Genomic DNA, 1,061,289 nt, shown 5'->3' on the forward strand with positions numbered 1-1,061,289 from the left:
CAGAACATTGGCAGAATCAAACAGGTGAGCTACATGTGCAAAAGAATGACTTCCTGTAGTAGTTTTCACAAAGAAAGATTATTTGTATTTCTTTCCCCTCAGCCAATACTTTCTAGAATCACTCTTTTCTGCATTTTTAGCTGCAGGTTCTTTTGGGTTACGTCTCTACCAGCTTTGGTTGTTTTACTCGTTCCCTTTGCACATGAGCAGATTGAGGACACCAATTTTCAAGTTTTGCCACAGACTCCTAATGCAATTACATGTGGTCTTTAGGTGGACCAGGCTAAAAAACATGAATATACTTTATTCTAAATTATTCTGTTTTATCTATGGCTGTAAGATCAGGCCATTATCCTGAACTTGTAAAAAATACTCACTTCAATCTCAAGTCTTTTGCAGCCTCTTAATAGTTTTACAAAATATCTTTCATGAAGAGAAGCATCCCCGCAGCACGGTGCTGCCACATTTTTGAATAGATCAAGGATAATATGGTGATGGTGTGTTCAGGGTGATGTGCTGTGTTAGTTTTACCACACATGTAAGGTTTGTCAAAAGTAAAATTTTTGTCTCAGTTGTACTCGGACCCTTCCTACAAATGCTTGCTGTGTCCTTTATGGGTCGTCACAACCTGTGACCAAGACATTGTATTGCTTTCTTTCAATAATGGCGTTCACCTTTGTACTCTTCCATCAGGTTTTTGAAGTCCATAACTGGTAGATATAGCATTAACCAATTCTTCCAATTGAGGTCTAGATTTCTGCAGCTCCTCCAGAGTTCCCGAAAGCCTCCTTTCTGCTACACTGAATAATGCTGTCCTTCCCCAATCTGTTCATTATATAATACACTGAACAGTGTTTTCTGAGGTTTTCAAAGTTGCTAATACAATTTCAAAATCTAACTATGGTTAAAACATCTTCACAACATTATCCCCGACCAGTCTGCTGTGTTTTTTACCCTGCATAAAGCTGTTTGAAGACTAATAGGCGCTAGAGTTTTGTTGCCTTTTTTTTTTTTTACTGGGGATAAATTACACTCAGGTGAACTCCATTTGTCAATCCAGTGATTTATCCAAACATTTCTGTTAGCGGTATCTTGATAAAGGCGACTCAATACAAATATATTGAAGTCTGTTGATAAAGCATGGCAAAATGTGAAGAAGTTCAATGGAACTTCTTTTTCCTGCTGTGTTTCTAAAAGAACAGGACTTAAGCCAAACAGGGAGGACAAATACTGACAGATGTTGAGAATCATAAATCATCAAGGTTCAAGCAGGACAGAGGAACATATTACCTCCAAGCAGTCAGGGTGAGAAACTACAGAGAGCTTTTCTCTGCGATCTCACCTACCCCTAATTTTTCCAGCACTGACCCTCATGAGGCCAGCATGTGAACATCACTCACAGTGTCTGCGCAAGCCAAGCACCCAGTTCATCAGAAACACCTTCCATGGCCCCAAACCTGACCCATTCTCTCCTGGGGTCAGCATAACAGGCTGCAGGGCTAAAACACTGGATGAGAAATGGACAAGGGACAGTGGAGAGTCTGAGTGGCTGTGCTTGTGCATGTGTGCGTGGGGTTTTGTGTGTATGCGTGTGTGTGTGTGTGTGTGTGGTTGCCTGCCCAGCTGCATTTAGAATCCATGCTTCACTGTCTATAATGTATATGACTACCATGTGAGAGGGGGGCCTGTGGAGGTTACACAAACAGAGAGGAGTGTTATTTAAACTTCCAGGAAATTATGGCCAGGTTTTGTTTTATTTTGTTTTGTTTTTTTTTTGTCAGATCTGGCCCACAACAGCCTGAATCTGCCTTGGTCTTGCACCAGTCTTAACCCATTTCCAGCCCACACAGAGCCTGTGCTACGCAGAGGAGCAAATCTGCTCTGCTAATACGGCTGTCAGTGACAACCCCAGTGGCTAAACTCTGTCAGTCTACACCTCTGAGTCCACCTCCACAGATGGTCCAGCAGTACTTAAGAATTCACCCCCAGGGTTTTACTGCTCTGTTGTATGGAGGACTGTCACAGCACTGGGAGCATGTGGTTTAGATATGGGAACAGCATCCTCCAAGAGCTCTCATGGCTTTGGCACAATGAGACGTCTCCACCCCCAGTGAAAGACAAGACAGCTAGGCATGGCCTCTTTTATGGCAGGACGCAGCCAACCAGCTTGAAGAAGATGAAGATGCTGAAGCACACAACCGAGTATTGTCAGTTTTAGGCTCTTTATGTTTTAAGGAAGAACTTTAATTTTCACTGATTTATGGGCTCCGCGTGACATATTTAATACCAATGTGGATTTGGTTTCCTTGCCAGGCAATAAGCCAGTCGGAGAATGGTGATTTACTGTCCTGCACCTCGCAAAAAGTTACTGTTACATCTCTTTGAGCAGCCACTTGACTTAAAGTAACGGGGAAATGACACAAATCACAATCCCTCCCTTAGAAATTAAAGTAAGCAGAGTGGGTGTAATAAGCACCCTAGGCATGTCACTTCTGAGCAAACTGAACCCATCCAGTGTAAATGTTTTTTTATGCTTTGCGGTGACTTAAACTCAACAACGGGTTGAGATAGATTGTGGTCCCCGAGGTCAAATCACATAGTCACGCATGTCTTGTGTGTGTTTTTGAGTTTGTCATATTGCAAGCTTGGTGAAGTAAGTGATGAACTCTCTGATGGCATCTGGACAGATGCCAGAGTGAGTCACAAACAAGCAGAGGGTTTGGGTTTAAGGGTGAGGGGGCGAGGAGAAGGAACGGATGGTTTTACTTATGAGTGTTTCTGTCCTTGCAGGTCTCCTGCTCAAATTTCACTGATATGAATTTAATCAGACGTAATCTGCTTATCAACGTTTTGAGGCACTCATTGGTGTAAAAGTTCTTAGATTTGTATGCAGGCACCCAGAAGATGTTATTTGAAAGTAAAAGGTTACACTGTTATATATAATACTTTTTATAATATTTTTTATTAACTCCATTTGACAAAAAAAAAATCTTTGCTTTAAAAAAGGAAATTTTTCCATTGTGTGCATCAATCAGTAGGACGTCCTTGTAGTGTGTGCTTATAATTGGCTTTTATGTATGCACATAAAATGAGATAGATACAGATATAAAAAGTAAAGTCAGTATAACGTATTTCAGTAATAGAACATTGTATCAGACAACGATTAAAGTTTTACTTTGTTTTAATGTGATAGACCAACACAGACCAGTGTGTAATTGCAAAGTGGAAAGAAAAAAACACAAGTTTTTAAATATCAATCACAAAATGTGTGGTATTTATTTATATAAAGCCCCCTCAACTCTTACGTGTTTAAGTATAACTTTATATACAGTATAGCTTAGGACTTGTTTGTTTGCTTTAAAACTTCAGTAAAAAGAGAGAAAAAAGAAAACAGCATCATGAAGACCAGAAAAACAGTTGTGGGGACGTTTAAAGCAGATATGTGACAAAATCAGGAGATCCTGTGCATTTCACTGTTTGACCAGACACAACCTTCAAATGTTTCGGTCCTTGCATCAGATTCTGTGTGAGAAGAACATATCACATGTTCTTAACATACTGTGTCATCTACACGGTAATATATGGTAGTACCAGCATCATGCTCTGTGGATGCTTTATAAGCACACACTTATTCAGGTTTTACTTGTAAAAACAGTTTGCAGAGTTTTCCTCCTATTTTATCATTAGACATTACTTTGTGTTGGTCTACGACATACATTTTCTTTTACAAAATGCACAAGAAAAACATTTGTGGTTGTATGAGACAAAGAGTCTGAGTAGATATGCAAGGCACTGTGACAGAACAACCTTTGTTTGTTCCCATTGTTAAGAATAATAAATTAATTGACCCAGTCAATTATGGGGGCTTAGAGAAAGCCCTTTAGCTGAACACACATTTGTTGATAATACTGAGCGAAACGGAAGCAGAGCATGTAGAAGTCATGCAATGAACAAAGTTACAAAGACAAAAAAAGTAATTGGGCACTTATTGTTCCTCTCTCTCTTGTTCCTTTTCATGCATCTGAAACTGTGCAATAAGGTAAATTTGATGCTTGATAAGTTCACTGGCCATGTCAGAGGACTACTCACCCGTTCCACCTCGCTATCATAGATTATTAGATTAACACTGATTCTCCTCATGGGCGAGCCTCAGTTTTATTTGATTCAAGAGATCAGTGAGGTTGCTACTGAGGTGGAAATGCTCTGACCTCCCCAATGTTTCATTCATTTACTCACAATGAAATTGGATTGACTTCAGCTGGTGACACTTTTTTTTTTTTTACTGTTTTCACATTTTCCTGTAAGAAAGCGACACAACTTCTGTTGCTTCATCTTTGTGTCTCAGTGCGTCCACTGCTCATTTCCCACACCCGTTGACCTTTTATTCCCTTTATACATGCCTTCTGCACGGAGGTGCTTCCCATGTTCAACGTGATCAATACAAAGGGCAACGACCTTGCACACGGAGTCTCACGCTGACTAAACGGCAGGGATTAAATTCTGGGGGACACCACATGGTGGGTGCAAGTGCTTGTTCGTGGCTTTGTCAGCAAGCTTCTTGCATGTCTAAAATGAATATAGCTACGTCCATGAGCGTGCTAGAAAAAGAGTGTGTCATTCTAGAACTTGTAAATAAATATTGGGCTGTGAGATCCAGCCTGAAGAAGCTCTGAGTTCATGACCTCAGTCTGTGTCACAGCAAAAGGTCTCTGCAGGTCGAACAAATGCACACACACACACACACACACACACACTCAGGCATGTATTTGCTGTCTTTGAAGGAGCTGAAAAGGGGGAACTAAGTGGAAGGAAAAAGAGAGGTATTAGCAAGGATAGGGAACACTACTTCTTGGTGGGCCCAATTTATTTATATTACTTTAATGCTGTTTCTCTGTGTACCTAAGCATGAATTTCAAAAAGAAGCATGCATCTGAATTCATCACTCAGAATTAAAGTAAATATGTCAGACACACAAAAATATTTGAAATCTTGAAAAAGCTTAGCTCAGGAATATTTTTCCACAGTTCAGCTGCAGCTCAAATGTGGGAGTTTTTGCTGTCCTTGTGAGGACTATTATTGATAATAAGACTATATGACTCCCCTTGCTTTAAACTTGAATATCCTACTATCTGTTTTGTTTTATATGTAAGAATATTAGCTGATGGCTCAACCCCAACTTAAAAAAAGATCAGGCCTTCAGCCTTCTCTTCTATTTTTTTAGCAGATTTTAACATGATTTCTTACTGTGGCTCAATAAAAATAAGATATATATAGATTTTATTTAATTTTTTTAGCATACAGGTAGTAACACATTTATGTTGATGACTTGTAAAGATGGGTAACAAATCCTCAAATAATCACTGAAATGTTTACGGGAAGAAAAAAAAAAAAAAACTTCAGTTTGATCAAGTTTATTCAGTGGCAGAAACAATACCATATTAATAAATAATAGTTTTTTCCCACTGGTGGCACAGTCATTGGTACTTCTGCTATCATCACTGTGCACAACCCTATTTTGCCAAAAGGACAGCTTAGTATTTTCCTTTAACATTTCACAAAGATAGAGCCTGCAAAGCTGGAGCATTCACTCTTGTGTAATTTTTGATCATCCAGTGTTTTCTCTCTCTACGTCTTCTCTTCAGCTCACATCACAATTTCTTCTATAGGATGTAGAACAAGACTTCAGGGACATGAAACAAGTATGATTTTGTGTCAGGTGAACAATTTCAGTGTTGATTTTCAAACATTTTGAATCATTGTCCTGTAGAAAGAACCAAGTGCAACCCATTTTTATCTTACTAGTGGACACTCAAATAGTCTGTGAATTAAAGGAGTTTAGCAAACTCTGTATGTTTATGTTTGGTAGGACAGAAAAAAATATTAAAAGATCCTTGTGTCTCATCAAATTTATATTGAAAATATGTCACATATATCATAGTTACATAAACACATTGTGTTACAACCACAGAAATATTTGTGTTTGTAACTTGATAAAACAACATACATATGATATGGCTCACTCAGTCCTAGAGACTGAGATCAACCTGATTAAGTGATTTATAAATGTGAAAAATACTTGTGGTAAAATTACTTTTAGTACTATGAATGATACTAACAGTTGCTTTACTGGTGATTGTGATCTTCTTAATATCACCATTTTTTGTTTCCCACAAAATAAATCTACTTAAATTTAAAGTTTGATTTTTCACAGTGAGATCATTTTACTTAAAAAAGAGATGAGATGATTGTACAGTCTTTAACTGTAGGGTCAGTACATTTGTCTTAAACAGCAAATACATGCTTACATTTTTTTTAAATAAATGAATAAATAAACGTAATCTTAAATAAAAATAATAGAAGAGAATATACTTGTTCTTGTACCATTTTCTCTGCTGTTTTCTTAAACCACTTTCTCTGATCTATGGGTTTCACTGACGGTGACAGGACCTTTCTGTTGGGCTTATCATTGGTCAAACTGCTGTAAGGACAAAAACACACACGCACGTACACGCCCATGCACATGCACAAACTTAGTCATGCAGACTGGATAGTTCTTAGTATAACTCCCCAGTACTGTAGGACAGCCCTTGCCACAGGAGATCCAGCTTGTCGTCATATGCATTTACACAGAGATAAACCACAAACCCACTGAAACAGTTGTACTGGCAAGCATTCTTTCCCTATCTCTCTGCAACTCAACCATGCGCGCACACACGTTTTTCCCTTTTTGCTTGCCCTCTGTAACCCAACATACTCACTCCCAACTCCCACCTCTCTTGTCACCTCCCATCTCCCAGACCAAGGTCAGCTGTCCAGGCCTGCAGCTCTTGATGTAGAGGCTGTGACCCAACATGGCCACCTCTGTCTCTCCAGAGAGATTAGCACGAGTCAGGGACAGAGAGGCCGAGCTCCATGTGGCTCCATGTTATTCCAGCCACCCTCCACGTCTCCGGTCTCACTCCCCGTTCTGTCCCAAACGACTCCTCATGTCTGCAGAATGGGGACCAGAAAGAGCTGCAAATTGAATATGTCTGACAGGCAGATCTGTGACGACTCATGGGAAATTTTAGCAGGAAGAATGTCATGTCTTTGTAATGCCACTCAACCAACATATATAAATAAACATGTAGATAAAAGTAGAAGCTGTTTATTACTTGCAGTATTTCATTTAAGTAAATGACTTGTTGTGTTTTTCTCAAATTTTAATTGTTACATTTTTGGTAAATTTTTATGCAATGAGTACAGAAATGCTTTCAAGTTGCTGCTAACCTTATCTCTCTGCTCCTTGTTGTCTGGGGTGTGGTTGCCATAGAAGTCAAAAGGTTAAACAAAGTGCTGTGACTGTCAGGCTGAGTGAAACCAACTGGTGCTGGGCTAACAGAATATAATGAAGGCTAATAGGTACATAATAGCTAACAGTGGGGCTGCACTCGTTGGAAGATGAATCATGGGGGTCGGACGGCTTGGCCATGCACTCCCACTGCAAGGTTTACTGCTTTAGAGTTACCATTCAGACTCAGGCATAGATGATGACGCATGGTTTGAAGAAACTTTTAATAATAAACATCTGAATAGCATGGTGTGGTGTTTGCTAAATGGAGTCCAGTATATGACCACAGCTGTTGTGCGAAGGCTTCAAAGGTTTGTTAGAGAACATTAGTGAACAATCACCATCATGAACACAAAGGAATGAAAAAAAAATACCAAGACGAGAGTTATCTGCTGAAGTGCCATAACAGGTAAGATAGGCCCAAAGTAACTCTAGAGAGGCAGCAGAGAACCAGGTGATGTTTGATAGGGCAGTTATTAGTTATGTAAGTTTAATGATCTGGATTGTTTGGAAAAAATGGCAAGATAAAAAAAAAACGTTTTTCAAAGGAAGGTACAAGATGACCTGTTTGTAGTTTACCACAAGTCATACAGAAGACATCTCAAACATGTGCAGGAAGGTGCTCTGCTCAAATGACACACAACACACAAAACACTCTGGGAGGTAGAAAACCTTCGGTACTCACACACACTGAACACATCGTAAGACGTGGTTTCCGTAGCTGCATATTGTTAGAATGCTTTTCTTTAGCAGGGGCAGCAAAGTTTGTCAGAGCTGATACAAAGATGGGTGGAGTTAAATGTAGAATAAACATTGAAGAAAACATGTGAGAGGTTCCAAAAGAGGAGCAGAAGTTATGTGAAAACCAGACAGAGATTTACCCTAAAATACTCGAAGCTCTAATTACAGTGAAAATGGGATTCACATCCACAATTTGAAAGTTTTTTTCGCAATCTCCCAGTTTTGCTCTACATTATGTTGGCCTTTCCCACAAAAATTCATTAAAATGCAAGCTACAAGTTTTTGGTTGTAGCTTAACAAATTTGGGCATTAGAGCTTGTGATATTTATTGCTTTGTGTTATTTGTATGTTATTCTTTAGTTTTATGTTCACTAGGCTGTGAGGAGAGCTTTTTGAATTTGTGTATTTAGAAGGAAAACACAAAAAATTGATTTCAATGAAAATTATTTTTTGGGGCGATTAGCTTTTTAGTATTGTCTGACCTTGCGATGTTGACCAAACAAGACCAGGGACACCTTGGTTTGACCATTGAGCCTGTGAAACTCTGTGAGGACCAGAGTTATATTGCCAACCCACAACAATGTTGATGGGAAAAGAATATCTTCCCTGTTCAGCCAAAATTAAAAACTACACATAAGAAAAACAATTAGAATTCAATATTCCTTTAGCAGCCTGTTGACATAACATTTTTTTCTATTACATTGAAAACACTCGCCATGTGTGACATCTCGACCTCTTCCGTAAAGAGTTAGCATGCTCTAAATTGATGCAATTGAGCAGAAAGGGTCACAGGATCACATGTTAACGAATGTACACAGCCCTGGTTCTCAGAGCTCTGCGAAACATCCAGCCAACACTTCCCCTGTGACAGTGCTTGGTTGCCCTGCACTCCTTTCCAAAGACTCCCTCTTGTAAATAAAGCCTGCTTTTGTTGAGGGCCAGTGCGTCAGACACATCATCTCCAGAGGGCAAGAGGGATATGGAGGAGCTATGTAGGAGTGGGTGGAGAGAGTTGGACTCATAGAGAGGGAAAGTGTTTAGGGGGGGTGAAGGGCAGGGGAACTGACAGAGGTCTGGGTAATTGCAGCACAATGGAGATTGTGTTTGATCTCTGAGGTGTCTGGCAGGGGTGAATGTGCCAAGTGGAGGAATGCCGTAGTACTGAAAGACCGAGTTTATCAGGAGTTCAGCAAGTGAGAGAAGAAGAGGGGAGGAGCGTGGAGATGGTGGATGGGGGTCACAAAGATAGAAACAGCCTCAGCTTTAGAAGTTAGCCAGCATTTATTTTATTTTTTTTGTATATTGCCTAATCATGTCCTAAAAACCTCTGCAGTGTCCATACTTTTCGCACATGTATGAATTGTGTCATGTGTCTTTCTCTGTGTGTATCTGAACTGAAGTGAGAAAGGCCAGCCTGGCCTGTGGTGCAGTGCAGCAGCAGCAGCCTCCTGATAGCAGGGCTAAACTGCTGGAGAGCAGAGAGTGCCCGCACAGAGCAGAAGGCTCTTTGAACTCTGTCTGTACTCTCTGCTGCAGAGCTTGAACTGGGTTAATCGCTATTAATATTTAACACGCTGCCAAAGTTCCAGCCCAGAAACTGTATCAAAGCCAAGAGCTCCATCCAGCAGAGGTTTTTTTTTCTTTCCTCCTCTGTAGCAAGCTGGCTGATATAAACACACCGAAACTGCCGGCATGAAACTTTATAATGTTATTTATGTCTGGTAAAATGAAGGTGGATATTTTTTCCAAGAGCAATCTATTTTTCATTAAGCTTTGTAACTGTATTTTATGTTAGCTTTCTCACCGTGTGGAGACATAAAATCTGGATGCAATTGTGGCAGCTAGTAGTAGCTAATATTTAGCCTATAGCTGCAAATATTTTCTATAACTGCACCTTTAAGTGACATGGCAATGTATTTATTAGGGATGAACACATCTGCTTTGTAGCTGATATGATATGTTGCTTGATGTACTAACAACCCTTTAATACAATAAAAATACATGAGCAACAAAGACCGATTTGGTACTAGTCCATTCACCACTCAAATAAGATACATACTGATTCGGCATGTTTTAGTCAACCTAAAGATGATACATTCTGATTTGACACCGCATGATGTAATAGTTTTGGAGAGGACAAGAACATAAGAATTAAAAGGGGTTAGTACCCTGTCTCGAAAAGTCTTGAAAGATTCAGAAATGCTTTTATTGTTCCGATACAAAGAGCTTCAAAGTGGTATCTAATTCACATCAAAGTAACTGAAGGAAGGGTTTGCCTAGGGTGCCATTCAGTCAAGAGCCACTGCTAATGAAGTTTCTAAAACTATTTTAATGACAATTTCTGACTTCTTCTCTGCGGTAGGAGTCACCCCTGACAGATGACACACTATTCTGCTGACACTTCTCTCCAAAGTACGAATGGTGGATGAAAAGACAATGTTGCAAGAGTTATTTTGCCAACACAACACATTTTATTTTAGAGGTTGCATTCTATTGATGCATATACATAAAAACTGCTGCAAATGGATCGCATCCAAAAAAGGCTTCTGTACCCATGCAAGCCAGTTGTAGGTGTGGGTATCCATAAATCGGAATGAGTTGAACGATCTTAACATCCCTATAATATTCATTAGTGTTTTGACAAAGAAAGAAAAGAAACTGATATAGAGGGGTACTTTGTATTAGAAGTGTTGGGAGGATGGGGTTGGTTATGAAACAACTTTAGGTCACCATGGGGTTGCTTTTCTGTAGCCGCTGCTCATCCCTCTGTCTGTTTGTACTGTCAGTTCAACAAACTGGATTATTTCATCAGAGTTCAAGCCTCCATTGGCTCTGCCACTGCAGTCATTTTCAGTCTCTCCCCCCCTCTTTACATGTATCTCTCCATCTCTCTCTCTCTCTCTCTCTTTCTATCTCTCCTCTCTCTTCCTCTCTGCTTCCAGCACCAGGACCTCAAACAGCATGGTTAAATACCCAGGCCAATGTGTCGCTCTTCAAAGAGACTCAGGTAGTAGATGTGCTGGCAATGGGCCAGGATCAAAATGAAGAGTTATTGTAGAGCACCGTGGCTGCCTTCACTTGGACCTCAGTTGAACCATATTAAGGGGCCCCAGCTGGGTAAAAATCTCCCCGCAAGGCAGCTAAAATATAGGCCCTAGGTCCCTTTTCAACCCCTCTGAAAAACCCACTAATTCTACGTAGGGACCCATTTTTATTTCACTTCATAAATCAGGCCAGCAGAGTGAGGATGTTCATTTGGCGTTGAAGAGCTTATGTTAGCTTTAGCCTGCATTGTAAAGTTCCCCTGTTTCTCAGTACGTCTGCTTGCTGGAAAAAAAACAAAACTGAAACCACTGGCTCTTTTTAAACGGTCGGAATTAGCTTTGATTGCTTAAGATTTGGAAAATGAGTCCATGTTTGTTGCTATAAGTCCTGCTTGATAAAATATTAAGAGCTAGCTGAAGGGGGAGCTTTGTAGAAGACAGAAAGCTGGAAGCAATTTGTGTAGCTTCTAAATTAAAGTTATTCAGCACCAAGGGTAATTTAATTACCATTCTTTAAATGTTTGAATGACTTTGACCTTTGGAGTACTCAGAGGTCATGCAGGTGTATTTACTTAAGCTAATTTTGAATCAGTAACATGAAACAAGGTCCCAAATCAAACAGGCCTCCTTCCAGAATATCTGGTTACTGAGCATCAGCTCTTTTGTGTTTGTAAACTAAATTAATATCCCTCCACCTGGTCAGTGGGTCGCTGAAACATTGAAATTTGTCTTATGATGAATTTATCCGAAAAAACTAAAGACAACGATTGCGAAGATGAGTGAGAAAGACATAAACAAGAAAGGAAAAAAGTTCACACTGCTTCCCAGGATGCACCTCTCTAGGCATTGCTCATGAATGGAAACAGGTGTGTGAGTGATTGTGTGGTGGGTCTTGAGGATTCGGGACTATGTGGCATGTCTACTGCCTAGGTGATTTGGGTCAATGGAGCACATCTGGTACTAGTCACAACAGAGTGAACACGTCCATGGCCATCAGACACCCCACCAGGCAAGTAGGGAGAGAAAGAGAAGCAAGGGCAAAGAAACATCTGGGTTCTCTTTCTTTCTCACACACATAGACACGCACACCCTCTCACGCACGCTGGCATTTGGGATTCTCTGCTTTTTGGGAGCTGCCTTGATTCCTCCAGGTGCATCTGGACTTGGGTTGAGAGGGACAGGAATGGACGCATATGTGTGTCTGTGGGTGGTGGTGGGAAGTATGTTTGACTGACAGCATCGAAGCAAACGTTCCCCAAGCTGGGTGAGCAATTCTCATGCCATGCCCACTCTCTCTTTTATTTTTGTTGTTTCTTTTGAAAATTCATATTCTGCTTTGATCTGTGTTTTTATAATCTTTCTTTCTTGGCTGTTTTTCTGGGTTCTGACAGGTGCATCTCGTCAAATTAGAATATCATTGAAAACTTTATTTTACTTATTAATCTCAAGACATTATTTAGATCCCATATACATAGTGTGATACATTTCAACTGTTGTTTTATTTTGTTTATTAAGGTTACACCTAATCAAACCCAAATTTCAGGTACATAGAAATTTGCAATGTTACCTAATTTGGAAATTATTTACATATAAATGTCATGGTCAAGTTTCAACTTAAACAATTATGGGAAAGATTTTATCACCATAATGTCTTCGTAATGTGTGCTTACGAACACATTATGGAACAGATACCTGACAACAATTGATAGAGGAAATTTGGTGCTTTGACTACTTTCTTTTCTGTATGGACTTCAATTTCTCAGGTTATTTTTCAAACAAAACTTAATTTAACTTCAGCATAATGAACCATTTCTGAACATTATGATTAAATTTGTGTTCACTAGTGATTAGTCCATTGCTAAAGCTGCAGTATGTACCTTTTATAAAACTGTCTTTTTTTTTTTTTTTACATATTTGTTTAAACTATCAATATGTCATGGCAGTATAAAACAGATGACATGTGAAAAGACTGAGCTTCTCCAACTCCTCCCAGTTCTTGTGTTATCATCTGCAAAAATGTACCGCTCCCAGTCAGAAACAATCAATCAGAGCCAGGAGGAGTATGATAGCTCTGTCAATCATGCTCATATATGTGCAGCTCAATGTGTTATTGACAGAGAAACAAATACTTACAGGAAAACTGTTTATCTACCATCATTGGGGGCCATGCTAACTTAACTTAGTAAGGGCAAGATTTGCTTTAAACTTTGGTGGGGGTTATCTATCTAGTACAGTTTAAAGTGTTTTGAGAAAACTCCAGGCTACTCAGGTATGTGTCACCTTATATGGAGTAAATACATATTTGTTTCTGCAACTAATATTAACACAATATCAATGCAAATGTCATCAGTCATTAAAGGAAGGTTAGGTGTGGGATATTATGCATTTTCCAGGCACATAGTGCCATTTTATACCATGTTATCTTAAGTTATGATGAAAATGCTTTAAATACAAAAAACAACTTAAATGAAATCAGACTTCACATTATAGCCATACTGATGCCATGAGATTGACCCTCTGTCTCTTTAAGGACCCCCTACCCTTTCTGACACGCCCACTTCAGTATGTCATCACAATAAAAGAACGAAATGGCAACACATGGGTATGAAAACAATGGTAGAAAATTGTGTGGACCCCTTTCCCCCTGCCCCCCATCCCAACTCCTACTTCCCACCAACACCACATAAACACACAGAGAAAACCAGAGAACAAGACTTTACTTATAAGCTGAGAAATATATGTAATCAAAACAGGCCATCTAACTTTACATGTAATTTCAACATTTGAAATCACACAACTGCAAAAACTGAATTAGGTCAATCAACTGAGCACTTTTGTGACTGTGATCCACTGGGGTGAACATTTATTTTGTCTCTGAAGAAAGCAACTTTGAAAGACTTTTCCTTTTGTCTTCATTTTCTATTGAGTTAATAATTGATGACTTATGCCTAATAATATCTCTTTACTGCTCATTGTTTCACTTGGGACTATCCTTAAGACTAATTAGTTCCCCTAATTTTTAATCAGCAGAACCATGTTTTGCTCTTTTTGGCAGCAAACTGATAACGCCTTTATCTGAAACACACCTGCTGGAGGGCTTTGTGAAATGATGTCTGAGTATTCAGTAGGTGTTGAGATGCAATTCAATCAACCACAGATTAAAGAGAGGAGAGAATTTATTTCACTTTGTGGTGCTGGATTAGCAAACTATGTAAAGAGTAAAAATAACAAAGAATCAAGCACATGAAGTGCAACTCGGAGCACATCTGACTGCAATAATGAAACATGGCTTTGCAGAAGCACTGAATTCGACAGTCACTCTGAGAAAACAACAAAAAAGCACAGAGCAACTTGACCTCTGCCACCGTTGGCAGCAAACCAATCACTAGCACCCATATCTGAACATGTGCCCCAGGCCAAACTCTCTCCTCACACAGAGCAGGAGTGAGGAGGAGAGCAGAGAGGGGATTTGTTTCAGCCACACGATAGTACAGAGAATCTGCCTCCTCCCTTTACACCACTCACAGCTCCCCTACCTTGCCCAGCCACAGGGCTTTTCCTAACACCTCCACACGCATTCTCAGTTATCTATTTGCTTCTGTCTTCATAGTTTCGATAACAAAAAAAAGACAAAAAAATAACCTTGGTTCATTCTCTCTCCCAAAAAAATGAGGATGTTAACTCTCTTGTGTGGTTTGAGTATTCTAAGTTTGTCTTTATTACTGTTTTCACTTACTAGAAGTAAAGAGAAAGACAGGGATTTTTGTATGAACTTTTCTGTTGTATGTCTACATCAGCTCTGGGTATCGATTTGACTGCGAGGTACTGTGTGGGTAGCTGGCGGTCTGGACTGTGTTACCAGGTCCAGCTGTCTCTCTGCGGTAGAAAACTCCGACAGACAGATCAGAATAATAAGACCACAGTGAGCGGATTGCAACATGACCCTAATTTCATCTCTAATACAATACGCTCTGTCAATGCTGTGTCTGTCTGTTCATTCTTTCACACAGATACCAAGAAAATGTTTGTACACATACCCACATAAAATAACTGGAAGATATTTAAAAAAGAACTACACATGTACAAACACCCAAAGCACTTTTAGCTATTTTCCATAATGTATGTACTGCATGTGTGTCTACCAGATTGGCCAATTGGGCTTGTAATAAAAAGATCAAAGGTCATTGGGAAAGAAGCATCAACTTTTTTGGACTCAACTCAAATCAACCTCAACAACACGTTTGGCTTCCCTGTACGTAAGTAAACTCTTAGTGTTCCACTACTACAAGCTTGCTGACAGATGGTGTGTTCACTTTAAAGAAAGGAAATGGGATTGTCTTTCTGAAGAAAAAAAAAACACTAAGAAAGAAGATGTTATTACTTTCATGGAGAGATTAAGAGCTGACCCATAGATTAAATTTGAACCCATTTGACTAACAGATTTTTAAAACAGGCAATACAGTGGTATAATGTTTTTTTAACAAACGTTCGCTGGCAACTAATTAAACATGGCTGGAAAATCAAGTAAAGATTTTTTAACATAGAAAAGTGGACAAAATTGTTGGTACCCCTTTATTGGGGAATAAAAAGTCCACAATGGTCACTGTAATAACTTGAAACTGACAAAAGTAATATTAAATAAAAAATGACTGAAAATTAGCCAAAGATCAGACATTGTTTTTGGAATTATGGTTTAACAGAACCCATTAAAAAAAACTAAACTAATGAAACACGAGTGGACAAAAATGTAACTTCATATTTTGTTGCAAAAAGTTTTGAGGCTATTACTGCAATGAAGCCATTTCCGTAACTGTCGATGAAACTGCTGCATCTGTCCACAAGTATTACAACCCTCTGCTTGTCGGTAAACAAAACAGCAGAAGAAAAGAAAGAATCAACCATGTCATGTTGTTCTGTAGGTGACATATTTTAAGAGAGTTTAAATAGTGTTAGAAAACTGAGAATCCAACATCTTTAAATCTGCATTCTCAGTTTTGCTCAGCTGGTTCGCATCTAACCTTCTTTGGGTTCTTTAATCATCCACAGAGGCTGAAAGATCATATATGGGGTCTATGTCTCTCTCATACCTCTGTCATGGCATTAATCAGTTTAAGTGTGACATTCTGTTTTTCTGTGGTTTCGTTGATTTCCTTGTCAATATTTAATTAATTTGCACAACACACTGGGTAAAGATTAAAGAACTGTGTATTGGATTATGAAAGGCACTGAGGCAGGCAGACAGAGGGGTTGACTCATTGCAAAGATCCAACCAATTACACTGGATTACTAGACTTGTTTGGCTCACAGTCTGATGCTGGATTTCTTGCTATTATAACATATATTCCAGCTTTCTAAAGATACTTATGAGGAATTGGCATTGCCATATCTGGAAAATTTTTAATAGACTATGAGTGATGTTAATCCAGCACAATCCAGTAAAATGTGGAACAAAAGAACTCATAAAGAAGAGACAAAGATGCATAAAAATATACACCAATGCACATTAAAACTGTAGATGATAAAAACACAAAAAATCATTCTTTTTTTCAGTATGGGTCAACTATCTAGTGATGAAATAAATATTTTGTTCTAGCAAAACATTTTTTATAAACGGTTTGCTTTATAATGCAGCTTTACAAAGTTGTATTACTTAAGCCACTCCATTCAACCTGAAACCGTCATGGTTAAACCGTAATGGCTGGAGCTGGAGAAGAATGATGGGTAATATTTTTTGTCTGCATAGGAGGAAGAGACCAAACCCAAAAGACTTGTAAATATAATTATGATGAAAGTGGTTATACAAAGCTTTGACTTAAGAGGGGTTCTTTACAAATATCTATAACACTTTTCAGATTTTCATTTGTACAAAAAACCCCCTTCAAGGCCATGCACCATTTTCCTTTAAATATTATGAACAACTCCCTGTCCGTCAACTGCTCACCATAGGTTTCCTATTCTATGTAGAGACCTGTGGTCTTCAAGCCAAGCTTCCACCTCACAGAGCACCCCTTCCCACAAGCTCCTTCAGACTAGCGGCAGCAGCAATTAGCGAAGCCCTGGTGGATCTGGGAGTCTGCTAAGCTTATCAAATGAACTACTTCTAAGAATAACACTCCTAAGAATGTTGTTGCTAAGCTGGAAGCTTATTGTAGAAACATGAAGTGTCATCACACTCCATCTCTTCTTAAACAGACACAAGCCCAATTAAAATTTTTCAATTTCAAAGTCATGTTTGATGTATACACCATTTTCATAACAACTGAAGGTAACATAGTTATTTAATTGTGCTATAAAATGATGCAATGTGCTTGGAAAATACATAACGCTGTGCCTTTAAAACACCATTAAAAACATAAATCTTCTGTTACAAGATAAAATCTAAAAAAAAAAGTTGAAAAAGTGTAAAACCTTATGAAAGGCACGTTATGCTTTCTTTATTTTTTTGTCAAAACCACAAACATGTACAACACATTTACCCATACTGTATGTACATCTACATACGAGTCATATTCTTAAAAATTTCCAATTCACACCAGTGTGGGATGTAAAGAAGTGGAGAAGCGGTCCAGGCAGCAGTGGAGGTGGTAGGTGGTTCCAAACCCAATTAATCAGACACTCTGACTTTACTGCCATCTCTTCCAATTTACCAAATCCACTGGACAAACTATTAATGTGCGTACTGCCAATGTGAAAACTTATTTAACCTCCATTAAATTCACCCAAGGTCAAAGCAAGTGTATGCTTATGCTGGCGTGGGATCAAACTGGTCCTATTAAATGTGATTTATGGTGGGAGAGGGGGTTGTGGCAGCAAGAGAGTGGCTTGTATGGCAGAGATCTTGTGTAAACAGCCTGCATAAGGGCATTATTTTCTAAATCCCACTTACAGAGGGGCTTAAAGGTATATTGAACAGCATTACGGCAAAGCAGTATTGCTGTTTTTATGGGACGGGTTCAAAAGTTCACAGCTGGGTCCTTCCAGCTTAACTTCTATTGTAAAAACCCAAGAGTCAATGAACCTGTCTTGAGTCCTATACTTGTAAATGCAGTATGGGGACAAACAGATGCTGGGATGTGTATGTGTACACAAGGTACTTATTAAAAATGTGTTTCTATGTATTTTTGGGATTTTTATGTAGTTCTTGTGTTTTAAAAGAATAATGAGTAGAAAGTAAGTTGGGCTTTTTAGTATCCAGGGAGAGCACTCACTCACTTAGTCACCATGGAGATTAAGAAAATATTCAGGCAACTTCCAGGAAAAGTGGTTTCTTCATAACTATGTCGTTTGCCAACAAAACAGTCAGATTTTACTATTTTATTTACTATTCACATCACTAGAAATTTATGCATTTTAGTATTGTAGTATGCAGCATTAATCAAAATTATGTATTTCATATATTTGCTAAAACTGCCTTCATGTCGTGACAATATAGTATGAGACAGATAATCTGTGAAATAAATCAATCTCTTCTGCCTCTGCCCTGCGCTCTTACTGTCATCAGTAAATACATCGCTAGATCAGAAACAACCAATCACAGCCAGGAGGAGGGTCTTAGCACTGTCAATCACTCTCATGCATTCATACTCTCCCCTTTGCTCTCTGCTAAGCTACAGCAAGTTCCCACAATGAAGCTGGCCATGAATGCTCAGGCAAGTTAGTTCTTTCTCCAACTCGATTCAAGTTGTTTGCCAGCCTCTGCAACCATTTGTTTGGTCCAGTCTGCAGTGAGTTTGCCCTCAGACATGTTATTTTAACCCCTGGGGTGTGTGTGTGTGTGTGTGTGTGTGTGTGCGTGTGTGCGTGTGCGTGTGTGCGTGTGTGCGTGTGTGTGTGTGTGTTTCATTCATTGCCCTCTTGCATCTGAGAAGTGAACCAAGCCCTCGTAAGACTGATGTGTGTCAGCACCATAGATACCAAGACCATGCTCTACAGGACCCTACTTTCCATCATGTTTCTCACAAACATGATGGAATATGTGTGAGTGTGTGTGTGTGTGTGGGTGGGGGGTCGGGGGGGGGGGGGGGGGGGGGGGGGGGGGGGGGTGCATGTATGTGTGATGAGCATCACTGTGAAGTTCAGTGATTTGAAATAAGAGAAGTCATGAGGGGAACACTGATCATAAAAAATTATGGGGCATTAAATCATACTGAAATTTAAATATGCATTAATATTATTCTGTGATCAAAAATTTTATATCTTATTCTGGTGGAATATTTGAGTTAGTTTTAGGGTTCAGTCCAACTTCATTAACATATTTTATCTATCTAGTTAAGACTTTCCGTCAAATCCTCACTCTTCCTCCTCCATTCCCCGCTCTGTTAGACTTTTAGCTGATACCTACACTTCTTCCTATTTTCTTTCCGTTCTCCATTGGCTTTTTGGGGGTCTCATAACCCAGTTGTACTTCATAGAGACTGGAAATGCGCTTGAGCAGTGAATAATTCGGAACATGATAAATCCCACCTTAAATCCAGCCATGAGACTCCAACAGGGTTCCACATGTAATTCTAAGCCCTATTATAGACCGCTAATGCCGGTGGAGGATGGCGAATCACGGCGGAGCCTGCAGCCATGTAAGAATTAGAAATAAATATGCATCGGTACCAGATAAATATAGCAAGAGGCAAATCTGCCATGTGACAGAGTGTGTGTGTGTGTGTGTGTGAGAGAGAGAGAGAGAGAGAGAGACACCACTATTTGCTGCCGATGAGAAGAATTTGCAACAGTTCTCTGGGTAACTGATGGATTAAATTCAGTGGCTAAGGGGTTGGAGTTAATGTGCACCATAATTTAGTAAAAAGAAAGCTCAATAAAAAAAATTGTCTGCATTTAAAGAAATTTGTTCCACTGTCATGTCTTGTGCACCTCATTCCAGAGCTTGGATTACATTTCTCGAGAGTGGCAATTGAGGTTTCCATCAGTAGTATTTATCTGCTGTATCTGCTCATTGACTGCAGAGTTACTAAATTAGGACTCTAAGCTACTATGGATAGAGCTCTTGCTCGAGTGCTGGGTTAGACTTTTGGTCTATAAGGCCCCTTTGAAGTCAGAAGTATAAGTGTAATATTATTTTACTGAGCCTCAACCAGAGAATTTTTTATGCATGTTTCCTTGGGCTTCACTCGCTGCTTAGAGCTGTGGTCCAGAAGCTAACCTCCTCCCACTCCACAGTAAATAGCAGAATTATTGTAATTCACCACATTCCAAAAGCACAAAGTATCCTCATAAATCAGGTACCTAGCCAATCAGGAGGAAGGGTTTGATAAGTAGATTCATGACTAAACCCAATGCTCATTCAGGCTGCCATTATAATTTGCATGGCTTTCGAGTCATTGTCTCCTTGGTGCACACGTATGATGATGGAGACTTAAAAATATTATTTTTCATTTTAAGGAGCTAGAGGCAGATATTTGATCAGATTTAAGCCATGTTTAAAGTTATGCAGGGCCACCAAAGCCTAAATCAAGACCATAATGTAACCTCATGAGTACAAGTAAACAGTATATACTGCTGGTGGATATAAATATCCAAAATAGAAAACAGAAATAGATTTTAACTGAAAATAGAGCTCCTAAATTAATAATTTATTAAATGTGACATGTCAGGCCCCCTATATTCTGTGTATGCAAGGAGTCACCATCTCTAGATACCATTGGCACCTCTGATCATGCAGTGTGGTTATGGGATTATTATTATTTTTTTAATTTTTAATTTAGATAGGGTCAGAAACTCTATTCCGGAAATTCTTTAACTTTGCCAACTCAAAGTGAACATCTCAAATTTATATTATCTCGTGATATTGTTACATGAACGTTTTGGACGTTACAGTGATAAAGCCAAAAAAATAAAATGAAATGTGTCGGCGTGTGTGTGAGTGTGTGTGTGTGCCACTGCCAGTCTTGGATTTTCTTGTGCAAGAAAGTTTAAATCTCAATGGCATTTCTAAAAGTCAATACAATGCATTCAGTTTCTTACATCTTTATACATTTATAATTGGCTTGAAGGTATATCTGAGACATTTTTTACAGAAGTAATCAGACACAATATGTATATGTTATAGATTATTTCACCTAGTCTTTTGCATTAAGAAGTGTTGAAATATCATGTGATCAGGGGTGCCAATCAAATTTATAAGTGTTATAAATGTTGACTCCGTGCTGTTAATGTAAAAAATATGGTCCTGAGCCAAATCCTCTGTTTGTTTGTTTTTAAATTCTCATGTTTTCCTTCTTTGTCAATTCTAAGAAAATGCCTGGCAAGTGTTGCAGGCATTAATTCTAATATATGTGTAAAACTTCTGGACAAAGAAAGAAAGTCATTAAAGTCAATGAAAGCCATTCCTTTCTGGTTAAAAGAAGGAAAAAAACAATGTTTTGTTACATTAAATCTAGCCTTTCTAACAGAGGGCGTTTGTATGATGACAATGGAGGTGTTTTATAACAAATCCACTACTGATGTAGTTGTTTGGTGATACATGAAGCCATTTATCATTTGATTAGGTTCATTCATTTTTGGGAGCAATGTTGTTGATTCACTGAAGTTTCATTTACTAAGCTAATGATGAGAAAAATCCAAACTGTGCAAGGGTGTGATCAGCAGTCACAGGCTGCAGCACACAGGGTTTAATGAAGTCTTCAGGTTCTTTATGTTGGGTTGCCATTCAGAGTGGTGATGTGTTGGTTAACAGACACACATGTGTCCTAGCATGTAAATACTCAAAAGAGAGTTCAACTTTTGAATCCACGCCTCCTCAGACGAACCGGATTTTCTAGAGTTCGATTAAAGTGGATTAAGCAGGACTGGTGTGAATCCAACCTAAATAATTAAAATACTAACAGTTCTTAAAAGTAAAAGCTATTGTACTTGATTTACTTAGAAATTTTACATTAACCTGTCTTAACAGGTCTTTTTCTTTGAATATGACTTCATATTTATAGTCATTATGAGATCAGCATTATGACTTATCAATTTTCAAAAAATTGACAAGTAGTTCGCAGCATTACATTAAATAGTTTTGCACTTTGAATTAAATATCCATGTGTTAAATGTGTTAAATTAGGTTGAGCGATAACACAGTACATTAGTAAATTTATAATACAGTATTTTAGGCAGACTAAGTGAGCTAAAAGGAGATTGTTACATTTACAAAATAATTAAAACTTGACCTGAAATTATTTGCCAGAGAATTAAGACTTGGGTTTGACTTCACCCTCACAGACTTGACACTGGACCTGAAGTTGTACCTCAAACACTAGAGACCTGAGTTGGATTCCCCACAACAGACTTTAGATTTAACTTTGACTTTCTGGTCTTCCTTCACGTGGGCCTGGAAAAAGTGAACATATCTGCTTCTCACTTGTTCAATCTCCTTTACTGTGATTCCAGACATTGTACTGCACCTCTTTGACATCTTGTTGAGTTGTCACTTGTTACAGTTAACATGTAAGAGCTTACTCTGTAATCCCCTGCTGGTTACTGATTTACAATTGCGGTTACTGTTTAATTAAGTATTTTGCTGTATTAGAGGTCTCCATTTAAGTGTCAAATGGCTTATTAGGAAACTCTTCTTTTATGTTTTCACACATAGAGTGAAAGCTGAGTTTTTTTCCTCTTTCCTTTTTCTGAAAGCATATTCTAGTTTTTGTTCTCTAACAGTGCAGTGTGGCATTATGACACAGTATTTGAAAATCTCCAGTTTTGTTGACTTATTAATTGCTTGTGTCTTCTGTCTGAGAAGTGTGAAGATGACAATGCACGCTGTGCTATTCTCTTTAGATAGTGATAGTGATTTCGGTAGGGGGTTGCAGTTAGTGGGTGGAGGGGGTTCTTCTTCACTCTGCGCTCTGTCTTCCCTCTCTCTCTGCTCATCAGACTTCTCCGTGGAGCACTTAGCCCTGAGGAGAAGCCGTGGGTGGGGGTCTGTAACTTTTGATGAATGAATACATCTCTGACTCACTCTTCTTTTTATCTGACTGTTTAATCTTGACTTTCTCTCCCTCTCTATCCATCTTTCTTTTCCCAATTTCTCCTTTTTTCACCCACTACAGAATCACTTCTTTCTCTTTTTTTGGCCTCTACTCCTTGCTTAAGATGGTGGTTGCTGATTTAATTGGATTGTGCTGAACTCTGGCTCTCAGTTGCATCTCTTATGAACATTTGCGAGCCCCTTTGACTCAGGCTTACTGTGAAGTTTTGCTTTCTAACACTGACTGAACTTTGCTTCTGTGAGATTGTTGCCTTTTCTTTAGGTCTTTTCAGGTATTCTGTGCAGCTGAGGCTATCAATTATGTGTTACACAGATTGAAAATAGAAGGGAAAGCATAGGCAGCGCTGAACATGAAATCAGTGCAGCTAATATGAATTTGTTTACGTGTTCAGATTCTGTGAACGCCAACAGAGACTTAGTCATCCAGGGAGAACAAGGCTATCACACATACCCTTTCCCCACACAAGGCTCACATCCTTGGGCTGCCCCGTCGCCTCCCTTCATACCCTCTTGCCTCTTTCCTCTTTTCCCTTTCCCTCCTCTCCTCGCTGCTCTGCTTTTCCCTCACCTCCCTGAGCTCGATTGAGGGAGATGATTAAGACATCAAAAGCTGTGCCTCACTGTAGATCAAAACTCAGGGCTGACGGGTGGGAGCTTGATCCCACATAGACTTCCTCTGCATCCCCACAGCCGGAGATTTGCCATTCCCAGCAGCTCTTCTCCATTAGTATCTCCATGCCAATCGGAGGCTCCCTGGGGTCCGACATGTACCCAAGGATGAGTCGGGACTGTGCAGACGACCTCATCCATGTATTCGCAGGTGTCTGAGTAGTAAAATATAGTAAGTGTTACGAAGTGTTGTATTTTTTAACATCCCCTACACAGAGCAGCCCACTGCTTATCTCTCTTCCCTTTGCCTTACTTTTTCACTTTTGTTCCTGGAGGGGCTTTAGTTCCATGCAATTCCACGCTCCAACTCAAGCTTAAGTTAGCAGTCTTTGGAAATTTTTTCTTTTTAATTTTGTTCCTGTGATTAAGGTGGTGACAAGGAGAACAGAACAAGAACGATGGAGGAATGCTAGAAGAGGCTGCATGTAAAACAAAGCCCTTCATTTAGTACTCTCTTAGTGACCAGACATATAAGAAGGTTCAGCTTTACTCTGATCTGAGCAGAGAACCTTCTTCCTCATGTTTGTTGTGCCACTGATGTAGCTTCAGATAAACTGCTAATGGGACTTCTTGTGGATTTCACTTGACTTTTCACTTGACCAGACAAAAGCAACGTTTGTCTGGTCAGACAAACATCACATCAATCACAGGAGTTTTGTCTGAGCGACCATGGCTCAGGAGGTAGGAGTTTTTCCTGTGATTGATGTGTTGTCAACCCTTGCTCTGTTCATCTGAGTTGTCCAACACTTCAACCATCTTACCTGGTGGTGATGGTCGAAGGTCTCGATTGTACAGCAGACAGGCTTCTGTCAGTCTGACCCAGGGCAGCTGTAGCTACAGTGTAGCTTACCACCTTCAGCGTATGAATGTGTGTGAATGAGTGAATGATTGAATGCAGTGTAAAGCACTGTGGACCAGATAAGGCGCTATACAAGTATAGACCATTTACCATTTCCCTTTCTCTCCTCCATAAAGGTCAGATTTGTGGAGTGTAAGTTTAATAGCCGTCATGTTAGTGGATTTCTGCCGCTCCTCCAGTTACCATGGCCTTCTGCTTCATTGTCTACTTCACTCCATGATCTGTCCCTTTATTCAGATAACCAAGTATTGGTATGTTTGCACTTGTAATATTGTTTTCAGTTTTAGGATTTTTTTTAGCATATTTTTTTAGAATATATAAACATACCTAATTTTCCTTCTTCTTACTTCACAATTGTGCTCTTGGTTACGGCATAAGATCCCAATAAAATATGTTTGTAGTTGTAACTTGACAAAATTTGAAAAAAATTCAAGAGGTATTCATTCTTGTGTGAGACATAAATATGTAGCAAAGACACAGTCAGGCAAGTTCAACGTGTGTAGATGCTCATTTAGGAATTCTCCTTGAAAGAAATTCACTTATCTCAGTGGTGCTGTAAGTCTCAGCTGTGGATCAGCTGTGGATTTGCAGTCTATCAGTTTGGGTCATGCAGCTTTATTTAGGGCACTTCTGTTTCAGGATCCTGGTGCTGAGATCTCTTCTGCCCCTCTCACCCACAGCAAACACACAAGAAGACTAGCCCTCCATCATCTCCCTGGCTTTAATTGGGTTCTTATATCTCTTTATTTTACTGTCAGCATTATACCTCTTTCATTGTTCTACAGCACCCACCTCTTGTGCGTCCCAACTCCAATCTCTATTCTGTACCACCACCACCAATGAGACTTTTTTGGTGTTTCATGGAGTAAGCACTTTCCTCTTCTGAAATTCATTTTGACACTTAGGTTGGAAATAAAGTGGAACCAGCAATATGCCCATATCTGGTCCCACCCCTTTCTTTTTCTTCTTCCCCACCCTGTATTATGTTCCCTTTTTCATTTGTTCTATTTTAACCATTATTCTTCCCACACAAGCCACATTGTTAAATCACCTACAGAGTATGCTCAATTGTAAAGGTCTGTTTGCTATAATTACATTTTTATGAGAATGACAAAGAAAAGTCCTTACCTTATGATCTTTATCAACTAACAGTAAAAATGAACAAAAAAGTGACTCACTAAAAGATTATGTGTGATTATATGGAATATGGATAAAGAGAAGAGTAAATACAAAAAATGTTATGAGTGCAAAACCTGTGTAATGTGATGTGCATAAGCTAACACCACACATCACCATGACAACTCTAACAGTGAAACATAGTCTACATTCATACAACAGGTATTGATACTCAATTCTGATGTTTTGCTAAAATTTGATTTTTTTTTTTTTTTTTTTGTGCATAGTTGTACACATTATTAATTAAATGTGGTCACAATTAGACATCTGGGTAAATAGTTTATGACTCCACATTACCGACATGCTCAGAGGAAAAACACAAAGCTCACTGTTTTCAGAAGTAAAGATGGATGCTGCTGTCTATGGATTAATTTTAAAGTTGTTGAGTTATGGGATCTGACAACATTGTCTCAAGATCATAACAATGTGAAGAAAGCCAAAAAAAAAAAAAACTAAAACAACTACTGGCGTGACCTTTGGTGATGCATTGACTGCAACTTCTACAGAAAAGTCTGTTTGGATGTGTAGGAGTGGTGGAATTGTGCGGCAGATTCTTTCAAAAACTATTGGATACCTATCCAGTTTAATACCACATATGGAAGTGGCACAAATCAGATTTTTTGGACGGAGAAAAGATTGTAATCAGACTGCTCAGATTGTTGTGAAGAAGTCAGATATGGGTTGCAAATGAGCAAATAAATGGATTTGGGTCACATTTGTGGACATAGCCAAAGAAAAGAGTGTGATACAGGATGACAACTACAAATCTACGAAGACATGGCCATCCACCTAAACAGCCTGGCCAACCAGGAAAACCCCCAAATGAAACCTGGTGGTTGCAGCATTATGCTGTGGGGATGTTTTTGTTTTACCATGGATAGGAAACTGCTCCTTTGCTTAGGCAATTACTGTGGAAACCTTTTCAGTCTTTAGATGTGTAAAGCTACATTATTTCAATTTTCATTTGTTAAAAAAAAAACTAACTATGCACTCTCTTATTATTTCTAAAATCCATTGAAGTTTGCTGTTTGTTGGCCCATTAGAATTGTAGACACTTAGAAAACCATTGTATGAAAGTCATATTCCTGAAACATTAACTTTTTACTCTGTATACTTATAATCTAACAGTGTTACCAGAGGGTCGATTCATCTGGCTACATACATCGTGTTAAGTGGCAGTTTAGTAACTATGTGACCGCCTGACTGAACACCCCCACTCTCCCTGAGATGATGCTGCGTGATGCAACTGGCTGAGCCAGAACAGGACTGAGGGGCAATATCCATAATTGCTGTTGAACCAAGCAGTGGCTTTTCTTACATGATTTTTCATCATGGCTAAATGTTTGGTTTTTTCCCCCTAGGATTCTAAGCGTTAAGAGATCATGACTACAACCATGTTAGTGTGGTGGATTTGAACCTTTAGGGATGTCTTGGCCTCAAAGTCACTTCTCAGTCTAAGAGATGTACTAACATAAGAGCAAGAGCTGAACCCTGCATGCAAAGATGCAAACAGATGCAAGCGCACACATCATTGCATGACCACTTACACGTGATGCCCAGACAGTTACTTTTTATCAGTTCAAGTTGAAAAATCCTACATAATTCAGAGGTCTGACATGTAAGTTCTGTCAAAGTTAATCTACCAAGTCATTATTTTACTAATTCCTTTAAGGTTCTATTAATTGTTTGTACTCCTTAATTTATTAACTTATATTGGAATGACAAGATCCAGTGAGTTTTGTCTGCTTTTATAATTCTTAACTCATAATTTCTGAGTTCTGATCAGGGCCTCAGCAAAATGATTGGCAGTCGAATGAAGATTGCACCTTTGCCAGAGAGAAAAACGTTTCTTTTAGATCATCCAGATCTAACTCTACGGTAGCTGTGGGCAGCCCTTCAAAACCTGACATGGAATATTGATATTATACTGACAGAAAACTAAACCTTCTCCATTCATTGCAGCTTTCTATTTGTTTTTTATGTCCTCTTTTTGCCCTGTGGTGCCTTCTGGGTATTGACAGCAACCCAACCCAACACACCAAGGTGGACACAAAATGACAAATGATGCCACATTATGACCAGCATTAAAAAGACACATGATTAAGTTCAACCCAAATGTTCCACACATGAACATAAAACACATTAAAAAGTAGCCTCTCCTATAACCATGACTGTACAGACATGGTAATGTCGATAAAAGACTCAATTAATCAAACAAAAGAGCACTATTGCTATAAACAAATTATGTCCAATACTGAAATCTTACATTTTGTAAGTGAACAAAAAATGTAAAAGAGGAATCAGCTCTTTCCATTTAATTTCTGATTGAATACATTTTGAAACACAACCAGTAACAAGAAGTGTTTTTTTTTTGTTGTTTTTTTTTTCAAAATAAACCGTTTACCCTCTAATCGGTTCGTAATGTACTTGAGAGGCCAATAGAGAGAGGGTCTGAGGCAGAGCGGAAGGTCAATGCCCAATTCCTCATCTAAAATAGCCTCAAAATGTGCGACGTAAGACTCCCATTAATAAACCTTTCGAGATGCTGAGAAGTGGCCCAATGCCTGTTTACATTCGTTGGTGATACTTGAAACCCAGAGAGAGCAGGGACAGGAAGAGAAAGTCTCTTAGGGAGGGGAAGAGGAAATAAATTACCAGGATGGTCCAGGAAGTGCAAGGCAGGTAATTGCAGTTGACAGTCCAGTCTGCCACACAGTTAATTTGAGCCTGAGCCCAGGTCCCCTCTACTGCAGCGCACCATGCTTTTACACAGCACAATCTGTCTGCATAGGTACATGCCCAGACACCATCTCTGCATCTTTCTCTGGTTCTCTTCCTGACAGTGGAATTATGTCGTCAGCAAGATATGAGCCACCGTGCCTCTCCTGGTGGGTGTCCTTATTTTTCCTATATTTTATTTTTCACTGAGAAATACAGAGTTTTGTGCAGGGTGATAGTGTAACTGTCAGTGATAGGGCGTCATCCTTAACTCCCTCTGACAGGTGGACTGTTATATCTTTGAGGGAAAATAATCTCTTACTGCTTTAAGAGCAAAAAAAAAAATTCCACCCTTTTGCTTTGGTGAAGAGCTGTGAGAAAGGCCTCTTACCTAAATCTGCTTTGATCAGTTAATGAAAGCCATTATTTAGAAAGCTGATTGCTTTTTCAAAGTGAAGATGCAGGATGGCTAGCTGTACTGTTCTTTTACAACAGTTTTAGTTAACTTGATTGTGACCGTGCTAGAATTTATATAAGCATGCCTTACCAATAAAAGGTAGAAACCTACCTACAATAAGTGAATTTCCTAATACATGACAGTGAGCAGCATGCCTTTTCTTTTGTGTGCTTTGACTGCAAACCAAAATCAAAGCCCCAATTTCTCTACAGGTAAATTTCAATAAATTTTACCATCATCAAATAGGTTATTTATTTAAGTGACATTAATTTCTGGTAATTTTGATAACTTTGGTTTACAGCTAGCAAAAACCCCCAAGTTCAGTTTATGTTCATGCTTTGGTATTCGAGCATGGGGAAGACTGAAATTTGTCCAACAGAAAGTCACAAACACTTTCCACAAGTTTGGACATTGAAAAGTTCAGAGGCAGGACAAAATGTGATGGACAAAGGCACACGTTGGTTTGCTGGAGATTCATAAGGTGTGGACACCATACGCAGAACCATTCAAGACTTTTTCAATGGACACTCCTGAACCAGCAGCACATTGAGAACTGTATTACTTGGAATAATAATAATAATAATAATAATAATAATAATAACAAATTGGAATGCTGCACAGTGGCTGAGAGTCCTTTTTTCAGTGGAAAGTAAATGTTGTATTTCAGTTGGTAATCAAAATCCCCGACTCTGGAGGAAGAGTGGTGAGTTACAGAATCCACATTGCTTGATGTCCTCTAAAGTTTCATCAGTCAGCTATCATTTAAAGAGCCATGTCATCGGCGAAAGTGGGTCCACTATTTAATAGCCAGTCCAAAACCAATGACGATATCTACCAATGAATATCAGAGCATGTCTTATTTACCTCTGCGTTATGGAGATGCTGGACTTGGCACCAACAGTAACGTACCAATATCAAATTTAATGACCATAGTATTGATGTGTTTGACTGGCCAGCAAACACATCTGCCTGAATCCCTACACATTAATATATGGGATATTGTCAAAATGAAGATAAGAAACACAAAATCAATGCAGAGCACAAAATCAACCTGCACTTCCATTACACCTCTGCAGTACCACAGGTGGATCGCCTTCATACCCTGACACATTGATGCAGTACTGCTTGCAAAAGGAGACACAACCAATTATTGAGATGATATATTTATAGTACATTTTAAGAGTTTACAGTATCTTTTCATTTTTCGCTTTTTTTTTTCTTTTTGTAACGGTCTTATGTAATTTTCAAATTTTATGACAAAGTGAATTTTATGTATTGCTAATAATGATAAATAAACATTCGGACAAAACAAGTCTATTTGAGTTATATTCTGTTTCAATGCCAAGTAAACCCCTCCACATGTTTAGGAAGGAGTCAAATAATGTTTTCGCGATCCAGGCTATTTATTGAGTCTTAATTACTCACACAGATGCTGCAGAAGTGCATGAAGCTCTAAATTTACTCTGCTCTCCTCAGTGTTAAGGTTGGGAATGCCCAGTGGCCTCTTGGTTTACTGTACCATGGCTGACATCTACCCCTCTGGTCCCACATCCCTGCAACCACTTGACATTTCTATCGACATTTCCCACGGTGCTCGCACATTAAAGGGCGTGACATTTCATTTGCACATGATGTTGATTAAAATACACCCCTATGGTCTGGAGAAAAGAGGGGTACAGGTTCTTTTGTTCCCTACATTTTGGAAAACTGAGATGAGATTTGGGCGTCAGTACAAAACGAGTCGGCTAAAAAGATTAAGAAGGACAAGCTTAAATAATTTTTGAGGCGATCCAAAAAATGATTTTGCAAGTTTCTTTGAGCCCCAAAAGAATGTGACAACATTCCATCTCAGAATACCTCTTTATGCAAATAAGTCCTGATTTGAATCAAGCTCAATTCCCCCAGAGCCCATCAGTGGCAGGTCATATTTACATCTGTGTCAGGCCACCTGCATTGTGCTGCTGATGTGTTAGCCCCAGCTGGACTTGTATGATCTGACTCCAGGCCAGGTCTCACCTGCCAGCTCCTATTGTCTCCTTCACTTTACACTGGCCTGAGGCCTGTCACTGATGGGCAGCCTGCCGTCCACTCTAAACGGCTGGCTTCCAAAGACATTCCCTGATGTCTCTTCTGTTGTGTCTGAAACTACTTCTGACAACACATCTCAGATGTTTATTTCTTATTCAGTACATGGTCATTCTTTGTCTGCTGCAAAGCATAGATTGGACTTTCAATTTGACCTTTGCACAGGTTTCCCTACACTATATTTTCCATTTCAAAATTGTAAACTTTTAAAGACGTGGACTCTGTTTTTACTGACATGGATATTCTATTTCTATATTTTAAAGTTAGAGGTGCTAGAGAAAGTGTCAGAGTTGCAAGAGGTTTCTCCAGCTGTATGGAACACTTAGTAACGGAGAACTGCTAATATGTCATCTTTTGCTGGTTGCTGCTACTGAGCAAAAAGGTTTTGTATTCTGCTGCGAAATGTTAGATCTCTTCGTACCAATGGCACAGCTCCTAATGTCACTCTAAGTCAGTTGTATTGCTACCAGTTACTGTACCTCTACATGCAGTGGAGCTAAAACAATGACATTATTTACCAAAAGTGAAACTTTTAGTTTTATTTTTTTTTTCCTCTGTACAATAGTGTGTGAATCTGTTTAGTCTCCACCAAGAACATGTGACCTCCACCTTCCAAGGCCAGTGATTGTTTCCAGTGTTAAATACTTTAGTTGGTTCTTTTTCGGAAAATTTAATTTCAGTGAAAAAGAATGACATAGGCTTATATTTTTGCGTTTTTCCCTTACCATAAATTCCCATTATTTTGGAAAAAAAAATTATCTCAGGTTTAAACAGGTTTCCACATGTTTTAAGGCTAGATACTGCTTGTGAGTGTCTGATGGACAGGGGTATTAGCTGAATTTATCACACAAGAATAATTGTAATGATTAAAAAATGTATTAAAAGCAGAGGACATATAAAGGGAAGAGAGCCAGAGGGGTGTCAGTGACATTTTAGAAGAAGTAATTTATGTACCTTTGGCCCTAATCCCTCAATATACACATTAATTATATAGATTTATAGTTAATAGTGACCATCACTGACCTGTCTTGCCTTTCTGATAGCAAAGCTGTAAAAGCATCAGTCTCTGAATTAGATTAAATTAGCACAAAATGAAACAGTCAAAAAAGAAAAAAAAAAACACTTTACACTTAAGGTAAACGTTTATCCTCAAGCAGTCGATGAGAGGCTTGAAAATCGTAACATAGTAACCTAATTAGGAGCTTGTGATTTAATACCCTGTGACCGAACAGTAGTAACACCGCAAGAGGTGCTGGGGTTAATAATAGCCTGTGAGCAGCTTCATGTAATAGAACCATAATATGATAATTAGATCACTTTTAGTCAAACTTATCTGTGCAGATAAAAAATTCAGCAAAGCACATCACATCATGTCATCCCTCATCCTCTATAATCAACTAGACAAAACATTCAACATTCACATTTGATGTTGCCCCTACCGGAATCTGCCATAGCTACAGATATTTAGATCAATTAAATGTCTTGGAAATTATTTAACTTAGCAGCTATTATGAGGAGGATGCCCTTACACCTTGAAGGACTTTTTTTCCAATAGCTTCGCTGATGAAAGTTTCCCATGCAGCTGTAGTGTGAACAGACCTTTAAACCTAAGCCTTTCATGACTCCCTGCTCTCCTGCAGAGTTCAAATGACCAGCTGATTTATATGAATTTGTTAAAAGAAACGTTGTTTCGTCCCTATAAAAAATATTTTTTGACATCATAATGTAATGTGGCTTCTCAAAACAATCTGTGTGTGTGTGTTTTTTACATCCTTACATCCTTTCTGGTTATATGAAAACCATTAAGAAGTAATTTGCAAGACATACAGCATAAAACTAAGGAATATGAAGATTAGACATTTCTTTTTAAATTGAATTATTTCAGAATATATCAAAAAGTTCAATATAAGAAACTGTACCATTGTTTTTGTGAAATTAAGTTTGCATCCATAAAAAAAAGTTGTAACATCATATGTCCAACCAAGTTCATCAAGAACAACTCTTCTTCTGAAGAGGTTCATTTTTTTACCCTATATCTTCTGTAGACTTTAAGGATTTTGTGGTCAATTCTTGGATATTATGTACTGGTAACTACCTGGAAAAGTGCAATTCAGATTCAAGAGGCACTAGTGATATTGATAAGTTATAAAACTGATTTGATTCTGAAAGCCAGAGGCTGGTTGGTTTTTGGACACTGAGGTCATTTAAAGTAGGTTACAGTTGCTAGAGACTTGAATAAATCGGACTACCTTTCCTGACAAGCAAATGTAGTCAAGTATACTCCAGTAGCTTTGCAGTAAACCCTTGCAATCTGGGTGCGCCGACTAAAATTCATACCAGCAGCTCGCTTCAGACACAGTAAAACTATCACAAGCAGCCATCAAGTTATGAAGATAACAGTTATGTAATCAAGGCTATCAGCCCTCCTCAGCGAAATAATTTGCAGTGTCTACAACAGGAGACACAAACAAATACATCTGATATTCCTTTCTCGGAGCAGTCTGGCTGCAGGAGCCTCTGGTCATCTGAGCTGGAGAGAGGACAGCATGTCTGCAAAGAAATGGGTGCATACGCAGAGAGAATGGGAATACAGAAAGCGAGTAAAAAGACTGATAAAGCAAAAGTGAGAGACAGGAAGACAAAAGGGGGAAGAGAGTGAAGAAGTGAGCCTAAATTGGGAATCTATTACTGAGGCTTGTGTGGAGCAGCCCCTCTCTGTCTCCCGTAAACACACAGAAATGTGTTCAAGTGCAGGGGGGCTTTATAAGTTTCCCCTTCTCCAGAGTAATGTGCTTTGAATGGCTGGTAAAATGGGACTGGGAGAATTTCATTCCCGCTGCCTCCCCAGGCGACTCACCTTTGGCCCGGCGATGATATGAGCCCTTTTCTATTTTTTCCACTTTTACTCTCCCTCGTTCCCTCTTTCTATCAGCGACTGATGGAGAGGAGGGGAAATAAATGGAGAGCAGGGGCACAGCAGGAGACGCAGGGATGGGGTGTGGAGAGATGCAGGCGAGGAGGTGGATTGGGATACAGGGCTTATTTATTTAGTGGAATGAGGCAGGTGCCTTATCCACAGCTCAGATTAGCTCATCTGTTTATGCGAAATGCCACAGCATGGGAAGTGCGGTCATGTCACAGGAAGTACAGGAAGCCATTTTTCTCACTATCTACTCTTCTTGTGCAGACGGCTGGATTTGCATTGTACATAAATGTCGGAAATTTATTGAGATCAACACTTCAGATGTCACCAGATTATTACTATGTAATCTAGTTTTTCTGTGTGTATTCTATGTAGAGTGCAATTGTTTATTTTTTACTCCTGGGGTAAAAGAAGCAAAAAGTTCATTTCTAGTATATTCTGAACAAATTACTTGTTTACTTTGACAACAGAAAAAAAAATATTATGCAGTTTTTTTCATTTTCATTTTCCAAGCAAAAACGAGAGTGAAACTTTCGTTTTTGAAAAATCAGAAAAAATAACTGACATTTTCAGTGATATGTCTTTGCATGGCAAATCATGGCTTCAATTCACTATTGAGCTGAGATTATGTGAAGTTGGAAGCATTTGTAATGTGGAGGACACAATTGCTAGGGCAGGAGTGTCAAGCTAGTCAAACGCGTCTTTTCTCTCAACTGTGCGGCTCTCGGCAACTTGACTGGACTGTCAAGGTTTTTATTTTAACTGCAGTTTGTGAAGTGTTTTATTTTTAATAATAGTTTATTTTGAAAAATATCAAAAATATCAAGTGCTGCCTGTGTTCTCCTTCTTTCCAGGGGAGACACTTTACACATGTCTATTGCAGTTACTTCAACAGAACAACTAGCACCAGTTAAACCAGAAAGTTGTATCACCTCATGACACCTCATGAGATGTCAGTGGAACTGACTTACCTTGTCCAGTTTCCAGCAGCCTGCACTAAGGATTCACTGTGTTGTTTATTCTCAAAGCAGGCAGAGCACTGAGAAAATCCAGAGTGGAGATTAGCAGCATGAGTATTCTCTTATCAATCAAGTGGAGTGGGTGCAATAGAACCAGCACTAGTGAAAGTCGTATTTTATTGTAAAAATGTGGCATCACAAAAAAATCATTGTGATGCCCATGTTCCTCAAAGACAATAAGTGGCCCAAAACTAACATTTCTTATCTTCTTCTCAGACTAATGCAGTCCTTGCCCTGCCTTGTCAGTTTAGATGGTCATGTCTTTGTAAGCTTTTAATTGTGCCATACTGTTTCAATTTCTGCATGATGAACTGAACAGTGCTTCTTCCAAGCTTCTGATATTGTTTTTGCAACCTGAGCCCACATCAAACTTCTTCACAACTTTACACCAACCTTTTCCATGTGCCTTCATGATGCTGATTGTTCACCAATATTCTGTAATAAACCTGTATATATATATTCAGATTAAGTTACATACAAGGGGACTCAAACTCCCACAGGTAGATTTGTCGAAAGATATCACAGTGAAGTGGGCTGAACACAAATGAATGCCACATGTTTGAATTTTAATTCTTTAAAAAAAGAACAATAAAATTCATACATCATTTTCTTCCCACTTGACAGTTATGCACTGCTTTTTGATTTCTCTCAAAAATGGAAGAAAAAAAAATAGAAGCTTATGAATTTAATGTGACAAAATGTGAAAATGTTCAAAGGTATGTAAAGTTTTACAAGAAACTGTACTATTGCATTGTAAAAAGCCTTCCTGTGAACTGGTGCATGCATATTGACTTTATTCGTTATCTAAAATATTCTCTTTATGTCCTGTTCCATTAATAGGAAGAAAAGAAAAAACAATTAAAAGTGAACGTACTTTGTGGTTTGTGTAATCACTAGAGGTTTCCATGGTCAACCTTTCCCGAAAGTAAACACTAAAAGTAAACCAGTTAATTTGTGTTAATCATTACACCAGATGCTGGAAAAGATGCTTGATTTGCATTCCAGCAGCTCTTTGCATTAGCCGAGAGTCTATCAAACGTTGCTGCAAAACGAAATAAAGAGCGACAGAGACAGAAAAATTATCTGCCTTTTAAATTGTTGGTACAAGAAGGTCACATTTTCCTCCATTAGGCCTGAACCTTTTCATTACCGCGTGATGTTTCCGCCGCTACGTACAATGAAAAGAGCATGGCCGTGCCACAACCTTTCACCTTTTTGTCCTCATGCGGAAAATCCTTCTGATAAGACACGTAATGGCTGAGACATTATTGCATATGTGTGTATCTTTGTGTGTCTACCTTGCGCACGGCATGTGAGAGGGTCACAACCTCGCGGCATGCGCGGTTCCCACCCACATCTTCCTTCCCTCATCTTTCTCTATTCACTGAGCTGTGAGGCTGATGTGGGGCGCGCTGTTTTGCTGCCATTAGAAGATGCGAATTAATGCATCCATGATGGCACCACTCACTTTTCCAGTGGTGAGAGTAAATGGAGCAGCCTTTCACAAACAATAAATCCCTGAGGGTCTCTTTTTTTTCCTAGCGTCTCCTTCTCACCTCTGAGCTCTGGCTTTTCATTTGTTTTATTTACATAGCCGCCTTTATGAGCTTTCATCAGCAGGTCTGCTTATATATGAAACTAATGGCTTTGCCAAACAGTAATTCGAAAGTGTGCGTGCGTGTTTATGAGTGTGCTTGTTGGTGTGCGTATGTGCATCCATCCATATATTTTATGTGGTATTTCCGCTCCACTTCTGTGTGTGTTGTCCTTTATCTGGGGGTAGAAAATCAGCATTTTCATTAAGACTTAATCTTTGACTTTCTGCTTTACACTCACCTCACTCCCTCTCTGCCTCAATTTATCATACCTGCATCTTCTATTGATTTTCTGTCACTTTTTAGGAAGGGCTTCTACTTTTTATGCATCGCCATTTTTCACATGCATCTCAGTCTGATTGTGTGCAAATACAAATTTGTGTCTGTTTTATGGTCTCTTTATGTTTCTTGGAATCTTGGCCAGCCACTTTTATATTTTGTTATTTTATAGTTAGCAGTAAGGTCAGCAAGAAACACAAAAATAAACAGACACATTTATGTTGTGGGAAAAATAACACCTTCACCAACTCTGCTCCCCTCCTCTGCCTGTTTAACACCCACTGCACCCCCTTCTTCTCCTCCCACTCTGGGGCTAAACAGAAATAGGTCCAGCTTAAGGCCATAATTGGTCTTGATCTTCCGGCTGCAGGCATATATTCCAGCGGTGGGTCTGGTCGGGGGGTGCTTGTTATGTGTGAAAAGGTGGCAGGGGAATGCCTGGCCAGTAATTAACAGTGTGCAGGGGACTGTGGAGGAGGAAATTTAAAAGTGAATGGGGGGAGGCCAGTTTATTCTTTGGCTCTGCTCTGCCTCTTCCTCCGCCTCCTCTGTTTCTCATCCATTCAGTCGCGCCTGTTATTGGAGCTGATGGGTTTATAGAGATTTTCACACTTTTTGGAAGTTGGGCTGGCATTGTGAATTTGTTTTCTTTCTGCCCTCGTTTCTCGCCCCCTTCGGCCCCGGCTTGCCACACACAAACACAATCACCTATGTCATCTTGCGTTTGCTTGCATGCTAACACAGTCAGTTCCATATTTACTCCGGGTTTGAAAAATCTTTTTCTTTTCTTTTTAATAATAAAATATTGCCAAATATGTTGAGTACACTCACAGTTCCTTGCAGGACTGTTAAAACCTCTTAAACTTTTCCAGATATTATCAGGTTGCAAAAGAAATGGCTGTAGCACGATTAGTACAATGAAACAACAAGAATGCATAGTTTTCAAATCTTTTTCCAAATAAAAATCCTAAAAAAGAAACGTATGTATTTGTAACCAATTGCCTACAAAAGCCACCTACTTAGTAAACATAGTCAACCTGTCTGTAATTTGATCTCTGTATAAATACAGATGTTCTGTGACTTTAACACAAAAAAATCTGAAAAAGTCAAAATAGTTTTTTATCAAGGCACTGTACATATTCCCTTAAAGTTTTTTTTTATTTTATTTTATCTTCTGCATAAAATGATACTTTTATTCTTAAATTTGAACTAGTTCAGAGTCTCCATATTTCCATTTCAATATAACTGTTTTGTAATTACTGGATCAATGTTTATTTTGACTGTTTTCTCCGTCCTAACCATGGCAGACTGGAAGACTCACTCATCCACTCACTAAATCTCTGTGCTGTAAAGATTTAGTCTACATAATGTTTCCCATGGCTAAGCTGTCTAAACAAAGAGGGGAGTATAATATACTTTAAGACAGGACACACATATTTGTAATCCATCTCGGAATGATTAATGTGATAGAGCTCGGCCACAAACAAGTTCATGCATATGCGATTCCCTCATGTAAAGAAAGCTTGTGTTTGTTTTTTAAAAGCTGCTGAGTTACATGGTTTAAGCTCAACAAGTGAGACCCAGACATGTACACCCCCTCTCATGTGTGTGCTTTTTGTCAATCCGAGGCTTGCAAATAAATTCTGTCTTTTAAACATTTGTTAAGCCGTGCTGAAATGAAAAGCTGTAAACAAAAGCCCCTAAAGCAATGAAGTGCAAGACAGCTAAATGTAAGCATGTTATTAATTTTAATGCATGTGTCCCTGAGATGCCGGAGTTGTGCAATAAACATTTAAAGATTTTATACATCTCTGTCATGTTTGCTTCTTGATGAGAACACTTTTATTTGAAATATAGAAAAACACAGATTAAATTTTTCTTCTACAGTCAAGCTTTCATTGATAAACTTGGGTTTGAGAGTCTGTTGGGATGAGGCGTGTTTAGTGTCCTGTGTGAACTGTTTCAGCGTGTCTCTCTTTGGAGATGCATAGGTATATAAATTTGTTCGTATTTTCTCATTTTGTCTCCTGAACATGGCGAGGGCCAGACCAAACATGTTCTCTTAAAACTTTGTTGTTCTGTGGCAGAAGGTGAGCTAGGTGACAAAAACCTCCCCAGCAGCTATCAAAAAGTGCTACGCTAAAGGATTCACACCCATTGGACCTTTTAAACTGTGTCCTATTTCAACCTCAAACTTCAATGTATTAAAAATTAAAACAAAAATAATGTAAAATTGTGAGGTAAAAGGAAAATTACTCAAGGTTTTCTATATTTTTTATTTTTTAAATTAAAGGTGTGGTGTGCATATTTTTATTAAGTCAGTCCCAAAAAATCCGATGTAACTAATCTCTTTTAAATGTCACCTGTTTAATAAAATCTTTCTCTGTTTAGATTAACTTTCAATATAAGTAGAACAGTGCTGTGAAACACTGTGGAGTACTGTGGGGAAGCTGTCCATCAGTAAGGATAGGGAAGCTGGTCATGATAGAAAGATGGATGGAGCTAAATAGGATAAATGTTAAAAAAAGAAACTGCAAAAACTTCAGAGAAGAACAGATGTTCCCCCTGCAGCAGGTCGACAACATTAAACACAACTAGAATTACAATGTCATGCTTTAGATCAAGGCAAATATTTTTTGTTAAGACGGCCCAAACCTAAATCCATTTGAAAATCTATGACAACACTGAGCTTGAGCTATTTGCAAAAGAAGAATAGGCTAAAATGTCAGTCTTTGGATGGAGATATTGGTAAAAAAAAGGTTTTTAATTTTAAAAAAAAATCTCTATTCATCTGCCCACCCCTTTACCTATATGCACTTGCAGAGTCACATTGGCTCTGGTGCTAGTCTCCAGCTGTCATTGAGCAGGTATTGCTGGGAAGTGCCAAACCTGAGGGTAATTTAGTGAGACCAATTAACCTAACACTCATGTTATGGAGATTCAACAGATTTGAGCAAATTTTGGAGGCAATGTAAATGAACTTCTGCTTAAACACATTAAGAGTATGCTTACATGAGGCAGCGAACAAAAAATATATATATATATATATATATATATATATATATATATATATATATATATATGGCTGGCTGGATAGCTCAATAGATAAGGCATCGGTATATCACCCGAGAGGGCAGGGTTCGAATCCAGTCTGGGTCCTTAGGCAAGACCCTTCAAGCTACTGCCTACCTCATACCATGAGAGACACAAAAATGCATAACATGCCGGCTCAGACGCCGCCCGGCCAAACAAGGTCTGCGTCAGGTGTTGGGGAACCAGAGCACCTTGATGACAAATGGGCTACTGGAACAAGACGGAAATGGGCGAGAGATGAAAATGTGGAATGCTACTACTCAAGTAACCCTAATCAGAGAGGTTACATGCAAAGACTGGTGAAGGAATGGTTACTTCGACATCCCCAGTCAACACTAAGCGCTAAACAACTAGTAGCTCAGCGTTCCAACATCCGCAAACGGCAACTGCTATCACAACTTGAGATTGACGAGATACAACACAAATGCTACGGCAAAAAGGAGGAACAAGCCCTGAGCAAGCCTAAACAGAAACTCACCCTCCATGAGCGACTGGCAGACCAAATGAACCAGCTGCTACAAAGTGGAAATCCAGTCCCACTCTCCACAACATGGAAGCTCATGTCAGGCATCATAGCGGCCAAGATAAGCAAACACATTGATTACATATACCAAGGAGATGCTCTGTCCCCGCTACTGTTCTGCATAGGCCTGAACCCAAGACTGGCTACGGATACCGACTCAAAAATGGGGCCAACATCAGTCACCTTCTCTACATGGATGACATCAAGCTTCAAGTATGCCAAGAGTGAGTGAGACATCGACTCACTGATCCACACACACCACCAGGATCTACAGCACGGACATTGGGATGTCATTCGGACTAGAGAAGTGTGGTCGGCTGATCACAAAGAGGGGGAAGGTCATCCGCACAGAAGGGGTCTCACTCCCAGAAGGAACAATAGCAGACATAGAGGACAGTTACAAGTACCTAGGTATACCACAGCTAAATACCTCCAACGAATAAGGCAAGTCCTGAGAAGCCAGCTCAATGGCAAGAACAAAATCCGCGCAATAAACAACTATGCCCTGCCAGTAATCAGATACCCTGCTGGAATAATTAGCTGGCCAAAGGAGGACATAAAAGCCACTGATATTAAGACTAGAAAACTACTAACAATGCATGGAGGATTCCATCCCAAATCCAGCACCCTGAGACTGTACACGAGCCGCAAGGAAGGAGGCAGAGGACTAGTGAGTGTGAGAACCACAGTCCAGGACGAAACAACTAAGATCCATAAATACATCAGGGACAAAGCCTCAACAGACAATGTGCTCAGTGAATATCTCAGACAACAGGGAACGGAGGTTGAGGTGCCAGAGATACCATCATGGGAGGACAAGCCCCTACATGGGATGTACCACCAGCAAATAACCCAAGTGGCTGATATCAGTAAATCCTACCAATGGCTGGAAAAAGCTGGACTCAAGGACAGCACAGAGGCCCTCATCCTGGCCCACTCTCCACAACATGGAAGCTCATGTCAGGCATCATAGCGGCCAAGATAAGCAAACACATGGATAAACATTGACTACAAGAAAGCCTATGACTCATCAAATGTGGCATATACCAAGGAGATGCCGCCCAGGAACAGGCCCTAAACACCAGAGCAATAGAGGCCCAGATCTACCACACCAGACAAGACCCAAGGTGTAGGTTGTGCAAGGAGGCCCCTGAGACAGTCCAGCACATAACAGCAGGGTGCAAGATACTGGCAGGGAAAGCGTACATGGAACGACATAACCAAGTTGCAGGCATAGTGTACAGAAACATCTGTGCAGAATATGGACTGGAAACCCCGAGATCAAAGTGGGAAACACCCCCAAAGGTGACGGAGAACGCCAGAGCTAAGATCCTGTGGATCCAGACAGACAAAATGGTAATGGCGAACCAACCAGACATTGTCGTAGTGGATAAACAACAGAGGAAAGCCGTTGTGGTAGATGTAGCAATACCAAGCGACTGCAACATCAGGAAAAAGGAGCACGAGAAACTAGAGAAATACCAGGGCCTCAGGGAGGAACTGGAGAGGGCCTGGAAGGTGAAGATGGTGCCTGTGGTCATCGGGGCCCTCGGGGCAGTCACCCCCAAACTGGACCAATGGCTACAACAGATCCCAGGAACAACATCAGACATCTCAGTCCAGAAATGTGCAGTCCTTGGCACAGCCAAGATACTGCGCAGAACCCTCAAGCTCCCAGGCCTCTGGTAGAGGACCCGAGCTCAGAGGATAAGAACCACCCGCGGTGGGTGAGAAGGGAATTTTTTATATATATATATATTGTTTAAAGCACTTGTTCAGCTATGTGGCTCCAAGAATAACGGTGTTTGTCTATGTGTTTTCTTTTGACTGTGTCTGTCCATGTTCCAGCATGCGCCTAGCTGTGTGTGGTTTTAGGGGTTAACAGGTGGGAGGTATGCCATGTCCTGGTTAACAAGAGTGTTATTGTGTTGCTCTGTCCTGCATGACTGACCGTCAGCTGTGCGGGGGTCGTCCCCCAACCTAACCCCGAAACACTAAGGCAGCACAGCAGCCACGCATGCCCGCACATTCATAACACACACACGTCTCAGACCCACACATACAAAGTCAAGGACACACCCAATCATATGCACACAAACACATTCTGTTATGCATCAGTTGTTGGCCTGTAATTGAATTGGTGACTTGATCAGTGATATTTCCGATTTGGTGGCCCGATGCCCCCAGTGAAGAAGCATCTGCTCCTTCTCTCTTTTCTTTTTTTTCCTGCTGCAGTGCTACTGAAGGCTGAGGCCAGTGTGACACATGGCTTGAGAGGTTTTCTCTCTCTCTCTCTCTCTCTCTCTCACACACACACACACCCCTCCAGCCACTCACAGCTGCACACATATACTTTGCTCACTCATACACAGTGCCTCTGGGCACTCTTGCATTTCTGTAACACTACCCAACAACAATACACTCTCAACTGCTTGGCTGTTTACTTTGTGAAAGAGTTAAAGTCTTCCACTTAAAGGATTACTTAACCCGGATTCCCTGCCCTGTGCTTTCATTTTGGTACACATACACACCCCTACACAAATTTAGACAGAGCCATTAGTCCGCTGTCTAGACTGGGATCATGCTTTTCTCTACTCAGTTTTTCATCTTAGGCACATCTTTTTCAATTCCTACAGTTACAGTTTTATCTGTAGCTTTGTCACACCAATTGCTGAAGAATGTGCATTTTTGAAATTTGTTTGTTCTGTAATGGGATACGTAGCACTTCTGATAACTCTTACAGGTTTGGGCAGTGAAGTTGCTTCTCTCCATCACTCTCTCTTTCCACCCTGAAGTGGAACTCAAGTGGTCTGAGAGTCTCCACCTTCCCTCACAAAGCACCCCCTCCTGGGATGGGCGGGGCGCCATAAGCACTGAGGCGGGGATACGGTGTCATAACTGATGGACTTGTTTACATACAGGCTAATTGTTGCCCTCCCTTGTCCTCTACTTTGTGGCTCACAGTATGACTCTTCCTGCTCTGTGTAAAGGGTTAGGAGAAATGCTTGAGGGACTGAGAAGGCCAGCAACGTGTCAGAAACCCCTCGTTGACAAAGTGCAAGCAGTGCCTTGAAAAACTATTCATACTGTTTGAACTTTTCCAAATTTTGTCATATATTTTGTCACCATAAATGTGTTTTACTTGGATTTCATGTCATAGACCCAGAAAGAGTGCAAACCAGAAACAGGGCACAACCTAACAGGAGAATTATTCTCGATTTAAACCAAAGGGTGATAAAGAAATTAAGAAACTGGAAATGTCTATTAAATATGATGTACAGCTCTTCTGCAATGGTATAATGTAGGAAGAAAGGTTTGTACTTTCTAAAGGTTTTTCAAGTAAAAATCTGAGAAGTATTGCATTTATTTCAATATTTCACTGCTTTACCTGAAGACCCATAAATATAATTCTGTACAACTAACTACCTTATGAAGTTGAAAACAGAGTCCAGCTGTGTCTAGTTTCATATGTTGAGAGAAATGTGTAGATACAAGATCTGTTTTGCAAACAGGAAAAATCAAAAGTCTTTAAATGTGTAAAGTTGGTAGCAAGACACACTTAAAGACTTGTAGCAGATGAAGCAGCAAAAGTTAGTCTTGCAAACTGTTGACTCAGGAGGCCTGAATACAAAGACATGCCACACTTTTCAGATTTTCATCTGTAAGAAAATTTGAAAATCATATTCCCTCCATTTGATTCAAGCATCACATTGTATTGTTCTATCTCATAAAAACACAATAAAATACATTCATGTGTATGGTTGTAACGAAACAAAACGTGTTTTGGTTCAAGCAGTGTGAATTCCTTTGGAAGGAGCTGTATTTGCATGTGCAAATACAGCTCCTTCCTGACAGGTGTGTGCTCTAAGCCACATGACTGACATGTTCTCAGCTATGTGGCTTTTTTTGTTGTGAGAACAATTTCTCTCATTTATGAGCTACGTGCTTCTCTCTGTTGGCTTTTCTCTTTCTCAGGGAGCTGTTACTGTTATCTCATCCTCTAGTCTCTTGTCTCATGGCTGAACAAAAGCCACATAAAGGTCTTGGGGATTGAGGCTGTGATGCGGTCCAGCACGCTCTTAATTATGGCTCTCAGGGTAGGAAATGCCAGGCTTATGGGGGTATCAGCCGTTGTACTGTTCCTCAGTGATGTCTTTTTTTTTTTTTTTGCTGTAATCCACCTCCCCAGATAAACATTCAGCAGGGATTGATCCACTTTGCACATCTATTTGTAGTAACGTTGAGGGGTAGACTGATGCACTCAGATTTTCAAGGAAAAGTTGTAAATTGATCTTAAAAGTCTGGAATAATATCCAAATACCTTTTATCAATATTTCTTCACAATTAAGAGTCACAACACAACCTTTTTGAGGGATACATTTTAAAGTGTCCTTAATTTATATATCTAGTATCATTAAATGCTCATAAAAAGCCACAAGTATCCACCATACACCTTGGAGACCTTCTGAATTGGCAAAATGTCTTGCCCACCCCTTGGAGAATGCAGTAGACAGCTGACTACCGGAGCTTATGGGAATGCTCAGTTGTCAAGTGGGAAGAATTTACATGAAGGTGCCGCTTCCAGTTTATGTGCTTTGCTTGACCCCTGCATGCCACATGGTATGTGAATGTGTGTGATGTTGAGTTAAATATGTTTGTAAGTGTCTGCTGGGTGATGGGATGGCAGGAGAGGGTTATGTGCACACATTTGCTTTTTCTTAACACATTCAAGTCTGCGTGACGGTGTTTATGAGTTCTGTTTCTCCCTGTCTTTGTTTGCACAAGCCTCTGTGTTATATTTGTGCATCTGTTGCATATCTAAGCGCTTTGATTGTGCCTGTTTAAAGAGAGAGTGTGTATGTGACAAACGCGTCAGAAGAAAGTAACAAAGAGTTTGATCTCACAAGGACAAGGGACCTATTTCATGTTACTCTTTTGACTGAAAAAAGGCGTGAATCCCATCATGTTCAGAGCTATGACGATCCAGGAAATATGGAGTCAAAATGTGATTTTCGCCTGTTGGCATTTGATAGACTAAATTTTTCTAAAAGTGTTCACTGTCCCTGAACATTCCCACATTTTAAAACATTACAATCAACATTGCAATAAAAATGATGGTTTAGTGCCCTTTATCCAGTGCAACCAAGTGGCTTCACAAGTCACCTAAAAAGTGACCAACTGTGTGTAATTTGTTCTACAGTTTGAATGTCGTTCTGTGGAGGCCTCAGAGGTTTGCATCATGAAGACCAAGAACAACAGCAGACAGGATTTGGGTGAAGCTGTAGAAAACTTTACTGCTGGCATATGTTAGAAAACAATATACAGAGGTTTCAACATGGTACAGATCACTGTTAAATCTGTTGTTGACAAATGGAAAAGGCTCTTAACTGCTGCGAACCCACAAAAAAGGCCATTCAGCTAAACTGACTTAAAGAGGCAAGGAAAGTCTTCATCAAAGAGGCAGCCACTTTGCAACTCTGGCCTTTATGCAAAATAGCAAGAAAAAGTCATTGTTGGAAAAAAATCCCAAAAGAATAACCTTGTATTGCAAGCATTGTTCTGTGGTATTGCTTTTATTCAACATTAAAAAGGAAGGTGGTAAAAGTTGACTTGAAAATGGATCATCTTAAATTTATTCTAATCCTTTTCGGAACACCTGTTAATATTTGTTAGTTGAGAGAGGGGCACCCTCCTTTTGGACAATGAATCTAAATATAAAGCTCAGCGTTACATTGGAATAGTTTAGATCAAAGCACTTTCTTTGTTATAAAATGACCCAGTCAAAGTCCAGATCTGAATCATAGAATCTGTAGCAGTAGTTCAAACATTATTTTAACAGATGCTCTCCAGCCAATTTAGCAGAGCTTGAGTTATTTCAGTGTCTAGAAGCATAAAACTGGTGAAGACATTTCTCCAAAAGAACTGTCAGGAGTGGAACCCAACAGTGGTTCTTTACAGTACTGATTTGGATTTGCTGAATGCATAACAATAAGTGCGTCCTCTTTCAGTTCAGAGGGCTTATGTGTCGTCAGTGGTGACTATAAATACCTCAGTGTTCACAGAGACAATAAACTTGCCATCAGTAGAAACAGATGTCCTCTGTAAGACAGACCAGAGTCACTCTCTGTTTTCTGAGTTGGCTGAGGTCATTGAGCATCTGCCCAAAGACACTCAAGATGTTTAATGAGTCAGTGGTAGCCAATGCCATCCTGTGTACTGCTATACGCCGGGGCAGCAGACTAAAGGTGTTGGACACAGACTGACTGAACAAACTTGTTAACAAAGCCAATAACATTGTGGCTGTGTCAGTAGAAACGTTCACAGTGTTCCTGGACAGGAGGAGGCAGTCCAAACTAAGGAACATGTTGGACAATCTTCTACACCATCTGTGTGATGTGCTGGCAGATCACAGGAGTTGCTTTGTGCACCACTAAATACACTTTTAGTTCTGCAGAAAGTGACAGTAACTTATTCCTACCTATGGTTAAATGAAACCTCTATTTGAGCACAACAGGTTATGACTGGCATTTATATTCTTAATGAAAGTATTCAAGTCTAATCTGTGTTTGTCTCAATTTTTTTCTGATGTACAATTTGACTGAGAAACTGTAACTATATGAATCCCTTCTGGCATTCCTAAAGTGTTCATATTAGCCATTTTATTTTGATTTTTATTTGCAAAACAATAAATCTTTATTGTTGATAATTTTCCTAAAGTCCTAATAAAATACATTTAAAGTTGTTGCAACATTACAAAATGTGACAAAGTTCTTTGTTTAATAATATTTTTACTTGGTCCATATATGCTGGTTTTTCCTTCGCTCTTTTATCTGAAACACCAAATTATCCCAACAAAAGGCATTTTGGTATAGACTCAGCTGTCAAACAGCTAGCCATTGCTACATAGGTGTGCTGCTGCATTTCAAACCCAATATATTACTCACCTTAATAACTAATTTTCCACCTTAGCAAATGTGTCCAAAAGTCACAATGTGCGATATGCTTTGTGCCCGTGTCACTCATTTCCAGCAGGTGTGTGAAATAACACTGACCCTACAAAACTTTTGACACCAAAGTATGGCATGTCACAAGCCACCCTTATGCCCTGAGACACACACCCGCGTACACCCCCCTACACACACAGGATGACAACAGGTACCTCAGTGGATAAAGTAGTCATCTGTGACAGTCACTGCTACTTTCATAAAACTACGGTGTGCATGTCCCTGGGTAAAGAGCTTAGAATATGAAATTACCCTTGATGCACAAGTCACAATAGTGAAACATTTTAAAGGAATTTTATTGTAGATACTCAAAATTGAAAGTTTATATACACATAAAGTTGGTATTGTGGTTTTGAGTCTCAAACAGAACAATTTCAAGGTACTAAAATGTTAATTTTAAAAGTTTTCTAGAGCAGTTGAATTCATATCCAAGCTTTTTTTTGCAAAGATGATTCAGGACTCATTCAAAACTGAAACTTCATCTCACTTTCATCCAATGACTCAACTTCCCTCTCACTGCTGCTTCACCCAGCTTCCCAACCGTGCCTCACTTACAGAACACCAGGCCATTTCCACTCTCTTCCCCACTCAACAAATATGTTCTTTGGAGCCCTTCCCAGAATACTTTGGCATGCACCCATACCCACTCCCAATCTGGTGTCTTACTTGACACAGCTCCAGAGGACAGCAAGGGGGCACTGAAGGTGGTGGTGGGGGGTACAACCTGAGCATTCACGGCGGAGCTGGCTCTTAAAAGAGGATGCGAGATCAGAGAGAGCAGAAGGAGAGACACGCTACTCTGCTCTTACAACCTCTTGGCCAATATAAGAGCTTGCATGTTTGTCTACGGTTTACTGTGACTTTTTTGTGAACCGCTGCTGTAAAGTTATGAGCAGGTGATGAGAGGCTGGGCAAGAGGGATGAGAGACAGATGGGTGGAAGGAGTAGAAATGCAGGGTTAACATTGGGTGGGAGTAATGAGGTGAGGAAAAGGCATCATGCTTCAGCTTGTAATACATCTAGTTTAAATAATACTTTACCATTTTTCCTGTGGTGCCGCAAATGTTAGCCCCTTAAAATGAAATACATTTGTCAGAAGACATTCTGTCAAGTGTTGTAGCTAAAAGAATGGTCTGCCTGACATTTGTCTGGAAAGAATATGGCATTCCAGGCTTCTGCTGTCAGAAAAGTAAGACAACAATTTGACAGAGTGTATGTTTCCAACTGCCTTTGTTGAATTTTAATTGTAAACATGACTCAAGACAGCAATCTCTGTCTCTTTATGATGCTTGATGGAGTCTTAGGAATAATTTACCGTTTTCTGTGTGAGACGTCACCTGTTTACCCTCCTGAGAATTTCTATTATTCTCTAGCATGGATAATTTACAAATACTAAGCTGGCAAGATGCAATAATTTCATTGCCATCAACATAATTTCATCAAACCTCTCCTAAGATTCAGTCATTTTCAGAAAACCCAGAGAGTCTTGGGTTTTCTGTTTGGCTGCATGCAGCATATAGTGGTCCAACACTTCCCCTTCTCCACTTGTCGCTCTGCACTGCATGGTTCAAAGACAGCTCCAACACTTTCCCCTTGCATACGGGAAAAACAGAAATAGTGTGAAAACTACAAGAGCGTCACCAAGGTTATTTTGTAAAAGTCTCATATTGTCCCATTCTTAGCCCATAGTTACAATAACATGCTTCCCAGCAAAAGTCTGTACTTTCATCATTTTAGGTTTTCATGTCTCACTTAGCCAAAACCCTAAGGTTTTGACCAAGGTTTTGTGCTCTCATTTCAAATTCCTACCACATCAAAATTGTGCACTTTGTTTGGAGAGCTAACTACGAAAAGAATCTGTTTAGAGATTCAATGAGAGGAGAAGTTCTGGTATTGACATGTACTGTGTTACCTTTTAAATGGCTGCTTCAGGTGGAGTCCTGCAATATTTTGAATAGCAGACATAGTGAGTTATTCAATCTGTATTTAACAAGTGGTAGCAGAAGTGAAATTCATCCTTCTATCATCTTCAGATGTGACCTAAAAAGTCTGTAAATTTCTGAAAATGTCTGCTGGTATGATATGTTTAAAAAAAGACTCACAACGTGATTTTTTTCACTATCAAACAGCTTGATGGTTTTGCTATGATCTGACCAGGTCATATCCTCTTATTGTTTATTTATTTATTTATTTGACTAAAAACTAACTCTAACAGGCTTTTCTGACATGCTTCTTGCTTTTTTAGTAGTAGAGTCTTGTGCCCTGTATGGGGCATAGCTGCCTTTGAACTTCAGTACATTACTTTCTGTTTTCCTGAAAAAACAAAGCTGCTCCAGTTAATTCCAGGTCTTTCTGAATCTCTCTGTGAACAATCATTTTTCTTCCACAACTCTTCTGTGTATTTTTTTTTTTTTTTTTTTTGGCTCAGCTGTCAGAAATCTTGCGAGGAGCACCCTTTCATAGACGATTCATGCTCAAATAATTTTCTTTCCACTTCCAGATAATGGCTTAAAAGATGCTCACTTGAACATTCATGAGCTCAGATCTGTAACCACTGCCATCAGGATGTTTTTCGTTTCAATGAGGTTTTGAAGGTCCTGAGAGAGCTCTTTGCTTTTACCCATCTACAGACATTTCTTGGTAATGAGAAACCTTTTAATAGCTGATCCATTAGGACTAAATCAGCTGATATTAATTGGCATTGATAGGGAGCAGAATTGCTTTCTAATACTGATAGATTGTTGCTTGTTTCTCAACATTTTATGTCTTATTCATCTCTTTTTCTTCTTATGTTCAATAATTACTCCCTGAATCATTCCCTTTAATTACAAAGAACTTAATTCATGGACTTATTTGTCATGTTTTTTTTTTATTCTCTGGGCTACATAGTGGCACTGTTGGTAGCACTGTTGCCTTGCAGTGAGAAGGTCCGGGGTTTGAACCCCGACCTGGGTTCAAGAGAGGCTGGGTATTCCCAGGCAACAGGAGTATTTGTATTATACTTGAGGTTTTTAATTATGTATAGTGTTCATTTCATCTGTACACTTATTGTTTATAGTATCGGTGGTCTTTCAAGCTTTGCCACTCACATCAAAAGCAGCTTCTCAAAAAAACATCCCTCTTTATTTTTGTCATAAGACACAATTTGTGAGTAAAATAATGGCAGCAATAAATTAAACATGTCTGATTACCAGTACACTATACGTTGTGATTTTGTAACATGTGTTCCACGTCATAAGGCTTTTATTTTGTGTATGTCAGTATGTATGCATTCCTTTAATCTGTGTGTTCATCTGTTGGTGTGAGGCTTGATGCATAATCGCCATCCTTCCTCTGATTTGATTGTTGCTACAATGAGTTTATCTGAGTGCCCCTAAAGAATTACTAGACTTCTCTCTTCATCTGTGCCTTAGATTTCGCTTCATGGTCTCTTTCAAATTTTCAGTGAAGTTATTTGCTTTTACTTGGCCATTGATAAAAGCTACATTAAAGCAGAGTGACTTTGATGCAGAGGGAGAAGAACCTTTGGCAATGAGCCTTGATGAGACAGCCAGCCTGCCATGCAGCCAGGTTTTCATTAGATGAATGCCATGTGGGACTCAAGCCAGATAAGATGGGCGCCAACATACCGGAGCCAACCAATATAGTTATACCAAGGTGCTCTTTATTTTACTTCCCCTACGTCACTACGTCTGTCTTTGTGGAAGTCAGTGTCTGTCCCTCCGTCTCTGTCTCCCACCATCCCTCTTATAACATCAGAGGGCAAGGGTAAACTGAACAGCCACGATGCCCTTTGCAAATCAACACGCCCAGAGAAGTGATTTCCATAAAGATGTCTGGGCCCAGCTTTGCTTAGGAATAGGTCGGGTGAAATAGGTAGCTTAGTGATAAATGTCAGTGAAAGATCTAAAAGGCAGAGAGACAGAAAGCGAAGGGGGGATGGAAAGGTTTAGAATTCATGATGTTCTGAGATTTTGTTTTTTTGGTAACGTAAGGATTTGTGGCCAGTTACCTGTTTTTCAAGAAATCATGGTGCTTGTCAAACAAAGTTACAACCAAAGGCTACTTTTAGATAATCTTGCTTATTTTTACTTCAGTTTGGTCTTATGCTTGTTTTGGATTTTTCCTTCAACTTGGAGTTCGAAATACTTCCTTTCTTGTACATCATCTTGTGTGTACTCTCATGCCTATTAAACATTTCTATGTTTTGTCCCATTATAACCACAATTTTCTTCAAGGTCTTTCTTTTGAATTTTCTGTGGTAGAATTCAAAGTAAACAATATTGGATGCTAGAAAATAAAATGAGATTTTGGATTTTGTTTTCAATAAAACTCTTACAGAGTGGCATGCATTTGTATTCATGCTACCCCTGGGAGTCAGTACACTTTAGAGCTACCTCAGCCTGCCTTTACAAGACTTCTGGATAACATTGAGAGCAAATTGACAAATCTGGAAACTCACTCTTCCCATTTTTCTTCTCTTCAAGTTCAACTGTACTCAACAGAGAGCACGTCTGGTAAAGAAAAACATCCCTTCAACAACATCCTGCCACCACCATATTTCACCGAAGGAATCTAAGCTGTGCTCATAAAGATGTTTTCCCATTGAAACGTGTTTCATAACCTAAGCGTGCCTAATCCAGGTAAGTATTCTCAGATAAACCAGCTAAACAGATTCTCTATGAATTCTGAGCTGGGTTATACTCTGCAGACTTAGGGGTCTAAGTACCACAGGAGTGGATAGCTGGTTAGGTGGAATAGATTTCTGGTTAGGTGTTAACTTCTCACAGTAGGAAGTGAGTTTGGGGTTTGGGATCAGGGGAGCACTTCTTTCAGAGAAAGGTGTTAGAGGGGAGGGGTGTAGCACCTTGCACAATAACAAATGTCAATGGTCTGCTTTCTGATCATTATCTAACAACATCTGAGCAGCTGTATTTATGCTGAGAATGTCTGCAGGAGATTCGGAGTAGAGGCATGAATAACTTGCATGCTGGACTTTTTGGGTTATTTTTTGGAAAACTATTTATCATTTTCTTTATGCTGTATAATTATATATGTTTGTCCCAGGAAATCACAATAACATAGATGTGAGTTTGTGGTTTTAATGTAATGTAAATGGGAAGACATTTAGGAGGTGTGAATGCTATGACAAGGCACTGCATGTATGCATATCTCTACGGTTTAAAACACTCAGAAAAGAAAAACAAATTTTTAGATTATTAATGTTATGAATGTCACAATTTAAATACTGTTTTTTTTATTGTTGTTTTTGTTGCAGCAAGGCCTGATGTGCAGTTTTGCCTCCATGAAGGTCAGTCAACATATTTCCACGAAGGTGCAGCTGTGTTTCTCCAAGGACAGTCTTTTACTGGTGGTTACCATTTTGCCCCCAGACCATGTAGGGTGCCCTGGATTCCCACCAGTAATAATAGCTGCAGAGAGATGTGTTGAAGTGTACAGCTGCAGCATGACTTCTTCCCTCTGCCTGGTGACAGCAAACCATTCAAAATGACAACCTCACACTATGCAATATACACATTCACCTTTTCCAGACAAATCTTGCAGAATAAACTATCATATCAAATTTGAGATCATGCCCTTTGGGATCACAGAACAAAATCAACAATAAACATATTCCGATTAAAATTTTGGATAATTGGCAATCCTGGGGTATTTCCTGAAGGGTCAAACTTTACTGTGTTTAAAAATCTCCCTACTGACCTATTGGACATTTGTCCAATAGCTTTGCCAGGTCCACAGTGTCTACCACTTGTTGTTTAGCTTGTGAAAGACATGATCTGGTCACCCAAAGATTCACACAGTCCTATCCTTTCTAGTGTTTTGTTTTTTTCTTCATCTGTGTTGACCTTTAGCATTCCGGCATACTTTAAATGAGTACACACAGTCACTTGCACAAACAGCACTGTACTGAATCAATTAGTCTTTCTCCAAATCTACAAGTGTTGTAAACAGTTTGATCAGTATTTTGTGTTATTGAGCCACTTTGAGAGTGTAACTGGATCACACACCCTCTCCCCGACTGCCTTAACTTCTGAGAGCAAGTGTGTTCGTGATGCGACAAATAGCTGATATCTATCAGAGCGTTAAGCTGATTAGTTTGAACTGTGGCCAGGTTCATTTGCATACATTTCTTATCTCATTAGATCGGTATCAGCCTTTGTCACTGTGCGAGGGCTTGACCGAGATGTCGAGATGTCTTCGTACCTCACTGTGTAAGCACCAACATGAACGGGTGTCACCCGGGATACCTGTTACAAACAGCAATGATAATGTGCAGCAATAGCAGTAGTGAAAAAGTCCAGGCTTTTCAACTTTTCTTGTCACCTTCAGTACTCCAAGCTTGTTTTCTTCTTTCACACTCGGTGCCCATTGTGACTTTGAGGTCAGTAATCAGTAACCAGGGATTATTAATTGCATTTATTTACTGTATGTTCACCTAACAGACTAACAGAGGGTCCACAATATGTGAGAATGTCTCAATTGAAGTTGTTGGAGCTGCTTTCTTGTTCTGATATTTTCTCAAAGGATTTCAAACTAGGCAAACTTGTTAAAATTATACATGGTTCTTCAAGTTATTTGGATGCTCATGAATTGTTTCCCAGGTTGTCACAATACTGTATAGCAGACCATTTGTCATAATGCTTTTCTTACTGCTGGCAGTATCAACATCTATGCTTTCTGTACTACTTCAGTGCTGTCATGGTGGACTAATTGAAAAATTGTTTCATTAACCTATTAAGAACTTACTTGGACAGGTCAGCAATGACTGATTACTCAGCATTGCTCTGTCAACCCCTTCAGAAGGTTCTGCCAGAAGTGTAGGATTTTGCAAATACCATGTCCCAGTCCAATATTTCACTAAAAGCAATGCAATATGCTTAGAGGATCAGCAACTTTGAAGTGCAGTAAAATAAGCCACTAAATTTCATTGGTAGCCCTGCTTTCTGATAAGTGCTATTGACATAACATCACAGGCAACACAGAGAAAACAGCGATGGGGAATCGGATACCAATTATTTGAAATGCCTTCAATGGGACCACAAGCCAATACTCGGGATAAGACAAAATCTCCTGAGTTTTGACACATTTAATCTGAGCAAAATCTAAATAGTTTATATGAATGTAAAAGTTTTCTTCTCAGAACTAACTCTTTAACCCTCCTGAGGTCTTAATGCGATCCTCAGGAGGAGTACAGCAGATGTCATGGGGAAGCGGGGAGTTGTCCCATCAGACATCAGTTCCCAAAGCCACCAAAAATAAAATCTTGTAAAAGCACATGCAGGGTCAGTGCAACCCCGCCGAACCGCGCACAGGGTGAAAAGTTTGTGGAGTCCAAGAGACGCCGTCTCTCAAGACTGGTGGATGGTTAACAGAGCAGGGTTTTCAAACTCAAAGACAGGGTTGCTGGGTGACTGTGGAGTGTCTCCAATGGTCATTGCACGAGAGATGGGTTAAACTTTGGAAAATTCACCAGCCCATTATAGATCACCTACATTTGATCTATGTAGAGAGACATTTTAGAGAAGGGGAAATTTGATTTGATTGCGGCAAACACACAAAAAAACAAAAACAATTTTTTTTTAACATTTTTATACAAAATTTTAAAAAAATGTCACATATTTTTGGTAGTTTGGTGTCTTCTGCTTTACTTTAAATAAAAATGAAAAAATCAGTAAAAGGCAGAAGTATCAAACTTGTACATACAATAAAAGAGATACTAGCATGCAAAATAAAATGAAGACAGTCATTTTACACTAATATTTTACTTGAATATTTTTACATTCTGAAAAACTCGGATATGCAAAATGACCACTTACACCAGAACAAATAAAAAGTCACCAAAAAACAGTCACTTAAGATCAAAAATGTATCCATAAACTGTTTTGAGTTTGAAGGTAATCCTAATTTCTACACAAGTGACACTAACAATTTCCCACTTACTGTTTTTCCATTGTACCTCCTTAATGATGAAAAGGCTACATGCTCTTGCCTGCAGGTTAACTGTTAGTAAGAGTTAGAGGGGAAAATGAGATACCAAGACAGCCCTTTATATTTCTGCTCCCTTCAAGAGGCTAATGCTTTATTTATAACATTGCACCCCCCCAGGTGCACACCTCAGGTCCCTGTACAGCCCCTTCTCTTCCCCACAGGTATACGCTGCGTCTCTGCTTCACACTGTGCTACCTAGTGCACCTTCGCATGCTTTTGCTTTCAACATCCCACTCCTGCGGCTGCATTAGAGGAGGAAGTCGGGGAGGGAAATACAAAGACTCCACATGACGCACATCCAATCTGCAGACTGAAGCGGTTTCACAGCCGTGGTCTCCGATGTCTCCCTGCTGCAGCTCTCTTGTGTGTCGGAGAGAAAGAGCCGAGTCCCCTATCCTCCAGCCCTCTCTTCGCTCCCACCGAGCCGCAGAAGATGCCACAGAGGAGCGGCAGAGAGTAAGAGACGGAGAAAAAGGAGCACGAAAGGATCGGAGAAGTAGAATTGGAGGGAAGTGAATGAAGAAGACAAAGAAGTGGCAGGGGGTGTGAGGAGGGAAAAAAAGGGAGATTGAAGAAAGCATGATAAAGAAAGAAAGAAATAGTGTCTCGCTCTTAACTTGGAGATGCTCAGTCCCTTCTTCTCACTCCAACCTGCATTTCTGGGTCACTAGAGACATTTAAACTGCACTTATAATTAACAGCTATTTTTAAACAGGGAGGGAGAACTGGAGCGGTGGCGAGGTACAAAAGCATTAAAATTGCCCCAGATTCGCTATTGAATAGGACACATCAAGGCAATATGCTGGCAGATCAAAGTGAGCGAGGAGAAAGGAGACAGGGCCGATCAGTGGGGATAAATTGTTCCCTTTATAATGGCATAAGAATAGACCTCTTTGCAGCTGAAACAATTTAATAACTGCATTCATTACCTCTGTCCAGCCTGTCTGTCTGTCGGCTGCACAATGTGTAACCGCTTTTGCCACGCACTACCTCGCTTTGTCTCGACTTCTTTTTTTCTCTTTGTGCTGCAAACTTTTCACCTTGTTCCTTTTATTTCTTCACATATCACAGGCCTGTTTTTTTTCTTCCCCAACCTCGACCAAATACAGCATCCCCTAACCCTTTCCTCTTGGCCCCCGTCCCTAATGCCTTGCCTTTTTTCCTCTATGTTCCTACAGCGGCAGCAACTTGAGCAGCAGAGAATCTCCTCTGAGCTCATGTGCTGCAGGCCCCACAATGAAGATGTGCAATGTCTGACACTCTTGGAATGAGAGCTCTAATAGAAGGGGAAGCGGTTATCACAGAGCTCCCCCAGGACCAGCCTCTGTGTGCCTGACGCTAATTATGGCGCATGCAAATGAATGTGCAGCATTAAAATCAGGAGGAGCCCGCCTGCCTAACTCTGCGTTGCGTGTCGGGGTGTGCATGCGGCTGTTTTCTGTGTGAAATAGATAGATTTGGGTATACTCTGACCATGCAGTCAAAAAAATATCTAATTATTTTGGATATACTCATTATGAGCGCAAAAGCTTGTTTGGACATTTAGAAATGTCCGTGCACTTACATATATCTATGCACGGCCTTTAACTCAAACACGTCTCCTGGGGTTTAGCCACTTTAGCTCTATGCTATCTTCAATGTACCTTATTATTATTGAATGAAGGAAGAAGGAAGCATACAGAATCAGGAGGAAGGAAAACAAGCGGCAACACAACAGCCTTCTCTCACGCTCGTTCTCATGCACAAACGTGACGCTGAGCACAGCGGATCTCACAGGAGGATTCCTATAAATACATCTCTCACACATTCATGAGCAACCTCTCCAAGAGGGCGTCTTTATTAAAACCATTTTGTCTTCCCTTTGTGCCCTTTGTATGCTGAAGTGTGTGTGTGTTCACACACGAGTAGCTGTGTGTCTGCAATATTCATCAAGTTACCTACAAGTGCAGATTGGTGTATGTTTACGAGCACGCAATTTTGTTGCTTTACTTGCACTTTCTGCTCCGGTATCTTTATGAGCCAACATCAGTGCGCTGTCTTGTTTGTGCCACTGCGAACCTGAATTTGTGTGTCGCCTATATGTTGACCATCTTATCTCCCTATTAGCCTCTTGCGCTCTGACCAGTATTCCCTCTCTCTCCCTTCTGCTTTCTCTAATGGGTGATTTAGCCATACTTGGCTGACATCTAGCCTATTCCTTGTTTAGTTGCCATGGCTACGCAGGCCTATGGATTGCTCCCTTGCTCCTCTGGCCTTGCTGTGGATGCTATAGATGTCTAAACTATTGGACAGCAGAGCAGCTAAACACAAAGCACGCACACACACCTTTAAACATGGCAGAGCACTTGAATAAAGACAGATCTGCTGACCCTGATGAATGTTGGTACTGAAAGTGATAGTGGCAGTGAATGCAATGGGTGATTGGTGACAAGTTAACAACATGTTAAATGCTGTTCATTGGGTGTTTATGCTTCTTTTTCTGTTACTATATTGTAATGAAGGTCTTCATTACTGGTCAGGATAACACTTTAATTATGTGCAAATGATAATGAGACGGGTACAAATAAGATTGAAGTATTTTATTGGGTGTTTTATGCAGGGCATCTCAGTGGGTATTGAGGGTGTCCTGGGGGGGATAATATAAATGAAGTAGGTATGGTAATTATGAAATGTATTACAAATGTTTGTAGATTAAGGCTTACCTCTGCCTGAACACCTGGTAAAGATTCCGGAAGAGACCAAGTGCAGATGGAAGAGGGGGAACAAAGCCTGAGGTATTTTAGAAATGATGAATAAATTAATATTTATATGAGGGTAGTTTTAGATAGCCAATGAGTATGTAACCATGAAGTATGTTTGTTATTTATGTGTTGAAGATTGGTTGTTTTGTTAAGTTGTTTGGTGTATATGTGGTTTGTTCTATCCTGTCTTTTAAGAAGTGTGTTAATTGGTACCGCCCAGGATTACAAAGCCTGCATGTTGGCCACATGATGGGAGTAATAGGTGCGGGTGCTGCGACACCTCATGACCATGTAAGCAGGAAGTCATCTTTGTTAAATGTTGGAGATTAAAACACCTGGTTGGTTGCACTACCCCTGCCTCCAGACTCCTATTTCAGCCTCCCGCTAAGGGCCATCTTAACATATATATACAGTCATTGTACTGAACAACCCTGTTATTTAAAGCTGTATTACAGGGCTTTCTCATTTCACATTTAATGCTATTGCAGATCTGGTCCAGATATGATGAAATAGCCAAATACCAGACAGAACCTCTCAATGATAAAGTAAACTGTCATAATTTTAATATAATTGGTTAAACAATTTCCATATATTTACTTTTTTTGTAGAATATTGCTCAATAGCTCAAATTCAATTTAAATTCCAATCAAATTTATAAATATAGAAGCTATATTTGAGCTTTGCATCATGTCATAATGTTGTTCCCTCACCAGAAAATATACCTGAATTGTTGCTATGATTTCTTTATACATGTTTGAGATGCTCTATTGTCTATTCTGACAATAAAAGATGTTGGGCTTTTTCCCTGACAATGACAGCTAACAATTTGTTTTCTATTGACAATGATTGTGTCAGGGTTAAGAGTCTCTACCTGCAAGCAAGTTTCTTTTTCTTTCATAATTTTGTTTCATAATACAACCCATCTAAATATATTAGCATTGCCATCAAGTTGAACCTTATTCAAAATTTCCCAAGTGGTTTTGTTACTAAACTGACAAAGCAGTTAATACTGGAATAATTTAACCATTCTGAAGCATTAAATTTACAAAATAATTTGCTTCATCAGAGTTTGCTGTATTACGCTCCAAAATCTCTTTCTGTCATTCTCATATTGCCATCCTCCAAAACACCTTCATCTGTTACATTTGTGAATTATATGTAATTATGAATATCTGTAATTTGTTAGCTTGTTTAACATAAACATTGAATATCGCTTTTGGAAGGTGATTTTCAGTTAGAGCTGTTTTAGCTGCTTTCTATAAAAATTAAAGAGCAGCAGCTCGTGGGGGCAAACAGGCAGGAAACAAAAAGCACCTCTGGATTTTTTAAGTGTTTCTTCCTAATTCGTAAGTTGGAGGTTGATAGTTGTAGCAGAAAAGCTTTGGGGTCAAAAAGATAAAAACAAACACACTTGAAGTTTTCAATGCTTTTGCAAAAGGATTTTGTTATCTTTTGAAGTGTTCACTATAGAGAGCTGAAAAAGAGATGGAATAGGCACACGGGTAAAGAGAAAGCCAGAAATGGGAGAGCAAGTTAAAGAAGTACGAAGCCTTGAGTTGAAACTGTGCCTGCCTGGGTCTACAGAGAGCAGATGACAGTAGCTTTGGTTCCTTTTGCGGAGCGCACAGTACCTTTGCCTTACATAACCCCTCCCGTTGTGCTTTTTTTTCAATTATTTGGGGAGAAATTTTCAGTATGCACTTTAAAATTTTATGCTTTCATGTGTTCCTAAGCGGGGAGGAAAGAAGGGTGCCATCATAGATCATGCAGAAAAGACAGCCGCTGACAAGCTTTCAGAATATCAACAATTATTATATTCTTTAAGGTATATCAGCAGAGTTTATGAACATGTGCAGGGAGTGAGGGAGAGAGAATTGACACTTAAGACAGTGGAAGAGCACATGCAAACACAGACGTTCTTATTTTTCACCCTTCCCCCATCCCAGATTCCCCCTAAGGTGCCCCCTGCTCCCCTTCTCCCCTCCTTCTGCTTCTCTGTGGGGTTAAAGCGCACCTTCCCACCAAAGGGCTCTGGGGTCACGCATCTGCATGTGAAATGTGAACCCGCTGACATTCCACGGCAGCCCTAAGCCGTGCAGTCCTTTTGTTCACTAGGGTGCTAGTGTCAGGCCTAACAAGACCAGTGATGGTCTCTAAGAGAGGACCAGGAGAGGCAGAGAGTTGTCGATGCTCTTTGGTCAGCGGTAAGCATATATTCCAAGAGACAAATAAGAGGTTAACGTGATACAAATACTCTGTTAAAGTACCGAACCTTCAGTCAAATGGCTACCATACAATAAATGACATGGATTCGGGTGTGGTAAAATTATGTGTGGAGGGATACTGGGGGGTCCAAATATATTGAGTGAGGTCAAAGGAAACCATGAAAGGCCATGAAAAAACAAGTTAGAGGTTTCCTTGACAACAGTGCAGACGTTAGTGACTTAAACACCAAGTCAGGCGTTGTAATTTATTGCACACAAAACAAGAGTGCCTAGCTTACATTGTGGAATGTTGTTTCCAGGCTTTTTGCAGCCCCCAATTTTTCAATTGTCTAAAGCTGACTGAACATTGTATGCGTTTAAACGTAGCGGAAGGCTTTTAGGGACACCTCAGAGTACATACACACCATTTTGAATCAGGCAACACACAGACGTGCAGGGCTGGGGTCCTTTCAGTTTGTGAATTGAGTTCGGAGGCACAAAGGGCAGCTATTCACCAAGCAGTGATGGACTTCACACTCGCCTTTATGTCCTTTCTGGCAGGCAAAGAGAAAGAGGAGAAAAGTAGAACGCAATACGAGAAATAGAAGACAGTTTGCCCTGAAATTCTGGTCTAGATTGACAAACATCACTGCAACTCCCTGATATTTATTTTTAACTTTTTTGGTTGGGGCAGGGATGTCACAACTGAATCCAACACTGGACAGAATGAGCAGTGTCAACAGGTTAAAGGGCATAAGCAACAGAAATGGACTGTTCCCACTTTGTGATTACCTTTTTGAAAATGCCTTTGTTTATGCACAGTGTGAACATAAATGCAAGAGTAATTTATACTGCTGCTAAGGTAATATACCAAATTCATTGCCAGGATTACAATAATGTTTATGTTGCATTTCAGTTTTAAAAAAACCCAAAACAAAGACTTGTACCATAAACATCTACTGGATATAATGGCATTTGTAAAGAAAAATTTTTTCATTCAAATCATTATCTTTTTGCCAGTCTTATTCTCCAAAACAAGTATAACAAGCTGATCTTGGCAAGATTATTAGTCGGTTTACCAGCCTCCACAGCCGATGTGCAATTTGCTAAAGTTTTATTAATTGACCCGCTACCTATAGCTTGAAATTTGTAGTTTTAAGAAATTGTTACTTTCATAAAAGTGATGGGTGGTGCTCCTTCAGTTTGTAAAGCAAAACTCTGTGTTTTTTTCTAACCGTAAATAACACACAGAACAGGGTATTTTTAAACAAGGGAAATGTTCATAACTTTATTTAAGGAGGCTAATCAGCAGCGTGCAATAGCTGGAGGACGGGCAGTACTGTTTTACACTGACATTGAAAAAGACATTGTTAGAATATTCCAATGTTATGATGGAATGTATAAGAACCATAATTTGTTCTAAACCTGGTTATATCTTAGGTTGGTGTAAATTACCAGGCATCTAGGATAATCTCAAACATCTAATTAGCAGTGATGATGACTACTGTCTTTTGGTTTTTTATGATGATGTACTTCTCAACCAAAATGCTTTTTCAGTTCTGAACATTGGCACATGCTGTACGAATATGAACAACTCACATATTGGCCAGAAGGAGCCGTGTGGATGAGAGGTGAAACTTCTGCTTAAAGCTAAAGTATGTAAATTTCACCAAAAAAAGTTTTTTTTTCCATAGTTGTTAAAATTATCATTATGTCATGACAATATAAGACAGATAAACTGTGAAAAATTTATCTCATCTGCCTTCTCCCAGTGCTCCCAGTACTAAGTGTATTCACCACTCAGTGAGAAAGAACCAATCAGAGCCAGGAGGAGGGCCTTAGCGCTGTCAATCACTCTTGTTATAACTTAAAAAAGACAAGCTTTAGTAAAGTCTTGACTTTTCAAAATTGAAGTAGGAAATCCTCTAATATGCTTCAGGGTGCTTTTAAGTACCTTGCATAAAAATATTATTTACTAGCACTGCTACATAGGGATATCTTTGCAAAGTGTTATTAATCATTGCTTGTTATTTTAGCCTTTATCATAAAAGAAATGGCTGACAGGGGAGGAGTTTAAGTGTCATAATTTACAGAAATACTAAATACCGATAGTGCATTTTATACTGCCATTATAAATCCATCTTATTGGAACTCAGGTGTCACTTGCAATCAGTTTTGGTCAACACCAAGAACCCAGAAAACTTTGCACATACATATCCCGGTGCTTTTTTTCTCTGTGTCCCTCTACTGATTTGACGTATTGCAAGCTAGGTCATACTCTACTCTCCAGCTCCCCTTTACCCCTGGGGAGCACAGAGCAGAGTAAGTGATTCAGTTAGCATTACCAGATTAGAGCTGTCCATCCATCCGGTCTCTGTTTCAAAACACATTCATTCATTCTCTAGTTAAGAAACACTGGGGGGATCCTCTACACTCCACCTCCACCCTGCCGCCAAAGTCTTTTATGATGTCCATAAAATGGAAGAGTGCAGCTTTACTTGAACTAATAATATCTGAGCTTACAGAGCTGTGATTGATGATCTTTAAAGCCAGGCCGATCGGTCTCATCTTTCTTCAGATTTTTATCACTGACTTGTTTGCAGTCATGTGCAATCACAAGCACCGGGAGAGGTAACAAGTGCTTGATGTATGATGCTTGAGCTACTTTTGTCAGCTGCGCATTTCCCTTTCCCTCCCATCGCTTTGTTTTTTTTTTTCTCGTTTTCTTTTTCCTTTCCTATTTTAACCCAAGGCTTCTGTTTTGTTGCATCTAAAGAATTATCGCGGACTGTTGGTTTGCTGTGTTTTCCCTATCTCTGTCTCATTGGCTGCGGGTGTTTCTTTTTTTACGTTTCATTATTTTAAATTGTGGCAGAGTATTTTCATAGGGGATGGGGCAGGAGATGAGCCAAATACATATATATTTTTTTCACTTTTAGCCTTTTACTAGCCTCCGCACTCATTTTCATACATTGTCAAGTTTTCATAGTTTCTCACAGAGATGTCCTTTAATGCTGAGACATTTTAAGGCGAGCCTTTTACTGTTATAGTTTCAAAGAACAGATTAAAAAGTTTGGGAGGGGATCTGTCTTCAAGCCCCTCCATTTGAGCACCTAATATCCTTTATGGTGTGCGAGGAATGCATATCTCTTTAAATTCCAATAAATCAACTTTATGGAATCTGCCGTTTGTCCATTTTAGCCTCTCTGCCTCGTGTGGACGGAGCAGGAAATCCATTTTGTGGAGTTTTCTGGAGTTTGTGCAAGACTGCTTCCCTTTGAGCATGCAAAATATGCCCGTGCATGAGCATGTGTTTGTAGTTGTCGTGTGCTGTCCCTCCTCCCCGACTCGATAAAGAATTTCACCTGAGGATTTCGGATGGAGGTCCCACCTTTCATACAGGCTTTCTTTTTTTCTGAAAGAGCTGCAACATTACACAGGCCTCAAACAGCTCTCAATCCCTCCACTCTCATCTCTCTGAGGTATTTATCTGCAGGGCTAAAAGTTGATCAGTCTTACAAGATGACTGTAGGACACCATCAGAATGGTGAAACAAGCGTGTACAGGATAGGTTTGTGGGACGGGGGCAGCAATAACAATGTTAGACTTCAGTTGTTAGGAATTCTGACGTGGCCTTGGCATTACAAGCTTGGGGGATGGCTAACAGTCTAACTCAACTCTCTGGATTTTCATGGACTTCTTCTTCATACTTAGAACTTTAAGATACTCTCCGCAACGGTGAGGTCTCATTCCCTCATCATGCAATTTCTCTGATCTTGCTCTTATTCCTTTTTGCTTTCATTTTCCTTTTTTCCCATTGTTTTTTCCCATACCCCTCCTTCATCTCTCCCATCTTCTTTTACCTCCCTCTCTCTGCTGTCGAGGACACTCTATGATTGATTGTTTCTCTGTGGAGTCTGACAGGATGTAGAACACTCTCGGCCCCAGGGGCCCCCGGCAGTCTGCACCACCTGATTAAGATTCCCCCTTTAATCAGCTGCACGGTGCTACACCGAAACCACTCCCATAAACATGTAAAAAAATAAGAAAGGTTCCTTTTACTGAAAGATAACACTGTTTGTTTTCCTTTTTTACTTAGGAAAAGTGCCCTTTTTTTTTACAAACCAGATAACTTTCTCTCTTGGGCTCAAAGGCCCAATGGTAGCGGAGAAAGGAGAAAAACAAAATGTCTTCTACTTAATAAAGTTCTCTGTTGCCTTACAGAGTTAAATCTGAGCAGCTCTGAACCTATTGTGACTTGTAATAGTATTACAGATAAAAATCTTATTGTTTTTCCTTCTATTGCGACTGAAAGACTGACAGCCTGGGTTGCATCACATAATTGAGGTGAGAAGGAATTTCAATGATGTCAGAGAGAATGTGGCTCAGCCAAAACAGATACGGTCACCTTTATCAGGACATATTTTGTACAGAAAACAGTCACTCTTAGACTTTCACACAGGCTATTCTTTGGTTCAAACAATGGAAAAAGCAGAGAATATACATAGCTTTTTAGAGATGAGTGACAAGAAGAAACCAATTGCTGAATGAACTCCACAAGTCCCGCTTAGTTTGTGAAAAGTTATGTAGGAGAAATAGCTATCCTGTGGAATAATGTCTAATCAGTCAGGGACAGAGTAGTTTTTCAAATCAGATTGGGAGGATGGAAGGTGCTAATTACAGGGGAACGTTCTGGTTAAATACTCATTCGAGACGGCAAAAGACTTGAAATAGGGGTGAACTATGCTTGGCTTGCCTCCAGAGCCCAGGCAAACCAAGAAGAAGTCATCTCTGTTAATACAAAGCCGTAACAGCCCTGATCAAAGTTTGCCTTAAGAAACTGCGTACTTGTAGAAATTCTGTTCAGATAACACCAAAATAATATGGTTGGTCTGCAAACAAAATGCAGTTTTTGTTGTAAAACTGACATTACACATCACCCATTACAACCATCCACACAGTGAAACATGGCGGTGGCAGTATCCTTCTGCGGGAATGTGTCTCTTCAGGAGGAATAGCAAAGCTAGTCAGACTTGATAAGAAGATGAATTGAATACCATACGGACCAATCCAGGCACAAAATCTGTTAAAGGCTGCAAAGGAGTAGAGAGACTGAGATATTCTTTAGAGCAGAATGAAGGCAACAGTCTGAGGATTTATATCAAGACTTGCTCAAAGTGTTTCAGTGGTCAAGTCAAAGTCCAGACCTAAATCAAATGACTAAATCTGTAGCAAGACTTTAAAGTTTATGCTCAGAGATGCTATCTAATTTATTAAGAATGGAATATTATGCAAATGGGCAAATATTAAGTTCATGTACAAATATAGTGTAGTCATACCCTAACTTGTACACATAAAAATACAGCATATTCTATTCCTTACATCTTGCCATAATGATCTATCACATAAACATCCAATAAATTACATTAAAATCATTTAGTGTTTGCATTCTTGTTTTTATGGATCATAGTGGTTTATCAAGCATAAAATAGGGAGTACTGGTGGTGAATCCGTAGGCTTAGTTACAGCTTAATGTAAGCCTCATCTAACGCTGGGCCTCTTCCAAATTTGTCCTAATATGGTTTGGGATGCAATTGCAAACTCATCATTATATTATAATATTCTCAAATTAATAATATTAAGAATATTCTCAAATATTCTCAATCTCCAAGTCTTTGGTTGAGAATAAAAGTATTTTACTCTCATGCCCAATTTGAAATAATTGTGCATGTGTTTGTGTTTAATGCCTTCTCATAACCTCTTGCCCATGAACGTGTTTTTATACTCACATTTATATCTGCCCAGGTTTTGCCTTTGTCTTCCAGCTGATGTCATCAGTACACACTTTGTGACTGATGACAGTCTACGCCACAGTCTGATGCTCTGCTGCTTAATGCCTTTTTTGTTTATTAATTAACTGCAGTACATATATGCTGAGAGACACCTATTGATTCTACTGCTGCATTAATTGATTTTGTGCTTCACTAATCATATTGTTGCTGCAGAATCATTACTTGGCCACTGCACTGTCCTTCTAGTGTGAGGCCTCTGTGTTGATATACTAAGCTGTGGCTGGTTTTGTGGGAGAAGTGTTGTGTGTAGTTATCATGTTCAATAGAGAGACTTCTGTTTATGTTATTCTTCTGCATAACAGACTATGAGAAGGAATTTAAATCTAAAGGCAGAAAAATGTTTACATAATGGTGGGATTTTGGATACAATAATCCTAAATATTACCAAGTCACAAACACTAACCAAATAGTCTATTTTATTTGTGTTAGAGGTGGAAGAAAAAGGATACAGGATTACCAAAATATTTAACAAAAAAGAAATTTAGTATGACACTTATTAGCATAAGCTGAGTAAATGAGTTTACAATTTCACCATTAAATAAAACGCTTTGCAACTAACTGCCTTTAGAAGTCACTTAACTACTATGTAGAGTCTAACTGTGTGTAATTTTATCACATCATTAATATAGTGATTCTGCAGTGGCCTTTGATGTTTGCTGGAGAACATTAGTAAAAAAAAAACTAATAACGCCATGAAGACCAAAGACCACCAGGAAGGTCAGGGATCAATTACTACAAGAAGGTGAAAAAACAATGTCCCAAGCTCTAGCATCTCAAAATCTATCAACAGAAAGTGGAATTGCAAAGCTACCTGGACATGTCCGTCCAATTGCACAATGATAAGGGTAAGGAGAGCGTCAAGCAGTAAAGGAGCCAACGGGGACATGGAGGAACTGAGATCTATTGCTCATGCAGGCGAATCTGTTACTTAGCTACGCCTTAAAAATCTTTAAAAATCGTAAAAACTTTTTAAAAATCTAGACCTAACCAATTTGGCCTTTTTGGAAAAGTATCAAGATTAAAGTTACTATTTCAACACAGACATAAGAAGTTCAATATCCAGTTGCCACCAAACCATTTAGAGGAGACACAAACATGTGGAAGAGGGTACTCTGGTCAGATGAGATGAGTATAAATTCACTTTAATGCATCACTTTGTGTTGTTTTAGCATGCAAAATCCAAAAACAAATATCTTTGTTGCAGATATTTGTAACAAATGTTAATATTCGAGAAAGATGGAATAGGTATAAACATCCAGTACCCAAAAAGGGCTTCTAGGTATTTATAATATGACATTCAAGAACTTTATACAATTCTTCCTTGCATCTGTAGAAGCAGAGACTGTTCAGCATGCAAACACATCAGAAATAACAAATTTAACTGATCAGTCTAGTTATTTTCTCTGCTAAATGATCTTTCCATGCTTATGCAACATGACGAAGTTAACATCCTGCTGTGAATGTAAAAATGTCTCACTAGTGCAATCCTGTAAATAGTGTATTTGTTCTCAAAGTCCTCAAATGTAAATGCATTTACATCACTTTATTTATTTATTTTCATTGCTTGATTTAATTTGTATGACTTCTCAAAAACAGCCTTGTCTGAAAGCGTTTCTTTAACAGTTTGAGTTTGGACTCGCACAAATCTTGTAGGTGTACTGACATACTTTGATGAATAAAAACATTCTGAAATGAGGGCAGCAAAGAGTATTCTCATACAGTATATTACCATTGTATCATTAAAACAAACAGATTCCAGTGTTTGTGCATATCTGGCTGCCAAAAGGCTCCCCAGTGAGTCTGACCGGGGGTTAGAGTGTAACCAAAGCGTCTGTCTTCTGCTCACCACCCAGATCCGCCAGTTCAGCTTGGCTGGGCCCAGTTGTCTTGGTTTTATACTGACGACTGTCTGGGAAAGGTCTGTCTGGGGTTCAAGTACATTAAAGTCATCCGCTTGGCTCCCACTGAGCCGCAACACAGATGGCTCCAGATGCAGCTGGCACAGCATGGAGTAGCACCTGACAGCGCTCATTCACCCAGACGCACGGAAACATTCACATACAAATATAAACACAGGGCAGCACTCAGACGCGTGCACACGCTCAGGTATCCTCATTTTGCGTACATAAATGCATGCAAACCTACACACACAGAGACACACGCGCAATCGCTCTCCTTGATGGAAGCGAATACACTCACGTTTTACATACTTGCACACACACGCTGACAGCAGGAACATATGCTGCCACGCATCTACAAATCCTCACAGTAGCACACATACGAATGCGCAATTAAAGAGTCAGATTACCTCCCAACGCACACATACGCTCAAACGTAAACCCGTGCATATTGTGCTCAATTTCAAACATATGTCAGGGCATGTTGATGTGCAAAGAGCAGAAAGCGGGCAGAGAGGAGAGGAGTAGGACAGCTGAGAGAAGTCACAATGAACACATCCACATCACAAACCAGAAAAAGTCAATAACTTTTATGTAATTGTAAACAACATTTGTCATATTTATTTCAATTTAGCTTCATGCTAAACAATATTATACAGTCAAGAAGAAATGTGAATGTAAAGATGCAAAAAGTCTTTAAATAAATCACTCTTTTGTCACAAGTACATCTCACTGACTAAGTAAAAAAGCTTTTTTTTTTCTGGCATGCTTCCTATCCAACCAGTTGGCATGTAGATCTCATCTAATGGTTGTTATGGAGACTTTGTGACCCTAAGTTGCCACGTTTTCTGTGTAGTTCTCTATTGTCAAGTTTTTTTTTTTTCTTTTGTGCTTGTTCACTTTATGATGTGGCAAAATAAACACGGGTCACGGGACTAGTGACAATTAAAAACTATTTTAAAAATACCATTGTGTTTCATCATATTTACATCCCTGAGAGTTAAGGTCAATAATTACCAAATAAAAGTTCTTAGAAAATTTAATTAACTTTTAAAAGCACAAATTAAACATCTTTGTGGACTGGGAAAGGAAGCCTTAGCATCTGGAGAGAAGCAACACTAGCATGGGAAGACCATGCAGACTCCATCCAACAGACTTCAGGCCAGGATTCAAACCCATCAGATTACTGATCCACTTGTAATCACTGCTCCAATGTGCAGCCTTTTTACAGTAAATAACTTTAAGAATTCAATTTGTAGAAACATGTCACTGAAAGCATGTCTCATTATCAATAAATGTAAACCTTAAAAGACATATTCATTCTGTAAAATACAAAGAAAAAACTTGCAACTCTCATTCTCCCAGTAGTATCTGCTGCTTTGGCTGTTAGCCATGCAAATTTTTCATCTACATCATTTCATCGAGCCTTAATTAACACAACAAGGATTCAGTGTCCTCAAATGACATAACTCGGAGCACAAATTCAACCTCATTAGCTCTCGGTATCTCCTCAGCCAAATGTAAGTGTGGATCACTGCACCCAGTTTCGGTTCTATGTTCTAGAGGATGTACTTAATGATTTGATTTGTTGCTCAACCAGCTGTCCCAAAACTTCCCTGTTAGGATCTCCAGCTAGGCCTCTAGCTACTTTGTTGTTTGAGAAAGGAAAAAAGCATGACGTCTTTTTTGAACTTCTTTTGTAAAATCAGACCTAATAGATCTTACTGTAATTCCTAAAAAGCATAGCTCAGAGGGCATTTCTGCTGAGTTTCAAGACATTTAATGTAGGATGCCTCTTTTTTATCGTCTCTGTCTTTATCCTCTAACTTTGATGGTTTTTGGCAATCTGACTCAGTTCCCCCTCTGCTCTGAGATTGTCACTGATCTGCTACAAAATTAGCCCTCATACATTTGTGCCATTAAAAAGTGCCAAGTAAGCAGTTCGTCCTCATCTGCTGCTTGCTTTCTGCCAGGACCTCAAATTAAGTTGGTTCGGCTACAAATGTAACCCACCTTCAAATGTAATGCTGCATCTAAAATGAGAAAAAAAAAGCATTTGTTTCAGGACTGGGACACATTTACAGCCGGCTCCTGCATCGCAATGTTCCGTTAAAAGAATTGCTTATTGTAGAGCGGAGATGCTTGCCAAGCGCTGTTTGCAGAGAGGTTTTTGCTACAAATGTCACTGGTTCATTAAATTAAGTGCAGTAACAACATATTATGTTTGTTGCATTTGAATTCTTGGCGCATCGAGAAGCGCTTGGCGAGCGAGGCCCTACCTGCCCGCGGTACGGTTATGTCTTTAAGTGATCTATAAAATGTTATTATTTAAAACAAGCCCTTTATGGATTGCTTACGAGACATGCTTAGCACATGATTGATCTGACCTTTTGCAGACTGTTGTTCTTTGGGAAAACACCAGCCTTAACCTTTTTTAGTTGAATTACTCTACAAGCACTGTGGCGTGTGTGCGTGCGTGCGTGTGTGGGGGGAGGGTGTGTGTGTGTGTGTGTGTGTGTGTGTTTCTCAAAAGGTGTTTGTATGTCTGGGCTTTGCTGTGGAAACACATGTGTTTGTACGCACAGCAAAATGCCATCAACCAACGCCTGCCGAATATGCTTTTATAAGGTTTGCTTCACAGACATGAAAATAAGACATTGCTGATTGATTGATCAATCATGTCTGAAAAGGTATCAGAGTCTGCATGAGACACAGTGTGTGTGAGATTGTGTGTCGGCGTGTGCGTGTGTGTGTGCAAGCCAAGGCCTGATGCAGAATAGAGATTGATGGAGGCTTGCCGTAAGGAGGATACTCAGTTATCTCCTTGTAATTAAAATCCACCTCATAAAGATTATTGACTCCCCCACCGCACAAACCAGCATGCCGCTGTGCTTGGCAGGGTTTGCAAAGCGCTTCTTAAAAAATGAAAAATAGCATATTAAGCAGCACATATTTCCCATTTATGTGGAACATTTAGATGTGGTTAAGTTATCGTAATGTGCAATAAAACCTGGATGTGAAATTTGTAATCCACTTTGGAAAATTGCTTGCTATATTGCTTTAACATTCCCTGAAAGAGCTTTTGAGATGTGTGTGCCAGGTTTATTGTATGCTATAATTTAAAAGTCCTCAATGCGAGGCAGTAAATATAAATTTATTAGTGCTGGGTTTAAAAAGCCAGACTGAGGTGGGATGAATGACAGGATGCTTGAGTGTTTACAGTCTGCGAGTGCGTACAGTGTGTGTTTTTGGTACGTGCCAACTGAGAATGTGCTCCCTCGGCTCAGCGCACAATAAAAAAGATGAGAGAGTGCGGTTGGTGGGAAGGATGGCCATGTCAGTCAGCTGTTCTAAATATACTTCTTCTTTCTTACCCAAACTAAATATCCATAATCTACATTTTCATCTATTTCTGACTGAGGTCAGTGTTTCTTTCTTGATTTTGGGGAGAGATCAAACTTTGTTTTTATGAAAGTTTATGTGATTTGTTCTACTTAAAGCAACTATAGCATACAGGCGCATCAGAAAATAATGATCTTGATTAGGTGAGAAACATGTGGTAGGAATGTGCCATCTTGTTTATTTAAGTTAATTTTACATACGCTGTTAGAAATTATATGAATTTTGGTGACACTGCATGTCTTACTGATGTATCCATCTGAACTTTTGCCCTCTTGCTTAGATCTTCAGCAGGTGGAGAGCTGCTTTTCTGGGGTCAGATCCCCTGTGTTTCCCGGGTCAGTTATCACGCAGGCTTCCAAAGCCTACGGACCCCCCAGGCCGTTCCGCTGGCAGGCCGTAAGGTATGTGTCAGAAAGACTGTGCAAATTATGTTTTCAAAGGCTGGTCAAGTGTAAAGCAGATGAAGGCCCCTTTTTAATAAAAAGAAGAGTTTTAGATGAAAAAAGTAAAAAAAAAGAGCACATACATTTTGAATTCAAATGTCAGAAGGCTGAGTTTGCATTGCTTTTTGGCTACTGCCGCCAGCTATAATTATCTTCAGTCTGAAAAAAGCATTAATCACACAGTAAAGTAGTAAAACTTACTAGTTATAATAAAGGAAAATGTAGCTACCGTCCTAAATGTTACCTAAATAATTCTAATCATCTTTTTAAATAAAAACCACACATACAATGCTCTGAGATGTAAGTTTTCGACACTTGCAAACATTCAGCAAAAAAAACTGAAAGTAGGTTCTCATACAATGTTACAAATGGTACTTTGCTCGACCCCAAGAACCTATCTGAATTTTTCTTCGAACCGGAAACTTCAATTTCTTCTACGAAGAACAAAAAGTTGTGCATAAACGTGAAGTGGAAAGGAAAGGAGACAACAACGTATTTTAGAAATATAAGCAAAAAATGTGGTTTGCTTTTATGCTCAGACTCCCTCTCCTCAAGTTAACACTTTGAATAACTACCTTTTTACTAATATTACAGCTGAAAATCATTTTGGGGTATGTCTCCACCTGCTTTGCACAACCTGAGACTGAAAATTTTCCCTTTTCTTCTTCTGAAACATCCACACAGGACACACAGTGGCTATATGTGTTCAATGTGATATTAGATGTTGTGTTAGAGCACTGCAGCCAAAATTATTTTATTCGATTGGTTTTATATAATTAGAGCATGAGGCCTAAAATGATTCTCTTTAAGCAATGTGACCCTTCTTGTTAATTTCCCATAAAGGCCACTTTTGTGGAGTACACAACCATGTTTTGTCAACAGAATATCCCTCTGATCTGTGAAGCTCCTCCAGAGTAAATATGAATCTGCGGGCTGCTTTTGTGATTAATGTTCTTATATGTGAAAAAGCCTGGTAGATTGGCAGTGTTGCCACTCCTTTAATTTCTGATGATGGATTAAACAGTGATCTGTGACTTTTCTGTCAGCAGGACTCCCTCTGAGGAGATAAAGTCACAACAGCTGAACTTTAAAGTGGAATTCTGGTCAAATATCAAGTCAGACTTGTGTTAAATGTAATGAACCACCTTTACTTTCTGGTGCTTTTATTGTTGAATTATATTTGTGATTATAAGTCAATTAAAAATAATTAAATCAAATCTCCAGAGAGCTCTTCACTAGCCACCCTTTGAAGTCTAAAACATAACAAAGGTAAGCTACAATCACAAATTTGTAAAATTCTTCCACTGGTATGTATAAAAAATGAAAAATATTTATTTCTCTTTAAGTGTATCAACCATGACTTGAAAATTGAGGTACATACTGGAACAAGATTTCACTGTATTTTAATCCCCTTCTACTTACTAATTTGAGGACCTCTGGAGGCTATTTGTTGCTCTGGGTTCGGGCAGATTAGAATAAGAGGAGATGAATAAGAATGCAAACTTACAATTTTATATGCTAACACAACTTTGAAAAACGTGTCATTTTGTCCCTGCTTGTTAGCTGTCCAATACATTGTGTTGGTTTTTTGATCAGTGCTGATGTTTCAAATGCAACAAAATGTGAAAAGTTTCAAGGGGAGGCGAGTCTGAAAATGTGTGATCCACGTTTTCCAACTTTAAATATTCCTCATTTTTCTTTCCTCTCTGACATCTGATCATCTTTTCCAAATGATGTCTTCTTTCCTCCATAGAGCCCCTCCTCACCCACTTTCTCACTCATCAAACCATAATTCACTTCAGAGGGAAGCATCATTAATGCACAGTAGGACCCAGCAGCTTGATGTGTGCTAATTATATTGTGTGTTTTACACGCTGGATGACTTTTGCTTAGTCAGTGATGAGCTCAGGCTCTGGTAATTGTTTTTTGTGGTGTGATGATGAGTTTATAAAACCCTGTCTGTGCATGATTATCTGAGCACCTTATGTATATGTAAGCCCCTCATTTGTTCATTTCTGTGCAGAGGATCTGTGGAGGTTTTCGTTTTACCACAAGAGCATATATAACCCTGCTTGTTTGTGCTAATGTTGGAGAAGCTATGCATTGCACCTATGTGCATACAAGTGAAGAGCCTCCTCTGTTTTTCACACCTAGCGCAAAAGACAGGATTATTCTGCAGCTCCACACATCACACGGCTCTGTGAACTTCATGATTAACAAACAGTCAAAATTTCCAGATCGTTCTAACACATTAAAACGACATGCAGTTTTAAAATCCATCATTCCCCCCACAAAACTTTGACATGCACATTCAACCATGACACTACACTCTGCATCGCCGGCATTCTTCACAACCAAGGTGATCCTTTTAGTACTATACATCACTCAGTACCATAGCTAGAAATGTAGCTTAGCCTGGGGCTAATCACGGTGATTGGAGGTGTCCTTTGGCTCACCTGGGGGCTTCCAATCCTATTAGGCCAACAGTCCTGAGCCTAGCGTACCCAGCAGCCGCTCGTGTTTGATCACTGGTGCTTAGAGCCCACACTTGTCCTCTTATGTTGGTGTTAAGGCACGGAAAATAGGAGCAGGAGGGTGGGGGGTTGAGGAGGAGGGGTTAAAAAGTGATCTCCTTAACTCTCTAGGGGGGCAGAGGGAGCACTTCTCTGCTCCTCCAGCTGGAGCTGGTCTTTAAAACTTCTGATATCACTTGAAAGGCGGAACACTGCAAGTTTTTCCTCTTTTTTTTGTTTTACTGAGCAAAACAGCAAGATGGAGAGAATGCCAGAGTGAGAGTTGGGAAGAGGAGGACTGTAAAAAGATGTATGTGGGTGTGTTGCAAGCTCACTTCAAATGTGCACAACTCAGTTTGCTTTTCAGCCCTCTTGTCTTGAAACTTGTTCTTTCCTCTTCTTACCTTTTCATCTTTCCATCTTGCCTTCATCACTCCCTCTTTGAGTCTACCTCCTATCTAACACTATCCCAAACTCCATGCCCGTCACTATCACACTGCTGTCGCCCCCAACCCTCCTTTTTTCCTTGGACCGCAAGCACACGGGAAGAGCCATGTGTTTCCAAAGTGGACTGGATGGAAAATCGAAGCAGGGCTTCTGTGTTTATCAAGCCGCAGCTCCGTCACCTTGCTCCTACTCCCATCTGGAGGCCCGGGCAAATTGGTGACAGCATCAACAACCCAGCAGCACACATGGCCTTTTTTCTCTGTGCACCCCTACACACACACACGCCTGCACGCACACAAACACAGCATAGCACCTTGGCCTGTTTAGTTTTATTGCTGGTGTCAGGTGAGGAGGTGGAGGCAGGAGCGCTGTCTAATGTTCAGCTTACACACATATACACTCCCAGAAACACTCACACACAGCCATTTCCACCCCTGCTGACACCTTGGCTAACGAGACCTGTGAACTGCACAGACAGAACTCCGAGACTTGTCAGAGTCCCACTCATTTAATGCCAAGACCTGGGCCCAGCTGTAGCCCAACAGGGTTTCTGTATTCACACCAAGACACAACGAACTGAACAGTGATATACTGAACATGAGTCTGCTGTAACTATTGCTTCTTTGGCTTAACATAGTAAAAGTAATACGTTTTTCTTTGCATTTTTCTATAAAATACAAAGGAGTGTTAAATTTTAGCTTAATTTTATTGAAAGTTTGCCACTGCTGTTTGTTTTTCTATGTCTGTGTAATGACACATTGCCATTTAAATGTGTCATTTAAATGGTATCTCTGGAGGAACTGCAAAGTTTCACAGATCAGGGAGGAAAATCTGTCAAAAAGGGAATTAAGAGGCTGAAGCAGCCCAAATCTGGACCTTATGCAAGAGTGGTAAAAATAAATCCATTGTTGGATGTCAGCTTGAACGTACCTGTTTACAGATGCTCTCCATGCTGACTGAGCTTCTGCTAATTTGCACAGATAATTGAGCAAAATCTTCCCTCTCTAGATGTGCAAAGCTGGGACAGACTTACCCTGAAAGACTTGGAGCTGTACTTGCTTCAAAATGGTGTTCTACGAAATATTAAATCTGGGGACAGTGTCAGCAATAAAACAAACAAAAAAAAACAACATATTTGCTATTTCCCTTCCTGAATTGTACAGTACCTTGTGTTGATGTCAAAGAATTTATACTGAAGTTGTGTAAAAATTTGAAGATGCGAAGAAGTTCCACTGGCATGAATCATTTTTTCAGTGCACCGCTGGCTGGTTGTTGCCTACTCAGTATCCTGTTTTGATCTCCATCTTTTTCTTTGCACAGCTCTTACAAGTTGAGCATAAAGAAGAGCTTACTTGAGTGTGAGTCCTACACGGTCTTGCTACCTTGAAATTAACTGCACAAACAGTGTCCAGCCATTGTCCCTAAGCACTTATAGCGATGCCATTTAAGAGAGTATTGATCAACCCAATGCAGGGTCAATCACTGGATCAATGATGTGTGGGCTGGCCTGTTAGAAGCCTGTTTGACTGCATGAATGAGTGGAAGGCTGGAAAACAGACCAATAAACAGGCCTGTAATGAATAGATTCATGGATGGATTCGCTTTTGGAAGGGCTCTGAGGCCGATGCATGGAGGGCATCAGTGTTAGGTCTTAGAACTTGTGTTGGTCTAAATACTTAACTTGTTTGACCTCCTTTGTGTCTGATTTGTTTATTCCGTGCTGCATACGTTTCAATAAATGTTCCTATTCAACAAAAGTTTATTTAACTTATACATACCATCAAAAAGCAGCTTTTAATAAAGTCTGAATTTACCTCAGCAGCAAACAGAAGAAAAAAGGTTTCGCCTCATCAGAGGTTATACAGAAGAAAAACAGAAAGCTGAAAGAACTTGTTTTACTTAAATATGAAATGATTTGTCAAGCCAGACCCTCATTTATTGACATTTTTATTTAATAATTTTATTTAAGTCCTATGATTGAAAATTACCAAAAGGGAAGTTAAACTGAATGTTGCAAAAGCCCAAATAATATTGTCTGAAATAATAGATGCCATATTTATGTTTGGTTCTAACCAGGTTGTAGTTTGGGATGAAGGAATAAGCAAAAATAATATAACAATAAAGAAAAAATATAGATAAATGCCATATATTAACGTCTATGTAAATTCAATTTACTTATGCAGTGTAATTAAAAGCATTCATGCCCCTTGGGGTGGATCATATTTTACAAAGTTACGACAACAATCTTCCAACCAAATCAAGTTATCAATTAATTCCCTTCAAAAGTCAGTTTTGAAATAGAGTTCACCTCCATGTAATGTAATCTTAGTATAAATTCAGCTGTGAATGTCTGAGGAGGAACAGTAGACATCAAACACTATAATGAAAACTCAGGAAGGGTTCGCTCATAAAACAATATCCCACGCTTGTGACGTCCCAGAGAATCCTGTTCAATCCATTATCTGGAAATGGCTAAATTTCAAACCTATCAGGTCATGTTCATCCATAGGATTCTATAAAACTTGCCCTTATGGAAGAGTGGCATATGGAATATCATACTTGAAAGAAAAGAACAAGTCCTGTTTAAAGTTTTCCTCAAGCTGTGTAGGAGAATACCTTTTTTCAGTTTTCATTCAAAGTACCATGTATGTAGAGGAAGATAAACTCTAAGCATCACTCTGAATATATTGACCACCAGGGTAAAAAATGGTGGTGGTCCAGGGCTTTTCTTAGTTAGGGGGAAATTGGTCAAAGTTGATGGGAAGAAGGAGGGTCCTGAACTCCAGGCATCCAGTAAGAAAGCCTTTAGGAGGCTTCAAAGGACTCAAGTCTGGAGGAGAGGTTCACCTTCCAAACAGGAAGACATCAGTAAACATATATCCAGCATTTTACTGAGATTGTTTGGAATAAAAAGTGGATTTGCACCTTAGAAGGAACCTGAGAAACTATTTGCCCCCCTACAGATTTCTTCTGCTTATATATATATATATATATATATAATACTTCAAATGGAGATCAGATAAATAAATAAAAACTGCTATGTTCAAAACATGAAGACAATAGTTTATATTATTAGACCAAATTCTGAATAACAAATATTTAAAAGATTTGTTATTCAAGAAAATAACTTCTTGAAAATTCTGCTGTTAATCAGTTTGGTCTGTTGGCAGACAAAGATATGCAGTTAAAGTCTTTGTTTTGTAGCTCATTACTAGGTTAGTTGTACTAGTTGTAGTTCTTTATACATTTTTACCAGGGCACATGAAAGAAACTGACATTGAAACTTTCCCAAACTTAAGGTTTTAAGATGATTATACGTCTCTTTTGTACACTTAATGTTTAGAGGTTGCTGATTCTGTTAACAAAATCTGCATACTCTACTTTTAAAAAAACAATATCAGAATAAAATAAAAGAAAATGTGTTTTTCATTCATGCTAATACTTGTAACTCTCATTTACTGCATATTTAAAGGTATATTAACGGCAAAGAAGAATGGAAGGTTTGGGGGAGGTATGGATTAAAAACAGTCACATTCATTAGCATTTTCTTTGTGGATTGTTATGATGAGATGTTTGTACCAGGGTTGATTGACCTACTTACCCAGCCCCTGGCAGCACAAGTTGAAGAAATAAAGTATAATGCAACACAAGGGAGAGGTGTAGATCCCTTTAATATTCTTACATGTGAGACTCATGTGAACGAACACACACAATCATTCATCAGGGGCTCACAGGTCGTGCCTCCTGACGAAGTGAAAAAGACGAAAAGCTTATTTAAAATTCTGTCAGAGATGTCAATTGTGCCCTCTGAATATTTCTATGCAAAATTTTGTAAATAGATCCTTTGTAAATAGCATCTCTCTTGCCAATCACTCTGTCTGCTCTGTGCATAGCAGCATTAAAAATTGATCTTTAGCCCGCACCAGGGTGATATGCTAACATGGTTGCCAAATGTCTGATTAAAAAGAAAAACCTTTAATCTTTGCTTAAAAGTGTCTACTGCTTTGGCATGCCTTCCCCTGTGCTCCTCCATCTTCCAAAGCTACGAAGGAATAAAGCGGGGTGCGGGGGGTCGCCATGGGTGAAATGGGGTCACGTTTCATGTAGAGTCAGCGCTGTACAGTGATATAGCTCAAGAGGTGAGGGATTTAACCGAGGGAAGATCTAGAAATCGACATGTATTGCTCTCCTCTGAATTTAACCTCAAGTCAAAGGTTAAAAACACATCTGAGAATTGCACAACTGGGGATAAATATGTTGGCAACCCTGCCAAAAAACTCTGAAAATCTATGCTTAAACATGTAAGCTAACAAAAACCAGCTGGGCTGTATTGACAAGAGAATGCAAGGTGGTTTAACATAACCAATTTCTGGTTAAAGATAATGGACAGAGGTGTATTTTCTTTTAAATAACAGCATAACTGTAATAAACATGAAGCAAGGCAATAAATTATGAATGTAAATATAAATATAATGCAATTTCAGAAAGAGATCAAGTTTTTAAAAGTCAAAGAAAAACAATTGTTTTCTGTGTAGTGGACATTCAAGTTACTGAGGGCAGTAAGGACTGAATACAGATGAAGCATAGTTGAAAAACAGCTAGGATCAACACAAAGACGCAAGTCTCCAGCTGATGTGTTGGCTTTTTAAACACGCTGCTGAACCAGCAACTTTAGATTGTCCTCAATTTTGATTTTGTTTAACTTCTTCCCATTACAATGACGAAGAGCAAACAGAGCGGGGTGGCCTCTGTTGTAAGTGGTTCAAAATTATATGTTTAAGAGTGAAGAATATGACTCTGATGAGCAGCAAGTCATAATGAATGCTGATGTGAAAAATGAGGCTAAAGCAAATGCCCAAGAAGATCATGTCAATCATCTTTAGAACTTAAACTGTGTGAATCTGTTCATTTACCTGTTTGTAACACCCAGATTTTGCTTGTCACCTCAGTTATGACAGGACTTTGAAAAATGTGGTTTATTGCTCATTTCCACTGGTTTTGGCTGGAAGGATGGTGATTGTAAAACCTGTGCTGAAGGAGGTGGGGCTAAATGGTTCAACTGGACAGAGTAAGAGCTGATTATTTTTGTAACCTGCGGGGGATGATACAGCAGTTTTACTTCTCAGACATATATGAATTGGCTGGTCACTTTATTCAGCATCCTTCATATACCCAAATGACATGAATGTTAAGTAGCTAAATAACAATTTATAATAACACAGCTCTTCAACTTCTTAGATAGTTGAATAACTGTATTGGGAATTTTGTTTTCCAAATTTAATCTCTGGCCAGGAAATGTTAATAATAATATGGCAGCTATGGAGAAAGGACCCAGAAAGATCAACAGACAGAATTCAAGAATAAGAAAAGAGAAACATGTTGAGTGCAGGAGACAATGTGTTTGCTTTTCAGGGAGCAGAGGGGAGAATGGACAAAAACTCTCTCACGTCAGAGAACATGAAGGCAATTTCTCATCACCGAAACCCAGAGAAAGAAAACTGTGCAAGTGAAAAAGAAAACACCTACCTGTTTTTTACTCTTCTTTATTGACTTACTTGCACTGCCTAAAGCCCAATCTGTAACTCAGTCCGCAGTGAAACAGAGCACTCCTGACTGATATCTGTCTCTTCCACCTTCCCCTCCTGTTTCATTGACATCCTCGTTGCCCATCCATTGCTTGGTTCTCACACTTTCTTCAATCCTTGCTTTTATGGATGAAGTACAGTACAGCAATGAATGATGCAGTGTGGCAAATTCTGCTTGATTAAGTGGCACAGCCCTCAAAGCATTAAGTGAGGAATATATTTTCACTCACCTCTCAGAATCATTCAGAGAGGGCTACGAAACTGTCACCCAGAGTCCCACAAACACACACTAACTCACAGCACTCCCACCCCTCCACGGTCTCTCTATCATTCAGGTGTTTACTGTCATTCATACTCAGGGTTTTGTATAATCCTCTCACCACACCTGAGTGCTCCCCACTCTGTGTCACTGGATTTACTCCCTCCTCTCTCCCCCTTTTTCTCCCCTCACTCCCCCTCTCCTCCGGCTCGCAGACTTTTTTTTTTATTATTATTATTATTTTGCATCACAGGCGTTCTTTTACACACGCTGTCATTTCTTATGTAAATAACCGCAGATAAAGAGACAGTAACAGACATTTTAAGATTTACACGCGCTGCTCGGTGGCGTATGTTTTCAGTCATCCCCTCTCATCAGCCAGTTTGTTTGCAGAAGTGTCTGTGCTTGTAGCCATAAATTAGGGGTTGTGATTTTACTCATTGAGACAAAAGAGAAAGACAATGAAAACATGCATAAAACAAATGATGTGGAGAAGGTGAGAGAGAGAGAAAGAGGGGAGATGGAGGGGAGGAGGGTGAAGCAAATGCAGAAATGGGCCAGTATGCGTACTCTGCTCCACTTTCACTTTGCGAAAGGCTTCATTAAGGAGTCTGTTTCCAGAGTGTGGTGGAATCTGTTTTATGTGCACGTGTGCGTTCATGGGTTGCCGTGTGTTTCGGGCACAGGCACACATGCGTGCTTGCTCGTAAAATTATTTGTGTGCTCGGTGAAAGAGATCCCCTAAATTATTTATACACAGAAGTCTCTAATTGGTATCAAGTTTTTAAATGGGGTCAAATGAGCAGTTTCATGCTGTGTTTCTCTTGCCTTAAGTCTGTTTCATTACATTTGAGCTGCAGAGCTGCTGCTTTATTGAACTTGAACCTCCAAATTTCTTTCCTTCTTTCTTTGTTTCATTCTTTATCTCTTTCTTTCTGTCTTTTTTTCTTTCTATCCTGCTTTCTTTCTTTCCTTCTTTCTCCCTCTTTTTTATCTTAATAAAGTTGTTTGAATCCATTTACTCATGTCTGTTTAATATGGCAAAGCATAAACATCAGAAGTCCACACACACACACTTATTGACACACACACAGAGAGCCAAAGGCAGCTCATAGAGCTGGTATTAGATTAAAGCCCTCTAATAAAGCCAATTAGAATTATACAGTGGACTGATGAAAGCAACGTTACCAGGGCCGTTCCCTCACCTCCTCACAGAAACATGCGACTGTGCAGCATTGCAGTCAAAAGCCATTGCATTCATAAAAGATCCTTTTTCATAGGTTTTGTTTTTACTTGTTTAGTGCAAAGACAGAACTGATGTCCGGTTAGTGTTAATGTAGTACAAAAGCAGTTTTCCTTACATCTTTTCCTACTTTAACTGTAAAATAAGAACATGTAATCTAACACCTGGGGGGAGGGGACACTGTTAGAATCACTGTATTAATGGAAGATACATTTTTCATCAGATCACATCTCTTTTGAATCTTCTTGAAGGTTTCTTCCAGAGTTGTCTGTAGCTCCATTCATCTTCCCAACTCCATTGACCAGCCTCCATGTCTCCTGAAGACCAGCATTCACATCATCGTGCTGCTGTCATGATAGCTGATCAAATTTCATTTTGTTTTTATCTAACAGAACCTCCTCACATTCCTGCTATTTATTGTGCTTAAACTGCAAAAAGGGGCTTCTGATGGCTGTTCATTAACATTTTCTACTTTTCTTGCCACTCCTCCATAAATGCCAGATTTGAAGACAACTAATAGTAAGAATATAAAAAGCATTATATTATGTGGTTATGATGTTTCGAGGTGTGAAAACGTCTTCTTACCAAACAGCATAGGACAACTACAAGAAAGACAAATGTAAGTGAAACTAGTAAATGTTAATTTTTGGAGTTAATTCTTCAGTCTGTTGCTTTTTTTCCTGAATGCACACATGCTAAAGACCAATTATCAGTTTAAACCCCCTTAGTTTATTCTCTTGCCTTAAATTATGAACTGCATATCCTACAGTTTGCACAGAGTAAAAGTAAAGGATTAAAAAAAAAAGAAGCAATAAGGTCTCTTCCCAGATTCAGTATGAACTCAAGTGTCAAGTGAGTATATGTGTAAAAGCTTTGGCGGTCTGAATAATTCTCAGAGGGTTTTTTTTTTCTCTAAGTTACTTCTTTGCTTGCACATACATATACAATGAAATACCCATGTGTCATAGCTGGAACAGACTGCATACATATTAAACCAAAGCATGTGCAGCGTCTGCAGAGACCAAAAGGCTCACAAAAGCTAAAGATGGGAGGAAAAAAAAAAAGTGAGAGTGCAGAGACGAAAGAAGAAACAACAAAAACAAAGACGAGGAAAATGGAGTGTTACATGACACAGCCTTTGCCTCAGCCAGGTCTGCAACGAGGATGGACAGGACAGGAAATGGTTACTCATCAATCACCCTCCAGTAGACGAATGAAAGGGAGCGTTTTACAGGACAGAGAGGTCGTGGGAGACGAGGAAAGATCCAAGAAGAAGCAGACAGAACAGTCTTTAAGAAATCCTCGCTATGTTGCAGTTTTTTTTAACTCTGTCTGGGTCGGCTTCTCACATTAGTTTTGTTGCAGGGCAGCAAGCCCGTATGAAGTTTTTATAGGGGCTCGGAAAGTAATTGGTTAAAAAAGATGATGCATGAGCTTGTGGTTTAGTCATTTAAAACCACAATGATTTGTTGTTCCTAGTGTTATTGTAATCTTTATATTTCTTCAATTTGTTTTGTATTTTTTTCCACAAATGCAATTTACAATCATGATTAACTACATATAAACTGAGAAGAACCTCCACCAACCATAAGGTTTTCAATCTGCTTTTCTAATCTTTAAGTAGCTTAGATTATAAACAGAAATAGTTATTAATTTGTTCAGCAAGGGAACTATTAAAAAATGTATTTATTAGCAGAAAAGAGCAGGATTAGTCAAATCTTGATTGTCTTCTTAGAGGAACACTGTCATGCTCATAAACTGTCTATTTTCACAGATCACTACTTCTAGATCAAGTTAGTCTGACGTTTGAGGATAAAAATGGTCAAATAAAATAAATAAATTAAAAAACTTTATAGAGAACCATTTTTTGACACCTACTCATGTTCTTGTTGTCTGTGTCATTCTCTCTTCAGGAGAAATCTTCATATCTGTCTCATTTATTCCACCATTTCAACACAACGTAAGCTTGTTGAAGTAAATTGTGAGACCTTTAAAATTTCCTTGTGATGTAAATAAGTAATTTCTGTTATTGATTAAGAATTTTAAGAATCTATTATTAAGTTCATCTGATGTGTTAATGTTGCGAACATTAAAATGAAGCAAAATGAGGAATACATTTTATTACATTTTTGATGATGATGATGATGATGATGACATGTTTCTGGAGACACCAAGCTAAGTTTAATATCTTCTTTTTTTACTGTAGCAGATATGTAGCTTCCTGCTCCTTAAAACAGCCTGTAGATCAACATTAATTAATTCCATTTCATCACACACTGTTGTTTGGTTAATGTTTTGGAAACGATTTCTGCTGACTCTATGCACAGGCATATGTAAGGGTTAAGTTTTTTTTCTGCATACATATACATGTATACCCATGTGCATACATGAAATACCCATGTATTTAAGACTGTCATTCAGTTTAATATTTGCAGTATGTTGTTTCTTAAAGGCATGACAGGGTCTTAGTCTCTTGCAAGATATTTCAAGAGACAGAGTGAAGTGAAGTATAACTGTTGATGTTCTGAGTTGACTTGTGTACAGGCTTCATTACTTCTTGTGAGGACTGGAATTTTATTTTTTTTTGGGTGTTGTTGCAGAGTTTGTAGGCCTACTCTAAGATTATTTATTTTTTTTTAAATTAAAAACAAACCTTTTTTAAAACAATGTCTCCTTTGAACTTGTGGAGTGAATGTTGACCTGTTTTTACTCAAATGAAACGAACAAAATAAATTTGAGCTGAGCTACATATAATTTTGTCAGTATTGTTATTGTTTCATTTAGTTTTGCTTTCACTTTTGCCCTTGATGTTCTGGCAACCTAAAGAGCAGGACCCACTGATAGCAGGATATCCGATACAGGGTTCTGCAACAAAGAAAAAAATAATTTGCGATGGACGGATGGAATTTCATGGGAAGTAATTGTGAACATTGTTTTTTCTTGCCACGGATTATGGACATTGACTAAGACATCTTGTTCTCTGCTGTTGCGATGACTGTAGGTTCAGGGTTGCTGTCCTGCTGGAAATCTGAAGTCTTTAGTAAAAATGTATATTTCTGTGTCTAAAGCCCTCCATTTTTCTATCAATTGATCAGATTCCCTGTACCTAAGATAAACGTCACTACAGTATGATGCTGCCACCACCTTACTTCACCCTTGACATGCTATGTTCAGTGATGTGCAGTGTTTTTCTTCACATATAGCATAGTTAATGTAGACAAATATTTAATTTTGCTCTTATTTGACCAGACCAGGAAACTGAAAGACAAAGTGGAGACTTTTAAGAGTAAACAAAAAGGTAAAAAAAAAGCATTAAATAATGTAGTTTCATAGTAATATATGCACTTTTCCATTTTATTATTTGCAAACACTTCTCAAGACTTTTTAATTCTTAACATAAGAATTAAAAAGAGTCTGCAAACTTTTTATTTCTATTGTACAAGGCAAAGCTGAATTGCATTTACTTGAAAAATATGTTTATTTCTGTAAAAAAAATAGTACCTATGAGAATGTTTCTGTCTCTCCAGAGAGACAGACAATAGACAGATCAAATTGGTTTTGAATTGATTCTTTAATGTGTTTTTGCGAGTTTCAAACCCAATACTCACTACATCCAGGCACGCCTCTCTGATGGCATTGAGACATCCAACCCCCACACCTTCCACAATCCCCGTGGTTTGTTTCAGTTTGAGTAAGTGTTGGTTGTGTGTATCACGTCTTTGCCCTACAAGACTCCTGGCAATCGATTCAAGGTGAGACCTGTCGATTAAACACCCTGAGCCCTGCTCTCTGCCTAACCCCGGGGTGAATTCAATCCCACCCCTCACGCGCACGCATACACTCTCACTTCACCTGTCATCCATCAATACCTCCATCGGGGCCTGTATTGATCCCCTACATCCAGCCTTTTTCACCCCACGCTGTACAGCATCGGGGGCCAGGCCGGCGTCCGTGCAGGTTTAATTTCTAGCAGATTTACTGTAAAGCTCAGGTTATCATTTAACTCTTCCTGCTGCACAGCACACTCTTTGATTTAGCACTCTGGGAGAGCGTGAGTTACAGCTGACACTGAGAATCTGCCGAGGCTGGGATGGCAGGCACCCCTTTCATAACTCAGCCCGCCGAATGTGTAGTTAGTCAATCACTTGATCTGTAATCACAAATGCTGCCAGAAATTACATGAGTGATGAGCTGTAATAAAAGCACTTACTTTTCCTGCTCTGTCTCTTAAGTGTTATTGGCAGACCCCTCGCTCCCAGGAGGCCAGAGCTGTGAAACAAAATCCCGATATAAACTGCCTCATTGGTCCTTGCCTCACGCTCCGTCACTGTGTGTCTGTGTGTGAATGTGGATCGCAGTGCAATGCAAAGCTCTTTTTGACAGTCGTTCTTCAACTCCTGCATTATTTCGGAAGAAATGATCCTAGCACCCACAGGAAGGCAGTCGGCCTCATCCTCATCATTCATAATATCTCTGCATGCAATGAAAGTCTTGGACTGTTTTTTATCCAGGTCCGGTGCTCTTAATTGTTGAGTAAAATAAATTATCTGGAAATTGTCACATATTGTGAAACCTTCCTTGTCTGAATTTTATCTTAGCTATGAATATTTAAATTGCATTTCACCACATCACAAAGTACAGTGGCTTTGCAAAAGTATTTATACCCTTTGAGCTTTTCCACATTTTATAATGTTACAAAAACTGCCCTTAAAAGATTGCCATTGGGATTTATCTTAGATCAACACAAAATAGTGCATTACTGTGAAGTGGAGAAGGAAATTATGCAATTGTTTTAAAAAAAATTATAAGTCCAGCATGTATTTGTATTGATCTCCTATTTCTCTGAATTTGAATTTTCAGAAGTCAGCTAATTATTAAATAGATTCAACCTGTTTGTAAATTAATCTTAGTAAAAATCCACCTGTTCTGTTAAAGTCTCTGATTTATTAGAGAACAATCAGCATAATAAATAATGAAAAAACACAAGATGTCCGTTATAAAGTTATGGAGACATTCAAAAGCAGATTTTGATTATAAAACAATGTCACAAGCTTTTTCTCAATCCATCCGTTTTTTGTTGTTTTTTTGCAAAATATGTGCATAACAGGGAGAGACCAACTGTGAAAGACTTACAGATGCCATTTCTGTGTGGAAGATTCTTCAGGGCATTGACTCAGAGAGGCTGAATTCAAATGCATGCCACTTAGCCTTTTTCATTTCATTTGTAAAAATAACACTGAAAAATATGCATCCATGTCTTTTCATTTTACAACAATGCCTTACTTACCATTGCTGTATCATATTAAAATTCCAATAAATCACAGAGAACTCTGTGTTTGCAAAGTGAGAAAATGTGAAGAAACACTGAATAGAGCCGTGATTCAAAGCTCTCCTTGACTCTGACTCCTCTATCTGCAGCCTTTAGCAGGAGGTCATACATGACAGCTTTATTGATACAGACCCCTGTAATAATTACACAGTGTATTGCATGCACTATTGATTCAACTCATTGATAGAATCATATTTTACTGTAAAGGTCTGTTGATTTGACGCAGTACAGCATAAATCTCCCTTCATAAACTATAGAGTTGGAATTCCTTTAGCTGAGTGATGGATGCTCTCACAGATAAACGCACACATGCACCTATTTACATTTGCTGTTTGATTGAGGCATTATAAGACATAGGTTAAAGATAAAAACAGATGTAATGATACTCATATCTTCGCTCCGGCCGTATAAATAGACCAACGACAAGTGAGATCTTTTATCCAATTCAGCGCATAAGATGTGATATATAAACGAGGGTGTTTATGGAGTCACTCCTCCATCTTATCGTGATTTGTGTTGTCAGCAGGGACTAAATCTGCATGGCGGTAATAGATTCTGATGTGGTTCAAACGTCCCACGGTGAATGCAAAATAGAGATGAATGTGACAGATCATGCAGGACCTGTCCTGCGTGTAAGCAGCATTCACAACTATTGTTCGTGCAGAAAGGGAATGACATATGGCATAAGGCTGCAGGGGGAAAAGTGTGGTATGTAATCCTCAGACTTGACCTCAACAGTCAACACTGTGCATTTCACTGGAATGAGGAGAAGCATTCAATACTTTAACTATGAAATTTCCCTGGCATCAAGTAGGTTTTTGTAACATTGGAGTTTCAAGGAGGTTGAAATACAGACTAATGCTGAGCTAAACGGAAAGTATCAGGTAATACGCACTGGTGCCCATAGTGTCCTGCATTATCACTCTTTAATCCTGGCATGGAAAACTGAAATATGTTTATTAAAGTAAAGAGCAAATGTATTGCTATTGAAAGGAAGGAAAATAGATCTTTATGGTTCACATTAAGAAGCAGCCCACTAGGCCATGTTTCCGCTTTGGCCGACAGTTCAAAAGCTTGTTTTCTTTTGGACTTTTCTCTGGCGGGATTCTGAACCGCTCGGGGCCAGTTTTGCAAAGGCTGTGGCGTACCAGTGGCTGGGCTGTTTTTCACATTTAAGGAGCCAAAGAGACACTGAGAAGACATTTGTGTTCAAGAGCCTCGCAAACCTCAAAGAGCCAGGATACAGAGTTAATTGCAGACCCGGTCAGACTGAGTTGCCTCCTGCAAAACAAAAAAGCTCATTTGCCCGTACCAGAGAAAAATACTTGTAATCTGCAATGGTTTTTGAAGAAAGCATAAAACATATTAGAACAGTGCATTCTAATATGTAGAGAGTGTACATATTATCGGAGTTTAATTACTTTGCAACTGACTGAATTTAGGCAACACCTAATGAGTTAATAAGAGAAAATAAGAGCTAGCTCTGCTTAAATTCAAAGTAGCATAAATACAGCTGTCGTGATGGCTTCAGAGGTTTTCTAGAGAATATGAGTGAACACATCATGATGTCCAAAAAAAGCACAGGGATAAAGTTGTGAAGAAGTTTAAAGCAGAGCACTGCGCTGCAATTACATAATGTGGTTCTACAAAAGAAGGAAGGTGATTATAAATGCACACCAAATGTTTGAGGTTTTATTTCTATTTTCAAATATTTAAAAAATTGTTTCCTTCAACTTTACAAACATTCACTTTATCCAATATGTTGCTTAAAATCTAAAATTGACATTTCTGAAATGTGCAATTTTTAAAAAAAACGTGTTAAAGTTGAAGGTAAGTACCGTAAATGTCTTGAGACAATGCAAATGAAAACATTTAAATGTTCTAGAATTTTTATGAAATTGCATCCTTTTGTCATTTGTTGTTTTGTATGGAAGCTCATTAGAGAAGAATGAAATGTTTCAGGTTCAATGCTTAGAATTAAATTACAGCAAAGGGGCAATATATGGAAGAGGCAACGATATTCTCACCTAATTAAGGCATACCTTTCATATTGAAAAAGGCTTGTGCATTTTGTCCCAAAGGTTTCTGTAATGCAGACATGCAGACTTTTTGTGAAAATACCACAATATTTCTTGTGTTCCCCAGATGTTGAGGGGAAAAGGCAGAGCAAGCCAAAGACGGTTTTTAATCTGAGCAGGAAGCATACAGTGGTGATACACAATGACATGGTGATTGATATGAGTGAGTAGTGTATTTACCGAGTCTGACAGGATAAGAGAAAGAGAGTGTTTTCTTCCCATCCTTACATTTATCTCCCTCCATAAATCACTGCCAATGTGATGCATACATTGGGATGAGCAAACATTGCGTTGCTGCAACTCAGGCAATTCCACTTTGACCTTTGCATTTGGATTTGGTCACTGAAGCTAAATGTAAGCCACGACCTTCTGTGACCTTGAGCTATTCATATTTAACAGCCATGAAGCCTGATGGCGCCACAGACAACATACAGTTTATCACATGGCAACATAAATCCACCATGTAGTTAAAAAGTGATGGAAGTCGTCACTTCTCGTCTTCATTTCTGATTGCATTAGCTTCTTTGTATTTTTGTCTACAGAATCATCGTTTAAATATGTTTTCTTTTCTCATTGGTCTGTGTCTTTATTGTCTTGAATCCATTACCCCCACACCCAGGGGCACCTTATGATGTCCTCTGTCCCTTCTAACCTTTGACTCCAACCAGTGCTTTAAAGGGTCTGCACTTTGCCCTCTCCCATTTGACCTGTCTGAAGTATACCTTTATAATTGCCCCTATCGCTATGAAATGCACATACGAGAGGGTGCAGGGGCAGCGAGCTGAAGTCTGTCCGGTCACCTTTTGGCCTCTTGTTCATCCATTCTGCTCAAAGCAAGCACAGCAGCTTTCCCTTGCCCACAATCACATACTGTATTAGTCTCCATGTCGGAGTTATTGATGGTGCACCAGAAATATTTTATTGGTCAGTCATGACCTTTGACTGAGGCAATGCAAACACTAACCCCCTAAAGCTTCCCATCGACATGGATATACATATGATCAGATGGCTAATAGAAGTATAGATTTGGACTTGCTGAGGCCCTCGCTGTTTGGATTTTAACACCATGAGGTCAGCACTCCCTCTGTCACTGTCCAAGTGTAGAATCAATAGGTTTTTGCAAAGAACTGAGTTTGTTCTAATGAAATCTACCCAGCAACACTCCGAGGGATGTTTTCACAATATTAGAAACTATTGAAGCTCAAAATGCAGCACCTTGCAAAACTTCTGTGTATTTTATTAGGACTTAATGGGATTGTCCTAAACGCAGTAGGACATCGTTTTGAAGTAGAGTTAAAATGATATGGGGTCTTCAACATTTTTTTTTACAAATGATCATCTTAAAGTCCTAATACTTTTAAAAACAAAAGATAATACAACCAACCAAAAGGAGAAATGTATACAATTTATACTCAGTTTAGATACAGCTTTTCTATTGCTATGTGCTCATCCTGGAGAAATGAATACTGCAAGTCAGTTACTCATTGCAATCTGCTGGGTGTCCTTAGATAGAAATCCTTGAGATAATTTGAATGATAAACTGAACTTGATTGCACTTTCATAACTAGGATCAATTGGAACGTATGTGTAGCCGTCACTTAACCTATGTTAGTAAATAAGTGAGTTTTGTGTTCTTTGCTTCAGTATACACTCTACTATTTAATATGAATATCTCTTTAATGCTTTTGGATCAATCAACATTGAACAATACTACAGTAAATTACACTACACACCATGTAAAGTAGACCACAGTAACCCTCCTTTAATTAGGCAAACAGAAAAAAACAGAGCATTGTTCCAACCACACAATGAATCTGCATATACAGTGTAAAACACTGTATATGCAGATAACCCACTACTGTAAAACTAAACCTAATACCGGCAGAAAGTATATCCTATGTTGCAGGCCTGTTCAGATGCTCATGAATGTAGGAGTCCCACCGACTCCACGGTCCAGAGCCTCTTCACTCAACGAGCAAAAATATTAAAGTACAACTCAGTACCTTGTGTAATCGTGATTTTCCACAGATGAATCCGGGCAATACTTCGTCCTATGTCCAGAAGAACCTCAAAGCGATCCGAAGAAGAGCAGTTCAGGAATGATGCAGTTGTGTGGTTTCCATGTGCTCCACATCTACTGGCCCTCAGTTCCCACGTTGCCAGAGGTACTCTGAGGGACGTGGGCGCTCAGAGTGACTATCTGGAGTCCGTCTCTCCTTATCCAGTCCGGTAACGATCTTCTGTAAACCTTTAAGTTCCACTCTAGCAGCGAAACAGCGGCCTACATTAGTCCATGTTAGCTAACAGCTAGGTTAGCTTCGCTCTAACTCTCGAGTAAATACAGCGGCAAAGAAAGCAAACATTCAGTCCGACAGCTTCTCGTTGAAACTCTGCTGTGTCCTGCTAACTTGCATACTGTATCTTATAACTTCTCCTTACGATAAGTCTGAGCTTACTCACTTCTAAACCAGCTAACTGCTCCTCCTCTGCTATCACCTCTCGCTCAAATTCTTCTTCTTCGCTGTTTATTTTGTCTTCCACCTGTGCTACCTTCAAAGACCGTGCTCCTGTAGGAAAATACAATTTTCGCTGGCAATGGGCTCTTTGCACCTCAGCTTCCGCGTTCGGGGAAAAGCGGCTCATTTTTGTCCGGGCTATTAAAGATGTCATTTTACAGTCGGTGTTTGCAGCGCTTGCCAAAGCTAACAATTAACGATGTACATCGTATTTGTAAGGCGGGATCTAAAGCCCCATCAAGCAAACTGGAAAAAGGTTCTAAGACGTATGTATCGTCATACATTCATGGATATAAAGATGAGTCTTACTTTAAAGTTCTTTAAACTTCGTGGCTATCATTAGCTTTAGCTTATGCTAATAGGCAATATTCTCGGACATTTTACTAATACAATTGTACTATTTAAATATCTAAATGTTCTGCTCTTTAATTTGTTGTGAAGTAGGTTCTGAGTTTTGGTTTTTGTGTTGGAGTAGTAAGGCTTTTATTTTGAAGGTCAATGTGGGTCTGGGACAGGAAGTCAGCTATTTTGTTGGGATTGTTTTGCTCAGTCACACATGAGGAGGTGAATCTATCACAATCCGCCCTTTGTTTATGCCATCGACATCACCGTCTGTAAGTTTTCATTTAGTATTTAAGAGTAGATTTTATTTAATGCCTTATTAGTCAGGAGTGTGTTCTTTGTTGTGACTTTTTTGTGCTCATAATAAATGCAGCTATTTTATTTATGTTACAGTTTACTCCATGTCATACGAGTACTTGGGTCACCAAAATAAAGTGGGAGTCAAGAACCTGCATCCGGACTCAAGTGTTCATTTCATTGGAGTTGAGCTTACTGCTAAATTGTGTTGGCAAACACACAAGGAGAGCAGAATACTAAACATTCTTATTCTTTCTAACGGACAATGTTCTTACGTTATTTTGTATTCATTTTTAAGTTTATTGCTTTAATGTGTGTTTTTTGTCGTTAGTGTCAAACAGAGACCAAGTAACGGGGAGATTACGGTTCGGGCTTTTTGCTTCCGAAGCATGAGGAAGCACGAGAAGCCCCATAACTTTTGGTTATTGTATTTTTGAGTTCAGACATATTTAATTAAGAAACCAGAGGTGGGGCGAGTAACACAAATTTTAAAAAGAAAAAGGTTTGTTGCGGTGTGGATGCTTACCTCGTGTAAAATCGGATGTCATTATCAGACCCTGTGAACCTTTGTAATCTGAAGGTAGAATGGATTTTCAGTTCTTCGATCTGGCTTGTTAGGGCTTTTATTTCTTCTTTTAATTTATGGTTTCCATTTATTACCATGTCCAGGCCAGCTGGTTCTGGGACAGAGCAATAATCGTGATCTGCATACGTGCATTCCACAGGCGGCTCACTCTTTCCCATACACTGGCTCTTCCAGGCTGAACACAGAAGTTGTTCCATTGAAATAGCACAGGGACGGCTCCTTTTTTTTTAACCATTCTTCTCCCGCCAGGAGTTTTAGGCTGATGAAACTGATCCGGAGGGAAGTGAAGGCTGCAAACTTTGCTATGCGATGTTAGCTTGATGTTGTCGCGACGAATATTGACAAGCCATCGTTGTTGTAAGTCAGGATCGCTTGGAAATCCATGAAAACTTAAACGACTGTTATATTTAGAAGACACTGTGCACCGTGGAACACAACAGTGTTCATGGTATTGCTTAAATTGCCTTTGAAATACGAGTTTATCTTTCCTTGCGGTCATGGTCACTCATAAGGAAAAAAATGAGCCGTATTTGCGCATGCGGATGTGACGTCAGAGCGACAGGTGCAAAGAGCCCATTCCCCTCAAAGTAAAGATAACTTATTTTAAACAATGCAAACATATTTTTACTAACTTTATATGAACTTTGAAATGTTAATTGAAATAGAAGGATATAATAAATGAACATATCTTATATATCTCTTATGTTTTTACTATCTGGGCTACATATGTATAACTGAATTGAATTGCTTTTTTTGTCAAGTGCCTCGAGACGGCATGTTGTAAAATGGTACTGTAGAAATTAGCTGAGTTGATTTTAATTGAACTGAAGGTTTCAAAGTTCTTCTTAGGAAGATCAGTGACCAAGCAGCGTCATGAAGATCAGGAAACACACCAGACAGCTAATAGCTAAGAGGTGGAAACTCTGTGGCAACTGTAGAGATCCGCATCTCCCACAGGACCATAGCACAGTTATATGTCAGGCACTCCACAAATATAGAAGAGTAGCAACAAGAAAACTATTGTAAATAGAAAGCAATCATATTTTCTGTTTTCTGATATCCATGTGGGAGATGCAGTCAACAAGTGGAAAACATGGAAGCTGGTAAGACTTGATAAGGCGATTGAATACAAATGCACACTACAGCTTTCAAGTTACAAGAACTTTCAAAACGATTTATCATTTTAATTCCAGTTCACATTTGGTACTGCATTGTGTTGGTCTATCATATAAAATCCCCTCAATATTCAACGAGACTTGTGGTTGTAATGTAATAAAGGGGAACAAATATTTTTGCTGGGCTCTGTCCTCTTGCATCTGCTTAAAATATACAAGGGTGTAATTCAGGAGGAAGAAAACATAAAAACTGAGCAAGAAGACGCACATAAAATTGTAAATGCCTTCATCCTCCCATCATCCTGTCCTCTAACTTTATGTCACATAAGTCTCTTCATTAACGGAAGTATAGGTTGCACTGAAGCACCCGCAATTAAGATAAGCTGAGCCACAACTGGACAATTACCTGCCAACTAACCTTTTCCGGAGGCACTTAAGATCGTAAGGGCCCCCGAGGATAGATGTGTCCAGAGCAGAACAAGCTCTTCAACAGCCTGGAGAGAGGGAGTTAGGATGTAATGTATGAGAATGAAGGGGAAGGCGAGCCAGTGTCAAAGAGAGGGAGAGAAAATGATAGAAATGGAGAAAAAAGACAGTATCATGTCGAGATTACCTAATCCTCCCTGTCTGAGAGGAGTGTTTGAAGGGCCTGGTGGTGTCAGACAAGAGGGGGCTTTATGGAGGGTTTACCCAAGAGAGGCCAGCTTAACCAGAAGAGCACCAGGTGACCAGTGTTCTCTCTCTTTCTGTCTCCCTCTCTCTCTTTCAACCACAAACCTTAGATTGTGGCTTTGTAAACATGGTTAAATTGATTGCAGGGAGCCAATGAGATTTCCCCTAAGCCTGGGTCATTATTGCATCGTGCATCAGCTTTCACTCACCCATACTGAGGTTTGTATGGCTCATCACTCTGTTTTACATTCTCATTTATAATCTAAGTGACAGTGTTTTTCTGTCATAAGCCCGTATCTATCAGGTTGAACATGCAGAGATGTAGAATATGCAATGAATTTTAAATTTATCCATTCATTTTTTTTTCAGCTCTTGTAAAAGAGCTGCTTTCCACCGTCTTGCACAACAGGGTGAGTTTCAGCACTGTATGATATCTGATCCCCAAAAACCCCGCAGGGTAGCCACAGCAAATCAACAGTGGATTAATGGATGCGGTTCAGCTCATAAATCTCTGCGGGACTGGAAAGCATTCAAGGACAGTCAGCCTGTAGTGGTGTTCTTAATGTTACAGGCAGTTTGGATTTCCCATCGTTCAAGGCAGTGACAGAGTAGTAAAGATGTGACAGCATCTTATGTCTGTGTTAAATCAGCGGATGTCAGGAATGCTAGATCGCCAGTCTGTGAGGCTGAAAGCTGCACCAATGTGGACTCTGGGGCTATAGATTTGCTTGGAAATATCTCCATTGCTCCTCCATAGGTTTTGGTGTGAAATAGAAAGGGAAGACAGGCAGGGGCCGGGGGGAAGGATGTGCCCTAATTCACTGGTGTCAGTACAACCCTTCAACCTTAGCCCGGTGCAATGAGGCCTATGCAATAGATCACAGTGGTTAGCAGTTAGCTGTTCTTGCAGGTGTGTAAGGAATGGCAGTAACAGCTTCCATTACTGGAGAGAATGGCCCAACTCCCGCAGCCCCCTCCAGACAGCGCTGCCATTACCCATCCATTGTGAAGCCTGAGAGGGAGCAGTAAGTATGGCAGACTTATGGCTTTGTTAAAGCGACAGGAGGGTCTCCTCTGGCCTCGGCTCTGAATGAAGAGGGAGGGTGGTACCGAAATGTAGCCAGATAGAGTGATAGAAACTGAATATGAGGATAAATTGAACAGACCCCCCGCACACATACACTGGCCTCTCCCGGTACCCACCACTGCCACTGCACCACCACCTGATGTGCTTCCAAGTAGAGTGCAAGCTGTTAAGGTGGGTTGGGTTATTTGGTGCTATTTTTACAAGAAAAGGGGTTGATTTGTCTTAGGCCATTACCGTCTATTACAGCAGCGAGTCTCGGGGAAAAAGGTGGGAAGCGGCAGACGCTGGCATTCTGCCTAAAGAGAAATCAATGAAACAAATTAATCCTTCGCAGGCTGCAGTGACACTGTAATCCATCATTCAGGGGGCGCTTTTACACGCTGAATAAGGGAGCAAAGGCAGGGAGGAGGAGAAGAGATTGGCGGATGGGTGGCTGGGTGCACGCTAGCTGAGGAAGAGGTGGGAGGGTTGGGGAGCAAACGGGGCACAATCCCTTGGGGATAGGGGAAGACATCCATGACTCGGTAACAGTAGGACAACAGTGGGTGGTGGCGGCGAATTGAATGCTTCGGAGCCCTTTTTTTTGGCACTCTTGAGCTGCCTGTGTACATACTGAGCAGGAAGAGGAAGAAAAGGTAGTGTAAAAACAATCAGCTGGACCAAACTACGGACATGGACACGACTGTGATTACATAGAAATGCCTCTACATGTTCTTCACTTGTTTTCTGTCCCCTGCTGGCTATTTTAATCATAGCAAGCTGTTTGCTGATGGTGAGAGCTTTATAATTTATTCATTCTGGTATATCAGGCAGCTCTTAGGACATTCCAATATTTCCTCTTGTATGTTTTGCTATCGCATGTGTAGATGAACAATTCTCACTGTTTATGTTTTATACTGTGCACTGAGGTAAATCACAATGGCAAACTGGGTTCCATGTGGTCCTGCTCACAGATTTGCCAGAAACTCACTGCCTTTCTACCTAAAAGGATCCCCTCACCCCCCATCAGATCCCCAACAACCCCATACGCCACCACCATCTTACTATCCGAATCAAAAAGCTGCATGCATGCTACTCAGATTCGGCATGGTGATGCCGCAGTGCGCAGCCAATTAGAGCTCAGATGTGATCAAGCTTTCCTGTGAGGAAACAGTCTTGTCCAGTCCAAAAGGCATGTGAAGCAGCTGTACCCTCCAATGAATCACAGAGCAGCCTACATCAAATGCAATCACAATTCAAGTGGGAGTTGAAACAGGGAAGGGGGGGGAAAAAACACAAACACGTACATATATTGGTGTTTTTTGTTTTTATTAGGATTATGTGCTGTGTGGAACTGCATTCCAGTAACTGTTACATTACATCATTGTACAAGTTCAATAGCTTCACACTGTCTTACTGCTTTGCATGTCCTTTCCGACACTGGCTGCTCTGCTGACGTTCATAATTAGACAACTGTTATCACAGTTATCACAGCAGTAACTGGAGCATTTGTAAAGGGTAGTTAGGCTTGTTGCAGCAATTTCATTCAAAAAATGTAGAATAAACAACAACCCACTTACCTTAACCAGCTCTCACTGGAGTAAGGTGGATAACTCCTCACATTCATCCTAAAGACACAGGTGGTTGCATTCTGTGTCAAGAAAATCAGAGAGTATAGTGGGTGGAGAGAGTGTGCGTGTGAGAGAGAAAGCGAGCGAGAGAGGGAGAGAGAGAAAGAGAGAGAGAAAGGAAAAGGGCTGAGATTAGGATGAGTAGGATGGCACAAGGAGAGGAAGTTTGAAGTGGGGATTGAAAGTGAGGAGGGGAGGGTGCAGGGAAGAGAACGGAAAAATGTCGGGATATTGCAGGAGAGCGGATGGTGTGAGGGAGGCAGAGTGAGAAATGTTGCCGGAAATGCTGGAGCCAGCAGCGTGTGTAAAAAACCTCACAGCAACATTTCTCATCCTTGACATCACTGACAGTCTTTCCACACACACATGCGCGCGCATGTACGCACACGCACATACACTCATAGACACAACAGGGAGTGTGTTGTTAAAGTGCATAGTTGTAAAATTTCAACTCTTTAGCAGCATTTACTTCTCTCAGATCACACGATTTCTCTGATTTAATATAAAAAGGCAGTTGTAAAACTTATCCAATATCATCATTGTTAGTTTTAAACATTATTTGCTCCCGTCATGCTTAAAGAGGAGATGGAGAGAGAGGGGTGAGTGATGTAAGGAGTAGGAGAAGGAGGACAGAAGATGGTTGTGGAATGTTTGCTGCTCTGCTCAGAGCTCAACCGTCTCATTTGTCAGGGTTTGACCCCGGCTCCAGAGTCAAAGGTCACAAGGAACATCTGAGGGAAAACTGACACACACACATACACAAGGCCGAAGTAAACACAGCAATGTGCAAGTGTCTATCTTTTGCTCTCACACATAATTCAAGATCGTCTGAGGTCCGTCTGCACAAATCATCAATAATGGTCATTCTCTGCTTGTTTTTCCTGATCTGTTGCGATGGGGCTAAAGCAAACTGTAGTCTCTTGCTTTGTGCTGTGGAACACCTTGAGTCATTTCCAGCCATAAAGCGTGAAATAAGTCCAATAATTTACATGATGAAAAAAAAAGGAATGTAAAATTGTGAATGGGATTCAGAGTGAAAATCTTGAAATCAAGTGAGAATGATGTTAGCTCTTGCGTTGCCCAATATATAATCACAGTATTCTACTATTAACGTTCAATAGTAGAAAAAAGTCAGATTCAGGGGAAATCTGACTTAATAACTTTTCCGCTGTGTGAGTTTATACCCAACTATCACAGGTATAAACTCACACCATTTTCACTCTATAAAGACATCAACTTAAACCCTCCATAAAGAGGAACTTTTTGGAGTTTGATAGAAACAAAAAAGGGGGAAATGTTTGATTATTTTTTTAATTCTTTGCTTTCTATTGAATTCAAAAGTACTATCTCCATCAAACGACACTATTCCTCTATGATCTGTCACAGAACTGACCAGAAAAAATTGGAATACGAAAAAAATATATATATATATTGGCAGATCAGAACAATTGACCAAAATTGAAATTCAATATCGTCAGAAAATCCTGATTGGTGCATTTCTAGAAGAGATTACGGAAATTTGTGTTGTTTTCATATCATGTCACTTATGTGCTTACAACAAGTAAAAGGTATAAACAAACTTTGTAAAGCTATTATTTTGTCACTGATTCTTTTAATCTTGTCACAGTTAAACCAGCAGAGTCCATGATAGGTTTTTACATTTATATCACTATCACTTCAAAATAATTTCATTTTGGATTCCTGCCGTGAAAGTTGCTGATGTTAGATTCCCAGAAAATCATACTACACTCTTTTCCACATCTTAATTTCAAAGAAGCCAATATAAAATTGGAAATGGGATTTCTAAAGGGCAATAAGGATGAATCAAATTTTAATCCTCAATTTATCCAGCACATAAACCCCTGTCCTACTAAATAGGGACAACCTCTTCCTAAAATCAAACAGCATTAAGGAAAACCCCATCCCAGCATCTCAGTCCTCCTTCAGCGTTTGTTCGGACGCCTCCTGCAGCTACAGCGCTGTGAGCCTGCGGGATGACAAACAAAGACAGGTTACAAAGAGCAAGGTTAGCTCTACCAAATCACTCACACAAACTCTCTGCTTCATATTTCAAATTATAGGAAAGATATAGCAGGCAGTGACAATGTGGGTGGCCTGCTGCCGTGACCCACGTGAACACAGGACACCTGTGAGTCATATCATGTTAGGGCGACGGCTGACAGCCGCTGCACCTTGAACAATGAATGATGAAATTACTGCTGCTGAGTTACAGTGCAGCGTCTGTGAATCACGCATATGTGCTTAAAAACAGTGTTTTAATTGTCACGTTTTTTGATCTCCAAAAGCAGTCCTCCATGTTGCCACAGTAAAAAAGCCAGGTTTTGCAAGGTGGCTGCTATTCATGCCTTTGAGATGCATCTTAAATGTTACACCTTTGTCATTCTTTGGCCAGAGACATCAAACAGGTGCAATGAATAATTTATCTTAAGAGTTTCACATTGATAAGGTCACAATCTGCCACGTCTGGACACTAAAGGCAGGCCGTCTTCACTTCCCTGACATCTTACACACACATGTGCCCCCACACCAACAAACACACTCGTTTTAAATGGAAAAAGTACAAAATCTCATGAGTGTTTCTGTGTGTGGGTGAGGAGTGGTGTTTTAAATTTGAAAGAGGGGTTTCTTTAACCATAGAAGTTAAATTAAAATGAGCTGTTGCGTTTGTTATTTAATTTTATCCATTTCGTCTTTTTCAAAACAGGAAGTTTTTTCCCACTTTTTTTATTCATGCATGAACACTTCCTTCATTCAAATTGCTGGTTGGGAGTTATAGTGGAGGAATCGCTTTTCATTCACAACTAAATTGTTATACACTTCCAGGGCTGGCTCCAGGTTGTGTAAAACTCTCAACATAATTTCATTAGGTGGATGCACCTCTATGAGCATACAAGCCACTTTTATCCCCTTCTACCTTCCCCATGTTTGCTCCTTTTTGTTAATTCACAGATTAAAAACTTCTATAACATCCCCAATGCCATCAGAAGGCTGCCAAGCAGCTGCAAGTTTCATTTGTATCTCCGGCCGGCTCAGTATACTGCATTGAAGTGTTTAGTCACTCCAAGCTGCAGCATGTTGACTGTTCAGCTACACTACCTTTCTAATTAAACCCCTGCTGTGTGTTGGTTTTGGGAATAAATGAGGGAAAATCAGTGCAGAATTATTGTAATACCAGTCATTTGGTTGCAACAAGCAGAAAGTTAAAATAAAATTAGGCAAATTTTATTTTAACTCTCATTTAGTACAGTCATCCTTTTTAAGTTGGAGGTAAACTAATTGGGTTTAATAGTTGTTCATTTTCCTCTCATAATGAGCATTAATGTCCCCCTAACAATAAACAATTTTGATGACAGTGACAGGAATACATACACACCTCCAATACATTATTCATGACCCCCAACACCTGAAGTTCACACATATATATATATTCCTTAATCTATTTTTTTAACTAATGCGAACTTTTGAGCATTGTGAACATTGTTACTCTCTTGAGTGTCGGAGGCTATATCTCTCTTCTGTCCCTGAACTATATTTCTTCTCTGTGTTGTCGAATAATGTGCGGATGGGATGAAAGGTAATCTGCGTGCAGAATTTCTAAAGCTCCCTTATCCTTGTTGAATTTCTCAAGAATTCCACCTTTGCCCCGCGGTTTCCCTGAAATAAATTACTTTAAGGGTTAGATGCCTACGCGCATGCAGCCTCCTTCTGGTTTTTTTTTTTTTTTTTTTTTTTGCGACATTCCCCATCAACAGTGGATCGACGTGATGAAAACAGCTTCAGTATTTGCGTAAGATTATTTGAAACGCTGTTTTGATCACTAAGGATAAACGATCGATGATGCATGATGATGATGAAGTAGTGCAAACTTCAAACCTTGCTTTCTGCAGCCAGTCTGATAAACCACTTTCTCCTCTCACTTTTCTGTTTGTTTCGCTTCAGCTGCTAGAAAGACAAGCACTCACGCTGCTGAAAATCACCTCTCTCTCCCTCTCTCTTTCTCCCGCACTCTCCTCAGCCTCTGCCTACTTAAAGTTTGGTTTTTGGGGTGTACTACCAAATTACAGTGTTTGCACTTGTGGAACCACGAGGGTTACGGCTCTAATGGATTTATAATCTCAGTCTCTGGGACCATCCAAAGTAATTAGCACGCAGGGCTCTAAAAGAAATGATGGTTTGTGAGCAATAAAGCCAGAGCCCATTGCATAAGCTGACAGTGGCTCTGACTTGGTTGAAACCTCAAACGTAATTGGGAGACTCGTTGTAGTTATTGTCTTCAATTATAGTGCGGGGAAATAAATAGGCTACTTCAGAAGTGTGGAAAAAATTTTTTACAGTTGAACTTTTATCTGTTTTATCATAGACTTGTACCAATTATATGCCCTAATTATAATGGAATACCAGAAACCAGCAGATTTTTCCTCATGCACAGTGGTATTTGCTTCTCGAAGTTTTAAACTAAAATTATAAACTTTTTTTGTTTGTTTTGCACAAACTGCACCAGAAAACTTCCAGGGAGGATTATAAGAAGGAAACTATTTATTTTGTTCATATTGAATTTAAAATGTTCAGCTCAAAAATATTTTCTCTTGTACTCTTCCCGTCAAGAGTCATCAGATTTTTATGTGAGGAAGTTTTTGATCCACATTTTTGGAAAATAAACAAGATGAACTCTTCCTCCATCTTTAGACCAATCTGAACTCCCACATAAAAGTCTGGGGATCAGATCTAGAAAAAAAAAAAAAAAGTCCGGTTTAATCTCTCTTTCTTCCACTAGAACACAATCTCGATAAACTACAAAATTTCAATGTCAGACTGAAGAGGTAATTTTTAAAAAATGCTTGTATTGCAAATGTACAATATAATTTGTCGTGTTTTTAGAATATTGATGTTTTTTTATTTGCAGGTAGAGGATTGCATCGTGCTTGCAAGGCTGCAGTGAAAAAATAGCATAAATAAATTTTAGTTCCTATTTGAAAGTCATTAATAATGTCATTTAATGGGAGATCTATTTCGACTTAATTACAAAAGTAAATCTGATCCCTGAAATAGCTCAGATCAATCTACTAATATGCCGAAATGGGGAAAGTAATTACGCTAAATGTTTTTTCATAAATTCTTGTCAATACGAGACCTTTGCCTTAGTAACCTATTCTTTCTTTATTAATTATTATTGATATTGGAATTACAATAGTCCATTTCTGTGTTTTTATAATGTTGATCTTTGAGCTCAGGAATGATCTAATAAGTTACTAAATAAAAATAAATAGCACGTAAAATCTTGCCATTGTCTTCTCAGAATGTTCCCTTTTGCTGAAATAACCTGCCCGCAAACTTTTTCCAAACATTGCAGAAACGCAGTGTGAAGTCGTAAAACAGGCTGCAACTTCTACTCAATTCAAACATACAGTCAGAATCAAATTGCACACATAAAGGTGTGTGTTAGTTATTGTGTGTATTTTTTTTTTATCTTGCAGGTGTTAAATGGACAGGAGACGGTTGCATCCGAAGGCCCTCGGATGAGGGAAATCATCCTCTAAGCCCACACAATGTCTTATTGACTGTAGCTTTGGTTGGAACCCTGATGTGATTACACACGATCAATAATAAACCTACCCTCAGCCATTTATAAATCTCTGCATCAGTTTGAGACGCTATAAAGCGTGTTCTCGTTGTCATCTGTTGTTTTATTTCGGGGGAAGGCGGTAGAAGGGGTGCAGGGGGCTTCGGGGCGGAGGGGTCTTGCACTTGTGACCTCAGTGTTTTCCCAACTGTTTGTGTTGCCTTGCTCGGTGATTTCTGTATTTGGTGGAAGCTTTAAAACATATTGATTCCGGATTTAGCCACACTCCAATGTGCTTCCCGTATAAATGTTTAATTAAGCTCATTTGACAAAACTGTTATATGCAGTCATGCAGCCTATTCCTGTGAATTTAATTATATGTAAACCAACAACAACAACAACAAATTACTGCAAAGTAAAATTTCAGCTCCTCACTACAGGTTTTTGCATCGGCGAGAGATGACGTGCTTAATAATAGGATTCATTTATTATTATTTCACTACTTTTCACGCTTTTATTTACATGATTAGGTTGAAACTTCGAAAGACAGACATGAAAATTACATTTTCACATTCAAAACACTAAATTTTGGATCCCAAGTTAAATGTTAATAGGTTAAGTTCTGGGATAAAGTTAACCTGCTATTTTCACACCAATAATGCTGCTTTGATAAATTGTAAATATCACCGCACCGCTGAAGATTTTTACGTCCATGTTTTAATTCTGCTCTCCACGCTGCTTGGTTCACCATTCGCAGCTGAGCGGGGCAGTAAAGGATGAGCACCGAGTGATCAGCCTTTTAATTCGGTGACACTATCGCTGAGACGAACGGACGGCTATCGATCTTTTCATTATGTGTTCGAGCAACAAATAGGCTCGCGTACACGTGAGCGGGACGGGAGCGAAACGAGAGGGGCTCCCGTGTCCCGTTGCAGAATACAACCGGGCTTTAATAGCTTCTCTGCACTATCTCATCTGCGGGGGGAAAACGACGCAAAAGGATATGGACAAACAGCGGCGATGTGCATGGAGGGGAGAGGGGGAAAAAGGGGGAAAAGATTCTGCTTTGCACTCAGTTGAAAAGTTGCGGCTCTTTTGCGTGCGCCGACAGTAAAGTGGCGCGACTCGGAGAATTCATCCCCGCATTCAGTTCCACGCGTGTGCAGCCAGAGTTAAGCAGAAGTCAGAAATAAATAACAGGAGGAGGGGAAAAAAAGTGCTACTCACCTTCTCTGTGACTGCACAGCAGCCGCTCCTGCACCGGTGCTTCTTCTCCTTCTTCCAACATCCCACCCGTCCACTTTCTCCACATGCAGGTTTCTATCAGAGCCTCTCTAATATATCTACCCCGCTTCCTATTCGCTTCCCCCTCTCACTCTTGTCCTCTCTTCTCTCTCCTCTTCTTCCCTCATGCGGACCCCCATTCTTTTATCAAAATGTGCGGAGTTAAATCTTAATGATACACCAAAGGGGGAAGAAAGGGGGCAAAAAAAATGCATTGTCCGATTTAATCTTATTGGTTTCACCTTTTCAGAATGCTGGAGACATGGCCGGAGAGTTTCCACGGTGTGTGTCCGAGACAGGGACGGGGAGAGAGAGCGCTCTTATTGAATACTTAAAAAACAAGCCATCCCTCCTGAATGCGCATTCAAACAGAGGCACTTCCATATATTAACGCTATGTTATATCTCCTTATATCTCTGTTTGAGTCTAGACGTGCTTATGCGTGCTTTGTTGTGTTAAAGTACTTTTATGTATTTGAGTGTTGCGTTATTATTTCCTAAGCTTCTGGATACAACTGGCATTTTTTTGCGTCTTGGTTTTATATAAACAGAGCGTCGTTTTAATTAGGAAGCACTGTTTAAACATTAATTATGAATTATGATACTCTAATCAATGCATGTTCATGTTTTCTTAATAATTTATTAATGTCTTCCGATATCTTTAACCTGTGAAATTCACTTTTTATGAACTATAAAAGTGCACAAGACAATTCTACGCACGTTCGAGCTTTTTAATTATTGTCTAAGATCTATTTAAGCGCTTAAAAATGCAAGTTTGATGGCTTGCACGTTGGGGTGTTATGTGGATGTAATTGCACAACGTACGCTAGATGGCAGCGCGATCCAGACATTTTTGAGTATGAGACGCCTGCAGAAACACTGATGCATAAAAGCTGGAATCTCCGTGCAAATTCCCCGTAACTTCGCTCGATTTTGAATTAATGTCATTATTAACACACACATAAAAAAAAAACTACTCCTATTGAAGTGGTTGTGCGACTGTGAGATGTTGGCAATTGTTAAACGTCGCTCCGAATTTCAAGAGATTCCCCCGCATCTGAAAAGGCTTCCAGCACAACGGCGGCGTTTGCGCATCATTCTGCACAGTGATGTTTTTTTTCCCCCTAAACTGCTTTTAAACTAAATTTTAAGTTTTAATGAGCGAAACTGGTGCCGATTACACACGATGCTGTACCGCAATGCGCATGCCAAGGACAAAAAACAGCGTGTGAAAATATTAATCCGCTCCCAACAGCAGAGACCCCCGTTAGTTTAATAATAAAGATAACAGTCCGAGACAAGGCATTCTGAAACTTTAAGGGGGGAAAAAATCTGAGTCAGAATCCCCCCTTTTGGTCGCAGCGCACAGCTTTTGGTTTTATTTGTCGTGCTTAAAAGCTTTGTCCCCCACCTCCTCTCTCTCTCTTTCTCTCTCTCTCTCTGTTTCTCTCTCTCTCGCCTTTAACCCGCTTTTTTCGCTATTCTATCCAGGGTTTCTTCCTCTTTTTGGTGACAATAGACGGCCCATACTAATCAGGTTTCAAAGTAAATAGCAGCGCGGGGCGAGCTCAATGTAAATTGTGCCTGTCAGAGCCCCCCTCCCACTCTCCTCCCAAGCCCCCTCCAGTCGTAGAAACCTACACTGTAAAAAATATCCACCCCTCAGACGGGCAGCCGGTTCAGCACCGGCGCCGGAAAATCCTGGCTGTGTACACAGCCGGACCGGGTCGGCGGGTTGGATCTTGCATCTTCGACTGCTGTTCGATCCGCCGTTGTGAATTTCCGACTCTTGCCAATTTCTACGGTAATGTCTCTGATTTGAGACATTTCCCTGGCAACATTATTTTAACCGCTTTGTAGCGAGAGTGGGAAAACAAGCAGAATACTGCAAGATGAGCGAGTTATTTCCCCGATAAAGGGATAGAAAATATAACAATTTTGCGATCCAACAGCAGAGCGGGGGATTTATCTAGATGGACATTTTTTGTAGCGCCCTAACGGAGGGGGGACTCTAACCAATGGAGAGAAAGAGAGGGCTTGGCTATAACCTTAGCCTCCCATTTTCTCTCTCCCTCTCTCCCCCCTCCTCTCCTCCTCCTCTATGCAGGGCTCTGGCCAGTCAGTCCTCTTTGATTATCAGTCTCCAGCAGCCCCTCTCTTGGCTCCTTGACATGAGCACCATATAAGGCGCAGCGATCTCCATAGAAACGTGTCAGTTTCAATAGTAGTGTCAAAGTTCACTATATACAGACATTCGCGCAGATCCCCCGTTTCGGAAACATTGCTCTGCTGGTCCTCTCGTTTAAGCGCATTCATTTTTTGGGGGTCTCTCCTTCTTCTTCTTCTTCTTGCATATCCTATTAGTACTAGTTGGTGTTTTTCCTCTTTTTCTTTTTTTTTCCTCAATCTTTTTTCTCTTCGTATCTCCGTTCTTCCTCGCTGGAGAGAGGTGAAACTATACATGGGTACTTCATTCGGCGACGCGGTTCTCCTTCGCAGCTGGGCGAGATGATGAGGTTTATTTAAGAATATAGATGTAAAAAGCCCAGCTCTTCAGTTTTTTTTCCTCCTCCTCCTCATATTCGACGAAGACGGGAGTGTAAAGGAGCAAGGGGAAGAAAGGAGAAAGGAATTTATCTCCGCAGCACTTTGGATCGCGTCTTTCCAGCGAAAAGGTTTTGGTTTTTTTTTTTTTTTTTTTACTCGCCCCTGCCTTTCTTTTGTGGCTATTTTTTTTAAAAATCTGACTGCAATTTTTACGTCTGGACTCGGGTTTTCCTACAAGATTAGGGATTCCTGAATGGCTGACTGCAATTTACCTTGGAACTGGCCTCCCGATACTTGCATATCCTGATCGGGTGCCTCCTGATTTTTGAATGTATTGATCGTGTTTGCTCCCCTTCTTACCCCCCATATGAGATTGCGTGCTCCGATTTGACTTTGCACTGTCCCGTCTTTTGAGATTTTTTCCCCCTCCTCCTCTACGCTCCATAAACATCGGCGATCATTTCGCTTTACAGCACTTTCCGGGGCCGAGATATGGCAATGGTAGTTAGCGTCTGGCGAGATCCGCAGGAAGACGTGGCCGGAGGACCTCCGAGCGGCCCCAACCCAGCAGCGCAGCCGGCGAGGGAGCAGCAGCAGGCGGCGTCGGCGGCGCCGCACACTCCGCAGACCCCCAGTCAGCCGGGACCGCCGTCCACGCCGGGGACCGCTGGGGACAAGGGGAGCCAGAATTCCGGACAGAGCCAGCAGCATATTGAATGTGTGGTTTGCGGGGACAAATCGAGCGGCAAACACTACGGCCAGTTCACCTGCGAGGGATGCAAAAGTTTCTTCAAGAGGAGTGTACGCAGGAACTTAACGTACTCATGTCGTGCCAATAGGAACTGTCCCATTGACCAGCACCATCGAAACCAGTGCCAATACTGCCGGCTGAAGAAGTGCTTAAAAGTGGGGATGCGGCGGGAAGGTGAATATATGTTTTAAAGCCCCACTCACGATTATGCATCCTAGTATAGCAGCAGCAGTGCGAGGGCTGCCATGTTGCATTAAGGTCACAGGCTTTATAGCTGGGCATATACCTACTTCAGCAGACTCCATCCTTGTTTTGTTTTTTATTTATATATATATATTTTTTTCGAGATGTTTGCATGAGTGGTTTGTGTTTTCGTCTTTTGCGTGAGGGAGTGAAAGGCCAGTGCAGCCACGGCAGTTACATGCTTGTGATTGCAAGTCGCCTGAACAAAGCGGCTGCTCTTATTAACCTCCTTTTTAAAAAAAATGTTGTTTTGGTTTTTCTTGCAGTCTAAACTGCATTGTCTTCTTGCAAATCTATATTACATAGAGATAAACAGTAGAATAGTGAGTGTGTTTGTGTAATTGCGAGCATTTATGTCAGCCTCTGAGTGTGTGTGTGTATGTGTGTGTATGTGTTTTGAGTGTGTGTGAGGCTAATAGTCCCATTTCTTACGGTCCCTTAAGTAATCTTACTAATTTATAATTGCACAACAGGATTTATAAGTGGAAGGTGTGTGTATGACTGTAAAAAATGAGTACACAACAAAGCCACTTCTCTGTGCTGACTAGACAGCTCAGACACACTGAATCACGTCGTTCAAGTTTTTCATGCCTCATTGTTTTTGCTTGCTTTGCATTAGAGGCCATGAAACTTTCCTTTCTGTGACAAGTGTTTGGCTTTTCCCAAATTGATGAGGACACCCTCCCACGTTTAAGTTGCATGTTATTCGACGTGCACACCTCGATTCCCTGTGTATTAATAATTTATTTGAAATATTACGCACTAGCTAAATTCCCTCCTTATTCCCAGCTGACCTCTTGACTCAGACAAAACGTGGAATTATGGGTGAATTTAATAACAATTGTCCAACACATTTAGGACCTGATTGCCTACAATTAGCAATTGTTCAAATAACCTAAATTCATGAATTATAAATAAATAGAACGTAGACGATTAAGCCTTAAAATATTCATAATAGCCTAGTTGTTCTAAGTGAAAACATGGACGTGTTGTGTGTGTGTGTGTGTGTGCGTGTGTGTGTGTGTGTGTGTGTGTGTGTGTGTGTGTGTGTGTGTGTGTGTGTGTGTGTGTGTGTGTGTGTGTGTGTGTGAATAAATGTATTTGCGCATACACAGGAGCCAGCTGTAAAGCCTGTATCCTTAAATTACAAATTCAGGGTGTAGATCGAGTGATACAACACATCTGTTTCTATGAAATATCTGTGTTGCTGATGAGATTTTTTGCTTTTAAATCTGATTATTGTTTTAAACGCGTACTGTTTTGCTTTTTTTTTTTTTTTAATTGCATGCTATTTTTGATGAAAAGAAGCACCACTAGTGGACAATGTTTATCAGTCCTGGATGCACATTTCCTCTTTTTCTCTTTCTTTTTGTCAGCGGTTCAGCGAGGCAGAATGCCTCCAACCCAACCCAACCCAGGCCAGTACGCGCTGACGAACGGGGACCCCCTGAACGGCCACTGCTATCTGTCCGGATACATCTCGTTACTGCTGCGGGCTGAGCCTTACCCGACCTCCCGGTACGGGAGCCAGTGCATGCAGCCCAACAACATCATGGGCATCGAGAACATCTGCGAGCTGGCGGCTCGCTTACTTTTCAGCGCCGTGGAGTGGGCGAGGAACATCCCCTTCTTCCCTGACCTGCAGATCACCGACCAGGTGTCCCTTCTCCGGCTGACGTGGAGCGAGTTGTTTGTGCTTAACGCGGCTCAGTGCTCCATGCCTCTTCATGTGGCCCCTCTGCTCGCCGCGGCAGGCCTGCACGCCTCGCCGATGTCTGCGGACCGCGTCGTGGCTTTCATGGACCACATCCGGATCTTCCAGGAGCAAGTGGAGAAGCTCAAGACCCTGCACGTAGACTCGGCGGAGTACAGCTGCCTCAAAGCCATCGTGCTTTTCACATCAGGTGGGTTCTCCACATCATCGCCCCACAGACGCACACGCACGCACTAAAACGCAGATGGACGTGTTTATAAAGAGACGAGGCCTGGTTCTGGTACTCACACGCATGCAGAAGCCCGGTTGCATCAGGAATATGGCTGTCAGGCAGCAGCTTAGTGCTAGAGATGTTTGTGTGGCCGATGAAAGAGCCATTTTGTCAACAGCTTGCTTGATATCCACTGACATGCATTCCCATGTCAGCTGTAGCCGCAGCATAAGACGTGTAAACAAACCCAGATTGAGTAAGTGTATCAAGTTTTTAAGTTGAAAGCCCATTTAAATCTGAGATTAGGTGCAATCGAAAAAAATTGAATATATAATTTTTGGTGGGGTCTAGACAATACCCCCCCCCCCCCCCGAACATGTCTGAACCGAAGCCGAGCCTGGCCGGGTTCACATACGCGTTTTAGAACAGGTGTCAAATAATTGAGCGTAAAGATGAAATAGTCTCTGTCAGTGGGTGATTTATGACAGCTGATGCGTTTATGAGCGTGGCTGCGCGCTTTTATCCGTGTTTTTTTCGTGCGCAAACACATGTCTTCGGGGGCAGGAAATAATCCCTAACAGACTGAGATCAAAAAAGAAAGACGAAGAAGAAGTCTGATGGAAGTTGACTCGCACATGAGTGCACATGGAGCTGCACTTAATAACACAAGTTATTAGTAGATTAATCTTAGCTGACCCATTAATTTTCTTACTTACTGAGGATAGTTTCTGCGTCGCGCAGCTTTGAAAAGTAATCAGCGGCACTTTTCAAAAGTAACCTACATTGTTGATAGCTTAATTGATGCCTGGTTGGGGTATGGGGTCCCTAAATATCCCTATTTACTCTGAGATGCATAATTTGGATGCTACTTCGGAATTAGTTGTGTGCGCCTGGTGCTTTTTAGGGCCTGTTATATGTGGTGATGAAGGAGGAAGGAAGATGAGCGTCTAAGCTACTTCCAGAGTTTGCTTAAAGTTTTGACCTAACTTCTATCCCCTTTGGAAAGAAACTGAAGCAAGAATTACATAAACTTTCGCTGGACACTATCGTGATGAATACTTTGTTTTACTTTCTAAAATTTGAGTTAATCGTAAATTAATTGTCTTTTCCAATATTCCAATATATACTCCCTTTCTGCAAATTTAAAAAGTTTTAAGTGAAACTTAATTTTCTTAAGAATAAACAAACACATTAAGCCTACTTTATATTATATTATATTATATTATATTATATTATATTATATTATATTATATTATATTATATTATATTATATTGTAAAACCCCATAATTTTACACAGTTTTAAAAATAGCACAGCTTGTTCATAATTAGCTGCGTTTAATTTGGAGCCAAATGATTCCAACTTTTTTTTTTTTTTGCCAACTAAGCTTCCAAATTGAAATTTAGACATGTCATTATTCTCTAAACGACTTGTAGCATTCAGGTTTTGTATTTTATAGACATGTCTTTTGTCACGGTAATTTTTCAATATTTTATTTATTTATTATTGGTTCTAGACAGTGTAGGCTAATTAATATCCAACATGTTCAGTTTGAAGTCAATTCCGACGCCTGTAATTCGTAATTCCAATTTAAGTGTCAGTCTTGCTGTGATCTACAGTTTTTTTCAGGGACATTTTTTGCTTTGTTTACATTTAGCTTGACCATCTTGCAATTATAACCATTTGCAGAAGAAAAAAAAGCAAACAGAAATCCAGCTCAGATTACCCCAGAGAAACAGCACACACACACACACACACACACACACACACACACACACACACACACACACACACACACACACACACACACACACACACACGCACACACACACACACACACACACACCTTCCTCCCCCCTCCACACACACACTCACGTACACGCACACTAAGACATCGCCGTCCCCCATGTTTTCTAACAGATCATTTAGTTAGTGTGATGGGCTACAAAACTGGTGTACCCTATAGAAAGTCACGTGGCGCTTTGCCAGTTTCAGTGTGGATTTGTATGCCTTTAATAACACAGCAGCCTTGTCAGCATTTGATGCATAAATAAGGGGTGGTCAGGGTAAACTACTTCTCCCCCACAAATCTGGAGCATTGTTTCGCGTCAACTCCTCGCGCAGCAGCGCGTGTGTGCGCGCACCGTGGTGCTGAGTTCTACAGAACTGGTCGTTTGGATCTGGAGGCTATCCTTCCCAGCCCATTGAGGCTTGTGGGGTGCATTGACAGCGAGGCCTCGTGGAGAGCTGTGGGGTGTCTTTAACCAGCCTTCTCCCCAAGGCATGCGTTCAGCTGCAATGCTTTGAACTTTCTTGCCCGTCTTACTTTGAAAATTCGCATTAAAACCTTGCATGTTTTGCGTCAAATATAATTAATTTAAACAGCATCGATCGGTGCCGGTTTTGAACAGACACTCGGAACAATTTGCATACACGAGGGCTCTGAGTGGCCGGATTGAGGTCACAGTAAATCACAGCAAGATCTCTGTGTTGCCCTCGGGTTCACGAGGTTATTGTGTCTAGGCCATAGTGAGTTATAGTGAGAAATTAAGAATGGCCCTAAAAAGCCTCTGTTTAGCCGCTTATAGTGTTGAGTGCCTGGAAGCTGAAGCTGCCTTTCATGTGCAGTTTCTACAAAAGCAGCGCTCAATACAAAAACAGCTTCTGAGAAGTCTTCTTGTGGGACCATGTATGCCAGCGGTTACACCACTTTATAAGCTTGGCTTGAGTGAAAAAACACATCTCTTTTTACAGCAGAGGGAAAACGTGTAACACACCAACAAGGCTTGCATCCCTTTTGTCTGTCCTGAAGAGAAGCGTGGCTACCGAAGCCACTAAGAGCGTCTCGCCATGCGCTTTTGGACATTTTCACGTCGCTTCTGAGCGCCACTGTTTCCTTCAGCCTCGTCTAATAAATGTGATTGCTTTCAGCGGGCCTGTCCTATAGGCTACAACGGGGGAAGAAAAAAAAAAAAACAGGCCAAGAGTGGTCTTTAGAGAGAAGAGCCGGCGAAATCACTTAACAGCTTACTGCGGAGTAATTAGGTCACATTACATCCAGTGTAATTTCAGATTCATCAGTACCGTTTATGTTGCCCTTACACTTAAATCCCCTGAGTTCAGACATAAAGAGCAGCGGCCTTTGGGCCTGCGTGTAGCCTACCTTCTTCTTCTTCTTCTTCGTTTTTTTATATATTATTATCGCTTTTGGGTCTGTACAGGCCTGCAACGCTGACATTTTCACCTCTAATTTCTCGCTGATTGCCCTTCACTGGACTGTGCATCCAGTATATTGCAGCAGCATGCTCCCCTTGCTTGTGCTGTATGACAGACAGTGTGATGAAGCATGTTTGGGCAGCCTTGTTTGTCCATATTGTCAATAACACGTAATGATAACCAAAGCGCTTTTACGCGACTGAAACTGGGTGCGTCCGGGGAAAACAAAAAACGGCAGTCATCACAAAATATCCACCTGGAAAGTATTGTTGTCTAATTTTTGTGTACTATTTAATAAATAATCGTGATAACAAAAATAGAAGGCCTTTGCTGAACTCAGATGCACTTACTTTAGATCTGACATAATGAGCATTTTTTTTTTTGTTTGTTTTTTTCACTTTCAGTCCTGGTTTTTGGATCTTTTCTTCACATATTCCGTCTTATGGTTTAGTCCGCTGTGAATATACTAACCACAGCGTGTGTTTTTTATGTTTCTTTAGACGCTTGCGGCCTGTCAGACGCCGCTCACATCGAGAGCCTTCAAGAGAAGTCGCAGTGCGCCCTAGAGGAGTACGTCAGGAGCCAGTACCCCAACCAACCCAGCCGCTTTGGCAAGCTCCTGCTGCGGCTGCCCTCTCTACGCACCGTCTCCTCCTCGGTAATCGAGCAGCTGTTCTTCGTCCGCTTGGTAGGTAAAACTCCTATTGAAACCCTCATCAGGGATATGCTACTATCCGGGAGCAGCTTCAACTGGCCTTACATGTCCATCCAATGATCCTTATATGACAAAACAAAACAGAGAGGAGGAGGAAGGGGAAAAAAGGACCAAATTTCTGCACCCCTCATCCTCCTTCAAGAAGACTATATATAGGACCTTTTTTTCTGAGAAACTTTGCGGAAGACATTACTTTTTTTCTGTCTTCTGGGACTTCGATGGAATACATTATGTACAGAAAAATATTGGAACTGGACTTTGCGCCTGTGTAAATCCGCACCGTCATCTTCAAGAACAATACTCTCCATTTTGTAAAATACTAGTCTTTATTTTCTTTCTTTCTTTTTTTTTTTGTAAAAAAATACAAATAAAATGAAAAACATCATATGCGCAGTAAGAAAAAAAAATGAATCAAGACTTAGCGGGAAAATAATGTTTCCAAGCAATTATAAGAATTGTCCTGTGTCTATGTACCTCTCTGTTTTGTATTTTTTCTGGTTCTAAACCAGGGTTTCTGTGATTCTATACTAATAATTTTTTGATATAACCTTTTGCTTCTTATAATGAGTGCGATATATGTTGTCGAAGCTATGTTCTCCAAGAATTAAAAATTGAAGTGAGAATTTAAAAGAATTAAAAAAAAAACAAGACAAATAAAATGAATTTAGACGAATAAGAAACAGTCTAATCGCTGTGACAATATCAACACTGATGGTTGAACTTTTTATTTTATTCTTTTTTTTATTATTTTATTCTTTTTTTTTTTTGACTTCCCCCTTCTCCCATGCTCCCAACTGATACGATGGACCTGCAGCAGAAGCAGCAAAACGAAACTGACCTCCAGGACGTTTTTACTGACATTTTTACTCCGTCTGGGGCGCATCCCTCCCCCCTCCACCCTTCTCCCCTTCATTCCTTTCCCCGGACCACGAGCGTGTGTGGAGTCGATCATCAGTCAAAAGAACAAACGGAGAGACATGAAATCAAAAAGCACTTTTAATATATCATTTCAAATACATTTTGTTTGTTTCGTCTTGAAGATTTTTGTTGTTTCTTGAATTTTATTGGTTGTTGCCTTCAATTTTGCTTACTCCATGATGCAGCTTTTTAATTTTTTTTTTTATTATTATTTTATTTTTATTTTATTTGTTTTGGACAGAATGGTCGGCTGATGAAGTTGTGTGATGGTGACTGTACTATTAAAAAAGAAATAGGCAACGATGTCTCACTCTCAAGCATTTTCCTGGGGATCAAATGTTTATTATTATTATTATTATTAATAATAATAATAATAATAATAATAATATTTTTTTATTTAACCAGTCAGAGGGAATCTGTTGTTTTTATGTGTGCTTGTACAACAGTTCCTGAAACCTACCTGTGAAAACAAATTGTTACACGGGATTAAAGGGGGATAATAATTACACAATAGAAGCACATATTACATTTGGAAAGAGCCATGACATAACTGACAGTGCGAGTACAAAGAGGAAGGAGACAATACTGGCCTGTGAGCGCATTAATGTTTAATATTTTTCCCAGACAGCGAGGGAAGCCTCTAACACAGAGCCACCTCTATAACCTTCCCCCTGTGGCTTAATCAAGGTGATTCTCCGCAAACCAACACCCCCCTCTCTCCTCCACTTACTCTCGCCTAAAATAAAAAAGGAAAAAAAAGAAAAACTCTGCCCTGATAACGCATTGCATGCTCTGTATTGACGTGGGCGTCATTTGGCAAAAAAAAAAAAAAAAGGGTTGGGGGGGGCGCTGCAAAGCTGCTGTGATATGCGTGATCAATCTGGAAAATGTATTTTACAGCATGTAAGCCAGTCGATAGGAACACCGAGTGTGATGCATTGTGTGGGAATAGAGAGGGAGGCAAAGAGGGAGCGAACGACAGAGACACAGAGAGAGAGAGTGCTGAGACAAACGAGAGAAGAAGCGTGTTAGTAGAAAGTCAAGTGTATGACGGTGTGCGTGTGAGTGTGTGTGACAGGATAAAGAAAAAAAAAAGATGTGGCCTTGGTTTGCTTGATACAGTCAGAGTGTAATGAGTCCATCGATAGTGTGTGAGATGGGTTACTGTCACTGCCCTTGCTTTGGTCTATTTCTTGTTTTTGTCTCCATTTACGCCCTAAATGACAGAAGGGAAACCTGGTTTATCACCGCTCCTTGCATTTAAATCACAGTGTAAGGCGTGATAAAATATGATAAAACAAAAAATGATGGCATAAAATATGGCGCATAGGCTTGACATTTCTCAAGTCGTCATGAAATGAGCTGCCTGTGTCTTTTTTCCCCCCCAAAATCTTTCTCTTGTGGTTTTGGCAGTGATCAGGGACAGCAGAGCAGGGATGTGATATTTGTTAGCCTGTTTAATTATCAGCCGTGTGTTGTGAGTGTAACTCTCGTTTATAGGTTATTTTTGCACTGCTTATGTCATCAAGAAACTTTTAAGGTGTCACTGCCTGTAATAAAGGAAGGATGTGGCTCCAGGTTGTCCTCTGATGCTCTCTCTCATTATTTGTGAGACCACGTAACAACGTAAGCCTTAATGTGGGTTGCATCCGCCTAGAGTAACAGTAAAAGCAACAAAAAAGTGACTTTTTTATTTTATTTTACAGTTTTTCGCAGTTTTTCCTTGGTGTGGAGGTGATCATCCTCTCCACGACCTTTAGGTCAGGCGGAAGTTAGCGAAGAAGAAGCTGACGGAGTATTTCCACATTATCTTGCAGACTGAATCATCGAAGCTTAATCGAAACAAAAAAGGACAGTAAAAGACAACAAAAATGTTTAGTGGCATTTCAACTGAAATTGACTTAACTGGTGCTTTATTATTATTATTATAATTATTATTATTATTATTTAAACTTTAACTTATTTTCAGCATTTTTGTGTGAAGAACTCAGAGGATTTTAATAGGTGACATTCTGGAGGTCTAAATAATTATGTTTTACGTTGGCCATTACACTCCCTTTTTTTCAGATGTTGTTTTTTGTTGTTGTTTTTTTAGGTCCGGACATAAATAGAGGGTTTGTAGGCTTATTAAACGTAGCTTTCAGCTGCTTGTCTCCACATAATGTATTCAGAATCCCCTCCAGAGTAACTATCTTTTATCCTCTCGCTGAGAGCATTCTGTTCTACAATTGTTACACTGCAGGCTATATAAAACGCCGGTTCAAAAAAAACACATGAAAATGGTGGCATGTGTTCCTAATTAACGTTTCAGTATAGGCAATCTGAGAGAAACACATGAGGACTCCGGGAATAAAGTGCTTATTCCTGTTGAGGTTCTTTGGATATTGTGATAGAGGCTTAATCTCTTGTACTATGTAATATTTCAAATGCTAAAATAATGACTTTTTGTCGTTTGCTTATTTTTTTTTAATTGTCATTATATGTAACAATATTAGCTACTATCAATTAAACGATTTATCCCTTAATGGGAGAAGAAAGAGAAATAACTGCACTGTCAAGTTAACTGCGGTGGGTAAAGGGAGATGGATATGAGGAAACGCCGGTCACCAAAGTATTACAGCGAAATGAGTTAAATAACCATTTACCTTTGTCTGGTTTCATTCATCAAACCACAAGTGGAGGACTCCCGACACGGGTGGGGGCTATTTGTTTGCTTTTACACAAGCAGCTGGGTGCGATTTCACGTTTGAGATATCTGTCTGAAAGCGAAGCATTTATTATCCCAAGTTGTCAGTGAGCCCTATTTCTCTTGAACCCCTCAATGCGAACCGGCGTTGCCGCGTTCTGCAGCAGTAGGGAAAGGAAGAAGAAAAACGTCCTATTTGGCGTCACACGTCACTAGTTTTCACTTAGAAGAAATAGCAGCAGCAGCAGCAGCAGCAGCAGCTCGGTCACATTTGACAAATACGGCTGTTTGAGACAATAACACTTTCCAAATAGCCGAGGCTCCCGCTTATATAAACGAATGGGAGCCCCCCTCTGAAGTGTGACGCGGCTTATTTCTCATATCGTCTCGTGCGTAATAAAAAAAAAAAAAAAAAGAAAAAGAAAAAGAAAAAAATGACAACAAGTGCTCTCGCCATATAGCTCATTCATCCACCCTGACTTTCCAAGATGGCTAGGAACTGATGGCCAAATTTACATAGACGTAGCCTATGCAGAGATGTGTGCCACATCTCAGCATCCAGACCCAGCTTCTTGTTGTACGGGCTCTATATTCAGTCGGTGGCATAGATCAGTCCGCAGACCACACAGGCAACCTTTAAGCCATGGATCAAATCCAGCCCTTCTGGAGCTGCGAATGTAACACAAGGGGACGCCTCCCTGCTTATACGCGCACACGCCCGACTGTTGGAACAGCGTGAAAGGCGCATGTAATGTATGTTTGCGTGCGCCCGTGCGTATCCACAAACCGTACGTAAGCGTATGTGCTGAGGGAGAGCGGAGGGTGGAGGGGGGAGAGAGAGAGAGAGATGATTGTGAGAAAGCCCGGATCGCTGTGTAAGCGGATCTCTTTGTGTTGATTTAGGAAGACGTTTGCTGTATATAACGTTCAAGGCTGATAATATCATTGCCTGGCCAGATAAATAAAGCATTGGCCAAAACCATCGGGTCAGCTATCGATCCGCTTTTTCTCCCGGAGCGAGCGAGAAGGCGGGGTGGACAGGAGGAGGGGAGGAGGAAAGAAGAGGAGGGGGAGAAAAGGAAAGAGAGAGAGAGAGAGACCCCACTCATTAGCATTCCACAGCCATGGACTAAACGCTGACAACTAACAGAGATATCCAGCTCTACACCACTGCATAACCCCCCCACCCCCACCCCCCTTTGTCTCTCCCCACCCGGCCCTTCATTTCCAGCGGACAGATCTCTCGTCACAGCCAGCGCATTTTTATTTATGCTCTCTTCACTCCTTTTTGCACGAATGGACCCTTGCACAAGAGAGAGAGAAAGGAGGGGAGAAAAAGCTTGTAGTAAAGTAAGGCAGAGAAAGTGGGGGGGGGGGGGGGGGGGGGGGGGGGGGGGGGGGTGATGTTGTAAAAGCTGTGCAGAAGTGACAGCGCTAAGCGCACCGGCTTTGCTTGAGAGAGATACAATTGTGTGTGACGTGACAAAATAGAAGTGGGAGACGTTTTAAATTGCGACCCGAGACTTGGATATTTGAGACTGAAAAATAAAGTCTGTGATTAACTAATGTTTTATTTAAAGAATGGAAGGATTTTGAATTTATTTATTTATTTATTTATTTAATTTAACCAAGTGGGGTTATTTATTTACGATTCTCTCGAAATGCAATAAATATGCAATAAATACATGGACAGCTAAAAAAAGAAAAAAAAGAAAAAGTAAATTTAAAATATTTAAAACTCGAAAAAAAAAATTTAAAATCTTTTTTAACAATTACTTTAAAAAACTCAGCCCGAAGTTAACATGTGTAATAAAGAATCTTTCGACGAATTGCTGCAGACAAGCTTCCCTCTCTTCTCTCCTGTTCAGACGATTATATCTTAATATGCGCTGTAGTTTCGCCCAATAATGACAGCTGTTCAGCTGATAGTAACTTCTTTCCAAGTTTTTTTTTTTCTTTTCTTTTTTCCCCCCCTCCCCTCCTTTCCCCACTCGGGCCCCGCTTGGTCTATGTCTTGCTTTGTTGTTTTAAAATATGCATGTCTCTCTCCGGAATGCCAGTCACGGGTCCAAACTTTGTGTGTCCCAACCTCCCACATGATGAAATGATCCTTTTAAAAGCGAGCTCAATATGTCTCAATCTGCACTCTTCTCCCTCCTCTACCAAAGCCTTCTGGGCTCGGGACGCAACCCAGACACGTACATAAGTGCATGCATATAATAATTAAAGCGCAATTCACTTTGCTGCGGACTTTATTTCTAAGCGCTGAAGAGGAAGACGCGGCTGGATCAAGTCAAGTTCTGTCAGCGACGGACGGATGAAGATTCATGGCAGGAAAAGGGGGGAAAAGTAAGGCTCATCCTGACACTCTGTCTTTCTCTCTCTCTTCCTCTCTCTCTTTTTCTGTGTGTGCGTCTGTGTGGGTGGGTGCGTGTGTGTGTGTGTGTGTGTGTGTGTGTGTGTCTGTCTGTCTGTCTGTCCTGTTGGTGTGTGCGTGTGTTCCAGGGGGAGTGGGTGAGAAAGACAGAGGGAAGTGTGAGCGCAAAGGGTATGTGGCTGTATATTCGGGTGTACGCACGTTTATGTATGTCTGTAAACTCGAGTGTGCAACTTTCTTCTCCTGCTGCCAACCAACCAACAGTTGTTTGCGTGGATGCTGGTGAAGCAAAACCACACTGTATACTAAACAGGAAAGCAGTAAAAAAAAAAAAAAAAAGAAGAAAAAAATGCTTAGGCTTAAAGAGGAAGAAGTGAACAAGATCTTATTCTTTTCTCTTTTCCAGCCCAACTGGAACTTTAATTTCTTCTGTCAAGAGTGTGAGAGTGTGCCTTAGCCAATATGTAGAAGAGACAAATGCAGAAAACTCGATGATGGTTGCAGTTGCAGGAGCAGGCGCTTATTGCAAAACCTGTTGCTTCCTCTGCAAACTTTAACATACAGCGAGCTGCGCAGCGTCGCATCCAGACCACAATCCACCATTTCCAAAAAAAAAAAAAAAATGTAAGCACACCGGGAGTCATCCGGTGAGCAGCAGCAAACAAATTGAATTTAATCACTGTGTTCATTTATTAAATTCAGACACGTTTTAATAGACATCCCCAACAGTCTGATTATGTCAACATATGGGAGGGCCGCGCATGCAGCAAGGCCTGGGCTTACATACCTGATAACGCCTGGGCTTTTCAGGCAATATTTACGGCTTTCTCTTTCTAATACTCTCCAGATGGTGTGTGTGCGTGTGTGTGTGTGTGTGTGGTGTGACTGTGTGCTGCCACAGCAGTCGGCGAGCTCCTCGATATTTTACTCAGCAGCATTTTGTTGCAATTACATCAACGCCTAGAATTTATTGTTGACCCACTCTCATTGAGTTTTTCCCTTAAAGAAATCGCATACAATAAAACAGCAACCATATTTAAGCAAAAATAGCCGTGGGCGTGCGCATGTGTGTGTTTACGTTTATGATAGATAAATAAATAAATGAATACATTTATTTATTTATATTTGAAAAGATCGGTGCTCTTCAAAACTTCCCACTTCAGGGTTTGATAGATTAATATGTTATATAGACAAAACACACAGGCCGCATTCATGCCTGACCAATCTTTGTTGGTGCCTGTGCGCTTTTTTTCAGCAAGTCACTCAAGCAGAATAATGCGTGAAAAGATATAATCCACTGAGCCCACACCCTATGCAGTCCTCTCCCATATTATCCTCTGACAAAAGATTGGCAAGCTTTTCAGCAGGTATCCAACCTCTGCTCTAAACACAGGCGAGTGACGTTTGTTGGAGATTTGACTAATATACTCATTTAGTTTCTGTGATATCTATCTATCTATCTATCTATCTATCTATCTATCTATCTATCTATCTATCTATCTATCTATCTATCTATCTATCTATCTATCTATCTATCTATCTATCTATCTATCTATCTATCTATCTATCTATCTATCTATCTATCTATCTATCTATCTATCTATCTATCTATCTATCTTAAGCTGGGAAAAAAAACTGTTTAAATTTAATCAATAAAAATGAGTGTAATAACTTGCAAACCTTATTTTGGGTACATTTAAATCAGTATTTCTAAGTTGACTTTATGTAAGTTTCACAGCTAAAAGAAACCCGACTACACGCATTCTGAAAATAATAATTTATATAACTTTGCTCATTTTGTTCTTCCGCACATTCTAAAAGGGAAACAAACGGGAGAACTGGTTTTGATTAAGGCATAAACAATTACTGACATGAGAAATACGTTTTCAAATATATTCCAACCAACTGGCATGCAAAGCTTAGACACACCATGTATTGCAATTGAGCACCTCAAGGTTATTGGAAAGATTTACTTTAGCATAAATCTTGTTGTCGTACGAGTTCAATCATAAATTACTGAAATGGTAAAAAATTCATTAATTTAAATGTGAAAAATGTGGCATCTGAAGAGCTCAGATGTGATGACCGATTTGAAACGACTGCATCAGGTTTAAGGAGCTCAGTTTGCTAGCACATTTGGCTTTAGAATTAGCATTGCTGCTAACCTATGTCAGACATAAAATGTACTAGATCAGTAATTAAGTGTTCTTTGGTGGAATGGAAACTATTTTCCAGAAAGCCAAAGCTAGGATGTGCTGTTCATCGGCAACAATTACCTCAAGGTTAAAAAGCTCGGCTGCCAGCCGGTGTCTACTTAAGGATTGTACTGTGGCTAAACGAGTGCAGGCCTAAAATGTTACTGAAATTCTAATCGTTTACCACTGTCTGTCTTTCCATGATAGATTTAGAATCTATCTTGACAAGAAAAGGGAAAGGGAACTATTGAGATGAACAACATTGTTAGTCGTTGGCAATCACAGCTTCATGGTTAAGAAGCAGTTTGCTAGAAAGTTTGCAAGTATAAGCACTCATAAAATTTGTTGTCATAATATTTTTCTGACATGCTAATGAACATTTTAAAAGGTAATGTTAAAAAACTGTTGAGCTGTAAAATCCTCTCCCTGCCAATGGCTGCCTCAGAGTTACAGATCTCAGTGTTCTTGCACTTTTTAGTTGACATTGCCATTGCTGAACTAGTGACAGCTGGATACAAACTTGAATTCTAGCTCTGCAATATAATTCTTACCAAGCACTAATACTACAATAGCTTCTACATTTTACGAAGACGCTATGTGTTTTAACACTGAACCCATGTACACTATCCTCCTCACTGCCTTCTGAAGCTCAAATAAATGGCAAACTCTGTTGAAAATAGTTCATTTGGATTTGTTATTTAACTAAAGGAGCTAGCCAGTATTAGACTTACAAACTTATGTGTTTGATCAGTCATTAAAACTTATTTAATAGTTGACATGTGATGCTCCTAAGAGTTCATTTTTATAGTGTATGATAAACCAGAGTGGATCATTGCAATACATCTCTCATATATGCCTCAGTGTGCCTGACAGTGGTAAGGTTTCCCACTGAACCCCTGTACGTGGATCTTTCCCCCTCTCTGTTCCTCTCCAGCTCCCAGCCACCTCAGAGGACACGCTGATAAATATGTGTCTTTTTTTCCCCATCTTACTCAGCGCCATCCATCAAATTTGCGTGTCCATGTTACGCGTCTGCGCTTTAGGGAAGCAGGAAGAGGATGCCAGCAGGCGCTCAGAGAAACACACTCTAAAAGGCGTCAACAAGAAAGGTGTTGTTCTTCATATGAAGACAGAATAATTACCGTGGTGAGAATTGTCCTAACCCAGGCCATATCAGGGGTTGATACTCTGGAAAATGTTTGCACCGGCTTTTTGCTGTTCTTACGTATGTCAATAACTTCTTTACGCCCGACATGATGCGTTTTGATTGATAGGTGGAGCATATTTTTATTCTCACTCTTATTATTACTAATAATAATAATATTACTTCAGGCTCGGCCAGCGCTTGGAACATTCTACCTAAGACCCCCTCACCCTGTGGTTGCAGACTCCTTTGTGGCCCCACATACCGCCGCTGTGATTATAGAAGTGCCTCCTCTTCCCTAGTTAAAGAAGCAAAGCTCTAATCTAGCTTCTGTGTCGCCCCCCAAAGCCAGCGTGCGCTATAGTTGAAAATGTGCGTACGGGAAGAATGAGTGGGGGTCGGTCTGAGCGAGAGAAGACGGGAAGAGGAGGGTGAGAGACAGAGAGAGAGAGAGGAGGGAGGGGGTTATAACGGAGTGGCCCTTTCCCTCGTTTGAGTGACACGACCCCTCTCTCCTCTTCAAAGGCCACGCAGAAATAAACGCATCTCATTTGAATGCCGATTTTGTTTTCCTCGGTGGTATTTTACAGCCGAGATTTCTCCAATAGGAATGTGTATTTTATTTTCCTCCCCCTTCCTCAGTGCAATATATTGAATCTGGCTGGTTCGGGTGGCAGCGGATTCAATATACCCATCTCTCCACATGAAGCATTCTGCAGCCAGTGTGGTATTTTGCCCATCAACAACATGCCCCCCCCCCCCCCCCGCCCCCTCCGCCCCCTCCTCCCTGTGCACACACTCGCACCCCACCCTGTCCAAATTCATTTGCATCCGCTGATGATATCAGTAAAGAATTACTGGCACCGTATGAGGCAGTCTAGCTGGGGGAGGGCGTGGAGGGGGTGAAGAGAGGGCTTATTTGGATAAAACTGGACCGCAGAGTGGACACGGCCCTAAAGGTCAGTCGCCCATTCATGTCAAGGTGGCAGGGGGTTGGTTGGTGTGTATGTGTGTGTGTTGTGGAACAGAGGGAGGGACGGTAGGGGAAGGGGGGGTAAAAGAGGCTTATTTGAAAGCGGGCGTATATTTGAGGCAATGGGAATGAAAAGAAGTGGCCCACAAAGCTCGTCATACTTCAAATACGCCCCGTCACACCTTCACTCTTTCTCCTTTTCCACGACGGCAGGCGAGTATGGTCATATAAACCTCGGGTCTCTGTGCCTGGGAGCAGGCCTGCAGAGAGCACAGCAGCGAAACACAACATGTGGACCAGAGGAGGGGGATCACAGAGGTCTGTGGCTGCACGCACAGAAAAAAAGGGGTTCTTCTTTAATGCCTCTGTTTGCTTTGTATGCGAAATGAATTAAAATGAGGAGTTCCCATTGAAAGCTGCTCATTTTCCCTTACAGGGCTTTTTCTTAACAACATCATAATATACAGAGATAGAAAACGTTTGTAAGGTGATGCTATATGCCCCTAATATGATGCAGCAGCCCTATAATTGTCTGACCACTAGATTCTGCGCTGCCATTTTTTCAGATGGCGCAAAAATTTCAAGGATTTACATCTAAATCTGTAAGAAGCAGAATATGACTATATCTGTGATGATAAAAAAAAACCGAGAGCTAAATGTTTTACATATTTTTAATGAGAATGATCCAATTTTGGTCAGATTTCAAGATGTATTTCTAAAGTAATAAATCACCAACAACCTGAAGCCAATTTCGCCATTAACACAAAGCAGAACCTATAACATAATCATAAAAATATAGAAAACCTACATCAATATTGTCCTCCTGTATTTAATGAATTAATGAAATATTACCCTTATGGTGGCCTATTCTGCAATCTACTTCTCATAGTTGGGGTTTGTGTCCACGAAGTGCACACACAAGCTCTCTCGCACATTTAAATGCATTTGTCAGTGCAATGTTATGTGTACATAATAAAATTAAGCTGCATGGCAGCACACGGATTACTAATTTGTTTGTAATAATTACTTTTGAACCTCTGCTATAAGTGTGTCCAGCCGGTCTGAACTTGATTTTCAACCAGAAACAAACAAGAAAACGTTTGTGCATAAATAAAGCGCACAAAGAAACAAAATGAGGCATTTTGCCTTTACTTATTAGTTTAACGGCAAAGCTGATTGGCCGCAATTTGTGCTGATTCAGTGTGAAAAGGTGAAATATGTTGGGGTGTTTTTATATACATAGTCTGGATAATTTCTAAGCATTTTATCTGCACCTGAAACATTAGTTCAGCTTTTAAACGATCCGCGCCTCTTGCGCGTATTTTACGCAGCTGATTCCTAACATTTCCAGTCCATCATAGCCTCAGATGAACATTGATACTGAGGCTCCTCTGTTTCAATTGAGCTTTGATCATTTCAGATAGACAACCCTGCATTGATCGTTGCGCTATTACAGCTCATGTCCCTCCATCCCTCGCGTCCTTGCTTTCACCACTATCATTCTTAGAGTTCCTCCTTGTTATTATCATTATTATTTGTAGCAGTTGCAGTCGCAGGATTGCTTCTGCTGCATGCGTCTTTCAGAGTGCCACTGCTGTTATTGGGCCATCATTACCTGCAATGATGGCTATGGAGAATAAGACTGAGCTGTGTTTGTATATGAAGCAAATGAGCGCGGTGAAGATGATAAGAGGGGATTATACGACGTGTGAGTGAGGAGAGGGTCAGAGCCACTGTTTTTATTTTATTTACTTCTTCTTTAATTGACCAGAACTTGCTGATTGGCACCAGTGGAGTATCTATTCTTTAAGAGAGAGAAAAAAAAGACTTACAACTACACACTGTGCAGAGGATATAATGTTTGCCTGTAGCACAAATGCAAATACGAAGTGATGGCATTGATCGAGTTTTGTTAAGGGAGTCAGCTGCACTTATGTAAATCACTCACTTTTCTATTTAGATTGTTTTAGCTTTGAACCCTGATCTGACTATTATATATATATATATATATATATATATATATATATATATATATATATATATATATATATATATATATATATTTCCCTATACTGACTTCTCACTTGAGTTCAGTGTAAATATTAAACACACACACTTTTTAACTAGGACTGATCAGCCACTTGGAGTCAGGATCAGTTTTGCACAGCAGAATCTGCGATGTCTCCATGATTTGGATTTAAAAAGTTTCGAGTGTCTGAAAAGCGCTAAACCCCGGTGTTTTGTCGTCGCGCTGCTCCTGCGCCGTGTGCGTAAAATAGGCAGCCTCCTGCTCAGACCCGACCCCTCGGAGATGTCTGTGATTGTTTCTACCTCGCTTTGCTAGATGGCGCTCTGCGTCGTGGGACCCTCCAATACAAGAACCGCCCCACAGTCTCTCTCTTTCTCTTACGCTGTGCTCTCTGAGCCACAGTCCCCGGCGCAGCAGAGCACCTTCCCCATTATTCTTTTCTTTTTTTTTTTAAACCAGGGGTTTCCACAGCTTCAGCAGACTGTTACATGATTTTAAGGTGGCGATTTTTGCACTCTTTTCAAATGGCATTATCCAACGGAGACATATATTTTGATTTGTTTTGTTAAGCAGTGGAAAGACATTAATCGATGAGCGAGGAGTTGGACATTAATTTGTTCTGCAAACTCACAGCAGTCAGACTGTCATACAGTGTTTGAGCGTTTTATATATATTTTTTTTATAAATGCAGCCTTGCTGAACTATTTACTGTATATTTTATTTACAATTAAATTAGATTTTATTAAAAATATCTATATTTTTTATTATAATAATCCTACTACTGCTGCTACTATTGCTAATAATAATAATAATAATAATAATAATAATAACGATAACAAAAAGAGGAAAAATTAGAAGAAGTGGTGAAAAGGGTAATAACACGAGGAAGAGATACATTACATTTTACACTTTAAATCTCTTGATTATGGCGGCACAGTGTTTTGTTGGAAAATGTATCATGAAAAAATGTAACATAGCCTTAACTTCGAAAAAAAAAATACAATTAACGAATGTTTTTTGGGGGGAAAAAAATATTTGTTTATGTTCCAGAAGTTTTTTTTCTTTCTTTCTTTTTTTAGCCGCGTTTGTTCTCGATTATCTGTCCCAACAAAATACCTATCAGATAAATAAATAAATAAATAAATAAATACATACATAGCAATCTTCCCTCTCTTCTTTGATGTGCTACTGCAGTTACACTTTCACTAAATAGCGGCTCGTCGTTGTGTTGACGTTGATGAATGTGTTGGAGACTCTGAGAGCCTTTTACAGCTGTCTTAAAACGCGCCGTGGCCCCACAGAGCAGCCGCAGACAGATCAGGTGCGGTGCGGGAGCCTTTTCTACACAGCAGTCTGTGACAAAGAAACACATACTAAGGGAAAGGGTCTTTTTATTCTCTCTCTCTTTCTCAGTTACTTTATTATTATTTTTTTTTTTTGGAAAGACTTTGTGAATATTCTATTCCTAAATAGAGTTTGCGCACCAAATTCCATATTTTTAAGAGGGCAAATTGATGGATATTGTGAGGGATGTGTAATTATTTTGAGTAAAAAAAAAATGGTGGTAATAAATATCTATTTCCTTTAAAAATATTATTATTTTCAGCTTACAAAAAAATCAAACATCTCTCATTCTTACTGTGTCTTTGTTCCTCACATGAAGAGGTGGAAAATAAAACTGCGTATACGTGAGGTCAACCGAGTCATTCTTTTTTCAAATGCCGCATTATTTTTTAATTTTTTTTCTATATCACATCAACTGTACACAGCATATCTATGACAGATTGCCGAGAAAACAACCTTTTATTAACCGCACTGATCAGATCTCTCATAACAAATAGACGAGGGAAGCACGCTGACCGGAATCCTGTGGACTCAGAGAACCAAATCTTACCTCCTAGAGTTTGCAGTGCAGCCACATGCAAGGTTTCACTTTTGATTAAGCTGCATTATCAGATTGTTCCTGACCCTCTCTCCCGCCCCCCTTTCGCAGTCACACTTGCTCGCTCCTCTGCTGTAACCTGGGTGGTTTGGCACAGCAGGTTCGCTTGTATACAGTAGGAGAGGGGGCCTCTCCACCTGCAGCTCCCCCCCAGCCAGGTATCACCTCATTCCTTGCTAAAACCCACATCTCACTCCCTTCTTGCTGTCCGCATGAGTTACCTTGGAGCACATTATTATTATTTTTCCTCAAACAATGTGCAAGGACCCTGTCATCCATTTTTGAGTGTTTGGGGGGGGGGGGGGGGGGGGGGGAGGGAGAGAAAGAAAAAAAGGGGGTTTTCCTTAGTATTTGTTTTCCTCGACTTAACAAGCCATCATCCCAGACATGCATATACACAGAATTGGAAATGGCTTGAAGATCCCGCAGGCAAAAGGGTGGACTGCAGGTTCAATTAAGGTAGAATAATGCACGGGGATAAAGCATAAGATGACCTCGATTGAAATTGATCAGAAGGAACTGTAACAAAAGAGGAGGGAAGGAGAGGGGTGCGGGTATCTTCTTTTCTTTGTTTTGACTTCCTGTTGTATCTTCAACCAATCCAGATTATTTTCAGGCCACAGAGCAGCGCAGGTCCAGAAGGCACCAAGTTCGACTAAAATCCCCTTCGTATCATTCACATGTAGCATGATAGATTGAAAAGTAAGAGTGGCCCAATCTATCACATGAGATGACTTTAGAACTACCTGAGAAACACTTTCCGTGATTTACAGTACAAAATGTTCATGTTTGGGATAGTGTTTAAAATTGATTAAAAGGAATGTCTACAAGCTGCTTTATGACTGTAACTTTTTGAGGCAACAGTGGCTGACCAGAAGACAGAGAACAGTTTATTATCATTTTCATTAGTTTGAAATTATTTCTGCGTGTGGAATGGGGGGATTTACGAATAAAAACGTCTAATTAATTTGAAACAAAAATACTCATTGAACATTTTTAACAGTTTGACCTCTTTGATTTTAGATTTCAAGAATAAAACATTTTTATTTTCCTTACTTGAGGATGAAATCTACTTTTTTTTTTTTTTTAATCCGATTGACACTTCAACTCCTCTCAGGGTTTGGAGTCCTGTTGCTTAGCTTGCTAATACCTCGGGCTGTCTACGCAAGACTGCCTAGATTTTTTTTTTCTGGAAATAATCCTAACGCCAGAATATAACGCTAAAAGAATCCCATGTCTAGACTAATTCACTCATTTTTTTTTTTTTTTTTTTTTTTGACGTTTATTTCTTTCTTCTCTTAATCGAATTTGCCAAATTTAAGCTGCTGGATTTTGGAGCCTATAAGCAGCCATTTTGGTTCAAATCCCCCTGGAATGACAGAGAATAAGAAAAGGTTTGTCATAAATTCTTAAGTAGAAAACAAGATATTTCACCGCCACAGTGGGGATTTTAACGAATTAAAATATCTCACTGCTCGGCTGCGATAATAGTAGTTAAAAAAGAAAGAGAAGAAGAAGAAAAAGAAAGGTATGGGATTGAGGCGCACGCTTGTTAAGTAACTTGCTGTCAGTATAGTTAGCAGAGCTCTGATATGGACGGTGGCTGCAGAGCCTCATCTCTTGGGGTTTTAATTAACAAGCTGTCTCAAAGCTGTAGAGCTCCATCAAACAGCCCCCCACCTCCTCCACACCACTCCTCCCAATAGCAAATCCTCCTCCCCGTCACTGCCTTGGGCTCTCTTTCAAACTTTTTTTTTTTCTTTTTTCCTTTTATATCAACTTGTTACCAAAGCATCCACCAGCTGATGGGGTGCAACTGTACACCAAGCCGGTCTGCGGAATGCAAAACTGCTCGCGGTCGGCGTCTATTTTGCGCGCACTGACGCACGTTCGGTGCCGCAGACGTCCACCTACTGTATGTATTCTGTTGGGTTTGACTTGGAGCCTGAAGGACGGCATGGCGAACTGTTGCTATTTTCTTGCAGCTCCTCTGATGGATTTCGTAGTCTGTGAATCTTCAGGCTGCTTGACAAATGTTAGATCCCCCCCCCTCCCCCCCTCCAACACCCCCCACCTTCTCCCACCCAACCATCTCCAACCTGCAAAACGTGCGTGGGAGAATTTTTTGAGAATACTTCAAAGAATTCAAATTGCAAAAGTTGTTTCAAAGGAAACAAAAACATAGACATTTTCTGATGCTGAAACATAAGAATTGATTACCGAATTGGAAACACAAATGAGAATTATGTTTTACTTTCTAAAACGTTTGTGTGTGGGGGGGAGGGGGGGTGCGTGTGTGAGTGTGTGCTGCTTTTGCGCTATTTCCAATCTGAAACCTTTTCCCTACCACCAGACCGAGCCAAGGATTATACAGCAGAAATAAGTGGAGGGTCCCTGCCAATCAGCAAAACCCTTATATCTCTTTTAAAATCGTCCCTGCTCGTTTATGTGCATGTTGTGCATATGATACTCACAAGTTTCATGATCTGGCTAGTCATGCCATTAAATTGAGCCCCTCGCTGTATACATTGTTTTATTTACCCTAATTTTAGTCATTTCATATTAGTGTGGGAAATAAACAGCATTAACTACATTTTTGTGGCAGGTGTGTGACTCCAGACACAAGCAGAAGAAATGTTTCAATCATTAAACTAGTTAATATAACTGTAAACTACAACAATGATTTTCTCTGTCATTACATGCCAGGTTTTTCTAAATCCTAAAAATATATATATTTTTTAAATGACAGAATTTACTTTTAAAAATTAGCATAGAGTTACTTCCACGTAGCTCTATGACAATCTTGATGGCCTCCTGCTAAGTGGCCTGAAGCAGGACCTTTGTTTGCATATGCTTTGGGCCTGCTCTGACAGCAATACACTCAAAATTCAAAGTTATTATGAACGCTTTGTATCTTACACTTTAATGCTTAAATAAAAATAAAAAACTCCACATTAGATTTTCACATTTTATGCTATGTTTTTTTTCTTCTTTATATTGTTTTATTTTTCTGACTGTGATCCCGTCTCTTTACCTGGAAGCATATCATTATGCTAAAAAAAAAAAGGTGGAATCAAAGTAAAACAATGAAGTTTGAGCTGACAATAAAATATCAAACAATTTGATGGAGGTTGCAGGGAAGACTTTAAAGGATGAAACAGAGTCTTTGTTGAAATGTGGCTGGTTTTGCAGAGGCAGCTGGCACAGCAGCGAGCACACGCCGCCAGCCTGCTCCTCTCGGTTTACAGCGGAGTCAAAGAGTGTAAGCTCTTGCCTCAGCGAATATTTGCCTTTCCTCTCTCTCTCTCTTTCTCTCTCTCTCAGCTTGCAGCAAACTTGTTGGGCTCCCACCGTGGCCCAGAGGAGGGGGGTGGGGGGGGGGTAATTTGATAGCCAGGCAAGGTCAAGACAGTGCGCTGTCCATGGTGCTGCGGCGGGGCCGCCCTGGACGTTATCATCAAATTAGACGGGACAAGTTTCAAATCGATGCCACCCTCGGACGTCTGGAGACCGCCAGCAGTCGGAGTTAAAGTCCTAACAAGTCCCCCCTGACAGGTCAACACCTCAGCACAAACACACACCTCTGAAGCGGCAGCCCCGCAGGTCAGCAGAGCTGTGTTGGCGAGATAAGCGCCAATCCCACTGAAGGCTCTGAGTGAAATATAGCTGCAGGTTTGCTGTTATTCTGCAGGCGGTGCATGGGAATCGGACAGGATGGGGTGAGATAGAGTTAAGATATCCTCTCCCTCCGCCCCTCACACACTCCCATAAAGTTCTCGTGTGTCGATTTATCTGACCTCGTCTTTATTTATTTATGCCTGTGAGGATTAGCAAGTAGCCCCGATAAAAACAGACGCGATCGGTTCGTCTAAAACACGCGAGAATGGAAAAAAACAGCAACAGCTACACTGTGGAGAAAGTTTGTTACTGTCAGTGAAGTTATTAGAAGATTAGCTGAGTCAAACATTTAAGTTTTCACTAAGTCAACTCAACATGATTTAGCTATTAACTGTGAACTTTAAATTTAAAAACTATAAATTAGAGAACTAAACCAGAAATAACGTCTGAATTATCATATTAAGTATAGACGCGACATAAACTGGTCACGAGGAAGTGATGTGAATTTATTTTTAAGGTTGTACAAATTTAAATATAGTTAATGTTGACAGTTGGTGCTTCAAATTAAATTCTTATTTTTTACACCTATGTCCAAGCTACCATAGATGTCTTTAAAAAGGTTTGTGGCCTGTGTGTTTAATTTTACAACTTTTATGTTGCGACTTTTTCAGCTAATTTTACAGTATCTGAAACAAACACATTTTCTAAGGAAAGATTTTATTCTCTGTAGAAAATTGTGATTTTACAAAATACTTTCTGAAGCAACAAAAGGGAAAATCAAACTCTTTTTGTTTCCAAGTCCAAAATGACGCAGGGAAAACAAAACGTACTTTTGGTTTAAGTAAACTCAATCAGACCTTTAGTTTAGGAGATGCCATTATGAATCCTTATTCTGATGTACTGTTAATTATAAAAATGTCAAAATGTGATTCGTTGGAGATGTGCTTCCTCTTGCTTTTTAGGAAAGACTTTCCTCAATGTTCTTGCTTGTAATTTAAACATTGTACGCCGTCTCCAAACACTTTGGACGTTAGTTAGCTTAGATACACGTTTTTATTTAGTCTAATATTGATTCTATACAAACATTACAACTTACAATTTTCATCTGCACACATTTTTTTGTTGTTTTAGAAAATCATTTTGCCTGCACTTACACGCAAAATTTGACCCGCACCTCATTAAAAAAAAAAACACACACACACAAAATTGTCAATGTAATCCAACTCTTGTGTTTCTTCACAACTTCTCGTGTTCTGCACAGACTCACTGTGCAGTGAGTGGCTGTGAGGTGACGCATCTCTCCACACTTTTTGAGCCACAAAACTGAAAAGTTCAACAGGATCTGGCAGTGCATTGTGGGAGGACCGCGCCATTGGGATCAGGATGTATTCGTAACCGATCAGAAGTGTGTTCGAGTTGAGAGGAGAGCGCGGAGGATCTCGGAGAGGGCACTGATTGGAGATGCTGCCAATCTGTCACCCCCTGACAGCTCTAGCTGCGGGGATAAACAGCAATAAAGTGGAGCTGGCCGCTCGTTAACTTCACACACAGAAAGCCTCGCCACCGGAGGAGCAGGTAAATTCACTCAACTCCCCCCACCTCCACCTCCTCCTCCTCATCCTCCTCCTCTCTCCGCCTATCATCGCCTCGGTTCCTGTTCTTTTTCCCTCCGTCAAACTCGTCCCCTTTTCATCCTCCCCTGCTGACTCAGGTAGCGAACACAATGAGGACGAGGAAGAAAAGCCATTCAAAGCCCGAGAAGAGGGCAGAAGCGTTATATTTCTGAACGGCTGATAAAGAAGTTCAATAGATGGGAGGAGAGTCAATAAGCCGTCGGGATGGAGAGGAGGAGGTGAGGCATCACAGCGGCGGGATCCAAACAAGCTTCGCCCCCCCCCCTTTAATAACACAACCGTATTAACCACGCAGATTCGAAACGAACCTGGCTCCACTTGAAGAACCATGAAATACACGTCAAGAAACATCCACCTGCCAAATCCCACCACCTACAGCCCCTCCGAGCTCACTCCCCTCCCCTCTCCTCAGCCTGGGCTGTCTGTCATGGTGTGGCCCCGGCTAATTTGAGTTCATTGGATGGCAATAACTTCATTTAGAACTCCATCTCTCTCTTTTTTTTTTTTTTTTTTTTTTTTTTGAGGGGCTGGATGTAATGAGGATGCAGGCAGGGCGCAGCCAGTGAAAGGCCGCTCCCTCAGTAATAATAACTCGCGGATCTTCTTCTTCTTTACCCCACGCACCGCCCGTGTTTATCCTCGGAGGGCTGCGTGCACATGATGAAACTCATCTATAATGTGTGATTTAATATCGCCTCGCGCTCCCTTCCTTTCTAACATTTAAACCCAAAAGAGAGGAGACGGCGCGCGTGTGGACGAGAGTAGGAGTTTCACTAAAAAAAAGAAAAGAAAAAAAAAGTAGTTGTTGCTTGGTTTTCATTGTTTTTATATTATTATTTTAGGCTACAATAGACATCGTATCTATGGCAAATTCAATTTTTCCAGTTCCTTTAAAACCGTAGAGTTAAGTAACATTTTCGTACTCAAAGTAATTTTTTAAAAATATTTAATTCTCACTTAGATTTAAACTTTTCTCTGTTGTTTTTGGAAATCTAACCAAAATCATCGACTTATCCCGACACCACGAGAGACATAAATACAGTTAAAAAACAAACAAACAAGCAAACAAAACAATAAGAAGTATTATGCGGCTGGGAATTTGTTAAAAAGCGGATTTATTTATTTGTTTAATTTTTTTTTACAGTGTGAAGGAAGGCCTTTTTCTTCCGCTACCGTCTGATCGATATCTCCCCATCTCCGAAGATATATTGACTCAGGGAGAGTTATACTTAACGGATTTGTGGGAATGCCTAATTATTTCGTTGCTATAAAGTGCATTAAAAATATTGCCTCATACAAAACTGACCTTCTGCGATTTTTTAATCATAAAAAAATAAGAGAATGCACGAGGGTGATATTTGCTGATCAATAAAAAGCATCTTTCAAGGACTATTATCATTAATACTTCAATGAAGAACGTGTTAGAGGAAAGACTGGGCAAAGTTTGTATGTGTTTATATAAAACGTTTATGTATATGTTTACATATTCTACTGGCGATCTTAATTTGGCAACAGTTTTAAGCAGCTTTATTACCTCGCTTTTACGTATTTTATTGTTATAATAATAAATATATTATTATATTATATATAAGTCGCTTTATATATAATTTTGTTTTACTCTGTGTAATGTTATAACTAAATAATAAAATAATCCATAAAAACAATAAGATATTGAAAATGAACTGCATATCTCGCCACTCTTGATCCTTTAAAGTTTTGTTATATTTGCATCATGTTGATACCGTTTCTGTGGTAAATCGATAGAGTCAGGACTTCCGATCGAACTTTTTTTGTTTTTTGGGGGGGAGTTTATTAAACCAATCAACTAAGACACATTGAGAGGAAATTTAGTTTTTCCTTGCAGCTAATTACAGCACTGTTCATTTAATATAGTTTGTGCATGTTTATACAACAAAAACAACACAAGAACAATTTTAATTGAAATACTTTCTCTCGAATAATACGCAGTTTCTGGTATTATTCAATCACAGTCTAACGGAACCGACCACTTTTCCTCTGCAAGGCATCGGTGGCCAGTTAAAACACCACCAAGCTGTTTTCTCCCTTCAGCCTTTTTACTTGGTTCATCAGAGGAGTTAAACCCCGAAAACTTGAAAGTCGGTGCCCTTTCTTGAAATGTATTCCGTTTCACTGTGGGGATATGTACGCGTTTTTTTTTTTTTTTTTGCTGCATGGAGTCTTTAGGCCAGCAAAGTATCAGAGGAGGTGTAATTGAAGGGGCGGTGAGGGGATAGAGTAGCGGTTGGCCTGAAAGCTGCTATTAAAGCCAAATGGAGTGAACACCGTAAAACGGCCCCTGCCAACAGCTGTCCCACAATCGGAGCATTATATGCCAGGATCCTCAGGCACGCACCGCACACACATCATAGCTCCTCCTGCAGCTTCTGTTGCTGCAGCTGATGATAATGATGATGATGATGATGTTGAGTTTTACACAGCTAGGCCAACCACAATAATATGACGCTACTTTACCACAGTCATGCTTCCTAATCATGAAAACCTAGTAGAATAGATTTTTTTTTCTTTTACAGTGACTCTCAAAGTAGCTGCAGATTTGTATAATTAAAGTTACAGCAGGGCTTCAAGTCATAAAAAAATGACTAAGACACAGAGAGCAGGAGACAGCAGTGTGTGTGTGTGTGTGTGTGTGTGTGGGTGCGTGTGTGTGTGTTATATTTCACAAGCTCTCTTTTTTTAATATGGGGGGATATGATTTTACAAGCCTATGATTGATATGGCATTAAAAAAAATACTCAGACACCTTCCTTAAATGTTTGGAAACTTGCACGACCCTTTTAATGGGTCGGGACCCCCACCAGCTGCTTCCATGCTTTCTGCGTCTTGCACCGTAAGTCTCCTGCAGAGTTAAGGTCGTTCCCCTCAAAAACACCGATGATTGTGTTCCCGCAAAGGGCCGTTTCAGGCTCAGAGTCCTCGTTAGAACAGCAGAGCAGAGAGGGCTGACTGAAGAGGAGTTGTTTCCACTGGATTAAATAGTTTCCCTGCAAGTCAATGAATATGTAATGACGTCTAACGAAACCGGTCACCGAGCTCAGATCTATCCTGGGCTTTGGTATACACATGCAGGCTCTTCTATTAAAGAGCCCTTGGAGGAGGAGAGAAAAGGGGACAGAAGAGGGATGCAAATCTCGAATGCAACTTTAAACTTGAGCCCGACATTCTCTTGGTCAATAGGGTGTAAAAAAAAAAAAAAGAGAAAGAGTTTAAGAGAGAAAAGAGTGTGAGATTTTCTCTCTTTCTTTCAGGTTTTGGGGGTGGGGATGAGTGCTGAATTTTCTTTTTCTTTTTTCCCTAAATCTCTTTGGAAATATTGTTTCTGATAAGCAGTCATGCCAATAATGTAATTGAACTGAGCTGATAAAAGAGGAGACGAGAGGGGGAGAAGAAGAAAGCGGGTTCCTTCACACTACGATTGTTAAAGATAGTTTTCCCCCCCCCCCTTAGTATACCCGATAAAACATTGATTGTTGCAGTTAGTTGACCCGTAAAATTCGGGGGTTAGTTTTCTCCTCTGAGCTGAGCATATAATTATGCAAATAGCGATCTGACAGTGATCCGCTGGAGAGTGCTGAAGGAGTGTGTGTGTGCTTGTGTGTGTATTTGAGGGGTTGGGGGGAAGGTGGGTTGTCAGAGGGGTGGCATTCCAACTTTGTTTAATGCCTGGTTCCTTTTGGAGAGAGTTCATCTTCTGCAGGGGCGGCACGCACATCAGAGCGGACAGGGGCAAGCAAGCGTGGCAACAACGCCCTTGAAGCAAAAATTTAAATATCAGCCTGTGGCAGCAGGACCTTTTTCCTTTCTTTCATATCATGCTTTCCACCCTCAGAGAAAGCTGACATTCAGACCCCAGCTCCCCAAAATTTTAGCAGCTTTTGATCCTTTGCCGTTACGGTTCACTATGAAGCTGTCTGGTAAATTTGTCCGTCAGGAGCTGCTCCCAGTGACTGAAAGCCTTATTCCAATCAGAAACACATCCTTCAAACAGTGAACAAACTTCTGCCCAAACTTTCTCCAGTGATTAAAGCAAAAATCATTTTGGGAACTTTTACAAGCCAAACCTAAAGACACTGATGACACAAACTCTCAGAATTCAACTAATAACACTGCTTGTATTCATTCAAGTTTTTATAGATTTAAAACAAAGACAAATGTAAAGGTGCACCTTTTGAGTGCATTTTACACAAAAGGTGCACCTTAAATAAATCCTTTAGCCACTGTGGTTACAGTGGCTAAAGGAAATGCAAGATAGTTTTGCACTTGCGGTTTGTTCTACCATTGTAAAAAGACACAAAAATGAACTGATTTCTTACAAAGGAATTTAACGATGAATAATTGAACACGGTAATTTATAATAAACTTTTAAATCTAGCAAGGTGGCATATAAACCTCTTTGCTGACTGGAACTAAGGTCTGCCATTCCTCAGCATCAGTTGCATCAGGGTTTAGTGTAGCTAGCTAGTTTGACTTACAGCGTGGTCTAAGCTGGTAAATAGAAATCCTGCTGAAATGTTAATATTAATTTCTTAGTGGGGTGTGTAAGCTTGTTCTGTACTGACAATGGCAGTCTCATTGTTAAAAAGCTCAGCATGCAAGAAAGTTTGAATTTAACATTAGCACTAAAGTTAAATTTGTGTGCAAAATGTTTTGATATATGCATAAACATACTAATACTACCACGTAGTATCTAAGAAGAAACCATATTTAATTTCTTGGTCCTATAAAGAATTTTTCTCTTTCACAATTTTTATGACAATTCTAAAATTTTACAAAGTTTTTAGTTTTTTATTTATTGTATGACCCATATGAGGAAACCTACCTGTCTGTTCTCTACTGGACACAATACAAAACTAAGTAGCAATACCAGTTGACTGAACAAACATTTGCAGATAAATTTGAATCACAACGTGTTGACAGGATTTGTTGTTACAAAAGAAGCGAATACCTTTAGAATTTAACTATCGCTGAACTATACTTTTGCACATCAGTATCCTTAAAAAAGACAATTATTTAATAACCCGAGAGAAAAAAAAAAACTCTTCCAGAGTGACAGCAGAAACTCTGGAGACATCATTGTCAAAATAAAAGGAGAAAAATGTCCACATTCCTTATTAAAAAAAAAAAAAATCTAAACTGTAAAGAGGGTGGGTGGTACTTTACACTTGTTTTTCACAACCTCTGATATTACCATGAAATGTGTAAAATAGCCACACCTGCCAGATTGCAAATTGGTCTTAAGGCATTCATTAATTCCTGCTGGAAAATTTAACATTTCCTGCTGTCTGAACTATTTATCGCCTGCCTTTGATGGGAGCTGACTGGAGGTCAGAATTTATGATACCACCATATCATCGCTTTGGACAGAAGGCAGGTTGCTTAATTAAACTTTAAACACAGTTTCCCCCCACCCCACTCTGCATTAAAGCATGCATAAGAAGCTGTATGTATCCCGTAGAAGTTCAGAATCCTTTTTTTTGTTAAGACAGAGGGTTGAGGCCAGATCACTTGTGTGATTGAATGCCCCTCTTTAATCTGCGGGCCTGACACTGTGTGAGGGGTGCTCGCCTGGTTCCACTTGTTGTTCAGGGGGGTTAATGGAAAAGATTTCTAAAGATTTATTGAGGGGGCGTTTAATGACCAGATCGGTTTCCACCGTGTGAAAACAAATGATGCCGTAAAAACCTTTGCTGAGCTGGAGGTAGAGTGTGTGTGTGTGTGTGAGGGTGGGAGGGTTCCCAGTGTGACTGAATAACAAGCAAAAATAAAGACTTTTCAGTTTGTGGCTTGTTTTCATTTTGACAAACTTCTAGCTGCGGATATCTGCAGTTTAATATATTTTTATGAAAGAGTTAGAAGCTTATCTGAAATGGAGCTTGTAAAAGCTAATAAAAAACAAAACAAAACAAAGTTGGACAGCTTAAAAACTTTTTATAAAAGAAAAACAAAAAAGTTCTTCTCCGCCAGACAGCTTGTTGAATTCGCAGAGACAATGACTCAGGTCATGTTACATCCGGCTGCTCAACTTTCCCATCCCACTTTTCAGACCACATCTTCCTCACTTTACGAAAGCATCTGTCTCAGTGGCACTGGGGCCGAGTCATTACTTTGCAAGTCACAACTAAGCGTCAAGTCTTTCCACTTAAGTCCCAAGTGTATTCTAGTGATCTGAATTTTTTATTCACCGGGATACAAAAACAAAAACAAAAAAATGTAGATGGCTTATGAAAACACAAGTGAACAACACTAATAAATAAATAAAGCAGTTTGTTCATCAAATCAAAGACTTTATGTCTTCTTCAACAGGATACATCTAGACTGGAATATTTTATGTGTAAGTAGCAAAATCAAGGTTCTTCCAGTAGTAAATGTAGCCTTCAGAGCGTAGAGTCTATATTAAACTGATATGATGTTCAACCTCAGGAACCGTAAGACAACAAACCCTAAAGGAGCTCTTGACAAATGTTTAAGATGACTCACAAAAAGGCATTTTTAATTAATGATTCCTAGATGGATAGTACTGTGTGAGATTTAAAGAATTAAAAAAACAAACAAACATGAAAAGTGACCACTTGGAAAGCCAGGTGAATGTGGGATTTCAAAACTCCACACTGATTTGTGGCTGTATGAAGCAATGTGACAACTCACCAGAATCTACTGTAAAACAGGACTTTTTTGGGTAAACTTTGTTTTCCATTGAGAGGTAGAGTCATTGTGGCTGCAGATTCCAGGTTTTGACGCGTATCTTCTGAACTTATAAAGAATATCTTTGTAAAACAACACAACACAATCTCATATGCACAGACACTGTGGTCCCTTTATCATTCCTTAAACTCTCCACTCGGGATTTGTTCCGATCTGTAAAAGTGGAACCTTATGCACTTTATTGCTTAACGATTTAAAACCTTAGTAGAAATCTGATCAGAAATTTTCTGGGCCCCAGAAAAACGGGTCTATAGCCCAAAATCATAATATGCAAGTGCCAAGTCCTAAAATTTGAATTTTAGGACTTGGCATTAACAAGCCAACTTAAGAAATATATAATCTAATCACAGAATATTTGTAGAAAGAAAAAAAAAACCCATCATAGATGTTCAAATCTCAAGGCTTTTGAGATTTCATCAAGTTGAGTTTGAAGTCGTTACATTTGTGACTTGAGGCCAAATCATGTGACTGAACAACTCTACTCTGATTTACTACGTACTCAGCTGCAGATGCATCAAATCTAACATGCTGCATCAAATTTTATTTAAACAGGAAGGCAAAATCTCTTTCTTCAGGACCACCTGCCAAGAGGCACACCAATATAAATGCTTGGCAATGATACAGAATGAAACAAACCGCTCACAAGCTGTAAAAAAAACTAAATTGAAGGATTCAAGCATAATTGTTCAATCTTTTAGTTGAAAAATGTTCTCAAAAGGCTCTGTGCTGCATACAAACAAGTTACTCTCCCAAAATCTTTGCAGATGCTGGGGCTTCTGAAAAGAAGCCAGTGTGATGAATGTAAACCTTTCCCTGTTGTTGTTGGAGACAAAAATCGAAATAGATAAAGACGTAATTTTTCCCAGCATTGCTTTATAAATGAATGTAAGCCAGTGGTGTTCCCTCTTTACAATGAGGAAATGCCAGACAAGCAGAGTGTAAAAACCACAGTGATGAATTGTGACAGCAGAGTTTGTAATGTAACATTTTCCAGCAGGGATTAATGAATGCCCTAAGACCAATTTGCAATCTGGCCGCGATGACTTGTGATCAAGCAGTGAAGAGCTGAGGAAAGCATGCAAACATTTAAAAAACAAATCAACTGAACAGTCCAGTTTAGTTTATAGACCACAAAAAGTAAAACCATAAGACAAATAACCAGACAACAGTTTGAAAATAAAGATGCATAGTTCATTTATTTCCTTTTGCTTTAATATGGGTCAATCAGGATAAAATAAAATGATGTAAAAAAAATGTGATTACTGATTACTGATGCAGAGGTGTTCATCTTTACAATTTTGCATAAACATTAATCAACAGACTGAGGAAAAAAAAAATAAAATGTAAAAAGAAATCCATGCCTTGGCTATACACTAGGAGATTTTAGGATAAAACAATTAGAACCAATATAACAAATAACAACCTGCATAAAATAAAAATAAAATCTTCAAGAGCAATTTATTTGCAGACTGTGCTTTGGATCTTTAGTTCTTTTCACATATGGCTTGTTGGATATTACAAAAAAAAAAAAACAACAAAACAGCGAGGAGAGCGTTGTTTACTCCTAAGGCAACAATACACAAATTCTAGAGTGAGAAATTAACTGATCGTAGCTGAAAAGCACAAAGGCGAGCTGTGGTATCTTGAAATGAGAGCCGTCAAATATCAAATAATAAGCCAACTTCTTAGCTGAAACCTGGAGAGATCTAAATCAAATTAAAAGGAAATTAGGCTCGCAACCACCAGGCACACTTGTCTCATTACAGCAGAAAGATAATCCACAAACGCCTTAAACCACAGACACACGGAGCAGGAGAGGCAGGGTTTCACAATATTGGAAAAAAAGAGGGAAGTGTATGTTTGACAATGCGACTAAGGTATCATAAGATTTTGTTTCAAGTTTGAGTTTTTACTAATGTCAAGACACATTAGAAATGTATTCCATTAAGCTCCGAGTGGTTTATAAAACACAGCGGCTTTATGAAAAAATCTTTAACATGTTTGTGTCACGCAGTCAGATTATGGGAGCTGAGCAGGAAGCCGATTTTGACAGGTCTAAGTACACACAAAGAGTACTTGAGTGGAAAGTGAAGAAAAAAAAGAGAAGATATGTTACAATTCTCCAACTTCTAAGGAAATATCATTCTGGGTCAGAATAATATTGAAGTCTAGGATTTCCTGACATGTGTAAGGCGATATATTGGGCTTTTATGAGTGTTGTGGGCTGACTTTTGGCTCTCGTTAAAATGAGACATCACTCAAACCCCATCTTGGCGCTTGGCTTAAGTGATTTTTAAAAACGCTCGGTGTCCTGCTTTTTTTTTTTTGTCTTCTTCATATTCAGAACAGGTTGTGTTTGTATTATTTGTTTCATCACATTCAATCAGCTACACACATCAATTTTAGGGATATCACATGAGGAAAAATAAAGGATAAAAAAAACAAGAAAAACTAAACTTTTGCAAAAATAAACACCAGCTTCTTTGTTAAATTACAAAACATTGTTTATGGGAAGTATTACTGTATAAGAACAAATTCAGTTTAAACTTGAGGACAAAAAATAATCTCATTAAAAGAAGTAGCATTCGGAAGAAAAACAATCATAGCAGACTGATTGAGAAAAATCAAGTTTAAAAGCTGAAAATAGACACAAAAAACGTAATTTTTAAGAAATAGATATTAGAGATGATTCCGTCTTATTAAAAATTTTCAGCAGAGAAAGGAAATGCTGGAAAAAGCCCAAACAAACACGCTAGCAGGATTGAAATGATGGTGAACTTTAGGACGTGTCACTAGAACTGATTGCAGGGTAAAACAGTGGAGAGCAGGAAGAGAGACACAGAAAGGGAAAGAGGCTGAGCAGTGCAGACGGGATGGGGTTGGGTTGGGGGTGGGAGGGCATTAGCTCACTTCAGGCTGATGTCAGGACAATTAGAGGTGCACCACGGCGCATTGTGTACAGCGCCTGTCAGCCTTAATCTCCGTTGCTGCAGCCCGCACCCGCAGCCGGGCCACAGCCCACGGGAAGCGCTAACACTCAGGTCCATATTGCTTTGACAGTTGCAGTCATCTAGGAGTAATGCAAAACGTTATTGTGGTGTATACGTGGTGACCCCAGCACTCTTGTCTCGAACAACAAGGCGACTGAGTGGGCACAAAGCCGGGATGGTGCTGGAGGGGACGGCGAAGAGGTTAAAGGGGGGGAGGATGGCGAGAAGAACAAAAATTAGGAAGGGGGAAATTTCTGCACTCCCCGATCTGATGCACCGCTGAGAATGTCCTGCTTGTCCAAGTCAATGCTGAGCGCTTTCTATAAATCCTGGTGTTTATTTTTCAAAGAGCCGCTGCGTGTGGTGACAACGTTGGCGTTCTCTTCGGCTTCCTCTTCCTCCTTCGTCTTCAGGATTTCGTTGAAGAACCTGAAGATGGACTCAAAACTCATCCAGGAGGTCAGTTCATGCCTCTCAGTGCCTGCAATACAGAAGACAAACACACACGTGTGTATTTAGAAATTTGTTTACTGTGATGCGTCCAACATATTTAAAAACTCAAATCTTCTGCATTCTACTGTATACAACTACATCAGAACCTCAGAGAACAGAAACGATAAAAGTCAGCATAATCAAAGAGCTGACTCTCACTACCAGTCATGCTACTTACCACTTATAGTGAACCAAAAACCACCTTCTTGTGTAGGTTTGTTGTGTTCACTACTTTGTTCATGGTACATGGCAAAAAATACATTTTGTAGTTTTCTTAAAAAAAAAAAAGTCCCTTTTAGTTTTTATTTTAAGCCATTCCAGCATCTCAGCTGTAGCTCGGTCCAGAGCTGTCATTGGCCCCACAAATCAACATTTTCATAGCCTCACCTGTTTGTTTAGGTGAATGGCCAGGTATTGAAATGTGAAAACACACTTTCCATTTTCAAATAATAAAAGAGTGGTTTTTGAGACATTGTGTTAGAACCTAATTTTGGTCTCAACCTGACTGACAGGTCTGCTCTGTTTTTAGTCTTCATAATGCTGCATTTTTAAAATTATTCTCAAAGAAATCTTTAACGCCTTCACAGAACAGTTATTTTTATGCTACCATCAAAGTATCAACAGATTAACTCTATTTAGCAACACTGGAAAGCAATTGGATGCACTGAACTTTATTTAAGGTCTTAAGACTAAAGGGGGAGCTGAACAAAAAAGCATAGAGTACTTTTCAAATTTTTAGTTTTAAAAATATATTAAAACTATATTTCTTTTTTTTTCTTTTACCTCTTAATTACCCACTAATTTATTTTGGTCAATCATGAAAAATACATTGAAATGTGTGCCTGCACTTTGACAAAATGTAAAGAAGTTCAATGGGTATCAAAACTTTTTCAAGGCACTGCTACCAATCATAATGGAATTAGATAGTAAGTCTTTTGAGGCCCACCAATCAGTATGTAGAACTAAGGCCTTATGCGTGAGAGCAATGGCAGCCTCTGACCCATTAGTCCAGTGGGACGGCTTTAATGTATTATCCAAGCGGATACCCGATAATCAACAGCGCCGAATGTCCGAGGAGATGGAAAGTGGTCCTTCCAACAAAACCAGAGATATGCACAATGGGTGCACTAAGAGAAACCAGTGGAGCGGTAGTCATTCATTCTAAGGGGCTGATTGAGGAAAGTCAAGCCAGAAGCTGGAGAGACATAACCAGCCAACATATCAGATGATCTGGCAGTACCTAGAAGGGAGGCAACAGTGCTGGGTTTCCTTCTGACCTCCTGCGGGTTAGCAAGTTCCCAAGTTGGGGGTCGCCCTGCAACTTGAAATTTGGTACACTCGCCTTGGGTTTCTTCGGGTAAGGGCATCATCGGCCAGATATTTAGTTGGATAGCTTGTAAACTCAGTGGCAGCTATTCCTGCTACAGATTCTAATGAAGCATAGATGATAAGACCAGATTATACTTTTAGTTCTTGTTCAGGGTTATTTAAGATGAGGTGCTAATAGATAATTGATTGTCACTGCAGCCACCGGTCAACAGCTCAGCTGGTTAGCAACACCACTGTAACTTGACCTTAACAGCCTCAATGAGATGGCCCTATGTACACTAGAAAGGGAGAGCAGGATGGCATTAAGAGGATGTTAAATGTTCTAAGCAACTTTAGGGCAGAAAATGTATATTTCAGCACATATTGGCTTGTAAATTTGTTTATTTATTTTTTACTTATTTGATAACAAATCAGGTTGTTTGAACCTTAAGATTTTTATATCTGCCATAAAAAAATCAGCTAAAAACATATTGTCAAACAACAAGAGTTTACATCTTGAAACGTTTTGTAAGAGTGAAAAAATTAGTACATATAGATAGACCCCATTACTGCAGCTTCTCTCTCCCCTCTTTGATCCTTCCTGTGTACCTAGAATCGGCTATAAAATCTAGACTTAAAGACCGCAGGGATACAATTAGGAAGTACCTTAAAGGCTCTCTCACCATAGACAGGCCTCTGATGACCGCTGCTCTGACCCTGTGTTTATTAGATTGAACCCGACTCTGACGCATCAATGGAGACTCCATATGTTCACGTGTGCGAGTGTTTTACGTGTGTGACTGTAAGACCCGAGGCAACTGTGAGGTTCTAGGAATGGATTTGGGTTTAGTTCCTGCAGGTGTGCTCTGTGTTTGTATAATTTGTATGTGGGAGAATGCACATGGGGAGAAGCAGTTTTGATCTCTCTGAGATAAGGGACTGCACTGCGAGTTATATAGCAAGCAGATGGCAGTCAGTGCCTAGGGTCAAATTTACTGGCCCGGCAATCATGGTAGTCAATAACCCCGCTCTCTCGGTGACTCTGCTACCTGTGTAGGGCTCATCACAACACCCATCGCTGGGAACTAGAGACACAGCCCTCTCGCACCTCTAATCTATCATTTATATCCAATTTGAGGCAATCTGATCTTTTTTTCACCTCTCCTATTTTCCCTCACTTGTTGGCTTCTATCTGACTATTGTTTTTACTTCTGTTTTGTCCTCCTTTTTTGTCTCCAGCAGATCGATGCGGCAGCGCTCGCTCGTTCACCCTGAACTGGTGGTGAACTCCCCCCGCACGCCGCCAGCCTCTCCGCCCTACTCCACCGCATTCGAGGGTCACCATGGGGGTGTCTCTGTGCTAATATGCAGATGAGCTGCTGCCCCTCCAATGACTCGGATGTTAAGCTCCACCTCCCTTTGAAGGGTTGAGGGCTTTGAGATTAAGTCTTCTCCCTTCACTCTCATATATAGACATACAGTAAATTGTCTCTCATACGAAATGTGCCAAATTGCATCCACTCTTATTTCTAAAGCTCAACGACAAAATTCACAATGCACATGCTTTGACGGAAGAAAAACATTACAAAGTAATATATAAACAACATAGTTCAACAGGGAATGGACCTTGTAAAAAATGAGTAGCCAAAAATACAGACAAACAGTATACGTTTATCTAAGACTTTATCAATATTCAGGTGAATTAGATTTTTTTTTTTTGAATATTTATCATGTACTGCAATGGAATAGCCACATGTTTGTAACTTTACAAGCTTTTTTATCTGGCATATAACTCCAAAACAGAGATTGTATATTTATATTTCCGTAACTGTTTATGACACGTGTATAAAACTACTGCTATCATAGAATAAAGTTTTTATATTTAGTAAAAAGCCTTTTAAAACTGAGCAAATCCGATAAAAAATTCAGGCAACAAAAAATACTGTAAAAAAAAATACAGGTTTTTGTACAATTCTAATTGTGATTGAACCTAATGGGTTCATAGCTAAATTAATAAGGGCAACTGAATGAAGACAATGCAACACAAAGTAATGGGCAAAACACTTTTGTGCTCTTAACTACAAATTACACCTTGTGTTTAAGCAATAAACATATAAACAACATAGTTCAACACAGTACAAAACAGAGCAGATTATTAGCTTGGTGTGCTCCTGACAGTTGAAGTGAGATTGAACACTGTGCAAGATTGGAAGAGCAGCCTGAGGAAAAAATCTGAAACATTTTAAGTCTGGTAAATAACTTGCAGAGATGTCAAAAAATGTTTTCTAACAGGTTTCTAGTTATACTCTTTATGTTTTTAAAATTTGATTTGAATGATCTACGAAAAGCATTTTAGTTGTCTGGTAGGCTATTTTTTTGGACAGCTATTAGAAAAATAAATAAATGAAACAAAAACAACAAAGAGAGGGGGCAAGCAGGAACCAAGGACATGACTGAATTGAAACAACAACAGACAGAAAAAACATCTCCAGTAATAATAATAATAATCAGAATTTACTTCTAATTAGAGTTGGTTAGCAGAAAAAAAAAGTTTTTACAATAAGGACAGCTGGTCTGAAACTGATGAAACACATTCACAGTTCTGTGGAGAAGTTTAACTGTGAGGCAGGAAATATCTGGTGCAGAAACATGCTCTGTGGTGAGGTCACCCGCATGTTCTCTCTGCTGAGGTCAAGACACAGTTTTGATGGCCGGGCTGCCCAGCGGCTTGCGGCTGACCATCCTGAGTGAGTGTGTTTTCCCAAACTCGGTGAGGCCGGCTCATTATGTGGCAAGCAGAGAGAAGCATTTGATCCTGGATGTTTAGCATCCTCCTCTCTGTCACAGCCACTGGAGCCCTCTCTGGGTAATTGACTGGCTGTTTGATCTCGCTCTGACTCGACATTACTACACACATTTACACACACGGACAAACGCGTTTATCTTGCAAGTGTCTGCTTAATGCCCACAGTTACTCGTGCCAAACGCACACAGTTATGATGATTTGTGTGCTGAGGAGGAATCTAAGAGAGGAGCAGAGTGAGTTTTGAGCTGAAAACAGGGAAACTCGTGCATAGCTGAAGGCCATGCTTTCTTCCCTCTGCACCAAATGCTGCATGCTGTTACAAATGGTAATCGGCTGTGATTGTCACAAATTTCAAAACAAACGCTAGGTGACTGAAAAGCCAAAGTGACGCCCCGAGTGATACTCCGACAGGAGCTGCGAATCAAAGCATGCCGACTATAATTAGGTTCCATCTGGGCTACATTATTTAAAGCCGCACCAGTTAATTGCTTGTGTACAAATGGCCTATTTTATTTGAATCAAATTCTTTTTTATTCATAATTACACTGATGTGAAGGGGGGCATATCTCTTTGCTACAGTTATAATATAAATACATATTCAAATTAAGGATGCTTTGAGGCGAGGCAGAACGTAAAATGATGACACTTTTATTTTTGTGAGTTGATTTTCTTTAAACAATTAAGAGTGCTTAAAAAATACTGACATTTGGGTTAAATATTTAATGAACTCCAATTAAAAAAAGATTTTAGCCCTGATATAATCATTAAGCAGAAATCAGAAAGGCAGAATTCCTGAAAGACAGTATTTATAGAATAGACAAAAATATTGATGCGAGTATTTTCATTTTCTCATTTCCTTTCCTTTCTTTTTTTCTTTAAAGAAAACACCAGATAAAAAAGCACAACACACAAATAGAGGATTGTCTTATCAACTTCCCATCAAATGTAACCCCAGCCTTAGCAGAGCATTGTGGGAGCACTCTTGGACTACTTGTAACCTTAGCAGTGTTTCTACTTGTGGAAACTATCTGATCTGCATCGCTGGGAGAGAATCGCTGTCTGTATCCTGGTTGTCAGAAGATCAGATTTCCACCCCGACTCTTTCTGATATTAGATGGTCCTTTGCAGTGTGTGTGTGCAGAATATGAGTGGTGGTCAAACCTCGACGTATGCTCGTCCCCAAGCAATGCCTACGCATGTGCAGTACAGTTTTTGTGTATTGTCACTTTATGTACAAACATGCTTAAAGGTCAAGGATGCCATTTTCCTCCATATGGCTCTTTGTTCTGGATGGTGCGACACGTTGCCAGTGAAGACAAGGCCAAAGAGAAGCGCAGGCAGGTGACAGGTGGTCAGCCACACTGTTGGAGCAAAGCTGCCCTATCTAACAAAGCATGTGGATGCCATCTTCAGCCAGAAATCAAATTAACCCATAAATACAATCTTAAATTGTCACTCAGAGTAGGACAGTCACATTAAACGGAGCTTAAAATAGATAAAATCAGATATATGTCTGCCAAATAATATGTTTGACTAAAGGAAGATGAAAATAACATCACTTTACTTACTTTAATCAAACCAGAGAAAATTACCCAAAACAGAGCTTGTTTGATTAAACCAGTTTCGCCACTGTTACCTCTTCATTGAAATTCATTTGTAATGCCTGTTTGTAAGTGGGGTCCACCCCGCTTCCCCTCACGTTTCTGTCATCCTGCTTTTAATTGCTTTGCTTATTACTGTGTGTTGTTGTTAGACAAAAACAAGGCAGAACTCATTACGCATCCAGAGATGAGGAACCTGAATCACTTCCTACGGGGGCTGCTCAGGGGACTTTGTATTTCCAAAGCAAAATAAAAAAAAGAGTGAGTGAGAAGAGAATCAAGACAAGGACCAGAAAGAGAATATCACATTAACTGGTTGATATTATCACCCAGTCTCTGCTACTATGTTTTCAATAAAATGGTCTAGAGAGGAAAACTGTGACAAGAATAAATTTCTCATCACAGTGCCTTGCAAACATATTTACACTCAAACTTTGTATATACTGTAACGCTATAATAAACAAAGTATATGTATTACATTGGGATTTTATGTGATAAACCGACAATTACAATGAAAGGAGAAAGGGAAATGATATATGATTATAAAAATATGAGTTCAGTCCCAATACATACCAGGACATTTTGGAACCGTGTTTTGCTGTAATTATGGAGTTAGACGTTTTTTGGGTTATGTCTTTATCGGCTTTACACATCTGTAGACTGAATATTTTGACAGTTTCACTTTGCATGACAGCTCAGTCATGTGAGTCATGAGTGTCTGTGAAAATCTGTGAAAGTCTTGCCAAAGATCTTCAAGGGGATTTAGGGCTGGACGTTGGTTGATTCAAACACACCATGATTTTCTGTAATACTGTCTCTAATACTGTCGGTTAAGGTGGATGGCTATGTCTAAATAAGTTTACATTTTTGCCATGACATCAATTGTTAGAAAATGGATTGAGCGGTGCTCCTTGAGATCTTTAGAGTTTAGGATATTATTCTGAAACCTAAACCAATTTGGGCAACTTGGTGTTTTTTCTTTTTGTTTTTGGAAAGGGGGTTGGGAGAGTCAAATAAAATAGTGTTAAACAGAAATGTAAACCCCATTTGTCTGATACTATACTTTGTGTTGGTCTGCCACACAATGTTTCCCTGAAACATTGAAGTTTCACGGTATAAACAATATAATAATTTGAAAAGTTCGAGGGATATGAAAACCTTTGCAAGGCATTGTACTTTTTATGCCTCATTTAGTTAAAGCCTTTAATGCTTCCTCTTCAACCTATTTCCCTCTCTGGCCAGACTGTCAGACTGGACTGAGTGCTTTTTTGTTTTAACTGGGAAGAGTGGCCTTGGCTGTCATAAAAGACACTCGTTTTATAGAGTTGGAGCGAAGTATTTACAAGATAACCCTGGTCCAAGGACCGTGCAATTTGATACCAGTGCCAGACGCTCTTCTCTCCAGTAAAAACTGAAAGGTCCAAACATCCCTTCCCCTCTACATAACCTCTCAATGTCAGCAGCTTTAGTGAGCTCTGAAGAAAGTGGTTGAGATGCATGTGAATAAGATGAGATACATATTTGTGGAGTTTAATAAAGAGTTTGGCTCCACCTTAGCTTGTTCGGTGTAAAGAGTTTAACAGAGAATATCTATATAGAAATAATAGAATGAAGCTGAATCTGTAGAGCTATTGCCTCTTGTTATTTTAGGGAAAGACAGATTGATACAGTACAAATCTCTTGAGAAAAAACACACATTGCAGTGTGATTTGAAGGAAAGAAATGAACACAGAAATATTTGATAAATTCTTTATTTGAAAATTGTGCCTGAAGAGCCCTACAAAACTATTAATAACCCCATAACATTTCCACATATAGTCGAGTTGGTCTTTCACACAAACTCCAAGAAAACACATGGAAGTTTGTGGCTGAATGGTGACGAGATGTGAACAAGTTCAAGAGGAATATACGTATATTTTAGCACTGTGCCGTGCTGCAACTGTCAGACAGTGTTCACTCTAGGATGTCCAAGATTTCTTGTTTTAAAAATATACATAAAACTGTTGTTTTATGTAAGCGAAGCATCTGGGTAATAGAATGAGACTAAAGAAAGTATAGGTTTGAGACAAACAGTGGGCAAACATGTATGTTTATGGAAGAGGCTTGTTAGGATTACTGCCTATACTTTAGCACTGTAAACACTGTAGTCCTACTTTCCAGTCCAGGCCTTTTGTTTCATCTTCACCACAATTGGTCAATATTTAAATGGCAAACACTCAATGGGCTGCAAGCTTGCCTCACACGGCTTTGTTTTTATCCTGTTGAGGGACAATGGAAAGCTTTTATTTTCATGGCCAGACACAAACTCAAAAGTAGCATTGCTAAAAATAGAACCCCTCCACAAAGACCCTGCACAAGGAATGGCTCTAAATGCATGCATATATACATACTCTAAGTGAGAACATCATGACGCTTGTTCATCTCATAATTAACATGAGATGGACAAGACGGAGTGGATACAGATTATCTGCACATGTAGGTATGTAGATGTAGAGACGCTTCAGAGAGTCCATGAACTAAAATCCAAGCCGATTTGGACACACTACAGTACTTCTCTATGCTACAGTTACTCAGTTACTCCTCATTCCAATAAACACATCTCCTGGTCCACTTATACTCAATGAGGTCTGGAACACACACACGCACTTGTTCACCTACAGGACAAGCTCACTCACACCAATCAGCCACAAACGCTCCGGAAAAAGAGAGAAGCAGAAGAGGCCCCATAGACCTGTAACTCACACAAGACGTATTCAGAACCAATGGTCAAAGAGCAGACAGTTTTGAGTGTGGGAACAGCATGTGTGAATATATATTCAACTACATTAATCTGATACCCCTAAATAAAATCCAGTGCATTCTACTGCCTTTTAGAACTTCAGAAGTATATCCATGTCTTAGAATGGCCTATTGAAAGACCTAAAACCAACTTAAAGTGTCTGCCAAGACTTAAAAAGCTAATGTTCTCAGAGGATTGCCATCCAATCTCACCGAGCCTAAGCTATTTTGCAAAGAAGAAAGGGCAAAAAAAATTCCATCTCTAGATGTACAAAGTTTAGAAAGAAACCCTAAAAAACCTACAGCCATAATTATTCCTATGCATGTACAAGGCTACTCTTCCATTGACTGTGTGATCTGTGAAGATAATGTGTGTTTCTATGCGTGCATGTGTTGGGTGGATGAAAGGACTACAAATGAGAAAAAAGAGTTCAGGTGGGGGGAGGAGCAGGCCAGAGGTGGAGATAGCACAGAGTGGGTGTTGAGGGTGGGGCAGGTCTGAAATAGATCACTTAATGGAACAAAGTGTAATTAATGGGTCACCACAGATAAGAGTGCTCTAGCACTATCTGGGAATGTGCTAATAGAGCTGACACACACTCAGCAAGATCAGACCACAGCTAGCTCTCCTTCGGAGTGTCTGTGTGCATGCAAAGTTTGTGCGCGTGTGCATGGGTGTGTTTTGACACATGGTGGATAAATAGCGGGTGGAGAAGACTGCCAAGGTGACAGGTTAACATAGTTTCCTCCCAGACAAAGATCTGTTGTCCTTGCAATCAGAGAGAGCTCAGAAGGAAACACAGACTGTTCTCCCTACGAAGCCTCCCTAGTTCACGTAGACCTTCAGCCTCACATCAAAACATGACTGATGTTATTACACTTTTCAAGCCGGCGCGCCTTCAGTCACGGGGATGTGGCTGTTTATGGAGAGATGGAGGAGAAGGAAGCCACCTGGTCAAGAGGGGGTCAAACTTGAAGTGTTCTGACAGAAGTAAAATGCCACAAACCTCTCCTTAAACTTCCTGTCGAAGTGTGTCCCTGCGTCAGGGGAACTCCTCTGGAGCCAAGTGTCCTATGTGTGTGTGTGTGTGTGGGGGGGGGCGTGTGCGCAAGGGTGTTGGATGAATCTCTCAGTTTTTGGAGCAGGGTGAGGGAGGGATTGCAGCCAGGCACATGCCTTGGGATATTGAGATGGCCGGTGATGGACAGGGCAAGACAAGGAGGATATCCCCTGTTTGTCTTAAGGAGCGAAGCTGCCATGTCACACATACTCTCGGGGGGGGGAAAGGTCTGTCTCCAGGATGGATTTCTTTGTGTGTGTGTGTGTGCATGTGCGCGATTGTGAGGAGAATGAGACAGATAGGTAATGCATTCGGTTTATTTTGTGCGCACATTCAGGGTCACAGACCTAGGGGCCATCTACTTCAAACTGGTTTAGTCAGACAAGGCAAGGCCACATTAACACACAGCATGACTTAGTAATGGAGAGACCCTGAGCTTGGTGCTGCTCATGTGGGACTACAATAAAAAGAAATCAACACATATCTTACATATCTTTATGGAAATTACCTTTTTAATGCCATTACAGTCACCTTGACAAGTCGGTAAAAATGAAATGAAGTGAATGTAACAGTCCTCAAACACAAGGGCTTGACCTCGACAATATCAAGCTGTGCATGAAGCTCTAGGTGAATCTTAAATCTTGCTGTGTGTTGTTAAGTGTGTCCACAGCTGCCTGTTAAGTGGGCAATGTTTGTGTGTAAGCGTGTGATGTAGCATCAGGGGGTTAAATGGAGAGGGACGGGCCTCCAATCTGTTAGGACAAGGAGAAAACAGCTTCAAAGACTCAACATCAACCCTCCCCACATACACACACACACACGCCCGCACACTGACGGACAGTCCATTGCTCCCAGCATATCTCTATTTTGTCCTTGGACTGTCTGAATACCACTGGAGGCGAGCATGATTTGAGAGAGCAAGTGGGAACAAGAGAGACAGGGAGCCAGAGAGAAGAGAAGAAAGAGCCAAATGATAGAGAGAAGAAGAGAGAGAGAGAAAGGAGGCGTCCCCTCAATGACATCTAAAGAGATAACTCACTCTCCAGAGCTTCTTTTCTCTTGCTATCACTTTCCCAGGCAGCACTCCATCCACATAAGGCCTGAGAAGGGACTGTGTGTTAACTTTAGCAATTTGAAATACATGAGGGAAAGTACAAGAAATACAGCTTACTACAGGGAGAGAAAACATGATATTTAGTTATTTCTATGTTATCAAAAGTTTAAACAAATGATAATCAGTCTGAAAATTTCACTTTTATATCTGGTGGGAAAATGCTGCCAGTTATATTATGTATTGCAAATGTAACTATTTTTTTCCACAATTCAACTCAAAGTTAAATATTTCAATGGAAATAGCATATTTATGTACTTGAATGGTTTAGACGAAATCCAGGCCTAAACCCAATCGAGAATCTGAGGCAAGACTTAAAGTTCCTGTTAACATTTGGCCTCCATTCAACATATTTTTTGCCAGCCACTGTATGTCTGGAGTCAGAAATGATGACGTGGAAAACTAATTTCACCAAGCGGAAAACCTGATTTATTTAAAAGATATTAAGTTAGATATATCATTAAGGATATATGTGTAAGCATGCTCTTCATATTGGCATTATGCAGTTTGTTATGAAGCTACACTCAAATAACTTTTTTAACTAATTATGCTAGGAGCACAGTGCACTCAAAACTCAACTTTGAGAGAAAAACACAAAGCACTGAGTCACAGCAATTCTACAAACACTGAAACAAAAACAGAGAAAAACACAAAGTAATCCACTGCCGCCGCTATTGTTGGATACGCTCCATTTGCAGACACAGAAAACAGTAGGGAAGACTTAACCTTTTGATAAGCTCCTACTTGTTCCCGCTGTATGCATTTTTCATTGAAACATGCGAGTCAGAAAGAGAAAGAACTTCCACACTCACTCCTCTGAGAGGAGAAAGGTTACAGCCTGCAGTCTGGTCTTAGCAAGTACACTGCATTCTGATTCTATGTAATGCTGATTAGCAGAGAATGACATTAAATAAATATTGATTCTATATCTTCAAAAATGAGAAAGTACAATTATAAAGAGTAAAGCATCAAGTAAAAGCCTTAAGATGTAAGAATCTGCTGTTCTTAAGCAAAAACATGCAAAGAGATGTTTGAATTAATCTGTGGGTCTAAAAACCACAAGATTCTATGTATTTTATTCTGATTTTATACAAAAGACCAACAAAAGGTCCAGCATATCTGCAAAGTGAAAGGAAAACTATGCATACACGGTGTAATAAATCTAGTTGCTCTGTCAAGGTTGTAGTTCATCTGGGAATCCGATAGCACTTTTGAGCAACCAGCATATTGTTTTTATTGCCAATTTTCTATTAATTGGTCATTTCTGAATCAATACATGGATAATCATAAATAGACAAAGATGATTTGCTTCCCTTCAGGAGCATTCACAGGTGATGGGATAAGATGTGGGAGGTCAAGTTCTGAAAAAAAAAGCCTAATATATAATAATAAAACATTCATTTGAGTCAGTTAAGTTGATACTGGGGGACATTCATCATAAACAATAATTACAAACCAAGAGAAAACCCAAAAAGAGAAAACACATCAGCAGAAACTCTACACTGCCAATTGTATACAGAAATCACAAGTAACATGTGATGTGCTGAAGACAGTTCTTGAGGCAGGTAATGTGGAAAGAGGGAAAACAATATTTAAATACTAAAATTAGAAGACATTGGGCTCTGTAGACACACAGAGGGAAATCATAAGGGTGAGTGGCAAAGTAAAACTGCAGGAAGAGAAAGAAACAGCACATCAAAGCATAAAATCTACCTTCTGTCCTAATTTAAATGGGCTATGAATACTGTGTTTACAATGTATATTTTATGCCTTCCAGTTCAAACACAGCTTCATCTGCACTCAGCTGCTAAGTGATATGATTTCACTTTTTATAGCAGCGCCCCCATCCCACTCATCCAACCCGCCACCCCCAGTTCCACTGTTATTCAATGTGGTGTGATTCTGCACGCCTCGTGTGTCGACTTTCAACTGTACAACCCCCCAAGGGCCAAAGAAGCATATTAAATCCCTCCCTAACCCTTTCGTGTTCCCCTCCTTAAGCAAAGTCTCCATCCTAGAAACACATCTAAGCGAACATACGCACACAATCAAGGAAACATGCTGCAAATGGCGATGACTGCCTCATATTTTACAGCTGTTAAAGTTTCTTTCTGTATTTATTGCTGTGTCCATGAGCAGTTTCTCCCGAGATCAGAGTGGCCCTTTTTGACCTTTGTGCAGAGCTTCTCTAATGTTGAACTATAATGCACAACCACTTAGGTTACTTTGGTTTAATGATGCCTTCACATGTGCACTTTCACACATTCTAATACACATAACACAGTTGTCCAAGATTACACTCCACAATAAAAGCATAAGTGTAGCGTTAAGCTCAGTGAAAGGTGCTGTGATGGTATCTAGGGTTACAAATCCAATAAACTGGCATTAAATGACAAAGTGAGCATTTACTGTCACCATAAAACATCCAAGACAAATTTAAATATTTTATGAGAAAACCCTTGGGGGGGAAAAACAATTTCTCTGATGCAGTCACCAGATTAACCTTATGTTCATATCCTTTCATAAACTACCTAATTTTTATTACAGTTTCATGTCATAATTTTTTTCACCTATTGCAAAGTTACACTTCTGTACATTTTCTCCAGTTTTGTCTGTCAGAAGGTTCATTTCCTACTAAAATACGCCCTTCCATCTCCTTCCCTCTTTCTCAGTTACCTGACTACATACTGTTTGCGCTAGCAGAAAATTCCCACTTCACCTCAGGGGAAAAAGGCATTTTTTCTCTACTGTGCTCATCTCTCATTCTACTCTTGTATGTTTTCCATGCTGGCAAAGCTTCCTTTCCCTGCATGCAGCAGGGAGTTTGCGCCGTCTCTGGTAGTCCCATAAGGAAACCTACAGTGTGATGTTACAATCTTCCATCCAGAGGGATCCCCTTCCTCCAACTGCTCTTTTCTTTCTTTCCCTGCAGGTTGTTCAAGTTCTTCTTATTTTTTTTTACTTCTTTGAATGCTTTTTAGTGCCTCCCTCACTCTGTTATTTGACTCTTAAACCTCTAACTCTACCATATTACTTGTGTCAGACAGTATCAAAATCTTAAATTTTTTTCCGTTTATTTTAAATACTACCCTGCATTTTTAAATAATTTTAAAAAAGGGGGAAAAAGGGTTAAAAAGAGGGAAAAGGGTAGATCTGCTTGTGTACAAAACACTCACTTTGTATAGATGAACAAAGCTGAAAATTCCTAGAAAGGTGAAATAACTGGGAATACTGCATATGCTATTCTAATTTATACTATGAATAAACATTCCTCAAGTACACTATCTACAGAGAAAGAGCGAAAAAGAAATAGGCAACTCCCCCCGCCCCCGCACCCCCCCAAAAAACCACTAGTGTCTGCATTTTTTCTCAAAAACTCAAACATTTACTATGTAAAATATTTGATGTCACCCCACAAGTATTTTCATTGGATTAATGTGCAACAATTTGGGTGCACACTTCATGACGTTAAGCTTGTTGATTTGGACTGGGAAGCGGATGATGTTTGCTTACTGGTGTGCAATGGGTGGTTGTCTTATAAAAACAAAAAACAAACACCAACATTTCAAGAGCATTTCCTGTTCAACATGTCAAGAATTTTAATATCCAAACTGACCCATGGTTCCAGTTATGCAATAAATGGACTTGAGATGATGATGAAGTGTCCCACCATGCGTTAAAGTACACAATGATTTCAATTAAGAGTTTGTACCTGTCTGCATTCCTTAGACTAAAAAAAAGAAGAAATGTACTTTTATTCATCCATACAATGTTGCTCATTCCTTAGGCCAGTAAATGCACTGTTTGGTAAGTTTTGCTTTCCCATAGAACTAATGATCTCACAGATTAAACCCCACAGTTATCATTTCATACAAACTGCTAGGGGCACACACACACACACCCACACACACACACACACACACACACACACACACACACACACACACACACACACACACATATATATATACAGTATATATATATTCACTGCTTAGTCTGTTGATTTTCTATTCTTCCACAATACCCAATACATTTTTTAGCATGTAGAAATATAACTTCTACCACCATAACTGTTCAATACATCACTAATGTAAGCATCATAGAATTCAAAGCTGAGGTCAAAGGACTTAATAAAAATCAATTACCTAGATTTTAAAATTCAGCAAATACAAATTAAAAGTGAAAACATCAATTTATTGTCAGTACATGAAAGATTCTAAATGTACCAGGTTTTATGAAGGATTTAAAACAGGATTCCAAAGAGTAGGCGAGCTCATTTTGACAAAATGCAGAGCCTTCAGCTAAGACTGTTGTTGAAACTCATTTGACCTCTTATCTGTGGACAAGGTCTGCCATTAATTAAGTCCCATGTACAGCTGCCTGTATAGCTATTGAGTTTGTAGAGAAATATAGCAATCTGAAATCTTCACAATTTCCTTTCATTGAACAGGTTTTCTTTAGTCTATAAAGTATCATATCAGCGCTGTAGTCATGTGTGGATTGGTGTTTTTATTTTAATAAGAGCACTTGTGCAAAGACACATTTTGTTCTTTTCATCGTTTAAATCCTTGAACAGATCCAGCACATGTTCAGTGTATTGCATGTGTCCATCCACCTTTGAATTTTATTGGAATTTTTATTAAATGATCAGTATAAAATTACATGCATTAATTGACATGAAGCAGAAAAAAAGTAAATAAAGTTAATAATTTTCACTTTACAAATAAAAGTCCAAAAAGTGTGGTTTGAATTGGTGTTTATGCCACTGAGTAACTCTTTGTAAAAGTGCTTTTTACTGTCACACATTTTTTGAGATGTCTTTACCATTTCTACAAATACAGAGTGGATGTAGAGCATCTAAACAGCAATTTTCCCGTTTGACAGGTCGGGACTGTGAGGGGCCTATCTTCACATAAAATATTCTAAAAAACCCTTCTATTGTATTTCTAGCTGAATGTTTAGACTCAGTGACACAGTAGAAGGTGTAGCTCTTGTCCAGTCTAAACTCTTGCAGGAATATTCTTTATTGAGCTATAGCCATTATCCCTCCAACACTGACAATGTGGTTATAGTTTTTCTTCCTCTTTATGCACTATCCAGTTTGTAGCATAACAAATTGTAAAATCATAAAAGCGTCAGGAATAGATAGCATGGGATAGCGTTGAGAGCTATGAAAAGAATAGCTAAAATGAAAGATTGAATGCGATTTGGGTAGATACTAATTTACCCCTCTAAAAATTGTCCTCAGCTCAGGATGACACGTTTGTTTAGGGTGGTCTCAGATGGACACAAAGAAGTGAGGACAAAAAGTGTCAGAACCCAGTGCCTGCGTGATCAAGAGCAATCTCAAGGTGAAGAGCCAACTGACAGTGAGAACAAAAGCACACTTTGACATGTCTGGGTAACACAACCCTGCAGTGTAAATGATGAGTGCAGAGGCCATACAGTAGAAGTATGTTGGTTACACAATTTCTGCCAGGCATAAGCTGACAATCACACACCCACGTTCAGAAAGGAAACAAGTACAATGAGCAATTGGTACAATATGTTTGTTTGGGTGGAACTTGAACCTGTCTGTGCCCCTGGGCCACAGCCAAGCAGGTGTTGGTGTGTATTCACACAATCACATACTGAAACTAAGAACACCTGGACACCTGGACTGAGCTTTATATCTCAGTTGGACTCAGTAGAGCTGTCACGCTCTCAAAGACAGAACGTGACCCCAAAGCTGAGGGGGGCACACCTGTTTCATAGGAGGCCCCTCTGTCTGTTAAGGAACCTCTCATAACAACTCCAATGGTAGCAAAGTTTCAAGTGTTTAATTCATGCTTATATACATAAAAAACAGAGAAATCATCATAACATATCACAGAGTGTAAGTGAAGGGTCTAAAAAGATAAAGGTTGTTTAACGGTTTGACCACTTGACTTTGTTTACTGTGTAAAGTCCCATGTACAGCTGCCTGTACATTTACTGTGTAAACAAAGTTAAGTGTCATCATGATGGTCATCAAAGTGTATGCATTTGTATAAATGTATGCATTTTGATGACCATACAGTTTACTGCCCACTCACTACGGTTTTAGAGGAACAATTCTAAGTTTGAGTTAATTCAGCCGTTCTGAAACTCTGGACTTTGACCCAGATCTGGGTGGAATCAATCCAAACCCAGTCCAACATCAATGAGTCATATATATATACAGTATATATATATATATATATATATATATATATATATATATATAAAAACAGAGGAACCAAGATAATATTAGCATAACATGTCAGAAAACATCCAACAGTAGATCCCACTTCCTCACACCTAATTAATTCCATAATTAATTCCAAATATTTTTTCTGCTGCTGACACTAGTCTAAAGGAACTGAGTGGGGAAGGCCAGATGAGGGGAGCCCTCTGAGGCACAGGCTCAGCTTAGAGACTCCAGCTCTGAGGAGGAGCTCCATTGAATAAGTGACGCTTGGAGAGAGCAAGCATTTGGGAACCCCAAATGGCTGCCATGGGAGATTAAAGGATTAATTTCTTTTAAAGAAGATTTTTGGCTCTAGTGGCCTTTATTTGATAGTGAATTTACAGGAAGGCTGCGACTCAAACCCTTGATGGCCAGGTAGAGCACTAAGGCCTCCGTTCATGGGACACATGCTCTATCCCCATGCCAACGCCGTGGCGATTTCCGAAACATGAAGAGTGAAAATAATCAAAGCAACTGTACAGGTATGTATTGATGAGGGAATAACATTATGACATGATATGAAGCTCAAACAAGTCGTTTTTACTTAACACTCCAATTTTAAGACACAAAAATAGTAAAAATGCCAAAGCATGAGGCTGAAGTAGCTGGGGGTTCACATAAATAGGGTGTGTATCTGTGTTGGGGAGAGACGGGTGGGCTTGTGGGACCTATCCTGGACTCGACCTGCAAATGCTGGCACGCCCTGTCCTGCTGGTGGCTAAATAAAGAGCCCAAGGGTGGGCTGGGCGGCTGGAGAAACAGACACAGAGTCGGCATTACCCAGCTAATCTCATTATGGAGGCAGCTCTGCCAAGCTGCCAGGGGTCAGCCAGAGTGCCACGTCAGTCACAGCACCTCTGGCACTCCCTTTGACCCCCTGAGTAGTTTTAAAATGTGACGTGTCGTGACCAGGAGTGAGAAACAATCAAGAGTGTAGCTGATAATAAAGGTGGACAACATGAATTTTGCTTTGTTGTTAATTTTCTTTAGAGTGTGGGAAGTATTTGCAAGCAGAAGATGGCAAAACAGATGGAACCCAGAAACTGGACAAAAGAACAAAAAACACAATGAGACAGATGTAGTGAAAAAAAAAAAATTAAAGCTGATATGAAGCAGACTGAGAGTGAGAAATATGATAAAAAAGAGGAAGAGCGCTACAGAAAGAGGTTGAAAGGATGGATAATCAGCTTTTTTCTCTGCAGCTTGGTTTAATATATTTACAACGGATTGCATCAGGGTGCGGCGGTGAACCAAGCTATCACCATCCACCAGGGTCAACTGTAGTGCTATGTGTCTCTCACGAAGAAGGTGTGTGTCAAAGAAGAATATCACACACTAGACAACATAAAGTGTGAATCCATCAGGTACTCACAGAAACAGTCTTGTTGGCATCTAAGTATACATTTATGTCAAATCAATTTACAAAAAATACGAAGAGAAGCCAGCACAGCAAGCCAGTGTCCCTATATACTTTTCTCCCACTGCCTTCTTATCTTTTTTTGCTCCTTCCCTCCTGCTGTGGACACATTTAAGACCTAATGTTATGGCCCTTTTAGCTCCCGCTCCTATTGCTTAGCTGATATAATGCATCATTTGTAAAGGTTTAGACCCGTGGAGCACCAACATCATGTCAGCAGCTCTGAGCTACAGGCTGTTACCAAACAAGGTCAGAGAGATAAGCTAATTCCAACTGCACCATATAGAAAGCATATAATGAACATCCTTCTTTCTCAAAGAACCAGCAGACATGAAAATCATGTCTGCTGGTTCAGTTTAAAACTTTTGAGGTGTTCCTATATGTGTAAAACAAAGAATTTGCACAAATTCTGAGACAGATACCACCGGTTTTCACCAAGAAAGTAAAATTACCTTATAAGATAAATGCAACTTGTTGCTCCTACACTATAATTAACTTAAGGCTAATAAAAACAATCCAATTTAAACTTACAAACAAATAGTGAAAGATAGCAGTTGGGTTAACAATGCTTGGGAAATAAGGTTTTTGGCCCCATTTAAATTAGAGAACAGAAGACTCACCTTGTTGTTAAACCACTTCTAAAACTTAGAAGTATACTTCTTGTAAGTACAACATTATTCATACACCTGGTAGATTTGAATGAAATATTTTTTTCACTTAAACAAAACCTTAAATTTCTGAATGGAAATGATACAGATATCAACTTAAATGGGAGTAGATATTTTGAAATATTTCAAAATGTCTGATTATTTATACCCTTCTCAATAAGCAATGGAAAAACCTTTGTTAGCATTACACAAGACAAACATTCTTATAAATATTGACCAGCTATTTGAATGTGTCCACAGGTATTTTAACAATTTATTGAGCTCCAAGGTTCTTTGCAATTGCTCTACTCCCTATGCAGCTTCGCTATCATATTCAAGTCAGGACTCTGGAGGGGACAATCTAGAACATTAAGATTTATTGTAATCAGAAGAAATAGTAAAATTAAAAGATGGGTATGGATTATTTTGTGCTTAACTGTATTCTATGGATAGCACTGTGAAGGAACACTGTGGCAAGAACAATGTGACTACTTTTGTGTCCTACAACTATATGGACTATGCTTGGCTGTTTAAAAGCCTAATCTCATTACAGTAATTCATACAACATATGAGTACAAGGGTACAAGGTAAGAAGGTTGCATGAAGGATGGGAAATGAGTAAACAGCCAAAAATTTAAAGAGCTACATGGGAAGCTTTCGATGGTTCTTTTGGCCAAACTTCACAAAAAGTGACATTTGAAACTCTGTTCTCAATCTGATTACAACTAATGGTCCTAGCACCGATACAAGCCCAGGGCTGGTACAAGGGCTTGTACTGGTACAGGCCCAAGTACAAACTTAGTACAATGAGTTTTTACTCAGTACAAGGGAGTTTGCACTCAGCACAAACTTAAGTACAGTAGCTTGAGTACAGCAAGCACTGTACTCAGTCATCCTGCACCAAACCCTGCCGTCAGTCAGCCTTGTGTACATGCTGTGAACCCCCTTTCTCTCTGCTATGCTACAGCTGGTTCACCACCTGTAGCCTGCCATGAATACTCAGGCTAGTTAGCATGTCCATCAAAGATGGCAGATAAACAGTTTTTCTGGAACAGTATGCTGTTTCTCTACCATTAGAACATTGAGCAATGTGTAAATGAGGGTGATTGACAGCACTAAGAGACTCCTTCTTGATCTGATTGGTTGTTTTTGGCCAGTCTGCAGAGCATTTCTGCAGACATCAATAGCAGCACCGGGAGGAGGTGGAAGAGCTTCATTTTTTTCACAGATTATCCGGGTCATACCATACTGTCACAAGATGGCAACAGTACAAACAAATATGTAAAGAAGCATATTTCTTGCCTGCTGCACCTTTAAGGCCCAATATATATATCTTACCTCCAACAAAAAAGCTGATTTAGGATTTAGTTACTTTTTAAGTTCATTGAACCCTGATGAGAAATTTACTGATGAGTGAAATACCAATTTCATTCATCTATTTAACCACCAAATAATTTGCAAGTCAGCAGTTTAATTGGAATTTTTCATAATGTGCCTCTAAATGTATTAATGCCATTTAAGATATTTACTGACTGCACAATCAAAATAAAAAAATAAATTAAGAAAATTAATTATGCCTTCTTTTCTAAGAACCCATTATCAGAGCTGTCTGGGTGAGCCATCATTGCACTACTCTTTATTGTTAGTTTATAGGCTAGAGGCTATTGAACATGTGTAAAAATTAACATTTGAATTTGAATATCTTGCTGATCTACCAATTAGCTGGCAAAGTTTGAGCGAAAAAATATCCGCTGTATTCTTTACACTGATAAACAGTACCCCATGTGTGTTTACATGTGTTCTGTAAACTCAACATAAGAGTATGGACTTTACATTGAGACCATCACAGATAAAAACACCCAATAGCCTACTAAAATAGGCAGAGATAAGGCATGGGGAAAGGTTTAGCTAACTAGAAAGGAAAAGGCGCTAAGTGAATGGCTGAAAGTTCACAGCAGAGTTCAGGTCAGCCAAGCACTGATTTGGGCCCCCAGCCAAGACGGTGATTGGTATAAGCTCCTGATGGTTCTGCTGTGAAAAGGGATCAGAGAAGCAACAGAGGGAGGGACAAAGTGGGGTGTTGGGGTGATTAGGAGGTGGATAGATGGGTGGTTTGGGGAATAACCACTTGAATGGCCTGGACCTGAAATTCATATTTGACCTTAATTAGCAAGCTTTTCTGACAACCAAAACAAACAAGCGAGAAAAAAAGAGAGAAAAAACAAACTGCAAGGAGAAGGCACTGTACATGGCACTGACTTTTTTGTAACTTCATTGTACTCATGATATACAGTACAGACCAAAAGTTTGGACACACCTTCTAATTCAATGGGTTTTCTTTATTTTCATGACTATTTATAAGGCAAGAAATCCCACTTATTAACCTGACAGGGCAGGTTGACCTATGAAGTGAAAACCATTTCAGGTGACGACCTCTTGAAGCTCATCAATAAAATGCAGAGTGTGTGCAAAGCAGTAATCACAGCAAAAGGTTGCTACTTTGAAGAAACTAGAATATAAGGGGTATTTTCAGTTGTTTTACACTTTTTTGTTTAGTGCATATTTCCACATGTGTTATTCATAGTTTTGATGCCTTCAGTGTGAATCTACAATGTCAATAGTCATGAAAATAAAGGAAACTCATTGAATAAAAAGGTGTGTCCAAACTTTTGGTCTGTACTGTATATTAACAGTAGAACTCTGGGTTCTAAAAATTCAGATATATAAAAACCTGATATTTACTAAAAATACTTCAATCTATCATCAGAAAATAAAACAGATAAAACTTGATCTTGACATCCCTACTTCTAAAGCTTGCAAATACTCAATATGTTTCTTTAAACATCTTGAGAATGTTTAATGAAAATATATCTACAAGAAGATATATTCAATGACCCTTGACATAAACAAATATTTAGCTCATATGTTAGGCTTGATACAATTAAGATATATTGTTACAGCATCTAATTTTACACACATATTTTATTACTTTGGTCAGAACACGTGACATCTTCTCACAAACAACCATGTACAATATGTATGTGTATATTTCACGGCCTCTATACATTCTGGGAACTCATTACAGGAAAAATCAATGCTTGACATTGGTTTATAGCAGACAGCTTTTCATCACCTTGCGACCTCATTTCATCCCCTCTTATTTCAAGCTGGGTACAGACACCAAATACATGAACACAGACAGAAACACACAAATCAATACAGTCAGTGTACACAGTGGCCAGGTAATAATCCTTATGAGTATGATTTAAACACGACTCAGGATGTGGAAACTTTGGATGTATCCATATCCCTGACTTGGTATGCACTATACTTGACAAGGAAGGCAAAATATGGACCTGCACAACATTATATGTTATATAACATTATATTATATGTCAAATGTGCATTTATTATACAACATGCAAGTACACTAAAGTTCAGCCATGCATTACTGTATGTTTTTTTAATTTTTAAAGACAGGCCTGTTTGATTAAGATATCAATCTTGAAAGAGACAGGAGGAGAACTTGGTGTAGGACCACTGGGTGTTAAAGAAGCAAATAAGAAGATGTCTACAAACTCAGACTAACACTTATACTCAAACTTTCTTTTCCTCCACCATAACCACTGCTCTTTCTGTGAATAAGGTACACAGCAAGTTTAAAAGCCACAGCTTTGAGGCACACCACTGTCTGCATGTGGGAATTCTTTACCTCAATATCTCTCTTTATTGACTTGCACTTCTCTTTCAGCCTTCCCCCTCAAAGCCAACAAGTAGAAGAGTTTGCAAACCTATGCTCAAAAATGATCAATTTTTAATTTCTCACAACTTCTTTAACTTGTGTCAAGAAGATGACAGCTCCAAAGAGCCATTGGGAAGCCAGAGGAACTGGAAGAGAGAAGTTGTGGAGGCAAACAGAGGGGAGTAGATGCTAGGGGAAGAGAACCTAAAGGAGACCGGAAAAAGTAAGCAAGAATTTTCAATCATTTTGTGTTTTATGAGGTTTGTCTTAAAAGAAAATACTGCTTACAAAGATAAGACCTATGTAACTCATCTCCAGTGATGTATTATTACAATTATATATATTTATAAACATTCTAACCCTATTTATTATTCATTCTATAGTTTAATTGGGTAGCAATCAGCTGTTGACTCAGCTCTTTGGCTTACTGTTTTGCTATTCAAGGTAATGTGGGTGGCGAAACTAGATGTTCCAAATTAAGAAATATTTTACTGCTGCTAATGTGGCTTAAATATCTTGTTCCACAGCTGGGTGGGCTAGCACCTGCTGCAAGCTCTGCTAGCCTATTGCAGCTCAGTACGGCACTGTTACTAATTTTCTGATTCAATTAGCATGCCTAGGAGATTACGAGTCTAATTGCAAACTACTTCACAGCTACCTCTCTGATTAATCACTGCCCATCTGTGGACCAATGATTAAAGGCTTTGGTGTGAATCCTAAATATTAGAACTACATAAGCTTGCATTCTAAATGGTCACTGAGACACCAAATTTAGTCGTGAAAAATAAAAAAACGAGCTTTATTTTCAAAATGTGTGGAAAAGAGAAATGCTAGTGAGGAATAAATCAGGACACCCCACATTTTGTCCTACTAAAAATGGTGAAAAATGGCATATAATCAGAAGCCTATAGTACATTTCTACTCAGTATTTTGAATAAGGTTTGCTTATAATACTATTTGGAACACCACTACCTTTAGTCTGCAGTCCAAGTTTCTTTCCTTCTTATGTGACTGCAATGTACTCTTTTATGTATTCATCATTTGAAGCACTTTGTGTGCTATATAACTAAACTTGCCTTGCTCTATTAAACCTCAGACATTTAATTTAGTTTTCTCCACACTGTTGAAGTAAAAGTGAACACCACGGTGAGCTGTCTTAATTCTTCATAATGACAACTGTGGGATATTCTTAGGTGCATATTATTAAGTAAACTTTGTACTTTGGTACAAAGGGTATATTTTCCATCAAATACAACATTAAAGAACAAGGACGCAAACAGTTAATGGTGTGAAGCACATAGCAGAAAGTGTAATGGGTCAGGGATGTTTCTCTGCAGCAGAAACAGGCCAGTTCACAATCATAGACATATAAAAAAAAAACTGAAGCAGAGATAAACCCTGGAACATGAGAATGACCCAAACCTGTAAAGACTGGCTGAGAATTAATAAATGGAAAGCCTTGGGAAAAACTGAAGCAAAGACCTCTATCTCATGGAGGAGCTGTGGGGTGACTTGAAGAAGCATTTAAAGGCAAGAAACCCCTCAAACATCTAACACTGATTGGGGGGAGTGGCAAAATAAGATGGATGCCCAAGACTTGTAAAAGGCTGTAAGAAGCATCTCACTGGAGTTGTTTCAACTAAAAGAGGTAAAAGTGGTTATTAGAGGTTGAAGTGTCGCAACCTTTCCATCAGAATTACAATTGTTGATACCTTATGTTAATGAATAAAACAATACTACTTTTGATAGTTACCTATAATTACATCACTTTACCCCTAAAGATTAAAAATAGATTAGACATTGATATGTGGACATTTTAAGAAGAGCTGAATATTTAATATGTTGTCCTAGTTTTTTCCCACGACTATTTGATTATTGTGTAACAATAACTAAATAGCTTTCACAACCTCCCAGAAGAAGTGTCCTTAATAAAAATCTTGACTGTCCCAGCATGATTTTAAGCATTATGGGTAAACAGATTTTAAAGGAATAAAAGGTTGCGTGAGTTACACACCCAATACGTTCAACTAACACCCACCAATACAAAGCATTGAGTAAACACCCTGTGATATGCACAATTGCAATTACTAGCCTTAAAACATACCAGATGAACACAGACAAAACACTAAGCCCTTCTACCTGCGCAAGCATAGAGAAATACAACTTTGGATCAATACTGTCGGTTAGACTGCTTCTCTGTTTTCCTAACCTCTACCAAATGAAGATGCAGTCTAGACCCTGAGATCATAACCCTAATTGAGATCCTGTAGAAAGCCAAACACCTCTCCCAACCAAACCAGATCAATAGTTGACTGTCGTCCTGGCTGTTGGGGTGTGTTTACTTGTGTTGACCTCTGGAACTCACAGCGGTGAGCACCAAACAGATGTCAGGAGGAACAGAGAAAAAACACTAAGATAGAGAAGATGAGGGCGGACACTTGACAAGCTGCCGAGAGAATGCCAGAGATACTGCTATCAAAGAAAAAAGGAGTAGGGTCAGAGAAGAGGGAAAACAAGGGTAAAGGGAAAATGAGGGAAGAGCAATAACAAGCGCTCAAGAGGAGGCAAGTGAACAAATATCAAAAAGAAAGAAGCGGGGGAGAAGTGAGCACACAGCTTTGACAAGGTGAGGAGCACAGAAAGCCGGTTAAAGGAGTGTAGCTGATGCAAGACAAAGAGATCCCGATGAGGTTATAACAACAATCAGTAAGTTACAGACTTCCAACTATCATAGCCAGGACTTGTTGCCCTCAATCCCACACAATCCTTTCTCTGTTCTCTAACCCAGCCCTATTGACAAAACTAAAACCAAGGTCACAGCAGTGTTTACACACCTTTTAGTTCAAATTACATCACCCAAATGATGGCTCGCTGGGTGCTTTAGACTTTCACTGAGAGCAAATGACCTGGCTGCCTGCCTTCATACAGGAGAACAACAGAGAGAATGCAGGAGCCAAGAAAGTGAGGGGAAGGTTGGAGGGAAATGTGATGTGTTTAGGGTCAACTACAGTCATGTGCCACTATTAGGTATATCTTTTTAATAGACTATTTAAATAAATAGTTTTTCAACCAACACATGTGGCTGCAACTTAATGCATTCAGAGGTAGACTGAGCAAGAGAGAGGATTTGAGTGATTTGAGATGTTTATTAGTGTTGGACAAGCTGGTCTGAATATTTGAGTCACAGCTGATCTACTGGCATTATCATAAACAACCAATGGGCAGCTTGATTCAAGATGACAGAAGGACTACAGATAACCACTTGCTACCACTACGACACATAAAAATACTATCTCTTACTATTCAAAGAAGAGGATAGGCCATGGCAACAAATAAACACACCAGAGGCTACAATTCATCCAGGTTAATCAAAATTAGACAACAAATTGGAAAAAACTGGATAATTTTTCATTTCTGCAACATTTAAAAGGCAAGAGAGAATTTTTATATAACATAAAAGCATCAATTTATCTTACCTTGTATCAGTGCTTCAGGCTGCTGCTGGTTGTGTGGCTCTGTGGGATAAAGTATCTGGCTGCACTTTTGGTCCCTTTGTATCAACCTGAGTACTGTTGCTCATTATAGCTATCCCTATGACAACAAATTCCCTGTACATTACTTGTAGCCCTCACCTTCACCAGATCTCAGTCCCATCGAACACATTCAGAAAATGATGAAATGGAAGAATTACACCATGGAACTAATCACCAGCAACTGTGTGATACTATCGCATCAACATAAACCAAAACCTGACTGAATCTATGACACAAAGAATAAGAGCAGTGAATGCAAAAGGGAGTCCAACCCAGTACTACTTAGATGTACCTAATAAAATAGCCAGTGAATGTTCAGCAATATAGAGACATGACAGGGTATTCCATGTTTGACCTTTAAAATGGTATTCAAAGTCCCTAAAATACATAAAGTCACTATTTCCTGATAATATTTTTCTTTTTATGAGTCTATAGAATCTTCAAACAGAAAGCATAATGGGCATTGTTGCTAGATTCCAATGATGATATATAACTTGCTCCCTGCACAAGAAAATAATACCGATATGTCAGACCTCTGATTTGGCCACAATTTGCATGGTTATAATAGCTTATCGACGGGCTCAAGGTTGCGCAGGGCCAGGCTGCTTCACTATAATGACTGCCACGTGCCTCCGACAGTTTATTTCAAGCTTCTGTGGCTCAGTCACCCAGCTCCATATCTCATCAATATCCAATCTTGATCCCACTATCTGCATCCTGAAAAAGTCCCCGCTAACATGTCTAGCCCCTTCAACCTCACCTTTACCTCCTCCATTCCCTCTCTGCCAGTGTTTTTTATCCTTTCGATATCATACAAGCATTTTCAAAAGAGATCAATACAATCGTAATTCATAAGGCATTCCAAAATCTGATTGTCTCAAACCATTTAGCCATAAAACAGCTATTGATTTTTTCCAAGACCATGTGGTGCCCACCTTATTTAGTATCAGTGTAAAAGCACTAACCTTTAAGTATCAAAAGTAGAAACTATTAATGAAAATAAAGCTGAATTTATTTGACCACAGATCAAGAGGCCATATAATTACCTTGAAAATCAGGTGTTAAAAGTAAAAGAAAAAATGAAGCTATTCACATTTGTTTCTGTTTTATTTAAAACTGAGAATATTTTTGAACTGTACTACACATTAATAAGTAAGCAAATATTTACATTTCACACACTTCATAATATAGAAGGTGAATATCACATTTTACAAGAACATTTTAAAAATTAATAAGTTAATATACAAGATTGAAATAAAATTTGATGTACAAAGGGGGTGCAAGTTCCAAGATAATCTTTAACCGTTCGTGATTAAAGTTTCATTTCTCAAACTGCTTGAATTCATAAAATACTGGTTTTAAAAAAGCATAAAGCTAATAGAAAGGTTGAGAACTTTCAACGTGAGACATATTTCCACATAAAGCATTTTGTGAATCAATGTCAAATAGATAAATTCAGTTTTTCTATGAAGCTTAGTTATTGAATGAACTTTTTTAATATCTGCAGAGTAGAATAACAAAATCTAAAAGAAACCTGAAATTGAGATTGAATTAGCTAGAAGCACCAAGAGACAACTGTCAGACAGAGTAAGATATTCTCTGGATTGTTTCTACAAGCCAATTCACTCACATGACTCCACAATACTTGATAGTATGATGGTTCCAACACTAACATTCTCTGAATCAGTGTTAAGGGTACTTCAGACATGGAAACTGCAGCGGAAGGAGGTTTCCAATAAAAAAGCCCCTTGAACAAACAATATCTTTAAGAATCACTAGTGAATTTTCTTTTTATCAAAAAACAGAAAGTTAGACTGATGCAATGGGATCCCAAATAATATGTTTGCTTTCATTAGCAGGGAGAGCAGTCTAGTGAGGAGTACTGTGCGGTGCAGGAGTAAAGGGGAGCAATCAAGACATAAAAACCTCTAAAGCTAAGAATTTATATAATATTATATTTCTGCCTTAACTTGTTGGTGTTATAAGAGCATCGTCTAAAGTGTGATAGAATAAAATAAATTTGAAGGAGTCAGACTTCTTGCACTCCGGTTTTGAATATTTCATTACTTATTTAGTAACGATCATTGTGTTTTCTCTCAAAGTGTTTTTATTGAACTTTTAGTCATAGTGAGAATGAATGTACATATATTAAACTACCTGGTTTTACCACATTGTGGAATTATTTAAATCTAACCTAACATGTACAAAAGCACACCACAGATTGCACCATGCCACCAATTTAGTACATAAAAATCAAGCTGACATGGAAAAGTTCATGAAAAATCCAATTAACTTCATAAACTCTACATGCATAAAAAGTTAAGAATGTAAAGAGAAAATATTTATGAATTTTCACTTAAAGTTTTTTTTTTGTTAAAGCTGCTCCGGTTTGATCACAAACCTTTCACACTGGTAGGACAAATCAACTTCTAAGCATTCCTATTTGGTTTGTTGTGGAGCCATTTCTGTCATATATAGAGTAGGAGGGGTTAGAACACAAGGAGGACTATGAATCAAAAGGGGCGGTGGATCCAGGCAACAGTGGTCCTCGCTCCAGAGGTCAGTGTCAAGTCAGCACCGTCAGAAAAACTGTGGGCACTCGGCTGGAACTAAATGTGGACACCGAGACGCCAACTGGTAGACTGCTGCCAAGGACCTCTCACCCCGCAGCGCTTTCTGCCTCTCCTTTAGCCCCGTGTCTCAGTAATGAGCGGGAAGTCTCTGCCTCCCACCTGCACCCAAAGTCTGCCACATCACATCCTCTTATTCCATTCTGCACTTATTTAATCCCTCAGCTTAACATTTTTATTGCAGCAAATGGCAGAATAAAGGAGGGGATTAAAGGACAGAGCGTTGAAATTTGAATCCTCCGGAGTCGTCGTACTCATATTGTTAGAATTATTTATAACCGAAAACCTGAATGTGTGACTGAAGAGTTATGGTAAGTGTGTTTGTGCGGAAGAACAATCTCTGGTACATGTGGAAGACAATGGCACTGCTAAGCTTGAAACATCTGTAAATGAGCTGGATGTGATTCCACACACACTAATTTGTGAGTCCGAACACATGACAGAGCAAATAGGATTACAGTATGGATGAAGATACAGTGGATCATCCAAACCCCATAATATCAATTCCATGAAGAGATGTGGCTGGGGTTATGGCATGAAGCAGGCAGATGTGGAGAGGGCGGGGGTGAGAGGTTTACCAGGGGCGGGGCGGGGCAGGGCAGCGGATTAACTGGTCACAGGTCAGACATACAGTGCAATGATCTAATGGCTTGTGCACATCAGCTTAGCTCATGTTTTCCAAAAACAAGATAGAGAAACGAGGTCAGGATTCAAGAGATGAAAAGCACCACAAATAGCACACCGAATAAATGAAATGCACCAAAGTTCATGTAGTTCAATTTTTTTTCTCCTTCTCTCCCTCTGGAATAGATCTTTGTTTATCTTAATTCCTCAAGGATAGAAGCTATGAGAGGAAAGCATGTGATACACACATAAAATTTTCTATTTTCAAACTGTAAATACATGTACTCTATTTTTGGAATTTTTTTTAGAATTGTATATTTTTGTTTAAAGTACAAAAGGATTTTTTGCTCAAATACGGTAGTATGTGTTGCTGAATCTAAAGGGGGAATTGAAATGCCTCTAGCCTTTACTGTGTAAAGGTTCAAACGGTGTGACATGACCAGCATGCTATATGATGAGTTTTAGCTATCACTATTTGACCAACCTGGACTACTTTGTGTCATTTGGTAATCATAAATCAGAGTAAATAAAGACCACATGTTGGATATGTAATTATAATATATGTGCCACCACTTGACCATGTTCTGCTACATTTATGTTTAATGTTTGTGCATTAGGCAGATGCTTTCATCAAAAGTGACTTAGAAATGTTGATATAAAAATGCAATTAAGATCATAACGCTAACAAAAACCTACTTAGAAGGAAGACCTTCTAAGGTCTAGACCACTAGTCTAGTTCTTTTGGAGGTGACAGAGTGACAGTGCGGAGGGAAATGTACACAGTGCAGTATGTACAGGGTACCTGCTAGGGCAGGAAATGCTCTTTAATGAGTTGTTTCTTCAAGATTTTCTTGAAGATAGTCAGAAATGCCATTGATCTGGTAGCTATGTTAGATAATTTCAACAAGAACAGATAGAAAGACTCTGGACTGTGTTGAGCATGCCATTGTGGTTGCAATGTGACAAAATATTAAACATTTCAAAGCGTTTGAAGTCTTTTGCAAGGCACTGAAGACATTATAAGTCAGTGTGACACTTACTTCAAACAGCTATGCAATATTGTTTTTGCATAATATAGAATGCATTAAAATATATTATGATTGAATTGAAAGATTAGAGACCATTTTAAAGAAATCATGTACAAATCCACACAGATCTCCACAACTATTTAATCAAATAAATTTTACACCAGACTACATTAAAATTTATACAGTTAAAAAAAAAGAATTCTTGCATTTGTTCATACATTTTATTAATTTCTCTTCTGGCAGCTTCAAGGACCTGCCAGTGCGACAGAGAATGGGTGATTCTGGGGCCAGGGAAGGGCTGGAATGCCAAGCATGGGTTTAAGCTGTACGGTAACATCTATGTCAAAAGCCTTGTCGTGTGTAAAGCTAAATCACTTGAGCTGTTCGGCTGTTGAGTAGGAACTCCTCAGACAATCCAATAGGAACACATTCAACAAGGTCCACAGGAGCCAGGCTGACATGTGACCGGCTGCAACACCTCAAGGCTAAAGGTCAAGTCAGATTTCAGCAAATCTGAGCAGGCAAGGCATGAGCTTATACTCAGGGAGTGAAAGGAGCATGACTTGGCCTCCAACCTTTACCTACTAAAACCCTTGAAGATTTTTATGCTGACCTAGAGTTGACTCATTCATCTGGGATGTTAGCTATACTAATTATTACCTGATAGCCTCCTGATGCCAAATGCAATTCACATCCAGCCAACTTTCCAAGAATGTGCCACACTGGCTGGTGCCAATCTCCTTTAATGTTCTTGCAGTGTTTCAGGCACAATGTGCCAGCCAGGTAAATGTATTTTCTTTGTTTGAGATTGTAATATTTGGGTCTCTGGGGTAAAGTGGTGTCCCACTGGTGACATCTAAGAATCAAGCTAGGATGCACCCTGAAATGACGAAGCATTTAACAAGAAAAAAAAGGAGATTAAAATAGTGCCAAGGGATGGATTCAGAATCTGTGCATTAAACTTTGATCCCACAGCTCTTCTTGCTGACTTTAGTGGCAAAGATATTTGAAAGGAGGACCACAGCTCTTCAGTTATTTGGACATAATTATAGGCACAGAGGTTTCTCCTAATTCAATTTCTCTCTACATCAAGGTCTATTTGCACAACCTGGTGGTGACCTCCTGATTTGCATGTTTGACTTGATGTCTGCCCCCTGGGGTGCTCCTGCATTTTATGATGGCAGCTAATCATATCTTGACACCCAGATTTGACCCAGATCAATATAAGGATTGGTATGAGTGGTGTGTGTATCGATGGGGTTGTATCACTAAATGTGTCTAGATGTTCAGTGCTATCTCTGATTGTGTGTGTGGATCTGCAGATATAAATGCATTCTTTGTGTATTTTTGGGCCAGTTGCCTTTCTTTGTTGATTAGATAAGAGATGTATCCTGCAGAAGGTGGACACGCTGGAGGAGAGACAAAGAGAAGACAGGAGTGGCGTTTTTCCATCCACTCTATAGCTTAGCCCTTAGAGGCTCACACAAGTGATAACTAGTGTGTCTCTAAGTCATTCTGATAACATGGTGGTACACACAGCATTCCTTGTAGTAGGAAGATACACTTACAAGTGTACAGGATTTTCTGTCTGGTTGAAATGTATGCACTAGTAGTTCCACAACAAGACCACAACTTTAAACACAACATGACATAAGAAATCCCTAAACATCTACAAAGTAATTGACTAGTCACTGCATCAACCCTGACTGGTGTCTCAGTGTTCTAAAAACAAATCTGGTGTTTTTGTAATCCTTGATCTACTAAGTTACAATAACAATAACAGTCTCCAGTGCAGACAATGTTACTGAGTGAAAAATACTTTTTTCAGTACCAATAGGGTGTAGAAAGTCAGTAAATATGATATGATGTATAGCACTTTGAAATGCCTTGCTGCTGAAATGTGCTATACAAATAAAATTTGATTTGATTGATTGATTGATAAAAAGATATAAAAGGTAAGAAGCTGTTATAAAGGCAATTAATTTTCTAAATTATTTCCAAAATACAGTTCACTGAAATTTCAACAGAGAGACAGAGAGAGACATAGTCCACATGCTTCATAGCGATAACAAACAGCTTAGTTATACACTGAGCAAAAAGAAAGAAAAAGCGGAACTTTTTATTACATTACATTGGCTCAGATACCAGATCGATTTCAAAGCTGAAAACTTTGCTGACACAGAGGTTGGGGGTCACTTGGGGCTACACAAAGCAGTGTCATGCCATGGACGGTCACAGGATATTGGTAGATAAACAACCGGAGCAGGAAAACAGTGTTGAGGATTAGGAGTCATTGCATCAGTGAGGGATCAGCACAGCCTATCTCATTAGTTCCTGACACAATAAGCAAAGAAACCGTCTAAGCACTTTCTGCTTCCTAGGCCACAAACAAGTCATTATTACACCTTGGTATTGCTTTTCATTTTCAAAATAAATATATTTTCTTCTTCTGCTTTCATATTTCTCACCTAGTTACATTAGTTTAGTGGGTGATTCTACATTTCTAAGCAATATTCAAGCATAAATAGATTATATTTCTAAGCACAAAAAACAATGCTTTGCTTTTGTATTAGTAATGTTCAAAGTAGACTTTTCTTATTTTTTATAATCGCTATCAAAGGGTAGGGTTAGGGTATAATACAATAATACAGGGGATAAAAAAATATGTAATAATGTGATCAATGATATTTACCTGTAGACTGTATAAATTTGACTAAATGTTTAGCCTTATCTGAGCATTCAATATTCAAATTTGAAAATACTTTATTAATCACAAAGGGTAATTAAATGTTGCGGTAGATAATAAATTGAAATTCTTCAAAGTTATTATTGTAGATAGTGATGGCTGTTGGCAGGAACAATCTCTTGCAGCGATCTGTATTACAGTAAATTTGAAGAAGCCACTCACTGAAGATACTCTGTTTTCCTAGGCTCATGAAGAGGATAGCAGGGTTGTCCATAATTTTCTTGATTTTATGAAGAATACTTCTTTGCATCATCGTCTCCAGTGGTTTCACAGTTGACCCGAAAACAGAACCAGCCTTCTTTACCGAGTAAGTCTCTCCTGGAGAGTAATCTCTTCAGCACCTTCCTGATGTGGGTTGTCAGGGAAAACAGCGCTATAGTCATTAATGACTGATGGGTGAGTTTTCTTTGGTACCAGAAGCAGGCAAGACATCTTCCACAACAACGTAACATTCTCTAGGGTCAAGCTAAGGTTGAAGAGGTGCTTCAGAGCTGTTCTGCACAGGCCTTCAGGACTGTGGGGCAGCCCTGACCTGCAGTCTTGTTCTGATTCAGTCTCTCCAGCTGCTTCTACACCTGACTTCTAGATACAGAAAAGTGGGAGGGGGAGGCAAAGGGAGCAGCAGCATCTCCTGCCATTGTAGTGATTTTAAATTCCAATGATATTTTTGAGATTTCCATGACAGTAGTTATTTTGTAATCTGCTTTTGTTTTGGTCCAGTTCTTACTATCTCTAAGCTGAGCTATTTTTTTTAAATTAAAATAAAGATGATAATATTACTTACAATTGCAGGTAAATGTTTTAGAGCCCCAAACCTCTTAATAGAACATTTCAACAAAAACCTTTACTATCCCTTAAAATACTACTCTCTGCTTCACATTTTCAGTCCAAGTTCTTTGAATAAGCCTATACATTCCAGTCATATTGTGCTATCCTGTAATTCAGTTAACAAGTGTTTGTTTTAAAGAAGAAGAAATGGCAGACAAAACCAACCACCATCACCTAATTTTTTTTAAGATTATTATCTCGCCAACAGTCTTTGTGGCAGTAAAGATTACTAGCAAAGAGACTCTTGCATTCCAGTGACAATTGGGAAAGACAAGATGTGATTTCTTAATGAGCGGATAAAGACATAGGGTAGATATGGGATAAAGACAGCAGCTAAACTCATAATAGTAGTTTATGTTCTAGCACTCACGGTGTTTCTCTGGGATTATTGGATTAATTGCACACCAGGGAGTGCATTTAAAAACAGTTCACACCCACAAAAAGGATGCATATTATTCAGGGCTATTACTTTGGCACTATGTCAACACCCTAAAACTATCCACAGTTCCACAACAAATGGGATTAAAAACATGCTAGTAAGCTTTCAGGTTGCCATCGACGCCCTTGATTACTACTTCTGTAAGGTTGTACATACATGATGTGCATGTTACTTTTCTCAGTAGTCGTTGAATGTCAAGCTCAGAGGGCAGATTAGAGCATGTATCGACTCAATGAGAAGAGGCCATATGGGCAAATGCGATCCATGTCCATGGAGCACTAATCTGGGGATGCCCTCCGAGCGACTAAAGATGGACACTACATGCAGAAGTTAAGAGGCTTGAGGATTGCAAAGCAGCAGGTGGCCAGCTCTGCTGTACCTTGCATAGGAGCGCCCCCATCTGACCCAGATTACTGATGGAGGATATAGACTTGACCATGCAAGAAGGTTTTAAACATTTTCATGCCAAGCAGTAAATTGAAACTATATGTGAAACTCTTTCAAAGTTTACAGTATAGCTGACCACTGATTGGTAGGTTATCTTAAAGTCACACTTTAATAGAAACAGGCTGAATATACAGAATGATAGCAAAGCTACAGTGCATGGAAAATATATCAATTTGGGTACAACTAAGTCTTTTGGAGAATGGTTGACCAGGGTTCCAGTCTTCTTGAAATAAGTCTCTTTCACTTCAAGTTCAGTTATAGTGTTCACTCAAATTATTATTTTGTTTTAAAGGATTTTTTCTGCTGTACTGGTCTTTATTAGGTAGTGAATCAACAGTAAAGCAGGTTGTGAGAGAGGGGGAATACATGCGGCAAAGGTCAACACTTCAACCATGATAGCCGCGTCGAGGACTGAGACCTCTGTACATGGATTGCGTGTGTTACCCCTGCACCACTGCCAAATGAAAGTTCTTTCTTGAACTTTCACTTGACTTTAGTTATGGACTTTGACTGGGTCACTCAAATAAATATGCTCTGATTTTAATCAGCAAAGTAACTCTGCTTATATGTTATGGGTTATTGTCCTTTGGACGGTAGACTGCCACCGTTGCATCTTTTACAGCCTCCAAATGTTTTTTCTTAGATTTTTGACTTACATTTAAGTGTATTGTTCTTTCTATCCACTCTGATGAGCTTCCATGCCTCTGCTGCAGAAGAACATTATATCCACCACATGATGCTACAAGCACAGATGCTACGGTCGGACAGGGGGGTGGGGGTGAGGGTTCAGAGAAATGTGAAGTTTTAGCCTTCTGGTATATTTAGTTTTTTCCACAGTGGTTAAAAAGTTAAAATGTGGTCTCATCTGACCAGAGCACCTTCTTAAACATGTTTGCTATGTCCTCTATTTGGCTTGTGGTAAACAGCAAAAGGGAGTTCTTGTAGTCTTGTTTCAACAATGACTTTTCTTCTTGGCATTGCTTCTAATAAAGCAACTCCTCCAGAATTACTGAGAGCCTCCTGGCAACTCTGATAATGCTCTTTTTGCTAGCCCTGTCTGCTATGGAGACAGACACGTCTTGGTAGGTTTTTGCCATAACATAACTGTTTATATTCTAACCCTTCTTTAAACTTCACCACCACCCTGAGATGTCTGCTATGTTCCTTGGTCTTCATAATGCTGTTTCTTTAACAAACCTCTGAGCCCTGCAAAAAACTATTTTTAAGCTAATATTAAAGTCGGACAAACTAAATGACACATGAATAAAATTTTTGGAACCGGGGGTGTGCCGTGGTGGTGTAAGGGTTAGCGCGGCCCACATTTGGAGGCCTCAAGTCCTCGACGCGGCTGTCGTGGGTTCGATTCCCGGACCCGGCAATATTTACTGCATGTCTTCCCCCCTCTCTTTCCCCCTTTCCTGTCAGCCTACTAGAGCCCACAAAAATACCCCCTGGAGGGGTTAAAAAAAAAAAAAAAAAGATTTTTGGAACCGGATTTTATTGAGGGATATCAAAGTATAACAGGCTTGTATAACAGGCCAAAGTATAACAGGCAAGGTTTTCTGATTTTGATTTGGAAGAAAATAAAAACAACAACTGAACCTTTTCTTTCTGCTTCACAACTGCATGATACTTTGTGTTGGTCAGAAATTTCAATAAAATAGCTACATGTTTGTAGTTATATGACAAAATGTAAAAAGGTGGCAAAATTGGAGGACTTAATAAAGAGTGAATACAAAATAGACCTCAAGGGCATATCTGGCACTAAGATGGTAATTGGATTAAAAAAGCCCAATACACTTTGGAAAATTGTACGAGTGTTTCACTGAACGTTGTTGAACTTTCATGTACTGATCAAAAGTTTTGGAATGCTTTATGCTTTTTTATGCTATTTTTTTGCCTGCAATGCTGGTTTGAGTTTGACTCACATTTGGAAACACAATGTTCTGTAAAAAAGGTTTACATGGTGCAGGGGTGAAATAAAAAACACACTGTGTCCCAGACACATCTCTAGTTATAATTAAGATAGCTCAACCACCATGAAAAATAATATAGCAAAATCTGATAAAATGCAAAATGATTAACTGTTTGAAGCTGCTTATTGATGCAAAATTAATGATTAACAGTCACATTTAAGAGGCAGGCAGTGGAAGGGCAAAGCCAATGTTTTTTTTGTTTGTCTTTTTTAAGAAAGTACTATCCTTTTTCAGAAGCTCCCTTTTTGGTTGTAATACAGAAATGGGATTTTAATTTGTGTTATTTTCGCTTTAGACCTAAATATTAATATTGTGATCATATACATTTTTTAATCAAAAGTAATTATAAACTAAACCCTTATTACCCCACAAAATTAGAGACAATTATTTCTATTAGCTTCACCAAGTCTGGAATCCTTGACATGAGCTCTCTCCACATTATTATGATTTGGTCTGCAACTAATGTGACCCAGACAAAAGCATGAGACGGCCTCAGTGAATCCAGGTCGAAGGTTAAAGAATAGTTTGCCGGAGTTTATCTACATATTTCCTGCAACATTAGCTGAACATGAGTTGGCTGAGCTGAGAAAACATTGAAATACATACAAAAACACAGACAACACATGCACATATTTGCAAGTGATCTTCTACCGAGACAGCCAACTTCCACCACATCAAGCTGAAAAAACAGTGGTGGGAGGACATGAGATTCATCCGAGTGAGCCTAGATTTCCTTTTAAAGCGTTAAACACCCATCAGATGTGTGGGGGGACGTGCGTGTGTGCGTGTGTGTGTGTGTGTGTGTGTAGTGATGAGGTGCAGACAGCTAGAGTGTTTCATGGTCAGCAATGCGTGGATCAGGGAGGTGAGTGTCACAGTCTAAATGAACCTAGAGCAGGATAGAGCCCATGGAATGGCAGCGCATGTGTCAACACATTTTTTCTTTAATAGAAGCCACTCCCTTTTGTCTCTGCTGTGATGTGGCAGATTGCTAAGTACATTTGCAGATACACTGGCTGTAGGAAAAGAAAAGAGTAAAATCAGCTCCCAGTACATCACAGAAAAAAAGAGTTTGTAATTCCTAAAGATTGGATAAGTTTTGTAGCTACCACTTTTAATTTTTCTGAACAAGATCAGTAAGTCTAAATAAAATCCTAACTATCATTATAGAAAATATTCAGAAATGCGAACCAATGTAAAATAACAAAGGGACATATCAACTTATATATGTTGTGACAGGTGAAAACAGAAGGGAGTCCCTTTCTGCAGTCCATTATGGTTAATTGCAGTTTTAAGCGATATTGCTTGTAGGAGAGCAGGGACAGTAATTAAAGTACAGGTAAGACATTAACTTACTTTTGTTAGTCATTAATCAGTGTTTACATTCAGAGAGCTCTCCCTTTGTAATTAATAATCAGCTTGGACAATGAATAATCACCTAAGAGGAAGTGATTTGTAGGTGTGTTGGCGTGTGTGTGCGTGTGCGCTTCTGTATGTGCGTGTTATTAGCAAAGGGGCTTTCCCACCTTTGAAACAGCAGACTCTGTGATCAAGCAGCCCACCAAAAAAGATCATAAACCAAAACATTCTCACTGCTGTACACAGCACAATGCCTTCTTTATTCTGTAATTATTTATCTAAAAAAATTTATAAATTCCAAAGCGTTAGTAATATAAAAATATTGCTTTACTACTTTCTTCAAACCAAACACATTTTACTAACATTTTTAACTGTATAATTTGTTTTATTTGGACAATAATGCACTTTAAGCTGATTGTTCTGGAACTGAACTAGATTTAGCTGGTCAATCCAGCTTACCTTGATTTGCTTACCTTTTTGCATGAAGTATACTGAGATGACATTAGTTGGGGATTTGTATGATGCAAATAAATTGAACCGAAACCAAAATAAAAAAAATATACAGTATAACTTCTTTGCCATTATCTAAATAAACACACACTGGGATGATGTAAACCAACATTATTCCAGTTGTACACACACTCCTAATATTCCTGACACATTCAAGAAAATTAGGTAAAACAATGTCCTAATTCCACCGTGTCATATTTAACCTGAGCTCAACATGCCGCTTACTGATAAAATACCGCTAGTGTGACAGGTCAGTGCCAAATGCTAAAGCACTGATCTTGACAAGATAAAATTATTTTACTTGATGTAATAAAGAGGAAAATAAAATAAAACCACATAAGACATAGTCAAGACTTAAACAGAAATTAATATGTCTTGGAAATGGTATAGAAAAAACACTGCATTATGTTTAAATATTGTGCAGGTTAAATACGCAATTGAACTTCATACTTGAAAGTCAAATTTTCTAAGTTCCTTGAAAGAAATACAAGCCAGTCACAAGAAGCCAGATTTCTGACTGCGAAATATGAGAGGCAGATAGACCCAAAAAGTTTGAGGAAGAGAAGAATAAGAATAGAAAAAAATAATGCCCACACTGCAAATAAAGCAAAAGGAGGGCTGATCCTTTATCCCATTTTTCCATGATGCTGCATGGCCAATAGAAGTTGAATACTTTGCTAGCCCACAGACATTTTAGCGTGGGTCTGTCTGAACATATGCCATTCTCCACACCAGCCCCAGACTTGCCTCAGGCCCAGCTCTGCCTGGCTACACACAAGAGCAGTAGTTCACATTGTGATGTGAGCCCCTGGATATGTGTGCACGCATGTTGGGCATGACAGCAAGGATTCACTGGTTTATTTTCTGTTACTGAGAGGCTTTATCTTTAGCCCCAATTACCAACACTTACACATACACACAGGCAAACACCATGGCAACCGAGACAACAGCAGCCATGGTGGCATTTGGCTTGACTGAAATTCTGCTCCACGATGCCCTGACAGCCTTCCCTCAACCCTCTCTCAACCTTGTCACCTCTGTTGCTCTGCTGTAACTCTCACCACAATGGTCGCTGCCTGTGAACCTGCCAGGCTGCCAAGGACACAAAGATGACTGAGGCAACCTTTGACATCAGAAGCTGCCACCAAAAGACCAGAGACAAGCTGAGTTGGCAGCTCTCTTAGCAGGCTAGAGACCCAGATCTTTTCAGCCCAGTTAAAGTAGCAGGAGTCAACATAGCACAAGTCAATAGTGCACACATACCAAAACGATAATGTGTCAAACAGCTCTGTGTTTGGACAATGTTAGGCACGGCAAAAGTTTTAAAATTGGTGACCTCGGTACTTTGGCTGTACCGCAGCTGTCATTTGACTGACAGCAGTCGCTGAGAAGAGGCCGAAGTCAGGAGAGTAAAAGAAAATGACATTTGGACATGAAATAAAGCAGTGATTTTGTTCTGAAAGCTAGGTGACATTTCAAGGAGCTGATTCACTGGTAGATGTTCAGGCCAACCACCCACACTGCTTCATGTGGAACAAGCCATTTTCAGTTAAAGAGATGAGATAGCAATGTTAAGAGATGTACTCGCAGACATATGGGGGCATGTGTAAGATGACCTATACATTCACTATGATGTCAGTGAGCAGCTTTGAAGGGAATAAAATCACAAGGTATGAACCTCCGAAGCGGCAATGGAAATGAGAGGTGAGAGAGGAATGCACAGTCCCCTGCAAAAGTATTCATACCCTTTAGACCTTTTCACATTTTGCTTGGTTACACCCATACATTTCAATGCATTTTATTGAGGGTTTACATGATACAAAGAGGTCTGAGTTTTAAGAAGTTTTTACATATTAAGTTCTGAAAAATGTGTCTCACTCTTCTACAGTTGCAGTCTTTTCGTATGGGTCACATTTTACATTCAAAGACAGAAATTGTTACCCATTCTACTTTTGAGAAAAGCTCAAGCCCAGCCAGATTGGATGGAGAATGTTTGTGAACAGCACTTTTCAAGTCTAATCCCACAGATTCTCAAGGGGATGCTGTTCTGGACAGTGACTGGGTCATTTGAACATATCATTATGGTCTGATCTAAACTATTTTATTATAGGCTTGTCGGTTTAAGTGGACAACCACATACAGACCAAAAGTGGCTGGATGGAAATTAACTAGGCACTTTCAGATTTCTATTTTTTTTCACTATGAACAGCTTTCTGTCCACTTTCCAAACATGGAATTGTTTGTGTTGGTCCATTATCTGAAATCCACACAAATCCATTGAATTTTATGGTTATTATGTGACAAAATGTGAGGCAAGATATTCCAAGTTTCCCAGGTATCTGTGGGTAGGTACATATTTAACAAGTGGTGACTCAATACATTATTTTAAAAGTGCCTTGAAATACATAACATATATACTGTTTTCTGTTTAAAGTCTGAGTCTTCTCTTTGTTTCTCAGTGTGTGCATATCTAAATGTGCGTCACTCTTCAAACAACATCACAATCATCATCTCTTATCAACAGTCATGTTGAGGATTACAGCTTTCCTCCCTAATCCTACATTAAGGACACATTCTCATGATGGACATGACATCATCAAGGCCAGTGAACTGCAGTGAGGGCACAGGGACAGAAGGCCAAACACTGCAGGAGAGGATTAATGAATATAGGAGGCAGAGTGGATGATGAAAAAGACAAGACAAAGAAGTCGGAAATAGAACTGAACTTGCACTGAAAGTTTATGTAAGAAAATCTTTGTGTATTCATGTTTTAAAATAGCATGAAAGCTTAGAATGCTTGAGTCTGATTGACAATGATTGCTCTCAATCAGTGCTAAGTTGGCGGTATGCAGATTGATTTACTTAACACACAAACACACGTGCAAATAAAAAAATATTACTATTTCAATAGACACAGTTAAACTCAAGTCTATTCATACCACTTGAAGATTTAAGTTCAATAACCTTTCTTGTATTCATCAAAATAAAACCCAGACAGCTGTGTTGAGGATTAATAGCAAACACACAAGCAGTGCTTACGCTTACTCTATTTCTAGGCTTTACATTATTTTTCATTATTTAAAATTAATTATATCCATATCAACAATTAATGGAAAAACTTCACCGTTTGACAATATTCAAACTTTAAAGTATTAAGTTCTTTACTTGATCCAATGACGCCAACAATATTGCAGAGTTCAGGCTTTGAAAGACGTGATTGTTGAAGAGTGTGTAGATACAGAATACCAGATTATTACCTGCAGAAACTCTAGGGCAGTCTGGCAACATGGGCTCAAGCTGTGTGTCCAGTGGCTCGGGACTCGATACCCAGTTACAACAGCACTGTAGGAAACAAAACCAAGGAAACAAATACATCAAAACATATATCATAACGTTTACTCTTGAGTATATTATTATTATGACAAAAGGACAGAGGACAACTGCAGTTTCCTAAAGATTCAACATACAAATAGATGTAAACTGCAATCAATATTTACTTAAATCAGGAATAGTAAGAGACAATGTAAAAACTAAAATGGTAAAGAAAAGCTCTGTAATGTTGACCATGTAAGAGAAACAACAGAAGGCACAGCAGAAGAGAAAAAGGAACAGGTGGGCAAAAAAAATAAATAAATAAATAAGCGTGCAAAAGTATGAACGGTGGGGGAAGAGGAGACAAAGACAAGAACAAGCAATTAAAAGCTCTGTGACATGCTGCTAAGACAGCTTGACGTTTGTTTGCAGTGGAGAACTGAGGCCTTCTACTATGGCTGATCACTGGGCGCCCTGGAGGGAGAGGGTGTCTGCCCCGCTTGCTGACCCATAACCCCCTGCAAACACCCCAACTCTTCTCAAACCCCTTGTGGTTGACAACTCCACTGTCAGAAAGGGAGGAAGACCTCTTTATCTGCTGTTGCTGTCTTCATCCATCTTGTGTATCGCTCCTAGTTTATATGTGCTGCCTCACACTGGGGTGTTTCACACATACAAAGTTTGAATCTGATGCTCTTTCAGTAAAATGTATCAATCCATAAGAACAGAGAACTTTACCTTTTGCTCTAGTTTTGAGTTTTCATTGACTGGGTCAGTGGATGACAACACATCAAACTGTGTTTGTCTCTTTTGGCTCTGCAGTGTGGACTGGTATGCTCTGGTTCATAGGGTTAGAACAAAAACAAGGGAATAGGGGAAACGAGACAGGGAGGCTGAGAAGGAATGCTTAGAGAAGACGCTCCCCTAGATAAGATAAAAGTTCAACAGAAGAAAGAAAAAATGTAAAGAGATTAGAATGTGCAGCTGGCGTCCTTCTGATTCACTGCTTATCTGCCCTTGTTTACTTTCACCCTGGCCCCCTGACAGCCATTACTGTGTAGAACATGCTTGTGTGTGCGTAAAGGTTTCTGTGTGTGGGTCAGTGACTTCATTTCGGGGGAGGGTCTCCCACAAAGATGCGTTGTGATCCCTTCAAACTCAAATACACAGAAAAAAAGGCACACGTGCTTCTGAATTCTCCTTCTAACCCACAGACTTCCAAGGTGATTGAGAAGTCGGACAAATTTGCAATACTTCTCGTGCTATAACCTCTAACAGACACCACGGTATGTGAATAGTTGATTCATACAAATCAAATGAAAACAAAAACAAAACCACATTATTTCAAAAGCTTGCTGAAGATTAGAAAATGTTTAGGGAGAGATAGTGGCTCCCATAATACAAGTTTTGCTTTGAAGAGTAGTTCCATCAGTCCAAGGTTTACAAAACTCTCAGGATTTCAAAACAAGTGAAATGCTTGTGAAAAGTATCAGACTCAAGAAAGAAGTTAAAGTCAATGATGTCCATTTAAACAAAAATGTCCAATTAAAATAAGACCAAACAGAGGTGCACGTGTAGAAAGTGAACCCCAGAATCTCATCACTGCAAGTACAGGCAGAACTGCTGCTGCTAGTGCCAAAACCGCACATGCAAGATCTTAGAGGGATTGTCACAATTTTATTGCACCAGGAAAAGTCAATTTCTCAAACAAACTTGTAAATGTGTTGTACAGGCAGAACAATGCAAATGGCGTTCTTACAGTAACATGGTTAATGCAGAGCAAGAGCAAATTTCACTATTTCAGAGTTTGTGAAGTGTAGTTATGCTTAAGTTATGGTATATGTTTTCTGTGTTATAAAAGGGATAGTTTCTTCATGTTGATTCATCTTTGAGTCCTGTACCACATCAAAGAGTTTGGAGATAATATCACACATTCGGTCTGAAAGTATAAGAACAAACATTCAGAGACAGAATGAACAGTGTTACTGAAAAGGAAGAAACTGACCACTACAAAGTAAAAGTTTATTTCTAATTTTTACTTATTTTACATTTTTGACATGTTTTCAATGATGAACTGAGAAAGTATAAAGGCATCAGTTATGCTGTGTGCTTGTCTACATGTGTTTGCTATGTTTTAAAATAAAAATATTACAGAGAGAAAGTGACTTGAATTATTTCTATAACTTCTGTACCAGGTAAAACTTCAGTCTTTTGCCATCAACAGCTTGAAGAATCTGTTCTACACCAAAGTAGCTACTGTAGACCGATGATGAAATATGTAACCTTTTCATGTAGAAATATAAAATCTCTAAAACTGAATAGATTAAAAATAAAATTAGCATTTTTTTAAAACAATAACATAATGTTCTAGAATTACTTGACTTATTTTTTATTGAATTAAAATGATTTGGGAACTTTTTTTAATTAAAAAAAGGAAAGGAGGTATCAAAAAAGGCCCTCTTGAATTGAGTCCATCGTGTTTCATTCATTCCTTTGGTCACATAAATCAAACACAACTGTATTTGGAGAGGATATAGAAAAAGTAAAGCCACAAAGGTTGAAGAAAGATCAGTGAAGAGATGAAAGGGGAAACACGGGAGGCAGCTGGGGGCTTTAGTACTGGAAGAAGATGAAAAGTCATCTTGGTAAACAGTGGCATATTGTGTATTTTTAGATCTTTTGCTTTGCCCTAGATGTGTTCTCCTCTGAGTCTGAGTTTGAGGGCAGAGCTGTGTGGAGCAGCACAGAAGCAGTGGGGCTCCTTGACTGCTACATCAAGTGTCTCATTGTATCTTCTTTAATTCATTCAGTTTGTCTGGAGGAAGATGTCAGCTGGGCTGTGGCGCAGAGGGCTGAAGGCGACTGGAGAGGGAGAGAAGGAGGGGAGTCTTTCAAAGGGCCCTCCTCCATCCCTTACAACTCCGCTATCACCACCAATGGAGACATGGAGGTTTGGCTCTGAATAGATTTGTCAAGGCAACAACACACATGTGCATACAAACTCTTGCATAAATTGACACACACATACATGCACAAACACACACAGACGCACGGAGCACAAAGCCCCAGAGCTGTGGGAGACCACAGGCATAACAGCCTTCATATAAAGGCAAGGCCTGCTGGCTGGGATTAGAGAAGGGTGACATGACAATCGCATGGCACATCACATCGGCTGTCTCTGATGCATGGCATCATCACTTCAAGCTGCTCGTCTACCGATCATTCCTTGCGTTCAACTAATCGACAAAACAGAAACAAATAGGTAGATAGATAGATACGGCTTTTCCCACAACTATGTAGCTCTGCGTATGTTTCTCTCTATGTTTTATATAGTTCCACGATTTCCACAGCATTTTAAATGTGGACAGAATTGCAAAGTTAGATGAAACTCCCCCCCACCTGCTCCCAAACTCCCTGAGAAATGAATTTATTGTACACATTTAAGCATGGGTTATTAAAGTTTACCAAGGTTTTGAAAAGTTTACAGTTCAAAACTGCTAAATAGTCCCATCATACGTTTCCTACGGTTACGCAATCATTACAATCACAAGCATGAGAAAGATAGTGAGTTCTCTGCTGTCTCTTTCGCCACCTGTTTCTGCACACTGATGTTTAGGTGTCCAAAGGATAGCTAGCACACTCATTCTTTCTTTTCTGCAATGACACCACTTTTGGGGAAAAAAAGAAAAAAAAAGGCTTCTAAATTAAAGCAGTAGTATTCATTTTTGAAAACCTATAATATTCAAAGCAACAAGAAATTTAAATCTACTAAAACATTCAGCTCATTGTTGCTTCTTTCAATATCTGCATTTTTAAATTAAATTAAAAATAAATTAGTATGCATAATACCACTGCAACCTTATTAAGTGAGTTTGAAAAATTGTTGCTTTTCTGTCTTACATAGAAGCAGTTTGATCTTATGGATATTGGTGGTAATTTTTTGTAATTACTGTGTAACTCAATTTTATTATTTTGCAAGAATTGCATTCCAAGCCATGCAAACAAGCCACATATTCTTCTAAAAATAAATAGGACATATTCAAAATACTCTTTATTTCCTAATTGTTTTTTTATTGTATCAATGGTATTACTAAAATATATGTTTAATTTTGCACCAAAAATGTTAGACCTAATAGCAACGCCTTAGTTTCTGGTCCATTCATTGGTTGGCTCCCACTTAAATGTGACTTATTCTATAATAAGTCTAAAACTTATTATAGTTATAAGACAAACTGTTTTTTTTTTTGGTTGTAAAAACAGCTTTCTTCCCCTCCTTTTGAAAATGTGGAAGCAGAGGGTCCATTTTCTCCACTAACCATGCATCTGTTTACAAAACAAACTCTGCATGGCACTTCAGCTTATTCCAGACTATTTGAAGTCTCACAACACCAAGATTTTGGCTTAACCATTTAGATTGAGATAAATCCGTCCCTGTTCAACTAACAGGAACAGGAACAACTTCGAGTTCTGGCAAAAAGTTTACACACAGATTGTATCTGTGTGTGAGATCCACTTCCTGCTTTAGGATACATTTTATACTGGAAGGCATGCTGTTTCTTTTACATTGCCAACAAAAACACACATGCAAACAGGGTTGCCACCAACCACTGCTGTTGGTGTGACTGCCTGTATCATCTGAGAAACATCTCTCACTTAAAGCCTTTCCTCATTGGAACATAGCCACAATGTTAAACTCAAGATCAAACTAATCACTTGATAGCAGATAAAATAAATGGATAAAATGTTATCGATAATGATGTCTTAAAACCAGCATGTGAACACAAACAATAACAGACACATACATACAGTTTGTTGAATCCTATTAATTTCTTTTCAATTACACACAATCTATTCTACTCAGTTCCAAGAATGGCGTGTTAACGCTTTCATTCTGAGAGCAAACAGGAAGAAAAACAGTGGCTCAGTGCCCAAAAGTCTCCTAAACTGTAGCACACACGACAGCTTTCAAGCAACTACTCAGGAGAAGTTCTTGCTCACTTTCTCTGAGCCTGCCTCTCCCATGTCCTCCAGAAGGTATATAATCTCTGTGGATTAGGATGCTTTATTCTCTTGTTTGTGCGCAAGTGTACCAACCACACTCATATATATATATATGAGTGTGTGTCTATGTGCTCTGGGCAGGCCACTAGAGTGTGACAGCAGGCCAGCACAGTGACAGGAGACACCTTGGAGACTGTGACAGGCTGCCAGCTGTACACCATCATTCGGATTTCTCTCTCACACTCAATTCTTCTCTCTCCGCTATTCATCTATCTCCACATACATCAGTTTATTCCCTCTCCTCCATCTGTATTCACTCCATTCAGATTGTACCTGTCTTTTTGTTTTTCCTTTTCCACCGCTCTACAATTTCTCAGTGGCAGTCAATGGGATTTAAATAATTGAACACTTCTCACTATTTTTTTTTGTCTTTTTCTGTCAGTCAATGGAGAAATGTTTCTCTCGCTGCCATTTCTTCTTTTGTTTCAGCTTCACTCTGTATTTTATGCTGTTGCTGTGACGTCAGGTGCCCCTTGTCTGACCCATATGGTCTTTGTAACCTGGCTCAGCAGGCGCTGATCTCTAAATCCCATCTTCTCTCTTCTCCTCTTCTGATCGCTCCATCCCGCCATCCAACGACCTCTTGAACCCCCAAGGGAGGGAATTATCTCTGTCTGACGAGAACAGAGAAGAACCTAGTTGGTGTGCCCCGACTTCACATGCACCTACTCACATGGGCACCCATATCTATACACCACCTAGAGTGCTACTCCGATTCAATGCTAACGCTTCTCTTGGATATGTCGCGGCATAAAAGCCGTCCTCCCTGTGTGTGATTCTGTCCATGTGTCTTACAAAGTACTGCTTACATGTTGGATCCAGCTATGTACAAGCTGCTGATACCGCTGTTCTTTTTGGTTTATTTGTCTAGGATTTGCACAAGAAGTCCACAGAGTGTAATGGTAAATAATCACAAGCATCAGCATTCAGAGTATCCATAGAACCCATCAGTCCACGATCAAAGACCAAGGAGCTTTTGATACAACCACTGCCTCTAAGGGAGAGCCCAGCCACCCTACGGAGAAAACCCATTTCGGCCGCTTGTATCCGCGATCTCGTTCTTTCGGTCATGACCCAAAGCTCATGACCATAGATGAGGGTGGGAACGTAGATCGACCGGTAAATCGAGAGCTTCACTTTTTGGCTCAGCTCTCACTTCACCACGACGGACCGGTACAGCGCCCGCTTGACAGCAGACGCTGCGCCAATCCGCCTGTCGATCTCCCGCTCCCTTCTTCCCTCATTCGTGAACAAGATCCCGAGATACTTGAACTCCTCCACCTGGGGCAGGACACCCCCCCTGACCCGGAGAAGGCACTCTACCCTTTTCCGGCTCAAGACCATGGCCTCGGATTTGGAGGCACTGATCCCCATCCTGGCCGCTTCACACTCGGCTGCGAACCGCTCCAGCGAGAGCTGGAGCGGTTCGCCTCATATTAGACTTAGGATTTCTAAGTCCTAGAAAGGAGGGCATTTCTACTGTGCCCTCTAAAGTAGAAATGTCATTTATATTAAAAATGTATATCCAATCACAAGAAAACACACACAAAGAAAAAAATAAGACAACAACGAACCAAATAATTTCAAAAGCTAACTTGAAGCAACCTGTAGGGCAGTGAAGAAGTAGACCCACATATTTGTATTTTCAGTTGTGTTGTTTGGTCACCCTTAAATGTTTCAGGTCAAACAGATATTATTAAAGAAAAATTACCTACCTAATAAATAATTTGAAAAATAGGTTTTCAAATCATACCTAATGTTTCCCATGTTTAATTATTAAATAACTCTCACCAATAATTTTCCTTCAGTTTCAGCTGGTTCAGTTTCTGCAGTAGAATCAAAGTCACTCACACAGGCTTAAAGATCTCAAAAAGCAACACATCATTCCCTGATCTAGATAAATTCAAGTAGTGAAGAGAAAACAAATATATGGTCTCTATCAGTCTGAAAAGTACTCCTATTTCTTAGGTTTCAGGACTACAGCAAACCACAAAGAGAGAGAGAGATTATCCACAAAATGAGAAAATACTAAGCTGAGGTCAACCATATAAAATGTGGCCGACTGTAAGATACAACAACTAATCCAGGAGTTCACAAACGAACCCAGAACAACATCAAAAGCACTGAAGGCCTCACTTACCTTAGTTATAATTTAATAACAAACAAAAGTGGAAAAAAAAGGCACCATCCAGATAACTGAATGTGCCTGTTATCAGCTATTCAAACAATTATATCCAAGCATTAACCATGAGATGATTTTATTAAAAGACCATTGGCCTTTTAATAAAATAACTGATAGTACCGCTAAGATGACAATTATATCCAAGCATTAACCATGAGAATATTTAGTGATAATACATACATAATGACCATCATAACATTTCTAAGAAAAATGGGTAAGCTGGCAAGCCTGATCACTATGAAGCACAAAGGTGGTATCAACATGTAGTGGGAGTGTTTTGGTGCAATTCACACAATGGATGGTATTATGAGGAAAGAACATTATGTAGGAATATTCAGGAAACTTCTTAAGATGTCAGCCAGGAACTTAAAGCTTGGGTGTAAAGAAACTTCTACTTGAAAAATTATTTGACGGATACCGCTGGAATATTTAAAAAGTGGCAAGAAAGATCTGATTTCAGCATTTAGACTCATTTAATATCAGACAGGAAGAAAAAAAAAGATTTCTTTTTGTATAGAATATAGAAATATCTGCTTTCTACTATTAATACCTGAATATATACCATTGGCCTTTTAATAAAATAACTGATAGTACCGCTAAGATGACAATCCCAAGCTCCTAAAATAGCTTTGTACTCTAGAGGAACAAAATTTGTTAACAAAAATGTTCCTTCGCTTATAATATGTCCTGTTAGGTTTTGGACCCCATCAAGACCTAAAATCAAGCAACCATAGCTCTGTCAAACACAGGTGGACAAAGCTGGAGATAAAATAGTGGAAACAAAAGGCCATGGATATAAAAAGAGAATGTAATACAAAAGCAGGTATGGGGTTAGTGTGTGTGTGTGACAGAGAGAACACATGACATTTGCATCTCCAGCAGCTTTGGTCTTGGCTATTCCTCATCTGTATGTGCATATTGAGTGAGCCCAGGTGATGCATATGGCACAGAGGTCATACCAGAAAGGGCAAATTCTCATATGAAGCCACAAAAAATGCATGCATGCGCGTGCCTTCCATCCTGTTCGCTTATCACATGGCCACATCTAAAACAAATTCATGTAAAGCTGTACACACAGACTTGTTATCAGTTACTCATTGAGATGCTCTTAAAGCAGAAGTGGAAACTGGTTATATTTAAAAAAAAAAAAAAAAGGGGAAGAGATAACACTCCGGTAATAATTGTCCAGAACTTCAAAGGTTTTACTTTAGTGAACGAGTGTTTTATGTGTCTCGTCATTTAAAGCTTAGGGAAAAGATATCATGAATTGTCTCATGCACTTTTCATAGTCTTAATTTTCGTATTAGATTTTCCAAGTGGCTGTATATTTGAGAATGCATTTATTTGTATTACCTGCTGCATCCAGTCCTGTGTCCCTTTGGAGGTCTCCTGATGCCAAATGTTATGTGCAGAGTCAGTGAGAGCCACAGCACACACTCTGTTCTTCACTTGCATTTCCCTTTGATTCATCTGCAAAATAAAAGTAAATTCACCTTGTTAGCCTGGATTTAAGCTTACTCATCACCCATAATGGTATACAGGACACTGCTGTTTAACACATCAATGACAGAGAGCTCAGATTATACTTTTTTAAAAACCAATATACTCTACAGAAACTGAAAATGCTACAAAAAAGTAATCTTCAGAAAAATAAGGATCTGAATACAAATATCTGAATACGCCTTTTCACTGTGGACTCCCAGTAGACCATGCACTGTCAGCTCACTTCTTAAACCACGATGGCTTTTAAGCCAGAGAATACAGATTCAACCTCGTGTATAGCATAATGTTATAGAGGGAAATATGAAAGAACACAGTTCCACTATAGCGTGTCCTTGTCACGTTCTGTGCAAATGTCCTTCGCTGTGCACATTAAAATAACCTGGTCCCCAGTCTTAATACCCTTTACCTTCAGATGTCACAAAGAAAGTGCCGTTCACAAGCCCGTCTTCCTATTCCCTTCTGAATGTCAACACTAAGGAAAATGTCACACAAAGGACTTGTTACCACACTACAATAGTCTTCCCACACCACTGCTCCGACCCCAAGGAGTACCGTAGCCTGGTCTACGGAACAAGCTTTTTCATTTTACCTGGTTTTAAGATAAAATTGGAAGAAAGGGGAACATGATTTGCAACAATAAGTTAACAATCACTTACTGTATATTCTTAGAAACACTGAGACGGACACTGGTGGAATTGAGACGGCAGTAGCGCTTTGAGAATGGGATCAGAGTCTACAGAAATACTGGTCAACAACCAAGCATAATAAAGGGTTATTGTCAGTGTCATTTAAAATAAAGGGGAAAAAATCATGTCAAATGGACTTATGTTGGCATTCACTGCTTGGATAAATGGGTATGTAGGAAAGAACACCGAGAACCAGATGGCAACCACTCGTCAAGATTTTGGCAGCGCGGTGTGTCATTAGACAAACATTTATTCCTTACCATTAACACTTGTAAGCCACAAAGAGCACAGAGATCACTGGACTTCAGTGGTTTATTTTTAAAAAGCTGAAATGTTTCAAAATAGGATCCTGCCCAAAATAGCGTTATGTCACATTCTTGTCAATATGTTTTGACCTTAAGGTTAAGACTGAACAAGTATTTGAAATACCTGACATAACTCTGTTATATCTAGTATTCTTTTTCTGTTTTTTGTGAAGCCATGAGTTTTGATGTTATTCTATAAAAAGTAATTAGGGATATAACTGAGTTCTTCCAGTCTAGGTTCACATATTGTGGCATTTATGCTGGTTCTAATGCCAAAAAAACCTTTCAATTCTGGCAGCAGATCAGGCACCAACTAAAGAAACTAAAGAATAACTTAATTATATATTGTAAACCAGTGGTATCAAAAAGTGTGCTAAGGTTAAAGAATTCCCCATCACATCTGGGTCTCAAAATAATAAGCAAGGCATTATTTGCCAGACAAAGTCACATGCTTACATCAACTGGATAGCAATTGACAAGTTAGACTTTACCGTGAGATAATCACAATTTAATATTGCGAAATCATATGCAAGATGCAGTTGACCCACTGCTGTTAAATGTCTGAATTGCACAAGTTTTACCATGACTGTTTTAAATACCTCAACAGACATGAACAAATTAAAATAAGAGTTTTGATTTTAGACATAAATTAACTCATCAATGCAGACCATCGGACTGAATAGGCTTAAATCAGTGAATTTCATTGAAAAGAACCTAGCAAGGTCGTCAGGTAGGTGCAAAAAAGGATGAATATGACAATGAATAGCTGTAATCAAAATGAAAACCTTGCCACATAAACATGTACCTAGTAACACAAAGAGCTTAAATCTTATTCTCCCGACCAATGTGTGGTTGTAGGCATGTTCTCTGGCAAGACTTGTCCTATGAGAGGAGTCATTTCAATCCTTTAAAAACTTTGCCAAGGTTTTTATCAGCCAAGGTTTTGCTTCATGATGGCTCACTGTTGACTGAACAGCTACATAACTGAGGTCAGAGAGCAGGAAAAAGTGAAGTTATTGCCAGTTAAAAACACATTTACGATTTTCTCTCGTCTCAAAATGGCTAGTTCATACTATTAACCTATTACTATTAACCCAAGAATTTTCAGCATACTTCCGATGTATACTGAAAGAGACTGCAATCTGCTGGGTCTACTTTGCATAATTGAGGATACTGCACTGTTTATTAAGTAGGATCAATTCAAATATATGCATGACTGAATGGAAATCATTTTTTGTAAAGTGCCTTGAGATGACATTTGTCAAGTGGTGCTACACAAATAAACTGAATTGAATGTTTTATTAGATTTCCTGTGGTTGGAAGCAGGTTCTAAAGTAAACCTGTGTCATGTATTTAACAAAGCCAACCAGCCTTGAAAGATATATATCTAATATATCTATCTCTGAGTAGATTCTAACATTGAGAACTTGTTAGGCAATGGTAGCAACGCAGCCGTTACGGGCAACAGGTAGTGCATTTTATTTTTATAACGGAGGATTTACATAACACTACTACTGGTGTACTTATGGGTACTGAAATCTTTTTCTTGACATGAGAGAAATGACAAATAACATAAAAAACAGATTTGATTTGTGAGCCTATGCAAAAACAACACTGACCCTTTGAGAGCCTACAAGTGAACCACAGTCAGATGGAATCAGGAGGTTTGCAGAAACATACACTTCTAAAGTAAAGAATGTATGAACAATGACTGGCTGGTAGGATACCCATTAATCCAGTCTTTTTCTGCTGTTTGCTGTTTTCTCCATTTGTGAATGATGGGTTCCATGTGCTTAGCTGGAGTCCTAAAAACTTAAAAAGGGCTTTGTAACTCTTTCCAGACTGATTGAGGCCAGTGGTCTCGTTTCCATTCTGTCCTTGAATTCTTTGGATCTATTTTTTTCTTTTCCCCCCCAAGTGACAAAATCTGTAGGTTGAAATTTGGCCACAAATGTCTGATCAGTACCAAAGTCAAAGACAACAAAAAACAGGATAAAAACGTGATCTTTTCAACATACAGCTCCATTTGCCTGAAATCAGTTGCTGAATGTCATTAAGTATCCAGGAGCTGATATCTATTACCACTTTTTGAAGAATTTCTAAAGAGATTGGCGTTAAATCTTGCTGTTGATGCATTTAAAACTTGTAATTCTTGTTATTGTGTTTTTATGTTTGTCTACAGTGGTTTGCAGTGCATACTTTGCCAGAACCCATGTGCACAGGAGACTTTTAGTCTCAGTGAGCATTTCTTGGGTAAATAAATGTTACAAGAAATGCAATGAAACAGTTTGGTACAATACCTACATTAAAACACAGTTGGCTGTAATAACAGCTGAGGAGTAACAGGTTCAGGAATGCTGTCAGCTGCGTGGCCCTGAACTACTGTAATCTGGACACCCACTGGGTCCCATGTTTTACAAGCCTGAACGACAACTGTGGTTAGCTGTATGCTGAATGTATAATCCAACTTGTACCATAACTTGTAAATATTTAGAACCATGAAGCCACATGATTCCATGTGGATATGACTCTTATCTGTCCTACCCCATGAGTCCTTGAATTATCCTGTAATATTGGAGTTAGACATGTACTGTTATTCAGAAGGTTAAATCTGCTAATTCCTTATGTAACTGTAGACAGCAGCTTTAATAAGAGAAGGAGCCAGCTGTTGTGACCAGTGCTAAACCGGGCAGGGAAAAGGGAGGAGAAACATGTGGAAATACTTGTTGAACCTAAAACCAACACACAGATGTTGAGACATTTGGCAGTTTCTTTTATGCTACAACAGCTTGATATACTGAGTAAAACTCAGGTGGGTGTGTGGGTGTTGGGCAGACGCTAATAAATGGTTTAAAGTGATATGCACAGCAGAACAAAAGGAAACAGCAAGATAGGAGAACAAGAACAAGACTGGGCAACAGACACAGATACTTTTATTAATGTCCATCAGAAATGTTATTTTTCAGTTTTAGCTCATTTTAAAGGCAAACCTAAAAAGGGTTAAACATCAGGGCCATCTTTTAATCAACTTTTGTGTTCATAAAAAAGCAAATGGAATTAAGCTATCTTCTTAACCATGCTATTTTAAACAAACTCTCTTGTAATGAATTGAACTTCTTTAGATTACAACTACACATCCATTTTATATTTCGATGCAGCATGATGACAAACTCAAAAATAATAAGGCAGCGTTGAATTCACCCAAACCTCAAATAAATCTAAACTCTACCTGAACTATGAAATCCTTGACCCTGCTAATAAACTCTTTCTGTAATTACTCAGCAGAAGAACTGGTTGCCAAAAACACCCACCCACATGAAAAATTCTGACCCCTGTGATACAAAAGGCTAAATCCAGTTTTTTCCAAGTTCTGTGAAAACATCAGAGGCCATCATTAAGCAATACAGATACATTCAGAAGTACACTTTACCTAGAAGCCTTACCGTAAACCTGACTTCTCACAAGTCCCATATAGAAGTACACTTTAATTTACAAAGTGTCTTCTACCAATAAAGTCTAGATGTAGAGAATGACATGCAATAGATTGTGTCTGAAGGAAAGAAAGGGAACATTTGGGAACTTAGACAAACTATATACTCATTAAAACGTTTTTTGGCTGCGGCAGTGGTGCATTCAGGTGACCCATGTATGGAGGCCTCAGACCTCGACGCAGCCATCACATGTTTGAGTCCCGGTCTGCTGATCTTTGCCGCATGTCTTCCTCCTCTCTCACAATCTGTTATCCTGTTGCTTCTTTTCATATTTTGTTTTGTGATGTTAAAATCTCAAAGTTAAATGTTTTTTGTTTTTTTTAATTTACTTGAACAACATAAAGCAGCATATACTTGAAAAGTGCAAGGAAGATAAAGCATGGTCTCCAAAGCAACTTATATAAAGTCCAGCACACACTTATAGTCCATTTAACGGTGACACTCCTAAATAAAATCCAGTATGACCAATTTTGTCATACTGGATTTTACTGGTGTAAAATTTGCAATTCAGAAATCACAAATTAGAAAACAGATTTGATTTGTGTGTAATTTTAATTCATTATAATGACAGCTCTCCATGAAGGCCTCAAGAGATTTGCAACAGAGAACCAAAGACGAGTAACAAATAAGAGTTCGGGGAAGTTTATGCTGAACATCACATGGAGCACCTCCAAGATGGAGTGTGCACAACTGCAAACCTACCAAGACATAGCTGTCCACCTAAACTGTAAAGGTGAACATTTATCAGAAAAATAGTAAAGAGGTCAATGATAACACTGATATTGCACTTAATGTTATACATACCATCCCCACCAAAATGTGGTGGCAGCATTATTGTATGGCAATGTTTTTCTGCAACAGAAAAAAGGAAAAGCTGGACAGAGTTGGAGGAATTATGGATGGTGCTAAACACAGGCCTGTATAATCTGGTATTGACTGGGCGGAATAAAAGTGTATGCCACACTTTTTAAATTTTTATTTGCAAAGAAATTTACTAACAATGTCACATTACAAGGAGGTTTCCTTTTTCTCCTGCACAAAAGCATCTCCACAGCATGATGCCGCTACAAGTTATGTGCAGTCTATAATTTGAAGTTTGTGGTTGTAACTTGTAAAAATGGTACAAAAGAAAAAAAAACAGAGAGCATTAATCTTTTTGCAAGTCATTGTTTGAACAATGTTTATTTATGAAGGAAAGTAGTTTAAAAAAGCAACAAGACATCATTTAACAGCATGCTAAACTAATCCCTGGTTGAGATAAATACTTAATTTCTTTCCTCTCACTGTGATACTCCCTTGCTCATGACTGCTCCAGTGAAGCTACATCTAAACACCGGTAAAAAAAATAATAAAGACAATTATTTAGGCCTTTGATAATTACATGTCAAAGGCACCAAAAGCCACTAGATAATTGGACAAAAAAATGAATAGCAACCCACAATGGAGTTCCCTGCAGGGAGACAGGCACACTCATTCCTGGAAAGAATGCTGTGCGAGAGAAAAGAGAAACACAGGCAAAGACAGGGAGATGAGAGCTCTTTAAGGGGCCTTGCTTACTGTCAAATAGTCACTGTGAAAAGCCATAATTACACACAGACCAAGTGCAAATAGAGAGGTGCAAAAATTAGGAAAAAAAACTACACAAGAAAACGAGGGAATGACAGAACAAAATGAGTAAAAAATATTCTTAGTGAGAAAGAGTGAAGACTGAGCAGAAGCCAATGAGAAGGAGGAGAGTGTGTGTGCAAGAAGCACCCCATGATGATGGCAGTCAGGGACAAGGCTTATAATGTGGCTGCGCCACACACTGCCAACAGCCACAGATAATCTAGGACTACCCACTGAGCACTGAAGCGCTGCTTAAATATTTGATTGATTAACTGTCCTGTTGCTGCCAGAGAGTAAGAGGAGCACGTCTGAGAAGCCAAGGCGAGTACAGAAGAAAACAAACAAACATGGATGTGGGTGCACACCGGAAGGTTTGAAAACACATGGCACACCAACATGTACACCCCCTGAAATCCCAACACAAGAACAGGGGAAAGGGGCACAAACACAGACTTGTGCTCACTGAAAGCATGTGTGGGCTCTGTAGAGACTGTGGCGAAGGCTAAGAAGCAAGAAAAAAAATCACAAATGCCATCTGAAACTCTAACAGGTATTGATTTACATAATATTTTTTTTGTAAATCAATGTGAAAAATAATCATTTAATTATTTTTTTTTAAATTGTGCTATTTTTTTTTGTCTTAGAAAATTTTGATGGGATTTTTACAGGAACAAGGTTTACGAGTCGTCCCTCTTAGTCTCATCAATCTGCTGACAGCAACTGATATAAAGTCAGAGTTACAGTGCAATATGTTCTGCTACTTTAACTAACCTGTCTGTGACACACACACACACACCTACACACCCACACCCACACACGCACACACACACACGCGTGCGCAAACAAACTACGATCGGGACATCCCTGGCTGTGAAAACACAGGCAGCTGGCCCACCATGCTCCAACACCCTCCACAGGAAGAGACAACACCAGCGCTTCCTGTGGCTTTGAAGCAGCGGCCCCAGGTCTCCTGTTGGTCCCTGGCTTCCTTTGTCTTAACCACAGGAAGGAAGCCCTCTCTAGCACGAGGCCACGGGCCTCCAGGGAGAGACAGGCAGCATGTTTGTGAACGTGCATGTAGTGTTGTGGGAGTGCGTAGAGGTTTTGCTCACTGAGGTCATGTGCATTTACTTGCAGAATTTTTTCCTCTCTGACTCTCCGGTGCACGAACTTTGGTTGCGGCGAGGGAGTGGGGACAACAGGGGAGAGCAAGAGAGAACTGCAATAACTTCCCTTTCTTTTTTCCTCTTTCCTTTCATGGCTGCCAAATGTATGATGCAAAGAAGTTGAGAGGAGAGGGGGCAAATAACTAAATTGTGTGCGCAACAGCACTGGACACTTGGTAACAGGAGGTGGTAAGCGAATTCACATGTGTTAAAGCGATTTCTGCGCATACACATACGCAAACCACACATTTTCGTACAAATAGAGTAAGACACACTAAAAATCAGTGGGGGCAGTGAGGAAAAGGAAGGCCAATAAATATTTACTGACACAGCAGAGGTGGAGAATGGTTGTCCACTGGTGGAAACAAAAGGCAGAGGATGAGGAGCGGCATGCCAGGAAGCCTGCCGGCTATGGGCGCTCTGCCCTGACTGTGCCCGCGTGGAAAAACAAGAGGCAGACGGGAAGACGAAACAGGAAGGAGGGATGGAAGGAGAAAGGAAGTAAGGAAGGGAGAGAGTTTTAAGAGAAAAATCCACATAGCTTATATGTAATATACCCCCAAAGAAACATGGTCCTTTAATTAAAAAAAAAAAATCTGTTGTAGGAGACCAGCATGCAGAATACAGACTGACAAAATGATGAGTTACTTTCTAAGCTCAAAGCACCGTTTAGTGGAAATTACAAATAGATGGCCATAAGTCAGAACTTGATCCAAGTTTGTTCATACTGTACAGTGGATCCACATAATACTTGATTGAGGCTGCTCTTGCTTGTTTTACTGCATTCTGGATTTGATCAGAATGTGGTCCTGCTGAGGCAGTAAAGAAGCTCATGTTGCTTTCCTAGCGGTCTTCAGCTTGTCTGCCTTGTTTCTTCTTTTGTCTCTCATTTTCCTCCTGATAATACTGTACAGATTCTCCACCGGGCTTAGGTCAGCCCAGGTTTAATGCCAATCAAGCACTACGTGATACAACAGTTATTAAAAAACATTGTGCACAAAAATGGGTCTTTGGTTCAGGAATACCTTAAAGAAAGGAAATGGGAAAGTACTAGCCAATGTTCTGGAAACATCTGTGTGTGATGGTTCTTGAAGCACAAACTTTAGATGTAGTACAAGTCCTTATGAGTGTCTCTCATACACTTGAATGGATATTTCTACAGAATACTCTTATGCATACCTCCTTCTAAAAGATTTTTCCTTCTACTTAACTTTCTATTAACATACAACAGTTTGAGAATAGTCATTCTTTTTTAAATGTACCTGTAATAAAGCCACATAACAACTGAGTTTCGCTTTTCAAATTAAAATGTAAAAAGTAATTAGGGTTTGATGATTCACGTGTATTCAGACTATATTTTAAAATTGCAAGCTGCTAGTAGTAGCTGGCATCCTCTCTTCACATATAATCTAATATTGGTCTAGTAAAAGTTTAAAACGTCAACCAGCAAATGTCTAAGATTCCAGTGGGTTTTCCACATAGCTGAAATCTCTTTGTCACAATGGCATTACATTCATATCTTTCAGACCTAATAAACCAAGAGGCCACTCAAACACAGGGCAGCGCATCATAGTTAACTACAACAGAATTTAATTATCGTGCCATTGACATTTGCACAGCAGTAAGTGTTATTAATATGAGCTCACAACAGTTTGATCAATTTACACTGTCACCACAAGGGTTGGCAGTCACCGATTCATTCGCCCTCATTATACCAACGGTATTTCTTTGAAATTCACTGTGAAAAGAAGTTAACAGGCAGAAGGCAAACAACGTTCTGCTGTTTAGATTTAGTAATACCAAAAATCCTCAGAATTATATGATCTAATTAGGCACTGTTCTTAAAGAAAGACTAATTAAAATGGAAATTAATTAAAACCCAATATAATTAAGAAAACTGGTAAAAAAAACAAAAAAAAAAACATTTGCCAACCAAATTTTACTCATTCTTTTGAATTTTTTAAGTTAAATTAGCAGCTTTAGTTAACAGACTTAAGTCTAAAGGTTACTATATGTTAAACAGGCCTTCCTTTGGATCGCCTTTCTTCTTTCTTCTGAAAGTGCGTCTTTTTGTCTTTCTCCCTGTCTCCTAACCCTCCGGCTATGCTGTAAAATAGAAACCTAACCTCAATATTTTTCCTCACGGTGCTGGGACTTGCTGGCCCATTAAATTTCTCTTCCCATGTGTCAGCTTGCATATTTCCACCATGAAATTTTCGTATAATTAAACTTTCTTAATGATTTATAAGCTATAATAATAGCCGTAAGTATTTCAGAGCAGGTTAAAGGGGACAGCCTTTAAGTGTGCACCAGGGGATGACCCTGTTTTAACATAGTTTCGGTTCGGCGATTCTCAGCTGGATATGAGGATGGATAGGCCAAGGGAGACTGAGATTGATGAAGGGAGGGAGTGAGCGAGGGGTCCTAACAAGGGTGGGATGCTAGAGGAGGCTGAGACCTTTCTGTGTAACTTTGGGTTATACGGACATCTAGGAAAGCCAAGGGCTCTTGGTAACTTTTCATGGAAGGAGGAACACAGCCATGCACATGTAGAGTGAGCAGCAAAATTAAACCAAATATATAGATGAACTAAGAAAAATAAGCCCACTTCTGAGGAATCTGCAACTAAATGATGGACACAAACAGTTCACATGCATGTTCTAGGGCACAAACACACACACACACACAGTGAGACACACAGATGTTTGCTCTCTGCTGCCTCTCTGATGGCGAGGCTGATATGATTGCCACTTAGGAAATCAGTGTGTTTTCACACTACTCTCAGCTCTGCCAGAGCTAATGTGTTAAATATCCATCGGGTACGGCTGTCCATTTCTAAGACGCACAGACGCAGGCAGCCTCGGGGGCCGATGAACACTGATTCCTTGTACTAACCGAGCTCAGATTTGGCAGTCGTGTCTATATTTCTCAACTGGGGTACAGTGAAAAAAATATTACACCACACACTGATGTGGAACTCTCCCTCGATTCTTCTAAATATGTTGTGAGGAGCTAAATTTTAACAATTGTGTCACTTTTTTTATACCTCTTGTTGTTATCAACAAAGACCTAGTTATTATGTTTTTTTTTATACTCACACTTATGAAATAGTTGTTTATGCTGAGCCATATTAACACGACGTCCAGCTTCTGTATGCGTTTTCAAAGGGTATGGGCTGCTTATCGCAAAATCTACCAAAAATCTCTGAGGAGGGTTTTTCACCTCAGGTGTGATTGTGTGAAGAGAAAGAGAAGGAAAACAACAAATTTAGAAGCGCCTGCTGTCCAGGACATTACTGGCCAATAGGTGTGTGTGCGTGTGTGTGGGTGTGGGTGTGGGTGTGTGTGTGTGTGCGTGAGAGCTACATGATTTGAAAACTCAGTCAAGATGTTTTATTTAAACTCACACAACTCAACTAAAAGCAGTGCAGATAAAACAAGTTTTAAGAAAATGAAAAGAAAAGACAGCATTGATGAAAACGATAAACAGTGTTCCTCAACTGCTTAATGTCTGACTTACTGAGGGACGCAGAAAAAGTAACGGCTGAAATGAAGGAAATAAATATATAGGCATTCCCTACGAACCTCCTGTCCTCAAAGAAAGTGGTAGATGAATAAGAACTACAGAAAGACACTGAAGTAAATTGAGGTATATTACAAACTGAAATTATCTTTCAAATCATGGCTTATGGCAAAAAAAGCACTTTTTAGAGTAAAGTTGAGTCAGAATAGAACTAGAGAGAGAAAAGAGAGTACACAAGAGAAAGCTCTGCCTAATTAATTAAAAACTTGGAGATCTCAAGACATAAAAACTTTCCTTAATGTTTCAAGTACTAAAAGCATATAATTAAAAAAATTATATGCATTTTTTAATAATGCATATAATTAAAAAAATATTTAATTATATTAAATACTTTTTTATATTTAATATATTAAATAATATATTATATATTATTTAATATATTAAATAATATTTCAGATATCAAAAGGATCTGCTGGAACCTTTTGATATCTTATAAAAATACTGCAAAAAACAGTAAAATCAACTAACCAATTTAGGAACAGAAAAGCCCACTTTAAATTTCAACTTAGTGAAAATTATATTTTAAAAAATATCCTAAATGCAAAATACATATATTAAATACAAAATGGTAATCCTAACACAACCTGTTTTGTTTAAAAAAATTAAACATAAAAATCTGCTGTGAAAGGTGAAGAAAATAATCAGTACGACAAATTTTAAAAAATCTGTCTGTGATGGACAGGTCAAATAACCAAAAATCTGGAATCTATCCCTAATTATGAAATGCATCAAAACTAAAAACCTCAACAATTTCAATCTCATTCCACAGTGGCTGATTACAAGTTGCCTTGTTTGTTCTATTCTTTCTGCATTCAACAAAAATCCAGTAAATCTTAGAGAGATGAGCTTTGATACATTACTGGCAACATTGACATTTATGATTCCTTTTCTCTATTGGACTCAGAACTACTGCATTTATCATTGAACATTTTGATCAATATAGATCCTAATTAGTCAAAATAGGAATAGGAAAAGATCAAGTAAAACTGAAAATAGGTAATGGCCAGGTGCATCTCTAATTATTTACTTTGATAAATTATTTTTAAAATTTTCCTGAAACTATTTGCTGGGCAACTATACTATGTTTTCATCTGAAGAAGATATTCATTTTGCATCAATGATTTTTTGAGAAAATTAAAAGTAAAATTTATAGCTGGGTGATGAAAAGAAATAAAAGGAATGGTAATTGTTTTTAAGTGAGTTTTTAACTGTTGATTAAAAACAACACCTGAGAGAGGGATGAGATAGAATAAACCAACACTAAGCGCGTGCACAAACATCCAACCCAGCACAAAGCATATTATTAATCATATAAAAAAAGCAATTAAATCAAAGTGGTATAGAGCCTGAAGCGATGAGAACTGTCAATTCTGCTGGAAATGCCAGCCAAGATTACGGATGGGTTTGTAGATTCCACGAACCTCTTTTTTTTGATTAGGGAGTCAATTATTTCGTATTACTGAAGATGCTATTTAAAAAAAAAAGACCTTGTCAGTCAATCACGTGAGAAGTCCTGAAAAGCATGAATAAAAACCTTAAAGAAAGAGATGGAAGCAGTATGTGTGTATGTGTGTGAGGGGAGGTATTTCACTGACCCTACTCCCTATCCAAACTCCTACTTGTAGTAAATTACCTTTTAACTACTGCACCTCTGTCAGGTCTTTGTCAGCGTATGGTAATTAGGGGCCTTCAGTGTGATGCATTTGAAAAGAAAATTTATTTATTAGTTTATCTCACTGAGCTGAAGGTAAGTTTGAATGTGGTTATTATCTTGTCATTTTCACACTGATTTTTCTTCTTTTTTTTCCCTTTCCCTAGACCATGTATCTGCGCCTGTGTAGGTTTTGTGTGTTTGTGCGGTGTATGCATGTCAGTAAGGATGAACTCTGTCTTATTTGATGCCAGGTAACGGTCTACTGTGAGTGCGTATGAGAGCAGATGGACAGGAATGAGCGTTCATACTTACGTAAATTTTAATATATATTTATAAGAGTGTGTGTGTGTGTGTGTGTGTGTGTGCGCTTTAGTTGCATACAGCAATGAAAGGCGTGTGCAGCACATTTCTCCCATCTTCTTTGTTCTGTGTTGGGTTTGACGCCTCTAAACAATAACAGCGCTTCACTTCGCCCAGCCCCAACCCACCACCAATCACACTGTATGGATGGGAGCTGCCAATTAGCACCATCAAACCCCCTTTATCATCTGTCTGCTTAAGGAGAGAAAACAGAACAAATCAATAATTCAAAGTTTCTCTTGAAAATGCACTCATTCATTAAAAAGACTTAAGGATGGATGAAGAAGGAACGCATTAAAACTAATTGCAAGGTATGGCTTAAGTGTATGTTGAGGATGTAAAGAAAAAAAAAACAAGTACCACTGGAGAAGCTGTGGAACTAGAAACAAAGATCTACACCTTCTTTGTATTGTCTCAGACTTCAGGGCGTGAAGCTGATCTTTATTTTCGGTCTGCCTGCTCCTTGACCCGACCTGAAGGCAATCAAGCTCTTCTGCATAAGTTGCGAGGCTTTTGGAGAACCAGCTCTCATGCATTCCTTTCATCATCCAAAAAAAGGCTCCAACACTCCAGACACTTCTTCCAAAGCTACGGCGGCCAACAGGCAGCACAGAGCGACCTGGGGGACAGAGGCCGACATGGTGGGGAGGCTGTCACGGAGAAAAGGTCTCTGAAGGCTGGAGGTGAGTCGAGTTAACTGGGAGATGACTGTCGCTCCACTCGGTTGTCCAAGCCCTTTTCATTAACCCGAACCCTTGGGTTCACCAAACAGAAACAAAGGATGATAGCGAGGACAGTGGGGGGATGACGACAGGAGGTTCTGGACTAGTCCTGTGTGGCAACCACAAGAGACCCTGGTGCCTGCTTGCCTTTCTGTCTGTTTGATGGCAGATCTATGTCACCCTTTACAGACAGGGGACCTGCTTTAGGAAGGAAAAAAAAAACAAGCATAAATAGGAAGGCAAGCACGGACACACAGACATACTTACAAAAAGATACAGAGAAAAGCCTCCTGAATGAAAGAGGGGGGTAACAAAGGACAGGCAGTGCCCCCTAGTGTTTTCATCATAGACAATTCCAACCAAATCAACTTATCCATGCTAGGCCACAAAAACAAATATAAAACAGGGGGAAGAAGGCAAGGGCTAAAGGTGCTGCTAGTTGAGGGAAGAATTTAAATGTGGAGATGGCTATGTCCAGCGACAAGTCCCAGTTCTTGTACTCTGTGAGACACAAGAACTGGGACTGAAGGGAATATATGTTGGGTTTAGTTGAGTGGTTGGAGGAGGGGGGTCAAAACTGTCTGACAGCTTTAAGACACTTTTTAATTTTCAGGGTTATGGGGGCAACAAACCTGAAAAGGAGGAGGCAGGCCCTCCATAAGAGCACAACAACAGAGGAGGAGGGACAAACCTGATAACAGACTAAATATGAGAGCAATGCACAGGCACACAACAAAAAACCTGCACAGTGCAGATGGTTTAAACATTTTAAGGCTATAACTCTAAAGCAAACAAAGCACCTTTTTAAAAATAGTAATATCTAGCCAGTTATATTTTAACCATGACAAAAGACTTAAACCCCCATAAAAACACCACAAGATTATTTTTTTTAGATTTAGACATAAAAATGCTGGAAAATTCATAAGATTGATACTTTTGTCTATTGTTAACTTTGAATATGTACATTAGAAATGTAGGAATCTCATTATTTGAATTTTCACATGTGCAAGGATTGAAAGTGTTAATATGATCATATTGCAAACTTAAGATGCACATGAATTACAAAAATACCTTCAGTGAGTTAATTTAGTAGTTATAAATTCAGAACTAACTTCCTTAACTTAAGATAATCAGAATATGCCAACTTAAAAAGATGTTTTTTGTCTTGCATACAAATCCAGAGCTTTCCAGACATAGATTATATTACAGCATGTTTTGATCTTTTGACTGTGTGTTTTATGACTTTGTATTTTTTTTGTTTTAAAGCACTCTGAATTGCCTTGTTGCTGAAATGTGCTATTCAAATAAACTTGACTTGGCTTAATACTGAAATTCCTAATTTAAATTCCTTCATGGCAAACATAGACTTTCTTATAAACTCTTGGCTTAACATAAGAAAATAAAAACAGATTGAAGAAGCCATAAGTGGATGACTGTAGAGGTCAACTAAATGTATTTTCAGACCTTGTCTGGAAAGATGGGTACATCAACATTTTAAGAAAAAAAAAGATTTTTAACTTTATGACTCCTTATAAAATTAAAAGGTCATAAAGTTCAGGGTGTGAAGACACCCTGAACTTTTCAAATGAAAACCAAAGAACAAATCTTTTGAAGATGGCGGACATTAAAATGAAGGCGAACATTCCAAAAAAGAACGTTTTAAAAACAATGGGTTGGTACATGTGTCTCACCAAGGCTTTTCCCACAACCAGATCTATATTCAGCTGACTGACACATCAAAGAGGTTCTATGCAGCCTCTCAGTCTCTCCGCCACTTTCGACTAACTTTATTTCATAACCCCATCACATTTTACAGCATATAAAATAGCACATAAAACACTTCATATCCATTTCCAGTGTCAACTTCCTCGCCTAAAAGTTAAATGTTTTAGTGCAGGTACATTCCCAAAACATGCCTCTCAAAATGGCCATTAAGAAGTCAAACAAGGCTTTTGAAAACTACTAAAGGCTACATAAAGTGGCAATGGGTCAGCTGAAAAGGTGGAATGGTGTACCAAGCTTAAAGGGCAGAAAAAACTTGAACTTCTCTGTTTCTGCTTGTTCTATCCAAACACACCAGCTGAGAAGAAAGCACACAATTTGCCGGTAAGGCATTGGCACAGAAGAATCTTAAAACGTAAATAAAAACATGAACAATATATCTGTTACCCTGCCACTAAGGGTTTTGGCAAGGCAAAACAAATAAGGCAAACAGTAAATTCTGTTTTTTAAAGGTTTTGAAAAAGGTTGCGAATGAGGAGTGCTAGATGCAGATGCAGAATCTGAAAGTAAAAAGAAAGAAAAAGGCACAAAAGGAGACAAGAAATGTCACAAAGGGACAAAGGGTTCAAACTTCAACCCTCAAGTCAATAAGTTCACTGACATTTGCACCAGGACTGATCGAGCTCACAGGTTTCAGAAACACCACTTTTCTTCCTTTCAGTAGCACAATATTTTCTTTCTTACATTTGCCACGGAATGACATCATTCACACACTTTACTGCTGAAAAGAAAAAGCTGGATTCAAAGAGCTGATTTTGTAAAATGTGTGTGTGACAATTTGTAGCCCTGCAGCCAAAGTTCCTCTCCTATCATTCTCTGCTTTCTAATGGCAAATTTAACCAGGGGGGAGGGGAGAAATGACATGTGACAAGTGAATAATTTGAGCTGTCAACACATCATCTTCACCACATTCAAACCTCATGTCAAGCACTTGTATTCTCTCTCTGCTGAAGGTGACCTAGGTTGTAACCAAATAGCACATCCAGACACAGCAGGTGAATGTTGGGAAATGCCACAGTGGCAATGCAGAATGCGAAACAAGGGAAGGCAAGAGAGAGAGAGCGAAAAGACAGAGTGAAAAATAATATCTGCTGAGGCTTTTTTAAAACTTTGAATTTCATCAAAAAACAACAGTTCTTCGTGTTTTTAAAAAACATATATATATTATCTGAAAAATGGGGCCTTTCACCAAGATGAAATGCCACAATTTCCCAATAGATACTTTTTACAGAGTCAGAAAGCATCTACTTAAGGCAAGTTTACAACTAATATATCTTATAACCAATGCTGAAGAAAAGCTGATGTAAAACTTAGGTTAAGAAATAGATGAAGGAGTAAAGACTAATTAAGAAAGGAAAACAAAAAAGCAAAGAAGCAACAGGAGATGTACACTTCACTACAGGATCAATAGGTAAATGATAAAAGAGAGGACAGCAAGACTGACGAAAAATGGAATTGGTGGAAAATTGTGTTAATTAGAGATGAAAGCAGAAAATAATAAATGAATAAGAAGAGTGAAATAACCTGGAGAATCTTTCTCAACGAGAATAAAAGAGCGAGAAAAAAGTAGGATGGAGAGAGGAGAGCGAGACCTTGCTACTGAGCTAACGAGACAGGAGGAAGAGGAAAACCAGACAAAGCGGCACGCTGCTTTTACAAAGCAGGAACAAAGAGAAGAGATGCATCATGGGAGTCTGAGCCTTTCGCCACTACTGACGCCATGGGGAGGTGGCCTGATGTTTAGTCAAATACATGTTTAAAAATTTGATTTTACTGTGGAAGCATGATCAGCTCTTAAATCATCATAAAAATAGGCAAACATATATGAGATACACATGACAAAAATAATACCGTATAGAACATAAACTTAGGGTATTCAAAGGAAATATAACATTCCTAATTGTCAACTTTATTTGACATCCTAACTACTTGTTGCTATCACTGTCCTTTATAATAAAAAATAAAACATTACTGCCAACTTCTGTACAGTAGTTCTAACTTAAAATAAGATATTGGTAGTTGTATTTATTGTACCGCAATCTGACTGGAGAACTGTGTTTTAAAGTGAGCTTGCACATCTTTATACTTTGTACAGAATGATGTTTCTCTTGTATTCTTCTATTCTGCTTCATTTTTAAAATATATTTCAGCTGTATAATTAAAACAATTACCACTGAATGAATAAACTATTCTGAAAATGTTTTAGTGTACGTTTACAAAAATTCAAAGAAATTTCCATTTATGTATGTTTAATTTTAGTGTAATGCCTGGAAGGAAGCACAAACTGAAAAAAAGATGAGGCAGTGACAACAGGTGTGAATTGTTTCACTTGTTTTTGTTTTCAAACTTTACTGGAAGATTTGTTCTAAAGTTTTTCATCTATCTGCTGTGACTCCTAGTTGCCCCTGTTTCTTTTCCTCTTCCTCTCCCTCCCTTTCCATGTCAGTCGCTCTCTCTTCCTCCGGCAGGTCTGATATGCCAGAGCTGCAGCTGAACTCTGAGTAGCACTGTCTCCGGGAAAAAAACAAAGTGATCAATGTGAGAAGGCACGGGGCGCTCACGGACAGGCCAATCAATGGTGGAAAGAACCTTGCCCAGGGCCTTATGCAAATGGAAGCACGTCCTGTAACCTCAGGAGTGAACATGCGCACTAGATCAATGGGACGAGGGTAGAACCTTACAGCAAGATCAGCCTCAGCCAATAAATATGTAATGATGAATCCCTGAAGATTTAACTGAACTCAAATGAACTTCATCCAGCTCGCTGTCTTATATCACAAAAAGGCGAAAGAGACCTTGTTGTGAAGAGGTGGGGTGGAAGGTGGGTGGAGCAGGACAAGTGAGATTAGACAGCCTTTGCAAAGTGATGCACTGAGGACAGATGGATTTTGCACTGTCTTGTCGCTTGTGATGAAGAAAAACAATAGCGAGAGAAAAAAAAAACAAGTGAGAAAAGATGTTCAAAAAGTCACAACAATAATATAGTCGGAGATGCAATAATTTCAAATGATATCACCAAGGAAACCTGTTTCTGTTTATAATCTTTTGAGCTTAGACCTAGAGAGACCTTTAATGGTCTTTGATAAAAACAAGTCAACATGACTAATTATTCAATACTAATATTTCAAAAGTAGTAACACTCTGACACCAAAGATAGGGGTTAATATCTAATTATAATCCTTCCCATGACATGATATTGAGTTTCTATCAAAATCTGGCTTTACCAGAAGTAGCACATCATGACAACAATGCCTTTCCATTGTGTCATTTGCTACCATTCTTAGGAGTGTTGGACTAAGAAGTAGATCGTATGATGAGCTCAGAAGACTCCTAGTTTCACCAGGTATTTGGCAATTGCTGCCGCCACTAGTCTGGAGGTGCAGAGTGGGAGAGGCAGAGCGGTGCTTTGTGAGGGTGAAGTTCAGCTGGAGACTAAACCTCCAAAAAAGAGCTTTGTGGAAATAAGGGGGGCTTAGTGAAAGCAAGCAAATGAAAGAATTAAAGCAGCACTCCAGCTACGTTTTCGATGAGAGAACAACAACATACCATGATTAAAGCTAAAAAGTCAATTATACTCTTTAAAAACTCCAGATGTTTTTTTATTTTTCATCCAATGCATCTCAGAAAGCTGTAAAAGTAAAGTAAAGACATTTCATTCACCAAAGAGCATTAAGAGTTACAGTAAGTGTACCTGCATTTTGGACTAATTAAGCTGGACTTTTCACAGGTATTTTTCTTCATTCTGCTCCCATTAGCTGCCTAACGGCAAATACAGCATAAATTACCTTCTAGCTAGTCTGTATGCAGTCTTTAGTAGGATGTAGTTTGTCTGTTTATCTTGTTACCAGCCTGTCAGATTTCTTAATCTACAAGTACTGTAGGCGAGGGTCAGGAACACAAACAGCAAAGTTTGAAGATGGTTTGAAGCAGTTAGAGAAGCAGCAATTTTGTGAAAAGTATCAATATAACTGCCTTGTAAATTCTTCCCAGAAAAAGGCTGAAGTATTTTTAGTGAACTTTAAAATCCCAAAGCTAATTAAAAAAAGGCCATAATGTCTCGTCTCATAAAAAAATTAAATAAAAAAGGGTCTAAATGTTGAACAAGTTCAAGTAAATTGTCCCTGAAACCAACTAATAAATTATGAAATAAGTTAACTTTCACTTGTAAAAAGACAAAAAAAAAGTACAATAGAAATAATCCTGATCTTGGTCCACCTGGCCTGGCCATTGCCTTCATGTACAACTCCACTCAAAGCAAGTTCTTGCTTCCACCACAGTCTGGATTCTCTCTAGTCAATTTTTCACAGGATCAATCAGCAAACAAAGAGAAGTGAACAATAACGTTGATTTTCTGCACTGTTTTAGAATTGTAGTCTGCAATGGCAGCAGAGGAAGTGAACAAAGTCACTCAGTTCGAGTTGGTCAAAATATTCACTTAACAACACCTGGCTCGTTCAGATCAGCACTTCCCTCCTTGCAGTGGAGGACGGTTGTTAACAGCACAGGCAATTTCCTGTAAGCTTCTTCTCAAACTGGCGCATTACATACATCAAGAACAAACTCTAGTGAGTGGGTAAAATTTAAAACCACAACACAGTCCACGCCCCCAAGAAGCCATCGTTTCTCCAAAGCCGAGAGCCCAGACTTTCCATGGTTCAAGGGGCAGGTTTTTACTAGGCTAGGGTCCACCATATATCCTGCAGTAATAGTAAGCAGTTAGATATTTGTTTAATAATAATTAAATAATAATTATGGATGTCATTATAACTATTTACAACTAGGAAAACATTTAATTTATGTCACTGTTGCATTTGGAAAACGTAAATACTTTATTAGTTTATTATTTATTCTTTCATCTTACTTTTGTTTACAAAGTCAGTCTTAGTCAGAAAAAAGGAGTAATTCTCAAGATATTCTTTATATTTCAAAACAGAAATAATGAAATGCAGATGAGGTTCTATGTGTTAGGAAGAGAGTCGATATGCAACCAAGTGAAAGGTGAAATAGGTATACTACTGTGTCTACGACTACCTCTGACAGCTATGATGCAGATATTACATTTATGGTTTTGAAAATAATGTTAAATCAGTAACTCCAGCATGTGGTCAAACTTTTATGTAGAACAGTGATGATATTGAAAACCATATTGAATTTCCACAAAATATTCATGAAGCAAATTTTTATCTCACTATGTCCAGAATAAGTAATTGCTGGCAAATAAATGCAAAAAAAAAAAAAAATCAAGGTTGATAGAATTTTTACAAGTTGGTCAGGGTCAAAATGTTATGTATGCCAAATCAGAAGGTGCAAGACAATCAAAAAGAAAAACCATCCGACTTTTTTAATGCTCTGAGATTGTGTTTGTTCTGCAGAAAACTACCACATTGGTAAATGAGAAAGTTATAGTTGTCTACATGTTAAGGGAATAACATAATATAGAAGTATTTTAATCCCAGTCTGCTCTCTGGCACCATGAAATGCAAGATAGAAACCAAAGAAAAAAATGCTCCTGAAACATAGAGAGAAACACCAACAAAGGTGAGAATAATGGCGACATATTGAAGGGAATACTTCACAAAGCCTATTGTGTGAGTATCCTTTTCAGGCAGCAAACCCGCTGTAATTTGGTCTGCATCATCTGCCTCTAGTCACAATGCAGCACTACAGCTTTGAAATGGATGGCAAATGAAGGCCATTTGTACATAATCACAGCAGATAGAAGAATTCAGGAGCCCTACAATGTGCTGTTGAGGTGGAAAGAAAGACCTTGGTCTATCTGTGGCAGCCAGCGCGGCTAAGGTTCGGCGGGGGTGTCGAGGGGTCTTTCTTTTTTTTTTTTTTTCCAAGAAACAAGCAAATCAATTCAAATCAAATCAGCTTGCTAGCCGTGACATTTAAACAGTTCAATTTACATCCTTATGTTAAGAGGAGAGCCGCTCTCTAAGATCCTATTCATTCCCAAAGAAATTAGACGGCTATATTTCAGCCGCTTAATAGAGCAAATATGTAGCTGTACTGAGGAAGAAACCGTGTCTTCTCAGGCCTTACAAAGAGCTAGGCATTGTGTGTCATTATGAGCGGAGGACAAAAACACAGACAGACATAACACACATAAAGTAGATGTGGGCACAATGCATGTTATGCATGCAGTACAGCATCCTTGCACAGATGAGTGTGTAGTGAAAAACATGAACGTATGCAAACATAGTCATTGCTGCTTAGTGTATATGCGGAGGGCTGCTGCCCTGCTGTGAAGGCTGGCAGGCACTTTTGTCATGGTGGTCCTTTTGTTTCATATCAAACAAAACGCCACAGCTTTGCATACGGCTCCACTAATTTCTGCTAGTGTGACCCAGGCATTTATCTTTGCCTCTCACCTTCTCTCCTCCTCTGCTCCCCCTAATGTGGCTCTGATAGCTTCTCAGGACGATAGAGGTGTCTTCAGGCCAGGGTTGACACAAATGTGCACGCTTCTGTCATACGTGCATGCACACAAACACACATAATTAAGCAAATACAGATTCATACAATATGTGTGCGCCCACATGCAGACATAAACACCAAAATAAGTCTAAAGGCAGACAGACGCAGGAAACTGCACTAACACTCAGATGCCCGCAGCTATGGAGAACCTTGAGATAAAAACAAACCAGAAGCAATAGATGGGCAAGCACTTTTCGAAGGCAGGCAACACGAGCACACAGCATTAAATGAAGGGCTTTTCAAAGCATTCATATGCAACAAACTTAAGTGATTTTTTTATTTGCATTGTGATGACCTCAGGTGAAGGTTGCACTACTTACAAAGTATTTTGAATAACTATCAATGTGGAGTAGTTTCGCACAAATTAGAGGGTTATACTTTCAGTTTAGCAATATGTGCTTGTACTGTATGCTTGACTTCGATGAGCAAACATCGAAGTCAAGCATACAGTACAAGATGCACTATATATATGCACTATATATAGTGGATATATATATATATATATATATATATATATATATGGTTTTTTTTAAGGGAACTTCTTTAAAAACTAGTAAATGTATTTTGTTTGTAGTAATGGTCTTCAATTGATTAGTTATCAACCTTTCTACAGAAAAATCGCTATTTTAAAAACAAAAACAGCGGTGCACCAATTGCACCCGACTAGCTGATTTTTTGTTTGTGTCTGTGTCTGCGAAATATAGCAACAAAAAAAAAAAATCACTAAGATGGCAACCATAGATTGACTGTTATATTCGTGCAAATGGAGAATTGACCTGGGGGGCAGGACTGTCCAGTTGATAAAAACTGTATAACCATGATTAAGTAGGGCCCGCACATGGGCTCAAGCCCAGGGGCCCACACCCTCCTAAGTCCGGCCCTGCCTAGAAGAATCGCATTGAAACAACAAATACCTATTCGATTATCAAATATTAAGTTACCAATAAAATTCAACTTGTGATCCTAGGATACATTAGTGTTAGTATTATCTAATCAAATCTGAGAAACCAGAAGTTGACAATTTCAAACACATTTAAAAATGAAAGAACACTAACAAATGAGAAAAAGATTTACTGAATATAAAGAGTTGGTAAACCATTTAACAGGGTTGTATGAGTAAAAACCATAAAATAGAAGTCTGCTGGACAAAGATGACTTACGCCATATTTCCATGAGACAACAGCAACGACAAAGGAAAGGGTATCCAGAGTTAGTAAATGTAATAAAATCAAGAAATGTTTAATTTTACAATTTCCAGAATTACAGTACAACTAATATCTAAAAGGCATGGTTCTTCAAGCTAATTTGAAAGTATGAACTTGTTGCATCCAAATCATGCTTAACTTAAGAGGAACTTAAAAGGACATGGGTGTTACACTTCCTCTATTTCAGCTGTGAATCTCTACCTCAAGGCCTCTAAGTTGTGCTTGTTTTTATGAGTACAATAACATCAAGGCTCTGTCAGCAATGTCAGAACAGCTATTATGTCCTGTCATGGTAAAGAAGAAGCTAAGCAAGATAGTAAATCTTACAATTTACTTTTTGATCCAAATTCTAACCTTTATCAAGGTTAGAATAGAATTGATTTTCACGGAGAAAAGAAGTTTTTAAATGAAAGTAGCTCTGTAGAGTGGCAGAGTTCTGCTTAGAGATGAAAATCACCATCAGGTTGGGAGAGCTCAAAGTAGAGCTGCTGCTCTTCAACATGGAAAGGGTTTTGTTTAGGCTGTTGTCAGTGAGAGGAGAACTAAGGGGCAAACAAGGAACATGATGGAGGGGTACTATATCTGTGTTGGCCCCTGAATACTTTTGGAAAATGTTTGAAGCTAGTTATTGGGAAGATGTCTTCCTATATACATCCTGTACGCATAACCTTGTGAACCAATGACAAAAGGGGAATGAATGAATGACTTCTCTTAAATAGTAAGTTTGATCTAAAATAGGAGAAATTGGAAATAAACGTTGTTGAAAAAGTATTAAGAGATCAGCAGGAAGTTACATTCAACGCTGTTGACCTGGTGCCCTGCATAGAAAGCATAAATTGCAATAATCTACCAATCTCAGCGCGAGTGACTGGAGGACAAAAAAAAAGTAGAAGGAAAAAAAAGGCATAGTGGAACTTGAGTGTAAATACCTGAGAAAGGACGAAAACTGAAGTGGTATGGCTAATTAAGGATTTTGCAAACAAAGTTAAAGCTGAACTGTTGCTGTTATATAGAAAAATGACTGTGACCTTGTTTAGAAAACACAAAGTGAAACAAAAGTGAAATGAAATGATTAAAACTACAAGCACAACTTGCAAATATAATTATGGAAAACTGAACTGGAGATACCCTGAAAAAAATAAATAAAATCCCTGCCTGTCTCACCTGAGCAATCTCATCCCACATCTGACACCTGCCACAGCACACATTATATTTACACAAACAAAACCGAAGATGCCAGAGAAAGACTGCACATCAACAGAACGAACACTGAATTGAAACAGATGGCATTACAGAGAAACTGTGCAGACAGCTTTCCGGAAAGCATGTACAGTTTATATATAGCGTGTTCACACAGGACACTCAAAAATCTGCAACTATGTTTCTGAGGAGCTGTTGTAGTGGCTGGCTGGTTGGCATCCACACTTTGCTGTACTGGGGGACAGATGCATTCTTACGTAAAACATTATATAATGTTGGCCTGTCCTATAAAAAAAGTTCCTTCCATCAATTTCTAAGAGATTCTTAAACATGGTCTGGAGATGGATAGACAGAATTTTTTCAACATAACTACCACAACTTTATACATGGACCAAAAAATCTAGCTCAGCTAATTAGAAAGTTGATTTATTTCAGTATTTCTCTTCAATAAGTGAAACAGATATTCTATAGATGTTTGAAAAGTATAATATTACGCAAGATCAATGAAAAAGCCTTGTTAAATAAGAAATGTCAGTCTGCTTAAAATGATGTCCCTGTACTATAAACTGTATGCACTCCTTACATGGTCAAGTCTCCTTTTGCATTGGGGACATGGATCGGCCTGTGGTTCTGTTGAGTTGTTAAGGAAGCCCTGGTTCTTTAATGATTTAATAGCGGGCATTCAGGTTGTCTGGATAATTGACTTTGGTGTCTCTTATTTTCTTCCTTGCAATGCTCTATGGATTTCTCTACAGGGTATACGTCAGGTAACTAATCAAGCACAGTGATACCACGGTCATTAAATTAAGTATTAGTAGTTTTGCCTGTGTGTATTATGTCCTGCTGGAAAACAAAATCAACATCTCCATAAGGCTTGTGAGCAGATGGAGGCATCAAGTGCTGTAGTATTTCCTGGTAAATGTCTTGGTCTTATAAAAAAAAAAAAAATAGGCGGTGGGTTGAAACCCACAGATGAACTCTTCATATCATCACAGACTGAGGAAACTTTAGACTGGATGACCAGCAATTTCCAGTGTGTGCATTTCCAAATCGTTTCAAAATGAAATGCAAAATATTCTTGTGTCTGAAAAAAATACTTTCAATGACAGAAACAAGTCTGATATTTCTGGTTCAGGATGGACCTAACAATAAGGATAGCCCATTGTGTGTGGACATGCCATTCCTACAACGACGAAGTAGCATAATATTCATGTTGAAAATTTATGTTGTTTCGTAAACTTTATGCAGTGGTTTCTGAAAACTGATTTTATTTTATTTTTTTTACTATATGCCTAGGTTATCAATGTCAATATTTATCACCATGTGTGGAAAATATATGTTTATTTAAATTACTGAAATAGAATAGTATCAAGATGTTGCATAATTCACTGAGATGCATCTGTCCTTCAGTAATTTTAGGTGATAGGCACAGATGAAAAAAATAAAAAGAAAGCAAAGCAGAGCCTCCAGTCTCACCAAAATTTTTATTTTTCTAATCAGATTTACTGGAATATTTTGATGTTATCACACAAGCGGTGGAAATAAACCAGCAAAACAGAAAGGTGATATCATGTAACAACTCACGTTTGAGCTCATTATACAGTGAGACAGATGGGTGACAACTGGTACAAAACTTGATATAATTGGTGTACTACAAGCTAAAAAGAAACAGTTTTTGACAACTGAGGGAATGCAATTTGTGGTCCTTTCAAACTTTACAGCTCAGAGAGCTGAAGAGGGAGGAAACAACATAGTGGCCGAAGGTCTGAGGTAGGAAAAGAGAAGACCACAGATGGATGGATGAATTTATATAAAGTGACAAATGTGCTAGACTGGAGAAGCACACAGCAGTACTGTAACCTTACAGTACTACTTTCTGTTTACCTGCCTTAGCTTCTACTCAAAGGCAGTTTGTTAGCTTTTGATTCATCTATAATTAGTTAGTACACACTGTGAAGTGTTTAAAAAGAATCAAATTGCATTGAAACACTTGAGTGCTCTAAACACTGGCTAACATGCTCTGCGGCGAGGGGAGCGAGCAGGAGAAATTAATGTTGGGCCTTTTGATGTGCTTGATCAGAAACGTATTTATTAACTGCAAAGGGGAGCGGAAATTAACCCGCAGACAGCTTGTTTTCTCTGGGTCTTCTCGTGTGTCAAATGGTTCATCCCGAAAGGCTCCGCTCGCCACATGCCAGCTCATGCACACACATTCTATCCCTTCGGACCACTTTCTCCTCAATTAAGTAGACTGTGAGTGTGTGTATGTACTGTGTAGTTGTGCTGACATGAGTCGATAAGGGAATGCATAACAAGACTAAAGAATTGCATACTGATGAATTTAAAACCTGAGATTTAATATAATAATCTTGCATGTGTGTAAGAAAGAAGATTTGGTTTTTGTTCTACCAAAAGACAAAGAGCTTGTGGTAAAGTACTTACATTTTTAAAATAATAAAATAACTTCATATGTAGAAATTTAAAAAAGAAACAACAGAAACTGATGACTTTAAGTTAAAGATCATACCAACACCTGAAACAACATAATTTAACTATCTTGCCTCCAGAAGTCAAAGTATCTTTTAAATGAATTTTTTTTCCATTATCCATTATGCTTTGTAATTGATATACATATGATGTATATTCATATTTGTTGCAGGGTTTTCATATGACAAGGTCATGGCATAAAGGTAGTAAGTAATGCGCTCACTGAGTCTTTCCTTGCACACTCACACAAAGAGAAAGAATTTGAAAGAAACAGAGACAGAAAGATTCAAATAGAGAATAGATGGTCTTCGTCACACAGTGAGAAAACCCAAGAGAACATGAGTCTGTCACAGACAAAACACCACATGAATATTTAGTAGTTAAATTAAAATTACAAAATAGCGAAACAAAAAAAAGAGTAGGTGAAAGAGATGGACAGAAAATATCCCGGTGAACACCAGTGGGACAAGTCCAACTCTTTAATTCCCCACTACCCATGCTAACATTGTGCTGCCTGTCTCCTCCTCCCTTCATTTTAAAGAAAAGGAGAAAGCAATCTCCCAAATAATACAGGAAGTAGTGAGCCTCGCAGTATATCCCCTATATCAAACAAAACAGTCCAATGTATCAGCAGAGGTAATGAAGTGTAGTGCTTTGAAGTAATAGTATTGCAAATCTTTATGAAAAAGCAAAAGCAGTTAACAAGATATCCGGCATTGTTCCACATCAAAATTTCAGAATTTAAAAGTATTTTTCATGCATTTATGAATCCTATCAATACTACATGATGTATATTGTTTGGGAAACATAAAGCAGCAGGATGCATGGTAGAAGAAAATTACATTGGAGAAGGCAACCTTTCAACATAATATTTGTTGCATACCATATACACTTATGTGGCAACAGTACATATCACAACACAAAAGAAAATGGTTTTAAGTATTGATTTAACTTATATGATCTGTTCATCTTAATCCCCCAGTGTATCTGTAGTGTTATGGCTGCAATGGGTCTCTGCCCTTTTTCCTTGCAGGGTTCTGGAGACATGCCTTCTGCAGGTGTTATGTTTTGCCCTGATTGGTGCTGTGCTGCTTTAAAGCTGCCACACATGCAGCAGACAGTAGGCTTTTCCCTCTCCCTCCTCAGAACTCCATTTGGTTTGGTTTGTATCTTATGGATGGGTTTTGTTAGGTTTGTTTTGCATCTGCTTTTTTCCAGTTAGCTATGGGTTTTTGCATTAATCTATTTTGGTTTCTCATTTTTTTTTTCAGGTTTTATTTCTTTAGTATAATTTAATAAATCCAATTTCCATTAAGTCAGAAAATCCTTGTGTGGTCTCCTTTAATGTTACCAAATCAAATAAGCCTGGTGGACGTAACAGTAGAAAAAAAACCTGACACGTTAATATTAGGAGTCATCATGCATGAAGTCCAGAAAATATGTTAAAGTACAACAATACAGCATCTTTCAAAAATATCCATACCCCTTTTCTGTATTTATCACATTACTACAAAAGAATTGTGTGGGCGGTGATGCTAGAATATATATGGGACTCTGTTGCCTTTAGGGCCTTTCTGGTCCATGTGTACCCACTGAGGGAATTGCATTTACATTCTTCAAAACAAAGGTCTCAATTTACTGGTTTATTTATATTCCAAACCTAACTTTAGGTTATGAGATATGAATCATGAAGAATGAGATCCTGGATAGAAGAGCATAAAATGAGCTTGCACCATAGCAGGCTCGACTTGATTGAACATATGATCAGAAGAACTTTTGGGAGCATCCAGATGGAAGGAGACCCTGGCACAGACTAAGATCCTGCAGGATTCTGTGTGTTGTATAAGATGTTCAAATTTAGGGATGATGTTTCTCAATATAATGCAGTTTAAAACCTCCACAACCTAATTCCTGACTTGTCTCTGCCATCTTTGTTGGTTGTTTTGATGGTTAGACTTTTACTGGGATGAAATTACACCCTAAGGCCTTTTATTTTCCACTGCATTTTAATCATGGTCATGGGAGAAAAGAATGTTGAATATAAATACACACCACTAATCTCAAATCTCCTTCAAAAACAAAAAAGCAAACAAAAAGAATTCCAAGAGTCACATTTCTTCCACTTCCCATTTATCAGCAACATTGTGTTGGTCTATCACTTCATATCAAATACATAGAGCTTTTATTGAAAATCAGTTTAACTTCTCTCCCACCAGTTTCCATCCTATCCACTTTTTGTCTAAAGAGATTTACAAGGTACTCTCATGCCAACATATCCAAAACCCCACTCTTCCTCATCTTTTACCCTGTTTTTGATGTGTATAGGAGGTAGACAGCACAGAAGGATAATGATAAATCAGGCTGTTGACAGAGGCTGAACTTTCACAAAGAGCATAAACATATTTTGTTCTATGTTAATGTCTGCTTTTTTCCATCTTACATAATTTGTTTCATGGAGGACCTGAAATGTAAGAGCTCCTGCACAACATTAAACTGATACTTTGCTAAGGCATGTTTTGATTAAATTCAGCATTCAGTTTTTTAAAGGTATCAGTCAGGAGAAGAGAACAAAAATGGTGAAAAAATGTTTAAATTTACCAAAGTCTAAATTTATACATTTCACACAGTGCTGTGAATACTACTGAGATCTGCTGCTTATGGGTGCTCATTTGTACATTTTCAGCGTTTCATGTGAAGTTGCAAGCTTGAATCTAGTTTTGTAGATAAAACAGAAGAATGGCGTTCAGCATCTCAATGTGTCTTTAATTAATAGGAGGTAAGGTAGGCAGGTGAAAAACTAGCACACTTACTAGCTCAACGAAAGACAGGCCTCCGTAGCTGTGGGCAATAATGAAGACATTCTTGGCAGCAGCTTTAGACACAAAGTGGTCCCACACGTAGAGCACGTGTTCTTCAGAGGAGGTGTTTTCCTTTAACAGAGAAAAAACTAAATCAAATGTGACATCTGTATCAAAGAGAAACAGAAATACATTTAAGCAGACTTTGCCTAACCAGTTAAAGAATCAGCATTTATTAAACTGTATTGATGCTTTCATTCTAAAATATTAGATTCTTAACCCTAAAGGCCAGCAAAATTGGAAAAAAAATATTAAAAAGTGGTGCTAGCCTAAGGTAGCTTTAATAAAAAGCCACACTTCAGCAGATCAATAAGTCTTGCATTTTGCAAATGCCCTAGATGTAAAACTCAATAGAGAGGATGACATAACATTTAAATCTTAATTTGTAGCCCACTGCTGAATCAATGGCCCATCCAAACACCAGTGAGGGCATAATAGGAAGACACTAAAAGAAGGTCATCTCCTGTTTGCAACAACAAACAGGAGATAAAAACATGCACACTTCTGCCAATGTACTCACATCAATCTCATCTGTATGTGTACAGGCACACAGGCATCCAGGTTCATGGAACTGGGAGACGTGTTTAATTAACCTGAGATGTAAGTGCTTATCCAAGGCTAGCAGTGAACAATAGTAAAAGTACAGGCCAGAAAAGGGCAACCGTTAATGAACTTGGGACATTGATTCTAGGCTTTGATTTCCTATCAAACTGTCTGGTTCACAATAGAAATCAACAACGCATACCCACAAGAGAATGCTCTCCACCCAGAGCCTCGCTGACTGGAAACACCTGTATCTTTCAAAGCAACTCCGAAACCATGCCAGAGAAATGCTACCCCCACAACACACAACCACACTGACAAGCACCCGCATTCCTACTAATTAGCATACCTATGCATGTAAAAAAATAAATATCTGAAAATAAACAAACACACGGCCTATGGAGAATGGAGCCTCATCTGTTAATTGAGTGTCAAACTGTTCAATGTGACTCAAAACAAATAATTAGCAATATAAGGTAAAGGACAAAGGATGTCTCTTCGGAGACTATCCTGTTAGTTTCCATAAATGTGATTGCATTTTAATAAGATAGTACATTACAACAGAAAGATAATTACTTTAACTTTCACTTTCCAAAGGGTGGTAATTGAGGAGAAAGTGTAGAACAAAAACACACATACACAAACATATAACAGAATGTGGTTTAAACAGAACTTTTAGAGGATAGTAAACCCCCCTTTGAATTGATGAGCGTTTTGCTTGCCTGCATCTGTGCGTACAAGTCTGTGTAAGCTTGTAGCATTTGATGATGTGCTGATGTGTATTTTTAGTAGTAGTGTTTGTCTAGAACTAAATTAACCTGTCAGGCTGTTTGTGTTTGCGCCATATTAGCATGTGGGGGTTGTAGTGTCAGCGCCAACCTCAGTTCACAGAGCGTGATGCAAGAGCGGGCAACTCAACGTTACCCTGCCCTTCTACCATCGGTGCAGTGCACTTGTTTCACTGTGTGCGTGTTGTGTTTGCGTGTGCGTGGGTATGTGTATGGGTTCTGGGCATGTGCGCAGTGGCTGGCTGAAGCAGAGTTGTCTGTCTGAAAGGCTGTGACATCAAAGTGCTTTGAAGTCTCCCTACTCTCTCCTCCACCACGTCACCCTTCATCTATGAGGCTCATTTCATTAGTCTGCCTCCTCATCCTCACTTTCTCCTTCTTGTCTATATTCTTTGCTCCTCCACAGATGCCACCTGTTTTCTTTCACACACCTTTTTCTCTCCTTTTGTCCTCCTCTCTAGTCAACCTTTACTTGAGAGGCCTCACATGCGTTTGTGACTGTATGCAGCTCTTAAGTCTGTGCATGTCACCTCTGCTCCACATTCAAAATAGTCTTAATATGCAGGCTAATCAGAATTAGTGTCTTGCAAAAGTGTCCATGCTACATTGAATCTTGATATTTTCTCATCATACAGCAAATTTCAATAGATTTTATTGATATTGTATATATATGACAGACCAACACAAAATGGTAAAGGGTTTGATTTTCAAATCGTTGAGCCCCTTTCAATAAATTAAAATCCAGTGCAACCACCAATCTACAAAAGTCACCAATTTTGTAAATAAAGTACACTTGTGTTTACTTTAACATCAGGATAATTTCACTTGTTCTGTGACAGCCTAAAAAGTTTGATAGAGAATATTAGAGAACAAGCAACCTCATGAAGACCAAGGAGCCCAGCAGACAGATCAGGGATAAAGTTGTAGAGAAGTTGAAGGAAGATTTAAATTATTAAAGAATATCCAACACTAATCATCTCACTGAGAACTTCCACCATTTGAAAGTGAAAAAGCATGACATAGCTGCAGACGTACCTACACATGGCTGTCCTAAGTTAACTGGATGGAGAATAAGGGCATTAAACAGAGAAGCAACCAAAAGGTACGAGTAACGAAGATCCACAGTCTAGGTGGAAAGACAGGCAGGACAACCATTAGTTGTGCCCTCCAAAAATTAGTTATTAATTACAGAACACTAGAAAGAATCCAGGAGAACTAGTTCAAGTCTGTCACAAGCCATGAAGTGGATGCAAGCATGATTAGGTGAGACCAAACTACAACTTTCTGGACCAACATGCAAGAGCTGCAAATAACTGCAAAGTCCAATATTCCCACTAGCACAACATACAGGCTGGCAGCAAACAGGGAAGTTGGTCAAAATTGATGAGGAAATGGTGACAGTAAATACAAGACAATTCTGGAAGAATATCTTTTAGAGGCTGCTGAAGACATGAAACTAGGGCTCATAGCATAATAACGGCACTAATCAAACTACCAGATCTTCAAAGCAATACTTTAACTAGGAGCATATTATTATGCAAGAATGGATCACCTCAACTACAGGCATAGATCAAAACAATATATTCCAATTTGACTGATCGAGAGCTATTTTGACAAATACAAATGCTGGTTTGTAGATCTGAATAGGTCATATCCAAAAAATGTACACCTTTGGTGGTAAGGAAGTAGGTGGTAATGGTAAATGTTCTGACTCTTTGTCAGTCATAGTGACCAGCTAGGTAGACAACCTGGGGATAAGTGAAAATCCCAGGCGTACATTGACATGTAAATGTGGATGCAGGTGGATTTAAGTCCACAACTTTCCAAATGAAACATGACTACTTTTCTCATTAAGTTACAGTCACCTATATTTAGATAAATGACAGTTTTCAAAGTTTACTACTTCGTGGTTCCAAATGCCAATTAAATACATTGATCTGAGACTGTAGGTTAAAAAAAAATTCTAAAGGGGTGTGAATATCTTTAAAAAAGCACGATAGCATATAGATGACATTAAATTTTCAATAAATATTTCACTGACCGGAGACTGATGTCTTCAATTTGACAAAGAGCCCTTGATTCCACCCCCACCAATTTGCTGATACACTAGCAGCAAAAACAAAGTGACTGAATGCCTGGCATAGTGCTGTACTGAATAATCTAAACAACATTAGTTTATTGCTGCAATTATTTCCTGAGGTTAATTCGCTGAAGTGGAGCATGCTGCCCTGTGAGACCGACTTCCTGTCACCAGCTCTCACATGAGGTATTTTATTTTTTATGCTTTTCTTCCCAGAGTTTTTCTACACAGTCTGTGCTGCTTTTGTGTGTTTGTGTGTGCATCTGCCAGCCTTGTCAGAATAGCATTCAAACTGTGCACCTGTTGCCATCTTTCTTCAACCATGACTGTCAAGGGACATTTGAGGGAGGATGCTGTTTGTGTATGCGATGAGTGGATGTAAAGGGATCTATGGTTTCTCCTCAGGGAATACAAAGCAGAAAAAAAACTATTATAAAACTAAGACAGAGTTAGGTCCAAACATTCTTAAGAAGATGACAGCTAACTATTATCAATCAATCAACTAGACATAATGAAGTTGTCAAAAGTACTGGAAAATATAAAGTTATTTTTTTAAATAATTACATGGTAATTCCCTGAAACAATATGGCTGGTAATTTTCAAGTTTCGAGGATGTTCCAATTTACTTTAAATTACCTAAAAATCTTTCATGTTGCTTATAGAGTCACATTTAATTGCATGCATCTAATGGACACAAACGCAACATGCACACATATGCACAGTCAATTTCACACACATGCTCCTGTTTTCCTAAATCTAGCCCAGTTTAATACTGGTCCTGTGTTTATTCACTGTGATGAGAAGCAGGGAGAAAAAAAGAGATGGGTTGCACAGCAGCCAGAATAACGGGACCAAAGCCAACACAAACCAAGTGTCTGACCAACACAGGAAACAATGAATCCAACAACATCAACACACTCTGACAAACAACCAGTTAAGACCTCCCTGCTCTCCTGCCTGCTCCTCCTCCTTCACCTAAATGACAGAAAACAACTGAAAGTGCTGAAGTTTCTGGCTGGAAGACAGTCAGCAGCGTGGAACTGGAAAGCATCTCGTGGGTAAGAGCTATTCTACTTTTTTGCACTCCTCTACAAACCTTTTAGGGAGTGCCAAAACTGTCGGAACAGTGTCACGGGATTTCTAAACAACTTTATTTAATCTGGACTCTTGCTAGTGCAGTGATGGTTCCAACCTTTGAAAAAAAGCTCACTTAAATATTTCAAGGTGTAATTCAGAGAAATATCTGAGGTAGAGGCTAAATCTATCCAAACACTCATAACATGACAGAATCCAGGAGAACTAGTAGTAGTTTGTCACAAGCCATGAAGTGGATGGCACTCATTCTTCTCTTATAGAACGAAGGCAAACAAGTAGCTTATTCAGCCCACACAGTCCCTCTCACACACTCTACTTTTCACTGAATATAGTGCCTTGCCAGACTACTCAAAATCCCTAAAATATTTTGCACTCAAGTAACAACCACAAACGTCTATGTATTTTATCAATAGTTAATGACACAAACAAACACAAAGTACTGGGAACTTGTAAATCAGAAGAAAAGGTATGCATAGGTTTCTCTGGTTCAGTATGTCAGATAAACACCCTTTGCTGCAATGTTTGCTTAAATTCCTTTGAAGACTGTAGATTCTACATGTTTAGCTGTGTTTCTCTCTTAGATGAATTTTCTGAAGGAACTGAGGAGAGCAACATGACATGAGAATAACTGGACATTCTTGAAGCCAACAGGTGTACATCCTTACTTCAGAGAGGACGACTTCCACCAGAAAGATACAGTTTTAAAAACATGCCAGGAATATTTTTATGATTGGAGGCATTCATGTCTACAGGAATAATGTTCAATTTCTCAATTTGTGAGTTTCAGAACTTTTTTTGTTTTTAGAACACTATCACGATACCGTCAGCATGCAAATCTGAGCCTACCTGGCCAGGTGCTGCACTGCTAAGGCTTCGCTGAGTGTGAAATGATGAACAGGAGTGAAACTGCGTCTAGTAGCTGTAACATCTAAAATAAAATAATAATCCATGTTGGGCTTAACAAAAACATTGTTTAGCATGCTGCATGTATTACTATTCAAGGTCAAGGTTGCGGGGGCAGCAGCCTAAGCAGGGAGGCCCACACTTCCCTTTCTACAGCCACTTGGGGTGGCTCCTCTGGGAGATTCCCAAGGCATTCCCTGGCTAGAAGAGAAAATAATCTCTCCATTATGTATTTAGCCATGGTTTAATTCCACTGAAGTTCAGGGTTCACTGACCACTTCATGACAAAGGCTCACAACAAAGCAGCACAAAACTGCTGTAAACTTATATATATATATATACAGTGAACCCTCGCCATAACGAGGTTCACCTTTCACGGCCTCGCTGCTTCGCGAATTTTTTTGTGCAGTTTTTCTTCACAGTGCATTGTATTCTGCGTCCTGATTGGCTAAACAGTCTCTGCGCTTCTTCTCTATATACTGTAATGTGCCAACAATGTTACAGTATTTAAATATATGTAATACAGCTTGGCAAATTTTGGTAAATGTTTTTGCCCAGAAGGAAAAAAGAGCGACAACAACTACCGATAACTATGTTCTTCTCTCGAAAAAAACTCACCTGCACCACAGGCTTCAGAAGAAAAAGACACTAGAGAGCGGAGTCAGGCCGCAGCATCACATTCAGAGGCACAGTGAAATACGTGAGTCACAATTTGTCCTACTGTACTTCCTATTGACGATTAAAATGATTATTTTACTGTAGTTATTTGTAAGAAAGCGTTATATTCGTTTTAAAAAAATGCTTGGGCCTGAAAACAGGTTTTGTTCTTTGGTTTCAATGTAGAGTATTTAATTATGCTGTATAATAATTGTAAAAAATAAAGGTAACTACCACACGGATTTCGCCTATCACGGGTTCTTTTCGGAACACAACCCCCGCGAAAAACGAGGGTTTACTGTATATATATAGTTATATATATATATATATATATATATATATATATATGTTTTCTTTTTAACCAGACAGAAACTCATTCTTGACTGCATACCTTCCCAGTCATACCTGTTGGTAGTCAATGATGGGAAGTGGGGTTATTACAATGCAAAGTAAATGAGCAGACCAGGAAGCTGGTCATTTTACTCTGTCTTTTTAAGCAGAGTACCAACATTCATATCTTTTTCATTTTACTTAAATTTTTATTTCTATGTGACATCATTAAAAAGCTTAGAATCCACACTTTCAGAATGTCTAGATAACTCAAAATATCCAAAATGACACTTTGTCCTGGTTTCGTCATGGCCAGTCATATTAACTAAACAGTTTTGAATGAGATGCTCAAATTCAAGAATATGGTTTTATAACATAACTTCTCTTTAAACTTCTCCATAATTAAAGCAATAGACTGTCTTCTGTATTTCTTGGTCTTTATTATGTTGTTTGTTCACTAATACTCTCTGTAACAAACATCTGAGGCCATCACAGAAGAGTTGAAAAATGCTTTGAATCTGTAAGGAGATGAGTTGCACAGCAGCCAGAATAACGCTTCATATGCTCCACTGTGTTTGTCAATGACATAAAATCCCAATAAAATACATAGGAGTGTGTAGAGGCAATGTACAAAATGTATAAATCTCTTCTATGGGCATGAACAGTTCTGCAACTCACTGAATCTTTCAATCTCTCCTTCCTGTATTGTGCTCAGGCCACACACTGAGTTAAGCGATTCACAGCCCTAGTCATTACAATCTTTAATATGTCAAGCTCAGCACAGAACAAACTTGTTTTCATTTGGCCTAATGATTAGATATTAAATAAGCAATGTAGCTAATTACATGTTTGGTATTAGCTAATAGGTTATTAGGACAAGTTAGTTTCTGTTTGTTTGTGCACAATGGCATGCTTGTCTCTTCGTGTACAATTAAAAGTGGTCCTGTAGGACACCTGTTTGCAATTGCAATCCAATCAATGGCTGGGACATGTAGTCTTTTGCCATCCCTCTCTCTCCCTCTTCTTCCTTCCCTTTTCATATTTGTTTCATTCTTTCCTCTCCTTAAAAGCAGACGGAAAGCTCAGACGAGCTGGAAGCTGTCTGTGAGCTGATGGGTCCGCTTGAGCTGGGGGAAGGAAGGTATGGAGCAAATTAGCGGCAGAGATGGGAAAATAATGACTGTGGCATTGTGGGTAATTAGCAGGTATAGCACCTATGGAGGATTGGGAATATAATGATGTGAGAAAGAGACAGAGAAAAGGGAGAATGAGGTGAAAAATGTGTGTAAGCCTAACAAGAAGCAGGAAACTAGGTGTGTGTGTGTGTGTGTGTGTGTGAGTGTGTGAGAGGGAGAGAGAGAGAGAGAGAGGATGAAATCTATGAGAAGGTGTGTTATTTGACTTTGCAATGAGGGAATATACAGCGTGTGGAGGGTGAGTAAATGACATGGAGAAAGAACGACGAAGAAAGAGAAGCAAAACTACAGTGTGTATGCTATCCCACGTGCAGATAAGCATGTGCGGACTGTATACAATAAAATAGCATGACCTTGGTGGGGTCACTCTGCTCTGACAATATTTGCCAGGGCATTGTTTCAAATCAATAACTCATTAACAAAGTACAAAGGAAGTTGCTGTGGGTTTGTGAGATTCTTTATTAGAAAAGAGTGTCTGCGGGCCAGCGAGGTCATCGCCGTGACATCTCAGCTAGCCTCTCGATGCCGCCCCGATTGTCAGGTGAAATTACTGCGAGTCATTAATTGACATAAGGCAAAGGAGAGCGGGCAGGCAGACAAGGCTGTGTTTGTTCCAGGATGACCCCTAGGGCTGTGTGCATAAGTGTGTACCTGGGTGTGTGTCTGTATGTCTTTATTTGGACCAGGCTGTATTTACAGCAGGCTTGTGTGCACAGAGAGGGAGAGAGAGGGGAAGAGCAAGAGAAAGAGTGGGAGACTGAGGGCACGGAGCTTGGTGGGTGAGGAGGTGCGAGGGAGGGCAGGATGGAAGTGTTTGATGGTTGACCTGACTGGAAGATTGGGAGCAGGGATCTGAGACCGGCAATGCAGGTTCTGCCTTGGTCAAACACACAGCTGCACACAAATGTGTGCATGAACAGATGTTCTGTGCTACAGAAGACATATGTGCAGAATATGCTCTCACAGAAAAACAAGACCAAAATCCAACTAAAACTATTCCTCTTTCAGACTTTCAGATGACTTATCTAAATACTCTTAAAACAGACACCTCTGCCTGGATGTTGGTCTGTAAAAAGGACATTTAATTGACTTGAGTTGTCAAAGATTTTAGTCAGCTTCTGGGGTATTAATCATGTATGAATCAAACATTCACTTAATTTTAGCTTTTTGTTTGCATTGCTAAGACATTAAATGAAGATGCTGCAAAAACGTGGCTGGACAGACTATGTGGGAGTCCTACAATAAGACAACTAAAACACATGTACATAAATCCTTTGTACAAACATATTTGGGCAGCCAGAGGCCAAAAAGAGAAAAAAAAGAGAGAAAGAAGTGAAAATAAAATGGCATCTAGCCAATCTGTTCTCTGCAGCAAGCTGGTGATCTGCCATCTAGTCCTGGTCACTGAACTCTCCTCTGACCAGGTTCAAAGGTTAATCAAGTTTCTACCTGTCCTTGGAAATACTGAGCCAAACTTCTTGTCAAATCTGTAGGTCAAAAGTCAATTAACTGCCTGTATAACTGCTTGTGGATCAAAGGTTGGGGGAAATGGGTGAGGGTGACAAAAAGCAAAACTCCAGTCAGACAAAAATATGGTACAGCGATGTCGTGTAGAATCATCAACGTTTCTAATATCTGACATGTGCTTTGTTAAGTATGTCTATGTGCCAAAATGACTTTTTTATTGAATCCACAAGTCCATTTGTATAAAGTTCTGAACAATGGAACAGAAACACTATGTGCTTAAAAGAGCGGAAGGGCCTTAGTGGACAAACACAGCTGGGATTCAAAGGTTTGGCCTGCACTAAATCATTGAAGCAACAAACCTTAGGAAAACTTCAACAGTACTGTGAAAAAATATACATGCTGGTTAGGCTACAGTTGCAATCAAGAAAAAAGCAGCCAACAAGGGTCTGATTTTGTATGCATCTGAAATAAAGACAATGTTCTAAAAAATGTATGGCTCTAATTTTAAAAAAAAAAATAAACAGGCCATAGCTGACGAACAAAGAAACCAAATAAAAATATGTGGTTCATTAACTCTGGAACAAGAACCACCTCACTAAATATTTTTTCAAGCATTCCTTCACTTTCAAGACATTACAAAGACTACCGCAAATGGATTTGGTCTGTTTGCAGTTTGTGTTTTTATGAAAAAACACAGACAAAACAAACCCCAAAACAAAAAAAAAATAAATAAAAACAAAAAAAAACAGAATAACAACAATCTTATTTTATGTTTAAATGAAAAATATCCAAGTTCCATTGTGAAAAAATCAAAAGGAAGCATCCCTAAAGTCAGAATACAAAGGGGGGAGATGCAATTTTCTAACCAACATAACCTCAAATCCCAATATGGTTATTATGTTTATAAAACATGTTGATAGCTACGGTAATATTTGCAGTACTTCCTTCTCACACATAAACATATGTAATACCACTGTTTGTGAAAATGTTTCAACAATGTTTGAATGCATTAAGTATTAAGATTTACACAGGGTAAAAAATTGGTTTTGATGTCATTATTAGATTTTGCTTCAGAAATAGAACAGAATGCAAGTAGCCACCAGCATTTGCTCTTAGTCAACTGTTCAGTTTCTTAAAATTTTATAAAATTTTAAATCCAAGTAGTATTTAAGCACATCAATCTTTACTTCAAAGTCAAACTTTTTTTTGGCTGTTTGAGCTTATTTGGACAATACTGCTATTTTTTTGTATTTGTCTTTCTATTAACTGATATAAAAAAGCATCTTCTGAGTACCACTTTAATTTTGGTGATGCAATAACAGTGAATATAGCAAGAATTAAAAAAAACAGCAAAAAATGTCAAGCAGCTCCTTCAGACTGGAAGAGTGTTTTTTTGTTTTTATCTAATTTGTCTGCGAGCCTTCGGATGATTACCAAAGTGAAAGAAAGACAAATTTTTGTAAAAAGAGAAAATTATTATAGTCATTTAAAAAACTAAGTGACGCTTAAAGCAGGGCGATGCTCTGCTTCTTGTTTTTTTTGGTCCTCTTTGCACTCCTTTCCCCCCTTCTTCTTTCCTGGGCCTACTGGCCTAATCCCAGCCAGCCAGCCTTGGGTGAAGTCTTTGGAAGCTTCTTAAGCCCATGAATGTGCCTTTTGTTCCTGCCATTCCTCCGCTTGGCTGACAGAAAATAGCTAACTGGATTACTGCTAAAATTCAGAGTAAAGTGAACTCCCAAACTTCTGTATGGCTAAGTGCTAAGACAGTGCTCCCACCCCCCTCCCCACCGCATTACTCCTCACTATCCTCATCAGCATCCCTTCTGATCAGACTCTCTATCCCTTCATGCCTCCCTTTTTCTCCTCCTCCTTCGCTATTATCCCTCTAAACATGGGCCGGTGCTGTGGGGATCTGGAGGAGAAGAGAGGCGAGCGATTAGATGAGGTTGAGAGGTTGCACACTATGAACCCGGGGCTAAAAAGTAAGAATCCTAAAAGCGGTTAAGAGCGTATTAATGTGTGTATGGAAGCGTATTAATCAACTCAACTCTATCAGTGGGTTGCTGTGTGGTTGTGTGTGCAAGAGCACCGATCTTTGTTTGTTGGTAGAAATACACATTTTTTAGGAGGTCCTGGATAATTAGGCAAAAAAGCTAAAACCCTCTGCATTTTTATACTGGATTATATACAACTATATTATGAGGGGTACAGGTACATTGTCTTCAGGTTTATACATATACATGCATTGGAATGGCATTGGGCAGGTGGTCCAGCAGCTCAACAGGAGTTGAAATCTGATATTTGGTGAAGGCACATTTTTTTTTAAAAAAAAAAGATGAAAACAGACATCCTTAAGAGGTTTGATTTAATCCCCCAGTCACACAGACTAAGCAAACTGAAGCAGCACAGAGCCTGTGTGTGTGCACATTTGTACTCATTGTGAGTGTATGTAAGGATGTGGCAGCTTACTCCAGGGCAGTGGCAGGAAGAACAGTAAAATAGTGAAAAAGGAGGCATAGTGAAAAGAAAAAGACAAGGTCATACTCACAATTATCTTTCGCACATTTGGGTCAAAAGTCAAAACTCAAGCAGTTACAACAAAAAGCAGTGATGCTCACTCATTAGTCTTTATCTCAAGTCCTGATACCACCATTTAGTGAATTCTGTCAAATGCATCACAAGTGAACATTTTCATTGGTTTTATTTTACTCTTTTTTAGCTATAAAATAAGGACAAAAAACATAAACAGGCCCAAAAAATCCAGAGTCTGACCGAGAGCAAGAGAATGAAGACAATGAGCCTGCGGAACCACACAGTCAAATGAATGCATCACAATGGTTTTATTACTGTATTTACTCCCTCTCCATCCATACCAGCTACCTACAATATGGAGCGTAGTTTAACTATATGTCCATGCATGTCAAATACCTATAATAAGATGAATGCTACCACGATATTATTTAAGTAAACAAAACCTCAACATAATTAAGGCGTTAGCTAACAGGGGCATTAAGATCCCCACCAAATGCATTTGGATTATGTGTTCCCCAAGACAACAATGGCAAAAACAAACCCAAATAATTATATCCAAAAAATTGTACTGCAATATCCAATTGCAGTACAATTATATTCTCAAGGAGGCCGCTAAAAGTTAGTACATAGTGCTAACAGAAGCAGAAATCTCAATCCTGCTATCAAACCAATGGTCAAGACGTCATTATTAACACACAAAATTCATGTCTGACATAAGCTTTGCTGTAATTTTTGCATTATTTGGAACTTCCCACTTTGCTGTGTACCTCATTTTAGTAGAGAGCAGGGACTGACGCCTCAATCAGACAAAGTCTTTTGGAAAATCCCTCTTGATACAGACGCAGTAAACAGACATTCCCCCCTGATGTGGGTACATTCTTGAGAAAAATACAGTTTAACCAGACACTGCAAAGATGCTCTGTTGTCAGAATCAGAAATCCTGTGGGTTAATACACACTAGAACCCACCATTTTGACTTGTTTACTTGCAACTTCGGCATAGCTGAACTTGGACTACAAAATCTGTGCGAGGAATAAATGGCAAATTCACAAACCTGATTAACTGGAAGTCATGACCTTTTTCAGCAGTTACACAGAAAATGTTGTGACATCATAGCCAAGAAAATGTTATAGCAAATAGAGAAAAATGAACAGACTGAAAAATATACTCCAGAAAGAATATAAAGATGGCTATGTAGCACTGGGAAGAAATACATTTATTCTGAAGGAATTATTAAATAAATATTTAGGACTGGTATATTGAATAGACATTCAAAAAATTTTATGAAGAACTAATGCTTGCCACATCAGGTAGGAGTTGCAATAGACTTAACTTTCGTTAGCTCAATGAGTGCATAACCTCTGCAGCTAGAAACACAGCTAAATTTAGTGAAAGTTAATGAAATGTGAGGTCTCTCCCATGATTTGTAAGGGCAAATTAAGTAAAGTCTGCCTCAGCTGTCAAAACAATCTTTTGACCAAAACTAAGATTATTTCAAACAAAGAATAATGTTGTCATTTTTGCTGTATTGCTTCGGTCCTACAACTAAAACATGGGGCAAAAGTGAGAAAGACACTACAGAGGATAGTAAATCCAGGGTTGTGTAACATAATGATCGTATGTCACAAACCTAATGTCAGATACTGTGAAGCTAATTCCTCATGTAAGAAATATGTAAAGTGGTGTGATGGAATAAGACACCACTGAAGCTAATTATGCCTTATTAAAGTGTGCATAAAGGTACTGATGGAGGGGTGAGAAAGAAGAAGTGTGCACTGACAGCTCACACATTGCCTGTTAGTCCCACAGTAAACCTAACTCCTGTCAAAAATCAGAGTGACACTTTTCACACACATGCAAGCATACACTATCACTGTATACATTTTCTGAAATTCATTACTCTAAAGCAGTGCTTCTCAATTCCAGTCCTCAGCCCCCCCTGCTCTGCATGTTTTAGATGTAGCTCTATTCCAGAGAAACTGATTCAAATGCTTGCATGACCATCAAGTGCTGCAGAAGCCTGTTAATCACCCACATATTCAATCCAGGTGTGTGGCAGACGGAAACGCTGCTCTAAAGTCATGGCCATGAAGCAAAGTTAGGTAAATATAGTTCACTCTTCTTGTGAAAAAGGCTGGATGTGGAAACAATGTTTTAAACATTTACTTAAAAGAACTATTTTAATAAACTTAAAATTGAATGGGATGTAACACAATATGTCGTTGAATGGGATAACCTTGCTTTCACTGTTCATCACATTTATTTTGACAAAGAAACTAGATTTATGAGTCATTTCCTTTGTTGGACCACAAGGTAAACTGGCTGAGCTAGGTGCTTTAAGCCATGTGTGTGTGCGTGTGTGTGTGCCCATGGTTAGAGTGTAGCTGATAAGAGTGTTACAGTGTATTTGCAGAGTGTGTGTTTTGAAGATAAAAATCCCAGTGGTCAACAAGAGTGTCGGGCCAGAGATTCACTGACCAGCCCTTCATCTGAAGGAGAAAAAAAGGGAGGGGACGAGGGAGAGAGGGAGGTAGCCATGTGGTTAACACTTGCTCACTGAGAGGCGACTGGAGCACAGCCAACCTCTTCACACACAGGCTGACCACACAAGAGCCTCTCTTTCTCCCTCTGCTTTCCATCCTCCCTTCATCCCTAGTCACCTAACAAATCCTTGCCTTGCTACTTCAGCAAGCTCAGTTGCCATCCGCACGTTTTTACCACTTTTCTGTTATCAAAATTTGTCCAATTTCCTCTTCCCCATTTTCTTATGTTCTTCTCCTCTACTTCCGTCTACAACCCTGGAACAGGCTGTCTGTCTAGATCCCCCATCGTGCATGATTTTGACAAACATCTACCACTCTCTCCTCTTCTCCCAGTCCAAAATTTCCTTCCTCTCATCTCTGTCAGCATGAATATGGTTTAATCGCTCCTACTCACCCGTATAGGGATACGCTCGGTCTCAGTCTCTTTCTGTGGGTTGCGATATTTCTCATAAAATTCCCTCTTCTTTTTGCTCTCCTGTTCATCTTTGCGCTCCCTCTTTTCGGCAGGTTCATCCGAGGGTTCGGCAGGAGAGTTAATGGGGGAGTCCTTTGCTGCCTTCTCCACCTCCAAGTAGTTCTCGTTTGGGTTGAGCACCATCACACCGTAGTCCTCCTAAAACATATCCAGCACAAAGTTGTGTATAAAATCAGAAATCAGTTACTTTAACTGATTAAGACTTTCACTATCGAGTTTACTTGAAATGCACCAAAAAACATCCAGCAGTTGAACGGTTTTGAAATCAACGCAAAATCCAGTCATTCTGACAAGTGAACAAACCACAACTATGCAGTAACTGGGTTGCATTAACAAAATCACTCTTAAAAGTGGCCACTGTTACTGAAAGAAATGAAGTTGGAGAGAGCAAACTGATGTAAAATTATATTTAAAAGGGACTAATATTCTAGACTTGTGAACACATATTGTTTAATGTGAGCTGTCAGATAGAAAGGAGAAGCGATACTTTCAGCAAGTAACAGGAAGGCCCATATATCACAGTTATTATTTAGCATTTGAAACCTTTATCATCCGTCATGAATCATGCTGGATTTTGAAGTGCTGTTAGCCTCCAGGAAATCTACAAACTAGGGTTAAGACTGTATGGAGAATGCTTCTTTAGCAATACCAGCTGGGCTATTTGCTTGTACAAGACACCAGAGGCAACTTAAAATATATAGTCAGATTCATTTTGTCTATTTTCTTATGAGATAAAACTCTTTTACACTGAATCCTCTTTACACACATTAAAATTAGTTTTAGCAAGTCAAAGTTTAATAGTACTGAAAATTGAACACCTCAACATACATTTGTTTTGCTGACCTTTTTACCATCAAAATGTTTCATGAAGCAAAATTATAAAAAAAGGTGCTGAAAATGTTTATATATAATATATACTGTGTTTAACTTTTCACACTTTTTAATAGATATGTGAGTCAGATCAGAAACTATTAAGCACCAACTGAAAGCTTGACATTTGGCTACAGTTGCTTTACCTTACTTTGTCAAATGAACAAACTTTGGTCATAATTTCAGTTTTAAAAAATCACTAAATTATATATATATATATATATATATTAAAAAAAACATAATAGCTGTATGCTCTTTAAAGCTCATCCACATCATATCAGCTTATCTCTGATTCATGGTCTTTGTGTTTAATAAAGAGCTCAGCATTGACCATTTGTGAGCAAATATCATTACAACACTTTAAAGGCACAGCTTCTTGGATAACTGTGGGGAAAGATGTGAATCAAGGCTGAAAGAAAGGGCAGTGAATGAGATAAAGGAGAGTGTGTCACTGGAGGGACAAGCTTGAGAAGTAACTGGGGGATTGGAATTCAGCAGTGGTAGTTTCAGTCAGTGAGTAGCATTTAGTGACTTCCAAAGGCCATGTGTCACTTAATATCAAACCCAATCAATACTACCATCACACAGTGAGGGTTTGCAAAGAACATATCTTTCTGTAGCTGCTTGTGTTTCTTTGTGCATAGCTTAAAATTTTATTATTCAGCATTTCTGATCATTTAACAACAACCCTTTAAAATATAAAAAAGAAAAGAGTGTTGGATGATAATGTCCGCACAGAGAGAGAAATTAGGAAAAAAATATAAAAGCATTTTTCAGGAAATGAAGAAAAAAGTGTATGGAGGGACAAAAAAAGGTCGATCTACTAAAGCCAAATGACTTTTTCAACTTTGAACCCGTTTTAATTAACTCTGTTTATTATCCCAAGTCCTTTGTTTAAAGGAGGAAATAGATGGATTCCTGTTTCACTTTGACTGTCCTTTCTACACAGAAGCCCTAGTGTAAATACACATAACCACACAAACACACCAGAAAATTCAATAATGATGGCTGTCTGCCAAAATCATTTCAACACAGACATTTCAAATTAAACATACACTAGGATTAAGTAAGGAACAAGCAACAACTAGAAGACCTTTAGGAGATACATTTCAGCTTCCTTTGCAAATCTCCAACGGACACAGTGTCATCTCATGGCAGCACGTCTCCTCTTCCTTAATAAGTGTTAACACAATGTGCTTGTCTTCCTTTGACGCAGCATGTGTGTGTGTCCCTCCTGTGCCGACTGACATCAAACCTGCCACACACCCTGTCCCTTAGCACCTGCCGTATGTTGACAATGGCAAAATGGCTCAAACGGCAAAATGACACGTTCTCACTTATTAATATTGAAGAAATTTGTCCTGTTCTCACTTCCTGTCAGTCCGAAAATTCCTTTCTTGATAGTTGTTTGTAACGTTAAAGGTTAACGTCTATTAAATTGCCTTTAAAATATAACAATTTTAATTGAAAACAAAAGTGCAATGTTTCTACTTACAAATTATGAAATATTGCAATTTAGAAAAAAAAAAGTTTTTTAGTAAACTTATTGATTTTATACTACATAACAGTTTGACCCTTTTGCAACAGTTTTAAAGTACGAAGATATTTTAACAGATTATGGTATTTATTCATCCAAATGTTTTTAGATTAACCTTAAAACTTACATGTATAATAATTATAGTGCTTTAATAGCAGCAGTGAACAGGATGTATTAGACCGACAAGTTAAATCCAACATCACAGAGATATATACACACTACTACTGAAGTTTGAAGACATCAGCATAGCTAGATAAAAAAAAAATACTGGAAGATGATGGGAAGAGTGAAGGATTGAAAAATAGGGACAGAAATTAAGTTATAGATAAATTAATAAAGCAAAGATAATGAGAGAAAAGAGATACAGCCTGTACACAATAGCTTTGTGCCACTGCCCACTGGTGGTGGTCTGATAAAATAACTGACAAAACCAGCTTAACCAGTTTAAAGCTTTTAATCTGTAAACACTGAAATAGCGCTTTCTAAGAGATACCAACACAATTGTTTGTATGTACTGCATCATTGAGAAAACAAAATAAGAAAAAAAAATTCAACATCTTGTGAAATGATGGCAAAAAACATAATTCGTATACAAAATAAACAAGTAAAAATATAAATCACCCAATCTTTGTTAGAGATGTTTTATGGGGTGAGTCGTATGTCATGGGTTCTCAGTAAATAGTTTTCCTTTACCTTCATCCTGGCTTGCAAAGGGCAGAAGTTAATAGTTTAGATCAACGATCCTCGTGTTCTGACATGAACCCTGTGTCCCTTAAACATGTTTAGTCTTAGTCTGACCCTTAACTTTCTCTTTCCTTAAGCACACTAAAGCCAACATTAGGACCTCGGCTTCCAGCCATTAGCTAGTCTTTAGGTTATGGCCTATAGCCCTTCCTTTAGAGACACAAATACACATAATAAACCTAACAGTGCTAACCCTTTCAGCTGGCCAGTCACCCATGAGAAGATTGCTGTAAAGAAGACCAGCAGCATTAGAGTGCTTTATTTGGAGGAGCAGGGCTGTCAGGTTCATCTATGTGTCGGAAGCCATCATTCATTTGAACACTGGGAGGACTGCGCTGGAATCAGGAAATCCCAGATGTCTGTGTCCACTCACGTTCTACTTCTATTCTTCGAATCAATCACTCCGGAATTTGCCTGTTTTTGTCTGTGCAAACTTATAACAGATTAGGGCAATTTTATTTAGCATAAAAAAATATAGTTTTGGTATTAATATCATTAATACTTTGTGATTTTCCAACATGATATAAAAAGCTTCTTTTTTTTCCCATCCTCTTCCCACAAAGCCTTTGTCCAATATCTTAATCTGCACATTTGCTTCTTCCAACAAATAGGTCTGTCCTACAACCATCTTTAGTTTGGTCTCTCTGTCTTGGTGGCTCTATCTCACTGTTAACCACCCACACCCCACCACCTTCCACACACACAAACAAAAATCTGATCTTTTGTTTTGTGATGTGCTGTCAAAGTGTGAATCCCACACAGATGCCCATAGCCATCTTTGGGTCAACATGCTTTTTTTTTGACATGTCAAAATCTCTCTCACACATTGCTAGCTTTGCTAACACCTCCTTTGTCCCTTATACACACTGTCTTAGATAAAATAGACACGCACAATCCTCTAGCTGTAGGTCAATCTTGTCTTTCTGCTGTAGTGTGCAGGCTAAGTCCCTTCCCATGCCCTATGGGTGCCCCTGTGCCACTACCATACTGAGTCTCTGCCCTGGGGCCAGCGGTCAAGAGGGTCACCCCGGCCCCCTCTGAGGGGGGAACAACCCGACCCTCGCCACCGTGCTCTGGACGCTCCTTAGCTCTCTTTTGTCGGCCTGTCCTCACACTTAGATGGCACAACAAAGACCGCTGCTGCTACGGAAACCAGGGCTTGTCTCGTCAAATTATGAAACCCGTCGCTGGTCATCTCCTTCTATGAAAAAAATTTAAAAGAAAAAAAATATGAAATTGGAGTTAATCTAATAAAAGTGCCACATTTCTTTAGATTTTTTTTCAAATTAACTGATAGACATAAAATATTTGAGTTAAATATCCTGGCTATGATTGCAATATCAGCTACAATCTAAAACAGCCCTGCTGTCTCTACTGGTCTTTTATTTTGTTAAGATATGTGTTTGTGCACCTCTGGGTATCCACATCTTGGTAAGCACACCAGTACAAGTGAAGGTAAATAAGATGTCCCTTTAAGACAGCAGCACCTCTATTTTTCCAGTCGTGTTGTAATGAAGTGAAATGTGTCTAATGTGCCGGAGCGGGGGACAGAGCCGGCTACACTGAGAGGGTGTTTCATCTGTGTGCGTGGAGCTCCAGGACGCTTTGATGTGAGAGCTCTCATGTAGTGAAGCAGGGATCCGGGCACAAGGAAAAGGACATCACTTGACAGGTACAAAGCATGGCTGATAGCGGTCACGGGTGCATGGAGTGAGGAAAGTGGATGGTATGGTTAGGTGAATTGGAGGTTGTATGTGTTACGTCAGTATTGCTTGCTGAATAAAAAAAGAACATAAATGTTCTTTTATTCACCTTTTGTACTTCTATCAAAAAACATTTATACATGTGTGTTCATGCACTTATATTTTAAGAATACTTGCTCAATAAATTAGGAATAGGAACGAGCTCTCAGGCTCTCATATTTTCTTGTCAGGAGACGAGATAAGTAAAGAGACATGTCCTGTTACTCTGCTCCCTTGTCTCAACAATATCATGGTCCCAGTTAGCTTAACATATTTGCAGAAAGAAATAATAAGCAAAAAGTAATATCGTCCATAAAATAAATATAACTGAAACATTTTCTTCATTTAAATCTTTACAGGTTGAAGTTATTCAGACCATCATTTACATTTGATTCGTAATTCACAAATTTCTTATCCCTACAGCTACAAAGATAATGTAAGACAGATCAATTTCTCAGAGCCATGTGACATAATGGGAAAGACAAGATAACATGGTATTCAAGTAAGGAAGATCTGTGTTCAGGAAATGAGAATGGATGAGGAGGTTCAAATATCTCCAAATATTCCTATAGCACAATAGTAAAACTTTTAGGAATTGTTTACATCTTAATTGGGTCACCAAATAAAATGGGTACAGAGAAAATTAATGGACCACCTAATAAATGTTTTGTTTCTCTAATTATGTTATTTTTAAGTATGCATTTGGGTGGTTTATTTCATAAAGTAATCACAACAGAGTCTATTCAACTATGTACCAACATATTAAATGCTCAAAATAATAAAAATGCAGTGTTTTAAGAATTCAAATAACACACACAAAAAAGATAATCTTTACTTTTGAAAAACAATGCAAATGTTTTAACTTAGACTGGTGCTATATTATCCACCAGTCTTTGGCATTGCTATTGGGTTCAGGTGATTCCCTAATTTGAACTTAACTGAGATGATTTTGTGCTTGAAGTTGGATTTCAACAGATACTGGAATAGAAGTGCTCTACGAGATGTAGGGATGCTGATTTCAGAAAATAATTTCCATTGATCTCTTCATTGTTTTCCCAAGAACCTCCCTTTTCCTAAAATACTTTTACAAATTAGAAAGCAAGCGTACATGCAAGACAGACGAGGCAGATGTGTTTTGATGATCAGTAGTTAGGATAAAGGTACAACAAAATAGCTACTGGCTTAAACCTTCCAATATTTACAGTCAGAACCATAACTTAAAAGTTTAAAACAACTAAAACAGCAAAGAATGAGATTGTACTGATTTTTATATTCCCAGAGTGCACAGGGCAGAGAGGTAAGAGAGGTTAAAAAGATGAGTGGCATCTTGAAGTACCTACTAGAATAATTTATTTTAAGGCCTTATAACTCAGGTTTACTAGGGATATTAGTATTTTTAGGGAGCACTGTACGCTAAGCCAACAAAAATTATTTTCTTTAGGAAAATGACAAAGATATTAAATGTTTACAACTGTTAAGCAAAAACCACAGACTCTTAATAAAAGAGATGTAATGCAACTGAGGGAGAAAGTAAATACAGTAATCACAAACGCACACTCTTGTTCTATTTCCCTCTCTGTCAGGGCCACCCTGCTCTGCGTGACCTCGTCTGTCTCAGCCTCTGTGTGAGCTAACTTTCCATGCAGGGCCCCTTTATCCAACTGGATTCCCTTCCTTTTCTCTACCTCTCTCTTTTCCCCACGCCTGTCTCCCTGAGGCCGAGATACCACACACTTCGCACAGTACTGTCAGATTAAGTCACGGTGCCCCCTTCTCTCATTTTCACACAGCACCAGTTCGAGACCCCCCATAATCACAAAACACACAGTTTTGTTAGACGGAGAGCGCACAGAAGTGGGAGCGAACTTACTGTACTACGGGGGTTATGAAAAAGACGTGTGGATTTCAGAGGTGATGTGAGAGGAGATGAGACAGGATTGTCATCAGCCTGTCAGCCAAAATCAATCATCCTCTTGATAACTAGCTATAGCTACAGGGCCATGCAAGTACTAGAAGTCGGGATCTAAATGTGATTTTACAGCAAGATCACAGATGAAAATGACAACATTACGCAGTGTGAGGTACACCTACAGTCAGAGAAGTACACATCCAGTTTTCTCCACAATCATTTGCAACACTATGAAGATTTAAAAAATGCCTTAAAACTACTGTTTTGGAAATTTTGTAAGGTGAACATGTCAGACCTTTAAAGTTCTCCAAGAGTGAAATTCGATCATTTTTTGTTTTACTTCCTTGTTATCATCATTATTGTGTGTAATAAGAATGTTTAGATGGCCTAATTTGTCACAGTTTTAGTACTTTTAAACTTTTGAATTACTACTCTGACTGTAAATGTGACGATGTTAAGCTACCAGATAATTTTTCCACTTATCCACTAACAAATGAAGATCTTATAGAAAGTTATGTTATCTTGCATCCCCCCCCCCGTGAAAAGCAGCAAGGAGAAACAAAACTCCATGGTAATAGGAATAAGATGATAACTGTTCTAATTGTATACTGCAGTCTTAAAAGCTTGCCTTCTTAAAAAAATTAAGTTGTTGGGTATTACTATTGGGTTTAAAGTATTTCTAATGAGATCCCAGAAAAAGAGTGCAATTATGCCCCTCCCCCACTTGTTGCAGCACACTCAGCCTGCTGTATAAAGCTTCTGTCCCTCGGTCTCATGGTATGAAAACTAAAGCATCATGCAACACTCTTATTTATGTAATGCTGTTCTAAAGCTACAGAGAGAAGGTGTGAGAGGCAGGCTACCTTAGCAGATAGCCCAACTAATTACCAAGCAAATGTCAGATTCTTAATAGTCAAAAGGATCAATATTTTTGATATTTAGAAAAACAACTGACTAAACTAAGAGGTGTATGTTTCATAATTTTATGCAAGTTTATACATCAAAACAAATAAATAAATAAACAAAATAACTGCTACATGTAACATTATAACCACAATAGTGAGTCTGAATATTTTAGCAGCAACAGGAACAATAAGAACATATATTGTGTTCATACATATGAAACAGATGCTACAGTAAATCTAAAAACGTAAACATAAAAAGCTAATTAATTACATAATAGGCCAATGATGAACACAGATCATTCAAGTAAAAAAAAACCCAATTTGCTAACAACGGTTTTACTCTGAAATAAATACATATACTCAAGTTAAAAAGGCAATTTGTTTGGGAAATTATACAATGTGCACTTATGTTACTGCAATGAATTATGTATTTATTTCAGGACTTTTTACACATTTTACAAATATTTTAAAAATAAGTCCCCTTTGTTAACATAGGTATAAAATAAACTGGAGTTTATTTATACCTTTTTATTCTGAACAGTTCATCCTTTGTATTGATTTGTCTGGCATGAAATAAGACTGCACATATGATTACATTTTCTAAATTCATCTTTTCATTTCAACATCAAAGACACTTTTTTGTTGTGCTTGATCTAAAATAATCATACACTAATTTGGCCTGAGTAAATAACTGTGCAGTAATGATTATGTTTTCCCTTGATCTTAATGAGCATAAACAGCTTGGGTCAGAATAAGAAACTAACCTTTTGAGCTAGTCAAGTCATTGAGTCTGCAATGAGAAGTAGAGTTTTTAACCTTGGCTCGGATGCCTGAGCTCATTTGGCTAGTGTTTATATGTGGAGCTGAATATTTATAAATGGGTTCAAAGTGGAGCAGTGGGGTGGAGGAAGTGAAAAGAGTCATACACCGTCTGATCTCTCATGCCTTTGCTTCTCTTTGTGCCTATATTTACATTTATTTCTCTGTTTTACTTTCTAATTCTCTCATTTTATTTCACTACTCTTGACCTGACTATTTTCAGCGGATCTGTGGAGGCAGGAAAACACTCAGATGGAAAGCACCACGGTGAAAAGCCCAAAAAAGCCCAGTCAGTTATTTCCCCACACTTGACGCTGAGTGTATTTGTACAACTATCGATGCTCAATGGATGTTTGGAGGCTGAATGTCCAGACTGACACTGCTACTTTAATGAACACACACAAACACACGCCTGCACCCACGCACGCACACCCGCACACACATTGAAAAACACGGAGTTCGCAAGCCTGCTTCATCTGCGCCCAGCACGACACAAACAGAGGGAGGTAAGGGGCTGGGGGTGGGGGCTCCTGGATAGGGGGTGGATGTAGCATTAATCACCGTCCAGGTGGAAATTGTCAGAGCTATCGATTGTGCAAGTAAATGTTACACAAGTCATTTGTCAACTTTTTCCCTTTTCGATCCTACTTTTAACTTGTTTAGTTACATCAAAGCATGCCATTTACAACAGGAGAGTTGAGAGTTTGAATTCACAGGGCAGATCATGGATGTGTTAATAGGCTAAAAAAGCCTAAAAAGAAGATAAAATAAAGGATGATAACCAGTGAATTTATCATCCGACATATTTTAATGTTGAAGCAAATGCGTTAACCATCGGAAAGGAAATAAAGTCAGTAAAAAGAGTCCACAGTTCACCGAGGGAAAGCTACAGGGAAATAAATACAGCAGCCTTACAATGCTGCCATTACCATTTTGATTTATATATTCTATATTGTCTCCCCTAAGCATACACATGTATTTTTAATGGAGGCACAGAGAGATATAGATCATGGAATGATAGGTGCCTCCCCATTCTCCCACATAACTATTTAATGTATAAATCAGGAGAAGAGGTGAGCGGAGACGCTACAAAAAAAGTGTAGACAGGAGGAGGAGAAGTTGCCCTGGAGCATCCCTGTCTTCAGGGGCATATATTACTGATTAACATGGGTAAGAAAGATAAAGATTTAAATGTACAAAGAAAGGAGTATGATGCTACTTTTTTTACAAAATGAAAGCTGTTTATAAAAACTTTTGACTAAAATCAATCCATATAAAACATTGATTACAATGACAACAACAATGAATGTCATAGTACTTATAACTAGAGCAAAGAAATCTCACCTCCTCTGACAGCTGTCCAATGTTTCTATTTTGCCATCTGGACAGGTAGTTGTGCTGATACAGACATGCAAGTTGAGTGCAAGGTACATGGCTACATGTACAGACTGAGTCAGAAGGGGGTCAACGGAAAGACACATTTAGTAACTGCAGACACATGTAAGCACATATGTGCATATAAAGAAAGAGACATGTCCACAAAACAAACAAAAATAAGAAGTGTGTGTGTTCATGATAAATTATGAAGGACATCTGTCCTCTAAAACATGGGTAGTTTACCTGTGCAGCTACGTACTGTGGTCCAAAGTTGGACCATAGTTTTTGGAGAAACTAATATAGTTTCTCCAAAAACTATATTATAATGTACAGTTCACAAACGTCAATAAGATTTCAACTTTTGTTTAACTTTATGTCATTGTAACAGCAAACTTCAATGCATTTTATTTCAATTTTAAGTCACAGACCAACACAAAGTAAATCAATCAATCAATACGTCGTAGAACCCATTTTGTTGCAATTTCAGCTGCAGATCTTTAAGGGGGTTTCAGTACAAGCTTTAAATGTCTAGAGATGGAAATTGTTCTTCATTCTTCTTTTCAACATATCTCATGTTCAGTCAGACTGGATGGAGAATGAACAGAAGGTTTCAAGTCAGTTTGTACATTCTCAACTGGATTTAGGTCTGGACTTTGACTGGACAGTTCTAAGATGTGGATATGCTTTGATCATAACCATTCCTCGGTAGTTTTGGTAGTATGTTTGCGGTTGTTGTCATGCTGGAAGGTGAACCCTTGTTCAAGTGAAGTGCAACAGTTTTTCCTTCAGTATTACCCCATCATTAGAGCTATCCATCTTCCATTAAATCTGACCAGGTTCCTAGTTCTTGCTGAAGTAAAGACTCCCTACAGAAGCCACCATTGTATTACTCCACCTCGGAGTGCAATGTTAGATTTCTGCTAAACTCACAGAGTATATGTAGGATAAGAAGTTAACTTAATCTTACCAGACCACTTTCTATCACATGCTTGCTCTGTCCCCTACATAGTTTAAGGACAACTACAAAAGGGACATCTCACAGCTTCCTTTCAAGAAAAGCTGTTTTGTTTTCAAGACTTGTGGCGTTCATGAGGAATTAGCCTAACCATTGTGTGTTCCTCACAATTTTTGTCTCCCTTCAGTGCGCCGTCTGGGATTTCTCCTATTGATCTTGATTTCTCCAGTTGAATTCCAACTGGGACAATCAGCAAACAGAAAGGGGAGTTGTGAATTATGACTTAAGTCTTATGTTGATAGCTTGGCAATGGCAATGGAGGAAGTGAACAAAGCAATTCAGTCAGTGTTGGTCATGCTTCTAAGTATTGAGCAATTAAAGTCAAAGGAAGAGGAATGTATAAAATATTTTATTTCCGGCAAAGTTGATGTGGCTCTAAACCCACAGGTTGTTTACAGCACAAGTTATTTCTAGTGAGGTTCATCGAGCTGGCACATTATATATGCCAAAGCCAAACGTTACTGGGTAAAATCAGATCCAGTTGTTTTAAACTTCTAAAGCGTTCACATCCCCAGCAACCAATCGTTTCTCAATAGTAGAGGGTCCAGACCCTCTATTAAGAACAGTGAAGAACAAGGAACTGTTTTTTTGACCAGATTAATGAGGAATGGCTGTCCTGTCAAATTAGTCTTTGATTATAATGTGACAAAACATGAAAAAGTTGCAGACCACTGTAGTAACTGTAGGTACAGATAATACAATCAACGTCATTTTACCGATAATCTACCATAAGTGAACAATGTAGCTGTTCTACAGATTAATCTTACTAAACATCATAGAATCTCTGCAATGACGTTGGACCAAAGGTCAAAGAGAAGTCGCTTCACCTTTGCCCTGTTATTGTGACCTAGAAGGGACAACCAGAGATGGAGCTGGTGGTGCTGCTGATGTTGCTGGCTGTTGCTATGTGGCACAATTTGGTATTTCATGAGAGGCGTGAGACAGTTTTCCAACATCATGTATAAATTATTAATTTCTATTTGGAAACGTGACAGGTCAGAAAACGGAGGACCAGAAACCCCCGTATTTACTCATAGAACCACAAACACACGGATGCTGCAACTGTCCGAAAGTTTGACCTCTCTCTAAGTGGAGGTGCACCACAGGTCTGTGAGTCAGGGGAGGTCGCTACAGCCAATCACAAGCTGTGTTTGAGGTGTGAAGGGTAAACACTATGACTGGTCTGTCCTGCCATTTACTCTGCTTATTTTCACAGCGTGTAACCCGGAGAAGAGGTGGCAGAGCATATAGCATATCTGTGTGTGAGAGAGTGTGCTTGTAAGTCTGTGTTCAAGCACATTTTCCATTGTGTCATTACCACATGGCTGGGTTCATGCTTCACAGCACACACATGGAGCTGCATGTTGTAATCCCCTTCATCCTCTCACCATACACGTGGTGGAATCCACGCTTTGGCAACTAAGGAAACCAAGCATGTAGCACCAGACATTTTCTTATTAACCTGACGTAGTCTTCAAAAATGGTTGAGAACAATTAACAATAGAAAATGTACACATTTTTCTCACGTGCAGCCACCCTCAATCCCGCTGCCGCCTCAAGCCTCACTAAAAGCTCTTTCAAATTTACCAATTTTTTTCAAGACCACCTGTTGTCTATTATTTTTACATACAGCTTTTCTCATAAATCATAACACTGGGTAATTAATCAAGCTGTCAAAACAGAGACCGGGGGTCACCTGGGGGGTCGGAGGTGGTCGCAGGGCCGATGGAGGTCAGGGTCACACCGCATTCCTCATTTTTAAGTTGGGACGGGAGTGGGGCCGGGGAAACAAAAGCGAAAGCAGATGGAAGTGCGTGTGTGTGTGGGGGGGGGTGGCAGATGAAAAAGAGAGCTAAAGAGACACAGGGACATAGGAGAAATTGACAAAGAGAAAAAAAACTGAAAGAAGCCATCAGCTGCCTTCAGATGAAGACAGGGAAGGGGATTATAAGTGGGGAAGACATCATGTAGTTGGGGGGAAAAAGGGAAAGAAAAGGCGGGAATAAAGAAAACAGAAGGAAAAGAGGCATGAGACAAGAACAAAAGAAATCTGTAGGACATTCCTACTGTATAGAGCTGAAATTGGCTGGAGAGAGAAGAAAGAAAACAGACGGAGGTGGGGTGGTGGCTCTTTCGATGAGAAAATAGGAAATCAGTTGTAGAAGTATGATTGTTATCTCATTCTCTTTTCTACGGTTTGTGTGTATGGGTGATGAAGCGGACAGATATCTCTCTCAGAAGACCGTGAATCGGTGTCTCAGAGGGTTGAGAGTCAGTGTAGAGACAGGACTCTGGGCCTGGAGTGGAATGTCACCAACTCTGTAACATACACTGATTAGATCGCAATGATTAGACACACAAATACTGAAACCAACACCTGAGTCAACTATTAGGCATGCACAAATTTATGACTTCTTTCAAATTAGGGACATGGACATTAATCTGGACTCCGCAAACACTAAGTCCATTTATTGTTGTGTTAGGGCATTATTTTGTTTTTTTATTATAATTATGTTGTAATATGATCTAAATTATTAAAGAGGTATAACATTGTAGTCAGTTATTTTTCCTGCATGAGTAACAAAGGTGATCTGTGGCAATGATGAAAAAATGAAATAACCAAAGTGACAAAGTATACTGATGTTTATGTTGGAAAAAAAAACTATTTAAAAAGTAAATGCCACCAAACTTATACTGCTATGCTTGAGGCCCCCTCCCCTGCGTATAAGCGTGAATTCTCAGGCGTGGCTTGCTCTATCAAAAACATCAGTCTTGAATAAGGCACCAAACCATTGCGCAAAATTAGCTGTCACCCTTTCCTCAAAATCTTTGTTAATCTTGTTTCCAGTGTTTGCGGATTTATCAGCACATGCATCAATGTCAGCTCCTTGGTTACTGAGCCGCACTACTTGGTAGAAGATATAATTAAAAATGTTTGGGGTGTCGGGGGGGTGGTGGGTGGGTGAAAGGGGGATGTTGGTGCGGAGTGCGATGGGAAGACGGGGCGGAGTGGCGTCTGGGAGGAGGAAGGTGAGGTCTTCCTCTTGTCTCAAAGTTTTCCCTGGGAGCCGGTGGAAGACAAAGGCATTGATAACAGACAAACTGGCTTGGCAGTGCATCTCTTCCTCTGACTTTTCTGCTCAGTTTCTGATATCACTCAGGTCCGCGTGTGCTGCTATCTCTTTAATGACACCAGTTCCACCGATGTGGCTGCGGTCAGGAAACGGGTCTGATTGTTACCAGACACTTGACACAGAGGAAAACAACAGCCAAACGCACAGCTACTGATACCATGGCCTTAACAAAAACAAGATGAACATCTAATCTGTTGAGAGATTTTAGCTCAGTCTTACCTTAGAGAGAAAGACAATAACTAAGAAAAAAAATTAAAAAATCACAAAAGCAGAAAACACATTTGCATGTTTTTAGTCCGAGTGGAATTCAGATTTTTTTTTTTTTAATTATCTGACCGCTTGTTTCCTGACTTAAACTAAAACTATTTAGCATATGGACAGACAGTGATAAATTACACTGCGGCCCACAGCTTGATCTTTGATGTATTTCCAGCACATCTCTTGTTATCGTGCAGCTTTTCAAAGAAATCACTTGCCCATCCAACTTGTGTCAAGGGAGAAGAGACATAATGCATTAAAATTCAACAAGAAGGTCTACTCTGATAACTCCCAGATAGAAAACACACAGATGTATACAAAACAGCACACACACACATACCCTTCTGGGAGTTTAGGTGCGATGCAGGAGACACCCTCGAGAGCTGTGTCACACTGCCAGCAGGTTTCAGGGCAGGGTGGAAGGAACTTTGTCAGGTCGACGGGTTGTCAGACACATGTTTAAAACATAGCACATAAATGCAAATCCACGAATCCAACAGTATTGGCCCATGCCTTTCTACAAAGACAAGGATGTCAAAGATTTTTTTTTTGTTAGTATTGGTCAAAATATGTTCATATCTAAGTTGAGATCAATGATATGGAAGTGTTAGTAAGACTAGAGTACACCTGTGAATTCTTTACAGATCAGCTTTTTCTCTTAATCAGCTCTGATCAGCAGTCAAAAGGATAATTCTTCCTGTTTTCAGCCTACAAATACATCTACATATATCATCAGTTTGATATGGTTCCAACAAATAGCAGATAAACGTTGTGGATGTATGTTTTAATTAATTCATGTAAAAATGAAAATCAGTAGACAATAAGTTAAAGACAACTGGACATCAGTCTCAGCCAGAAACAGTCTGAATGATTCACCTTTAACAGTAATGCCCTGATAATTCTCATCACTGTAAAATCTACCTTTATCTAGTTACTTTCCAAATGTGATTTTATCTGGCAAAGTAAGTCTCATTATGTATTATTATGAGACATGGATACATCACACTTTATCTATGTTTAAGACTCTTATTTTGAAGTCAGAAAGGGATACTGAATTGCAGACTCACTACACTCTGACTGTATTGCTCAAGTCTGCTCCATTTTTAAATTACTTATCCAGCAGAATTTGAGTGAATTAAAGATAAAAGTGAATTTTAACAAAACTAAAGCATCTACTTCAAAAATTACCATGTAAAATATTAAGTTTGAGACCATGTCAGATCTATGTTTGAGAGTCTAAGAAAGGAAATAGTTACTGAGCTGTCCTGTTCTGCTGACAGTCAACTAAAAATGACCCTCATTGGGCAACAGCAGTCACAAAGGCACTGATAACTTAGCAATTATTATTAGAATAAGAAAGAATTGACAAAATATATGTTTTGTAAGCACTGTGCGGATAATTTCAATGGTCAACCATTAAGCCCACTTAACTAAAGCAAGCATCTGCTCCACAGGTATTTTGCAATTGTTAAAGAATACTAGACTATATTTGATCATCTCAAGTTCAAAGTACAAAATACCCAAACTGATCAAGCTAATCTTGAAAATAGCACTGAAGTGGGTTATTTATATGACTTCTATTTTACTAATGAAAAGACAAACAAAAAATTTTAATGTTAAAATTAGATCCATAACAAAAAAAGTGTCATGAATCAAACCTGAGCTGCATTATTGTCATGTGAAACCATCACAAAATATGATACTTTAACCCTTAGTTCTCCACAAAAACTATTTCTATAATCACTTTGTCTTATGTCGTTCTGATGAACCCAAAATCTTCTCAACTTTTCATGACGACTTTTGGTTCTACAGTCTCCGAAACCAGAATCTCTCTGTCCTACAGCAAAAGAAGGCCTGTTTTATGAGGGGCAATGAAGATCTTGATCTTGACCTCTCACCATGGTTAATGTCGACACAGAAAACACAGTTTTAATCCATGCTCACATATTGCCATCTTGTAACCTCTTCCGGTTCTTCTTCCCTCCCTTCCTCCTCCACCTAAGCCTTCAAGTCCTTCAAGTGCAGTCCTGCAGGTTTTTCTGGGAGGCCGCGTATTCCCCCTCTTCATTAGTGAGAAAATGGACTCTGGTAAACGCTTGTTAAAGCCCTTACCTACACTCTCCCAGTTAATGGGAGTGATCCATTTGTGTCCGTTTCTGCCTGACAAGGCTTTACTGGAAGATTAATAGTGCGGTGTCAGGCCACGGCCACCCTCTGTCCCGTTCTCATTTCCTTTCTTCTGGGACAGACACATGCAATAATGGAGCCCCGTCTTTTGTTGTAACACCGTGATTAGCCGGGGAGGGAGAAAAAAAAGAACAGAAATGACAGAATGAGAGAAAGAATGGAAGAGAGAAGAGGACCAGAGGAACATAAGAAAAAAAACGACCTCCCTTCTTGACATGGTGAAAGTGTAGGTTTTAAGGTTGTGAATTATAGCCACTTGAAAAAGGCAACGTGATATTATTAATTAATCTCAACATGAGGTGAAGAGAGATATAATAAATCACCAATGGATATTTCTTCTGTTTTAAGATGGTCTTTATCTTGGTATGATCCGCAGAGAGGTCTTAAGAGTTGATGACTGATTGTAAAGCAGAAGAAAAAAGAGACAGAGAAAGCGAACACTAAGAGAGAATTATTAAAGAGAAAAAAGTGGGGAAAAAAAAGAGCAGGGAGAAGTCCTTAAAAGGCCACCCAGGGTTTTGTCCATCACCCAAGCTCCTCAGCCATCCCTCCTCCTTTAGGGGATGACACCGTCAAGTGCTCTGTTCCTACACTGGGTGAACAGGATTATAACTCTTAATAATTACACTGATATTCCCAGGAAATCGCTCCTGTCCAACAGAAGTGTGTCCTTACACGAGCATCCCACAGTGTCGGAAGTCTGCAAATATGTAAAATAAATAAAAAAATTAAAACTGTGACAGAATATTTTCTTTTTGAGCTATTTCATCTCTTGGTCGTCTTTTCCTTAAGTGATTTCCGACTAACAATCTAGTAAACACGAGCACAACCAGGCAACCTGTATCAACACTCCCCCACCCCGAACCCCAACCACAGTCAGTGCCTTTGGAGACCAGGGTGTTTCTCAAAGCAAAGGATGGGGGATTGGGGCTGCTGGTGTCTCATTAAATTCTTGGGATTGTCTAATTGTCTTTCGTGGACCTCCGAGAGACTAGTACATTATACTCATTGCAATTAACCGAACAAAGGAGCCGAACCGCCCCAGCACAGGGGGACAAGACTGCTAGAGGGAGCAAGCTGTCCAGCCAGGACCAGTACAACAAAACACAAACACGAATACACCAGAGGAGAGTCCAGAGAAACTCTGAAGAATAAGAGAAACGATATGAGGGGGAGGAAAGATGAAGGGGAGCGGATAAAGGGGATGCGATGAGTGAGGGCTCAGACAGATCTTGGGATTGGCCAGATGTCAGAGTCGGGTGGGAGGTTGGGGTGAGGAAAAAGAGGAACGAGGGTGTCTGTGCTCATTTGAGACGCACCTTTGTGGTGGACCTGTCTTGTTTACTGCACTACAGCTTAGCAGTGCGAGGGTCCTATTCAGGGTCCAGGCCTTTCAGTAGGTACTGAAGGAGCCCTTAAGCCCACTTAACTACCATTTTCACACACTCTGCCTGCTCTCCTCTTTGTCCTTGCCTCCATTACATCAAACGCAGGAACAAAGGCGGGGAACAGAAACTGGGGCTGGCAGAATGGCGCCCATCGCAAATATTAATTTGAAAAGGTGTTGGAGAGTAGAATCTACTTTTATGCACAAGGACAACTTGGGATTTTTTTTCCACAGCATGGGTGGGGGTTGAAGGCTCTTTGGGGTCCGCAATGAGCTTGGTTTTCAGGCTAAAGGGGAGGCTGAGGGCTTGCAGTACAATTATCTGAGAATAAGGGGCTGGAGATGTGGCACACTGCTAAGCGTACACAGCGCAGGGACATGCATACACAATGCCTGTAAAGACATCCCCATCTTAGGCCTATGTCCAGCCAGTTGCTGGATTTTTTTGAATAAGTTAAAGTATTATAAAACCCATACTACAAAAACATTAGATAACACAATAGAAATCTAGCATTTCTAAATGAAAAACTAAAAAAGAAATGAAAATAACAGAGCAGTCCAGGTTAAGATATTTGAAAGAAAACTGCAATTCAGACACTTAGAGTGATGCATATTTACCATAACACAAATAGGTTGCTAAAATTGAATCTAATCTAATTGTGTACTTATCTTTGCATTCCCTATTAGCCAACAGACACACACAAGCTTCACACACATAAGCACTCATGCAGGTGGAAGTTGCATATGTGTTCTCTAAAACACAGTTTTAGCTGGATCACGTGAAAAAAGCTGAAAAGTTTACCCTTCCTTTACATATAGGCTGCAAAAAGAGAAAATGCACGTTCAACAAATCCATTCATAAAACACGTGCAGACAGACGCATGTGGACTTGCTTCCCAAGTTTAGGGGGTCATTGTTGGGTGAGCAGTACACTAAAAAGCCCTTTCCTGTGCGTATAGATCAGTTATCGCTGTGATCTGCAGGATACAAACTCTGCCACTCTCACTCCCTCTCCCATCCCAGTCTGTAAAGGTCTTGCTGTTGGTCAGAGCAAACGCTGGGCTGCCCTGGCCCTCACTCTCAGCAGGCTGGCGCTCACCCAGCTACTCTGGCTGACCCTATGAACATGTGGCAAACTTGGGCACGGCAGACTCTCAACTCTCAGGTGTGGCCAAGGGGGGATGGACAGGAGGGGGAGCATTGAGGTGAAAAAGGACAGAAAACTGGCGTAAATGTGTGCAGGAAATACTAAATGCAACTAGCTAGTGGTGAAGATAGTCATAGTATTATACATTCTCAATGTTGCAAGTACGAATTTGTATAGTACAAGGTTGTCGGGGTTTTTTTTTTCAAGGTGTTTAAAGGGTAGTAAAATCTATATAATATTGGTAAATATTGGTTAACTGTCATAAGACCAATGTTAATATCGATCAGATAGCAATATTAGCTCAAATTTTTATATGAAATTTTCATAGCATTTAATGCTATTAATGCCTGTTAAAGTTTCTCAGGAATTACATTAGTGAGAAAAATATACAAGTACAATGAATTATGAGAATGAATGCAGAAAGAACTCCCTAAACGTTTTTAATTTAATTAACTTAATGGAGTTTCTTGCACAATGATCTGGATTTAGATTTTAAAAATAAACTACATAAAAACAGGGTTAAAAGAATTTTGACAACTGAAAAAGTAACTAGCAGCACAAAATGTATATAAATTCAGTGAACATTATTTGATCTGCTGATATATTTCATATTGTTTTAAAACTGTCCTTTAGTCAGACATAAATATTTTTCAAGCTGCAGATACCCTTATTCGATTTGCTAAAAGATGCTAAAACTAAATGCAAGAGCCATCATGATGATGGGAAAAACAAAAATGTGGGTTAAGCACAACTTATTTTTAAATATCCATCCGTCCGTCCGTCCCCTAATCTGGGATCAGATTGTTGAGTAGCAGCTGAAGCAGTGAAGAACGGACTTCCCCCTCCTGAGCCACTTGGACCAGCTCCTCCAGGGGAATCCCAAGGTGTTTCCAGACCACCCGAGAGACATTTTCCCTCCAGCGTGTCCTTGGTCTTCCTCCGAGGGAGACCACCAGGGAGACCTAACCAGATGCCAGAGCCATCACCAATAACTCTTCTAAATGTGGAGGAGCAGCGGCTCTTCTCTGAACCCCTCCCAGATGTCCAAGCTTCTCACCCAATTGTATTAATTAATAATAATATTTCTTGTCCAGCCAATTGATGTATTGGTATAAGCAAAAATACTTCTTCATTTGAAGAAAAACTGACATAAAGGCAGATATGAGCTTTTAACAAGACTAAGTTCCAGTCGAATTGATCTTCACTAAAAACAAATACATACATAAGTTAGTAGAGGTACTTTTGCTAATATAAAAGCAGAATACATGTCGGCTTAACCTCTTAAAGAACATTTAAAATGGAAAAAGAGAAGCTGTGTCGGTGTGTGTTTGATGTAAGTTAAAGTACATGAGAGTTGAAATTAAATAAGAAACAAACATGTGACAACAGTGATGAAGTTCGTGGAGTTAGCAGTGGGTGTTTTGATCACAAAACCATCTATTTCCATGGGCTCTCTGTACCCAATCTCCCTCAAGTTCTTGAGAGCCACAAAATTGATCTGGCTAAACTGTGTGAGATCATGTGTTTCCTTCTGCATGCAATGATCTCCTCCTTTCTGCCTTTATAACACACCGTGCTACAATTTCTTTGCAGCTGATGTGATCTTTTATGGATCCCATAGAAGAATGAATAGTTACATCTAACAGGTGCCCGGTGACACTGCAGTAAAGCGGTTAGACAGGAAGCACCTGCAGTCGGAGATGAGAGGGTAAGTATGGACAGATAGCCTAGAGGGAGACTTAGAAAGAGGACAAGGAAAAAGATGGGAGCTTGACATGAAAAGAGATTTAAAAAGATCCATCTGAATCATTTCTTGTTATGAAAACTTGAAAATATATCACATACTGTAATAGAGAATTAACAGCAAAAATACTGAGAGCAGAAGAGGAATATGCAGAGAAAATGATCTAGCCTGAAGGTACACTGCCACCTATCTGTCTGAAAAGGTACTGCAGTCTCCAAACACATCTGTCTCAGGATCTGTCATTTGAGTTTCAAATTATTCCGAATAACACAACTATAAGAGAGACAAGATCTGAGAGAGAATATGATAACAGCCCCAAAGAGATAGCACACAGACAGTGACAGTTTAACAGAGAGAGATACAAAATAGAGAGATGGAGAAAGGGGAAAAAAGGAGAGACCGTTCCACAAAGTCTGTTGTGGAACAGACTTTGAGAAAATGGAACAAACATTTGCTCACCTGACAGTCCTCTAAGACTGAACCTCTAGCGTTCTGTCATCCCTAGCCACATAATGATTTGCATCAGTTATTTCTGTCCACAACATATAATCCCTTAGCCTGATCTACTCACACAATATCAGCACACATACATTTTGGCGTTTCACAATTACCCAGCTGGGGGAGCCGGGATAGCTGCTGGGCTGGGCTATCACCTCGGTTCATATGCAGGTTCCAGTTCACTCACAGTTCAGACATACTCTCATCTTTTTGAAGCAGTATCCCAGTTCAGGATCATGATTATTCAGGGCAGAGAGAAGTGTGGCGTGCTATCAATATATCTGCCTTTTCTCCCTCAGTGTCTGTCTTTTTTTGTTTGTTTTCTACAAATACTCAAAATTCCTTCAGAGAGCAAACACTGCAGCATTTAAAACCAGGCTTTGACCCAATATTAAGATCGATGCCAAGTTTTTCATTCTCATTTTGAATGCCTGTCCTGGGTACAACTAACACACACTGCCCTTAGCTTTGACCCTTTAAGCATCCAATTTGACTTACTTTGAAGATGTCAATGCAAATCTGAGCACGCATATTCACATTAATGCACATCTGTAGAAGTTCGCTGTGTATTATTAATCCCAGGCAAATAAAAGCATGGAAATAAGCATCTTGTGTCCCAAGTAATACTCTGGGGCTTTCATTATGGATTAATCAGGGTTAATCTGGTTGGGCCATGTGTGTTCACATGCAGACATGAACACAGGAGAGTTTATATTGTATTATATTTACGCAGGTTTCTCCTAGAGCAATATTTATAGTAAAGACAAAATAAATCCCAAAACAGAGCTTTCCGTTTCACCTATTGGTGGATATAAACTGGCCATATTAAGCAAAAAAGTTTAATATGATAAATTAGATGAAAAGGTGAAACATCTGAAGCAAAACAAAAGGGCATTAAAGGGCAACAGCAGCTCTTTAACTTGTTCTCCATGCGCAACATAAGGGGGGAGGGGATTTTGTTACCCTGAATCTTCTGACTCACATTCCCCAGCATCAAGCCAGCTTGCTTTTCCTGCACTGCCACCCACTGCTAACATATGTCACTTCCTTACTATTAGCGAAGCCAAGAGAAACTTCACACAAGACACAGATATGCATATAGAAGCACCTACCTCCACTCCCCCCGCTCTCCTCTCTCCGCGTATATGCACACTTTTTTCTTCTCATTTGGCCTTCTACTTTTCCTTTCTTTATTTTTATTTTAATCTGCTGGAGAGGAGTTCACCTACAAGTCAGCAGGATGTACTTGAGTTGCACCTTCAGCATCGATACACAAAGCTACGCCGACACAGCAGGCTGGTGCAGAAGAAGCAATAACGATAAGGACAGCCATATCAGCATTTTCAATTAAACACTGGCGAAGAGAGACCATTTTAATATCAAGAGTTCCCATACAGACAAAGTGACAAATAGTTTACTAAATAAAGAAGAAAAGAATATCTATTTTCCCTTCCCCCCATCCATTTTCTGATCAGTGAACTCACTATACTAATGACTTACAGGTAACTATGAAAGCAAGTGAGGTGTTTAAGATGAAATTAGAGAAAGTACAGGGATCTAAGATGCTATTTAAAACCACATGTTCATTCAAGCTGCAGGAGAGAGCGAGACTTTCACTTGATTCCTGTGAGCTTTTAACTGCCCTCTCTCGAGAAACCCACTGTATTTGTAAATATTTGCATTTATATGGAAATATCTAACTTACAATAAAAGATTTACACTCCCCAGAAACTCAGAGTTTTGGTTATGCTAGCTGCTCTCTCTAAGTCAAAATGCAAAAGACAGCTTAAAATCTCAGCAACATTATCATTACTTGCTTTTTTAAAATAATAGTAGACCCTTGTTCTAAAACAATTGTTCTCACACAGATGCAGAATAATGTCACTGCTCCTATAGTTCAATGAGAAATTTGAATCAGTTACCGTTACTATCAGCAGGTTAAAACTCATAATACAAATCTCTCAGAAAGAGGTTTTTTGATAGCTCAGGTCTAGAAAAGAATTAGGAAAATATGCCTTTTAAACATTTGCTCTGTAGAATGGAGTAATCACCAGAGCATCCCTAGCTCACTTTGACAGAATAATTTTGAATAACTTTTAAAAGCAGTTTTAATACTTCAATGTCACTCTTATAATCTTTTAATTCAGGTTTCTGTCTTGTATTTTAGCAATTACTGTGTTCAACTTTTAGCTTTGTGTTTTCCAGGCAATACACTTACATTACGTGTGAAACATTTTGAAGCTCATCTTGACGAGGATTGGCTGGTGGGACATACGTTGCATCTCAATAGGAGATTCTTGAATAATTAAAATATATTAATAAGAGCATTGCAAATAAACAGAGGTCAAAAACTGTTAACAAATGTCTGATTGAGGCATCTTGTACATGTAGCATGCATCTTAAGAATGTCACAGCATAAGTTGTTAAAACAAAAAGGCCTAATGCTAAAATAAAAAGGGAAAGAAAATAAGTATGATGAAAAGAGATCTGAATGTAGGTTATTGCAGTCTCACTGCACCACTCTTGAATTTCAAACAAGAACCCTGGGCAGAGCAGAGCAGAGAGCAGAGGAGCAGAGAGGGAGGAGAGACGGAAAGGCGGTGGGGTGAGGGAAGGAGCAGAGAGCTAACACTGGAGGCTAACTGGAGGAAGACAAGAGAAGTGTTTTTTAATAAGATAACTTAACTAAAGAGGGGCAACCAAGGGGAAGACATGTTATGGATGAACAGAGGAGAGCGCTATGGAGTTGAAAAGCAGAGCTGCCAGTGAAGACGGGAAATTGGGATAAAAAAATTAATACTTTTAACAAAGGTTCCTCAATTCTTACAGTGCATGGCGCTTAGTATAGCAAGTTATTGTATTTTCCTATATATCTGCATAAGAATCAGCTACTTATAGTATATGCATTATACATGTGTGCTAATGTCAAGCACAATTTTGAGACTGCCAACAAGCATGTTTAACTGTATGTGTAAATATAAATGCATATATTAAGCAGGTGCATTGCTCTGACCGCTGGTGCAGTAGAGAACCAGCTCTTTGATCTGGGGGCTGTGTCGAGCCTCCGCACTCGCTGTGCAGGGTGGTCTCCCATCATGCTCGGCTGATCACAGCAACGCCGTTACTATTGGCTGCCAGGCAGGCCCTCCCATCAACCCTGGTGCTGCACGTCTCTGACAACTTCATTAGCCAAATTGACCCTCTGCTCCGCTGTACTCCACTTTCCCCGCGATATAAAACGATCGCTGGAGCAACTGGCATCCAAATGGATTCATTTAAGCAGGTTGTATCCACAAACTTAGAAGAATGGCTACAAAAACTATGTTAAGATGAACAAAACTTCTTGTCAGCAATACAGGAATAATCATTAAAAAGTGTGAAATTTAGCAAAAAAAAGAAAAAAACTGTCAATTTATGCATTTTTGTGCTTTGTGCCGTTGTGCTGCATCCAGTGAGGTGTGCTACACCTTTATTATCCACCTAATGATTTTCTTATCTGATGAGTGAAGCAAATAGAATGTGACCAAGAAGGACTGGAATTTTAATTTGCTCTTTGCTATTGTAAAGAACATCAAACCATCTCTTTCAGTCTCCTCACTTTTGTGTCTCATCAGTGTAGTCACAATACCTTTAATATTGCTTCATCTGCGGTCAACAACACATTTAGAATAAATGAGAACAAAGGCTACACTTGGTTGAAGGTGTGAAGGCATGTATAGGAAATTTGTGTCCTGATTTCCTTTCTGAGTAAGAAGAGGTTAATTGGTGATGTGCTTTGTATCAACTGTGCACATTTAGTTTAAGAAGCAAATATATTTTTACAAGAGAAACTGAGCACTTTTCAATGCTCTAGGTGTAAAAATTACACAAAATGTTATCCAATTTAATAAAAGGAGAATATTTTTGTCTTGCGTTGCAACAATAACACTGGATAAATTGGTGGTTCTTATTAACACTTGTCTAATACAGACTGGACAAAAAGTTTAAAAATATCACATTTTAAAAGACAAAAATCATAAATCCTTAAAAAAAATTAAGTTCTGCTGTTTCATATTTTTATCTTCTAGTAAAGTCTTAAAATAGCATCACTGAGTTCAGTTTGCTTTTCTTTTTAGTTAATGAATTGTGGAAGTAGTCATAAAATGATAAAAAAAATTTCATATAATTTAATTTAATTCTAAATTACATGAAAACAATTTAACATGTTACATGTAACAATTTATTTCAATTAATATTTGTATGAATCCCTGGAAGGTTTCTGACCCATAACCAAGATAAAATTATTACTTAATTTTGTCCTGTATTATTTTGGAAGTTAGAGCTTGAAAACTTTAGAGACCACTAGAAGAAAATATTTTGAAGCATTAAGAATCTTTTGATCAACAGCTTTTTTGTGAATCCATCTATGCAGTTCTTGGACTGATTTGATTTCCAGGTTGTTCAACACGATAGTTATGTGTTAAAACGGGGTCTGGTAGCCGGAGGAGCAGGTAATCCAGGTTTACCACAGTTGTAGCTCAGTGGTAGATAGATGAACTATTGAACTCTGTCTCTGCAGCTGAAGCTCTGTAGAGGAGCAGGCTAATTAACCAGTCACAGTGATGAGCAAAAAAAAAAAAAAAAAAAGGAAAAGCAGTTCTCTTCTTTTCCTGCTCTACTTTTGCTTCTTTTAATCTCTCATTCATGAGCCCTTGGTGGTGCCCTTGGCACTGGGCATGTAAACTATCATTTCATACCATCACACAGACTCTGGACTGCCGTTAGAAAAAAGGATAATACAGGTTGCATAATGAGCACAAGGCTTAATGAAGTTGTTTCAGAGGTGATGCTCTGTGGAAAGGAAAAGTCTATGGTTATTTCTAAATTTTCTTTTTATGACATGTGAATCCAAATGTGACTGAATGTTAACTGCTGTTTTTTTTTTTTACATTTTTTTCTCCGAAGAGTTTTTGCGGCGCTAGTGGCTCGTATTTTTTGTGATGTGCTCTTTAAAGAAAAAAAAACAGCAATCATATACTTTGTATTACTATTTAAAATGATCATGTATTAGCATAGGACTATATTTACTTATTTAGAGTGCCTTGTAACATTTCAACAAACTTTGATGTCTTTTACTGAAAATCATACCTGGTTCTCTAAATATTTTACAAATAAAAGTCTGAAATGTGTGGTGTGTGAGGTTTTGTTAAACCTTTTTATTCCAATACCCCTAAAACTTTAAAAGGCAACTGACTCCAGCAAATATTACGTAGGAGTGTAAGTGTAAGTGTAAATCATTGGATTCCATAAATCTGCACATAATCCCCTGATAAACTGCATCTGCACCTCCTTCATCAAAGCATCTGATTCCCAAATTTTAGGTGTGCTTTGCAATAACACGCTACATACATGTAGCTTAAAAAACAAAGTTTGACATTATCCACTGTCTTTCTCTAACTTAATAAAACACTGAAAAAAAGAATGTGTTCTGGCTTTTCAAGCAAGAAGATAGTTGACTGGATGACGAGAGGGAGAAACTCAATCCTGCCTCCTGCTGAGAAAGAGACGAATGCTGGCTGTCGACTGGCACGCCACCTGACTACCACAAAAGTACTGATTTGAAACGACAAGTCAAGAGAAGTAAGGAGTAAATAAGAGAGATCGACACAGTAAAAAATAGAGGGATGGAGACAGAGAGAGAGAAAAAAGTAGAGAGAGAGTGCAAGAGAGAGAGGGAGAGAGAAGGGTAATAGATTTGAGAGTGTTTTGGGGGAGTAAACAGATGGAGTAAACACAGCACGGGGGAAACCAGGGGACTCCCACCGAACCAGCTCAATGTGTCACTGACACCGCAGAGTAGAATCAACAAAGTGCTCCGAGGGCAACGAGCACACATGCGCACACACAGCCTCCCACACAATCACACACAGTTCGCCAATTGGCAAGATGCTGGGACCCGCAGCTCCTATCCAGAGCAGTGACAGGCACATGGAGAACAAGCTGGCTGACGGCACATGACAACTACTCAGCTAGTGGAAAAAGAGAGAGCTATCTCCTACTCTTCTTTCTGACTGCAGCTGTAACTTCAAGATGAGCTACTGTGAATATACATTAATATTTTCTAGCTATTTTAAGAAAAAATCTCTTTATGTTGACAAATAGCTGCAATCTATCTTCTTCCATCTATCAGTTGTGCTCTCAACTTCATCCCGGCACCCATCTGTATCGCTTTCTCTGTTTCCAATTTCTTCCTTGCCCCCAGACCTGCACAAATGCCCAAATGCTGCTGCTGCTGTGTGCCAGCGTACCAACAGGCCCGTGGGCCTATCCAAGAGAGAAAAGGAGAGGGAGAGAGAAAGACGGAGGGTAGCCAATTAAGAGAGGGTAATGGGAGAGAGTGAGTGTGTGCAAACCAGTATGGGCGAGTGCCTGACTTTAAGCAGCTGTGAGTTCACGTGCTCTAAGTGGATGCGTGCAACGCTATGGGCTGTGCACACACAGCCAAACTTAATTTAGCGGACCCAGGTTTTTAACACATGCCTGAAGCTAGCCAGCAAACTAAGGCTAGACTGGTGAGCTAGAAGTTAACAGGCACGTTGCTCTCTTAAAGCCTCTGAGATCTTGTTCCACCCTAAGGGTGAAGGAACTCATTTAGTCATTGATGACCATCACTGCTCACAACCTTGTGGTCATATCTTTTCATCAGGCACTTCATTATTATAAAGCTTTATGGAGAATGAGCCTCAACTTTCAGGACCTTCACAGTGTTACAAGATGTACTACGGGAAGCACTGAGCATTAACAAAACTTCTACAGGAGTTTGTGATTGTTATCAAGTCTGACAGGTTCAAACTGAAGGCCAGAAGTAGCAGCTGAGGATAAAGTTGCCAGCATGAGTTTTTTTTGTGGTTTTTTTTAATGCTATTTTCAATTTGCCAAAGATGAGAAGCTGAAAATTAGTTGTTTATATTTTGAGCATGTGTCCATGAGTAATATACAGGACTAAGTAAAAACATCACGTCACATTTTGTCACATTGCAACCACAAACAGAGAGTCTGGTACCACTGTTCATCTGAATGAATGGTTAATGGAAGCAAGACTCAAAGAAGTAATAAAGGGTGTGATGATAACTCTGGGACAGCTGCAGAGATCAACAGCTCAAGTGGTGACAATCCCGTAATTCCCATTAGCCCTCCTGCCGTTAGAAAAAAGGATAATACAGGTTGCATAATGAGTCCACAAGTCTGGCCCTTCAGGACAATAGGGAGGTATTTAAAAATACCTCTATTTTTGAATAGCACAACGTTTTGAGTGTTGCACTGCACAATTGTATTCATGCAGAATGCCTATTTTTATGCCATTTATGTCGTTTGTGTTGTAAAATATCTTTGCTTTGCATTATGTTTTTTATATTCAACATTTAAGACCATGTTGGAGATAGGTGTTTATCTCTTTACAATGTGTTTTGGTATGAATTAGTTCTTTTGGTTTGTAGTTGCTCCCATTATTCAGACTACACTATTCAGACGAGAAATGGACAGTGAGATTTTGGGAAAGACATGCAGCAAAAGCTCTCCTTTTTTTTTTTTTTTTTTTTGCTTATATGTGTTGGTCCCAACCATTGGGAGAGGAAGAGAATGAACAGATTGGTAAAGCGATAACCCATCTTCATGACCGCTTCCAGGAAGAAGGAGTTCCACAGCTGGAATCACCGTGATGTCAAAGAACTGCAAAACTCAGCGCACAGCACAGTTTCCTTTCCCATTCCCGCTGCAACCATTGTATTTGGGAGGACACAGACATTCTTTTCTTGATCTCACTGGTCGAGTAAGAAACAGCCTCTTTGAAGAAACCTAAGATCTAAAATAAAGTATGGTCTGCTGTCTATATCACCAGTGACCATGCCTCAACTAAAAATAAGAAAAGCCACTAGAAATGGGCTGTTTGTGCTTCCGAAGAAAGAATTTGATCATAGATGTGTGAGAATTAGTGCCAGAAGAGTCAACACAACAAAACTCTGCTAAAATACGTCTGAACCTTCAAAACAAATACATGAATGGAAAAACAGCTGAACTAAATTTTGCTAGCTCTTTTGTGGCTCTACCATAAATAAATGTTGCATTAATGAAAAGCATCAAATAATGGGAGAATATTGCCTCAAGCTAAAAATCCTAGAATAAACATCTAATTAGGCAGAGTGAAGCTTGCATGTACCTGGATGCATGCATCAGCATTTATTACATTGTTCTACAAGGCAATAGGCCGTCAGTCAGTTCCACAGCCAGAGCATGACCTAGAAAGTGAAACCATACAGCAATGCACTAAATATGTCACGTTTGCTCAATCATTTTCCCTCTCTATGAAGGCACAGAGAAGGGGAGGAACAAACAGGGAGATGGAGAAGGCATCTACCAACTGCTATACACTAAAGCTAATTAAGTCATTTCAAATAGTCACAGAGGGTACCTGTATGCAATATAGCCAAGTTAAAAGGGTTGATGAAGCTCTGTCATGGCCCCAGGCTAACTACAAACAAGAAGCCCAAGGAAAGGAGAGAGAAAGAAGAAAGGAACGGGGAAGACAGAAGGGGGGAAATGAAGTGGATTTTTTTTAAATAGAAACCCAAATTGAAGAAGAGCATGGATGTCTTTGTGTCTTTGTGTTGTGCAGCAGGAAAAAGGTTAAGCCCCCAGCAGAGTATGTCTGCACACACAGGCTCTCAATGGGGAGCAGGTGGGAAGATGCATGGTTGAAGGGATGTAGAGGTGCAGAAGAAAAGCTCCAGATAATTGAGAGTTCACTGAACGGCCATCTCTTACGATACCTGTGTGAGTCACTATGTTTAATTCCATTAACCTTTAAAGAGGTATTAAATGTGTATAATCATAGAAGCACACAAACCAAATACAACAGCAGTAGCTAGAGATGAATAGAGAAATCAGTCAATTTTAGTTTGAGCCACCCAGACAAATGACTGGCCAGTTGGGGAAAAACTTATTTTTAGTAGCAAAGTAGTCAGAAACACAGAATTGCAAGGTGGTATATATACTGCTTTTTCTACAATATCTTAAGACATTTTTAAAGTTCATTCCGACTGCGAAAGAACAAGATTTCCAGTACAACATAAGAAGACGTAGCCATGTTAAGTGCCACCATATCATTCTGATACAAAACTTCAGTGACGTGGTCACATCACTCAGAAACTCAAAGTTTGAGTGATAACACATAACTCATAAACTCAGAGTTTAAAAATAAAAGATATATGATGTTACGAGAAACTGTACCATAAATTAGGTTGTGACAATAGAGCTCTAAAGTTTGGTGGGTCCTGGTCATTTTGGTCCTTCCTTTATATTTATGGAGTTTTTGTTTTTTTGCTCTTAGCATAAATTTTTTAATTGGCACATCTCTAATGGCAGACTGGTAATACCCAGGCAGACATGAGGAATCAAAGTAACAGAACAGAGCACGCGTCTGACTACCACACCATCTATACCCTCACCAGTGGAAAGCTTGGCAACACCAGTGATTGAACTGGGTCATAGTCGCAGAGTTTCTTCCTCACATACACACACAGTATAGGCTGCAGCATTGGCAACAGGGTGATCACAGGAGAGGGCAGACAGAGGGCTGAATGTAGAGTGATTGGAGTATTCTAGGTCAGCTCTCCTGACAATGCACCACTGTCTCCTAATGTGCTGGGCTAAAGGATTGAAGATGTCTTTGGCTACACACTGCAATAAGGAAAACATGCTACATACAAACAAATGAGCCCACGCACATGCACCATGTTACATACAACGCCCAAAAATGTAACCTAAAACAAGACTAGATGTCATCCCGGGGCATTTTGTAGCAAGTTCAAAAATGGAAAGCACGACAAAACGCAACTAATGCTTCTTTTTTCTTCATCAATCTAATAAAGCTGCAGGCAGCAGATCTCTTCTGCAGCCTATAGAGAAAGATCAGCCTGTGGACTTCAAAGAGGTTGCAACTAGGTCACCACAAGGCATTGCAGTCAGCGAGAGTGAAGTCTCTGGTCTGAGACATCTCACTTCTCCCCACTCTTTTTGCCTCTCTCTCTCTTTCTGCTGCTCTTCCTCTTTTTTGGTACAATGATATCAGTGAAAATTAAAATGGATTATAGCACCCGCCGCTCTTGCCATTCCCTGGGGTCGTACAGAACCGTGTCACTGTAACTGTTACTATAATGCTACTTCTCTATCACTTCCAAAAGTAGCTGCTGCTCAGCAGTTTAACTGATGTTAAATTTAGACGCTGTGTGAGACAAACAGAAAAAAAGACCCAATGAGAAGGAAGGCATACAAAATATAGAGAAATACCCTGCAGAATTCACAACTGGTGACCCAACCCTTCATGATTCTGCAATCTGAATCAGTCAAAGGCCAAAGAAAAGATGTTTTAAAAGTGACTTTTCTGTATTTTTCCCCCTATAAACAAGCAGAGAAATAACTAAGAATTATAAACCTTGGAATAGGAAGGAAAACAAGGAGCACAATACTAAAGAGTAAAAGTGGATAAGGAGTTTGAACAAGGTCAAATAAAAAAGCTGCAGGGCCACAATTCATCTCTGAACAATGAACACAAAATAACACTGTTAACATCTGACAACAACCTCCAACATGACACAGAGCACAGAAAAGTAGAACAACAAAAGAAATACACCTTCAATGTGTGAGCTTAGAACACAATATTCAATAGCTATACAAACCTTTCTGAATATTATGCTCTGTGATGATGGTGGAACCACAGAAGAACCCACAGAACTGCAATTATGGGTAGAAAGAAGTGGGTAAATGTCAAGTTGAAAGAAAAAATAGATTGTTGAAAAGCTGGTATTTATCTTGAGACCCTTTCAGACATGAACTAGTTTCCATGAATCTGAAGGCAACTCAGCATTTTGGCATTACGTCTGAATAAACATCTTCACCACTTTTCCACAGACATTTTCACAGCAGTCGTACAAGGTGGGACCTGGTGACATTTACATATCACTTTCATCAATGCACTCATGTAAACCATATCAAGACACAGTATTGGAAAAGGCTCAACAAGTGTAAAAGAAAATGGGCAAAATATTTGGATAAAAATTGCCGACAAGACAGGAAAAAGGTTGTGGTGGAGATTGTGAGTTCATGTTAAAGAATGATAACCTTTTTCAAGAGATGACACCTGCATTATCTATTGTGTTTGATATGAAACCTTTACAACAAAGGCAGTAAAAAATAGAGTCCTACAAGAGAACCCCTGTAACAAGAATACTCATGAGGAAAACTGGTGTTTTCAGCAATTCCTATTTGCTGAATTTATGATGTGCTAGCAAACGGGTTTTCATTGTTGTTTCAGGCTAAAAAACGTTTCTATAACAACATAAAAATGTACAGTTTTTAATCTATATGCAGATGCCCCAAATTGGTCTGTTTGGGGCATCTAAAAATGATCAAATAAATCTGATCATATTTAGTTTGATTGACTGTCACTGAATGCACCATGCATGTATTAGCACACGTACACATTTTATATTACATATATGAATTGTGCTCATTAGCATCTCAGGTTAAGAGGTTGGCTGATCAGACATCAACAGAATGCCTCCATGTCCATACACCATGTCCATGAATGTGTAGAAAATAACCAATATAATATACAGAACCATACAAAGCACTGTAAGTGTGGACACCTTGACATACATGAGTATAGGTATATTTTACAGACTTTTTTTTTTTTTTTTACAATAATCTCACTTGACGTATCACAGTAGATGCTGCTGCACCTTTCAGTCTGCTTAATGAAGAGTAACATGACAGGGTCTTCCAGGTGAAAGCCCATATTGTGCTCCCTAAGCATCTGAAACAGAATGCGTCGTCTTTAGGTCTTGTCTCATTTGTCTGCAGTTGTCTTGTCAACAGTATGGTAAATGTATGGATGACTTACTGCTTGTGTATATGATCTGTCATTTTTAATGTTTCCATTCTGTAATGTGCACACTTATGAGCTTAGACTGACACTTATTTGACTGGCATCGGGGGTGACAGCAGCACAGTAGCATATGGTAACGGGCTGCTAAACTGCAAAAACCTGACATTAGTGCAAACAAGTCAGCCAAGCATAGTACAGTGAGCTCCTGAGGGGGTTAAGATATAGACTGTCAGCAGAGAGTGGGCTAATAACACATATCGTCAGACCTACAGCACTAGACAGAGGTGAAGAGAGCCAGATCAGGTATAAGGAGTGGTGTTGAGCATGATGAAACTGATGACAAGGTACAAAGGCAAGTAATCGACACATTATGACAAATCTAAAGATGTGTTTAATGGTTGCTGTGCCTTGAAGAAAATTTGCAATCTGATGTCAGCATTTTTGCAGCATAATATCATACAGAAAATATGAGGAAAAACTAAGAGGGAGCTGCAATGTCTCAAAAGTGACATTAACACACACATACAAAACCTGATTACATCTCCCAATGTTGTATCGCCATTTAAATTTGACTTGTTCCCTCTAAACAATATGGTCTGTCATACATACTGTTTCCTTGCATAATATTTATGCATAAGGTGACAGTAAATTCTTCATATGGCTTGTTTCTCATCTGAGAGCACTCTACATCTCTAAAAAAGTTACAAGATGAATACTTACACTTTAATTTGCATGGATTTTTTCTACATCAAACAATTTTCTTCTACAGAGAAACAATGAATGTATATTATACACGGGCAAGTTAGATTTAGATACCTGGCTTGATGATTCCATGCACTTTATTGCACAACAAATCCATAATGCCTGATAAACACAATATTTCAGTCATTATATTTAGGTAAGAGAGAAGAGCTTCATATTTTAGGTATAGTAAAAACGGAAGCTTGATTATTTCTCAAAATATTTTTGGCATTATGTTATTTCACAATTTCAAATACTTACAGATCTTTGCTCATGCCATTCACCTGCACTGCATCCTCATGCCCATGTGTTTCACCTGATCTGCCATTCATACGACCTCTTTATTTTTACTGTTCAGTGCCGAAAATCTATTTTTATGCATTAATTTATATCTAGTCCCTTGCTCTGTTTTTTATTATCCTTGCAATTTGTAAGTTTTCTTCAACACATTTCCATTCATCAGTGGATGTCTGCACATCAGTTCTGTCTCGTCACCACAAATTTGACATTGTCATCATCCCTTATGTGTGTGACAGGAACATGTCGGTTAAGGTGTAAGAGCAAGGATTGTGACGTAACAAGCCACAGCAGATTGACGTAAAACTTTTACAACACCAGAAAATGTCCCGGTATCGTACGCTGGAAAAAAGTTCTGGTACAGTGATGGGTAAATTTAGAAGTTCTATGATTGTGATCCGGTGCATTGGAGTCCAGTTAGCCTTGAGCATATGGTGACTTAGGCGCGAAAGGACACTGACCACAGAGGACCTGATATAGATCAGGCCCTACTTCTACATAAAACTAGATTAAATTCACAGGATTTTTAGGACATGGACTTGTACTTATCACAAATGGAGAAAAAATATATAGTTGGGTAGTTGTTCATACGTCGTCAGGTGATGTGTAGCACTTTTTAATGGAATGAAATTTTGCACATTTAAAGTCTACCTTTTAATTCCTCTTACAACCCCACAAACACCCTGTAATAGACAGAAGTGAAACACCAATCATCTCTATGGGTAACTGTCCAGAGGGGTAAATGCGGGTAAAGCAGCACAACATCCTGCATGAGAAGGTATAAATATTTATTGCCCCTCAGAAAACCGGTGGGAAGCTTGCAGCATCTACTTTATTTTCAACCCAATGTTTGGCATTGGAAATATTTGCTGTTGTCTGCCTCTAACCCTAATATACCCCCCGAACCTACATAACCCCTATTTAAACACAAGTTTGTTCTCATCGATCAAAGCATGGCACACAAAGTATAGAAGTTTGAGACCAGTACTGGAGAGATTACAGCAGTTTTCAACTTTAACCCTAAGAGATTCTCAGCATTTCATTGTAGTGTGTAGGCATGTGTGTCTCTTTCACTGTGTGTAGACAAAATTCACAGTAGGTCACTGATATCCTCAACACTTACTCCTCACAAAACTCGATTTCCCTCTGGATTGTCCACAGCAAAGCACTTTTAACCTCTGCAAACATACTGTAAAAAGGGAGACTTGTCAAATTTAGAGCAGGATGAAGGAGCCTTTAAATGTGCCGGTGTAGCCTATGCATCTGTATGTTTTATTAGTCAATACAAACACTTAAAACACACACAAACATATGTATTAAAACAAGAGTCTCTGACCCTGGTCCTCTAGATCTACAGTCCTGCAGGGGTTAGATGCAACCCTGCTTCAAAACACCTGAATCAAATGAACGGCTTGTTATTTGGCCTTTGCCAAACATGATGGAATCCTGCAGATGTAATTCAATCATTTGATTCATCTGTGTTGGAGCAGGGATGCATCTAAAGCCTGCAGGATAGTAGAGCTTGATGACTAGGGTTGAAGACCCCTGTATTGAAACACAGAGAAAAGCCGTTATGTTACAGCTGTCAGAAAGTGAATATGCTGCTGCGCAGGATGACGACTTTACCAAAGATATCAGGATTTTTCTGCGGGTATGCGTGAGTGTGTATGTGTTTCTGCATGATTATATTGGCCGTAGAAGAGTGTTCCCAGTGAGAGAGTGAAGAGGTTTCCACCACCCACTGCCTGGGGCCTTCTGGCATAGAGACTAAACAAGACCTTCCCATTGGGACACACATAAACAGCCCGCAGCTGCAAATGACCTACTACCCACCCCTCACGTATACAGACAATTGCAAACACACACTCAATCATGCACATACACACAAAGACAGCCTTTTTGATGGTGTAATTTGTTAATTTCAAGAGGATAAAAAAATATCAAGTCAATAATGATGCTTGAGCTACAAGTCTGTATAGTTAGATATTCTTCTCCCATTTTTTTATGTAATTAATTCCTCTCTCACAGCCTCCAACAACAAACCAACAAAAGTGCTCATTTAAATGTACTTGTACTGCAATTGTTTCCCATTCATCTCAATGTATATTATGTACTGTGTTGTACAAAGGACATATGAATCATCTAGTCAAAGTAACACGAACTCTGGTCATGTGAAAATTGTTATGTCATGATCTGTGTCTTTCTGTGTTTATTTAGAGTTTTCTGTCCCCTTAAGTCTCTTCGTTGTCCTGTCCTCCCCTTGATTGTTCCCAGGTGTGTCTCGTTTCTATGATTACCCTCCCGTGTATTTAACTCCACCTGTGTCCTTTGTTCCTCGTCGGGTCCTCGTCAATGTCTAGCCTTGTTGTCGTCAATGTTTAGTCTCTTCGTGTTCAGTGTGTGTTACTCCTGCTCGTTGTTTAGACTAAGTTATTTTCATTAAAACATCATATTCATCATACCTGGGTCCGCTGCATCTGCCTCACCACTCTCACCACCCGCATTTCCTGACAGAAGGACCCGACCAGACCGAACGGTGAGGCTCGCTATTATGGACCCAGCTGGAGTGAGGTTCCCTCCGAAAAAGCAGAGCGGACCGAGGCGGAGATCCAGCAGGGAGGACAGGGAGCTAGCTGAAGCTCTCGCCGACCTGCAGCGGGAGCTTTTCCGGGGAACAAGGCTGGTGTTAGCACCCCCCGGGTACGGCCCCCGTCGATTCCTTCGTCCGGGAAGCCAGCGACCTGAGCCGCCGGTGGAACCGGCCCCTCGTCGCTTTCCGGAAACACCTCCTCCGCCGTCTACCCGGAGACAGCGACGTGAGCCGCCGGTGGACCCGGCCCCTCGTTGCTTTCCGGGAACACCTCCTCCGCCGTCTACCCGGAGACAGCGACGTGAGCCGCCGGTGGACCCGGCCCCTCGTCGCTTTCCGGAAGCACCTCCTCCGCTGCGAGCTCGGAGACAGCGATGGGAGCCGCCGATGGACCCGGCCCCTCGTCGCTTTCCGGAGCCGCAGCCAGCCCCAAGGTTTCGCTCCGGCTCGCCTCCGCAGCCGGTCCCGAGGCTTCGCTCCGGCTCGCCTCCGCAGCCGGTTCCCAGGCTTCGTCCCGGCTCGCCTCCGCAGCCGGTTCCCAGGCTTCGTCCCGGCTCGCCGCCGCAGCCGGTTCCCAGGCTTCGTCCCGGCTCGCCGCCGCAGCCGGTTCCAAGGCTTCGCTGCGGCTCGCCCCCGCAGCCGTTTCCAAGGCTTCGCTGCGGCTCGCCCCCGGAGCCCGTTCCGAGGCTTCGCTGCGGCTCGCAGCCGCTTCCGAGGCTTCGCTGCGGCTCGCCCCCGCAGCCGTTTCCAAGGCTTCGCTGCGGCTCGCCCCCGGAGCCCGTTCCGAGGCTTCGCTGCGGCTCGCAGCCGCTTCCGAGGCTTCGCTGCGGCTCGCCCCCGCAGCCGCTTCCGAGGCTTCGCTGCGGTTCGCCCCCGCAGCCGGGACCGAGGCTCCGCTCCGGCTCACCTCCAGCCGGCGCACCCGAGGCAGAATCAGCCGGCGTTCCAGCCGGCGCACCGGAGGCAGAATCAGCCGGCGTTCCAGCCGGCGCACCCGAGGCCGAATCAGCCGGCGCACCCGAGGCCGAATCAGCCGGCGTTCCAGCCGGCGCACCCGAGGCCGAATCAGCCGGCGTTCCAGCCGGCGCACCCGAGGCCGAATCAGCCGGCGTTCCCGCCGAGACCCCGACTCCCGAGACTCTCTACGTTCCCTCCGAGACCCCCTGTGTTCCGACCGAGACCCCCTGTGTTCCAGCCGAGACCCTGACCTCCAGCGTTCCACCCGAGACCCTGACCTCCAGCGTTCCACCCGAGACCCTGACCTCCAGCGTTCCACCCGAGACCCTGACCTCCAGCGTTCCACCCGAGACCGAGACCTCCAGCGTTCCACCCGAGACCGAGACCCTCAGCGTTCCTCCCGAGACCGAGACCCTCAGCGTTCCTCCCGAGACCGAGACCCTCTGCGTTCCCTCCGAGACCCCCTGTGCCCCACCAGAGACCCTGCCTCGGGGGGCTCGTCGTCGCCGTCTGTGGGCGGCCCCCGGGACTCCCCGTTGCCACCTCCGGCGCCGCGGGCGACCGCCGGACCGCCTCTGTGGTTCCCGTCTCCAGCGCCACGGACGGCCGCCGGACCGCCTCCGTGGTTCCCGTCTCCAGCGCCGCGGACGACCGCCGGACCGCCTCCGTGGTTCCCGTCTCCAGCGCCGCGGACGGCCGCCGGACCGCCTCCGTGGTTCCCGCCTCCAGCGCCGCGGACGACCGCCGGACCGCCTCCGTGGTTCCCGCCTCCAGCGCCGCGGACGACCGCCGGACCGCCTCCGTGGTTCCCGCCTCCAGCGCCGCGGACGGCCGCCGGACCGCCTCCGTGGTTCCCGCCTCCAGCGCCGCGGACGGCCGCCGGACCGCCTCCGTGGTTCCCGCCTCCAGCGCCGCGGACGACCGCCGGACCGCCTCCGTGGTTCCCGCCTCCAGCGCCGCGGACGACCGCCGGACCGCCTCCGTGGTTCCCGCCTCCAGCGCCGCGGACGACCGCCGGACCGCCTCCGTAGTTCCCGCTGCCACGGACGACCGCCAGACCACCTCAGTGGTTCCCGCCTCCTTTGCCTCCGCCCACCCTGTGGGTAGTTTTTTTTTTTGTTGTTTATGGACTCTTGGCCCTTCTTGTTTTTCCGCCCACAACTGTGGGTTGTTTTTTTGTTAGTTTGGACTCTGGCCCGCCGTCCGGCACCCCTCCACCCACCCTTGTTGGGTTTTTTGGGTTTTTTTTTTTTTTCTTGGGCGTCTGGTAGCCGCCCTTGAGGGGGGGGTACTGTCATGATCTGTGTCTTTCTGTGTTTATTTAGAGTTTTCTGTCCCCTTAAGTCTCTTCGTTGTCCTGTCCTCCCCTTGATTGTTCCCAGGTGTGTCTCGTTTCTATGATTACCCTCCCGTGTATTTAACTCCACCTGTGTCCTTTGTTCCTCGTCGGGTCCTCGTCAATGTCTAGCCTTGTTGTCGTCAATGTTTAGTCTCTTCGTGTTCAGTGTGTGTTACTCCTGCTCGTTGTTTAGACTAAGTTATTTTCATTAAAACATCATATTCATCATACCTGGGTCCGCTGCATCTGCCTCACCACTCTCACCACCCGCATTTCCTGACATGTTAAGGATAAGACACAAGGCGAATCATTTTCACCATCAGTCAGGTGTTCAATATTAAGTCAGAGTAAGCACAAAAATAAGAAGTTATTCTTACCTGTTATTTTCTACAACATGTTAAGATATTTCTGCAGTTCAAATTTTCAGCTGGTAACAGGAAGACTGATCAAAGTGCTTTATCACAAATCATATTGTTAAATGTACTTGTACTGCAATTTCCCATTCAGTCATCTCAATGACTGAATGGGAAACATTCATTCATTGAATAACACAGACCACTGTTATTGCGTATCATTATTCCCTTATGCTGCACAGCACATAGTGATAGAGTTGAAAGATATTGTTTAAATTACTGGATTCCTGGCCAAGATGTTAAAATTCAATTTTAGCCATTTATTAAGCTAAGTTTGGGTCAGAATAACAGGTTCTAGTATTTGCTAAGTAACTGTTAAAAGCACAACAAAGACCAAAGTTACAGACAGAATAATTACTAAACAAGATAACACAATATTTATCTACTGCAAACTGTCCTCATTTATCAATGTCTTTTGAAACAACAACCTCTGTGTTTTCCTGGCCTGAGGATGAACATATCGTCTTCATATCATTCTCTAAGAAACAAATACAGGCTCCTTGCCAAGAGAAAGTCAATAGAACTACAATCAATACTCTGCTACAAGGTGTGGACACACAACACAGATAGGAGATGATGTACGATTACCTGGAGCACATAGCAATCAGCTGCATTCTCATGCAGTATGCACAATCGCACGTTAACTTACATGTACATTCGCATACATAACGCAAAAGGCACTTAATATGCAAATGTATCTATTTCAACCTGAAGATCTCTCCATTGTTCGTGGGGAAGAAAGTGAGAGGGCCGATAGATAAATGGGTCTCTAGATATCAAGCTTGGATGTCAGTTGATGAAATTTCGCATACGGCAGCAGCAGTGCTGTTAGGACAGGGAATACCACCACAAAAATAATGTTTTCTCTCCCTCTGATCAATTTTTAATTTGGCCCATGCAGCCGAGCCCTTGGCGGCTTGGCCCCAGTAATTATGGTGGGTTATTGACAGCTGCCTTCCCGGGGGAGACTATTTAAAAGAGGTTTAACCCGAGAGCAAGTCCAGACCCCACAGCCGCCTTTGAACGTGTCAAGTGCATTGATCTGAGCTGAGACCTTCCCACCTGGAGGTGTGTGTATGTGCCTCAGTGTGTGTTGCTTGTAGGGCTACTGTTACAAGGCCATGGCAAGGCGGAGCATCTTACAGGCTTTAACAGACACATACTCACTCACCAACATTAAAATTGTCCTCTGGCTAAACCTCACTTGCTGGCAGAATGATACCTGTCTGACCTGTGCAGCCACCTGATGTCCTGAGTATGACCAGAACATGCAACACTGTTCCTTGTTTACACAAGAGGAAAACACATTTACATACAGGTTAAATAGAACTTCAGTGGGAAGGGGATGAGCTAATGAGAAACAGAGCAAAAGAATTGACTTAAGAGCTGAAGAACATAATAATATAAATGCCGTGACACAACACAAACAGAGTGTGCAGCTGATGTTGAAGAAGACATCATCTGACCAAAGAGGGAAAAAAAGCGAAAAAGAAGGAGGGGGCTGACAGAAATTAGTGTGATTTCTGTGTTTGAGTTTGTCTGCCTCACTGCCCCCTTTCAGTCTCCTATTGAAATTCTGGGCAGATAGAAACCCCACGGCTTTTGACACACTCCTGAAAACGCCACACCCCCTCTTTCTTCCCAATGAGACTCCAGCATCATGCCTGACTCACTATCAGGAGAGTGGCAGAGGGCACTTGCGTGAGAAGTGAAGACGACAGGGTGACAGCAGCCACAGATTGTTTTTTCTATTAGTGACCCTAAAATTAAGTTATTTATACTGACAGAGCATACAAGGCTTTGCAAACCCATTTCTAAACCCAGAACTTCTCTTTTTATTGCCAGATTACTAGAAATGTTGACATGTATGAAGGACAGTTTATGTGACACAAAGTTTTGCATAAATGTGAAGGGTCAAAGAAAATGATACATGGTTTAAAAATGTTCTATTGATGGTGAAAGTGTGGTAGTTGTAGTCAGTCCCCAAGCCTTTTTTGTGGGGGTAGAGAGTATCTATGAACATGAATTTTCAGGATGGTACTAACACTACTATGTTTTAACAGGATGAGGGCGAGTTCAAAGTTAGTGTTAGTTTTTATTTCAAAAAGGCCATTTTTATTGAGTTTTCAATTTATAGTCCTTTAGACAGAATCTCCCACCTGACATATGGATCTAAGAAGCTCTTCCAGAGTTATAGCTGCTACTCTGATTAACAGTATCCTACCTTCCAATTGTCTTACTAAGTTTGGAGTTTTACCATAATCTTTTTTTATAGATTTCAAATTGAATAGTGCTCTAAAATGATTAAAGACAGATAATATTTCATAAACATCTATGCAACCTCCCTCGCTGATCTTCAAAATGCAGTTTGCTTACTAATGTTCTCTAACAAACCTCAATCACAAACATATTAAATATATTTATTAATAACTTGTAAGGGCTGTTGATTGCAGTGGATGTTATTTAGAGGGATCAGTGCAACATGTGGTTGAAAACTACGTATTTCTTCCTTCCATGTCTTCGTAATGCACTAATTTGTGTTGGTTTAACACATAAACAACAAAATGTGATTAAACAAACAAGACTTAAAACTATTTTGATAATCATACTGTTATTGTAGTTAAATAAAGATTAAACAAAATTATTTTTTTCATCTTTGCTAAAGATTCCTGATCATTTGAACAGCCAACCAGCTGGATCTTGGTGCTTCTGAATTATAAAAGTGTATGGTATTTCTTTCAAAACTTAAGGCAAATTTTGTTCCTCTAGCGTTTGTGGCAAGATAAGTGTGCCTTAAAGAAGAAAAGTAAAATAACTTGTAAAAAGGTTGAAGCCAAAAACCTTTTGTTGAAGCCTTTTGGCTTTTGTTGAACTTCATTGCCTTCAATGAAGACAATGAAGTTGTCTTCATTTTAAAATCTAGGCTGTACTGAACGTACATAAGAGAAATGAGGAAAGACCACATCAAGGTAAACGTAAAAAGTCCTTCAGTGGGGACATAAACTAACTTCAGTTCAGAGTCTTATTGGCTACATCAGCAATTGACTGCAACTAATGAACCTGCCTTTTAATATTCAATATTCCCTCCTTGCTCAATTATTTTAACTGTAACCTTACTGTCTCCTCAACCAACCCACCATCACCCCCTCTGCAGCCCCACTCCATGCACCCTCCTCATCCACCATCTCAGTCTTAGGATGCAGAGCATTGACAGGGCCAGAAGGTAATGATACAGCTGCCATGATGCAACAAGCAGACCTGTCGACTGTCAGAAATTGAAATCATGAAGGAATAAGCTGTCATTAAGAGGCCCTCTCCCAGTAGTGGAGCTGTCAGATGGCTGCCTTCTGCCTACTCTCCCTCAATACTCCCGTCTCTCCTCTGCCAGTCCCACCCCATTTGCAGTCACTCCCTCATCCTTCTCTCATTTCTCTCTTCCCGAATCAATCCTTTATGTACTCTTCTCCTTCTTTCCTCCTCTGTCCTCGTCCAGCCAATCATAATCCCATCTCCTGCACCCAATACACCCCCGCTTCCCATCTCAGAGTCCTTTCTCTTTCCATCTGTACTTTGGTTGTTGCTGGAGCAGCCTCCTCTCCTTCCTCTCACCTGTCATTTTACCTCTAGGCTTTGGGAGTTACACCTCTTCCATGTGCACACACACGCACGAAAGACAACATGCAAGAGGCCTGCAAAGACAGCAAAAATTTCTTCCCCTAACTTAGTATTACTATACATACTCTGCCAAGTGTCAGAAGCTCATCCTTCACCTGATGTGATGCGTGTCTATATGTGCATGTTTTCTGGATCAGTGCATGTTCATGTACTGATCCACTTTAGAATTTAAACACACGTATTTCTTCAATCACATTAATATGTGGTCATTGCATCTCCTTTACTTGCCCTCCAACAAGCAAAGGAGGGCAGAATATATATTCCTAATATAAAACCATAATGCTTATTGTCTTTTCTTTATGCATGTGTGTCGATGCATCTGTGTCACATTGCAGCTGTGTAAGTCTATGATTAAAAGATGCAATCAGTGCTGTTTTTTTTAAGTTTTCTCCAAAAATTATCTGATTGGCAGATGCAGTACCATTGCAAAACAAAGAAGGCTGACTCAGACTTTCAAGAAACCTGCCAAAAACTTTCAGTGTAGTGCAGGTGCACCTCCTTGCACAACCGCACATACATACTCCCAACATCTCTGAGCCAAATTAAGTGTTAGGTCTCTGGGTGCTGGTGTGTTTTGAAAAGGTAAAAACTCCAGCATTACCTGATTGAGCTCCATGTGACCCTTTACTTTAGGCTTTATTTCCAGTCAGCTGGTCATGAGTAAAATAAGCTGCACTTTATGGTCAGATAGATAATAAAAATTACTTTTGTAAAATTTAAATAAATCTAAACCAGACAAAAGTGTAGCAATAATATCAACATATGACCGTGTATTAATATTTTTAAATTCAAATTTTAAATTGTGATAAAGGTGCCATGGTTTATATGTCTGTAGGTCACTTTGGTGAAAACAGTTCTGTTTAAATACAGACTTTACTGTAGCAGCATTGATGAACGCTAAGAGAAAAGCAGGTTATGCCTGCAGCACAAGTCAGTGTTCAAGTCAGTTCAAGCAGTAACATCTTAGAAGCTAATTTATAGGAGACAAAAATATAAAGCAATTGTGCCAAAATACTAAGGAAATATATGTGCATTTCTGATACTCATTGTTCTGACATTTAGCAAAAAGAAATAATGTTGGTAATCCTAACGGATCAGAATTGAAAAATGCAGCATTACTTAATGTCAAACAGTGAGGAAAAAAAGGTTAAGCTTCATTCATAAAGTTTGTGTAAATATCGAGTTTCAACTGTATATTATATAAAATTCATGACTGAATAAGCAAAAGTTTTGGGGGGAAAATCCATTACATATTATTATAGTTATTCTCTCTGATGGTTCAGCAGAGTCCTCTTCTGTGCATGTGCTTGAAAAGATATCAAGACAAATTTCCCAGTATGACATAATAAACCACAAACATGTCTTTAACAGTTGCAGACAGCATGAACTGAGTGGAAATGTGCGCCGCTTTCTTTCCAGCTCACAAACACACTACAAGGCTTGTGTTTGCCTTCTGCCTGGATGATGATTTGTCAGGGTGCGAGAACATGATTTCTTGTTTACAGTGATGAATGGGCAACACTCTCACTACACACCCATGTTCTCTATATCTAAGCTGTCACTTTGCCTCAGTGCAGCGCAAGCTTGTTCTTTTCGAACGGTGAGAGCAGGCAGACTGTGCAAGGCATGTTTCAGGATACCTGGAAAATCCATGTCAGAACATACGGACACGCGTGTAACCCCAACCCTTTCCACAGTTGTACACAGCAGGAGAGAGCTTTATACAGCAGGTCTTTATCATATTCAGGTGGATGAAGTGAAGGAATGGGTGAGAGAAGGGGAGAGCAGTATCCCCCAAAGTAAATTTGAACAGCAGGCCGATTAAATTACATAGATACTCGTGGTCACACTGACAAATGAGAACAAAGATGGGGAGGAAAATAATGAGACAGGCGAAGCCACCTTTTGCTTGCTGACAGAGATGTGTACATTTCTTAGTAATCATGTGGTCAGCACAGAAAAAAAAAAATATTTGCTTCATATTATCTCTGCTGTTTCACCTCAACCCCCAAGAATACATAAGATCCCATATAAACCATGTATTATAAAGCTACATAAAAGTTTCCTTGCATGATCATGATTACACTGACAAATATGCCTCATTTTACTAATGTGACAATATGAGCTTAAATTCTGAGCCGATAATGGTTTACTTAAAGTGTCATTCAAGAGTACTGAGTTGAGGTTTGCACCTGTGAATAAATGTCTGGCTGTGTTTCTCGTTTGCGGTGCCAGGGTTATGGGATGCTGAAGAACAATACAATTGTTCATCATCATGTAATTTTTATATAACCCCAGGGTAAACTCTTCTTTCCACCCTAGGCTGTGTTTCCCAAATTCCACAAATCCATAAACTTTCCCACCAGAGACAATAACATTTTGGACCAGGTCTACTGCAATGTCCCCGGAGCCTACAAGGCTGTAGCAGCTCCACATCTGGGCATGTCTGACCACATTTCAGTGGAGCTGATTCCTGTCTACAAGCCTCTGGCCTGCAGAACTAAGCCGACCACCAGAATAGTTCAGGTCTGGACTGAGGAGGCCTCCTCTGCACTTCAGGACTGCTTTGAGCATACAGACTGGAGTGTGTTCAGGGACGGCGCAGACTTGGAGGAATACTCATCGTCCGTTCTGTCCTATGTTCAGTTCTGCACCGACGCTGTCCTCCCTGTTAAGACCATAAAAGTGTTTCCAAACCAGAAACCATGGCTGGACAGCACAGTACGGGCCCTGCTGAAAGCCCGGGATGCTGCCTACAGGTCTGGAGACAGGTTGGCTTATAGCAGGGCCCGGTCGGAACTGAAAAAAGGTATTAAGCAGGCCAAGCTCCAGTACAAACAGCAGATTGAGGAACATTTCATCAACAACAACCCCCGAAGCATGTGGAGAGGCATTAGAACCATGACGGACTACAAACACAGCACTCAGCTGACCAGCCGCGACCCCACCCTGACACCTTAAACAGTTTCTTTGCCCGCTTTGACACGGCGGGCAGCAGAGAAGCCGTACATCTACCCCATCTGGAAGAGCAGCACCAGCCCCTCGTCTTACAGAAGCATCAGGTGACGTCCACCCTGAGGAGGATCAACACCCACAAAGCTCCAGGACCGGACAAGGTGTCAGGCCAGACGCTGAAAACCTGCGCCGACCAGCTGGCAGGAGTGTTTCTGGACATTTTCAATCTGTCCCTGCAGCTCGCCATGGTTCCTGAGTGCCTCAAGTCTTCCACCATCATCCCTGTACCGAAGAAGAGGTCCATCACCAGCCTGAACGATTACCGGCCCGTCGCTCTGACCCCGGTGATCATGAAGTGCTTTGAGAGGATTCTTCTGAGGTACATCAGAGACTTCATCCCCGCAAACCTGGACAGCCTTCAGTTCGCCTACAGAGCGAACCGGTCAACAGAGGATGCTGTCTCCATCACTCTGCACACAGCCCTGACCCATCTGCAGCATCCCAACACCTACGTCAGGATGCTATTTGTAGACTTCAGCTCAGCATTTAATACCGTCATCCCAGACAAGCTGGTGCTGAAGCTACTCGAGGTGGGGCTGCCCGCTTCACTGTGCCACTGGATCAGAGACTTCCTCACCAACAGGCCTCAGGTGGTGAGAATAAGTGGCTCAACATCGTCCCCACTGGTCCTCAACACAGGCACGCCGCAGGGCTGTGTGCTCAGCCCAGCTCTCTTCACCCTGTTTACACACGACTGCGTGGCCATCCACCCCACCAACACAGTCGTGAAGTACGCGGACGACACAACAGTAGTGGGTCTCATTTCAGACAACAACGAGACCCACTACAGAGAGGAGATTCTGCAGCTCACTCAGTGGTGTTCAGCCAACAACTTGGTGCTGAACACAGGGAAGACCAAGGAGGTCATTGTGGATTACAGAAGGTCCAGGAGGACGGCTCACACTCCCCTTCTCATAGATGGAGAAGTGGTGGAACGTGTGGACAACATCAAGTTCCTGGGCCTCCACATCACTTCTGACCTCTCCTGGAACACAAACACCTCCCACCTGGTGAAGAAAGCACAACAAAGGCTCTTCTTCCTCAGGAAACTGAGACGGGCTGGACTTTCCTCACGGCTGCTCGTGAACTTTTACAGGGCGATGATCGAGAGCATCCTCTGCCTCAACATGACTGTGTGGTATGGTAGCTGCACAGCATTGGAGAGGAAACAACTGACACGGGTGGTGAGAACAGCACAAGGCATTGTGGGATGCCCCCTCCCAGACCTGGACTCCATTTACACAGACCGGGTCAAGAAGAGAGCTGGATCCATAGCGATGGATTCCAGCCACCCGGGCCACAGACTGTTTGTGCCGCTGCCATCAGGCAAGCGGTACAGGAATATACGGACTACAACAAATAGACTGAGAAACAGTTTCTTCCCCACAGCCGTCAGAGCCATTACTCCCTGCCGCCCCCCCCCCTCCCACACATATCATAACCTCGCAGTCACACATACATATCCCCCACCCCCACACAGCCATATTGTTCTGCACTTTGCACTGTCACATCATCTGTACTTTGCCATAATTGGACCTGCTGCTACTTCTTTGGTGTGGTTGAGTGCCTTTAGTTAATTTAGTTGTATATATTGTTATTATTATTATTATTGTGTGTTTGCTTATTTATACTGTATATATTTGACCTTTTGCACGGGAGCTGCAATGGAAATTTCGTTGAATTCTGTTCAATGACAATAAATGCTATCTATCTATCTATCTATCTATCTACACTTGTATAAATTGTACAATGCAGTAAAAATGAATTAAGTTGACGGTACACATAGTGTGAGGTGACAAACCTCACAGCGACAAATTACTCACCCAAACATGCAACTCACAAGTTAGGTTGGATAAGCACACATTTAATTTTAGCTTAAAATTCATCCTAATAGGACAAAAATGATTACTGAGAAGTACCATGATTTAGTGCAAAATCTGTTTAATTTTGGACAATACTGAGACCCTACCTCCATGGCCTTCATGATGAAAGGGATCTGTGTTCCTGAGTCCAGGTCCTGGTTAATGATAAGCCTACGGGCCCACTGGCCAGCCCGCACCACACCACTGCCCTGGATAAGCACGAGCAGCTTGTTTGGATTAGTCAAGGCATCTGTGCTAAGGTAGATAAAACTTCTGGGTTCATCGTCTGTAGCATCCACCTGAAGATGAAGCAAAAAAACAAACAAAAAAAAAGTCACAAAAACAGGTACAATCACTGGTTTTAATCACAAAATTAATTTGAAGACATGAACTTGGAGTATACTTCTTTAGAAATGTATTTGACAAATGTTACAAAAAAAGGTCTTGCAACACCAAAATCTGACAGATGTTTTAGCAGCAATCCAATTTTTCCAACATTTACTAAGAGGAGGAAAATCCCATGTAAAGGAATAACTGTTCTTAACAAAATCAGTAGTGGCACGACTGTTAAACATTAAACAATTTCTTTAAAAATAGTACTGAAGCACTGTTTTTAAATGTGCACTTTACAATTGTAAAGTGAAACAAAGAAATGTCTAATTATTAATCTATATTTATATCCATGTGATATAAATATGATGCATGATGACCCATATTAATATACTTTTTGAAACTTAAGTGGTCTTAATTGTTCTTGGACTTTAACTAAAACATTTTTTTCCCCCAACAAACACTCATGGTGGGTCTGGTATACAGCTAAGGATGAAAATGTCAGAAAGCACAAAGTCTGTGCTTCATCCACGTCACTGGCTTCTTTGCATCCCTCTCAAGTATGCTTGGAAGAATCTCTAAGGAGACACTGTCCATAAAATCTATGGGTGGCAGCTGCAAGAACTTAATCCAAACAGACAAAGAGGGCCAAGTGGGGGAGAAAATCTTACCCTTTATTCTCCTGTGCTCCTTCATTCCCTCTCCTTATACTTGGCTGCGGTTAATCTTCTTAAAATCTGCGGTCATAAGTTCAATGCTACGCAGGTGGACGGACCCACCACTAACACACTAAAATACACACACGCACACTCTCAGTATACATGCAGGCGGGTGGGCAGAAGAGAAGCATAGGAGAGCAATTTTCCAGTGGAATAATGAGATAAATAGGCCAAGCAGATAAACCAGTAAAAGTGTATGGGGGCTAATGAAAGGCGCTGACTCCGGCTAGGTGATTTATAGACACTGTTAGTGCTCTGGCTAACTCTGGCATGCTTCTAAACACCAGCGCTTCCTAACATCGCTATAAAACTGGTTCTGAAAAATGATCACCATTTTTGTAAACAGAAAAAGAGCAGGGATAGAGAGGTAAAAAGGGGGCAGAAAAAAGAGACAACAAGCCTGTGACAACAAATAAAAAGGGATCAAGAATGTGCACTGAGCCTGGATGAGCTGGGCAAAGAATACTACCACAATGGCAGAGTGGAAAGTCGCCTTCAGCCCAACTGAATGCAAAACAGATTAAGCATCAGCATGCTGTGCCTATTTGAAATGACACATCACAATCCAGTTCTAATTTGTGGAGGAGACACTTTTGCACAAAGGATGTGTGCAGTTGGGAAAGACAGAGAATATGAGGAACACATAAAAAGAAAAACTGATGGAGAATTAGGAAAGCCGCCTTCTCAAAATCCACCTTTCTTATTTTTTTATATTTCTAAATAGGACACCCATTATCACTCTGAAGTGTGATTATTCACAGAACCTTACAATATTCACACCACGTGGCCTTTTTCACATTTTGTACTGTTGAGCCCACACACTTCAGTGTATATATTTGGATTTTATGTGGCAAACAAACAGAAAGGCTTAATTTACTGTAATACACCTAGAAAAGAAAATCCATTCAATTGTTTTCAAAAGTCACCCTACTAAACAGATTCCACATGTGCTTATTTTACACAGCTGTTCCATGAAGAGCTCTTCTTTCTAGAAAGAGCTCTTCATGGAGCTCTTCTGTTTATTTACTAAACAAAAGTTTATTTACTTCTGTTTAGTAAATAAACAGAATCAGGATGAGTTCAAATGAATTCATAAGAACTATCCGCTGCAATTTGTCACAAGCTGCATCTTCACTAACAAAAACAAACTTTGTGAAAAAGGTGTTCTCGTTAGATGAGACTGAAGTCGAAGCTTCTGAATGCCAACATTGCACTTCACCATTTAACACACTGTGGTAAATATGATGGTGGCAGCATCATGAGTTGGGGCTTCTTTTCTTCAGGAAGGAGGTCAGAACTTTTTTGAAGATGGATGGAGCTAAATGCAGAGCAATACTGGAAAAAGTGTGAAAAAGACTAAATATTCCAGCAGGACAATGGCCTTATGTGTTAAGATGGCCCAACCAAACTGTAGACCATGGGCAAATTAAGAATCTGTGGTAAAACTTGAAGTTCAACCTGAGTTTGAGCTATTTTGCAAAGAAGAATGAGAAAAATGTCCATCTCTTGATGTAAAGGGTTTACTGTCTCTAAAGAGTTGCACGTTTAATTTGAATAAAATTAGTTTTTCAAAGTACTGGCTATTGGAATCTGAATATGAATGCAGTTTTTTAAGATTCTTATTATAAAAGAAAAATCTCCAAACCATTGTTATAAACTAGCTTAAAGGCTAGTACTAAATTGCACTACATTTGAGTGCAATTAAGTACTACCTTGTGTTGTGCTTTTCAAGCAAGACCCCAGTAAAACACTGCAATATAGGAAAATATGGAAATGTTCAGCACCCATCAATAGTTTTGCAAAACGCTTTCTGACCATACTTATATTTAATTTTCTTAATTTTCAAAATACTTACAGGAAGAAATGTTTTAGTCAAGTTGCACTTTTTCTCCAACAGCTCGTAAACATACTTGGTGATGATCTGAAAAAGAAAAGCAGAAAAGGCACTGAGTCAGATATACTGACAACACTGTCTGATGGAGTTAATATTCTTCCTGGCTGCTGATACAAATAAATCTGTGAAAGAGAAACTGTGTACACATGTGAACAAGGAACCAGCATCCACAGTCATATTTGCCACCAAAAATATAAAGAAATGCTACTCAAAACCCCCATTTGCCCTCTAGTGTTTGTGCGCACGCGAACGACTTGAAAGAGTCTGGTTTTATACTGTACATGTGTGGGGGTGTGCGTGTGTTTGTGTGTACAGTACAGTCAGACAGTTGAGGTTGAAAGTGCCAGGAGAGGAAATCTCCTGTACATGCAAAGGGCTGATGTAAGTTGTGTTTATCCCTGCAGCCACAGCACTAAAGAACCTTGTATACAAAGTCACTCCTACCCCAGGCCAAGCCTTTCATGGTTCAGTGACATTAGCAACGTTCTTTTCCCTTTTTCCCCGTTTCTCTTTCCTTCTTTTCAATTTTTTCCACTTGCATCCTGCTCAACTGAGAACAGACAGGAGCACTTTGTGGAACAGATTTTAATTCTTGATCAGGTGTGAAAGACACAAACAGAGAACTAAAGACTGAGAACAGATGACAGCAAACACAACCGGTAGCTATAAGATGCAGCGCAGCAATTGATGATGGTTCCCCCAGCGGTAAGACAAGCCATGTGTCCCGTCTGTGTCTTAACAATGCTGTGTTGGGTGGATGCACCACGGGGAGAGCTGAGCAGCCTGGTGTCATGCTGTGCTGTGAAGTCTTACTTCCATGCGCTTTTGAAGTATCAGCCTTACTAAATCAGGAAACCAAAGGCCAGCGGTGGCGCCACAGTCACAAAGCGTGTCGGCGCTGCAGTCATGCTGAAATGACTGACTTCGAACACAAACAGGGATCTACCAAAGACCATTGCGCGTCAAAGCACAACAGATGAGGCTCAGATGTCAGTTAAGTGTGGAAAGAGGAGAACTTCACTTTGACTTAACAGATTGTGCACTCATTGTCTTACTGAGCCATTCATTTCCTTTTAATGTTTTCGGTTTTTGTTAAGTTGAACTGTCGCATAATTTTAAAGTGAGGAGATATTAATATGCAGTTTTCAAATGCAACAAAATGCCTTCAGTTGTCAAGACCAAGCAATGATCCAAACAGGTCTGGAGAAGTTTAAGGCGAGTTTCATTTATAACATGAGACAACTATTTGATTCTTTATTTGAAAATGGAACGAGTTTGACATAACTGCAAACCTATGAGGAAATGTTCGTTTTCCTAAACTTCAAGGTTAGGTGAGAAGCGCATTAATCAGAGAAATCAGAGAAGCAGCCAATAAGCTCTTGGTATCTCTGAAGGAGCTACAGGATTCTAATACTCATACTTGTCACATGACAACTTTTAGCAATCCACAAATTTGGTGCTTCTAAAGTGAACCTGTTAGAAGTACCAAATACTTATGCAAAGAGTCACCTTCCTGCAGAACACAGCTCTTACAAGCAGACAGAACTACAGTGGAATGGTTTAGATTAAAGTATATCCGTGTGCTAAAATAACCAAGACAAACTGCAATTAAAAATCTGTGGCAAGATTTGAAGAAATCCTCTCCATACAGCCTGACTGAACTGGAGTAATTGCAGTAAATGGTAGTTCATTGAAGTATTGACTAAGAGGGGCTAAATAAAGACGCCCGGTTGCCAGATTTTTTATTCATAAAATGTTTGGAAGCATTGAACTATTTTATTATTTATTATTATCACAATTTTGTACTACTCTGTGGTGGTCAATCCCATCAAATACCCTTAAAATATGCTATAAACTATATAATCAAATAAGTAGAATATGTTAACATTGTGCGCAAACACTGGCTAATAAATAAAATAAAAAAACTGGCTATGAGATTAGGATATCAATATGTCATAAAAAATATATATATTTTGTCAACTTGTGCCGACAAGGAAATCTTTAGATTAACCCAATCCAGAAGTGGCAGGATTTTCATAAGTTTTGATGTATGCAGAGGAAAAATATCCGTTAAAATGGATATTTTAAAGGATATTAAAATGTCAACCTTGAGAAGATTCATTTGAACTCTACTCTATCTAAACTGTGGATAATTGTTGAAATGGCAAGACCAAATAGAAAGTCATAGAGAGAAGAGCTTCACTCATACACTCAATGCCCTGATAAGACCAATATAATAATGGCTTTATCTCACAAGACGAAAGAACAAAATCAGGTAATAGGCAAATGTTAGTCTTATGACACAGAGACAAAGCCCAACAGACAGTCTAGATGATATGATCAATGCTACCATTTGACCTTGTGTCTGTGTGGGCTGAAGGGACGGACTGGGGGAGCTGAAGCAGCAACACTGAAACATACCAAACCTCAAGCAGCTAATACGCTAAAATGTCAGCTGCTCTGATGAGAACTAAAATGATTCCTGGCCTCGCTTTGCTCATGCTTTATGACATCAATAGGCTTCACAGGAAATTTCTTTTGCAATATTTTATTTGTTCTGTGCCTCAGGTGGCCCACGAACTATTGATATAGGATAAGGAGGCTGGTGGAAAATAAGAAAAGGGAACAAGAGATTAACAAAAGCAAGGTTGTGCAAACATTTACAAAGATAAAAATGTGCTCTGATAATAAATATGTACAAGTTTAATATCCAGATTTGTGTATAACCTTTTATATCAAGTTTTCTAAATGCTTTTCTTTGGTCTTACAAGATCTAACTAGCATTTATTTCTATTTTACTGACAACAGAATACACAGATCATGGAAACCAACACACACATTATAGCTCCTTCATCGGTTACCTCCTAGGACTATGTCTCAGCAGCTGATCAGTACAATAAAAATGGCCTCTTTGTCACCTAATTACAAATGTGTTATTAGTGCTTTAATGAAATGCCTGCAGGGAGCTGCAGTGCCATTGTCACTACGACAAGCATGGGGAGTGGATGTGGCAAATATTATCAAGGGACACAAAGAGAAACAAGAAGGGGAATGAAAGAAATAGATTTAAATTAGTTCAAATCAGTACATATACTATTTATTACTGCTTTATTTTTAAGAAAAGGCAAATACATTCAACAATAAACTGACACAGTTTCAGCTGCAGAGCTAATCACAGCATTCATCATTTTTGACCGTTACCGAACTATCAAAAACCTCTTAAATCCTTCTCTCTAAAGAAAAAGATTCAGCACAAGTCAAACAAAGAACAATTGTTTTCTTCACTGTGAGAGGGTCTGTAGATGGGACACTCTGATCTAACTTCTGCAGCTGTGTCCACTGTGTCTGCAGCTTGTTTGTGTAGGGGAAAGATTGTGGCGATGAACCAAGAAAAGGGGGATCAGAGCGGAAGGAAGGGACTTAAATTGAGGCTCAGTGGGAGGAAACGAGGAAGACAAGAAAGGAGAGATGGCAAAGTAATCCTCAGGAGACAGAGTCTCATGCCAGCTCCCACTGATGTGAGCACCAAAGAGGACAGAGCAGTGGAAGAGGGAGTGGAGATGGAGAAACAAAGGTACAGTGCACTGCCTTGATGAGACGCCTTGGAATGGGTGGGCTCTGACATCAGCTCCTTGCAAATCTGGAGTCATCCCCATAAACAGTCTCTTCATCACTTCCATGAGGTCAAGGTCTTCATGAAGAACACTGTGGCTGCAACTAGATATGCTTTTCAGAGACCTCCCACATACTGTGTCTGCAAGAATCAGTCTGTGTGTGTTTCCTGCATCCCTGTGTGTTCTCCCACTGATTACAGCAGTCATGCCTGGTTTGGCTGACCGCACCTGAGGCAATAAGGAGATGATCCTTCCCAGGCGCACACAAAGGGGAGGAAAAAGAACCAAATAAGGAAGAAGAGGCCAAGCAATAGTCATAATGGAAGAGGAAACATTTGGCATGAAAAGAACAGAGGAAAATAACTAAAAAGGAACCCAACAATACAAAAGTCTTGCTATGAAGAAGGGCTAACACATTAAAAATTATTTGATCAGATAGAGATAATAGATGTGCATTTCCAAAAGTAAGGATGTGATAGACACATTATTCCAGTGATTTAATTTAGAAAGTGAAACTTAAATACTGTACAGATTCCCACAGATGTATTTCAAACTATCATACCTGTGTATTTTGATTGCTATAGCTTATGACTAATGAAAATATAAAATTCGCTGTCTCAAAATATACTGAAAAACCAAAAAACATTTTTTTTAAAACAGAAACGTAATGACCATATCTGCGGTCTTTATGAAGAACACTTCCAACTTTGCAGTTGTCACGTAGAAGCCAGAAACAATAACTGCTGCGGAAGCTGGATGTTTACAGAATTCTATATCCATGCATTTTAATGAAAAGTTGAGTGGAAGGAGAAACCACAAAGCAGACAACCTCATTTTCCCTTTTTAAACCCAATTAGTAAAATACATTTCAACAAGTCAGTGATATTCATATTTATTGAGATTAACGTTTTAATCTGAAAACAACTTTGCAATGTATTAAACTATTTCTAAATGTAATTCAAAAGATTAAGCAACTCTGAAGTGATATGACCCCATCAGAAAATTAACAAGGAGACAGTTTAAACAGTCATCTTGGCCTAAGACCAAAAATGTACAAAACTCCCCAAAGAATACAGTATTCACACTCACACACATACGAACACAGTAAAAGTTATGTACAGGCACACACACACACCTCTTGTCTCTACGGTCCAGAGCTCTCTCCAAAAGCCACTTACCCATAGACACCAGAGAGAACAAGAAGAGGCATCAAAGCTGTTTATATAATGAAACTGAAAGAGCTGCTCTGTGCCGTATCACTGACTGCACCCAGGAAAGCATTCCCTGCTTCTCCAGAGAATAGAGGAAAGAAGGGGAAAAAAGAAGAAAATCCCCCCCGAACAATGCAGCACAACAAGCGCAGCAACAACAGCAAACCACGCTCAGAAGGAGAGAGGTTCCAAAAATGAGAGCGCGCGTGAGGCAATAGAAAGGTTGTTTATTTTAAGTCAGCCTTGTGTACCAACAGAAAATGTATTAAAATAGGGCCTATTGTTGTGAATTTGTGATCTGTCAGTCGGCGTGGGAAACAAAGAGAGAGAAGAAGCTGCCGTAATTCCCATGAGGTCTCTGTCATTCTTCTGTCAGAGGATAGAGGACTCTCCAGGGGAAGAGAAACTTCTCACATACAGACTGACTGACAGACTGTTTACACCTAGCGCACATGAGCCTCTGTCTCACTTCTGCCCTGCCCTACCTGCTCCGCTCATCGTACCAGCAGCATAATGACCTCCTCAGTTGTTAGTTACGAAGCTGGCGGAGAGACTGTTTAAAGTAAAGTCTCAGAGAGTGTTTGATGTAGTAATAGACGCCAGTGATGTAACCACCAGACCCCTTCTCTTTCTTCTAAAAACCTCCCTACCCGACATATCGTTTTCCAATTCTCTTTTTCTTTCATCAATTAAAATTCAACTCTTTAACTCTGTTCAACTGTTTTCATTCGGATCTGCCTGCCTCTGCCACCCTCTTCTCAGTAAAAGTAGTGAGGGATTCCTGGGAATGGGGACGTCAATGCAGCCACCGGTTCTGGGCAGAAACCTGCCATTTGTAGGAGGGAGGGATCCAATCAGCTTCTAACAAAAATGGCCTCCTGGGACTTTATGTAAAGAAAAAACTCCCATGGACATAATAGCTGATAAATGGACAATACCTTTTTTGTATATGCAACTGCGTACACAGCCATATTTTAAGAATTAAGCAAATTTCTTACACCCCTAAGAGCAAAGATAAGGGAGACTGTAGATTTTAGATTCTGAAATAGTGTTAACACAATTACCACTGTGCATATTAATGCATATTTAGGTACATTTGGTGTTTGTTATAAAATATAAAATAAAGGAGCTATAACCTTTTTTAGAGGGGACCTAATATATTTTGATACATGTTCAATTAAACTGCCAAATACACGTTTTGCAGAGAATTCAGTATGTTGGGATGGGATGGCTAGAAAGAAATACTTTTGAATACTGCTAATTATATCTCTTAAGAGGAATCAAAATCTCCTAAAACTGCCAGCAGATAAAAGTTTTATAAAAACTGAAGATCAGAAATCAACCAGAAATCTCTAATATGTAGCATTTATAGAGGTGGGATTTACAGAAGTAAAAAAAACTTTGAGGACCACTGTTATTTGGTTACCAATACCAGAAAAAAGCCGGCGGAGAAAATGGATAACAGAGACACTGCAGAGTGTGAGAGAAAGAGAGAGAGAGCTTTCTAATTCAGCCATCTGGCTAGCTTTACCTCATTATAATATTCCAACTGGGTGTGTGTGTGCGTGTATGTTTACAAATTTGTGACTGCCTTCCATTCGACAGATGCAGACAGAGCAGAGAAGAATCCTCATTTATTAACAGCTTAATAGAGCTCCATCTGGGCCAGGCCCTATGCTTGTCTTCTATCAGAGAAATTTATCAGCAAATCACAGGAATTAGACGCCAACTGACACCTACACAGGCTAAGGTGACCCTGCTGAACTGAACGACACTGCACAGATAGCCTCCAGTGTTTTACAGCTGGAGAGTAGCAATTATGACAACAGTTGGTGCCAAGACTGGAAAATGCTCATGTAGTAGTTTCATTAGTGTGTAGGTATTTTATCCCTGAGTTTAATTTTGTTTGCAAGCTCAAAACAAAAATATATTGCTGAATCTAGCAAAGTAGTAGATCTTTTTTTTTTTTTTTACATAAAAATAGCGGGTTTTCCAATGTTCCTACTAATTTACTGATTTAATCAACAAAAAGAGAAGCATTTGTATTGCAGACGTCTCAACTACAGATCATTCTTCTCATGGTTTCACCCTGCCATCGATCAAATTTATTTATCGGTATATATGAAAAGAGAATAAACCTGTAAACTGTCAAGCAACTACAGTCATACCAGCTTATTCACATACTTTCTTTAAAGCAAACAAGTGATGGATTGTTTTTTCTTACAATTTGGAATTATACGAAGGGCCAGGACTTTAATGTATTCATTCCAATTAATTATATAGATTTTACATTTTTAATGCAATTAACTGCATTTTTTTATTAAGCACAAAGGTTTCAGCCGGAACCTTTGTAACTGTGAGTTTCTGGTAAGTTGATGCACAACCAATATTCTCAAACAATTGATGGATGGCAAAGTTGCTTCTCTTGGGCCCCTGGGGGTTAATTTTTGCTTAAAATAACAATCTGATGAGACCCTGGTAGGTAAAGACTATATAAATTAGCTGCAAATGTCTATTTATTATGCCAAACATATAGCAAAGTTGAAACAATATTTTTCCATACAGAATCAAGCTCATCTCTGTTATTTCCGCTTTTCAAACCGTCACACCAATATCATCCATTGCCCTACATCCATCAGTCTCCTATTCAGACAAGGTTGAAGTGCGAATTGGACATCTGGTGCTGTGATGTGTCTGACAATATGGGCAACACCCGACTACCCCGCCCCACAGCCCCCTGATGCACATAAACAGACACACAAAACGCATACACACTTTCAGCCCTACATGGAAAATGAGAAGCTGAGAGGATCAAGAGGAACTAAAGGGGGGGAAGACAGGAGAGAGGGAGAGATGGACAAAGGTATCCTTCTCTAGTGGGGAAGAAAGGAATCTGTATGAACATTAAGGGAAACGATGATGCTGCTCTATTCAAAAAGAGGCAACATGCACACATAGCTTTGTGCCTGTTTATATTCTCCATCAGCTTGCAGACTGATGGGGGAGACTAGGATGTACTAAGCAGTAGCATTAGCTGACAACAGACTTGTCTGCATTTACACAAACTCTTCATGTACTTTCTCAATCTACCTGAAATGAAGACTCGGCAAACAAAAAGAGATCCAAGCCTAAATAAATCTGCGTGCATCAGCTACACAGGTGCTGAAATAAGAATGCAGGTATGCTTGTGTGCCTCACAGCTTTAACCTCAGACATGAAGAGTCTGACTAAGCAGCCTAATCCACTTTACAACCACAGGTATACAATTCAGAATTTGTGTTTATTTATACAAATCTTTTCAAGCAAAAAACAATGCATTTCTATGTTCTACTCTTGTACAGACATTTGCAGATGCACTTTTTGTTTTTTGGAGGCTAAGAACAACAGAAAGATAATATTGCTTATTCAGAAAGTGCTTTTTTGTTCTCAGCCAGTTAATCTCCTACAGCACAACTCATACGATATTTGCTCTCATTACACAAAGCCATATCTGCAGGGATTCTTTTATTGTATTTCTAATGCAGATACTTCCATCAGTCTTTTAATCAAAGGATAAATACTGTTTGTATAAGTTTGGTTTGATAATTATTCATTTCTTCTGAATGACAGGTGCAGAAGTTCATTTAGTTTAAATGTTTGTGTGTTCCTTGAGCTCCACAGTTTTGCTGCAGTCAAATATTTGTTTTTCATCCTTTTTCAGATGGTGACAGATACTGCCTAAGCATGTAAAAGAAAAAAGAAGGTAACAAAAACCTTCAGAGAGGACTGGTTCTCTGAGGAGCTACTGTATACCTGCATTAGAAATAATAAAAACATCCAGGTAATCCCACAAAAGGGTCCATCACTTTCCTTTGAACTTCAAAGAATGCACACAACAATTAACACCAACATAGTAGGGAAAGCAACCAGAAAAAGACGATTACAAAGGAATATTTGTCTCATTATCTAAATGCATAATGAATATAGTGGAATTGAATTAAAGGGGAATTTTAGGATGCAGCATATTTGGGTTTACTATATCATTATATAGTGAAATGCATTTTTCCCCATAATGGATTTCTTCTGTTTTCTCTCAACAAACATAAAATAAAAGTGAGAAGAGTTAACTTTTTCCTGTTTACAACTGTTATTTTGGGGGGGTCAGTGGTAAAGCAAGAGCACCGTACATAGAGTCTGCTGTTCTCGGTCAGCTGCTTCAACTCTACAAATTAATCTTATCTGTTTCAACTGATCAGTTCTGTTCAGCTTATGATTCTGGATTTAGCACCTTGGACTATTTTTGCAAATTTCTGTTTAAGATATCTAATATCTTAATTTCTAAATTCATATCTGGTCCCTTCTCTGCAAAGAGTACTTGTACATAGCACCGTATGTTACTCAAAGAAAGCACCTAAACCCTCTGTTCAAAGACATTTTCTTAGTCCATTTCATAGTAGTACAACAACATCCCTTCCACTTCAACAAGACCTCAAACCGTGCAGCTCACCCAAAATGAAAGATCGACTGTTTTTTAACATTTTACTAGTAGTGTAATCTACTTCTTATGTTTTCAGATAAATTTGTATACAATGTTTTGTGTATTGTCTGTTTTACCAGTTTTGTTATCCTGATAAAATAAAAAGCAAAAAATTTGATGTGGTGATCGTTAGTCAGCCAATTCTGCAATTTATGTACTTTCAACATAGATGTTTAGCATAATCAATGCTTATGTTGTCCACCTGCAGTGTCACACCATCAGCATCAATGACAATGGGTAAAACAAATCTGTGTCCCTGCATTGAGAGGACGGACCATCATGACATCCCAAATCATCATGTTAAATGTTAAAATATTTGGATCTGTTCCTATGCTGGTGTGGTTATCCTAGTTTTTCTCTGTTTCGATTTCACAGTTTCGAAGAATGCTCATTTTTGTTTGTGGTGTGGTTCAGATCTTTGTTGAGTAAAGGCAACTTCAAGACCTCCACTTAAAGCCAGAACAGATGTTTCAAGATTATTAAAGCAGAAGAAATTTACCACACTAACAGAACATATGTTTCATCTGCATAGAAAAAAACAAAACAAAGGATGACTTTTTTCAGTCTTATCACAGACGTTATGGGGGTGGATGATGTCACAATATGAGAATATGGAGAAATCTACTAGAACTTTTAACATGTTAAAGATCTTTTAGAACATTTGCATTGCAAGATCAAATATCTATACAAATATGATATTTTGCTACATTTACATTGATACATTTGTTTTTCTATCTTTTCCCTCCATTTCCTTTAGCTTCATAAACTAGCTTTTAGAAGTAGCCGATCAAAAGTGAACAAAAGTAAAAGTTATTCATCTGCATTGATTCACCTTTTAAATGAAAACAGTTTTTAAGTTGGTCAACAAAATCTAAGTCCAAGTTTACCTCAAGTCTTGATTGGTGTTATGTATTGTCAATTGTTGGCAAACTTAAAGAAAAAAGATCTAAAAATCTGGTGATAAGAATTATTTAGCCAACATGTTCTGCTATATCTTTTTCTGTGTGGACTTGGTATTCAAAACTGTCAAATATCAATATGGTATTCATTATTCCCTTTGACCCACCCCCATTAGAAACTACACATTTTGTGATTCTAAATATTCAAATATCTTCCACCTGTTAAAAGCTTTTCAAAAACTCAAAAGATCTCCTCCTTGGATTCTGTTCCAGAGTTTTTTCCAAGGTAAAGACAAGCAAGCTAGCTGCAGCATGAAAAGAAAAAAATAAATATTATGTATGCATAAAAAAGTTGTAATGCCAGCAGAAAACCCATATTACCTCTCCAAGAGCTTCATAACGCTTTTGGTTCCAGCGGTGCAGATCCTCTCTGGCATTAAACACAAAGGGTTCACCTGTTTGTATGTGACGGAGCTGGCCATCTGTGAGAGACACAACATGATTAGTAAGGATAACAAGCAACTACAAAGAAAACAAATCCTTAAAATTTTGGGACAATCGTTTTTCTAGGGCTTATTGCACTTTGTCTGTTATTACTATTCTACTAAAAAGACTTATTCAGACAGTCTTCAACTCCCAAGTCAACTCATCCAAATCCTATTACTTGGCTAAACAACACTAGAAAGCTGCTATTCTTCAAAATTCAACAAAAATGTCTCTTTTCCAGGATCCTTTCATGATCTGGTATTAACTTGCATCTTGGCTGATTTACACATACGCAGACCTCGCTAAAAGTATCCTGTCACACATGGAATTAAAATTCTTGCAAAGTGATCAGTTTTAAGTTCCTTCATTTTCCTGCTCAAACTAAAATAGTTCTAAAGCTTGAAATATATTAATAGTGAGATGTTATTGTTACTGCAAAGTTTGAACGACATCTTTTTCTGATTTCTCTTTCTCTATAACCTAGTCCTAACCTTACTTTATTTTGACATCAAGCAGCAGTTTGGCTGATAGCATTTTAAACAGAAATGCCTCAAATACTAGCATATTGTGTGTAAATAAGCAATATTTAGACACAAAATGCTAGTATTGTATGTAAATGCTAGCATATTGTGTGTATGATGGTAACACACAATATGCTAGGATAGTGTGACTGTACACTATGCTTAGTGTATGTCAGCGTAGTTAAGGAACTGCTGGGTGCACTAACCATAACAATGGGTGACCCAACAGTTCATTTCTGGGTTGTGACAGCAAGAGGCACTAGCGATGCAACCTACAGCCACACTGCTACAGACAGAGGGGTCCAGGTGTGGGCATTCAATTAGAACTATGACTTTGTCCACATCTGGAAATTATTACGATTCAGCCAAAACGCAAAGGTCTTTGGAACATAGCTTAAATGCTTTATTTTAATTCAGAGAAGCAAGAGGAGTTTTAAAAGCATTAAAGGTTTTACTCATATAAAAACTCATAAAAGAAGAAAATGCTGTTCAGAGGTGGCACTAGTTTTTTTAAATAATTACCCTTCTGCAACTGCAGAGCCCATACCTTAGCAATGAGCCCATCGATCCTGCAGTTGACACTACAACACAATAAAACACTAAACGGTGTTAAATTTAATTTTGACCTTTATGACTGCAAAGTTTGTGAGAGCTAAATGACAAAAAGTACACATACTTAACCCAAATAGCCAGAGGGGCCTCATACTTTCTCAATTATTGCACAATGTGAGCATATAAATATAATATCTTTGCAGGATAAAGGAATGCATGAAGATTTTTTTTTTTATTTCCTTCTAAATTGCCCCCATTTTACACCTCTATCAACGTGATAAATCTTACACTACTCACTTACTGTGTATCACAGTACTTTCATAGTTGTTAGTTGTTAGATAACATGTAATCCTGAATCTACGCCTGGTATGGTGTATTTAGAAATACATTTATGCCTGAGAGGTAAAGCAGGAGACAAGTGAGAACTTAGTATAAAGCAGTGTGTGCACAAATAGTACCTTGAAGAAAATAAATTATGCATTCACGGAATGGGTGAGTATCTAAACACTACAGCCTAAGAAGAGGGGGGTAAGACAAGAGCTATAATGAAATCCCACTGTAGGGATGGTGGGGGTGGGTGGGGGTGTGCGTGTGTGTGAGAGAGAGAAGGGGATCGTCGGATGTGGATGTACCTCTATACGAGAGGAGAAAGGAAAGGGGGTGTGAGATGTGTGTGTGTGTTCGTGTCTACAGGCTGAGGGGTGATCAGCTCCCCCCCACCACACCCTCCATCTCCCTATCTCCCCCAACACAATCTCTCAAAGGAATAACATTTTCTCAACTTTTCTCCTCCTTTTCTGTCATAATTAGCATTCTGTTCTCAATTTGGCCGCTTAATTAGGTGTACATAACCTTGGATTTCCAGTAATGGAAAACCGGAGGGCTGGCGTGATGAAGCCATCATCTTCAGTGATTAAGATACCTGCAAACTATTGTACACAGCCTCTTCTGTATTCATATCATTACATGGTGAAATTAACATTTTTGTTCCACTTGTCTCAGGCTACGATAGCATGAGTTCAGTTATATTAAAATAAAATAAAAACCCTTCAGGCCAAAGTGACTTAGTCGACATACTGGAGACTTTGCCAGAGGGCCACTATGGCTTTAATAGAAATGGTATCCTTCGAAAACAGGCCTAAAAGAGATATTGACAAGACATAAAGATTTAAAAAGCTCCAGTGTGAGGTGCTACCTTGTGTTTCAGGTTGAAATTTTTGGTGAGATGTTGCAGAAGTAGAGAAATAAAAGGGGGAAATGATAGGAATGAGAATTTGCAGGAAGACGAAGGTAGAAGAGTCTGTGTTTTTTCCGCCTCCATGGTAGACTGAGCTAGGACTTGAGGGTGGGAAGAGCAGCTTGTGGGTGTTGCATAATTTCAGGTGCTGAGTCTGTTCTTAGGCACAGCAAGGTTATGCAAATTCTCCGTCAGACAGAGGGCAAGGCTGAGTAGGTTACTGACGGGCCGTAGAGTACACAACATGTCCCCCACTCAGCCAGCCAGACACTGACAGAGAAAAGTAGAGATAAGAGAGACAGGGCAAGAGACTGTAGAGGAATATTAAGAGCCAAAAATCTATCAGTAACACATCCATCTCCCAACTTCTCCTGAATCCCTGCTTTGATTACTGCAAACCAAAATAATCATCAAAAGATTGTTATATCATCTAAACCTAAACAAGTGCAAGTAGATTATCATATTCTACTACCTTTGTAGATTAAACCTGGGTGCGTTCTGTGAGTTTACCCATTTCCTAAAGCACCCTCCACAATTACTGGTAGCTCAGATAAAGAGGGTTAAAAAAATATTTTAAACATTTTCACCCAAGATTCCACTCTTGTTTACATCTCCTTTCTATCCCTCTGACTACACATCATGGGAAAAATAAATATGGGTCCTCATCCAGGTTTGTTTGTCACAATTTTAGTTATTCTAAGCTTTCTATTTATTACTCTGAATGCAAACATCAGACAAAAACAGCTGTCCAAACCAACCAAACCAACTTGAAAAAGCAATTGCTCCCTAAACCAATAACTGGGTCTGCCAAGCATGGCTGCAGCAACTACCTTCAAGGATTTGTTGTAACTAGCAATAACTCTTTTACATCCCTGTGGCAGAAATTTGGCCCATTCTGCTTTGTAGAATTATCTATATTTTGTCACATTGAAATGTTTTCTTCATTTTAATGTTTTTAGCCATTCAGCAGTGGTCTTAAGCCTGTGCTTCAAATTCCAGCCTTAAGACCGCTGCTGAATCCCATTGCACAAACTAAGAACACTGATGTTTACGGTCACAAAACGACAGTTGTATGTTTTCCTTCAAAATTTTCATGTAGAGAGCAGAATACATGGTTTCATCAACTAGGTAAGATGTCCTGGTGGTAAAGAACTAAAGCAGCCCCAGACCACCACATTACCACCGTGCTGTCTGACTGTTTATACCGCCTATCCTTGCAGGGTTGCATGGATAGGCAATGACACCCAATGACTGCTGCCTATCTCCAGCAGTCAATAGTGGAGAACTGATCCACTGTACATTCTGGACAGATTTCCAGTCCATCATGGGGTAACACAAAGAACATACAACCATACATGCACACACATATCTATGAGCAATGTAGGGTATTCAACTGACCGAACAATAGTGCTTTTGCACTGTGGAAGGAAGCAATGTTACCTGAAGAGAACCCATTCAAGTACAGGGAGAACATGCAAACTCTCTACAGAAAGATCCTAGATTGGGATTTGACATCAGGGCCTTCTTCATCAGGCCACAGTGCTACCAACTGTGCCACTATGCAACCAATGCTCTGAAATGCTATGTTAATTTTACAAGGGTCCCCTTAGTTATGATCTTGTGATTTGATTTTCTCAGCTTGATCGTGGAAGTAATCAGCTAACATTGCAGAGTTCAGAGTTCAATCACTTCACCTTCATTAGTTTAAATTTGTGAAGTTCATGCCTCTGGAAGTGGAGGAAGCTTTGTAATACTTTACAATGAGAAGTACAAGGTATCCTCTTTTACGGACTCTCCTTTCGAGATATTTGTATCCATTGCACTAAAAGTTTATGGTTATATTCCCACCGTTTAGTGATGGGAACATCTAAATATTCCCAACACTAACCTTGGCAAATAAAAGCCTCCCCAAAAAATTCAGAAAAACGTTCAAGATCAAATCATTGAAAAACATCTTTAGATGTGTTTGTGATTCTTTTGTGAGCCCTTAATGAAACGTTTGTGCATCAGCATAACATGCACCATACTCAAATTCACAGTAATTTTCAGCATAATAGTCATTAATCCTGCATTGTAAAACATGCTACAAACATTTAATTCTGAAATTATGATTTAAAAAATACTTAGGACACAGTTTCTCTGACACCTGAATATATATTTTAAAATATTTTTTAAACATTCTTAAAGGGAGATAATTTGAATGAAGTAAATGCATCATAGTGTAGCACTTGCAGAAACTGCCTGACTATAACTTGAATAAAAATCTTATTCAGATACATTTAAACTTCAAAGTTTCAGGGAAGCTAAATCTCTCCCGATCTAAAGAATAACTTGCTAAAGTTTGACAGCGAGTATTTTTATGTTATTTACAAAGGTTTAGGGCTTTGAAAGTTTTTCTTATTTTCAAAACTGACCAAAGATTTAAACATTTTGCCAGTAGTATATGAACTTGGTATAATGACTCTCTAATGTTGGCTTAAACAATGATTTTAATGAGATAACTGTCAAGATAATTTGAGAATTATCTACTTACTTCGCGTGGATGTATAAGGCATTTAAAGTTTCTGCATCCAGTTTTATTTAATAGACCATCCTGCTAATTGAACCTATTGCTTTAGTCTCTTTGGGTCGGTTCTGTAGGTAGTAGTACTGCTCTACACAGTGAATAAATATACTCACTCTCATTGAAGGCATATTCAAACTCCTCCAGTGTTTTAGGGAAGGTGAAAGGAGGTTCATCTTTCTTCATCAGTTCATCTAAATCTATTCTTGACAGCAAATCTATACGCAAAGAAACATGGCAAGTTAAGAAGTAAGTTAACACACATTTAAAACTATATAGTGACAGTCGATTATATATTATCAACTCCAATCCAACCCAAACCCTCAGCATAAGTTGTTCATTCACCTTTGAGCGCAGTGGTTTTCTCCCTGTCCTCCTGACCAGCGACCTGGGCCATGGTGATCCACAGTATGTACAAGGCTGATGTAGCAGAAATAAGATGAGAGCTCATAGGTCCGTCCCTCATACAGATCAGTGAGATGAAACCTGCCACGAGTCAGGGGAAAATATAGAGTAAAAGAAAAGAATAATTATGCTGGCTTTTGCATTACATGTATATCTGCAGCTGCTAGACACCGTCGTACTTATTGATACGTATTAGTAATTGGGTCACTTATTGTTGTCATGTATACATGCATTTCTAATTAATTATCCCAAACATAAAGAAAACAAACACTTCTATTGTTTAGTGAAGACTACTCAGGCAGTTTCCACACGTGCAGCAACCAAGTTAATGATGCACACTCCGCGACGTTGTTCTTATTTTCAAAACCGACCAAAGATGTAAACATTTCTTCACGCCCACTAGGACAGACCCGTGACTTTGTCCACAATAAACAACATATGTTTGATGTTTCGCAGACTTAAAAAAAACACAAAAAAAACAGCTGCTCTACATGTAACAACTGCGAACAGATACACCAAGACATATTCGCTTGTTTATTTACACATCCACTAAAACCAAACGTCATAGGGAGCTTTACAGAGCACCGGGCTGCTCACTGCAGATGCATGCACACTTTATGTTGAACTCACGCACCATATTTACTCAGCGACTGTCCTGTTGCTGCTGCTTCCTTCAAATTTCTGAAACAGGAAGGACTCGTAGCACAGCAGCAAGGAGCGCGTGAAGCTTCCGGGTTACCGGGGCAACGAACCGGAATGGATATTTAAAGAGATAGTAGCACAGGAGCAGCAGCTTCTCGCAACGTGCAGAACAGACAGCAGATACTGTGGCGGAAATATAATTTTGTATTTTTGTGCTGGACTTCAGGATGTGCGCTGAGTTCTCTCTCCCTGTCTATTACAATGGAAAATTCAAACAACGTAATGCTGTCTATATAATGTTTAGACCTAAAAACCCTTTACAACATTCATGCATCAGCAAAGGTTTGGACTTTTATTTAAGTATTTCCCTGCTCTGGATAACAATAAGGGGGAAAAATAAATAAATTGTGGCAACAATGTGCATATTGCTAATTTTCTCCCCTCCTCCCTTGTCCATCCGTCCAGATACATACATGTATCTTTAACAACTAGAGATACATATATCTGGATGTAGATAAAAAGCCTACATCCAAATGCTGTAGGCTTTGTATTCAACCTTTAGAGAAATATTGAAGGGAATTCATTGTGAATTTTCATACTCACTTTTAGGACTAAAAACCTGGTCGATTTAGCATGAAAAAGACATGAATTGTGTACAACTTTGTCACTTTTATATTTTGTAATTGTGTAAGCAAATATTTTCAGTACTGTAACTCTGAGTCTGGAACCGGTGTTATAATATGTAATGTTAACAACATATTTCTCTGTTGTATAACTGTGAGAATGACTTCTTGTTTGGGATCTTTAAGAGCAGTTTGTATGAGTGGCAATAGACAAATCAAAAACAAACACAAAAAAAATCTGCAAGTCTTTTGTGTCCAAGCAGTCAAAACACTTGGCTGAAATCTGTGTGCTTTGAAAAAATCTTTTGTGAATAAAAATCAAAATGGAATTTTTAATTAAAACCACACAAAAGCAAGAGTAAATTTATTTTTGTTACTTGAACCAGGAATCTTTGTTTGTAGGTGAAGAAAAGTATTCTATGACAAAAATCACAACAAATCAAAACCAAACAAAAGCCAGACAATACTTGCTGAATTGTCTGTTTGAAATATGGCAGTTGTCGATCAGTTGTTGCTTTGCTGGTATTTGCTAGAAAGTGCAGAACTTGGAATCTGACAAACCACAACCAAACTTGAGCACTTGAAAATCAGACTGTCATGCAGCTCTGTTGCCAAAGCTGCATGCAACTAAAACCAAGACTTATCATACAGTATTTATATACAAACTGAAATTTAACATTTGACTTCTGTCAGATTGAACGAAAGGTATCTGTGAATAGCAGTTTTCAAGCTTTGCCAGAGATTCTCATTTGGATTTAGGTCTGGACTTTAACTGGTTCATTTAAAGACATGACTGTCATTTGATCTACTACTGCTTTTCAATTTCAGTCTGATGTGGCAACATTACTTTTTATGGGTTTCTTTCAGCAATGAGTCTCTCCCATGAAGGTCAGATTTATTGAATGTACAATTATTTAAGTTATAATTTGTTCTTTCAACAGTTTGTCTCACCTGAGCTGTAGATCTCTGCAGCTCCTTCAGAGTTACCAAGGGCTTCTTGGTTCTCCTTACCCAGCCTGTTAGTTGAAGTGCACACCCATGAGTCCCTCCTCTGAGAGTCCCTCCCGGATGACCAAGCTTCTCACCCTATCTCTAAGGGAGAGCCCAGACACCCTACGGAGAAAATCCATTTCGGCCGCTCGTTTCCGCGATCTCATTCTTTCGGTCATGATTCAAAGCTCATGACCATAGATGAGGGTGGGAACGTAGATCACACACTAGCTCTGGCTCCTTCCCCACCAGAGAGGTGACATTCAATGTCCCAAGAGACAGCTTCTGCAACCAAGGATCGGATCGCCAGGGCCTCCTCGCTCGGCCGCCACCCATCACACATTGCACCCGACCCCTTTGGCCCCTCTCATAGGCAGTGGGCCCATGGGAGGGCGGACCAATATCTCCTCTTCGGGCTGAGCCTGGCCGGGCTCCATGGGTAAAAGCCCAGCCACCAGGCGTTCACCATGGTGCCCCCCTTCCAGGCCTGGCTCCACAGTGGGGCACCGGTGACCCGCGTCCAGGCGAGGGAACACCAAGTCCAAAGTTCTTGTCCATCATAAGGGGTCTTCGGGCTGAGCTTTGTCTGGTCCCTCACCTAGGACCTGTCTGCCTTGGGTGACCCTACCAGGGGCATGAAGCCCCAGACAGCATAGCTCCTGGGACCATTGGGGCACTCAAACCCCTCCACCATGATGAGGTGGCAACCCAAGGAGAGGCAACAACCACCATACAAGTTTTATTATTACATAATATATAAGATATATAAAGACACAAGTGTGGTTTTACCATTTTATGTCTTTTCAGAGTTAAATCCAGACTTGGTCTCTTGGTGAGGGAGACTTGGTCTCCCTCACTTTTCATTGTAATATCTCTACATTTGCTTTTATTATTTCTATAGCAACATCTTTTTCAGTAGCAATAGTTATTTTCATATATTAGCATTTAAAAATATTTTATTCAGACTAAAGAAAAGGAGCAATTGTTTTCTTTTTTATTTGAAAATTAGATGGAGAAAATATACTTGTAAATATAGCATTAAATGATAATCCATTATATAAAAATTACATCACAAAGATAATACTATTTTATCTTAAAAAAAAAAATAACAATCCTCACTGAAGTACAATTGTGGTTGTATTTTAATGTGTAACATTTTACCTACAATGATTCACACAAATAAAAAAAATACAGACATATTTAGAAAAAATATACGGTAATTAGCAACCATCATACACATTAATGTCTTTCAAGTTTCCACTAAATGCTGACTGATAATTTATGGTGTGGCAGATTTCTAGAACACATCAAAAATCAAAACAGGTAATATTTTGCTTCCAAACTATATTGTTTGATGTTTTCTTAAAAGAAAGCAAAAGAAAGCATGCTGACACTACTCTCTCCACCCACACGGTCTTAAAACACATCAGCTACCTACAGTGATCACACAGTCCTATCTTGTCCCAGACAAACAAAATCGCAACTCTTTATTTCCCGGACCTGGTTTCTGCAGATGTGCTCCAAAAAGATGAAAACGCACCTGATGCAGCATTGAACGACAGAGAGGATTTGTCTCAGGTGTGTGCAGACAGAGGAAGGCACCAGCTCGTGCTCTCTTTTTTTGTTTCTAGTGGGGGGGGGGTTCTCCATGTTTTTGTGCACATACATGCAAATTTCCAGTACATGCACAGGCCAACATATTCCCACAGATGTGTGAACAGGGGTGCACGTACATGTCCACAAACAACCACCTTGAGAGCGCCAAGAGAATATAAAAAAATTACTACATAATAAAAACTACAACGCTGCGCACTGTTATTGGGCAGTACTTTTATCGCAGGGCTCTGCTTCCCCCTGGGTCTGATTTGTTGGTGTCTCATCAGTTCCAGAGGCATCTTGTGGTCCCGCGCTGCAGCAGCAAACAAAAAAGGCTTTCTGAAGTTCTTCCACCATTGCTCTCTCTCCATCTTCCAGCTCCACATCCTCCTGCATATCCCACCTGGAGAGCAAGGAGACACAACAACAACAGCTGTTATTTTTCAGCAAACAGTTCTGAGGGTTAAATGAAAAACCACATTCAGCAAAATCTTCTGAATTTGACTCCTATATGTTGTTTTGATGCATTAGGACAGGGGTGTCAAAGTCAAATGGACGGAGGGCCAAATAAAAAATTTAGCTACAAGCCGAGGGCCGGACTGATCGAATGTTCATTGAAATTTTTTTAAATGACGCATATAGTCTAGTGAACCTAATTGAACCTACTGAAAACCTAACAAATATATTCCAATATGATCAGATAAATAAAGCAATATTTTCTTATGGCTCTGTCAGTAATCTTTAATTTTCAACAGACACAACTGAAATATTTTTACAATATAATTGGATTGAAATACAATAAAATAAAGTGCAAAAATCTATTAATCAAAAACAGCACTTTCATCAAGGAGAAGTAACATGCAGTGAAAACAAATATTAAACTTTAACTTTTAAACTTGAACTGAGTAAAAACTCTAAATATGTGATTGCACAGTAATGTTCACTTGTTTGAGGTTGAGGGTGATACTTGGTGGTGTCCCATCTTTTCCACAAGTTCATCAATGTTCGGAAATCGGAAATCCGAACAAATCGGAAATCCTCAGAAACATTGAGGATTTCCTCAATGTTTCTGAGGAAATCCTCAGAATTGAGTGAAGGTGTTCAGCAGTAAGTCGACTTCTGTGTGATGTTTTGTTCAGGTTCATCAAAGAAAACAGTTGTCCCTTCTACACGTGTCGCCGGCGACATATCTAAATTTGCAGTACCGTAATTCCGCCACACGTAGCGCTAAGTGGAAAAGTTCCAACGGTTTCTGAAAGGGGAGACGTTGCACTTTCCAGCAAGTATCGGGTTAATACTGTAACTTCGCAGCTGCAGCTGCAGAGAGTGTAATTAATCCGGGGGGCACTCCTTTAATAGATGGTATATTTCGGCAATAACTTGGTGGATATTGAAAGTTCCGGTTGTTATGGATACATGGGTAAGTACATCATCTCACAGAACATTTAAAGAACTACTTACAGTTCAAATAAGGAAGGTATTTTTTTTTCAGACGGGGTGCCGGCTTACTGCGGTCTGCGGGCCGGTTCTAATAATAAATCAAGATCATTCCAGGGGCCGTAAAAAACCTTCTCGCGGGCCGGATGTGGCCCGCGGGCCTTGACTCTGACATATGTGCATTAGGACTTAGGCCAACATATTCAATAAGCTCCCAACTAAATTGGTGTTATCTTGCTATATCGCTCCTCTAAATATATCTCACAATCATGATGCACCATGTACCTGATTTAGACTCAAACTAAACGTCTATCCAAAACTCATTTTGGTGCCAGACTTATGTTTGTACATTACATTTCTGTTAAAATATTTGAACATTAACTTGCATATTTGCTACTGCCTCTCTTTCTACAGTGAGTTGCAAAGGTGCTCACACCCCTTGAACTCTCTTCAGAGAACCATAGCACGCTGAACACAGCAAGGAATTGTGAAGATGTTTTGATCAGGATTAGATTATGAGACAAGCCTGGATATTTCATGGAGCACTATTCAGTTCACTATCCAAAAAAGGAAAGAGTAGTAGGTCAACTCCTTGTTGCAAACTTCACCAACCTAACGTTTATTGAAGAATAGAAAGGAGAAAGCTATTGGTAAAACAAAACTCTAACAAGTTCAATTTGCTACAAAATAATGGAAAGTAGGGCGGAGGCTTACCTTCCAACAAGACAATGGATCTAAACAGTAACCCAGATGTACAATAAAAAAGTTTAGCTTTGATCATAGCCTAACAATCTGTTGATATGGCATTGTTAAGGTCAATAATTTTAGATAATCTTTAAAAAGATTTGCAAATTGATATTCACAGAAGATTTCCATCGACTCTAACCAAACCTGGGCTATTTTACAAAATGGGCAAATTTGTAGTTGATGCCCCAAAATACTTAACCCAACCTTTATCAAAGTATTGATATAGGTTGGGTGGGGAAAGATGGTGTGGTTTTATTTGTCAAAATCTTTGAAAACAACATATGACTACATCACTGCATTCAAATTCTTCATTACTTTATATTGGTCTTTCACAGTAAATCCCTGTAGTCTTACTGAAGTTCAGTTGAAATGCGACAAAATGTAGGAAAATCAATGGTTAAAAATTCATTTTTCAAGGCACAGTAGGTCAATGTTTTCTACAAGTCTTTCTGATTTCCACCATAGACAAGTTATCATTCAGCATCTTCAGAGCAATCTCAGTTTGGATAACAAAATTTTGCAGAATGAATTAATGCAGCTTCATCCCGTTTAATCGCGTCTACAGTATGTCTTCCTTATACATTTCTAATTCTTCAAGCTACAGAGTTGGATGGAGGGCTTCAATGTGAGGACATCAAGGTTAGTCTCGTTGTAATTCACTCACAGTATTTCGATTGAATCCCTTGACGAGCGACTGTGGTCAATCAAATCCACAAGGATGGGCTGAGGGCCGTCTTGGAGGCGCCGCATTACACTGCCTCCACAAAAGAATTATATCTGTTCGACTGCAAATGATTGCATTTTCGTTGCAATCTTTCCGTCCCCTTTTATCCTGCCCTGCCTCCATTCCTATTTCCCTCTACAGCCTCTGTGAAACATGTGCTGTATGTTTGTGCTTTGTAGATGTGTGTGAAGTGTACAGTGTATATAAGGGGGGAAAGGAGGCAGGAGATGAAGGAAATCATGTGTTCAATGCAAACTAACATTCAGAACCTTTGAGGGAGTTCTAGTCTTTGTAGCAGATTGTGTCTGGACCAATTGGACATAATCTTGGCTCATTTGAATACAATTTAGGGATAGTAATTACCCTCCAAGAAGTGGGTCTGTTTAAGGGAGTGTGCATTCTTCTCTGCGTGCTTAGGTCATAAATCTGTGTTTTGAAAGGTCATTTGTGTGTCAGTCACTTCTCTAATTATGCCTTTGCAAAATCTTTACATCTTTCAAAGTATCCAATCATTTTTGAAGTGAAAAGAAAATTCTCCATTATTTTCAAATAAAATCAAAAAAAAATTACATGCATTGGTTATTCTCTCAATTACAATTAAAGCTGCAAGTCTTTCTGAGTTTTGTATTTAGTTTTGGCTCTGTATTTACATCTTACCCACCCAACTCTTGCCATCTTCAATGTGGTTGCTGAAATGGAGCATTACCATGACATGATGACACCACCAAATTGTTTCATGGGAGACTTCAACGTGGTGTTCAGTCTTTTGTGTCGTTTCTGGCCACCCACATCTGAGTCAAAAGCCCTTTGGCATCAGCAGAATGAATGAATTATTCCCATACCATTCTTTTCAAAACAATATCAGTAGAAGACCTCATGTTGGGATCCTTTTTGTCTGAACAAATGAGTCAAATCACAATTATACACCTTTCTGTTTATGCTTTTATACCATGCAGCTTGGCAGACCAACAAACCATCACCATGTCACTCAGTCAACTTGAAACACCAACTTTCTTCTAAACAGATCAACCGATGCAGGGCTGTGACTCCCTCACTATGTATGTCATGGACATAAGAAAGACTAGATATAGGCCTAAAAGCAGATTCTCCACAACGTTATCCCTGTCCACTGTGTTTCTTGTTTATGATGCTATTAGTTCACTAATGGTCACTATTTACATTAAATATATTAAGCCTACATCCCTCTGTTTACTTATAAGGTGTCATCTGAAGGTAATGGACTTTATTTACGGGTATCAAAGAAAAGTGGACTGAAAACAAGCTCATACTGCACTTTTCAAATTTTGATTTGTGACAATTATGTGCTACTTTGTGTATATCTAATACCAAAATCAAAGAGTTGGTGGCTATAACATGACAAGATGCTTAAATGTTCAAGTGGTGAGAATAGTTCATCGATCCATAGAATGAGAAGATTGAAGAACAAAAAGGGAAATCACACAACTTGAAAAGAAGTTACACCTGATGTTTTCATGAGTGACAAAGAATAAAATCAGTTCTACCGGATAACCATTATGAGATTCAAACACTCCCACACTGAGAACAATACAAATGTCACACGGCATGCGGAACGAGAGAAGCAATTGTACGAGGGAGAACAGAGAGCTAGAAGCATGGCACCCAATAAAAGAGGGAACGAGGAAAAGAGAGAGAGGAGAGAGCGGAAGGAAGACAGGAAGGTACGGTAAAGGTTTTTCAATGTTTAATTTTCAAATAGGATTAAGCAGAATGACATTTAGCTGAAGGTTACATGCTCAGCATTGTCTTAGCTGATATTGATATGCAGGAGGCACCCTGCTTGTCACCGGGACAAACACTGTTGATGAATGAGAAGTCTTTCCCTAGGAAGGTGTTAAGTGCAAATTTGAAATGAGAGTAAGACAGAGGTGGGGAGAGAGAGAGGGGAAAAAATAAAGAGAACACACACACAAATCTGCGTACATACAAATAGAATTACCACAATAGTTGATGTAAACTGTCACTAGATAATGTTGGCAAAACTGTAAATTGTTGCGCAAGGTAAAAGGTTGCTGATTTGCCGGGACTGGTTGATCTCGTGCTGAACAAAACACACAAGGTGCTTTGTTATGTGCATCTAATTTCAACAATCATGACACAACAACGCCTCTTAGAAATGCATAAGTAGGCTAAAGTTGACAGTAACTTCACTGTATCCTCATTTCGGCAACTTTTTCCCCGGAATTTACATCTTAATAAGGCGAGTCTTACCCTTTAATTCTTATGGGCTCTGCTCATTTCTCATGCATTAATACTGGAGCTGCTGACTTAGCTCTTCCTCTGAATACAGAATAGGACACACATATTAAGACTCATATATTTACAGGATTGATGCCACGAGAGATTGTCTCAGAGTGAGATGAGAAGGGCTGGTTCGGATCGGTTTCAGTGTGTGAGCTGTACTAATCACGGGAAGGCTGCAGACATGAGACAGGCAGCATCCTTCCTGCTTCTTTTAGCTGAAAATGTATTCAAGAGATCAAGCAATAAAACACAGTGCAGATAAAACCTCCACAAAGGTGTGGAGCAAAGAACGAGAAAAGACCTAAACTCTAAGAAGTAAAAGAAGTATTGCTTGCATTGAACTTGGTGCAAGTGAGCAGAAAGACAGAGAGCTTAGATCACGAGTCTGTGGCCAGTGGTTTCTTTAGCAGCTGTCTGTGGTTTCTCTCAGTGTCGGGGTGTTTGTACCGCTTTGGCTGCAGTGCCTGCTCTGCCACCGGGACCTCTGTTTGTTTAATAAGGCGCGCCTGTCAAACAGAGAGTGCCACCGACAGCCAGACGCTCTGCTAAATGACTCTGACAGCAAGCTCTAATCAGAGGCTTTGCACATTGCCACAGGGCCTGGAGAATCCATCATAACCCAGGCCTAAATATTTAAAGCGCTAAACTTTCGAAAGGTCAGGCCTTTCCGTGGATGCCAGGGCGACATGTGTCAGTGAAGTGCACAGTGAAGTGGGAAGAGAAGCACATATCAACGGGGACACATGGAGAAATACAGAGCCGGCTACATTCATTGGATAGATTATGGAGAATTCTGAGATAACTGAGATTGGGTGTTCACCAAGGTCAAAGTTATGTCTGGTGAACAATTTCTGTGCATTTTCTCTCGCATTTCTGCCAAAGGCAATCAGAATTTTATTAAAAATCTAAGGTGATTATCGACCAAACTGGTAAACTGACGTTTGTGCTTTCTTAGCTCTAGTTTTATGTGTTTCCCCTACTTAATGCTCAGATTGTGGCCAGAACATTCTATTCTACTTTATTCTATTCTATTCTATTCTATTCTATTCTATTCTATTCTATTCTATTCTATTTTTTCAGTTTTTACTTCACATGTTCATGTTTCTGATGCTTTTTCCTGAGGCATTTTGAGGCTTTTCACATATCTATAATATGGGTGCAAATAAATTTGAGCACTAGCATTTAAATGTTTGAATTGTACACATTTGACACCATGTTACAGACATCCTTTGGACTGTCAATCAAACTTTGAATTAGTGTTGCAGTTGAATATGAAAGTATTTTCTCAGATTTAAATAATTTCTCAGTCTTTTACACCATGGCCTAAATGGATACAACAGGTAAAGGTGTGTCAGAAAGAACACTCAGATTGACTCCATTGTTTCCAGAAACATTACACACAATACGTCAAACCTCAGCTTAAAGGTATAAAAATATCCGCCTTTCTGACAGCAGCGAGCAAGCAGTGGTGCTCTCTAAAGACAAATGAACCTCCTCAGGTACGACAACTTGACCAGGACTCGTCTTCCAAACACAAGCAGCAGCTCTGTGATGAGATCAGAGCTCAGAGCATCTGGTTATGAGTCAAGAGGTGAGAGCGGATAAATGTAGAGTACAAAATGTGGGCACAGATTGTCAGTGTGTTTTAACAGAATAAGGCTAAGTGAAATCTTATCTTAATTCCTTACAATTCAGTTAGCATCTAGTTATATAGTTTTAAATATTACACAAATTATTTCAAAGGAAGCTTAAAAATGTGAATTAAAAGTTAGAGGAAAAAAATAAAACCACAAAAAAGAGCAATTAGATAATAATGGACGATGTGGCTCAGAATTTAGTTTATCTAAAGCAACTGATGAGTTCACAATATAGGGCAGAAGGTAATTTTTTTTGACTCAGTTTCCAATGAGAAGCAAAGATCCAATCCAATTTGGGTATGTGCCTGTGCGGGGCTATAAGCCAGAGGGAGATTGTAACTGACAGCCATTGGACAGCTGGCTGGATTTGAATATTGACGAGACAGAGACTTGACAGAAGAGATTATGCTCTACCTTCTGACTTACTAGCTGCAACACTGATCCATTGTATTGTCAGATCAACTCAGCATCAGATCTACAGTATGTCCGGGTGACGTGGCGTTGCCACTCAGTATTAGACCCTACCTGGGATCCATCTCAATATAATCTCAATACAAAGTGATGTCTGCTCAAAAGCTGCAGGACACTCGGCAACACAGCCAGGACAGAGACACGTAGTATCAAAGCAAATCTATGTCAAATGATGGAAAAAAATTCAATGCACACAAAATAGACTGACCGACAGAGTTTGCATCACAAAACAAGAAAGAATGACAATAGCTGAGTCTGTACAGCTTGAAACTAATCTCATTCAAAAATATATATTTTTTTGTACATATCTGAATACGTCTGCTTTTATTAATACATTTTAGATAAACAAACAACTTTTACAGACTGATTTATTCATGACATTCAGCATTTCACAAAATCAGTTATGGCACAAATTTGAAGATGTCTGCATTTGTTATGTATTGCTTTCCAGGATTGATGCGCACATTTTGCACCAAAACATATTTATCCCCAGGACACAAAACCTATGTCCATCCTGAATGTATGATATCTGGACATTCCCAATCTGCTTATACTTTAATACATTTGTTTGTACAGATGAATGTTAATAAAAACATTCAGGCATCTGGAAATTGACACAATGAATGAACCACTTTAAACTCTCCTCGTTATATCTTGGTAGATTTTGTTAATTTTTTTTTCATTACGTCATACAACAGAACAGTGTCTTTGAGATGCTTCACAAAATACATCACATGGATTCTTCCAGTGAACTGAAGTAACATGAATTAACCTTTTGATGGCTTACAAATCAATGAAATAGGATTTCAGGAATTGTTTCAAGGCATAGCTATCTCAATGTCTATACTTAACAAAATGTGTAGGACATTTGTGACTCCCACTCCTGTTTTAGAGCCATTACTCCTCTATTAACCCTGTAACAACATTTTTACCAGTGTTGCACTGAGAAGTAGCTCACATAACGAGCTCAGCAGGTATCCAGTTCCACCAGGTCTTTGCTAATTACGACTGGCTAGTCAAGGAGCTGAGTAGGGGAGTCGTAGGGAAAAGGGTGCTTTGTGAAGTCAAAGCTGGGTAGCTTGTTAATTGCAGCTCAGAAGAGGAGCTATATCTTGAAGGTGGCGCTGTGTCCACCCAGGAGTTTTGCACAGCTGAATGGTTGCCATAGGAGAGGTATGTTGACGAGGGAATAACATCATTTAAAACTCATTAAAGTAGATTTTACATAACATTACCCCTTTAACATAATGTAATTTTCTGGAAATGTTGTATCTTCTATAGTATGCCAAAACCATATTGTTGATTGAATAGACAATTTATTGGATGGATGGGTGTTATATAACTGACAGAAGAAAAAAAGCTGAAAGAATAAATATAAATGTGTTGGGATTGCCAAAAGGAAATGTTATATATGGTTTTCAGAAAATTAGGAGCAGACAAGGAGTCACAGAGCCTGCAACTCATGGTGTGCAATTTTAGCAACCACCACCAGAATCTATTTGTGAACTCTCACCACATGCTAAACTACTGGTAAACCTGTCTCCAAGTCTTCCAGCATCACATGAATGAATCTGCACAATTGTTAACCATGTGCATTGATGTTTATGTTTGTGTATGTGTGAGTGTGCATGTCAAAGACACTTTCTCAACCATATCAAACCGGTCTTGTCTCCCACCAAGCAGACATCCTCCCATCTCAAGGGCCGTCAAGAGCAGTCAAGTCATAGATGGCCTGATCAAAGGGCCTCGGACAGATCTGTGAAGGCCCTTTGAAAGGACATCCACAGTTACACAAGCTGACACGCTTTTGCTTGCTTGAGCACAACCACACATCTAGCCTCTGAGGCATGCGTGCTCACATGCGCATGTACAGAGGGACTCACACGAACACAAGACTTCAAACGCAGCATGGTCTCAGGCTCCAAGTTCAAGCAATAATAAGCTAATCAGCAGGCACAGGCTGCCTTTTTTTTAAATCATCAAATGAAATGTCCAAGAACAGACAGATGTAAAGTAGAAGAAGTAGAAATGGGGGGAATCATTTTAATATTGCAATATTTTAACTGAAGTAATCTAAAAAATCTGACTGGATGGTGTAAAACATATCACAGATTCATAAGACAGTGGAAAAGACCCATAATTCAAGACATAATTGAAGACGTACAAGAGATGCAGTACAGTGTGTGCTGTTGCAGCAGTAGGGTAAGTGAAGTTTTCCTGTCTGTTGGATGGAATTCGCAAATATTTACATTTCAATGGCTTGTAATTATCATTGACTGTCCAGATTAGAACCTTGTAAGGAAAACTTTAGCCTGTCATAAATCCAAATCAATTAAAGAAAGGATACCTAATCTACAAAGTAAAAGTAGGCATGGAGTAGGAATAAGAATGAAATGATTAAGAGATTATAAAATATCAGGCAACATTTTAGGAAATCATACAATTATGACAACATTGAGGAATATTATTATAATATCAGTTACAATTCATTTCCCCAGTTCCCCATCTGCCTGTGAGGTTTAGCATCTCAGCCACCAAATGCTACATAACAGGTGGGAAACAAGAGCAGTAAAAGTTCATCTAGCTAGCTAAATATAACAGTGACATGCAGAACACGTAAGCATATGTAATGACCTACCTAATATTTTATCCTAATTGTATTGTTTTACTATTGATATTGTAATGAATATTGAGGCTTTGCTAAATTGTGCAGCTCTATGGTCAATACTGTTTAACAATATTCAAAGATGTTGCAATGAAATGGGCTGCAGAAGTGAGTTAATAACCAACCCATACAGAGTAATTTATCACGATAGACAAATTCACTTTGCAATTAAACTAATAAAAAATTACACTAATCAACATTTATGATGCTGAATTGTGGTTGTTTTCAGAAGTAGAAGGCATCCATTTGGGTAACTCTTTCTTCTGCTTTTTTACAGTATGATCTGCATATTCAAACCTGACATGCAATAAACATGTTTCCTTTTATAGCTTAGCCATTCCACACAGTATAAAATATGCTAAAATAGTCCTTCAAAAATCCTGCTTAGATAAAAAATTAAGTTTAGTTTTGTAGTTCTCCTTTTGATTTGTGTAATTTATCCCCACATATAAACATTTGAACTTTTAAGCTTGCAACTGTTACAAGACAACAAAATATTGAAAGGGTTTGAATACTTTACAAAAGCACTGTATGTTGTGGCTGTGGACGGATTACAGTGTGTGTTTTGTGGGCCAAACCCCTCGTCTCAGTCAGACACCTTTTTTTTATTATTATCGTTTTCTTTTAAAGACGTCAGACTATATGTCATGTGACCAAATATCTCAAATCCCTTTGCTTGGCTGTTTCTCGCTCCTAATTATTCTCTCTAGTCATCCAGGGGAAAGTTTGTGTAAATTTGCAGTGGCTTAATTACTGAATAATTTAGACCATGCTCCAAATTAATGTAGACATTTCCATATTAATATGTTTGCCTTCTGATTCAACATTTATTTGTACTGTGGACAGGAAGGTAGCAATTACCATGGCATACCATAGCGGTTGTTCTGTTATTTTAGACATCATTATGCTGCTTGTCCACCGCAGTGTGACTGTGAGTACTTGACTATAAGACACAGCTTGATATATTCCTCAGATATGCTCACTGTTCCTCTGTGGCTAAGATCTTGCTCGAGGAGAAAAGAGAGAGGGGGCACTGTTCATGTTTGACAAGGTGAGGTCCAATTTAGAACAGCTGCTGTTTTTGGACGCATTTTTATATGCAGGAAAAATGAGGACAACAGCAAGTATCCAAACACCTGCCAAGTCCACACACTGTCTCCTGGTCAGTACAGCAGAACAGGCACTGAGGTTTCTGTGTCCCAGAGGGTTGACAGTTCTTTGTTCCTTTTATCTTCCATCCTGACCCACCTCTCCCTCCACCGGAGGCAAGCTTTGCTTGCCTCCGAGTCTCCCAACTGTTTGGCTCTTGTTAGGAGCTTGGCTTAACAGGTTGGCATCTTTCACTGAAACAGCACCCCCAGAAGAAGTTGTGACACTGAGAACTGTGGGCATGTGCAGGCACTTCGATGTGTGTGCGTGTGTGTGTCTGTGAAAGAGAGAGAAAGAGAGACCTTTCTTTCTTGAGCTACAGTAAATTATTACAGTGAGCCCCTTCGTTAGGAAAGCCAACAGTCTCTGCTGTGTCCTATGTCTCCCTGTCTGACACCACTTCCCAAGTTCCCTTCACATGAGGCAAAACAAATATTTCCATCAGGGGACAAAAACCGCCCTCCTATATAAATCTATTCATAAGGTTGAAAGTAAACAACTTGAAAAAGTTGATTTTTAACAACACATGTCTTTGGTCATTATTACAAATCAGGCACTTCATGGCATAAATCCTGAATGTAAATCATTTTTTTAAAGTATGTTGGCCTGATTGGTTGTGTAGTAAGTAAGTCAGGTATTTAACATTGGCAAGTACCTGCTACCAAAAAAACATTGCTGCAATGCTCCCAATTTTGTAGATGTTTCTAAAGCTGCCTTGGATGATGTCAACAATAGGACAATGACTTAAAAAATGTGTAACATTTCTCTTTACCTTTTTAAATGAGACACACACCTTATACCATAATAAAAAAAATGAACTGGGAATTTTGTCAAATTAAAAACAGTTCCAGTTAATTTTGATCCAACAATGTCAGGTGTCTCAGACAGCTAAATATAAAAGGGTACAAACTTTGCAGCATCAAAGTAAGTCCAAACATTAATCCAAAGAATGATTTCAGTAGACATAGTTTTTAAATAGTTTGGCCGTAGTCCAGAATAAAATCTTCCTGAAAATCTGTGGGCTCATCTCACTAGTGTCCTCAAAATCTGGCAGATTTCAAGTGGCAACAAATAAATCCCCAATTAGATTTATTTGTTTTTAGATAGAACTGCAGAAGACATGTGAAATTAAAAATGTACATAACATTTCCACATAAACCTGGCATTATAACACAAACATTATAGATCCATGGTAGATGTTTTGAATCCACACAGCTAAAATGCTACCTACAGGAGGACCACCTTTCCTCAAATCATCAACCATCCTCTAAGGTCCCAGTGAAACCACAACTCTTCATTCCACCCTCTGTTGGCACCGGATGATCTGTACATCCACAGGTTTCTTTAAAGAACAAATATGAAAGCCTGCCAGAACACACAACCTGCCTCCGTGCCTTCTGTCTGTATTTGGGTCTCCTCCTTTAAACCTTGTCACCAAATGCATAAAATATAACCTATGAATTAATGAACAAAGACGATGCAGATAGTCTTTAGATTTTGCCCTCCTCACACACACTAGCGCAAACACAGAGAACAAGAATTCCCTCATCCAAGCTCCCCACTGAACAGCCTACAGAGGAGGAAAAAAGGTATTTGTTGTTACTTCACCTCAGTGTGCTAGCAGGAAATAATCTATGACTTATTCAAGACTTTCTCTTTGTCATTTGTGCATATATCAAGTGGAAACTCTGCTAAAGAGTGGTGAGGCTTGAGAAGCTGCAAAAGTGACAAAACTTTAGTTTTTCAGCCTACCTACCTATAATTTTCAAGCCGCTACAAATAAACTTCCTATTTCAGCAATTTCTAAATATTTTTTTACTCGTGAAAATTTGCGCCTTGGCTTTGCTGGGTACATTCTTGGTGTGGTTGATTTAACTTTGATATTGTAACAGTTTAAGTAATAGCATAAACTGACTAAAGCAGATGTAGAAGTATAACACATTTTTTTCTTTTAAACATTGTCAGAGGTTTACTGTCAAAAACAGCTTCCTAGGAACCAGTAAGAAAAGAGAGGGGTTAATCTGAATATTTCAGAAAAGGCTGATCTTCTTGTATTTTTACACCAAAGTATCTCTCTGGTCAACAGAGAATGGTTAAAAAAAGGACCAAGGTGTGTGAAATACCATCTCTGAATTCAAGTCAAGGACCACACCAGGTGCCACTGCTGCCAGCTAAGAATTGAAACTGAAGCTATGGTTTACAAAAGTTGGACAATACTGGTTGGAAAAATGTATTTTTTGCCCTACACATTTACAGAAATATTGCACTGTCTGCCTATTTCTTTGGGTTTGGCTAACGTAAGTCTTGCCATGATTCTGTCTGGAACAGTGCATTACTTCTTTGCCTTCACTACAATACATTATACTGTTTCTTTCTTTTTTAAAGCAAATCCTGCCAAGCAATTCCTAAGCAACCATTTTTATATTAGAGAACAAAACATATTTGATTTAAACTGCAGAAATATTTGCATCATTTACAGGCACCAGTTGGCCATACTGTAAATTTAAGTGTAAAGGCTCTATTCATAATGACATTATTAGCTATGGCTCCTGTGGTTTTACAGTTGCCTGTGCCTGCAATGTGCTGATTAGTCCATGTGGAAATGATCTTACCTTTCTGTGTGTGTGTTTGTGTATGGACGCGCACATGCATGTGTGTTGTATGGCTGGGGGTGCTCTGTTATTGTCTATCAGATGAGGGCCTTGTTCTTTTACCATTTCAAACAGTTCAATTTCTACCATGCTAATGGCATTTTTAGGGGGTTAAGGAGATAAATAAATTTGTGATGTCAACTCATTTAAAATCAAATGCCACTTAATTATAGCTGTATGTGTTTTCAAACACTTTGCATAATTTATTGTTCAGCTCCATCCTAATCTCCCGATCCTTATCGTGTCTGCCCTATTTTACCTCCTATGTCCTTATAATAAAATCATAATGCACCCTCTTTCAGTTTTTCTTTCTGCTTTTTACTGCCAACAGCAGTGTGAAAGAGATAAGGACGGCGATGAAAAGATGTTTCTCTTTTTTTTAAAGTTATGCCTCACCTTGTAGGGATTTGATGTAAAGGTCTATTGTCAGCTCAAGAGAGCACAGTGTGTCTGCTCTCTTACACACAGCCCTCTGGCAGTTTTGCATTTCTTACAAAACAAAATACAAACAGTGACAAAGTCTATGAAAGGAACAGCGCAACATCGTGATTCACAATCCGCTTGTAGGCTTACCTATCAGGAAAACAAATGCAAGCATGACATCCCGATTAGATTTTGTTTTGCCTTCATCCTCATGATTGTCATGATGCTTCTGCTGTTTAGCATTCGTACTACACAGGTATTTCCTCTCAGTTCTTTAAAGCTTGTATCTACAAAATTAAATAATCGAACAATCAAATTTTGGAAGAGGAATGATAGATGGTTTGAAAACAATTTAACAAACCAATCTGCAGGATGCATTTGTATTCACCATCACTGAGTCAATTTGTTGTATTTAATTTATAGCAGTTGCTTGGAGTATGTTTCAACTTGGCTTCATGTCTCTAGGCCATATGAACACATTTGACCTGAACTGTACTGATGTACTTCTGACTGACTGTTTCTAGCTTTTACCCTGTGGAAGGTGTGCCCCCATTCCTGCCTCAAGTATTTTGCCTCTAATAGTTCTTTCCCTTAAGCTGCCTACTTTCAACTCCCTACAAATTCAATCACTCTGACCAGCTTTTCTGTTCTTGATGAATAAAAAAAGAATCCCCACAACAAGAGCTTCTCTCATATATTAGCTGTTTCTCTTTAAATGGCATTTGGTAGATTTTTCTTTCTTTCAACAATTACGTTTTTCTTTCCAGATTTTCCATACGGCCAAATTTTTAAAGTGTGGGAGCAATATTTGCCATGTGAAGATAATTTACCACCTGAGCTGTGGATCTCTGTAGTTCCTCTAGAGTTACCATGGGTCCAAGGTCGATTCTTTCATTAATGTTCTCTGTCAAGACTGTCAAGATGTCTTTTTATTTAATAATAAAGTATGTGCACACAAAGATGATTTTATTTAGGATTCTGAGAGGATGAGAAGTCGACTCTTCTGAGATGTACATTTGTAATATTACCTTTTGTGTTGGACTTTCACATGAAGAACTTTTATAGTACATTGAACTTTGTGGCTGTACCATGAAAACCTGCATAACAATTTAATGGTACGGATGTTTTTACAATGTGGGGCACATTGCAAAAACAAAAATCAACTGTAAAGATTGAGTTATCAATACAAAATGTAAAGGAAGCACACACCAGCTACGCATTTGCAGCTCTTATTACTTTGTATTCAGAGGGCAATTTTGTGTTGTATAGCTGCAGCTGCTGAAGGGAGTGGTATAGCAATTGCCCTGCACAGACTGGATCAGAAGCCAGATGTGATTCTTTAATCAGTGTATTTGGAAAGATTATTCAACAAAGTACAGCAAGCAAAACTATTGTTGAAGTGTGTAAATGGAGCAAGAAACATTAGCAAATTCATAAACAACTGACAAAGAAAGCAAAAGTAGACTTAGGCTGGTACTGATTTGAAAAAAAGGTTCTTATGTGGGACTTAATTGAGTAAAGTCACACACACAAAAGGATGGTATACTAACTTAGGTCATGATGCTGTATCTTGAATTTAAAGCCAGTTAATGTCAAAAGTTCTGGCATTTTGTTTCCAATAAAAGATGAACTTGGTCATGCTCCTGATGTAAGACCACACAAATTTAGCAAAGCCCTATCAATCGCTAACAGGAATATCAATAAACATAAAGTGGAAGGAATTACCTTGCCTATCTAACAAACTGTGCACAAGGCTAACTGTGTCACACAGCCAGTGTTTTTACATAAGCGGTAGCTAACCAGGTAATTGATGGGAGGAGCATGCAGTTGTGAATCCTCTCTGCTGCCCTTCCATCCTGGGCCAGTCAATGGACCAGACAGGCTGAGGCTTAGTATATCACTGAGGTGCACAGCAGACAGATACAAGTCAATAGAGGGATGCTGCTTCTGAATATTCACTCAAGTGTTCAGTGGTGGGCTGAATATGAATTAGCACAGATAAGTTTAGTCAAAACTTTCATTGATGCTTTATAAGGAATTTCTAGAAGAAATTAGGTGTGGGGAAGAAATAGTTATGCTAATGAAAGTGTTAGCAAAAGTAAGTTAGAGCGACTTCACGGGTAGGTCACATTTACTCCAACAACCAATGGGATACAGTCAGTGGGAGTTTACAGCCAAGAATTCACAGCAGATAAACTAATTTAGTTTACAGTACAAACTTCAGATGGACACCTCCATAGATAATTACAATAAGTATATTGTTTAGCCTTAGAAAACCATCCATCATATATAGTGCAGCCCTTCCAAACACATTCCCCATGGAGAAGCATAAAGATATTGCTATCGAGTTTTCAAAATGTCAGGGCTATGGAAACCATTGTGCAATTACATAATGATTATTGCAAAAAAACTTTCTCGCCCTCACTCAGCGTGGCTGTAATATGCAATGGATGGCCATGGGGGTTCATTAGTGAGAACAGGCTGCTGTTGAAAAGCTCCAGTTTCACCTCTGATCCCGCCTAATGTGATTTGGACTCGAGATTGGTAGTGAAGAGATTAGATGCCGGCTCACCTCAGGGTGGGAACCAGAGAAGAAGACATACATCAATGTTGTTTGTGTTCAAAATCAAATGTCTTCACACCTCTAATTTTCTCTGAAGTCTCTGCAACAAAAAAAAAGCTGGCTTGAAGGAATTTATAGTTTAATTTGCTTGGCGGCAACAGAAAATTGGTGGGCTAGTTTGTTACTCTAAAACTTACTAGACCACTGTTGGACGATGTGGTCTCGTCTTCCAATTCAACATATCAACTCACTTGTTTTGGAAGTGCAGACTCAAAGAGTTAGCTACAGATGACAACTGGGTTAGCATTCTCCTCTTATTACCTCAGGTTGACCCCAACAGCCTGAGCTGCCAGTTGTAATGTCAACCTACTTCCTTTCAATTCCTTTCCATTAGTTTCCCACTCTGTCCAGCTTTATCCATGTAGCCACTGTTTTACCTTCTCCATCATGTCTCTTACTTCTGCACTTTACCTCATCCTCCTTTCCCTGCTCATTAGGTCATACTTGTGGTGATTTGTCAGAGTGGCTGTGTTGATTAATAGGCCGACAAAGCCCCTATATTAGGGGGCTGTCAGCGGGGCTCCAGAATGCCAGAGCGGTCCTGCTGAGCCCCCCTCACCACCCAGGTGGCCCCATTTGGGCTAAATGAGCTGTGAAGGGTCCTGGCTATGCCGCCTGCCCCACACTAAGACTTTATGCACAAACACACGTTCAGGCATTGACACATGCAGGCACACAAACACACACATGCATCTAAGTTGCATGTGCACATGCAGGCACGCTCACGTACTCAACACCCTGGCTCTCACTGCCTCACACCCCTGCGCTCCCACATGATTTGTCACACTCCATCAATAGACAATAAGTTACTGCCAGTCTAGCCTGTCAATGGGCCGTCTTCAGCAAACCCCTCTCTATGCTGTCTCCGACCCTCCAGGGTATGGGGGTAGGGTGGAGCAGGAAGAAAATGGTGAGCATGTACTGGTAAGTATGAAGAAAGATTGGAATAAAAAAAAGAAAAGAGTGAAAGTGTATGAGTAGAGAAAGTATTGTATGTGGGTGAAGAGGAAGTGAAAAAAAGATAAGTGACAGAAAAAGAAAACCAAACGCATGGAAAAAATAGCCGAATTGCTTTTGTGTGTGTCCAACATTCCATTGGAGGGTTTGGCTTGTTGCACAGGTGAGGAGCCGGGTTAAGGGAATGTTACCCTAAGCCTGTGTATTTCCTGTATGCATGGACTGAAACGGTTCAACTGCTTCAAGCCAATCACTTGGCCTTGGACTCAGAGGCAGGATGTGCGCTTGAGTGCACATCGATGTGAACAGCCCTCTTTGCGAGATTATATTTTGTTTCCCCCTAAAGTAGAGGGAAGAGACCTTGGTGGATGAGATCATAGTTGCGAGAACACACGAGCGGACACGCCTTCCCAATGATTCAATCAAATAATGGGCTCGGGGTGGAAAACTGGAAACTGTGAAGGTCAAAAAAAAAAGTATAAACGGTAACATCCACCAATGCAGGCTACTGTTTCAGCTTCGACACTGTCATTATTGCTGGCCGGCTTCCGCTCATTATCAGCTAACCTCATCAAATACACTTCATAATCAGGCTGTCCTTAACAGACAGATGGGACGGACCCTTTAGTAAATGACAGAGCAACTGGTATGAAGTGATTCTTTTAAAAGACTACTCAGTGAACAGGTCATAGCACATATAGTGCTCTGCTCGTACTTTACATGGAAGTCCTACTTGATTAGACATCTGGAGAAAGAAACAAAAACTGTTATGTTATCTAACCAAATACTATTTAATTGTACTAATGATGATGCAAAATAATTATATCTGCAATGATTATAGTCATTATAAAGTTGTTATTCCTGAGTCTGTCGAAAATCTGAAAGGCGGATAGATATCCTGTCTGAATGGGCAGCTGTTACTGAAGATGTAAGCAACAGACAAACCTACCATGCTGGCAATATGGACGACCATGAAATTAAGACCCAACGTATAGTAATTATAATGACAATGAGCTTTGTCTGAAGTGTCAAGTATCAATCTAACACTTGCCAAGAAGCTTTCATATCATAGCTAATAGGCAGTTGGTGAGCTAGGCCACTGCCAACCACCGAACCGGGCTATTCATGAGTTAGCCCTCGTCATTGTGCTTAGTGCTTGATGTAACAGTAGCACACCCATCAGTTACATGTGCCCCCATGCAAATGAGTGCATTAGAAGAGACCTCAGAGAGCGGAGTGTGGCCAATAAATTTAGTCGGGGTGAGAAATGTAGCTTATACCATGCGTGTCCAACCCCATCTATTTAACCTAATTACACACACCATACTAGGTAATAAAAGTCTGCATGCCATCAATTCTGACACCTCATTCAGGGCACTGCAAGGAATGTGTATTAGGATCTATAAATCCTCAGAATGGAGATGTTCCCCAGGAGTAAGGTGTGTGCAAAGGTGTCTCTGTGGGCGGGCCGTATCAGCCCTTTGAGTGCTGTGTGTCTCCGACGGTTAAGTCTGCAGAGACTCCCATACATTTATGGGGCATGTGAATGCATGTATATGTCTTTTAAACTATATGTGATGTTATTATGCAAGAGAGTGATGCAACTTAGCACCCTGAATTAAGACTGAAGTCAGCTTTGGGAAACAGGACAGATGTAACAGATGCTCAAAGACTTTGTTGACCAAAATTAGACAATTTAAATTTGATGAGTTCTCACCCATAGCTGAAACACTGGTTTCGTCTTCCAATGTTCTAATCTGTTTCCTATGACATGCTTGGACATGTTTGGAGTTAATTTAAAATATAAGACAGCACCAGAAAACTAGACGCAGCCTTTTTGTTCTTATTTGTTCTAATTTGAATGTTGTTGTTATATCTTTAGAAACAGCAACTCAAAGTTTTTTGAAAAAATCAGTTAGAAAAAAGTTCCCTACTATTTCTGACTGATGCACGTCCACACAAAGGGTGACAACATAGTGGATGAGTTCAGCCATTTCTGTTTGTTGGCTTTAATCCAATGTGAAAAAAGACAAAACAATGAATAGTTTGATTCAAACAGCCGTAAAACATGTGAACCATTTTAGTTTTGGCTGGCCTGTCTTCCCACCCAGGTGCTTCATGTCACTCCTTGACAACCCCGTCACGCCTCAGACCAGGCAGAACATGGCTGCTGGTACTTTTCACTTTCACGCTTTGCAATGAAGCAAACGTCCATAGTCGGTGTTTTAGGCATAGAAGGTTGGGTAAACCGATATGGTCACAGTAACTTCACTTGCAGTCTGCTTTGTCTAAAGTACACCTGAATGTATGGCAGACCCCTATCTGTGGTTACAGACTGAAGATGAAATGTTAAGATGAAGGACAACTGACAGAGAAGGAAGAAGAGGAGTGAAAAACAAATAGCTAAAATGTGATGTGCACACATTTGAACAAGTAAAAGCTTCTTACGTCTATATGTGCGGAGAGTCTGTGTCTCTCATGCATGGATGATTTTTTTTTGTGTTACACACCCCACTGCCAATTTCTAGCTCCAGCAACAACAACAACAAAAAAAAGAAACGGTGGGGGCAAAGAAATAAATAAAAGGATCACCACACCTGGATTTCCACTCCAGGATGTCATCCATGGAATTCAGCGGAAAAGCTAATCCATCAAACTCTCTTTTAAAAAGACGAGTGTGGGTGTGTGAATTTTCTATTAAAAAGGATTACTCCATTACCAAAACAAACCTAAAAGCCAAGCTTGGAATACACGGATTGGTAAATTGATTTATGGCTGATTTATCTCGCACAAACCTGAGGCAGTGCCGGCTTTCGCAAAATACGGGCTTTGAGTCACAAACAATTACTGTTTCATAGAGCTGCCTAAGGAATGATGGTAAAGTCACAGCAGCTGGTGTCAGTACATCAAACCATTGTGGCTTGTATCACTGTGGAAAATGCTAATTGGTTGTGATTGATAGAGAGCTTAGTTGGGATGGGGGTTGAGTCTTATTTTGAAAAACGCAAACCTTGCTGAGCTGCAAACATAAGTACGTTTTCACACATCTAGAGATCTGAAAACAAGAGACACACATGCAATATTTTCACGAACACAGAAAGCCACACACAATGCCAGTTTAATGTTAATTCATGCTGTTGGTTTATGAGGATTATACCCTCTTTCATTGTCGCATGTTTAGAGCATTGGACCCCATCTCTACTGCCGAGCACTAGGCTTCAAAGCTACTCCGGTGCAATTGTTGCCTCAGTCATCTATTACAAACAACACACTTTTAGAGAAAAGGCTGTAATTGTGCAAAAGTGTGGCACAAATGGCTTTCTAACATTACTGTATGCCTTTCTTCAATGCCAACCCCTACACAAGACCCTGAAAGCTCTCCTCAATTGAAGTTTGGCTTTCATCCAGCATAAAAGCTATGTTTGCAATTGAGCTTTGGCGCTATACCTTTTCTCGCCTTTACCTCCACCCTGTATGCCTTGTTTTATATGAGTGCACAGCAGCAATGGCTTGAGTAATGGCTCCAAAATGCTTTTTTTCTCCTTCCCTGAGCAGGAATCACTGTTTTTGTGGGTCATGTAGAGGTAACTTTGGGACACATACAACTCATACAGAGTATTGCTATTTCTAATTCTCCTGTCTCCAGTGTTTTCTCTTTTTTTCCATCTCTATTCTAATGGTGAAACCATTCTGCAGCATTCTACAGGCCCCATAATTTTGCCTAGCTCACAGCAATATACAGGCACAGTAAAAGTCAGAGAACAAGACAAAAGAAGAAGAAAAACACAGTGGAGGGACGAGAGAGAACAAAGGTCAACCACAGAGCTTTTTTTCTGTTTGGAAATGTTAAAATCAAAGAGAAGGTTCTTTCCGTAAGGGGGCTTGCTGGCGGGTTGTGGATTTCCCACTGTTGTTGAATGTACTGGGGTCCTAAACAACATCAAGGTTAGTTTAAAAGAAAAGCCTGATGGCTGTTTATGAGCTTACATGAGTTAAACAGCGCACTTAGCAGGACTTGTTGCCACTTTGCACTTAGCACCAATCTAAGGAAGGCCGCCTTAGTGTTGAAAAGGTTACTTTTGTAAAAAACATATACAGTATATAACAAGTTTTTTTTTTGCTCTACCTTCACTCTGTATGTTAGTATTAAAATAAAACATATCTAATTAAAAAAAACTCATGATTCTGCTTGCCTTCTTTACATGTTCAAAATGGAGACAGGAAGGTGCCTTCAGGTCAGACCCCCCATCGTCTCACCTGCTACTGACGTAATGTCTCCTGACACGCATCTTCTCTCACACATTAGGCACGTTGAGGGTGCGAGCATGCATCTGTGTGCAGGCTTGTGTGTGCGCATGTTCATAAGTGGTTAGAAGCACAAGCAGGCTGCAGACAGTGGCCACTGGGAAATCAAGGAGCACTTTGTCATGCATCCTTAAATGTGTGACACTGTCTCTCGTGAGACAGAGCCTGATTGGTCTACGAGGCATCAGAGAATGATGGGTGAGTGATGGCCTCAGGGGGATATGTGTGCATTGTGTTGAATGTGTGTGTGCGTGTATACATATGTCTTGGGGTTAGAGACACAGGACAGAACTGTGATGTCTGGGTGGCACCCTGTCAAAACCAGCTGGCAACATGTCGTAATGCCGCCATCGGGGAGTCATACGGCACAAGAATCCCCGGCTTCACGATTCACATTGTCTTAACCCATATGTGATCCTAGTGCAAATAAAGAGAGGGAAGAACAACAAGCATTTAAATCCACCACTCACACTTTAGAAAGTGATTTGTTCAACCAAAGGTAAAATATGGAACACATGTAAAACTATGAAACACACATGCACACGCCAAAGACAAATAAAGCACACGCTGTAAACAGAATTAAAGTTTCTGTTAAACTTTCACATTTACTCAACATTCTTTGTTTAATATAGATATGAAATTGTATGAAGTAATAGTCGTTTGGATTAGTTTGACATGAAGGCATATTGTGTCTGTCTTGCATGCATTTTCTTTTTTTTGTTGTTGCTGAGTTTCACATTTAAAATTTTCTTTAAGTATCTATGTGACTGAAATCATTATATAAACTAAATCTGCCTCTTTCGGGGATTACCGGAACAATACCAAATTATAAAATGCAAAAAATTTTTTGAAAAAGTTTGGAAAACAGTAAATAAATTCCCAGTTTACACCCCGTATCAAAAAAGATTCTGAGCGATCTCATTACAAGTAGTTAATTCTAACTACACATGTAGATGCCCCCAGGATGCACTGAAGAACCAGAAGCTTAAACTATGTTCATCACTGAAAACCGAAGGGTTAGTGTTGGGTTTCTTACTTTGCTTGTCCAGTGTTGTGGATAAATTGTGTAAATCACTGTCGAGGTAAACTACCAAACTAATTAGCTAGACATGAATTGCTTAGTTAGTAAAATATAACAAATTCCAGAGGTTTTATGACAGCAGTCTTTTAAACAGCTCTAAAAGATATCATATTCTCATTGATCAGGTGGAACCATTTTAAATACATAAATACAATGAGACACATCAAAATAAATATATCACACATGACATTCAGATTTATATTGAAGGGGCAGACAGCAGAAGAATTGTGCTTCTTTCAGGAAGCTTTATAGAAATTAAGTTTCTGTCTTAAATTCTGTAATAGATTGGTGACCTTTCTAAGCATCAGTAGTACTTAAAAAAGTAAAAAAATAAGTTTTTGGTTTGAAAATTGCTACCCCTCTTCTAAAAACCAAAATTAAAAAGAAACTGATAACAAAACAAGTTTCCCGTGGACTGATTTTTAATATTAAGTAAGCAGTTTGTTCTTTAAGAAAACTTTCCATTCTCAATACCAGCTTAACATTTTCTGCAGTCAGAGGATGAGAGGCCAAGAGATGTAGCCAGTTCATCAAAGATACATAAAACAGCTATTCTTTTATTTTTGTTTAATAAAGTACAAATGTTTGAAAAAAAATATACAGAGACATGAGCTAAAGTTGATTCATTTTGTCACTCTACAAATCATGGTTTGTTATTCAGTGGAAGGTCGAAAATCCAAAACCAACAGGGGGCAGACGTAATTATCAGCATGTCCCCAATATTTACTGTCTCCTAATAAGCTGCAGACATGGTACAGACAATAGCCTGTCAGTGTTATGTTGAGTTTATTTTTATTCTATTTTGCTCTTGCCGTTTCATCAGCAGATAAGGACTGGCATGGTGTGAGAGCAAGTGTTTAACTCTGCCTTCGTGGTTTCTGGTTCTGATCGATGGAACGACCGCTTACCACTGGAGAGATGGAGGGAAAGGAAGTGAGAGAGACAGAGGGAGGATTTACGCTGGCACCGCATTTTTTTGTCCAATTAATATATTGCCAGAGTGTTGCGTATTTTACATGACAAAGGAGGGTAATATTAAACTGCCATTTGTAATGAAAATGCACTTTGCAAATTAAAAAGTGCAGAAACCCAATTTTTCCCACCTCTTTAGGAAATAAACAGTCCTTAACCAATTAAAGTGCATTGTAATAATTCTGTGATTTATTGCAGGTTGTTTAACTTTCAAAACTCAGCTAACCTATATTAAGGTCACAATCCATCATGTCTTGCATGGAGTGCTGTGGAGTAATGGCTGTTGTATTAGCTGCTTTTGATGATAGTATGAAAGAAGTATTAGCACTTGTCAACAAAACTGCTTACAACATAACATTAGCATGCATGAGCTGCGTCGCCTATTCATTATCTTGGCAGCTCCACACACGCCGCTGCAGCCTTCTATAATGTTTTGCCGGGCCTGGAGCACATGCATGCTGTTTGGTTTTAAGATAGAGCTGCTACATGCAAACCACGGGGCACGTTCTGGTTGCAATGCAAACAGACAGAGAGGAGATGAAACTGTCTCCATGATGCTATAGACAGAAGAATCGAGGGAGGAAGGGACAGATTGAATTAGGGATGTAAAGGATAAATGAGATCGCTCTCTGTGTTTGCATTGATCACTTATGTAAAGCCTGGAATTATGTGCTATAAATACTGAAAAAAATTACCATGGCCATGTGAGCAAAAAAATAGAAAAAAAAAAATCAAGACAGATGATGAAATGCAAAACTGCACTGATAAGATAAGCAACACTGTAGAGATCAGCTGAGGATGAAGAATGACTGGCAAGAGAAAAGGTTGAGCCGATAGAGACAAATGGAAAGATGTGGGCACAGACATAGAACGACCTAAGCCACAGGGGTAACATTCGGAGGGGTGTTGAGGCAGATACAATGTGGGGAAAACAGAGAGAGAGAGAGAGAGAGAGCTTCTGTTTGAGTAGCAAGTGTTTCAAAAGACACAAGAGATAGACATGATGACTGGGTTGAGAGCGGGAGAGAGAAAGCAGAAACAGATGTAAACAGAGAGCAAGTTACAGCTGAACAGCGCTGAAGGGCACGGCAGGGTACCAGCCATGGAGAGAAAGATGCAGAGATGCGGGGCGGTGTGACATGGTGACATTTGCCTCCGTAAATGGGCTCTCTGGCTTTAGCCGCGCAGTCTGGTGCGATGCCCCCCGACTGTGAGCCAAGAATGCACTTAGCTCAACAAGAGCAAATGAATGGCCCTGTTTTGACTTCTACCATTACACTCCTTCTCCCTGATAGCTGGTGCTGGATGGAGTAGGTCTTTGTTGGAGCACGGGGCTCCCTGCATGTTTAAACACCCTTGCGCCGTGGTTTAATTACTGTGTTAAATCAGCACTTGGTTAATTTGTGGATTAAGTAGACAGGCCTCAATTCTGTAGTTGTAACTAATTTGGTCTATTGCACTTCTGAAGCGACTAAGATTACCGTTCATTGGTACAATGCCTTGCAAAGGTATTTATATCCCATGAACATCTTGACATTTTGTGTCACATTACAAATAACAAACTTCAGTGTTTTTTATTAGGATTTAATTGACCAACATAAGAGTAGCGTATAATTGGGAGGACGAAGGAAAATCAAACAAGGTTTTCAAAATTTCTGTCATGTAGTCAAGCCTTTTACTCTGTTGCCCATAAATGAAATTTAGACTAACCAGTTGAATGAGGATAGATGTCACCAAGTTATTAAACACATTCCACCTGTGAGTAATTTAATCTCAGTTTATGCAGATGTTCTATGAAGGCCTTAAAGGTTTATTAAAGAACTTAGTGGAAAAATGGCATCATGTAGACCCAGGAAGTTGTGCTTAGAGAAGATTTAGTTCCAAAAAATTCCCAAGCTTTGAACACATAATGAAACAGTCTTCAATCATTCATGCAAAACTGAAAAATATGGCACAACTGCAAATCATCATCTATCTAAACTGACAAGCTGGCCGCGGTCAGCATTAATCAGAGAAGGAATCAAGAAGATGATGGTCACTCTACAGAGGTCTGAAAACATGTCAACATTCACCAAAGTCATCATGCTACCTATTCAGTGGAGCTAATTGTAGCATCTAAGGATTCATGTGTCCTTGGCCAACACAGCTGAACATCAGGCTTAGATTATTTAGTTCGTTAAAGTTAATTTAAGGCGTAGATCTTGATGAGACAAGAGATGAGACAAAAGACTGTATTTCTAATTTGTTTTGCGACTTAATCTTAAACAGATTGTTTTATGTTGGCTAATTGTAATTTTATCATTCAGACTTTTAATTTTACAAAATCCCTGTTGGCTACATTGGGAAAAAATTTAAATGCTTATTGGTCACACAGGAAAAAAAATGTTGATATTTGACCTGTCATGTAGTAACCATTACTCATCTGTCTCTGATCATTCAGTCTCTTAAGTCCCACTGCATGTGTTGTTATTTAAATCTTTCTCACTCTCTTCTTTTCCTCTGTAGCTCCAGCTCCCTGATGATTATTCATGTGCATTTAACTCTCAAACAGCCCCTCATTAACTGTGGCACGCTGGGCCATACGTTGGGCCAAATTACGCAGCTCTGACATACACAAACCAGCAGGAGGGGGAGGAGGACAGGAGAGAGCAGAGCCATTGGGATAAAAGGCCTGGCTCTCTCCTTGGTCCTTCTCTAACCACAGATAATGGCTGCCAACGTGTCTGTATGCCCTTTTAAAGCAATCAGCAATTTTGCTTTTTGCGGGGACTGGAGCTGGGATTGAGGAAAAGGGAGAAGAGGGGGAGGGTGTTGAGGAGCTGGAGGCTGAGGTCGGCGAGGAGGTAAACATAGAGTCAAGATCGGACTCTTAACATCAAACAAGTGGGAATGAGGCAATATGGAAAAGTTGGACAGGGGACTTTCTTAGTCTAAGCAAGAATAACAACAGTTTTCTTGTTCTTCAATCTTTGGTAGTATTTCTGTCTAAACTTTATTGCAAAAGTGCAATTTCTGAAAAACGTCCTTGTGGATTAAAAAAGGCTGCTGCTCAAACAAAGCAGCATCCTCTTGACCAGCTTCACTGATAGAACAATCCGCAGACTTTACTCTGCAGACTTTACTCTGCAGACTTTACTCTTTCCATTTATACAGATTTATTTTTGTGTTGATGCATTTATTGTTTGCACATATAATGGCAAAATTGATTTAATGAGGTTCTAGCTGAGAGAGATGTGAACACTAAAACTACAACATTAGTGTACTCCCAAATGATTTTAAAGTGCCTTTTCTCTTACTTTGACTGTACCTGGGAAGCATTTCAGACCTTATGATCTGTCTATTTTTATGTAAAATGGATGTCTGGAAATCTGCTTTTGCTACAAATAATGACAAAAGTTGCTAACACATTTACTTGGCAGCGATTTTGAAACATCTATATTTAGCTCCATCCAGCATCAACTCTGATCAGCTTCCCAGTCCTTATAAAAAAAATGATATTCCCACAGAATCACTCTATCACCACCATGTTTAAGCATAGGGATATTTTCAGGGTTAGTTTTCCACCAGACATGGCATTTTGCATAGTCAAAATTAATTTGTCTCATTTGACAAAAAAACAAAAAACAAAAACATCTTCCACATATTTACTGTGTACCCGAGATGCTCATTATAGCCATCTACACTTGAAGGGATAGTTTTTGTTTTGTGTAGTAAATGATGAAAAGAAAATTCCTCTTCCTTCTGGATTAAAATTCTTTGCAGCTATACATAAAACATGATATATAAAGAAGTCTTTAAAGGCAATGTTGCATGAAGACTATGATGGAAGCCGCATACTTCACATGCTGATCCCTGTGCTTATTCTAAATGAATCATTTTCATGAAGTCCTTCATTAGCACAGCAAACAAGGCTAAATAATCTAAACAAAAAAGGGGAAAATAGCTGCCCAATTAAATCACATCGTATGTATGAAGTGATGATGGCAACAATTATTTTTCTTGCTAATGCAGCACTCGAAGACCACAGCACAATCAAAAGCCTTTATCACTCATTATCAGCTGAAGTCCTAAGAATGATGATCGCCAATAAGTGGTGGGAAAGTGTAACAATGGATCTCTGTAACAGACAAATCAACCCTTAACAGAGAAATTAACCTTCAATCATCACAACAGCAAGGTGATTAGTCTCAGTCTGACAGTATGTATGCCCTGGGCCATCTCACCCTCTCTCTCTTCTTCTCTCTCTCACACACAAACACACAATGGCAATCACGTCTAATACATGTGATGTGAAGGGGACCGCAGAGAGAGATTCTGACATTTTACAGAACATAATTCACAAGTGGCTCATGCAAAAAATTTTGCTTTTTACTACACCTCGTAAAAAGTATTCCTACTTCTTCAAGTTCTCCACAGTTACTCAACTAAAAAATAACCGCTAAATGAATGGAAATGAGACATGCCTTTTATTTTATTTTTCTACAAATAGCATTTTAAAAACTTTGTTGAACATGTGTATTCAGCTCCTTAACTCTGATATCCCTAAATAAAATACAGCACACCCAGCTTTAGAAAATTACTTCATTCATCAGTGTATAATGTTATCTTAGAGAGATCAAACGTGAGTTGTTTTTTTTAATTTATTTATTTTAGGATAAACCACACTGTAAAACACTGCATGAGCAGCACTATGATGCAGGGCATTTCTTTTCAGCAGGGGGTTAGCACAGTGGTCATAGCTGATGGGCAGATGGATGGAGCCAGCACAGGAAAATCCTGGAAAAAATCTTGGGCAACAACCCCTAACATTTAACCACAGCAACGAAATGGAATGGTCCAAATGTATTAAATATTTTCAAAGCGAACATAGGAGGATGTGTATAATCTACATAGTGAATTTAGCTTGGAATCAGATTCTTCTACATGTCAAGTTAAAAGGAAGAAAAGCCTGCATAGCTTTTTGCCATCTGGGAAAAAGCTCCTGCTATAAATCCATAGAATAGGTTTTATGTGGTTTGTAGGGTACGCAGGGTATAATACTGTCAGTCACTGGTCTTAACAGAATCAATTAGAGCAGGCTGTGTTTGTACAGATCAGCCACAGATGAACCATAATAACAGCGAGAATGGGAAAAAACAAGTTTTGGTTGACCTTAGCCATCAACTAAACAACGTAAGCATTACAAATCGGTCTTTATTGAAGATCACATTAAAATTACTCATCACCGCATCTCCCTGCTAGTAGTTTGGCAATCAAATGAAAATGTGTTCTAATTTGATAGCTGCTGCGAGAGTGACCTCAACATAATGTGAGTAAATACCCTTTACAGCGAAGCAGAATTGAGACTAATTCTACATAGCTTGTCACATCTGACATTGGGCCTTAAGGTTTCTGTGGGGGGAGGAAGGGTTAGTGCCATATGCTCAGTAAATGACAGCTACATAACAGCAGTGTGACAACACAGAAGTGCATACTTCTCATGGGATGGAGAGTGTGTGTATGTGTGAGAATCACAGATGTTACAGTCTGAGGTCTGGTGCAGATGGCACTGAGCACACTTGTCACTGAGCTCTTTCCTGTAAAGAGCAGCAACCTTAGACATGCTGATACCTAGGTTGTGCTTAGAGTATAGGAAAATGCATTCTGTACACATTCGGTCACAGATAAGGTGGTTCAGTTAATTAGATGAGTCAGTTAATCAGATCATGATTTAAGTGGGCCAGTTTAAGATAAATTAAACAGAAAGCCACCAACACAAAGTTGACGAAAGCAGCTGTGTGAGTTGGTCCACTTTGAGAACAGTAAGCACAAATACAGAAGGGAAAATATACCTAATGCATTTTCACCACAGTATAATATCTGACATACAAAACTCCACGTGCAGTTTGGATAAAGTAAAATATTTCCTTTAGCTGCTTCATGGGCAGAGGTAACTGTTCCTCCTTCTGTTACTGAGCACTACACAAAACCAACCACATGCCTACTCCCCTAATTGAACCATTTCTGATTTATTATAAACATTATCTAACATAAATAACATGTCATACAATTAAACATTAAACATTTAAATCTCAACAATCTCTCTATGTGATAAAAAAAAATCACATTAAGTAACGGTTTTACAATCAACAAGCTGCTTTTAAAGCATCTGCAATCAGTGGAGAAAAATTCAGTTGAGGTATGACCAATCAATATATTGAGCCTTTTCTTGTGTGTTTTAATCTAAAGTGGTCCTCATGCTAAGAAAGTTTTCTAAAATTACCCTTTTCTTATTTTAAGAGATAACATAAATGGTTAATAATTATTAAATTGGTTGTAAAGAGTCTCTGCTCAGTGTAGAATGTCTAGTTTAGGTCTGACCTGCATAAAAAATTACAGTGTTTATATAGAGAAGGTCAAATTCATCTCATACTCCATAAAAGTTACAATAAGAGTACTTTAACTTAATTTACATACAAACTTTTGTGTTATTACACCTGTGATGTACAGCAACATCTCGTTATCGGTGCCCGTGAGCATGCAGATGGAAAACTCCTTTTCTTTTTGCTTGATGGTACTCCGCAGGCAGTGCCACCCTGAGCACAGAGCCACACTGCATGCATAAAAAAAAACAAAAACATTACTGTCCGTGCGGCAGACAGATGTCACATAAAGCTGCAGAAAAAATAGAAAGTCTGTTCTTATAGTCCTGAGACTACTACAGCGTTTATAGTGTTTGAAAAGATGAAAAATATTTTTAGGCTATTTTCCATTGTTTGTAATTACAGAAAATGTAAAACATTTACAATTTCAGAATTTCAAAATCAGAATGTATTTGGTCTGAAATAAAATGTTAAACACCTAACTTGGAATCAAAACTGAAGTGTTTCATCACCATCTGTTATAATGAATTTCTGCACAGATCCAGTTTAAAAGAATCATTTAATCATTTTTAGTGCCAGTTAAAAGTCAGGTAAGGGTTTTGTGCTCAACCTTTGAAACAGAGGCAACACACCGTTTGCTACAGGGCACAGTCACATACACAGAAAAGGGGGGGAAAAAAACAGCACTCTAAATTATTTAGCTCTTATGGCATTTTATAAAATTGCTTTTAAACTTTTAAAGAGAATAATTTTCCTAAAAGCTGCAATATTTTTTAAAAAAGTAGTTGCTGCCAAAATGCCAGATTTAATTGTTATCATTGTCCTCAACCAAACAAAATCATTCTGACATTTTGTACTGAAAAACAGTTCAGACAAAATGGTATTTCATTAAACATGCGAGACTCATTTCCACTGTCAAAAACCAGTCAATCCTTACATTTCCCTAAGCATAAATAGACTTAGACCTATTACAAAAATTTCACTGTATCAGACTTTTATGTGGACATGGATGCCAGCCAATCTGTAAGCGCTGACTTGCATAACATGGTACAGAGTCGAGGAGAAGACCTCACAAGTCAAAAAGTCAGTTTGACGGCCATACACTCCCCAGTCAGACACAGAGTAAACACACTGAAGAACACAGGGTAAAGGTGTTCTCTTGGGGGTTAAAAAAAAAGCCTCAGGGGATTTGCCTTGGTGCAGAGTGCCACCTTGTTGTCAAGAATGCAATGACATGTTTTTCTTGTCTCCTTTTTTTCAAACCCACTTCTGACAGATGCTCACATTCGAAACAGTTGCTCAATTGATTCTAACAATGAAAAAGCTACCGAGATTAGCTATTGCTCTTATTATTAAAGAGAAATGGCAGGATGGGGGCACCATGGCATAAGTGGCTCAGCTGTATCCTTACATCATAAAATGACAAACAGAAGCTTACATTTCTACTGCATATTATGCAAGGTTTAGACTCAAGGTTTAGACTCAAGTTTTAGACTCAAGATAGCATTAAAAAAGGACTTTCGTAGATCGACCCTACACTAAGATTTCAATAATTTTGATGAAAAATATTTGAGTTTGTGGCAAATACATGTGATGTCCTCGAAATTCAACACTATTTTCACTTGAAAATATTATATTGGCAGTCAGTTTCCATCATCAGATATATTCGGCCAAAATTGCTAAACATCTGAGGAAAGTGACAATATCCAGAAAAATTACAATCTTAATACATTCTTTGCATTCTTGATTTGCAAAGAATGTATTTTTTGTACATTTTACTTTGCAACAATGCAAGCTTGTTTTGTATTTTATTGCTATTTTTTTAATAGGACAACACAAAGTAGCATATAAAATTGAAGTGGAAATCTGAAAAATAAGGAGTGTATATTTATTTAGCCAGTTTTACTATTTTAACCCCATGATGAAATCTAGAGCAACCAATTTCCTTCAAAAGTCTCCTAATTAGCGGTGGTCTTTCTGTGTGTAATTCAGTCTCAGCATAAATCCAGCTGTTCTGTGAACGTTTTACAGGTCAGTTAAGCAATATTAGTGAACAAACATGCAGACCAAGGATCACATTCAGAGTTTAAAGCATGCTTTGGTTATATTGTAACAGCAAAGCTTGGGACAGTTCATTAGGATCTGTTTAAGAAACAGCATAGTCTCAAAATGGACAGAGTATCAGATGATCAAGATGCAGCTGAGATGGGAGAGTGTATTGACTGAACAACTATTAGCACTGCACTCCATACACTTGTATTTTATAGAAAACCACCCATGTAGGGACTCAACAACATGTGGAAGAAGATCTAAACAGGTGCGATGAGTATGTGTGGGATGTCCATCAAAAGTCTTGCCACTGTAATTGCCGCAAAAGGTGGATCCACAAAGTATTAAATCTGGAGGGGTGAATGCTACTTTTTTTAGATTTTTATTGGTGAGAATTTTTAAAGAGCAATAATTATTTCCCATATTGTTTTCAATATTTGTGCTACTGTGTGTTGGTCTATGAAACAAAAAAATCCAAAAAAGAAATATGTTTGTAATTCCAGAAAATGGGAAAAAGCAAAAGGCGTATTATTATTTTTACAAACCACTGTAGTTTATGTGTTGAAGATATCTATGTCTTCAGTGTCGGATTTTAATGATGAAGAAAAGATGAGTTAAGCATATCTCTTTACGTTAGTTTTTAAAATACTAAAATTCACTATAGTAAAAAATTAATCCTCATTTGAAGCTGAGCTGTTAGTATGTCATGACAGTCATGAGGCTGTCAATAGCAGTCAGCCACAGGATTCTTCAGTTTTGCTTCAAGACTGACTGCTACCAGAGATTCTTCCTGCATCCCATTAAACGATGCCCTATGAGTTAGAGGAGCATTTAATATTTTTTATGTGTTTCATTGGCTCTACTGGCCTTTATTTGAGTAGACAGAAAGGAAAGTGGGTAATGAGAGAAGGGGAAGACATGCAGCAACAATCATCAGGCTGGGATTTGAACCTGTGACGGCCGTGGTGATTCCTCCACACTTGGGTTATGCTTTACCTCTGTGCCACCACAGCACCTCAGGTCAGAATTTAATTTCAATTTAATTTAATTCATTCAAAACTAAAGTATTTTTGAAATTTAACTGAAGTGTATGCAAAAATGTGTGGTTGGGAAGGCATTGGCATCAAACTCATATTTAGGACTGTGGTAACTGAAATGCAGCTCAGTACATGGTGAGATATACTAGGTAAAGGGTTTCACTTAATGAGGAGAGAAGGAAGGAAGGACTGAAGGGTCATTTTTAACAAGACATCTGGCTCAAGCTTATTTCTCTCTGGGAGGAGCCAAAAGGGGAGAGCAGATAGCAGGAAAAAGTGTTTGACCTTGAACTTGTTTGACTGGCATGTTCTCACACACAACATCAAACTGTAATAAATGCCCATATGCTGAACACTATGAGGTCATGTGTGCTGTTTTCTGTACGGGAGCTGGTTTCTACAGAGCAAAGGAAAACAGTGTGAAGCCGGCAGGGTGCTGACACATTAGAGGTGGAGACAAGAGGATGGAAACACTGTGCATCTCTGTGCTGTAATTGTGATGGGAGGTTTCTTTTGCATGTATGTGCAGGACAAAATAAAGCTTATGCCAGTTTATACTTCAAAGCATAAACTGGCAAATATGCAGCTTCTTACACACACATAAACACATGCAGTACTCTTTTTCTATATGCATACAAGATCCCTCACACAAACCTCCCTGTGCCTCTTGAAGTATGCAGTGTGTGTCTGTGTCTGCTGCATATGTGGCCCCATGCATAAACAATGTGCCCTGAGAGACAGTGGAGTGTGATACTATGGCCCTTAGCACAGCTCCCATGAGCCTCTCTGTCCCCACTATAACCACTTTCACACTCAGTCTCTTTCTCTCTCACACACACACGCACACGGAGATAGGGTAAAATAAGAAAGAGAATGACAGAGAAAGAAAAAAAAAAACAGGAATGTGTGCAAAAGGCAGCACACACAATACAAATACATGTTTACTGCCAAACACATTGAGACATATAGGGATGCTCCATGTATCCCTGCAGGTAAGCATACACTTAAGCATCAAATGTACAAAAAAACATTTTGAAGATAAAATAAAAATGGTCTATGAGGTAACACTGTGAACGTATTTACAGTATGCTACAGAAGCAAAAAGATTTCCTCTCTTTTCTTTTTTGTCACACTTAAACATCTTCGATCATCAATCAAATTGTATTATCATAGGAAAGCCTCCTACATACATAGCATCATCTTTATAAAAACAAATATCTCCCCTACTTTATTTTTAAAAAAATAATACTGTACACATGAGATTGTTTACAAAAAGGTTTTCATTCACAAAAATCTGCACAAATACGCCACTTTTAAACATCCCGAACACACCACGGAACACTCCACCAAGCTAAAGCCTATGTCAAAATCCTTCAAAACAACCACGGCAAAACTGGCAAAGGCAACATTGAACAGTATTGTGCTTCGGTATTGGGAGGGAGAGTTGGTGTAAAACAGCTGACCTCCAAACGATCTTTCTCCATTGCTCCTCAACGTATTGCAGCAATTGGGCATGTTAAAACAAACAAATAAAAAGCGTCTGAACCGACAAAGAAAAGCAATATGTTTTTCTCCACACAATGGCCAAGTCAATAACAATAGTCGCACAGGTGATGTCAGCGCCACATTATTTGTCACAGATCGCGATGCGCGGGTACGTTTTCATTTTACCCACATTTCTTTTGATCTAAACAGCTGGCGTCAGGTTTGTCTTTTATGAGAGAAATCCTTCTGTTGCACAGAAAAAGAAGCAATTTAAATTTTCTGCAGCAACAGCACCAGCAGTTTGATTAGAATAAACATTAGGAGGAAATTAATGGTTTGAATTTGAAGCAAGATAGTAATAGCTGGCTGTACGATCATAAGACCCTCATCTTGTAGTTAATGCTCAATTATTTCCTGAAGGTGTAAACCAAAAACACTAAGTTTGATTGGTTCAACTTATGATGAACAGTTAGACTGCTATAGAGTCTCCTCTCATAATTCTTAAGTGGTATTTAAGGTGTTTTATCTGGTGATCAGTCAGTTTAGGAAAAGGACATCTTATGAGCCCTGAGATTTTTACACAACATGATTATTCTCATGTAGCTTTCGTCAGAAAAAAAAACAGTATAAACATCTTTCATTTAGAAAATCAATTATCAAAATTTTGGCCAAAACATTGCTAAACCTCAGCCATCAATAATCCGAAACCACTCATGCCAAGAACAGAAAACAGACAGATTTATCAAAATTGGACAATGACAGATTGGGAAAATGTTGCTTGTATACAACGTAAAATTAAAGCTCCATCCCGCCTTTAATCAATGCTTCAGGTGAAATGGTGTGGAGGAACGTGTTTTCTTGGAATACTAGCCCTCTTGTGACCAAAGGAACATTCTTTAAAAACCACAGCCCATCTGAGTATAGTTACTGACTATATCCAGCTTTTAATGGCTACAGTCTACTCATCTTCTGGTGGTTACTTCCAGCAGGATAATGCACCATGTCATAGATCTCCAATCATGCCCAAGTGGTTTCTTGAACATGACAATGAGTTCACAGTCCTCCACAGTCACCAAGTCTCAATCCAATAGAGCCCTTTGGGGACTTGGTTGAAATAGAGATTTAAATTATAGATGTGCCACCAACTAATCTGCCGCAACTGGATTACGCCATCATGTCAATATGGTCCAACATCTTTGACGAATGTTTCTGACACCCTGCTGAATTTATGCCACCAAGAATTAAGGTAGTTCTGAAGGTGTAAGAGGGTCCAACTTTGAAATTGTGCCAAATAAAGTGACTTGTTAGTGTATCATTGCAGTTTTTAGCATTCTTTTGAATAGACTGTTATCAAAAAAAACCTATCCTTGAGTCAGGACAATGAAGTCCTCTGAAAAAGTACAACATCTGTTCCAGGATTAATCTTCCAATAGCTTGTTGGCAGCTGAAATATATTAATTGTTGCATTTCTTATGTGTTTTCTAAGCTCAAAACAAACAATAATGTTTGTGAAACAGGCAGTACAAAGAAATAGGTATTTAAAAACCAGGACGATATAAATTGAGATTTAAAAACTGGAGGGATGCAAAAAGAAATATTTGTTTTTGTTCACCAATGATAACATAAAGTCAACTGAGGTTTGGATGAAATACCTGAAGGTAATTTAGAACGGACATTTAAGAAGCAACAGCACAACGCTGATCTGTGTATAATGGGCATCAAAAATAGAAGAGAGAGTTGGTTAATGAAATAAAAAGGAATTTACTCAGCATTATGAAAGAGATAATTGAGATATCCAACTCCTGACAAAGTGTGCTATTTCAGTGGTGCTGAAGAAAAACACAGCAGAGGGAGGAGGGAAAGGAGACAGGAGAGGGATGGGGAGAGTCGAGGAGAGAAAGAGGGAAGTCTAGAGGGAGGTGACAGTGGTGTATGTGGCTGTGCTGTCTGTCTGACCTGATTGCAAATAAGCGAAGGAGCTCCGCTGTGGCCCAGAAGCACTTCCTCATGCACACTTCTCCTCTCTCCCACAAACACAGACAGCTTTTTCCTTTAATAAGACTGCTTAATGGTGCCTCTTCATACACACACACACACACACGCCAACCACCGCAGTAAAATATGCATGTGCGTGCGTGTATTTGAGTGCGTGCACGGATACATGTATCTGGTGAGGACATGGACAAGGAGGAGGATGGAAAGAGGAGAGAGTGGGTTGCTGTAGTGAGACAGCAAGGAGAAAGGAGGGTGGAGAAGAGGGGCTGGGGGTGGGGGCTAAGGAAGGAGGGGCAACGGTGGATTTCCGAGATGCATTTGCAATTTAAAACACGGTTTGGTATAATGAAAATGTAAAGCAGTGGTTTTATTTTATTCAGTGTGGCAGGTTCAGATTCCCAGTGAAGCTCCACTCGAGCAATCAGTCCATTCATAATTGAATTTTGTTCAGGAGCTGCGCCTGCTTGTGTACGCGAGTAGATGAGTGCACACACATGCGCGTGGCACGTGTACACACACACTCAGGGTTTTCTTCGGAGTGTGTCAAAGTGCACATCGCAATAAAACTCTCTTCTTTTTCCAGCTGCTGACCCTAATATGAAGTAGCCAATTAGAGATCTTTATTTAATTGCTGGGGTACTCGTCCTTGTTGCACACTGCCACGCTCTGCCGAAGACTGGCACCGTGGCATTGGGGCAGGGGCCAGGGACACACACTTGCACATTCACGTATATAAACAAATATACTTTCTGCATTTCACTGATAAATCCCAAAGAAAATAAACTTGCCCTGGCCAAATTATTTCAGATTGTATAAGAGGCAATACCACTTTAACAATGTTAAGCAAAATGAACCTACATGTTTGCACCATACATTAAATTAGAAAACACCCCTGTGAACCTGCTCCAAAATATCACTGCTCACAGTAGATCTATGATCAAGTCCAACTTCTTGATTAGTTAGTTTAAATCCCAGTAGTTATTGTATGAGCTCACATGAAGTATATCCACTATTCCGTCAAATTATCTACTAAACATTGTTCAAAAGTAACAAAAAAAATTCATCAAGCAGGAAAACATGGCTACCTGTTTAATAGGCCGTTAGTTCTCTCATTGTTGTCAAAACAACACTAACGCTTGTCTCACTGACTCTGGAGGGCTGAAGTCCCACACCCCTTCTCTACAGCATCTTGGTTCCTCATCTAAATGATGGAAATATACTTGGCTATCCATGTCACGAAAAAAAATATTACTTAATGAAACGAGGCTACCTTCTCCTCTTACTCTGTGGTCATGCTTTCGTGGTACTTTAGGTGGGTGACAGTGGTCAGTTTGGGCAACTTGAAAATGTAATCAACAAACTGTGAAGTCGTGTGAGTTGTGACATCTTTGTGTCAGAAATGGAATTAACTAATTCAACAATTTGAACTAGTGTATTTTGACTGGAACAAACAGACCAGTTTTGGCATTCACCCATGACTTTGTTGTGGGTTCACCACTGTTAAATCATGATGTAGAGATGCTGAGCACTGCTGACTGGGAACCCAAAACAGTTGCAGTTTTGGGAAATCTCTGGCCCAGTCTACCAGTTATGCCAATATTGCCGTTGTCAAAAACTCTTATGTTTGCTCTTTTTGATGCTTCCCACACATTTATTTTGAGGACACAATGTTTGGCTGTTGCCTACTAAAGTCTACACAGTAACAGGTGCATAAGATATCACTAGTGTCACTCACCCACCATTGGTGATAATGTTATGTTTGAGTAGTGCCAAGTTGTAGTAGAACAAAAGATCCACCAAATCCACCACTAGAAAGCTAGTGTTTTGATTGACAAATGTTTTGTAACTATTTTATGAAACATGCAATGTATTTACTTTTTGGTTCTATGATGCCAAACATTAGAAAGGTAACACACATACAGGTAAATGCATCTTTTCACAGAGTCTACAGCTTACAAAATAATAACTCAAACTTGTGTGCCAAGAACTAGTTATAGCCCATTTTTATAGCCTCATCTTGTTCTTCATATCTCTCCTAAGTGACTCTTTCCTCCTGGTCTTAAAACTTCATGCCATTTCTTCCTTGCTGTCCTAAATCTGGTCTTGCTCCTTCCCCTCCTCCTCCTCCTCCTCCTCCATCTTTAAATCTCTGTCTCTTCTGCTCCCTGGCTGTCAGAGAGTATCAGATCGGTAGTTAGATCCATGGCTGAGGCCAAGCTGGCCTCTTCGCTCTCAGCACTCTACCACAACACATCATTACAGCTGACAGCAGGACTTCACGATGCGCCGAATATGCACACACATGCAACGGTGCAACATGCAGCCATGCTTATTTCACTGGTCTCTCTCTCTCTAACTTACCAGCACAAAGCATAAGGTTTCCACATATTTGTTATTCATCACTTTGCCCAGCACTTTATGGTGCATTTAGAGATACTGTGTTTTTAAAATGCGCAAGTAATTTTTTAACAGATGGATTGGTTTTGTTGCTTATACCTAAGGTTTAAAATGAAGGGTACAGAGTTGAGGGGGAGGGCAGGAGGGCGCTTTCAAAACTAACAGCAGCAATATGCCAGTGCTGACGGGAAGCGTTAGCCTCTCTAGGACACTTCCAGAGAGAGGAATAGACCCTCTTGTAAGCCTTAAGAGTCTGTGTGCGTGTAGGCGTGTGTGTGCGTGTATTTGTATGTGTGGACATGTTTTAAAGGCAGGCTAGGGATTTTAAAGCTTCTGCTAAAGTGGGGTTTACATTCACTCACACAGAAATAATTCACTCTCACTTTGACAATACACCTGAGAATACACTCAACCAACAAGTAGAACAGCAAATCTAACACTTTGCCCACTTTGATCGGCTACCGGAAAACAAGTCGTTTGTGGTGTTGTTGGGGGGGGGGGGGGGGGGGGGGTGCGGCTGTGGTATAAGAGGGTTGGGCTAAGTGGAGGAAGGGGAGTGAATGTAGGTGGAGAGATTTGAGAAATGATGCCCAGAACAAACTGCCCACTTCCCTCCCCTCTGGGTAAGATAAAAAGGAGGAGAGTGAAGGCAGAAACAAAACACACTAATCTTTTGGCTTCACGGGAAGCCACAAAGCATCATTTACACGGCGGCGCTAACAGGAGAGCACCAGGTTTCCTGATTTGTAGCGAGCAGCCTTGTTCTAGATAGAGATATTCAGACTGTCAGTATAAACTGCTTCTGTTTTCGTTTTGCATTTATTTCAATGCCAGACCCAGGGCATAAATTTTTCATCACCTGCTAAGCTATGAATAAAAGATTAAAAAAAGAACTGAGAGGAGCGGAGGGGAGGGAGGGGCTTAGAAAGAAAAAGAGGGAGAAAGGGAGAGAGATACAAAAACTCTAACAGATGTGGTGCATGCAGTGTAACGTGCAAGCGCTGTGTGCATAGTGAGAAGGTCTCCCCTGTCTCTTTGCCCCCAGATTCCCAACTCGCCCCCATCGCCTCCTTCTCCACCGTCCCACTATACCAATAACAGCAGAGCAGCGGCTACAGTGCAGGGTAAAGACGCGATAATGAGCAGGAGGCAGAAGAGCACCTCACCTTGGCTTTTTATAGGATTACCTGTGAGGTGAACTTTCTGCTCTGTGAGGGGATTCATCAGTACATCCTCTGCTCTCTCTCTCTGCCCTCAGCGGTCTTTGACAGGCAGGGCGCGAGTGAGATGTCGAAGAGTTGCCAGAAAATTCTCCGCAACGCAGAGCTGACAGGTTCAGGTGTGGGTTAAAGAAGGGAGAAGGAGGACAGAGGGAAGAATGAAGGAGTGTCAGGATGGGGAGGGAGTCCATCTCACGTTTTAGTTCTGTAATTCCGCCTTTCTTTCTGTTGAGTTAGGTTTATGGCGCGTTACATCCCACCACATGTGGTCTATGACTGTTAAATCTGTATATACCTCACACCATTACCTCCATTCCACCCGGACGACTCGTACCTGACAGGATGGCACCTTCATTATGAGGAGTTTTGGTGTCACTTGCATGTTAAATGAGAATCTTCAGTTTTAGTTACAGTCATATAAGTTTAATGGGCATGCCATCTTTTGGTGTGTCAAACTGTGTTTTTATAAAATGTCTATACAACATATGGAATCAGAGTCAGCTTTATTTGCCAAGTTTGTGCTTAAAAACGAGTAACTTTACTTTGTTTATGCTTTTCTCCCAATGAAGACTTAAAATATATAAAAAGCAAAAATAAAAAATAAAGGTTTTTTTTCTTCTAAATATATTATGATTTTGCAAAAGGAAGACAAAGTTGAATTAGTGCAAAAAAGCTACCTATCTGTCTTTCTAGTCATATTCAATACATTAAAAATCAGTCATTGAAATCCTTATTTTTTCTTATGTAATCCACCAAGTTTCATCTGTTTAATTGTTTATACAAATTCTGAAAAACGCATCCAGTTCAGTCCAAATTTTATGCGTTCTTTGATATTTTGCATTTAAAACAACTGCCAACTTGGTTCATACTTTACATCTTGTACGATGTTAGAACCGATGCAGTGCTTCAGACAAATAACATTTTAGCAACAGTTAAACATGGAGGGGCTGCTAATGGAACCATGGGTTCTGCTCACTACCCATAGATTTTGAAGGAGAATCTTCAACCATCAGCTCATGACCTTAAGCTGAAGCACATTTGGATTACAAAGCAGATTGCTTCTCCTAAACACACTAGCTGTTATGCGGGGACTTAAATCCAATCGAGATCCAGTGACATGACCTTAAACAGGCCGTTCATGTTGCACAGCAATCTAGAGTGGTAGATTAAATTCATTGGTTGATTTAAGTGCACCGAAAGAAAAACAGAAGAAATCTTACACAGAACAGTTTCAATGGCACTAATCTATACTCGAGACTTGAAGTAAATAATTTAAATAGCAGTCACAGCCTTCTAATAAAACAACATTCTCACATGTAAATGTATACTGTAAATATATAAACAAATAGATTTAGTCCTGTAACCTTGTTTCCACATTAACATTCCCCTGGACCATATATGTTACCCTAGCCAAAACAAATTAGCTGCTACTGGAATATGTGTGTATTTGAAACAGAGATACATACACATGTATTTGTGCAGTATAGGTCACAAACACATGCATGCACCTGCACATATATATTTTATATACATATATAAAAAAACAAGAAGGCTTTAGTATACATAGGTGCAGGCAGAAATTCATCTCTGGCTAGACTTCGAGTAATGTATCCCACCAGGACTTGAGTTCCTCTTTGCAATTTAAAATAATTATTATGAGACCTGATGCTAGATGCCAGCCATAAGCTTCCCCATATAAATGAGGCAGTAAGTACATGTGCATGTGCGGGTTTGGATGGATTTTACTGCTTACCTACTGAAATACATGTTGAGCACAGAATAATCTGGTCCTCCAAGATTCTGGAACTCAGACCGGGTTTATGTAAAGGAAAGGTGATTTATATATTTTTTTCTGTATATTTTTATGGCCTAAAACACTTACAATAGAAAAGTTTTATCAGAAAAGAATAAACAATAGCAGAAGAGTTGTGGCATTTGCTGTCAAACTACTGAATATAGGTGGAATATAAAATGTTTTTATGGAGTCTGTCAGGTTACATTCATGCTGGTATGGATTCCTGGGTTTCACGATGAGAATCTCAGCAGAGATTTTCAGATATTCTCTGTCCTCTGTTACGAGACTGGAATCTTTACAGACACAATGAATATGTGCTTTCTGGTAAAAAAAAAAAAAAAAAGGAAGTAGAGATGATGATGGTTAGTTCATTCTAGTGCTTGAGCTTACAAAGACATTTAAATGTCTTTGCGAATAAAACTGGAGTACAGTATCTGTGACCAGGTATTGGCTGGTATGAGATTCTCAGATCATGAGAAATTAGAGTAAAAATACCACAACTTAAAAGTATTATGAAATTTATGTAGATAATATTTAGTGAGAGTTACCTTAATAATGGTAGCAAGTCCATGCTTAAAAAATACTTGACACAAGAGTACTTAACCAACCGCAAAAGGGAGCAAAGAAAAAATGGATGAAGCAAACAAAAACAATGAAATGTGGATATTGGTTTAAAACAATATATATATTTTTCTGTTTTAGAATTACTTTATTCCTCAATGTTTTACACATCATACTCTTTGAAGCACTTGCCGTTGAATGCTCCTGGCTAAACACTACACCCGCATTATCGGACTGCTTTTAATTCAGCTTTCCTATGACCTCCTTCCTTGCTCCTTCAACTGCATCTCCTCCCAGTTTGGGTGAAGTTCATGCCAGGAGTAGACGACCTCAACCTGTCACACTATCATTGCCACTTCCTCCACCTGCCAGCCTGCTTAATCAAATTATCCCCTCACACATGCACACAAAAAGCCAATTTTTCAGGGAACTTCCCCCTATATTTCTTTCTTCCTACCTCCTTTATCTTCCTCGGATCTTGTTTCCTGTTCTCTTTTAATGTACTGGCCTCCTGCAGAGTGTATAAAAAATGTATGCAGCCACATTTCCTAAAACTTGTTAAAACCATGTGACTATCTCCTTATACTGAATTTGTGACTCTGGGTGGCTTTGCATGCATCTGAATCTTTTGCCAGTTCTGAGCGCAACATCATAACAATGGCTGGGGCTGCTGTTTCATGTTATTAGATTTCCCTCCTTTTCTGCTCTTTTTTTTGTTTCCTTCCAATGTGCCCATTTGCCCATTCTCCAAATGTCAACAGAATTTGGGCACATGGAGTGGCATCTGGTGCCACATCAACCCCAACGCACATGGATACAAAAAACCTCACAGCACGCCGAGTTAACCTGGAGCGCTTCCAAGCCAGCAGCCACTTGCTAGCTAAGTGCCGCAGCGCCAGTCAAGTGCACGTTCGGCTGTGCGCCCACCCGCATCACTGCACCGCTCACACATACACACGTGCTGGCACTTTCAACCCCCAGTGGCACTACAAGATGACAGGGAGACAGAAGGGCCTTGCCTTTCTGAGCCGCTCCCTGCATCCCCTCACCCACTACCACATACTGTACAGCTCACTACCTAACCCCAGAACCATACTGCATCTCCTTACACTTACTGGCTAGCTGTCATACTCTGCTACCTGTAAACCCAGTGTTGGTACACTTGCACAGTGTCTACAAAACAGAAAACAGAGACATGCAAACCAAAACACACATTCACTTTTACACACAAAGACAACATTCAGTCGATGCAAGGTTCTGGCCTTTCGAACATTGGGCTCCTCATGGTTTCCTATGCCATTTTTCAGAGAAAAATAAAGAAAGACATATGAGTGTACTCATATAGATCTTATTAATGGATATGTGTGGTTAAAAATGTAGCTGCACTGTTAAAACCCAAGGGCAGCAATGAGGGGTAAGTGAGTAAAAAAAAAAAAGAAAGGTGGCGAAAAGAAAGCAGAAACACAGATGAAGACCGACTTGAAAAGGTTTATTGGAAATTGCAACCTCAAGTTCTTATTCTTTCATAGACTAATGATGTATGACTCTTTCTAGAAAAGACTGGATGGGAAAATATAAATTCAGTAGATATTAAATATTCTCAGGGTATAATATCCTTCAGTAAAAAGTATCATAATTTCAATGTGTTAATATAAAAAAAATGCAAGGATTTAAAACAATAATGAAAACATAATCAAATTGCTTTTGCGTAAATCAGTTGGATAGCCAGGTTGTGGCTTGCCAACTTTATGTTTGGTGTAGCTACTCTGTAATGAAGGGCACGTTTTAAGTGTCTACGCCATGACAGAAATACATTCAAACAGCTAAATTGGTCTTTTCAGTTAGAATAAGAAAAAAATGTAGTTGCGTCAGCCAGCTGACAGGCAGTGTGTAGCAGCAGGTGAGGGAGGGCTAGTGCTTGTAGTGGTTACCATACACAATAGTAGAAGCTGCTGGTCACTCTGATACTTCCTATCAATTACGACAGATATGTAACGGAGATTTTTAAAAATCTTGATATATGTTGATACTGGTTACCAACCCGTGCTTAAAATCCTGCTTCAAAAACATGCAGAAAATGTTTTGTCAATATTGTCAATATTACTCTGTTAAAAACCTCTGGCACAAAATTCAAATATATCCTCACTGCTTTTTCTTTTCTTAGCTCACCGACTCTCCTCAGCTTCCCACTATGCAGATTAGAGTTGACTCTCAATTACAGTCTATCTCCTAACATAGTTGACAGTGTGAAGCAGGCCCAAATAAAACACATCAGGCTTTTCAAATAGGCTGGTTCAGGACCACTGAGCAGCCACAAGTGCCAGCCAGCCAGCTAGTCTGCCAGCCAATTGCATGTACATCCATAACTGTGAAAAGAGCTTAAGGAAGCTAGAGAACTAGCCATGCTGCCTGAGCCCAACATATGTTCTATTCCACTCTGTGTCACTCTTCATTTGCCTGTTCCTCTTCCCTGCTCTCAGTGGCTCTCTCAAGTCGCTCTTTATCGTGTTTGAATTTGTCCAAATGATGTGGCCTCTCTCAAGCGCTATTCTTTTTCTATAGCCTTTCTTTTTTATGATTTTTCCGATCTTAACAGGCTCTTTACCAGTTTTAAAGATTAATTTGAATGACTAGATTTCTCCGCTATGCATAACTAGTGACATCTTCTTTAATATTACCTAATCATGGATGTTGCTGAAACAAAACCTGAAAACTACTAGCTAGGGGAAATTGATTCTTTGTTGAAACAAATATTTTTATATTTATTTGATTTCATTTAGTTTAGTGGCAGTGCTAACACTAAAGTCACACTTTCTAGCACACCCTGCAATGCACACTGGGTGCATTGTTAGCGTCATGTACAGAGGCTGTAGTCCCCGATGCAGTCGTTGTGGGACGGATTCCTGGCCTTGGGGCATTTGTTGCACGTCTTCCCCTACTCTCTCCTCCTTATTTCCTGTCCATCCACTGCTCAATAGAATGTGACTAAAGTCTGAAAAAGTCTAAAATAAAAAGCAAACTTGCAAGCAAAAGCTGAGCTTCTTAAACCAGAGGGAGTTTGTAGTCATTAGTTTGATGTCACTACTGTCTGTTCAGGTACCAGTTTACCGGTTGCTACCAGAGTCAGGGTCTCCGCCGCTGCCCACCTGTGCAGCCTGGATTTCTGTAGCTGACATTTTCATTAAACTGATCTTTTTCCTTCTCTACCGGGGTCCTCCACTTTTATCCTCACCACCTCAACCCGCAAATCATGATGGAAGGACCCGACCTCACCCAACAGAAGTAACTGTGAGGACGTGGTAGATCATCAATAATATGGACCCAGCAGATATGCTTTTTGAGAAAGCATTTAAAGAATTTAAATCAACTATCATTTTGATTTAGTGTCTATGTAGGGTACAAACCCTACTGTCAAACCCTACTCTGCTTGCAGATGTCTCTGCCTAGCTACAAGGTGTGTCCTCGTCCTGAAGGACTGGTCTCCCCATCTCCCTGATGGAGGAGGTGCAGTGGGAACGTCTGGATGCCCTGGCAGTAATGACTGGCGAACCACTACCACCGAAGCGAGATATATTCCCATCTTACGCTTTCCGTTGTCCTCCACAACTCCAGTCCTGTCTCCAACACCAGCTGTAGCTCCAGCCTCAGCGAGCGGGCCATCTGCCCCGGTAAGAGGGTAAGGAAATTCCCGCCGTTACCCAGTGCTCCCTTCAGCGCTCCGTCCGAGACCCCAAGTGAGTCTCCATGTTCTCTCCTAGAGCCCGAGCTAAGCCTTCCCGAGCTGCCCGAGTTCACCGAGCCAAGCATGCCCGGACTCCACGACCATAGTCACCACCAGCCCGAGCAGCCAGCTAGCCTCCACCAGCCCGAGCCGCCAGAACCAGTGGCTATCTCACCTGGACCACCGCTGCTTCCTTGTGAGTCCATGCGGTCACCCGCCCGCCCGCCGCCACCTCTTCGTGGGTCCGTACGGTGTCTGGGCCGTCCACCGCAGTTTCCTCATGGGATTCACCTCTTGCGCCGTTGCTGGCCTCCAGACCTGCCACCATGGGTCCACCTCCTACGTCGCCGTCATCTACCGGACATTTCACGGCAGGCCCCATCCTGACTGTGTTGATTTGTTTGCCCCTCCGCCCACATTTGTTGGGCTGTTTTTTGTTGTGGACTAAGTTTGTTTTCCTTGTGTTTTCTTTGGACTCATTTACCACACACCATGACCCACTTTTGGTTTCTTTTTAAATAAAGGACAAAGCGGAAAACTTTATAATAGAGGCAGCCAAAGTGCTTGTTAAGATCCTAACGTACATTATTGTGTCCATAAACACAAGATATTCTGACATCCCTGAGATGCATAGGGGACCTACATTGTGATGGCTTGTATACTGCCAAAACAGAAGAACAGAAATTAAAATCAAGAACACAGTTAAAAATGGCAGACAGTTTGTCTCCTTTTCATTTACTGCAAGATTATCCAAATGGAGAAAACAGCATATCTGCTAAAACTCTATTTCTTAAAAACTAACATTGTTGTAGTTTTATTCTAGTGTGTGTTTTCCACCATCATTTTAATACCGTTGTGTGTAGTCAGTGCAATCAGAAAAATCTGGGCAGCATGTTGACATCTGGGGAGGCTTAGCGTACAAGTTGATGAAGTTCACGTCAGACTTTGTGGTTGAGTGGACAGTAGGCCGGAAAGAAAGGTTTGAATTAGGACTTACTTGCGACTCTACTGCCAAAAAGGACCAAGCAAAGATGGCTGCTGTTAGGGAGGGCAGTAAACATTGCTATGTTTACTGAATCAGTCTGCAAACTGTGTTGGTTGCCAGGTGGAATATGGTTGTATGTATGTGTGGTTTCCTGGTGGTCACGCAGCAACCAGGTGTGAATATCTGCATGTTTTAAGTCGTGAGTCTTTCTAGACCTATGCAGCCACTCACATCAAATACAAAAACTGCTGCTGTTCTGGTTTAAGACATGCAGAATACAAAGAGGGGTAAGAGAGAGTTCATTAAGAAATTCCAAGGCACCTGAAGTTCATTTGCCTCCCTTAAGCATCAAAACAGGATAATAAGGACACAGACTGAGAGAAATGGCAGCAATGAGACAAGTATTTGCATTTACTAGCTTTAACAGTTCTCTCCTTTAAATAGCAAAGTCTATTTTATCCTTATCTGCTCTGAATTCCAGTGTGAAAAACCTCTTAATGCGTCACAGTGTCAAGGTTCATGCAGGGCAACGTTGTCTCACAGCACAAAGCATTACAGATAAGGGAAATAAAATTACTTTTAAGACAGTATTTTTTATTTAAACCATTGGCCACCACCTTTCTGCGGGTGATTAAGTGCTTTGTGTTTACTGTGTCATAGTTTGGAGGCAATGTTAGCTGTTATTTTTAATAATAAAAAACCTTTCTACATTACTATTCATTTATTTGTAGGTTGTTATGATGGACTGATGCTGACAACCAGTTTGCTCTTTTGAAAGGCAACAGAGGGTATTGCCATCAGGGGGTTGTGTGTGTGTGTGTGTGTCAGAAGGAAGGATTCTGAGTAAGCCCATTGTATTTGATATCTTGAGAAAGAAAGTGGTATTAACATACAAACAGAAATGCAAAATCCAACAGAAACTAAAAAGTAAAGAATACATGAAAAATAATTTGAAATTAAAATGTAGTTCACCTCTTTGATTGCTTTTTTTGTTTGATCGTCTTTTTTTGTTTATTGCCTCACATTTTCAAACATTTCTAGAAAGGCCTGAGTGAACTGGATAACACTGTTTATTATCTTGAGAAGAGCATTTTTATATGTATCATCAAGCAATTACCTGCCATACTGCAAATGTTTGGCTTTTTTCGAAGATGATGTGAGGACATTGGAAAGATGAATTTAATAGCCAAATTTCTAATCTTACTGACAACCAAATACAAAGAAACTTTACACTTGGCAATGTTGCTAAATATGCATTGAGCCACTGCATAATTGATAGGTTTTAATTGTCATTTAGCTTCTGTTTCTGGCTCTCTCTGCCAGCATACTTGTGCTTGAACTCCTGTGGTTCCCAAGGCTAATAAATAAGCGCTTATAATCCTGCTGCTGGTGTCATCCAAGTGTCACTTCTGGACATACGGCAGGGTGACAGTGGGGCGTCCGTTCAAGTGTGAGTGTGTGCTTACTTTGACTTTGCCTGAAAGGATTGCTGTCTGTCTACTATCAATGTGCCAGTGTATCTATTTTATTTTTTTTTTTTTTTACTTTGTGTATGTCTCACTTGCACATATTTGTGATTCTGGTTATGATATATTGTTTATTAGTGCAATGGGATTCTGGTCTGAGTGGGAAAACTGGCTTGTGGCCATGTGGGCAAAAGGCGAGGCAAAGAAAATGAGGCAGGAGGAGGCAGAAGGGACGTAAGGTGAGCCACAGGCAGACACTGTTATCCACTTCCGCACCAAAGGACTTTTAATTTAGTCATGGTCAGATTAGATCCCCAGTGCCACATGGCGTAGGTGGAGTAAATCATTGCTGCCAGGCTATTAGATAACCAAGAGTGGGCAATGTGACAACACATAAATAGAGATACTGGCTGAACATACAGTCCATTTTTAGCTGGTCTCTTGTAAACCTACTGGACAAACGTCTACGACAAACACATAGCATTACACAGCACCTTCCTAAAGTATTCATACCCTCTGAAATACTTCACTTTTGTAAAATCAAACTAAACCACAGCCTTCAATGAGTTTTAGTAACATTTTACATGACTGACCAACAGAATGTGGTGGATGATTGTGATTTAGAAAGATTTTTTTTTCTTCCAAAGTTTGTAAAAATCTTAAAAGTCAGGCATGCAGGTGTATTCAGCCCACTCTAATTTGGCACCCATAAATAAAAGAGGTTTCATTCCCTGTCCAGGGAGGTGCTGGTGCCTATCTCCAGCTAACGTTCTGGGCGAGAGGCGGGTTCACCCTGGACAGGTCGCCAGTCTGTCGCAGGGCAAGACAGAAACAGACAGAGCACACAATCATGCACACACACACCTAGGGAGAATTTAGAAAGACCAATTAACCTAACAGTCATGGTTTTGGACTGTGGGTTGTACCAAAATCAAATACGAAAAGTTCAACAGATGTAATTAGTTTAGTAAGGCAATACATAAGAAAATATCATAGAGAAACCCTCAATTTAGCATACACTTGTAGCAAATGAGGTAAATGACCTCATTAAAATTTTTATTTTATTTGGCAACTTCTTTACATTACTATATAAAAAAAATCCTTATGTTCGTTTGTTGTATGGTTTTCGGTGACAGCTATGAATAGACATATCACCATATGTTCATCTCTGAAAAGGAAAAGGGTCTGTTCAAGGCCGGTGTGTCCTGAGTAATTAACTCCTTACACACACCTGACATATGTGCACACAGAGACTGCATTTAGAAAAAAAAAAAAAAATCCTGATTCTATTCAAAAGAACTCAGTAACAAAGCTGCAGAGCAACTGGCTGTTTTCTTGTTGTCTGCTTAGACTCTCAGTAATTGCTGCATGTCTGTCATTGCCTTCGAAGAAGAGAAAATGTCTGCCTATGCTCTCCACGGCCTGTTTTGTTCGCTGCACTTGTGTAAAGTGGGAGAAAATAAGTGTCATTCAATGAATGCAGCTATTCTTCTCTTGACAGCTTCATATCTGTTCACTGGGGTGGGGGGGTGGTGGGCACCCCTCAAACCCCTCCTCTCCAGTAGTACCGCCTTAGATAGAGTGTTTAAAAAAAGGCTCCACCTTTTTATCCAATCATACATACCCATATGTCTTCAATAAGTTTTTACACACTTACTCAAAAACAAACATTCCCACAAGTGCACCCCTTCTCACACACACAGTTGAAGCAATAAAATTAATAAGCCGACAGTAGGTTTTAACCCTATGCAGCAAACGTCTCCATGTCGATACAGCTGGCCGGATGCTTCACACAGAAGCTGAGGCAGAACGACAGGAACTACGATGCTACGAAGAACTTAACCGAATGACTTCACTATAGTGTTACAACTCCACCTATCTGAAGTTCAGACTCTCTGACCCTCTCGCGCGTTTATTCTCACTTTTACAAACATCAGGCAAATGGGTCAGTTGCCATGGTAACATTCACAAGGCCAAGGTCTCCTAGTCTATTAATGAGAAGTTAGGAAAAACATCACCGCCAAGCTCATGTAAGTACACTCATTTATACAGTACAGAGAGCAGTGTTTTACTTATTGTCATTGGTTTCTCAGAGTGAGACGACTAAGGCTGTTAAAGCTGTTAATGTGGAAAAACTTCATTCTAAGCAGAAACATTACTGTTCAACGAAAACATTATTACAAATGCTGGCTGTTTAACAACATCTTTTTTGTTGCTATGACTGCTGAGTCAGAATTTGCATCAGCTACCTGTGCATTTTTAGCCCTGATTTTAAGGTACATTTTTAAGATACGCCAGATATTTACTGTTAACTGCCTTTAATCAGTTTTCTTTAGAGGACTACTTGAATCTTTATAAACAGCAAATTTGATTGACCTTGTCAGAACATATCACTCCAGTACTACTAATTCTTGAAAATCATCTATTAAAAATTAGATTAGATAGCATTTATTGTCATTGAACAGAATTCAACGAAATTCCCATTGCAGCTCCTGTGCAAAAGGTCAAATATATACAGTAAAAATAAGCAAACACACAATAATAATAATAACAATATATACAACTAAATTAACTAAAGGCACTCAACCACACCAAAGAAGTAGCAGCAGGTCCAATTATGGCAAAGTACAGATGATGTGACAGTGCAAAGTGCAGAACAATATGACTGTGTGGGGGTGGGGGATATGTATGTATGACTGCGAGGTGGGAGGGGGGGGCGGCAGGGAGTAATGGCTCTGACGGCTGTGGGGAAGAAACTGTTTTTCAGTCTATTTGTTGTAGTCCATATATTCCTGTACCGCTTGCCTGATGGCAGCGGCACAAACAGTCTGTGGCTGGAATCCATCGCTATGGATCCAGCTCTCTTCTTGACCCGGTCTGTGTAAATGGAGTCCAGGTCTTGGAGGGGGCATCCCACAATGCCTTGTGCTGTTCTCACCACCCGTGTCAGTTGTTTCCTCTCCAGTGCTGTGCAGCTACCATACCACACAGTCATGTTGAGGCAGAGGATCGTACCTTTCCTAAATAATAAGAAGTTCAAAAAGATTTCAACAATGAGGGATGCGTGATTTAAATTTCCGCATTACATGTCAAAGCCTTAGTACTGTTGAGCCACTGTGTACTGGTAAGTAGTTAAAAGTATGTATTTCTCTTTATACTTTACATTACTCTTGAGAAACACACCAAAGCCAGAGTGATAATTGACATGCTTCTATGAATGATGAACAATCTATATAAATAAGGCCGGCACTACATATGAAAATCACCACATCACAAATATGTGCTATTGATTGCTGAAGTAGAGTCTGCCACATGAGAACTTGCAGAGCTGCCATGACTTGTCTTTCGCATTACCTGATATCAACATGTATTGAGTAAAGCTCATTGGCCGACCGAATCAGAGGGAGCGAGATGAGGCGGGGGAGAACCCTGCGGCTTACACCGTGGTGCGTATGTTACACTCTATTAAATTAGCATGGCTCCAATATTAAAATAATAACATTTACCTTCACAATAAATGCTCTGGGTTCCAAAATCAATATTTCTACCCTATAATGCCAAAGTATCATTACAAATAATAAGAGCAAAGTTGTTGCATTAGATTGAGCATTTAAAAACTCTGTGAAGGGCATGCACGTAATATAGATTAAATAATTTCATTTGAAATGTCACAGATTGCTACTATAAGTGTTAATGGAGTTACACCGTTAATGTATTTTTTTTTCTTCTGGTTTTATGACAAAGAAAGCCAAAGGCAATAGAGAGATAAAGATAATGCAATAAAGGTAAAAAAAAAACAACAAAAAAAACCAACATAGTTTATACATTATTACCATTGGAAATATTTAACTTTTTGCATTAAATATATATATAATATAAATTTTCTTTATTTCGGATTTCTTTAAGGAGCATTAAGTAAACATAGTCTTAATTGCTAAATCAAATCATCTGTTTATGTGCACAATCAGGGTGAATAAGGCAGCAAAGGCTCCTGTGTCTCCATTTCCTATTACAGTTCAAAGAATACTCTGCACATCAAGTTGGAAGGGGGGAAATAAGTCATTGATTTTTGTATACAGAGGATATATAAATTAGCAGACCTTGAAAAAGAGGATATAAAATCTTGCAGTGGAGTGATTATTGTATCATCTTTGAGCTGATAGAGTCGAGTCTAAAGGTGAGAACAGAAAGACTGGGAACCATACAGCTGAATTGTGAAGGACCCTGTCATGCTGTCTATGGCCTTATTGGATGAGAAACTCTCAAGGTACTCAGTCTCCATTCAGAGCATGAATCAATGGCTCCTGATTAGATTTCAGGGAGTTACTATGCTGTTTTTGTTTGTTGTGACATCTTCCCTCGCTTTGTGAGGTCTCTGTGCTCCTGCTCGACAAAGGCGCCACCTCCTCTGATGGAGGAAGAGCAAAAATGGGGAGACAGGAACTGGGGGATGGGGATCATTGAAAGGGGCCGTCAAGGCCTTTTATTTTCGTTTCTCGTTATGTCGCGTCCCGTTTTGCCACTGTGTGCGGGCATAAAAGCACCCATTGGTATAATTGTGTGTCATTTTGTGGCAGCATATAACATCTCAAGTCATGTAATAATTAATCAGCAATTATCAATTTCATATCAGCAGAAGATACTGTGTTGTAAAATTGATTATGGTGAGTTCATTTCTGTTTTGCGCCGGCTGTTAGTATTAGACGTCTTTTTGTTCTTCTTTTCAGTCCATTTGCAACAAAAAAAAATGCAAATAGAAAAAAATGGTTTCAACAAATAATGGAGGATCTTAAGTTTTCATTTATCCACTATACTGGAAAATTTCGCACTTTGGAAATCTTTCAAAGAATTATTTAATCAATCATCTGAAAATGGAAAGCATATGGCAAACATACAAATACATGGCTGTATGCCTCAACTCACAGGCCTAGCAAGCACAGCTTTGAAATAAAAGCAACCAAGAGGCTCATGGTAAATCAGGAGGAGCTGAAGTGAGCCACAGATTCTTTAGGTGACTCTTTTGATACAACAACTACTTGTCGTCCACTCCAGAAACCCAACTTTCATGGAAGACTGGAAAGAAAACAACTATCGTTAAAAGAAATACTCAGAAAATCATGTTTGTAGTAATTTTTCATGTCATCTATGACAAACACATAGAAGAAGGTGTTCTGGTCAGATGAGACCAAAATTACATGGTGATGTGGAAGAAAATGTTTTTCTTTATCAGGACCAGGGAAGCAGGTCAGAGCTGATAACAAGATGAACAGAGCCAAATATAAGGCGATCCTGGAAGAAAGACTTTTAAAGGTTGAAAAAGACCTGCAAATTTTCCATTCCAGCAGGACAAGGATTCACATATAGTGATACAAGATTGGCCAAGTCAAAGTCCACATCTAGATAAAAATGAAAAATCTGTGTGCAAATATCACAGGTTTTTGATTATAAGACTTAAAAATTGATATTTACAGATGCAACCTATCTGGTCTAACTGAGCAAGGTACTATGATGGTACAGTAAAATTGCCATAAACTCAAATTTATAGATGATTATTTCTCTTTTTTACCAGATGCTCTATGAGGAAACATATCCAGCTCCATTCCAGCCAAGGCAAGGTCAGTCCACTCCGACATCACAAGCAGCAATGTTGGTGGAAAACAGCTGAAAGAATCTGATAAGCTCTGAATGTAAACATGGCCAAAGCATCTGCCTTAACAAGAACTGTGCCATGCTAAAAGGTTACTTCAACTGCCAAATTCAAATGTAGTTGAGGCGGTGCACAGAATAATTAATCCTTTTCATAGGAAACACAAGGAGCACTGGACAGTCTAACGCTGTGAGCCGCTGGCAGAGGAAAGAGCTATGCCACGTCCCATGAAGTCTCACTAAACAATACAGTCAGGGCATGATGTCATCTGCCACATCATTGCCCTGGTAACCGCTCTGTAGGAGCGTGTTTGTGAGCACAAGGGAAAAAAAGAGACTAACCTTTTCAATGAAAGAGTGTGAACATGGCTGAAAAAAGTGCGAATCAAAGAATTACTGGATGGTGTTGGTACTTTTGTTGTTATTTCCTCTGTTTTTGGTGTACAAAGTCAAAATAAGAGGAATGCTTAACATCTGTCTTTAATGTTTGAACCGGTTTGTCCCTTTCTAATTCTCCTCCTCTTCTCTGTAGGTATTTCAGTTGGAGGAGTCGTCTTAGATCTGTGCCTTTTAATGCTGACTGCCGCAAGTCTTTTGAGGCCGACTACAAAAGCAAGCCAGCAGTAAACTTTTTTTCCCCTGAAGGAGAAAAGGAAGAGCTGTTTGGGATAACTTCACTCTGGGGGGGATTCGTGTCCCCCAAAATGTGGCTGATCTGAGGGGATACTACTTGTAATGTCACTCTCTAGGCCCTGAAAGTCCTCTAAACAACATGACAAACACATACCTGGCACCGCAAGGTAGCCATCATCTCATATTTGCTCTTTCAACCATAAAAAATCAATAAGTAAGCAGGCTTTCATTTGTGGCTGATGCATGTTTAAAAAATGCATTGCTGAACATGTTACATATGTACATGGTTCAGTCATATTATTATGACTACCTGCCTTATTCTCACAAAGTAAGCCTGGAGATGCTCAGTTCACTCCCAGCAGAACTACTGACTCAACCTGTGCATTTCTACTGAAAACGAAGACCCGAGCCTTAAGATGGGGTCTTTGGTTTCATGAACCCCAGAAGTGCAAACATGGCCTTTAGATGCTGGTATCATCCCCATACATTTCTGAAAAAGAGATCAGAGATGCTCGATTCATCCCCAGTAGAACCATTGACCCAGGCCGGAGATGCTCTACTCCCCTACTGATCCAGGCTGGAGATCTTTCCTTCATCCCCACAAGAACCACCAATCCAGGCTGGAGATACTCATTCATTCCCCACTTGAACCAGGCTAGAGATGTTTTACTCCTGCCCACCTACACCGCTGATCAAGGCTAAAGATCTTGCATTCATTCCATCCCAGCATGAACTTATTCGATTTCTCCTTGCTAGAACTTCAGATACCCAGATGGAGAGGCTTGGATTATTGCCACAAGCACAAGTTGGTGATTGTCACTTTACACTCAACAGAACAGCAGACACTTAGCAGAAGACATTCATTCAATTTATCCCCACCAACCCTGGCTAAAGATGTTTGCTTACCCCTAGTTGCAACACAATGGAAAACTCAGAATCATCCCCAAATGATGACTAGATACCATAACTAAACCTAACCCTATTCCTTCAATTCCAGTCATAACACCTAATCAGCATAAGTAAGCAAAACAGTAATGATTTCGTTGTGTCTATGCTGAACTATAGTCTTCAGTTCCAACAGCAGCAGCAGTAGCCCTGTTGCAGTTCCCCCATCGGCCCCACCAGCCCTCTCTAGATGCTAGGCAGTGCCTCACCATCGTCGATCTGACTCTGGGTTCTACATTGCTGAGGTGGCAGATTGTGGTGGAGAGATGCCTCTGTCAGAATCGTGCTTATCCTCTGGTGCTAGTCCCCATCTTATACATAAAATATCAAACATCAGAGGGACAATATGCTGACCTGCTCTGACCTCCGCACAAAAAAAGACACACTCATCCGTTTGCACATAGACACACTTAACACATATGTACACACACAAATGGATGCTGGCATACAGTGACACACTCACACACAAGCGCTTGGAGAGCTCAAGTCAGCTCACATCCCCCACTCGTACGTGCCTTGACTTTTTTCCATCACCGCCGTATCCCTCAGATGATGTATTTGCGACATCTGGCGGCACTCGCTATATTCATGGGTACCGAGATGCAATGGATGCAGGAGAGAGAGATGGCGAAAGCTACAGCGGGGAAAAGGACTGCCTGAGATGGCAGAGTGACTGAGGGGGAAAGAGGCAAAACAAGTGGGGAAGAGAAGGAGAAAGGAGCCCTAATCAGGGGGGATGAAGAGGGACGAATTCATCGGCGTATACACCATCAGTTGCGAGCAACTTAAACCCACAGTAAAAGGCTTGGGTACCCCCTAGTGGGCGCCCAGTGGCAAACTGGGCCATTTTTGGCGTTGTTTTGGGGGGTGTCGCATTGGGCCGCTATGAATCCATCAGGGTCAGAGGTCAGCCCTCTTGAGTTGCAGTGACATCATGACAATAGGACACTTTTAGAGGCCCAGAAACACAAGCTGATCCCTTCTGCTGAGCTAAGGCTTCAGGCCCCTCTTTTCCCACACATTCACACCCTGCGTCACACAGGCAAAGAGGGAGGGAAAGAGAGAGCAGAGGGGTGAATGTAGGCCTCACCCCCAGAGCCTCCACCATCTCACCCCCATCGCTCTCTTTCTTCCTCTCTCTTGCTATGTCTTTCAGGAGCTAGATTAAAAGAGATGGCTTAATTCTGTCTAATTATCTACCCTTACCCTCCTGCTGCCGCTTCCCCCTCGCTCCTCTCCCCATATCTCAGCGTGTTATCCTAATTAGCTGACGTGGACTGTATCTACTATACAAACAGTTTGAGCAAACTGAAAAATATACTGTATTTGCCCTTAAACGTCATGCTTGTTCAATGATCTTTAAGTGTTTCAGTACTTACTGACAACTTTTTCTCTGCACCGCTAACAGCTGATACGATTGATGACCATTAGCACAAAGCATCAAATTGCTCAGATAATTGCAAGACAAAAGGGGAAATTCTGTCGACAAACTTACAGTATTACAGCTAACCATATTAGATTAACAATGAACAATAGAATTTACATGTTGCATTTGCTTTATATAATTACACAGTAATGTGTGTATGTAAGAGAGCGCATCTGCATGCACGTTACATAAGCAGAAATCACATTAATGAGATGATACACAAGTGCTGAAAGTGCTAATTAGCTGCCAGGATGAGTGTGAGGAAACTAGGCAAGGATCTGTGTGACTTCAACCATTGTACCCCAAACCCCCTCACACATTCATAATTCATGTCATCATGGACGGCAATGGTACTGTGCCGCTTGGTTTATTCCCCCCTCTCTCCTGCTCTTTTTTCTTCCTCTCTTGCTGAGAAGATGATGGTTTTCCTTTCCCCGTTTCTTGTTTTCTTACTTGCTGTGAAGTATCACCGAGATCTTAATAAAATGCACAAACTAAGGATGTTCGCCTTGGGACCCAGCTGTCGGGGCCACTTTGACGGCTTCATTTGTGGTGTCGCACTTTGATCCTCCCTGTCACTGATAACCAGTGCCACTGAACAGATATGTGCAACCCACCTTTAGCCTAAATAAATGTATTTAGTTACAGAACGGAGCAAAGTCAGGTAATGTTTAAAAACTGGCTAACTTCATTTACAGCAATACAATCATTGAGCCAACATCACCAACACCTCCAGGGAAAATTGCATTGTAAAATATGTACATATTTTTATATTTATATTTTCAGATGAACAAATACTCTCATATCAAACCCTGTAAAGAAGAGTGAATGATTAAATGCTGTACAATCTGAAATACAGCTGTGGTAGGTACCTTTTATTTAAAAAGAAATATATATATTTTTACATACTTGTTAAAACTGTTACCAGCAGATAATCTGTGAAAACATCAATCTCCTCCCCTCCAATCTGTGCTACTATTGCTGTCTGAAGAAATGCATGGGTCCTGACCAGAAACCACCAGGAGGAGGGTCTTAGAGCTGTCAGTCAACCTTGTGTACTCGCTCCTCAGTGTGCTAATGGAGGAGTAACAACATACAATTACAGGAAAACTGTTTATCTGCCGATGGCCATGCTAGCTAGCCTGAGCATTCACAACAGACTCTGCTAGCTGCAGCGTAACAAAGAGCAAGGGGGGAAGAGCAAAGGGTGGCAAGAGCAATGCAACACGGAGAGTGATTAGCAGTACTAAGTACTAATCCTGACCAGAACCTATCAACATGAAGTTTCCATGTTCACTTTGTGCAATTGTGGGCTCTACCCAGGTACTCTGACTTCCTCCCATAGCCAGGAAGGTGCTTAAGATGAGTTTCTATCATGGGAAAGACAAAGACAAATAAGCAAAACCAAAAGTGAAGACAATTTTTATCATGCATGATATGACTGGAAAATAAGATTTCCAAAAAATGCTCCAAGAGACAATACCAATAGGAGCATTAAACGGACCTTTGAAATATGTGGAATAGCTGTAAGCCTGCTGGCCACAAATGAACGCTCAAAATTTTATCAAGAAACATAGACAACCTAGAGGAGAATGTTGACAGAGCAAACAATCACGGAAAGACAAATACAACTACTATATATCAGCTGGATGTGTTACAAGGAAAAAAGAAGATAGCTGAAGGGATGGCTGAAGGGAGTGCTGATTATAATCGGTGCTGTCAGGTCTAAGATGCTGAGATGACAAGGATATCAACTATAGCGACTCAGTGATACAGACACGCAGAGACGGATATCAGCCTACACTGATATTACACTGCATAGACGGTAACCATATAAACAATAAGCCATCAATATTTAAAACAGTGCATAACTGAACATATAATAGGGCTTTTAACCAGAAAGTGAAAAAAAACTAATGATTTTATTATTTTTTATAGTTTTTTGGTGCATATGTTGCCAACATGTCAACATAAATGTAATCATTAATCCCAATGAATATAAAAGTTGTCAGTATATAATAATTACAAATGATGAAATAATTAAAATAAACAACTTAACTCAAGTTACATGTTTCATAAAACTGAACATAATTTACAAGGCAATAGTAATGTTTGAAGATTTTCATTGAGTTTTCTGGCAGAAGTGGTTTTGTTAATTGTTACTGTATTCCACCAACACTGATCGCAGCTAATATAGCAGTGTCAAAATGATCATACAACACCTCCAAGAAATGGCATGTATTATTATGATCATTAATTAACATTTAGATTAAATAAATGTGCCTGAGATTTGTTTAAGCACTAAACAGAGGGTTGGTAGAAAGTCTTATATAGATAATTTGGAAGGTCTCATGTAAAGAGTTGACCTAATAGAGGGTTAAAACATACATGAAGAACATATATCTAAAGGATCATGCTTACGAAGGATAGAGACCAAACAAAATGGAAGCAGAGACCTTGAGAACAGTATGGGGTAGAGGCAAGGTCTACCACACAGTGAAGAAAATAACTTATTTTAAAGGTCTTAAAGGAGACATACTGAGACAGGAAAGTGAGGCAGGCTGCCTGATTGAGAATTACAGTCCTGATTTCACTCTGCCATGATCAAACCCATTCAAAAGAACAACAAAAAACATCCCACGTAAACATTTGTAGACACTCATGTAGAACTTCCTGTACCTTTGTGACAAGCTCTTTTTTCCTACAAGTCAAACTCAAAAGGAAGAAAAAACAAATTACAAAACAGACAGAATGATAGGAGACCAGATAGAAAGAGACGGGACAAGGAGCCTCAACAGTAATCTAAATATCCTCCACCATGATTGTCATTGGCATTCTTATGGACTGGCATGCATCAGCACAATATGTCAAATAATACCACTCAGTCTGCTGCAAAGGGTAGACCTGTTTACATAATGTCATAGAGGAGGGGACCTCTAAAATATGTTTCCCGAAAGCCCAGGCCCTGAGTCCAAACAATTAATCAGAATCACTAAATATTTCCAGAGGCAAATTCAATCACACAGACTGCTCTTAACAGTCATGACAAGGCAAAAATAGATGGGATTTTTTTAAATGGATGAGGAAAAAATTGATTTTTGAAAACCTAATTCATTGTCTAAGAAAAAAAAGCCAACTCTTTGCCATCATGTTACTGTTTTTATTCTTTACCTCTTTTCCTTAGTCTTTGTCGTCTGTCAAAAACAACTTGGGCTAGAATCACAAGCTGTCATATCAGGGCCATCCCCTGCATCTAACAAAAGGGAGCATTCTGCAGTTGGATGTCAGAGGAAAGAGACTTGGAGACTGAATACAGATATGAAATGCAAAGACTAAAAGATTTTTCTTCTTCCTGTTTGAACCAGAGTTTGTGCCCTGAGGACAGACCCATTATGACACAGTAAAGGAAGTTTTCCATCTTGTAACAGAAAAAGCAAAACGACACAGAATCTTCAAGGTAGTGAGAAACGTAAAGTGTAACTTTGGATTACTAAAATTGTTAAAAATCATACTAGAACTTTACCAAAATGATGGTACCTTCACGTGACTATCATCAGCGGATCACCATGTAAGAATGCTTTTCTTAACAACCAGCTCGGAACGTGGCTGTATGTAGTTTAAACGGATCACAACACAGTACCGTGAGTCTTTTATCATGTCTGAGTGGACACACACATATACGCAAAAGTACACGTGCTCACACACACACACGCACACACTCAGAAAGAAACAGGCTCTTTCAAGATCAGCAAATGCTTTCAACCATCAACATCACAGAAGGCAGATAAGTGTGCCCCTTTTTTAGCAACAACCACCGGGGAGGTGAGAGGCCTTGTAGTCAACACGCTGAAAGACTACTCAGTGATCAAAGACTCAAAAAACATGACCCATGATGGTTTCACAGAGAAGATAGCAGAGACGGGAAGCAAAAGCAGGTAAAAGGAGACAGAGTTGAGACAAACATAGACTAAAGAGCTACAAAGGTGGAGAAGCAAAAGCACGAGGGTGCAAGCACATAGTTGTCATTGGCCACACAAACACACATATAATATTTACAGCATGGACAGAATGTTAAATGAGATCTTTTTCTTTTTAGATTTGAGGATTTACACCCGATGTGCTAGCGCATGCATATTCTATATTTTGGATTTGTATACTAAGAACTGACTACATTTTTGTTGAAATGACAAAATACACTTGTGACATAATGGATACTGGTCATTTTACCTCCATGCTATTTCATACTTTTGAAGTTTCTGTTAGACCGACTGTCATTTTATACCACCTTGGTACCATGTGTATACAGTTATATAATTCCAGTAAAAAACATCTACTAAAAGGAACTCGCTCAGAGTTAGTATGATGTGATAAGGGTTTATAGTCTCTCCTATTTCATAGAATTAGAGAGTTCCAACAACATTCAATGTAAGCTGGGCATAATATAAATCATCAGTAAATACTCCTTATTAAATAAATGTTCTCATTGGTTAACTAGATATGTGTGAGTTAATGCAAAATGTTTTTTACTCTGACGTTATTTAGTTTTCACTGTCGTTTGATTTGGTCTGAATAGTCCATCCTAATTTTAATCCTCAAAATTTCTTGGATCTTAGTAGCAAAGCTACATGATGGTAAGATAACAATGTTGCATACAGGCAGAACAACATTTTAATTAGAGATATAAAGGAAGTTGATTGTTTCTAACTGGATTCTCTGCCTTTTCAGAAGTGACAAGAAAGTCATTCTCTGTGCACGTCATGCATGACCTGTTCAGATCCACCAGCGATTCAGGCAGAACGAAAGACTGCTTGAGTTCTAACATTTTTTTATTGCTGTACACTTGATATACTTTTTGGCACAAGAGAAACATGTTGAAATAGAAAAATGATGACTGGAAGACAACAAAAAGAAACAGAAACAAATGTAGCGAGGGCTCCTGGACAAAAGGCTGGAGGCTCAGAGGGCAAAGATGCCTGCATTAGAATATGAATCCAGCACATTGGGCACTCCTGGCACTTAAAAAGCCCCGAAAGTCAAGTGTCAACCATTATGTGCCATCAGTGGTGACACAGGGTCACACAGCAGGACAGATAAGGTCAGCAATCGTACTCACCCACTCTCTCAACATGCACCATTTAGCGATCCCCGAGAGAGCAAAAAGAGGGGACTAGCTGTCATTGCATAGAAATGGGCTGGGCAATGACAGGAACATCTATCCAGCCCTGCTGCAAGACTTTTCTTGTTTAGGATATAAAACCGTTTATGATATTCAATTAGATGAAGAGAGTCAATATTTGCATAGACACATTTAGCTAATGATGTGATATTTTACATAATACGTGACAAGTACATTAACGGTGGAAGCGTTCACAGATGTACCTCATTTCCCCCGATTAACTTTCAAACAGGTACAAATAAAGAACACGGGCAACAGGCTGAATTTATAAAATGCCTGAGTTGTTTGCTGCTAAACCAGCTCTGTAATTACCTGAAGGATGTTTTAATTGTCACATGTTGTACTCTTAATATTAGTCAACGCTTTAGCAGCTCTCCAAGTGAGATTGATTGGATAAATCAGTCGGAATTATAGCGAAACAGGAGGCCTGCCAATCAGGCCATGTGTGCGTTTTCTGCGTTTGTGTGTGTGTCTGGGGACGTGCCAGCGCACAAGCCCATGTTCATGTTTGTTGGGATGTGTGTATGTGTGCAAAAGTACTGTATATAAGGCTGACAGCTGGGCTTGTTCAAAAGGCTTATTGAGCATTCTGCCTGTTTGGGAAGCAACAAGCGCACAGTCTATCTGAGCAGGGATCTAAAACCTCTGTCAACAGCATAGTACAACTGGTGTAAACAGCCACAGAATCAACATGCGATCATTCACATACCAATGGAGAGGAGACTGATATACTTTAGTGCAGTGTGCTGTGGGATGAGAGATAAGAAAGATGACAAAAAGACAACTCTACTGGTCACGAGTCAAGAGCCTCAAAGGCTGACATTCAGAGTTGGAAAGGGAGGATAGCAGAGGAGTGTTTGCATGTGATAGCCTGTGCATATAGGCTTTGCATGTGTGTGCATGCAGGTACTGTAATTCTCCTTGGAATCTCTCTGCGTCTGTATTGGATTCCACCAGTATCACACTATAGCGTGTGTGCGTAGCACGTGTGTCAGTCCATCAGCATGTCGGCGTCACAGCCCTTCACTAAGTCCCAGATTAACAGTGACAGGCAGAGATCCCTCTAATTATCTCTTTCTGGACCACATGCAAATGGCAAAGCCAAGTCGAGAGCGACGATTGGCTGGGGTTGGTTGGGCACCGCCGATGGGCTAATGAGCCTGGCGATGGGATGGGACCTCGTGATGTGCCATCAGAACAGAACACACCCTCACCATCTCTCACAGGAGGACACACGCTCAGACACAATGTTTTAGGCTTTTAACTCCTGCTCTTTTCTAGAGTGAATTATAATAAATGGGAACAGGGAGGAGCAGATGTTTGGAAAATTAATAATTATGTAATTCAGTAATCTTGGTTTCATTTTTATGTGAAAAGAAAAGGTCCAAATTAGGACCAGAGCATTTCATGTAAATTAGTTGATATGCCAGCCCATTCTCACTCCCTACTCGTCATATATTTACGCATCGGATGGTCCGTCCTCGTCGCATATTGACGCGCAGGGTACCCTTTTGCGTCAATATGTGACACGAGGTGTTTTACCCTATGCCTTACCGTAGTTTTTGCCCTAAACCTAACCAAATCGTCGGGTTTTGAAGTGTCGGCAGCGGTTGCGAGAACCCTTCGCTTCAATAATCCACGTAAAACATGTGACCTACCCAAATCGTCAACATGTGACGCTGAAGGACCCTGCCCAAGTCGTCACATATTGACGCAAAGGGGGTACCCTTCACGTCAATATGTGACGCATGGTCAGAAATCGTCCCATCTCGTCAATATATGACGAGTTGGGAGTGAGAATGTGTTGGATATGCAGTATCATTCAATAAAATGCTAAAACATCTCCATCCTGCAAGCTACAGCTCAAAGTCTGAGAGGGTCTGAGAGGTGTTCATTCATTAGAGCGAATGTGACTGTTGACAAAGGCCTTCAGCAGTAGCTATAAAGGCATCTCAGTAAATCAGTAAGAACAACAGAAACAGTGTCAGACAGCCCACCACTTTAACATCACTTGCCCTTAACAATAAGCTTGTCCTTCCAAATTGGCTGACAAAGAAAAACATTTAAGGTGATCCTTTTTTTTTGCGGGCATAAAAATGGGATGGGTAAAAAAAAGCTTTCTCTGAAAATCACCAGCGTCACAATTAGTGGCACTCTTGAGAGTACCTACAAAAGTGAACGTGAAGCACATTTTATTACATACTTTTAAAATTAAAAAAAGACCAGTGTCAAAAAACTAATTAGCAACCTATGATTCTCTATTTCCCCCATAGGTATGAATATGGCAAGGAAATAGGATCATTTTCCTTACCTACTTCTCAAAATGGGCAAGATAAGAGAACAATTGTCATGAAATTGGCTGCTTACCTTAGCTTGTACATTTTCACTGTCAGAAAAGGAATTGAAAACAGAACTGCCAGGTGACAACATAGACATAAACAGGTTTCATTCAATTGTACATTTAAAAAGGTAAATATTGAAAGAAATATTATGACAAACTCGTGGAGCTGGATGAGTTTCCATCATGCACATTGAGGAGGACAGGAAGAAAGGTACAGAAATCTCCTCAGCTCCCTGTTTATAAACAGCAAAAAATAAAAATAAAAATTCACAGACAGATTTTGCAAACCTAGTCAAAGATTAATTATTTACAAGGGTTTTTGCACATCTTTACCTGAGGAGTTCTGCAGAGTGCAAAGTATGAGAAAAACAAACATCCTATACGCTTTAAAAATATAAAGACTGTTTTGAAAACAGAATAATCCTAGTGTTCAAGATTCTATTATGTTATTTTACTGCGTACCAGATAAGGTAACATAATATCTGATGTGATAAGACATGATGAGATCTTATCCTATCAGATAAAATGTGATAAGACAACCATGTCACAGGACATGTGATGACAGTAAGTTGCATTCCGGATATGTCTTATCCAGCATGTACCAGTACAATTAAAAGTAACTGGAATCAACAAGACAAAAATAACATTAGTAATTAAACTGAATTATGTGGTACTCTATTTGATCAAATTTTGGTTAAATGGTTGTTTTACAAGTGTTCACTTTAAATACTCTGACACCGTTAATGGGGAAACCAGTTTCCATCCACCCACAGCAGAGAATAAAGTTGAGTTCTTCTTGCCACTTTTTCATAAATGCCACATGTACAGCTCTAAAAGGGTTACAAAGTTCCTATTGGCTCCTATCTTAGATAAATACTGTACGTGTTTGGCTTGTGAGTTTAGATGACCTGTTTGGCGTGTTCCTTGCTCTTCATGATGCTTTTTGTTCACTAATGTTCTCTAACAAACCTCATTGTATTTCACAGACTAGCTGTTTTCTTTGTTGAGTTCTGATTATGCACAGGTGGTGTATTTAGTATCTAACTGACTTCTGAAGGTAGCTGGTTGCACTGTTTGTTATTTAAAGAGGACTGTATACTGTCTTCCTACATCTACTTGTAAGAACTACACCTCATAATTATATGCAACCTTTCCACAGAAAATGAAAAAGTTAACAGGAGATAACACCATTTACAAGGCACTAAATATATATATAAATATATATATATATATATTTAATAACATGAAGCAACTCTTCTTTGAGACAGCGAAATACAGATATCAAACAAACAGGTTACAATAGATGCCTGCGCAGCAAAGGTTACAGAACAAAATGTGTTCTTTTGCTCTGCTGTTAGCACGTCGAGCGGAGTCATGTGTAGTAATGACTGATGCCTCGTGCCTCCAGAATGGTCTGACCATGACCACTCTCTGAGAAGATGGATTTTCCTCGACCCTTGAGATCGTTTTTAGAGGGACAAGACAAATATTTGAGATGTATCACACCGAGGCATCATGCTGGAGGTGAGAGAAGGTAAAGGGAGAGTGAGAGATAAATACAACAGGGGGTGGAAAAAGAACGAAGTGGGGAGGAAAGTGCAGCCTGCCTGCCTGGCTGACAGTTGACTCTGTTGGATGTGACTTTCACAGTCTGCTGGCGGTTTGTGTGGAAGCCATCACATCTGTGACTGGCCGTTTGATTAATGAGCCTCTCAGCTTGTCTGTGCAGTTTGAGGAGGGGCCATGGCCTTATCCCAGGCATCACTGATTTATTCGCCTTTGGAGCAAACCTCCAAGTATAACATACACTAAAGTGTAATGCTGAACATTCACACACATTTGTGCATACGGACACATGTATGGTACTCCCTCCACGATGTGCCTGCTTTAGACCACTTGGCCTAGTGCAGAAACACGTGCATATCAGCATATGCAGTAGGCCTTCCCTCGCCAACGCCACCTGCTTACGGCTAATGAAAACTTCAATGTGTCAGTGCTGTTCAAAGGTAGCGAAGACTAAACATAGCATGTATAACCAAGCAGACAAAAGATACATTCTGTCTCGACCAAAACAGACTCCCATCTCTAGCTGTCAGTCAGTGGAAGGGACACACAAGAGGAACGATGAGAGAAGAAAGCAGCCCTTCCTCAATGACACATCACACTCCCCTGATTTTCAAAACTGACAAGTCTTTTGAATTCCTGGCCTTGCAAGACAGAGAGCCTGATGATGGCTCGAGAGCATCTCTCCTTGTTTTTCTGGCAGTAGCAGCCATGAAATGTCACTCTGGCTAACCTTGAAGCTCCTTTTCTCCTGTGTGTGTTTTTAATGCAACCTAGACTAGGGCAACCAGCTGCTTGAAAACTAAAAGATAAGATTTTCCCCGTTAAGTCAGATAAATGATTCAGTAAACACTTACAGGAACAGGCACATACATTAGCATGTACATGCCCTTACAAAGGATGCACATGTACAGTCATCGCACACCTACACAGAGCCCCAGCAAACACAAGCACAAACATTTCCTCATTCCCTGAAGCATAAAGTAAGACCATTAATCCAGACACACTCCGATCCAGCTTTTCCCCAGGTTGATCAGCGTCCGTGGAGGAAGACGAACATTCTGACATATTTGTTTTTATTTTATTCCCTGAGAAAAAAGCCCACCATATGGCAGCGCCCAGGAACAGATGGCGATTGCCCACTTTCTGAAAGCACAAGCGTCTATTGCTGCAATTTAAGGAGCTGCTCAAGCAAGAGAATGCCACAGACTGGCATTTTTCCACAAACTGCTATTGTTATGGACCTAAGGGGTAACAGAAATGATCAGTAAATGCAGAGGACACACTTTGTTGTTTGAACGTTTCTTTATCGCTTACAATATTGAATTACTTAACCTACAGGCCATTTAAAAATCTGTTATGGCTATTGTTTATCATTTTATAAAAATAGAAAAAAACAGTGCTTACTCAACAAAATAAAAATAAAAAAATGCTTTGAAACTTAGCTCAGGCATATACAGTATGTGCATCAGTATAACTTTTCAGTAATTCCCTTTGAAAACCCAAACTCACATACATATTGATCACACAAACACATTGATGTGTGTGTTTATTTTGTTGAATTTTGATGGCTATGGCTTACATCTAATAAAACACATAGTTTGTTTTTTCTGAAAATTGGAATATTATGTAAAACTGACAAAATATTTGAAAAAAAAAATGTTATGACTAACATAACGATAAGAAAAACAGCTGAAAGGATAATTTCTCAGTGAACATTTAATGACACCATTCACAAGGACTGCAAGGCACAAAAAGTTAAGTGAATGAAAAACTGTTGTACTACAGCCTTTAGATGACCATAAAGCACTGTACATGACACAAGAATTTAGAAGAAATTAACATAGACTGGTTCAGAAAACATATTAGAGTCCATTTAAGATGGTTAGGCTTCCCTAAAATTACAGCAGTGCCACAGGCTGCGCGACTCCATGCCATGTCAAGCTGATGCAAAATGAGCTCCAACCAAGTTCAGGGTTCACCTAGTATACAGGACAGTCACACACTTTTCTGCATGCTTCCATTTCTGCTTTAAAAAACATTGGCAATTTTCAGTTTTTATTTATGAGAAACCAGATTTTGGGTTTTCATTAGCTGTAAGCCATGTTTATTAAATCACCAGACATAAATAAATAAACGTGATTGTATATTATATGAGTTTCACTTTTATAATTCTTACTGAAATAAACTGACTTTCAATAACATAACGAATGTGCTGAGTTGAACCTGAGTTGATAGGTGAGCAGTGTAAGGCCCTCACATTTTCCCATCCCGTTTTTGAAGGGGCACCAGTGGTGTCTTACCACTGGTAATGTCCTTGGATGATACTAGGTCCAAGTGATGGAGTGGAAGAGTGCCCTGTGACACATGAAGTGTCATTCCTCATAGCTAGCTGCCCCTTATCAACCAGGTCAGAGGACCTTCGCTGACATACAGGCACTGGAATATAGTTTTACAAAGTCACCTTGGCAGATGACCGTTAAAACCTGACTTCTGTCTGGGGCAATACACCATACTTTCTTCTGTTTTATTTTCTTTGTATGGGAAAGAAAAATGACATGAAAGACTTTGGCACATAAAGGCCTCATAGCACAATCAAAAGAAAGAATAAAGTGAAGGGTCAGTAAAGTTGCCATTAATCCCAGCCTATAGAGGTGTTGAGTTTCTTTTGACTCTTTGATACAAAAGTATGGAAGAATGGTGTTTCAAGTGCTCACTGTGGAAAAGGTTTCTTTCAAAGGCTCACCAAGGACAAGGCAGATGAGTTATCCGTTTGTATACATCTAACTCAGGAGAAAACTCGTCATATTCATTTGAAACACTTCATACTTTGACTTCCAGCAATTATAAGAACGAGTGCCTCGTAAGTTTAAGAATGGGGCAGAATGAACACATTTCAATTATAAAATAGTGACACTTAATTCAGATCATTTGCGTGCAAGTTTCTTCTAATGAATTATGTCTATCCTTCAACATCATTCATTTTCTATATCTGCTTATGATTACAAGGTTAGGGGGTTGGGAGGTTGTGTCAATTCCAGAGGATAAATAGGTGAGAGGAGGAGTCTCCAGAAATTTACAGGCCAACAGAGAGAATCAGGAAAAACAGCTATTGGATGCACATACTCATACCTAATGAAACAATTAAGCTAGCATTCATGTCTGTTGTAGAAAGCCACAGTGCTAGAAGAGAGCACACACATCCAGAAAAACCAGACCCATGATTCACACCTTGGATCTTATTTTCTGCAAGCCAGTGGTGGTAACAAGTATACCACCATAAACCCCAGTTTAGATCACGCCTCATCAGGGCTGTAACTAGACAGTGATCCTCTTCATGATGCTTACAAATAGACGGGTTTTTGCCTCATGTGCAGAGTTCCTGTGGTTTAACAATGGTGAAAAAGTAGATGAGCTAAAAAAGCAGAGCTCAATTTTAATAATCCATCTACAGCCTGACCCTTACCAATGGTAAGATATAGATCATGTCTCCAAGGATTACATCTTAGAGGTAAGTGGTTTAAACAAACTTCCTTTCTAAGGTGGTCGTGATCTCTCTTTGGGATAAAAAATTGTTAAAAGGGAAAGTTCGGAGCAGAGTTGCTGCATTGAAAGGAGTCAGGTGAGATGGTTTGGGTATCTCATCAGGATGCCTTTTGACTGCCATCCTTTGGAGGTCATCCAGACATGTCCAATTGGAAGGAGACTCCAGGCCATACATGGAACTTGCTGGATGAACCACAATCTTTTTCTGCCTGGAAAGATTTTGGGATCCCCAAATGGATTCCTTCTAGCAATTATTTTCAAATATTTTAATTTGCGATTCATCATCAAAGCTATCAAAATAAATAGTATAGTCAGCTTCTCTGATTTTCAGCCAATATATTTGTATCTCATCATCCACCAACAAAATAAAACAGCGTTTTCATCAATTACAAAACTCCCACCCAACCTAGGCCACCTTGTAGTAAACAGATAAGTAGTCTAAAAAGTTACCTCGCAAAGAAGCTATCAATCTACTTACATACATACACATCAAAAGCCAGTGTTGAATGGAAGTCAGGTCAGCCAGTCAGCTAGTCAACCCTGGGGGTCCCGTAGTATTAATCAGTCTAGTTTCTGCTGAAAAGCTCAATCTGCAGATGATGGATGAGCCATCATGCTGAGGGAACGGAAGTGACAGGTGACAAAGAAGGACACACACACCTGTATAAATTGACTATGCCTCCTGTCTGGCCCTGATGTTACATTGTCAAGGTAGCGGAGTGTAAGTGTATGTATGTATGCGAGGCCGTGTGCGGGGAAGTGTGTGTGTTTGTGTGCAAAGGCTCAAATGTTCCAGTGTGTGTCCAGCTCAGCTAATGAAGTCATCTGAACTGTGATTTAACAGCCCTGGTTTAAAAGCCCAGCGCCCTTAACTCATAGCCTTGCGCCATTAGAATGTGACATAAAACCTGGGCACAATAACTGTCCTGCCACTATAACAATATATTGGAGGCCAATGGGCCACTCTGCTAACTCACAAAGTCTGGTGAGGAAGAAATAACATCATCTGTGTACAGAAAAGAGAAGTCATTCAAGGAGACTAAAACTTTTAAGATGGAAAGAAAACTGTGGACCATGGAAAGTAAGAATGATTTATCTTATTTTATACAACTCAAACATTCATATTGGGCATCACTGCTACAACTAAGATTGTCATGAAATCTCACTATTTCACTTTTTTATTGAAAACAATGGGGGTAAGTAGCTTAGTTCAAACGGTGATACTTATATACATTTACTATACAGTTATACAAAGCAACTTTGCTGTGTTAATCTTGGTGATTATGGCTTACATAAGTATTGCATGTAAAATAACAAAAATTGTTATTACATAAAATCATAATTTTCTGATAAGCTGCTTTTTGGGAAATCTTCTTAAGATCGTATGATTGATATTTTAAACAAGTACTATTGTTTTTACATTGGTTAATGAGGTTTTTTTGTCATTTTGTAGCACTTTGAGATGTACACGTAAAGTGCGTTATAATTTAAAAGATTTGTAGTAGTAGTGTAAGCTATAGGGTTTAATCAAAAATAATCAGAATTAAACACTTCTAATACATCATTCTGTATTAACAAGTTTAGTTTCTATGTAGAAAATCTGATAAATTTTAGTTTCACTTTTTGAACTACATAAATAAAATAAATTAACTTTTTTGTTCTAAATTACTGGGAAGAACTTCTATATAGTATATACTGTATATATATATATAATATCCTGCATGCTACAATTTTCCCAGCAACTAAAGTGGAAGAAAACCAATTGTTGTCTGTATGAAAATATCCCAATGATATACAAAGTGCCTCATTCTCATCTCAACAAAACAGCTCAGTGGATCAAACATGCCTATCTGAGAATTAACTTCTATAGCTCAAGAGATATTTTTGAGCACTTATGAATCCAAGGGAAAGTTTGACAGCTTACATGTCAGCAGTCATGGAACCAGCTTCCTGCTTTCTGTGAGTGACTCAGGCAGAACCAAAGCCATTCTCCAAATCCTCCATGAAATCCACTCCTCAGGCCTAACAAAGAGCGGCTAATGATGGAAATGACAGCATTTAAGACACTTTGATATTGGGAGATTAGGGTAAATTATATAACTTTTACCCCCTCCTATTCCTATTTTTCTTTTAGTTCCTTATGAAAATTGACTGTCGTCTCTTAATGTGTCACTCACAATCTCAAACTGCAAGCTCCAATCTCTCTATTTCTCTGCCTTCCTCTATCTGACTTAATATCCACCTTATCCAGTTTCTATTCATGAATGCCCTAACCCTAATTTGGCTCAGTCAAGCTATGACAGTCCCTGTTTTACCATGCAACAAAGCAGCAAATAAGGGAGGGGAAGAATGGGTTATGTGTATGTGGGAAGATGAGGTAGAGGCATGAAGGCGACAACGCTCGTCACAGCATAGCACAGTGCTGCGTACTTCACCCTTATTAGGCCCGTGTCCTTGGCAGATGCAGAGCTTGCCCTTTGTTAGAAAGGTGTGTGTGTGTTACAATGGCAGTGATTTAGAATGGATTGGGCGTAGGCATGGAGACAAGGTGCAGTAGCCCCATAGCTCCCTGATAGCTGGCAGCGTGACAGCTGTGAATGGAGAACAGGGAACAGCCTGAAGTACTGCAATCTAATATGTGTCACATACCTGCATAAATATTTATGCCTGTTGCAGAGCAGGAGGGGAAGAGAGGAATGGGAGGATGGGACAGGAAAGGTGGTCGTAGGCAAAAAAAACTTCAGTCAGGTGACACTGAGATCTGAGCCAGCCAGTCTTTATCCATCATCAGCTCAATTTTATTAGTCCTGAGATCTCCAAGTAAGCTCGGATCAGGTAAAACACATGCACTTAATGCATTTTACAAAACATCTGAGACATTTACAGGCATCCCTGGATCAGATGTGCAAACAGCTAAAATAAATATATATTTTACTGCAGTTATATAATCTCTCACTTTAGGAAAAAAAAAACATCTTTAATCTGTAAATTTATTCAGTAGGGGGAGAAAATCCATTAGGGACACAACTACTGATATCACTAATGCTCGCTTTAAAATAAATATAAATCAAGCCCTTTAAGATTTGTAATATTTTACTTTATTTAATAAGAGCTTCACAGGAAGGGCAGAGAGGGAAAAAACTTGCAGGATAGCGACTCAGGTCACCAATCAAACCCTTGAAGCTGCATCAAGAACTTCAGCCTCTACGTTCATTTGTGCTGCTTTACCACTGAGTCTCCACGTATTTCACTTTGTTAAGAGGACTACAGCTTTTAGATTCTACTAAATAATAATCTGATATTTTGTTTCCTTGGGTTATATATGACATAAAAGAGAGGTCCATTTCTTTTATTCACTGGCCACTAGGCTGGACAAGCGTCCACATTTGCCACCACTGATAGTGAGATGGATGGTAAGAGATTTTTTAAAATAAGAATTTTAACAGAAAAATATTGCTATATATATTTACGTAGCTCCCAATTTAGAAGAAAAAACAATGGTCTCAATGCCTATAAGGTAAGCTGAAGACAAAAGAGCATAAAGAAACATGAATCTGGATGACAGAGAGACATTGTGCTGAAGAGTGGATATAGAGTTCTCTTTATGACTTAAACTTGTGAAATTTTAACAAGAAAGACTAAGTACATAGGAACATGCAAATATGATCCCTTATTTAAACTAAAAGAAATTAACATAGTGCACTCCTTATCAAAACCCCAGCAAAAACATTAACCCCACTCAAAACCACTGCAATTGTCATCATCATAAAGCAGCAAAAGGAGCAAACCCTATATGGCTCCAACATCCTTCTACCAATCCACATTGCAACTTTCATCCTATACAATTAAGCTCCGTTGTATCGTATAATTTCAACAAAACTCTAAATAATTAAGACACAGAAGAGAGCTTTCTGTGGAAAACCCACTCTTTTGAAGAGAACACTGCAGCGGCGGAGTGAGGTTGGACACATATATGAAAGATTGTTATTTTGAAAGGCGAAAAAACTTCCATTGTGATTTAAGGGAGACACTGTGGCTCTTACTAATTAGGAAAAAAAGCAACAACGAAATGAGCCAAAACCTGCTTCTGTGCTTTGTTTCATTTAGTTCAAATGAAGACAACACAGAGCAGAGGTACTGTTATTAACAAAACAAGCAAATTAAAATCAGCGTGCCAACAAAAACAGATATGGGTTGGATGACACTGACCAGTATTCAGCTTTATTGTGTGAACTTCATCCTGCAGCTGTGCAGCACCTGATTTCACCACCGCCTCAACTTATCAATTAAAGTAACTTCTTATGAAAAATCATCTGTCACAGAAAGAAGCAACATCTTTCTGTGAAGATCTAATCTACTAATTAGCTGTTTCCACAACTCAGCTTTAAAACAAGAATGAACAAGGTGGTCATCTGAAGAACTGATAAATTGAACGTATGTCGTTTTAGTTTGTAGTCCTTGTCCGAATCCATACATACCTATTAAGTACAGTCTTACCTGTTGGCTACCAGACTTCTGAAGGTGACCTGACTCATGCCCTCATAGGCTGGCAGCAGCCTAGGCCAGTCCCACGTCCAGTCAACCACTTCGCTCTGTTGATGTATGAGGAAAGCGTATTGTTAGTTATTAATCAGGGTTAATACCATCAGTGCATTACCGCTCCAGCTGGGACCCCACTAACAAAGAAGGAGGGGGCGGGGGGTACTCCAGAGCAGGCCACGACATTGAATATCAATCATGTCCGCACAAGAAGGTTTTTATTCCAATAAGACAGCAATTAATTTATAAAGCCATTTGGGGGGATGTAGCCATCATTTATAGAAAGATAAATCAATTTTTGGAGTGAGTCGTTACTCTTCTTGCTGTGCTTTTTCACTTTCCATCTTCAGTGGCATCCTGCCATCTCCCATTTTCTCTCTCTCTCCATCTTTCTCTTGGACATGGGCACAAAAAAGTGTAAACATCAACAACCACACTTAGTCAATTTCATCATAAGAACTAAGACAATAAGACTAGCTTTGATCCCTGAACTGCCACTATTAACTCCAGGTTTGAGTCTTATTGAGAAAACAAGAAAACCCTCATATCCATCCATCCATCCATCTATCCATCCATCCATCCATCCATCCATCCTTCCAGTTCTATTTCTCCTCCTAATGGTTGATTGATGGATGTAACTTGTTTTCTCTCCATTCCCTTTTATTTGACAAACAACACTGGCACCTGAAGCAGAAAAGGCATTTTAATCATTCCCTTAATAGGGTGTTTCTATGCAAAGCTATGCAGCCTCATGCGATAAGCCTAAAACGGGCAAAGTCTTTGGATTAAAATGTGTCAGATCTTTAAATGCAATGGCAATGAGCATTGTTGATTCTGTTATTTAAATACCTATATATAAATATATTTTAAATAAATAGGAACATTTCAATGACTGTTTTCATTGAGATCAACAGTATTTCACAAAAAAATTGAATCTAGTTTTTATGAGGGACAGTATTTTAAATTAAATACCGATGGCTTAAAAATTTCTCCCCACGAACATTATTGCACTTGTAATGAATTTAATGCAGTGTTTTGAAATTCTGAATCTTGTTGATTCTGTTTCTTCCAGCTCATCCACAGACTGACATTTTGACCATTCTTCTTCGCGAAATAGCTCAAGCAGTCAAACTGAATGGAGAGTGAGTCGAAACGGTAATTATGTAAAGGTTGCCACAAATTACAAATTGGATTTACATTCAAACCTTACTGTGGCCATTCTAACACAATTATATGATTTGATTTACATCATTCCACTATAGTTTTATGATTAAAGTCATTTTCTACAGAAATATAAACCTTCTGGCACAGTTTGAAGTCTCTTGCAGTTAGTGGCAGGTTTTCCTTCAGCACTGCCCTGTATTAAGATTCGTCCATCTGCAACCCTCATGCGGTCTTAAGAGATGGTGTCATTTAGACGGCATGAGTTTTTTATTTTTTTACTCTGTGTGCGGTTCGGCAGGGTCACATTGACCCAGTGTGTGTCTTTACACGTTTTTTTGTGTGTGGTTTTGGAAATTGATGGTCTGACGGGACAACCACCCTGATTCCCCACCGTCCGACCGTGACATTTTTTGCGCTCCTCCTGTGCATCGTGCTCAGACCACGGGAGGGTTTTGCAAACCTCTGAAGTGTTCACAGAACAGCTGTATTTATACCGATTAATTTACAAAAGGTGGACTCTGCTTATTTGCTTATTAGGTCACATCTGAAAGCAACTGGCTGCACTTAATTGATTTAGGAGTATTAGAGTAAAAGGGACTGGGTACAAATGCAATGCACACACATTTACAAGTAAAACTAGTAAAACAATACATTATTTTCAATCATCATAAGGCCCTCTTTTTTGGAAATCCTGAAATTTCAAAATACTTCATAAAAAATGTACATACAATTATGTGCTCCTATATGACACATAAAATGTCAAGAACACACTGAAGTTCTTGGTGGTAGCATGGTAAAATGTAGAAAAAGGTTTAAAGGGTGCGAATATTTTTTTGAGCCAAGGAAACTGAACATCATGGTGGCACTCCTGAGGTTGGGTTTGCAATGACAAAAGATGTATTTCAAAGCTCCAACGAGCTGCACTTTAAGATAGTAATTCACCTTAACTTTACCCAGTTTCATGAAAAAAAAATCTTTCATTTTCCTACTTTTTCAGCTTTCTTTTCTAACAGCCAAAAGCACCATGCCTGAAAAAGGCAGCAACCTTTGGGAAACAAGAAAGAGCAGAAAAGTTCAGAGAGAGCTATAGTTCACTAAGCACTCGGCAGATCCTCACCTTCAACAGTAAGCCCTTGTCCTTGGTTAAAGTTAAATGACACATAACAGGTATACCCAGGCAATAATGCAAAGTCTGAAAAAGTTCAAGTTCACTTTGACATTTAACTCAGTCGTACAAGTGTAGATAAGAACCTATTAGAAAGTGAAACCTATTAGAAAGCTGAACAAACCTGATTCAGTCTCTTCTTGCCAATGTGGTCAAACTGCAGGAGAGGATTGAAGTATGCAGTGCGATCGACACTCTCTGGGCTGACATCAAATTTCACTGAGAGATCTGTGGAGTCTGTGTTCCCATTGAGTTTAGACATCAAGAGCTCCTGCACCCAGAACGTAAGCCAAAACAGGAACATATTATCATATGAGTACGGTACATAAAATAGCTAAAAAGAAAGAAAGCTGTAGATTCAGACCTCCAAAGCTAAAAGTTATGTTACAAGTACATTATATTTTCATCAAACTCAAAGAATAACAAATCGCACAAATGATAATTTAGCATACAGTTGAATCAACATCAAACAATAGATATTTGAAAGACTGTTAAGGATATTCAACAATTTTTAATGAATGTCAACGTTTACAGGCTAAACAAAGGAACAACTGTATAGCATAGTAAAGGTAATATTAATTTCCAGTCACATTTTTTCTAATTGAATATCTCCTTAAAACTGATTCCACCGACAGTTTTGTTTGTCTTTAAAGAAATGCAGAATACAGCATTGTGCAGAGTTTGTCCTGTTGCATTGTGCTTACCCAGGCACTCTGTTCTCTACATTTCCATTAGTAAATACATAAGACAGCAAGGAACAACACTTCTCAGCTGTTTTCCTAATGACTTTATTATGTAAAACTCCCAGAGTACAACCTTGTCATTACCTGTTCCATCACCTGAGTATCGTCGTGAAACATCCACAGGTGCTTGCGGTTTCTAAAATAGCTTTTCTTAAAATTATTGTCCAAAAACATCTGGTTTCGTAAAATGTATGCCTTTTATTAAAAGTCTGAATTTGTTCACACTCTGTACTTATTGTAAAGGCTTAGAAAATAATAAAGCCAGATTTCATAGTTCTCTAAGCTTTTCAAGACTGTCCAAATTTCACTAGGACTCCAAATTAAATAATAATATAAAAAAAAACTACAGGCTTGGAGTCTTGCTTATTGTTTGTGTTATTCCACAGGATGTTCTCCTAACCAGAGGAGGTGAGAAAATCTGGACTGTTACAATTTACAGTTTGAATCAGTTCAATTAAAAAAAAAAATCTACATATCAGATAATCATCTAACACTTACCTGAAAGAAAATTGAAAAGGATGTTTAAATATGTTCCTGTTTTAATTAGCAAAATAAGCACGTCTCTTTCTTTTTCCAATTCAAACTTAAATAACAAACATCTCTTTGTAAATGACAAATACACTCATCTATCCATCCAGTTAAATTCAGGTGTTAATTTTGATAGTATATTGTTTATTTCATTTTTAAAAAGGTGCATTTCCTCCACATGAACAGCATTATCCTGAATCAGCTCATTGTGACTGGCTATTTTTTTGGTAGAGAACTCACAGAAGGTTTGCACCTTGGAGGTCACCTGCACATGACGAGATCAAAGCAAGCAGACTGCACACAAGCAGTACCTCTTCCCCTCCCAAACAGCCTGCGGCCTCAGGCCAGCAGCCACCTAATTGCTGGGGAGCTCGGGCGCTTCCCTACCTCATTGCCTTGGATGATGTGATAGATCTGCCTCAGGTAGGCGCAGCCACCTGCTTTGTGGCAGACCTCCAGCAGCATCAGGCCTATTTTCTGCTCAGTCAGTTCAGCCGCAGCAGCTCCTCTGTCTGCTCCCTGCTCCGAGAGGCTGAGAGAAAAAGACAACAAATAGAGAGGTGAAGGGAAACAAGAAGAGGGTCTCTAAAAAGTTGTTTCCAGTTAAGAGAAAAATTTGGATCCAAGTTGGAAATTAACATTCTGAATCATTCCCACCACCGAGTTAAAAACAAAAATCTATGTATATATACAGTATTATATATATATATATATATATATATATATATATATATATATATATATATATATATTTATTTATTTAATTTTTTTTTTTTTCTTTTACCAAAGAAAAATAAAATTAACCCCAGATATCTGGAACTATTCAGTCAAGACTGATGAATATTAATATACATAATAGATATTGTCAGACCCATCTTACTGGGCAGTTGCTCCATATCATTTTTTTAAACAAAGTATTGTTAAAAAAAAGATTCTGCTAGTGAATGCATTATAAAGTCAGTATGAAGGACATTCAACTTAAATTAAAAAGAAGCAGAACATTCTTGTAACACTGGAGGAGCTGTTAAGCTGCACAGCTCAGGTGAATGAATCTGTTGATGGAACATCTACCAGTCATGTCCTGTACAAATCTGTCTTTTGAGAAGATTACTGAACTGTTAAAAGAAAGTCCGAACACTTGGTCATTTGACACAAGCCATGTTGAGTGCAAAGCACACATGAGGACGTTTCTGTTAAAGAAGCACTTTTGCAAAACTTGAAAACTAAGCTCTCCATCCAATGTGACTGGGCTTGAGCCAATTTGACCAAAAAGAAAAGGATGAGATTTTACTCTCTAGATGTTGCAAAACTCCAGAAAGATCTGTCACAGCTGTGGAAAAACGGGGATTGAAACATGCACTCCAATAAATTCACATTGTCTATTACAAAATATTTTGAAACCATCCCTTCCATTTGTCATTTGTCAAGTATTATGAATTACATTCTGTGGGTACTTTAACCTAAGTCTAAAAGCTTTCGACTATATTTAGATCTTGGGCCTGAGGCAGTTTTATTTCTAGCAATGCCCCAGAACAGAAGTGAAAAAGGAAATTAATTAGAAATATTGTTATGAGGAACCGAATAAACTCTGACCAGAGAATCCCACTACAGTAAAATGATTGGTGTATGCGCGTGTGTGTGTGTTTTTTTAGGACGTGTAATTGTATGTCAAGGTCCTCAAGCGTGTACAGTTCCCAACCCTGGCATACGCCCACATCGTTTCTTGCCCTTTCTGTACGGATGGCTATCACACCACCGTCCATCAAGTCCTCTCCTTCACACACACTTCCTGTCATTGTTCCCTCTCTCGTTCTCTTTCTCCTCTTCCTCTTTGTAATTATAATATGGCAGAAGCTGTGTTGCCTGTCAGCCAGCCATTGGTTGTTTGACATTGAGGGTGGCAAAAAGAAGAGGAGTCCCGTCTTGTCCATATACATCGCCTCATTCTTCTGCCTGGCGGCCCGGCTGGTGGTGTTGTCGGCGGTGGCGGCTGTGCATCCGTGTCAGCACCTGCGCTGTATCCTTTCCTGTCCATCACTGTGCAGGTGAAGCAGATGATTGGATTCAGTCAGCGGGTTGATTAATGAGGGCCCCTCCGGATTTGGGACAGCCTATCAATCATGTCATTAGGGCCAATGTGCCCTGAAAGAGGCAGACCTCCGCCAAGGAATAACTGCATTCATCTTCATCTGTGTATGCATCCCGTCAGCCCAGCCAGGGTCACCATGATGGAGAACAATAATCTTCTCCTCTACAAATTACTTTGCAAAGACAAGGTGGGTGGCGCAGTAAGTGGGAAGGGGGGATTACAGTTGGGAAAGGGAAAGAGGAAAGTGAGATGAAAGAAGAGAAGGGGGCAAATGTCCTTTTATAAGGGTTTCACTCCAAATATGACGCCAGCAGAAAAGTGGCTGTGTTTTTTGGAGTTATTAAATACCGCTGCTCTCTCTCTGTCTGACAGTGTTCTCTGATTGTTTACAAGTCAGGCGTCACTTCCCTGTGAAGGTTAGTTTAATGAATAGTAATGATCCCACTGAATGCCTCCGACAGGTGATACATAATCACTCTTCTTTCACTTTTCCACTCATCCCCCCTCGCCCTGACGCTCTATGCTGCCCCATCTGTTCTCTCTATTTTTTCCCTCCACCTCTCACCCCCTCTTCATCTTACTGTAACAGGCGAGCCTTTTACTAGGACCGGTTGCAGCTTTACTAAATGTTTTCATCTGTTCATTTACTTAAAGTTGTTACGCCACTAAATCGCCTTTTCATGAGGATAGATGCACCCAGAGCTTGTTATGATGAAGTGAACAGCCAGAGACGCCGTTTCTGGGAACAAGCTACAAAAAGGAAAGCCAAAGGTCACAGATTGACCCAAAATGAAAGCTGGATTCCCATCATCTTATAGTGGAGTTCTCGTAGGCCAAATGGTATGTCCACCACATCATTTACCAAAACAAACACATCTGAGATTCATCGATTTGACTCAGAGCTTTTCAATGAAAAATTAGCCTGATGATGCAATTTATCAAACGTTGAATGCTCAATTAAAAGAAAACGAGTATTTTTTTTCTTTCTTTAATGTCAAGTACCTAAAAACACCATCAGTCAGATGAATCGGTTTGACCCTCCTTCTGTCAGCCCTCAACCTTCATCTAGGCAACAATCAATCAATACTCTTAGATCTTCCAACTTAATGTATAAAGAGGCATTTTCAAATGATCCAAATAAATTCATAAACCCTTCTGTTATTCAAATAACCAATAGTACATATGTAATCATTAAACTACAATCAGTACCAAGTTGACCACAACCTCTTCAGAAATCTTTTCCGGTGGCCTCTCACCTTTCTGCACAGAGTTTGCGAGCTTTCTGCAGCTGGATGTTTATCCACTTGGGTCGTCTTTCCTCCAGAGCTTGCAGTACTTTATGCACTGTAGGTTTGGGAATTCCCTGTCATAGAACATTAACATAAATTACACCTTAGGTTGTATCAAATCAGCTTGGATGTGCAGTGTAATTAGATCACATAGAAAAACACAACAGATTACATGCATTCAATATACATAAGGCAGCATCCATGCTCTGTATCAAAAGTGCAGTAAATTATGCACTAATCAAGCTTTAGCTAACTGACTTTTGTTATTTTTAGATCCAACCTGTAGAATCAGCAAATTCTCTGATTCTGATCTCTGTCTAATTGATTGGAGCATCTCCGGTTATAATAAAACTCACATTTATCCGTGGTGAATAAATTATTTACCTTGTGCTGGATGCTCATTGCTGCCTGGAGGCACTCTCTGAGCAGAGATAAGTATTCTTTTGCCCTGCAGTCCAGAGCCAGACCACTGATTTCTTCAAGTGCATCAAGGTCTTCCAGACTCTGGATCAGAAACCCCAGCAGCGCCCAGAGCAACAGCCCCATTGAGCGCAACTGCCGGGCATGCTGGGAGAGATGCTTTTCTGCCATTTGAAAGACGAAGCGGATAGGGAGAGGCAACGACGACACAGCCAATGGCAGGTTGGTAAAAATGAAGGACAATGCTTGAATTGCTAAGGATATGACAGCTGAAAGGAGAAACACATAAAAAAAATTACTTCCGTAGGGATTTTTTTTCCAAGTATGAGAAAAAGGGGTTTATGCTTACCTTTGGAGCCAGTATCTTTCCCTCTTCCATCAGGTACTGCATAGTTCCAGTCCTTGGGTATTTTAGCCAGGACACTCTCTGGCACCTTTTGTTTAAACTGGTGTGCTTGACTACAATCCTCCATGCCCTGCCAAGCCACTGCCATCGAGACCAGGTGTACCAAAATACTGTTGGCTGACTTTGTCACCAACGCTCGGACACAATCAATGACCACTGGTGCCTTCTGTGTAGTGTCTGAATAAAAAAATCCCAAACAAAAGCAGCAAGTGAAAAAAGTGATTGAAGTAAAATAAAACAAAACCTTAAGACATTAAAACGTATACAATTTTAGTTTGAAATGCGGTTCTAAAAAATAAAAGCGTAAAATAAGAACAGATATAAGTTCACTAATTCTGAGAATCAAAACATAAAAGAAAAAAATAAACAAATGACTTTCAACCACAGGGGAAATTTGCAGCTGCCCATGTGATCAAGCTAAATAACCTCTGGAGAAAAGCTTTATAGTCAGCAGAAACAAAGACTGAGTTGTCTTCCCCACAAGGGCAAGAAAAATTTGAGTTATTGTGAGAATTTTGCACCGGATGTAAAGCATGGTGGAGGCAGCATCATGTTGAGGGATGGCTAATAAAACAATAAGGAGCATTAGTTCTACTAGCAGTCGGAATGTAAGTGTACAATCAAGCCCAGAGTTACTCATAGCCCTGCCAGATTTAGATATACATGGGTTTAATCAACCAAAAACTTTGATTCGGAGAGAAAATGACAAACTTCCCCCAAAGCATAAGAAAATGTACAAGGGTTATTACCTAAAAAAATAAATAAGTACATCATATATGTGATTCTGTTTACATTTTAATAAAAATAGCATGTCACAATTAAATTTTGTGCACCAAATTCGTGCTTTTAAAATCATTGAAGTTCTTTGATGTATACGGACATCATAAAGAAAACTATTGTGTCATCAAAACTCCAAAATGAATAGATAAATCTAACCAGTGGTTGCTGTTGCTGATTGTCAGTGTTCTAGTACATACATTAGCTTCAATAAACAAAACCACATGCATATATTTCATTACTAGACTGGTGGAGTTTCAATCAAAAGAACACAATGTTACAGGTCACCCTATGTCAAAATGACTTGTTAATGCAGACAAAATGAAAATGCAGAGGCACCTGTAACTTGATTCAAATAGAATGCCTATTTCTTGAAATCAGAAATTGGATTACAAAACAGTAAGGTCAGGTTCTACGCAGATGTTCTGTATTAAACCCAGATGGCCCAATAGCAGCATTTTTACTATCTTCGCCAGGTGCAGTGTAGCTTTCATCGCTCTCCTCTTTCAAATCCTGTTATTATTGATAACAGAGCTTCTATAGAATGAGGTTGCATGGCACCTATAAACTTCCCACAGCTCTGGCTGTAACACTACAAGCTACAAATTATAGTGGTGGCACATGAACCTACAAGAATGACTAAAAGCTGAGTGAACTCAGCGCCCAAGACGAAGAAAACCCCTCAAAACAGGGAGCAAAATAGAAAATGATATGACTAGTGAAAAAAAAAGCAAGTCTCTGGATCTGTTCTTCAAAGTAACTTGATTTTCAGACCTTAAACTGCATTTACTTTATCGATCCCGGTATTGATTTGAAACAACCTTTGAACTCCTGTGTGGTAAAACATCAGAGTAAGTGGTGAAACTGTCAAAACTCTCAATGTGATCTATGAAAGTTAATTCAGCAAACAGTTTAAATAGAAATGGGGGCACTGGGGGTATCCTGTAACCAAAATTATAGTATAAAGATTTGGAACAGTCCAATAATTAAACTAATTACCCTTTGAGGATAAGTGATGATTGGATGACATTGAGAACTTCTTTCTGGCACACTCTATCTCACTTTCGTTCATTTGCTTTTTCGACCCCTCCCGTGCTTTGTCTCTATCCAAATACTCTTCTCCAGTCACCCTAATTTATGCTGCAATAATTACCACTCAGCCAGGATGTGAAAATCACTCCTAAAATGAACTCTCTTCACTACAGGAGTTCTGATTAAGCGCTCCTGCAAAGCTTGCATCTGAGATAAGAAAAAAAAGAACTGTTGTAAAAAAAAAAAAAAAAAAAAAAAAAAAAGAAACATCATATTATAGTCATACATTTGATCATTTGCACTCAATGTCAACACTGGCCTTTAGAGAATAAAAAACTAATATACCGTTGACAGGTTTACTTTAAAATCACCGTTACTGATTCTTCTTGAAATGTAGTAGATGAGTGAGAAGGTGGTGACCTCTCTCAGTTATTCATACACGTGTCCTGCTATCATGAAAAGCAACATTTTCCTGTGACTGATTTATTAGGGTTACATCAAGAAATCAACAGGAGCTTGGAATAAGACGATTTCTTGCTTGACCAGCTCTGATTGGTGATTGGTTGGTTGGCAACAACAAAGCTGATGTTTTTTAGTTTTTTTTCCAAACACTGAGTGCATCATACATAACTAAACCAGGTCACACTAACAACAACACTCTTCTGTGTGGAAGTTGTAAAAACACTGTCATTTTTGGGACAGTGGAATGGAGTTACAGGAGCTACAACACGTATAAAACATGTCTTGAATGAAAAGTGTACTTGACAAAATAATTTCTTTTGTCAAGAAAATATAAAGAGGCTACACACACCCTTTTGGAAAAGCATACCAAGAGTTATAGGACTGACTTCTCAACAGATTTACTCTGAGTTCAGGGCAGCTAAATCTCAAGTTAATTAAAGTCAATGAAAGATAACCAATACACAGCTTCAGGATTTTTAATACCGCAGTGAATCCACAGCTATAAAGAGAGTAAACCACATGAGGAATGAGCCTTGACTATATGACAGTCATTTTTATTAAATAAGGCCACTGAAGTGAACATGGTTAGGGGCTGACAATCCACACATTAAACAAGAAGATGGTGAATGTTGCTTCCTGCTATGTTGTAAGGTAGTTTCAGTAAAATGAAGAAAATAAAGTAAAGTTTGGCTTATCTAGAAGTGGACGTAAATTTTTAGATGTTTGAACATAATACGCAGCAGAATCTTAGGAAAAATTTAAACCGCACATCATCCAACTTTGTCAAGTGTTGCTGGTAGAGTAGTGATACGTTATTCAGTCAGTTGCTGAGATGATCTTAAACTCAGTGCATCAAAATTTTCAATATATGTAAAAACTAAAACAATGACCTGTGGAAAAATGATACCAATAATTTAATCTGCAACAGGAGTTAATTCAATTTAGGACCTTGACAAATCTTTTCTATGTCATTTTGATAACTACTTATACTCAAAACTAAAAGAAGTCATACTTTTGACTAAAATAGTGTTTGGTTCTAAAACAAATATGAACCTTACACTATAACATTATACCATTAATACAAGTCCACTATGTATGTATATTTTTAAATCCTATAGATGTTAAAATATGTTTGTTTAATTGAAGTTGTCACTGGTAGATAGGAACTGTCAGATCATTTTAAGGACCAAAGTTCAAATCAAAATGTTATTTTGATTTCAGACATTAAATTAATAATGTACTATGTGACTGTTACTGTTAGTAATCCTTATTTTAATACCAGAGTCTTTGTGTATGACTGATAACAGCTGTAGCAATAAACATAAAATATATTGAATATAAAGGAATCAGTATAATTGATTTTTCTACACCTGAATCCTAAAACGTTGTTTTTTTTAACTATGCAATATTTGACCAAGCAGAGTACTCGAGTATCTAAAGCTTTCACAGCTTGATATATTACCACTCTTTTCCAACCAAGATATTACCTGCCAGTGTATAGAGATATTTCCATATGTGTGCTCTCTCCAGGTATGGCTGAAGAGCCTGGGTCAAAGCCTTGGGAACATTATTCAAGCAGGAGAACAAGTTGAACAAAGCAACTATGAAATCATCTCCTGCCTTGCAATTCTTTGTGGACATTTCTGAGTCAGTCTTCTGGCAAAAATCTGGAAACAAAAAAACAACTGAAGTCAGCCTGGTGAGATACTTCAGCAACAAAACAACTACATGTGGGGATATTTAAAACAACGCTGAATTGATGAAATCCTGATATTCTAGAAGACTTTACATACACAAACAATCACAATCCTAGAAGATGAAAAAGCTCACCCACCCAAATGCTGGAAAACACTCTGGGGAGTTGTTTGAATTATCATTCAGAAAATATCAACTCTATAAAGGTATGTATAGATAGACAGATAGATAAATCTAAAACATCTTGATTTCTTTGAACAAAACACACACACATACACGCACACGCACATTGGAAAATGTCAAGGCTGCCTAGCCTGACACATGTTAACAGAAAGGGTGAACAAAAGACAGCGTGGAATGGAAGGGGAAGAAAAACCCACATCTGTGTTGGATAGAAATAAGAATGAAAAAGAAAGAGATTTCAAAGCCCCTGGCTGTGGGATCCATAGAACATGGAGACAGGAAGTGAAAAGGAAGAGGTTTTGACAGGGTGTCCTTGTGGGGGTTGCTGTCTGAGCTGGCTGAAGATGGAGGTGTGTGTGACTGTAAAACCCATATGGATGTCTATATATGTGATTTGTGTGCGGGGGGGTGTTTGCGTGTGTGAGTGTGTTAAGTTGACAGGGATTGCTGAGGAAAGGCCCGCTGCTCCAGAGGTGGCAGACATCTAGCGGTCTGTCAGTCTGCAGTCTAGGAAATGACAACTATTTGTATAGGACAGCGTATGCAAGGCAGCAGTCAATGAGGACGCGCTCTGCTGTAATGGAGGGCAGCATGACTTCCTACTGACTAATGCTGGGCTATTTTAAAATGACAAGGCAGAATTAGCTGCAGCATTGCAGTGACAGATCAGCCCCTTGCATAAGATTCGGGAATGAAGCACAGAGGACTATAAGAAAACTGATTTGCACACTCACACTTCTGCTCCTTCACAACCATTCAGCTAACATGTATCCTAAGATGTTGTAAACCAAACGGACCAAGACTCTGCACATTGTGCAGCATTACGTGGATCAGGCAGGCATCTTGTTCGCTGCCTGTCTGGTAATTGGTCCTTAAGGGGAGAGTGTTATGGATATCACTGCTGTGACTGCAATGGGCCAAAGAAACGGGGTTGGCTAACATTAATTTCCACTCTGAGTGCTGGAGAGCACGGGAGGTTAACTAGGTGCCTTTTAATAATGATCCCATTATGAAGCAGCAGATGACTTCAGAAAAACAGATGTCAGTGCGCTGGCACATCTCTGTGGATTTTCCAGAACTCTTCCAGCATACAATAACTCCTGTGTGTTATTTTTTTAAAGCTGATTTCTATGTTCCCTTCTCTACCCCTCTCCCCTTGTCTGTTCTCCATCTCTGTGCTTATTCAACCTTGATACATAGCCAACAAAGACACCTGTTTATCTTCCGGACAACCAGACATGCAGTCACAAGGGTCTTTTCTGCAAACCACAGTAATTGGAAGCAGGCACACAATAGACAATAAAAAGACTGTTTGTGTTTACCTGACGTAGTGTGACTTTCAGTTTTGAGAAAGCTGTTGAATTACAAAAGTAATGAGAGACCTGCTCCACATCTGGCACTAATAAAAGTTTTAACTGATCTGATTGTGTCCAGACAACCCCACATACAGGTGTGAACTCACTCAAGACACGTTGCAAACACTTTTCCTCAGACTACCTTCAGAGGTGGCTTTGAATACAAAAAAGGACCACCTACTGACCTGATGGGACTGGGACTACTCTGAAGCATCAGTTATGTATATCAATATTAATATCAGTATCAAAAACCACCACTGATTGCTACCACTTGAAAAACAATGGCAGTACATTACAATATCAAAATCAACATTTGAAAAAGCTGGTTGAAAAACGATGAAACAAAAGTCTCAGAAAATATCCAATCCTATTTTAAACCAGTAGCAGCTCATTTCAAAGGTCCAATAAAAAGTACATGGAGTAGACAGATGCGTAAGCAGTATGAAAAAGTTAGTTTTGAATTCATTATTAAAGTAGTTTTTCTTTTTAATCATCAGAGAAATGACCCAAACATATGGGGAAGTGCAGTGTCTTATTGCCGTGAAGACATTTCAGTCAAGCTGTTCCCTCTGTCTGTCTGTGTCCTGGTTAATTATCCCGTCACCCCAGATAACAGGCGAGAGTCAGCGCTTCTAGTGTTGATTTACGGCAGCGTGCGGGGAGACGCATCTCGAAGCCTCTGAGTCAGGCCCAGACCAAGCCAGAGAACAAGACAGAGAGAGTTGTTATTAATGAGGTCGCTATAATGTGAATTAATGTGCGAGTGCACAACAGTCTTTAAAGGTTAGACTGTTGCCATGTGGAGAAGAAAAGAGGGAAGGGGAAAAAAATCTTTAAAGGTCAGAGTATGTGCTCTGCCTGGGCCAGCTGAGTGTTTATTACTGTGCTCTATTGATTTAGTAATGATGATGACCAAGGTGAAAATGATGATAATAGCAAAGATGCTGATGATAACTTCATAAAATGAATGGGGATCATCTACAGTCCATATAACTAGCTTAAGATCTTAGAGCACCATAATTAGGATTCCAATAAACACTACTCACAGATGTCCCCTGTGGTAACCGCTGATATGAAACAGGAAATATCAAAGAACAAAAGTATTTTAGCTTTTTCCTAAAAGACGAATGATGAGGCATCAGAACTGCAAGCACTTTTAAGTCAATGCAAACTGAAATAAACAGAAAGAAAAAAAACTCACAGGAATTTTCCAGGAGTATTCTAGGCAGGTGACAATCTTCATAAAGCAGCATTTGCAGCAGCAGCTTGGGATTGCATCCTGGGTCAGAGGTCAGTAGCCTCAACTGGCACGCCAAGGCTGCCTCACCAGTAAGGCCATCTCTTAGAGACGAGAAACAAAGAAAGGAGAAAAAGTTGACAGTTCTGCAGCGTCAGGTGAGTATTCTGATTGAAATCCATTTAGCTAGAGACCACAAAAAAGACAAGAAGGCTTCACAGGAGAGGGAGAAACAAAGGCAGAAATCCTGAGAAGTACGAACAGCTGGGAAATGGCAAAAATAGTCATTCTTTTTAGTGCTGTTCACTTCAAATGTAAACTTACTTATAGCATGCATGGAAAGGAATTAGCTCCAATCTTGGCCAGCTAAAAGCAAATTAACATTTGGGTGACAGCCAAATACATGAATATACAGCAATACCCCCCTCCTACATCTTTTGTATAACCAAGAGGCTGCAGCCAGCTGTGAGTAATGAGCCGTATCCTTGGTGTGTGCGAAGCTTTCAGTGTGTTCAGAGCCTTTGTTTGTGGTTATGTGTGTGCAAGTGTGAAAGCATGCTGACATGTGTGCCTGCATGTTACTTTATACATCTCAATAAAATCTAATGGAAAGAGTGGACAGAGTTGGTCTTAAGAGCAAAGAGGCGGGAGGCGGCTCGTTGAGGGGGTGTCTCCCCAGAAATTAGCCATTCCATCTGAAAGGCTAGAGAAGGGTGCACCCTGCTGCTTGACTGAAGAAGACTATGCCTTGGTCTGACAGAACAATTTATGATGTCACTGTGACTGCAAATTCATAAGTAGTCCTCTTTTAAGTGCTCTGATAAATCTACAGGGCAGGGTCAGCTTACAAAATCCAAACACACGAATCCAACTACGGATGTATGCTCACACACGCCTGCACGCCCCCGCACACACGCCGACAGACAGATGGGATAATTCAGAGCAGAGCACAAAGGAGAAACATACAACACAAGTTATTTGGTGATTTAAGCGTTTCATTGAATACATTTATATGTTTTAATTGACTGGGGAAAGATCTGGCAGTCAGGATCTGGATGTGGACCTGTGGTTCTGGCTATAGGCCATCTGTAGGCCTTCTGGCGTCCTTCCATCAAAGCAGGAGGTGGAACCAAAAGAAATAAAGAGGCCATAAAAAACAAACTAACTTCAGATCCACAATACTAAAGTAGGGATTTGTTTGATTTGTGCTCCGCCGGCATCTTGTGACATAACCTCTGGCTGTGAGAGGAGAGGGGTGGAGAGTGGAGACAAATGTGTGCAAGAGTGATTGATTGCACAGCTCACAACAGCAGTTAGACACAAACGTAGACAAATAACGCATCTGCGATGTCCCCATAACCATCAGCATTACCACTGTGTCAAAGGTAATGCTGGTTTCATCTGCATTATATCATGGCTGCAACTTTGGACTGAAGCCTGGGAAGCAGGTTACAGCGCCTGGTGAGAGGATTTGTACCACTTGAGCTTCTCCACATTTTGTCCCAATTCAACCTACGAGTTTTATGTGTTTTATCTGGATTTTCTGAGAAAGACTAACAAAATATAATAGTTCTAATTTTAAGGTGGACCAGAAAAATAGATGTTTTTCCAATTTTTTTTTTTTACAAATAAAAGGTGTGGTGTGCAATTGTGTTCAGTCCCTCTGAGTCAATACATTGTAGAAACACTTATTGCTACAATTACAGCATCCCCGCAAGACTTCTGGAGTGCATTTCAAAAGCTTTGTACATCAAGAGACTGTAATTTTTAACCATTCTTCTACAAACAATAGCTCAAAGCTCAGTTAGATTGGCTGAAAAGAGTCGATAAAAAGCTATTTTTAATCCATGGCATAAATTTGAATTGGATTTAGGTCTAAACTTTGACAGTACTTTCCTAATACTTGTTAATTCTATCAACTTTTTTCTAAAAAAAAATCCATTGTAGCTCTGGGTATGTCCTTTTACTTTGAGGAGATCACACTAGTTACATGGCTTTTCTTCCATGGATCTGTATTTAGCGGTATTTACTCTAAGATTAAATCACACTCAGGTGGACTCTTTAATCTAAGTATCTAACTTCTGAAAACAATGGGTATGCAGGGGTATCCGAATAAACGGGACTAAAATCAAATGCATTATAAAATTGTCAGATTAATTTTGAAATAAAAAGGAAATACTTTACATTTGTGCACTACGTCCTGTTGGTTTGTGATAAAAACAATTGAAGTTTGTGGATGCAGTTCAGTTGGTACAAGTGCTTTTGCTGAGTAGAGTTTGTGTGCCTACTGCATGATGTGTGACAGACTACATGATGGATGTGCTTTACATACCTTATGACCTGTTCTGGGAAGCGATCAGGGTTGATAGCATTTAACCAGCGTACAACAGGCCTTTCAGGCTGGCGCGGCGCTGAGTCCTTTGAAGCACTATTCATAAACAATCTAGAGAAATTAAAATTGCACACGGCAGTTTTAAAAGACGCTACTTGCAACACACGTCTATTAATGGAGGTCAAACAGCTTTGGAAGCAGAAAGCGTTAAAATCGATTAATCTTTTTTGTTTGTTTGTTGTAGTCTTTTATTCAGTTTGCTTCAGTTTCTTTTGCTATCGACAGACTTCACTCAGCCCACTAATTGGATGATTATTAAGTTTACAGAATTCACCTTAATTCACAACATTTCAGTTACTTAGAAATTAACCTTAATGTACACACAGTACGAACCTATGCACAAAAGATATCGGCGCTGTAACAACTAGGAGGACCGTCAGCAGTTGGTCGCACAGGTTGTGGATTTGGTACGGCCAGTCAGAGCCACCTCCTATTATGGTAATTTCTGAAGCAGGGTTGATCAGAATCACATCCTCTGGACTCTCACTGACACTCCACATGAGGTGTTCCACGTAGAGCAGCACTGCTGTGATGTCACACCTTAAAAACAGAGAGAAACAGAGAAGATGACTTTATGAAAACAGACAATACGCAAGTATGCATATTGTTGCTTCAATCTAAAACTAAAATAGAAAAACGTAATTTTCATTTTACTCCTAGGCATTAAAGTATAGTGTTAGTATTTAAAAATCATGAAGCATTTCTATAATGTGGTCAAGAATTCTTTTTACATCATCTGTTATCTTTTCAGAGACAAGCAATGGTGACCTAACAGAGGCTGATGAAAGTAACAATCGGTGTCTTAGACCTGGAGAAGTTTCAAAATGATACTTGTTTAGTTTTACCTCATAGTTTCCAACTGCCATGAATATAAGGAACATAAGCCAGACTTTCTGTGAACAATCTGCTTTACTTAACTTTACTTAACATTCTGCACATTTTTTTCTCTATTAGCCATAGTTTCCTCATACTTCTCTTACTGTATGTTAGAACTATTTGTCTGGGAATTTCAATTTAAAAGAAGAAAAATTACTGATGTCCACCATCTCTACATCTATCTGTGATCCAGGGATAGTATTGATAAACTCAGACTGAAGCAGTTAGCAAACTCCAAAACTGAGAAAATAGTTGAGATTCACACTTTTGATTTGTGAACATTTTTGATTCAACTCAATTGTTCTGTGTCTGCAGTCGTATGTGTGTACTACAAAGTGTAGCAAAACAATCCTTTGGATAATTACGTTTTTATAGTAATATTTGTCTTTGTCAGGTTCTGAATGGTTGCAGTGATGAACTAAGGGTGCACCAACAGCAGATTTCTGGCAGATCACCAATTTTTAAAAAGTCTGACCTACAGATTTTGATTTTGGCTGTTGCTGAGTTGTTTTTGTCTCAAATATAAAATCGAAACCAAATTTTAGATCCATGTTACTAATCAAAGTAGGTAATAGAAGGTATGTAAGGGATACAGGATATGGAATTTGTGTTAGTTTAATTTCACAATTTTTTCTAGCTATTTTGTACAATATCATTAAAGGAACAGTTCAGATTTTTAAAGAGAGGTTCTAAAGAGTTATCGGCAGGTGACATTTTACCTGCAGTAGATAACAATAGTCAGTCTAATTTGTTTCTTTAGAGATAAAGGTAGTGAAATTTACATAATGGAACAAGTATGTAACAAAATCACACAGATTTCATACATTTGGTTGAACTCAACTCAACAGATTCTGCTACCCAAGGGTTTATCCATTAAAACTCAACATACTTTATAATGCAGTGCATTTGTCGGGGTATTGATTTTGTTGTAGCGTTGTTTATATATTTTTTCAAAATACCTGATCTGCAAGTGTCTCTTGTACGACGCACGGACTCTGGAATATCGTCGCACCAGCAACTGCAAAGTCTCTGCCAGCACATATCCCAGCACATCCTTGGCTAGCTCTGATGGAAGAACTGACCACAGGTCACTGCGAAGTCCACACAGGAAGTAAAACCACATCTGCAGTGCGAAGGAACACCGCTCTCCCTGCGAAGGAAGAAACATACAGGAGGGAGGGGGCTACAGCTGCATATATGATATAATGTGGACACAGAGAGTGGAGCAGAAACACAGTAAAGATAAATATAGAAGGAGCGAAACTGCAGGCAGGGAAGGAAAAGAGACTGGTCTGTCATCACCGGGATGTCGTAGTGGTCATGCCACCTGCACTCTGCACCTGGGTTTCTTCCCCCACTGGGAATATAGCCTGCTTTAAAATCACGATCTCATGAAAATCCCAACAGTTGCACACCTGCAACTTCCAGAAACACTCACACTTACAGAAAGGGCCAGGGAGATGAGATCAATCAAATAATGCTAAAGATAGAAATGATGCATCAGAATTGGAAAGAACAAAGGCAAATATGGATCAAGAAGGATTATTACCCAGGAATCCTGTAGCTTTGTCATACATTTATTAAAGATGTCTTCAGTTTTCTTTACGCCTGTTCCCCAAAGCTCAGCATACTGTATTTACCCTCCAGCAACAAACTGATGACGAGTATGGGAGTGCTACTAAGTCATCCAAAACTCCCCAACTACCTCCTGTCTACATCTCAATGGCCACTGAATTCCCTCACACATCCTCAAATTCTACCTCACCTTTATATATCTTCCTTTTCTGGTCATTTCACTCAATCAATTGTTTATGGGAGTATGGCCTGGATCTTTCTGACTGGCAGCAGTATTAGGCACAGAACCAAAGCAGCCCCATGAAAACACCTACTTTCTCAAAAAGGTTTTAAAAAATCCAATAGCAAGTCTGAACCTGGAATTTTAAAAAAATGTAAAATCCCAGAGCAAGTTAAAAGAAACATTTCTCAAGGCAAAAATGTAAAGATTTAAAGCAAACCATACTGTGAACAGATTCTGAGAGAATAGGAAAACTCTTGAAGGAAAAGACAGGAAACCTCTGGTAAAGTTCCAGCAAAACAAACCATCATCCAACTCTGTTCAATAAAGCTACCTATATTTGAGAGCAGCTTGGAAATCATTTCCATGCTCTCTCGCTGCATAAAGAATTCAACAGAAAAAGCATAAAGAAAGAAAAAACATGAAAATGAACTCAAGGAGTTTTCTGAGCAAATGCTAATCTCAGATGGAAAAAAAATGACAGTGGATGTGTTCTTAGTGTTAGACAAAATGGCTTAAAAAATAGCTGGGATAAATGTGCCAAATAAAAGAAAGGTCATCTAAGCTTTTAATAGTGGAAATATTTCTGTGATGTCATGGCCCCAAATTACTTCTAAATATGAAGGAATCACAATCACAATTGTTTTGTTTGCTTGTATTAGTTAGAGACACAATGTCTGTTGGATGAGCAGGTGCACAAAAAAGCCTTGTATCCCAGCAAAGAGTGTAACTACGGATTCCAGAGTTAGAGTATGTTTTTGTCTTAGCTATGAAATACCGTAGGATTTTATACTGCCTATCAATAAAAAAATATCTATGTTGGCCCATTTAAGCTACTGTACCTTCTATCAACATTACAACCTGGGGAAAACCTGGATGTTTGGAGACATCTCCTGTAATGTGAAGAAAATAAGTGAAAGTTTTTGACCATAATGGTCATTGTTACATTTGTAAGAAAAATTAGGGAATTGCAAGCCAGAAAATTACATCCAAATTGTGAGGTAAGCTGGTGGTAGCATCATGGAGCGGGGCTTTCTGGCTACATGTCGGACTGGTGTCCTTCACATAACTGATGGCAACACATGGAAATAACCCTATGTGAAAACATTAAATAAAGTCTCAAGATACCAGCCAAGATGTTAAAGCTTGGGGGCTAATGGCTATTCCAAATGGATCCTAGCATACTCATAAATTACTTAGGAAATGGCTTAAGAACCAAGCCACCATTTTGGATCGGACATCACAAAGTTCAAATCTCAGAACCTTAGAAAATTTGTGGGCAGACCTGATAAGGCATAAGAGAGCAAAAAGGGCAACAAACTCTTGTATGTCGGTTCTGTCAAAAAGGAATTGGACAAAATTACAGCAAACCTTTACTGTAATTTCGGTATGTTTCTGGTGAAAAGATACCAGAAACATATGATCCAAGTCATACATTTAAGGATTCTGTCAAATGCTAAGGTTATGTATGTGAATTTCTAAGTTGAGAAAAAAATTTTCATTATTCTGGTGTTTAGCAAATAGAAAAGAAAATAATGGCTCCGTGTGGTATTTTATACAATATGAACACAAATAGTTTCAACTTTAATTCAATTTTCAGTTTTTTACTTTTCATTTTCTTCAGTTATGTTTGATGCATCATAATTATGATTTTGTTTGTTTTATAGTTTAAATGCTTGAAATAAAAGTTACCTTCGATAAAGTTTTACACTACTGAATGAATCATATCCTGTTTTTTTTCTATTTCAGCTAACGCAAGTTAGCTATTTTTTTAACAAGTCAGGTAAATTACAGAAAACAAATTACTTTTCTTACAAGACTGAGACCAAGTTGGGGAGCTGAGAATAAAATACACATGGAATTTCAAAAGCTCCCCCTCCTTATTTTTGAATTAAATCACTATTTGGCTGTAAAGGCTCTGAAGGCCAAATCATGTCATAAAGACATAAGCCAAGCTCATATTTTATACTCTCTTTGACCCATTTAACTGACCTCAAACATATGTTGCAATTTTAGTGTTGCATATTAAAAAAAATTTTCATGCCAATAACAATTCATATGGGTGTGGGTGCATAAAAATGAAACTAAAAAAATGGTGTGGCTGGAGACAAGGTCTCTCTAGAGCAGAACTATGATGTGGAGAAGCCAAAGTTGTTGCAAACCCTCTTACATACATCCATCCGTACAGATGCAGTTGGGGGTGGTTGAACAAAAGCACACACCTGCACACAGCAGGCCTGTCTGACACCAGTGACCCCAAGAAGGAGGAAGGAACAAAGGGGAGGGAATCAGGATAAAGGAAGAAGGAGAGGCGAGGTTTAGATTGGTTTAGGGCATAAAGGCACTGGAGTTCCAGGGCCCCTACGCTGTTTCCAGACAGTCCCAGTGTAGACTGCAGACTTCAGACAGCCGAATCCCTGGAGCCCCCAGGGCAGCATGGAAGCCACAGATGTTCTTAGGAAGCTCAGAGTATAACACTCCGACAGAAGAAGGAGAGTGGGAGGTAAAGGTGTGTTGTGGGAATGAAAGGAAGAGGCAGGAAGGCTCTGGAGTAATAATTCTATAGTTTCCTACAATCTGCAGAACAGGCACACAGAGATATTTCCAAAGCATAAACCTGGAATGGTGCATAAAATGTCAATCTAGAGGTAAATCAAGCTAAACGGACAGGAAATTGATGTAAACTTCACACCTCGTAGAAGGGTTTAGGGTCAGCCCAGTCATGACTCTCTGCATCCTGAAGAATACAGGTGAGGCAAACCTGGATGCAGTAGCTGGTCAGCTGCTCTCTTAAGGCCTCCACTGCCTCCTGGTATCTCTGGATTGGTAGCAGAGTCAGGGATCTGATCAAAGAAGAAGAAAAAAAAAGCTTGAGAAATGCAACAAACAAATCTATATTGTACCAAGTGTTGACTTATCCTAGACGTTCACAACAAGGTTTATTTTCCCCTTAAAAACAGTTTAATGGAGGGATAAGTGGCCTACAAACACTCAGACAGACAACGGACTATAGAGGGAATCTACAGAGACTACAAGAGATATGAGATACTCTACTAAAGTTACCACACAATTTAAGGACGCATTGCCAACCAGTGGTAATTAAACATGTTTATAAGTCACCTTAATTTTTTGAGGACTTCCAACTTAACAATACTGTTTTAATGACAAAAGTAAATGATAGGTAACTAATAGCAGCTATCCGTGGTGTCATTATAGTGTCCTCTATTAGGGAGAGATTGAAAGATGGAAACTGAAGAACCTGTTGGGTAAAGCTTACCTACGAAGCAGGAAAGAGAGTCAGAATATTTTCAGAAGATGAAAGTTTGGTGACTGCTGCACATGTATTTCTGTGCATTGGCACACATTGCAACTGCTACCCAGTAGAAGCCTGCTGCAGGCAGGGACTGAAATCACATGTGGCAGGTATAGCTGAGAGAAGCAGAGGATTGGAGCTGCAACTCATTGGATTCTGAAACTTCTAACTTCAGTCTCTTGCAATGGCACATACAGTTGAAATAATAGTACAAATCTGATTTAATTAAGAGAAGTGACTGTGCATCAACAGATTAAGAATTTTACCAAAAAGGAAAGCCATCGTTGCTATGAGTGAAAATAAAGATGTTGCCTCGATGGGAAGATTTGTACAATTTCAGACTATTTGCTTTATGGCAACATAAACAGAAAAATAGGTGGATGATAATAAAAGACTATTTTCACGAAGTTGTAGATTTACTGATAAACTAACCTGATTAGGACTAACTCTACAAAGGACTTAAACATTTTCAGCAAATTTCTGGAAGTCTTGCAAAATATGAATCCACAAGATGTTGATTGGGAATATTAAAAATATTCCAAAGTGGAAGTTTTCATTGGTATTTATGGGAAATAACTGTAAAATTGGGGTAATTAAAACATACTGTATCATTTCCAAATACAAATATAACATTTGGTTTTTCTATCAGTGGACATCAATACAACATTTGCAAGTTAAACATGGACAACATACATTTAACATATTTAGCTAATAATGTAATCAAAACTTTAGGCAATCCACATGTTCAGCCATGTGGCTTTAATAGTCGTGAGCTCTGGTCTCAACATAGTAGGGTTGTAGAAATCATCTGTGCACATGATGGAGGAATGCACCGTGCATGTAGAGGATGTGACCTCATTACGCCTGTTGTAAGCACTGAGCTATATGAATGTAACGGAGGGATAGCATATATTGAATTGCATTTGCATGCAATTTAATTGTTTTGGTCCAGTTTGTGCTAGCAAATTTCAAACTCTTTAAAATCTAAAGGATTAAAGGATAAAAACTTTACTATTTTAATTTCGTTTTGTTCCCATTTATTCCAGTGAATTCCAATAGACGTCTATTGAAAGTTTTCAACTTCCTGGAATTTCACAACTAAAGTTACGACGCATACAGAGCAACACAGCAGCTTATGCATAATTCCTTCTCATGTCACGTCAACAGACTCACTCACATGAGTACACCTGCTTCTTACATTTTAGCGGAAGCCGCACTTGAATCCTTCAGCATGACATTGTAATGCTCTAGTCGCTGTTGCACATAAATGCAGGAAGCAAGCAGAGCAGGCAGGTTCTTCAGGGGTGCAGAGGACGGTACCTCCAGGGCCCTCTCCTGCAAACGGCCCAGCATGGCAAATGCTGCTCTGCTACAAGCTTCCACAAAGCTTGATCGCACCCCCAGGAGAGAAGTGTCCCTGCAGGCTACTGCCAGTGGCAGCAAAGCATCGAGCTCAATCAGAATTGCTCCACAGAACTGTGGGGAAAGAGAAAAGGCAAAGACAAGACGAGATCAGAACCAGAAGTGAAATCCGTCAGTAGACAGGAGGAAAAACCTGGAAGAGACTTCGTTTATAAGGCAATGAAAAGCATTTTGCAGGGATAATTTGAATATTTAATAGGTGGGGGACTGAGAGTACTATTAGTCATGGGTTTATCTTGAGAAAAATACTGAAGATTGAATGTGCAGAACACAGACATTGGAAGACATGGCCTCAACAAAATGCTTAAGACTACATTTGCATGTCAGTCTTACTCCACAACAGAGCGCATCGCATTTACCACAATCACAGGGAATCGTTATAGCATGTAGAACTAAGTAAGAGAGCCGAACTGAGAGCAAATGATTGGGTAATGTTTGATGACAAGCTACTGTAGCTTTAGAAATTATTACCTGGTGATTCTTTAAGAAACTTCTGATTTGGAGCTAGGCTGATCAAAGTTTTCAAAAAGGTTTAGTGAGTGTGCCTATTACAGGGGTGTTATGGTTTTTATAGACCCTAATATTTTTAATGAAGTTCAGTGTTTTAATTTATACAGTTGAGCTTAGTGTGAAAACTATTTCACAAAATTTTCACAGCGATGGCAACATAGTAGTTGTTGTGTTTAGGGTTTATATCAAAGGAGTATTATTATTTGATGTTACCCAGAAACGGTGCAGCTACACATGGTCCAAACCTATCAAGACTCAAGACTCCTACTGAAATGCATAGCTTTGTGGTAAAAACAAAATAAAAAAGATGAATCATTACAATTTAATTTCACTGCTAATATGATATTGTGTGCAATTTAGGAAAAATAAATGTCTATAAGGAGAAAAGGTTTTAAATATGTCACATTTAAGTGTATGGTTTGTTAAGACACCTTTAAAGCTTTCAGTTGTCTTGAAGTCAGATTTGCAATTAATTATAGTGAATCTGATTAGAAGCAAAGAGAGTCAATTTACTTATTTGAGCTTTAGCAAAAAGGCACTGATAGCAGAGTGCTAAGGGATAAAAAGCATCACAGGGTATCGGTCAGATGATAGTGCAAGAAAGTCAGAATGCTGAACTTCAGCAAACCTTTAGCTTAAAAGTGTAAATCTATTTCTACCCATCAATTTCCCATTGCTGCTTAGTCCTTGGAGGATGGTGGGAAAGTTCTGTTTCTCCAATGAGTGAGAAACAGGGTCCACGGTAAATAGGTTGTGTACCATTATGCAATCAGGCTATTGGAGAATGTAATTTTTTATATTTCTTATCTATACTTTGTATTTGTTTATCAGTTGAACTGTAAAGAAATAACTGGAAATAACTTTCTACTTTAGAAGTAGAAAGTTATTTGAAAAGCTTTATTATGATTTCATTGTTTTCAAGTCTCAAAAACTTGAGACTTGAAAACTTGAGACAGAGTTCACTTGAGAGATCCACTGAAAGTGATATTGTAAAAGGCATACTAGTCTAATCAATCAGCCAGGAGTAGGATGCACTATCTTTACTTGGTACACTGTCATTTCAGAACTACAGAATATATAAATAATTTTCAAACTTTCAGCCTTTCTACAGAATTTTCAGAAAAATCTCATCCACACACACAAAAACACACGCACATAAACACAAAACAATCACAGCATCGCATCTCTGCTGAACACAGGCTTAAATTTTAACTAGATACGATCAAATTCTGGAATCCCATCAGGACTACTGCAGCAAGGTGAAACAGGCTATAACTTTTCAAGTGCTAGTTAGGGTCTGCTTGGGCTCCCGGCATAGCGAAGGAGACAAACGAGCACCTCAGGAGAGACTGAAGAGCAGAAAAAGGTGTATTTGGTGATATAATTGAGAGCTCACATTAAACTGAGGAGGATCTAGAGAATTAAGGTCCATCCGCAGGTCAAATTGCTGCTGCTTTGAAAATGAAGTTGTTTGTTATTCATTTGTCTGACGATTAAAAGAAACTGCACTAAGCCTGTTTATTTATTGACACTAAGGTGAGTCTATATAAAAAAGGAAGCACGGAGGTATGAAAGTATGAATAAAAAAAACTGCGAGATATTGATCCAGATTAAGTTTTTCAGCTAGCAACACAATCTTGAGTGTCTTCTCTTTACAGTCGCGTGAATTTCTTTCAAGGCCGGCTTTATTGTATGCAAATGCATGCAAGTATAACCTTTGGGCTGGAAGGCTCTCATCTTTGAAGCGTTGACCTACACATAAATATGTTGTACAGGTCCTGAGCAGGAACAAATTTTGACACTAGTTAGGAATCAAGAGACACTAATACACACAAAGTAGGAGGATTTAGGAGGACAAAGGTGAAAGAAAGAGGGAGGAATCTGGATGTGCGAAGTGTAGAAGAAGGTTTTTGGCAGCAGAGCAGTTGAAAGGAAGAATGTGAAACTTTAAAGACATTTTAGGTGGAGCTCCCAGAAAAGTTTTTTTTTTTAGCGATTTTGAAACAGGAAAGAAGATGAAGAGAGGCTAAATCAGCAGTGTCAGTAAGTATGCGGCTGTTCAACCTCAAACACTGGAGATTTTTGGTGGTGTTACTTCTTAAGTCCAGTTTTACATCACACTCTGGTTTTGGGCCTCAGAAAATTCAATCTCCTGTGTCTGTTTCACCTCTTCTTACCTTTCCCAGGCCCTCTTTTCTCATCCTTTGGTCATGTTATCGCTCCTATATCCTTCTTAATGCTATAGCCACTTTCCCTTTGTGATTTGCCCCTCTATCATTAGTAAACCCTCAATTTCCCCCCATTGAATACCTTTCTCCACACATCATCTAACCCCCATAATATCAACCACACCAGTTCTTGGTTTCTTCCTGTCTTTCTTTTGTTCCTGGAATCCTCCCCTCCAGTAATACTGATCACTCTTCCCCAGACCCTTTCTGATCCAGGGCGTCATCTGTGTCAGACTCAAACTATTTGAGCTTTCTATTATAGAGGGAGCTTTCTACGGGAGCTACAAAAAGCATTAATCTCTCTGGTTCGGGCGGCTGTGTGTAAACCCGTATTGTTAAGTCTGATAGTATTAAAGAAGGATGAAGGGAACAGACCCTCCTCAGGGGAGGCTTTATCCTGAGGTTACTTGTGCACAGCATTAAGCTATAAACTAGACCTTGGTGTGTTTTTCTGTTGAGTAAATTTGAGAAGCTAAACCAGGATTCTGCGGATGCAGTATGATTTAACAGATTACTGGAGAAAGAAACAAAAGAAAACATCAAGAGCATTTTTCAATGAAAGTGAGACGTAACTTCACATAACTAAACCTTATTCTTACAAAAGAAAAACTGCAAAGTCCAATACGTATTTCCAAAAGGGGATGTTTAATGCTGCCTAGCCCTAATTCTGTGAAATTTTATAATTTTATTTTATAGTATGAACTAGTAGAGAGGATGAAAACTATAAACGATGAGCACCACAAAAAAAAAAAACTGTTACATAAATCAAATTTTTTACAAACTCGCAACTGCTCCATCAAAATGTCATAAAACAGACTGAGGTGCTGAAAGAATGAAGAATCTTTACGAGAATACCTTTGCTGTCATTTTAGGAGTGTCTCTCTCTGAGCCTTTGTAAAAGAAGTCTTCTTTAAGATGTTCGTTGCTGACAGAGAAGTCAGCGATGGGGCTTATGGTGACCAAGGTGTGTCCCGAAGAATGCAAGACCTCTTCTTGCTGTAGATTCTTGGCACAGACGTCATCCAGCACCACTTTAACACAATGCTCCATGTGTGGGACAAGCCTACTAAAAGCTAACCTCCAATTAAACTCCAAAGTCTGGGCCTGAAAAGCAGGAAATGAGCCAAGAGCCAGTAGAATCATAAAATAGGAAGTAGAAGAAATTTTCATGCAACAAACACATGCAAAAGTCTCACCTCTGGGGTGTGAAGTTTGTCTACGGTGGGTTTCCTGCCATCTGTTGTCGAACTTGAATCCTCCTTAGACTTTTTCAAAATACCTAAATAATGACACAAGATAGCAACTAACTACAGTAATCGATTTCATATAAAATTAAAATTAAAACTTTCATTTTCAGTTAAAGTATTTTAACAAAAACAATAAACCAACACAGAGCAATGCATACTTTTGAAGTGGACCGAAAAGCCAAAGATGTAACTAAAAATATAAAAAAGATAGAAAGCAATTAAGGCTTCTGCATTATTTCTTTTTGCATTCTGTACAACTATTTATGTTTTTCTTCTGTCTGTGTGTGATTTGTTTTCACTTGTATGTTGTTGTGACAAAGGCTTTTTTCCCACTGTGGGATCTATGAATTCCAAAGAAAAGCAAAGTAAATGGAGGGGCTGCCTGCTACACATTAAACAATAATTTGAGTTCTGGACTTTGGCCTATTGTAACATAGCAGAATACTACAGTATGGGCCGTCGAAAAAGACTTTCATTTTGTTGCTCTTACACAGAGGCCAGACTTATGGAGTGCATTATTTATAGTTGTTATGTTCACATTGATGAGATATGGATCTCTGCAGGTGTTCTGTTGCGCCTTACTCTTTCCATTTTAGGATTGATGGATTGAACAATGCTCAACGAGATGGTCAGAGTTTGGGACACTGTTTTAAAACTCCTCCACACCTTTACACCTCAGCAGTCTTTGGTCTACAATCTGCTGGTGTTTAATTAATGTTCCCTAATACACCTTCACAGAAAAGTTGGATTTCTACTGACCTCAACTCACATTCGGCCAGAGTGTGTTTACTGATTAGGGTACTTCTAAAAGTGAAAGTCGGTTTCACTGAATCTTGTAAAGGGGAACCAAAGTGACAATAGCTGAATTTAAGTCCACATCACATTTGTCATATTTTTGTGACAAATCGTTGCCACATTTGTCATATTTCCAAAAAAAAAAAAAAAATCGAAAAGAGAAAAAAGGAGAGTATAATTTTAATCATTTAAATTTGTTGCTGTTGCAAAATGAGAACAGGTTGAATGGGGTGCAAATACTTTTGCAAGGTACTATATTATATTCACAGGTTGCATCAGTTGAGTGCATTTGTTCTATTCTTTCTACCACTAAACATTATGAAACAAGGACTATATGTGATTAGAATAAACACATGGATGCCAACCTGTATCCTTTTTTCTTGTCTGTGTTTTTAGCTTTGAGAAGGCTGTTGAATTAAGTTAAGCTCTACTGCAAACAGCATGGAATGGTTCTAAACTCTAGCTTTACACTTTCTACAAATAGCTGAATTTACTACAAAGACCATAGACACACCATGTTGTTTACGTTAAGCAAAGCTATTTAAGCTGTGAATTTATTTTGGGGCCAGCTAGTGGCTACATGTCAAACTGCAATTTAAGCACCACTAAGCTGAGCTGACCTGTTTCTTTTTTTTCTTTCTTTATTTTTAGTCCCAGAGGTTAAAAAAACCATGATGACCACAGAACGACTGCCCATGTCTCAAAGGAAGCAGAAATAATTTGCTAATAGATGTGTCTCTACAAGTCCGAATCTGAGATTTAGATTTGATTTGAACCCAGATCTTGGCAACAATGCACAGGGTAATTCCATGAGAGGTGATTGTGTCGATTTGTGTAGGGACTGCAGCTTGTAGGGAAGCTGTGGTGAATAAAAGTGCACAGGATGTTGAGTTGGGTTTCAATTAAAAAGCATGAACATCAAGGCCATAGTTTCCTAATCGGAAAGCGAAGAGTTAGACCCCAGGCGAGGCAATTTAGCCGAACAAGACCGTACGCAATGGAAGAAGGAGGAAGCGGCAGGCACATCACTTTTTGACCTTTAAGCTCATCTGATGAATTTCTGGTAATTAAGTCGTTTGATTGCTTGGAATTAATGATTTGGATAACTGCCCTTTAAAGGCTGTTTACCTCTCTGTAAATTGAGCCTTTCCGCAAGTCTTGTTTTTGTAAATGTAACCTTTATGGAAATTACTCCACGCACCAAAAGCTTTCATTTAACATCTCTGCAGTGGCAGTTCAAAGGGGAAAGAGGAAACGGATACTAAAGGCCTGTATAAGACCCCAGATAATACCAAACTAATAAACACTTTTTTCCAGACTTTATGGTGGAATTAGCAAGGAAGTGCGTGTTGATGCAGGCGTGTGTGCGTGTGTTTCTGCCTGGAGGAGAGACACATATACTGGACTATAGCTTTAGATATGGAAATGCAGAGATCATATATGAAACCTGGCAACACTTACACTAACACTTGTGTTGTAGCGGATATTGTAAAGGGCAATATCCCTAAAGGACAAAGATACAGGTGCGTTTTAGAACAAAAATTTACATGCAAAATGTAAAAAATAAAGTGAGCACTTGTATTCAGCCTTACTGAGTAGACATTTTATAGAAACAGATTTTGCTCCAATTACAGCTGCAAACATAAAGGGAATATCACTCTTCCAGCTCTGCACAGCTACACATTGAATACGTTTACACTTTAAAACATTTTATTTGTAAATGTAAACTTTGTGCTGGTGTATTCTGTAATATTTCAATTCAATATATTATGATGGATTTCATTGGTTGTGGTTGTAATGTGACAAAATGTGGAAAAGGTATAGAAGATATAAATTCCTCTGACACAGCAGAGTAGGTTAACATAGATTTTTAATGAGTTGCACCTTTTAAAGTTGGAGTGTCTCCTGTGCAGTTTATGAAGGTGATGTTAGTGACCAGCTCCCTCACATCTCTCTCAAAGCCTAGCAGGATGCAAGCCAGCTGAGTTAATGCCCTCAGTTGGTGGGAGGTCAAACTGAAGCTCCTGCTTTTCAAAGGAAGCTCCATTGGTGCTGTGAAAGAGATACAAAGAGACAAAATGTACCTTGTTTGAGGTCACAGATGAGTTGTAGACATAGAAATTTAAAACAGTTTAATGTTCACAAAGAGAAAATAGTTGATTTTTGCTTTTAACACAGCCTTCTTTGCTAAAAGGCATTCATCAGCAAACACTCTGTCAGAAGTCCCTCTTTGCATGTGACACCTTTTCTAAATATTGACCCATTCATGTTTTCCTCTTACACAGTGTAAACAAAGAATACAGAAAAGAAAATTATGCAAAACTTTGCTTCCTGTGAAGTCACACTTGCACAACCTTCCCTCCAAGCACAAAACTTTTTTTTTTCCTCTTCCTAACCCGCAGATGACCCCCTCGGCAAATATGGATTTCCCATTTTGGAGGCTGCCAAAGCCATCACCCGGGGGATGTTCCGCATTAAGCCGGAGAATGGGCGGCTGGGAGATGTGTTGCCATACGCTGAGACACATGCACAAATACTTTTGTGAGTCCGCCTAAATGAGCTCTGCAACTGCAAAGGCATTTGGGAAAGGATGAGCTCAGTATTAGCCTTGACTCTGAAAGCACAGAGATGATTGAGCACTGAGATGGAAAGAAAAGGGAGGAGGGGGGGTCTTCTTTTCCAATAACAGTGACATTATTGCCTTTGGATCCTAACGTAATTTTGCTATATTGTTAAACAAAATCTGACAATATGACAACAACATTGTCCCCAAGGATGTCTGGTTTAATCATGCATGAAGTTTGATTCAGAGTGTTGTGTCTGGGCACTTGTGTATGTTTTTATGAGTATTAATGAGTGTGAGTCACTGAGTTTTGTGTGTTCATGTCTGGGGCGTCCACACACGCTTGTTTATGTGCATGCAATGTGGGTCATTATGAGCAACTTGATTTGTAGACATCTCCACACACATTTGCACATGTCAGTCTTGCAAGATAATTGTCCACACCGCGACCAAACTCTGTGGTCACCATAAAATGTATTCTAACCTCAAGATTGTTTGTGAATGTGCCTACATGTTTTTGTGTGCAAGTGTGCACAGATGCATGCATGAAATCGCAGGTGCATAGCCGTGTAATTATGTGGGGTGTGTTTAAATGTGTGTGCTTGTATTTGTGTTTGCATGTAATTAAGCTCCATGGGCCTCCAGTTTCTCTGTAATGGGTTCCAGTGGGAGTCTGGGTTAGAGAGACTACCTCCTGCTGCATGTGTGCATGCGTGACCTGGTTGACACTCTGGTGTCAGCCTCGTTCCCAGACTCGCACTTTGCACACACGCACCACCAGGCTTGTCTATTTCTGAAGTCGCCGTCACATCAAGAGCTTCCGATGCTCAACGTGGGAGAAAAGTGAAACTGCAGACGATTCAAAGGAAACCTTGTCAACCAGACAGAAAGGGACACATTTGGGAGATAGCCAGTGGATTCTGTAAAAGCTATCTCTACAGCCCTCCTGCCCCCAATCTCCACCTTCTCCGGGGTGTTCATCTGAGCACAGCAACTATTACCTTCCACTTCATCTGGAGCATCACCTTTTCCCGGCCTCTCTCTTCTCTCACCATCCATTCTACTCATTCCATCAACCTGTGACCCTATAACAGTTTCACTCGCTCACTAAGTCAACTCTAAATAGTGACACATGACCTTGGCGTTTAGCAGTGCTGGGCATTGTCTTTCATTGAGGCTCTTTCCCAACAAGCTAGATAGGTATTTATAGCCACCTCCCTAGCCAAATGGGCCTACAGCCATAGCACTGTAGTACATAGCCATCTAAACCCCATTATACCTTTGTCACAACAGTGAGATCAAATGGAAGCTCCCATAGCCACTTGATGGAGAGGGTGTGCTTAAAAGCACCCAGGTGTGTCATATAGCAAAGTACACTGCAAGTCCCACAGAGCAGAACAAGGAGGGGGCACCGGCAGGGGGAAGAGTTCAACTGAAGGTCAACGTACTGGGAATCAATAAGGGAGAAGCTGCTGCTGAGAACGAGGTAAAAATTATATGTTTATACAAGAGATCATCGGCAGCACATTATGGAGAGATGGTCTTCAAATCAGAATGATAAACTGAAAGCCTCGTCACTGATTGCTTACAAAAAGAAGCATACGCTGCACATCATTCAATAACATGTCAGAGTGCAGGTTTTGCATGGGACATTAAAAAAAATAATAGTAATGTAATAAAAAACATTCAATTTTGAAGGGGAGCATTTTTACTTAGTACTTGTTAATAATGGCAAGAGAATAGAAAAAAAACAAAAAACAAACAGAGCAAGCACTTTTGGCGAGCCATCCATCGTCTCCTCGTCTCTGTGGGTTCCACCAGCTCCACAGCCACACACGCACACACAGACTGGTCCTGACTGGCACGAAACAGAGAGAACAGAGGAAGGAGAAGATCCAGGAGAAAAAGAAAAAAAGAAAAAAAAGAGGGGTGGTGGTGGCGGTGGTGGTTAGGGATGAAAACACGGGGAAGCGAAGGAGGGGGCGGGATAAGGGAATTCCCTTAGCAGTTGTTATTGATTCCGGTGTTTACGGGCGAATAGTTTAGTGCCGTTTACAAAACAGAACAGATGCAGCCAGTGAGCAAAAAGGTAAACAATTGCTGTGTGGCGGGCTGCCAAATCCCCAGTCTGATGTATTAAACTCACGGTGAAGAGCATTTCCCCTTTGGCTGCACTTATTGCCACTTCATTTCCTCTTCGCTTGCATACACACTCCCTCTTCTTGCCATCGCTCCTCTCCTCTGCGTCTTTCTCTCTTCCCCACTCTCTCTCTCTTTCTGGTTTAACAGAGGAAAAAATACAAAAGGAACAAGGATGTAGGGTGCTTTTTTGCCGTCTGGCTATTTTCCGTCCTACTCTGACCCAGGAGGCCTAACAGAGCCATTAGTAGGGGGAATTGCATGTGTCTGACATGGCCGAAAACCAATTATTAGACACTTTCTAGCAAATGATGCCCAACTCTTTGGGGAATGAGCAATCATGCAATAATTTAGCCAGTGATTTAATTTCTCTCCAGCACGACATATCTCACACTTGTCCGCTGGCCTTCATTTTCCCCTTTTTCTCCGTCATTCTCTGAGCAGTACAAATGAAACCATCTGAGATGTGGTTTACATCTTCCTTGCCACATTGTCCAACTGGACCAGTCCATTGCCACCCAAAGATAACGTCATAAAATGTTATATCATCAGGCATGGTTTTACGGAACTCTCGCTAGAAAAGATGTTAGCATTATCCAACATTGTCACATAAATGTGAAGTGGAAGAAAAATTACACATAGTTTTTATTCATTAGAACAAATCTGAAGACCTAAAGAGTGTGGCATGCATATGTATAAGCAAGCAAAATGATTTTTGCTTTTTTTATAATATAGCTTTTCTTATGTCATTCTTAAATAAAGGTAGGATTAATGTAGGACCAACACTCGTCCTGCTTGGCATTTTCTACACCAGATTGATACGTAATCCCCAAACAAAATGTGAGCAAATGTTAACCACTTCACTTTGAACTCTTTAATGAGCCTTGTTCTGATGAGACTTTCCATTTCACTAGATTTGTCAAAACCTGCTGGTTTTCATTGAGAAATTTTTTTACTAACTGGCAATTTATGACCAATCGATTGACTGAACTGACTGGGTTTCTAAAGGATGGAGTAAAAACTTGAAGCGTTGAGTCTATAAAGTGCCTGGAGATTACATTTGTTTTGATAAATCAACAGTGTAGTCAGAAGGAGATCCAGTACGTCTGTGTTATTCTCACGAGGTGCTGGGTAGGGTCATGCGGGAGCCTGAAGCTATGTCTGTGTGCGCATCAGTTTGTCTGTGGGTGGAAAAAGGCTCGGCGCCACTCCAGACCTCCTGCCAGGCCCAGACAGTTAGGGTCCTCATCATCAGTTGCAGCCCACTGCTCACTCAGACAGCCTTATTATGTGAAGACTCCTGCTGTGATTATTCAACATACACCGGGACGCATGCACGCACTTGTAATCACACACCACCACCCAAATGCTTGTCTCTTGGGCTTCTGTCCTCGGGTGCTGTCCAACTGGGCTACAGCGGGGGCAACCCGGCCTTGACAGAAGGAGAGAGTTGCAATATTTGATATCTCAATTAAGCTGCTCTGCCAAGATGGAGGTAATGTTCTTAGTGGTGGCAGAAAGGCACCTCTGCTTTAAATTTGTTTCCCTATTACTCAGAGTATCTGCTTGTGTTTTCACCTCTTGTCACGCTGAATTAATATTTCTCTGGCCTTCTCTGCATACTTGAACTGAGAAGCTGAGATGAAGAGCATGGCAGAATGCATTGTAACGATAGCAGCATTTCATTAAATCCCACTTGTTTAGTGCCCTTGTTCACATTATTGTTTTCAACCCCTCGGCGAATCACGCTCACTCTTCATCACAGAAGTGCAGCCTCCTCTCAATAAGCCATCCAATTTTTTGTCTTTTTGTCGCAGCTTTCTCAATAGAAGGTGCCAAGAAAACCTTCATATCCTTGAGCTGCTCAAGAGCGATACACAAAACCCATTGTGGCCACTCAGAGGATATGGGCAAAAAAGAAATAAATGAAACACATTATACACATTCTCGAGGCCTGCAAAACCTAATCTTTTCTGAGATTTTACTGGAGGCATGATTTAGAGAAAATGACTGCTGACAAAGACATGCATATAACCACAAGCAGGGATAAATGACACAGCTTTTCTCTTTGTGATTAGTAAACACAAGGTTTTTGTGGCAACTTTTTTTTTTCGACACAAGAACTTCTAATTATTTGAAAATGCAGGAAGAAAACTGCATAGGACAAAAAAAAAAACATATTTCATAGTCCCCACACAAACAACTACACAGTGACACACACAAACACCCCCAGACCATAATTATGTGGCAGTATGCGGGTGCACGTCCCTGCCTGACAGTGTGTATAAACTCAGGCAGAGATATGATCTAGTGAGGAGCTGCTCTTATTAAATATTAACAAACGCCATTCCCAAGTAGCCTCAATCCCCATAAGCACCTCCAATGCCAGTCGGTGCCTCAGCCAAGCTATCTCGCGTCACTACAGAACCTCTCTCCCTGCTGAATAGGCTGTGGTGCTGTCTCTGAGAAAGAGTTCAAAGAGTCTGAAAGGGCGAGGAGGTGGGAGGGAGTGTAGTTGTGGAGAAAGCACTTGCAGCACATGTTCTAACCGAATGTCTTTCTTTTTTTTTAATCTATATGAAGCAGTTGCCGACGTCATGTGGCGAAATTAGTGTACCAGGAATTTAAATCAGTGCTATCAAAATAGAGTGGAGCAGAATTTCTCAACCTCGACTTTAACCCCGTGGTCGATTGTTGAGGGGAAATGGTAAGCGTCTACACAGAGAAGTCGATGTGAAAGCTTTTGATGTCTTACAAAAACGGGGATCTGCTAGGCATACAAATGCAAATTACTAATACCATATGGAAATGTAATGGGGCATTTTCAAAAGGGTGGTATTAAATGAGTCTTGATCACACAATTTTTAATGTACTCCTGCGATTAGCAAGCGAGCACACAAACAGATGTGTGAACACACAAAATAGCATCAAAAACAAAGTGAAAATCAAACATACCATCACATGAATATATTAAAATGAGAAGTAACAAATTGTTGGGGTTTTTTTTCTATTAAACATTGCAATTATATTATTTAGCACTTTTCCACTATTTTTTAGCATGTTGCTTTAACACTTTGAAGTTTGGCTTATTTTATCCTGTTCAAATACTAAGGTTTCATCTCACTATCCAAAAACCTGTATGTTGGGTTAATTGGTCACTACAGTATATTGCCATGTGAAAGCCTGGCAATATAAGTCCTTAAGTGCTTGAGACAGACTCTAAACCTAACCCCATCCACCAGGATAAAGAGGGAAATTGACAAAAGTATAAAAACCATTAATTATAACTCAAATATTACATGTTTTGTAATCTAGGTAAGAGTTATTCTTTGCCACATTGGGCATTAAACACCTTACCCAAATTTTGGTTCCAATTTGCTAGTCCAGGACTGGGTTAGCAAATTAACAAAAGTTGGTTTGTCTGTGGGCTGCACAGTGTCGACTTGTCCTTAGGTGTTAGGATGTGTGTGTGTGCATGGTTGTTTGTCCCGTCTGTCTCTGTGTACCCCACCTCTCGCCCAAAACGTTCGCTGGAGATAGGCACCAGCACCCCTCCCAACACAATTAGGGACACAACAGCTTATATACAGTAATTTTTCTCACAGAAGGCCTGAAGAAAATTATGAAATAAAAATGCAGCTTTTTGGACACTTGTCAAGTGTCAAAAACATATTTTAATAGGATGAAAATAACAGCAAAGATTCATCTACTCCAAAATTTATACTTTCAACATTTTATGTCATCTTTGGATTTTTCCATCCACAAATTTTGTTTATTTTACTTATCTCAGGCCCAAAAAAAGAAAAAGAAAAAACTTCCTGTAGTATTCACCATGGCACCATTTCAAACCCTCTTAGAGAGATATACACATGAAGACTTGGACCACCCTCACATTCCCACTTGAACTCAGTGAGGTGCGCTGGTAAAGTCAAGTTTTTGTCTGCTCCGATACACTTAGAGAAGTACAGGAAAATGGGAAAATAAAAAGAAAGAGGAAGGATATGTGAGGGATAGAATAAAAGGAGAAAAAAGATGGAGGTGGTGCAGGGTGGGGTGTTGGGACAATTCACATCTGCCTGCCTTTGAGTCGGTGAGGTTAAAAGAGGAGGCAGATCTTGCTGTGAAAGCTGTTAAATGGTTCAGTGGTTTGACAGTGGCTGATGCGCAGCTCCCCCAGGAGCAAACGGAGTTCCCACCTCTGTACCCCCCAGCAAGGCTCTCATCAAAATATACCTACCGCCTTCCTTTACTTCACAATAAACAATAACACAGCAGGAGCAGAGGGAGGGATCTTAGGAGCCATTGGAGGCTTATGAAAAGAGAATTACTTTCTTTGACACCGTCATAATTGTCTTGACAATTATGTGTGTTGCATACAGTATACAGACAGTAGAGTGTGAAAGCAGATTATGCATTAATGTTCCAGCACTGGCTTTTTAGAGAGCCACGGGCATTTGGAGTGGTTCTTAAGATTCTGCCTTTTTTTTATTTTTTATTTGGAGGAGACTTTAAACATGAACAACACAAAAATGTAATCCCAGTTGTAGATGTTGCGCACACACACGCACACAAACACAAACACATAAGTAAAAGCAGCACAGGCAAAACTGCTCCATTTTACCATCATTACACAGCACGGGTCCCTCGCTCCCTTTGGAGCCGTGTTCTGCCTCCGGTGCTACATTTGACGGTTTGTTGAACGGCACGTAGGTGTGTAGCCTCCGCCGCGTTACGTGATCAAACAGCCCAACTGACGCATGGCCAATTATCCCGGCTGCCTCCTCTCATCTCACGTTTAAGGAGAGGGAAAGTAAAAACCAGAGAGGGAAAATGGGAAGAGAGGTAGGGAGGGAAAGGGGGAGAGAAAAAAAAAAGAAAAAGTGGCGAGGCTGGTGGTATGTTTATCGAAGAATGGCAGATGCAAAAGCACTCCTCTTCCCATTCCGTAGGGAAGCTGGCATGTGTACCCTTTTGAAAAAGTAAACAATGGCTCACAGACTTTTTTTTGTTATTTATTGTGAATCTTTACTCTCAGCAAGTTGTAAATAGGCCAATACGATGCAAACAAAGAAAATGTGAGGGGATCAGTAGTATCAGAAGTGACATGGTGCGTAAGGGTCTCTGCTCTTCTCTGTCAATGTATAAACCCATCACCAAAAGGCTTTATCACAGAAAACTCCCTTTGTGTTACAGGTTAATTCAATAATTTTGAGTATGATTGAAAAGTTTAATTTTAGACATTCAATTCAAGAAGTAAAACTCATTCATAAAAACTGTCACGCTATGATCCACACAATCACAGGGTAGAGTGCTGATTTGACACTAGTCACTGACAACCTTCATAACGAGGGTAAGCCGTAAAGGATCATTGCAAAAGAAGCGCGCTGTTCACATAAAGCTATATTCAATTGTATTAATGGAAGGTTGAGTGGAAGAAAAAGTGGAGAAAGTGTGGTAAAAAAAAGGTGTAAAAAAAAAGGTGTGTAATCAATAGGGATAATCCACAATATTGAGGGAATTGTGAAATATTTGAGGAATATTCACAAGGTGTTGCACAAGTGTTGAACCTCTGAGCCAGAGACAAAGTCACAGGCTCAGACCTAGAATGGCCTGACCTGAAGACCTGCAGTCCTGCTGAAGGCCTCTTTTAAAGCAGCATTGGCTTCCTTAATACTTCATAAAAGTCAAGGGCAGATTATGTTCATAATACACCACACAAATAGAGTCCGAAGCAAAAGAAGCCCATCCCAAGAATTGAGTGCATATAATGTACAGTATATGAATATTCTTTTCATTAGGCCTTAATTTCTGTATTTAAAAAGACCTATTTGAGATTAGGGCTTAGTTTAATCACCAAGGCAAACATAATATGCATAGCATAAGCCTTAGCCTCAGGAACCTCCCTTAGCCTTTGTCTAACAGGGAGGAAAAATGAGGGTGTTAGTAAAATAAAATAAAAATAAAATGCAATTGCGATGGTAACAGCAGTCCATCAGAAAGGTCTTGGATTTAGCACGCTGCATCTGGAGAGCAAAATAAAAAGAGAGAGGAAGGAAATGGAAACTAACCTTTATAAGAGAAAGCAAGAGAGGAGTAAAGAGGGTAGAAATGAAGTGAGAAAAGTGCACATCAGAATAAACAGAGCCACAAAAGCAAACAAGAGAATGACATACATGAAATAAAAAGCAAATTACTCACCTACAGTTGCTCGGGACCTTACAGAGTATTTTTTTATCTTGCTGCTCAGCGCTGTGTTGTCTCTTTGAGCGGTTTCAAATTCTCTCTCCATTTGGGAAGTCATTTCCTGGGTGATGGCACCAAAGTAAGCTACGTTTAAAAAGCCGAGGACGACCTGGGGCTCCACTACCCTTGAAAGGACCTGGAGCTCCTCAGTGAGAGCATGAGTCACGTGTTGGACCACGTTGCAGAAACCCGTCGTTAGTCTGTCGAAGCCGGACTCACCACCTGGGCTGGAGCTCATGCTTGAATGCAGGATACTAAGCACGTACTGCTGTTTCAAACCCTGTACATATAAATTGCATAAAATGTTGCGTCATTAAACAACTATTGCTATCGTTTTAATATCATTCAGCGTTTATGAAGTTGTCTAAAATACAGAAGTGATTTAAATAGCACCTGGTAATCTGTGACCACTTCACATTCAGGGTAGAGAAAAAGCAACTGCTTAAAACAGTTGACCCGCTCAAGGATGGTCATGGTGGAGAGCTGGGGAGAGCCAGGAGGTCCTGAGGTGTAGCATGAGAGCCGGTCCATCAGGAACCTTCGCAGCTGGAGACGCACAGCATCCCACGCCTCTTGGATCTCAAATGGAATACGAAAATGTCAAAAATATTTAAGTAATTACTACCTCGGGTGGCGTACGAATGAAATTCATTAACCCAACACTGAAACAGTGAACTGAATGAGAAATAGTGCATTACCTCTATTGCAGAGTCATCTTTGATCGTGTGTATGGAGTGGACAGAGGAGCCAGGCAGATGAGGATGAAGAGAGGAAGAAGAGGATGGGCAAGGAAAATAGACTCCACACTGGGCAGAAAGATTCAGCAGGAGCTGAAGTGTCACTTCTTCTTTCCCCTCTTCCTCTGATTTAAGGTACTGTTGCTGAACACAAGATGAATGAAGAGACATGATGAACTGGAGAGAAGTTGATCTGACATAACAAAATATAACAAAAACTGCACAAATTTGATTTTCAGATGTGAAGGATTTTTCAATCTGTATTTACTTTTCATAAATTTACCCACTCAACAGGCCTAACTGGCTTGGTGAGATGCTTTGTTTTGTCATAAAATCCTGAAGTTTATATAGAATAAAATGTAGCCAGTTAAATTTTATTTAAATCCTAAATTAGTACATATAAAGTATCATTTACATGGTTCTATGCCACATTTTCTTTCATAGCAAAGAGCAAAAATGGCTTTTTAGATTGAAGACATTGCTGACCTTTGATCTAATACATTACCAGAGCTCTGAAGAAGTCTAAAATGTCCGTGGAAAGAGGCTTCAGGGAGTTTTGTGCTTTCATGTTGAACCACTGCAAGACCTCTGTGGGACTGGGTGGACGATCCCCTGTTCTTAAATCTCCCATCTTGGCCTGGAGCTCCTTCAGATGCTGCTCTATGCTGAATGAAAGAAAGATGAATCATTAGACAACTCATAAAGGAATAAAACTCTTTAAAAGAAAGGTGTTTTCAAGATATTGCATGTGAAATTGCACTTATTGAGCAAGTGTTTAATTCTGACAGCGTCAAAAAAAATTTTAAGGTTTTGTTGGCTCTAGTGGCCTTTATTTGAAAGTAGTCAGACAGAAAAGAGGGCTATGAGAGAGGGGGAAGACATGCGGCAAATGTCACCTGGCCGGGAATCGAACCTGTGACCACTGCCACAAGGATTATGGTCTCAATATGTGGGTCGTGCTTCACCCTGCGCCACCACAGCACCCCAACAGCATCAAACTCAATGAAATAGGCTACACAGATCTGCTAAAAGATCAACATTATGTCACATAATATAATGTATTTCATTGGATTTTTATATGATATACCAACAGAAAGTAATGAAATATTGGGAAGTGGAAAGAAAAAAAAGAAATATGAAGCATGCGTCATGCCAGTTTAGCTCCCTAAGTCAGTCTTGCAAGTAATTGAAGATATGTCTCTACATCCCTTCCACATAGACAATTAACCATACTTTCTTGGCAAAGTAGCAAAATCTCAATCATTCTGGTGGTAAGAGAAGACAAGTGGCAAAGTTCATCGGGCCAGGATTTGTGACGGCGACATCGAGGATTGAGGCCTCTGTACATGGGTTGCACGCTCTGCTCGTGCACCACCGCAGCGCCACACGTTTCTTCAGAGCAACTTTGACCAACTTCCCTGTCCCTTCTACAGAAAAGTATCCTCAAATGTTGATGCTGCTACCACCTTGTTTTTCTGTATGTTCAGGGAACGTTATGTTTGGGTGTAAGGAAAGGGTTAGTTTTGACCAAATATATAATTTTGCACGTAAGCCAAGAAAGGTACTGGTTTTAGGTGAACAGAGGTCATTTTTCCACAATTGCTTTGTCCACAACAAAGGTTTCATGTTTTTTCTTTAACCTTGACTGTCTGCTTGCCCGCTTCCAAGAAAATTGGATTTCTAGAGTGCATGGCAAGTAGTCCGCTCGACAGATTCTCCCACCTGAGCTGTTGGTCTTTCCAGCTCCTCCAGAGTCACCATGGGCCTTTTGGCTGATTCTACATTTTATTAAGTATTTCTCTCTGTCCTGCCCATTATGAACCATGTGGGTTTGTCTGTCACATGAAAAACCTGACAAAATGTGAAAAGATTCAATGGGTATGGTTATTTTGCAAAGCGCTGTAACTGAGATTATGACAATAGCCTGGGTAAAACTGTTCCTGTATCCAATAGTTCCCATCTAGACTTCCAGTCTAGTAGTTCCAGTCTAGACTTCTAGAGTCTTTCAGCATTGTGCGACTGTGGGAAAAATTGTCTCTCCAAGGTAGCATCCTGATTTTCAAGTGCAACCCAATCAAATTAAGAAAGCAGTACTTTAGCACGAATGCACAAAAACAAAACCAAACAAAAGTCAAATAGAAACACAGATATTGACGTACACACAGCATCATATTCATCCCCCCACCCCCTGCCTCTCATTCAGTGTCTGTACTGTGTGAAGACAGATATAGACACATCAGCAGTAATGAACACAGACACCACTATATCAGTGTGTGAGTGCGCGCTAAGCATCTGGAGTGAAGTGGCATTACAGGCATCGGCAGGCATCAGACATACACACTTTTTGCTTTCTCATGTCTTCCCTCAGCTCACACAGACACCCGCACACACATATACAAACACCATTCTTTTGATGTTAACAGACTGCACCAGCTATTTGGTTTCCCCTTTATATGACAGATTAGAAATGACAACTTTGGGCTCCACATGTTTAGTCATTTCCATGCAAATCAATGCTTATATATTTGGAACCAAGACAGTGTCATAATGTCGGTATACCTGCATAATTAAACAATGTTTTAGGGTGAGGGTTGCTGGGGTGTGCACACATGGCTGTGCATTGACAGGTGTAGATTTACACAAAGCTCCAAAAATGAGAGTATGTAGCAGAGCATGATACTACAGGGCTCAGATGATTCATTAGATAACACAATTGCTGATGAACTAAAACCAATAGGGAAATATAATTAGGAAAATCAACAAAAGGCTACTTTTTCTTTAATCAAATTGCTTCTATAAACCTACAAGCATTAGACGTGTTTTTTGTTTTTTCTGATAAAAATCATTATCTAATGATTTATACAAATCATCAGTAGAAATTAATATGTAAAAATTGCCTGCATTGAAGCACCCTGCATGCAGGTAATTTTTGTGTCAGAGTTTGTGTGACTTTATGTGTTAGTATAGATAATGTAAAGCCAAAATGCCTGTTGGTCATCAAACAGCTCATCCCCTATTGCAGGCCTATAAACTGCCTCCTGCTTGCTCCCAAGCCATGAATGGATCCAGATGTCCCGCAATAGCATCTCATTAAATAATCGTTCAATCTGACACAGTTTCATTTCAGAGGGGGAAAACGCACGGGGATAAAATGTTATAGACTGTTCCAAGTTGATATCCTCTAGACTGAACGCTGCCTAATGACATCCCTCTGTCTTGTGTTAACTACCTTCTCGTAACTCTACTTTGCTTCTTCTTCTTTTCTTGGCAGACCAGATGATGCCTCTCGTGTTATTCTCTTGTTGCCACTGAAATCACTGACACAAACTCATTTTAAGAACTGTTTTTAAAAAAAAAGTTATTTAATGTGGAATATTTTTTTGTTAAACACATCTTTAAAACATACCTTAACCTGTGCTTGTCCCCTATTTTGTCTCATGTTGGTATGCTCCTTGTACAGGAAATATATTATCCTATGTATGAAACGGAAAAGCAAAAAAAACATTTGACTCCAAAAATTCCAGGTGAATTTTTGACAATGTTTAGCAACCTCAAATTTAAACAAAGCAAAAGGATGAAGACACCTTAGCCTTTACTTGTTGTAATTAATATAAAAGAAAGTCTACTGTAGATTACTGTAACTGTTTTGTAAAGATAGAGAGAAGAAGGAGCAAAATTCATCAACTGAACCAGTTGACTAGGATTTCCAAATAGGTTCCAGTCATTTGCCATGTCCTCTGATGGAAGACTGCTTCAAATTGGATGGCTCAACAAAATGCTATATGTGTGTTTATAGTAAGTCATAAAACATAAAACATTCATTCAGGGCTCCACCCCAGGACTTTACATAGACAGCAGGTTTCAAATGGGTTCCCATCTGCAGCTCACTTTTTACCCACTCTCTGAAGTTCATTAAAAAGGAAAACAGACACAAGGCTGTTAACTTCACTCTTCCCACAAAGTTGTGTGGCAGAATTGATATCTAGGGACCTTCTTTGGTAATTGCTAAACACATTCGTTTTAATTTAATTCAGGTTATTTACAGGAAAAAATAAATTCATCTTTTATTGCTTTAGAACTGAAACTAATCCAATCCTAACTCCCCTGGCCTCTTGCCCCCCCAAAAAACTTTAATTTGACTATATTTATTCAATAGAGGAAAACCCATGTATAAAATTTTTTTATCTTTCTTTCTTTGTTTATTTTTACAGTAAAACATAAATAAAAACTATATTGGGTCAGGAAAATATTTTTCCTGACATATAATTTTCCTTTGGGATCAATAAAGATTATTTGAATTTGAAGATTCCTATTTCTTGCCCATATGAACAGCCATGGTGGTATACATTACATTAACAATTTTGAGAAGTAAAATATCAGAAAATAAAATACCAGTCAATCTGAAAATAAATAGCATGATCATACCTGTGCTCATTTTTGAGTACAAAGTCTAAAAGGTGAAAGTACTGAGTTAAATTGAAGTGCATTTAAGCTCAATTTACATTTTCTTGTGGAAACTGAGAAACTCATTAGTGAATCATCATTGATGATTTACCATATTTGAACAATATACCCATTCTGACCCACACTCCTCACCAGTAGGTGGCGATAATGCACATCAAATAGATGTTTGTCAACCACCAATCAACTCAACAGTAAGAATAAAAAAACAACAGCGACTTCCCATCAGTTTTTGACACTGAGCTGAAACAGCTTGATGCTCCCAACAGGTACAACCCCTGGCAAAAAGTATGGACTCACCAGTCTTGGATGAGCACTCATTCAGACATTTCATGCTGTAAAACAAACCCAGATCAAAAACATGATACAATATTAAGGTCGTTCCAAAGTGCAACTTGTTGGCCTTCAGGAACACTCAAAGAAATGAAGAGAAAACATTGTGGAAGTCAGTGAATGATACTTTAATTGACCAAACACAGGGAAATAAATATGGAATCACTCAATTCTGAGGAAAAAAGTATGGAATCATGAAAAACGCATAAACAAAAGACCATTCAAAATACATCACTAGTATTTAGTTGCACCACCTTTGGCTTTTATAACAGCTTTCAGTCTGTGAGGCATGGACTTGATGAGTGACAAACAGTATTCTGCATCAATTTGGTGCCAACTCTCTTTGATAGCAGTTGCCAGATCAGCTTTGCTGGTTGGACCCTTCTTGTGGACCATTTTTTTCAATCTCCACCACAGGTTTTCAATTGGGTTGAGATCTGGACTATTTGCAGGCCATGACATCGACTGAATGTGTCTTTCTTCAAGGAATGCCTTCACTGTTTTTGCCCGATGGCACGATGCATTGTCATCTTGGAAAATTATTTCATCATCACCAAACATCTGTTCAATTGAAGGGATGAGAAAACTGTCCAAAATGTCAATGTAAACTTGTGCATTGATAGAAGAATTAACCACAGTCATCTCCCCAGTGCCTTTGCCTGACATGCAGCCCCATATCATCAAGGACTGTGGAAATTTGGTTGTTTTCTTCAGGCAGGCCTCTTCATAAATCTCACTGGAACGGCACCAAACAAAGGTTCCAGCATCATCACCTTGTCCAATGCAGATTCTTGACTCATCACTGAAGACAACTTTCATCCAGTCATCCACAGTCCATGATTGCCTCTCCTTAGCCCATTGGAGTCTCGTTCTTTTATGTTTAGGTGTCAATGCTGGTTTTCGTTTAGCTTTCCTGTATTGAAATCCCATCTCCTTTAGGCGATTTCTTACGGTTCGGTCACATACATTGACTCCAACTTCCTCCCATTTATGCTTCATCTGTTTAGTTGTACTTTTTCGGTTTTCAAGACAAATGGCCTTAAGTTGTTTGTCTTGACGCTTTGATGTCTTTCTTGGTCTACCAGTACGCTTGGCTTTAACAACCAATCCATGCTGTTTGTATTTGGTCCATATCTTGGATACAGCTGACTGTGAACAGCCCACATCTTTAGCAACCATGCGTGAAGGGTTACCTTCCTCAAGGAGTTTCACAATCCTCTCTTTTGTTTCAAGGGACATTTCTCTTGTTGGAGCCATGGTTCTCACCACTCCACTTCGTCCAGCAGCCCTCCAAGGTGTCATGACTGCAGGTGTTTTGAACTGCACACTAACGGGCACATCTAATCTGGGGCAGGTGTCCATTTAGGGAACGGAAATAGACTGGGTGTGTCCTTTTTTTTCTACCTCCAATTTGAGTGATTCCACACTTTTTTCCTCAGACTTGAGTGATTCCATATTTATTTCCCTGTGCTTGGTCAATAACAGTATCATTCACTGACTCCCACAATAGTTTCTCTTCATTTCTTTGAGTGTTCCTGAAGGCCAACAAGTTGCACTTTGGAACGACCTTAATATTGTATCATGTTTTTGATCTGGGTTTGTTTTACAGCATGAAATGTCTGCATGAGTGCTCATCCAGGACTGGTGAGTCCATACTTTTTGCCAGGGGTTGTAGCTGCGAGGACGCCCGGCGTCACAGCCACTCTGCACCAAACTGACTGGTTGGAAATGGGTGCCTGGGAGCAAAGAAATGACGCTAGGTGCTCAGCTATCTTATCAAACTGCTACTATCCAGTTCCCTTATCCAGTCCACTGGCAGAAAGTGTGGGAAATGTAGCAAATGGTATGCTGAGCTATGAAATCTCAAACATCCCCAGACAGCTCCAGGACAATTGTTGAAGTAGACTCAATTGTCTTGGGAATCCTTAAAAGCTTGACAAAGAAAGTAAACCAGCCCAGTACAGGTCCATTGAAATCCAGGTCATGGATACAGTCAATCCTTGACCTTATAGTATTTTAAGTTGTTTTGCTGCCAAAAACGTACCGTTCTTTTAGACTCCTTCAACTTCTTCAGCAAACCAAGCTACAGTAGTCTATTGAATCAGCCCAGAGTCACCAGTGTTTGCTCTCCATCTGCATCCAAGCCTTGACCATTCATTACTATGTTGCAAATTCACTGTTGTTTCTTTCTTGGACCTCGCAAGCCAGGAACACCCTCACAACAGATGCATTTTTGAGATCATCTACTCCATCAAATTAGCAAAAATATGTGGTTCTTCTCATACTCTCTTAAATACTCTTGCATTTCTTTATCTATGTATGGTAACACATTAACAATGAGAAGAGAATGTTTTGCTGCTGCTTAATTTATCAATAGCAATATATCCCCTGTCAGTGCTCATATGTAATGGATGACCATTGTATTAATAAGGCAGTTTGTAGAAATTAGCTCTGATGCAAAACAGCCAAAAAACCCTAAGATATTAAATAGAATATTCAATATGACCTATACCTACTTCATGATCTCAAGCATGAGTGAAGGATAAAGGAACAGTGACTAAGAAAGATGCTCTTTAACCACCTCCTGTGCAACTGATCAAAAGCCATAGACAGAAAGAACAATGCCCTTTGGGTTTCATTCTTTTTTTCATTAAGCTTCCCAACATCTCACTATTGCCGTCTCTCACTAAAACAATGAACTCGTAATGGCTACAGGAGCATCATCCTCAGACACAATTTCAAGCTCAGTCTTTTCTCTCTTTATTTCCCATCTTTTTTCCCCTCTCCTCTAAAAACTCTTACTCACTTAATTTCCTTTTTTATACTCTCACCTTTCAATTACCCCTCCTTAGGGCCTCATGCCGTAAGTTATAAAGTCATTTTGGATGGTCTGTGTCAAGAAGTCCATCCAGTTCTCCACAATGCAGTGACCTTTTGCCCATTGGCGTGAATGCCACTGGTAGCCTAATCAACTTGCCGGGATTAGCTCCCAGCTTGATGACTTTCACCACACTGAGATGCCAGAGGAAGAAGACAGAAAGAGTAGAGGAATAGAAGAAGGTAAAAAATCAGTAGGAAACAGAACCGTCGCCCGAAATAAAACCATTCAGCTGTCTGTGTAAAGATGACAAAGGACAAAGCCTTGATGGCAAAAAAGGCAGAGTAGAACTCAACAAAAGACCAGGGGAATGAGAAAAGAGCAAGAGGAAACCAGGAGGTGATCCTTCAGGTCATTTGACAAACATGTCCATCATCTTACACACACACACTTCTAATTTCAGTGCTGAAATTAAATTTGTTTTTCAGACCAGTGCAGCAAGACAGCTGACACCACAAGTGTGTTCCCTCTCCACAATCGTCCCGTGTTGAGAAAGAAGGGGAGCAACTGGAGGTCTTTTATTAGATATGATGGCATATTTCACAGTTCCCTGACTTACAGAAACCTAATCCTGCGATTAGTCAGCGCTTTGACGTTATCTTAAGTTCCTTGTCAGAATTAATTTACTGTGGGTGGCCTGCTGTGGGGCTGTCTGTGGAGCTCCACTTCACTACACTTGCCTACACAAGTTGGGGAGTTGGAGATGAGAAGGGTCAGGAAGTTCTTTTTTTCAAATAAGCCTGTATTTCAATCAGTGCTAAAGCAACCACCTGAGAGTTGGATATCTTCCCCATCAAAGGGTCCCATTCTGTTAGGGGCTGAATGGGCTTGAATGAACAAGTTGAAAACAAATCCCGTCCTGTCCCAGCCTTTCGGCCACTTAGTGCCCTAAGCCACCCAGTCCAGCTAGTGATATCACAGAACTGATATGGCTCAACACACGTGTCAGCTCCACACTGCAAGAGCTCCAGATCAGTGTCGCTATTAACTGAAAGGGAGTTTGAATGCTATTTTAACCAAAACAGGTGTTTCATTTTTCTTGGCTTTAATTTCCCAACAGTAAAAATCGTTCACGCACAAGCAGAAGCAGAACAAGTTCAATCAATGCATCCTGATGAAGACTGGCAGGTGACCAATGAGAGATATTTGCCTTGTCAGGATGAAACTAGAAGCCTGTCTTTAGCCTCCATGGCTGCACTGACACTTCATTAAAGATCTTTTCCTGGTGGCCCACCTCGTCCAGCTCCACTCCCTCCCACCTTGCGCTGTCCCACCAGATGAGGATTAATGGATTACAAGTATTCAATTTGGAGGCACCCACTCCTTTGTCAGCCCATCTTAATCTCATTCAATTAGGCAGCAGCTCACAAGTAGATCTATGCCATCTGAGAATGGGGTAAAAGCCTAGTCACTCTGACCCCCAAACAGGTTGAAGTCCTTCTCAGGTGTTGGTGACTTGAGCTTCTCCATCTCTTGGTCAGTCGTTTACCCTCCTTCACTTCCGTAATTTATCCCAGACACTGACAAGTCAGCAAGGTAGGAGGCGAGTGAGCTACTGAAGTGAGCATGGGTGCGTGCATGTGTATATAACCGACAACCCATCTTGGTTGAGGGAAAAGAGAGACCTCAGATGATTTTATTTTTCTGGTCATGTCCCCACAAACCACCTTCCTCCTTCCCCCCCCCAAAAACGGGTTGTTCGAAGTAGTCTAGGAGGAAGTTAGTTGTAGTCTGACGGAGACACTGACCAGTGGTCCCCCACGGCGAAGGGAGGATTGCCTTATTTTTAGCCCCATTCTCCATTATCTGGATGCTTTGTTCTCATAATGGTTATCCCTCTCCCATCTGCAGGAACACAAAATAACCCTTTAATGCTTAGAAAGCAGAAAAATGGCCCGGCCTTCAGTAATAAGCCTTGAATTACCTACCCAAGGGTTTTCGTTTCAAGATGTGGAATCTTCAATTATTATGTTCCCATTTAGAAGGAGGAAGGGAAGAAAAAGAGAAAAGGGGAGGGAGATAGTAAGGGAGAGCAAAGAAGGGATGAGTCCCAGGCACTAATGGTGCCGGAGTGAGGCTTTGTTCACTTGCTACATTTAGCCTGTCCTTCATCATCTGCCCTCAGCCTCACAACGCTACAAACGATAAAAGACCTGAAATATAGATTTCTCCTTTTCCTCCAGTGTCCCCATAGCGCACTCATTACCAATCTATTTGTGCTCTTAAACTCTCCGCATCTGCCAGCAAATACAGATAACTATGCTTTTTTTTTTTTTCAATGAACATTGGCGAAAAAGATTCATGGTATAATAAATTGAACTGTAGCAATAAGAAACTTGAATATGCATAACATGTTAGAAGCACCACAGGATAAATGTCAAAGACTAATGTGGGTCTCTAGACAGAATCTTTGTCAATCATCTCAGTCATGAAAGAACTGCCCTTAAACCGATTCCTCATCCAAATTATTCGTCAGGAACAACAATGCATCCAGCATCACTTTTAATCAAATTTGGTCAAGAAGACTCTCACCAACTTTGTCCTTTAAAAAAAACATCAAGCCTTTTGGAAGCAATGATTTTTCATATAAAAATACTGATTTATAACTTGAATCCCTGAACTCTGAGTTGAAAACAACAAAAAGACTAGAGAAGTGAAGATTGAAAAAGTAAAAGTAAATCACTCAGGTGAGAAAAGCAGTTTCTCTTAACTCTTCTTCTGCTGCCATGTCTTGAATACAGGAAAACTTTTTTTGCAGTGTTGTCCAATGTAAAAAATAAGAACTGAAGTAAATGCCCTTCAGCTGAATGACCAGTGGAAAAGGCAACACAGTTCATGACTGTCAGAGGACATGATCATGAACACACTAACGCTAAAGTAAACCCTGTTAGTTTCTCTTGTTCACTAGTGATAAATTATCTGCAATTTTTGCTATATCCTTAGCTTTGAGGTGTCTTTTTGCTTTCTTCTGCTTCATTCACTGAAGATACTCTTGGCTTAAAGTTTCTCTGCATGCATCTCCCACCTGCCCTCTGTTCTTGAATTTTCTTTGACATGGTCAAAGGTGCATCAATAAATGTACATGATTAATCTGTTTGTTTAACCTTCAAGGCATTAACAGTCCTCTTTCTCTTCATCCCTTAGGTTTTTAGCACAAATTTACTTTTTATTGTTCTTTAAAAAAGGCATTGCCTTTGGAGAAAAATAGATGTTGTTGTTAATCTGTACACAACAATATATATAATCACAACTTGCTAAAATAGTGTAAGAAGTAATATACTGGAAATAAAATTACAATAAAGTTTTGTTGAAATTACTCAATAACAGAGTCTCTTAAAATTGCCATCCATAGGTAATAAAAACAGTGTGAAAGCAAGTACAGGAGTAGTCAGGGAAATAGAAAAAGAAAATAGAACCTCTAAAGAAATCAGGATAGAAATCAAAAAGGCATGAGGGCTTTTGGTCTTTCACGCTAACACTTACTTACCTGCTGGCATTGAGACTCAGTTTCTCTTCTGTGTCTTTCAGAAACTGTTCAAAGTCCACATCACTGCAAACACCTGGAATCAGAAGCTCCACAAAGGCATGGTCTTCAGGAAATTCTCCCGGCCATTCCATGATACCCTGCAAAAAAAACAACAAAAACACAGACTTAGCTTTACAACCCAACAACAAAAAACCTCCATGTTCAACAAATCAAAACGAAAAAAAAAGGATCACAGCAAGAGTCTGTACTGTTTTAACAATTTACTGAAATCAGCTGCATCATGTAGCATGCACATGTGTTAAAATATAAAGAAAATATGTATTTATTTTGGAAATCAAAGCAAATAGTAATGCTCATATTACATACAGAGTGATATATTTTAAGCATTTGCTTTATTTTATTTTACGATTATGGCATATAGCTAATAAAAAGCCAAATACATTTCTAATACAGGGAATTTAGACCATGTACTGTATAATATAATAAATGCACTCAGTACTTGGTTTGGGCTTCTTTTGTACGAGTAAATGCATCAATGCAGCATAGGTCAGTGTATGTGATAAGGAAGTCCTGGCAGCTTTAATTGTAGACTTTTCCTTGTCCACAATTTTGATTCTAGTGTCTCTCACTTTATTCTGAGGTTTAGATCGGTTTGTTGGTCAATCAAGCATTGAATGGAATTGATCATTATTATTAAATATAAGTTAAAGTATTGGCTCTATGAAGCATAAAATGTCCTACAATTTAGATGGCTGCTTTGACTTTGAACATGACGAAACACAGTGGACTAATGTCTAAATATCAATATTTATAGAATACAGTTGGTCTTGAAGCACCGACTCCAGCAACAATCTACAAAATTTTGATGTCCCTGAAGTTCTTGAACCAGCTTTGCTTCAGAATCATCTCAAAGCTGCAGTTACTCTGGCTTCTTGTGCACTTTTTCTAGCCATACTTTGTCCTGTAACTCAACTTTCCAGTACTTTGATACAACACTCTTGTTTGGTGCAGTCACTGACACCCTCCTTAGCAGACTGCTGACTGGACTACTGTCCAGTCAGCAGTCTTCCACACGATCGTGCCGACTTTAACTCAGCGATCTGTATGTATGTATAAACATAAATATATATTCTTTTTTTTATATCTCTAAAAAAGGTCATAAGTCCTTTGTTAAGATTGTTCTTATGAAATGTTCCATTTTTTTATTTAAGTTTAGGTTTTTCATTTGTTGCATGTCATAATAAAAAAAACAATATTGCTATAAAAAGCAGTTTTTGAACTGAATTACCAAAATAAATGAACTTTTTGATGACATTCTAACTTATTGAGATGCAGTTGTATTATCACAGCTGCCTGTCAAGAGAAAGACAGCTTCCACACTCCTGTGCTCTATGATAATGTGATATTTCATCAAACAAGTGTCTTATTAGATTGCAAGAATCAATTTACTTGCAACACATGAAACAAAGACAAGTTATCATCTAGAAAAGACATTTTTTGTACCCCCCCCCCCCCCCGCAAGCACCCCTCCCCGTTTTCACAGAAAATCATATGCAGTAGGAAGATCCTTGATCAAAATGCATTAGCTTGGCCTCCAAAGGTTTTTACATACTGACAATACAGAAGAAAGAAAAACAAATCAAATAAATAAACAATGAGGTGACATCCTCCTCAGTCAAGAGTTTAAATAAACAACTCATCTCCTTAGGTGTCTACCAGCAGTGAGGTCCTCCCCTCCTACCCCATGGTGCTTAATGCTCGCGCTAACAACCAATCCCATGTCGGGATTGCGCTGCTGGGTCTCATATCAACACTGTCATCAGCGCGAGTCAAGTGGAAGGTAATGGAGAGTGTCTGTGTCAATTTAGCTTTCTCACACTCCGTCTCTTGCCCCTCTCCTCGTCATCTGCTCTGATTTTAATAATCCCTGTCAAACTCCAAACAGCTCCCTGCACGCAGCCTTGCTTCCTCACTGCAGCATACAGTCGACGCCACTCTCCCTGACAGGGTAGACAGGAAGCTCAACATTCATTTAGCCTGCACAAAGGGAGGCCTGTCCAGCTGGACAAATATTATTTTCCTCTGCTGACAGCCTCACCAGTTAAGCTTGTCCTTTATTATTTTTCCCCCTCTTCTTCTCTCTTACTGCTTACCCTCGTCATCATGCTCCCTCTGTGCCACTGTCTGAGAAGGGGTCCAAATGCAGGCATGGCTGAATAGTGGGAAGAGTTTACCTCAGTGGATTTCAAATTATTTACTATTGTAATAAAGTTGCAGCGAGGTTTAATGCAGGTTATAAAGTAATATCCCAAGCGCTGACATCTAACATCTGCCCAAAAGAATGCAAAGAACATTGTGCAAGTGAAACCCTACCACGACACTTTCCACCTATCAGCTGAGAGGTCCAGCAAAACAAGCATTAGTCAGAGAAGTGACCACCTGACCCAGGGTAACTATGGGAGAGCTGGAGAAATCCACAGCTCAGGTGGGAGAATCTGCTGACAGAACAACAATCAGTCATGCAATCCAGAAATCCTGAATTTATGGAAAAATGGAAAGAAGAAAGATGTTGTTCAAAGAAAGCCAAAAGAACCTTTGTTTGTGGTTTCCCAAAAGTCATGAATGTTGAAAAAGATGCCGTGATCACGTGAGATCTCAATAAACTTTTTGTTCCACATGCCTAAGAGCCACAGGGATTATAAAACATAATCACTACAGAGATATATGATGGTGGTGGCATCATACTATGGGGATGTCTTTCAGCAAGGACATGGAATGTGGCCAGAGCTGTTGGGAGGGTGAAATATAGCTAAATACAGGGCAATCCTAGAAAACAACCATTAGAGACTGCAAAAGACTTGAGACTGGAACAGAGGTTCACCTTGCAGGAGGATAACCAACCAAAACAGTCTGAGCTACAATGGAAATATTTTCATGTATTAGAGTGGGTCTCTCAAAGTTTACACGTAAACCTAAAATTAAAGTTCACAGAATGATACACTGATTCAGTGTCTGTCTCTTCACACTGATCTGACTGAGTGAGCACGGGTAAAAAGTTTAATCCAGATGTGCAGACCTGATAAAAACATACCACAAAACACTCTGAACTTTATTTGTTTGTGGTTCTTTCAGATTTTACTTTACTTTCCATTTTCTTTTTCAGAATTTTGCAACACTGTGTCCAATTAGAATCTCAAATCCAATTAAGATACATACATTGGTGAATGTAATGTGAGAAAACATCATAATTTTGAAGGGATATGTGAAAGACATTGTTATGAACTAGCCATCCATCCATTTTCTGTACACCCTTGTCCCTAGTGGGGTCAGGAGGTGCTGGTGCCTATGTCCAGCTAACGTCCCGGGCAAGAGGCGGGGTTCACCCTGGACAGGTCGCCAGTCTGTCGCAGGGCAACACAGAGACAAACAGGACAAACAGCCATGCACATGCACAATGCACACCTAGGGAGAATTCAGAGAAACCAAATAACAAATAACAGAACCCGGAGAGAACCCAAGCATGCACAGGGAGAACATGCAAACTCCATGCAGTCGGGAATTGAACCCAGGAACCTCTTGCTGCAAGGCAACAGCTCTACCAACTGTGCCACTGTGCAGCCCGTTATGAACTAAATAAGGTTAATTTGAGTATTTCTTTGTGCTTGTGTTATCTGTCTGCAACACAATATTGATTTGTCTATAAATGCACACATTTATAGACAGTGGGTTTGACTATCCATTCTGCTGGGTCTCTACCTCCTGGTCCGCCAACATATCTTTAGTATGAGCATGTAGGATTCACATGGCAGCACACGGGGCCTCATTAGCACAGTACTTTAAATCATCCAGTCTCCACTGTCTTGTCGTTAGCTCTTTAGAAAGCAGATGTTAGATGAGCCCCTGCGTGTTTCAAAAATTTGCAACAGGGACAACTGGGCTCGGCACTGAGACGCAGACTGCCTGAGACATCAGCCTCACCACTGTTAGAACATGGGAAAGGTACGTATCCTTACAGATATGCACACACTTTTACACACACACACACACATGCCGACACACACCACTTTCCTATCTCTCTTGCTGCTGCTTGTCTACTCCAGCTAGGCTACCACACAGGCCCATTTACAGTAATGAGTTTGTCCTGAAATATTCAGCAGCAGATCCCCCAGGCTGCCGCTTTAAATCTACTTAGAACATGTCAAGTTAGAGTCAACATTATTTTAAAGTGAGTACCTAAACAGCCTCTTTTCAGGAAACATCATAAATTAAACAGGTGAATTTTCTAAGATCACAACAGTTCTGAAAATCTCAAAGCTATCCCAAGGGCAGGGGATTGCTTAAGAGGGGTGATCTCACAGATCTCAAAGCAATTATGTATTTTCCCAGTACATGGTGCCATTTTGTAGCACAATTGAGTAACTATGTTACCTTCAGTTGTTATAAAAATGCTGTATATATCAAACAAGACTTCAAACGGATTTGATGCCAATTTCATCCTGGCTTAAAGTTTAGATTTTTACGGCAAGGAAATTAAGTAGTTCATCATCTACAATTATCCTTCTGCCAGTTGTTCTATGTACAGTATGCCTGTCTATGGCTTTAAATGTGACAATTTAAATGCCATAGGAACTCATGCACCACGACCGGCTGCAGCCACCATCTTCCAAGATTAAATAGTGACAGTTTTAGAACTGGTTTTGTGTAACACCTTATCTTAAATTTAAAGTCATTTTAATACCAAAAAAAACAACAAAAAAAAAAACAATTTAGCACTTTGGACAACTCTCTACGTTCTATCTGGCTGGCGTATAGACGCCCTTTAAGGGTGGAGCTGCCCCCACTGCTCTTTTCTGTTACGTTTGGTGTCCTTCAGTTGCAAAGCACTGGGTTCACTTTCTGTTCATTAGAAGACTAGCAGATGATGCTAAATTTAGTCAGCGATCTTCTGCTCATTGTTACTTTTGTGAACAAATCTTCAACTGCATCTAGCTAACTGACAGGAAAAAAGTGGACTAAGTGTTTCACTTGTTGCAATTAAAAAAATTAAGTAAAAACAACCGTATTTCAAGATGGACTAATGCTGAATCAATTCAAGTTTTATCACCTGCTACCTGGGAAGGAGAGCAGATAGGACTCAGTTAGCTCTTAGCCTGTACAACTACAGAGGAAGTCATGACAAATTCCCAAAGGTTCCATCCATGCTCTCATTCCTCCATCAATCCATCCATCTCCACCTTGCAGGGACAGCTGGTGCCTTTTCGGTCGCTCAGTCCATCACCAAGCAACACAGAGACAAATAAGAAAAAACAACAATGCACACATGCATTCACCCTAGAAGAAATTCAGAGAGACCAGTTAACCTGACGTGGGATTCTGGCTAGACTATGTGGGGGGGCTTGAGTACCCAAAGTGAATCCTTGTATACACCAGGAGTACCGACAAGACTACATGGGAGTCCAAGACAAGTAGCCCAACGCAACTATGAAGACAAATGTGACCTTGAAGCCTAAGATGTTCCATATCAACCTAATCTAGTAGTTCAGAAGAATGGTGAGTCAATTCCCAACCTCAAGGAGGGGTGCAAGTATAGAAAATGTTGCTAACCAGGGTCCATGTGGTTTGGACATCCCACAGATGTTCAAATCATTGTTGTGCTCCTCAAACCATTTCTGAGCCATTTTTGCTTTGTGGCAGCACCCTTTCTAAAGCTGGAAAAAAAAGATGACAGGTATCTGGACATCCTTAGTGGTTCAGATACCAAATCTGGTATCTGGACCACCAGATACCAGGTTTGATTGTTGCAAATCTGGTATTTGCAACAATGTTGCAATGTTCCCAATGCAACAAACTGAGATGCTCTGAGTATAGCTTGTTTCTATTAGAACAAGCATTATCATCAGCAGCAATTTGAGCTACAATAATTGAACCACGAGCTCCTGACGTCTACTTAATGTGACTTCCCATTTCTCCAGCTCACAGCTATCTCTTCAATGGGCAAGTTTTCATAGATACTGACAACTGAAGACTTGAAACAAACAACCTAGAGAAGCTGTATTTCTGGAGATGTTTTAATGCAGGCACCAAACCCTCCCAACTTGGTACTTGTCAAATTCATTCAAAAACCTGGCACTACACAATTTCTCCTGCTTCCAATTAATCAAATCTGCTGAAAGGTAATCAGAAAAAATAAATAATCACTTCTATTCATATAATCAGTTTGCTAGTGGTCATAATGATATGCTTGACTGAAGTGCGTTTCACTTAATTCATGGGGTAAATTTAAAACACATTCTTGTATGAATTCAAGCTCTGATAACTAATGTTGCACTTAGTTTTCTTTTACATAGCTGTCACCGTTAACTGAAACTGCATGAAATACAAGAAAATAATTTTTAGTAACACAGTTTAGAACGTGAAAGCAACTACATCTGATTTCCCACATTTATTACTTCAAAAATGTGTTTCAGTCCTTCTCACAGAATCAAATATAATGTGACTCTAGAGAAATTTGAACTGACCTGGTTTTTTTTTTTATTTCTAGGAGCTGACACCGTCAAGTCTTCTGTTTCAAAATGTCTAACATCTTTAATAGATTCAATTAAAGAATGAAAAAACTAATCCAAACAACAAAATATAACTGCATAAAATCTAGCACAAGTATCGTTGATCAAATAAGCTGTTAATCATTAACACAAGTATTTTAGCTTTGAAGCTGCTCTGCTGTCTGACAAGCTTGTTGACATTCACAAGCTTGTAGAAACACAAACACACCCAGAGCTCAAGAAATTGGATTTGCCTTCCTCTTGTTTTAGATAAGGATCCATTATTTCATCATACGTCCAGAACCAGTTGTACCCATGTAAAATAAGCATTACAGGTGTATCGTGCGCTTATTTTTTTTAATAGTCAAAGATAACATTAAATAACATTAACAGCAGAAGTGTTATTAGTGTGTTTTACCTCTTCCAAACTCCTTGCAAATCCAATCCGTGCTAATCCTCTACAGCAGCGGTTCCCAACATCTGAAGTTACTTCCAGTTTATATTTGTCCGCGACAGTAATTCATAGCTGCAACAAAACTACTAAAGGAAGACATGAAATGTGTTACCCTGAAATATCATTTCGTTTCATTCCCTCGAAAACTGTGTTGCTATCACTATGAATATAAATTTTAAAAACATATTACGGTTGACAGACAGCAAACTGCGTGCATCTCTCTGGGATAAACTTGGCTGAATTATTCTGGTGAAGGTTTAGCTAACATGCACCCGTTATTCAAGCACAGCGATAATCCTGTTATTTATGGTTACTTCCGGGAACTGAAAGCGTCCGTGACAACAACCCGGAAGTAGCTTTGTGAAAACTTCCGCTGTACGGAGCGTACCAACTTGCAAGACTAAGAGGTTACTACACTAATTTATAAACTTTAAAACACGCATCTGATTGCTAAAAACTTAAATTTAGTGTAACGCTACATTATACACGTATATTACTTTATATTTATGTGACGATTAAGTAACTTAAATGGATGTTTTAGAAATAAAACGCGTTGACTCGTGAAAATCACCACCTCTATCTATATAGATTAACTGCGGCTTGGATCTTGTTTCACATTTGCGGAGTGAAACACGAGCCTGAAACATAAATATCAGGGTGTTTACATTAAGGCACAAAGTCATTGCGCATATATTTTTTTATGGCAACGTTTAATATGGTATTACAAGGAATAACAACACTGTGACTGACCACAACACCGCTGCCATTGTTGGATGTCTGTTAACTATCGGAGTTTTGGCGCGCCTGGATGTGATCGGGAGTCACCGTCTATGGCATGAAAAAGGTACCTCTATAATAGTTTGATAGTTTGCATTTACATACTCATTAATATACACGGCATGTATTTGCTTACTGGGTGAGATGTGTGTCAGAAAAATAATGCCGTATGAAAAATATGGCATGTCAGTCGATGACAACTTCATTAACAATCGCAGGTCCATAACTATCCGATCAAAGCGACACAAGATATAAACTCATAGTTAAGTGATGCAATACAACTAAACAACCAGTATTATTTCAAAGGCTGACGAGGTAAGATATTTTGAACTGTGCATGCTGATGCGGACATGCAAAATTAGAAGAAGCAAAGTTTATGTTGTGACATCAGCGTTCAAAGAGTTTAAAACAGTGTGCAAAAATCAAACTGTTAAAAGCAACCAAGTTTGGGAAGAAGTGCAGTTACCAGTTTCATTTTTTGTAAGGGACAGGAACACACATTGCTTAAGTATTTTAGTTGCTGAGGAGAATTTTTGCTCTGGGAGGTTTATTAGACAATCAGGCCTGTTAAAGTCACAATTCATTGAGAGCATGAAATGATCTGAAATGCCACTAGGATTATATTATATATATATATATTATATCAAAGGATTATATCACTTTCAGTGTGTTTCAGGTACTTTGATGCAAATTTTCTGCAGAAAAAAAGAAATGACAAGAATATTTGATCTATTCTTATATTGAACTAATTGTCATTTAACTCAAAAAAGTACATCAGAGTGCACACTGCTGGTTGCTTTTTTTTACAGACTGAAAATGGTGGAAGTATTTTACTTATGCCTTTGAGGAATTTAAAACACAATAAATTTTCAATATTTTGTCTGCCCATTTCTGATCAGAGTACTGGGCAGTAAGCAAAATTTTTCCACAGTTGAATGGTGCATCTCTGTCTGCTCCATTATGGGAAAGATAAAAATGTGCCTGCAAAATTATGCTATTTTACCACTAATTTATATTCATATACATTCTTAATTTTTGATCTGCTACATAAACTTAGACAGTCATTTTTGATTGTGAGTTACTGAAATATTGTACAGATAATACAACGAGGCCCTATACTTCACTGCATACTTGGCATTTTAGCACTTGTGGAAAAAAAAACTATGGTCCCTGGTTCGGTCCCGGGTTTCGGCACCAAACTGTCATGGAAAAAAACCTATTTCCAAGCACTGTTCAGGTAAAATCACTCAATCAGGTTTATTCATGAATTGTGCACAACTCAGAGAGCTCGTAGGACAATCAATAATGAAGCAAGTCTGAACATAAAGCTCTGCCAGGCAGAGCCAACACATGAGTTTTATACAAAAGGATAAGGGATCGAAAGCATGGGAAACAGACTGGTTCCCATGCAGCTGGGAAAAACGACGTCCAACCTTATACATGTAACCCAAATAGTTTTAATTTGGTGGGAATATACAGGAACGTAGAATAAACATATAGCAATACAACTAGCAGGTGTAACCTTATTGTAATTTTTCCACATCACCCTCTACGATCAGAGTATTAAACTGCAACTGAGGATCTTTAACTCTGTTTGTTTTAAATAGGGAAACAAAGCATAGAAACTTCCCTTTCATTGGGATTTGCTTTTTTTTTTCCAAACAGGTCAACGGTTGCACAGATCACAAATTGTGCTGTAAAGAACGTGTGTTTAGTGGATAATCAAATTTCAAAATCTTCGTTAGGAATTTTGAAATGGATAATTTAAAGGAACTCTTCTACAGCATACCAAAGCCCACATTTGATGGAAACCACACATATATGTATGTTATAATGAAAAACAGAAAAGGAACTTCTCAGATGAATTCAACTGGCAACAGGAAGGATTACAATATTACGCTGGAGTTGGATAACATAATCTGCTTTAACAGCTTAAACAAGTTGAGTCGACTGAAAACCCAGCTGTGCAAAATGCCAAATGTTCTGCCAAGTTGTCAAAGAAGCTATAATCAGATTATTTGGATCTAAAGTGCCTGTCTGTTCAGGAAGAAGATCCATTTCAGATGTATACAAAATTTTCTAAGTGATCAACATGATCCTCTAATATCTTCATATCTTTAATTTTAAAGGGATTTCCCAGTAGAAAAAATGTTTTTTGTTATTCACTAAATCCTTATAGGGTTGCCTACCTCCATGGGGCGAGAGGCAGATAACATCCTGGACACACACACCCACCCCTAAGGAGAATTTAGAGAGACCAATCAACCTGACAGTTATAGTTTTGGACTGTGGGAAGAAGCCAGAGTACCCGGAGAGAACCCATGAATGCAAAGGGAGAACATGCAAACGCCATGCAGAAAGATTCGAACCCAGGACCTTCTTGATGCAAGAGTGCAACACTGCTACCAGTTTGCTCACACTCCCAGTAAAGGACAATTTAGACTGCTATATTTAACTGCAAGAAGAAGCCGTAGAGAACCTACCCAAGGAGAACATTCAAGCACCGCTAACAGTTGCAGCTTCCAACTTGTACCGCAGGAGGAATAACTTTTGAAACACCAAAGCTCCAACCTTCTTGTATAATTCTTACAAAAATGTGGAATCATTATCTCTACTTAGTCCGGGCTGTATAGCTTATTTACCTTTCTGCTTTGTGTAACAATGAACCAGTTAGCTCTTTATTCTAAGTGTTACAGCATGATATTGTTCAGAGACTTAAGTGACTGGCCTGCCTGCCTGCCTGTACATTTACATACACTTTAACCTTATTTTCTGCTGGTTTCCTTTTCAGGATGGAGAGCTGCACACATGTTTTCCAGATCTCTGGGATCAAAGCGCAGGATAAAAAGAGAGTTTTGATTAAGGGCATTTATCAGCTCGGTGGAAAATACATTGGTGGCTCAGTAAGTTGACATTCTTAAAGTTATGTTGCATTTTTAATACAACAATTAACCGTTTTTTTCTGCCATGACCTCTACTGCTAACAGCTGCTTAGTTTTACCAGTAACCTTCAAGCCCAAAGGAATCACTACAGATATAGCACACTATAGACGGCCTTATTGCTCTTAGCTGGCAAAAATGCTTAAATACATTTTAAGCTAATTTTCACTATCAAAAATGTAAGTCATATTTGCAAATTAATCATTTTTTATGTATGTTTGGATTATGTGGATTATGCATTTCATCCATTGATTTTGATTCCAAACAATTGCAAAAAATATGCAATTGACAAAACGGATTCCATTTTGCAAGCTTATTCTTTTACTTTTGTACCATACCAACGCTACCTTTAAAATATAGAGGATAATGGGTTTTTTTTTTTTGTCTTTGTACCTTTATTATTTTTAAGGTTATGGATTTTACTGCATGTCATACTTCACACTCCTAGGGGCTTAGATAAATCACTCATGATTTGGCATGTTTTCCAAGCCGACTGTTCGATTTAAAATTTGCATCACCCATATAGATACAACTCACATAAATTATTTGTTAAAATTATTGGTATCATTAAGTACAAGTTTAATGTATTGTACTTATGGGATCGACAAAATTTCAAATTTTACTATTTGTCAGCAAACAGATGACATTTTCTTTTACTGAACATGTAAACAATGTGTTCACACCTATCTACACACACACATGATAAAGAAATGCAAAACCACACAAAATAAATTATGCAACATTTAATCCCTTATTAATTGATTTAGTTTATATACCTGTGAATTATCCTTAATCCCCCTCCTTAAGTACTTGTCAACAGTAATAATATTAACTACAAAATCTGACTTATCAAGAAAAAGCATCTGCACAGCAAAAACATTTACTACATTTTAGGCATCATCTTTTGAGTATTTCCAGAAAACTAATCATTTTCTGTTCTGAACTCAGTTGGAGATTTTTGGCACTTCACAAAATCTGTCAATATCAAGCTGCTAAAACAAACAATTATGTTCTCTATAACCCATAAGTGCTATGTTTTTGTACCTTTGTAGTTATTCTCTCAGACTTCTAAGCTGAAATAAGGTGAAACAAGCTACCAGTAGATATTATGAGGTGCTGTATATTCAAATACCTGTGTGACCGTACATAGCACTTTAATGCTTCTTTATATTTCGTAATGAATATATTTAATGTGTTCTTTTGAGCTAGAAATCTGGTTTCTTTACCTATCAGTTAATCCCCTTTATTTGAACCTTTGCATGTATATTTCACAGGTATACAAGCACTGTACCACTCACCTCATAACCCCCCAGGTTTTGCCCAGTGAGAAGTTTTTGGCAGCTTGTGCGGCAGGTCAGTCATTGAGATTATTGTTGAATATTTGCTGATCTCTTAAAATATATTGTTTTCTTTTTGTTTTTACCTTAATTTTACATAGCTGGTCTATTGTTATACTTTCTATTCTTGACTGTCATATTTGTTTATTTCACATCCAATTTTAAGTGGTGTTGCTTTTGCCTCCCAGGGAAGTGGGTCGTGACTCCTAACTATGTGTTGGAAAGCATGAAGAATGGCTCGTGGTTGCCCGAGGGACCCTATGAAGTGGCCATTTTCACCAGCCCCTCAGCTGCCTTTTACCCCGTCAGACAGTGGAGGGAAAAGGTAGCCAAAGGTAGAATAACTGGTGCTTTTCAGGGCTGGAAAGTTCTTCTCATGGTCCAAGAGCCCAACAGAAGAGCCATGTTCAAACGGTGAGATTCCACCTTGATATAAGAGTGTATAAAAAACACTCATGTATGAATGATGTTTAATCTTTTTTCTCATCCAGGCTGCTGAAAGCTGGAAGAGCAGAAGTGTACAACTCTCCGCCACCTATGTACACTCCCATCACTCATGTCATGGCGAAACCTGTGACGGAGAAAACAAAATCTCTTAACTCACCTTGTTACCCTGTGAGCCACATAGTGCAACACCTCTTCGGGGTACGTTAGTGTTAAGTTTTTGCTAAACATATGACCCCAGCAGCTGATGTACAGTACTTACAACCCTTTTACTTTTCTAGATATTTTAATGTTACAGCCCCAAACCTCTCTGTGTTTTATTGGGATTTTACAGGCTTGACTAAGATAACAATGTATAGTAGTGAAGTGAAAGGAAAAATATACAGGTTCTGTTCTCTAAAGTCATTGGAGGTTTTTTTTAAAGACCATTAGCTAACAAAAAAGAATCCTAAAAAAACCCACCCACGCACACCAGTCAGATCAGGAGTAAAGTTGTAGAGTTTAACAGGGTTAGTTTATGAAAGCAACTGTCGAGCTAAACTGGCAGGCTGGGCAAGGACAATGTTTTTCAGAGAAGCAACTAAGAAGCCTTAGTGACTCTGGAGGAGCTGTACTTCACAAATCTGGTTTTCTAATAAGAGTGGCAAGATTGTTAAATTGTTAAAAGAAAACCAATAGAAGTTCTTGAGGTTTTTCTTACATGCCAGGTGACACAGCACTCATTCAAGAAGATGCCGGTGGTTCAGCCAGGGGTGGAAATTAGCCACTGGCCAAATGCGGGTAAAATTATGAAGTGGCGTGTAAATTGGAGCAACGCATCCGCCACTATGGCGGGTTTACAATTTGAGCAGAAAAAAAAATAGCTGCATTCAGTTTCAACTTCTGTCTAGGGTAAGAGTGGCTGACTGGACTACAAACTGATGCACATACTGTATGTGGGACGGACCTAGGCTGTTATAATTTAACAAAAAAATATATATCAAATCTAATTTTTATTGACCGCGGATCCCATTGATTGATTTCATTGAGGGCATTGGGCTTATCCAATGAAATCCCTCAGTTCTCCTTGGCCCGCCCCTCTCCACCGAGGTTATAAATAGCGCCATTCCAGCTAACGGAGTCCGAGAAAAGTGAGCGGATACGAGACGGGATGGGTCAGGAAAACTACAACAACTAAGTGCACAAGTTCATTCAGAAAAATGTGTCAAACTAACTAATATGTTAATTACCACACAGTAACGTTACGAAGGTACTACTACCGTAAAGGCGGGGAGGGAGAGAAACTAACGTGGGAGGGGAGTAATGGGGGATATAAAATACAGTAGTTTCCTGGAAAAAATGGGAGACTTGACAGGTATGGGGATATTATTTGCTTGTACTGGTGAGATTTGTATTTGAAAGAAAAAAAAACAGTGGCTGGTGAAATGTCTGATTGGCTCCACCAGCCACAGTAACTGGTGGAGAAAGTTTTAAATTTCCACCCCTGGGTTCAGCCCATGGAGCAGCTTTCAAGCTCGCCTCGTAGTCGTGCAGCACGCTGGTTTTATTTTTATTTTATTTTATTTTCTGTTGCCTTTCTTGTTTGACAGAGCAATCGCCTGGATATGGATTTTAACAAAATGGATGATCTTCCGTCTGAGACAAAAGCCAGTTGTCTTGAAGGCTTCTCTAATTTGGAGGCAGAACTCAGGAATTTTGCTGTCAAAAAAGAGGTGTGTTTATTATTGCAGCTCCTAACAGAAATGCACTGAAGCGCAAAGTTTAAACAGGATTTAAAAACAACTTTGTTGGTCTACATTTTACTCGCTTAATTGACCTTGTTTGCCAGTTTGGTTCTGAGCATTTTAAGGTGTTTTCTCTTTGCAGGGCCGGCCCAGACTGTGCTTCCTTGAGTTTCTAGGTTACAGTGACCCTCATCGTCCCTTCACACAGGTAGGTGTGCATACATATCAACCCCCAGCCACAATCACTGCTATACATTCATCTGCAGGATAACTCTGTGTTTCATCAAGCAGATCAGGTCATTCAATTTCCTTTATGTCATACATTTCAATGGAAAGTGACATCAAGCGCAAGGGCGCATCAAAACCAGGTCACTGATTTAACCACCTCTCTCCACTGATCTGAGAGCTGTGATTGGCAGACCTATTAACAATACTCTCCACCGTCCTGTCCATACTTTACCCAAGTGGATGTCTGTCAGATTGCTATTAGAACTACTCTTGTATTTCCATTCAGGACGTTCTGAGTCCATATGCTATTTGCCAATAAGCGATGGTCAAAAATGACCCTCAGGAACTTCTGATGCCAACTCACGACTTATTTCGATTACCCTCCTGCCCTCTCGCTTCTCTTCTTTCTGCCATCTGTCTCTTTGAGTGCCATGTTTTTTCCTCCCTTCTTTCCATATACTTCTTCCATTTCACCATTGTTCTGTTATTCCTCCAGGCAATTGTAGCAGATTTAAGCAACGTCAGTAGTATGATAGAGTGCGGCCTACTCAGCGAGGCCTTGGATTCAATCAGAAATGCCGTGTTTCCAGGCGTGTTGCCACCAGCGACATACCTGATCTCCCTCATAGAGTACGCACAGCAGGTAGGACTGGAGATACCTGACTGCACAAATTCCCACCTGTGGCTTTGTGAGACTAAAGGGTTGTACAAATAGATCACTGGTTGCACCACATGTTTAAAAGTTGATGGATTGTATGTTGATAGATGACTTAGAGTAGAATTGTTTTGTGTGTTTTTGATCTACCACACAATGCTCAAGTAAAAACATGTATGATAGAAAAGCCTTATAGTGACACGTTATCTGTTGAAAAGAGTAACCTGATTAATTTTCCAGTGATCAACAGATAATATTGCAGATTTGGTTTATTTTGACACAGGATCTCTTTGTCCAAATACTCAAAGCAATTAAAACTCATTTTTTGTGTTTACGTTGCAAAGGGTAACGCCACGTCCCTCTTTCTGAGAGATTTCCATCAGGTTATGGTAAACCTGCTCATTACAAATCCTCCATGGCTGGCTCAAAATTCAGTGAAAAAATACTATGCCCAAGTGCTGCAGTGTCCTCAGTGCAAGATGGGCTTATGGCCTCTTTTAGAGACTGCAATCAGGTAAGCCTGAAGTCAGTGCGATTGCTTGCAAAATATGTCTTTCCCTTTCTTAAAGACAATGATATTTATATTTTACTTTGTTGGACATCAAACAGCCTCACCACTTGTGCAAAGTTAATATAACATGATTTTACATTTTCATGTGTGATCAACAAGATACTGCCTGACAAACAGCGACACCTGTCACCCACACCCTGGACCCGCCTTGCCAGCTTTGGTACATTTCTACTGTGACATGCTTGCACTTTGCCTCATGCTTCTCAAGGGTGAACTTCACTCTGTCAATAGCAGGTAACATTTTAAGTGAATCTACATGTTTATTTATTTTTTTTGTAAGGAAGTAAGAGAATGTTTAGAACGTGGATAAACTCACTTTTACAATACCACAGGGGCATCTTGGACATTAATGTTAATTTATTTAAGTATTTAAATTTAAATTTATTAGACATGTCTATTATACCTAAAATAAAATGTTTCATGTGAGTTTTTTTCCTGTTACTTCTGCTTTACAGTTAACAAAAACCGTAGAAATCTTAACTTAAGAATATTATCTCCAAAAAAACTTTTCAGATATAATCCAGAGGAAGACTGCTATACAGCAGAGAGTCACTGACATCTTCTAATTTTATAAAACCTGCAAAAGGTTATTGCTTAACAAGCAGCTGTTCATCATTTCCAAACATAATAATAGAAAGTAGAAAGGAAGAAAATGTTTTCCTTGTATTATTACTCTGATGAACAACAGAACATTTCAAGAGTGTCAGATTTGGTTAAAAAAAACAAAAGACTAGACTGATACTCAACGGTCCAAAGTCCTCTTTTGAAATGGAAGTAAATTTTGCATTTCATTTACAGAGTGAAGTGAAGAGTGTAGACACAGAGAGTCTAAGATACTTGATTCTTAGATTCTGTTTCCACAGTCAGGGAGGATTTAGGGAGTCATGTCATCTGCTGCTGTTTCGCAGCCGTTTACCAGGAAATTTTAAAGCTCCTTGTTCTTTCCTCTCTGACTAAGTTCTGTTGAGTCGCAGACATTCCAACAGAATTTGCCAATTATCCAGCATACCAGTGAACAATGTACCAAGTTTAATCAGACAGAGACTCTTAAATGTATATCTTTGTGTGTAATGACTCTATAGACTAGAATAATCTTGTTTTTTGAATTAGATTTACTGAAATAAGTGATTTTTTTTATTTATTGAGATAAATAATCTCAATAAATATGATATGATAATATGATTATGCACCATAATCATATATCTCTGTCTTTTTCTCCATCAGAGACTTTATGTTTTCTAACCAACCCAGAGCGTCATCTGCACCAGCTTCTGGTTCATTGCTCTATGGGACTTTCTGGACCGTGTGGGAACGAACAACACTGCTGTCCTGCACTGTGAAAAAGCTTCTTCAGCTCCTAAAAGAAGCTGCCATTATGGTAAATAATGGCATTGGCTGCCATTGGATAAATTGGAAATGCCATTTATCCAATGGATTTTCCATTGGATAAAGGGTCAGGCATTCACCTACTGCATCTATTAAAGTGTTCTTCTGTAATTGATGTTATTTATAAAGCTTGCTTTCATCCATAGTATGATGTTTATTCTCACTGAAGGAATTTGCTGAGGGAGCAGAGAAGCGGGAGCTGTATTTGGCAGACACTCTGCTGGATCTTCTGTCTGTGTTGGTGGAGTTTTGGTGTCAGCAGCATTTTAAACTTAATCAGAGTCTGGTGGAAAAAGGCCTCAAAGACCTCTCGGAGCACCTTGCCATTCTTAGCCAGGGTATGGATGAATAAAAACTGGATTTTGTCTGTTTGGAGTCTAAATATTTGCCTTAGATTGTTAGAATTTGTATTTTATTTTAATTGCTGTGTATTTGCCCCACTTAACACTTTTATACGGTAAAACTAAGACATGTTTCCTCTGCAGTGAGCATATAAAATGCTGAAGAGGGTTTAGCTTATACTTAAATTTTTTTGAAACCATCATAATTAACAAAACTATATATTCCAAGATATTATGTTTTGTGTTTTCACCTCTAGATCTGTGTCCAGCCGTTTTGGTAGAGCTGGTTTGCAGAGTTCACTCCACCAGACTAAAGTTGGTCGTAGTTGATGCCATCTTCAGGAATCTCTGCTGCAGAAATGGCTTCATTGTTGGCGATGAACCTCTCTCTCTCAAGAAAATGGTAAGTGTTTACCACAGAAATGTTGCATTTTTTTTAAAGTGTACCATAATCATACGTTGATGATACAGACATGATATCTGATTGATTTTTTTTTAATTACAGAAATATTTGTTCCAGAGATCTGCACAGACAAAACTAGTCAGACCCAATAAACCTACATTATTCATTGCTTTTTGGCCCAATGAAAGGTTTTAAAATATTAGATATACGTTCATGCAGAGAAATTTTTGCATGAGAAATTGTATATTATTTTGTGTTGTATTTAACTATTATGAATATATCTTTTCTTGGAAGTTGTCATGTTTTGATGCTGACATTTTTAGTGCTGTTTTGAAAAATCCTTGTTGATTTTCAGATGAAAGATAATGGACTTGTACAGTTCATGGTATTTAGTGTAAATGTCTTTATATTCTAAATAAATACACCCGATATCTATATGTAAGGTCTGATTACCAACATAAAATTATTACTATCCAATTTATTTTTTATTTTCTTATGGTATCAGACAAAGTGCTGAAGCGACCAGAGTTTTCTCAAACTATAAGGGTAACTTAGAGTTGCCTCCTATCCCAGCAGTTGTTACGCAGTGCCCATCTGGTCTTCCGAAAAAAGTCTCCCACATTGTTGCATCTCCTTACATAAATAGAAAGATTTGGCTACTTTTGGAAGGGAAAACACAGACAAGAAGTTTCTCCTATCACTTTGAATACTGCTGCTGTAAAGCGGCAGGTAGCAAACTACAAACAGCAAGCTGGGGGACGTCGAGCTGCTGCTCTTGTCTTTATATCAAATGTTGCTTTAGCAGCAGTACAAATAATTGTTGCCTTTCGTTTTTTAATTAATGGCAGTTAGATTATGCTACAGTTTTATTCCTGTGGTTGATTTACCAAAGGTGATCGTCACACAAGGAGAATCTCATACTGTACCTAGTTAATGGCTGGCTATCAGTGGTTGGTTTCTTTGGGCCGTTATTTTTCTGCAATAAACAAAAAACCTGAAGTAAATTTGATTTTATTGCACCTTAATAGTCTGTTGATTCTATGTTAAGCATCTTGGAAGTAGATCAAAAACGTGTTGTGTCAGTGCAAACATCTGGTTGTTATAGCCGCTCAGTTTCACTCCCTTCCACTCAAAGTGTACATATACTGTCTAACCTCATATGTCACTTCCAACAGGTGTGTTCTTACTTGCCCGCTCTGGGAACGTTAGCTCAAAGTCCCAGCTTTGCTTCCTACAAGACTGAGAAAACCTCCCACAGCTGCACGAGTCAGGGGACCAGCAGGTCAGTCAGTCACAGTTTGTCTTTATCTTGGGTGCCAGAGACAGTTCTCTTTGAATATAAAATATGAGTTGGAATTATTGAGAGCTCTCAAGTTACAGAAACAGAACCTTCCTATGCCTATTCAGTCTAGATGGTTGCATCACTCATCGTCGCAGTCTTTGTTGGATTCGGTGCATCTGAAATAACAGACCTCCTCCAGCACTGTGCGATACCGCTGTCCTTTGTCAATAACACACACACAAAAAACAGGTGATAAAAGTAAAGATGTGATGGGAAAATTGAGTGAAAAGGAACAAAGGAACACCTGGAGGGAGGAGGAGGTGAGAAGCAAAGTTGCATGAATTTATTGGAGGAGTGCTGTGTGGGCTTTGGGAAATCTAGAGACAGGCAAATAAAGGTCAGAGGGAGCATGAGGAGCTGGCATGGGTTATACCCAGGTCCGGTGCAATGTGTGTGCTTGCTGAGAGGAGGGGCACACAGGAAGGATAAGCCTAGACACACGTGTCCTCTCTAACACTACCTTATGATTTGGTCAGGGACAGAGTAGATAGACTACCATTAGGGTCTTCAGTCTCCCCTTATGACCACCACCTCTCAGCCCACATTCCCCTCTTTTCTTTATCTTTTCTTGCATATTAAATCCCTTCTCTTGATGCAATCACACACACACACAGAGTCTTTCTCCCTCCTTACCGTGTCAGACATCTGCTGTTTCACCAGCAGGTAGTTGGCCCAGAGTAAAGCAGGAGTCACCAGGGAGCAGGTTCATTTGAAGGCTACTGGTTCATGTACTGACCAAATCTCTCTCCTCCTCCCCCCCCCGTTCTCTCTTTTATATCTGCTACCCTTCCTACTTTTTTTGCACTTGTACTGCTTTTAGCTAATTTCGACACATGCATGAGCGGAACCCAGGGAAACGCGGAATGCAGTCTGCGCGGATGAGATAAAGAAATGCCAAAGGGCATGTAAAATCATTTGACCCCAAAAGAAAGAATGAAGCCACAATGACAAAGCCTGTGATAAATTGAAGACAGAAACCAAAAGCAAATCTTGTTGCCTCATTTTTCATGCTTGAATTCATGATATTGTTCAGAATTTCATTGATCTTGGCATTTCTAATCAATTAGCACATGTTATGTTGAAGCATTTATTAAGTCTGGCACTTTTCTGAAACTGAACCGTCTATGTTTAGACAGCTGGAAATACTTAAATTATTAAAGTCTTCGATGCAAAAAAAAAACTTAAATGCAAGAATGCGTGACATTACAAAATACATAATATGAGCCTTTAAATATGTCACTTTTTATTTACCTCAGATGTGTGATTTCAGTAAAAAAGTTACATGTGTTAAATGGATTTCCAACTAAATCCTGCCAGTATGTATGGTTTTGGATATGAAAAGAAGGTTGTAAAGAGACATGTGACCCTTTTCTCATGCATTTCTGTCTGATGGCGCACATAAGACTTTTGAGTGAATGTGTGTGTGCAGTTATATGTGAGACGGTGGACGTTTTTCTTCCGCTCCAGCGGAGGAGCTGCAGCGAGGGCGCGTGTCCAAGCCGCAGCGACCTGACAGTGCGACTGATTGACCGACTGTTTAGATGACCGTTTAACTCGCCGGCTGGCCACGCAGCGCTGAGTGCTGTTAGCAGAAGGGAAGCTGTAATTAAACTGAGATAAACCCCCTGCTGGTTTAATCAGGCCTCGCGCGTTGCTCAGTTGCCGACATCTTTTAAAGCACCTGACAGTGTCATTTGATTTGTCGTGTATGTCAAACTCACTGAAAAAAAAAATACTGAATCTCTACTCTTGGATGATGTTCAGTCAATTGTTTTTTTCCATATTGAGTAATTTCATGACTTTTTCATATAGTTAATCCAAAAACAAATATTCCACTCATACAATTTTCAGGTATGTTTTCTGAAGTGAAACAGCTGACAGAGACCGTTTCAGAGTTGCAACTCCAAACATTTTTTTGCTAGGTGTTTACTTCAAAGTTGAGATTTTTTTCTATTATTGTGTGCTTCATGTGTAAAATTAAGAACTGCTTTGTCACTTTTAGGTGAAGATTTTCCATCATGCATTTTTTTACTATGAACTGGGAATGAGTTGCTTTACTTATTGCTTAGATTTTCATTATGAAGTCTGCTTCCAAAGTCAAATTCTGTTCTGGGTCCAGATCTGATAACTGCACCATTGCCAGCTTCCCTTCTTCCCAAAGTAAAAAGTAAAATACACAAGCCCTATACAATGTCTTCAGACCCTACTGCTGGTTGATGCGGACAGAGGGACACTTGGGGGAGGGAGGATAGGGTGGTTTGCGATGAGAAGAGGTACACTCTCATCATAGACTGCATTATGAAGTCTGCCTCGCATTCGCACACACACCCGCAGCTTGTCTCATCTGTTCTCGTCCCTGTCCTTGCTAATAACAAGCAACGTGACAGGAAGCGTGTTTCCTCCTCAACTGCTGGCAGCTCCTTCCTGGCTTCTGAACAACCCAATTACCAGGGAACAAGCTTCTTCCCTGTAATACGGATGGCACCTCCACTTCAGCGTGGCGCTCGCACACGTGCACAAGCATATACACACAGGACACCTGTCAGGCTCCATGCCGACAGATTCTCCGTACCCACACACAGGACTAGTGACAGCCCACAGCTATTAGCACGCCACCACTTTGAAGAGGTTTCACTTTCTTTTGCTAGTTATTTCCCCCTAATGTGCTTGCTCGCGTCGAATTCTTCATCTCCGCTTTTGAGTTGTTAAGTGGGAGGAAAAGTACTTTGGAGACAGGAATAGAAGATGGGACGTGTGAAGTGTGTGTGGCCAACACAGCAAGAGATTTGACAGTTATTGTCAGATTTCATATAAGGATGATACCACACTATGAGGGATTGAATTTGCTAATGGTACCTAATACTGAGCAGTGAATCCAATTCTACTTGCCAGTACAGTTTCACGTTTGAAAATGGGCAAAAGCAATGTTAGCACCTGTCAGACCGGTACTCTGATCACATAACATGTGACCTTTTGGCCCACATGCAGAACTGTGTTCAGCAGAAAACTAAAAGGGCACATCATCCTAAATATACCATCCCTGTGGTGAAACACGGTGGTGGCAGAATCATGCTGCGGGACTACTTTATTTCAGGACAGCTCGTTAGAACTGATGGAAGGATGTTTGACGAAAACCCATAAGAGATTGTACAAGTCTTGAGACTGGCATGTCACTTGTTCATCATTACGTTAGCAGTGACTGAAATCATTTTTGAGTTTGGGTGAAATGTTAAATATCTTGTTTCTTCTTGAAATCTTATCTTCTAGGACCGAGAACAGGCCGGTGACTGAAGAAAGCCCCGAGCGAGAAAATGCCCCCAGAGGCATGAACAGAGTGAACGCAGCAGGTATGTGGCACATGCACCCACACCGACTCGCCGCTGCTTGGCAATGTGGCTTCAGATTTGCAAGATGTGCACTTTTAATCGACTTAGGCTTGACAGTAGGTCATCATTAAAACGGGACATGATAGCTCTGTCATCACTTTCAGTTCAGTGAAGAGCACATAATGTATGAAGATGGTGATTGATTTGCAACGAATTGGATGTTCACTCATCTGTATGAGCAACTCGGCTGAATAACTGAGGCAGCCATGTATTTTCTTTTAGGTTGGACTGTTACCATTTTCCATATTGCGCCTCCTTCCTTTTCTTTATCAATTTGCATTAAAATCCAAAACTGTGCTTTCTGTTTTTCTCATGTCTTATCCACTTTTTTTTTTCTTTTTTTTTTAGCAATAACCAAAGTGTGACAGATGGAGATAATGGGTTTCTAACTTAAAAACAACCCTAACACATTAGTACTCAAAGTGTGCCTTAGATCTCCATTTTAGGGATGTTAAACGCAGCAATTAGGGTACAGCTGCAGATATGCAGCGGCTGCACTGGTGGAACTTCCTGCAATTATAGGCAGCGCACTCCTTGTGAACTCTCGAAAGTGTCAGAGCTCATCTCTCCCTCCTCCACCTGATCAGAAAGGCCCTGTGTCGGTGCAAAGGAAGGGTGGAGGGTAAAGGAGAGGCACAGGAGGAGGGAGGGCTGAGGCGGGAGACTCAAGGCTGTTGGCATGTGTTGTTTTCCTACTACGTGATCTCTATACCAATGCGCTTGGCATTAATTTTTGATGAACCATTGGCACCGCATTCTCCCCTCTCGCCCTCTCATCCCCTCTCTTCTCATCCCCCCTTTTCTCCCTTCTCATTTTCCCTGTTACAGGCACTTTTCACCCACATGTGTTAGCTTGCTTTCTTGTATTCTACACATCTTTGCTTTAGAGCATCTGACTTGCCTTGTGGAAGCCCTGTGTCTTTGTCACACTTGCTCAGAGGGCTGAGGGATTTGGGAGCAACTTTTCTCTTTTTTTTCCCCCTCCTGTTCTGCATTTGCTTCTTGAAGCTCAGCATGGATATCAATTTTAATGAACCTAAATATACTGCACATAAATTGTCAAGACAAGAATTGCTAAGTTAAAAACCTGTTTGCATTTTGCCGTATGTCATTCCGAAGACTAACCATATATGTCAATTTTTAGTCTTTCAAGTGTAATATGAATAGGTTTTACTTTTAAAAAGTTTTAAAACTATAGCTTTTTCTGGGCATAATTTATTCCAGCAACAAAACAAATTCTTGATAATATTAAATATTGAAGTTCTTACATTTGTTCTGCTTTTCTTTGAGAAAAATGACCAATTCGCCTTGGTTTGTAGTTTTCCAGGGTTTTCAGAAGCTTTGGCCCTGCTTTATCTCATTTTTTGTCCAGTCCTTGTATCTGACAGTTGTGTAGGGTTACACACAAAAGAATCAGACAGGTGGACAAGTGAAAAAAATAGAAAGAAGGAAAAGCATCCTATAGAAGAAAAACAATAACTCAGTAGAAGTTATTTAGGAGAGAAAACTTTCCCACAAAGACACAGGATGTCAGAGATTTATCATTCATTTACTATTTGAGAATAACCTTTGCTGTAGCAAAATGTTAATCTTCTGTGAGCCAAACATTGTCATCTTAGCTGTTTTATTAACAATGTCAGCAAAGGAAATTGGGAAAAGATGGTTTTGTAGGACATTGTGCAAGTAAAGTCTGGTTTACGACAAATAGAAGCCATACTGCATTGCAAATTATCTACAAATATGTGACAAACCAACCAATTTTCTAAAACACTTCTGAAAGGTTTTCTTACGAAAACTGTAAAAGATTACAAGAAAGGCTGAATTTTGCTCCATTGCATTTTATTTGTCTTGTTCCATATACGGGTTCTGATGGGTAAATAAGATATTTTAACTAAGTAGAAACATTTAAAAAGCAGTGCCTTCCAGAAATATCACAATGAGTTTACTTTTTGAGGTACATGCATCGCACATTTACGGATTTTCATTGACTCTTCAGCGAGTGTTGAAAAGTGACGCCACCTGTTAAACAAGAATTTTGCTTTCAGGCTCAAATGAGGACTGATTCCAAATTTCATCCCTGAACTGTGAATCAAGACATATCAGATAATCACACAATATTTTTAATTGTGTCCGTTATGTCTGTATTTTTCCTGGCTCCTTGCAGATTTAAGCACTTTGCACTCAGCTTACTTTAGTATGGTAAGCAATTAGACAGACATTGTCATTGAATTGTATTACTAACAATAGCTGGCACCAAAAAATAGCAAATTCCCACCTGTTTCTGACTTACTAATAGAAATCACTCAATGTGGCTTTGTCTGACTTTAAGACAACAATGCAATGAGGAATCAATTTAACCAATCTCTTAAGTTCAATCAATCAATCAATCAATCAATCAGCTTTATTGTCAATTCCTCTTACATGTCCAGACATACAAGGGAATCGAAATGACGTTTCTCACTATCCCACAGTGATACAAGACAGGGCGTTACTAACATTGAGTAACAACAAAAGACACAGTCTAACTAAAATTATCCTAAACAATTAATAAATAGATGTACAATAACTAGACATATAGCGTAAAAAGTTTTACTGCAAGTTTCCTGCATTTCCAGTCAGGGATGCTTCCTCCTGTATACATTTGTATGCGATTTCCTTGCATATTTTTTGTGTTTTGTGGGATGGTTGTTGACAAAAATATACCTTATGTGATGTTGTACTTCAAGTACAGCATCACATATAACCTCACTGCAATGCAGAAGCATGCTTTGCAAAATTGTGGCTTTCTAGTGAAAAAAGTCTGCCATAAAAATAGTTACTTCCTATATTGAACATTTTGAAAATGTGCTTTGTTCTTTTTTTATTATTTTTTATTGAAAACAAGATTGATTTCCAAACCTACTTTACCTTTTTGTAGAAACTAAATTATTGATGATCAAAATATTTTTAACATGGGTAGAACTACCACAGATGGTGGCAGAAACGATTTCACCAAGAATTGTTGGCAGCTTTCAGATCTATGCTTTGTTCACCAGACAGAGTTTACTGTACAGAATGCTGCCATGCAGAAACATTTGTCCTGTTGTCAGCACTTTATGGACTTCTGTCTCCACTTTGAGTCTGAAAATGTATTCAAATAGCGCTAATTAAAAAAAAACTCAGAACAAAAAATGTCTGGAGCTATATAGTACCTACGTGATCACAATATCCACAGCTGTATTGCCTTTGTCTTATTCTTAACTATATTTTTTTATGGAACAAGTGGCTTAAAGAAAATAAGACAGATAAAGGTCAGCATGCACACGTGGCCACAAGAATATACCTTTTTAAAACCATCACAGGAGTTTGCTGTCATAGTATTACAATTCTATATATGGTTTCATATAGAATTGTAATTCAGCTTATTTATAAAGAGCCAATTCACAGCACGGCATCTGAAGGCACTTTTGAAAATGAGTCATTTTTATTCAATCATGCAAACATTTTTGATTCAATTGATTCTAGTTACTCAAGGATCCTTGATGAATGTTAGTTTAAAGGGTAAAAAATTTCCAACTAAGGAAAGTCATCAGATTGCATCGACTTGCAGCATTAACTCCTGGATCATTGATTTGCTCTGAAAAACGTGTTTGTGCCATGTTACTTCATCATATTAAGAAAGATGGAGACATCTACAGCTCTTTAGTACTGTACAGAGAGTAACTCCTAATTTACCTATCTATTTCATACATACAGAGATCGTGACATGGACAATGCCCTGATGCTTCATTTTGTTTTTCAGAGTCACAGTAAATGAAGTCGGTCCTCCGTTTGCACTGGTGGATTTCTAAACTGTTGGCTGCTAATGTTAATATCTCTTAAGGTTTTATTATAATTTTTTTTTCTCCAGTGGAGTTGCACTAATCTTGGCTTTGGGAAATTATTTCACTGCCATGACTTTTGGAGCCAGCGACAATAGTACTCTTCAAATAGTTTTAAATACATCCAATAACTGGCCACAGAATTCCCTCCTAACACATTCCTGAGAAATGGCATTGTTACAGGCACCCAGCAGCTTTTTGGTCCGGAGGATCAGCGGGCCAAATGCCGCTTTACAGGAGAACAGCAAGCAGACTGAGGGAATATAAAGCAGCAACATGTACATTTAACTTTTCTATTAAAGTGTGAAACGGGGGATTTATAGAAAAGGACAGCCGGATTTATCCTTTCCGTGCTTGTAAATGCTGAGCATGCAATTACCCCTATAATAGAGGCGTTGTGTCCACATTGTAACCATTAAAGTGATTTAACACTGTGCGGATTGGTTCTGGCATTTGCGAGGATGTGTACACATAAGGTGCAGTGGAACGGTTGTTTAATCGCAGCATTTTAGCGCCCAGTAATTGTGCAGCAGCCCACTAAAACCCTGACATACCTCACTCTAAAGCTTACTCATTAAGGACTGTGGTTTGGACTTGCTTTCATTGTCTGTTTTGCTGCTTTTTGTTTTTAATTTATGGATACGTTGGTTTGCTTTATTAATAGATCCAGAAGATGTCACCTTGCAACAACAATGATGTAGCGTTCTCTGAGTCATTTGTATATTTTTCTGCATTTTACAGATATTTTTTATTTCAGTCATCTGCTTTCATCATGTGAAAGGTGAAACAAATTATTCCAATAGTGATCTATCAGAGGAAGGTATTTTTAAACTTTATCCATTTTTGTTACAGTATTGTCTCAGAGTACTTTCACTAATTTTAAAGTTTTATCAGCTTAATGTATGAAAAATATAACTTCATATAGGCCAGTATCTGCAGCTTATAAATTAGTCAAATATGTGGCCTTCTTTAAATGCAGTCTTATGTTTTGTAGGCCGGGTCAGCAGAGCACTAGTTTCTATTTGCTGCTGGTTCATAGTGAGTCTATTTATTCTTTATGTTTGTATTGGTAAGAAAAATTTAAATGTGGATAATTTTTCATCTTAGAAATATGCACGAACGCAAAGTACCTTTAAGCAGAAAACTAATGTACACCAATTTTTTATTTTATTTTTTATTTTTGTTACTTTTTTCAGTTTTGAATAGTTTTTCCAAGTAAATTTGACTGCATATTTTATGTGAAATGAATCTGTATTTAGTATCATTTAAACTAAACATTATTGCTTTATGTTTTCCTCCTGCATCTCAGTGGGAGAAAGATATACTCCTTTGTGAAATTTATTTATTTATTTTTTTAAAGTTTTTTTTCTTTCTCATATTTGTAAGTATTATTGACTGCAGTTTAATTCATAAAGGTTGGTCTTGAAAATGACTAGGATCCAGCAGAGTCAGTATTATACAGAGAGGTTTTGAAATGCAAAGAAATGCTTTTACTGTCTACATCCCCCCTTCTTCTCTTACCCTTGCGTCTCTTCCATCCTTGTTGCCCCTCCTGTTACCCCAGTCTTTGCTCCGTGTGCGTGTGAGTGGTGCCCCTGTCTGGGGGAGGCATCCTGGGGAGAACCAGTAAAGCATTTATTACAGGCTTTGCAAGCCTGCATTATACAGCCACTCATGCTTGGCCTTTAACTTCCTCTCTGAAGTTCAGCCATACATGAAGAAAGGGGGCTCCTGCTCCTGATATATTCCTGAGATATATTTTTTTGTATTGTATCAAGAAAAAGTGGCGAATTCAAAGAGGAACGAAAATTGTGTTTAAAAATGTAAATTGAATCCTTTGAGTTTTCTTTTCTTTTCTTCTTTTTCCACTGTCTTTTTCTCTGGTAGTTTGTTGAATAAATATCACGTGGTGAAACTTGGAATGCCCAGTGGAGCTTTTGAACCCAAAATCTGTGAAAAATCCTTTCAGAGCCTTTGTGCGTGGGCTCTCTACCATAACTTCCTCTCAAGTAAGAATACAGAAACGAGCAGACAGGAAGCTGCTTTCTCACAAGACCTTTTATACACTCACCGGCTGCCCTGATATTAACATTTTTGGTCAAGGGTGTAGCTGGAAAATCTTTGTTACAGAGGAAAGAACGAGGCAAATTAACCGAACTATTCATCTATAATTTATTTTACTCTCATCTCTTCTGCCCCCCCCTTGAAAGATCAACCCCCTTTTCTCATCACTCCTTAAATCGCATCCTCATTGGTGGGTCTTACTTTTTAGGTCAGTTCTTTTACGTGTTTGGGGACATTTCAGTGGTATTTTATTGGTGTGTGTTTCTTACGCATGGGGACTATGGGAAGGACATCAGGCACACCCTAATTTTGGATCTCTCTCTTCTCTTTTGCCTCTTCTCTCTCTTTTCGGTGTGTTTGTCCGTTTGTGTGTATGTGTGTGTGTGCGGGCGTGTATGTGTGTGTTTCCTGGATGAAGGCGAGACCCTCCTACACAGAGCTTGCAAGACAAACCAAGTGGAAACGGTGCTTCAGATCCTGGCGTTTCCTGGCACAGACGTCAATGTTAAAGGTAAGACTCCCTCGCGTTTCCGTTTTTCTTGGAAACTCTCTCCCTGTTCCTGCAGCCGCACCGGCTGTTCTGGGGTTTTCAAAGAGCGATTGACAATGGGGGAAGAAAAGGAGCTAAGAAATCGGAGTGCGCCATCTCCGAGGTTTAACCTTTAGCTAAAATGTAAAGGGTGTGTCTAGAATGAAAGTGGGGTGGGTTTGGGGCTCCCTATGATTATAGATTTACATCAGCCTTGATGAGCGAACATAATGCCTTTTGATATTTCAGAATGACTTTTGGTAAAACATAATAACTTGTCATTCTCTAATGGAAATGTGCAGTTAACAAAGGGATTTCTGATGTTTTGGTTGGTGTTAGAAGAATGCTTAAGGTGGCATCTCAATATCTGCCTGATTTTCAATACCTGATCAAGCAAAGCCATTGTATAAATTATAAAGCTTTTTGAAGTTTTCTCCCCAAAAAAATCAAATTTCAAATTTTTTTCTGTTTGAATGGTTAAAAGAGCCCATCTGTGTGAGAATTTCTTCTGTAGAAATATATTCTGAGGAATTGAAAAGTACATTAATAATCGATATCCTGTTTATGAGAATTTTGTTAGGCACACGTATTTGATACTAAAGACATTGTGCTTTATGTGCTTTGTGCTGTCTTTATGAATTTTATCAATTCAAAATATTCCTGCAGCATATTCAGTATTAAAGCTCATACATAATATCTTCTCTAAATTTTGGCTTAAACCAGCTTTGTTTGTGTGCTTGCTTTGTGAAACACTGTGCTTTGTGTGTGATTGGTAGACCATGCAGGCTGGACTCCTCTCCATGAAGCATGCAACCATGGCAGCACTGAGTGTGTGAGAGCATTGCTGCATCACCACCCCGCCCCTGTCCTCACTGACCAGGTCGCCGGAGTTAGTCCACTGCACGATGCCCTGCTGAACGGACACTTGGACATCGCTAAAATGTTACTGGAACATGCAGGTTAGTCAAATACTACTTGAAGATGGTCACTTGCTCAGCTTGATTGCTTACTAGGGAAATATTAATGGTAAATCCCCTTTTTAGCAGTCTGTTGTGTTCTAGTGTGTCTGGTTTTCTCTGTGAAAACCAGCAGGATAAATACCAAAGACTTTTTTTGTTAAAGGCTAAAATAGTTTCTGTGTATAAACAGCTGCCTCCCAAAACACAGGTCTCAAGGAAGAGATGGAAACATAAAGTCAAACGTCTCATTACACCCTGCGAAGTTTTCTTTAAAGAAAACTGAGCCTTTGTGCCATACCTTCAAAATACCATATTGTTATATAACATTGTGAACAAAACAGGCAGAATATGACTCCACTAAAGTTTAAACATATGTTTATGAAAGAAAGCATAGATTTTATAAAATGGCGCTAATGTATTTACAGCAATGTATAAATGGTGGGTCAGCAGTCTTTGAAATTTGAAGAGAAACTAGTGATAAAGATGTAGATGATCTTGGGACAATATGGAGCTAGATAACTATTAGGTATTTCACATGAAAATGAGAACTTTTGATTTACAAAAAGTTGCCTTACTGTGTTATACTTCATGTGCAATACAAGAGGTAGAGGAGCTCACCCTTATTCTTCAGACTGACTAAATCCATGACTTTGCATACCAGATGTATCCAGTTTTGTTATAAAAGGTCTCAACAGAAGAAGCTATGCAGAATTCAGTTGTTCCACACATTGCCACTTCATTAGTTTCACTAGTCAGTATCAGTTTGGAGACCTTTTTACCTTCATAACTGCCTCAATTATTGTTGACATAGATTCAACAAGGTGTCAGACACGGTCCTTCTGAGATCTTGGTATATATTGAGAAGATGGCATCAGCAGTTGCTGCAGATTTTTTTTTTTTAGTTGCATCTCCATGATGAAAATTCACCACATCTCAGAAGAGGTCAAGAAAACTTCCCTCATACAACAGCAAACCTCCATCAAAGGCCTAAACCATTGATACAATTCAGGATGCAGCTGAAATTGTGGTCTTGTACTGCTGAAGCACATCTACTTCAAGGTTCAATGTGATGTGTTGAACATCACCATCTCTATTTCGTTCCAAGATGGTAGCCTGCATAGATTTGATTGCTACACTCAAATGCAAAGTGTTGGTGGCCAAATGGGCTAAATTGTCTGCAGCCCCTTCAAGGCAAAAGTCAAGTTTTGCAAGTTACTTGTCCTCAATAGGTTGTTTTTCTGCAAGTCTTCTACATGTGGTGTTCAAAGTTAAGGAGAGTATCCTAAGATTCATGGATTTTCCATCCCTATTAGAGTTGATGGTGGTCCCAATGGTTGCAGCATTTGTTTGTTTTCTTGTTTTGTTTTTTTGTCTGGATCATAAATATTACCTTTCTTTGTCTGCTGCTTGTGTCTATGAGCCACATGCTACTTTGCAGTGTGCAGACCTTCCAAACACATTTGAGCCTCTTCTCATAACATGTCTGCTGATGTCGTTTTGACGAGATTAACCAAGGCAGAATTGTCCGCTTGCAAATTTCACTCGCAGGTCTTTCTTGGGAAATGTGTCACAACAGGACCAGTTTGCATATCTTCATGTGAACGTGCCACACGCAGTCTGAGCTCAGGGAGAATTGAAGCGAACGTGACGGGTGTCGGCGTTGGGTGTATGGCAGCAGGTGGCGGAGGAAACGCGTGCATGTGTGTGTTGGTGGGTTTTGAAGGGAGGAGTGCTATTTTCCAGCGACGAACAAGTCTCTCACGTAACATACCTCTGCCTCAGCACACTTTTCAGTTTGACTAATTATAGTTAATTTAATTTGACTTTCCCATTAACACATGTACATATTCTGTCCTCAAAAAATAAATTAGACTGGGATTGTTTAGTCCCGGAGAGGAAACAAGAGAGCGCTCCCCTTTTTTTCTTTTTTTCTCCCTTCCTTAGTAACGGGAGAGAGCAAATTAAAAGAGGTCAGATGAAGCATGCTATCTGTATCGGCAAAATTAGAGGAGCGAGAAATCAAATGTACATGGCTGTTTATGTGTGTAGCAGACGTCTCGCTTTACTGTCTAGGCCAAGTCTTTTTTTACTGGACTGAACAAAACAGCAGATATGGGAATTGTCTCAGTTTGAAACACCCTTCAGGCTGGTGCATTATCCTTCTTTCTCTCATCTGTTCTCTGCTGACTGTTTGCCGTTTCCTCCCACCTTGATGGTAGGTTGTCTGAAGGCTACAGCAGGGAGTTGGTGAGGAGGTGGTCCTCCTGACTTCGGGCTATGTTGTCTCACACTGTCTCTTTTCCATGATCTACATTTGGTTGCCATAGACACCTTCGATAAGTCCCCCTCCCTCTTTTTCTTTCTTTTAAGATCTTCAAGTCCAGGCTGTTAAATGTAGAAAGTTTTAGCTTACGGGGTAAATGATGTTTAGTTACCATAACCATCCTTGCTGTTGACTATAGTTTTTATTTCCAACTTTTTGTGCTGGTGGCTGCATATCAGGTTTTTTTTTTTTTTTGGTTTTTTTTCCCCTCCACTTTGGCCAGGTAGGATTTCTGCACTGTTCCAGGGTAGGAAACCAGGCCAGTGGGCCAGACGCATTTCCATTCCTCGGTCTCCTTATTCATTATATTCATACCTGTTTTATTCCTGCGAGTGCCAGCTGCAATCCCAGAAACCATATTTCATTGAGGCATTCACCCCATTGTCCTAGTTGTTTCCAGCAGACAACCTAGTTGCCAAGGTTTTGGTAGGCCAGAGAGGGCAACACTGACACTGGCACACCAACAAAGCCTTCAGTTGGGAGTGATCTCACCCCTTTTGTAAGCCTGTCTGTCCGCTCGGAGGCCTGCACTCTGCATGCAAGTGGGTGCATTTTTACAGCTATATTGTATGCCGGGGTAGAATGGGTAGATCCCCTACCCCCGCTACCTCAATCCCTCCAGGCTTACGAAGCTGGCAATGAAAGGATGCCATGGCTGAGGGCAAGGCTGACTCTGCTCTCCTCTCCCCCTCCTTCCTTAGCCCAAGGCCGCCCCACATGACCCCTGTCTATGAGCTCGGCTTGTTTTTCACTCAAAACTGAAGTGTCCTTGGCTATGTATTTTGCCGTATGTATGCACAAATGCTATCCTTCATCTCAAAGCGTGCTGTAAGCATACGCTGGTTTGCAATTAGCTGTCGGACAGAGAGAGCGTGTTGATGCTCCCTTTGCCTCTTTCTTTCTCAGCTGCTTTTCAGAGGCTACACTGGGCGACTTGAGTGGAAAATGACCCAAAGGCCACGGCGGTATGGCTTCGATCTGGCATGCAGAGGAGGAGTGTCAGTTAGGAAAAGGTGGAGAAATAAAAAGAAAGGATCCTATAAGATGCCTCCATCCAGCCGCTACACAGCAATCACTAATGCAGTCCTTTCAGTGTTATTTGGCCTGCTATCAATCGAAGTTAGCCCAACCCAAGTTACAAACATGTATCAAACTATTTTAACTCTTGAAGAGGATTGTTTAGCTGTTCCCAGAGAAATCAGGTGGTGACTGAAACGGACCTATATGAAACTTTAATCTTTGTCTAATCTGTGAACCCACCATATCTAAGCAGCTACCAGCTGGTAACAACAATACTCTTCGGTGTGGAAGTTATTTCAGCAGGAGCAGTTACTTAAACACATAGCTAGCTGTTTATATGGTCAGAGAGATGTCTGTAATGAAGCCAGTGAAAAGAGACGCTAATGAAAAAGAAACAGTATTTTCTACGCCTTGGCCAGACTTGAGTCTGGTTGAGAGAAATCAAAACGTTTAGTAGATAACAAGAAGGCTGAACACTGTAGAATTGTGCTCTGTTACATGTCATGAGCTTTCAAAGCTAAATTTTTATCTTGGAGCTTTTTTTGGATTTTGATAGTTAATATTACATTCTTTCAAGTTTGTATTCTTTAGAACATTTGTTCTCAAACTATTCATAAAAAGGACCATTTGAGTAAATTATATGCTTTCCAATTACTACCTTACAGACAATGATAAAACAGGACTTGTTCATTTGTGTAAACCACGAAATTGGGCTTTTTTTGTACAGTCTACATGGACTCGTAGGTCGATAAATAGATATGTAAATGAACAGGAACGTCCCCTGAAGACAGAATTCCAAGTAGAAAAATCAAGTTTTACTCCAAATTCAAATCAAATATGGCTGCCCCGTGTTTAAAATTTTGTGGTAACTGCAGACGTGCAGTTCTGCAGATGTAGTTGTATGTGTGTTTGTGGGTTTTGAAGGGAGGAGTGCATGCCACTAAATCTTTCACACCAATAGCATAATGCGACATGTGGTAATAAACATATCCATTTAGCATCTGAATACATAGTGTAAAAAATATGGTGTTAGTAATTTAAATTGCTAGCTTGTCACTGAGCACAACAGTTAACAGATCCCACCGGTGTGCCAAACATTGAGTTGAATATAATGTGATTGCTGTAATGCTTTAACGTTTGAACTTCAGAGGTACAAATGTAAGCACCAGCAGGTTTTCCTGGTTCACTGCTGTCCGCTTCTAGTTAAAACAAGGCTAAACTTGGTTTTCTTGAAATGTTGTGGTCTGCACATTTCTTAAGTAAAGGTCTAGGTTTGTTTTGCATCCCAAGTCTGTGGCAGCTTCCTATTGACCTTGTGTTTTTGTTTACAAATATTTCTGGTGAGTATCAATGATGCTTGCACCAAAGTTTTGGAACAATGTCTGTGCTGTTTTAAATATGCTAGCTTTACTAACTACAAAGATGCTAGAGACAAGTTAAGATTTCAGCTCTGTTCTTGTTTGTCTTTGGTTTAAAGTAATGGTAAAAGCTTGTTTCATAGCAGAAACTTTTCTCACACCTCACGCATAAGTTGTCTTTGTTGGCTATGTAAGCTGGTACATGGTGCTTGAATCTCTCTTATAAAAACACATGCTTAATGCAGTGAATCTACTGGACTCCATCTGATGTTGAGTTGAACAAGTGTTTGTGGAGAAGAAAGATCTAAATAACTGACTTTCATGCCATCAAAGTCACTTATGATTCGTAGTCAGCATGTTTGTCTGACTCTGTTGTTGACTCTCGTACACAGACAGATGTCGACGCATACTAGGGCCTTGTTGCTGTCAAAATGGTAAAGAAATAGAGAAAGTTCATTCTGTTCAGCTCTCACGTTCTCGTGGGTCCTGATCTGGCAACTGTGAGGAGCTGAAGTGAGGCAGCGTTTGCAGCCCTCGGCTTCACTCGGGTGCGTTGATGTTTCAGCTGCAGGTTTCTCCAGGCTGTAGTTCAAGGACTTCCCTCACTGGGAATTCCTAACTAGAGTCTCCTTTTTCTTCTCTGCACCCCCCAGTTTGCCCACACACATACAAGTATAAGTACACATGCTTTTTTTGTTTTTTGCATATTATGAATTAAGTCTCCCTGATTGATTCTCCTTTTAGATAAAATGTTTTTCTGTTTGTATATTTTTATTTAGTTTTTCATATACACTGCTCAAAGAACTCACCACCTGGATTTATCAATTCAAATAGGTAAGAGCCTGCCATTGGATAATTGCTCCATCAATAACTATGCTTCAGGTTGCAACAAGTTATTTAACTCTAACTGATGAAGAGAGTTGCTTCTCATTTCTTTACAAAGTTAAAAGACACGCCGTGTAGTTGTGAAAACAACGGGAACATAAAAGAAGATTACTGAGTCTATTGTAATTAAGTTAAGAACTGTCCAACAACACATTATTAAAAACTGGGAGTACAGAGGCGGATCATGTTACTTATTAAAAGCACGTTGTCAGAATAATCTCTGACCAAAAAGCAGTGGAACAGGGTCATGTGATCTGAGGAGCCCAGGTTTGCCCTGTTGCAGATTAATATGTGCATCTGGTTGAGAAAGGAGACACCCATCATGCCTACTGCCTACTTTTCAAGCCTGTGGAGACAGTGCTATGATCTGGGTCTGCTGCAATTGGTCAGGTACCTTTGAGATACCTTCTCAAAATACCTTTGAGAATTTGTGGGACGTTCTAAAGAACAATTTGCACCAAGATCAATTGTTTCATGCCCCCAGCAAGACGAAACATTGATGCAACTCTGTATAGAAATACATTATAGCTTACTGGAATGATGCCACAACAAATGCAGGCTGTAATCACTGTCTAACAAACCACAGTGCTTGACGTTATAAGGGTCGTAGAACAATTTTATATGACTTATGGTTTATTAATGCTCTATTTTTTTCCCTGTCTTTACCTATTTTTAAGCAAACACATTGACCACAATAGCTAGTTTCCACAAGGGGAAAACTAGCCACAATTTCTCCTTTGAGGGGAAAGGACTTACGAAGTAAATAAAAACATTTTTTTTAAAAGTAATTATTTTTCCTGGGGTTCTTACACCCCAAGGTTCTTCTGGATACTAATGTTGTATAGTTAATGGCAAGGACAGTATCTATAATGAAACCATTCTTTTGTCATTGACACAAAACGCCATTTTTCAAGGTGTAACTCAATTATTTTTTTGTCTCCAATCTGATTGGAAAAGAAAATAAGCAAAGACTGGGCAGATTTTGTTTTGTTGGCCGTGAGGATTGCACTCGATCGTCCAGCTCTGACCTCAAGTCATCACTCATGCACAGTGATAAAATTGCAATTCTGTCTGACTTATTTTTTTTTCAAGACTCAATTAAAATATTAAGCAAAAACTTGGGAAGGAATTTTATAGTGTTGAAAAGCAGCGTTAATAATAAAGGATACAATCAGGAGAAGAATTTTCATTTACGAAGTTGATTAACGGCGAGGCAACAATGGGATGTTTGTGAACCCAGCTGGAGTGGGTCGTACTTCATAAATGGAGGCATTCAACAGCAGTTAAGTGTGTTTGCTTGAAGCTTTCTCTGAATGAAGAGCAATGCCCTGCTGCGTACATGCGGAGTGCTTTAATTGTTGCACTGCTTGTGGACGCCTCTCGTTCACCTCTTCATTGTTGAGCGGCAGAAACACAGTGTATACAGCAGGAGCACTTATTCATTTTTTCCAAGAATTTAAAGTCGGTTTGAGTTTCTTGAATCAGGCTTTGCCAAAACAACCAAACCCTCTCGCTGTTTGGATCATCATGTGGAATTTGAAAAAGGTCTGAAATTGTCTCAGATTGCTGTTTACCTTTTCAAATTTTTGCCCATCTCTTGAAAAGGCTTTTGTTCTGTGAAGGAATAGATAGATGGAAGAGGAGCAGAGAGAGATAAATATTGACATTTTACATTGTGTTTCTAAGTGGAAAGGGCAAACAGTTCAAATTATGTTGCTGAAAAGTGTCAAACTCTCTTTTAGTGTATTAAAACTGTATAAGAATTCTTGACAGAAAAATGTTTTTTATCATTTATATTTTCCTTGACCTCTTCTGTTAACATCTGTGCTGCTGATTCTTTGATCCAAACTTTTGTTTTCAGACTCCTGGTAAATTTCCGTCTTCATTCCCGCATTGCCCTCAAGAAGCCAAACAACCAATCAATCACTTCATTATTTTTGTTGTGTTCTAGGTAGTTTTTCTGTCAATAGCAGTACTTTAAAAAATCCTATTGAGAATGATGGTAATTATAATTGTTTGACTTTCATCCAAAAGCCTCTACTGGGCATATGCCACCATCACTGTCTTAGAGGTCACATGTACCCAGGAAAAACAAACAAACAAAAAATTATATACTTAGCCTTTGCATATGAGTCATTATTTTTCTCAATGATTGAGTTATTTGAGAAATTATAGAAACAAATACTTGTAAAAATACTAAATCTCATGTACTGTAGCGGGTTGGGGACCAGAACCTCTCATGAATTGCTGAAATCCAGAAATACTTGAGACAGCTCATATCTGCCTATGTTTTCTAGATCGAACAACAAAAATACCTTAAAAGTCATTCATATACTCAATGGAAACCATCTTTTCACTACCACAGAATCTAAGATTTACAATCTACATTATCTCTGCTTTTGAAGTCATTCAGCACTAACAAAAATGAATGATGCTCCTGAGGTGGGCATGGGTCAAAGTTTAAAAACTACATCTTTCTGATGCAGAAGATGTGAGCTGCTCGATTCCTCTCCATATTGTCATTATGAATAAACACCAGCCACTAGTGTCTCAAATCAAAATTGCTGACATTTGACAAGCAAAAAATCTTTCCGATTATATAAACAATATCTTAGCAGTGACTCCTCTCACTTCAGGATGACACAGGGACAAATTTACAAGACCAATTTTAACTGAGGTTACACATACAGGTATGTGCTTTACAGGATTTTTTGCCCACACAATATATATATACATATATATATATATATTTTTTTTTTTCAGAAACATAATTTCCTTTAGCAAATGAATTAACACAAAGTTTTACATTTTTATAGCCGCCGGAGGGAAACTTAAAGTGTGAATCAAACATAAACCGGAGGTGCGCTTTTATTTTGAAAGGAGAGCGCCGTAACTTGTGCTGTCGCTCACATTAAGATCGAGGGCAGACTGACTTTACTGCCATTTCCGAAGAGGCGGCCAGCTTTACCGCATTGATAGACTCCGATGCTGGCTGTCGGCTAATATCTAACACTTCTGATAATGCTGACACTGCTGCAGGAGCACTAACAATGTCATTTAAAATATTCATTGCCTCTGTGAGTCGCTGCCGCTCAGCTCTTTTTCTATCCGTGAAAACCCGCCTTCTCCTGCCTTGGGTCCAATCAGAAACTGAAATTTTAAGTTAACTTCCGTTGCAACCAAACTGTGAGAGAGTTTGATATGTGTAAGAGAGTTTGTAAGTTTTGGCCCTTGGGACCTCTCATACATAAGTGATGGTAATTTACCCAACTTGTTGTTTTTTGTGTATCTTTAGGTCAAAACTCATGAGTGTGATGATAATAAGGTTAAACTAAAAGCTGTGCAAAGTAATATTTGTAGAGTTTTAGCAAACTATGTCAAAGTTAATCAGAAAAGAGACATAAGAAACATCAGTGAAACAGTTTAAGCCAGAAAACATGCAGCCAGTTGGACCATTGAAGAAAAGACCTTGTATGTATATGTGTGTGGGTATTTATATACATATTAACACAGTTAGTCTTTAATTTGGTGTTGCTCCAATCAGATTGTGGTCTCTGCTGAATCACTGAGGTGTTTATGTATCCATATTTTGTGTACCTGTGTTTCCCTGGAGTCTCATGTTCTCATGGATAAAATGTTTGCTTTCAAAGGCATGCCATCTTTTGCTGGTGTCTGTCCAACTTCATTGGTTAGATTAACCTCTGCTGCATGTAGTTTAAGTGGCAACATTAGGCTGTGTGAATGAGATTTGTAGTCGCGACACGCCAGTAATATACTTGCATTGCACAATCATTACATTCAGTTTGTTTGGATGTTAAAGAGACCATGTTAACAATACACACGAAGGTCACCTGTGGCTGACAAAAGCTCTGCTTTATTTACAGTAAAGAGGTAAATGAAGCCAAGTAAACTCAACATTGTTACTCATTAATTTCAAGGAAACTACTACACCCACTGAAACCCCTGTGGCTTTTAGGTAAAACCAGTCACAGAATGCAGAGGTTGACTTTTAGCCTGCTTCTGGTGATGTCTGGCTGGTTGTACGTCTTCCTGAGTCTGATTCCTCTCTTTGGTACGTCATTCAGTTGTTGTTTTCGCTGTGAATTTCTAGTTGCTAGCTAGCAGCACCCTGTGGATGTGTGCTGCCGTGCCCCTGGCTGCAGTTCAGACACTCACCCTGAATATGTCTTTCTTTTTTTTTTCTTTTTTCTTCCAGGCAGTGAGGTGGGGGTAGCGTTGGGGGTGTTTACCATGCAGTGGAACTGCCTGCATCCCAGCTTGTCTGCCTTACCCCCAGACTCAGACCAGAAAGACTGGGGGAGGGAGGGAAGGAGTACTGCATCTTTCTTTCTTTCATTCCCTCCCTCTCTACCTCCTTCTTCAAATTTCCCCCTTCCTCCACTCTCACTTTTATATTTCTTGTCTTCGCCTGCCCTCTAAAGGCCAAAGGGCTTCGTGCTCTGTATGTAAATGTGTGTGTGTGGCCGCCAGGCTGCATCTGGCGGCTGCATCAGCCAGTGGCTTTTTCTCAGCATGTGAATTCTTCCTCTCACTGCTGTAGCTTCACAACTTAGGGTATTTTTCATCACATTCATGCACACACACTTAAAGGACGGTGTAATTACCCTATGCTCTCATGTACTCCCTCAGGTGTTATATTTATCACCGCTGGAGCATTTCTGACACCCAGCACCAATACCTGGATTCACTACAGTCACCATTCTTGCACCAAATACACTTCCTCAGGCATATAGCACTATGTATACATTTATAACTAAGTCAAATGATCTAATCTATAGTTATGCTTAAGTACGATGTTTGCTCCATTAGCATATAGTTGGAGTTACATTCCCTGAAGCTTATGAGTCTGTGATTTCTGTTTTCTGTAATAAGCCACAACAAGAAAGCAAGTTGATATTTAAAAGAATAAAAAGAGAAAATAAAGAACCAGCATGAAGGCAAATAACACAAATTGTGGTTGGAGCTATCCAGTTAGCTTTCAGGCAGACAGATTCTACAAAGAGCCTTACAAACCGAGCCCAGGGCCGTGCTGCAGGGACGCCTTCCCACCCCTCCTTCGCGCTCCAGTGTCAGACCTCTGATTGGAGCCTGTCTGTCAACTGGGTTTGACATGACGACGGCGGGGGGAACTCTGGGAAACCGGGTTGCATTTCTTTATCTCCTGGATCTGCTGCAAAGAAAACAGAGCTGTTCTGGAGACATGGCAGACAGTAAAACTAATAACACCGGAGCAGCGTATCGTTATTTCTGATTTTCTGTCACCTGTGATTTTCACCGGGACACACCAAGAGGTAACTTTTGGTGCAAGACGTATTGATTAAAATAAAAAGTGTAAAAAGTTAAACGGTAATGTTGCTCCCTGTGAGATCTCTTTTCAAAAGCAGGTTTAGAGCAGAGTTTGTCCACCAAGTACTGTGATTAATCCAGTTTTTTTTTGGAGTTTTGTTTGGAGGAAATCTACATTTTAGTGGATCCTCCCATAGTGCGTAATGTTTTAGTTAACGTCACACAGCCACTCCTCCTGATTGAGAGCAGTATCGACACCGACTCCTGCTGATGCTGAAGACAGCTTGTTACAGAAACCTGGTGATTATGTCCCGCTGTGAACAACCTCACTCTCCCTCTCACACTCTCACATCACTCCCTAACCTCTGCCTTTCTCTTGTGGCCACTTTGATCAAATTTGCACTCTCACGTCCTTGACTGCTGCCCCCAACCACTGACCCTTGTATTTAAAATATCCACGCTTATGTAAATGTTTATGTAGATTAATGCCACAATTTATGCTGATTGGTTTTTTGCCCATTCAGATTTGAAAGACTAAAAGGTAGACAAGCACTTACCTTCTGTTGGGAGCTCTCACAAATAATCTTAAGAGCCGAAATGTACCAATCAGAAATTTGGTGCCCATTTCCGATCTCATTTCTGATTTTTGTGAAGCACCGACCTTCTGATACCAGGTCTTCTTTAAGAACTATTAAGAGAATTAAACCTCTTAGCTTGAGCAGCCATCAATTATTTTTATTACTGGCAGAGGCGACATCCATCCAAGAATTTGTTATTTAAAGCAGATTTCAACTAATTTAAAACAAGGACCAAATGATTGCCAGTTTAACATCGTATGCTGTGTTGACCATTACTAAACCCTATAAATCACAATAACCCTGTGGTTCTCAATGTGTGGGAGGAATGTTGAAGGCAACCTTACTGGTATAAAATTTTTTATGATTACTTTTAAATATATGTAATTTTACAGATTCACATTTCCTGCATGACGGTAACCTATTAGTAACCTCTCAGAGGTCATGGCAGTAACAGAGGTTGGCGGTAACTGCTGGAGGTCCACTCATGACGGGTTCTGACAAGTAAAGTGTTTCCCGGCAACAGCTATGCAGAGTACCGCGGGAGGAGTTTATGCCTTCAATCAATTTGGAGTCAAAAGTGCCGTCTCACATGAAAAGGCACAGGTACAGCATCCTCCTGAGTAATGATGACGCTGCGTTGCTGTTTCACGCTGCATAAATGTTGCAAACACGCAAGAGACATAAAAAGAGACGAAGACGGATACTTGCCAGTAAAAAGCAGAGATTTGTTATTTTTGTGTAGTAAACATAACTTGACATTTGTCTCCATTAAGTCAATGCAGCTATAAAATATTGTGCTTTGTTGATTTCTTGGGCTTCTGTGCAAAAGTGAATTGCAATCATTTTACTTGTTGTTTTAAAAATTTAACATATTTGTTTGTATCCATGCTTGTTTTAAAACGACCTCGAACAAAAACAGAGTCATGGTACAAAAAAAAATTATTAAAACTAAAAAGTGACGACGTAAAAGAAACAGAAACTCATATTTTACATAATTACTATCGTTGTTTCAAGTATATACGGATTTAGTGTAATTTAAATAGTTATTTCCGTTCTCACTCATTAATTTTCTACATTAGTCTGTTTTGAACAGCTAAAATCATATAATGGAATACAGGAAACATTTTATGAGTTGGTGAGAGATCTAGGATGGTAAAAAATAAATCTAATAGTATGCACAAAAAACTGGGTTTTAGAAATCATAGATCTTAAGTGATCATACATTTAGTTATTTTGTTTAACTAGTAAAACTGTTTAAACTTTTATTGTTTTATGAAAAGAACTGTTTCTACTTTATTTTTAGAAGACAATCAGAAATGGAAATCAGCAAAACAGTTACTTTCTTTTTGACACAAAAGAAGCTGAGGGGGAAAAAAATTAAACTTGTTTCTGTTGGTGGGTACAACCTCAACGGTTTAAGAACCACCGTGCTGAAGAAAACCTTTCTGTTGTAGCTGTTTAACAATAAGAACAAAATGTGTGAATAGATGTTGAAACAACACCTGTATATTCTATGAAGACCTGTCAGCCGTTCATTCAGGCCGTAAAAAAACATCACTTTGCTGGATGGTTTCCATTTCCTACGTTTGTAGTTTAGCAACGTTTTCCAGGTATATCAAGGAACTGCCTTGGGGTGTTTCATCAAACTGGCGGAGGAGTAAAACCGATACGCAACCGATTTCAGTAGATAGTAGAATTTGTACATTGGAAGCATTTACAAATGACAAAGTTAAGTGTGTACATTCTCCAGGGGTAACATACAGAAAATGAGTTTAGGGCGTTCGCTGTTGACCAGATTGTCAAAGTTTTGACCAGCTGAACAAGATGTTAAGAATTCTGAGTTATTTTGTTAGTTTTACAAATATTTTTTTATCAAAATGCCAGCAAGAAGGCCCAGTATGTATGGTTTATCCTTTTGTTATAACAAACAATCATCCCTTCTTTCTAGTTTCACACTTCCTCCAACCCCACAGTGTCTGTCAAACTGCAAATAAGTGCCAGCAGTGTAATCAAGCAGCCCTTCAGCTGTGAGCGTGTCATACGGAGCCTCCACAGAGCCGTAAACCTGCTCATAAGTGGTAGTAGCATCGCCAAGGTTGAACAGTCAAGTGCCATCAAAAGCAGTTTGCTATAGAAATGGGTCTATCTGAAAGCAAACAAAGGGCTCACTCCCAACTCGACCCGCTCTGTAGACTAAATGTGCGCGGGCCTGTCTGACGCTGGAAAATGGCTTTCAGCCTGAATAGAGAGCAGAGAAACAAGGTGGTAAATGTCAGCATCAGAACTTTGCTTGCTTTGTGAGGGAGAGCAGAAAGTGTTGCATTCAGCACCGACTGTCACCGCAAGCTGAATGCATCGCAGCAGCGCCGGAAGGGGAAAGTCAAGGTCGGTGGAGACGTTTTGAATGGTATACAATTAAAGCCATACATTAAGTGTTTATTTTTACACTTATTTTTACTGTATTAATGGAGAACTTTGCCAGCGCTGTTGACTTCCTCGTTAAATTTCCAACAAGGCACATTTTTCCGACGTCGAACTCGAGGTCCACTGCGACTCGGCGGCTCCTTGTGTCTGCGTCGACACTTACAGCAGTGCATCAAAAAAAAAAAAAAAGAGAGAAAAGCTGAGCCTCCGTCAGGTCACTAACCCTCTGCGCCTTTAACACAAACACAAAGTGACCTGCCAGTCACCGAGCTAAGGCGAAGTGTCAGCTGAAGTTAGCGCTGAAGTGAGCTAATAGGCCCGTCTGGCGCTGAGGGCCAGTGGGAAAACAGCTGTTCATTTAAGCCTTCCACTTCTCACACTCTGCGTTTGGATGAGAGCGCGAGTTTGTCTCACGGAGCGAATGTATTTGTGCGTGCCACCCATTCCTGTTACCTTGTCCTGCCGCTGACCCGTGTCGTGTCTCTTCCGCCTTATTTGATAATGATGCCGCAGACTAAGGTAACTTGGCTGCAAATCTGTTTCGTCTGTTATCACCGAGGCTTAAACTTGCTGCTAACATTGGAATCATTAACCTCCACGTTTAAGGTCAGTGCGCGACTTTGAAATTTTGAAATTTGGGCGCTGTGCCGTGGCTTACCTTAAATGACCTACCAATATTTCTTTAATGCTTTGCGCTTTGATGTTTCTTACAGCCTTTTTACTTGCAAAGGTATTTATATCCCTTCAACGTTTTCATATTTTGTCACGTCGGAACCACAAACTTAATTTACCGGGACTTTATACGTTTTAAGATGGTGTTTTTTATTTATTCTTTTTTAAAAATATGCAAATCTTGTAAGTTATACTTTTCCAAAGCTGTTATTTTATGTATATAATGTACTTACAAATTAAATAGTCGTCCTGAAGTTTCTTTCTTCTTTGCACCATATTAATAATGTGGTGCTTTATAAAGCATATCACCCAACAAAACACTCTGTTCTTCTTACTTTCAAGCATTAGCTTCAGATTAATTTATCTTTCTAGTGTTTCTATAAAACAGGCCCACCGTGGGACTGTCGGTGTATCCTGTCACATTGTTTGAAGCCTGGTCTTAGCACTGTCTGATCTTACCCTGGATGTCTCTGTCTCCCTCAGGCTCGGTTCTTCTCCAGCAGACCGACAGAGACGGACAGACTCCACTGGATCTGGTCTCTGTACCGAGTCAGAGGGAGGAGCTCCTCCGCAGCGCTCAGGTCAGAGATTCAGTCCGCACGAACAAAGACAAAACTGAGGTTTTGAACCTTCCTCTCCTCGAGGCTGGATCTAGTCTGCTGGGCCATCTCATTTTCTCCTACCAGTTGGAAAGGGGTCTGCCTGGCCTCACACAGTCGGGGAACAGACCCCAGACCCTGGTCTACAAGCTAGTCGCTGCGTTGGAGAAACACTCCCTTCAGAAAGTCACTTCGGACTGGACAGATCAGCGGGCAGTGAGGCTGGCGGAAGACATGGAGACATTGTTGAGGCTCAGTCGAGGAGAGCACAAAGAACAGGTGTCTGCGGCTGCCAAGGAATGCAGAGGAGAAAACACGGTTTTCCTGATGGAAACACTGAAGAACCTACAGGCTCGTGGCAAGGCACTAGTTGCTGATTTGTAAGAAAAGATTGATAGGGTGGAAAAAATTGCACATCATGTCATTGAGGGTTTTCCATAATGATGCAATCCCCCATATCCACTGGAAATGGTTTGTGCATATCAGTATACTGTCATTTCTACACTGATAACTTGCTTTAAAAAATTATAGTCTGTGTTTTGTCAGGTTATTTGACTTGACATATATTTTTCAAACATTTTGTGAATGTAAAAGTATTTATTTTTGAATATTTCCAGCCTCATATGAACACTAACATTTCCACCTCCAGTTTCACTTTTAACTTGCTACTTTCCCTGTTTTTAATAAATCTGTTTTGTCATACAGATTTTTTTAAGAACTGTATAAAGTGCAAAAAAAACGTTCCAATTGGAACTCAGTCATTAAAAACCTTAAATATTTAAGAAAATTTCAATAAAAATTAAAGATGTTTGGTTTTAACAAGCTTCTTCATCAGCTACTGTTACTCGGTTATTAATAGAACCAAAATGAGAAAACAACTATGTGAAAACATGTAATACCTTTTAATGTGCTCCTCCTGCTGTGTGGAAATCCCCTTATTTAAACAATTTGCTGAGCTTGTTCCAGAAAGCAGCGCCTGGCAGATGGGTGTTGGTACTAAGACCTAAAAATGACGGCCTTATGTAAATGTGACTGTGAAGAACGAACCTCCTTAAAGTTGTCTGGAATCTTTATTTAAGATAGTTTACAGATCAGATGTTTTCATTTATGCTATCTCTCTTTTTGATACTGCGTTAGCTCTGTAAAGTATATATCTTTTTTACTTTATTCATGTCAGACAGTAAAAATGAGATGAGAAAAAGTGAGAAACTTTAAAGCACCGGCATAAATAAACGGTGCATATATATTTTATGATTTTTTTTTTCTCTCTGTCCTCATTCTAGGTCTCATAAAATAGCTTAGGTGTAGCCATAAACTCTGCTAAAAAAGAACAAAGTGACGGCTCCACAAGTGGATTTTCTTTATTAGAGTGCCACTGCAAAGAAGTTGGCAAAGTTGTTCTGGTGCTCGAAACCTATGCATACATTTTAAGTATTTTCCAGCCCCACATTATGGGAAAGTAAATATATTTGTAGTTCCCAGAGTTATTTTTCTATCCCAATGTCGGATAATTGCATCCATCTACCTGTTAAATGGGACATATGCAAAATTCAACTTTGTATCCTTAAAGTACGTTTTATTTTGAAAAAAAGTTAGGATTAGGGTTTTCTCTATGCCCAATTATGTATTTTTTTTAAATTGCATCACAGTATTTGCTGTTGAAATGGGAGGAAGGCAAATCAAGCCAGAAGTGTGTCAATAATATCCACACAAAGGGAAGTTGCTAAAAAATATTTAATTGAAAGTTTTTGTTTCACTATTTTTGACCCAAAATAAGCCACATTTATCAGATGATTATCATTACTTAAATTAGAGGTATACAACATATTATGCCCTTCCTTCCAGCTGTCATGTCTGTAAATCTTGTTGGTTGTAAAGAGACACACAGAGATGATGTCACAAGCAGAAGATTTTGCAGGCAGACAAGACAAATATTTAAAAAAATAAAAATAAATCAAGGCAGGCAATACACCTACTTTACAGTATTATTACCAGAACATCGACAGGCATACTGTATAAAATACAACCATACATTAATCAGTTAGCTATGTACAGTATTCTTTAAAAAATAAATAGTCTCATTCAAATAAAAGTGCTTCTCTTTCTTTGACAGCTATCAGCCCAATACATTCTTCTTATACATTTTCTCTCTACATGATACAAAAATCACACTTTGGTTTGCTGGTCAACGCAGCCAAAACCTTAAACTAAACAAAAAGGGACATTTGGATGCATTACCGCACAACACTCACAAATCTGCAACGCACAGTCGCGAACAAATTAGTTGATACCCCAAGTGAAGATTTGAAAAAAGCCAGATTTATTTTCTTTTTTCTATTGCAGCAACATCATTATCTAACAGTGCAAATATTTTTAAAAATCCAACCTTAAATTTGATTACTTTTATTTATTTAGTGGGGCTAAGAAATAATTTTTGTAAACTCACAAATGGCAAAGTAATTGGCAACACTGGTACAAATACTTAAGAAACAGGACAACACATTAAAGCAGCAAATGAAAACTACAAAACTGGAGAAACGACTGTAAAAGAATTTAATGGCTACAGGTTGATGTGAGCATAATTTATTAAGAAACCAAACGGGTTGTGACAATAATTAAAGGTCTGTCAGTCATGGGAGGCATTAATAATGAAAACTACGATCTAAATAATTGCATACGAACTTAACTCAGCTTTTCTATCTGTGCTAGCTTGTAATATTATTGGGTTATGCGGCTGGGTACTAAAGCACTAAACATTTAAATGGGTGATCATGTTTTTCTTATACATTCTCCAAGAAAAAGTAATTAAAACTTCTGAGAATGTATTTTTCATCCTGAAAAATTACTGAAGTCTGAAAATGGACCTGGAGACATACAGTGGTTCATTTATCACCATGTTGTTTTTTATTTGTTTCTTTTTTTAAAAAGAAGCTACGTATTGAATTTTTTAGTGTTGATTTCTCAGGTAACTCCTGATTTCTGCAAACAGACAAGCATGGAAAATAAAACCATTCAATTGGTCTACATTTTAAACTTCTACCTTGTGGAGATCAACTTATATCCGTCTTACATAAAAGGCATGTCGTCTTGATTTTTCTGTTTTTGTAGAGTTGACAAAATACGACAAGTCATATTTATGCCCCAGAAAACAGCAAGTGATCAATTACTAAGTAGGGTTTCTTATCATCTCTGATCAATTTAAAACTTATAAGCATATGTTTTAAAAATGGTTTAGGTACATCTATTTACTAGGAACTGTTAGAGAAGGTACTGATTTCTTAATATAGCATTTTCCCCACTAAAGATTTTTTTTTTCCTGTGTGAGATTATCCTGTTGCGATAAAAGAAATTAAGGCTTTTTATACTCAGTACTAGGGGTGTCAACAAATGGTACAGGCGCTGTTGCAGTAAAAACAAGTGTCACGTATTCAAGCAGTTCATCGGGCAAAACAAAAACGCCATCCCCTCGAGTAACAAGTTTGTGGCAAAGAAAAGTTTATTACTGCTTCCCAAATGGATCAGACGATAAAATCATTTATCGGAGAATGGAAACAAACTTATGAAGTAGAGCGGAGCTTCAAAAGGTGGAAGGCGGCGGCACAGAGACAGACAGATGAGGGGAGAAGACGACACTAGATGCAGTGAGCCGGGGTTTTACAGACTTAAAGACAGTCAGACAAAGAAGTGGAGGCAGTGGGAAATGGAGGCAGGGATCAATAGGATGAGACAGGACCTCCTCAAACATAGCTTGTGCTGTGATCTTTCAAGAGAAGCTCTACAAGAAGCCCAAGAGACCATCCCTTCAGACAGGGTCGCAACCCTGCTTACTGACGAATGAGGAAACCGCAGAGAGAGCAAACGGGGAAAGCATGACGGGAAGTGTGTTTTGAAATAGGATAAAACACATGCACACACACGCCGACACACACACACAAATATTCCTCCATCCCTGACATCTCAGGCCTAAGTCCCCTCAGAGCCTTGTCTTGTCACACAATGACTTACTGCTCATCAAGCATCTCCACAAAGTCAACACCGAAAAACAGCTGGTGCCTCTGCTGCAGCACACACCCAGACACACACACACACACACACACACACGCGCACCCCATCGAATCTGAGTGTCAGTCTAGAGCTGGAGGGGAGATGCAACTGTACCACACACTGACGCTGGGAGAATCTTTGATTGCATAAACGTGTATATGCAAACACTCCTCTGTAAATACACAGGGCGCACATACGCGCCCGTGTCTCTGGAAGGGCTGATCAAAGTTGAGCTGTGGGCACAGGAGGTGGGGCAGATGGAGAGGGCGGCCAGCCCGGGGCGCAGCATCATAGAGAGCATGTTTGCATGTCTGCTTGTGTGTTTGCGTGGCGGGCGTGGGCGTGTGTGTGTGCTTGGTTGAGAGGGAGAAACTGTTCCTGCTCAAATATGACACTCTGTTGTTTTATCTGCGAGCAAGTAGTTACAGTGTGCAAGACTTCCTACCAGAGATGCCTTCTTTCTCTCTTCCCTCCTGAGAGGGAGAAAGAGAGGCTGGGGCTCTTTGTGTCGGCGTGCGTGCCCGTGCTGTAGAAGTGCGCCTCGTGTGTAAGCGCTTTCATGTGTGGCCGCCAAGGCAAACACACAGGGAGATGAGAGGGAAAGAGACCGGCCTTTCAAACAAGATTAGGGCTGTGCCTGCCTAAAGGCCTGCCTGCTCGATGACACTCTGCATAGACCGGGTGACATCTATATAAGCACAGCGACAGCAGGCCCAGTCTGCAGCGCCTCCTCACTGAGAAGGTGTCGTACTGACTGACTGATGACGCTGACAGGGTTAAACTGCACACTTTCTAGAGATCCAATGCGCCAAATGATCAAACTTGTTCCTACTCATTGGTTTAGTGACTAAAAAAGGAACTCACGGCCTGTTGGTCCAGATTTGTTTTCACAATTGCATCTTGATAAATTAGAATATTATGTTGTTAAAACTTGTGTTATTTTATTGCAGTATTTTTGGCTCCAAAGGGCAAATTGTTCCAAGTTCATTACCTACAGTAAAATATTTCTTGGTTTGGTTTAAAAAATTATAGAAGACTAATTACAAAAGTTTTTTTTTTTGATACTGTAATAGCGACCCTTCAGCTTCAACTGTTGGATCTGGAGTCTCTTCTTAGATTGTCTAAGGGGCCCGGCGAATTTGCTGACCAATCGAGCACAGTGATATCGTGGTTATTAAAGCAGATATTGGTACTTTTGGCAGTGTAGGCTGTTACCGAGTCCTGCTGGAAAATAAAAACCAGACTTAAGAGGTTTGGTGTCAATCTAAAATGTAAAACCCATCTAATGTGCCCCCATCTAAGAAGAGATCTGCAGCCCACACTCAGCAACAGTCCAGTCCTTTGATTTCTTCATCAAGGTAAGACGCTTCTGACATTGTCTCTGGTTCTGGAGTGGCTTAACACACAGGGTGACCATTTCCTGGATACATCTGTGCATGGTGGCTCTCAGGGTTCTCGGTAGAGCCAGCGTTTTAATAATATTTTAATTTACCGAGATGCGCTTGTTTGTAAAGAAACATGTCTGGAGCCTACAGACGAAATCTGCCTGCTAATTTAGATAGCAACAACACAAATTACTGCCAGCAAAACATTAAATCATCAAAACATTCAAGAGGAGATCAAAAATAAGGATGTAATAGTATAAAAAACAATTAGAAAATAGAAACATTTCACCAAAAGTGTTTCAAAGCTATATAGTACAAGCTAAAGAAATGTCGAGAATGATCGTTTAAGGCCTGGATTTATATTTATGTAAATCTAAATAGTATCAATTATCTACAAATAATTTAACGGTAACCTGTTTGACTACTGTGGCAAGCACACACACTCCCAGAGGGAAGGACACAGCAGCTCAGATGGCTGATATAAAAAGGACTCAATATATAATGTGTACAATACAATAATAATAATAATAATAATGAGTTAAAGGTTTCTTGAAGTCGATGCTCATATAAAATTATATTTAGAGAAAGTGTAAAGCCTACTGACAGGAGAAATGAAGTTTAACAAAATAAAGCAGGATATAAATAGAAGAAGGATGGTTCAGCCCAGGCTTTGCTTCTCAGCGTCCAGCATCCAACCAGCAGGAAAAGAAATGAAGGAGAGAGGAGTCCGTGGGCGGATGCAGTGATCTACCCGGGGTTGTTTTTCTTCCTTTTATTTGGACTGGGATTGGGATCCAGTTTCAGCTGTTGGTACTGCACCTGTTAAAACACACATACACACACCAGTCGGTCAGGTGGAGAGAGCAAAGGATGCTTGAACAGCACAGAGGCCCTCCAGAGGCTCCGGTCCAGCTGTGTGGAACGGCGGCCTCGGGGAAGGGATTACACACTGATTACAACGCGTACGCACAGATGCAGACATGTACGCGCTTCAAAAGCACTGAAGGGGAGCACTGTTGTTGCAAAAGGTCCACATATGCTCATGCAACAAAAACACACACAGATGTGCAGCAGTGGCCTACAGGAGGGGATCAGACAGACAAACAAAGAACAGGGCGAGGTCCCGTGGGACAGATTGGACAGCCAGCAGTCATCCCAGCAGAGAAACGAGAAAGGATGCTCTATAAAATGTTACTAACAATACCTTACAGATTAGAATATTAACTATCAATAACCCCATGTTCTGACCTGATCCCAAAGGGATTTTTTTAAGATGTTTGAACTATTTATTGCACAATGTGCAAATAAACATCCACGTCATCTTTATGGCTGCACCAACGCAGTTAAACAGCCAATTAATGAGAGTTTTCATTCCTCTAAAAATATCTGTTTATGTTCCCTTTTCCATGCAGGCTTCCAAAGGCTTGACCTTCAATTCTGCCTTGAAGGCTTATGTAAACATGAAGGATTCTGTGGTTTTGGCCTTTAAGCTTTTTCTCTGACTATAACAGGCTGTGTAGTGAATATATAGTTATAAAAAAAACAAAAACAAAACAAGCTAAATCAAATTAAACTTTTCCTGTTTCATGGCAATTAGGGTAACCAAAATTATTTTGATTTGCAAAATACCAGAACAATGAGAGAGAGGTTATAATGGAAGCCATAACTTCCCAAGAAACAAAAACAACATAAAAAGCCAGATTAGTCTACAAATTAATTCATGATCAAAGACCTTTTTCTATGGACATGTGTCTCTTGGACTGATAAAACTAAAACTGAAACATTTTGTCATATGTACCATTGTTGCATTAAGAGGAAAAAGAGGGACATTTCCAAGTCTAATAACACCAACACAACTTTCAGCAGCATCACGGCACAGGACTGTTTTGCTGTAGTAGGTACTGGAGTACATTGAGAAACAAAATGGCGTTACAAGGAAAGAACATTATGTAAAATTACTGAAGCAGCATCTCAAGGTACAAGCTAGGATTTAAATAGACAGTGACATTGAGCATAGAGCCACTAAGTTACAAATTTAGGAGTGATCAAAGTCCTGACCTCATCCAACAAAAAATATGTGCATGGAACCGAAAAGGTGTGTGTGAGTAAAGCAAACGTCAAAACCTGAGTCGGTTACAGCAGGTCTTTTGAGAGAACGTCAACCTATTGTGAGAAGTTCATGTAAGGATCCCAAAAACATTTGACCAGAGTCATTCAGCTTAAATGATCATTGTACAAACATAAAGGACATGCATGTAAACTCCATATTTGAAGAATACCTGAAACCTATTTAAAATTAAATCTTTTTTTATCCTGGAATTGAGCAAATGCAAATAATTTAGATAATTCTAACTCCCCTAAAACATTAAGAACCTTGACTAATTTAATGTTAGACAAGTCAATGAGGAAAAAAAATGTATTTGACTTCTTAAGTGTATAGAAATACAGAGAAAAACAAAATCACTGAATATATTGCCAGTTGAAATCTGCATAATGTTGAAACCAAATACTGCATGTACTACAAATGTAAGTATACCCCATCAGCTTATTAAAGCTAACTTAACTTGCACAGGCCTTTCATTCCATTTCCTCCACATGATCACAACTGAATGCAGCAGCTGTCTGCTCCGTGCCAGCGCTGGAAGCACTCAGTTGATGACCCAACACTCAATAAACTAGAAACAAAGTGCTCAGTGCAGGATTGTGGAGGAATTAGTAGATTTATGTCTCTCGGAGGTATACCCAATTATCTGCAGGCTTTAAGATCATCAAATGCACATGAATAAATTACTGACACTGCCAAGGAAGAAAAGCTAAACTGTCATTCTTAACTAGTGGGATACTGGGTTTTGTTATTGTTTGTAACTCACCGAGGGACTGCTTTCTAAGAAAAGAGGTGGCCTGTATCCACAGCTTTGAAACAATTAAATTGGTGTAACTTCATTTAGTTTAAACACATGATTGCATATGAGTGATTCTAGAAGAAAATGATGCAAAGGCTTTTATGGAAAAGAAGCTATTCTGGTCAGATGAGACTAAAGTGGAAGATTTTGGCCTGGATAAAAAATGTTATGTTTGCAAACCACTGTGAGCACACTCAAAACTCTCTGTGAAAACACTCTGTGTTGTAGGACACCTTTCCTCTCCAAGAACAGGTCAGTTGATCAGATATTATGGGAAAATTAAGCGGCTAATTGAAGATCAAAACCTGTTAGAAACAGGAAAAGGCTTGAGGTGGTGGAAGTTCACTTTCTAGTAAGACATTGACCTAAACATGTAACCAGAGCCACATTGGAATGGCTTTGATGAAAACATGAAGAATAAAAATTTTTAAAAGCTTGAAAACCATGCATAAATTAGCTTCCACTTCTCAATTATTTGCGATTTTGGTCAAAAATAATACACCGTGGTTGTAATGTAATGTAAAAAGATTGAATTGCTGACTTAAAAACAAAACAATATTTTGGAAACTCTACTACTTCACACCTTCACATGAACTTCAACACTGTCAGTGGAAAGAGTTACACATTTTTCCAACATGACATTATTTCCCAACTGATGTAAAACTTAGATCCTAGAAAAAAACCTGTTCTGACCTGAAAGTGATGGGTACTGTAAATAAACGCCACAGCCGCAGTGGCTGAGCAGCTAAAGGCTGTCACTGGCAACCATTCGCTTTTCAGACATCTACAAACATGCAGCAGCAAGCTCACACAGATTCCAGAAATTGACAAGCAGTAGCCACTGAATCAGAATACTAATAGAAAAAAACAGACTTAACAGACTCGGCACCAAAGAGCCAGAATCGTCTGAGAATTCTCTCCTAAGTTGACGTACTACAGGCTACTCTGTTTGTCTGACTGACTGACACCTTCTCTGATTCTTCAGGCAGACAGCAAACTCACATCAGTAACGTTTCACTGTTTTGTCTCATGGTGGCTCTATCTACTGTGGACGACAAGAGGAGTGTCTTAGCACCGGCTGGGAACAAGCCTTTATCATCGCTCTTGTACTAGCTCATTCTGACGGTTCAATAAAGCCTTCCGGTCCTGAAATGCACAAACCCTACATGTAGCAGGAACTATAAAGCATACATGAGCTCCATGCCATCAACATCACAGAAAATTGACTCCTCAAGTCTGTATTATTACAATTCTAGAACTGTGCAGTTTAAGCAAACAAAACCTTAAACTTAATTTAATATTAACTTTTAAAAAGAATGTATGTTTAAAAGTAACTAGACACTGAAACCTTTAGTCCCATTTTTCCTATAAACTTAAAGTTTGAACAGTTTATTTTTATTTTTTTTAACTTCCTCCTGGTAATAGTTTGTGTTCCTTGATGAAGAGAAAAGGTACAATAGAGGGAAATTTTGGTTATCTGCTGATTTACTAATCCTGCAATGTGGATGTGGTCTCACTGAAACTGAAACGATACGTCATTTCAGTAACTGAAGTGAAACTCCTATATGTTCTCAAGTCGCAGAGCGACATACTTGCCCTGTTCCATCTGGTGTCTTTCATATTTTATCCAATCAAATATATGGTCACCGTGATAAATAAACTAGGTATTGGCACTTTTAACATTGCGAGCAGCGACCTGTGAAATGAAATCAGGATCTCTTGAAGCACTGACACCTACTGCAGTCAATACAAAATGAAACTCCCCCAAAACTCTTGAAATGGTTTTGCTTCACAGTGCTGTGCTTTGGCTTTCCTGTTTGCATGTGCACATTTTTCCACCATACTTTTTCCTTCCACTCAACTTTCCATTTTGTTAATCTTTGGAAACAGAAATGTTTAAACAGCCGGCTTATTTGGCAGGAATGACCCTCCTTGTGGGGCGGTGTCATTGACTGTCTGGTGCAAAGCTATGAAATTTGAAAGCTTCCTCGTGATAATTTAACATAACATTTCTGTAATAAAACCCCCTTTTTATTTAACTTACATATTCATATAAGCTTCATTTGAATTTACTCATTAAACAAATAAACTAATAATATTAAAATTTGTTGAGCTGCTAATATTAAACATTTTTATTCTTAGTAAAAAAATCACCTTACACCCATCCTGTGCTTTAAAAAAATCTAACATAACACCAAAAGTAGGGCAGGTACAGTGCTGGATTACTTCACGTTATTGGTCCCATTTACACGGCCAAACGCCTACAGCAGCAAAAAAAAGAAAAAAGAAAAAGAAGAGCTGCACAGCAGTTTAGTTCTGCACAGTGACGTTTCTGTCCAAACAAAAACTCTTTGTAAACGCATGCACACAAAGAAAAGTTTGCTTGTCAGTGGGAAGTGTGGCTTTTCCTTCTCATGTACAGCAGCAAAGGGGATCAACAAAAAGGAATGGTGCAAAAAAAAAAAAAGATTTCAATCAAACACGAGTTTTCTCTGTGAAGAGCTGCCAGCCAGGGAGAAATGGGGCTCATGCGTTACGGGTTCAATTCTTCTTCATAGGTGACAGGCCTGACTGATGCTACACCCTTGGCTCCCTGCTCACCTCACCTAATACCACACACACACGCCCACCCCCACACGCCCACACACACAAACCACACCAATAAGACAACCGAAGGTAGTTTAAGTTTTAAAAAAAGCTAAAAAAAAAAGAAACAGGGAAAAGTCAGAGAGGGTGAGGAGAAAGTAGGACATTAACAAAAGAAAAAACAAAAAATAGCAGAATTGGGTAAAAAGCAAAAAGTGAGGTAATGCAGCAAGCACACAACCAATTTGGAACACAGGCGGAGAGCTTAAAGGAAAAACAGACAGGAGAAGAGGTGTGTTAAGACCCAACGCTGCTCAAAGGCTGCTCCTCCACCCTCACTCCGCTCCCGCTCCCCAAATGTTGACAGTACAAGTGCAAAAACAGGCTTTGAAGTGTGCTCTGCTGAAGGGGTGCCGTGTACCGCGCGTCGTGCCTCGTTTAACAGCGTTACCCATAAAGCATCGCGGGACCTGCTCCTCCCCGCCTCTCCTCACTGTCTTTCATTCTCTTTCTCCTTCTCACATTGAACCTTTGACAGTGTTTTGATGATGCTAGTGTGGGCAGACATGCAAGGTGGGTGACAGTGAGAAGAGAGGGGGGAAAAAGCAGGTAGGTGAGTAAATAAACAAATTCAAAAATAGGAAAAAGGGCATAATTTTAATGATACCAGTTACTTTAGAAAAAAAAAAGAACACCAAACTGCAGTTTTCATCTCAGGTGACATCTAATGGAGCATGAGGGTTATTAAATGGTTGCAGGGAAACACTAATGTGTGCAGACTGAAGATTCAGCACCCAAAGCCATTGTGTTGTGGTAAAAGAAAAAGCGTGCCAAGGTGACATAAGCCAATAAACAAACAAAACAAGAAATGGCTCGCAGAGAAAATGGAAAATCCTTCCTATTAGCTGCAGTGACAAGACACATGCTGAATGGAGACTAATTGCCCATTTTTTTTGGTGGAATGTCTCCAAAGTGGGGAAGGACAAAGCGAAGGGGAAAGACGCTCCTGCTGGAGGTGACTGATGATATCTGGCAGTGTTTCAACCCTTAACTATCCTGCTTTTATTTCCTCTATGTCCACTGAGGTTTCATTGCAAACATAAATGGTGCCTAAAAATATTAACCAGACACCCTGCTGTTCATTAGGCCCTAAATTGGAATTCATGCTTATTTTTGTATTGGGGATTTGAACCAGCTCCTTTACAGCTATCATAAAGGGCCACTTGGCATGCTAATTGCCTTGGCCCTACTTATGCTCTCCCTAGCTCCCATTCCTAATAGTGTCATAAAACATAGTAGAAGCTCGGGCATGTCCCGGACGCCAGGTAGGGAATACTCTGCAATGTGAGTGTTTTCAGTTCAGCCTTGTTTAAAAAGAAATGGAGGATTTTGCTGATAGTGATCGTAAAGATACCAGAAGCTGGTGCAATATCAAAAACCAAACATAAGAAACTGGTATTAGAACAGGGACTTTCTCACACACATTAACCGATACATCATGATTGGCTTTGAAATGGCTGCACAAGGAGGGAGATAACAAACTTAGTTAGCGTAAAGTAAACCTTGCAGGTGGTAAAAGGAACTGCAGCTTATATAAAACAACAGGGGTTTAAAGGATGTCTGTCAGTGTTGTTTTGGGTTGGATGATTGCTATTCACAGTATAAGTGCCTAAATATCTGATCTGTAGTTGATAACTGTCTTATCATTTAGTATAAATCCACACTGGGCAGGTCTGAGAGGTTCCAATTTCAAAAATGCTACAGTGGTTTGGAGCAAAATGGAGCTATGAGATGGAGGGCCACCAGTGATCTTCTTGTGTGAAATATCTACTGTAAGTTCATTGTTCCGTTTTCACTGCCAAAACAGCCCTAAACCATAAAGGCATAGGCCTTACCTTGAAGGTTTGCTGTGGTATCATTTCTGAAGTATTTTTACATTATCCTGCTGGGAGTGGTCCAAAGAGGCCAGCCTTCATTTGCATATAAATAAATTAGCACTGGGCCAAGATCCTGTACCAGTTCATCACTTGTCCTTCTTTGAACCACTTTTGTTAAATACTGCAGAGTAGACAGATGGCTATCACACTTGGCCCATGTCAAACTTGCCAGAATCTATAGCTTTGAGTCTGACGCATCATGAGGACAAAATCTTCTCATGCTGCCTAATTTGACCCATCCACTAACAGGTGCAGAGATGAAAATATAATTTCTGTATTATTTTTCCGAGATAATTTTTCTTACCAGAAATGTTCTTTCATGTTCTCTTAGTTTGAGTTTCAGACATGGAGGTCATTGATGGTGTTCAATCCAGATTTGAGCTGTTTTAACACGGTAGAAGTTCATCTTGGACTCACCTCCTCCTGGACTAGCTGTTAGCTTTAGCCTTTAGAACCAACTAACTTGGATTTATACTAAACAAAGACTCCAGGAAAAACAGTCACTAAAAGTAAGGCCACCATCATCCAGATCCATTTTTAAAATCTATCCCTTTGAAGTGGTAGCAAAGCTTAAAGCTAAAAGCTTCTTTCATATCAAATGTAAGAAGTAAAAGAACTACACTATAAGAGATTAAGCAACAAACTCACAGCTTCTGTGGTGCTGTAAAGCTATATAAGTTATAATAGCCCAGTGTGACTGCCCTTTGTATATAAAGTCATTAGAACCTCATCAGTTCTGCTTGCACTGAAGCACCTCTAAATGATGCGGAACGGTGCACCCGACCCACCTTAGGTGCACGGCAGCTGGGAGAACTTGTGGGTGTGATTATGTATGTGTGTGAGGTCACACTAAGGCCCTGAAATAGCACTTCATTAGTCATCCACGGTGTCAGGCATAGTGGACCTCTGCACCCATGCCAGCGGGCGCCACAAACACTTGCCCATGAGGGGACGCTCCATTTGGATCCCACCATCACCCGAAAGCCTCAAGGGCTTTCAGTCCACTAACGTCTTTGACCCAGTAAGGCGAGGGGCAAGCAACAAGATGAACCCACCACCTGAGGCAGAGCAGAACGTTCTGGTCTGTTTTTAGCCAATGACCGCAGAGAAGGGTATCTTTCTTCCAAAACAGACTTTTGGATTCAGTGAGAGATTGCAGTTTTTCGACTCTACCTTCTTAAATCAAACTTTGCCCATTTGAAACAACCATTTTGCAACTTTTTTCCAATTGTCCATCTCACAAATTTCTTTCTTTTCAAGTTTTATTTCTGTTGGTTTTATTGCTTTGCAAGACTTCAATCTCTCAATGACACAGGGCTACAATTTCCCTTCCTACAGCTTTAGGACTGAGCTTACAGTAACACTTACAGTATTACTTTTACAGTAGGTGCAATTTCAGAGGTATAGCCACTGGACCAGAGCAGTACATCTGCCCCCACCCTCCCTAGCCAGCAGGCCCTCATTAGGAGCCTTGTAAAGGGCTTGTACCTGCCAGGCTCGGGCCTCTTCACCACTACACACCCGCAGGCTTCAGGTGCGTAAGGTGGCTGCACTCCACCAGAGGGGACAGCTTGGGCTCATTTAAGTCGATGGATTGCTGCAGCAGCCCCCTGTAAACTACAGAGCTGTGCAAGGGCAGAAAGAGGGAGTGAGTGTGGGGTGTGCAGGGGGCGCAAAGGATTATGACCCTGTAAAGATGAAAGATGTGGGCAATGAGCAATCAAAGAGGAAGTGTGTCAGTGCTGATGTGGTGGGGAACTGGTACTCAGAGGTACCAGGTCCTTCAGTCTGAGCCCCCGTCCGTGCGTATCACAGCAGGACATTAACGGCCACAGTCGACACCATCGGGCCTGGCTAAAGCCACTACGAGATGCAGCTTAATTGGTGTTTAAATTGCACTTTGTCTTGGGCTGCACAGTGAGGGATAGTTATTGCTCACACATTGAACCTAAGCAAGCATCTGATTCCTCCAGTCATAAAGTTAATCTGATCTCATGATAAATGTTGAAGGAAAACCCCAGGGTGCCATTTAGGCTGTTGATTTACACTCTGCTCCAATTACCAGCAAGGCTGAAAAACAGCAGCCAACTGTAATTGTGGTAGAGTATATGTATGGAGTCAGTCAACCTAGTTATATGCTGAACACTAAACTCACTTAACCTTGTTATCTTGCAGCACAGCTCCAGCCATGTAAGAGGAAATTAAATTAGTGTGGGAAGCTTTTAATGGAAAAACACTCAAAAAACAGCTTTACATTACTTTGATTAGATGGCTAAAACAAAGAGCCATGTGTTCTGAAAGAAGGGGGAAAAAAGTGCAACTATGCAAAGTGAGGCTGGCAGGAGAAACGAGACAGAAGATCATAAGAGTGGGAATGTTTTCACTTTTTGTTGTTGTACAACCACAACTTCAATCTTCTCTGTTGAGATTTTATGTGATAGACCAACACAAAGTTAGACATAATTAAGTGGACAGAGTTCTCATTTATTTATTTATTTTACAACACTCTTGATAGATTGATGTGAAAATTGATTTGAACCCTTTCAGACCCTTCTCTATAAAATCAGGTCCACCCAACATAAACTAGAACATAATTTTAAAGCGGAAGCAAGAAGATACGTATATGCTTTTTATCGGAGACTAACTAATTTCTAAGTCCCGCCACATGTTTGCAGTTGGATGTAGGTCTGGACTTTGATTGGACCATTCTAACACATGACTATGCTTTGATCTTACCTGTTGCATTGTAGCTCTGGCTGTCATTGTAAGGTGAACCTCCACCTTACGCTAAAATGTTTTGAAACCACTTACAGGTTTCCTACTGGATTGTCATGTGTTGTATTCTTGCATCAGCTTTTCGTTCAAAATATGTTTGAGTTTCCCCACAACCCTGCGAGAAAAAGCCACTATAGATGGATAATTGGTTGGTATTACAAACTAAATTTGACTCCACTGGATCATCACTAGGAATGAACTGGAATGCATATGAAATAAATTGAGTTTGACCATATGATTAGGCTGATTTTATTATTTCTGTGTATAATTTGGATCTATTTGTCTTGTAAAGTGCATTTTGATAACATTTACTGTGAACCGTGTATATTACTAGATAAACTTAATGTTCTCTGAGGAATTTCTCATTTACTGTTTACTGTGATCAAGCCGTAGACAGACGGGTTACTATTTGCAACCTGACATTTGAAAGCAATTGGTTGTTTCGGTTGAATTTCATTTAGCGGTGGTCAGATTAAAAGGAACTAAATTCAAACGCAGATTATGCTTTTCAAATTTGTTATTAGTAAAAACAACTTTAAAGACATTGTGTCCTTTTCTCTTTACTTCAAAATTATGAGCCACTTCATGCCGGTCTACCATGTTAAATCCCAACAATATTTAATGTTTGTGGTTGTAATATAACATTACAACTCTAGCATATGTGAAAAAGTTGCTGAAATAATTTCACAAGACAATGTAAATTGAAACTTGGACTTGGAACCAGCGGGTGTGACTTTGAAATGAGAAGTTGACCCACCATTTGTACATCTGAGGGCACTCTGGACAGGAAGTCCAGCAGCTCATTGTTGTCAATGGTGTAAGGGTCCCGCAGTTTCTTTGTGAACTTGTTAACCCCTGTAGCAGGAAGAAAAGTAAACAGACAGACAGACAAATAATAAAATATACTAGAAAATATTCAGCAACACAAAACTTTAAATTCTTCAGCACTTTTTCCCCCAAAAAATAAATACATGAAAATAGGCAAACAAAAGATCTTTTCTATTTATTTGCTTTTATATAGTACATCTGAAATGTTTATACACTCTTTTTTATATGTAAGGGTTAAATAGTCATTTCCAACATTAATTATTTCAAAACTGGGAAAGGCCCTCAGCCCCAGTTATCTACCGATATGTGTACAGGTGCATAAAAAGAGAGCAAGTCTGTGAATGTGAATGTATGTCTTAAGCAATCATTATGCCTGGACAAGTGCTATATAACTACAGTCCATTTACCACAAATTTGTTTTTACTGCAGTTGCGCAGGATACAAGTAACATCATATATGGAAAAAAAAAGTTTATAAATACCATATCAAAGTACTTTCTTTTTCCACAAAAGTCAAAAATCAGAAAACCTTGGCATTTAAAGAAGGAAGTGAACACTTTTGAGTGCAGCTTAATTAAAGTTGATTCACATAACTAGCATTAGCTCACCCCAGGCCAGCACGATGAACCGTAGTGGAATGAAGTAGATTATGATTGTGGACACAACGAGAGCTACAATCGCTAACCAGCTTAAGAAAGGCACAGTCCAGTTAAATGTGCTGTAAAAGAAGAATGAGAGGTTCAAATTAGGAAACATTGTAAAAGCTCATTTAACTGAGCATACTCAGAAATGTCACTATCAGGAAACATACTAACAATTATAAAGATAAGTTACAGATCAGTCATTTGGCACTATATAAACAATATAAACTTTTGAGAGTCATAGTTTGTTTTCTGCCGGAAACCAAATTATTTCAGTTTACTATTTAAAAATGTAAGAAATAGGTCAATCAACAGTTCTGTGTCAGCATGCACATGAAGTGATGTGTATACATAAAGGTCATGCAGGTCTACATGTGATTCAGGAACTGAGTTAAAATAAGTTAGCCTGGCACGGGAAGGCAAAGGGGCCTGGCAATGTGGAAAAAGAACCAGGACATGTGGAGCGAAGCAAAGGGAAGTGGGCCCGGTGCCGAGGAGCAGGCTTTCGACTCACTTCTTTATCCTCTCGCCGTAGGAGGCCACTTCATCCAGTGCATTCTGCACGCTGATGCACACGTCCTGAATGGCATAAAGCTTGTTCATGAAGCCCTTTCTCTCCGAGTCCTGCAAGAGGACAGATAGAGATGTAGGCAAGCAAAGAAGAAAGCCTGGATGAAGGAGGGGGAATATGCAGATGGACAGAATAGAGACAGGAGAGGAGGAAGAAGAGAGAGAAGACAGAGGCTGGGCACAAGCATCTCCCTGAGAACAATGCACTTTAAACAGCTTTGATTTGGAGTTGGGAGCCAAATCACCGGATATCCTGCCTGAAGTGACGGAGCGCTTTCATTCCAGGCCGTAATAGAGATATAAAGTTGGCAGAACAAATCAAAATGTTTCCCTCCTTACAAATACTCACAGGAAAAATTTGAATATGTGAATAAAGAGCCAGAATTAAACTGAAAGCCAAATGGATACATCAGTCTTTCGTCTCCCCCCTCTTTCTCTCTCTTTTTGGTCCTGCCAAGGCAGCCAGGACGACCAGGCAGAGTCCTCTTTTGTTCTGCTGGCTGGCACGCTGTGGTGATGTCACCAGCTGTGACATCATTATCATCCTTATTAACGCAGTCAACCATCATGAAAGGCTCCTCCTATTGTGAACTTTGAATATTGCTGGAGCAAGGAAAGGAAAACATCATTTCATGTAAATCCTGCCCGTCAAACTGAAACAAAGTAAAGAATTGCAGAAGTCATGCAACAGTCAACAAGCCGCCTGCTGAGTGACAGGCAGGCGGGGACAGGACAGATCTGGACACAATGAGGTGACCCAAAGCCAGTGGCTGAGGGAGGACATCAAGAAGCAGACTCCCTGATGCTGGATGTGTTTGGTGGGCATGCTGGGAAATCTAAATTTAACACAACTGCCTGTAAGGAAGGTTTAACATGTAATTTATAGGACATCTACATGGGATACAATGCACAAATTCCATGAAAAGGACTTCAGTATGCAGTATCGTGCAGAAATCGTTATTCCCCTCGAGCCTTTTCACATTTTCTCAGGTTTCAACCACAAACCTCAATACGTCTTTTTGGGGATTTTATGAGACAGATCACAACAAGGGAACACAAAACTGTCAAGTGGAAGAAAAATGATGCGTGGTTTTCATATTCTTTGACAAATATTAAATGTGTGGTATGATTATGCATTTAACCCATTCAAATTAGATAGCCCTAAAGTAAATTCAGTTGCCATAATAACATCCTGAGTTTGTAGTCACCCTAGTCTCACTATAATACAACTTCTCAGTTGAGACCTCAGAGGTTTGATATAAGGCTAGGGACAAAGTTATAGTGAAGTTTAAATAGGTCAAGTTGTAAAGCAATCTCAAAACGGCAAACTTCTCAAAGCACGGATTAATCAACCCATAACGCAAAAACAGAAAGAGCTAAAAAGTAAACCTATCATAGCAGACCTGAATGTAAAGGCTGGACAAGAAGAGCATTAACTGGAGATGGGGCCAGGATGATGTAGCCATGGTAACACTGGAGGAGCTGAACCTGACACCGTCCATCATGCTTAACATGCCATCTCTGGTTAGCACAATGTGGTGACAGCATCATGCTGTTCAGGATACTTTCCTTCAGCAGGAACATTGAAGTTGTTGAGATTTGAGGGGAGGATGGGTGGAGATAATTACAGGACAATCATGGAAAAAGCTGCAAAACACTTAAGACTGTAATGGAGGTTCAGCTCCCACCAGGTCAAAAAAAACCACCTCTAAACATACAACCAGAGTTGGTTTAATTCAAGGCATGTTAAAGTGTTAGAATATTTCAGTTAAAAAAAAACAGAACAAAATCTAACTGGAAATACTTGAAAATTGCTGTTTCTCCATCTGATCTGCTTGAGCTTGAGCCACTTTTCTACGGAAAAATGGCTCAAGATTTCAGTCCCCATGTCCAAAGGTGATAGACTCATACTACAGACAACTTGCAACTGTAAATGCAGTGACATGTATAAAATATTGACTTAAGGGACTGCAAAAAAATGGACGACACTCTTTTCTGGGTTTTTTTTTTTTGGACTAACCAAAGCTGGTAGAAACATACACCAAAACCTTTTCTCTGTAATTGTTACTGTGGGGAAGTTGGTTACCCAAAGGGGACTGAAAGCAAATGCAAACACACTTTTCATATAACAAATTATAATAAATTTTTTAAAATCAGGCATCATTAGCCTTCAACTTCATTACTTGTTTTGGTCTATCACACACAATTCCAATAAAATAAATTGAAGTTTATGTTTGTAAAGTGACAAATATAGATGTTCAAAGGAAATTTGTCCCTGCAAGGCACTGTGGGCATCCGTCCGTCCGTCCATCCATCCAGATTTGGACTCACTACCTGACCATTTAGCCCCTCCACTAAGTCTGTCCTGGGTTCCCCTTCAAGTGGAGGGCTTGATAAACCTCTAAAGTGAAAAAAGTAGGTCTAAGGTCACATTTGTTTTTATTAGAAAAAACAAAGCTGCTTTATTGAGGAAGATGGATTCAGTCTGGTAGATTAGAAAAGTAAAGCTATGAGTAATTCCTGTCTTTATACCCACAAAAGACAGCAAAGCAGTCAAAGTCATGAAACTTCAAGACCTCAGAGGCCTTCACCACATTTGGGTCTTTGAGTCCAGCCACCTTACCACAAGCCTCCCATTGAGACCCAATCTTCCTCCACCTCCCCCAAAAACCCAACTTCTTTCTTTTTTGCTCTGCATCCAGGATCAGATAATGTGAAAAATGAACCATGGAGCAGCCAGGGAGACCACATGGCCTCCCCAACAAAACCACACAAGACAAATAGATATAATTAGACAACCTCTCTGGGTTATTTTTCTTCGAAAAATATTTTACAAGACTCCCTTATATTTCCCCCTCCCGCTCTCCTTATTCTCTTGGTCCTTTCTTTCAGGTCCATCTGTTTTTCATTCTGCGCTCAAACAAATCTCAGGACGAAGTGTCTATTGTACTGGGTTTGGTTAGGTCGGGCCAAGTCGGGCTGGGTCAGGACACATTATTTTCGAGCCCCAACTTGGGAGAGAGTGTTTTAGGGCCATGGGAGTGGTGTGGGGGTGGAGACGATAGGTCAGAGGTCCTCGGCGTATAAACCATTGCCACATGCCCTTCGGACTGCGGTCTGAATCCTATTTCCTGTCTTCAAACACGGTTCGAAGAGGCGGGAGGTAGCAATAACACTGAGGGCCGTGGAGAACCTTGTTTTCCCAGCTTCCCTGCACACTGTGCACATATGGAGTCAGGCAACCTGTTCTTATAATGGAACCTAATATGCACACAAACACACACACACCCTACAGCTATGAGATAAGGTTGATCTGCACACCTGGTCGTGCTCTGTGACTAGAAATAGTACTACATCCCCAACACGCACTAATAAATTCTTCACTTTTGACAGTTAAGCCCTCTTCTTCCAAGCTTAAAAATAGTGCAATGGTGATGATTCATAGAACGTGTACACAGACAGGACAGACGAAAGATAGTTTCAGTTTAGCTTGTCTTTATGAAAAAAAGAGGGAAAATGTCAAATGAAAACTCAAAACTGTTAGTTTTGTAAGCCTCATGTTCACACATCTTCAGCACAAGCATGTTGGATCTGCGTTCGGTGGTTTTGGAAAAGTATTTGTGTCCTGGTGTTAACCACAAGCTCACGTTATGATTTTCCAATTTTGACTGACTTCTGATCTCAGGAGGAACACCAATTTGTCTAGGCCTGTACTTATAATGCTTAACTGAACCTTCATACTGTTTTTGAGGGATTTTGTTTGGAGAACAAAACACCTGATTGTCATATTTACAGTCTGTTGCCTTGTTGTGGTTCAGTTGGTTAAAAGGGAGTCATTCCTTTCCCCCGTTGCCACATGCTTGCCCAGGAGCGAGGGACTGACAGTGCTACTGATTGTGCTTTCTCAGATGGATAACCTATTACTAATTATTATCATATGATCAACCAACTTTGACAGTACTGTATTACAGAGGTGCCCCAATCCAATCCTTAAGAGTTACTATCCTGCAAATATTAGATGCATCCTGCTCTAACACACCTGAATAAAATGAATGGCTCGTTACCAGACGAATCACATGCTACTAAGCAAATTAAGCAATTTGATTCAAGTGTGTTTGGAGCATGAATTTATTTAAAATCTGATAGAAATATGACTTTGAATTTCATTGTATTAGAATGCACTGTATTGATTCAACCTGAATGTGGAGTCATTTGAATTTCATATATGTTTATGTATGGTAAAAGCTTGTAAAGGGACTTAAGAAGATTGTTAATTTAGTGCGTTATAAGTAAACTGAACTCAATTGATGTTTTTAAAATTGCTCCAAATGCAGGCATTAGAGCTAGAAAAAAATGCTTGTTCTGATGGATAATGCTGCATGCATTAGATCAGTCTAATGGGGCAGACATAATCAGCTGCAGTGGCATCTGGATGTGTTGAGTAACAAAGACATGTCACACTAACTTTCAGCATTAATGTTCCAATTGTTTATGAGTAATTAATCAACTGTAAGGGATAAAAAAAAAGTGTTTTCATACCTTTTGTATACAGGGCGTTCAAATTAGCTTTGCATGTAGAAAGTGTATGGACATTCAGAAACCTCTGCAACTACTGGCAACCCTGGAAAATATTTTAAAGTTGTTGTTTTGTTGTTTTTTTTTCCATCAGTGAGATTTGGTGATTTTTTTTTTTCATCTTTCCTACAATCCCACTAACTGTGTGCTGTGGCAAGATAAACTTGGCTCCTCATCCAACCGTTTTATAATCCATTTCTAAGGGGCAAACAGGCTGTGATGTGAGCTCACGCTAAAGTCAGCAGAGCATCACGTTATTAGATAAAAACTGCATTAAGACAGTGTGTGAATGTGAACGAAAATGTGTTTATACAGGGAAGAAAGTCTTTGACATCAATTAACTCTCATCAGACTGGTAGAAATATTCTGTGAGCTGATGTCCTTTTGTTGGGGGAGAGTTGCATGTTTTAATTGCACGCGTGGCATTTAGAGACAATAAATGCATCTTTTGCGGTTATGTCGAAAGTTTGCGTCATTGTTTGGATGCGTGGCGTGTGATGTGAAATCCCTGCCGAGCACTCCCTGGCAAAGCAGTTAGAAAGCTCATTAAAGCGATTCGGGTTGTTTGCTCGTGTTGGGGAGAAATTACCCTCAGTGATACCAAAGCGAGCCCAGGGACACACACTCTCACACACCTACAGAGAAACAGTCAATTCAAGCTAACCACATTGCACTTGATGGTAAATTGTGGTAAACAGTGTGGTAAACTCCTTGAAACACTTGATGAAATATTTAACAAAAGAAAGATGCACAGTGCCCCAGAGTGCTTGAATCCGTTTTTTCCCCCCTTTGCAGAGAGATGCCCTCATGGCAAAGCACATTTGTATGTAAAAGTATGAAGTGAACAGTTGTAAACTTCGCAAAGACAGTTTGTTCCACGTTGACCCAAGGCCTAGAGCAAAACAAGAGAGAGGTCAGAGAGAACTCAGTCTAATAGTATAGACTCAAATATCTGTCCTAGATCCACTGGGGGGAAACAAGGGAGCCGGTTGAGGCCATTTTAACCTCCTGATCACACGCTTCCCCCTGCTGGGTTGTGCCATAAAAATGATAAACCCAACAGTTATAAAGTAGCGACATTCCACCCCATCACACCAGGAAATGAGTCTGAACCACAAGTGACTGCTGCTGACTGCTGCTGTGCTAAAATTGCACCTGTTTTTCTTTGTTTTGCATCGCTCAGTCTGGCAACACAGTAAAAATTGAAATGTCATATAAAATGTGACAGCATGCTAATATGTGGCTCCCAAAGGGCAGCTGAAAGCGCTGTTGTTGATTTTGTAACTGCAGAGAGAGTCAGTATTCCTCTCATTTCCACCCCAGGAGGAGCGAGGAGGAAAGAAAAACAATTGGAAAAGCAAGGAATACTACAGGGGTGACACAAATTAAATTTCCAAAATCTGTACAAGAACTCGAAACAAAACAAAATTAAACAGCGGATATCACTTTTATACGGCAAATGTCATCTACACATACTTCTGTTCACGTACTGTACTTCTGCTTGAAAAAAGACATTATAACATCCCAAAAACATACTTGTTCCACATGTAAGTAACATAGTGATGGTAACAACATATTATATTTAATTAGTGAAATTAGAAAGGACAAATACTACCCAGGATTGTTGATAATAAAGAATTGTTTAACAGAAGCTTTTTAACTTGCCTGTACTTTGCCACACAGCTGAGGTAAAAAATATAAAATAAAAAGTACTACTACAAAAAAAATACACAATTGAACAAGGCTCCTAAACTCCAGTTGAACTCCCAGTAATGCAAGTAATTCAAATTTATCGGGACATAAAACAACATAACAAATATTCTATTTAAGTCAGCGTCCCAAAAAATATGTTCTCCTCAAACACAGTTGTACATTGATTTTCCTGCTTTTCATTTTTGAGAAAGATTTTGTTAGATTTTTTTCCCCCTAATTGATCAATTACATGTTAACGTGTCACTTAAATGCTGTTAAAATGTAAGATAAAGTAAAATAAAATAAAAAAATATAGACCCTAGTTTTTGTAAGTGCATCTGTGCAGCTAGAAGTTGAGAATATAAAAGAGTCTTAACAGTTGAATATTTAATCTGAACAACATTTTAGGTATTTTTGGTAACAATCTACTCTGACACAAGAGAAACCAAGAAATAAAAATCCCTCCCTCTCCTCTACCCAAAACTATTTAAAACAAATAATTTACTTTATTTTAAAAAAGTGCATCATTGCATTTTCCTTCCCTTTTTAGATTTTTAGGCAAAGTCTTACTTTTTATGAGTGAAATATTTGGCTGCAAATCAAATGCAGCATAGAGTGCTTTTTATTTTTATGGCAACCATTTAAATAGTTTGAATGGTTTCAGCAATAGTTTTTCACTGGCAAATATTCCAAGCATTGCAAACTTAGCAGAGAAGCGGGGAACCACAGATTTTATAACTTTGGAGTTTAATAATGGCTTTTAGAGGTATCATTAAAAAACAAAAAAGAAAAAACTCTGGAAATTGCCCTTAAAGAGCATCTCTCTTTTACCAGGAAATAACAACATGAACTCGGAGTCTGTGTCAAAAAACCTCTGATAAAACCAGGCGACTTGGCACCTTGCCAGTGCCACATGAAGGAAGCAGATGTTCCAAGTTTGTTTAATAGATAATTTATACCATACATCTATTTCCCTCCCTCTCTTTGTCAAAACACATATCCGTTTAACTGAAGCATTGGGATGCACAGCATGTCTTTTCACACACAGGAATGCCATAATCGCCCTATTTCTGCCCCTTGTGCTGCACCAAACACACAACTCCTGAAAACTAAATACATGACTATCGGATTTAGATGCTTTTGTGTTCCTTTTCTGCGTTTATAGGACGAATAAAAACAAAACAACTATATACATGTGCTAAAGATTTCTCCCATAAAGCCAAAGTCAAACTCTAGTTAAGACTGTCAGCTGAAGGTGGGCCAGACACACACAATGCTCCACAGTGCTAATTAGTCTCTTCACCCAGTCAGGTCCCACAGCGAGGATAAATATACACATATGTAAAAATAATAATAATAAAAAAAAAGATGGAAAAGTCAATGATGACGCTGACTTATTTTCAGTTTGACCTCTGCTTCGTACTCATAACGCTAGAGAGAAGTTTCTAGCGTTATGAGTGCACGTGTCGTTAATGCGTCTGGTTGGCAGGAGGTTGCTCGCCACTGATCATCTTTACCCATCTCCCCGTGGAGCCTCTCATCACCTCCGCCATGCCAGCTCCTCTATCAGGCTCAAGGTCAGGCTCACACACACAAATGATCTCCTGATCAGCCCTTACCGTACTACCCCTTCTGCTGCACACTAGCCGACCCACACCCACCCCCCTCACCTCTGTTCCCTTGCTCCTGCACTCTCCTTCCCCCGTCCTTCCCAGGATCCAGCGTGGCAGGGTGTGATGAATGGGACATTATTACTCTTGTCCGCTGCTGGCCTGATTTTAGCTCATTCACTTCTGTCTCGTCAGACTGTCTGTGTCTCCATGTCTGGCCTTAAAACATATGTTACTGCCCGACCTACCTCGAATCTATTTCAGTCATTTCCACAGTGAGAGTCGATGCGACCTTTAGAAGGTTCAGAAAAGGTGCTTGCAAAAATATTTTTCACCACAAACGAAGCATATTTATCTTTTAAGAAATTAAATGGGGTTAAGTAAAATGTGATTTATCTCTTCACTCTCCAAAGACGACAAACTTTGGCATACCTTTTATTGGATATGCACCCACTGAGACACGAAGGCAGTAGAGGCAGATGTGAAAATCCACAGTCTTAAAACTTTGTTTTAGAAAGAAAAAAAAACAATAAGAATGAGAGTGCACAGCCACAAAGTGAGGGGATCACTTCTTCAAAAAGTAAATAAAATATGCATCCTCTCTGTGCTCATTACAGATTTATGACTCTTGTTAAAAGAAAAGGTGGCGGCTGCCTTCTTGCATGTCTGACTTTCAAAAATCAGACGACACTGCTGTCAAGTGTTGTGCTCCACATTCTGTCCAATGAGAGACCGGGAGGGCTGAGTGTGTGCCATCTTCAGCATCCTGTGCAGCGACAGGCGCGTAGAGACTTACTTTCGGGTGGATGGGAGCACGGCAAAAAAACTCCTCACCTACCGTACGGGGAGCGTACCGTGCAATCCTTTGATGCATACTTCATCAATGGAAAAGTTCAGCTGGTTCAGCCACTTTTCTGCGTGTGTGATTAAGAACGGCAACACTTGGGGGAGTAGACGTTCTTGCGTCAGGCATAATGAGCTTTGGGATTTGCAGTGATGATACGAAGTAGTTTTGCTGTTCATAAAACAACTCTAACACAAGAAAAAGCACCCACAACCTTGTTGAAGTCCCCCCACCAACACACACACACACACACACAAGTATAGCACCTTGCAAAAGTATTCATAATGCTTGGACTTTTATTAGCTTTGTCACTTTGTTTGAGATTTTAAATCACAGACTAGCACATGTTTTAATATTGAAGTGAAAACAAAATAGCTATGTGTTTTTAAAAAAATTTTTTGTATGAAGACAATCTTAAAAACATGGAAAAAGTAAATTCAGCTCTTTTTGCTGTGGTAAAGTATTACTAAATTAAATCCAAAGCAACCAGCTGCCTTCAGACAAAATTAAAATATGTGCAGTTTTCCACAAGTAATGTAGGAGGCACAGCAAACATGTGAAAGAAGTGCATCGGACAGATGAAACCAAATTGGTTTGTTTGACTGACATGCAAAATTTTATGTTGGGAAACTAACACCGAACAAATATTCCTCGTGGTGAAACAACCTGGCGGTGGCAGAATTATACTGTGGGGAACAATGTGGGGAAAAATTTTAGATGCGACAACCCTTAGACAAAGGTGAAGACATTTCAGCAGGATAATGACCCTAAACATATAGCCACAGATAAACTAAATGCTTCAGATCAAAGCATATCATGTGCTTGAACGTTTCAGTCAAAGTCTAGAACTAAGTCCAAATGAGAAATCGAAGCCAGCGCTTAAAATTTATGTGCAAAGTCGGTTCCAATCTGTCTGAGCTTGAGTTATTTGGGGTAGAAGAATGGGCAGAAGCCCATGTGCAAAGCTTTTAGAGACATAACCCAAAAGACGTCTAGACTGTGATGTAATTTCAGCAAAGGGAAGACAGTTTCACTGCAAGTAAATGAAAGCTTTTGCAAACTTGGTCTGATGTTGCAAGAGCAGCTTCTTCTGTGTTTGCAGTGCTACCTACAATGCTTGTGGCAAACTGCACCTGGATTTATTATGACTCCCGCTCAACAAGCCAGCTACTTGAATAGATTTTATTTAGGGGCATCAGTATACTTCTTTGATTCTTATTTATAAAAACAAAAATGAAAACCATGTATAGCTTTCCTTCAACTTTAACGTAATTTGTGTTAGTCTCGCAAATGAAACCCCAATAAAACACAATAATATCTGAGGGCACAACTGAAAAATATCTGAACGAATGTAAATTAATGGTTTTACCAGGAACTCAGGGAAGCATTTCAGTTTGGTTATATAAAAACAATTTTAAGTTGCTTTATGTTTAATGCCTTAACTACTATTCTTAGTGGGAATCATGTTATCCTTTTAACCACAAAAACTATTGGTAAATGAAGCTGCTATTACATCAAAATCACCATGTCACTTTCTATCAGCTAAACTCAGGAAACACACAGTCGAACCTCTGTCGACAGCTATTACCCTACGTTAGAGAAGATCAGCAGGGAAACAAGGACATTACACAAAAAGACACGAGCCGCTTGTCATGCTGGAGCTCACTTATCTCCCCCGTCACCTTAAAGAGCAGGCACAGGCGTGGCCCCGGCAGTGGGCTAGTGGGCCAAACGTGCAGTGTGAGGAATGTCAAACTGAGACACGGACAGAGGACAGGTGCTGACGAGGACGGCAAGCAGAGGCCGTCGGACAGACGATGAGCTAAGTGGCAAACCGGAAGACAGCAACACACACCAGCAGGAATCCGTGCCAGAGCCACACACACGTTAACTTACCACCATCACTCGTATCCACTCAAAGTGCCAGGAAGCCAATATATCCTCGAGGATATGGTTTTTATCATGGCTGTCCTCCCAGGGGCCTTGTTTAGGGTCCTTGTGGATAGATTAGAGTGAAATTTTCTCTTTATAAGCCAAAGTAAATCAAATGTAATCTTTAGACAATGTGGATGTTGGGTGCTATACATTGTTCTCACCAGGTCCGATGAGGACTTTGATTATTTGGAGGGACCAGCTTCAGCCTTAATTTCATTTGTTGATACTTACCTTTGTTTATACTTACATACAAGTTATACAATTTCATAAGTAAAAATATATACAGACTTGCATGTTGTATGTTTTATTGGGCTGTTTTTTTACATTTTGTCACATTACAACCACAAACCTCAACAAAATTCATTGGAATTGATGTGACGGATCACCACGGAGTGGAGAATAACAAACACCTTCCACTCAGCTCTCATGTTGTAGGGAAGGTGTACTCCGGTGTTGTTCTGCCACACATAACAGTTTGTCTATAGATCACAAATTTTAATTTTGGTCTCATCTGACCCATAACACCTTCTTCCATATTTTGCCATGTTCCCTACATGGCAAACTGCTCTCATTTGGTTTTGGTCCAGCAATAATATTATTTCAGCCACTCTTCAACATAAGGCCAGGTTTGTTGGATCTCTGCAGCCATTTCTTTATAGTCTTGCAGTTGTGCCATACCAATTTCATCTTTTCAGAATGATGGTGCTCTGTGATATGTCATAAAGTTGAAATGGTTTTTTTAATTATTATTATTTTTATTGTAACACTGATTTAAACTTATCTTTGTCTCAGAACTGCACGGTGTGTTCCTTGGTTTTGCGAAGCAGTTTGTTCACTAATGTACTGTAATGAACCTCTCAGACCTACTGAGATTAGATTGCTCACAATTTGACATTGTTTACCAAGTAGTTACCTTCTGAAAACTGTTTGTTGCACTAGATTTCGTTTAAGGATATTGGACTACAGGGGTCTAAAGAGAAATTCATGGCACATTTTTATTTCTAACAAAACTGTTTATTTTTTTCTTCTCTTTCACAATTTGCGGTGCATCAATTGATCACATGGAGTGGTTGTAGTGCGACAAAAGTATGGAAATCTTCATGGAAAACCAATGTTTTTCAAAAGGACTGTGTGTTTATTGGTAACCCAAAGACTGAGCCGCAATCTTTACTCTGTTGGAACAATGCTGATTGCAATTTAATCTATAATTATTCAGGGCAAATGGACAAAACAGGACAAAGTTGAAACAAAAACAATCAAAAAGTGCTGTGAGAATAGCAAAGTTCAGATTGAAGAAGCAATCACAGAAAGTCAAAGAGAAGGACGGACGTATGTATCAGGGGAGAATGCAGATAGTGAGAAATGATCCATCAGATGTATGTGTGAGATAAAAAGAAGAAAAGCTAACATTTCAGTTTGTTTTGCATAGTGAGACAATACTCCTCTGCGTTCCTTTCACCCGATTTCTTTGTTTCTAGTCCTCCCTCTATTAGCCAAACATGATTAAAATGCAGTTCCTACCGGCGTCTCTGCTGAACAGCCGAAAAAGAGACAGCGAAATGGGAAGAAAAATGAAGCAGATAAGTCAAAAGCATCTTTTACAGCGTGACGCTTGTCATCCCTCACTGGCGGCGTGAAGAAAACAACACAACTTTTTTTCCTCTCTCTTCCCTTCTTTCTCATTCTTTTCCAGCAGTTAAACCTCCCAGGATACCTGAGGACAACCCCACTGCATCACAGGCTCAATAGCCTCCACAAAACAACATTTCAGTCACGTTTTTTTTTTATCCAATTAATATAATTCCCAGTGCTCTCCTTAGTCCAATTATATTATGCCATGTCCCCGACTCAGCAATCTGCACAGTGCCGTGACTGGGACTGAGAGAGGATATTTGGGGCTTAGGAAGGTGCTGCACAGCTGCTAAATATGGCACTGCAACTTGTTCAAATAATACATATTTACCTTTACTCAAACGGTTTGCCTTAAGTGTGAGTGTATTGACTGCCAAATGGCCCATAAAGAGACAGAAAATTAAACAGGCATGAGCTGAAAAAAAACAAAAAACGAAACAAAACAGAGAGATACAGTAGACATTAATATCAGCCTCACAACTTGGATTTAAGGCTGTGGCTTCTGAAATCAGATACGATCATCATTAGAGTATTGCATGCTTACGTGTATGCAAGCACTGTAGTAATGTCTATTTTGACAAGGCACTGAAATGCATCCTTACAGATTCAGAAAAAAATGAATAAGGCTGATAGGTCACACAAGAGAAGCAGCAAAACTTCTTAGTACTTGGAAGTCAAAGTTTTCTAGTTCCTGTTTGGAAATACAAAAAGAATGGCCACTGAAATCAGGATTCTGACTTTAAAAGATTGCAAAACAGCCCCGTGTTCACTATTTTATATGCAGTGCAAATAAAACATTGTGTTTTGCAGGTGAGAGCTATTTAAAAGCACTTATTTTAAATAGTTTACACCTGTTAGAAACAGTTGTACCTGTGGCGTGTTAAAGCCTCTAAATGTGAAGTTGTTCCACTGCTGTTTGAATGTGTAAAATGTCTTACTCAGCTTTTTACTGTTAATAGTAGTTAGCAGCAAAACTATGAGCAAATCCTCCTGGTTTTCCAACTTGCAAGTAGAACATGCTCATTATCATGAGCTATCCAAAGCCTAATAACAAGTTGTGCCACTTTTGATTACAATACCTGCTATGAAGCCTGTGGGATAAGTAGCAATGAGTCAACTCTGTGGGGAAATCTTTGGCCACTCTTCTTTGTAGAAATGTTTCGATCTGCCTCATTTTACAAGCATGACTTGTAAAATGTCATGCTGCAGCATCTCAATCAGATTTACGGCTTCAACAAAGCCACTCTACAGATGCATTTTTTTCTGACCCAGCGAGAGGTGGACCTGCCCTTGTGTTTTTATTGTACCAGGATAAAAAAAAAAAAATCTCTTTCAATAAAATTCTGGCCAATAAGTTGAAACATAATCAACAACGGCGACAAAATATTTTGGGGATCGTCTAGATGTTCCAAGTGTCAGACAGGTCTGTGTGTTCGTTTTGTATTACGATGTTTTTGGACGTAGGTCTCTGAAGTTGATGAATGTTTTGCCGTCTCTTTCTTATTGCTGCATCATGAACGCTGAGCTTAACTGAAGCAAGCGAAGCCTGCAGAGCGTTAGATGGTGGTCTGAATTTTTTTGGGATCCTTTGAATAATTCATTAATGCATCCTTAAATTTATTTGGATCCCACTGTGGTTTGCTGGATTCCTAAAGCCTGAGAAATTGCTCTGTAACCTTTTCCAGACCAATACTCATCAATGACTTTGTTTGACATCTGTTTTTGAATTTCTTTTGATTAAGGCTACATGATCTGTTTCTGTCTGAAGTTTTTAAGCCAACTTCCTGTTGTCAGATTAGGTTGACTTTAGTTATTTACTGATTCTACAGATCAGGCTTAAATCAGGGATAGGTGTGACAAATAAAATTGAGCCAAAAACATGATTCCTCACAGTTAATCAATGATTTAACATGGAAAGTATTTAATGGTAGGTTGGATGTTTTTTTTTTGTTTGTTCCTCTTCATAAGTTAAATCTTGATGTCGTTGTTCTATTTGTTGAAGTCACTGAGACAAATTTAAACAAATTAAAAATAAATAAATTGTTATTCATGTGGTTAAAGCTGCACCAGTTCTCAGTGACATAATCTCATGCTTTTGTAGCAACGTTCACTACTGGTGTCCACAATTGTCTGCTAAACTGCTAGCTTAGCAGTTTGATATTGTAGAGAGTCTGGGTGAAAGGTCATAGAAAGACATTGTTCACCAGGAAGTCATTTCTTCATAAGTTTAGTTGCTGCGTAGAAAAACTACGTAGTCACATATTCTGTCCCCCTCCCAAGTCATATCTGATAAAAGACAGGACTTGTTTTGTTACATAATGTACTTTTTTAATATATACCAAACAACAATGAGCTACTCGTTATAGCATATAGAATCAAAAAAAGCTTGAGGACAAAAACACAGTCTGAATATTTTGAAGCAACACTGAAGAAAGATTTTTTCTTTATATTTTGTAGTTTTTTTGTAGGAACAGGCAGAAAATAAAATTTAAACTTCTTCAGGTAAATGAAGTTACCTGATGAATTTCAGGTAATAGCTAGGCTTTGTGTCAGACTATATTATTCACAAAACACATGGTCTGTTTCAAATATGCTAATTTCTGCTATAATCAGTGATGTTCTTAAAAACTCCAAAGAGTCAAGCAAACAGCACTGTCTTAGTTTCTGAAAGACCACCCAGCAAATAACTCACCTTCACTCAACAAAAGTGCAAAAGTTTAGGAATAATGAGTTTTCTATTTTCCCTGTGAGGATAAATTTACCAAGAAATGGGACAGGAAGGCACTTTTCCTGTAGATACATGTGTGAGAGAGATATTGATAGATATACACACAGGAAGAAAGAGAGAGGAGGTGAACTAGGCAGTAAGCCCCTGAGCAGGACATGATTGCAGTGTGTATCTTATCTGTGTCAGGTCCTCCTGAGGCTAGTGGAGCCTAGCTGAGCGGAGCACAAGCGCTTCAGTGACCAGTCAACCGTGTGAGGGTAATCTGCTCACTCCTTCACTCTCTATCTCTCTCTCCCATTCACTCTATCTTTCTCCATTTTCCCAGTAAGCCCCCCTGTGGGAGAAAGCTGAGCTGCACACACATGCATGTTAGACACTCACAGAAACACCCCAACACATTTATCCACACCCACACACACACACCCCCCCACGCTCCCTCGCACACACACATAGCCTAAAGGTGATTGCATTCAGCCAGCTCTGTATGTGGAGCCTACAGGTAAGAGGAGATATCATGGGCTAGATTACACAGGGAAGACCCTGTAGCCAGCAGAATGGAGGTATCATCAGCATCATCAGTCTAACTCTGCTCAAACTGTCCTTTAAGAAGTTTTATAGTTTGACAACAGATAACATCTTTAAGACAGCTGATGAAATAAGTAAGGGTGCTGAGCAAATAGACAAGGTTATATTTGTTATATTTAATTATGTCAATGTAGATCTATTTAAATCCCATCTGTTGTTACAGTGCCTTGCAAAATCATTTATACCTACTGGCCTTTTCGCATTTTGTCACATTACGACCACAAACTCCATTATACCTTATTGGGAAATTGTGATAGACTGACGCAAAAATAGAACTGAATTTTAAAGCTTAAGCAAAATGGGGCGTGCCGTGGTGACGTAGGGGATAGCGCGACCCACATTTGGAGGCCTCAAGTCCTCGACGCGGCTGTCGCTGGTTCGACTCCTGGACCCGGCGACGTTTGCCGCATGTCTTCCCCCCTTTCCTGTCAGCCTACTTCCTGAAAAGGGACTCTAGAGCCCACAAAAAGACCCCCTGGAGGGGTTAAAAAAAAAAAGCTTAAGCAAAATGATGCATGTCTTTTTTTTATTATTAATAATAAAATCTGATGAGAAAACATGTTAGAGTTTCCAAAGGATTTGCGACTAAGGAAGAGGTTCAGCTTCCAGAAGATCAATAATCCTAAACATTCAGCCAGAGCAACAGGGCCATTCCTTACATTAAAGCATATTCATATTTTACAATGGCCTAGTCCAAGTCCAGACCTAAGTCCAATTTGCAGCCATTGGCAAAAACTGAAAATTCAGGTTGATGTCATACAAACTGAACCTGATATTTTGCATAGATTAATGGGCAAAAATCCTGGGCCTAGATGTGCATTGTTGGTAAAGAAATACCCTCAAAAAGACCTGCGGCCGTCATTTCTGTGGTTCTACAAAGTATTAACTTAACAATACTGAATACAAATGTTTGTCAAAATGTGATATCCATTCATATTCATTTACTTGTATTTTGCATTATAAAATTTCATCAGCAAAAATGTTTGAAAACAATGTAAACTTTTTCTATCACTTCTTTTTTCTATCACTTGTGTTGGTCTATCTCAAAACTCAACAAACTGCAATGAAGCTTGTTGTGTGACAGAAGGTGAAACATTTAGACGGTATGACCAAGGCACTGTGCTTCTAAAGCAACATACTTTGTTCATACACGGTGGAAATTCAGGTCTTGTTTGCTGTAAGCTGACATGAATCAACATAACAAATCAAGCAACATCCTCTGTAAAAAGCCAGCACACAGGAAAACATACAGCAGGAAATATGGCAAGAGAACTGAAGAGAAAAATGTAGTGCAGAGACTCAAAGGAAATGCTAAATGCAGGGTCTACCATCAACTAATCATAATTAATCTCATTTTAATCAAAACCACATATTGACAAAATAAACGTCATTCTCAATTAAAAAGCCTTCTTGCGGTTAAATTATTGAATAAATAAACAAATATATTGCATATTGTTTCTAATTTGTTTTTTAGGTTATTTAACCATCTGATTGGTGCAAAGTGCTATTATACCCATCCAAGTGTTTCAGAAACCCCTGATCATTCATGCAACTTCTTTGTCCCCGATGCTTGACAATAGCATTGGGGACATCTGTGCTGTTTGTTGCAGATGTTTTGCACTGAGATGGTATTTTAGGCTTAAATAGCTTTGGTTATAGGCCAGCTCCTTTTTGGACAATCAGATCACTTTTTGAAGCAAAAATGAACTAATTCATTAACTAATTATGTGGCCCCAGAGAAGCGGGTTTGTCGTACATTGCTGTGTGCGAATGTCGCTTGTGTGTCAAATTTACGGACGCACCAGAAACAAGGTTCAGCTTAGAACTTTTGCATGTAAATAAAAATGCGATTAAGTGCCTTTAAATATATGCAATTAACTAATCAAAATGAACGTGTTAAAGTTCTGGCCCTTGAAACATTTGTTCATCTCTGCCTTTCTTTCATCCTTCACGTTCCTGTCGGCTCGGCTTTAACAACTCAGCCGTCCCAATCAATTAGCCGACATGCTGGACTTTCATTGAGATTAAGTGACTAATATCGGTGCTTGCTCACGAGAAAGACACTTTTCACGTCTGCCCAACAATCTGCTAAGTCAAACCACATGTGGTAGGCTAAGGCATAAAGCCTGCAAGGGGTCCTCTCAGCAATGAAAAACAGGTGCTCTACTTTTTGGCCATGTAATACCCCATTTAGCCTCTGGAGCAAAGGTTATCCCGCTAATAGCTGCCTTGTGGTGCACAGGGAAGAGCTACGCACATGGCCGTATTGAACATCTGGGACAGATTGTACATACTTGCAACATATGCTTCAAGTTCAATTAAAATGAGGCCTTGGCACATTTATTAATCTTTTTCCCCTTCTCCTCGCTCTCTCTTTCGCTCCCTCTGCTCTTCGAGGTCTCTCCTTTAGGTTTGTGCCATAAAAAAGGCCTTCTTTGACCCGTCCTTCATACTTACTCATACCATCTGAAGCTGTAGCTCGCATTCAGTGCAAAAGATAAGTTTGCCTAGCTCTGGAACTGTTATTTGTTCTGCACTTAACCAGGTTGGAGGTTGAGAAAGAATGTGTCAAAGAATGTGTCAAAAGAAAAAATAAAAAGGAGCCGAGGAGGTGAGTGAGGGAAGAGTCAGAGGAGAGCAGAGATGTATGCATAGAAAAAAGTAAAATGTCCCTCTTTCAACCTCTGTACAGCTTCAATGAAATGCTAACAGTGAAGGAAAAAGATGGATCAAAATGTATGAACCCAGAGCTGGTAAAATGTGGCTTTTGTGGCAGCTGTGCTATCCAGCACCCCCAGCCCTCTGTGAACAGAGAGCAGGACTCTTTTTTTTTTTTTTTTTTTTTTTGGGTGGGGGGGGATAATCAGTTTGGGACCAAATCTGACTGCAGCCACACAAGCTGCCTCTGCACCTCATTTCAATATAAAAGTGAAAAAAAAAAACAGTTTTTATATAATCTGTAGCTTTCCAAATGCCTATATTTTCATTTCTAACCCTGAGAGGAGGGAGGAAATGCATTGAAGGAGGACAGATGTAAAGAAATGGTAAAAAAAAGAAAAGAAAAAAAGAAAAGGGTTCAAGGTTGTCTGGTGCATATCTTCTGTTTGTAGCTTCACTCGCTCCCCCTCCCGCACATCACAGCCTCTGAACTTCGCAATCATGAAACTTTTCTTATGCATCACCGTGGGAGAGGATGTAATTCTCACATATCTTTGTATGCTCATCACCAAACTGGCAGCCCGGCTGACTAACTAGTGGAATGACTGTTTGACCATCTGCACTGCATTTTTTACTCTTTTCTTCAGTGCTTGTGTTAGAAAAAAAACACAGTCTTAGTAAAGTCTGCAGGCTTACTGCTAAAAGGTGGGCTTAATTACACTATGCATGCTCTTATGGTAGCGTAAACTCACAAAAGATTTCCAAAACAAATAATGCAAATTATTATATTGCACTTTACTTGCTAACCAGTAAAGTGCACTATGTTCTATGCCCTGCATCACATATCAGATACAGTGCCTTGGAAAAGTATCCATAACCTTTGAACTCATTAGTAGAAAATAGACAACCTGAGCACACACATCCCCATAGATAGCTATATTGGTGGTGGCAGAATAATGCTGCGGGAATCATCATCAGACAATCAGCAGCAGCCGTAGGGTGATGGCAAGGAGACTTTTCAACACCAAAGCACAATTGCAATTTTGGAGTAGTTTGTGTTTCTCCATCACATCAAATTCCATTAAACTGCATTGAATTGCATGTTGCTGTAAAGTGACAAATGTGAAAACGTTCGAGGCATAAGCATTCGTTTGCAGAACTGTGTATGGCGTTTTAAAAATTAGAAAAATAATTAAGAGTTGGATCTTAGTAAACTCTTTGACCCTTCATACTCTGATTGGGTAAAGTATCGGAAGAAAACAAAGAAAAGAAAACAAATTTTAAATTAAATGAAACTTCTAAAACAAAATTTCAAACAGAGAAAACACGAGTAAGTGTATACAAAAACAGATTTTTTGGAAGGGTGGGGGGGATTACAACTCCCAAGTGGAGCATTTTTCAGGTCCTATCCAGTGGCATTTGTTTCAGTAGCTGTTCCTACAGTGTAACGAGCGGAGGCCGTAAAGCAGCCACCTGTTGTTACCTGATATTGTCTGGACAAGGACAGATGCTGTTTTACTGCAACATAAAGGCACAGAGAACGGACCTAAAAAGCTAACTAAGCACTTTAAATAGGTGCATGTTCCCAGAAAGAAGGTTGTGAAGCTTAATGTTATTAAATGCCAATTTAACACAGAAATACAGAAAGGAAAATCCAAGGAGAGTACACCAACCACTTCAGGAGACCAAAATAAAACAAACTACAAAGTGGAAAGGTGAGGAATGCGCCATGCATGTACCCAAAGAGAAAACTTAGAAAAGGTTAAAAGGTTGTACAATCTGTGAACATGTGTTTGTGCCTCAGGCGGTGAGAATAACTGAACAGGGGGAGGAGATGTGAGGGGAAGAACCAGTCATTTTGTTAGTCTGTATGTGTTTCTGGTCTGTGAAGCAGTGTCAACCTCTCCTGAGGCAGGGGGCGTGTGTGTGTGGGTGTGTGTGTGTGTGTGTGTGTGTGTGTGCTGAGTGCTTCCCAGACATGAGAAATAATTACCTTGTCATCTTTGTCAAAATCCTCATCCTCATCTTCCAGCAGGTCCTCCACAGCTTGCTGACAGATGCAGTGGAATGAGAAAAACAAGGAGAAAGAGGCATTAAAAACATTAGATAACTATCAGATAAACACAATCTCAATGGCCAAAGAGGGACATTAAAGCTGATTGGTTATGCTTATGTCTGCCTAGAATTTGTTAATGAGTATGGAGAGCCTGCAGATAGCACAACTACTGGATTTATGGGTGCTAAAAAGTCATCAGTCTTCAGAAGTAGAAATTTAATTTCAGAACCATTCTGTTGTTCAAACATGTTGACACTTCTGGAAGTGCAAGCAAATGCTCTGACTTTGAATTTCAAAGGACAGAAGATTAAAGTCTATTCAACTACGTAAATTACATTGCAATAAAAAAAAAAAAAAAATCAGATGACACAACATTCTGCTGGGAGGGGACAAAAAAATATTCTGATTCTGCTTGGCCTCTACTGAGCTCCTTAACCTTTCGCATTGGTCCGCAAACTCCACCTCTACTTTCAGTACGTCAACCTATTTCACTGCTTTCATGTTCTAGCAAAAAGATGCTCTGTGAGAGAAAAAGAGAGAAATGAGTCCTAAGCCCATAGAGAAAGTCACAAAGAACGGCAACTATTTGCTTCAGTGAAGCACGACTGATAAAACTGGAGCCGGCGTTGCTCTGAAGCCCCAAGACGCCACGAGACATACTGTACAACAAGAAGAAAAATTACTCGCCTTAAAACACAATCATATTTGCACACTTTCAGAACAACAAATGCTGTGCAGCGCAACAAGGGTATAAAGAAGTTATTAAGCAGCAGAAGTTTCACATCAAGAGGCATTCAAATGAACAAAATTCAGATTTTAATGTCTATACTAGTGTTTGGATATACAAAACATAACTACAGATGTATCAAAAATGTGTTCGGTGAAGAAAATCACATAATTCTTAGCTTGACTGACTCTGCCCCGTGACTTGTGCTTAGAAGCTAAAAAATCCTGTTTCTTTGTGATCTGTGAATGCACCACAAGGAAGAACAGCCAGGTTTCTCAAACTACAACATTCTTTGATGAGTAAGTTGTTGCTGATGAAAACAAAATCCTCAAAGCCGACTATTTTCGATACCTATAAGGACAGTGAAAACAAAAAAAATTGCCTAAGATGCCATTTTTACTTTGTGTTTTCGGCAAAGTTATCAGGGCAATTCAATAATCCTATCACAACAGCTATACTTAGGAGGGTGCACGTCATTTCGTTCTTGTTATTTTCCCAGTTTTGTTCATTTCGCACCTGATTTTCCCAGAAACAAAATGAAGAGGTCTGCCACAAGATGTAGATTCATACTCCACCCGGGGGGATTCTGACAATTAGTGTTCAATGTCACAGACGAGGCCTACTTTTCTTTGTGGGCATTCCTAATTTCAGTGTCTGAATAGCATAGGTCATTGCTGAACTTTACTCACCCTCTTTCTGTCAGTCAAACATTACAGTTACGAGGCCACACTCTTGCTTCAAGTGTACATCAGCAAACACTGATATTATGAGTCAAATGCAGTGGTCAGCCCCAGAATTTATCTGCTCTCTGCCAAGTGTTGTGTTACAGAGTCCCAAACTCCCTGTAAACTTTCATCAGGCCCCGACTTCACCACAACCCTTCCCACCTCCAGATACAGCACAAACTACTTTGGAGTCATCCAAAAATCATTACTAAACAAGACAATGGCCTTTGTCCTTTTTGTTTTTCACTGGAATACGGGGGGAAACTGTGCAGCGGCTGACATAAGCCTCTTATGTAAATGCAGCTTCCCACACAAACAAAGAGGAGTTCAGAACAGCAGAGTTGAAAGGGTAGAATCAATAGCCTGAATGTTTGTGAGTGTGTTCTATCAATAGCTCTGAATCACTTGGGTAAAGAGTTGTGCATGTATGAACAAAACTCCACATTTTTTACTGACAGAGGAGGAAGTGGTTACTCCGGCTGTGAACTCCATCATCCTCCAGACAAATAAGCACGAACTGTTCACATTTGACAGTCTCTTTATTGACACAGAATACACCCAGCACCACTTTATCCCAACACCAGAAAAAGAAAGTCTTGCACTCAGCAAAGACGAAAGATGTTTACACAAGTCTGTAAAATGAAAGCCTTGTGGCATTTCCAAGCAAATGAACTATAACTGTTTAAAAAGGCATCACAATTCCCCTCGAATCTATTCACGCATGCCAGCACAGCAGCATAATAGAGTCCTCCACACAGAGGGTTTACCAGGGCACGCCTGGCACATGTTCCGAACTTTAAACAAAGGAATAAGCGTGAGCTAGCTGGAGAAGCATGACCTACAGAGACAGGGAGAATGATAGAGTCGTTTGTCTCCCTCTGCTCTCTGCTCCACTCGCTCCCTTCTATTGCCTCTGGTTACAGATAGAAGTCATGTTTCCTGCAATGAGACACAGTGTAAAATTAATAAATAAAACGACACGGAGCATGTCATCTGCCCTGAAGATTGCCACGGCTAAACGCGCGCACTGGAGTTTCAGTAAGGGAGGATATAAATTACCACAGCTGATGAATTTCAAATATCTTTTATTCATTCTTTGAATTCCTCTCTTCTTGTCTGCTTCCTTTCGTCTTTTTAAGATCTGTTTGGTGAATTTTTTTATTCGCCTGCTTATCCCTCCATTATAATGTTGTTTGAATAACTATCATTACGCTGCGCGGGCATCAAAAAGCCTCACTGTCGACAGGAGAGCATTGCCCGCAGAGCTGCTCCAGTCAGTTCAATATATACCAAGCCGAAGATTACCATATTCAGACCAATGCAAATAATACAAGGATGATGCCGGGTATTACACTGTGCCCCATAAATACATAGATTAGAGGTTGATAATGTAAGTGAATTCAATGACATTGAGAATTTTAATGGCTCTGAAAGTGTAAATGTATCTATTTGGCCCAGGTTTAGAGCCAAGAAGCTGGGTTGGAGAAGAAGCCATGCAGTATGACAAGGATTGTTTTCAATCATTGCATCTCCTATTACGCCTGCTCACTGGAAAAAATATGTACCTCCATGCATGTGTGTTTGTATGTGCATAATCTTAGTTATGGTAGGGAGCCAGCAGAAAGAAAAATCGAAGATGCACCACAGTAAAACCTTGTGTACATAAGCATTAACTGTAAATTACAAGATTTGGTTGTGGATAAGCAGTGCAAAAATAATATTTTCAGCAGCTGCCTTTTAGGTACCTGCTTGCATGCCATCAACAGTGCAACAGCACCCCTAGTGTGTTTTTATGGACAGAGACAATGGGCTCAAGGTTGCAGAGGGCTATCACTGTCATTTTGTGACTGGAGAACACATGACTCAACAGTGCTACTGTATGTTGACGTTTTTCACACACTGGAGCTTAACAACAATAAAGTTCAGTGTGTTTTAATGTGAGAATGATGAAAAATGATACAAAAATAAAAAAATTGTGTGGCATGCATTGAGAATCAGGCCCACACAGCCAATACTTTAGAAAACCACCCTTCTCTGTAATTACAGCTGCAATTCTTTCAGAGTATGTCTCCATTAAGTTTTTACATCTTGAAAGTAGCATTTTTTTTTTTTTTACCTTTTCTTCTTTGCAAAATAGCTTAAGAGCACATGGGGACAGTCTGTGAATATTAGTTTTCAAGTCTTTGCACATATTCTCAGTCTAATTTAGTTTAGGACTTTGACACATTGGTTTAACCAATCCTCTGCCTGTATGTTTTGTATTATTGTTCTGCTCACCAGTGAACCTCCATCCCATTCTTAATTAGTTTTTGTGCAACAGGGTTTTTTCTAGGATTGTCTGACATTTCTGTCCACACATCTTCCCCTCCATTTTGACTTGATTCCTTGCTAAAGAGAGGCTTCCTTCCCATCCTCATGATGGATTGAACAGTGCATCATGGCATGTTCAGTGCTTGTGAAATCACTTTATTAGCTAACCCTGCTTTCAGATTCTCCACAACGTTATCCTCTGAACTGTCTGCTATGTTCCATAATCTTCGTAAAGCTATTTCGTCATTAAGCTTCTCCAGCCGACCTCTGATGCCCATCAGAACATCTGTACTCATTCAGAAAATACACTACACACACAAGTTGACACTGTTTACTAATCCAGTAATAAGAAACCTCTATTGACAACAAGCAAACCAGATTTTATTGGGAGGTATCACAGTAAACGTGGCTGAACAAAACTGCATGACACACTTTTCAGATTTATATGTGTAGAAAGTGTGTATTATCTTATTTCTGATTGTCAATAATTATGTTGGGCTGCACAGTGGCGCAGTTGGTAGCACTGTTGCCTTGCAGCAAGAAGGTCCTGGGTTCGATTCCCGGCCGGGGTCTTTCTGCATGGAGTTTGCATGTTCTCCCTGTGCATGCGTGGGTTCTCTCCGGGTACTCCGGCTTCCTCCCACAGTCCAAAAACATGACTGTCAGGTCAATTGGTTTCTCTAAATTCTCCCTAGGTGTGAGTGTGTGTGTGAATGGTTGTTTGTCCTGTATGTCTCTGTGTTGCCCTGCGACAGACTGGCGACCTGTCCGGGGTGTACCCCGCCTCTCGCCCGGAATGTAGCTGGAGATAGGCACCAGCAACCCTCCCGACCCCATTAGGGACAAGGGTGAACGGAAAATGGATGGATGGATGGAATAATTATGTTGGTCTACCAACATTAAATCCCCAAAAAATACATTGAAATTTGTTGTGGTACCATGATAGGGGGGTATATCTGCAGGTCGCTGCTGATCTAAATAATACTAACCACATTTTCATGTCATAGCCCTGTGTGGACTTACACATAAGTTGAAAGACACTCAGTAAAGAAAGACAACTGCGATTTCAGTAAATCAATTTCCTTGAGTCTAAACTGAGCATAACCTGTTTGGATCAATGGACCAAGTGCTTACAGCAGCTCAGGAAAAGGGAAAGTAAAATTGTACAACCTGAACTAGTAGCAACATCATTTTCAGCCTTGCTCAGGAACACCTCTGAGCACGCATCTCTTTCTCCTCCCTGGCCAGACGGAGTTCCACTCTTTCCCCTCCTCACCTTCTCAATGACAGCCGCAGGGGGAATTGACGCGGAGGCAGACATCCAGGTGAACACGAAGATATACTTTTCCCTTCTTTTTTTTCTCCCATTCCTATATCCCTCCTTCCTTCCGTCCTCCTGCTGTTTTTCCTCTTTGATATGTAAGGGGGTTTTAACCTCTCCAGCTGCTGAGGCTTGGCGTGGTGGCTGGCTGGGGGATCTCAAGGCCCTGCTTGGTATGCACTGTCCATGGGTGTGTATATGTATGTGTGCACGTGTGCATTGCCTACACTACAGTTTCTGCAGACTAGTGAAGGGCTGCGCGTCTGATAAGACTGAGCCAGGCCGACTCACATGGGGGGGGCTTCACAAGCTGTCAGAGCCATGGCCCTCAGAGGGGGGCCCTTCCTTCTGCACTGCCCGAGCCAGGGCTCACCCAGTGGGGGGGCTAGATAGGGTTGAGGCTGTGGTGCTGCAGGCTGGTAGTAGGGGGTAATAAGGGTAGCTATATATTCAGAAACGAGAAACCACATTGGCAAAGATTTGAGTTTTTGTAAATGAATATATTATTGCTATATTTTTAGTACTTGTTTCAAATATTTCATAGATTAAGCAGCCTTTTAGTAAACCTAATGATGAAAGATGACATTACATTACAACTAGAAACACGCTGAGAAACCAGTGACCCGCTGCTCAGAAAGTAAAACAATCAACCTTTTTCAGAATAGTGACTGCACACTATCAATTTAGTTAGTTAAGTTAGTTACTTTTTAGTATCACCGGGTGTAAAAAACTTCTTCTTTATTACAGGAAGTGGATTCTTGGCTGGGAAGCCAGAGATATCTTGAGAAACTCACATAAAAGGAAAACTGAAAATCACTATGACATTTTGAAACACATCTGCAGTTCATTCAGGCTGTAAGGGAGAGCGAGAATCATTGCAGATAACAAAAATACACCAAAGTTGCTCTGTTTCATTGTTTGGAGCTTTAAACCTCTGTTTATTTTACATCCTGGGCTTAGAAATGGAGGCAGTATTTTGCAAGTCTCACTGGTAAGGGAACGTTCTACAATTTCTAAAATACAGCGGACACAGAGACACTGCTGTAATAATACTAGAGTATTTCCACCCAGATTATCTCTGAAAATTGCTAAGACAAGCAGCTAAAGATGGTTTTATATACCAGCCATGCCTTTAGCCATGTTACCTTTTGACTGAGTAAAATCCTATTTTACAGCAAGTGCTTTCTCACACATGGGACGTTGCTACTACTCTCAACATAAATAATTAAGTTCTGCTCTTGGAGAAAAGGCAATGAAAACACTATTTTCAATGCTGTTCTCCTATCTTCCCATATTATAATTACTAAAGGAAAATCAAAATAGGCAGGTCAAAATGTACATAATTCCTGTTGATGCTCCTCTAGCAATCCTTTGTGGAACAACTTTAAAGTCTTAAACTTCCCGACTACATGTGTCTATAAGCTTCAGCTCAATATTTAAACTGAAAAGTTCACAAGTAGCAACAGAGGATGTGCCACACAGACAAAACAACAACAAGCACTTAGGCATAAACCCTGAACTGCTGACGTTGTTTGCAAAGAGCACAGATACTTCCAAAGGTTCAGTGTGATGAAGAGAGTTAGACAAACGGGGGAGGGGAGAAGGCAACATGATGAAAAGGGAGACAGGGAGGATTCTGCATTGGCGTCCCTGATGCTCCCGTCCCGCTTCAAACTCTGCCCGTTGCCTGTCTTTCTGCCTGCCAGCCTGCCATCCTATCTGCCAGTTTAGCAGAGACGGAGAGGCAGCGAGAGGAGCAGAGATGAGCGGTGCTGATGCCGGGGCGGCACGGGGGAAATCAGCGGGGCACAGGCGCTCCCAGTTAAAAGTGACATGACCTTTTGATTTTGTCACCTGTCACCAACTGCCATGTCTGACTCCACACGGAGGAGTGCCTGCCATCCACCACTGCTTCCTTCTCTGCCTCTGTCTCGTCGTGTCTCTCTCTCTCTCTCTCTCTCAGAAAAAGCTTCTCTGTCTTTTTCTGTCTCCTGCTCCCACTCCATCTCCTCTTCTCATTCTCCTTGTCTTTCCAGAGTTGTGTTCTTATGGGGAAAAGTGAAGGTGTGCCTTCTTAAAGGAGAGATGTGGTGTAATAGGCAGGAGTTTCCTTTTTCTTCTAGTTTTCCTGATATTTACTCTCCTCTACCTGTGTTTCTGCGTCCCCCTTAATGAGGGCAGATGTCAAGGCTCAGGATGTTCAGAGACACAGAGAAGCTATTTGAGATGCAAAATCGTGAGGAAAATAGAAGATATAAAAACTGCAATGAAGTCTAGAAATTTAAACGGTGAAATAAAATTGGATATTACACCCATCTCAGACAAAAACCTAATCATTATTATTTTAACACATTATGTACAGTTGCATGGATGACTTTACACAAACCAAAGTCATCAACATGAAATAACAATAACTAACTATTGGAATTCAATTACTTTAAATCATTTTAAACCGTTGTGCTTCTCTGTTATAATCAAACAAATGTACTTTCCTACAAAATAGCACTTATATGTAAATACTTAGGATGTAGAGTGGATTGAAAGTAGTTAGCTTTCTCTCCACCGAAGGCACGTTTCTAAGTGTGAAGTATCTCCGGGCCATTAAGGTCTCCTCTTCCGTAATGGGCTGGCAGATCCATTGGGTGAATCAATGTAATGGTCTGAAGCATGGGATAAAGAGGATGGCCCTCCAGTGTGACGAGGCCTAATTGCCCGTCATCCTGTGGCGGAAAGAGACATCACCATGTTCCATATGTACCCTCTGCAACAGCCTGCCCTCAAACTAACACCTTTACAACATCTGCTAAGGGCCTTTCTGGGCCAGGAGAACAGAGAGGAGGGATATGTGTTGGGAGGCGTCCCTACTTGTTAAACTCAGTGCCTGTCGCTCTTCGGTAAACTGATGTAAATTATTACAAAACTCTGCTAGTAAATATCCAAAAGTATTCATAACCCTTGATCTCTGTGACATTTAATGATGTTATAACCACAAACTTCTATGTACTATGTACTTCTATTTACTTGGACTTTATGTAATAGATCAACAGAGTAGCGCATGATTGAGAGGTTTTGGGGGAAAATTTTCAAGTCAAATGATTTCTACCAAAGTTAGCTGCTTTCAGAACTCACCTAATATATAAAGAGATATCAGCTCAGTATTAATCCAGCTGCTTTATGCTGACCTCGGAGGTTTGGTTGATGACATGAGTGAACAAAAACCATGATGACCAGGGGTCACGCAATGCAGACCAGGGATAAAGCTGTTAAGGGACTCAAAGCAGGGCTAACTCAAAATGCAAAAGTTTGATGATCTCACTGTTCAATCCATCACCTGAAAGTAGACAGGCATGTCACAACTCCAAACCTACTAAGATATAGCTGCTCACCTACAAAGGTCATTTACAGTGCATAGCACCCTGAAACCCCCAACACAGAGCATGGTAATGACAGTATCATGCTGTGGGGAAACTGAAGTTAAAGTTGATCGGAAGATTAACAAAACCAAGTACGAGGTATTCTAGCAAAGAAAAATGTGGAAAAGCCTTGGTCTCTGTTGATTAAAGCCAGTGGAGACATAATCTAAAAGACTCAAAGCTGGATGAAAACAGGATGAATACAAAACAGAGCCACAATTTTTAATTACTTAAGACAAGACTTTGAAAACCACATGTCCTTTCTCTTTACAAGTATGCCCTACTTTGTTTTGCTCTGATATAGGGCTGCACAATATGTTGTAAGTTTAACATTTTCAAAAAAATGGAACAATAAAAACATCGCAATTACGGTAAGTACTTGGGCTGCAATACTCATTAGCTAATTATATACATGCATTTTCACTATCTGGGATATCTGACTCCAACACACCCAAAGCAGAGACACTAAGGACACAAATATGACTTCTGAGTAAAATATGTTGACTTTATTGTTGTATCAAGACAAAATATGGGAAGTTCAGTCTTGCAACGTTCCCCTTCTTCCAGAAATCTGCCAATGCCCTAGTTGATTACATCCATTGGTTTCACAACTTAACATTTTAATCTCCAAATGACAGTGGGGATATATGCATGCCATTAAAATTCAAGTCCACCTCCCAAAAGAAGGGACATGACACAAATGTTGACAGGTTTACTGATAATACATCGTCAGGTTTTGAATGACAAAATAGTAGCTTATTTTACATAGATTTGAAAGCATACCACAGTCTCTTGTTTGTTTCAGAGAGCATGTTCCACTATCACACATAGGTCAGCTAACGGTGTTAAAGAATCAGCATCTTCGGGTCAGAGTGCTACAAGATAAGAGAAGAGGTCAGAGACCTCACTGGTGCAGTGCCTCCTTTAATCGCTGTTTTAAGGACGTTCTGACTGCTAAGCAGGTTCTGGTCAAGGTTGGGGCTAGGGTAAGAGGTGCTGATCTGGGATCTGTTTACAAAGCAGCATGTAACCACACAACAGTCAGTGACCCTGAATTATGAATTGCTACATGTTGAGAACACTTTGTTTTCTTGCAGCAGACAGGCCGATGGACTTGTTGCTGCAGTGTAGAAAAAGAGAAAGGTCTGCACGTTGAACCTTTCAGAAGAAAAATGGCCAATTCTTTGAGAAATATTGACTCAAGTGTACGTACGTTCGTTTTTAGTTTTCTCTCATTTTTCCTTGACTTTCTCTCTCTTTGCCCTTTGCCTGAGAGTGAGCTCAGCAGAGATTCCTTTGGCATTACCCTCAGCCCAGACTGCTGGAAAACCGAAGAGCACCGGATACTGACCCTTGCTCAGCCCTGCACAATGCTTTAATTTAGTGTGTTGTTAAAGGTAATTAGAAGGCCTTATTCTCCTTTCTTCTAGTTTACTCTGGTCGGTTCTCTGCCAAGACCAGGAGGAAAGCAGTGAGTCCACCACCACTTTAGCTTAATAAAGACTCGGAAGAGGGAAACCAGGAAAAGGAAGCAAAGAACCACAGATATTTTATGCTCTAAGTGGGATCAATTCTCCACCATATGTTCTGCTCTCCAAAAATTGGAGAGCAGAACTTATTTCTTAGGATATAAGTTCTAAGAAGTCATGTCTCTGTCCAAACAGGGACATGGCTGAGATGATACTTTGCATATAAAGTGTGAGCTCAACACGAATTTAAGAATGAACTCAATAAACTCTACTTTTACTACATGTTCAAGTCTTGGCATACAAGAAACTGAGATAAGAGAAAATAATCTTCATCCTTTTTATGTGTCTGTCTTGTTCGGGTAACATGAGGAAAAACATCATTGGTGGGTCTGTTTGCCTAACAGTGTCAGGTCAATTTGGATCTACAAAAGTGGGAAAACTAGATATCAACATTAATTGTTGCATAATTAATGTTGTAGACTTAATGGCATCAAAATGGACAGGTCACAACAATCATGAGGACGCAAAGATGGCAGATGGAGCCAAAGAAATGACAACAGCAATGAAACAAAACAAAATGCAAGTTACAGAGAGAGAAAGAAAGACAGAAAGACAAAAAGAAAGAAAGGAAAAGAAATGAAAGAAAAAGATATGAGCTAAATGTATGTACTGCACCAAAATGCAGGTGTATACTCAAGTAGCAAATGTAATTCACATTTTCTATTATGCCTCAATCTGGTGTGTACATCTCACTGTGTCTTTATGTTGATGTGTGTGTCTGCACATGCTTTTATGCACATGTGCAAATAAACAGAATTGGGCATTTCTTTCTTTATGAAAGTGTGAGAGAGACATCAGTAAGCACACCATCAGCCCTCATTGATACATCCAACACCCCCACATCCAAGCACCAAAACACAGATGTGAGGAGCAGTGAGAACCATGCAAAACCAAACCTTCATGTATTTCAATAATCAGAGAGTAGACACAAATGTGCATCAACTTTACCTAGGACACATAAAGCATTTTCGTTGTATTCTGTTTTGGATAACAATATGTACATTGTCATCCAACACATATGAAGCATGTGTGTCAAAGCATATGTGGAGTTTTTGCAATTAGATGTACTCAACACTTTTCTTGCGGTTACATTATTATTTCTGAATAAAAGGAAATAAACAAAAGTAATTCAGTCAGCAAAAAAGAGGACCATAGCAAAAAAATATCTGCTAGAATTAACAGATTAACTTAACATTCACTGAGAGCACATACAGCATAATTCAATGTTGGGGCGTTCTCACTTTTCCAGAGTAGTTTTACTCCAACTGTCTCCAAGCTTCTCAACTCTCCCATCGCCGCAAAATGTCTGCATCGACACTCCAGCACCAACAGAGCCTATTTGTACATTTAAGCAATTTCCGGTCCCCACCACACAACAGCGTTTATCTGACTGACTACTCATACAAGAGATTAAACAGAAGGGGAGTCAGTTATGAATTTTTCGCAGCACAAGAAAGTACAACCTTGATGGCTTGTGTTAGAGGAAGGGGCAGAAAGTCCTCTGAATCTCCAACAATCTGAATGTGTTGACAATAAAGTTCCTAAGTAAAAGATAACCACAAATCTTCAGATTTGTGGTTATCTAATAACACACACACAAAAAAAATACTGTAACAGAAAAATTAAATGAGATTAAAAAATGTGTAGCTAAGAGCTGGTGGCAGATATTTTCCTACTTTAAGGAAAGTATTAATAGTTCTCTATCGCAAGTGAATTAAAGTGTATCTACAATACATCAATAAATGTTTGCCTCATTTTACTTAAGATGTGTAGAGTAAAGCATGTAAGAATCAAATTCATCAAGCTGCATTTCTCTAAAGGAGAAATTACTCTTAATTTACTCTTTTTTTTGCCAGATTACACGTATTTAATTTGTCAGGCAATGTCGCCATCTACAGGTAAGAAAAATAACCTGCTTATATTTAGGTTTCATTGTTATATCTGTGCAAATTTATTTGTAAAGGAGTATTTTCTTATTTGAATATGAACTAAAAAACTAAAATAAATTATGCTGAAAGGCTATTATCGAGATATGTAAAAATTGCATCTGGCTAATTTTTCTCAATTTAATATCACTTTTTAAATCGACAAACAGTGTCAGAGGCTTTGAAACAGAGATTATCTCCAAAGACTTATAGATATGTGGTGTATGACATGCTCTGTTCAAATCTAATTCCACTGTTATGTATGAAATTACAATGACCGACAGCTATTAGATTTGGTTTAATATAATGACAGAATTTAATACGGGCTTCCAAAATTCAATCCAGTCTAATCCAAAGATTCCTTAAGAAGAGATAAATATACATACAGAAGGCAAGAACGTAAAAAAAAAAAACCTGAAGTCTGTTAACGGGTTATTTCCGACTGAGTCTTGGAAGAAGGCTCTTATTAAAATTAATCACTTCATTGTTCACGCTCACTCCATAGTCCGGCTCTCTCACTCGTTTTCACTCTCTACTCTCCAAATGTGCCTGGCCATGATTAAAACATGTCTGTTTCTCCATGACATTGCTTTGACATCATTTAATTGGTATAAGAGATAAAAAAAATAAAATGAATTAAATAAATATACTACCAGGTAAGTGGCGTAACATAGCTCAAGGTGACAGCCTATTATTTCTGTCTTCTCTTTGCCTCAAAGAAGGCAAAGTGAGAAATGTGGGATGTGGTGAAGAAATGCAAGATCCTTGTTTGCCAAAATTGGGTTTTTCATTAACAAAAACTGGCAGACATGCTTAAAAACATACAAATAAATTCAGAGTTTGGAAGTAACGTTTATTTAAAAAAAATGAGCTCTAAAATTTCTAAAGAAATGTCTGTTGCTTGCATCTGTACATCTACACTGATTATAGTTATAACTATGTAACTAATATCCACATTAAATGAATGGTAGCTGTGTACAGTTAAGACATATATGCATTGTCCGCAAATGTGAAGTATAAAATGAATTGTAATGTCTTGATAAAAAAATTTTTTTTTAATTCTGTTTGAATGACGGACAAAAGAAAGGCGGAACAGTTCCGAACAGAGCAGAGGTTTACTCACGACATCTTGCCTCGTATCCTTCCCCGACGCGATGAGAATGTAGTTCCAGGCCAACGGCAGAAGCAAAGCCAGAGGAATCATATAAAGCTCAAAGTTCCAGACAACAATGGTGAAAATCTGTCGAAAGAGAAAAAGGAAAGAAAAAATGAGGAGTGTAGATTGGGAACGCAAATATTTAATAACCCATACTGTTGATTGCTTTGAGGTGGCTGCATGTGCATTTGGTGATAATACACAATTGTGTGGAAACAAAACGGAAGATGGAATAAAGGCAATAGGAACTGAGATCCTAACATCTTGGCCCCACGGAGATGTGTTGGTCTCCAGTTCAGGAAGGAGGACGAGTTTGAGCCGCCATATCCTCATTCTTTCGTGCCAATCATCCAACAGCCCGAGGTCGTGTGCCATTTCAGATGCAGCTCATCAAAGCTGACCCTTTCGAGCACAACCCCAAACTCCAGAATATGACCCCACACACCCCGAGTCCCTAACCCTGTCACTCCAAGCCCCAATACCCTCTTCGGCTGCTCCAAAAGACTCATATGCCCTGTCTCTAACCTCCACTGCACCTATCTGCCAAAACCATAACCCCTACACCTCCCCTCTCATCACCAAACAAGAAGAGCACCATCTGAAAATGAACCTTTCCCTAAACCCTGTATTCTGGTTTTTGTAAGGCTCCTTCAGTCTCCAACAACAGATTTCTACAGCCGTTGGAGGAGATATCTGTGGGAAAGTTAAACTGCAAATGCTCATGGTTTGATATTTTTAAGCAGTATTGTGCGAATAGTGAGGCAGCTTTGTTTCAATTGTTGCTAAAAAAAAAAACTGAGATGGGTTATTGTGTGGGAACAACATCCATCAGAGACAAACAGACACAAAAGCATATTTATCCTTTCAAATAGTATCATGTTTAAAGCGCACAGAGATTTCTCACGACTGATAAAATCTTGGCGGCAATTATAACCGAACGCTGAAAATACAAGCCGTGCCTAATGCCTAATGTCCTCTAGCCAAACATATTTATCAAATTTAAGTACAACAAATCCATTATTTCAAAATAAAGAGCAAAAAAAAAAAAAGAAGATTTGAAATTAATTACTCCTCATAGAAATGCATCTCCGTTTAGCAATCAGCTTTGGCAGAAAACTTTCAAGACTGTTAAAATTGAGACTATTACTATATAAAGCAGATTTATTGGTCTGTGTTGCAATTAATCCATCCTGTTTGTAGAGTAACACTGTTCACAAGTGGAAAGAGGAAGGTTAATACAATCACACTGGTTTATTTCTGAGTGTGGATGTGATTGTTTGGAAGCTCTTGATTACTCTTGTAGCAGAAGGTTAATCTGAATACGAGTTTCAACAACAGCTTCTTCGCTGAGTTGGTTGAATACTGAATAGCAAAAAAAAAAAATGAAGGCACACTGTGTGCCGTGGCAAACTAGTCTTGTTCAGAAAACTTTGAATGGCTCTCATCCAAACTTCATATTAAAAAAAAAACCTTCATGCAAAATTAACTATAAGACACTGAATAGCCAGAATGAAAAATAATAAACTAAATTAAACATTAAAAATGTCCAGCACGTCATCAATTTTTCTCTAAGTTTCAATTCCTTCTTTAAATAAACCTGAGTGGTTTTGGTCGCTGCAGCTTAGAAAATCTCCCAAAAGGCTTGAAATCACATGCAGTCTCTCTCAGGCTCAACGTCCCTTTTCCCCCCACACACAGAGATTTGTTCTTAAACAGCTGTGCAGGAGAAACACACATTTTAATAATTGATTATTTGTATAGCAAAAAGCAAGACAACTTCTTCTTCCTACATCCTAAAAACATTTACCACAGTGAGAGAACAGAAAAAAAATCTCCTACAGAAAAACTCTTCAAAAATACTTGTATACTTCTTGTAAACTTACTTTCAAACCCATCTGCAGTCAGATTATTATGCTTTGTAACAGTAATAAACTCTGAAATAATCTCTGACAAAACAACGTGCCGTCGAGGTGCTGAAACTTGACTTCAATTGAACAAACAGAGGAGCTCACTCTTTTTAAACCTATTCTTGTAGATTCTATAAATAACAGCAAACATCTTTATGCAGATCCACAGTCGATCCTTTTAAGTTCACTGTTATAAATATACCGTACACATCCTGCTGTGTAAATATATTTTCTGGTTATCTAATCACTAGCTGGAAAAATTAATTCTACATTCAGAAGATGTTTATAATAATCCTCAGTTTTTTTTTTCTTTTATGCTCTTCTTTGTTTTTAATGTATTTTTTTTCTTTATCTGCCTGGGGTTGTTTAACTTGTCATTCCCCTTTCTCGTCTGTTCGTAATGCGGCTGAAGGCGAAGTTTTGACTGGCAGCTAGGGAAACCGGACACCCGGGCTCAGCGGTGGCTGGCCCCTGCGTCGTCTTTGTGCCCACCGGCTGGACACTGGGGGCCCTGCGGTACCTGGACCTTTCCACCTGGACTAGGCAATCGCAGCCACCGCCGTCAACACCCCCCGCTGCTGCTGCCGCTTGCCACACAAGATAGGAAGCGCTTCGCCTGGAGAGATGGGAGTGGGAAGGAGCGCCTGCTGTGGATGTCAGTGACCAGAGAAAGACGGAGGGAGGTGGAGGGGGACAACTACAAAAACACACTGGATCAAATGGAAAAAGTGGAGGAAGATTCTGAGTGAAGTTCCAGATGCAGACTATGGAAATCATTGGTAGATTACTCTGTGTGGTCCAAAAACCCATATGATTATGACTCTTACTGGATATAAGGATGCACACACAAACAAACACACACACACACACACACACACACACCCACGCAAAGGATGCTAGGCTCGCATTGTTCTTGTTTTCACCTATGCTACTGATTTTTATGGTGGAGGTTTGGTGTTGTAAACTTCCAAGACTTGTTTCCTTGTTGTTGTTTTTTATTTTTTTTATTTTCCATAAATGTGTTTCTACGTATATTCATAAACATATGTAATAGTCTTAGATCTATGAAAATTTATTTGGATTTTAGTCATAATTAAAAATAGCTATTTTTCTATTTGTTTTCAAGATCATCAACATTTATTATTTCTTTTTTGTACTAGTGTATATTTTTTCATAGATGGACATTTGATTTTGCCACTACGACAAACAGTAATAGTGATGGGTGATTAAAAGCACATCAGGAATAAAAAGAGTAGTGTTGTACCTTCAGCCAACAAGTCTAATCATAAAACAGTGTATCGTTTGGTGCAATGCTTTGTAAAATGCTCAGAACAAAAGTATCATTTTGTCATGAAAAACACAGAGAAAAGGAAATTTTATTTGTCACTGTCAAATCTGCTAAAATAGTTTAGCAGCAGTTAAAGCCCAAATTTGAACTGGGCAATCTTAACATCTGAGAACAATCTGAAAATCAAATGGCTCAAATAATTAAAACAGACATATTAAAGTAAAACCACTGTGTCTTTTCTTGTTATATTTTAGCACAAACATTCATACCCTAAAATATTAATTTATTTTGTCATGTCTTTAGAGTTGAATTTCATTTCAGTTCTGATCTTTTGTGCTTCTTTTTATTATTATTATTTGAAAAACAACAAGAGAGGAAGCTTTATTGAAAACATTAAGGCAACAAAAAGTCAAACTAATTCATTCAAGTGCTCAGTGTGGGGATTTTAAAAGTTTTATTTCTGGTTCGAAAACAGAGCCCGCGTCCTGACGGCTTTCTGCAGCAGCACTGTGGGAGGGTAATATTCAGTGCTTTGGCTTACATTAACCACACACCAGGCTAACTTTCCCCCTGCTCAGTCTCAGTGGACTGAAACTGAAGTTTGGATTTCAGAGTTCCCCCTTTATCTCTCCTACATCAATATCCATGCTGGCACTAAGTGTTGCCAGACAGCAACTCGAAGTCCTGTTAAGTTCGGGCGAACATGAAGAAAGGGTGGCGGTGGGGAGAGAGGAGGTGGAGTGGGTTGTCCTGCTTGTGACCAGACACTTTATTCAGCGGTGCTAGACTGCCCCCTGCTGCTCAATGGCAGAATAAAGTATAATTTGTGTTGATCTAATAAAAAAATCTGTCCAATCTGGTTAGAACATTGTGAAATAAAACAAAGCATATGTCCTCAGAAAGAAAAGTCTTCAACGTATTAATCCTTTGACTCTCAAACAAAAAGGTCTCATTTTCTGTTGAGTCTTTATCTCTGGTGATTAAACCCTGACTTGGTATTCTCTGTCAGTCACGCCACAATATTTCAACTATCATTCATTTTGTCGCAAATCAAGCGAGCAGCAAAATGTGAAAGTATATCTTTCAAAGCTGTCCCTTGCTGTGGGCAAAGACGAACTCCCGACTTTAAAACTTTTAAAAGTTAGAGCGGTTCTTTGAAGAGAAGTCAAAGGAGCAATTTAAAGAGACCCAGAGTGGTTGGTGTGTGCCGCTCACTGCTGCAGCGTCACAACCAGACATGTGCAAACACACGTAGACACTCGAATGGTTGCTTCTGTACCTGTCTTTGCTTCCCCCCCACCCCTCTTTTTTTTATTTCAGCTGGGTGAATTTTTATCTAAATGCAAAGCAGGTGATAGGTGCTCCAGTTTCCTCTAGAAGTAGCTCCCTTGTCTGGGCTCTCTTCCTGATAAGAGTCCTACTTTGCCTGACATAAAAGAGCCTGGTATCATTTCCCCTGCCTCCCCAACAACCCCCAGCTCGCTGCCCTCGCCCTTCCCTGAGCTTCACAAAGCTGCCTCTATTTGCTCCCAATTCAGGGCCCAATTGCAGATAAAGTTACAGCAAATTTGTTTGGAGGAAGAGCCGCCGAGGCCTGTGGTCCCTCGGGCAATAACAGCCTTGTCTTGCAGGGGCCGCGGGGGAGAGCTGGCAGCAGCGGGAGAAGAGAACCCAACACCGCTCTGCCCGACAATGGCCTCAACTTTCTGCAAGGCATGGCGAATGGGAGGGGGGTCGGGGGAGGAAGCGCTGGAGATAAAGAAGAACGGGCATGGAAGGATGGATGGACGGGTGGATAGGAGGGAGAGATACTCTGCTTGCAGGTGTGGAGAACGGAAGCAGACGCTTAACCCCGAGACAAGGAATGGAGACACCATCCACAGGCACATACACACACAAAGACACCACCCATCATGCAGGACAGGAGGTAACTCCAGTAGCGTCCATTGTGCCAACGCCTCAGGCAAAGCTGCCACGGTGGCTGATTCACTGTCGGGATGGGTGGGTGACAGCAGTGTGGGTGTGAGAGAGAGAGAGTGAAAGGCTCCATGTGAGACTATGCAGTATCTCTCTTTCTCACACATGCACACAAAACACACACTAATCACAGCTGGCACTAATGGGTGATGTGTACATGCGGCTGGCATTTCACGATTGGGCAGAAGGAGAGCAAGAAACCATGAAGCGAAATTTAAACATTTTTTTCTGTGGGAAGGGAGTGTTCTGCTGTGACATGTTATGACAACTGCATTTTGATGTACTTCTAAAAAAAACCTCAGAAAAAAAAAATAACAAAAAAGTCTCAAATATATCCCCCTCAGGCTTGCTGGGGTCTGATAAAGTGTGCACATTTGTAACTTCTGAGACTAAATTGCCCACAGAACAGAAAGTTAGGTGAAACATCTGTCTGCAGGCAGGAAAGCACATGTGTGCGCACACACATGGACATAATCGCGCGCAGCAGCACACCTTCATGAATGCACCACCTTGGCCAGATGGCCCCCCATAAAAACCCACTTAAAGAGATGAGTGAAGTGATTAAGAGGCCTCTCAAAGTAAGGAAGAAATGAGATGAAGGAATGAAGGGAGAGGGAGGGGATACCTGTGTGGAGAAGAGGCCCTAAATACTCCAGTGCTTTTAGCTAAGTGCATACTCCTACGCTAGCAGACTCCCTAAAGGGTAGAGGTGGAGCTGGGAAGGAGGAAGAGGGGAGGGATGGGGAGGTGCACAATGACACCTAAATTTCAGAATTACTATAAACTATAAAACACTTTGTCCTTGGCACTAGATACACCCTTTGTCATCATCTGAACACTCTGGGTATAAGAGAGCACAATAAGAATTGTCTGAGCTGTTAATCCAGAATGTTGTGCACCTTGCATTACAAAGTGCACGTTTGAAAGCTGAGCAGCTTCATGGGTGTTCACAGAAAGCTTGAATTTTTTATAATTGTACCCTTCCCCATCATTTAATCATATAAATAAGACTGATTTTCATACATTTCTTGATCATTTTATGTGTCTGACCTGTTTATTTGCCCCTCAGATATAACTGAAAAAGAACAATGGCAAGTCCAAAGAAAAATAATATATAAATTATGGTTTGAAACTAATTATTCCACCATTTTTCACAATACCCAGTGCAATGATATCATTCTGACAACGCTCTTCAGTGTACAAGTTGCAGCTGAGTGAAGAAGACGTAAATTGAGTTATTATCAGCAATTGCAAGGTGTTAAACCCAAGTCCAAGAAAGCACAAAAACAGACAAGATATTCTATGAAGAAAATGTATTTTCTATTTATCCAATCCGCCAAGACACAGAGAATTCAGTAAAAAAGCAGGAAGGTAATGTTTACAAGCAAAATTCTATCTGTTAGGAAATGTAAGGAAACTTTTAGAAATAAAATTTAAGGTAAATGTCTTTTTACTGTACAGGAAAAACACACTTTGTGGTGGTAGGTATGCGCTAATTGTGCTAGCCACTTGTATACAGGCAAAAGACAATATAAAATGTCAACTGTTTAATCGCTGAGTATGTTTGAAAAAAATAAGGATATCCATTTTAACTGCACAGCAGTGGAAGACCGACTGCTGTCTCAATTACAGAAATCTTGCTTAGAGCTCCTGGTTGGTTACAATACATGATTGAAGTATTTGACGATCGATAACACAGTAAATAAGGGTTTTTTTTCTTTTGAAATAATAATTTGGACAATAATTTGGACAATATGTTATTTTGAAATTATTGAATAAGTAGTGATTACGGCAAACAGTCATTTCACTCTGTGCAAAACAAATATAATATACGGTATGTCTTTAGTTTGTTCTATTTGCACAGATATCTGTCTGGTAACCTGCATGATTTTACTGTATTTCTAGATTTTTTATTTTTTTTATTCAGAAGTATGCAGCTCTGTAACTATGTTTATTTTAGTACAAAAATACAACTTTTCAATTTTAAATGTATGTTGAATGAAGAAAAATGCATTATGTTATTCATAATACCAAAAGAGAATGGGCTAAAATCGGCAGGTCGGAACTTGAAAAATCACCCACAAAATGTGAGATCCCTGGATCTCTCAAATGAAATGCAAGCATGCATTCCAGACCCACACAGACACACACACAGAATATAATGGAAAACGTTAACTGATCAATACTATGTCTCTTCTGACCCAACTCCTGTGATGACAGTGTGACCTGTTGTACCAACACACACACATACAGCCTCAGTGAAGATTAAACTGGTGTCAAACGGCAAAATGGAGCTAATATCTGCAGGGGAGACACTTAGTGCTCCCATGGTAAAGGGCCAGGTCAGGTTAGGCCCACCTGTCCTGTAGCTACTTAAGTCAGTGGACATAAAGCAGACAGGACTAAATGCCTGCTCTGTCATCTTTTAGGATAGAAACCTCAAAGCAGCCTCTGACTGCCCTGCAGTAGGATGTCCTCTCTTGATAGCTCTGCTGTCCAATTATGCTTCCCCTTTTAATACCAGACGTAGATGACAGAGGAGAGCGAAAGCTATGTGGGAGTGTACTGGAGACAAGAGGAGAGAAGTCGTCCCTTGTCATGTTCAGGTACTGTTTGTAGTTGTGTTTACTCTGTAGATGGACAAGAGAGTCTAACTAAAGATCATTTCAGGCTGCAATGTCTAATCACTACAGAAATGATCCCAAGAACATCTGAGAACAACCCTGCTTGTTCCTCTGCTCTGTGTGTGTTCAGCTTTAAAAAAAAAAGTGCAACCGCAGGTGCTCCCACACCTACCACAAAAGCACAGATGCTTCTCTGCGGAGATTCCCATTCGAAGCAGCTGTTGATGTAGCAGCCTGTGTTGATCAGGAACATGATGCAGCGTCTGACTCGGTTGAAGTTGCGCAAAAGCATCTGAAGGAAAGCAACACACAAGAAAAAGAACGTCTTAAGACAAATGAAGTCTTCGTGTTGAAAATGAGCCATAAAAAAGAAAAGAGCAGACTGTTATTTAGACAGTTTATCATTTCATCGTGAACATTGCATAAAACATTTAAACAAGCTGGCAGGTAATAACACTTGGTGGGAGAGAAAATCAAGCTGAAAAAATGACACCGACGCTCTCGATGATTTATGACTTTGCCTAGTAACACATAGGATTACAGAGGTGTGTACAACATTTTTAATTCATGTATGGATAAGATTTAGATTAAACACAATTCGGCTTCCTTGTATCATCCAGTGGCACATCCAAACCTCTCTGTGCTTCATGTGTCAGTGCACTTGTAAAGAGAAGTAGAGCTGCTGCCATCGTCCTGGGTTTGAAGCCATTCAGGGAAGAGCATAACAGACCCAAGGACAGGAAACTACCCAATCAGGTCACCAGAAGGAGAAATTGTTCCCAAAGGAGATCCTGCCTTTCCAAAAACCTCAATGAAAAAAATACCTAGGGTGTTTTTTTTCCTAAGAAATTTAGTTTTTCAAAACATATGTTTTATTTCTTAATGCCAAAATAAGGTTGAGGCTAATTAGACAGTTGACATCACAACTTCGTTTCAGTCATTAAGTCAAGACGTTCCTTGATAAGAATGCTTACATTTTTATGTGTTAGTGCCCTTCAAAAGTATTCATACCCCCAGAACCATTTTCCACGTTTTGTCATTTTACAGGCACACACTTCTGAGTCATTTCAATGCAATTTTCTGTTATAAAGCAATCACAAACAGTGTATAATTGTGAGGTAATTGCCAATGTATTCAACTAGGCCTTTTGCCATGATAAAATCCAGATTTAAGAAGTACAACTAGTAGTTTTCCTGTAACTGCGATCTCTCTAAAGAGTTCTCTATTTCTGCAGATCCTCCAGAGCTACCATGGGAGTATTGGCTCCTTCTCTGATTTTTACGGTGCCAATTTGACAGCCATACTTTGGCATGATTCCAGTTGAGTCGTATTTTTTACATTTTTTGTATGATGTAATAATCATTTCTGCTTTAAACTTCTCAACAATATTGTCCCTGACCACTGTGATGTGTTCGTTTGTCTTTAATGAATTACACTGAATTTATATTAGATAAAATTACACAGAGGTGAGCTCGATCTAAGAATGAAGTGGCATTCGAGGGTAAATGGTTCCACTGGACACTAGTTAGGTAGGGCTGCTAGAGAAAAAGAAGACTGAGTAGAAAAGCAATTTCCTGATTTTCAGATTTTTTATTAGCTAAAAAATTATAACTTCTTTTCTTCCACAAATATGCACTCCTCTGTGTCAGTCTGTTTTATAAAATCCCAATAAAACACTTTTAAGTTTGTGATTGTAATGTCATGAAATGTGAAAAAGTTCAAGGCTTTGAGAAGTACTTCATATTGAATGCATTCTTCAGTTATGGAAACCACTTAAAAATTGGGTTATTTATAAATTGAGTCCAATGTCAATACCACATTTATGAGTTTTGAAGATGGAACACGTTTCCTCCCCCTACACACACACACACCTTGTTTTGTTTTTTTGCCATGTGTGAATGCAGCAACAGCAGGGGAGCTGCTGCTATACAAAAGAGCCATCACAGGGCAGTCCCTCCAAACCAGCCAATGACATCATCATTGAGAGACGCTGACATTGGTCCTCTTCATGAGTCAGGGGTGAAATGAAGATGGGGAAGAGAGGCAGAGCAGCAAAAGCGAGCCGAGAGAAGGGAGCAGCAGAGGAGGCAGAGACAGTGAGGCTGGGGGAGGAGAGGTGGCGAGGAAGGACGGAGGAGTTACAAAGAGGATGCGCGCTGTGCTGAGTCGGGACGAGGCCCGGGACCGCGCTCGACTGTGCGTGGCGTAACATTGACTGCTGAGCCCGAACGGTCACTCATATGACACATCTGATGCGGGCCAGCCCCTACCATTCATCCCTTTGTGGTGCCGCCACACTGAGCAGCGTGACAATGAAGTGCAAAGCAGCAATGGCAAAGAGGGCCAACTATAAGGATGGCCAATCTACTTATGCACCCCAGAGCTGACAGCTTGACATTTCTATTCACCATTCAGAGTGGATACGAGGGGAAGGAGATGAGAAAAAGGGGGGAGAAGAGGGAGGAGGAAAAAAAAAACAACAAAAAAAAAAACAAATGCTGTTCTTCCTTCAATCATCCTGTTGTGTCTTGCCTACACAGTTGTTGCGCTTTACAGGATGCCACTCAGCGGTGTTGTTAGCTTCTGCTTTAGACGTTTAAGTAAAATAGGGAGTCAATTGGAAGGAAGGAGGCAGATAAAGAAAAAAGAGGAGGTGTGGCATATGGTAAACATCAGCTGCAGATGTACCTGTTTGGACACTTTAGGCTCCTCCTCGATGTACTTTTGTTCGACGGGAGTCAACGTCCTGAGACCAGCCTTCACCTGGAGAATACAGCAAGCACAAAGTCTCACAAATGTGATAACGAGAAGAAATGTCTTGATTATTTCAAAAGTACTGAGCACTGGGATAGCATAGCAGCACATGCATATAGAGAGTGCCTCATGTCAGAGGCTAGAGAGAAAGAGAGGGAGAGCAGGAGACAGAGTTGTAAGATGGCCGCTGTAGAACACACACGGCGATGGTGAATGGGCTAACAAAGGCTGCTGAGAGGGAGTCTTCGATAATTAAAGCCAAAACGAGGATGAGGGACGACGGATGAGATAGAAATGAGGGAGGGAAGGGGGGCACAAACAGAATAAAGACAGCAGCAGCATAGAAGGGGGCAAATGGTGGGGAAAACAAGAGGAGGATGAGAGTGAGGGGATAATAAGGGGTGGGAGGTAAAAAAAAAAAACAGGGAGGAGACTCAAAAAAAGCAAAAGAAAGACTTACAGCATTAAAAATCACGTCTATTTCGAGAAAGATGACCCCTTTTGTTGGCCCTGTCAGCTCCTTGCTTTTCAAGACGTGGGCTTTGCGTTCTCCATTTTGGATCTGTGGGAGAGGGACATGACAGGCGTCTGTCTGGCAATACCCGGCTGAATCGGCTCCCCGGGCCACCTTTGAACCCCAGCTGCTGGCGCTGACAGGGAACCCAAAACAACTGTGGCAACTCTGACAAGTACCTGTTCATTACCCACTGCAGCTCGGCTCTGTCAAACCGAAATTAACTATCCTGGGGAATCACACTGTTACAGCAAAGCGCAAATATACGACGCGCACACTTCTTTCACAGGCTAGCTATATTCTTACCAGATATAAGAGACATTCTTCTTTCACCTCCAAGCTGGATCTTTCTGTCTATCAGCGTCATTTTCATCTCATCTCTCATTCACTTACTTTATATCCTCTCAGCTATCAATCTATACCTTTCCTTTTACTCAGCTCTTCCATTTATTTCTGCTTCCTGTCAACTTTTTTTTTACTTTGAGAAATAATAAGTGTCATCAGTGAAGTTGCAAAAATAACCTCTGCTTTTTATATCCCACTCTGTTTTTACTCTCTCTGTTCCTCCACTGTATGTTCTCTCTCTATTATTCCCGAGGGAGGAGAAGAAAGAAACACAAACAGAAATCTTGCCTTTGACTCACATTTAGCAAAGGGATAGCCACTTTCCCAAGGAAGTCGGCACTTCTGTCCCGGTCCTCGTCGTAAACGGTAACCTCAAGCACTGAGTGGATGTCCTTGACGTTGCTGGACCACACACAAAGACGGGGGACATAAGACTCAAATGGTGCAGAAGCTGTTTCATCTCACAGACTTATAGAAAGGATGAGAAAAGCCTATATAATAATCCAGTATATCTAACATCACAAGAAATACCACACCTATATAATAATAAAATACATAATGTTTAATATATTTTAAATAATTAATATTAATAAAAATTATATCATATTGCACAGCAGCACAAAGTATCTATTTATTTATTTACTTATATTTTAAATATATAAATAGGTTCACCAAAAATTGTCACATTTGACAGGATAGAAGATACTGGTAATTACACTTTTTAACAAATATATATATAAAAAAACACATTGAATATACATTAATGGAAATAAAAAAATATTTGTATATATCTTGATTTCTTTTATTTGACCTTGTTTCATTTTGAATTTGTTCACCAATTAATACACTCATGATAAGGAAAGTCTCACATTCAGGGAGAAATTAGATTTATTAATGTTATTGTTTTCATAATATTTTAACCTAGAAATTTATTTAAGAAAAAATCAAAGTTCTGCATTGTTAAAAGTAAAAAATTACAATATGAAACACACACGTCTGAAGACAATCAAATTATTTTCTTAATATTTATTCAAAATTAATATAAAAAACAAGGTATGAAAATGTGTCATTAATAAAGAGTAAAAAGTATTCATGTCAAAGCTACTCACAAAGTGAAGACCTTGTTCCACTCTGGGTTTAGATTTTTATAGACGGTGTGTGTCTGTAGCCGATCATTGCTCAGCTCCACCACACAAAACGGATCGCTTTTACCTGTCAAGTATAAATAAAGTATACAAATGTTGCCACATTAAAATATAGCATAAATTCAAAAAGCTCAGTCGTAAAAATTTGCTCCCTAAGATTTTTTTTTTTTAGGATCCAGCAGGTTCAGTGAATCAAAAGTATTTATATTCCCATAAGATACATATAACCTCATGCTACATGCTCCATCAAACAATCTAAATTTATAACATGGCTCTTTCCATTCTTCAGCCTCGGTGCTGAGCACATTAGACATTAATATATCAGCTGCAAACTGTTTCTGAAAACATGGACTTCAGGACACCGAGCAGTCAGGAGGAGGGCGATAGAAAGAGAGCGAGAACACAGAGGTCAACACGACTCTGAAGACTGGAAAACTTCAGGATAGAAGATAAAGACGGCCGAGAGTGGGACAGAAGAAACACATCTGCTCCAAAATCTGTGATTTTAGAATGAGCAAATGAAATACTAATGGCAAAGATGTATTTGACAAATAAAAAAAAGAAAGCTCAGTGTTGGAATTAAATTATAAAAGAGGAGCTCGAAGAAAAGAAAAACTCCCAATCATTTCATTTTTTTCTTTTATTAAAAGGCCTATGTGAGCAGAAATTTAGAAGAAAAAAAAAACTGATTTAAAACCTGGAATGCTCTGACAGTTTTTGAGGGTTTTTGGGGGCTTTTCTTATTTCTCCTAAACTTTAGGACGTTTGGCAAGCAATAAAAACATTTATCACCTGAGTCACTTCTAATTATATCAAGTCAGTTATAATATAAATTTAACCAAAACTTTTGATTCAGAATTTACTATAATTATGATATAGAGGAGAAAACATAGCTTCATCCTCCCGAGAATAAAACTAAAACTAAATAATCTCCCATCATATTTTCCTTGTGTTTAGCAGCATTTTGTATGAAGGAGTTGAAAAGGATTGAACCAGCTCCCTTCAATGGTCTCCCACTGAAAATAACAATTAACTCTGACTTTGATCATCACGGTTCACTAGAAAAAACTCTGATGGGATTGTTTTTGCTTTTTATTCATTAACACGTGAAGACTAGGTCAGCAAGTTTAAAGCATATTATTTAAAGAGACAACGGTGACATATTAGCAGAGCAGCAATGTTGCATAATAATGCTCAAGAACTTTGGGACCGAGTTCAAAGTCCCCCCGAAAGACTGTGTCTCTGCGTGTGTGTGAGTCATGGGAGGTGTGTGTGAGTGAGTGCCATCGATTGGTGTGATTTTCTTCAAATGTTGTGACAAGGGCAGGACATTTAGTGGGTGTGCAAAGTAAATGCCACTGTGATCAATGCTAAGGCGTAGGTGTTGCCTTTTATATCTGTTTGTGGTGCTCTATTGATCCGAGCGGTTCCAAGTTGATATTGGCAGCTCTGACTTCTGCGACTGAAAGCAAGATACATTAAAATTGACAAAAAGGCAGGGTACACAAGAGCCTAGTTTTCAGAGCATCTGTGTATAAACTTTATTTCCTGTATATTAACTGCATTTCACATAATTTTAAAACAATCCCTTCCATGGTTTTATGGGGCTCTTACAGAGCGATTGTTTCTGCCAGTGATATGCACAAAGACACCCCTTCACGAACACATGCAGAGTATAAGACTCAGAGGATTAGTGGAGAAAATTAACTTAAAAGTAAGATTCTGACAGCAGTTTTAAGTAATATATTTGCAGTAAAATATGGTAAAGTTTTAGAATCTTCCACAATTATTCAAGGAGTCTGCCTGGATAATACCGTTACCCCCCCCCAACAAATCAAGCCAATAATTTAATTTAAATGCAATCACCCAAATTTGGTCATGGAAATTATTTCTGCCGTGTGTTATCCCCCATCCAGTTGCCCCCAGTTGTCCCTCTAATATTCTGTCTTTAATGACGCGGCTGCATGCGTCGTTGCAGAGAGCCAGTTGTTATGGGTGATGAACTTTCACCTTATTGGCTGCCAAGCACCAGAGGCAGCTGTCTTAACCAATTACACGCACAGATTTGAGCGCCACTCAGCACCATCCAGGTAATGTCCGGGTAAAGCTCCTCCCGCCCCCTCTGGGTCCGACCTCTGAGATGCTGGCAGGAAAGGAGTGGACTTAAATTAATTTCTGCGCACTCTGAGGAAAATGTAGTGGAGGAACGCAGCAGAAAGACGAGGAGGAAAAAAGTAATTGGCCCTCAGAAATCTCAGAGCTGGTGGGAAGTTTAAAGATGGAGAGGAAACTTCCCAACATTTCATAATGAATATTATAGCGCCTAAGAAAAGTATTCACACCCACATTTTTGTCATAGCACCACAACTAGAAACTTTGATCTTATTTAGATGTTATGTGATAGAATAAGAAGTACTGTATAGTTGTAAGTTGGTGAGAAAGATATATTTCTGATTTATTTTTATTTGTTATTTCTTTAAGTGTTGCTTGCATTTGTATTCAGACTCTTGTATTGCTTAAAATATGATTAAACCAACTGTGTTAAGGAGCTACATATTTAATAAATAAACGTAACTAAATGGATAAATTAAAAAGGTACACTTGAGTATAATTTATCCACAGGATGAATCTTTAAGGGTAGAGAGATAAAAAGAAGGCCATTGTTTAAAGAGTAATAAGAAACTGTTGTCCGCAGACACTTTCCATCCACTTTGATTGAGTTTGAACTAAGAAGAATAGACAAAAAAAATTACATTTGGATGTGAAAAGATCCAAAATACTTGGGGCAGCAAAGCACTAACTTTGACAGGCTGAGCACAAATTCATGGCACACTTTTGAAAATTTTACTTGAACAGATTTTTGTATCAAGGGAATGTTTTCTTTTGCAAGGCTGTATTTTCAGCTTGAATTAAAAATGAGTTAAATATTTTCTTCACTGTCTGAGTTTTGTTTCAATATTGCCTGAAAGAAATCTTCTCCGGTTATCGTATGAAGCTGCTGCTGCAGGTACCCGTGTGTGAGTGAGCGAGCGTACGTGTGTGTATCGCTACTGAAATGTTCTAACAGTATAGCATCCACTCAGAGACAAGAGCTGGCACACAAAAGGGATTGTTGGTTTTAGAGACTATTTTCAGTTATCCTACTTGGGCTGGAGTGGAGCTACTCCACAAAAACACTCCAATTAGAGAGAGATGGCCAGAGAGAAGAGGGAGAGAAAAGGAGGAGGAGGAGGAGGAAGAGGAGGAAGAAAAAGAGAGGAGTGAGAGGAGCCTGAATGGGAGCTAGATGGTGAACTCTCTCTGTCTCACTGACCTCCTCTCTCTGTCTCCCCTCCTGCCTCTGTCTGTCTGTTTGTCTGTGCTTCTGTTCCTTTCTCACCTTGCTCCTGACCCTCTCTTGGTCTGGGTTGTTAAAATGGGGTGTTCATGTGGTGAGGGCTCTTATGGGGCTCTTACAGAGCGATTGTTTCTGCCAGTGACACGCACAAAGACACACATTCACGCACACACGCAGAGTATTAGACTCAAAACTGAAATAAGCCATTTTGAAATAGCCCCTTTTACCTATCAGTTCACTCGCAGTATGCATCCATCGACTCAATGGAAGAGAATATGCTTTAGGAAGCCAAAAGAAGTACATCAACTTTAGTTTTCTGAGTGTATATATTCAAAAATGTCTCAGATGGATCTGTTTGAATGTAAAACTTTCCTTGGCCCTGAGAACAAAGCTCTTAAAACAAGTAAGACAGAAACAAACTAGAGTGAGGGATCAGCAAATCTTCTGCTTAAATTGGTCCAGATTGTTCTTTTTTCCGATTCCAGTGAAGGCCACACACTAAAAATAACACTCTTCAGTGTGGAAGATGCTACTAACGGAAGAAGACACTATGTTTGTTGTTTATAGTATGTGAAAGGTTTACAATGAATTCAGATAAAACAAAGCAAATAATTAATCTGAAAAGTATTTTCTCTCAGATGCTGAGACAAGTCTGCATGTCATTCACGTTAAGAGAGCAAAGGAGTGAAACCTTTGGAGCATTTTGGGGCAACTGTGTGCAAATGTTTGAATGATTTTGTGTGATTTGTGAGTGAAGAACAGCCAGCACAGGGGGTTGTGCAGATGGGCCCTTTTTTAAGGCAAGATTTCAATTGATCCAAAACCTTTCCAAAAGTATTTAACATCTTACAATAGAAAATGCTAAGCACAAAACATTTCATCTCTTTTTTTTTAGTTTTTTGATCCTTTAAAATTAAATTTTAAAGGATCAGAAACATCCAGTAAAGGCTGTCTAAAAACTCAGTGACAGAACAGTGAAGACTACTGAAACTCATCATACTTTTTTCTGCAATACTAAACAGCTAACGGGTATTTTTGCAGTTTTACTGTTAGTTTATAAAAGAATCCATAAACCTCAGAGTGAATGATGAGCTTTGCAAAGGTGTCACGGAGCACATTTCTGCTCCAAGTGAGACCCATGAACCAGAGAGCCATTAGCCCTGCACTCTGACTGCTCCTGTCGCTCCCTGCAGTAACCCAAATCAACCAGCCCCACTCTGTATTTGCTAATGGGACTGTGGATGTTTCAAATGGAGGAAAACTCTGTCTCCCTGCCACATACACACACACACATACATCCTCCTCTCTACCAGATAATACAGAGTGAAAAACTAGGCCTGTCCACTGCAGACCTAATTAAAAGTAAGAATTAATGGAGGATAGAGGATTCAGAGAGAGCAAGCAGAGAAAGCACAGGAGGAGGGACGAGAAAGATTTGTTGGTTCAAATGTGTACTTTTTCTCTATTATTCAAATGAGAAGCCCGCATCTTTGTTTAAAAAGCAGATACAAATTTAGCGTCCACGCACAAAGTAGGCTTTAGCATTCTCTAAGGACTCACATTGGCGATTAGCCCCCTAAAGAAAATTACACCCTGACTTTATCTTTTAGCTCAGATTTGTGGCAATTGCTGGTACAGATAAGTTTGCAACAGAAACTGCTCAGCATGTTAAAAATTAAGAAAAAGCTCCTGTGCCTTGCAAAACTATACATGTCCCCTGAAGTTTTTCACACATTGTGACATTACTGTCACAATTTTTGAGAAATTTCATCAGGGATTTGTGCATCAGACAAACACAAAATAATGCCTAGACGTCAAGTATAAGAGAAAACATTTTGATAGAATTTAACAAATGAAAAACACTATAATGCAGCTAATATTTATATTCTACCTTTGTTACTCTGAAATCCATCAACAAAACCCTGTGCAACTAATTGCCTTCAAAAGTCAACTAAGTAGTAATAGAACCCATCTGCATGTGATTTAATCTGAGTGTGAATCCAGCTTTTCCTTGAAGACCTCAGTGGTCTTAGAGAACATTAGAGAACAAATGGCATCATGAAGACCAAAGATCACAACAGACAGTTCAGTGATAAAGTTGTGGAGAAGATTTAAACAGAGGGCAACAAACAGACAAGAGGCCCACTGTAAAACGCGGTGGTGGCAGCTGCACACCACCATGTTATTTCCTGTTTATTTCATGAAACAGGAAAAATGGTCTAAGATTATTGGACTGTGGATGGAGCTAAATTCAGGGCAATTCTTAGGTAAAGCCATTAAAAGCTGAAAAAGCCTTGAGATTGGAGCTGACTTTTATCCCCTTCCAGTTTCTTTGTTGTAACCCTTCCAGGGTTACAACAAAGCATCTTTTTATCTTAGAATGGTCCAGTCAAAGTCCGTAGATAAATCTAATGAAAAATCAGTGGTTCACTTAAAATTGTTCCACACAGATCATCTCCAATTATCTTTTCTAAGCTTGAAAAATACACACAACACTTTTCAGACTTTAAATCATAAAAAACTACATATAAATATTTTTTTCCCCTTACTAAGCAGTCATGCCTTACATTTCTTGGTTTAGTACATTAAATCCTAATAAAAAAAAAACAATGACTTTTTGTGGCTAGTATGTGCAAAAATGTGAAAAAGATCCAAAGAAATGAATACTTTTGCTGTAAATATGCAACCAAATAATAACAGAAGAATATTTAAAAAATTCTATTGTATAATTGCACTGTTTGTACTTTAGGTCACCGACGTACCTGTGACATCTGCCGCCATGAGTCCCTCAGCTCTGATGACCTTCACTTGCACCATGCCGACATCTTTCAGGTTGTGAAGCGACCTCCAGAGGCTCTACAACATCACAAGAGCAGAGGTGAAGAGTCAAAGAGGACAGCTAAAAGCATCGGAGTGAAAGGCAGGTCAATAACCTGACATTTCATTAAGAGAGGAAAGGGTAGAATATGTCCTTTACGGGGTCTTTATTTGAAAATGTAGAGCTGGCATTTATGGCCGAGGATAACAAAAGGACAAATGGTAGAATTTAATTTGACAAAATACTCCCATTTGTGAGTCTGCAATTTCTATTTTTTAAATACAGTAAGTTTTTGGATCACGGTGAGGGAGATGAGCTATTGAAAATTTCTGTAAAACATTTGTGGTAAATGCCTTATCCTTAGATACTTGTATAGCTCTTTGTCAAGTCCAGAGAAAAAGTTAGGTCTAGTATTATTGCAACATTACGTGCAAGGTTCTCTACATTACTTTTTTTTTTTTTTTTACAGTTTTTGTATGAACTGCTCTAGAATATTGAAGCACATGTGGGTCATTTGTATGTTCTGTGGTATTTCTTATTCATTAGGAAAAGCCTTGACATTTAAAACACATTTAGATTATAAAACCCATGCTTTGAACATCCCAAAGTGTGCTGTTCAATCTATCATTTAAAAATGAAAAACTAGTTTGGGACAAATGTCAAAAGTACTAAGACTCGACCACCCACCTAAACTTACAGTCCAAGAAAGGCAACAATAATTCAGAAGTAGCCTGTTCTGCTACTGGAGACTGTGCTGGAGAGATTCACCAGTCAGGAGGGAGAATTTGTTCTCAAAATATCTATTGGTGGGTCATTTCTAAAATCTACCCAGTGTGCAAGAGTCACAAGTAAGAAAAACATTGACAAACAAATTTGGAATAAATCCTGTTTGCAATTTGTCACAAGACACGTGGAGAAAGCAAAAAAAAAAAGAAAAACACGATGCACGTTTTAAAACTAACGCAGCACATCATCACCCTGAACTCAACATTTCTACCAAGAAATATGCTGTGGGAATGCTTTGTCTTAGCGGGGACATGGAAGATGGATAAAGTTGATGGAGGCATAGAACTATGTCCTTAAAAACTGTTACAGCCAACAGAAAAATTTTAAGCTTTGTCACCATAAACGCTGAAAAAGACCTCTATAATTTTTCTTCCTCTTCACAATTATGCACTGGTCTCTCACATAAAATCCCAGTAAAATTATACCTAGTGTGACAAAATGTGAAAAAGTGCCAGGCACTGTACCTGATAAACCTGGTACATAAAAGGAAAACCTGTGGAGATCGGGGCCTGTCTATGAGGCACACACAAGCAGTCCCAAACTTGTGATTTCACTCACATCCAACCACTCAGGTATAAACACAATCATTAAAAAAAAAAAAAAAAAAAAACTTAACTGGGGCCAAACTGAGAGGCGTGCCGGAACGTCTTAAAAGCAGAGCAAAAAACACACTTCACTTCAATTTATTTCTCTCTCTCTGGCAATAACCACTTCCATCCCCACAGGAGTAATTATAATTTAAATTTCAGAGTCAGGGCCAGGCTACAGACTTAATTCATTATTACCAACTCTGTCAGACTCTGCCTGTTTCCAGCGATATCATTGTCCAAAAAGCTCTCTAAAGGAGATGAGAGGGGGAAGACTGTGTGAAAGGGGGGAAAAAAGAGAGGAAACGAGTAGAGAAAGGAGAAGCATGTAGGGAAAGAGGGACAAGTGTTGAGTTTGAGAAATGATTCCTCAGAAGATACAGCTCCAGTGAGAAGCAGTAAAGAAGAGAGGGCAAAATAGGTCACAAAAGAGGCAACAGAGCAATAAAAACTATTAATATGTGATGTCTTTTTTATGCAATTGGATCAAAACATGTAGCAAAGAGCCATTTGTATTAAAATTAAAAGAAACAGGAGACCAAATATTTATATGACCGGTTAGTGGAGTGTCAGTTTTCTAATTTTTTGCCTTCCAACCCTTCCTCTGCTCTTCATGCCTTCCTACCCCCATCCCTGCTCCCTAAGGGAACATCCAGGGTTCGACTTCAATCCATGATTGCTAAAGAGAGAACACACCCATCCTCCACAAGGATTCAAATCCTCATCAGAAGAGACAGACACCAACTGGATTGGTCACAGGTAGGATGATAGACAGACGAGAGGACCAACAGCCATGCTCATTTCTCCTCACATCTGCGTGCAGGTGGAGTGATAGGGGAGAAGACAGAAACGAAGAGGAGGGATGAACAGAAAACAGAGGACAGATTATGGATAGAGTTGGCTTTCAGAAGATGAACCCTCTGCCCTCTGTGTGACTGACAGCCCGTCACCATGGCATCTTCTTTCTGTCTCTGTCACACTCCACAGACGTATAAACACACAAATGAATCAGAGCTGGCATAGTCTTATGACTCACTGTCATCTTTGCAGCATGTCACATTTCATCAGGGCTGCATTTCAGAAACACACTCATAGCATCTGCCCTGCACCCAGAAGTTCATGGGATATTTGATCAAATAATGGTAAAAATTCAAACAAAAAGCCATACTCTAACACCTGTTTCCACTGTTTCCTACTCATTTAAATCAGGATCACTATGTGCCAAGAGTCTCAGTGAAAGCTGCTCGATGCTCGTCATGCAGCCTCTTACTGGTTCTCACTTCCTGCCCAGGTTGTGTCCTTTCACTTCCTCTTAGAGGAGTGCACCAGAGTGGGTAGGAGAGGTGCTGCTGACATGTGCACGTACACGGGTGGTGGAGTGCCACCACTTCAGTGGAGGTCATCCCGTCCTCCTTGTCTCATCCACCCATCTCGTGGCCACCTCAAGCCCATTAAGAGCCATTAGTGTGCATGCTCCTTTGCCATCATAATGCATAAATCTCCTCTCTTTTTACCTCTCTTTCTGTGTCCTCTAGTTTTGAGGAACAACTAATTAGGGATGAAGGAAAGGCTGCAGTTAGGCAGTCACATCAATGCACTGCATGGTATAAGACAAATTCAAACACAGTTTGAGTTAGTAGGGGTGAGTACATGCATGCAATCTTGCAATACACGACATGTATACTCATTATAGGTACATCAAACAGCCGGTGATCTGAGTGAATTTTAAACTTGACTGGCCAGTGATTTGCAGGTCAGAAACAATCTGATCTTTTTCCTATCAGTGACCGCATCCCAACTGCTACTTGGTCTGTTGTCAACAACGCTCTTTTGGTGCAGAAGACATAGCTGTCTTATCATTGCTTAAATATGTAAAAATTCAGTCACAGAAGAAGATTTTAAAAAACAATCTTTTATGAAGGCATGTTTACTGTGTAAGAAGTAAACATGGGAAGGAGACTGAGAAAATTGCAGCAAAGTTGCTTTGAAAACATCAATTCTCTGTGTTACTCCATTAACTCCACAGGAATACACACAGAGACTGCTGTTACAGTTAGTAATGCTAACCACAATAACCCTTAATGCAAATAGCTAACAAGAAAAGTTGAAGACAATTGTAAATGTCAACTCGACATTTGTCTTCAAATCCAGTTTACCTGCGGAGTTGTGTAACAGACTCTCTCTTTCGTACACATGGTGTGACGTTGCATCTAGGGCCAATGCAATTAAAGATGCTAATACTTAATTATGCTAATGATGAATATGTTATTTATAACTGATTAGTGAAAGACTGCTTAATGCTGGTGCTAAGATCCTTGTGCTAAGATCAAACAGTATAACAGTAAAGCAGAGCTTTTACTTTTAGATATTGAGTTGTACATAGCTGTTATTCGGATGTTGTTGAAAAATGTTGAACATCTTATGATTTGCTGCATATCTATATCTTTAGTAGTGTAAACACAAGTTAGCAAGCTGCAATGAGAAGGATGCTAAGAGTCCTGTGCCACTCAGATGTATGTTTTCTGTTTTCATCAATGGCCTCAGATTAAACTAACACCTTACTGTGATCATTTAAGGGAAGGATTAGAATAATATCTTTTTCAGTGACACAGACATTTCTGACTCCAAAACCATTAAAATATAAAATACAAAGTAAAAAAAAAAATCCCTGCTGCACACTACTTTCAACTAAACCATCCAAAAGTATGTTTTCATTATTAGGCTGCATTTCCTGGTTCGCTGCAGTTTGTAAATCTACCTTCTCTTTATAGCTGCGATGATAACATAGTATTGATTCTCCCCACAGACACATAGCATTTTATGAGACACAGCCGAAACACCGTAGGTAGCTACTGTTTTTGGAGGTGCCTGCATGCGAATGTTCGCTTGTGATTAGCAGTAGTGGATGTTTTGTGCTGCACAGCTGATTCTAGGCTGATAAATGTCAGTCAGTAAAATGGGGTCTGCACATGCACGTACAGTACACATGCACACGCGCGCACACTGGGGAGATTAGCGGGCTTTCAGCAGCACTGTTATATATTAGTGGTGGTACTTCGTCTAACCAGTGCTCTTTGATAAGGTACATCTTTATTAAATTCTCCAACTGAAAGACTGCCAGTCTGGGGAAAAGGAATATGCTAATAGGCAGAGACCATTCAAGTCTTCAAACTGACCTTACTGTGCCCCTCCATCTGCAACCCCCTATTTTCTTCCCCCCCTTCCCTCTATCTTTCCATCCCTTCATCTCAAAGGAAGGCCACGGCAGAGGCAGACAAAGAGCTGAGGTTGCTCTGAGAGTGGGACAGAAATGGGGAGAGCAGGAGAGAGGAGGCGGCAGGCAAAAAAGGTAGGTGAGGGAAGTAAAATGTGCAGAAAAACGGTCGAGCAGAAAAACGGGGTCTGTGCGAGTTGTGAGAGAGGTGAAATAGCTTTTTCTTTTCATTTTACACGCCTTCCCTTCCCTTCCCGGTGCAACCCTAACCCTTTACCTCTCGCCCCCATTACACACATTCTTGGAAACACACACACTGCTGCGCTTATTCCCTCTGCCGTCGTTTTGTGGCTTTCAGGAGGGACTCAGCATGGTTTTGTTTCGGTCCTAGAGCTCCACCTTTTGATTTCAGGTGGTCGCTGCAGCGGCGAGCAAAACGAACGACCTCCTGTGGCTAGCCAACAAGGCACCACCACGGCAATGTATGTAGGTCAATGCACTGATGTTTGGCCACACGTTGGAAGGTGTAAATACACACCAGCAGGGTGGTATCGGTCACTGAAATCCAATCATGTCCTGTAATATGTCAAACACGGATGTGAACACACCCAGTCGCACAGCATCCCATGTTTTAGCAGTTTTCATGGAGGCTGTTGTGCAGAGATGAGAGCTGTCAGGGAGTCAGACCTCTTGATGAGAGCAATCTGGGGGTCTTTGTAGCAAAAAGTGACAAGGAGTGATGGGTGAATGAGACTAAGACAAAGACTTAAAGCCATTGTGTTAGAGCAGATGGATCCTCTACTCTTTCTACAATTCTATTCATGTCTAACAAAGTAAGCTTAATGACAAAAGTATAAGACAAGTTATATTCTAACAGCTTAACCTATGCCACTAATGCACAAGCTGCATTTACCAAATCAGCAATAGAAGTCTGCACAATTTCTTGTGGTCCTTTTGATTCCACATTTTTTATCTGTGTTGTCTGTGTTCTGTTTTGTCTGTAACCATGCCTGTAAATATCAACCTTACAGCCAGTGAAATCCATACTACTTATAATGACAATGTCCCACAAGTTTAAAAAACTTTATTAGAAGAAGTTTGCAAAGTAATGTTCAAAAAATGTGTTATTAGAAACAAGTGTTTTGTGTTACTCAAATTATGACAATAAAAAATGTGTTATTATTATTGCTATTTAAAGGTTATACAGGAAAACTGTAGATAGAATTTTAGATATTTGGCACATATCAATTCTGACAAGGTCTGATTTGTTTTGGCCTGTTATGTTAAAAACAGAAATAGCCCTCTAATATCTAACAATGCCCCTCTTGTAATTTACCACCCTGGGCAAAAAGCCATATTGCCTTTGAGAAAAAAACTATCACTTGCATGAACTTTGATAATTGTTTCTTATAAAAGAAAAACATATTCTGCTACGTCAATCTTTGATTTTTTCTCCCCATTAATTCAGCATTTTTTGACTTTCCTTCTGAAAACAATTCAATTCAAAGTCTTAAACCAAAGTGTCCACACACATATCTATATTGTCCAAACTCACATATCTTTGCATAATCTGGCGCCTTTCAAGTGGATCATCCAACATGTTGACGGACAGATCTGAGATTGAAACCGCGGCCGATGCAGTGAGTGTGACCAGCAACACCAGAACACCTTCTCCTTCCTCCAGCGGCAAGTCCAGCTTGTGAGTTTGTTCTTTACTGAGAAGTGACAGGTCGATAGTACACCTAAAATAAAGCAAGAAATACAAAGTTGAACCTACTGCACCAACTGTCTTGGGTGTGTTTGATGATTTCAATAAGAACATATCGTTCTCCTTGCTTTTGGGGGAGCAGTGATAAGAGCCTAAAAACAGAAAAAAAATTCAAAGTGTGCAAAAGGTAAGCAACAGAACACAACTTAAGCAAAGCTGACATATTTTATATCTTTTAGTAGGCACTTAAAAGCATCCTCTCAACTGAATTGATTTTCTGGCATGGCCTTAATGCATCTGGTGTTAAAATGGCAGCCCAATAAAAATGACATGACTTGGTTTCTGGCATGCCCTTCAAAGCAAAGGTTTGCTAAAGTGGGTTTAAATTTGCATAGTTACGCTATGCACTGCAATAATTCAACTTGAACAGGGGTTAAAAAATGAACAGTTCAGTAAGAAGAGAAAACATAACCACTTTAGATTAGGATGATAAATAGCTCTTCTTGTGTAAGACATCTTTTTTGTCTAAGACTAATATTACACACGTAAGCTCCAAAAATCTAATTCATCTCTGATTTTACAGAGCTGCATTTGATAAAAAAGAAGGAAAATAAGTGACTGGTGGAGACTACTGTACCTGCCCATAAAGTCATCCTTCTTGCCAGCATCTTTGTCCCAGACTGTGATGTCCAGGTAGCCTCCCTGCTCTTCATACAGATGGAAATCAAACTGCTCTCTCCATTGCGGGTTTAGTGTTTTGGGAATTGTCTGAATAAAACACAGTTGCCTCCACGCTCACTTACTTGCAACAAACCTGTTAAATCCTACACTTGAGCCCAAAATTATTTGTACACCTGCCGGATTTAGGTTTAAGCTTACATTAAAATAACAAATTACTTTCTGTTGAAGAATGAGACAGACATCTCTCAAAAAACAGTGAAGCAATGAAAAACAGTATTAATTAAAAAAAAAAAAAAAACTTTTGAAAATCTTTGGTTTTTCAGATTTTACTAAAAAATGTCAAAAATGATTATGGTCTTCTCAGTAATCAATAGAAGAACCTTTATTGACACAACAACAATCAAACCCTGCTTAAAGCTGACTAGCTTTTTTTGAATGTTTCCAATGGAGGCTTTCAAACCAAGTCTTTTTGGTTTGAAAGCCTCCTCGCCATCACCCTAATCTTTAAATCCCTCTGCAGATTCTCTATAGGAATTAAGGTAACATTTTGGAGTTAAGGTAACTCCAAAATGTTAATATAACTTGCAGTCAAAAGAAATATGTTGGTCAAATTAAAAGCTTTGCCACGGTTGTGAATAATTTGGGGCTTAAGGGTAAGTGTCATATATAATACACTTTACATAAAGGTATTGCAGTGTATTTGATCTAAAAGTATTATGGTAATAAGTAAAAAAAAAAAAGACAGGACACAAAAGATTTAATATAGAAAAATGGAAATTTGTCCAATTGCTACATGATTTTCTATGTCTACTCTGAAATGCTTGAGCTGTTTTTCTATCCAGTAACATACAAATAAGCAAAAAATACTTTTTCACATAATAAAAATAGTTGAACAAGAAGTCTGAATAGCTGCAGGGCAAGCTTCATGAGGAAATTTATGAAATCAAGCTATCTATTTTTTAAAATAGTATCTTTAAAGCTTTCATAGCATTATTACATAAGGCAATTTCATTTAATTATTTTACATATTCAGCAGCTATTCCTTTACCTTGCTCTTGTACTTTTGATGACCCATCCTGAACTTGACATAAGGATCACTGAAGCCGTTGGTGTCCATGGGCTGCAGGTTGCGACCTTCGATTAGACTGACGCTGACGATACCTCGCCAGAGCTGGGCTTTCCTGTGCACATCCGAGAGCCTCATACTCTGATACTGCAGACAAACACACAAATAAAGAATTATTTCTCACAAAATGGAGAATCCTATCAGCACGTGTGTGGAACAGATGCCAAAAAGCAAACAAAAGAAAAACTTGACCCCAAAATACAAATTTGGGGCTTTTGGTATACTTCAGGGCAATAACCAGCTTCGGGTACATTAATGTAGCCCAGAAACAGAACCAAAACAAACAAAAGATCACAAGTGAGAACCAAACATAATAATTCAACAGAATTTATTTTTAAGTTTTAATCTCTTCACATCCCATCAGGGGGTTATTGTAAATTAAAAAATAACTTTTTAACAAAAGCACCTTAACGTATATCAGATTGCATTGTTCTAGTTTTTGGTGTGTAAAGTAGAGCTACTGTGAAAATAGATTTGGCTGAAAAAGTTTCCAGTGAATTGTCTCAAAATCTGGTTTAGCTATGTGACACTGCTTACCTTTTTTATTCTGTGTGGAAACTTAAATCTAGACTGGTTCTTCTATGTTTTCCAGGTATGTTTTCCACCTCAACTGTTTTTTAGCTCCCAAAAGCCTGTTTAACCTCTCTTTGAATAATGTCAGTACCCTTCACTAAAACAAAATCTAGGCTTTATTTATCAAGCAAATACAAATCCCCTTTCCATCTCTACTTCACTCTCTCTCTCCTCCTTCCTCGTTAGGCAGCGTTTATTAGCATAGCTTTTGTTTTGCGGGTGAATTTCATTAAACTCTGAACAAACCCTGCCTCGTGAGTGCAGGCCTTTGATCTGGAGACAGAGCCTCTTAATTTCCATTCTCCAGACATTAAACAGTTGCGAATAGCTCCCTGCAATGAAGTCATCTTACCATGCAGTAACTCCCACATCTCCCATTAATTCTGCTCACTAGCTGCTGTATGATAATGATGAGGTCACTGTTTTGTCCTGACAGAACATGACCCATTTATTCTTGTATTGCTATCTGCAAAGCCTGGCAAAAGTATCCATACCTCTTCAGCTTTTCCCACACTTTGTCACATTGCAGCCATAAACTTAAGGCGTATGTTATTGGAAATTTAAGCGACAGATCAACACAAAGAAGTGCAAAACTGGGAAGTTGAAGCAAAATTATGTATGGTTTTCAGAATTTTAACAACTGATAGTTTATAAGTAAAAATAAAAACAAAATTTTCAGTTCCCTCTCCCTCAGGAAGAGGGAAGCTCATCAAAGTCAATGGGAAGATGGACGGAGTTAAATACAGGGAAGTCCTCAAAAAAATAAAATAAATAAATATAGGCATCAAATTGGAGTACAAGGTGAACAGGATGACAATCTAAACATAACAGCGATGCAACAAAAGGAACTATATCTATAAATGGTCCAGTCAAAGTCCAGACTCAAATCCAATTGCAAATCTGAGGCAAGACTTCATAATTTTGGCAAAAAATAATAATAATAATCTCTGTGTAGATGTACAAAGCTAGCAGAAACATACTCCTTGCTGTTGTAATGTGACCAAGTGTGAGAAATCCAAACAACCTGTACATACAGTACAGACCAAAAGTTTGGACACAACTGTGTCTCATTGAATTCAATGAGAAAGTGTGTCCAAACGTTTGGTCTGTACTGTATATTTCTTAATTGAGAATCAATAACCCCACAGAGATACTGAGAAGCTGTTTAGTACTATGACTCCATTAATGTTTCTTTGTCCATTTTAAAAGTTCAAATTAAAATGCCTTAATCAGTTGAAAATTGACTGTTTGAAAACAATCATACACTCTGTGTAGTCCAGCACACAGATGAGGAGGCAGTAAGCAGCAGAGGAAAACTAACATCAGCTAATTCATTAGTCACAGAATCGGAACTGGTCAGAGGTTTCAAAATATTCACATCACACAAGTTTGTGTGCTCAAATCCAACCTGGCATACACAGCAGACGTCTTTATTGTGAGTTTTAGAAACATTAATCCTGTTTCAGGAAATGTAGTGAAAGGTCTGAAAGTACAACACCTTTTCTTCTTAGTCGCATGACACCTTAAAAGAATTTTGAAATATGGGCAAATGAAACGAATCCAATTTTGAGCACAAAATTGTCTTTAACATTATTGCTAAAAATGGCTGACAAAGGAACAGTTAACGAGATTCATGCACGAGCAAATAAGGAGAGGAAGAGTCTCGATCAGCATGCTTCATGTTTGACCTGACAGCAATCAAAAGCAACATAAGAAACAAAAGTCAAAATGTAGCGCTTTATTCCAAGTACGGCAATATGCGAAACAGAAAATAAAGTCGAAACTATAATTGCAACTGATGGGGAAAAAAAGTTAAAAAATGCAATACGATCAATCACATTTCCCAGCTGTTTAGCTGGGCAAGAGTCCTGGATAATCCTAAACTGCTTTATTTTCTGACACAGAGTCTGCAATATGATACACACATCAAAGGTGAAGAGCATACACACCCAAAGAGCGTTTTTTTTTAGTGAAAAAGTGCTTCCTTTCTTGTTACTTCTGGGGTTTTTTCTCTTTTGACACAGTTAACATCAATAAACTTTAATATTAGGCAAAGATAATCATAGTCAATACAAAGTTTTAAAGCTATTTTTTGTTTAAGTAAAAAAAGCATACCAAGCCCTACATGAAACAGTAACTGCCTCCAGTATTACTGACTGACCTGTAAAAGCAAGAAATCACTTAAAAAACATGATTCAGGTCAACTTTGTCTGACAGTAAAATATTTTTGATGATCTGACACTTTTAAGTGTCACAAAGAGCAAATAGCTTTTTTTTTTTAATACGGGTCAATACGACAATGACTAATAAAAAAAATGGGACAACACTCCAGTCCTACTGATTCAGTAATTCTTTTGACTTTAAATGTCCATGTCCAATTTTAGTAAAATGATGTGACAAGCTGTACATCAACAACAATTTGCCATTCCTTTTCTTTACAGAAACAAACTGTGTTTTGAAGCCAGCAAAGCTAAGAAGAAATTAAATAATTTTCCTCCACCCTTGATGTGTACCTACTTAATTTGCCTTAAAGTAAATCTTTAAGGCAAAGGCAGCCTTTGTTGCACAAGCAACCAAAAACCATAAAATGTGCATGCCCTCTATTAGTGCAGATAGCTGGTAGTATATTGCAGCTTGTGGAAAATAAGGTGGTGACAATGGGAACTGAGAAAAAAACAGATGCTAAAACCACTGTGGAAGGAAGAAAAGGAGGATAGGAGGGAGAGGGCCGGGGAGACTCCATCCATGTACCGGGACACCAGTGAGGAAGGATAGGCGAGGTGCAGTGCGGTCGGTGGTGGAGTTACAGCAGAATCGGAGGTTTGGTGAGTTACATGCTGTTTTAGTTTACCTTACTAGATCGTTTCCAGTTTCTTCTCAAAAGCATGGTCTGTAAATGAGACAAAGCGGTTACAGAGCGCCTCCTACTGTCCTCTCGCAAAGGGTAAAGGGCATGGTGTGCACCAAGATTAGATAACAGCCCTGACCTGAAGCAAAGTGAAGGTTAAATGAGGAAAGTGGGGCAGTCACCATCATGCAAGTTAAGTAAGCAGAAAGTGTATTAGCAGAGTTATTACATGGTGTAATGATGTATGCATAAACACAAGCATGTGCCCAAAAATACTACAAAATCAATTATGTACCTCTCCTACAGCATATCTATCTTTATTCCTATTTTTCTTTCTTATTTCTACTGATAAATCCAATTAAAACAAAAACACTGCTCTTATCTAATTTTCTAATTTTTCTGAAGAAATATTGCACTAAAGAAGAAATTTTGCCTTATGGATAAAACAAGTTCCTTTAAAGTCTAAAATCTTTGCGGTTTTGCTACAGACTTTTAACATTAACATTCCCTAATGACATATTTCACAATCTTTGGTATTTTATTACCTCAGTAAAAGCTCATTTGTAAATATTTTACTGCCGATGATGCATTGCTTTCAAGGCATTTAACAGGAAATAAAGGTAATCAGGAAAAAACAAAAACATTTTGTCAGATTTGGCTCTTGTTTTCATGTTTTTCATAAAATGTAAATATGTCATTACAAAGCTACCAAACAAAAAATGATTATGTGCAGTTCTGGGCAAAAGTCATGAACCAACCCTCATCTGTATGAATTCACCAGAATAGCAGAAATTAGTCATACAAACATTTGTGGAAAACTGTAGCAGAAAAAAACCCTCAATGAATCTGACAAGTTTCTTCATAATGTCCTGATATAATCGCTAAACATAATTTTTCCCCTTAGTTTTTTTTTTACTGCGCTAGCAGAAAGTTTGAAAACTGAAATTGTTGCTAATCAGAAATGTTCTAAATTGTGCGGAATGATGAATCAAGATGCAGAGGTACTTTCCTGCTTATCAATTTAATTAACTTTTATTACATTTACCTGTTGGTACCTACTGTTATCACTTTAACCATCACCCCCCAAAAAAGCCAAAGTAGAAACAGGACGTGGGCATTACACTGCTTGGTAAGGGGATTTATTAAACAATCATGGTAAATTGAAAGTGCTCTCTCTATCATGGTTTTATTTTATACTAGACAGACAATGTATGCAAAGATGTTTAAATATTTATTTATTAACCAATAAAGAATAAGTCTAAGTTTGGTATCTAGTATGACTATCAAAATGTCACGGAGGGATGAGTTCACTCCCCACCTCCTAAACACGTGTTCTGCATGTCAGGACGTGAAGTGAGGACTTCTGAGCCCAATTGAGGTATCGGGGTTAGTTAAGGTCCTGAAAAGGAACAAAGCAGCAGCAACACATAATATGCAGAGTGCAGAAGCAAGCTTTGTAACTTAGGCCACCACAAATTGGCAGGGTATGCTCAATATATTCATCAGAGTGTCTGAAACATTATGTGTGAAGAAACAGCAGAGCTCCGCTTAACTGAGTGAACTAGTTCACAGGGATCGCCTCAGAAATCATCTGTACATTTACAAGTACAAGACATTTATTAAAATTATTTAAATCGCACCTCGAGTGGACACTGATTGGAGCAGAACAAATACATATTGCTTATTTTAAAGAAAGATTTAACCGAATCAAAACAAGCACAAAATAGTCAAAATCCAAGAACTCAACTACTTGTTCCCATGACTTTGTTGGTGCCCTTATTAGTACATCATTAACCACATGCATGTTTAGTATGAAGGATTGCTGCAAAGATGGCACAATCCAACCGGCTGGGCTTTCTTAGGTGTTAGTAATTTGCATGATAAACTGAACTTTACTGCATTGTTTAGGATACGATTATTGCCGATCTATATTACTGCACTTAAGTGTATTCATATAAATTGGATCTGTAAAATGTTTTGAGACTTTTATTTAAATTGGTGTTACATAGATGCCCTGAATTTAATTCAGTAACATCTAAATGATTATTGAAACCAAAATGTCCACTCTGTTCACCCTTTCAGACTAGTTTACACTTTGTTTCAGTACAATGTGTGAATAACTTTCATACTGCTACTCTTATTGCACCTAGGTAACCCTTTCATAAGACCATTCTCGATCTTGGACATACAACTGAAAATTAATCTCAGGTCCTGTCCCAGATGTCTGCATCACTGCCTTGTACCTTGTTCATTAATATTCCCTTTATATATAAATACCATTTAAACATTTTTACCACTTTCTAAAGAAATACAAACAACGTAAATATATATTTTTAACAAAATACAAAAAATTGAGGAATGGCTCAAGACTTTTTCACAGTAACATTTCTCAAATCAGTTACTTGTTTAAATGTTTGAAATCTACGTTTTCTTTTTCAGACCACTAGATGGCAACAGAGATGGCACCTCAGTCCAACCTGGTCCGTATTCTTTTCACAGCAGGAGAAACCCAAAGTGATGCTTAACCTAAATAGAGTTTATTTGTTTTGTCAAAAGAGTTTTCTGTGAACCAGAGCCCTGAATAAGCAGCAGAATTAAGACATCTGATCAAAGGGAATAAAATATGTCCCTCATGACTCTGCCCTGATTGGAGCAGAACATGTAGGAATCCAATTAAACAAACAAATAATTGAACAGAAATAAATGCAACTCACTGAGCGTGTCTGTAGAGGCACGAGCCAAAAATAATTAGTAATGACGATCTTCTGCTCTTTGAACATGCAGCTTTTCTGCACAACAAATGAACTACTCTTGTGTTTATGCCTTTGTATTTGCTGACTTGTAAATTTTCCAGAAGCTGTAGCTAAAGGAAGCCAACACTTTCCAGTTCAACATCAATTACATGTGCTTCTGATGTGCGGGAAACCAGTTGACCAACTAACAGTCCTGTTTATGAATTTTGTTGGTAACATATACTGTAACATATGTAGTCTTGCTATTGCTTTTAGAACCTTGCAAAAATATTCAGGCCCATGAACATTTGCACATTTTTTTGTAATGTAAACAAATACTGCATTGTATTTTATTTCTATTTTATGTGCTAGACCAACACATAATAGCACATAACTATAAAGTGAAATGAAAACGGTACATGACTTTTAGACTTTTTTTGCAAACATTGTAAATATTTCTCTGTGCCGCTTTTCCTAAACGTCTGTTGTGCACAGCTTCTCTCAATAATGCTCTCCTCATGCCTGTAAGTTTAGGTGGATGTCCGTATCAGCTTTGCAGTCACACTCTTTCCATTTTCAGATGACAGAACGCTGCTCTGTGAGATATTTAAATCACGGGATATTGTTTTATCATGATTTAAATCTCCCCACAACTTTATCCCTGATTTGTCTGCTGTATTCCTTGATCTTTATGACGCTTCACTAAAATTACACTCTTCTCACCAATTCAGAGATCTCTTTAAGCAATTATTTGAGTTGGATTTTAGTTATCTGAATCAAAGCATAGTCGGCGTACCATTTCCTTCCAAATCACAGTTTACATGACAAATTGTGTTGATCACATAAAATCCAAATTAAAATACATTGACATTGTAGCTGTAAAAAGAACAAATACTTTTTGCAAGGTACCAAACAGTTTTTGGAAGGTTTATTACTAGCTGCGATACCAAAGAGGATTGGATGAAGAAATCCAGAACTGCATGGAAGACATCAATCATGAAAGGGAAAAAAGTCAGATGATTAAAACAATCCCCACAGACTTTACGTGAATGTCTTACAGCATCCTTTATGTCTCCTTCCTTTGGTGACAGAGTGACGGTGAGTTCCAGGCTACCCAGGTCATGCTCAGGGTACTGTGGGTCCTTCAGGTCCAGAGTCACATCCAGCGTCCTACAGAGACGGAGATTAATGAAATGTATTGGAATTTTTCTTAACTATTTTTGGATGTTCAGATTAAATGAATAATTGCATGTCACACAAAGCCTTTGGAAATTCAATGACTACCAAAATGTGTATGAGAGTTTGAATTTCAGTTAAATTAAAGCCTTGTAACTTCTGTGGTTCCTTGTGAAGCAAATTCCAAAAGTCTACCAGGAGAGGGCAGCCACAGACTATCCTTGAACAAGACAGTCATGTCAGGATACAGCGTTTTGTTAAACATTATAATATATGAAGTACGCATGTATATTATATGCTTACCCATACAAGGTTCGCAGCAAACTGTAAATGGGTCTTTTTATGACTTTCTTGTAACAATGGCTTTCCTCTTGGTACCCCTCCATGAAGGCTACATTTGCAGAGTGCATGGCTAATACGCCATTAAATGGCAACATATTCTCCCATTTAAATGCTGGATCTCTACGACTTCCCCACAGTAACCAGTGGCCTCTAAGCTACTTTGCTGATCAAAATTTTTCTTATTTTTCAGTCAGTTTAGTTGGACAGCTGTATGTTGGAAGGTCTGCATTTTTGACATTACTCTTTCCATTTTCTGCCGATGGATGGCACAATCCACTGCAAGATGTTTATATCTCACAGTGGATGCGCATGTTGTGATGTTTTATAAACGAATCCTGCGTTAGCTTTATCCAAACCTTTATCCCAGACCTATCTTCTGTGTACTATAGTATTTATCATGTACTTTTTCATAAATGTTTTATAATATAACCCTGTAAATTGTACAGAACAGCTAGGCTTATACTGAGTTTATTTAATTAGGTTACTTCTGATGGCAATTAGTTACATATCAGCATAGCTGATTAAAAAGGTGAACACAATTAAAAGTCACTTTTTAAAAATTTTTGACAGAATATTTGAGTGGTAATACTTTTCCAAGGCACAGAAAATGTTGAAAAAGCTGCAAGTACAGCAAGAAATTGAGAAACCTTTGAAAACAGACTATGTCTTAGCATTATTTCTCTTTAAAACATTATGACTTCTTTGTCCTTGCCTATGACCAAGGGATTGGTCTATCTATACAGGAAATATAATCTGCCGTGACAAAAAGTAATTACAAATTTCTGGTACAAAAATGGTAACAAAAAGAACGAGAAAAAAAGAGCCAAAGAGACCTTTGATGTTCCAGTGACTCCAGGTGTAGATATGCTGACCCCATGAAATCATCCTGAAGTCCAAAGTCATAGTCAAACACCTACAGAGAAACACAACAACTGTCAGAAGAAAACCATAAACATATTTTACCTCCACTTTCCAAAGAGGACTGTCACAAAGTTCTAGCAGAGTAAGATGAACTTGATTGAGTAAAAGAGATAGGCAGTCTTTTACTTGCATAAACAACCATTACTTACTAATAGTTGTGTAAGTAGTACACAACTGTTTCTTACATAGATGTCATTGTGTCATTGGGCACAATGACATCTGAAGTTCAAAAACAGATGTACCTTGACATATAGAGGCTCCCTGAGACTTTCCACCAAAAGGATAACTCTCTCATCCCACACTGGGTTTAAATTTTTGTGGATCGTCTTGCTTCTGAACACTTCCTTCCCTCCGATTTTAAACTTCACATATGGGTCGCTGGTCCCTGAAGATGAAAGAAGCAAACAGGAAAAAAAACTATTAGAGAAATGTCAACCAAACCATGTAAAATAAAGTAGAATTATGGGTGAAGATATTAAAAAAAGGTAAATGTTCTCAATACAAGGTCGGGACAAGTTGACAAGAATTATTCTGGTGGAAAATGTTATTTCAGGTTTCAAGGTTAAAAACTAAAAAAAAAAAACTTCCTCTCTCAACATCACATAATTCAGAAACTGCTCTCCAGCAGAGAACAGTTCATTTATTTAAACAATTTCACCCCCTGAAATTGACTGAATGCTTAGTCCTTTACTTTTTTATCCTCTACATCGGCGTTTCCCAATTCCGGTCCTCAGGCCTCCCTGCTCTGCATGTTTTAGATGTGCCTCTATTCCAGAGCAGCTGATTCAAATGATTGCATGACCATCAAGTGCTGCAGAAACCTGTTGATCACCCATATATTCAATCCAGGTGTGTAGCAGAAGGGAAACACCTAAAACATGCAGGGCAGGGAGGCCTGAGGACCGGAATTGGGAAACACTGCTCTACATTATCTCCACTGCCCACATCATTTGCCACCATGGATTTTTACATCATCCAGGTCTATATCCAATAGCCACTTAAAGTGAAATTGTAAAAGTGTTGCAAAAGTATTGACATCGCCGGCACTTTTCACTTGTCATCAGAGCTCAACCACAAACTACTGTGTATTATAATGTGGTTTTATATAATAGACTCAGACAAAGTGGTGCATAATTGTGCAGTGGAAGTACAAGGACAACATTTTTTTTTTTAATCAAATATAACTAGCATTTGTGCCTTGCTGGTCTATATCAAAAGCTGCTTCTGTATTAATACTTTTGCAAGGCATTGCATATACAGTCCAATGAGAATAAGAGTAAAAAAATTCTGCTAAGCACCAGAATCTCTGTTCTCATGTGTCATCTGATAATGAGTATCTTGTATGATCATTAATTAGGAAATGTCTTACGCCCACATAAATACTTTCATGTGCTTATTACATTCAGTAAAAAAAAAGTGATGTCAAGAACTGACATATTTGTAGTGCCAAATAACTCTTAACATGCAAAGATATTTAATAGCCATAATAAAACCCAACACAAAACAAAGCATGAGGTCTGCTTTGTTTAAATATAAACTGCCGATGTTCTGCTGCCAGCAAAGCGTTGATGTGAGAGCAGCATCTGTGCTTACAGGGGCCTGCTGGGAAAACATGGCCATTTCCTCACATTTAGAAAACCTCTCAGACACATATGTTCATGTGTGCTCCAACTAAAGATACTACAGTAACACATATTTTTCCCTTTATACACAGTTACCTTTTACAAATCTCTGAACAACAGCAAAAGCAGGACGGAAGAAATGCTATAAAAAATAAGAAGAAAAGAAGCAGAACTGAAAGTTTGAGATTGTGCTGCTTCTTTTAGAAAAAGACAAGGGAACTTTGTAAATACAAGCATGGAAAGTATTTAAAACACAAAGATGCAATTGATCCTCTTTAAACTAAAGAAAAATAGTCCCAAACTACAGATACCATTGCCAAAAAGACGTCTTTTCCTATATATTGCTGTCTTTTTGTGCCTCAGTGGGTCAATATTACCCAGACACACATCACTGACTCAGAGGCTCTGCATCCCACAGTTCCAGCTTTATGGGGCCATAACGCACACAGGCTGAAGAGTATGAAATGGAAAAGGCTCTCGGTGTAGGAGGGTGATGGCTGAAAACGAGTGAGTGGATCCAGCAAGGAGAAGAAGAGGAAAAGGAAGCACAAACCTGGAAAACAACCACAGCTATCCACTTATGTCAGATTATTTTTCAAAGTTTCAGGCATTCACACCATTGGGGAAACTCAAATGAATACTTCACTCACTTTCCTAAGAAATGGGTGAATGTCTTACCACCTGAGGGCTGCTGGATTGATAACGCAGATATTGTAAACTCAATAATTTCTACAGAAATGAACAATGATTGACTCAAGTGTTTAATGGATTAGAACACCATAGGCTTTTGTTCACTTTTGAGCCATGAAAGCATGAAATAGAAGTTCATGCTTGAGGCAAGACTGGGTACAAAATGCACATATGTCACTGTCAGGTTCAAACAACCTAAAACATTAAAACATCACACAAATAGGAGAAAGACAAGAGAGTTTAGATTTACTTGCAAGGAGAACGGACAGGAGCGTGCTTCAGCTACAATCTCCCACCGTTCTAAAGCACGTTCTGCCGCACGTTCTACCGCACCCTTTCTTTTTATTTCCTTAGGGCAGTCCCAAGTTACATAGCTTATTCGGTTATCTTGAGTTAATTACATAGCGTTGCTGTTTCTTCTGTTCTCTTGAGTCACAGGCGTGTTGCACCTACGGGATGACGTAGTGCAGAGTTCAGTTCCTGTTTGTTTCCTTCTGTAGCTACAATGCAGGGACTGATGAACTCAGAACAATGGGAGCTGTTGCACAACAAAACAACTTCACACAACAAACATAATAAATACTAAATATTTCTAACAGTCACTCCAGTAAACTTGCAGGCATAATTGTTGTACAGATAGAGGTTAGAGGAAATGGTTTTCAGTCATGAGTTAGAGAGCTGAATAGATTTCATAACTGTGATTTAATAAAAAATGTAAATGGTTTAAGTAGATTTAAGGGGATTTAATAGTGTATATACTGGTGTAGCATTTTAGTTTGACTAATACAAGGTTACAAATACCCTGAATGTTTTAGGACCTATTTAAAAAGATCTGTAGAGATATTCAGAAATTCAGCATAGTTTCTTGAAGCTACTTCCACTAGAAACCCCACTTATCATCCCAGAAAAGAATATTAATGTATAAATATATGTGTAAAGTATGTACATTACAGGTTAAAAAAACAAACTTTGCCTTAAAGATATGTCTCCAGACATGTTTACTAGAGATGCACTGAAAGATTGGTTGGTAAGCTGTTACCATTCTCATGTTTCTTTGTACCTCGTCACTTAATTTCACCCAAAGACACCTTGAATAGTTCAATTGAAAGAACAACAAATTCCCACTAAGAGACAAGTGTTAACTACTCCTCCAAATAATTGTAATTTCAGCTGTGCATTTGTTCAACACAAAATTGTGCTTTTCTGGCATGATTTAAACTTTGATCTAAAAATTTTGCCTAGAATCCCAGATCCAGAATAGTTTCACATCAGGTCCTTCATTTTGCATGACTGTTATTGAAACCAAGTAGGAACCAGTGTGACAGTAGCTGGGAATAAAAATAAATCTGCTTATGAGAGCACACAGCAGAGGACACAGCAGGTAATTTTGCCATGGGTGTGGTACAACACACATCTGAAAGCGAATGGTAGACCTCTTTTTTGTGAGTGGCTTTCTGTCTTCGCAACAGCAGCAGAGAACATAATCAACCCCACATTTATCTCTTCTGAACACCTAATGGGCAACGACCATAAAATCTGCTGTCTGTGTGTATTTGCTGGTAAACCTGACTGCCGTTCCAGACACCTGAGCCCCAAAGATGATAAAACGGTGCTGGGTGTTCCCTGCTCGAACAGGGATCAAAATTTACACAAACAGAACAAAAACCCTTTCATATTGATAATTTTCTTTTACAAAAGTATCCTCACCTAAATAATGCAGTGGGATGGTTTTACAGACATGAATGTGCAGTCTTAAAATTTAGCATGAACAAGTAGCCCAGAGCAAATATTCAAATGTAATGACATGGTTCACTCACTTCTGGTTTCATTATGAGACCAGTAAGTCACGACCTTGTCCACATGATACTGTTACCTATAGGGTTTGTTTCGATAACATTGTTATGTAGCTGTAGCTAAACCAATATATGAGCACTCCACCACTGATGTGCTCATATATTTTGACAATGTTAACTAAATTAAGAATGGATTCTTGCTGTGGAAATAATCACTAGTGATTTTTCTTTCTTCCTGACTTGCTCAGTTAGTTTCACTGTTGTTCCTCAGGCAGAGAAAAACATTTGCTATACTTCTATGCACACTCTTACAACCACCCAGTGAACACCAGAGATGATATTTTAATGCTAATATTTTAATTTGCGCATGCGGTTGTGACGTCAGCGCGGCAGGTGCAAAGAGCCCAACCTGGATTTGTTGCACAGGATTTGTTGCCGCGCGCTTGCGCAGTATGAAGGAAAGAGGAGGTGAGCTGCACAGCAGGCTGCGACAACAAGAGACAGTGATCGGCGATCACCGATCATACACTTTTTCACGAAAATCGGCCGATTATGATCGGTGGCCGATCGATCGACACACCTCTACTGAAAACATGAAACCATCATGAGACAAAAGCATTTCAAACAGATTGGCAGATTTACAACATGGATGTGCAGCCAGGATGTCTGCAGCAACTGTGCGAAGCTATCAAGTCAATATGAAACAAAATGCCTATAAAATATTTCCAACAGCATCTTAAATCAATTCAACAAAGAATTAAAACAAAATGGGGCGTTACTCAGTATTAGCAAGGTTCTACTAAATATAAAGTCCTACCCTATGTTTTTTTTATTTCTAAGCATGAACGGGGTCTGACTGTTCCTAATGGTTAAAACTAAAACTTTCAAATTCCATTTCTGCTCTATTTAGTTGAAACTGGCACTGGTAGTGTCAGCATTTTGTTTTATGCATTTGGCAGTGAAATCAGCTTCTGCAACATTTACTCGCTAAAATATTTCCCTTTTCCTCTCAAAGCCCCTTGCTTGTAAAACAACTCAACTGGTTCGTCATCTCCCTTCAGAAATGTGGGAGAACAGATGAAAGCTCTGTTATTGCTAGCTCTGTCGTTATGTATTCTTGCATAATTAACCTGGGTTTTTGCTCATTCCCAGAACTGCCACAGCATTTAAATGAAAGAATTAGACTTTCAAGTTTCAACTCACTCTTGCAATGAAAGCTTCACATTAGATGAAGGGTTTTGATTTTACCATAAGCTTTTAGCTGTACTTGGCTGTGCGGGATTCTGCGGGAAGTTGTTAGATAGAGTTCTCATTGAAATCTCACAAGGCATTAATGATTAATTATGTTTGAATCGAGGAACAAACTTGCAATGTTTAGCAAAAATAAGTGCACTCGGGGCAAAGGTGGCTAAAACTACAACTAAAACCCAAAACCCCCAAAACAATCTTGCATATCATATTCTCCTCTTCATTAATTAAAAACATGTAAAGGTATAATTGCCCGATTGCTATATGAATGTAGCAGCATCTGAGATGCATTATTTTTATTTTTGCTGTGCTGATGTTGAAAGTTGTATTTTCTTTTTTGCAGAATAATAGACGTTCTTAGCTAAATGCAATCTAAAAATTCAAAGATAGTTTTTTCTAAGTTGGCCTGGGAAAAAAATCTAATTGTAGTTTCAGTTGTGTTTGCATAGTATTTAGTATTTGATTACCTGTGAATTAAAGATACACATAGTTTGTATTCCACTATTGTGACTGAACTGGACATGCGTTATATTGCTAAGTAAAATGTGGAAATGCAGCTAAATCACACAGATATGATAACTGTTTGTGTGATATGTTCCCCTGTAGGTACAGAGGCGTGTAGTGTATGTTCCCCGTTACAGAGTTCTAGCATTTTTGCATTTTTGTCATAGTTAGATGTTTATAATCATCAAACAAATTGACCTCAACACTTTGACAATTGTTTTTGAGAAGAGGCGTCCACCTGCAGTAGGTAAAGCTGTGCCACAATTTAAAAAATGTTCTAACATATTCTTGGCGAAACCTTCTATTAACAGACTTATAAAATATGCTAATTTGTGACTGCGGGGCGAAACATGATCTCATGTCAGTGTTCCTTTATAACACTAATGAGTGAAACAGTTAAATATTTAACTTCCCTATTTTCATCATCAATCTGGACTATTCATTCCCTATTAATGAGCAATAGTTCTTTACGAGCAAAGGCCAGAAAAAAAGTGTCTAAATTATTTATTAATAATGTATTAGCAGGCAATTACATTTCATTCTAAAATGATCTAAAAATACCTGTGGATAAAATGTTACCTTATTGTGTTTTGGAAGGGAATATGGATATTATATAAACATAACCAACATTTGGAATTAAATATATAAGTTAATAAATAAATAGTAAATAAATAAGTAAACTTTATTTCGTACAGGGCCAGGAAATAGTATTTTTTCTCCTACACTTACATTCTTAAGATTATAAAAATATTTTATTATAATATTAAACCACTACCAAACAATGTAATATTTGTCCTTTATTATTCTGATTCCACTGTTTTAATAGTGACTCTGTGGCGGTGGGTAAAGATTTGTGTTCCCAGGTCAAAACAGCAGTTCTGCTGAAGGCAAACCTTCTCTGCATCAGGGGACATAATCCATGTAAATAACCCAGGTATCCGACCCAAAGCCAAAACGCACACAGAAAAACAGCCTAGGTAATGAAAGGTTTCCAATAGGTTGCGATCCACAGAAAAACATTCAGGAAGACGATGCTTAGCAGCAGAGGTAGGACCTACCAGAACCAGGACTGGTTCATGTGTAAAACCACATGATGTAAACATGAGAATGTCACCGACCACCCTAAGCACAGTGGTTTCAGTAGAATGCATGTTTCTAAATCCTGAATTTAAAAAAAATGCAAAAACAAAATCTGTGTCTCCAAAAAGAAATAAAATGTATAGTCTGGTCAAAGGTAAAACCATAAAGATTATTTAAAAAAACTTGACCATCTTTTGCATGAACTAAACATCGGAGGTCTGAAAGAAGTAGACATTACGTTTGCGTCATTAGAAATCATTTCAAAATAAAACAAACTTGATAAAATTTTAAAATGAAGAAACTGCAAGATGTGTCTGTTTCACAGTGAATATATAAAATTACCAAAATTAATACCATGTGTAAGATTTAAAATTTTATCTCATGCAATAATTTAAATTCTATAACTCAAATGAGTGGACTACAAGTGGCTATGATTTACCTCACCTCTGACCTTAAGTAAACCTATTTACCTAGCACTAGCTGTTCAATAACAACTGTAGGAGGACCTACACCAACACATTACCTGTCAAAATATCTTATTAAGAACCACAATATGGATGAGGCTGACTGGCACTTGTCAGAGAAGAGAGCACCAGAGATGTAAAGATCCACATAAAACCTTCAGTCATGCTTGAGTTGCACTTAAGGACAGATTCACACGTGTGTGTGTGTGTGTGTGTGTGTGTGTGTGTGGGTGTGTGTGTGTGTGTGTGTGTGTGTGTGTGTGAGAAAGAGAAAATGAGAAACAGAGAGAGAGAGAGATAGTGAGAGAAAGTTCCAGCGCTTCATGTAGTGTCAGGACTGATGAATGGCTGCAGCTCTAGGGTTTCCCATTACCCAGAATGCAGTCTGGTATAAACGATGTTTTGTGTACGGGAGTCAGGACCAAAACACTCTACCGCAAGATGCTGGCATCTTACCTGAACACCTGCCTCAGAGATAGAGTAATTACAGGCTCCATGATGAAGATAATCAAATTTCCCCCAAAATTAACCTTTAACACAATGTAACAAGATTGTGATTAAAACCAGAGTTGGAAGATGCAATCACATATTAGATTCAGCTTTCTGCAGCTCGACAGAACATAAAGATAATGCAAAGCATGTATAAAAAAAAATTACACACAAGGTTAAGTAGAAAAAGGGGATGATTAATGCCAAAACCAAAGCTAAGGGATACTTGTTCTCTGATCTTTCCTTAATTTTAGGCAAATACCATTCTGGACACCCAATCTACAGCAATTCAGTCTTCAACAATGAGCATCAAGGATCCCAGTTTGTTCATAAAATTTTTACAGCACAACGTTTGAAAAATTTGAATTTGCACAGTCACAAAATCAGAACACATTATTTTTAAAAGCCTTGGCTCAGACAAAAATACATCAAACTCTGCCTTTCATGCATTTGAGTGGATAAATGCTTATTCAGTTAATAAAAACACAAGAACTCAATAAGGAATATATGGTAAACTAGAACTCTGCACAATGAAAAGCACTGAGATGCATTAGTCATGGACTTACAATCATTTTGACTGCAGATGCAATCCAGCAAAACAATGTTTGTGAATCCGTATGCATCCGTCTAATACTGTTAACTTTAGCTTGTAAAAATCGCTTATTGAAGCCAATTTATTACAGCTTTCCATACATCTCAAAACTTCTTTTGAAGATAAGTTTTGCATCTGCTATGCCTCTTATTTTTACAGAAAGAATAAAGTTGTACAACATTATCAGAAGGGGAAAGTATATGTCATGTGTAAAGAGTTTGGTTACGCATCTTTAATGTGTAAGCAACGCCAAAAGAAAACACAAAACACCCGGCATAATCAAAATGTTTTTCTTTTGATTTGAGGCCAGAATAAAGTCATCTTGTTTTGAATGCAACATCTTTCATAGTTTAATACAAAGTCGTTATTTGTGCTGTTTTAAAAACTTAGCAAAAGTATTCACACCCCTTGAATTTTTCCATAGTAATGGCACACTACCAACTTCAGTTTATTGTGTTGGAAAAAATTCCAACACGATAAACTATCACCTTTAACACAAAGTAGTACATAATTTTAAAGGGGAAGGAAAATACCGACTTTCAAATATTTTACAATCAAACATCGGAAAGTAGCATATAGATTCTAGTAATATATGCAATGACAAGACTCAGTCAAGATGTGATTCACATATGGCCTGGGCTGCGTCATTTTCACACAGGAGTATGCTTTGCTCTAAGTTGCTCCATTGTAGCTCTGGCAGTAACTGAAAGGCTAACGTATGCTTATACATAAAGTGTGAAGTCTTTTAAACTCTGTCAGGTTCTCAAAAAAAGATTACACTGTATCAAACTCCATTAGCTGACAAGCTTTACTGTCCATGTTCAGGAGAAGCATTCCCATAGTACAGTGCTGCTAACACCGTATTGTACAAAGGGAAGTGTGTGCTTTGAGTGCTGCTCTTGCATACAAATCAGATTTGAGGAGTGCTTGAGTATAAGTTGTTCTGTCAATAGGTTTGCCCTGCTGAGCTCTTCAGCTTCTCCAGAACCACCACATCTCATGGCTGCTGCTCTAATGAATCCCATCTTTACTTAACATTACAGTTAAACACTCTTTGTGGTGTTTATTGATGACTTGCACAGTGCTTCCTTAGATATTCACAGCTTGGAAGTTTGTTTTAATAACATAATACTTCTGTAAACTACTCCACAACATTATCTCTGGCCTGTCTGGTAGGTTTCTTGAAGCAGTTTGTTCACTAAAAAACTCTGATTTTTGCAAAGCCGCTATATTTTTTTCTGAAAGTAAAGTGCAAACAGATACGTCCTATCTCTTTATCAAGATGCTTTTAATTTTGCTTCGATGCAAAAACTTAACGGAACATGGTACGAATTCACAAGACACTTATTAGATTTACTAGATAAAAATATGTAAAAACCATGTGCATTTTTCTTTCCATTTCAATAATGTCCTACTTCATGTTGGTCTATCACATAAGATTCCAATAAAAATCAATATAAGTTTGTAGCTGAAACTTGACAAAATGGAAAGGCCAAAGGGATTTGAACATTTTATAAGGCACTTTATATAGACCCACTTAACCCCATTGCTTGGATTTTATTTCACATTTTTCACTGGTACCGTCTCCAAGACAGAGAACTGTCAGGAAAAATGGCAAAGAGGCAGTGATGCAGAACATTTGCAGAAGCAGACACTACCATCTTGAGCATTTATGCATTGTATCCAGACATCTGACTTCATAAAATCGCCTGAGCGAAGCTGATTCATTATTAAGCACCTCAAAGTTTTAAAAATGGGAACACTTAAGTCTTGTTTTGGGTTGTCAGCTGTTTTACAGGTACAAGCAGGATGACTTCTATGAGAAAATGGTCGAGACCTGAGGTTTACATTCTCAGCCACCCACACATGTACACAAATGAACAGCAAGAATGAAAACTGAAAAACTAGTGACAAGCTTCATCATGTGGTGTTTTACTGAAAACGTGGGCCACACAGAGGGTAATCTGTTTTCATCCAGGGCATGACAGCTAAGACAGAGTTAGGGCTCTGGGGAAGCGAGAGGATATTGCTGATAAGGCATTTTAAAGGAGATGCCTGACAGCTAGTATTGGCTACAGCACCAAACACGACAAATATGAGTCACTCACTCGCTGTTCATGTTTTTCTCTAGGTAAAAGGCTACAACTATAATATTCCTCCTGCTACAATTTATCTACTCCGTTTCATGACTCAAGGCAATTTTATGAGATCTAGACGTAAATTTAAAAAGGCAGAGAATGACAGGAAACAACCCGAGGATAGACAGTTTTGGATTGATCTTTCCTATTTCTTGTCATTCAATTACATTCATAATCATTTGAAAAATGTTTAAAATGTTGGTTATTTAGGAATGCAAACGACAAACAGTAAAATAACGAAGCTAATGGCAAAAGGCTTATAATCTTGGGATACTGCAAAATGCATGTTACAGTGATATAAATAAGAAGGGATGAAGGATTTTCTTATGCTCACTTCCTGAGCAGTAGAAAACAGAACATGGCAGGCAGATAATGTATCAGCAGCTTAGACATCTTAAGCACAAGGCTAAGATACAGATATGTGCCTTAATGCTGAAAGCTGATTGCCCCTCCTTATGTTCATCAGATGTACCCAAGTAATTTTACCTATAAAGAATTTCTTTAAAATATTATTTTTTCGTTCCGGAAAAACAAGAAATTTCTTGTTTGTAAATGTATTCAAACCAGTAAATGTATTCAAAATCTGCCTTCTTATTTTACCTCTTTGATTTGCTGTAAAACAGCAAAATAAAATGTTCATGTCCTGACTGTACTACAATCGAAAAGTGTGGTGTGCAAGTATGCGTTATCTAACAAGGGGAAGTTGTTAGCTAGGTTTTGGTCAAGTCGGTCAACTGCTAAGGAGGCAATCAGAAAACTAAGGCGAGGGAGCAGGGCTGTAGACTTGGAATCGTACGGGGGCAAGCTGGATGAAGCAACTACAAAATTGCTTTTAATTGCTGTTGTTCAACCCGTGGATAACCGGATGGATTTTCTTATTTTCTTTCTGCTAAAGGTCTGTCTTTGCTACTGGCCTGGGTCTATCCGTTTCTTTTCTCCATAATAAGCTGTCTCGATGGACTCAGGACAGAACAGGACAGGTGAGCTCTGCACCTCACTGCTCATTATCAGTGATGAAAAATGTACAGGAGAGGGCAGAGCAGCTTTTTTTTGCTGTTGTCATAGTAACTGTAGAAGATGCAAATAATTCATTAGTTACAATTTACATTGAGTGCAGATGTTAATTTAAGTAAGGAAAATTTCTTTACGTGTTTTTGCTAACCTGTGATTTGGTTTTGATTTGCCACAAGATATAAAATAATCCTTGGATAATTAAAGCTTAACTTAGGGTTTTAATAAATTGATCTACAAAAAATCCAACTTACTAGGGAGCAACTGACATTCAGGAAGTGACTAAAGAGTGCCATTTTGAAATGGAGGTTTTACATTGTTTTATTATCTTCTGAGAGATCCCGGTCTCATTTCTCTGAAACCAGTTTTCAGCTTAAATAAATATAATTTAAAGTCTAAGTGTTTACGGGGTATGAAATTTTAGGGAAAACTGAGGGAAACTGATAGGAGAGAATTCCAGAAGATGTCATGTTCTGTGTGTTAATTTGGAGTTTTCGGTGTCTCTGTGTCTCCGTGTTGTCCTGTTCTCCCCTCGATTACTCCCAGGTGTTTCTCGTTCCTTAAGTACCCCGTGTGTATTTAGTGTCACCTGTGTCTCTGCATCTCTGTCGGGTCCTTGTCTAGTGTGCGCTTAGTCCTTCGTGTTGTCCTTTGGTAACCGGTTGCTACCGGCGTCGAGCCCTGGCTTCCGCTCGGCCGTGCTGCCCGGTGTTTGTGGACTGTTTTGGTTTTTGTTCATTAAATCATCATTTCTCACTGCATCCTGGGTCTGCTGCGTCTGCCTCACCACCACCACTTCATGACAGAAGATGTACAAAACTCAACGCAAAACACAATCCAGAAAAAAATCAAAATAAAGATCAGAACACAAACCAAAAAAATTTAATTTTCATCTGCATTATGATGAAAAAAGTCCTTGTCATAACTTATGGCAACAGAGGTTTATGTCTACTTTTATAATGGCGCTTGGGCAGCATGGACAACCACCCAGGGCATCATCATGTGGGCGGCAGCATGATGAAGTGACTGTATCTACACTGAAATAATATATGCTGGACACCTTTTATGACAAACTGTACTTTCTTTGGCACTTTTTCAGATGGTGGGTAGTAGGGAATTTTCCATAAAAAAAGAAATCTAAAAAACGATCTCTATTTTCAGTCAGCAAAATAAAAAAAACCTACTAAATATAGCCGTAAATGAATGTTTTTATCTGAAGAAGCAGCCTAATTGACATCTAAGAAGGAAGTTTCAATGAAATGCATAAAAAAATAAACATTTTGGTGCAAGTCAAAAATTCCCTAAAATGAAATATTTTAAAAAACAAACAAAAAATCCCTATTTCCTACCACTAATATCAATGAAACTATTAAAGATGGCCAAAATGGATGACTTTATATTATTCAGCAGCCCAATTTATCTTTAGTAGAGAAGTTTTATTTAAATCTGATGAAAGATACAAATTTGAGGAGCGGTCAAAAAATACTCAATTTTGTCAATCTTTGAATTTTTTTCCGTCTGTCAAATTAGCTTTCGTAGCATTTTTGTGGCCTAATAAATCTTTATTAAACAGTCCCAGACACCTACAAAAAATTGAGCTTGTTAAGCTTTTGGGGCTTGGTTTCAACATATATTTTTTAATATGGTATCCCAAAAATGCCATGTCTGCTCTTAGGGTCAACTTTGAAATTTGTTTTATTTTTCAAAATAACATTTTTTAAAGAAACTTCATTTTTAAAGTAAGCCATTTATACCATGCATTTTCATGTTTTGCAATATGATTTACATCTATTTAAAGAATGTCATTACTAATAAGTGTCAAATTGATTTATTTTTTAAGTAATCAGCTTTCAAAAATCCCATATTTTTCTACTCAAAGGTGGGTTTGTGACAAGGTACATCTACGCCCCAAAATTTCAAAAACTTTTAGACATAATAGACTGAAACATTTCCAGCTCTTTTCTGTTAATACACTTAAAAGAAAAATGCATTTAGCGTACTAAAAATCTAAAGAAAAAAAATTGACTGCCGGTACCTAGTACAATAAAATTCTGAATAAAAATGTTCAGCAAATACATCTTTGCCTCTGTCATAATTGCCCTTTAGCCATTTCCCGAATCAGAAGCTACAATCGGAAGCCAACTTCAGCTTTGATCCAGTCAGTTAGGAACGCCGCCACAGCTAGAAGACTGGACTGATGTTTCCTTCTGTGCAGTCCAGTTCTGTTTAGGATCGTGCAGACGTGCAGGACCCAGCGGATTTATAGTGAATTGTACTCTTTTCACCGTGAGACAGAAACGGAAGATGGATTCCCGTCGATTACCCAGTAGGATTATTCCTTTGCTAAGGACAATGAAGACAGAACCAAATGAAGAACTGAACCGACCTTTGCGACTTTGAGAACAGGAAGATTCTTTAAACACCTTTCTTTCAAACTGGACTAAATATACAAAAGATGTAGAACCTGAAATAAAAATGACAGAAAGACAGCTGAGACAAAGAGTTCCCAACATGTCCACAGCTAAATCCAACGAGGTTTCTGGAAAAGACAAATATGACAAACAGTTTAAAAAGCCTTTGTAATGTAAAAAAGAACAGAAACCCGTCATACAGGACCTAAAGAGAAAAGAAGTTGCCAAAGACGCTTTAGAGGAGAAAATGTTTTATAAAGAAATGGCTAAGCGGGAGCCAAATGAAGGCTTTCCGTCTATATCAGTGTTTGTACAACACAAGCGTGAGATGAGGCTTTCTGAAAAGGCCCCATCTCAAGAGGATTGTAAGAAGATTGTTTATGACAATCTAGAGGAAATAAAGAGGAAAGAAACTGCCAATTACATTTTTTTGGAGAAAAAGCGTTGTACAGAGAGGGCTAAGCAGCAGTTACGCCAGAAGTTACAAGAGGAACAAGAGAGGGAGAAGAAAGGTGCAATGAAACAGTTTCTGACTGACACATGGGATACTCAAATTAAATATAAAAAGCAGAAAAAGAAAGAAAAGGCTGAAATTGAAAGGCACCAAATGGCTGCCATAATGGAGTCAGATAGACTGCATCAAATTGAGGAAATTGAGATGAGGAGACAGAAGAAAGAGAAAAGCCGGATATTTTTGAGACAGGATGAGACTCAGCCTAACAAAGAAGACCAAAAGAGATCTATTGATGACAGTTTAGAGGATATATTGAAGAAAGAAGCTGCTTATGATGCTCTTTTACAGAAAAAGCTTTGTAACAAGATGGAAAAGGGTGAGTATGCCAAATTGTTACATGAAGTACAGCAGCAAGAGAAAACTCCAAAGCAAAACCCTCTGGCTGATGAATTGGCTGCCAGACATCAATATAAACAGAAAAAGAAGAGGGAAATGGACGGGACTGAAAGGCAAGGGGTGCTTCCTGGATATCGAGCTGAGAAAATTGGAGCCAGGAGACAGAAGGAGCCCCAGCAGAACCTGAAGACACAGGACAATGTTACTGAGCAAGGAAGAGATGTTCAGTATGAATCGGTTGTTCTAGATCATGACAGTGACTGTGACATTCCTGATAAGGACAGAAGTCGTGAAATACGTAGAAAAATAGCGTACGACCAACTGTCACTTATAAAGAAGAAAGAAGATACGAAAAGGACTTTTATGGAGGATAAGTTATTGATAGAATGAAACATCAGGAAGCTGCAGAGCAAAAGCGTAAAAAGCTGCAGCTACCAAGTCTCTGACTGATTTGTGGGATTCCCAGGTAAAACATAAACAGCAGGAGAAAAAGGAACTTCGTGAGATTGAAAGAAAAGACATGCTGTCCTTAATTGAATTGGAAAGAGTGTGTGGAGGTGAAAGTAGTAAAAGAATCAACCTTGAGAAACGCAAACAGCCTGTTTATAACGAAGTTCAGGAGACTCTGCCAGCAGCAAGACCAAGGAGAAGTTGCTCCAAGTCCTGTGTGGGAAGAACGATGTATTCTGCCGACAAACATGATGACAGAAAAACCAGCAATGTTTGCAGACCTTTACTGAGTCGTCAGAAAGTTAGCAATACCAAGCTTGTCAGACTTCCCTCACTGAACTCCAACTCTGTGCACCTCCCTGAGAATTGCCAACAGAGTTTTACAAAAAAATTGTCAAACTCTCATCCATTCCCATACTCAAATGAATAACTGTTTCTCAGCTGGCCAGGGAATGCGATGGGATTCCCCTCGAGGCGCTAACCCAAGTGGCTGAGGAGAGGGAAGTCTGGGCCTCCATACTTAGGCTGCCGCCCCCACGACCCGACAAGCAGAAGAAAATGGATGGATGGATGGATGGCTCTTCAAACCAGTCGTTCCTTTTCTCTTCTGCCTGTCTGTGAAAACAGAGGCTTTCACTTATCGTTTACATAACATCTTTGTAAGATTGTCCGTTAGCTATGTCAGACATATGAGGCCTTACCTTTGAAGGTAGCATATAGGGTATTAGTAAGTTTAAGTAATTATAAGTCATTTTAACAAAACGTTTTCTCTGGGTGCTCCAGTTTCCCTACAAAAACGATAGATAGATGGATAGATGGATAGATAGATAGATAGATATTGTCTGACAGACAGTTACATATTGTCTGTAATTTTGTCCATTAGTTAAATAATTCAACTTTAAACATAAGTTCTCTCCGAGTCTACTACATAGTTAGCTAGCTATAAATAGATAGGCCTATCAATAGGTAGGCAGGTAGATAGAGCTATCAGTAACACTTTATTTGATAGGCTGTGCATAAGACTGACATGACATGTTTCAGCTTAATGACTAGTTTTCACTAGTCATTAAACTGAACTTCTACCTTGATAATAAACTGGTTTTAGGTTTATTAATTCTATGTATTTAGGAAAATGTTCTTCTAATGACTTTAGATGCATAGTTTTAGGTAGATTTTATTTTAATTTCTGTTAGAGCAGACCCCACTAGGACTATGTCACTCCACAGCTGCTTATGTCTCATTAATGTTGGCAGGTATAATGTGGTCTTGAGATTCTGTTTCAAACTGAGTTTATACACCTCTGGAAAAAATTTAAAGTTTCTCTGATTTTACTCTTTATAGGTATATGTTTGAGTAAAATGAATATTATTTATTCTATGAATTACTGACAACATATTTCTTTATTTTGTTTGTGAATGTATGTAAATAAGCAGTTAGATTTAGAAAACTGCACCAGCAAATATCTTTTCATGGGTCCTAGTCTTATTGGGGGCTAAGCACCCCTAAAAGTCAGATAGATCCTAGAATCGCCCCTGGTGTTTAACAACAAAAATAAGCCAAAAACATTTTTTTTGGTGGTGTCGGATAATTAGCACAGCAAAGTTTCTTTGTTTCTGTGGGCTACTTCTACTGCCTGGACTTACCAGGCAATACGTTCATTGAACATGATTGAACGTTCATCACGTTCATAAATCACGTGACGGACCGTGGACCCGTCACGTGATTTATGATAGCATATAATATTACATTGTCTGAAGACCAAACTTAATCAATAAAAAGTGACAAACTTCTTTTCTTATTTTGATACAGAGAAACTTAGAGGACTCATTTCAGCTTAAGGATAGAAAAGTTTTTGTAGCCTTAGTTGTTTAGATTATGCTTAGATTTTTTGACAATAGATAAAGTCCACAAACGTATCTTTTTTTAACATAAAACTGTATGTGTTTCTTTATTTTGTGGGGATATTACCATTATGCTGTTTGTAACACTGACAAGAGACAATGGTAGAGTCACTGTCCTTTGGCCAGATGACAAGATTTGAGAAAGATATTCACAATGTCCTTCTAAATTAACATCAATTCACAAACTGAGCAGATCTCCTACCTGTCCGGTCACGAATGGCGAGATTTTTCCCTTTCTTCAAGACAATATCCAATTGGTACATGGCTGGACAAGGCAGATGAGGCTGAGACTCTGCATTACTAGGTCCAACAATGTTGATGCCCTGTAAACACAAGAAGTCCAAGTTATACAAATACTTCAGTGCTTTTTAGGACTTTTATTACAAAAATAATATTAAAGTAAATATAAGTTTCATCAAAATATTACTTCTTTGCTAGTCCATTGCCATTTTCAATGCACTTATTCCATTAACATTGCACAGAGGCCAGTTTAAACCAACTTTTCTTGATGAAACCCAATTGACCTCAGTCAAAGCAATCCCCTAATCCTATATCCATCCAGGGCTATACGTTCTGGATGATAAGAATTTATAGCAGTTAATATTTGACATAGAAATGTGTTAGCAAAATAACTATAATCTGGTTGTTTTAACCAAACAGTTTTAGTAATCCAAACTTGTTTTAGTAATCCAAATGTTTACATTTATTATGGCTCTTAAAAAGCTAAAAAAGATTTTTTTAAATCCCTGTAACCTTTTCAAAACTGTTAATACCAAATAAGTTATTTGAAGACAAAATAAAACATTTTTAATTGTCTCAAAATAACAAAAAATGCCAACTTACAGTTGAGCATTATTCAAGGAGAAACTCATTTGGCACTTTGATTTCTCTTCCTGTCTTGAAGCTTCAAATAGGACATTTTCCATATTAGTTCTACAATCTGCAAGTGCAAAGTATCTCCATGCAATGAAAAAAATTATACTTGCAAATTACATATTATGTGCTCCCTGATATTTACTGGGAACTGCTGAGTGCATGCAAGTTCTTGTGAAAGGCTAGCAGCATGGGACTCTTGTCTACTGCCATCTTTTTTTTGCATGTCATGCTGAAGGCCTGAGGTCAGTGCTGCACTTTGACAATGAACCCCCCAATGGCTGTTTCTATGCCGCTCATTTGCAAGCCACAACAGGAACTAAGCCATTCTATGGGCTTCACAATAACATACTATCTTATTCAAGCTTTTGCAAATTTGAATCCACCATGTTTATTTCTCATTGTACCCCATCAGGCAGCCCTTTGGTGAGCACTGGTGTCATATTTCACCAGCTGTGGTGCTCAGACATGAGGCTAATAATAACTACAAAACAACATAAAAGTCTCGAGGACCACCAGATAACAGAGAAACTTAATAAAAGTTATTACTCTGGAGTTTAAATAAATTGATATTTAGGTTGAAAAAATATCAAACATTAATCAGAAGGCATTGTTTATAACAACACTGTCATTTTTGCAAAAACTTTCCAATTCTATATGACTGACTTACAGATAATATTTTTGTTTAACATCTTTAGGTTATGCATCAAGATTGTTGTCTTTGCACATAGATTCACGATTTCAGATAAACATAATATGAACATCCATTTTTTAATGGATAAAAATAACAAAAAATTTACAACCTTGATAAAAATTAAAGTAAATTTTATTTTTGCAAATCAGTTATACTCTTGTGTGATTTACAAAGTCAGAATCAAATATAACACTTTAGCATACTATGCCCTTATAAGATAGCCTTTAACTTTCTTTTCTTAATTTTTGTTATGAAAAATTGATTTAGCAGATTTAACAAAAACAAGTACTGTTTCATTCATTGGCTGATTGACAGATAAATCCAAATGTTTTATTTGAAAAACCTCCCCACACATTTAAATAAGACTTGGCGTTAACTGTGGATGTAAGTCACTGACATTTAGCTAACTGGCTCTGTGTATGCATTAAACCTTTACTGAGGGGTTCTAGCAACACCATGCCATTCAGACTTTAAATGTAGCCAAATAACGCTGGCCAAACAGTGACAAGATGAGACCTACTGAACATGACAACTTTACAAAAGATATATTAAACTACATAAGGATTAAGAGTATGATAATAATTCCCATAAATTGTTTTTTCTAAACATACATAGCAGTGCACAAGCATAACAGGTGTACAGGATTTGAAATCGATTTGCTTACAGCAAAGCTTGTTTGAGTAAAAAACAGGTGCAGGATTAGATAAAGCATGCAAACAGATGAACCAGACAGACATCCTTTCAAAATCTAACTCGAAAACTCAGATAAAGAAAAAAAAAGCTTTTATATACAGAATTAGTAGCAGCAAAGACATGAGTGCAAACAAATAGATTCTATTTCTTGAACCAGTCCCTTTGTTTGGTCTTTCCTTTGGGACACAGTCAGGACAGAGGACATGACACAACACAAGACATGACTCCGCTACGACAGCTCAGGTATAGTTATCTGTCAGATCATGAAGCCGATGATGGGAAATGTGAAAGCGTAAAATGTCTCAGGTAAGTAGACTGAATTTTTCAAGCATTTATATATTGACCACTTAAAGAGCTTTATGCCAAAGAAGTCTAATTTCAAAGATAAATTCATAGTCTAAAACAAACTTGACACAATACTTCAAGTTTAAGGGTCAGTATTATGTTTTACAGACACATCCCACGTAGCAGACCGAGCTGGCCCGGATCTGACAAACCTCTGGTACGGCAAATTAGATGTCAACCACACCTGGGCCAGGTCTGGAAGTAGTTATGTCACCCATGTAGCATGTGACAATTCATTTTCTCATAAGTCTAAAAGTGATGAAAATATTAAGAAACATTTGTACATTTTACCAGATGAAAGGACTTTTAACCAAAAGAATAATATAGCAAGTTTAGGGATATAATACCGCAAAATATCACTTTATCATTTGCAATTTAAGTTTAAATTATCATACTGTTGGCAGCTGCATCTATGTGAGATTATAAATCATTTTAGGAACTCAGCTTTTAAATGAAGTCCTATAAAAAAAAATGTTTCTAATTTTAATATAATATATCTTTCTAAATTACACACACACACATATATAATATTCTTCTGTTGTTGTTTCAGTCCTTAATAATTTAATTCTAATGTCTACACATAAGAATTTTATATTTTCAATGGAAATGACCATCCACATATGCTTGATAGTGGAAATTGAAGTGAGGTAGTCTGCCTGGTCCTGGTGGTGTACGTGACAAATTGCAGGTTTCAGCTCCGTCTCCATAGTAACGGACTCACGAGCTGGTAGCTTGTTGAATGTCTGGTCGAACGTCGAACTGAACTCAATCCCTACGTTTTTCGTATCTTCCTTTGTTTTTTTGTTTTTTTATAGTCCAAATAAATAATTCGTTTTAATCTATACATAGCTGTGTTTTCCCGACCACCTGTAAGTCTTATTTATTCAACAACCGTTGGAAATATTTTACAATGTCCGTTACTGTGCCGTTGAAACTTTTAGCTAACCCTAGTTCAGACAGCACGATTTCCAGTTTAGTTTATTATTATTGTTTTGATATTTCTACTAATTATATGTTTTTAGTGACATTGTTTGGCTGCTGTTGTGTGCCTGTAGCTTTTAAAATGTCATTTTAACTGTTAGTATGAATACTTATCAGTACGATTAAACACTAACGGTAACTTAGCTGTTACCCTTGAGCCGTTAGCCTGTGGCTGTTGGCTAGATTGAGTCCAGATGTTCAACATTGTCCAGGTTGAAATGGCATTTTTGAGAAAGGGGATTAACAATGACGTATGGGTTTATTTGTTAATCTCTGTTTATTTTCTATATAGTGCGGTGTAGTAAGCACAGAGGGGAATCCTACTGAGCTGCCTTGACGCAACCTGAGCACGGTGGAAATGGGAGATGGAGAACAGATATGTATACTGGCGTTTTTGAAATTAGAATGTTGTAATAAAAGAATTGTGTTGATATACAGTGTGTTTTTATTGAGACCAATTAACTTGACAGTCGTTTTTGTGGACTGTGATTGGAATCCAGAGTACCCGAGAGAACCCACGCATGCACGTGGAGAACATGCAAACTCCATGCAGAAAGGACCCTCTTAGTGTGAGGCAACAGTGCTAACACTGTGCAGTCCATCTTAAGTAATAGGTATCTATTTAATTAAAGGTAAAAACATGACAGAGTAATACTATTTTTTTTTTTATAAATGTATAAATGCTGAAGGCTCTGGCATGCCGACTGGAGGCGCGTCTGGACTGCGCGAAAAGTGTGCATATGTGTGCATGTAAATTTTACCCAAAATAATAATTGTATGTATTTATAATGAGATTTTTAATGGACGTGTATGTTTAGAACCACCTAGTGGTGTGATGAGTAACTGCATGCAACGGTCCTTCAGACACTCTCACGGCTTCCCCCACCAGAATTCTGAGGAATACTAGTGAAGGTAGGTGCGATAGAGGCAGCTCTTCACTACTTTTTTTTACTTAGGGTCATATTTTTCTAGTTCAACAATTAACGACATACTGTAAGAACATTTAACATCTAAGAATATAATTTGTAAAGTTTTCTCGTGGTTGGGCTGGAAAAATATGACCCTATGAGTGGGAGCTGCGCCAGTTGGTGTTCGTGGCTGATCACTCTTATTTTTCAGCTGTGGGGCTACTTGCATGCAGTCAGAAGTCACATTGTGAAGAGTGTTTCATTCTGTGTCATACTAGGTGGGTTCAAAGTATAAATTAATGAATATATTAAAGATTGTTTTGTGAATATTGTAACTGTTAACTGCTATGGCAGTTGTCTGTTATTTTACTGTTTTGTGTTGTTGGATGTTATTTTTGGAATAAGAATGCTTTGTTTTTGAGGAATTGTCAACTGTTTTACTGTTTTAAAATCTATACGATCACATCTAAAAAAAAGAAAGAAAAATAAAGAATTCTGAGGGATGCTGGTGGAGCTGTGGGACCACTTGGATGCAGTCAGAAGTCACATTGTGAAGAATGTTTCATTCTGTGTCATACTAAAAGGTGACAAGCAACCAAGCGAGGAAGGCTACATTGGTGCCGTGACGAACAAGGAAGGTTACACCTGAGACTAGTGGATGGCTAAGAGACCTTGTCGCTGGAATCGAATGTGGCATGTGCAGGCTTTCTTGGGGCCGGGATCAACAGAGGGCGTCATGGGGCTGGGATAGACTAAGGTACTGGGAGGCATGACACTATTGGCCCTCATTTAGTGAAATAGCGTGTCAAGATTTTACCAGCACCAGAAAAAAGACTTGTAATAAAACCGCCTCTCTTTTTCTGGTGCTTTTTAAGCTGACTTACAAGACACAACACGATTATGTCATCGACTACCTGATGCTCCATGAAAGCCAGCGTCCATCCAGCAGAACAGCCCAAGGTTTTAGTTAGGTCCCTGAAAACCTTTTTGGCCAGGCTTGGAGGCCATTTCTGCTGGATTTCAAATGGCTGTCCCTCAATGCTAGCCCAGATTTTGTTGACAATGCGTTCCTGTGCCTCTTTCAGGTACTTAAGACAGCAACATGTCTTAGACTCCCTGATGCCTCGACACATCAACGACTTCACAAAAAGTCGTATTGTGTCTTTTCTGTCATGGTTTGAGTCTTCTGTGCGTTTATTTTTGAGTTTCTGTGTCTCTGAGCCTCTGTGTTGTCCTATGTCCCCTTGATTATTCTCAGGTGTGTCTCATTCCCTTCTCTTGTGTATTCCTCATAGGACTTTCTCAGTGCTTCAATTTTACGTCTCATCGTTATCAGTTCTTGGACAATACTGATAACAGGTTGCACCAAAGAACTGAGCCCTAAACCCAGTTTGAGAAATTCTATGGGGTCTTCCTCATCCATAGGAGACGTGATCACCGATATAAAATGCTTTAGGAAAAACATGTTAAATACCTCAGTACACTCTGAATGTTCTCTTCAATCCTCATAGTCTGGGCAAAGGCCTGAGAAACCAGGTTTCCAAATATGGCTTTTAAGTCGCCATATTTGTACTTCAGGTTCTCAAGTAAGTCCAAAGCGAAACCTGAAAAAACAGATAGCGCACCAGATATTTGGTCCTCTCTCTGATGCTTTCATCCAGGTGACCCAATGCAAAATCCTCCCAATCTTCCTCTAGAATTTGATAAATAAATTCTTCGATCGCAGGTATTGCATAGTCTTCAACTAAAACCTGGAGATCTCCTCTTAGTAAATCTATGACAGCCATTTTGTTATATTGAACTCAGATCTACCACTCAAACTGACTTGAAATTGACTTTGTAATTTAATATATATATATATATATATATGTAAACATGTTTTCTGTTGTTGTTTCAGTCCTTAATAATTAAATTCTGATGTCTAAACATAAGAATTTTATATTTTTAATAGAAATGGCCATTAACATATGCTTGATAGTGGAAATTGAAGTGAGGTAGCCTGCCTGGTCCTGGTGGTGTACGTGACAAATTGCAGGTTTCAGCTCCGTCTCCATAGTAACGGACTCACGAGCTGGTAGCTTGTTGAATGTCTGGTCGAACGTCGAACTGAACTCAATCCCTACGTTTTTGGTATCTTCCTTTGTTTTTTTGTTTTTTTATAGTCCACATAAATAATTCGTTTTAATCTATACATAGCTGTGTTTTCCCGACTACCTGTAAGTCTTATTTATTCAACAACCGTTGGAAATATTTTACAATGTTCGTTATTGTGCCGTTGAAAATTTTAACTAACCCTAATTCACACAGCATGATTTTTAGTTTAGTTTATCAATATTGTCAATATTTTTTCTACTAATTAAATATTTTACTGACATTGTTTGGCTGCTGTTGTATCGGTAGCTTTTAAAATGTCCTTTTTAACCGTTAGTGTTTAACCGTATTGATAAGTATTCATACTAACGGTAACTTAGCTGTTAGCCTTTGGCTGTTGGCTTGATTGAGTCCAGTTGTTCAACATTGTTCAGGTTGAAATAACATTTTTGACAAAGGGGATTGATGCTGACGTATACCCTGGTGGAAAAAAAAATACTTTAGTATATTTCAAATATACTTAGCCTACATTTGTGCAAGTACATTTTAAGTATAGTATTAAGTGTACTACCTATAAATATATACAAAGTATACTAAAAGTATGCTTGTACCAATTTTGACATTATAAGTTTAGACACACTTAAATATAATTGTACCAAAATACACTTTTAAGAAATATATTCAATAAAAGTATACTATAAGTGAACAAAATATGTATTTGCCCAAGTGTAATACACTTGCTCAAGTGTTTATAAAATATATATTTAAATATCTTTTAAAGTATGCTTAAGTATACTACAATTTAACATACTTAGTGTATTTATTTTTCACCAGGGTAGGATCTAAAGGTGCAACACTGTAGTCAATAAAAGAATGCGCGCCTCTGTTCTACTGCCAAACACAAATACTCTAGACACCATGTAATATATGCTGTCTAAATTTGATAAGGGAGCTTTCTAAAGCTTTATTAGTAGATTGTGTGGACGTACTTTACAGTAGTAAGCATTTGCTGAGCTCAGAGACCTGTTAAAAAGCCATTCAAAAAATTTGATATGTTAATTGATGTTTGTGCACCAAAATAAGGTTTTAATGTACAATTGAAATCCCAAAGATCTCCATGCAGAATACTGCAGCATGATCTGACTTAAAGCTTTAGCCATAGTGGTTGTATAGAGGGACTTTAGCATTAAATCAATAACAGATGGCAGTCTGAATAACTTATGGCTGTACACCTTTTGTTTTTTTTTTACCCTTCAGTCCCTGATGTAATCACAAACTGGAAATGGTTGCATGACATTTTAGTCAGCCTATGAAATGGAAGACGAGAAATATCAATGTGAAAAACACATTTGATGTGTTCTGACATCTGACCGCCAATCCTGCTCTGTTTCTTTTTCACAATGAGTATGAACAGAGACTGGTCTCTCTCTTATAAGGACTATCTACTGAAAAGGATGCCCCCGGGTCTCCGAGTAGCAATAACCAGGCCAGCCATACACCACCTCTGATGATTTCACAAAGGTTGCAGTGCCCTGTTGATATCTAGACTGAAATACCTGTGTTGCTATTGCCTGTAAGAAAGCCCCAACACTGGACAAATGATGATTTCACACACACATGCAGACATATAGATAGGCCTGTCACAATAACAAATTTTGCCAGACAATAAATTGTCCTGGAACTTATTGTGATAAACGATAACATTGTTGTTTTAAGAACATTTTTAAGTAGTATAATAGTAATAATGGCTTAAAAATGCAAGAACACATTCTCAAAGATCAATAAACTTTAAATTCTAATGAACATTTAAACACTGGAATACATTTGGAATATCCAATATAAAGAAAGAAAACACAACAAAAAAAATTTTTATTATGAAGTCTCTGTAAACAAAATTATCTTTCAAAAAAAGGGGTAGTTAAGAGACCAAAACACATACTGAAGACTTTTATCATTCAGTTTTTGGTAAAATCATTCAGTTTGTACTTATATTTTATACTGTATTTTATTTTTATTCTGGAGTAACCTCACAACATTGAAAGCTCAAAATACTGTCTTGAGCCGTATGCAATGAAATTTCGTTCTGTATACACCCTGTGCATGCAAAATGACAATAAAGTCAGTCTAAGTCTAAAAAAAAAAAAAGAGAGCAAGAGAAAGGATCAATCAAACAAATTAAAATTATTGAGTTTCTTTTAATTCATTATCCGATTAATTGGTTTATTGTTTATTGTGACAGGCCTACATATATATATTGTCTTTTGTCTGTGTTGTTTTAAAATCACCATACTTAGGATCAGGCATCGTCTAACTCCAAAATGCCAGGGTTCATTATGAGTATAGCTCTTCAAAAGTGAATAGCTGACTGTTTTTAGTGTCTGCCTTAGTATTTACATAAGTTCTTGAGAAAATCTTCTACTTTGGAATACTAATCAGTATTTCTTTTTGGGCAGCATATCATAACAGTTACTTCTTTTGTACAAGAGTAGCCTGTAGTTAGCCCTGGGCACAGTATGTAGCCAAATTCTCATTTCTCACAGCGATGGCAGGTAATTTCCATGCTGTGAATGTCCCTTTAAAAATATCCTGAACCTATTCCTACTTTGTCATTAACAGAAAATATCTTTTCCCCCCCTTTGTCATAGCACTTTCAATTACCATATGAAAACCCAGACTTTATTTATTATTTAGCACAGCACATGGTGCTTTGGCACCTGATTCCACTGTAATTTGTGACCAGACACTAAATTTTTTCAGGAAAAAAAGAACTCTTAAAAATCTTAAAACAGAAACAACTTTATATCATAATAAAATTTTCTGTACTGTACATTACATGTACTCAGTACTAGGCCAGTACTCTTGTAGTATGAAATACTGCATCAGTTATGACAGTGATCATCAGCCTATGGCTGTGTTCAGGAGTTGAGGAAGCCCAAATTACTTTACATATTGGCCATTATAAGCACATTTTCCCTGCTGAGTCTAATGTCTCTCATCTTCATCTTTAAGGGGGATCCAGAGAAATCTCAAAGATGAAAATGAGAACCTACAAGAAAAGAAAAGGGAGAATAACAATGAAAACCAGGGTTTCTAGTAGACAAAATCCTCATTCACAGCACCACAAAGCTGCAGCACACATGCTGCCCAATTGGCCAAGAGGCACTGAAAGTCAGTTTCCCAGCTAGTCTTATACTCTGCTCATCAAGAGGTGGGTTAAGCAGGCCCAGCTGGGCCTGCTTAACCCACCGGAGCTCAGCAGCAACCTGAACTGTGGGGAAATCCCACATACAGCCACCACTGCATGTAACAATTACCCATTGACTTTTTGATATATTACACATGCTGTACTTTATTTTTTATTGAATGTTTGACTTTTAGAAGCTTTAGTATTGTACGCGTTTGCAGGTTATTGTTTAAATGGTTTCTACATTCAAATGGACACTGCATTTGGGGATTTTTAAAAAGTTGTTAGTATGTTCTCAAAGGACTTTGAACCTTGTGATTTTGTAAAAGCAAAATACTGCTGTGCACTTTATTTTTTGGCTTAAAACAGATCTCTAATCTGATCTGTTTTGTTTTTTGAAATGTAAAAAATAGAAAGACTAATGTAGTAGTCTAAGTTTGTTTTATTTAGAAGTTTGCACAAAAAATCTCTAAACTTTATTTCTATGTCAGAGCTCTACCTCATGGGCAGTTAAAACAAGTTTATATTGCTTCAGGGGTGTTGTATGTTTTTCAATAAATATGATTGGAACATTGAAAGTGAATTGTGATCTTGTAACACAATGTTGGTTATAAAAAAAAAAATGTAATCATTATCGGCCAAAATCGGAATCGGCAGGTCAGACTTTTTAAAGATCGGAAATCGGCCAGAAAACTGCAATCGGTGCAACCCTAAATAAAATCATGTAGTTCAACTCTTGGAATGGAAATTTTAAAATAGAGATTTTTATGATGTTTTAATTTTGGTGAGATGAACCAATATATAGATCATATGACTTATATTGAAAGAGTTTTGCAATGCTATAACTAGGTTTGTTCATTGTAAACGCAGTGAATCAATGATTCACTGCGTTTACAATGATTCTGTATCTGATGATTCTGTATCTGATGAAATACAGATCAAACAAATCCCATCTTCAAGCTCTATTCACTTCACTCTACTAGAGCGGTAGAGAGGGGCTCTGCTTCCCCTTTCAAGAATTTTGTCAGATAAAATTTTGTAGTTTTATTTGCTGACATAGTGATGGATGGTTGTTATCTAAATCACACTGCTGAGCTAATAGTCCTGATGTTGAAGTGTTGGTATCCCGGGGTTATGTGTCTGGCAGACAATTAGATTGCATTGTTACGAGTCTTGCTTGCAATTGATGTCCAATCCTGAAACTAACTTCTAATTAATGTTTGCTGAATACCTTGATCAGAGCTCAGAAGGAAACATTGTGCCAGGACTGAGTTGCAAATCTGTTCATCTGATTATTTCATTTGCAGCAAACAGAACTCCTGGCAAGTCATAATGTACATATTTTAAACACATACATAAGACAAGCATTTAAGCTTTCAAAAATATAACTAAGTTAACACAGATTCAATACAGATACATACAGATTCAATGTTCCTAAATAAATAAAAGGAAACTATGTACTCTGAGTGCATCAGAATTCATTCGTTCCGATGTAGTTTTAATCTGTCATGAAAAGAGTGCTGACCCAGAGTCCCTCCTTCAGTGTTCAAACCAAAGAACTGAACACAACAGCATGGTACATAGACGCTACAATCACAACCACATATTGTAGGAAAGGCTCTTGAGGTTTGCCAGTGAGGCCTAATACATTGCCAGAAATGTATTCGCCTTTTTGTACTCACACTAAATTTAGAACATATGGGGGAGGAAATCGCTGTAGAAGACTGAGGTTGTTTCCAGCTGTATATGTCTTAGAACCCTCCTCTTATATTTTATGTAAGACCGAGTAAAAATTCAGTATAAACAACAAAATATTGTAAATTTTCTAAAGATTCTTATCTTTGTTATTTTAAGAAGTAACTCATGCATCAACAAAATGTGACACCTATTATCTGGTTTTAAGAAAGGATAACAAATATTTGCAGATTTTTCACCTGAAATCACCAGCTACTGACTGAGTCACCCTGAGATGGCGAAGGTGTAAGTAACTTTCAACCATCAGTTTTTCTATGACAAGTGAACTGAATCCAGTAGACTAACTGTCTGACTCCGTTGCATTCAATCATTCTTTTTATTCTATTGTGTCACAAAACCAACGTACTTGTCTAGAAATTATTTTAATCATAATTTGGAAATCATATATCATACAATGCCTTCCAAAAACATTTGTGATCCTTGAAGTTTTTAACTAATATTACAAAGTCAAACATAAATTCATTTTATCAGGATTTTATACAACAGACTAACATGAAATGGTTCATTATTCTGAAGTTAGAAGCAAATTTACACAATTGGTTGCACTGTATTTTATCTAAGACTAAACAAGATGTTAACATAATCTGTAGAAACACAGACATTTCTGTTTGCTAAATGCCACACAAATCAAAGAACGAATTTTTTACTCTTTCTGTCAATGTCAGAGTGTTACATAGGCAAAGATGGATGGAAGTACAATGCCTACAAGCAACTTACAAAAGCCTCAACTTTGACTTCATGGTTTAGTAAGATTTACCTTACTTACATTTGTAAAAAATAGAAAGGCTATATTGTATACAGTGAGGGATAAAATGTAATGTTGTCCCAGATATTTAAATATCTGTGGTCAACAGTCATTCTTTTCTGAAATTTTCTGAAATCTCAAACTGTATGCAGTTTGATAATTTTACCCTCAAAAATAAATTCCTATATATGCATTTCAATATTTTATTTAGGAGTATCAGAGTACAAGGAGCTTTTTATTTGAAAACGGTTTACACCACCATGTAACCTTCATCTTCACAATCACGCATAATCAATCTGTTTTATAAAGTCCCAGTGTTGTTGTGGGCAAAATAATAAGGCAACATGTAAAGACGTTCAAAAGATGGAAATGCTTCAGTAAGACACAGTTCATTAAAATCCCATTGCATCAAACATAATCTTAAAATTGCTGTGCAGTCCATTTATTAATGCTGATGAGAAACTTCAGTATGCGTGGCTATAAGAGTATGATTGCTTCTCAGTATGTGCATGCTGACCCTATGTAATGTGACAAGAGCCACTCAACTAAATAATGAGGTTTCTTTGGTGTGCTCTTTCCCTAATAACAGTCGAGCAGCCTGCTGTATAAATTGCAAGCTTCTTCCCACTCCAGCCCCAGATTGAGGTAATTATTCTTCTGACGTAGCAGGTGGAATGACAGCTAAAGCTCATATCTGCTGGAACGAGCACAACTGAATCAACACACTGCATCAGCACATACGATTGCAATTCCAACTCGACATTAGAAGTAAAAACGTTTGATCAAAAACAGACACTTTGGAACATGCAGAGAGAAATAAGTTTTCTCTTCGGTTCCATTAATTCTGATTGTAAAAAATGATTTTACAGAGCAGATGGTAGCACAGCAGTCTACCAGTGGCTCATGATCATAGATGAGACATCTAGAGAGGCAACCCAGCATGGATAAAATAGAAAGCAATGAAGTGATTGAGGTGAATGAAAAGGAAAGAGTTCATTTGTTCAGTGACACTCTGAAAAATCTATTCAGCTACAAGTCGACGCAAGAAGAAAAGGACTCTGGTCTTTCCTGCTCAGAGAAATGTGACACAAATATTTCTGGTATCTTTCAATCAGGAAGGAAACTCTGCCCTTGCATAATTAACCACAAAATGTTTGATGCTATCACAGTTTAAAATTCTGGCAAGGAATGTAAGATGGAACAGAATGTGTTGTTTGTGTTCATCATAAATATACAGTACAACGTGTACAAACTTGTTACACAAAATAATCAATTTGACCAATTATACGAGATTTTTATGGCTAAAGAAAAATAAACACAACTGTCTCATATAATAAATTATCTTTTTAACAACTGACTTCTTAAAAGTTTTAGTTTTTGCTTATCTGATGGTTTTGATAGCATCAGAATTACATGACTACATTTTCCCAGGCTCAATTAAAAATACACCGCAGCTCTGAGACTGATCTTTTTATCGCCTTTTTTGGTGCTGGAGGAAACAGCTTGAAATGATAGAGTTCAAGAGTTTTGTGCAGGGAAAGTTTTCTAAATGAAAGCTCTGTGCAGCTGAATATAATTTCTGTGTCTCTTAATTGTATTTTGCAGCAATAACAAGTTGTGTCCAACATCTTCCCAAAATCCTTTTCCGTCCCAATTCAAACATTTTCAGCCAAATCTTGGTCTTATTTTGGAAAGCATGGTGTGTAAGCTTTTTAAAGAGCGTACTAAATCCAAAATAAAGCAAAAACTTTTACATGAACAAAATGAACCACGACTTTTTTGTAGTTATAGTTTAAATATTACCCAGTCTATTAATCTATTTCTCTCTATCTCCTACTCACTCTTAAATGCCTCTGTTGCTCTTACAGCTATTAGAGATTCTCTAAATTGACAATTCAAAGGATAACATGGTTTGATCAGTGTCCTGTTTTCTCATTGCCAACATATCCTCCTCTCTACAGAAATAACCCATTCTGTCGGACCTGCTTTACAATAAATGACTTCCCAAGGATCATCCCCTTATAATGCCATCAATCCTCCCATCCATGACTACAATCAATAGCTGTTTTTCTTTCATCTGTGACATTAAATAAGTACTTTCTATGAGGTAAAGGAAATCCCTCCTAATTGAATGGTGGCTTATGAAGAATTTATGCTTAACTACCAAAAATAAATCTTGCATAACCTTTCAAATAACAAGCAGCAGGGATTACTGGAGCACATGTGTGCCCAGATAAGTGCAGCTACTTGAATAATGAGAAAGTAACTGAAGAATAGTGGTGATTACTCACAATGTTTTCACACATATATTGAAAATACTTTTGAAGAAATTTTGAAGTAATAATGGCGAATGGTTAATTTGAATTAATAGACATTCTTTAAGAAAATAGATTTCGCACTATATTGACAGTATTGGCTTTAAAATTGATAGATTAGATAGATTCCTCTGGTATAATAGCAGCGACTGCAATAAAGTGGTTTATTTTGGAAGCTAATCATCAATAATAAGTTGTTTTAAAATAAATTAAAAAATAACTGGATTGTGGTTTATTTATTTATTTTTGTCTATTAAAATAATTGTAGACTGTCAAACAGCCTTTTTGAGGTTTGGACATGTCCAGATGTGACTGTTTGGTACACTGTTGCTCCATTAGTAAGAGGAAGCTTAACCTCATAAACTGTGGCTTCAGTTTATGCATGTTCAATATGCATTTGATGAAAAACTGAGCTATATCCACAGTTAGTGGTTTGTCCTCTACTAGTTACCAACAGATGAGAAACCAAGTGTTTAAAGCAACCACCAAGAACTCTATCGGTGTGGTCGTTTTACTATTCTTACCCAATTTGTGCTGCTTGGTCTGCAAATAATCACCAGAAAAACCTTGTATTTCGGTCTCTTAAAGTTATCATCTTCTCTCACTAATTGGATGTATCATGACTCACCTATTAAGTAATAATGGAGACTATAACCAATGATTATAGTAAAGGTAGAACTTTAATTACACATTTGATTTTTTTAAATTATTTCATTTATCCACTTAGTAAAAAATTACATTTAACTGTGTAATTTGACAAGAGAACTTTAGTGACTTGCTTGACAAATCACTCATATTATTATGGTAATCCTTTGCACCATAATCCTTCATAATCTTACCTCAGCTGCCCTCCGTGTGTAACTCTATGAGAACTACCCTTCCTGGATACTTGGAATATGAACCCAGTTCTGGTTTCCTTCTACCAGCTGTTACAGGACTTATCCTCCCAGTTGTGCCAGATGAGCTCAGGTTTATGGCTAAAACTGAGTTATACACATATAAGATGAGAACATGAGACATCAATGACTCCATGAATACAACATTAATAAAGTCAACCAAGAACAGTCATAACATCATATGACTGAACGAAAACCTACATTACATTCTTCTCAGATGTGTTACAAAAAACTTTCCAATCAGACTGAAGAGGATGTCTAAACAAATTTCCCTTCCATTAAATAGAAACCAATGCCTAAAACACATCCTTGAGCCACTGGCACATGACAACTACACCAACAGATCCATGCTCCATAAATAATGAAGAGGGAAAATGTTCCACTGTGAAAGAAAGATTGAGGCGGAGGTGGTGGAATCAGAAATGTAAACAATTTAAGTGCGTAAGGGGAAATATAAAATACAAAACAGACCAGTACACTAAAGGCCAAAATTGAAAAAAACAGCTTAAATCCATTGATAGTTGGGAGTGTCAATGGAGCAAGATGATGGTTTGCTATTAATAAAAACTGCTTAAATATACCATACATCAACAAGAATTACAGCGTCTCTTTCACACACAAACCAGATCAGATCATCATCATCTCTGAATATGGTGACAAGCTCAGCTGGGAGCATCAAGTGTTACTGACACTGCAGAAAGACAAGCTGTTCACCCGCTGCCAACCAAAGCTGTCAACCAAAAAAAAAAAAAAAAACTGTCTGCAATCACATTGACAAAGCTCTCAAACTGATCTGGGACCAGGTCTGAAAAAACCTCTGCCTATACTTCTGGAGCATTTTGAACTCAGTCTGCTGACTCAGTAGCTCCACAACAGAAAAGACAGCTGATGTGTTTCTTTGTCTTTTATGCATCACAACTGTCCATAGTATGTACTGTATATTTTTCAAGTTGACATGCAATAAAATAGGATTTATTTACTTTTTCTTTTTTTGTATTTTTTAAATAACCCCTGCCAATTTTTTTTCCTGTTCTCTATCGTAAACAAAACAGTTGCTGATGTCCTCTAATTGAATCATTAAATAAATCAGCAACCTCTCTCTCAAAATGTTCTCTATCAATGCTTACCGATGATAACTAGCAAGAGCAGCAAAGACCTTTTTTTTCATAGTAATCTACAAGCAGACTCAGATCAACAAAGTGCATTTACAGCTCCCCATAGGGTGCAAGTTTGTTAGGTCTCCTAATATAGCATTTCTCCTAATTTTCTCCTTCTTATAGTATAAATTACCATGCAAATGTTTACCTAAAGAAGCCAAATCTGATCTTCAGAATTCATTATCAATACCCTTGTCCTTGGTAGACATTGTGTTCTGCGTTGATTCCCAAGTTCAATGATCCAAACACAACTACACCAGTCTGGCAATTTCAGCTGGGTTCTTGGCTGTCTTGTGTTAGTTTTACTTTTTCACGCTTTCTTTTTCATATTTCTCAGTTTTGTTAATGGGAATTGATATACCTATTGTCAGCTACAAGCCGAAGCACACACTAAAAGCAAAAACAATTTTAAAAACCTTCATTTATGCTTTTTAAATTATTTTCTCTGTACGGGGTAAGGGAAAATTTACAACAAAAATACTGTGCAGTTATTTTAAAATAGCACAGTCATATTCAAAGACTGTGCTAAGTGGGATCAAACACCCTTTTAAAATCATACTCCAACTTTTTTTTTTTCCATTTTTTCTCCGAAGAGTTTTTGTGGCGCTAGTGGCTCATATTTTTTCTACAGTAGGCAGACAGGAAGGAGGGTGAGGAGAGGGGGGAGGACATGCAGTAAAGGTCGTTGGGACCGGGAGTCAAACCCGTGACGAGGACTAAGGCCTCCAAACGTGGGGCGTGCTAACCCCCTGCGCCACCACAGCACGCCCCATATTCCAACTTTAAAAGAAAATATCATATTATTTTGGAGATATTAATCTTTTCCTCAGTAGTTAAATGGTTTGGCACAAGGAAAGTGATGGTTGTCATTAGTCACACCCCATTTAGCAACTTCAACAACACCGTACTGGAAATGAGTGACAAGTCATTGCTGCTCGCGAGACCTGAAAGCCCCAGATAGTACCAGCCTCCAGAATCGTGATGCAGAAATGCAGATCTAGGTGGTTGCCTCAGCCAAATCTGCCATTATGCTGAGGCACAGCATAAATACAGTATTTACATGACTAATTTACATCTGAATTCTCCTACATCATCGTTTTTAATGCGGTACAAGATTTATGTGTGATGAGGGTGATGAATATAGGTAACTTATTCTGAAACACAGCATCACTCAGGTAATTGAAGCACCAAGACAATAGGGCTTAGAATTATGTGTTTTGCATAAAATCTTCATCCTCCACCTGTGAGTTTAGAAATAGTACATAACCGTTGATGCTGCCATCTTCTGAGCATTCAAGTTTACTTGTTTTTCCACAAAAATGAATGGAATTCAAATCCAGCAGCCAGGCAGCAACAGTCCACAAGTGTAACTAAACAATCCCATCTGCAAAGACAGAGTGCCTTTTCCTCTCCAGTTTCCCCTCAGCAGATAGTTACACCTGCTAAATGCTGCAAGTGCAGCAGCGACACTTGAACTCTGGTCCGCTTTTTGGCAGCTAAGCAGTCATATATTTCAAATTCTTTTGAAATTATTCAGCTCATTTCTAGCCCAGCATAGAAGATAAGTAATAAGCAAAGTGTGATGTTGACTTTTTGTATTCAATGATGAATAAAAGCCTATAATACACACTGTGTGGATAATGTATCTTTAAGAATGTGCAATTTTCATGAGAAAGAGACTGATTCAGCAACCCTTTAGGAAGAAAAGAGTCCCCATAAATCCTTGTTCTTAGATCTGTTCCTGATGTTAAAAACACATTAGCCAGTCCTAAGAGAATTCAACAGTGTGCATTATGCATGCACTGTATACGAGTGAGTATGCATTCAGAACAGGCAGAATTACGTATTTCAGACCCAAGATGATGGATTTCTGGCTCTCACAGTCTGTAGACATACAGTACACACATATATTGAGATTTTGAGGAGTAATGTGAGTTGATATTTAAAATTGATGAAAACTGCTTCTCCAGTAGATGGATGCCTTGTAACTTATCTAATGCCAGTCTGATGAGCAAACACAAATAGGCACATTTCTTCTTATTAGACCATTCCTCTTCACCCCCTGCAGCTATCTTCTCTATTTTTACCTGCTGTAGTCTTTCCTCTTCTCTCTCATCCTCTCTATTCTCATGACATTTCTGCTGCTCTGCCTCAGTCCTGTTCTCACATCTCATCTTTCATCCTCCTTTATCTTTTGTCTTCCTATCCCCGGTCGCACAAGTAATGTTTTTCTCTCTTTCTGGGCACGTTCAACACCCAAACCCTAGAAGCAGGGATTTAGGACTCACATTAACAATCTACCAATAATGGCTTCTCAAAATAGAAGTGCAAGTTGCAGGGCATGGTTCTGCACTTTACTAAATTCAAAACCAAACAAATCCCATACTTATTTGGTGGCTCCCTGTTTTATGTCAGCACATGCTCACCTCTTCCTCCCTCCCTTGCCAGAGTCTGGCCAGTCTCGTGTCACAGCCAGCCAGCTCAGGTTCCACACTCGGCGGAAACTGGACACGACACACCCACTGCACCTCCATCCTGCCATCCCAGCCACAAAAAAAACAAACAAACACCAACACCTGTGCCTAAGGGTAATGTGTTCTGTAAGCAATAAGTCCTAGCAAAGACCAGGTATATGTAAAGTTTGTAGGGAAATCTGCATGCAAATAGGTGAACATGACAAAGGAATGGAAACATTGGACTTATGCTAAATTCTTTTATCCCAAATTATAAAATGAAACCTTCCTGGAACAAGCAAATGTAACAATGCAACAATACCAGCATATCTTAACAAGTAGATCTATACCATTTCACATCAGCCTGTCTAAAAGAGCCTCCTATAAGAAAAAAAAAAAAAAGCAGCAGGAAGACACTCCAAACATTATTTTGTATGCATGAATGAATACCTACAGTAAGGCTTCGTCCAACAGCAGATAGAGGCAGAGCTAACATCCAGAGGCTGAACACGCTCCAGCGTACAACTGCGGCTTCTGCTGGATTACTCTCCTGTATGAGAGAGGCTCCCACACAAACACTAACTCACTCCGCACCTCGCGCATGCATGCAGCAAAGGCCAACCAGCTGTGAGGTTCTTGGTTACCCCACAGACAGTCACTCACAACTCTGCACACTGCTCTCTCTCTCTCTCTCTCTCTCTCTCCATCTAGCTGTCACTCAAGCACTAAACTCTGTGGCAATTCTGACTGTAGCCTGACTGCTTTACTGAAAAATGCTAACATTTTTCAATTGACTTATAAGAGAACATCCAGAATACTAATGCTACAAGCAGTGTTTTCTTTAAAATGTTCTTGATAAGCTTCATTAGAACACTTTCACTTAGCTATGCTTTACATATCTTCCCTATAGCACACAATATAGCTGCATACAATGTTTTCATGTGTCTTTCTTTTACAAGCTGCAATTAATGCTGTTTTGATTTTTTTTTTTGTCTTGTGATGATTTACTCATCTTTGCAGGTGTTTTAGAAAAGTTAAAGCTCATGCCTATAAGAGTTGTCTTTTTTTACCCACTCAGCTGCTTATAACTGCTCTCTGAAAGTAATATACTGGAGTCTGGTGACATTCATCATTCACTGTCTAACACCCCTACAAATCAAACTGAGTTAATCTCAAGGAGTTAATGAAACGCCTACAGAGGTGTTCAGTTTAGTCAAAAATCATTACTGCATCAGTAGATACTGTACAGTGTCAACAGGACCTTCTTAGTGTGAAACACTTGCATCAGTAACAATAAGTTGTGCACAAATAAAAACAAAATAAACAAAGAGAAATGCTGAAAATGTAAAAGAAGAGATCAACTTGAGTGAACAGCACCTGGTGTTTTAAGCACATTAACTTCTTCTGACTATTTTGTTTCTTTTATCAAAGTTAAATTTCAGAAGGTATGTAGCATTGTTCTCTACCTTACTACATTTTCCCTAATCTTTCTGTTCTAATGGCACTGCAGCAGCAGGTATAGAGGTCAAAAACATGAAAAATGTGTAACAGGGGCTAGAGCTGTCGGAATAAAAACACCCCTGTGTACAAGTAGCGTGCGCTAGTTGGGTAATGGTTAGGACCTGCAGTAATATTTCACTATCACATTGATGTATGACCTCACCTTCACCCTACCTGCAGCAAATCATTATGTTTTCATACCTTGATGCTCAAAATAGTTTTAGTTTTCTAACATAATAAACATTTTCTATTACAATATGACATTTTTTCTCAATAACTTCACTTTTTCCACATTTACATAAACACACATTGGCATAAATCATAATATTTTTCATACTTCTAACCAGTCCATGACTAGAGTCAACCCATATATTAAAAACTAACATGCATATATGAATATTAATAGAGTTAAGTGATCATAGTAAAGAGGGATAAAAACAAAAAAAGCAAATCTAAATCAACATCTCAAACATAGTTGCAGATCAGGGAAATCAATATCTTGCAGCTTTCCGCTCCCTTTACATTCGAAAAGCAAAACGCCAGACACCAAACCAGACAGGGGGACACAACAACAGGGAGGTGCCACTTGGCTTCTTGGCACTGTCAGCTGTGCAGTTTGTGGGTGTGTGTATATGTGCATGTATGTGGGAGAGAGTGTGCTTGTTCTTGTATTACAGTAGAGTCAGGTCCCAGGACACGACAGCTGTCCCTTTCATGTCTGCTGTTGTGTTAGTCTTGATCAGCGCTGTGTCAGTCAGCAGGTCTTATGACTACAGTTGCTGAGTTCAAAACAACATACATCCACACAACGAGTGGCAGGGCAGAGAAAAAAGCCTTACTGGAAATGTTTATAATGCTGTGTTGCATGCCATAGCATGGTATTTCGCTTAACTCACAGTCAACGTAAAACAATTGGATTTGATAAAGTGTAAGATGAAGGAAAAATGTTTAGTTTTAGAAATGTGTTTTCATGTGTTTCAGCACTGAGAGTTACAGAAAGAGGCTCTTGCATTAACAATACTGTAGTTAATATAGCTATAGCTGCACAGAACATAACATTGTCACAGAACATTTTTTTATTTTTGGCCCACAAGCACATTCTTTTGTTGTTGTGATAAAAAAATAACAATGATGATACCTCATATTTATCAGGGTGAAATAGTCACACAGCATGTGCTGTAAATGATATGGTTAGTTAGCATTAGAAAAAACAATGTAAACATCAAAAAAGATTCTTTTAGGGCTAATTTTCAACTTTCAAGTCATGTTAATATATATTACCCCAAGTAGATGGTTCATTCAGGCTGTGAGAAAGTGATATTTTCTCAGAAGAAAACAAAACAGACACAGCAAAAGACCTCTGTTCTCTTCATTTGAGCTTTCAACATCTGCATAATGGGTGGCAGATTTAGAATTAGAAACTACATTCTCTACAATATGTAACTGAAGGTTGCTAAAAAGGTCAAAGTGTTACAAAAACTGGTTACTGGCTAAAGATTCTGGTAGGTTGATTTCTAAAAAGCGGCTTATATCCTTGATTACTGGCTGAGCATTAATACTCCACTGGTGAAATGCACACAAATGCAGTGGACACACAAATGTCTAACTGGAACACATTACTCTGAAAGGCAAGCAGAATTGTACAGCAGAATGACATTTCTTTTATTCAGTTAAATATTTAATATTTAACTTAATATTTAGTTGATATGTATATCAAAATATTGTTTATTTTTAAACCAAAATAAGAAATTTCTGGCGTACATGCTCTACATCCATCCTTGTTTAAATCTCCTATGTTGGAATGCTTGTATCTCCAAACCCTGCAGTGTGTACCATCTGTTTCCTCATAACTCATCACACGTCACAGCGCATGCACAACAAAGACACGCGCTCAAACATGCACCGCACATCATTAGTAAAACAAACACACGTGTGCCTCGCACTTCAGCTGTAACTCTGCATGACATAACAGACAGAAGAGCTGACAAAAGCTTTTGAAAGCTCGTGCAAATCTCTTCTCTATGCTGCAGAGTCATCAGTGGAGGAAACGGGAAGAGATACAGGCTTTGTCACTGGTAGCTGACTGGTGTCAGACTAACCGACAGATGGGCAGGAATGGTAGGCAAGAAACAAAGATGTACGCACACAGAGCTATTTGTAAAATACAAAAATAGATTTTATTTTCCTCATAGACTTTGACCATTTCTCCAGAATTTAAAGAAATAATGAATTCCATGACTGTCAAGCAGTCACAGAGAGTAAATTACAGAAGCAAGTCAGAAGATTTCTCAACAGCAGGTAACAATAAATGCTTTGTAGAGTGGACAGACACATTGTTTTCATAGATCAAACTATTGTTTGATCTCCTGCTGCTATTGATGGTGCAACTGAGTCTTTTCTTTCAACCTTTATCAAACAATCATTGTGTTTTTCCTTTTAAGTTGATTTTCTCTGCACTTTTTGCTTTGAATGTTTGTGTTTTTCATGTCCTACATTTTAAGCTTACTACAGGTTCACTCACACATTTTTGTATGTATTTTGCATATGAAGTGATAATAAATTCTCATTTGGGAGTTTTGAAAGTATTCGTAAGCTGATATCATTCAACTACAGTTCTTCAATCAGATTGTCCAGCAGATTTAAATCACTGTCATTCTTATTATGTATGCTACCTAATATAACAAACCAATCTTTAAAAAAGGAGTATAAAAGCCGGCTTCTATAAATAAAAGTACGGTAAGTATAATTGGTCAACAAACTAAGAATAAAAGTGAAAGATTAAAAAAAAATTAAGTCTAGGGAAAAACACAAATGAAATATGTGAAGGCGGTGGAAGAAAACCACAGGATCATGGAGGATTAAGGGATGCAAGGATGTAAAAAGAAAAAAAGCCATGTTCTGGTTTGTTTTAAGCAGAGTCACTACAGTGGCTAATTATCACTGGGATCCAGGCCAAACAGAACCCCTCCTGGGAGAATCACTTCTTACCTGGATCTATAGATGGATTCACCATCTCCGTTTACTTTTGTCTGTCTCTTTGTCTGTGCCTATCTTCCTCCCTTTTCCTTTATCACTCCTTGACATTGCTTAGGTCATCACTTGCTACTTGCACAACTGCCTCCATCGTGACTGTTGATTAGGCGCCCAGTTCCTTTGTCCCCGCCATGTCTCCTTTTCCCATTTGAACTGTCACTAACCTTGAAAAGTTCTGGTTGCTTCTAGATTGCCAATTTGCACTCAACATCTAACAGAAGAATGCAATAAGCAGAGAGAGAAAAACCCTTTGCTTCCAGCTGCTTTTTCCATCCCTTCATTGCCTCAAGTAGTTTTAAAATGTTTCAATATGCATCATGTTTATACCATGTATAAACATGCATCCAACATGTTTATAAACATAAACCATGTTTATACCACATAGACATGTAATATATCTGAGTAAAAGTACTTTCAGACATAAAGCTTTATGTTTTTTAATAATAGAAGTCTCAAGGTCTTGGCTTTAAAGAATTTCACACGCTAATAGAATCCCATTCAAAAACAATTATATTTTCTCATAAAAGACCAAGTAATTTCATTTCTTTCCACAGGTCATTATGGGTGTCATTTTCAAGATTTCTTCTCTCTAATAAGTGCCCTCTGAGTAATTAGTTTTACCTCATCCGTGGTTCTCAAACTGTGGCACAACTAACGCTGGTGGCACTCAGGCCGCCTCTGGTGATACTCAAGCTTAAAAAAAAAAATTAGCGCTAATTTATAGCTAAGAAACCAACCAAGCAAATATTCTTATCCAATCTTTGTCCTAAAGAAACACTGCTCCTATGTACTGAAAAGCATCTATCTTAAGTGTGGTATAACTCAATGTGCAGCATTAAAGTCGTTTTATGCTGCCTCTGGTTAGTCTCACTGATTGAAGCAGAGAATGACATTATACCTGCAGCTGAGCATGATCTGGTTGCAAGTCAGCTGACAGTGAAATTAATTATTTGCTTCTGTGCTTATAAATATTTTCAATAAAACCTGATAATATATTTCTCTCCATTTAATTTGTTTGACACAATTCCTTTTGTAAAAAACTATAAAACTATGATTAATAAAATACAACCCTTTAGAGGTACTAACGAAAAATCCCAGTGACTTTTTCTGTCTGAATTAGTCGATTGAATATCAAAATCCGACAAGTACAAAGAGAATGCACCAGAGCTCTTGTACCCATGGTTTTAAATGAACTTCAAATGCACAGTAAAATGAAATGATAAGTTCTTTAAATTGGAAAGGTGCTGAGAAACTGTTTCTCATCTTGCTTTATTGTCTTGGTATCTTTAAACACATTTTCTGTGGGTTTAAAAGGAAAGAAGTAAAGCACATTTAATGAAACATGCCATTGTAACGCAAAGCATACGCAAAATGGTGCTACGGGGTATAAATGTTCATTTCCTTGTAGATGTACCATTACATACCCATACAACTGTATGTATGCAGCAGATTATTATGCATAATTTCAGTACATACAGCTAATACTGCACTCCCCCCAGCTTTTTATAAAGTATTCTTTAATAATCTAGTGTTCCCTCAGTGGGCTCCTTAATTCTAGTGTCCTGTAAGGCTCTGCCAGGCAAAGTGTAATTTAGAAAAGTGACAAAAAACTACTGAAATCCAATATTCATCTTATTACTTTTTTCCAGAGCTGTACATAAGCTATATGCACATAAACCAGATAAAACAAGGAAGTAATCACTGTTTCACCAGAGAAAAAAATTGCTAATGAAAAATATTATCTTAATATATCACCAAAGCTACTTTTCCCAGCTCTACTGTAACAACCATTCAGTATGTTGTCCAAAAAACTCAGTGTAAAATACAAATATCTCATATTTCTAATAGTCCTTTGTAGTTCACATGATATATATAATATACGTATAAGCCCTGATGAAAAAGGTACAATAAATGTTGGGTAACGCAATTATTACTGACATGTTATATTCAATAACATATGCAATGGTTTATGAAGACTTGTTAAGGGTGAGGGTTATTTTATTGAAGGCTGAGATCTAGATGTGAAGGTTCCAGTCAGTTCTAAATATATCAGTCACCAAAAGATGCTCACAGCACCCACTCAAACAGCACACTTTCCAGTACCGAAGTGCAAGACTGTAATCAGAGCAAGGTCAGTGCTGATAGGGGAAAAAAGCAGCTCAGGCAAGAAGAAATTCAAACTCCCTCTCGTTATCTCCTTGGCTTTACTTTGAGTCATGCTGCATTCAGTGCGTCTTGTGAGTGGAAGGTCCAAAAGGTTTTTATGTGTGTTTTTCTTAAGTTTTGAGAAATAAATAAATAAATGGTGTACAAGCACCAGAACTGGTACTGCATTTAGAAGTATTTAGATGAAATGTTGACATAAATTTTACTACAATAAATGAACTGGGATAATTTGCTATAGTATAGTATTCTTGGAGTAATAAAAACTACACAAATAAACGAGCGGAGGATAATACTTTTTGAGAAGTCCAGGTAGATGAACCATGACTCAAAAACAGGTGTGATTACTCACAATTTTCCTACTTTTAAAGGGGGAATGAGGAATCTGGAGGTTAGTTGTAGGTGCAGGTCAAATACAAGTTCAATTCATACATCAATCCAGTTTATTTGATGTGTGTATATGCATGCACATGCGCGTGTAGGTGTGTGTGTATGTATTAGAGACAGTTTCTGTGTGACCTTTGAACTTATTTCTGGTGTTTAAATGGTTTTATAATTCACTGGTCAGAAATGACCCATAAGACAATCTTGTACCCTAGTACAAGATTGTACTAGGGTACAATCTTGTGGTGTACAGCCCAAATGGAAACATCAACAAAAACAAATATCACTTTTTCTAATAATGGGGTCAATTTAGGAAAAGTCATAAAATTTCAAGTTGGGCGCGTTTCACGCGTCTAGCGCAGCGCGACTTGAACCGTTTGACGCGTCAAGAGCGGCAACAGAAAACAACAGCTAGAGCGATTTTGACCCGTCTGATGCGCCTCCACATAGATTTTGAACGTAAACCAGACGCGCCTGATGCACGAAACGCTAAGTTTAAAGCAAAATGTCAAGCGTCTGCATTCAAAGTGCACAGGCGTCGAACTTGGCATACATGCCGTGTGTATTTTTGTCTCGTCCCACTATGTTCAGCATCTCAGCCCAAGCGGACCATGTGGACACAAACCACTTTGAGAACAGAAGATTTAATAGATTTTAAAATATTTCTCAACCAACATGTCTTGCTTTAAGAGCCAGCCCAGATAAGACTTTATATATAAAATGATCAATCAGTAGTGCTCCTCAACACCTCTGCTACCCTTTCTTTCAGCCTTTGTTCCAGAAGACAACCAAAGCATGTGTAATGAGATCTGGATATGAGAGGAATGCCAGGAAAATGAGTGGCAAGCATTTAAACAAAGCTCAAATAAAAGTCAGAGGCAGCAAAATAATGATGTGGAATTTAAAGTAAGTCTGTTCTGTGACCCTGTTTAAGGTCTGTGGTCATAATCACGAGTCTGAAATAGTGCAACACCTGTTGGAGATTCCAAAATGCATAGTGGCAAATCGGAATAAGCCTGAGTTTATGCAGTAAATAGAACCCTCCAGCATTCTTTGGCAACCCTGGTAAAGATGTGTGAAATTCTTAAAATAAATGTACAACTTAGTTGACCAACGAACAATTTGCTGCTGTTCTCAAACAGTTGGCTTTAGAAATTTATTTTAACTCCATCACCATCATCACTACTATATCGACAAGAGAAACAAAGGTTCTCACGCTAGCCTTTTTTTCACAATTTTTGTAGTTTTCAGATTTATTTTTATTTATTTTTTGTTATTGCTCAATCTGTAGATATGAGCAAGTTTAGGTGAGTATATTAACACACACCTTTGTTACATGAATGGCATGTTCTCCCCTTTTTCCCATTATGAAAAGTGGCTAGGAGCATTTTTCTCTACATCTCATCACATTAGCATGTTAGTGAAACAGGATGCTGTGGGTCACTAATTAAAGGATCTAGAAACTCTAATGTAATTTTAAAAAATGCTTGTATCACATTTATTTTTATAGGAATTGTGAGGGGCTACCAGGAAACAAAATAAAATATTTTCAAAACATGGATCCAGTGCATGTTTTGATTCAAGATGGAACTGGACCATACTCCATGGCAACAAAGTCTTACAGAACATGTGACTTTTAAAATTGGTGATTTTAAACATATACAAAAGAAAAGAAAACTTACAGTTTAGACTACAACTACAAAAAGGAGAGGGAGAGAAATTAAGCCTTCTAGCTAACAGTGGTAAGTAACTATGCTTCATAAAAATGTAATTAATTATACATTGTAACTGAGCTTGGACAATGGTAAAGAGCAAGACCAATAGAGCCTTGACAATACATTTGCTTTCCTATTTATGTGTCATTAACAATAAAAATAAATGTGATCTTAATGACAACTCAATGTTGGCTCTAATGTGTTATATTATAGCCTCCATGTATGAAAAACAATCTAACTTTTCACGCGGAACTGGAGACGAGAACATTTCCTGATGGCAGCATCTAGAAGAAAGACAGGCCCCGCTGCCTCTCGTTTCAGGTGCAGCTTTTCCTAAAAAAAATTATATTTTCCTTACTGTTTGGTGGTTGCAACTTTTTGTGTTGTGCTATTTCTTTGCATAATGTTTTCACCTTGTGATTTTATTTGAATCAGGCTCAAATGTTTTTATTAGAATTTGTATAAAGATCACCAAAAAAAATGCATGTATCAATGTACGGTAATCCGCTGTGTCTCTGTATAGCCAATTAATTCACTTTTTCTGACTGATCAGGTCAAGACAGCAGGCAGCAAGTGACAGGAGATTCTGTATCGTATGGATCAACAGAATGGTGAATAAACAGGTGGAGAAGAAAATCGCTGAACTGCAAGAAGAGATTCTTCTCATGTATCTCGAGCTGAGAGTGCAGATGGCAGCCAAGCTAAATGAGCATTTGGGAGAAGCAGTGGTGACGCAAAGCAGAGAAATCCCTGAATCTAATTGGTCATCTGATACAGAAGAGATGGAAACAATGCAGCCTGCAGATGAAGAAGGTGAAGACAAATCACAGAGCGATAGTGACTATCCAACACACTCATCACCAGAACCAGATCAAGGCTTCAGGAAGACTTTAAGCACATTCAGTGAATGCGATTTGGTGGATACAGATATCAGAGATACAGACATCAAGCACTTTCCCGGCAATGATCACAGTACGTCACAAGAGGCCCAACGTGAGCCGATTTCGCCATCAGGTGACCCCGCTGTCTGTGGCAGCTGCAAGCTGATGAAGAAATCAGAGGAGAAAAAATGCCCCCACAATCCCTCCCAAATGTTAACAGGCAGAGAGGAGGAAAGCAACGAGGACAAAGCAAAAGTGGAGCAGGATGCACTGATGAAGGCGCAGTGGAAGGAGTGGCTGGACAAGCAGGAAATGAAAGAAAGGAAGAGGCATGAAGAGAGAAATGTTCAACAAAAAGTGATGAGATCTAGTTCATCAGATAAACAAATGACAAAAGCAAAAAAATCTGGACAAATAGGCACTATGAAGAAAATCAAAACATACATCAGTGAATTTTTTAATCCTTCTGAAAAGAGAAAGTGGGATATGCTTTACGAGGAGGACTGACCCTCAACTCCTCAAGGATTAGTTTGTTGTCTCAATGTCACGCTGTACATGAAGGCTCAAACTACAGAACATAAACAGTTACTCAATAAACAATAAACACAGTCTGCAGCATGCCATTTTGTCAGTGCTTCAGAGAACAATAAAGTAAATTAATACATGAGGTGAGCTGAGGTAAAGTTAACTACAAACATGGTTTCTTTTACCTTCCAAACACTGCCAGATATTGAACACACAACAAGGGGGCACCATGATGCATAATATTAAAAATAATGTAAGTTACATACTGAAAATGATTTTTGTTACATACTTATTTTCAGGTAAAAGGACAGGTAATGCGGCCCACAGTGATACTGTCACAGACACTATCACTAATAACCCTGTAACTTGTTCCTGTGCAGTGCAAAAGTTTTATTTTTGTAAAATTATTTTCTATTACGTCTGAATTGGTTTGGTTTTTGGTGACTAGTCAAACATCAACTGTACTATTCTACACAGAGCAGAAATAGATGTAGATATATTTTAAGAGTTATACCATCATTCTACAAGTAAATGGTATATATATATATATATATATATATATATATATATATATATATATATATATATATATGCACACACAAACGTAGTCAGTGTGGATCCTTGCTTGGTTGTCTATGAGTTGACACAGGAGGGGATCTCATGCAGGGACGCTGTTCATGCAAAACCCACCAGTCCTTCCAAGCACCGATCAAGCAATAAAATGTGCTGTTCCATAACTAAATGTTCATACCTACCTCCTACTCTCCGCTAGAAAACAGTTGGTGCAGCGCAAATGCTTTTCAAAATGAAATCAAAAGATTACACATGAGAACTGTTCTCACTTGGCAAACATCTAAGGCAGAAATGAAGATCAAAGCTTTTAGACGCCTACATTAATATTCATTTATCAGAGGAAAATAGAGGCTCAGACCACATTCGTCAGAAAGCATCCAAAGCTCTTCAAAACTTCAGAAAATGGCAACGGCAAACTCCAACCATGTCCAGAATGATCAATATTATTAAATTATAATTAACGTGTTTTTTTTTTGTTTTTTTAATGTCATACAACATTCGTTTTCTCACATATTCTAAGTCAGTCTTGAGTGGTCTGTCACAATGGGGCCAATCAATATTTTATTTGGTCATTTAGAATCACTAACCATTAAATATACAAGAAGGCATGCTAAATGTTATGTTTTCTGCTACATGAAGTTCTAAATTTATCTGACCATATGTTTAAAACAGGTTTGTCTCTCAGAAGTTTTGTTGCAAATTTCAAGTAGGAATTCTTTCCTTTGACACTGACTTTCTTCTTGCCCTTCATCCTTAGTGCTAGAGTGCAGAACTGGCCTTCATGCTGCTGTCTGTTCACTAATGTTCATTAAATTAAGGCCTTAACAGAACAGATGTATTCATACTGAGATCAAATAGCATGCATATAGAAATTTGTGCAGATAGTAGACTGGACTGGATTTTATTTAAGAGTGTCAGATCGAAATGAGCTTAATACAAATGCACACCACACTTTTGAGATTATTTATTTAGAAAAATGTGAAAACCATGTGTAGTTTTCCTTCCACTCCACCAGCATGTTTGTACTACTTTGAGTTGGTCTATTACACTAAATCTAAAGCATTGTAATTGTTGGCAAATTAGGTCATTATTTGTTGTGAAGGCAAGAGAAAGTCAGTAATCATATTTCAAAGGAAACACTGGAAAGGATTCATAGCAAACTTTGGCACATTTTATTATGTGCCAAAGTGCTTACAGCAGGACAGTCTCATCTCTCTTTGAAGATTTTTGCCAGCAGGTGGCACCAGGTCTCTTCCAAGGTGCATCACAAGAAATGCTTCACATCAAAAGTACCAATAGAAACACCATTCTGCAGATACTGTACTGAATTACTTGCTATTTCATAGCACTTTGTAAAAGAGATGACGTAGAAGTATGGAACCAAACCATTAAATAAAACCAGAACCTCAAAGAGGTGACGGTCTTAAAAACACACTCACTAAAACAACATGCACTGCACACACACTAAGTGTCAGATACACCTGAGATATACTGTAGGTGTAAGTTATCTTGTAAATGTACACGATTTCCAACTCCTGTAGTCAAACCTAACATGAGAAAATAAGAAGGTTTATTATGGTGCAAGTGGTGAGCTACTTGAAACTGTAAATACAAAAACTGCTGGACTAGTTTAATCAAAATTATATTTGAACAACACCCATTCGTGTGTTGAGGTGATGGCACAGTTAGAGATCTCACAACCCACTTTTCTATCAGAGCACTACAAAGAAAACAACAAAACAAAACTCATCCATTCCTTGGATAAAATGTTCCATCTGACTTTTTGCTTATTTTTCTAACAGGTTGCCATTTTACTAGACTCTAGGTTAAAGACGTATTAGAATGAACAAAAGTGGTAAACTGCTGCCATAGCTTAAATAGTTTCGATTTAGAACCGATTTAAATTTTTATAGGACATCAAATTAAAAAAAAAAAAAAACTGACAGAGAAAAATGTGAGTAGCTGTCAGGGAAGCTGTGGGTAGCCTAATAAAAACACTAAGGAAGAGTTTCACCTGTGTACAAGTGGCCTCAGCACCTTTTGTCAGTCAAATATTACCATTAGAGTTATCTTATTAAAAAAAACTACAACGTTTAAAAAGTGCATGTCTTTACAAGTACGTGATGTGTGTAATCAAAGTGGGTGGTTCCCTGCTTTGATTTCCCTCTGTAAAACATTACTGCATGGTTATTTGCAGTAACCATGCAGTAATTATGACTGCTCTGCATGCACAGCTATATGTACTGTAATGCAAAGGTAGTCAGACCTCAAAAACTTGCAGGAAAGTGAGCTGTCAGGATGGAGGATTCTTTCTGCACTGAGTGAATCTGTCCTCCTGCATGCTTCTGTCAATGTTCTCGTCTGGGCAAGAACTTAGCATTTATTAGGCTAAAAGACTTTGCAAGACAAGGCTCTCTGGCTCCACACACCAATCAACCTTTAATATGAGTATTCATTCCCAGTTAATTCAAATCCTCTTAATCCTACTACTCTTTTTTTTTTTTTTACAAACCTTTTTACACATAAGTAGTTCTGGTGCTTTTATTGAAGATTTGTTCCCACTGGAAGCATTTCTATAAACGCTAAAAAATATATTCACCCAATAGTTATCCAAAATTCTCTTTACTAGTATGTTTGAGTACTTCCAATTTGGCTGTTCAATCAGGACTTTTAGAAATGAATGAAAACACTCCAACATTAATGACTCGAGTTTTACTTTTAGCTACTATATGACTAGCACAAGCTTGTACACGCTATAATTCATATTATTTTTATTATAAAACTTATAGTAAACTGACTATAGGGAGGTATTCCAGGGGTCAGCAACCCGCGGCTCTTTAGCGCTGCCCTAGTGGCTCTCTGGAGCTTTTTCAAAAATGTTTGAAAATGGAAAAAGATGGGGGTGGGAAACATTTTTTTGTTTTAATATGGTTTCTGTAGGAGGACAAACACGACACGATCATTCTTAACGTTTTCCAATGCTACGAAAATGTGTAGAATAAATATTAAATTTCAACATTTCTGTCAACAAAGATTTGCCTCATAGCCTGTGACATGTTTCCTTCAGCTGGGAGGGGCGCGAGGCAGGTGGCTGCTGTAAACAAACAGACGGGTGTGTGGTGGGCCATGGAGAGCAAAGGGGAAAAGAGAAAAATAGTCGAGGAGAGATTCTACAACTCTTGTATTTTACATGCATTTTATTGCACTCCGTTTGTTGCCCAGATAAGGGGCACGTTAAGCACGTTCTGTTTTGTTTTTTTTCGATCACACACTTTACGGTGATTATGTACAAAGCGATCGTCGTTGTGCAAACTGCATTGTGGAGCAGGTTTTTCGAGTTCCAAAAGGAAAAAAATGATCCTTTCCCTGTCGATCTTCATAATAAAAAGGACATCAAAAATCAGATTTCGTTATTGCATTTCTTTAATTTTATCAAGTCAACGAAATACAATACATTAATATTGTAACGGAAGGTAAACTTAAAGCACCATTGTACAACAGAGTAGTCACATGATGCCTCATTCCATCCAGGACGCACAGCAGGGAAAATAAACATTTAATCATGGATGCTAATTATGTATACACTTAGTCATTTTGATAATAGGCTAATATAAACACTTAAAGCTTTTGCCTTCATTATAAACCTTATGTAAGGCTTTTAATTTTTTGCGGCTCCAGACAGATTTGTTTTTTTGGTCCAGAATGGCTCTTTCAACAGGTTGGGTTGCCGACCCCTGGCCTGTACTGAGGACGATTTTTGCCTTTTGAAACTCAAGTCATTGTTAAAAAAAGTGCTGCTAGACATTAAAAGGTTGTTTTCTTTATAGGTCTCTCAAAAAGACAGAAAATACCCATTAATCAAGAAGATTTCAATGACGCAAGTCAAAGATCTACACTATAAGTGAAAACATTTTCCAGGGTAGTCGTAGGTACTGTCCCGATCTTAAAAACGTACATGTGTAGCAGTGCAGGGGAGCAGAAGCACTCCTTCTGTCCTCCTCTGCCACCATTATCCCCAAACAGATCAGATGCAGGCCTGCAGCAAACATGGAATAAATAAATAAATAAATAAAAACAGGCCTTCCTGAGCGGTATATTTAGCTCAGCTCAGTGATGATGGAAAACATTTTTTTCCCACCAATGTTAAAAACCACCAGCTGTCTAGGTTGCAGCCTATTTGCCTAATGATCACGTATGTTTGATAAGCCAGGGGTTTAGCTAAAGTCAGATCAAGTAAAATCAGACGGAATAATCCAGTCAGTTTTATAACAGCTCTGTCTTACTTTCTGGAGTAAAGCTTCACCATGTGCTGGGCCAGCAATACAGAGAAAACGTGACAAAAAGAGGTACATTTTTACTCTACATAAAGATTTTATTGATCAACATTTGTTAAATGTCACTTTTTTTTTTTTTTTACATCCATCTCAATCAAACTTTGCATTAAATTCCATTCATCAGCTCCAAACGAAAGCAAGCTTCATTTAGATTGGTAACTTGGCATCAGATCAAATGAAAGTAAAACAGCTAATTTAAAATTCTTGAGTGCTCTGTCACAATGGGACCCATCAATATTTAATTTGGTCATTTATGATAAGGACTAGGAATACACCATGCATTAAAAATACAGCACTGGGAAGGCAGGCAAAATGTTTGGACATTCAGAATGTTACACACACTTAGAAATGATCTTTATGGCCAATTCCAACGTTGGTGATTGAACAACCTTTCAACCAACAATACTACAATACTAGTAGTTGAAATGTTTGTTTGCAACTACTGCTACCAGGGCAGAGAGAGGTTCACTGCAGGGAAGCTCTTTTGCATTTGGTATCCACTCACCACTGCGGAAGTGAGGCCAACATTGAGTTGCAATTCAACTTTGTCTGATTAGCATGAAGAGCAGTAAAACATCCCTGGGCCTTTCCTCAACATGCGTTAGATTCAGAATCAGTAGCCATAGCCTACTGGGGGAGGCATTACTGTTATGTCTGTCTAGTTTTCCTTTCATTTTCATTACCCAGTGCATCTATGAATGCTCACATTTGCTCCACTTCTAATTCTTGTTATTAATAGCTAGAGAGAGGAGGAACCAGAAATCTGCACACAGACAATGTTCACTCAAAGCTAGAGTGCACTTTTCCTTCTTGGCCAAAACATGCCAGATTTTCAACAAATTTCAAACTGGTGGCATTTTGATTGTTTTGTACTTTGTCTGCCATCTTTGCACATGCTGATCCAATGTTTTGCATCTGACTGATGAGTCACTGATGTCATGTCTGGTGGATTTGGGGCTGGACCAAAATGCAGACAACTGAGAGGCATCTTCATTGAGTCTATGTTTTAATGAAGAATTAAGAAAAACTTACAGAGAATCAAACTGCAGAAAGGCAAGGCAACTAGGAGGCTACAAGAAGAAACCAGGAGGATCCAGTGAGGAGTGACAGGAGGAAAAGAGCTTATATACAGGAAGAGTGACCGCTGGAACAAAAGCTGATTGGCTAATAGGTTGCAGGTGTGAGGTGAGAGAAAGGTAGCCGGAGAAGGAAGAAAGAGAATAGCACCAGGGAGCAACGGAGAACAAAAAGGGGAATTATCTAACTATAAAAACAACCAACACAAGGAATAAATTAACTAAACTAACTAAGAGCAGTCCAAGAAGAGTAAAACATGACAAGACTGATCAGGTAGAAATAAAAATAATTGGACTAACAGAAGTAAACATGGATGAAGGAAAATAATGAAAATAAAAAATCAATACAGGCAAATAACAGAATCAAAGAGCCCAAACAAAACGGGATGTGATAATTGATGAATATCCCAGGTGGGAAGATAGGATTAAAAGCAAAGTTGTTAAATCCATTGCTTCATATTTTGATCCAGAAGGCTGATTCATTTACTTGTTTTCTCTATTCTCTCATTTACAGTCATCACCATGCAGATATTCACTGGATGTCACTGTGTTCATACAGAAGTGGAAAGAGTTTATTTGTGGAATAATACTGTGGCACCCTCTAGAGATTAACCACTTAAGAATTATGTTTCCAATTCCCAATCTCCAGCTTTTTAAAATCGTTGGCCTTTATAGTAAAACCAATTTTAACATGTTCCATAACAGACTCAGATTGAAAGTTAAAAGAGTTTTTATTCCGGTAACGTCCCAACTTAATTTTATATTTTTGTCTGCAACGCCATATTTTTACATGTGCTGGAGAGCATTTAAGGCATTATGTGACAAAACCATCTTAGACAGCAGAGAACAAAGCTTGAGGGCCACATACTGGCACAGAGCACGGTTCATATACTACTGACTGGGTGTTTTGAATTTGTCCTACAGTTCTTAAAGGGGACAAATGTCATTTCCAAACAAGCAAACAATGCAATCAGTGGAAAGGAGAAGTGAAACCAGATTGGGAGGCAATGTGGGTAAGGGTATTCCCAAAGATACGTTGAGAGGTGATGGATGGAAGAACATGGATTTTTTTTGTCGTTTTTCTGACCTGGTCAGTTTGCTGTGCAAGCACTTTAAACTTTGCAGCCAGACTGAAAAGTGTTTATTTAGCCTTTATGAGATGTTACTGACCAGCTAATTTATAATAATGTCACAATAATCTGAACAAATAAACAATACAAAAAAAGGTTTCATGACCTGTTTAAAAATATACTGAAACTGAAAATGTTCTAAAAGAAATCAATCAAAAAGGTAGAAGGAACAAAGCATAAGAAGAAGAAACACCTCAGAAGAAATGAACTCATAACAGTAACACATACTATACTGAACATGGCAAGACATATACATAAATGGACAACAAAGAAATGATCACAAACACAAAAGAAAAGCAAAACCCAAACACTCAGTGACGGGGTGCCATGGCTTCCCAAACAGCTAACTTTCTTTCCTACAAGCAAGAGAAGCAAGAGTGACTGCAGCGCACTGAAGCAGGTATGGGAAGGACAGAGAGCTCAGATATGAACAGCCACAAATACATCACTCTCCAAAATTTTCTCTCTCATTCAACATATCTGGCATTTGACATTAAAAAAAACTTTAAACTGGAGTGGTATGAATGAAAAATACAGAAAGGTTTTCAAACGTTTTTTATGGATTTGGTAACCAGTCTTCCTCTAAAGTTTCATCAAAGCAATACAAAAATGAGAGCTACTAAGACAATATCTGAGCAGAGACCTGGATAAAGCACATTGAAGGCAGCACATTATCAAACCATGAACAACTAAACTAACAGTTCAGCTGTTAAGACAAAACTTGGTTTTATTTCAATCAACCAAACAATCAATTTTATCTATGAAGCATCCTCCATGTTGGATCCAGCTCGCTGGAAATACATAATAAAGGGCATTTCTGAACTGGGTTTGAATCGTCCAGGGTCACAGTCTGCAGGTACAAATACCAGAGTTGTGAAGTAAAATGAAACTGGTTTGATACTCCTTTTTACTCCCCACTTTGTTAGAGAGCTGGTGGATATTAAAAGCAATGTACTTTCATCTTTTCTTCACTTCCTTGGACTAACTGGGGGATTCATTGTTCTTATTCTTTGCTTAATTGCTTAATAAAATAAGAATCAAAATGCATTTTGATTTGTGTTTGATTGACTCAGTGTTTCACCTTAGCTAAAATTTATTTATTTCCTTAACACAGCTCAAAGATATTAGTATTATTAATCAATTATCTTCTCTACCTAAGTGAGCATAAGGAAATAATGATAGAACATGTTAAATATATATATAAAAAAATATGAATTACTTGTTAATGCTACTTAAAAAACAATTTGTGCATCTTTAGGTGATGAAGATGCAAGCTGATTCATAGCATTAATGGCCACTGTACTCACAAAATTGTATCCATTAAACATGATACAGAAAATGTTAAATCGCAGGAAAAGAAACACCAGTCACATGTCTTTTACATCGGATATATTTAGCAGTAAGCATTGTAAAGTCTCTGACACAAAAACCTACTTTCCAGGTTGGAGTGATAAATATTTCAAAAGACTGAAAATGAGCTGAGCAGAAAAAAGTAAACGGAAGAGCAAGACGGCATGACTGAGAGGAAGTGGAAGAGCGCCGCATCTTAGATCGACAGTCTAAAAAGTAGAGGGGGAGATTTATCCTAGTTTTCATCAAGAAATAAAACGAGTGTTAAGCTCAAGATGGAAGCTTTTCTGGTAACAGACAGAGGCCGAATAGCGTGCTGTGAACCTTGATCAGTTTTATCTAACTTTGATTTTTTAGGCTGTAATGAGAAACACCACACATAGGAATTATGTCCACATTATTTCAAAACAACCATTTCATTTCCATAGATTTTGTTCAAACTTGACTCATTGATCACACAATTGTAAGTCAAATATCACAGCTCCAAGATGGACAGGCCAGTTGGTGACATACGGTTTGTCATGAAAACAAAAAGCCCACATGTTGGTCCCTGAAAAGCTATCTGAGCAATTTTGTCTAAATGACACCCATACAACTGTGTACCACTGTTTCAAACAAACATGATAATCATGAAAGATGATTCATAGGAGTTTCTTTTCTCAGCATTATTTGGAATATATCCTATTGTAAAAAGCCAATACTGCCTAGCCAGAAGACCTGCACAATATACTGAATTGCAGTCTTCATTAAAATATTTGTGATAAAAAGAAAAAAAAATGTTTTAAGGATGATTTGTGTATCACTGCAAAGAACTGCTTGGATGCTAATTCAGCAGCACCCATTCACCTTCTTGTTGTCAGTAGCGTTTGCCGAGCGGATGAACTCTCATTGCTCTTGATGCTCAGCTTGTGGGTGTGCAGATGTAAAAGTTCATAGAGTGATGCTAAAAGGTGATGATAGAAAAGCAAAGTGAGAAACATGTGGGTTAATACCAGCCTCTATCATCATACCATTGTTCATGTCTTCTACTGCAAAATCCCAATCTTTTTTTGTTTTGTTCTCGTTGTTCTTGACATTTGTCCAACAAATCGCAGAACAATTTCACGACTTACTATAAACAAAAGGTGTAAACTATACAGCAGGTCATTGGCTTTTTTTGTAATTAGCTGAAAAATAAAGCTTCTGCTTTGCTGTTGATAGTGGTCTTGGTTAAAGTATTGACGCTCCTATTTATATATAATTTTCATATAATGTCTTTCTGTTTAGAATGTCTGAACATGAATTTTCCTGGGTGTATACCACCTCTTGCTCAATGATGTGTGTAAATAGGCACCAATCACCCACTCTGTAAAATGCCAGACCTCGAAGTCCCACTGGACAAAAGCACAAGCCCCCCGCTGACCGGCGGTCAGCCAGGAAGCCTACAGCAATATTTTTATAGTATGAGCCCAAAATGAGTGGATGGAAATGTGTTGTGATTGGCATAACGTGCTAGGTGAGGTAGGATAATGACTGACAGAGTATACTGTGCAGAGGCTGAGGTCATTGCTATGCAAACCAAACTTTTCAACAAATGCAAAAACATGGCAAATGGTTTCCTCAATAAATGCTAACTTATATTATCTATATATATTATATGGATTTTACCTGTTTAAACATGCAAACTAAGGGGAGAGAAAGGGGATGGATTTTTTTTTTTTTTTTTTACAAAAGAGCTTTGTTTTTCAGGCGTTTCACTTCCCTGTTATGCTTTGCTGATGCCTCCGCACACATAGTAAATATCCTTTGCACTGTAAATCCCACAAGCGGAATGACTTGGTTTTTTATTTATTTTTTTGCTTTTTTTTTTTTTACTGCATTGATTCAATTAATAAATTGCTTTCAGAGCTTGGAACCAAACATTTTTCATAGCTCACCATTTAAATCAAATATTTAAATGACGTTTTGCTCATGCTCAACAGTTTGTATTTTATTTATGACATTTCAGAGCCCTGCAAACACAGTCACACCCCTTACACATTTGTGCATTTTGTTGAGTCACAACTACAAACAGATTAATTATAGATTTAAGTGGGTTTTTTTAAGAGGAAAGTAAATAAAAATAGTTCAATTAAAAAAGGTGGTTTGCATTTGAATTCACTTCAATTTGCTTAGTTACCTCTCAATAAAAGATAATCTGCAACCGATGTAGTGTAATAATTCACTTACTCTTTTAATGTACTGCAGCTGTAATGTGGTCTCGGGTGTAAAACCCAAAACATCTTAATCCTATAATACACTAAGCAGCGCCTCTCATCTGATCTCCTCTCCTTCTCTTTTCATTCCCGTTCCATCTCATAATTCCTCATCCCCTTTACTACAAACACATTTAGTGCCTGATGCTGGTCATTCAATCTGACAAGAAATGACCACATCTCTGTTGCAATGATGCAACGTCGCTGTGTTTACAACGCGTTTGCCACTGCAATGCTCCTTCACAGCATGCGGAAAATCAAACAAATGACCAACAAAAGCTGGGATAAAAATGGCAACCAGAGTACCATGAGAACCGAGTGCTAAAACTTCATCATGTCTCGCCAGATCCGTGTGTGTTATGTAACTGTAAACTGCAAAAAACAGATCAGCTCCAATGATGCCAATAATACTTGCCTTCTTATCCCTCTTCAACTTGGTACTCTGCACTTTCCTTTTAAATTTATTGGCTCTAGTCGGCCCTAGCCAATTGCACTGAGGAGAGTACTTAAAATCTAAATCATTTTTAGACAGAACTCTGGATGGTGTTCAGAGGCGAGTCGTGAAGCACTGAAAAGTGGCCAAATTAAAAGCCTTGCGATAGCCGACACCACTTAAACAGAACACACTCGTGTGTTTCCGCTCGTTCTCCAGCATTACACACCTGTATGTCCATTCATTTTTCTGTATTTTTTTGTATTCAACTCTAAACGCTATGGCAGGTCAGGCTGTCTGGTTAAGATAACCTAACACTTGTCTCTCACTATCCTCATCGTATTGTCTGCATTTTCTAGCCTAAATCATAGAGAATCATGCGAAAGTAATCATACCCCTTGAATATTTACATTAATGTTTTCTGATCTACACCATTCCATTGTAGCTCTGCCTCTATGTTTGGGTTGTTATCTAACAGGTTTTCATCCAGGAGAAGACTGTATTTATCTCTGTGAATACTTTGGGATTTTTGGAGCACACTGACTCAGAGTTAAGCGATGTTGGGAACTCGACCTCGGTCAAATTGCAAAGGTAAGAAAAGCTAATGATCTGTGAGCATCCTGTCTTGTTTCTGTCTCCAACCCAAAAATCCTGTGACACTAGATGACACAGTGTCCACTACAGTGAAGGACAAGGCGTTGGAGAGCTAAAGGACACAGCACTGTCTGTTTAGAAATAGTTGATCATGAAGTGATTGCTGTGTTAAATTCACAAATGGAGGCAACACAAGATGCAGGAGGTCCTTTGCTGTTGAAGGGGATGGAACTGACTGTAGCTCACTCGTTCAGCCAATACAGACCGACCCGAGACACGCTAGAATGGAGTGAAAAAAAAAAAAATCAATGAGCGCATCACATGACAGTCAGGGGAAAGGCTGCTGCCCCATTATCATTATCATCATTATCATCATCATCATCGTCAAACTTGTCTCCTTTCCTCAACATCCAGCTAAATTAGGTCCAGCCAAGCTCATTTTGGGGCTTTGATCTGCATCATAGCCTCACACGGCTGCAGTATATGACTTGTTTTACACGATTGTGTTACTGCATCGCTTGTTACTCACAGAATCACTTGCGTTTTTACGCAGATGCTCTTCTTCTCCTCCGGGCTCCGCGGCGGGATCCACCACCAGCTTCTCGAAGCACGACGAACCGAGAGAGGAGCTCTTCAGCTGATACATCATCAGCTGGGACACGGGGAGTTTGGGGCTCCCGTGGGCCGTCAGCTCCGGTTTGCTGCCTGTCCCCAGAGCCTGACAGTCGGAGCTCATCTCTGAGGTCGCGTCGCCTCCGCCAGCGGCGAGCTTGTCTCCTTCAAAAGGCGCCGGAGTGGAGCAGCATAAGTTCGGCTGCGATGACGAAAACACCCGGTCCAGCTGTTTCTTTTTCCTCTTGAACATCCACAAGCCGGACTCCTTCTTGGTGCCCTCCGCGCCACCTCCGGCTCCGCGGCGCTCCGAGCCCAGCTTCGGACTGAGCCACGGCTTGGTTTTCTCCTGGAAATTCTTCCACATCCTCCGCTGGTAGGACATGGACTCCTGGCCCCGGCCGGAGCCTCCGGGTTTTGGTGATTTTTGCTCCATGGTGCCAGTGCAGCAGCCACCCAGCCTGAGCACAGTCTGTAGCTGGGTCGGACGGGTGTCACAGCCGGGTTGCTGCTGCTGCTGCTGCTTGTGTGCGCTTCAGCCGATAATCAGTTTAGAGCGCCGAGAAGGAGACGCACGCCGTGATGATGAAGTGGCTGCCAGTCCAACGGGGAACCTTGCAGAAAAACTATGCAGACTTTGTAAATTATGTCACACAGCAGCTATAAAAGCAACAAATAGGCTATTTCAATCTATATACAAGTTATCTCCTCGGTTGTAAAGTTATAAAAGCACTACAGGATTTTTTTTTTTTTTAAACCTGTCTGCGTTTGGCTATGGGTTTCTCTCTCCTCTCTCCCTAGTGTTTAATCAGAGTTAGACCAGTTTGCTTAATTGTTGTATTCAAATATAGGCGGTGCGCCTCCCTCTGGCCAAACCTCTTGACTTGGTCATCTGTATACTGGCGATTTTGAAACACAGCCCCTAATACCTTGTGGAGAAGCTTTTGATTTACTTTTAAGAACCTTCATCATTCCTTCCTCTTGAACGTTTGACACACACCAGATGAATAGTGGTGAATGCTTTTGTTTACCTAAAAAAAAAAATCTAAATCTTGCTGAAGTTTTCTACATTTTGTCACAGGAATAAAAAAAAAATTGTGGGATTTTGTGGTCAACACAAAGTAGTGCAGTTTTAAAGTGGAAGTGAAATGATAGATCATCTTTAAAATTTATAAAAATAGGGGGGAAAAAAGAGGAAATCTGAAAGGTGTGGCATGTCTTTGTACTCAGCCAACCCCTTAATCTAAACCTGCCACTCTGGCTGTCCGTTTTTGCATTTACATTAAGTAGACCCCAGTATTTGCAGTCTCTTGCTAACTACGTTTAGCTTTTCCACACCTGCTAAAACAAAAAAGCTGGATCATGTTCGCTCTTTAGCAGAATAAAAGACACCAAAAGCAGAAAGAACTAACACATTGCAGCAAGAAAGCGCAGAGAACCCATTGGAGGGGCCCAGATAAATACTGAATGAAATGAATGTTAATACAAGTATCAACTGGATCATTATTTGGCTCTTCCTCAATAAGAAGATCCAAATATATTACCACCTGCCTGCTGTGTTTCTTGGTCTTCATGTTGCTGTTTGTCCACTAATGTGAAAAGCTTTATACAGAGATTAAATTACACACAGGTGGACTCTATAAATTAGTTGACTCCTGGTTGCACTGGATTGTGAAGTTTTATAATGAAGGGGGCAAGATACAAATTAAGCCTTCTTACTGCTTTTTCTTCCATTATGTGTTGCTTTTTCTTGCTCTACCACATAAAATCCAAAGACGGATGGGTATTTTTGCAAGCCACTATGCACAGCAGAGTGTGATACTCGTCCTATTTAATGTCATATCGTTTTTTTGTGCACATTAGCCAAGTCTGGATGGGATATTTTTTTCCACCACCAATTAGGTCAAGCTTCAGCGAATGTTATCAGCCCACGAGCAGCACCGGTAACCAGGCGGAGCTGAGCGGCCTCGTCTCCTTTGCTGATGTGTATAATAACTCATTACTTGATCCCCTCTGGCCTTCGTTTCAGTGCTGGCCTGTGTTGCCCCCTCACCAAACACCATGAACACAGAAATGAAACACAAAGAAATGAAAGCGTATTAATATCTAACCCTAGCATGAATGTACAAAAAAGGAGTCAGAGGAGAGCAGTTTATCCGCAGACCAAGTTCACAAAATGTTAATGCGTTTATCAAAGCCATGCGACCTTGGCCTCACCTGTAAGAGTGATGATGAAGGATGCCTTGTGCCTTGTTGAGGCAAACACAATAAACCCTCAACAGTGAGGCGATTTATAGCACTTCCAAACTCTGATATGGAGCAGACATTTTCCTTTAATGAGATGTCCTAGAGACTCTGGCATTAACATGGGAGGAGTAGTTGTTAGCTAGATTGTGAGTTTTTCCATTTCTTATTCTACAAATTAAAATGCTTTAATTACAAATTCAGACTTGCTTAGAACCCTCCTTTTAGCTAAGTAGATGGATTTGTGAGGAAGCGAGCCAAGATGCCCGTCAGCTGCCACAAACGTTTTCACTGAATCAGAATGGAAAACTGATGACTCGGCATTTGGATGGCTTCGCTGTCTAAAGATCTCAGTCGTCCTGATAAGAGGGTAATACACAGCTGCACCCACCTGCAGAACATTTACACAGATATCAAATCCTTGAAACGAGCCGTTTCCCTGACTACAACAGCTTGTAAAACTAGGAAACAGGACTGTTTGAAATTGAATCGACAGTATTTAATTCATACATTATTTTTCAGTTTCAGTCATCAGCAACAGTTCACAGTTTTTTGGTCCATTCTTCTTTTCAGAAATGAAAAATTCAAACCACATCAAATTAAAAATACAGGAAGCCAGAGTTGAACAAAAATAAACCATAACAAAAAAAGCCAGCCAGGAGACATAAGGAGACTATGGGAAAACCTGGGAAATAGCTGAAGGATCCAGTGAAGAGCAGCTGAGAAAGAGGTGCTAACGTACTGGGAGGTTGATTGCTGAAACAATTAACCTGGACTGATTGCAGGTGAGAGGGGAGAGAGTAGAGAGCAAACTGAGGAGAGAGAGAAAGAGCCACCAAGGGCGAGGGAGAGTATAGGGACTAGAAAATTAATCTAATAGTAAAACAAATTAAACATACAGTAGTTAAACTAGAGTAACTAAGAGTAACTAGACACTAGAAATAAACATAACAAACTAGAATCACTAAGAAAGACCTGACTAAAGAAAGCAAGAACAAGACTGATCCAACCAAAATAAGAAACTAACACAAAATCATAACGAAACTAGAATCAAATCAAGCTACAAAATAATAAAAGCTCCTAAAATTATGATTCAAAACAGGCAATTTAAAAATAATAATTTTCTGTTATTAAAAATTCGGAGTAATTGCAGCTGTCGTAATTGGAGATTTCCTTTTTTTTTTTTTAAAAACCACTTTGTTCACATAAGTCACCAATTTAGTTTTCAGATCCATCTGCGTTCTAAATTAGATGAGCCCCACTTGTCCACGGATGATTGTTAGGAAATAAGGTTGGAGACCTTGTGGACAGTGTTGTAAATCACAGTGATAAAGTTTAACTTTAATCCACTGTAGCTACAGGAACAGTGACACAAGCGTGAGCCGGGACATAAAGACAACCTGAGAGCAGGAAAGCCTGCGTCTCGTTCCATCTTCATTATTCTTCCTCGTTGAATTGAACCATGAGAGGATGGCTTTTCTTCTTAAATGAGTTTTAGTCAACAGTTTGTCTTGATTTGCAACACATGCGTTTCATCATTTTGTTGCCAAAAACACAAAACCTTTCAAATGCGACAATTGCTTTTCTGTTTACGTCCCGATGCCTGGAGGAAGAGAGGGGCCGTGGAGCTTGACCAAGCTTTTCGGGATTAAAGAAGAGGCAGCAGCACGTCTGCAGACCCTGCACGGCTCCATCCAAGGCAGGTCACTTTCAAGCTGCTGGAGCAAAACCAGCCCGTCATCACACACATCTTCAAACAGCCATGCATGAAGGTACAGGCACAGACATTTTTTTTTTTTTTAGGTAAAAACACTTGGGCTCTAAAAAAACTGCATATCAACATCACTTGTCATGTGGGATTGGAATGATTGTTTTGTGCATCTTAGATAAAATCTTACATGTGCATCTTCTCTAATCTTCCTGTGTTTAATGTGCAGAGCACCAACACAGAGTCATGCCCACAACCCGCCAGCTGATTTGATTAGACCTGATGGGATGGTGAGGTGTCTGAAAAAAAAACAACAAAAAAAACAGCTTCATTCTCATCTGCTCCAGATGTATTGTCTGCATATGCGAAGCTCTAACAATCTCTCTCCAACCAGATAAATTAGTTCAAAGTGAAAATGTTTTTGACTAATAAATCAGGGTGTTTGGGAGTCATTTGTGTCTGGGAACATCATGCTGTGTTCTCATGAGTGCCTAAGTAGGAAAGCAAAAATTAAATATTCAGCTTTAACACTGCTTTTCAAATGGACCATTAACATGATTACAGGCTATCATTGTCTGGTATTACACAGAAGCCTTCAAGCTGATTAATTCTGCATGTGATGAACTAATAAACCCAGTTCAAATATCTTGTGAATGAACACAGTCAGGGCAAGCTCTTGCTCTTTAATGTAAAGTTAATTCAATTGTTTACAGAGTATTTCCTGACAGTCATTTGTCAGAAAATAGGTGTCATGACAAAACTCTGTTTTATTTCAGTCAAGCAAGCAATCAATCAATTTTATCCATGAGGCAACCTTCATGTTGGATCCAGCTCGCTGGAAACACATAAGGCATTTCTAAACTGGGTTTGAATCGTCCAGGGTCACAGTCAGCAGGTACAAATACCAGAGTTATGAAGGAAACTGAAACTTGTGGGATACTCCCTTTTACTCCCCTCTTTGTTAGAGAGCTGGTGGATATTGAAAGTGATGTACTTTCATCTTTTCTTCACTTCCCTAGACTAGCCGGGGGAGTCATACCTAAGTGTTTCACCTTAGGTAAGATTTATATATTTCCTTAACAGAAGCTATCAAAGTCATTTGATAACTTCTTTTCTAGCAAGACAGCAGCTAGCTTACACAAACGACCTATCTTGTTTTTATTATGAGAAAACATGGAAAACACTGTAAGATAACCTTGCAATATGGGTATCTATAAGGGTTTTAGGATATCTATCCTAAAACTTTGTAAAACAACAATTTTCACAGTAACTGTATTCAAACTGTCATGAAAATTGTAGAAATTCAACAGGAAAGTTGTGCTTTTCTTAATTAGGAACATTTGTGACAGGACCTAGTCGTGTTAAGATTAGTTCAATGGCTCTTAAACCAGAAAGAAGAAATGAGACTCACAGAATGAAGAAGCACTTTTAGGATCTTCTCAAGTTGTCAGTGACGGATTCAGAGTCTTAGGCAAGTTCATCGCAACAGCAGTAGTTGAAAAAATCCCCATCAGCAGAGGTACATGAGATTCATCCTAAAATGCAACAGGTTCTGGATTTTGTGGGGGTGTCATGGCTGACGTCGTTCTTCAGTGTTTGTGGAGGACAACACCTATAGTCAAGGGTGACCACAGAGGATGTTCAGGAAGAACTGTGCTTCTCAAAGGAGACTTTGATCGATTCTGGAACCTCAGAATTAGGAGGAGGAGCACTGTGGTTTTTATTGTGTGTTTTTTTTATTTTGTAGGTCTGCAGACTGCTTGCAGCCATGTCTCTTAAGGTATTTGACAGGGGGCAATCCAGTTCTTCTAACAAACAAAAACAAAAGCTGTGTCCACATTTTGGCACAAAGTCAAGTTTGTTTAGAGTGCAGAGTGGTCTCCAGGAGGGGGGACACTTGCCTCGGATCCTGTTGTGGTGTTGATGGACAGTGTTCATGGCATAATCCTGGAAAGAAGAACCTCAGAGTGTCATTTTGCAGTTAATATGGTTCCATTGGGAACTTCAAGCCACGACCATCGGTATCTGCTGGAATGTTCTACAGCTCGGCGTAGAGAGTCTAGAACGAGCTGCATTAAGTCTGGACCCATCGCTCTCCACTGAAGAAAGGTGGCCTGTCTCTCTCTGTTTCTTCTTCAAGAGGATGAAATCAAGTTTCCTGGTGTCATGTTCACATGAGATGGGACGATGAAGATGGGTAAACAGAACATGGCCACGCCCGCAGTGATGTGGCAGTTGTTCCAGTTTGTTGAGTTGAAGAAAGATCTGAATACAAAATAACTAAATAAAGCTCTCAATTTTAACTGCAGGTCTACGTTTTGAACCTTACCTCTGATCCTGAACTACGGATTGTGACGAGAATAAGATCCAACACACAAGCAACAGTAATGAGATTCCTCTCTAGGGTGGCTAGGCTCCGCCTCACAGATAGGAGCAGGAGCTTTGCTGTCTGGGGTTGAAAGGATCTGCAACCATCTGATGGATGGATGTAAAAAAGAAAAGAAAAACTAACCTTCCTTTCTCTGTTTTACATATGTTGATATCTCTTATACTATTTGGTAACCTCAAATAATATAATTTTTTTAATCCAATATAATTTCACGGAGATCTTGGTTTACACCTGAGCTGTGTTTTCAGCAGTGAGAGCCCAGGTTGAACCTTGTCAAACAAAACTGATCATCTATGGCCCAATAAAAGAAGCAGTAGAACTGATCTACTCCATTTAATGATCTTTTGCATGTTGCCCATAACAATTTAAGTGGGCTAGGGGCAAGTAGTGTTTGATTAACTGCACTGCTCAGTGCATGGATGTATTGTAATAGTGTGCAGGGAAATAATCCAAATTTGCTACCAGACATTTCAGTTATTAGCTGCAGATGTAATATACTGATATTACCACACACAGAGAGACTTGATAAACTGAGCGTTAAAGCCTATGCAAGAGTAATTATCTCATTAAAACAGGAATTGGAAAGAAGGAAGCTGTATTTCACTGCTGATAGTGGATCAGGCAGTTCAAGTCTATCTCTTCAACTTCATTCCAGTATATCTCAGAGGCTAAATATTGCATAAGAGTCTGTAAATGAATTGAAACTAAATTGGAAATTGATTATTTTTGTTGTGTTTGCTCTTTTTGTCAACTCGCGCTCTGTGAATTGGCAACATATTGTATTATTTAAGTGAAGCTACAGTGAGCTAAGTTGATTTTTTTTGTTGCCTGTCGGTGCCTTGTCTTAACTTTGTGTGCTTCATGATCATGTTTCCCTTCTGTTCACACCTTGCCTTCTCTCCCTCCCATCCTTCTGTTCTCATTTAGTTCTCTCCCACCAGCTGTTCTTGCTTTTCTCTCTATCATTCTCAGGTGTGATGGCAACGTCGACAAGCTGAGCGCTGACGTGAGCTCGGGGGAGCAGCAGATGATTAGATTGCTGGAGGAAATTGCAGGACTCAAAATAGGTGTTGGCGCACCGCTTCAAGAACTTTTAGTCCAAGGTGGGAGGAAAGAAAAATCCATGCTGAGTTTGGTGGATCTGACGTAAAGCAGCAGATTAATGAAAACAGTGACAAAAACTACTGAGAGAGGTCTGTAAACGACTACAACTATATGTGCTTTGATATATTTCAAAGTATAGTTTTAAAATATATATATATTTATTTGCAACATGCAATTGTAGCAATGTCACTGTAGCCCATTTCTGAGTCCTAACAGCAGCTGTGATGCCCTTGAAACAGCTGTGCATGTCATTTTGCTCCAAACCAGAGCATCACCACAATTTTACACTTGACTGTAATTCATTTTTTTTCTCAGATAAGATCATTTTGGATGCTTTATAACCTCCCTTGCATAAAAAGCTCATGGGCATAATTGATTTGCTACCTCTCTGAACTGGTGAGCCTGCTATTTCAATTAGCATCACCAGCAGATCCGTTTTTAATGTGTTTATCTTATTAACATCATCTGCAGATATGTTGGCTTGCTGCCATTTAGCTCAGAGCAACACTTTGCCCAAGTACAACCCTCAAGTCACTGTTCGAGTGGCTGTTCAGTGTGAGTCATGCATTAGCCACATAACAAGCTGACCCCTTCCCAAACACATGCTGCAACAAGGCTTTCTAGTTCACACGATTCCATTGGTTAGCATCATCTCTGACCAGCGTCATGTTTGGTTACATCTAGGCCAGAGCATGTCGGTTTTACTCTGAGGCTAATTTAAGTTTCGTTTTGTTTACCTGTTAGTTGACTTCTGGTAAAAACCTGAATTTGCTATAGGGGCGTCAGAAAAAACTCACAGAAATGTTTGACACGTTTCCGATTTTATTTTGCAAAAACAAACAAAACATTTTACCATATGTCATTTAACTTTTGACATCACAATTATAAGCTAATTTGTGTTGGTGCTTATAAATAATCATGTTGGTGATCATCAACTAAGTGGTATGAAGGGAGACGGTTTATGAAGCAGAGAACAAAATCTCAAACAATTTGAACAATAAAATGTTAAAAACAAGGTTTTTATACTTCGCTCTTCCTATTCCGCTGATTCTATTTGAGTTGCCATGTCTGTCTGGTTGAACGTACAAATATTCTCAGTATAAAACGCCTGAGCCTGAGTTTAATCATTGAGCTCAAAGTGATTTATGCTTGTTGTATAAATGAAATGTCATTAGGTGTTTGCATCTAGTGCTGAATTGTCCAGGGGGAAACCATAATGTGACAGGATGCAAAATATGGGATTGGTTTCAGTAATTTATCCTGGAGAGGATGTCTTATCAGCTGCACAACACAGCCTGAATAAATGCAATCAGGCATGACAAAGTCCTCCTAAATAGCTTTAGTACAATCCTTTTTTTTTTTTTTGAAGACCTACATTAGAAAAGGGTCAAATCCAAGATTAAGATCCATAATGTGTGTCATGTCCTAATGTTTCCCATCACTTTAGTGAATCTGAAGGCCAGTGCAGCAGCCTCCTCACACACTCCCACGATGATTCAGTCAACGCTCAGTTCATTCCACAGGGTGGCACCTCTCTGTGATGACAGCACATTAACTCTTGACCAATGGTCACGCATGTGCCATAAAATAAATGAAAATGCAGAGAAAGTAGGTCACTGCCATTACTCCTGGCTCTAACTGACCACAGGGATGCTACAGCGGCGAGCTTAGACTGACTCAGCAGAAAATAAAAACAATTAAGTGTCCTCTCTGATATTAGACCCTGCACATTATATCTATATACAATGTATCTCGGGGACATGACTGAAACCCATGTTTTAATTCAGCGTTGTGATTAGGTGAATCATGCTTTCTGCAGGGACCGGTGGGATAGTTTCAGACAGACGAGCCAGGCCCTCTGTGGCCAATCAGATGGGCTGAACTGCATCAGGATCTGCAGCTGCTCAAACAGGCATGAAACAAAGATCACTGCTGGCAACTTGCTGTCATTACTGTACAAACATATACAAGCAGTATGTCGTTTGCGTTAAACGTAAAGGGAGTAAAGAAACAGCAGAAAGAGAGCTTTGTGGAAGGAAAAGAGACTCATCATTATTTCTTTACCCCTCAATACTGCTGTTGTAGTCTGTGTAAATGAGAACATTAGAATTTTGTTTATTTAAAATGTATGTGGAAAGAAAAAAAGATAAATGATCCTTAAACTATCGAAAATGGAACAGAAAAAAGTTAAGTATTTATCAGTCCTATAAGTCACTTTTAGAAGAGAAGTGATTTCTTTTTTCACTAAGCAGTAAGATAAGATAGTAAGATATTTCCGATGATTATTAAAACACAATAATATAAAAAACCACTTCTGCCGAAACCCGGGATCGAACCAGGGACCTTTAGATCTTCAGTCTAACGCTCTCCCAACTGAGCTATTTCGGCGACGTGCCCATGATCCGCTCACGCCAAATAAAAGGGATTCATATGTCTTATTAGTGCTGGAAAACATATAAGACATAATTAATGTCTGTTGTCAGAAGACGTGCCAAAGACGACACTTCTCTGCCACATATGCAACTTTTTGCCGACTACAAGCAGCAGGCACACATGTAACTTTGTCATTATTAGACCCTCCCCCCTCCTTTGAGTCAGCAGTTTACACACGGGGATGGTGGGATTATTTTCAGTTCTTTTAAATCGAAACTAACAGAACCGAAAGTAAATGTTTGGTTGACAGACTGCGACTTAAAACAGACGGTAAGTTCACATAGATAAAGAAAATGTTTCATTTGAGAGTTTTGTAAAGGACTGAGATTGGCTAAAACGTTGCAGACACCGGAATTTATTTTTTACTATCTACCGAAGAAACAATAATAATGTATGTTATTATTGTATGACAGCTGGGCCATGGAGGGTAGGAGTAGTAGAGAAACTTAAGAGGTAGTAAATGGGCTACGTTTGCAACAACTATTCTCTTACTTACCTTGTATAATATAAACAGGCTTCTCCTTCAATATTATGAGGAAGCAACTCTGTACAAAGTGTGTTCTTTATAGCTTGACAACAGTTTTGACTGTGTCATCCCTGAAAAACAACAATTGCTCTTTAACTTTCTTGTACTCAATACTTTAAACAGGTCACAATGTCAGTTCAGTTCTCTGGATGGGAGGTGGTGGACGATGGCGCCTGCTTTCCTGGCGTGATGTTGGCGCCGGCACAGAAGCCTCAGAACAAGGGCATCTACAAAATGTTTCACGGAACCAGCATTGCCAGCGCACGGGCCATCGTCGCTGGTGGATTCCAGCCGTCGTCTGGTGGCATGCTGGGAAAGGGCGTGTACATGAGCAGGGATGTGAAGAAGGCCTCTAACTATCCTTATCGAAGTACCTCTAGTAACCGTGTGATTTTAGAGCTGCGTGTCCGTGTAGGCCGTGTCAAACGCATAGACAAGGACAACCACCCTTTGCAGCACACCTGGAGCAGTAATGGCTACAACACCGCTTGGGTACCCCCCAACTGTGGTATGAAATCTGTGCCCAGCGGCCTGGAGGAGGACTGTGTGTTTGACCCTAAAAGGGTGACAGTTGTGGGCGTCGCAAAAGCACCAACCACCGCAATAGAAAAGGAGCTTCAGCAGCTTCTCGCCAAAGCGTCTAAACAACCCAAGGGAAAGGGTGGTCACCGTAAAGATGTTTGTTCCCTGTGCAAGAGGAAGACCCAACAAGGAGCTCATCACATCAAGCAGAAGTGCTGGACGTGTGGTCAAGACATCTGTATTCTCACGTCCAAGCACTTCTGTCAAAGGAAACCTTGAGAGAAGCTGTGGGAAGAAAGGAAACATGAAGTTGAATGACAGTAGAATCAATCTGGATGATTACTATTGCTATGAATAGGCTGACAATAAAAGACTTATTAAAATGATCTGAAACCTGTCAGTCTTACTGAAAACCAGTCATACTTATTTTTAATATGATCAAATCTGAAAAATAGACTGATTTTTGTTTTTATGAGATCCTCACTTCATTAAGATTTCAATCTAAATCTATATTTAGAGAATAATTACAGTGATGTAAAGACATCTACTGCTAAATATGAACTTCAACAAGTGACAAAATAATAACAAAAAATAATAAATTTGCTTGTAGCTTATTGACAGACATATATTCTGTCTTCCTTCTGCTGACTGTCATCCCTCTTCTCTCTAAGATACTCACACATCTTTATCTGCTCAGTGTAATACAAGCAAAGTGGATATGTGCAATACGAGTTAAATTTAGTTAAATGACAGAAAAGATGTGCTTATTTCTTTTGACTACTTGTGAAGTCATTCCTATGACCACATTAATTATAAAATATTTTCTTAACAAACATTTATCTTGAAAATTTCCTCACAGCATCCAGCTTTCCACTGCTGGATTTGTATAAATAATACAAATAGTTTAGCACTAGGATTTTGGCTTTTTCTCCAAAAATTGCTATGAATTGTTATGTTAAAAACATTAATGCTTCACAATTGTTTCTGTACTAATAAAAATCCCAGATGACATGCCTATAGTTCACATTTAGCCCCTATTTACTTTTAATAAAAAAGTAAATAGGGGCTAAATCCAGTGACTAATTCCAACATATCTGAAAATAGTCCAACTGTGTGCAATTTCATTTGATGAAACTGCACACTATAAGACTCACATGGAGCATTAAAAGTCTAATTGCACACTATTTTATTTTATGAAATTACAAAATAATTTCAAAAAACGTGTGCATAGTGTGCAACTTCATCTAATGAAGCTGCTCACTATACTAGACTCCAGCAACCTCCAGTGTATAAATATGGAAAATGCAGAAGTGCTGCTCTTCTTCAACGGAATGAAATAGTCCGTCCGACAAAATCCCCCTCGAAGTCATAAAACAAACAGTGGCCCGTACGGGGATCGAACCCGCGACCTTGGCGTTATTAGCACCACGCTCTAACCAACTGAGCTAACCGGCCATGTAAAACCAGCTCGTGATTCCATGCATGTCATCAAACTGTATGTGTTAGGTTTTTACTGGTAAATGGAAACTTGGGAGGCGGTGTAACTCCACTAGATATGATTACAAGACGAGCGAAAGTGAAAGGTATCCAACTCTCAGTGAACTGACAGCTTTCTCAACGACGGTAAGTTTTAAACCTGACAGAAAGACAGCATGCAGGCTAATGGACTTGGACAGATACTTGTAGTGACTAAAAGATACAACAGCAGTGAGTTTGTAGAGTTTATGTGCAACGATGAAATGTAGCTGACGCAGTTTGTCATTTTGTAAGCCGGTTGGATTTCACTTCCTTATTGCAAAGACCTACAGCATGTGTTCACTTATCAGTTTAGCTTTTCACCGACGTTTTACTTGATTATATTGTATGTTTTTATTCATGGCTCTGCTTTACAAAGACTTAAAAGAAATGGCCACGCCTGAAACACTACGAGCCTCTCACATTTATTGAAAAACATAGCGGTTAAAGACACTCCTTTTTCATAGATTTAAAGACCAATAACACATTTTTGGTATTAAACTAAATGTAGCAATAAATCAGGCATAGCATTATGACCAGGTCACTAATGCTGTGTTGATCCCACCTTCTGTTTCCAAGCGTGCCGTGGCCTGCTGAAGCAACAGCAGGTATTGTGGGTTAACAGAGGAACATTAATGGATACCTAAACTGTTCTGTCATGATTTGACCTCTAACCATCATAATTAGACCCTTATCAAACTTGCTTATGTATTCCCCCTGCTTGAACACATCAACTTTGACAACTAAATATTCCCTTTTGTCTTGATATATCCCACCTACAAAGTGCCATGGTCAACATTTTATAACGTTATTCCTAAATTCAGCATCTTAAAACAGATGACAGCAAAGCGTTGACATTCAGCCTGTCATGATTATTTATTCCTTTCACAGGTGCTGATACGATCAGAACGTGACGCTCCAACGCTACTGAGGCAGGATGTCACTGCAGTTCTTTGGCTGGGAGGTGACCTATGACGATGACTCTCCTCGTCTGGAGCTGGGGGCCTCACAAGAACCCAAAGACCGGGGCGTCTACACCATGTACCATGGCACCACTGTTGCCAATGCGCGTCTCATCATTGCTAATGGCTTTCGGCAGTCAACCAAGGGCATGCTGGGGAACGGTGTGTATGTGAGTCGTGACAGAAAGAAGGCAGAACGTTATCCTCTGAACATCAGCGCTCCAGATCGTGTGGTGCTGAAGCTCCATGTGCGCGTTGGCCGCGTCAAACGCATAGACAAGGACAACCATCCGATGCAGTACACCTGGAGCAGTAATGGCTACGACACAGCTTGGGTACCCCCCAACTGTGGCATGAAAGCTGTGCCCAGCGGTCTAGAGGAGGACTGTGTGTTTGACCCAAGCAAAATAACGGTTGTGGACATTGCTAAGGCTCCAAACTCAGATCTGGAGCCACTTAAACAGCATGTTGCCAACAGTCTCGGAAAGCCCAAAGTTGCAGTTGGCAGTGGGGGTGTTGCAGCTGATTGTTCACTGTGCAACAGGAAACTACGGCAGAATTCTGCACATGTCCCGCAAGCATGCTGGGGATGTGGGCAAAACATTTGCACGCTAATGACCAAACATGTCTGTTCAGTCAGGATTTAAGAGGAACTTTAATCTGATGGGCTTGATTCAATTAATCAAGTGAAGTGCAGGGAAACAAACTGAATGTAACTTAGGACAACAGATGTTTCTCAGGATACAACTGATGTGTTGTAATGTGCATCAACTTACGCCAAACTCTAAGATGATTTTACTGTTATATTCTATTTTATATGAAATAGTTTTAATAGGGTCATGTGTTGGTGTCAGTAGAAGACAATCTATGACGAGCAAAATGTCTTTATTTCATGATTGCATGTTGTTTGGACAAACAAAAACAAACTGATTTCATAGTCATAATGTGAAAAATAAAATAAATGACCTACCCAGTCCTTCTTGTTATTTGGTTGTTGTGTTATATTATTGTAAATGTATTTTACTTTAAGTATGTCTCATTGTTTAAATTGTGCTTTATTGCGAACCAATTTTGTCCCGTCAGTTAATACTTGCGACGTTATTACTAAAAATCCAAAATAAAGTATTCTAAAAAAAAATAAAATTAAAAAAATAAAATAATGTAAATAAATCAATAATTTGGATTTCAGATTCATCATGCCTTACATTCTTCTTTTTTTTTTTTTTTTACATTTGTCAGCAGCATCCAAAAAGGTTCAGTTGGTTGTACTGGAGAAAAGCAGAAATTAGCTTTTCTGCTAATCGCACTACATGCAAAGTGATTCGGATGCAAAATTCATGATGAGGAAGATGTTAGTTCTGTGTAAAAATCCAACAACCTTTGATTTCCATTCATTTTGGCATGTTGCAGAAGAACCTGCACAGAGAACAGACAACATGCTTACTATCAAAGCTTTGGTAAAGGTACAATTCAAAATCAAGACCCTGTTCTAGTGTCCTTGTATGGATAAGGTGTTTTTTTTTTTTTAACTCACATTAAGGAGTTCTTGATCATTTTTGGCATGCAAGTGTCTGAGGAGGTACCAACTCGCCACCTGCACCACCGTTACTGGGAAATCATCAGATGAAACATAAACGGACCTCTCCAGCAAACGCCTCGTTTCCCTGCAGAACACAAGCAAAATGTATCCATACTGAAGTTTCTTGGAGATTTAACAATCACTATTCTTACTAAAGTGTTGGTAAAAGGAAAGAAAAAGAAAAACACGCAAAAAAAGTGGCAGTGGACAGAGGTGGAGATGTGATGTCATTTTAAGATTTTCAGCAACTCCTCAACTCGGCGTAACCATAACCATCAATCCTGAGATTATTTAGAGCATGTTTCTGTCTAGGCAGAAAGTTTTTCATGATACTCGCTAACCAACATCCTGCCAAGACAGATGGTTGCATAAATCTAAAACTTTATAAATAGTATTCAATCACTTCTGATCATAAACTACCCATAAATATGTGATAAAATCACCTAGTAGAACATTCCAGAAAATTCAAAAGTTCTAGTACAGCTCCTACTTCAGTGGAAACGACCCGGGACAAGTTCTTACCTTGCAGTCATCTTGGTCACATATTGGAGCAAGGCCTGGAAGAGGAGGGCCATGGGAGAAGAGCCCAGCTTCAAAACCTCCGTAGTGGCTTCCATAACAAGATCCTTCCACTCATTTCCAGGAACTCCAGCCTGAGAAATAAACCAGATTATTTTTCTACATATCAAAAGGTTGTTTTCTATATGTATTCATGTTAATATTCTAATCACATTTAACTTATTCGTAGTATGTAATATAAATGAAAGGACTGAGATTCACAACAGAAAATGCTGGCCTGAAATTGAGGTTTTATTTTTGTCGCAAATTACTGTTAGTGTATTTTTGTCATGTCGGAAACTGCAGCAAAAATTGCATTTGCTCAAAAAATTATTCTAACTGAAATTATTTTAAAAAAGCTAATTTATCATTTGTAATACCAGCAAACAGTCATTTTCTGTTTTCTCCCTGCAGCCTGTGCTTTTCATCTCCCCACTTGAGAGAACCGTACATTAGAATCAGCTCCGTCTTTAGCAGTGTAAGTTTCTGTTACCAAACCGTTACCTTTAAAACATTGTACAAACATTATGTGCCATCTTAAACATTGTCACTGGTGAAAATTAGAAACATTTATGATCTGGGTTTGTGCTCACAGACTTACCATGCAGGGTCCAAGAGCCAGCAGAGCCAGTCGGAGGAGGCTGGCAATCTGGAAGCTGTGTGCGCCCAGCTGCAGGGCAAGCTGTAGGCTCTGTCTGTAAGCCATCACAGCCTGGACCAGGAGGCCCTGGCTACGGTACACCTCAGCCAGCCACTAAAGAGAAGGAGAGCAAATGTCTGTTGATTTATCGATGAGTAAACTCTGTTTTTACAAATCCGAATGGGAAATCTATCCCTGCTGCAAATTTTGGCTGCATATTTATAGCGTTCCATCTAGCATGCAGTCAAGCTCCACAGAGCTCTGCTAATGAGCCAATATCGGAGCTAAAGAAGAGTTGCAGGTCATCTGCGTTTGAGGACTGGACTTTGAGTCCACCGCTCCATGTTGAATATATAAACAGACCACTGTTTTAACAGCACTACAGCTGGTTTAAAAGTCAATTCTGTAACAATTTTGCGTTAGTTTTGTCTTAAAAGTAAAACAGTTTTAAACAGTAACTGCTTTTACACAGGAAAGCTAAATAAATATTCTTTTAAATATAATTAATTGCAACTTAATAAAAAGGAAACTTGGAAATGATGTTAATGATGGTATTTTTAAACACATAATTTCTCTGTAATTGATAAATCAAAAGCAACTCGTGCATGTCATGAACTACTTCTTAGTTCAAAGAGAAAGATCGGTATAGGTGGGTTGAAGACTTAGAAAAACCACATATGAGCTGCGGAGCCCTAATTGGTGCAGTACTTGTTTTACTGCATGGATATAGAGAGGAAAGAAAGAGTGGTTTGTTACTGCATTTAATTTGTACCACCGTTCTGTAATGATAGTCACGTACATGCCACGCTCCAAGGTTGGTGGGGTTCATCATTATGACTTTGTTTAGCTGCTCCAAGACCTGCTCTGTAAGGACGGTACCACCATCGGCCATGAGGAGGCGCTGGCACTGAACCTGCGTCAGTGACAACATCACTGCTGGCTGCTCGGGGGACACATTGAGAACCTGGAATAAACAAATGAAATAAGCCAACCACTGCAGGTTTGTTGCATCATTTCCCTGTTTTTCATTGCAAAAAAAAAAAAAGTTTTAGATGTGCGTAATAAATAAAGAGCATTTATATTCCACCTGCGTGCAGAGAGCCTCTGCTTGCTCCAGCTGTCCTTGTTGCATGAGACCAGACACAGCCTGCTGTAACACCCAGCCTTCCAGAGCCTGGGTTAGGGGGCGCTCCATCTCCTCCACGCTACGCACTAGAAAGCAGAAATGGGTCAGCCTCACATGCAATAGACATAAAGCAACCAGAGAAGTTAAAGGAGACCAATATGCACCTTTCTCAGAAACCACAGACATCAGAGTGTGTTCCAATGAGTGTCGGCAAGGAGCAGAGCCAGAAAGATAACAGGAGGTGTTTTCAGTGTGACAGGCTGCCATTAATCCAGCCCATGTTGCTGGATCATCTAAAGAAAAAAAACAAACAAACATCGGCATGTTCTAAACAAGTAAAGATATTAAAATAAAAGCCTTTATTTTTGCATTATTATTTTCAGTAGAACATTGTGAATATGGTTTGTATTCAACATAGTTTAGAAGGTTTGTGTGGGTACCAGGGCAGAGCAGGACAGCTTTCTGCATGGTCTTCAGTGCATTCCTGTGAGGATCCTCTCCAGTGTGTCTCCCACAAGCCACTTGGTTCACGCCGCTGAACAACAGCGCCCTCTGAAGGCACAAAAACACATGCACTTTTACTGGAGAAACATGCAAAATCGACAGAGAAAGGTGTTTTTGTCATAACAGAAGATAGAAGAAAGTAATGACCAATAAAGAAACAAAAAAGTAAATAAATCATCAGGCTTTTACCTTCCCTTGAGTCATACTAAAGAGACAGGCAATGTGGCCAGCTACTGCGCCCCCCTGTAAGACAAAGAACCCAAAAATTATATAAAAAGCACATGTCTTGGATTATTACTGTTATTTAGATGACATTGCCTGGTTACATTAATGTCTGTCATTAGGGATTTGTTTTGTCTGGGTATGCAGAGGTTTACCTGAGCCTTTCTGGGGTAGTATTGAGGTATCACTCTGGACAGAAGTGCCCAAAGGGAGGGATTTCCAGGATTACTGAAACAAGAATAAAATACAAATGAAAGAAAGAAAGTAAAAAATAAAATAACTTGACCCTATCTCAGACACCCTTTTGGATCCAGGCATTCAATTGAACTTGTTTTAGTCATTATAATACAGGAAAGAAGCATTAAAAAAAGGCAACCAAGCTAACATCTACACACATGTCAATCTGTTGTCTGCAGGTAATGATAGAGTATTATTTGAGTCAGTTCATATTAAAACCAAAGACACAATCTTGTGTCCCAATAACACATGTAAACGAGTCTTCTCAGATCAAATCCTAATCTTATAAAAGTTTCTAAATGCAGCTCTGTACTCAATTATGCTGACTTCTCATTCCATCTCCCTACATTTGATCAGTTCTTCACAAAAATGTATGTAAAAGACTGAACTGAAATCCCTCTGTATTTTCTAAAGTAAAGCAGTAAAGTGGACCCAGCAGCATACCTGTGAACAGCTCTGGAAGCCTCTCTTTGCACTGAACTGTAGTTGCCCTGAAGGGCTAGCAAAGAGCAGGTGAGCAGACATCGCTGCTCTACAACCCCCCCTGAGGCAGACCCTTGCTTTAGCAGCTCAGTCAGGGCAGCTGCAGCTAGTGTGGCGTCGCTGTGCACCAATCCCAGCGCGCACAAGCAAAGCAGAGACTCTGAGATGGGCTCCTTTAACACCGAGCTGCCGACACAAAGACGAGAAATCACTTACATGTTTTGGAAACTTTGACAGCAAAAATTTAACAGTTTCAAATCAAAACCAAGAAGGAACAAAATAAACACACACTTTCTATTTTCAAATTCCAACACCAAGAGAACGATTACAAGGAATGACCCTATTGTGATAAATAAATAAATTGACTATTTGCTGATATTCCAACTTATTGAGATGCACACTGCTAAAGGATGCCTATAACAACATGGTGGATTAAATAAGAGCATTGGATATGGATGAAATCGCTGAATCTAAAGCTGAATCAAAAACAAACATTAAAAAAAATGTTTTGACAGAAAAACCTTTTGGCCTTACCATTTGAAAAGCAGCGTCTTTGCTGAGTCTAGGTTGCCCTGTTGGTGCTGCAGCAGGGCCAGAGCAGTAAGTATGTAAGCCTTCTCCTTCTCATTGGAGGTCACAGCCAAGGCTCGCTCATACACTACCACAGACACAGAAACTCACTCGGTTTGGCATGCAAAAACAAAGCAAAGACTCTTTTCCACTGCTCATACCACTAATGCTTTCGGGGTAGAGTCCTGCCCTGAAGTAGGCCAAAGCCAGCCCTACCAGGTCACTGAGGTCCTGCAGCGGAGTGGACTTATAAACCTGGACTGCTTCGTCCCACTGGCCCGAGTTGCTGCAAATAGGACATTTCTTTATAGAGTCGTTGAAGCTCACAGAATGTGCCTAGTTTATAGACGGATAACCGGAGTTCATCATAACGATAAGCCAAATGGTTACCATAAAGCACGAGCACAGCTGCCAAGTGAGAAGACCAACACTTCTGAAGAGGACGAGGACTGAAGAAGTTCAACAGCTCTGGAGGAAGGATAAGAATTAGGGAAATAGGTGTCAAGTTATTAATTTATGTGAAAAATGTACCCAATATGCCTTTATTAATCACTGTAATTCACACCTTTGATATGCTTGTAAGGCCTGCCTCTTCAGTTGCAGATGTTCGTTAAGGTAACCCAGCATAATAAAGGCGTCTGGGTCAGACTGTATTCGTTCTAAATGTGAAAGAAATTTAATTCAAAATAATCAGTCTTAAGTCATAGCAAATTTTAAAAAAATAAATAAAAAAATCTCTAGACTCTTTGAACTGCCCCACATTAATAAACTCTGTACCTGTGTACTTGCAGAGTGCTACATGAGCAGCTGAGATGGCATTCATTTGCACAATGTTGTAGCGGTACAGGTCACTGTCCCTGTTGCTCTTATCCAGAAGCGTGGAACAAACCCAGTAGGCGTAACCTTTGACTCCTTCCATCTGAGAGAGGAAAATATTACGTTTTGGAGACAATGGACACAGACAATGAGCAGTCTAAAATAATAGGAAAACTTCAGCATTCCTAGTGAAGAAAAGCATTAAGCTCAGAGCCAAAATGTCTGTGGAGTTAGAAAGGTGAAGCAAAGATTACTATCTGGCTAATGAGTGGGTTTCAGAGCGGTGGAGGCTTTGAGCTGTCACCCACATGTGTGCTGAGTTCAGTGGTGTGCCTGAAAAGATCCATAGTGTCGTAGCTTCCCACGCGTTCTGCGATCAGCGCCTGGTGGGGATGACAGAAACAGCAAACTATAATTAACATGAAAAAAAAACAAAGAGTTGAAAAGTGTCACAGCCCTTAGCATGGAGAGGGTGCCAATTATGAAAATAAAATTACCTCATTACCACTGTCTTGTGTTGGGTACCAAGTAAAAGGTGTATATGTTTATGTTCTATAGTGTGGATTATTGCATGCTGACAGGATCAGAAAAGTAACGCATTAAAATTTGTATTTTTATTCAAAGCTTTTTTCCACCCAGAGTTGAGAAACTAAGGCTGAGCTACATGCAACTCTAAATAACAATAATAAAGTCAGCTACCAGACCTTCACAGGGAAAGTGAGTTTTGTTTGTGAGCCTAAAGATTCTCATAAAAGAAATATTTTACCCATAACTGGCACTCTTTCTAAAATAAGACAAGACAAAATCAAGGAAGGAACAACAGAAATCTGGGTACTTGATGTAGGACACTAATAAGGAATAACATCTTGGCAGTTATATTAATGCAGTCCAGAAAATGCTTCACGATTGAAAAGGGAACTGTTTAGGTTCAACCTGAGCAAAAGTGAGACTTCCAGCTTCTTCCATTCACTCCAACTATGTTTTACACAAACTGCTCCTTGCTTTACTAGTTTTCTGGTGACAGATTTGTTGGGAGAGAAGGGAGAGTTCAGGTACCTATCAGAGGAACGACGCTGACCAGAACCACAAGATATTACAATATCTACCTCAATGTATCTGGGAATTTTGACTTTTTTTCCACCACAAGCTTTTAAGCGCTCGATTGACTTTGAACATGAGGACGGAAATGACAATTGTGAGATACAAACCAAAACACAACAGAAAAGGAAAACATGAAAGTACCTGTCCAAGCCAGCAGTTGACATACAGTGGCTCCAAAGACTGTGCAATTTTGAAGGCTTCATGTGCAAGCTAAGACAAGAAATGCACAGCTGAGTAAAAATGTCAACCACCAATAATGAAAATAATCCCCAACATATTAACATGTAAAGAAAGTGACGACAGCACCTCTATGTTGTCCTTTTTTAAATACAGCGTACCAAGGTTCGTCCATGCAACAACATTCTATATGAAAACCAAAAAGGTCGCATGAAAACAAAATAAAATCAATGAATATCTGACTTTAACTAGTCAGGAATATAAGTTTGCAGTTCATACGTTTGGCTCAACTTCTATGGACTTGATGAAGCAATGCTGAGCCAAAGCATAGCTCTCCAGACCTGATGTGGTAAAACAGAAATATTTTACTTTTTTTGACATATAGCGACAAAAAGAATAGAGGAAAAATATGAGCTTTTCCAATATGCTTAAAATGATTTATCTATTGTAATAAATGACATGTAACGTTTCATTTTAGAAGGTAAAAAAAACAAAAAAACAATCAGAATCAGGAGTAAAAATCAAAGCCCTTTGCTCAAAAATGATGGCAAATGTATTAATCTATTTTACAAAGTCCTACCTCTGGACATGGAAATTACCCCCAAGGCATTCCAGTAGCTGTAGTTCCCACTGTCCATCTTGATAGCTTTTTTCAAGCACTGGTAGCAAATATAAAATATAAAGACAATGTGGTAATGATCAGTCCCTGGAATAAAAAAAATAAAAAATTTTAATTACCTGTTGTGCCTTCTCTAGGTTCAAAGAGTTTTGGTGTTCATCTGTAGAGCGGGGTGAGTTTGTGGCCTGGTGGTAATAATTTAGCCCCAAGTCATACCAAAGGCTGGCAACCTCAGGCATCAGCTTCAAAGCATGGGCATAACACCTGAGACATGAAAAAATAAGTGCGACAGCTTTCTTCCTCTGATATTTTAAAGTATTTATGTCATTACATATCATAGTGACTTGATTTCTCTTGAACCTTTCTACATATTCTGATGATACAAACCCAAACTTCAGGTGTTCTTTATGAATTCTATGTCACAAAGCTACACAATATAATATAGCACAATTTAAGAAAAAATCATATAAGGCTTTCGATTTTTGTACAAATGAAGCTTAAAAAAGTGTTGTGCATTTATATTTGTCCCCCTTCACTCCTATACCCCTGACAAAAATCCAGTGCAGAAGTCTTCAGAAGTCACTTAATCAAAGTAAACCTGTTTGAGGGTAGCGTAATGTATGGATAACACCTTGTAGTACCTCTCGCCAGCTTTGAGAGTCTGAGCTTGGTTCAACATGTGATCCTGTGTGCTGGAGTCAAATCCAGACAGCAAGGTTGGCACCACAACCTGAGCCCTGCTTGGCGAAACAACTCTGACAGCGGTGCACGCATCTCCCAGCAGCTTCCACAAACAAGACAGGTCTGGTCGCAGCTGCACAGCTCTGAATGGAGCAGAAATGTGAATGAACAAACAAGGTCGCCTACAGAGCAGAGTGAGTATAGTATTAAAGTTCTGGAGATTAAATGTTTCCTGGTTATTGCCTAAAGAGGTTGTGTATGGATTGTTGAATGAGGTCAATGGCGCCTCCATCTCTGCAGTCCTCCATTAAACTCTTTGCCAAAGACAACTGACACTCCCCAAGGCCTTAACAACAAATCAGATAAGTTGTCAGAAATTGTCAAAAAGGTGTGACAATCAATTATTCTCTGAAGCCAAATGTGCACCTTTCAGAGCAGGAACATAGTCCTGCTGTGTTGTGATTTGCAAATACTCATCCACGGCCTCCTTGAACTTTCCCAGAGTCTGTTTGATGGCAGCTGCCTGGTAGACACTGTAGATGGAGCTGGGCTGGAGCTGATGTGCTTTGCCGAAGGCCTTCAGAGCTGCTGTGAAGCTCCGTCGGTTGAGGTAGGCCTCACCTAAACATTCCCAACAAACCCAGTCCTCAGGATCTGCCCTCAAAGCAGCCTGCAAGCTTTAAAACATCAGCAGAAGTAAAACATCTGAATTAGAGTCCTAAATCTTTAGTTCAAATTTAAGATTCTTACTCCGCTGTGGCTTGTTGGTGTTCTCCGATCTTCAGGTAGTACAGGCCTCGTCTCATCCAGGCCCACTTAGCTGAGCCCGGTGTGGCTTTCTCTGTCACTGACTCAAGGATTGTCAATGCACTGTCCTGTGACATGACAGGGTTGAAGGAGAACTAGAAGGTTTTTCCAATGCTAAATGCAAACAGTACAAGTAACTTCCTGAAAAGATACTGACCATATCTCCCTGCCCCATGCTGAGATCCACCAAAGCAGCTCCAGATTCGGCATCGCCACTGTTTAACTGGAAAGCCTTCCTGTAGCACCCCTGTGCACGAGCGATGTCATTTGCCACCTCCCGGTAATAATGGCCAAGGTAGCGAAATGCACAGCCAAGATGTGGATCTAACTTTGCTGCCTGAAATGGACAAATGAAGCGCAAACTTGAACATCGTACAGCTTTGCCATAAAACTGGTATGATCTGAAAACCCTTCAACATGAATCTTGAAGCCATACAATTTAGAGAACTTAAAAGAATACGCATTGTTCCATCTAAAGCAGTCTCACCCTTCAATTCTCCATCCAACGTAATCATACCAACCTTTAACAAGTGTGTGTGAGTTTTACTCCGGTCTTTACGGGTCTCTGAGCCCATATCCCAATAAAGTTTTCCAAGGAAGAAGAAGTACTCTCCGCTGTCTGGGGTCTGCTTTGTAGCCTGTAAGAAGCTAAACATCACGAGAAATATGAAGAGAAATGACCAATGTTTGTGTGAACTGCCTTCCTGATATGTTAATTTGTATTTATTTATTCCTTTTTTTTACCTCTGCTCTGCTAGCTGAAGCTGACCTTCAGCTAAATGTGCCAGTCCTCTCAGAGCCAATCCCTGGGGCAGGTTTGGGTTGGAGACTTCCAGCTCTGACAAGAGCTGTTAGAAATAAATCATGTCAACAGCATAGCTCTCTGTTTGGGCTAATATTGGTTTCCAGCAAGAGTTATCATTATTTTAGCATAGTCTGAATTATTGAGTTGATATTTATCTAATGAAATACTGCACTTTTTCTGGTCATTGTAAGATAACATCCCACTGATATAAATCAGGGGGGAAAAGTTTTCAACCTTGAGTGATTGATCAATCTGTCCTTTGTTGAGGTATGCACGTCCTTTCAGGGCTAACAGAACCGGATCTTTTTCAGCCTCAGTAATCTAAAAAAAAAAAGAAAAACAATTAGAAGTGCTAAAAGCACATACATACATACATATATATATATATATATATATATATATATATATATACAGTACAGACCAAAAGTTTGGACACAACTGTGTGTCCAAACTTTTGGTCTGTACTCAAAACAGACCAAATCTTTTGGTCTGAACTGTATATACTGTATATGCATAACAATTTCCCACAATAATTCTTTTCTATACTTTCTTTATTATCTGTTGAACATTTTATAGAAGATACTTTATTTAAAAACAAATGCGCATAAAATATAAATGTTATTTTAGCATCTAGCAAGAAAATAACCTTACAAATAAGCTCTAAAATACATGTAGAACATAGCTAAAAAAATTAGTTAAGTAATCACACACAGTCATTTATGCTCCCTTCTTCCTCAGCAAAATACAAAATTATGCAGAAAACAAAGAAGTTGTGTGGCAAATATTCATAGATGACAGGATTATGAAACATGTCACAACATTATAACATGTTATATATTTATCTAGAAATGTCTATTTCCCTGGGGTGTTTTATATTAAAACTAGGTTTGAAGCCAGAATTCATGTGATATATATATCATATGTAAAAGCATGAATCAGAAAACCTGTGAGAATGTTTCCAAAGCCTGACTGGCAGCCTGCTCTCCTTCACTTCTCACTAAAGCCTCCAGCTTCAGTCGAAGGAGTTTGTCTCGCAGCTCCTTATCTTCAGAAGTACAAACATTTAGGCCTAAAAGAATGAAATAAACCAAGATATTGTATAATTTTAGCACACAAGCACCTTGTTTGAACTTCATCTGAAGTCTCACTCTGACTAGAACCCATAATAACCACTGACAGATGAAGAAGTAAGAGCATTCATAACCCAGATACAATGAGATTTTTAGTCAGGTTAACTTAGCACCACCAACAACAAACATAAAACACACCTTGTGAGCATGAAGCAGCGCTGTCGGAGTGTCTGTGTATTTTAAACTGAGCTTCAGCCAGGCTGTGCCATCCCACTGCTGAGCTCACTGTCTTTACTCCTAATAAAACAGAATAAATGGCTTAAGGACAATTATAAGTACTGTAAACAACAACTGCATAAATAGGAGAATGCGCTAATGTGAAAACTAACCTTTTTCCAGGTCATCAACAGCTTCTTTATACCTTCCCTCCAAAAGAGCCTTGGTACCGAGACCTAAGTGACCCAATCCACTGTTGGGGGCCATTTCCAGGAGTCGGGAAAAACAGCTGACTGCATCCTCATCCATGTTATCTTTAAAAGGAAAACAAACATTTAATCAGGTTAGCCATTTCATTTAACCTTTACATAACCCAATTAGAGAAGACATTTCCTACATATAAACTTAGGAAATTTAAAATGTCCTAACTTGTAGCAGAACACAAAGGGATTTTGAATTCAAAATTTTACATTTTTAATTCAAAATCCCTTTGTGTTCTGCTACTAGTGGAGAATTTATTGATATGATACTAAATAAACAAGCGAATGTAAGGACTGGAAAACATAAAGATGATGGAGGAGACTGACAAATTTGTTAAATGACAAAAATAACAATAATATGTTTTTAGCCATCTCTAAAAAACATACTGAAGTCATAATAAAGTAATAATAACATCTCAGAATGATCTGGACAGAGTCCTGACATGAGTCTAAGAATCTGTGAAGGGGTTTAAAAATTTATGTGGCAGTGAAACGTCTTTCCATCCTCAAAGACTTTAAGGGTATGAGAAAGGATAAATTATCAAAATACATTAAAGATATGCCCATCTCACAAACACAATTAATCGCTGGATTAAAAATAAGTTTATATTTAAATTTGCTTGCTTCAACTGTGACTCCCCCCCAAAAATTTGATTTTGTTTTTAATGAATGATTGCACCGTTTCTGAAGGAAACACTTTGATTTCCTGAAATAGTTACTCCATGTGCCAATAAAAAGCATGTAATGAGCATGTGTAAGACAACAGTAGCTTACTTGTTTTGAGATAGTGGCTGCAAAGGACCTCTAGAGGATAGGTTTGGTTTGGGTACACAGACGACATGGACTGACAAGCCTCTTTCATTTTGCTTTCTTCGTGTGGCAGCTGCAGTAAAAGCAGATTTATAGTGGAAAGGTCCTTTCGTGAAAAACACTGCGAATACGTACGTACTTTAAATGTCAAAAAGAGGCTGGCACAAGAGAGGGTCACTTACTTTCGAAAGACATTTAATGTAATCAGCCGAGAGCTTCTTGTGCTCCTCTCCAGGCACAGGCTCAGTGAGAATCATGGCCTTCTCAAATGCCGTTATCAACTGATAAAATGAAACACAGCAGGCGCATGTAAACAACTTAAACTTGCTGTAAATTCCCAAGATTACATTAAATACATATTACAGTGTTTTGACAATTACACACAGCTGAGCAGATGCCAACATGTGAGGTAAGCTTACATGCTGTTGAGTCTCGTTGTCCTGCTCCTCATCACTGATGCAGTCAGAGAGGAGATGGGTCATCTTTTGCAATAACTGCACTAACTCCTTCTTGTCCACACCCTCTTCCTCCTTCAGCTGGACGAGCTGGAGCCAAACCTTAGCCAGCTGCACACACAACGCATGAAAAATTAAATTTATGGTGTGGAAAAATACATATTAGTTAGTTGTTTTAACCAAACCTGCATGCTAGACATTTGAAATGCACACACCTTCAAATATTCCCTGTCAGACTGATAAATATCTGACAGCTTTTTGATCATGTCATAGCTTTTAGTTTTATCCGTCCTGTGAACAGAGAGAGCATAAAAGACAGAAATTTGCATTTACACAACAAAGAATATAAAAAAAACATAGTTATACAATACAAACATCTGCAAAAATTAGTATGAATTTTCAAGAACTTATTTCTCAGTGTTTCAGCACTCTGCTCTTTATGAGAATCCTACAAGTATGAGATGCCGATGATGCCTGGTCAGCTACTGGTTATCAAAAACCTGCAGTCAGCTGCTTGAAGCTTGTGGTTTTAAAACAGGGTCATCATAATAAAATTAATAAGTGGCACACCCTCAGTTTTTGTGTCATATTTCTGTTTTTTGTGACCAGAAATATTTCCAGACAACCAAATTCAAAATTTGTCCATGTAGGTAGGAACAATTCAGCAGTCAGTGAGCAGCAATAGGTGAGGGAGGGGCTGTCTGTTCTGCATGCTCTAAAAAATATACAGAGATAACTGTGGTCACTCCAGCACTACTATTAAGAGTAGTTTAATAACAGCAGAAAAGGTTTAGTGTATTATTTTAGTAGTTTTAAAGCTGAATTAAACACATATTATATTATATACACACATTACTTACTTTGCATAAAGCTCCACAAGCTTCTGGTAGACACTAGGCAGCTCATCTTTGAAATCCCACTGATCAGTATTTTCATAAAGATTTGCTAAACCCTGCAAATATACACATTACTGAAATCATTAAAAGTAGCACAATGCAAAACACTCCGTGTGAACATAACTTGTATAAGGCTCCATGGTTACAGGGTTGGGGATCCAAGTTCTAGATGAAGACACCTGAAGATAAAACTCACCTGCCAGGCCAGCAGCTGCTCAGGCTCCAGCTCCACCGCTTTCCTATAGGCTGCTTGTGACTGATCGGGTTGTTCCAGTTCACTGGCCGCCTTGCCGATGAACACCCAGGCATTGTAATTGTTCTTTTCAAGTTTCAGAACAGCCTGAAACCACATTTAGGAGGTAAAAATCAGCTTTAGCACCCATCTTCCTCCCAGTGGGTGGACTCCATTAGCTATTGGGAACCAGAGCAATTTACCTTGCAGTGCTTTAAGACTTCTTTGAACTCTTTGTTGTTAATGGCCTCTCTGGCACTTTTCAGAGCGGCTTTCACTTCTTTATTGGACATCTTTAGGAGGCAGACATTTACAGTGAACACTGGAAGAATGCTACAAAGCAGTTTCCAACTATTAGCAACAAGCTACAAGTTGGATAGTTAACATACCACCCACTGAAATTAGACCAATTAGACCAAATAACACCAAATTCAGGCTAACTATGTGCTGCATTTTATTGGGGCTGTGAAACGGCAAATAAATCGTCTATTTTAAAGGCCGATAAAGTGAGTTTTGGGTTATTTAAGCTCTAAGGAGACAGATGTTCCAGCCATAGTTAACAGCAGCCAAATAGGATTAATTTAAATAAAAACCCGGCGCTTATTTTAAGATGTACAACTGGCTTGGTTGAGCTGAAAACAGCTGTAAACTATACAGTTATATAAAAAATCTTTGCATAAAAAGCTTACTGTTTACAGACGAATCCAGGGCTCGCACGAATGAGACGGAAGTAATACCTGCAGCGTGGCGGATTTTTCAAAATAAGATGATTTGTGATTTGACGCAAAAACAAACTATTTAAACTTTGTGTAGAGCAAGGGATGTCAAGGGTGGAAGCAATTATCCAGGTTTAAAGATGAATTAAATTGAATCAAGTGATGTTATCCTGAACAGATGGACTTTATGGGGCCATAAACAGCATTGGGTGGCCCTAATTTAAGATGTTTGTCACCCACCAGTCACCACAGCAGCAACATTTTAAATAACCCAATTTTATTGTTTGCATGTTCTGCATTTGTCATCCTTAGTTTTATTTACTCAAATGCCAACAATTCAATTGACCATACCACACAATTTGCTTTACTTGACTTTAATACGCCTCACCTTGTTTATTAAAGAGCAGGGAGTAAAGTGCCTTGCAGAACTATCCGTACCTCCTGATTTTTTTTTTTTTTTTTAATCTTACTGCTTTTAATTTTACAACCACAAATGTCAGTACATTTTATAGGTGATTTCAAACAACAAAGAGGCAGAACATTAGAGTGAAATAGAAGAAAAGACAATTGCCTGACACCAATCTGGATACCTGTGTAGATCATAATTAGAAATACAATAGAAAAAGCCATTTATGTGTCATTTGCCCGACTGGTGCAAATGACACATAAAACAAAAGGTTAAAGTAATTTTGCAGCTTAAAACATTTAACATCGCTTTAGATACAAAATGTTCTTGAAGAGCCATGAAGCCATGTATCAATGGCTTTTTCATTGGCCAGGATGTCCTTTTGCCAGTCTATGTGCCACCTGAGGTTAGCAATGACCTCAGTATAGTTTCTCCCCAAACTATCCCGCCATGCAGCAAACCTGTTTTTATTGTAGAGATGGACAGCCGAAGAGACTTTTGGATAATCTACAATGCTGCGCAACAGTTTGTCCAGTTGAGCCTGAACGTCTGGGAATCTGAGAACCACATTGTGCAGCTCATCCTTGTCCACTGTGACATCTGCAAAAAAAAAAAGGATACAGAAGGGGCATTCAAAATCGTTGTGAGTTTTTCTAAAGGTATTTATGAGAAGTAAGGGAAATAGTTTGCATGGCTAAAAAACTCACTGAAAAGTTGCGGGGGCACACTGATTCCGTCTGCATAGGCAATGTATTTCCAATGTCCAACCCTAAGCATATATGTAGAGGCATTGGCATTGCAGCCATGATATTCACTCAATACCCACTCTGGGTGTTCGTTCTTGGACACATTTCTGGATGTGGATATCAATGGCAGGACAGAGTGGCCACTTAAATTCCCCACAGCTGAGATACCAGCAATCTCTGTAAAGCAAACAAAGAGTTCAAACGCTGAAAATGTACGTCTGCTATTGGCTAAACTTAAAACAGGTTTTTCTTCTTTCCTACCAAGCACAGTGGGATAGAGATCAACCAAGGACACAAGCTGGTGGACCTGCAGCCCAGACTTTAGCCCAGGGCCCATGATGAGCAGGGGGACACGAGAACTGCCTTCGAACATTGACATCTTATAGAACTGCCGGTGCTCCATGGCTAGCTCTCCATGGTCGGCTGTGAATATCAAAACAGTGTTGGCCAGCAGGCCTTTCTCCCTCAGAGCTGAAATCACCTGACCTGAAGAGACAAAAGGGGTGGAGAACATGTAACGGTGATCAGACTCTGACATCTGGAGAATGTTTCACAATATCTGTAATATCTGTTGGTAAGACAATAAATTAAAAAGTTCTTTAAAAAAAGTAAATATATTTTCCCTTTTGCAGGCCACAATGCCACAGTTGTTGCTGCTGCACCTATTCCTACAACACTTTTTTCTTCCACTTAACTTTCAATGAACATGGCTGGATAAAGACCTCTGGGAACAACCAGCTTCTTAAGAAATGTTCTTTTGTGACTTTCTCTCCTTGTGGAGGGTGTCAATGACTGCTTTTGGACATCTGCAAGACCTACTGACCTTTAAAGACCATTTAGAGGCTCTTCTTAGAATTAGCTGATTATTAACATTATTATTGACTGTTTAACTTTTAAGTAAGTTAAATACATTTAGACACTGATCTGTTGGTTTTCATTTTTCTGCAGTGTTGACATATTTCACTGTTTGTGTAATGAATCAGTGGAGTATATGAGTATCACAGTCTGAAATAACTGACAAAAAAAGAGATGCACTTGATATGTACCTGTAAATGCTTTCATGAATAAATAGGAATACTCTTGTCTTCAATTCTATTGGAATCAGGTTTTCTTTTTTTATGTGCCCTGTACTCCTTACCAAGCTATAATGTGTCAATAATCTTACTCCAGTTTCTTCCAAACTCTTTCTCTCAACTAACCCAGCATGGCATCTGCTTCCGCACACATGGCAAAGTAGAAGGTCCGAATGTTTTTGATTTCCTCCTCAGTGAAGTCGCTGCTGCAGTTTTTGGTGAAGGTGGAGTAGTAGTCAACAGGATGCATGGCAGCCATAGGCAGCCATTTAGGAACAGAGACAAGCTCAGGAGACACCTGTGAACACGGAAAACAAAAATTATTTAGTGAAGTGGTGCGAAGTAATCAAGGTGTAAAATAATGATGATAAATAAAGAACAACAATAAAAACGAATGCCTTTGTGAGCCAGTACGGCGAGCTACGGAAAGTGGATCCTCCAGCTGTAGGACCCAGAGATTCAGTTCTATAGGGATGAGGCAGATTGAGGCCGAGATAAAGAGCAAAAGGTTCATTTGAAATGGCAGCTGTTTGGCGGATCCACTGAGCAGCTTTATCTGTGTTCTTCCAGTCTTTCTCCATAATTCTTCTGGTTGACATGTTGCCAATAAGCTGGACAACAGGTCGGCCTTCCTGGCGAAGAAGGAACTGGACATCTCGAGTCCACGCCTCGACGCGATTACTGCAGTGCATAGAAAAAAAATAAATCAATAAAATCTATGGGTAACGACACTTTTATCTGACAATCAGGTCTGACAGAAAAGCCTACCATTGTCTCTTACCCACCTGACTGAGTGACTCCCTGAGGTGTAATCCAGCTTTCCCAGCATCTTCGTACGATATCCGTTCCTCTCCAGCAAATCCATCCATGTGGTTGAGTTTGCATCCAAGCACTTGTAGTTGTTCCAAGACTGACTGAGGTGAACATACTGACCACTCCACATTGCTGCAGAAAAGGGTCAGGAAATTAATCAGATATCTCTTCGTTTGAATATCATGGAAAAGTATTATTATTATTATTATTAATAACTAAATGTACCTGCTCTTGAAGGGCAGCAGATGGGCGAGTTTGTGTAAGTATTGAGGAAAGTAGAGCCCAGCTCCCGGAGGTAATTTATATACGGGAGCCGCACAACTTTGCTGCCTGGTTCAAATGATAGTCGACCATCCTGAAACAAACACAAACACATAAGTACCAAGTTTTGATATGAAATAAATACGTAAATAAAAAATGAGGGTGACCTAATTCAGCCTAAATTACAGAATGTCACTGTTCATGACGCAAAACATCAAACTTGTAATAAACAAATCATACTTACAAATGCGTCACTCATCACCATAACAATGTTTGGTCTGGTAACGTTCTGGCTGCTTTCACCACAGCTTTGGAGGAAGAAAATAAAAGCCAATAAAAACATTTTATCCCTTCTATTAAAAACCTATAAAACAATGCATTTGAAATAACACATTTGCCATAAAGTGATTAAATTAATCGGCGCAGAAATTAAAACTTTTTCCTTGTGGAGATTGCCCACCGAAGAGATTCACATCCGGGTGAAGTTTTCAAAATAAGAGTTTTCTTAAGATTAATTTTCCAGTAATGGCACTTGAGTGTAATAGGCTTGGGGGATTAAATAAACGAGGGAAAGTAAAACAAGAATAACACAACTATGCACCATTTACTACCTTTAATATTTAAAAAAAAATAAAAGTAGCTGTTACAAATTACAAACTTAACACGGTTCAAACAAACTTTTTAACATGGCAAATGAAAACTCTAGAGGGCAGCATTTATCTATGTTCCACAATATTGCTGAGCACATTCTGCAGCCATCACAACTATTTTTGTATATTTTGTTGTATTACTGAAATTGCTACTGTTAGCATGATTGTAAGCAACTTAATATCTAGTTATGGTAAATAACCAAATTTATAGTTGACTAATGATGCTGAAGAAGGCCTGTGATTCATAACTCCTGACTTGTGATCAATTAAAGAGTGATCACGCTTACTCTCAAGGACTGTGAGATGGGTTTGTTTTTTATCTTCATTTTGAAATCTAAAGTAATTGAGTTGATTAAACTTGAGCTGCACTGTCCTGCTCCGAACAGAAAAAAAAATATTTGCACAACTTTAAATTATAAAATTTATGAAACCTTTGTTCTATTAAAGAAAATACAACGTTTGTTGGGAGGAATTTAGCATCTTTACTTCAGATTAAGACCTGTTTAAGTATTAAGACCTTGGTCAAACTTGTACAATATTATAAATTAAAAAAAGAAATTATGTGTATATTAAAGAGTGGTAAAGAAAAGGATCGTCCAAAGTTAGTTTAACCACCACTGGGCATAAATATTTATTTTAACAAGGTTATCAATAAGAAATTATAATCTCCACATGACACCATAATTTGTTTGAGGAAAAGCAGAGGCCTTGGCTTCTGCGGTATTCAACAGGTGGTTCTGCAGCTCATGCTGGCAACACTGATGGCCACGGGGTGGCGTTTTGAGTCTTACGAGATGTTTTTCTGGAAAAAGCGAGCTCAACACAATAGGAGCGGTGCTCATCTTTGCAAAGATTATTTCACCATTAATATAAGGGAATGTATCAGATATTTTAAAACCATTGAGAACATTCTATCCTGCAGTCTCTTCGTGAATATGTTCTGTTTCCAACAATTTCGCAAGGCCTTCAATGCAGGCATCATGCAAAATGCAGGACTGTTGATGTAACAGTGCTCAGCTGTAGCAAAAGAAACGTTGTGTTAAAGCCTGGAAGCTGCAGACTTACACAGGAGTAAAAGCGATCCTGAAGCTTATCCAAACGACAGCTTTATCAGATGATGTATAGGCATCCTGTTCTTATATAGTATTACAATATTATGTCTGTCATTATATAACAAAACCCGTATGGCTTTCATTTAATCATATAAGGCACTGTGCTGCATTATGTGCCGAGTCCAGTAAGAAGGAGCAGAATGTCACCACATCCCAACACAGAGAAAGGATTACACATTACACACTTTGCTTCTTCTTTTTTTATTATTATTATTATCTGCAAAATAAGCACGTTTAAACCACCGTTCATTTATGAATACATATCTAACGTTGTAGCTGATTTGAAAAGCCTCACCCTTGAAATAACTGCGACGTGTTTTTTTTACCAAAGCGTGTACATCCAGTGAACCTGCGCGCCACCGGGCCGCACTGCTCCGCTGTCCGCCTTGTTCCAGCAGGCAGGAGGAGGCAGGGCAGCAGCGCCCCGCGCATGCGCACATGGTTGTTTTTCACCCAAGCCTGTCGCTTAAAGTGAGCTGAAACCCGGGGTTTCCTTGTCTGTGACTGGAGACCATCAAGCAGGACAGGCAGATGATAACAGCATCCAGTGCTGTTGATCACTTAGCTCAATGAACTGCTCAAAGAGAAGCCACTGATCGCGCCTGCTGCTTTTTGCAGCGCAGAGATACTTGATCAGTGTCTACAACAATCTGCGTCCCCCTTTTCCATTTTTTTTATCCTTATGAGATTGTTTTTTTCGTAGACTTCTGCTCCAGAGCTCAAGGTCTCGCCTCCGCCATGGTGCTAGGAAAGGTGAAGAGCTTCATGGTGAGCTACGACTGCTTCAATGACAGCAACGTGCCGGTGTTCTCCAGCGGAGACTGCGTCTCGGGGAGGGTGGTCGTCGAGGTCACCGGGGAAATCCGCGTCAAGTCTCTCAAAATCCACGCCAAGGGCTTCGCAAAAGTTCGCTGGACCGAGTCGAGAAACGCTGGATCCAACACTGCCTACACCCAGAACTACACGGAGGAAGTGGAGTACCTGAATCACAAAGACATCTTAATTGGGCATGAGAGAGGTAAGTTTCTGTCCGTGGTTTTCGCGAAGTTTGGTGGAAGCAGTGATGCTTCCCGGGGGTCATGGCTATAAAATGAACTAAATAACTGAATAATTGTGTGGCCTCTACCGCCTACAGACAGACATACTGGAGTCTTTTACTTTTTGCCAATCTCTCCTTCCTTCCTTGCTTGTTTGTAGTCAAGGTGTCAGAATGAATGACAGCATCTCTTATAGCGCGTATCTTTGTTTTTGACGCACTTCTTGCGTGAAATGTAAATAAGCGAAATGTTCCGCCACAGTAGAGCACATTGGACACTTACAATGACAAATGTTGAGTTTCTGTTAAGACATTTTGTCGGGAAACAACCTCGAAGTTTCCCCCTATTGTTCAAAGCGGTTCAATCCTGTTCAGAAAACTGGATTGAGAGTGGGCGGAGCCACGGCGCATCCCCTCCTTTGCTCGCCTGTGATTGGTGGAGAGGCTCTTACGTGTAGTCAATGACATCATGGTTTTGCAGAGTGACACACCACTCAGCAACTTTTTTCAATGAGGAAAACACCTGCGGAATATCACTGCGGAAGCTTGTCCAGTCAAGTCTTTTGGCTTTTTGTGTGTAAGACACTTATGTTTCCCACATTCAGTGAAACTGTGGGGTTGTTTTCATCTGATGTAAATGTCCTCAGTACTCCGGAGTGGCTTTAGACAAGGAAATGAATGGAATTAAGCTAAATAATAATTAAATGCGTTGTGACGGCGTTCCGTGCACAATAAAGTGGTTAATTGTTAGAAATGTGCAATAGTTGGGGGTTGTAGTCTGCAGCACCGGAGCCTGCAGCGCCGCGCAGTGAATGCGCCCTGCGCTGCCGCTGAGAAGCTGCTCGCACCGGTTTAGGCCGGTCTCCTCCTGCTGGAGGCTGCCGTGTGAGTGACAGATCCGCACTTGTTTACCACTCTGCTGCTACTGCTGGGGGGAGGGTGTGCTGAGCTGGCAGATACAGCTTAGCAAAACTATCCTCTCACTAAAAACTGCATTAAGTTTTCGCTTTTACAAGCTTACAGAATCCCTTTTCTCCTTTTTATGGAGTAAAAATCCGAAACTTTCTGGTTCTGTTATGTGACGATGATGCGTTGCTTTGCCTACAAGCAAGTATGGAAAACAATATTTTAGCTTCAGTACTTTTGGCTATTTCCTAAGAGGTAGAATTTAAATTTCTATAGATGGTTTTTACTTTGTTGGCACTCAAATCACATCCTTTATATAACTGATTATCAAACCCTCTTAAATTTTAATGACCCATCGATTACATATTTTAAATTTTTTCAAAAATATACACTTAAAGTAATAATGCAGGATAATATAAGTGTTTCTACAGAATGATTTCCCAAAATATCTACATTTTTAAAAAGCTTACCGTAACTATTTTCTTTTTATCTTTAAAGATTTGTAGTCTTTCTGTGTCATGACATCACCAAATTCTGCACAGGTGGCCTTAGTGGTCTTTGGCAAGCAGCTTTTGAAAGATTTCGGCATTGTTTTGGAAGCATTCAAGTTGGATTTAAGTTTCTATTGAAAGAATCAATCTTATACTTTTCTAGGTCATACTTTAATTCTGGCACTCCCAAATTGAAAGTTACCAAAGATGAATCAAACGACAACAAAAATAGCTAAAACTTGGATGTTTAATATTCAAACATTCTGAATGTATAAAAATTACAAAGCAATCTAGAAAACCGAGCTGGCAAAAGTATGGCTCTTTCAGATTAAAAAATATTTAGAAGCCATGCAAATTATCTGGGGTATTTGTTTTTTATTTGTACAAAGCACTACCATACATAATCAACCCTCTTTCTAATCATTCAACTTCTTTAATCTCCCATTTTTTAACATTTCTCTGCTGTTTGTCTCTCAATACAATATTTTTTTTCCAGACAGATTTAATTGTAAAACACGTTTATTCTCTTTTTGTCTCCCCCACCCTGTGTTTTTTTTTTTTGTTTTGTTTTGTTTTCTTTCCTGATATGATTTTTCAGATGCCTTCGTAGAGCATTTTGTCCAGGTATGGTATACATGTGTTTGGAATATTGTCCTCCTTGTTTTTCAGACGATGACAACTCAGAGGAAGGACTCACTACCATCCATGCAGGAAGGCATGAGTACGCATTCAGCCTCGAGCTTCCACAGACGTAAGTGGTCTGGTACAACGTGGAACCAACAGACCGTGGGTTCACTTTTCACCGTACTTGGATGAATGTTTGATTTTTGGTGTTTGTCTCAACCTTTTCTCTCCTCTCTCCTGCAGACCTCTGGCTACCTCTTTCGAAGGAAAGCATGGCAGCGTGCGCTACTGGGTAAAGGCAGAGCTGCACAGGCCATGGCTGCTGCCATTGAAGACCAAGAAGGAATTTACAGTCTTTGAGCACATTGACATCAACACTCCATTATTGCTGGTAAGCTCTTCTGAAATGACCCATAGTATTTTGTTTTTGACAAGCAGAAGGGATTTTTAAATGATTTTCTGCTCTTTCTTGTTCAGTCACCACAGGCTGGCACTGCAGACAAGACTCTTTGCTGTTGGTTCTGCACCTCAGGTCCTATTTCCCTAAGTGCCAAAATTGAAAGGAAGGGATACACCCCAGGTGAGAATAAGATGGTAGCAAAACCACAGTTTTGTTTTTGCTCTCACATCATGCATACGTACAAATCCGTTGGCTGCTTTTGTGACTGGAAAGACACCAGTTAACTTTTTTTTTTTTTTTTAATCACACAGGAGAGTCGATTCAAATCTTCGCAGAGATCGAGAATTGCTCGTCCCGGATGGTGGTGCCAAAGGCGGCCATCTACCAGACCCAGACCTTCTATGCCAAAGGGAAGATGAAGGAGGTCAAGCAACTGGTCGCCAACCTGCGGGGAGAGTCTCTGTCGTCTGGCAAAACGGAGACCTGGAATGGCAAGATGCTGAAGATTCCTCCTGTTTCGCCCTCCATCTTGGACTGCAGCATCATCCGAGTGGAGTACTCTCTCATGGTGAGTGCCGGCCCGCTGTGTGTGGAGCGCTCTCTCGCGCTTTCCAGGCATTCGGTTCAAATGTCCAGAAATGACAGTCATGCAAACACAAGGGTTTCTGCTTGCATAATGTTATTATCATCACCACCTATTTTCAGAACTGCTATCAGTATAGAATCAATATTTCCTAGTAGACACTATTTGTCCTGGCTCGGCTTAGACAGCCAGAGCTTGGACTGTACCCTCCACATGGCACTAAGAGCATTAGCCCAGAAACCTGGGAGCAACACCTGCCCTCTGGGTACCTAATCTCATTACCCTTCGAGCAGTCATCATTCCAGCCTAAGCAACCGATTGCTAGACACTGACACACATATCTAAAATGTAATGTCAAGCTAATTACCTAGTCTTCACTCCATTGCAAAACAGAGAACTAATTAGTTTGCTTTAGCTCTGATTTATCTTTAAACTGCTGTTGTGTACAGGTCTACGTGGACATACCGGGGGCAATAAACCTGTCCCTTAACTTACCCCTGGTCATCGGAACCATTCCTCTCCATCCATTTGGCTCCCGCACGTCCAGCGTCAGCAGCCAGTGCAGCATGACCTGGCTGAGCATTGGTCTACCAGAGAGGCCTGAAGGTAGATTCACTTGATGTTGTGATTGAAATGTACGTATCTGCTTTAGATAAATCAGGAATTCATTTTAAAACTTTACTCACAGCTCCTCCAAGCTATGCAGAAATTGTGACAGAAGAGCAGAGGCAAGGCCGCCTGGACGCCCAAGCTGTCCGAGAGGAACTAGAGGGTCCTCTTTTGGCCTATATTCACGAGTTCCGCTTCCAGCCCCCTCCTCTGTACTCTGAAGTGAGCAGCAAAAAAAAAAAAAAAAAAATCATTTAATTGATTATATTTCATAAATGATCCATTCTCTTAAATAATCACCTGTTTTTTTCTCTTTGTGTTTCTCCACACCAGATTGATCCTAACCCAGATCACTCCGGCTGTGCAGAGGAGCGCAGGCTCGATGCCTGTCCATCACGCTGAGCGTTTCTTGAAACTTACCCCGAGTGAGTCAGGGTACCTAAAGAAACCGCCTTGAAAGGCTGAACTTTGAACATTTTCTCAGATGACAACGTTGACACAATGCTGTTGAGATCTGGAAAAAGCCGTGAGATCTGACCTACAAAAGACTTGCCCAACGTCGAGCTGGACGGGGCGACGCGTTCCGCCTTTTCCTCAGAAAAAGAAAAAGACTTCTCCGCTGTGGGGTTTCACTATCTTCCTGAGGAATATTCAGCCTGTGTGGAGGCTAGCAGTGGAGCCCTGGTGAGGAAGTTGGAAGAGAAGGAATCACCAAGGCTCAGCCTGCCAAGCTCCTCTTCAGCCTCAACTCTTCTGTATTTGTGGCACATTGAGGATATGGCTCCTTACACAAAGGGGGAAACTAACCATGTCCAGACTTCAGCAGAATCACTTTAAAAACATGGGATTATTGAAGGAAAGTAACTGTTCTAACAATTGTAGTCTGTATGAGTTAAGGCTTGCAGCAGTGGCTCAAAACAGAGCAAAGACTAATTCCTTTTGCCTCGTGGGGGATTTTTGTTTTGCACATTTTTGTTCTTTACTTGAGTTGGGTGGCTCTGTTTAATTTTTTTTTTTTTTTTTTTACATAAATCACTAATAGTTTGCTTTCAGTTTTGGAAAAGACCAGACCGGAAAAAGCAGACTGCAGGCTGAACAGTTGAGACTATCATCTGCAAAATGTTTGACTTTTGAAAACAAAAAAAAGACTGAAAAGAACGAAATGCACTGAATTTATTTTGAGCAGTTAACGATTTTTCTGTTTTTCAGTACATGGCGACTAATAAGTCTACCTACGGTTTTTTATGTTTTTTTTTTGCTATAAGTGTAGGTGGAAGCTGTTAAGTAAGGCGTTGCCTCCGTAGTTTGAACTCCCGTCTAGCTTCCTTCCTTTTGTGTTGCGTAGTTTCTGTTATTCTCTCTCTGTATCTTGAACTGCTAATAGCTTTTTCTGGGTGTTTGGTTCCAAGGTTGCTCTGGCTTCGGACTAGTGAGGTTGCAGTCCTGCTTTTGCCACTCAAAACGTAGCCGAAAAGATAAGTGTGTATTTTAGAGAGACTCAACCCTAACTGCCTGCAGCCCCTCCAGTCCTTGTGCCAGAGTATATCCGACTGGCATTACTGCCCTAAAAGCACTGTCTCAGGTGTGTGTGTGTGTTTTTTTTTTTTTCACTTGCCAAGTGGTTTTAAAAAGTGGATTTTTTTATTGCACTGTTAAAACTTTTTTTTTTTTAACTACCAAAATGAGAGAACAGTCTTGCAGACAAGCAAGACAACTTTTGAGATGAATCACATTCCCTTTTTGTCCTGCTGCACTTACTTACTGCATCCCAACCAACAGACTTTTTGCCAGACCAGTGAAACCACAATGCTAATGATAATATACAAGTACAGAAAAAGGGGAACATGAAGTAAGAGGACTGTCTGCCTCTGTGCTGAAGAAGCAAACTCAGCACAAATGTAAAGCTGGAGACTGTGCTAAACCTCGATACAGGCTGGTCAGAACAAGTAGTAGTAGGAAAAATGAGTAATACATTGGTTTTCTAACTCATTTAATATAATAGACCACTTGTAATAGAGGTTTGACATGGTCATATAAGTCAAAAAGCAGCACTTTTTTATAACAAAAAAAAGTACAAATAAGCATCCAGTGGTGAAGGTCTGGTTGAAAACATAGGTACTAACAATGTAATAAAGGGGCTTTCAGTAAGGCAGTGCAGCTTAGGATATTAAAGCATTATTCACTATGTTAGAAACCTAAGTTTACATTTTTTTTCTGTCTTTGAAACCTAGCTAACACTAGCTCGCTTGTGCACGCTTTTATCGAAATCCTTCTGGCAACTAAAGAAAACGGCTTCTGACAGTGACAGACAAACTGCAGAATGTTAATAAAGTGATCTTATCTCAGTGGCCTTGTTGCAGAGAAACACCGTAACACGGTTCTTCGTTTCACTCGCCGTCTGCTCTAACCAATGTTCTCGTTTGTGTTTGTCCACGCCTGTATGTTCTTTGACCTTTCAGTGTTTATTCAAAAAAATGAAAAAGGGAAGAGAAAAAAAAGGTCCTTTTTTTTAAAAGTAAGTTTGATAAAGAATGAAACTTTGTCTATGATGATAAATGGTGAATATTATCTCTTTTTTTCCATTTTTGTGGGCATTCTTACTTTTTTTTGTTTTCTTTTTTTTTTTTTACAACCATTTTAGTTTTTCTCCTGACTACCCTGATTTACCCCTCATCCCAGTTTGTGGGTGGCAGCTGTTGATCAGTGCCCCCCACCTCCCACACTCCACCCTCCCTGAGAAACACTTAGCAGACATAGGGTTGTAGACTAAACAATTCTTCAGTTGTAAACTTGTCTAAATGCAGTTTGCAGTCATTTTGTTGTTGTTTTTATCTTAGGGAAACTGCGGTATAGAATAAGCTTTCAGGTTTGGTCAGTACCATAGTCCATTTTGGTTGGGCTTCAGAAGTAGTCCAGTGTCAAAACTAAGCTAAATTCCTGACCTAGTAATAAAGGCAGGAACTGAAATGTTCAGAGATTAAAAAAAAGAAGAAGAAAACTTAGGTGAAGGGGTCTGAAACATTTTAGAAACGAAGTGCAATATTACTCACTGAATTTTCTTTATTCTCCATTTGTTTCTGTTTGTATCTTATTGTTTTGTCTGTTAATCATGATGATGTGTAGTTATTCTATGAATATACTATGTTCTGAATGATTTAACCTTTGTCTTGTTTTTCCTTTTGATTTAAATAAAACACTTTAAATTAAAACAAGCAGAGGCGGGTTTTTGTTTACATAATTACATAAATATCCTGCACAAGTTTTCTTGTATCCTATAAACCCATGCACTCAAGAATATTTCTGTCTAATAATTGTAAGTTTTTCATAACATATTTTTCACTCTGCCCTTTTATAGAAACACAGAGTTCGCATGAAACAATGATTAACCATTTCTCAATGATTGATGCAGATGGGAATATTTTTAAGTGGGTAGAGTTTTAGGCCTCAGGCCTCAAATCCCTTCAGAAATATGTGCCACACTGCCCCTAGTGGTGGTTTGAAAACAACACCTTTCACTGCTGAGTTGCATGAAAATACACTAAACTTAACACTACATTCTGTTATGGAATGGCATAATATAATGATGTATTTAATTGTGTCAATCAAATGATCAAATTTGGATTCATGCTTTAGGTTAAGAGGGAAAATATTTATGCATGAGATGTTCAAGAAGAGTTGCAACAAGTTGTAGGAAAGAAAGTCAAAGACGACTATTTATTTTTAGGAATAATTTACCTTAATCCTACCAAACAGGTGGTAGAGTCAACTTTGACTTTCTCCTGTAATATTAAGGCTGACATTCCGGTTGACCATAACGTTTCAGACCGTTATTTGTTTTTGCTGCATCATTTGAAACAGAACATAGCTAATTTATAAATTATTTGTAAAATATATAGCTGTGTAAAAGCAATCCACTCCCACCTACTTTAAAAAATGCAGTTAGCTTATTTGTGGAGAATAACACATGTTTAAGAAAGAACATGCTGTTGTTGCTTCAGGAGGTGCTCTGCTCAAATGGATCCAAACAAAACTTTTTGGTCTACATAGTTTGGTCAATGTTTCATTTATTAACGTTCAAAAGATTGATTTAAAGGAACTCCGTGTTCTAGTTGTTTTACAGTTTTCTGGAAGTTTGTTCCAGATTTGTGGTGCATAGAAGCTGAATGCTGCTTCTCCACATTTATGATGTCTAAAAACTCTTTTTTTTGTCAAATTAGTCTATGTAAACTTTACTCCAAATGGAGCAAGATGTTTCTTAATCTTTAATATAAACTTTTCGTGTGAAGAACGTTAATTCAAATCTAATCAAATCATAGCTTGAGGGAGGTTCTGTGATGACTCAGCATCACTGACCAAGCATTCAGTTTGCCTTTGTCCCCCCACGGCCTCCACCCTCAATCCCCTGGCCCCTTTTGACTTTTGTGGGCCCTTTGTGAACATTTGACCCCTGTACATTGAAAAAGAACCGGAGGAGGGTTCTTTTTCAATGTACAGGAGGGTTCGTTTTCAGAGTTTTGATTAGTAAATGCTGACACTAAATAAACCTCAGCTGTTTCCTCTCACCAGCTAATCCCACTTACACGAAGCCTTTGGTGATCCAGAACGTCCCAGCGGCTTGGCGTGACCAGGGACCATGAGTGTAGCTGAGGGAGGATTGGATGGAGGCCCCCTGAATGCCGGCCTACCGGTGCCACATCATCACTGTGACATAATAGAAATATACACACATGCAGCTCTGTGCTGAAGCATGAACTCTCACAGCGATGTTAGCTCACGTGTTCCAGGGAACAGAGGAACAAGTTGTACAGCTACAGGCTCCAAAATGTTTGCAGCAGATTTAAATCATCACACAGTGCCTGGATGAATGTGTGCAACAACAACATTTTATGCAGTCTTACAAAGACTGAAATAAACTTAAACAACTCGAACATAAAACTTACAGTGAGGTTAGTGCTGAAAGGCAACAGCAGCTTTTTAATGCAAAATGTTTCTGTTTAAAATAGAACTGATGGAGCCAGTGGGAAGTATGTGAAACATAATTTTGCTCTGAAGTGACAATGATTTCCAATAAATTAGATTTTTTTTTAATAACACTCTTTAAGCATATATTTAACACACTTTTCATTAAGCTGATATTTTTGTATTAAACCTTATGAGTTTAATACAAAAATACTGTACAAGTGTAAACAGGAAACTCATCACAGTTAATAGAAATAAAGGTAAATTCGTCAGTGTGTGTGAAATTTATCCATAGACTGTGCATGTCTGTTTAGTTGACAGTTCTTCAACCTTGCTCTGAGCAAGTGGCATGCTCAGACATAATATCTGATGTTTGTCAGCCAAAAGAGAAACCAACTCACCACGATGCCAAACAGGATTCCTGTCTGTTTACTTTATTAGAGCGAGAATTTACAGTAAATCAGGACAAAACCTGAACTTATGTCCTGCCTTCCTAAGCACTTGTCCATACGCTGTCAAATGGAAATAGCTGAGCGTCAGTTAAATGCGTGTCAACAACAGGTGTTGCACAGTATGCATCACTCATCGGTTTAAGACCTCTTGACTCTTAAGTCTGTCCTTCTATGAAAGATAGCCAAGTCTTGACTGTCTGACCAGACCGTTCAGATTTATTATATATACAAAGCATTGAAAATGCTCTTTGTTTTAACTCTGTAGTGAAGAGATCTAAATACACTGCCTGGATATTTTAAAGCAAAAAATGAATTAAATAGAGGAAATATTTTGATAATGTTAATTGAAAGTAGATTTAAACATCTCTATTGTAGCTACCGGCGTTGTTGTGTTCCTTCATGTTTAGTCTAGGACAGGAACATGATAGCCAGAGTGACAGTGTGCTATGTTCCCATGCCAGGACCCCTGTCTCTGTCACGCCACACCCCCAGCATGGTGAGCATTCCCTTCCTCCAAACATCCTTTGCTTGCACTCTGCAGTCCAATCCACCCATAGCTTGCATGTTTGCAACACAAACACAGCTTCAGACGTTTCAGACCTCACAGTTATGATTAGAGTCCAGAGAAGTCCTGCACAGTTTGCACCTCTGTGGGCATCATTAAAATAGAAGTAGTGGAAAGTGAACGCCTAGTAGGTCAGGACATTAAAGCAACTGTCAGGTGTCTTTTTATTATGCAAGGAAATATATGTACCATCATCCTCAAACATGTTCTTGCAAATCCACATGGAGCTTCGGGGGAGCTGCTAGTCGACGCTGGAACATACGTGAAATGCGAGTGATCCTTGCTGTCAACTTGATTTCTGGCATTTAAGCTGCAAGCCTGCTGCACCAGAGAAATTGTGCAAGCCCTATTTATCAAGCTAGAGCTTGATAATAGCATCTGTCAGACCTTGTATGCTTTGAGAATCTTTTCAGAGCTGAGAATGGAAGCAACCCAGGCTTCCTTTTGAAGACGTCGGGCTTATTTTTTCCAAATGTCATTGACATTTGCATGTATATGTGAATCAATCATGTATTCAAAAAGTCTATGATGGAATGGCTTCAACTCAGTAATATTTAGACATTAGAGGAGAGATAAGTTAGATTTGTGGCTTGATAACTGATGTTCAGACACATGCTATTCAATCTTGAGCAAATTTTGCACCAAAAAAGATGCAAAAAAATCAGTCTGGTGATGCACAAAACTGGTTTCAGGCACTGCAAGCTCCAAAATATTGATAGATGTAATTTCACCACGAGCTGGTTAAACACTGTAGACTTGGTGAGGGGAGACAGTAGACAAATGCAAAAAAAACAACAACAAAAAACAACAACAACAACAACAAAAATAACAAAAACACTTTTCAGATTTGTGAATCTAAAGAAAATTGAAAATTATGAGTACTTTTTTTGTCTGCTTCACAGTCATACTTTGTGACTTTGTATATCATAAATCCCAGTAAGGTACATGGGAACCTGTGGTAGTGACGTAGACAAACCTGACAAGGTATTAATGCTATGAAAACTCAGTAGAGGCTCTGTACCTCCAGTGTTCAAGGGTTTGGTCCTTAGTGGGGTTCGTATTGGACTCAAGTGTTCTCTAAAATGCCAACATATGAACCACATGCTCCAGTTGATATCTTGTTAAGTGCTAAATTAATCATGTGTCTGTCTTCACTGCTTTATATAGTATCTGTAGATTCCTTCATTGGTGCAATCAGGCAAACAGACAATCATCCGGGAGAAAAGAAGCCAAGCAGTGAACGAAATTATCTCATCATCTGGTGGATTTATATCTCTTGTGGTTCAAATGATCCAACATTCCCCTTGAGGTGGAATATTAAGTCCTATTGATTCAATTTTTCGGCAAGCCAACCAAAATACGGAGGGTCAAACTCGAAGTGTTTTTATGTAACCGTCTTCCCAGAGTCCTTGGTCTGGGCTCTGTTTCAGGGAGCAACAGGGTGAAGCCGAGGAGTGCTGTTTCATCGCTTGTCTTATTTTACCCTGCTGGTCCCCAGTGGAAGTTGTGACAGCTTCCTTTTTTTAGCCATGGCTGACTCATAGCATAGCTCCAAATACCCCTGCCCCTCCTCTCTCATGTTTTTTTTTTTTTATTTCCCTGCTCAGCTTTATTCCTCGCTCTTTGTAGCCTCTCAGATTCTCCTGAGTCACAGGGAGAAGCCAACCATCACCCTCCTCAGCTTGGGAGTCTCGCTAGTGAAAAACAACAGGTGCAGATGGAGGGCCGGTGCAGAGGGCGGGCTGTCTGCTGGGAAGCGTGTCCAAACCTCTCTGTCATCTTGCACTGTTATTTCACCCCTCGGCCTCCAAGCATCCAATCTGTCACCTCTTTCCAATCTCTCTAACCCCTGTCTGCCTATCAGATCACCCCTCCGCCACTTCTCTACTTCTCTAGCTCTTATCTTTTTCCACACTCCTCCCAACAAGCTGCATTTTTTTCCAGGCGTATTACTAATTGTCCTCTATAATCTGTGCAGCACAAACTTATCACACTGATGTTGTGTTGATCCCTATTTTAGATAGACATAAATTAATTTTTCTTACGGTGGCGACTATGATAGGAGATGCTGGTTTGAATCCCTACTGTGTCTGTCTCAGTCATTGTATTCTTGGGCAAGACACTTCACCCACTTTTACCTGCTGGTGGTGATCAGAGGTTCCAGTGGTACCAGTGCATTGCAGCCCTGCTTCTGTCAGATTGCCCCAGGGCAGCTGGGGCTACAATGTAGCAGCTTTGGGGCACTCTGGACATGATAAACTGCTAAACAAGTACAAGTATATATAAGTCAGCAATTCTTCCCGATGGGACAAAAGTAGAAATTTTTGGAAGGCATGTGTTTTGCTCCATATGGTGTAAACCCAACAGAGCATTTCAGAAGAACATCAAGGTTGGAGTCAAACATGGTGGTGGCAGTGTAATGGTCTGAGGCTGTTTTGCTGCTTCAGCATTTGGAAGACTTTCCATAGTAAGTCAACAAACCTGGAATTAAGGATATTAGGGTTGTATAGCAGCAGGACAATGATCCAAAGCACATCAACAAGACCACCTCTCACTGCATTAAAAGACAAAATCAAGGGTTTGGAGTGACCTTAGCAAAGCCAAGATTTATGAAGAAAATGGTTGACCTGGATATTGAAGTTTGTAACTGTGATGTGACAAAGCATCGTGTGTGTGATGTAAAGTCTCGTTGAGCATTAGACCATGCGTCACGTGACGTCATGATGTGGGATCATGAGGAACATTTGAAGTCATGATGGACGCCATGCTAAACAAGAAATGTTCCCTCATCCTGATATGGAAAACATTCAAAGCATGAAAACCAGACCCTGTTGAGAGTGTCAGTGGACTTCCAGAGAACCGCAGGGATCAAGAGGCTATGTTTGGCTTCATCATGCCGTTCCAGAGACTTCTGCTATTAATGGGGCGCAAGACAACAAAACATAAGACTTCAGTTTCTCATCCTGTTAAATATGTTCCCAGATGTCCCCTAACATCATCTCATGTTCCAGAAGTTTCCAACTGTCTGGTCTGGACCTGATCGGACATGGCTAGTATTTCCCCATAGATCTGTCTTTGTCCATTGGGTTACACTGACAGATAAACTACTTAGTCACCCTAAGTAGTTTGATGAAATTTGATGAAAGCAAAACATATTAATTATATAAAAAAGACAGCTCCTGAAATCTTAATGGGATTTAATTTGGCTTTATAATAACAAGGAACACAATGGTATTACACAAGAGATAAATGGGATAATATAATGAGCTAATCTTATTAAGCTGTGAAGACAAAGGGCTTACTCATTCCAAGGACTATGTGACATTTATAACATTGCTTTCTTTAATCAGACTCCTTATAAAATATCCTGTTTTACTTTTACTTTCTCCTCTCTCTCTCAGGCTTATACAACTTCTGACTCTCCCGCCCATTTCTGACCCACTTATCAGGACTGCTCTTCCAGGGTCCTGTTATCCTGAGGTCAGGGATTCTGTTTCATTCAACATAAATATATCAACCAATAAGAAAACAGTGGGAGCAATCCCAACAAATATTGTATTTTGTTTTGTCCCCTGAATCCACAACAAGTCTTTCTTTAGTACATAAATTTTTTTTTGCATTAGTTTTTTCTTTGTTGCTGTTGTCATAATGACCTAGTTCCTTTGTTTAAGAAATACATGCATGAACAAAGACCAAATCATTTTAGGACAAAGGCAGCCCTGCTCTGGTTTGTACCAGTTCTGTGACTCATTTTAATCTCCTAAAGCGACTTCCAAAAAAATAAAAAATAAAAAAGGTCTCATTTTTTCTGAGTCAGTTTTTGGCACCTCATCTCTTTTCCCTCCAAACGAGATCTGCAGCACCGAGTGCTGTGCTGAGCAGGCGGAGAGGAATGTGTGACACATAAATGAAATTGCTCCCTGACCAACACACACTGCAAGTTCAGACTCTCCTTTTTTTCATAGCAAGCTACGAGTCATCCAGGCTGCTTAGTAATCACATTAATCAAGTAGTTTTTTTTAATTTTATTCTTGATCATTTTATTTTTTGCATTTCTTTTCGCAAATCAAACACAAATCACACCCAAAATAAAAACCAAACAAAATGGAATTAATACAGAAGTAGAAATCAAGGAAGGCTTGAATCCCTGTCAATGGCAAAAGCAAAAGGTATAGACAGTAAAGGTTTAGATGGAGGGTAATCTTTTTATATCTACACTGCTTGCACTATACAGCATTATAAAATTAAAACAGCTGTATCTTTTCTTTATATTTCTACAAAAAATGTTTTCACACTCTAAAATTCTCCACAACTTTCTGGTCTGGACCTTAATCGTCCTTATCCAGTTTGTTCACTAATGCTCTCTAACAAACCTCTGAGTCCTCCATACAATAACTTTACTGTTACTGAGATAAAATTATACAGGTGCCAACTGGCTTAACTTGATTTCATTTAGCGGTATTGGTGTAAAGGAGGATAAATGCAAATGCATGCCGCACTTTTCAGATGTTTACTTGCACGAAAAGAATTTTAAAAACCATGCAAGATGCATGTTCCTTTCACAACCATCTTTGTGCTGGTCTGCGACTGCCACACAAAATCCCAGCAGAAGACGTTGTAGTTCATGTATGTAACCTGACAAAATGTGCAAAAGCTTTTCACGTTGTAGCTGCTGACTAAAAATAAAGTTTGACTTTTAAGGAATGAGTCCACTCGCCCCATTAAACAAGCCCTGAAAACATTAAGTGAACCATAAGTTCCACAAATAATCTACTAAATTAAAACTTCGATGAAATTAGTAAAAAACCCTGTGACTGGGAATGAAAAAAGTAGGGAACTTGCAAAAACAATATGTATGAAGTCAAAAACATTATTACATTAAGCGTGAATGAAGATTCTATTCTAAATGTGTTATTTTGCATAAACACACGATCATAAAGCGTCAGACATCCCTCTTTCAGGAGGTTTTCCTTCATCGTCCTCTAAAGCTGTAAGTACGAAGCAACAGGTGGAGTCTGCAAACATCATAACCTGCGAAGCATGCAGCATATAAAAAGCTCACGTTAACTTTTCCTGGGAAACATTTTCATGGTACTAATCGAGTGTGAATTGTTAAAGTGTGAAGGGCGTTTTTCAAAGCAGTAAACGTTTTAGAGGATAATTCAAGAACAATCTTGGTGTAAGTAACAAAATCTAAACTGAACAAATGCCTTTGTTTGACTTGGTCAGCCGTCTAGACTCGCTTCCAACTCTGACTGCCTTGTTTCTGACATTTCACTAACTCCCAACAATAAGTGACATTGTTCATAGCCCGGACTGACCCACAGCCATTGAAATGCTGGATCAAACCAGCTGGATCTGGCTGAACACACGCAGAGGAACTCGTGTGACGTGGTGAATTTCTCCCTCTGATGTATCACTTCCTTTGATTTGTAAAAGCCACAAAGCTTTTTACTGAGGTCACCACTCGTTCTTCTCTGAAGTGACCGTCCTCTGCTTCCCTTCTTCTTTGCCTCACTGATGTTGGTCATAGTATTCACACCGCTTTAACTTCTCTAAATTTTGTCACATTGCAAACACACGCTTCAGTGGATTCTTAGGGAGGATTTGCACGTTAGACCAAACACAAAGCATCTGTGAAGTGGAAGCAAAACTCTGTGAGAGTTTGAAAAGTTTTCATAAATAAAGAAATTCACCTCCTCATGCTCAGTCAGACTGGACGAGGAGGCGGCATGGGAACACAAATTTTCGAGCTTTGCCAAAGATTCTCAACTGTATTTAGTTCTGGTTTGATTGAAACCAATGCCTCCTACTTTGTGGCTGTGTGTTTTTGATCACTCTCCTGCTGGAAGGTCGACTTCTCCCCATTTTCAACCAAACCAGGAAATACATCTTCACACCCTCTTTCATCAGCCTCTTTGCTTGTGCAAAAGAAAACCCTCTCCACAGCATGGTGCTGCCATCACCATGCTTTACAGTGGGGAGGTTGTGTCACACATAATTTGAAAGTGGGTTCTCCCCAACAAATCTCCCAAGACTTCACAGAGCAAAATGTATACAGGTTATGTTGCAAACACAGAGGCAGTCCATGAAGGAAAGTCTGGATTTGATGTTTGTTCATATCACATACAATTATTTAAAAATATGCAAAAATTTCTTGTATCATTAAAATTTTGGGAAAAAGTCAAAGGAAATAATTTTGTACACTGTGAGGCTACCATGAGAGCGAGAAATAATTTTTGGACTTGGACAAACAATTTATTTATGCTCACAATGCAATGCATCATGGTACTCTCATGACACACACACTTGTAACTTCAAACGTTTTTCATTTTTAAACTTTCTTCTATGCCATCTTTTTAAAACGACACTTGCTGAGCTCCTCAGAGATCTTGACGAGACGGCTTATCTCTCTCCCACATGTATCGGGTTGTCACAGCAGAAGCATCTTGTGGGTGATAAACAAAAACTGGTTTCAGCCTGATGGACTAAGTGACGCAGAGAGAGAGAGAAGACAAAGACAGAAACAGAGTGGGATAAGAAAGTTATATAAAGGCTGGATCGTGGCCCAGAGCGAGGTCTACTCTTCCAGAGATACTCAGTAACTAGTTCCTTATTTAAACAACTCATTACAACCAGTATTTCCTCAAAGATAAATCACCAAACAGACAAAGCACAAATCATTCGAACAAAACAAATGAGTACATTTGATGTTACACCACACACAAACGTATGTACACCCCTACATGGCTACACATGAAAGGACTCCCTGATAACGATGCATAGACACAGAGGAGACCGACTAGCTGCCCTGCCAAACAGGCAGCAGTGATAACATGACAAATGTCATTGGCAGGCACGAACCACTCCGTCCACTCCTGCTGGCGAGGCACAATCCTGCATTCACACTCTCTGGTTAGCCTCCAAAATGGACTGCATTACTTGTCACCTTTCTGAATCACACACTATTATAAAATATGGACCTCAAAACCGCAACAATAGAGCAAATAAAATCCTTACATTTTTATTTACTTTTGTTTATTATTATACTTCTGTGCAGTTGAAGCCGGAGCGGTCAGAGTGACAGCCTGCTTCGTGTACGTCAACGGGCCAAGGCAGATCATTCCATCGCAACACACAGATATCCTCTTATGTTCTGCCTGACTACTGGAAACGCTGCATGGATATTGTGAAATATCTCGTCATCTGATCTGGATTTGGTTTTCCTGACCTGAGTTTCTCACTGCCATCACCAAGGTAACAAATAAATGATGTAATTTCTGAATAACTTAATCAAAGTTAGCTCGGCTTACTGTTTGCCAAACATAATTTGTTAAGCCTTAATAAGTACGTTAATGAATAGAATCAGTCAAATTCTTTTGTGTGTGACGTAAGACAGGTATATAACTTTGATAACATGTTGTCGCTGGTGGAAAAAAAACTGATCTTTTATTATCTGTTTAGCTTTTTCTTTATTTCAGAAGCATACGTTAGGCCATCCAAATTAGCTTCTAAGTCACTGTAAAAACCAACGTCCTTTCACGGTCATCTAAAAATAAACACTTCTTTAAAGGTTTGATGCTGTGTGACACTCCTGACACATCCTCCTTAAGTAGTTGTTGATGTCAGGAACACCTGTGTGCTGGCCTTGAGTGCCGTGTAAGTGATGGTAAATGACAAAACGACTTGGAAGAAAAGCACTCTGATCTCACTACAGAAAAGGTCATCTTCTCCCATGTTAATCAGGGGCAATATAACGTCCACACACACACACACACACCAACACACACATAGTGATAGAAGTACATATTTACATCATGCCCCCTCTGAACTTCTTGTCTGTTTTTGCTTCCAGATGGGCTGTGTGGTGTTGGGTACATTGCCTAAACATATGCAAACTCATCCCGTCGCTCCGATCTAATGTCAGCCTGTTTACTTCAACTCTCTTGGAGCCACTCTGTTCTCTCCCTGCACATTATTAAAGTTCGGCATATATGAACGATGCTTCTGCTCCTTCTGGGTCAAAGCTGTTTTTACTCTGAGGTGTTTTTTTCCGGGAAGGCTGTCAGGAGCGTGGGGAATGTCTTGAGAGAAAAAGTGCCATGTGTGCAATACTCTGGTTTACAAAGTTTTACGAGGAGAGAGTAACTTCTGTCGTCAAGAAATCTATAAGCAGCTCCTACAATTATAGTAAGGCACATATTCTGTGAAAAAAAAAAATCAAGCTCCTCTGCCTCCTCCCTGTGGCTCTACTGCCATCTGCAGAAATACCCCTGGTTCCTATACCCACAGTGGAGCCTGTCCTGGATGTGCAAGCAAGTTTGCATGACAGATTAACACTTTTCCTGCTAGTTTTTTTTTTTTTTTTTACAGTTTTCCGTCATTAGCGCATTGAGCAGCGCGTACATGACCATGATTGACAGAGTTCAGACCTTCCTCCTGGCTCTGATTGGCTGTTTCTGACTGAGTGCATTTCTGCAGATGGAAGCACAGGAATAGGACCACAGGGAGACACAAGAGAAGCTTTGGTAACACTTTATTTGAAGGGGTGTGTAAACGCCTGACATCTGTCACAATCATGGAGCATTTATGAATGTTTGACTGTTGTCATGAAGTGTCATTTGGTAAATAATGACATTTTTAAAGCATAGTTGCATTAAAAGTTGCATTAAAAGAGCATTAAAGGTGAAAACTTCACATTATTCTGTACATAATGACACTTTTAAAGCAAGGTTGCATTAAAAGTTGCATTAAGTGTTATTATTTACCAAATGACACTTCATTACGGCAGTCATAAATGTTTACGAAGACCGCTTCATGTTCATGACAGGCGTTACGTCATGTTTATGACAGTGTCATGTCAGTTTTATGCTCACCACTTTAACTCATGTTACCAAAGCTGCTTTTTTGCACAGATTATCTGTCTCATACCATGCTGCCACGACATAGTGACAATTTTAACAAACGTGTAAAAGCATATTTTTATAAAAGTTGCCCACTGCCGATTAAGATTTTGGTAAATTTCGACATTATACTTCTTTAAAATTCAGTGCATTTTATTGGGGTTGTATTTGCCACAGATGTTTGGCAGAGAACACTAATGAACAAACAATTTCATAAATATCAGGGAGCTCATCAGATGATTTATGTCCCTGTCATGAATCAAAGAGATAAAGATGTGGAGAGATTTGTTGTTATGGGTGACAAAGCAATATTACTAGCAAGCGATACAACACAACTGCAAAGTTATCAACACCTGGCTGTGTAGTTACTGTACACTTTGACATGACACACATGTAGAAGAAGGTGGTATATATATGAGAAAAAGATTTCATAACCACCCAGAAGCACGTTGGTGCCAGCATCACACGATGAGATGGGAGATGGATTTGCAGAACATTTAGAAATCACCTCCTCTCTTTTCTTTTACTTTACATTGTGCACACTACCGAGTGTTTGACTATCAAATAAAATCCCAGTACAGTACAGTGAAGTTTGTGACTGCAAGAAAAAATAAAAACTGACTTCAGGTAAATAGTTTTGCGAAACAACAAGGGGAAAAAAACAAGCCTGATCCCTTTGTATTCATAGAAACACATTTTGGAGTCTAAATGCAATAAATCCATTGCATTTATCTTTTGTTGTAACAGAAAAAATATATCCAAGAAAGAAGATATAACAGAAGCATTATCAGGTTACTGAAGTTCACACCTGTTTCAATGAATCTTACAATGACTATTGTCATGAAAACTGGCACAACTCGATAAAAGTCATACAAATAAACACAATGCAGCTGTTTTTGCTCATGTGTAAAACCTAATCTCCTGAGTCTTTTTCACTTTCTTTTTTTTGTGGGAGGATCATATGTGACACACCTCCCCTTGAGCATGTGGTAATAAAATGAGAGGCAGGAGAGCTGTGTCATAATCCCAGGGTTCATAGCAACAGATTGTGTTGCAGATTTACAGTAGATTTAACTGGTTGTTTGCTCTCTTGTCTCTGTCACTATCACTCAGGTTAAAAATGGATGCAAACACAATCACACAGACAGGCAGTTGGTATCTCTTGGGATAATTTTTAATAAGTTGAATCATCAAGTGTATTGCTGCCATTTTTGTTTGGGTTGATGATTTCAGAAATTGCACTAAAGATCTCTTCTTTTTCTGCAGCAACCGCGATTCACTTTGATGCATCACTGACTATTAGATTTCTAGCAAAGACAACATGAGAGTTGTGCAGAACATGCAAGTACATGTGCTTTTACACACATGAAAACACAAAATGTTACTGATCTGCAGAGCTCATAAACTGCTTTCATCATGGGTCAATTCAAGCTTCAGAAGATAAGCCTTGTCTGCAGTGCAACTCTTGATCTTTCTCTGAAGCAAAATACATAAGTAACAACTTACTGCTAATGTATGCCGTAAGATATGCTTTAGAGACTTTTTCTCTAAGTGCAGTTCTGCAAACATTGCAACGTTGTTTACATTGCCTGCATTATATCTAATTAATGAAAAACAAATCATGGCAATGAATATATGATGGAAATATATACAGTCATTTAGATATGAGGCTTAAATAAGACATAGCACTTATTGCAAAGTCACCATGTTTCTTAATTAGAAGTGTTTCTTGGAAATGCTAAATGACCATAAAGAGTTCGGCCTGCGCTGACATTGGAACAGTTGCTGCTTGGGAAAATAAACCAGCAGGCTGCTGCTGTTTATACGGTGCTGCTGTTTATACGGTGAACGCTACTTTCTTCAACGATGCACTGGCTCCTTTTCCTTAGTGCTGCATGTTTCCTGGACACAGGTAGGGAATCATTTCTCTACCTGTGAGAAATGATTTAATCATCCCTAAAACCAGACAGAAAAGACCTGTTCATAAATTAATGCTGTGCTCAGATTTTTCTTCTTTTCTTTTTTTTACAATTGTATGAGAAATTTTCTCCAACCTTTCAGGGTTGGAGTAAAAGACTAAACTTTTTCCTGTTCTCTCTAGGTTGTAAAACTGCCTCAAATGAGGATTAAAAAAAGAGTTTAATGTGTGTTGAGCAGGATCAATTTATTTTATTGATCTTGGACCACTAAAAAATGGCTCTGATTCCCGTGAAGGTAATCTTAGTGCACCATGAGTAGAAGTAAACACTTCTCACTGGTGTCCCTGTCATAAATCTTCCTACCTGCTTCAGTGTAATCTGATCATGACCTTGGACATCTTCCACAGGCCTGGAGTTGCTGTAATTACTAAGGTGCTTTTTCAGTAGAGCTATGTGGTTGTTTTCTATTGTTTCCTTCAGAAAAAAAAAAACAAAAAACCACAAAACATGTTGGTGGCAGGATTAACCTGAGGGAAAACGTAATGTATTCTCGAAGTCAGAAAGTATTTAAAAAATGATTTGGACATGCAAAGCTGGTAGAGAAACGGTGCCAAAAGTGCTGAGCCTGTAAGTGCGATGAAAGATGTTTCTGCAAAACATTGACTCAGGCAGGCTTAACACAAATGTCTCTGATTTTTACTTGTAAAACATTTTGAAACCCCTCCATCACTTTCTACCAACACATACTTTTTCACTGATTTGTTTTTTCTTTCACATAAATTCTAAGAAAAAAAACTCTTAAGTTTGTAGATATGACCTGGAGGTAAAAACTAAAAAAAAACTAGCTCAACGGGTGTAAATGCTTGCAAGGTGATGTAACAGATGTTTTTTGAGGTCAGAGGTTAAAATGTGCACAGGTATATTCCACAGAGGCGGAAGGCTACTGGAAGAACTCAAGTGGCGTATTTGATTTGATTTTCACAGCTACTGACTTCTTATTGAGTAATTTAAGGATAATTTACTCAATTATTTGAGTAAAACAGTCAGCTTTCTCCTTCACGGTCTTAAATCAGCTTGAAATCCTGATTTCAAAAGATTCAAACGCTTACGCTTTACACTCCAAAGACACTTGCGGGAGAATCTGTGAAATTCCACCGTAGAGCTCGTCATTTTTCAAAGCCGTCTGTCATGAGTGAGTGACGCCAACTGCAAGCTGCTTACGTAATCCTCCGGGAGCCCCCGTCGCAGGACGAAAACCTCTGAGTTGCAAAAATGAGATCAGCATGTCTTCATGTAAAATATGTGCTGCAATATTTATTGACAGTGTTACACAATCTCCATTCTCAGCAGCAGAACTTGTTTTACTTGAGAGGTACAACGATTAATCTAACTCTAAGGAAAAAAAAACCAAGTCAACAAAATATACATAAAAAAAAAAGAAACAAACTTTTACAAAATAAATTTAGTACATTTATGTATATACTGTATGTGAACAGAGGTGCAGTAAAAACAATGTACAGTTTCAAACACGTATATGAAAATGATCGATTACTTAAAAAAACAAAACATTTTAGTGCAAAGGTTTTACAATATAAAAATACTGTCTTGTAACGTCTCTGCATGAAGTGGGAGGGTTAGAGGTGGGTGTCGGCGATGGGGATTCTCCTCAGCTCGACGATCTGGGAGTTGGCAACGCTGCCTCCGTCGTGGCTTCCAGGTATGGACTCGTTATCGCTAATGTTAAGGCCAGTCCCTGAAATAGAGGTGATAAAGTGTAACAAGCAAACCGTGATTAGTTGTGCTTTAGCTGCAGGAATTTTCACACGTGCCCAATCTGTATTATGTTGCGCACAGATTATTTTTGCACGAGTCGGAAAAAACATGTCTGTGTCATCAGTTTAGCGAGTACCTTTAGTGCCGTTGTGGTGTTAAGTAACGTGACCCTTATCACTGAGTACACTGTACCTTTACTGTACCTGAGGAGCCATAGCAACAAGATGAGAACAGAGCAGACAGATGGACCCTGATTGAGAACAGGAAGGCTCTTTTTATGTCAAATGTAAGTCATGTAGTGGGCCTGCTGGTAAAACATTGACGAACTGAGCGATCAATAAACAGGGCTGGTTTTGACACATGGTGTTGTAAAACCTGTTAAAACAGATTCTGCCATTTTAGCTGGATCACACCTGGGTAAATAAAGGCTGAATAAATGGTACTTGTATCTAACTTGCAAGGAAATGTTTTGTAATAGAATAAAATAAAATAGAATCAATTAAGTATTAGGAAAAAGATACCAGTTTTATTTACCGTCAACAAATTAGTTCTAATACTGATTTCTTTGCTCTGCAGCACAGCATAAACTTTCTGTGCTGCCCTGTGATGGACCTGTACCAGCGACTGCTCAAGATAAGAACCAGCAGGATAGACAGGTATATATGATGGATGATAATCATAATAGAAAAATCAAACTATGTCTACGTCAAAATCGATCTTTGTATCGATTATTATGCATATCTGGTTCATGAGGAGTGGAGATACTTCGTGTTGTATCTGCTGTAAAAATCTATTCGATCCTGAACCAGGTTATTCTAGCCTGAAATGGAGATTTTTTTTAAAAACCACAGTTTAAGACCCACTAAAACTTTATTTTCTTGCCGTGAAAAGGACTAAAAACTGCAACATACAAACTACACAACATGCCAATATATCTGGACTGGTTAAATATATATCGACTGTTTGAAGAATGCAATATATGTGAAGTCCTTTCATGGACAGAGAGAAGGACTCATCTATTTATGAAAAAAACGCTTCAATCAACAGCGTACGTGTGAGCTTCTGTACGTTTGCACGTTAATGGTTGACTACCATATGAAGTGTCTGAAGACCCTTATTACAGCTCTGCTTGCTGACCCCGGTCAGGTGTTGCCTCGTATATAACCCCGATTAGCAAATTATCTTTCCTGCTGACTGAGCTGCTGAGATGAACTGTAGCTGTACGTTCAGTTTGATTGCACAGAGAGGTGGGGTCGGCTGGTTCAGCGACACTGTTAAAGCTGCAGCGTACGACTGATTCAAACAGTAACCTAATTTCTACGTAAATCAGCCGATGGCGCGGCTTTGAGCCGTTGAAATCTTGCCTTGTCTACACTGAAAAAAAAAGATTTATAGTGCTGATGTTTTAAAGTTGATCAATTCTTCTGTAGCACCTGGAAGGTTCAACAAAACGACAGCTTAGGGCAGCATGGACGCCTCGAGAAAAGAAGCAGCCCAGAGATAACTGAGTGAAAAACATGCACACATTTCTGTTTCTTTCAGCACATAATAAACAGGAGGGCAGGAGAGTCAGAGCGTGTTTTTCTACTCGCTGTGTAAGACTATCCTCTGACCCTTCTTCACTTATTAACACCCATAGCTCTCTAAAACCCAACACCTGCCTTTTAGATTAGAAGGACTTCTAATTTGACTACCTCCATGGTTACAGGTGTCGTTTTCCTGATGTAGGATAGCATGCTGCAAACAAAATAAAACCTTGTAAGTGTAGTTCAAAATTATAAAAGAGTGGTCTGTGTCTAAAGCAGGTCAACAATGGGAAAACACAAACTGATGATGACTGTATAGTTTGTTTTATTTAAGATCTGATTCTACTCTACAGAATTGAAAAGATGAACAGATTAATGTTTAGTGAGCAGTCAGATTCTTTCACACTGTATGTATCATCTTTGTACATCAATCAAACCCTGTCATCAGACAAGCAAATGGGCAAACACCTAAAAGCTTTTAGACTTCTGAAGCCTTAACACTCTTCGGTGTGTGTGCTTAAACTGAGGGAAGAAGAGTAAAGACAGCTATGCTCTGTATGTATAAGATACTTAAAGTGAAGTTTGGGTGTATTTTTTATATACCCACATAAAGCCTTGACAAAGTAATCACTGAATTATTACTTTGTCATTCAGTAAACATTCAGTACCAGAGTAACTGTTGATTCAGTTACTGATTCATTCAGTAACTGAATCATCAGTTACTGAATGATTCAGTAACTTTGTCAGTCAGTGACAAGGTAATCACTGACTCATTACTTTGTCATTATTCAGTGATTACTTTGCCAATAACTTTAAGGTGAAATTTATTCAAAATAATATTTCAGAGAAATGTCATTAGGGCAGTTTAATAGACGCAGTATTTTGATGTTCAAACAATGTGACAAATTTTTAAAATAACTATAATTACAATATTACTTAAAACAATTGTGGTAATGATGCTGTAATCAAGCATTATCTGATGTCCAGAATGGGCCTACCATCCTGTCATAGAAAACTACAATAAATAAAGTTTTCCAAGAGCAACTAATTCAAGATACTCTCTGGTAGCCTGTGGGATTTTCTGTGTGATGGAGCACTGTGTCGGAAAGCAAAAGTGATAAAATTGCTCAAAATCTGATCTTGACTCTTGTAGATCAGTTCTCAAAAAGCAATAAAGAAAAGCATATCGACAATCCACGATGAATTATTACTTTGTCATTCAGTAAACATACAGTTACTCGGGTACTGTAACATTGGGCGTTAAGCCATGCATATTAAAACAAAGGAATCACCATCAGTTGGTTTTCAGCCCAGACATTAATATCAACCAGGCAAGAGTGAAGTGCGGAAGAGAGAAAGAACCTTTCAGGTGAAACAGGCAGAAACTCTCTGCAACGAGTGACCTTCAAATCCTCAAGCTATTTATCATTTCAGGTTTGTGAAAAACGCTGAAAGCATCACAAGTTGTGCATGTGTTATAGCTTGATGAGCCCTTAGCTCATTAAGCTACTGTTTCCATGGTATCAGAGAAGTATAAACTCAGCCGATAAAGATCAGAGCTCCTTCTAATAGATTAATCGATGAAACAGACACTGTGTGAATGACCAGATGGTCATATTAAGATGTTCATGTTTTGGAACCATAATGTTTTATTATGCTGCTCTCATTAAGGCTAAGCTCATGTGGTTTAGATGATTTTATTTACAAAGAGCATTGGCTTTCTTATTGAACACACTTAGTTAAATGTTTTAATGAAAAAAACAAATTGTGTTTAAGAGAGGAAATTCTTCAGTGCTTGAGTAACTGTTTCCTGAAGCACATCCAAGTGTTATATAATCCAACATAACATTTTGATCCAGTTCTTTTATGGTTAGCTGTGCTTAATGAGACATTTTTGCTAAACTAATGAGCATAACACAGATCAACCTTGATTTATAGCAGTTTAATCACAGTTAAACTGCTATAAAAAATAATCTGGACGGGTCTGACGGCATTTATGGCAACCAAGTCTAAATCAAAGAACCTCGACTGCAAAACCAACAGACAGCCAAAGGTTGATGGACTTTAATAAAATATATTCACGCTGAGCACAAAAAGTGTTGGTTTCGACATGGGAGGGTAAAAACTGCAAAGAGTAGACCAGAGCAATTTCAGCAGAACATTTGACGGTACGCAATTATCCTCACCAGTTTTTAAGGCAAAGATGAGGTCATCAAAGTCCTGCGACTCCTCGTCTGTGGTGACCAGGTTGGTGTTGATGAAGCTTCCCTCTGTGGTGTACGTCTCCATCACAGGGCTCGGCTTAAACACACTGGTGGGCTGAATGCTGGTCCGCAGTGATGATGGCTCCCAGTCTGCTGAAATCTGCAACGTATCAACATCATTTTATGAAGGCTGTTTTCACCTGACACAAGGAACTCTTAGAAATCCCATAACATTTTATGGGATTATCATAAATGTCTGGAGGCCTCCACCAGAAAACTGAAAGTGAATTGTAAATAGAGTATTTCAGCAGCTGCGACAGACTGGCGACCTGTCCAGGGTGACCCCTCCTCTCGCCCAGAACGTTAGCTGGAGATAGACACCAGCAGCCCTCCTGACCCCACTAGGGACAAGGGTGTTAGAAAATGGGTGGTATTTCAGCAAGAAATGCTCCTTTAGATATGTATGTGGCTAATCTAACACACAATAAGCCCTGTTTAATAGTCTTTTCAGGCTCCAGAGTTAAATCCTATAGAAAACCTGTGAGTTGAACAGGAGAGGAGAGAAAATAAACCCCCTAGATTCTGGACCATTTAGAGAGATTGTGCCAGGAGGAAAGTTAATGATCTGTCTTTATGTGCTCCAAGCTCCTGAAGTGTTACAGAGGACTGAGTCAAAGGATATCAAGGGCTTGGAAGTCTTAACAGCAGGTGTACCAAATCTGTGGTTCTGGCCACTTTGCTAGAAAAAATAATGGATTTGCTAAAAACTGAGTGAAATAAAATTTTGACTTGTGATTCCTTTGCTACTGGAACGGATGACGTTTGTTTAAAATTTATCATAATAAGTTTAATCAAATGCTAAGGCTCTACCCTCTCCATTTTTCTGCACTCTATTTCAACACTTTGCCAGGACCTGACTAGAGGTCTTCCCTCCAAGTAACTTATTGTTAACTTTGATATTAACTGCATAGTTTTATCCTCATTTGTAAATCATTTTAGAAAAAAAGACATCTGCTAAATGTGTAATCATTAAACATTAATAATTAAGATACATACAGGTGCTATTGACAATGCAGCTTAAAAACATATTGAAAAAAGAAAAGTTTTCAAATTAAGTTACTTAAAAAAAAATACTTTAAAAAGCTTTCAAATTATTACTATCATTATTTTTCAAAACCTTTATTTTTTCATATTATAAATATGTGTTTAAGTATAAAACCCCCCCATAAAATTTTAACCTTTGGTGGGACGGCAACAGAGAAAACCCAAGCAGGAGTTTGAGTCACACTATGGCCGCGTCCGTCAACTGCGTAATTATGAATGTGATGAGTGAGGGTCATGCAGAGTGCAGGCAGGCCGCCACACGGGGTCAGAGCACGTTCACAGGGCAAGTAAGCTCACTGGGTTTAAGGTTTCATACTGAGTCCACCCAGCATGACAAACGGACAAAAAAATGTTCATGTTGTTGTTTTTTATTTGAAGATTCAGTCATATTTATATGACAATATAGCAAAAGAAGGAATGCATTTTTTTTAATGACCAAAGCTTATTTCTGTTTAATCTCCATCAGATGACTGCTTCCATCTTGTTTAACTGTGGTCCTTACAAATGCCTCATATGTCCATGACTGCGTGCGTACTCGTTGCACAAGCCTGTAAGCCTCGCTGGGTTCTGACCGGTACAGAACCTCCCTGTGAGGTGAATTAAGCACCACCAGGCACCCCAAATGTGCCATATTCCCCTTCATTAGAGGCAGACTTGATGGCTCCCATTAGTTGCTTAAATCAGACAATCAGTCCTTCTTTTAAATTCACTCATGAGACTGTCTCATTGAAGACTTGTTTGCCTGCTCAGTTTTGTTTTTCTGACCATGTTGTTGCCAAATCTCAGAAGGCCAGCGTGTGCTCTCATGAATAAAATACGATTACGTGAGCAGAGAGAGACTCTGAGAAAGAAAAAAGGGAGGAGAGCGTTCCCAGGAGTCTCATCGTCCCCCCGCCACCCCCTATTTTTCACTCCATCTCTCCTTATAGGGTATTCTCTTGGGAAAAGTCGCTGAAGAGTTGCCACAGAAGTGCTGCACGCCTGTGTGAACAGAGTGTCGTTACACGGGCTCATGTGCAATGTGCCAGTCTGATACAAAGGTCAGAGGAGGAGCCGACGTGGGAGTCAGGAAGACTTACAGACACACATCCACACATTACAGCAAGTACAGACTGTAGCGAAATAAATGGCAACGGGAAGGGAGGCTTTCAGCAAGGAAGTATGAAATGTTGTTAGTGGAGCCACGCCGAATAATAAGCAAATGGAGCCATGGCAATGAGGGCATGGGAAAAGGAAAGAGATTGGCGAAACTCAACCATGAGAGAAAATAAAGCAAAATAAGATTTAAGAGAAATTTAGAATCAAGCAAAATTGTCTTACATTAAACGAAAGCGTGAAATTACTGTAAAGCTTTTTGTCAAGCTGCACTTTTATAAAAATTAGATTCATATTTATTCCCTAAGGATTAGGGTGATGGCGAGGCAGCCTTCCAGCTTCAAAAACCTGGAGAAACACCACCAACGATAAATCCTAGGAATAAATAAATATGAGTCCTCGGCTAGTCTAGTGGTCAGCGTATAAAAATAAAATAAAATAAATAGTTGTGCTAGTGGAGAGGCACTGCTTCTCGTCTTGTTTTTACTCCACGCAAATAAAATTTAATTAGAGGTTCCCATAAAATCGGATCAATTTAAAACTAAAAGAAAAATGGAATAAGAACACTCCTGTTTCATGTACTCAGAATAACCAAGAGTGCCAACCAGTCGTTTTGTTGGGGAAAAAAATCGTAGGGCTTTCTTCTAAACTGGGTAAATTATTCAGATTAGAGGGTAATTTGAATTAATGTGTAAAGTTATAGTGTTTAGCTTTTTATACATCTTTAAAAAGGAGGCGCATACATGTGTGTGTTATCCATTTGGGATGACAGATGAAGGTCTGTTTACCTCTTCCATGGCGCTGATGAGATTCTGGGTTGATTTGCTGATGTCGCCTCCCACAGCTGTTGGTCCCCCGGCTGGAAAGGTCGAATCAGGGCGGTCTTGGCCATTCATCTCCACAGTGTAACTCGCTTTAGTCGGCCAACATAACTGGTTGTGCATGACGAAATACACTGCAAACACATACAAGCCCTGTAAAGAAAAAGGAAGAAAATCAATATTAGAAAACTGTATTGCATATGATAAACATACACCATGTTCCAAATTATTATGCAAATTGGATTTAAGTGTCATAAAGTTCTAAATTTTTTGTTGTGCTATTAAATTTATATTGTGTGTCAGGGCTCTTTGAATGACTATAATTAATTTCAGAGAGCTGGTTGATTAGTTTGTCTGGTGAGCTCAATTAAAGGAAATCTACTGAAGAAGGATGTTCCACATTATTAAGCAGGCCACAGGTTTCAAGCAATATGGGAAAGAAAAAGGATCTTTCTGCTGACAAAAATCATCAGATAGTGTAGTGCCGTATGACAAGGTATGAAAACATTTGATATTTAACGGAAACTGAAGCGTTATCATTGTACTGTGAAGAGATTTGTGGCTGATTCAGAACAAAGATGGGTTTGTATAGATAAAGACATAATGAGGAAGGTTTCTGTTAGACAAATTCATCTGATTAAGAGAGCAGCTGTTAAAATGCCCTTACAAAGCAGCAAACAGTTATTTGAAGCTGCTGGAGCCTCTGGAACCTCAAGGTGGAGGATCCTCCAGAGGCTTGAGGTGCATGAACCTACTACTGGGCCCCTAACCAGAACTCATAGCAGAAACGGTCGCAGAGGGCCCAGCTGGACATGAAGATTAATTATCAAACAGACTTGTTCACTGATGAACAACCCTGTGCAACCCTGGATGGTCCAGATGGACGCAGTAGTGGATTGGTGGTGGATGGCCACCACGTCCCAACAGGCTGTGACGTCAGCAAGGAGGTGGTGGAGTCATGCTTTGGGCTGAAATCATGTGGAGAGAATCATTGGTCGAACCCTTCAGAGTCCCTGAAGGTCTGAAAATGAATTGTGCTGTGATATCACAGAAGGGCTCCTATGTTAACATGTAACTTGGTCTGTTAAGATGGTTTAGATTGAAATAGCTTTTGATTTTAGTACATGTGACCACTTAATGCTGCACATTCAAAGAATGACCGTTTGCAGTTCTTTATAATCCATAAAATGTTTAGAACATTTGCTGTGCATAATAATTTGGAACAGTTCATTTTGAGTTTTTTATTTTTGAAAAAAACACTGTTCTCATTGGGAGCTTTGTTCAGTAAAATTTGATTTATACTGTAACAGTTCATGACTTGAAAATTATACTGACCATCATTTGCATTGACCATTTAAAAAAAACTGAGTAAATATCACTTGCATAATAATTTGGAACACGGTGTAGAGGAATGTTTTCTATCCTAACTCTGTTAAAGGGTTACTTCATCCGTGGGTCATGACATCATTGGCATTGTGTTTCCTCCACTCCCTCGTCATGAAAAATTTTCTCAGACACCAACACCGGGCTGGGAATTACAACAAAACACCGGAACGCCAAATGCCACAAGTATTTCCGGCATTTCGCAACACTCATCAAGATGTGCGGACGGCTGAGAGGGTCACTACATACCAAAACAAACTGTAAATGTGTTTTAGTACACGTGCGGCACAAAGATGGGATCTATTTTCAACCACGAAAGTCATGCAAACATACAGTATGTCAAGTTAAATTTAAAATGTACGCTTTCTGGCTTTCATGGTTAACCGCTTTGTCTGAGTTTTTAATGATCCATCTTAAGCTCAAATCTTAAAATGTACAGACGGGAAACATGCATAAAAAATGTTTCATTTTGTTATTGTACACATCGGCATGGAAAATTAGAAAAAAAAGTTTTAAGATGGAGTTTTAAGGTAGTAAAAGTGTAGGCACACCGAGTGCAACCAGCACAAAAAGTTAGTCTGGAGCTGCGACCTTAGCTCTCCCATAAAGTAATCGACATCACAGATCTTTCCCGGAGGTCTCAGACACAGAATTAAACACAACAGAGGCAGTTGCGGTCAATATTACCAGGAAGAAAAAACAATAACCATAACTGGAAAGGGCTCATTTATGGGAACACTGTGAAACGCTGCACAACAGCAAACAGATGTAAAACACATGAAAGATCTCACAGGTCATCAGTTTATAAGTTCAAACTTAAAATAAATAAATAAGAAAAAAAAGCTAATCCATGCTGTATAAAAATAACCACTGATTTAACATAATTATCAGAATAACACACCCTTCAGCAGATTGGATCTTTTTGTGTTAGAAGACATGCGCAGTGGCCTGTACAGCAATTGAACTAACATAACTTCTTATACTTTATACCTGCTGAACGAGGAAATTAACCTACTTTTGAATCATCAAATAAAACACGCTAAACAAAAAGTGCCAGATGTGAACTTAAGTCTGGTAGCACATTTTGTTATCTACATGTGGGTGATTATCACAGATCAGCTGCTCAGCCTGAGAAGCAGGCTTTACAACCAGAGACCTGTTACGTAAGTGTTCCCTGAGTAAGAGGAGGCTTCAGAGATGGAAAGCACAATGCTGAGCTGAGCAAAGGTCAGAGGACACAAAAGACATTTCTTTTTCAACATGGTAGTAGTATAAAAATAGCACAAGAACGAGGAATGCAAAAGACACATGTTTTTGTACCGCAGTAATCGCAACATGCTCGAAAAGGAGCAGGAAGAAGCTAGAAACTTATGAACTCCTGCCCCATAAACTCATGCAATATTTTCAGATGGACCCTCATTAATAAATCCAATCAAAAATAAAAATAAACAGGTTAATTAATTTGCCTTTTTATCTGGGTTTACATTTGTCTAAGTATATACATCTGCACCCACACACATGCATTAGTCTCAATTTAAATGTACACATTAGTGCTATCTCTCACCCATCTTGTGAAAATGACCTCCTTATATTTCCTTCTAGATTATATTAAATTTTGAGTTTGTTTTATCTCCTCATTTAACTTGTTCCATAACTTCTCCCCATGAATTGAAATACAAAAGCTCTTTCTTGTTGTTCGTAAATTACGAATCCTTAAGTTTGGAGGAAAATATAAGGAACAGGAATGTAAATATTTGGGGTAGAAAATCATACCTGAATATCATGATGGGTATAAACTATTTACAGAAAGGAAAGCGGAAAAACATTAACTTGTATTTGACGTACAGAGCCTCTTAAGCTACTCACACATTGCACAAACACATATGGCTTATTGCATTTTCTGTTCAGCCCCCTTGAATCAGTTCTTCGCAGATCCCCATTTGGCTGCAGTTATAGCTACAAGTCTTCTGTGGCATGCCTCTAACAGCTTCGCACATTCCTCCATTCAAAATGCCTCAAGTCCAATTAAATTGGACAGAGGGTGTGTCTATAAATTATTTTTTAAGCCACAAATTCTCAGTACCATTAGAGTTGACCAACTTCCCTGCTCCAAGAAGCCTCCCCACAGCTTGGCGCTGGCACCAACGTGTTTCCCAGTAATAGTTGCATGTGATGAGTTCAGTTAATTTTTTTCCACTCTTTAGTTTTATATTTAAGAAGTGCACAACTAATAGTTGCTGCTGGCAGATTCTTTCGCCTAAGATGTGGATTTGCGGAGCTCTTTTTGCTCCCCTCCTCTCATTGTCTGACGTGTCAGTTTAGGCAGACGGTCATGATCTTAGACGGTTTTGAAGCTTTTTCTAATTTTCTGACAAGGATCAAACAACGCACTGTGAGATGTTTAATGCTTTGGTCAATGTTTTATAACCTGCCACTGCTTTAAACCTCTGCCTCTCTCTCCTGCAATGCTGTTTGTTCTCTAACAAACCACAGAGTGCTTCATAGAACACCAGAATTTTAAATGATATGAAAATATACAGATACAAACCTTATTTAGTAAGTAGGCAATTGGCTGCAATGGAAATCTTTTAAGAGTATTAGAGTAAAAGACGACTGAACACAAATTCTCTTTTTAGATTTATGTTTGTAAAAAATGTATCATTTTCCATTCACATCACAGTTATGCATGTTTCTATTTAATAAAACCGCAATAAAATACAATAAAGTTTGTGTTTGTAATGTGACAAAACCTTACAAAAGTTCAAGGGGCACTATAAAAAACAAACAAACAGAAAAAACAACACGCCTTTACTGCACTTGTTGATGCAGCATTACTCTACCTGACCCCTTACAGTGATTATGATGGCTATGAAACATTTTCTATGATCATAAAAGAAAAAGAATCACTTCCCTTAAATCTTGTATGACTCTGACGCGTCAGTGATTTTTTTCCTAAAAACTTTCCACACACATATCAGGTATCCTATTCTTACATAAAGATTAAATAAAAAAGTGCGGGTTGGTAATAAATCATTGTGAAAACTGCTACCGTTTCTTCGTTGTTGATATTTTTGACGGCTGTTGACATAACGAGGAAAGGTTTATAGGCAGTACAAGGAGATAATGAGGGGCGCTGCTATGGAAATTTGATTATCTCCTTCTAATTCGGCCTGGTGAAGCACAGATGTGCGGTTGAAAAACAGGGCAGAAGGAGGAAGGAAAAGGTGCAGCCTTTAGACTTAAAGGTCAGTTATTTTTGGTCTAACGTTGAATGCGATTAGCTTCTCAGACCAGTACAGTTAACTATGCAGCTGGAAACCAGTACCCGTTTTTACGGCATTCAATAAACGCAGAGCTCTGAATACTCTGCAGCACAAATACACGCACATGCACAGCTGTAACATCTGCAAGTGTTTAATAATGTTCCGTAATTAGCAGCAGGGAGGTGCGCTTTACAGCTACATGAAGTAAATATGGAAAATTCTTCGAATGGAAAGTTCACGGCATGAAGAAAACAAGAATCACTCTGCAACACCTTGCAGCTGTGACCAACACTCTAATAACTTCCAACCACACAATGGAAACGAAAACCTGAAAAAAAACTGAGGTTGTGAGTTTAGAAGCAGAAAGTTGAATAATAACGCTGCCAGAGTGGTGGTAATGTAGTCTGCATGTAGCAGACTTGTCTGAAGATGTATCATTTACATAAATTTATAGATATATACTCACCCTTGCTTGTGAATTCTAAATTTATTATGCACTTGGTCATTGTGTGCAGAATTTTTGATGTAAACAAACATCAATCTTTACTAAAATAATCAAATTTTGTACCTACGTTTTTTCTCTTTCAGTCTGTAATATCTCCCACTGTCACAAACTTTACCAGTGCCCCCCTACAGCTGCATGAATCAGGGTATTTCCTGAGAATACACATACACTCAAAGCCACAAAATACCCATTAGAGCCTTTTTTTTCCTCTCAATTCAGCAGCATCTCAACAAAGTCCCATGTTCACTTTCCTTTTAATCAATATCTTCAGTCACTCGGTTTAGCTTTGGGGCTTTTCACCTCCTCCTACTTTTATGAATCCTTGTTTGTTTTTGTGTCAAACTTCAGAGGCCCAGCACTTTGAAGCTGCACTTTTGCTGAAAATCAATCTTCATCTACAGGAAGTATGTGTTTTTATTTCCTTTTACAGAAGAGAGAGGTTGCCCGTATATTGATGCTAGAGGTTGACCTGGCTGAAGAGAAGGGCAATCTGAATCTAAAGGGAATCTATTAAACTGCGACGAACCTTTTAAATTGTATTATCCTCTTTGCAGCTTTGTGCTACAGTGTCCCTGAGTGCATCCAACTCTCAGTGGCAGGAAGAGTGAAGGTGGAAAATGAAGAAGCTTCTGGTGGCTTTAATCAAACGCAGCAGACGGGTCAGGGATAAAGTTGTGGAGAAGTTTAGAGCAGGGTCACGTTACTAAACTGTCTAAAGCTTTAAGCATTTCATGGAGAACTGTTGAATCCATCAATCAAAAACCAGAAGCGTGTCACATTTTATCCTATGAGTACAACATTTTATTATTTGTAGAACAGGATACTGCTTTCTCATTTCCTAAAAGAATAACAGCTCAATCCCAGCTTCTTTGTAAGTCAGCTGAATCAGATTCTGTATTTGATACTTGCCCACTTCAGGACTGAAATTAATGTGCTCTATTGTAACACCTTAACAATGGCGTCTACAGGGTCAATGCCACATATCACTGTGGATTTTAAGGTGCTGATCATATTTGTTTTTGTCCTGTATGTCCTTCACTGTCTCAAGTCTTACATTGATATGAAAAAGGAGGGAAAAATGCATCTTTCAATTTTTACAACCCTTCAGCTGTGGAAATGTTTTCCTTAAGACCTCAGAGCAGCTGACATTTTGGATGTTTCTGAAAGCAACTATTTAGTCTATAGCTATGTCACATCTCTTGTGGTTAATTATTTTTATTTAAAAGTTGGTTATTACATATTTAAGGGCTGTTTTCACCATATTACTGTTCATTTTTAATAATACATACACATACATGAGCTGATGATGATGTGAGCTGATCAAACTATCCACATGAGGTCACAGAACCAAACAAAACTGGCCTGAGCTCACAAACAAACGCAAAGTGCGACACTGACTGTTGGCGCTGACATCATCTCGTCTTCCTAGTCACTGTTCCAACAGGACCAGTTTATTTCGGTCAACACTGTTGCCTTTAGCATGTGAATGCCACATATCACCGTGGGTTACCACAGACCTGTGACTGTGCACTTTGTGGCTAAAAAGTGGCCAAGAATCTTTGGCAGACAAATATTTTTAAAACTCCTACTACTGACACTAAAAAATGTGAGAGAAGAGCAGAATGAGCAATCTCTTAATTAGTTAATTGCTCAACTAGCAAGGCTGCTTACTAAATCTATAGTATTTAAAATGAAGTTTTTAAAGAAAAAAAGGGTCTAATCTCACTCCTTTTAGTGGTTTCAACAAATACTGCTACTTTTCTAAGTAACCTGGATTTTTTTTTATAAATCTAGAAAATAGAAGTGGTAAAGACATGTGCTCAAGAAAGCTAAAAAGGAGTATTTATTATTTTTTACTTATAGAGTAATATCAGCTTTTCATGCAAAAACAATGTAAATATTTAAAAATAATATTACTACCCACTCTGGCTCGCACATACACTCACATAAAAGTTGACAATAAATTGCTAGGTCATAGCAATTTAGGGGAACTCCATTTCTCTGTGAATGGAATAATTATGCTATTGCCCTATTAGTTTTCACCAGGTTTTTTTTTTCTACCACATTGCTGCCAAACCTGGTGTCACATCTGCAGATGTTTCCTAGGGGAGGTTTTTGCCCCTCCACCATTCAGTTTTAGGTTTTTCAGCATTGAGCCAAAATTAAGTGACAATAATCTTTCATTGCTATTCTGGTTTAATCTTCTAATATATACGAAGAACAGAAACAGAGTAAAGTCTTGGCAGAGATGAAGATATGATACCCTGTAGTCCTGATTTCCATCATACTCCTGAGGCATTCCCAGCTCTCTGAGGCTGGGAATCAATGTAGCATCAAAGCCAGAAAATAAAAGAAAGACACATTTTAATTAGGAAAAAATGCTACAACACAATTCTTTTGGTTAGTTTTTCCCCTCTTCACATTTGCATTTAGTACATTAACCTTGTTTTTAGATTATGGGAAGCACAACTGTTGACACAAACTTTTATGATACCAGGCTGCCGGTGGGTGGTTTTTGTAATCAGCAATCAACAATCAGCGGGTCGGCAAATAATGAAAGGAACAAGTGGTCTTACCAGCAGGCAGTTAAAGATGACATAGAGGATGAGGAGCCACAGGTATCTGTAGCCCATGTGGAGTCCTGCCCACAACCAGACCAGCGAGATGAGCAGAAACAAGTAAAGGACCAGCGGCACCTCTGGAGCACAAAGGAAAAAGCAAAATAAGATTTTAAAACATCATCTGTTAAAAACAACTACAGCCAAAAACTAAGTCCGTCTCGGATTTCAAAAATTTCAGCCTGCTCATATTGTCTTAGTCATTGGTAAACCTGCACTAAACATCAGAAATGTGTCAATTAAGTTGTTAACATTAACAGGGCTGTTTTCTAACTCCACCAACTAATATTTAAATACTCCCAAATAACAACTGGGTATATTTCCTTGTGAAATCCATTCACCAGAAAGTGATATTGATGGAAAGTTTACCTAAGTTCTCAATCTTCTGTTAAGGCCTTCTGATGATGAACACATCATAAACATGCAGATATTTGAAAAGTTATTCAGCACTTCAAATTTCAATGCGCCAATGCAGATTTGAAATTTAAGTTCAAATCTGCGTTGAACTTAAATTTCAATGCATAAAGTATAAAGTAGATAAACCATGTGGATCCAGACTAAAGCCTCAAACACTGAAGCAGACATGCAGTGCGTGACCTTGAATGACCCCCACCGCACAAAGACCTGCCTCTTCACATTTCTACGCTCTGTACTCAGAGTCAGCGCCTCATGTGTTGAGCCTTATGTCATCACTAATATGGCTGAGGGAAAGAGAAGTGGATATACTGGTCTTTTGTAAAATGGTTTTGATTATTAAGAAATCAAAATTTTTGAAATCCTGATGAAAATTCAACAGGTACATTAAGCCCACAGACCTCAATAGAGTTAATGTGACGTAAGTAGCCTAACTGAAAACCTTTCAACTCGCCTGCTTAAACAGGTACTGTTAACAGATGACCTATAAATGTGAAAGGTGTGACACTTCCTGCAGCTTTCAAACAGCACCTAGAAAGCCCACGCACATGTGTGAAATACAGTATGCGCAATAAAAGCAAACATGTGACCACATGGCTCACAGACTTCCTGTCTGCATACACAAAAGTTCTGTCTGCCTGAAAGCCTTTTCTGTGTTTCTAGGATTAAATGAAACTAGAAGTTCAACCTGTTTCTGAAAAGGTTTCACTCAAAGCTATTTTAGAAACATGGGTCTTATTTTGATGCTTTGAAGCTGTTTGCCACTACCAAGATGATAAAGATTAATTCAGTTGTTAAGGAGAGGACGTGAACACTTAATCTACATCTTGTATTAATAACTCTTTTTGATTCATAACTGGAAAGTTCCAGATAAAATCCCCAGAGAGGCCCAGGAGACGGGGTGAACGTAAGCTCTACCCAAGTCTGATTGCCTTATTAGGAAATATTGTTAGTAGCAGCTTTTGGACCAAGACACATCTGTCACTTTAATAAAATGAAAAAATACACTACAAGTGATTATCCTCCTGATCTACCACTAGCAGTTTTCATATCTAATCCACATGGAAGTACTGCAGCTTGAAAAAGTATTCATACCCTTGTTGAATGTTCATACAATATGTCACAGTACAACCATAAACGTCTGTGTATTTTTGGGAATTTTATTAAGAGCACTTCTTTCCCTAGATGTGCAATGCTTGCAAAGACAAAATAAAATAAAGATTTGTAGCATAACTGCATTGCAAAGAGGTTTTCAAGAACATTAACTTTGGGAGCCTCAGTACATGCACACCTCACTTTTCAGATGTTTGTATGCAAATACTCTGTTTACCTTTTCCATGTTTGGATGGTATGCTATTTCAAGTATATGGGGCACATTTGATGAGACTTTAATTCATCTTACCTTGTCAAAGAAAAGCGAGAATTAAAAAAAATAAAAATCTGGTTCTAAAATCATCTTTGAATCCTGTGGGGTAACCCTACATAAAACTACTACGCTGACTCAGGTTAGCTGTAGCTTGCTTCTATGCAGGACACAGTGTCCAGCAGACTCCACTTCACTTCACAAGTAGGATGGAAACACAGGGCACAGGTTTGCACAAAAAGCCCTCACTTAGGTGCCACTTCCTTGGTGTTGTCATTTCCACTCTGCTGCAGTGTCTACATTTTTTCTCAGACTTATTCCTAAATCCCACCTGCTGCCTTCATTGGAGACATATTTCCTTTAAGCCTTCCTCCCGTAACACTGATCATTATTAATAAAGTTTCTGTGGTCTTAACTTCTGATCAGAACAGTATTAAAAGACAGCTTGAAGACAGCTGGCTCTTTAGATATTTATACTGCTTCCAGCAGCACATACTGTTCCTATCTGATGCGCTCTCTTTCTTCCACTCAAGCACATCTGTCTGCTTCTCCTCTCTAACCAGTTTGATTTTTCCAACCATGTAAGCACATTCCACTCTCTGGACGAGACAAAGCTCCCACAGTAAGAGCAGGTTCCCAGAGCCAAATGGAGACTGACTGCAAAATGCTGACTGGCAATTTGACTGGATACCACCAAGACAGAGAAAAACAAACAAACAAACAAACAAAAAAAAACATTATATGAGCACAAGACGAAAAGCCAACTGAATATATGCATCTTCCTATGAAGGTTTGTGTTTCATCTGTCTGTTTGGATGAGGGAGCTACTGTTCGCCACAACTTCCAGTTTACAGTTTGTATATTAGCACAGTGTCTTGGTTTGAAAAGACAAACCAGAAAACACTTAAGAAAGCTTTCAGCGGTGACTCAAAGAGGTCAGCAGCTGTAGCAACAGTGAGCTGCAAAGAGGATGTGCTGATAAGATAATGTTACAACATCTGCAGCATTAGAATTAAGAGATAGTTAAAAAAAATTATGTAAGAGTTTCAAGCTGTAAACATAGGCTTGGGTTGTTGATAAATTAACTGGATAGACTAAGACCAAGGGCAAAACTATTTATAACCCTTGAATTAACACCCCAAGTAGGGCAAACATGTGGGAGGGAGTATTCTGGTTAGATAAAACCTAAACTTTTTTAGACTTTTTGCCCTAAATGCCAAATGCTGTATGTGGTGGAAACAAAACTCTCCACATGACCCAGAATGCATCACTCCCCAGGTGAAACATGGCGATGGCAGCATAATGTTGAGGTGATTCGACAAAGAAATTATGGCTACATCAAAAATGACCAACACTGGGTTTTTTTACAAACCAAAAAACCTTCACTTTGCACTTCTGTGCTATTTTATGTTAGTCTCTGATAAAATCCTGATGAAATGAATTCAAGTTTCTGTTAGTTGTTAATGTTCAAAAGGTAAGTTCAAGTAAAGTACGCTCACTAGGCACTGTAAACACTGGCACTGTAAACAATAAAACACTTTGCAATAAAACCTTATCCAGTGCATGCTTTTGTTGATTCCTGCTCTGGCCAATCAATGACTGAGCTGCATGTGTTCATGGAGCAAGTGGTGCTGTAAAAAGCTTGTATCAAGAAGAACATCGAGTCTCCTCGTGGGTTGAGTTGGGCTGCGATAAGGGCTCAGATGACATTTTGATATCCCTAATTTCAAGTTCAGTTTGCTTCCCTTTCATTGCCGAGCACTGCATCAGGCACTGTGGGAGAGTTCCAGTCATTCTCTAATAGGTACATGTTTACAAGTGGTACGCAGCGTGCTCAAGCAGACGCTGGCCTGATCTTGCTGACGTCAGTAGTCCTGCTATATTTCACATAGTCCTGTGAGTTCAACATGTGGGCTTCTCACACTCCTGCGCCAGTAGAAAGATTAGACCTCGACTTATCACACCGGCTGTTTGCTGTGGTGAGGATTTTGAAAAGTGTGACCTTAATATGCACTGTCCGCAACAAGAGTCCTACAAATTCAACAGCTAATTAGAAACATCAAGGTTGAACTCAAAATGAATGTGCAAGAGCGATAAATAGTTTCTCATTTAACACTAACTACTGATAAATGATGACAGAAAGAACCTTCAACTATGTTCGATAGTCACAGTAGGACAAAGAGAAATAAATTCAAATTAGTAGTTTCAAGGCTGCTTCATATCGTAGGTTGGGAACCTGTCAGTGCTCTCAAAAATTAGCAGACTTTTGCTAAAAATTTAGCAGATAGCAGAATTTCCTCAGCCTGGGGTGCTTTGGCATGGAGTATGCATGTTCTGTGGGTTATCTTCAGGGAGTCTACCTTTGTGCCACAATCCAAAACCATGACTGCCCTCAGGTATATGTGAGTGCATGCTTGGTTGTTTGTGCTGTGACCCCTGGTGATGAAGCAACGATAGGAAGCAATGAACAACGGATGGACGGATGTGCTCACATCTTGTTTATTATAAATTTTTAAAAGTTGTTCTGGACTACGGACATTTGTGAGAGAGTCTGTGGGCACCACTGATTATATTGCATGAAACACCAATAAATAAAAATGAAATGGAAAACATTATATTTAGTGTGGAAGCTTTATGGATGGTTATATATTTCTGTGTGCAAACAGGACTCTGTTGAGTCATTATGTTTCCAGATAACAGATTGTAGGTAGAGTCAACACGGTTAATTCCTCTAAACTTTGATCAGTCAGTGCTGTCAAGATTTTGTGCCTCCAACTAACATGAATACAATTTAAAGTCATAGCTGAACTGTACGGTGGTGCAATTATGGAAAACAGTTCTTGGATTCAGGTTTGACTGAGGCTTTTCTGTTGGTTTGTATGTTTTCTCTGGTTACACCCGTTTAATCCAGCAGTCCCAATAACCTGTTTGTTAAGTTCATTGGAGATCCTAATTTGTTTTTAGGTATAAATGTGCCAAATACAGTATGCTGTTCCAAGTGTGGACTGGAAACTTGTCCAGGGTTGTACTCCTGACTAACTCATTCACTGACCCTTTGTGACCCTGACCAGGAACAAGCCGGTATAAGCAATGAATAAGGGATGTCAAACACCAGTCATTGAGAATCAAAGTCCTGCAACTTTTGGATGTGTCTCATGTCCAACATACCTAAATCAAATGACTGAATTGCCTCCATATGCACTCAAACTCCTGCTAATGATCAAATTGTGTGATTTAGGTGTGTTGACACAGAGACAGATCTAAAAGTAGCTGAACTCTGGCACCTCTAGGACTGTAGAGTCCTAGAGTATGAAAACACCTGTCCAGTGGATGGATGGATGATGTTTGAACTTAGTACTGGACAGTAGATGTTCTCATTGTGTGAGTGTAGCATTCATAATACAAAATGAGAACTTTATTGTAAAGAATTTTCTGCCATCTACTCTCCTTTCATTTGGTCCCCTTGTTCCTTCAGTTTTGAGTAAAGAGCAACTAACGAGTGCTGATTGTCAGTGATAACAACCTGAATGATGAGAGACTGAAGATGTTTGACTTGGATCTTCATGAGTGGGCAAAGTGACTGACTGCACTGAGTAAATAGCTCTGATTCACACCCACTTCAACTGAGAGTTATTTCTATCCAAACAACACAACTTAATTGTGTAGAAGTTCAAGAGTGTTTGTACACATCTTGGTACATTATTATAGTAAGAGCATTTACCACTTGTAGTTAAAAAGGATTTCAAGTGGTATCCTTAGCCAAATAGATGTGATAGGTGAATATATACAAGTTGCATTGTTTCACTCACAACAACATGGTTTTTATTGTTTATTTCTGTTCATGTTCCTGAATACAAGTAGGATAAGTTAGGAAAAATAGTCATCCCAGTATGAAAATAGCCTTAAACAAACAAACAAAAAAAAACAGCCTGTCTGTGTCCTTCTTGACCTCAGTCAAATGAAGTCAGTTATTTGTGTAGTACTAAACTACCTTAATGTGAAAATCTGTTAAATATTATTTAATCTTAGGAAGTACAAATCAAATGCAGAGAAAGCTAAAACAGTTTGTTAATAGCTGGTTTTACCTATACATTCTGCCTTTTGATGACGTTAGTGACATTAGATGAAAATGAGTTTTACCCCCCTGGTTTAGAGAAAAGTATTTTCACATGTTAGAATGAAAAAGTCTGGAAAGGTCAGAGCTAAAATCAATAAAAATCTGATTGATTTTCAGAAGGTCTATAATATATTTTTTTATTGTCTAAGATAAAAAATCCCCCCCAAAATAATACTTTCACACTGTGGTTTTAGAGTGACAAAATGTGGAAAAATTCAAGGGGAATAACAGTTTTTTGCATAGATCAGTTTGCCTACATAAACAGGGGATGGATGTGTGTCTCTTCACATATTTGGAAACAAGTAAAAAAGAAAAGAAAACAAAAAAAACACTGAGATGATTACATTAGTTACCTGTGCTGTTTGTCCTTCCACGATACATGTCATCGTAGGCCCTCCACTGCTCAGTTACCTGGTAGGCGTGGATAAATATAACCAGCACTGCAACCAAGCAGATGAGAGGCACCAACACCGCTGTGCAAAGAGCTGCATAGATGTTTGGGATGAAGCACCTAGAGAAGGGATACAGAAATATGTTAGTAATTGATTTTTACACTGTGTATTTCTTTTAAAAGATAGGACACACACATTAGGTATCAAGCGTGTGTTCAGCTTGAAATCACACATCACATGGTTTTTGTAGAGCTGTTTTTTAGCTCTTGTTCTCTTTCTCACTCTGTCTATTTTTGAAACTTTTCTTCATATTTCATGAACAGGATTTTCTCAGTGAGACTTCTGAGCCTTCCTACGACTTAAAGGATTATTGTTCAACGGCAGTGAAAGCAAAACATGTCCAATATTAACTCTGCTGAGCAACAAGGCCACCCCAGTGCTGCAAGTGGATAAACAAGGTAATTTGTTCTCCTTATTTAAGACTTAGACTAAAATCACAAAAAAATCATGTATGTACTGAAAGCTGTTTAGAAAAGGGGTGATCAAAGATAAATCGAAATAATTTATTTATTATTAAGGTTTGATTCCAGCTGGTGTTTTGCCATATTCTTTCTCTGGCATGTGCTTCTTTGTCATTTTAAACATTTTCCTCTGAAAAATCCTTCATGCCCATATAAGAATTGACCAGAGCTGAAGGCTCATGTGATTTTTGTACTTTTTTCACAACAGAAACTAGTTTGGTGGGAGCAATTGAGCTGGTTCTGTAAACTAATTGGAGCTGTGCTAGCCAAAATACAACAAGGTATGCCAAATAAATTTGTGTGCCATACCCTCCCACCAATTCAGCTCTAATGGGAAATGGGTGTTAGTGCTGCTTGTTTTTATGAGGGGGGGGGGGGGGGGGGGGGGGGGGGGACAGCCAGCTGTATTCGAAGACTGTTTAGGATTCCTAAGCAGGATGAAGAAACTTTCCTCAGGGGTAGGGTTACTCAGTGCATTTTCTTTTTATATTCATCAGACAGCATGAGGTCATGAATCACTCAGCCCAATGCCCTTATGTACAGAACTCAGAGTTCAAGTTCAAAGTTGATGAAATGTACATTTATTATTGGCACCAAATGATCTGGTAACATTTTATTTGACTATAAAAGTAGTTCAAATTTGAACAAATAAGACAATAAAAGGACACAAAGAAACTTTAATGCCAAGAAGTAAGTACTGAAAAAAACTACTGGGTCTTTTGACCCAAATTCTGGGTTTATGATGAGACTAAATCTTGAGTAGTTTTCATCAAACATTGTGTTATAAATTTTGACCCAGTTTGACCCAACCTGATCAGACTTCAATTCCAAAAGAAAAAAAAATGATTGGGTTTAAAGATCACCACCATATATTGCCAAAACTATTGAAACACTTGCCTTTGCATATTTGAGAATTACACTCAATTCTTAATAAAAAGGTTTTGACACAACAATTAACACCATTTGCAGCTAAAACAGCTTCAATTCTTCTAGAATGGCTTTCTGCAAGATTTAAAACTATGTTTAAGGTCAGTTTGACCTTTCTTCACAGATAACACTGGCAAAATCAAATGCTGATACTGACTTACAATTTGCTCCAATTCATCCCAAAAGGTGTTTTTTTAGGTTTAGGTCAGGCCTTTGTGCACTAGTGCTCATTCATGGTAGAACTGAAAGGGCCAACCCCAAACTTTTCCCACATATTCATTTCTTAGACAAAAAAAGAAATGTCTAAAATATCTTGGTATACAGAAGCATCAGCGTTCCTTTCTCTGGAGCTGAGAGACCAACCACACGCCTGAAAACAGCTAGATGTCATAATATCCTCTGTCTCAAATTTCACACTTGGCCTTTTACAGTCAGGAAAGTGCAGTTTGCCTAGCAACTGTCAACCCAGGCAGTTGGATGGATTGCCAGACAGACGCATAATTTTTCATTCTAGAGAGTGCATCTCCACCACTCTACAGTTCATGATCGCTTGCTTTACACAGCTACATCTAAAGCTTTGTATTACACTGCAGTTGGTGATAAAAGTTTTGGCTACAGCTGCTTGAGCTTTTAAACACATGCAATGAGCCTTTCCATAAACTGTTTTTAAATTAATCTGAAGCTAGCAACTTTGATGGTGACCTTTGCACCCTCAGTAATTTTATGTGCCCGACCACTTCGGGCTCGGCTGCTGTCGTTCCCAATCTGTCACTTACCAGTGAACTGGAGCATTAAGTGAGGAGGAAATTTTATGACTGGGCAGATGAGTCATTCATTTTAAGACAAACAGAACATGTTTAGTCATTTGAGAATTACATTCCACTCTTAATGAAAATGTTTTGACAGATTTAACACCATTTGCAGTTAAAACAGCTTCAGTTCTTCTACAATGGCTTTCTGTGAGATGTTTATGGTAATTTTGACTTTTCTTCAAGGATAACACTTTTAAAGTCAAGTGCTGATTTTGCACAACCCTAAACCTTTCCTTCTTGACTTACAATCTGCTCTAATTCATCCCAAAAAGTGTTTTGTTTTAGGTCAGGGCTTAAGACAAATAACGCATGCTTTGTCATTGCGGTTATGGGTTGTGATTTTTTTTTCTTTTTTATATGTTTATTGGCTCTAGTGGCCTTTATATGAGAGGGGTTAGACAGAAAAGTGGATCATGAGAGAGGGGGAAGGTTATCAGGCCGGGACTTAACCCTGTGACTGCTGTGTGGAGGACTAGGCCTTAGTCTTCCACACAGCAGTCACAGGTTTGTGCATGGGTTGTTCTTTACCACTGTGCCACTGCAGCCTTAATATTAAGTATTGAAATCACTTTTATATAAGTGCTTTATGTTAAAATTCTACAGAATAATGAGGAAAACCCATAGGACAACCAGGCAGTGTTAAACAAACCCCAGCATGGATTGGTCTATACTGGATCCAGTAGCACAGGGTTATTTTAATAACTGGACAATCCTGTCATAACAAAGTTACCCAATAAATAATTTCAAACAAGTTCTGCAAATTAAATACTGTCAGTGGATTTTTGAACGTAGCTTCTTTAATTGTCTATATAACCTAAGAAAAAAAAAAAGGTATTTGCTTCTCTTTTTAAAGCTGTAGTTAATTTATGTGAAGCCCGTTGTACTTTCACCCTTCTGGGACTTAGGGAGGGTTTGGAGACAAGGATGAAGTTTCATCTCTATTTTCAACGTTTCAAAGGTCTTGTTAACATCCTACGTATTTCAATGCTGCTGTAAAAGAAACAACATGATCCACAATCAGTTTCATTCACTTCATGTGTGTCTTACTAAGACTTAACAACTCCTCTCCCTCCCAGATACAATTACTTTGAAAACACCTCTGTGACGTAGAATCTGAGCTCAAGGCTTGTTTGTACGCAGACAGGGTGAAACCGAGACAGCTGTGTTGGTGAGGAAACAAGAGGCAACCTATTTACTCTGATCAGGAGTAAAAGAGACGGGTGAATGAATGTAAAGACTCCTTCAAATAGGAGGGTATGCTCTCCAGGGGAAACTGAATACCCTCCACTGTGTCCTAAAATCCCTCATGTGTGCCCTTACTGTCTCACACCCAGCCACAGGAAACACACTCCCTCACTCGATCCCAAGGATAACAACCCCACCTAAGACCACCGGCCAGTTTAAGGATGTGATTCAAAGTTTCAGACTTCATCAGCGCTGAGCTCTACCCATCCTGCATGCTTGCTCACATATGAAGCACATGAAAAATGAAGACCGACCCATAGGTAAACAGACACACCCATCAAAGAGACTTTGTATGAGTTTTTACAAAATGATTTAATCCGTTATTTAAAACTATAAATAGACAGGAAGTGATTTCAGAAAAAAAAAATCCACCTCCAAGGTAAAGAGTCGGGTTTCTGTGTGGCGCGATGAATGCAAACACTGAGACTCATTTCCTAAATCATTCAGCTGATTGGACGAGAGGCCTCCTCATATGACGTCACTGACTCAGGTGCTTTCCTTTCACTCTGAAACAGAGTTTCCCCTCCGAGCAAATAGAAAACTGCTGTCAGCCCGCATGAGTCAGAGAAGTACTAAAAAGGACACTTGAGTATGCTCTTCAAAGACCGACATGGAGTAGGATTATTTAGATTTTTCTGTTGTTGGTTCAAAACAATATCTTAGAATCAGTCAGAAGTTTGCTTTCTTGCACAATAACAATGCAAGTCAGATTAATTTGGGATCTTTGGAAGCTTTCGAATTGTTACTTTTCCAGGATTGATTGGAAAAACAACCCTGGATTGACCCGGTTCACAGGCTGAGAAAACAGTTCAGGACAACAGATGAAAGGAATACCAAAATACAACTTCGATAAGTTTTTTTAATTCAGAAAATTTCTGGACCTTCAAGGTCAGGTTGACCGTCAGAGACTGAAGAATGAAGATGAGCTGTACTGATAAGAGTGGTCCAATATCCTGAAACCTACAGATACTGTAGCTCCAAATGACAGGTGTAAAATTCCCTGAAATTGTTTTATGATCAAAAACAAACAACTTCAACAAAAGAAGGAGCTCAAATGCATTATTAAAAGCCCGACGTTAATTTTTACACTCATTCTGAGTGGTATTCTGCATGCATTTAAATAAATGTTCAACTTACACATCTCCATGCACCAGTCCATATGCAGCATGAATGGTCCACCCAAAGCCACCGAGCAAAACAATAACCAGGACGATGATGACTAAGGCAGGAAGTCCCCAGCCTAGGAGGAAGTAGAGCAGGTAGCGCCGCTCTGTGTGCTCATCATTCATTACCAGCACTTGCCAGAAGTTCACAGCCTGAGAAAACAGATGATTTACTGGAAAGGAATACCAAAATACAAGCACAAATAATTGTGAATAAAAAAAAGTCCTAATGTAGCAAAAAAAAAAAAGAAAGAAATACAACCTTAACAGATCGGAAAATGATGATCTCACCTCGATTTTTCAAGGCTTTTTCTGTTTTTTCTGCTTGTGAATACATAGAAAGTGATAGTTTACATCACACCCAAAATAGCTGTGTTTGCTTTGTAATTTAACTGGGTTTTACTGTCTCATCCGTCTGACACGCTAAGCCTTGCACTGTTACATAATCAGACTTTCTGACCACCTGTCTTGCAAAGCAGACACAATGTCTTCTACCTGCAGGAAGACTTCAGCAGCTTTTGGTCCAGATGGACAAGAACAGAGAGCCGAGATTAATTTTACTTCAGGCTTATATAATATACAAACAGCTATAAATGACTGGTGATGATCTGTTTGCAAACACTCAGATATGACATTTGCGCACAGGGAAATGTGATGCAACAAACGACAGCAAGATCTAATCCTTAAAGTAACTGATAATGCTCTCTCCACCATGTTGTATGACCACTAACAAAACCGACGTGTCTGCAGAAACCTCTCAGAATAAACACAAGGCAGATAGAAAGGTTGTGTAACAATCTGACTGCAGTGTAATGACACAGGAGAGCGGAGTCATTCAGATCCAAGAACTTTATGTTCCTTGGCTGTGAGCAGAGTGGAGAGAGAGAGAGGGGATTACAGGTAACTTTGTGCTGAGTTGTTGCCACTGCAGAGGCTGCATCACTCATCGACTGTTGATGCAAAGGATTGTGTGGCTTGGGATGCAGATTAGCAGGCTGATTGACTGAGATCAGTTTATGTTTGCCATAAACTGAGAATATGGAGTTATCTTGCAGTTTAAATCTAAATATTCAGTGCTGGAGAATGAAACACCAGATTACCATCAGAACTGATCAGGTTTCCACTTTTAGGGGAACTTCCAAGTGTCCCCTAATCATTCTTGAAAGGTTTCCACTGAAATCCACTTAAATAATGAAGGTACCAAATTGGTTGAAGATTAAATTGCTGCCACCACCATGTATCACCATTGGGTTGGTGTGTTACATCACACATATCGTGAATGGAGACCAAAATGTTGGTCCTCATCAGACGAGGGCACCCTACGTCTTTCCTTCTTACCCCTCTTCTATAAATGTGAGGAGAGTTTGAAAAGTAGTTGAGCTGTGGATCTGTGCAGCTCCTCCAGAGTTACCATGAGTTCTTACATCAAAGGTAGTTTGAAACATTGTAAAATGTAAAAAAAAAAGAACATTATGAATACTTTTGGAAGGTACTAAATGAACTGAATGTGGCGCCTCTTGCCCACTGTTATAATCAAATATGTTCACCTGCTGATAACATATTCACAGGCATTGTGTACAAAGCTGTAAAACTAGTACCTCAGGTACTTGTTTGACTTTCAATCTGGCACGCTGAGAAATGAAAAACACATACTGTAGGCAAGCCTGCAGGGCTTCTCTCTGCAGCTGAAATACTTGTGTTGTTATGAAACATTATGAACATTTGCAGTAACCTGAGCGCCTCTCCTGACGCCTCTGCGGTCTACAAACTGCATTTGTGGACACAGATTTAATTTCTGTCATCGTGCCAAGGTGCATTCTTCTGAACTGATACTGGACATGCAGATACCCACATACACACAGTCTGCTGCTATTGATTCAAGACTTTTTCGGGGTGTAACATTTGTTGATGGTGCTGACTTATTTCAGTCACTTATCTGAAAGCAACAACCTAATAGGTGGGGGAAAATGAGCGGCGAGCGCTAACCGGGGCTGATAAAGAGGTCAATTGGCTTTTAGCATTGCATGTTAATGAAAACTAGTGTCTGCAGGGCTTTTCTTCTCAGCCAGTGTATTTGCTGACAGTACAAATATGACCCGAGATGCTTCTAGGCTGCTGAAAAAAAACTCAAAATCTAAAGTAATTGTTGCCACACTTCTCCTCATACTTGAACCAAACCCTGTCTGGGCTAAATGTTAGCTTATAAACCTTCCCACCGATCTAGATCAGCTCTGTTACCATATTAATGAGAACCATGTGTGTCTAAAAACCTGTTTGTCAGACGCAGACCATTTCATTTTGTTTTCATTTATGAAAGCTTCCAAAATCAGTCTGTGAACAAGCAGGCATAAAAAACATTAAGCAGGTTCTGCATGTCGACATTGCAATGAACCAGTATTACACTGTTGCTTTAGTCTGTTCCCTTCAGATGGTTCTGTAGTTAATCTCATAACACTCCACCAATAACACATATGTCTTAGATATGTGTAAATAACTATATTCAGTTCCAACTAAATAGAGTTATTTACCTTGTCAAAACAAGGTGAATGACTGACTATCCATCTATATATATACAGTATATGTGTGTTTCTAGCACATAAACATAAACTGAGAAAAGAAAACAATGAGCCTAATGAGTTGATTCAATGGCTACTAGTAAAACTCACTTCTGTAGAAGCATCATACCATTAAGTTACCTGGTTTTGTTTTATTGTTGTCTTTGTGTTTATTCGGCTTTACAAAGCCCTGGAGATTTAGACTCTGTTACAAAATTCTCAGCATTTCATTTATTTTGTTTAGCTTACAGGATATTGTATTTATGTTTTACCTGCATGAGCATCCAGAAAAACTGACTCAGATGGAAATAGTGGCAGAATAGCGCCACAGTAGCACAGCTGTCATCTGAAAATACTGGACCACGGAAAGCTGACACCAGAAAGCATATCTGCAGAAAAAAAACAGATAGACACATTAGCAAATCCAAACCTTTCATTCCTTAATTAAAAGAAAACCACCTAGATTTTCTTTTTTGGGAGGATTTGTGTCTTTTGGGAACAAATTTCTCATTTTGACTGAAACTCCTCACACTGTCAGAAAAATATTTCATGGTTATACTATGATGTTTGTTTTACACATTATTAAAGCATTAGCATAATTAAGAAACAAACAAACAAAAAAGAATCTGCTGAACAGAAATCCTTTTCTGCCAACTTGTTATCACACAAAACTAAAAATACATTTTTCATGTCCTCCCACATTGATGTGCATGCACGTCTTGGAAGTGGACTGCTTCCATGCTGTGTTAGAAAAACACAGAATAAACACATCACTGTATGCAAGAGAGAAATACATTAAAAAAGAAGAGTTATGGGTCAAGGTGAAACCTTGTTTACATTAGAGGCAAAATCTTTGAGGAAAACTCAGGAGGGCAGCAGGAAATGCTGCTGCTCAGCTGTCTGTCACAGAGCTTCATTCACTCATGGAGTAAATGCAGTCAGGCAGTTGTTACATAACGGACCGCCTGTTGGCTCATCGCCTGCTCAGCGGAGCAGAATGAGCATGAATGGAAGACAGCAGCAACAGGGGAGTTTAACTTCTTACTAATGTAAGACTGAGTTTTCCCCAGTTCTGTGTTTTACCTGTTTTTAGCCAAACAGTATTTAAATAACCCCATTGCCTGGTTATGCAAGAACAAACACCAAGTTTTTCTTTTAAAATGCAAATTGCTTCTGTTTTTACTGACATCTTTTTACATTTTGCGTTTTGCAAGCCATTTCTGAGAACCCTAAATGATTACCCAACTTCACCTTTCGTAAAACCTTTGCATGCACCTTCTAATTAAGTGGAAGTGTAAAGAACTGTCCCTATGTTTTTAATCCCTTAAAAAACTCCTGAGTCAGCTTCCTGTGCATGTTCCAAGCTGTGCCTGGAGGATGTGAGTGGGAGGAATAGCACAGGACGGGAACTCGTGACTGAACAGCCTGGAGTTGTGCCTAGTGGAGAGGCTGGCCAGGTATGCTATGGGAACAAACGTTGTGCAATGACAGACTATGTTTGTTGGCACAGACGGGTAATTTCGCAGAAGAAAAATTGTGACACGCAACTATTCCAAAAGAAAACCAATAAAAAAACAAAAGTAATCTCCAGCAAAACACGTTATACATAAATGATGTAACATTTTACCACATTTTGATCTGAGGATTTAGCACTGGACTTCCTTCAATAAGTACATGTGACAAAGTGTTGATTTCAGAAGGCACGACTCATTCCTACAATTTAAAAACCTTTTACTGAAATTCCACAGAGTAGCAAACTGTTGCTATGTGCTGCTGGTCAGCTGGCTGAAAAAAGGGTACAGCTTATAGGAAAAAGACTAATTTGGCCATTTGAAATTGCTTCCCTTCCTGATGCCAAACTAAAAGAAGGCCACCCGACACTTTTAAGTGATGATGTTTCAGAATAACAGAATGTTAAGAGCAGCCTGTCTGCTCAGCAGCTTGGTTACTGGAGCAGACAGCCCATGTAATTAACTGGGCTGTCATTTTGTTTTGCTATGAAGAGTAAAAGTACATAATATAACGATTTTATGTGCAAAATTTATAGTAATTTAACAGGTGTTTATTTTTTGCTTAGGTCAATTTATCTAAGTTATTTAATTAAAAATAAAAATATTAAAAGTTACATGTTGCATAAAAATGCATTAATGTCATTTATGACAGCAGTATGATGTTTATTGAGTTCTAAAGAAAAACAAGTTTATATTTCTTGACTTGTATTTTTGTCAAATTGAGAGAACAAAATAAGAAACTTTTGGGTGACAATCATGCAATGAAAAAGTGTTTTTAAACCATTGTGAAAGAAAAAAAAACATATAAAACCCATTTTTTTATGTACGCATTAACAGAAAGTCTAAGTCTTAATGTAGGTATAAAAGTGCAGAGAGACAGACTTCTTTCTTGCTTTTTAGGTTTCTGTTTCATTATTAGCATTTGAAAAGCAAAAACTGCAGGAGTAAAGCTACTTCTATTTGTACGTTAGCGGTGCAGCTCATGCACTTGTTGCCGGATTCCTGGTGAAGAGAGAAAAGATGTTCAAGGCATTGTACCTCTAATGTCACAGAGCTGGAACTGACATGGATATGTCCCTTGTTTACGTGTATTAGCTGCAGCTACTGAGTAGATCAGAGGCTCATGGTAATAATGGTTTCATCCATTGTGAAAAAAAACCCAATACATAAGTACATGCATGCTGGTGTTATAGAAATAGCAACCTCCTACTGAGGTGGAGGTAGAGGGGAAGGGTCAGGGGTCACAGGTGCAGATGTAAAACTTCTCATGTGCATGTCTGCTGCTTCTTCACTTTGTTTCACCAGGAGTCGACCTGTCTATACCCTCGGGCTGCAGACTTTCTCAAAGCACACCCTGGAAAATGGTGCTGCGTGTTTGCCTGCAAGTTCTCTGATAACAGGAAATGCTAAATATGGGCAGTACTTCAACTTCTGGTAATGTATGACTGTGATGTAAGATTGAAATCTAAGGCACGCAGCACATTTCGGAAAATATGAAACTGAAAATGTGAAACTGTGTCCTTTCCCAGCTGGGAGGTGGATGAAAATGTACTTGTGGGTTTGTAGTTGCTCTAATTGCTCTATTTTTGGATTAAACAAAATTAGAGAGCTTAGAACTTAATGAGAGTTCAAAGTTCAAAATATAATTTCATACCCTAACTATGACCTTTCTATGTCCACGCTTTTCAGATCCACTAAATAATTATGTATTACATGCTCTATTAGATCAAATCTAATCTGTGTTTGAAACGGGATGAAATGCTCAAACCACTGGACATATTGCTCTGTTATACCAAACAAACAATATTAACATGATGTCCTAAAATTTACATCAAATATTTGCCAGTAAAGATACTGATGGAAAGCAAACAAAGTTTAAGATGCAACAGAATGAGGCATTACTACAGAAAAAGAGATTTCTTTGTTCATTTTCTTCATTGCCAACACTAACAACAGTACTTTGACAAAACGCTAACTCAGGAAACTTTTTTTTTTTACTTTCCAATACCCCATAGGCGGTCTATTTACTGTGGTTGGCATATTTGTTGTGGCTACTAAATAACTTAGCCTAACTTTAGACAGAATTTATTTGGATTTTAATTCGATAATTGGGTCTGAAAGACAAATAAATGCCTTTTCTAAACCAAATGTCTTAATTGATGCAGGAGGTGGAAACAAATAAAGTCCCTGAAAACAAAACACAAAACACTTTGCATGAAATGTAATGCCAGAAGAAACAGTTCAGCAAACCTTGATCAGACACTAATAATTAAGAGGAACACTAACGCTAAACCTTTGCGAAAGAAAAAATAATGATCAGAAGTTATTTTCTGCTGCTTAGTTGCAGCTCTTCCCCCTCGTGGTGAATTGTGGGGCTGATCGATAGGCTTACGCTCATGCAAAGTGTACTAGTGTAGCTAAAAATAGCATAAACCCGATGCATTACATCACTGAGGGAGTAGGGGTCTGAACCATCTGGCTGCATATCCATCCGAGCCTTTCCAAGATACTTCCTGCTTCCTTTTCCACTGCAAAGACTTCTACCTTGCCTTCTTTATCCCACTTTTTTTTTCTGGTATCCCACCTACTCCATCTTTACATCTCATCTCCCCTCCTCCTCTTTCCCCTCATTTCTCCTTCACCTCCCCCTTCTTTCTAACAGCTACCGGTTTGATCTAGCTGGCTCCAGCATCAGCCAGCACCCTGGGTGTTTTCTTCTGTCTTTGTGAAGATTTGAGAAAGAGAAGCTAAATGTATGCTTTTCTTATTCTGGTATTCTTCGTCTAATCACTGGACATTGGTGAAACACAATCTCTCCCAACAAAATTCTAATTTTGACAATCCTTGGCAAGTATTACAAAGAGAGCCTTGCAAACAATTCAAAATTGTTCCACATTTGTTTATATTACAGCTGCAAGTCTTTGGGACTACATCCAAACGAGGTTCGTGCATCTAAAGACCGATTTATTTTTTTGTAGATTATTCTTTGCCAAACAGCCCAAACTTAGCGAATTGGATGGAGAGTATCTGCGATCAACAACTTTGAAGTCTTGCCATAGATTTAAGTCCGAACGTTGACTGCAACACTTGAATACGCTGTGATCTAAACTATTCTTTTATGCCTCACTGTTCTTCTAAAGGGTGACACTCCACCTGTCTCAAACCTTTAGGCGTCTCATCTAGGTTTTCTTCAATTGCCCTGTGTTTAACTCCACATATAGTCTCATCAACTTCGATCAGCTTCTGTGTCCCTGCTGGAAAAAAAAGCATTCCCACAACATGTTTTCCCCACCCTATTTTACCATGGGGGCAGTGTACAGTGTGAGTATTCTGTCGCAAATACAGCCAATGTAGGCCGGAAAGTTTAATTGTAGTCTCACACAACAAGAGCACCTTCTCCAAACGTGCCACGTCTGCTCAATTGTTTGGTGTATTTAGGTGAGTCAGAGTATATGGGGCAGAATATGTTTATTTACCCATGCATGTGGCGAAACAGTTGCACGCCTGGATTAATAGTTATATACCATAATCTGTGCATATGCAAGTGTTATGCAGCAGTTGTATAAGACAGAAGAACTAAAGTTCAAAGGTGTTTTGTGTTGAATCTTGCATTGAGCCACAGATGCTGAACTAGCTGTTGGCAGATAAATATCCACTCCCCTGTGGTCTGTTTTACCTCCAAACAAACACTGCACCTCCACTTGCTTATGCGAGTACAAACACAGCAGGAGTGGAACAATGTGTCTGTGGTCCAGCGTGCAACGCTGCGGGATGATGTCTAGAACCTTCACCTCGGTTCTGGGAACAACTGATATACTTCTCGAACAAATTGGAGGCTAAGAGCCGGAAGGTTCCTCTGTGATCTTGTGTGACACAGCAAAAAGAGGGTCAAAACAGATGAGAAGCTGTCAGCAAGTTCACCATGTCTTTGGTGGAAAATACTTCTATTTTAGGACATTCACAAATCTTGACGAATCCCAGTTGTTGTTTTTTTTTTTTGCAATGCATTCTATTATAGATTGCATATTTCAAAAAGTACATAGCATAGTGGGCACTCCACTGTTATTTTTGTTGTGACCCAACCATTTGTTGTAATGCATGCTTCTAGATGCCAGTGGCAACACTCACTCCTCCATATGCACACTCCAAGCGGAGCCACCCACATGAAGCACATTTAGCTGCATTCCAGAAGGCCTCCTCTTTCTCCTAGTCCAACAGTCAACGTGTAGCCTGCCTGATTTTCCATCACACCGGGACCACTGTTGAGAAGCCTCTAGAATTTCCTTCCTCAACATCTGTAGGGAAGCAAACTGAGATCTCTTTGCAACACAAACCCACGCGGACAGATTCGTGTGCATCTGCACAGCTGTAAAAACAATGTAAGCAGCTGTTCAAGGTCAACTCCTTGAACATACACACTCAGCGGGTCTGCTTTGGCCTTCCGCAGACTTCTGTGGGTAAGTGTCTGCCTCAGCTGGGGCTGGTACTGTAAGCACGACTCCTTTGTGATGCGTGGACCTTTCTCCCTTAATTCCCAATCAGGAGCAGGGATTTGTCTTCTAAAACCATTCCTATCACTTCAGCCTTTTCACATTTGTCATGAAACACTGAACTGACTTCTTACAACATGAAGTCGCATAGGTTTGATGTAGGCATATCAGAGGAAGGGAAGTTAAAAACAAATGCACGACAGACATTTAGGGTTTTCATTTGATGAAGAACTGTATACTATTTTAACTTCACTTCCCCATTATGCACTACTTTGTGTTAAACTATGACATAAAACACAGATAAAACACAGCGATGTTTGTGGACGTAATGTGACAAACAGCAAAGGGTGTGAATACTTTTACAAGGTGCTATGAAATACAACATCAATTGTATCCACTCTAAGATGCTTTTATTATGATAGTGATATGTGAGTGAAATCAGAAGTTAGAAATCCTTTGGCTTGTGGGTGACTTTTACAAAAGTCTGTTAAAGACGCAACAACTATCAACAGGCAATCTATACGGGACACATCTATTATCATCTGTCAGTAGGAGGCTTTGAAGCCAAACGGTTACTGAGCTGTGTGATTTAGATTTAATTAGTACTGGCACTGAGCAGAAATGCCATGAGCCCCATAAAAGCCTGCCTTCTTTTTCTTCAGCAGGCTTAGACTCAGTGAACAAGTCGATTGAAAGACTAAATTAACTATCAACTATTTGAGAATTTTTGTTTTACCCGCTTAAATTCATTTATTAATTTTTTTTTCTTACCAGGGAAACTTGCTGATATAAGGTCAGTTTGTCAAGGTTTACTCTCCACAGGTGCATTTATTCACACAACAAAACCCGCAGCAGTTGATTTGTGCAATTTTTTATCCATGTAGTTATTTCCAAGTCTGTGCCAAAAAGGGTTTAGTCATAAAACGAAGCAGCTCTCATGGCAATCATTGATCAGCCACTTCATTCACAGCTGCTGTAGTTGGACTTTAGTCATAGAGCTACAGTGACCCCTATAGGCTACTTTTGAAAAGAGTTTCAACTATGATTTAGATATGTGAGTAAAAGTTTGAAAGGCTGATTTAAATGACTGAGCATTTGCACATATCAATTTGCAAAAGCAGTTTGCCCAGTCATTAATCTATTTTGGCACTGATTTCTGATAACATTGAAAACAGCTGTGTGTGAATAGACTGACTTGATTGTGACGGAGCGTATATGTACAGTGTGTCCATGCTTGTTATGACTTGTCTGAATTCTGAGTTTTCCAGTGAATACACTGAGCATCACTTTAAAGCTGCAGCACGTAACTTTAATAAAACAATGTTATTTTTAAATATTTAAAAAAAAACAAACTATTACATAGTTTCCTGACAGTAAACTGTCCTGATACTTTTCAGACAGATAATTTGTAAAAAAAATAAAAAATAAAAAATAAAAAATTCTCCTCTGCCTCCTGCCTGTGGTCCTAATGCCATCTGCAGAAATACGCTTCCAGTCAAAAACAACCAATCAGACTCAGGAGGCGGGTCTTAGCACTGTCAAAGTTGCTCATGTATATAGTGCTCAAAAATTACTCTCTGCTATCCTACAGCTTCTTCCTCACAGCAGAGCCTACCATGAAGGCTCAGGTTATTTAGCATGGCCACTTATACCGGCAGATAAACAGTTTTCCAGTAACGGTAAGTTGCTTCTCCGTCCAAAGCACAGCTGCAGCGCATACACAAGCACGATTGCCAGAGCTAAGACCCTCCTCCTGTATCTGATTGGTGATTTCTAATTGGTTGAACTTCATGGAGGAAGCAGAGGAGCTCAATTTTTTTCACAGATTATCTGTCTCGATATACTGCCATAACATAGTGACAGTTCTAATAAATATGTAAAAAATATATTTTTTATAAAAGTTGCATACTGCAGCTTTAAACTCCAAATATCAAATCAAGCTCATGAACAGAAACTGTAAACAAAGAGTTTAAGGCCAGTCTAAACAAAGTAGAGTCATTACAGATACAGCTATCTTAGATTACACTGAAAGATGTTTCCTTCCTGTATTTAAGACTTCCTGATTCACTGAGGAAGTTGGCGGCTCTCGATTTTCTATTTTAGGCCATAGAGACAGCCCTCCTAAATCCACAAGTACAATTTCACTTCCTCTTTTTTTTTTTAGAAATGCGTCAGACTTGCTATCTCACTTCCATAGCTTTAAGCTTTCTATTCAGTTGCATTTAAAGAACTGCCAATTTTAACAATGAAGCAGAAAAAAACAATACCGTATTATTACAAGTGATACAAGAACTTCAAAACATTCTGCTTGGCTTCATTTGTAAAGCTGCTGCACAACCTCACGTCCAATGTGGCAACACCGGTGACCTCAACAAGTTCATGGTAAACATTTGTGAAAACCTGCAAAGTTCAGCCAACTCGGCACATGAAGCTCAGCCAAGACAAACTGGAACACCAAAAATAGAGCAGGACTTTGAGCGAGGCTCCCTGAATTCATTGACAGTATCACAGCAGTCCTGGTTCACCAGGTCTGTGACGAACTAAATGACTGCAGTCAGAAGAAAGGTCGATATTTCAATATTAATGACTGTCATTAATTAATACATTAAGCATATATTAGAAGATCCATTGGTATTTCTAATAATCTTTGTGTTTAGTGAACAAGACAATACAAGTGATCACGGTTTTATATATGGGCCCATAATCTAAACACTTGAAAGTTATTGTCTTTAACTGCATTATACAGTCTCTTGCAAACATATTCACACCCCTTGAATTCTTCACATTTTGTCGCATTACAAACAAATACTTCAGTGTGTTTTAGAGGTAATTAAATTAATAGATCAACACAAAGTATAGCTTATTGTGAAATGTTTTATCTATGTTGCTAAGATTGTATTTCTGCAGTACTCATCAGCAACTACATTCTTTTACATATAATTGATTTTATGTAATTTTTGGAACCTCAGTGCTTTGGTCAACATGGGACGGTTTAAGTGTGGATGGTTTTCAGTCCCACATCATGCAACCACCACCAGTGTTTAATAGGAGGGATGGCGTGATCACGGTAATGAGGGGTGTGTTGAGTCTGTAATGCACATAAGTTTTTCATGTGTGCCAAAGGATACAATTTTAGCCTTATACATCTGACTACATTCACATACTTATGGTGAATGTATGTGAATGTGCTTCTAGACTGCTTCTCTGATTAACTTTCTCCTTTCATATAAGGTGGAAAGCCGTGTCTCATTAGGTTTCCATACTCTTTTCCTTTTTGAGTGATGGATTGAAAAGTGCTCTGTGAGATGTCAGAAGACTGGGATATTGTTTTATAACCTATCATCACTGCTTTAAACGTTTCCACAACTTTATCCCTGACCTGACATGTTTTGCTCCTTGGTCTTCATGATCCTGTTGCTAAGACTCATGACTGATGTTTTCAGACTTTCCACTTGTAATTTTGTGTGTAAAGCACCGTTGTAAAATAACTAAAGGGGCGTGAAAACTCTTGCAAAGCAATGTAGATTACGAATGAAAGGTCAAGTAATTATTGATGACATTTCATTTGGAAAGCTGAGACTCAGATCTTTCAATCATAACTTTAATGTAAGGTAAACTGTCTCTATTGCAACTGTTCGCTGATGATATGCAAGAGTTCATACGGTTTAGCTTAATATTTCAACAGCAGTGGGATAACAACTGCTGGACTCTCCTACGTCATGTGGAATTAGAGGAAAGTGTATTTATTTTAAGGGTCACCAGCTGTTAGGACAACACACATTTGGAAACCTCCAAATATGTAACTTCCAGAGTCCAGAGGGGTCAGAGTGTTTCAATCCTCCTGATGGTTTAAAGACCAATAAGACAACCCCAGTGAAGGCCTACATGCAGCTGATGGAAGGGGAGCATATATTCTTAGAAGTTGAATAGATAAATCACATGGATTATACACAAACAATAACAAAAAATATACTGTTTGCTTTAGTTCAGACCAGCAGCACCTGGAGACATAAGAGGAAAAGAGAATAGCACATGGTATAAATATACATATGTCAAAAGACAGCAAATAATCTAATGCAAAAAGCAAACATTAGAGAATTGTACAGAAAATAAAGGCATGAAAGGCCAAATGAAAATACTTTTAAAGTGTCCTTTAAAAGTATTTCCAACCCTTAAACTTTTTCTTGTGCTTTTTTCCCCAAATAAACATCTGAAATGATTACTATGCATTTGTATTCAACCCGCTTGAGTCAATACTTTGCAGAACAGAATTATGTGGCTTTTACAGCTGCAAGTCTTTTGGGGATTTGCACATTTAGAGGTTGAAGGTTTTGACCATTATTCTTTGTGAAATATTTACAAGCTGACCACATAAAATTCTAATAAAGTACATTGAAGTCTGATGCTGTAATGTGACAAAATGTGAAAAAATGATCAGGTATGAGTTTTTTTCATGAGGTGCTACACTTTGCAAAGTTCAGACTCCTATCTCAACAAAAGGGAGAACAAGCAACGTCAACAGCAAGGAACAAGTAGGAACAAGGATGGTGCTGCTGATCTCAACAGCGCTGGATCAGACTGTGAGCAGATCAAGTCAGGACAACACTAAGCACCTGGCGTGCAGCTATAGCTAGTGAGAGCGTAATGTGAGTCTCCCAGGAGGCCATCTTCACCTCTCCACTGTCTTGTCTGCACACACATGCAATAATAAAGGGTCCTGAGCTCTGATACTTTATACCCTTCCATCATCTGCCAGCCAACAGCTCAGCCTGACAGACACGAGAGACCTTAGTACCGCAAGGACATTTTGTTTTGTTTCGCTGGTAGTGCAGAAGGGAACCATTGATACATATCATGATGTAGTAAGGAGATTTTAGGGGAGGGCATAAAAAGCTGTACCTGTCCTTCCACTTTTTCTTATTCTTGATGCTTTATTTTTGTACAAGCATAGATTTGATCAAAATAACGAGGCTCTCTGATGTCAGCCGGAGATCTGATAAAACCCAGACACTCTAACTCGCTCTGTTTATGGATTTAAATGGATTTGGTCATGACAGGAACATATAAACATCCCTGTAAAGCGCACTTGATGCTTGTGTTTACCTCATTTTCTGAACAAAAATGGTAAAGCTCAGTCACTAACTTTCCCGTTAGATAGCTGTGCTCATCTTTCTGGATGAAATAGTAAATAAAAACTTTTAGCAGTCAAACAGCTTTTATATTTTGCTCAGGAAGGGATACTGACAGTGGCTGATGTTGCATAAGAGTGAAAGAACCTGGTGTTGGGTTTGGCCATGCTTGGAGTCTGCAGATCAAACTTCTCAATGCTGGAGTCAGTTCAAAAACTAACAGGAAATCCTTAATAACAGGAAATAGGAGTCACTGAAACACCTCCCAGAAGCAGGAATAAAACACTGAAACCACTGGGGGAAACATTCACACACTACATGACGTGTGTGGCACTGTAATCACAATGGATGGAGTTTAAATTTTGTTCGGTTTGCAAGAGAGAGATACAGAGTAGATTTCCTTTCCCACAATAGCATTTTGTGGCTATACACCCACATTTCCATTTAATGTTTCATTAGCAGCTACAGACTGAAAGGTAAAGTGAGGTGCTGACAATAACACAAAATAAAAAAACATTTTTTGAACACTAAAACCTGTAAACCTATTCTGGTGTGTTAGTAACACAAATAGACGAACCAGAATGGACCAGTTCATTGGCATTCAAGGTAAACATGTATAAAGAGTCTTAAAACAAATTCATTGTTTAGTCAGTGAAAGCATAATCTCACACTAAAAGTGTAGAAAACCCCAAAGTGTACTTTGAACACAATTATTTGATTGTGAAATAGATATTTCATGTTAAAAAATGCATTTCATTAATTTGGAATATGCATCCCAATGAGGCTCATTTATCAATTGGTTCTGGAACATGAAAACCTTAAAGTGCATTAAATATACTTTACATTACGTCCACATTTCTTTTTTACAATGTGTTTCTAGTGATCTCATGTAATATTCTAATCTTAAATGGGTTTTCATTGGCTGCAGGTGGAAATCCATAATTAACAGAGGCTTGAAAACATCAGCTTGTGAATAACCAATCCAATATTAATTTAATATTTAACATAATTGAAATCTTTGAAATTCACGGACATTTTAGAGAACATCTGAGGAACTCAACAGGCTACTCTTTGGGGTTTTCAGCAAGGTAATCAAAAAGGAAAATAGAATAAAAAGTAAATATTACATTTCCAGTACATCACAAGTCTTAAAAGGCTGAATATTTTATCAAAAACATGACTTTAGCAGAAACCTTTTATTATGAATTAGTTTGTGGTTGATCATACTTTTCTGATTTAACATGTTTCATGCTAAAACCCTGATTGTTGTTGCACCAACATATTTGATATGTGGGATTAAGAAGGTCATAAAGATTTACAGAAAACGAGAACATTTACCGTACACACTACATACAATTTACTCTGGAACCGATGTAACATAACCGATTCACAGATCGGTTTAATATTCTTCTGTCTCCATCTCTATAAGCGTTGCCATCTTCTGCTCTTGCTTGTATTCATACTTCTTATTATTTCCTAATAATAATCAACCCTGTAGCTCAAGGCCTGAGATGCTTCCTAACTCATCATTGGATAAGGTTGCGAAAGGCCATGCAAAATAAAAAGAGGACAATTTTATTTAAAAACAATTCAAAAATAATATAGAAGAACCCTCCAAGGGTTTTATTTCATCAAATTTCAAATGATTTAAACTCTTATGGTCTCAGAGAGAAAACGGATATCAATCCTGTTCCCTCTCTGTGGCTATAGCTGTTGGAGACATACAATAATCTTAATGGCAGTTCAAATTTTTTCCACACACAGAGGACAGAGGCAGTGAATAACTCCAGTCACCACATAAGGAGAGGCCTCTTTGTCACAGGCAGGGCTGGAACAGAAGCTGACCGTTCAAACCAGGAGTAAAGTATTAACGAGGCCGAAGACCGGAAGTTCAAGAGACAGTGCTGTCATTGACTTCTTCTCTGTTATTTACATGCAGGGTCCTTTGCTTTCTTCACACTGGAAAATCAAGGCATGGTTCATAAACAAGAACTACAAAAACTGGACTATGATCCGGCAATGATAGGTTATTTAGACTAGTTGTGGTGGCAGAGTGAGAGCAGGAGCACAAACACTGTCGCTAGGTGTCCTTCGAAATCTTTCTGCTTTGGTTTTGTTAACAGAATGAACCCAATGAGAAGCAAAACATGTCTGGAAGTTTCTGCAGTGGAGCAATGCAGATAGACCTCTTGTTATTTCCAGAGACTAAAAAGCTCAACACTATTCAGACTCTTAGCAAATTTACCACATAGCTTCAGTGATCATTTCTCTAAACTGCACAGGATCTAAATTCAACATGGAAGCTCAAATAAATACAATACACTCTTACTAATATTTGAATAAATGGCCCTTAGCAAGCTGCAGTTGGATTATAAATTTCTGTAGCCATCAGCAAGTGTCTGTTATTGCAGGTGTAGCTCAGAGTGCTGCTACTGACAGAAATGGGAGTTTATTAAAACTACTTGGTTTCCTGGCACAGACTCTGCTTTTAAGCATTAAGCACTGCCCAAGTATATTCCATGAAAGGATCAGAGCATTACAAAGGTCCTCATTGAAGCTTAATAGTTTTATTTATAATTTTTCAAGTGTAAACCAGTGAAGTTGCTACACTTGGAGGTAGCTCATTATTAAATTCTACTTGGTTAGGGCACCAGTGTCACTGGCAGCAAAACGGGTCCTCAGAATGGTGCTTACATGATGGAAACCCTGTGGCACATGGTGATTCAAACCTTGCTTTCATTCTTGAGAACAGCAACAAAAGTCCTTCAGTGGTTTGCAGTTTATGGTTGTTCTTGAACATCCTGACCAATTTCTTTTCCGGGTGATTGTTTGGTTCATATGGTTCAGACCTGGACTACTTTGGGTGTTCCAGTAAAACAATCACCCTAAACACACATTAAAACTGGTTTTGAAATTGATAGACCAGCCTAACAATAAAATTGGAAACAACCTCATGGGAAAGCCTTTGTACTTAAAAGGCATGCCCATACTATGAAATCAAGCACGAACAATTCTGTCAAGCACAGCAGTCAAGTATAAAAGAAAAAAATCCAGCAAGAACTATGAGGACGGTTGATAGCAACTAAAACGTTTATGGTAGAGGTGCCACTGGTGAAGATACTCTTAAGAAATAGATGTAGGTACGACCATAAATTAAAACTTTTAACACATGCTCTTTAAAAAAAACATACTGTAAGTAATCACTGGATTATTGCTCTAATCTGAAAAACATTAGACTTTTAGACAATAATATTCATACAGATGAGTGTAGGGGATAAAAATCTTCGGTCATTTTACGGAGATTTAAGGAAATCAAAGCATTTTTAATTTTTTCACCAGTTCAAGTTCACAAATTTTCACAAGCAAAAAAATGACCTATTCCAAAAATATAAAAAGAAAACAAATCTGGAAGTGCAGGAGGAACAGTGACCAGCCTACAAGGATGACAGAATAACCTGACACCAGTGACAGCTGCTTAGCCAGAACTGAATGGAAACCAGGGAACGGCGAAAACAATACTGCATATACAAATTACCTACTGTGGGTTTGATTTAAATATAAAACGTATTTTCAAATCACCTATTTCATTTCCAAGACGAAGTGCAGAGATTGGGTAAAGGAACATGTGAGCTGATCTCTTATTGAGTACACCTGCACACTTGCAGCCATCATCGCTTCCAAATGATTGCTGACACGACTAGATGACCTCTTGAGGGGTCCACCTCATTAGGTGATAACACATTTAGCTGGAGCTCCAGCTTGTGAATCTGGACATTGAACCTCCCTTTCATTAACAGATCTTGGCTCGGAAGACGGAGAACTGCATTGAGACTGCTAAAGCATAAGCACAATAGAGGGGAAAGAAAGCCTCAAAGTACAGTCAAGTATTAAAGTGAGAGAAGGGGATGGAATTTTCCATCCAAAACCCTTTCAGGTTCAGGGGCTCTGACTGGGCCATAAACAGGTCAAGACTGTGGTGGCTAGCCCCTGAAGTCTACTTCAGAGCGTGATTGTGTTTGTCAACCAATGAGGACGGGGGGATCAGTGGAAAATTACCAGTCCCGCACTCACTCACGCACAGACGCACACAGTCACACACACACACGCCCATGCCCGCCTATACACACACACACACACACGATCAGAACCAGATGAAGGACTGACCTGTAGCTACATATCTATCTCACTCAATGGTTGCGTTTCTAATGGCCGCAGGTGCGGGGTGGACATGGCTGCGTTGTCAGGACGCAGCAGCCCGCAAACTGTGCAATTGATGATATGTGATGATGTGTGTATTCACATCCATGCACATTTCCAAGAAAAATACCTGTGAGATATCTTGCAGACCAAAGAGATGGCTTGGCAGCATGCATGTGTTTCTCTGTGCATGTGTTTGCTCTCATTCACTGTCTGTTTTTTGATTTAATTAGCGATTTGAAATAACATCAAAATCAAAACAATGATCATGATTTATTTACATCAGTAGCCTTTTGCCCGTAACCCCCTGCAGAAATATTCATTCCGCTGGACATTTTTCAGGTTTTGCTATGTTACAACCTTTAACTCCACCAATTATAGAGTACTTATTCTTTTTTTTTTTTCAATAAAAATTTGATAAACTATTTAGAAGCACCTTTTGCTCCAATAGAACCGTGATATTCCTCAACCAGATTTGCAGACACAATTCTTCTTTGAAAAATATCTCAAGTTCAGATTAGGTGGAGGTTGTATTTGAACATTGGGTTTCAAGCCTTTTCAGACTCTCAGTTGGATTAAGGATTTGGGTGGAACATTCTAACATATCAACATGCTTGATTTAATCTTTGGTATCTTTAATTGGCACCCCACTCTTAAGTTTTTTCCAGCCTCCAACCAGTCTTTATCCGCATCGCTGTTGGGGAATAATAAAAGCATTCCCACGGCATAAAGCCGCCACCACATGTGAGTGTCATTGGTCCCGATGGGGATGTGTGTTTAGAATAACGCACCTATTTCAGTTTTCCACTACAAATACATGTTTGGTCAAAAGATTTTATATTGCTTGAGTCTGATAGAAGCCCTTCAGTTAGCTATAAGGCTGACATGGATTGTGGCAAGCTTTAAAAGGGACTCTTAAGTGTCTCTCTTTCAGTGACAGCTTTCTTCAGATCTCACACAACAGCAAAATCTCCCACCTGAATTGTGAATCTCTGCAGAGCCTTCAGGGCGTTTTAACTGCTCTTCTGATTAACGCTCTCTTTGCTTGGCCCGTCAGGCCTCTGAAGTTGTGCTATAACCTTTCATTTTCAAATGTGAATTGAAGAATGCTCTGTGAGATAGTCAAAGTTTGAGATATTGTTTTTATCTATGCTTTAGACCAGGGCACAGATTTATCACTGTCCTAATTCACTAAAATTATCTAACAACTCCTTCACAAAATAATTGCTTCTATACTGAGCACATGGTTTTATTTATAGGTAGTGGAATAAATTGGCTGAATTGAAATGCACACAATCCATTTCACATTTATTTTCTTAAAACTTCAGACATGTACTATTTTATGTTAGTTTATCATATGGACTCAAAAGAAATGCATTGAATTGTATGATTGTAAAGTGTCAAAAATGGAAAAAAAACCATTTTTGAAAGGCATTGCATTTATCCTGCTTGTATCGACTTTGAAGGATAATACAAAAGTCAGGAGTGATTCTGTGTTAAATTAACTCAAAAAGCCAAAAAGTTACCTGAGTTCCAAGGCAGCCCACCAACATATGAGTGAGTAGTTTGGCAGCAAACATGGGAGAACGGGAGCACAGTACATGGGAGATGATGGCCAATGCAAACCCTAAAAAATGAAAAATGCATTGATAATTTATTACAACTTATTAAGACATCCATAGGGACCAATATGACAAATTAAACTCCAAACTAAAACCTGAATACAAGCCTTTAGTTGGAGCATATATGATTTATCTTTCACAGATGAAATATTTGAAAGAGAAATAAATAAACAGTCTTTCATACCTGAGATACAAATAAATCCTGATGCAAAGAAGGCCTCGTTGTAGGATGCAAGTGCAACAAACTCTGCATGTGCTGCATAGACAGACAAGTGGGAGCATGCACACTCCACATAACTGCCACTTTCCTTCACAACCCTGCAGTACTGTCCATCAGACGACCAGCTAGCAGAGAGAAGAGTTTAAGAGAGGAGACGAAGCAGGTTGAGATTACATGTTTCTTTATACTTTTCCCCTTTATATAGGATTTTTAGATCTCACCCACCTGAAAATAGAACTTAAAATATGTGTGAGTTGCACCAGGGGATTAAGATTTCTCAAGCAAAGAAAAAACTCTTGCATAACATGAAAAGGGTCTTAACAGTGATGAAAATCTAAGAAAATAGACAACATGTAAGTTTTTCCGATTTGTATGGGATTTACAGAAACAGCTAACTAATCATAATGGTTATTTCTTCTCAACATTTTGCTCTCTCAGCCTCGTTTATATTCTCTTCCCTTGTGTTTATTCATCCAAACAGCTTCACTGGCCAAACCAAACCTGCCAATTTTTAACTTGTAACAGCGTGTTCCAGCCAAGTGTTCCCATTCCACGCCCTAGAAATGTCCTCCAGAAACTGACTCCGAGTGGGAGGACACAGAGTGCAGCAGCTGGAATGTTCAAATATGAGAACAAAAAAAGACATGGAAACTCCTCTGGCCTTTAAGGAGCCTTAATAATAATAAGAGACTGAACTTGGACTTTTGACTGGTAAGGAAACTACCTTGTCACAAAATAAAAGTTAATAGCTCAGAAATAAAGAAAGAAGGAAATTAGAGCGGTTGAGGCAGTGAGAGCCGGAGTCAGTGACATCTAAGTCAGTCATTGCTGGCCATTTAAAGGGAAAATATCACAAAACATTGCTTTTTCTGTGCTTGGGAAAACAGTACATGACTTATCTGTGCAACTAAAGTCATAATTAAGTAAACTTTGGCGCCTCAATGGTGGGGAATATATGTCATTGCAGAGTGTTTATATGTGTAAGGGGGGGATGTAGAGCATGTTACACAATGAGCTCTGACTGAAAAAATCAACCCCTTCTATTTTGATCCTAACCCAGCTAAATTCATGCAGTTTACCTCATTTGGTCTTTGCTAATTTCTTTATTTGAAAAATGAAGACAGTGATCAATTGCAAATACACACCACATTTTTTCTGATTTTCACTAGCAAAAATAAAACCATACAATAGAGTTTTTAGTGAACACATTTTGGATGACTATAAGGGATATGAAAACATTTCTAAAGAGCTTTATATCCCAAATAAGAAATTCACATGTCATTTCCTGTTTTCAACTTTTTATTATAATTTGGTATAATTATAATGAATTATACCAAATAATTCATTATAATTATAAAACCAGCTGCCCACTGCCAAACTGTAAATGAGGATCTTAAACAGCCTAAGATTAAAACAAGTATTTTTTCTCTGGTTTCCTTAAGTGTGCTGAAATATGTCTTAAAGATGGACACCTTAACTTAAAGTAATAACTTCATATAAGCGATTTTAATGGAAATTTAAGCCTTTACAACCAATTTAATGGTAAATGGATTGAATTAATATACCACCTTTCCAGTCACATTAACTACTCAAAGTACTTTACACTACAGTCTCACACAATTATACACTGGTCGTCTTGGTCACATTGCAGGTCTGATTGCACAACAACTACTATACCACTAATATGAAAAGGTTCCAAAAAATGTTAATAGAGACTTGTTTTTTATTGTACCCTAAAGAAGTTAACCCTAATTGTGTGACAAACATACAGTATGTCTATCAGCACATGACTGATCACAAGTGTTTTCACCTTGCAGTGGTTTGGTTCCAAAGAAGGCACACAGATGCTCCTGGTTTAACTTGCTGACCAGGAGCGTTGACGCGATATATCACCTCATTGCCATCTTCTAGGGGTCGTGACCCTCTCTCCTGAAGACTAACTGAAAATACCTAAAAACAGAAGCAGCAGCAGCAGCAGCAGAGAGATCAGGGTCAGAGTCTAAACAATTAAGATATTTTATACTTTGGGACAATGCTGCCACCTAGTGTTTGAAAAGAAATCTTAAGTAAAATAGTTATCCGCATGAATGAGTTCAAATTGTGCAAGAAGTTTCCTACCTTCCCACTAACAGCTGTGATTGTATCATTGGTAAGAAACCAGTGTTCAGTTCTGAACTCGGTCAGCTGAATCCTGCTGAGGTTTCTGCAGTCTGCTGATGAGGCTGCTGGCACTGGCAGCAGCGTATCTGGAAGCTGGAAGAAGTCAGCATTACGGCCCCTGTATTTGTGTCCATTAATTTGGGTTGGGTACCACTGGAAGGCAGATATGGTCATAAATGGGCATTTTTCCATGACAGTACCCATTCTGTAAAAAATAAAATAAATAAATAAATAAAAATAGGAAACATTTCAAATATTACGGATTGTGATTGTGTATTTCTATAAAACACTGAGTTTTAATCATGTAAAACACTTACATCTCACACTGGAGATGAGAGATAAGGGAGAAAGCAAATCGCTCTGCCACCTCAGCAAGGTGACTGAGACCTCGGGTGTCAATACGGCTAGGATTGGCCAGGACACATAATAGGTCAAAGGTCAAATTTTGGCTGCTTGAATGCAGGGGAGTCCGCTCTGCCTCTGCTAGTACCTGCATCCAGAAACAAAACAGCTGGAAATACAACCTGATAAAAACAAATGAAATACTTCACAAACAATTATGTATGTTGAGTTACAATGATGTCTCTTTTCAGCGTCATTACACAAACACTCCAGGTTAAATGCAGTTACTAGCATCATGTTGAGTGACATTTGAAACCTTTTTACAATGAATATCTGTAATTCAAATTCTTAAATATGCACCCTTTTGCATAAAGTAGCAAGATGATTTTTTTTCTTATGGAAAGGAGCAGCAGCTCAACTCCAAGATCTCTTTGGATGACATTATCTCTAAGGACGAGTTCTTCCTCCATGTGGAAAAAGTTTATTTCAGCTGCTTGTGTCTTGTCTTTACCGGTTTATCAAATGGATTGTGTATAAAACAACTGGGGAGACAGATGAGTGGATGGAACTGTATTAATTATTACCCAGTTTCTACTGTGACCTCTTACCTTCCCAAGGGTTTCAAGAACAGCTGTCATCTGCTCACGAGAGAGAGCTGATGTGAATTTACTCTTAAGTTCTTGCAGCACCTGATTTATTATTGTTGGGTTGAGAGGCTGATGTAACGGATCTAACAAGCCCCACATAGACTGACTTGCTGCATTTGACACCAGAGTCACATTGGCCCGTCCAAACTGGGAGTGAACACTGGCTCCTCCTGAAGGACTGTACAGCTCCACCTGGAAGCGCTTCGGAGTGGGTGAAGAAGAGGCGAGGTCCGGCGTCAAGTAAATGTCTAGTGTTGTCACGTGGCTCCCAGGTTCAAAGGTTACTTGACCCTCTTGTTTAGGAAAATCCATCCCCGCTTTAGCAGGCCAGATGACATAAGGACCAACCATCTCTTCCTTGGTAAGTTCCTGAAGCAGAATGAAACATGTCTTTGACATTCAAAGAAACACTGTGATTATTACCAGTAATTATTAGAACTGCCTTTGCATCAGACTTTGCTTAAACGCACTTCTGTTGAAGAACAGAGCTCACCTAGTCCAAACTCTCTCTGTAATACTTGTTTATGAGACATACTGACCACACTGTATTATCTTTGGTGAAAGTCCTTCTGCACTACTCCTGGCTTTTATCATCCACATCCTCTAAGAGATGAAAGCACATCAGCAAATGTGACCGAAAGGTTTTTTTTTTTTTTTTTTTGGAGTAGACTAGAGACTGGCTTTAATCTTATATATCAAAAGCATTTACTTTGTATAGTACAAGTAATTGATCTGGGAGCAGACAAAACAAAACATCAACCTTCAGAAAAATGAAATTTTGGAGGTAAAACATGAGGAAAACTTTGGCTTTTTGAATTTCATGATGACTGGGAAACCAAACGCAGTGCAGTTTTTATCCACAAAGCGCCTAAACCCCACCAGCAGCTAGCAAAGACGTTGGGAGAAACATCAGAGACAGGCAGCACTGGAAGCTCTTCCACTGCTGCTGGTATTTAATATGAAATGACAGACCCGACACCGAACGGAAAACCAGACTCTGAACAACTGTTACTGGATCAGACACTACAACCTACATTTTGGATGTATTGGTTTTACATCTAAAAAATATATTTCTCATCAAATAAAGTCTATTGTTAAAACTAATCATGAATCCCTTTCAAAAACATATATGCTCATGAATCCTTGAGGGTTATGACATATTTTAAAATACAGTATTGTCTGTTACATGTTTGTGTCAGATGGTTTGGCTTATCCTTCTGCAGACTGAGGGACTAGTGCATTTTAATCACCAGGTGTATTTTGGTTAAGTTGCCTTCATGTCCTCAAACCTACATTCATCAGGAAAATCCATGTGGTTACACTTTTGGGCCCCAGGATGTTCTTTTGCTGTATGTACCAAAGGTTTGTACAGAGTTTGAAAAAAAGGAATTTAATTATGCATAACTGTATAACTGGAACTCTTTGTGGAATGACCTAAATATTCAGAACAACATCTGCTTGAACAATTTTTAAAGACTTCTAAAAGATTTAAAAGCAGTTAAATCTATCTGTGGATATTTAGTTGAAAACACTGAATATGTAAGCATAGTTTGTAGTATGTGGTTTGTCTATTTCATTTGTCATGTCATAACTTTACCAATACATTCCGAGTAGCATTTCTGGTAAATAAACCTTAGAAATAAAGTAGATGATCTCTTACCACTGTATGATACTGAAGAGTCATGGCTGAGGCTGTGCTCGCTTGCCTGTAGAGCTGTAGGCTGAGCCTTGTGTTCATCACAGTAGCGACTGGCAGTCTATGACCCACAGAGAAATACACGACACCTTGCGGATTGTCGCTCTCTGCCAAGGTGATGTTGGCAAAACGAGTTGTCTCATTGATGGAGGCACCAGATCCCACTTGATAAATCTCCACCAAGAACCAGACCTGGTATTCTGGTTCCTGGAATAAAGCAGATGTGTGACTCATAATCTTGAACATATTCAAAGGTGAAAAACACAAATAAAATGACACAATGCAGATTTTTGCTGAGGTTATTTTACCACGTCGTCCAAGACCTCCAGGATGAGAGCACAGAGGATCTCTCCTCTCCGACAAATCACCACTCCTGAAGTCTGCACAAGCTGTGAGGTTAGGTTGACTCCGTCTTTAACAAGGCTTAAAGATTCCTCATTGAAGGTAGCCCTCCACAAGACCTGCAAATCTTCAAAAGCTCTAAGCAGCAATAGAAAACACATTGTTCTTTATGAACAATAAATCAAATCCCAGTAGACGAGATTCATTTTTGGGCTTCGAATTTTAAAAACTCCATTATTTAACTTTATTTTATTACCTGTGTTTCTGTCTCTGTAGGTAGAGCAGCGCAGTTCTGTTCACTGAATCTTCGTCGAGAACTTGACCCATCAAGGAGCCAAAAGCAAAGCCTACAATACCGTTATGAAGGTCACTCCCTAATTTGGAAAGAAGGAGGTATTAAAAATAAAATTAGATTCAAAGAGAGCAGCAGATTAATAAATAAAATTAGAAAATAATAATTTAAAAAAACAATGATTTTAAAAGTATAACTTCAAGCCTAGATTATAAATTGTGGGCTATTTGGTGAAATCTTATTCTTCATTAGCGTGTCAATCATGGAAATACATGAAAAAGTGCAGCTTTTTGCCCTTTCCTTTCAGGAGTGCAAACAACAGCAAATGAGCTCATCCTTAATAAAACTGTAAATGCTCAATTATTTATACCACTAAATAATAACTTATGTCAAGATTATTTATTTGCACATGTTTGTGTCAGATGGTTTGGCTTATCCTACTGCAGACTGAGGGACTAGTGCATTTTAATCACCAGGCGTATTTTGGTTAAATACGCCTGGTATTTAACCAGGCGTATTTAAATTTAAAAAATACATTTTTTAAATTTATAAACAAGTGAGAACAGTTTTATGTTTTACCAAGGATAGTGATCTTTACAAATGATCCAAAGCCCTGGGACGGTCTGTCAGCGATCTGAGCTCCTCCCTCCGGATCACTGAGGTAGATGAAGAATACTTCCTGTCCCTCTGGCTCAGAGTCATCCAGGATGATGAGGACAACTTCCCTCTCTTTCTCGCCATCTTCCAAAGTCACTAGAGTGGACTCCAAGCGAAAGTCCTGCTCTTCCTTTGCAAGAGAACTGTCAGGCTCCAGAGTAAAAGGAGGACGTGTTGTACTTCCATCTGAGTAACATAACATATTAGCACAAGTTCGAGAAACATTAGAGGCTTAATAGGCATTAAAAATTGCTGCTGTAAAAGAAAACGGACCTCCATATGCCTTTACCCGAACCCTCGCAGTCCCTGTGACACCGTCTGACCTGCGTACCCGCAGCACAACCCTCCGCTCCTGCTGATTGGCCTCGTCTCTGTCCTCTTGCACCTGCACAAGCTCAGGTCCAATGCTCAAAACTCCACCAGTTAAGTCACTGGCCAGAATGGTGACAGTAGACACCCTGTGCTGTGGATTAATGCGAGGGGGTGTATCTGCCCAGGTTAAATTTGGCTTAGGGAGCTCAACGTGTGTCAAGTTAACGTAAAAGTACTCGTCGGGCTCTGACAGGGCATCATCAATGATTGAAAGGCGGAAGGAAGCGTTTGTTTGCTGAGGTGAGTCAAACAACATTCGACCAGCTGACACAGCAACAAAATCCTCTCCTGCTGCGGCGCTGCCCCCTGATGTTGTGTAGGACAGGTAGGTCATATTACTGCGGGACCCGTAGAGCTTCTGAACATAAAGAGTTATTGTCTGGATGTCCTCTGCGATAACAAGTTCCCGAGAACCAGGAGCAAACTGGTAAATACCCAATGGTTCCACTTCTGCCACAGTAAAGCCTGACCTGTCAACAAAGGCAGATAGATGTAAGAGTCCAGTAACAGTCAGTTGAATGTTCAATTGTTGCCTAAAGCCTTCTTTCAGCTACTACCTTAACTTAACAGCACCCTGTCCACCAATGTCTGATGCAGGATCAGTGAGGTGAATAGTATAGGACGCAACCTCTGATGGATTAGCAACAGCTGTAAAAGCTATGGCCTCAGTCTTTTCTCCATGAGCCAAGGTGAGAGAACCTAAATATAATGCAAGTACACAAAGCAACAGTTAGAATCTGTAGAAAGGTTTGACATAATAATACGTGTGGTTTACAAACAGAAATTTTACTGATTCATTTGTTGGTATTTTATTCCTAAACTTAATCCATTTCAAAGTATCCTACCTGAGTTTGGAACAATTTGCCCAGTTTTGAAGCCAGATGGATTCTGCCCTGAAGGATAACCAGCTTTCCACTGCACCGTGACATTACCAAAAAGCCCCGTTCGAGTCACCTTTGCCTGACATGTTCCTATTTCTACACTTAAAACTTGCAGAGCCAGTGAGGCAAATCCAACCTGAATAAGTGCAAAAGAAATGAGATAATAAATCAGGGATTAAGTTAATCACACTTTCTTGGATAAACAGCTAACTTCATATTAGACATCAGCATGGACAGAGAAAGAATACAAACTCTGATTTTCTAAAATTGCATGTGGTATACCACAAGGTAACATGCTTGGTCCTAAACTATTCATATTTTACATAGACTATAGTAAAAAATAAGATATAAATTATTTTAAATATAATTTTTTTTATGTTGTAAATTTGTCTTTTATTCATTAAGATATTTTAGGGTCTATTTACCTTTATTTAAGAATAAGTAAAGACAAAGGAGAGAAAATGGGAAGTCATGCAGCAAATGGCCTGAGACAGACCAGGACAACCATGTTGTCACACACTACACACTGAGAGACCCAGTCCATTCTATTCCTATTTTTATATTATATTACTTTTGTGTGAATATCCATGCTGCTCTCACTTTCTGCTGTGAAACTTGAATTTTCCTGCAGAAAACGTAATGCAACAAATGTAATATAAAAATATTTAGTCCTATAATACATGTGGTGCTTTAATTAAATAAAAACCAGGTTCTCTAGAGTGCCAATAGTCTAAGCTGTAAAGGAAGACTCATGTGACACAGATAAAAATAAAATGTTAAGACCACTAAAATAAAATCAAAGCCATTTTAGTCATATAATTGAATCAGACCACTGATTGTTATTATATTATGAAGTTGAAGGCCTTCAATCTTTGTAGAATGTAAGTGTTGTGCCTATACTTTGCTGTATACAATTGGGGTAGCTGTTATTGAACAGAATTTCTGTCAAACAAATATTAATACGGACAAAAATAAATATCAACATACACCATGATTCAACCTTGTTCTCTAAGCATAGCCGACCATGAAACAGTCTGTAACTAAGCCTGTTGTTTATTTATTTTCCTTTTGCCATTTACTTATTAGCCATGCAAGCAGAGTCTAATATTAGCTGAAAAATGTTTTATGCAAATAAAAATAATGCTAAAGCAAGAAAAACTTGACACCCTAGCTTAAAATTAAATGGTTAATGAGTTGGACAATGTTTTTTAAGTTATAAATCTGAGAAATGATGCTGTAGCGCTCAGATGATTTTCTCTGTACATATTTAGAACTACATTAAAAGGTTAGAGCAATTTGCATTAATGATCCATGTCAGTGATTAATTTAGAGAAATAATCCCCACAAATAATCATATTAAAAAGTACACTGCTTTTTTATCCTCTTAGCTGAACATATGCACCTGAATTTTCCACTGTGGGGCAAAGAATGATATTTTTATTCTATTCTGTTAGAGCTTATGATTTATTATATGAAAAGAAAAACAAATAAACGCATTCACAAGTCACCTCTGAGCTGGCAGCATATTCTGGTATGGTCACTGCTGCAGAACTGCCATCAGAAAGCAAACGTGGCAAAGGGCCGTGGAGAGCGCTCACAAGTCTAACGTCAGTCAGCTCTACTGTAAAGCTTCCACCCAATGACAAAAATGCCTAATAACAGAAAGATAGTTTGAAGAAAAAATAAATTCTTCAAAACAATATATGCTCAAGTCAAAGTCAAAGTTAAATCATTTGATGAATAGTGTATTACTTTGCCAAATGCATATTTTCTTGGTATTGTCAAAAAGCATCATGATCCTCACCTGGCTACTGATGGGGACAGTGATTTGTCTAAAGGGCTGACCTTCTACCATAAGCAGCCTTCCTTCAGCTGGGCCTCCCAGCATCTCCTGGATGTTCATCAGTTCAGTTCCCCTACCACTTATCTTATAGCCAACACTGGCATTGCCAAACAGCCCAGCAAGTCGAGTTACATTCACAACCAGAGCTCTAGTGAGCAGAGACCCTGAACCCGCCACCACCACAGCCTGCTGTTGAGAGTCCAGAGAAAACACACCATGGGGATCATCATTAGCAGGTACCCTAAAGGGGATAAAGGAAGAATACTTAATTACAATTTTTGACTTCTCTTTTAAAGCTGTTGCCAATTTTTTTTACCACTTTACAAATATAAAGCAATAAGAACAAAAAGTTGAGAAAATACTATATCTAAAATGTTGGTTAGTGTGAACTAAAGCAAGTATTTAGAACTCTGAATTGTTGCCAGAGTGCCAAGGAGAAGCCCAACAAATTTACTTTCACGAGTGGATAATTATGGATTTTTGCAATAATGATCTATATACAGTAACTCTGTCCCTTTCATGTGAACAGGTATATTACACTGTGAAGGTATATCCAGGCCAGAATTGGACAGAAAAGTGAATCATTATGCCCAGGTTCCCTCAGTGACACTAAGTACAATGTTTTCATTCATTAAGTGAAAATAACAGGCTATAAAGATTGTCAACTTCAACTCACCTTCAAATATTTTTCAAGTTAAATTTATATAGGTTTAATTTAGTTTACTGTCTATCTGTAGTAGTTTCAGAATTGTATTATTAAGTCAAAATATCCAGTACATTGTGCAAGAGTGATTCTAACATAGTTCTAATGTCAAACCTTATTTGAGTTCTGATCAGGTTTGGGTTGGCATCCAGAGTCCCTCCACCATCCACAGCTACAAGCTGGATGATGTAAAGCTCCTCCAGCTCTGGCACTGTGTCAGGCATCAGGCTCAGGATGATCTCTGCCTCCCTTTGGCCTTCCACAATCATCACAGAGCCCACTAAGGCTTGGAAGTCACCGGTTGTATCTGAGGCACTCTGAATCTGCCACTGGACCTGGGAGGAAATGATGGTTATATTAGCAGTTTTACTCATTTGCTTGACAGAGAGGGACGAAATGTAGATTTGTGATATAATCTTACTGTGATGTTGCCCATGGTTCCCTCTCTGCGTGTGATCAACAAGGAAATGTTGAGTGGGCCTTCTGCCTCTGTAGACTCATTGATGATGCGTTGTTGAAGAGCATCAGGAGTGAACTGGACTATACCATTAGGGTCTCCAAACTTCTCTATCTGAAAGAAAAAGACAGAATTTTGTAGTTAGAATTTGCCTATATTGTTTGAGAGATAGAGCTAATATTTAGCAAAGTACCGTGAGTGTTACTGAACCAGCCTGAGGATCAACATCCATCTCTCCAGAAACAACGCTCAGCTCTATAACAAACGTTTCTGCCACTTCCACTTCTCCATGAGGCAGAATTCGTAGCTCTATGATGCCCATACTCTTCTCTCCATCTCTAAAAAAGAAAGAGCCACTCACAGGAGCTCTAAAGTCAGTATTTAAAGCAGGCAGAATGTCTCTGCTGTTTGGACCAAGGATCTTCCAGACAACCTGTGAAAAGAAAAGACATGAGCAGAGTGAGATCTGCCAGAGGATCACATGCTGTTATTTTCTCCTCCAGAATAATTCAACATACCGTTGCATTTCCCAAAAGGCCTCCTGCTCTTTCCAAAACAAGACTCAGCTTCAAAGTAGAGTCCGGGTTCACCACTGCGATTACACTTTCATTTACAAAGCGGACCACTCCATTTGGGGAGTCACTCTTGCCAATGGTGACCCTTGCAACATATTTGGAGCCCAGAACTGCTCCGCCAGTGGATCCAATCAGAACTAGTTCAAATATTTCAGAAGGTTCACTGAAAAAAAGATTATGCATTATTTAGTTTATTTGGTTGAATTAGAATAAAAAATAAAATGTCAATTTTTATTAGTTTTTTTAAATTTATTTTTATAGTGATCAAGTAGCCAATCCTCTTACCTGTCCATATCATCTACAATAGTGACATTGATGAAGCTTATATTCTGGCCACTGACAAACACCAGTGAGTCATTGTGCAGGATGTAGTCTAGATTAGGGGTCGCACTCAAGCCTCTCAAAATAAAGCGGGCAGAGACCGTTCCATAGGAATCCACTCTCCTCACCACTGGGATCAGCACGTAGCCCACATCTTCTTCAACTGGAAAAATAGCAAGTCAAAATGTATCTTTTGTCTCATTTGTACATATAATTTTACTGTGATAGCCAAAATGTTTTTTCATCCTCAAAATGACATGGTGGAAAATGCTCATTTCTAATATTGTAAGGGCAGCAAAGAAGTTATTTCTCGTCAGACATCAGTCAACAGACTGACATTCTGCAGGAACAGTTAGGATTGGACAGAAAAGCTAAAGTTGCCCTTCCAGGCCGTTTTGTCAGGCAAAATCTGACAAAAAGGTGACCACGTAATGAATTGTGTGTCGTGTTGAAAGTGAGAAGATTTATATGTGAGATTTAATCTCATCTAACACAGCTGGTTCACAATTCAGCCATGATTAAACTGCGGTATCAAAACGTACTGTTAAGAGTATTTTTTCCTCATTCTTCCAGAAGTAGCCTAGAGACGAACAATATTTTTGGAACACCAAGCCCCAAAACTAAAACTATAACTTGGCTCAGGGGACAAAATATTTCAATTTGCAGTCCCTAGTTAGGAAGCAATCCAGATCTTAACACAATGAAGAACCTATAAATTGTGTTATTTTATTGAATGGATTTCTCAATAAAAGCAATAAAAACCCATAAAAATGTATGCTATTGAAATTGGGTATACCATAGAAACTGACATAACAATCATACTGAAAGTTGAGTAGCAGTTAATCTAGATTTAATTAATTGTGGCCTATACCATTCATAACTGAACTGTTTCTACTTGCTTTTGTTTTACCTGTAATGTTAAGGAAGTCCTGCCTGAACTCCAGGATACCTTCAACATTGTCATTCTGCTGTATAACCACGAGAACAGAAGATATGTTTCCAATAGCTGGAGGTTGGTCCAGCTGCAGTCCTGACGCCCTCACTGTGTAGTCCACCGCACTGACCACCAGAGGGAGACGAAGAAAAAGAAGTAAGTCAGAACAACTCAAGAAGGGAAATGGAATTCCATCTAGTCATTCACATTTTAGAAAATGTAATAACCTGAGATTGAGCAGCTCTACATAGGTAATGTTAACAAAGAACAGTTCGGGTCTTTCTGGAAGATTGTCATCCAGGATGTGCAACGTGACAGCTTGTGAGGTTTGGCCTGGTGTAAACAGTAATCGTCCTGAAGCCGGAGTAAAGTCCATTCCGCTAACTGCTGTGTAGCCCGAGGTCTGATAAGTCACAAACACACTGCCCAAGCTGCCATATGAGCGAATCACTGTCACATTAACCTGCATAAATAATCATAATAAAAAAAATAAAATAGAAAATTAAACCATTGTTGTTTAGGGGTATCAGCACACTGCTTCAAGAGATTTCCCTAAGTGAAATACACATGTCTGTCTAATTATAATGACCTCACCCTTTCCTCCTCTTTTGTTGTGAGCTGGAGTTGGTTGAAAGAGAAAAGTCCATTGGGGAGATCACTGGCTGCCATGGTAACCCTAGCATGCCTGGCAATGGGACTTATTTCCAGCCCTGCTGTTGCAGAGGTCAGTGAGAGCTGGTAATCACGTCGCTCTTCTGGGAGTTCATCATCAAGGACCTGTCAGCATAATTCATATGAACAAACTTCTATTAAAGAATGCCAATTTTAAGGTGAATGTTTTGCAGATGCTATAACAGACCATGATTATTCTTTCAATGAATTTCATAAACATTAAGTACCTTCAGAGTAATGGTGGCAACAGACTGACCATTACGCATAGTGACAGTGCCAGAAATTGTTTCGAATTCAGAAACCAAAGCTGGAGTAATATTCCAATACACTTGGACATCTCCAAAAACACCTGGACCTCGCACAAGGCTGTGCAGAAAAACACAAACAGGTGTTTCATCACTAAAATGTAAAACATCTTTTTTTCTCTCTCAGTTGGAGACACAGCGCAACAATTATCTCACTTGACCACAGCAGTCCCGTTATACTTTCCGTGAGGTTCTCCAATGATAACGTTCCGAGATGACTCTGCTATTCCAATAATCCCCAGTGCAGCTTTGTCTGCTGTGATGGTGACTGTAACCACTCCTGCATAAGATTCATTAGAAAAGTTATTAAGCAAATTAAAAAGTAAGACTTTATTTTTGCAGGAGTTTTTTTAAGTTAAAGAATTTATTGCATATAATACACAACACACAACAGAAAATGAAACAAAGATTGAAAACAGAAGGTAAAAGCAGTAGGAGGTGGTGACGAACAGAAAAAAACGGTGACTTAAACCTGCCAGCAGTGTAAGCCATGCAAATATTCACACAGTTTTACCCAGTGCCAAGAATGCATAATCTGCACCTGCAGCATATTAACCATTATATTTATTGCTCTCTAAAGCATGAAAAATATTTCATACCAAATCTTCAATTTGACTGGCAGCAATACACAAGTATTGTGTGTTTCTAAACTGAAAAGCAGACTGTAGATTTAAAGGAACTTGTCAATTTTTTATTTATATAAATAATTGAAGAAAACACAGAGCAGTCCAGTTGTTAATCTATGCATAGAATTGGTATAGAATAGCAAGTTTACAGTTCAGGGTTATGTTAATCTGTGTATCCTCAGTTAGCACTGCAGTTAGGTAAACGACGAGTCAGTTGAAGAGTCTTTATAACATGCTGTCACATAAAACTTGAATTTTGATAAGTAGAAGATAAACCACTGCAGACCAATAGCAGAGATCCCAGCCAGTCAATTACTGTGACATTAACAGCCTTAAAAGAGGTCCAACAAAATTAAGGTAGAAATTCCAAGACAGTCTCAGCTGAAGAGTGTGTGACATCAAGTGAAGATGGAAAAGGACGATGAATATTTGCTGTATTATAAACCTGGGTACATTTCCTCAGTAAGTTAATATGCTGTTAGCTTGGCATTTTTATGTAATACAAACCATGTAAAGGGTCGATGATAGCACCACTGTCAGCAGGAAGCAAGCGAACAATGAAATGTTCATCTCCTTCCAGCAAATTATCAGCAAGGGCTCTGATCACAAATGACTTGACAGGCTCAGTCTGTAAAAGAAAATTTAGATCATGTTTGCAATTTTATCCTAAGTGGTTCTTATAAACAATGGATCAGTAAATAGCAATTTTATACTATACCTCAGTGAAGACAAGTGTGCCATTAACAGGAGAGAGATCATCTATGGCTTGGTCTTCCACCTGCCACACCAGCACCACTGCACCTTTACCTCCAGAACTACGCACCACTGTTATTGTCGCCACAGCTGACGGATCATTCACAAACTTGGGCTCACTAACCACAATCTGAGAAAAAAATCAAATAAAAACACATATTGGTACATTTTAAAATAAAGGGAAAAAATGTTCTAACTCTTAATTTATCAGCAACATGAGGTTTTCTAGATGCTATGCTGCGTAATTTCAAACATATTATACTAATGTCTATGATAAATAAACCTCTTCTCTGTATTGTGTATTTTTATAGTAAGGTGATATACGTATATACTGTATATAGTATATTACATTCACCTCCAAGTCTTGAAATCCAAATCGTCCGAGAGGCGAGTCATTGGACGGAATCACAATAGTTACAAAGGTCACTTGTCCAAGACGAGCGCCACCGACCACCCGTAGCAAATCCACTCTGAAGGTCTCTGAGGCCTCTACTTGTTCATCATCCAAGATGGTGATGGCTATAGTAGATTTTTTCTAATGTTTTAAGAAATATACAACCTATGATGTAAGGCGCTGAATATTATGGTCAGAAATGTTTTTATCAGCTCAGAACACTACACCTTGACTTACCTGGCCTTCTTGAAAAGTGATGTTTCCCGATGCAGGGGTGAAGTCATTGAGGTCAGCTGTGATCGGCTGAGCCTCCCAATAGACAACCAGTCTCCCACTTGTGCCAGCAAGTCGTAACACAGACAGATGAAGGATATTGTCTGGAGGTGGTATCTCATAGGCCAGCACACTTCCAGGTAAATCCTAAACAAGATCAACAGTAATGTTTTTTTATGGCAGATTATTGAGCACATATTATATTTTCCCCTCACCTTAATTCACCTTTTTGCACGCTCACCTCAGAGATGTTGAACTGCAGAACCCCTCTTGGATCATCGTTCTCCTGGATGGTGATTTCTGCGACTTCCATCCCAGGCCTCTTTAGACTTGGCTGGCCGGCTCCAACAGACCCATTTACCATCTCCACTCCAGTGATATTTACCAGGAAACTTTCTGCAAGCTCTGGGACATCATCCTACAATAACACATGTTCATGTGCATTAAATAAAAGGGAAAAACTATAGAAGATTGTGAATTAATTACTGATCACCCGTCCTTACTGGTAGAATAGTGATAGAGATGAGCGCCACTGTGGCACCATTGAACATAATAATGGTGTCATCTCTGGCTAAGTAGTCTTCTCCTGAAGAAGCCTGATTGGAAGGGTGTTGGTTCAAGGCTGGTTTTGTCTGGAAATGGACCGCCACCTGACCTGATGATCCCTGCTCCCTTACTATAGAAAGAGTCACATTGACTGGAGTTCCTACAGATTGGAAAAAATTAGATTAAGGTAAATAGTAAACACCAAAAAACCAGATGATACATATAATCACAGTATCTACAGTGCCTTTCAACTTTAACTTTTGCGATGGCAAACTTCAATGTATTTTCTTGTCATTTTATCTGATAACTCAAAAAAAAGAATCATAATGTCATGGGATGCTTTCCTTCAGCAGAATATTGGAAGTTGTTCAGATCTAAACTACTTTGTTCTTATTTTGCAAAGAAAAATAGAGGAATCTATAGACGAAGCAGGCCTGAACACAGACTTTAGAGATTTTATTTAAAAAAAAGTAATTTTCCTTTCAGTGTATTGTTATGCATACCCCTTCATTTTTATATTACCTGATATGAAAAATGACAATAACATGAATGATTGTGGTGATAAAATGACAAAATATGTAAATATTTAAGCTGCATGAATACTTTTACAAGGCGCTGCATGGATCTGGAAGACTTCCACTAACAAAATGACAGTATGCAAATACATTAGTAGGTATGACCATTTCAATAAATATTTCTCCAATACTTTAATTAATAAATATTATTCGACCATTTCATGGATTAATCAAATCAATTACATCCCAACATACAAATCAAAACATCTTGATATCTATGATAAATCTTAAAGTAGCTTTTTTTCAAAGAATATAAAAGGATGGTTGAATGATTACTTTGAAAATATCAGAAAAATGCTAACTAAATATAAAATACTATAGAGTTTAACTCAATGATCTCTCATAGATTAACATGTAAGCAACTGTCACTTATTGATTTCTTACTCTGTGGTTCCTGTGTTAGTGTAAAGAGGGAATCCAGATGCCATCCAATCACGCCGTAGGGGGAGCCATTTGGTAAGATTGTAAGCAGAGCCTGAGCCCGCTGCCTGTCAATAACTGCACCTTGTTGGATGTTCTGAAGGCCCAAAGTGGTGACATCTCGGATGATGATTATGACACTTTCAGATAACTCAGGTAAGCCATCTGCCACTATGGCTAATGAGATGATGGCTACAGTCTGACCTTCAGAAAACGTCACCTGTAAAGAAAATTGCATTTCTGCACTACATTGCGACATTTCGACACAAAACTAATGGCAGTGATTATCTTAAAAAGCATTTTAAAAATGGTGCTAATGTAAGCAGCAGAAGTTACTCACCACTCCGGACGTGGGGTAAATGTCTGCTAAACTACCGTTAGCTGCCCAATGAACAGTCAGTCGACCAAAACTTCCTCTTTTTCTCTCAACGTTGAGAGAAATTTGATTATTTTGTTCCAACTCCTCTACCTCCATGTATAAGGAATTCTGCAAATATATGTACAGCAGAGCTTAATACTTAGAAATATTTTTAAACAGTCAATAACACAATGAGCACTTTAAAATGAATTCTTACCTGAGCAAACCCAATAACGCCATGGGCATCATCGTTAGTTGGGACAAGAATTGTTACCTCACCACCAAACCCAATCTCTGCCCCTCCTTTTGGATTCTTCAGCTTAACTCCGAAAACCTCCTCCACCTCAGGGATATCATCATCAATGACGTTGACTGCTAGATCAAGTTCCCTGTCACCAGGAGCAAAGTATAACTCCCCGGAGCTGAATGTCAGAGAAGAAAGAGACAAGGACCCTGTTTTGTCCTTCGATTCTATTTGTTTCCGTTAAAACTAACCTGTGTTTGATATTTGTAATCCAGGGCATACCTTGGAATAAAGTCAGACTGATTTGAGACAGAGGTGAACTCATAGATAGTTGAGCTATTATCTTCAGAGGAAGCCAAAAGGGCCTTTGTGCCATTTAGAGATGGGACCATGAAGGAGAGGAAGTTGTTGGCTCTAGGTGCCCTCAGGATCATAGTGAACAGATTGACATCAGATCTCCAGGAGTAAAGTGAAGAGCCATTTCTTCCAGTCAGCAGGGCATACGCTAAAAAGAAATCTCTGTTTAGAGTACACACCTTTAAAAAAGTTCTACTTTTTTCAGACAAGAGCACTATCCCTCCACAAAATGCTTAACAAATGTAAGAGTGTAAAGTCGTCTTCTTGTAGTGAGGCCTGTGGTGTTTTATTTGTTGGTCTTCTTTGTTTTGTGGCCTCATGATTAAGTTGCCTAACTGCTGGCCACTCCTGTGAGGGTTCATCAATGTTCCATGTTTTCTGCATTTGTGTATAATGAATCTCAATGTGTTCATCTGGATCTCTCAAACCTGGCAAATGGCTTTGTCGCTCATTTGCAGACTGATTAAAGTCAATGACTTTGTTTCATAGGTTGTTAAACTTCTTTAGGTGAGGGAATGCTTTTTAGGATCTGACATTAAGTTGTCAGATAGGCTGCACTTTTATCCCTAAATTAAATCAACTTCAGAAAACTGCTTTCTGTATTTAATCTGATTATCTTTGAGATTAAGCTTTGTTAGATGATCTAAAAGATGTGACACAAGTAAAAACTCAACAAATCTATAGACACTTTTTCATGACGCTATAACTCTTCAGCTATTTTACATTAGCATTAATTCTTTACAGAAAGAGTTGATCAGGATATGAGTGCTTACTGATCCCTGACGGCACAGTAAAGGAGTGAATGGAGGCGAGTCCTGGGTGAGGAATGGACTGATGGTGCTGTGGTGAAGGTTCTGCTAAACTCCACCGTAATACTTCGCAGGATGGCAAGGGACCTGTTAGAAGAAAACAGAAGCAAACGAAGAATGCTTCAGAGAAATACGTTCATTCACACCAGAATAGCATGTTTAAGTAACCACTCGCCTGACTGACACACCCAAAACTGAATAATTACAACTTCTGGGTCCTTTTGTGGCTCTGCTGTGCTGCACATTGAGGCCTTTCCACATAAACCCACAACAGGTCAAAACCAAAATCTCCCCACTTTTTCAAACTCAGTAGGATCATATCATTTCATAATAAACAGAGCACTGCAAAAAATATATAACCAGACCGAGACTGTAAGTTTTACAATCATAGAGGGAACAAAAGAACAAAGATGTTTAGTGAGCAATAAACAGTTTCTGTTTGTTTCACCAACATGCTTGCAGTCTGTAATAAAATCAAACTGTAGCATAATTACCAAGAAGATATAGATGAAAACAAAGAAAACATACAATGCATTACTTTCCTGTCTCCATACTATCGATTAGTCCCACTTTACAGGCATCCTAGACTTTGTTTACATAGTGAACCTAGACAATCTTACCTACGCTGTTGTTCTTACAGTTTGCTTGCCAAATCACTTCAGATATTATTTTCTGATATCTCTACATGTTGTTTTGTCAACACTTCTGAAGGTATACATCCAGGTACCAGCTCTTGATTCTAATTGGTTGGCTCTTTTTTCATGTGGGACTCATTGACACTTTGCATGTTAGTAATGTATTTAGCCATCTGGATGGACGTTTCTTTGTGTTTAATGCGCGAACCTGACCTATATGTCACAGCATGCTAAATGTGGGTCAGTCGTTATGGATATTAACACAGCACTCCAAAACAATATTGCATTGTTATGTTTCCCTAATATTGTGTCGGGCCATCCAGCATTGATCTGACTATTCCAAAACCTGGGTAGGTGTTTTTAGAAAAGAAGTGCTCATGGAGAAAAAAAATGTCTATTGATCATTAGAAATTTAGGAACATACAAACAAGCAAATATTTTATGAACTCATACAAGTTAGATCACCTTCAACAGCAATCAACAGCAGAGTATCCTCTCTTCTTGTGTTCACTACTTCCACTTGAATGGCTCTGCCGGAAAGTGGAAGAGTTTGTGGATTCTGAAATATGCCATTGCTCCACTGAAGAAGTTGGCAGCTCCCACGTTGGCTGTCAATGCACACCAGCAGATAGAGCGCATCTGCATGAATAAATGGAGATAGACTCAGGATGTCCTGTTCAAAGTTGAGAGTCCTGTGGAGTGCAAAGGAGCTGCCTGTCCAAACAAAAATCTAAAGAATCGGGAAAAAAAGAAAATTAATTCATGTATAACACCCATCAAAACTGGAGACATTTATATTTTCAACTGTTAAAAAAAAATTAAAATTAAACTAAAGATTGTCTTAAAAGTGGCAGAGTCTGCATCACCTGGCTAGATGCTATTAGGTAATCTTTGCCTCCAGTGGATAGGTGTTTCACATCCAGGGCTTCAACTCCTATGATTTGTTCCTTTAAAAACCAAAATAATGTATTCCATATAATATAAGCTACATGTCATAATGGTATATCAATGCACCAAAACATGACAATGATGTTGTGATATGACTGATTTTATACTTGCCAATGTTATGTTGAGGTCCTTCTGCAGTTTAAAGATGCTAAGGTTTGCAGCAGGGTAGAAGGGAGGGCCACCATGAATAATGGCAATGTAGGTAGAACCATTGACTGCAAACCCAACACATGAGGCTGGGTCTTGGATTCTGACAGACTAAAGCAATCAGAGAAAATAATGTTGCTTAATTAATCCCTCGTATTTCAATCATTCCTAGACTGAGTGAGAACATATTGTGCTAGTTCTCGTGGAATATTCAGGTCACCTCTATCGGCACAAAAACACCTTGCCACCGATACAGAGTAGCTAGACTGTGGACGGCCCCAACCGCGGGCTTCAGGTCAAGCCTTAAAGCCAGGTAGGAAGACTCTCCTGGAATGGAGCACCAAGCAGATGTTGGGTTGTTCTCAAAGCTTTGATACAGACCAATGACTGGGAGGGGACCCACTGTAGGAAGAAAGAAGAGTATCTTCTGAGTCAAAGAATAGCGTAAGAAGAGACTTAGATTGATTTTTACTTTTTAGCCTCACCAGAAGCTGTAGCTGTGCCAGACTGCATCTCCCACTCTACACTAACTGCTGACTCCAAGCCATTACTGCGAGAGACAGTGAGGAAGACAGCTCTGCTTCCCTCTTCAGCCACCACTGCTGTGCTGGTTCTGAATAGAGACACAACAAATAACCCTATGTAGGAAATGCAGTTTTTAACTATTTAAAACATGTGATAGGTCGTAAGCAGCAGCATTCCTTTCAGATCCTTTGATAAAACTGTACTGAGACCTGTTTAGAGAGGGTCCGATTCGGAACAAGCCTGAAGGGGCTAAGTTCTCCAGGACAGTGATAAGAATTTGGAGCTGCTCCCCAAGTCGTGCACCTCCTGTTGGGTTAAACAGGGTCAATGTGAATGTTTCATTCCCTTCAGGTTCAGCATCACGTATTGCTCGGACCTCCAGCATCTGAAACAACAGGGAAAATAAATCAGAACTTGATCTATGTGAGCTTCTGGAATTGTTTTTTATTTCTTTCAATGCCTTTTGGTACTTATATTTGCTTATCTTACATTAAATCGGACTCCATCCTCCAAAACTACGAGACCTTTCGTTGGCATCACATCACCCTCTGCCAGGCTGCCGTTGGCATCCACGATGGTATACTGAACCGAGACAGTGCCAAAAGTGCCTTCCTCTGGGTTACGGACCACATAGAGTTTAGCTACACTGTCACTCAGCTGTGACATAGAGGTAGGCTCCCGTAACAGGAAATGATCACTGGTGTTAAAGGAAATAACACCATGTCCATCATCACTGGCCAGGATATTTACAGTAGCTGTTAAAGCAGACAAAGAAAGTTAGAAAATGTACTGTGGATCATATGCAACATGATTGAAGTCTATCACTACAACAAAAGTATCAATTGTTTTACAAAGTGAAAGGGATTTGACTTTCTAATCTAACCCAGCTCTTTCAGCATTTTTTTGTATTTTTGAACTAACACTAAGGTAAAGCTTTGACACTAGTTAAAGAGCTAGTGGACTGGTTTTGTAAAAAAAAATAACACATTTAAAACAGGAAAAAGTAAGTATTAGAACACGATGGTTGCCAAAAGGGGGGAATTTACTGGTGTGAAGAGAGTCAGCTTAATGACTTTTTGTTTGAAGAAGAAAGTGCACACTCTTTTCAAGTTATCTCTTGAAACATCACGCTACCTACTTTCGTGGTAGCTTTTAAAATCTTTGTTCAAGGCTATCCCTTTTCCTACCTGTAGTATTTCTGCCAAGCTCCAGTCCAGGTGAAGGCTCAGACAAGATTAGCTGGAATCTCTCTGCTCCCTCTGGAATTGTGTCATCAATTATTTGCACCTCCACAAACTTATGCCTTTCACCGCCAACAAAATGGAGCCTCTGCGAAAAGAGAGGGAGTTAAAAGTGAAAACTGACACTCAGTCTTACGTTTACAAAAGCCCTTAGGTGCCTAAGTTCAGGAAAAAGGTTAGAATCAGGGTATAGTGGGCTTTCTTTAAGCAACAATAAATCCTTCAAGTGTATGTAAATTTGTAATGTTAACTGGAAAAATATTAAATGCAGATGTTTTCAATTTTGACAAAGCACATAATAATGTTCCCACCGCCGTGTTTCACCATGAGGATGGTGGGCAAAGTTAGTTTTAAGCCACACAGCATAAAAATCCAGTGAGTTTTCTTTTGGTCTCATCTGAGCAGAGCATCTTTTTTCCAAATTTTTGTGTCCTGACAGCTAGTAGAATACTAGCAAATGGGACATTTACAGTCTAAATACATGTGTAGAGTGCTGACTTTGTGTTTAGTAATGAATACTTGAATCCTGGACATTGCTAACCGTTTGACTAGTATTGTAGTCAAGTCCCTGTTGGGCTTCCAAGTTCTGAGCAAAGAAGAAAAGGGAGACATTCCCGTATGTCCCCTTGTTCCTGTACGCCACGAGAGTCAGTGCTCCGATTGTCTCATTCACTTCATACCTGCAGACAAGAGCACATTTCAAATAATTGTTTAACACAACGTAGGCATATATCTAAATGGTACAAATTTCTGGATGTTTTTTTCTTACATGGTGCTTGTCCATTCAATGACCCCTCTAATCCCATCATTAGCAACAATGGTGACTTCTGCCACCAAGCCACTGGTGTCTAAAGGAGTGCAAACAGAGAGAGAATGAAAATTATGTTCTTACTGTGGCTTATAATTTAATAATTGTGCTTTCGTTTTTCCGCCAGGCTTATCTGAACTGCAAGCAGCAAAAACGCTGGGAAGGGAGTAAGTGCAGGGGCTCTAATTTTAATCATGGCAAACGCAAAGGATTACAACTAGGAGGCATCTCCTGAGAAAAGCCTGGGAGGCGGAGGAGCCAAGCGTGATGTATTTATGGACTGATTTATGACCCTCTGAGCAGTGTTCTTCCATTTACTTTGCGGCCAGGACACTGGGAGGCCAGTTATGGGTTTAGTTTGGCTTTCTTCTCCCTCACCACACAGGGCTACGCGCTGCCACCAAATCCCAAGACTTCCTCAATCATAAAAAGCATCAGTCTCACCATCCAAGCCACATAATGATTGCTGCCAAAAGAACATGTTTACCATGTGTCTCCAGGCAGCGGACTGATAGTATTCTGGGAACCTCCAAGCACTGTTGTAGTTGTACTTATACTTTGTCAACTCATCACTTTCTAAAGTTACTCATTCATAAATTGGGCTGTGGTCAAGATTTCAAAGAAACTGGAGAAAAACTGCACCTAAAGAGCCATTTTGAGAGCTGAAAGTTTAACAGCATATTGGAATAGGATGGTACATCATGCATTTTAGTTTCTCATATGTAAACCAGTTCAAACTTATATGTATGTGTATTTTACCTGGCAATGTACAGTAAGCAACCTCTGCTCATCAAACAATAGGACATGTTAAAGGATTTTAGAAAGACAAGAGGAAAATTTATTGCAATGCATTAGAAAAACAATAAAACAAAATCAAAATAAACTACAAAAAAGTAAATTTTTAGGACTGTCCATACTGGCTTGAAATTATTGTCCCAGTTCAACTAACAACTGTAGAGAGAGTACTCACCAAGTTGAGGAACAGTTGCAAGAGTTGTGATGAGCACTGCAGATGTTATGTTGACCAGGAAGAACTCCTGCAGCTCTGGAATGTCATCCTGATAAGAAAAGAAGCTGTAAACGCAATATTCTACCCAGTCTGCTAAAATAAATGTGAGGGAAGCCCTGTAGAGAGAATGTGAACATATACTATACCTATACAACCTGAGGTTGTAATGGTAAATGTATCATCAAAATGCAATAATTGTAATCGTTTCTCAAATATATTGTCATACTGTAGTTCTTCATTCAAGGAGGCATCTGTTTGTGTTTTTATTACATTTTGTTAAATCCCATCAAATGTAACAACTTTTGGCATTATCAATCTTCAGGTGCAGAACATAAGTAATTTTCAACATGATTATTAAAATGTAAATAATACCCAATTATTTATTCAAAACTGATGCTTCTCTTACATTGATTTATCATCTTTTGAGATTTGCCTGTCTCATTTCTCTTTAGCACTAAACTTGAATAAAAATAATTTGAAATCTAAATAGAGGAGCAGGAACAATTCTGGGTTTAACAATTTCTATCGAGGATACGTGCAGCACTTGACAGTTGAGTTTAAACAAATGGGATAGGGAGACATCTAGTCCTTACCTCCAGGATGGTGACCAGAATGGGAACTGAAGTCTGTCCTTCCTGAAGGACCACAGAGCCAGTGCCAGAAACAAAGTCTTGTCCCGGAACAGCAAGAGCACCCTCCACCTCAGACAGATTTTGCAGCGAACCTCTAATAACCTCATAGGTAATATTCACCGCTCCTACAAGTACAAAAAAAATGTTGTCATCTATTCTTTGTGGTACAGGAAAACTTAACAAATCTATTAAAAGGTAACTACAGTTGTATGTGTTCATACTTTGCTTACAAACCTGAGGTGCCAAACTCTCTGTTGATGTAGATTTTTATAATCTGGTCCCGTTCCTCTGTGCTCACCCTGAGGGATGACGGTGCGATCGTTAGCAGCCCATACGGCTGATCGCTGGTGTCGACAGTGAGTACTGCTTCACTCCCTTGAATGTCCAGTGCAGCACGGCCAGTCACTGCAACACCTGCATGCAAGTGTTGAATTCAGATTATGTATATTCACAAAGGCCTTCCTGACTCTTTATTCACTAAAAGAAACATTATGTTTTGTACCAAATGTTCGTAGGTTGGAAAGTGACACTCTGTACTGATCTTGGTTCTCTGGTGTGGCATCATCCATAAGCTGCAGCACTACAGTGCCATTTAGCTGTCCCTGTAGGAATCAGCACAAATATGCTGAATTTATAATATGCAAATGACATTTCATTACAATTTGTTCACCAGTTGACACTAATGCTTAGTCATGACACAAAGCAGGGTTAGGGCTAAGGTTAGGAAAGAAAAACACAAGCATCAGGAAACAAATGTTTCACAAAAAAACATATGACATCTTATTTACCTCATTGAAGAAAATTGTCCCTGATGTTTGAATAAAAGTGCGGTGAGCAAGAGGACCTTGAACAGTCCAGTCTACCGTGATGTTACCCAAACCTGGAGCTGACCTCAAAACCAGTAAGGTCAACCTCTCGCCTGTAATAAGAAATATAATACAGTGCAACATAGTAATTTTTTTTTTTAACTTCCAACAAAATGTTTTTATGGTGTAGATGACATCAGAGGTTTCTCAAGAGGTCTAACGCTATGGAGACTTCAACTGCTCAAGCACAAATGATTTCATGACAATGAATAGGCTGGAGCCCACCTGTTGGAGCATCAACAGCCATCACCATAAGTGCTTACTCTCACTTTCACATTCATACATAATTAGAAGGCATCTCCAGTGACAAAAGGGTCGTCTTACAGAAATTCCTCTTATTTGAGTGCTTGGTTGTTTCTGGAGAATCACATATCTTATAGAGTAGCAACTTTCTGTGCTGCAATGTGGATGTAAACAGATTTAGATTCTACAAACTTTCTTAAACTGTTCTGGCAACAGGAGAACAGTAAACATGTAGAAAATTTAGTTAATGACAAAATGGCTAAAATAATTTCCACATTTTGTCTCAGTATAATTAGAAACCTAAATTGATTTTATTGGTATTTTATGTCACAAATGAATACAAAGTGTTGCATAATTATGCAGCATTTTGTATGTAGTGCATCAACATGTTTGCTGTCTTTCTTATCTGGCTTGCAGTGAACATTATTGGACTACTTATAATTTGCTTGACTTGACAATGACTTAGAGTACTTGTTGTCACTTTACAGTAAAGCTAAAAAGAAATGCATATCATATTTTTCTTCCTTTGTAAAAAAAAAAAAGAACAACTCAATGCCGGTCTATAACATAAAATCCCAATAAAATTCACTGAGGTTTGTGTAATGACAGAATGTTAAAAAGAGGTATGCCACCACATTGACAGTACTGGCACAGCAGCTCTTGCAAATTTGTGTACAAAACTCACCTTCTCTGGCAATGACAGAACGTGAGCCTGGATCGAATCCTACTATTCCTGCCACATTGTCGTTTGCTAGAATCACTATGGTTACAGTGTCTGAGCTTGGGAGGATACGACTTCCTCCAGCTGTGTTAACAAGCCCAATCATGAGGCTCTCGCTGTCCTCGGGTTCCAAATCGTCTCTGATTACTACCTGTATTGTCTTTTTAAGATCACCTGCATGCAAAGAGAAAAAAGGTAGACGCAAAAAGGTAGATGCAACGTTGGTTAAATCCACATATTCAAACTGTAAAACAAATTAAAGAAAGGTAAAGCTTTTAATAACCCTAAGGCTAAGGAGATGGGCAAGAAGCTAACATACCATCAAAGACCAGAGTCCCTCCACTCGCAATGAAATCAGAATCTGGTGTGGCTTTTCCTCCAACAAATCTCCACTCTACAGTGACAGTGCCCAGATTTCCTCCTCTTCTCTCAATGACCAGCGGTACAACTGTGGGCTCTTCTCGAACCTCAAGGTATAGTCCTTCCTTAGTGGCGTTGGGACTGAGACTGTAGATCAAAAATATGCCAAATGCATCTCCGTTCACTCCTATAGTGACTACAGCCTTAGCTGGCAGACCAATTGTAGGCAAGTTCGTTGGTGGCACGGTCAAATTGACCAACTTCACCTTCAAACAACACAGAATACACATTTAGTTACCACAGAGCTTTTGTATATAGATTGAAATATAAATTAAGTTTAAATTGGACTGAGCCTTACCTTTAAAATCTGTATAGAGAAGCTTTCATCCATTTCTGGAAGCTTGTCAGTCAAGATTAAGACTGATAGGTTGGCAGTCCCAGATCCATCCTCCATAAAGGCACTTTGAGTAGTGACAGGGGCGTAATCACTTCCCGCCACAGCTTGGGCACTAAACAAGACAGCAGCTGCAGTGGTGTTTTTCATATAAGTCAAAACCTGAGATCTAGGAGTCAGCTGGTCAGCCCTGGATGTAACCCACGAACAGGACGGAGGAGTCACGGCTGATGACAAAGAGAAGGCCTGGCAGGCCTGTTCTCTCAAACAGGCAGCAGCACATGCAGCCACAGGGTCTCTTTGACCTGTGATGTTCACTGCTGTAAAGAGGCCATTGGCTGGAACACCTGACTTCGGAGAGTCGTAGTAGATCAATAGATTTTGGTCCTGAGCCTGAGCCGAGCCAACAATGTCAAACTCAGAGGTGCTGTACGTGATCTCCAAGCGACCAAAGTGACCTCCTCTGGAATAGAGCAGAGGAGAAAAACAAAAACAGCAGTGAAAAATAGTGAGTGTTGTTGTATGTTAGTATATGCATAAGTGTTAAACAATATACAGTAAAAAGATCTTGACACATCAGCCATTCATTTTATTTGATTTTATAGCGATTTTATGTGAAAGGTCAAAGCTAAAGAGGACATAATAGTGGTGTGAAAGGAAAATGATACATGATTTTTAACTAAAAATCTGAGAATGTATTGTATAATTGCATGCAGCCCCCTTTACACTCATACGGTAAGATAGCAGTTCATTGCTACTAAAGCTAATATTAGTCATGCACTTTACAAATTTGGCCTTAATGGAAGAGTAGTGAGATTGATGACCTGTTGAAACAGAGAGTCAAGAAGTTCCCTTTATAGTTTGCTACAAGCCACATAGTGGAAACAGAGAAATATGCAGGAAAATGTGCTTTAGTCAAATTGTCCTAAATAGTGACTTTCTGATATTGAAAATCTTATGTAATGGAAGACACTTCACATTACGAGAATGCATCGTAATAAAATGACCTTTGCCTTAGTGGAACATGATTGTGGCAGCTTTATGGCATGGGGAGAAGTCTCATCAGTGGGAGCAGGAACTCTTGTCAGAGTTGAATGAAACATGGATCAGACTAAATACAGGATAATACTGGGATAATTTCTGCTAGACTAGAGAAAAGGTTCACCTCCCAGGAAGACAACACAGTAAACACAGCCACAGCAACAATACAGTGGTCTAGCAATAAAAGCATATTGTATGTATAATTTTCCTTCCACTTTTTAACTGCACAATACTTTTGCCAGTCCCATAAAACCCAAATTAAACATATTGAGGTTTGTGGCTGAGTTGTGAATACTTTTGCTCAGTAGTCAATAAATTATTCTGAAAAGTACCTCCTGCGGACAGTGATATTAGCAGGGTAAGCTCCCTCGAGTGGCTCCTGAACACGATAAACAGTCTGTTCAAAGTAAACTGTCCCATATGGGTTGTCATTTGCAGGCACTATTATGTTAACAGACGTATCAGCTCCCAAGTTTCCTCCATTACTGGCACCGATTAGTTCTGCTTTAATAACCTAAAACACACAGAGAAGAAAGAAATACTTTTTTATAACAAGGCAGGCTATATCATTATGCATTGTTTTTACTTTATTCATTTCTTTAGTCACCTCAGTAATTTCTGGTACATCGTCAGGTAAAATTTCAATCTTGATCGTCTTCATAGTCTCCCCAGGAGCAAATTTTACTTCTCCAGATGTGGGTCTGATATCCCCCTCTGCAAGTTTACCATTAACAGTTGCCCGCCACTGGACTGCCACCGTTCCAATAGTGCCAGCATTGCGCACAATAGGCAATGTGACCACAGCAGAGGTGGATTCTGGTTCTTCAACTGTCACTGGGACAGCCTGAAAGACTGGGTAATAAAAAAGGTATAACTTGTTAAGCAATAAATAGTCTAGTAAAGAAGGACTTGGATTGGTGCTACTAACCAAAGGCACCAAAAGGGTCATCAGAAGGCAATATGGTGATGACGGCACGTGTGGGCTCTCCCAGCAGAGCTCCTCCGGTTGTTTGGTTGATCAGCTCAATGACAAAGGTCTCTTCCAGCTCAGGAACCAGATCGTTAATAACGTAGATTGGAACAGATTTACTGGATTCTCCCTCTAAAAGGACCACATCAGTCGAGGCTACGCTGTAGTCTTCGCCTGCAAGAGCACACACCAGCACACCATAATGCAAAGGCTTAACTGAAGCTGCACCAATCAGCTGGATTTTTTCATCATTATGCTTCATTTATTCAAAACTTACTGACTCTGGCAGTCACAGGAATAGCTCTGAATTTGACTGACACGTCAGCAAAAATCCCACCAACTCGCGTGACATTTATTATGGGCCCAACATAATGTTCTGCAACACTGACAGCAGAAGCAGACAATTGAAGGATTCCAAAAGCGTCGTCGCTGGCCTCTACTATCACCTGGGCAACAATGTCAGTCAAAGGGCCCAGAGAGGGGGACGTCAAGACTGAATGGTACAGAAAGCATATTTTCTGCATTAAACATGATAAAGTTACTACAAATACTTTATCTTCTTGAAATATATTAGATACACAAACTTTAATGACAATCGAACCAATATTGGTTTAACTTGGTGTTGGTCCTACGTAGCATAACACCTTTGATCTTCTAGGAGGACTGTCTGCAAGATTTCAGTGTGTTTATGGAAACATTGGACCAGGAGAGAATTTGAGAGGTCAGATGCTGGTGTTGGACTAGATGTGGTTAATGTGGTCTACCACATCTTTGTGAATTGTTTTTGCCAGTTGGTTCAACTAAATACCACTAAAAGTTGACATGAAATATTCAGTAGTAAGGAAATGAAACAACGGGATTTCTTCCACAGGTGGCTACCTATTATGGTACCATGCTGGAATTTATTGAGCTCCTGGGAGCAGCCCCTTCTTTCACAAATGAACAATGCAAATGCCCTAAGTGATGTATATTATTAAACTATGGGCATGAAAGTGACTTAAACATTTGAATTCAGTGACTTGGAGGACTGCCCTAATGCTTTAGACATTATTGCATTCATGTTAAAAAAAAATAAAACCATCAGAAAATTCTATACACAGTAACTTACTGGGTCTGTTTTGATCTCCTTTGATGAGATCAAGACTGATCAGTTTGACAAACACACTCTCATCTCGTTCTGGATCTACATCGTCAAGTACTCTGAGTGTGATGTTTGCCTCAGTCTGATTGGCCAAAAACACAACTGAATCAAGAAGGGAAACAAAGTCCTGCCCTTCAGTGGCTCGGCCCACACCAGGAGTCCTGTAAGGCTCTGGGTCAGACTCCTTTAGTGTCCCATATGTGACTTGCACCTGATAGCAAAAAGCGGAAAAGATTTTGAAGGATGACACAAGAGCCACATATGGAAATGTGTCTATATATTCGGCTTATGGTAACTGGACACACCTGACCCATGGTTCCTTTCAGTCGTTGGATAGTGAGTGAGACAGTTACACCCGCTTCAGGAAGACGAACAGACCTCGATATATTAGCGAATACAAAAAGACCATAAGGATTATCACTGGCGAACACAGTCAGAGTGGCAGATGTTTGGACACCCAGGCGACCTTTTGAAACGTTAACCAGAGACACAGTGTATCTCTTGTCCAACTCAGGGATCTCATCTTGGGCTACTCTGATGATTATATTCTTTGATATCTGCCCTACACCAAAGGAGATGTTGCCAAATCTCGTAAGGAGCTCTCCTTCAGAACTGGGATCAACTTCCCAGTACACAGTCACATTAGAGAGGTCTCCAAAGGACCGAACCACCTGTACGAGGACAGAAAACCAAAGAAAATGCTCAGGATGTTCAACAATCTGTGAACATTCTACAAATAGAAAATTGTGTACTTCACTAACCATCAGGCTGATGGAGCTAAGCCCATCCTCTGGTTCTGTCCCATTAACGAATAGAGACTGAGGACTGAAGTCAAACACTCCATGAGCATCATCAGAAGCGGCGATGGTGACAGTAATTCGAGATGCAATTCCCAAGTTGGCTGTGTAGAAAATTGCAGATGACTTTGACTTTCACATGTCACACTTTGGATGAAAAACTAAAAAGCACTACTAGAGAAGAGTGAAGAAAGTTCTTCCAGAGAAGTCATTTGATTAGCATAAACTTATTTTGAACAGAACATTTTGTAATAGTATGATTGAGAACATGACATAAAAATGCAAGCTTTACTAGTGTATGGATTTATTTTTAGAGATGTACAGAGAAATTTCCTGGTGACCAGAAGACCTTCAGCCTGAAAATTAAAAATAGAAAATCTATAAAAAGGTTGACATAAGAGCAAAAGTTATAAGATCCTATAATAAGGAAAGACTGCCCACTGTTCATACAGCCTGCTACCACAGGAAGCTACTTTAGTCATTTTATACTCAACATATTGTCAAGCTGACAAAGAGGAGCCAATTTATAGATACTCATGAATACTTTTTAAGGTATACCTTGCTAGTACTTAGTTATATCTGTTTTGACTTCAGAACAGTAAAAACCCTTCCAATTTGAAAGATGCTCTATAAAATTTAGATTTGGTTACTAGACAAATCTAGATTTGTCTAGTAACCAAATCTAAATTTTGGTTGGAAATAAAATTTTATAAAATTTAGATTTGGTTACTAGACAAATCTAGATTTGTCTAGTAAAACTTTTTTGTTAAAAGCTTTACAACAAACCTGGCCACAATACTCTAATTAATTGCATCTCCTATTATTTTAAGAATTACTTACTAAATCCTAAAGTTTCAGGAAGACAGTGGGGTGCTGACAGTTCATACAAAAGGGTGTTCTGTTTGCCTCTTTGGAACGCTATTTGCTTTTCCCATGTCAATCTTCTTAATTACTGCTCACCAGGGTCACAGCGTAATGTAAATATCAAGCACACTCAAAAAGGCAAACACTCCTAAAGGAATGTAATGATAAAGGAGTAGACAAAAGAGACATAATGGGGAGTTGAGGAGGGGGAGACTTACCAGGGTGCTGATAGGGTGGAGGGAGGAAGTCAAAATCACTTTCCCCACTACCACTTGCTTCACCATGTAGAAAATGATCAACTAATGGATCACACACATGGATCACAAAGCGAGTTTTGGTGTTGGGAATGGAGGGGTTGAAGCCAGATTGGAATCACACCAGAAAGGAGATTGAGGGGCAAGAAGGAAGGAGTTGTCGGCAGGCAGTCACACATGTGGGTATATGGAAGTAAATGGGAGCACAGCACACAGTACACACAGAAAGGAACAGGATGCATCAGCAATTCAGCAGATTTTTAAAAAGCATAATATTTTCAGGAAAATCAACTCATGATTTAAATTTGAACTTCTCACCTCCTCCATCTGCATTGTAGAGCTCCACCCTAAAATCCTTTTCAAGCTCTGGGACGGGATTATCTACAATGGTCACATTGATGAACTTCAACCTGTCACCTGGAAGAAATTCTAGAATACCCGTCGAGTCCTGATACGGAAAAATAAAAAAAAATGAAACATTCCAAATATATTTTTTCTGTCAATCGGAAAAAAATATCAACGTCAGTGTAGGCGAATTAGTAAAAAAAAGAAAAAAAAGAAAAAGTAAAATAACCTTATAGTCTTCAGGGCTGGACGCTGTGAAGGGGGTTGTTCTGTACCCAACAACGATTTTTCCTAATAGGCCTTGGGCTCTGGTGACTGGCAGCTGGATCTGACCATCCTCTTCATGAACAGTGATGTGTGCAGGTTGTAAAGCTGGTAAGATCAGACCTTCCTGAGGCGGACTGGGCTGGAATTGCAACAGTCCTGAAGGAAAGAAGGGTAAGGAAGAAGAAAGGAAAATGTACAATGAAACAGGTAAAAGTAAGGGTCATATGTTACTTAGTAATTATCAAGGGTCTGTAACTGTAACCCATGTTGAGAGTAAATACCATAAGGGTGGTCACTTGCTCTGACAGTGACAGTATTAACAGAGTTATTGGGATCGATGCTGGCTCCACTGGTGGGGGTGGAGCCTGGCTTTCCATCAGAAGACTCTGCTGACACTAGAGTAATCTGAAAAGACTCTGAGAGCTCTGGGAGGTTATCGTCATACACCACAAGGTTCAGTACCTGAGGGAAGGATTGGTAAACATTACCTCCAAGATCAAAAAAGAAAAAGTGGAGACTGTAGCCTTTACTAGTTTTAGAGTTGTGTGTTTTTAAACAAACAGAAGTAATAGTGTTTATGTGGCAGCATTAAATACAAGAACTTCCCTACACCTGTTTGCTAAATTTCAAATTTATTACCAAGCGCCCTCTAGGAGGAGCTGTTTATCAAGAAACAAGACAGCCAGAGTATAGGACTTCTGTTAAAGTGCACATCAGGAATTTTAATAAAATTATCATTTCAATTTGTAAATATAGCGCAGAGCATTTCCTGCCTGCTTTCTGTGTACAGTGTACAAACATATTTCCTGAATAAACTCCACTACAAGGACCTTTCCCAACCCACAGAAAGACTCAGACACTGACACACCTCCGAGAGCTGTCCAGGTGTGAAAACCACAGCTCCGGTTGCATTTGCAAAGTCTTCATGTGCTGGGCTGTCACTTTTCAAGCTGTCCAGCTGCGTAACAGTGTAGTTCACAAAGACAAAATCCAGAGAACCACGCACACGCTCAATCACACAGGAGACGGTGGAGCCCTCTTCAGTGGTCTGTTGGAACATTTATCAAACATCATTAATGTAAGGATGCAGTTGTAGACTGGCATTTACTTACAGAAGTATGTTAGAATTCAAAGAGTAAGCTTAATACTTAAGGCTAATATCACCATCTAATATCTCTACTGTGGTAGCACTTGATAGTGCATGTAACTCTGTCTCTAGATGGTGTAAAACAAAGGAGATGCTCTGGTTCTGATGGAATGCCATCCTCAGCCCTGCCATCTGTTGTATTGATTGAAACAAGGAGCAGGATCTCCCATTTCGAGTGAAGGAACTCCAGATCCACTTCTAAAGGAATGCCCCCTCTGACAGACCTGTGCTGCCTCACCAGCTGTCGCTCCACCTGAGACGGCACAACACAAGAGTGCACGAGCCCAATAAAATTAAAAGGGACAGCATGCTCTCTCTCTGCAGCCTGGCATTCAGACTGATAAAATATGCAGCAGCACAGAGACTGACAACCGAATGGGTTAATATTACATGTATTGATATCATGCATACTATGTATTTACTGGGCATTGACTAAGAGTTGGCAATTCTACAACACAGGTCCTATAGAGGCATGTCTTAAAAATGACATTTTACTTTAAGTACTTTATCAGTAGATTGACCAACCAAGGCACATTGTGATGAATGTTAGTAATTCCTAGTGTTTATCTTTACATGATATTTTATAAAGGCACCTAGTCAAAAAAATAAATAAATAAAAATAAAGGTGACCATAAAAATATGTACTTTTCTAATGACGTAAATGCTTAGAGATACATCCATTTGTACCACGTTGAATCAGGTACAGTGGAAACTCTCATTATGGGAAGGAAAAGCAGCAAACTGAGAATTCAATTGATGAACCCGGTCCGCTTTTCTAGAAGAAAAAAATTCTAGTCACTAACGTTGGAGGAAGACTGAAACATCATTTCCTTCATGCAGCATCATCCCTATAGTCTAACATGATAATTGAAGAATCATGATATGGAGACATGTCCAAGTCCATGTAAGATAAAAAAAACCCAATGCAATATGACCCTGGTGTTTCATCAATTGCTATACCAACAAAAGTCATTTACTAGAAGAAGCTATTCTGGTCAGAGGAAATCAAAATTGAAAGTTTTGTCTACATGGAAAAACCACTAGAAGTGACAACTAAAACTGTACCTCAGCCTGAGCAAACCATCTGTATGGTTGCATCTGGTGATGGAAGAATCATGCTGTGGGGATCCCTTTCCTTAGCACTCAAGGTGTGACAAGATAAAGTAATGTAATGTAAGCTGAACTGAGAATAGATGGGCAGATAGCTGGAGCTACACACTGCGACACTGATGGAAAATCCGTTAAATGCTGCAGCAAATACAAGACCAGGCCAAATATTCATACTCCATCAGAACAAGAAGTTTAATTTTTTTTTTAAGAATCTTCAAAAAAGTAAACTTTAAGCTGAGCAAAGCTGACAGATACACAGCCCATGGGACAATGAAAGACAAATTCAAAGGTTATCAACTAAAGGGAGATGAAGTAAATGCATACCATACTTTTAACTTTATTAAGCGTGTTATTTACCTTCCACTTCATAACTATACACCACTTTGTGTTGATATACGGGACAAATCTATTATAGGTGAGCTGAGAGCCAAAACACAATCACATTTTGAAAATGTGCAGAGATTGCTGAAAAACTCTTCATCTGCACTTACATCAGGTATGCAGGCCCCAGTGAATCCAAAAAGCCCATTGGCGTTGTCACTCTTCATAATTCTCAAAACAGCAGTGGGTCTGGGAAAGGGGAGGCGCGCGCCTCCATGCACAGCCACCAGCTGCAGATAGAACACCTCCTCTCCCTCCTCCCCCTCATCGTCCCTGGTTTCCACAACGAATGACTTCTGCCTCTCATCCTGGCGGTACCGCAGGTAACCCGAGATGTTTCGCAGGTCTGTTTTGGCAGGCTGAGTGTGGAGCTCGTGGATCTGGCTACGGTTAAGCCTTGTGTGGTACAGGCGCACATCCTGGAGAAGTCCGGTATAGCGCTGTTCACCCTTGAGATCTGACCCAATGAATACTGAAGAAGGTCCTGGGGTAGAAAAACCCAAGAACAGATTACTGAATGCTATTTGTGTAATACCCTTATATTTAAAATATTTAATAACTTAGCAGCAATAGTTCATAGTGTTATAACAAAGCTATACAAGTAAGAAAAGTTTTGCTACTTAATGAAAACAGATATAAATGTCTAAATTTATGTTAGTGTTTCTGTATTAATTTGGCTGCTTTATCGTACTGGATTAAGACAACAAACAGAATCTTGATTAAAGCCACCAGACGCCCGGCTCAAGCTCTTTCTCATTATTCATTTATACACTTGCACCTCTCACAACTCTCCTGTACTTATACAAGAGGTACAAACCTGTCCCTCTGTGGCGAAAATAAACTTAAATTTCACACTATGAAATACTTCTTTGAGTCAAGTTCCCTGGGGCAAACAGGAAACTCGCTTGACAGTTTTTTCTTTATGTCTATTTTGCAACTGTATGAAGCAAAAGAGGCATGAGGTATTTCCCCTCTTAGAGCCATTCGTGAAGCACATGCTATTGTCTGCATTAATTAAAGGGAATATAAAGAAAAGGAGATCCCGACAGATTCCTTTGAACTGTAACAAAATCTAACAATGCACAGGCTGTGCAGCCACTCAAGCATTGTAGAGTCCCAGTAGCTCAGAACAATGAGGCAACAACTGAAGGGTGCCCGAGGGTGAATGAGGGGGTCCACATACGTTAACAGTATATGTACAAATTGTAGACTTCCAGCATTAACTGAGAAAAAGAGAGAGAAGGAAAAACAACTAATGGGGATAGCTCTAGCTGTGAAACATTTCTGAAACGCAAAATTATTGTTTCAGGTAAAAACCCTGAAACAGTTGTTTTTTGTTTTTATAACAAAACATTTAAGCCAAACATATTATAGGCAACATACTGCAATGCTCTAAAAAGAGTTGTGCAAATAGGAGGCTAGTTTATGCAAGGTTTTGTGTGTTGATAGTTTTACTTACACCCACAGAGGTTTAAAGCTACTTTAGGAAGTCACTATAATTGCCATATGTTGCCGTATGCCATACTTAACTGTACTGTTATTTTAGTGCATGTATTTCATAGTTATGATTTATAATAGCAGACACACAACCAAATCATGATATGACATAATATAGTGGCAACAATTGCCTTTTAGAGTATATTGAGTCAATCTCAAAAGAAGCAGTTGAGAAAAGGTTTCAAGAACAAACCTACCGTCATTGATGCCTTCTCCTTTGATGCTCCTCAGGCCACCAGGTATGGAGGTCCCATCCAAGAAAAACTCAATAATCCCGTCATCAACTGTTATCATGACATGTAGCCACATATTTTCCTCCAAAAACTTTTCTGCTGAGGCCCTTGCCACTTGGGTATTATTTGAACCTATTACTGTATAGTACAGCATCACAGTGACATGTGACTCATTGGTGTGGACCTTCACTCCATAGTGCAAACTTCCACTTGTTTTTCCTTTGGACATTACAAAACCATCAGTGTTTAGTCTGGGTACGAGCCAAGCTGAGAAGGTGAAGTTACCCACAGCTGCAGGAGCATCTTCAGGCGAGATGGTCCCGTAAGCTCGTGGAAGACCAGAGAAGAACCAAGTGTCTGTGGCTGAGTGGTGTCTCCTAGCATGAGGCCTGAGCTCAACCTCATCTGGGAAAGAGGCTTGCAGCAGTAGATCGTCCAAAAGAGGAAGGCCCTTTGGGAAGCTTGCAGACACAATCTCCCAGGAAACTCGCACATCGCTGAAAGTGCCCTGCTGTCGGAGAATGGTGAAGGAAGTTACATAGGACATATCGTTTTCATCGAGTACGTCCTCAGCAACGTCTTGGTCCAGATTGTTGGCAGCAATGGCAAAAACACCAAATGGGTCGTCATTGAAAGGAATGAGGACTGAGGCATTCAGAGAGGTCTCTGCAAGTTTCCCCCCAACCCCTGGGTAACCACCTAAAAAAAAAACATGGACATGGAGTTAAAAAGGTTACAAACATTTTTAAAGAATGGATGCAATAATAAATGCATTGGCTCAAATGAAATTGTATGTTAAACCTTAGCTCATAGTCACCTGAAATATTGACCAATCTGAGGACAAAAAACTCATTAAACTCTGGGAGGGTATCAGCGACAGCCTCAAGGACAATTGGTTTGGTTTCTTCCCCAGTAACGAAGGTGATGGAACCCAACGTGTTTACAAACTCCTGTTTTTCTTCAAGAGGTGTGGCTGAGTCATTGGCAAACAGCTGCCAGAACACTGTTACGTTACCAAAGTGTCCCCTTGCTCGTAGCACACTGGACAAAAAGACAAACAAATAAATGACATTTCTAAAAATCTAAATTGATATTTATACTGGTGTTTCAAAAAATAACCAATAAATAAGTGAAGCATGAAATATAACACATGAACATATAAGTTAAATAAACTTAAGTATGATCTCAGAATATATTTCTTACTAAAAATTGTTGCTCTTGCCCTCTTCCACAGGTTTTTCTTCAGGTTTCAAGGAGAAAACTCCATTGGCATCATCGTTGGCTTCAATCACCACATTAGCTGTGTCTGCGCCATAAACTACAGCATCGCCTGTGTGCACATGGATATCATTGGGTTAGATCAAAACCTAAAGCAATGTAGCGCAAAAGTAGAAGTGTAGACCCACTGATAATAAACCACAGTCATATCCAAGGAAAATAAGATTTAAAAAGGGGTCTGAAAATAAATGGTTACATAATAGGCTACTTTTAAACCTTTCTACAAAAAAAAATAAAAATAAACAAGACATACAAAGGAACTTGCAGGCTATATTTAGCTAAAATTACTTTTTCCAATAACTGCTCTGTGGAAAGCCCACACAGTAAGCTGCCAGACTATGAGCACATCATACCAACCGTGTAACCATGTAAGTCCACTAGCAATTAAACAGGCAAAATAAAGAGCATAAAGCCTCAACATGCAGCTGGTTGGGGTTAAACACCAGACCTGCCATAAACCATAGGCAAACTAATACTAATTACATTGAAATTTATAGCAAGACTTTCAGTGATATGACATTTCTTTACTTAGTAGCTGTCTATTCAAACAACATAGAGTAAATAGTAATTTATATGAATTTCAAAGACAGGCTGAACTTGAGTAATTCTACAAAGAGTGCCTCAAAATCCCTGCAACTGCAATTGCAGCAAAAGGTGGTTATACAAAGTATAGACCCAAGAAAGCTGAATGCAAACATTCCTTCCACTTCACAAGCACTAACTTGTGTTGGTTTCTCACATAAAATCACAATAAGATACACTGAGTTTTTCAATAACAAAATGTGAACATTTTCAAAGGGTATGACTGCTTTTGCAAGGTACGGTGCAATGGTTATTTATTTTCATTCCTGTTCAGTGATGAAAATGATCAAACATGTGTCTCCTTTTTTCCTCTATTCACTTTATAAACACTGTTGTACTCACCTGTGGCATGATATAAAACAATGTAAAAAGGTTCATCTGTCTCTGGTATGTCATCATCTTTAATAGCCACAGAGATGTTCTTCATCCATTCTCCCACATCAAACACTAATAATGTGCTATTTGTCAGAAGAGTGAAGTCATCTGCTGATGCTCCACCAAATTCCACTCGATACATCACAGTCGCCAGGAAGTCAGCTTGGCCTGCCCTCAGGACAGTAAAATTAACAACGCCTCCTTCACGAACACGAGCAGTGAATGGTTCTGAGGTGAGAAAGTGAGGTTAAAGGAGAGAAAAGACACCAAAGAGGAGAGATTGATGAATCACTAGTAACACGACAAACTAATAATTCAGAGGATTTTCTATGCATCGTTTGACTGTTACCAGAAAAATATATGGGGTCATCGTTCTTATTAATCCACAAGCTGGCACTGAGTGTGTTTCCTAATCTCGCTCCACCTGTTGCATTTGACAGTGTGATGGTGAAGTTCTCCTTGTCTTCGGGAATCTTATGTCGTACAAAAGAATAACAACAATGCACATTTAAATTTCAAAAAGACACTCAACTGGCATGATTGCAAGTTTTTATGACCCAAGTCTAACAATGTACCTCATCAGGTACAGAGGAGAGGGTAAGGTTTTTCAAGTACTCTCCTTCTTTGAAGGTAAGCTGTCCATAGATGGGCATAACATCTCCCGACAGAGCTGGCTTTAAGCCCCACCAAACTGACACTTCTCCAAAGTGACCTCTATTCCTCACCACAGGGTACACAGCTGAAAGGGAGATTATTAGTGTCACTGTTCAAGGCTTATAATATCATATCTGTGCATTTTCTCTTCAATGTTTAACACAACGTTAGTTTGGACGAAAGCACATTTTCACTAAATGCCATACAAAAGTCTTTGTTAATGCAGATTCAATACAAGTATTAGGTCCATGTGTCAAGGAGATTTTGCTTATAATGTAAAAGTATCTCATTAGTTCACTTACCATGGTGTATTGTCTCTCCTTTGCTCTCATTGATGGTGACTGTGAGCTCTGACTGGATAAACTCAATGACCCCAAAAGGGTCATCGTTCTTGCGGACAGTGATGTTGACCTCCCTGTAGTTGCCTAGACGACTTGGCGGAGTGCTGTGGCTACTAAGTACCACAGAAAATGTCTCATCCAGCTGTATGAAAAACATATGTGTAAAACACTCATTTAAAAACACTAGTACTCCCAAATTAAATGAGTTTTCTTGCTTTGTTATTTTCTATAATAAATAAAACATATAATTGACACCAAATGTACCATTCCTTTATGTTCTCACCTCAGGTATCCCATCAGGTGTTGCAACCAGTGCCACTACCACCTCTCTGTCCCCAGGTTTAAACTCAAGGATTCCTGTTGCTCCATAGAATTCAGCACTGCCTGATGGTGTCACTGTGTATCGTATGAACTGCTTCAGGAGTTGTCCTTGAGATCTGACCACACGCAGTTCCACAGCCTCACCCTCCTTGATTTAAATTGGACAAATTTCACCAGACAGACCAAACAAAAATTACTATAAGATTTAACCTCAACACTTAATACCAAGAGGAACTTCAAAACCCTGATGAATGCATAATCATCTTGGCAGATGTTGACAGATAACATTTAAATTATACAGTATTTTATGTTTTCTAGAAACATTTAGTCAAGCTTTCGGTGTACAAGCATGCATTTGTTTTTTGACTATCTTTTATCGACACAAGCTCTAACTTAAGAATACAGGCTCAAATATAAACATACACCCCCACTACATTAGAACGACCAGTACATCCCTTAGAAAATTGTAGAGAAACCATAAATGGACCTTACCAAGCTCCGCCCACAACCGACCCACGTGACCGCAAGTCTCACAAACAAACCTGGCGGCGTGTTGTTTCTATGTAAACGTGACTCGCTTAGTGCATCATTTCTACCGGATTTTCACAATATATCAGCTACTACAATGGACAGAGGAACTAACAAGTTCATGTCATCATCTGGGAGGAGGTTACTGGTTTCTCAGTCACAAGCTGGTTGCAAACCTGAGGCCAGCAGGTGTCAGTCAGTTATGGTAGATCTGAAATTTGGTTTGATGACTGAAATATGAGAAGCTACAGACTGATAGGAGGAACCAAAGAGCTCTGTAAAGGTAAAGGCAAATCTTCTGAAGTTGGGACATAATTAATTTAATTTCACATAATTATCGCGGTAGAAGCCATTTGTTTGTTAAAATTGTATGAAATATATTTGTTCTATTTGACGTTTGTTGTGGTAAACTCACAAACGAACGAGGTAATTAGTCCAACGTTTAGAAACTATAGCGGCTGTAATGCGCCACAGCAAAGGTAAACAAAGGTAAAATAACCAGAACAGGTGATCAACTCAAAACCACTCCTACCTTTTTACTCTCTCTCTCTCTTTGTAGTTTAAGCACACCTGTTACCGTGGCAACCGCCTGCGCCCCGCAAGACTAGCAAAGATTACGTTAAAAACATAACATTCAGTCCGTTACGATATCAAGTTTCCAGGCCTGATATTTATTTCTCGATTATTAATCAGCGCTTCCCTGAACACAGAGATGGTTGATTGACTAGCTGTACTTGGTGCTAACGTGGCTAACACGAGTAACAGTTTAGTCCAAAGCCTTTTCTGCTAAAATAAAATCTTTAGTGTATGTCAGATACAGACACATTGCATATTGATCTGTGTAGCTAACGTAAGCCTGTGTAGCAGACAGGCTTCAAGGTGTAGAAGTTGTATCAGTTCTGCCATTATGCTGTTCTTAGCTAACGGGAAGCTAAGTGTGTTTGTGAGGCGGCCACGCACGTGACCACGTAGAATGGGCATCAGCCAATGAAACGCGGCCCCTGAGGTAAGGTCCATTGTGGCTATCTAGAGCAGTGGTTCTCAAACTTTTTTCAGTGATGTACCCCCTTAAAAATATATTTTTAGTCAAGTACCCCCTGACACGGGCAAAACATTTTTGGAATAAAAAAGAGGTACAGTAATGTAAAATCACTGTCTGATTTATTAAAGCCAAACAACTTATATCAGTGAACCTGACAAATACATCCATATTGCAAACATTGCATGGTTAAACAAAAAAGAAAAACAGAAGACGGTGACCACCAGGAAGGTATAAAACCAGTCAAAACTGAAATATGCAAAACGCTGCTAATTTATATTGGTCTCTGTAATGGTACAAAATTAAATATATACATAAATAATAATTCAGTACATGAACACACATTTATATTTTATCGAACTTTTTACAAACTAATTTTTCCCAAGACTTATTATGAGGAGCCTACTGATTTTTTTAAAGATATTTTGAAAAGCTTCACGTACCCCTGCAGTACCTCCACGTACCCCCAGGGGTACGCGTACCCCCATTTGAGAACCACTGATCTAGAAGGTCTTGTCATAATTAAGATTAGATCTCTGGCTAATATTTTTCTCAGAAAGGCTAAAGCTCATTTAAACTGTCTGGTTTGCATGACCATAAGCAAAATCCATATTTTTTAATTTGGTTGAGGTCAGGTTCATACCAGTTTAATGTTAGCACACTTTTTACATTCCAAAACCATTTCTGATGTGTCTTTTTACTCAAATATATGTAGGTTATTTATATATTTGAGCCTGGGTTGATAAGAAAATAAAATCACAACCTCATGTGTCCACTGTACAGCTATTTCTCCCAGAAAGAAATTTTCATATTAAAAGCTGAAGATGAATCCGGCTTTCATTTTATATAAAGATTAAACTTCTAACCAGCAGTGCAGATTGCTGTTTTCTACGCCGTCGTGTTACATTTAGACTTACGTTGATAAACCATGGACCTCTGGAGAACTGGGAGAACTCAAACACGCCCCCAGGATCATCATTTTCCAAGATGACAAGCTCTCTACTAGTGAAGCCTACTTTCAGAATCTGATTCTCCATGTTACTCCTTAGAAAGTGATCATAAATAAAGAGAAGCAGATAAGCATCAAAACATTGTAGATTAAAGACACACAGCAGAAAATGAACTAAGTACAGATTTTATCTTTCTGTTCTTCTTTCAGTTGAGAGCTAAAGTTACATCAAACTCATAGCAAAGCTGTTGAAATCTTTGACACGGCACTTTATTGACTTCTTTAAGTTTATGGGGTTTCTTTTATCTAATTTGGGCATTTTAAAAACTAACAATACCTAAAAAGGTTCCGTATAAACTTCTTAATGCATTCCTTGTTTTTTCTGGAGCACATTTATTATTAACTCCATATGTTGAGGCCCTACTGATTAAACCACTTTTAATAACAATGTCAGTCAAGTATGTGTGTGAATCTGTACAACTCCACAGGGGTGTCTGTTTATGTGTGTATGCTGAGAAAATTGGAGCCAAGTAAGAATAATGGGCGTTGCAAAGAAATGGAGTACAAAGAAGGATTTAAGCACTTCAAACAGCCTCGGCCAATGAGCTGCATGCATTAAAACACCATCTTTAAAAGGCTACATAATCAAGGCTGGTTAAATTAGCACAAAACACATACTCTCACGACAAAAAACTCTCTGTTTGATTACGTTTTTCACACCGTGGCAGTATTCCCTAATCTATTCCTACAGCCATCCCCTCCATCCCCCTCTACAAGCACACATATTCCCTTCCCAGACCAATACCCCAGAAATCCAGAAGTAGGCACTTGTCTCAAAAGAGAAAGACTTGATTCAAGTAACACAAAGACCCAGGTTCACTCCACTCTCCACTTACCCAAAGTACACTATAAAGTGTGCAGCCTCCACCCTGCAGGGGAGGAGTGGGAGGGAGAGAAAGCCACGGTTCTCATCAGAACACAAATCAGCAGATGTAGCAACCCCCAATGTCCGCCACAACAATACAGCAATACTGGCCTTTTAAAACTGCATTTCTATTTCCAAATTATATATAGTATTATGCACAATGTTAAAAATGGCAAATTTCCCATTTTGGTAGATCTGAAAATCCAGATCTCTTTCTGATTTTTCATCAACACCAATCTCCCTTATCAAGGCTGTGAGACAGCAGGAGAGAAGGAGACTTTTATCAGATAATGGGAAGGCCAAACAGCAGAACAGAAAAGATTATTTATCTGTCTCTGGACATGCAGGACTTGAGTATGTTGTCAGCCTTTTTAAGAGTTCAGGATTAAGCAAAGGATCAAAATTCTTGGAAATTTCAAATCGACATAGCAACGTTTACGCACCTGTCCAGGGTGAGCAGCAAGGTTTCATTGACCTCAGGGATATTGTCAGCCATGATAGTAAGATTAATAAATGCATCGCTCTGCCTGGAAAGGAAGACAACAGAGCCATTAAATGGTGTCAGATCGTCAGCAGTTACATCCTTTCGATTGACTCCTAATGGCTGAAGACTCCAGAACACCACAGCCTGACCATCTGTCCCGTCACGCCGCAGAGGAAGGCTAACCTGCACAAAGCGTCATCAAAATAAACATAAGCAAATGCATAATACAACACATCCAAAACTACCTGTTTGTGTGTACTTTTGTTAAAAATAAACAACACAGAAAAAAACCTCATATCTTACCATACTGGAATTGTTGTCCTCTGGTTCATAGAGCACTACTGTAGTGTTACTTGTAAAACCAATTTCCCCGTTGGCAATGTCAGAGGTGACAGTCAACGTCAGATTAAGAGGCCCCCCAAACCTTGGGCTGTTCGAAGGAATTGATGGGGCGATGTCAACCAGCTCCAGTTTATTCAACTGGAAACAGGGGGAATCTATCAGTTTACAGAAGCTGAAAAGCTAATACAATACTGATAGGATGTTACTGTGATGCCTTATTAATCAAAAGTAACTTTTCCTACAATCATTTTCTAAGAGTATCTTATACACTTTAACATGTGCACATCTTTCCTGTAAAGTTCCAAAGCTTCACATGTGTCACTAATTAGGATTCTATAGAACATCAAGAAGGGTTTTCTAGCACCTGTTCATTGCTTTAAGGGTTAGCTGTTTGTTTGGACAGTTGCGCAAGTCCCATAGAGCCATGCCAAACCTAAGTGCCAATGTAAAACTATTCACACATGCAGATGAGGCACTTAAACTTTGGATGACTGCAGTTTAGTCAAAAGTACTACCCCAAATAGAAGGAACGGATTTTCATAAAATCACCAAGCAAAGTGATGCTGCTGAATTACAATTTTATACAAAATTTCTAATTACCTGAATCAAAAAATGTGCTCCATTTTGCAGAAAGGCATCATTTCGGATAGGCAGTATGAGATGGACTGTCCGTTGACGTGAAAACATCACCTTAACAGACCTGCTGACATTCAGAACCTGGTCTCGGGCCAGATTAGAATCTACTGGGCCTGCAGGAATGTAGAGGGCAGTGAGGGTCATGGAGACATTACCCAGTAAGCCACCATCTCTAACAACGTTTAGAGAGAGGAATCGTCCCTGGGGTTGGCTCTGGATGCTCTGTTCTTTGGTTGGGTTAAACCGAAAAAGTCCATAGACATCATCGCTATCTTGAATGTAAAACACCATCTTGGGAGAAAATTAAGAAAGAAAAAATACAATTAATTAATCAGACTAAAAAATATCTGATATATTAATAAATGAACAAACACAAAAAATTTCTATACTGCATTTATTGCACAATATGTTTCCCTTCTTACTCTAAATCATAGGTAGGCAAACTGGTTGATTTAAAATCAATTTGAGGAAATCAGGAAAATACCCCAATTTGATCAAAAGAACCGGATGAAGATCCTTGGTAAGACATTGTTTAATGATCAGCCCCTGAATAAATTCAACTGTCAATCCCTCATGTAATACTGTCTGTGAATTTATGTTTTCGGCCCCCCTGCAACATTCTGGTTTTCAACCTTTACAGTGGTGTCGAGTTCCTCTCTGTTTCATGTAACCCTGCACACTTTGCCTTACAGCTGTCATTATATGGTAAAGCTGCGTAGAGAGCAGCTGAAACACCCATACACAAATTCCATATGAGTCAAAACATAAAGCTACATTTAGGTAGCAGAAGAAAAAAAAATTTTTGCAAGCTTGTCCAGACATGTGTAACTAGAACTGCCTTGGAATATGTTTAAGGCCAAAATATCAATTTAGTCTCATCAAAATGACTAGCAACATAATCTCTGAGTCAGCAAAATATCTACTTCTGTCTGGGAAAACAGAATTTGTTTTCTGAGTGAGTTTAGAAGTATAAAACCTTTAATAAATACAGTATTATTTACAGGACTTTAAAGTTACCACCATAGACTTTTAGGCTTAAGATTATTTGTGTCCCAGGACCCCTGTCTGATTTAGAAAATTATTTTTATTTAACTAACAAAATGATTTCTTATTGGAAATGACACTCAATATACATGAAAAGGAAATGGTTGAGTGGTATTATTTTTTAAAAATAACAGTTTTTGAAAATACAAAGCTGGTGCCTTTTGGGCCTTAATTGTTTTTGTGTAACTAAAATTGTATCATATTTATAAGAAGACAACAAATGATAGAGGGAGACTGGGACAGGAAAGACATTACATGAGTGACTGTAGTAAACCAGAGCCACAGGCTATCTTTGGAAAGGTATTCTCTTTAATTATCTCAGCTCACAGGCGTTAGAGTAGTTTCCATGACTGTTGAACCACGGCACATATATTATCCTGGAACGATCGTCCAATCTGCAGCTCACTACAGTGAGTATCTATTTAGCTTTATGACTTCTAGGTCATCATCAATTATCATTAAAGCTGTATGTTTATTCTTAAACACTTTGAGTTGCCCAGAGGGTGAACAGGCCTCTCATTCTTTTAGCTCGAAAATGAATTTCTGATGTGTTTTTGTATGTGACATGTTGAAAATAAACTCGACTTTGATCTGCCCACTGCTTTCACGCATAGCCAAGAAACTTGGACAAAGATGGAAGCAATAAAAGCCTGTCACTACTTCACCCATGCTTAAAAAAGAAAACACAGCGTTTCACCCCACATGCAGAGCATGCCTGCTGTTTCCGCTTTGTTTTGATTTAGCCACATTAAGGGAACACCCACAGAGCACAGTAACCCACCAAGGGGTCGACTCCTGCTCCATGTGCCAAGTTTGCATCTGTAGCTCACAGTAGGTCACACACACATGCATACCATATGGAGGTCTCTCCCAACAAGTGCAGTGTGTTGTTTTTTCTCTCATAGCCATAAAGCAAAAACAGTGCTCACCTCCATAGGTTCGTCAATTTCCGCATTTCCAGTAACAGAGTTGGGCAGCAGTTTCAGAACAAAGGCCTCCGCCTCTTCGGGTTGGTCATCAGCTACTATGTTTATTGAAATCACAGCCGTCACCTGACCGGCAACAAATTTCACAGTTCCAAACTGGGGCGTCAAGTCATCCAACACTAGCGAGGGATCGCTGGAGTTCCTGGTGATTGTCCAGTTTGCAGACACATTGCCGTAGCTTCCTCCATTTCGAACTATGATAATTCCATCAAATCTGGAAAACCCAGTTAAATATATGTAGTTAAATTAGGTTACGTGCAAGTATCACATGCAAATACAACAACTTTAATTACTTTTGTGTCAGGTCTTCATTGATGACGATGGGCTGATGGAGTGCAGCGCTGCTAATTGACAAGACTCCATAAGGCTTGTCATTGGGCTCTATGGTCACCATCACTGCATTGGGTGGTACTAGCACAGCATCTCCTCTGATGGTGTCCTCTAGCAGAACAACGTGGAAGGATTCTGCAATTTCTGGTACATTATCATCGCTGATGTTGAACAAAAGTCTGGCTCTGAAGACCAGTGGAGGGAACGTGATGGTTCTGACTGGCTGCAGGTCCAGGAAATCCACACCTGGAGTTGCGCTGCCCACTCCCTCACCACTCACCACCATGTAATCCACAGACACCTGAAAAAACAGTATAGCAGCTTTATATTCATGTGACTCAATCTTCATCTTTTTCAAGAATAAAATAATATTAATCTATATGTCACTTTGTAACATATAGAGAGTAACATTTTATGTGTGGCCTAAAATTAGCATTAAAAACATCCAAAACAAAATGTTAATGGGATAAGTGAACACAACCTCAGTGTCAACAGAGCCGATAAGTGGCCCATCGTCAGTCAGTCGACCACGGGTCACATTGAGGCCAATGATGGCTGCAGATTCTGATACGGCCATGACAGAGAGGGAGAAGCGCAGGGGGCTGTCATTTCGCCGGATTCTCAGCTGGACACTGCTGGCGTTGGGGCTAAGAAGGGCTCCACCTGCCACACCCGTTAGCCTCACTGTAAACACTTCATCATTCTCAGGGATCTAATCAACAGAGAATGACAGGGACATTTTACTTAGATACCTTATATTCCTCTTTGTCATATTGCAACCACAAACTTTAATTAGTTTTGTTGGATGATGGACAAACAGGGCTACACAGTGGCGCAGTTGGTAGCACTGTTGCCTTGCAGCAAGAAGGTCCTGGGTTCGATTCCCAGCCCGGGGTCTTTCTGCGTAGAGTTTGCATGTTCTCCTTGTGCATGTGTGGTTTCTCTCCGGGTTCTCCGGATTCCTCCCACCGTCCAAAAACATGACTGTTAGGTAAATTTCTCTCTAAATTCTCCTAGGTTGTACAGTACATGGTTGTTTGTCCTGTCTGGGTTGTTTGTCCTGTCTGTCTCTGTGTTGCCCTGGACAGACTGGCAACCTGTCCAGGGTGTACCCCGCGCTTCTCGCCCAGAACGTTAGCTGGAGATAGGCACCAGCACCCCTCCTGACCCCACAAGGGACAAGGGTGTTAGAAAACGGATGGCAAAAAAAAACAGGAAAAATCTAAAAAAAGAGTGCCATTGATTTTTTTTTTAGTCCTTTTTACTCTGAGACATGAGAAAGTCTCGGGTTTAATTCTAAATCCCTTGCCACATGTTCAATGTGCCTGTGGGTAAGACACTTAAAGATACAGTATGTAACTTTTTTTTAAAAAATATGTGTTTTACATATTTGTCACCATGTTAAAAACAATCAATCAAAACCTGGAGGAGTGTCTATGTGCTGTCAATCAACCTCAGGCATGTACTGCTAAATGTGATAATCATGGAGAAACAACTTGTCGTTCCAGAAAAAAACGTTTATCTGCCATCGTCGGTGGCCATGCTGAAGTAATTTTGAATTTGAACATTAGAGATTCTAATTAATACCTGATCATCCTGAATGACGATAGTGAAGTGAGCAGCAGCCTGTCCTACAGGGATTATGATGCTGCCTCTGTCTGGAGCAACATCCTCAATAGCAGCATTGGGACCATCAGAGATCTAGAAGGACAGGGACAGAAAGAGTCACAATGATTTCTATACTTTGTCATTCTCAAAAATATATTTGAAAAGCACTCCCACCTCAAAGTTCACAGTGACAGTCCCATAAGTTCCTTTTTCTCTAATTAAAGTGAAAGGCACATTCCTTCTTCTGGACTCATCAACAACAATCTCTTGAGTCTGAACAAAAGGAAAGGCAAAAAGAACCACAATCATGTACGCTCAAAGGCATTTTAGAGGAATAGAATATTAATAGAACAAAATAAAGCAACCAAATTATGAGCAAATTGTGTTAAGCTTCAGGTCTCACATTCATATCTTTATAATGATTCATTTGCTAAAGGAACGGAGTAAAATACATAATTATGCGGTTCTTACAGAGTTAAAGGCAATTATTCCAAAGGCATTGTCATTGGACAGGATGGTGATGGTTGCCTTGTTTGTTGTTCCCAGTGTCACACCATTAGAGGAACTCTGGAAAACGAGACAATCAAATAGCTTTTTTTTAAAAATGGGCAAATGTACAGTATTTATGTTCATTCTCTTTAACCCCAGTTCCCCAAACACTTTATCCAGACAGTCAATGCTCATGAGAAAGGCCAGTGTGTCTGTCTTATCTGCTGTCTTTGCTTAATTCCAGTACACCCACTGAGTAGCCCTGGTGAGACAGAACAAAGTCAGGAAAGTGCTGGTTTCTGCCCAGCTGCTCAGTCAGGTTATCTCTCTGCAGGGTACCTTTTTAAGACTTGCACTGTGCTCTGTCAATTGGCACTAAACCCTAGCACACTTAAAGTTTCAGCATACCGGTACTTGAAATTACATTAGGATTTTATGGATCTTGAATGCAACTTGGGCTTCTATAAAATGTCAGCAGTGCCACAGGTTGATTACCTCCATGCCACATCATTTTAATGTAGTGATTCAGGTAGCCCAAAATGAGCACTGAGTGCAGTTAGCAATGTAAATAAAAATATTTTTCAGTATTTCGAGATTAAAAAATGTGTACTTTGTAATATCTGAGAAAATACTCTCAGAAATGATCCTTTAAAGTATACCACTCTGTGTGAAATGATTCTAATAAGTAAGTTTCTTATTTTTTTTCTTTTTTTAAAAGAAATACGGTGAATTAATATTTTTAAGATTTTAAAGATGTGCCTGTAAAATTTCTTTGTCACATTCACAAATCATGTAAAGCAGATTTAGAACAAATATTCAACCTCTTATTCATCCTTCTCCACAAACAAACATGCAACAGTGCTTTCATTCAGATTGTTATGCCTTGTTGAAAGTCAACTCACAGTTTCAGACCCACTCCATGGGTTCACACACGTCTTTCTTTAAACATCTAGATACTCAAAGATGAAAAGTCACAGAGGCACAGATTTCCATCCTAGAGGCCAACTTTGTTTACCTTCATTGTACAACCAACTGCATGTTCTTTAATTTATTGCATCTGTCTGGCTTCTTTACTATAATGTGTCAACCAAAGTCAGACTAACATTTTCTGTTAAAACAGATTTCACTGTCAGGAATGATGGATGAAACCCAATCAGCCCTTTATTTCTCACTTTTGCTTGATCTATGACACCCATGGTGCCACACATTCATTCTCCTGACAGCCCATCAGTAAGATGATAGGCAACCATTTGGCTTGAGCTTTGTCCCTGCTGTAGTGTAAACAGAGTGGGCCTCATCTGTTCTTTGACTTGTGCTTCTAGACTTCAACAAAACTTTACTGAATACTCCAATTAAAGAATGATGTGAAAAAAATGTTTATGCAGCCAGCTGTTCAAACCTGAACAGCCTACACATTGATGCACCGCTTTAACAATTACTGATTTACAATGATCTTTTAGCGTCTTTCACTGAGGGGGATGACACCAACTCATCAATCAAGCTTGATAGCAAAAGCCTGCATAAAACCATGGAGATCGTCTCTAGGAAAAAGGATCCCATACTGTGATGAGACTTTGCAGCATATATTACCAGAAAAAAAAAAAAAAACTTAAAGAATTTGAAGCTCAGCTAAACATAAAAAAATACACTTTCGGAAGCAATCAATCAAACTGATGAACAGTCTCAGTGTAACTAGAACACAAAGTACTGTGCTGTGTCTTACTGGATGTTTTTTTTTTTCATGTAATTGTTTTGGAGATGTGTAAAAATCCCATGGTCTGAGGTTCCCAACTCTGCAACGCTATATTGACAAGTAACTCACTGCTTTAAAAGTTACATAAACACTACTCAAATGTACCCTCAAGGATCAGTTTATATCATTACTTAATCTCATACTATGCTATGCAGATGGTCTGTCTGCGTTGATGAAGATTTACTTACATCTGCATGCTGAAAGTTTGAAGCAGCTCTTACTAATGACCTACCCTCTGATTAATTTAGCTGATCACACATCTTGGTGGCAGTTGAAGATTGTGCATAGAGCCCTGACCTTTGATCTCCCAGTTTTCACTTGCTCTTTATATGTGGAAAATTCATCTAATGGGATGGTGAGGTCAATGGAAAAGTTACACTGCCCTGACACAGATGGACAGAGTGAAATTTTCACCATGCATTACAAAACACATGCACTGTGGAGACCCCTCACACTACCTGCCCAACACACAGCCACACTTGCAGCCTGGGTCCTCCTTACACATCTAAAACTCAGATATGAGAAAGGTGACTAAGAAACGGCACCACTAAGGCCAAATAAAGGAAAAAATAGTTTGTGTGACAAAACTTATAACTCCAGACAAACGAAAAGTGGGGAATATGAAGAGGAAAATGCATTAGACCAGTGGTTCCCAAAGCTGGTCCTAAAGTACCCCAGCCCTGCATGTTTTAGGTGCCATTTTGTTTCCAAACACCTGACTTAAATGAATGAGTGATTAACAAGTATGTTAATCACCTCTTCTGCAGGCTACAGAGGAGGTGATGTAAGCATTTGAATCAGGTATGCTGGAACAGGGGTACTTGCAGGGTACTTGAGAACCAAGGTTGGGAGCCACTGTGTTAGACGAATAAAATAATAGCTTTCACATCGGCAAAGAGATAGTAATAATTAAAAGAAAAGTACACTTTTTTATTAATATACACAAGTTAAACTTGATGGCAAACAGGGTGTTTACCTGTAGTTTAAGGTTGAAGGTAAATGTCTCATCTGCTTCAGGCAGGTCATCATCTTTCACAGCAATGAAAATGGTCTTACTGGACTCAGTAGACAGAAGGAAGGCTGCAGCATTAACGGCTTCAAAGTCACCAGTGTCTACTCCCTCTAGCTGAACACAAGTTATCAAAAGAACAAATTGTCACTATATTTTCAAGATTAAATTTAAGGTTACAAATTACAAGAGGAAGCAGTACCACAAAAACATATCAATAGAACAAAAAGAAAATGGCTGAGAAAATGTTGTAAAGTTAATGTAAGTGTAAAGTTTTAAAAAGTGCAGTGATATTATATAACAAAGAAAATGTAAAAATTACGGATTAATCTTCAAGGTTTAAAAAAGTTGTGGTTTCATAGCCATAAAAATGATTCAAGTCACAAGGAGGACTGCTTAACATCCCTCTAATAAGATGGTGAATCGGTAGGAATAATTGCTGTACTTCTGTTTCAAATAAAAGCAGTCAGATAGCATTATACAGTTGTAATTTTGTGACTAGACTGAGACTTCTGTATTTTAGCTCATGCTAACACTAAGAATCTTGCACTGGTCCATGCATATTTTTGTTAGGCATGCTGACAAAATGTTCTAAACATGTCCAAAAGCACACACAGTAATGTGCATGTTTCAAAAATAACGTAGGGATATTGGGAAATGCAGGAATCCCCTCTTCAATCTGCATTGGATGGCTGCCTTAGCTGTACAGATACAGAGAAAGAGAAGCTGAAAATTAGCTTCCTTCATGTGGTTCAAATAAAATCCATCAAAACATTCCATACAACTATAATTTCTGCACAATCACATTGATTTCTTGACAAAAAATATATAATCCTATCCTTGACCAAATTGAAAAACACTAAGTCTCACGTGTTCTGAAAGATTCCTAAGAAGGAGATACAGTATATCTGAATAAAGACAGAATAATTGAATGAAAGGCTGCAGGATTTCCTGGGAAGAAAAATGTAGCTACAATGAAACAAAGGTGATATACTAGACCTACAAGAACCAAAGCTGTCACGTTGATAGGGTCTCCCAACCTCTCCACAACCAGTCGGACCACAGATGTGCTGGTTTCGTTGACGATAAAGTCCGTCTGCCCCAAAAAACGCAATGTGGCTGATTCACACGAGGTGCCAGGGATGGACAAAGCCAGAATCAACCCAGCTAGCAGGAGGACAGGGAGCATTCCTGCAAAAAGAGGATGCAAATAAATATTTTATACAGAAAGAGTGATACACATGGTAAAATTAGCTGTTTACTGCTGATTTGTATTTTAAAAATGTTATATTTATATTCAAATACAATGACACTACAAAATTTAATCTACAGCCAGTGGAAACAGGACATATGTAGATTGTACATCTAAAATTATCTTATTTTTACTGGCTGCTAAAGAGCAAATATGATCATTTTTGCAACTTTTCCTCTTAAGATGTGTTTAGGATTACAGCTCACAGTCATAAAATTCAGAAATGTATATGTAAAAAAAAAAACAATAGACAGGAATATCCACAGCTCAAAGTTGTGAAAAAGCAAATACACTGCATTTGAAAAAAGCATTAGTAAAATTTCCAGCTGGAATTTGAATTTATGAGGTGAAAAGTTTCATGATGGTTTATCTTGCGAGGAAGAGGTCAGGCTAAGTTTTATCTGAGAGTAGTGGCATGGGAACTTAACAAATCAGTATTTAGATATGCTCCCTGATGAGCCCAAATTACTGTTACCAAATTACAGTTCACCACAGTGTAGAATAACAATTTCTAGTCCAGTTCTGACCAGTATTGTTACAGGCATCAGTACTACAACATGTCCAATATGTTCAAGCTAGCATTATCATACCATATATTAAATTTGTGATACACGAATTGATTGTACATGAGTCGCATTTCTCTCCATAATCAACCCTTGTTTTATTTGTGGCAGTACAACAACCCTACAGTAATAATGTAGATGGAAAGTTTTATTCTGAGGACCCATGTGCCATGCCATTCAAACTTTTGTTTGTCTTCTGTCAGGATCTGTGTTTTTCTGTGTTTATTTAGAGTTTTCTGTGTCCTTGAGTCTCTTCGTTGTCCTGTCCTCCCCTTGATTGTTCCCAGGTGTGTCTCGTTTCTGTGATTACCCGCCCATGTATTTAACTCCACCTGTGTTCCTTGTTCCTCGTCGGGTCCTTGTCGTTGTCAATGTCTAGTCGTCGTGTCCATCTGCCTGCTGCTCGTTGTTTGGACTGTGTTCCCGTCATTAAACTCATCATTTTCATTTCTACCTGGGTCTCAAGCGTCTGCCTCACCTCAACACCGCACCGTTTCATGACATCTTCAACTAGTTTTCTCTCCACGTTTTCTGGCACTACAATGCTACATCAAGCTAAAATAGTCAGACCACATTTGAAATCAAATGTTCTCTCTTTCATTTGGCTCAGAACTAAAGAAAAATCAATGCTGAGGAGAACTGGCTTTGAATTTTTTTCTAACAATGAGATTCATGGACTTCTGCAGATGGTTCACCCTGACACAATATGCATAAAAAAATAAAAGCCATGCTAAAAACATTTTTACTAGATCAACTTTATGCTCACAAACACCTCCTCCAATCAGTCTGTTTATCTGACTGCTGACTCTTCATCCACTTGAAAATTTCCCATTAAAAAAGTGGAGGTTTCCTGGTGGTGTGGTAGCAGACATGATGTCACAAGCCATAAATGGAAATACATATTAGGTTTGGAGGATGTGTCTCTAAAGTTTCTTATTGTGTCATAAATGTGTGTTTTTGAAATGCCCATCCACTTTGATAAGAAGAGATTGTCTGATTTGTTTCAGGCTTTCTTAAATATTTTTGTATGAAGCATTTCTTAGCTCTCTCAGCCAGAATAATCCTAAAGCTGGATGAAGCCTCAGAGGCAGTTGTCATGGTTAACACAACAAAACATCACAGCGTGACAAGCGAGGTGGAGCCAGTTCGAAGCTTAACTGGACTCGTGATCGTTCCCTTCCTTCCCGCGTCTTACCCATCCCATTCATAATGCACACCGCACAGCTTCACCAACAGCAAAAACACAGAAGGTCTTTCAAAGTCTATTTACTCTTAATTACAAGGTTTGACATCAACATCAGCAGCTAGGGTTGATGAAGTCATGCTAGTTGGTTATGTAAAAAAAACACCCCAAAAAACGCAGAAATACCTAAATGACTAAAATATCCAATTATTCAAATTTTCCATTCCAGTTGTTTTACATCTGAGTTACCCTTAGTTTCAGTTTGTGTTTAGATGAAAAGGCATTAACAGTACAAGAATAATATGTAGCACTTAGTAACACTTAGTTACGGATGAGGCAAAGAAAGAGCTTATTACGGGTGTGAGTGTTTCGCGGTGCCTAGCTGAAGTCAAGGGCATGCGTGTGTGTGTGTGTGTGCGTGGGAGGGTGCGTGGGTGTGTGTGTGTGTGTGTGTGTGTGGGAGGGTGCGTGGGTGTGTGTGTGTGTGCGTCTGCGTGTGTGCTTGTGTCACGTCCCAGCCACAGCACTGTAGAGATTGCTGGAAAATCCATCAAAAAAGGATTTAGACTGGTGGTTAGTGGGGACGGGTGGAGGGTGAGTGGAACAGAGGTGAGTGTGTTGCTGGACAAAAAGGAGCCAGGGTCGAGTAAATCCGGTTATTTGCCCTGCTTGTCCCAATTGTGGGACTAAGAAAATTTCTTAATTCACAAGCCTGATTGAAATGTTACAAACTCTTGCTTTCACATCAGCTCTTTGAGAGCTCCTTGTAAGACCTAACTGCTCAAAGGTTGAAATGGCAATTATCTCCACAATTCTATCACCCAAAACTAAACATATAGATTCAATTTAGCAACAAAGGTCAGACTCTTAAGCATTTTTCTGGAAAACATTCTGCTTCACAACCCCAAATTATTCCACTAAACGGGAAAAAAAAGCCTTTTATTATTTAGATAATCTCTGTGATTGATGGTAGCAAGCATGCAGCACTCTAACCTCCTACAAAGCTACGCCAAAACAGAGAGGCGATCCTTTTGCATCCAATGACTGAGATCCTGAACTTCCTTCAGAGGGCTTGATACAAAGCAGATGCTGTGTAGATGGCACAGGTTTGTTTTACAAGTGGTGGGACAGTTTTTGTGCTCAAGTCATGCGTTTTGCCAACCCTGACCCCAGGGATCAGAGGGGCCCCAAGGACCTGTCTGTCACAGCTAAAGGCGGCGTGGAGCGCCTGGCGCAGACCTCTGACATTGACAAAACCCAAGAGTCAGAGTTCATGTAGAGAGGTTCACACACACAAAAAAAAACACGCAAACATACCCATTTTTACATCAGCATAAATATGTGAATTGGGTTTCAGGGCCGCTACAATAAGCAGATGCAGCTTTTTGCTTGTTCGGTTTACAAAAAAGTACTCAGTAAGGTCTCAGTCTGAATACTCAGTCTGGGCATTATGCTTACATTTTCAAACTTTCTTATTTGCAAAATAGCTCAAGCTCATTCAGCTATTTTCAAGTTTTGCTACTAATTCCAAGTCCTCTGGAGATTGACTGGACCATTATAATATGCCTTGATCAAAATTGGTCCATCATAGATCTTATTGTATGTTTATGGTGACTGTCTTGCTGGAAGGTGAACTCCCACCCTACTCTCAAGCTTTTTACAGTCTCTTACAGCTTCTTCCAGGGTTTCTATTGTTTTACCTCTGTTCACTTTCCTACTACCTCAATAAAGCATCCATTTCACTTTTTATGATCAGCATGATGTTGGCAATACCTGGCAACACCATCCATTTTGAGGATGGTGCGTTCATGACGATGTGCAGTGTTGGTTTCTGACCTCACATACGGTTTTGCACGTAGGCCAGAAAATTTTATTTATGTAATTTTAACTTTGATTTTTATGTAACCAGAGCACCTGCTTCAATAGGTTTGCTGCGTCTCTTGCATGGGGTGTGGTAAATCTTAAATGGGACATATTAAGTCTTTGCTTCGAACAATCGTTTTCTTACATCTTAAAATTGATAGTTATAGTTAAAAAATACTCTGTTAATTTGAGAATGGGAGAATGAGTCTACATTGATGATTCCAAAAGGTATTATGATATATGGCTGAAAAACGTATTACAATATAAGCGTTTCATATCATTCATTATTAGTAATTATCAATATCAATAATTACTGATTAGTTTTCTATTTTAAATATCTGAAACTGATGTCATGATGTCTCCTGTTTTTATCCACATTTTCAAGCATTTATGAGGCAAGATGGCGAAACCTGAAATTGCTGCAAGTTACTCAACAGGTAGTTGCTAAGTAACCAAACAATGAAAGAGTTAGTTGATACCATTCACCTAGTGGCATAGATTAGCTGGTCGTGACAAGTTGAGCAGCCAAAGCTTTTCCTTTGCCTACACCTCCCAGAAAGCTGTGCGGTTTTTGGATCTGAGTTCAGTGAATATTCTATATGTTGAATATTAAATATTCTGTCAGATGAATTATCTATTGATAATGATCATGTGTCTGTCGCGATATATATTGTTATTGATTTATTGCACTAAAGTACCTTTTGGGGATTATTGTGGTGTGAATTTCTATTAATCTGAATATTCCAAACCATAAACCAAAGACACAATCTCAACGACTCATGCTGCTGAGACTGGGCAAAGTCCCATTACTGACATTCCCCTTTACTCCTGGCTTCACACAACTGACCTCTTATTATATGTAGACAAGCTTCTCTGTATAACCTTTTTTCACTTAGTGCGCTTTAAACTACAAGCCACAATACATCTTCAAATAAACACATAAAAACATAAAACAGTTCCTTATTTAATTCTACAAACCGGTGATACGCTGGAGCCATTTTTTGGGTTTCAGTATCTCACCACAGGAGACTTAGAGGAGCCAAGGATCAAACCACCAACCCTGTGATTGCTGGAAAACATGTTTTACCTCCTGAACCACAACATTACATTATTTTCTGGAACCCAACTGAGTTCACTAAGAATCGTTTGCCTACCATGTAGAAAATTGTATTTCTTGATGTAGAACTGCCAAATGTACTCATAACAAATAGTTGAAGGCAAATGTAAACATATTATTGGGTTTCAAAACAAAAATGATTTAAAGTTTGCATTCAAATTCCACAATTCCAAGCTGCTCCCTTTCAACAGTATATTAGTTTGTTAGGTCCTATGCTTAAACATGTTTTGGAAAATTGATTTCCCAGCTGAACACTGTTTTTCCTTTTCAACATCCAGCCATTTCAAAATGTCAGTCCTCTCGCAAAAGCTGGCCTTTTTTGCTGATGAAAGCTAAAACAGACAGTACACTGATTATACATAAGGTTATGACTCTTTGTATCAACGAGCAGTTAACTACACTGTCCTTCTTTAAGTATTCTTTAGACTTCTTAATCAATAATAGCGATTTTGAACCAAAAGTTTCAAAATGTAAAAATTCATCATATTTGTATCACATGCACACAAATCAATCAACAAATCAAAAGCAACTCGAGAGTCTGCTTTATCAGACCTTGTCTTCTTCATGATATAAACACCAAACCTTGTGAGTTGGATACAATTCCCATCGTTTGCATATGACTGTATCAGCTTTGATACACACATTTGAATTCTGCTATCCATAGCTGCGCTACCGCAGTACAATATTTCCTTTAACAAAAGAAAACCTGGAAATGTCGGTATTACTGTTTTAATTTAGTGCAGTGCGCCACAGTAAAGGGAAAATAATGCAGAAAAACTGTTGAAGATCAACTTAGAACCACTGGTATTCTGCTTCTCTCCTTCTTATTCTTTGCAGTAACAAAACTCATATTTGTGAAAGTCCTTACTGAGGGAAGAAGACTCAAACATACAGCAGCTCTTTTCAATATCTGCTGAAACTTTGTTTTCTTCTAAGACATGTTAGCTGTTAGCCTATCGCACACAAGGTGTGAAGATGGTTCCAATATATTATTAATGAAGAATCAGGACAGCAAAGCCTGTTAAGGGTAATGTCTATACATTACCATAAAGACTAAATGATTTCACTTAGAGTAATATTGATTTTTTGTCTTTCACATATTAATTAAGAAGTCTGCTAAATTTGAATGGCTCTTATAGAAAAGAAATGTCGTGTGACAGTGCACTTCCGCAACTTGAGGTGAATGTCAATGAGCTTTAATCTGTCTTGTAAAGAAGTAAAAAAAAATATGTTGTTTACTTATATTTGGTTTGACTTATACAAATTCCTCTGTTCTGGAGGGCTTTGTTGTATTTGTAGATTTTGACAAATAGAAACAACCCTAAGATAGAGAGAAGCAACTGTTTTATCACCAAGAAGATTTTATTGATAAAAAAGGGCTAATTTTCAGTGTATCAAAAAAGTTTTAAAAAGTATTCATTTGTTTACTTAGAGTTCTTCAAATCTAAATTGACTCAAGCTGAAATTCACAGGTCAGTTTTATAAAACTGATGGTCAGAAACTGTCCAAAATGATCGGTGCAGCTGGATCATATTTAATCTTAAAGGGGTCATAAGACATTGAATGAGATGACTTTAATATCAAATGTTGAAGCTACATTCTTATAAACATGAAAAGGTTTACTGGAACAGCATGAGGGATGTTATGTCTCTTGCTTGATCTTAATCTTATATCTGATCAGCACATATTCCACCTTATGTCATCTATTTGTAACCTCAGACTTTTCTCAATCGCTAATCAGGTTATAAAACCTGGAAACAGACTACCTCTTTTGCAACTCCCTAATACTTCACCTCCCTTTCCTTGGCAATTCTGAGCCTTTCACCTGTCAGCTCACCTTAAAGCAACATGCTGGTGTGAGGAAGCTGGTTCACAAAAACCTTTCACATTAGATCCCTTCCAGACACCTCCCACACACAAAGAGAAACCGCGATCTAATGGATATCCCTATCAGAGCGGCTGAGAAGGTGTCTCGTTGCAAAGCTGGTCCTGGGGTCAGTGCTTACCGCTGATACCTCTAGGGTTTCTCCTGACAGTGGCCGATGTGTTGTAATCTTTGGCATCAATTATTCACGGCAGGTCGAGGACTTCACCGTCAGAGAATGGTAGTAACTGTGACAGTGCAAGATTCAGGTGCCATGCGGTGACTCCAGCAAGTGGTTGGCATAACTGACTTGAATGGAGAAATTTTTTTTATCAAACAAGAAGGTCTAATTTTATTTTTTATCAGTGCAGCTTCTGTTATGCAACTTCTTCATGAAAAATACAAGCCTCTGTAACCCTACATGAGGACTTTTCTTTTCCTTGTTATTTTACCAAGAACTGCAAACTTTAAAAGTGGAAAGTAATACTTTTGCTTCCGTTTTGGTCGAGGGTGTGTGGAATAACAGCCTGCAGGGTTTTTAATCAAGGGCTTTCCCATGATTCGGCGTCCTAACCCTGAGGCTTCCCTGTTCCTGAGACGCCCGTGGTGAAGAGTGTGTGGTTATATCTGGCAGTCACATGCACAAACGGCACACACATATATGTAGAGAAGTTATCTCCTAACTGTCTAATGCTGGGAGGCTAGTTGTGGGATCTCATTCATCAATCTTACAGCTCGACTCAGTGAAGTGGAGTCAGTCTGCCCACAAAGAGAAATGACTCTGTCATTAAAATTGACTACTATAACAGAGGTTCCAGGACATTTGCGTGTCTCTTCTCTGCACAAATTCACACCGGCCATGCAATCGGACAAAATAACCGATTCTGACAAGGAAATGAACAAAAATAGACAGCGATATATACAGAAAGACTGTAAGACATGGGGAAAGAAATACGCTATAAGGTAAAAATATTTACAACTCTTGGGCTTTTCATTTTATTTTATTGGTACTTTTTTCTGACAGAGCAACACATAAGAAGTGCATAATACTGAGATAGAAAGAAAATTGGGGACAGGGGGTTCTTTTCATCTCAATTTTAACAAATAAATGCTGAAAATTTTGAGTTACATTGTATCCAGCATCTTCTGATAGCTCTAAATAATATCCAGCACAACAAATTGGGTAGTCATGTAGTCATTTACCTAGCAAATATGAACCACTTCTCTGTAAATGGCACAACTGCAAATATAACAAAGCACTGCATTTCAATCTAAACTATTAGACTATTAAAAGAGCATTAATCTGAGGAGCAGGCAAGAGACCCATGGCAACTCTGGAGGAGCTGCAAAGATCCACAACTCAGCTGACAAAAAAAAAACTTTCAACAGAACAACTACTTGCCTTGGAGCCCCTAGTGTGGAGGGAAGATGTGCAAAATGGATGAAATCAACACTAAAATTTCTGGGCTCCATGCAAAACTCTAACATATGGCTGAAAACTAAAGCAGGCATTACCCTGAACACACCATCCCCACACACCAATTTATGATTTTGATGTAAGTTTTGTTTGTCCATCACATAAAATCCACATTAAATGCATTGAAGTTGATTGTTGGAATGTGATGGAATGGAAAAAGGGTATGCATATTTTTACAAGCCACTGTAAATGGTAACTGTACAAAGCCAGTCCTCAGGGGCATATACACATTGTGGGTGCTTTGTGGTGGGATGTCAAATTTATTATTTACTGCAACACTGAATATATAAATGGCTCATTTGAGCTTCATGAGGTCAACTTCATTCTTCTTCAAAGGAAAAGGCAAACATGTTCAGCTTCACAAAACTCAGAATGTGACAAACAATTCCACTGTGCTGTCCAATGGCTGTAGGCAAAATACAAAACGTCTGTTTGTTAGATCGGCTTGTGTATGATTGCCTCATGTTCCGTGTTTGGCATCAAACCACAGAGCCTCCTGTGCTGTTTATTGAACCAGGTCCTGTTTGAGCTGTTTTCCACACTAAGTGATGCCACCAGGCCAATAAGTGTCAGGCCCTACCTCAGAAACCACCCACAGCCCGTTCTCAGCCCAGCGCGACCACGGCTGCCATTCCTACTTAGAGTCCCAGTCCATAATTGTGCTTCACATGTTATTCTGTCACTGGTATTTTTAGATCAGCAAATGTTTCCGCCGAATAGAAAAAAAAACATAAGTTGGGGAGAAGAAATTAAGAAACGTAATAACTGGGTAGAGCTTAAACATGCATCTTTAAATCTGACAAAGTTCCTTACTCATTGGATTTGTTTTGGAAAGCTCTGGGGCTGTATTTATTTTGAGAGGGGAAAACAAAAATCTTTCCACAAGAAGGAAATAACTTTTTCTTCACAGCAATGCTGGAGTCATATATTGCAACCAAAATATTCGATTAAACCAGGGAGGACTCAGAAACCAATTGAATGGACACCTCTCTAAAGACGAAAAATCCAAGAGGCCAGCCCTCTGACTATTGTCAGATGATACTTTTCAAAGCAACCACTTCTCCTTCAGGGGCAGGAGACTGCCAATCAAGTGTGCAATTTACTGTGAAAAAAGAAACAGAGAGAAAGCCAGAGCTTTCCTGATGCATTGTCCACACGGACTTGGTCGGCTGCTCTCAACTTCAGCCAATAACATCTCACATCTCCTACCAAAAACTAGAGTTTTCTTCTTTTGGTAGTGGGAAAGAAGGGATAAAAAAGGGAAGTGGTTCCAATTGAGGAAAAGCAATTTTGAGTTTTTTCCAGTTTCTGCCGACTGATTGGCATGTATGACAGAGTGACAGAAAAAAAATACTCCCAGAGGATTAAACAAGATTTTGTCCTCAATAGCCTCACAGAGCAAAAAGAAAAAGTAGAAAGAGTATTGCTTCAATGCATGTAACAGGTTGGAGTCTGGATGAAATGCTAATTACTCTTCAAAGGAGTTCACAGGACCAGTTCAACACAGACGTTAGGCTCATTTTGAGAGAAAATTGGTTTGATTCACAACTCGGTGACCAGTGCACAAATTTAAGGAGCATTCTTTTGTTAGCTATGATCATGTTTAGCATACTGGCCACCTCTCCAACAGAGTCCAAAGCTTCATTTTTACACTAACTTATTTTTTTGTCTCAGCTCTACTCAATTATTTCCATAGGACATGCACCAACACACATCCTTGGTACACTGGATGCGAGGCATGCCCTCCTTTGGGAAAACTGAAACTATTTGCTAATTACTGTGTTGCCACTATTAGTGGTACATGCCCGTAGGAACTAATTTATCTCCATTCTGTGAACAAATATTCTACATGAACCTGCTCACAAAGATATATCATAAGACAAATGTGGCATCCATATCGGATGCTTAAATTGGGGTTGGGTTCAGGACCTAGAAGTTTTGAAGATGGCATTGGACAATCTATTTGATATCTTTCTATTTTTCAGTTTTCTATTATAAAATATAAGACAGATTGCCAAAATTCAGAGTATTTGTCATTTGGAAAGAAATTTGTCATCTTGCAATAATAATGATCATCTATAACTGATGCTAAAACATTTCTCCACTGTTGGTTCCAAAAGATTATCAATAGCTTCCAAGATACAGCTCTGGAAAAAATTTAAAAACTACTTAAAATGAAATATGTTTGAGTAAAATGAACATTGTTCTTTTATTCTATGAACTACTGACAACATGTCATGAAATTCCAGGCAAAAATGTAAATGAAGTTTATTTGCATTTATTTGAAAATGAGAAATGGTCAAAATAACAAAAACTATGCAGTGATTTCAGATTTCAGAAGATAATGCAAAGAAAACAAGTTCATAGTCATTTAGACTCAACAATACTAATGTATTAACTAAGGAAGAGTTCAGAAATCAATATTCGGTGGAATAACGATGAGGTTTTCAATGGGGTTCAATGCAGTGGTCTCTTTTTTTCCCAAGAGTTTTATAACTGAGCAAAAAGTATTGTGCATTAGTTAGTAACACAGTTGCACTACTGAATGTTACTCTTGTAGAGAAAGTAGCCTTTTAGATGTTGGGTAATTTTTTTTAGATAAATAGGTTTTGTGAGCAAGTATGCTGAGTTCTCATCACAATTATTCTAAATCAATGTTAGAATAATTGATTTATTATGTTTTAAATGTGCTATTTAAAACATATTTTATTGAGTTTGGGAAAATATCTATCAGTTATAAAACAATGAATTATCCTGATACTTAGATAGATCAATACATAACTAAATAAATCATGACTTATTTTTAAGAAAGAAAATGAACAATTGCTGTCTCTGATAAAATACATGACCTTTGTTTCTACCTAACAAATTTGGCCACATTTCAGTGGTTGGATGCTACAACCCCAGATGAGGATTTTGTGGGAAAAAGTGCAGTCTATTGAGGTCTACCGTATATAAAAGAAAAAATAATATTTATTTAATAAGTGGAAATAAATATGCAATAAGAATAAAAAAAAGTGAAATTGTGCCCTTTTTATTCTGGCAATACATTACAAAATAAGTTAGTTACTTGCAGACAATTAGTAGCTAAAAATAAGGAACAATTAAATCCTACATTTGAATAAATAAAAACTCAACATGAACAAACAATCAAATGGATGAACAGATTCAACAGCAGCTGCTTTCCTTGTTTTCAGTTCCAACACAATCCAAGAGCAAATGTAAACTAATTTTATACATTAATTTTTAGGTTTTAAAAAGAGAGAAAAATCCAATCCAGATGTGAAAGTATGTGAAACGTGGTTCAATTTTGTCCAAATCAACCACTCAGAGATGTATGTGTAGCTCCTCTGCCAAACCAACACACACACAAACACACACACACACACACGCATACACACACACACACACACCCACACACACACCCCACGCGCAAACAAAAGAGAGTATACAACGGATACATAACAGTACAATGTTTGCATGGATGCCAAAAGATTTGGTTTTCATCTCATCTGACTAGAGCACTTTTGTTGCACATGCTTGCTCTGTAAAGTCAATTGTGAAAAGCACAAAAATAGATGCTTCTGAAATGCTGTGGCCCCTAGCAGCTTCTACATGTTTTCTAACAAACTTCCAGGCCTTCACACAACAGTTGTGTATTAATACTGACTGTAAGTTTTGCACTTTATCTAGCAGTATAAAGTAAAGGTACTTATATACTGCTAGATAAAAGTACAGCACACAAATGCCAACCACACTTTTTTATGTTTATTTGTAAAAAAAAAAAAAAAAAAAGAATGAAAGAAGAAAAACACGCATACTTTTTCTTCCACTTCACATTTATGGACTATATTGTCTTGATAGATGATATAAAACCCCAAAGCATCGACATATGGGGCTATTATGTGACAAAATGTTAAAAGTGCAAGTGTTATGAATCCTTTCCAAGAAACGTTAGGTCAAGCCATAATGACCTGTATCAATAGTGTGTCCTTGAAGTAAGCTGTTTTTCTGGTTGCTTCTTAATGCTAATTTTTGTCTCTAACGCAACAATAATAATGAGAGCAAGCAGTGGTAAAAATAAAAAAGCAACAGTAGGAGGACAGATGGCCATGAAGCTTTTCCAAATGGACAAAATGTATGATCCGCTCAATTTGTGCTCTTCAGAGCTGCTCAATTTCCAGGCTGTTTGCAACAAAAATGTAGACATTGCTGTTTGAGTTTGGCTGGATTTAATAGTATTGCGTAAACATAACAAAATGAAATGGATTTTGTCATGATTAACACAAAATGCTGCATAAATATACGATTATGATAATTTTTTTTAAAAAAACAAGAAAGAAATTTCAAGAGACTATTCATCAGGTTCTTCTGAAATCAACTGTGGGTTTCATTACCTCAGAACAAAACAACAGGAATTTTGCATTGTTACATCCCCACGTTTACTTCTTCATGGAGCAAATTGTACAAAACTTTTTCACATTTGGTAATTTTAACACTCCAAACTTTAGTAAATGTTATGATTTCGTGTTCCAAAGTGGTATATTTCCGAAAGGTGAAAGCGAAATGATACATGATTAACTTTTTTTTTTACTATCAGTAGTCATAAGTAAATACTCTGCATAACCACCTTCTTCTTTACAGCTACAGCTGCAATGCTGTGTTTCTACCAGTTTTGCACATCTATAAGCTCTTGCACATGATTCTATGTAAAATAGCTCTAATTCAGTCATGATGGAGGGCCTCTGTGAACATTAATTGACACGTCTTGGCAAAGACAGTTAACATGATTGAGGTCTAAAACTTTGACTGATGTATGTGTTAGAACATGCTTATGAAACTGACCTATTAAATCAGCTCATGTCATCCTTAAATATCAAAAGATGTTTTATGTGAACATCTTCTGGCTTTTTATTTTCCAAACTAAATTATTTACATGGAAAGTATTGCTATCTTTTGCTTATGTCTATTCAACGAGCATTTCTATAGGGACTGTGTTATATGACTATTTAACTGATTTAAATAGGATTAATAATAGTGTCCTCAACAAATAGTGAGGTTTATGAGTCTTTTCTATTGTTATTTTTAGGCCAAAAGCCGACATATTTTGGAGGTACTGGAATTTAACCAATCCTTTGTAGTTCTTGCTGAACATTTAGGCTTGTTGTCCTGCTTGAAGGACAACAAGCCCCAGCCTCAAATTTTTGACTGTCATGTAGTCAGATTCTGTCATTCCTAAAGAAAAGTAACCCCACAGCATAGAGCTGCCACCACCTGATGCGCAGTGTTGACTTGTGCCACATATAGAGCTTTGTATGCGTCTTTTAAATGTCCTGAGGCAAACTGCAAACAGGACTTCTTGTTGCTTTCTTTCTACAGTGATTTTCTTATTGCTACTCTTCTATAAAGGCCAGATTGCGGAGGGCCTGCCGAACAGTTCTGTTGTCAACAGATTCTCCCACCTGAGCTGTGGGTCTCAGCAGCTCCTCCAGAGTTGTTGAACAACCATGTCTTTGTCAGTTTGCAGTTGTGCCATATTGTGTCCAGTTTTGAGTGACAGATTGAACCATGCTCCATGAGATGTCCAGCGCTTCGGGTGTTGCTTCACAACTCAACCTGCATTACATTTTGTGGGTTAAGAACACTTTTCCAAGGAGGTGTAAAGACCATCTTTGTTCAGCTTTTCCAAACAACGCTGCACCTGTGTCACACAGATCTGCCAGGGTAACCTGTTGCAGACCTGCACAGTTTCCTCCATTGCCACACACTGGGAATGGGATCTCCTCCCCAGCATCTCCACCAAACATCAATCTCCTCCTGTCTGTGACGTTGAACACTTCAGCACCTCTCATAATGAACAGGCTACGTTTATGGCTCAGCCCCCCTTTTGTACTGTGCAGCCGTGGGGAGGGGGTGAGACAGAAGGGGAGCGAGGCAGGCAGTAAAACAGTTTCCGCCCAGTGAATCACATTCAGACCCTCACACAGGCGAATGGGGGCTGACCCCTGCCAGGCAATGACATAAACACTGACAAACAAAGGGACCCAAGCCTCTGGGCAAGTGAGGATCTTAGTGGACACCAAAGCTGCAAAGGCCAATCCAATGAGGCAGAGAGCGTAAGCGTCAAGAATATAAAACTTTTGCTTAATTTTTAAACAAAGAAACAGAAAAAAAAATGCCTGAAATGTCCACAAATATAAAATGAACAATAGAGAAAGATGTGAAGTCTGATGCTGAGGAGGAGCAGGTGTAACTGCTGAATGGATACAGAAGCGGCTCTCACAATCCCCGGGGGAGAGAAAGGATTTAACTCTGCTGAGGCGCCACAGATGAAGCAACAATAGAGATTTGCCAGGGACGCACCAAGATGACATCACGTCAGATCAATTAGAGATAAGGAGAACGTGTTCAATAATTCACAGACTTAGAACCCTACCAGAACAACCGGCGTGATCTATAGAGCCTGGACATAAAGGCAGAGGCGCAAAGGACGGCTCCATAGGCGTTAATTTAACAGTAGCAGCACATGTGCGCAACTCAAAGTGTGCCAAGATTACTTATAGTCCGGGTAAGCCTATATAGATTAGTCGGCTGGGTCTATGAGAGAGGGTCCCCTCCCTTTGCTCTCCGTGTGTGCCAGTTGTTTTATTTCAGTGGGAGAGAGAAAACCTCACACAAAGCGCCGTGATCACAGTGGAGATCCTGGATGTAACCATGGAAGCGTTTGTCTCCGTCCTCAATGGGCTGCCCCGCCATTCATTTAAACTGATTGCGCTGAATCAATATTTAGGCTTTTCAATTTTATTAGCTGCTCCGAGGGGTATTTTTGGCTGGGCGCGAAAAGAAATTAGCAGTGGCCGAGCACTTTTAATTGTTTTCTTATAGTCTCACACAATGTGTCTGTCTTGGAGCCGTCTGGCATAATTGATGAGGAGGACCGCTACTCATTTGTTGCCTTTATTCTCTGCACTATTAATCTACCATTGACAATAGCTTATTGAACTAGTGATCATTAGGTCTCATTCCCCGGTTTAATAAATCTATAAATTGTTGTCTTGGAAGTCATCATTAAGTCTTTTGTTAGAATCGATCTTTTAAAGTTGTTCTGATCGCCTGACGTTTTTAAGGTTGGCGACCAAAACCCAGAACAGCAGAGGGACAAGACCTAAATAAATAAATAAGGAGCGTTAGAATAAATCATGTGAACTTACCTGACACCTTGCTTAGTCCTTTCAGTCCTAGATAATTTACAATATCTTTACTGCCCTGGATAACATCGGTGGGCGCTGCAAAACTCCTCAGCTCCGCCTATATTCCCAATCGCCAGACATTTAAAACGGCATGTTGATTTCTAGCTTCCCCGAGAGCAGCGTGGGATGGAGCGCGTCTGTCACCTAACGGGGCTGGAGCCGGGTGCAATGTGCCAAACTACGCAGGTTCCCTTCTTCCCTTCCTTCCCCGGAGTGTTTCGGAGCCGCTTTCTCTCTTTCTCTCTCTCTCTACACCTCACGACTCCGCGCTGACTGCCGCCATGTGGGAGCTCCTACTGTATGAGATTAGTTTATAGCTACTCAGAGGCTCAAGCTCATATGTCTGTGAAGTCTAATGAGACGCGATGTTTTAATCCTGTTTCGCCTCGTACGGGGAGAACATGTATGTATGTTCGCCGACGGCGCCACCGTGTGGAATATAAAGGTGTAGCTTCGGTTCGGTCACGGTGTTCGGTTCTGACTATCTGTGCTACCAAGTCAGATTTTCCGCAGCACGGATAGATAGCTATGTCTATCTGTCAGTGCTACCAGTCTAAAACTTCTACCGTGATGTTTACAAACCGAAAACTGCAGCGGGTTGTGTTAATGTTGAATATTATCATTGGATATCATTCTTTGTGTGACTGGGAGGAGTTATACTTAGCATGGCATTGGAACAATTTATGTAGACGACAAAAACACAAAAATATCACCTCCTTCATCAGAATATCCTATGCGTTAAAGGGGAAAAGCTATCGCAGATGTTTGCACTAATCATTTTATGAGAATATCCTACCTTTTAAAATATATTTCAAATATTTGTAAGAATGAAACGGTATCAGACGGGTGATTTTTTTTAATCGAAATTAAATTAAACACAGACATCTACAAATACAGAAGCTCTTTTTTGCGCATTAATACGTTGTATGGCAGTCTATGCAGCGTAGCCACAATGTGTCCACCGAACTGCGCTGATATGCGTAATATACACTATTACACCGCTATGACACAAAATATCGCAACCAACATGCTCCATTTAGTTCACGAGTAATTAATCTGTTGTTTTACGGATTTCTTTGTTAAGGACCACTGTTGACATAAGATATGAGAGCAACAATGAGCATCTCCATTAATTAACAGCCGTTGCAGCACTGGTTTCTTTTGACCTGCTTCAAAATAAATATGTACAACCTGGCACAAACAAATTATTCCACCTTAGCTCACTTCTAGCACACAAACAATTATAGCAGCACTATGCTGTAAGTGCTTCTAAATTTAACTAACAAATGTTTTATTTAGTTCAAACAGGTCTTTAAAAACAAGCAATTTGTAGGACAGAAAAAAAATCATGCGTACATAACCAACTAAATAACCACTCCTTTTCTATTTGAAAAGAACTTATTTAATCCCATCCTTTATCTCAATTTAATGACTTAGTTAAAATGCCCTAATTATCAAAAATTTGTAATTAAAACAATGTTATAATATTAATGTTCCTGTTCGATATACCGTGCTAAAGAGCCAACAAATAAACTATATTACATAGACAAAATGGTTACATGTTTAATATTGTCTCTTTTTCTGTCATCTCAAAGGACTCTGTATACCATCACTAGCCACAAATAGTGTTAAAATGTACATTTTCTGTCAGTAACTAATGTCACATATGTTCTGCGTAATACTAAAACAATAACTATGGTTGGGTTTAATTCATGCTCAGTCTTTAGTGTACGACAGTTCACATTGCTTTTGGCACCATCTCGCGGTAAAAATAGAGAAGTACGATTAGACGGCGACAGCGTCATTACGTAAATATACTGTTGACGTGGCCTGAACAGTGGAAACAGCACGTACGTAAGAAACCAACTAGCGTTAAGGTGAGACCGAAAAAATAATCCTGCGGAATTATGGGAATTACCGTGGACCATTAGCTGCACTGGTTTCTCATGTAACAGGTAAAGACAATTGTTAATGAATGTCCGTAAATCTAATTCCGACTGCAGTTAAACAGCTACAAAAGCTTATTAACGTCAACTAAATATTCCTATGTGGACGCAAGGTAGCACTAGCCTAGCTTAGCTTCAACTAACCGATCTCACTTTCAAGCGAAAGAGAAAACTATTAATGTACACTGCGTTGTTGTTTTAAGATTAACCCAACAGGTAACTCAAATCTTTAGTTTTAACATTATTTTTGCGCGTTTTTGTTTCACATCAATGTCTCCTGCTTGACTTTAATTGACTCAAACTCAGTTTATTGGGATAAAATCGGCCATTGGCTCGTTCAAGACAAAGTAAGATGAACTCTTTCATGTGGCATTTACGCAATAGCTGCGCTTATCACACCCATAAATGGCAGATGAACTAAATGAGTTGTTTTAAGTAAATACATTTGAATTAAAAAATTGTTTTTGTACTCTAGCTTTGTGTTGGCTAAGATGCTCCTCTTTTACTTAGCCTTGTAGTTTTTTACTTTAAGTGATTGTGCGGAAACCACGTGTGGGTTCTGATATCAGGTGCAGTAAGTCCAAAGTGACAGGCTTTTGATCTGATAAAATGTCAACCAACTGTCTTGACTGATCTAAGTGTGCGGACTTAAATAGCAAAGTGCTCTGCTATATCTACTCATCTATTTATCTTCGTATTTTTAGAGAGGAGACTTGCCAGTTTGGTCTTGAATTGCCATAAAGGTTATATAAACTGGCTTTAGTGTTGTGGTATATCAGTATATCGTAATCCATTTAAGAATATAAACTCATAAACATAAAAGTAACTTTATTTAGTGCAGTGTTTACATTTAAGATTGCATTTGCAGCTGTTGCCGGGATTATTAGTTTGTGGCCTGCTCCCAATTTCTGGTTTTCAGAAACTTTTACCTGGGAATATTAATTCCCAGATAGTTTTTTTTTTTTTCTACCTTCCCTGCCACAAGCAGCCATGATTATTTATTTTATGAGGAACGGAACCACATTGCAGTTAAGTTGACTATTTCAACTTAAAGAAGTTAAGAGACACAATAGCTTGTACCTTTCTGACACCAAACTATCTATCTTATCCTGTTTCGTATGTTCTGGACATCATCTAGTCAGGACCGTGTATTTATTAATCCCTAAATAACACTTCTGTAGCCGATGACGACAGACTTTTGATTCTATAAATAAATAAATCTGGATGTCGGATTTATTCAATGTTCTGACCTTACATCAGATTTTTCCATCATTATGGGTTCTTTTGATTAAAGGACATTAGGATATTTCTTTCAGCTATGCTGTATCGGGCCAAACTTGCATGTATTGGTAAAAATGTTTTGTCATATCTGTTAAATTATTTTTGCACAAATGTGCTTGTGCATGCTGTGTGAACAAATAACTTTTTCATCCATCCATTTTCTAACACTAGTGGTGTCGGGAGAGCTGCTGGTGCCTATCTCCAGCTAACGTTCTGGGCTAGAGGCAGGGTTCACCCTGGAGAGGTCGCCAGTCTGTCGCAGGGCAAAACGAAGACAGACAGGACAAACAACCATGCACACACACCTAGGGAGAATTTAGAGAGACCAATTAACCTAACAGTCATGTTTTTGGACTGTGGGAGGAAGCTGGAGTACCCGGAGAAAACCCACGCATACACAGGAAGAACATGCGAACTCCATGCAGAAAGACCTCAGGCCGGGAATCGAACCCAGGACCTTCTTGCAACAGTGGAAACAGTGCTACCAACTGCGCCACTGTGCAGCCCTTAACCTTTTTAGAATTTTAAGATTCGTTTAATCCATTACCTTAACTAAAGCAGTGTTAGTGAATTTTCTGGGTATGTGTTAACTAAATATATATGGAAGTAAGGCATCTGTACTCTTTTTCTCAGAGTGAGGAAAATGTCCAGTAGAAGTCAACACTATGGGTTCCAGTCAGCCACCATGGTGCAGCCGGCCAATGGTGGCCATGCCTACCTGTTTGGGACCAACGGCTCAGAAAACGACCTGTCGGAGGAGGATGGAGAAAGCTTTGAGCTCCGATCACGGGGTAAGGAGAGGCTGCGGAAGAGCACGTCCAAGGAGCGACTGGATGACATCATCTACCTTAGCAGAGACGTCCAGGAGGGCGACACCCTGAACAGCATTGCCCTGCAGTACCACTGCTCAGTATGTCCTGTTTTTTTAAATTTTATTTTTAACCATTTTTAAGCATACAGAACTGTCCTCTCCCCCTCGATTTGTAGCAAAATGTGAGTTATTGAATGAGTTCAGACTTAAGATATCTAATTCGCAAAATTTTTTTGAAAGAAATATGGGATAATCATCTCTCTCTAATCTCAGAGTGAACATACACATTATGAGGTGAAGATGGTGAAGCTTACTTTTATTTTGTTTGAAGACGTGTAACGCTCTGACTTTACACCAGCTGCGTTGGGTTTGCTTTGCAAGGCTAAATTTGCATAACTGCAGCTACATTTTTGTACTCGCATCACTCACCTTGTTCCAGTTTAATCGACAGTCTCAAGTAGAATATGTTTTGTGTAATTCATGGCTGATTTCATCCAAAATAAAACTAGTCATTCACTTAACTGAAAGGAAATGCAACTGTTAAGTAGCTAATAATACATTTAAAAAGAAAAGAAAAGGGTTCTTACTGAGCTCAGTGCTGTCGGCAAATATTTAGCTAAATTTTTTTGTTAACTGTTCCCTTATTCCAAAATAGACACTACAGTATAAACCACAAAGCCTGAGCTTCTCGCGCAGCCCCTTATGTATCATCTTGCGAGCCAAAATGAAAATGATGATGTTCTGGAAATGCGGCACCATTTGTGTAAAAGCCTGCCACAGACATTGCAATTATGTCCTGGAAGCTTGCAGCCATCCGAGTACAGACGTATTGGATAATTTTGCAGCATAAGCAAAGCAGCTCTGTGAGCAAGAGCCTGACCAGCATGATGGGGGGAATAAGGAAAAAGAATCTTGTTTAAATTTTTGCCCTTCGATTTCAATAGATTTAGTCCGTTCTCAAAAAGGAATTATGCTGATCTAAGCAGGAAGCTGCTACCAATACCTAGCTAAAGTGTTAGGTACAGTTTTTGGCATTCTGCATTAAATATATCAAATGTTTTCTCCTGTGTCAGACTGTTTATGTATTTTTTAAAAAATACTAATAACTCAATGTAGAGTATCAGATGCTATTAAATGATTGTTGTTTTGTAGGTGGCGGACATTAAACGAGCCAACAACCTCCTGACAGAACAGGACTTCTTCGCTCTGCGTTCTATAAAAATTCCCGTGAGGCGTTTCAGTGTGCTCACAGAGACTCACAACGCCGGTCCTCCCAAATCCGTCTCACCCACCGGGGTCAGACGGGTCGCCCAGGTTTCACCCGCCGCGCCTCTCCCCACAGAGTCCTCCACGGACTCCTGTTCTTCCACTGACAGCGTTGAAGGATTCCTCCTGGAGAAGGACAAGGACATTGAGCAGCTGGTGAAATCCACGGGCCCGTCCCGGAGCAGCCTCAGCGAGGTCGTGTCGTCTTTGACAGTGCAGCAGCCGCTGCTGGGGGAGGCGGGGTATAAACCAGCGCAGAGAAAGGACCCCTACTACGGAGCGGACTGGGGCATGAGATGGTGGACGGCCGTGGCCATCATGCTGTTTGTTGGCATCATCACACCTGTGTTTTATCTGCTCTACTATGAGGTTCTCATGAAAGCCGAGGTTAGCCACCACGGTACCCCTATCCAGACCAATGGCGACGGGCAACAGGAACAGCTGAAAAGTAAAACTTTGGACGTTAACAGCAAAGACGGAGATCCTGCGGAGGGACTTAAACTGCCCGCCCAAATAAACCCACAGGGAGGCGGTGCAGACGAGGGCAATGCTGTTAAAAAGTCATTGCATGAGAAAACATAGCAGAACTTTGATTCCCACATGTCATAAACTAAGTAAATTAATATTTTTCCCTATTTTCAAAAGGTCTTATATTGATTAAAATAGTTTAAAAGGATTTGCTGGGATCGACTGAAAACGGTAAAGGCAGGTAAATGGGTAGTGTTGCAATAATGTTTGTTTCAGTCTATTCATTTAGATGCTTTTGAAACTAGGAGCATTGAAGGGCTGGAACTAACCTCACATTGGAGTGGTAGGTCAGCTGTTGTACCCAGTAGGAATTACATGTTTTTCTTTGTAATTTATACTGGTGCATTTAAGCCAGCTGTAAAGGAATATGTATTTTAAAGACATTAGATGCATTATTTTTCTTTTATTTATTCCATGATAAATCAGTGGCTGTATCTTCAAATGTTGATGTCTTGCAACATTTTTACAAATCTTTTTTTTTTTTTTCCCAAAACAAGATTGGAACTAAACCACTTACTGTTTTCAGAGGTAGACTGCTTCCACTGTGGTTGATTAGGATTAATTTATTGTGAAAGCAGCTTTAGTTTTACCATCAGTATTGAAATTCCAGTTGAAACCTTGATTCTATTTTTTGCTGGCTATTGAGAACCACCTCATAGTTCCCATTGAAAACTGGGAACATGTTTTGACTTGTAATCACGTGAACTTTTAGACCTTGCTATAGCCCTTTTATTTCATCACAGTGTTATTTTGATTTTCTTTGACACAGCATAATTGAGAAAATGACAGTATGTGCCTTTAAACTGGTCCAGCTTGGAAAATAAATAAATATATTTTCAATACATTATTTCCTTCTGAAAAATTTCACACACTCTTATTTACAATGTTGTTCAGGGAAAATCTGTAGCACAAAATAAAGAACCGCTCTGCGAAAAGTGTTAACTCAAATGTTTGCGTGGGAGCCCCGTCGCTTCAGTATGTTGCTTCTCCATCCATGTTGTCGTCACTGTCGGCAGCAAAATCTTCGCCGTTGTCGAAGTAGCTCTCAATGTAGTCGTTGTCCTACAGAGAAGCAAACGCAACAGTAAACTCAGGCGTTACATGAAGTAAAATGTTTTCAAATTAGCTCTTCATTTACCTCTTCGAGGTCTTCTTCCTCATATTCTTCCTCCTCTATTTCTTCCTCTTCCTCGTTTTTTGCTTTCTTCTCTGGCTCATCGTCTGACTTTTCAGCATTTCCGTCATCTTTCTTTTCCAGTTCCTGTCATGTCAACATACCTGACTGAGACTCAAGAATATCTTTCTTTTTTCAAAAGTAACCTGTTTCACATTCTGGTACATCGTAGCTGCAAACTTCAATGCCTCACCGGGATTTTCTGTGTTAAATCGACACAACGTGGGGCATAATGCAGAAGTGAATATGTAGGTTTACAGTTGACAACATAAATAACTTTAAAGTGCGACATACAAATTTGCTATGATGCCTTTAATCTATATTATGAAAAGTGTGAAATATATAAATGGTGAAACTTTAAATTTTTTAAGCTTTTTTTGTGAACACTGCACAAATTCAGAGCCCACAAAGAAAGCAATAAATAATCTTGGGACGTGCAGTAAGCTCTCAGTAGGTACACATAAGGAAAAGAGAAGAAACTCACATCTAATTTGCTCAGAACATCTGCTGCCTCTTTGCTTGAACCTTTTCCACTCTTCTTATTCTTAGTGGCTGAAATGGTGAAATATATAAATAGACGTCCATGTTATAGTCCCAAAGTCAAATCTGTTACACACATGACGGCTTTAACGTACCTTTTGTTCGAGGTTTTTTTGTTCGGGGCATCAGTTCTTTTGGAAAAAGGTTCCAGTCTAAAACACCAACAAAGATAAATGCATTTGTTTCAGGGTGATTTTTTTATTAAGTTGTGGTTATTTTTTGGCATTGTGGTGTTATATACTAACCTGGAGTCCATGCCTCATCTTCAATCTGTCTCTGCTTCAGGTATCTCTCCGTGTATTTCTCCACATCTGTTTTGTGAAAACAAGAGCAACCTCAATTTGTCTTGAGATAACTGCAAAGTTATACCACACATCTGAAGTGTTTTTGATTCAATTATTGATCCTTGGCCACTAGGCCTGTAATTTAAAAAGTTGGCAGCATTTCTTACTGTTGCATTTTCATTTCCTGTTCAAAACGCTTCACTTGTGGAAAAAGTGAGGCCCTGTGCTTCATGAGCTCAATTCACCTGATAACACTTAGAAATAAAACACTGAACTACTTGCTCAAAACAGTAACTGTGAAATTCTTGTAATGATAAACTAGAGAAATCAGATTAAAACTGCAAGCTGAGATGGCAGCTATAACTCTATCCTGCCAGAAATATGCTCTTTCCCTTTTCCTTGATGTCACCCATATTAAATGTCTTAGGCCCTAAAAGCTGCATTAGCTTCCCTTCCAACAGTCCAAATTGTTTTCCTGCAGACATTCTCACACGTCAGCTCTCTAATGGACCACTCCGCTCCTCACCTGCTCTGCTGGACCGTGCTTTGATATTGTGAGGCAGCCGCTGCATCACGCCTCTCATTTCCTGCTTCAGGGCCAGCATGTAGTCTTCGTCTTCACCAACTTTCAGTGGAACTGGTTTAAAGTCTGTGTTCTGTAGAATATTAGATTTTTTTTTACGATGAAAAAAATATGTAGGTACAGACATTTAAGAAAGTATTACAACATGACTTTGTTGAGTTGCGTCACAAAACAGACAAAAAAGTGAAATGACCTTTTAGCCTTTGAGACAGTTTGATTTTTTTATTGATTAGATTTAATTATGCTTACAAGTTTTACAAGGAAGTTGACATTTTCAAGTTTGCAGTTGGAAATATTAGCAAAAAGATCTTGAAGATCAGGGGGTTCTCACCATCAACTTGGGCCTCAAAATACAACTGCAAAAGTCTGCATTTCCTGCAAAAATGCAGTGTGAATGCTGCAAGCTGAATATTTTTAGTGAAAATTTCAGAAGCATTCGAAGTCAACTGTAGAAGACATGCAGAAATGTAAGAAACAGCCAGAAGCAGCAGAATAAATCAAAAGCCTTCAAAACGCAAAGAAAAAAACTGTAGAAGAGTGAAAACTTTCAGTTAATGCAGAGATCACATCCAAACAGTATTAGAAATTCATGCAGAACACTGTTTACAAAGCTAAACTGTAAGATTGCAGCAGTTTACAAGCTAAAACGAGCTAAAAAGCTGGAGCTAGCTGAAATACTAATGATAGCCTCGAGGGAAGGACTAGCACCTTGATGTACAGTAACATACTCCGTGCAGTGTGGAAAAAACATGTAAAAGATCAAATTAGCTAAAACGTTACAAGGTTGGAAGGAGGGTTGAATACAATTTGTCAGAATGTCCAATGATTGATGTATGTAACAACATCTAATCATCTATTTAACTGTCAAATAGGTGGAAAATCAATTCTTTGTAGTGTCTAAAGCTCCAGGTTTATGCATTACTATTAATCTTTTGGGGAAAACATAGAGGCTGATTTAATTCAGTTTAGAAATACAGACTTGAAAAATATCAGAGCAATGGGAAAGGAACTATACTATAGTTAAGCCAAATGTGAATATCCTTTTTTCACAAATTGTTTATATGGCTTTAACAGAACTAGTAAAATGTCCTTTTACCATCTTGAGTGTTTATAGACTTGGGACTGATATAAACAGAGGATTACATCCCACTCTTTGGAAATACAATTTTGGATGTTTAAGAGTGAAATAAAAACTGACAGGTTATCCTGGGCTCCTTGTGTGTCTCTGTATGAGAGTGTGTGTTTCTTACTGGATACAGCGGGCTGGGCCCCACCCTGGCCTCTGGCATGCTGCCTCTGCCGATGCCCAGAGCTTCTATGTTGAAGGTAAAGGCGCCCACCCCACGGCCCTTGCCTGCCATGACTGCAGCTCTGCCCTGTACCTGCAAAACGTCAATAGTCAACTTCCTTGAACACGTGTTCACACAACTCAGAATGATTTAATCATCAATGCAGCATTAGTCAGCACATAACGTAAAACATCAGATGAATGCATTCAGTCAGAATACTCACTTTGAGAGTGTTATTAGAGAACTCCTTGAATGCAGAATTACAAACTAGACGTCTGTTCCACGGATATAAAACGCCATTTAGCTGCTACCGAGTCTCCTCCGCGTTTTCAGTCCTGGTTTGTCAACATTGAGCTTGTCTGAGTAATTTCTCGTTCTAGTCAATTAATCTGGTGAAAATAATAAAAGAACTACCTCTTGGTGAGATTTATATTACTTTAACGTGTACCGGCGTGGCAACGTGTGCACACTGTGCGAACTACAGACACAAGACACCGACGTGTCGGTCGTGAACGAGCTGTCTTAGTCAGCTAACTCGTTCAATTGAACGATGGGATCAGATTCCCTTTTAGAGAGTCTGGACTTTTCCATTTAATTCCTGCCTGAGTCTAAAGCTGAAGTATACGCCCTCCCCCCGTCCCCCACACACACATACATATATATATATATATATATATATATATATATATATATATATTCTTAAAGGCATACATATTAACAGGGCATGGCTCAGCTCTATTTTAAATTTGGAAGTCAGATCTGGGAGTGCCATCATATGTTGAGTGGGTTTTTGTTTTTTGGAATTGGTAATTTATTTGGTGATTATACTTCAAAGGCTGATAATATTGTTCTCGATTTGATATATTTAAAGATTTAAATAACATGTTTAAAAATACTTAATGGGCCTCTAGTTTAAGGCAAGTCAAACCATAATAAGTCCAAATAAATAGAAAGTCTGTAGCTTTCCTGTGTTTTATACGTACAGAGGTGGTTTTAGACAATGAACTAGGGTTGATCTACAACCTCTGACTTTCTTAGTTTTGACTTTAAAGCTCATTCCTGCTGTATTTTCAACTGGAAACTTGGAAAAAGCTGATTTTTAAAAAAAACAAATGGAATACACTGTGCGTTCTATAAAAGCAACATTTTTCTTTTGAAAAGGTTATGAGCTTTATTTTGCAAGTGTATTGTGACCGTTTTCCATTAGCTTTCAGAGCAACTAGCAATGTGGGACCTACTTTTGCAATAATAAAACCTATAAAGTGATCAGACCTATAGACTATTTGAAAGTATTTTTGAAACTGACATCCGTTCATTTCTATTGCTGGCTCTAACAATATAAACTCTGAAGTTTATGTGATTGTATTGTGGACCAAAACAGTAAACATAAAAACTTTGGATACATTTACATGTTAGAAGTAGAATTTAGTGAACAACCTAAAGAGCCTTGTGACTTGGATCCTTAAAAGGAGTCGGAATTCCCATCACTATGACAGCATGTGTAAATGTAGCTTTAACTTGTGCGACTCAATGGAAGGCGGGGTATGACTACAACCAATGAGTATCCAGAGGAAGTATAGCGTCATTCGCACATCTGACCAATGAGCATGCGCTTTCTTTGGTCGGGTGTGCCTGTAGCAACCATCACATTAGCCTAAATGACAACATATCACCGCCAGCTAAGAGGCTGCTAACACCTCCAGTGACGGCACAATACCCGCTGAAGATAACCTGGACTACTGCATGACTGGGGATGTCTGCAGCCGACTGGTACGCCCACAAGTCGCTGGGAGACGGACTCTTCTGGATCCAGGAGCGATTCTACCAGTCGGAGAACCGAGCCAACATCTGGCTCCTCCGCGGCACCCACCAGGACGTGGTCATAGACACGGGTCTGGGCTTGAGGAGCTTACCTGAGTACATCGACGCCAACGGGCTGCTCGGGAAAGACCCGCAGAGGAAGAACCCGCTGCTGGCGATTGCCACCCACGCCCACTTCGACCACTCGGGGGGTCTGCATCAGTTCCAACAGGTGGGCGTCCACAGCGCGGAGGTCGATGCCCTGGCGAACGGGGACAACTTCGAGACGGTTACCTGGCTCAGCGACAGGGAGATAGCCGTGGCTCCCAGTCCGGGATGGAGGGCGAGACACTACAAAGTCAAGGCTGTGCAGCCCACACACATCCTGCAGGAGGGTGGGTAGGAGATGCTAAGCCTCTCGATGGGGGGTGCGGATCTGAGATCAGACACCTGGAATGATGCATGCAGGGAAAAGCATTGGCTTACCGGTATAAATAGCTGAAAAAGGCCTTACTGAATCACCGTAAAACTGGCAAAAGTCCAACATTGAATTGTCAAATTTATCCATATGCACACCTGCACTAAACATATACAGAGATTTACCTGTCTGAGGCAACAGTGGGAAGGAGCATTATTACAAAGCTTTATCACAACCTGTCTCTGCATTAAAACAAGTAAAATATTATGGTAAACCGTAAAATGTCAATGCCATTTTTCAAAACATGCGATCAGTTGGACAGGTCCGATTCATGAGCCTCCCAAGCAAACCTACAGAGATCAGTCATTTTTTGTTTCTAGCTGCTCTCCCTTATCTACATATCTGTTCTATTTATAGCCAGAGTGTTGATCACTTTGATGTTTCTTCCAAGAATGGAAGCAGAGACTGGGCACACTTCCTGAATTCTGGTATTCAGGTTTACTTTGTCGCAGCATCCACCAGCTTTAAGTTACATTTGCACAAAATAGATGTCCAACATCAGCGATTATTGAGCAGAATAAATCTGTGTAAGGTTCTGGACAAACACTGTTGCAATATCACTGCCCTTGGTGGTCTTCCCTACAAGTAAATAGTCTCTTGAAGGTTACTTCAGTTACATTTCATCACTGTCGTTCTTTCAGAGTATAGTTTCTGTACGGCCAGTAAATATTCAAAAATAATCCCTGCTGTGTCAGAGCCACTTGGTGCAGTGCAGCTGGTATATCTTATTCCATGGCATGCCAGCCTCACCCTTTGTCAAACTGTGCAAGTCATACCTGGTTTGGATGAAATCAATACCAAACGGAAGGCTTCAGACTCTGCACAAGATAAGAGCTAGAGGGGACATGAGGGTCAGGCAAATGTTAAAAGACATTTAATCTGAATACACAAGAATACAAAATATGTTCATACCACCTTCAGCTCCTTTAACATTTACAACCAATAACCCTCGTGCATTTTAGTGAGAATGCAGTGGTTTAGATCAGCATTCCGCTTCTCATGTGAATTTTCAGTTTCTTTATAATTTTGACCAAAATGAATAGAGACTTTAAAAATTATATTTAAATAGCATGCTTATATAACTGTCCATTGATTTGTTTTCCATACACTGAAGTATGTAAGTGTGCTCAACACTGCAAAAGACAATATAAAAAGATAATTGGCCTGCATTTGTATAGCGGTTTATGGAGACTTTCTCCAAAAACCAACGGAAAATTAACATTGCTTGAATAAAGAAGGCAGATAAGTGGAATTGTCAACATCCTCTTATGTTTTGATTTCTTGTGTCTTTTCAGTAGCCTGCACAATTCTATTTTATTCAGTAGAAAAAAACTAATTTCATTAGCAATGTATCCTTTGTGGATTCGAATAGATTTTAATTAGAAAAGAAAGGGGTGAAGATGGCTCTTTGAATCAGAAATCTTGCATAATGCTGGTTTGGATCAAATCATAGTCATGTGTTTGAATGGACAGGTCAAAGTCCAGACTGACTAAATCTGAAAGTGCGCTGACCAAACTTTCAGTCTCTAGATGTTGAATTCATGTGCTTGTTGCATTTTTTGGGGGGATTTTTATGTGCATATAAATTTGAAAACCCTGTATCATTTTTATTGTACTTCACAACCACGCGCCACTTTCTATAAATCCCTCACATAAAACTCCAATGACATGCACTGAAATTTGTGTCTGCAATGTGACAAAGTTCAAGGGGCATCAATACCCTTCGAGTTGTAAGCTGCTCCTACTGTAGAGTTATGCCTGTGCCAGGGCCGGGCCAAGGCTTAAGCAAACTAAGCAGCCACTTAGGGGCCCCGTCAGTGGAGGATTTATTTATTTATTTTAGTAACGATTTCTATGTCATTATAATAACAAAAACACACAATGTTATCATGAAGTGATTTGTTTTTACAATAATATATATTTGATGATGTATGTAGAAATCTTTATTTTATGGACAAAAAGAAAAAAAAAAGCTGGTGGGGGCCCCTGGTGGCCGCGGTAGGTACCGCACGCTTCGCCGGTAACGTGAGCTGCCGTGCAGCTTGCAGAGCGCGTCCAAATGTCCAAACCTGGTGGGTCGGTCTGTCAGTCAAACCTCTCACTGCAGAGCACAAGAGGACAGAAAATGATTTTTAAACCTTTGCTGACAAAGATAAGACTAGGGGATAAGATAAGCTTCACATGTAAGTATCAGCCGATCACAATCCCAGAAAATTAAGGAAATCAGCGCCCAGAAATCAATTGATAAATCAGTTGGCCAATAAATGTATCCTACTATACATGTATATAATGTAAACAGCACTGCCAGAGATGCAATAAGTTTATAGCAGGTGTGCGAATGAGCTAATATTCTAACTCTTGATTCCAGCCAGTCCACATTGTTAGCAGAACTAGAGGGCCCCAAAACCAAATTTCGCTTAGGGCCCCATGGAGGCCTGGGCCGGCGCTGGCCTGTGCATCAATAACTTGAGCTCCTCTCTCTCCTCCTCCTGCTAGGCGATGTTATTAACCTTGGTGACAGACAGCTGACGGTGCTTCACATGCCGGGTCACTCTCGGGGCAGCATCTGCCTCCACGACCATGATAATAAGCTGCTGTTCAGCGGAGACGTTGTGTACGACGGTGCCATGATTGACTGGCTGCCCTACAGCCAGGTCAGCGATTACATCAGCAGCTGCGAGCGTCTCATTGGGCTGGTGGACAGCGAGCAGGTAACACTAAAACGCATCATGTCTTGTTTTTGTGTTTACATGCTGGCAGATGTACATTTAAAGTGTTTGACTGCTGCTTTGATACTGATTCAAAGGAATTATGCTGTTTTGAAGCCAGTTAGTTCAGGAAGCAAGTGCGTAATCCCTCCTAGAAGTGCTTTATAGTTTAAAAAAAAAGGCATTTTCTGTGTTTCACTCTATAAATTGTTCCCAAAGCTGAAAACTGTTACATCCACCAGGTTGACCAAGTCCTCCCAGGACACTACAACACTTTTGGTGCAAAGCGGCTCCATCGACTCTCGTCCGCGTACATCAGCAGAGCTGGAACGTGCCCTGCAAAGTTCTCTACGCTTGTCTGGAGAACGCTGTCCGGTTTGGCTCTGCGGGCGTCCAACCCTCGCTGTGCTTGCTAAGGCGAGTGGAAGGCGGAAGCTGGGGGAAGCACAAGCGCACACAGAAAGATGCTTCAACGTGAAGGACCTAAAATGATAAAACATGTAATTTAACAGAACTCATTTAATTGCCAAACTCTATATAAAATGTCTCACTTGAGTCAATAGCTTCCTATGAAGTATACAATATAAAGTATTAAAAGTGTTATTCTGTAATGTATTGATCAGTATCTAAATATTGGTGTTGGTATGATTTTAGGTGTGTTTTTTAAAATATGTTTTAAGCAAATGGGAACTTATAATAGCACAACAATAGTACAGCTGTGCACTACAAACAGAAAACAGGGAGCTTTGGGTTCTTCTCTGTGACATTTCAGTCAGCATGGCCATAGCTTTTCTCTATGCAGTCCGCAGTGAAGACCCAGCAGTGACTACCTCCTATGTTTGTAATTGTGCTTTGTACTGTTGATTATTAATCTATGGCTTTGCTATGAAATCTCTGATAATAAAGTCTTTGCTCAGCCTGACTATATTAGTGGGCATCTCTATTAGGATTTGAAGCATTGGAGTGAAATGAAGCATTTGACCAAACAACTGATTGATGAAGTACTGATGGCAACGTTTCTGTGGAAATCTCTTGTATAAGGATGCGAAGGGTGACGCAGATGACTACGAAGGTTAGATTAGAATTTTAATGGCCACTGCATTGCAAAAATGTCCTTCAGTGTTAACCATTTCTTTCCATTTTTGACACATTACTACTTCAATCGTTAGCATATTTTATGATTTCATGTGATTGATCACACGTTACATTTGTTATTGTAGTCCACACCGCTATACAGTACATTCTGTAACCACCTTTTGCTTTAATTGCAGCCGTGAATCTTTTGGGCTATATCTCTTCCTGCTTTGCTATGTAGAAAATACCGGTACTTTTTTTTTTTGCAAAGCAATTGAATCTTAGATTGGCGAGAGAGCATTTGTGAACATAAAAATTGCTACTGATTCCCAAATGAGGTTCATTTTAACACAAGTATGCTTTGACCTATACCACAGTATTGCATGGCTAATGTTGTGTGGAAAGGTCTGACCTACAGTACATTTTTCATGTTCTAATTTTGTAATTATACAACTCCCAGATGCTTTTTGGCTAATTAGATTGATAGATTACACTTCATTTTACACTTTCCCACTAAGTAATTATGGATGCATGAATAATTGGATGGGTAAACATACTGAAGATGGATAGAATGGTGCATGACATTGTTGTTTTTTCAAACATATCCAGACATGGAAAGTATTTAGATCAAGCTCCATACTTTCCAGACTGTGTGGGAACTCTGAGAGGAGAACCGCTGCTCCAAACCTAAAATCTTTTGCAACCTCTAACATAGTTTCAACCGAGATTCCTCTTTAATTTGCTTCATTTCCCTTTGACCAGGTTCTACTCCTGCCAACGGAAACCATTCCCACAGCAAGATGCTGCCACCGCCACGTTTTATGTTAATCTGTGTACTAAATAGAAAAATCCAGATGCTGTACGTTCAGGCACATTATCCAATAGGACGAAGAATCTTTGATTCTTCATCAATTTTTCCATTAAGTGATCATCTTCCTCTTTTCCCTGCTGGGAGAAAAAGCATGCCCACAGCATGATGCTGCTACTACCTTGCTTATGCATTTTTGAATGACAAATACAGATGCGTAAAGTTGTGATAGTTTTAAAACTATAAACATTTATTTTAATTAACGTTATATTATTTACATGTGACATTTCTCATTTTATACTCAACCTTTTACAGATGTGGGACACACAAAACCTGCGAAGGAGGGAGACTCTTAACAGTGTTAATCGTTAACAAATAAAGATTTGTACATTATCTGTTAAACTTCTGGTCATCACACATCCGTACAGTTGCATTTATAAAATCAGCTATGTAACAAAATGACAAAGCGAGATTTATCTGTTAAATTACAAAATAATTTACAGTAACAAATGCTTGTTCGACATATCTCAGTAAATATGAGCCCACAATGATTGACAGACGTGGAATAAAACAAAACAAAACGGGGATTTACCGATAGTCATAAACTCCCATTTGAAATTTGGTTAATTCAAAACATGTAAAAAAAAAAGAAATGGTGAGAACAATTGCAGTTAAGAAAAATATAGGGGTGGAAGTGTGACGCGGCGTCTTACAGTCCTATAGCCAGTATGTAGGAGAAAAAATGTCCAAAATGGAGCCGACATCTAAAGATTTTCATGTACATATTTGATATTAATGGAGTTGTGGCTTATTTTGGATTTTACCCTTAGATTCGCAGGGAGGAAACGCCGCACCGAAACCATGCAATATACTGCAAGGGTGCCAGTGCAGCATGACACTGAGTTTGGATTGGGGTTTTCTATGAATACTTTACTTCGACTACAACCACTTGGTTCTGACGGCAGCCCTCCAGTGATGTGCAGATAAAGGTAAAACCCAAAGCAAAGAGTTAATTTTTTCCATTCTGAAAATGTCAGTCAGAACCAATACAGTAAATATAAACACCTGCATTTAACTTCCCCAAATTCACCGTTAGTATGATCACAGGTAGGCTCCTTTGCTCCAAGTCACAGACCCCCCGCAGCAGAAACACACATTTTATAACATAATAAATTAGTATTTATCTTGTTGTCCCAGTATGACTGGGACAACAAGAGAGATTTTACCTTAAAATGATGTTTCAGTGGATGGTAAGGATGGAAAAAGGGGAAAAATAACATATTTTCCAGTTTCAAGATCACATTAAGAGTTTGAACAGTGTGCAGCGTGTGTAAGCAATTGTTTAGCTTTTTGTTTACTCTCTCCAAAGCAGCATCGTCAATGTAATTTCTGAAAGCAAACACATTGTCTCCCATCCCATAAACTGTGGGAACCCAGGAGATCCTGCAGTGACAGTCACCATCTTCTGGGTTAAAAAAAAAACAAACAAATTTTCCAGTTTGACCCACGCAGGTCTTCTCTAAGCCACCATTTCCTGTAAAAGGCAGCTGCACACATCCTTGAGTTTAGTTCACGTAATAAGCTTGTTAATGTGTATGTTTAAACAAACAAGCAAAAAACCAACAAAAAAAAAAAGAAGTCCATTGGGGAAAAAGTTCACACCGGACTCTGCAGCCAGTTACGGGGATCGAGCCTGGCCCGTAGGTTTCTCAGGCTGCGTCGAGCCGGCGAAGGCCTGGAGAACGGACCCCCCTCTGACGACTCGGGGCTGTGGCTGCCCTCGCTGTTGCTGGAGCTGCTGCTGGAGGTGGAGCTGGAGCAGGACAGCGTGGTCTGCGTGCTGCGCTGCGACAGAGGCGAGCGGGAGGAGACGGGGTGAGGCGCGAGCAGGGACGAGGAAGGAGGCTGGCAGGAGCACTGGAAGGCCCCTCCGCCTCCGTACCCTCGCCCCCGGAGGGTGCTGAGCTTAGCGTCCAGAGAGAGAGTGCGCGGCCTCAAGCGAGAGGGCGAGGAGGACAAAAGCGAGAAGTTTGACGACGGCTCAGGCCAGCCGTGGCGGTGAGAGCACGGGCTGGTGCTGCAATGGCTGTCACTGTCCGACGTCAGGCTCGCGTCAGAGGAGAGCAGACCCGGCTGCGGGCAGCGGTGCGGGCTCGCGGGGCTCCGAGGGGGAAGGCGATGAGGAGAGTGAGGGCTGTGGCCAGACAGGCGGGAGGTACACGGACGGACAGGGAAGCCAATGCTTTTCGGACTGTTCTCCTCAAACACAGACATCCAGGTGGGAGACGTGCCCAGCTGGCTGCGGAGCTCCAGCTCTTGCATTCTCCGGGCCAGGATGTCGGACACGGTGCTGCTGAGGTCATCGGATGACTCAATAACTGCAGAACAAAAGCAGCAAAATTAATCAAGACCCTCGGAAGTAGAATTTTCATCTTTTGCAACACAGCAACCACATACGTCAACATATTTATTGGAATTTTATATGGACGGTAAACACAAAGTAACACATAACTTTGTTGTGGAAGGTTGTATTCTGAGATTCTGATTCTAAGTCACGAAGATTTTTTTTCTAATTAGATTCTTGCACTGCATTCAAATCTTTCCATCAGGGTGTGTAGAAACACAGCTTTTAAAAATGTTGTTCTGTTAATGTTTTGCATCATCATTACTTTGTTTGAGTGAAGCCGACCCTTATTGGACCCTCACCGGTATTACTCTGGGTATGAGACTGCTTAACTAAATGCCACGAGAGACACTGAAGGAAACAATTACTAATATGACATGACTCCCTTCAAATTCCAGAGTTAGTCTATTACTTAGCTGGCTCCTAATATAAAAATTTTGAAGTGTTGTAAAAAGCTGTCTGCGCGTACTAAAAATACTCTAAAATTACAATTATTTTCATTTAAAAGTTGACAAAAATAAACTCCTTGTTTTTAATTCTTGTGGGGTTTAAAATCTTTAAACTGTCTGTAAATTAACGCTGAGCTTTCTAAAATCACAATTTATATTCCATTTTTTTTCTCCATATCCCATCTACTAAAAAACGTAGTAAATAAATAAATCTTAAATAGCAAATAACTTCAAAAAATGTGACTCGGGTAAACTGCAGAAATAAAATTATTAAGGTGACTGAATGTTAATCCTTGATGTTGCAAAAGCTTCAGCTCTTCAGCTTCCTCTTAATGCCGTTTGTGTGCATGTAAGGCAGGCAACCGACATCTGATCGGTCAGAGCGTACGTTAATGCCAGATCTGAACGGAGCCTCATCGCATCCTTTTGACGACCGCAACACAGTTTATGCAAAAACCCTACAGCTGCTACTTCACCTGTCATTGTAATAGGACGAGAGCAGAGCACGAATCTCAGCAGACACAGCGTTATCCTGCAGCAGAAGACCCTCACAGGAGGGCGCTGAAAGAGGGGCTGCCAGGAGGGGGTTAAGAAAACCATGAGCAGGGTTGGTAAGACAGAAAGAGTGGAGAGGAAAGGAGGTGAGTAGGGGAGAGAATACAGGCTCAAAGTGTGTGGAGGGTTATGGTAAAAATATTTAAAGAAGGGTCATTTATGTTCAAAGGTCAGGCAAGAAAAGAATATGGAAAAAAAATTTGAATCAAGGACGATGTTTGAAATTGAAATTTACAATAGAAGTGGATGAAAAATGGATAGGATATAAAAAAATATAAATAAGGAATATTTATATTGATATATTGATATATTATATTGAGGATCACAGAACGCAGGGGAAAAAAGTGAAAGAGGAACAAAAAGAAGACAGAGTGAGTCAGCGCATCAGAGATAAGATCTCCTCAATCTACAGAACAGAGACGTAAAGCAGAGTGTACGTTAGAGCTACTGCAGAGGGAAAATCTAATCATGGCAGTGTGTTTCATGCACATACACCCAGTAATTTAAGAACACACACAGTCACATGCAGTGCAGGCACAGCGAGCGTTCCTTTTATTCTGTCTTGCTGATATAAATGAAAACAAACTAATTGTGCCTATTAGGCTATATCGCCGGTAGCAGTAAGGACTTACCCATTTCATGGTAAAGTGAGCCCTGTTTTGGTGTGACAGGAGCTGGTTTTCTTGGAGAGGGAAGTTCAATTTTCATTAAATCATCGCAGCACTGCTTCCATTGACCTGTTTAGGGAGAAACAAAAACGTTAAAACACTCTTATTGCTTCTTTGACTCTCTTCAGGTGACTTCTGTAAAGGTGAAACATTCTCTTACTCATGTCATAGAAATGCTGCCAGAAGGCCTCCATCCAGCTGTGCGTGTCCTCCCGGCTCTCCGTGTTCAGAGTGTGCGTGACCTCCTCCCCTCCGTATCGGTTGCTGATGCAAATGTTCTGACCCTTACTGTGGGGGTCCTTCTCTGACGCGCGTATCCTGGTCTCCTGAAACAAAAACGGCACTTGAAAATGTCCGCAGATGGGAGTAGGACAGCAGCGCTTCTGTTCTGATTAATCCAAATTACTTGTCGCAGCAGCTGTTCATTACAGCGGTTGTAAATGGAGGTCCCCCATTGAAATTAAGCCCTCATTAATAAAGATAGCAATTAGTCCCATCAGCAATTATCCAACAAAAAGAGCAAACTCCCAATTCCCACATCCTTCGTCTGTTTGGCCCCCCCCGGTGTGCTCGCGACCACTAGATGGCAGTGTTGTGCCGTTTATCTTGTCGCAACGCTTGATTCCTTTTCTGCAGGAGAGCCAGAGGTTTGCGCAGACGTGGGCTGACCTTGCTTTGGGGTAGTTGTGTGCTGAGATTCAGACAGAAAAAGGGGAAAAGCCTGATATGACTGAGTCACTGACACTTTGATCCTGGAAGAAGAGTATTGAATCATAAATCATATGATTCCCATATTTGATGGAGATGGACATTTTTTCTTCAAGGGATTCCAAAGAGAGAAACGCAATAAACAGATGTAATTAGGGATGTTAAGCCTGCTTAATTAGTAAAGCTCTGTTTTCAGCCACCCTTAAAGGCATTCAGCATTTCTAAGTGAAGTTCTGTTAAATTATTATGTAGATTAAGTAGGAATATGTCTTGTATTTTTGCACAATGATTACTTATTTACACATAAACATTATATTGGTGAATATTGTAACTTTTTTATAGGTTACCACAAGAATAACAAATAGATATTAATTAGGTCGGGGGGTTTTTTCAGTTTTGCAACCTCACAAGCTCAACAGACATCGTAGATTGCCAAGTGAAGTTTTTAAAACAGTTACCTTAATAAAAGTGGATTGTTTGTGCTCTTTTAGTTTTCACACCGTGGTTCTCTTGTGTTTATTGCAATCAGGAATATTTCAGAATAGCCAAATGTTTATGTCTCGCACGCCTCCCATCTCTGGGATTACCTGTTAGCTGCAGGACCAACCAATCAGGATTCTTAGTAAGTGAAGAGGCAAATATAGTTGATATTTTACAACTCTCAAAATCCTTCTGAGCTCAGTGTCTGAGCTGCAACAGCTCAGACACTGAGCTCAGAAGGAACGCTGAAACAGTCAGCGTTGACCGCTTGACAGCTCAGCCGGGGCAGATAAGGGCTTCTTGCTCGAGGGAACAACAGTTACCAAGTAAACAGCTACCTTATTTATATTTAAGTACCAGGCTCTCCCGATTGGGTTGGGATGTACTTGACAGGAGTCCAAAAACTTTACCGTCAATTCTGCTTATGCCTTAGGTGTTGTGAAATAATAATAATAATAAAAAAAATCCAGCTGTGGGTTCTGTGAGGTTGAATATTGAACCTGTTATTTTCTCTCTTTTTAGATGTTTATCACAAGCTCCTAAGCTGCTCAATAGCTCACCTTGTTGATCCCGATGGTCAAAGCAGGCTCGACATTGGCGTCCACATCCTCCTGTCGCTGGTAGCAGAAAAGGCTTGTTGCTTTTAGAACGGCATAGACTTTTGTCCATGTCTTAGGGTCACCTCCACACTGCTGCAAGCACGAAGAGGGGTAGCGAGTTGAGCCAGAGACAATGGGAGAAAAACGACGGAAAGCAAACAAAACCCTTTAAAGACGAGCTCGAATTAGTGTGCAAACACAAAGTGCCCCAACTTGCCTTAACTTTCAACCATCCACCCATCATCTGCTGGGTCATACAGTGCGGCTGAGCTGCGAGGCGGCAACACATGCTGCCGTAGAGAGGCAGCCAGTAGGAGCATTCCTCTGAAGGACAAGAGCATAAAGAATCAAAGTTAATCACAATATTTTTCGACACTGCTTTCAAGCTTCACATGCAAACAACTCAAATTATTTGCATGCGCATAAAGAGACACTCTCCTAAGACCCCACCTATGCATTAGCGAACAGAAAGAAGCACTTGGGATTAAAAGACAGGCAGCTGCTGAGGCTGCACATGAAATGCAGCTATGAAACTTTACAACGCGCTGAGGGGACCAATGAATAAAATACAAGAGCCAACGTCTGTCTCTGGGTCTGGGCCCTTGTTAGGCTCCATCATTGCAGTTTTACACAGCAGTAACCCCGCATCCCTTCCCCACTTGCAGAACTTTTATTTACGGCGGCCTTGTTGATCGCCACATGTCAGAAATCAACGCGGAGAAGCAGGTGGAGGAGACACGCGGCGGTTTACAGAAAATGACGAGAGCGTGAGACACAGACGAGTGGCAGCAGGACAAAGAGCAGACAGATGGCCGATCTGGCGGTGGGAGCAGAGAGCCGGCGAGGGCGCAGATTGATGGAGGCTGCCACTCACCGTTGCCTGAAATAGTGAGGTCATGTGTGCGAAAGCTGTCCTGGACGTGTGACAGGGACAGGGTGGTGTGAGCTAAGAGGTGGTACTTCGGGCCCCTGTCGACAACCAACAAAAGATGGACATACAGCATTTTTATATCATGTCGCACAAAACAATGAAAGAAAAACATGCACAAGTGTAACCCGAACTCACGGCACAGAGGGAACCGGCAGCAGGAGAGGAGCCGCCCCTCCGTTACTAACAGGACTACAAGCTCCAGGCTCCATCGCCGCTCTGAGCTTCTTTCCCGCTGATCGGCCCAGCGAGGAGCTCAACTTGCTGGCGAGTTTTCTGGGCGTGCTTCCGGCAGAGTAGTCGTCCTCTGAGCAGCAGCTATAGAGCTCAACTCGGAGCTCAAAGCCAGGGCTGGCTTCACTACTGCACAAGGATACAACCGTACAGTCTGTCACATGTACTGTGTGAAAATGAACACAATTGCTAGCAATGTAAGTGCAATGTACAGTGCATTTCTAAATGTTTCATATCCCTAAATCTTATTCACATCACAATTTAGCCACCGCCTACAACATTACCCAATCTAAAGTAGTTTTGCGGAATAGAGCAACACAAGACTGCTATTTATAGGGCAAAATATTTGCCCTATAAATATATATAGGGCAAAATATTTGCCCTATATATATAAATTGTGACAAAATATTGTGTTTTTGCACAATTATTGCTAATATTTTGCAACAAAATACCCCTACATACTTTGTAGCAATATTTTTGCTTCAATCGCAGCTGCAAGTCTTTCAAGATGAACGCCTGTTTTAAGTGTTTCCTGTTCTTTCCAAAATAGTGCGTTTTTTGAATTCTAAATTTTACAAAAATTTGTACAGGCTGAACACTTGAACCAAGGACTGATATACTGACAGAATGTTGTAAACACAGAACAGACAGATAGCTTACAAGACGATGGTGTTATCAAAGCAGATATCTGTGAGCGTCCGGTCCACTATCACCATGTCCGTGTCGAAGATCTCTCCTCCCAGCTGCAGCAGGCAGAACACAGCGCATCGATGAAGCTCTACAACGGGACAGAGGAAAGGGAGAAATGTGAGAAACCATATTCACACATTCACAAAGCTTTAACTCATTTGCATCTTTTCACTCAATTCACTTTAGCTTCAACCTCTCCCTTCAAGGTTGTGAGAGAAGAATTGGAGGAAAGCGTTGATGTCGAAAGTTTACTGTAGACAGGGCACTTAACCTGAACAGGTGAAGCGTGACAGAGAACTCGATGCTGCTAGAGGTCTAACAAACTCCTCCGTTGTTAGTCTCAGTTCAGGAATCATGCCTGCTAATAGCGAAATTGAACCACTAACAGGCACATTGTTAAATGTAAAGTAGCACACCTTTAATGTCACTGTGGCTAACAGCCACTCTCGGCGTCTGCAGTGTCATATTGAGACGCCTTCAACCTTTTCACATTTTCTTACTTTTTCTTCACAAACTTCATTGTATTTTCTTCAGATTTTTTTTTTGTGCGTCACACCAACACAAAGTAGTGCATGATTGCGAAGTAGAAAGAAAATGACTATTACTTTCAGATTGTTGTGCTAATACAAATCCAAATCTTCGTAATATCCAGAAGCTGATGTCTTTTCCCATCCTTCTTTGCAAAATAAAAAAAAAACAAAAAAAAAAAAAACTGAACCTCGATCAGAATGGATGTTGGCATCGGTGAAATTTTTGAGTCTTGCAACATTATTGGTGACTGGATTACGGTCTGAACTTTGAAATCAACAGGGTTTAATCTACACTATTCCTTTGTAAATAGGAATAGTGCTGTATTGGGTTGCTGCCCTGCTGGACAGACTCAAGTCTTTTGCAGCATCAAATTGGTTTTCTGCGAACAATTGGTTTCACGTCGTTTTAGTTTGGGGGATCAGTGTGGACGGGGATGAATGCAATAGGATGTCACATTTTCAGATTTTTACCAGTTAAGCTCTATGTGCCTATGAATAAAAATGTAATATGCTGAGAACACTCTTTTCTTAACTCGTCTCATTTGTATGCGAAGGTCATTCACATTAATTCCATATAAGCTGTCAGGGGAATAACTAAGCACTAAAAATATTATAATGACTGCACAGGAGTTAACCCAAATTAGCTTTATCCAGTTGGTGAGATGGAAAATAGGCAATTTAACCATTACAGTCATTAGGTTTGCTGTGTGTCAGTGAATTTTAAATGAAACAAAAATGCAACTGATCCACAACAGCTTCTCTCCGCCTTCCATCACAGTATTGTCTGCAGTGCTAATACAGACCCCGTTCAGTCGGTGCATGTCCATATTTCTGAGCCAAAAGTCAAAGCCAGCATGTCTGAACTGTTGGCTCACTGAGATCTTTGCGAAAGCTGCAAAAGATTGTAAAAGATCAGCTCCAGGAACTAACACAGACAAAAAAAAAAAAAAATTCCAGTCTTCATGGTCTGTCTGCACTCTTCGGTGAAAATCCTGGGTTAAATCTTAAGTTGCCATCCAAGATTTCTCCAGAGAGGGAGGAAAAAAAATTATTTTATTCTCGAGTCACGAGAAACAGCATACAAAATCCAGCAGCAGATAACTTTTCCCCAACATGCATCTTTAATAAATCCTACAGACGTAAATCTTTCACAGTCCAACTAAAAAAATTTCTCCCCCCCCCCCCACACACACAGAAGGTGACTCCTCACCTCCTTTGTTCTTGAAGTACTCCGTGTCTTTCCACATAAGAGGGATCCGAAGATCTGGAATAGCAACAGACAGCAGATTAGACCACAAAAATGTTAATCACCTCCCCTGTCCAGCTGGTAAGTGTGTGTGTGTGTGGGTGTGTGTGTGCGTGGGTGTTTCTGTCCTTGTGTCTATGCAGCTTTCAGTCACTGTCAGAACTGTCACAGACAATAGATTTGCAGTTTGCTCTGCAGCTGCAGAGCAGATGTGCACAAGCCACAAAAAACACAGATGCTGCTAGTTTACCATTTTATCAACATTCACTTTTTTCACTACCGTGAAGGTGAAACCGGATAAAATTCGTAATGATTTTCTCATATAGTGTTGCTCCCTGAATTCCCAATTTATCAGTGGAACTGAACTTTATTTTTAGTTCATTTGTCTTTCACTTTTTATTTATTTTTTTTACATGCCTGAGATTGCCACTTTTCCTTTGCAGGGAAGTCTATCGTCCATCGGGCCGGCATCCGAGGACCTGCGTGGGACATTCTGCATGACCTGAGCTTCCTTCATCCTCTGCAGCTCCGACATGTAGGCCATGATCCGAGTGCTGCACGTCTGCAGGCTCTTTGCTGCCTCCAAGGCCTGGTCTCGCTGTGAGCAGGCAGCCAGCAACTTGCAGGCTCCATCTCGCATCCGGATCTCATGGTCAATCTTCTTCTGAATGTCGCTGTCCTGCAAAGACAACCGGAGAGGTGGAAAGGGGAAAAACATTGTGAGAAAAAGAGAACTTATTTAGAAATATGCCGATTTTTTCCCTTACACTCAACTTTCTCCTAAGATACTTGGACTTCAGTCCCTGAACAGACAGCTTCTTTATCAATGACCTCTTGTAAATTACTCTCCTTGAGGAGAATGTTAATGAACTTCTGCTGGAAAACTATCAAATCAGCAGTCTTTCTCATAATCCTGTTGGTCATGCTGTAACATTTATTTGATTAAAATAAATTCATTGATTTTCAGTACTATTCTGAATTCCTGAACCTGAACTTCTTTAGGTTTCCATTAACTATAAGCCACCATAAATAACACTGACCGGAAATAAACACTTGAAATATATTAATTCGTCTATGCTGAATAATATGTGAATTTTACATTTGGAACTGATTCACTGAAACGCGTGACCTTTTCAGTGACATTTTAAACTTGTCCAGGTGAATCTGTGCGCAGGCAGACATCGGCTGACACTTTCACAAACCCAGTCAGCAGCATCCTCAATCCCTAAAATGATTTGACTCTGGTGATGCTGTCCCGGGATTTGAACAAACCCATAAGCCCCAGTTCTCTCTGTCAGCAATTTGGACACACAGTGTCCATGAACTTGAACTTGAACTTGAACTTAAGACTTGAACGCATGAAGTCAGTGAGAAGAAAAGAAGAAAGTCGAGAGAGGAGGGAGGGGGGTTAAACAAACGCAGAGCAGAAGAAATTATTTTATGACCTTGAATGATTTATGTCAATGTGTTTTTTTTTTAGACCGAAAAACTGATTTTATTTCACTCTGAGAACTACTGAATACTGAAGTGGCTTTTGACCGATGGAGCATGTGTGAGTCCTCTCCAGTGACGCATTAGCAAGTGCACACTCTACATGCTAATAAATCTTCTCTGGTGTAAAATCACGCACGCTTCCTATCCTCCTCCTCACCCATATTTCCCATTTATCATCCCCTTCTCCCACTGACTAATTCATATGAATTTTTTAATTCATTTCACTTAAATATTAAATGCTCACTGCCCATTTCCTCCAGCCTCGACTCAAATCTGTTCCTCTTCACCATCCTCAGTTGGCTTTTCTCTCTTCGTCTCCACACTTTATTTTTCATCTCCATCCATCTTGCCCTGAGCAGAGACCCAGCAGGAGAATAATGGAGACTGCTCATTATTTGGGCCCAAATTGGGTGCTTGGATGTCTCTCTGTACAAAAATGAGGTTTTATGAAAGTCTGGAATGGGCATTAGTTTTCTGGGTGGGGGGTCGAGTGCTCCTTGAGATGTGACTAAAACGTTTCTGTGTGGTGGTGAAAGCTTTACTAGCAGCTGTAAATCCCACATGAATCAAATCTTGATGTCTGCCAGCTAAACCAGTGCAAATGAATTAAGCATTTTGAAATACTGCAATATATTCATAACAGCGTCACTAATAGGATATTATATTTAAGGAACAGACACAAGTTTTATTGTGAAAACTAAAAAGTTTGCCTCCACAACTCATATGCATACTGAGTATAATGAAGAAAATGAACATGGCCGGATTTTTAAAAAAAAGCACAGTAAGGGTGTTAAACAAAAGTAATGTAAATAGAGACGTAAAGGTAGTTTCTATACAGACCCTCTCAAAAAAATTACTATATTATTGGAAAGTTCATTTGACTCAACGCACAAGGTAAAAAACATTACATAGATTAATTATACAGAGAGACTGTTTTCAAACATTTATTTATGTCGTTCCAGATGACTTTATGCTCACACCTAATGAAAATATGGTATTTAAAATTAGAATACTACTCAAGACCAAGTAGAGATGATGTTTATACATAAATGTGGGCTTAATGAAAAGTCTGTTTAATACCAGCTTAAATGTTATTTTCAAAAGGTACTTTTAATCTAACAAACAGGCCTCATCTGAGTGCATTTTCTGATTTATCAATTTTCACTGTAAAAATTAACAATAAGCATGAGTTGGCATTGACTACTGAGATGCTGAGCTGGGATTAATAGAGAATGGTTAAAATGATCCAAAACCCACCAAACGAGTGATGATGAATCTTTGTTTTCATTCATCCTGTGTATGGATAAATATGTGTCCTTTTTAAAATCGAGACATTAAATTGGAATGTAAGCAAGTCAAAAGTTAACTTTATTGAAACTATGATTTATGAATTAAAACTAATACCAAGAATACTAACTCTGGTTAGTGTCCCTAATAAGGCATTTTTAAAAGATGGTAAAGGAGTCTTTGACAAAAAAAAGACACCTGTCTCTGTTCTTGGTATGCTTGTTTATTTTGGTTAATCACATCAAAAGTAAATAGTGCAGCATTGTTTGGCGTAGCTAGATTTTAATATTGCTACCACACTGTTTATTTTGCTATACTAGCTGCTGCTCTGAAAAATGTGCTAAATGGGTCGACACGTGATAAAATTAAAAGATTTTGTGAAACATCAAGTCTCGTCATTTCTTTGGTGCATGTGTGTTGCTTCTGCCTCTTCTCCTCTGTTCTGAATAGTTTGTGAATACCATGACAAATGGTGTGAAATTTACAGGTTTCAGTTGTGTCCTGATTGGGTATGTTACTTTTCTGGGAAGTTCCTGTCTCTTTTTAATTTTTCGTATTGAAGTATTAGCGTACTGTCTAGAAATAAAGTTTCATGTCTCTATGAGTTTCCCAAAGTGGTCACATAATTGTTAACTAATTTAATCAGAAGATTAGCAGTATCCCAAATTTACCTTTGAGTTTCAAGCATCCAGCATCCTGAGGCACGTGAAACATCTGGACGGCTTGAAATTAAATAATGCTATCATTGCTGATAGCCTAGCTTTAGCCCACCTCAAAAAACTCAGCAACAAAACATCATGAAAAGGAACAAGAAATAAGTTTATTAAAAATTGTAACTGTACTTACTGAGTTAAATATATGTTTACAAACAAAAATAATGGGTTCTGCAGTATCTGGAGTTCCACTGGTGATTGAGTTAAGGAGGACATAATCACAGTATTAATATAGGCCTTGCAATACTAATGCAATGTATTGTCTTATTTAATTATACATTATAACTTTTTAGTCTTCAAGCTACATGTCATTGATTTTTGTTACTGCTGTATTGGACATTGACTCATTATGAGTAAATGCCTGTACATAAATTACTTGGCTTGTACCTGGGAATCAATAATCATGATCAGGATATCCCTTTCTGTAATTTATGTAAAGCAAACAAACAAATAAACAAACAAAAAACACTAGATCAGACATAGAGGGTGGAAAACAGTGAAATGTTCAAATGTCTTTGCGGTGCTCTGGTACCTCAAACTAAACTAAATGCATCACTGAAACTAGGCCTGACAAGGGACTATTGAAGAATGCCTACATGTGTATTTGTACACGCCTTGTAAAGAAGCTGTCAGCAGAGTCCCGTTGTGCACAGCGGGCTTTAGAGTGACCTGCTGGGAAGACGGGTTTGTATTTTTAGCAGCTAAATTAACAGGCTTCTCCTTCTGGGCATCTCAGAATAGAGATGGAGCAACCTAAATCTGCCTATAATCCACACGTCCCCCTGTTTGTAGGGTTAAGATGCTAAAACCAACTGACACATTGAAGCACGCAGCAAATGTGACCTTTTACACATGCTCACAGGCCTAGGTGAACACTGGCACTCACACACACACTTTCCCAGTATGAGATCAGAGTGGCAGGTGTTAGACCAGCGGACATAGCCAAATAGAGGCTGACTGCCTGCGATCTTAGCAGAGAAGACAGCAGAAAGATCGGAGGGTGGGGTATCAGCAGTGACATTAAGGGGATGTGATGTTGTCAGAGAAAACAAGCGGGAGATAAAAGGATGGGGAGCAGAGTGGAGGGAGAAATTAGGAAGATAGAAAGAGAGAGGGAATTGTAGAGGAAGGGAAAGTGGGGAAATCAAAATAGTATATGTGGAGGAAAAAAATGGAAATCCAGAAAAGCCAAAAATAATTAGATTTTCTGAATCTTGAATACACGAACTCACGCAGTGGTGCTCTTTGGGATTTTGGGCTCAAAAAACAGATATCAATCTTCTCTTTTAAAAATATATCCCTCTAGCAGGGAATTTAATGCAACAGTAGATACCAGATGGTCATGCCTCTGCCGCCTCTCTGTTCCCGTTTGGCTCAGCTGATCCTTGCATGTCACTGGGGGAGGAAATCAGAGATACTACGACTACACAAACAACACTCTTCGGGGCATTTGACGCCACTGCAGATGGTGTTTAATGGTTTGTTTACATTGTGCTGTTCTGCATGGATAGGCTTTCCTGTTCAGATCAGCAACCCTTGACCTCTGACTGCTATCGCTAAGCAGGTCAGACGCCTGCAGACGCACCACAATATCAGCCCTCCAGCTGAGATTTAACACCAAATGATTCATAAAACCATTAACTCAAAGAAAATGAAAAAAGAAGCAGAAGGAGGTATAAAATGTTTCTACACAATAATTTGTATATAAAAATAGAAAGTGCACTTCTGACATTTTTAGGAGTGTGAAATTTATGTTTCACTGCATGCCTGAAAAGTCAGCACATATATTCAGTTTTACTATCTTAAAAAAATTGGAAAATTGAGAAAGAAGAATAAAGATTGAGATTTACAGTATACAAATATACTAGAAAGAATTATTATTATTATTATTATTTGCATAGGACCACCTTATATTTAAGTAAATGCAAATTACTATAGGTGAGAAAAGAAAAAAAGGAGGGTTCAAATTTATAGGCACTTCCACCTCACGAGATCAAACCCTCTGATCCAAACGTGGCCAGGAACTTTCTGCATGTAGTAAGTGTGTTCTCTCCTTGAACGGGTTCTTTCTGGATACTCCAGCTTCCTCCGAGAGATCAAAATTATGCATGATAGGTTATTTGGTAACTCCAAGATTCATACATTGTCTCATCTCCTCAGCTGGATATATCGTTACACCTCTGGCCCTCAGAGTATGTGAGGTATTTTACTTATAGACACTACTGCAGTAGTGGTTGTTGTATGAAGTCCAACCAAGCAAAACATTTCCTCCTACCATGCCACCAAAGAAAATAATTTATTCTCCAGCCACTACGCAGTCATGTCACTAACAGTTGTCACACTGCAGCAGATTTTCTGGTCAAATACAAAAACGTGAAAAGCCAAGCTAAGAGGAACATAATGAAAGGTACTTCAATAGTCATACAAATTTTTACCAATTTTTCAAACAACTATAAAAAAAAGCTATTTGACTGCACAAAATATGGACAATCAATGCCAGAAATAACTTAGATTAGCATCAATGTCAGCTGTCAAACTATTGCATTTCTGCACAAACAAAAGAAATGACTTGAGAATTCATGACCACTCCAAAACATAGGGACTTTACTGACCGAACTGCTGGCTTTCAATTAGCCAGCCACAACTATGTGCCTCGCCTCTCTCCACCCTCTTCCATTACTTTCCCTCTTACTTACTCTGTTCCTCTTCTGCACCCAAGGTTGTGCTTAGTGATGGAGGGAGAAGTAGAACGTAAAAGAAAAGGTACAAAGGATAGACTAAAGGATAAAGTGGGGCTGCACATTCCAGTAGGAACTCTGTGTACCATTTTATATAAAAAAGTGCAATGCCCCCACATGTGCATTGGTTCACACAACGCATAGCCGGCAGTCAGACTACACAACAATCCAAACCCAAACCGCTCCTAAACAATGATCCCATTCACCACACAATGTTCCTACAGTGCTTCAGACTCCAGCTGCTGCTGGGAAGTCAGGGCACGGCAACTGTGAAGGCAACTGGTTTGGTACTGATCATGGAAGATGGAGAGGAGGGAGGGAACAGAGGAACCAATAGAGTTCTAGAAATTAGCTTTTACGATAGCAGACTTGGCTACAAAACAATGTAGGCTTAATCTCAGCCAAGGTATACTTAGATTTCAAATACACACAAGCAGACAGAGCCCTGCGAGGCAAAATGCCCCATGAAGACCAGCATGCTGAACTCATTTTTTAGGTGATTTACAGCGTTTCAGCGGTGAACCTGGCTGCACTTTCAGCCTGAGCAAAGTCAACTCTCGCACCTCCTGAGAGTGTATGCATTCAATTACACTGCCTGGACTGAAAACTACTGTACTCGCACATGTGAGTTATGGGGTTGTGATGTGAGGTCTTGTGCAAGTGACTTTACCGCCAGCTGTTCTCTCACAAATCCCAGTGTGTTTTGCCGCAGCCGAGTGCCGGTACGCACCGGGCGGAGTCAGAGCAGAATGTGTTAAAGAGAGAAATAATCTGCCTGTCTCTGTTTACTAAATCATGTTTTATGAACAAGCACAAGACAGAAGAGTATGCCTGTGAAAGCAATAAACTGTACGCGAGTCAATTAGAGCGCTTTTGTTCCACATGTGCACTTTAAGCTTGCAAGGGCATTTGTTTAGATGGAAGGTGGTCCTGTGGAGAGGAACAGCTGAGTGTATCTCAGGCGATAAAGCAAATTTGCTTAGAACGCCAACTGAGCACAAGGAGCTCAGACTCTTCCAAGAACTGATCACTCCGGCAATTTATTGGCACAATAAATCTGTACAGCTCTTGCGTTCTGTGCACACTCAGCCCAGGTCTGCAGTATTATGCAGAAGCACACTGGGAGCTGGCAGGAGTAGAAGCAGACTACAGAATAAATTAAAAGGCAACTTAAAAATGATAACAATGACAGTTTGTGTGCACCCATGTGTGCGTTAGTGCAACTAACAGATTTGCCGTCTATGTGGGGCTGGGTGGCTTCGTTTGGTGGCTTCATGTTTCAAAAGGAAATATTTGTAACTGCTTACAAATGATCAAATCTAAACTATCACAGGATTCTGCACACATTTAACAGTTTCATAGTGACATTATTACTCAAATGTGACGGCAATGTAGGCTAACAGTGGTGAGGAAAATTTAAATGGACTGAAATATTTCCCATATAGAGACAGAACACCTTGTAACAAGTCAGAACATGTACATAAAATTGCATCATGTATTTTTATCCACATGCCATTTTGTCATTTTTAACAGGAATATTAGATGCTCCTTATGCTCATTTTGTGTTTTTGTCTCATTCACTGCAGTTCTCTTTCCAAGCAGTAGGGGTCACCAGTGAAAAAAACACAATTGCACAGAAATAATGAGGAGAAATAAGCCTTAGGTGCTCAGTGGGGGTAGGGTAGTTTAGCAGATCTTGAGTAAACCAATAGATGTGGTACCCCAGGAAAGGTAACAGCAAAGTATTTTTAAAAAAATCAGTTAGATGTTAACTTCATCTAAATGATAGTTTGCATGTGAAAAGCCATAAAATGTCTGTGTGCACTAGTGCAACCAAGAAAGAAGAAAGTTGCAGTCAAGAGATTTTTTTGTTGCATTCTACAGGCATCGTTCTGATATACCAAGCTGCGAAAATAATAATCGCACAGCACAAAGTTTTATAAAATATTGCGCACAGTTACAGTCGACACTAATAAAGTGTGCTGCAGTTGAGTACCTGCGCCTTTACAAACACACCATGAACAGCAGCAGGCGATTTCTGCTTCTCTTTGACTGCAACTCTAAGGGGTCCAGAGAGAAAAATAATGCTCACTTCAGGCATCATAAAACGTAAATCCTCTCTGATCTGTGAGGCTGAAAATAAAAATCAACAAAACATGCTTATCCTCAAAACACAAAAGCAAACCATAAAAGGCTTGAAAATAAGAGCAGCTTGCCCCAATCACTTCCCATAAAGCCTATTTGAAAAAAAAAATAATGGCATCAATTATGTTCTTTGTGAGAAGTTATTTGCTTTTCACAGCTGGTAAAAAGCTGTACCCCATCCCAAGATAAAAAGAGTGAAAAAGAGCAGGGAGCAGAGCTCATTTACCTATTAAACAGAAATTGGGGAACTCTAATGAGAGTGAATTGGCAGAGCCGATGGTTTAAATGTTACAAGAGCCAATAGACGAATTAGTGAACAACACATGTGCACACTGACACTGTAACCTTACGAGAGCACTTTACTGGAACAGTAAGTGTGCACAGCAAATGTCTACTACACAAGCTGATACTGTATTAGTAAGTGATTGGCTTTACCCCTGAGTCAGACGCTAATGTGGAGAATTGAGAGGCGGATTTAGAACAGGAAGGGGTGTGAAGCAGGTCTTTCTAAGCTCCTGATCAAAGACCACTGTGATCTATCTTAACAAGAACACAATGTCGGCACATCCCTAAGATCAAGTAAAAGAGGATTTATCCACATTTTGAAAATGGCACATTAGGCCAAAAGATGTTACATAAAGCAAGCTGTGCAAAAATTGTCTCTGTGAAGTTGCAGGCTGTTCTTTCCATGAGGAAATGCATCAGGTTAGTGTTTGAAGTGAGGTGCTAGTCTGTGAGCGGAAGCTGGCTGTGTTGCTTATTGACTCTGCTTATATATCTGTGAGGGCTCGAGAGGGATGTGTGACTCAGTTCTCTTCACGCCTGGGAGCTCTCAGGACCTAACACCTCCACTAAACATGGAAAAGGAAAGCATAAGTGGTGGACGGTTTCGCTGTTTTGGTCATATTTGCAGTCTTACAGGAGTAATACTGAGTGTTTTCTTTCAGTTTAATCGTGGCAACAGACAGGTAAAGATAGAAAAAAAAACATTATTTGAGGATTTCAGGATTGGTGCACTTGGGAAATTTAAATATAAGCCATATTACGTCATGCTGAGAACAATCTTTAGAGTGAATACTGTTATTATGAAAAGTTGACTCAAAAATATCTACTTTCAGTCACAGCAAGGTGGTTAAAATTAAGTCAGGAACAGAGGTAAGAAGATAGTTAAAAAGAAACATGCTGAGACATGTCAGTGTTTTTCTTAGTCTGCACATAATCAAGTCTAAGAAATACACAGCCGTCCTGTTCTTAGACTTCAGCGGATAACAGGAAGGCGGAATGGAGAGCAGAAAAGTTGCTCATGGAGGTGAGGATTAAAAAAAATAGCTGGCATGTAATGTTGCTATGATTATCATATTCAGTGATAATATCCAAACATCTAAGAAGTATAAGACTTCCCACATTAATTCCCCACCACCATCACCAAACTATTTGCAATAAAATTCCTCAACTGAGAAAAAGCCAAAGCACTTTCTGGTTGTAAAAAAAACCTCAGTAGGGCGTCGATGAAAGGAATGTCATTGTTCTGGGAGGATGAGGACAAATGGCTGTAGAGAAACAACTGAAAACACAAAAGGAATAGCATAGAGGGCAAAAGGTCACAGCGCCAAAGCTTCCTGACAGAAAAAGGCATCCCTGCTGGGTGCTGTACTCCTAACCTTCTTTTCACTCTCAGAGGGTGAAGGGTGACAAGTTATTTCCTGATAGCAAACTCTTTGTTTATAGCACACAACATTTGTCTAAAACTCTTATTAGTTGACTTATGTGAATCAGTGCACCAGACGCTCCTCCTCTCTGCCACACATGCATGCAGACTGCTTGTCTCAATAATCCAAGGCTTTCCCTCTACAATCAGGATGAGGATATCTGGACTAATAAGCTCAACCAGGATTTAAACCTGCCAATTTGTCCGCCTTGTTGTTTTTTTACTTCTCCTCTCTTTGCACAATGGAGGCCAGCTGTTAAGTGGAAAGCGGAATGTATAAATATATTTTAAAAAAATGCAACTGAAATAAAATACTGATCTTGCATTATAGCAAAGTCTCTCAAAACATACTCTCTTACTAGCCATTGCATTGTGCTGCTTTTTTTTTCTAAAAAAAAAACAGAGTCAATGCACACTTTTACAGATGCTACCGACTGGTACTGGTAAATTTCCAGATGGATCTGTTAGAAACTCGATCTGCTATCTTCTTCTGGTTAGTGACGGCACTATGTCCAAGCTCTACCACAACACAACAGCCCTGCCCAAGGCTGTTACTGAAAGTGTAGACTCAAAGTTTGCCATTTCCAGTATGTGAGGTCCGAGGGAAGAGAGAAACATACAACCCTATTTTAAGATAAATGTATTTTCGATGACAAATCTGCAGCTCAGTGAGAGTCCAAGAAAGCAAGACTTTCAGCAGACAACAGGAAGGCTAAACAAAATTCTGAAAAGAAGCTGTGTTTTATTCTTTTGAGCTTTCAGTCTGTTATCTGTTGTCTAACACATTGGATTTGGAAATACTTAGAGTGTTTGAAACTAAAATCACAATAAGAGACTGTAGTTTCATTAATGTTAGCTGCGCTAATGAGTAACATTGAGCTAGTAAACAGCTTAAAATGTATACCGAGCAGTCATTTTATTTTAACACTTAATTTTAGCTAATGGAAATTTGATTAAACCAAAATTGATATCAAAAGGTCAAAGCTTTTTTTTTTTTAAATCAAACACTATTTGGTGAATCTTTGCTTTGCAGTTCTTGTAATTGGAATTGTTTCCATTTCCTCTAGAGGCCAGAGAGCTCACATCAAGCACTGGGTTCTGTTCAGACTGCTTTTAACACCCTCTATTATTTATTAGCTTTGCTCTTACTTTATTTAAATTATGAAGCTGTATTTTTTTTACTTTTATTCAACCACTATTGGGACGTTCCTTTGTCACAAAGGCTTAAAAAAACTGAAAAAAGATAAAGATGCTTAAAAGCCAGATGTTTGTGGGTGTGTGTGTGTGTGTGTTTGTGGATGTGTGTGTAGCGGGGGTTCATTGAACAGCTATCGACCAGCAAAGGCTTTGAGTGAATGCAGTTCATTATAATATTCATGAAGCAGGATTTCAGAGCAGAGAGAGACCGGAACCAGATATCATTAAATTGACCTTCAGTCCTCAGTCTGCCTTAACAAAAAGGCTGGTGAATAACACACCGAGCCTTTTAATGTTATCTCTACACAATTTTTGCTCTAAAATCCTTTCCTTTACTGAATATGAATGAGGGAATCCTTTTGTTGCCAATGCAAACTGCTAACCCAAAGACTATGGGAACAATTAAAACAATTTGACCTTAGCATGTGTAATGCTGTTCAAATGATTGGACCACTTGACTTTAGTGTTTTCAAGGATTTTATTTTCCTTTTTTAAGAGACTTCATTGTCATAGTAAAGTCAAAAAGTACAGAAAATGAATGTACGACATTGTGTGCAACCCCAGAATGTTACACAACCCCAGTCCTTCATCCTCAGGGTGAAAGCACAGAGAAAGGGACAGGTGAGACATAGCTAGAGATTGTGCCTGCATATATATGTGATTCATGAAGGAGGTGACTCCAATTTTGATGTTGATATGCAGCACTTACAGGTAACTCAAGGTAAATATGACTCTAACATGATTCAGAAACCATTCTGCTGCTTTAGATTCTGTCTTTAATGCCAGATTTACGATCCAATACCCTGACTTTCAACAACATATGACAGCAAAACAAATGGAGTGAGGTTAATTGTGTGTGAGCAGAACTCACCAACTATGATGTGGCAACACTTTGAAATTTTGATTTGAGAGGCTCACTGACATGATGCAGACTCCCAAACAAAGTCCTGCATTTTAGTAATTTTCTCAGAATCAGCAAAGAGGGAGGCAAAGAGACTGCTGCTGATGGCCCAATGAACAGAAAAGACCAAGAAATCCAGAGTATTATGTAAAAAATACAACATCCCTGAGCAAATGAGGAAGAGTAAATATTTCACTTCACCAAGTCATACATCTGTTGTATCCTTGTTTTTATTTTTCATGCCAACCTACAACCTGTACAAAAACATCTCATACTTAACTAAGCAAACAATAAAGTAAATAATCACAAATCATTTCTGTATATTATTTTCTAAGAACTTTAAGCTGAACACCATTTCAATTGTCTCAACCCCAGTTTGGGCCAGTCCCTCATACAAACTAGATTAAGAACAAACCTAATATAACTGACCCTCTGCTTAATGAGAGTCGCATGAATACATTTGCTTGTTGCAGACTAGATAGAGCATAACTTTAAGTCAGTTTAGGTACAAAAGGTCTTGTAGCAGACCAAACGTTTGGCACAAATAGACACAAACTGCAAAAGTATGAAAAGGCAAAGAAGCAAGTTGACCAGAATCTATTTTAGAGTAGTGGAGTTCAGTGACTTTGAATACATTTTCACTGACATCAGTACAACGATCTGCTTAAATAATGTGCTGTGGCTTCCCCTTGCACACCAAAACTATTTAAATTGAAAAAACATACATATATTTTTGAAGATTTTGCAGTGTTTGTCTCTAGGCAGCGGATTCTTTGGTTCCTTACGATTGCCAGGGGAAGCATCTGTGGACTGATGTAACCTAAGATTGCCTTGCTGGATTAGAATCTGGGAAGTTTAGAAGCTACAGTGACCGACGCATTACCTGAGCAGTGTTTTTTCAGCGTTACAGGCAGACCGCCCTGTTCAGTAAGTGAACTGCTATGAAATCAGAGTGTCGCTGCAGAGCAATGTTGGGCCTGGGATAAAGCTACAGCACATCACATGTGATAATTACGGTTAGGTCGTAATATGGTTTTAGGATACATTGCGGTTTCCAAAAATAGCAGAAGTATATCTCTCAATAATAAACTGCTGCAAAAGTTATGTAATTTGTGCAAATATAATTTCAAATGTGTCACATCTGTTTTTAAGATGTCCTAGAGTTACTTTGTGGTAATTGCTTATTGGGCTGTTGTATTATTATTATTTTGTTCAGCAGTGTTGAGGTGTGTTGAGGTGACTACCTGTGATTAAAGGATTAATTGCAGGTGTCAGCAGTTACTTCCTACATCACTACAAATATGCACCTATATTTGGCATTACCTGTTTATTTGAAGTCAAATAAAGACATCAGTGCCTTTCCCGATAGGACTACAGAAAATTACCAAATTCTTAAAACAACAATAAGTGGTTCTCTTTATTACCCATCATGTAAACTTTACTGAGGAGTCTGCCAAATACTGCAGAGGGAAGAAATGCCAGGCCTCTAAAAACCTGATGAAATATCAGTATCAGCCAATATCTTAAATTAAAAACATTTGGAGTACTTACAAAAGCATTTGTTGCTTTTATCAGTTTGCCCCATAGAGCAATTTTGGCAGTTTTGCCTTAATTCAAGTAAGTAAAGTAAAAAATTTTCAACAGACTCTTAACAACACTCTCCATTAAGCGCAATCTGTCTATGGAGGAAATAAAAATATATGCTACTATCAAAGCTTAATGATTATAAAAATATTGATATTTTACAACCCTAGTACATAACAAGAACAAACCACTTACAAGCCCGTGTATCAAATGATCATGAAGACTGTTTTTGTCTCAAAGCACGGATTAATGACAGATATATTAATGTCATAGAGAACATACTGTATGTAAAGTGAGATTCACTCAGTCCCAGATTCCACCACTTGGCCTCCATCCTCTGGCCACTTTACAGCACTTACGGTCAGCTCTGGTTACTAATGGCTACTGCATTAGGCCTCCATACATGTGTCCACACAACTGTTCAGCAGGAGAAAGTGGGAAAATGAGCTGGGGAGGCAATAAAGCAGATAAGACCAGCTGAGATTGAAAACGAAAAAAAAAAAAAAACACACAAAAAACAAAAGACAGACTAATTAATCCCAGAAATTGTGAGTTTCTTCTTATCTCTGCCTTCCAGCAAATCTATTACAGATTGGTAGTGGAGGGAGGGCCCCCATATTTACATAAGTACACCTCTGCACACTGATTTACTCTACCATTTATCTGCAGAGGGACAACGTACATACAACACAATCATTATTCAGATACAACAGAACAATTTGAATCCTGAGTGCTGACAAATTTTATAAGGTGTAAATTAGCAGCCATGGTTTTACATTAGGGCTCACAGCAGGACGTTTTTTTAAATTTACAATAACAATGCTGAAAATCCTTCTATTTACACTGTCATACAGCTATTTAATCCAGAAGCAGAAGTGTGTGTGGTTCTTTACTTCATGTACACAGCAGTTTCCAAACCCTGCTATCTCTTTAACATCCACAGCATGCATATGAGAAAGGGAGACTGGAAGGAAATGGGGACATAGGATAATATGAATGAGCAAGAGTAGCATAAAAAACTATTAATTTGTGTAATAGGACACTTGATATTATTGGAGCATCTGGATTTATTCCGTGCCATTTGTGTATCTAGAAGTTCACTTCTTTCATTAAGATTAAAACATTTATAACATTAACCTCAATGCTAATTCTCACTGTGACCAACAGGGACTCTGAAGCATCTGGGTCAGCTTTAGATCCACTGTCATTAAGGGTTAGTTGGGTTTTAACCCAGAAAATGAATAAGTGGGCCATGCAAGTGAATGCAGAGTAAATATTATTGTCTTTGAAAAATCACATCTTCCCAATATTCATGTGCTTGGCTCTTAGCCCAGTCAGTCTATAAATATTAGACACGCTTATACTTGGCCAAGTTTTACAGAGCAAAGGTCAATAAGGTCATTCACTGCTCAGTGTGTGGATTCACAGAAGCTCTCCTTCACTATATTTAGACCTACTTACAAACCAATGTGAGAAGACGCTTCTCTCTTTTTTTGTCTTTATTTAACATGCAAATGATTTTACAAAAAATAAAATACATAGGTAAGATAATAAAATTCGTTTCTCTAAATTCTCCCTAGGTGTGAGTGTGTGTGTACATGGTTGTGTGTCCTGTCTGTCTCTGTGTTCCCCTGCGACAGAGTGGCGACCTGTGCAGGGTGAATCCCGCCTCTCGCCCGTAAAATTTGCTGGAGATAGGCACCAGCACCTCTCCTGACCCCGCTAGGGACAAAGGTGTTAGAAAATGGATGGATGGATGGATGGATGGATGGTAAGATAATATGTTAACCAAGACGGGTCAACAAAATGCAAATGCCACAACACAATAACAAAAAGCTACAACTGAAGTTATGCTAGCAAGTTCTGTGTTAGCATAGCTTCTGTTGTGGTTTCTGTTGAATTTTGTTGATCTTTCTTGGCCAACATACAATAACGATGAATACATTACTAATTACAAATTCAAAGACTACAAAAAATAATTCATCATTTGCAGTTAATAACAATTAGTTGTTTATTTTTTTTACATACATTTTTTTAAAAATTGCTAGTGAAGCACAAGGAAAGTGGTTGGGGTATCAGACAAGTTTCAGCTTGTGTATTTCAAAGAACTGAAATCGGACATACTGTTACTGTAGAGCGCAATGAAAAAGAACCTAAGGTAGCTTAGAATGCTTTGAATTTTCTTTCAACCCCAATCTAATACACTGCTCTGGCTGAAGGTGGATGATTGTTGCAGACTAGTGTGTGTTCACGGATGTGTTTGACAGAGCACTAAACTGAATCCCTGCTGTTATTATTATTGATTTTATACTGCCATGTTAGCGTTTCATCATAGAGCCACGAGAGCAAAATGAAGCCTTAGCCCTTTACTGACACCGTCAGAGATTTAGTGCACACATTCATTCTGTTTTTGCTCATATCATCAGCTCAAAAGCAATTCCGCTAAACAAACAGCACCTCATCATTGATGAGCAGCATAGAGGTGAGTAAAATGAGGAAAAACATCAACAGCGGCCATAAAACACACACGGAGCAGGTAGCAGGTATTGGACAGGGAGTCAGAGAGAAACGAGATGAATGGCGCACAGCTCTGCATCTGCTCCCTGAGACAGCCATGATAGATGGACATGGATGGGCTCTGACCATGATCCTCAGCCAGCAGCTCTGCATTAGCTCCTTGTCTGAAAATCTCCTTGTGAGACGGAGCTCTTTCCTCCATCAATCACTTGACATCCTTCTGCTGCACCATAAGGTCATCACCTTGTTCTAACTGTTGGTATTTCTCCTTTTTGCTTAATTCACCCTTTTTTCATCTACTAAACCAAAGTTGTCTTTCTGCTTAATGCTCCATGATATGAGAAAATCTTGCGATGATGATGTCAGGTGTGATAAATGCCTGTTTACAATCCATCACTCTGTGACCTTTTGTGGGTGATCCCATTAGCGGCCGCTGTGAGCATCGGCTGCTGCAACACTCTGTCCAACTGGCTAAACATTACATTTACATGAAAAATGCAAGTTCATAAAACTCAGAACACATCATCCAATTATTGCACTCCAAATAGGACTTTGCAATATGAACGTTGCACACACTGATATCGACTGAAATAATGGTGGTGGCATAGGCTTTACTGCAAGTGCATGCATGGTGAGGCTAACTGGTCAAACTGGGCTCAATGATGTCAGCCTGGTGATCTGTGTTGGCAGATCAGGCAGACAGATTTGAATATCACCTAAGCAGTCTGATGCATCAGTCAGACGTTTTGGATTTTGTGAGAAATTGGCTCAAAATGATCTCTGATAGAAAAATCCTGTAATTTCTGTTTAGCCAGGTACTCTTAACCAGCCAGCTTTGACTTTTATTCTTGCCAAATTTTGAAAAGTCCCATGCAATGTTCTCACATTTGCCTTAAATGTTATCCTGCAGCCACACAGAATACACATTGACATGCCGTAAGGAGGCCTTTAAACATTTAAATACTAAGAGAGAAGTAGCAAGGACAATTCAAAAGCCTTATGTAACATCACCACAGGCATGTGTACAGAGTTGTTTTTACATGAACGTAATTAATCTTGACAGCACTGCAATAATAATCAAAATAACAAAACAAATCTGCATATAGATTGTAACAAAAGGGATAAAATTTCTCTTCTCTTTGCCTTTGTTGTAGTTTTGCAGTCTTGTTTCATATGAGGACATTTTGGAAACAAGAATTTATTTTGTGAGTTTTGCTTCTAAAATAAGAAATAATTTAATACTAAGGTAATAATGCAGTGAGAAAGCACTGCAAAGCAGTGTTGAGCTTGTTTTGTTTATTTTAGGCCAGGATCTAAAAAACCAAGGACGAGGGCAATGTGAAAGTTTAAAGCTACAAGAGAGGAAAGAAGTGTGTGTGAGTCTGAGTTAAGAGATCTATAATTCAGCAGGCGGGGAGGCAATATTGAGGAGGAGAGGAGGATAGGTGGCAAATTTTTTATAATAAGTCTCAGACAGCTTGCTCTGGGGGAAACACTCTCACATTCCTCTACTAAAGCTGCTTTCATGCAGATCAGTGCTTAGATTAATGGGTTGCACTCCACCCCCAGTGATTCTCAGGTCGAGGAAGTTCGACCAATCTCAACATCGACTGAAGACTCCTGGGAAACGGTGCTGGACAATATCAGCAGAGAAAACTGCATGACCTCTACGGCAGAAACACGGCAGCAAGGACAAGAGCAAAAGAAACACTGTGACAACAGATGTGAATAAAGGTTGAAGGGTGGGAGTGGCAGACAGATGCAAGCAGAAGAGACACTGGAGATACCTATCTTGACCGGGGGGAGTCACTGATTTGGCTACAGAGACCTCCTCCGCAGTAAGTGGTTATTGATTGTAAGACGAGGGCCAAAGAACTCCACGTCCGGCAGACTGATGAGGGAGGGTGCGGACTTTTGCTTCTATAAATGCAAACGCAACAAAAAACGCGAGAGAAACAGCACTTAACAGCAGAGCGGACCGGTTTGACTGCAGCAAACACAACTAACGCATAACCCATGCGATGAAAGAAGATATTAATGTGAAAACTGCATCAGGTTATTAGTGCTAATAAGATCCTCTTGCTCATCAGTGACCTTTTCAGCACTAACAATCAGAGATGGCTGAGGCTGCTGTAACAGTAGTAGGAACACACTGAGCACACACACACACACACATCTTGGAGATGCCCGCTGCACAGAAACAAATGACGATACACACATGCGGTTCTGCTCTTTCAATATCTGACTGATGCGCGTGACCTTTGCAATCCATACGAGGCTAGAATCTGAACCCTAATCCTCTGGCCGACACTCACGTGCTCACACAACAGGACACAGTTCTTTTTCTCCGTCAAGCAGAGGCGATTACGAGAAGGATGATTTTGGTTTACCTATGAAGATACTCACAGAATAAAAACATTTGTTCAAAAATATAATGATCTACAAGTGATGAATGCATGTCCTACACCCATCTTTCAATTTCAGCACAATTGCCGAGGTTTTAGGAGAGATTGGTTCACAACTGAAGTAAAAAGACTGATGAGTGGAAGATTTAAGTTCTTACTCCAAACATTTATCCAATTTGTTACGTTGACACACTCAGAGAGTTATTTTACTTGTGGATCTAGCTCCTGACCTTAAGTGACTGAAGTTGCTCTGAGTTTAGGAAATTTAAAACAATGGATTAAAAACTTTTTTTTCAAAGTTTCAATCTCTTCTCTAATTATACAATTAAACTATCTGTGTGTGTCATGTGCGATTGTCTGCATTACCTCCTTGTATTACGTAAGACACAATATCACATTTGCAAATGATTTGCTTGGATGCAATATTTAGCAAATAATAACTCAAGCATCATGCATTCATGCTCTGCATATCTGTAACATATTTGGCGACTTCACATGTGATCCAGTTCCCATTAGTTGACAAATCTTCTGTATTTCTTTAGGGTCTGATCTGCTTGAGATTGTGATGAGTGGTTGGAAACCATATGAAATGAAGTGTCAGAAAATAAAAGATAATATTAATAGATATTGCAATTTTTCCGCAATGGTATTACAAATTTAATATTTTCCTGAAACTCTGCAGCCCTACTTTCAACTGATAAAAATCTTTGTGACTAAGGTGCTGAAAATGTGGGAAGTTGTGATAATAGTAAAGGGAGTGATGAGTGGAAGATGTGGTTCAACTGCACTAATATCATCTTACCCATATCTGATCACATAGTAATGTGTGAAGCCTTGAGTTGAGTTGAGTCGATTATAATTAGACTTAGACTTAGACTGACTTTATTGTCATTTTGTATGCACAGGGTGTATACAGAACGAAATTTCGTTGCATACGGCTCAGGACAATGTTTTGAGCTTTCAATGTTGTGAGGTTACTCCAGAATAAAATAAAATACAGTATAAAATATGAATATAAATATAAATATAAAATATAAAGTGCAGGAATGACAGTAAAATAGAATTGCCTATAACATGGGACATTTCTAATAACCAAACAGAGTGAAAGAGTTGGAACAAGAGCTAATTTCAATGGTAACTGAACCATTTACTAAAACGTTGTCAATTAATGTTGAAGAACTCCAATCTGCTGCTGATTAATCCAGATCTTCACCGATTTTCAATGGATTCGATCAATAATTCGGACACTGAGATAAGCAGGACTACTTCAGATTGTGAGATCTGGACTCAGTCTCTCCTTGTCATCGCACACACGACTGAGTCTGCTGAAGCTATCTAGTGTTGATGTTTAGAGTAAAACCACGGAGCCTCATGCGTTTTGTGCGTGGCTCTGACGACCCACTCAAAGCGCGATGCGTCTCACTAATTCCATTTTCCATTTAGCAAAAAAAAAGAAGCGTGAAGCCAGAAATAAGCAGTCTTACCCTGAGGTTCTTGGAGTTGTTCATCCTTTCTGAAGGAGCTGCGCTTTTCTTCCCCACCAATAAAACTCTCCAAAACTGCCAGGCGCGTTACGCAACCGCACTGCCCTGTCAGCGTCCCAGAGGCAACGAAGAAGATCTTAACTCAGTTTTTCCCACCGACGAGCCTCCATTTACAGCCAAAATTAAATGTGAACGACAAAAGAAAACGTCAGTTCAAATATTTCACGTAAAGCTCCCAGTCACCCCCACTGTCTCTTTTGGGAACGTCAGCGGTCATGCGTTTGAATCCCTCTCTGCAGCCTTCAGAAGACAAATCTTCCTCATATCCGTCGTCGCAGTCCAGGACTAACACACACACACACTCACGCACGCACGCAAACACACGCAGCCAGAGGAAGGATAAAGACTGACCGACTGATGGACCAACCGAGAGCCGTTCCCGAGGAGGCGGGTGTGAGTGTGTGCGTCCTAATGTGTGTGGAACTGGCCGCAAACAGAGCAGAGTGAAATGCCATTGAAAGTCGATGCAGCGTCCAGCAGGGATCTCCGCGGGTCTTTAAGGAGCATGATCCCAGCTCAGTGTGTTAACCGAGAGAAACGTGGGCTTTGCGCTCCGTCCAATTCTCTCTACACAGACGCACTTCAGTGCTTCCTTTCCCATGACAGAGTGACAAAAAGGATCTGGCAGATTTTAAAGTGGGCTTAAGTTGCCACTAGCATCTACTGTTGCACTACACCGCCCACTGTGGAAAAGCTTTTTTTTCTCTCTTCTTTTTCAAGCTATGACTCAATTTTTTTCCCCCACAAGGCACATGGTCAGAGCTGGTTGGATCATAGTGTTTCTGTAGTAGTTGGTAACTGTTTTGGTTGTCAGAAATATACATACAAATAAATCTAAGAATGTGGTGCATTCAGTCCCAGCCACTCTTCACTCCAGTAGTCTTTTTTTTTTTTTTGCTTGTCTGAATCAGCTTTGAACATCTAGAGACTGAAATTGTAGCTGAAATTCAATCATAATGGATGTCGGCAAACACTACTTTTCCAAGTCTTGCCACGGATTCTGGATTGGCGTTAAATATCTGGGTGTGTGTTTACATCTGTTGTTCAACTGGGAAATGAATCTCAGCTCTCGTCGATCCCCGTGAGGAAATTGACTCCCACAGCATCACTACCGTCCTTGTCGCTCATCAAAAGGGACTCTGTATGACTTTCTTCTTACCACTCCTTCAATAAGGACAGCTTTATGAAATGAACCGTTAATAGTTGTTTCACTGACAGATTCTCCCACCTGAGCTGTGAACCTCTGCAGCTCCTCCAGAGATACCATGGGCTTGTTGGCTGCTCCACAGCTTCATGCTGTATTTGACTGGTCTCTCAGTTTAGGTGGACAAGCAGGTTAATGATCTCTGACAAACCTCAGAGGCTTTCACACAGCCACTTTTCAGATAATTTTTGGTAAAAAAAAACATAATAATAATTGCCTTCACAGTTATGTTCTACTTTGTTTTGGCGAATTACATAAAGTACCAAGAAAATACACAGATGTTTATGGTTTTATGCTATTAGCATGACAAAATGTGAAAACGTCCAAGGCGCATTAATACTTCAGAAAAGCATTGTATATGAAATATTGCGCAGCTAGATGTCCGTATACAGTGAGTATGAGGAAGTATTTCTTTGGTTTCTTCGGCTACTTACTAAAAATCCCTAGATTCATGTAAGTGGTAGTGCTGAAAATGATTTCTAGTTCAGTCATAAATGTCGTCTAATGTGAAGACATCAAGGTGACTACAAATAACAGCCATCTTTATAAAGTTATGTCTGCAATTACACTTACTCTGCCTCCCTCTGCTTTTAGCATTTCCCATACCAGCGCACTTGGAAGTCGATGTGCAGTCGAGCGCATCGCCTTGTCCGCTGGTGATATATGGGAGTGATTTGCGGGCGAACAGAAAGGAAAACACACACTAGCCATTTAAGAGTTATGTGTGGGAATTTAAGCAGGGAGGTAAGAATCAGCTGGGCGCTCGGCCCGAGGAAGTCACTGCTGGAAAACACATAACGGACTTATGTTGGAAACATAGGAAGAAAACTGACCTCTGTTAGGAAGTTGGTTCTGCACCAAGCATTGTTCCAATTTTTCAAATAATTTCTCTAAATATTAACAGAGCACGCTTTTTTTTTGTTTTGTTTTGTTTTTTTTTTTAGAGATGGGAGAGAAAATCCACAGCATTTGTTTTGTTGCTTGTGGGTGAGCAGAATAGTGGCATGCAGTCCAGAGATGCAAGCAGCTGAGGTGTAGGAGGATGAGAGAAATTCTGTTTGTGGGCAGACTTGGCTATTAGAAAACAGAGCAACACAGTCCATCTCATTAAAGAGGCATTACATCAGTGCAAGAATGCAGCACTGTACCTCCAGGTAGAAGGACATTCCCACAGAATCTGGAGTAACAAGGTAATAATAGGGCTGCAACAGATTTTTTAAAATAGTTTTGGTCATCAGCCCTCTTAAAATAAATCTCTTTCTCTTCTTACATGCAACAGAAAAAAATAGCCTTGATAATCAAGGATTTAAGAGCTGTAAATATCCTGGAGTTAATCAGATTAAAGCTTCACAAGCAGCTGCTTGTGCAAGGCAGCAGGGAATATAGTGTAAGTGCTGGTTTACGCATACAGGTGAGTCACACTACTGCCCTAGTGCAACATCAATCTACTGTACTAACTAACATCTGCTGAGTCAAGAGGTCTAGTTATAAAATAAAACCAAATAGGGAACTTCCATTACTTTCTCTCTGCTTTGTAACTCAAGTGTTGGCAGAATGGATGATTGTTTAACAGTGACTTACACTTGTATTTTTTATCCCTTGAACCTTCTTTGCGTTCATCTTGTTGTGTTTCAACTACAAACTTTAACTAACTTTATAATTAGAGCCACAAAAAGTAGCACATCACAAAGAGAAAATTTGAAGTGAAAGAAAATTGAGTCAGGGCTTTGAAATTATTTCCCAAATAAAAATATGGAAAATGTTTCATTCACTTGTATTCAATGTTCTTCACTTTGATAACTGTGCATATAATCAAGTACAAACAGTTGCGTTCAGAAGTCTTGGGAGAGTATAGTGCTAGTAAAGGGAGTCAACTTATGGTGTGAACTGACACACTGGTCAAAGATAGCACTGATAAAGAAGCAGCCAAGAGGCCCACGGTAACTTTGGAGGAGCTGCAAACGTGTGCTCAAATTTAGCTTTACTGGAAAAGTTTTATAAAATTAATCTGTACATGGAGAAAGCAGCTCACTGTGCCTTCTTCAGGAGGATCAGTGAAGCTTGTTAGATGTGATGGGAGGGCGAATTACATCTATAACCTGGAAGAAAACCTGTTGGAGCCTGCAGGTGACTTGAGACTGGTGTGGAGGTTCTCGTTCCAGCAGGGAAAAGACCTTTATAACACAGCCAGAGATACATTTGAGTGGTTCAGATTAAAGCACACTCAAGTGTTAAACTGGCCCAAAGTTCAGGCAAAAATCAAATCCAGAGTTAGTGGTAAGACTGAAAAAACTTCACAGGTGCTCCCAATCTAATCTGACGAAGAAAATAGGGACAGAATTTTTCTTCTTTAGATGTACAATGCTGATGGAAACATACTGAAAAAGACTTGCAGCTGCAATTAGAGCGAAATATGACGAATGCATGCGAAATGTTTCATGTGTATCTGTACCAAATTATGAAAACCATAGATCATTTCCTTTCTATTTCACAATGTGCTGCTTTGCGTTGGCATATCACATAAAATCTCAATAAAATACATTTATGTGTTGACAGGTTGAAGTGAATACTCTTGCAAGGCACCATAAGTCCCACATTTTAAGAATAATACATTCCATCAGCCTGACTAGCCTTGCTATGCCGTCTGACTCTAAAGCACTTCCTATTGACTCACCAACAGCGCCTATCCCCCCTCAGACCTGTGTGTTTCTTCCTCTGTGTTCCAACTTAATGTCCTTCTTAAGATTACTTCCTTCCCAACAAAGATAAGGGAGCCTCACATGTGTCTATCTATAGAACATGTTTCTGAATCACTGATGCCCATTGTCATGTTTTCACAGCGTTAGATGAGAGTGAGAGCCTACGGCTAACAGTGGCCTAGAGGAGTGAACACAAGTTATTCCCAAATGAGAAAGACTCAGTCTGGTGTTTAAGAGTCGACCCTATCAGCCCTCTGTTGGTCATACGATGGCATGGCAGCCTCTTCAGGATTCTTCACTCTCACAGCTAACTTCTGCCTTCTTTTCTGAGAAACTCTATCTTTATTGTTAGGTGTCTGTTGTGGTTTTGTTTAACACACGGAGGGCAAAAGGATGACAAGATCAGTTTTCCTCCCGGTGTCAGAAAGCATGAGTTTCTTCACAGCTGTTCGCAGGCATGACTGTTGCCTAACCACAAGTATGCTGAGAGTGGATTGAAGCCAGACCCCAAGCAGACATCAGAGCAGTAGGAAAACTATTTTTATTGACATATTGTAGCAGTGAACCTTTCTAGGGTTTTAAGACTCAAGCATGTCTAAAAGTAGTTTCCTCACTGTGCAGTTATGTTTTAGGCAGCAAAACCCCACTAGATTACAGATTTATCACCTCTTTAGTCTTACTATGGAGCACACAGCCTCAAGAGGAAAACTGTGTAGTTCATCAGTACTTCAACTGTTTTACATCAGCAGGGATCATGTCCAGAGATAAATATAAATACTGACTAACAGTCTTCATGCAGCTCACAGTGACAGCTGTAGATACCAACTGCAAAGACCCGAATGACCTGAATGTGTGAGTTATCATGTACGCCTAAAATGGTGTCCAAAAATAAATGGCTCGTGTAGTTACATAACAACCAGCAGCCAGTTTTTGACCGCTCACATACTGAGCAATGACACATAGGAGCTAGGTGTAACAGTGGGGTTAATAGGGGCTTTTGGTCTGGTCGTCAACCACTCATATTGAGACGCCTTGAGTAGCACAAAACACTAGGACACCTTGACCTGTTTCCCAGTCAGACAGAGTTAAGATAAGGTGGATTAACCTTTTCATCTCTTAGGGATCACCGGATTAGACCACTTGAACAGACATAGGTACCTGTCATGTCTGAAAACAAGAGGAAGCTGGATTTTCTACAGCAGTTTCCTTAATATAAGGGCAATGAACCTACAGACCCAACCCACTTTTAAAAAAATGCTTCAAGTCATTTCTGTGTGATTTCTGAAAGGACCCGGAAGGCGAGAGATATATTGAAGTTAACCTAAGCAAGGCAGTCACAGCGTAGCAAAGATGACGCCTTGTACCAAAAAACAATCAGGAGGGGAGACATGTTCTGGCATTTCAAGCTGGCCGTGCACATCCCTGTTTTTGCCAGGTTGGAGCACCCACCATAAGTGATGTTTGCAAATCAGGAAGAGCCACAATGTAGTGTCTGAACTTTGGCTGGTTTCTGCAAGCTTATGCTGGTTTCTGCAAGCATATTTGATGCCTCCTCTTTTGGAAAATAGCACTTTCAATCTATGTTGTTTATAGCTGTATCAATAATATACTTTTTATCAATTCTTCTTCTGCTAAAACAGATTGAAAAGAGACAGATTGTTGTGACATCTACTGCTTAAAATGAGAACTCCAGTCAGTGCCACCCATTATCTGTTCTGGTGTTGATGTGCATTTAAAATAAGAACATCATTGATGGACTTCTGTTTTCTGTGTAAATATTCATTAGTTGTTGTGAAAATAACCAGATAGTGAATTTTAAAGGTTAATAAAACTGTGTTTGCAGCTGGTAAAACCTTTTTGAAATTTGAAGAAAATGGTAAAGATGGAAGCTATTTTCTTCTTGGCCCCTCTTGAACTAACTGCTGGCTTTAGTCCGATCTACATTTATAATTAATGGAAACATCAAGAGAGTTATCTACTGCAGTACAGTAAGATATACTGTAAGCTTCCATATTAAACCTCATTTCAAAAAGAGACTCATCTTTGTATGACAAAACTGCTGGGCGAAAGAGGCCAAAGTCAGAGTCACAGTAGGAGGAAAAGCCAGTTTTTGGCAGCAACACATCATTCAGTGTCAAATTCACCAAGCCTTCAAAGAGTGTTGCTCCTCCTACAAACACCCGGCCCCTCCTAACGTGGCCCCAAGCCTTTAACCCCAAGTACCAAACATGATATCATCTAACTAGAGAGTACGACTGATCTCATCATGGTGAGACAGAGTGTTGTTTTTTAGGGCTGGGTGGAGTTGGGTGTTTAGGGGAATGCTCAGTCCCTCCATGCCTATCAACACCTTGCACCACAACTAGAGGTCTCTTTCAGCTGTTTCAGGCCTCAGATTTACCACATTAAGCCCCGACTCCTGCTGCCGCCACCCCCACCTCCAGGCCTGGGATTTCCCCAGCAATAGATCCCATTTGGGATTCTTTAATACTTCTCTCCTTTTTAAGGTAAAACATTCACAACCATCGATTTACAAAGCAATCCCACAACCTCTCTTGCCCTGTCGTTACATACATTTTGTTTGGTAAATCTCAGACGGGTTTAATTAAACATGGAGACATCATTAAAGAGAGAGAATATAAGTTTAATTTGGTCCTCAAGAAATCATTAAACTTGCTGAAATGATTGGGCGTGAACTCTATACATACTGACTTCAGCTTTTCCAATCAACAAACACATCAACACACCCACTGGTTGCATAACTTTGACTCCAGTTCAGATTACAGGCGACTTAATTTTACAATCTGGCTTGTTGCTGAAAAAACAGAAGTTGGGCTGCAGGAAACATACAGCTCTACAAGAAACACTATTGCTCTAAACTGCAGGAGAACATGCAGGCAAGAATGAATTGTTTTAATGGAAATAATTGTTAGTTAGAAAGCTCTTGCTCTACACTTGTTTCCCATATTGTGCTCCAGGACACTAACCCTGTAGAGAGACATTAGATGGACATAAAGAACATAAAAGCTAAAAGAAAAAGAGCCAAGCATGCACAAATAGATTCATTTAAACCCACGCACATGATCCTCAAAGACAAGCAAGTCAGTGAGTGAACTGACGGACCCACACTCTTGCCCACATAATGTTCTTTGCGCATACTTTATCTCACTGGAAGGAAAGAAAACAAATACATCACACAAGCTCATGAACAGGCTGTATAAACACAAAAGTAACAAGGTACAAGCCTAAGCACATTCCCAGGAGCTCCTGATAAGCCGCCAGCAGCAAACATCGCCGCCACTACAAAACTGTAACTTTCAAGGTTATGAACACAATAACTCAGGCTCCAGGTTTTACTTAGAAATACTAAATTCAAACGGTCTTAATGCATGTTCATGATAGCGAAACAAAAATTCAAAAACTATGCAGGGCTCAATGAAGAGGACTCGGGTTAATTATTTTCAAGTTTTTAAAATGACTGAAAAGTTGTAATCAAACAAGGTGACTACGATAAAATCCTAAAAAGAGTAAAATGGTAAAAAAAAAAAAAAATGCTAAAACAACCACAAAAAGAGTGTCTTCTTTGAGCCTCTCCCTACCTTTGCTGATCCCAAACCCAGATAAACACAGAGGGATTTTATTGGAACAAGAAATCAAACAAAAAAAATCAACAGAAGAAAGTTTATTAGTATTTCTAAACATATTTAACTGCAGTCTCTTCCATAATGCAGTTCTTCTCTTCTTCACCCCATGGCACGGCCAATTAGGCAAATTATTTAGTGATGTCTTTCAAAAGCTTGTAATAACTTTAAAGACAGTCAGTGTAGTATTGTGGACGTTAGAAGTTTGAATGCAGCTAAGTTTCTCTGAGCATTTCAAACTCTGTCATGAAGCTGTCTGGATTTAGAAAAGTTGGCATATTTTGGAAACATTATTAAGACTTTACATTCTTAAGGGAATACACATAAAAACTGATGTTTCTGTAACACAAGCCATGCTAAGTATGCTAATAACCACGGTAGCATAAGATACTAAACACAGCTAAAATATCAAAAACTTTAGGTTTTTGTTTTAGAAAATGTCCTGTTTTACTGCTTGGCCTTCCATTCCAAAGATACAAAACAATATTTTGGTTGCTGTTCTTATATTTTCCTACATTATGCTTAGGGATAAACCAGAATTGGCTAAATTAAGTATTACTTGGTCAAAGTTTTACAAAAATCAGAGATTGGTGACAAAATCCTGGTTGGTGCATGCCTACTTTAAATGATGAAAGCAGTGGAAATAAGGGCCTGAATGCAGCTAAAGAGATAAGCAAGGAAAAGCTATCAGGCAGCCTCAGGCAGAGAAGGGGTGAGCAACAACATAAACCAGTCAGCAAAGGTGTGGGGAGGCAGGTCTATAGTAGGTTCCAACAACAACATCACCTTCAGCTCTGTGTTTTCTCCTGCTCCATCTCCCGGCCCGTGCCTGCTGTTTTTCAAAGGAAACCGGATCAGCACAGAACCCAACCAGGTTTCTCCTCACACAGAGGTCCTATTTAGAACAGCGCCGCTCCTCCCAACCGCCTCATGGGCAACGGCCAGGATGAACTACTGAGAGGCGATACAGTTTTGCGGTAATATCCATGGGAGGTATGGGGTGCGGAATGACCGAATGAGGAGCCACTGTATATATATATATATATCAGTCACAGGATATTTCAGGCTGAAAAAGCATCCAAGTTGCCATCAGAACTAAGTTTAGGTCTTTGGAGCGTGTGAGAGGTCGAGCACATGTCTTGGGTGAGCCAGCAAGAACCTGACATCTGACCCCCTCCGACCCACTCCCATGTGAGTTCCCAGTCAGCCGACGTTAGAGACGAGCTACTGCTAATACAGCAAGTCAGGGTCAGCATGTCTGTGTTTGTTTAAGGACAGAAGATGTTCAGGAATACCAAAGGTCTGCATTATCCATATCTCTGAGACAGACTAAAGGACCACGAGAAGGTAGCTGAATGAATCCTGACAAGGAGGAGAATTTTTCTCAGCTGTTTTTTTTGTTTTGTTTTGTTTAAAACACCAAAAATTGCAAAAGCGGTGAAGTTCCTACTCTATCTTTTGGTAATCTGAAAAGGATTTGCAACTAAATGTTTTTCCTCCTCACTCTCCAGCTTTTGTGCTTCCAAAAAGCTGTGATTACTGGCGTGATCAGCCAGATAACATTCACACTTACACACAGAGAAAGAATTGTACTGTCACAGACAAAGACTGATTAACAAAGAATGGCTCTCCCAGCACAAATCCTGAATTTACAAGTTGGGTCACAAACAATGCTCAGAAACTCTTGACATTTAGCTGAACAAAGAAGGCAAAAATCATAAAAAAGAAAAGGCTTACATGTTTTACATGTAAGAAAAAACATGCTTTAAGAAACTCGTAGCATTCGAATAGCTGGAGGAAAAAGCTTAGATAGGAAACAAATTGCAAAGATTTTTCTAATCTTTGAACGTTTTAAAATTTTGTTATGTTACAATCAGCCTCAGTAAATATATCAGGGAAAACATCAGGAAAGTCTCAAGTAGCGTGAGGTCATGCACAGGCTGTGGACATCTCACAAAGCGCTGTTCAATCTATTATCTGAAATGAAATCTCTGGAGGAGCTCCAGACATAAACAGATCAGGTGGGAAGCTGTCGACAACAGGACGACTATTAGTCATGAGATCCACAGCCAAACCTTTAGTAACAAGTGGCAAGAAACCAACCATTGTTAATGGAAAAGCAATAGGAAGCCCTGTTTGGAGTTAGCCACAAGCTGCTAAGAGGACATAACAAACATATGGAAGAAGGAGCCAAAATTTTACTCTCTCTGCATACAAAGTAGCACATCAGTCAGAAAACATTTGTTGCTTGGTGAAACATGGTTATGGCAGCATCATGCTGTGGGGATACTTTTTTTTCAGGAGGGAGAGAGAAATGGTGTTGGGTCTAATTTATTTTTAGCACATGCATAAGTAAACATCAAACAGAATAATAATATGAAAACATAACCTTTAAAATAAACTCATAAGTAAATGAACCTAGACCAGGGGTCTCAAACTCCAGTCCTCGAGGGCCGCAGTCCTGCAACTTTTAGATGTGCCTCTGCTGCACCACACCTGAATAGAATAATTAGGTCATTAGCAAGGCTCTGGAGAACTGATCTACACAAGGAGGAGGTAATTAAACCATTTCATTCCAATATTTTGTACCTGTGGCACATTTAAGAACTGTAGGACAGCGGCCCTCGAGGACTGGAGTTTGAGACCCCTGACCTAGATAATAATTCTTCTAACAAATGGTTAAGTCAAACCAATCCAGGAAAACTAAAGCAGTGTCTTGTCCTACGTTATTTGCTTCGTCCAGAGGGTCTGGACTCTCGGCTATTGAGAAACGATTGCTTCCTGCAGGCATGGACTCTCTTCATGTTTTAAATGTTTCCACATCGCTAAAGTTTGGCCATGATGTGAACGGCTTTGTTCACTCCCACTGCTGCCATCGCTAAAACTACAGGCAGAACACAATTCTAAATTGATGGCATTGATCACAACTTATCCTTCGGTTTGCTGATGGGCCCAGAAGAAAATCTATTGGAGAATCCACTTCAATGGGATAAAGCCCAGAATGTGATGTGAAACGAGATTTTAACTAAGCAGAATTGCACAAGAAGTCAAAGGCCAGGCGACAATCCAGGAGGAAAACCTGTAGAAACTGCGTAACACTGGGTGAGAGGTCCATCATTATGCATAATAAAGACCCTGAATATAATTTAATAATGGGACAGTTAAGATCAAAAATCATGTGTCAAATTGTTCCAGTGAAAGTCAAGACTTTTGCAAAACTGTGGCAAGAGTATAGAAAGTATCTTTGAACGTCGATCTTCTATAGAAGACCAACGTTCACAGATACTTTCTAACCAATAGGGGGAAAAATTACCCATTTTACAAAGAGTGGGTCAAAGTTTCAGGCTCTAGATGATAGAGACATACTCAAATTATAACGGCAGTGAAAGGTGATCCTGCAAAGTATTTATTCAGAGAGGGCTTTAAACAAATTTGCAAAACATTTTCAGAGTTATGTATGTAAATCATAATTTAAAGTCATATTTCCTTTCCATTCCCCTTCCTTATACATTACTTGCTGTCGGTCTATCACATAAAATGCCCCCCAAATCACAAGAGAGTTCATGGCTGTGGTTTGACAAAATCTTAGAAAGTTCAGTGTTTAGAAATACTTCTGCGAGACACTGTATATCTGCATTTTTGATAACAGGAAGTGGTGCATGTGTTTCTTTTATTTGGCAATTTCAGTGACATTTAGTTGTCTCTCCCAGTGGTGGTGGACATAATTACACACGGCCATTTCCTGTTTCCCATCAACCATATCCCGGCCCCCTTCTGAGGCAAATCCTGCATCCTGTGGCAAAAATTCTTGTTTTTGTGTTTTTGGCAATTTATGCACAATTTAAAAAAGTGACATTGCTGCCCAGTATGCCTCACAGGGGAGGCAGAAGGAAGAGAAGAGTGGAGCAAAGAATGCAGTTAATGCTATTATTCCAACAGACTTGTTAAAACCTGAAGAGCAGAAATGTAACTTCCCACTGAGTGCAAAATTACAAAAGGACATATTCCAGCACTTACACAGCATTTGTGCACACCTGAAAAATGGAGTGACATAATGTGTGATTATTAATGTCTGTATAAGTCATAAACCTACATGTGTAAGCTTGTGCCTTGGGTGGGAGTGGTTTTGCAGAAAACTACTATGCTGTGGCGTGGAAATGAGAGCAGCAGAGAGAGTTTACAGTCAATAACTGCGCATTTTAAATACCCATTCTTTCTTTTTTTTCTTAAATCCCCCACAGCTTGCTGAAATTACAATTAGACTATGGGCTGTGCAGCTCTGCCACATACAAAGAATCTCACTGTTTAATAAACCCACCCATAATGAGGAGAACTGCAGCGTGGAGGGGGGAACAACAGAGTGGGTGACCAAATGAAATGCGTTTCTGAGCAAAGAAGAGGCCATGTTCCATCAAAATTACCCAACAAAGTTTTGTTTTCTTCTCAGAGCAGATACTTTGACTTCACCCCTCACCTTTGAGCTCCTTCTGAAGGGGAAAACGTAACACAGGAGTTTTCTCACATGACTAAATAAAGATTTTCTATCTTGTTATAATACATTTAACTGACTTAGTAAAATTAAGCTAAAACTGAGACAGTGAAATGTAAGATCTCCAGAAAGACATTCCTACGTTCCACCGTAATGCCCTAGATTCAATTATCAGACAAGGCAGCATTTTTACAGCCTATATCTGGGCAGCAAATAAGTTTATCATCAAAGAACAGTTAACATGATTACAGCTTGATCAGATCATTCATTTAAAAAAAGGAACCCATGATAGCTGGTTTGTGGCAGCGCATTACAGGCCACCAAACTATAAAAAAACTCCACAAACATCACTTTTTTTTACTGCACTCTCATGTGAAAGTAGCTTTGAAGCTCAAGATTTTAAAGATGCTGCACAAGTTAAGAAAGTTGATGTGGTTCATGCAACTTGATAATGATCAAGTTACTTCGCAGTCACAGATTAAGGGTTCAATCTTCAATCTCTAAATTGTAGAGTTAAAAAAAATGCCAATCTGGGTTATATTTCTGACCTTGTCCTAAGGCCTGGGTTGAGGCTGAGGATTTTATCCAACTCACTGGTCCAAGTTGTTCATCTCCAAAAGATGTTAAGGTGTCTAGCATGTTTTTAGAGTGCAGGAACTTATCAGACTAATCCTGTGCATGCAGGAGGGGAACATGCAAACTGAGCTTTTAGTGATTCCAGTATTGCTCGTAGACACTGCAAAGATAACTGTGATTCAATATATCAGGTAGCTCTGCATCTGGTCATTTCATACTGCAGGAGAGGCTCCTTGAATTCATGAGTGTGTAAAACGGCAGCCTGTAAATAATGATGAGGTTTCCTATATTCTTTTTTCTTACAAAACAAACTGGGTCATAAATTTTGACCCAATGTTTTGGTTCCATCTACCCCACTTCTGCCTCAACAGCACAAACTCATTGTCTGAGTTAAAGACCCAGCAGATTAGACAAAGATGCTGACGAGGACCAGAAAGCGAGCACACATTACATCTCTGCACCAGTTTTAAAAATTACATTGTTAAACTTTTATGAGTCCAGATAAAATGCCAAAAAGCAAAGCTTCTGATTTAAATTTCCTCAAAAAAAATTAAAAAACGGCAAATTCCTTAGCTATTTCCTCTGAGACAACTGAAACACAGACTGTGTGGATTAGCAAAACAATGGGGGGAAAAAAAATAAATGCTTACATGTTAAAACATTTTCTCCCCCATTTTCCCCTTCTCTCTAACACACACGCTCACTCACGCCCACACTGGGAGTCATGGAGGCCATGCCTGCAGCTGTGGACAGTGTGTGAGTCCCAGCTGAAAGGGGACACACTAAGAGAGAGATGGATGACATGTGGGGTTGTTTTCTATCTACCATCTGTGAAGGAAGAGACCACACCAGCGTCAGTGTGACTGGTTTGTCACTCACACACACACACACACACACACACACACACACACACACACACACACACACACACACACACCCCTACACATTCTTTAAGAAGCTCCTCTGTAGGTACCAGTCCAAACCACAGCATGTTGTGTCAGTTGACAAAGAGATTCACTGGAAAACCTCAGAAAGCTACAATGTGACAATGCAAGCCCATCCATCTCTAATAAAACTGGTCAAAAGTGAGAATTTACCTGCAAGCTGAGAGCAATCTGACGGATGTACATCATATTGAGGTCCTCCAGTATCCAAAGTTTTTCCTCCATGTCTGCGTATTTATCAGTTGGCATCCTTTGTGCAGGAGGAAGCAAATGAAAGAAAAAAAAATGGTTCTTTTTGAAGGTGAGTTACAGGACTTCAGTCCACTATCCTGCTGGAACCCCTGTAGGGAACTTCATCTTTACTTCCATGAGCAAAACTCGTGCGCAAGAGTTCCACTCTCCATCCAACGCGAGACTGGTAACTCCGGGAAGAGAGCAAGCTGGGGTCTCCTCTCCTCTCCCACTTTTCATGCGCACAACAAAAATCCTTGTAAACACCCACAGTAAACAGCGGGGGAAGAATGGAGCCTTTTCTTCTTCTTTTAAAACGGAGCTCTTCTTCTTTGTGCCCCCACTGTGAACGTGGTGTGTCCTCTGTGACTAGAAACCTCTCCACAAAAGGGCATCGCCTCTGCGGGAGCAATCGGCACAACTACTCCACTGTATCGGTGAGCGCGTACGCGCCTTGACGCTCCTCCGGCTGCTCGGCGTTAAATTAACCCCTAAGACGCGCTTCGGGCAGCAGGAGCGAACTTTAAAAAGAAAGAAAACAGAGAGAAGGGGAGGAGAGAGATATATTGCTCTACTTCAAACCAATAAACACCGCAAATGCCAGAGCAGAACGCAGCCGCTAGCGGGTGGAGAGCTTTGTTCTTTATTACGCCCTAATGGAGGGAATTTGAACCATGACAGCTGGGGCTCCGTATCATCGGATAAGGCGCCATGAACTATAAAGTAACACGGACCCCAATTAAAAACAAGTCTTGATATTTATACAGAAACAAGTTTTTTCTTCCTTCTTTGAGACAAAATTGTATATATATATATATATATATATATATATATATATATATATATATATATATATATATATATAAAAATTAAATCCGGAAAAAAGATCCTGGGGAGAAAAAAGTGATTTTCTTGGGCACAAGAAAAAGCATATCAGGAGCACAGAAATACAACATCCGTCGTTTGTTCTCCAGCTGTTGTGTGTGAGAAGTGTGTGTCCGTGGACAAAATAGGCAGACCACAAATCGATCCCTCCACAGGAAATAACCACCACGTTGCGGGCCATTGGCCACTGAGTCAGATTTATAACAACTGCACTCATTCCAGAACCATTTAAATTTAGTGAGGTTTATTTTAGAACCCATAGGTGAAGGGAATGTAACTTTTTTTGTTCAAAGATCACAAACCACGCTGAGTTTTAAAGTGTCTGTAATAAATGAAGAATAATTTAGTGACCTATTAACACTTTGAAGTTTCTGCATTTGTCATAATGACTGGATTATGACAAATGGGTTCCAGTCATTGACTGGAAGCAATATTGTACTGTGAAACCTCAGTTCTCCATGCTGCACAAAGCACAAAATGTTACATTGGTATTTCTTATAGTAGTTATCACTCCAACAATTAGGAAATAGCACTCGTTTTCTAACTCGCAACAACATGACTCAGGTGTGATGGCATCCCCTATTACAAGGCCTGAATTCCAAGTTAAATTAAATGCATTGCAAACCCAAACATGCATTGGACAACATTTTTACTTTACTTCAACCATTCTTTTTGCTCAAACACACAAATTCCCCCATATTTGCCTTTCCATCACCCCCAGAACATGTGCTGTAAACCTTTTACAAATGCAAACATTGGAAACAAAGGGGCTCTGAGAGGCTTTTCACCTCACAGGAGGAAACCCAAGGGGACAAAGCAGCAAGCAGCTGGATCATTTCCCTCACAAAGACACCTCTTCCCTGCAGATTTTATGATCAACCAGCTAAGCTGTCGCAGGCAGCAACAGCTGGAGAGAAGACTGAGATTTACTGTTCCCGGGGAAGTCAAAGTGGTTCAGAAAACATTCTGAAATGTGTGTGTGAATGCGCTGCAAACTGTATGTTTGTCAGAACTTCTGCTGACCTGGGAGAAAAGCTTAAAATCTCAGACGAAGATTAATGGAAGTTAAAACATTTAAATTTTTAAAGGATGAGGCAGAGCAAGTTTGCCAAGCTATTAGCTAGACGCTTCAGTGGAAATAAATGAAACTCACTTGAATTACCGTTTGTCACCTACTGAACAATATTTCATGGTAACACAAGGTCTAATGCAACTGATCAGTGTTATTTTGAGTACATCCATTTATGTATTTTTTTACATGCATACAGATTTGTACCATTTAAAGTTCTGATGACTCTCACTGTCGTCGATTGATTTAGCTTCACCATCCACGGCTGAGACCATCATGACTTGGGGAAGATTGTTGTTAAATGTGAAGTTGAACACCTCGCAACTTAAGATTCAACTCTAATGCCATGTTGAAATATGTCAAAAGAAGCTTGTTTTCTATAGCACTTCCTAATTCTAACAGCTCAGATCAAATATTTGCCTCTTGTGATGTCATCGACCCAAATATCAACATCATTTAACGTGGTTTCGGTAAAATCCTCTGATTTCTGTAAAAATCCTGCATTGAAAATCCCTACTTCTACACAGCTTGGATTTTATTTCCGTTGTTCATTTACTACGGGGAAAAATACACTGCTGGATATTTAAAGATCAGACCACAATACACGTGGAAGCAAACATCAACTAAGACTGATAATCCCACTGTATTCTTCTTAAGGCTTTCCATCACCCCACCAGAAGCATCTTGAACCATAAAACTGCTGCATGTAAATCCCCTTCCAGTATAAATACAAAGATTAACAGGACAAAAGCCGACAAGCTGAACAAAACCAGAAGAAAATAGCTATTATCTCAATGATGGGTCCTGCTGGCAGGCAGACAGGCAGCTGACTCAAACAGTTCTGCTGCTTCTTGGCCCAGAGCCAGAGAGGGTGAGGTAAAAAAAAAAAAAAAAAGGTACTAGTAGGATTAGTAGTGGAAAGACCTAACACCTTTCAGCTTCACTGGGTTTTCTGCCTTGTTAGATGGTCACAGGCCAATGATGGGATGATGGGTGGATTAGCAACATGTGACTATGGAAGAGCCAGTTGTGATAGTCAGCTGCTGTGAGAATGCTGTTAGAGCAATCCAAGTCCTTTTCAATCAAATAAGAAAAAAAGCTTGATCAGAATAGAACATTTGCGTGAAATCTCACGAGCTGACCCTCGCATAATAAGCTCCCAAAGGGCTGTGCTGCTTTCAAGACAAAGCCCGGAGCTTTGTTGTTTCTGAACGGATGTGTGGAGGAATATGGATAACTTCCCCCTGCATGAACCTAATCAGCTGGAGGAAGTAGAGTGCACTCAGAGCTCAGGGAGCGTTTCAGAAGGAAGGTGGTTACATATAGTATTTTCAGTGCAAGAAAGGAGAGGAGAAAGCTTTTAGTTTAAAGACACTTAATTCCCATTTAAAACAACATTATAGACTGATTAAGAGGGAGAAAAGAAAGACTATAGAAACAGACAGTATAAACGTATTCAAAAAAATAAAAAGGGCCACAATAAACAAGTTGCTAAATGAGTCCATTAAGAAAATTAAGAAGTTAAAACAATTGAAATTGTGACAAAAAAAAAAAAAAAAAGATCACCTCAAGAGAACAGCAGCAAAAATCAACCGGGGTCAAAAAATCAACAACATGTCATCGTCACCGGTTCCAATTTGTGTCAAGCTGTTAACAAATGAAAAAGGTTTTAAAAGTTCATCAGTCTGTGTGAACCAAGAAATTAGGAGTGAATTTTGTCAAAGCCTTAACACAACTCCATTACTTCAGAAGATTTATTTTCTGTACATCAGACTCAAGACCAGCAGGTCAAACCTGGCCACTAAAATAGAACTTCAAGATAACAGTCGTGTGCTGATAAATATTATTTTATCAGTCAAATCAAATCAATTTTTATTTGTATTAAATCTAATTACTTGTGGCAACCGGTCATTTGAGAAAATTCATGATTTGGAGATCAAAATTATAATGAGTTTGACACCCATGGTCTAAAACATTAACTTTATTTTCTGGGGCCATATTATACTTCTGGATTTCAACATTTGTAATAACATAATACCATAACTCCAAACAAAACATATTTATTTTTCTCCAAATGAAGAAGCTGCTAACTTAACTTTAGAACTATGCAAAGCAAAAAATCCTTTATAAACATGACCATAAAAAAGGCCTTTTTAGTGGTTAATTTGGTGCAGCTGACTGGTTTCATCAGAACTCATAATCTGAAAGAACAATTCAACGTATGGTTATTGAAATGTGAAAAAATACATAAATTTCCGCTCTGACTTACTAGGACTAATGGCACAAAGGAAAGTGAAAAATGTTGGCTAACGAGTTTTTGTCACAAACCAAAAGGCAGCTTCCACGTCACCAGCCCTCATTATCTTACAATACATTAAAGAAACTTTTATTGTGAAGGTTATGAAGGTTTCTATACGAGAGGATAAAAGCTGTCTTTAGTTCCCTGCTGTGTGTGGCAGCAGAAAAGGGTAGGGAAACACACCAGGGCTTCAGGGAGCCAGACCCAAAACCACAACAAAGACATCTGACTGTCATCTGAAAACTAAACCCAACGCACCTCCTACTCATTTAAAACACACACAGACACACAGGAACGCAAAGCTATATTTGCATCATAAACACACATTTTACACATAAATAGACATAACACGCTGAGAGTAACTCCAACGGCAAGGGGTTGTGGCAAAACTGCCTCAAAAGTAAAAAGATGCAGCAGATGAAGTTTGTGATTATACCCCACCAAGTTCTCCCTGCTGTTTCTGTTAGAGCAAAGTTGGTAAATGAAAGGCAAGACTAAACAAAAGAGTTTCTCTGAGTATTTTTGCTCTTTCACACATAGGATTGGAAAAAAGGACAGCAATAAAAAAAAACAACCAATGAGAAGTCTAAAAAATCTCAGCTCCTTTTTCTGTTACAGAGCCATGTGGGTTACCTCAGGGCTTGCGATATGGGTCTCTAAATTTTTTTCATCTGCTGAACCTTGGTACCATTCTTGTTAAACACAAATTGGATGGGTTTAGATCATAATTATCTGAAGAAAAACATATTGTTCTAGTCCTCCTGAGACACAGTATGAAACACATATAAAAGCTTGGTTTTAGAAGGACACTTACTTTAGACGAAGTACTCTGTGGACTAGTAAAATCCCTTTTTGTAAGCTAGCAACTAGCTAGCCATTGTAAAATCTGTTCTTAAGATTCATGTTGGTTTCATTCAGATATTAACTGTTTGTCCTATTATGATTGTATTGTTTTCCTTATATTTGTGACTGACATTCTTATACATATACCAGTAAAAGTATCCATATTTTATGTATATATATATGTTCAGCAATTTGGTCGGTAATTAAAGCGATTAGCTTGGCTTCATTGAAAACACCATGCTTGTATAGAACTACAGAGCTACACAGACACAGGACAGCATTTTAAAGTATTTGTCAGTAAAATAATGAACAAAATGGAGTTAAGAGATTTAAAAAAGTGCAAGAAGTTGATTACCGTACATTAGATTTTCTGTGACTCACTCTGGGTTACATCTGTTCACTTCAATGACATCAGCCTCAGTTGTGAAACTAAACGTTTTCAATGAGTAACTGCCTCTTTTTTCCCCTGCAGAAGGTCAATTTTCAGTTTACAAGATGAAAAACATGCACATTGACAGCTGCAAAGTCATAGCTCAAACCTGGAGACAATGTAACGACCCAGTAACTCTTGTCAGCAGTCTGGCTTGTTATTAGGTGGATCAGTTTCACTGTGCTAACCAGTCTGGGTCGAGTTCTACTGTAAGATTTGTGAAACGAGACACTGATGCATCCAAGACTTAATCATCAAAGCTTGAGCAGCTTGTAGAAAAAAAGACAGAGGACTGATCGTAAATCACTTGGCAGATATTTTTCTTTAGCTGAAAAGAAGGGTCATCACAGTCATTGGGGAGTAGACTCGATCTTATCATTGACTGGAGCAAAAATATATAGATGATTCCACATCAATATCATCCCCTGTGTGTGAGTAGCCCTAAAGGAAACACAAACACACAGGAACGCACGCACGCACGCAAACACATGCACACCTCCACACACCTACATTTTCACCCTTGGAGACAGTTCAGCAGTTTGCTTGCTTCCCAGAATCATTGCTGACTTTCTGGAACGCTACCTCAGCCTTTTACCAAAGTCTGCAGAAACTCATCCCTCTGAGGGAGCGGACACTTCAGTGGAAGAGGAACTTGCTCATTAGGAGATTCATCTCCATTGATTTCTGCCCTCATGGGAACAGGCTCTGCAATATCACAGACGTAGAGTGTGACTGTAAGAGGACAGGTGCGCAGAGGCTATTTATTTACACTTAACAGTGTGAATGATCTCTTGAAATGACTATTAATGACTGTAAGGCGTGAGGAGTACAAAGCAATGTCAAAATGTGTTCAGGGAGGTGAGCAATACCAGAGAAAGGTCACTTACAGCAATGCTGAAAATGTTATGGAGCAATGGCGCCCTCTGCATGTTGGCAGTGTCAACATCAGACGACCACAAGATTATTTTTATGAATATCACAATACGGACATGTGTGTTGGTGTAGTATAATCAACATTTACAATCAGAACACACTCATGGAGAGAATGTTAATGTTTTTCTACGTCACACATTCCAGCTAAAACAGGCATGCAAAAGATGAGCTTCACCAGCATATTCAATAGACAAAAATAATGGTTTAAAGAAATTAATTCACACAAGAATTATTTGTAATTGCTGCCACACTCTGTTCTACGTCTCTATCCAAGCTTGCATCTTTGGGGTGCACTCTGCAGTAACCCTTCATGCATGTAAAAATCTAAACAGGAACACCAGCATCTGCATTATCCATATATGAAATTTAAACAACTGTGGAGAGGACTCACAGGAAACTATAATTCAAACTGGCAGGGACAAATAAAAGCAAACGTTTTTTTTTTTTTTTGTCAGGAAGAGCATGTGAGAAAAACATTTTGAGGGTATCTTTTCAACAATACGTCTAAGGAACATGAAGTTAAGAATTTTAAATGAAAAATGATAAACAGTTTTGTGATCAAGTTTCAGTTTCATGCTAAATTAACTTCTCATTAAAGTGTAAATTTTAATAAAGTGTGAAAATGTTGGTTTATGTCTTAATGTTAAATGTGACATCACGCCTCTAATTTATCTTTAGTTTTCTATGAATTTGCACCTCATGGGACTAAGGATTAGCCTCAACCAAATTAACAGGTAATTATTTTGACCATATCATCATTTCTCTGCATATTCTCCAACTCCCAGGTGATTACTGGATTTAAGCATATGAGGTAATGTGTATTTATATAATAAGGGAGGGTGTGATCTAAGGATGTCAACATTCTATTCTCAGATGTATAATTTTTAACCAAGTTCTTTTGCTCAAGCAAAATGACCTGAAAAAGAAAAATTTCACTGACTCTGAAAAGTTATAATTTATAAAGCCTTAAAAAAGGGATGCAGCAGCACTCTTGGTATTTCTAATCTCATAGAACCAATGAACATTTTGTTGCAAGTAGACGGAGCTGGTCAACAGTTGCAAACAGAACTGAGAAGACCCACTTAAATAAAAAAAGTGACATAAATTTGCTGTGTTAAAATTGTTCCTTCTTCCCATTCAGTCTGACTTACCCAGGTACGGATTTTCTTGCCAAAATGACGTCATTTCCTAAGTTGTTCCAAGCTATGCACAATTTTAATAGTCATTCATTTATCCACACAGTACCATCTACATCAACAGTGGGAATGATAACGTTTCCTAATCTCCATTATGGTGAGCACAGAGCTAGTTCCCCATGCCTTCAGGTAAGGATAAAAACAGAAAAGTAGCAGAGAACCAATGGAGATTACCGCTGAGGCAGCAGGACCAACACAAAGACAAAATCTGACATCCCACCGTCTGCTGCACCGGGCTCAGCGAACAAACACATTTAAACATGGACATGCTGGCGGGGACGAGTATACTGTGCAGCATGCAGGGAACAGGGGGACATGCATAATAGACCCATCTGGTCCCATAAAGTCAAACACCTGTTCTGCATCAACAACACAGACAACATCATTGGGACTTGTGCCCCCTTTCCCACATCCTTGCTGCATTCAGGATACACAGGAAAACACGGCCATTCGAGACACTAAACTATTTAGAAGAACTGCAAGATTATATTGGCAGTTGTTTTATATCCTCCATGGGATTGCCCAAACCAAAAACAATACATCAGACCAATGCAGGAACGGACTTTGCACACCTCACCTACCACTCACCCATACAAGCACCTTTAAACATTTCATTGTATTGATTCCTTTCACTGCACATTCCTCTTTATGAAAGAGAGGCCCTGATTCCATCTGCTCTCAGGGTAGAGTCAGTTGGTGATATGATGTACAGAGTAAGGGATAAAGAGCCCCTTTGTGCGCAGAAAAATGAAAAATGAGAGCTGCAAAGACAGGAGAGAAGAAAAGGTGCATAACAGAGGGCTGAAACAGATCTGCCTTTTATTTTTCTGCCTAACTGCATGAATAATCCGAAGGTCAATGACTTGTCCTTGGGGAAGTTACACGTTTACCCAAGAACATATAAACTGATGTCGATTAAAACTGACTTCCTCCTGTACAAAAAAGGGATAATGACAAATTTGATGAAAGGAGTTGACAGCAAGTGTCCAGCACTGTAATGATGACCACACAGAGGAATGTGGCCCTATGTGTGAGCCTTTTGTTTATGTTTAACAGAGAAGTCTTTGGGGTGTGTTGTGGTGACAGGAAGAAGATACCGTTGGCATGAGACAGTGAAGTTCTTATTTACAGGGTCTTATGTTACCAGTAAACAGAAATAATAATAATAAAAAGCCTAATTCAAGTATTGGTAATGCTTTCTGTGTGTCTTTGGAGAGAAAAAAGACAATCTGGATCAGAAAAGTAGGTTGGTACTGAAACACATGACAAAACGACCCATTTACATGCTTCATCAGGGGACCTGAGCATGAAAGTAATAAAATGGCAGGTATAATAAGTCTCTTAGGGAGGCAGGGTCTTTGGAATGAAAGATTCAGTTGTTAGAGGCAGATAAACAGTATCAGAACTAATGCAATACATGCCAAAGGCTTGCAAAGAAATTTTTGAATGTATAATTTAAATAGAAGTTGTTTCAGGGCATAATAGCAGATTCCAAAAGTTAAATCATTCTAAAAAAGTTGCTAAGGCTTATATTCAGCTGCCTTTGCATAAATACAGCTAAATAAAACTTGGTGCAATTACCTTCAAAAGTGACATCACATTAAAACGCACTCCTAAATGGTGGTGGCAACATTATATTGTGACGATTCCTCAGGAGACTTCTCTTATCGGGTCAGTGATGGTTTTTCTCCTGGAACTGTCCCATGGATGCCATTTTTGTCCAGTCTCCTTGTTTAAGAATCAAACACTTATTAACCTAAACTGAGTCGTGTGCAGTGTGCTGTGCTCTAGACGCTGCTTTTTTGTGACCTCTGGAAGTGTTGTTGGTGTATTCTTGGAGTATTTTGGAGTTTGTCTTGGTATAACAATTCTATTTTTTCTTAATATGTGAATACAGCTGTCAGTGTGATTAACTGGAGTCTATAGTTCCTACGAAAGCAACCCAGTCATCTAAAAATAGGGCTAGTCATAGTTATCTTACAATCTAACAGGTAAGGCAAATCTATTTTCACAATGGGTCAAGTTGGTTTGGGTAGACTTCACCCTTTCCAACTGCATTTTGTATTTACCTATGTAATTGTTGTCTGATGATAATTTTTTGATGATCTGGAACCTTTTACTGCGACAAAAAAGCAAAAATAAATAAGCAGATAAATCTGATAACAGATGAATCCAGTCAAGATAAGTGAGTGAGACACATTTGATGATGCATCGTGGAAGTTTTCACATCTGTGGGAGTGAGATTGTGTCCAGGGATTAAGCCTTCTCGATCCATTTCTCTGTCTGCTAAACGAGTCACTGGCAGTGATGGCTTCGAACAAGATAGTGCATGCTGGGCGAACAAAGCCCATCTGTGTCAGATAATACGCAATGGACCTTGCTCAATGAGACACGGCTGCTTAGTCACAACGTAAGGTGGTTCTGGGAATCACAGACTAACACACTTCAGCTATCGTGAATGACTAACTAAGCTAAACATCAGCGTTCATTCATAACTCTTCGTGGTAAGAAAGAGGGCAGACTCAGAGATGCACATGAAGAAGCAGACGTGTGTGAACTAAATAGCGGCACTGGGCGTGACTCATTTCCTGTGTCTGCTATTTATGTTCACGCCTTGTTCAGAGAGAAGTACTGTCGTTAAAATTACCGTGGATGTGTGGCTGGGTGGGGTTTACTTGTAACATAAGCAGCTGACCCTCAGCTGTTGTCCAGTCCTGACACTGGTTGCCCCACAGACACAAACCACATTCCACCACACACACACACACACGCACACACACACTGAAGACATTTCCATTTACAGCAGCAGGGACCTGGGAATAGCTGGCTGAGTGATATTAGAAAAGACCAGCCACATAAAAAACACACAAAAAAACCTGGATGTATTTTTGTTACATTTTAAGTGTTTACCGTCTTTCCCAGTTGAGCGTTAAATGGCTTGTCTGCCTTGCTCGGTCAATAGGGATCAGATAAGATAAAGCTGAGAGGAAAGTAGTGTCCTTGAGTCTGTGCTGCAGACTAGTCAAGGGTCAGAGGACATCCTGTATCTGTGTTTCATGTGCGTCGCTTGGAAAAGGAAATGAAACTTTGGAGCTTTTAAGGTTCAACATGATCTGCTGCACAGGATGACTATCAGCTATTTCTATTTTTAGGTCATTGTGTAAATAAATTTTAACCCTGAAAAAGGCGAAGAGCTTGGAGTTAATACGTCAAAAATAAAATGTAACAGAAGAAAATTTCCAAAACGAATAACATTAGTGAAAGTTGGTCTGCTTTGCATCCTCAAGAACCAGAATCAAACATGAAGAAGCAGCATTCAGCTTCTACACACCACAAATCTGGAACAAGCTTCCAGAAAACTGCAAAACAGCCAAAACACTGAGTTCCTTTAAATCAAGACTAAAAACTCACTTCTTTAGAATTGCCTTTGAACCATAATAAATGAAACACTGACCAACATATTAGATGTTATTGATTTTGGTGATGGCTCTTATAAAATAAGATGTCTGTTCCATTCCTGACTGTATGGTGTATTCTTTATAACTTTTTGTTTTCATTATGTAAAGCACCTTGATTGATTGATTGATTGATTGATTGATACTCACATTAAATCCAAACAAAAAACATTAAAATTTGTAGTTGCATTGTCACAAAAAGTGAAAAAGTTTAGGGGTTATGAATAGTTTATGAAAGGCACTGTAAACAATATGAAAGTGCTGGGAGGGTAAAAGGAAGCCCATTAAATATAACAGTGAAACAAAGTTCTGCTTTCTGCATTACTCTCCTCGCCAAACAAATAAGTCATTACCTGGAGAGACGTAGCAAGAACTTACTTAGTTTTTACTTTTCGCTTGAAGAAACTGATTAAACCATTTTTCATTCTGAAGCTGTCTAGGAACAATGCTTTACCCTGACGTATACACAAAGCCTTGGTAATAAGAATAGTTAAACATTTGCTAGCTAAAATATCCACTGGCATACCAGAAAAGCCTCCAAGCAGAAACCTCCAGTGGCCCGGCTTTGTTTGAGAATAAGGGTCCGAGAAGGGGTAAATATTCCCTAGCATCTCCCTAGAACCCCCCGCAGTGTTCAACACGGCAGAGAGCCCTCGGGGTGCACACAGACAGACAAATCTATGCAGGCCAATCTTGGCACTGCAGTTGTTCAAGAAATCAATAAAGCAGAGTGCATCCACTCCTCAGGACCCTTGGGCCTCTGAACCTGTTTTTTTTTTTTTTTTTAGCATTTTATGCTTTAGTTTGTTGTTTGGTTTTGGGCTACACTGCAGTAATAGAACACTACTTTCTTGGTTCACAGATTTGCTTAGACTCTGAAGCCTAGGCATCGTTCACAATTTTCCTGTAAGCAAATAAGTAGTGAGTTCAAGACTTGATGCAGTGACATCTGTGTGACCTCTCTTTATTTTGCACGCAGGGAGACAGACATATGCTTACTTAAGACAGCTTAGTAAATTGGTGCTTCACAAGCCACAATAGACACCAGCAGAAGCCAGACTGAGAGGCTGCAGAGCATGAAACTGCTTAAAGTTGCCGGCTCCAAACCATAAACCGCACTAAACAGGGATTGCCCAAATTGGGAATATTGGTGTCATGTTGGAAAAGATGACACCAAACTAAAAGTTTGAAGTAGAAAATATTCTTAGAGAATTTAGCCACAGGGATTAACAGTTGAACTGATGAACCTTACATTGTTTTTCATGAGTTGGCAATAAATCTGCCCAGGGTTTACCTCGCATATCACCAGTTATTGCTGGAGCCTCTTTCTGCAATCTTGAACAGGATCCAAAAATAGAAACAGCAATCCCTCCCAGGTCGCATTGACAACACTCTTCAGTGTGGAAGTAGTTGATGTGAGAGGAATACTCAAAATTTGCTATTTTCAGTATAAAGTGATAAGTGTAAGAAGCCATTTACAGAGACTGTTCATTTTCATTATGTTGAGACATCTCTGAGATTCATTCAGGCATTGTGGGAGTGAGGAAGATAACAGATAACAGTAAGGCTGAAAGAAGTACAGGAAAGTTGCTCTGCTTTATCCTTTCAGGTTGTTTGTCTTGGAACAATGATGAATTTCCTTTCTGACTAAGAGACGTGTTGATCATTCAAAAGGTCGTTCTTATCTTTTATCTACACCTTTTCTTTTTTTCCTAAAGAAGTTTTAATTTCTATTTCATATTTTCAACAAACTTTGAAAGAAAAGTTATTTCTGCTATTTTAGTTTAAACTAATTCAGATTTTCATTTACACACACAGACATTTACAGAGACATATGGGGTGGAGAAGGGCATTTCACCAAATCCAGTCTCACTGTAGCCCAGAGTTGTTAAAGCTTTCAGTCAACACACATGCCAGATTCCCAAGCTTCGGCATTCCCTCTGAAAGGCTTAGAGTGTGGGTGGATGGATGGATGAATGGGCGCGTCGTCACATGCATCTAACCACTTCCTCGCCCTATATAGCCACTGTTAGCCACAATGGTGTGGACTGGCATAGCGAATCCTTAAATTAAATGCAACATGCCGACAGAGCATGAAAACTGAGGGCATTCCTTCCTAATAATAACAATAATAATAATAATGGTGAATTTCCAAGGTCTCAATGCATATCTGGTCATCTTCAGCTGAAACAGCAGAACTAGGGAGGATGGAGGGTTTAGAGACCAGCCAGCAACCTTGTGCATCTGAGAGAAAGGATGCAAAAAGCAGATGTCTTGTGTTTGCAATCAGAGGAGCAGCAAAAGGGGCAAAATGAAGGCCATGGAATGGGTTTAACAGCAAATTCTGCTTAGTCTCCCATTCCTTCAGTCTTTGACCACTTGACCCGTTAAGTTGGTGTTGTGCACACCAGCTTGACTGATTCAGTTCAGGAGCTTAGATTATTTTTGAAGAAGAGCAGCAGAAAAGCCACCTTTTTAATAATCTGTGCCAACTCTACATTTACTGGGCAGTCCTGGCAGAGACATATAAAATGTCTTTGAATAAATTCATCTTATATTACACTAGTGTAATCTTACACAAAAAAATTGTCAAGAAATAATCATCGTTTAAGAAAATAAGCTGTCACAATTTCCATTTCAAATAAATTTAATTGAAATATTTTTCTATTCAAGCTTTACTTTTGCAAGTTGTTCAGTGTTTTGATTAAATTCTTCTTAGTCATTCTTCTTTATGATTGTATTTAATGTATCTCAATATTCATTTCGTCTGCTCTTTATGATAAATAAAATGACAAAACCCACAAATAAGGCAGAATAATGTAAAGGCAAATTTCCCTCCCTGAGTATGCACCAACCTTGTGAAATGTCATAGGAAAAGGATAAGTGACCTACTGGCAAAGTGTTGACAGAACAGGTGGCAGTCCATTCACCAAAAGTGATTTTATTAATGGCAATGTTTTGTAAAAATGAATTTTTAATCCTGAGTGTTTCAGAGAATGAAAGGGTTTTACACATCTTTTCCATGAATGGCATTTAATGTGGCAGGAAATGTAAATATATTCATAGACAACTTGCTGTTGCAGTGACAAGTCAAAATATTTTAAATGTTATTTAGACCTTTATCACTGTTTGCTGCAAAGCAAACAGATTCATTCCCAATGTCTAGTATTTTACCAGTCAATCTGATTCACAATCAAGGCATTTTTTTGGCTTTAAATAGAAACAAACACGTCATCTTCTTTAACACATATTTCTAAGTAAATTAACATTAAACATTTATTCACTGACTTAAACACGCAAATGTGATTTTCCCTGGCTTAGTGGGAGAAAAAGGTGCTTTCATACGAGCTCATTGAGATGCCATGCACTGGCTCCAGGCTGGCATTCAGAAAGAGACCGGACACAGAGCAAAGAGGAAACTCCCAGCCTCTGAAAGAGAATCATTAGCATTGGCAACAAAGTCTGAAACACAAATTAATCTTATATGAGAGCCAGCAGAGAACACTTTACAGAGTTAAGGAAACATGATTGTTGTAAAAGGACGGGAAGCCTTCAGCCTCATGAATAACTAATAGAGAGATGATTTTGTAGTAAGTCAAATACAGTGTGACTATAAACACAGCAAGATCTAAAGGTTATTTACATCTCAATGTGCAGTCAGTTCTTCTCCAAGTGTAATAAATTTTGACATTGCCCTAAATAACCCATGCACTGCTGTTTTATTTCTCATAGATAAATGATAAGCTCCTAGAAAACAACCAGCCGACATCAACTAAAAATAAAGCAGCTGATATATTTATTCCCTGATCACTCAGATTTAAACACATTCAATTGACTTTAAACTCTGACAATGTCACACTTCACTTCATGGATGGACTTGTTTCACAGAATCGAGCTCAAAACAAACAGATCGGACTATTCTGACAGCAGATCAATAGATCATGAAGTGTGCCTGACCTCCCAGAGGTTAACTGCGTTTTCCTGTGACGTGAATCCTAACCAACATAACCTAAAGGTGTACATGTCTGCTAGCACAGACAAAAGCTTCATGAAACAACAAAAAAAAGACACATCCAAAGAGAGAGACTGAATCGATCTCTGCCACTGCTCTGTTGCACCTTCAACATTCCTCAAGTCTCCTCTTACAGCTGAGTCTGTTCTCTCTTTGGTTCCCCATTCTTCCACACATAACCCAGTGCTGGAAAAAACTTCCCCCAAGTTTCACAACAGCTCCTCAAACAAGAGACAACAGTAGCTGTAGTCTAAAGAGGCAATCTCAGAATTACAATTACGAGATTGTAAGAGAACGTAAAAGGAAGGGGTTCCCGAGGGAAGGGGGCTATCCACCCAAATGGGATTTAAATTGGACTGTGAGTAAAAATAATTAGAGGTTAGACTGGAAGTCATTTCTGGCTCACTATCAAACGGCAACTAACATGAAGCAGATGCCGACATAGTAGTTTTGCAGAAAGGAATAAGGAAATCATGGTGTAAAAGTAGCACTTTTCATCCAAGGATAGCCATATGAAAGGTATAAATAGGATGAATGCTGTTTCTAAATCTACAGAGATGCTTGCTTTTGGAAAAATTGGTCCACTCTTTAACAGCTTTAACTCTTCTGGGAGGGCTGTCCACAATGGTTAGGAGTGTGTTTGTGAGAATATAGCCATTTTGAAGAGGGCATTTGTAAGGTTAAGTACTGATGTTTGAAAGGCTGGGCAGTCAAGATAGAGAACATTGTAACATTTTTCTTCCTTAGGAAAGCTCTGTTGAATAGACATAATCAAGATGTTCAAGTATTTCTTTAATAACTACTAAGTATATTTTGTTTGTAGTAATGATCTTTACATTCATTAAAGGTGCACCGGTAGCAATTTTCTGGCCGATCACCAATCTTTAAAAATCTGACTTGCTGAAATTTGTTTTTGTGTTTGTGTGTGTGTAGCAAAAAATTTGCCAATCATGGAGTGACAATTGTAAACCTTGCATGGAGAGAAGACCTGGTGGTTGGGACTGTCCATCAGCCCTCTCTCATGGTGGACAGTGGCTGATTTTTGTGACCTTGTAGATAGATAAGGTTTGTTGATAGGATCGGTTCCACAAGTAAGTTACGGCCAAGCGCCGACCACCCAAAGGGAAGGAAATTAGGGATATATATATAGATATATATATATATCTATATATATATATATATAGATATGTCCGCACCTTGGCTCAAGCCCAGGGGCCCACACCCTCCTAAATCCGGCCCTGTCTGTGATTTTACATGATTTGTGATTAAATTGCTGTATTTTAACCAATTGCTTCCACTTTCCTGTGATACCAGCAACAGTTGACTATAAAATGTTTAACAGTGAGAGAATTTCACAAATGATCTTTTTAGACAGGAACCATCCCAACACTGTACGATGATTTAATAACCCAGTGAGCTTCTGATAAAGTCCCATTCTGTCACAAATATATGGAGAAGCAATCTTCATACCTGGATTTTTTATTACTCCTGTGGAAAAAGAAGTACAGTACCTACAGCTTCTACGGAAATTGGCATATTTCATAAGATTTTAGGAAATTTTATCCTACTGACAAGTATTTCCAAAAGTATGTCCAACTGTGATATTTGGACTCAGGGTTCCTTTTGTATGTTTTTTTGCATGAACAACTAAAAGCCTGTGCATTTTCACTATTCCTTAGGACTGTGGGACCAAGATTTCTAAAAGACTTGCAAATTTACTTTTGTCTAAAAAAGGAGTTTGGACCACTGAGCAATAGTCCAGTTCATTTATGATTCGGGAGTGCATTGGACTAAGGAATCCGATAGTTGCAGCCCTTATCCTGGATACATCTGTGAATGCTCCAGACCTTGCAACCTGTGAGTTTTACCCCGAAACTCTTGAACAAACATCACATTTCTCTCCGGGCTGTAGTTATCCCAGTTGCTTTGTCCATCTTTGTAATCAAAGTTTTCCTTCCACTCTACTTTCCATTATTATGCTTCTTAAAAAAATACATTTTGTGATTAACTCCTGAAGGAGATGCTGTGCTACTTTCTATCAAATCAGCATTACTTGATACTTCACCATGACTGAGACCATAACATGAACATAGCATAACACTCATTTTAATTTTTATTGGGCATATGTAATGCTCTAATTTTCCCACAATTTTGGATTTTCAGTCATTACTGGCCACATTTATAAAGGTTTACAAAAGTTAAAAGCTTGAACTATAGCACTGTTTGTGCAATGACTTATGATGAGAGTTAAACTTTTTAAATTACATAATGAAATAAACTAACATTTCTATTATATTCAAGTTTATTTTCTTGCAACTTTAAGCGGGACCACGAATATTTGAACAAGCAAAGAGATAACTGCTTCATATATATATATAAAAAAAAGCATAATTGGAAAGAGCACAACCTTAATGAGAAAAGTGTTGAAAAACAGACCGAAGAAGTGGACACTGATGAACTCTGAGACCTACACCTGCACTGTGTTTATTAAGTTACTTTAAAGAACGAGAGAGATCAGAAAAAGCTGTAAACGGAGTCACCGTCTGATGTGTGTGAGAAAATAAATGTTTAAATAAGTTCTACCTGTGATGATGTGTGCAGGAAATCGCTCTTTCTGAACTTCCCTCGCCGTATCTCCATCTCCAGAGCGGAGCCCCGGGCAACGGTGGCTCTGGTCGTTTGATTTCGGCAAAACATCGTCTCTTTACTTTTTCCTGACAACTTCTCTCAAACAGACTAGTCTCGTCCAGGTTGAGCTTCACGGAGCGCAAAAAAAAGTGGGGGCGGTGGGGCGATTCATAAAAAAAAAATAATAATAATCTTCTAAACAGATCAGCGCAGATCAAGGTGTTGGAGCAGGAAACTATCCCACCGGCGGAAAAGTCCCAGGCGATTTAGGAGCGGAATAAATCCAGTGTTATAGCCCTCTGCTGCAGTCTCTTGAGACGCGGGAGCCCCAATCCGAACCAAGACAAATCCAGCCGCTGAACGAGGAAGAGCTGGTACTTATTTCCCCTAACACTCCCCTGTATGTGCGTCCAGCATATTGACACGGTAACACCCCATGTGGTGCGCAGCTGAGACCTAACTTTGCGCTGTCCCGCATCCGGAGACCTCTGCTGGCGTTCAATGGCAGCAATTTACAACCGCAATTTGCCCTTTTGTAGGAGTATTGATGCAACTCGCTCAGCAGGAAGAGCTGTAAACTCCATACAGTGGCTTAAGTGGGTTTACACACTGATATCATGGATCAAATATCTATCCACAGTGTCTCACATAAGTACTGACACTTTTGAAGTTGTCACATTTTGACATTTACTTTGTATGAGACTGATATGAAGTAGCTATAGTTGTAAGGTGGGTACAAGTATATGCATCCAAACATTACAATTAAACACATGAAAAGAGTGGAGAATATTTGTATTCAGTTCTATTTACTCCAATATCCCTGAATAAAACACACTGCTTACCAACTCTCTTCAGAAGTCAATAATGTGTAAATAAAGTCAATATAAATTGACATTTATATTTTTTTCCGGGTATTTTGGCTTCTCAATGTCCAAGATTAAATTTAAATGAGCATGTATTGTATTACTTTGAAATTGCTATACTGTATATATAATTAACTAAATTTTGTCTGTTTTGTAAAGAACATGTCAATCTTTAGATGTGCAATGTTGAAAGTGGCATACCAAAAAAGCCCTGCAGCTGTGATGCAGTTAAAGGTGGTTTTACAAAGTACTGACCAGTACAGAGCTAAGTACATATGCATGGCACACTTTTCAAAGTTTCACATGTGAAATAATTTCTAAACTGTGTATCGCTGCACGATGGCGTAGTGGGTTTTTTCCGGGTATTTTGGCTTTTCCCACAATCCATAAACATGACTTGCAAAACAAACCATAGGTCCAAAATCCAAAAGACTGTTTGGAAAAATACATAAAGACCTTAGATATGATATTGTCCTGTATAATTTTAAATTATTATTTTTTCTTCAAATCACAAAGTTGTAAAAAAGTTTAGAGGCTGCGCTCGGTAATTAATAACTGTGGCTGTCTTCCATTTAGAAAGCCCATCATTAACGTTAAAAGCCAATTTGATTATTCGCAAAGAATCAACCGTTGCATATAAACAACTACATAACATAGGATAAAGCATGAACAATGTGGATCCCAAAATGCTACGCTAATGTCTGAACTAATGGAAATAATGTTTACAGGACTGAAGAGATAAAGTACAATTAGATTTGTTGTCAGTGTATTTAACAAAGCATTGTCCCTAATGGTCTTGCATTTGTCCACAGTAAATAGATAATATGCACTTGTGTGAAGACATCAACAATTCATTCAAGCATTGGAGTGACATGCTGCTTTCCAGAAATCTTTAGCAATATGAGGGTTGTTCATTCCTGCAAGACAATACCAAATGACACTCCACTTAGTAAACTACACTGCCTGCCACCCAGCTTTGTCATTAGGATTGTTTACTGTTGTGAAGCAAAGAATGTGACCAAGAAGGCTCTGGTAAAAAGCTATATAAAGCTAAAAAGGGCAAACATTCTGTTTTCCAAAGCTCTCAAATGCTAAACACCGGCTAGAAGATTTTATTACGGGGTGATTCAAAATGGTGCAAAAAAAAGTGGCTTTGCAAATTTTTCATACCCTTCAACGTTTCTACATTTTTACATTTTATAGTCAATAGTTACAAAGTATTTTATTGAGTTTTTTGGTTGTAGACAAGCATAATTCTTGAGGAATATGCCATATGTTTCACATCTGAGTTTGTAAATTAGCTGAAAACTAATTTCTATTTACTTCTACTACATAATTATACACTACTTTGTGCTATATTACATAAAATAAAATAAAAAATGAATTAAGGTTTGAATAATGTGAAACTATTCAAGGGTGTGAATACTTTTGCAAGGTAGTGTATGCGCCGGATATATAAACATGTATAAATGTGCAAGGATGAAGGAGCCTAATCCATCTATAGCTTTCCTATAGTGTAATTATTATTTTTTTGCTCCCTCTTAGCCTCTGAGAATTCCAATTTCCTCTGTACCAATAATGCATCCTGTTTAAGGGGTTGTAAACCTGGCGGCATAGGCTTCACTCTGATGGTACAACATTTTTATTTATGAGCATCTGCAGCGGAGCATGGACATCCAGTAGTAATGTGAATCATAACTAGTGGGGGCGCTGGAACATTTCTGGACCTGCTGTGAGTGGAATTTTGAAAGTTCAGCCGGTGATCACAGATCATTCTCACTGACCCAGAGGTCAAGCCAAATAGAGAGTGACAAAGATCAGTTTCTGTTGCAGAGGGTGTCAATGCAATAGTGATGCAAAGTCCATAAAGGAGGCACTGATCTTTTCAGATACTGTGGCTCGCATCCAACATATCCTCAGAGAAATAATCTTATCCTCAGGAATGTGCTTTGTATTGCCTTGTATGTCTTGAAAAAAACTCTTCCCAATGTACTTCTCTTCTTTCATACCCTGAAACATTCTGTTTTGAGATTGCAACGTCTCACCACTAGAGTCTCTAATATCTATTTTATGCTTTAACCCATCCCTGATCAACAGCTGCACCTGTCCATGCAGCTCTAGAAAGAAAAACCGGAGATTCCCGCAAGACAGAAATAACAAAGCCTCAGGCATTCTGACCTGAAAGCGGTGAGCTGAAAGATGTTCACTCTTGTTTTCTCCTCCTCTACAAAGTAGATGCTTCGACATGCGCATAGTCAAACTAAACGAAAAGAAGAAATGCAAAATGATATTTTAATTTTTGCATGAATAGCAGACAGACTTGATACAGCAGTCTGCTGAATGTTATCAAGTATTAGCAACTCAAACATTTTATCTTATCTGCAACTGACAAAAATATTAAGTGCGGCAGCTCCAAAGCTCCTTAAGTCAGCCCACTGTGCTTAGAAATATTCCCACCAAACATTTCCAACTTAGCACAAACATACTTCAATGGCTCACTGGTGTAAATGTGTTTTTTTTTTTTTTTTTTTTTTTTTTTTTATCAACAAACTGTATTTTCTGTTTGACACCATGCAATTTTCTGTGAAAATTTAGCATTCTGCCTCTTTGGAAATAAAGCAAAAAGGTTTGCATAACCTTACTTAACACAGTTGATCATGACTTTCAAATCAATAGAAAGAAGATGTAGTCAGATTGGTTCAGACCCTAATTGCCATACTGGGACTATTTTGAACAATTTGGCAATTAAATATATGGCAAATCAAAATCATATGTGGGGCTCCTCAAGGCTGTGATATTGGGGCTTTTTATATAATACCTTTATATTCTTTTTAGCTAAACTATGTGATACTAACAAGTGCTTTAGATTTTGATCTTGTTTCTGTTGAGCTGAGTCATTGATGAAGTCCTGGAGTAACATTGTTTGGCCAGTAACTCCCCACCACTGCTCCATCTTTACTCCATTTGTGGATTGTGTTTTTGTGGAGTCCCAAAAGCATTAGCACTGATTCTGGAAACCTTTCCAAACTGGTTGAGTTCAGCAAATTTGTTTCTCAAATATTCTTAAATTTTTTTATCATGGTATGTTGCTTTTTGAATTACTTTAGTCTATGACATGTTTTCAGACAGCTTCCAGCTAAGGGATATTTGAAGTCAGCAGTAACCAGGCGTAGGTGTGGTGAAGCAAAAAAAAAAAAAAATAAATAAATGTGGCTAACATTAATTTAACAAGAGGTGAGATAGACCATAAAGTTTGGTTTGTGCTAACATTAGTGAAATTATCATAGAATGTTCTTGCTTTTAGTGTTTTAACTCAAGTCGCCTTTGGCATTAAATTATTTAAAATGTGTGTCAAAAAGCCAAATGAGAAGAAATCCAAAGGGAGTAACTGTGTTAAGACACTGACTAAAAACATTAGTGTTTTGATCCTGCTTTCAAAGATTACATTATCAACTTATTGTATTTTATATGGTGCTTAATTTTTTAATAATTTGAATAAAATCTTTATCTTCTATTTATTTCTTCCGTATACAGTAGCCAAAATTATTCTGTGTGTAAATAGTGCCATAAAATAAACTTACTTAGCTTAATAACCCCCAAAGTTTTTTTTATGCAAACGCACAATTTTGCTTGAATGTTTGAAGCTTGAGTAAATAGCTGAAGGCCTTGAAGCCCATGCAGCGGTGTGATCTTACTTGGATGTCTGTATGTTTCCTAGAAGGGACTATGCAAAATGCAGATTATGTTTACACGCTTCATGCCTCATTGGTCAGTAGGGGGTTGACAGTCACAGAAGGGGAGCGATGCCTTCCCGAGCAAGGTCGGACCCCCTTTTAACTCCTTTCTGGGATTCTCCTGGGCCCTTTGGGCAGCTTAGTTTGCTGCAGAGTCAGGCAAGCAATCGGTTTATGTGTAGGCTTTTGCTGTGGCAGATTTGAACCCCGTCTGTGGGGAAAAGATAACTCTGGCGTATCACTCTTCGTGTATGGTGCATATTCAAGTTGTAAATACCACAAACTACTTTTTTTTTTTCTTGTTGGCATCCTTCTTTCTTCTCTGGTTTCTGCACAAAACAGCAAAAACAAGAGTGGGCTTCAGCAAGAAGCAAATATGGTCATAAATATGGGAAATCACAGTGGGCTATAAAGCGCAGACTGCAGTCTGCAGTCTGTATACAAACAAAGGGGCCGCTTTTCACCCAGAAAGCAATGGCTTTGGAGCAGCTGGAGGAAGATCACATGGGTAAAAAAATAAAGACAATCATGCTGTTACATCCAAACACAAAGACTCATTATGTTTCTTTCTTGTAAACACACAAACTCATACATGACATGAGCCACTGCCCGCCTGTTCTGAGCCAGAGCAGCGGGTGTAAGTGGGTAGCAAATTACGTGTGTGGGAAATATGGGAAATCTGCAAGGCCTTTCTTTCAGGGAATGAAAGCGTTTCAAGCAGAGCAAAGCGAGTGTTTCTGTTCCCACTGTAATTACATGTGGTCTTCTGGATTCTAAATATAAACATGCACAAAGTATATGCAGCCTTTTCACTACTTTCTTCTCTGTTCTTGTGTTACTAAAGCTCAAATGGTCCAAATTCAAAAGAAGAACAAAATAAGTATCCCAACATATTAAGACTTGTGAATTTCATTTCTTAAACTCAGCACCACAAGTTAAAGGGAAACAAATTCTCCTTAAAAATGTCCAAGACGGTAAATCTATCAGGTATAAATGGCATCAAGACTAAATGTCTTTCAAATCCCAGTGATTTTAGGAATCCTTCGTTTTTAATCCACAAAGCTGGCTGGTATACCACAACTGTAGCTAAAGCACTGCTTACTAACGCCCAAAGGGCACAGACCCATTTGATGTGAGCTGAAAAACATTATGATGGATGTGTTGCTATATGAGGCTGGGAGGTGAGGGGACACCTCCGGGGAAAAACAGGAGATGCTCTGATGCAAGGCGTAAACTGGAACGATTCCCTGAATTTGACTGTGCGGGAAACATCAGAGGAAATAAAACTGTAGTCGAGTCTGGCTTGCAATCACAAATTAGAGCAGCACGCCAAAGAGAAATGAGGTTCGTATTTACACACACTCACAGACAAGTGTTCTGTTTAGTGTGTGGCTTCCAGTTTGCACAAGTTGAAACATCAACCTTATCTATTCATAAAGCACGTTCCAACAATTGCAGTTCATTACACTAGTCTGACTTCTGCTGGACAATATTTGCAATTGCAACCAAATATCCTTGAGTTTCTGATTGATGTAAATGTTGTCAACTAAACTTACCTTTTCTCGGCTCTAGATTCACACATTTACCGTCACGGTTTCTCCACATTTTGGATTTTGGCAGCTTGAGTTCACATCACCTGCACACAACATTTGGCGAGATTATACGTTAGTTTTCTACTTTGTCTATTTATACAGCACCAATTCACAACAAATATTCAATGTCAAGGCACAAAGAGTCAATTACAAAAGTTAATTCAATGAAACCGGATAGATTCAGAGTCAATTACATAAACTCCAGCTTGATCCTTGTTATGAAACAGTCAAATTTAATTTACTATTGAGATTTGTGAAAAATTATTCTAAGAAAACTCAGCAGATTCCATTGAGTCACAGACTTGCAGCTATCGCACCTCCTGGAAAAGCTTAGCAAAGGTGGACTGCATTTATTGTACTGAGTAAGTATTTCAATTACTGGAATAACTGAAATATATTACAAAAAAGTCACAAGTATTCCCAGAAAGGATCAATTTACATGCCTCAACCAGGGTTCAGTCTTTAGTTCAAGTAAAGTATTGCTCAAAAGACTTAAAAGTACTGCACTGACTTGGACCTTCCAGTTTGGTTAAGCTTCGTTACTGCCATGTAGAGAGAGGGAGATTATCCCTGTGGGAAAAGTGCACCAGGCTCACAGGAGGATTCTCAAGAGAGCTTGAGGGTGTCATTATTTCCAAAAGTACATTAATAGAGGTAAAGGAAAAGTGATTGAAAAATACGTAAACGTCATAAGAATTTACTTATAAAATAGCTTCATTCCACACAGCGTGATACCTTTCAGTCATTTATTTTCTGTTTATTTAAAAACTGGCTTCTGGCACAGACTGAAAATTATGTTGTCCAGAAAATGTGAATATTACATCTGATGCTTTGTTAGGGCTTTGCTAATCATGGGGGAAACTGTTGATGAGACAGTTGTCCAGCAAAAAGTCACTGACACTTTCTGCTAATACGGTAAGCCATAAACAACTCATTGCTTAAGACGCTAGCTGTCCAATCTTCAACCAACCATCAGAAAGTCGACTGGAAGGAAAAAGAAGAAAAAGATACACAAGCAACAGGGATAAAAGCAGATATGCTTATTTTCTTCTTTCCTCTTTCTTATCTGTTCTTCCTACACTTAGCATTTTGGTCAAGGTCATTTGTATGGTGTGAGCATCTGCTGTTGTGAGACTGTCTAACTGGCTGCTACTATATTGAAAATGCAAGCTCATAACACTTTGAATATTTTGACAATTATTGTTCTCCAAACAGTCCTTTGGGATATAAACATTGCACACACGGACATTGTGATATTTTTACAAAACATTGTAAAGCTTCAATCTGTGTGTAATAAATCTATATAAGTTTGATTGTTTTAATTTATCAAGGTGCACCCGTAGCTTTGTTAACCTCTAAACATGATATAAGAAATATAAAACAAACATAGTAAAGCTTGAGATGTTATGAAGAGTTTACACTACCACCTTAAACTCTTAAAGGAGTTTGAAGCTTGGTCAGCTATAAACTTCACTACGCATGGCCTTCAATGCTTTCTCTTTTATGGAGTCACAAAGCAAAACACCAAGCCAACATCTGTATACTTTCACAATCTTTATTTTATCTATTTACAAAGAATACAAAACATTATCTTGAAAGACTTCTTGAGAAGGACACAATATAACTCAGACTTTTGTTTCACGGTCCATCGGAGGCCCGCGGTCAGTCAAACTACACTGGAGATGGTTCATTTGTGGTGCAGCTTTGTCCACTTGTTTGCTTCTTTCCGTCCTTGTTTCAAACCCTGTTTTCAAGAAAGAAAAAAGTTAAGTTGTTCAAGCTTTTTTGAGACATTAAAGACTAACTGGATACTATGCAGTTCTGTTTAGAAGCAATGGAGAGTTTACACTACCACCTTCATGTACAGAAGTACAACAAAATCTATACAAAAAAAGATCATACTTTCATTGCAATACCAGATTAGTATTTTATTATTCTTATTGTCACTGATCTGGGTTTAATATTATTAGTTATTAATTCAGTCCACTCCTATGAATAAAGACAAGTTACCATAAAAGGTGCCACAATGACAAGAATTGTATCCACCTGTACAGACTAACGGAGTCCACATCCTTACACAGACAGTGCTGCAAACTGTCAGTAGGCTGACAGAAAGAAGGCGTATCATTTTTTTCCCCTACTTACAAGAAATGGTAAGTCAGCTACATGGAAATATGAGGTCTTGAAATATACAGACAGTAATGGTGTTGAAATTTGAAGTGTGCCAGAACTTTTCTATTAATGAAGGGGGAGACACTTTGGTAGCCCCATGCTGTGTCACATCAATAGATACAGTACATGCCAATTGGTACCTTTGAGCACAGGTCGAAAAGACTGAGCTGAAGACAAAAAAAAGCAGATGAATTTTGACTGTAGATTGTTTTATCAGGAGCTTTGACGTTATAGAACAGAACTTGTTCAACAAGGATGATCAGGCTCTCCTGCTGTAAGCTTACATCAGCAGAACCTGATGCAGCTGGCGTGAATTTTCTAACCGACAAAAAATGGTGAAGTATTTTTTTGATGAGTGTAAGCAGCAGTCCTTGTGCACTGTCAATAACAGTTTTAAAATGCCACTTGGCAAGCAACTAGTTTGCCAAGTGACATGTAGCTGTTTATGTGACTCAACCTGAGCAGAAAGCCCAACAAAGTACCCAGCAGATATTAGCTTGTAATATTTCTGTTGCACTATAAATAGCAGAGGAAAACAAAGGGATGAGCACATACCAGGTAGTATCCTGTGTGATATCCGCTCATGTACCAGGATATGAGCACACTACCCAAAGCTTCATCATCCACCATGTCGGGACTCATTGGTGGAGGTGGAGGGATCATCTGAGGAACAGAAAGTGATCAGACAGCAGATAATGTAACAGACTTTAAATTTTAAAGCACTACTGACCTATATGTACAGCTGTTTCCAACATTACCACCAATGAAATCTTTGTGCAGCAGTTAATTTAAAGATTCTTTCTGTGCATCATACCTCTATTACTCTTTGGTGAGGTTTATTCTCTTCTTAGTTTACATTTAAATTTTTTAAGTACTGCTCAAATCAAATTAATCCTGATATTTAAAAAAAAAATCTTTTTAGTAAAAAATTATGCCATGCTTTTGAACTTAAAACTTACAGGAGGACCAAAAGGCATCATAGGAGGCCAGGATGGAGGTACAGGTCCTTGACCAGCAGATCGTCTGTTTTCCCTCTGTGAGAAACCCCCCAAAAAGAAAACAAACTGTGAAATTTAAAAAATGACTCGACAGGTGCACAACTCTGGTTTGACAAAAAAGGTCCCAACATTAACCTAAATAAACTTCATCTAAAACAAAATGGGTGCAGAAACGGGTACTTCAGTCCTTGTAGTTTTAACTCTGAAATATATCACAAGCAACTGAAAGTGTTAGCAAGACAAACCACCAAGCCAAGTGCCAGTTGAATTTACTGCAATCCAATACCTCTACACAATAAATGTCAACTCTGAGAGGGCTTTGTTTATGATCCTGTTTTATTTGCCTCATTGTAAGTGATTTACTGTTTACATTTTGTTTTACTTAATGTGGCAGAGACAACTATCCCCGACTTAAAGAAGAATAAATAAACCCTCAAAATAATCAAAACAAAGCATTCTAGAACCAAACAGGTTTGTTCAGAATCAAATAAAAATGCAACTTCTTTAATGAGTGCTATTCCTTACATGTCCAAAATCGTGCATTGGAGGAGGTCCAGGGGGAAACCCGGGGAAACTGGGAGGCCACATAGAAGGCGGGTGTTTGTGAGTTTTGGACTTCTGAGTTTTACCGTGTGGAAGCTGTTTGTGTTGGTTTGGTGTGGACGACCTGTCGCTCTCTTCTGTAGAAGATTCTTCCACTTTTTCCTATAAGTAGTAGATATTTTTATACTGACTTTTTTCTAAAGTTGATGAAGAAAATTTTCCAAGAAACACTTTTGAGGATTTGAAAAAAAAAGGCAAACAAGGCACAGACAAAAAACTGTAAACTGTATTATAAATGTTAGTTATAGAGTGCATGCAACTAATTTTTGAACTAGCTTACCTTAGGATTTGCTGCTTCATCCGCCTCTGAAATCTCCAACAGCAGGTCATCAAGGTTCTGCTCCTCCTTATTACCATAACCAGTATAAACAACTACACAACTGCCCCTCTGTTGGTCTATGGAGGAGATGGTGGCTGCATAGAGCTGGCCATCTTCTGACCAGTAAGCACTACAAGAGTCCCCAACCTGCCACTGCAACACAAAACAAAGTGCATATAATAGAGCTTAGTAGAGTTTACTTTCGACTGGTCTAAATTTTAAATGACCCAGATTTGGACAAAACACTAACTTGACTCACTATGTGCTATAAAACATGATAAATTGCCATTGATTTCATATGGAATATACTTCATTATTTATTTTTTGCATAATAACATATGGCTTAACTTATATCATCACATTCTGTGACATTATATACATGACGGAGTGAGTCCTAAATATAAATCATTTTGTTAAGACTCAGAAACAGTTATGTGGCTATTATGTTAATGTTTTAGGAAGTTTGTTATTTATGAATAACCACTGTTTTGATTCTATTTTTAGGTTTTAAAATAAAGTAAACCATAAACTTTGCAAAAATGTTGAATACATATTCTTTTATGAGAATCTGATATTAGTTTAAAAAAATAAATAAATAACACTAATAATAATAATAATACATTGTTTCCAACCAATAGCAAGAAAAAAATTTCTCAAAAAAATATTACTAGCATTTTGGCGTTTTTTGTGGAGTTTCAATGAAAATATTCTGTCTAATTGTTAGCCAAACGTATTAGGAGTCATTGTGGAAGGTCCAAAAAGCCATTTGCAGCCCTGAAGCTGAAGACCTTTTCAGAGGAAAATATTCATGAAAACATTTTAATCTAGTTTTGTATGTAGAGGTGTATGCTTCTTATAATTTTTAATTATCTTGCCATTAAACTTATGTTCAGCATGGTGTAGATACAAGGCAACTCCAAAATAAACTTTTTTTTTAATATTGCATTTTAAATTAATTTATAAGGTACAGTTGAAGTATAATATTTTTTCATATTGACATTATTTTTAAGTCAGGAATTTATCATTAAAGAACCAACTACTGTATATTGATGTTGATTTATATGTTTATCTAAATTGTGTTAATTTACCTTGAAGACTGACCCGTGTATGATATCACATTTAGACAGAAATACATACATTTCTCAAGGACTAACTTTCACCAACAACAATTGTCGCCCAAACATTTGGTAGTTCAGTAAAACAAATGGATGTAAAATTAACAATTAGGAAAAGACTATGTCAAGTATGCCAACCTATTTATAAATGGTGGTGAACTTTGACCCTGATTTAAAATATTGCATTGCAATTTTGTTTGCATCTATTTATGGAAATATACCTTGTCACAAATACATTTTAAAAAAATAACAATTAATACAAAAAAATTAAACAATTAATTAATTCAAATTAATTTAATTATAAAATGAGTTTAGTCGCGCTGAGTTAATTGTTACCAAATGTTTAAAACATCAATCTGAAGCAATATACTGATAACTATTTCTACATATGGCTTTATGTAGAAATAAAATCTAAACGCAAAGTCTTGTTGTTTTTGCAAACACTTGACACAAGCTAAGAAGGTTAGGGCAGGAATGTTCACAGAGAATAATTATGTTGGTGCTTTACATTACACATGCAGATTTAAAAGCTGACACTGAAAGCAGTTCTTTACCTCTTTATCAGGTGGTGCATTGGTACGTTTTCTGCTCTGGTTCTTTTTATTGTTCTTTCGTTTCTTTCCTGGTTGGTTTTTCTTTGACGCATGTGATTCATCTTCGCCTTTTAGAGCAGTCTGGGACACAGAAAAAGAGAAGACCGAAATCACTGCCTTGCTCATGCAAAAGCAAAGCCTTTGCTTTTGCATGAGCACAAGACAGCGTGCACCCAGTTTACCTTGAAAGATGCTACTGCTTTATCGTATGCCTTTATAAGTGCGGTGTCATCCCAGATGTCTGAATCATCACTCTGAAAGACGACAAAAACATTGGTACCCATGCATTTTATCAAAGATTTTGGAATTATTTGTTATGTTTCAAGCCAGACTTCCAAAAAAAATGACCCTTATACGATCTTGTATTGTTTTACTAAACTTCTATTGATGCATTATATGCACAACTTTACATAAAATAACTTAGGATTTCAGATTTGGCGCTATCAGACGTAAGTAGTATTTCAATTTATTCCTTTTTCCCCTTTGTTACCCAATTTAGCTAGACTCAACGTTAGTTTCAAAGCTTAGCGTGTTAGCTTCACATAAAACAAATCTGCTGCAACCTGAAAATAATTCTAATATGTTTTAATGTTTTTTTCTGAGAAATGTTTAGAACTTGCCTGTCCAGTTCCACGGGCAAATAACACTTCTTCGCATCCATTCGCCATTTGGAGACGTTGGAGGATTCTGAGTTAGCTTTTTGCTAATTTAGCAACGTGCGTCGGAAATTGTGACGTTCGGAAACACGTGACGTATATATTGCGCGACGGAACGGTTGGCTTGGCAACGATTACAGCTTGATATATCCGGAAAACATACCAGTTGACGTACATTCTTTTCGAGACCGTCGTTGTTTTCTTCACACAGTTTGAGTGAATAGCTATGATTGATTCTTCTGGTGCACACGTTGTTCTAGCTTCATCCAGCGACGAGAATCACCCACCAGAAAACATCACTGACGGGTGAGTGCTTTGTTTATCTGTATTAATGTTTTGTCAAAACCCCTACATAATAACGAAGTTAATTAGCATTTCTTAATGAGCCACATTCTTTGCTGTTGCTTAAAATTTCGTCTCCCGTTTTCTTTTAGAAACAATAAAACGTTTTGGATGTCCACCGGGATGTTTCCTCAGGAGTTCATCATTCGCTTTCCTGAAACGACCAACATTTCTACCGTGACAATGGACAGCTACAACAGTATGAGACCTAGCCTACTGCTTCTTCTGGCAAAAAAACTATTTACATCATATTTTGACAGCTGCATTTGTCTTAGGCTGTTTTTAAATGAAAGCATATATACAGTACAGACCAAAAGTTTGGACACACTTTCTCATTGGATTCAATGAGAAAGTGTGTCCAAACTTTTGGTCTGTACTGTATATATAGCCGTACAATGCATTTCAAAAGTATTCAAGCCACTTCAACTTTTCACGGTTTGCACGTACCAACATCTTTATTGTATTTTGTTGGGATTCTATGAGCAATGAAAATCTGACTTCAAGAGCACTTATGTCCCTCTTTACTTTTACTGTCTTAAATTAAATCCTACGGAAGCTTCTGTCTTCATAAGACACATACTTTGCAATTAGTCCCCTTCTTGTAACTTATTGTTGTTACAATTTCAGCTGTTCTGGGCCTTAGAGGTTTGTTAGAGAACTTTAGTGAACATACAACACAATGAAGACCAGACCAATGAAAACAACATAAATAAAGCAAAAGCCCGGAAAACTGTCAAAGATGAGTGAAAACTTTCAGTCAGTGCAAAAAGCCCACCCAAAGATTATTAGGAATCCTGAAAGAAACCTGAAATAACTAGCTGCCATGGAAGATTTAAGGATTTCTCAAGCGTGCATGAAAGAAGGAAAGCAACACTTGAGGTGTGTTTTTCATGAGGGAATAACATTATAGCATGATAAAAATGTCCAAAAACTCTATTCTACATAATACCAACCCTTTAAAGATGTAAACGATAAATTTAACTCTGAGGGAAGTTTACCAATTCAAAACATTCTTGGTATATTTTCCTCCACTCGCTGAACATAGTTTGTGCCCTTTGATTATTTGGTTCTCCATCTGTTTTTTTTTTGTTTGTTTGTTTTTTTGTTCTGTTACAGTTAAGCATCTAAAGATAGAGAGGAACACCTCACCAAATGCAGCTAACTTTGAGCCTGTCACACAGGAAGGTGAGATGCACGTCTGTTCACATTTTTGTCTGTTTCACATTTGTAATCCCAGAAAATTGTAACTGAGATTCAGCCATTAATTTTCTTTGCAGAGATTGAACAGACAGAGGGACACCTGCAGTTAAATTCTATTTCAGTAGGTTGAAATACTATTTTTTTGTTGCAAAAGCTTGTCATTCCATTTTGTTCTAATAATGAAGCTTATTGTTTTATGTGTTTCTATCCTTTAGCTAAAGGGCTGCAGAGCAACCCACCTACGTTTTATCGTCACTGAGGGATACGACCACTTTGTGTCAGTACACAGAATCAGTGTGAAAACTTGATGAACTTTAATTGAGAAATTGTTGTAAATTAAATACCCATTTACATTTATGTAAAAAGTGTATCTGTGTTTCGTTATTTGTTCGTTAGTGCATGCATTTTAATCTGCATTGCAATCATGTTTAGTCTTATTGCAGTAGTACCAGCTACAGACAAGACATATGGCTTAAAGCTGTGAAGTGTTTTTCTGTTCAGCCTCTAATTCCAAGATTAGCTTCAAACCATTTTTACTGTTTTTAGGTTATGTAATATGGTGGATTCGCTTCTAAAGCTTTTTGTCCTGCAATCAACTGTTCCTGCTAATTTCACTAGCTGATAGTTGGCAACGTGTTGGAATAAAAGGCTTGGATTGCGTTGAATGGCAGACTTCATTACAAAGGGACTTTCTCTCCGTGTGAGAGATAGAGTTAATTAACTAATTTTCACCAGCAGGGGCTTAAATTGGTGTTCATGCTGTGTCCCCCCTACAAATCCCCCCAAGGACAGGTTCTGACGTCCCCAAAGACGTCAGAAATCATTGGAAATGCTGCTGGTGGTGGGATTGGGAAACCAGATGGCTTCCCAGCCAACCAACGAGTGTCCAGAAACTGCAGTTATTTATACAAACTAATCTACCCAACTCCCACTCTTATACCTCTTTCGCATGCACACACTCAGACACAAATGCTTGCACACAAACACTTCTCCCTACCTCCATATCTAACCCCATTGCCATTTCAACTTGTCAGGAGGCAAAGGCTTCGGCGGCATACTAGAGGACCCTTTGGGACTCCCTCTCCAATTACTTGCTGACTGCAGAGGAGCTTGGGAAATTTGCAAAGGCTGTGTTTGCTAAAGCTTGGTCTGCATGCAAGCCTCAGAGTAAACTAATAAAATATGAAATACGTGCCTGAATAACTAGCCCCCTGATATTTTGGAGCAACTAATTGCTCAGGGATACGGCAGGGTTATAGCACATTTGAGTATGTGAGTGCGCAGTGAGTAATGAGGGAGAAGTAGAAACTGATACAGTGTTATTGACTCATTCATTATTTACCAGCATAGAGTATTTACTATAATCTTAGAGGTAACTGTTTTGATGTGAAATGGATCAAACTCTGCTTTTACGTGGGTGCAATATTTTTGTTTCTTATCCAATGTTTGAAATTATGAAGGTGTTAAGTTTACTGGCAGTGCAAATGAAAAGCAGGGATCCTTAATTTGAATGCTAAACAGGTCTGCAGGAGCGCCATTCTGTAACTAATGAATTCAGACCTTTTTTTGTGCTTAACTGTCAGCCGATCAGGAGAGTCACAGCAGGATATGAGCACATTATTATCATGTCACAGCAGGGCAGGCAGGGCCAAGTTATCACAGAGTGTCCTGTGACGGCTGCCTGTCCAATCACCCGGGGACATCTGCTAGACCAAATGTCCATGAAAAGTGATGCTGATGGTGACCTTTCTGGAAAAGAAAAACTACTCCAAGCTTAACAGATATTATCTAATTTGAGTTTAGAAATACGACACAAATGAAAGTGCAATCAGAATAAAAATTTTAAAAAACACTCAAGCAAGGATTAACATTCAGTAAATGCATCTGTGGAAATTCTGTTGGGTACGTTTAGGAAAAATATCCTCCCGACTCTGTTATTTTCTTTCATGCCAAACCAATTTGTGTTATCTCTTTGGTGTGCACCCCTCTACCCTCATCCAGTTCCCCCATCCCTCCTTCCCTTCTTGTCACACACACCAACAATGGGCCTTAATTTGATTTCAGTGTTGATTTGGTCCCATCAGCTCATTTATGACAGAAGCAGCGACACAACGAGCTGTTGTGTGAGAGAGGAAGCGCTGTCAGAAAGGCAGAAATTACATAATTAGACAGAGAGGGAAACAATATTCTTATTTAAGTTCCAAGAGCAATGGAGAATGGTAATGAGGGACTGACAAAGAGTGCAGTTGGAGAGAGCTTTGAGTAAGCTGACATTTAGCGTTTGCTTGACAAGTTGGTTTTTTTCCCTCTCAAAATACATTTCCTATGTAGAAACAGTCTGGAGTTTTTTTAACAGTTTGTGAACCAAACCAGAAAACAAAATGTGGGTTTTGAGGTCATATACACGTCATTCAGTTTGACAGACTACATAAATTGCTCTTTTGATAACGCTGCTTTAGAAATGTGTCAAAAAGTAGGTGAAGAATTAATTGGTTTGCTTAATATTCAGTTTTCAGCAAAAAGTGATATAAAATAATTTTTTTGTTACAAATTGGTTGAAAACGTAGATGTTTGAACACTGCTCACCTTGTACTTTTGAACACAGAAGAAAAAATAAAATCCTTCTGTTAAATGAATCATAGGGCAAGATAAGACCTTCAGTCAACTAAAGGAAAAACACTTCTATATCATGTACTAATGATTGACAGAGGACTTTTTTTTTAAGAAGCAGCATCAAAAATCTTTTGAAACCTTTCATTATTTACCAGGACTTCTGCAATGCTGTCATTGTTTGCTGTAACTTGTGCGGCCTCTAATTAATTTGCAGATTAATTGGTATGAAGTGCTATTGGTATGAAGACACAAGAGAAAACAAAGATGCAGAAAGGCACCAGCTGATTTATATGCATATGTAGAAAGCAATCCTTCAGTCCAAATAATGTGAAAGGGTTTCTCTGATGGGTTTGCCAATATGAAGGCTAAGAAGTCTCTCATGATCAGTAAAATCAAAGATCGCTCTCATGGCCTTCCCAACGTTAGTGCTAGACAACCAACCAGTAGCTTTGGTTACAGAGATGCTCCTAAATTCTCTAACGAACATTGCTCGAACCTTAATCTACAGATGCAAAAAACACAATTTCACTATAATCCAGTCATGGCCAAGTGATTCATGCAAGATTTCTGACAAAGGACTTTGAAGAATAAACTCATTGCACAAGACTCCTTCTCTGAAGACAAAGCCCAATGAAGCCTGCTCAAAGTTAGTTGCTGCATTCGGGAAATGCTTGGAGATGTGTTTGGGATAGAAATAACCATCCAAGAACGCCATGCCAACAGTGAAGGTTACAGTTAGAAATACATAGTACAGCATGTATGGTACTGGGAGACTTTATATAACTGAAGAAGGGATGAATGGGGAAATTTAATACAAGTTTCTTGATAAGAAGATGAAAGGGGGATTCCTTTTTTTGCCTGACAGTGATCCCAAACAAACAGCCAAGGAAGGTGTTGATTTCAGAAAAAGAAAATAAAGCCGCTAGAATGGCTCAGTCAGTCTGACTTGAATCCAAATGAAAAAGATCAGAGTGAGAGGAGAGACTTCCAGAAACTTAAGATTTAAACACAGTTTGTCAGGTAGAACTGCTCAAAGTCACACTTGAGCAATGCATGCTGCCAATGTTTATCAACAAAGGATTCTCCATTCTAGTTTTATTTAGCACCACAATACATTAAAGATCTGCTGTTGTTGTATCAACCTTCCAGACCTCTCAGGTCTTCCGGTTCTGTCCTGCTCTGCATCCCCAGAACCAGAACCAAACGAGGAGAAGCAGCTTTCAGCATCTATGCACCAAAAATTTGGAACAAACTTCCAGAAAACTGTAAAACAGCTGAAACACTGACTTCTTTTAAATCTCAACTAAAAACCCACCTGTTTAGAATTGTATTTGAAATGTAATCAATTACAAATTTATGGATGGAACTTGACTTAATGATTGATTCTATATTGCATTGTGATTCTGTGTTTGTAATGATGTAAAGCACTTTGAAATGTCTTGCTGCTGAAATGTGCTATACAAATAAAATTTGATTGATTGATTGATAGTCAATTACATTGAGTATGTTCAATACATTGTCCTTGCGTCATTCAGCGACATCAACTTAATTTATTACTTTGATTTCTGTGTATCATGGTGTAAATCTTATGTTAATAGACAATACATGTATCCTTTTCTACTTTATACCAACAATAAGGGCTTGTACTGTAATACCACTGGTTTCCCTTAGTCACTTTCTTTGTGTGTAGTTGGACTTTTTTCTTATTTAATTTCTTTTTTGTCTTTTCTTTTTTTGTGTGTGTGTGTGTGCTCACCTAATGTCAAAACCAGTTTTGTTTTCCGATGCTTGACTTCACATTTCTGCTTTTATGTTTCTTGAACTACTGCCTGTGCAGATTCTTTTGTTTTCATTAAAATCAAATGTATTTTTTTGCCTCTACCTGTCTGGCAATGGAGTTGAGGGCTGCATTTGGGTTCGCCTCTGCACATGCCTTGACAGAGGCTTAGAATAAAGTGATGTGAAGGTCTTATCAGTCACTTGAGTTTCTCAGCCAGTGGTCACAGCACCTCAGTTCCAATAAATTTGTCTGACTCTAAATCTCCCCTGACTTTCAGAGGTAATGTAAGACCCTGGCGGGTAGCAAAGCAATCTAAACTATCCCTTTTTAACAGATTACTAACACTGTGCGTGCCTATTCATCTTTCAGCGGTCCCTTGAGTGTGAAGTGGATGGAGAAGGAGCACTTTGTACGCTTTCGATAAAAACCTGGACAAATAGTTAGTGAAAAATATTTTCCCCTTCAACTAAAATTACGGTAACAGAATTTTAGTTGAGACAAGAAAGAGACAACAAAAGGTTGTGGAAGTTGGGGTCTTGAACTGCAAACCCCTCAGATCACTGTATCTCCAAATAATGTACCGTGGAAAAGTATTCAGTATTCTCAAACATTTGTACATTTTGTTTCGATAAAACCTCACGCCTTGTGTAGTTAAAGCTAATTTTGATAGTCCAACAAAGAGTAGTGCACAACTAATATTTGTCGACAGATTCTCTCCACTGAGCTATGGATTTCTACAACTCCTCCGAAGTTACCATGTCCACTTTGACTCGTTATGAATGATGCATTTTTAATAAACCCTCTCTCTCTCCTGACAATGTTTTTAGGAAATGTATAGGTTCTAAATGTGAAGAAAGTAAATTTGAAGAAATCTTCTTGCTTGTGGTTCTTCAAGTTAGAAAACCGAAATAATTTTTAAATAATTTTTATAATCCTAACTGAGAAGTTCTCTCACTTTTGATGTCAGACAATCAGAAATTTATCCAGGTTATGAAAATATCTGGTTTCAGCTGTAAATATATCGTTTACACAAATAAACATCTTTATTGGCAAGGTAAATATATTAAACACAGAAATGCTGTAAGAAAGGTTACATTTTATAAGATCTAAAGAGTGACAATAATATATTAAATGTGCCGTTTTTCTGCATATATGAGTGTTAAATTTTTAGGGTGAAAACACATGACTAATTAAAGGTGACTAAAACATGTATTTTAGGTCAATACTGCTTACAGCACATTAGTGAAATAAAGGGAAGCATTTCCAGATATGTGTGCTTATTTGAAAAGACGGTACAGTTCTAACTTTTTGCTTAAAAGAGAAAATGGTGGAAATATACAGTGAGAGACAGATGAAGATTAACCAGTGTTAATTTATAACAGAATATCTCGTTGTCTTACTGTCATGGAAGGACATATTTAAAATGATCATGATTACTCCATGGTTCTATAAGACATTAATATTAACATATAAACACTTTCTCTGACCTAGTACGTCAAATTAAAACCACAATTGTTCTTGTTGGACAAAATGATAAAAAAAATAATCCAATTTAAACATAAAAAATCTATCATTTACTTTTAAACAAGTAAGAACAATGTGATAATCAATAACTATTTTCAGTAGTATTGATTATTCTACAATACCCACATTTGAATAAATAAGCTAAGCTACATAAAAAAAAGTCAGTGTTTGAAGTAAGTGTCAAACTGTGTTTGTGTTTTTAGAAAAGATACAAATGGCTGCTTCTCTCAAATCTCTGTGGCAATAACATCCTCATAAGTTTGTAACCCTGCACTGTATCTGAGGTCAAAGCCCAACTCTGTTCGGCTCTCCAGCTCGGCCGTCAGCTCCTTCAGGATCCTCTCCAGGTCTTTGTTCTTCTTGTGCATCTGCAGGTAATTGATCTGGAGCTGCTTCTGGTATTTGATCACCCTGTCTTTCTCCTGGTTCCAAGTCTGCCTCTCCAGCTCAAAGCTGCTGACCAGTTTCTCCTGAGCATTCTTCTCCTCTCTGAGCTCCTGCTTCAGTCTCTCCACTTCTCTTTGGAGCGATCCGGTGAAAATGCACTTCTTGTTCTCTGACCCACGGACCTGGTCAAGGGAGTCTAACTCCTGGATTGGATTTTTGAATTCAATACTTTCCTGCAGCTTCTGCTCTTCAGCTGTAACAAGATCCTGTTTGACTTGCTGAATGTCTTGCTCCAGTTTGCCAACGTTGTCTCTCAGAAAATCGGCCTCAACTTTTTTGCGCTGAAGTTCATTTTGGCACACCTAAGTAAAAAGAAAAACACAAATAGAAGATACATTTTTTTGTTAGCTAATAATTGTTGATCCTATTAAAGGTTCCCTTAAATTTACGAGTAAGGATAATATTTATGTGTCACAACATGAAAATTAAAAAAAGAAAATCCTATTTTGGCAGGTTACAGTCAGATTCAAGGGTAGGATAGTGCACTTTAAAAATAGAGAGTATTTTGTGAACCTCTGTGTTTTCAAGAAAACAACTGTACTAACCTCAACCTCTCTGGTGCATGAGTGGAGTTTGTCTTCATAGTCCTTGTTCTGTTGCTCGAGCCTCTCCACTTTTGCTGTGTTTTCCTTTAGTGATGCTTTGAGACTTACAATCTCATTTAGCTTGTGGCTCACGTCCGCTTGGCAGTCCCTCAGTTGCTGCTTCAATAAAGAGATTTCTCCTGACTTCTGACACACCTACATTTCAACAGAGATGATGATGATAATAAAAAAAAGGAAGTTACGGTTTCTATTTTGAAAATTTGAATTTGGAAGACAATGGAGAATAGTTAAACCTTTTCCTTAAACTACAGCATATTTTAGCAGTGACAAGGTATATTCTTTACAATTGTAGCTCGATATTATTGTAATCTTTACAGTATATTGAACAATAAAAATGAGATCCTGTCCAATCAAATTTTACTATCTATGTGTGCCTAATCTGCCCAGGTCCTTCAAAATTGGTACAGCAAGCCTTCGTTCAGCAAGCGTCTTTTTTGGCACAGTTGGCTGTAGTGTATATAGGCTTGTAGTTGTTCTAGATTAATTTCTTGTTTTAATAACAATTGCATTCATTCAAAGTGGTTCAGTTTGTGTTCCCCACTTGTCCCTTATTCTTATTTTTGATTCATTTACTTTCTGTAGCTGGTCATAATGCTTAAATTTAAACATTAGTGTGCAACTTTGCTTCACTTACTATCCCGGGTTTGTTTGTGTTAGCATTATGTTGCCGTTTCCATCTATTTATATGTTTAGGTTAAAGCTATTACTTCTGGACTATTGGTCGAACTTGTTTATTTTGTCTCAAAGTATATTCATGGTATTTGTTTTCCTTTTTACTCACCATTGTTTGTCCCCTGTAGATCTGCAGCAGGGCGGGAGTATGGGAGGGGTCGGCACAGTATTTCCTGCTTAAATGGCTGTATGATGTCATTGATTACCTTGCTGGGTTCTACCAATTAGAGGGTTTTCTTTGGAGTATTGCTTTGTTTGTTTTTCTTTAAAGTAACTTTTTGAGTTATCTTGAATTACATGGTTTATTTTGCAGATCCTTTCAGTATGTAAATGAGTTTGTAAATTAGAGTAATACTTTTATTTTTGTTTTTTTACCTGTTTAATTGTGGCTTGGTCACACAAGTGCAGGTGTGTTGCCAATCGGCTATAGAAACAGTGAGTTCTTGGAAGCTCGGGATGGTTGTCAGAGTCAAAAGTAATAAATAAAAGTCATAGAGAAGAATCTGGAACCGGTGGCTGATGCCATTTTTTTGTTCACCTTGCTGATCCTTGACCACGCTATTTCACATCTCAATACACAAAAAGATGCACCTTGTACACAGTGCTGTAGGTGACAAGTTTGGTCAGAAATGGTAGAACAGAGAAGAACAAAGCAACTTATTGAATTGTAAACTTTGGAAATATTTAGGAGAGAAAAAAAACTTTCTTTTTTATCCAAAAGGACAGTCATTTATTTTGCATTCACCAATATGGTTCTCGGTTCCAGACACTACAGTTTGGAGTCTGTGGGGGGCACCTTAATGGCTGGGGTAGACTCTGGTGGTGCTCATTTCCACACTGTCTGTCCTTGTTTTTACGTCTGTAAATGTTCCCAAACTACCAAATTTCACTGTCTTGTAAACAAGAAAAAAGTGTATTCACTTTATTTCAGCTTACTCGACAGCAGTGCACAGCAACAGGTGAGGAAGGGGCCATCCTACGTTACTCTATGCTGCATATGCCAGGAGAAAACTGTGATCCTCACAGACGTTTACTCAATCATATTTTTTTTAAAATCTTGGTATATCTTGGTTATTGCAACTAGCCTATGGCTACAGCCATGTCGGCTGATATGGCTACATATGCCACTGACCTCCCACTGGGTTTCCTCGAGTGTTGGCACGAGCTGGGTGCTCTCTTTCTCATATGACCTCAGTCTGAGTTCAACGAGGTCCTTCTCTCGCGTCAGCTTCGAGAGATCTTCCTGAAGCTTCCCATTTTCTTTCTGTAGAAAAACACAATTCCCACTTAACAATTTTCCTGCAAGATATACACCTCCCAGTGCTTTGTTTCTCAAATAAATTAATGCATCATTTCCTGCATCATAACTAGAATTGTGGATGAGACGGAGGATGACGCTTAAATAGCAGAGCTGAGGAGTCAGGTTGGAGCTGACCTGGAGGTAGCAAACTTGCAGTTGAAGAGCCTGGTGGGTTTTTGCATTCATCTGAGACACTTCACACAGCTGTGTGGTGCACCGCTGCTTCAGTCCGTCCATCTCCTCTGCGCAGAACTTTTGTCTCTCCTCAAACAAATGACACGTTTCTGCCTCCTTCAACTCTAAACTCACCTGTTGTGAAGTTAAACAGTCAGAAATGAATCGCTAACAGGCTTATTTTGATCATGCTGGGTGCTTCTTTCATTAAGTTTAGTACCTGCAGCTCCTGAAGTTCATTTTCCCTCTCCAGCAGTCTCTGTTCTAGATGCTCAATCAGCAACTCATCTGTCGTTATGGGGGACCGGATCCCACCTGCCGTTTCTGAAAGAGTTCTTGGTTCGTCTGCAGACAGTGGGGAGCCAGCATCCTCATTAGCCTTAGAAGCCAACACACTGCTGCTTAAACAAGCCCTGTAACTGCTTTCGAGGTTTGTGTTATTTCCATTGACCCATGGAGGGAAATTGGGTTGTTGTCCTTTGCAGAGGCTGTTTAGCAGAGCTGAGCTCCCATCATTCTGACTGACAAGGCCTGTGGAGGCTCTTAGACTGCCACTGGTGCTGTGGGTAGGGAGGCTAGACATTGAGTTACGCCCAGAGTCAGAGAGAGTTCCTGAAAGGCAGAAATTACATCACAATTATTTCTTGTCATTTAAATTTAGGGCAACTTTTTACTTGAAGGCTGACAAAAACCTAAGGGGTCTTGTTTGTGTCCAACATTCGGAGTGTTTGCTTTCCTCATGGGACAGAGGACGTGACCAGTCTCTGTGGATGAAGCTGTCGTTGTGTTCACCGACTTGAAGGCGGTGGTATGGACGAGCAATTTCTCAGCAGGAGTCTGGAAGAGTAAAAGAATTCCTCTTAGCTGACAGCACAGCAAATAGGATGCCATGTTAGAGACGATTTGATAAATGACGCTCTTATCCTTCAAGCTAAAGAGTTTTTAAATTTCTACTAATAGAGTTATTTTCAGAAGCTGGGTCCAATCGAGTAAAATAATGTTCTTTTTGCTTTTCATTGTGTCATCTCACATCAGAAATGAAACCAGTGATGCATGGAGATCTGCTGTACTATAGGCTGACTCTTATGTGAGCCACACAGTTATAACTGCAAGTAAATTTCTTGGTATTGACTAAAGAAGTGAAAACTCCTTTTTTGGAGTGAACCTTTAGTCCACATGGCTGTCACCAGCAGTACCACAGCACCATACCTCCCCTCCTGCTCTTTCTGTACTCCTCTCCTCCCCTCTGCAGCCTACATCTCCCCTCCATATGCTGTCTGAGCGAAGATGAATAGCCCCTCTCCATGATATTAATAATATGAGCTATTGCTAAAGTGTAAGAGGCAAGGCTTGTGAGCTCAGCATTCCTTCTCACTGACTTCATGGCTGCGATGCCTTTTTGTGGTTTTTCTTTCAAACTGTCAAATTCTCCCCAACCCTCGATCTCTCTCTTTCTCTCTCTTATCCCCTTTCGTCTGTACTGTCCGTCCCCTGAGGAATAAAGACCTATTGAGGAAAATGCTTTTGCTTATGTGTTCCTGGCACAGAAAGTGCCTCTCTGAGAAGATCGGGGCATTCTTAGGTCATTAATCTAGATGATTAAAACATTATAAAGATCTAAGATAAGCTATGAGAAATGTCTGTTATTTATTAATTATTATAGGGCCTTCTGTTTATTTTTTCATTCTCCACATGACTGCATGACTTGTGGAACTTCTAAGAATACGCTTTTTAGGAATCGAGTCAGATGATTTGTACCGTTCTTAAGTCTGAATGCTAACTATTAGGCTAATAATAGGTAGCTGCAGCTGAGTGTAATAATTGACATTTGACTGAATTAGTCCTTTTTATAGCAACGATTTGCTGGGTCAGTGTATTGCATGATGATATCCATCCATCCATCCATCCATTGTCTGTTCACCCTTGTCCCTAATGGGGTCGGGAGGGTTGCTGGTGCCCATCTCCAGCTACGTTCCAGGCGGGAGGCGGGGTACACCCTGGACAGGTCGCCAGTCTGTCGCAGGGCAACACAAAGACATACAGGACAAACAACCATTCACACACACAACACACACCTAGGGAGAATTTAGATAGACCAATTAACCTAACAGTCATGTTTTTGGACTGTGGGAGGAAGCCGGAGTACCCGGAGAGAACCCACGCATGCACAGGGAGAACATGCAAACTCCATGCAGAAAGACCCCGGCCGGGAATCGAACCCAGGACCTTCTTGCTGCAAGGCAACAGTGCTACCAACTGCGCCACTGTGCAGCCTGCATGATGATATGGAGACCTCAAATGGAACTTGAGAGCTTACTATTAATGCATTGGGAAATGCATATAACATGTAGGCTTATAAGCTACAGAATAATTTTTTGCTGATTCAAAGGAGATTTTTCCATAGACTGTCTTAAAAGAAAATTATTTAGGAAGTTTTTTTTAAACTATCTTTAATATTTGGGACTTTGGATGCTTTTAAACCTGTACATGTGGTGCACTTAAAAATACTACCACGTTATTTTGTATATTATTATGTAGAATTTATTCTATTTTTTTTTCCAAAAATGAACAAATTACATTTTGTTTGCATTTCGGCATTTTAATCTACCTGCATCTATTGTGGTTTCCTGAGGTTGGGATGGGAGCAGGTAGTGGCGAAGCGGAACCTTTGTTTTGGGGGCGTTGCTTCCGGGTTGGTTTTGGGGCGGAGTTCCGGGACGCTAATGGCAGCGCTTCGGTTGTCATTGCTGACTACTGTTTTATCAGGTCAGTACATGGTGGAAAGAGTTTTTTTTTTTTTTTGCTTTTGTTTGAATAATATTCAGTGAAAGTTACGTCGACTCATAAAGTAGCTCAGAGCATGAGAGTAAAGTGAGTCCAGCCAAAGTTAAAGGTAGATAAACTATTCTTTGTTCATGAAGTATGGGAGTTCAGGTTAAAGGTGATCAATGCTAAGTTAAAATCTGTATTTGTTTTGTAAGTCTAGTAATTCTATTTTTGATCAGTATTAATTTAAAATCATGTACATTTTAATGCTTAGGCCAGTTAATATAGAGCTAAATGAAGTAAAGCTTTAAAACAGTTGATTTATCCTGTTTGACACACTGTGCCTTGTTGTCTTCATCTAAGTGAAGGATGGAAATGTGTGAAGTTAATTATTACCTGTGAGAAAAGTAAACCGGGTTTATAAGACAATGGTTATGTAAAACATTACTACTGTACACTGTAAAAGGTTTGTTTGTTAACAAAGAAAAACGCAATCTGGATGCTACTGGCAGCGCTTCAGTGGTCATTGCTGACTCCTATTTTATTATCCTTCAGAATGTGCTCATCACTGTTACAGCAGTCCTGACACTCGGGACCTGTAACATACAGATATGTCAGATGTAGCAGGGTTTGAATTTTGAATTGGTGCAACTGAGAATATCAGTTCACTTACATTTTATAACTGAGATCAAGGCTTTGTAATGATCTGCCTGCAACACTGACTGAGTTATCATCCAACCCCTTTGGCAAATTTTGTAGTATGATTGGGGTCACTGCCCATTTAAAAGACCTCATTGTGCTTTCCAGCTTGATCTCTTGAGCAACACTTTCTCACCTTATTCTTTCCTCATGAAGCCATCTATTTTGTGAAGTACAATATTACCCTCGGCAGTGAAACACTCTCACATGACGCTGCCAATCCCTAAATTTCACAGTTATGATGGTGTTCTCGGGCTTGAAAGCAACCCTTTTTGTCTCCAGATATAATGTTTAAAACTGTAAAACATTTCCATTTTAGATTTATCAGACTAGGATGTTTCTCTAAAAAATTATAGTATTTCTTCCCAAGCAAACTTGCAAAGTTGGATCAGATTTTTATGTTCTTTTTGAGTATGTGGCCTTTCAGCTCATCTCAGTACAAGACTTGTTTTACTGTGGCTAACAACTCTCTTACCAACTTTAGCGAGCGTCTTCAACAGGATTTTTAAATTGGTTTTGTGCGTGATACCCACATTCACTAAAACACATTCATCTCTGGGACACAGAACCTGTTTCCTTCATGAACAATATCCACTTTATTGCTAAAACCATTCATGCACCCATCCAAATCATTTAATTCGGGTATTACAACCAGCTTTATAGCCACAGGTGAATAAAAGTCTGTACCTATGTATGCTCTGTTCTCAAAATACATCTGTGAAAGAGTGGCTTACTTGCAGGAGCTCAGTTAATTCAAGCATGGTACAGTGATGGGATGCCATCTGTGAAATAGGCCCTTTTATTAAATTTCCTCTCTGAATCCCATGGTCAGATGTTTGTGGTATCATGAACAAAGCAAGCACCAAGTACAGCATGGAAAAAAATTACAGAGTGGGGTGCAGCACTGCACGGTGTACAGAAGTCACCACTTGTCTTCAGAGTCAAAACTTAAATGCAATGCAAAGTGTTGGATGCATTAGTAAAAAGCATGGAGGCTCTGTACTGTACTGTAGAGACCTGATCTACGTATTGATAAATCGTGTTTCCTGGTCTTGCAATCCAATAGATGAGGCTTGTCAATATATTTTGGACTGCATTTTGCCAACTATAAAGTTTGGTGGACAAAGGATTGTGATTTTGATTGTTTTCCAGTGGTTCTGCTTGGCCCTGAGTTTTAGTGAAATAAACTCTTGATGGTGTTGTACGCTGAGAACGTTTGGACAGTTTTATGCTCCTGATTATGTGGGAACTGTTTGGGAATCATCCTTTTCTGCACCAACACAACTATCAACAATTCACGCGGCCTTAAAGCCTTTGCATTAAGAATGTGATGATGGTAATGTCCAGGTGTGTATAGGGAGCAGTGACCTATATACTCACACATGTATATATAATTACAATTATCCTTCCACTACCACCCCTCCCAATCTCTGGCTCCCCACCCTACACACACACTCTCATTCCCCCAGGTGGGTTGGTGGCTGTTCATCTTAAGCTCAGCGCCCCTACCAGAGGCCTGGGAGCTAGAGTGTCCTTTGCAGTCTCTTTGGGGGTCACTGCCGTGAGAGTTTTGAAACTGCAAGATAAGAGTTTTGCTTTTGCATGTGTGCATAGCATCTGCAGCCTCATTAAACATAAGGTTTTGCTGATTGGTTTTCAAGTATAAACCTTTCAAGGTGGTAGAGAACATTTTGCTAGCTATGCTGGTTTCTTTAGTTGTGACTGAGAATCATTGAATGCTTCACAGATTGGAATGTAAAAGTTCAGGTAAAGTATGTTTTTTTTTTTAATCAATGAACATGCATGATAATTTCAAACTCACCCTTTCTAAAATTTTTCCTGGCATGAACAGCAGTTTTGGTTGTGATCGTCCATCAGAGTCTTTGTCTCTACTCGCAACGTCTTCCAATGATCTCTCTTTGTGGTGCGTAGACCTCGATTTATGGTTCACCTTAAGTCACGCAAAAACATTTTCCCTAAAACTTATATTTCTGCACATACCGTACAAGGAATTCTCATTCATACTTACAGTATCTTACCTTAATGTAAAAGAAGTCTTCACTTCTTCCTGACCTAGAGTGAGAGAGGCCTCTGGAGTGATGAGTGGTGGAAGAGGAACTCTGAGCAAAGCCACACTTCAGTAAGCCATCAAGATTGCACCCACCACTCTTCCTGTGAGTATTTATCCCCTCTTTTAACCGATAGTCAGAAGCCTTGCAGTGCTTGTTGTTCAGACTGTTTCCAGCAACAAGGCTGCTGACGCTACCCATGGTCCTGCAAGCACAGGTGTTGACAGGTCCAGATGGAAAACTTACAAAGGACTGTATGGGTGACACGTCTCATGACACCAGGAAATTTCTGACATTGGCCTCATCTGTGAAACAAAAAAACAAACAGGACAAAAAACAATCAAGATATAATATGTCTATGTTTTGTTACATGCTTAAGAACAATTTCAAACAAAATGAAAATAATAGTATTCTTTATTTTTTCTAGGTTTATGGAAGGTGTTTGAAGGTTTTTCTTTGGCTGTTTTTTTCATAAATGTTCTGTACAATTCAATCTGGGCTTGAAAGGCAATAAATTTGTACAAAACATTAGTTATCAGAGCTAACAAACTACCTACTGCACATAAAAGTCTGAAAATCATGTCTTTAAGAAGCAGTTGGAAAAAAAATCTGTCAGATCTGAAACAGATCTCTCCTTTTTTTTTTTTTTCCATTTCTTTCTCCGAAGAGTTTTTGCGGCGCTAGTGGCTCGTATTTTTGCTACAGTAGGCAGACAGGAAGGAGGGTAAGGAGAGGGGGGAAGAAAGACATGCGGAAAGGTCGTCAGAACCGGGAGTCGAACCCGCAATGTCCGCGTCGAGGACTAAGGCCTCCAAACGTGGGGCGTGCTAACCCCCTGTGCCACCACAGCACACCCCGAAACAGGTCATCCTTTAGTTAATAATCCACTCTGGGAAAGATTTTGGTTTGATATCTTTGACATATTTTTCTACAGATTTATTGGAAGGAATTATGTGGTACTTGTGACAGGTTGTGCATAACAATATAAAAGTTGTTCCTTGTGAAGTTATCTGTTGGATCTACTTTGTCCAGATACTAAACTGGCTCATTCTTTGAGTTTAGGCGCATTTTTAATCTTGATTGTTTCAAAAGATAGAGTTACAGTTTTGCACAGGTGAGCACATATTATATACTCTGGGATATAAAAACTTTATAGTTACACTTCAATCACTATTTGTAGCCATCAACGAGGTCCTGGCATTGTTCTGGCTGATATATTTGCCCACTCTTTTTATCAGAGTGGGTAGAGCCCATTTAAATTAGCTGGCTGAGTCAGATGAACCAAGCTTTTAAAGGTGATTCATACATTTTCCAAAATGTTGCATTTTGGAAGCTATTCCAGAAGGTTAGCATTACCCTGTATGTCCATTTCTGAAACTGTTTTAATGCCTGTGTGGGATCATTTTCCTGCAACCAACTGTAGCCAAGTTTCCACCATCTGACCAAAACTGCCCTCTTCAGATAAGATTATTTTGATTTAGATGTCCAAGAACAACAAACATCCAATCAAAAACATCTATATTAAAAACATCAAACAATGAAACTAGAAGCTAGAAGATTGTAGATTAGAACATCACTGTCATTATTCACAGTGGACAGAGTTTAACATCAGCGATGGTTTAGAGTAGAGGTCTCCAATTCCAGTAATTGAGAGCCACTGCCTGCAACATTTAGATTCAGCCCCAGTCCAATACACTTGATTCAAATAAATGGTTGATTATCTGGCCTCTACAGAACTTGATGACTTTCTCAGGGAGGAATCCAGCCTGTTAATCTCACTTGTGTTGAACCAAGACTGCATTTCAAAGTTGTTTCACTCTTAGCTCATATGGGCTACACTTGAAGACTCTTGGCTTAGAGGGTGCTGATGAAGAAATCTCCAATGTCAACACCAGACTCAAAATTTGCAATTATCCACAAGGACAGGCCAAATAATTTCTGGAAAGATTTTCTATGATCAAATGAGACAAAGATTCACCTCCTTAGTCACAATAACAATAAAAATCTTTTGAGGAATCAAGGTGACACTCAGTGCGGTGGTAACATCATGGACCTGGCTAACATTAAGCTTCTGGGAGGCTCTGACCCCATAAAGCCCTATTGAACCCTCTTAAAATTTTAAAGACTTCATGGCAGAAAACAAACCAATTCTGCCGTTCATTGAAATTGTGTTGTGTACAGTCAGTCTTCCAAAGAACAGGAATACAGCAATTAAATCATTAAAATTTCTTAAATACAATAACATTAACACCAATAATAAGTAAATGTTAATGTCAGAGCAGCACTGTCTTAAAAGAACACCAAAAATATTTCTCTAATAATGTTTACGTAATCAAAAAACATCTAGATTAAAAACGTTCAAATATAGAGGCTAAAGATTACAGTTAAACAAGATGACTGTAAGGTGTACCAGACCTGTCAATGGAAGATTTTCTTCCTTATTGACCAAAGCTCTACTTTTCTCTTCAGGTTTTTTTTTATTCATAGTATTTGCTGCTATTTAATGCTAAGCATTTGATGAGGAAACAGATGTGCTCGTATTTGCATAACAAACCGGCTGAAAATAGTCCACATTGGCGTTTTGCCTAGATTTGTGTACCTAGATTCAAGCTGATGCTGTAGAATTTGACAAATAACCTTTTGGATGACCTTCCTGAAAACAAACTGGCCACTAAGCTAGGCACCACCAACTCAATACTTGGCTGTAGATGCCCTCTGAATGACTTCTGGCAAGGACAAAACATCATATATGTATATATATTTTGTTACTTATATCAATATACATTGATGAGATGTTGGTAAATTTCTTTAAAAAGATTGCTCTATATGTATACATTATATGGAAATGTACTTTTAATGTAGTTTTAAGGCATAATTATCAAACCTGAAAATATAACTCATTCAAACTAACCCTAACCAAACTAACCAAATCTGTGTCTGTATTTTTGCTTAATTTACCATCACATTTATCCATTGAATTACCATAATTACTATTCATGCTGTCTCACTCTCTCCACCTCCTTTTGCAAAGCAAACAGATCACAGATGTTACTATCATGATCTCTAACCCACAGGGGAGAAGTCAGCTCTGTGGGCGAGTTCTCGTGGCAAAGGGCTTCTCGCTGCCTGATCTCTGCTCTTTGAACCACCTGGTCCTCTGGCTTTAAGTATTTTATAATAGCCACAACAACAAAGCATGGAACATATTTGTGTACACTTTATTTGACACGGGGTTGCAACCTAGCAGCTTTCACTGTCCACTTTCCTGAGCACCGTGTGAGAAGGAAAGTCTTGAACAAAGGCACAAAGAGAGCTGATGAAGACTTTTATCACCACGAAACAAGAAGAGGTGAAAGATGTAAAGACAAACCTCACGTGTCATGATGAGGAGAATCACAGCACCATCAGTAAGACTGTGTAGTAGAAACTATTAAAAATTCAGTGGAGTACAGAAAAGTACAGAAAATGTCAATATATTCTAGAAGAAATAAAAATAAAAAGAACATGCTCAGTCACTGTAGATAGTTAAAATTATGACCTGCACAAATATACTGGAAAGCAGTCTTCCCTGTCACTCTGGTAAACAGTTTCTGACCTATGTCTTACTGAGCCTGTCTGCCACTAAATCCACAAACCCCACTATCACTCTCAGATATCAGCAACCGCCCTGAAAATGGACCGGTGTAATGAAACAATAGATTTTACTTACTGCCAGGCCAAACTAAGCACCCATCTCTTGCCAAGCCCCTACAGAGTCATCCATCCAGTCCTGAAGGAAACAAGCAGCCAGGCATGTGTGTATGTATGAATGGACGAGGTGCAAATACAAACACTACCACCCCGGCCAGGAGGGTCTGCTAACCGTCCAGATAAAAGGGGGTGGGTCTTCCAGCTTGTCTAGTCAGCTTGTGCCGAGTTTTGCATTATAACTGATATGGAAATTCAGTTGTGTATCTGTGTGCACCAAAACGAGTGTGTGTGAGAGAAACTCCTCCCTACTCCTCCCTGGGGAGCTGGTGTATAACATGTGCTCCCATAGAACCGGCGTGTGCCGCTCAAGTGATTAACTCCCAGCTTTCACAAAGGATCTTTTACACCCTCAATGCAACCCCTGCCCCCCACCTTCTCTCTGCATACTCCCCTGTTAGTGCATCGACTAACTGTGTAATAACCATTCATCCTTCCCTCTCCCTCATCCTGTTAGTCCCTCCCTCCTTCCACCCATCCATCCCACTTGCTGCCCTGCACCCACCCTGAACAAACAGTTCATCTGAAGGAGAAAAAAAAGGCGCTTGCCCTCTATCTTTTCGCTCTTTGTCTGCTGAAGTGTGCTGTCTTTGTGTAAGCCCTTGTGCGGTATTTGATGCATTCTCTCCCCAAACAGCAGGACCATATTTGAATGTTAAATAAATCACTACTACTAAAAATTACTACTGTTCCAGACTTATTAACTCAAGCCTTTAGAACTCATGGTTTTTAGACACTTTTTTGTGTCTCCACAAGTTCAACACAGACCAAACTCTTGGTAGAACAAAAGTATAACCTAATCAAAACAGTAAAATATAGAATGTACAGCACCCCAATGGAAAAAAAGAAAACCACCCTCCACTTTTGTAACTCAGATAATTCAGCCAAAATACATGTGTATTTAAAAGATTTTTGGATAATTATGTAAAATCAACTTTTTTAGCTTTGCATCATTTTATAGTTATTTCCTTATCAAAAACATACCCATAGTTTTGATTATTTCATACATGAACCATGGACCATAGGATTTTGAGAAATCCTAAAATCTCCCATATCAACCATTCGGGGATGTCTAAACGCACCTGGTGGAACTGTGCATCCGCTGAGCTCATCATATGAAGTACTTCTCAGTGCAACTCGGGTAAGAAGGCTGTTAAAGGCTTAATGGCGGAACACTGTTGTGAAGATGTGCTGAAGTACTGACGGAAAGAGCTTCTCTCTTAAAGGGAAGCTCCTGGCTCAAGGTGTGAAATTGCAAAGTCAAATGTCTTGATATATACGTATATATATATAACATTTTTATAACAACTGAAGGTAACACACTTGATTGTGCTATAAGATGGCACTGAGTGCTGGAAAATACATGATATTGCCCCTTTAAACTATACACTAAAACGCTCTTTTAAGTTGAGCTTAGTGAATTGCACTAAAGTTTCTGTGACGTTACATCAAACCGACCGTGAGGCCTTTATTCATAAAATGTTTGCAGAATCTTTTGACCCACTTTTTGAGTACTCTCCAGTATCTCTGCTTCAGTCTTTCTCAGCTGTACTCTTAACTCACCCTTTCAGCTGGCTGCACTTGTTCTAGATCAGTCCTATTGAAGCCTGTTAGTTTGAACAGTAACACTTCCACTCACTTGCTTTTCGCAGGTAGTTGTTTTCACATCTATTTGATGCAAATATATACTTCATTTTGTATTTTCTAGGATTCCAGTTTTTTTACGTGATAACAATAGGTTTGAGGTACCAGATTTCAGGGGGCATTGTTTGATTCAGGAACTCTAGTGAAGTGGGGATGCGTGTATTTGTGTATGTGTGGGCGCTTGCATATATCTAATCTCATATCTGACTGGCTCCAGGTCTGTCTTTGTCTGGACAAAAGATATTTGTGCTCACTGAATATATATGTGATTGTGTGCATGAAATTGTGTGTGTTGGGGGCAGCATGGGCGGGGGTGTCGACCTTGCTTTTCGAGCCGCAGCTGATCTGCCTGACACAAAGTCCTGAGCCCCCCCTCAAACACCTCCAATAGAATAGCTGACAAAAGACCCTCTGCTAGCCAATGGAAGACACACACTTTCATGCAGCATGGCCAATCGATTAACACAGACAATAATAGGCAATAGTGTGTTAGAAAGTTTGTGGATTTATACCTGTCTAACAATGACCATAAAAACCTGTTGTCACTGTACCTCTGTACACCACCGCTATGCCAGATGGCATTGCTTTAATTCACACTGTCTGTATGGTAATTTTTAACAGATGCATGTATAATCTATCTAGTTCAATGTCTGTTTTTTTAGGTCAATCTCAGTTTATTGTTCTTTGTGCATGTCTGCAGTCTCAAGCATGTCTTGAACTTCGTGCAACAGTCGTTTTGAATTAAAGTCCAAAGGCTTAATCTACATAAGGTTTTGCAGTTAAACTAAAATATTTTGACTATTTAATTTAATATTCATTTTATGGAAATATCTTTACTGAACAGTTCAGAATGAAAACCTGTTTTGCATCATTCTGAAAACTGGCCCATGCTGGTTCAGTCAAGGACAAGTATTGGATCAGGTTCCCAATCAAGACAATCTTAAGTGGTTGAAGTCTTCCCGTCTAGTTGGTCTCCTGTCTGTCTGTGAAGTTTATGAGGGCAGGGGAACTGTTTTTTTCCCTAGTTAATTCCACACAATAAAACACAATGAAAGGTATTAATGATTAAATTAGCATTAGCCTCCCACTTTATTAAACTGTGCCACATGATAACATTATCACCTGGAGCAAGACAGGAGTTTGTTGAATAGTGTGGATAAAGGTGCTGATAAAGGTATGGGATTAAACTCTTCTACAAAAGTTAGAAGTGTCATGGTCATTTTTTATATTTCTTTGAAAGGAGCATTTGCGAGATCAGACATTGATGTTGGATGAGAAGGTCTTGCTTGCAGTCTAACTGCTTTAATTCATCCAAAAAGCCTCCCATAGGTTGAAGTCTAGGTTCTGCGCTGACCATTCAACTTCCTCCACACAAAACCTTCTGTTGGGGAAAAAAATTGGATCCATATCACATAGAAAAAGGCTTAAAAATGTCAGTTTCTTTATCATTCTTGAATTTCAGATTTGACCTTTGCGACAGCCATCTCCCTTTAGCAACCCCAGAACTGCCTTTCACTTTAAAAAAAAAACTATTTAAAGTTGATTGATTTTCAAGTTATGTTATTTACTCTTCTTTCAAAATGTGTTAATTTTAGTTTCCTGGGAGGAAGAATAAAACATAATTTTTTTTTTACATATTGAATGAATAAAAAAAATAAATCAAATATTTAATGACCAAATATCTGAATAGCTTAATAATTGCAACAGTGTTCTACTAATATTAGACTACTATACTGTACAGTCGCAAACAAAATGCTGCACATGCTTTTCCTATTGTGATGTAACACATTAGATAACTACAATCAATCTGTTGTTCACACAAACTAACTAATGATTTACAGGTACTGCAGAACCTGCCCCCAAAGGCACGACAGCACAAACTCAATTTAAAAACTTAAAATTAGAAGAACAGGAAGCAGCTCATGTTTGACAACAGAAAGGATACAACGTTGGAGACTGAAGGGTTGCTAGGTTGAATTATTGAGAGCCAATACTCTCTTTTTCTGTCATTCTCAATAGACTGTCAAGGTCTGACTGTCCGTCTCTTTTTTTGTTTCTCTCTCTCTGTCTCTCTCTTTCTGTTTCTGGCGCTCTCTCGCACAGAACTGATGCGTGGATGAGTAATATGGCCTCCAGCAGAAAATCAACTAAGAATGAAGTGTGGGTTAGGGACAGTCATCTATCTTTCACTTTCACAGATAACATGTCTATCTGGCGACCAACTTCACACTCCCCTACACATGTGCCTGCGCATGCACACACACAGACACACAATGGCATCCAATATCAGCTAATTGGGTAATCCTTTTAGAGCATTGTAAAGGAGATTGAGCATGAATGGGGCTTCAGTGGTGAAGTGCAGAATACCAGACCCTCATTAGTGCCCCCAGAGTGAAGGAGATGGAGTACCAGGCACAGAGTGAGGAGCACGGGCAGAAAGAGTAACAGACAGAGATGGAGAGACGGGGAGGGTGAGAGACATTTGTATTCTGTGCGGCTAAACTTGTATTATATATTGATAACTGCTGCCCAGCATACAGTCAATGTTTCCTCTGTTCAGGGTGCGCAGAAAGACTCAATCCTAAGCCAGCGAGCAAACATTTATAACTCATTATTTTGATCTCAGCGTGTTCTGCTGCAGGCGTATAACTGAATCTTTGATAAGGGGCCAGCTTTCAGTGAAGGACCCTCCTGTTGAAATTAGATTGCATTCAAACACCGTTATGTGCATCCAGATGAGACATTAGGTCGTCTAAACGATCGACCTCCTCGGGTGTTAATAGATAAGGAGGTTCTGTGAATCACCGGCCAGATTTGTGTGGCTGACGAAGTAGAGCTTCTAAAGTGCATATATTTGCATAACCTTGTCAGTTAGGATAAAGCTGAAAATGCATTTTAATAGAGCCTAAATGAGAGCATTTAGCCCTGCAAGAATGGGAAGGAATGCAGAGAAGTACAGGAAGTCCTGAAGTAAAAAAAAAATCTGAATGGTTTTAAAGTTTTGAAGTAATGCATCTGCCGCTACAAAATGTATTATTACATCAGGCCTCCTGAGGGTAATTTACAGTTAGTTGTACAATGCACTAGATGTCCTAAATGGTTATGAATAGATGTATTTCTCTGGTTTGCTTCAGCAGTTCAAGGTCAGCCCTGCTGTCATAAAATATTTACTTGTTGAGCGTTTCTTCCATCAGAAAAAAGTTGCTGCAGGAGCAGTGTACCAAGAAGCCTTATTTTTAGACATTCTGGAGTATTCTTCATGCATTAACCATGAATATATACAGTTTTCCATTACTTCTGTGAAATAAAAAGGACTATGTCCACATTTCATAGCTTTATGCAATCTCTGAGTATGTGTGTGATACGAACTATCACACATGAATATGTTAAGGTTTGTACTACTAAAAGTTCAAAATGTTGCACCTGTAAAAAGTTTTGTGATGGTGCACAAATTTAAGTTAGCATCCAGCTTAAGCGAGTTTAGCAACAGTGCTAAATACTTGCTAGCAAGCCTAACTTCTCAATCCCGCCCAAGTTGATTTTAATGAACAACCAACCTGAGTTGTTGTTGTCAAGGAAATGGATTACAAGCCATAATAGATTTAATAACTTGATTAAATTTTCAGAAATATTTGATGCCTTCACTAGTTTAGCTGCAATGATCATGCTACAGTTAGAGAGAGCTGAGCTTCTTAACCATGGGGTGTTTGTTGATGAATGCATTGTTCTAATTCTCACAGTTTGTTTATTTTGTACATGTTAGGACAAACTAGATGAGCAAAATTAGCTGCCTGTGCATGTGTGGAAAAATGTTGCAGCCATGCTTTCAGCGCGAAACCCCATGTCTAAACACTAACTATTAAGCTAATCATTTTAACAAAATAATGAATGACTTCAATCCAACCAAATTAAATGCTTTCAAATTTACACGGTTTTATTTAAACTCAAAGTTTTTCTTATCAGTCTTGCGCTGCAGCCAGTTATACTTATAATAACTCAATAATAAGTTTTCATTTAAATTTTTTTCCCAATCACAAGTAAATTAAGTTTTTTTTGTAATCTGTAAACTTTTGTATGTTGGCATTTATCTGACAATCACAAAGACCTCTACCTACTTATTCAAATTTACTTCATTAAATACTGTTAAGCAGAGGTGGGGACTCGAGTCACATGACTTGGACTCGAGTCAGACTCGAGTCGTTAAAATCACGACTTGAGACTTGACTTGAAAAAATGCTCAAAGACTCGGACTTGACTTTGACTTTCATGCCATTGACTTGGGACTTGACTCGACTTGAAGCTGTTTACTTGAAAAGACTTGATATTTTTTACTCAAAGTCTTAAAATTTAAAACACATTATTTATAAAGTGGCGTCATTAATTAATGTCACTCATTCCGTATCAATATGCGCAGACCGTCACTATGGTTTTCCTCTCTCCTTATGTATGTATGTGTACGTAGCTGCAGCACAACCAATCAAATTAACAGGATTTGGACGTTTAAAAAAACGCGGCTAAGCTACAGAGCTCAGGGAACGAAATAGAAATAACCGCTCGAATATGCTTCCGCGAGTAATTTCTTTTGGCTACGTAGGTTATGAACTTTCGACTAAAAAACGAACTGCAACTTGTAAAACATGCAAGAAGAGAATATCGGATGGAGATGCCACGACGTCCAACTTTGTCCGGCATTTGAAGCTTCACAAAGATCGGTAGGTGGCGCTTTTCTTTTGCTGTAAGATAGTTGACTTTAGCTAACTTCGTGTTAGCATGTGTACTCCGGGTTAAATTGGTGATTATTTACCATAAATCCGGTCCTTCAAATGCCTCCACAAATAATGTGCACCGTGTTAGCTCAGGAAGCCGGTGGATAGTGAGCGGGGCTCCGGAACAGGAAGCAGATTCTGGACCTGAACACAGGGAACAGAGTCTCTCTGTCCCATCATGATGATGAGCCGGGTCTAGTATCATCTAAGGATGGTTGGTGTATTTGAAGACATCTACGTTGGGAAATTATATTGACAATATATTGTTTTGACAGGTTAGAGAAAAGAGGAAAAAACTGCTGTTATGGTTCTTTGTATTGTGCTGTGGAAATGTCAGCATTTTCCTCTTTTTTTATTGAATATCAAGTTTAACAGAACTGGGCAATAAAGTGGTCCAATTTAAAGATGTTTTTTATACTTTGTGTTCAGCTACACATGTTCTATCATTTGAGATAAATACATATTTTAAAACGAACAAATGGTCTATTATTTGAATTTTTTGTATAATTGCAAATTATAAAAATAAAATAAAATAAAAACGACTCGAAATGACTTGAAATTAAAGGTTCCTGACTTGAGAATTGACTCGACTTTTGCCTGTCTTTACTTGAGACTTGACTCTGACTTGAGGACAAAGACTTGAGACTTACTTGAGACTTGCAACACAGTGACTTGGTCACACCTCTGCTGTTGTGTCCCAGAATGGTGATATTCATAATGTGGTGAAAAAGAAGTAATAATGATTTTTCTGGCACTGGGACCCTCTGACCTGCAAGCTGCTGACTCTGATAAGGTTGTCATTCTTTAGCTCAGCCATCCTCCCTTCCTCCTAAGCTGTGTTGGTGTGTGTCCATATGCGTGTGTGTGTGTGTGTAGGTGGTGTAATATGGGAGTACAATGTGCTCACTTTCAGTCTGTATCATTCCGAAAGCAGCTGGAAGTATGTACTGCAGACGATACCTGTGCTCAGCTCTAAAATCAAAGCCTAAAGGACCTTCGTGATGCAAATTGTAAACTGCACAAAAACTCTGCAAGTTAGTTTAGCATTTTGGAGTCTTCTACCTGACGCGAGAAACTGGTGTTTGAGTTCATAGAGTGTGCAAATCCTAGCAGAAAACGTTTATATCAAATTACGGTTAGCCTCAGAGAGATCAGGGGATGCTGCACTTCCCTGACCGAGCCTTCAATCATGAGAGGATGATGCTATGTTTGGTTATCTGGGACAGTTATTTTAGGTCTTCCTTAGCAGGTCATTACAGCTTACACTGATTGTCATTTTCTACATTAATGAAGCTAAAAGCTAAAATCATGTGTAGAAATGAGGGATAGACCATTTTGGAAATAAAGTACATCATATATTCCTGAACTCTACAGTTAAATTCCAAGAAAAAACATGTCTACCTCTGTATGCTTGTGATTCTGTCCCTTCCCTGTGGTTCACTCTCCATAATATTACAGACCAGACCGAAGAAGGACAAGTCTAAACAAGTGGGTTTTACTTACCCACACTCTTTGTCACCAGCACAATGTGGAGCAATTCACAATCCCTACGTGTCTGAACGTATTCCTTGCTGAACACAGGTACGGCATTGCTGTAGTTTTTCGTCCTTTTGTTGTGATTTAATGCTCCACAGCAAGCAGGAGTATTTAACAGCAGGATAATGTGTTAAAATCTAATTCATGGTTGAAACATCTGAGGTTTCTGTAAATAATGAGGCATTTTCACTAACCTCCATATTGGTCCTTGATAATATAAGAAGCTTAAAGTTCAGCTAAAAGTGAAAAGGAGCAATACTGACAATTTGTACACTGAAAGCAGCAAAGAGCTAGGAGGGCTCTAATGTTAGAAAACTTTGAGCAACTAACAAGCTGTAAACAAACAGACTCTGTAATGATTTATTCCATTTTAAATCCAGTCAATCAACCATACCTTCAAGTCCCCAAAGAACTGACTTACCTCCATTATGATCTGTGTGCCCTCACAGTAGCGATCAGTGCTGCTGCCACTCTGGACAAACACCCATTAGCTGGATGCGGACTTGGAGAGCTAATATGAAAAAAGAAAGAGATATCTGCCTTTATTGCTGATGTTTTCTCTCGGTCATCTCGTCACTCTGTTACAGCAGTTGATATGTCACAATCAGAGCGGCCCACCTTCCATACACTGAACACTGTCACATTCCTCCATAAACACACTGCTTCCATTTCTTTCCGTTCTAAACTGTATCCTTGTTTCCTCCCCTTCTGAACTCCCTCCCACTTCACTGAACATCCACCTCCCCGGCTCATCCTGCCTCCTATTGTTTCTTCTTTTTTTTTTGTCTTGGTTATCTCATATATACATGTCTTATTTGCTGTGCATCATTTCAGTGCTGTTTTTCTATTTAAATTAGCTGTTCTCTTTCTCTCTTTTCATTTTCACCTTGGTTTTCACCTTCTATTTCTCTTTTCTTGCCATGAAATTACTTCAGTCTCTACATGGATAAAGACAGCAGCTCATCATCCCTGGCAAAACGTTTAAGACCTGCACTCTTTATGGAGGATGAATATATATTTGTGATTAGTGTAAAGGAAAATGATTATTTAAGTGCTAAAATACTTACAACATGTGTAAAGGTATAGCTAACACTTTTATTGGAACAGTTTTCTGTTGAGCATGGGAGAGCTAACAATAGCAGACATTTAAACAAGCAGGGCTTTTTCCTCCCCCGCTGAAGACAGAGTAATAAATTTACATTCCGATAGGGGGCAAGAGACTTCTTGGCGCCTCTCCCCGTGCCAGACAGAGATGAGCACGAAGTGGCCAATACTGAGATAAGAACCAGACCTCTGAGCTGTATAGAGGAGTGTCCGGGGTTTCTTTGGGGCCGAAAACAGGTCTCTGATTGGTTGAACAACGGAACGCCTTCTTTGCATATATTAAAATACGGAAACTCCTCTTTGATATAAGATTACTACACGGAGCACGCGGAGAGAGTTTTTCCATTTTTTCCTCTCCACGTTGGGCGCCGTTGTCTGTCTATGTGTTCTGTGTTCGTTTGTCTTCCCCTGGTGTGTCTTTATTTTATTTTTATGAGTTAATGCATATCTCTGTATCTCTGCTGCTTTGTTGATGAATTAAACTCTGTGATCTGTGACGTCAACACGCTGTGTTAGTTTCGTTTTAGCAGGACGCCGCCACTCGCCAAGGACTCGGGAGAAAAAAGAGGAAAGAGCCAAAACTTTTTGTCCAAAGCTAGCATTAAATGATCTTCTTCCTCAATAATTTGGGGGCTCGTCCGGTTGCGGATTCTGAGCAGGCGGCTCTGTCACGCGCTGGCCCGGTTCGGCTCAGACGCTACAGTCGGGTAAGACTCTTTGATTTGTTTCCGTGTCTACGACACGTGGGCGATCGGTGCTGACTGTTTTGGTGTGTGACTACAGGGATGGAAAACTGCAGATGTATGAAGGTACTTCTAAAAGACTTTGTTGTTAATAGATTTGAATAGACACGGGAACAGAGGACCGTGGCAGGTCCAAGCAGTCGGATTAACGTTACCGCTGTTATAAGGCTAGGTTTTAAGTGAATTTTTCCTGAAGGCTTAATTCTGTCCCTTCGAAAAAATTGGGAAAGTTTGTGTCTGGGTTGTATCACCCTTCTGTGGTAGATTAAGGACTAAAAGCGGGTTGTATCACCCTTCTGTGGTAGATTAAGGACTAAAAGCGGGTTGTATCACCCTTCTGTGGTAGATTAAGGACTGAGAGTGCACCCGGGTACAAAGATGCATCTTATATTTTTGTAACCGGCGCCGGGTTTATATTTTCTATTTTATCCCCCCCCTGTTTTTCTCAAAAACTGTGTTGTGTGTCTATGTGTTTCTCTGTGTGGCGATCTGTGCTTCTTGCCGCCACGACGCTCTGCGTGTGTCTGCGTGTGTATCTGTGTGGCCGTGTGTGTGCGGGTGCGAGTTCGGGCTGGCTGTGTGTTTAAGCGGAGTGTTAAGTGGTGTGAATAGCGCTGTTTGTGTGAATTCGCATTGATTTTGCTGCGTGGTGTTTTGAAAAGTGAAGTACAGAAAACACGTGGTGTTTTGGTTTTAAATTAAGGGTTGAGTGTAATACTGGTACCAGATAGCGGGAAATGACTGATTGCTGAACAATTTTGACATGTCTCTTTGTGAACGTGCACGATATTTAATACAGGTTCCTGACAACTAGAGTTGAAATTAATTAAATTAAATCTTGAAACATGTTGACAAAACATTGGTAAATTCCTGAAGCTTCACTACAATTTAAAATTAGACTGCAATTTGATAAAATAATAGGGACTGACTGACATTTTGACTGACTATGAAACTGGCCAGATGTGTTGTATGTCCTCGTTTGTGTTGTAATACATGTTGGTGTGAAAGTGTGTGTCTGCAGATAGGATACCACTTGGTATTTTGTCTCATTTAAATACCACGAGAAGGTAAACAGCGCCTCTGTCAGCAGATGCCATAGGCAAGAATTTCTCACTTGGGACACCAAGTTGAAGTAGAAATTACTCTACAGAGTATTTTTTAGTGCTGTCTCGTGGTGTAACAATCTCCAGTTTTTAGAACACCCTATGTGTTAAACTGGACTAAATTATTAAAATTAGGCAATAACAGCAGTTAGTGTGACCTGCAGTGTAAAGATTGGAAGGTTATTGAAAGATAGAATCTGGATAAAATAAAAACATCTGAACAAATTGAAAATAACTTATGGGTTCTATTACAGGATGGAATACATCAATAAAATTACATTGTGATCTCAGGGGATTGTGGAAATGATGTATTGGCAAATTAATAGATAAATACATAAATGATTAGGTAGAGCAATAAAGTAAATTAACTGAAATTTATATAGAATTGAGAACTAACATAGTGGATGAGGATGTTAATGATTCCTTCTCAGGCTGTAACTTCTACCCCCACTAGATTCAACTAATTAACATGTGAAGCCTCTTTGCATACCACTAATTTTAAGCGCGAAGTAACCTCTGCTCACGGCAGCTCAGCAAACAAGAACAAGCAACTGTAAAGCAAAACATTGTCTCTCCCGTCGTTTAAAGTACCTCCTGACAAAATATCAGTATATAAGTTTCAATTTTAGTAGTGGAACGACAAGACGTATCCCAAAAAGGTTTTTAAGTTCAAATTTTAAAGTTAGAAGAAACTAAAACATATCTGATGATTTAAGTGCCAAAGCCTACTAAAGTATTAAAAGAATTGGGAGTTCCTCCTGAAATCCTTATTGGCTCTCTTTCCTGCCATAAAGTCGGCCCCTCCGAGAAGTCAAAAGGGGGTTTTATGGTGGGCTTAAGACTTTGTTTTATGGTCTGACAATAGAGATTGCTCGGACTAGTGTAGCGGCTTTAAAATATTAATTGGGCAATATAAAAGTACAAAGGATTTCATTTTTTAGGTGCATGGAGGTTGGCTGTTTAAATCTTGGGGTTTTCTTTGACATTATAGATTGTGGAAAGTTGTAGAGAGTCACTATCATCACATGACGCCGGATTTTGATGCAGTTTGGTTTCCTGCATTTAGTGAAACCTTTTATAATGATTTTCTGTTTTCTTTTCATATTATTTTATATTGTTTAGGGAATAGTTTAGATTTTTGTTTTTTAAATTTGTTTTCCTTAGCCTGACTTTTTATTTAGCTATTCGAGTCAGTTCTCTGTCTATTTTGTTAAGTATTACAAATTAATTTTTTTCTTTGGAGTTACTAGTTTCCCCTGGACCCGTTCATCAGGGGACAGGGAACTTTGGTCTTTAGTTTAATTTCTTTCGTTTGTAAATTTAGTGATATACTGACCTGTATTTGTTAAGTTTTTGTGTGTTTAATTACCCTTTGCTGTGTGTTAATGGTCTGATCAGCCATTATCTAGGTTTCCCTCGTGTCTTGGTAAGTCCGTTTGTGCCTTGAGTTGTTCTATTACTGCCTGAATTGTGTTTTGTTATGTTGATCTCAGTTTGGGCCCAATTTCTTATTTTTTGGATTTTTCTTTGTTAACTGTGTTTTGAATTTTCTTCAACGTCTCTCTGGCTGGTGTAGGCGAGACCAGCACAGTGTCTTAATTAGTAAACTTCTTGAGATGTTTTTTACTGAATTATTTGTAAGTCATAAGAATACGATGACATAATGAGCTTTAAAACTGTAATGTGAAGTATTTTGGGAACATCGTATTCTTGACGGTTTAACACATGCTTAAATGACATATTCTGTTTGTTTTGCAAACTTTACTTTTTAGAAAAAGGCAGCATTGCATATCGGTGGGGTTCTCAGCTAACATGTTAACCCTGTTTCATCAACATTTTTATTTCAGGTACTGGGAATGATGTTGCATTTAATAGCTAATGCATCATCAACAGGGGGAAAATATGTTATGGGTTTATTTTACTTAATTAGAGATTACTGAAATTTATAGTACTTAAACAAAAACTGTAATTTATAGTACTTAAACAAAACTTTTGAAAAACATGTCTGATCTGTGCTATACATAAAAGTGAAAGGAAAATATGGTCTGGTAATATATGTGCTTATTTTAAATGGATTTGAGTTGTTCTCCGTTGAAAAATGTTCTGACAATGGGCTAAAGTATTTTGAAACCAATAGAAATCTTTATAGTGATAATGAAGCATATTTTGGTTAATTAACTTGGGAAAAAATAATTATAGAAATTAAAAATATTATTGCGCTGGCCATTTTCAGAGCATTAATTTAATGGAGTAAAACGTCTTAATAAATGTTTTGAAGAATCTGTTTTTTGATTAAGTATCACTAATCAGTAGAAGCACTCAGGGGGCCTGAGATGAGGGATTATAATGATTTTTCTAAATTTGATTTTTGTTTTGATTTATATCCATTTAAAACGATTTTGAATAAAACTTTAAATTCGACAGGCAAAAGACCTAGGTAAAAGTGGTATATTTTGAAAATGTCTGGATTTGTTCACTGATACATTGACATTATAATTTCTCCAGGTTTGTCTCTTTTGAATTTTGTTTGAAGAACGTATGTAAAATGTTTTAGACAATAACAACCAGTAAGATCTCGTTGGTTCTATAAAAGTAATTGATACTGGACTGTTTAATTCATATTGATATTCATTTTTTGATGGTGAATGTAAGCTTTACGACTACGATCTTAAGCTTTTGTTATTGTTTTATTTCGTTTGTTTAATCCTATTTTTACAAGATTGGTTTAAGAAAAGATCTGCATTTGTTTAACATTCTGGCAAAACATTACTTTGGACACATGTCTTTTGAAGCAAGTGATTACAAGGTTTTGGCGTTTTCCACCAGATGGAGGTATGATATGAAATAATTGAAACGTAGGTTGAATGGATCACATCCTACGTCGAATGTGCAGAACGAGACAGGTATGAGATCTGCTCACGGGTTTCTACATACAGACTGGTCTGAAGTTCCGAGCTCTAAGTCTGACTCTGGAATTTACGGCAAATGCTGTTGTCTTAAGAGGGGGTGTGCAGCTGCTTGGAGGAGCGGTTTCACATTTTTTCAAAGATAACAGCCACAGAGCCACGAGCGGGGGAGGATTCACTCGGACACGAGTGAATTGAAGATATTTGTGTGGTATACACAAATGAATGATGCTTTTGGAGACTCTTACATCTGCTTTCTCATTTCAGTTTGCTGTTGTTCTGGTGCCTTCTGGATGTGATCTCCTTCAAAGTCTGCGTTATTTGATAAAGAGTAAGAAGTAATTCTCCTGATGGAAAATGACAAAGCACAAAATTGTTTTTCAGTGAACCCATTGTTTGATTATGATGATATTACAGAATGTTGTAATTGTGTTTCTGATGCTAATGAAACTCATGTTGAAACAAAATGTCTGTTTTACAAACCGGTGACGGGTCACGTGACAGGATCTAGTTTCTCAGGAAGAGATTTCACCTTCTTTTTGAAACTCACTGTTATATTGGCATAATAATCCAATTTTCAGTGAGCAACGGCCGCTCGGCTGGAAACCTGAGGTTTCCATCCGAGGAGGTTCAGGCTGCAAGAGGATCATCATTAACTTTTTATTGCGTGTTTTCGTTCGTTGCGAACTCTGAAAAAGGACTTTCGTTTTTGCGCGCATATTTTTGAACATTTCCTGACGAAGACTGCGTATTTTGTTTTTCAGAGACTGTCGATGGACAATAAAAAAAAAAAAAACAGAAAAAGACGAGCAACAGATTGTACTTTTGTGTGTTTTTCATTTTGACAGATTGTAATTTTGTGATGTATGTTGTCTTTTAAGTTGCAGAGCTTTTCTTATTAATTTTTTGTATATGTCCCTGTTTTATTTTTTGTTTCATATTTTGGGTTTTTTGTTTGTTCTGTGTTTTGGTTGTGTATTGCGCGGCTTGATAGATTTTTATTGAGGTCTGTTGTTTTCAGACCTCAACAGGGGGATTGTAAAGGAAAATGATTATTTAAGTGCTAAAATACTTACAACATGTGTAAAGGTATAGCTAACACCAGTGACGTGCGGTGAGGTTCATAGCTGGTGAGGCACTGACGTCATCAGAATCAGATTTGCAAATAGATGCATAGATTGACAGCAGTTTACAGGTTATGTTTCACTTCTGCATTCTTACACATACAAACTGTAGCTCACAAAACACACATTTCCTTAAAAAACAAAACAAAATAAATGTTATTACTGTCTTACCTGCTTCGATTGAAAGTCCACTTGAGAAAACTTTTTTAGTGTTGTAATGTAGTCATTCATGTCGAAAGTCGGGATGAGCGAGAGGAAAAAAATCACTATCTCTATTATAATCTATCGCTGCACTTGACTTGCTTCCCGAATCGTTTAGCCTAGCTCGCTGTCACTTACTCGGCAGTTGAGGAGTGAACAAGACGAACGTCTGGGATCTTGAGCGCCCCCTGCCATGAGGCAAGAGAACTGCCTGCCTCACCTCGAACCTGTTCTCTGCCGTTTATAATCGCTCATTACACGAAACACGTTACACAAACACAGTTGGTGACAAAAAGCACTGTACATTATATACATAAGCTAAATTATTGGAAATAAGTTCACATATTAAATTTGTTTAAACCATTTTATTGACGCCGTACAGCAACATGCTCTCTCCGCTTAGCAGCCAGCGCAGAGCCAGGGGTTGCGCAATCCAAGGTGAGGCAGAGCTCGCTGCTGCCTCACCGGCATCGCTTCCAAGCATTTGAATGGGAAAATAAGAAAATTCAGCGATTTTGAACAAATAAAAATCGAAATTGGTGAAGCTACATGAAAAATAAATATTTTTTAGTGCAAACCACCGGATGAATATAACAATTTAAATTACTTTATGATTATATATTTTCTTTCTTTCCATGATGGCAGGTGAGGCAGACATTTAAACAAGCAGGGCTTTTTCCTCCCCCGCTGAAGACAGAGTAATAAATTTACATTCCGATAGGGGGCAAGAGACTTCTTGGCGCCTCTCCCCGTGCCAGACAGAGATGAGCACGAAGTGGCCAATACTGAGATAAGAACCAGACCTCTGAGCTGTATAGAGGAGTGTCCGGGGTTTCTTTGGGGCCGAAAACAGGTCTCTGATTGGTTGAACAACGGAACGCCTTCTTTGCATATATTAAAATACGGAAACTCCTCTTTGATATAAGATTACTACACGGAGCACGCGGAGAGAGTTTTTCCATTTTTTCCTCTCCACGTTGGGCGCCGTTGTCTGTCTATGTGTTCTGTGTTCGTTTGTCTTCCCCTGGTGTGTCTTTATTTTATTTTTATGAGTTAATGCATATCTCTGTATCTCTGCTGCTTTGTTGATGAATTAAACTCTGTGATCTGTGACGTCAACACGCTGTGTTAGTTTCGTTTTAGCAGGACGCCGCCACTCGCCAAGGACTCGGGAGAAAAAAGAGGAAAGAGCCAAAACTTTTTGTCCAAAGCTAGCATTAAATGATCTTCTTCCTCAATATTAGTAAAAAAAAAATAATTAAAAGTTTAAGTTAAAGCCAAAATAAAATATAAAAAAGCAAATTTATTTTTAGCAAAATCTTTACTTTGAAAGCAAAACTTTTAGGATATTTTTAGATATTTTTTTTGATAACATAATATTTGAGCACACTTGGTGTTTAGTCTAGAATCTAGAAGACCACATAAAAAGCTATGGCGGGGTAGATTTGGCCCACGGCCCTTGAGTTTGACACATGTGGTCTAGAGGCACTCAGTGTTTTGGCTGTTTTGCAGTTATCTGGAAGTTTGTTCCAGATTTGTGGTGCATAGAAGCTGAATTTTCATCTCCATGTTTGGTTCTGATTCTGGGGATGCAGAACAGAACCAGAAGACCTGAGTGGTCTGGAAGGTTGATACAACAGATCTTTAATATGTTTTGATGCTAAGCTGTTCAGTGACTTATAAACTAAAAACAGTATTTTAAAGTCTATTTTCTGAGCAACAGGGAGATTTCTAACTAATTCACACATTTAGTTTGAAAGTAGCTCATTTTTTGCTGCCTCGCAAGTTTGAAGGTCTGTTGTGCTTTGTTTTACTCGTACATCAGTAGAGTTCACCAAAGCCTTATCATAGTAGTGTGGAGGTTATAACCCTTAGAGAGAAGTCTCTGCAGAATACCCATTTTGACTCTCGCGCACATCCAGCTATTTCTCTGCCTCAGCTCTTGTTTTATCTGTCTGTATCTATTATGTTCCCCCGCGTGCCTGTCTTTCTCTTGCTTGTTATTTTCATCTCTCAACTCTCAGTCCTCTTTTACTGTCTGGTCTTGTTTCTTGTTTTAATCTTTTGCCTCAAAAGTCTCAACAAGCGCTGCATCAAAATTCAAAAAAATCTAAAGTTGTCGCCTCCCTGAATAAATACAAAAAGAAAAAATAAGGTTTGAAGTTTCGTTTCTAGCAGCTGTGAGTAAAAATACACTATTGCTCATTACCATTGGGGCATGTTTGCTGGAGATATAAAGACTTCCTTTGGTGTTCCTGGTGTGCCAATTTGTCTTGAAACGGTATCCTGCCCTTTAGACTGGGTAATGATATGTAATCAGCAGCCGGGAACACAGCCAGTTGTTTGTGTCTGTGCTTAAAGGTGTGTTTGATACAAGCGTGTAATTTCAGGTGAGGCCAAAGAGTATTTAAATTATGTCATATCAATAGTATGTAGCAATATTTACCTTTTTTATGTTGCAGCTTACTGAGGTGAACCCTTTCTTCAGAGTGAGATCATGATAAAACAAGAGTATTTCTGTGCACAGCTGATAAACATATCAGTACTTGGTATACTTTCACATAGAAGTGTAGTTTGAATGTTTTATGTATGTTTGAATTTGTAAAAAATATAGATATAAATTCCCCTTTTTTGCTTACAAAAATCCAGCCTTTTATTTGAGTACATTGATTCCAAACTATTAAGTTGTTTGTTTTTTTCCCCCACAAAATTACCAGTGTTAAAATTATTGAGACCTCTCTTACATCAATACTTCTTCCTGCTACCTTTTTGCCAACAGGGTTAAATTCCCATCTTTTTATGGGAAATTTAATCAGACGAAGGTGAATGCTGCATGCAATGGCATGTCACACATAGCTAGAGGTCAGGATGGCTGAGCAGTTTTAGGTGCTGGGTTCAGGTTGTGGTCTTTCTTGGAGTTGTGGGTTTGAATCCTTCTTCTGCCAACATCATAACTGCCAACATAATTTTAATGGTTAATAATTTTTTTTAATTGTCTTACTTTCAGTAGGAAAATGCCGTACTTGTTGTCTTGTCTTTCCCATTTTGAAATGCAGAAGAATTTGTCTCTTGTGTGATGTAATATTTAAACCCCAGAATACCAATCATCAGCTGCTTAGTAAAAATGTTCTTATACATTTTGGTTCCCTGAAAACAAATAGAAAATAAATAATGAAGGTTTTCGGAAGTTCTGACAAGACAGTTAAATTTTTTTTATGAATAATAGATTTTTCTTTTCTACTCTGAGCTTCAGCGTGACATTTTGCTCGCAATAAAAAGTGATTTTAGTTGTCATATACTGTACATTCTTACCACAGGGTGCCAATAAATGTGCAGTGCAATATAATCACCATACCTGTATGCTACTAAAATTGAAATTCTGGAAAAAAAAAGAAACACTGAGAAATGTTTGTGCTCACTGCCAAATAAATGAACTGCAGTTATAACTCACATAAGTTTTGTGTTTTCTAGGCTAAAGCCGTCACAGTGAGCTGCAGAAAACAATTGACTTTTTATGTCAGATTCACTCATCCAGAACATGATTTCTTTGCTTGGCCTATCATTATTTTGCTGCTCATCTTTAGTCACCCCCACAAACACACTCACAGATATAAACTCGGGGATGCAAATCAATACTTTGTGGAATAAAAACACCAGACGCAACGCTGTTGATCATGCTGGAGATACATCGACCCTTGTTTGGACCATGGCCAGAGGCAAAACATAGTCAAGAGCCATACATGTGCAGGAGCACATATAGAAAAGTATTTTTTTGTACTATTTTTAATCAAACATTTCAACAGCAAGCATGAAATGGGCTGGAAATGAGCTGAAACTGAGCGTGTTTTTTATTTTTTCACAAAGAATGCCAAGCATACATGCTCTAACTTTACAATCCATCATTTTTACATAACCCTGCTTAATATTTACACAAAGTGTCTTTTGCATGTTGGCAGCTGAATAAACTTTCTAAAGAATCTGTATTTAAGTCATGATAGCAGGCTCTATCAAATGGATCAAATAGCGACAAGAGCTATGTGCCTCATTTTCCAAATATTTAAGCATGGAAAAGCTTAAAGAAAAGCATTTTCTTGGGATTTTATCTTATTCAGAATAATTTGTTTAGTACTTCGTGTGATACATGGTCTCAGAAGTCGTCGAAATAAGGTAAACATTTGTGAAATAGATTTTATAGCTGGTTTGAGTACTGCATAAACACAATCCATATTACATTAGGCTTATCTTGACAGCAAATTTACATTGAGGTTTGCATTTTAGTGCTTTAACACACACGCACATAATTTTTTTTTTATTAGCAAAATACAACAATTTATATTCTTCGAAAGCTGGCTTGAACATAGTGACTTTAATGTCTCTCTCCCTCTCTGCAGAAATGCACTTGATGATTGCTTACACTCAAAATCAGATTAAGACTATAAAATATTCAGTTGGGTCTGAGAGGTTGCCAGCATAAAATTATTACGCTTAGCAGATTAACAGTTTGCTTTCAGAAGCTCCTATAATCAGGATGGAGTGGTGCTCAGAAGAAAATGCCTCCAGAAAGGAGCTGTCAAGTATTTGACTTAAGTAATTCTCAGGGGAACACAGCATTTGTACAAATCCCAAATGGGAACAGTTCCGACTCAAAATTGGCATCCATGTAGTTTTTTTTTTTTAACTGAATAACGTATTGGCAGAAAAACTATCAGAAAAATTCTCCTTAAGTAAACTGACAACAGCAATTTACTCAAGCAGTAAGTAAACTGCTGAACGTACAGCAAAGGAGCTTTCAAACTGAAAATATGATTAAAAAAAATTATTTGAAAAAATAGATTTCAACTTAAATGCATCTATCCCTTATAGATGAAACTCGTGTGCGCCAATTAAAGCTCAGAAAATTTTACTTGGTCATTTTTAAAAGGTCGACGTGTCCAAACCTTTTACGGGTAATGTATTTTTTACAAAATGTGTCACACTGTCTTGAGAACTTCTTAGTATAAAAGTACATGTTGACCTTTAAATTCCATCTCATAAAAATAATAAAAATCAAATAATAGAAAAAGGTATTCTCTCACCCATACAGATCACTGAATTCAGTTGTTGCAATCACTTTTATGTCCACAATTGTTAAAGATAAAGCATCTTGGCATGCAGACTGTACACGATGCCACCTCTGCAGTAAGTCCAGCTGTGACATTTTCTCTTTCTTAATTATTCCACAGTGAACTTTTATTGTTACTTAAATACCAAGTGTGTAGAGGTTGACAGCTTAATGCAGAATAAATAGTTTCAGAGCTCCAAATGGCATGTGGGCAACTTGAATTAATATTTACCATTTAAAGACAATCAGTGCTGTTTTTTCTCTTCCATCATCTTTCTTTCTCTCCTCCTTTACATCTTTTAGCAGTTGGCTATGTAGTTCTTGAATTAACACATTTCTTTCCACATATCACAGACTGCTGCAGCATCTTTTTAATCTTCCATATGAAATTACATATATTATTTTATGTCTCTTTAAAGGCTCTCATACTGGTGTGACTTATTCGGCAGTGAAAATGTTGCTAGTTGTTTCAAAATGACAACTTTCCAGTATTTTGTTTGATGCCTGCCAAAGCATAATCCTCCAAGGCACTCTCAGTTCTAATCTATGAGATGACTATGCTTTAAGCTGAGAAAAAAAGACTGCACTGCGTCCATCTCAGGTCTCTCCTCTCCATAGAATTGGCAGTGACCATCTTCTGAAAGAAAAATAAGTACATCACAGACAAGGAAAGAGAAGCTGGATTTTAGCTTATCTACGCTGCCACATATTTTTGGACATATTGAAAAAGAATCTTGGCATGAGTGTCACATATCATACTGTATATGGTTCCAACCACCTTCATTAGGTACACCAGTTCAGTTTCTTTCAAGAATGCACCACAGTCAGCTCAGGTATCTGTTTATATCTGAATTGGCAGGGGCCATCTTCTGAGAGAAAAATAAATACATCAGCAAAAGAAAGAGCTAAACCCTAAACCTAAAGCTAAGGAACATAAAAGGTAATCTTACAACAGCTTGAGAATTTTGAACAGCCAAGACCAAATTAGATAAAAAAACAAAAAACGTAAACGAACCAACCAGTCATATGGCAGCAACTAAATGTATTTAGATGTCTCTTAGGTTTAGAGAGAAAAAGAAAATATGCACTGAGCAGCAATTGCATGGAGGAAAATGCTCTGTTGATGTCAGAGGTAAGCTGAAAATGGGTAAACTGCTTTGCAGTGATAGAAACCTAGCAGTAGCACAAATAACCATATTGAACCATCTTTGAATGCACACCCTGTTTATCCTTGTAGCATATGGGTTTCAGTCGGATAAAAACGAACTGGATGCTATTTCTGTCAGCTGGGAGCAGCACCCGAAGGATGCAATTTGCAGAGAGTGACCAAAAATTGGCATTGATGGCTCTGGGAAATATGGTCTTGCCCAATGAATTCAGCTTTTAGACTAAGAATTTTGTGTAAAACATGGATTCATGCATTCTTGTATACAAGTTTCAGGCTGATAGGGGGTGATGGTGTGACAGATGGTTTCTTCACTCACTTTGGGTCTCTCAGTACCAAAACCTAAACCATTGATGACCATTTTCTTTCATGACCATGATGTTCCCATCTTCAAACCATCACAAACTGGTTTTTGAACATGACATGAGTTCACCGTACAGAGTAAATGAGTCTCCACACTCAACATTTCTCAGCAAATTTTAAAAGTAATGTACCCAATCCTGACACAGCAGATCACAGAATTTTAAATTTCACTTTAACATATAGACACAAAAAAACAGTCGATGAAAACCCACACTCACACTTTATAACTGTTATACCTCTTGAAGTTTCGCATAGTGTGTTTTATTTCTTCAAGCTGATGGCCAGGTAGGATGCAATTTCTTAGATATGCCAGCATATATGTCAAGACAAGAAATAGTGTGGCAGACAGCTTTAGGACTTTTTCCAGGAAAAGGTGGAAGTATTATTTCCCGTGATGGAGTCAAGTCTCAGTTGGATCATATCCTTACAATAATCAACATTGATCAATGAAACCCAAACTTATATGCCAAAAGAATTATTTTCTCCTTTGCTGTAAACAAGCAGCGCTAACTTTGACGCTCCAGTTTAATTACAGCAAACTACTCCCTTGTGCTCCCTGTATCTCTCTAACAGCATTTCCACCGCTGTCTTAAATGGTTTGTGGGTTGCTACAAAGGCCCTCCATCATTTAAATTGTCAATTTGGGGAACTTTCACCCCTACACAACTTGAAACACTCAGCCCCAGTGAAACAACAAAGTATGCATTTGTCTGATGTGGGTGCCTAGGCACTAACAAGCTAAATGGCCTTCGGTAATCTTCAGACCTTGGTTCTTTCTTTCTTTCTGAAGTGCTGCTTTCTCTTGTTTTTCATCTCCTGTCAAGGCTGCCAGTTGCACTCTGTTTCAGCATGTTCGCTGAGGACTGAGCGAAGGGCAGACACAGATAATATTGACATTAGTTGTAGTCCCTACACGGAAAAATGATGTCACCTGAAAAATGGTATAACCGCAGAGAAAATTGGACATGAAATTTAGGTTGGGAGGGAAAAGAGAGGCAGGGTTTGAGACAGAAAAAAGGGAAAGAGGTCTGAGTGCAGAGAAGTGGGGCTTGAGCTAAGGCTTTATTGATTCTGTTGGCTTTGTCTGTCACTGCCTCAGAGGACACAGTTGGCCTTATGATGTATGGCTGTTTCATTCCCTGCCGCTGTAGCAGGGGACACGAGTCAGGGAGTCAGGCAGTCAGGCACCATAGGGGCCTTGAGTTACGCTGCCAGTACAGTAGGGGCAGGGCAGCCCTCTGAACCCCAGTACATCATTACTCCACTGAGAGATGGGCTATACAACAGAAAACAGGATATTCCTCTGCATGTCGACCTGAAATGAATGTTAGTGATACCAAATACAAGACATAGATGTTCTTTTTGGAGGCCGTTATTGCGTATGTGTGAATTTTAAGAATTTTTGTAATAATTAAAACCTGCTCAAATATAAACAGTTCAATATGGGTTATTTTTGTAGCCTTGTCATGGGTTGATTTAACACAGACTTGAGTTGTGACTTTGAATAAAAATTAAATAAATTAGACAATGACCTAATGTTGTAAGTTTGCTGTCAAACTATTTTAACAAGTTCATAGTCAATGCATGCTCACAGCCTACTTTATTAGATACACCTTCATAGAACTAGGTTGGATCTTCCTTTGCCTTCAGATCTGCCCTAGATCTTTGTAGCATGACTTTAGCAAGATTCCAGATACATTCCTTGGAGACTATTGTCCATCTAAATTGTGGAACTTTATGCTCATTGCAGAATTGTTAATTCAGTATTCAGGATTAGAATGCCCTGACTGTGGAGGCCATTGATGTAGAGTAAAGTCATTGTCATGTTCAAGAAACCAATTTAAGCTCATTTCAGTTTTGTTACATGGTCTGTTGTCCTGCTGGGAGTAGCCATCACATGATGGTATTAAAGGATGGACAAGGTCAGTAATACTGTAGTAGTCTGTGGTGTTTAAATGATAATAAGTTGGTGCTAAGGCTCACAAAGCTTCCCACAACATAACATATCCTGACTGGACTGTTGATAGAAGGCAGAGTGAATCCAAGTGTTTATGTTGTTTACCCCAAATTCTGACTCCATCCTCTGAAAGCTGCAGCGGAAATTGAGACTCATCCAACAAGTCAACATTTTTCCGATTGGTTATTGTCCACTTTTGGTGAGTCTCTGAAAATTATAGCCTCTTCATAGCTGATGAGAGTTGCACCCTGTGTGGTCTTTTGCTGCTGTGTGGCCCGTCTGCTTCATGGTTCTATGTTTGGTTTGTTCATTGATGGCATTCCACTTTCCAGGTTATAATTAGGAACTATTTGAGCTCTGAAGGTCTCCTCTAACCCCAAAAACCTGGTCACAGTCTTCAACAGTTTGATTAATACTACCCAACTTCTTCTGCAACAGCATAAGCCTTGCATTTGGATTGAAGAAATAACCCTGCAGCTGTTTGTAGATTCACATACAGGCGCTCACTTCAGAGAGGCTATGGCTGCTCTGTGTGAGCAAAGGCAGTTTAGTTCCACCAAGATTTTCTTCAAAGGTAGAATACAAATGAGTCTGAAATCAAGCAGTCAAAGTGCAGAGCAGCAGTCTGTCAGGTTGGATGAGGACAATGAAGTTGTCGGAGTGACCTACACACCAGATGAGTGTCAAAAGTTGAGAGCGTAGAATTCTGTTGTCGCCAGGCCTCCTCCTCTACCTTGCACAAATGCATGAAGAAGTTATTAGTATTGATTTAGTGTAGCCCCGCTCAACTCTTTAAAGCCACAGCTTGATGAGGCTTTAATTCATCAACGTACTCGCGAAGCTGAAGGTGTCGGGCTCAGAGCCAAAGCTCTGTCTTCAAAGACGAAAAAGGATTAGGTGACTTCAGATAAAAGCAGAGGTCCAATTACGCACACATCTCCTGCTCGGTACACCTCCCGATCCCTCTCACACCTGAAAGCCTCAAAGGTTAATGGTAGGACATGAACGTCACATCTTTGTTAGGAGCTTCGTTCTTTCTACTTTCAAGCCATATTTCAGAAACCAGATTTTCACACAAACATATTAAGGTCTAAGTGCTTAATAAACAGCGCAAGTTTTTATTGCACAGTATTTGAGACACAGGTTAAGTGGAGATGCATGGAGAGTAGATAGGTCTCTGATGAAGATGCCATCATCTGCCCGTTTTGCCCTGCAGGTGTGATTTGCATACCATAAAGTGCTCATATAAAGTTATCCATCTCCCTTGGTGTTTAACGTTTCAGGGGCTAACAACAGTTAACTGCTTTGAGAAGTCCTAAGCATCTGCTAATAGGCATTATATGGAGTGTAACAGGGCCATAAATTGCACCGAGGTGCGCAGTCAGGCATCGTGAACAGAATAGCAGAGTACACCGATAGTCAATTTCTTTTTAAATGTTTTTGTTTTGTACAGCATCTCGTTAGGTGGTGTTTGTTCACTGTGACGGTTTCAATGCTATGCTAAGTTTCCTTTAAACATTTATGGTGTTAAGCATTTAGACAACTCTAGTACCTGAGATAAAAACATCTAAATAAATAAAAATCTGAAAAAAAAATGTTTTTGTAACCCAAGAGTTTTGCTTGCAAAGAGGCAGAGCTGTAAGAAAACTGCCCCAGTATCCTTCCATCAACAATTATAGAGACCTAAGCCAATGTTAAGCAAAATTGCACTCATAAAAATGCTGCAACAGCAATTTCATTTTGCATGCTAATTTACTTATTTTTTTAATCAATTTGAGGTGGTGGTTTAAAATAAAACCTCTAAAGACCAGCCATGACCTTTTCTGATCACTTTCTCCTTTTCAGTGCAGCTTAAGCGTGATTACTGTATGGAGCTGAACTACACAAATCAGCTACCTACTGTGGAGAAAAAAACTTGGAGTCACTGCAAATCTTGAGTTGCTTTCTTTATTCTCAGAAATTGCAAATCCGTTTCACAAGGGGGCACTGTTGCCATTCACTCTAACTGTAGACCTCATGCATTATTTGTCCTTTACTCTTCCTTTTAGATTGTATCACACAAACAAAATGAAATTATGTTATTCCTTATAACCAGGAGGGAAATGCTAACAACAGTTTCCCCCTTTTCCTTGTTTAAAATTAGCGGAGTGCTGATGCAGGGGGCAGTCCTTCTATTGTGCTTGCAGCACTCTTGCTTCCTGTTTATTTCCTACCTCAGTGGCGATGCAGTCATTATCTGAGAGTGGGCATCTACAATGGATAATTATCCAGGAGGGGGAAAAAGAGGATTTCAAACTGTGGAGAAAATACTGCTTTCAGCGAAGGGGGGGATGAATGCACAAAAAACACTGGCTAGCTGTTAGTCACCGCCATTACGTCTGTCTGTCAGCCTCTTTCCAAACGCCCATAGTGAGCTGGAACAACCCCTGACAAAATAATTTCAGAATCACTCCCTCTTCTCCCCTTCTTTCCAACATAATTCTATATTTATTGCTGTTTCAAATCTCATTTCCAAATGAGCTTGCTGATGATGGAGTGTGTAATTTGAGTTGACCACTACAGGAGAACAGACACAGGCTTGAGCACAGGTGCACACGCTCAAGTGCAAGCACAAATACAATGAGGCATGGTTCATTCACCGTTGAGCCGATTACTTTCCTTTGTCTCCTAGGTAGCTTTTTTTAGGCCATGTAGTTTATTTTAAAATCATCTCTTCAGTTGCAAGAAAGTGTTATAGGTCCAACATCAAACATTCCCTGGGAGTCCATTTATCTGAAGAGACAGGCTCACTTTCATGCAAATAATCTTGATAAATGGGAAGGCGGTGAAACCGTAATAAGAGGCTCTTTAAACTGCCAATCCTTTCAGCAAGTTAAGGATAAATTACTTGACATAATGTCATGTCACTGTTATCTCTGCCTCTGTTGTCCAGATCAGCGCTGTGGTCCTCTGTGTTAGAGCGAACTCTATTATAATGTTGGAAATAAGGGCAAAAAGTCAAAAGTGTAAACTAGACTCTGGATCAGAAGCAGCCCACAGCTCTGGAGGAACTTCCATTTTCTGATGTGCCTCATGAACTTAAATAAAAAACAAGTTTCCTACAGCGGCATGGACTTCATTTCTTGGAAAAATACTACATAAACTCATACTCATGCCTCATAAGAATTTTGTGACTGCTAAGCTGAAATAAACAGGCAGAGGAAACTAAGGATTTGCAGCAACAACACAGACACACAAACACAAATAAACATCAAACTCCTCTGCTTCTTTTTTTTACTGGTGGCATTTGAACCCTGCTGGGCAAGTGAGGACAAAACTATATCTAAAAAAACCCCCAAAACATTATAGCCCAACAAGATTATCCTCTATAAGCAGATAAAGACAATAAAATAACAGGAATTCTTTCTGGATGGGGAATCGGCTAATCGAATGGCCATGTTACGCCCTGATTTGTTCAGAGAGGTACTGGTTTAGCTCCAACATAATTGGCCTTACTGTCTGCAGAACACAGGTGATTTTCAGATAAGTGGGTCTGCATGGGGCCTGGTTCAGGCTAATGCTCAGCCGCTAACGTCAGCAATAGCTCTCTTTTCTGTTCTTCCACTCATTAGACCTGCATGCAGTGGGGGTGGGGCGTGGGTTGGTGTGATGCAGGGCAGAGCCTGGAAGGAGAGCAGAAACCTTTACTGTAAAGAAGCCTTAGAAGTCTTAAAAACACGCATCCCCCATATAAGGCACATAATTACTAAAACAGAGGGAAATAACATTTTAGTGCTTACAATTTATTTAGCAAGGATAGAAAGGTTACCAAGTTGTTGGAAGAATATGTACAATGCAAAATTGGAGGGAAGCAACTTGTATCTGGGACAAATTAAAGTATATTAAATTATATCCGTTTGACCAATTCAAAGTTCAGATTTAAATCCAACAGCAAGACTGGAAAATTTCTATGTACATAACATATTCTCACTATTTGATTTAATAGATACATACTTTGATACATTTGCAGCAAGAAATACCACATAGGATGATTAAAAAAAAATGTTGAACTGAATGTGCATGGAGGTCACTTTTGAGATTCTACTGTGTCTTTCTTTTTTTTTTTAAATTATCATCATTTTTGATCATTTTGTGTTGGTCCATCACAGAAAACTTTTATTTTAGAAAGTCCAGTAAAAGTTGTGATTGAATGTTTGAAATTTCCCTCTTCTAGCTTCTTGCAGTCTCTGTACTTTCAGTCCTAAAACCAATATTTTTTATAGTGCAAATGAATTTTGTGTGCTACATAGACTCCAACATATCTAATATGTAGTCTATATTTTCTTAAATAAACATACATAAGAGAGCTCGTACATTATGATTTACTAGCTACTTTGAAAAGAACCCATTAAAAACACTGCAGTAGTTTACATTTGCTGTGGTTTTTACACGTTAATATTTTTGTATTTTTTTAGCAGGAAATTATAGGGAACAAATGAAAACAACAACTTCAAGGCATTTTGATTTTGCTGGAACACACACTTTTGTTTGCTACATATAGATGAAAATAGGACAAAACACCAAATACATCAAAGTTTGAACACCATGAAATGTTGCCAAAAGAATGACTCTTTATCTTCCTGTCTGCACCTAAATGTCCACTTAAAACCATGACAAACGACATGAATATCAATACATTTGTTGACAGGAAGCATTTGGAGGCCCCATTTCTTTGGAAACATTTCATCAGCGTTGCATTTGTCCATTACTGTCTTATTATCTTCTCCATTATCTGCCTGCATCAACAAGCGTCAACAAGTGTATTGCTCAGTCTTTCTGTCCACTTGACCTCCTCTATTAATCACCCCTCCCCTCCATCTTTCCATGGAAACATTACCTTCCTCCTCTGTCTACAGGTTCAAAACTTCCTCTCCCTCTCACAGAAGGCTAATCTCATTTGTCCTTCAAAGCCAAAATGCTTTGAAGAAAGTCATATTTTCTATGACGTACCCAGAGGGGAGATTCACATGCGAGGCTGCTTGTTAAAGCAGCAACATGGCAGATTTCACCAAGGAGCCTTTTTTTTTTTATTGGCATCTGTAACATCTGAAGGGGATGTAATACTGTTAATCTCACACAGTAAAATGAATTAAAAGAAATTTTACACTTGGTCACACTGACATTTTAGGTTCATCAGAGAGAAATAATGCAAGTATAAAGAGAAAAACAATAGAGAGACGATGCAGTTGTGTCACATGTCATATTTAAATAAACACAGCCTGAGGCAAGGATGTCTCAGTTTGTTCAGGCCTGTCACCTCACCTCGTCTCTTCTCATGGCTGTCCTCACCGCCGCTGCTCACATCTCTGCCAGAAATGGAGTAGGAATTTGAGCAAAGGAGTCAAGAAGGGGAACTGTGGGAAAGGGGACAAGTGAGAAAAATCTCCGGTGATGCTGATTTGAAGCACAGAAAGGTCAGCATACTGCTGAGTAAAAACAACCATTTACTGTAAAGGTAGTTTGCAGCTCCCCCAATTGCTCAATTTAAGCATAAATGTTTTAGGAAATGCACTATTCTTGCTTTCTTGAAGTAAACTGGAAAATCTATAAACGTTTGTCTTTTTTATCTCCTTCATTTCAAAATAATGTCCAAGAGACTGAACAAATAATATTTCTTTTATGTTATTTATTTAATAATTTCACTGCCTAGACAAAACCACTTACAGGGCATATACCAAAAATATAAAGACCCATAAAAATATAACATATTTTGTCAAATTAACAGCCGTAGCTCTTTGTGATTAAGCAACACAAAATAGTATGTGAATGTAACATGCATGGTTTTTAAGAAGAACATCTCATAAACATCTAAAACTAAATTAAATTAAACTTTCTGCACTGACTGCAAGGACAAAACAAAATGTATTTAAGGGCTAAGAAATGGATTTTGCATATGTCAGCTTTAATGACTTTAGAAATTCTAATTTGCAAAATTTATGTTCCTTAACTACTGAAAATGAATTATAAATATTCCATTTGACACAACTGTATTTTTTTTGTTTTCTGAAAAAATGTTTAGTTATTCAGTTGATTATGGGGCATGGACCATCAGGACTAAGCTGCCAAACTTTCCATTATCATCATTCCTATGGCTTCAATTCCTTTGACTGAGATGCCAGAGAAAGTGCCAGAGTGGATGGAGTCTGTGTGGTGCAGAGAGTAAAATAGTATTGCCCTTCCCCAGACACACTACCAAGCAGTAGCTGAAAAAAGGCTCCTATATGTTTCACTAGCTTACAAGATGGAAAAATATGACTGTCCCAAAATATTTCCATTTCCAATGGACAATTGAGTCTTTGCCACTCTGTTTTTTTTTTTTTTTTTTTTTTAAGGATTACCCTGTATTTAGCTCCATTCAACTGTGACCAGGTTACTTTGTCCCCAACATTTTCTTGACGCTGTTACAGGCTACTGTTGGAAAAGTGTTTTCAGAATGACGTGCAGAATTTTTTTGTTCCACATTTTGTATTTTGCATGTTGTTCCAAATGGTTTAGTTTTGGTTTTATTTGAGCAGAACACATTTTTCCACATGTTAGGATCGTCCCCAGCACGGCTTGTGGAGAGATTTTGAATGGGACGTCCTATGGCTTCCTTCGAACTATGGCTTTCTCTTCACTGCTCTTGCTAAATGAAGATCAGATTTGTGGTGCTCACACTAGTTGTCCTTTCCACAGATTATCCCAAGTGAGGTGTGGATCTCTGTAGCAAATCAAAAGATACCACCAGCCTCTTTGCTCCTTCTCTGATTAATGGTTAATAAAAATTCATGCCACATTTTTCATATATTTAAAAAAAAATACCATTCATTCTTTACTTTTAAATTGACCTTATTTTAAAACATATAGCGCTGGTACCACACATGAGATATGGAGATATGGTGCTCTGTATAATGCACCAATATTCAAAAAGAAATGTGAGCTAGATTCCAGAAAATTGACTTGGAGATACAACACAGAAACAGTGCAGTCTACGTGTTAGTTTCTTTTCTGTAGTTGTTTTTCACATTCCTTTTCATATCTGTCTGTCATGTGCTGCCTTTCTGTAGTAACTTACACATAAATACATTATACACTTCCACCCTGTGCATACACACAACCTCACTCTCTAATCACACGCTATAAGAAATCACACACCGTCGCTTGTATTTATTTATTTATTTTACTCCGATACTCATTATCTCTTAGAGTTGAAAATTTTCCTTCAGTCTTCCCTTGCTGCACCTCCTCCTCCGTCCATCTTATTCGCTCTCTGTGTGCTGCAGATCAGCTTGAGCTGTGCTTACAAGAGATGCTGTTCTGACCCAACATCAGGTTTGTGCAGCACGTCCACCCACAGCTGCTGGGGGCCCTTCAGGGTCCTTGTGAGTTGGGGTCTGCTGGTCAATGTGTGCTGCTCTTCAGCTCGACTCCCTCTGCTGAATACTAACCTGGAGCTCACCTCTGAAAGAGCGAGGCAGGGATAGGCTGTAGGTTCAACATCTCCTCTTCTCTTTCCTCACATTTGTAAGCGCCTTCAGAATTCACTGTTTCACTCTGTGCATCCATAACACACATCCTTTCCCTATTCACCTCTGTTTGTATGCCTCAATGCATACGTAAAGCACAGAACCAGGGTAGCACAACTGCCCAGGGCAAAGACCTAAAAATATAAGCATCAGCATTCCCTTACATGAGGCTACACACACATGTATGCTTGCTGTTTCACGCAGAGATTCCTTGAACTGCTCCTCAGTGTTTCCTGGAGCTCTTTGAGATATTCAATTTTCTAAATAAATCTCTGTCTGCAGTCCCACTGAGTTCCAGTGTCCTTCCATCTGAGGTACAAATCTGACACTAAATTGCTCTCAATATTTGGACACGTCACTCTTATTTACTTAAGTTAATTCATGTAGCTCGGAATGTAAACTTTTATTGTTTTGCAAATTAAATGCTCATTCATCATCAGTACAGTTTGATTTCCTAACAACTTAATTCAGTTATGATGACAGTTCTCCTTGAGTGATTTACAAGTTCACAAAAAAATTGTTTCCCTTTAGTTGTGGCTGTTCAGCCCTCTTAAATATTTATACTTCATTAATATTATTTGCGGTTGGCTATGATACAACTGTTAACACAGAGGAATAAATAAGGCCCATACCCCAGTCACAGCAAATCTGCTGAGGCAGCAAAGCGCTCTGTTTTAGAGTAATTGATGAAGCCTGAGTCTATAGTAATTCATATGCGGAGTAATTTTCTAATTGGTTGTGGGGTAGCAAACGGTGCTGCAGCCTTGTTAGAACCCACAATGAGAGGAAACACCACCTCATCAGAAAGGAAAAAAAACAAAACGCAATGAACTATTCATTTATAAGCTGTGCCCCAGGAACCAAAAGGGAACCAAAAACTTTTGCTCGATATGTATATCGAGCAAAAGTTTTTTTTAAAGGATGAGATAAAATAGACACAAGTAACAAGCATTGCTTTGAGGAATATGGATGTAATAAAAGCTTTGGACAAATGCAAATATTTATTTTATACAGAGTGATGGAAGGTGCATTATATAATATGGGATTACTATTATTATTCAGTCTATGCTCTGTGCCATGTAAACTGAAATTTCAAAGTAATATTTCAGGTGACACTCAAGTAAAAAGCATCGTTAAAATAATTTACTTTGAACTTTGTGAGTTGGGGTCTGCTGGTCAATGTGTGCTGCTCTTCAGCAATAGTTGCAACATTGTCATGCATATAAAAACATCTGCAAAGGTTTATTGTTTTCTTTTTTTGTAGCTTTATTTACATTGTATGTATGGCGCATGGTTACGGTGCACATCAGCAGTGTGCTTTATTCAGTGCAGTTATTCAAGATTTTATATCATTTACTTTTCAACATGTTGGAATATCCATGGTTCCACTTATCTTGATGCTGGCCCACCTGAATTTCCCCACTGTGGGACAATAAAGTTCTGTTCTGTTCTTTTCTATTTCAGGAATCTAAGCGTTACGGTGCAGACAATGAAAAGAAACTGGGTTATTGGCGCTGCAACATTTAATTAAAATATAAAACAGCTCTGTTTAGAGTTATAGTCGCTACACAGTACTCATACACTCACGTTGGAAATGGTGTTCTCACTACCTATCTGATAACCTGTATCCCAAAAAACAGGAACAGAAAGTAGAACAAAAAATGTCTGGCTGAACATAATCCATATTTCTTCTGTTTTACTGGATATTCAATACATCTGATTATTACTGTTTGATTCAGATGAAAGGCGGGCTTCTTTGTGTGCACACACACAGCAATGCCTGTTACTAGAGGTGAGCATTTCAATCCAAAATATCGAAAATATTGATGCCATGTCAGAATCGGCATCAAATCAATACCAGGATGGTAAGATCAATACCTTAAAATCTTAAGGTATTGATCTTAAGATTTTAAGATCTTAAGATTAAAGATCTTAAATTCCTTCTTAAAATCTATTTTTTGCAGGAGAAGGGTGTTACTCTTTTTGACCATCTCACGTTTCCACTTGATTTAAGTGTCACAAAAATGTTTGAGGGTAAATTTCATGAAAAGTAAAAAGAAATAAATTTCAAAAAGTTACATCCAGACCATGGATGTTCATCATAAAGCCATTTTAATACCATGGAAAGACATTCCCAAGAGCCTGCTGAAGAACGCTTGCTTTAAGCATTTAGAAATAAATTTTTGAAGTGAGCAACTAGAGCAGTGGGGTTATTTACTAATCTGTCCTTTATAGACATCTTTTCCATTTTGATGAGTCGTCTAAAACTTTTTATGAGCTGATAAATAATTTGTCTATTCTCTTTGGTCAAGAAATGGTCTGTTACTTTTCTCTGGCACTCATTTTTCAGCGTTTTTTATTTTGAAACTAATAAAAGCAGGCAGTAGTATGACATGTGAATACTTGTAACGTTTACCCTCAGATTTTGACCAGGACAGCACCTCACACCATTTTTGTACAAATACATGAAATTAACTATGCGAATGCAGCTTCGGCTATAAAATAGTTGGTCCAACACTTTGAAAATCATGAATTTGAACTACCTTCTGCTTATTTGTTTGTAAGTTTATATTTCTGTTAATTTCCTGCTGCAGGCCTTTTCCTCCTTTTATGATGGAGTGTGATGGGATGCAATCACCTCCCCGCTTATTCCCCGACCTCCCCAAAAAGAAAAATAAATAAGCAGCGGATGTAGACATAGGATGTTAAGCTAACAGAAATATTCTCAGGAATATCCCATACTTCTAAACGAAGCAGCAATTTTCTCATATTGCTTTCGCTGTAAAAACAGGAGATGACTTGTTTTGACCTCTCCTAGCTTCACATGCAAAGCCTTCATATCAACATCACAGCTTGGGGGCTTGAAAATTCCTCTAACTTGACTTTGCAGTGATGATCAATTGTTGCACGTCTACATGTTGTGCCTTGTTTCTCCACCTTGAAGCAGTCTCAGTTATACACTTTACTGACAAAAGTATTTAGATGCTTGCCTCCATACACATTGGGATTTCTATTGGGATCCCAGTTTCAAAATCCTGGCTGTGGTTACAAGTTGACATATTTTGTGCAAGTATAATAGCTTTAAAATGTGTGAAAAAGCAGCCCACGACGCTTAGGAATCTGTGTTGTGGGAATATCTGACCATAAACCAGAGAGGCACTGATCAAACTCGCAGTCTTCACTCTGGCTCATCTCAAATATGCTCTGTCTGGTTGAGGTCAGGAGTTTGGGTAGACCAAGTTTCTTCATGCCAGATTTCCTCATCAATGCTCTTATGGTCCCTGCTGTCAGCGTTTGTAAGCAGGCACAGTGTAACTGGAAGGCGGCATCGCCAGACGCTGTTTCGCTTAAAATAGGAGCGTGGAATTGTCCAAAATATATTTGTACTCCTTTCCAGAATGTAAGTAAAGGAAGAAGAAACCCCCCTGAGCAATAACCCCATATCTTAAGTAGAGGTATGTAATTTTTGTTAAAAAAATAAAAAGTTACATACCTCATAAAAAAGTATGTTTTTATGTATTTAAAAAAATATATATCACTATGTTTTGACAGTACAATATGAAACGGATAATCTGTGGGTGGGGGGGAGAAACAAAAAAAAAGAACAAGCTTATCTGCCTTCTCCCAGTGCTCCCAGTGCTAACTACGTAGAGGAATACACAGGTTAGTCACAAACAGCCGAATACAGAAGGAGGGTTTTAGTTTTGTCTAATGCTTAAAGAAACTCAAGCATTGATTGAAAACAAACCAGTTATGTTGATCCTTCTAATGTCTTCCACTCCTTGTAGTCTTGTATCCTGTTTTTATATTAGTTAGTTATTTATTGTGTAAATGTTTACTTTTGTTTATGTTAATATTACTACTACTTCTATTATTTTATTTCTTTTAATAGAATTAAGTGTACTGTGTTCTGCCCTGGATAAACTGTTTTCCTCAAAAAGCAAGTTATTTCTCTGTCATTAGCACACTAACCAGAACGTACACAAGCATGAGTGACAGTGCTAAGATGCTCCTCTTGGCTCTGATTGGTGGCTTTTGACTAGGAGATGTGGATTTCTTCCAATGGCAGAAGTAGCACTGGGAGGAGTTGGAGGAGCTTGTTATTTTCTGTCTCATATTATGATGTCAGAACGTAGTGACAGGTTTAATAAATATGTAAAAACATTTTTTTTAAATAAAAGTTATATGTCCAGATTTACTGTCCCCGCTGCCAAATTTTACACTTGGCACATTGCATTTAGTCAAGATCTGGCAGTTTGCGATAATTGTGATTTGTCACCCCAGAGAACTTGTCTTCACTGCTCTGGAGTCCAGTGATGGCATGTGTTAAGGAAAATGATTATTTAAGTGCTAAAATACTTACAACATGTGTAAAGGAATATTAAGCACTCTTATTGGAAAAACAGGTTTTGTGTGACCCTTTGAGATGGCCCGATCGAGACAAGCAGGCGCCTATACAAGGGCCATAAAATTAGCATCTCCATGGAAACGGTAGCTGGAATGTGGGGGATAGACGTTAGAGTTATCTGGGAAATCTCAAAACAGGGACTCTTCCGCCCGAGATCGCCCGTGCCAGACAGAGATGAGCACGAAGTGGTCCGCCCTCTTACTTAGATAAAAACCAGACATCTGAGCTGCAATGAGGGGAGTTTCCAAGTTTCTCTGGGGCCGAAAGCAGGTCTCTGATTGGTTGAACAACGGAACGCCTTCGTTGCATAAATTAAAATACGGAAACACCTCTTTGTATAAGATGACGTGTAAAGAGAAAAAGAGAGAGTTTTTTCCATCTTTTCTCCACGTGGGCGCCTTTGTCTGTCTGTGTGTTTCGTGTTTGTCTTTGTCTGTTGTTATTTTGTGATAAAATGCATATCTCTGTATCTCTGCAGCTTTGTTAACTGATGCATGTGTGGTTTTGTATGAATTAAACTCTGTGATCTGTGACGTCAACACGCCTTGTTTAGTTTCGTTTTACAGCTGGCCGCTGCTCGCCGAGAAGAACCCGGCTGTGTTAAGGAAGAGACGAGCCAAACGTTTTGTTCAAAGTTTTAATAAATAATTCTTCCTTAATACATGGTATATACTGCTACAACAGATGCTTTTTTTTCATTTGGAAATGTAAGATTTGGATGCATTTGCTGGACCAAGGAAACTGATTCCATGAACTCTCTATCCACTATTCTTGAGGTAATCTGAGCATGAAGTTTGAAGGTCTGAAGTTAATGTAATACCTCTGCTAAGAGGTTTTGACTTTAGCACACTGTGATCCTTGGCATGCTTTGTTCTTAGACAACCAACAACTTTACTCAGTTGCTGCTCTTTTAAAAATCTCTTCCAGTTTGGTACTTTTGCACAAATAGTTGGATGGACAAGACTGCACAAGTGGCTTCCTGCCATATTAGAATTAATTAAACTTGTGACAGCAACTAATTATTTCACAATGGTTTGTAGAAGCATTTATTTTCCTCTTTTGCCTTTTGGGGGAGAAAAAGAAAGTGACTTCAGCAATTTAACAAATATACATGTTTTTCATTGTCAGAAATACCATTGGTCAGATTGTGTACATCACAACAAATGTGTTATTTTGTATTACAACAAATGTATTATTCCCCCTCCACACACTTTTCCAGAAAAACTGTCCCTGATAAAACACAAAACTTAGAATTTTTTTTATCTAGAATTGCTTTTTCCTTGCAGATAGGTTATGGCATTGGGAGAAAAATGATAATTTGGTCAGACTTAGAAAATGAGTTAGTAAAAAAAAAATTAATTAATTTGCTTGTCAGGGCTTCTGTAGTTGTGTATGAGTGTATTCAACAAAAAAGAGACCAACCTTATAACATTGTACACACTGATACACGTCTGAGTGTAATGCTCTACAAAGTTTAGTGTACTTAATCAGGAGCCATTTTTGCATGGCTTCCTCCCAGTCTGATGAAGATGAATGTGCAGCTATGATTGTGTCATCCTTTTATAGGGTTATGTTCTTTTTTAATTTGTATTTTTGTTGGGGGGGGAAAGCTTATGATCTCATGTAAGAATGCTGGTTTGGAAGTTGGAAATGCATTTCAATCATGGGTTACCAGAATTAAGTGGGTAAATTCCATTAAAAAAATTGTTGTTGAAATACATGTGTGTGAATTTGTTTTGAGGGATACGAATTGTCAAGAGAAGTGGAGTTTTGATGACTACACTGAGCCCTCTGTGAAAACTGAGGATGAAGAATCTGCATCTTCACATCCCAGACGAACCTCTTCTCTTTCAAGGGGATGAGGACGGCGAACTGCAGGAGGGTGATGGACTCCCAGCATGTGAAAGGTCTGACCTCGTGGAGGGGGTGTCAAGAAAATCCGAGCTCATCCCACTTCCCCATGCTGGAGATTTTAGTTTAACAGTAATAATAAATAAAGTTATCTTTAAAATGAATCACTCACTTGTTGTTGCGCAACACCCCCCCCCTCCTTTCTGTCTCTACTCTCTCACTCTCGTACTTCCTCTTCTGAGAGGGGAGATGTGCTACCAGCTCTCCTTCTAACGGGTTAATTGAGTTTCCTAAATCTGCTGGGATTTACCCTGTCCAGAACTGAAGTAAACTCTGTTTAAGCTGGTTTCGAGAAACGATTCGCCTGGTTATCTGACGGCCTACATCCAGGTGTCCCACCCTTCTTCCCCCTGTGAATTAGCCAGACTGAGCAGCCTACAGCCAACTAGTTTCACAGAGCACACCTGTTAACGGTCGCTCGTTCTCTATTTTACAACTTGCATTTGTTATTGAACCAGGTAGGTTTTAGTGACTCGGGCGAGTCCCAAGGATGATGTTTTACATATGGGCTACCAGCAACCTAAAAACATTTTCCACTTTTTCCTCTCCAGAATCAAACATCACAGCTATTTTACAACCATCAAAGAACTTTAAGGTGACTCATTAACTGAATGTCCACAACATCTTTAGATAAATATTTTATTAGTAAGGCAGTTTTGCAAGGGTCAGTACAGCTTAATTCAGTAGCAGAAATAATTAAATAAGTAAAATCAATCATCTAGTCTATCTTTCCCTACTGCTGACACTGAGAACTAAAAAAGGGAACCTTTGAGAGAGACGGACGGAGTTTGGTGTTTCGAACCCGAGACCTGGCTTGATGATGAAGAAGGTGCTGCAGCAGGAGGAGGAAGACGATCGACGAAGGCAGGGATCTCTGTAGGTCTGATGAGCTTCTTCTCCGCATGGATGCTGAGGTCACACAGGACTTGGTGCTGGCAGGAAAAAAGGCACCAGTTCTTCTTCCTTGTCTTTGTCTTCATCTTTGTCTTTGGGGTCAGAACCCAGCCGATGAGAGAAGTGCGATTCGAAGCCACAGATTGTGGGCCTGACGGGTTGGTCTCCATGTGCAGGACAGTCTCCGGCTCTGTGGCCCCGGCTCTTCTTCAGCTGCAGAGTTCTTTGTCCATCTCGATCTTGGCTCGAAGCTGCCCGGAGGATCCAACGAACGGTTCCTCTTTTGCACCCACCTTATATAGGGTTTATCTGTCTGCTTAGACAGATGATCTCATATCCGTCACTGTCTTAAGATACATCATGTCATGATGTCTGTGCCAATGTCTCAGGGTTGCTCAACCTCCTGTGTCCCTTGCCTGCACAACCTTTCACCTACTCTCTACCTCCAACATATCAGTGATGTTTAATTGCAGTTACACCTTTTTACACCATTTCAAGTTTAATGTCAAAATCACATTTATCTCACATTTATTTTCTTTAGCTTCTCTGATTTAGCATTCATTTATGATTTTATAACCATAACTTATTAATTATCCTTATTATAATCTTAATGTGAGTTATTACAGATGTTTTTCTGAAAAGAAACCAAGAATAATCCATGATTCTAATTATTTGATACCAAAGTTACAGTTACTTGTTTTTCTTGTAAGTGTTCTCACAAATATAAGTGTAAGTATTATTACAAGTAAACCAATATTAATATAAGTATTTTACTTTGAATCTTATCCAATTACTAATAATGTTTAGATTTCATTTTTTAAAACTTTCATGCTTTAAAATAGTCTCAGCTATTTTTATAAATCTGCAGGCTGGAAACTTACTTCCTGTTTTTCCAGGAAACCTGCTTTTCTTGTTTAATGACTCTCTCTGACTGACTATGATTTCTTATGATTAGATAGAAAAAAGTAGAATTAAAGCAAAGTTTGCATGAGACAAAAACAACACACACAACCAGATTTATTTTATTGACACTTAAGTCTACTGTTGGGCCTTGATATCACTTGAGTGATTCATTTTAAAGATAACTTTATTTATTATTACTGTTAAACTTAAATCTCCAGCATGGGGAAGTGGGATGAGCTCGGATTTTCTTGACAGAATCCTTTCACAATGCAATGTATATCAAACAACCATTTCTATTGACGGACAATATTGTGTGACAATATCACTACATAGTGTCCCTATATCCATAGGGAGACAACAGAGATAGAGTGTGGCCATTTCAACAAAAATCTATGTAACAGAGAATTTTACACAGTGACTCTGTAGACTTTACACTTTTTAGACAAATCTAAGTGTGTGGAAATATCTATTAGCTTTGGAGGCTGTTTCATGAGAGGGACTATTACAACATTTTTAATCAACATGAAAAAAACACTTTGAAAATCGTTATTGTGCAATGTTCCCATCCTTAGACCTCATAATGTAAAATTATGTAGTCATCTACTTAGAGTCCAGAAGAAAGACAGGCAATATAACATGAATTGATTTATATCTGGTCACTTTTTTTGTAGTGTAGTTGGCAGAATATCTTAAAATGCCTTCTTCTTTAAATTCATATTCAGAAGTGAAAAAAGCCAAAGCATATTTCTAGGAGCTCTGTAATCCCCCTCCCCCCCGCTCCTCCCCCCAACAACAACAACAAAAAAATCCACCCATACCATTTTAATTTACCAAGGACACCGGGAATAATGAATCTTTCACTGCCTGGACGCCATAAACATATAAACGTGCTGGGCCAGGAGGCGCAAGAATAATGAGGAGCGCTCTAAACAGTCTGTCATCATCTGTGCTTTTAGTGAGAGTTCTCTACCCAGGCTCCAGCAGGGTATTGGTAGCAATATAGCATAGCGGCCCTCAATTTATCAATAAAAGAACCAATGTGTCACTCCAGCAAGCACATAGCCAGCATTTGCATTCAAGATAACCAGACCTGTCATGTGAATTTTATACTCTGTCTCTTCACTCTGTTTGTGCTGTCCCTCTTTCTCGCTCTCTCATCTTTCATTTCTCCCTCTTTGGAAAGCTCCTCCAGTTGGTGAAAAACCCCAATTCATGGGACCAGAATCCACTGTAAGATTTAGATGCTTATATAGTTTAATTCTGATCGTTTTCCTCCATGTTATATAATTTATTGTACTCCATTTTATTGTAAGTTCTTCTGTTGCATTGAACCAGTTTCCTGATCTGACCCCTCATAAATCCACTTGTACAACCCTTTCAATCAACCATCTGCTGTTAGATTTTACCAGCAGCCACTGATGATACCAACTATGCTTTTCTTTTCCACTCCTGTGTTTTTCTGTTGTGTTTACACTCTTATTTTGGGAGAGTAATATTTATGTTTAGCCACTAGAGTTCTTCTGGGAAGGAAAAGCAATAAAGGACTCCCACTACAGGCCAAACTTGGATGTGTAAACAATGGATTTAATGTTGTGAGGGGAAATAATGCATGCATGTGCCAAGCTCCATATGGCACCATGTATTGTGTTCATACTGGATCTGGACTCCCCTGGATGGCTGTGGCTGTTCAATAACGAGCAAGTCTACAGCTGTGAGGGAGAGAGGGAGAGATCCCATCGCCGAATCCAATAAGAACAGAAGAATTTCATAACAGATGTTCTGCTCGAATATGACGGCTCCATCAATAACCGTCCCACATGCGAGATGCAGAGGGTTGAACATTACCCAGTCAAAGTTGTACAGCCATGGCAGAATCTATATCGTTCCACTAGCTCAACTCCTCTCCCTCGGCACGTTGTTCTCTCCGGCACTTTTTCTTTCTAGCTGATGCCTTTCTTTCAATACCTCTTGTCTTTTTTTTTATCTTCACTTTGGGTCCTGATGATAGACATGTCCAGTCTTTCTTCAATGGAGCAAAGAATTACATCTCAAGTGGTCTGGTTCATTCCTGCTGTCCACTCTTATTTGGGCCCTGTTTTTATTTTCACCACAACTTCTTTTGTCTCTGGGTTTTTCTTCTTTTAAACGAAACACGTTTGTATTCTTACTTCTAAGACACAGACAACTGATTTAAAGGAAAAAATGATCTTCTTGCTTCTTGGTATCAACATAACGACTCCGCACTCTAAGGAAAGCAGTTCAATCTCTTCCATAACAACACATGCAATCTGTGCTATTTGCTTTATTTCCGTTTTGGATTCATGAAACAGATTGCACTAAATACATCAATCAGCTCCAGAAGACGTGAGCAATTTGGATCTATTTCAATGACAGGACGCTGTTACCGTCTCATCAGTCACAAACACAAGAGATGCAAAAGGCATCAAACAGACAAAAACTTTTTCTTTTTTTTGCTAATTTAATTAACAGTGAACTCTAGGTCATGCATGACAGCAGATACTTAAAACTTTACCAACATCTGATTGGCGGAATTACATCAAATAGGGATGTCTAAATCAGTAATGATGCCATTTGTAACACACTGGAACTATCTTCTCTCTTAATTAGATTTTATCACAGTAGAAGATACATGGCAACTGTAAATTAAGGAGAAAGAAAAGAGGTTAGTGAGTGAACACGTATGACCCTGTGTGTCATACATGTGTAAACGTGTACGACTTGTTTTTTTATGAAGCCAGAACTGCAGCAGATTGCTTTGGTCCCTTTTTCCTTCTCCTGCACCAAAATTTGCAATAGCTGTCAGCAGCAGATTCTCCAACTCAACCAGCCTGGTAGATAACAATGCAGATAGAAGTATTCTGTCTATCACTTACAAAAATACGTTAAAATATTCAGGCTTTTGTATTAACCTTGGGGGAAAAACTGTGTTCATGTTTCTGGTAGTTACAAAGATACCGTAATTTGAAAGAACAATCAGTCTGAGAAGTTGTGTCCTTCTGTGGCAGAGTTGTCATTTAACTTTACATTTCTATAACTTTTTATATGGAAGACAAATATGGTATTACAAAAATCTAATGAAACTTTGCCATTTCAATTCTTCACAATCCTCAAGGATTTCATTCAAACATTTTTGAAGGATTTGACAGAACACTTTGTTTCTCTCAAACATTTTGTGTGAAGGAATCTGCAGGTGTTCTTATCACCTAACGCAGTTATCAAAGTAATTTGACCATGAAACACTTCACAAAGAAAAGTGGCCCTATTCAGTTCCTATAAATGCTGTTACATCATGACTGACCTCCAACTAAACCAATTAAAATGTTTCTCAAAACACTACAGACAAATTATTTTTTGTTTCTTTTTTTACATTGAAGCAGCTTTTCTGTTTGGTAGCATGTTATATGATATAGTGGCAAATTACACCAATGTGAAAAGATGTTAAATATTATAAATATTAACTGTATCATTATCAGGAAACCCTTGTAAAAGAGATTTATCCTGGTTAAATAAAGGTAGAATAAATGAATACTCACTGAATCCAAAGAAAGCCACAATATTCTAACAATCTGTTAATACGTGATTTTCTCAATACATCCTGCCACAGCCAGTCCTTTGAGGACTTTCATGATCTTGATATGGCTGGAAATGAAAATGAGTTTGACAGACTTGCATCAACGCAGCAGCATGGTCTAATGTTTTATCGGTATATCCTATGGATCAAGGACACAAACAGAAAAGCTTTCAAGCTCCGTGCCACAACAGGAAAAAAAGCGCCTCAGTGCAGGGTTTTTTTTTTAAACTCTAAAGCTAGACTGACAGTTGTTTTTAGACAGCAAATATTTTACCCCGGGAGACTAATACTTTATGCTTTGCGGTATGCTCCTCCGCTACATCGTTTGTCTCTTTCTAATCACTTCTGTTTCCTACAGCTGCCACTAACATTGTGCAGTTCTATCAACCAGTGGGAGTTTATCACATTATAAACAAAATACTAACACCTTTTCTGGAACAAATGAACCACAGAGGAAATTATGGGGCTTACTGCTTCCGACAAAAAAACAAACTATTTTTTTTCTCCTTTTTTCTGGCATTAAAGAGATACAGTGTATCTAATCTTATGAGCATGTCTGCTACATGTATCAGTGGGGGAACTCCATTACATTAAATTTGTTTGTCAGCTGGAATATGTTTTATTTTGTCTTTCTCTCCTTTATATTATTATGTTTATAGTACATAAACATATTATCAATATGTTTATGCACAGATTTATGAACCCTGGTTTCAAAAGAAGTGAGGTTCTGAGCTTGCATGGCTTTGGTTTGAGAAGCCATTAGTGAATGCCATAAATAGTTAACAAAAGTTCACACATGTGAGCATTGTTGACCAAAGTTTTTCACATTTTCTCATGTTACTTTTATAAACTGTGTAATTTTAAAGTGGAAGGAAAATGATAAATTCAGAAATATTCTACAAATAATTACAAAGAACCAGAGACTACAGATGTGAATTAGTATTTGGTATAAATACTTTGTTGTTTTACAGATCCTGTTCTGCTGCTCTGTATTTCAGCATTGTCCCTTAAAAAAAGGAAAAAAACAAACAAAAACAATGTGTGTCACAAACTGTTAGTCAATACTTTGTAGAACCAAGTTTCTCTGTGCTTGCCATAGATTTTGAACTTGTTGCACATTTATTTTTGTGAAATAGTTTAAGCTTAATCTTGACTGGATTTAAGTTTGGATGTAAAAAATACCCTCCTGTGCTTTGGTAGACACAATCTCATTGTAATTACAACCTCTCAGCTTTCCTGTCCTTGCTGTACAATTTCATGCCCACAGCATGTTGTTGCAAATACTGTGTGGATAATAGATTTAGAGTTATGAGTATCTACACCAAAAACTTTACATTTCCTCAGATCAGACCAGGGCATTCTTTTTTGTTTAAGTATTTCCTGTGTTTGTTCAGAACACAACCTTTTGCAAACTGCAAGGTGTACTTTCCACTGAGAAATTACACTTGGTCTAAACAACAAAGACACAAAAAACTTTATTTAGACACAAGCCAAAGTTAAATCTATAAGTTCTCCTGATATAGTTTCTCTATTGGACGAAACAGAGCAGCTTGCTCTAAATAGGTTTAAACCTAGACATTTGTGTGCATTATCAGAAGGACTAAAAAAGTTTGTAAATCGAGCAAATACACACATTTCACTGTGTATGAACTACACTGAAATACACTTTAAAACTATTAAAAAATGCTCCAAGCTGTGATGAACCATTATTAATATCAATGTAGTAAAAAGGAGTTTGGGGGTTTTGGAAAATACAGAAATTTGAGAATAAAATTGAATTTGACAGCATGCTTACATATTTGTATAGCAAATATGTTATTAACTAAGGTGTTTATTAGCTTTCAAGTTGCTATTTTGAAAATATGAGAAAAGTGGAGCTCATTTTCATAAAATAGAAATGTCAGTTAGTTCAACATGATTTGTAATTTCCAACCAGAAAAAACCATTAGACTAAAGCAGCACCTCTGGGACTGAGCTGCTTCTTGTTTATGCAGCACTGGCAGAATATCTTAGAAGGAAGTCAGGGGCAAAGTTTAATTGGTATTTCTTAAAAGTACAAAAAAATCTGATTATTTTTAATAAAAACAACAAAACGAAGACCAGTACACATGACAAAGTGTATGTATTATTGTATGATTTGTGGATGACATGCACAGGTGTGTAACATAAAGGTATTTTGACATCATATATTGTTTAAAAATACTTTGAGTTAAAGATGCTCACTATGTTATTTTGTCTTCATTTCAAAACATGAATTTCTTCTTGCATCACTTCCATGCGGACAATTCCCACCTGAGCTGTGGATCTCCTCCAGGGTTCATGTTAGCCAATTTGCTGCTTCTCTCATTAAAACTCTACATACCCAATCTGTCACTTAATGTAGACGACCATGTCGTTTTATTTCCAGATGTTAAATGTAACAGTTTTCAGATGCTGAAAGCGCTATGTATCGTTTAGCTTTGTTCTTTATTTTGTTGTTTCATCACTAATGTCCTCTAAAAACCTTTGAGGCCTAAACAGAGAATCTATTTCTGCAGAAATTACATTATAAAGGTGGACTGAGCCAATAAGTTGACTTCTTTAATGTACTGGTTTTACTTTTCTTTCACTTCACATTTATGGTCCTTCGTGTTTATCTACAAGACGAAACACCAGCTGAATTCCCTGAAATGCGTTGCTGTAAAGGACAGAATGTGAAAAAGTTCAAGGAGACAGGTGAATACTTCAAAGAAACCGTGTTTTAAACACAGATTTATCCAGAACATCAGAGTTAAATATATTCAAACATATTTTTTTCTCCATAGCTAGGTTTTGACAGACTACTCTTTACTTCTACATGATGACAAAAGTCATATTACCAGCTCATTACAAGACTTTGCATCAGTTCCTGTGTTGATCTTCCAGCAAACACACTCTGAGAACTCCACAACAAATGCATCACGACTTTCCCAAGCAAAAAAAAAAAAAAAAAGCAACAAAAAAAAAAACTCTCACGCAATGTGGCGCATTTCATCAGCTGAAACATATCGGAGAAGAGAAGAAGAGCATTTACAAAAACAGGTGGGTGAGCAAAGAAAGGGGTGATGGGACAGCAATGGGAGCCATCTGTGATTGGAGCATTGCTATCCTTGGTAAACCTTTCTTCTTTCTCAGCCATGTGCAGAGTGTTGATAAGAGACATCATCCCACTGACTCATTAATCAACTGTGAAATTTACAGCTACCTGCCACCTTCTTATTCCCATGGCCCCAAAACCGCTCCACTACCTGCCTCCTCTGCTTTTCCTCTCTTAGATGTATGTAAAGAGAGGAAACAAACTGGAAACCATAAGGATTCACTAAAGGAGAGAGAGAGAGAGAGAGAGAGAGAGAGAAAAAAAACTGCTCCTCTAGCAAGATTTCCTGTTCAAGACTGTTTACGCCTTCCCAATCATTTCCTCAAGCACACAGCCTTGTTTATTTACATGCTGAGAAAGAGACAACCATAAGCAAAAGCACAGGACAAAAAAGGACTGCCAGCTACTTTGATTGTGCTTTGCGCTCTGAAGATGTAAAGCTAAGTACTTTGCTCCACACATAGACACACATCTGATGGGTTTGTGTCTGAAAAACTTAAATTGCACCGGCATACAAAGACAACCATATAATTTAAGATTAACATCAAATATCGACAGCATGCTGTCAGAGTTCATTTTTTTACCCTCCTACAAAAAAAGCTTTAATATTTTTTCTCCTTTTCTCTGAGCTTGTCCACTGCTGTTCCCCTGCATTAGCCCTATCACCAGTAAAATCCCAGATATATTTTTAAATTATGCAGCATGAAGTGGATGTGTCCTGCATACACATCCTTTCAACATTTTACATTCCCTGAGAGAACTGCTGATATCCTGTGTCTTTTTTTTGTGTGTTTTTTTTTTTTTACTGTGAATTCACTCGTGGAACGGAGGAGGTGGGGGTATGAAGGGAGGGTGAGTTGGAATTTTGATGAGTTTATTTGCCTATTCTACATGTCAGAACCTTTAATTCATCTGCCAATTCTGAATGCCTTTGTGGAAGCCGACTGTATAATCAGTCACTCTGCATAAAGATATATATATTTTTTTTTTTCCGAAAAAGTGAGCAACCAACTAACCGAATCAAAATGTGATTCATCGGCAGGAAGTATTTTGCAGCAACAGCTGCACAAAATGGAAAGAATGATGCTTATATCACATATTTTCAGAAATAAAAGTCTGGTGTGGTGTGCATATTCTGCTAAACTGTGATTCCCATAAGTAAAGTCACCTAACGAGAAAAAAGAATAACCTGGGTGGTTGTGTGCAGGTGTGGGCGTGTGTGTGTGTGTGAATCTGCTTAGTTATACACTACAAAAATCTGGTATTTGATGGTAAATGGCTTATATTTTATGAAATCTACAGGACCCCAAAAAGCTTTAGACTACTTTTAGTCATTCACACACATATTCACACTTTGATAGTAGGAAGCCACTTGATATTAACCACAGCTGCCCTGGGACACACTGACAGAGGCGAGGCTGCGTCTTGGTGCCTCTGACCTCCAGCAGTGGCCAGTGAAGTGTCTTGCCCAAAACATAACAGACACGACAACAGAGCGGGAATCTAACCAGGGGTGACCGCCTACCATCTTTGCCACCATCGTCAATATGATCTGATAAAGAACCACAACAAGCAAGGCATTTTCCAAAGGAAGCCATAAAAATCCAGTTTAACGATTTTTAACAAGTGAAGCATGGGAGTTGTAGTATCATAGTATAACAGTGACAAAGATATTAATTCAGAGTTCAAGTGAAATATGGGATAACCCTGTAAAAGAAATATGAGTCAGGCTGTGACAGACTTGAGATTGGGATGGAGTTTTGCTTTTTAACTGGACATCAACACAAGTCAAAGTCATGAAGTCAAAGTTCTGTAGAATTATCTTAAAATGGTGGAGACAAAGTCTGGCCTAAATCCAAATGAGTATCTGTGGCAAGACTTCAAAAATGTTCAACATAAGCATAGTTTTGGCAAGGCATTGTAGAGAAAAGTCTATTTACATGCCCATCAAAAAGAGACATAACACAAAAAGACTTGCAGCTGTAATATCAGTGAAAGGTCTCATTATAAAATATTGACAGACGGAGCTGAATATATTTGTAAGTCACTCTTGTGATTGTATTTTTTTTAAGTGAAAACTATCTCCCTCCCTTACAATTAACTGCTTCTTTGTGTTGGTACATCAGATCAAATTAAAATAAAAACACTGAACTTTGAGCATGTCACATGACAAAGATTCAGAGGGTATGAATAATCTTGTAAAGCACTGTTTCACAGAAACATCATCACACTCTCATTATCACCCCGGTACAAATACTGGAGTTTGTTTACAACTTGGCTTCCTGTAATGATCCTGCTGTGCACTCTGCTAAGCACTAAATTATTCATGTCCAATCTAAAATATATAGAGATGTAAGTGACTGAAGGTATAAAAAAGGAGCCATGGTGTCAAACCAAACCAAGACATTCTCCTGGAGTGAGTTAAAGCATATTTTGTAATTTCAAAAGAAAATGCAAATGAAACCTAGCAGGTTTACAGTGCTGTGAAACAATGCTGTGCCTCTTGGATAAAAAAAATAATAAGAATAATATATATAAACAAAACTAGAATAAAAACACTGGGTTGTCTTTCCTGTGGTCTGGACTTTATTACTGCATTATGGACTACCAAGGCTGTTCCTCCTGGATAAGTGATAGCTCAGCTTTGCCTTTGATAGATTTTTACCCATGAATTGTTATTAATACAAGATAAGAAACTCTTGGTATACTTATTTATTTAGAGTTTAGAATCTCAGGGTGTGAGCCTGACATTCAGTGTTGATGTTTGGATATTTGTTGAAACTAAAATAGTATTTTCTTCTTATCTGTTTTTTTTTTTTTTTTTCATGGTCGGACCCACTTTCTGTTTTCACTTAGCCAAATGCAGTATCTGTATTCCCTGTCTTGGGAAATGAAATAGAACAGCATGTGCTGTAAACTTTAAGGGGTATATTATAATTTAAAAAGGACTGCAGCATTGCCAGGAACAGATAAAAGGAGAGCCGCTTGATAGGTGTGTGGGATGTGGACTTACTTTCATGTAAATACTGTCAGTGCAGTGACAACTGGAACAAAGCGCTGATGTATTCTTTGACATGTATTTTTATTTTTTTAGATGGAGGTAGTCAGAGATATAAACTTAAGTTAAAATGGGTGGACATGCCCTAAATAGGAACAAGTTGTACTTTTTTTCTTGGTGTTATTCCAATTAAATTAAAATATTAAATAATAAAATGCAAAGTAAATGTGCCAAAACATCAAACAGGATGTTACTGTTCCAAGCTTATGAGGAAATCTTTAATTACATTCTCAAGCGATTCAAGTATTACTGTATATTCTCTAAAGCCCAGACCAGTCAGCTCATCCAGAAATGGCTGTAATTTCTTCCAGAGCCCACCATCCTGTGGATCAGCCACATTGTGCAATAACACATTTGGCAGGGTTTAATTTAGCATTCCTCATTCACGACAGACTGTAAACATTTTTTTCTAAATCAGCTGTTAATTTGAGACCGCTCGGTTTCATGGTATACGTTTACATGACTCAGCACTATGCTAATCTCTTGCCTGAAGATGTAAATATTTCTACAAAAAAAAAAAATGTATGCGAGAAACAAATTTAAACATTCATTCACTTTGAGGGGGAAAAAAAACGGGTGTAGGAGTAAACATTTAAAAATACATCTGTCATCGACAAACCCCTATGAAAGTGTATGACTATTGGCTTGGAGAGAACGTGAAATTGTGTAAAATATTACTCCTTGTTCATCATGGCAGTGGTTTCTAAATGAATGTTGAAACTGAATCCACACCGCCTCGCTGAGTTTTTTTTTTCCTCTTACAAATGAAGGCATTTTAGTTCAGCTTTGACATCCTTTCTGTCGTCGTTGAAAACAACAGCTCTTTTTGTTTGAACCAGTGAACAGATGAAACAAGCCTTCCCACGTGGAACATCCTTTAGTCAGCAAGGGAACCTATTTAAGGGATAGGTTGACAACTTGACAAGTCGCTCCTAATAGGGACCGTTGTGGGATTCCACATGTGGAATAGCTGCAGTATTTTTATATTTATACACCCTATGTAATTTTACTTTATACGATGAGTTACGGATATATGGCCTTGAGTACAATAGTCGACTCTCAAACTCTGTCTACAGACGGCAGTTGAGCTTTTGTTTTATAAATGTGGATATTCTACAAAATTCAGAATAAATGAAACTACTTATCCGAACACAAAAACAATATTGTGTCATTTATTTAACCCTATTCCGTGTTGTGTATAATCTGGAAAGAATTTACAAAATCATGTGCAGTATATAAACTACTAGATATATACAAGCCCCAAAAAGTAAAACCAGAGGTTTTCTACAACATGTTGAGATTTCTGTGGCTCATTTATCCAACTTCTGTCTGTCATGGAGCACTGAAACTAAAATGTTGGCTGCCTACAAAAAAGTTTTGACCTAAAGTATGCAAGTACTTGTGTCAGTATATAGAGTATAGAGAAGCACTATTTTATTCAGTTTTTATGTTAGTATTATTTGGCATGTCAATCTGAAGAATACAGACTCCCGGGTGAAAAAATAATATTTTTTGCAGAATGTCTTTGATTTTCAGACTATAACATCCTATACTATTTTCAAAGATTTCTTAAATCTGTCCTGGGAGAAATGTGTAATTGTTTTATGTAATCTTTAAATGGTAATGGATTGGGTTGGATTTAATTAGCATGACTTTTAACTATTTAGCACCTTTCAAATTTGTATTTTGTAGTAACTTCTGCTATTGCTTTGTATTTTTCCTCTAAATTTTTTAAGGAGGATTTAACTCAATACTACTCTCTCTCTCTCTTTCTCTCTCTCTCTCTCTCCCTCTCTCTGTTTATATATATATTTATCATTATATATGATAATTATTTATGAATTAACACAGAATTTTCTCAGTCTGTATTTGACCCAGAACCTGGCTAGTAAACCCCCTTTTTTTTTTTTTTTTTTATGCAAAATGTGCAACACAACATTTTAAATGCATTAAAAAGCTCGTTGTACAACATGAATGTTTAAATGATCTGTACAAGTACTCACACTCAGAAAATATGATAAGGACACAAAGAGTTATGGCTTTTAAAGACTGAGTTCATTTAATCTTGTCGCTTTATACATTTGTGATTAAACTTTAATAGACAAATATAAATGCAGATAATGAAGGCCTTCCATCAGCACCCATAATGAGCAGTCTTAGCATACAATAATGTCCTTTTCAAAATACTAGATATCATTAAGTTACATGAAAGAAAATGCTGTTTATATACATAGAGACTGGATTACACACACATTTGCAGGTGGACGCATGGTGAACACCCACGGTCAACAACATTACCTTAAATGAGCACAGAACCATTAACTTTTAGCTTTAGTTCTTTTTGCCATCAGCTTGAGGATTATACTGTGGCACCAAATGAAAGCTCCGTACTGCAGATTGATTATGGTCACAGATTATACCAACACACAGAACACTGAGAAGGCTTTACAGTCTGTAAGGTTTACAATAGCGCTGAAAAGACAGAATGTAATCATCCTACATCCACACCGTTAAATTTGTGCTCTGGTCTTTCATGTAAAGATTTTTGCCAGTTCAAGGCAAAAAAAAAGTCTCTTTCTTTGTTGCTCTTGCTATATATACTTCATGCTCCTGGTTTCTCTCCACAATAATTCATTTTCAGTCTCTTGTTCTTGTGTTGATGTTCACTTGTATGTTTTTTTTTCCTTTTTAAGTGAAGAAGTCTTAGCAACAACTTCAGTTTCAGTGTTTTTATGAGACAGTCAATGAGTGGTCTTACCAGCATTCTCTACAAAGGTCCTTTAGAAAGCCTTTTGCGCAGACAATGCGTCACGCAAACCTCAAACTCTCAGTTATAAAATGTTATTAATTTCCTCCTATCTCGTCCGCTTTTACAAATTTCATTCAGCGTCAACTGTCACCAGCGATTTGGCCTTCTTATTAAGAGTCTCAGAAATGACACCTTCTGCTTTTGGGATCAGCTTGTGGATGCATGACCTCTTTTTTTCCTCCTCCTGGCGGTTCTACAAGACAAGCTGAGCCAAAATCAGAGCCAAAGCCGGGCTGGAAAGCAGAGCCAAGACGTTGGCATGCAGACAGGGAGAGCGATCCTCTCCCAGGGCCAGGCCACCGTTCCTTTCTTTACTAATCTGTGCAGATAGGAAGACACAGAGAGGAGGAGAGATTTAAAAAGGTTAGACATGACTCAGACACTTGTTCTGTTTTTTTTTCTGTTTTCACAATTGATACGGGTATTAAGGATGCAGGCTAGAGGTGGAAAAAAGAAGAGGTTCCAACTGAGAAGTTATATTTATTAATGGAAGATCGTACTTGCCATGAACATCAATTTGATCAAACATATTTACATTTTTGCCATGAAATGAAGTCTTATATAAAAGTATTTGACCTCATACAGACTTATTCTGGAGGAAACACTGAACTGTGACCTTCCTCTCAGGGGCCAATCTATCAAAATTACTCCAAAAGAATATCGAGAGACAGAAAAATATTGTTCATCCTGCAAAAATAAGTTCTTGTAGCTTCTTTCCTACATATCTTCTGCTCGGCACTCTTTATGTGGTGTCAGACAACTATTATACACAAATGCTGCAGGAGGAAGGAGCTGTGAGACTTCCTAAGAGTTCGGCTCTTGAGATCTTGTGAAGTATAACATTTTCTGGTTAGAAAGAAGAAAAAAAAGGAAAAGAAATGAAAACACTGCAGGCCTCACGTGTCTCAGTTAAAGTCAAAGGATTTAACAATAAGAAAGAAATGAAGTGAGTTTTTAGCTCAGTATCACTGCAGACAAAATCTGCATGATCTTCTGGAAAGTTTTCTGTTTACTGAAAACACAAATGTGGATCTTTTTGGAAGACACACAAACATTTGCATTAGGCTTTTACCTATCACCGCATTTCAGGCAAAGATCGTCCTACGATTTGTAGACAAACATGGTGATGTTAGTACGATTTATTGAACTGTTCTGCTGCCTCAGGATCTGAACAACTTGCTGTCATTGACGGAACCAAGTACTCTGCTCTCTACCTCAATATTCCTAAAGAAATTGATCGACTATCAGTTTGTAACATTAAGTTCAGACTCACTTGGGTTATGCAGCAGAGCAATGGTGGTAAACACAGCAGAATGTCAGCTTTCACAAAAGGATGGGACAACCAGTTATTAGATTTAGGGACAAATACTTTTTTCACAAAGGTTAGCTTTTCTAACTTTTTTTCTTGATGAATGAACTTTTCTCAGGTTATCTTTGTCTGATAATAAATTTTTTCTGAGGATCTGAATCTTTTAAGTTTGACCAAAAAGAAAAAAAAATCAGAAAGAAATCTGTAAGGCGACAAAACTTTTTTTACAGCACAGAGTCTCTCAAGCTTCTGCAGCTTAGTATGATCCTTTCTCTTTTAAACAAATTGGCAACAAAGGAGAGCGTCTTGTGTGCATTTTCTTTTTTCAGTTCCTTTAGCTTGTGCCACGAAGTCTCCAAACAGTGTTTAAAGCTTTCATCACCAACTTTATTTACAAGCAAAACATGCTACAAAGCCAAACTTACATTACAGGAGCCAGCGGCGGCTCAGAAATTTCAATATTTCATAAGGTCTGCCTTACAGGATCTTGTGACTCCAAAAAATAAAAATAAAAAATGAAAAAGAAAAATACTCTCAACACTGTATTATTTGAAATCAAAGCACTTTTTTCTTACGCATAGGAGATTTTTTTGTTGTTGTTGTACAGGGTAGAAACTAGAAAAGGTCATTTATAACACTGTAATCGTTAAAGCAGAGAAAGGTTAGAATGAGTTCAGATATTAAATTTCTTGGCCTCCAGAGTTTCCCTGTGTTACTCACACTGCAGTCGGTTCTGTTATATGTTGCTCCATGAAGCTGTTAATATTTGCAATAATTTTCCTCCCATTTTCAGGGATACTTGTAATATCAAGCATTACCATTTGTCTTCAATTTAAAGAAGTTGATAGGTTTTTATGTTAATTACAAATATAAATACTTAGGGCTGTGAGAATCCATGTACTGTATGCTCTTGGTGTGTGTGTGCCTTTCAGTGATATTAGCAGCAGGAAGTGTGCTGAGTTGGGGAGCAGATGGCCTGAAGCCAGAGTAAGAGCTGACACCTAACAGGAGAGGACATCAAAGACTAAGACTAAAGTTTTATGACCTAGAGGGACACGAGAACTGAAGTTTACGACCCAGAGGGGGACGGGAACTGACCCAGAGAATCTCGGGAACTGCATCTAAAACCACAAGGTATGCAAAGACAGGATGGCACCATTGTTTAAGTAGAGACTTGTAACTGACTGTGTTTCGGCAGCTGTGTTACTGTTTGCACCGCCCCTTTTTAAACAAGCTGTCAATCACTGAAAGCTAGGAACCAAGTAGCCGTCAACATCTATGTAACAAGGGATCGCCCTCAGGACAATAAAAGTAAGAGCGGGAAAAAGAGACTTTAGAGTGTGGGTTCAAAGACTAAGATGGGGATGTCTTTGGCCTCGCTCTCCGCTCGAGTGTAAAATCTATATCAATTGTCTTCCTCTTCTTTCTTTTATTAAGGTTCAACCTGACAGAAGTCCTGGTCAATTTGTTGAGGCACCATTTTCAGTCCAACAGAGCATTGCAGCAACACTTCATACGGAACATGAAACCGTTTCTGTTCCCCTCATTTTCACCAAAGCATCCCTTGCAAAGATTACAAAGAGCTTTGCAAAGATTGCAAGATTGGGTAATTTCTCCACATACAGAAAGCTTCTACCCAGATGTTTCCACCCATCTTACACCACAACAACATTTCTCAGAAATGAGAAAGTGGTGAAATATATTAAATAAACAAAGAGTAAGAGAAATAAAAAAAAGTCCTATGACAGTAGCTGAGAAGAAGCAAAGAAAATGTTCAGTTAATTTATTTCAGAAAATCTGTTCTAAAAAAACAACATATCTTTTCATTACACAGATAGTATATTTTCAGAATTTATTTCAGTTAATGTTAATTACAACAAAAAATCTAGTTTTTAAGAAAATTTTACCATTTCACTATCTTTCGGAAATATCAACTGACTGTATGTCTATGTGCTGTACACTATTACTTGGTCAAGGTTGCTTTTGCATGAATTATCTTTGCACTGCCCAGGTTGAGTCAGCCGGTCTGCATTTTTGGCTCTGGAGTATTTTCTCTTCCTCTTTAACATAATTTATAGATTTCTTGTTGGATTTTAGTCAGGGCCGTTTGCTGGCCGAACACAGTGGTGCCATATTATTAAACCAGGTGATGGTACTGTTTGCAGTGTGAGCAGACGTGAATAAGTTTGGACTTGATAGAGCAGAGTGGACCAAGGACTTCTGTTGCATTAGTTAATCTAATTGTTTCTTCAGAGGGAAACTTTCCAGCTGATAACTTGATTTTCCAAACAAATGCAAAGTTGACTTTGACTTGAAAAGGACTTTGGACCACTGACGAACAGCTCTGTCATGGACAGCTTTAAAACTAGGAATTTGGTTAAATCTGCGTAGCGACTTTTTAAACTCCAGCTGCAACCCTCATCTTGTGAATATCTATGAAAATCTTCAAAAGTATTTTCTTTACAATCCTCTTTGGCCTGCAGGTATATCCCTGTTGCTTGTGCTTTTTTTCCCACCACACTTCCATTTAAGTTTTGATGCCGTGAACAGCCAGCTTCTTTAGCGATGAACACTTTCAGCTCATCCTTCTTGTCAATGGTGACAAACAACATGTTGCTGAAAAATGTCCCTGTGACTGTGTAGGTTATGACATGGCCATAACAGAACATTGTCATTAAAGATAATTTCTCAGGGAAAAAAAAAACCCATAACATGCAAACATTTCTGAGGAGCCTGAATTTTGGGTTTTTATTCGCTGTAAACCATAATAATCTAAATTAACACAATCTATCACTCTGCATGTAAGTAATTTGTGAGAATAGAGAACATAGAGTAGAAATATCCTTCATTGTTCCACAATGGGCAAACTTTCTACAAGCTACATGAGTTTCACTACTGAAATAACATTACTGTTCTGTTATGCAAAATTTATAGAAAATGCACTTTTGTTCATTTTAGAAATTTAGTGCATGAAAAGAAAAACAAATATTTAATTATGGTTGGCCACTCTTTCATCCACTATAACTCCTCATTAATAGTTATAAATCACTTATAGCTAAATAGTATTATGAAATGTTACCAAAGAGAAATGTATGCAGGGACAGCAGTGGGTAACTTGACAATGCACCAAACACATCCTCAACTAAAAGCCAATTAATTAGCAGGGGCAGTGATGTGTGGCAGCAGCCTGTTGACATGAGTCCAGATCGCTGTCTGCAGCCAATATCCACACATCCATACAGAGGCCTGAGAGAAGGGTAACACACGCACACACACGCCCACACGCACACATATTAACGGGTGACTGAACACGAGCAGGAGATGCACGCAAACACTGTGACAGAACAAAGCCAGCTTCATGCACTCATTCGCTCATATTTCGTCAACCACAGAAAAAAAAAGGGTTTCAAACATTCAAAAGTGCCACGAACAAACTGCTCAGGTTATATGTGATTTTTCATTGAACCAGCTCCTCCTGCTGAGATCAGTTTTTTATTGTCAATCAGTTCATTTTCAAGTTTACAGTTAACAGGGCTTCATTTCCCAAGGCAAGTTATTGGGTAATCGAGTTATGTAGCTGCTGTCCATGCTCTGTTCCGTTCAGCAGAGCTTAAAATAAACAAAGGTTACAAGAGAAAGCAGACAGCTGCAGCTTCCCAGAGGTTCTGCAAGTATAAGTGCTGTAAAGACTTTTCATTTCATCTGATTTTTAAAGACACAAGAATTCCTAAAAAAAACAACATGATAGTCTTTTTGTCGTACATTTTATCTTAATGTGATTCCTTTAAAGATATACAGCTTCTTGGAAAAGATATTGATTTAAATTGTCAGACCTCGATTAAATTTTGTTTGAGTGCAGTTTGTTTAAATAGCACCAATTCATAACGTTAACTTGTGGTGCTTTACAAAATAAACAAAGACTATTTCTCATTATACAAAATTAACTTTTTGTTGTCTGTATTCAATTCATGGCAGTCCAGCTCATTCTCATGCAACGCAATCATGCAGTCTGCTTTGGGAATAGATTATAATTCAATCTAAGTTATATCCAGAGGTGGAAATTAGCACTCGCTATGAGCCGATGTATGTTTATGAAGTGGCAGCAAAATTTGATCAACTCAGAAGCCGCAGAGGCAGGTTTTCAATTTAAACTGAACAGAGTTCAATTTCTACAACTGAGCTGTAGGGGGCAACAGTGAGCCTTAGCTACAGCCTCCTCCTGCTTGATATAATCTGCTCAGGCAGGGATCAGCATTGTGTTCAGGTCCGCTGCACTCAATTGAATTCAGATAAGAGCTACAGATCTGAACACAGCGCAGCACGCTAGCATAACACAACAAAAACAAAAAGTCATTTGTTTGGCACTTCTGCAAACTCCTGCCTGTACAAAGTTCCTCAGCAGAAACTGTCTTTTGTTGTCATTTTGGAAAATTGACACGGGTTTGCACATTTGCGATCCAGAGTCGTTGAAGGCAGATATCAATCAATACAAATCATTAGGCCCGAGCAGCAAAGCGCTGCGAAGGCCTATTGTATCTGTACTGTTTATTATTACGATTCTTCCCACCTCTTCGTGTGCCTTTTTGGGGGCTTTATCATATTCAAAAACTCACCAAACTTGGCGGTCGCGACTAGAAAATTTAAAAATTTTGAATTTTAAGGTTGTCGCAAAAATCGCAAAAAAAATTGCTCAACGCCGGCAACTAGCAATTTTCTGTTGACACAATGGTATGAACGTACTTCATCGTAGAGACATGAAATTTGGTACACTTGTAGAGCTCACCAAAAGACTCAGAACTCACATTTAATGTTATAAGCCAACATCACAGGAAGTCGGCCATTTTGTATTGAACGTCCATTTTTTACCTCGATTTTGACGTTTACAGCCTTTGCATTTGATCGAACTCCTCCTAGGGATTTCGATTGATCGACTTCAAACTTGGTCAGTCTGATCATAAGGCATGTCTGATTTAAAGTTATCAAATTGGTGAGTTTTGGAGCATGTTGAAGGGGGGTTAGCAGGGGTCAAAGTTCACCTACTCGCCATGAAACACGAAACTCTTATATTTCCTATACAAAAACACATAGAGGGACCAAACTTTCAGTGATTGATCGTCATCGGGTGCCCTACAATACCCTATGGTCAAATGATGACATCACTTAGGCCACGCCCCCTGAGAACAGGAAGTGTCATGTTTTACTGTGAACGGTCGCTATCTTAGCCCTTTGACCTAATCAACATGAAACTGTGTCCAGAGACAGAAGACATGTTGGTGTGTTGAGCATTCTAACCCCGACCGGCTTTGACATAGCAGCAGGGCGTGGCGGCGTGGCGAAGTGACCTGTAACGCCGTTGCCATACGTTTGGCTCTGAATTCCACAATTTCGGGCCCAGCTGCTCCAAACTCACTAGGATGGATCCTTATCCACCCACCGACAGGAATTCATAACAAAATTTGGTGGGCGTGGCCTAATTTCTCTATAGGGCCCCCTAGAGTATTTTAAATGAACAGCCCCAAGCCATGCTTTAACCTAGAATTACGAAACTTGGTACACATATGTATCTTGTCAGGACGTACAAAAAAGTCTATTAGAGCCATGGTCGAAACCAAACAGGAAGTCGGCCATTTTGTATTGAAGGTCCATTTTGGACCTCGATTTTGACGTTTACAGCCTTCGTATTTGATCGAACTCCTCCTAGGGATTTCGATTGATGGGCTTAAAACTCTGTCAGTCTGATCAAAAGCCATGTTTGACTTAAAGTTATCAAAACGGTGACTGTATGAGCTTGCTGAAGGGGGGTTACCAGGGGTCAAAGTTCACCTACTCGCCATGAAACACGAAACTCTTATATATCCTGCACAGAAACTCACAGAGACACCAAACTTTCAGTAATTGATCATCATTAGGTGTCCTAAAATACCCTGTGGTGAAATTATGACATCGCTTAGGCCACGCCCCCTGAGAACAGGAAGTGTCATGTTTTACTGTGAACGGTTGCTATCTTAGCCCTTTGACCTAATCAACATGAAACTGTGTCCAGAGACAGAAGACATGTTGGTGTGTTGTGGATTCAAGCCCTGACCGGCTGCGATGAAGCAGGTGGGCGTGGCGGCGTGGCGAAGTGACCTGTAACGCCGATGCCATACGTTTGCTTCTAGATTCCACATGTTTCGACCGAGCTGCACCAAACTTGGCCTGAGTCATCCTAGTGTGATGCCTGACAATGCTATGTCATCATATTATGACGTCATCTAAGCCCCGCCCCCTCAGAACGAATTAGAGAGATCTTCTGTGTAATTACATGATAAACAGTCCATGTTCGTCGTTTGTAGGGCAATGCTGCCCTCTGCTGTCCACTGAAATAGTTTCATTATTTCAGTAATTCGACACCAGAGGGCAGCATTGCCCTACGGAATGACAGAGTTCAATTTTGTAACAAAGAGGAAAAAATTAAAAATTTGTAATTCTAACACAAAAACTCACAGAGACACCAAACTTTCAGTTATGGATCATCATCGGGTGTCCAATAATATCCAATGGTCAAATGATGACATCACTTAGGCCACGCCCCCTGACAACAGGAAGTCTCATATTTTACTGTGAACGGTCGATAGCTTCTGCACCAAACTTGGCCTGAGTGATGCTGGTGGGATGCACGTCGATCCTACGTCATCATATTATGACGTCATCTAAGCCCCGCCTCCTCGGAACAGGAAGTGCCGTTTTTTTCCTTGGAAAGCTCTGTTTATGGCTCTCTTGACCTAATCAAGGTGATTCTGTGTTGGATGACAGATAGGAAGTTGGTGTCGCTTGCTTTAAAGTGCCAAGAGTATTCAATGGCGGCAACGCCGTTTGTATACGTTTGCCTCTACATTCCACGCCTGAGTGATCCTGTTGGGATGCCTGTCGATCCTACGTCATCATATTATGACGTCATCTAAGCCCCGCCCCCTCAGAACAGGAAGTGCCGTTTTTTCCTTGGAAAGCTCTGTTTATGGCTCTCTTGACCTAATCAAGATGATTCGGATGATGAGCTCTGTCAATGCTCGCTGCTGGCTGAACCGTGTGGGCGTGGCCAAATGGCGAATATCAGTCCCTCGCCATATTCATACGTTTGGCTCTAATTCACCCATGGATCATCCGATTGCCGCCAAAATGAATATGTATGACCTTTGTTCACCTCTAAAGAGCCCAAGGGGTTTGAGATGTAATTTTACTCCACTGCGCCCCCTAAGTTGATACATCGGCTATATCTCCTCGATGCATCGACCGATCTGCACCAGATTTTTTAACGGTCGTCGGGGAGCGCCGCCGAACGCATTCACGCGTGTCGCCCGGTGGACGGGCAGGGAAAATGCGCGACAGCTTCTGCGGCTGCTGGCGGGCGGCGGTGCTGGAAACTGCGGCAGAGCTTCTGCGGTGGGGAACGGGCTGCGGCTCTGGAAAATGCGCGAGAGCTTCTGCGGTGGCTGGAACCCCCGCGGTGGCCAATAGGCCGGAGCGGCGCTTGCTGCGAGGGCCGCCCGAGGCTGCTCGCAGCTTTAATTCTTTTTATTATTATTAGTTTAATAATACCAATAAAATACAGAATTTTATTTTCATTTTATTTTATAGGACTCTCTTGTTAAAGTTCACAATGAAGGTAGGAGCTTCTTTGTTTAAAGTTTGAAATTGTTAAATTAATAAATTAATCCCATTGAAATTATTGTTTTTTTTCCATTAAATTGTTAAACGTTATTCATTAATTACCTAACTAACTGTAGAAACATTTTTGCATAAAAGAAGGCAGCCTGTTTAGATTGTAAAATCTGGAATTCAGAAAAAATATAAAGCAATTTGAGAGAAATTAATAAATTCACCAGAATCTACAGTACACATGTTTAGCATAGCATGTTATTCAGTTTCCTTAAGAGTGTAGTGCTTTCTATATTCAAGAGTAGATTACTGCAGATTTTTCAGTGAACAAACTTCTTTTTTGTGTAGCCAATGCAGAATTTTGAGTTCCTGGTATGGAGTCAATTTTGCAGCAATCACTCATTCTGAGCAATCATGTGGTAAAATGATTTCTCTTTAGTATATCTGAATTATATAGCATAACTGACAGAAAAGGCACATTGTTTTACACATGTACAAAGCAGACATGGCATTCAGAAGAAAGCAGCACCAAGCCTACTGGTCCTTACTGCAGACAGTAATAGTGTCCATTCTTTTCCCAACCATCTCATCTTTCTTCAAACGCATGCAAACAACATATCAGTGTTTCTCTACCATTCATATCTTCTTGTATCTGTCATGCAGAACATGAAACATTCCACAAAGCCTTGTTTGATGCTGTCTTTATGTTCCTTTTTCTTTTTACTTACTTTATACCAAACCAAACTCAAGCTTTTATGTGGGATGTCTGACCTTGGCAAAGTCCTTTTGCTAACCCATCTTACAGTTAAAAGACAAAGTGAAAACAAAGGTCTTACTCAGACCTTACAAAAGAGAAGCCAGTTTCTACAGCACACACGCATTCAATGAAGCTGAACAAAGTTTTCTCGGAAATAAAGCATATTTCTTGTGAATCTTCTGAATGGGATTTTACAGTCCTCGTTAAATGATAAATGCGGTGCATTTGTATAACGCTAGAACAAGTCTGAGTACTCCAAAGCGCTTTACAGTATAATCAGTCACTCACCCATTCAAGCATACATTAATGGACCCATCAATTGTTGGACGAATCCGTATCTGTCAATTATCCAAGATAGTTTAACAATGTTGAAGTTTGCTGACAGATCAGGAGTTTAAGGGTTTCACTTATGATATATTTTATAGTGCTAAGCAACATCAATACTCCTCTTCAGTGCTTAAAGCTTGTCTGTTCAACAAAAACATATTGTGTCAAATTTCTAGGGGTGTCAAGTGTCTGATATACACATGAAAAAAAAGAAAAGTTAAAACCCCTCAATAAAACACTGGAGCAAGAAATTAGGCTCTATGGTAAAGTCTGCTTCTAGAACTTTAAACTTCTAGGTAGAATTATTGTTTTGTTTGTATGAATGAAGGAATTATGACATTTAAAAACCTTAAAGTGAACTCTGTCCAGCGGGGAAAAGAGGCTTAGTCATGCATGCTGAAAATCAATTGAAGCTCATTTGGAAGCACCCTTAAAATACTCAAAGGACTGCGCTTCAGCCCACATGTTTACTTTCTAAATGCTAAAGTCAACAACAACTGACACTGACATTTGAATAATTATGCAACTATATTGGCTGAAGATATTGTAAAGCATATAAAGGAGCCAAATGAGTGACATGGACAGCCCCAGGCTGCAGATTAGCATATACTCTGTAAAAAAATGATAAAGTCTATCCATCCATCAAACATCTGGCACGCACTTTTACCCATATCATTTGTTGTTATGTGTACACATACAGATGCCTTGTGTTACTACATTGTGCTTGCTGGTCGGTGTGAGATTTACAGTTTTGGACAGGCTTTCTTTTGCCAAGAGAGCTCATACCATAACAACACTCCCCCAATTTATCTGCCATGGACGTTTGACAGGTTTTAATTGCCAGCCACAGTTGTCTAAGAATACAGGGCCGCCCAAAATGTCCCTAACAGCTCCCTCTCTAATTATAAACTTCCTGCTTGAGTAATCACACGTCTTATTGTTTCCTAATTACCATTTTTACAATAAATTAAACACCATGCTGCAGTGAGACAGGCACTGAGCAGTGCATCAATACTGACACACACAAACCTTTCCTGAAAGCGCCATCCATTCTCACTCTTCCACCTTGTCTCCAGTACATATCCCCCAAACATGTTGTTGTTATCGGAGGTGCTTGTTCATTAATTCTCCTCTTTGCAACGTTTTTAAGGTTTTAATTTGCTGTTGTTCCAACAATGAAGGTTTGCGTATTAAGCACAACAATAAGTGCCTCAGGTGATGTGTGACCATTTAATGACTACGATGTGATATGTCTTAATGGGAGTCAGTCATTCAACAAACAAATTTGCATTCATAAACTCTTCACACTGCTTGGATTTAAATCTGTAGCAGTGACTGAAAAATAAAACGAATGACACAAACAATAATAACAGCGGCAGAATGCTTTACAAAGCATTGTTTTATGATACGCTTTCTAATTCTGCCAAATTGGGTAAGAGGGTCTCCTGCAAAGGTGAGCTGGGTCATTAGTCACCTGCATTGCCTATCTAAAATACATCTGTAAAATGCAACTATATTTCATTGTGAGAAATAATCAAATCTGACAGCCAGCTGCTCTTGGCTTGAAAGTGCAGGGTGAAATATTTCTTTCCCATTCAGGAGAAACAAAGTGAGGGAAAACGGCAGTCCGCCACGGACAATATGCTGCTGTCATCTTCACATTTATTTGAAGAGGGAAATGAAAAACGGTTCTATTAAAAGACAAACATTTATACATTTCTGCAGTATTGCAACATTTGTTTTTTCTTTTTCAGATAGACCAGAGAACCCAGTTTAAGTGGAGTTGATGGAAGTCTTCAAAGTAGATGGAATTAAACAGACGGCGGGCACTGAGCCACTATTTTAGAGCCTATAATCCAGATTAAATCCTGCATCGTTCAGTTCTTTTTTAAGTTTCTATTCTTTGGGATAAAATATGATATTTCAATTGGATGTCATCATCCTGGGTAAAGCCAAATGATCCTATTATGAAATGCCTTTTAAAAATGCTGATTGCGTCAATAGATGTCAGGATTCTAATGTGAACGGTGCTTTATGTTGAGTTCTTGAGTTGTATAATCTGTTAGGGTTTCCTTACAACACAGCAGCACACCATACAATTTTTTATATATATATAGCACTTTAAAGAAACATCAAAGCTGCCCAAAGTGTTGTGAAGCTTAACATAAAAGACACCTCCAAGAGAATATAAAGAGAACAAACACAGAATATCTATAAAAGGTAATGAGAAGAATATGAAACAAGTAAAACCAAAAGAACAAAAGATAATATAAATATTGGTCACTGGCATTTTCTCAAATTCTTTAGAAGAAAAAGTATGTTTTGAATGGAGATTTAAATTCAACAAGTCAATTAATCTCTGAGTTTGCACCTACTATGCTGACATGTAGGAATGAGATCAGATACTGTAAAAGGGCCCAACATTGTTAGGGTATTTAAAAACAAACAAAAGATAGCAACAATAAAGACAAAAGTTAATTTGAAGTTAACTTGAAGTGATCAGCCTGATGGATCCATATTGGCACATATGTATTTATTTACTCAAACAGCTCAAATCCACAAGAACCCAAACCTATGTGTGCAATCTTCTTGACACTCTGATCCCACCTTCAAAAAACAAAAAAAAGAAGAGAAAAATATGTACTGTACCAACACATTATCGTGTAGGAAAAAAAGACTCACTCATGCCTCTCAATCTCTGCTTTTACAGTCGACTCAGTACCAGATATTCACTTATATGAGGTTGTAGTCTGTTACCGTGTTGCGTTTAATATTTTTGCTGTCTCCAGTTGCTCCCCGTAGATGCAGGAAACTCAGAAAACACAGTTTGCTTTTTTCAATGCATAGATAACTGACTATAACCTTCATGGCATCTATGCACCAAAAATAAATTATAAAAACTCTGTTTTCTGAGTTCCTTGCAACCACATGTGGCAATCGGTGAGAGGGCAGAAAACACACATGATAACTACAAGTACAAACACACATGTAGTGTATGTGAATCTGCATAAAATTTTCACCAGTGCCACCACGTTTTCTGACCTGGACTATACATACCTATAATAGGTAGAAAAATAGAAAAAAACATGTATTCTCATGCCTTTCTCTCAATTTCTGCCTCTGCTTTTAAGGAGTACTCATTCCCAGGAACAGGAAAGCTGCAACAAGAACTACAGCAACTTTACCTACATAACATCACAAATTGGCCTGCTCAAAAGCAGTGGCAATGATCACTAGACCTGCAAAGGTTACAAAGACAGACCAAAGGCAGGAAGATGATGAAAAGTTGAAAATGGAACCGAGGGACTGGTAAAAATATAAAGTAGGTTGTTTTTTTTCACCTTTTTTCTGTTTTTGCATGAACAGCCACATGAGAACATGCAAAACCTGAGAGATCACAGAAAAGCAAAATTCACTTTTGGTTTTATAATTCAGTGATGGTCATTTAAAATGCAGTGTCATTGTTTATTCTGCACATGTCCAAGCATGTTAACCACCAATGACTTCACTCAGCTCATGACACTTGTGTTCCAACATTGGAGACTAATGTGCTAGCATGTTTTCATTGCAGTCATTTAATTTGATTAGGAACTGTTTATTCTATCCCCCTCTGTTTTTGATTATAAATTTGATTTGTTTTCATATAATTTGTGAATGTGTGTCTGTCATATTTGCAGGCCAGTCAGTGTGTGGGATATGTTTACAGATATGTTCTTTGTTCACATTAGCATGCCTAAGCAAAGTATTACATAAAAATCATAATCAATTTTCCAAATATAAACATATGACAGAAAAGGAATTTTCAAATCACTACACATGTCAGTCTGGGTCACATATTAATATGTCACCAGGGGTCAGCTGCTCAGTCAGTTGCTCAATCTTCCCAGTTTTGTGTCTCACACACACCCTCGTGTGTCCTCACAACAACATTATTTTCCTCCTCGTCAATATTTCGGTGTGTAAATCCTTGAAGTATCCTGGCTGTTGTTTGCCTCATTACTTACTTTTTCAGCAGAAAGCTATTAAGCTGCCATATGGACAGTCAAGCTCTCTATGCTGTCCCCAGGTAGAAACCTGAGGTCAAAATTTAGGTAGGTGAGTTTCTCTCTCAAATGTTTAACATATTTTCCCTAAAACCAGCACACTAATTGTTTAGCTTGCTATGCACAAAATATCAATGGAGGTTTACAGAGACACGGCCTTTGATAAGTGCTCTAACTCTAGATAGTGGTCAAAGCAGACCAGTGGCTACTTTATTACAGCCCTCTCCTTTTTTTTATGAAGATCAACACATGTCTACCTTACTTAAATGCAATGTTTTTAGTCTTGCCTATTTTGAGAGAGAAATAGACCTTAGTATTGATAAAATTCATATTTATTTTACTGTGGAAAATATGTTCAGCCAGAGTAAAGGATTCATTTGTTTAAAACCCTTTTTAAACATCTTCCCAGTTCTGTATTTCTCAAGAAAAGGATTGAAGAGGAGTAATAAATGAGTACATAAAGTACACATTTATTTGTATAACAAATCTTGCCTACTTACTCACACTTACAGTACCTTTAAGAAAAAAAAATCTTAAAACGTGCATAACAAATGTGTGTGATTTCTACACAAAGTGTTTCTCCCGTCACACCTTTTTTCCGATCTTCACATTTAAATCTTGCGTATCATCTAGCAAATTTCAATATGAGACAAACAGGCGTAAATTAATGGATTCATAAATTGTTGGTCAGTCATCCAGGCCCTGATTTAACAAAGCATCATAAGACCATGGCAGTGCAACAACAATGTTTGACATGTCTGATGTTCTTCTGAAAAGCTGCAATACTTTCAGATCAGATGCAGCGGAAAAAGTTCTACCTGTGTCACATCGTTCCAAATATGATTTATTTAATTTTTGCCTTTAATAAATTTAATCAGAATTTGAAATTGGCTTTCCGTCTTTACTCAGGCAATATTTAGTACTAAAAAATTTGTTGATGAATTGAAACCTTCAAGATTAGTGTTGAGAAAAAGCATGTGTATGTAGACAAATACTTTTTATTAGCACTGTATACTATAGCAATCATTGTAAAATACTTACTGCAGGGGAAGAGGAAGGGTTAGGGTTGGGATTTTCTGGGATGCTGTCCATCCATTCGTTCATTGCTTTTGATGTTACTGAAGGCTCAGAGACAGTCACATTTTTGATCACCGTGTCGTCCATCCCATATGCCTGAATAGCATTTCCTGCAGGGACAGAGAATAAAGTAATTTGTTTCGGACTTCCATCCCAGCAAGAAGCCCACTAGCAGACAAACAGTTTTGAGTCATATTCTTGGTCTGCTGCCCAGTCGTTTTCATCCCAGGGAATGAGGCAGGGCAGAAGAACAGTAAGAAAAGGAAAGAGTACAAAATGAGGAGAAAAAGTTTCAGATTATTATTTTGGGGCTTGTCAGGTGTGTGTCAAACTATTGACATCAGAGAAGAGCTTTTAAAAACCTTTATGTGGAAGATCATTTAAAATTCTACTGGCTACACAAGGATAATAACATTGATATTATTTCCCCAGCCTTGAATGTTTGTCTGGTTTATTTAGGAAGTAATTATCCTTCTATTAGAGCATCCTGTGGAGGCAAATTGACACTTTTATCGAACATAGACAACTATGGCTCATGGTTTCTCATCATTACAAAATTGCTTTTATGTAACAGCTGCTCTGCACACTGCAACAGTGCAAGAAAAGAGAGGATCCCCACACTTAAGATGATGAACTGTTTTTGTTTCCTCGCACACAAGTGGAAACTGAATTTACAGAAAGTTGCAAATCAGTCAGAGGATGGCATAGTGATAGAAATATTTGAGTATCTAAGCTGAAAGACTTACTGAACATGTGTGTAATTGTGCAAGTACATGAGTAAGTCTGCAAAATTGCGATACATCCTTGTACAGTCAGCTACTCCAGCTAGATGCAGTACCATGGGACTGGGTACCTTCCCATTGTTCATCCGTTTAAAATACAAAGCCTTTTGCTTTTTTCACAGCCAGAGAGCAGGCAAAGCATGAAATTGCTTGGCAACCACCTTCTTTATAAGGCCATTGTGCAAAAATGATTTTGAATAGACTTATGTCGCCGATCCAATTCAAAACATCTCCAAACAAGGAGAAATGGTATTTGTTCCTAGATAGCAGGGTAATGCATATTAACAATCAAATGGCCACATAGGCCTAAAACTCCTGAACTCATAGGCTTGTATATCAAGTTGCCTGCCTACTAACAATTACAGTATCTTCTAAAATATGTCACAGTTACAATATTCACACCACTGTCACATTTGTCACATAAATAGTTATATATGCTCACACATTTTATTGGGACTGTATGTGATAAAGCAACAGGTTTTGACAAAGACAAATCTGAAAAGTTTGGCATGCATGAGTATTCAAACCACTTTTTTATACGTACATTAATGCCAGAATCACAAATTGTCTTCAAATTTGCCTTCAAAGTCACACTCTGTAGATGTGCAAAGCTGACAGAGACATACCTCAAGACCTGCAGAGGTCATTGCAACAAAAGGAAGTTCTGCAATTTATTAAATCAAAGGGCTAAACGCATATGTTTGAGATTTACCATTTAAACATGTAAAAACATGTTTTTTTATTTTTTCAGAATGTGAATTACTTTGTTTTAGTTTATCCCAGTTTATTTGTAGTTTGTGGTCATTACATGAGAAATTGTGTAATCTTTAAAATGGTATAATTTTAAAGATTACACCATTTGTTTTACAAGGAACAACAAAACATACAAAAAAAGAAAACACCAATTTCTTAAAAAAAACAAACAAACAAAACAACAACAACACACTCTTAAAAGCCACTGGAAAAATCAAAGCTTGACAAGAAGAGAACCAAGAAAGCCAAGTATGCTCAAAGCAAACAGTAAAGAGTTGTGGTGAAAGGTGTGGTGTTACACATGTGTTTGCCAGGATGCATTAAAGCTAACTCTGTCCCCACAGATTCTTTAAGAAGGAAGGATGAAGTCATAAATCAAAGTGGCTAGCTGGCGGTCTCCCATCCCCCACATACTTTTTGGAACCTAAGCTGTGAAGCTTGTTGCGATTGCTGTTCAATTCCTTAATGATACTGGACAATATTTCCTTTCATTCTGGTCATTGTCCTGTCTGCAGACATCGAAGCAAAGAGATAAGAGATTGGAGAACAAGAAAAAGAAGAATCAAAGACAGAGTGAATCAGTATCTGGTCTCCACACTGATTTTTTCCCCTTCTTTCTCAGATAAAAACGCAAAAAGGTGAAACATTTTATGATTATTTCAAACTTTGTAATTAGTGGAAACCAGTGGCCCTGTATAAATAAAAATATAGATATACTGTAGAACAAAATCTTGGCGGATAACAAAATTGTTTTGTAACGCAGGCACGTTTTAACAACTCCAATATTAGCAAAAATATATTTTTTGCTCGTCTATCATAAAAATAAACCACAAAATGTAAATATTACACTTTGAGCTGTTGCATTTGGTTTTATTTGATTAAAAAAGAAGTCTATCACTACAAAATCCTCCGATTCTAGAAGAATAATTGATCTGTTCAGGGTCGCATGAGGAGGAGCTGGAGCCTATCCCAGCTGTCATCAGGCCAGAAGAAAGATACACTCTCGATAACCGCCAGTTCATTACTGCTGCAGTGAGCTGACAAACACCAATTAACACATGCTGGACATAGGAAAGACTGAAAAAAAAGACATAGTAAAAATATCCAGTCTCCACACAGACTGTAATACAATACCAAAGAGAGAGTCAGTTTAACAGCGTGAGCAACTCGCTAAGAAATCTATGAAAAGGTTGGTCTAGGTTTTGCCTTACGGTTACGGAGATCTGACATAGAGCTTAGGAGGACTCCTACTTTACATTCAGATGTAGATGGTCTTAAACTAAGGTAAAATATTAAGTGGGATGTAATTATTTAAAAATCATACAATGTTATTTTTCTGGATTATGTTTTAGATTGTGTCTCTCACTGTTCATGTATACCTGCAAGGAAAATTACTGACTGTATACAGATATACATAAACTGTTCAGAAAAGAAGTGCATCAAAATTAGCACAAATAAGAAATGACAAGACTTTATTTCAGTAAAAAAAATTTACTTGCTTACATAACATGTGTTTTTCAACATTTGCTCATAGTATGCATGGCAAGTAAGGAAACTGTGCGACTGCATCTTAAGAATGTCTTGTGGTCTTCCAAAGTCAATATCTGATTTGTAGTGACCCGTTCGTAATTCAAACTTTTAAATACTCACACTGCTCAAACCTGAGATTATTTCCCTAAAACACAATTTATGACTGTGTCTAAACACCAAAAATGAACAATATAAATGCTATTTCACGTATAGTTTTGGTATTGGCATGTAATTGACTGCTGAAGAAAAGGGCTATTTCAAGTAACTTGACTTTTTTTTTTTCTAATTCAATATCATATTAATATTTTATATTAAATATTAAATATTCAATCAGACTATCTGAAACTAAACATATATAATTCTGTACCGAAGAGGGTTTCATAAAAGCAAACTGTGAACTATGAAAATGCTACTTAATGAAACACAACTACTTTCTGCATTAGGATTATCTCCTTCAACAAACCTGCAAAACCAAGAGCAGCGTCTTCAATTTGATTCTCTTCAGCATTATTTAAGTTATTTCATACTTGTTTCCTTCCACTAACGTTCATACTTTTTATAATTCTTTTGAGTGCTGCTTGAGCCCAAGGAAGTAATTAGATTTTTTTTTTTTTCTCTCTTCTGGCGTGGTCAAGGATAAAAAGGCGGTGATCATTAGATAAATGTAATAAGGCCTCTGGTCTGAGCGTGGTTTAATGAGATTTAAGGATGTTAAATTAACAGCATGGTAGAAATTACCTGCAGAGAGCCCACACTGAATATGCAAGTGTATCTCTTTGTGAAGGAAATAGAAAGAGACAGTTAAAAAGGCACTTAAAAATAACAGCTTTATCAAAACAGCCGCTATTTTGAGTAAATTAAAAAACTTTAGAGCCAAACAAGATAAGAGCATCAATTCTATGATGTGACCTTCAGCGAGTGTAACCTCTTTTGTAGATAAAGAAAGGTTAAACAAGTCTAAGGTGTTAGGGAGAATGGGAATGGCAAGACATGAAAAATAAAGTCACCATGAATAGGCAAGCTGTCTTCATCTTTCATGCATACCATTATGGCGTCATCTGAAAATTGAAGAGGCCCCTCTTCTCTTTACAATGGCACCTCTTGGTAGGTGGGGTTCATTGGCACCAAGAAAAAATACTAGTCTTAAAGTCAGAAGCAGGGAAAATGGGCAAGCAACAGGATTTTATAGTTTTGAGAATGACCAAATGGTGGGCAATTGGGTCACAGCATCTCAAAAACTGAAACTGTGTTAAAGTGTTGCTGGCCTGCTAATGGTTAGTGTCTGTGAAAAGTGGGTCCTGGTTATGTGTGTAAAAATGTAAGCAAATGAAGAAGGTTTTAATGAAATGAAGACTTGTCACATTTTTAAAGTTTTCATGCTGCTTTTAATGGGTTTCTTTCCTAAACAGTGTGTGTATATTAGTACCAAGGGTGTGAAATTCACAGTGTTTAAGTCATCACTTAGGCGAAAAAGCATGTGAAGCATTATTAGTGACAACTTTGATTTCCATCCATTAAAATTGGATGGATTGGTGGGTCAGAGTAGCAGCACATCTCTGGAGTTCTGAATTGGGCCAGGCAGTCCATGACACCCTGAAGCACATCCATTAAACTGGCTGAAGAGCTGAGTCTAAAATCTAAACAATACCTGCAATTAGCTGTTTTGAGAAAAAAAAAAAAAAAACTGACCGCTTCAAAAAGATACAAGTGCTTACTTGTAGCTTTCTTACTTTGATGAAACTGAAAAGAAAAAAAAATCCAGCCATTACTTGGCTGCATGTTCAAGTCAGCAAAATCTATAGGAATGTGTAACTACTGGTGGCACACAAAAACAGCTTTAGGCAGTATCTTAGCTTGACTTAGTTTGACTTTTCTGTTTATTTATATCAATTGATATTGTAACCTTACAAAACCCCAGAAAAAATTATAACTTCTCTTTTTGCCTGTGAACAGAATATGCAGGTCAGGGTATTTTTCTTTTTTTTTTTTTTTACATTAAGATTGATTGTTATGGCTTGCAGGTTGATAAAAGCTTGATATGTTTTGTAGTCAGTTTGTGTCTTTTAATAAGAATATATTCTTTGTGAAAACTTAAGTTGTGTTCCCTTCGATTGCAGAGACGAGATGCTGCATTTTGTGTTATTTTTCAAGACGCCTCCTCAGCTCCCAGCTCTCATCCCTCAGCCTGCACACTCAGCTAAAACGGTAACCCAGCAATCTATTGAAATGGTCTGAAAGCATCATCCACACAATAGAACATGTTAAAGGCAATGGTGTCCTGATAGGGCTGATGACACAGCTCAGTGTGCCATAACAAGGAAGGTGTGAAAAAGGCACGGGGATATTTGAAAATAACCCCTCTGTTCTGCTTCCCCATGTGTTTTGTATTAGATGTACAGATGATTTGTATTTTACTACTGCTATTTCTTTTCATTCCCTATTTTATGACGACATTCTTCCAACAAGGATGAGCTCTTTTAGATTAAAATGTGAAGATGACATGCAAATGGCTTCTTTTCTATCAAAGCCTGGGTTGATTTCGCCCACAGGAGGATAAGAAGTAAGAAAAAATAGTTGCCTCTAATAAAACCCGGAGTGTTTTAGTTTAACTTATTCATTGGATAAATGGTGTTCATGGAAAAGTTGAATCAAACTGTGCTGCAGATATGTTTTTATTAAATTCACGAATGGATTCAATCAGACATCTTTATTTATATAGTCTAATCCTACTGGCTTGATTTCATCAATTGTCCAATAAAATAATGACAGTTGTTTTAAATCTAAAAAAAAAGAAAGACTTTTTGGTGTCTGGTTTTTCTTTAAAGTTTTAGTTGTTCTTAGCATCACAACCCTCAAAATTCAAACTCTGATTTGCATCTGTTAAAGAACTGCAAAGGGTAGGGTTAGCCTAACCCTACCCTAACCCCCTTACCCTACCCTGTGTCATATAGAAACGGAGAAAAAGCAAGCTAACATTAGCCTAGCATTTCAGGAAACTATGCAAAGATTCTCAGCAGCCTGGCACAAAAATACTAAAGACTTATCAGTTATTTTTATTTTAGGTGGAAAGTTATTAGCACTTTTATGGGGGAATTTTCTTCCATGATCTAAGAGAACATATTTTCAGTCTGAAAGCAGGATTTTGTGCCTTTGTTCTCAAAACTTTTAATACTTTTGCTTACATTTTTATTTTGAAAGCAGGACTTCATGTCTTTCTTCTCAAAACCTGTAATGCTTGTACTCAAAACTTCTACATGAATTGTAAAAACCCTTATGTTAGACTGTCTTGCCCCTGACACCTGTGATGTCCCGTGACTCCTGAATTTACAATATTCGCAAACATTGCATCCTGCAGAGGAGCTCAGCAAAAGGAAACAGCGGAAGTTGACATGAAACCATTAAAGTTGCATTAGATTGAAGCTCATAGCTCCTGCAGCTCCGACATGTTTGCAAGAGTAACTACTGCTTCACACACTTTTGCTCTCATCAATTTTACATGAATACGGTGAACCCGATCAGTAGCGAATTACATCTCAGAGATATGGAGAGTGTGCATGTCAGGGTGGCTTACTTAGGCATGTGTTGTCAGTGAAATACCGCATGAAGTTCATACACTCCTCTTCTTGGTTTCCACTTCCTATGCAGTTACACCATGGAGAGATGGTCCAGTTGGTGAAGCTGTTGTCGACATAGTTGGGGGTCATTTCCGTCCCTGCATCGGGGCAACCACATATAAACAAACACGTGCCTGCATGAGAATAGTAGTGGGTCACTAATGGACAATAATGGACTACATTTATTCCAAGTAATATGTAAAATGGGACACAAAATATTAGTCAGAGGAATGGATTTGCATTGTTGGAGTTTATAGGAAACGTTCTGCAGTGCTTTATTTAGATGTAAAGAGGCCATTATGGTATAAATGTTTTGCAAAGCAGTTGCTCTAGGACGTGTATGCCCTGTTAGTATCCAGCACTCCTGCTACAAACATTTTACTTTTCAAATGTCTCTCTTTGAGTCAATGCTTTCAGCAGGAGTCCTAACCATTAGATGCACTTTGTGCAATATTTTATAGGAAAACACAGGAAGCATTGTGGCATAACATCACTTCAACCTTCATGATATATGACATGTTGTGGTGAGACACAGCTGTGTGCTGAATTATGGCCACTTCAGCAACCATTAAACAGTGGAAAAATCAACTATTTTTTATATAGAATTTGCATTTAAAAGTCTTTGTAGCCCCTGTAATATCACCTATAGATGTTGTTGATTAGAGTGAGAAAATATTCTGTCACGAGTCACCTGTTTATTCTCCGTATTTTTCTCAGCATCCTTTCTGCGAACTATACACAATGCCATGCATTATTTGCACAACATTTATTATCCTCAAACAGATGGTCGTGGAGTGTTTTAATTAAGTAAACACTTTCTGCCTGCCTCTGCTTTCTAATTTATTTCTGGTACTCAACTAATGTCCAGAGTGCTGGCGGAGATATCAAACCAGGAGGGAAAAAAATGTGGTTTCTAGCTCCTCTGGCTGTTTGATGTGATAAAGGAAAATGACCATACCGTATTGTTTTTTTCAGAGTCTTATAATGATGCTTTGCTTAATCGTAAACACCACCTTGCAAAACATTCATAACCTCAAACTTTTTTACCTCTGTAAACTTTCTACAACTAACTTAAGTATAGTTGTTAGGATTTCATGTGACAGATATAAACATATATACATATTTTTTTAAATTCTGATTTTATATTTACCATCATTCTGGTAGAAAGCGAACCTGTGTCCAGTCTGTAACAGCCTTTGAGGTTTTCTTTTAAGACGGCTCTATCTATCTGCCATCTTCACATGAACTATAACCAGACCATTGTCTCTGCAGAAGGAAATCATCCCCACAGCATGACGCTGCATCAGCGGGATTTGTGGGTGCAGTGTTAACTTTCCATGATATTTGAAGTTTGGCAAGGCACTAAAATTTGGTTATTTCAAGTCTGACCAAAGCACCTCATCTTAATTATGTGGTGTGTCCCTTGTTTGACTCGTGGCACACTGAACTTCCGTGAACTTTCTCTTAAGAAGGGTTTTCTTCTAGTCACGCTCTCTTACACAGGACTATACGTATGGAGTCCACGAGTAAAAGATGTCCTGTCAATAGATGCTACCACATGAGCTGTGGATCTTAGCAGCTCTTCCAGGACTACTAAAAGACTCTTGGAGGCAGATCTGATTAATATTCTCTTTGTCCGAGCAGCCAGATGATTAATAGAGCAGTTCTCTCTGATATGTTCAAAGCTTGGGTTTGTTTGTTTCTAAGAATTTGGAGTAGTTTTTTCAACTTAGCTTTTACATATTTTATCTCCATCACCCTCTATTCGCAGTTCAGCAATGTTTTAGTGTGGACTTAAATGGTTAGGGATTTTTCGGTGGAACTTAACACCAAGTTATTTGCCTATTTGCAGTTTTTTTCTAAATTATTTGAAATAAAATGCTGCTTGGGAAGCTGGAGACATTGCTACTTTATATTCCATTGGCTGACATACAACAAAGCAACCGATCAGTGTCAATTTCCGAATAAATTGACCTTGATATATGTTTTAGAATATATTTGTAAAACACTTACAAAACTATGTATTATTTTCCTTCCATGTTACAATAATGCACTGCTTAAATGAAGTCTAATTAAAATAGATGAAAATGTGAAAAAGTTCAAAGGCCATGAATACTTTTGATGCTTTTATCAGATCTTCAATCAGACCTTTACTTGCACTCATATACTGTATTCTGAAACCACCATGTCTCTCGTAGCCATACTCACTCACCGATGAGCCTTGCAAGAGAGTTCAAACAGGCTTGGTGATTGTCTTGGTTGGGGCAGGTTCCCACGGTGTTTGGAGCCATCCAGCAATTTGCTATGTAGTCAGCTAGTCTAGACCTACAGAGAGAGAAACAGTGGCAGGAGCTTGAATGCCTGGGAGAGAAACATACACAAACATACAACACTGAATTGAATCATTGGCACCTTTTTCACTAAAGAGCAGCTGCCAGTTATGACTAGTAAAATGATAAGCAACATCTGTTTTCTGGTCAACAGGTTCTCTGAACAGCAACCACTTCTCACTGATGCATGACTTTCTGCAAATTACCAGCTATCTCCATGTCTTTCTGTTGCAACCTCAGTGGTAGTACATTCAGCTTCAGGTAACTTTACGAAGACATGTAGGCAAATTTGAACTGTAGGAAGAGAATACATAAAGCTTCGGACCTCAATTGTAAAACAATGAAACAAAGTCCAGAGAGATGTAATCGTAATAGTCATGTGATAGAAAAAAATAGGCAAAACACCATTAGTTCATATACAAGATAATTATCAAAAGGACATGTACCAGTTAAAATGATCAATTTCTGCATACTGTAGTATTTACTTCATCAGTTTTCATACTGCTGTGTTCTGCACTTTGAGAGAAGAAACTTCTGTCTGAAGCAAGAGCCTAAAACTCCACCTGCACAACGGTGGGAGTCACTGCACAAAACAGAGCCAGCTACCCCATGTGTGTACTTCATGAACAGCGGTGATAGACACAGTTGAGGCTCACTAAAATGCCGACCACACCAGCTCTCAACTGCCTCTCAAAATTCACACTCACCACCAGGCGAAGGAACAGTGAAGAAATAAGTTGTGCTTCAATGTGTTTGTGATAAGAGTGTTAAGCCTGTGTGGGCCCCCAGGGTGGCATTGCTAATCCACTTAGCTAGGTGTAGGGGTAAAAATATATGCAAAGTTGCCCTGCCTGTGCTGGTTACATCACAGCTGCTCACAATTAGTGCACATTTGTCTCTTTTTCTTCCATGTGTCATGAGTCATTCACCCTGGCCTCGTGTGACCGCTTTTTTTCAGCCCGCAGTACAAAGGCACTTCAAAGCCCCCTGGGTTATTTCACCATCAGTTAACAGGAACTACCAGACAACTTTGTGGAAACAAGAAAAGGTTTTAGTGATGGGCTTATTTGAGTTACGTTAATCACAATCATTCTGGTGTTGTTTCAAAAACTGGTCCCTCAATCTAAACATTAAAAAAGGGGTTTTGTTTTACTTTGCAGAAACAAGGGATAATTTATTTAAATAAAGAACTTGTGGATGATTGTGGCAAATACTGAGAGCTTGTCCGTTTCACTAGAGGCAGGGTTTTGTTTTCTAGCCAAACTGACAAAGCAGTTTTGCTTCTTTTCACTTGTAGCTATTGCAGATATGGATGGCCACAGTATTTACAAGTGAAAAATGAAATCATATCCATTTAAGCCCCATAACAATTCAGGCTTTATTTATAGTCCATATTTCCTGCTGTTGCTCCTCTTTTGCCGTGGCGCCAGATCATTATAAATGTACAATGATGCCTTTGTTTGTGTCTGTTATGTTGGTTCATTATGCAAAAAGTGTACAAGAGATTTTACTTGACAGTTCTGAGAGAAGACATAAAGTCTTGTCCTTATGGTATTAGAAAAGTTAGTGTAAGTCTGATACTGTCATACCATAGTTAGTGCAAAACACTGACTGATATCTTTACCACATTCTGTTTAAAACATTCTTAATCAAAAAGAAACAATAAAGTGCTGATGTTGCAAACGACAGGGCATCATAATTCTGTAAGAAGACAGAATATTAATGTCAAAGACATTTGCATGAAGCCTTGTCTTTAAATATGCATTGTATCACGGTGGCACAGCTTAATCACTTATTCATCATTTTTTCCCACCATTTCCACTAGTTTCTGTAGTAATTGGATGAGATGGAGAATGCATTGTAATGACGAGACTGTCCCTGCATGCTTATCAGCTAACATGTAATCTTTTGGTTCAGCAGGAGGTACACTGTTATTTAGAAAAGTTAGAGAAACACCATGTGCACTCATTATATAATCTGTTGGAGACTAGCATGCCATCATGAGGCATTCTATTCATGTAGAGCAGCATTTGGCTAAGGGATAATAAAAATACAATTGTTATGTTGATGTCTTTTTATTTTCTATGCCACTGCTGTGGATGGCCAAGTCACAACCAACCCAGAAAGTAGGATGACATAAAAAGCTACTCAAATCAAAACTGGACATATACCTTGCTCTACTGCCCTGATATTATCCATCCATCCATCCCTTTTCTAACACATTTATTCCTATCAGGATGGCGAGGGGTCAAGAGGCGAGAGGTGGGGTCACTCTGGAGAGGTCGCCAATCCATCTCAGGGCAGCACAGAGACAAACAGGACAAACAAACATGGACTCACACTCTCACACCTAAGGAGAATTTAGACAGACCAATCAACTTGACCGTCATGTTTTTGGACTGTGGGATAAAGCTGGAGTACCTAGAGAGAATCTGGTGGCGCTGATTACATGGCCGCCTCACTTCTCTCAGCTTCCCCTAGGTCAGCTGTGGCTATAAGGTAGTTCGCCATCATCATGTGTGCATGAATGGGTGAATGACAGAACAGTGTATAGCGCTCTGGGCTCCTCCGGAGTAGATAAAGTGTCATACAACTGCTTTACAATGTTGTATGACATTGTGCAACATGTCATACAACATTTTAAACATGTTATCTTTAAAGGTAAATTAAAGGTGTTTAATTTACCTTTCTCATTAAACAGAGAAGTTGTGTTCTGACTGGAAATGACACAGGTGCCTTCCAAAAGATAATAATGTACAGGGGCTGTCATTGTGAAAACAAATGTTGTATTTATTTACAGCCGGCTTCTTGAACAATGACCTTTTGCAGGATGTCTGCTGAACAACTGTCAAATCATTATTTATTATACTAATTAAGTAAACCATAACATAAATTTTTTAATTATTATATTAAAAATTTGACGTTATATTACTATCTAAAATAAAAATAAATTAACTAACTGTATCACATAAATGTATTAGAGACCAACAGACTACTTAGCTGCATCTAAAGCATGTATATCAATATAACGGAGGGTTTTTTTCACCATGCAGTTGGACAAACTAGCCAAATATGACACTCAGATTCATGTGATTACTTCAGCTCCATCCATTCTTTACAGATAAACCCAGGTAGCCTCTTGAGATAAGATGTAGTGAAAATGCTTGGCTCTTCTGTCCTGCTGCAAAAGCTGAAAGATGTACAGATGTACATGCACTCAAAAACAGACATATGGACATACAAAACAGCACACATAATAAATTATATAATATAATATAAAAATCATAAAAGTGTCCCTCTTAACACACGCCCTCCTTACTCAGAACCCCTTTTCTCGCTCATCTGCATTCAGAGTAAAAAAGCCACTTGTGCCCACAGTAATGCTGAAAAATGATAAAAAAAATGTAGAGCAGCCAGAAGAAATGGGAACATTTTTGCTGTGCCTAAACAAAGCAACCTTTAAAAGCCCCTTTTTTCCATTTTTCTTATTATAAAGGGGGAAATAAAAGGTCTTTAACTTTTGTGTGAACACAGAATGTAAATGTCAGATTTCTGCACGCACAGAGCAGACCACAAAGGATTAAAGAAACCGAACGAGCACAAGTTTCTTTTTAGCTGCAGAGCTCTTTCCGACAATGATGGCTTAAAAACAGTAATTTAAAGTTTAGAGAGGTGTCCTGAGTGTTCAGACAATGGCGTTCCAACACCAGGATTCGGTGCATTTCAAGGCTTCCACGGACTTTCCATTATATCTCGGCAAAGCGCCTCTCGCTGCTGAAATTACAGGCTGTCTAGCTCAACGGAGTTTTATGGTCATTTCAGCCACTCAGCCCCCAGGGAAGTGGCAGGGGGAGCCCCCACAGAGGTAGACTTCTTTCAAGCAACCTGACACTTTAAACACAGTCATCCGGGTGAACGCTGAGTGCCTGTCCATCCTGCGTGGCAGTAATAGAAAACTAATGGTTTTTCCTATGGATTCTTATTCCTATCACTTGATGGCCATGACAAACAATGCGACTTAAATCAGATGAGTGTCAGTCCTGGAAACCATTTCCTAAAGATGGAGGAGAGGCAAGAAGAAAAAGTGTTATCAGACTTCATTTAAAACAGTTTATTGGGAGTCCTATCTCGTTTGGAGTCCTTTCTTCAGTCCTCTTTCCAGAAATATGAGCTTCTCTGCAGATGATAATATCGCTTGAATGTTAAGTTCCAGCTGCTGAGTCTTATCGCTTTTCACAGTCTTCAATCTAAAGAGGCTTTACAAACCGTATCTCATCTACATCGGGCACAACAATATGCCCCAACCAATAACGACCAGCGTAATAGCATTTACAAGAAGCAAATGGGAAAGAGCAAAACATGTTTGTTTCTTCTCTGACTTCTTCCTCTTCCCTTTCTTTCTTTTCACTTGTTCACCTCTGACCTTATCTATCTTCGCCTCCTCTCCGCTCTCCTCTCTTGTTGTCACTTTCGCTTCAGATGCTCGTGTGAATTTGACCCCAGTTCAGACAACATGACCCAGTGGCCCTCTGTGTCCTTTTGTCATTTAACGTCAAACGGAAAAACAAACAATGGGTTTAAAAAAAGCAGAGATTTGATTGTTTCTCTTTTTCAACAGTGTTTTTCCTAGATTCTGCATCACGCCTTAAAATGACATAAAAAATAAAAATACAACTATCTTTACAACATAACTCTGACCTTGTGGGAGGACCAGTTTGAATCTTTTGACAGCCTTCAGTGTCTTCCTGTATTTTTCTGAACCTGTGTAGCTACTGATGACCTTGGGACTTTGGTTAAAGGTGATTGTCTGTTTGATCCAAAAGCTATTTTCACCTGAATGTTTCTGGATTAAAAAAATAAAAATCTGCCATCTGTAGTTCTCACTGGGATTCCCTGGTCAATACTCTTAAAGGGCATTGCGCATAGATGATGTTCAGTCAAAAAACAAGACAGCTTGATGTGTATCGGAACATTTTCTTGACTTACTCAGCCAGAAACAAACAACAACAAAAGTAGGCTAACGTTACTGTTACTAGTATAAAAATACAAATTAAGAATGAATCTGAAAGTGAAATTGAAATAAAGTTAATGTATTTTTACAAAAACGTTGTTAAGTAGTCAGAGTGTTTACGTTAGCTGTGGCTTTTCTGGGAAGACTTTCCACAAGTTTCGCAGTGTGTTTATGCATATTTCTGTACAATCCCCCAGAAAATGCATTTGTGAGGTTAGATGCTGACGTAGGTTTAGAAGGCCTTGCAATCTCACCTCCAGGTTATCTCAAAGGTGTAGGGTCAAGGTCAGAACACTGCATCATTCAACGCCAGCCTCACTCATTCTTGTTTTCATGCTTTGTGTTCAGGACGACAGTCATGCTTAGAACTGGAACAATCCATCCTCAAAATGTCCACACAGAGTAAAAAGCATGAAATTATTGAAAATGTTTTGGCATGCGGATCCATTAAAAGTTTCTTACAGAGTTGGCAAGGGGCTGAACCTAATTAGAGTGCTGAAAAACATTTGAAGGAAAATTTTTTTAAGTTCGTTTAGGTGAAGAAAAGTAAGTGAATTTTATGGAACATCAAGTCCTATCATGCACAACGTATGTGTGTCACTCCGGTTCCACTTCTGGTTTGAATGGTGCAAGTATACCGGGATCAAGGCTGCAAAATTCACAGTGTCCATCTGTAGAGTTCCACTGCAAAAGTAGCAAGATACACAACTTTAGGTATTATGTCATCATTTCATAGTTTGTTTTGTTAAGTTTATGTCTTTTTCTCAATATCTGATGATCAGCTAATGAGTGATCCCCCAGTGCTCAGGTAACTATGAAGTGAATTAATTTAAAAATACGTCATACCATCAACTTTACTTTCAGTTCCAAGCCTCTGAAGAAGTGAATGAATCTTCATCAGCACAGAGAACGCATTGGCATCCTTTAGTGAACTTACTGTGTCGCTACTGTGACATTTGAATGTTGTGGGAGAGCAAATGTTTAGCAAACATTTTTTGACATCTCCAAAACATCTGTAGCAGCCGGGCATAACTGGAGATCAGGTTGTCTATGCTAGTGTTAAAAGCATGTGAAGTTGATCCTTTGTTTTCATGCATCATATCTTCTTATGTCAGTGAAATGCAAGACAGTTGCTAAATAGTGTGATATGAGAGAAATTTTATCAAACATTTTATCAAAATAAAAGCATCTATTATATGCAATACGTTCCAAAGAACAAAGTTTGCGCTGTAACTGAATGATTTCACAAAAACTGTAAACTTCACATTACATCTGAATATGCAACAAGAATAATATTAGATTGAATCTGTAGTGAGGTATTCTAAAAACAACCACTAAAATCAATGAGATACATGCAATTAAATAACTCTTAGTTACATAGAGAAAAAAATCTGAACATTTTAAACCCTGTGAATACTACAGGATGTAAAAAAAAAAAAAAAGAAAGAAAACTGAGGCTCCATTCCACACATTCACAACCACAAATTGGCCATTCTGTGGATAAGGAAAACACTCTATTGATAATGTTTCATTAATAATACATATGGAAGCACTGAAAGAAAAGACGGTAAAGGAAAGGACAACGCCTGGTCGGTAAAGATTTTCTGCGAGGCCATGTTCTCTTTGAGATTACAGTTAGGAAAGTAAATAGGCATTTACTAATCTCTGCATTGAAATGAAAGGCACAAGTCTTTTTCCAGCCTCATTCTTCTTACTACTTCAATTCCAATATCATTCTTTTTTTCACTCCATCCCTTTATACTCCTCTCATTTGTAGCCAGCAAGCTAAGCATGTCTCCACTGAAGGCGATGTCTGATTAAACGCTACACACTGCAGAAAACCGAACTATGTATGAGGAAAAAAAGGTCATCATTTGACATATGCTTTGCTTGCAAAAAAACAGAGCTTAGCACTATCAGAAAAGAAACACTTTGATAACTCGTAATGTAACCAGTGGGGGAGAAACGGTTCTGGCACTGCCTTGAGCACAGTCCTTTAAAGGTGAGAAAGAAAAATCTCCTGTTTGTATGAGTGATTTTATTCCCCTGTCTGGTTTTTGGGTTATTTTCATATTAAGTCTTGAGGCATTTGGGGTGGGAAGAATGGCAAAAAATAGACTTTGATGCTAATTTGCAGGACAGGTTGACCTGTCCTAGTTTGCTTAGGAGGATATTTGTGCAAGTTTTAGGTGATGAATTTAGGTTTAAACTAGCAATAATCTGTAGATATATTACTCAGCCGTAGAACCATTGACTTTGTGATACATATCTCAGTTTAATCAGGAGTTTTGTAACATTAAAATGTGTTACATTGTAAAGTTTTTGATTGACTCCTGAGACCATCACAAACATAAACCTGGGAATGTTTGTCAGAGTTTGATTTGAACTCACATTAACATCAAAGTCCTAGTTGACAGCTAGAAGTTCTGTCTCTGTTAGGATAGTTTTATGGAAAGTTTGAACAGCTACAGTAAAGCAAGTACACAGCCATCATAAAGTATGAGAAGCAGGGGCTTCAGTTTTAGACAGCTTCACAGTGTGAAAACATTCAGAGGGTATTATTCATTCATAATCTTTATTTAAGCAGGTCAATCCCACTGAGATACAAGGACTCATTTCGAGAGAACTGTTATTTTTTCTTTGTTATTTGAATCTCATGGTTTGAATGTTGACTGGATGAAAGTTTATCTGTTCTATGTACCTATTTAAATATCAAAAGACCCACTGCCGTTTATACTGTGTTATACAGTGACTACACTTTGTTCCTTCTTCCCTAAGGTCTCATTAGGAGCCACTTCACCTTCTAGTTAGTCATATGTTACGTGACCAATACAGCTGACCTCTGAAAGCATGTGTATGTCCCAAGGCAGGAGATGAACACACTGTGTAGAGTCATTTTAGTTTCATTCTGACAATTGAATTCACCTTGATTGAACTACTGCATGAAAACACAGCTTGTGACATGCTAGTTAGGAAAACGGCCATTTATCAACAAGTTGTAGGCATGAGTGTAAATTTAGCAATTCAGGATTTTAGTGTACAGAATTAGTAAAAGACTGATCAATATTTCTAGAGGAGCTGAACACATATTCTAGAGTTGTGGAAATATGCACTGTTGATATATTCTAGTTCGTTAAGAAAATGTTATTATTAGTAAGTAGTAAATTATATGACAAATGATGATTTCATTCACGAAAGGAAAAATAGCCGAGCTGTCTATATGTAGAAAGGTAATTAAATATGGAAAGGGTTACACAGTCATTGCCAAGGATTTAGGTCACCTGTGAATCACGGTGAGAGAAATTTTCCAAAAGTTGGAACAGCTATGAACTTGCCCAGAAATACCTAAATTTCTCCAAGGACTTTGACAACCTATCCAGGAGGCCACAAAAGGACCTTTAACATCATCTAAAGCTCTGCAGACCTGCAAGAAGGAAAACAGGCAAAAGTCATACCCAAAAGGACCAGAAGCAATGAACACAAAGGCTCTTTCTAACATCTTTGTGATCCCCAAAACCTTTCCACGTTTCTGTAAGCTGAGCATAAGATGTGTGTAAAACAAAAACAAATGCAAAAAGATGGTGTGACGTGAACTTAATTAGGTTGTTCATGCTAGAAAACCTTTCAGTGTGGCTGAATTAAAACAATTCTTCAGAGAGAACTAATTTCCAGTTGTCCTCCATGCCTGATGGTATGACTTTATAGTAGAATCATCTACAAGGTTGTAACTTTTTAAAATTTTATGTGCTGTGCAAAAGAAAACAATCCATCTTACAATATATGTATTTTATTAAAATATGGTATAAAAACTGAGAAGTCTTTGAAAACTAACACAGCAATTATTGTTTAAAAGCAGACAAGCAGAGTTTTGTGCATCAGAATAAAACAGTTCACACTACTACAAGCATTTATGGCAGAGCAGTGTTTCACAAATATTTCTGCTACTCAAACCATCCAAAACAATGGAGGAGACTTGTGATCAGCTGAGCAATTGAGCTAGTAAGTCAACAAGTGCATACAATAAAAACCAAAACAGCAGCAACTACAATTTAGATTGTAGTTGCTTTTGTTTCTAACTAAAGCAGAAGATCATTTCTATTGAAATTCACACAGCCAAGTTTGGGTTGATTATCAAAAGCACTCTGCTCTTCAACCATGCTGTATGTGAGACCCTGAGGTTGGGGCCGAACTAGCAGCCTGGGAATACTCCATGTCTCCTCACAAGTGAAAAAGCATAAACGTGTCTGAGTGCAAGTGTATGTGAGAGAGAGAAAAAGTGATGAGAAACGGATGATAAAAGTGCCGCAGCCTCCAGATTTCTTTCAGCTTTATCTCAGAAGCTATACAGAGTAATGTCATCTGGGCCAGTCTCTCTCCCCACATGGTTTCCCTCAGTGGGGACTTAAGTTGTCAGATACAAGAGAACAGACTGTCGAGTTAGGACAGTGTGTGCGTGTGTGTGTCTGTGGGTGCACAAGAGAGTGCTATCAATGAATTTTCAGCAAGCAACAACAACCTGATCCTGTATATCTCGCAAACTGGGTCAGCTTACCTGTATGCTCATTGACCGTTCCTCACCTGTCCACTTTGAAAACCAGAGGCCATATAACTCAATCAAAGAGCGCTCAGTAATCGTGTCGAGGGGGGAAATGAATCAAAGATAGAAGTGTTGCATTGATCTTCCAGAGAATCAATACAGTACAAGTACGAATTCAGCTCAATGCTCTTTGGGTTTGTTTTTATCGGGCATTTCTTTCACAAACCAACATGGGAGAGGATGGGAAGTGTCAGTGCATTGATGCCCAAGCATCCATTCGCGCACGCAAACATACCCGCCCTTTTCTGACAGAAGAAGAAAAGATAAATGTGGACTGAACAGTAGCAAGCAGAGAAATGCTTTCTGTTAGTTCGTGCAGGATTATGGGAGGCAGCTCTGTAATAACTGAAGCAGAGGTGCAACCAGGTGTTAGAAAACGCTGCTGTTCCACTTGTTCTCCATCCACCTAGTAAGCCAACAATCACCCCCACAGAGACCAAGGAGAGAATAAAATCTTCCAATGCAATATGCCACCCAGGCCCTCGCCAAAATGATATAATTGAAATCTTTTCAAATGTTTGCTCCATCTGGAACAATCTAAACCTTCTCCAAAGGCGAAATCACAGCCAATTTGGCAGCCAGTACTCTCAAGGTATACTTTCTAAAGGCCTTTACTTCAGCTAAGATGATTAAATAGCAGCTATTTCCAAGTGTAATGCTGATGTAAAATAAAGATGAAATGAATGTACCAATCATTCTTCAAGAGATGGAAAATAGACAGTTTCCTCTTAATCCTCCTCTGATCAGTAATTGGTGATAAAAAGCACAAAAAAAACCCAACGTATTTTCATTCCTGTTCGATACATGCACCAAAGAGGTCACTAAACACATCGATCGAAAGCATGTAATTTGATGCATTGTTTAAAAAGTGAATAAAAATCAGATGCATATTTAATGCATAAGCAGGGGTGATTTTGTAACTCTTTAAAAAAAGATTTTGGATTCACATCACTTATCTTGATCAAAAAACCAGCAGCATTTTTTTCTGTGTTGGGAAAAAAAATGAAAGAGCAAAAAGGGAATGCCTTGGAAATTGTATTGGCTAAGAAAAGTTTGACATCTTCAAAGTCTTCTAAAATCAGTTTCCACTGAGGATACGTTTTCCTGCAATCCCATCAGTACATGCATGTGCTGCACAGACAGTACTGTATAAAATAGCCTGTGGCAACTATTGCAAAAAACCTATAGCTGTTTGATCAAAACGCTGACCTCCCACTGACTGCAGTATCCCACATTGATTCTGAATACCTCCCCCTGCCATCCTCTACCTCTGTCTCATTTTATATTATCCTTTCCTCTTCCTATTCCCTTTCCTCTCTTTAGTAATCTGTTGTTCTCAAATAAATTGGGTCTGGCAAGCTGTGTATCTTCTTTTTTTAGTCAGACAGGTGTCTTTAGAGAAAGGTTAAGGCCTGTCACTGAATGATCCTTCCTTTGGTTAAACCAACAGAGAAGTAAAAAGAGACTTACTCAAGTCTTGTACTTTGCTGAGGTTTAAATGTTAAATATTTAAATGTTTCTTTTATTATATTCATTATCCTGATTGCTCAAAGCATTTTATAATGCTGTCTGTTTCTGAAACATAGACATACAACATGTTGGGTTTGCTACAGTGCCTTGTAAATGTGTTAATACCCCTTTAACCCACACATTTAACTGTATTTAAGTAGGATTTTGTAGACCAACATTAAATAGAAATAAATTTGCAAATATTTTCAACCCCATTTTTCAGCTTTATCTCTATAAACTCAACTTTCCTCAAATGTCTCATGATTAGTTAATGGAATCTGTAAGTGATCTGTTCTAACTTCTCAGCATAACTACTTCCTTGAGCGTTCCATGAGACGGTAGCGACTTGTTCTAACAATGAAACCAACGTGAAAGTTTGTTATAGAAAAATGATGACCAAACAGCATGGTGAAGACCAAGGGTCCCTGTGAGGGACTTATCCCGTCCCTAACAGGAGCTGCTTTTTGTATAGAATAGAATAGAAGTACTTTATTCATCCCAGCAGGGAAATTACTTCGCAGTTACAGCATAGAGACAAGACACAATAACAACTACCACTGAGTAGTAGTTCTAGATAAAATAAAAAATAAAAATAAAAAATAAAATATAAAATGCTGTTAATATAAGAAACAACTTAAGAGCAGTCCTTGCAAGATTCAAAAAATGCAGATATGTATATGTAAATATATGTACAGCAAGTGTGCCACAGTGCAGTTGTGCAAAATCGGACTGATTAGTGCAGAACAATGATTTAGCTTTTATTATACAGTGAGATGGCATGTGGCCAATAAATATTCTAATTTATCTGGTAAATGTATTGTTTTTGTTTGGAGGAAGTAACCTGCCTTTTTTTTTTTTTAAGATTTTTTTGGCTCTACAGTAGTGGCCTTTACCTGACAGTTAATTGACAGGAAAGTGGGTAATGAGAGAAGGGGAAGACATGCAGCAAAGGCCGCCAGGCCGGGAATCGAACCCGCGAGGCCTCCACACATGGACCGCGCCTAACCCCCGCGTCACCACAGCACACAATGAAGTAACCTGCTTTATTTAATATTTTGTTTTAATCATTCTCTCTTCTCTTTGAGGTCACCTGGTCATGTGTTGCCATGTCAGGCCAGTGCTGACAAGGACCTGGTGTTTCCAGTCAGCCTCACTGGGAAAATCCATTGTTTGAGAGGGAGAGGAGATGTTTTTGTTTGGGCCCAGATTGTTTTTGTTTTAGCTTTGTTAGAGTTAGTTGTAATTATGTAAATATTTTTCTAGGAATATAGTGTAGTACAAATGTATATTTCCTATCTGAAAATGTAAAATGTTGTCTCCACCCCCTAATTAGACCTGGTAGGAGCCAATACTTTAAACGCTGGGTGGTTTAGATCAGAGGGGGACTCTCCCTCCTGTTGATTGAAGGCATGTCATGCTGTGAACTGCAATGAAATGTTTGAACAATGACATAATCAAAAGATTCAGAGCTCTGCAACTTGCCTATCTGATCTCTGCATTTTTGGACATTATTTTGCTGCCTTGGCCAGAAAAAGGTTTTGTTATAGATCACAAACCTACAGTCCCACAGGACAAAAGTAATACATTTCAATAAAGTTATGGAGACGTTCAAAGCAGGGTTAGGTCAGCAAACAATATTCTAAAGTTTGAAATCTTATAGGGCCCTGCTCAATCAGTGATTTGAAATTGAAAATTGTATAACAACAAATGCAAATGTACAGAACTATTATTACTCAGAGAAGCAGTCAAGAGGCCTGTGGTAACTCTGGAGGAGCTGCATCCACAGCCTAGGTGGGAGAATTACATGATGGAGAATTAGTTGTACACTCCACAAATTGCGCTATTTTCACACTTGCTCTGCATCTTATCTGACTGGACTGGAGCTACTTGGCAAAGAAGATTAGAGACAAATTAAAATCTTAAAATGTCAAAAGCTACCCCCAAAGACTTGCAGCTCGTACAGCAGCAAAAGGCAGTTCTACAAAGTACAAACTCCAGTTTGCTGAATGCCAGTGCAGGCCAGACATAAAGAGGCAACTTTATATTCCCAATAAAATCCATTTAATTTAGAGGCTGCTAAATGTCAAAGTGTGGAAAGGTTCAAGGAGTAATAATACTTTTGAAAGGCATTATTACTATTCTATTTTAAATCAGGTAAAGTTATGCAAAAAGGATAGTATGAGTACTTTAAAAGTGTTGATTGTGAACTCTTCATGGAAAGATAAAATCGTAAGCCTCGATAAAGCTCAACAGCTCTTACATGACAGCCCTCATTTACTTCTGAAGAACAAGCAAAAAAAAAAATTGCATTCAAGCAATAAGTACTGGAACTAGAGCGGCTCCTGAGTGATTGCTGGTCTGTTGGTGAACGAGAAAGCCCGTGTCCACGCAGCAGCAGCGTGCACACACTCATCGAGCTGTTGACCTCAGAGGGGCTTTACGTGGCCGCAGATAATGAGCTTTAACGTTCTATTTCATCTTTCTCAAAAAGGAGGAGCACTGCAGACACCAGAGGGCCTAAAGGTCAAAGAAAGCAACTCGCTCTGAAAAGAGATAACACAATGCAGGTAATTATTGAGACAATCATAAATTGGAGGAGGCCTGATAGAGTTCCATTACTTTAGCTGAGTGGAGGGTGAATTTAGTGTTGGAGAAGAGGAACCATTAACACTATGAGTGTGCTACTCTCCATGGAAAGTATATAAGTGGAATTAGAGAAGGACCTGTCTGAACAAATTAATGCATGTGTCTAAAGAGACTATTCAGAATGTTTATGTAAACCATTTACATGCTGTACGTAAGGTTTGAACAAAGGTACAACTTTTGTCGATACTGAAGTAGCACTTTGACTTTTCAGTTGCAGAAATTTGGCATGCAAAATAGTATTTCTGCACAGATTGGAGATAAACGATGTCTTTTGGAGGAGAAGCATTTTGTAATTAGGAGGCGGTTGTTGATAGTAAAAGAGTAATAATAATAGTAATAGGCTCTGTGGCAAAAGTATTCACACGATTCAAAAAAGTTCAAATGCCCACTCTATGCCAGAGTATGTGTTCTGACATATAGTGTGATTCTACACGCCAGCGTGGCATGTAGTGGCACATAATTGATGCATTGTACATAAATGCACATGTTTTCTAGTTTTCTTTTCGTGTTCATTTTTGTTTTAACAAACAAAAAGACCTGGAAACCTTCTGCCTTATAGCCCTGGCTGCAGGGTCATTGTTCTGCTAAACTGTGAATCTCTGTCAGAGTCTTTTCCAGCCTTTAGCAGGTCTTTTACCAGGATTGCCTTGCATTTAGCTTCATAAATTTTTGAGTCAACTCTGACCATTTTCTGGATCCACGATGAAGAAAATCATCACCATAGCATGTTGCTGCCATCGCCATGTTACTCAGAGGAGTGGGTGTGTTCAGGGTGATGTGCAGTGTTAAGTTTTCCATTCTACAGTATTTAGCATGAAGGACAGATTTGTGATTAACAGTTGTGCTGTAGGAGTTTGTATTTATAATGTGATAGAGTGTGAAAGCAGAAAGGGGCAGACAGCGCCTTTGTTCCTCTGATCTGACAGGTGGTTAATCTTCATTAGTGTCATAAATCATCTTAAAAGCATCTACGATTATTAAAACATTGCTCATTTCAACACAAAGAAGACAAGAAATTACAGAGTATCAGAAGGAGCGTGAAGCCCCCCGATGGTCAGTACAGGGACATGACTCTCCAGTAAAAGATCTTGACGGCTGGTTTGGCCCCAGGCACTGTGTTTCACCTCCTCCAAGCAGAACTAACACAAGGAAACATGTCACGGCTGGGTAGGTGTGAATTAAATCTGGCTGCTGGAATCCAATAGAGGGCCCATGCAGCCAAAGTGATCCACTAATGTTTTGTTCAGCTTAATTGAGCATTGTCCCTTCAACTCAGCCTCACATCTTCTTCTTGCATCTAATAGCGGCGGCTCACTAAATGTCTAATTACCTGAAGTTACACTGGAAAAATTAGTAAACTTTATGATGGTATAGGAGACAATCAAAAAGTGCAAACGTGTAGCTCCAGTAAAATTTGAAAACTAAAATTGACTTGGATGTGTTAGATTTTTCAGAATTTGTGGTTTAAACTAAGAACACAAACTCAAATGCAGTCACAAACGAACAAAAAACCCTCCAGCATATCTTTTCTTTTTACTTCACCTGCAGAGTGCATCTGCGCGACAAACTCGTCGCAGCTCCAGACAGTTAGGCTTCTCCTTATCTGTGTAAGAGCAATCAGGAACTATCGTCTGCCTGCGTCTCTCGGCACAGCCTTCAGACTGGCAGGGACAGAAGATCAGCCGTTGGCTTAACTCTGGAGGCACGCGGTCCATGAAGGCCCTCAGAGTCTTGTGGCAGCGCTTCCTGTTGCAGCTCTCTCCTTTATTGGTGTCACTCCGGCTGCAGGTAGTGATGTAGCTGCTGCGGTGCCTCTTGCAGAGGGAGTTTAGGTTGCAAGCCTTAGTTGCGTTAAGGCAAGGGTTGCAATCCTTCTCTCCTTCAGGACACTGGAAGGGCTTGGGGGTCAGTGTGTGCATTCCTAAAAGTAAAGACATGGAACAAAGAAGACAAGTGAGAACAAAATTAGTGTAGAAGAAAAGAAAGCTAAAGGAGAACATGCTGCATTACCATTAAAACTAACAGAAGTCAACACTTAAATTATACCACTGTGTGTAATGAGTGTGACAAGACAATATCCCCAGTTCTAGCTTGAACTTCTGATACAACTTCTGATCCATGAGCACATAAATTTTTCAGCTGAGTCTGGGACAAACAGACCAGTCAATGTTCCTCCAACTTGTTATTGTCAAATTCTCTTGAGTTTGTGTGAACTGTAGCCTCAGTTCCCTGTAGCTGACAAAAGTTGCAGAAATATCTGTTGCTTGCCATTTGGGTGCCCTAAAAACAGACAAAAGTAGGACTCATCTTTAAATCCTTCAAACAAGGCCTATTCTTGAAAATAGCAATTTTGTTAGAATAAGATTTGATTTACTTTTAGGAGTAGTTTTATTACACTGTACTTTATACTCAACTGCAAGCAAAAAGAAAAGGCGTGAAATACAGACACACCAAGTTAAAGTAAGACTTATTTATTACGCACATGCTTTGCTACTTTAAGGCAATTTAACACCTGCTGAGCCTGCTGTGCAATTTAACACTGGAAGAAATTTATGATGTTCTAAACTGCATTTTTATATTTACATTGCGACAATAAGTCTTTGTCTCGTAGGTTGTTTGGTTTTTGTTTTGTTTGTTTAAATGAAAGAAAAAAACTGATTTGGAAAAGTGACATAATGACATAAATTTTAAATATTAAATCAGACGTTTGGTAAGTTACTCAGTACTTCAGTACTAATTTATTTCATTAACTGAAATAAATGAACAAATAAAAACTTTTTTACTCTTACTTGGGTAATTTTTTAGATGGGTGCTTCTTAGTTTTTGCTCATACTTCAGTACAATGTTGGATACCTTACCCTCCCTAAAGAAGATTAATTAGGAGGAGCCTATTGATAAAAAACCAAAAATTTGCAAAACCTGCAGAACTTTTTCCACATTCAGTCAAATAATGATTTCAGATAACAGATTGTACTGCTGTTCGAAGTAAGTCATTCTTGAAGCAGGACAGGTGTAGCAGACTGAACATGGGGTCATTTCTCATGTCTTTGTTGCTGTAGTATTTCTAATTTTCAAGCATTTCATCTATTCAGAGCAATATTTATGTTTTTTTAAATGCTGATAGAATGTAAGTTTTCTTTTTCATCAATATCTGAAAAATAATTTAAATCACTCATGCTGGAGATTCTTCTTTTTCTGAAGCAAATTTGTTATGTAGTTCCTATATCTATTAATATGGCTCACTCATTTTTAGTTAAATATGTTACGATTAATTGTAGTGAACAAGCGTGATTCTTTTAGTTCATGTTGCAATATTTAAGCGAGCGCAGCCTGTGCCCTACCTCACGGTTCACGTTCTGACTTATCAACATTGACTTCACCTCGTTTCATGAATCCCCAGCAGAGAGACTTCAATATCATCTTTACCTCTGATATTTCAAACAGCTGTAAGCCAGCAGATGGATGCCTCCAGCCAGGCCCATCTACTCCACCTAAATCGATCCAGGCTGTTACAGACCTTGAGTCAAATATAAATAAATTAAGATATGATTTCAGATTACATGTTGATGAATTATTCATTAACCGTTGACAGCTGATGTGATTACCATAATACCAGGTGATTATCAAGTTGTCATATTGTTACGAATAATATTTAAATTTATCTTTCAATGTTTTGACTTAATGGAGCAAACGAGAAACGTTGTCTCATTATTCATTCGTTTTCCTTGGATATGTTTCCACCAACATATCCAAGACCTTGGATATGTTGGTGGAAAAAAAATAACACTGCGTCGCACAATCCTGTAACGTCTGCCCGGGATCCGCTAAGGTCAGGGAGACCATGTTGTTGCAGAAACAGTGTCTTGTTCATCAGTTCCATCCAGTTGCACATTTTTTATTTTTGAGTGACAAAAACAACCTGAAATTACCCACCCAGCTATAGGTCATAGTTAAGAAAAACAATGTCATGTTATTAAACTTGTTTGAATGTTCTCAGATGCTGTACCATTTTGGTAATAAGAGAAAAAAAACTTTTCTCATGAAATATACTTGTAATAAAGCAACTTTATGTTCACTGGTGGCACCCCTCTCTTGCATTCAGGCTATATTAGAGAAGTTAACCTTCTTTCCCCTGTAGATAATGATATTTCAGAGGTCGTGGCGGCACGGTGACACTCTGAGAGATTCATCTCTTATTCAACAGAACCAATCTCCCTCCATGTCTATCAGACAGCCTGAAGCAGGAAGAGGACAATCTTTTTTTTTTAAAGGGGTTGTGGAAGATGCACAGGATTGTTTCCCCATGTTGCGTTGCACGTTATCAATCCTTGAAATTGGGGGAGAGAGCACATAAAGCCCCAAAAGGGGGACAAAAATAAATAAGCAAAATTAATGATTTTGTGGTTTCAGGGAAACAAAACTCGCAGCCCCATAAGACTAATAAAATTCCAGAAGATCATCCTAGAGGGAAGGAAGCACATTTAAATGACCTTCCCTTTCAGTGTTGCTATTAGTAAGATGTCTTAAGATTGATTTAGTAAGAACTCTGATAAATGGATGGGTGCTAAGTGTTTTAATGTGAGCTTCTTTGTTCAAATGTTACGTTTTATTTGACTCATTTTTAGATTACAGTATCCTCATGTAGAAGGCTGTTTGTCCCAACACTATCAGACAGTAAGTGTAAACTCAACATATTCTGAGTATTATTTAAGTGTCTTTTACTTTTGTGACATTTGAACAGATTTCAAACACAATGGACTTCGTTTATGAAAACTGGACTAGATTCACTTGTGATCTATGGAGCTGTGGAAATAGTGGCCAATCCCAGCATGTGGAAAGTGAGACTTGATAAGTTTACTGTCTGAAAACAAACAATCTTCATGTAAATTCAACATCCTGCAGTGAAAGAGCAAAAAGGGTGACACTCTCACAAATATTTTAGAGCACAAAACCTAAAATGAGGTTTTTCCTCGCAAATACATTTTCTACAAATGTTGCAGAAAATATGGGTAATGCTGAAGGAGGTTGTGTTTCTGTCATTACGTCTCAGAGCACCAAAGGAAATCTGACTATGCAACACAATATTGTGCAGAACTGCACAGGCATAAAATATATTACCGTTTGTAGGCCACGTTCCACCAGCTGATCCAAAGCAGGCCAATCTCCCTTTCAGTACTCCAGAGTAGTGATTCACTACGGCCTGTTATGACTTTCATTTCTCAAAGCATAATAAAGTTTTACATTCTGACATAACTACATAATTAGATGTCTTTGAAATCAAGAGCCAGATATTGCTTTCCATACAAAAATGCTGAATCCAGAAGAATCCTCATCTTCCTGAGTGTAATTATGAAAAAGACATTAACAACACTGGCTGCTTCAATCATTTTACATGCTGGTCCAGATCTTGTGACATTTTATGTTCTGCTTAGCAGGTCAGCAGTTAATCACAGACACAGCTCAGATTCATAAAAGTAACATTATTGTAAGAATTAGTTTGCCCTACAATAAAAATATCTAAAGTTATTGGCTACCAAACATAGTTTTTGCACTAATATGGACCAATAATTCTCCAACACTGAATTATATTTTTGCTGGTTCAAGCTGACATAAATTTATACAAACAATCTGAGACTTGGCCTGGAGTTTTTTATTTAAACATATGGCACATTCATAACTAAACCCATTCATTCCCAGATTTGTAATAAATGGATATCCAGTCACAGTTTTAATATGGAGATATGGCTCACTGCCGTGGCTTTTTGGAACAGTAGGAGTTAAGTGTTGTTAAGTTAATTGTCAAATGTGTCTCAAAAGAGTTTTATATTGCTTACTATATTCAGTCAAGGTAAAGTATTGCTCCTATATTTTGCATTATGTAAGAAAATATGGTGACTAATGATGCTAAAATGTAGGTTTTATTTGCAGCTTCCAATTTGGCCCTAAATTTAATGACTATTGCACTAAATAAGTAACTTTCACTGCGTTTAATCATCACCAGTTTGATATCTAGAAACAACTGATGCAATCAAGTCTGAAGTGCTTTTTTTCCAGCTTGAGATATTCTATCTGTAGCAACACAAAAACAGCAGCTAAGGAGGGTTTTGATGTCTCCCGGTGCCAGCATTTAACCAAAAACCTCTACTGACAACCCTACACTAATTTTTCTGCCCATATGCATGTTTTATAAAGATGGACCCTTGCAGGAGAATTAATCAGTCATTTCAGACGGGAACAAATTGGTTCTTACCCTGTTACACCAACAGCTGAAAAAAAGAACTAATTTTAACCACAGTCTACAATGAGGCCGAAGCGCGGCCCAAGTTTTACTTAAGTGGGCCGACCTCAAGCAGGGCCAGAGGAGAGCAATACGGTCCAGCTGGTGGAAACGTTCACAGGGCGACTGTCCAGTAGTTCAGGCTGCATTACATTGATGGATTGCAGCTTCTAAATCTCCCCTGGCCATCTGCAGCTATAATGTGGGCCACTGGGGGGGTCTGAGATGAAAAGAAAATAGGAGAAGGATGAGCTCCTACAATTTATCTGACCAGGCTGAGCAGAGCCTGCAATGGAGGCTGCGGCAATGGATGGGTTTTTACTACCTTTGATTGGGAAGCAAAGATGGAATCTGGTGCTGGAACCAAAAGGATGTCCTAGCGGGCATAAGACATAAAGCCCACTTGATAGCTCTAATGTTGTTACACTCTAATAGGAAAGCATGCAAGTGCAGGAGGCGAAGAGGTAGAGTTGAGAGGGGAAACATTTAGTATTGTGTTACAGAGTTATAATTGATTTTCCAAGTGCATCACAATACAGATTTTCAGAAAACACGTTGTGCAGTAATGTTCGGAGAAAGCAGCTGATAAGCTGGTGAGATGAGACGTTTAAAAATGGAAAAAGCTTTAAGAGCAGAGTGAAGACTTGTGGCGGTTGATTACTGTAGCTGGTCATGATCGAAGGATGAAGTGAGAGGATACAAACAGATTAAATGGCCACTCACACAGACAAGCTGGGGAGCTTTCAATTAATGGAGCCTAGTTCAGGAAAAAAATGCACAGTGCCCAAAATAATTAACGCAGCTCATCAGCGGTGCAATCAACTGCTCTCAGCATAACAATATACCCATCTACAAACATAGCAGTTGCACAGAACAAGTAAGTAAAGCTGACAAAGTGAAAGGCTAGAAAATTGGAAGGATATGCTAATTGAATATTGGATGTGGGATCAATATATACCAAAAGTCATGTAAATATTAGGACAGTCTGGTTACCAAAGTTGTCAAAATATACTAAAGACTTAAAAGTCAAAGTCCTTCAAATGCAAAAAACACTATCAAAGTGATTAGTTTTCTTCTATTGTCTCTTCTAGCATTCTCCCCCAATGTTAACACTTAATGGTGAAATATGATCTTTTTTTTTTCTTTTATTAAACATGACAAATGAGAACCAGTTCATGTTGGAGCTGACGATATATTTCAAAATGTTTAGGTGGTGAACTTGAAACTCCCATGAACATTTTATCCATAATAAACATAGTAACTCTTTGTGGATCATAAATCAGAGTTCTCTAGTGGTGATGTAATGGTGCTACTGATTTTGACAAACAATGGAAGAGAAGTCAAGACAATGAGGTGAGAAAGAAAGAAGTGGTTAGTCAGACAGCCGGATGGTGAGAAGCAGGCCGTGTTCTGGTGAAGAAGAAGGGCATAGTCAAAATGAAACTGAGCAAAATGAAAAAAGAGCTTGTAAGAACAGAAAAAAGCTGATAAAATGGGGCATGCACTTTGTATTAGGATTTGGATACTTTAATTCCTTAAGAGTAAGGGATCTTCTTTCTTAAGTAATTGCTCTCTGTCAGCCTAATTTGAATTCAGCATTTCATATATCATCCCGTACTCGAGGGACGTTACACTGCAGAAAGGATGGGGGAGTTTGAGGGTATGTGGGGCTTGGGGGTCTAGAGGTTCATGCTAGGTTAGGAGTATAAGGTTGACTCCTGGTATGTTCTCGGTAATTAGGAAAGGTGCCAAAGTTTGAATTTAATACAGCCCAGGGTGAGCGTGCGAGAGCTTGTTAGGAAAGTCTTTAGTCTGGACCCCGAGGAGTGTGTCAAGCATTTCCGTGTCAAAGGCCTCATCAGTCATTAGCGCTATATTCTGTCGCAGTAGGGATTTCCAGAGGGGAGGAAAAGGAGCCGCACTGAATCTACGAAATCATCTCTTTAAGCTTTACCGAGCGGGTTATGTGAGTGGATTTCATAAAAGGCAGGGCAGTGGAGTTCAGAGAAACGCAGGGTTTCTCAGAGATCAGCTACATTTTACAACTGAATATGAAATAAATGCAGCAAATCGAAGCAGTTTGAGATCGAGAGGCTGCAAGAAGTCATGGACATTATGCAATGTAGCAAAGCTAAATATTTTTACATGGAGAACTCCTTAGATAACACTGGGCTTCCAGAGAAGCTGTGAGTCACAACAAACACAGGTATATATTCTGAAATGTTTATAAAAATTTCAAATTTACCCGTGTAGCACCCTCGTTGACACTCTTTATTCAGCTCTCTCAACACTGATGATGATACAAAAAGCTTTGAAACTGCTTAACAAGATGTGTATTCAAAGGTTTGCCTGTGCAATATTGCTTTAATGATCAGCTCTACTGTTCATTATCAGCATTCAAGTCAACTGAAACAACACATTCTGTTCTCTGACGCTGACTTTCTCTGTAAAATGCTGACTACTGCAAGGGGAGTAGAAGCAAGTCTCATTACAAATCCACTGAGGGACAAGCTAAGGCTTTACTAAGAGTGAACTGATTAGGAAATGCACACAGGATAATGAAGCATATTAGCAAAAGCAATATGAACACACATGGGGACAGCTGCAGGCATACACAAAACTAATCTTGCACAAATCCATGCAAAGCTACTCTTGCACCCCAAAGCGATTGGAAACCTTAATGTACATATGCTAATAAAAAAAACCCTGCTAGTGTTTGCCTAAGTAACAAGAATTGTTATGACAATGGCGTGAAAATGTCAAACATTTGCAGCAGCATACTTAGCAGAGCTGGTGCACCGTTCCATCTCCGCAGCTGTACTACAAGCAGCTTTCTAGATTTAATTGGATGGCGGACATACACTGCTGAGAGGTGAGGGGCTTAGAGTGGAGAGGTGGAGGGTCTAACTAAAGGATGTTAAACCTAATTCCAGGAGGAAACCCTGCATGGAGGATTTTCTGCTGCCCTTTGCTCTCGATAAGTTAATCAGCTCAGCACTGAGTCAAGAAAACAGAACACACTACAAAATACCATGTTGCAATTATTATAAATAATATCTCTGCATCTTTTGTAGAAAAATGCCACTTATTTAAGCTTTGATAAAGGTTAATTTTTGATTACGATTCATCCCCACTTTTCACTGTATTTCCTTGTTTCCTGAGTCCAACAAAGACTTTGTTGATATCATTGAACAATACAACTAATCTGGAGAAATCTACTCTCACACTCAGAAATTTTGCCAACTTCTTTAAGGATTTTTTATTAAAAAAATTAGACAACCATGCAACATTTCTAGAAGTATTTCTGTTGATTTAAGTGGGGCTTGAAACCATAGTCAGTTTGTTTATGCACAGAACTTCATGCTCCAGTAAACTCATGCATTACTAGTGAGTGTGAAATCTACTTGAAGGACAGAAGGAAAGAAAAAAGAAAAGAACAAAAATATGCTTTTGGTTTTAAATTTGCTATTATTTCAAGGAGAAGTTTATGAGATATCTCTTCCCACTGCTATCCTTATACCCTCCACCCACTAAAGTCCGACACCTAAAACAGTTGTCTGCAAACTTTACAGCATAAAGAGCCATCTCTGCTCTCAGGCCAGCCAAATAAAAACTTGCTTAGAAATGTGCATGTCACTAAAAATTTTAGAAGTTTAGATATCATTTACAACAATGTTGCCATGTGTGTTCATCCCTGTGTGTCGATTGTTTTTTTTTGTTTTGTTTTTTACCATCAACCTGCCAGGGAATTACAGATGAAAATTAGCCCTTGTGGCTAAATTTAGCACATTTACATGATTGTTTAAAAATATTCATATTGATTAATATGCACTGTACCTCATGAAATAAATTCAAATTCGAATTAGATCAATATCTACTCTCTATTTTTATTATTTTAATTACATTTTTTTTTTAAATTAGCTAAAGACGATGGATCTTTTTTTTCCGTAGGATGGAAAATTATGTTGAATATGCATGTAGGTGCCAGCTTAATGAAAAATAAAACATAATATTGATACTTTCAGAGTCATTCTATGCAATGCAATATTTGCAATGCAAATATTGAAAGACAAAGAATCTGCATTTGTTATTCTATCTATATTTAAAGACATTTAGATATTTCTTTTGTAAATTTTAGTCAAATTGATTAGGAGAAATTGTGGACGGTCCAAACAGCCTGAGACACAGGTTGCAGACCCCTCACCTAAAGGTATCTGTTGCCATTTAATTCAAGAAGCATATAAGCTGATTCATCATGAACTGTGATCAGTTTCTTTCTTGAAAGCACAAGCAGCTTCAATAAGCCTATGCAGTACAAACCGATGAATCAATAATCAGGCACAGAGATGTCTGTAAAGAGGTGTAATGAGATCTCATGATATCAAAATGTCACCAAATGAAGTGAAGTCTGTCTCATGAAATACTGTGACATTCAGATATGAAGATGAATGCTTTAGACTTGGTATTCTGCATTTTGTTCCTTCTCTTATTTTGAAGTATGAAAGAAGTAGTTCTTGACTGACTATCGAAAATACAGAGACAGACAAAATATTAAGCTTTTGAGAATATTAAAACCTAACAAACCTGATAAGCTAAAATAGTGTGGGCTGGAATATTTAAGATTATAATGTTGATAATATATGATGTCCAATAATGTGCAACTTTCATTAGAGCTCTCCTTTTTTTTCTTGAAAGCTCAAGATTGTTTGTCATTTAGTGTTGTGAGATTTCGCCCTTAATCAGTATCCATGTCACACAACATGTTGTTCAGTGAAGGAAGATCAGCGGCTTAATTCCAAATGTGAAAAGATAAAAATTCATCCAGCTGGATGAAATATCAGTTTCTTTGAGTCTATTATTTTTAAGGAAAGATAAAGCAATTACTTTTTTCTTGTTTCTGCCCTTGTTGAAAGGATCCTAATTGTGTTGTTGTTTTTACAAATAAAGGTTTTGAACCAAGTTGCAGATTCAAGCTGTTCTTTTTGTCACTGTTTCACACAGATGAACACACATCCTTCCTCTTTGTTACTCCACCAAGTGAGATTTAAAAAAATGGGCACGACTGAAGGAGTGTGGGGTTATATATATCAGATACCGCCACTGCTTTCTGTTGCTCTGTTTGCTTTGTTTTAGATCTGTTAGGATTACCTGACAACATGGTTCATTAGAACACATTAAATTACCATTACAATGTTTTTTGTGCAAGCAAATGTATTTTAATTGAGACAGTATCTACAAATCAGGATAGTTGCAAATGAGCTCCTAACACAAATATATCAGTTGTAAAATGCAGGAAGCTATTTCTTGTTCTCCTCCCCCTTCATCATAGAAAGCGAGAGGTTCACCACCAGGTATGAAAAAAACACTGGGGCAGGGCTAAGAAAGACAAAGTAAACAATTACATTTTATTTGGCCTAGGTCTTCATGTGATTGCCAAAGATTGAAGGGGAAACTTGGCTCTGACAGCGTTTTGTAGCTTGTTCTATGTGTTTAGGGTTCATTCAAAAGTAATAACACTACTACTACTATTACAATCAGTAGTAGTAGTGATACTACTGCTACCTCTAATAATAACAATAATGATGATAAAGTATCAATCAGGGCAGCAGCCAAGCAAATGAAATAGCTTACTGGAAAGATCAGTTTAAGAGCAAAACACACTGTGAGTGGATTGTTAAACAAAAAGCCAGAATTTGCCTTTCACTCTTTTGCAGCGTTATGTGATTGGCTCCCGGTCTAAAGTGTGGTTTATTGCATTAGTGTCCAGAAGCACAGAAACAAAACAGGGGCAAAGTTGTCTTTGTCGTTATTAATATTAATAACTCCAAGTTCAGTTTGTGTATCCTGACAAGGTGGTAAATATTGGGAGTTTTGCCAAAATACAACATTTTAGAAAAGTCTGCTAAAAGCAACATAGTGGGTTTCTAGGTAGAGGACATTCAGGTCACCTAATGTCCAGAGGTGGGCACAAACTAGGTGTCAATAAGAACTGTAAACAGGGCCTACACAAAGTTCAGAGTTTAAGCTTGATTTGTTGGCTTTAGTAAACATTCAGCCAAACTAACCACTTTAAGCAGATTCTTAAGTGAATTTTTAAAGTATATATTTTTTCAAGTCAGACATACTTTTTCTCTGAACATTATAGCTCTGATAGAGAAATTGTTCGCGCAGCAAGTCTTATATATTTGAGCCAGAATATGGTGCATGATGGATGGTAAAAGTAACAAGCAGTGCTGAGGATCATGATTATTTTCAGAACTCAAATCTACTTATATTCCTTTTTGAAGTTTCTGCCACCATTATGTGGCACACCAGCACAGCCATCAGACACCTGACATGCAAATCCACTGCTATTTACATTAAACACTAAGCACACAAACAGAGTGGAGGACTTAATTTTGTGACATGTGTGAAACTGAAGTGGGTGACGGTGCCCAACGCTCGCCTTGATATTAATGCTGTAATTACTATCATGTCTTGGATCGAATGTGCAGTCATGTCTGGGCTGAGCGGACCCATCATAAGTCTATCTGCTTGTCTATCATTTTTAGCAGAGGTAGGAGCTGATGTGGCAGACTTACAGGCCCTGAATGGATAAATAGTTGATACTCAGAAAAAAAATCCAACAAGCCAGTGGCAGTTTCTGATATGGGTGACATGGGCAACCGCGCAAGCGGGCAATCTGTCAGGCAGCGCTACGAAGGCATGAAAGAGTCCCACTCTATTGTCATCTCATTTGGGGAATAATTAGAAAAAGGCTCACATTTTTTACTAAGACCATCCAGAATGTAAAGATGAAACTTAGCTGAGCATTGACCAGCTGAAACACTGCTGATGGAGGAGAACAAAGCCTCAAAGAAGAGCATTTTATCTATGTGTTAATACCAGAAAGTTTTGAATCATTGAAACAACTGAATATAAACGCTGTCCTCATTCAATATGACAGATCCCACAAGGATCACTGTGTTCCTTCCTTTTAAATATGGACTACTCGAAACTCGCAACTGCATTTCGAGGAAAACAAAACCAAGTGGCTTTGGCTGCTTTATAGTATTAATAGGAGAAACAATGTGTCTATATGTTTCATTTGCTTCCAAATTAGAGAGAGTGCACATTACATTATATAATTTATTTTCTTTTCTGCTCAACCTGCTGAACCCTATTTTCTTTTTCAGACAAAATCTTAGAGAGCAGAGATTACTTTTCAATTTTCTCCTGCTCTCTGAAAGAACACTTTCCACTGGCCTCCTCAACCAACGAGATATCACATATTCCCCTGCTTCCCATACAGTAACGTTTTCAAACATGAATATGAATGTTTCCCAGTGCCATGGCAAACGTAGTAAGAACTGCGTGTGTAATTACTTAGTTTGTTTGCCCGTGGTTTACTCTCAGTGCCACAATCAATTATGCTGCCCTCAAAAATGGTAAATAACGAGCAAAGCTTGAGGCTAAAAAGATTTTTGGAAAGTGAATTCAATACTTCACCTCCGAGAGAACGGGAGAAACAGCTGAAGTAAAATGGATACAGTAATGAGTCCCCTGTTGTATCTTGTTATGTCTAGATACATCCTACTGCATTACTTCTTTTTGCCCTGGCACACACATTTTTGCTCCTACATTACAAACTTTATCATAACAAACTGCACTTACAACACATTTGACTTTTTTATTTCGAGTGCTGAAAATCTCAACAAAGATGTAATACACTCTTTTAATGGTAGGCTACATCATCTTCTTTCAAAACTAATGACACTAACATGATCCGCTTTATTTGTTCACATTTTTATAGTCAATTTTTCAAATTATGCTTTTTTTTCTCCCAAAATGATTGCGGTTCTTTATGAGATTTCAGAAAATATGCAATAAGCAGTGCTACATTTGGCAGTAGAGAAGAAGAAATACACTGTAGTTGGCGTTTGTGGATTGATTTGGAAAACAACAACAACAAACAAATGGAGCACCCAGTGGAAATTTCTGTGAGAACATGACGAAGGCAAATAATCTTGTGCAGTTGAACTCAAGGTTTAGATATCTCCAATCACATCCATTATATAGCCCTGTAGTGCACTACCCATTGTAGCTGTGGTTTAAAAATGTGGGTAGGTGCATTGATTTGTTACATCCTGGCAATGGTAACCAACAGATTAAATAGCAGGCTATAACTCTGAGCTGTTTAATTAGTAAAGCAAAGAAGAAATCACAGTAGAAGCAAAATCAATGGTTGGGAAAAATGCAGTGTGGTGAACACAGAACTGACTGTGCGGTATAAATATCACAACCAACAACCAGGGTATATCAAAGGACAGATGAAGCAATAAGCCCCTTTGTAAACCTGCTTTTTGACGACAGCTCCTTCCAAAGCTCTCTTGAACTTTCAAATGCTTTGTCAGGTTGCAACTCCAATGCATTTTATTGGGATGGCAGGCCAACTCAAAGTATGGATATATAGTAGAAGGACACATTGTTTTCCACATTTTTTTGTCATTAGAAATCTGAAAGCCAACTTGAATCAAAAGTATATACAGCCCATTTTTTTCTACTAAAGAGAAATATCCCAAGCAGAATGACTGTGCCACCATTATGTTTATCTGTGGAGATGGATGTTCAGAATGACCTGCACTGTTAGTTTTCCTCCACACATTGCATTTTGCATCTGGGCCAGAAAATGTACTTACTATCTGATGTGATCCTGGCACCTTATTCCCAATGCATGCTCTATACTGTGTGTGTCTTGTGGCAAACTGTAAGCGGGAGTTTGTATGGCTTGCCGCTAAGCTTGGCTTTCTCTTTGCTTTTTTCCATATAGACTTGTTTTGTCAAAAGATACTTATCCCTTGAGTTGTGGATCTCTGAGAGCTCTCCACAGTCACCATGGCCCCCTTTAGTTGCTTCTCTGATTGTCTCAGGTTCTCAGGATGGTTATAAATGAAATTTATAAAAGACATTTCTTCAAAGGTCTGCAGTTGTTTCATTTTCCAGTGACACATGAACAGTGCTCAATTAAATGATCAATGCTTGAGAAATGACTTTTAACTTGTCAATAAATTTATCCCTGACCTTGGTCTTCATGGTCTTCTGTTTGTTCACTAATGTATCCTAACAAAACATCTGAATGATTATCAAGATAAAGTTACATACAGCCCCACAGTGGCACATTATCTTACTTAAGGATATTGAATTCATGAGAGCTTAACTAAACGAATGCAACACCTTTCAGATTTATATTAGTAAACAAAGTTGAGAACAATATTTAAGCCAAAAAAACCCCACACCAGTTCAGAAAATATAATCAATACTGTGAAAAGCAGAAAACTGCTTTTAAATTAACTAGATAGCAGGTTTAGAAGAAAGTCTCTACATTTTGCTCCTTGTAATAAGCTCTTTTACACTCTCTTTTGAAAGTGTGAACGGGCAGGATGAGCTCAATGCTGATCTCAGTTTAGATCAAAGGAGGGATACCTGAAGAGATGGAAGCCAAGCCAAACATGTCGGGTTGCCGGTTGGGGGCTACAGGTTCATACGGAGATGAGTCTTCCATATCTCCACCTGAAACAACAAATGAATAATATTTATTACCACTGAAGAAACCCAAATCACTCTAACACTGAGAGAAAGTAACTTGGATCATGGAAACTAAAGACAGAAAACAGATGTGGTCACATTCGCAACAAACAACATTCATAGTCTTGCACAGATGAGCCAAACAAATTTATGCACTGCATTTGAAGAAGACATAAGGTGCTAATAACCTGTTCCACTAAGTTCAGTCAAGGTCTTACATCCTGATCAAATGATTTCCTTCTGGGTGAATCAGTCTGTTCCTGTTGTGGTCTGAATCAAGAGAACGATTGGTAAACTAAAGCACAAGCAATGGATCTTCCATGCTAACAATGTGTTGTAGGAGCAGTTTGTAAAGAAAAAAAAATCAAATTAGCACTCAACTGACTGTGTGTCTCCCATGCGCCCGCTCCTCAGTGGGCTCTAATCCCACATTTAAAATTCATAGCCATTCTGTGTGATTGAGACAAACCCTCCAGTGTGTAATAGCTTTGCATTCTGATCCTAACAGGAACACAGTGCAGGTGTTGTGAGGGTGGCTCTGAGGCCCCCTGCTAGAGATGAGAAAATTTGAAATCTCCTGGTAGGAGACTACACTTCCCGAACAACAAATCAGTAGATGTAATCAGAGCATAAGGTACAATTTATCAAAATAATGCCCAGAAATGTTGATAGTGAAGATAAAAGCCAATGAAAAAATTCTACAGTCTTTGCTTAGATTTTCCTGTTGAAGATACGTTTTTCTTTTCTTATTGCATGGTGTGGGATAATTTATGTGCCTTTTTTTGCACGCATGCCACATATGGGTCATTCCTGTTAACGACTGAAAAGGGAGTGAAATATTATCACAAGACACATTTAGAAAAAAAACTTCAGTAAAGATATATCTCTTAAAAAATAGAATCAAGGCAGCTCTTTACGTAAAGCTTTACAGCTCAAAAAATAAAGCAGGAGACAGGAGTCAAAAAAGGACAGGATAAGAGCATCAGAAAAACTGACTCTCACAGGTGGAGGAGACCTCAAAAGCTGAAGCCGCACTGGCTCAACTCCAAACGCAGCTATGAGCCCAAAGGTTCTGTCTCCTGGCTTAGCGGCCGCAGGAAAACATGAACCGCCAGCAACATGATGCCAGCAGAAATCTGGATGCTGGCCAAAGGGTCAGGAGAGAGGCACCATGAAAAGTCCGGCTTCATGTGAGCAGTGAGCAGACAGCAGGTCACAAAAAAGACACCGGAGAAAAGTAAAACAGAAAAATTCCCTTTTATTGAGTTAATAATTTGAGGTTTGACGAGGAGAGTGTTAATAAGAGAAACATTCAAAAGATCCATTGTTGCTCTGGAGGAGCTGCAGAGATCCATAGCTTCAGATGCAGAATCTGTTGACAGAGAGAATGCTGTCATTCATTCAACAAATTTGGCCTTCAAGGAATCCTGTCAAGAAGAAAGTAATTGTTGAAAGACAGCCAGTTTGTGGTTTGCCACAAATGGACACTGGAAATATTGAAGGATGTGTTCAAATCAGATGAAGCTTGAAATTAAAAATATCTTTATGGTTACTGATAGGTATTTTTCCTTTCAAACCTACATAAAAGAAAGAACCACAGACAACGTATATGAATTTCATATCAAGCTTTTGCAAAACGAGAAGGCTCTGCCAACTTCTCCTTCGAGCCGTTCACAGAGCGTTCTGATCTGCTTTCACATGAGCTCCTGTTTTTATTGTCAAAGAAGAACAGGCAAGGGGGCAGTCAGGAAAAACAACAGAGGTCGTAAAGCTTCTAACCCAAACATCTAACAACCCAGTTCCAGATGTGATATCTGATCAAAGGTCTGAGCCCGGTTCAAATCTCAGTCAGTACTGTCAATAAAACAAAATACGACTGTTCACAGGTAGTTACTAAATTAGGAGGTGTTCTTGCAAAAGGTTTTAAGGTCTGAGAAACTCAGTGTTAACTATTTCTCGTAAAGTTGAACAGACAGTAGTGACCTCCATACACACATAAGGAAGAGAACACTTTAAACAGAAAATCACAATGATCTATAGGCTGAATGTGAACTAAAGTAAGAATAAAGTGATAATACCAAAAAATCTCTAACAGTTACAAGTGGCAATAATAGCATCATCCTCAGGTCAGAGGGAATGGGATGATGGATGGATGTAAATACTGGGCAACCATGGAAGAAAACTTCAGAGAGGCTACAAAATACTTGAGTCTGGGGGCGATGTTCACTTTGCAGCAGGATAATGACCCTAATAAACAGCCATATCTACAATGGATCAAAGCATGTTCCAGTGCGGGGATGGCGCAGTCCAAGTAATTTTATGATAATTTTTTAGCTGCCTGTCTGTTTATGCTGTGAATTTTGCAAGGTAAGTCACAATACAGAAACATGTAAACCAGACAGCGCTTTGAATTCATTCAGACAATAATTCATTCTTTAAGAGTTTTAATAAGTTATGTGAGGGTAAATCTTCATGCTTTACTTTTTATTTATTTTTCAATACTGTGACAAGGTCAACATTTCTTCTATCTTTTAATCAAAATAAGTGTTTTTTTCTCTAATAACACACCAGCATACCTAAAACTGTTATGATGTATAAATGTCTGTTTTGGAAGATAATCTTGTGATCGACAGTGAGATGGAAAGCTCTTTTATTTCCAGAAAAATTCAATTAAATCTAAAAATGTAACTCTTTGTTTTTTCACCAAATATAAATTAGTCTGCTTGTTTGCAAACAGTTCTGTTTAGTTCTGGTTTTGAATCATTTCCTCTGCAGCACATTGATAAGTCAATCAGCAATATGTTGGTGTTACAGTAATTTGATTTTGGATCCAGGATGAAATTGCTTCTTCAAAGTTTGTGGAGGCAATAACACAAATCAGTGCCTTACTGATGGTTAAAAATTACACCAATAATAACATTTTCAATCTAAAAATAAGAGATTTAGTTCACCTCTTTGAAGCATATGAATGTGCATTAGAGTCAAGGCAAGTTATTGAATCCCCATGTTTTCTCAAACTGTGGTGATACTTTGATGGACATCAAGTAGCCTGGGATGTGTAAACATTAGTCGGTTGTTACAAAGAACCCAAAGTGTAACAAGAAAATACCTCCCTCATCATTGTACCATCAGAATCATCATAAAACCATGGATCTTTATGTCCATGTGGTTGACACCAAATTCCAACATTACCAGTTGATTACTGGAGTTAAGGTTGAAACTAATTGAACCAGGAAATGCATTTCCAAATTATCGTCCAATTTTGGTGGCGTTGTGAGATATGTAGCTTGATTTGAGTTACAGGCCAAATCAAACAGTTTTCAGAAGAACTGTTGTCTTTCTTTCATCTTGCACCATAAAAGAAAGTATTCTCTGATATCAGAAAGACAGGTCTGACCACAAACTGCCATTTGAAGGATATTTTCTTCTTTTTTGGCTTATCTCAGTTTCTCAGATGCCCAGTTTGTAATTTAGCAATGATTCTACACATTATCTAGATGTCTTGAAGGATTGCATTTTTGCAAATGTGTTGATTAATTTGCTGTTTTGGGGGTTTTTGTACCAAGCAATTGAAAAGACATACCTAAAACTGTCGCTGGCTTTTGCATACTGGATGTGATTTTATTTTTTTTTCAATGAAATTACTGAAATAACTGGTAATGTGTCAATTTACTTGACATGCACTTGTTTTAGATTTTTCAACTTAGTTTAAACTTTTCTTTTATTCATTCTCTGTCTCTTTAATTACTTTCTTTTTCCTCCCTTTGTTTCTTTATTCCTTTCTTTCTCTCTCTTTCTTTTTCCCTTTCTTTCTTTCTTTCTTTCTTTCTTTCTGTCAGTAAACATGCTGATGTCTGCAGAATAATTCATTTGAAAGCTCTTTATGCTTCCATGCCTTTGCTTTTCCGTTGTGTCCCATACAAATCAACATGCTGGTCTTCGTATTTCTATCACAAGAGCGGCTGCAGGACTTTGGTTGCTCGGTATGTCTAATTGCACCAATTGCTTTGAAACCTTTCAGCTCAAGACTACCACTTATTCAGCAAATAGCCCCCTCAAACTTTGTTCCATTACTGTTTTCTGCAGGGCCCATCAAGGCTGCCCACTTCAGAAAACAAACAAATGATTCAAAGAAAAAAAACAAACAAATGTTTTTGTTTTTGTTTTTTTCTGAGAGAACCATTTTCTCTTTGCAGAGCAACATGGAAGGAAGGATTCCTATATTTTGCCAAAAAGCCCGCTGTCTTGCTGTGATGGTACTTACCATTTTGCACAGGCAGTTACTCACTCTGTGGCGATGCCAGCTGAGATTTGAGTGGTGAGAGTCATAAAATGCAATATGTTGAACTTTAGAGTTTGCAATTTGATTTAACAGTAACAATGTGAACCTTTAAGAGTAGCTGTGGTTAAGGATTCGTTTTAAAGGCTTACACGCAACTGTGCCATAGGTCGCGCTGAATCACAGAACTACAAAACCCACTTTCAATCGCTAATGCCCAGAGGACATGAAAAACGACACCACAGGGAGGCTTGTTGTTTGACAGTCTTCCTGGACCCAATTATGGATTTATTACGTCACAGAAAATTCTTTCCAGCTGTTCAGTGATAAGATGTTTTAAGCTGCAGGGCAACAACTTATCATTGTAATTAAGCCTCCATTTGACTTTGTCGGCTTCGGCAGCACTCAGAGTGTACCGCCTTTCGGCAGAAGAGTAACGCTTTGCAAGTGTAAATATATGCACAGTTTTTGAAATTATTACACTTCCTTCGCATTGTCAGGAAGGATAAACTTTTGAGCTGTGGAAAATCCACTCATAAGGTTTTGTGACATTGTTGGTTGATTGTTTCTGAATGAAAGCCAAAATTACTTTCACAGACTGTCATTCAACCTTTTATTTTTAAATGTGACCTCCTGGTTGTCCTTGAGTTTCACATTGATTCTATCCTTTTTTCCACCCAGCACTTTGAAGAAAAAATAACTCCTGAAACTGCTCATGCATATTACATTATAGGCCCTATTCACATGATAAAAATACATTATACAGGGTGGGTCATAAGTTTCCATACATATGAGAATGTAAAATGTATATTTCTTTTATATTTCAGATACCCAAGAAGATGAGTTTGACAAAAGAGCAAAGAATTGAAATTATACTGATGGTTTCCTCATTTCTTTATCCTAACCTTTAGCAGTCGCATGGTTGCACGAAACTTTAACAGAAAACATGGAACGAGCATCACACACGACACTGTGGCAAAACTTATTTGCAAGTTTCAGAAAACTGTAAATGTTGCAGATCAATCATGAAGTGGTCCAGGATGTGCAGCGATTACACAGTCACACAAAAATAAAAACGGTTGTCCAATATAAAATGTTTATTTTTTCTATGTATTGAAACTCATGGCCCACTCTGTATTTACACCACTTCTATTATATTAGCAGTGAAAACTTTGCATCAGTCCAGGCTTAGCTCTAGATCCTCTGCTAGTTCTATGGGTTGATGCAAAGACTCCACAGTTAACAAAATCAGTTGATCAAGCTGGAGCTCTGTGGAGCCGTTTACGTTTTAGACCATATCTAAAAACAGATTTAATTGAAATGTGACTGAAAGGAAGCTAGACTATGAAAATTTAAAGTTTTGATTTGCATCAGAATAGACAAGTTGCTGGTTAGTCTCAGTTTTGAGATCACACAAACGGAAGGTCCTGACCAAAGAGAGCCTCTAACAGAGTTGGCTTCACATCGCTCCTTTCCTCTCAACTTAAAAATGTATCCATGTTGGTTAATGTGAGTTGATCTTTTAACATCCATAGACTTGTCATACAGAGGATTTTTCTGGGATTCTAGTCATGCTTGAGCAATATCTTTCAAATGCATTTTCCCATGTTCAACACAAAGAAAATAAATATTATCTTAGTTAAGCATCAATACTGAGAAATTGTCTAAAAGTCTGCCAGACTTTTTTCTAATTTGCAGAGAAGCATTAATGTTGCACTGATGAGTCCTTACGTATGCGCAATCACAGATAAGGCGTTTAAATTTCAATTCTGTTTTGCTAATTGACTTTCAACAGAAAGGTTTTTCACTCAGTCCATGTGGTTCACAATGTTAAGCTTTGCTAATACTGATCTATTACAGCAATAAGGTGGTACAGAAAGGTTAAATATACATACTTGCTGTGCAATTAATTATTGGTAAGTCACGCCAGGAAAAGCATGAATTATGTTTTGCATTGTATCCTTGTCTAACTGTAATACTATGCTACTCGATATCTTTGCAGACTGGGTAGCTTTTTCATGCCATTTGAAATGTTTTATTGTAACTGCCCTGAATTAGGTTGTTACATAAGATATTTTTCAAAACTAAACAGTTTTAAAGGATGTTGAATCTGATTCTAATGCAACAACAGTAGGATCATATAGGGATCGGACTTTGCCTTGTTAATATGGTCTTATAGTTGAAACATTTGCGTTCTGTTGCATTTGATCAATTGACTCTCTCTACAATGATGGAAGGTCAGTTGGTATTAAGCTTTGATCTAGAAGCCTGTAGTCAGTTTTTCAGGTAGATTAGTGACAATGGTGACTTCGAGATTCTGAGATTATAAGGAATCCAGTGATGCTAAATATATCATGATTAATAACATGGAAAGAGCTAAAATAGCATTCAAATATTGTGATAATGACGCTAATGCTGATGTACTGCTACTAACAAATGTGTGTCTATGCTTTAAAGCACTGTGGTACCACCTGCACACTGGTAACTACTGCTGGTATTGACTCAAAGTTTGTGCACTGAGCTGTTCACCTCTTTTGAATGTAAGGTGAATATTCTCTCGCCTTCCTTTCTTTTCTTTTTGTGTAGTCTGATTTCCCTTTCTTGTTCTCGCTGTCTGATTGTAACTCATCTATCATTATTTTTGATGTAAAATTCAAACATTCACCCACTTGAATCAAGCAAGTGGAATTTGATTATGACATGAGTTTTTTGGGGGGTTTTTTTAAACAATGAACATAGAGAAAATGCCTTTTTATTCTAGGGTTTTAAAGAACCCCTCTCAGCAATATCTATTTATCCACTATGACTTCTGCTTACCCAGGGTTGGGTCACAGAAACAGAAGCCTAAGCAAAGAGGTCTAGATTCTCCTCTCCCTAGTCACTTGAGCTAACTCCTTCAATATGTCCTGAATAAAAAAACCTTTCACCCCTCCAGTCTGACACAGCAGGTAAAGCCAGAGCAGTTTACTGAACTTTAGTCAGCTTCATCAGAATCATGTATGTTTCTTGTATGGATGTGAAGATGACAGCAGGGTGTCGCACCTCGGAGTGTAGACCGACAAATCTAGTTAGCAGGTTTAGGAACTTTAATTGAAAGTGAGAAGCATATCTTCTGGCGACATACTCCATCAATGCATACTGTTGTGACATTAAGTCATTAAGCCTTAGTTAATTTAGACTTAACCTCTAGAAGATGAGATGAAACTGAATAATTAGTCTCTAAGCAACACCACTGATTTGGTAAGACCTCACCAGGTGGCAATTTCTGCGCTTTGCTCAGTGACAGGTTTTGATGTTAGAAGTGGCAGGCACAGCACACCACTTTGAAGCCTTTTTCTAATTGTGTGTTGCATGACGGCAGAGCAGACCTGGGCCAAGCAAAGCAATGCACAAAGTCCAGTGCAGCATACCGTACACTGTGCTGTCCTGTGCCATGTGCCTAAGACAAGATAATCTTTTACTTCAGCGCAGTGCTCTCTGACGGTGTCTCAGGACATCAAATTGAAGAAATTATGCAAGCAATATCTAACCACTTTTCAGAAGCCAGTTTTTGTTGTAGATTTCTATGGGCAGTTTGTCATATTGTTCTTTATTTAGTCTCGAGTAAACAAAGAAGAGGTCTTTGTTTAGGTTAAGCAGCAGAGCATATTTAAACTTTACCATAACATTCTGAATGGTTATTTTATTCTCTCCCACACAATCCACACCAAATGCTTTGTTTAGGAGACTGCTGAAAAAAAAACTATTCATCTGTGTGGTCTTCAAGCAACCAGCTCTGCCAACCAGGATGTGACTTTGAGATGTAGGTCCTTCTCCTCACTAGTAATGCCGGTGTTGGATATTGGTTTTACTACCTTTATAAGGCATTGTTCCTTTTCATTTAAAAGGAATTTAAGTTAGGGTTTTTCATACCCATTGTTTGTTTTCAGGATGCTTCTCAAGTGTCTGGGTGGACAGAATTAAGTCCTCACAGAACTTGATGTGGTCCAATATCTTTTCAGTTTGTTTGTTTATGTCAGAGCATTTAAAAACTTCCCTCATATGGTCCAGTTGAAGCATCCCTGGAGTGCCATAATGTTGTCTGTCCTCCTTCCAGGTCTTAGCAGTATGGATTTGTGTGGTTTTTCTCTTGAAAAGTCTCTGCTTTGTGTGCCGGAGATACACCATACTGTGGTCAGACGACTCCATAGGAGGAAGGGATGAAGCAGAATATACACCCTTCACACTGCCATAACAAGTCCAGTGTCCTATTTTTCCTTGTATAGCAGTTTACATATTGTATATAATATCTCTCTAGAATAATGCTGCCCACAGTGGCATCATGTTGGAGTAGCTCTCATTAGACCTGATTGAATGTTTTGTAGACTTTTGTTCATTGCTTGAAGTGATGCTTTTTAAAAGAAATATGGGTTTTTATTTGGGTTGAATTGCTTTATAGATAAAAGAAAAAATGTATCCTTTGAGAAACTGGTAACCACGTGTATTAATTTAAGAACTGGTGTCTTAGAGATCAGATTGGGTCTAAAAAGTCCTCCCGTCACGGCCGGGCTTAGCCCATAGACACTGTGTCTGAGCCTGATCCAACCCAACTATTCTCTCTAATTAGAGGCCTGATCTTGAAGTAAACCTGACATATTATTTTAAACTGCGACCAGTTTAAAATACTTCCAGACCTCTGACTTTACACTCTGCTGGGTCATTAGTGTAACTTCTCCCATTTTAAGCTTTTGTTTAACAACTTTCAGCTTAATTGTGTCACTTGTAATCGCAGGGTGAGTCAAGTGCAAACCTTATGGGATGTGTGATTGATAGGAGTGGAGCAGGGCAGGACTAGTGGCATTAGTTGTGCAGTGTGCAACGCTTGTTACAGTCTAATTAACCTCTGAACTTTACTTTATCAACAGGATAAACTACCCACTCCTCTATTTGAACAATAATAAGTACATTAACACAATTTTATGTCTGTGCTGTGTTTATTGTAGCTTGATGCCGACCATCAAGCATATGATTTTGGCCTGATATGACTGCAATTTTGTGTCAGATCGGGTTCAGTACGCGCTTGGGTTATAAAGAAAATCTAAACTCTACTGTCATGCGATCGATTTTCCTTGTGTTGGTCAGGATTATGACACAGAGAATTTGTATCATCTGCAAAACGACTAGTAAAGATGACATTACTGTAATCAAACCTACAAAAGCATACACCAGTGTTTCAATGTCCTGTTTTGACATAAATTTATTTATTCTACGGTTGCCTTTAAAAGGATTGTAGCTAAATAGAACAGCTTTAATTTCTGTCTTGGTTCTTAACACAGCACAGTAAAAGTACATGAGCACATCCTCTCTAGTAGGCAAACAACTTGTGGCTAATGTCACATCTGTATTGTGATGGTTCAGCATGATTACATCCTTTGTACTGACGCATCTCCACTTTTTTCTGTGTTTGTTTTAACAAAACAAAGATGACGATGCGTGACACCACAAATGTATTTTTTATTTATCTATTTATTTATTTTGAAATTGGGCGCAACCAAACAGAGACGAGGGCATAAATCCAGGTAACGGCTCAGCTTTTGAAGTGTTATTGACATTTTAAACTCAATTTCAAACCCTACATATAGAATATTGGATTAGCTCAAAATAGTATTTCAAGTCACAACTCCACTCCTCCATGGCATGATGGGCAAACACAGCAAGAAATGAGTTTTGAAATTTCCAGCCTTTACCTTTGGCTGTATGTAAATACTAAGATTCACACATTTGCTTTAACTAAGTTAGGTGCATATTTGGTGTCATGTAAAAACGTCCAGTTGTTGTGTAAAGCCAGTGGCTGTACATTTACTCTTAAAGGGACAGAGCTAATAGAGAATACAAATTAACAACTATTTCACCAGTAGTTTATAAATAACTGCTTTATGTTTACTATAGGAATGATTAGAAATGCTTACACAAGTACATCTCAATAAATAAGATCACCTTTATTCCTTTTAATAACTCACTTCAATTACAGTACATAAATGTCATATAAAATAATAGATTTCAAAATAGATTTCATTCAACTTTGATGTTTATGGCTTGCAGCTAAATAGAACCCAATTCCAGTTTGTCTGATTGTATAAGATCAGTAAAAAACTGAGTTTTAATACAAAAATGTTATGTTATGCTCACATTGTGACCTAAGGATTAATTGGAAAAACTATTGACTTGACACATGTCCAGCAGATTTCCTCCATAAGGTTCAAGTAAGACTATCTCCAAGCATAATAACAAAAAGTTAAATGAAAGAAAAGAAGTGAGGGACAAAGTCATCAGTTGAAAACTTTCATTCATTGTAACACATAAAGATCAAAATTAACAGAAAGATATATTACTGTGTACAATGAATATGTTTTTTTACTTTAAAATTGTTATTGAAATAAGTAACTTCCCTGTGATTTTTTAATTTGTTGAGATGTGTCAGTAGATTAACTATTTATTATGCAAGACAAATGGATCCTCTCCAGTTTGCATTTGAAATTACCTCATACAGAAACTTTTACACAGTGCTGAGAGAGTTTCCAGGGAGCAAGACAGAAAGAAAGACAGAAAGACCACCAGCCCCAGTAGTTGTCATTCTGCATTCATTCAGCCCCCTATGCACTTTTCTGCCAGGAGTGAGGCTTAATGCCCACATCATGACGGTATTCAGCGAGCAAAATAGCCCGTCACTTCTTCTCACCTCTGATAGAGTGCCTGAGAACTCACTCTACTCTAAAAGGCTAATCTAAAACCCCCACTAGTCGGCCCTCATTTCAGCTGCACTGTCACACACTGCACCAGCTGCGTTTTGAATGGGTGCCTTCCTGAGCAGTTCACCTTACATTATAGGAAATCATTAGACAGATTTACGTGGACAAACAGCACGGGGCTTTGTCATAATATTTCGTCGATCCTTTTCACATTTTGGGGATGAAGAATGAAAGGTGTAGCAGCAGGTATGAAAAGGACATAGAGGGGAACGGTCTGAATGATCCTATTGATCACGTCCAGAGGCTATCGGCATGTCCCTTCTCCATATGATGATATATTCACCTAGTGTGTACCAGATGGGATGCAGGGACAGGGGAAAAACACGGAGGACATATTCAGCATGCAGGAGCCTGTTCCCCCTACTGAGCTTGTGTGCCCTAACATGCAGGGCAGGCTGGAAAATGTTCTGCTCATGACAGTGGATGGCTAAGGTAATGACCAGTGACTGCTACCATTGCTCATAGTAATGATGGTTTCACCCTGGAATACGACACACTTTTGCAACCCCATCTCACCTTTTTTCTGTAATTTTCTCCAAAGATTTCTTAAAATCTTTTCATTCTTATGTTCTTTGCTTTTATTTGCATCTCTCTTTCATATCTACCCTTTTTTATTTAACAACCCCCATCTTTCACTTTCTTGTTGCTTTTCTTCACTGTCTCATTTACACACTTTCCCTTCCTAATAACGTTCAAAACGTTTTATCCATTTTATGTAACTTACTTCAGCATAGCGGGCCATCAACATCTTTACTGTGCTGATGTCAACAAAAAAAGACTGCTTTATTCTAAGGGATTTATACAAGCACAAAAGGGGTTTTCCTTTTTATTTCAACAGTCAAAGTTTGCCCAGTTAATTAAGCTGCTCTGAAAGGTCCTCCATGCAAGATATTCAAATCCTGCTTAGAGACCCAGGTTCTTATTTCTGACCAGGAGCTATAAAATATAACATATGTTGGAGGTGGGGAGCTTATTGTCTAAATGACCAATTCCATTGCAAACCTATAAGACTATATTCACATGAGACCTGAAGCACAATTGAAAATGAAATACAGCCACCAATATAATATCCCTCAAAAAGCCAATATTTCTCACTTATTAATTACTTCTTGGCTTGAAGCTGCTATATAGACCCCACTGCCTCACACCAGCCAGAAAGCAGAAATCACCCATTATCCATCAAGACTGGATGCAGCGCCACATTGAATTCAGCTGACACTTTGTGTTAGAAAACACAATTAGCAGGTCATCAACAGTAATGATTTAAAGACCGCCAATAATGGCCTCTTTAGTGAATATTTTAAACCAAATGGACAGCTGCCTCCGTGGAAACAATAGTGATCAAGAACACTAATCATTCTTTTTACTGACATGCTCAAACATAATTTATTTCTGGACAGAATAAAATGTAGTTGTCGCAGTTGTTCCATAAGAAGAACACTCTCTGCCGAGCAATCAGCTGGGCAATCTAGCTGATCACCTAGATAATATTGCCTAAGTGCCAAATTGCCAAAAAGTCCACTTTTAAGTGAGGTGTAAGCTAAGGGTCAAAACGAATGCACGTTTGATGACGTGCTAAAATCACAGGACCATCGAGTGGCCTGGCATGGAAGCTACAGCTGACTCAAGGTGTGTTGGCAGTGTCATCTAAACGTGGAGCTTTTTCCCAATCAGCATATGCAGTTTCCAAGCAGAGGTTTCATATAAATATAGCCTAAGGCTGACCTGCAAAAACTATGGTTGCAACAAAATGAATATTACTGGCAAATGATACTGATGTGTCCTGAGGTGAGATAAGTGCCACACAGTTAAAATAAAATTGTAGACCATGTAATGCTGATTTAATGCAGTGTGTTATTTTATGCAAACATGATTGATTTAATTAAGTCACAGAAAGGACTTAGTATTAGCAAATGCCTATTCTCGAATGACCCTAAATCAATATCAAGAATGAAAAACCTGAATCTGGACCTTCCTTGTGTCAAATTTGCTAATGAAAATATCTGAAACTCTGCATGTTGGACCTGAAATATCTTGTTTGCTAATAAAGTATGAATGTCATTTGAAGCTCTAGAGCCTTTCCACCATAGCAACTCACACTAAATGTGGCTAGAGCTGACTTTTAAGGCTCTAAGCAGTCTACAAATTACTTTTAAATATGTGTGACATTTCCAGTTATCAGACTGAGAGAGCAGTGAGAATTATATGTCATGCAGTTTACTTAACAAAAAGGTTTAATGGATAAGCTTTGCCCCGTCCCATGTTTTCTTTTGTTGTCAAATTAAATCTAGCAGAGACAAGAACTCTGCTCTTCACACATCATTATTTTCTCTGTATGAGAATGTGCTTAAAAATCAACAGCGCAAGTAAGCTGGATTAAAGTAAATCTGAGCAAGTCGTGCTTCTGAATTTCTTAAAGACTTTGAATGATATTTAGAAAATAATTTTTCATTGAGACATGAAAAATGCTTTGCCTCACTATGACAATTTCAGTTCCCAGGGTTACAAAGAAATGCTTATAACCTTCTCGAAATGAAAAAAAAATCAATCATATTTCTACATTTTGTAACTTTCGCAATAAATAATTTGTTAAAGGACAACTGCTTCTTTCATAGTTTTAGGGGTAAAATTGGTCTATCAAACAAAAGCGCATTTTGTCTAATCCAACATGCGCTTCAGTGAGCTGATCTACAACATTTCAGCAGTGAATACTGGGGTCTAAGCAGATGTTGAAACATAAGATCATACAAAATTAAAACACCACTATCTCTCATAAGCTGAAGTCTATCTCCTGAATATATTTCCAGTTCTGTCACCATGTGACTGATGTATGCACAGTCACATTGTTACGCATTGTATTTCAGGAGCTTTGAGTTGTTAACTTCACACTGGACAGCAAAAAATCTTTGGTTTTTTATTTTTCAAAAGAAATTGACATTTAAGTTTTCTGATCACAAGACTTTGGGCAACTAGAAACTAGTTCATTTAAAATCTATGTCTCTGGTTTAAGTTGTTCCTGCAGCTGAACTGTTGTCAAGTCAATGTGATTTCATAGGCCATAACTTTGCCGTTTCATCACGTTATTATAATTCTTGGTTAATGTCATGTCCTACTTTTCCAATCTGAATGTCTGATTTTTATTAGCTCAAAGCCATAATCATCCAAATGAAGAAAAATAAGTGGTGAATAGTTATAAATAAATAACTTTCCTTTTTTTAAGCTAATTACTAAAATAAATTCACTTTTTACTAATATTCTGATTTATCGAGATGCTTCCATAATCAAACCATTTTATATCTGCATCTTTTCAGAAATTGACTTTCACATGGTGATGCAGTGAAAGTTTATTGCAACCTCACAGCTGCTAATGTGGGTTTTAGTCGGTACTGTAAGTAATTGATGTCCCATTTTAAGTTTCAAGCATGTTTAAAAGGCTGGTGTAATGACATATCAAACATTAGGTGTGAACAGGACTATTATTGGATATTATTGGTTCATCTTGCATTTATATTCTTTTAAAGGACAGTTTCTTGTGCTGCATGTTTTATCAGTTCCACTTCGTTCATGAGTCCAAATGTTGACACAAGTCATTACAAAGCACCCATAGTTTACGACTGGAACTCTTTTGCACAAATCCTAAAGCAGAAGTAGAAATTACAAAGGCTTTTTCTTCTTGTTTTTGCCTGTTTTTAGTATGTTTTTATTCTATTTTTTAAGCTTCACTACTTCTACTTTTCCATCTTGCACACTTTTCATCTTCTAATCTGAATAAATACCAAACTCGCATTACAATATCTGTATATATCTTGAACCCATATTAAATCTGAGCATGTCTTTTTCCATAGAAGTGGTGGAAATATCATTTTACAATGATCTGCAGATATTCATTCTTTGCTGTTGGCTTTAGATAGATGTTGTACACTAACCCAAGTCTGCTTGTTTGCACAATGGATGGTGATTAGATTAAGCTGCACTGTAACAGCTTTTCATATGCGTTTAAGAGGGTTTTATCTCTGAGGACTGACACGACCAAAATGGGCCAGTGCAGAGGAGTTTTCCGCAGAAAAGAATGTGCGGCAGATAAAGATGCTTGACAGCCCGGACGACTTGCACAACACAGTCATACACAAACGCCCTGACTACCGCTATACATGTTAGAGGAATGAAGGAGAGTGTTTGGAGAAATGACTTACTGATCATTACTCAGAGTAAAAAACGAGGCGAAAGATATGAAAGACATAAAGCCTGGGGAGCATCCATGTCACTGTCTTTGCTTTGCGTTTACATCAAGGAAGCTGCTGCTGTCTTCTGTCTATCGAAGTGTAACTGGTGCTATGAGCAATCAGCGTGGTGAATCATTTCACGGATCACCAAACATGAGTCCAGAACACTCAGAGGCTCTGCGACATTTCCACCATTACCCCTAATGTCAAAACAGCTGAGTGCATTATGTCATCCAAATTGACAGTGTCACTTGATACCATTCAGCGACACTCAGGCCACACACATACAAGCATTACAAAAATGCTAGTCTTGAGTTAGGGTTACTAGCCTTTTAGGCTATAGAGCTAGTTTTGTCTAGATTTCTTTGTGGGAACCTCTGCATATATTAAGTCTCTGTGTCTAAATATGCTCTTACTGGACACTTTATTAGATACACCTGTTTGATTTCATCTTAATACATATATCTCAATCACATAATCATTTGGCAGAAACTAAATGCATTCAGGCATTAAGGATACCAAGAGCATCTTCTCCTGTGGTGAAGAATGCTACCAGAAATTCTTGCTCTATGGCAGAGGATGGTCCAGAAAGGAGAAAATATCAAGTGGCTACTATCTGGATAAAAATGTCTCAGAGGTCAGAGGAGACTGGGTAGACTGATTTAAGATGACAGAAAAGCAACAGAGAACACGCAGCCACACTTTGCAACCAGGGTGTGCAAAACAACATCTCTGAATGCACTGCAGGTCAAACCATGAGACAGATGGGCTACATACAGCAGCAGAAGACCACACTAGGTGCAGCTCTTATCAGATAGGCATAGGGCACGACGTCCCACTGACTTAGCAAGATTGGACAAACAGATAAAAAAGATCTTGTCTCGTTTAATGAGTCTCAATTTCAGCTGCAACACTGGGATTGTAGATCACAATTTGGCATGACTAACATGGACATGTGGACCTGTCCTTCCTTGTATCAAAGGTTCATGCTGTAGGTCAAATGATGGGGGGATATTTTTTGGCACACTTTGGATTGTTTTAGTAACAATTGAGCATTAACACACCACAAATAAACGCCACAGCCTGAGTAATGGTGCTGACAGTCTCCATCTCTTTGTGACAGCCGTCCCCTGATGGCTCCCTCACAAAGCTCAAGTAATCTCAAACCTCCATAGTTATCAAACTTCAATGGAGTAGCATGCCTTTGGGATGCAGGGGAATAGGAGATTCTCATCAAGGATGTGCAGTGGACAAATCTGCAAAAACTGTATGAAATAAGGAAGTTATTTGGGCAAAAGGGCATTAATCCTGGCTTTAGCAAGTTGTTAAATAGGTAACAATATATGTACAGTGGCAGAGGTTCAAGCTGCCATCTGCTCTTAAATGAGAAGAAGAATAAAAAACAGTAGGTTACAATGTTTCAAGAGTGCAATCCTCTGTACCGGTTAAGTGAACACATAGGGACGCCTGTGCTCTACAACCGTAACCTAATTACAAGGTAAAATGGAACACTTTAGGTAAAAACCAATAACAGGTCCACCTAATGTAATTCCATTACACCTCCATTATATTTGCGCCAGAGAAAAGTTGCAAAACGTGGTTTTCGTTGGAGGGTTCTGAGTAGCACAATAAGAGGACATAAGAGAGCACATTATGCTTTACTTTCCTCAGAACACACAATGATGCTGGAGAGCTCTTGGATGCTATAATGCAAAAATGTGCATATTATTAATGACAGTGCATTACACGTGTATATTCCCAGATAATTTACTGCACCAGCAAACACGTGTGTTGTTGTGGGCATGTTATTTAGCATTTTATCATCAGGCGTGAAGAGCCCGTCAGCGCATCCTTAGTTATAAGATGACTGATGATGTTCGCTGAATTCACAGCCAGTCACAGAGGGAGCATAGAAGGAGGCGAGAGACACTAAAGACCAAAACTGTTTGAAATGAGCTGATGGAGGTAAAAGCTTCAGAGAAACAACAGCTAGTTTTTTCATGATGCCAAAATAAGTATATGGTTATTTTTCTAAAGTGACTATCTGCTCCCTACCTTCATTGAGACCCATGTGAATGGTCCAGTAGTTCTGTAGGCACTGCAACTCATTCTTCATGGCCCTCTTGCAGCGGCAGTCATACAGAGAGCTATTGTGCAGAACTTCCAGGGCAGCCTTGCAGTCCCGGTTGTTATCCAGCATGGCATCCTTCTCCTTGCCCACGAGGCACTGGCGCATCACCCTGTACCGAGGGCTGCAGCGAGAATCCTGGCTGCACATTTCACTGGCCTGGATGCAGTCTACCCACTGTGACTGAGCCTCACGTGTAAACCTGGTGCCAGGAGATCCTTGGGATTCATTGGCCATGGGCACTAAAACAGCTGAAGAGCCTTCCAAAGAACCTAGACATGGAGGAGAGGGTTTATTTGAAGTAGAAAGGTGAACATGTGGGAGTAATTTTGACTGTGGCTGATCATATATATATATATGCACTAAAGACTGAAACTGTATATATATCTAGAATATATGTATGTTCTCTGTCTCTCTCTCTAAATACATATATATATTGTTTGGCACATACCCTTAAAAATGTAGACAGTGGTAAATTCTCAAGTAGTTCCAAGAGAGCACGATTAAATCAGCCCTTTTGAAACTTTAGCAGTGAAACCTTAATTCGATATACCTCGATGCTGGTAGGCACTTCCAACCCCACCTCATGTAAACATTAGGAACATTTAAACTTCTCCAACGCTTTTAAATCTCACAAAAGTAACTCAGAAACCTTAAAAAATTATATTCATTTCACATCTGAAATAAATATTTCAGACACAAACTGTTGTTGCTGTCAATTATTGAATTGACAACAATTCTAAAATTGTTGTAATTTCCAATATATGTAAGTGAAAAATTAGGTTTTGCAGTGATTCTCTGATGGAGCAGAGACTGTCTGACTTTTACAAGACTCAGGACGCGAACCCACCTTTACAGGCAAACAAAGTGCAGATAGTTTTGGTGAAATGACAAGAGAGACCCCTTGTGATGACATTGTGAATTGAGCAACCGAGAGCAAAAGGATGTGCTGTATCGATCCTGGCTGCAAAGCCAATGTTACATAAAAGTTCAGTAGAAAAAATTAATTCGTCAGTTACAGGATTTTAATACGTGAACATAATTATTGTGTTTATTATAAATATATTAGAAGTGGGAAACAGCGAGATAAAAACGTATTGCATTAAACAATGTTGCATATTTTGCTTTGAATTTATACGAAACAGTTCGTTGTTAAAATAAGAATAATATTAACCTCATTATGTCCGTTGTAGAATCTCTGGGGCATTAAAAGTTCAGGTTGAGCTGCTTCAGCATTTACCTGCTAAAAAATACGTGTATTTGTAATGTGTTGCTGTAATTGACATCAGTCATTATATAACTGAGTCGATCAGCTTTGGCCATTTGAATCCCGTGGTTCACAACAAGCACATTAACTTTGGACTGACAGATACTTCTAGTTTGATCAAAGTGACGGTAATCCCGTACAACTATAACGCTTTTGTGATTTACTAAAGAAATTCAAAATAAAAAAAGACCAATAACATTTAATGTTATACTTCTTACCTAAGAGCACAAGAAAAACGCAGAAGCACATCCACAGTGTGCCAGACTTCATGTTGAAATTGTTAAGACTCCAATTAGACTATTATCTCCAGCTCTTCAAAGGTTTATTCCTTTCTCCAGGTTCTTGACCAAGTCTAACTGAGGAAAACACAAGAATGCATATCCTAATTTATTCCAAAAGTAAAACACATCCCCCAATAGAAAAGGAAAAAAAAAATCTTCGACGCCCAAAAAGATGGAAAATCCACGATCCTTTGCTTTTGCTTTACTGAAGAAGTCAGAAAAAATTCCCTTGGATTCGAAAAAATGAAAAGAAATTAAATGCAGTCAGCTAGTGGATCCATGAAAGCTGCTTCTCGGGGTCCGCTGCGCTGCGTTCATACCGACAAACTACTGAGATGTGATGTGTCCGCATTATGGGCTCAGTCTGGCCGCCTTTCTTGCCCCCCTTGCAGGCAGTTTGTCCCACAAACAGTTCCCAAAGTGCCTTACAAAAAATCTGTTATCTGTGCCAGCATATTAAAGGAGGTGGAAAGAACTCGTCTGAAAGTGCTACAACCCGACGACTAGTTTTTCCCCTTCTCTCCCTCCACTGGATTCCTCTCAAAGCTGTGCGCTCCTGTGGAAGGAGCGAACGCGTCTTTTTCACTGACTGCACGCGTGTCGAGGCATCCACAGCACTTTATAAAGGAAGGAGGGGGGAGGCATCGTTGATCCAGCAGAGGGCGCTGCGAGAAGGCGTTCTCATTGGAAAGCGCGGCGCACACGGTTCCCACAGAAGCCCAATAATAAATGTTGCCCTACAGAATGTTGTAATTTTCCTGCTGAGAGAGAGAGTGAAAGAAAGGAAGGAAGAAAGAAAGAGACCGAGAGAGAGATGGATGTGAGGAGGTGCGTGGGTGGCATGTGAAAAAGTGACCTCAAACGGCCCCTGATGCATATCTTTGATTACATGTGACACTGAATTTGGAAGTTTAAGGGGGACAAATATTCTGTTAATGTTCAAATTGTTGTGAAGTTTAAAACAGAGTAAGATTATTAAAAAATATCCCACGGTTTCCACATCTAACAGAGCTCTGTTCTATCCATCATCTAAGTGTTTACCAGAACAGCACACCTACTAACACTGCCATCTAAACAGACATGCTGGGTAAGGAAAGGATTAGTGAGAGAAGCAGCCAAGATGGTAACTCTGGAGGAGCTACAGAGATCCATAGATTAGGTGACAGAAGCCCTGCTTTGCCTGACAAATATTACAAGTCTGGCTTTTATAGGAGAGGCAAGACTAAGGCTGAGCTGAAAGAAAGATATAGAGGTCTTTTTCTAGTTTGCTGCCAGCCATATATATAGCAAACACGTGGAAGTAGGTGCTCTATGATGAGACTGTTTGTCTAATCCATTGCTCATCACCCAATGGTCCACATCATTCCCTCAATGAAACATGTTGGTAGCATTCTGTAGAGGTTTTTCTTTAGCATGGACAGTGAAGCTGGTCAGAGTTTATGAGCCAAAAAGAGGCTGTTAGATGCTGTGAAAGACTTGAAACCTTGATGGAGGTTCATAGAATACAAACACTAAACATGTAGTCAGAGATACAATGGATGGATTTGATCAAATCAGATTCAAGTGATGGAATCAACCAACAAAAGGCTAAAGCTAAGTCCAATAAAAACACTGGGACAAGGCTTGAGAATTGTTATACACAGATGCCCTATGTCTAATCTGATTGAGCTTCATCTGGTTTCCAAAGAAGCATGGGCAAAGATGTCAGCCTGTAGATATGCAGAGTCGGCGAAGACATACCTGAAAAGATAAAAGGTGGTTCTCCATAGTATGGACCCAACAATAAACATAAATACAAATGCATGCAACACTTCATAATTTTAATTTAAAGAAATAAGATTGTGTTATTTTTCTTCCATTTCACAAATGTGCTCTACTTTGTTAGTTTCATTTCAAAATCCCTTTAAAATTCATTAACATCAATGGTTGCAACTTCAGAAAATGTGGAAAAAGTTCAAATAGAGTTTAATACCTTTACAGGATACTGTGTGGAGCCTTATACCAAAATCATTCAACATCCTTTAAAGTAGTAACCATTTTATTTCAAGGAATTTGGCAAGGGCATTGGATGTATTGATATTTCAGGCTAACATCAGGATTTTCCCCCCGTACTCACATCTGCAAATTATTTTAGGCCTAGAGTTCAAAGTTGGAGACAGCAATAATGATGAGAATGTCACAATTCATTTCGATAATAACCAAGCATTTCACATCTCATCTGTGCTCCCCCACATCAATAAAATGATGAAAAGAAAAAAGGAAAAAAAACCCGAATACAATGTCTCATTTCATAGAGCACATATTGGCTCAGAGGAAATAGGAAAGCCCAAAACCAGCTGAATCTGCCATTTTTCAGTGTGGCTTTGCATCAGACAGAATGACTTTGTTGCACATCGTTGCTTAAATCCTGCCCAGAATGTCATAAATCTTTACAAATCTTGAAAACAAAGTCTCCATTTGGATGTGATGACAGTGACAAACTGCATGGCCACCAGCTCTTAATGACGTTTGACTGTCAGCCTGGGCTCTCGTCCAACAGGGAAAAGAGCTCACCATTATAATGCCAGCATCAGCCTCATTCTGCCTATATTGGCCCTGGCTTGTAGTTGTCCCCTGAGTTTGAAGTCGCTGCATTATGAGCACTGTGTAAAGCATCGTCCCACCATCATGAATATCCTCTAAATGTCGTGGAATAGTGCTGCAGTGACGAGTACGGTCTATTCCTGTGAAGCAGAGGTGCTTATCTCTGAGAGTCATACATTTGAAATGCAAGAACAAAGTCTTTGTACCCCTGGAATATTTTTCACATGTTATTGTGTATATCTTTTCATATGTTTATGTGAATTACAATCACATAATGTAGTGCATAATAGGGAAGAGATAAAAAAGCTGTGATTTTTATATTTTTCTAGAATGGATGAACTACCACACAACTCAAGTCTTTTTAAGACTTCAGCAGATTTTCTTCCTAGCTATGCTGTGTTCAGGTCCATCCTGGCATCAAGTATGACCAGCTTCCCTGAAGCGGACCATATTCATAGTATGGTGCTGTCAGCACCAGGTTTTGCCTTGGGGACGTGTTCAAGATAATCTACAGTATTAATTTTCCTCCCATGATGAATTCAATAGAACTCCATGAGATAACCAAAGCAAGAAATTTAGTTTTATAATCTAACTTTGCTTTACTCTTCTCCTTGACATTTTATTATGTTCCCTGGTCTTAACAAGGTTATATTTTCACTTTCACTTACGTTCTCTGATGAACCTCAGAGGCCTTCACAGAAGAGTTGTATTCATATTGATAATAAATCACACACATATTCTGATTAACTTTACTGTTTAGATGATTTCTGAAGGCAGTTGGGAAATCAAAATAAAGCTATTTTATTTGTTGAGAAAATATATATATGTATATAACAAAAAACAAGTGTGATTTTTATTCCATTTCCAATTGTAAAAATAATTGGAATTAGAATATTATGTCAGAGTTTGTCTATCACACAAGATTCCAATACAACACATTGAAGTTTGTGGCTTTAGCAATACAAATTGTGAAGAAGATCAAGGAGAATGAATATTTCAGGACTGCAGTGTATGGTATTCATACAAACTACATGAGATGTCTTAAATTGATGTATTGCTCTAATTTTAACTGTAGGGTAGAAGAGTTTAGGGATATGCATGCATGCTAAGTATCTAGTTCCATTTTCTTTTTTATTTAACAGCTGAAACTCCTGAATCAAATCCTTTTTTCTCTATTTCCAAAATAGTGTTATAATGAATACTTTTCTCAACTCATTTTTCTCCTTGTCAGGTTCAAGGTCAGATTTCATTTCTGTTGACTTGCACAATTCATGATCTCTGAGGATATTTAAACACCCCATTCTGACTACATTATACATTTGGCAGGGGTTTTTTTTCTACTTGCGCAATTAGAAAAAGCCCGGAGGGAAACACACACACACACACACACGCATTTAGATGACTCCCCTACTTGCATACTCTTCAATTAATAGGCATACTTATGTGCAGTGGAGAGAGACGTTGCACCACAAACATATGCCAGATAACTGTGTCAAAATAAGATGGCACAAAGCTGTGACAGTCGGGGATTACAAAGCCAGATATGGAACTCATTGTTCTTACTATTGAGAGTAATCACACTCAGCTTCAGAAAAGTGTGGCTAATATGCTGAATGCACATGGTATCATTAAAAATTCAGAGTATAATAATGAAATAATAATTCAAATAGTTGTCAAAGTTAAGGCTAAAAGCAATAACAGCAGGAGAGCTACTATGGAGCTCAGGCTTGCTCTCAGGGGTCAAATAAAAGCTTAGTCAGTCTGAAACTGTCACATTGAAAGCATGACTGACAATCAAGTCATTTAAATGTTCTCAGAAACACTTTTAGAGTGCGTATCATACTGTGGTCAAGATTTAAAAAGGCCAACATTTATTTATGACTTTAGATTTACTTTACTAAAAGAAATTCACAGGGGCGGGAATGGGTTCACACCAGTAGTAGAAAGATAACTCTATGACTGAAAAGTCTGCTTTGTTTCTGCTGTGCAAACAGAACAAAATATGAAACAGCTCAGCCATGTCATACGCACATGTGACTACAAGCCACTGAAATTATCCCGCTCTATAGTGTAATTCAGGTTAACCATTAGCTGCAGTCACGCCCTTTCATATCTAGACATGCACGAGGAAATGAGGCTCCTTTTAAGGAACGTCAACTCCTGTTATCTCTATCTGTAAATATTTAAATACTGCTTTAAATAGTGGCTGTGTATGTTTTCTTTTTATTCTACTGATTATCCCCAAATGATTTGATGGTTATTATCTGACCCTAGTGAACAACAAAAGCCATCGTCTAAAAATAAGGAAATCATGAACCTCCCCAGTAGTGGACAACCCACCAAGAGCGCTTTAAGAGTGAACTCCCGACTCATCCAGGAGCTCACAAAAGAGCGGAGGACGATATCTAAAGCACTGCAGGCCTGACTGAACAGACGCTAAGAACCAATCAATCAAATTATAGGACTGTGCCATAACTTTCTCCAGTTGAATTACATTTCCAGGATTAAAGTTTGAATGTCCCAGCAAGATCTGGAGTAAATCATCTTCTTTTGGATACACTGATTACTTTCAGTTCCTTTAAATCAAGGTTAAAAGCCGTCTGTTTAGAGCTGCTTTTGATTAATAAAATCCGGAACATTGATCAATATATTTGATAAATATTTGATGGTGATTATTCTTCATTTCAATGATAGTATTTGACATTATCTAGTCTTTATAGCTTGTTTTATAATTGGTTACTGTGTTATGTTTTTTGTTGTATAAAGTGCTTAGAATTGCCAGCCTGTTGCTGAAAGACGCTATAAAAATAAACCTGACAAACAACTTGACCTGTCAGTTAAGGTCAGAGTTCACGATTAATGAAAATACTGACCTAAAGAAACAGAAAGAAATGTCTTACCAAAAAAAACTTCTTGATTATCTAGAAGACTTAATCTACAGTAAAACCTTTTGGAAAATGTGAAAACGAACATAATTTCAGAAGAATCACATAATTGTGTTAATAGTTATGGTTTCATGCTGCATTCATGCTTCATGAGCTGTACGTACAGCTTGCCACAGTTGAACCAACCTCTAGAAGAAAATCTGGATGAAGAAAATCCATCTATTAGTTTATGACCTTAAGTTACAGCATACTTGGATTGTGTAGCAGGACATTGATATAAAGGATTTTTTATTTCATTATTATTTTGTTGCACTTTCTTTTGTGCACAATGGCAATAAGAGGAATTCAGATTCTGATTCCACAAAGTTCATTTCTAAGGGACTTAAACATTTTGTAAAGGTCTAGTCAGAGTCTGAACATAGATCAGCTGTCCATGTTTTTAAACAATGTAGTCGAATAGAAAGAATTCAGCGAGAAATGACCACAAAAGTGTTCACAAGGTCCTAAATGACTTTTTGCCACTTTGTACAAATGCTTGATGGCACAACTACTTACAGGGCTTGGCAGACACATTTACTTATTTATTTTCACACAGAGATAGCTTGTTTTGAATGGCTTTCTTTCCTTTGAAAAATAAATAGTATCATTCAAAAACTGCATGTTATTTTTGTTATGTTAAAATTCATCTGATGATCTGAAACATTTATGTGTAACAAAACATTAAACACAGAACAAATCTGCAATTGAGCAGATATTAACATGACACTGTATCCAGAAACACACCAAAATAAACTTGATTTCTGTTTTTTCTCCTGGGACTGTTACCTAATATGACCCATCCTCAGATTAGCAACAGACTGTGGAAGAATACACAGAAAACCATCCCTTACACACAAGCAGTCAAACACTCACAGAAGGTAAGCATGATTGATTAGATCAAGAATTGTGAAGTAATTAATTTGTGTCATGGGAGACCCATAAAGTAAATTTATCAGGACACGAAGCTGGAGAAGAGAATAATGACAAAAAACAGAGGTTTTGTTAATTCCCTAGGTTAATATAGAGCTGCTATGTAATTGGTAAATTAATCTAAATATTGCATTATGGCCCTGTTCCACCCTGTTTAATTAAGTTAGGAGTAATAAGGACAGGCTAAACATGAAACCTCTGCACAACCTCTTTCAGTTTGAGTTATCTAAAGTTGAGACATTTAAAACTTACCAAAACCCCATGGTTTATAATCACTTTCAAAGCACTTTAAATGCATAAGCCATAATATATCCATATTTATCAGACTTGACATTTTTGAAACCTGTCAACTTTTTCACAAAGTGCTTGAAAAGAACAAAGAGTCGCTTCAAATCAGTTAATTCAAATCACTGCAGGAATTAAAAAGAAAGATCAGTAAAGTCAATCCAGGAGAGGATTTGAAGGGCAACAAGTTTAAGTTGAACATGCGTTTTTGCTTAGCTCACAGTTCAATACAAGCTGCCGTTGCTCTCATATGTGGCCCTAAATGTCAATGCGCGTGTGTCCGGCAGCTTTGTTTTGGGTTGTTTTCAGTAAGACAACACAGAATAATGCAACCTCCACTAGACTCTCAGAAAGCTATTGACCTGTTAGATCCATTTATTTTGCAGCCATTTCAGACGTTGTTCATTTTTATCACATTACTTCGACAGAAATTGAATTTTCTCTGATGCATTTTTGTTTCCTAAGTGCTGTTTTCTTCTCTATGGGAGTATAGTGTTTCTGATGGTGTGGTGATGCAAAAACACTTTAAAAGAAAAAAAAGGATTTTTTTTTAAGTGTATATTGATTTTAATTTATTGTTTTCTAGTCCTTTCAAGTGCAAGGTGCTCAGTCCTTTTTCTGAAAGAGACATTACACATTTTTTGAGAAAGTAAATAGCAAAAAAAAACCTTTAAGTCTCTGAGAGATCACCATCCAACTAGTACAACAGGACGCAGTAAGAAAGTGCATCAATCTCATTCAGAGAGGAACAAACAAATACTATGAGTGTGCAGTTTTCCCCTGGTCTTACGTCTTCTCCTTTTTTTCATTACAGGAATGTTTATAGGCAGCGATATCAAGAGAAATATTCCGTCCTGTGGATAAAGTGGATTTCTTGCTGGTTTACTCTCAGCAGTTTGCCGTAGAGCTTCAAACAGTGGCACATCTAGCCCATCTCGTTAAACACTCCATGGGTCCCATATGGGATGTTGACAGGGACCTCGGCTCTCCCCAGCTCGGTGAAGGTCTTGGCATCCAGAACGAGTAAGAAAGTACTTTTCTCCTGGAAACAGATACAGGAGGAGATAAAATGCAATACAAAAAAGTAAATAAATAATAAAGGGGTTACTAAGGGAGCACAGTCTCACTAAAAGTAGCTGTGCATTTATCTTTCCTTTCCATGGTATTAAGGGTGCATAAGTGGAAAAGAAAGTTTAACGACTCGCTAACTATGTTGCTTCTCTACAGACCTCACAAAGTAGGTTTTATTATCACTTGAATAAAACCTACTTACACTGCCTTGGAAATGTGTTCATACCCCTTGATCTTGTATGAAAGACCAACAGAAGGCAGAAGAAGGAGGCAAAGGATAGATGTCAAAATATTTTTTAAATCTTTAATCTAGAAACACATTTTGCTGCTCTACAGCTGCAGATCTTCGTTGCACTGTGTGGATGGTGTGTTCAGGGTGATGTGTAGTGTTAATTAATAATATTTTGTATATAAGCCATAAAGATCAGTTTTGGTCTCATGTGACCAGAACACCTTGTGTGCAGTTGTGAAATATTGCATACAAGTTCAGGTAAATAGATCAAATAGTGAGGTGTGGAAAATTGGTATATACTCTATATGTGATTTTAATCTATCATATAAAATCTTACAAAAATACATTGCACTTTGTGATCGTAAAGAAAATGTGAAAGGTTTATGAACGCTTTGAGAGGCACCTTAAATTGACAATAAGTGCTGCTGGTTTGTGTCAGTGGGTTTTTTGTTAAATTACCTTGCTAGGAGTGATAATGACTGACAGGACCACTCCATCATCTTCCTCTGCAGCGTCGGGCGAGGCAACGAAGACAGGCTCAGACGGGAACAAGCCTGGATAGCGCCACACCTAAACAGGGGGGATTGCAGACCTTTTATCGAAGCCAGTTTTAGGCTGTAAATCCAGCTTACAGAGTTCTTTTGTAAAACTGCTGCATTTAACCGTGAGCTCCATCTAAGTTGTCTCTGGATAATAGAGCACCTTAAGCTCCTTGGTGTGGACGTCTATCTTGAGCAGTGAGTCAGCAAAGACGTGCCCAAAGCCACATGCATAGAAGTAGCGGTAAGGTCTGCCGTTGTACTTGTCGTAATTGATCTGAGGGAACTCCAGGCCACCGTACTGCAGCAGCTCATCATTGTGAAGCTCCTCGTGGGTCATGTAAACCTGTTGGGTCAGAATTTAATTCAGAGGATGGTTTTCTTCCCCCACCCCCTAAAAGGTCTAATTTACATCACACTGCTCTCTAGGGATGTTGAAAATTCAATTCTTGCCTGCTAAAGACGAATGGATCCCTGCAGTAAATCATCCCTCAAATAAAAAAATATACACATTTCCGCTCAAACTCAGTTCCAATTAACTGAAATATGCAATATTCATTTGTTCTCAGTGGAAATCAGCAACACATTCCCATTTTTTAAGGTGAATATAACACAAGGTGTCTAAGAACCTTAGAAGAATACTGAGAAAACTATTGCTCAGGTAGCCATGACAACTTGGACATCACCATTTCTTTCTTTATAGTGCCATAAGAAAACAGAGCAAAAAGAGAGTGTGTGTGGGGTTCAGAGAAGCTATTAAATGGCAATTGTTCACTGCATGGTGGACATCATTTTTGCCTGTGATAAGTCATGAAATTACTGTCTTGCAGAAAGTAGCTTATCTCATTATGCTGGGTAATTGCTTGGAATGTGTGGGAGAGAATTGCCTGTATTTATCATGATTATAGGTCTGATTCTTTACACTTAAACATATTACTTTGGAAAGTCAGTGACCGTACAGAGAAGTGAATACTGTAGAATCCCACCTCCCCAGAATCTGCCTTCTTTGCTGTGGCTTTACAGTTTGGCAGCATGACAAGGTTTTGGTCCAGAGGAGTTTGTTCGTCCACATTTAGAGGAAGCACGTATCTCCTTGGGAGGTTTCTGCACAAGGAATTGTAATACTGCAAAATAAAAATAAATGAGTAAAACCATTTGTCAGACATCACAGATGAAAAGCTGCAAAACGTGTGGCTACTTTGTACAATGATGCTATTTAAATGACAAGACTCAGAACGACTGGGGGAAAAAACATACTTTGATGGTTTGATGAACGTTTTAAGTTGATTAAAACAAATCTCTCCCACACTTTTGAAAGCAGACACTTTACAAACTAAAAGTACCAGAAATCTATTTTTCTTTTTCAAAGAAGAACAAAACACAAGAACATTTAACGTTTTTTTTGTTAACAAACACAACCTGAAAAACAAAACTTCATTATGTTGCTAATTACAAATGCCTTGCCTTCACACCCCTTGATTTTTCTTTTTGTTTTCTTTCACATTTTTTCAATCTACAGATATAAACTATTTATCACGGTTAGTTGTGATAAAGCTGTGAGAACTATCAGCTACATGAAACCTTTTAGAGGTTACAAAAGACTTTGAAGGTTATGTTCTGCTTTGGCTTGTCTATTGTGTAAAATCTTGAGAAAATATATTTAAGTTTGTTACGTGACAAAAGGAAAAAATAAGTTCAGGCAGCATTAAAACCTTTTCATGGCACCAGAAGACATGACTCTGAGCTCAGATTTTCAACAGAAGGCATTAGTCCACCTTGTCTATATCGTCTCCTGATTCCCGCCGCAGATTCTCCAGAGTGAAGTCTCCAATGACGACGCCATCATCCCCGCAGCACATGTCCATCACCAAGAAGCCATCGTCCTCATAGGCATTGATCTGATGCAGTGTGAACATCGGTGCCGTTCGGTATTTCACTTTGCTCTCCTGTTGGACCAGTTAGAACCACTGAACAGTACGAAACGCTAGTAATGTAAAAATCCACCAGACAAACAAGTTGGCAGGAAGTGAGCTGATTCTGGTAAATATTTGGAGATGAGTTCCATCTGCCGATGTTCTCCTGCACCTTAACTTTTTCAGAATTTATTTTATTTATTTTTTTTGCTGTGAGTTTATTGGGTGCTCTGTGTAATGAGGCGAAGAAATTGATAGTAACGATGTTTGAGGAAAGGCTCCAGCATCCAAGTATGTCCTCATCAGAATAAATAAGAAAAAAATGTAATCGTGCATGCACAGATCTATGCACAGCTTTCAAATTTTTGTTATTGCTTTTTCAGCAGCTACGTGCGACTGTGGGTTTCATTGCACTTCATTGTACTCGTTGAATTCGATCACACACAGAAGTTTAGGCTTTCCAAACTGCTTAAACAACAGGTTGGGGGCAAAAAAGGAGGTTGTGCCATTTCTAAAATCCTTTCATATTTTTGAAGAAAAATTCTCGTTTATCTCAATTTTTTGGATTTAAAATGAAAAATCTTTTAAACACTAAAGAAAAAAACGATCACTTGAGGAACTGCTTTCTTTTTGATGAGTATAAAGCTGCTGAATGTTTGTCAGATGCTGTTGTACGATAACTTCAATCAAGTCTCTTCAAAAACCCTTGATCTGAACTTAAAAAGAACATTTCTAACGTCTAAAATTTTACAAATACCAGTTAACAGAAACGAAACAAAAGATATCACCCACACCTTGCTTAGAGTTTAAGAAGAATGTTTCTTGAACTGTTTGCCCTCTAGCAATTACTAAAGCTCTTGATTAAATAAGCCGTTTGTAGAAGCTGTTGTCACGCACCTTGCCTGTGCGCCTGTCGACCAGGTGGAAAATGGTGCCGTACTGTGGCTCCCAGCTCAGGATTTTTTGAAAACTTTGTCCCATGATCTTGTAGAGCATGAACTTGAGCACATTCAGCTTTATCGGCTGCTCCACGAACACAATGTAGTTCTCAGACATGACTGGAGAGAAACGGGAAAACACAGGGGGAAATGTATGCATTAGAAAGAACAAGATGAAGAACTGCTCATTTCTTACATTGCGCATTAAAGTTTTCCAAGCTTTTTGTCAAAGACAACAAGGAATATAAAATTCAGTCATTACCTGCAAATGTTGAGCTATTAATTTGGGGTAGATTCTTAACACAGCTTACATCTTCAGTATGTTTTAAACCAACAACTTGCTAAATAAAGCTGAATTTAATCACGGTTTTCTTTAATCTACACAATGTCATACTGTATACATAAACTACCACTAATATTTGGTCAAAATTCTTCTTACAATGTGCTGAGAAAAACTTATTTCTGTATCAGAATTGGCAGAACTGTTTTAGATTGGGGTTTTTTCCTGGCTTAGAATTAAATTTTTCAGCACAGTTGAAAACTGTGCTGAAAAATTTCAATATGGACAACTGCAGAGACTTCAAATTAAAATACTTTATTTAAAAACTCATCTTAATGTGTTTCTTAATCATTCTTTAATATAAAACACCAAATTTTAATTATGTAACACAAACACTCACCCTCTGATAGCACAAATAGGTGAAATAAGCAAAGCCCTTCTTTATGTGTCTGTCTGGGAGGCATGAAGAGTTTGAATGCCTCCTAGAGAAAAGTTTTGTGGTCACATGTGACAAATACTGGAATATTTGGCCACATTGACAGTAAGTGTGACCAAAAAAGTCAAGCTAAACTCTTCAACACACTTATGTGTGGTGGTGGGACCATCATGCTATTATAGGGTTGTTCTGGTACCAGGTTCAGTATTGCATTGCTGAACTGAAAATTGAAAACATAAGGCTATTTTTTTCATTTTTCATCTTAACCTCAAGTCCACAAATAGCTAAGACACAACTATGTGATCCAACAGGCCAGTGATCACAAACAAACATCCAAACTGGGTTTGAAGTGGATAAAGCAGGTTAATATTTACCTGCTTTATCCATTTTTAAGCCTGCTCAAATGTTTTGAGCTTTGGCTAAAATGTAACTCTGTGACAGGAAACTAATTAGTTTCTGCCAACAAGATATCCAGACACAGTTGCACTAGAAACTTGTTAATGGTCACAATTTTTAAGCTACATTCTAAGCTACATTATCCAAATATTATCAGACGTCAATGGATATATTTCAGACCATGTGTACAATTTGATTAGAATGTAAGACAGACCTTAGATCTTGTTCACTCAATTCAAGTTTTTTTTAATTATTAAAGATTTATGTTATATTACTAACCCAGTGTGCAAGAAACAAGTGTTCAAATTGGACCAACTTAACTGTACATTCACGCTGATGATGAGTGTAGGTAAAGCTCTAACTGGTACTGTATAGATTTAAAAGAAAAGTCACTGAAAAGAGTAACTAATCCTGATAAAGTGATATCCAAATGTAATAAAACAGGTCTCAATTACAGCAAGGCCTTGTGATCCATCAAAACAATCTTTGCAACGACTTCCGTACCTGCACACACACCGACAAGCAGCTGCAGTTTGTTCAGTCCCTTCAGCCACCTAATTGTGTTAACTTATTTCTTCTCTGACTGGAGGAAGCCACATGCATCAAAATCAGCTTGCAAATGTAATATTTCTGGTCCCAGCGATGACATTTTCCATCTTTCACATCATAGGTAAAAATTCAGACAAAAGTGTTTCAAAAAAAAAAGAAAGAAAAAGAGCTGGAACACGACCTGGAACTCCTCTGACAAATGTAATATTAGGTTTTGTTGTACAACTGCACAATGTTTTCCTGACATGTGGGATTTCTCGGTGCCCAGAAGTCTGGTGGGACAGGGTGGTCCGCCAGAAATATAGACGGAGATGTGATCAGGGAACAAATGGAGCAACGCTGTGTTAAATCAGCCAAGTAATGGAATCTTATTTGCTTTAGATGACTGGCATTGGCCCAGAGCTTGATTTTTAATGGCTACTTTGTTGCCCCTATGGGTATCAGCTGACCTGTAATGTCCAATCATACGCTGTGCAACCATTAAAAACAGACTCCTCCACATTTTACTCCGCCGACGGTCTTTCAAATGCGGCAGCAACTTTCCGCACTGCCTGAGACTCCATGCTGTGCTCTGAGCTTCTGATGCTGCTGAGTTTACTGAGATCTGTGTTCAAGCGTTTATTTGTTGGAGGATTTAATTCTCCCAGCCCAAATCTTCTTGCTGCTTAAATTTTGTTTTCTTTTGTGGAGGACTCTCACAAAGAGCACAGTCACTAAATATAACTGCAAAGTGCTTGTAAATGTTGATCTGTGAATTGAAAGGTAAGCAAACGCAGACGACTAAACACAAACTGCAACCAGATAAACTAAACATTACTGTGAACATTTTGTAAAGCTGCGTGTTCGGAATATAGCCAAATGGTTGTCCCTTTTCGAGTTCTTTTAGGCGGTAGAGTGTCTAGCATAAAAGGCTTTATAGCATTCATAAAACGAGTGCTATAAATGTAAAATCCCTTCAACGTACTTTACATTTTGTCACACTAACTTCTAGACACTTTATTACGGCTTTATGTAGTAGACTAAGACAAAGTAATGCATAAATTGAGAGTGGAAAAAAAAATTTTTTTAATTGGTTTTCATTCGTTTTTACAAAAAAAGAAAATAACAGAAAAGTGGCATGCATTTGCCCCGAATCCCAATAGATGTTTGTTTCTAAGAGATGTGATGTTATATGCTTTGTTCTAACATCCTCCTTCTTTGTAACTGGGTGCTGCTTCCCAGGTTTCACACAAATCATCATTTAGCAGTCCTCTTCAGATCTGTGACTTTGAAGCTTCTGGGCCTTTTGGCCATTTGGTTGTCATACACTCTGATTTGTTCCTGCAGGCCTGAATGCCATTTTCACTTTTTTATGTGACTGTTTGATCTGACATGCCTTTTGTTTTATCCCAGTTTTCTGCTGTTTATATGCTTGCTAGATAGGTTATTTTTTGTTTGTGTATTTTGCCACCCTAGGCTGTGCAGGGGATGTAGAAATTTGTATTAAGCCCTTTTAGTCACCCTTCTGTAAGGTGGTCCTTTGTAGGACCACCTTACAGAAAAATCACAACTGGACGTTTTTTTTTTCAGTTTTGTGCTGTGCTGGTTTTCCACCACATTGTCATGTAGGCCAAAAACTTCAATTTTGGTTTCATCCACATGACTTGTAATTTATTTGAAATGCAGACAAGGAAAACAATAACTTAATTTCAACCTTCTGAAGTTGAATAGGTTTAAATATAACGACAAGGCACTGTAAAACTTTTAAGGAGATGAATGAAATTGGTGTTGCTTGTGAATTGGAGGTAGAACAACAGAGTGACTAAAAATAAAGGAAGCTATGACAGGAGAATACAAGTACTTAAGTAATAAATTACAAAATTAAAACCATACAAATGTTTCATTTTAGCAGAACGGGTCATTGAAGTAATATCTTTAACAGTAATCACTGATTTTAGTTCTTTACATAGCTAAGCTGCCGATTAGATAAAGAGAGGGGACTACTTATCATGCTGAAGTGTGCATCTCACCAAAGCTGTGATAATAAGAAGGTTTTCTGGATTCAGCTGCAGGGATGGAGCAGATCACCTCGGCTCCGCTGAGGTCTGCCGAGTCCTCCTTTGCTGCCGCTTTCTCAGCAGGAGGGATGCGGATGATGGTGTAGAAAAAACCTGGAGAAATCCACGAGAAAACCCCTGCATTTTGTTACGACGCTTTCATGCACACATTTACACCGACAGCATAGTGGATCACATACAGTAAACATTAGACAGGATAATTAATGACAAAAAGACACAAATGTGATTTCAGGTCTTCTGGTTTGTAAATTACTCAAACCAAAAGCAGATTTATAATGCTTTTTACCATTTAACATTTTTTCATGGTATCAGACTGCATGTTATTTGGAAGAAAGTACTGGTGCCTGGAAGGAAGTGTGTTTTTTCTTTATTTCTTTTAATTATTTTTGTCACATTCTATGTAGGGAACATTGAAAACAAGTGGGAAAAAATGTGTTCTCTGACCAAAACTAACATTTTGCAGGAACACTTTATCTGGAATTGTTTAGTGCAAAGCATATTCATGCATAAAATGTCTTTGCCCAGGTCAGACTTGAATTCACCCAAGAAACTATGGCAAGATTTAAAATCTCATGTTTACAGAAGCTGCCCATCCAGTCTGACTGAGATGGGCAGCTTAATTATTTCACACAAAAAATGTATGTAAAAACCTTATAAAGATTTTCCCCAAAACAGAACAGCTACAATATTGATATTGTCGGATTTTTCCTTGGGAAGCATTTTGTTAATTCACAAATAACTTTCCTTCAAATTTACAATTTTACATTATTCTCTGTTGGTCAATAGCATAAAATTCTAATAGAAGTAATTGAATTTTTTATTTAATCGTCACATAATGTGAAAAGGTTCATCAATACTTCTGCAAGATATAGTGACGCAGGAAAATAAGCATCTTTCAAAAAGTAGCACTTGCTTCACTTTAATGTTGAGATTGACAGGTTTATATGGGAGGTTATGCAAACAGAAAACTAGGTCACCATCTCTGCTGTACGAATTGCCCATGTTGTATGTTGCTCCTTCACGGTCATAGTGTGGGTGTGCTGTGGCTGAGTTTACAGCAACATACTGACTCCAGTCCACCTAACCATGAAATGACAATAAAAAATACATTTTAACCTTCATCCTTGTCACATTTCTCTTCAGTCTCTGACTTCTTATCAGCTCTCTGTCTCATAAAGAGACGTTGTTGAATCTTTAACTACCCACCTTCTCTTTTGTCTCCAAGGTTTGTGGATCCACTCGTCTCATAAAGTTGGTTTCTGTGCTGACATAGTAGTCTCCCTTGTACTTGACAAAGTTCACATTTGCATTATCTGTGGGCTCTGTTCACACATGTGGATGACAGGAACATATAGTGTTTCAAAACATTTCCGTCGTTCTCACGCACGCCAGAGAAGACAATACTCGTCCAATCCAGTAGCTTGTTATTCTTAAGTTTACAGAAGTTAAAATCTGAATTTTCATTCATCACTCCTTCACAGAATGCATTCAAAAGTGTTTTCTTTTGGCTTAAATAATGATAATAATAATATTGTACACATACGCAAACACACACACAGGCTTTCATTAGTATGTCGCAGACTTTCATTGCACCTCTTATGCAATCAAGGACAAGAGCATTAAAATATAAATGCATGTTCTAATTTTCTTTGTATGATTTCTGCAAATCATTTAGGGATTTGTGCCGGCTGCCTCGTTAGCAACATGTAAATGAAAGCTTTAAAACATTAACAAAGAATGTGTGGACCTCAGAACTATGTGCTTATGACTTGTTTTGATGTCATTCATCCTGCACATTCCTGGGCCTCAACACGTTTCCCCTGAGCACCTGAGGGCAGCCTAGCAATCTCTTACCACCATTCCACTTCGCTTCCTGGCACCACATCACATGTCAACAACTCATACTTTCAAATTATTTTTGCTTCCTTTTTTTAATTTCTTTTTTTTTTCTGAAGAAAGCTTTAAAATTTAAAAGTTTCAAGAAAAACAATCTTTAATGCTCTAACATCATCAGAGAGAGCTAAGAGAGTGAAAGAAGTTGGCAGAGAAACTGAGAGAACAACTAGCCAAAATACAGAGTAAACATAGGACTAAGAGAAGAAATTAGGATGCAAGACAGCATAGCTTGCTATGAGGGGCCGTTTAGGACAAAATTTACGTTTTGTCTCTCACACACTACCAAAAGGTCTCGCATACTCCAAAAAAATAGCCACGCACACTCCAAAAAATTACGTTTTGTCTCTCACACACTACCAAAAACTCTCGCATACTCAAAAAAAATAGCCACGCACACTCAAAAATTACTCACGCACATTCAAAAAATACTCAAATTGCGTATACACACACTACTAAAATGTCACACACACATTCACAAACGTTAACTTTCTCGCTCACATACACTACTACCAGCTCGCGCACATACACTACTACCAGCTCGCGCACATACACTACTACCAGCTCGCGCACATACACACAAACGTTAACTTTCTCGCTCACATACACTGCTAACAGCTCGCACACACACAGACGTTTATCTCTCACATACACAAGACTAAAGTTGAACACACACACAGTACTAAGACTCGTTTTATGTATGTGTGAGAGCGAGACTTTTTATGAATGTGTGAGAGCGAGACTCTTTTTGAATGTGTGAGAGCGAGACTTTATGAATGTGTGAGAGCGAGACTCTTTATGAATGTGTGAGAGCGAGACTCTTTTTGAATGTGTGAGAGTTGTCACGGAAGAGGCGGGGCGTAATTTTTGGATCAAACTGCGCATGCGTAGATCCTAAACTATAAGTTTCGATTGTTGACTCACTGTATGTTCTATTACTTAGTATATTTGTGCTTTTAAATATATATAGAACGTTTAACTTTCTTGTAGATTAAATGTGCTATAGAAATAAATGAATCTGATTGATTGATTAAAAATAGCAAAATTGCTGTAGTACAATCTGTCCACTGGGTGCCAGTAACTAACTCTAATTCGAAACGAGAGAGAATTGGTCAGGCAGCTGCCATTTTAAACAATTAGAGTTAGCCATGTTCGGTATAGCAAACTCTTTCTTCTTCGGCACTAGTTGGCGCCGGTTAATAATTCCTGTAATACTGGCACCCAGTGGACAGATTGTACTACAGCAATTTTGCTATTTTTAATCAATCAATCAGATTCATTTATTTCTATAGCACATTTAATCTACAAGAAAGTTAAACGTTCTATATATATTTAAAAGCACAAATATACTAAGTAATAGAACATACAGTGAGTCAACAATCGAAACTTATAGTTTAGGATCTACGCATGCGCAGTTTGATCCAAAAATTATGCCCCGCCTCTTCCGTGACAACTCTCACACATTCAAAAAGAGTCTCGCTCTCACACATTCATAAAGAGTCTCGCTCTCACTCATTCATAAAGAGTCTCGCTCTCACACATTCATAAAGTCTCGCTCTCACACATTCAAAAAGAGTCTCGCTCTCACACATTCATAAAGAGTCTCACTCTCACACATACATAAAGAGTCTCACTCTCACACATTCATAAAAAGTCTCGCTCTCACACATACATAAAACGAGTCTTAGTACTGTGTGTGTGTTCAACTTTAGTCTTGTGTATGTGAGAGATAAACGTCTGTGTGTGTGCGAGCTGTTAGCAGTGTATGTGAGCGAGAAAGTTAACGTTTGTGTGTATGTGCGCGAGCTGGTAGTAGTGTATGTGCGCGAGCTGGTAGTAGTGTATGTGCGCGAGCTGGTAGTAGTGTATGTGAGCGAGAAAGTTAACGTTTGTGAATGTGTGTGTGACATTTTAGTAGTGTGTGTATACGCAATTTGAGTATTTTTTGAATGTGCGTGAGTAATTTTTGAGTGTGCGTGGCTATTTTTTTTGAGTATGCGTGAGTTTTTGGTAGTGTGTGAGAGACAAAATGTAATTTTTGTCCTAAACGGCCCCTCATAGCTTGCAGCTAACAGACATGTAATTAATAACTGCTTGCTTGTTCTTTGCTGGGTAAAATTAGATTTTCATGTATTCAGTAAAATTATTTGATAAACCGATAAACAGAGTTTTAGTAAACTTAATTTAAAAGCAGCAACAGATTGAGCTGGACATTATATACTAGTTTTATTTCATTTCACGTTGTCTTAATTTTTTATCTTCATGCTTTGAAGTGGCCTGAATCAGTTTCCAGTTGCATTGATCTGGAACCCTTTGTCAAATATAACATGTAATATAGGATATATGTAAGATAAACTGTCAGTGGAAACAAGCAGAAAACAGGTCAGCAAGAATAAAAATATCTGCACTGATGTAATGTCAATAAATATGTTCAGGAGACTATTGAGACATGGATAATTTTCAAAATGCCAGTTTTTAATAAAATGTTAATTCAAGCAGCAAAATTTTACATTTTACATTTTTTTAGAGAACCCATTTTAATTTCCCATCAGAAATAAGCTTCTTGGAAAAATAAAAATGATTTTACATTATTCACATTCAAATCTATAGAGGGTATGAATAATTTAGTGCTTAACTACAAGTCTGAACCTGAAAGTTGAGTCACCATAGATGATATCGGCTTAAAGTTTTTGTTTCTTTCTCTCTTTTTTTGTGATGTTTTGTGTTTTCTGTTTCAGCAATGTCAAAAATCCCCACAGGTTATCCATAAAACTTATTTAGTCTGTTTGGCTTTAAGTCTATCTCTGCATACAACCACAGTCCGACAAACACAAACTGTCATCTAAAAATAAAACTTACCCATTATCAGATATGATACCTCACCATGTGGAACTATGCTGCTAAATAATACACAATAACGGTATTTAATAATATCCAGGAATGTAAACAAAGCATCTACTGGTGATCTAATCAAATGAATAGTGTAGAAATACTTCCAATAGAAAAACTCTCAATCCCAGTCCTGGTTTTGGGATTTACAAACATTTTTTGGAGTTTATCATTATTGTCACAGGATGACTTCTTCTTGTCAATAACTTTCCAATTCTGGAATCAATAAAGTACATTTTAACATATTTATCTGTATTTTTTGAAGAATTGACAATGTACTTGTTCTAATGAAACAAAAGTAATTTTGATGGCTTTTTTAACAGTCATAATTTAATGTTAACAAATTATCATTCATTACTAGACCATCTCCGTGCTGAAGTCACATTTCAAGCACAATGTAACTGCAAATGAGTCAGTGAGAAAGAAATGATTTCTGCATATGCTTGTAAGCGCAACCAATTAAACTGACCTCTTTCTATGCTGAAACGCTGCGTTCTGGACACGACTGCCACATTAAATTACTACGAATTTATTCACTGCTGTTAATTCAACAAATGTCCTAAACTGGTTAATGTAATTCAGCAAAGGATGCTGCGTTTGCTGACTTCACAAACTATGTCAAACTGCAAGGCAGCAAATACTTTCTGCATTTTTATTTTTGCTCAGTTTTGCAGCAAAAACTTGACCATTGAGATTTCAGGTGTATTCTGACGGTATCTACCCTCTTCAGAAAAAACAAAAAATGTTTTTTTCTTTATGGTTTGCTTTGAACAGAGATGAGTAAAAAGCCTTTCCAACATCAGCGGTGTCACAACCCAGATGATCAATAATGCATAAGACTCCGTGGTGTTGGTATAATACTGAAACGTTCACTCTTAGTGCTGCATGTTTCAAACAGAATTATGCAATAAATAAAGAAGTCATACATACGTGGAATCTGAAAACGGGAAAGGAAACGTGCAAAGAAATTTTTGCAAGGATCAGGCATGGCGACAGTCCCAAACTCTGAGACCACAATGCGGTTCTTCTCTGAGTTGAGGTTGTATGAATCACTGCGTAGGAACCGGCTGCTGTAAGTTACACTGCCCTCACAGATGTGAAACCGGTGCATCAAGGCCATGCCATCAAACCAGTGATTGTATCTGAAAGAGATAAAAAGCTATTTCATTTCACTGAAGTTATTTAGGTGAGATAAACTAGAGGGTGTTAGATGGAAAATATACTCTTTACTGGGAAATCAACTCAACTGAGCTTTGAGAATAAATGCTTTTCATGGCAACAACAAATAAAACACTAGAATCAAGAATAAAATTGGTGACAAAACCAACTAATAGAAGAGAGACAAAATACATATTAAGACAAGTAAAAGCTAAATTATCAAATGATGCTTAAAAGTATATTTTAGCAAGACAATGCAATGTCTGGTTTGCAGAAACATTGTATCGTGTGTAAACACAATGCAATGTTTTTTTCATCTGTCTTTTATCAAAGAAAGATAAAAAATTCAGTGAGCAGCAGTGATAAGAAAAATGGTCAGAGGAGGCAGATTGATTTAAAATAATTGAAAAGTAACTATGGCTCAGATAAATACTCTTTACAACTAAGGTATGCAGGAGACCATATCTAAAGCCAGAACATATGTATAAACAGTTGAAGCAAACTGACTACAGTGACAGAAGACCACACTAGATGCCATTTCCGTCACCGAAAGACAAACCAAGGCTTTTCACACTGGCTCATCAGAGGTGAACGGTAACAGATTCAAAACTGTTGCTTGATCTGACAATTCTCCATTTGCCTGTAACATTCTGCTGTTAGAGTCACAATCTGCTGTAACCAATTTAAAAGCAAGGATCCACTTTGTCTTAACAGTTCAATTGGTGTAGAAAATGTTTTCTTTTGACACTTCAAGCTCTTTATTACCACATAAGCATTAGATATTACTACTTACTGAATATTGCTGCTCACCATGCCCATCCCTATATGACCAATTTTTTCCGTCCTCTAGTAGGTATTTCCACCAGGATAAAGTATTTTATCACAAAGCCCAAAACATCTCAGGCTGGTCTCCTAAACATGTTCCCTGTTCTCCTAAGGCCTCCATAGTCAGCAGATCTCAATCCAGTTTGTGATGTTGTGAAATAGAGCACTCAAATATGTGTGTGGCTGAAATCTGCAGCAACTGCTTTATGCTGCCATATCTATGTAGACCACAAGGACGTTTTCAAGACAAAAGGATGTCTAACCTGGATTAAGTAATGTTTACCTAACAAAATGGTTGGCGAGTTTAGGTATTTCAGCTTTCCCTGGTTTAGGATGCAGAAATGTACAGAAAATTGAGTACATAATAGTTTAAAATAAGCTGATTTGTTTCTTGAGCCCTTTTAGGTAAGAAGAGCTGAATATCATCAACAAATCAGCAAACATGTATATTTTATTAAGTTTACATTGTAAATGAATACAATGTATGAGTGCATTGTGTAACAGATTCAAAGTTTTGAGTAAATACCTGTCTTCTCCAAACTCAAATTTCCCTGGACCATTTCTCAAAAAGCTGCCATTAATCCAGGCTGGAATAGTTCCCTTGGTGGTGGTGGGGATGGGGTCAGGGGTTTCCTCCCCTGAATGCACCAAAGGCGCCACACTCTCCAGTCCACTGGCCTGTGGACATCGTTCCCTGCTGGGTACTAGCAGAGTAAACAAAAAGAAAATCAACTTCAGAAAATATGAGACAGAGAACTAAAGAAATCAGGAAATCATGAAGCCCAGAATGGCTCCCCCTTCTAACAAAATTTTCTCACCTATTGTGCAGCTGCAGCATTAAATGATGTGAAGTTGCTGTGAAGGTTGTATCTCTTTGGATTTTTTACATTTTGAAGAGTCCACTATACAGTGAAGTGAGATTATGCAAGAAATCCATGGACTATTACATTTGTTTTGTGTAATCATATAACAGTGACAATAAATATGTTTTAAAATTTGCACTGTGGTCAAGTGTTGCTTTTTTCATCTTGATGTCAAATATTTTGATTCTAACAGCTACAGAGAGTCTTAGCAAATCATTCTTGGCTTGGTAAAAAAACAGCAGTTTTTGTAAAAGCCTCTATTTGTGTTAACTCACTTCTCCCTGAGGTGATGACCTGAGAATCACAAAGGAATTATTTTCTTTGTTGTTGCGTTGCCTGTTCCTAACACTTCATTGCTTCATACTCTCCAAAACATTGGAACAATAAAAGATGCGGAAGTATATTACATGATTAGCAAATGCAAACCACTGAGGACAAACCGAAGCCCCATGCTGAGCATCGGTGAGAATGTTTCTTTGACAATGTAAATGTTATTGCAACCAATCAGGGAGTTTTGTTCATTCCCGTGCTACGAGTAAAACAGACAATAACAATAAGAGTGTGCAGCACAGAGATAATAGGCTTGAACATCTTATTATGTGGACGTGAATTTGGAGTGTGATTACTGCCGCATTGCAAATGATACCTGAATGTGCGGTGCCATTTTTAGGGAGCTATTCCTGCAGTTTCCAACACTCAGAAATGGGCATATTGTGAACAAAGTGAGGAATGCTGACAACCTTGGAACTTAGAAAAAGTCTTGAGCGTTTAAGCTGTTTTCATGTAGTTTTTCTTTTTTTCTTTCAATTCTCACAGCTGAAACATTGATTTATTTTAGTCGTTCTTTTTTGTTCATCTGTTTTCCTTCTACACCAACCCTGTTTCTGCACGACTTTCTATCCAGCATGTCACTTTCTCTCTGGTCTTTTCATTTTCACTCATCATAGACCTGTCTGTGATTCATTTTCAGAGAACAACTGAGAATGTCAAAAAGGTCTTAATGAGACATTGTGCAAATTCCTTTACCAGCTCTGATTCAGCTGGAGAGCAGGAAGAAAAGAGAAGTGCCAACATGTCTTATCATGACTGCAGCCTTATTTATTTATTTTTATTTTTTTCAATTTTCAAATGCAATATAATGGAATTGCAATGTGCTAAAGTCTCGCTATCATCTGATTTGAGTGTTTTGTGATGAACTCAAAGGATTGTTACATTTTATGATGCCTAAGAGTCTAAGGCAGCTTGATAACTACAAATGAATCCATGGTTTGATTCTCTCCTGTGTATTTTTCAATATGTTTCAGTTCTGATAGAGCAAGATCCATTCAGCCCCGCAGTCTACTTAAGATCAAAACACATAAAAAGAAAACTCCAGTGAATTTAAGGAAGAAAATCTACTTTTTAGCAGTAATGCAAAATATAATATTTCCCATTTTAAAAGTCAAAAATTATCCAAGAAAGCAATACTAATTAGGAATAGCTGAATCTGCGTGAGTACATGTGTACATGCACATCGTGTTGTTAAATTTTAGAAATTAATGTGTACTCACAGCTGTGTGTCTGGGACTCCGTGTTCGTTGACATGACTGCTAGGTCTCTGGATTTCACCCGAGAAGCACACAGGAAATACACAACCTTTGGAAACCTTTGAACCCTCATTTCCAATCCAGGAAGTGATCCAGGGCACTAAACGGCACAAACACAGCTTACACACACACATTCACACACACGTCTCGTGAGAAAAGATCAAAAATTGTGTTTTACTGCATGTGACTTTTATATGTTTGTCCATGTTTGTTCAAGTAGGTTGGGTCGGTACAGACTTACATATTTTATCTACTATCAGAATATTCTGTGTCTGCAGTCTTATGCAACCTAGAAATCTGTTATTTAGGTAAATCAAAGTGGGTCAGCAAGAGACAACAGGCTATATTCATGCCCAATCAACAAACTTTGCCTAATTGAGACTTCATATGACAGACCATCACATATAAATGATAAGTAATGCATATTTAGGGGCGTGCTGTGATGGCGCAGGGGTTAGCACGCCCCACATTTGGAGGCCTTAGACCCGCGGACGTCGCGGGTTCGATTCCTGGTCCCGACAACCTTTGCTGCATGTCCTCCTTCAAAAATGGCACCGGCTCAGCTGGCTGCCTGCAGACGCAGCTCCTGTTGTGTGTGTGTGTGTTAATCTGTGTATAAAAAAAAAATTCTTGCTGTAACTGCGAAATAATTTCCCTGCTGGGATGAATAAAGTAATTCTTCTTCTTCTTCTTTAGGAAACTCAAAAGAACTCATGATCTTACCCTGTTTTGAACCTCTCCATATCTTTCTCCCTGACCTTTCCCTTCTGTTTCTCGGTCCGAATGATGCCGTGTGTTCACCAATGTTCTCCAACAAATCCCTGAGGCCTTTGCAGGAAAAAAATTATTCTGAGATGAAATTAGAGACATTGAGACATCAGCCATAGGGACTATTTAGCAGGTTCTAAAAGCGATTTGTTGCACTGTATTTCTTGGGCTCTATGAAAGTAAAGACAACTGAATAAATTTATGTTTTCTCGGCATTTTAAAGTGAAACATTCTGATTACCTTACAACCTTTTTTATGCACTTTATGAACATATTTTACTGTAATATCCCAGTAATATCCCAGTGAAATACACTGAGGTTTGTGATTGTGATGTGACAAAATGTGAACAGGCTGAAGGATTATTAGTAACTTCATAAGACAGTTGAGTGAAGTTTATTTGTGCAGCACATCTCAGCAATAAGGCAGTCCAAAGTGCTTTACATCATATAAACACAAACATAAAAAGTTACAAAAACATCTTACAGTCACCAATTTCTCGTGCCATCACCAAAATTATGGACAACAAATATGTTGCTCAATATTCCAGGGATTATGGATGGAAAGCAATTCTAAACAGGTGGGGTTTTATTCTTGACTTAAAGAAACTAATTTTTTTAGCTGTTTTGCAGTTTTCTGGAAGTTTGTTCCAGATTTGTGATGCATAAAAGCTGGATGCTGCTTCTTCATGTTTGGTTCTGGTTCTGGTTCTGGTTCTGGGGATGCAGAGCAGAACAGCATTCATGTGCATACTTCTGATTTGTGCATGTGTCATGCTCCAGCATGAGGACTAGTTTATAGTCTATTCCAAAAGTACTCATTAAAAATAGCTGCAAGTCTCTGCAGAGGTTGTTGTAAATAATCTGTTTTGGTGCATGGACAAAACTACCATAAACATGTTTTTTCTATAAGCATATCTAAGCAGGAAAAAAAAAAACATTATGTATACGCGGTGACCACGCCCAGTCATTATTTTTACTCCTCTGGTACATTCTCTCTCTTCGTATGAAAGAAATAGAAAACCTGACAAGTATGCACAAGATCTGGAAACACTTGAATCGTAATTTGTGCTTATAAAATGTAATTAAATTAGTTGTTCCCAGCCTGACAGTTCTGAGACAGGGGTAGCACAGAATTAAAGAGCAAAATGAAATAAACATGTGCACTGACAATCACAAAGAGACAGCAGAAAAGCATTCAGTCAAGATTAGCTTTAGTAGACCAGTGATGGATTTACTTTAGCTCCCTGGCCTTAAACATGCAGGCTGTGGTAAATAAGCCAGCTGCTGTAAAATGCAGTTGTGGTGTAGGAATTTAAACAGCATGGATATTAGATGGCTCAGAAAGGGCCCTATATTAGACTGTGTGGAGGGACACCAGTGACTGTGACATGCAGGGGGAAATGAGGTAAAAAAAAAAAACACACACACACTCACTGCTGGAAGCAGCCAATATCACTGGCATGCCACAATAATATTTACACATATTGCAAAATCTTTCTCTTTTGCTGCATGTAGAAAATGGCAATGACCAGTGCTGGGTTTATTGCTGCAACATGATATAAACCAACCATAAACAGTGGTGTCATTCAGAGTTCAGCTGCTGTTCTGTTAGGGAAAACAGTCTGAAGTGTACCTGCTACAACTTCCCCGGAGGGCTTCAGTCACTGGGCTTTTCTGCCTGCTCAGTCAGGAGAACATGACAGACTGCCTCTGATACAACATATTTCACTGATAAGTAGCAGATTTACGAGATCAGAGGTTTTGACCTCAATAAAAGGATTTGGGAGCTATGACAGGTCAGGCTTAAATCTTTTACAGCAAAACCGTATGAAGTTCATATCTCGCTCCATTATCTTGTGTCAGTATCAAATTAATGAACACAAGAGCTTTAATCAGGTGTGCTGGACACTGCCCTGTAAGAGGTTTGACAATGTTTTAGTGATTTCAAGAGACATTTTAATTAGATTTCAGTGAATTGCATATCACATCTGGAGACAAAAATTTGACTGCAAGTGTTTTGTGGCTTATGAAGCTCGAGGATGTATTATTTAGGTAGAGTGAGTTGAAAAGATAATATCGAATAGATAGTTTTGCTCATGACGAG

At 39.0% G+C, this 1,061,289-nt stretch overlaps 20 protein-coding genes, 5 long non-coding RNA genes and 2 other non-coding genes across 45 annotated transcripts; 12 read left to right on the plus strand and 15 right to left on the minus strand.

The window, feature by feature from the left end:
- Positions 1–97,407: 97,407 nt before the first annotated feature.
- On the minus strand, positions 97,408–106,569 carry LOC114154588 (uncharacterized). The gene is made up of 2 exons (XR_003597583.1): positions 104,539–106,569; positions 97,408–99,717 (listed from the first exon to the last, which is right to left on the minus strand). It is a non-coding gene; the product is annotated as an uncharacterized LOC114154588 (long non-coding RNA).
- Positions 106,570–106,765: 196 nt separating this feature from the next.
- nr2f1a (nuclear receptor subfamily 2, group F, member 1a) lies at positions 106,766–116,485 on the plus strand. 2 transcript variants are annotated; one of them, XM_028033824.1, is made up of 3 exons: positions 106,766–108,066; positions 109,512–110,039; positions 113,776–116,485. In XM_028033824.1, the coding sequence occupies exons 1-3, from the start codon at positions 107,634–107,636 to the stop codon at positions 114,048–114,050; spliced, it is 1,236 nt and encodes a 411-aa protein (XP_027889625.1). In that variant the 5' UTR covers positions 106,766–107,633; the 3' UTR covers positions 114,051–116,485. The 2 variants fall into 2 exon arrangements, with proteins under 2 accessions (XP_027889625.1, XP_027889626.1); XM_028033825.1 differs by having other exon boundaries at positions 109,515–110,039.
- A 2,882-nt stretch (positions 116,486–119,367) lies between these two features.
- Positions 119,368–156,373, plus strand: LOC114154548 (uncharacterized). Its single transcript, XR_003597581.1, has 3 exons — positions 119,368–119,943; positions 143,587–143,696; positions 146,277–156,373. It is a non-coding gene; the product is annotated as an uncharacterized LOC114154548 (long non-coding RNA).
- Positions 141,425–306,590, minus strand: arb2a (ARB2 cotranscriptional regulator A). Its single transcript, XM_028033735.1, has 11 exons — positions 306,487–306,590; positions 305,793–305,933; positions 305,564–305,665; positions 300,470–300,570; positions 289,810–289,875; positions 287,013–287,204; positions 238,743–238,961; positions 224,167–224,286; positions 194,476–194,592; positions 185,825–185,909; positions 141,425–143,718 (listed from the first exon to the last, which is right to left on the minus strand). Exons 2-11 carry the CDS (start codon positions 305,911–305,913, stop codon positions 143,558–143,560), a joined length of 1,284 nt encoding a protein of 427 aa, XP_027889536.1. The 5' UTR covers positions 305,914–305,933; positions 306,487–306,590; the 3' UTR covers positions 141,425–143,557.
- A 2,890-nt stretch (positions 306,591–309,480) lies between these two features.
- On the minus strand, positions 309,481–444,089 carry kiaa0825 (KIAA0825 ortholog). 3 transcript variants are annotated; one of them, XM_028033952.1, is made up of 23 exons: positions 443,641–444,089; positions 436,681–436,817; positions 426,027–426,186; positions 425,483–425,665; positions 425,178–425,363; positions 424,740–425,064; positions 415,724–415,891; positions 412,994–413,076; positions 412,653–412,901; positions 408,836–409,113; positions 407,017–407,167; positions 403,489–403,679; positions 401,987–402,193; positions 401,594–401,704; positions 399,226–399,365; positions 396,279–396,458; positions 392,464–392,697; positions 392,079–392,383; positions 391,662–391,768; positions 388,704–388,848; positions 387,170–387,316; positions 384,675–384,769; positions 309,481–310,106 (listed from the first exon to the last, which is right to left on the minus strand). In XM_028033952.1, the coding sequence occupies exons 2-23, from the start codon at positions 436,809–436,811 to the stop codon at positions 309,923–309,925; spliced, it is 3,960 nt and encodes a 1,319-aa protein (XP_027889753.1). In that variant the 5' UTR covers positions 436,812–436,817; positions 443,641–444,089; the 3' UTR covers positions 309,481–309,922. The 3 variants fall into 3 exon arrangements, with proteins under 3 accessions (XP_027889753.1, XP_027889754.1, XP_027889755.1); XM_028033953.1 differs by lacking the exon at positions 396,279–396,458; XM_028033954.1 differs by lacking the exons at positions 309,481–310,106; positions 384,675–384,769; positions 387,170–387,316; positions 388,704–388,848 and adding an exon at positions 389,280–390,353.
- Positions 444,090–444,300: 211 nt separating this feature from the next.
- slf1 (SMC5/6 complex localization factor 1) lies at positions 444,301–483,039 on the plus strand. Of its 3 annotated transcripts, XR_003597592.1 has the most exons (20): positions 444,301–444,520; positions 447,245–447,356; positions 448,668–448,746; positions 448,919–449,144; positions 449,222–449,375; positions 450,764–450,886; positions 451,041–451,106; positions 451,623–451,769; positions 452,126–452,295; positions 452,452–452,586; positions 453,577–453,730; positions 453,908–454,076; positions 454,337–454,482; positions 455,658–455,764; positions 459,092–459,171; positions 465,553–465,645; positions 466,440–466,622; positions 476,425–477,815; positions 478,486–478,696; positions 481,673–481,803. XR_003597592.1 is itself a non-coding variant. In XM_028033959.1 (18 exons), exons 2-18 carry the CDS (start codon positions 447,246–447,248, stop codon positions 482,170–482,172), a joined length of 2,643 nt encoding a protein of 880 aa, XP_027889760.1. In that variant the 5' UTR covers positions 444,306–444,520; position 447,245; the 3' UTR covers positions 482,173–483,039. The 3 variants fall into 3 exon arrangements, 1 of the variants encoding a protein (XP_027889760.1); XR_003597591.1 differs by having other exon boundaries at positions 476,425–478,696; XM_028033959.1 differs by lacking the exons at positions 476,425–477,815; positions 478,486–478,696 and having other exon boundaries at positions 444,306–444,520; positions 481,673–483,039.
- A 469-nt stretch (positions 483,040–483,508) lies between these two features.
- On the minus strand, positions 483,509–634,594 carry LOC114154655 (multiple C2 and transmembrane domain-containing protein 1). 4 transcript variants are annotated; one of them, XM_028033955.1, is made up of 22 exons: positions 627,068–634,594; positions 585,726–585,846; positions 568,523–568,665; positions 568,193–568,272; positions 566,900–567,011; positions 563,113–563,151; positions 559,611–559,775; positions 558,519–558,649; positions 557,729–557,915; positions 551,531–551,624; positions 545,396–545,498; positions 544,586–544,688; positions 543,888–543,989; positions 543,362–543,436; positions 540,846–540,965; positions 532,845–532,961; positions 519,709–519,765; positions 510,074–510,172; positions 499,401–499,510; positions 498,854–498,963; positions 498,176–498,273; positions 483,509–488,036 (listed from the first exon to the last, which is right to left on the minus strand). In XM_028033955.1, exons 1-22 carry the CDS (start codon positions 627,584–627,586, stop codon positions 487,965–487,967), a joined length of 2,757 nt encoding a protein of 918 aa, XP_027889756.1. In that variant the 5' UTR covers positions 627,587–634,594; the 3' UTR covers positions 483,509–487,964. The 4 variants fall into 4 exon arrangements, with proteins under 4 accessions (XP_027889756.1, XP_027889759.1, XP_027889757.1 ...); XM_028033958.1 differs by lacking the exon at positions 627,068–634,594 and adding an exon at positions 605,068–605,194; XM_028033956.1 differs by lacking the exon at positions 563,113–563,151.
- On the plus strand, positions 568,804–591,391 carry LOC114154660 (uncharacterized). The gene is made up of 4 exons (XR_003597593.1): positions 568,804–568,814; positions 574,256–574,260; positions 585,521–585,525; positions 590,308–591,391. It is a non-coding gene; the product is annotated as an uncharacterized LOC114154660 (long non-coding RNA).
- Positions 588,870–589,544, plus strand: LOC114154661 (uncharacterized). The gene is made up of 2 exons (XR_003597594.1): positions 588,870–588,997; positions 589,402–589,544. It is a non-coding gene; the product is annotated as an uncharacterized LOC114154661 (long non-coding RNA).
- LOC114154659 (uncharacterized) lies at positions 613,303–614,909 on the plus strand. 2 transcript variants are annotated; one of them, XM_028033961.1, is made up of 3 exons: positions 613,303–613,435; positions 613,622–613,729; positions 613,962–614,909. In XM_028033961.1, the coding sequence occupies exons 2-3, from the start codon at positions 613,683–613,685 to the stop codon at positions 614,794–614,796; spliced, it is 882 nt and encodes a 293-aa protein (XP_027889762.1). In that variant the 5' UTR covers positions 613,303–613,435; positions 613,622–613,682; the 3' UTR covers positions 614,797–614,909. The 2 variants fall into 2 exon arrangements, with proteins under 2 accessions (XP_027889762.1, XP_027889763.1); XM_028033962.1 differs by lacking the exon at positions 613,622–613,729 and having other exon boundaries at positions 613,333–613,435.
- A 123-nt stretch (positions 634,595–634,717) lies between the features above and the next one.
- On the plus strand, positions 634,718–641,618 carry LOC114154459 (uncharacterized). Its single transcript, XM_028033559.1, has 3 exons — positions 634,718–637,298; positions 637,678–638,350; positions 640,521–641,618. The coding sequence occupies exons 2-3, from the start codon at positions 637,684–637,686 to the stop codon at positions 641,198–641,200; spliced, it is 1,347 nt and encodes a 448-aa protein (XP_027889360.1). The 5' UTR covers positions 634,718–637,298; positions 637,678–637,683; the 3' UTR covers positions 641,201–641,618.
- trnaf-gaa (transfer RNA phenylalanine (anticodon GAA)) lies at positions 636,911–636,983 on the minus strand. Its single transcript has one exon. It is a non-coding gene; the product is annotated as a tRNA-Phe (tRNA).
- On the minus strand, positions 639,458–639,531 carry trnai-aau (transfer RNA isoleucine (anticodon AAU)). Its single transcript has one exon. It is a non-coding gene; the product is annotated as a tRNA-Ile (tRNA).
- A 147-nt stretch (positions 641,619–641,765) lies between the features above and the next one.
- skic3 (SKI3 subunit of superkiller complex) lies at positions 641,766–656,189 on the minus strand. Of its 2 annotated transcripts, XM_028033950.1 has the most exons (41): positions 656,107–656,189; positions 655,621–655,710; positions 655,382–655,525; positions 655,150–655,241; positions 654,505–654,580; positions 654,254–654,400; positions 654,017–654,115; positions 653,799–653,907; positions 652,938–653,078; positions 652,747–652,845; positions 652,423–652,547; positions 651,713–651,799; positions 651,418–651,521; positions 651,195–651,321; positions 650,831–651,010; positions 650,617–650,741; positions 650,293–650,543; positions 650,110–650,212; positions 649,827–650,009; positions 649,305–649,449; positions 649,147–649,225; positions 648,846–648,907; positions 648,696–648,752; positions 648,531–648,599; positions 647,597–647,671; positions 647,250–647,391; positions 647,038–647,131; positions 646,863–646,940; positions 646,634–646,758; positions 646,437–646,560; positions 645,864–646,088; positions 645,338–645,410; positions 645,150–645,203; positions 644,897–645,008; positions 644,621–644,749; positions 644,418–644,542; positions 644,130–644,294; positions 643,292–643,444; positions 642,655–642,785; positions 642,088–642,217; positions 641,766–641,969 (listed from the first exon to the last, which is right to left on the minus strand). In XM_028033950.1, the coding sequence occupies exons 2-41, from the start codon at positions 655,708–655,710 to the stop codon at positions 641,889–641,891; spliced, it is 4,710 nt and encodes a 1,569-aa protein (XP_027889751.1). In that variant the 5' UTR covers positions 656,107–656,189; the 3' UTR covers positions 641,766–641,888. The 2 variants fall into 2 exon arrangements, with proteins under 2 accessions (XP_027889751.1, XP_027889752.1); XM_028033951.1 differs by lacking the exon at positions 656,107–656,189 and having other exon boundaries at positions 655,621–655,729.
- A 204-nt stretch (positions 656,190–656,393) lies between these two features.
- Positions 656,394–659,943, minus strand: arsk (arylsulfatase family, member K). The gene is made up of 8 exons (XM_028033960.1): positions 659,677–659,943; positions 659,397–659,526; positions 659,144–659,303; positions 658,757–659,039; positions 658,485–658,656; positions 657,547–657,771; positions 657,247–657,462; positions 656,394–657,139 (listed from the first exon to the last, which is right to left on the minus strand). Exons 1-8 carry the CDS (start codon positions 659,773–659,775, stop codon positions 656,850–656,852), a joined length of 1,575 nt encoding a protein of 524 aa, XP_027889761.1. The 5' UTR covers positions 659,776–659,943; the 3' UTR covers positions 656,394–656,849.
- A 1,722-nt stretch (positions 659,944–661,665) lies between these two features.
- On the plus strand, positions 661,666–669,052 carry arrdc3a (arrestin domain containing 3a). Its single transcript, XM_028033227.1, has 8 exons — positions 661,666–662,212; positions 664,297–664,378; positions 664,495–664,642; positions 664,729–664,831; positions 664,963–665,219; positions 665,684–665,840; positions 665,923–666,065; positions 666,177–669,052. The coding sequence occupies exons 1-8, from the start codon at positions 661,933–661,935 to the stop codon at positions 666,243–666,245; spliced, it is 1,239 nt and encodes a 412-aa protein (XP_027889028.1). The 5' UTR covers positions 661,666–661,932; the 3' UTR covers positions 666,246–669,052.
- Positions 669,053–678,421: 9,369 nt separating this feature from the next.
- Positions 678,422–679,823, plus strand: LOC114154873 (uncharacterized). 2 transcript variants are annotated; one of them, XR_003597635.1, is made up of 3 exons: positions 678,422–678,734; positions 678,880–679,076; positions 679,675–679,823. It is a non-coding gene; the product is annotated as an uncharacterized LOC114154873 (long non-coding RNA). The 2 variants fall into 2 exon arrangements; XR_003597634.1 differs by lacking the exon at positions 678,422–678,734 and having other exon boundaries at positions 678,742–679,076.
- A 4,112-nt stretch (positions 679,824–683,935) lies between these two features.
- Positions 683,936–799,363, minus strand: adgrv1 (adhesion G protein-coupled receptor V1). The gene is made up of 95 exons (XM_028033867.1): positions 798,945–799,363; positions 783,418–783,605; positions 782,382–782,531; positions 779,635–779,730; positions 779,338–779,436; positions 779,143–779,256; positions 778,037–778,267; positions 777,519–777,856; positions 777,169–777,439; positions 775,160–775,486; positions 774,521–774,697; positions 774,177–774,400; positions 772,777–772,903; positions 770,255–770,440; positions 769,933–770,113; positions 769,552–769,715; positions 769,326–769,449; positions 768,944–769,204; positions 767,945–768,071; positions 767,559–767,782; positions 766,706–767,440; positions 765,122–765,495; positions 763,242–763,421; positions 762,655–762,835; positions 762,336–762,529; positions 762,080–762,209; positions 761,726–761,806; positions 760,608–760,747; positions 760,152–760,517; positions 759,814–760,057; positions 758,983–759,198; positions 758,664–758,879; positions 758,343–758,587; positions 758,068–758,249; positions 756,659–757,157; positions 756,260–756,566; positions 755,905–756,114; positions 754,899–755,029; positions 754,613–754,712; positions 754,345–754,524; positions 754,072–754,235; positions 753,440–753,527; positions 752,431–752,509; positions 752,203–752,341; positions 751,608–751,749; positions 750,910–751,175; positions 750,630–750,805; positions 750,381–750,508; positions 750,116–750,297; positions 749,860–750,006; positions 749,667–749,747; positions 749,266–749,530; positions 748,130–748,252; positions 747,282–747,504; positions 746,973–747,177; positions 746,738–746,884; positions 746,362–746,617; positions 745,360–745,562; positions 745,098–745,274; positions 744,821–745,003; positions 744,545–744,724; positions 744,155–744,319; positions 743,944–744,064; positions 742,967–743,090; positions 742,733–742,871; positions 742,428–742,610; positions 742,061–742,296; positions 741,810–741,958; positions 740,864–741,062; positions 740,522–740,741; positions 740,197–740,436; positions 739,968–740,117; positions 739,661–739,881; positions 738,805–739,084; positions 738,509–738,652; positions 736,965–737,136; positions 736,677–736,818; positions 736,021–736,589; positions 735,670–735,933; positions 735,055–735,172; positions 734,765–734,936; positions 734,421–734,663; positions 732,722–733,129; positions 732,089–732,261; positions 731,730–731,976; positions 731,422–731,561; positions 729,576–729,736; positions 729,296–729,396; positions 712,715–712,831; positions 709,862–710,040; positions 705,181–705,338; positions 698,892–699,013; positions 691,132–691,317; positions 688,127–688,304; positions 683,936–684,394 (listed from the first exon to the last, which is right to left on the minus strand). Exons 2-95 carry the CDS (start codon positions 783,601–783,603, stop codon positions 684,276–684,278), a joined length of 18,612 nt encoding a protein of 6,203 aa, XP_027889668.1. The 5' UTR covers positions 783,604–783,605; positions 798,945–799,363; the 3' UTR covers positions 683,936–684,275.
- Positions 799,364–800,793: 1,430 nt separating this feature from the next.
- lysmd3 (LysM, putative peptidoglycan-binding, domain containing 3) lies at positions 800,794–805,657 on the plus strand. Of its 2 annotated transcripts, none has more exons than XM_028034725.1 (3): positions 800,794–800,938; positions 802,844–803,120; positions 804,174–805,657. In XM_028034725.1, exons 2-3 carry the CDS (start codon positions 802,854–802,856, stop codon positions 804,867–804,869), a joined length of 963 nt encoding a protein of 320 aa, XP_027890526.1. In that variant the 5' UTR covers positions 800,794–800,938; positions 802,844–802,853; the 3' UTR covers positions 804,870–805,657. The 2 variants fall into 2 exon arrangements, with proteins under 2 accessions (XP_027890526.1, XP_027890527.1); XM_028034726.1 differs by having other exon boundaries at positions 800,836–800,860.
- On the minus strand, positions 805,288–809,225 carry polr3g (polymerase (RNA) III (DNA directed) polypeptide G). Its single transcript, XM_028034727.1, has 8 exons — positions 808,909–809,225; positions 808,647–808,778; positions 807,340–807,469; positions 806,775–806,840; positions 806,625–806,681; positions 806,474–806,541; positions 805,954–806,076; positions 805,288–805,877 (listed from the first exon to the last, which is right to left on the minus strand). Exons 2-8 carry the CDS (start codon positions 808,755–808,757, stop codon positions 805,788–805,790), a joined length of 645 nt encoding a protein of 214 aa, XP_027890528.1. The 5' UTR covers positions 808,758–808,778; positions 808,909–809,225; the 3' UTR covers positions 805,288–805,787.
- Positions 809,226–810,280: 1,055 nt separating this feature from the next.
- Positions 810,281–814,593, plus strand: mblac2 (metallo-beta-lactamase domain containing 2). Its single transcript, XM_028033749.1, has 3 exons — positions 810,281–810,880; positions 813,460–813,674; positions 813,914–814,593. Exons 1-3 carry the CDS (start codon positions 810,439–810,441, stop codon positions 814,085–814,087), a joined length of 831 nt encoding a protein of 276 aa, XP_027889550.1. The 5' UTR covers positions 810,281–810,438; the 3' UTR covers positions 814,088–814,593.
- Positions 814,594–815,771: 1,178 nt separating this feature from the next.
- Positions 815,772–876,880, minus strand: rtkna (rhotekin a). Of its 4 annotated transcripts, XM_028033748.1 has the most exons (12): positions 876,767–876,880; positions 825,462–825,723; positions 825,009–825,062; positions 823,239–823,356; positions 822,483–822,707; positions 822,291–822,385; positions 821,634–821,740; positions 821,378–821,509; positions 819,790–819,955; positions 819,594–819,698; positions 818,883–818,979; positions 817,764–817,931 (listed from the first exon to the last, which is right to left on the minus strand). In XM_028033748.1, exons 1-12 carry the CDS (start codon positions 876,878–876,880, stop codon positions 817,925–817,927), a joined length of 1,482 nt encoding a protein of 493 aa, XP_027889549.1. In that variant the 3' UTR covers positions 817,764–817,924. The 4 variants fall into 4 exon arrangements, with proteins under 4 accessions (XP_027889545.1, XP_027889546.1, XP_027889548.1 ...); XM_028033744.1 differs by lacking the exon at positions 818,883–818,979 and having other exon boundaries at positions 815,772–817,931; XM_028033745.1 differs by lacking the exons at positions 818,883–818,979; positions 876,767–876,880 and adding an exon at positions 858,984–859,658 and having other exon boundaries at positions 817,210–817,931.
- A 7,659-nt stretch (positions 876,881–884,539) lies between these two features.
- On the minus strand, positions 884,540–889,552 carry smn1 (survival of motor neuron 1, telomeric). The gene is made up of 8 exons (XM_028034793.1): positions 889,421–889,552; positions 888,983–889,054; positions 888,762–888,881; positions 887,054–887,245; positions 886,696–886,875; positions 886,132–886,206; positions 885,728–885,835; positions 884,540–884,744 (listed from the first exon to the last, which is right to left on the minus strand). Exons 1-8 carry the CDS (start codon positions 889,466–889,468, stop codon positions 884,688–884,690), a joined length of 852 nt encoding a protein of 283 aa, XP_027890594.1. The 5' UTR covers positions 889,469–889,552; the 3' UTR covers positions 884,540–884,687.
- Positions 889,553–889,561: 9 nt separating this feature from the next.
- Positions 889,562–892,835, plus strand: hspb11 (heat shock protein, alpha-crystallin-related, b11). Its single transcript, XM_028034794.1, has 5 exons — positions 889,562–889,762; positions 889,891–889,997; positions 890,915–890,983; positions 891,076–891,119; positions 891,214–892,835. Exons 1-5 carry the CDS (start codon positions 889,683–889,685, stop codon positions 891,304–891,306), a joined length of 393 nt encoding a protein of 130 aa, XP_027890595.1. The 5' UTR covers positions 889,562–889,682; the 3' UTR covers positions 891,307–892,835.
- Positions 892,836–896,412: 3,577 nt separating this feature from the next.
- Positions 896,413–918,068, minus strand: lzts1 (leucine zipper, putative tumor suppressor 1). Of its 2 annotated transcripts, XM_028034771.1 has the most exons (11): positions 917,959–918,068; positions 917,762–917,851; positions 909,357–909,416; positions 905,618–905,952; positions 905,401–905,529; positions 900,806–900,950; positions 900,334–900,725; positions 900,075–900,248; positions 899,772–899,903; positions 897,908–898,102; positions 896,413–897,664 (listed from the first exon to the last, which is right to left on the minus strand). In XM_028034771.1, exons 4-11 carry the CDS (start codon positions 905,846–905,848, stop codon positions 897,143–897,145), a joined length of 1,920 nt encoding a protein of 639 aa, XP_027890572.1. In that variant the 5' UTR covers positions 905,849–905,952; positions 909,357–909,416; positions 917,762–917,851; positions 917,959–918,068; the 3' UTR covers positions 896,413–897,142. The 2 variants fall into 2 exon arrangements, with proteins under 2 accessions (XP_027890572.1, XP_027890571.1); XM_028034770.1 differs by lacking the exon at positions 909,357–909,416.
- Positions 918,069–938,416: 20,348 nt separating this feature from the next.
- LOC114154929 (GDNF family receptor alpha-2-like) lies at positions 938,417–1,034,687 on the minus strand. 2 transcript variants are annotated; one of them, XM_028034430.1, is made up of 8 exons: positions 1,034,009–1,034,687; positions 1,032,451–1,032,795; positions 1,015,004–1,015,090; positions 1,000,807–1,001,185; positions 985,384–985,496; positions 983,129–983,269; positions 976,457–976,602; positions 938,417–938,500 (listed from the first exon to the last, which is right to left on the minus strand). In XM_028034430.1, exons 1-8 carry the CDS (start codon positions 1,034,058–1,034,060, stop codon positions 938,432–938,434), a joined length of 1,332 nt encoding a protein of 443 aa, XP_027890231.1. In that variant the 5' UTR covers positions 1,034,061–1,034,687; the 3' UTR covers positions 938,417–938,431. The 2 variants fall into 2 exon arrangements, with proteins under 2 accessions (XP_027890231.1, XP_027890229.1); XM_028034428.1 differs by lacking the exon at positions 938,417–938,500 and adding an exon at positions 960,566–961,660 and having other exon boundaries at positions 1,034,009–1,034,686.
- A 6,452-nt stretch (positions 1,034,688–1,041,139) lies between these two features.
- bco2l (beta-carotene 15, 15-dioxygenase 2, like) lies at positions 1,041,140–1,058,500 on the minus strand. 2 transcript variants are annotated; one of them, XM_028035089.1, is made up of 12 exons: positions 1,058,383–1,058,500; positions 1,056,496–1,056,673; positions 1,054,917–1,055,128; positions 1,050,411–1,050,526; positions 1,050,182–1,050,284; positions 1,049,157–1,049,297; positions 1,045,446–1,045,606; positions 1,044,411–1,044,581; positions 1,043,622–1,043,759; positions 1,042,799–1,042,981; positions 1,042,556–1,042,666; positions 1,041,140–1,041,835 (listed from the first exon to the last, which is right to left on the minus strand). In XM_028035089.1, the coding sequence occupies exons 1-12, from the start codon at positions 1,058,489–1,058,491 to the stop codon at positions 1,041,719–1,041,721; spliced, it is 1,740 nt and encodes a 579-aa protein (XP_027890890.1). In that variant the 5' UTR covers positions 1,058,492–1,058,500; the 3' UTR covers positions 1,041,140–1,041,718. The 2 variants fall into 2 exon arrangements, with proteins under 2 accessions (XP_027890890.1, XP_027890889.1); XM_028035088.1 differs by having other exon boundaries at positions 1,043,595–1,043,759.
- Between the last annotated feature and the right edge of the window lie 2,789 nt (positions 1,058,501–1,061,289).

The sequence above is a fragment of the Xiphophorus couchianus genome, chromosome 12 (assembly GCF_001444195.1).
Source record: "Xiphophorus couchianus chromosome 12, X_couchianus-1.0, whole genome shotgun sequence".
Classification (NCBI taxonomy): domain Eukaryota; kingdom Metazoa; phylum Chordata; class Actinopteri; order Cyprinodontiformes; family Poeciliidae; genus Xiphophorus; species Xiphophorus couchianus.

Bases quoted from the DNA above. Each gene is read 5' to 3' on its own strand.
- nr2f1a (XM_028033824.1), top strand. From the start codon at position 107,634: ATGGCAATGGTAGTTAGCGTCTGGCGAGATCCGCAGGAAGACGTGGCC. The intron at 108,067-109,511 runs GTGAATATATGT...TCTTTTTGTCAG, and splicing joins AGTGGGGATGCGGCGGGAAG to CGGTTCAGCGAGGCAGAATG. The intron at 110,040-113,775 runs GTGGGTTCTCCA...ATGTTTCTTTAG, and splicing joins CATCGTGCTTTTCACATCAG to ACGCTTGCGGCCTGTCAGAC.
- arb2a (XM_028033735.1), bottom strand. From the start codon at position 305,913: ATGAGGGACGGACCTATGAGCTCTCATCTTATTTCTGCTACATCAGCC. The intron at 289,876-300,469 runs GTAATATGGGTT...TTTCTTTTTCAG, and splicing joins GTTATGAAGCTCTTGGAGAG to ATCATCACCAAGTATGTTTA. The intron at 143,719-185,824 runs GTAATAATCTGG...TCTGTATTGCAG, and splicing joins CTGCCCTAGAGTTTCTGCAG to GCACTGAGAGGCATGAACTG.
- kiaa0825 (XM_028033952.1), bottom strand. From the start codon at position 436,811: ATGGAATGGCCGGGAGAATTTCCTGAAGACCATGCCTTTGTGGAGCTT. The intron at 413,077-415,723 runs GTGCAACTCATT...GTCATTATTTAG, and splicing joins AGACACTCCAACTTTAAAAG to GTATTTTGAAAAAGTCTAAG. The intron at 310,107-384,674 runs GTAAGACTGTAC...CTTGCTCTCCAG, and splicing joins AGAAGTCTGGTAGCCAACAG to GTGGGATATGCAGGAGGATG.
- slf1 (XM_028033959.1), top strand. From the start codon at position 447,246: ATGGAGAGCTGCACACATGTTTTCCAGATCTCTGGGATCAAAGCGCAG. The intron at 453,731-453,907 runs GTAAATAATGGC...TTCTCACTGAAG, and splicing joins TAAAAGAAGCTGCCATTATG to GAATTTGCTGAGGGAGCAGA. The intron at 455,765-459,091 runs GTCAGTCAGTCA...CTTATCTTCTAG, and splicing joins ACGAGTCAGGGGACCAGCAG to GACCGAGAACAGGCCGGTGA.
- LOC114154659 (XM_028033961.1), top strand. From the start codon at position 613,683: ATGGCAGCATCTAGAAGAAAGACAGGCCCCGCTGCCTCTCGTTTCAG. The intron at 613,730-613,961 runs GTGCAGCTTTTC...CTGACTGATCAG, and splicing joins CCCGCTGCCTCTCGTTTCAG to GTCAAGACAGCAGGCAGCAA.
- LOC114154655 (XM_028033955.1), bottom strand. From the start codon at position 627,586: ATGGAGCAAAAATCACCAAAACCCGGAGGCTCCGGCCGGGGCCAGGAG. The intron at 585,847-627,067 runs GTGAGTAACAAG...TTGTGTTTACAG, and splicing joins GTAAAAACGCAAGTGATTCT to GGCATCAACATTGTTGGACC. The intron at 543,990-544,585 runs GTGAGTCAAAGG...CCTCTCCCACAG, and splicing joins TGGCTATCCCTTTGCTAAAT to ATCCAAAATGGAGAACGCAA.
- LOC114154459 (XM_028033559.1), top strand. From the start codon at position 637,684: ATGTCAGTTCAGTTCTCTGGATGGGAGGTGGTGGACGATGGCGCCTGC. The intron at 638,351-640,520 runs CTTGAGAGAAGC...TCCAACGCTACT, and splicing joins GCACTTCTGTCAAAGGAAAC to GAGGCAGGATGTCACTGCAG.
- skic3 (XM_028033950.1), bottom strand. From the start codon at position 655,710: ATGTCCAATAAAGAAGTGAAAGCCGCTCTGAAAAGTGCCAGAGAGGCC. The intron at 654,116-654,253 runs GTAAGCTTACCT...TCATTTTATCAG, and splicing joins ACAACGAGACTCAACAGCAT to TTGATAACGGCATTTGAGAA. The intron at 648,908-649,146 runs GTAGGACTTTGT...TTACCACATCAG, and splicing joins GGTAATTTCCATGTCCAGAG to GTCTGGAGAGCTATGCTTTG.
- arsk (XM_028033960.1), bottom strand. From the start codon at position 659,775: ATGTTTTTATTGGCTTTTATTTTCTTCCTCCAAAGCTGTGGTGAAAGC. The intron at 659,040-659,143 runs GTGGGTAAGAGA...TATGCACTGCAG, and splicing joins TCAGGGAGTCACTCAGTCAG to TAATCGCGTCGAGGCGTGGA. The intron at 657,772-658,484 runs GTTAGTTGAGAG...TTGTCTCTTCAG, and splicing joins GGAAGCAGATGCCATGCTGG to GTCAGGTGATTTCAGCTCTG.
- arrdc3a (XM_028033227.1), top strand. From the start codon at position 661,933: ATGGTGCTAGGAAAGGTGAAGAGCTTCATGGTGAGCTACGACTGCTTC. The intron at 664,379-664,494 runs GTAAGTGGTCTG...TCTCTCCTGCAG, and splicing joins AGCCTCGAGCTTCCACAGAC to ACCTCTGGCTACCTCTTTCG. The intron at 664,643-664,728 runs GTAAGCTCTTCT...TTTCTTGTTCAG, and splicing joins TCAACACTCCATTATTGCTG to TCACCACAGGCTGGCACTGC.
- adgrv1 (XM_028033867.1), bottom strand. From the start codon at position 783,603: ATGCTCCCTGTCCTCCTGCTAGCTGGGTTGATTCTGGCTTTGTCCATC. The intron at 768,072-768,943 runs GTGAGTACAACA...ATGTGCACACAG, and splicing joins TGTTTTATATCATGCCACAG to GCGATGCTGTAGTTTATGGC. The intron at 765,496-766,705 runs GTAGGTTTGTTC...TTTCTACCCCAG, and splicing joins AGGAGAAGGCATCAATGACG to GACCTTCTTCAGTATTCATT.
- lysmd3 (XM_028034725.1), top strand. From the start codon at position 802,854: ATGTCCAGTAGAAGTCAACACTATGGGTTCCAGTCAGCCACCATGGTG. The intron at 803,121-804,173 runs GTATGTCCTGTT...GTTGTTTTGTAG, and splicing joins CCCTGCAGTACCACTGCTCA to GTGGCGGACATTAAACGAGC.
- polr3g (XM_028034727.1), bottom strand. From the start codon at position 808,757: ATGGCAGGCAAGGGCCGTGGGGTGGGCGCCTTTACCTTCAACATAGAA. The intron at 807,470-808,646 runs GTAAGAAACACA...AATATTCTACAG, and splicing joins GGCCCAGCCCGCTGTATCCA to AACACAGACTTTAAACCAGT. The intron at 806,841-807,339 runs GTGAGGAGCGGA...TTCACAAAACAG, and splicing joins AGCACGGTCCAGCAGAGCAG to ATGTGGAGAAATACACGGAG.
- mblac2 (XM_028033749.1), top strand. From the start codon at position 810,439: ATGTCTGCAGCCGACTGGTACGCCCACAAGTCGCTGGGAGACGGACTC. The intron at 810,881-813,459 runs GTGGGTAGGAGA...TCCTCCTGCTAG, and splicing joins CACACACATCCTGCAGGAGG to GCGATGTTATTAACCTTGGT. The intron at 813,675-813,913 runs GTAACACTAAAA...TACATCCACCAG, and splicing joins GGCTGGTGGACAGCGAGCAG to GTTGACCAAGTCCTCCCAGG.
- rtkna (XM_028033744.1), bottom strand. From the start codon at position 876,880: ATGTTTTGCCGAAATCAAACGACCAGAGCCACCGTTGCCCGGGGCTCC. The intron at 825,724-876,766 runs GTAGAACTTATT...TTGTCTTTGCAG, and splicing joins TCCTGCACACATCATCACAG to GACAGCGACATTCAGAAGAA. The intron at 819,699-819,789 runs GTAAGAGAATGT...CTCCCTAAACAG, and splicing joins GCAGCATTTCTATGACATGA to GTCAATGGAAGCAGTGCTGC.
- smn1 (XM_028034793.1), bottom strand. From the start codon at position 889,468: ATGGCGAATGGATGCGAAGAAGTGTTATTTGCCCGTGGAACTGGACAG. The intron at 888,882-888,982 runs GTAAACTGGGTG...TCTGTGTCCCAG, and splicing joins AAGCAGTAGCATCTTTCAAG to ACTGCTCTAAAAGGCGAAGA. The intron at 886,207-886,695 runs GTAAGGAATAGC...GGTTTCTCACAG, and splicing joins CAATGCACGATTTTGGACAT to AGGGAAAACAGACGATCTGC.
- hspb11 (XM_028034794.1), top strand. From the start codon at position 889,683: ATGATTGATTCTTCTGGTGCACACGTTGTTCTAGCTTCATCCAGCGAC. The intron at 889,998-890,914 runs GTATGAGACCTA...GTTCTGTTACAG, and splicing joins GACAATGGACAGCTACAACA to TTAAGCATCTAAAGATAGAG. The intron at 890,984-891,075 runs GTGAGATGCACG...TTTTCTTTGCAG, and splicing joins TGAGCCTGTCACACAGGAAG to AGATTGAACAGACAGAGGGA.
- lzts1 (XM_028034770.1), bottom strand. From the start codon at position 905,848: ATGGGTAGCGTCAGCAGCCTTGTTGCTGGAAACAGTCTGAACAACAAG. The intron at 905,530-905,617 runs GTAAGATACTGT...GCGTGACTTAAG, and splicing joins AAGACTTCTTTTACATTAAG to GTGAACCATAAATCGAGGTC. The intron at 900,726-900,805 runs GTTTTTGTCAGC...TCTGCCTTTCAG, and splicing joins ACACAAACAAGACCCCTTAG to GAACTCTCTCTGACTCTGGG.
- LOC114154929 (XM_028034428.1), bottom strand. From the start codon at position 1,034,060: ATGAAGTCTGGCACACTGTGGATGTGCTTCTGCGTTTTTCTTGTGCTC. The intron at 1,001,186-1,015,003 runs GTATCCCTCCTT...CTTTACTTTTAG, and splicing joins CTTGGCTTCCATCTCTTCAG to GAATGCACACACTGACCCCC. The intron at 961,661-976,456 runs GTAAGTATTTTA...CTATCTGCACAG, and splicing joins ACCCTTCCTCTTCCCCTGCA to ATTAGTAAAGAAAGGAACGG.
- bco2l (XM_028035088.1), bottom strand. From the start codon at position 1,058,491: ATGAGGGTTCAAAGGTTTCCAAAGGTTGTGTATTTCCTGTGTGCTTCT. The intron at 1,049,298-1,050,181 runs GTGACCTAGTTT...GGATTTCTCCAG, and splicing joins CAATTCGTACAGCAGAGATG to GTTTTTTCTACACCATCATC. The intron at 1,041,836-1,042,555 runs GTAATTTAACAA...ATCTGTTTCCAG, and splicing joins TCATTATCACTCCTAGCAAG to GAGAAAAGTACTTTCTTACT.